The sequence below is a fragment of the Crocodylus siamensis genome, chromosome 2 (genome assembly GCF_052110815.1).
Source record: "Crocodylus siamensis isolate JL-2025a chromosome 2, ASM5211081v1, whole genome shotgun sequence".
NCBI classification, from domain to species: Eukaryota; Metazoa; Chordata; order Crocodylia; family Crocodylidae; genus Crocodylus; species Crocodylus siamensis.
This window is the reverse complement of record NC_143396.1, coordinates 227,271,799-228,335,519: the sequence shown is the minus strand read 5'-3', so window position 1 is coordinate 228,335,519 and position 1,063,721 is coordinate 227,271,799. Positions and strand designations below refer to the sequence as shown.

General features: G+C 43.9%; 3 protein-coding genes across 13 annotated transcripts; 1 reads left to right on the top strand and 2 right to left on the bottom strand.

The window, feature by feature from the left end:
* Positions 1 to 10,434: 10,434 nt before the first annotated feature.
* On the bottom strand, positions 10,435 to 30,902 carry DCAF4 (DDB1 and CUL4 associated factor 4). 5 transcript variants are annotated; one of them, XM_090033276.1, is made up of 13 exons: positions 30,683 to 30,902; positions 26,669 to 26,769; positions 23,876 to 24,033; positions 21,052 to 21,134; positions 19,133 to 19,235; positions 17,687 to 17,830; positions 16,910 to 16,959; positions 15,057 to 15,136; positions 13,919 to 14,014; positions 13,490 to 13,587; positions 12,612 to 12,788; positions 12,025 to 12,139; positions 10,435 to 10,865 (listed from the first exon to the last, which is right to left on the bottom strand). In XM_090033276.1, exons 1-13 carry the CDS (start codon positions 30,793 to 30,795, stop codon positions 10,672 to 10,674), a joined length of 1,512 nt encoding a protein of 503 aa, XP_089889402.1. In that variant the 5' UTR covers positions 30,796 to 30,902; the 3' UTR covers positions 10,435 to 10,671. The 5 variants fall into 5 exon arrangements, with proteins under 5 accessions (XP_089889402.1, XP_089889401.1, XP_089889403.1 ...); XM_090033275.1 differs by having other exon boundaries at positions 30,688 to 30,902; XM_090033277.1 differs by lacking the exon at positions 30,683 to 30,902 and adding an exon at positions 30,347 to 30,659.
* Positions 30,903 to 84,117: 53,215 nt separating this feature from the next.
* On the top strand, positions 84,118 to 322,480 carry DPF3 (double PHD fingers 3). 5 transcript variants are annotated; one of them, XR_016440300.1, is made up of 12 exons: positions 84,118 to 84,547; positions 185,197 to 185,357; positions 190,691 to 190,798; positions 221,757 to 221,884; positions 226,460 to 226,555; positions 231,073 to 231,151; positions 253,652 to 253,789; positions 268,776 to 268,904; positions 302,286 to 302,398; positions 302,486 to 302,581; positions 303,616 to 303,697; positions 304,753 to 304,800. XR_016440300.1 is itself a non-coding variant. In XM_090033272.1 (11 exons), exons 1-11 carry the CDS (start codon positions 84,516 to 84,518, stop codon positions 304,821 to 304,823), a joined length of 1,137 nt encoding a protein of 378 aa, XP_089889398.1. In that variant the 5' UTR covers positions 84,118 to 84,515; the 3' UTR covers positions 304,824 to 322,480. The 5 variants fall into 5 exon arrangements, 2 of the variants coding, with proteins under 2 accessions (XP_089889398.1, XP_089889400.1); XR_016440299.1 differs by lacking the exons at positions 302,486 to 302,581; positions 303,616 to 303,697; positions 304,753 to 304,800 and adding exons at positions 271,655 to 272,976; positions 281,750 to 282,371 and having other exon boundaries at positions 302,286 to 302,349; XM_090033272.1 differs by lacking the exon at positions 302,486 to 302,581 and having other exon boundaries at positions 304,753 to 322,480.
* A 40,860-nt stretch (positions 322,481 to 363,340) lies between these two features.
* Positions 363,341 to 938,618, bottom strand: RGS6 (regulator of G protein signaling 6). Of its 3 annotated transcripts, XM_090033269.1 has the most exons (19): positions 938,172 to 938,618; positions 913,349 to 913,453; positions 553,101 to 553,200; positions 475,327 to 475,377; positions 473,582 to 473,688; positions 471,365 to 471,416; positions 468,534 to 468,598; positions 465,710 to 465,786; positions 463,673 to 463,754; positions 463,021 to 463,095; positions 459,617 to 459,715; positions 457,165 to 457,226; positions 448,750 to 448,860; positions 445,530 to 445,655; positions 423,852 to 424,038; positions 409,428 to 409,517; positions 393,769 to 393,822; positions 381,383 to 381,443; positions 363,341 to 368,284 (listed from the first exon to the last, which is right to left on the bottom strand). In XM_090033269.1, the coding sequence occupies exons 2-19, from the start codon at positions 913,430 to 913,432 to the stop codon at positions 368,121 to 368,123; spliced, it is 1,647 nt and encodes a 548-aa protein (XP_089889395.1). In that variant the 5' UTR covers positions 913,433 to 913,453; positions 938,172 to 938,618; the 3' UTR covers positions 363,341 to 368,120. The 3 variants fall into 3 exon arrangements, with proteins under 3 accessions (XP_089889395.1, XP_089889396.1, XP_089889397.1); XM_090033270.1 differs by lacking the exon at positions 381,383 to 381,443; XM_090033271.1 differs by lacking the exons at positions 381,383 to 381,443; positions 393,769 to 393,822.
* Between the last annotated feature and the right edge of the window lie 125,103 nt (positions 938,619 to 1,063,721).

Below are 1,063,721 nucleotides of genomic sequence, written 5' to 3'. Positions count from 1 at the left end.
CTACCTGGGCTTAGCAAGAAAACTGGTTGACTCCCTCCCCCCTCCCCACTAAACTATTTTGGTTTGTGTGTGTTGTTTGGCACAAAGCACTTTGGGTTCTGGGACTAATTGTGTGTTTCATGGTGGGGAAGATGCCAGCTGAGAGAACATAGCAGTGAGAACGTGGAAAATTTAGTGTAATCGAATCTTGCAAAAAACAACAAACATGACAAAATATTAACAGGAGTGAGCAACGTGGCAGCTGGCAAAGAGCAAGATCAGTTATGGCAATTAAATAAAGCATAAGCAGCTTTCTGACTTCGATCATGTACTGCAAAGACCAAAACCAGAAAAGCAAAACAATCATTTTAAAAACTATCCAGCTCTCTAGTACAGCAAAGCCCACTCTGATGTTGCTAATGTTTAACTGCTGCATATAGTTATATAGTAAACCACAAATTGAGGCAGTTTACATCCAGCGTAAGTAGAAACTATCAAAAAGTTCTACTGCCACAAAACTGGGTTTGTAAAACTCAACTTCTATTTAAAATGGGAATTTCCAGGTGGGTTAGACAAGTTCTATTTAAAAAAAAAATGTTTCAATTGTAGGAATTTGTTTTCAGAGGCTCTGAAACTGATTTTTGGTACTTTCAAATCGGAGTTAGTTTTTTCTGGTCCTCCTGAGGAAAGCAGGTTGACATCAGATTGGATTTCAAGCAGGGACGCAATGGTACATATATGGGGGATTGTTGAAAAAACAGCAGAACTCTTCATAGATATCCATTCACAAGTAGAGAGGTTAGCTGCAGTTTAATGGTTTGCAGATGGAAAGGCAGGAGACTTGGCCTCTGCTTCAGACTGCCTCCAGTGCCTTAACTGCTCTCTGCCTTGGTTTCCCTATTTGTAACCCCAGAATAATTTTGTGGCATGCCTTGAAATCTCTGGCTGGAAAAGGCAGGACTAGAGAGTGTGTGCTGTTCTCCTCAGGTGAGTCCCGATTTTACAAATGATTGAAACAAAACATGAAGTAGCCTGTTTACATCCTTCTCTGCCAAACAGCAACTCCAGCTACTGCAAGCAGAGACTAAAAGGGGGAAGGTTTTAAGAAACATTTTGAAAAATTGTGCTTAAATTCACATTTTTCAAAAAGTCATATTTTTGGTTCAGTAGTGGTATTAGAACCGGCTGCTGCTCGTCTTTTTCTGAGGCCTAAACATGGGAAAATTAACTGAAACAGTGCAGGAAACTTAAAACAATGATGGATTCATTTAGGGGTTTTTAGTGCATTTCCAGTGGGAACAAGGGCCTATGGCATCTTCTGGGATTGGACCTACAGTCCACAATAATGAATGTAGGGAATAGATCCTGCCTCACTGAAGGTAACAAGTTTTGTCACTGGCTTCACCAGGGCCAGGATTTCTCTCTGCCTTTAGGGCAGGGATTCTCAACCACAGTGCCAGGGCACCCTGTGATGCTGCAAGACCCTATGAAGGGTATATTAGGAAGGTGAGGAGGTAAGTGAGGTGCGAGGTGATAAACAGATATGGACAGACTCAGGCTCTTCCTGCCTGGCCTCTCTGCAAGGAGGTAACCACTGTAATAGTTTTGTTTCGTTTTTTTTTTTAAATGTGGTGTTGCTCAATTCTCAAAAGTTATGGAGGTGTGCCTTGAGTCTAAAAAGGTTGAGAACCACTGCTCGAGGGTTTAGGGGAGTGGGAGGGAAAGCAATGCTGCAGTAGCTGGCCATGATAGCTTTTAGTTTTCAGGCTGCACCCCCAGGCCAACATGCACACTAACAGGCTGAGGGCAAAGGTGACTAACAAGTATGGTGCCTTGAGAATTCACACCATTCCTATTAACACAAATAGGATTGGTCTTTGCCAAGGTGGGACTGTAACCACAAGGGGAATGATTTGGTGTTTGGAAGGGTCCATACCCAAGTGAAATACATGTATAAGAGTTCCTCGCACAGTTTCTGCTTGATTTCAACATCACTGCAGTCTCAGAGCCCAGCAGGTGGAGCTGGTACAACTGCCTCCTTCTCAGTAAGTGGGGAAACTTGCAAGTGTTTGTACATCTGCGCTCTTATTGCTCATAGCATGTCTATATGCTGGTACTATATGCTGATTCACTGGGTGTGTCTACATGAGACATTTACTGTGTAGTAGACTAATTTAGCTTCACCATAAGAGTCTCAGTATCTACATGTGCACTCCTATCAGGCTGGAGTAAAATAAATTTACTTTGTAGCAGGATAGTACTTGTAAATAGTATCCTGCTGCAGTGAAAAACTCCACAGTAGCACACGTATCGACACTGGAGGGGCTGACTGTGGCATAAGGGTACTTTAGTGTGGGGGGCTGCCTGCCAGCTAGCCCCATGCTGAAGCAACCTTGTGGCTTAGTCAGTTCCTGGGCACGTCCTGCAATCGGACCAAGACGGGTTACAGGGGTGGGCAGATGTGAATAGGATGGGATTCAACACTGACAAGTGCAAGGTGATACACCTGGGGAGGAAGAAGCAGCAGCATACCTACAGGCTGGGGAACTCCCTTCTCATCAGTGCAGAGGCAGAAGAGGATCTTGGAGTCATTATTGATGCCAAGATGGACATGGGCCAACAGTGTGGGGATGTGGTCAGGAAGGCCAACCATACCTTGTCATGCATCCACAGATGCACCTTGAGCAGGTCCAAGGAGGTGATCCTCCCCCTCTATGCAGCACTGGTCAGGCCGCAGCTGGAGTACTGCGTCCAGTTCTGGGTGCCGCACTTCAAGAGGGATGTGGACAACATGTAGAGGGTCCAGAGGAGGGCCACTTGCATGATCAGGGGGCAGTAGGGCAGACCCTATGAGCAGAGACTATGGGACCTGAACCTGTTCAGCCTCCACAAGAGCAGGCTGAGGGGGGATCTAGTGGCCTGTTACAAACTAGTCGGAGGGGACCAGCAGGCATTTGGGGAGTCCCTGTTCCCCCAAGCACTACCAGGAATGACCAGGAATAACGGTCACAAGCTGGCAGAGGGTAGATTCAGGCTAGACATCAGGAGGCACTACTTCACTGTCAAGCTTCTTGTAAACACCTTGGTCAACCAGCTTAAGGAGAAGAATGAGCTAACTTAGCACATATTTACAGGAATTTCTCCCAAGCATGAGGGACCACATCAAAAAGAGCATGAAGGTGCTGGTTTAAAGATGTAACCGTTAAACAATAGAGGCTGGCCTTTCATGGTCTACTGAAAGTGGGAGTTGACATTTTGGTCCTGAAGAAAGGCTTTAAGCGAAGTCAAGTAGCATATGTTTGTGGTAGAGAAGTAGAAGGATACAAAGAGAGAGGTGATTTGGTTAAAGCAAGGCTATGACCATTTAATTTTAGAGCCATATTCTGGAGCAGTGGTTTTCAACCCTTTTTCATTTGCAGACCCTTTCAAACCCAAGGTGCCAGAACCCTTTGGAAATTTCAAATGGAGGTACAGACTACTATGAGCTGAAAGTGTGGGCATTCACACACTTTTGATTGATCACAGTCATCTTTTGCAGACCCCTTAGACATAATCCATGGAACCCCAGGAGTTCACAGACCACAGGTTGAAAACTTGTTATGGGGGATAACAGCAGAGTAAGATTAAATATGTTAAAGCCACAGAAAGAGACACTACAAGGGTGTTAACTACTAGGCAAGGAAAAAAGAATTTCTGTCAAAACAAGAGATGTTTCTACAAAGCATTCTGGCAAAATGCAATTGAGCTACACTTCAGAGTAGCCATTAGTCCAGTGATTAGGTTGCTCACCTGGGATCTAGAAAACCAGGACCTGAGACCCTGCTCTACCTCCAGCAGCAGGAATATGAACCTGATCCTCTCAGATCTTAGGGCAGTGCCACTGGCTATTCTGGGGTGAAAGAGGCTAAACTTTTTGTTCACAAAACTATTTCCAAAGGTCTGTTGTCTACTGGAGAATAAAACCCAATGTTAAAGCTTCTAGATTTCTGGCAAAATGGAATTGTAGTTGTATTCCGACAGCCTTATTAGTAAGCTTAGTTCTTAGGCATATGGGCATCTTCTCTGCATCTTGGTCACTATCCAGACCACACTGCATGTACCTTCTGAGGAAATCTGGGCCCAGCCTCTGCATTTCTTGCAAGACCCTGCTGAGCCACCAAGGCAGGAAAAGTAAGCTATTTGGCTATTGCAACAGGAGGGATGGTGAAGGGCTCTTTTCCTCTTCAACTGACTGTGTGCTGACTGTTGTGAGGAGCCATCTTCTGTTGCTCAAGAGAGATTATTCTATGCTCTTTGGCCACTGACTATATGCTTGCTTCTTATCCTTGTGGCTGGATTACCTCCCTTCCCCTCCACCTTCTCATCTGAACCCTTCTACAAGCTGAATCTTTAGAAACCTTGGCTGCAGGAACAGTGATAGGGATGAATGTGTTGGCAGGCATTTGTACATGCTGAGTTCTTGGAACCAGCATGGACAGCAAATGTGTTTCTTCTATTTGGGAGTCTTTGTCTGAAGAACAAAGAGAACACAAGAGAAAGTTGTCTTTATACTTTCCTACCCATTTTTAATTTGTGTTCCCACATCAGCTAGGCACAGGACCCATATTCTTATGGAAGGGGTTGTGAAAGGAGCCAAGACAATACTGAGCAAGGGAAGGGAACTATTACTGCAAATATTAATTTTTAATTCAATTCTAAACTTTGACTTGAGGAAGTTTGTAAACACTGCATTTTGTTGTCTGTGAAGGTTTGAGCTGCTGATGTTTACCAGCAGGATGCTGATGTTATAAGCTGTGCATCAAACTTTGGAAGCCAGTTGTGAGTCGAATGGTTGACAGTAACATTCATAACTCACTGTGCTTGTTATGTAGTCATGTTTCTTTTTCCTGCTTGGATGCCCTTACATCAGCAGTGCCCAACATTTTTGTCTGACAGACCAGACCCGGCCAGTACTCCTGAACCAGCGTGAGCATGGCAGCTACCGTCTGGCCATGAGAAGGCAGTTGGGGGTTGAATGGGGGGGCGGTGGGGGTGTTAGGAGTTGGCCCCAGTGCAGCCCCAAAGGGGAAAGGAACTTGCTTCAGCCTTCTACTACCCTTTGGAGAAAGGGAAAGGAGGCCCCAACTTGACCCAGCCTCAGTGTGAGGGAAGGGTGTATGGCCCAGCCCTGCAGAAGGGGGTATAACTTGGCTCTGACCAGCCATGCAGGGAATGGGGTTTGGGGATTTAGCAGGGGGAGGGTAGCTATATTAATGGTCATTGCTCCCCCAGCGCCAAATTTCTGGAACTGTGGGGAGCCCCACAGCCCAGATGTCATGGCTCTGTGGGCTGCATTTAGCCCATGGGCTGTAGGTCGAGCACCCCTGCCTTACATAATTAACTACCACAATATATTTTGAAACTATTATGATATATGCATCTTTGAAAATAGTGCCTCACGTATTAATCAATTAACTAGTTCAACTGGGAAACAAACTTGCAAAATCTTGGATAATTAACAGACCCAACTGCAGATATCACAAATAATACCAACAAACTGAAATAAGTATTGACTAAGAATCTGTGACTCAAAAAATTAGCTAGTTATTTGTTATGCAAAATTAATCCTGCTTAACGCAAATAATTACGTCATAGGGATAATGGAGACCTGGTGGGACTGCACCCATGACTGGACCATGGGTATAGACGGCTATACCTTGTACAGGAGGGATCGTGTAGATAAAAGGGGCGGGGGTGTAGCTCTCTATGTTAAGGAAAGCCACGCATCCCTGCAAGCTGATGTTGGTGACCAGGGTGGATGACCGGAGACCCTCTGGGTTAAAATCTGTGGAGAACACGGCACAGGGGACACAATGGTGGGAGTCTACTACAGACCTCCCACCCTAAGTCAAGAGCTTGACCAGGAGTGCGCCCGGGAACTGGCCAAGGCCACATGCTTCAGGACCATGGTTGTCATGGGTGACTTCAATTACCCGGACATCTCGTGGGAGGGTCACTCAGCAAAATCCGAGCAGTCGCAAAGCTTCCTCTCGTGCGCGGACAACCTCTACCTGACTCAAGAAGTCTACGGGCCAACAAGAGGTAAAGCGCTGCTCGACCTGGAACTGCCTACTGGGGATGACCTAATCGGCGACCTAGCGATCGATGGGAAGCTGGGTTACAGCAATCACGAGCCGATCACCTTCACCATCCGCCATAAAGCTGGCAAGTCAGTCAGCAACACGGAAGTCCTTGACTTCAGGAAAGCCGACTTTGACAAGTTCAGGAGGCTTGGCAGTGAGGCCCTAAGGGACCACGACCCCAGAGGGAGGGGAGTTCAGGAAGAGTGGTTGCTCCTCAAGGGAGCGATCCTCAATGCACAAGCTAAGTCTATTCCATCTCAGAGGAAAGGCAGCAAGAGGGCACAGCAGCCCCCCTGGCTCTCCAGGGACCTAGTAGACCTCCTGAGGTTAAAAAGAAAGGCCTACAACGGGTGGAGGATGGGATTCACCTCCAAGGAGGAATATTCTGCACTGGTCCGGTCCTGCAGGGAGCAAGCCAGGAAAGCCAAGGCTGCAACTAAACTACAACTAGCTTCGAGTATCAAGGACAAAAGTCCTTTTTCAGATATGTGGGGAGCCAGAGGAAAAGCAAGGGCAACACTGGACCCCTGCTGAACCAGATGGGACAACTAACAACTGACACCCAGGAAAAAGCCAATCAATTAAATGGGTACTTTGCATCAGTCTTTCATCAGTCCCATGGGACGCCCAATGCCGCTATGGGACAAGAAAGTCCGGGTAAGGGAGATTCCCTGCCCTCCATTAACGCTGACTTCGTAAAGGAACATCTTGAGAAGCTGGATACCTTCAAGTCAGCCGGCCCTGACAATCTACACCCCAGGGTACTCAAGGAGCTGGCGAGCATCATAGCCCAGCCCCTGGCACGGATCTTTGAAAACTCCTGGCGCTCTGGTGTAGTGCCCGAAGACTGGAAGAAGGCCAATGTAGTGCCTATCTTCACAAAAGGGAGGAACGTGGATCCAGCTAACTATAGGCCCATCAGCCTGACTTCTACCCGGGGAAGATCTTAGAAAAGTTTATTAAAGAGGCCATCCTTAATTGACTGTCTGACATCAACATCCTAAGGGATAGCCAGCACAGGTTTGTGGGTAGGTCTTGCTTGACCAATGTCATTTCCTTCTATGACCAGGTGACCTATCACCTGCACAAGGCAGAAGAGATTGATGTCGTATATCTTGACCTTTAAAAAGCCTTTGATCTGGTATTGCATGATCACCTCTTAACGAAACTGGCCAATTGTGGCCTTGGGTCCACCATGATCCGCTGGCTGGGAAATTGGCTCTGTGGTCGGACCCAGAGCGTGGTAATTAATGGACGTCAATCGTCATGGTGCCCTGTGACCAGCGGGGTCCCCCAGGTCTCTGTCCTCGGACCCATATTATTCAACATCTTCATTAATGATGTGGACATTGGAGTCAGAAGCAGACTGGCCAAGTTTGCTGATGACACCAAACTTTGGGGCAAACCATCCACACCAGAAGACAGGAGGGAGATCCAGGCTGACCTGGACAGGCTCAGCAAATGGGCGGAGGAGAACCTGATGGTGTTTAACACTGAAAAATGTAAGGTTCTCCACCCTGGGAAGAAAAACCTGCAGCATCCTTACAGGCTCAGCAGTGCTATGCTGGCTAGCACTACGGAAGAAAGAGACTTGGGGGTCATCATTGACCACAAGTTAAACATGAGCCTGCAATGTGATGCTGCAGCTAGTAAAGCGACCAAAACGCTGGCTTGCATCCATAGATGCTTCTCGAGCAAATCCCGGGATGTCATTCTCCCCTTGTACTCAGCCTTGGTGAGGCCGCAGCTGGAGTACTGCATCCAGTTTTGGGCCCCACAATTCAGAAAGGATGTGGAGAAGCTTGAGAGAGTCCAGAGAAGAGCTACACGCATGATCAGAGGTCAGGAAAACAGACCTTATGATGACAGGCTGAGATCTATGAGGCTCTTTAGCCTGGAAAAGCGCAGGCTCAGGGGTGACCTGATGGCCACCTATAAGTTTATCAGGGGTGACCACCTGTATCTGGCGGAATGTTTGTTCACCAGAGCGCCCCAAGGGATGATGAGGTCGAACGGTTATAAACTACTGCAAGACCGTTTCAGGCTGCACATAAGGAATAATTTCTTTACCGTCTGAGCCTCCAAGGTCTGGAATAGCCTGCCAATGGAGGTGGTTCAAGCACCTACATTGAACGCCTTCAAGAGAAATTTGGATGCTTATCTTGCTGGGATCCTATGACCCCAGCTGACTTCCTGCCCTTCCAGCAAGGGGCTGGACTCGATGATCTTCCGAGGTCCCTTCCAGCCCTAAGGTCTATGAAATCTATGAAATTTAAGATTTCTTAGTCTGTATGATGCATAAGCCTTAAGAAATAAAGTAAGGGTACACTGCATATATTATTCAGTGGGAATTACCTGCTCTAGACTAAGCTTCTTCTTTTAAAGTTTCATTAACCTGAGAAAGTAGTCCTTTAGCAGAAGTGTTGGTTTGGATAGCAGAGATTTGAAGACAAACACAGAGAGAAGGAGGGAACAGCATGCAGCACTGGGGAAGTGTGGGAAGAGGGCAAAATGGCCAGGCCTCAAATGCCTCACAAATACACAGCAGAGGCTTGCAAAACTGAGGATGAAGTTGCACTTAGAGCATACTGAATTGGTGGAATGTTAAGAAATGTTAAAGTTATAATATGTAGGGCTGTGTGAAGCTTTGGATGCTGATTTGATTTGGAGGAGATTCAGCTCAATTCAGTGGCCGAATCTCTGAATCTGAATTAAATCAGGAGACCAATTAAAAAGGTCTGAATCAATTTGAAACTCTATGAATCGATTTGGTAAGGATTCGGAGAGCTTTGGAGATTTGGGGAGTCCTTGCTGGCTGCAGCAGGGAGCTGGACTCAGACTCTGTATTACTAAGTGGGAGGTGGGGGGGCTGGAGGGAGGAAGGGACCATGGGGGGACCTTTGCCAGGCCCCATCTCGTGCCTGCTCCCTCAGCCCCCTGAGTGCCCCAAGACCCCTGCTTGCTCTCCCAGCCCAGCCCCAGCTCTTTGAAAAAAAGTCCAGAGTCACTGACTGCTGCCAGGTGTGTGGGGGGGGTGATCCTTGCTGCCCCACACTGCATGGGGGGCTCTGCCACGAGCCCCCATTTCCCCACCTGCTCTCCCAGCCCCTCCCCCCCATGCCTGCTCCACCCAGCTCCAGCTCCTGGCTGTTTAAAAAGAAAAAAATAAATTAAAAAGCCCCCACTCACCAGCTGCTGCAGTGGCCTCAGGGCTTTTGGGGGCTCGTGACAGAGCCCCCGATGCAGTGTGGGGCAGTGGGGATCACTGCAGCAGCCTTTGAGTGGGGGCATTATTTATTTTTTTTAAAGAGCCGGGAGCTGGGGCTGGGACAGCAGGTGGGGGATGGGGGCTTGTGATAGAGCCCTCTATGCAGCATGGGACAGTGTGGGGCAGCAGGGATTGCCCCCCACCTGGCAGCAGGCAGTGAATGCTGGGCTTTTTTTTCCAAAGAGCCGGGAGCTGGGGCAGGTGGGCAGCCATTGACAGGGCTGGGAGAGCAGGCAGGGGATGGGGCCGAGTCGGAGATTTGGCAGTGGCCAAATCTCTGAATCAGATTTGGCAGAATTGATTTGGAGCAGCGATTCGAATTACTGTCCTCCAAATTGCCTGAATCGAAAGTGAATACTAGCTGCTTCGCACAGGCCTAATAATATGCTGTGAGCAGTTACACATTAACTGTTAATACTTCTTCTTGCCTGCACAGCTCTGACTTACCACTAAAGGGTTGGTGAGCAGATTTGTGGCTAGGAGCCAGGACACCTGGGCTCCATCCATGCTCTGGGTGGGAGGGGTGCATCCCAAGATGCTAGAAGACTGCAAATTGCTTCTTGTATATCTGTGGAGCAGACTTAAGTTACCTCAACATGAGCTAGGTAGCATGACCCAGAGTTAACACTCACCTGAAGTGGCATAACTAAGATGCTCAGAGGGCACTTAGCATGCGTTAATGGGATTTAAATGTGCAGATGCTTACATTTTAAGTGTGCTTAGTACAGTCTAAGTGTAACATGTAACTTCACCCTCAGAGACCTCTTTATATTAACAGATGAGATTTACTGTTGTCTCAAGTCTGCTCATGTTCAAGAGAACTGATACTTCCAGTTCCTCCTCAAATAAAGGGGAGGGATTGAATGGGAATGAGAGCTTTCTAGAAAGAGCATAAAGCAAGCAGGTTCCAAACACCTGACAGAACTAGGCTACAGCTGGAAGTTTTTTTCTATGCAGCTTGTGTCAGTGAACTTCAGCTAGTGGAGGTAGCCACAAACCAGACACACCAATAACTGCCCTTGTTTCAAAGCTCACAGCTGAATTCAGAAGTCTGTACTCTGCCCAAGCAGTTAATTACTACTGTACCATTTTTATTTACAACTGTCTGGGGGACATACAGCAGATGCAGTAGGAAGTTGCTGAATCTCCTGGGTTCAAAATTCCAGTGTGACAGCAGATGGGCCAGCAGTACAACTTGAGCCAATACGTTATAATAAAAGGCCACCTGTGCCACCTCCACGCTGAGTCACTCAGGTGGGCTGGATGATCTGTAACCTTAGTCTGAGGACAATATGGATTGCCTCAGCTATAAGAGAAGTGGTAGAGATCCTGCCTCACTGCCATTAGCAGGCCAGGAACTCCTTGGTTCCCTCCAAGTTTTGAAGAGAAGACCACACTGGGGATGGAGTCCTTTGAGGATGGGTGTGGAGAAGGGATGGTTCTAAGCAGATGGGTGTCCTGGAGACTCCAGATTCTTGTGTAGCAATCTTGACCAACTGGGGAGAGAGAGGCATTTGAATCAGAACAAGGAAAAGCCTCTATACAAACCATGACTCAGCTTTGAAAAATTCTTAACCCACAAGAGCAAAAAAAGGTCTGTCTGTAATATGCTCTGGGAAAGAATTATTGGTCACTGCCACCCACCCATAAGAAAAATCCTGAACTTTAAACAAAGAAAAAAAACAAAAGCAGTGCATTTAAGCAACATTAAGCCTTTAGTAATGCAACAACAGGCCTATTCTATTCTGGAGTAGTGTTGCAGTGGCAAGGAAATAACTAGAGACAAGAATTTGCCCGGTAACACAGTGTGAGCTAAAAATCAATAGCTGAAGTGGTATACCCACTTGCAGGTTCTTTACTAATGTAGGAAGGAGGGCTAGAAGACAATGACACTAGAAAAATCAAACAAAACAGAACAGAAATAAAAAAATAAATCAAACAAACAAAAACCTTGAACACCTTCCCTAACTTGCCACTTATAGAAAACCCAGTGAGATCGCATTTCTACCAAGACCTGGTAATTTTCTTTCTATGCATCTGAATGGCTTCAGCCACAGCAAAATTATGTATTTTTGAGACTTATAAATATTATGCAGCTTCTCCCAAAATGAACAAAAAGTGCAGAAGACTGGCATGTAGATTCATAAGATACAAAAGGGTTCTAAAACCAAGAATAAAAAATAAAAGGCATTACAAAAAGAAAAAGTCAAAAATATCTTGGAATATGAATGACCACCTTCATCACATTGTTTCTCCTGAGCATCAGGGAAAAAAAAGGTAATTAATTTAATGTAAACGTCCCAGGTCTTTCCTACAAAAATCATCCTTTTGAAAATAAGGGTTTTAGTGCTGTTTTCCTGCACTTCCAAATCAAATATTTACTGCTGTGACATCCCCCTATCTTTTCAACTATCTGTCCTGAATGAAATTCTTAAGAGTACTTTGAAACCCAAAGTAGTTGCCGCATAATGAAAATATAAACAATTACGTTAATGCAATTAGGCTCTTATGACTTATCATTCTGTTCTCAAGAGCTAGAGAGGAATTATTGCTCTCCTAAGTTTGAAATGACCTACTTCTAGAAAAGTATTTCCTTCCCCCAGCCTTTAGGTAAACACCATCAGATACACACATACTGACTGAAAGTCAACGCACCTGCTGTAAGAAGGCCTTCTTCTTCATTTATGTGCAATGGGAGAGTGGCATATTCATTGTGATGGCCCTTGTACTGTTTTACACACTTAGCTACTCTCAGATCCCAGAGCTTTATCTGTGAGAATTGAAACAGTCATGGAAGAAAGTACATTTTAGCAAGGTAGGAACAATCTGACAGTAAGCTGCTGATGAAACAGAAATATGGATCTGGAAACAGAGGGAAATAAACAGCAGCTCAAGATATGGTACTAAGACCTTGGCACAAGTGGCCACATTATCTGAACCACTAGCTTAGGATCCTGGTTAAAAAAAGGCATTTAAAGAAAACAATCCCATTTTCCTTGCAGCCCTCAGGAAGTTTCTCCAACACAACTTCCAAACATTACAGAACTACAAGTCTCTTAAGTGGGAATGCAGAACTCCACAGGCCATTCACAACTTTCTTCTGACCAGTCAGCAAGGGGGAGGGCTGGGACACAGAATAACTAACATGGCTTACTGTTTCAGGATTCAGAGATGAACTTGACAATGGCCAATAGACCAAACAGGACAAGTTCTAACTGTCCATAAAAGAAATGAAGCTCTACCTTTCCGGCCATGTCTGCTGCCATAAGATAGTATTCAGTCTGGAGAAGACGCACTGATGTAACTGCTGAGTCATGGAAGAGACGAACAGCTTTCCAGCTCTGGCCCTTCTGGCTGCGCTGACGGACATCAATGCTGAAAATCTCCCCTGAACGGCAACCATTGTACAGCACTGGAGTCTGGAAAAAAACAAAGTGAAAGAGGAAATAACCCTCATAATGTTTCATAGAATTTTACAGCTGTCTCCTGGAGGTTGCTATGGCTGGCCTTCCAGGAAGGCATGTTGTCATTTTCTTGTAATTCACAAACAATTTCCCCGAAAATGGAGGGTAGGCTAAAACCAAAGTATCAGTGCCCCATTGTGAAACACTGCAGCCAACAACAAACTTCCAATTCTACCTTCAAATATGAGGCAGTAAAAGATGAGTTAATTACTAAATAGAAGCTTGCGCCAATGGTTAGAGATGGGGAATTGGATATTAGGTCACCTACATTTTATTTCCACCTTTAATGCTGACCCCATATGACTGAACAAATTGCTCCAATTTTGCGAGTAAAATGGCAGCAATCCTGCACCTCAAGGTCCACTGATGAAAGATGCTGTGAATGTCAAGCATTATTACTACTATTGCTTGTACCTGATTCACTTATTTTTTAGCTCATATCCATTTGACAAATGGTGATTCCCTTTGCCCCTTCTGTATATTACTAACGGAGCTTGAAATTGGTACAACTTACTTTTGTTGCTTCTCTACCCTGTGCCAGCATCAGATAAAAAGGCACTTTTATCACTGAACAGCTACTGTACCCATCATGGAGCAGTTGCACCACAATGGGTATCTCCATCTCTAGAAGATTAAAGATTTCTGTTCCTTTCTACCTGGGTTGCAAACTGTTGTGCCAGGACATCGCTGCTGGTTCCAAATGTCTGCCGGTGACCTGTAATCACATTGGTCACAAGAACCCGCCGTGTCTGACCTGATAAAGATATGAATATATTCATATATCAGCTTGGACATGGGCGACTGGTGCCTCCTGAGTCTGGAGGGGGGACACCAGTGGGGCACGACTGGGAGGGAGAGAGTGGGGGGGGGGAGAAGGGGGTGTCCCCCAGTGGCTGGTCACCTCTGCTGCCAACGTGCCTCCAGCGGAGCCAAATTTGAGGGGGGGGGGGAGGGGGGGGGCACATGCTTCCCCCCGCCCCGCCATGCCCTCCCTACGTATCATCTATAAGTTTGGGCAATACAGCTTAGAGGTCATGCTGAAGATCTGGCCCATGTGAAATAGTTGGGAAGCTATTCCTGCTCACCTGTGCTGAAGCAGTTATCTGCCTGGGGGTTAAGGCACCAAGCACAGGACCAACCAGTGGAGATCTTGAAGCTGCAGAGCATCCCAGGCTGATCAACTAAGGACAAAGGAGAGAAGAACCAGCTGTAGAGGCTCCATATACCACAGAGAGGCAGGATGAAGCTGCACTAAGCTGAACTAAGTCCTCTGAAAATTTCACCAAGTTTCTGCAGCTTTCCAGGACTCCAGTTCCACTGTGCTGTTACCTAATTACTGCCCTGCCACTACCTACCCTGCTCTCCTAGAGATCAAATGTTACTCTCCTGAAGTTTGTGCAACTGCACAACACCTTTACATGGAAGAGATCAGGGAAACTACTCTGCATTCAAATATATGGCTTTGGCTGTGGGGAGACCAAGCTGTTCATAATCCCAAGGTCTTTCGTGAAAATGGGTGTGTAGGAAACAGGTGACATTTTAAATCCTCTAAAAATCATAGGCTAACTATGCTCTTGTCTCTAATTTCCTTTGATAAACAATTCCTAAGAATTAAGAGAAAAGTTAAACATTTAGGTAGCGTCTGAGTGATGTAGTCGTGATGGCCCAGGAAATCTATGTAAGGCAAGGATATTTTGGGGGTTGTTATCTTTTATTGGACCAACTGCACGGTTAGGATAGATTTTAGAAAAGGTCTCTCACAAAAAGCACCCTATAGTCTAAGAAAGCAGCAGATGCAGACTGTGGAAAGCTCCAAATGTAAATAAAATGTTGCTTTACAGGAATGGAGCAGGACTGTAAAAAGAGCAGACAATCAGGAAGAGAAATGCAGTAGAAATGATACCCTGATAATAAGACAGAAGAGGGTTGTGGAGTGCAGAGTTTAGTAGGCAGATTATTATGAAATGTAACATCAAAGGCTGCTTAGTCCAGTGCTTCTCAACCTTTTCAGACTGAAAGCATCACTCAGAAAATGCCAGCTCTTAGTTTTCAGTTGTTTTTTGACTATAGAAAAATAACAGGGCTATTCTCCTATTGCAAATAATCTAGAAAGACTGCAACAGCTCAGAATTATGTGCGCACATAGAATTCACCTATGAACGTATGCTATGAACAAAACATATGTTTAGTCATGCGTGCTAATAAAATCAAAAGCTACCCTACCTGGATTAGAGCTGATGAACAATGATGCTGGAAGCAGACTGATACAACCTGGAGTTTCTGCAATTCCCATGAGACACAGCTTGCTGGACAGAGTTAAGGAAAACCAAATCTCTCCCAGGCTGAGTAATAGTACCATACGGGAAAAAAGCAAGACATCTCAGTTGTACTAGTATATGCAACATTTCGCTCTTCGTTAGCAGCTCTCATGACTTTTAAAGTAGTTCACAGTCAACGAATTAAGCCTTACCGTGCTCTGGGGTGGTCCCTTCCCTTCTCTCATAAGAAAGGGCTGTGATTCCAATTTGTATAATCAGCATTACCAGAAAGTGAAGGAGAAAAGAGTAAACCACTCTTTTCAGTAATACAAGAATATCAGCCAAGCAGCTCTTAGAGTGAAGAATGGAGAACTAACTCATTTCTTTTTCACACTAAGGGTCTTGTCACATGTTACACTTAGGATATGTTTTATTAGATTGTAGCAAGCATTACTATGAGTTAAGTCTTTTGAGGAGCCAAATGTTAATGATTTAAATAAGACCCGCCAAACCCCATGAAGACTCCAGTGTGCTGTAACGTGCTGCGGGAGCTGGGACTCACAACAGCAGCTTGTCAGTCCCAGCCCCCATACCACACAGGAACCCAATCTGGTGCAGTGGTGGGGGGAACGGAGGGGGGTAGGGTGGGGCTGAGAAACAGCTGTTGTCAGTCCCAGCCCCCCATTGCTCCGAAGTCTCCTGACTGTATTACTTAACGCATATTGAGCTAACGTCTGATTGTTTCACAAAGGTAATACTATTTGGAGTTGCTCCTTGCTGCAAAAGTCCTAGCTTTCCTACATGACAATGGCACTTAGTATGTGTTTTTCTGCTTGAACACTCAGACACTTGCCTTAAATGTGGTTAACATATCCTAAGTATAACTTGCAACAAGGCCATTTAATTTATACATTCATTTTCCACTGTAAAATGAATTATGTTGCATCACAGTGCCCTCTAGGGACTGTAGCAGGAATGGGCAGATTTTTAAGCTGTTTTTCAAGACTGGGTACTATAAAACTGTGAGAGACTAGACTGTAGTGTGGGGGGGAGAAGAAATCAGCGAAGTCTGGAATACTCTTGTGAAAAGTCCACTTTCTCTCTTAGTGCCATGATCATGACACTCCTTGGCTATCCATCATTCTCCTGTCATCCTCTGGATCAATACTGCATTCCTTATTCTCTTCATCAGGTCTCTATATAATTATATTATCTTGCTACATCTCACGTACTGTGATATTACTCCAGTACACCCGTAGTCTGCCACTACATGTTTGTATGCTTTTCTCATCTCCTTCCTTCCATGACAACCTTTCCACCCAATACCCCTCCAGGATACCTGCCAAGTCCTTCTCTTTTAAGACACTTAGTGGATGGCTTATCTTTCGCTTAGCATTTTGCAACTAGTTTTGAAATAGGTGCTACTCATTTCCAATTTCAAATCTGACATTCTGATAGGCTGGTGCTTTAAGAGAGCGTATTGAAAGTTTATCCTTCTGTTTTCACATCTCAGCTGCTTTCTCTCCACACCCAAAATGATCTGATGCACCTACTCTGTAAAGCAGGTGAGAAGTCCTTAAGACTGAGCCAGGAACCTTGCCTTTTGCTTTATATCTGAACAGTGCCATGAATAGTTAGGTTTCAGCAATAACATGTGTTTCAGACTCTACCTTATTTCAACCTTCACAGCTTTTTTTGGGTTATTTTCCAGAGAAGGATTACTTTGGAGTTTTCTTACTGATAGCTGCTATGTGCTTCACAGAACAGCTGGTTTAGTGGAACCATACCTGAGTTTTTTTTCTTAATCAGAAAGGATATAAAACATGGGAATCTGGATGAGTCAGTGATGCCCAGCACACAGAATTCACCTATGAACATATGCAAGACAAACTTCCAGTTTAATTCATTAAAGGACATTTTTCTGAACAAAGCAAGTCAGAGAAGGAAGAGTTCTGCTCACACCCTTAGCCTACAGATAATGCAAAGAGGAGCAACCCAGGAAATTACTAGTGATGACTAGCTCAGTAATGGCATGTAGAGAACAGCATATCAGCCTTTCTCTAGGGCTGGTGGAAAGCAGAAAAAGAATAACAGCCAAAAACCATCTCCAAACCTGGATGAATCCACACAGCACTTCATTCTAGCACGGACACTGTATTTTCAGATATCAAAACACTTATACATTGTTGACTATTGTTCTAAAAGTTGTTCCCATTGACGGAAAAGTAGTGTTTTCTTAAGAAAAAAATAAAGTAAACAAAGCAGGAGCAGCAGAATTGTAGCCTGTCAGGACTTGTCTTTTTAACAAGCACTGACAGGAATAACTCTGAAGGTATGCAATGTTCACAAAAGGTGTCACGTTGAGTGTGATTATGGAGCATCAGTGATTATGAAGCATCAGACTATGAGTCACTGTAGGGTCTCCGTTTATCCAACTTCATACTGCTGGACTCTGCTATTTCTCTTTTCCTCCCCATTCTGCCTCCTTTCTCATTTCCACTTACAAAGCCCAAGTTGCATCATTTCAGGAGTTACAGAACTAAAGAAAACCATCCTGGATGGTTCCTGGAGGAGGAACAGGAAACAGAAGAGTACCTTGCGGTTTGTGAAGTAGAGGTTGTCATACATCTCCACAGTGAGAGACTCTTTCCCTAAGCCGCTGAGGTTGATGATACCGTATTTACATCCCCCATGCTCTACATCATTCACAGCAAATATCCGCTCACAAGCAGCATCTGCCTGCAAAATAAGAGCAACATCATTATAGCCAATTAGAACTAGCTTTAAATTTTCTCACTGACTCCACCACTGAAGAAGCCATCAACCCTGCTCCCTATGCAATTCATCATTAAAGTGCTGAGAGAAGCTCTCTCCATTCTACACAGCTCCACAAAAAAACCCCAAAAAAACCCCCAAGGAATTACTTTCTAACTCAATCCTCAGCCAAGAATGAACAATCTTTCCAACTGGCTGAGTTCTAGCATAGTCACTGTGGACTGACCCAGCTGTCAGGACGAAATATCAGTGACCACTGATACAAAGGAATTCTGCATTAATATTTCAGTGTGTAAAAAGATCCACGGCTAGCAGTGGGAATGGCATCTCCTTGTGGCCACTCCAATCCCACTCTCTACTCTAATCTCACAATGGGTACCATCCTGTTTTCACCTGCCATGCCTTCACTGTGATTATTAACTTGGGGAGGTTGACCCCAGAGAACCAAAATGGTGACCCTAGGTGCCCTGCCCTGCACCTTCTCAGCCTGGTCACAGCCTGGTCTTTGACAGCCTGGTCACAGTTTACAGGCTTCTGGCAGCCCACCAATTTGACAATGATCTAAATTCTAAACCCCTCTGTGGAGCGTCTCAGGGGCCTCCAGCACTGCCCAGGTCAGCCAGCCCTCTACCTCAGGTACAGAAATTATACAGCTTCTGGCTCTTCCTCCTGAGCTCAGGACACCTTAGCAGGCCAGAACCTAATTAGCTGCCAGCAGTTCATCAACTGCAGCTTTGTAATTTTACTGTCTAGCCCTACTCTCAGTAACAGGGCTTGGGCCCTGTTACACAGTGGAAATAACATGGACTTCTCCAGTCCTCCTTTTCATCTCCAAGTCCACCTATACATCCATCCCTTCCCTCACTCTTCATATGCTTTTGCATTGGTAGACTGTAAGCACTTCAGGGTAGGGAAAGTCTCCTCCTCAATATTTAGAAAGTCATTAGCAGAATTTGACCCAAGGGATTTTTTCCCTTCAAACAAAAAGTCTAAAATTCCCACTGCAGACTGTTCAAAAGAGACTGTTACAAGCTAAGGAGCTGCACTTCACTGGTCCCAAAGGACACTAGGTGTAAAATGTCTTGTCTCAGAATGTGTGGGAGGTGAAATCAGCAGCGCAATCTGCTGTAGAGAAGACTGATGCCCAGTGTACACAAACCTGTCTGCCAGGCTACTACCTAGAACTTATATGAAGCACTTGATTATTGTTCAAAATCAAAGCCTTTTTCTTCCTGTTCTGCAAACTTAGAAGTGCTCATAACATACCACTATTATTTTAAAATTGTTGGTTCCAGCAACTGAGGAATCTGGACCGTGAATCTCTATTTTCCTCTTCTGCATGCAGTTCACCTTTAACTCATGGACCAGTCTGCAAAAGAAGAAAAGTGTAAATATACTGGGATTCGATGCCAATGAAAGGGATTTCAGATGAAAGGGCTTTAGATGCTTCCTAAGCTCTGCAAAGAAAGCAACAGATAAAATGTCTTGGGCTCTTTTGGACTACAGCCACACCAACGAATAATCTTTGAGGATTACAGATCTGCATTTATATCAGCCTTTTCCTACCACTGCACATGCCAGTACAACTTCAGTGGTAGAACTGACAGCACAGACAAGTAGCTAGCATTTTCTACTACGTTGTGCACATTGTTATTCTCACCATTCTGTTGCTTGTTGAACTCTTCTCTGTGGTAGCAAGAATTAAAAGCTAAAGGAAAAAAGCCTCATGTAGACAATGTCCATGAAAGTGTATTTATACAACATAAACTGTATACTGTGATTATAAAGCAAATAGTATAGCACAGCTTATACTTATATTGAGAAGATGAGAAAACACACATATGTATTTAGAAACCAATAGGAAATATTTTCTTGCATCATAAATTTTGTCAGTTTTAGGAAGACTAATTCTGCAGGGGTGTGCTGTGTAAGCTACAATGGAAAAGCCACTTAGAAAACAATATCACATTAGGACTGTGCAAAGCTGTGGGAGGAGATTCAGCCTGATTTGGCTGCTGAATCTCCAAATCTGAATTGAATCAGGGGACCAATAAAAAGGTCTGAATTGGTTCGAAGCTCTCTGAATCTTCGGAAAAAACTTGGGAGACCTTTGATGATTCAGACAGTTCCTGCCCGCTGCAGCAGGGAGTTGGAGCCAGACTCAGAGCTGGTAAGCAGGGGGCAGGGAAGAAGGGGCTGGAAAAAGGGGGAGGGTACCATGGGGGGGGGACCCTGCCAGGCCCTGTCCCCTACCTGCTCCCCCAGCCTGCCCCCCAACCCCAGTGATTCCATAAAAAAAGCCCCTAACTCATTGGGTGCTGCTGGGTGGGGGAGGGCAATCCCTGCTGCCCCCTGCTGCATGGGGGTGGCTCTGCCACAAGCCCCACTCCCCACTGTCTCAGCCCCCCCATGGCTGCCCCACGCACAGCAGCTCTGGCCCTTTTAAGAACACCTCCCCCTGAAAATAACCCCATAATCACCAGCTCCTGCAGCGGCCTCAGGAGGCTCATGAAGAGTTTCCCCCCCTTCCTCCCCTCCATGGTGCAGGGCAATGGGAGCAACAGGGATCACCCCCCGCTGGGCAGGAATTGGTGAGTCCAGGGTTTTGGGGGGTTTTTTCCTTAAAGGGCCAGAGCTGGGGCAGGTGAGGCAGCCATGGGAGGTGGGGAACGGACACAGCAGGGGGGTGTCAGGGGGCTTGTGCAGAACCCCCCCATGCAGCGTGGGGCAGTGGGGATCACCCCCTGTCCAGCAGCACCTGGTGAGTCAGGGTTTTTTTCCTTATGTGCCAGGACTTGGGGCGGGCAAGACAGCCATCACCTGGGCTGGGAGACCAAGAGGGGGGAGGCCTGGGTGATTTGGACATATGGTAGCAGCTGAATCTCAGAATCAGATTCAGCCGAATTGATTCGGGACAGTGATTTTAATCATCAAACCGAATCACTGTCTCACGAATAGGCTGAATTTGAATCTGAAGTGAATACCAGTCGCTTTGCACAGGTGTGTATCACATCTTATTGTAAAGGAACGAATAGATGCATGTTAGTTTGGATGTTTTCCTTTATTCCTGCTGAGCCAGCAGGGAACGTCCAGATTAAGGCCAAGGGTGTATGAACAGAAAAACTTTGTAGGGGTAAGCAAGCAAACAAACAAACAAACAAACAAACATGTTCAAATTATCTTACCTGCAATAATTGGTGGAGCTGAGCAAACCTAACTGCCTCTTGTGTAAGAGAATTGATGAGTTCAACCCAGATCTAGATGCTTTCTATTAAAAGGGAAAAAAATGAAAATGTGCAGAGTTATGTGCTTCTTAAGGATCCAAAGCACTCCGGGGCGTCTTCACATCTGGGCTATTTTGGTAACCATTCTTCTCTAACCCACATTTTTAAAAGCTGCTTAGAACGAAGAATCATAGTGAAGGAGGGCTGGCTGGTCATCTAGTCTAACTCCCTGCCTGAGGCAGGATCCTCCCTATCTAAATCATCCTACACAATCTATAAATCTAAACACACACACACACCTGGTGACCCCCAGAATACTGGTCTAAGATTTAAAATAAATGAAAATTAGTCCTTTAAGAAATTCAGCAACTAATATCAGGGCCAAAGCAAGGCTAAATGACTTCGGTTATAGACCATGACAGAATCTTTAAACTTCCCATGCAGTGTTGTAGTTTTATAGTTGGTAGGGTCAGAAGGGACCTGAGCAGATCATCAAGTCTGACCCCCTTCCATGGTAGAAAAAGTACTGGGGTCAAATGACCCCAGCAAGGTGTACATCTAGCCTCCTCTTAAAGACCCCCAGGGTAGGAGCCAGCACCACTTTGCTTGGAAGTTGGTTCCAGATCCTAGCCGCCCTGACAGTGAAGTAGCGCCTCCTGATGTCTAGTCTGAATCTACCCTCTGCCAGCTTGTGACCGTTATTTCTAGTCACTCCTGGTAGTGCATGGGGGAACAGGGACTCCCCCAATGCCTGCTGGTCCCCCCTGACTAGTTTGTAACAGGCCACTTGATCCCCCCTCAGCCTGCTCTTGTGGAGACTGAACAGGTTCAGGTCCTGTAGCCTCTCCTTGTAGGGCCTGCCCTGCTGCCCCCTGATCTTGCAAGTGGCCCTCCTCTGGACCCTCTCCATGTTATCCACATCCCTCTTGAAGTGCGGTACCCACAACTGGATGCAGAACTCCAGCTGTGGCCTGACCAGTATTGCACAGAGAGGGAGGATAGCCTCCTTGGACCTGCTCGAGATGCATCTGAGGACGCATGACAAGGTTCGGTTGGCCTTCCTGACTGCATCCCCACACTGCTGGCCCATGTTCATCTTGGCATCAATGATGATTCCAAAATCCTTTTCCGCTTCTGCACTGATGAGAAGGGAGATACCCAGCCTGTAGGTATGCTGCTGGTTCTTCCCCCCCAGGTGCATCACCTTGAATTTGTCAGTGCTGAAACCCATCCTGTTCTCATCTGCCCACCCCGTAACCTAAGTCTGATAGCAGCCTATTCCTCCCATCTAGCGTGCCCACATCCCCCCACATCTTAGTGTTGTCAGCAAATTTGAACAGGGTGCTTTCTACCCCCTTGTTCAAGTCACTGATGAAGATGTTGAACGGTGCAGGCCCGAGGACCGAGCCCTGGGGAACCCCACTGGCCACATCCATCCAGGTCAAAAATGACCCGTCCACCACCACTCTCTGGGTGCGACCCTCCAGCCAGTTAGCAACCCATTTGACTGTGTAGGTGTCAACATCGCAGTCCCCTAGTTTTTTAATGAAAATGGAGTGAGAGACAGTGTCGAAGGCCCTCCTAAAGTCCAGAAAGACTATGTCCACTGCTACCCCTGCATCTAAGGATTTTCTGACCTGGTCATAGAAGACCACCAGGTTGGTCTGACAGGACCTACCTCTAATGAACCCGTTTTGGTTGCTCCTAGGCATAACTTCCCCCGCTGGCCCCTCATGGACATGTGCCAGGATAATTCTCCCAAAAAGCTTACCCAGGATTGAGGTAAGACTAAAACCTCTACAATCAGTTAAAACCTTCTAAAAGCCTATGAACAGACTATTCTTAAACAGACATTTTTTGGCTCTTCATCATGAAAGCTTCTTTTTCAGCAGAGGCCAAAAAGCACAATGCTATACTATACCAAATTCCTCAAGACCATAAATTAAAATAAATAAATAAATAAATAAATACATAAAAGGAGTTGTAGGTACAGGATAAAGTGAATTTTATCTAAATAGGAAGTATGAAGAGCTTCTGACCAAGAAAAATTAAGATCAAGTGAAACCTTTAATTGTGCATTGACCGTCTACAATACTTGGCTCTGAGAAAATGACAGCATCCCTGTAATCATTTTACCCTAAATTATTGGTCGAATACCTTTTTCAATCTATTGCATTGCAAATAATCATTCAATTTAGCATTCCAGAATGACAGCATGTAACTATAAATTATTTAAAAGTTACAAAGTATAATTAAATTACTTAGTCTTAACCTCATCGTAACAGATTTTGTCTGAGGTATGGCTTTTAATGAAGGTTTTTTTCCTTTTAAAACATGTCATTTCATCAAAGCAAGAATGTCTTGCAGAAACGTACTGCTTCTTGGAAAGTTTATTGGGAAGGTGTCTCGGGTTCAGGAATGTGGTTAATGCAATCACTTGGAATGTGGGAGACCTCTGTTCAAGTGCCTGCTCTGTCCAATTCACAGCAGAGCTTGAAAGTGGTGTTCCATGTTCCAGATGAGTGTCCTAACATCTGGGCTACAGATGCATGTAATTGTGTGTAATTTTTACCAAAAAATGGAAAGATTTCCTTTTCAATCTAACGAAGAATGAAGACAACTGGGGGGGAAAAAAAGAACAAAACCCTTGCAAACTAAGGAAAAAAAATACTGTTTTCCTATTGGCCTTAATGATTACACTAACATTGAAACTAGAAGGCTATGACTTGTAGACAAGTCTGGGCCAGCATCTGGCAAAATCTATATGCAACCTCACTGAACCCACCTTCTTCTGCTGTTCATCTTCCTCCAAGAGCTTCAGTCTTTTGCACTCCATCTCTCTGTACTGAATGCTTTCCTTGGTGAGCGGATTATAATTATTATGCCCAGGGAGCAGGCGGAAATAGCGATTCTTTTCAGGATCATAGTAGAATCCAGGAAGTTCTTTAAAAAATAAATACCAGACAGAATTAGATTGGTGACCGAGTCTGTCTATTACTCTTTGACCCTGTTCATCTTCACAGTAATGACAAAGGACCACCAATTTTTGGGATCCCGTGTCCAAAGGATACTGGAAACTTCTGCCCCCAGGTTGGTCTCAAATGTATGGCACAGGAAAAGATGCTGATTAATAAGACATGAGGTGAGGCAAATTTCTCTTCAAATATCAAAAACCTACATCCAGAGAAAGTTCTCCTCCTATCACCAGATAGTCACTCCATTGGTAGGAAAAGAGAAGCTAGCAGTGAAAGAAAAAAAATCAGCAAACAAAAGTAAAAGCAGCAGGAATAATAGCTGCTACAGAACAAAAGCATCCATTTTGCTTGTCACCACAGCATGCTGCAGAGGGGAAAAAATTATAATGGGACTCAACATGAAAGACAAGGGGCAATTAAAAAAAATCAACTGAATACAAAGCTAGTGATTCCTTTCCTCAGAACAATCACCCTTTCCTGAATATGCTTCCAAACCAGATATTTAAACAATTATAAGTGGACAATACATTTTTACTGCTGATCTACTGGTCAACCCAGAATGCTCAAATCCTTTCAAAAGTAGAACAGGAAGAAAACCATATCCAGCACATTATTTCTTAGGACTGGTATTTTTCGAGGGGAGCGGGGGTTAGATAGGCAAAAATAATTGCTAGGATAAATTCATAATCATGCAATGCGTAAAGCCTATCTTTCCTTCTGAAAAAAGGTAAATACCATATTTTCTCACAAACAACATAAACCTGTCCTCCCAAAATCAGCCTCCATAATTGAGGTGACTGTATTAAGCAGAGAAACTTTGTTTTGATTCATGATCCACAGTGCAGCAGCTGTAGTATTATTGTTGAGGCTGCTGACAGAGTCAACTGACTTACTGGCTCATGCATTGCTCTTCACTCTACAGGTGTTAACAATCATATCCTTTTTATGGTCTTAATGTTCTACTAATCAAGCTAGTCTTAGGGAAGTTTTGCCAACTCCTTCTGATCTCAGTTCAAAAGCCTCTTTAGCGCTTTCAAAATCATAGGTCCACCCATGGAGACCAGACTTTAGCAACAAGTATAAGTCTAGCCTGCTATAAGTCTGGATACAGCTATAGTTATGCAGGAAAGAGATGATAAAATCAGCTGAAGACTAGGTTCTGTCCTTGCTCTATGCAACCATAACTCTGGAAAAATCTTTTTTCTTCAATCTGCCTTTCAAAACAAGATATGTATTATATTTGGGGATGTAAAGTATGCAAGAAAACACAGTATGAAGATCTTTACCTGAGTTGAGGCGATTTTCTTTTTACGCCTTCAGCTCCTGTTAAAAGTCTTAGTTCAAAATTTTCTTTCCTGATGTTTACTGTGTAACTCCCTAAGAGCAGTGCTCATGTTTCAGCCTTAAAAAAATAGCCTGGATTTAGTTAAAGCTGAAATACAAATTATGTTAACATGTCAGTAAGACTGATCTGTATTTTGTGCCTGATTATATCATGATCACCCTTTTACAGGATGTATATTAGTTCTCATAGCCTCACAAACTCTTAAGCAGTTATTGGTTGAAGTGTCAGAGGTCACCTTAACCATTTATAGTAGTTTTGTTTTGTCATTAAGAGTTTATGGGGCTAAATACTATTTCAGTGCCCTCCCACACTGGAGAAATGTACATGTTTAACCACATGCTTAGCCATACTAGGGATATATTTGTTAAAAGGGAAACCAAATCAAACTCTTCTTTAACCTCTCCATTCTTAAGGTGGAATTCTTAGCTATGAGTTACAACAGGGCTGTCCAATTTCAAAGTGACCAGGGGCCACACGCCCCATGGGCTGCATACTGTGGGGACAGCACTAGCAGGGGCCAAGGAAAACCTGTGACTGCATGGCTCACATGCATGCATGTGTGTAGGCACTCCTTCCACACCTCACCTCACATTCAGCTCCCTGTGGGCTCTATGGGGCTGCTGGCTTTCCCAGCACAGTGGGCTGTGCCATGTTAAATCACACTGCCCCACTCCTTGGGATAGGAGCATGCAGCAGAAGCCAGGGGAAGGAGACAGAACCCCAAGACCCCAGCTGCTGCTGCAGCCAGAGTAACAAGAGTAGCAGCGGCCAGGTGGGAGCTGGGGGGCACATCTTAAGCCCTCCCATGTCACATGTGGCCTGCAGGCTGCTAGTTGTTCATCTCTGGGTTATAATTACTACACGGGACTATAGTTATATTGTCTTTGCCTATTTAACATAATTCTTTTAAAGATGTACATCTCTTAAAACAGGGGTAGCCTCCAACCTGTGCCACAAGTGACACTGGTAGCCTGTGTACATGTGGCAGATTGGAGAAAGAACAGGCAGCAGCACAGCAAGAGACAGGGCAGAAAGCAGAATAACAAATTGGGCAGGGGAAGGGAATGGAGCAGCACTTATGGAGGATACAATGCTAATTTGTGGCACACCTGCCAAAAAAAGTTGCACCCCACATTGTTTTAGAACATTTCTTATAGCTTGCTTCAGCTTTCAAATGTCTCCCTGACAAAATATTTCATCTACATGCAGCTAATTCTGAAGTGCTGGCTTTTGGCTCATGCATACAGCAGTTTCTTACCAGGCACTGGAGAGCTCTGACATGAACTGGAAGAGGAAGAAGGGGACTCACTGGTACTGGGGCCTCCATTTTGCGATGCTTGTGTTTCATCTTGTTCATACCTAAAAACATATATATTTCACTATTAAGCTGGGTTTGCTAACATGTTGTGCTTGTACATCTTTCTCACAGAATTTATTCCCATGAAAAACTACATTGCTATTTACCTTAGAGGAGTACAATTCTGAATGCTTATTATTAGTATAACATGTTTCATCTTCAAAGTGTTACACAAGTTTTAGGCTAGGGACAGTCATTTGAAAAGCCTGAGCCTGAAATGATTTAATTTTTGCAGGTTAGTCTAAACTGGCTAGGCTAAACTAATTTGTAACCATAAAGAAATTTCCTCTGGACTGAAAAAATGCAGCAGGTACATGCTTGCAGTGGCTCAGGCTAGAAGCCAGGGGGCAAGAGAGCAGCCCTCCCTTCCTTTTTAGGATGCTGAGCTGGGGGGGAGGGGGCGGGGGCACAGCCAGGCCCCAGCAGGACACTGATTAGGTTCCCCCTGACCAGCCCAGCAGGGAATTGATAATAGACCATTTATCACCCCCAACTCAGTTTTTATTATCCCATTAAGAAAACAACAGAAGGACATTACCAGCTACCTGTTGATTTTGCCTTTGTCCCATCTGCCACAGCACCGACTGTAGCCAGCATGTGGTCTGCTAGCTAGCGCTGTGTGTCCGTGTAAGGCAGAGGGGATGGCGGAATCCCTGCTGGGGGAGGACAGGATGGGACAGCAGAAACCAGGCAGATGCCTGCAGTCGCTACTGGAGTTGCAGCCAGGGAGCAGAGGGGAGGGGCCAGCTCTATCATGGAGCAGAAGCCCCGCCCAGCCTAGAGAGCATGCTGGGATGTTGCATAAAAGCTGAAAAAGTGAAATGGACAGTATGAATGAAATTTTGGTCCCAATAACGTAATTGCCATTTTTCTGTTTTGACTCCTAAGGGACCACAGGATTTCACCCACAGTTCTGAAATGTACAAAAAAAAAAAGGAAAAAAATGACCGTAGTAAAATCTATTTCAGTTATATTGACCACAGCTATTTGTTTTGGTTGGAGTAAAACTTTTTCAAAACAGAAATATAGCATCTTAATTCACCAACATCCATACATTTTGGTTAAATTGCTTTTGTTTGGGTTTTTTTGTTTTTTTAGGATTCCATTTATATTATCTTCATGTGTCACACATTCTTAATTTTGTTATGTATCCTAATTTCTGTAACAGTTCCTGCTTCTGGTGAGTTTAGCAATAGGTTAAATTGGTCTAATGGCTATGTGACTTGATATTCTCAGGACAGGATTAGGACCAGCAAAGTTTCGGAATCGTCAAGGAGCACATATGTGGGGGGCCAGCAGGGGAGATCATGCTTAGGGGCAACCAGCACAGGTTCATCAAAGGCAGGTCCTGCCTGACCAACCTGATTGCCTTTTATGACCAAGTAACAAAATCCTTGGATGATGGTGTCGCCATGGACATAGTTTTTCTAGACTTTAAGAAGGCCTTTGACACCGTCTCTCACCCCATTCTCATCAGTAAATAGGTGACTGCAGCATTGATGCCTACACAGTTGAATGGGTAAAAAATTGGCTGATGGGGTGGACCCAGAGAGTAGTGGTGGACGGGTTGTACTCAACCTGGCGAGATGTGAGCAGTGGGGTACCCCAGGGCTCAGTCCTCAGGCCCGCACTTTTTTACATATTCATCAGCAACTTGGAAGAGGGGGTGGAAAGCACGCTGTCCAAATTTGTCGATGACACTAAGATGTGGGGCAAGGTGGACACACTTGTAGGGAGAGAGAGGCTGCAACTAGATTTAGACAGACTACAAAAGTGGGCAGATGAGAAGAGCATGGGATTCAACATAGACAAATGCAGGGTGCTGTACCTTGGAAGAAGGAATCCACAGCATACATACAGGCTGGGGAGTTCCCCTCTTGAAAGCACAGAGGCATAAAGGGATCTCGGAGTCATTATTGACTCCAAGATGAACACGAGCCGCCAATGCCAGACAGCAGCCAGCAAGGCCAGCCATACCCTGTCATGCATCCAAAGGTGCATCTCAAGCCGGTCCAGAGAGGTGATACTCCCCCTCTATGTGACTTTGGTCAGGCCGCAATTGGAGTACTGTGTCCAGTACTGGGCACCGCACTTTAAAAAGGATGTGGCCAGCCTGGAGAGGGTTCAGAGGAGGGCCACCTGTTTGGCGAGAGGGCAGTAGGACAGGCCCTATGAGGAGAGACTGAGGGACCTGAACCTATTCAGCCTTGACAAGAAGAGGCTGAGGTGGGACCTGGTGGCTGCCTACAAATTCATCAGGGGAGATCATCAGCAAATAGGAAGAACCCTATTCTTCCCAGCCCCACCTGGGGTGATGAGGAACAATGGTAATAAGCTGATGGAGAATAGGTTTAGGTTAGAGATCAGAAGGCAATATTTTACAGTAAGGGTGACCAGAATCTGGAACCAACTTCCCAAGGAGGTGGTCCTCGCCCCTACCTTGGGCAAATTCAAAAAGACGTTAGATGATCACCTGTCTGGGGTCTTGTGAACCCAGCATTCATTCCTGCCTGTGGCAGGGAGTCAGGCTAGATGATCTGTTCAGGTCCCTCCTGACCCTAGCTACTATGAAAGTCTTTGGTTCTAGTCCCAGCTTCACCGCTGACTGGCTACATAGGCTGGAGACAGTTACGCTGTAGTCATATAGGGTGCTAACAGATTTGAAAAACAAGAGAGCAAACACACTTTACTGGAAGAGGCAGTCCATTAATTTGGCCTGGCTCTGCAGCTTCAGTATAGATTGCATGCTTCAGTGGGGCTTCTTGGTGCTTTTCTCTAATAGCCAAGCCAATTATTGATTAAAGTGCCAGAGAAGCCCTGCTGAAAAGCCCAATATATACAGATGTTGGGCGAGCTGGGACTTGCAAGTCCGAGGTAATACTCAATTTCCCTTGGTCTGTTGATGCGAGTTTTCCTCAGCAACCCAAGAAACAAAGAAAAAAACCCCCCAACCAACCAAAAGCTGCAAGAAAGTTGTATAAAAGCCTTCCCACAGCCGGCCACACATCAAGAGTCTTCGGTCTTCTTTTAAAAGCACCCCCTATCCGAAGGTGATTTTTCCTTGTGTGCGTGTCCGCGCTATGCAGTGTGGCTCACCTGGCAGCCTGTGCACTTCCTAAGCTGTAATACACGGGGAGTGAGGTGGACCTTGCAACGTGACATTATCATGGCCTCACTTCAGGGCTCCCAGGCTTTAAAAAGAAACTGCCAGCACCAGAAAACTCCTTGAATCAGTGCACACGGGGGCGGGGAGATGTCTCCTTCCCATTTTCAAGCAGCCACTGAACGGCAGCTGCTCCCTGGTGCCCCTGGAGCATTTAAGGGAGAGGGACTAGCCCCCATGCTCCCCTGGCTGTCGCACTGGCTACCTGCCCCCCAGCAGCAGCTTTCCACACCCAACACACAGCTCGCCTGCACTCCGGGACAGGCCTCCAGCTCCACCCATCACATTTTGCCGCCTGAGGCCAAGCAACGCTCCAGGGCAGTGTTGTCAGGTGTACAATTATTATCATACGTGTAGTATAATTTCAACCCTCATACAACATACGATCAATAACGGTAAAAGTATTCAAAATGTACCATCATTTTTGAGGCAGCTCGTTGATGTAGCATATGCAAAACCCAAGTCAGTCTCAGGAAGTCTGAACTGACTTTTGGGGCTCCTGTCAGCACTTTCTTATGGCTGCTTGCCTCGAAATAAAGAAACGCTTCAACTTTGATGAACCAGTTCTCTCTCACTCACTCAGCAACGACCTCAATATAAAGTAAACAGGACAACTTATTTGCATGCTCATTTGCATATTCTTTTCAGCGTACGATGTTTCTCAGCAAATACGGTAATTTTGAGTTTCCGATACGATAATCTCTTATTTAAGACCTGGCAACGCGGCTCCGGAGCAGGCGGCCTGCACTTGCCTTACAGCGGCGCGGCGGCCGGGGCTGCAGCGCCGGGCCCGTGAGGGGCGGCGCCTCTGCTTGCCGCTGCTCCAGCCCCGCTTTTCTCGGCCTCTCCACCAGCCCCGCTCCATTCCCGCCTCGAGAGCGAGCGCGCGCAGGCTCCGGCCTCCGGCCGGCTACACAGCATGGGCACCTGCAGGGACACAGGCAGCACGTGACTGTGCCACCGCTGCGGGCCCGCCCCCCGCCTCGCTTGTTCCGCCCCTCCCCCGCAAGTCTGGGCGTTAGTTGGTCGCTGTCCGTGTCTATCAATAGACTGACGGCTGCTCTCAGCAAAGAGCGCAAGGGCGAGCCCCCACGTGACCACTTCTGAGGGCGAGTCATGTAGCGGCGGGCCGAAGCCGGAAGCCGGGTGGGTGGTTGCCAAGCGCTTGGCATCGTGCACATGCGCGGTCGATGGAGGGGTGCAGGGGGGGACACGGTTCCGAGCCTCCCCCAGGCTAGCGCGGGGCGGGGCTTCGCTCAGACGTGCGTGAATGGGGTGGGCCCTCGGGGTGGGCGGGGGAGAACCGCTGGGTTTCAGTATGAAGCTATAGCTTTGAGCCTGCTGTGGCGTCTCATTAAGTAGCTCTTGCGGCCCTGCGTTCAGTCACATCATGCACTAGATGCGGTGTGTTAGATCTCTTGCTTTCTGACATGCCCCAGGATGAAATATGAGGTGTAGTTTTTTTGTTTTGGTTTTTTTGGGCAAAAATATATATTTCTCTATGAAACATGGATACACATGGGTAACTGGTGCCTCCTGCATCTGGAGGGGTGCCCATAGAAGCCCTCGCCAGTGTTGGCAGTGGGGATACGGCTGGCAAGTGCCAGCAGAAGGTGGTGGGGATGGGGCTGATGAGCACCCGCAGAAGAGTAGGGATGGCCCTCTGCCCCTACTACTAGTCACCTATGCACACACACCATCTATACATTACCATCCTGTCTGTGTTCACGTGACAGTCCATAACACGTCCACAATTAGCCATCATTACACCTGCTACAATAACCACAGCCACATGCCTACGTGCTCTTCTCCATCTCCTGTACCCATTACAATCAAGCAAATTGCCTCTCTGCCCTGCCCTGCCCTGCCCTGCCCCTTCCCCGCCCCGGGCATGATAGTACAATGAGTCATATTTAACAGTGACTGTGGGAAGTCATGCCATAAATAGCCATGTGGCATACAGTAGTCCAACCGCACCCATAGGCATCAGTGTCAGCCCGTGAGGAAACAGCACTCCCCAGAAGGTGTCTCCATCCAGCTGAGCCAGACAGCCCCAGCTTCCATTGGCAAGACCCTCCCTGTTGTGCCCCTGTAGGATATGCTGCTCACCCCAAATTCATCGTGGTCTTGCAGATCAATAACAATGTTCTGTGGTCCGTTAAATGCAAATCCCCTTCCTTAAAGCTTCTGAGGCTTCAGCAGCTCCTACATCCTCTAGCTATAATTTGTCCCTCAGGGACTTCCACAAGTCCGGCACACAGCTCATTAATGCTGAAGGTCATCTTGGGCTTTGTAACAAGGGACTGTCTTGATAATTCCTTTTCGCTTGTGAGTTTATTCCACTGTGTGAGGAATTTAAATTGGGGTTTTGCCAGGAGAAGTGGGCCCTCTTCTTTGCTTTTCCCCTGACTTGCAGCAGTCGCACGTATATCTTCACTTCCATCTTTGTTAAAATGGGGATTTAACATTTTTCTGCCTCAAAGATGAGGTGAAATTCATTTGTCTATAAAGCACCTGGAGATCCTTGAGTTTAACTACAGAATATTCACTGAAACAGTCTGGTTAATTTAAGTGACAAACATGAAATAAAGATTACATTCACTGACAGAATTAGGGTGAATTGTGGGGGGGGGGACAGGTAAGGTAGGAAGTCCAATTTCTATTGATATATTTGAGACTGAGGTCATAACCTGGATTTGTGATATCGCTTTAAGCCAGAGAAATTCATGTGTTCTGCTTCAGCAGCAATGAGGCAAATCACTGATGTTTCTTATCCAATTAACTCTCTGATGTGAAGGAACTGAGGCCCCTAGAAGTGCTGTAATCCTACATTCCCTGAAATTACTTTTCAGAAATACAGAAGGTATGGCAAGATACATGTAAGAAGATTAAAGAAGAACCTGCTTCAAAACAGAAACATAATTACACCTCACTAGTTTTTCCCCCCCTTTCATAATTTTGCCCCAACATTCATTAAGAAATTTAAAATTTCATTCCCTTTAACAGTTTAATGTGGATAAAAAAAAGGGAGCCACCTATTTCTAGTTAATTAGACTACGTGGGAGAAGGAACAATCACTTTCCTAACCCTTGCTTACTTTGCTGAATTAAGAACGTCTCAAAGGCGCATAGGAGACTGGACAGACACCTGGCTGGGATCACATGATCCCAGGTTTGGTGACCCTTTTCTTGCCTGCCAGGGGCAGGGGGTTGGACTAGATGGCCCCCTGAGGTCCCTTCCAACCTAGAATCTATGAATCTAGGAAGAGTCAACCACAGGAATAAAATAGAAGAATTGGAAATAAAATCTGAGCAGGAGGGCAAACAGCAGCAGGGACTGAGGGTAGCAATTTTTGGTGAAAAGGAAACAGCATAGACCTGGGTAGGTAGTAAAAAGCAGGCAGGAGGGGGACAGGACCGGAAAGATGACAACAGGGAGTCAGTAACAGGAGACTGGGGCAATGATAGCCATGCAGTGGGGAGGGGGGGGGCATTGCTGAGGCAAGTAGCAGAAAACAGGAAAAGATAAAGTGACCAGGAGGTGGCAGACAGCATAGGGTTGGTTGAATGTGAAGCTGAGGAGGTTAAGAGTGATTATGTTTTGAAAAATATTTGTATTGGATTACAGATGGAAAATTTGTTTCTAATATAGGGTTTTTTTCTTTGTTTTTTTTTTCCCAGGAGGGCCTGAGATCAAAGATTAGAGCAGCTTCCAAGCTCCTGATCCTTTAAGAGGAGGGGAGTGGGAGAAGAGAAGCCGGAGCCAATTTTTTTTTTACGGTGGAGGGGGAACTGGGACCCCCCCCCGTATGTTAACATCTGTTGACTTCAGGAAGTTTGAAGGGCAATAGTAAGTGATTGGGGGTGGGGAGGAGTCAAGGGATACAAGGAAGAACAGGATTTGGGGGCTGGGTTCCTGGGGAGTATAGGGAGGAAGCAGAGAGATGTTTGGGTGTTAGAGCAGGGGTGTGTGGGGAAGAATCCAAAGGCTGAGTTTTTTTGGAACTGGAGGAGGGCAAGGCTGGGGAGGGGGAGGAATGCTCCTGGGGAAGGAAACAGATGTTTCCTTCAGAGATTGGGAATTAAGGTAGTGGTTTTTACAGGGGATGGCTGGGGAAAGAAGGCAAAAAACAAGTGCGTTTGAGGGATGGGGTCATGAAGAGGAAGGCTTCTAAAAAGGAAGTCACCACTTCCCTCCTCTGGCCCTACTGGTGTTCTGGAAAAGCTGATTAGGCCCCACAGTTGAGAAGCTGCTTTTTCAGAGCAGACTGAAGAAAGGTCTGGGGTGAGGAAGTATGGCATCTTCAAACTGTGCTTCTGATTATAGCTATCATTTTGAAAGCAAATTTGAAAGTACAAGTATATACAAGTATACTTATAAGTGTTTTAGGTACAAGTAAATGGAACAAGCCAGTGATCTAGCTAGACAGGCAGCTGGAGACAGCCAAAGAGAAGGGCTATGGTATATGCAACGTCCCATATTGCTCTCCTCGTCAGTCGGTAGGCAGATACTGACCTGGGTTCCTCCAGTCACCCTAACAGCTAGTGGTGGGGTTGAAACAGAAACAGGAGGAAGTACATGTCACTATCTGTGTCTGTTTCTGCCTATAGAAAAGGTGTGGTTAAATTTGTATCTTTATGGTTCCCCTCTCCTGCCACGATATGGGACTCCTAAACCTCTAAGCTGTATGCTAGGAAACAGCTGGAAACTACTCAGCTAAGGTCTCTAGAGGTATCTCTTTGAAAGATCTTTTAGGCTTACAACAAAACACAGGTCACATGCTAATGAAAAATGTGAAATAGAGGATTACAGTTCCCCTCATTCAAAACAAAGCAAAAAATTAAATTCTGCTGTTCCCAAAGATATAATTACAAAAGCCCGCAAATGTTGGGAAATTAGCATGTGCAGAGTTACTGGTTTCATTAACAGTTTTGGGCCTTTTTTAGCTGAGCTTGAACAGACTAGTTAAGTGAAAGGGAATGTCCTGCTTGGTGAGGCTTCTTGATATGACAGTAGTTCTAAGGCATAATTCTTTGAGGATTAGCATGGGTGCTGAATTATCATCATTTATGGTGACCAACAGTAATCAGCAGCTTGCTACATTTATGTGATATCCAAGTGAAATCTTGTGCTCCCAATATATAGTCTTCTGCCTGTCCACTTTAGAACAGCCAGGGAATAAACAGTGGCACAGATTAAAGGCAATCCAGTGGAGGGCAGCAGTGCACCACACACACAAACCTGTCAGATCATAGAATCAGGGTTGAAAGGGTCATTCAGTCCAAACCTTAAGGGCAGTGTACTTCTTTGAGAGTATTCACTTGTAACCTTCCAAGTATTACACTTCAATAAAAACACATTTATAAAGCCAAAGAGCCACAAAGCATTCCTCTTCAACATTACTTCAAGTTGTACTCGTTTGTATTTACATATCTAAGGGTCAGAAGATGCTGATAAGGCTCAGAAATGGTTCTGCAGCCATTATTAGAAGGTAAAGCCTCTTCCTGCCATATCAACTTTGCCTCCACTGCAGGATGGAGGGCACTAAATACAGCAAAAAGCTGGCAAGTAAAACCAGGAACCTTCACACGGGGGGCCTTCATATTTGCAATAGTTAGCAAAACAGGACGGAGTATATGCAGTACTTCTGACTGTTAAATGTGATTGTCACGGGGCGGGGCACAGGGGCAGCCGTGATCCCTCTAGCACCCCCCTACCGTGCCAAGTAGGCAATCCAGCACCCTCTTATCTTGCCTGCCACGTCTTTGATGATATCTGGTTCTATATGGGAGGCTGCTTTTGATCCCCTAGTACACGGTGTTATGCTGGAACTATTCCCCATTCCGTATGGGGTGACTCTGCACCCCGGCCTTAAGGGCTATGCGTGCCTCCAACCTCCCTTTTAGCACGTCCCAAGCCTTGCAGCTGTACCGGACGTTCTTGTGTCATATGCTCGCCCCTACCTGGGGTCTCTCGATACGCGCACTCCCTTTCTTTGGGGTTTTTCCGTATGCGTGCCCAATATACTCGCCCCTCCCGGGCTTCTGTCCACCCTCTTGCCCTTTCCAGGCCTCCAGTCGCACGCTCGATTCTGTCGAGCTCCTATCGGTCAGGCCCCTATCCGCACGTCCGCCCCTCTCCAGGCTTACTCTCGCGCGCCTGCCCCTCTCTGGGTCTTAGTGTCTCAGTAGGGTGCTAGTCACTCACCCTGGAGCCTCTTATTTTAACCTGCCTGCCAGGCTTGTTCTCGCGTGCCAGCCTCTCTCCCAGACTCTTACCGCACGCTCAGGCTTCCTGTTCCCGTATGCCTGCCCTCTCTGGGGCCTATATCGCACTGCCCGCGCTCCTCGCCCTCTCTGGGGCCTATACTGCACTGCCCGCGCTCCTCGCCCGCACTCAGGGCTTCCCGTGGTTGGGGCTCAGGTGGCCTTAGCCTTACCTGGTCCCCAGATCTGCTTTCTCAGGCCTAGCTCGCATGCTTCCCGTGCTTGGGGCTCAGGTGGCCCGTAGCCGTGCCTGGCCCCTTACCCTTCTTCTGGGTCATATACCCCACTGAGCAGAATACTGCCTCCTTATGGGGCCGGGGTCACAACACCCCACAACGTCGCTCCTCTCTCTGGTGCTCACCCATAGTGCCAGCTCCAGCACCAATCACTGTGCCGCCCTGGCACCGCTTGCTGTGCCCTTACTGGGCACCAGGAACTCCCGGATTATTGGGGAGCTCCCATGAGGCCTCCTTGCACCCCTACAGCCTCACCCGGTCCTCCAGTTTTCACACAAACAGTCCTACCACAAAGCAAACTACTAGCCAACCAGCTCTAACTCAAAATAGGCCTACCGGCTATAACATAAGGGTCCAGGCCCAAACTGGCCCTCTTGCAAAGGCATCTCCACCAGGACTGCCCCTGCCCCTGCCCCTGCCCCTGCCCCTGCCCCTGCCCCTGCCCCTGCCCCTGCCCCTGCCCCTGCCCCTGCCCGAAAGGAACCAGCTCTGGCCTCAGCCTGGTTGCTTATAAAGGCCAGGCCCTGCCCCCTTCTAGCCAGCTGACCCACATTAGTTGCCCCGGCAACCCTCACCTGTGCTGCCCTGTTGATTGGCAGCTGTCCTTATTACTATTACTAGTAGCCAGCACCTCAGTGCTCTGCTACAGTGATATAACTGCATCTTTGTTCTAAGATGTGACTCTGAATATGGTATTGTGGGTTCTGTATTTATTGGCTCTACCTGTTTCAATATTGAATCTGTTCTGATATATACAGAACTTTTTTAACTTATCAGCCTTATAAATTCACTAATCAAATTGGACTCCAAGAGTTGAACTGTGTTCTTTCCTTCTTGTGCATTGTAAGTAATAAGAGAAGTCCTTCAGGTGAAGTGTCACATCTGTGCAATCTGGTTGTCTTCAGTGAGATTGATTAGGTGTTAGTAATAGGGGCTTAGAAAACAGTTCTATTGATGAGCTGAGTTCAGCTCATTCCTCTATACTCCAAATGATTTTATAGGGGTAAGGGGAGTAAAAAGTAGTCAGAACTTACATTTTAAAGTTTTGTCTCAACTCTACTGAGGCACTTAACCTAAGTTTCAGAGAAAGCCAACGGAGCTCTTAGATCTCTGAGTGCTTTAGTTACTTCTGATAATGGAACTTACCTTGCATGTCTCATTTGTGATTCGAGGAGTGATTGCCACTAGGACATGTCTGAGCTGCCTTTAACTGAGCTAGCTCGTAGCTTAGGCTTCAGCATATGCTGTACAAGTTGTATGTGTGCTTCCTACTTGAGTGCCTAGATTGTGCTGCAATGGTAGATACCTATGCTATTGGTACCCCAACTAGGCAGACTAATGATAGCTCAGGCAGGCCTGTGTGTGCTGTAGTCACATCTATAGTTGCAGTGTGTACACAGCTTTCAGCATGTTTGAAAATTTTACTTTTACTCACCAATTTCAGCAGATCGTTTCCTTGTGTATGTTAAAAATCAGATCAGTGAGAGGTTGGCATTTTTACTGTGTTAAATTTTGGAATAGCACTGCAGTCCATGGTTGGGAATTTGAAAGCTGAAGTTGCTACAGCAGATGTAACTCAGCTCCCCTGTGTGTTTGTAGCTTTACATTTGAAATGCTTCATTTTCCCTAGAGCCATAGACAGTGTTTGCACAGTCCTTCCTCTTTCTAATGTACAACAGATAAGTGCAGTTTCATGCAATTTACTATGTACATCATAAAACTAAGTGTGTGTTGACTTGGTGTAGCTATCAAAGATTCTACAGTGTTTTGGGTCAGAGAGGGCCTTACCTTCACGTGTTTAGTTCCGATTTACCATTTCCACACTGCTGTGTGGAGTACTATGCACCATTTTCTTATGATGTTAATGTGATTTAAATACTGTCTGTATATGTGCAGTATGAGTAACATTGTGTACTATCATTTTGTTTCATAGTTTCATGGTTTCTAGGGTTGGAAGGGACCTGAGCAGATTATCTAGTCCGACCCCCTGCCATGGCAGGAAAGAATACTGGGGTCAAACGACGCCAGCAAGATGAGCATCTAACCTCCTCTTAAATACCCCCAGGGTAGGAGCCTGCACCACTTCTCTTGGAAGTTGGTTCCAGACCCTAGACGCCCTGACCATGAAGTAGCACCTCCTGATATCTAACCTAAACCTACCCTCTGCCAGCTTGTGCCCGTTATTCCTGGTCACTCCTGGCAGTGCTCGGGGGAACAGGGACTCCCCCAATGCCTGCTGATCCCCCCTGACTAGTTTATAACAGGCCACAAGATCCCCCCTCAGCCTTCTCTTTTGGAGGCTGAACAGGTTCAGGTCCCGTAGCCTCTCCTCATAGGGCCTGCCCTGTTGTCCCCTGATCATATGAGTGGCCCTCCTCCCCTCCTCTGGACCCTCTCCATGCTGTTGACATCCCTCTTGAAGTGTGGTGCCCAGAACTGGACACAATACTCCAGCTGTGGCCTGACCAGTGCTGCATAGAGGGGGAGGATCACCTCTTTGGACCTGCTCGAGATGCATCTGTGGATGCATGACAAGGTGCAGCTGGCCTTCCTAACTGCCTCTCCACAGTGTGACACCTGTCCCCACTACATCTGAGCCTTTCCCATATATGTTTCTTTTCCTCCTGTATGTGTGTGAAGTATGCGTGGAAAAAGGTGACTGAAAAATGAGATTTGCATTTACTTGTGAAAATACTAATATCTTTGGTCATTCTTATGTCTTTGTTAGTGTGTCTGTGCAGGGTACCGCCAGATCCCCTGGTTCTCACCTGCCATGACTTCGATCTTGTTAAAGAAATAGGGAGGAAAGAGATGTTGTGATAATTAGTACCCGCAGAAGGACCACACTTGGTCTATTTCATAATGTAGGTGCTTTTTATTCTTTCTTTTACAGAAAACTTAGTGGGAGGCAGCAGCTTGGCAGAGTTGTTTCTGGGATCACCCCCGTGCTCTGAAGGGGATCCTGGTACCTCAGTTGGGATGGTAAGTGAGGAGGCGTGTTTCACTCGCTTGTGGCTGTGTCGAACGATCAGTCTCTGCAGGGTCCCCTCTGCGTCCTCTGCCCTGCAAAGGGAGTCTTCAGGCTTCTCCATCTTATTCAAGTCCTTGCCCACTCCTCATAATCAAAAGAAAGCAGAAGGGAAAAGAAGAGTTTCCTTTGTTCTCTCAAGTCTGGGCTCCCCGCCTCTAATTACCGCATAAGTGGCTTGTTACGGGTGCCACCCAGCCGCTTTTGCTGCATGGTGCTGGCGTGCGGGTTCAGGAGTTTGCCCGCGGCCAGGTCTTGAGATCTTGGCCCCCAGCGTCCCTCTCCCCTCGGGGTCTGGATGCTGTGCTGGGTCTCTTCAGGGGTCTGGGCTGGCAACCCGCCGCCCCCTTTGGCTTTCAAGTTGCCTCTCTGTGTCCCGGTGCAGAAACCGCAGCTTCTTCCCATGCTGGAACTCGGCTCTTCCCCGCACTCACCGCTGTTCCCGCAGATTACTGGTAGACGAATGGCAGTGAGTAGATTCCTCAATTTCTTGCCAGACAGGTGGCCAGAGGTGGTGCGGTAGCCTCCAATGATCCCTAATTATGCAGCCTGGCGGTGTCGCAATATGGTGGTGGACTCCCTTAGCTTTCCCAGGTATTTCCCTGAAAACGTCCTGAAATTCAGTAATCAGGGTTTTCATTTTGGCCTGATGGCTCGGATCTAACTGAGCATCTACTCTGGGCTCCTGTCAAGTCTCATACAGTGGTTCCATTCTCTTCCTCAATCTCGTTCACCGGCCTTACCAGCCACCCATCCCCCTGACACCATTTCCGCAGTAGATTAATGTGGTATATTTGCCTTCTCTGTGTCAGTGTTGTTTGCAAGACCTCATAATTTACGGGCCCTGTGTGTCGTGCCATGTGGAATGGCCCTTTCCACCGGGCCATAAGCTTGTGGGTATTGTCGGGGAGCAATACTACCACCCAGTCCCCTACCTGCAGTTCTCTTTTGGTAGATTGAGAGTCATACTGCTGTTTCTGCTTCTCTTGGCATTGACTAAGGTTTTTCTGTGCTATTTCTTGGGCTTTCAGAAGCCACTCTCTGAACTCCTCCACCACCCGGGGTTGGGATGGGTCAGTCCCAGCTTGTATCCACTCTTCACATATTAGGTCTAATAACCCTTGAGGGCTATGCCCATAAATCAATTCGAGTGGGGCATACCCCGTTGAGGCCTGAGGGGCCTCCCTTATGGCAAAGAGTAAAAGGGGTAGCATGGTGTCCCACTCCCAAGGATCCCCCTGTATGCATCCCCTAATCATTCCGTTAAGAGTCCTGTTGAACCGTTCCACCAGGCCGTCAGTCTGGGGATGGTAAACTGAAGTGCGCAATTGTTTAATTTTCAGCACCTGGCAGTCCCCCTTTAAAATCTTGGACATGAAATTTTTTCCCTGGTCTGTCAAGATTTCCTGGGGTATCCCCACCCAGGCGATCCACCGTAGTAATGCCGTCACTGTAGCTGGTGCCATCACAGACCTGAATGGTACTGCTTTGGAGAACCTAGTGGTGTAATCAATGATCATGAGGATGAATTGGTACCCCGCCCTACTATGCGGGAAGGGTCCGGCAATGTCCAAGGCAATACAGTCAAATGACCATTGAATCAGGAGCATGGGTATTAGGGGGGCCCTGGCTGGTTTTACTCCCCCGGTCTTCTGGCATTCTGGATACTCTACACAAAATTTCTCCGCCATCTTGTATATGCCATGCCAAAAGACCTTGCATTTAAGTCTTGCCTCTGTTTTGTCTCTCCTGAGGTGCCCACCCATGGGCTGTGTATGGGCAATCCATAGTAAGCCCTCCCAATATCTCCGGGGCACCAGAATCTGGGCTCTCTCTCCTCCCTCCTCCAGGTCTTCTACCTAGAAGAGCAGGCCCCTCCTTACCTCATAACGTAGGGTTCTGGGGGGTCTTGATGCTGCTCCAGTTACTTCCTCAGGTTCCCTAAGCTGGGATCTCCATAGGTTTTTGAACAAGGGCTCCTGGCATTGTTCTTGGCGGAAATCCTATTCTCTTATCATCTGATCTATATCGACACTTTCTTCCAGGTCCCCAAAGCAAAGGGTCTGGGGCCTCCTTTCATCTCCCTCAGGCATGTCTGCCATTAGCTGGCAAACAATCTCTTTCAGGAGTAGCCAATCCATGCCCAACAGCATAGGGCAGGATAACAATTTGGCCAGCCCCACTGGGATCTCTTCCATTCGCCCCAGCACTGAGAGTTCCATCTTTCTTCGGGGATATGTGTAGGCAGCACCATGCATGCATATCATGGAGACAGGGGTTCCTGTGCTCCCTAGATGCGGGGGCAGCAAGTTGCTATGCACCATTGATTGGGAGCAGCCTCTATCCACTACCGCCGGTATGATCGTGTCACCTATACGAAGCTCCATCACGGGCTTGCTCTTCTGGCCCGGACCTCGGTGATGTCCAAAGCTGCAATCCATCTTCTCGTCATGTGTCTCAGCCATGTGGCTGGGGTTGTGGGGCAGCCTAGGGCAAAACCGAGATATATAGCCCTTCTCACCACAGCAGTAGCAGGCCACTTCCCGATAGCCCCCTGCGTGTCCCTCCTTCTGTATGGCCTCTCCCCATCTAGGAGGTGCAGTGGTGGTCTGCTGAGGGGCAGGAGCAGGGCCACTGGCTCGGTACTTCTTGGGCACCTTCCCTTCTCCCTCAGCTGCTGCATAAACTTCGGCTAGGTGGAGCGCCTCCTCTGTTGTCTTTGGTTGGTGGCGCTGGACCCATCTCTGCAAGCTACCTGTGAGGTCTGTCAAAAATTGCTCCAAGACTATCATATCCATTATCTCTTGAGTGGTGTGTGCTTCTGGCCGTAGCCATCGCTCAGCGAGGTCCCGGAGGGCCTGTGCTAGCAATCAAGGCCATCCCCTCCTCGGGTCCCTTCTTGGCCTGGAATTTGTGCTGGTACATCTCCGGTGAAATCTCCAGACAGTATAAAACAGCTGCCTTTACCTTATTATAGTCCTGTGCCTCTACCCTATTGAGGTGGCCTGGGCTGGCCCAGTAAGGAGGGGCCCCAACTTGGCCACCCAGCTTCCTGGGTCCCATTTGGCAGCTGTCCCTGCCCGCTCAAATGCCTCAAGGTAGGCTTCTATATCATCTTCAGCCGACATCTGAGGCAGCCCTAGGCCACCCCCTTCCTTTACCAGGGATGTCTGTTGCGCTTCGATCTTTTTACAGAGATCTTGTTGGTGTGTGTGAGAGAGAGAAGGAGCCATTGGGCCCCAGGTCTGCAGCCACAAGGACCCCAGCAGAAATCTCCCTTACCCACGTGTTTTGGGAGAGGAGGGGCAGAGAACTTCTGCGCCGATATAAAGAAGAGCCCAGGACAGGGAAACAGGAGGAGCACAGAACCGGAAAGAGGAGGAGGAGGAGGAGGAGCAAGCCAGCACATGCTGCAGGGAACTCTGAAGGCAACATGGAGTGCTGGTAGGAGACTCTTGCAGAGAGTAAAACCCACAGTGGGGGCTGAGAGCCAAACCTACTGACTCTGCGGGGGCGCAGAACTGTTTGTTTACGCGCCAGGAGCTGGCAGAGCCCGGCAGAGAGAATGGTACCATAATAACCCTAATAGAGGAGCACTATGGACCTTCATGGTACCGTAATACATGGTGGCAGGACCAACTGGCTGGTCAGACCCTGGTGGAATGAGCGAGGGTGTAGGGGTGGCGGAGCCCTCATGAATGCAGGACCCTGCGAGACCATGGTGAGACTACTATTTGGACTACATATGCAGGTAATGAACCAACTCCATTAACATCAAGTCATGGCAGGTGAAATGTGGGCATCTAGATCATCAATTAGAAGCAATAACATCTTCATTGAGCGGCAGGCAGCATCCTACAGGTCTGCAAGGGACTGCAATACCTGACAGTGTCCTGGTATTGCAAACAGCTGGATCCTTGCTTCCCCCTCTTGAGTCCACATCCTCATCATCTCTTCCAGCTGGGCTTGCTGGACCTGGAGGAGTCTTAACATGAGGTTATGCGCTTGCTGCCAGTCCGTGGGAGCCTGCGTGTCCATGGCGTCTGTCATGTAATGTGCTTCCCAGTCAGTGCACTAGTTTGTTAGCGTGTCCGTGCAGGATACCACCAGATCCCCTGGTTCTCACCTGCCACGACTTCGAACTTGTTAAAGAAACGGGGAGGAAAGAGATGTTGTGATAATTAGTACCCACAGAAGGACCACGCTTGGTCTATTTCATAATGTATGTGCTTTTTTTTTTTTTTCTACAGGAAACCAGGTGGGAGGCAGCAGCTTGGCGGAGTTGTTCCCTGGATCACCCCCGTGCTCTAAAGAGGATCCCCGGCACCTCAATTGGGACGGTAAGTGAGGAGGTGCGTTTCGCCCACTTGTGGCTGCATCGAACGATCAGTCTCCACAGGGTCCCCTCTGCGTCTTCTGCCCTGCAAAGGGAGTCTCCAGGCTTCTCCGTCTTATTCAAGTCCTTGCCCCCTCCCCATAATCAAAAGAAAGCAGAAGGGAGAAGAAGAATTTCTCTTGTTCTCTCAAGTCTGGGCTCCCTGCTGCTAATTACTTCATTAGCAGCTTGTTACGGGCACCTCCCAGCCTCTTTTGCTGCACGGTGCCGGTGTGCAGGTTCAGGAGTTCACCTGCGGCCAGGTCTTGAGATCTTGGCCCCCGGTGTGCTTCTCACCTTGGGGTCTGAATGCTGTGCAGGGGTCTGGGCTGGAGACCTCCCCAGCCGCCCCCTTTGGCTTTCAAGTTGCCTCTCCGCATCCCAGTGCAGAAACCACAGCTTCTTTCTGCGCCGCGGCTCTGCTCTTCCCCGCACTCGCTGCCTTTCCCAAGGATTCCTGGTAGGTGGTACGTGGGTCTGCCAGTCCTGAGCTCTGGGATCCCTCAGCTCACGCTGATCCTGCGTTGTGGATTCCTCCTCTTGGATCCTTCTGCTGGAGAGTCTCCCCTGCAGCTCCTTTCTTGTCCTGTGGTGCCCGAAGACAACTTTCTCTAGGGAGCGTCTGCTTCATATCCCCAGGCACTGAGCCCCATTGGCTCTCTGTGGGTGTGGGGGTGTCTCCTCGCCCCACTGGGCCATAATCACTATCAGCTGCAAGATTTCTCAAGTAACAGGGCTTCGGTCTGGAACCCTGTTACAGTCTTGTTGTATAGGCTAAGTCTAGCTCCTGTGAAAACTCTTCTTACTCATCCAACCCTGTCATGTTGGTTAATAGTTTCATTGTTCTGATGGAAGATTGTTGTTGTGGACATTCACAGTAACAAATGCAGAGATGATCTTTCAGGTGTATATGGTCAATCCCATAGAGAATATCAGGATACAGAACACGAGTTGGGCTCAATAATCAGTGGAGACCTAATGCAGAATGAAATGCCAAGATAAGTGCTCATGGAAAATGATGTGGAAATACACTCTTTCCTGTGAGGAGGCAGGGTATCAGGATCTGCAGATGGTTGGATGCTTTATTATAAATTATATCCAATGTAGAAAAAAGCTTTGCTGGCTCCTATTGTTCTTTTTCCTGTTTAGTCATTCCATCAATTTGCAGATCCCTAACACAGCAGTTGCAGTCAGGGATTGATTTTTTTTTTTTGCTCCAAAAATAATGTTCCTTTGGATATAAAATGCTCATAGGTAACTGTAGTTCCTCCCTAGTGTCATTCAGGGGTTAAGTTGAGCTTTTCCCTAACTTTAAAAGAGATTACTTCCCCTTTTACTGAGCAGTAACAGATGTCACAGGGTCTTGGTGGTTGGCTCTCCATGAAAGGAGAAATTAAGGATATGGAGTTGGGGTATCTGTTTATCCAGTTTATTTATTTAAATTCTGTACACCAGACTGAACAGAGGTGTGCACAAATGGTATGCAGGCTAAATCCCTTTTCAGAAATCTAAGCTCAAAATCCTGGTTCCCAGAAAGCAACTTAGTATCAAGAGTTGGACTCTAGTTAGAGAGAAAACTGCTCTTACTGGTTGCAGCAACTCCTTCCCAAGAAACTATCACAGATCTTACAATGGTGCAGGACTTATTCAAAAAGTCTGCAATATGCTTACATGTAAAGCTATGTGGGAGAGTGCCATCTTGGGACTTGCACCATGACAATACCTTATTTTGAACAAAAGAAGACCAACTCCCCTTCTGTTCTTTCTGAAGATGTGTGTGATTACAACCTCTTTTGTCAAGTGCTCTGTTTCCGGAAAAAAAAGAAGGTGAAAGGTTTCCATGAGAGATGAATTCTCACTCCCGAATTCTCTTCCATCCAGAACAGAACAAAATAAAAAGAGCCAACTCTGGTATATGCAAACTTACACAGGAGCTTTCCTGTCTTATAGATTTAAAATATAAGGAATGTGTTCTTTGGGAGGCCTTTTGGGAGTAGATGCTAAAGGAAAAAGGGCAACAAGTGGGAGTTAGTAAAGAAAAGCAGATTTGCCTCTCTAGAATCTATATGGAGATTATGTGGGCTCTTAAATTTATTCCTGGGGGGACAGTTAAAAATATCTAGCTCCAGGAATTTAGTCTCATTTATGATACTGCCATAATACATACACCTTTCAGCTCTTGTTTTCTGTTGCTCTCCAGCTTTCATGTTTTGAATGCTTGGTATAACTGTCATTGTGGTCCTAAGCCTGAAGTCTTGTTCACATGTCAGTTCCCTGTGCCCAAGTGAAATATTACTGACTTCTGTCAGCCCTTGTCCAAGTGCAGGAGTTTGTGTAGGTGGATGAGATCGTGAGATTGTCCTGTATCTTTGAACCACTAATATTTACCTTAAAAGTTTGACATGCTGTGTATCCTACCTCACCCCTTATGCCTGTGAAAAACTGTTGTGAAATAATGAGGCTATGTGAGAGAGAGACTTAGGCTGTGTGTAGATGAAATGATTAAATGCTTGCTTGAAATAGCAGGTTGGCCTGGGGTCTGGAAGGAAATAGTTGATAACTCAAATGTGTGTCAGGGGTAGGCAAAGTTTTTTGGCCAGAGCGCCAAAACCCCCCACAATGTCTACCTCGGAAGGTACCAGAGTGCCAGCATACCACAAAAACAAAATGAGGGCAGGGGGTACATGGCAGGACACCCTGCTTGTGCCCCTTGCCCCCCAGCCCTGCTGCCCCTTGCCCCTCACCCAAAGCCCCTGCCCCCCAGCCGGGGCTCTGTGGCTGTCAGCATCTACCCAGAAACTGGGCCAGCTGCAAACATTTGCTGTCCCTCCGCCCCAGCCCTGGCCCCAGCCCCAGCTGCCTCCCAGCTCCAGACCTGGCTCCGGGCTCTGGGGAGGCAGTGCAGCTCGCTGTGCTTCCTTCGCCACTTCTACAAAACAGCATTGGAACCTGGCACAGCAAGACACAGTGCGGGGGGGCACAGAAAGCTGCCTACTCCCAGCTCCCCGCTGCTCTGTCACACTTCCCCTGTGTGCATGGGAGCAACGCAGGCAGCAGCACAGGGTTGTGCTCCAGGAAGGATGGCAGATGGAGTGCTCTGTATGAGATAGCTAAAAGCTTCTGGAGGCTACCAGAGCATGGGGTATATACTGTATTAACTTGATTGACAAAGTAACTTTTTTATGTAGAAAATTCTGTATTTTTGGTGGAAATTCAAAATTTGGGGGGCAAAATCTGAAATACTTTGATTTGGAAAGGTGGGGGTCTCAGGCAATCTGCATCTTTCATGCTCTCATGGTCCCTGTATGGTCTGTATTCCCTGCACAATGGGAACCCCAAACCATTGGGCATTTTGGGAAATGAAACCTGCGACATAAGGAAACTGAACTAGAAATCCCAGGAGGTACTTCAGTAGCATTTTTGAGACTAAATATTTCAGCTTTCAGGTACTTGATTTAAAAAAAAGGGTTATTTCTATGGAAAGCAGTGACTTTTCAGGACGTTTCCTTTAGATTCTTTCAAAACAGTGCAAGTGAAAAAACTTTGTACTGAACACTCCAAGAGGAGTTGAACATCCATTAGCTTCAGTGAGAGTTGAGACATACAGGATTGTGCCATAAAGACTTCAACAGGTAAAATATAGTGAAAATTGTGCAAAAGTGATGCAAATGATTTCATGTAAATTTTTTCATCATTTTATTTTAGGCTATGTAATATGTGTGTGTGTGTGCATGCCCTATCCCAATACTTACAACATTTTTACCAAAGGTTATTCTCACATTAAAAAAAAAAAAATCAATTTTTTTCCTTAAGGACCGGCTTTCCTTTCATCAGAGGAAATGTAGACCTTTTGTTTAAATGGGTCTTATTTCTGAGTGAAAAGTTGTGAGAAATTGCCCCCTCTTCCAATAAAAAAGATCATTAAAAAAACCACAAAATGAAATGATGGAAAAAACAAACTTTTAAGAGTTTTTTGTATTTTGTTTTGAAAATATTATATTTTGAATTCAGAACAGTTGCTTAGAACATTTCTGAAGGTGGAGATTGAGCACTTGAATATTTGTTGGGAAGCTTTCCAAACATGTAAGTGCCATGAAAAGAGGAACAAAGTCAGGAACCACATAGGCTAGGTACAGACAGTCAAAAACCCTGAGGCTGAATTGATTCAGTTTTTGCAGGTTAGTCTAAACTGCCCAGATTAAATTGAAGCAGAAGTGAACAGACTTTTACCTTTCAGGAAATGCAGCCACATGCCTGCAGTGGCTCAGGCCAAAAGCTGGAGAGTGCTAGAGCACAGCTCTCTGGCTGTGTATTTACTTCCTCTTCCTACTGCTTCCCCCAGGTCTCTGCGACTTGCTGTCCAAAATTACAGCAGCAGGACTCTGCAGGGTTGTACATCACTTCCTTTTCCTGCTTCCAGGTGCCTCTGGTCCACAGTTGCAGCCAGCAGTAAGTTTGAGTGGGAAAAAGGGGTGTTTAACCCTCCTCCCTGGCTCTAGATCCTAGCTGGGGTTTTCCGGGGAGGCAGTCCCCCTGCAGACTGGGCTGCATCCCCAGCTGGGCTTGCCCCCCCTGTCAGCCAGCCCTCACTGCTCCAGCTGCAGAGCAAAGGGGCAGGGCCAGCCCTGCTCTCTGGAGCAGACAGCACAGCCAGCCCAGTCCAGGGCTGGAAAGCATGCTGGGATGCTGGGGACTCCGATTTAACTTAAACCAGGAAGGAGTCTGGAACAGAAGTTTCATAAACAAGGTTCACTCAAATCAGTTAAATCTGATACTACATTCAACCAGGTTTATCTTAAACCAGCTTCAGCCATTTTGAAACTGGTTTATGTACACTGAACTTATGTTCGGTTACAGGTTTACAGTTCCTGATTACGTAAACTGGTTTATGTGTAACTTCTGCCCCTTGCCATAAGGAAGATTGTTGTCTATGTAGCTTCTTCATTATTACAAGCTTGTTTTTTCTGTATTGCTCCTCTAAACTTCAGGGTGACTGCCAAGGAAGCCGCCACTTTGTGAGGCCGAATCAATATAGTGTATACCAGGAAGTAAATATTGATCTTTCTCATGAAGACTTTCTTGTTGCTTCTTCTAATATTAAAAAAGTCATTTGGTCTGAGTGCATGATGTGAAAAACACAAGAAAGAAAAAGGGGAAAAAGACAGAAAGGAAGGTCTTCAGAATGGAGAGTAAGTAGGTGTATGAGCCAGTGAGGCTAGAGGAAAACTGAAGCGATGGCAGAATTATGGAGAACTTTCGAAGTGAGATTGAGAAGAATATGCAGTAGAATTACAATGGAATTCAGCTGAGAATCTGGGCAGATATGGTCAGAGGAAATGTATTTATTTATAGTTGTAATTATTAAAAATTAATCCTATCCCAGGCTCTCAAACCTTAATATTATTATGAGTTATAATATAATAATATAATGAAATATAATTATTTTCGAGCAGCATAGAAATGATTTTGTCAGCAAGAACTCATACATCTATATGAACTCCTGTATTCCTTTATCATTGTGGGAAGCAACTGAAAGAAAGTGTTTTAAATGACAGATCTTATGGACCTCTATTGCTGCAGGGCCACTTCATTACAAATAACTTAGGCCTCAGTGCAGCAAACTAAGTCCATGCATAACAGTAAAGGTATGAGCAATTCTACTTACTTCGGTGGGGCTAGTCTAGTCTTTTAATGCCACATTCTTGTACTGGTTCAGGACATAGTCTTTAAGGTTATACTTTTCTATGAAGAAGGCAAGGCAGGTGGCACCTTACAGACTACCTCTCTCTCCATTTATGTGGGTAGTAATGGCATCCCCTGATGCAGGAATGAAATGTGTGTAGCAATCACTCCATTATAGCAAAAGCAGCTGGAGTCAGAAAGAAATTTCTTCACCACAATATGATGAAGTTTAAAAGTTATGCTTCCAAAGAAAGCATAAAAGTTTCAAGAATTATTCATACTTAGGATTCCAGACTAGATGAAGCATTGTTTTTTTTCTCTATGACAACTCCTATATTAATGTGACTGTGCCAAGGCATGTGGTTATTCAAATAATTCCCTGAGCCTAGGGCACAAGATACACCCTTTTTGCAATAACATCTTCCCCTTTGCAGTTTGTCATCCTACTGGTAAGCAGAATTAATTCTGCTCAGTTCTTAAATTAGCTGAATAAACCCAAATGTAGTTAGACCTGTTTTGCCTTTGTCCCATCCGTCACTGGGCGTTTCCTGTTAAAATATGCTTTCTTGTGACTCCCAGAATACTTTGCTCCAATAATTCATTTACTCAACTGAGCTAAGAGATGCTTATAAAATCAATATGAAAATGTAGAGCCCAGTGGACAAGTGGAAAGCAGGTTTGGAGGGTAACTGCTTTGAACTGTGACACTCCTCACCTGAAGATTATAGGTGAAACTCATTATAGGGTATATGCATGGGTGTGGAGGAGGATTAGTGTGCTAGGCAGGATGACCTTCACCTTTGAGAGAACATTGTAATTCTTTCGTCTTTAATTCTGTAGAGATGAGAATTATCACTATCTGTCTATAAGGCTAAGGACAGAAGTTTTACACAAACTAGCTTAAGTGATCAGAAACCGATTTAAACCTGTAACAGAACAGAAGCTCAGTGCACATAAACCAGTTTCAAATTGGCTGAAGCTGGTTTAAGATAAACCTGGTTGAATGTAGTATCAGGTTTAACTGATTGAGGTTAAACCAGTTTATGAAACTTTTGTCCCAGACTCCTTTCTGGTTCAAATTAAATCAGAGTCTCCCCACCATGTTTTCCAGCTCTGGACTGGGCTGTGCTTTCTGCTCCAGAGAGCAGGACTAGCCCCACCCCTCTGCTCTGGAGCTGGAGCAGTGAGGGCTGGCTGACAAGGGAGGGCAGTGGCGTAGTAATGGGGGGTAGGAGGGGCATGTGTCCAGATGCCGGCGGGGGGGGAGGGAGGCGGCACTTCTGGTTTTGCCACTGAAGTTTCTGGGCTTGGTGATTGGCCACTGGGGAACCACCCCCGCCCTCCTCTTCCTGCTCAGCGATCAGCTGCTGGGGGACCCCCCCTCCTTTCCTGGTGATCAGCTACAGATGGAGGGGTGCAAATATAAGCATTGGCCCCCAGGTGCTGGTGACCCCTGCTATACCACTGGCGGGGGGGGGTGGGCAGCAAGCCCGGCTGACAAGGCAGCCCAGTCTACAGGTGGGGTACTGTTCCCCCAGGCAAACACCAGCTGGGATCTGGGGCTAGGGAGAGTGGTTAAACACCCCTTCCCACCACTCAAACTTACTGCTGACTGCAACTGTGGACCACAAATCCCAGAGGCACCTGGATGCAGGAAGAGGAAGTGATGAGCAACCCTGCAGAGTCCTGTTGCTGTAACTGTAGACGACAAATCCCAGAGACCTCATGGGCAGCAGGAAGAGGAAGTGAACACTCAGTCAGAGACCTGTACTCTAGCACCCCCCAGCTTTTGGCCTGAGCCACTGAAGCCATGTGGCTACATTTCCTAAATCAAAGGTAAATGTCTGTTTACTTCTGTTTCAGTTTAATCTGTGCATCTTAGATTAACCTGCAAGGACTAAATTGATTCAGGCTCAGGCTTTTTGGCTGTCTGTACCCAGCCCAGGGGAAAGGGGCTCATGCGTATCCTGTGAAATTGTCATACATCAAGGAGCCATGTTGAGACATACCAGAGTTATGGTTGCTGCTAAGGTTCTGTTTTAAGCCAAATTAGTAAATTTATATTGAAATCAAAGTTCTTTAACTGTAGCAAAAGTCCCAGGATTCTTCCAGGTATATCATTTGTTGTCTATGCTAAATCCAAAGCTTTAGAAAGCAAATGTCTTTGAGTTACCTAACTGCTCCAAAGTATATTCTTCTCAAAAACATTTTGTTTGTATTTACTTTTTATTTTCTGTTCCTTCTCTTGAAGCTCCTTTGAATTAAAATATTGAGACTCATTCACACATCACTGACTAAACTCCTTTAAATCCTGTCCCTTTGGCTATATACCAGGTATAAGAAAGTTCAGCGCAAGTACCCTGCAGATAGCTGAAAATAGAATTTTTCAAAATTAAATATTGATAGCAACCATAATTACAGCTATGCCATGACAGTTCAGTTTTACAGGGAGAGAGAGTGTGAGCATAAACCTCATGAAAATATACAAGCATAGACATAGAAAGAGAAATCCAGACAAAGGAGTGGTTAAAAATTAATGATAATGTGGGGATACCCTTCATAGAGAGAAATGGATAGAGACCCTTTGTAATCCTCATCTGTACAAGGCAGGGCAGCAGTGATCCAGCCAATAAAAAAACCCTCATCTCAGTTTGTGGATCTTTCAGTTAGCAAGAGTAGAGTTTGGACTGGGCTCACATGATGGCTTGGTGATCTCCTAGGTTTTTTTGGAAGTTGCTATCCTAGATTCCTGAATTAAAGCTTTTATTTATTTATTTATTATTAAAAGTCTCTAATGTTTTTGGTGGTGAAGAAAGTGCTTGGTTCAGCATATGAAATAAATTTAAACTGATATGAGATGTTTCCAGGCAGCCTGAAACGGATGTTCCAAAAATTTACAAATTGTTTGTAATCATTTTGGGAGACAAAATCCCTAAACAACCTCCTCCTGTCCATAACCATGAAACAAATCTGTCTAAACACCCAAAAGTAAATTAATAAATTTTAAACAATGGAAAACTTTACCCCAAGAATAGATTTTTGCCTCAAGAACAAGGGCATGTCAGAGATTCCATGTAGTCTGTTTAGTACTTAACTTTTGCTACTGAGATTACATGTAGGTTGCTCAAATCCTACAAAGATGAGTGGTGATATAAAGGCAAATGGGTTTATCTCATCACTAGATTTCAACTACTTACTATTTCAGTGCTGGTCACGGCATGTATGGAAAAGGGAGGACATTGCCCAATTTGCTTAGCTATTCATAATATCAAACAACAGAGTTGAAAAAGAAATGCAAAAACTGGTGTTGATTTAAGTGTTAGGGGATGAAATCCTAAAGTCACATAGGGTGCATCTACACTAGTGGGGGCCAGACTTGTTGGCAGAGATGCCACAAATTAGCCTTGCACCCTCCCTGAATGCCATTGATCCACTTCTGACCAGTCTCCTGCTCTGCTTTCCACTCTGTGTCCTGTGTTCCCTGCCCAATCTGCTGCTCTGCTTTTTTATTTTCTGCCCTATCTGCCACTATTCTGCCTGTTCCTTTCACAGTCTGATTCATGTCACCCAAGAAGGCTGCCTCTTGGCCACTCCTGATCTATACCATGAACCTGGTGAGTCCTACCAGGGGCTTCCTGAGTGTTTCATGTGACTCTGTATGGGTAATCAAGGAACAGCTCCCTACTTAATGTAAACAGTGTCTTTATTATAGCAGTTTCTTACAGAGCTGTTACAGGGCCTGCTGTTCTCCCCCAGCCTCTCTAACTCTCTTTCTCTTCCTGTCTCCTCCCCCTTACTTCCTGTTCCTCCTTCAGTCTCCTCCTTTCCGCTGCTGTTGGTTTTGCCTCTGAGATCCTTACATATTGTTACATTGAGGTTACTCCCCTTCTTCCCCATCTATAGTGCCTGCTTTCAAGCATCAAGCCCAGAAATGTTCTGGGGCTGTCTCCTTTGCAGTCACTGTCATGTAATTTGTCTTCATTGTGCTTTATAGCAGCCAAGGAGGATGTCCCTAAGTGGGCTCATTGCTGTACCTGTGGACTTGGAGTGTGCAAGCAGGAGCAGGCAGGGTGTGTTTGGGGACGTCTTTGCTGGGGCACATAAGGGAACACAGTGAACATATATACTTGGGTACCAAGGCTCACTGAAAGTCATATAGGTTTTGAAAACATTATTTAGCCTCTCATTTGGCACTTCAGGTGGGTTAGATCATGCAGAAAGTCCATTTGGTTCTCAATTCAGTTGCTGAGCAAAGTAAAATGTAATCCCACTATTCAGAATTAATATAAAATTGTTTAATGTCAACTGACATGGAATAGTCAGTCTTAATTCATGTAAAATGGTTTGGTACAAAGGTGAACTTTTTCAGTTAAGAAAGGTGGGAAATGGTCTCGATTATAAGCAATAGCAAGACACTTAAGGTGCAGACAGAAGTGACAATTTTTGCCTAATCTGGCCCCTGAAAGTACTCTACAGCTGTGACCAAACACAAGTGCATGGCTGCAGAGAGCTTTAAAAGGGCCCAATCCCACAAAAATCTGGGGTGCAGATGGAGGTGCTCCAAAGTGAAGCATCCTCAGTAACTTCTGTCTGGACTTGCTGGGAGCATGGCTTGGCTTATGCAGCCCAGCATTGGTTCTGGCATTGTTTTTAGAATGGGCGGAGGGGAAGAGAGTGGAGGGAGCTCATTCTGAGGGTTGCCCAGCTGGCACTGGAGGGTGGGACAGGTGGACTGGACCCCCCCTCCCAAGGTGGGTGGCTCCAATCCCCACCTCAGCATGGCTGCAGAAATCCCAAAATGGACCTCCCTCCTATGCCTTCCTCCCCTTACATCCTGAGACAACACAGGAGCTTGGAGAGGGGGCCAAGGAACAGATGCTGCAGACACACAGCCACTTTCCCTGGATCAGCTCCAGATTGGAGCTCAATTTCCCATCCTCCTGACCCAACAGCTAATATTTGGGTTGGGAGGATCAGTCTAGCTCATGATGCTTTCTGTTAAGCGCCATGAGTTAGACCTGGAAGCTGCACTTCTGTTTGTGTCTACAGCTGAACTGTAACTCTGCCCTATCTGCCAGAGGAGGCAATACTGTAGTTACATGTGTAGTACCTGTCTTCTAGTGATTAACCCAAAGAGAAGGAGAGTGTGCTTTTTAAAACCTAAAGGAGTTTACTCATGTTTAGCTCCGACAGTAGAGGCCTGTGCTTTTCATGCTGAAGAGTGTGGATTCTTCACACAGAATGTACAACAGAAAATTGAACCTTTTTGAATTTCTTGCTGAATAACACAAATGGACTAGCAAGAAGAACTCTAAGCACTAAAAAGGAACAACTTGGAGTTAAAAGGATGCTGTCAGATTTGCTACCCCCCAAATATCATCATTTTTTAAAGATCAGCATTATACTGGCATTTGATTGCCAAAGTAACTAAATGTTTCTTCTTTCATTTTCTAAGTTTGAGGATTTAAGCAATTTTAATGGTGTTCTCCTGAAAGAAGCCCAAACTGACAACTCTAAGGATGTGAAGCCCTCTCTCTGCCCAGGCATATATTGTGCTCTTCATATCATAGTGCTTAGGGTCGGAAGGGACCTAAACAGATCATCAAGTCCAATCCCCTGCCCCGGGCAGGAACGGGTGCCGGGGTCATATCACCCCAGCTAAATATCTGTCCAGCCTCCTCTTAAAGACCCCCAAAGTAGGAGAGACCACCACCTCACTTGGGAGCCCATTCCGGAGTGTGGTAGCCTTAACTGTAATGTCTCGTGATATCCAGCTTGAACCTTCTCTCTAACAATTTGTGGCCAATATTCCTAGTAACCCCGGGTGGTGCTTGGGGGAACAGAGCTTCCCCCAATTCCCACTGGTCCTCCCTGGTGAGTTTGTAAACAGCCACCAGATCCTCTCTCAGCCTTCTCTTGTGGCAGCTGAATAGGTTCAGGCCATTTAGCCTTTTTTCGTAGGGCCTGCCCCACTGCCCCTTGACCATGCGAGTGGGCCTCCTCTGGACCCTCTTAATGCTAGTCACATCCCTCTTGGAAGTGCAGTGCCCAGAACTGGACACAGTACTCCAACTGTGGCCTGATCAATGCTGCATGGGGGGGAAGGATCACCTCCCTGGACTTGCTTGTGATGCATCTGTAGATGCACGACAAGGTGCGGTTAGCCTTACTGACCGCTTCCTTGCAATGGTGGCTCGTGTTCATCCTGGAGTCAACAATGACTCCAAGATCCCTTTCTGCCACTGTGTTGACAAGTTCCCCAGCCTATAGGTGTGTTGCTGGTTCCTTCTCCCTAGATGCAGCACCTTGCACTTGTCTGTGTTGAATTCCATCCTATTCTCATCCTCCCAACTCTGTAACATGTCTAGATCTAGCTGGATTCTATCCCTCCCCTCTATGCCCACCTCATCCCACAACTTGGTGTCATCAGCGAATTTGGACAGCATGCTTTCCACACCCACATCCAGATCACTGATAAAGATGTTAAACAGTACAGGCCCCAGGACGAAGTCCTGGGTGACTGCACTGCCCACATCCCTCCAGGTTGAAAATGACCCATCCACCACCACCCTCTGAATACAACCATCTAGCCAATTTGCCACATATCTGACTGTGTAGGCATCAATGCCACACTCACCTAGTTTTTTTAAGAGGATGTGGTGAGAAACTGTGTCAAAAGCCTTCTTAAAGTCCAGGAAGACTACATCCACCTCAACACCCTCATCCAGGGACTTTGTGACCTGATCATAAAAAGAAACCAGGTTAGTCAGGCAGGACCTGCCCTCAGTGAACCCATGTTGGTTGTCCCTGAGCTTTACCTCCCCTGCTGGGCTCTTGCAGATGTGCTCCTTGATAATTTTCTCAAAGGTCTTCCCAAGGACCGAGGTAAGACTGACGGCCTATAATTGCAGGGGGGCCTCCTTTCTCCCCTTCTTGTAAATGGGGACCACATTGGCCCTTTTCCAATCCTCTGGTACCTGGCCAGTGCCCCATGAGTGCTCATAGAGCCATGCTAGGGACCCTGCTATGACCCCCGCCAATCCCCTCAGCACTGGTGAAGAGCATTTGGACCTACTGATTTAAACATGTCCAGCCCCTCCAAAAGTTCCCTGACTAGGTTGTCCCTGACCCTAGGCATGGTGGTGCCTCCCCTGGGGCCATCCGCAGTTCTAGCGGGGGAGATGCCCCAGTCCCTGTTCAGGAATATGGAGGCAAAGAATTAATTAAAGACGTCAGCTTTTTCATTTGTCACAATCACCAGATTGCCAAGCCTATCCTGTAGGGGCCCCATGTTACCCAGTGCCTTCTTCTTACTTCCTATGTATTTGAAAAAGGACTTTTTATTATCCTTAATTCTGGTCGCTAGCCCTAGCTCCATCTTTGCCTTGCCTTCCTAACAGGCTCCCTGCAGTCCCAAGTAATAGAGGTGTAATTCTTCTTGGTGATAGCCCCTTGCATCCACTGTTTGTATGCCTCCTTTTTTGCACTCGGGCACTCCTGAATTCATCTGAGTAGTCCAACTGAAGTAAATGGGTAAAAGGATTTTGTCCAGATTTCAGGTTCTTGTACTGTCCTCATCACCATAGAATGGGAAAGCCAGGTATGCTGTCTCATATACCTTTCCCTCCCGTTTGAACTGGAGGGGCTATCTGTAGAGAGGAGATGGTAGTTAATTCCTCAAAGTCTTTTCAGTCCCTGGTGCCTTTTCTGAACTGGCTAACAGGACTGTAAATTAGGTGGTGGTCTTTGTCCCCTGGGAGTTAGATTGAGACCATCAAACTTATTCAGAATGCTTTCTCTTTTAAACCAAATGCTACATATAGATCTAGATACTTTAAAGATAATAATGAAGTAGTCACATATGCAGCAATATGCGCATCCACTTGTATTGTGTATGCACAGGATCTACAATAAGTATGTCATTCATATGTCTTTGTTTTTAGTGCTGTGGTAGTTTGGTCCAATTCACTCATCTGGCAGAACCCAAGCCACTGGTGCTAAGTGAAGGTCTGCTTGGAGAAGGGATGAGTTCCAGCAGTACAAGTCACACACGACCTTTTTTGCCTGGTAGAGTGGGGCAGGTGCAAAGTGAGCAAAGGCTGGTCAATGAATAGGGGGAGTTGAGTGAAACATACTAATGAAGAGTCTGATGCAATGCTCCCACTAAAGTTAATTGAAAGACTCTCTGGGTGTTTATACATGTGCTCAGGGTGGAGCAGGAGGGCATTTTCATTACAGCGGCTATGAGAACTGCTCTAATTAAAGCGCCTGCTGTGTTATGTGTATTCAGCATCCTGCACTTCAAAATGGCAGTGGGGGCACTTGAAATAAAGCTTGTTCGATGAGTTTTAGTTCAAGTGCCCCTGCCACCATTATGAAGTGCAGGGACAATGAATAGATGTGATGTGGAGGCTGCTGGACCGTGTTAATTAGCATGCTGCAGCAGAGTGGATTAATCAAGTCTGCTCCAACACATGCTAATTAGCATGCATTGAAGTAGACATCGGCATGTGTATAGGTGCCCCTAGTCTCCAAACGAAGTTTAATTCTTCTTAAGAGAGACTACTAACAAGCCTCCTGAGGGAGGGAGGCAAATTGCCCTTCCCTGTTCCAGAAATGAAACAAGCTCCTTAACTTCAAGAAGAAGTGTATGTGTGTGTGTGTATGTGTGTGTGCATGCATGTGTGAATTAAATAAAAGTTGCATATGTTCATATAAAGTGTTCTAGGCCAAATTTTCAATGGGGTACAGTGGGGACAGAATTAGTTCCTCTATGTGCTATGTTGGGGTATAACAAGTTGACAATGTCCTTTAATGTTCCTATTTTCCATGATGTTGCTGGTCAAATTATAGAGTTTTATTTTTCTGGCCTTTGCATCACATTTCATTTCATCCTGCCACACCACCTGCTTGCCAATAGGACACTTTATTTTCTTCATGTTTCACTCACATTTCTCTGCTCACTGACAGCAATCTGGATCAGATCTTGCAGCCGGCTTTTTGTCAAACTATTCCACCCTACCCCCCACCCATCTGTTACTGGATTCAGTGTGTAGGGGTAGTGGTAGTGGGGGAAGAGTGGAAATTTGCTCTGCTTTAGCTGCGACAGCAACAATGTCCTGCCAAATTACCAAACACCCAAGTGACTAATGCCAGCTACTTTAGGGCTTGCAGTCAGTGATAGAGATATTGGTTCAGTTTCTATACTCCGTTCACAAGACCATCTTGGAATGATGAAATTTAAGTAGAAACCAGATGTCTATAGATAAATTTCTTACAGTTAACTAAACTGTTAAAGGATTTCACTTGATATTATGGATAGATACTAATCTTTGTTCTAGATAAATTTGAAACAAGCTTTTTTTTTTAAAAAAAAAAAAAGACTTTGACCCACCCTCTAACTGCATCAGGCTAAGACCAGACCTCCTAACACCGGTCATATTAAAAATGGAAAATTATTTGATATAGAAACTCCAGATTTGTCTTGGTTGGTACTGTTGCTTTTAACTAGTTCTGAGGGGGTAAGGTGAAAGAACTATTGGTTTCTTGTGTGATTTACACATGGGGAATGTCACATACCTATCTGTGGGGTACTCCCAGAGCCCCTGCTATCCTGCTGCCTGTCTCAAGGAACAGACCAACAGACCAAGGTTTGCCTTGGGATAACTCCTTATTTCTGTGAGCCTTGATTTCACTGCCTTTTACTGGACTTCACAGCTGCATTAGGGAATCTTTGCCAGCTGCAGGTAGCTTTCCTTTGGGTTGTGAAACCATACAATGGGCTAGCTTGAAATATTACTCTCCCAGAGCTCACTCTTTATCACAGGCAATCAGTAAGGAGACAAAACACAAAAGAGTTTATTATATAGGAGAAAAGAATTTTACAAGAAAAGCTGAGCATGAATTTGGAAACGGAACAAAAAGACAAGTAACTTTTTTATACTCTCATTTAGTTTTTTTTACCCTCATCACGTAGTCCTTCAGAGATCTGACAGTATTTTTAGAAATCAGCCTTCCTGGTGATCCTGTCAGCCCTGACTGCTGGGGACCTGGTCTCCTCCAAAGCCTGCAAAAATCCAGGGATTCCTTATTACCATAAGTATATACCTTAAAATACCTCCAATCCATCTCTCCTACCCCCCAGCATTGTCCAGATTGCTCCTGAGTCCCAGAATTGTGGAGATGTTTCTCTCCCTATGACATCTGGCATTCCTCTGGTTGACAGGTCATTCTACTTGGGTGCCTTTGCTATTGCACTTTGTTTATCCCATTACAAGCCAACAATAACTTGGGTGCTTATCCTACTAGTGGTCTCTTCTGTCTGTGAATGTGAGTAGCTGTTGTTGTTATCCTAACAGTATAATGGCCAGGGATATCTAGGAGTTATGTCTGCTGTCTTTTCTGTAAGTATGCATCCCTCAGTTCCTTCGATTAAACTGTGACCAAAACCAGAAAGTTATATGTAGACAATATAACATAATCTATAAAATGATTTAAGTGACATAAGTGGATACAGCATAACATTGGCTTTTCAATGAGACCATGCACACCAGATCAGTACAAGCACAAGACCATCTGCATGACACCCTACAAATCCTCCAAGATTTGGTGGAGTTTGTGACGGGGGGGGGTGACAGCATTTCAAATACTGAGGTATATGAGTGATGCTGTAGTCATGATGGTCCAGAAGTTACGTGAGAGGCAAGGATTTCTTAGGGTGATATATTTTATTGGACCATGTAGTTGTGGTAAAATTCAACAGGCTTGGGAATGCATGACATTCTTTGTCAGGTCTCTGATCACAGGAAGCCAGGCACAGAACAATGCTGACAGCATTTATAATTGAAGAAACAGTTACTGGGCAACTAAAAACTATCCTTAAAGATAGTATACCTATGGAATACTGTCATCTTTTTATATATAAACAATCCTGCCCTCTGTAAACCAGTTTAGGTGATCAGAAACTGGTTTAAACCTGTAATAGAACAAATGTTCAGTGCACATAAACCAGTTTGAAAATGACTGGAACTAGTTTGAGATAAACCTGGTTGAGTGTAGCATCAGACTGAACTGATTTGGGCCAAACCAGTTTATGCAATGTCTGTCCCAGACCCCTTGCTGGTTTAAAATAAACCAGACTCTCCCAGCATCTCAGAATGCTCGCTGGACTGGGTGGAGCTCTCTGCTCCACAGCAGAGCTGGGCGTTCCCCTCTGCTCTCTGACTGGAACTTGGCAGAGACTGCAGACGCTTGCCTGGCTTCCCCCTGCTCCCACACCCTCCCCAGTCCCTGCTAAGTAGGGATTACTGTGTCCCCTCTGCCTTACACAGACACCTCTCAGCATCAGCTAGCAGACCACACGTTGACTACCGTCCATGCTGTGGCAGATGGGACAAAGGCAGAATCAACAGGTAGCTGGTAGTGTCCCTCTGTTGTTTTCTTAATGGGCTGATAAACACTGAGTTAGGGGTGATAAACACTGTGATCAATTCCCTGCTGGGCTGGCCAGGAGCAGGGGGATCCTCTCCCCAGTCAGAGAGTCCTGCCTGGGCCTCGCCATGCCCCCATCAGCTCAACACTGTGGAAGGGAAAGGAGGGCTGCTCTAGTGTCCTCCCCTCCCCCCAAAGCTTCTAGCCTGAGCCACTGCAGGCATGTGCCTGCATTTCTGGGATGTCTATGCAGTAACAAACTGATTCAGCCTAGCCAGGTTAGACTAACCTGCAAGGATTGAATCAATTCAGGCTCAAGCATTTTGAATGTCTGTCCCTAGCCTGTATGTTTTCTGCACTTTACCCCAGTGTTCATGCCTAAGAATTGTGGCATCAAGACAGTACTTGCAAATAAGTTACCATGTTGCTCATCTAAAGAATAAACAAATTCTCTAGAAAGTTACAGTTGGCTGCTGTGTAAATAACTAAAATATCACAAACACAATTGTGACTTAATGTGGGGGGAAACAGGAGGAATGGGATAAACCATTAAAAATGAAAGATACACTTTCAAGAAAGCATTTCTATACTAGCAAAGCATAGTGGGGAAAAAATAGATAGTGATGTACAGATGGAATTTGTTCTAAGTGTTTTTCAGAACTTTCCTGGTGAGTATTAACTGCCTTTTAGTGTTTTTATCTTAGCAGTAGAATAATTGGATGTAGGCATTTCTGGATGCAGGCATAAATTGGTCCAAAGACTGCTAGCCTGATGACAAAGATTAAATGAGACTGTGTGTGTGTGCGTGCATGCGTGTGCAGACGTGTAATATATATATACTGCATCTGAAAATATGTTAAAAAAATTAAGGTTGCAAAGTCAAGGCACAGAAATTATAAGATGCTAGAATTAATACTGCTTATACAGTCCTAGTTCAGCTCCTTTTGTGCATATATTATGATATGGTATTCCGTTACAGAACATGTACTGTTTTCCTTGCCACTGGACACCAGCAAAGAGTATAAAAGAGATGTTTCTGGTGCCTGGTACCACAGGGTAAGTCTTCACTGTGTCCACAGTGGATTTGGGGGAGATGTTCTTAAGCATACTCCACTTACCTAGTGCTGCTTTTGTGCTCCAAACCTGGAAATGTGGTAGTGCAGCTGCTTTGGGAGGGGTTGCCCTGTGGCTGTTCTCATGACCAGGGATCCTAGTTTTTAACGGGGGGGAAAAAAAAGCAGAAAATCTCCTTTAAAAAACCACAAGAATCCATGTTTTTCCACAACCTACTGAAAGCATGCAGGCATCTTGCAGCGAGCAGTGCCATTTCTGCTCTCTCTCATTTTTTGCTGCAGTTTTCACCTCTTGGCGAACAGCAGCACCACCCTTCCCCCCACTCCCCCCTGCTGCCTTGCTGCTAATTGGTTTAGAGGCAAAAACTGTGGCAAAAATTAAATAGAGAAGAAATGTGCCACTTGCTGCAGGACACTGCTGCGCTTTCGGTAGGTCATGGAAAAATGTGGATTCCATATTTTCCGCGGTGAACAGAAAATGAAGATCCCTGCTCATGACCTCTCTCTTTGTGTTTGAGAGTGGCTCTGGGGCCATTCCTAGAAGTGCTTCACCATTGCATTGTGAGTGGAAGTGGGGGGGACAGGGTATACTTAAGAAAGTCTTTCAGGCATACTGGGGATGTGGTATAAATATATCTCCAGGGTAGGGACAGAAGTAACAACTAAAACATTTCACATTGGAAATGTTTCCATGGGCCAGCTATACACATGTACGTGCTCTATTAAACATCCCAAAAGGAGCTGAAGTACTCCAAAATAGTACTTCTTGAAATAAGGTATTGTTTTGAAGCATTTCAGTTCTTTTTACCTGTGCCTGGGGATAGGAGACCTGTAAGTCCTCTAGAATCTCACAGTGCTTCTTGCCTTTGCCCCCGCTCTCCACCGGGAGGAGGGAGTGGGGGGTGGCCATTCTGACTCATAGCTTGTGAAACTGTGAAGCTGCCAACTTCTACTCCCTGGTCCCATCTGCTCTGGCCTACCACTGCCGCTGATTCCTGGCTCTCCTGCCCCAGTCCCCTTTACCTGTCTGCTCTGCTGTGGCAAATTTGAAATGTTTCAGCTGGGGGCACAACAGAATCTGTACCTCTGTCCCCTGGCTGAAAAATATTCCTTCCTGGAATATTTTAAAACCCATTTCACTTGGAAACATTCTGAAAGTTACTTCTCTCTCTGTCCTCGGTGGTTTATGCTTATAGGGAATAGTAATTGCACAGACAGTCCTGTTCCATCTCTGAAGTCCTAGCCTAGAACATGCTCCGTAGAAGTGAATTCTTTGAAGAATTTAGATGTCAAATCATAACACGTTTACAGAGTATCTGCAAAATGAGATTCTGCAAGGGCCTAGTCATGTCTGATACAGTTTTCCACAGAAACTTCAAAAGGCACATCTCTGACAGCACATTTGCCCTCTGCCAAATTCCAGGCCATTGTGCCAAAGCTTGAAACCACTAGGTCTGCTCAACAAAACAGTTTTATATAATTTTTTTAAGAACACGTTTTGCCCAACCTCATTCTTGGATGTGACTGAATAATTTTTGTGAATCTTTCAAAAAAAAAAAATCTTCCTGAAGCTGACACTTCTCACGGGTCATATCAGCCTGAACAATCAGGACGGCAAAACTGTGTGTATGGTAATAGAAAACACTGCTTGTCACCTATAATGCATGTATGTATTTACATATACCTCCGTAAGAAATAACATTTCAGTTATAGGTAAAATGAAGCCTGTGTTTTGTGTGTGTGTGTGTGTGTGTGTGTATTCATATACATACATATGAGCACAGAAATCCCTTTACCCACTGCTGCTCATCTGCAATGGAATTTGGCAGCTATATTTTATACAAGTTAGAACAGGAGGTGAAAAATGCTGTATCCAATTAAAATTGGAGGTGAAATTTTAAGTAGTCAGCAGTTTTGTTTTAAGCCTCATTGGAAAGGTGACAGAGAGCATCTTAACATCTACTTCTTTTAACGAACTCTGTGGGGAAAGGTGCTGTCCACATTGGGTCTTTGCTTGCATCTGTGATGAGATGTGCATGGAGCCAAGTGGAGAGAGAGAGATTTATTTTAACTTGCACTTGCATAGCACATGAGCCATGTGAGGGCTACCACATGAGGTATTCCATTTCTTAATTTTGCATTATTCAAGAAGCCTCACAAAAACCACTAGAGGGAGATGAAGTGTCAGGCTAGGCTGAAATTAATCTCCTGACTGGTTTCCAAGGTTTTCTGATGTTTTGTCACAACTCCACTGTCCTATCTTCAGGGCAGGGTTGGCTAATTCTGCTACAGAAAGTTCTAATGAAATCTGAGGCAGTATTTGATAATGTGGAATTAGGTGATCAGGTGGTAAAATTAAACAGAGGTGTGCTGTAGTATTAGAGAACGTATGCACATAGATATTTACTGTATATAATGCATATTAAATTAAATCTACCCATATATGATGTGTTTTCTATCCAGAGAAGCTCGTAGATAAACTAAACAATTGGTTTACCAAATGACCCAGAAAAATTAAAGGCATACTTGTCTTGCCTTTATTATTTGATTTGGTTTTTTCAGAATATTTTAATCAAGGTCATGGTTTTGAATAGAAATATCTTATACAAGCCAGATTCTGGCTTTGCTTGAAGTTATGGTCTACTAACTTTCAATCCTGGCTTCAGACTGTACCTCTCTTCCCAAGAATGGGCTTCATATAAACATATGAAAATCTACATTGAAAACGCCACTGCTTTTTATTAAACCTTCTAAATATAGTATACGGAGTCAGAGTCTGATCACATTTACCACTGTAAATACAGAGTAGCTCTTTTGATTTCTGTGGTCCTGTGAGGTGTTGAGTAATCTTGTCTTTCATTGAAATAAACTCATCAATTTGCAGGATTGAGCCTTTTAGTCTAGATTTACATGGTAGCACTTGAGATCAGAATTGGACTTGCAAAGCTTTTGTTCTGTTCAACTGTTTATAGCCAAAATGTTGAAATTTAGGAGTGTGAAGCAAGGTACCTATATCTATATTTAGATGGAAATGAAGTCTGATTTTTTTCAAATGTGATTGATGGCGACAACGCCTGTTGAAGTTAATAAGAGTGGGAGGAGTTCAGCATTTTTGAGAATGAGATTTGGGGGTTTTTTTAGCCATTTAAATGTATATTTAAGAGCCTAACATTTGGTTTCTAAATTTGAAAGTGTTTGCTTTTATCTTCAGCTCTGTTAGTACTCACAATACAGGCAGTCCTCGGACTTGCGACACAATTGGTTCCTGAAAGTTACGAAATGTTTTAACTCGGAACTGATTTTCCCATAGGAAACAATGTTATAAATGGGGGATTGGTTTCTGAACCAAGGCCCAATACCCTATTTTCACCAAAAATAACCCCAAATTTTGTACTCAATCAATGATAGAAGAGTAATATAGCTACAGTAATGTATTTCTATTGTAAATAGCAATCATATTGATTTGGAAGGACTTCTTTGAGGTGACTTTGCTGGACTTTTTGAAGGGCTCTTGACTGGAGTCTTCTGAGAAGTCTTGGTTGCAGGTTTTTCTGGAGTCTTGTCTGCTTTCTTAAAGAAAGTGTCCAAGGAAGCTTGGACAGATGTTCTTCAGGAAGATGGGTGACGCAGCAAACTTGTTTGCTGGAGTGGCATCAGGTCAGATCAAACATTGTAAAGTCGAAACTGATGTCAGAAAGTTGAAACAGGGTGTCATTTATAAATGTTGTAAGTGCGAAACGCTGTAACTCGAAACGTTGTAAGTCGAGAACTGCCTGTATTCACGAGCTCACATACTGACAGGAATGATACTCAAAGTGGTATTACAAAGCTATCTGTTCTGTACAAGCTTGTCTGGTAATATATGTTACTTTACGTTTTAAAAGTGGGTTGATTTACTAAAACAGAAGTGGCCTTGTACCAAACCCTGATCTGAATACTTCAACCTGTTAGAAAACAATTGAGACAAGATATAATCTTTGATGCTGATTCTAACTCTATGATGGGCTGAATGAAAATTCTCATTGACAAACCTTCCAACTTCAGAAAGTCAGGATCTTCATGTGGAGGTTTGGGCTCTTTTAGTTAAAACACAGAGGAAAATGATTAAAGACTACATCCATGCATATGTTTGGGCTGAGAGATAATGGAATTATTTAAAACACAACAATTCAGAGCTGAAAAATCTAGCCATGGGGGACGAAATAGTGGCAGTTTGTAGTAGAGGGAGCATTTCTAAAGGAGATGAAAACAATATGGAACCTGGATCTACCAAAACTTTGTCCTCGCTCCTGGCACTGTGCCCCTATTCAGGTTGAACTACACGTGGTGACATCCTAATCACATATCTTTCTGGACCTCCTCCCTTTGGGAAATATTGTGACATGATCTGTCACTTCTTATTCAGGTCCCAATTCAGCAAGCTATTTAAAGATGTATTTAAGTGAGTGGGTGTCTCCATTGCCTATCCATAGGCACCTGTTTAAGTACTTTGAACTAAGGCCTTATTTGTTTAACTGTTATTTTTTAAACCAATGTAATTTATGTGTTTCTTCTGTGTATCTTACAAATGCCTATAAATACAGTAAAGGCCTTGGGATATTTAAAACCTGTCCCTTTTCTTACTGGGCCATTAGTTTTTAGCCCTCTTGTTCCTTTTCTTCCTGTAGCAATATGCAGATATGCAGGTTAGAATTCATCTGTCTGTTCAGTAGAAAAGTTAACCCTAAAAGTATATGCAGTAACCACATACATGACACTCAGTAGCATTCAGAATGCTGTACTAGTAGATAGTCCAGGCTTGGGTGTCCTCGTACCACAGTCCAGACATTGCCAGGCCTCTTTGCAGTATAACATGCTTACATTTGTATTTGGAATACAAGTGGAATTCTCATGTCCTATAAACGTAGGGAGAGAGTGAGTGAGGGAAGCAGCTGCATGTCTCTGGAACTTCGCTTTGAATGCTGACCCTTGGTGTGTAACCTCAGTGCTCCAGAAGTCAGAATCCATTTCAAGAGGTGAGCATTTATTTATCCAGGAAAGGCTCTGGCTGGTGAATTATTCCAAACATATAAATAGAGTGTAGGAGTCATCTGTTGTCCAACACCAGTACAGGTATAAGTAGCAAGCACCTCTCACCTGCAGCAAAGGGAAGTATAGTCTGGACTATAATTTTGTATCAGCTTCCCCACCCCTCCTCTCCAAATTGGACCCAACCAGTGCTTCTGTCAGGAAGAACATTCATGGTTATTGTGGTTGCTCAAAGGGATTAATATCATACAAGGGAGAGGAGACTCTTAATAAAAAAAAGTGTCAGAGAAGAATGATCTGAAGTTTAGGAGCTGGTGTGAAGCTAGTGAAGGGCCAAGGGGGGCAGCAGAGCACACAGGTCAGATGCTTTTGTTGATTTGACTTACGATCCAAGAGTGGGCAAGGTATAACTGCAGGGCCTGATCCAGCAGCTGTTCTCTGTGCAGAACCCCCAGAGTTCCACATCTGTCGTGGCTGCAGGACTGGGATCCCCAGTTTCATAGTTTGCAGAGAAGATAATACACTGAAAGAATCCTGGATCAGGCCTATGGTGGTAGAGCTGGAGGAGCAAAATTCTCTCTCTGCCTGAGGACAGAGTGGGGAAAAGGGGGGGAGGGGTTGCGCTCTATGTTAAGGAGCAATATACATCAACCCTCATCAAGACAGAATCAAAGGATGAGGAAGTAGAAGGACTGTGGGTTAGGCTACATGGGGGGCAAGGAGAAAAGGATTTGGTGGTAGGGGTCTGCTACAGACCCCCACATCAAGGGGAAGAAATAGATTTGGGGCTCCTGAGGCAACTCTCAGAGACCATAAAAGCTAAAGAGGCGGTGGTCATGGGGGACCTAAACTACCCGGACATCTGCTGGGAGACACAGACAGCAAAGTCCCACCGCTCACGCAGGTTTCTAACCTGTGTACAGGACCTCCACCTGACGCAGGAGGTACATGGTCCCACTAGGGGGAATGCCTTACTGGATCTGGTATTGGCAACGGGGGATGACATAGTAGGGGACCTACAGATCGGTAGCCATCTGGGGGACAGTGATCACCTAAAAGTACAATTCAACATAAGGCGTCGAGTGGGTAAGGTAACCAGTAGGGTGAACGTGCTGGACTTTAGGAAAGCTGATTTCAGCAAACTCAGGCGATTAGTGAAGGATGCACTGCAGAGTAGTAGTTTTGAAACGATGGGAGCCCAAGAAGGGTGGCTGTGCCTTAAGGAAGCTATCCTTCTCGCACAAAGCGAGACGATCCCCGTGCGAGGTAAAAGAGGGAAAGGGGCCAGGAGGCTTCCCTGGCTGACCAGAGAAATCCTGGGGAGACTAAGGGCCAAAAGGGGAGCACATAAAAAGTGGAAACAGGGAGAGATCACCAAAGAGGAATATACCTCTTCTGCTCGTGCTTGTAGGGAGGCAGTTAGACAGGCCAAAGCTACCATGGAGCTGAGGATGGCAACCCAAGTAAAAGACAATAAGAAATTGTTTTTTAGATATATAGGGAGTAAAAGGAAGGCCCAGGGAGGAATAGGACCCCTGCTAAATGGGCAGAAACAATTGGTGACGGACAGAGGGGACAAGGCTGAACTCCTCAACGAGTTCTTCGCCTCAGTGTTCCTAAGCGAGAGGCATGACAAGTCTCTCACTGGGAGTGTAGGGAGGCAGCAGCAAGGCACCAGACTTCCATGCGTGGACCCTGAGGTGGTGCAGGGTCACTTGGAGGAACTGGATGCCTTTAAGTCGGCAGGCCCGGATGAGCTCCATCCGAGGGTACTGAAGGCACTGGCCGACATCATTGCAGAGCCACTGGCGGGAATATTTGAACGCTCGTGGCGCACGGGTCAAGTCCCGGAGGACTGGAAAAGGGCCAATGTGGTTCCCATTTTCAAGAAGGGGAGGAAGGAGGACCCGGGTAACTATAGGCCAGTCAGTCTCACCTCCATCCTTGGCAAAATCTTTGAGAAAATCATCAAGGCTCACATTTGTGAGAGCCTGGCAGGACAAATTATGCTGAGGGGAAACCAGCACGGGTTCGTGGCAGGTAGATCGTGCCTGACCAATCTAGTCTCTTTTTACGACCAGGTCACAAAACGCCTCGACGCAGGAGGAGGGGTGGATGTCGTATACTTGGACTTCAGGAAGGCCTTTGACACGGTATCCCACCCCATACTGGTGAACAAGTTAAGGGGCTGTGACTTGGATGACTGCACAGTCCGGTGGGTGGAGAATTGGCTGGAGGGTCGCACCCAGAGAGTTGTGGTGGATGGGTCGGTTTCGACCTGGAAGAGTGTGGGCAGTGGGGTCCCGCAGGGCTCGGTGCTTGGACCGATACTCTTTAATGTCTTCATCAGCGACTTGGACGAGGGGGTGAAATGTACTCTGTCCAAGTTTGCAGATGACACTAAGCTATGGGGCGAAGTGGACACGCCGGAGGGCAGGGAACAGCTGCAAGCAGACCTGGACAGGTTAGACAAGTGGGCAGTAAACAACAGAATGCAGTTCAACAAGGAGAAATGCAAAGTGCTGCATCTAGGGAGGAAAAATGTCCAGCACACCTACAGCCTAGGAAATGACCTGCTGGGTGGCACGGAAGTGGAAAGGGATCTTGGAGTCCTAGTGGACTCCAAGATGAACATGAGTCGGCAGTGTGATGAAACCATCAGAAAAGCCAATGGCACTTTATCGTGCATCAGCAGATGCATGACAAATAAGTCCAAGGAGGTGATACTTCCCCTCTATCGGGCGCTGGTCAGACCGCAGCTGGAGTACTGCGTGCAATTCTGGGCGCCGCACTTCACGAAGGATGCGGATAACCTGGAGAGGGTCCAGAGAAGGGCCACTCGTATGGTTAAGGGCCTGCAGGCCAAGCCCTATGAGGAGAGATTAGAGAAACTGGACCTTTTCAGCCTCCGCAAGAGAAGGTTGAGAGGCGACCTGGTGGCTGCCTATAAGTTCGTCAGGGGGGCACAGAAGGGAATTGGTGAGTATTTATTCACCAAGGCGCCCCCGGGGGTTACAAGAAATAATGGCCACAAGCTGGAGGAGAGCAGATTTAGATTAGATATTAGGAGGAACTTCTTCACAGTTCGAGTGGCCAAGCTCTGGAACGGGCTCCCAAGGGAGGTGGTGCTCTCCCCTACCCTGGGGGTATTCAAGAGAAGGTTGGATGTGTATCTAGCTGGGGTAATGTAGGCCCAGCACTCTTTCCTGCTTATGCAGGGGGTCGGACTCGATGATCTATTGAGGTCCCTTCCGACCCTAGCATCTATGAATCTATGAATCTATGAATCTATGAAAAACTCTTTAGATTATGAGATGTTGCAGGTGTTCTGAGGCTGTGATTCTTAACCAGAGTGCCACACCCTGGCACTTAACAGGGTGCACTGTTAGGTGTGCAATCACTTACACGTGATTCACAAGATAAATCCAGAGATTTCAAATAGGAATCCAGGGTGTCAAAAATATTTTGACCTGTTGTGGTCTTTCTACGTTCTTTGCAACGGAAAAATTGCCCTATTATTTTTCTGTAGACAATTCAGTTCAATTCAGTTGATTGAGGATTCTGGCTAAATGCCAGGCTCCCAAAAACAACATAACACACATACAACCATAATACAAATAAGTTTTCTGTAGTCAAAAAAAAAAAAAAGAAAGCTAAGAGCAGGCATTTTACAAGGGGTGACTTCAGTCTAATGAGGGGTGCCCTGAGTCTAAAAAGGTTGAAAGCCACTCTTTTTGAGGTGTAATCAGAAACATTTTGTGACACCTTTTCTGACCATGAAGATGGCTGGTGACAAATACCACAGCTTGAATGCCTCAATGCTGGCTCTATCCTTCAAAATGGGAAAGAGTGAAAGCAGCCACTGAAAGAAATAAGATGGAGGGTCTGTTCTTGTGTGCAGGAATGTTGGGATGGTGGAAATTGATAGCTTTATGTGAAAAAGGTGTATTTGGATCATCATTTCACTCTGGAGTGATGAGTAGTAGTAGTCTATTTTTGTTCTATCTGCCTGAGCTGTTTAGGGTTTGGATCAACACCTGGTATTATACTAATGGTATTTGCGGTGCATTAGGAGAAAGAATGTAAGATTCTTGGTTACTTGTTAGAAAAACCACAAATAATTTGGCTGGAACTTATGTAGGCAGCCTGGTCTCATGGACCTCAGCCACTTTGGACTCGACATATCTGAGGGTGTGAAATTACAGTGCATGAGCTACTCTGGGGTATCTGTGTGTGCATGCTCTTATTCCATAGTAAATGCAAAGTAGTCTACTTTGCTGGGCTGGCCACATTATCCAGATAGATGACTCCAGATTCCTTAAGCAAGTTTTATACTCCCAGTTCAGTTAAGGGTTACACTCAAGAGGAGAGCAGAGAAAGCATTTTAAGGGCTTCCTCAAGGCTAACTTGGAAAAAATGCAACATCAATCAATTTGTGCGAGACTATTGCCCAGGACTGCCCCAAATGGAGGAAAAGTCTGCTGCAAGATCTCAGTACTTTTACCTCACAATGACAACAGGAGATAGAAAAGTGGAAGCGGCAGAAACAGCGGAACCAAGAACCCAGGGCTACCCACTCTGCACAGAAACTGTATCGCCTGAGACTCAGTAGAACTTCTTGATCCTAGATTGGCCTCGTCAGCCATCTTCAGACCCATAAATAAAGCAATGATGTAAGACAATCATCCTAGACTGCAAGGGACTGCTGCTGCTGCTGCTGAAAGTAGTTTAACCACCTTTCATTGAGTAGGGAGGCTATTTTGCATTCTCCACTGGGTAAGAGTATACCAACAAATACTTGCAGTGGAGTAGATGAAGTGCTATAAATTAGAAAACTAGTTCAGTGGTGCTCAACCCAGGGGCCAGATTTGGCCCATGGAGCCATGTCACGCAGCCTGCCAGGTTCCCCATGGATCTTAAATTTGGCAACAAGAGAGCAGTGGCAGTGTTAATTGTCATGGCAGAGCCCAGAGCTGTGGCAGTTAATGCTGCCACCACACCAATGCCATCAAATTTCCAGACTGGTGGGGAGCCCCACAGGCTGGATGTCACAGCCTTGCATGCCAAATTGTGCTGCTCATGGGATCAGGCCAGTGTATGGGGTTCATCTGTGGCCAGATTTGGTACACAAGTTGCTCTGTAGCCAAATCTGGCGTACAGGGTCAGGGCGGAGTAGGGGGTCATTTAGTGGCCAGATCTGCTGCCATATTGCACCCATTGATCAGGCCCTGCACCACTCATCCGGCCTGCAGATAGGTGGAGTACCACTGCATTAGCTTGCCTCACAGTGACTTGTTGTATACAAAAGCACTCAGGCTTTTTGTTGTTGTTGTAAATCAGGAATACTGGGATGTCTGAAATCAATGGAGTTGTACTATTGACACAAGTGCAAGAAGAGAATCAAGCTGTGATTCATCCTGTGCTAGGCAGTCTTGCCTAGAGTCCCATAAGCATTCTATATCAGGATCTTAGAAATAGCCTAATAAGCAGCATAGTTAGTAGCAAAAACAGTACTGAGCCCTGCAGCAAGCCAGGCCTGCAGCCAGTGTCCCATCAGCCTTATTCTTTACTCAGAATTTCAGAATAGTCTTTGACAAGTACTTTTCAGCTCTCTTCTATTGAAGAAGTTGTAATTAAGTGAACAAAGGACCAGCAACTAGGAATCCCTGAGTTTTAATATGAGCTTAGACACAAAAGGCTTGTTTACACTAGGGCTAGGAACAGACATTCAAAAAGCCTGAGCCTGAATTGATTCAATCTTTGCAGGTTAGTTTAACCTGGCCTAGGCTAAACTAGTATGTAAATATACAGATGTCCCAGAAATGCGGGTACATATTGCAGAGGCTCAGGCTGGAAGCCTGGGGGTGCTAGAGCAGTCCTCCCTTCTCTCCTACAGTGCTGAGCTGAGGGCGTTAAGAAAACAATAGAAGGACATTACAGCTACCTGTTGATTCTGCCTTTGCCTGGTCTGTTACAGCATGGACACTAGCCAGCCTGTGGTTTGCTAGCTAATGCTAAGAGGTGTCTGCGTAAGGCAGAGGGGAGGGGGCAATTCCTGCTTAGCAGGAAGGAGGGAAGCAGACAGATGCCTGCAGTCTCTGCCAAGCTCCAGCCAGGGAGCAGAGGGGAGGGATGAGCTCTGCTGTGGAGCAGAGAGGTCCAGCCATCCCAGAGAGCATGCTGGGATTCTGAGGGAGTCTGATATAACTTAAACCAGCAAGGCATCTGCGACAGACATTGCATAAACTGGTTTGACGCAACTCTGCCTTAAGTCTGATACTACATTCAACCAGGTTTATCTCAAACTGGTTTCAGCCATTTTCAGACTGGATTGTGTGCACTGAACATCTGTACTGTTACAGGTTTAAACCAGTTCCTGAGCACTTAAACTGGTTTACATATAATGTCTGTCCCTAGTCTCAAAGAGCATCTGCAGCTATACCTATGCCAGTCTAGATATGTAACCAGAGCCCTTAGTGGAGATACCAATAGGAAGAGTTTTTCTGCTGGCTTGGGTACACTACCTCCCTGAATGACACAAGCCAAGTCAATTAATGTGCTTTTTTGCTGGTATAGCTGAGTCCACAGTGGGGGTTTTGCCAACATAACTATGTTGGCTAGGAGATGTGACTTTTTTTTACTCATCTAGCTGACATAGCTGGGCTAGTGAAATGGTGTAATGTAGAAAAAGCTTGTCTATATTAGGGGAATTTATACTAACACAGATGCTAAACCCTGATGTAAACAGCAGGAGCAATAAACCAAGGTTTGGAACTCTGCAATTTAGACACATGGTATAGCTTACACACTTTCTCAGGTTGAGTCTTGTGTTGTGCAACATATCTACATTAGAGGTTTAACAGCCTTAGCATCATAATGTGATTCTTTAGGCATGCTATTTAATAACTCTGTGTCTGTTACTTTCTCTGCACAGTAAGCCTTGTTAAAAAAATGGAAAAACAGTTTAAATAGAAAATTTTAAAATTCTCCCCATATGGTAGGGCTTGGAGTAAAATATTATAAACAATCTACAATATTTTTTGAGAAAATTATTTTTCTTCCTTTCTCTCCATTCTATAACTTAATGCAGTAAAGAATAATATCAAAGCTCTCTTCCCTTTGTGGGCTTTTTAAAATTTTTCCCACCTTTTTTATTCTATTCATCCCCAACTCCTGAAGTTTCAATTTTGAAAAAGTATAGAGTAGCAAACTTAGTATCTTTCCTTTTTATTCTGTCACTTTTCAAAAATTGAAAAATGTTTTGAAAAAAATGGGGAAGTAGAAAAGGAAAAATGAAATGGTAATAAAGAAGTTGGCTAAAAGTCATTATTTAAACAGGTGGTCCAATAAAAGTTATCACCAAAAAGCTCTTGCCTCCTGTAAAGATCATTAACCGTTCATTGGCAGAAGGGGGTAATTATTTTCCTTTTTTGAACACTGAAATTAAATGAATATTTCATTTCAAAATGAAACTTTTTTTTCCCTAAAGCTGGTAAAGAAATATGAAAAAGGTCAAAACTGACACTTTCTTATGGGTAAAAATTGTTTTTGACAAAACTTCTTTAAACTTGAAGTTATTTTTTAAAATATAGAGTAATTTTGCTGTTAAAAGGAGATTAATAACATGCAAGATCTACATGTGCTACAAAAGTAACAATTTTTTATTATAGCACAGCTTTTTCTTTGCTTATGTGAAGAGTTCAAAACAACAACAAAGCAAGGGGCAAGCTAGAGAAAAATAGTGATACTTTCAAGATTAACCACAGTACAGTTCTACCCACTCATGATACCAAATAAAATACTACTCTAAGGGTATGTCTACTCTTCACACACGATAATTCACTTTGCCAAGAAGTCCTACAGTCTGCAATCCTACAACACACAGCGTAGGCATATCCTTAGTAGATTGAGCAAATGGTGATGTACACTTCTCCTAGGCTGTAAATGGACATCTCATTTGGGGCAGTCCTCGTAGTCCCAGGTTTTAACCTGGATCATAACAGAAGCTGTGCAGCCATTTATACAGGTAGTCCTTTCAAGCTGTATTGCTGCCCCTCTGCAACATAGGTGACCACAGCCTGCCTCATAATTACTTTGAATGACCCAGGATTAATTTAGCTTCAGAGCATTGTTCTGGGGAAAAAGTGTCAGTACATTTTATCTTGCATGCTTCACAGGTACTTAACGTGGGACAGGAGACTCATGCATATGTAGGATCCCAGGACAAGCATTTTCTCACTGTAGAAATGTGACATCTGTTTGCACCCTTATGGATTCAACCTGCATAGACTTGGATATCACTGTACTGGTTACAGTAGATTCATACTTTGAACTTATCTTTACACACAAAAGTACTGAAGAATTTGCATTTTAAGGAAGTAATAATATATAATTCTTTACTTCAGTAGATTTCAAAGGACTTCATAATGTCAAGCAATACATTTATCAGCATTAGGCCTGGTTAATATTGTTATATTATGTATTTTTATATTCACATAGGCAGAAGGAAGTCATATTATAAGAGTTTGGACCACCATGTTTGAAATCTGTGTTTAAAAATAGTGGTAACTACATAGACAGAGCCCTTAGGCTCTATGTACAACACAGATGAAGTGCTTGCCTCATGGGTATCCCCTGGTATCGTTATTAGAAATTAAAGGGGAAGAAAGAGATTAACTGTGATCCTGGCCATTGTGTATTTTTTTGCTTAGTGAAGCACACACAGTAATGTCCCATTTACACTACAAATGGGACACACAGTAACGTCCCATTTACACTATTTATACTTTGACTGAGTTGTATTTCAGTCAAAGAACAACTGTAGGTCCCTTGATTTGGTTATAGCTTTTCTGTAAACATGGTCTCGTTCATCTGCTTCATAGGGGTGGGATGAAACATGTATTAGTTGACGTTGAAACTGGAAGGTAGAGAGAGCTTTACTACTCCCTCCTCTTACTGCTCCAAAACTTCTCTTTCCATCTTATAAGGTAGCTTGGAGTAGTTTATTTTCCCCTAGTGAACATAAAGAACATTCATAAAAATCCCAGAAGTATAGAGCAAATGCACGCAGAATATCCCAGCAACAAGTATAATGAGGAGTCCCTACCCGGTTATTTTAAGGAAGAAAGAGGCAGCAGACTGAGGGTCAGCAGTAAGGCGCAGGGAGCCGAAAGGGAAAGGAGTAACTCCAAAGATACAGGAAAGCTGGAGGCTACTTTCCTGAAGGGAGATGGAAGCAGGGCAGAGTGTGAGGGCTGGGCTCCAGGCAGAGGATTAAAGGGCAGCTCTAGTAGAGCTGAGCAGGTTGCTGCTAATTAGGCAACTAAGTAACCTCTGTCACAGAGTAGGGCCAAGTAGCAGAACTAAGGTCTGCAAGGCAGCACAGAGGGTGCTTGACTGGGAACAAATAAGCCCACTTAGACTGGCAGATGGCAAACCCCTGTATCTGACCCTTAGAGGCAGGGATCAGGTGACAGGAAAGGGACTGTGTTTGCAGGGATATGAGCTTGGCTCCAGGGCCAGAGAGTCACTCTGGTCCTGAGTCGCATGGGAAGAACAGCTCCCATGGAGAGCTGGTTGAGCTTAGGATGTATGGAGAGATTAGGTACCTCAAGGAGCTGGTGGAAGTCAGCTAGTAGGGACAGGGAGGATCCTCTCTGTAGTAGCGGTTACCTACACGGGTTAGTTAATTTGGTTAAGCATTTATTTTTGTTGTTCTATACCAACATGAATACAACAACATACCAACCATGAAGTTCAGGAGTGACTTAAGGGGAGAAGGAGGCCATAATGGAGGAGCCAGTGAGGCATACTGCATTTTGGAGGAGCTGCAAGCTAAGGGGTCCAGCAGCATACAGTAGGGTGGGGGTGCCCAGGGGGGCAGAAGTTGAAGTAGGGTGGAAGCAAGCTGTGGGTAGAAGACAGCTCCAAAGAGGAAGACCTGTGAGACTTGGGTGTGGTTGTGGGGATGGAGGCTACAATCGGTCCCAATAAGACATAGAGCATTTTAGTTGCTGGGCCAGGTATCCAGAGCACTAACACAGGACCAGAGGTCCAGCACTGAACAATAAGATGGCCCAAAGCATTGATGCAGGATCTTGGGGACCAGAGCAGAGCAGGGTAAGAACACACAAGTGCAGTGGCTGAGACCAGTTTGAGGAGATAGCAGCTCAGAGTGAGGTTCCTTTCCTCCGCTTCCCCAGTGATGAGCAGGGTGGAGTGAGGCAGCTACGGTTTCATCCTGATCTCAGTCTCCCTAACTTTATGCTAATGTCACATTAAGGCATAGCAGTTGGGACAGGGCAGTAACTCGGGGACTGGATGAGAATAAGTGGCACGGGGGAGGGGGTAGGATTAAGCTGGCTGTTGGGGTTGCCACAGCTACCTTCCAAGGCCAGGTCCTGTCACACAAGGCCAAGAGGAATATTCAGTAAGGTATTGTGGAGATGGGCCTAAAACCAGAACCTGAAATTTAGAATTTGTTAGCCCAGGGGCATTCAGCACCGATTACTATGGCAAAGGGAATTTGTTTAAAAACAAAACAAAATTAAACCTTGCATGTTGCCTGTTAAGAATGGGAGTCCTAAAATTGAAAGGAATGAATTACTTCAACTGACTTATACTCAACATAGCTTTTCAGTTATCTTTTTTATGCTGACTCTATAAGACTAGCAAATTGCCCATCAAGAATGATGGCAGGGATGGAGCCTTGTGTCTGCCATGCCTCATCTGGGCCCCTTCCACCCCCATCCCTGCCACTTGGGGTGTAATCCTGGCTCCCCCTACCACATCAGGCTCAGGGCCCAGGACTCCTGCTCCCCTCCCCCCACCACATCAGGCCCTTGGGCCAGGGCCACTCCCTCTCCTTCCCCCCACCGCTGCTTGAGAGTCGGGCCCACTCCACCTGCTGCTGCCTCCAGAGACACGGGGGTGGGGTGGGGGGGGAACGAGGCCTAGCCCCTGCTCTGTCTTTGCCATCATGGCAGCGCTTTGCCACCTCCTGACCCAAACACTCTTGGAGCACTCTGATTGGTTGTTTCAGACAACCAATGAGAGTGAGAAAAAAGCGTTACAGACAGACAGATTAAGACTTCTGTAATGCAGGTTTCCCTTGATTTATGTGGGTTCAGTTTATAGGAATTTGCTCTTATGCAATGACCCTTTTTATACCTGAAATTTGTTATATGCAAGGTAAATTCACTGTTATACGATGCGCACTCCACCCTCTCTTTAGCAGGGAAGTCTGTGAGGCAAGGGGAAAGGGCTGTGAGCAGAGGGCAGAAGTAAGCGGGGGGAAAGGGCCATTGGGTCAGGGCCCCACCCGCTGCAGCACCTGCTCTGGGAGCAGCTGATGCCAGCAGCTTGCAGCCACCGGGCTGCCCTGTGCCCTGAACCCTCTGGGATTCCGCTTCTGCTGGGGTACTGTGCCCTGAACCCCCCAGCATGGTGTAGTCCAGGGCCTGCAAGTAGGTGGCATCTGCCACTCCCAGGGCTGCAGCAGTGGGACAAGAGCAGGCTGGGGCTGGCAGCCACAGCAGGCGGGGGCTGGCGGCAGCACTAGTCTCATTCCAGCACTTGAGGTGGGCTGTGGTGTTGGGAGGGATGCTGCTGCCACCCCAAAATTTGCCATAGCACCTCCCAGCACCACTCCCAAGCACTGGAAAGAGCCTGGTGCCGCCACCAGCCCCAGCCTGCTCTTGTTCCACTGTAGGCTGCTGCCCACCCCTGCTGCAGCCCTGGTGGTTGCAGCCACACCAGGTGGTTCAGGGCATGGTGCAGCCCAGCGGCTGCAGGCAGCTGGTGTTAGCCATTCCCGCAACAGATTCATCAGGGGCTGCAGTGAGTGAGGGGAAGTGGAGCAGTGGGGTGAGTAGGAAGAAGCGGGATGAGTGGAGCTGCTGCCCACCTCGAGCAGCATGAAAAGTATGGTGCCACCCCTGCTGCAGTCTTGGGAGCGGCAGACACCGCGTGCTTGCAGCCACTGGGCTGTGCCATACCCCTCTCTCCATCCCTTCCCTAACTGCAGCCTCATTCCCTCCCTCCCTCACTGCCATGGGAATGCATTGTTATCTGTTTCATTGTAAACTGGGTTCGCTTTATGCAAATTCAATTTACGTGCCATTCCCTGGGAATGCATCTACTGTATAAATTGAGGGAAACCTGTATTAGAATTCTGGATGATGCGTCTGTAGAAGACTGGCGTTGAGTCTGTAACTTTGACACTGATACCTTTCCCTCCTCTTTGAGTTAACTGAACTACTGGTAGAGATCAAAGAAAATGAGGAGGAGGACTGACAAGGAACACTGTGCACATGAGATGTCTACAGAACTTTAAATAAATAAAAATGGGGTTAAGGTTTCAGGTTGGTTACAGAATGTCTAGAGAAATGGGGCCCTGTTTTGCAAACATGAGCTACACTTAAAGTTAAGGGAATTCCCTTGCACAGAGCAAGCTTGCAGGGACTTAGGCCCTTATGAAGCACTTAGCATTGAAACTTCATTATCCATAAATAAGCTTGTGTGCTGGTTGTCTCACATTAGCTCTTTGAGAGTTGAAATGAAGTGTGAGCACTGGTAGATTTTTTTTACCACTTTTTAGCCACTGTTTGCCTTCTGTATTTTTCTCAGTTTAGAGAATCAGACAGGTTTCACACTAGGTGCTAGCTGGCATCTCCTGCCAGTTCTTTGGCATTTGTGTTTTGTTTTACACTCCTCAGCAGTGTTGAAATGAAAACACAACCTGCAATGAAACTTCAAAGAGAGAAAAGAAACAGTTCACCTAGGGTGAAACTGAGTCATAATATAAAAGAGTTACAGCAAAAATAGAACTTTGTATAGAGGCAGGACTTCCCTTTATATGCTGTAAGAATTTATCGTGTTTACCTCTCTCCATTGTGGCAGCAGCCCTTTGCTCATGTGAAGCAGCCTCCCCATGAGGCAGTGGCCCTGGGCCCCTTCCCAAAGAAGCCGATGCTTTTTTTTTTTATTTTTTTGAATGAGAAACTGGAATAAGCACTGAAGGTGCCTGCAGTGGGCTATGCTCTGCCACTTGCATCAGGTGTTTGATGCCAGGCTCACTCACACCAGCTTATCCTTGTATCCTTTCTCCCGCATCCTCCTTCTACTGCTGCTTAGATTGCTTGATTATTTTCCCTCCAATTAAGAAAGAAAGAAAAGCACTTACAAGTGCAGAAGTCTGAAGGGGAGTAGGTTACAGGTGCCAATCCAGTGGTCCCAAATCTCCGTTGAACTTACATGGAGGCGCTACAGCTACTTTTTCCTGTAGCAATGAATCATATTGCAAGCCCTACTCATTAGGTCTGATTTGGAGACATGAGTTTCAGCTCCTAAAACTATTCGTGCTCTATGTATATAAAGCTTGAATACCCAGACTTTGTATTGATGGAACAGATTTCACCCACTAGGTTTATATAACCCCTCCCCTGCTACCCCCCTCCTTTTTTTTAATTTTAAATGTTGGCTTTAAAAGTAGCTGGAAGTGCCTTGTTAAAAATCTGCCTATTTTATTATGGTAAAGATTTTAAAATCATTTTCATCTTCTTGAATTCTCCTGTGATTTCAGTTAATGATGAAAGTGTCTGTGTTTTGGTGAGCATGTGAGGCAGAAAATACAATTTGTGATGGTGCAGGAAAAGGTTTTACTAGCACGAGTAATGAATGGTTGCATTAATCGCAAGTGGTGAAGCCATGAATGAATAGGTTATCCTAAACAAGAATCTATAACAGCTGATGCAGCGTACCAACTCCTTATGTATTTATATGACATATGCATTACTGGGACAATATTCTAGAAATGTTTGAGGTAAAGCTTATTATTTGCATGCCTTTGCCAGTAAAGCTAGATGCCTTAGTTGCCCATTAGCTGTATTCGGCAATGCTCTGATATTGCAAAGTTGCCCTGTAGCTGCGTAGAAAGACCCTCCAGTAGCATAACAGTCCTGTAGATAGATCTGTGCTGCCCCTGGTGCTGACCATTGGTATATGAGATGTGGCTGAGAAAAGCAGGCAGTGTGGGTTTCTTATGGCCAGCTTATGGGCTCCCATGCCATTGGCTACATTGTCAGTCAATTTGGGTTGTTGGGAGTTGGGACTGGCCCAGCACCTACATGACTTAAGGCTCAAGGAAGCACAGATATGGCTTAGAACTATATTTTCAGCCTTCTCCACTGCCTGCAGCTCAGGGGCCTACGAGTCAAACTGTACAGAGCCCTGAGAGACTCATTAAACTCACACAAATGACCTACAACAGTTTTTTGCTTTACCTTTAAAATATTACCATTTGTTGGTACAATATCCTAGGACTTTGTCTGGTTGGGTGTCTCCCCTTTTCAGAGCACAACTCATAGCCCTCCTTTGGCTCTTCAGGCATTTGAGATACATTAACTTATTTATTTTTCTCATATAGAAAGCTGTCACTGTTCTGAGACTGAATGATACCTATTTTGGGTCTCTGGCTAATATGCTAAGCATGCAAATATTTGGTTGAAATTTGCTTCATAGTAAACAGAAGAACCACCAACATTGTGTCTGAGGGCTGGCTGTACACCTGAACACAAAGGTGTAGCTTGTGGGGAAAAGAAATAACTTCTGGAACAATATACAGTAACATAGTATCTTCTGAAGATGCTGGGGGTAGGGGGTGGGAGAGGGCGGAGTATAAATGATACATAGAGATGGATTAATGGGAAGAGTATAGGTGAAACAACCAGAGGAGTTTGATATAATCCTCACACATGTAACAGCAGTTCATCATAAGATTCCAGAATAAATTACTATATATAGCATCTAGGTGTCAGCTTTCTGTAGGCAGGTGGGTACCACAAGTATAAATAAATGTTATGTGAACAAATCCATGACCACCTGGTGTCCCATGGTGGCAGTGTTTAAGTTCCCATGGAAGTAAGATTTTTTTTTTCGTGAGGATGGAGACAGAGCCAATTACTTCCCACTGTTTTAGCTAAAGGAGTGGTTCTCAGCCTTTTTAGACTCAGTGAACCTGATTAGGCTCAAGGCACCCCTCTGTAACTTTTGCTTAGTGAGTGGCACCCAATTTCAAAACCTACTCTATTTATTTCAGTGCTTACCTCAGTGTAGAGAGGCCAGACAGTGACCAGACAGTGTGGGTGGGGGAATAGCTAGGCAGGGAGTTGCCCCTGTCTGCTTATCTTTTCACACCTCGCTGTCAGTATATCCTTACACTTCCTGTGGCATCCCAGGGTGTCCTGGCACCCTGGCTAAGAATCAGTAAGCTAACAGACAATCTCTGCCAGCAGGATAGGGCCTATGCCATGCAGTGGAACAGTTATGATATCCTCTACCTTGGATCATTGGTACACATACACACTAACCTGTTCATTTCTCTGTCTCATATATATCACTTGCCCGTTTACAAAAGCTTTTAAGTTTGTGCATGATCTTCCTTGCGAGCCAACCATAAGAAGCCTGTTGTACTCAGTGTTAGCTGAGTGCTTACTATATTTTATAGAATCATACAATAACATTTACTTCCCATGACTCTGTTTTGGGATATGTCCCAACAGCTTGGAAATGCTATGATGCATGAAAATCTGGGTTCTGTAGAGCAGAAGTGTGTTTAGCCAAAAGGCTTATGAGGAAAGAGTAGATCACCTTCAGGGATAGAAGGTGATCTGCTTAGAGGAAAGAGTAGATCACCTTCAGGGATAGAAACTTGGCACAGTAATTTGTTTGACCTGTCAGCTAATGAGGCAACATTCTTGAGAAGAGGGATGGTAGACACATTTGAAAAGACTTGATTTAGCTTTTTTGAAACACCCCTAGGGCAGGGAAACAAATGTGTACTCCCTCATCTCTTTCTTTGACTCCATCCTTTCCTCCTTGTATCTCCCCTCTTACATCTTTATCTTGTTTGCTGCAACTTTTTTCTGTTCACCCCTTATGTTGAAAAATTCCAAGATATAAAAAAAAATAGATTTGTTATAACCATTTTAACCCTTTCTTAATTCAGCTCAGTAGTCCAGAACTGCTGTCCCTACTTCTTTTGACATCTGAATATATAATGAATTATTGATACTTCCATTGTTACTCTGGTTGTCTGAATGATTATAATCAAATCTTTATTCCCTTGTCCCTCATGTTGGTACAAAGCAGTGTAACTTCACTGATTTCACTTGTATTTCTCCTGATTCGTGTTCTTCTGTTCACACCAAAATCAGGCCTATGTTTCATTTTTTTGAGGGTCAGAGGATGCCTGAAGGGAAAAAAGACCTTTGAGGTAGTGAAGTTTTGCATGAAAAAACCCTCCACTAATATCAAACCAAACTTTGTGGGTCTGATTCAGACCTTTTTTAGGCCAGATTACACTGGTGTAACTTCATAACTTTAATGGAGTTGCCTCTAAGATGCACTGAAATCAGAACTAGGCACCTTATGAATCTCTTAGCTCATGTTGGATTATTCACTTGCAAAGTCCTAGTTACAGGCAAACCCAGACTTCCTGGAGTTGGGTGACTCCCCTGTCAGTCAACTTTAATGGCACCTCATCTGCTGCAAAACTACTGGCCTCCAAGTTACTTTGCCACCACAAAACTAGGTGTCATAAATATGAAAGTTAAAAGCCTCCCTCCTCCCTTTCTCTGCCGAAGGATCAGATGACTTGGTCTCAACATGCTAGCCCAGGCGCTTAACTTTAGAAGTTGCTTTGTGGGAAAAACAGAAAACAAGCAGGCAGTTGGTTTGGCCACTGTGCATTATGTAACCAGTGCACTGGCTGCAGGAGCTGGATGACTGACATTGAGAAATTCCTAGGGGAGGGGGCGCTGCCCTGGAGTCACTGTGAGCACTAGCATTTCCAAGAAGCCTAAAGAGGAAAATGGCTTTCAAGAAAGGGAAACACATTGGGGAATAATAATGAAAAGCTTCAGGATCTAATGCGGAATCAAATGTCAGTACTCATGTAATTTATTTTCCTGGTGAAATGGCATGCATCCAATCCTGGCACGTGAAGAAGGGGGCATGCCATCTGGGAAATGCAAGGCAGCGACAGCAAGGCAAGGAGACAATGAATGACCCATGCTTTATCCCCTACTCCTCTCTCATGCTCTCTCTCTCTCTCTCTCTCTCTCTCTCTCTCTCGCTCTCTCTCTCTGTGCCTCTCTTCTTTAAAGAAACAGTGAGATAACTGCAAAAAGTCTTTCCCTCCTCCCACTCACTCCCCTCACTCAAATTCGGGGCGGTGACAGCCCTGGGAGTGTGAACTGCCCCTTTAAGACCTGCTCGCTCCCAGTTCTACAGAGAGGGAGTGACCTCTGGGCTTTGACAGCTCCCCTAATAACTAGCAGAGCCCGAGCTCCGCCCGCAGCCCCTGATTGGACCGCGGGCCGGTATCCCGCGCTCGGATTGGCTGGCCGCTTCCCCTGAGCGAACCTTTAGAACTCCGAGGCACAATATTCTGTTACATTGTAGCAAAATGGCGACTGTCATTCACAACCCCCTGAAAGCGTAAGTAGGAATCAAAAATGTACATATTCCGCGTGGTTTCAGTATGAAAAAAGGCGCCTTTCCGCTGCTCGCTGCCAGCCGGAGCCGCGCGCCTGCAGTCTCCGCGCGGCTCTCTCCGGCCGCCCTCCTCGCTCGCACCCACTCTCTGTTTGTGCCCCGCGCGCGGGCGCCCGGCGCTGAAATTAACGAGAAGAAATTGTTATATTTGTCTCCTTAATTGGCGCGGGGGGCTGGAGGGGAGGGAGGCGGGGAGGGTGGCCCCGGCGCCGCCTGGCAGCTCTCCGGGCTGCGCGGACCTGGGAAACGCCGCGATCCCGGAGGACCCGGCGGGGGTGCGTGCACTTGCCAGTGTCCTGCGCCCGCTGTCCGGAGGCTGGGCTCGGAAGTCGGCTCCGGCGCCGCTCGGGTTCGCGGCGCCGCCGCCCGAGCCAGGACTTTTCTTTCGCAACTGGCGCGGAGTTGGGACGAACTTGGCGGAGCGGGCTGGGAGCGGGCCGCAGGGCCGGCGGCGCAGGTCCCCGGGGGCGGGGGCGGGGGCACCGCGGCCGCGCTCCGCCACGGCCGGCCTGACACGAAATGAATGAGCCGGGTCAGGGCTGGCCGGGGCAAGGCAGGAAGTGCGGAGCTCTGCTTTGCATGTGAGCGCCTTTCGCTTTGACAGGGGCCCGCGGGGCTCGGCTCGGTTTCCGGCTCGGGAGGGACCCGCGGAGCCCCAGCGTGCCCGGCTCAGGCCACGGGGGAGTCCGGGCGGCTGCTTGCTAGGAAACGAGAGGCGGAGAGTCGGGGGCAGGTGCCTGCGCCGCACAAGCCCGCGGGGCTGCCCGAGCTCCAGGGAAGGCGGCTTTAAAGCGGGCGGGAGGGAGGGAGGAGACACAGGAGCAGCCGCCTTGCCCCGGATCGCGTCCCTGCTTTCCCGTCTGCCGCTAATCCCCGACGGCACTGGGGAGAGTGGGGTTCGCCCCGGGCGTGGCGAGGGCAGGGCTGCCTTAGCCCGGTGGAAACCACTTCCCTGCCCGCTCGCGGCACCTGGCGCGGGCGCCTTGCAGGTTTTAGCCATGCGATTGCGGCGCCCTCGCTACTCCGCTCCCTCGCAGCCGAGTTGGAGACGCACCCGGGGGCTTTTCCAGGGATTCCCCGCTGCTGTCCCCGAGCGAGCTGGAGGGGGGCACGCAGCCGCCGCCTTTACCTCTCTCCATTGTGGCAGCAGCCCTTTGCTCACGTGAAGCAGCCTCCCATGGGGCAGCGGCCCGGGGCGCCTTCCCCGAGAAGCTGATGCTTTTTGTTTTTTTTCTGAACGAGAAAGAAACCTGAATAAGCGCAGAAGGCGCCCGCAGTGGGCAGTGCTCCGCCACTTGCATCGGGTGCTTGATGCCGGGCTCGCTCACACCAACTTCTCCCCGTGCCCTTTCTCCCGCAGCCGCCGCCGCCTCCTCCTCCTCCTCCTCCTCCTGCTGCTGCTGCTTAGAGCGCTCGAGTATTTTTTTCCTCCCAATTAAGAAAGACAAGACAAGAAGAGTTAGATCGTGCGCATTCATTGTTGCCAACTTAGGCGCCTGAAAACAATCTCTGACTATACACAGTACAGGTTGTTGGGTCTGTCTTTGCCCCTCTCTGCGGGGGGGGGGGCGGGGGAGCTGAGTTTATTTACACCCTTATGGAAATATGAAGAGTTGGAAGGTTGGGTCTGATTCCCGTTTTGGGAAAGTCATTCAGGCGCCGCTGCTCTTACGGGCGAGCTGCCGAAAAGGGATTTGAACCTTCTTGGAAAGAGAGAGAGAGAGAGAGAGAGAGAGTGAGTGCGTGTCCGCGCCGGGCTCCCCTCCTGCTTTCGTGGGGGCCAAATGCGGATAACTCCGCTCAAGCCAATGGAGGAAGCCGGCGGGAGAGTGCAAGAAGAACGGGGGCATGGCACGAAGGTGTCGCCCTTACTGCAAGACGTGATTATGGACCATTAGGTTGCCCCCGGATATATTTGGGGCGCTCGTTACCTCCACACGGTAATTTCTAACATCAGCTGATCGATCCTGCCAATGTTTTGCGTGCACTTACATTCTTTGGGGGCCTAATCCTGTTGCCACTGAAGTAAGTGGGAGCAGGGTTGGACCCTTTATAATTAGCTCTCCCCCCCTTCCCCTGGGGTGAGAGGAGAGGAAACAATAGGCATCAAGTGCAGGGTTTGCTTTTCTCTGTATGCCTTTTAAAGTACGGACGCTGTGCAGAGGGAGCAGGATTGGAGCAGGCTGTCTGACACCATCTGTCTTTTTTATTAACAACTTGTTTAATAAAACATTTTATAATTTTCATTTATTCTTTAAAGTTGCTGATCAGGAAACAATACACATGTAAATAAATTATGCATAGGATAAATTAGGACAAAAGCAGTAAGACACATAATAGGGGGGAAAGGATGCAGTGCACAGTGTTTTAGCCTCATGTGTCCTTCCTGACAATGAAAGGGAGCTGAATGACATTTGCATTTCCTCTGTCTGCGTTTTGATTGTGTCTCAAAACCCACAGACGCCCCCTACAGAAACTGGCTACACAAAGGTTTTGCTCTGAGATGGGGGACAATGTAGATACTATAGGCTGAAATCCTAGCTCAGGTATCACAGAATCATAGAAAATGAGGGTTGGAGGGGACCTCAGAAGGTCATTTAATCCACCCCCCTGCTCAAAGCAGAACTGTCCCCAGCTAGATCACCCCAGTGAAGGCTTTGTCTTGCTGGGTCTTAAAAACCTCCACGGATGGAGATCCTATCCTATATATATTATGCATTTATCTACGAACAGTGTTCTCTCTATGTTCAGCACATAGGCACATGGGTTACTCTGTTTATTGGAGGCTAGTCCTTGTGGGATAACATATTCCAGTACAGCTGGATATCTGATGTAGATGCATCACATTGACTATCAATGTACCAGCTCTCTCATTAATGCCCAGCAACTCCTTAAATTACAGTTGTCTCCTTTTCTGTCTAGCTGTCTTTTTCTCCTTGTTTGATCACTTTGAGTGTCTCCTGCTCTTCTGTGCCTTCTTCCTCCCTGTTTCTTCTGTGGTCCGACCCACCTGAAACATCTGTTCATTGTTTCTGCTGCTTAATGCCTTGTTGTTTGCCAACATAGTTCTAAAGACAGAGATCCTGGTGGTCTGAGTTCACCAGAATGTGTAAAAGGAAGATGGCAGTTGTCTAGGGAAACACAGTGCTCTGAATAGGCAGAACAGACATACGCGCTACCAATGGATAATGGTGGGTTTTAAATTACTATGTCCGTCATATGTTTTCTTTCTGTATCATTCACTGCAATATGAGCTACATGATATGGAAGGTACAAATACTGTTAAATAATATTTTGTATCACTGTTAATGTCAATCAACTCCTTTCAATGTACTTCAGAAACATCAGTGAATTAAATCTCACAGCAACCAGAAAAAAACTTTTCAGCTTACAGAGCAAATCTGTTAGAGCTGAAACTAGAACTCAGCAATCCTACTTTTCAGTCCCTGTACCTAGTTGCACTCCCTCCATCTTTAGTTTAATAGTGATGTACATATGGTGCCATCGTGCTTTTAATGTAATTAAGATCTTGTAATTTAAAAAGTCTTATCCAGAAGCAGAGCTGATTCCCTCCCCACCCCCCAACTGTCTTTATCCTAACAGCTGACTTTTATTTCAGGTTGTCAATTAAACACACTAACTGGAGCATATGTTAATTGAGGCGGCTGCCTTTTTTTGCTTGAGACTTGCTCACACTTCAATTCTCAGTCTTGCTGCTCATAAGGAAGAGTGATTTCCTCAGGATAGTTTAAACTCTGAGTTAGCACTGCTGGTGATAACTATTCTGAAGACATTGAAGAGGGGCCATCAGGATGGTAGGGGTAGTACAGTCTCTCTTACTTGGGTAAGTCAACACTTGTTGAGAATATTGCTATGGTGGATTTTGCACTATGGGCACCTATTTCCAGCTAGAAATCACATAGGTGTTTCATGCAGCCTGTAGGACAGCTCTTGGATGGCAATGACATTTGGTCAGTTGAGACCTAGCCTAAATTCCAGCCCGTGTCTTAGAGCAAAAGGGCTCCACATTGCCTTAACATTCCTTAAGCCAGCCCCAAATTATGATTAAGTGCTGATGAGGACCAATTTCTTGGATGTTACTACATAGCCTTCTGGTTGCTGATTTTAAATGTTATGCTGAAAGTGTGATGTGCAGTACTTCTTTCAGCAGGGTTAACAATAAAAAACAAAAGATGGACATTTTGGGCTGTGCTTCAGTTTTGACAAGTAGCATGACAGTGATTTGAATGTTACAAAGTTGAGTCATCTTCTGGTAACAAGGTTGTTGCACTCATTAAATTGTTTGATCAAAATCTCTACCAAGTGTCCTGTGTGGTCCTTACATTATTTGAAGTCACTTAAAAACAGAAGCACACCCAGGTGTGGTGCCTTTCTGGCCAAAATTGTCTTTACTGTTGAAACTCTTCTTACTATACCACAGTTCTTGCCTTCTGCTAAAATGATAGATGAACGTAGTTATGGTGTGTGTACAGAGAAATATGGAGATAAAAAACAAAATAGATTAGAGGAAAAACAAACAAGCAAACAAAGAAGCCATGCTATGAAGGCCCGAGGATATGCCCATTTAACATGGGAGATTCTGATAAATTATACGTTACTAGTTACAGCATTTTACTTGGTTGTGTGAGTGACTTGTGCATGATTAGTTGTAGTGCTTTTGTAATTTTGTTTTGTCGGCGCTCTGGCTTGTCACAGGCTGTCAGGTTGTATGGACAGCGGAGCTGGCATCAGAAAATTGTCACTGAAAAAGGGTTTTTAAAGCCTATTATTTGTGGCTTTTTTTGAATTTGAAAGCAATGCCAGACTTGCTAGGTGATATGGGAAGTATATGGCTATAAAGGCAAAAATCACTGAGTATGTTGGAGGATGAAAATTGAAGAGTTAGGGATATGTTTTCAGGGATGCATCCAATATCTTAGTTGCCCAACTTCCCTTAAATGGGCTCAGATGATAAAACTTTAATAAAGTCTATGCAGTGACCCAGAACAATAAAGTGAATGACATTTTATCTTCACTCTGGTTAACCATAATAAGTATAATCCCCCATATGTGGCCACCTCATCTTAACAAAATCTAGGATTTTGAAAAAGGGGTGCAGATGGTGTGGTATATCATCACATATAATACAATACAATTTCTGGTGAAAAGGAAACTAGAGGCTTTACTAATATAATATCCTAGGGGCCTAGGTCTGTATTATTCAGTTGAAGATTGAAGCAAGCAAATATAACTTAATTAGCATGTGCATTCATATATTATATTTAAAAACATAAACTAGGCAAAATAATTATTCTATTTCATTAGTCCTGTAGTCATTAGAAGTAAAGGTATATTTCTTTTTTAGATTCATAAAACAAAATATAGCCTTCTTTAGGATCTTCACAGTGCATCTAAAGTGTCACTGAAAGTTTTTTCCACTCCTGAGTTATTGTTCACCTGAGTTAATTCTTCTGTACCTGAGTTTCTGTTTTTAGCTCAAATTTTAGCTACAGGGATGTGAAAAAGGAGGTAGGTTACCAGGAGCAGCTAACAGATGGTAGCATTGCAGAAGATAGGATAGATTGATTAGTGGAACATCAAGATCATTAAACAGGAGAGAGGGTCATTAACACCTGTGAAATGAAGAGTTTAGAAGGAATTTGGTAGATTGCAATGATGAGCCCTGAAGTCAATTGATTCCTTCACCACTGCCTGAATAGAAATGTTGCTGCCACTACCAGGCAGTTGATTGTAAACTGTGGGTGGACCAGGAATCAAAGGAGGGTGCATGACTGCAGTACTGCTGTTCTTCTGGATCTGCCCCTGAAGTGCTGTATACCAGGATTACTCTCAGGTGAGCATTTCATCTCTACCTTGCAAATCTTTTCTCTATAATTGTTGCAGGGCACTAAGGTGTGCCTGCTCCTTTAAGGGCAGAAACTGCCAGGAGAGAGGACCCTAGGAGCCAGGCAGAACCCCAACAGGGGCAGGTTGCCATGGCAGCAGGCTAATGAGGGAATTAGCCTGTACTTGCACCTGGTCAGCTGACGGGAAGAAGGCAGGGTCCTTGGCACATCTAAGCCCCAGGGCTGAGACTGGAGGTGGTCAGTGCTCTGGGAGCAACCAGGTGGAAGGAGCTCTTGCAGGAGCTCTACTCAGAGATGCTTGTTTGCCATTCTCTGCTGGTAAGACTGAGGAGCTTTAGGACAGGGGTGGGCAAAATGTGGCCCCAGAGCCAGATGCAGCCTGCCAGGCCATTCTATTTGGACCATGGGGCCCCTAAAAAAATTTAGAAAATTAATATTTATCTGCCCATGCTTGCCTGTCATGCAGCCCTCGATGGCTTGCCAGAACTCAGTAAACGGCATATGTCCAAAATAATTGTCTGCCCCAGCTCTAGGAGCTCCTAAAATACCTGGGTTTAGGAGGCGCACATCACTGAGGGAGCAACTGGCCCTCTTAAAGGTGCAGAGTGTGGCCTTCAGTGTCATTGTTATTGTTTGGTTGTAGTCCAGGGGCTTATATTTATGTTGTTGTTTAATCTGGTGGACCGGGATGAGGCTATTAGGGAGGAGGAGGCCTCACTGGGACACTCTACCATGCAGAGAGCCCAGTGCCAGTGAAGGCAAGCAGACAGGGGCCAAGGACCCAGTAATGACAGGAGGCCGAGCTAGATCAAGGCCTCAGAGGACCAACATTTGAATACCATCTGCAAGGCATGGGGCATGGTAAAGGGATGGTTTTGGAGCCACACATCTAGCCCATAAGGCTTAGGGTGTCTAGTGAGCCCTGGCAAGGGATCCAAGATCAGCAGGATCTAGTGGGGTTCAGCAGTACTATGACCACACAAACTCCTGGGCAGCCTCCCAACTTATTATTTCAGCTAACAAGATGAGGCAGATGAGATTAGCATGTACCCTCAGGGTGGAGCAGATGCGGTCATGGACCGCGCGGTCATCATGACCCCTGGGGACCCCATGCCGTAGTTAATGCTAACTGTCTGTCCAGGAGAAGCTGGAAGTGATATAGCTCAAGGGTTCTTCCAGCTGAAAATAAGCTCTTTTAGGATCTCCCCACTGGTTGGGTACTCACTTTTTCTTGCTCACATTGTCTTTCATGGCAGAGCTGTATTTTCTTAGTGAAACTGTATTATTTGTTTTGGTATTTACTCTGTGCTCATCACAGTGGTAGTAGCCGTGTGGTATTCGGATGTCTCTATGCAGGTTTGCCTTGGGCAGGAACCAACTTTGTATGGCCTATACCTGAGGTTACATGAATTTGGAGAGAGTATCTGGGTTTTGAGGTGGCTTTTCTATGGCAAACCTCTGACTTAGGAAGTCCACTCTATGGGTGGAACACTACTCTTCAAAAGAGAAGCAGAAAGCCAATTTACTATTTTGGCCTATGTTGAGGACTTAATTAGGACTTTAATAGTGAATTGGTTCAAATGGACCTTGACTTCTGGTAAAGGGCTGCTATCAATGTTGTGTAGGCCTTAAATTTAGTTTGCTATTCTGAATAATAATATAATGGATTATGAAAAAGAAATATCTTACTTAAACTTTCTTTTTAATGCCCCCTCCCACCCCCCGCCGCTACTGACAAGGTATTTCTCTTTCTTTCCTCCCCTTTAAACCTTTCCCTGCAGTTTGTGACCCAGACCCAAGAGCACTGGGGTTGTACATAAGTACATGAGAGCTAGAAAGTGATTCCAGTGCACAAAGTAAAACTTCTCAGTCTAGTTTCAGTGTCTAAGCTGAGTGATGCAAGCAATCAGTGTCAGTGAGCGTGTGAGCATTAGTTCTTTAGAAGTCGTCTTTTGCTTAATCAAAACACAGTAAGTTTAAAAAAAGTCTTTCCTGAGCAAACCCATTTTAACTACAGATTTCTAGCACATGCTTCAAAGAAAAATAATGCCGTATCTCAAAGACTGCTGGTAGGCATCCTTCCCCACACCCTCCTCTCCTTCAGTACAGGAATATGTCAGCATGCTTTTCAATTTTAACTTCACCTGCCTGAGCCAGGTGCAGTCAGTGAGTTACAATTCCATGGGAGATTTTGCTAGCATCTCAGTATTGCCTGGAAAGGAGGCTTTTTAGGGAGTGATTGGAGCAGCAAGAGCACAGCCAGAATTGATCCTGATGAGTCTGCACTGGGTGGTTGTGATCAGCAGGGTGTGCCTGCCAAGCCCTGAGTTATTGATTTCTCTTTCTGCTAATCACCAGCTGTAGAAAGTCCCCTACCCAGCTGCTGATGGGCACACTTGTTAAGGTGGAGAAGGGGGACTGTATGTTTATCTTCTAACAAGGTGGCCATATGTTTTGCAAGGTCCCTGTGAATGACAAAAGCAGATCCAACTTCAGTTACGGTTCATCTCTCCATCCCCACCCAAAATGGCCACGGGGGACACACAGCACTGTGAGCTGTAATGTTCATTTTACATGTCATCAAAAGCCTATCTATCATACACAGGGACAAGGATGTTGACTCTGCATAAATATTTAAAATATTTTAATGACACAAATTCCATGTCATTTAGGGCTTCTTCCCTTGGCTTTCTGTCCAGGAGGCCTCCACTGTGACTTTTTGAAAATATGTAAAGGCCAGTCCATTTGGGGTAATGGACAAGTCATTATTTAAATGTCTGGTGGAACCCTCGGCCCACTGTGCTGGGCACTGTCAGACAGCCCCCTCCCTGAACAGCTCACTGTCAAAATCACTGATTGTCAAGCACCAGGCCAGGTGCAGATCTGGGGATAAATCCAGGTGTCCTGCATCTCAGGCGAGTCCCCAGCCCACTGGGCCATGCTGTCAGGAAGCTTAGAGGGAGACACAAAGTTGACATGTTCTGCTGAGGGGGAAATAATACCCAGATTCATTTCCTATGAGAGTAACCTAGACCCAAAGAAAGAAATCCACGGATTTGTTTCTGTTTAAGTATTTTGCCCTCAATACTATTTCCTGCCAAATTGTGGTTAGTATTGATGGGGGAAAGACAGATTACATTTACGATTGTACTAGAACTTTTTGATTTATACAGCCTGAAAAAGGGAAGATGTTAAACATTAGTGGTTCAGAAACTCCTTTGTGCTTGACCATCAATAAAACCTAAATAAGGGCAGGTGATGATATTCTACCTAGTTTTCAAATATGTTATACACCATTGAACAATGTAAAATGATAGCACGAGCCAGCTTTTAACTTTATGTTTAGCCAGATTGTATTTGACCTATTTTCTTCAGGCTAGGTACGTTTAGGAAAACATTGGGATTTTTTTATGGGCTGTATCTTTGCATTTGACTAGTCAGTTTCCCAACCTGGCCTTGTTGGTGTTTAATATGAAATATATCAGTAGCATGGTTGTAATACACAGGCCATTGCGTATGCTTTTTGAGGTGTGCAGGAGGTGTGAAATAGGGGTGGAAATACTCTGGAATTAGCTCTTCCTGCTCTGCTCAGGAGAGTTTTTACTTTAGGAGGGGCTGGGGTGGGATCCTCCTCCTGCCAGGTCTTGGGGTCTGACAAACCTCAACTTTTAATTGCTTGATAAATGACTTTATCAGACATATGTCACCCTACAGAGTTAGACAGTGCTGGATGGTGCTTGAATGGCAGGCTGGTGAGTATTGACATTAATGTCTACACAGGGAGAAGGAGATCGCAAGTATTTTTCTGCTTCCAGGCTTGTGTAAATACAGAGTAACTTCACTGAGATTTGTTGGTGTTACCTTGATGCAAAATAGATGCTAATGAGCTTAGAATCTCACAGCAAACTTTGGTAAGGGAACTGTCTAGGACCCAACTTACTGGGGTGGATAAAGATTCACTGGGGCCCAGGGCCCGCCCCTGCCACAGCCTGCCCCCCCCGCCACGCCCTGCTCTTCAGGGGTGGGCTTGGTCCCTGGCTAGTGCATCAGGAGCAGTGGCTGGAACAGGACGTGCTGCCCCTCAGGCCTGGGGCAGGAGCCACAGCTGCCTCCACCTACAGATCCATGCTGGAGCTGGTGCCAGGGGTGCAGAGCTGCTGTCCACCAAGCACATGTGGTGCAAACTGAGCTCTGGGGGTAGCCCCTTGTCCTGCTGTGGCTTAGTCTGCCTGCAGCAGTGCCTGGCAAATGGCACCCAGCAGCCATGGCCCGCCACATTGTGTATGCCTGGCCCGGGCAGGCTGCTGGTTTTGTCTGCACAGAGGCAGGGGCCCCTGGGCTCAGCCCCAGCTGGCCCATGTGTTGATCCACCTATGCCACCCTCCCTATTTTCTGTACTGGCTCTAATTCATTATTGTCAATAGTCCAAGCTAAATGTTTCCTCTTCTCCCAGGTTTCCTCCCTCCTCCTCCCAGCCTCCTTTCTCCATTGACCTCTACAACTGCAGTCCTAGCTGTTGATTTATCAGGGCAGGCTGGCTCAGCACTGTGTGGAGATTGCTTTTAATTAACTCTCTTCGTTCTTTCCAACCTTCAGGGAGCAGCAACCCTTTAATGATTTTAATATTTTATCGGGATTTATATCCGCCTTGTTTGTTGTTTGTTGCTCTGCTTCCTCACGTTATTCCCAAATCATTTCCCCAAATGAAATGATCACCTCAGGTCCCTCTTACAGAATAAGGAGGAGCATTTTAATGGGTTTTGGGCTGGCAGCTGGGCTACCTGAGCTTTGCCACTGTGAGTTGTGAGAGAAGAGGGAGTTCTGTGATGGATTTTCCTGCTGCAGCTGAATTCTTGCCACAGGGGAAGCTTCTCCTTCATGTTTTGTCTCAACACACAAGACGAGACACCTTTAGCTACTGCGCAGAGCTTGAGTCTGGAATTGGGGAGCTCCCTGAGTCCTAAATCTGGCCCCTGACTTGCTATCTAGTTTGGAAGTTGTTAGTGACTTCTTTTCAGAGGAGTTGACCACTCACAACTCCCACATAGGGCAAACTACTCAAAGGAACTGCTAGCAGACTCTAATTTGTAAAACACAGTTAATTGTATATGTATGCATATATGAACTTGACAGTATATCTTTATTACAAGAAGACTCACTCGGTCCACTGGGAATAGCTCTACCAAGGGAGATTTCTTCAGCATGAGTTGATAGCAGCTGTGCTAAGCGTCTCTCAGCTGGAATTTTCTCTTTGCATATCCAACGGTAAGTATCTCAGGAGGTTCAGTATAAAAGGGATTAGTGAGAGTGTCTGTCACATATAATATTGATACTTGGCATTTCCATTGCTCCTTCCATCCCAGATTTGAAATGCGTTTCACAAACACTTGTGAGCAAAACGTTACAGCCCCTTTGCAGCATTATTCTCGCTGCTCTACAGATGGGAAAATTGACACTTGCAATGAAGTTACTTGCCCAGGGTAACACAGTGAATTTCTGAAAGAGTTAAGGAAATGCAGCTTCTATCCTATTTCTGGGGCTGTGCTTTAGGTACTGCTGCATGGGGTTTAGGGAGTTATTTGAGAATATTTCATCACCCAGTTTAATGGTGGATTAAGACTATCTTCTTGTTTTGGATGGAATGCACCATTGCTAAACCATTCCTGCTAGAGATGTCTAGTCCTTAGTGCTTTTGGAGGTACTCTTGAAATGTAAATATTTACCTTTAGAACAAAACAGTTGCACCAAATATCAGGTGGGGTTTAAGAAAAATCTTCAGAACTGAATCCTCCTACACAGTATTCCCCACCATGTTTCAAAATACCATGTTCATACCACCATGAATTCATACCACCATGTTTCAAAAGTTGAGCATTAGGGGATACTATCACTATACCTGCTGACTCAAATTCATTAAAGTCTTTTATATGAGAAGAGAGCTTGCCCCACTTTAGTCTCTGGGAGCAATATATAATGGGTCCAAGTGAATTTAAATTAAAACTTTTGCCCAAGGTTATGGCTATCAAAGAGCATTTTTGTTTAAGTGGCATCATGAATGAATAGATTCTCAATCTCTAGTTTTCTTTCTCTGTGCAAAATGTACCTCTGGGACACAAGGTTTATCGCTAGCTAAAGACAACATGTTTGTGGGTGCTTCTTATCAGAACATTGGAAGCTACACCAACATGTAAGATCATCCTTGTCATGTGGTTCAGGGTTGTCTCTTTCTTTGCAGCCGTGTTTAGTTGGGGAAAGAAAAGGTTCTGGGCCTGGGTTTTTTTTTGTCACAAGTACTGGAGCAAATCCAATTTAAATCCACCAAAAGAAATTGATTTATACTAACATAAAACTAATGGAAGAGAAGAATCATGCCCTCTGTGCTCTTTCACCCCACCTACCTTGCAAATGCAGCTGATCTAAGGCTTTATTTGTTCCACTGAGTAGATCTGAAAGTAGACTTTTCCCCTTCCCCTTGTTATTTACTTTCTGGTTTTGTTTTTATAACCAGCTTATCCACAAAATATCCCTTTTGGCTCTTCTATCTCGTGATATGTCTTCAAGGTTACCTATTGCTAAGCAACCACCACACAAAGTTGAAGGCTGGTCAGCAAATTGCTGTGTATTTCTCAGGTTCTCTCTGCCATGAAGTTAAAAGGTAGTTGGCACGGGTGGTTACTTTCTCCTCTCCTCTTCAGTTTTGGAGGAGGGGAAGGAACATACGCTGGACTGCCACTGTGACTTTTGGAAAGGCTCTGACCTGAAAATGGATTTCAATTCTAACCGAATGGTTCTTTTCCCTAGTAACAGAATTGCACACCTGGGCTCTGAGCTCTTCACATTAATTCCACCCCTGCTAAACTTTCCCAGTCAATTAACCAGGCCCATCTACTGCTCTAGCAGCCACGTGTGCCCTTTCTGCAGCAGCAGGATTTTGGAACTGCAGCTCTTTCCATGAGCCTTCACTGTAGCAGCCCCCGCCACAGTGGTTATCAATCACACCTGTCAGATCTTACCCTCCAACACATCTATTTTCAGGGCTGCAGGACTTGGCTGTTTGACTTTGCTCTTCTGAGGAATAAATAAATAAATATATTTATTATATAATAACAATATATTTAATAATATACACTATTATTATATATTTAATAATAATATAATTATTATATAATAAATATTTATTTATATAAATAAAGATGTGCAAATATGTGTATATAATATATTTGTGTGTGACTATGTGCATATATATGAAGGGGCCATCTTGGGTGCCAAGTGTTTAAGCGTTTTGTATTGACACAGGAGTTGCATGGAACTTATCAGCATCAGTCTGGGTGGGGTTCTGTAAATCTTGGTTTGTATTGATTCATGCAGTTTTGCACCTCTTGCATTTTGGGTCTGTGTGCAGACTTGTGACTCAAAATACAATCAGCAAGTCTCACTATGCTGTCCAGTACTTCCCAGACTGTGGTCCAAAAGTACCAGAAGCTCTTCCAGGTGCTTGACCAAATGAAACATAGACAACAAAGGCAAACTAATGTGTTGGGAAGGGATAACCATCCTCTGACAGTGATCTGCAAAAGCTGTGCTACAAATGTTTATGAGGTTTTGTTACAAATTTTTCTAGCAAGCACAGAATTTGAAAGTGAAATTCTTGTCTGTCCAGAGGCATTAAAAAAGCTTTGATTTTGATACAGTGGAAGGTTTCACATGTACCAAAAGTGTGTGTGTGAAATTCATCTGGTGTGCTGTCCATGTCAAACCCTAAACTAGATACAGATTTGCATAGTTTGTGGCTTACACAGTTTTAATCACCACTCAGAAGTTTGAGTTTAGAGTTGATCCTGCCATTTACTGAAACTTTTGACCGCAGAGCAGGTGCTTAACTGTGGAAAGAGGCCAAAGAGGCCTCAACTAGAGACCTAGCAATCAAATGACGATCTGAAATCGAGGGCAAGGAATGTCTCCTCTTAAAGGTTAAGACTACATCTGCTTGATGCAGCTGGGAGTTGAAAGATGGGGAAATTCCTAAGGGGATGGAGGTGAGATGCCTCATTACTGGAGATGCTGACTGATCCATGGTTGATGTTAACAAGCTCTGATGGGAATACTGTCCAGGCTTCCTCAGCTGGAAGTGTGGCTGTGGCAGCAACATCTGACATATGTTGGGCTAGAAATTGAGAGGTGAAGAGTGGGACTTGAACTTTGCATTTCTACAGTTCCTATGTGCTGCACTACCAGCTGAGCACAGGTTGGAATGTGTGATTTATTTAAAGCAGGTGGGTATAGTCAGGGTTAAGTCTGGATGGGTGCCTACATCCTAAAATCTACCAGTTCATTTGGCACTAATGTTTTTGCTTTGGACGCAGCTTCAGATGATAAGATAAAGATTCTATTGATAGAAAATAGGGATAGAAGGGATGTCTTGGGCAGCCTAGTCCAGTGCCCTGATTTCTTGGGCAAATGTCACACAATCTCTTTTATAAACTCATCCCTCATAAGCTCCACCCTAAAACTAGGCAATTTTTTGTCCCCACTATTCCATTGGGAGGATCTTCCAGAACCTCATGGCCCTGATGGCTTGAAATCTTTCTTCTGATTTCTAGCTTAAAACTGTTCAGGTCTAGCTTAGACCCATTTGCTCTTGAGTGAACACTATTCTTTAGTTTAAATAGCATTCTTCCTCCATGGTGTTCTCCTCATGATATCGTTATGTAGATCAATCATTTTGATAGGCTGAGCAGCCAAACTCTTTTTGCTTTAAAGGGAGGCTGTGGGCTTACCACCCCTGAGTCCATACAGTTGATCTGGTGTAACTGTTCCATCTGTCTGCTCTTATCTCAGAGTAAGTGAAACTAAACTGAAATAATTTACTCTGGAATGAAACAGGTCACCAGCTATTGGGGTGAGCTTTCACTGATAGTTGGATAGAGGGCAGATGAACCGGTCACTGTGAAATCAGATGAACTGCAGTAATTTCCCCCCTCATGTAAAACAGCATAATTATTTTGTTGTTTCACATTCTTAGTTTTCATGTAAAATAAGTTCTCCTTTCTCCTAATCATCATAGCAGCCCTCTTCCTCTGCACCTGTTCCAGGTTGAATATGTCTTTCTTGAACATGGGTGACTAGAACTGTATGTGTTACTTTAGATGAGGTCTTACTAAGTCACTATTTTTATTGGAAATATTTTACTTGATCCACTCTAGGATCACGTTTGCCTTTTTCATGATTCCATCACATTGATGGCTGATAATTATTCTATGATTGACTAATACATCCCTGTCTTTCTCCTTCTCTGTTATTTTGAAACTGATGTGTTCCCAGATTACATTAGAAGGTCTTGCTGTTATACCAAGGCCAGTTCCTATTCCACTTAATATGCCTAATTGGACTTAAATGACCCTATTCCACCCTGCTTGAGTCCCTGAAAAACCACTGATGCATCTACTTTTATATTATCTTGGGCTTAACAATAAGTCTCAAGTGTGGCAAGTGGAAGGCAGACCTTTCCCCCCACCTCCCACCCTTTCTGAGGGAATAGCTTCTAGGGACTTAAGCATGGTGGAATAGGATTGTATTTATGTGTCTAAGTCCATTTAGGTGCCTAACAGATGGGATCTGTCCCTAAGTGAATGACTTCATACTTTATACTTAGTTTCATCCCATTTCTGTTACTCCAGTTCCTCCCGAGTGATCTTTTCTTTATTAAACATGCTTCCCAACTTTGTATTATCAGCATATTTCATTAACACACTCATACTTTTGGTGCCAAAGTCATTAATGAAGATATGAAATAAAATTGGTGCAAAGCCATATCCCTGAGGAATTTCACTAGTAACTTCTCTTTAGCCCTGTAGCTCTGTTCTTGACATCACCAGTTGCAGTCTCCCCTTTAGCTACTTCCTTACTGACCTTACAGTTCTGTTAATTCCCACCTTCTGTATCTTAAGCAATAGTTTTCCATATGGCATCCAATAAAGTATTTTACTGAAGTCCATGTATATTAGATCTATTGCATTTCCTGTGACTAGAAATTCAGTTTCCTTACTAAAGAGATCAGATTAGTTTGGAACAATTTACTTTGGTAAACCCATGTTGCATTTCTTCATACCATATTTCATTTTGCTTTCCTCTCTCCGATTAGCCTTTCCTTTCAAGATTTGTTCTAAATCCTTGCATGCTAGTGAGGTCAGACTGACTGGCCTGTAGTTGGTCATGTCACTTTTTTTTTTTTTATCTTAAATATGGATGTTGTGTTTGCTGTTCTCTGGTCATATAGCCCCACTGTGATTTTGATTTTTTTAATAAGCAAGTTTGCTACCCAGTTTAGGATCATAGGAGTATAAGAAAGTAAGGCTGGAAAAAACCCTCACAGGGTCATCTACTTCAGCCCCATGCTCAAGGCAGGATCATATCTGGCTAAACCATCCTAGTCAAGTGTCTGTCCAGTCTGTTCTTGAAAACTTTTGAAGATGGAATTTTTCTAGGTAGCTTGTTCCAATGCTTTACCATTCTTGCAGTCAGAAAGTTCTACCTAGTCTCCAACCTAAATTTCCCCTGCTGAAGCTTGGGGCCATTGCTTCTAATCTGTTCCCTATGGCCATTGAGAAAAGTTCATCTCCATCCTCTGTAATTACCCTTCAGGTATATGAAGACTGGTATCAAATACCCCCTCAGTCTTCTTTTCTCTGGACTAAATAACCCCACTTCTTTCAGACTTTCCTCCTAAGTTTTGCTTCCCATGCCCCTAACCACTTTTGTCATGCTGTCTTGGTTTCCTTGCTTTACCTGTGGCAGGTTAGGGTGTTAGGTCTGTGTTGTGTCAGGGTTGACAGGAATCTTATACAGAGTTTAGATTATAGGTGCATAGGATGGTTTGCATAAGGATTATCCTGCCTTAGGCAGGGGGTTGGACCAGATGACCTTTGGAGGTCCTTTCCAGCCCTACTTCTCTGACTCTCCAATCTGATTGTATCCTTCTTGATGTGTGGGGCTCAAAACTGAACATGGTACTTCAAGTGAGGCCTCACCAGTGCCAAATGGAGGGGAAGAGTTACTTCTTTGGATTTGCAAATGACACTCCTGATTATAATATCAAGTGTCCTGTTGACTTTCTTTTGCAACAACAAAAGCACATGGTTGACTCATATTCAGCTTATGGTCTACTGTAACCCCCAGGTCCTTTTCTACAGTACTGCAGCCTAGCCAGTCATTTCCCAGTCTGTATTTGCACATGCAATTATTTTATCCCAAGTGACTTTATTTCTTCTTGAATGTCATCTAAGTGATCACAGACCATTTTTTCCAGTCTATCCAGTGGTTTATAACTCTGCTCTCCGGAATGTCTGCAACTCTGCCTAACTTGATGTCATCCTCAAAATTGCTAAGTGTGCATTCAATCCCATTATCCAAACCACTTAATGAAGTTGTTGAATGAAACAAGGCATACCTCTGGGGAACCCCAGTTGTCACCTCCTTCCAAACGGACATCGATAACTACTTGCTGAGTACGATAATCCAAGCAGTCATGTATCCACCTTACAGTACTTTCATCTAGTCCAGTGATTGGCAACCTTTAAGAAGCTGAGAGTCGGAACAGCCTGGTTATAGTCCAACATGGGCCAAGTGGATTTGGTGGCATGTCAGCTCCCTATTGGGTTGGAAGCAGTGGAGTCAGGGGGAGGTGGGAACAGGGAGAAGCAGCAGCAGTGGCCCTGAAACAGCAGCTTGCTGTCTGGCCCTGGTGTGGGTGCAGGAAGAGGTGATGTTTCAGGCTCATGCAGCTTCCAGCTCTGCCTGCCCTGCTGCAACTTCTTCACTCTCCCATTTCCTTTCACCCCCTTCCCCAGCTGCAGTGCAAATGCAGCTTGTAGCTCAGGGTGTTTTGTGCCTACACTGCAGCTGAGAGGCAGGGGAAAAAGGCAGATCAGAGAAGCAGAGGCAGTGTGGATGCAGTTTGCAGCTTCCAGGCCTTGGTGCAGCCCCCCACTGACTGGACACTAAATCCACACACAGCCAGGGAGCAGGATGTTGACTGAGAGAAACGGTGGCAGTGCAGGCACAGGCAAAGCCCTTTAGCTCTGTGAGCCAGATGTGGCTTGTGGGCTGTATGTTACTGAACCCAACTTAGTCTATATTTCCTTAGGTTGTTAATGAGAATGTCATGGGAAACAGTGTCAAAAGTCTTGCTAAGAAGTCAAGGTATATCACATCCACTGTTACCCAACCTTCCATAGAGTCTCTCATAGAAATAAACCAGGTTGATCAACTTGCTTTTGATCAATCCATGCTGGCTGTCCCTGATCACCAGGGATCCTGGCTTTCTCGGATTAACAAAAATCCCAACTTTCAGATTTAAAAAAGTAACCCAAAATCCACATTTTTCCATGATTTAAAATGAAACGCCACTATATATTTTGCTCTATATTAGTAGTGTTTCATTTTAATCATGGAAAAATGTGGATTTTGGGTTACTTTTTTAAATTTGAAAGTTGGGGATTTAAAAAAAAAAAGGAGAGAAAATGAGGATCTCTGCTGACCACCTTGTTCTCCTTTAGGTGCTTCACAATGGATTCTGTCACAGGACAGGGTCCTCAAGGACGGCCGTGATCTCCTAAGGCCCCTCGACCGTGCCAGTTTTGGCCCAATGGGCACCCTCAGTTCTTGCCTGCCATGTCTTCTGAGGTAAAATATAAAGATAGGGAGGCTGCCTTTAAGTCCTCTTGGATATGGTTTGATGGACTCTCTGAACCCTGTGGGTTCCCAGACCCCTTGTAGGTCCCATTTTACAATGGCTGTTTCAGGGCACCCTAGCCTTATGGGCTAGATGCGTGGCTCCAACTGCCCCTTTTCTACACCCCAAGCCTTGCAGATGATACTGGCATTGTCATGTCTAGACCTGGTTATAATTCACCCCCTTGTCCTCACTGGGCTCTCTGCAGCCCTTGTCTTTGTGCCCCTCGGCTCTGGGCTGTGCCCCACAGAGTACTGCACCCTCCCTGGTGCCAGGGTCTGTGCACCCCAGATGCTGTGACCTCTCTGGCGCTGGGGTCCCCACGCTGCGGTGGGCCCCCAATGAGGCCTCCTCCTTCCCTAAATAGCCTCACCCAAACCACCAGTCTTATAAAATGGCAAACAAAACAATCCCTTGGGTATAACATAATGCAAGCTACATAAGTTGTGCTCAGCCCTTCTACTTTACCCAGAGCAGAACTTAGTTAGGCCTCTTCCCATCACATGCTTCAGGAGGGCTCCTTCTCCCTTTGCCACCAGTAGAGAACTGCCTCCTAGTCCCTGCCCTGGGGTTTATATGGGCCCAGGGCCCTGCCCCTTCAGGCCAGCTGACCAGGTGCAGGCTAATTTCCTCATTAGCTGCCATGGCAACCTGCATCTGGGCAACTGGTTCTTGGGCTCTCCCCAGGCAGTTACTGCTCTTCTAGGAGCAGACACTTAAGTGCCCTGTGACAGATTCCTGGAGGGCCTGGTCTATGATCTTTCCCAGTATCAAGGTCTGGCTGGCTGATCTGTAAGAGCAGGAAGATGGAGTACCTGAGGAATTAAAGATGGGCCCTTTTCCAGTCAGCTGGGACCTCCTCCAACCTCCATGGTTTCTCAGAAAAAGATAGCTAATGGCTCTGAAATTCCCTCCGTCAATTCCTTCAGTACCCTACCTATCTGGCCATCTAGCTACTCTAATTAATTCCTAACCTGTTCTTCTAATACTCTAGGCTGTTTGTCTCCTTTCCCTATCTGTGCTGTCAAGTGTGCGTATCATCTGGTAGCTGCCCCTATTTGTGAAGACTGAAGTAAAAAAGGCATTCAGTAGTTCAGCCTTCATTGCATCATCTGTAAGTAAATTGCCTTCTGCATTCTTTAAGGGACTGTTGGTTTCTCTGGTCTTCCTCTTACTTTTGTCATATTTGTAGAATCTGTTTTTTATTGCCTTTTATGCCCCCTGTCAACTGCATCTCAAATTGTGCCTTGGCCTTCCAGTTTTCTCCCTGCATGCCTGTGCAATACTTTCATGCTCTTCTCTAATACTATGACCAAGATTCTACTTTTAGGGGTTCCTTTTTGAGTTTCAACTCATTCATGAGATTGCTGTAGGGCTTGGCCGGCCTCCAGGGCTAGGGACAGATATTCAAAAAGTGGGAGCCTGAATTGATTGAACCTTCGCAGGTTAGTTTAACTTGCCTAGGTTGAACTCATTTGTAATAGAAGAGACATGCAGGAACATGCCTGCAGATGCTTGAGCCAGGCACCAGGGGTGCTAGTGCATGCCCTCAGCTGCAGGGAAGGTGTGTGGTGGGGCATGGCCAGTCTGGGCTGAATTGGCCAGAGAGGGGTTTAATTTTCCCCTCCCTGTCCCACTGACAGGGAGCTGAGCCAGGTCTGCCAGGCATCTCCCACCCCCCCTTGCACTGCTGCAGTGGTGGGCCAGTGTGGCCCCTGAGGCAGAGGGGGAAGGAAGGGGGTTATTCTCCCCTCTACCTCCACTGCCCCTGGGGGTCCACAGCCAGGTCTGCCCACCCCGACTGCCACCAAGCAGCAGAATAAGTCCCCTCTTGTCCCTTCAGTCAGATGCTGGAGTGAGCGGGAATAACCCCTTTCCTTGCCCCCTCCAAGGGGCCCTGCTGTCCGCTGTCTGGCCCGCCTGGAGAGTGGGCTTCCCTGGCCAGCTCAGAGGTGCCAGGAGGCCCTAAGCCCGGCAGCCACCACTGCCATGCCCCTTGCCCTGTGCAGTACTCAGGGCTGCAGCCTAACAAGCAGCTGTAGGTGGGCTGGGACAGGGGACTGTTCTTCCCTCCTCTCGTCTGCAGCTGCCATGGCTGCACCACACCACTTTGAACTGCGGGGTGGGAAGCTTCGCCCAGCTCAGATTTAAGCCACCAGGCTGAAGAGGCTCCCTCAGTCCCAAGCAGCTCCATGCAGTGCAGCTGAAGATGATGCTGGGGGCGAGGGGAGAAACACAGCCATGCTGGACCAAGCCAGTTTTCCCCTTACCTGCCGCGGTAACTCTCCCTCCCATTCCTGCCACTTCGGGAGGTGGCGGCGGGGTGGGGAGGTTCAACCCAGCAGCCTCTGCCCTATGCTTGGAGCTCTGGCTGCAGCCCCCCGACTGAAGCCTTCCACCTGGCTGCCTTTTGCCTTCCAAAGTGGCCGGGAGCTGGAGCCAGAGCTCTATGTATGGGGCAGAAGCTTTCTGCTCCCCACCCAGAGTGGCCTGGTGTGGCTGTGGCAGCCGCAGATAAGGGGGACAGAACAGCCCCCTGCTCCAGCCAGCCTGCAACTTTGTTAGGCTGAGCCCCTGGGTGCTGCAGGGGATGTGGTGGTGGTGGTGGCTGCTGGGCTCAGGGCCTGCCAGCACTTCCAATTTGGTCAGGGAAGTCCATTCCTCAGCCAGCTGCCAGCTGGTGGGGCCAAATGCTGGATGGTGGGAGGGCACAGGGACTGGGGTTATTCCCCTTCTCTTTGGTATCTGGCAGAAGGGACAGGAGGGGCTTATTTTGTGGCTTGGTGGTGGTTGGGGTGGGCAGACCCTGCTGTGGCCCCCTGGGGGCAGTGGGGGTAGAGAGAAGACTAACTTCCTTCCCTGCCCCGCTCTGCCTCAGGGGCCATGCTGGCTTGCAGCTGCAGTAGTGAGAGGTGGGGGGATGCCTGGCAGACCCAGCTTGGGTCCCTGCTAGTGGGACAGGAAGGGGGGAATTAAATCCCTCTCTGACCAGACCCCCATCCCTGTCTGTCCCTACTGGGGAGCAGAGGGGAGGGGCCAGCCTGGCTGGGCTGGAGCAGAGAGCCCAGCCCAGAGAACATGCCGGGATGCTGGAGGACTCTGGTTTTAATTAAACCAGGAAGAGGTAAACCGGTTTGAGCCAAATCAGTTAAGTCTGTTACTACATTCAACCGGGTTTATCTCAAACCGGTTTCAGCCACTTTCAAACTGATTTATGTGCACACACTGTCTGTTCTGTTACAAGTTGAAACCAGCTTCTGATCACTTAAACCGGTTCATATGTCATGTCTGTCCCTAGCCCAGCTGTGCTTTCCATTCTTCTTCTGTTGCATCAGGATAGCTTGCTCCTGTGCCTTTAAAAAGGCCTCCTTAAAATACAGCCAGCTCTCCTGGACTTCTTTCCCCTCAGACCTGCTTTCCGGGGGATCCTGCTCACCATTTCCCCCAGTTTGTTAAAGTCTGCTTTTCTGACTTGTGGTATTACATACCAGTTCATTCAGAATTCTAGCACAGAGATTATTTTCTTGCCCTGTCTTGAGTATAACAAGCTCTTTGCATTTTGCTTCCATTTTAGAAGTGGTAGTTTTCTTTGGGCAAGTGCCATGTTCATACTCCTGCTGCTGTTGCCCTCCTACACTTGCATGTTCCCTTGTTGAATGCTGAGGGAGTGTCTTCCTTTACGTTGGGCCTTGCCTACATTAACTTTAATCCACTGGTAGTGTTTGACTTTGATTCAGGGGGGCAGTTGCTAGTGCTTGGTGCTGCTAGGAGCACACCATGCCAGCGTCAAGTGAGTTGGTGAGAGATGGGCAGCTTTGCCCACACTTTAATCTCTATCCCATTCTCACTGCATGGGGAGCCCACTTCAACTTTCCTTGCTCTCATTTTATCTGTATTTGTTTGTTCTAATGTATTTTGTAAAGTCTAACTGGGCTTGACTGTTGGCAATTCTTACTTGTATCCCTGCTTTTCTTGACCTCTAAGATGTAGCTCTCTTGGCTCTCTCTTGTTCCTTTTTCCCATTCTTTCCAGGCTGTCTGCTTATTCTTCATACCATAGGTCTGGAGCAATTTCCTACAACTTTTTCCCCTTTTATAGGATATAAGTGGGTGAGGGTTTTTGCAGCTTTGCCTTAAAGAAATCCCAAGCCTCCTCCACATTCAGTTTTTCTCTTCCTTCAAGATGGCTTCTAGAGTAAAGATGAACAACTGGTACTGTTGAGTAGACTGCAAAGCTGTGCTTACTCTGTTGAAATAACAAGGGCTCAGGGTCACATTCAGATCTGGTGCAAACAGTTACAATTCCTTCACTTTTTAAAGAAGTTTTATTTTCTTAAACCAGGTCTGCATTCAGTTTTTAAATACAACGGTGTGATATTCTGTACTGACAATATGGCATCTGTCATCAAATTTACATGAACTAATTAAAAAGCTAAATGAGTGGCATATACTTTGCTTTTCTTAAGTGACCTTTATTAATTTTTTTACTACATTGATTTATTTTTATTTTCAATTAAATATGTATGTATGTACAAGACACACATATAAAAGAGGGAAGAGAGGATGTTACAGTAGATGATGCTTAGGAAAAAAATAGCATTGTTGACTAATCAATGTCTTGGCATTTCAAACACTCCTATACACTTTGTACTGATTTATTGCAGTGCATGTTCTAACTCTTTCCCATTGGCTGACTTCAACAACTTGTATAATGGAAAAGAATGATCTTTTTACTAGAGGACTCTGGGAATTTTTTAAATATTACAGCACTCTTTGGATCAATGCATATCCCAGCAATCCCTTGCCTAAGTAACCTTAAATCGGGTGATCAAACCTCTTTTCCCCTCCCCTCCCCTAGAGAGATGTCTGTAATTAGATAAAATGAGGACAGAATATGTATAAGTATCTGTTATGCTGGGATTCCTGCCCAGAAAGGAAACTAACGTCCTGAGCTGGTCATAATCTTTTGCACCCTTTATATTATTGACAGGGTTATGGTTTGACAATGTTAGGAGTTCAGAAACAGATTTGCTATTAAGGAGCAGCTGCTGGCTCATGGTAACCTTTCTAAATTGACTATTTTTCAAAACAGTTTGAATTACGCATCCTATATCTTCAGTGCTGCTCTTGCCGCATCAGTCATTGCTGAGGACACTTTGTGTGGAAGAGAGGGCCTAATTCTTCAGTAGCTTGTACTGAGTGGAGTTCACTACCAGGCAGATGTTTTTGGATTTTGCATCTACTTTACCCAAGTATGAATGACCAAAGAAGGAGCAATACAGGAGAGAATCAGGCCTTGAATTTTTAATTATTATTTCCCTTTTTTTATTTGGTGCTGGTTACTAGTTGAAAACCTTCCTCCTTTACCTGTGAAATGGCATTCAATTGCTAGGGTGAGAACTCTTATGATGTGACAGCCAGAGGGCAGGCACACTTTGCTACCTTGTCCATTTTATTTAGTTGGAACATGTTTAACTGGGATGCATCTTAGACTACTGATATAACACCAGTGATACTAAGTGCCCCAGAACAGGGTTAGTGGTAATTCTGCTTGAGGTGCTTGCCTTCTGGAGAGCTAGTGGTGCTTAGATCTCCTCTGTGTTTGCTCTATACTATCTTTCTCTGCTTCTCTCCACAACTACCATAACCATATGTATGGGAAGGCATGGATGCTGATTTCTGGCTGGGTGTTTTGGTCCTTTCACTCAGCAACGTGGGCAAGGTTACCATACCAATTGTCCAAGAGTTGTATCTGGTAGTGGCACCGCAAGGCAACAGGTTCCATCTCTATCCTAGGGCAGATAATAGCTTCTCTTATGTTGGCAGCTTCCAACAACAATACTACCATTGAATCGTTGTCTGTTAATTAGGAACTCTAGTTGATGGGGAGAAATGAGCCATCTCCAGTCCTCCTTTGCAGCACTTCCTGATTAATGGGATCGTACTGTGCATAGTACAGTTGGTGTTGATATTGCAAGTTTTCAAGAGGAAGGAAACGTGGTGTCTTAGATCCAAATTCTGGTTCTGTTACTCAAGTTGACTCATTTCATTGAAGTCAGTGGGGAGCTTGTGGAATAAGGTGTTAGTGTAGGGAGTAAGGGAACTGGTATCTGAACTGTAGTAGCTGGTGCTGCAGAAACTTGAATAGTGCTTTATCAACCACACAAGTGTAGCATTTTTCTCTTTCCTTTTTCATTCTGTAGGAGCTGGCTCAAACACCCCCCATCTTACTTTTCAGCCTCTGTTGTGTTTTTTATTGTGTCATACACCACAGCAGCAATATAAACCTTCATCACACATGGACTAAACAGTCCTTTTCAGAAAACCCAGTGACCATTAAAGCCACCACAGAAAGGTGGTTTGGAGCCAGATGGAAATCTTCATACTTCATTCCTCCTGTACTTCATTCAGAATCCTGAAGGCAAAGGTAGGAGTCATATTTTTGTAAAGACAGGACAAAGGCCATTCCTTCTTTTTCCTGCACAGTCCTAAAGAAGGTAACTACTGTATATAGCATTTCTGTTCCTCTCACTGTATATATAAACTGAGGAATCTGAAGGCCACAAGCCTGTGGCCATGTTTAAGTGTGAATTATTATTTTTGTAATTATGTTCTATCTGGCACTTTTATAGGCTGAAAACGGGGTTTTCTGCACACATTATGCTGTACAGAGCAGAAGATTTAGGGGACTTCTTTGTTTTCTATTGTTGCATGACAGCAGGAGCTTTGCATGTGGATTGAAATTACCGTAGTTCATGCTGTATAGTGAATATAGAAAAACCTTAATAAAATTGAAGCTGATAACTTAGGGGACATCAATTAAAGGTGGCCAAACTGTGCCAGAGTAGCACAAGGTGGCTTGTTTTACCCTATTTATTTTAGTATTTTTTAAAGACTACTGTCATCTTATGTTCTCCTTCACACAGGCCAGCAGGCATGACTCCAGTCAAATCAATGTGGTTTCATCAGTGTAAATGAGAGGAGAAATCAACCCCAGGTTGTTTCAAAGCAATCCCACAACTAGAGACACTTGTATGAAAACAAGATCTTTTTTCTCTTAAAATGTTAGATGTTCCTTTCTTACTGGAAGACTTGTCACAGTCCCTGATTTCTGATGTGACAGTGATAGTAGCCACTGCTGCCAAAAAGCAGCCAGTTATGACACCCCAAGCACATCTTCACATGGGGAAGAGGAAGCAGAAGACTTCTTAGGAACAGAGACAGGTAGCAAAAATCTTGCATCCTAGCACCTATGGGGAAATTCAAAGTACAACACAATTGGTTCCTGAAAACCCCATCTTAAGTTGAAACATTGTAACTCGGAAACCAATTTTCCCATAGGAACAATGTTTTATAAATGGGGGATTGGGCGGGGCTGGGGCTTTGCCGGGTTGTGCTCTGGGCTGGGTGGAAGGCACTGGGAGTGGGGGCTATGCCCTCCTGCTGCTCAGTCAGCCGTGGAGGGACAGAGCTGCTGTGCTGACTCCAGGCAAGTGTTGTATAGTGGCTGGAGCTGCCCCGGCCTCCCTGTGCCTCCTAGACAAGCTGCACTTTGCCCCATCCTGCCTCGGCTGGGTGAGTGGCGGCAGGGCATGGGGGGGGCATGTGCCTCCAGTTTGGGCAAGGTGGGTGGTGGAGTGGGGGCTATGGAGGGGCTGCAGCCACCTTAAAATGTGCCGTACCCCCACCCACCCACCTACCCACTTGGAGCACAGCCTGGTGCAGCCCCGGCCCCAACTGCCTTGTGCAAACCCAGGGGGCACATCTCCCCCCCATGCCCTGCTGCCACTTGCCCAGCTGGGGTGGGGCAGGGCTGGGAGGCACGTGGAGGCCAGGGTGGTTACGGACGCTTCACGCCAGTTGTCTGGATGCAGGGCAGTGGCTCTGCCCTGTCCCGGCTGGGCTAGCAGCAACAGGGCATAGCCCCTGCTCCCAGCACATTTTGGCTGCTGGCCCAGAGCACTGCCCAGCACAGACTGGGCCCTGCCTGCCCCATGCAGATCCAGGGGCACATGCCCCCACCCCCCATGCCCTCCCAGACTGGTGGCATACAGTGGCAGGAGCCACCCCACCCCCTCCCTGCACCCCCACCCACTGGGCAGCCCCTGTCCCAGCCCCTATCTGTCCTTCACTGTGGGGGCATTGATCTGCCCCCCCATGACCCTCTACAACCAGCCGGAGGCAGCTGTGTCCAGTGTCATAAAGTTGAAACCCAGTTGGAACCTCAAAACACTGTCATAATTTACAAAGGTCGTAAGTGACATTTGTCATAACTTGAACAGTCATAAGTTGAGGACTGCCTGTAGGCTTAATGCAAATGCTAGGAAGTGTTGGGAGGAGTTGAGATCTGAGGTGTTAAAGAATTGGATTTCTGTCTTTATGTAAATTCCTCTACTAGTGAGAAGGGCTAAAACAGAAAACATGACACATTAGTAACATTATTTTTTTTTCAATGCCAAATTTGTTTTTTTTCCATGAGACATCAGCAGCTCTTTAAAAGCACAGAAAAAGACCATGGCTGTTAATGAGCCAGGAAGGTTAAATACATTCAAATATTTGTAGTTGGGTTATTTCTTTACTCCTTTTCTTTTCTTACAGACATATCTAGTAAAACCCCAGTAATGAAAACACTTGGAAAGGAAAGATAAAAGCATTTTTAGCAAGCAGTGATGGTGACATTTTAATGGGATCATAGCAAGAATGTCAGCAACAGTTTAGGTTTGGCATTAAACATATACATGTTCATTTATATCGTTCTGGTGTTATAGTAAAAACAAAACAATCCCAAAGCTTATGTGTTACTGTCATTGCAACTTTAGTTGACTGTTGCTGTTTCTTTCACATTTTAAAGCAAAGCGTTTTGTCCAAGCTATAGACTTTAGTCCCTCTTGTTTTATAAAGATACTTTTGTCCCCTGAAACCAATGCACAATAATCTCCAGTGTTGGTGACACCTGCAGAACTATCCCTGCATGAAATCAGCCATGACTATACCAGATGTTTCCATACTTCTGAGCCAATAAAAAAATGTAAGGACCACTGGGGGCCTTTTCAATTTGCTACAGGGAAAGTGCCTTTAAATCTTCCAGTATGTTCCCATGTAAAAATTTGTTACAGCTCTGTCTTTGCTTGACTGAGTTGCTCCAAGAATGTGCAGGTTAGAAAGTTGCCTCTTCCTTGTGATGAATTTAGAGTTGTTCTGTAGCAATTCTAGAATACTATGTTTGCCAGATGATTGTAAGGGATGCTTCTTGTAGGAATATGTTGGTTTAGTTTCACAGGAAATCATTGATAAAACAAGCAGGAAGGCAAAACCAATGACTGACAAAGCATCCCTAACCAAATTCTTGTAACAAGACAAAGGGCAGGCAGTTGGTGTGGCAGGGACTGGCTTGACATCCCATGGAGCCCATCAAACCGGCTTTGGCCCAAGAAGACCAAAAATATTTAAGGAGGAAGAACAAAGAACCTAGTATAGATAAAAAAAAGGGACTTTCTCTGGGGCAGTTGCTGTTGAAGAACAGACAGACTCATTGATACCTGTCAGAGTGGCTGAAGAAACAAGGCCTGCTGCTTCACCATCTCAGGCTGGAAAGGGATATGGGTAAGGTGAAAAATCTGGCATTCTAATGGGAAACCAAGAGAAGATGCCAGTGCTTCAAACTGCAACAGGACTTGATTTAGCCTTTCCTGGGAAACCTGGTTTATATCCAATCGCATGAAGGCACTGAAAGATTTTCAGCACTGCATTCTTGGCCCTGGTAACTGGGAGCTCCTTAAGTCAGTTCTTACCAGTGAGATGTGTAACTCTGAGCTAATGTATTTGTTCGGTGCTCTTTCAAGTCCCGAAGTCCTGTTCCAGCTTCTCAAGGGGCTGCTGCTGCTTTGAAACAATCAGTGTTTCAGGGGAGGTGTCTTGAACTTGATTCCAGAGCTTCTGGGCACCAGTTCAACCTTTGGCTCAGGCTTGAGGAGTCCTGAATTGCACTCTAACTGTGCTGGTCTCTATGGCCTTGTGCAGCTATGGAACAGCCAGGTATAAGGAGCCATATGGCCTCCCACCCTTCTTCCATAGATCTCATTCCACCCCTGGAGTTAGTCTTTTGTGCTGGGATAGTCTTCTGGGGAGTGAGGGCTCAGAGCCAGCTCCATGGTTGCTGCTTTAGTTTTTTCGGCACAGAAGACCTATGTAACTGTTTTTTTACCCTCTTTGCACTGGTGTATCTGGTAATGCAGAGTACAGCAATTACAGAACAGGCTCTAAGTTGGGAATCTGCCTCCAAGTCCAAAATATATGTGGCCCTTTCAGGTTATTAGGTGCATGTGAATGTCATTTTAACAGACAGGTTTAAGTTCTGCAGCTCTGCTTTTTGTGTGTTTATGGATTTTTAGAAATCCTGTTTGTGAGAGGTTGAGAATAAACCTAGGCTTGGGGGAGGAAACAGAGTAGGCACAGGCAATCTGTTTGAAGGCTACGTTTGGGAGTGATTTGAAACAGCGCTGGGACTGCAGTGGTCTTTTGTGTCAAGGTGAGACTGGACCAAGAAGGAGTGTAGAGAAACTTGCCTGCGTGGGTTTGGTAGAGGTCACTAGGTGAAGTGAAACTGTACTGTTAGGCTAGGGACACACATTACACATAAACCAATTTAAGTGTTCAGAAACTGGTTTAAACCTTCAACAGAACACGTTCAGTGCACATAAACCAATTTGAAAATGGCCGAAACCAGTTTGAGATAAACCTCATTGAATGTAGTATCAGAATTAACTGATTTGGGTCAAACCGGTTTGTCATAGAATCAATGAGTCGGAAGGGGCCGAGACAGATCATCTAGTCCGACCCCCTGCCATGGGCAGGAAGGAGCACTGGGGGTGGCAGGGGTCATAAGACCCTAGCCAGGTGCCTACCCAGTCTCCTCTTGAAGATCTCCAGGGAAGGTGAGAGCACCACCTCTCTGGGAAGCCTATTCCAGGCTCTGGCCACCCTTACAGTGAAGTAGTTCTTCCTGATATCTAACCTAAACCTATCCTCCCTCAGCTTGTGGCCATTGTTCCTGGTGACTCCAAGGGGGGCCCTGGTGAACAGATTTTCCCCAAGTCCCTGCTGGTGCCCCCTGATAAGGTTGTAGGCAGCCACAAGATTCCCCCCTCAGTCTCCTCTTGCGGAGACGGAAGAGATTCAGGTCCCTCAGCCTTTTCTTGTAGGGCTGGCCACAGAGGCCCCCAGCCATATGAGTGGCCCTCCTCTGGACCCTCTCCAGGTTCTCCACGTCCCTCTTGAAGTGCGGTGCCCAGAACTGGACACAGTACTCCAGCTGCGGCCTGACCAGCGCTGCGTAGAGGGGGAGCAAGACCTCTCTGGACCTGTTAGTGATGCCCCAGCTGGTGCAGGACAGGGTGCGGTTGGCTCTGCCTATTGCTTCATTGCATTGGTGACTCATATTCATCCTGGAGTCAATCCTGACTCCAAGATCCCTCTCTGCCTCTGTGCTGCCGAGAGAGTCAGCCCCTAACCTATAACCATAAAGCTGGTTCCCTCTCCCCAGGTGCAGCACCCTGCACTTGTCCTTGTTGAACCGCATCCTGTTCAGATCTGCCCACTTCTCTAACCAATCCAGGTCTGCCTGGATGCGGTCCCTGCCTGCCAGTGTATTCACTTTCCCCCACAGCTTGGTGTCATCAGCGAACTTGAACAGAGTGCTCTCCGCGCCCTCATCCAGGTCGCTAATGAAGATATTGAACAGCACCGGCCCTAGGATTGAGCCCTGGTGGAATCTGCTGCGCACATCCTCCCAGGTCGACATCGACCCGTCCACCACCACCCTCTGGGTGCATCTCTGGAGCCAGTTTGCCACCCATGTGACCATGCATTCATCAATGCCGCAGTCCTTCAGTTTGCCCACCAGAATTGGGTGGGACACTGTGTTGAAGGCCTTCTGGAAGTCCAAGAAGATGACATCGACTTCCTCCTTCACATCTAAGCTCTTTGTTACCTGGTCATAGAAAGAGACCAGGTTAGTCAGGCAGGATTGGCCTTGCATGAGCCCATGTTGGTTACCCCTCAACATCACTTCCCCTGCAGGGCTCTCACAAATGTGGCCCTTGATAATTTTTTCCAAGACCTTCCCCAGGATAGAAGTGAGGCTGACTGGCCTGTAGTTGCCAAGCTCTTCCTTTCTCCCCTTCTTGAAAATAGGAACCACATTGCCCTTTTCCAGTCCTCAGGGACTTGGCCTGAGCACCAGGAGTCCTCAAACAGCTGTGCCAATAGCTCCGCGATGACACTAGCCAATTCCCTCAGCACCCGCGAATGAAGCTCATCCGGGCCCACCGACTTGGATACATCTAAGCCCTCCAGGTAATCCTTAACTCGGTCTAAACTAACAGTCAGGGGACTCGCATCCTTCCTGGGCCCCTCTACGCTGTCACCCAAGAGCACCCCATTGTCAGCAGACAGGAACACGGAGGCAAAGAACTTGTTGAAGAGTTCTGCCTTCTCTCGCGACTCCGTCACCAGCTGCACTGCCCTGCCTCGTAGGGGTCCAATGTTACCCTGAGACTTCTTCTTGCTACCTATATACTTGAAAAAGGACTTTTTCTTATCCTTAATCCCAGAAGCTAATCTAAGCTCTAGTGCTGCTTTAGCCTTCCTTACCAAATCCCTACAGGCTCGGCTCAGGGAGGTGTACTCCTCCTTTGTCCCTGCCCCCTGCTTCCACCGCCAGTATGCTTTTTTTTCTTTGCCCTCAGGCCAGCCTAGATATCCGCATTCAGCCATGGAAGTTTCTTGGACCCTTTTTCCACCTTTCTGCGCAGAAGAATTGCATCCTGCTGTGCCCCAAGGATAGCCTCCTTGAGGAAGGACCACCTTTCCTGGACCCCCATACTAGCTACCCCCTGGGATCTGAGTGCCTCACTGACTACTGCCCTGAGCACATCGAAGTTGGCTTTCCCAAAGTCAAGCATTTGCATTGTGCTAGTTACTCTCCCCACCTTCCTCTGAATACCAAACTGGATCATTTCACGATCACTGTCCCCTAGCCTCTCTTGTACTAGCACCTCCCCCACGAGGTCATCCCCAGAGGCTAACACCAGATCCAGTTTTCCCTAGTGGGGACGTGTACTCCTTGCACGAGGTGTAGGTCCTGTACGTATGTCAGCAACCTTTGTGAGTGGCTACACCTGGCCGACAAGTAGGGCCGGAAGGGACCATGTAGATCTTCAAATCCAACCCCCTGCCTGGGCTCAAATGACTCTAGCCAGATAGGCATCAAGCCTCTTCTTAAAGACCCTCAGGGTAGGAGCCAGCACCACTTCCCTTGGAAGTTGGTTCCAGATCCTAGCCGCCCTAACTGTGAAGTAATTCTTATGGATGTCTAATCTAAACCTACTCTCCAACAATTTATGGCCATTATTCCTTGTTATGCCAGGGGGCGTTAGGGGAAACAAAGTCTCCCCCAAACCCTTCTGGTCCCCCTTAGTGAGTTTATAGACGATAACCAGGTCCCCCCTCATTCTTCTCTTGTGAAGGCTGAACAGGTTCAGGTCCCGCAGTCTCATTGTAGGGTCTGCCCTGTTGTCCCCGGATCATTCGGGTGGCCTTCCTCTGGACCCTCTCAATGTTGTCCACATCCCTCCTGAAGTGGGGCACACAGAACTGGACACAGCACTCCAGCTGTGGCCTGACCAGTGTCGCGCAGAGGGGGAGAATCACCTCCTTGGCCCTACTTGAGATGCACCTGTGAATGCACGACAAGGTCCGGTTAGCCCTGCCAACCGTGACCTTGCATTGTTGGCCCATGTTCATCTTGGAGTCAATAATGACTCCAAGAACCCTTTCTGCCTCCGTGCTCTCAAGAAGGGAGTTTCCCATCTTATAAGTGTGCTGCTGGTTACTACTGCCCAAGTGCAGCACCCTGCACTTGTCAGTATTGAAGCGCATCCTGTTTTTGTTAGCGCACCCCTGTAACCTGTCCAGGTCTTGCTGCAGTCTTTCCCTCCCTACTAGCATGCTCACCTCACCCCAAATTTTGGTATCATCAGTGAATTTAAACAGGTTGCTTTTCACCCTGTCATCCAAATCGCTGATAAATTGAACAGCGTGGGCCCAAGGACCGACCCCTGGGAGTCTCTGCTGCCCAGTTCTCCCCAGGTCGAATATGACCTGTCCACCACCACCCTCTGAGTACAACCCTTCAGCCAATCTGCAATCCATCTGACTGTGCAGGCATCAATGCCACAGTTGCCTAGTTTTTTAATGAGGATGGGGTGGGAGATGGTGTCAAAGGCCTTGCTGAAGTCCAGAAAGACTACATCCATGGCGACACCTTCATCCAGTGCTTTTGTGACCTGATCATAAAAGGCAGTCAGGTTGGTATGATATGACCTGCCCCTAGTGAAACCATGCTGGTTGCCCTTGAGCATCATCCCTGAAGTTGGCCCATCACAGATGTACTCTTTGATGATCTTTTCAAAGAGTTTCCCTAGGATTGAGGTAAGACTGATGGGCCTATAGTTGCCTGGGTCCTCTCTCCTCCCTTTTTTAAAGATGCGGACCATGTAGGCTATCTTCCAATCATCTGGCACCTGGCCTGAGCACCATGACCGCTCGTAAAGCTGTGCCAAAGGCCCTACAATAACCCCTGCTAGCTCTCTCAACACCCTGGGGTGGAGAGCATCTGGACCTGCTGATCTGAACACGTCCAGCCCCTCCAGAAGCTCTCTAACCCAGTCCTCCCCAACCTGAGGTCTGGAGGCATTCCCCTCGAGTCCGTCTTGCATCACGGTGGGGAAGTCTTGGTCCCTGCCTAAGAAAACAGAGGCGAAGAATTGGTTAAAGAGGTTTGCTTTCTCCTCTGGCGCAACTACCAGATTGCCCAGAGAATCTTGCAGGGGCCCCACATTTCCCAGTGCTTTCTTCATCCTCCCTATATATTTAAAAAAGGACTTTTTATTATCTTTGATTTTGGTTGCTAGTCCTAGCTCTAAACCGCCTTAGCTTTCCTGACAGCCCCCCTACAGGCCCGAGCAGAGGAGGTATACTCCTCTTTGAAGATAGCACCCCCCTTCCACTGGTTGCCAACAAGGCAGCATACAATCAGGCATTCCCAGACACCCTTGGTGAGCCAGGGGGGCTTTCAGGCACTCCTGTCCCCCTTGCTTCTTGTTGGGATGGTCACCCCTTGGGCCCTGAGTATCGTCTCCTTAAGGAACAACCACTCACCTTGGGCACTGAGTTCCCCTGCTCTTGAGAACCCCAGCACCTCTCCCACTAACCTCAACTCATTGAAGTTGGCCCTTTTGAAGACTAGGGCTACTGCCTTGCTCCTGGCCCTTGACACCCTGCACTGGATGGTGAATTCTGGCAAGCGATGATCGCTATCACCCAGGTGGTCAAGGATGTGGAGGCCCCTTACCAGGTCGTCGCTTGTGGCCAGGACCAGGTCCAACAGGGCATTTCCTCTGGTGGGACTGTGCACCTCCTGAATTAAGTGGAGGTCCTGTAGCTTGGCCAGGATCCTCCTGGAATGGTCCGACCTGGCCGACTGTTCCTCTCAGCTGATGTCCGGGTAATTTAAATCACCCATGACAACTACATCCCTTGCCTTAAGTGCCTCTGCAAGCTGGCCTGAAAATTCCCAGTCCAGCTCCTCCGCTTGGTTGGGGGTCTGCAGTGGACCCCCACTGTTAGATCCCTCTCCCCAGGGCCCCCTTTATCTTGACCCAGAGCACTTCAGCTTGCCCCTCCTCTGACCCCATTTTGCTGGCAGAGGATGTGTATTGCTCCTTGACATAGAGCGCCACATCCCCACATTTCCTTCCTTCTCTATCTCGCCTGTAAAGCCTATAGCCCCTAATGCTAACTGCCTAGTCATGGGATGAATCCCACCACGTTTCTGTAAGCCCTATTATGTCTGGGTCTGAACGGGCTATTCTGAGGGCAAGTTCCTCCTATTTATGCAATGTCTATCCCAGACCCCTTGCTAGTTTAAATTAAGCCGGACTCCCCCAGCATCCTGGCATGCTCTCTGGGCTGGATGGGGTTCTCTGCTCCACAGCAGGGATGGCCCCTCCCCTCTGATCCCTGTCTGAAGCTCGGCACAGACTTGCAGGCATAGAAGGGTCTGCTGGCTTCCCAGTGCTCCCTCTCTCCCCCCTCTCACTATTTGCTGCTTAAGCAGAGACCCCTTTCTCCTCTGCCACAGCAGGGACCGTAGCCAGCATGTGGTATGCTAACTAATGCTGAAAGGTGTCTGTGTGTATGTCTCTTTCCAATTTCACTGGGCCAGAACAGTGACCGCTTAGGGCTTTTAGAGATAATCAACAGGTCAGTCCATAAGTTGTTTAAGAAGTTTGAAGTAATGTGGAGAGAGGCTATTGTTTTGCTAATCAGGTGATAAAGAGTATTATCAGCCCCCCACCCCACTTGCTCACCTGTCAGTTTGCTGCAGACAGTATGAAGAAGCAGGGAGGTTGAAAAGCTCTGTATCATCAACAGATGCATGCACTGCACCCCCTCCCCCTTGCCTCAGAGTGCTAGCCCAGGGCGGGGTGGGGGGTGGGGCTGGCAACACTTCTGCCACTTGAGCAGCCAGTGGAGAAAAGCTTGGGACCATGCAAGCAGACTTCTCTAATGCGAGAGTCTTGAAGGAGCCTGGCCACGCCCCTCTCAGCTCAGCTCCCTGCAGAAGGGAAGGGAGGGTTGCTCTAGTGCTCCTGGGCTTCTAGCCTGAGCCACTGCAGGCATGTACCTGAATTTCCTCAGTCCAGAGAGAATGTCTCTCCAGTTTCAAACCAGTTCAGCATAGTCAGGTTAAACTAACCTGCAAAGATTGAATCAATTTGGGCTCAGGCTTTTTGAATGTCTGTTCCTAGCCTTATTGACAAAAGTCTTGAGGCTTTGCTTCTTAGGCCCTCCTGAATTCTTTGATAAATTTGGATTTCTGTTTAACACTAACATTAGGTTAGTAGGTGCCATGAAAACATTTGCTGCAGCCAGGAGCTCAGTAGATGCTGGGCACCCCCAAATTTTTAATTTCATACCAGGTGAAAGAGCAAGGTGGTTAGTTCAAGTGCTACTCTTATGTAGGGAATGTAATTGTTTTTTCACAGTAGTTCATATTTCAGGTACAGGCTGGTAGGTCTATAGAGTTACCTTGGGATATCCAGGAAGGAAAGAGGCAGAGGATTCTTGCAGTAAAAGAGAGAACGGTCAAAACATATCTATCTCTGTATTATTAGAACTGTCAGGTTAAAGGAAGAAATGATTTTCTCCCATGCATTTCTGTCAGTATTTGGCAGAGCTCTGCATGCAGGACTGGCAGAGCAACCTTTCCATATTTAAAACAATCAACCCAAAAGCTTGATGTATGCAGTTCACCTTGTGCATGGAATTTGTTGCCATTTACCAGAATGCCCCATAAATGGCAGTTACAGCATTTCTGGATGGGGAGGGGAAAACAGTTGGTTGGACCATGGGTTTTTTTTTCTTTAAATATTTAAATTGTGTGGTGAGGCTGGTATGCCCCGTCTTTCTTTAGACAAGTGTAGTATTAGTGCCTAAACACAGCTTAGCAAATAGATATTTTACACTGTGCAAATAGTTACTCTGTGAAGAGGGCATTCACCCCAGCTTATGCTGACACTGATAACTCTGAGAGGTCTGCTCTGTCTCAAACTTTCCTTGTTCTGTTAACTCAGTAGTCCTTATTTTTTCTTTGTGGTCATGGTACAGCTCTGCTATCTGCTCAGTTAACCAAAGGCGCCCAATTACAAAATAAAGTAGCTGGACAAAAAATAGACCACTTAATGTAAGCTGATTTGTCCTGTTACTTTGGGCCAAAACCTGAGGAGAACTGAGTGCCTGTAGCTCTGTAGTGAAGTCAGTAGGCCAAATTCTGAGTCGTTCACCTGATTGTTACAAAGTTCACATGGATAATCATAGAAAGGCAGGGCTGGAAGGGACCTCCAGAGGTCATTGTCCAACACCCTGCCTGAGGCAGGACCATCTCTATCCAAACCATAATCTACATTCTGCATAAGAGTACCGTCAACCCTAACACAACACAGACTTAGCACCTTAACCTGCCATAGGTAAAGCAGGGGAACGATGGCAGCCAACATCCTGCTTTTATGACATGTCACTATATGGTCAAGAAATCCAAGGTAGAGAGCCCTGCCTCTTCTACAGATTGAGGCAAAAGCTCCCACAGTCCATACCAATCTGTCCATGGGGTAATATTCCTTCCGGACCCAAAATATCACAATTGGTCTGACCCTGAGTGGAGAGGCAAGACCCTCTAGCCAGGAACCTCTAGCTTTGGTCCCAGGAGGAGCACTGGTACATCCCAGTCAAAGTCCCCAGCCTTGGCTGTAGCTAATACTGAGTGGCTCCAAGGAATGCTTAAAAACACTCTGACACATAGCAGATGGGGAGGGATATGTGGGGCAACCAGCAAAGCCCAGAAGCGTGGGAAATACCCATGGATGAAGGATTTGGATGAAGGCTTGCCTATATATACCACAGAATTCAGGAATAGTTACTCCAGATCCGCTATTCCGCTTCATACAGAACTCTTATTGTGGAGTAAAAGTGCCTTGTTTCAGTCTATCTTAACTCATTTTGAAAGTTAGAAATAGGAATAACTTGAACCCTTTAAAACCTATCATGGTATTTTGTGGAGAGATGAGGAAAATGGTGATTGCACCCTTGCCATGTAGCCCAGCTGCAAGCAGTGTGCTCATTGTGGCTCTGTTTCTACAGGGGCATGTTATGATTTTTAAAAAATGCAAAATGCATGTTTAAAATTGCTTGAGCCATAGCTTTTGGGATTAAGGGAGCACACAAATCTGTTCTGTACTGCCATGCCATTGTTTAAACCTGGGGTTAGTCCATAGCAATTACTTTCACTAGGTCAGGCCCATGGTTATGTATTCCAGTATGCTGGTAGGTGCATTTTTCCAAGCTTACTTCCCAGGGCCATTGCCCTTTATGGCAGTCCTGTCTATCGCTTAAGCAGGAACCCAGCATGTCCTGTCTGCTTCTAGTGGAAACTCCCCACTGACCTGCGGAGATATCCGGAGGGAGCAGAAAATAGAATCTCTTATGGGTTTTGCTGGTGGAGAAAGGGTCAGTTCTGTGCTTCCTCTCCTGCCCTTAGAGAACTTGGAGAGGCTGCTGCACCTCAGGAGGCATTATCTCACAGAGCTGCACTGACTTGGGCCTTTGTGACCTCTTCTCTTGATTCACTGTTAGTTCATCTTTGAATTCTTCCTAAGGTTCTTACAACCCTTGTGTGACCTGAAAACATTTAGTCATAGCTGCTCAACAATAGCATTTGTACTATAGCTTAGCCAAATATAACTAAGGCAACTATTTCCTATTGTAATGTATGTCTTTGTGGTGTAGACATTTAAAGTGTTACATGGATTAGATGCACACCTTTCTCAGGGGGAGGAGAAAGAGGCTTGAAATTAATCAATATCATCATCATTGGGAAGGATGGAGTCGAGGAGGACACTTTTCCTGGCAGTGGTGTTCTCTTCTGTGCGAGACCATGTAAAACATCAGATTTCTGATGTGGTATCATTTGAGCCGTGTGTAAATGACAGTGTTAGGCCTCAAGCTTTATTGGCAAATAAAGTACAGGTTTAAGCATCAACACTTCCATGATGCCCCTAATGTCTAGTTCACCCTTGCTCTCAATTATTGTAACAGTAGTCAGTAGCAAATACAAGACAAATAAGTTTAGGTTGTTTTTTTTCCATGTTACAGATGTAGCAAAAGGATATGAAATCCCAGCAATGAGTCACAGGAGTAAAGCACAGGCAGCACATAGATCATCTTAAGGACAAGTGGCTTAAATGTGGCCCTGACCTGGAAGAAGGTTTTATAGAAGCTTGGTATTAACAATAAATGTTGCAATGTCTAGGGACAGCCCCTCCTAATTGCTGAGCAGAGTCCAAATTGTCTTCTGTGTACAAAGGCCTGTGTAGAAGAACAGATGCCCTATGAAATCCCTAGCACAGTGATTCTTACAGACCCTGACTCTTAAGAGCTGGGTGATGGTTTTCCCACCTTGGCCAACTTGCTCTCCATGGCAGGAGCAGGGATTCAAAGTAGATGTCAGGGACTTCCTAGAGGCCAGAGCCACTTAGGGAGATTCTGCCTCCTTTCTGGCAGCAGGGTGGAGTCATGGTGTTGGGGACCCCTCTATCTTCTGCTGCCCTTAAGCATGACCTTCAACAGAATGCCAGTGTGAAGGTAGCCCACAGAAAAAAATATTGCAGACTCATGCTGCTTTAATCTTACTCCAATTCATTGCAGGATTGTTGGTGGAGAGAGCATTTATCTTCTTGTGAGCCTGCAATAGATCTGAGGGATCCCACCAGGCTCCAGTGTATGTATTGGAGCAACAGCATAGGGAAGTTTCATGGAAGGGCCCTATGGGAACACTATGGGACTTTGGTAGAGCCATAGAAGAGCTTAGACTAGAATTTCTTCCCAGGTCTTAGTCTGTGTCCAGTGCATATTGGGCATGACTTTGCATATTTAATCAGTGCTATGTGAATACAATTACAGCCATTATGAAGAAAGTTCATAGAAACTTCGCTGCCTGACCTCAGTTCCTCGAATGAAGGTGCTCCTGGTAACCTGGGGAAGAACTATTAATTTGCAATCTGCAACTTGAAAGCATGGTACTCTGCAAGTGCTATGGTGAAGGGGTGTTATCCCCATTTTAAAGATGGGGAAGCTGAGGCCCACAGGGGTGAAATTACTTGACCAGGACCCTAGAAAAATGCAATTTAGGCTAGGGACAGACATTCAAAAAGCATAAGCCTGAATTGATTCAATCTTTGCAGGTTAGTTTAACCTGGCTAGGCTGAAGCAGTTTGTAACTGCATAGACATCTCAGAAATGCAGGCACATTCCTGCAGTGGCTCAGGCTAGAAGCTTGGGGGTGCTAGAGCAGCCTTTCTTTCCCTTCTATGGTGCTGAGCTGAGCGATGTGTGGCAAAGCTCCGTAGCACACTCTGGTTAGGGAGGGTCCTCCTACCACCCCAAAACGAGCCCAGCAGAGAATTGATAATACATTGTTTATCACCCCAAACTCAGTGTTTATCAGCCCATTAAGAAAACAACAGAGGGACATTACCAGCTAACTGTTGATTCTGCCTTTGTCCCATCTGCCATGGCAGGGACCATAGCCAGCATGTGGTCTGCTAGCTAATGCTGAGAGGTATCTGTGTAAGGCAGAAGGGATGTGGGAAATCTCTACTTAGCAGGGAGTGGGGAGTGGGGTGGAGCAGGGGGAAGCCAGGCAGATGCCTGCAGTCTCTGCAGAGCTCCAGTCAGGGAGCAGAGGGGAGGGGCAAGTTCTGCTGTGGAACAGAGAGCCCCGCCCAGCCTAGAGAGCGTGCCAGGATGCTGGGGGAGTCCGGCTTAATTTAAACCAGCAAGGGGTCTAGGACAGACATTGCATAAACCGGCGTGACCCAAATAAGTTAAATCTGGTACTACAATCAACCAGCTTTATCCCAAACCGGTTTCAGCCATTTTTAAACTGGTTTATATGCACTGAACATCTGTTCTGTTACAGGTTTAAACCAGTTTCTGATCACTTGAACTGGTTCATGTGTAATGTCTGTTCCTAGCCTTAATGTTCAGGAGTTTCAAGCATGTAGTTTTATGCAAAAAGCACTGTATCATGCCTCTTTTTAGAATGTAGCCTTCTCTGGTAGCATTTTATTTTATATAAATATTTTATTTATGGTGCCCCATGGTTTGCAGACTCCTTGGAGACCAAGTACTGCAAGAGCACTGCTAAGAATTTTCTGACTCCCACTCCTATGCTTGTGGTATTTCACTAGCTCCTCCCTCTCATCCAATCTAATTATAGTCCTGTTTGCCACACAACATTTGTGGCTCAGGAATTCCAGGAGTTAGGGTGAGATGGGTAAATCTCTCTCTTCCACTTATTTTCTTTATACAAGGAAAACGGGGTACAAAGGAAAATTAAGAGCACTTCTTGTGTGGGAAAAGTACCTATTTTATACCATCTGAGCACAGCATGGAAGCACACTGCTCAATATACTGTGATCTGCAGTAAACTGAAAACCAAGAGTCCCATCTATTTGCTATAGGGCCACACGCTAAATATATAAAAAAACTGAATAAAATAATCTCACACCAATTAGATTGCTTGGACTCATTTTCCTAAGTGTTCCCTAGGCCCCATGTTTCTATCCACCCCTAGAAGACTCTTTTTCCCAGCGATGCCTAGATGCAGTGGGTGCTCTGACCAGGCTCCACAAGCTGCTTATGAATAAACTCTGGAGCTGATTGCTCTAGAGTTAATTGCTCCTGGGCCCACATTCAAATGGCATGCCTGGGAGGAAAAAACTCTGGAGCAATAAGCCCTGGAGTTTATTCATGTGCACTAATTGTATATGTAGACATGCACTGTATGACAAATACTTCCAAGCCCACCCCATCTGCCTTCTCTCACGTGTGCCAAATGTTGAAAGACAGCAGTGAAACTACTGCTGCAGTGTTCCTGATAGCTTCTCTGACATTTCAAGTGACTGTGTTGAGGCATCCCTGGAGCAGCTACACTGTTGTGTTTCTGACTTTGCACATACAGGCAGGAGCAGGTTTCATAGACATCAGGGCTGGAAGGGACCTCGGGAGATCATCGAGTCCAGCCCCCTGCCCAAAGGGCAGGAAGTCAGCTAGGGTCATAGGATCCCAGCAAGATAAGCATCCAATTTACTCTTGAAGGTGTTCAATGTAGGTGCTTGAACCACCTCCGCTGGCAGACTGTTCCAGACCTCGGGGGCTCGGACAGTAAAAAAATTCTTCCTTATGTCCAGCCTGAAACGGTCTTGCAGGAGTTTGTGACTGTTCGACCTAGTCATCCCTTGGGGCGCTCTGGTGAACAAACGTTCCCCCAGATCCTGGTGGTCACCCCGATAAACTTATAGGTGGCCATCAGATCACCCCTGAGCCTACGCTTTTCCAGGCTAAAGAGTCCCATGGCTCTCAGCCTGTCATCGTAAGATCTGTTTTCCTGACCTCTGATCATGTGTGTGGCTCTCCTCTGGAGTCTCTCAAGCTTCTCCACATCCTTTCTGAATTGTGGAGCCCAAAACTGGATGCAGTACTCCAGCTGCGGCCTCACCAAGGCCGAGTACAAGGGGAGAATGACGTCCTGGGATTTGAACTCAGTAACATCCTTCTTTGGCAGTGCTGGGGGTGTGGTATAGGTAATACCCTGTTTCTTTCTTGGAAATTTTAGACCGTGCTCCCAATGAGTTCATAGGTTCTGGATTATGCTCTTAGAAGCATGTGTTGGTATGTCCTATCACTGCCTGCTTGAGGCAGCACGATTTTTCTGGGGGTGGAGTGCTATGTTTCTCATTTTTTGCATCATTTTCTCTCTTGAGTGCCAAGATGTGAGTCTGAAATAGGAGTCTATTTTTTTTTCTTAGAAAACCAAACACTGCACTGTAATAGAAAAATAAAAAAAGTTGGTGCCTATAAAGGTATTGCCAGGAAACAAACAACACCCCCACAACATAGTCACAGAGCAGGGGTGGCTGAACTGAATGCACTGTTGATCACAATGTAATGCCAGCAATTGCTCCTGGAAGCTTTTAATTTGAAAGGAATTGCATAAAGTCTTTGCTTGTGCTCCATCTCCTCCCCACTTACTTATAAACTCCATTGCCTTGACTGTTCAGACTTTCCATGGAAGCAGGGCTTTTATATTGAAGCAAACATCTGACCCGCTCACATGACACCTGGAAAAGGTAGAGAATGCAATACTTTCTGCTTATCATAGGACACCTAGAAACTCTGTAAGAAGACACCTCTTCTTTCCCAGGCTGTGCCTCCAGAAAGCTTAGCAACCAGGATCTGTCTTTGAGTTCTGAGAATATTGTTCATACAGGAAAATTGTAGATTGTTCAAATGTAAGCAATGAAAAAGGAAGCCTTCCTTCCTCTTCTGTCTCCAGTCCGTTTCACAGGAAAATCCTTCTGACAGTTCTTAGCAATGTTAGCAAAAGCTGCAATGTGCTGGGTGGATAGCCGGCCTGGGGGTGGGTCTGGTCATTGGAAACTCAGGCACTGGGGGGGTCAGAAAATACAGGACACGTTCCTTGGTTACTTTCAGTGCCGGGCACATTGTTCAGATAGGCACTGACTCAACTTTCACTGTTGCATAAAAGAGATAATATGCATGTACAGCATAGGAATATGTTGAGGCTTATCTGGCTCACATTTGTAAGGAGCCTTGAAAGGGGCACCAGGACTGTTAGACATTGTATGCACCATGGCTCCATATACACCCCACTGTTAGGCTATTTAAGAAGGAGTTTTGGGATTTGGGAGGGGATGGCAGAGGGTAGTCTCTTCTCAGTAATAAGTCTTGACTGTGGGAATTACTGCTTGCTGAGGTGTTATGGATAGACAGAGGGCGGGTGATGAAGGAGGCAAGGGAATGTTCTTCCTTATTCATGTTGGTGGTTACTGGATTCTATTTAACTGTAGGATGGTTATTGGCAAGATTTTCCCACCCTCCCCTGAAAGAACTATTCTAAGGGAGTGAGAGGATGTTTTATCTTTTATAGCTCTTTAAGCCCTTGGCTTTTTTTTTGCCAAGGGAGCAATTACAGTAGTGTCTTTAGTAATACAGATATTTGTTCATGGGAAACTAGACTGACCCCCCAAACTCATTTACAAGTGTCATGCATTTCTGTTGGAAGTATTTCAGTAATTGTAGGTCACTGTACATGTTAAAGAGGAGAGGATGAGTTGTGCTGGTCATGGGGTACACCAGAGATGTTTTATATGCAAGTATTATATAGTTTGCTTCTGGTCAGCAGTGTTCTCAATTCTTGAAGAGCCTGAGCACTGAAAATAAAAGAAGAGTTGCAGATCAGGGTTGAAATGCATTGGCAGAGATGTGTTGAAGGTGCCAGCACAGCTCTTTGCAAGTCAGGATTTTACTGCCAACTTAGCTTCTTTGTATCTAAGGTCTTGAAAAGAATAAATTGGCAAACATTTATCAACAGACATCCGTTTTTCTTATATCCATGTACTTTTTTTTAATTGATAAGGGTATGACCATAACATACTCCTGTTAAATCCAGCATTGGATTTATCATCACGCTGTGTAAAGTGTTAATGGAACTCTGTGCTCAAGTTGTCACAAAAGAACAGGACTCTTTGTTTCATTTATTAGGTAGGGGGAGGGGAGTGCATGCTGGCCAAAGTGCTAGATCAGGTCAGGAATTTTCTGACAAACAGTTTTTTGCTGAAAAATGCTGATTTGTCAAAACCCAAACCATTTGCAAAACAGGATTGGCTTTGATGAATTTTCCATGTTGAAATTATTCTAGGGAAAAAGTTTTGAAATTTCCATAGTGGTCCTTTTTAAAACACTTTTGATGTAAAATATTTGTGTTTTTTTAAAAGTTGAAATGACTTTTCATTTAGACATGTTTAATAAATTTACACCAAAAAAGGCTTAACCTCCTTTCCCTCCCCCGGGGCAAAAATCAAAATTAAATATTTTGATTGGTTCACAATTGTTTGTTTTCAGTCTGTGTTCTGATTCTAGATGGGAAAAATGTTTAAAAGCTCAATTAAAGTCTCACAAGATGGGAAACCTTTTCACCACACAGCCCGTCTTTGCATGAGGCTCAAAGCTCAGAACACCTTGTATTCTAGTCCTACCTCTGCTCTGAATGCTCTTGAGGAAGCCATCTAGGCCCTAATTCTATTAAAAACTCCATTGATCTATGCGCCTGTCTTTTTGGAGGCCCAAAAAGAGACATCTTGACTATAAGTAAGGTTTGGGGGGCCAACTGGGGGAATTTCTCCCCATTTCAAAGTATCGGTCTTTCATCACCTGATTTAAATATAGCAATTCAGCATGGGCCTACTGTTAGCTAATGCTCCCAGTCCCACATGTAAAAGTGATGCTCTGCTGATGGTCTTCACTGGAGATGCAGTATTCCCAGCCAGAAATGCTCAAAAGGGATGATTCAGTCAGGCGACAACAATCATGAGTTATTTTAAAAATCACAAAACTTTAAAAAATAGCAACTTCTGGATTTTTTAAAATGGCAACTTCATGGTTGTTGTCTGTGGCAATTAAAGTCTATCTCAAATTGGACTGGAGCAGGGCTCTTTGCTACCGTTAGAAAGTATTTTTTTTCTTGTTCCACCAGCAAGTGGAGGCTGACGGGGGATTTTGTGGCTGCCTACAAACTCGTTAGGGGAGATCAGCAGCAAATAGGAAGGGCCCTATTCCCCCCAGCAGCACCTGGGGTGACAAGGAACAATGGCCAGAAGCTGCTGGAAAATAGGTTCAGGTTAGAGATTAGGAGGCACTATTTCACTGTTAGGGTGGCTAGGATCTAGAACCAATTTCCTACGGAAGTGGTCCTCGCTCCTACCTTGGGTAAATTCAAAAAGAGGTTGGACAAACACCTGTCTGGGGTCGTATGATCCCAGCGTGTGCTCCTGCCAGTGGCGGGGGCTCAGACTAGGTGATCTGTTCAGGTCCCTTCTGACCCCAAACTACTATGAAACAGCTATTTAGCTCTACTATATCTGTTTCTTTCCCAGACGCATAAGGAAGAATAGTGTGGTACCTGAGACCTTGTCAACATCACTTCAGTGCCTTATATTTACGACAATTTCTTCAGTCAGCTTGGAAACTGAATTGTTTGCTTTTTTGTGGGGGGGGAAGGGAATGACAGGGGGAAGGGGTCTGCTTTTGCCCAGTTATCTGGGTGGGTGACTGAACCACAAGGAAACCAAGTGACTTAACTCAAGTTCATCTGTGTCACTGCCTACTCCACTGAGATTAGAGCTCAAGACCTGTTTGCCGATCAGTGGGTCAAAACTGGTGTTCTTCACCCTTTTCCTCCCCTCCCTTAGTCATCATGTACAAATTCGTTGCATGATCACCTTTTCCAGGTTCTTTTGCCTTGATTTTTATGCTGCATCAGGAAGGCACCAAGAAGTGGGACATTGATTTAATGGGTGTCTCTGGCAAGATGAGAGAGAGGAGAATGAGGGTAGGCTGGAGTCTTGCAGGTTGAGGACAGATGCTTTCTATGAAGGAAGTTATGGTTCAACAGGGTTGAGTGGGAGTATGGGAGCTAATTCTGTACTAGTAATCCAGTTTACAAGCACTTCTCAAGCATCTCTAGAAATAAAGAAGTATCTTTTGCTCCCAGGTGTATCAAGGGGGGAAGAACTGAGCCATTCTGAAGACAAAGTTCTTTCCTGTAAATGAAATGGCATCTAATCATATATAATTATCTCTGCTTTCTGCCATAAAACAGGAGCCCTACACATAGACCTACTCCACAATGTCCCATGTAGTTTGTGGGGTAGCTGTTTAATATTAGCTCTGTTAGGGAAGTTGGTAGTTTTGTGTGTGTGTGTGTGTATATATATATATATATATATATAGAGAGAGAGAGAGAGAACAAGACATCTGTGCCTGTTATATGGACAGTTTGTTTCTACACTCTACTGTGCCCTCTTGGGTTGTTACCTTTTGGTTTTGTGCCCTGATCCCCTGGTCTTTCACTCTGGTCACCATTTTGTTTTGTTATTCTGTTGGTGCCCATTCTGTCTGCAGTGCAGGAGGCATATTATGGGCCTGCTGCAGACCAGACAGTTTTTGGTTAGGTCTGCAGACACTACCGTGCACTTTAGCTTTTACATACTCTGTTGCTCTAAAATCAATCCTCCCATGTCTCTCTGAGAATATGTCTATGCCCAGATGCTAGATGTGAAGTCCTTACTCTGCTCAAACTCTCATTTACTCCCAGTTATGGTTTGACTAGATAGCTCGTTAGATTACCACATGTGATCTATACAGCTGGCCTTTTCAGAAACATCTGTAAAAGGGGGTGGGGGGAAGCTGAGGCCTGCATATCTTCCTCTCCACCTCTTCTGCCTTCTCCCCCTCCCTTCACCGGAAAAAAATCAACTAATCAACCGTTGCATCTATTAAAATATTAGTCTGTGGGATGCTACATGTGAGAGCAAATCCTGCAGAAGCCTCTTGCACCTGCAGGGGAAGTGCCCCATATACGGTATGGACGCTGACAAAGTTTTGATTCAGAATAAAATTTAAATGATTCTGTTCGTTTTGCCACATCCTGTTTCTCTCGTTTATACACGCACCACATCGATACCCGGCAAATCTTTTTCAGTTTGCTGGAGTGAGAGGTGGGCCTGAATCGCAATGCTTGGAGTTTTTATTTTCTCAGTGGCACCGGGGTTGTTCCTCACACAAAGATACTGACGAGCTCTAGAATTCAGGACTAGAACAGGATCAGTTTCCAAAGCTATTTTAAGGTTCAGAGCTTTGGAAAATATTTCAACTTAACCTAAAAGTTACTGATGTCCCCCATTTCCTGCTCTGATGAAAAGAACCGAGATTTGATCCAGTTGGTTATACAGTTTTCTTCAACTGAAACAGCTTGTCTTGTGTAGGGTTTCTGTTTCAACCTCCTTTATGCTGTTTTTCAGCCCTGTCTTCAATGACTCGTAGGTACAGGGGACCTTGTGCCCTCTGATACTTGGCTTGTGAACCATTCTGTGACTGCAGCATACCATGTGTATACACTGCATTACCCCCATTTGGGAGTCATTCACAATGATCTTTCAAGCAGGCTTGATCTGAGCAATGGTTTCCTATTATCCCCCTTGCTATATCAGTCCTTATGCATGCAATATTGGCCCAGACTGCAGTAAATAACATAGAGGCTCCTCCAATTCTATCAGTCTTACGAGTTTATCCTCAATACTCCTGCGGTCCGTGCAGTGAGCCTTGATAGCTGAGGGCTTTGTTACACCTTGCACTTTGAGCTGCTCAAATGTTGATCAGAGTTAGTGCTAACTCAAGTTTGGAGCAGTCATACCTTAAGGCTGAAAACCTGCACTTGGCATTAGAGCAGCATTTCTTAACCTGTGGGCTGTGACCCAAAAGTAGGTCGCAAGAATATACCAAAAGGGTTGCAAACAAACTTAAAAAATGGATTATCCTTTTAAAGGAGAAAAACGCAGGAAACTCTGGCTTTTCTCTGGCAGAGCTCTGGTCTGTGAGGGGCTACTTGAGGGTGGCCCATGCCCTGCCTCCCCTGTGCCACACACACGGGGGGGGCTGGGGCCTGTGGGTGGAGGGCAGTGGGGCGCTGGTGAGGGGTACTGGGTTGGGACTGGTCACCGATGTTTACAAATGGGTCCTGGTACAAAAAAGATTGAGAACCACTGCACTAGAGGACTGTTGAGCAGGGGCCAAACTAGGAGCTATGGCTGTGAGTTACCATTAATAGGCTGGTGAGCCAGGACAGGCTTCTGTCTCTGTTTTAGGTGGGGGTGTTGGAGAGATGGGAGGCAGGCAGGAACATGAAGCTGGGAAGTGGAGAGTTAATGGTATGTGGGTGGGTAATGAAGTGGGAGGTGGAAAGGAAATGGGGGGTGGGGGAAGGGTGGTGAAATGAAGGAAGTCAGCCACTAAAATAAAGAGGAAATAAAGAAGGTCTCATGTTTTAATAAATTGGGATTGACGTTTGGGGGTGCTGGTTGTGCTTCCTGAGGTGGCTGGGAACAGAGAGGGATGGTACTTTTGAGGGAGTTACTGCCCCTGTCCTAAGGAGGAGCCCCCAGCTCATGAGTCCTCAATCTGGCCCTCTATCCTGTTCCTTCCCTACTGTTGCTAGACCCCATTTCTAGACCCATCTGTGCTCTGCAACCTGACTATCTGGCATGTGTTTTGCAGGCTGTTTGCACAGAGTTGCATTCCTGGGGGTGGGAAGGTCACACCCCCAGAGCTGGGAGGGGTGGCTTGGTGCCTGAACACCTTTTCCTCTGGGCAGTAGGTTCACAGGGTGGAAGGTTTGTCCATTCAGAATGGGAGTGGGGAGAGAACACTGCATCCTGGGATGCTGGAGGACTATGACTTGGGTGGCTCATCTGTGGGGACTGGCCATGCATTAATGGGACATGAGCTGGGTAACAAAGATTAGAGATAAACTTGCCCTGGAATGATGAAACTTTAAGCCTCCTAAAGTGTGCTTAAAACTAGTTTCAGGTGTTAATGTGTGGACAGTCCAGGGGTTAAGAGCTCCAGGAGCCATCTAAAATTAATGTGCAACAAAGTTATGAGAGTGCTGGTTCTGTCTCTGATCATTTCTAAACTGCTTCAACTTTTTGAACTGCTCTGCAGGCTCCTATGGTATTTGGATTTCAGATTCACCAAATACTAAAAGCTAAGTAACATAATTGGTATTTGAAAAATCTAGTATAATTGGATTTATCTAGCGCTACTGATGAAGAGACATTTCATAAAGGTGCATCAATGAATGCAGCTTGATTGCTTGTTTTTATTAATTTGACTTATAAAATTGCTGTCAAGAGTATGTTCCTTAAAGAAAAAGTCAACTCATTTCTCTTGAGATGCTGTCCATGCTAAGAAAAATGGTGTGTTCTTACCCTGTGCTGTCTGACATGTGTCCATTAATGGAGGAGTCTGAAGTTTTCACTCATGTTAGTTGGTTAAGATGAGGACAGAAGGGCAGAGGTAAGAGTTTACTGTAGCTTGCTAACTCACACTAATACAACGATCGCCTTGAAGATTTGACCTTGCATTAGCTACCTTGAAGTAAGAATACACCTTAAGAAGACTTACGAAGTTACAGATCAAGTGAAGTATGTTTTGGCAAGGCCTATGTTGGACAGAGATATGCCCATGATGCAGACTTCAGATCTGGCTTCAAAACACCCTGCAATTGATGTGCATGTGTGTTTGTCTCTGGAGTTTAAGATAGGGGACATGTGCAATAGGATCCAGTTAGCATTCAAATTTTGATTCCTCTCAAATTTTGGGAGTGATTGGATGATGATTTGGTTCAGTCCTGCCTAGACTCTTTGAAAATAATGTACTTGTTTGCATTTGACATTTTTTGAACTGTTCCTATAAGACTTGCCATTGAGGGCAGTGAGGGTCAACTTTTTTTAGGATGTGTGTCACACATTAGAACTTCACCCTCTCCAAGTGCCACTCTGATCCCTTCTCCCTGCTTCATGCCCTGTGATCCCCACCAGATCTACTGTTCTGCTGTCTGCTTCCTGCCTTATCTGCTGCTGTACCACTTGTCCCCTCCTTGGTCTGCTGCATGCCACCCAGAGGCTGCCTGTGCCACTTGTGGCATGCATACCGCAGGTCAACTACCCTTGCATTGGCCCATGCTATCTGGTGTTCTACCTCTGGAAGCATTCAGTATTTGAGGCTTTAAATGAAAAGTCAAAAGCCCACTTCCCAGTCCTAGAACATCTTGAAATACCTGTTGTAACTGAGAACTTTAATATCATATGTGCATCACATTTTGTTTCTGGTGACATGTGTCTCCTTTCTGAAGAGCTGCTGAACTGGATTAAATAGTTAGAGGTTTCTTTTTAATGTACACTCTGTATAGCATTATTAATAGATTCAGTGTTAATAAGTAAATTCTCACTTTCCTCAGATGAATAATCCAATTAATGTCAATAGGACAATTTGGGTGAACATGACTCTTCTTATTGGGGGTCTTGCTCCCATCAGTGCCACTGGAACTCTTCAGGTGAGCATGGCCAGTAAAATTAATTTCTACATGTTTGGAGATTTATGTTATTTGCATTAAACAGAATGTTTGAGAGTGTTTTCATTTTCTAGCTGTAAATGAGGCATCCAAGTCAAGCCATGGTGGTTGGACCATGAAAAAGAACTTTGCCAAATCCATAATGCAGCAATACAGAGAAATAAACTCATCGGACAACAAATTCCCCAGCTGACCATCCCTGGAGATGTGCCAATAAAAACACTGGACCATTCTCTGTACATTCCTATCCTTCAAAAATATTCTTTAAATTAAAATATTTGCATAAAGTCAGTGCTCCTGCCCAGCGAAAGCCCTTTACTTGCCCAGTTTCTTGTAGTGGCAGCATTGTCTTCTAGTAGTTCCTGGGCCATAGAGTTGTGGTTTGTTAATGAGTTTCAGTGTTTGCTTCCTCCCTACCACCTCCTTCCTAGCTTTCTGTAGCAGATGGTGCTAATTCCCAAGGTGGCTCTTGATGCAGCTGAGGTCTCTTCCCTGATGCCTCCACTATATCATGGAAACTCCCTGTGGCCTCTTTGGAGAAGAGAACACACAGCTGATTATTATCTTCTGTTTATGATTTTTAAGTTCCTATTAGGATTATATTTCCTGTTGCTGTTCCCCTCCCCCATTTCCAATCTGTCCTAAGGATCTTCAGTCTGAAATTTCCTCCCTCCTGGAGAGTATCCACTTTCACTATTGTCATTGGTTATATTATTTTGCATTCCTCCACACACAAGTTACCTTTGCAAGCATTTCTACTTTCCCCTCTGCCATTGGATTTGCATATTGTTTCCAGAAGAAATGCTGATTCCTTGCAGTTGATGAGATATTTCCAGAATGCACTAAATCCTCCCAAAATGAAAACCTTGAATATTTATACCATGCAGGTTTGAAGAGATGCAAAACCAAAGCTGCCCTATAAACTGATGTCTGGCTGTTCTCACCCCACAGCAGGGCTAATACCACACACTGAAACTAGGTTTTGCAGTGAGGTCTTGAGCACAACACTGCAGGACTTCCTGTTTCAGCCCATGCCAGTGTAATGCAGTGCCTTTAATCATGAGAGATTGGTAGATTGTTCAGGAATGCCCTCTTAAACTGTTGCATTTACACACTGTCAAAAGTGCATATGGCAAATACAGACAAATGAAACAGGCTAGTGCCTGCTTTAAGGAATTTGAAGGAATTTACCATCTAAACTAGACGTAAGCAAGGGATGACAAAAAGCAAAGGGCAGCGAAAGAGTACAGAGCAGATTGAAGATTATACCAACAAAAACTCAAGGGACTTGCTCAGTAGTATGAACAAACTTGTTAATTCTCTTTTATACTGCATCTTTCCCTCCCCCGTTCCCCCACTAAATGTCAGCCTGAAGGCAGTCCATCAAGTCTTGGTCTCAATGGAAGTCAATGACAAAACTCCCAAGGACTCCAGCAACCTTAGAACTGGTCCAGTGTCCAGCCTTAGGGCAGGGTGGAGCCTAGCAAAAGCAGGCAGAACAAAAAAGTGACTTTTTTGCAAGAGGTTTAAAAGAAGAAAACTGTGTAGCTTGGTGCAGGGGGTCCAGGAAGATGAGTCACATTGTGATGGCAAGAGAAAATACAGAGTCCTCCGTGGGAGGAAAGGAACAACAAGGCAAGCTGAATTAGAAGAGCAAGGGGCATAAATGAGAGGGCAGGAGGCTGAAAAAAAATTGTGAAAATGTGTTCCAAGTTCTACCAGTGTAAATTGACTGATTGAGGTAATCACCACAGTGTCACCAAGACTGGAATAGGGCTGAAAAAACAAGGAGACTACTAAGAGGCATGAATGAGGTGATCAAGTCCAATGCTAAAGAACTCAAAGCCAGTACAGAGTCTTAGGGTGAACATGCATTATCTGGATGGCCCAGTCAGAAGAAAGGTGATTTTTAGTGCGTGTGTCTTGGTAGATTTGTGGGGATGTTAATGAAGGGCTTGAATGAGAGCAACAACAACAAAAAAAAAGGTGCTTTGCTGCATAAGTCAACATAGAAAAAAATAATTAGCCCATTTCACTTGTCTGTATTTGCCATATGCACTTTTGGCAGTGTGTCAATGCAGCCGTTCAAGAGGGCATGTCCTGAACAATCCATCAATCTCTCATGATTAAAGGAACTGCATTACACTGGCAAGGGCTGAAGCAGGAAGTCCTGCAGTGCAGTGATCAAGACCTCACTGCACAGCCTAGCTTTAGTGTGTGGCATTGACCCTGCTGTGGGGTGAGAATAGCCAGACATCAGTTTACAGGGCAGTTTTGGTTTTGCATCTCTTCCAGTTTGCATGGTATAAATATTCAAGGTTCTCATTTTGGGAGGATTTAGTGTACTCTGGAAATGCTTGCCTAGAGAAGTAACCTCTCTTGGTTTTTGGTCAGGGATGGCTGCAATCTTGTACTGTGGGAGCGGAAACAGTGTGGGTCCATGTGCTTCTTCAGTAGTTCCTCCCTCTCTCAGCTCCTGGCCCACATACAGCATCTTTTCCCATCAGCCTCTCAGGTAAGCCCTTAGGGGCCTTAGTTGTTCTGATGATATAATGTTTTGGAGGAGCTGTTGTTGTTCTGGAGAAAGCACTGGGTTTAGTCCAAACAATCTCAAATGCTGTGTGCAATGATGATTGTGTTAAAAATAAATAAGCAGATATTACCAGAAATTAAACTTGGTTTCTTATGTCTATACCAGTGGGTTTCGAGTATTAAAAAGGTGAATGCTAAGGGAATTGAGCTTGGAGGAGGAAGAAAGAGAAAACCAGTGGTCTTTGTGACATCTTTTTTTCTGGAGTAGGATGTCTTTGGGACCTGTTACCTCCCGTACCTTGCAAAGAGCAACACCACCATCCAGTAAGGGATATCAGCAGGGACTGAGTCCCATCTTTACTGCATAGAAGTCTCTGCTCTCTCCCATCATATTGTGCCAATGTGTGAATATATAGTTTTACTCCTTGAGAGAGGTTTTCATTCAAATTCCCTTGTTGTCTTCCTTCTCCAGATAATGGGAATTGACCATCTGCCCTTTGTAAGATAGCAACATGTTTATGTTAAGCCCTGTTTGATGGTGTGTGATAGCAGTGGGGCAATGGGTTGGTTAGTTTTCAGATGACCTGAACCAATTCAGAATGAAGGTGTCAAACTTTTCCCAGTGCTGTGGTTTAAATGACTCTTGTAGACGCTCTGAGCCTCAGGTTTTTCTGTTAAGCATGTGCATCCTTCTTGAAGTCATAGTTCCCGAGAATGAAGCTCTGGCCCTATGTATATTTGTATTGTATTTTATCCTGTTTCTTATTCTGCTTAATGTTCACATTGTATCACTATAGCCCTAATTTTCCTTTCACTTCTGTTGTATGGCGATGTGACATCAGTCATTTCAGCAGCTGTTCCTGGTTTACATAGGGGGTGAGAGGAGGATAGGTGCCCTTCCATGTCATCTGAAAAGGCAGTGGTTGTGCACTGCCATCAGAGAGCTGCTCTGTGCATCCAAGAGAAGTGAGGGTCTAGCAGTGTCTCATTGCATCTGTTTCTGTGATATGTGTTTAGCTGAGAAGCAGTGAAAAGGACTCTTCTGAGACAGACTCAGTTGCTCCTTAATTAGCCTGTCACTCCAGGGAGCAAAAAAACTGGGACAGGAATCTAATCTGGCTTTCCTGGATGGCAGGGCACAGTATTAGGCTGGCCAAAGGACTTAAGTAATGAAACAAAATGTTTCACATTTCAGATTAACCCTTAGACACTCTTCAGCACACCCAGGAGGATACAACTTTGCAATTGGCTAAATTCCGTGGCTTAGCTCAGTGGTCTCCAAACTTTTTTGATCACACACCCTTATCAGTAAAAAATTTTTGAGCACGCACCCCCCCAATATATACGTCACAATACGCTGAAAGCAAGCAAACGGGTGAGGGTGCCACTGTCAACCCCTCCACGTTGTGCAACTCCGACTCTTCCCTCAGGATACCTTGCGTACCATATGTGACACATGACCGTCTGACATACGGGTGCCAGTGTCAATCCGTATATTAAATATTAGTAAAGTTTAATTTCTTTCTTATTTTTTAGATAAAAAATACATTTAAATAGAAGTTCTAATATTTTCTTCCTGCACCCCAGTGGATTGTCTTGCGCACCCCCCCTGTGGTGTGTGCACCCTACTTTGGAGACCACTGGTTTAGCTAACGCCTTTTGGGGGACAGGGGAGGGCAAGTCTGTTCCAGGGTGAGCCTGCAGCCTTTCAGAGGAGGGTATGGCCTGCAACCTTTTTCAATGATTAGTCCTATCCTACCTTTTGTTTGGTGAGACCATTCTTTATCACACCCTTTCCTGATAGTCCACTTAGTGGGAACCACCTATTTTCCAGTTCCTTTCTCTTCTGTAGCACAGGGAGCAGCCACGGGGAAGTAATGCATGCCTGCAATAGGGCCTGGTGGGTGGAGACCTTGTGGCATGAATCCAAACAGAGCTTCCCACTGAAGACCTGCCTGACTAAGCAAGCAGAGAGAATGAGGCCAAGGAAGAGACTGTGAAGTTTTGCAAGGTGTTGGAGGAGGCTAATTTTGAATTCAAAGCTCTCCCTGTGATTAGCTCATATGTACTAGAGAGCTTACATTGTCTCTACAACCAGGACTTTCAAGGATGGCTTTGTTCCAATGGAATGGGGAAGCAATGGTCCAAAATGTGGAGGCCCCTCCAAGAAGGAGTGGTTCTGTCTCCTGGATGCTGGAATACATTCCCACAAGGGACAAGAATGACCACTTGCCTCCCAGCACACATACCAAATGCAAAAGTCACCCTTAATATTGGTCTCAGTTACCTTTAACATGCATATTGGTTCACTTAATTAAAGCTTTTATGAGACTCAGGAACCTGGTTTCAAGTACTGTATATGTCATAGTTTGCACGTGCTGACAAAACAGTTTTTATTGGTGCCCTTTTAGAGCCCTGTGCTGTTAAAATGGGTGCACCTTTTCCGGAAGGCTGACCTTTTTCAAAACAAACACTGACGCCTTAACACTTAACTTTTTACTTTCCTTCTAGGGAAAATAAAATCTGCCAGGTTAACCATTGATATTGCCTTTGTTTCTTCTAAAACCTACACCTGATACACACAATCAGTGAGGTGTCTCCTTTTGGTTATTAGCATGTTTATCCTGTCCAAGATTTTTTCTAAGTGAAAATCCATAGATTTCACTGGAATTAAGCTGGTCAAATTATTTAGCAATGTGTGCTAATTAGCTTAAGTGCAGGGCTTCATGAATAGGGACCTACAAAAATTGCAATATCACAATTTTTGTGGGTGGGTTCCCTAGAAGAGGAAAAAAGTACTGAAAATAAAATGCTGGCTCCCACTGGGGAGGGGGGCTGCCACATGGCAAGATAGTTGCTACCCTGCCCCTTGCCACTGATTGACTGTGAAAGCTGTCCACCATATGGCTCTGCCTCTCTCCATTAGTCACCCGCAAAGGGTGGGGGCACATGACAGATACTCATCACAGCCAATCAGCAGCAAGGAGGCGGGGCCACCAGGGCCCCTCAGCCAGTTGGAGGTATAACGGGGCTCCATTGCACTCAGTCCACAAAACTGGCTGCTGGTTCTGTGTTCTGCGTGCAAAACTGGCTGGTAGCTGCCCTGAGTGTGGTAGGAACAGGTGCTGGTCTACAGGGAACCTGTGAGGCAGAAGCAACAGTGATAGCAGCAGCAGCAGCCAGTATAGTACCATGCAGTACTGGTGATGATGGTGTGGGCAGCAGTTCTTCCCAGTGGATGGAGACTGTGCTCTGGTGGCTGCAGCAGCAGCCAGCAGGATCTTTTGAGTCTCTGGTTAAGTCCCTGCTTATCACCTCCCCTCAGGGCATCAACATTCCCAGTTACACTTCTGGACTCCACATCTCAAATGACCAAGTACTATTTTTACAACTAGGTTGACTGAGGAAGCTTTTGACCTGACAAGTCAAGAGTGGGGCTCAAACTTAATGCTTCCAGGACCATGATGAAACCCTATAACCAGTCTACCATTGCACCCTTTATGTTAAAAATAAAAGATTATATGTGTAAAAACATGTATATGACCCAGATAGGTTCAAGAGTTAGGCAGACCAGAACCAGATGAAGTTTAATACTTCCAAGTGTAAGGTGCTCCATCTGGGGGCAAATACCCCTCGACATACATACAGGCTCGATGGTGGCAGCTTGACTTGCACCACAGCCAAAAGGGACTTGGGGGTAATGATTGACCATCACATGAACATGAATCGTCAGTGTGAGGTGGTGGTCAGCAGGGCAAACAACATGCTGGCATGCATCAATTGATGCATCGCCTGTAAAACTAAGGAAGTGATGCTCCTGCTGTACTCAGCATTGGTGAGACCGCAGCTGGAGTACTGCGTCCAGTTCTGGGTGCCGCACTTCAATAAGGATGTGGAAAAACTTGAGAGGGTCCAGAGAAGAGCCACCCGTATGATCAGGGAACTCGCAAGGCAAGCCATACAAGGAAAGGCTGAGGGACCTGGGCCTCTTTAGCCTAAAAAAGAGAAGGTTGAGAGGTGACTTGATAGCAGCTTACTGCTATATCAGAGGAGTGCATCAGGAGCTTGGTGAACAACTGTTCAGCAGGGCACCCCCAGGGAAGACCAGGACCAATGGATACAAAGTCCTGGGAGGCCACTTCAGGCTTAATACCAGGAAAAGCTCCTTCACAGCTAGGGTGTCCAGACTGTGGAATAAACTCCCTCCAAAGGTGGTGCAGTCACCTACCCTGGAGATTTTCAAGAGGAGACTGGACAGTCACCTTGGTAGGGTTACCTAACCCCAGCTGTCTTCCTGCCTAGAGCAGGGGAGATAGACCTGATAATCTGCAAGGTCCCTTCTAGCCCCTAACAATCTATGAATCTATGAAACAGCATCATTACTAGCAGTATTTTACTCTCTCTGTCTTGCGCTCTCTCTATATCTGTCTATCTATTTGTGTGTGTGTACATACACACACACACACACACACACACTACATACTCTCTATATATTTATTTAAAAAAATTGTTAAGAAATGTTACACTTATAGCTATTACATGGCTTGGTAGAGTTGGACCCTGAGCATGGTAGCCACATAGGTACAGAGTTGTTGTATATTAACACAATCAAAGACATGCAGTTAGTTATGCAGCCTACATTAGTCCAGAGTAAGGTGGTTAGGGCATTTTAATGCAATGCTATGCAAACAAAGCAGGACCCTGTCCATGGTAACTGCATTGGTACAGAGTTTTATGGTTAGAAGATGTTATAAGGTTCCAGGACAGTTTTCATTCCCAGGGTTCAGTAAAAGCCTGACACCACTTCTCAAAGGGGATAGTCACTTTGATAATCAGGATGTTTTTATTGTCTTTGCCTGTTACAACAATGTCCCAGTATATATATCTTTACATATATACGTAAAGAAACAGCATCATGGCTAACAGTGTTTTACCTCTGGTTTGTGCTGGTGCATGAGATTCTGCTGTTGAAAGACCTCTTGTTCCCTTCTTTGTAGGAAGGGAAGCTTTGGGGGAACAAACTGTAAGGTGGTTGGGGAGAAGCTAGAGCTGTGATCCTCAACCAGGGTGCCTTGAGGTCCTTTCAAGGATAGCTGACATTGTTAGGTGTGTACAATTCACAAGGTAAATCCAGAAATTTTAAATAGAAATTCACAGTTTGTGGTTTTTCTTAATTCTTTGCAACACAAAAATTGTTCTGTTTTTTTCCTGTGGGCAAACAAAGATTGAAAACTAAGAGCTGGTGTTTTGCAAGGGGTGCCTCAAGTCTAAATAGCTTGAGAATCACTGAATTAAAAGTTGACAAAAAATTCAAACCATTTGCACACATCCTTGAAGCACCTTGTTTTGAACTGAAAGTGCCTGCATGATTCAGAAATCCCCTTATCCATGGATTACTCGCACCATAACCCTACAGGTGCCTTTATGTACTGTTGAGGACTACTAGTGTATTCTTATTATCTGAATAATTTTTTTAATGTCTTGAAATAAATCAGAAAACATGGATACTAATTTCACAAAACTTTCTTTTAGCATTTCTCACTTCAGTTCTGCTTGTCTCAGTACTTTTCCTTTGCTTTCCATCCAGATACAGCAAAAATATAAAAACCATCCCAGTGTTCATGAAAGCACCCACAAACACCTCCAAATGGAGGCTCTTTCTACTTCACAATCATTATGTTACTTGTTAATGATACTTTTTACTCAAGGACCTCCTTTGATATCAGTGAGCCCAGCAGGGAAAACACAATAGCCAAGCCTTAGCCTGACCTTCAAAAAGTAATATTATTAATTATATTAAAATGTACCTGAATTGAACTACTTTTAAATGAGAAAAGTCTCAAAACTGAAAATGTCTCTAAAATTTTCTTTTAAAATTTTCCCCTCACTTTTTTTTAAAGCAAATGAGCGCTCTTTTAAAATGCATTGTCTTACTGGGACCCAGAAATGACAGGATTCCCTTAACAGAGCTGTGTTCGTATGAAATTTCTATCCCAACGATGCAAAACCAGGACGTTTGGATATAAATCAAAACTCAACTGAAATTCTGAAGCTAGTGAGGTTCCAAGATGTTTCACTAGAAAACAGGGATGACATTTCTCAAAAGAATGGATAGATCGGGAGTAAAACAATTAACCAGAAATGAATGTGTGTGGGGCTTTTTTGTTTCTGGTTGTTTTTCTTTTGTAAGATTTCTAGTGTGTGGAAGTTCAAGAGGAAGTCCTATGTTTTAATTTATAAACCTGAAGTCAAACTTACCTACAGCGTTCCCAGGAATGGCTTCTCCTGAGGAGGCACTGTACACACTGCAAAAATATCTAGGGTTAGGAAACATGATTGAGGAAGCCCAAAGGGGTTGCAGCTCCTGGCTGTGAGGGAGTTGGGGAACATGATAGAATAACTGAACTTGGAGTAATTAAATGGGCACAATCAAAATAAATCCTTGTCAATTTCAAAAGGGAAGTTAAATATGGCATCAAGCATTACACTTCTACCTACAGTCTTTAGACTTTTTTAAATTGTCTTTTCCAATTCCCTATATATTTTTCTCTTACCTTCTGCTGCATGAGAAACTTGCACAAGGACAGACCCGGACACAGGCATGGGCGAACCAGGTGGCTGCCTGGGGCCCGGCCAGAAAGGTGGTCCAAAAATGAAAAAAAAAAATTGCAAAAAAAAGTTTTAATATTGTACCCATACATATTTATTTCTACAAATTTGGATTATATGCATCATTATTTCAATTTATGAGACAAAATCATATTGTTTTTGTGACTTATCAAACACACTTGAAAGATGTAAATGCTATGAGAGCAAAAATACTTTATCTTTGGTGAAGGGGGGCCTGATGTTAAAAGTTCACCCAGGGCTGCCAGGAGTCTAGATATGGCACTGCCCAAGGCTAGGGAGTATATGCAAAGAGCTTTCAAAATCACAGGGTAAATAAACTGAAAACAGAAAAACAATCACATTTTTTCTGTTCTCTCTTTGAGTTAGCGATCTTAGGAATGACTGGTGATAATAGAATGTAAAGAGAAAAAAGTTCAGACCAAGGTGTGGCTTTTAAGTGGATAATGTTCTTTGGAATACCATTCAAGACTGAATTCCTCTGGGTTGGGAAGTATTACCAATGTTTCTGATCACTTTAAATGATATTTTAACTAACTCCTGCCATGTAATCATTTCAGCCTTCCCTTCTCACTGTAAACAAGGCCAGTTCTGCTGAGAGATTTTCTTGTGGCCAGAATGGTAGACGAGGGTTGTGTCAGAGAAAGTTTATGGACTAATATGAATTATTTTGAAAGCAACACATCACTTCTCTTCTTCACAAGGCATTACAGTAAAGCATACTTCTGCGCTGCTGATGCTATGTCAGATTCACTGCTGAGTTAGCCACGGTTAGTAAAGTTGAACCTGCATAGTGCATATGCCGGTGGATCTGCTCTGGCTATTGTCTTTGTTTTGCTTGCATGAAAACCTCCATGTGAACTTCAGTGCGATCATGGCAGGTTGGGACACTTCTTTTCATAGCTTGAGAGGAAGCTGATTTGGGCACCTGCACAGTGGTTTGTTAATATCATGATTGGGCATTGATTCAACACTGACTCATGGAGGGAAGAAGAACAATTGCTTAATTACTATCAGCGTCTCTAGCAACACCTAGATGCCTTCAAATTCAGCCCTCTTAGCACAGCACTCCAGTGTTGGCAGGGTGAATTTTGCTGTGAACAGTGTGAGTGTTGGAGGACAAAGGTGGGGGTTGGGGGCGAGCAGTGTGAACTTTCCTATTATGGAATATCCTGTCTTTGGAGCAGAAAAGTCCTAAGTCTTGTTAAAGATCACTGGTTGTCCTCCAGGAGTAAGCATTTTGATATAATTTATACAGCACTGGGTGGCTTAGTCTAGTACCATGATCTGAAATAAACAAAGGGGTTGTTTGTTAGTGTAATCTAGAAAACTGTTGGGATTGCACAGAGCACAGGATAGGTTTATGCTTTTTATTTTAGCATGGTAAAAATCCAAACAAATACCCAGTTCACCCACCACAATGGGAGTTTACCTGTATTATGTCAGAGGGGTGGCACAAGGCATTCCTCTCCAGTGCTTTGCTTAAGCTTTGGTTTGCATAGATATTTTCTAGTGGAAGCAACTTTTCCCGAACTTTTCCCCCACCAAAACAGACACCATTAGTAAACAAAGGTTTCTTCCTTGTACTATAATATAGTTAGTACAGGGAGTTCCTGTAGCGTGCAGGAGAGAGGAGAAGGAGTAGGAGGGCAAAACAGGTTGATTTCTGCTTTTGTACTTAGAAAAGTCCCATCATATTCCGCCACAATGTGTGCACTGGGAATGATGTGACAAGGATAATTCCTGTTGCTTATGAACAGTTTATTTTGAATGAGAGGACATTTTTTGCCCATATGCTAGACTGAAGGAGTTGGATGGCCCTGCCTTTGAGTGTAAATGAAACTGCATTAGTGACCTGGTGGCTTATGAAGATTTTGTCCTTTGGGTGAAGACGACTGCATTCAGCGGGGCTGGGGTGGGGGAGAAAGAAGAGAGAAAAGAAGTGGGAAAGAAATAGGGAGGGAGCAAAGAGAAGAGGAGAAAAAAGGAGAAAAGAGAGAGAAAAGAGAAAGAAGGGAGGTGGAGGCTAGGTTGTGTGAGTATGTAGGTGACTTATATGCCTGATCTCTGCCTTGAACAGTCTGCTACAGCAGGAGCAGGAAAGTGATAAGACCTGGGTACAAGAGGTTTTAGTTTTCCTGGCCACGTGTTTCTTCATTGCTTCTGCCATGTGTTGCTGTTCAAAGGCCAGCGCTCCTTTCTGGATTGATGATCTCCAGGATGGACGATTGTGAGCGATTTGCTCCCATGGCTCCAGGTTGATGTTGAAACTTTTTAGGGACACCTTTAAGGTGTCCCTGTACCGCTTCTTTGGTGCATCGCGAGAGTGTACTCCATCTGACAGTTTGCCGTATAAGATTTTCTTCACCAGGCGAGTGTTGGGCACTCTTGAAAGGTGGCCGACCCATATTAGCTGCATCAGTTTCAGTACAGTCTGAATACTGGGTAGAGCTGATTTTCCAAGCACCTTGGTGTCCAGAATCTTGTCCTGCCACTTAATCTTTAGCATCTTTCACAGACAGCACAAGTGGAAGTGGTTTAGCTTTTTGACATGACGCTGGTAGACAGTCAAGGTTTTGCAGGCATAAAGGAGGGTCGGGAGAATGATGGCTTTGTATACCTTCAGTTTTGTTGATATTCCGATGCCTCTGCAGTTCCAGACTGACTTACGGAGTCTGCTGAAGGCCACACTAGCTTGACTTCATCGTTGATGTGGACAGCATGGGAGAGCGTGCTGCCAAGATAGACAAACTTGTTGACCATCAACAGTTGCTGGCCTTTAACTGAGACAAGCGGTTCCTGGGGTATTGTGCCAGGTGCAGGTTGAAACATCACTTCAGTCTTTTTTGTGTTAATAGCAAGTCTGAAGTTTTTGCAGGCTGACAAGAATAGGCCCATGGACCATTGCATGTCAGCCTGTGAGCCTGTGCATGATGCACAGCCATCAGTGAAGAGGAAGTCACAAAGCATGGCTGTCTGGACTTTGGAGCTTGCTCAGAGCCTGCGCAAGTTGAAGATGTCTCTGTCAAAATGGTACCTGAGCCACATACCAAGGTTGTTGTCTTGAAAGGCACCCAACAATATGGAAAAATGAAACCCTTCCACTACAGCTTCCATAACCACCCCGTCTAAATTATTTTTAAATATGAAGAAAAATAATTGAATAAATGAAGGGAGGAAAGAATTAAAAGGTCATGGTAGTTAAGACTTAATCATGGTATAGCAGGACTGGAAAAAGATAGAGCAGGACTAGTTAGTTGGTTAAAGCAGTACAGGAGTGAAAGCCAAAGCATACGGGTCTGTTTTTGTGGTAGGGCTTTGTCTTCTTTGTGCATAACTGTAAAAAAGAAGACACTTACCTCTATGGGCCACTGTGAGCTTGACTTATTGAGACGCTCAAGAAAGAAGTTCTGGAGAAATAATTAGCAGGAATTAACCAAGCCATTGCACTTGTCAAGAAGGCCAAGAGAGCTTTCATGCTTGGCTTGGAATTGTGAGGTTTTCCTTCTGATGCACACTTTACTGGAGCAGTCAGCATCCCAATGGAGTTGTAATGTGTGCTGCATGCTACTCCATCATAAAACCCACTCAGAAACTTCATTAAGGGTACAATAAGAAGGTTTGCTTTCTGGGGAGTGTTATAAGTGAGGGCAAGTAATGCCCATGCTGTATAATTTGCCTTGCCTGCCAGGTACTAGTTAGATTGTTGATTTGAACCAGGACTGAGTGCACTCAGTTATTTGTAGGTTATATCAGTTACTGCTTCCTTCTGCCAGCTGTGTTAGAATAGATAAGATCATTCAAAGCACTTGAGTTGACAGCCCCTTGTCTGACCTTTGAGGGGGTGGAGGTAGGATGGTCTTGCTGAAGTGTCTGGTGGTGGAATTTGCTCAATACTTCAGTTCACCATCCCTATTCACTACAGAGCACTTTACTAGTCTTTTCTAGTCTCCCATGCTATTTTCAAATGGGAAATATTAACTGCTGTGAAGGGGTGTGAGTTTGCAGCTGGTTGATGGGATTTGCAGGGGTCTTGTTTTCTTTTATTATGAATGTGGCATATTATAACATTTCTAAATATGCGTGGAGCCCTTGGAGAGAGGCTTGTCCACCTATGCATTTGCTCCCCACCAGGCATCTGGGCATAAATCATTCCCTTTTCTTCAATGCTTTCCCCTTGTCTTATGCAATAATTTCATCTTAAATTACTTTTGGTCAATGATGTGCTTTTCCTTGCCTTCTCTAAAGGACCCAAACCTTGCTGTGTATGGGACTGAGAGTCAAAGCCTATTCTTTAAAGTCAATTGATCCTTCAGTTTGCTCACAGATAGTTCCAAAACTACCTCCTAGCAGCCACGCTATTTCCCTATTCAGATGGTTTTTTAGTTAGAAAACTTTTCCTGAAAATCATACTGGCCCTCTGGAAGCCACTTCCTGATAGCAAAATTCGCTTTGCCTGCCTCCACCCACTTGCCATACAAACACACTTTTACTTTCCTTCTGGCTGTAAGTAGACAGGCATAAACATACTGCAAGCATGAAATTACATGACATGGCAGAAATGCCCTACTTCCCAGTGTGACTCAAACCAGCTCTGAGTTCTGATGCCGCTTCTCTCTTTCCTGAAAGGCATTAACTCTGCTCTGTGTGTGGGATTATCCTATGAGTGTCAAGTCCTGAAAACCTTCCCTGTGTCAAAATCTTACTCGCTCCTTGGCCCATTATTACTTCTGCTCTTTATTTTGTCTCTTTCCTTTAGTCATAGCCTTATTCCAAAGCTGATTCTTGCAGGGGCACCAATTTACTTCACCACTGTCTTGGAACATATTTTACCTACTGTTTACTCTTCGAAAGTAAGCCCTAAGATTGCTGTAAGAAATCAGAGAAAAAATATACTACCCAGTTTTCTTAGGTTGTTTACCACAGGCTTTTAACACACTTTGTATAGTTTGTTTTACTTGTGTCCTTTGTATGAGTTTTTTTGCACAGGAATGGGAAGAGAGCTGTGATTGAAGACCCACAAAGATTGGCAAGGGGGAATCCAGAGGCAGACGTCATTGCTGGAAACTATTTTTAACTTTTTTTTTTCAAGTAAACTAACTTTGCTTTGACCCTTTTGCCCTTTTGTGCCATATGGCTGAGACATCTGAACTAGTGGAAATGCTGGCTGGCACTTTGTCATTTCATAGCCTTCATGTTGTGAAACCTGCAAAGGCTTGTGGGTCAAACTCTTCCTTGGTGAGATCCTACATCAAGTTATGGACGCTGTGCCAGGGATGGACCTGTCCCAACTGAAAATCTATCAGTAAAATAACAAGATTCTTCTGTGACTGAGCCAGTGGAAGGGAAAGAACAAAGGAATTTTTTCCTCGTCTTTGAAAATGTTTTCATGAGAAATGAATTCTTTGCACCCAGCTGGCAGGACTAGGAGAGTTCAGTGTTAACTTACCTGGGGACGTTCTGGGAATCTCTGAAATTTCACTTCTGTTGAAATGAGATTTAAAAGATGTTTCCTGGGTGCAAGGTTGCTGGGGGCATATTTTTTTAGTTTGTTTTGTTTAACTCCTCCTTCCTCCTGCTCGCCAAGAAAGTCTCCTATTCGAGCACCTGCCCCCTCCCAAAATACCAACAAAACCCACTAGCTTTGCCAGAAAATGCTTAGCACATTAGCGGGTTTAACTGCCACAGTTGCAATCACTTAGGAGGCAGCAGCACTGCATAGATTTCATTCCAGGATCCCTTCCAGCTGGTGGCTCTTTTGATAACACCGAGTGGCACAGTTACAAGTGGATGAAGCCTGCAATATGGATGAAATATGAGTTGCTCTAGCGCAAGGGGAGGATAGTTGTGCATTGGGAGTGAAGGAAGGGTCATGAGCTCAGCTTGAAAATGTCTGTAGTAAGAGAAGTAAATTAGGCTGGGCTGAGGCTTCCATCATCTACTGCCCTTCTGAAAAATATTATTATTGTGGTTACCATGTTCTTGATTAAGAAAAGGGTCACTGCTAACCTATCTAGCTCTCTGCATAGTAAATAATGTTTATGCCACCTTTTGGCTGGCTTAGGTAAGACCTGTTACCTACAGTTTATTTCTGCAATTGTCTCTGAGTCACATTTTGCTTTTAGCTTCAGGAGTGTAAGATCTAGAGTAATTTCTCTGAAGTTAATATATTACACTGGATTTTTTAATCTCGTCCTGTTGAGAACAGAATTTGGCCTTCTCACTGTAGTAACACCTGCTAGTGAGAACAGAGAGACTCCCATGCTGCTGAACTGAGCCAGACAGCTGCTTATCTCTCCTGCAGATGTTTCTGTCTTTTTTTTTGCTTAGCATGGCAGGGAGTAGGGGGGAGGGAAGGGGAGGAGAACTGGAACATAGGAATATGCCATGTTCTTTCAGTTCCCTCCCGATTTGTGCAGTGCAGCCAAAAGCTAGTATAGCTCAAAAGCTAAAGACTAGGGGCCCATTAACAGCAAACCAGGTGCTGTTTAATGACTTGTTACTTCACAGACCTTGTTATCTTCCTTTATGACTGCCAGTATAGGTCCAAATCATGTCAAGGAGCCCATGGTCTAGCTTTCACCTTGTCTTGGAACCATATTCTTGTGCTGTTGAGCCATAACTACGTTTAATAGGTATTAATAGTTGTGATTTCCTGCATGGGTCTGTCAATTTCAGCTAACATGTTTCTCAGAAAAACATCTCTGAACATGCTATACATAGGAATCCTGCATAGAACAGCATTAACAGCAACCAAATCCCAACACGGCTGTGGGCAAATGGCATGGCAGCATTCCACATGGATATGGACAGTGTACTTTTTTTTCCTGTCTGTTAACACATATGCAGATATAGATATTTCTGTATGCCAGCAAATATCTGTGCTCCCTCTGGAAGGAGAAAATGCTGGAGAAACAGGGCAGTGCTCTGCAGTGCTATGACTCACCTGGTCTGGTCTGTAGAAAAGAGTGCAATCATTCTAGAGTTGGCAAAGAAAAATGTGTTTATGTTGGTCTGTTTTTTTGCATACATCTCAGTGGGGACTGCATTGTATATATACTGCAACCTCAGTATATGATTGTCTCTGGAAGGTTTTCGCAGATATCCACCCTAAATATATAAAGGGGGATTGAATGGAAGAGTTACTAGGTTGTTGTGTATTATATTTGAAAGGGTATAAGCCATCTGACCCAACAAGCCAGTTCTCTTAAAAATGATTTCAATTCCCCTTCTACATATGCTAACAATACTGCATCATACTGTAAGCAAGTAAGAAGCTTTTTTTTGACAAGTTTGAGTGGTGTCTTTACTACTTCTTTTATTTGGGTATGTCAGATCCAACTGTAACAAGACTGCTTGTACTGAAGTGCTTGAGCCCACTGTGGTTTTGTAATTCCTGATTCTGTATTCTTTAAATCACCACTAGTGTTTTGCTTTTATTTTTGTCTGGCTGTGGAGTATATCCCCATCCATCCACCCTGCCTCCCATTGTTTGCACATGTGATTAAGTCATGCATTGGGCTGAATGCTGCATCCTACACTGATGCACAGGGATCTAGTCTGCATGAGCCAAATCCACCATGGTATCAGAGGAGGATGTTCCATAACTGGAACTGATTATGGCATGAAGTAGCCAAGACATGCATGAAAGAGGGATTTGTGCTTAAATAATTAAAAACAAGAAAAAAATACAAAACAAATGTGAAAAGAACATGAAATTTACTTTTTGATGTTTTGCACTGGGCAGCTTTCAATCTTTGTTTAAAGACTTCTTCCCCCCTGTTTGCGTCTTATGGGATTGTATCCAATATTCCAATGTTCATGTAATGCCTTGACTTAGCTATCGTTCTTCTTGGGATAATTATAGGTTAGTATAATGTACCTATTGTTCTGTTCCACAAAGCAGCACTGTCATACGGATGGCTGGGGTGGGGAGGGGGGAGAATCTTTGTGTGTCTCCTGCATCCACACTGCGTCTTTAATTAGCATTCTTCTTCGCCTTTCCTTCTTTCTTGTTTTTTCTTCCTACGCTGAACACTGAGCTCTGCCCCTTCTCGGCCTGTTGCTTGCTTTCTCTTTCCAGTTGTTAGATTGGTGCCACGGCTGTCATTCCTGGAAGTCGTCACTTACATCCTTGCAAGTTTCTGTTTCAGAATTAAAATAACATTAAGCCATGTGCCAAGAAAGCATATTGACTGTCCTTTCCTTAACCTTATTAGTTGGGGGGGGGGGGGGGGGCGGGACTGTCTCTTTTTGTTAAATATCAAATAGGAGAAACTATTTTTATGATAGTAGTGCTGAGGAGGGTGCCAGCTAGGGTTTTGGATGCTAGTTGTGCTAGGTGCTGTACAAACACGTAATAACAAAAGCCATGTCTCTGAGAGCTTACATTTTCTTTTTGTTTTTTTTTTCTCTCAGAGTAAAAGGTGTAGGAGATGTCTAAGTATTGGAAAGCTTTTGGGAGTCTCTTTGTTAGGCAAAGTATATTATTGGGTGGTTGAAAAATCATAACATAAAGCTGAAGAGCATGGTTAAATGGTTACATGCAAGAGAGAAACCTTGACTCAATTGGTTGAAAAGTCATATAATCAGTCAGTTTCTACTGTGTAAACAATACCAGCATCAAGAGCAATGTTATAGTCGATCAGACTACGTAGGCGAATTGTTGCATCTTGATTAGCTGCTGCTGACTTCAGTAAACACTACTTTTTGCCTCTGAACCTATCAGGTAGCATATGAAAAGGAATCCTGAGTAGCTCACCAGTGGAAAATGGTAGTTTTTTTTCCAGGATTTTAGACATCATCATCTTTCTCATTTGAAAACTGTCTTTAAAAGTGAGAGAGACTTTTTTATTCTTGAAATTCATGGTTACACTGAAGAGAAATTCAGATATTCAGAATACAGGTAACAGCACCTATATTATGCCAGAGCTGAATGTGCTGCATTTGGATGCAACTTTGCTGATTTCAATAGCGGAAAGGAGTTTTTTTCAGAGGACAACCATATCTTTGGTTCTGACACCTCTGCCTTTGACTTCCCTCTTGTTTCTGTGCACAAGACAAATACACACAGGCTTTTCATTTTAATGTTTGCTTTAAGACTCAGTTCTTCCATGAATCACATAAGTCAGATATGGAAAAGACCACCTAGTTCCTCCTCATTGCAAGATTGTTCCCAAATGGACATGACTTATGCAGGGTGGCTAATGATTTCTTCCCTCAGGAGTATTAAAAAATGCTTTCACCACCTACAAAAAGAGAATTCACAAGTCCAAGATAGAGAGCTGTCTTTACATGAGAGAGTTTGTGTGTACAGTAAGGAGAGAGGGGCATAGGAGATGACCTTCTCAGTGTGCTGCAGAAATGAGATGGGACTTTCTAAATTAATCTCTTTCATAATGATAATTTGTGGAACTGTCTCAGAAACAAAGGAATCAACACAGATGCATAATTTGGCAAGCTACAAATATTAAGTGGCAAGTCACTGTATCTCTGGGGTAAGCTCAGTGATTTAACAGGAGCTCCACTAAGGGAGTCGAATTTGACCCCAAAAGCCTTTTAATAAAACTTGCTTTTTAGTTTGGTTTCCCAAGAAATGCTGAACCATATCTTGTGAATTAGAAATGGATAAAATCTCTTGTATTCAGTGCCAACATCCTGAGAGTGAGAGGGGATGAGAGAGACACAAACACTGAAGAAAGTTGATTACTTGCTGGGGATGTTCCCAGAGTGAAGGGACGCTTGCCAGGTGTGGTCACAGTTTGGTTCTGACCGTGCTGTACTTGTTTAGGTGGCACAGGGATTCTCCCTCCTCCGTATAACCACTGTCATCCTAGTATTTGCTTATTGTATTTTGTATTTCCCCTTTGAGCCCTGAAGTAGATAAAACCACAAGTTAATCTCTGTCAAACCCTGCAAGTGGTTGGCACCATTGGACCAGATCCAGAAAAATTCCTTCCCCTGGCTTAAGCGTATTTACATACCACAGGTTATTACTGGTTGGCATTCACCTTTGTGTTCATTACCACACATCAAAACATTATTGGATCACTTTTTCAGTGTTGCTTTAATTCTCCATGTATTTTTAAAAATCAAAGAGATGATCCCCATGTATCTTGGCATCTGCTGCAGTCATTACCATTGATTCACATAGCACCTAGTGAAGGAGATGCAACACACTGTCTGCAGTTCCTCATTTTCTTTCTTCCACGGACCTCTGTCACATACTCTTGGGGTTGAAATCCACTAACCAGTTTCTTATCACTCTAGCTGTCATTTTAGTTTTTTGTCCACGTGTATCTCCAGGAGCCAAATGCCATTTCTTACTGTTATTTGAGTTCAGGTCAGGGATTTATACTGATCAAGGATTTCTAACTGGTTATAGAGCAAGAATGAACTGCATCTTTGAGACGTTCCCTTGATCAGCCTACATGTATAACACTGGTTAACAAAGGACAGACATGCTTTTATAGTGTCGTTATGATTATTTTATTTCCTTATTATTAAGAAAGTGCTGGCCTGTGTTCTGTAGTGGCAGAAAGGTAGGGCAAGGTTCATCCTTTGTGCAACTGTTACATTCAGTGGATTTACATTGTGGATTAATTTGGTTCATCTATTTTTATTTTTACAGTGGTTAGACACTCATCGTTGAACCCCACCCATTCCCCTGAGATTTCAGGAGAGGGAGGAAACAAAGCAATTCTATGTCTTGCCTTAAACTTAGGCTCCATTTTTGTTCTTCCAGGGCTGGCAACTATTAGTTCTAATGTAGACACCATAGCTGACAGACTTGCTATGGGATGTGCTGAATCGGTGGGTTTCCGGGGTACCCAGCAGTACCCTCTGCCTAGGCAGTAATACCAACTTCTGGGGCTGTGTTGATTGAATCTGGTGGGATAGGGGTTGTGGGCATTCTGTGCCACTTTAGCCTGTTTCAGGTGGACTTTTTGGTGGGGCTTGAGTCTTTCTTGGGTGGGATGCACTGGTTTTCACCAGAGTCATCGGATTAAAAAAAACCCCTCCATTCATAGTGCAGCTTAAAGCAAAGGCATAAAAGTACACAAAAGCTAAGTGGGATTGGCCTTAGTGGTCCAGTCCTATGTTCCTAAATAGTAAAATTCAATTTAATCACCTTTCAATTTCATTGCTCTGACCTGTCTGTCTCAAGGTAACTGTTTTATCCTGACAGCTTCTATCTTCAAAAATTTCTTCTGTTGCTGCAGGGCTATGCAGGGAGAGTGGAATGCAATGGGAATGGTCACTTCTGCTCCCACTGGTGAAAGCAGAAGCAACTCCATGAAGTCGGGGAGATTATACTTGTGGAAACAGGTGTTAAAATAGGAAAAGTGGACCCAATTATTTCAGGCCCTTTCTAGGAAAGAACTTCCTTGACCTGCTACAATTTGTTATGTATAGAGGAAACAGGCATCTCTATCCTTGAAATGGTCAACTCTTTGGCATGGTGTTTTTTGAAAACAATGGTAAAAGGCATTTTTATTGCAGAAAGACAGTTTAGAACAATCACATTATGACATTCTGTATTTATTTTGTATGTGGCGAGTAAAATATTGCCAATCTTACAATTTTATTTGCAATATTGTGGTATTGTTTTTCTTAATAGACCTTAACTTCTGGCATCCAAAGATTGGTACAAAGAAGTTACAGGATAAAGTACAGAGAAGGGCAATAGAGATGATTGGAGATATGGAGCAGCTGCCAAAACAGGAGAAACTAAAAAGGCTAGGATTCTTCAGTTAGGAAAGAAGGCAGCTGAAGGGGCAATTTGTTAGAGGTCTAAAAAATCACGAAGGCTGTGGGTAGAGTTAATAGGGAACTGTTATTCAATATAATACCCAGAATACAAGAACTAGTGGGCACTTGCTGAATGATCAAGGAGGCAGGTTTAAAGCAAAAATGCTTTTTTACTATGTGTAGTTAACTTGTGGAACTCATTGCCAGAGGTGGTTGTTGAGGCAGATGGTGTATCTCAATTCAAATAGGGATTAGACAAATTCATGGAGGACATAAAGAATAAAAGAAATAATGCACAAGTGAGCCAATAACCTGGGTCTTGATGTGTGGTAATGAATATATATAAACACATGGGGAGCTATTAAATAGAACAATAAATTTGACATCCTTAAACAAATGATAGTTGATGCCATGGGCAGAATGGATATCACTCTAGACATGACCATTGATATACTCTAAAGCATCTACTACTTGCCACTGTTGAAGATAGGATAGTAGATAACAAGGATCACTGATCTGACTCAGCAAAGCAATTATGTTCTTATAACTGCATGAGAACCTCAGCTCACTTTTTATAGGGAGGTTTCTAGGTCTCTTGGCTGTGGAGAAAATAATGCAAGCAGAAATATAGTGTAACGTAAAGACTCAAAATGTGAAGAGAACAAGAAACCCAAATGTAACATTAAAAAAACTCATGGTTTGGGGGGGGACTGACTCATGCTTTTTTAATGTGTTGCATTGACAATGCTATGGACAATTGTAGAGCATCAGCTTCTGGCATAGGTGGATCTAGAATTTCGAAAAGAGGGTGTAGGTAGTGAGGTGTCTCATGTAAAACAACATGTTTTTCTCCAGTTAAAAAAATAAACTGGAAGCTTTACTAATGTGCTAGGAGTGTATTGAAGCAAAAAAAAAAAAAAAAATAACATCATTTGAATAAGTTAAGAACAATCTGCAGGGCTGTGAAATAGGAGCTCCATTACCAGGGGCTGCTAACAGAAGAACTGCAGAACAAAGGATAGCTTGATTAGTGGAACATCAAGGCCATTAAAAAGCAGAGGGTCATTAACACTCGTGGAATGAAAAGTTTAGAAGGGATCAAGTAGATTATAATGAGTCACAAATTCAAGTGACTCTCTCAGCACTGCCTGCCTAGAAATGCTGCTACTGCTGCCAGTCAGCTGTTTTTAAATTTCATGTGGACCAGGAATTAAAGAGGGGTGCAGATATAATACCAGTGCACCACCCCTGAATACACTCCTGGTCTCTGGAGTATTTAATAGTTTGAGTACAGGAGAAGGAGCACCAAACTCAAAATAAAAGCGGCCTCTATTACTGGCCGCAAGTTCTTGGGTTCACCTGCTTGTACCTGGATTTTTCCATCTTCCTGCTCATTTTTCTCATGAAAACTAGAAATGACCCTGAATTTCAGATCAGGGTCAGGATCCAAGTTCAAACTGACCTATAACAGTTTGAATCAAATCATGCACCATAACACTCCATCATTTGGGGGGAGACATATTCATATTCATTTCTGAGTTTTGTATACCTCTTCTTCCCCCCATAAAATGTGGATCCAAAGTTTGGGCCTCCTGTATCTATTGCCATCCTACATGGTTTTTTTTTTTCTTTTCTCTGTCTTCTCACGTCAACTTTTCTGCCCATATCCAAACTTGTCCTTTTCACACTGGTGCTACTAGTTTGTCATAGGGGACCTCATCAATGAACAGCACCTGCTACTGGGCCACTTCGAACATTAACCTGCCATTTTTATGTTACACATGGTTTTAGGATAATGATGCTTGTGACATACTCTATAAACAAATGTATATACTGAGAATGTAGCCTCCCTCTTCCACAACAGCCAGTCACTTATAATTTTGTAAATTTAGAATAAAATGCTATCACAAATCAGAATGGTGGTAAAGACTACACAGGGGGTGAGGCTGTGGAGAATTAGACATGGGAAATTCAGATGCAGTCCTCATTACTACATCCAGTTAAAGCATTTTTACTTCCCTGTCACTGTGTTGATAAGCATGTGTTTTGAAACTAAGTTAAATTCTTTCTTTTTCTACTTTTGCTATGATGGTTCTAGAATCAGAAGTGTATGAGTAGCCTAGATGATACAGTAACTTTTTTGTAAAGTAACCATTTTGGTTCAGCCAAGATGATTATAATTAATCATGGGAATTAACTAGTTAATTAACTAGTTAAAAAGTTAAAGAAATGGTTAACTTTTAACTTTAGTTAAAAAAAAAAAGGTTAACTTTTTTTTAAAGTATAAGTTAAAAGTTTAAGAAAATTATAATCCGGCTTTCCCAGAGTTTTTCCTGACACAGCCACTCTCCAGGACTTGCATGGAATGATATTTCTTTATTGAAACTCTTCTTGTTTGAGAGAGAGAGAGAGAGAGAGAGAGAGAGAGTGTAGTGTGCCTTCCTATGAGATATGATCTCTTAAGAACTACAAGTCCCAGAGTTCCTTAGTTCATGCTGGCATTTTCTGTGCTTTTGCAGAAGTCAACAGGGCAGCCAGTTGGCTGCAGAAGAGGGAACAGGCACAAACAAGCAGAGACACTGATGCCAGTAAGGGTGGGAGCAGGTAGTGAGGGTGAAGCAGATGATGACTTTTTTTTTAATTTTAATGAAGATCAGAACCAGCAGCCCAGGGCCCAAGAAGTTAAGCATTACTTATCATCAGTGAGAAACTTATCTGAGATATTACCTACTATGAAAAAACTATTCATCCACTATAACACAAGCATTCCCTCATCTTCCCATATAGAGCGATTGTTTAGTACTGGGGGCTTAGTTTGCAAGACAGAGTTTGCAATTCTTAGTTTGCAATTTAGTTTGCAAGACTTAGTTTTCGCTGTGTTTCACGTATTTCTCACAAATCAGCTTAACTTTTAACTGGTTACTGTCTTTTTAACTTACCTTTTAACTAGTTGAAAGTAGAAATATTTAACTTTTAACTCAAGTTAATTTAAAAGGATGCCAACTTTTAACTTTACTTACATTTTTCATAAACTTTTCCCATGACTGATTATAATACAAGCATGGTTCTTCAGGTAAACTAATTACTCTGAGGAAAGGTAAGTACAATAACACTGCGCTGTTTTTTCTCTCTCTTTTTCCCAGTACTAATGACACTTTTAGAAAGGTGTAACTAGTGTGAGTATTCTCCCTTTAGTGGAGCTACATTTCATAGATTTCATAGGCATTAGGACTGGAAGGGACCTCAGAAGATCACTGAGTTTAGCTCCCTGCCCCAAGGGCAGGAAGTCAGCTGGGGTCAAAGGATCCCAGGAAGATAAGTGTCCAAATGCTTCTTAAAGGTGCCCGGAGTAGGTCCTCGTACCACCTCTGGAGGGAGCCTATTCCAGGCCTTGGGGGCTCAGACAGTAAAGAAGTTTTTCCTTATTTCCAGCCTAAAATGGTCTTGGAGGCGTTTGTGACCAATGGACCTTGTCATCCCCTGGGGTGCTCTGGTGAACAGGTGTTCCCCAAGATCCTGATGCACACCCCTCCTGTCCTTGTAGGCAGAGTGATACTGGAGAGAAACCCTAGTTCAAATTCACACACACACAAATACACACATGCAACACAAGGGTTTGGAAATGCATTTAGCTTTGTATATTCAAAATAATAAAAAAACTGTTAACCTTAAAGAAATTATAAACATACATGCACTCTCACCTTAAATCCTCTAGGATTTTTGCCACAGGTGCCTGACAGATGGTGCTGCTGTTCCCAGCTGTTCTCTACTTTTGGATGCACCAGGCAAATTGAGAAAACTCATCACCTGATGGATAAACTCAGTGAATCTGATTGATGAACCTGTGAAGGGTGAAATAGGGTGGGAGCTGCTTCAGTCAAATAGGAAGACACAGAATTGATTCTGAGATGATTTGGACCATGCACATAGAAGCTAGCTATACAGCAACTGCCTAGGCACCAAAAGTTTCTTTTCTTTTAGTATATTCTATACCTGCAAGTGCTACCTTTCTCCCCCTTCTTAGAACAAAAACGGAGCATGAGAAAAAGAGGATCATCAAACCATGACATTCTGTTTCAGCTGAAACACTTTCCCTCCAAAAGTAACACAGGAAACAAGAAAGAGGATCCCCAACTATTCACACTCCCCACAAAAGAACATCCTCCAGCCAGTGTCTAAAAATACACACTATAAACACAGACATCATTTGCTTTAAAAACAAACAAACAAATCGGAGCTGCTACAACTTATCCAGAATAAAGTGGTCAGTGCAAAATATAGCATAGATAGAAGCTTTAAAAAAGTACTTTCAGTATGTAGGCTGCATTTGTAATATATACAGTAATATATGCAGTCTGCGCATGTAAATACACTGCATGTTAGGGGATAATCAAGCTTGCATAGAGAATGCCACATAACCACTGCAAGTATGGCAACTTAACACTGCTGGGATATCCTTGTGGCTTTGTCATCCTGGGCTTAAAGCATATTATCACATATTGATTGTAAGGTTTGTGCAAATGTCTTAGTTCAACGGCAGATCACTGCCCCAGGATTATTTTGTGGCTGTCTCTACTAGTCTTTTCTTCTTCCTCTCTTTCTGGCTGCTGAAATGGAAGGGGATTTTTTTTCTCCTCCTTGTCTTTCCACCTCTTTTCCAAGCAGCTTGGGAGAATGAAGAGGGACTGATTTATGTGCTAAGTATTCATTGCATCTAATGATGAATGGTCATCTAAAGGTGATCTGATTTATTTGTTAAGTATTTATGCTGGGTTTTTGGTTGTAGCCATGCTGGTCTAAGGACATAGGTAGGCAAGGTTCTTTGAGTAGATGTGATATCTTTTATTAGACCAACTGAGTAGTTGGAAAAAAGGTCTTAGCAGGCTTTTGGGCGCAATCACCCCTTTTCAGGCAGAGACTCCTTATGCCTGAAGAAGGGTGATTGTGCCTGAAAGCTTGCTAAGAACTTTTTTCCAATTACTCAGTTGGTCTAATAAAAGATATCATATTTACTCAAAGAACCTTGCCTGCCTAAATATTTATTAAATCTAATGAAATAGGCTGCTTCCTTTGAAAGCATATGCCTTCCTTTCTGGTGCTGCTGGGCTGTGCTTTCTGCCTAACTTCAGACTAACATGGCCAACTACCTTTCTCCAATTATTCTTTGTTAATCCGAGAGACATTTTGTTCAAGCTTGGAGATTCCACCAGAACTGCATGTGATGCTTCAAAGAGCCACAAGTTGTATGTTATTTATGCAATAGATTTTTCTCATCTGAAATTAGATAGCTTTCTGACTTCCTGGAAAAGGCCCTGTGCTCTATCAGGTCAGACAGAAGTTGTTGCTGGTCACCATCCTTATTCAGAGAATGATTCAGAGTAGGACTGATATCTGTGTGTTAGAGGGTGAGGGGAGATGGTTTGCCAGTTGTATAAAACTGTGTACAAAGGAACTAAGAGGTGTTGTTATCCATAGTTCTTGCTGAGGGTAGGAGAGCTTTTGGTCATCAGCACCACTGAGGTGGTAATTCCCTAAATTATTTTCCTTTATGCACTGTGTCACGGAGTCACGCAGGTGCCCCGTGACTGTGAGGGTGATTGGCAGAGCTGCCAATCACCCAGGCAGCTCAGGTGCCGGTTGCCAGGGTGACCAGCTGGGTCACGTGGCCAGAAGGGGGCAGGGCCCGGCCTTTATAAACAGCTTAGGCCGAAGCCTGCCTCACAGTTCCCTTCTGGCTGCCGCAGGAGCAGGAGCTCTGCGGCTGAGCTGAGCAGCCCGAGGCAAGTGGGGCAGCCTTACCAAACTTACCGGCTGCAATGATGCAGGGAACAAGATCACCTTCAACGGCAAGTAGATTCGGAGGACCGGGCGAGGCTGTTGGGGAGCGAGGAGGCCTCAGCAGGGCCCCCCCAACAGCTTGGGGGGGTTCCGGAAGATCGTGCCAGGGAGGCACAGGCCCCAGAGGGGGCGAGGCCCCAGAGGGGGCGAGGCGCAAGGTGCGCGGTATGGGGCCCCAGAGGGGGCGAGGCGCAAGGTGCGCGGTATGGGGCCCCAGAGGGGGCGAGGCGCAAGGTGCGCGGTATGGGGCCCCAGAGGGGGCGAGGCCCCAGAGGGGGCGCGGTGCAGAGGCGATAGCGCCGGCCCAAGGGCGCCGAGACTAGGGCGGTGGTAAGGCCGGCCCAAGGGCGCCGAGAGTTGGGTGGCGGTGGTGCTATAGGCCCCGTGGGGCGCCAGGTGGCCGAGAGGCACCCGCAGTGATAGCGCCGGCCCAATGGCGCCGAGACAAGGGCGGCGGTAAGGCCGGCCCGATGGCGCCGAGAGTTGGGCGGCGGTGGCGCTATAGACCCTGTGGGGCACCAGGTGGCCGAGAGGCACCCGACGGGCGAGGGACAAGACAAACGTCCCCCGGAACAGCTGTGAGGCTTGGGGCGTGCTAAAGGGGAGGTTGGAGGCACGCGTAGCCCTTAAGGCAGGGCACGGATAGACACCCCATTGGGGAGTAGAGATAGGAACAACGATACCGTCCACCAGGGAAACAGGCAGCCTCCATACTATATATATTAGACATCAAAGTCGTGGCGGGCGAGATTCTGAGGGTGCTACGTTCACCCTAACGTGACGGTGAGTGGCGCTGGGGAGTTTCACGGCCGCCCTTAGTGCCCGCTCCCTCACACACTGGAATTGGTTTTGTCTTTAGATATCATAACCAGAATTGCTTAACAGAGCTGAGGAGCACAAAATAACTTCCTTATTGTATGTTCTCCCAACTTTCATCCTGATCCATTTAGTCATGGCATGAAGCCCGAATTTCCTGGCATCAAGCATGAATATACAGTGCTTTAGACTGACAACAGCAAGACTGCTACAGGTTTTGCATCACAAAACAACATGACTCCGATTGTAGCTTCAGCTGGGGCCATACCTCCTCTTGTGAAATTCTCTGATGTGATATCAGTAGTGCCATGTGAAGCACCAGGGTCCTGTCCCATTATGTGCACTTACTCATTGTTCCCTTGGTTACTCGGTACACTTGAGTCTAAAAGAGATGATACAGAGGAATCAAGATGGGAAGGAGCAGAACTGCTGTTTATGGAGCATGCTTGGATGTCAGAGGCAAGGGTGAAACAATAGGATTCAAACTGCATGGGGAACATTGTGATACTCTGCTCATGATACTATCTGTATTGAGACAGACATCCAAAGAAAATAAAGTTGTTTTGGCCTTAGAGACAATGCTCCCCTGAGGCATACCCAGCATTTGCTGCTGGTGTGGGAGGGGGAGAGGCTTCTTCTGCTCTCCCCTCCTCCTGGACCACCAAATTGGCTACTTAACCTTACTAATCACAGGTGCTTAGATGCATCCTGGAGCTGTCAGCATCCAAAATGTCTTCCTTTTTGTCTCTCTCATGCACATACACCCTCCCACACACTGCAGACAGAGACCCTGGGTCCTGCTTCTAGCTGCTGTGGCTTGCTAGAGCAGGAAGGTATTTGATTCATTTTGGGCACAATTCATCATCAGGGTAATGCCAGTAAAACCGAAGGAGCATCTGTAGAGATGAGTGCAACCCAGAGTATGGCAGCCCTGGGAGAAGCCGCGGGTTCTGGAGGGAATGAGCCGGGAGCTAAGGGAATGATTGGGACCTGGCGGATTGAACCGGGAATGAGGGAATCGATCCAGGAACTGGGGGAAATGATCAGGGGTTGAGGGACTGAACAAGAGCTTCTTCCCCCAGTTTTTGGTTTGATTCCCCAGCTCCCCGCTCATTCCCCCCAGACCCTGTGGCTTTTCCCGGGGCTGCCAGCACTGCCTGCCTCACCCCGGGGGAGCAGCTGGATGAGCCATGGCTTTTCCCAGGCCTGCCAGCTCAAGCTGGGGCTCATCCAGCTGCTCTCCCAGTTGCTCCCACCGGCACTGCCTGCTTGTATAGTCTATGGCTGAATAATTTTGGATGCAGCCAAATCAAATTGGGACAGTGATTCGAATCACCAAGTCCTCTGAACCACCAAATCCGAAGCGAATACTTTCTGCTTTGCACAGGCCTATCAGCCACCCCTTGCTGTTCAGTTCCTTCCCTCCACCTCCAGATGGGGCAACTCCTCGGTGCAAAGGGGCTATGGTAAATTTATCAAAGCTTGGATATCATTATTTTGACAGACGAGGATGATGCACACACTCCCCTGCCTGCACCTTCCCCATGTGCCCTGTACAGGTTTGTCCTGCACAGGGGGCTGGGACAAAAGAGAAGTTCCTGCTGAAGGAGCTGACTGCCACTTCATGGTCAGAAGAGACCTGTGCTAAGAGGATTTTTTCCAGGTGTGGCTCCTGGGGGAGTGACTGCCTCCTCCCTTTTTAAATGTTGTGGCCTTGTATCCAGTCCGCTTTCCTCTCACAAGTACTCCCGGTAGCAGGATGCTTCCCTTCCCCCACATCCATTCCTTTGGAGCCGTCTTCCCTCTGCTGTTGAATATCAAGTGCTTTGGGCCAGTTGCCCTGATGAGTGGGGGTTGGGGTTAGGACTTGGATTGACCCCCCCCCCGAGACAGAGCGGAGCCAGGGTGGATGGGCTATTTTAAATTGCGTGGTGACAAGCTCTTTTTTTCCCCTTCTCTTTTTGTTCCCAGAGGATGGCTGGGGAGGTTGGTTGTTGTGCCAAATGCTTGGAATGTGGTTTTTCTCCTCTTCTTCCCTTAAAAGAGTGAAAAGTTTGTGCTCTGAATGATGTTAATCGGGAACGTAAATCCAGACTGTGGCACAGCCCCCGTGGGCTCACGTACCAATTGGAGTGTAAAGAGAGAGGTATCCCTTTCTTTCCCCAAACTGCCCCTGCCCTCCCTGCCCCCCCACCCAATTACTCTTTTTTGTCCGATCCCATTTGTATAGAAGTGTGAGAATATAAATGAGTGAGCATGTGTGTGGGTTGGTTCAAATATAACATGACTGAAAATAGCAAGAGCTGTTCCCTTAAACTGATGTGGCCAGGCCCTAGCACAGATGCTGGGAGCATCCCCAGTATTAATACAATTCAGTTTGTTGACTGGTTGCTACAGGAAAGAAGATAATAATCCCATTGTGTATCTGTCAAAGGTGACTACTACTCATTTAGATATAGCCATGTTGTGTCCTTTGGTCCTTATGGTCCATTTCTAAACCGGTGGCAGGGTCTTGTGTAGTGTGATGCCATCTCTCTCTTCACTCCTGGGTGAGGCCCGGTCTTTTCTCACAGTGATTTAATGAGATGCTTCCTTATGACTCCTGATAATGTGGGGAATACTTCATCTTGTTCAGAATACACAGAAAGGCTCAGAAAGAATCATTTTCCAGCTCCAGGATGGTGATAGGAATAAGCTAGTAGAAGTCAAGGAGAAAGATATATAGACGCCATAAATAGGGTCCCACCCCAGTGGGTGAGCATGAACAGGAGCGGGCCTGGTTTCTGGACCCTCATAGATCTGGGCATTTGCCAGTTTGTCTAAGGCAGCACCTGCCTGCAGGAGCTTCAGAAAACTTTGATACTTCTCCACTTCCTCCTCCGTGAGAAGTGATGGATGAAAAGCCAGGAGGAGGAAGACAGAATCAATTTTAGTGGGGAAGAAGAGCTGGGAAACAGTAATGGAGAGAAAGAAACCATGAGTACAGGTCCTGACAAATCCCAAAGTGCTACTGAAACTAATACTGATTGGCTCTGAGGGCAATAGGGATAAAATAATAAAACTTGCCCTCAGTTTAAAATGGCACTTTTGATTGTGCAATACTATGTTCATCCTTCATCTCTGGATAATATAACACTACTTCAGGACGTATTTTAACCCACTGGCAATATTTTACTGCATTTGCCCTCCAACCCATCAATATTTGTATAGCATTAAAACTCTTCTTTTTATCAACTTCACCAGACCTTGCTGATGCAGCACTGAAAGTCTGCAAAGAGCCGTCTGCTTCTACTTTGAGAGATGAGATGAAAGGTTAGAGGGGGTGGAAGGCAATAGCATGAGCAATTCAGGTCAGGTTACTGGCGAATTCCTCTTGCAAGATAAGTGGAAGCCCTCTGAAAGGTAATTATTGGAAAGCGTAAATTCCTGAGATAACCTGTCCAGGAAGAAATACTGACAGGAGCAGAGGCCATGTGTTAAAGGCTAGCCATCACTTTAGGACTATGGGGTATCCTTTCTGTCTCATTTTTCTGTAACCTCTCCTTGCCTTGACAGCTGGCTTTCTTGATTCTTTTTCTTCAGCTACTTGCTGATTGTTTCCTGGCTCAGATGATGGAAAGCTTGGATGCAAGTCTCTGTACGGTCACAAGGGGAACTGCTGGATAGGGGAGCTCTAAACCCCTTTTCAGTTGCATTCCATTTTGGGTTTTCTCTGGTTGTTACTCTTGGATCTGGGTTTTTTTTTTTTGGTGAGATCACAAGTGGCACACTAAACCGCTACTCCCTTCTCCTGCCAACATATTTTGATATAGGAAAGGCATGAACTAGATATTAGTGACGACCTGGATGGACTTTGGCATAGAGCTACTGAGCAATGAAAATCCTAAATTTGATTGTTATGGAAAACGCTTAGATGGGAAGGAACCTAACTTGAGGAGGAAAGATGGCACAAGGCTAGAGGACAAGAAAATTAGGTTTTCTTCCTGTATGGCCCCAGGTGGACCATTTGTGAGTGTACTTATCTTTAAGCTGGGACTAGTAGTACCTACATACATCATATAGCCATTGGTCAATTGATTAGTTATTCTCTTATGATTTCCAGATCACAATTCTGTAGCTTCCAGGTTTGAGTGTTGCAGTCCCCTCTAGTTCGAAATGCAAATGGAGGGGATAAATAAGCTCTTGATAGTCCAGCCTGATGTTTGAAACCACACAGGTCAACGTGAGTCTGCTGCCCCAGTGTCCCAATCGCCAAGGCTCCAATTAAGAAATATATTTAGGCATTAGCTATAATTTATCATAATCTATCAAAGACTGTAGCCATCTGCTTAACTTTGACTTTAATGGTACTTAAGTGTACGGTTTCTTAAGTAATTTGATGAATCGGAGCCTAACAGCCAGCCATTATAGGGTCCTAAGTTTAACCTTCAAAGAACACATTGCATAGGTAGGCCTGAGCTGACTTGAGACTCTTTTGTCCCTCCATGATTTGGATCTACTGTGACAAGTGGAGCTTTCAGGAACAGTGAATCTTCATGGTATATGACCTAGTGCATGGTGCAGCAAAATGCCTTCCACAAGAATGACCCCAACCCCCGCCACTGTGCAAATGAATGTAAGCTCCATCTCCTCTTCTCTTTTACACAACTAACTGCCCCTAAAACAATAGCAGAATCAAAAGATGATTGGGGTGAGTGGGAAGAAGGGAAAGAAAAACAACAGAAAAAATTTGCACAGGGAAAGCAGAGAGAAAAGCAAACTTTAATTTAGGTAAGGGGTTCCCTGAGGGTGTTGTGCCTGTATGTTTCTTCTTGACTTGTGCCAGCTAATTCCCACTGAATGCATTATAAATACCTAGAGAGGTAAGGACACAGATGTTTTCAACATGCCTCAAGAACCTCAGCATTGATGAATTGTACATGTTCAAAAGATTATTTTCTCTACCCACCTGGAATGTGCCCTGGTTTTAACTCCATATTGCACTCCAGCACAACAAGATCTTGCTTTCGAATTTGGAGTTGCCCCAACTTAGCTCTTTAAACATCCCATTTCTTCTCCTGTATGGAACTGGTATTGATTGCACTTGATGATCCAATGTGTCTCTTCCATCTCTGATTCTCCTTTATGGAACTGTAAGAATGCTCTAGGGTTGGAATGCTTCCTACCTGTTGTCTTTCTGCTTGGAGGCAGAATCAATTATTGATGGAGGGAGGGGAAATTTTATTCAGAATCTTCCCCAGGCTGTTCTTCTGTCTTGTTTCATTACTATGTTTTGTGCATGATATGACCACATATTCTGAGTCAAATGCATCCCTGCTGTGAATCCATCAAAGCCACTGGAATTATATGAGTGACACTTGTCTTTGTATGTTCAAAAGAAATAATAAATAAAAGACACATAGCCCTAATTTTCCAAGCTAAAGATTATTTTTAAGAGCGCAGATAATTTAATTTTCTACCACAAGTGTTTGCTGTGTGATTAGTAATTATTAACTAAATAGAATAGGTTTGAATGTGTTCTTATGTATATTTATTGTACTAAGTGTATTATATCATGGTGGTGGAACTGTAACTATATCTACTGAGGATCAGTGATCTGTTCTTGAAGTATTTTTATCTGTGGCTAAACTGTTTGCTATTTTTCCATGGTTAATCTCAAAAGTCAAGTAAACACAATTTTTTTAGCTTGTATGAATGTATTCAATTCCAATTAATTCTCCACTGACTTACTCCTTGTATGATCACCATCCCTTTTACAGAATTGGATATAAAAGTCTGAGGTATAACAACAGTTGCAAAGTGACCATAGGCAGCAGAAAACTGAGCTTCTAAAAACTGAGTGGATAGACACCTGGAATTTTTTCCATCATTATCAGTTCTGCGTGGTAGGGAAGTTAGCTTACCTTTTTAGAAAAATCATCACTATATTGCAACTAGCATAGTTATTTAAACCCATGCAAAATGCTGCTATTCTGATTGAATGGCATTTTATACCTAAGTAAAAAAGTACAAAAGGTACAGTCTTTATCTTCAAAGACAGCTTACCGGTGTCACTGAGGCTAAAAATAGTCACTGCATTTGTCCCAGGGTAAACCATTCTATCTTGGGGCAAAGTGCCATTGATCAGAGGTCTATATCCACTGTCCTGGGATAAAGCCTAAAAAGGTTCATGGGATAAGAAGTGTTAACACTTATCCTAGGACATTGAAAGTTTGTTTGAACATTTATTCTAGAATTGCATAATTGAATCCAGGGCTGTCCAACTGGCAGCCCATGGGCCACAAGCAGGCAGTAAGGAGTTAAATTCACAGATTCACAGACATTTAGGGCTGGAAGGGACCTTGTGAGATAATCAGGTCCAGCTCCCAAGCTGTGGGCAGGAAGGAAAGCTGGGGTGCATCCAGTCTCATTTTGAAGATCTCCAGGGTAGGTGCCTGCACCACCCCCACTGGGAGTGTATTCCAGAATCTGGTCACATGAACCATGAAGAATTTCCTTATATCCAGTCTGAAACTTTCTTTTAGGAGTTTATGACCATTGCTCCTGGTTTTTCCCTGGGGCAGTTTAGTGAACAGTTGTTCGCTTAGCCCCTAATGCTCACCTGTGATATATTTGTAAGCTGCCACCAAATCCCCCCAAAGTCTTCTCTTTTCTAGGCTGAACAGTACCATATCTGTCAGCCTTTCCTTGTATGGCTTGCCCTTCAGGCCTCTAATCATACAAGTGGCTCTTCTGTGGATTCTTTCAAGCTTCTCCACATCCTTCCTGAAGTGTGGTGCCTAGAATTGGCTGCAGTACTCCAGCAATGGCCTCACCAACGCTGAGTAGAACGAGAGAATAACTTCCTTAGTTTTGCTTGAGATGTATCAGTTGATGCACGCCAGCATATTGTTTGCTCTGCTGAGAGGGGGTCTGGTGGCCGTCTATAAACTGGCCAAGGGGGACCAGCAGGCAATGGGAGAGTCCCTGTTCCCCAGAGCACTACCAGGAGTAACCAGGAATAACGGTCATAAGTTGAGTGAGAGTAGATTCAGGCTAGACATCAGGAGGCGTTACCTCAGTCAGGGCGGCTAGGATTTGGAACCAACTTCCAAGGGAAGTGGTGCTCACTCCTGCCCTGGGGTTTTTCAAAAGGAGGCTAGACAATTACCTAGCCGGGGTTGTTTGACCCCAGCATTCTTTCCTGCCCCTGGCAGGGGGTCGGACTTGATCTGCTCAGGTCCCTTCTGATTCTACCAGCAATGAAACTATGAAACTGTAGCATCACACTGGAGCCTCATATTCATTTTATGGTCAGGTATGACCCCCAGGTCCCTTTTGGACATGGTGCTAGCTAGCATAATACCACCGAGTCTGTAAGTTTGTGGTGGATTTTTCTTCCCCAGATGCACTTCTCAGTGTTGAACAGCATCTAGTTCTGATCTGCCCATCTAACTAATCTGTCCTCCTGGATCGTCAGCCTACCCTGATGTGTGGCCACACTTCTCCAGAGCTTAGTCTCGTTGGTGAACTTTGCCAGTGTGCTTTTCACCGCCACATTCAGATCATTGATGAAGATGTTGAAAAGCACTAGTCCAAGTATCGAACCCTGGGGAACCCCACTAGATACCAGGTCGACACAGATCTGTCTATTAGTACTCTCTGGGTCCAAACCTGCAGTCCGTTTTCCACCCATCTGACCATTGAATTGTTGAACCCATAGTCCCCTAGTTTTATCTTGAGAGCCTCAAAGGACACCAAGTCAAGGGCCTTCCTAAAGTCCAAGTAAATGATGTTGACCACACTTTCAACCCCTAGGCTCCTACCCTGTTATTTCTCCCTCATCACTTCAGCTGCAATAGCAGCCAGAATCTCTATGCTGATGCTTCCTGCCGCAGAGCTGAGGGTGAACCTGAGGTGTGTGGTGCAGCAGGGCATGGGGAGTGTTGGGCGGTCGTAGGTGTATGGTGCAGCAGTGGTGCATCTGCACAGGTGCATGGTGTAGCAGGGAGGTAGGGTTGTGGACATGCAGTGCACTGGAGAGGAGGGTGTGTGGGTATGTTGTGCAATGGTGACAGGGGCATCCATGGGGTGTGCAGCTTGGGAGTGCTGTAGCTTGCACTGGTGCAGCCCGTGGGTCAGCCAGCTCCTGACTGCTTGGAAACTGGAAAGCCTTGATTGAACCAATGACAGAAAAGTGGCAGTGCATTCAGCTGGTCACTAAACCTTCATTAGAAGGGTGATATGTGTACTCTGGGATGAATGTGGGCATGACTTGTCCAGAGACAAATGCAACGTCTGTTCCTAGCCTGAGACCAGTTTTGCTAGGATCAAGTTTACACCACAGAGTGTTGCTGTTGTATGTCAGCATGGGGTATGGGGAAAAAACCTGCATACCCTGTGGTGGATGTAACTATATTGGCAAACATCTGGCATAAACACATCTGTGCTGGCAAGAGAGTACTTTTGATATCCTAGTTTACATTACATGGGGAGGTGACATAGCTACACTGGCAGAAAAACACCTTCTGTTGGTGTATGCTCCCTCCTTGCTAGGAGGCCTGGCCACAGGGGTCTTGTAGTGTAGACAGTTTGCACAACTCACCAGTGAGGCAGACAGGTAAAATTAACTTATGTTGCATGTGGGGGCACTGAAGAAAATTGAAATTAGCTGCCATGCTCAGCATCACAGAGGGAGTCAAATTAGAGCCAGGATTACAACTTGAGGCTGCTGGCTTCCATATGTGCAGTCAGACCAGCAAACTGGATTTCCTCCAGGTCTACTTTCTCCAATTTCAGGATTCTGAGATGGAAAAGATGGGGAATTTGAGACAGTGAGCACTGGATTGAAAGATTTAGCCCTTAACTGAATATGGCTATAGATTTGTGACTGCATTAACTTAACCAGATTTTTTTTGTCTTCTTAAAACCTACTGCTTGAGATGCCCCTTTAAAAAATGTCTTGCAGGCCAGTCATGTACTATCTAGTAATTTTATTTGGTTTTCATTAGTCCCTATCATTAGTAACTGGAGAGGGAGCATGAATGTCTTGGTAAGGCTAGCACCAATCTAAATTCTGACTGCTGTCTTCAGATGCAAAAGGGGTCTAGGCTATTGCTTTCTACACCTGTTGTAGCTTAATTGGATGATATGGCACCTCTTTAAAACAGAAGCTGTGGCCTGAGAAAGAATAGATACACCAAAATATCCCCAAGGAGTCTGCCTCTGAGATTAACCTAATTGGTCACTGTGCTGAGTCTAATAGACCCATACAGATTATATACAATGCCTGTCTCTGGAAAGATACTAGTTACCCTGACATGTGCTGTGGAGACAACTGCTTTTCGGTCCCCATGGAATGGAGAGAGGAGAGGAGGAAGAGGGGATGTGGGAAAATTACATCCAGTGCTATTGTATATTGTTCATTGCCCACATCCCTGAATACTGCCTAGAAATTGACCTTCTAAAATAACTCAGCTGACCAGTGATGGTCATTGCCTTGTATGTGGTAGTAACTGTGCCTAGCTAACAAAATTGAATGTTAACTCCATGGTGCAGAATAATGTAGTGCTTTGCTCTTAGAATCATTAACTGGCATCATCACCTGATGTTGCAGCACATTACACAGATCTTCCACTGACCAAAGGTTCCCCACAGCTTCATGCCAATGGTATAAATTAGAGTGGCTCCTTGGCTTCCTTTAGTAATATGTGGTCTGTTCTGGAACTGGCTTGGGAAGCTATCTTCAACCTTCTTGATGGCTCCCTCACCTTTGCACCAGGTACAATGTACAGTGGAGCCTTGGCTCTGGTGGGATCTTTGGACACTACTACAATGGATTATTATTACATCCATATACTGACTTTCAGTCAGATATATGGACTACAGTTCATATACTCTACTAATTACCAAAATGGCATAGTGGGTATTTTTTTCTATGATTTTTCCCTTGATTTATTAAACTAACTTATTTTTCTTTATTTTTAACTATGGAACTGCCTTTTCTGTTTCCCCTTTGAGCAGTTTGCAAATGTATGAGAAGTCATAGATGGTTTAAAAAAAATGCTAACTACTTATCTGTGGAAAGTTGCATAATGTATGACTTTGCCCCCACAGTAAAACAAAGCCACTTAATAGCTATAAAGGTGAGATGGATGTTTTATATGTTTGATTGACTTTGGTCCTAGGAGAGCAAGAGAGGCTAGGACACAAGTATATGCATCTGTATGTGTTTTACAAAAAGAGAATTAATGTTTAATACCCCAAACCCCCATTTTGCAACCAGGTTAGGTCATTCTGTGGCTTTTCTGGAAATATCTGTTTTGCCTTTGCTCTTTTTTACATCTTTTTACATTGTTCAGGGACGTTGTATGAATCCCTGAAGACTATTGCCTCTTGAACAATCTCAACTGACCACTAAGTGAAAACTGAACCTACCAATCATCGTTTTGGTTTACCCTCAGATCCTCTCAGAGGATTTTGAGGACATCTGTTGCATATGGCCCAGCATCAGGAAAGGCAGTTTTTTGTTTTTCTGTCTCCCTTATTTAATGTACCTGTCCTCATTTTTAAAGGGCTTATGACCATGGTGTTCATAAAATCTAGAGAGAACAGCCCAGAAGAGCAGTCAGTCCTCCATTCTCCTTTAATTATTGGGTACACTTTGGACATACCATTAGACCTTCTGTTCAGGTCCTCTGAGGGATGTTAGGGCATACAGTAAATCTTGCAGCATGACCTGTGGGTGGGAGGAGTACAGCTTCTTGTTTTCCTAAGGAAGATTTCCAGAGCCCAGGGCCTATTGTTGAGAAGATGCTTTCTCTGCCAGGTGAATACCTCAGCTGTATTAAACATACTCTTTTGGAAGAGTGTAGCTGGTGTGTTGGACCCAGGAAGAAGAGGCAGTTTCTGAGATGGCATGGTCTTATCCCATAATGGACTTTATAAAGTGATATGCACCTGGAGAACAGTGAGTGTAGATGGTGAAGTACTGTTATTACATGAGTGCTTTTGGTTTCAGCTTTTGGTTTCTCTGAATAGGATATGGGCTGGCACCTTGTGTACTTAGTTGTGTGTTTGTTGAACTTCTCATCCAGGCCAAGGAAAAGTCCCAGCAGTCTGGCCTGGAAGTGAGGAACACTTGGGATCAGGCTAGCATTTAGGAAGAATTGCAAATGGTGTCATTTTGCTAGTTGGAGATGGAAGGAGGCACTTTTGGGGACTGCTTTTGTGTAAAGTGTCTGTAACCTGGGTGGTGGCCCAATAGTTGTGACCCCTGCCCAATATCAGGGATGGTGTGGTGAGAGTGGGGCAGGGCTTCCGGCCAGCACCAGTTTACTTTCCAGCTGGCCCCTGCTCCCCACAGAGCAGCCCGTAGTCCCAAGAAGGTCTAACACTTAACTGATTTAACTATTTACACTTTATTTACAAAACAAGAATAATAGGAAAGGTTATTTACAAGTGAACTTAAATGGCATAACCAGAATCACAAAACGAACCAGAATGCATTAGTCAACCCTTGACTCAAGAACCACAGGTAGGGTAACTGGCAGCTTTCAGCCACTGCTGAGGTGCTACCACAAGGAAGCAAGGTGCTCACTCCCAGTAGCTCCAACAGGCTTCCCAATAAGCGACAGACTGCAACAGGTTAAGCTCTTCTGGTCTGCAGCAATGAAATTGTATCAAACGCCAACCCCCCAAAGAAGCTGAAGGGTGACCCTCTGTGGCAACCAACAAGCAACAGAGTAGGCTCCTGCAACAATCTGCATGACTCAAGCACAAAACTCAGGGACTCCATCTGATGACAATCAGCTGCAGAATAAGGGACAGGACTGAGTCCCCTCTGAAGCCGTCAGTGGCAAAGGGGGGTTGGCAGCACATCAGCTCCCAGAGGTCACTGCTCTAAACCCCTGCTCCAGATGACTAGCCGGGCACCTCAGATGCCTCACCAGTCCTGCTCTGAGTACCGGTCTGCACCCCAAGCTTCTGGGGCCCCTCATCCTGGCACTCTGCTGCTCCTCAGGATCCCAATGCCTTGCCTGCTGCTGTCCTGCTTCCCCAGGGAAGGTGAGGGGTTTCCTCAACTCACTGGCTCAGCTCCCTGCTCCAGATAAGGATGCCACCTGCGCTCCTGGCCTCTGCTGCTTCTGCACAGTGGAACAGCAGGGCTGACTGCCACTCCTAGCCTCCGGGATGCATGGCATGTCCAGTACACTGCAATGGGGTCTTGGGGCACCAGCTGTCTGCTCCAAGCCCTGGCTGCTGCTCTCTTTGCTGCAGGGATGGAGGCACTGCCAACTGCTACTGCCTTTTTCTCCCAGGACCTTCAAGGCTCTTCAGCAGGGTCTCTGCTCCCTCTGCCAGGTCAGCTCACCCCAGCTCTTCTTAGGCCTCCTGTGTCATTCCCTGGAGTCACTGTCAGCAACCCTCACCCACCACTTTGGCTGCTGGTTTTATCCCCTCTGGCAGTCCCTCCCTGGCTTGCAAATGGGCCAACCAGGGCTCAGGGTGGTGGGCCCCCAACTCTGGCCATCCCTCTTCTATGCAAATGAGGGGATTGAAAACCCCTTATTTCCATTGGATTCTCCTTTTCCACAGGGCAGGGCTCCCCGGCTCCACCCTTGGGGTTGCTCAGAGTTCACTGGCACTGTTTCTAGCCCAGGGTAAGTATCTCAAGCCAATCTGCTGAGCCCACATTGGCAGTCTGTTACATGTCCATTCCAATTTACGATCCAAGGACATGCACTGCCTTAGCTCACCAGTACTTCATAGCACATTCCACATCCAGCAGGTACTTCTGTGTTTCTAGGGTTCATTCGAGCTGGCTGCCTTTCCTTTAGGCTGCATGTGATTCCTGCATTGGACTAACTTGGCACGGAGGGAGGAAATCAGGAAAGCCAAAGTGCTAGTGGAGTTGCAGCTAGCAAGAGACGTGAAGGGTAAAAAGAAGGGTTTCTACAAGTATGTCAGCACAAAAGAAAGATCAGGGAAAGTGCAAGTCCCTTACTAAATGGGGAAAGCAACCTAGTGACAGATGATGCAGAAAAGGCTGAAATACCCAATGCCTTTTTCACAGATTCACAGAAGTTTACTGCTGGAAGGGACCTCATGAGATCCAACTGCAGCCTGACCAAAGTCACATAGACCAACTACGGCTTGACCAAAGTCGCATCACTAGCCCCTGATGCTCTTCCCTGATGTATTTGTAAGCTGTCACCAAATCCCCCCCGGAGTCTTCTCCTTTCTAGGCTGAACAGTCCCATATCTGTCAGCCTTTCCTTGTATGGCTTGCTCTTCAGGCCTCTAATCATATGTGTGGCTCTTCTCTGGACTGTTTCAAGCTTCTCCACACTCTTCTTGAAGTGTGGTGCCCAGAATTGGATGCAGTACTCCAGCTGCGGCCTCACTAATGCCAAGTAGAGTGGGAGAATAACTTCCTTAGTTTTGCTTGAGATGCATCGGTTGATGCATGCTAGCGTATTGTTTGCTCTGCTAATTGTAGCACCACACTAGTGGCTCATATTCATTTTATGGTCAATTATGACCCCTAGGTTCCTTTCAGACATGGTGCTAGCTAGTGTAGCGCCACCGAGTCTGTAAGTTTGTTGTGGATTTTTCCTCCCCAGGTCGGGTGCTGTACACTTTTCAGTGTTGAACAGCATCTAGTTCTGGTCCACCCATCTAACTGATCTGTCTAGGTCTGCCTGGATCATCAGCGTGCCCCAAGGCGTGGCTGCACTTCCCCAGAGCTTAGTGTCATTGGTGATCTTTGCCAGCATGCTTTTCACCCCAACATCCAGATCACCAGGTCAACATAGATTTGTCTATTAGTACTCCCTGAAGCCAGTTTCCCATCCATCTGACTGTTGAGTTATTGAGCCTGTAGTCCCCTACTTTTCCCTCCAGCCTCATGGGACACCAAGTCAAAGGCCTTCCTAAAGTCCAACAAATGATGTCGACCTTATCTTCCTTATCCAGGTGGTGAGTAACCTGGTCACTGAAGGAGATGACGTTTGTCAGACATGACCTACCTGTGACAAAACCATGCTGGCTGTTGTTCAGAATTTTGCCTTCTATTAGCTTATCACATACTCCTTGAGAAATTTTTCATGGGATTGAGGTCAGGTGGATTGGCCTGTAGTTCCCTGGGTCCTCTCTTCTCTCTTTCCTGAAGATGTGCACAACCTTGGCACTCTTCCAGTCTTCTGGGACCTCTCCTGAGTGTCAGAAATTCTCAGAGGTTTGCCAGTGGTTCTGCGATTACTTAGGTTAGTTCGTTCAGGACTCTTGGATGCAGTTTATCCAGTCCTGCTGACTTATAGGTATCCAGCCCCTCTAGCTGTTCTTTCACTAGCTCTACAATCACTGTTGGTAGTTGATCATCCATGCTGTGACTATTCTGTGTCATATTTGCATTTGGAAGGCTATTATTCATAGACTGGTGGAATACAAATGTGAAGTACTGGCTTAGGAGTTCAGTTTTCTCCTTGGTGTCAGTGATCAGATGTCCAGATGCATTGAGCAGTGTTTCTATGTTTCCACCGTTTTTCCTCCTGTTACCTATGTACCTATAGAAGGACTTCTTATTGTCCTTGTTTTTTGGATGCTAACCTGAATTCAGTCACCACTTTTGCTTTTCTAATCTGCCCCCTACAAGTATGGGCCAGTCTTATGTAGTTCTCCTCAGTCTCACAAGTAAGGTCAACTCCCAGACTACTGCATCTGGCAGCACAGCTTGGGGTGGAGGTGAACAGTCAATAGTAATGAAAGAGCAGGTTAGGGACTATTTAGAAAATCTGGATGTGTACAAGTCCATGGAGCCGGATGTGATGCACCTGAGAGTGCTGAGGGAGTTGGCTGATGTGACTGCAGAGCCTCTGGCCATTATTTTTGAGAACTCCTGGCAATTGGGAGAGGTCCTAGACAGTTGGATAGTACTTATCTTTAAGAAAGAGAAGAAGGACCCCAACGTTCTTTCCTGCCCAGGGCAGGGGGTCAGACTTGATGACCTACTGAGGTCTCTTCCAACCCTAACATCTATGAATCTATAAGGAGGATCTGGGGAAGTACAGACTGGTTTGACTCATCTCAGTCCCTGGAAAAATCATGGAGCAGGTCCTCATAGAAGCCATTTCTAAGCACTTGGAGGAGAAGGTGATTAGGAACAGTCATCCTGGATTCACTGAGGGTCAGTCACATCTGACCAACCTGATTGCCTTCTATGATGAGAAGACTGGCTCTGTGAATGCAAGAAGAGTAGTGGACATGATTACACCTTGACTTTAGCAGAACGTTTGATACAGTCTCTCATAACATTCTCACAAGCAAACTAAGGGAGTATGTGTTGAATAGATGTACTATGAGGTGGATAGAAGACTGGCTGTATCATCAGGCTCAAAGGGTAGTAAACAATGGCTCTGTCTAGTTGGCAGCTCATATCAAGTGGAGTGTCCCAGGGGTTGGTCCTGCGAACAGTTTTGTTCAGTATCTTCATCAACAACCTGGAAGATGGGATGGAGTGCACCCTCAGCAAGCTTGTAGATGACTCCAAGCTAGGAGAGTAGTAGATATGCTGAAGGGTAGGTTTAATAGTCAGAGAGACCTTGACAAGTTGGAGGATTGGGCCAAAAGAAATCTCATGAGGTGTAATGAGGAAAAGTGTCAAGTCCTTTCTTAGGACAGAACAATCCCATGCACCACTGAGGACTGACTGGCTAAGCAGTCAGCGAAAAATGCCTTGGGGTTACAGTGGATAATAAGCTGAATATGAGCCAACAGTATTCATTTGCTGCAAAGAAGGCTAACAGCATACTAGGCTGCGTTAGTAGGAGCATTGGCAGCAGATTGAGGGAAGTGATTCTTCGCCTTTCTATTCTGCACTGGTGAGGCCACATCTGGAGTACTGTGTCCAGTTTTGGGCCCCCCACTACAGGAAGGATGTGGATAAATTGGAGAGAGTCCAACAGACAGCAGTGAAAATGGTTAGGGGGCTGGGGTACTGGGGGACTTCTGGGGCTGGGGGAACTGGGCTTATTTAGTCTGGAGAAGAGAAGACTGAGGGGGGATTTAATAGTAGCCTTCAACTCCCTAAAGGGTGGCTCCAGAGGGATGGAGCTAGACTGCTCTCAGTGGTGGCAGATGGCAGAACAAGGAACAATGTTCTCAAGTTGCTGCACGAGAAGTTTAGGTTAGATATTAGGAAAAACTTTCTCACGAGAAAGGTAGTAATGCACTGGAGCAGGTTACCCAGAGAGGTTGTGAAATCTCCATCCTTGGAAGTTTTTAAGACCTGGCTAGACAAAGCTTTGGCTGGGATGATTTAGTTGGAGATGGTTGTGCTTTTAGCATGGGGTTGGATTAGATGACCTCCTCAGGTCCCTCCTAATCCTAATTTTCTATGATTCTATGATTGTAGCTGGAAAACTCCTGTCTGTATAAAAAAAAAAAAAAAAAAAAAAAAAAGGATGTATAAAGCTGTGTGTCATCAATATACAGTTGGTATAACAGCCCAGGTCACCTCACAGTATCTAAAACTTTTGCGTAATTAATTGGAAGCGTTGACAGGTCCAAGCTCCATGGAACTTTGCATACCAGGGCTCGTGGAGAAGAGGAACAGCTGCTCATCATGTGTCTCTTGGGATCTGCTGGACAGGAATGATTGCAGCCAGCTTAGTGAAATTCTCTGTGTTTGCCTAAACCTATAATTGAGTCAGCAGTACCTTGTGATCAGCCATGTCAAAGTTAGCGGATAGATTGAGTAATAGCCTGATTGATTAACCTTTGCCTCTGAAAAGGCTCTACATAAAATTGCTGTTTCTTTTCTGCATCCTGCGCTGCAGCTGGGCTGGTAGGAGCCAGATAATTTGCTGAGAGCATCTGTTACTAGACCTGATTTGCCACCCTCCTCCTTTCCCAAATTTTGCCAAGGTTTGGAATTGGATGTCAGTTAGCTGGTCTCCTGGTGTGAAGTTTGGGTCCTTGAGACCAGTTTCAAGTTTTACATCTTTCTGAGTTGCCCTCTTTACGGCCCCAAAATGGAGTAAATAAAACCTCACTAAGAATTCTAGTGATCATGGGGGGTGAGTGGGTGGGAGGTAGGAGTGACAGTGACTTCTGCATTTAAACTCAGCTACAGGCATTAGCAGACTCCAGGGAGAGATGGCTTCTTTGTTATGCAAGGTGGTTAATAATGTCTTTCTCTGTTTTCACCCCAACACTTCTGTTGTTTGTAATGAGTGCTACCTTAGAGGGAAATGATGCTGCATTAGAGAAGGCCCTGACCTTTGAAACCTAGATAAAATCCAGTTTTGAGTATGGAAATGTCTTGAATCTGGCAAGAACCTAACATCTGCCCTTTAAAGGCTTGCTTTTGAAGGCATAGAGTTCCTGGAGGTAAAGAGTGAGTGTGATCCATGCTGAGTTTGGCTGGTTGTGTGTTTTTAATAGGTATTATCTTTCCTTGGATTCTAAGCTAAGTACTGAAAGGTGCTATATATTATGCCCAATTTGCAACTGTTGTAGCAATTGTAGAGCATCAAAGTGCACTGGATTTTCAGTAGTTTCCCTTATATGAAGGTAGCTTTGAGTGAGGTGGTGTAATGCCACTGTAGCAATGCCTGTCAACAAGAGGAAACTTTAGGGCTGTGAAGTGGTTCAGTGCAGCTGGGGAGTGAGGTTTCTCTCTTCAACACTAGCCTATTTGTATTAAGTTTTCAGTAAACCCCTAGAAAGGGGTTTATTGTCATAGGTGTTGTGTGAAGTAACAATTTACCCTGAAGGATAATTTAAAGGTTGAGAGGAAGGAAGAATTATGATCCATTGACCTCAACAGAAATTAGACAGGCTGTTAAAGATGAGTAGGGTATCTTCATTGGTCAACATTTAAAAGGACATTAACCTAACAGAGGTCAGGGGCCTGATCCTCCACATGGTTTCATGCCAGTGACACTTTGCTGAGCTCAGTATAATTGTACCAGTGTATCAGTGTCATAGGTGCATGGGGTGTATTATGTCCCCAACTTTTTTACAGTCCCTGCAGGAGTGTCAATTTTAACACTAGGCTGAAGAGCTCTGCTTTTTGCTGGAGGGAAACCTGTACTTCCTGTTGTCCTGACGTGAGTCCTGGCTTTTAGTATTACTGTCTCTTGCTGTGGATCTTTCAGTAAATCCAAAGAAACTTGAACTCAAAGAGACGTATCCCTCTTGGAAACTATACAGCCAACAGGAGTTTGCAAAGACATGAGACAGGATTTTTTTTAATAAAACAACTTGTATTAGCCAACTGGAATGCAGTATTGTAGGCTCCTTAGGTTAGGATGGAAAAGCAAAGCTTATACATGGCACTTTTACAGGTTCTTGTGGGGGGGGGGCAGCACTTTAATTAGAGTGGCTCTCAAAGCCACTCTGTGATGTCTTGTGTATTAGCATCCCTGATCTTAAAAATGGTGGCAGGGGCACTTGAACTAAAGCTCGTTTGATGAGCTTTAGATAAAGCATGCCTGCCAGCACTTTTAAGTATGAGGATGCTGATACATGAGACTCATGAGGCTGCTGGAGTGTGGTAATTGCCATACTCTGACATGCTGGAATTCCAGTGCATTGGAGCAGCCTTTGTGTTCGTGTATAGGCAATCTAAGTGCCCATGTTGTCAGCATTACCTGCGTCTCTAGCCACTAGTGGCAAGGACTCCATCTGCCTCCTGGAACTGACCATCAATCACAAAGTTGTTTCCAGAGTGTCCTGCCTCCTCAGTTTATCCTTTCTAGGCGTAGTCATAGTATTTTAAACATGTTTTGCTTCCCTTCACCAGTTAGTTCTGAAAAGTGGATGGTCAATAGCTGCTCTTCCATTGAATTTCTAAAGTAACTCCTTTACATGGTGGCAATTCTTGATAGTTCTTTCCCAAATGTCTGTGTGACCAACCCCCATCTTTCATTCCTTGTCCTAGAGAAGTAATAAACCTGTGCAGTCCTAGTAGGTCTTCCTGGTTTAACTTAAACCAGAGTCCCCCAGCATCCCAGATGCTTTGCAGCCCTGGACTGGGCTGTCTGCTCCAGAGCAGGGCTGGCCCCACCCCTCTGCTCCCTAGCCGGAGCTCTGGCAGGGACTGTAGGTTCAGCAGCATCTGCTTGGCTTCCCCCTGATTCCCACCCCCCCCGCCACCACTCCCTACTCAGGCAGGGTTTCCTGCTCTCTCCTTTCCCAGAGCATGGACCATAGCCAGTATGTGCTATGCTAGCTAATGCTTAGAGGTGTCTGTGTAAGGCAGACAGGACAGTGTCTGCTTAGAGCTTTTTGGAGCTAATCAACAGGTCAGCTGGTAATGTCCTTTTTCCCCTTCCTTGAAAAAAGCTGTTTAAGAAGAATTTAAACTAATGAGAGAGGCTTTTGTTTTTTTGATGGGGTGCTAAACACTGTAGTATCAACTCCTTGCTGGCTCTCTGGCTGGTCAGGAGCAGAAAGGGGGCGGGGGTGGTGCTCCATAATTGGAGCATCCTGCTGAGGCCTGGCCATGCCCCCCCTCAGCTCATCACTATGGAAGGGAAGGGAGGGCTTGCCCTAGTGCCCTCCAGCTTCTAGCCTGAGCCACTGCAGGGATGTGTCTACATTTTCTCAGTCCAGAGGGAATGTCTGTGCACTTGCAAACTGGTTCAGCCCTGCCAGGTTAGACTGACTTTCAAAGATTGAATCAATTCAGGCTCAGGCTTTTTGAATTACTGTCCCTAGCCAATATGATAGTGTATAGGGAAACTGAGCCATGCATACTTTTAATTAAAAAATAATTTAGAAATTTCCCAGGCAACTCGCTTAGAAGAAGGAAAACTATAGTTTTGAACCAAGGGTGTCAGACTTGGAGAGCCAGAGTATAAAGTTCACTCAGTAGATGTGAACAGATATCTGTGTCAAATGTATGTAAGTTGCCAACCCCTAAATAGGGAATAATAAGAAAGAAGATGCTAACAATACAATTTTTTTCCACATTCTCTACAATCAGTGTTTATAGGAATGAGAAGCAGATATATAAGCACAGATTAGGGAAACTAGTTGTAAAAATATGTAATACCAGATGATTGAACTAGAAATAATGTTTACAATCAAATTCACTTTTCACTATAACTTGCGTTTGGTTACTTGTTCTTCATGGAACTTGGTCAGTGAAAATAGATTGGTCTTCCAAAGCTTTACTTAATTCTCTTTGACTCCTGATTTCCCTTCACACCTTTTGTTTTGTCTATTTAGAACTTTTATTCTTTGGGACAGAAGTTATGTTTCACTTCTGCATGTCTGGTCCCTACAGTAATGCAGTCATGAACTTCTAATAGCATTCTTTTCTCTCTTTTCTGCACGAGCTGCCATAGTCAGTCTTATAGCACTGGGGATGATGTTTGTATTTAAAGAAAACACACACACTGCTTCAAATTGAGCTTCTTTTAAAAAAATACTGACAATTCAGAATGGGCCAAATTCTCTCTTGTTGTAATTTCTGTGAAGACCAATGTAAAAATTAACAAGCAGACAAGCAAAAACAAAACCGCAGAGCAAAACAAAAAGGTCATAGATCAAGCTGTTTTTTGTAAGGTGCAACTGACATTATAAAATGTGGCTTTATTTTTCAAGCTTATTTTATTCTGTTCATTCTTAGTCTTCAGAACTAGAGTTGGACCAAATCCTTAGAGTCCAAATATGCAAGTCCCAACTTCTCAAGAGTCTGAGTAGTTCAAAATTTAGGGTTTTTGTTTTGTCTCATTATGAAGGATCCAACTGCAAAGTTCAAATCAGGAGGCAAACTTTCCTACAGTTCAGAGGTATTTGGACATGTATGTAAAAGAAACTTTGTTTTACAGGGGGGAAGCTCACATTTAAAAAACCTTAGATTAAAATATCTATCCCCCAAATAAACATCGCTCTCAGCAGAATTACACAAAGGATGAATTTGACCCACTAGCCTGTCAGCTTTTACTAATCATTAAATGCATTGGATTTTGGAAAACCTTTTCTTCCTCCATAGGAACAACACTTGCACACTTGACAGTGTCACTTTAGGCCAAATATTTAACATTCAAAGATTTACAATTAATTTTAGTCTTGCAGCAGGATGGAAACTGAATTAGTCTCCAGCTAGGGCTCCTATCCTGGTTGCTGTAGTTTATTCTTTTGAGTTTTTGTTAATACAGAATGGCTGGTAATCCTCATATTTCATTGTTGGGAGGAATTCTTAGCACAAAGAGAACCTATGCAATGGGTGACAGCTTGTTTTTATCCAGCTTGTATTCTTTTTCCTATAAAGACCTTAGTTTTACTGAGCATCCCTGGTTTAATATGGGAAGGAATTTCACGTAGTACTTCTGGCTCTCAGGCATTTGTAAGAACTGTTAATTTTTGATCAGTTTGAGTCTCCTGGTTGCTAACATTGATTACAGAAGTGTACAAGCAAGCCAACTTTAATTACAGCTTTTAGTAAGCTTTCATGTCTTCTCAGTCAGTCTTCTTCTTAACAGGCCATGCAACTTTTCTTTGCTTCTCTTCCCTTCCCTTCTGGAAAAAGGGGCCTGGGATTTGTCTCTTTGGGTTCTGTGTACAAAGAACTCTCTCTGTATGTAGATCTTTGCCCTGCATGGTCTCTACATCCATAGCACCCTTACTGACACTATGCAGATGCCCTTCTCCTTTAGCTCAGCGAGGAAGGGGCCACCCCAGGTGCTGAGTCTAAGGCTAGTGGTCAGTGGAGGAGGATGGGGCAGTGAGAGATCACATTTGCCATCCACATTGTCTGCTGCAGGAAACAACTGGGCAATCTTCAAAAAAGCTGATGAAGTCCTGAGGCTGTATTAACTCTTGTGTGAAGGCCTTTTGTGCGGTGGGAATCTCTCTTTCTTCTCTTCCCTCACTTAGGGAAAACGCTAAGAGTCAGTTGCTAGCGCCTTGCTGAGGAAGAAGTTCCAGAGGGTGCTAGGACCACGGTGGATGTTGGGGCCCCACCACTGGGGCTTATTCCATGGACAGGGGTGTTTGGTGATGGACTGGGGAATGATCTGATGGGTAGTGGAATGACTTGATGGAAAACTCATGAAAGAAACCTTGTGGGACTTTCCAAATGTGGAAAGCTGAGAAGGGGAAAGCTTTCCACCCTGACCTCTGCAGTGATAACCCTGTGCCCTTATGGATGTATGAATTTGTTTCTTTTATATAATTCTATATGAAGGACCCCCAAAACACATTACAAACTATGGGCTAACAATCCATACTCTTAGTGTATGGTAATACTTAACTCTTTCATTCTCTTGACCCTGACAAGGACCACAGACAGTCACCCTTGTTCAGGGGATACACATCTCCAGATGTTCAGTGTGTGCCCTGCCTGGAAGCTTGAGTAGAGTGCTTTTAAAATAGGACAGCTTTTTTAAAGTTTCCCAGTTGTTCAAAGCACATTGGAGGTTGCTATAACATTAGAAACAAAACTATTGGTTTTCTCTCTGGACTGGCCGTGCTAGAAATAAAGTACTTTGTCTTCCATTACCCAGAGTCATCTCGTTTCTTGACTGATAAGTGTCTCGTTCCCCAAATGTTTACTCTTTTCATGACTCTTTGCATATCGTATGCTTCAGGAATGCCCTCTGCCAGAAAGCTATTCAGGTTAATTCACATATTTGGGGTGAATACATGAATTAGCACAAATTTAGCTATTGATTCATTTTTAAACCTACCCTCTGTCCCCTTCTTTCCTTGCCATTTTCAGGGAGGTCAGACAAATCTCTCTTATTCTCTGCTCTCTCCTCCTTTGTCAGACTCGGGGACCAGTTCTACAAAGAAGCCATCGAACACTGCCGCAGCTACAACTCCCGGCTCTGTGCTGAGCGCAGTGTCCGCCTTCCCTTCCTGGATTCGCAGACTGGGGTGGCTCAGAACAATTGCTATATTTGGATGGAGAAGAGGCACCGGGGACCAGGTAGGCACATTCTGTGTGTGCATGCATGTGCAGATAGTAGGCCATTTATCCCTCGTGGGGTTTAATTACTAGAAACTCAAACTGTTAAGGGCCACATGCAGGAGAAACTGGCTAAACCTCCCTACCTAAGGGGATTCCCCTTGGTAACTAGAGAGAGTGGATCCTAATTATTCTTTCTCTCTATCAATAGATGTGATTGTTTGATGTGAAAGATTCTAAAGCTGCATCATCATATCTATTTTATTCCTATTGATTTGAGTCCATGGAAAAACAGAAGAACCTCTACTCTAGAGAGCACTGGAAATATTCTTATAAGAGGTGGAGACAGTTTCTTCTATTACTGCTGGGATATTGAGAATGAAGAGCTTTATTGTTCAACAGGAAATATAACGTTGAGGAGATATTATCTTTTAAAATTTACATTGTTCCACTGATTGGAGCAGGGGATCAGGATACAAATCTCAGTCCTAGTTTCAGTTCTGTCTTGGTTATCTCTCTTTACCAGACTGTTTTGCAGAAGAGTTCTGTTGGCTAGATCACACTCTGTAGCTGATGCTGAACCCCCAACATGTGTACAGCTCTGGCAGCAGAGCTTCTGATGTTTCGGGGAGCAGCAGTATCTTGCTGCTGCCAGAACTGTGTTCACACTAGGGAGACCCACCATGGTAGTGTGGCTGCCATAGCTAAAGCAGCAGCAGTTCCTGTTGTGCAGACGGCCTGTGTCTCAGTTTCCCCATCTGTACAAAGAAGATGATAGCTGTATCTTTACATAAATGTTGAGGACTAAAGGCCTGATTGAAAGTGCATTGAAGTCAATGGAAAGATGCATTATTTCAGCAGCCCATGGATCAGGATCTAACACATTAATGTTTGTGATGCAGCTTGAAATCCTGTGGAGGCAGCTGGCTCAAACCCTGAGGGTCTCACTTAGACAAAATTCCCAGTGAAATCAATGGGAATTCTGGCAGATTAAAGGCCCTTTATTTGTTGGGAGGATAGATTGTTTGACACGTTGATCTCTGCCAAATTATTTTTCCCCCAATATAGCACAGGGAAAATGTGTTGGGGTTGGCTGAGGGTCTTCATGGAACTCATATGTCTGTGTGCAGACTCACACATTGTATCCTTATAAATGGATATCAGCAGTCTCCATCACCCATTCCAGAGGTGTGGGATAGTGTGACTGACCTCTCTGAGGTATGGCTTCTCCCAGATACCTACTGAGAAAGTACTCCTTTCATGCTGTTAGGTGGAAAGACCAGGATTTTCATTGGCCTTTTAATAATGCAAGGTTTCTTGCACTGTGTACCCATCATGCATACTAGCAGTTAGAGTAGGATTAGGCCCTAACTAGTCAGACCTTACAGAATCCCTCTGAAGTGAGTAAGGGGATCTATCTATAGGGTATCACATCACCCACTACTGACATGCAGAACACTGCCATTCCTGGTGTAGGATTCAATAACTGCTGTAACAATGCAGAGCATCACTAGCCAGTAGTTTTGAACAAATACTAAGGAATCTCTTGTGCTATTGGAAGTGCTGGAAGAATGTGGTGTGTCACAACGTAGTCACATGGCTTGAGATTTTCCTGAGACTAGAATTAAACCTTCATTTACAAGAAGTCTCATAAGATCTCTCATGGGCACAGTTGGTTTTTGTTTCATCTGGAAATTCCCTATTCCAGAGGGTTTATTCTTTGGCAAAACTAACATTTTTCCCCTTATTTTGAAAATAATTTTACCCAAGGAATTTCTGTTCTTGCAGCATCTGGTTATGAGTGAGGTGCTGCTATCTTTATCCATTTGAACTCAGTCATAAGCAGGTAGTCATTCAGTAGATATACAAGCTATGTTCTGGGAGGACCTACAAGGCATATGCTACCAGGCAAGTCTTATACAGGACATACAAAGACATCTGTGTTTATGGGAGGAATTGCTGGCTAATGTTTCACACATGAATAAGATCCAGGAGATCTGGTTCTGTTTCCTAGCTCTGTTACTTACTGTGCTATCATAGGCAAACCTAGCTGTCTTATTTATACTTTGGCCCCAGGTACCCCTTAAGTTTGTGAATCTGTAAAATGGGGACAACAACCGTTCCTTTTCTTGCTGGGCTGTGGTGAGGACCAGTTAAAAGGTAGGGCATGCTTTAACAAGAATGTAAAACAGATCAAACACCCTATGTCTGCATCAGCTACCAAGTCAGAGACCTTTTTATTTTAAATTAAAATAATTTAGAGAAAAAGAAGTAGCCCTTTTCCCCCCATAACCATTTGGCTGCTTAATTTCTTTTATCTCATTTCATACCCCTTTGGGCATCTCTGAGTCATTCATCTCTTGTAGCTCTGTTGTGATGGGACATAGTAGTATAAGTGTAGGTGTTTTCAAGCCACACAGTGTACTCCTGAACCCAATGAAAATTCTCCACTGGCTAGGCAGATGTTCAGTTTTTATGTGCTTCTGTTGTATTTACTTTCCTCTGTCCATACCCTGAAGGACTGTTTGGGCAAGACAAAAGAAAAGATAAAGAACCTCTTTTCACAAGTTCAAGGTTTAATAGAGGGAGCAGAGTCAGGATCCTAGTGCATAAACTTGTTTTCTTACAGTTCTCTTTCTTAAAGGAATTAGAAGGCTGCCTCTCATGACAAACAGCGCAGGGTTAATTTTACACCATGCTGCACATAACTCCCCCTTTTTCCCCTCGTTCCCCAGCCTTTCACACAAGCTTTGAGTTATGACTCTCCTCCGCTAATGAGATAAACAACATAACTCACTGTAGGTCCTGCTATTTCCTCTGTAAGCAAATGGTTGGAACCTTCTGTGGTTGCCCTATAAGGCACGAGAGTGCAAAGACTAAGGAGAGCAAGAAGTGTACACATGCTACCATGGGCATGGGGAAGGCTGTTGGGAGGCCATTCTCCCATACCTCACTTCCACATTAACACATGGGAAGAGGGAGAGGGAACATTCTTTTCCATGCAGGTTGTATTACGTTTGTTTATTTGATACAAATAAAAGGTTGTGTTTTGTTCCAAATTTAGTGGCTGGCTGCTGAGAAGGCTTTGCAGGTGTCTACTAGTAGAGGACTCACCTTAAGAGAATCAGGGAGGGTCCATTTGGAGGCCTGCTGGAGTCCACCTGGTGTTGGGATTGGGCTGGTGATTCCCAGAGAAGAGGCATTCCTGCATTGCTTTTAGTTGGGCTTTCCGCATGTTGGGTGCTTCACCATCCTTGGCTGGAGCCTAGAAATGCTGATGTGTGAGAGAATGCAAAAGAATTGCATTGGAGCTTTTCAGGTCTCACTGAAAGAAAATAACAAAAGCAGTACAGTGGACCAAGGTCCAGGTGTTCTGTTCCTTGTTTCAGCCACATGACACATCTCAAGGGGCCAGGGCAAAGAGCCTGAACTCCTCCTACTCATTCTGGTGTATGTGAGAGCAATCCCGCATCGTGCTAAGCTGTGAATGGCTCTTGCACAGGTTACATCTGTGGAAGGGTGAGGGTCCTTGCATGCTGCTCCTTCCCTTCAGTGACCAAAGTCAGAGCGAGACACAATCTGCACCACTATAATAGCAATTGTTTATATTGGTTAATGTTTGCACACCATCTTGAACGTTTGTATCAAGCGATGTATAAGTGTTATGTATTCATAAGGTTGTTATATTTAAAAGCCACCTACAGACTAGCAGTGTCACTGAAATGCATCATTTTATGGGGTAGGCTGTAACATGTAACAACTGTCACACTGCCCAGCAGGGAAGGGAAATTGTTGCTAGGGCCACCAGAGTCAGTCTCCATTTTTACAGACAGTATCGAGGGATGCTTAATATCTATGCAGGGCAGACAGGAACCTCTTACACCCTGCAGCCATGCAGTAAATTACCTGGTGCTCAAGAGCCAGAGGAGTGGGGTGAGCCTGTTGGGGGCTTGAACCTATGTTCTTTGGCACTTAAGATATTTCAGACCGAAAGTTGAGGCCACACTTGCAACATTTGATTTGCCCCTTCCTTTGGGTGGGTAATTTGTTTTTTTTTTACAAGTAAGCAGGATATCATGTTTTTTTGTCATCATGATCTGGTTTGGGAAGTTGATTTTATTTCTGGCCTGGTAAATATTCCTGAGTGTGTGAGGCTGGTTCGTGCCCCGCCACTCCCCAGGCATCTCCATACATTCGTGATGTTATGCATTATTGACACAGGCTTCATATTGTCAAGCTCCTCATGGTCACCATTTGTGGCTAAGATGCTAAAACCACCTGTGTCCTATCTTTTATATTGTTTTGGATGAAACATTTCCATTTCCTTGAAGGACAGCAAGGCTGGGGACTGTGACATTACCCTTTAGCCCCTCTATGTTGCCACAGCGACAGCAAGAGGAACAAAAGAACAAATCCAGAATCGGTGTTGGGAGGGGAGGAGAGAGGAGGGGGCATTGGGAAGGGTTCTCTTTTTACAGGCCTGACTCTTCTAGGTCCTGGGTGCTTTTATTTGTCACTGGCTTCAGTGGGAGTTGAAGATGCTTCTCAGCACTGGGTGCTAGATATTCAGTAGTTCTGATGTACTGGTGATGCCCGTCTATGTTGTGAAGGAGGAACAAAGCAAAGTGTAGCTTGAGTGTTTCCTAAGGGCTGTATGGCATGTGATTCAGGGCAGCAGAGGTACAGGCGGGAAGCAGCCAGGTGTGATTGCTGTGGTTTAAATGTTGCTGCTAGATCTTTTCACTCATGAGAAGTTTGTGTGTGGGACAGCGAATAAGGGCAGAAAAGAATCTGTTTTTAACCAAAATCCAGAGACCTGGGGACAGAGCAGGAGGAAATTCCTGGCCTTGTCAGTGCCTTCTCATGCCCCATTGGGCCAAATCCCAGAGACCTAGGCTCAGTCCTACTCAGGGGACAATGTGCTCCCTGAACTGCCCCCTCTACTCTTGTACCAGTTTCCTGTGCTTTGTGCATCCTTTCTCTCCCAAAGGGGCCTCTGTACCTAGGGTGGAGGAGAAGGTTGTATTTGCCCCTGAGCCACTTTGGAGAGAATGAAATTCCATTTATCCTGGAGAGATCGCAAATAATTTCCATGCAGCTCTGGTTACAGTGAACAACTGCACAGGGTGAAGCATTTTTGTGAGATGTGGATTTTCTGTCAGCCTGATTCCAGAAGGTGCTGAGTAGCAGCCGGAGTGCTTATTGTCTTTGGTTGCCGGCGCTGCTTTACACGATGCAGGATTGAGCTCTACAGAAGGGGGTAGTGGGAATGGAAAAAGCAAAGATGCCAGAGAGAAGAGTGGGGATTTGCAAACCCAGACAGGACTGATTATTTTTTGCTTTTAACCCTTCAGGCCTGGCTCCGGGTCAGCTGTACACGTATCCTGCTCGCTGCTGGCGCAAAAAGAGACGCCTACACCCTCCAGAGGATTCCAGGCTGAAGCTGCTGGAAATTAAGCCTGGTAGGCATTTGTTTCTTTCTCTCTGTGTGTCGTGGATCAGCTGAAGTCTAGTGCACACACAGTACTGGCATTTAGGCCTCTGCTTGTCTGCCCACCTTCTTCCTTTCCTTTGGGAAATTTGCTCATGTCCATTGCATCTTATTTTACTTACAAAAAATGCATACACGCCAAATTTTCCCTTGCTGTAAATGGGTACAACTCTTATTGAAATGAACAGGAGCTGCATCAACCTCTGCCCATTAATCTTGTCTTCATAATTCATAATGTTATAGAAGGACAAGTGGGCAGCAGTTAGCACTTGTAGGTGTTAGCAATCTGAAGCATCACTATAGTGGTGCTGTTAAGTCTTTGCTAGGAAGAGGCAAGGCCGCTGTTGTGTGTGTGGAATCGTGCACTGTTAAGTTTGTATAATTACTAACACAATGAGGCTAGGGCTCTGTAAGTGCTACCACAACATAAATTAAATTATAATAATCATTGGGAAGAATAAGCCATAGGACGTGTGTATATGCGTTTCACTCCCTTTTATTTTTGCTCTCGTTGCCCCTGTGCTCTTCCTTGTCACTAAGCTAATGTGAAACAGGGATTCTGGATGCTGAATGAGTTATTGTAAAACAGATGTGGAAGAACTGCAGCTGTGTCAGGTAGAGCATAGTGTGGTATGTTCCTTGCTGCAGATAGTAATAAAGGCTCACTGTCTTTAGGGTCATATATTTATGAAGAAGAGGGAACACATGCATTCACAGCTGCACGTAGTATTCAAGAGGAGAGATGCAGCCAGCATAACCCCCCTCCCCACCTTTACACACACACACACACACACACACACACACACACACACACACACACACACACACACACACACACACACACACACACACACACACACACACACACACACAGTTTGACAGCAGATGGTGTCTGGGACTGAGATATGAGCACCAAACCTTGGTAACCGGTTTCTTTGTAGTGACTTAGTGAAAAAAAAGATACAGAACAAAGTCTTGGTTTCAGGGATTTTAGAGGCATGGTTCTTGCTGACTGCAGTGGCACCAGATTTTAGCTCTATCTCCCTGTGATGTAGCACACACTACCAATTAGCTGGATAAAAGGAAGGCACTAGCATAAAATCACGAAGTCAAAAGCAATGGGCTGTTCCTGTGAAAACTGGTGTAAATGAGAAGTAATTTTGTTAAAGTCAATAGAGTTACACTGGTGGGAAAGAGAGGAAGCAATGTCCCTGGAAGCCCTTTCATCAAATTTTGCTATAAGGTAAAGTTACAGCTTAGGTGTAAATGGTGGAGTAGTGTCTTATAGTCCTTTGTAATGCCCAGACTGGTGCAACTCTCATGCCACAGGGCAGAAAGGGTCTGTGTGGGTCCAGTGTATGTGGGTGTGCAGCCAGAAAAGTCTGTTGGCACAAAGGTATAAAATAATTTCTGCCCAGGCTCCTCTAAATGCTATATACAGCCTTCTTGCAGCCCAGGAGTGTCACTTACTGCTTTCTTGCATTTCCACAGAATGTCAAATCAATAAAAGTTACACTGCTTTGCCATTAAGACCTGTTTCTTAGCCAGTTTATATCCAATGATCAGCTCTGGTGCCAGTTATATTACTAAATAATATTACCTGGTATACACCCTGAGAAGCGTTAGCTACTTCCTGCTCCAGTGGGCGGTAAAAGGCATACATCTTCTGGAGGTTACTATTAAAGCCTAATACTGGGCATATCATTCCTGTTAGACTGTCTGTGTCCCTTATAACCTCTGTCTGCCATGTTACCTTCAACAAAACAATGTGAACATGTGGAAAGTATTGTTGTAGTTTAAGATTGCCGAGAGAAAGACAGATGATAGATAAAAGAAAGATCCAGAGAAAGATGATACATATATAGTATACCAGTTATACACCTACTGGGTGTGAGCTGAATTTCATGGCTTTATCCTAGCCAGGTTTGGACTCTAGGCATGGCTTATATCTGTTCTCAGCAGTAGCTTGGGCATAATAATGTGCATGTAATTGATTTCTCTATAGAAATTGGTAGATTGGTTTATACATGAGTGCCTACAGGAGGTACCAGCAAGAACCTCTGTTGTCAAGTATCTAATCCTAGTTGGGCCTTACATTTCTTTTTGTTGTGTTTTATTACTTCTTCTGGTAGAACCTATGATTTTTACCTTTTCTACAAACACACAAGAAGTGCCTATGCCAAAGAATTTACAATCTAACATTCAAATTGTATGTGTCCTAGGACTGGCTTGTAGCAAGGCTTTTGGGCAGCTTATTCTAAAGACCACACAGAAAGTTAACACAGCACCCAGACTTTTTACATAGTTTGTTGAAGAGCTGAGGCCTAGGAATTTCATTGGAATTAATCACAAGCATTGGCCAGCTGGACAGTAATTAGAATCAAGCTATTGTGTAGCTAATTGGACAAGAGTTCAGATATATAATAAATTCTGTAATGATAATAATGTAATTAAAATAACATACTTTTGCCCTGGATGACACCTTTCATCTATAAATAATAAAATATATAACCATGTCTCAGCCCATGAGAGTATTATACTTGATAATGCAACAGCTTAATGAATAAAACGAGCATATTGCAACATAAATGCCTTTTAGTGCAAAAGGCAAATGTATTAAGGTATTTTCCTTATGTCAGTTTCTGCTTTCATGTTAGTGTGAACATTCTGCAATTAATGATGCTCTTTGTGTCTGGTGCACGGCTTCTGAAATTTTGTTTGTGAAATGTTTTCATTTAACAACAGGTACTGTTTTTACATTGTGATATAAATTCTCAATTGCTGTTTCTACAGCAACCCTTGGACCCACTTCTTGTATGGTCATTGTAATTGCATGTGGGTGCACAAATTGCTCTAGTAAAATCATATGATCAACAACAACATAGCAATTGTCATGTTAATGCTAAATATGAAAACGGAGCCATGTTGTCACAGGCCTGTACCAGACATGAAGTACTACCTAAATTCATTTACGGTAAGTTCAGTGAATGACAGCACAGTCACCATTATTCGTTTGTATTTCCAAACAGTTGTGAATATATACAAATCATTTTTGACATTATTTCACTTGTTCTGGACTCCATCTTTCAGTGGTACTTTTCATACCTTTCCAAGTCTTATGGCTTAAGGGCAGTCATGTTTTCATCATGATAATTGTAAGAGGGCCCTGATTGAGACCCTGTTACTAAAGGAACAGGGGCAGCTGAAGACAATTACAACATGGGGGTTGGTCCTGCCCACGGAGAACCAATGAGGCCTGGACCCGAAGGATAAGGGGGAGAGAAGGTGAAGAAGAAATTGCCTTTGGGCACAAGAGGACAAGCTCGGGGTTAATTGAGACCCCAGGAGAGGAAAAGTGGAAAAGGATTCTGACCTGGGATACCAGAGAGAGCCATGAGGTTGGGACTCCAGAAGACAGATCAGATACAAGAGGGAAGACTGCCTGGGTAATTGAGCTGTATTTTGGTGAGTGCGGGGAGAAGTGGAGCTGCACCGCGGGCTGGAGCTGCAGTCGGCATTAAGGACTGGGGAGTCTACGCCGATCTGAAAAGACAGCGGGGAGGAACGACCCCTGCCCAGACCCCTAAAAAGTCCGGGGAAGCCAGAACCCATCCCAAGTAGGGAGAGACACTGAGGGTTGAGAGGGCAAGCCCCGACTGTGGGAGAGCCGCGGAGCCTGCATGCCGGCTGGTGGAGAAAGACGCAGGCTGAGGCTGTAATAAGCTGCTAATGAGATAATTAGTGGCGGATACCGGGATTTTGTGGGGTACTTACCAATTGTATTAGTGGACCGGGTTCAGCCCCGGAGACTTGGGGGGGGGGGCAGGGCTGAGATCGGTCTGTAGGAGTGCTTCCTCCTTGAAAGGGGGTTCCTATAAATGTCGGGGAACAGGGCCCCAAGGTCACGGTGACTGGGGTGGCAATCGGATACGAACAGGTGGGATTACTGGCGTGGAGTTCAGAGAAAGGGACCCGTAGTGGATAACAACAAGGTGGGTTTATTTGAACTTACACTTTGATGAAGCGTAGGTATGGTATTCTTCAGTTACAGTATGAAACAAACAACAATAAACGACAGAGGGGTCTTTTGGCCCACGAGGTTTGTAACAAACCCTTGCTTTCCACCAGCGGAGCCAGTCCGGTGATGGGTGTGGCTGCCCGTCACTAGTCCCAGGGCTGGTCAACAGTTCATTAACGGGTAGGACAAACAGACAAAACTGTAACACGTAGGTCAATAACCGGGGTCGTGACGCCAGTCCCAAATGGACAACCGGATAGTTGATGATGAAAGCCGAGGTCGAAAGCCAGGTAAGTAGAGTCACATCGAGGTACTGAGGGTGATCCGGAAGCGAGGTCAAAGTCAAAAGGGAAAACAGTCCAGTAACCGGAGAATCGACATAGGGATCCTATGACCCCAGCTGACTTCCTGCCCTTTGGGCAGGGGGCTGGACTCGATGATCTCCCGAGGTCCCTTCCAGCCCTGATGTCTATGAAATCTATGACAGGATGAGGAGATTCCAAATCGTAGTCAAGGATGGCGAATAAATCAATCGGAAGCTGAATAATCAAAACCGCAATTCCTATCAATTAAGGACACGGAGTGCCAATCAAGGGAGAAGATCAATAGGCCTAGGGGCCTGACTGAGAGACAGTCCCTGCAGCACCAGCCTCTGTCTCCAGCCAACCCAATCCCCTCCCCCCGGAGGTGCTCACAGAACTTTTATCTGAATTTAGTGGCCAATCAGAACGCTCTCCGCAGAGAAATTTCTAGTCCAATTACCTCATGTCAGGTTCTGACTGAGCATGCTCTCAGTCAGAAGCTGACACAGTCTGAGCATGGGTCTGTGGGGAAAGTAGGTCAACAATGATTGACAGGCCCGCAGGTCACCCGGGGGGCAAGGGCTGGGTGAGCCTTGGAACTTTCCACTCACAGAGTCCAATATGCATGTCAGTCTCAATCTTCAGTGTTGGCAGCATCTAATCAAAATTTTGCTCTGACAATAAATAATGAAGAGAAAAGAGCTGAATAAAAACACCTGCATTATACCCGATCCAGCATGGTACTTCCTGCGGGTACTCTCTCAAATATAACCCCCCTTCCTCCCTATTTTTATTAAGATCCAAGTACTGGCAGGTGAGAATGAAGAGACTTTGGGGGTTGCTCTGTGCCTACCCACTGACAATAATGAATGGGGGCTGTTAAAATATTAACATATTACATCCTAATGTTCAGATGCCAAGTTCTTCACTTCTTCACAATGATTGAAATGTGGAGTGACTCCACTGGAGTTCATGGAACTACACTAGAGGTTTGCAGCAGTGGACTGGGTGCATATAGTTAAGGAATCAGGGTATATATACACGTGGCTTTTAAGCAGTAAAATGAGAGAGGAAAATGTTGAAAGCATACTGGGCTGCATTAGTAGGAGTATTGCCAGCAGATTGAGGGAAGTGATTATTCCCCTCTACTCAGCACTGGTGAGGCCACATCTGGAGTACAGTGTCCAGTTTTGCTCCCTCGCCCCACTACAGAAAGGATGTAGACAAATTGGAGAGAGTCCTGCAGAGGGCAATGAAAATGGTTAGTGAGTTGAGGCATATGACTCATCAGGAGAAGCTGAGGGAACTGGGCTTATTTAGTCTGGAGAAGAGAAAAGTAAGGGAGGGGAGAGGTTAATAGCAGCCTTCAACTGCCTGAAGGGTGGTTGGAAAGAAGAGCTAGACTGTTCTCCATTGTGGCAGATGACAGAAAAAGGAGCAATGGTCTCAGGTTGGCACATGGGAAGTTTAGGTTAGGTATTAGGAAAACTTTTCTCACTAGGAAGCAGGGTTTGAAATATGCCCCCTGTAATCACGCCAGAAGAGATGAGAACCCTTCCCCCCCACCCCCTGTTGAGGATGGTCCAGCTTTGAGCAGGGGGTTGGACTAGATGACCTCTTGAAGTCCCTTCCAACCCTAATTTTCAATAATGTTATGATTCTGAAAGTTTTCATGCCATCTCATTGCTCTTCTTGCTGGTGGGAAGTACAGCATAAATTTGATGGTATGGAGTAGTCTGTGTTTTCAGTTGCTTATATTGACCTAACAGGAAGTAGGGAAGCCAGGGATGGCTGCCAAGGTTTTAGCTCTCATTTGGGACAAAAGTCTAACACATTTTAATAAGGCATGCATGATATGCACCTGTGCATCTGGCTGTGTGTATGAATGCCTCGGCATCTGTATTTGAAAGCTATAATGTTCTTTCCAAGCCTTCTATGTTACCTGGTTCTGCAAGGTATTGATTTCCTTTTGGAAAGAGATTGTGCCATCAGGTCAGGAGCTCAGTGCCTCTTAAAAATAGGCATGCTTAACAGGACAGTGCCACATTCAAAAATCATATTTTCAAAAGATGGTTTAATTATTTATATTATTATTTATGCACTAGAAACTCAACCAAGATTTCTGGTAAATGCTGAGAACCCAAATAATAGCTTCTAATTGAAAAAGACATGACAAACAAACAATGGAAGAAAGAAAGAATGCATTTTTTTTACAAATGGAGAAGGGAGTCACAGGGTTAGTCAGTGGTTTGACCAAGGTCATATTGGATGCCTCTGGCAGACCCAGATTTTGAGCTCAAAACTAAGAATAGAACCCAGATCTCCTGAGGCCCGATCCTATTCCATAATCACAAAACCATCTTTCTCTGCTTTTCTTATCTGTGTTACTGGTAACACCTGAGAGCTGAAACCTGCTCCCCACCCCCCCCGGAAAATCTAATGTAGCATGTCTCTCAGCTAGACTAATTACAACAGGCTAGTGAATTTCACTTCTGATTCTGGTCATTTTCTAATCCATGGGTGTCACAAATGGTATGGGGCAGCCTCTGCATGGCATGTGACAAATCAAGGAGGGGACAGGCACCACAGTGACAGATAAAGCGGGTAGCTGAACGCAAAGAAGCAAATTTGGGCAGGAGCGCAGGGAGGGGAGCAGAGAGCAGAGCAGCAGATCAGGCAGGGAGCACAGAACTGGCAGCAGAAAGCTGAGCAGCAGATTGTTTAGGGAGAGGGAACTGGAGAGGCACTTGGGGAAGGTGTGGGGCTAATTTGTGGCCTGCCTGCCAAAAAGGTTGGCCTCCACTGTTTGAATCAATTGTACTTTTAGTTCTCATACAACAGCACAAGACTAAGTTTTAGTTATAAATGTTGGAAGGAAAGATGTACTTTCTATAAAAAGCATGTTTTTACTGAAAAAAAAATCCTGGAAACTTTAACAGGGCCATGATTAAATTTGTAACTGAGTTTACAGTGTTAAAACAAAATAACTCCCTCCCCACAAGATGGTAATGGTGGCCTCTACCTAATATCTTCACAAATGGTCATATCGGAATCAAAAATGGCAGGTTAGAACTAATGGTAAATTAGAATATTTCTATAAAATGTAAAGTGTATTAAACAAGATGCTTTTGAATTGAGATGCTAAAATAAATAATTGCTCACTAGAGTTTAATTTTTTTTATATGTGCCAGCAAACCTAAGTTCATTAATGTAAATTTTTGTGTAGAAATTTGTTTCAGGTTTTTTAATTGGTTTCAGATTTTCTAAATATTTGCAGCTGGAAAGCCTCCTACTTTGGGCCAAATTAGATACAATACTTACTAGATGGCAATGACTTTTGATTTTTTGATGATGGTCTATATTTGGTTTACTGGTGAGGAATCCTGTACCTTATTACCAATGCAGCTGAGCTACATAGTCTTCCCCCAAAACCTTAAACTTAAAATGTTTCTCATAAGCAGTTTTTCATTCAAGAACTTCTGCATTTTTTAAAACTCTCCTTCCATTATTTGTGACACATTCTTTCATAGTTAAAAATATTTTTTTCCAGATGATTTTGTTTTCCTTTCCAACGTGATAATTACCAGTTGTACCTTCCAGCCCTTCAGTTTGTTACAGAATTTGAAATGGACCCTACTTATTTCTACTTTTTTTGTTGGCTTCTGCACAAATAAGTGCTGCTGCAGGGCCAGCAGAGGGAGCAATAAATAGTGTGTTGTTAGTACATGCAGGGCCTAATTCTGTTTTCACTTAGCCTGTTGTAAGTCAGAAATGACACCACTGAAGTTTGTGCAATTACAGGAGTGTGAACCCAGTGGGAAAGAAGAATCAGGCCTTTGTGTATATTTATTTTTTTAATAGATTTCTCTGTAATAGGAATGATGTGTGTTTTTATTTTTTTAAAGAAACAATACTCGTTATGTGGAGAGTGAGTTTAATGAAACTAGCAGACTTATGGTACAGTTAGGTCAAATGTTGGGTCTGGATAACATATGGGCTTGCAGAATTGACCATTACCATTTTCTGGGCTTACCTGCATAACAGGCCTGAATTTCCTCAGTAATTCCTGTATCAAGCACTAACTTCTTGCCAAATAGTAGATATCTCAGTTTTTCTTTGATTTTTCACCCAACACTCGGTAAAAGACAAGCATGGAGATACTTAACACTCAATAGGTAAGAAAATGGGTTAATCTTAATTATCTTCAAGCATTTGATAGTGTGTTGCAGGGGTCATCAGCATTTTGTAGCTGGGGGTGGGGAGGTCATCTGAACGGAGTATAGTTTCCTGTGTGGGCTGCTTCCAACTCAGCCAGCACCGTGGTATGCCAGAGTAGGGAGCTGCGCAGTCACAGTTGCATCCTCTGTTGCTGCTTCTCACTACCACCTGGGTGAAGCTCCCCACCACCAAAATGCCCCAAAAGCCCCCTGGCTCCATGGGCTTGATAAAATGGCCAGATCCAGTACACGGGCTGTAGATTGCCAACTTCTAGTGTATAGTATAGTATAGTATTCCAGAAGAGTTTCATACATGACATGCATGTGGATGTGGTTACAGCCCCAGGCTTGTACAGCACATACCTATATACAGAATGTTTCTGTATTGCTCTGCTGTGAAGTTTGGCCTAATAAGCTGAGCACAAGACTGTGAGCAGGAACTTCTGAATTGGTCAGAGCATTTCAAAATATTTTGGTATTTGAAAGAAAAATAGAATGTTTATTATGTTTTGCAGAATTCATAAAACCCCCACTTTCATTTTGTTTTTCAGTCAGCTTTCTGGGGGTTAGAGAAATATGTATGAAAATGTAGGAAAATTTCACTGACATTCTTTCCCATTTTTTCCCCAGATGAAATTTTTTTTTTTGCTTCTGAGCCTTTTGCCTATGCCCTTATTTAGGTATTGCTTAACTTCAAGCAAGGGATGAAGTTTGTCCCTATTCATCTGAACACTTAAGCTTGCAGATGACCAATGAGTCCAAAAATGATACAAAATCAGAACGATAGACTCTAGCTGTTATACTGCCTCCATCCACTTTATTTGAAAGAAATCTCCCCTTCAGAAAAGAAATACTCCAGTCGAATTCTCCAACCAGTTTATATTAACTTTGTTTTGGTGAATTAAGGGACCCAGAGAATCTGGCCCATAAGACTTTCTACCCACTTGTGTGCAGATGTAAATGAGAAGACAAGGTGTGAAGCGGAAGTGGAACATCTACATCTCTCTGCCTCAGTTTCTGTATCTGTACACACAAATATTGGCACTTCAGTTTTATTTTGCCTATCATGGAAATATTGCAAGGGTTAATGAAGGAGTGTCTGTGAAGCACTTGGACATCTTCAAATAAAAAAGGACTGTGTACATTTGAAGCAAGTTGGTTTTCATGGGTTTTCCAGCACCAGCATAACATACTTTGGTTACTGGCACACAGCCTTGCAAAACTATCATGAAAATTTACCGGCTCAGAAACAATACTTGCTTATCTCTCCCAACCATGATGACAGTGAAAAAGCAACTAAATCATTACAGAATCATCTGAAAAACTGACTCAGTGCAGGTGAGCCAATAAGGACAATTTTGCATGGCTGACTAGGCATGGTAGATGTTGTAAAGGTGGTTCTGATTTTGCCCAGTGTAACTCTTCTTGCTTCACACTGGCCGCTGATGAACTGGCCTTCTGTGAGTTATGCATTGTGTAGCTACCATGGCTGACTAGGTTGTGATAACTTCTCCCCTAAGGGAATTAAAGCACGTACAGTCCTTGCTGGATGTGGTTATCTTCTGATAAGCTGCAACTTCTTGCCTTCTAATTTAATTCGTTAGGTTCAAGGGCATAAGAGTGAGAGTGAGCATGTAGTATTGCCCTAAATGGAATTTCATGATTTTGCAGGTCTGAAAATCAAACAACCCATTTCTAGAGATGAGTGAATAATGCCCTGTGGATAATGTCATCAACATAACCAAGCCAATTTTTTCTTTCTATTTCCTGAATATCTGCAGGTACAATACTATTTCTGCAGTTTGTCATTGGAATTTATGGGACTCACTTTCTGTCCCTTTCTCCCCCTCTCCTTCTTTTGTGGTTTGATCTGGAACAGGTCACTGCAAGTATTTGATACTCTGCGTTTGCAACTGGAATTGCATTGGTTAGCTGTGATTGTCACACAGATCACATGGTATTATCTCTGTTCCTTGCCTGGTTAAGCCACCTCTCATAATTAGGGGGAAGGCTGCTCAAAGAAGCCACTAGGGCTTTGAATTGCTTAAAGGTTTGATTTGAGGCCCGTTGAAGGCAGACATCCACTGGCTGTAGCGCACTCTGAGTCAAGCCAAGGCAGAAATAGATAATGAATATTTTGGAATTTTAGAGAATGCTAATTATGTACCTTTCTGAGCTACCCAGGCTTTTCTCAAACAGGCTGAGAAAATGTACACAGTGTGTCCAGTCACCTTGGGTTGTGCAGGAGTGTGGTGATTTAGAATAAAGTTTTCAGTAGCGATGTAAGCATGCATGAACCTAAGTCACAATGATTTTTCTCATTGGACTTAGCTTTCTGGGTAGCTTAGGTATTTCTAAAAATGGGACTCGAGTGTGTTAAGAGCCTAAGTCCCAGTTTAGAACTAGCTTGGATAATTGGGTCAGCATGATAGCTTATTAAACTGAAGGAATGAATGGGGCTCAAGAAGCTAATGATGGCACCTGCAGAGCACTTCCTCATTTATGCCGTAGTCCTGCAGGGGGCTGAGCAGCATTTGGTGAACTGGTAGAGATCACCAAGGACAGCTGGGCGGGGGTTAGTGAGGCTGTGTAGGGTAGCTGGGTTAGGGGTTAAGTTCACCCATGCTCTCTTCATATCTTATCACCTCCTTCTGCTCCTGCCACTTCTTCTCTCTTGCCTGTTGTGTATCTGTGTGAGATCTTGCAGGGAAGTCATGGAGCAGCAAGAGAGGGGATCAGGAGGTTGGGCAGCCTTCAAAATAGGTACCTCAGCAGATAGTTTTCAATCTGCCATGTGGGAGGAAGCACCTGACAGACTCAGCATGAGAGCATCATGCTGTTCCTGCTGGAGCTATGAGATGCTGTGGGTTTACAGCCTTCAGCACAGTCAGTGACTCATTTCATAACCTCACTTTCAGGCTTGTTTATTTCTGATGAAAATAATTGTTCCTCCTAAAACATGAGGAATGTAGGTAACTAGGGGACTAAAATGAGGCCATCCCTAGAAATGAAGGCATTCTCAGAGAGATGCTTCAGTGCTTCCTAGCAAAGAGGATGAACAGAAGCTGCTTCTATGGTAGAGAAGGGTGGCTCAGAGAGCCACACCTGCCTTGCTCTATTGGCAAACTCTTCTAGGGTAGATTCATCTTAGACTAGTAAGAGGGATGGATGCCTTTGCTCAGACAACTTCCCTGAACAAATAAGCTATACTGGCAAAAGAACAGTGAAGCTGATAGAACTGCATCTCCACTGAGATTTGACAGTATAGAAGTACTGCAAAAGAATCACACCCCTTATGGATGTTATGCTTAAACTATTTGCTGCTATAATAGATCTGCCTTGAGAAGGCCTTGTTACTCTGCTGAGTGTAGGACCTGCCAGCCAGGGAGTGTACCTAGCTTGCCACAAGAGATGAGTGCCACATGAGATGAGTGATAACATGACAGCTCTGCTATCATTATCACTGTCAGTGTTGGGTGGATAATGCCATTGATTTGAATTGTTATTTCTTATTTACATCAGGGCAACTTAATGGAGAATATGGCCCTAGAAAAGTGGTTCTCAACCAAGGCACCTTGAGATTGTTCCAAGGGTGCCATGAAATGGTAACGGTATTAGATGTGCAAACATGATTTGCAAGATAAACCCAGAGATTTTAAATAGGAATCCATGGTATTAAAAAAAATTCTGATTTGTTGTGGTCTTTCTGAGTTCTTTGCAACAGAAAAATTGCTCTATTAGTTTTCCATAGTCAAAAAATGAGTGAAAATTAACAGCTGGCTTTTTTCATAAGGTAGCTTTGAATCTACTGAGGGATGCCTTGAGTTTAAAAAGGCTGAGAATCACTGCACCAAAAGTTTCACTATCAACTAAGAGAGCTGGGAAGGAATAACTTTAAACAATGCAAACAATATAATTATTAAAAAATGAATAATTGTAAATGATACTTAAAATGGTGTAAAATCAACTTTTCATTATACTTGCACACGGATAAATCCTGTGAGCATGCCATGTTCAGTGCTTCCTGCCATGAATAGTCCCAGGTGAAGGAAGTGGGAATGCTGAGGGGCAGGAAGCACCCCAGGCCTGGCATGCCATGGAGTCATTTACAGCTGTGCAGAATGGGTGTCAAAATGCTCTGGGCTCATTTCCATTTACACTCAAATCCATTTATAATCCCTAAAGTTCAGTGCTGATAGCATGGACCAGGGTTTGCAGGGTCAAGACTTCCAGGCTTAGTTTCTCCAAGTGCTGAGCTATCTGACCTCAACCCAGGAAAGCCCTTGATTACACGTGCATCTGAAAGAACATGAGTCGTCCTTTTGAAACCAATAGGTCTAGTTGCATAGTTAAAGTTAAGTACCTGCAGGGTTTGAATTACACTTTGACTTTTTTGGGGTGGGGAGGTGCAAACAAATTGGGCTACCTATCACAATGCCCTAATAAAACCAGAGACCCCCTCAGGTTATGATTTTCAAATCTTATGGGGGGCTCTGCCCCCCCCCCCCAAAACCTCCCTCCCCCATAATTTGAACCCTGAATACATGCTTAAGTGCTTGGCTGGATCAGATCAGAGATACTCAGGACCTGGCAGGATTGAGCCTGGTAAAATCAAAGGAATCCTACATCAGGAAACCATGTGATACAATATGTTTCTTTTTTTTTAAATAAGGAAATCTTCACAAAAATAGGAAAGAGATAGTGGAAAAAATCATCCCTTTATTAAAAAACATGATCTTTCACTCATAGTTCATGTTTTATAATTCTGTAATGGAATTGCTCTGGAATGTGAAATATTGGAACATATGCCATGGGTGATATATTCCAGTGCATAATACAAAGGAATGAACGATAAGTGCTAATATTAAAGTCCTCAGAACATTATAAACCAAGCTTTGCAAATTTGCTGAGTGGAGAGGGACGCATGTGGTGATTTTTCTGTCTTGCATCCCTCCCTGCCCTCCCCCCCCCGGGTGTTTTCAATCTGTCATCCTCATTCTCTGGGGTAAACATTTTACAGCCTCATAATCATTTTACACCTGACAGATATTAAATATATTTTTACCGGATTACACTTCATTTCAATATCCCCTGCATTTTGCATTTGATTGCCTAATAAAATACAGGTATTTTATGCTTCAGAGTTCAGACACCACCAATGTTTGCCTTTGCGTCCATTCCTAGTAATAAACTCCTTGGAGGCAGGAAGGCAGATGTAATGTGCATTTGGAGGAGGAATGAAGAATGGAATGCATGTGCATAGTTTGTCTTTTAAATCTCCCTTCCCAGACCCAGCCATCACATTATTATGCACTTATAGTATGATTTCTCTTAAATAAGTAAGATGGCTTAGGGCCAGATCCTTAGCTGGTGTAAATGGATAGAGCTTCACTGAAGATTGATACCAGTTGGATGCCAGGGAGAATGCGACAACTGAGCTGCATCTAACAGTTTGTTCCTTAATATAAGAGAAAGGGGGTGAGCACTTTACTCCCCTTCCTTGAGGAAAATGGCATATGTCTAAGTACATATAATTGCACCCAGATACTAAAGGATAGAAATGCTCTTATGGGTGGCCAAACTCCCTTTACCCTCTTGTTGCAAACCAAAACCTTGCAATGACAGACGCACACAAATTCTGAGATGTGCATGCCCCAGTGTTAATGATTTTTGTGCTGCATCTCTTTCTTCAGGAGCTGCATTTAAAATGCCCTGGCACCCCATATGGCTTGCAAGCTATGGTTTGGCCATAATCTAATAATTAATATCCTGCATAGGTTCTCTACATTTATAGGGAAGACCTTTTGTTTTGTTTTTTTTTAAAAAAATACTAACTTTGTGCTAGGGGAAGAAAAGCCTGTATCTTCAAATATGCCTTACAGAGTTAGGAATTTAAAATAACAGTCAGGCACCTAGCAAGTATCTTCATTGTATTAAAGAGTCTGAGCACCTCTAGCTTCTCTCGAGTTCAGTGATGCCATATCCATGAATGATGCAGTAAAGGTACGTGCAACATGATGATTCAGGAAGTTCATAGTAGCTTCAAATTTCAAGAGCAATTCTGCATTAGTGAATGATGCTATAGAGGCAAGTGCTATGCAGTGCTCCTTGCTAAAGTGAGGTAGCAGCGCAGCAGGGAAACTGGAAACAGCAGTAATGTATTTGTGAGTGATGCTATAGAGCAGGACAGTTTTAGCAAACAAAGGCACTATGAATTGAATGGAACAAGAGTCAAGGCTGAGTGTGCTCTGAAGCTGCTTTACCAGAGCCGGCACTACAAATATATGCCCTATATGTACTTTTGTGGGGATTTCTGTGAATGGACCAGATAAATCACCTTCCCTGGTAGAGATGATGGCCCAAAATACAGCTGAAGTGTCAGCAAGTGCTACAGATGGAACCAGAGGCCGTCCAACTTTTTTGTTTTCCCTTTCAATCTTGAATCTTAATTAGTTCCCTACTGCTTTAGTACATGCACAACATTTTAATAGTCATAAGACTTATTCGAGTCCACTGTGCTGTTCCCACCATTCACTCTTTCCAACTAATATCAATTCCATCCCTGTCTCCCCTCCCCTCCTTCCCACTTTAGGAATAGCCTAAAGAAAACTAAGTAGCCAAACATGTAGCTGCAGATTGATGAGCTTGTCACACCATTCTCTTCAGCTTCTTCCAACCTGTGCTGTGTTCTTATTAGATGGATGAGTGTTGGGGGAGGGAGAGAGCTAGCAAATCCCACAGCCAGATGCTAGGGAATGGACAGAGTGACCTTCCCCCGGCACTCAGAGGAGTAGAGCTGTGTCCTTCTCAGGGAGAAGGACAGCCAGGTGCCTCCAGCTGCCAGTGTTTATCTCTCTTTTTAAAATGAGCACGGCCAGGTTTGGAAATGGCTGCAAGGATAGATGTCTCTCAGTGCATCGGAGGGAAATGACCAGTCATCTGTCTCCTCGCTGTGGAATCTGCCTGCAGCCATCAATCTTGTCGCCAGCACAGCAGCTCTTTTGGCTTAGTGGGGCTCATTAATTGAATGAAGGGAAATACAGGGGATCACAACTCTTTTCATTATTTCACTTTCTTTTCTTTTTGGATGGGTTTCTTTCTCCCTCCCCCCCACTACCACTCATCTGGGCCATATGAGGTAAGGTGAGGTAAAGGCACAGAAATTATTAAGATCTAGGGGGTTACCATAACTTCCTTCAATATCTGCTTGTTCATGAGGAGATGAGAGAAATATGGGGAAGGCAAAATTCAGGCTAATAGGTCCCTGTTCCCATGCTTTTTGTTGCATTTTTGATGAAGTATTTAAAGGAAACTTGTAGCCATCTTAGTTTTTCCTCTCCCATTCTTCCTAGACTTGTTCCTTGGCCTTGTTCCAGCATTTTTAATTATCTGTTGTGACTGTTCATTTCTGCTGTGTTTTATTAGTGATAGAGGCAGATTAGTAGGGGCCTTGCCAGTTGGTTGAGGGAAGTGATTCTTCCCCTCTCTTCAGCACTGGTGAGGCCACATCTGGAGGACTGTATTCAGTTTTAGGCCCCCCACTGCAGAAAAGATGTGGACAAGTTAGAGAGAGTCCAGCAGAGGGCAACAGAAATGGTGAGGGGGCTGGGGGACATGACTTATGAGGACAGGCAGAGATGGAACTGGGCTTATTTAGTCTGCAGAAGAGAAGACTGAGAGGGGATTTAATAGCAGCCGTCAACTACCTGAAGGGGGGTTTGAAAGAAGGTAAAGCTAGACTGTTCTCAGTGGTGGCATATGACAGAACAAGGAGCAATGGTCTCAAGTTGCCGCAGGGGGAGTTTAGGTTAGATGTTAGGAAAAACTGTCTTGCTAGGAAGATAGTAAAGCACTGGAATAGGTTACCCAGAGATGTTGTGGACTCTTCATCCTTGGAGATTTGTAAGACTTGGCTAAACAAAGCCTTGGCTGGGATGATCTAGTTGGGGGCGGTCCTGTTTTGGGGAGGGGGTTGGACTAGATGACCCCCTGAGGTCCCCGACAACCCTAGTTTTCTAGGAGTCTATGAAAAGTCAAGAGACAGATTTAGGAGACAGATTTATGCTGCAGTCTGAAGGCTTGAATGCAACCCAAATAGTCAATACCCTACCTGGCTTTAATTTTTCTTGTCAAGCACAGTGAAACCATGGCAGCATGAGCTTCTGTGTGTGCTGTACAAGACTGATCTATACCATAGGTACATCCTCAACAGCAGAAGAGGTGCTGCTGGAAGCAGTACCTGAGATGCCTAGAATAAAGCCAGCTCAGAAGTATGTCTACACAGGCTGTAGTATAGTCACCTCTCACCGTCATTGATGTTACAGTATTTGCCATTGGTTGATACACTTTTACTACCACTTCATAGATTTGATGATATTGGAGGTGGTGAAGGAGTGTTCTTGGATGGAGATCTCTGACCTTTGAATTCATTACGTCTGTTGACTTCAGGGCGCTATGCAAAAGATTGTTGTCCTTCCACCTCAGTTTGTGGCAGGTGGACAACATGTTTGGCCAATTCTATGGGAGTAAATTTACAGCTCTCATAGTTGTATTTAAGCACATAGCATACTGCCCAGCGTAACAGCTGATGGACATATGATTATATTTACTTTTTTACTTTTCTTGGTTAACTCGCATGATAGGAGGGCCACTCGCATGATCAGGGGACAGCAGGGCAGGCCGTACGAGGACAGGCTATGGGACCTGAACCTGTTCAGCCTCCAAAAGAGAAGGCTGAGGGGGGATCTAGTGGCCTGTTATAAACTAGTCAGGGGGGATCAGCAGGCATTGGGGGAGTCACTGTTCCCCCACGCACTGCCAGGAGTGACCAGGAATAATGGTCACAAGCTGGCAGAGGGAAGGTTTAGGTTAGATATCAGGAGGCGCTACTTCACTGTCAGGGTGGCTAGGATCTGGAACCAGCTTCCAAGAGAGGTGGTCCTGGCTCCTACCCTGGGGGTTTTTAAGAGGAGGTTGGATGAACATCTTGCTGGGGTTGTTTGACCCCAGTACTGTTTCCTGCCATGGCAGGGGGTCGGACTAGATGATCTACTCAGGTCCCTTCTGACCCTAGAAACTATGAAACTATGAAACTCTAACAAGCTAAGGATCATGTATGAATGATTCAGACTCTCTGGGGAACCACATATTCAAGCCCTGGCAGGGACAATTCAGCCCTTCATCCTTTTGATTGGGTTCAGTACAGTGTGAAGCTGGGGGAGATTTTCAGACAAGCTCTTAAACACTGAGCTGCTGTCTGTTCTGGGTGGATGATGAAGATTATGGGGAGCTTCAGAGTAGGAACTTTCCTGGTACCTTAGCTAGTACTTCTCCAGATTAGTTTGCTTTGTGGCCTGACATCCTGTTGGCCTGTCATCCCAGACACAGCTGGATTTTTACTAGCGCTTTGAGAATATTGTGAATCACTTCTATGGCACAGAAAATTATAAGTGGGAGAAAGGAAGGAACCCTTGGGGGAAATGAGTTAGGACCTTTTAACAGACCAGCCTTGTTCTCAATGCCTTGAGGAAAGAGCTAAATGGTGAAAGATGTGTCCCCCCTCTCCCCTCAGCCTTTTCTTTTCTTGGTGGCCCAGGTTGTAGATGGTAAACTTTCTTTACAGTAGACAGGCAGCGATATCTCAGTCTCTTTCTTTCATATTTTCATTTAAACATTTATGTTCTTTCACACAGGGTCTTTTCTTTCCTGTTTCCCATCCTTTTTGCACAGTTGTATGCGGTCACTTTCTGATTCTGCTTATCTCACCTTCCTGCCAGTTTTTAAAATGCAAATTTTGCCCATATTAGCATGAACCCTCCCACACCAGATGGCACATTTGTGTCCAGTGCTGCCCTCTGGTTGGCCTTTTGAAGGACATTCTAGTAACTTGGAAGGTCACCTTGTTTACACCTTGCCTCCCATTCAGTCTTGCTGAACCTGCAGGCTGGGTTTCACCATCTGCATTTTCTTTGATGCCATTAATCTTCCTGTTTACCCATTTCATTATTAATTCTAGAGTTCACCTCTTTATCTAAACACTTTATGGGCCTGTTGGAACGCCTCATCTTCATGTGGCAGCATATCTGTGTTTCTCAGCAGATGCCCTGAAGATACCTGTGGGCACCTTTGTCAATATTTCTGTTAAAAACCTCCCTTATTATAACAATAGTTTGCAATTATATAGCTCCTTCTGCCTGTGATTGCAAAGCATTTTATCAGGGTAAGTAAATGTTATCCTCGTTCTTAGGGCTTTATACATTAGGCATTAAAATCTGTTTTTGTGAAAGTAGATTGGTAAGTTTTGAACTTTGTTTTTTTCACTGAAAAACATTATTTTTTACACTTAGCCTTTCAAGCAACTATAATAATACTTTGCATGCATCTATTCCTAGAGGATCTGAGTGTTGCAAATATTAAATACCACATCCTGTGAAGTAGCGAAGGATTATCCCCATTTCACAGACTGACTTCGGACCCATAAGTGTCTTACCTAAGATCACATAGCCAGTGGTAGGCCCAGGCATAGACCCCAAGATGTTTGGTCCATACCCCTTGCTATCACTGCCATCCCACTATGGTAAGGTCTCTCTATACTGCCATAGAATTTGACTGAATTTGTAACCAGAGTATAACATGGCTGACTTCACACAAAGTATGGTTAATGCATGATTCACACAAAGAAACAACACTACTGAATACAATGCAGCTGCAACCACTTTTTCTAGCTTGTGAGTAGCGCTAAACTATAGGGATATTGTAACACATTCTGCCATGGTTATTCTGTTGAGTAAATAGGGGCACATAATTGTGCTCATGTAACCAGATTAACCAGCCATTATATTTTCCAGGTCTGTATTTGAGCAAATGTTTAAAACTACAGTGACTCGTGAGAAAATATCCCTTGTCCACTCTTCTCTGCTGGTTTTGGGTTGTGTTTCTTTAAAACACCTTCTAAATTTAGTTAAGATAGATGATGAACCGAAGGCACCCTTTGGGGACGAAAATCTCTCTTGACAAGATTGTTATTGTTACAGGGTCAACCATCCCATTCCACCATCTTAGTTTTGGAGAAACAAAACTGCTTTTCCAATGCCAGAGTAAAAGTTCTTCACATTATGGTGTGCTACATAATGTGACATCCTGTTACTTAATACAGGAGTGGTCTAACACGTGACCCATGTACTCAAGGAATCAAGAGTTTGCCAATAACTTTAACAAGAGCATGTTTAGATCATGTATATGGCCCCGAAGTTGTGCATTGCAGCTCTACTACAAGGTAAAGTAAAATCAAAGTTCAGATTGCCTTTACATTTAAGCCACAGTTTTTGTATTGGCAGGAATATACTGGATGATCTAATAGATGTTTTGCACCACTGACTTCTGGTTCTGTTCATTTACCATTTTAAGAGGTACATTTTGTGTGTACCTCTTAAATGGAATGTTTGGAGTCTGGGAAATTGCCAGCATGGCTATCAGGAGGCTTTGACACTTCGGCTTATCCTGGCAGTACATGCTTGAAATGCCTGTCCACAAACTTTCTGCCCCTCTAACCTGTGCTGATGAAATTTTCTCAAAGTAGCAACTATATGGTGACAATGACATTGGGGCCTGTCACTGCCTCTGTGGTGCAGTTTGCTGGGTAGATACAGTGCACCTGACCAACAAGTGGGAAAACCTCCCTATACCCTCCTGGGAGTCCTGTGGGGTTTTCTAACAGCCCTGAAAGACCTCACAAATTCTGACAAATTATATCATATTTCAGCTAATTGTGATAATACTTAGCACATTAATGCTCCTGGTCTGTGAATGTGTATTCCTGTTTGTTGGATGGGTAAACTCAGGTGGCAAGTTGGTTCCTCCTTCACAGGTGTGTAGAAAGTTGACACCAGAGCTAGGACTAGAAGTTGGCAGCTCCCAATTCCCAGCCCACTGTTCAGATGTCTTAGATCACACCTGTGTCTATAGCTCTGCACCACCTGTACTTACCAACTACTGTCAAATGCTTATACAGTCTTCTGCCCCCTGCCCTCCCACCACAGTTATTGTGATATCCTTGTTGAAATAGTGGATGCTATGAAAAGGCCATTTGCAGTTTGTTGTAATGTAGTTGCAGAATGAGATGCTAGAACAGTGATGTTGAAAGTGGGGTGGGGGATGAAGGAAACTGCTCTATTATGATTTGATGTCCAGAATTTAGTCAGGTATTGTAATTTACCGTTTTAGAGAAGCAGGCGCAGCATGTTGTATGTGACATTGATTTATATTTGTGCTAAGAAATAGACTTGTAAAGAACTTTTGAGGGACAAGATGAGGGCTTTGCTTGTGCTGTGATATTTTATAGAGGCATGCTAGTAACTAGAGAGATGCAGTTGCTTGAAGGCCAGATCAGTGATCAGCAAATAAACACTTAACCATAACTTTGAAGATGCCTAGTCCCTGCAAACTATTTCTTTTCACTATTATTAGTAATCTCATGTGGTTTACTTTTAAATAGGTGCTAGTGGACTCCAGGATGTTGGTGAATTGGTGAAAGTGTCATACATGTGCATTTATGCTAGCTTAAATTTACTGTACAGTAAATTACTGTGCAGTAAGTGGGAATAGGCTAGCATCTACATGTGCAGGCATTAAAGTGCATTAATGCTGTGTGTGAACTGACTTGGAACTAAACTTAGTCCCAAGTCAGTCCACACACACAGTGTTAATGCGCAGTAAGGCATCTACATGTGCGTTATAGCACAATAACTAATAGGGCGTAAAATTTGATACATGCATGATGTAGGTATCAAATTTACACTCAAGTCAGCATAAGTCACCATATTTACTGTAAGTTGGGGTGTGCATGTGTGCTCATACTGTACAGTAAATGTGCATGCATAGACGCGTCCACAGTGTAGGAGGGAATTGCATCATCCCACAGCAAGAGATTAGCCTCTCTTTAGGATGGAAGGGAGTGGGAAACTCAGATTTTCCAACCTGTCAGTGTTTTTTAGGGCATCAACTGAAGGAAATCCCAGTGGGCCATTAAATTGAATAAGACCTCTGAGCAAGACCCTTTTCAGGGATCATTGGGCTCTTCTGGCCTCTTTATACTGTATCACAAAGGTGTAGTGTAGAGCAGCCATGTCCCTTAACACAACCTTTCTCTTAAGGGGAAAATTCATCAATTCATTCCCTCTACTGTAGGTGATTTGCTTCTAGAGGGAAACAGAGACTGTTTCCTGATTTTTTCCTCTGAATTTCCAGTAGCTTTAGTTCAAGGACAGGTTTGCCATTCTCTAGCTCTTGCCATGTAATGGGGCATTGATATAAATAAAAATCAGGCCCTCATATCTAAGGATGTTTGGACATAGGGGGAACAATGGGTTAATGCAGGAGCTTTAATGCAATAACGACTCAGCTTTGAATCTGTTTTAGATTAATGAAACGAATATGATGCTCTCTCGTCTCCAGAGGGTATTTATTTGCTTTCCCAACCCACTGTATGATTCAAAATTATCTAGGACTGGGATAGCTGGAGTTTGTGTGAGTTGCTGTGAATTAGAGGTGGGATGAATAATCATAGTGTGGGTACAACAACTGGAATAGAAGGGGAAGCTGCAGGTCAGTACTGAGGTGCATTGACAGCAGGCTTGCCAACTGTCCATAGTTATGGGTAGCTCATAAAAAACGGGCTAAAAACTCCTGTCTGTGAAGTCAGTAAAAAAAAAGTGGAGTTCAAGAAAGTCAGGAAACAATGAACTTATTTGAAGATCCACTGTTGCCATTTGTAATGAGCCTAGATTAACATGTTAATGAACAGACTGAGCAGAGCAGTACTACCTGCTGTCTAAGCAGGAGAGCATCTCTGCACTAGCTGTCTATTAGCCCTTTCCCCTCTCCTGCCTCATCCATTTGCTGCCTTTAAGTGTCCTGGATGGCCCCTGCCTATAATGGCTTCTCACTGCTCAACTCAAAGGTGTGTAGGACTTTGCAGACCGAGGTGCAGCTAGGGTGGAGCCATGGGGCTGGAAGGGGGGAGATGCGGAGGGTTGGGGAGACAATGACTCGGAAAGGCAGCATGGGGCAGAATGCAGCTGGGGGTCAGGGTGTGGAGTGAGTAGGAGCCCCTTGGGCTGGGAGCAGGATGGTGTAAAACCATTGCTACAGTCCTTGTCATCTTTTAGTTAGGGTCCCAATATGATTAAAGATGTAGTTTCTTTAGCAAGAATGTTGCCTGCAGCAGTAGGCTCTGAAATGCCACTTGGAATGATAAACTTTATTTTCAAATATATCTAACTCTACTTTTCTGCAGGAGAAAGTGTGGATTAGGATTTTAGAGGGACTTTTTTTTGCTTTCTAAACAGATAAATTTTAAGATTTTTTAAAAATCAGTCAGTTCCAGGGTTGCCAACCCAGAATTTTTTTTCTTGGCAATATGTAAGCCTCTAACTGACAACCAAACTTTTTTACTGTGGTAGGCATTAAACACCTAAAGTTGAACCCACCCCTTGTAATTGCTGTCCAGGCCCTTGCAGAGGGTTATATTTGCATTATGTAAAACACGTGTCAAAAATATGTGTCAGTAGAAGTGTTCGATTATCAGTAAAAAGTTTGCAGATCGTCAGTAAAAATGTTTTTCTTGGGTTGGCAACCATGATTGACAGAACGGAGCTGAGGGAGAAGGCACAGCTAGAATAGTTCTGAGTGTGCTGGGGTCAAGATGGAAGTATAATGGGAATGTTATTTAGGTTGCTGGAACTGAGGTAACAGGGATGGCTTCAGTATTGTACTTTGGTGCACTGGCAGACCTGTGTGGTATGTTGGATCTGGAAGAAGGGTGTGGGGAGGGTTATGGAAATGAGGATTGAGTTGCATTGGCAGAAATGTATATATAGGAGGAAGCTTGCAAAGCACTTGACTTTAGCATGCTTCTACTGCAGATACATCCACTGCTGCAAATACATCCACTTTAGAAACAATAAAAAGTCACCAGACTGACCACAAATGTGAAAAATAAACAAGCAAGCCAGCTAAAGATAGTCTAGTCCTGTTTATTTTTCACAAAAAGCTACAAATCCAGTCATTCAAACCAAAGCCTTGTATTCTCTTTCTTTCCTAAAGGGTTTTCCCCCTCCTTTGCACTCTAATGCTATATTTGTGCCTTGGAGATGTGGAGATGAGCATATGATGGATGGATGGATGGATGCTGCTTGTCTGGGTTTTTCACCACCATTTCCCCTGGGGCACTCTGTCTGCTGGCAGAGAGCACCATCCCAAAAGATGGTATCTTTTGCAAACTCGACAGCTAACAGACAGCTTCTCTCTCTGCATATTTCCCAAAAGAAGAACAGGCTTAATCTGGTTTTTATATGGCGTATTTCATTACAGTCTTTGTGACTTCCAGTGTTCCCAACACACCGTCATAAATAAAAAACCTAGGAGTGGGAAACAGCAGAGAAGCTGAGGCTTCACACTCTTGTGACACTGATAGTTTCTCATTTTAAACTGACATGGGATTTAATTGCTTGCTGAGCCACTGAATTGCACTTTCAGGCACATCCTGCCACATCCTGTTAATGAGCTTAGTGGCTGCATTCACCCAGCAGTAGATCTGCTTGCTACGAATTAGGTGGCTTTTTTAGACCAACAATATAGGTTTAAAGAGGTAGTAGTTATTAAGGTAATAACTTTGGATTTATCCATGTTAAACAACACTTAATGGAATCTTAATATATAGTTTCCTGTGGCACTTTTTATGTTTTAAAAAAAACAGTACCAAAACCAAAATACAAGAATCTATGTGGCATAGTCAGTGTTTATCTAAGAGGGTTTTTGGAAGCCGGATTGCTTTGGTTTGCACAGTAGCTGTCGCTGGCATGATGGATCATGCTGGAACTCGCCCAATAAGTATCTCTGTTCCCAATTAGAACTGGAAATGGAGCTGCTTGTGAGTGCACAGAGATGATGGCTTGGGTGGCAGCTGCTACTGTGAAGATGGGAACGATTAATTGTAAAACAAATGCATTACATTGTATAGGAAAAGGGGCGGATGCCTATTTGTATTTTGAAGAGGTACTGAGAAGTGGGTTAGCCCTCCAATCACTAAAAATTACAATTTTGAATATGCAATACAATTTTGATAAACTGAAATTTTAAAAATGATTTTGTAGGACCTGTAAAAATGTGTATTTCTCTTGGAAGTAGTAGTGCACTGAAAACAAATACTGTCATGATGCTGACATGGATAATTGTTCAGATTCAGTGATGATGAGTGCAATGTAAGAACCTTGATAAACAGAGGATGCCACATTAAGCAAGTAAACAAAAATAGCCATGTTAATTTAATCACTAGGAAAGGGAAACTGTCAATGTAAAAACCATCAATTTAAATTTAAAAAATATCATCTATAACTTAATTAAAATGTTACAAAACCTTTACTTGTATCAGTACTAATATCTTAGGATATTAAAACTAAAAGAATTCTTAAAACATAATGTATTTTTCATGATTGATACTGTTGGTTTGACTTTTGTATCTTATTTGATTTTGATGTTGAAACGGGATCTGCCTGTTTTGCTTCTAGTATTGCATGTGGTTGCCAGGTGCTATTGCATTTAGAATACCCAGCAGGAAGAGAGTATATCTAAAAATGTAGTGACATTTCTATAAAAAAAGAGAACTTTTATTCAAAATAGCTTCAGTTGTAGTATTTTCAGGAAATGAGGTCTTCTCAGAAACTGAGGTATCAAAAAGAGATGGTGGAGCAAATTGATCATTAAAACAGCTTCTGGTTTAGAGGAATGAAGGATAATGAAAGATTTTACATGTATATTGAAAAGGTTTGCAGGGGAGTCCTGAGGATTTGTAGACCAATAAGTTGCACATCAGTAACTGGAAATTGGTGGAAACAATAATTAAAATAGAATATTATAAATACCTGGAAGATCATGATGTGATATGGTTTAACCAGCATGATTTCTGCACAGGAAAATTGAGTCTCATAATCTTTTGGAATACTTTAGACATATCAGTAAAATAGTGGGTAGGGAAAAGGGGAAGCAGTTCACAATTTATTTAGAATTTCAGAGGGCCTTTTGCAGAGTTCTACACATGAGGCCACTCAAGAAGTTAAGTAGTCATGGATGGAGAAGGACTTGTCATGAAAACTGCCTAGTAAAGTAGCAGCAAAGAGTAAATGAGGGATTATCACCATAGAAGAAGGCTAACAATAGATGCATCAAGATTTTTGCACAGGGTTCTTTATTGTTTAATGTAATTATTAATCTGGAAATGGGGGTGAGGTGTGAAGTAGCAGAATTTGCCAATATCATAAAGCTATTCAGGTTCATCAAGACCAGAGAGCACTTCTGAGACCTAAAATCTAGGTGAATGGACAGCATGATGGTAAATATAATGCATTGTCCATAAATTCAAAGTGATACTTATTGGAGGAAAAAAAGTTTAAACACATGACAGGGTTCAAAATTAACTCAAGAAAGAGCCCTAGACAACATAATAGACAGCTGAATGAAGACCGCTACTCAATGTGTAGCTGTGGTCAAAAAGCAAGCATGATGTTGGGATGCCTAAGAAGTTGTATGGTGAATAATGTAAAAGAATACTGCCATAGCTTTATGTAAATCAATGGTGCAACGTCAGCTGAAAAACTTTGTGCAATATTGGTCTGCACTAGAAGGTTATTGCAGAATTTGAGTGTGTTCAGAGAATGATGACAAAAATAAGGGGGATGGAATTTTTTTTGCATTAATAAATATTGAAAAGTTTGATATTGTTTACCTTAAGAAGGAGGTAAGCAGAAAGGAGTTTGATGGCAGTATATATAAAATAACACATGGTACAGAGAAGGTGGACCAAGCACTTCTGTTCTTCTTGTCTTGTAATAAGAAGAAGGGAGACATTCAGTAAAACAAAGCTGGAAAAGTTTAAATCGATAGAAAAAACTTTTTTTATTCACAGTGTATGCTTTAATGGCACAACCCATTGCAATAGGAAGATGTTGAGGGCAAGAGCTTAAGATTCAAAGAGGGTTTAAACATTTCTGTGGGTATCAAGAGTACCCAGAATTATCATGATAAACATTTTGGAAGGGTATTAAACTTCATGCTTTGGGCTTTAACTGTTAGAGCTCAGGATAAAACCTAATTTGTGCATATGTGTGTGTGGGGGGGGGAGGTTGATTATCCCATAATCCGCTAGTGTAGGTTATGCCTTTTTCTGAAACATCTGATAATGTCCAGTGTTAGAGGCAGGATCTTGGACCAGATCCATCATGGAAGTTCCAATGGTTTAATAAAGGTCTTATTTTCTACATAAAACCTACATTTGTGGGCTAAATTTTACTTGTCAGCATCCCTTTGAGTAGGGCTAAGGAGGGGAATGTACAACTTGCCAACCTGTATGAAAAAATCCTGAAGAATTAAATTGTTAGGGCTGTACAGAAATACTCTAAAAAGATGGTAGTATTTAATAGTATTTTGTTGGATAGGTTGAACCACCCTTTAGACTTTCATAGCAAGGATATAATTTGGTATTATCTAGGAGGACTAAAAGCCCTTTTAGACAGGTTATCATTTTCTATTACATTCTATAAAGCACCTTCTTAGGCAAAACCTAGGCATAGGAGGACTTACACATGGAAAGGAAGTATCTTTCATTCCTAGCATTTTGCCATTCCTTTCACTTCTAAGGCTTCCCACTTCCCCCAGGTTGTGTCAGCAGATTGAGACTTGATTAGAACTGGTCCACGGCAGTTGAGGTCTCAGTCTAGCCTCTGCCATCACAGGCCGTGTCCAGACGAGTGTGGCTGTGTGGTATGGAGTGTCACAGGCATGTCTGCGGCGCCACATACTGCACGTTCAATTGTTCTCTGCACTGCAAGGGAGCAGCGTGGAGGATATCCAGGGGTCAAAAAAACCTGCAGGAAAAAAAAGCGGAACAGCACACACAGGGGCAGCATGCGCCACTCAAAAGCGGAGCCGGGCTGGCCGGAGCCATGCTGCAGCTGCTGGCCAGGCTCTGCATGGAAGAATCACTGCTGCTGCAGGCCTGGAAGGCCCCCAGGCCCCCAGGTAAGGCTGCTGGGGCCAGTGAAGTGCTGGCCCCAGTCTCCCTTATGCCACCCGGGGTAACTTGCCACGTGCCAGAGCACGTGTAGCACAGGTTTTCCCTAGTGACGGTGCACTGCTGCTAGCTGTCCCCAGGGAACCAAATGTCCATACCACGTGTGGCTGTGGCCGTAAAGGCTGCTTCTGCTATTTTCAACATAACTTTCCTGCTTCCTGTACTTATGCTATATCATACTGGTTAGCCAGCTTCCAGAGGGGCTGGATTAAGTGTGTCTACATGTTCATTAATGTGCTTTCCGGTCTTTGCATTAAATTTAGTACCTCTAAAGTGAGATACTCAGTAAATGTGCATTAGGCTGCCCTAATGCACAGTAGTGAAAGCACATGCTTTTTTAGTGATGCTTAAAATGTGCAGTCACTTATTTTTACTGCACATTAGCATATTAGCATGGTTTTTGATGTGATGCTTTAATGCTCAGTAAAATAGGCTATTGCATATTAAGGTGCACATTTAGACACGCCCATTGTTGACCAGTCTGGGGCTTCATAGAGTAAAGCATGCATTTCTAGTAAGCTCTGTGTACTAATTCCCACTCCCCTCCTCTCTTTCCTCCATTAATGAGAACTGAAAATTTTGGGCTCCTAAAATGGGCCATAGATGTGTGAATGTTTGGTTACTGGGAAGATGCTAGAAGAGAGGAGAAGGAAACAGTGGTTTAATGGTTACTGTTTAGAGCTGGGAATCAGCTGTGCTGGGTTTTTCTCTTGGTATCCTGCTTAACCTGATGTCATCTGAGCACCACAGTATCTCCATCTGTAAATAGGGAATAATAATACTTCCCTAGCTCATAGAGCAGCAATAAGCTCAGAGACTGTTAATCTTTGGCTGGAAAGTGCTGTGGAAGGGCTGAGTGTTATTAGTAGCAAGTAGGAATGAGCGTGCTTTGGAAAGGCAGCTGCTCTCCTTGCCCTTAAACACTTACTTTTTCCATGTTAGATTCGATTTTCAACTCTTTGGTGGCATACAGGACATTCGTTGTGTTCACATGGATTTTGCTTAATCCCCTCCCCTGTTCCCTATTTTAATGCATTTGTTTGCTGAGTGTGTTGGAATCCAGAGACAGATATAGCCTATCAGAGTGAAGATGGTTGCTACCCATGCCCTTGAGCTTGGTTGCAGCTTTGCCTTCGATTGCAAAATGTCTGATCACCAGTTGGATTTTTCAGTCCCACAGGGTTCCAGAAACAACACTGATGTCCTTTTGTATCAGTGCAGGGTGCAAACCAAGCCAAAACCACACAGACATGGCTATGGAGGTGCCCTAGTGACTTCCCACGGAAGGCTGTAACACTTAAATCTTTCAAGCTGAAATGTCTGTTTCCAAATTTAACATACACTGCATGAACCAAATGGATAAGCAAGAAGAGTGGGAAGGAAAGAGGCACCCAAAATTTCAGGATGATCCCTCTCCTCCCTTTTTTTTTAGTTCATATAACCCAGAGGTGAACCTGTATTATAGTCAGGGGAGCCTGGTGGAAGGGGTTACAAATAGGTGAAGGGTTGCAGAACTCAGTTTTGGAAAGAAAGACTAACTGAATGGCTTAGTCTCTTCTTTGGAATCAAGGTTTCCACTCAGTGCCCCAGCTTCCTGTTCTGGGAAAGTTTCCTTTGAAAAATGCCAGAGCTTTGGTGTTCTGCATGGTTTGTACTCAGACTTCCTCTCAATAAAAATGGGAGCTTTTGCTATAGTTGCTGCCCATGTTCTGTGCTCTGTGGCCCTTCAGAATATTTGAAGAATCCCTTTAAGATCCTATGATCTTCACTTTGACTAAGGGACCCTGAACTCTTTTGTTGGCTTTGGAGTCTTTGGCATAGCCAGAGAACTGACACACTGCTGGAGAAGTGGTCTTCCCTCAAAACTAGACGATAGCACACCCCACCAGATAATGATGTTTGTTTAGTTTGTACAAAACAATTTGTACAACTGTTTGTACTATGATAGTGTCTCTGATGGGCTAGGCTCTGTACCAGCACAGAGCAGTCTCTGCCCTGAAGACCTTACAGTCTGAGTGCAGAATGAGAGCAAGCAGATAGCAACAGATGGGGAAGCAAAATGTCCCAGTCAGATGAGGGAATGGGGTACAGGTGTGAAATCAAATGCTAAATAGTAAATATCACACCTGGTACTGAATTACTTCCCAAACAAAATCATATGGAGAAAGGGACCCAATCTAGAGCGGGGGGACTCTTAGAAAGTGAAAATTTTGGCATGTTGAGGCTGTGGCTTACTGGATGTTTCACTGAAAGGGGTAACTGTAGGATTAATCTGGTTGAATATCTACATAGGTAGGAATAGGGGACTGGGGGATCCTGAAGGAGATAGAATTCTTCCTTAGGTGCGTTTTAACATCCAGGTTGTGCTTTCTTGTACCGTGCTATGCTGTGCTTGACTAGCAAAACTAGCTGCCTTTCTCTGCTCATAATCCTGTGACAGCCTTCAGAACTAGACTGCTGTCTGCTCGCCACATTGCATCAACCGTCTTTGTAAATCTCCATTTACTTCTGGGGGTGCATGCCCCAGGCTGCCCTAGAGCCAGCCTTTGGGTGAGAGAACAGGGTGGGGGAGGGAAACACTAGCTTGAGAATTTCTTTCTCTCCATGGGTTAGAGTCTGCAACTCTCACTTATGCTGAGTTTTCTTCCTCACCTGAGCAGTCTTATTTAAATCAAAGTGAAGGTTGTAGAGTCTTGACTTAAAAGTGGGAATAGTTACTCAGTTGCAAATTCAGAGACGGAACCCTTAGATTTTATTAAAATTCTCAGCATTATCCTACCTCCGAGATCATTTGTATCTCAGCACCCTGCACCTGAATTGTCTGTTTTCTGTCTCTTTGTACAACATGGTTCCACAAGCAATTCAGTGTCATGTGAATTATGCCAGAAATATACATGTATTTTTAAAACTATTTCCTATGTCGGGGAAGGAGTTTAATATGTATAACTCCCTCTTCCAGAAAAGCTGTGGGAATATTTTCCTATTATCCTTATCCCTCTTTCTTATTTCCTATTTTCTTTTTATTCCCCAGCAAAATAATGTCCAACCTTCCTTCCTTGCACCCCAACATAGGAAACTGAAAAGAGGTCAGTGGTTCAGCAAGGTAGAAATGAATCCTTAGCATAAGAGGTTAATAGAAGAACTGCTTCCTTTACTCTTTAAGATATGATTGAGTTTAAAAGTCTGGCAGCCTGTTCCTTGTCCTCTCCCCCACTTCTGCTATGTATGCTTGCAAGAGACACACAGAGTCTCTTTGTTTTGTTTCTCAGAAGTTGACCTGCCTCTCAAGAAGGATGGGTTCACATCAGAGGGAACCACGCTGGAGGCCCTGCTGCGTGGAGAAGGGATTGAGAAAAAAATGGATACTAAAGAAGAAGACACTATACAGGAAATCCAGGTAAAAGAGAGCAGCTCTGTTGGCTAGATTGTATGTCTCTATACGCTGACCGCAGGATTGGCTTTATGATAATTTTTTTATTTTCAGTATCCAATGGTGTCCTATGACATTTGTGTCTTTGTGTTGAAATGTTGCATTAATGCATAGTAATGTCACACCATTGTGCCACAAAATGTCACCAGACTACAGAGTTACTCTCTGATGCTCAAAATAAATTCAGGATTTGGCATAACTGTTCAGCAAAACTGTCACAGTAATTCAGGTTGGGCTGCCACATTCTGGATTGTTTACAACCAAGACACTGCAGCAAAGTGAGATTATCAGATGCTGATTAGCAGAGAGAGGTCCAAACTATGAATTGGATCTGAGTAGCCTCAAACTTTGAGTTCAGATTTGGCTTTGAAATTGGGTCATAGCTGCTCACTAGAAGCAGAGGTGTGTCATTGGCTCATCTCTTTTCCTTGTCTAAGCAGAGAGAATTGTAGAAGTTATGCAAACAACATAAATGGTTTTTAAAATTCTTTTAGTTTTAATAGCCTTTTGTATTACCAATAAAAGGCAGTCTTTCTCTTTGGCCTCATATTATCCCTTGGAATATTAATAGTAATTATTTCATTTTGATCATTTGCCAGTATTGAAGTTTGAATATAGCTGCAGCCTTTGGCAAAGTCAGGGTTCTGCCAATGTATGGAGTGATTAACAGAAATATGTTCAATTCTCGTAACATAAAAACATAGTACTTGGAGGGGCCTCCTGGCCACTGAGTCCAATTCCCTGCTTTTGTGTGCAGTCATTTGTATAGACTAAAGGATCCATGAGATCATGCACTACAGCCCTTCTCACACACCCAGGGCAACACAACATCTTGCAAGAAAAAAACCCATCCATGGAGGAGAAGAAGAAATTTCAAAGACCTGACAACTTGCCTCAAGTAAACAGCAGGGGAGGCAAGGACACTGACAATGACTTGGCTAATGCAGCGGTAAGGAAAAACTTAAACCCAGGCAGATTTGCTCAGGTTTGAAAAGCTTTAAGGAACTGGGGATAGATTTTGAATGAGTTGAAGGCATTGCTTGGCATAGTCAATACTAGTTTATAGTTTTTAGTATAAACCAGGCATGACCTGTACAACCTGGTGATACTGGCTGAGCATCACATTTTTTCAGGTCATTCCTGAAACTCACAACCCAAGCGTGTGACCCACCAGACAGCTAAACTGAAAGTCATGACAGTCACATTGACATAATTCTGGGTCCAGTCCTGCAGGCCCCATTGAAATTTCAGGTATGTAAGGGCTGCAGAATTATGTTCCTAGGTCCTAGTAATGGAGGTAGGGAAACCCTGGCAAAGAGGAAATGTCTCACATTCACACAGAAGGAACAAGTTCTATGTGAAAAGCTTCCTTTGTTTCCTCCTTCACTAGTAGGTCTGGTTCTAATAAACGGAAAGTCCTAAAGTCTTTATTTATAGCAGCTTCCAAGGTCACAAGAAGCCATCATGCAGCATCTCTCTGAGATCGACAAGTGCCTTTGGATGTTGTGCAATCTGAGCTCCCAGATTACCCCCGGCATCAGCCTGAGGAAAGAGACTTCAGAGACAGTGGAACTGACAGCAGTCTTGGCATCACTGCATTAAAAAGGCGGGGGAGGGGTATGCCTGTTTGCAAGGAGTCTTCAGCTGTACCCTCTGAGCTGTGACCTGTCTCATGGAAGCTGGCTTCATCACTGAGTGGATGTGAGAAGCTTGGTTTGCTGTTGTTTTCTTTGCAAATGCAGCTTGGTTGGATTTAGTCCGTACAGTGTTTACTGAATGCTGCTGATTGAGCAGGTATTGCAGGACCTGATGGAAGGGGTGGCTGGACTGGCTTAGGACAAGACCATAATTAATCTTTTGTGCCTATACAGCCAGGTAAGGGGTGTAAATCTCCATTTTACATGGGCTCCAGGTCTTGCTGGTCACAGCTCAGAAGGATTCAAGAGGAAGCAACCCCCTGAGCTAGTACTGTATTTCCATTCCCATGAAGGGAAGTAGGGAGCGAGTGGGTTGGGATAGGCAGATTCATAATTCCCTCCTTGATCCCAGCCATTTACTGCCCCTTACTATGAAATGAGAGTGAATTTTTAATGTGCTTTTGGAGTAAAGCTGCATCAAATCCTTATCAGTGTTGAAAAGCGAGGGACTGGAAGAGTGTTTTAGAAGGACAAAGTAGACAGTACTAGATATTTGCTAAATAGATGCATTCAACATGGCCAGATGTTCAGGTACAATCAGTATGATCAAATGCTATATTTACAGGAGCTGAGGATCAGGCCCCAAGTAACAGCAATACTGAATCCACGCCTTAAGCAGGGCAAATGGTGCACCACCTACTGCAGTTGGTCTGAAACAGCATTGTTGCCCACTTGTAAAAAGATGCTGTAGCATTTTTCACAGGAATAAGATACCTTACCCTGGCTTTGCAGCTGAATTCGTACATAGCTGATCTTTCTACCTTAAATTGACCCTGCAGCATCGACTGGAAAAAATGCCCCACCTATATACTTTTGTATTTATTCAAATCCAAGACAATTTCCCCACCCAGCACAACATAAGCCTTGTCTTGGATTTAGGTACGGGCCTAGATCAGGTGGATTCTGTGGCTCTAGCAGTGGCCCTGACCTGGGGAGACCATGTGGTGTGGCCCAGGGAGCATATGGGAGATTGCATGGTGTCACTTAATTTTTCCACCTTCTGGTAACCAGAACTCTATGAGAAGATCAGCTATCAAGGTAGTTTGACCCCATAAATGGCCTCTTGGGCCACGTCCAGATGTGTGCAGACATTTGGTTCTTGGGGGACAACTAGTGGCAGAGCATCTCGTGCTGCTGCTGGTTGTCCCTGGGGAATGCCTGTGCCCTGCATGCTCTGGTGCACAGCAAGTTACCCTGAGTGGGGTAGGAGAGGCTGGGACCAGCACTAGGCTGATCCCAGCAGCCTTACTTGAGGTCCTGAGGGTCTCCTGGGGCTGCAGCAACAGCAAACCCGCCACATGGAGCCAGGTTGGCAGTGGAGCATGGCTCTGGCCAGGTGTCAGGCTCTAGCTTCACGCTGTGCATGCTGCCACTGCGTGCGCCACTCCACTTCTTTTCTCCTTGCAGCGTTGAGAACAACAGAGCGTGCAGTATGTGACACTGCAGATGTGCCTGCAGTGCCACATACCTCATAGCCGTGCTTGTCTGGATGCAGTCTTAGGGTTTAAAAACAATGCAATATAAATACAGAAACCCACAAATTAATTTGACCCCCTGCTAAACTTTGAAAATTATTTAACCTGTTTAAGAGGACCCTGGCCAGTGTTTATGCCCCATAGTGTAAGTGATTAGATTCTAATAATGGGGTGTATGGATAGTTCTTCTGATTCTAAACCTTTTTCTAGTAAAATCTGTTATATTCTTTTCCACCCTAGCAGTCAATTCTTAAGGTACACCAGAGGCAACACTAATGTGATGTGCTCTTATTCTCCCTCTGCTGGTTTTCTAGCATCTGTTAACTAAAAATATACAGGAGAACTGAACAGATCAGAATTAGATAACAGATTTTAAAGGCTGTCTATCACCTCTGACTTTTTGAATTAATTTCATGACTTAATGTTGCCATCTGAAGACTGGCCTGTTTTAGATGACTTAGTGTTTTCAGAATAGCTCCTAGAGAACAGGCACTCACATTATGATTGGCATAGGCCAGCAGCCTTGCTTGCAGAGATACCAAGGATTGTGTGAGTTATGAAGAATGAATTATCCTGTCACTTCTTTAGGAGTTTGCTCCTTGTCATTGTTGTAGGAAGGTTTGCAGTACCACTGCCTGTACTGTCTGCTTTGTGATTGCTTCAAGTGCTAGCAAACCAGACATCTTTCCCCAAGAACAGAATTCAGAAAAACAGGAAAAAAATCTAGCAAACCCCAGGCACAGTCAGTGAGCAACTAGTATTCCCGTTAGCTTCAATGGGAGCTGCAGGATACCCTATTTCTAGAACTATATGGACGCCTATGGTATGGGTACCCTGAGACCTGTTAGACACGCAGGAGACTAATGCTTCACTAAGTGGAGAAAAATTCTGAAGTGCCACAAAAGGAAATGTTCCTGGTTTCTAAGTTTTCATCAGAGGAGGAAAGTGTAATCTGTAAAAACAAAACAGAACAAAACAATGCCTGCACTGTCACAGCTTGACTTTTGCTGTTTTTGCTGCCAGCCTGGTCTTTCTTAGAAACCACCTTTGTGGGAAACCAAGGGCAGGCAAGGAAGGACATGACATTTCTGTGGGTGCTGGTTGGGAGGAACTGGCATTAAAGAATTAGCATAAGTGTAATTCTGGCAATGGTTTAACCATCAGCTTGTCTATTGTATCCATTTTTGTCCATCTTCACCTTTTAAAACTGCATCTTCCTTGTGGCAGGGCTGTGTCCCTCCCTGTGAGTGGAGAGTGCATTTTGAGTACCATCTCAGTCTCGGTTGTAAATAATAATAATTGATCTTGTGTATCTTTCAGTGAACATTTGCCTTTGCTTTTAAACATAAGTCTTTGTCATTTAAATATAGAGGGTTCTGGAAAATGATGAAAATGCAGATGAAGTAAATGAAGAAGAAGATTTGGAAGAAGATATTCCAAAACGAAAGAACAGAGCCAGAGGAAGGGTAGGTTGAATCCCTGTGGGGGAGAGCAAAGGTGGGGAACGAAGCTCTTTTCTCACATCCTCAGCTGGTTTCTGTTCATCATCTTCATAAACACAGTGTAGATCAATGGATAAGTGAAGATGATAACCATGTGGTAAACTGTAGAATCATACAGTCTTTTTTTTTCATATTCTCAGTTTGTTTTGCCTATTAACTAAGAAATGAGATTGTTGTGAGACTGAAAATGGGGACTGAATATATTTTATTGATATATTTTTATTTTTGAAGTGAAATTGACTATCAGTGATGATGATATTCTGTTGTTACAGTCCCTTACCTTGCAACAACATTCACAATTAAAAAAGAAATGCAAACTTTGCTTACAGTTCCAACATCCAAAAAAAAAATCAGCAAAGGTAACAGTGAAGCTTATATAAATACATTTCGTTACAGTCTTTGAAGCTGGAGTCAGAACTGAAAGGTCGTAGTAGTGCTCTGGGCATGAAATCTTAGCCCCTTTGAAGTCAATGGCAAAACTCCCATTGACTTCAAGAATGGTGTGGTTTCATCCTCAAGCAACAGCAACCTTCTTTGGTCCTGTCCCCTCACAATTTCAGCACAAAGTCAGCTAAGTAACCAGGCCAACATTTAAAAGCTTGGGGCCAACATTTTCAGAAGTAGGTTCCTAAAGTTAGGCAGGCATCCAAATAAAAAGTGAATGTGATTCTCAGAAGTGCCAAGCACTTGCATCTGTCATGGAGCTTCAGGGGAAGCTGGGGGTAACTGCTGTGTCTGAAAATATGAGATTGTAGGAGTGCAGCTGAAGATGACTATATTTTGGGGTAAATAAATAGGGTAGAAGAAATTTTAAAGCTGCCTGAAAACACATTGAATAGTTTTAGAGTGTTTCTGTGCATCCACACCTCCCTCCTCCTCTGTTTCGTTATTGTTCTATTATTTCATCTTTCTGTTCTTGTTAATTTGGGTGCTAAGCCTCCTGGATAAGAAATCAAGGCAAATTTTCCTTTAACAGAGAAAAGTATATTTCTCAAAACCAGTGGAGCCAATTCTAGTCAATCTTTTTTTTCAGTTTTCTTGTAAATGCCCCCTCCGTCAGATTCCCAAACTTAGAATATTTTAGACGGTATACATTTCAGGAAGTTATGTGAACTCATAAGCAAAACTAGGAGATAGATCAATGCATGCACACATACTGAACACTCCAGTTCTTGCAACCCTTTCCAAATACACTTGCTGCCACAGGATTTGAACATGCCTGTCAGGGTGTATGAAGGACAAAAAGGGTAACACAAAAGGTATACCAATCTGGAAAGAGAATTTTATTCTCTGGCATCCATTTCATACATCTCTGACCCATACAAATAATGCCCTGAGGTTATTGTTACATGCAATAGTGTACTTCCCTATCCTGGAAGGTATCACAAAACAATTCTATCACTTTATCTCTGCCTTTCAAAATAAAAGAACCTGTGGGGGGTTAGGAGCATCATGTATCACATTCACCTTGAAGCATAAACTTATATCTTACTTTTTAGACTAGAACCCCGTGCTAGTGGTGGTCCCAGTAAAATCTCTGGCCCTTTCCCTGCTACTAATATTATCTCTGCTAGTACCTTTGATTTCACATGAGACTGTAGAGGGGAGGTGGTAAAAGAGTTCCAAATGCTGTTAAACTTTCATAAAAATTGGATGTAGTAAGAATGTTGGCACAAAGCGTAGGTGGCATTGTAAATCTAAAGATGGATCCTCAGCTGGTATAGACTGGTGTCCCTTCCATTGCTATCTGATTTACAGCATCTGAGAGCTTATGCTTTGCTCCCTTTTAAGCCTGTTCCTGATGAGGGTCTGATACAACTTAGGAACCACAAAGGATTTGAAATTGAGGACACTTGAAATCTGAACCTGAGAAGGGACTGTACTTCTGTTACCTAGAAGGCTTTGTTTGTGGAATTGTTAGAGGAGGGGAAACTGACAGGTGGAGGACCTACAAAAGGAAACAAGATTCGGAGGAGCTGGGCCTTTGGGGATTCAGAGAATGATCAGGAAGGGCTTAAGTCATGGGCACAGAATTCACGCAGCATAATTATTGCTCTGGCCATTCCAAATTGTGCTCCTTGCTTTTCCTCCAGCATTCTTTTATTTTTATCCTGAGACCCTATATCTGTCCCTTTGGCTGTTCTCTCTGTCTCCATTTGGCTGCTTCAAGGCTGCTGAGAGAGGCTTCCAGGCTTTGTATATCAAGTCTCCTAGTCCTTTTGCCGCATCCCTGCAGGAGTATGAAGTCATTTGTGAATGACTGAATTCAACAGACTGAAGCCCTGACGGCAAGCACGTGGCACTGTCTGTGCCTCTGGGATGACTGCTTAGTTTGCTGGCTCCCTAAGGCTAGCCCTGACGTAGCAGGAGCATGAGGTCCAATGCTGAAGGCCAAGGAGATGGGTTTACAGAGAGAGGTTTTTACAGTCTCTGTTGGATGGAGAAAATGGGGAAGGAGCTAGAATGTGAAGCTTGTAATGCAGTAATGTGGCTGCGCATGTGAAGTCCATGTGCTCTTCAAGAGAAAACTAGAGGATGTTATCAAAGTCACAAAGGGATTTAGGAGCCCAAGTCCCCATGAAAGCAATAAATTTAATTTGAAAATATCCCTGTGTTCAGTTCATGAAACAGTGTATATGGCATGCAACCACAGCATGAATGCTGTACCCTTGCATTTCTGTAAAGGATGGTTTGAAGGGAAACAGCTGGCTGTAGATTAGTGAAACTCAGCAACAGATCTTAAATTACTATTCTAGTCTGAAAAGTGACTATGTAAAAATAGCACTTTCTTACTCAACAGATCTGCTCTCTGTGTATATTCAGAGTCAGACCTGCTGACTAGTGACAAAAGTAAGATGTTACAGCTTTTTCATCCCTCTGCAGAACCAATCCAGATAGGTTGGGAGGGGGCCTGGATTCTAATACATCGATACAATTGTTTATCAGGGCCACATTAGTTACACCTGCCCAAATCTGCTGAAGAGCCTAGGTGCTAAAGAGGGCCTAATTTGACTGGTGGGACCTTTTACTGTGCTGAGTAAATGGAGGGAATGCAGGTTTGCTCTCAGAGCCTGGGGTGAGTTTGCAGAGCTGGCAGTTGCTATTTGTAAACTAAGCACATTTGATACAGAATTATTGAGTTTCTGTAAATGTGGATTCTGTAAAATAACTTCTGCAATTGTATTTAATTTTACTTCTGTTTGGCTCACCTGAGAAGATCATGCTGTGGTCATGCCCTGTGACTTGACAGTATCTATGGCATCCAGGCAAAGTCAACTAGATGCCTCCTTCCTTCAGAACCATTATATGGATGGATATCACACTCCATCCAAAGTCATGAACCGACTTTATTGGGTTTGTTCCCAGCCGACCATTGGGAAGGGGTTTTCTTTAACCTGTGCAGTTTTTATAAGACCCTCTTTTCAGAGATTCCAAACAATGTATCAGTTTAAAACTGTCCTCTTGCCCTTCTCTTCAAACTTATGGAGATAAGCAGCTCAGTTTGTTACAGTGCTGTCCTGTGTATATACAGTATGTGTTGAGTGTTAGTTTATACCATCCTTTAATATTTAGGTCATTAATATTTTCTAAATCTCCACATTGTCTTTACCTGCTAAAGCTGCTTCAGTTTATTATTCTCACACACAAAAAGCATAGGGATATAAGGCATGAAGCTCTCGGAAGGAGAGGAGGAGCCCAAACTTTATAGAAACAATGAAATTAACTGGTTTAGTTGACTTTGCTTGGGAACTTAATAGCTTGGAGAATTAGTAGAAGGTAGCATTTAGTAAAGGTGGATTTCTGCCTCTAAAGTACCAACTCAAATGCAGATTAGGCCTAAAGTTATTGCCTTCTGAAGGGTGCCATTGGCCTAAGTGAAATAGTTTCAGGGTTGTGCTCTGTTTCCAATGCCCATGTCATAACCCCTGTCATTATAAATGGCAGTAAGTGTTCCCCCGTGGCATCCTCAGTGGAGAAGGCTTAGGACTGAATGGCATTGACACTGAACTCTATCTTTACTCATGTGAAGTTCAAGTCGGCTTTGAGACACATCTATGAGTCACATTGTCCTGTAGATAATCTGAGCTCTGGCCCTCAGCACCTTTACCAACATCACATGTACTTTAGAAATACAATATTTTAGGTCTGTGTTTGGGCCTAATATTGCTCAAATAGCCTTATGCCCTCCTATTTGTTCACCTGTGAGTATGAGATGGTACCTTGACTAACTATGCATGAACAGTGGCCAAGGAATTGATAGAGTTCCACTGCTAATCAAGTAGGGATTTTTGTTCTATGGATTTTCTGCTGCATTGAAAGTTCCAAAAATATACAATGTGCCTTAGAAGATGAAAGGCCAAATTCACCCATTGTGCAACTCCAGGAACTCATTTAGTTTTGCTTATATAGCTGTCAGAGGGGGAAGCTGAAGGCTGTGAGAGGGCACTGGAACAACATTAACATTCTTGTTTTCACTGCAGGCTCGCGGATCTGGAGGTGGAAGAAGAAGGAATGATGCTGCCTCCCAGGATGACCATGACAAACCATATGTTTGTGACAGTAAGTAGCAACCAGACCTCCAACTCTGCTTTCAGCCTCGTCCAAACAGCTCAAATGCAAACAAGGCTTCCCCTTCTATCCAGCAAAGTGTTCTGCTGCTGTCTGACTTGCATGTCTGCCACCTCCTGTTGCTCTCGGTGTTTTGCATGAAGGAAAGAAAATGAAATCCTCGGCAAGATTCCACCTCCCTTGGCACCATCGCAGCTCATCTCTTATGGCTCGCTCTCTCTGTCAGTCTCTTTCTTTGCGGCTTCTCTGCCTAATGTCTCTCTTTATCTTCCATGTAAGATTCACCCTCTATTATTTTCTCTGTTTCAGATAGTTACAAACAAAAGCATAAGTCAAAAACCTCCGACAAAGGTACTTCACCCTTGTTGTATCTCTTACTTAATTTTTGGTTATTTCCTTTCTTTTAGTAAATTTTACTGGGCTAAATCTCAAAAGTCCTTGCTCTCAGCCCATAGGCAGAACTCTTCTTGATTTCAAAGGGAAACGAGCCTCAGTAAGGACTCAGGAAAATCTAAGTCCCCCATTCTGTCATTCTTATTCAATTGGAATATTAGCTTACTAATGGGACCAGAGGTGCAGTAGGGCATTACCCATACTAAGCCATGGCACCAGTCTGGCAGGGAGGAAGGACCCCAAGAGTTGATGCAATATGAATCCTTTTTACAACTAGGGATCCAACTATTGGCATTTTTCTTCATTTCAGTTCTTTTTTCACTGCAATATATCTTTTTCAGTAAGTGACCCAATGGGCCAAAATACAGCCTTTCTGAGAAATATCCAGTCCAGTGTCTAGGATAGATAGGAATTTGTGCCATCCAGTGCCTCCTTTCATAGAAAATGCTAACTACCCAAAGTTAATAGAGGGAGAAGTGAAGAGCCACTGCTGTTCTTAGCTTCAAAAATGTTTTGGTGGGTTTGGGCTGACACATCCACTCCTCTGTCTCTCTTCCAGTTCACCAAAAGGCCAATAACACTAGCAATCTTCAAATTATCTAACTTTTAAAAAAAAATAAAGAAATCTGGAACATGGATGTTACATGAAAAGTGTATTCCTTATGGTCTGGCCACATTCTTTCAGGGCATAGCTGGGTAATCCTTGTATAATGCTGTGATAGGCATTCTAGGCATCTTCCTTTCAAAGCAAAGCTATAGGGACCAGTGGCCTTCTTTGTGCAAGTAATTGGGTAGGGTAAGCCTTTCAAGAATACTTTCAGGTTTACTTGAAGGGGAGTATAACTAGATCACAAAATGAGGGTGAGCTTGGTAATATGTGAGAAGAGGAGAAACCTCTGCCTGTTTATATTTAAGGACTTCTCTTTGTACATTAGGGGATTGAAAATGACCCTTCTAAGGCTTGTTGAGAAGTCCAGTGCCTTATTTTCTTTTGGAAAGCTTGAACCTTTCAGTGGTGATGTTTGAGAGGTTGCCTGCATCTCTTTTTTTGGACATGTTCCCATGCTCCAGAGCACTTCTGGACTAGGGTCATTTTGAACATATTGTGACACTTTCTGTCCATTTTACTTTCACCTGTGGAATGATCTTGCTCAGCTGTTGAGTTGCCTGTGTACCTGACTGTCACACATAGAGGTGATTTGCAGATATTGTCTGAACCATCTTGGAGATCAAAGCAGGCAGCAGAAATCTGAGCTGAAGCTAAAGTTATGGTATGTTGCATTGATGTAATTTTGCCTTGGTTTACATTTTGGAGCACAAATATCCTGTTTGGTTTTGAAAAATAAATCTTCCCACTTCATTTGGCTAAAGTCTTTCATTTTTAAGACACGTAGGTTCAGAATGGTGAGCCAGAAGAAGTGTTGCCAGGAACCAAGACTTTACCCAATTACCCCTTCTTGTCCAAGGCAGATATTTGAGAGAAGATTATTACAGGGAACATAACTTTCTATAGAAAAAGAAAAGGTTGTCCCAGGTACAGCACAATCTTTCTTGTGTAATGTCTTAACCTTCCTTTTTAGCATTCATTAGAAACATGACAAGTAATTTGTAGTGAACAATTTACTTAACAAATTCAGTCCAAATTTCTGCTCTTGAATCACCAGCAAACAGTTAAAGATTTTTTTAAGTGTACTTTTTCTACAACCAGACAGTTGGTCCAATAAAATACATCACTCACAAAATCCTTGTCTCTTGCACATTTCTTCTTCAAAAATATTTGCTAAATATTTTCTACAAAATCTCAATTTGGAGATTGTGGATGAGAAGTTTATTCCCAGTAACCAGGGTTCAGATTTACAGCTAATTTGGTCAGTTTTGGAGGGGAATGTGCACATCACAGAGTATTCTTTCCAGTTCCTTTTTGGATAACCCTCATTTCTAGAATTACATTATTGATATGACTAATTGCCATCATGAAGTGAAACACGGTTTTCTTAGGTCCCCTAATTTTTACTCAAAGTTTACCTTTTCTGGGAGCATTCTAGTAAGTAATTTGTTTGCTTAAATAGAACATGACCCCAGGGGAGGGCAGAAATATGTCTGTAATCAATTTTTTAATTTAATGAGATATTAATAAAATATTATATGAGGCATTTGTTCAGCTCTGCTTTCCCTTTTACAAAGCCATGCTTATAGGAAAAATATACTTCAGCAGGTGTTGATACTTGTAAATAGTAGTGCGAAGTCCCTAGTCCACATGTCAGCACCTTGGCAATGAGAACAGCACCTACTACTTCAGCCATGATTGACCTCTTCATCTCTTAATTCCTACAGTTATCTCTCCTTCCCGTTGTGACAGGATGAGCACAGAGAAGGAGCTCAGCCCTGTCCACATAGGTACAATTAATCAATCACATGCCATCTGGTGGGCCCAGATACCACAGGTGGTTGAAAATGGGATGTCCAGCCTACTGAATGAATGTTCCAACATTTCAACGTTTTTTGATATTTCAGATTCTCAAGGAAAGCTGAAATGTCAGATGTTTTAAAAATATTTTATTATTTTTCATTTTGACTTCGTAGGATATATTACATATACATAACGCTCCAAGTCATAAAGTTGAAATGACAATTTTTTATTTAATATTGAAAATGTTCATTAAATTGAGAAATACCTACAAAATCGTTCAATTTTATTGAATTAATATTTTTAAATGGAAAATGATTTGATCAGAAATTTTTCAACTGGTTCAGACTGAAAAGAGGTTTTGAGAAGGGCGGGGGGGGGCTTGGGGACATAACTCAGGGAAGCTCCCGTACCAACAACTTCAGTAACTTCAGATAAACAACAGAGTACATGGCTGCAAAAGAAGGGCAGAGTTAAGGAATGAAGGAATGAATGAATGAATGAATGTAAAAATAGAGAGATACAGGCTGTATATATAACCCAGATCTTGTATTCTGGAACTAAAAACAGTAAACAACACTAGCATCTGACCTGGGAAAATCTAGATGTTTTTCCTTCTGGTCAGAGTGCTTTATCCGTGCTGAATCATTTACATGTTACTTAACTGTCTGCTGTCTACCTTCATTTGTATGCTGCTTGCCCTTCACATCCAAATATAACTTACTTGTAAATACCTTTACTAGCAGCTTTTAAAAAATGTTATCTTTCTTTTCCTCCATTCTGTCTCCATCTGTGGGGCCTTCTCTTTTCTGCCTCTAGAAATGGAATTGTTGCATGGAACATGATAATGGAGCCTCAATATGGAGCCTTATATGCACCTTTCTATATTAATGTGGTTTATTTTTATATTGTATCATTTTTTCATTGAATCTATGAGGTTGAAAGGAGTCTCAAATGGCCTTCATGTCCATCCTCTTTACAGTGACAGAATTGTTTTAATCTTTCTAATATCTGTGGTAGACCAGTGATTTATACAATCTTGAATATCCCCAGTGACTGTGATTACACAGTCTCCTGTAGAAGTTTATTTTGTTGCCCAAACTGTCCTCTCAGTTATCGTGTTTCTCAAATGTTTAACCTGAATTTTATCTGCTGAAGACTAAGCCCACCAGTTCTTGTTCTCCTTTTGGTGACTAATGAGGATAATTGTCCCTTGTCATCTTTATGCTGTCCCTTGTTGTTTCTGAAGGCATTTATCACGTCTTCTCTCAGCTGCATTTTCTCCAGGTCTTTTATCATTCTTCTTGCTTTCCTCTGAACTCTCTTCACCTTGTCTTTTAAAAAATGTGGTACCCAAAACTAAATAGAGCTCACAGCTGAAGTCTGCACCAGTTCAGAAGAGAGCAGAATAATTGCTGACCATATAAGACTTAGCTTGTTTTAACCACAAAACTCCTAGTACTCCACATTCAATATAGAACATACCTTTTCAATGCATATGAAAGTAAGAGAGGCAATGGTTCTATTATGTTATTTGTCAGCTCAGGGATGTGTCTTCCAGTACTATACCTCTCATGTTCTAAACATGTCAACTAAATGGGCTTCTTCTTTGCCCACAATCAGATAGATTTGTATTCAATAATATTAGCCATTGCCACTTTCTGCTTCTCTTCTGTGCTAACTACCCTACCTACTTTCCATCTTTAGTTTCTTCATTGTTCTCTCTTACTTGTACTGTGGCACATTTATCTCATACTTGCTAATTTTATGAATAATTTTGAACCTTCTGTAATTTAAGCGTATACTGTAAATCCTTATTATTTTTCCAAGTGCTCCCTAATCTTCCAAAACTGTCTTCTGTAGATTTGAGTCCTGTACTGTCCAGTCCACCCTCCAGATCACTGATATAATATAGACTAGCATTACATATAGAATGGATCATTCAATAGTATTTAGGTGCTTAAAGATATAGATTGATGCCTACTGGGATTTTCAGAAGTGGTTAAGCAGATTAGGGACTTTTGATTTCAACATCAGGCTTTTAACCTGCTTAGGTGCTTTTGAAAATCCCACTAGGTGCCTATCAGCATCTTTTGGTACCTAAAGACATGCTTGAAAATTTGATCTTCAGTAACTATTTTGGACTTGACATTGATCTACTAATATTTACATAAATTAGTATTTTTTCATTGCAGCCTCAGCATTCAATTCATTATAAACAGTTTGACCTAGTTAGCAGCCTTCTAATTTTTCTTACCAATATGGCATAGTATCAGAGGTTATGATGTCAAGCTGTAGTCATTAGGGCTGTGTGAAGCTTCAGTCCCTGATTTGATTTGGCGTAGATTTGGCCTGATTCGGTGGCCAAATCTATGAATCCGAATCAAATCAGAGGACCCTTTATTCTCTTTGAATTGAAGTGGAACCCTCTGAATTGATTCAGAAAGATTCGGTGATTTGGAGCTAGATACAGCTTTAAATGTTTTTTCTACATACCTCTAGGTAGCAGGTGGCTCGTGAATGCTGCGATGCTGGGGGCTCATGGAGTGTCCCACAGAAGCACAGGGGGCTCCCCAGCGCTCTTGGCAGCTGACTCGGAAGTGGACCAGAAGCATTTCCAGTTCACTTCTGGGTTTGCTGGAGAATGTGTGGGGGCCCCCCCCATGACCCCTGGCTTGCCAACTGTTGCCTCCTGGGTCTGGGAGGGCACCCAGGGTCCCCCCCCCCCCCCGCCAACTGCTGAGTCGGGGCAGTGTGTGGGGGCCTCCCCACGTGCTCCCTGGCAGACCCAGAAGTGGACTGGAAGTACTTCTGGTACACTTCCGGGTTCGCCACCAAGCATGCAGGGGGCCCCCTGCGTTCCTGTGGGACACTCCATCTGCCCCAGGATCACAGCATTCACGAGGTGCTCCTTGTACCTTGAGGTATGTGGAAATAATATTTAAAGCTGTGTCTATGTCTGAATCGCTAATTCTCCGAATCAGCATCTAATCTTTAGATTAGGATTTGGCTGAATTGAATTGAGGTCAGTGATCCAAATCAATGAACCGAATCACTGTCCCCGATTCAGGCCGAATCTGAATTGAATAGAGCCCATTTCACACACTCCTAGTACTTATTCTTTGCATTTGCTTTCTCCAGTGAATTTTTCCCATTAGAGTGGCATCTTTTGCTAGACTAAGGAGTTAAAGCTTCCACTGAATTTTAGTGAGAGATGAGGATCTAATTTCTTTTCCTTTGAAAATCCCTGTCATACTGCTCTTGATATGATTTATTTTTTGCAGGCCCTGGTTACTTATTTTTGGGGACCATGTTATCACATTTGTGTTTACAAAGTAACTGTTTTGCTAATTGTTCTGATAACTTACCAAGTTTTGAAATTAAACATGCTCATCTATGTTGTCCTGACTTCTTAATTAGGCCCTGTCCCCACTTCTTAATTAGACCTAATCTTGCCCTCTTCGCTTGCATAAACTGAATTTCAGTAAGAAGTTTGCTAGAATTAGAGGAGGTCTGCAAGCTCAGTTGTTTGCTCTTTGCCAGTCTCCTGATACATCATTTATCTTTGTTTTCAAAACTGTTATTGATGGATCCTATAGTAGTACTATTCCTCCTTGGAGCACTGTTTTAGGGGATATCATTGCATTCAGCAGATTAGAATGTGTAGTGTTTATAGTATTACTTTTTGATCTGCTTCCTTATAAATCTGCCTTATGACTTCACTCTTTCCTTTTTAACTGTTAGCAGGTTAAGGTTTAAATCATCTGGTGACATGCTTTTTAGTGGGCGCATCTATACAAGATGCTTTACTGGAGATTAGAGTTAATTATTGCACAGGAAGCGTCACCATCTACAAGTTCAGATGTTTATTACACAGTAATTTATTCTAATTGTGGGGTAAATTTCCTACCTGTAAATACAGGTAGCAAATTTACTTTTGATTACTTACTGTGCAGTAGTGCACGTGTAGATGCCTGACCAGAAGCACATTTGCTCCCAGTCAACTGGGCAGCAGGGGACAGGAGATTGTTCCCTGACCCCAGGAGCTGCCTGTTGCTGTGGAGTGCTCTGCCACCAGAGCCCAGGCTGGGCTATGTCCCCCCGCCCTGGCAGCTCCCAGCCCCTGCTTCGCAATGGTGGGTGGGGGCTGGGAGATCTTTATCTCCCAGACGTGGCCTGCAGTCACAGGGCCCTGATAAGGATCTCCCAACCCCAGCCACATGATCATGGAGTGTAGTCTAGGAGCTACTTGCTGCCATGGCAGGGGGATATTGCAGGCAGCTCCCAGGAGCAATGTCCCAGCCCCCATCAGGAGACAGCTGTCTCCTGGCCCAGTGCTCCCTGCCAGCCCCTGGGCTAGCACCCAAGGAGAGCCCAGACCTCCCCCTGGCTGCTGCAGGGGCCTCGTGTAGGGCTGCAGGGAGCAGCAAATCTGCTCCCACATCCCTGCAAGTGTAAACGCGTGCCTGGGAGAGTTTAGAGTACTTTAAGCTGCTCCCAGATTATTTGCATGTGTAGACATGTCCACTGAAGACTAAAGTAGTGTAGCTAGTAAGCAATTAAAAACAAAAATAAAATAGCCAAATCAGAAGTGGATGGCAGAGGAGTCAAGTATATGGAGGCCTGAGGGCCCTGGCCACCCTTGAAAAGAGGGCTGTCACCTGAAATGGATACAACTTTCCATGGGTCCATCATTTTAGGTACCTTCCTCAACCCCCAGCAAAAATAAAAGTTGGTGCCTATGGTGGATGGAGTAATGCTGTTCTTCTTTAAGGATAGACTGATATTAGAATTCAGAGATCCTTTTATTTGGATAATATTTAGATATCTGTTGGTTCCAGTATTGGTCTTTTGGTCTAACCCCTCCAATACTCAGAGGTTTCTTCTTCCTTCAGCAAGTCCTGGGCTTCTGTAACCAGCAGTTTTTCTACAGAGTGATAGGTAGTTCCTGTGGTCTGTGAAGCTGTTTGAGAGCCTGTATTGAACAAACTTGATGTTCAAATAGAAACTCAGAACAAGCAACTCATCATTGTTCCTGGCCCATTCTTAGCAGCCTCAGTAGAGAATCCAAGGTTTGAGGACCTAATACCTCTTGTACCCCTACATATGGGGCCCCTCATAGATCAGAGGTGAGGAACATGGTAGGAGCAGCATGTGGCTGTGATGTTTTTCTTACTAGTATTACAGCTGCTCTGGGTTTTCATAGAAGATGTCAGTCTCCAAAGGTTTTCTATCTACTATTACACCCACCAGCAATTAATTTTTACAAAAATGTTAATATGCATGTTTATACTGATACTTAGATGGTTTCCCTCGGTGTAGAATGTTCATGTTGGCTAAAATTAACCCAGTAGGTAGGTACCAGGTGTGGCAGGCCAGTAGGGGGTGGTCCTGCGCTGACCCATCCACCTCACTGTGCCTGACCACCTTCCAGGCTCCAAGTGCCTCCTTGGGGGTGCCTCACGTCTGGCCAACCCCCTTCCTGGAGCACACCTGCTAGCCTGGGGGTAGAGCTGCCATCACCCAGGGATGGGCTTGATTCTGGCATGATGTTCCCTGGGAAACACAGGCCTAGTAGCCTTCGAGGGATGGGCTTGATTCTGGCATGATGTTCCCTGGGAAACACAGGCCTAGTAGCCTTCGAGGGTACTTGAGTCACTTCAAGAATGTGGGATGCTCCCCTCACTTGGAAGCACAAGTAGTAGTCTCCCTTAGTCAGTTGAACCAAGGGGACCCCAAGGCATAATCTAGGCCCACTCCCAATCAGTCTCCCATGCTAGGTACAAAGGAGAACTGTATTGGTTACAAGGAGTAGGTTTTTAATAGGGTACAGGGTAGAGCAATATCAGAGAAATCCAATAGAGCAAACACGGTGGCTGGGTAGCCTTTGATCATGCATCTGAGTTACTGAAAGCTATATATCTAGTTAGATCTCAGGTAGCTTACTCACAAGTATCATCCAGAGGCAGGTGGAGATTCCCTATGGAGGCAGGCCTTGATCATGAGTTTTGAGAGAGAGAGCAAGTTTCAGATGGTCTAGGTCTTCTCTCTCTCAGAGTTTTCCTCATGGCTGCTTCCCCCTCCTCCTGGGCAGTCCTTAACTTATATAGCCCTTATGACCTCATTTACCTGGCCCAATGGAGGCCAGCACCTGTTGGCTGTCAGCCAACCAATTTGAAATGCATCACTGGTTGCTGGGCAGACTGGCAGTCTCAAGCCCACCAGGGAGCCCAAGCCCCTCACCAGGTATGTGATGCCAGTCACATAGGCAGAGGGAGCAGGTTTCCCTCAGGAATGTATCCAGCTCAGGTTACCTAAAGAGATAGGGTAAGGTGTATATCCTATGCAGGGCCCATACTAACCAAATTATCACAGAGCAGAGTTTTGGGGGAGAAACAGAAATGGCCTTCTGCCACACCAGGTACACATCCCTATGGAGAGCCCAGACAGGACCATTCACTACATGCTTGAATATGCAGAGAGGAATGTACTGCCATTCTTCCTACACCTCATTCTTTCTCTCTGTTTGGCACTGGTGAGGCCACACCTGGAGTACAGTATCCAGTTTTGGGCCCCCCCTCTACAGAAAGGATGTGGACAAATTGGAGAGACTGCAGCGGAGGGCAGTGAAAATAGTTACGGGCCAGAGGAACATGACTTATGAGAACAGGCTGAGCTGAACAGGGCTTATTTAGTTTGGAGAAGAGAAGACTGAGAGGGGCTTTAGTAGCAGCCTTCATCTACTTGAAGGATGGTTCCAAAAGAGGATGGAGCTAGACTGTTTTCAGTGGTGACAGATGATAGAACAAGGAACAACAGCCTCAGGTTGCAGTAAGGGAAGTTTAAGTTAGATATTAGGAAAAGCTTTCTGATGATGAAGGATGTAAAGCACTGGAACAGGTTACCCAGAGAGGTGGTGAAATCTCCATCCTTGGAGGTTTTTAAGACCTGGCTAGACAAAGCCTTGGCTGGGATGGTCTAGTTGGGGATGGTCCTGCTTTGAATAGGGGTTGGACTAGATGTCCTTCTCAGGACTGTTCCAACCCAGATTTTCTGATTCTATGATTTCTATGATCTTGCCATCCTGATACTGTAACACATTGTTTCTCAAACTTGTTAGACTCAAGGCATCCTTCAGAAAATGGCAGCTTTAAGTGAAGGTGAGGTTTTTCTCCTCATCTTACATTCACCTACAATGAAACCTCATTAAATACTTTATCTATCACTAAACTGCTGCCAAAAGCAGCATGTACTCAGTGATGGAAACCAACTATGAAGTTGATTAAATGCAGTCAACACTGAACATGACTGTAAAATACATGGCTCATATTGGGAAAACTTACTAGGAACCCCCCCTTTTTTTTTGCCCTTAAAAAAATTGGGCAGGTGTTTCCTCAACAGGGAACTGGCACCTGTTTTGGAGGTCCTGTAATACCAAGCTGACAGCAGGAAGGCCATAACCACCCCTTAGTGCCTAAGGGTGTGTGTAGATAAAAGGGGGGCCCTAAATTGAAGCAGTGAGTTTTTCAAAACACCGCTTCAATTTAGAACTGATGAAACCCCCATGTCGTGCATACACCCTGCTGACTGACTTGCCTCTCCGGCGGTGGGGAGGGGAGGGCAAGCTGCTGGAGGGTGGGGCGGTCCCTGGGCTGTCAGGGGTGGGGCTGGTGTTTCCCTCCATGACAGTGGTGCCCCCTCCCCAAGGGAGCACCTGCCCGCAGGCACCCAGTTCGGGCGGTCCCAGGGGGCAGCGCAGCCATACAGGGAAGCACCTGGGCCCTGCACAGCTCAGGCAGGCAGGCAGACTCCAGGGGGGTGGGGAAAAAAAAATCAGGCTTGCCACTTTTCTTGGGTGGAGCCTTCCTTCCCAGGCTGCTTTCAGGCTGCCTGCAGGGCTTCCTGCAGAGCCCCTGAGCTGCACAGAGCCGGATGCTTTGCTCCACAGCTGTAGGGGCAGCAAACAAACTCCTCAGGAGTTTGGAATAGGGAAATTAAAACTCAGGGGAGTTTTAGTTTGCTGTGCCCCAAGTCTGTATGCTGTACATGTGCAATGTGCTGTATGCTGCTGACATGTGCAAACACATTAAAGTGGTGCGAAAGCATTTAGCCTGCTTTAAAGTGTTGTGCATACATGCCCCTCGTTTCATCTACACATGGCCAAAAATGCTATGTTTGATTTTAGCAAAAAAAGCTGAGATGCTGATGGAAACCTTTTTTTTGTGAGGCCCTTGAAAAACACAGGCAGTTGCTCCTCCAGGAGGGAACTGGCACTGGGCCTGAAGATACTATAATACCAGGCCAGCACTGGGAAGGCCCCAGTCAGCCCTGATATATTTCCCTTAATGCCAGAAATGTTTCATCTTAGCCAAAAGGCTAATATGCTGATAGAAAACTACCTTTTTTTCCCCCTTCTTTTTTTCTTGAGAGAGTTTTTTGTGGTCCAGTCCAAATCCATGAGTCAGTCAAGAGCCATAAGTGTCCCTACTACTGGCAAACATCCTCTACCCCACCTGTGGTTTCAGATGTTTCCAAATCCTTTGGCTGGCATCCTATGTGCAGGCCCAAGCCTGGTCCAGTTGTGTCACTGTCCTCTCCGTTTTCCCTTTTCCACTTCCCCTCTCTGGGGGTCTTTGAACAGCCTGAGCCACATGTCCCTTTTCCTGGTGGAGTTGGCTGTGTTTTCTTCATCCTCTCCCACCAATTTTTAGTAGTAGGACTGGAGTTCACTCAGAAAAATTTTAACACAATCTGTTTTCTTCAGCTCAGACTGTCTGTATAACAGGAGTTTACTGCATTGCCACAAGGTGCTCCTGATGCAGGACACAAACTGGTCGAAGTGGGTTGTCTGGGACCCTGATGTTTAGTCAGGGGTCCATACTGTGCCGCCTCTCTTGTCATTAGCCTGACTTCTGTCACTTCCTCCAGGAGCCGGCTGACCTTTTCCCACACTCCCTTGACATAGGGGCAGAGCCACAGGAGGTGGCTGATGATCTCATTCTTACCTCGGCAGGTTTTCCTGGGGCAGCTGGGTCTATTCTCTTGCCTTGCTCTGTGTCTCCATGCTTCACTGGGAGTGCACAGTGAGCTCTGAGCCAGTTCAGGTCTCTGTGGTCTTTATATAGGTCCTTGTGGAAGATCTGATCCCAGATGGCCTGGCAGTCATCATCAGGAAGCAGCTCCATGGTCGATAGCCCATCTCTGTTGCTGACTACCTTCTGTATCTTCTTGTGGTTTGACATGGTCCCTGGGCTTTCCTTCTGTAGCCTCTACTCGCTCTGAAACTTGTTCAGCACACTGTATGATCAGGGGTATTCCATGGTGCATCGTCTCCCTTTGGCTGGAGCATACACCCTCCACGGTGGGTGTTTCACCCACAGAATCCAGAGAGCCATGTGCATTTTCTTTTGGGGATCCAGAATGGAGGTGGCAAGAAAGACCCTATACAAAGTGAAATGGGCTGGGGGCAGGGGGATGCCAGATATCCACCTGTTCCTACAGGCATGGTACACGAGCCAGATCTGCAAGCTGGCAACTGGGCCAGCAACCAAAAGAGCTTGCAGACTACCACAAGGATAACTTAGTAAAGCCCATCTGAATAAGATATGCATTCATGCCCCCTGAGCAGAGTTCCCCCTTTGTGCCGATTATTTTTTCAAGTCTTGGCGAGCCACTATATTGAATACGTTTTTACTTCCACTTCACTCCCACAGCTGAGAGGCGCCGTTCTTTCCCATTTTCAATTATTCCTGTCTGTTCACCAGCCTGAGCTGTCTGGCAAACGTCACAAAATGAGGCCCCAAAAAGTTCACCCAGAATCCTCTGTGTCTCTGTTTTTTAGCCTGTCACATATGATTAGTGTGGCCCCACCTTTCATGAGGTAAAGCAGGAACAGGTTGCCGTACACTTCACTGGCATATCATTTTTTTACTTAGAAATTACTAATTTACTAATAAAAGTCAATCTGTTCCTGGACTTAGGACAAGAACACCCAGTTCCAGTCATGACTGGAGGGCTAATTAGCACATGAATCCTTTGTGAGGGGTATCTGGAGTACACACACATACTGAACAATACTGAGATGTAGGGTCTCTCTGGCTTGAAATGCAGTTGACTCTACTGGGTCCCAGCTTAATGAGCTATACAGTAAACCATGAGTCTCTTTGCTTTGAACTAGTATCTTGGTTTTTGGCTCAGGTGGTTTTATTTCCTTGGAGACCTGTTCCTTGCACTGCATGCAGGCACCTGTGCAAGAGTCTACTTAAATCCTCCCAGTGGGAAGATCTCGGTTACACAATGTATGATGACTGCACCACCTCTGGTGGGAGTGTGTTCCAGATTCTAGCAACCCTTACGGAGAAAAAGTTCTTCCTTGTGTCTAGCCTGAATTTGCCCTCTATAAGCTTATGTCCATTTGTCCTTGTCCTCCCCTGAGGCACCCTCCTGAAGAGTTGCTCTCCCGGATCTTTGTGTTCTCCCCTGATGTACTTGTAGGCAGCCATCAGGTCACCTCTCAGCCTTTTCTTACTCAGGCTGAACAGGTCCAATTCCCTGAGTCTCTCCTCAGGGCTTATCCTCCATGCCTTTCACCAGGCGAGTGGCCCTTCTTTGTACCCTCTTGAGCTTATCTGTGTCCCTCTTGAAGTGCAGTGCCCAGAACTGGACACAGTACTCCAGCTGAGGCCTCACCAGTGCCGAATAGAGAGGGAGGAGCACCTCCCCGGATCTACTGGACACACGTTGGCTAATACATGCCGGACCTCTGTTTGCTTTCCTAGTGACATCATCACACTGCTGGCTCATATTCATCTTCCGGTTAATCATAACCCCCAGAACTCGCTCAGATTCTGTGTAGTTGGGGGGTTGTTCCTACCCAGGTGAAAGACTTTGCACTTATCCATGTTAAATCTCATCTGATTCTGCTTCACCCAAGAGTGCAGCCTGTCAAGATCTTCCTGGATCCTGGCTCTATCCTCCAGTGTGCCTGCATTTCCCCACAGCTTGGTATCATCTGCGAACTTAATAATAGAGCTTTCTACCCCCTCATCCAGATCATTGATGAATATATTAAAGAGCATGGATCCAAGCACAGATCCCTGGAGATGGCCTTCCAGAATAAGGCCAGCTTATCAATTACCACCCTCTGGGAACGGCCTCTAAGCCAATTGCCCACCCACCTCATTGAGTGCTGGGCCACCCACCTTACATTTAGTGCTGGTCAAGTCTAGCACCCTCAAGTTTGTTTGAGAGAATCCTGTGGGAAACTGAATCAAAGGCTTTACTGAAGTCTAAGTAGATCACATCCACCATGTGTCCCTTGTTCAGATGCCTAGTTACCTGGTCATAGAAGGACACAAGGTTTGTCAAGCATGAGCTACCCTCAACAAAACTGTGCTGATTGGTTCTTAACAATCTGTTTGTTTCGAGTTTGCAAATGATGGCCTCCTTAATAAGTTTTTCAAAAATTTAACCCAGGACCAAGGTCAGACTGACCAGCTTATAGTTTGCAGGGTCATCTCTCTTCACTTTCTTGAAAATGGGCATCACATTAGCCCTGTTTCAATTATCCAGGACCACTCCCAAGTTCCATGACTCAAACAATTTGGCCAGTAGTGCTGCTATTAGCTCAGCCAGTTCTTTCAGGACTCTTGGTTGCAGATTGTCAGGCCCTGCAGTCTTGAAGACATCCAGGTGTTGCTGGAAATCCCTCACCTCTTCAGAACTGATTTTGTGTAGTTTGTTGTCTTCCCTATGCTCCTTGGGTCTTTGATCAGGCAAGCAGCCCACGTTCGATTTCAGGAATACTGATGTGAAGTATTCATTTAGGAGTTTGGCTTTTTTGTGGACACCAACTGTGGGCTGCCCTTGAATATTTAGTAAGGGACCCATAGTGGAGTCTAATTTTTTTCTTACTCCCTATGTATTTGTAGAGGGACTTTTTGTTGTCTTTTTTCTGGTTGCCAGCTTGATCTCCATGCCTGCCTTGGCTTTCCTTATCTCATATCGGCAGGCCCTGGCAATTTAGGTATATTCCTCTTTGGTTACTAAGTCCTTCTTCCACTGTTTGTATACTTTTTCCTTTTTTTAGAAGCTTTCTAATATTTCTACTGAGCTAAGTTGGTCTGTTGGCTCCTTTCTCATTTTTTGTCTGCATGGGGACAGCCCATTTTTGAGTCGTGACAATTGCCTCCTTAAGGAAGCACCACTGTTCCTGAAGTCCCAAGTCATCTGGTTGTTGGTTGCAGAAAGCCTTTCCAACTAGCTTCTTAAGTTTGCCAAAATCTGCCTGCTTGAAGTCCAGGACTTTTGTTATGCTGTCTAGTTTTCCAGTCTTATGGTGGATAGTGAACCTGACCAGGTCGTGATCACTGTCCTGCAGAGTACCAACAATCCTTAGGTTGCCTATGATTTCATCACCTTTGGCCTGCACTAGATCCAAAGTGGCCTTACCCCTGGTAGGCCCTTCTACAACCTGCATCAAAAACAGGTCATCTATTGTTGCCAAGAAATTGTCTGATCTGCTGGATGTGACTGAGTGGTCCTCCCAACAGATGTCCTGGGCTCACGGGGGCACGATGTGGCTTTGCCCATGTGTCTTGCACTGTAGCCGGACCAATCTGCCATGGATTTGGGAGTATTTGAAGTCCCAGGTTGAAGAGTCTGGGAGGTAGGATACTTGCTGGTGGTAGTTCCACACAGACTTGAACGATTAAGCTCTGCTTAGTTGATAGAATTCGGAATTGATTTGGCCTGAGACACAAAATTAAAAAAAAAGTTTGGGCTGTCTATAAGTAGGTACTAAAGTGTGGTTTCAAAGTGTGTTTATGAAATTCCTGTGCTAAAACTTGCAGCAGTTTCAAAAGAGGGAATATGCATCAATTCTGGATGAACCAAGTCTATGGATACTATATGCAAATTATTTCAGCTTTGTTTATTTCAAGGTTAGTGTTTTCAAATTCGCTCCTCACTTTCACGTGCTCAGGGAGAGCAGGGTCTGATAGTAAGGAGGAGGGGAAGGAGCTGTAGGAGGAAGATAGTGGGGAGAGGCAGAGGGCAAGGGGCCTATCTGAACCGGCAGATTTATTTTCCCTGCTGTAGGGGGGCAGACATATTCAAGGCAAACCTCAAATAATTAGATTCTATACTTGGAAAATTATAACTAATTTATACATTTTCATATATAATATCTAATTATTGGGGAGTTGTCTTATAATCAGTCATCTTATATTTGAGTAAATAGTACTTTATGGCTTTAGAAAAATGATAGAGCAATTCGTCTGTTGCAAAAATCTCAGAAAGAGCACAAGAGGTCAGAATGTTTTTGATACTATGGATTCTTCTTTGAAATCTCTGGGTTTTTCTTGTGAATCATGTGCAGGTGTTTGCACACCTAACTGCTAACATTACATGACACCCTTTAAAGAATCTTACTTTTAAAAGGTGCTGTGGCACCCTGGCTGAGAATCACTGCTGTAACATTATGCCACTGAGCAGTAGGGGGCAAACATAATGTTTCTCAATTGATAGAGATGAAAATGTAATGTGAAATGTTAGGGAAACCTTAAAGTTCCAGATTTTATGCATGACTGCTATAACAGTGGATATTGCATTTTAGAGCAGTAAAAAACAGAGGGTTTTTTAGGGGTGTTTGGATAAGGGGACCATTTTGCAGACTAGCTCCCCATCAGTGATAAATGTAGGGCTTTAACATTTGATATCCTTCCACTTGAGAAGAAAGAAAGAGGAGCAGTTGACAGGAAACAAAGGAGAAGAAAAATATAAGCGTCTGTGAGGAGGACATGCATGTACTTCCCCCAATTTCCTGTTTCCACTAAAAACATGGGTTATTTTCTTCTGTCTCATACTGGTGACAGATTGTATAAAGTGTATGAGTAGAATTGGCTGGAACTTAGCTCACAGCCTGCCAAAGACCAAATGTGTGGCAGTCTGAAAATGAGAGTACTGCAGCCAGTAAATAGCTGATGAAGAAGCTTTTTGACCCCTGGATTTCAAAACCATTTTTAAAAATATGTATAAGTATTTTTTATTTAAATTTACCTATGAGGAAAGTGAAGCTTGGAGTGGTGAAGTGATGTGTCCAAGGTGCCATAATTTGTCAGTGACAGAAATGGGAATAGGTCTTGGTTTTGTGAGGCTCCCTGTGGGTGTGACTGAACTGTCTCCAAAGGGGCCTGTTTTTCTCTAAAATGGTTGTGTAACCTCTTACTTTCAGGCTTAAAAATTGGAAGAAATGTAAGATAAGTCAGAGAAGTGCATCTGGTGGATTCTGATGCTTAAGAGTTCCCTCTCTGGTTTTAATTTGGGATGTTTCCTCTGCTGTATGGCTAGGTGAGCCAATTTACACTAACGATGTAAGTTCATGTAAGTTACAGTTAATGGGAAGCAAAATGCATCATTTATATACAGGATAAGCCAGAGTGCAGTGTGGGTCAAATTCTCCAATACAAATTTCCATTGACTTCAATGGGCCTGGTTGCCTGAGAAGGACCACAGACAAAATGCAGGAGTGGTCTCAGTGTTAGGAAACAGGAGGAAAGCTATGCATTGCTTTACTGGTAGGTCTATTCAGCAGCAATGAAAGTGGTCTGAGCGCAAGACTAGAAATTCAAAACTGACAAATTCTAATCCAGATCTGACAGTAGATTACTGTATGATTGTGAACAAGTCACTGAACTGCATCCTCATCTGCAAAAGCAGGATAAAAGTTGCCACACAGTGGTGTAGGGAGAATTAATGAGTTAGTGTTTGGAAAATCCTTTGACTATAGAAAGCACTATATATGTTGTGTAAGAAATATATATATCTATATATGTAGATATATAACTATAATTGTATTCAATTAATTAATGATACAATGGGTAATCATTAATCAAAGCTAAATTGATCTTTAATCAATTAAAGTTGAAGTCAACCCAATTAAAGGGGTTGATAATTAATTATGCCAGTACATTTTAATTAATTACAATTATATACATATACAATAATTACATATAAAGCTATATATAGTTATATATTGTATAATTATACAATAATTATTGCTGTTTTATAAAAACTACCTCCCAAGATGGTGATATGTGAGGTTAATAAAACCTATTCCATCTAGTGAAAGAAGAGAGCAGGCAGAACTTGGGAAGTTTCCAATTTGTCAGGAAAATCCTCTAGTTCTGATTTAGTTTTGATTCCAAACTCTAGCTGAAGCCAATAGTTGTTTTGCTTGAATAAAGACGTAAGGCTCCTTTCTTCCTTGGGAAATAGGAAACCTCAGATGTTCCAACCATTGGAATTTCCTAGGAGCTCTTTCATGATAATGGGGAAAGGCCTGATCACCAAGGAAGAACCTGTGGGTTCAGTTCTAAAACCTCCAGAATCTCTTCTTATTCAAATCACAAACCCTTTAAGCAATCTACTGGGACCATATATGCAGAACCCCAGGGCCTATACCCAGGTTTAAAGCTCTACTGATCACGTTTCTAGCCATGACTGCATTGCCTGCTGAAGCCCTCCTGACTTATCATAATCATAGAATCATAGAAGTAGGGTTGGAAGGGAACTTACAGATTTTCAAGTCCAACCCCCTGCCAGGGCAGGAGAAAAAACTGGGCTCAAATGATCCCAGCTAGGTAGGCATCAAGCCTCCTCTTAAAGACCCCCAGGGTAGGTGCCAGCACCACTTCCCTTGGAAGTTGGTTCCAGCTCCTAGCCGCCCTAACTGTGAAGTAGTTCTTACGGATGTCTAATCTAAATCTACTCTCCAGCAACTTGTGGCCGTTATTCCTTGTCATGTCAGGGGGTGCTAGGGGAAACAAGGTCTCTCCCAAACCCTTCTGGTCCCCCCTAGTGAGTTTGTAGACTGTCACCAGGTCCCCCCTCAGCCTTCTCTTGTGGAGGATGAACAGGTTCAGGTCCTGCAGTCTCTCATTGTAGGATCTGCCCTGTAGTCTCTGGATCATGCGGGTGGCCCTCCTCTGGACCCTCTCAATGTTGTCCACATCCCTCCTGAAGTGGGGGGTGAAGGATTTCTATAGCCTAAAGAGGCCAGCCACAGAATTTAGTACAGCCTTAGCATGTATTCATATGTCTTCCCTGTGTATTTTTGGGTAGTTGAGAGAATCTCTGTAGCCCATCTGGTTTCTTATCTTACCTTACCCTATTCTGAGTAGCTGAAACATTCTGCAGTTTATTGTACCTATTGCCATAAGAAGGCTTAGAAGCTCACCTTTTAAAATGGCAGGATTTGTCACATGGTACCCTGGCAAAAGTTCACAAGGATTGATGGATATTATCGCATTCTGATAGTGAATACATTCCCAAGCATGCCTTTTCCCCTTTAAGATTTGATTTTATACACTAGCTTGCCAACATCTTTTGCATATATTCCATTTGAAGTTTTGAAAACAGACAGGTTTTTTTTGACATGAGATGGCCATAAAAAGACTTAAAATCTGATTTATTTCTGTTTTTCTCATCCACCTGTCACAGAAACAGTTTATGTAACTTGCTTCACTCTTGACCAAAAGATTTCTTGCTATTCAGAAACTACACCTGGAAAATTTGAGAAGACCTTTTTGGTTGTTTTTCTCTTAGAGTTAAATTTGAGTTGACAAATGAAAGTAAATCTTTGCCTAACTCTGGTTAGACGACTGTGTCTATATAATATTTAATATACCAGAAAATAACATATAGTGTGTTTTTCATTTAAGTAGAGCAACAGTGATATGAGTAGTGACTTGTTTTTGACCAAAAAGGGCTGGATTGGATGTAGTGACCTGGAGATGAGACGCTTCATATCACTTTACCAATCACTTTATAGATCACTCTTGTTGCAGACAGTCTTCTGGAAACTTTAGTGTTAATGCGTTAACCTTTTTGCACATCATTGTTCTTGAAATCTAATAGGTTTCACACATTTGGAGCCTAAATAGCCTTTGTTTCATGGGTGTAGTTGCCACCAGAGTTAAAGGGATTTGCACCATTAATTGGCTTTCCTCCAAATTACTGGTACACAGCCTCTCATAGGTGTAAAATTATTCTCTGTGTTATTGACTTCTCTTAAGGACCAGATGATTGTAGACTCGTGAATAATAGGTAGCCATCACACTTGATCCTGTAGTCTGTACTAGGAGCAGAGCAGGCCAGGACTGAATGTGTTGTGAAGGCTGAATTCCCTTGTCAGACCTGACAGAATTGGAGTCTGTTTTCTTATTGTACGTTTTTGTGTGTTTCCTGCTCATGGCAGTGCTTTACTTTTAACTTTTTTTCTTTTTAATATTTATTTTATTTACATGGGAGCAAGGTACACATCTTACATATGGTTATTTATCTATGCTCAGTGGAGAAGCAGGACAAGAAGAGTTAACATTACAAATCATTTATCTTACTCATATTGTCATAGATGAGCAGGCTTTACAAACATATAATAAGACAAGGTACTTTCCCTGAGGGACTTTACAAGCTAGTTAGAATAGATTGAAAATAAAATATGTTATTGTGCCAGTTTGTAGTCCACAGTTTCACATCATCTCCTTCTGAATGTGGATCATCTATTGACTTTTTGTAAACAGTAGCAGAAAAAAATTGACAATGAATACTGAGGATCTCTATAAATGAACAAAGTCCTTTCTTGAGCTGTTTTGCTGAGTATGGCAATTTTGTCAGACTCAAGCTTGTGAAAAAGGTGAAGTGAGGTCATATAGAACTTGCACCGTGTATATACAGTTGCACAAGTGAAACAGCTAAGAGGCATTTACTGTATCAGGCTATAACAGGGGTAGGCAACGTTTTTTGTCCAGAGTGCTGAAAAAACCACAATGTCTACCTTGGAAGGCGCTGGAGTGCTGACATGCTGGAGCCCAGAGAAGCTGTTTGCAGCCTCCTGGGTACAGCCGGCCCATGGAGCCTGGTCTGCTTGCAGCAGGGCTTGCAGCCTCCCAGCCGCCTGCTGGGAGCATCCTGGGCTCCGTGGGTGGCAGCAGCTGCTTAGAGCCTGGGCTGGTGGTGGTGTGAGGAGCAAAATGGCCTTGCGTGCCATGCTCAGCATGCATGCCAGCAGTTGTTGACCCCTGGGCTATAACAAGGCCTTAGTTGGAGTTTGACTTAATGAGAATGGATGGAAAGACTAAGGTAATGTTTGGTTCCACTCCTGCTTCTGACATTAGCTTCCTCTTTTTAGGCATATTACAGAGGACTCGGGGCACGTCTATACAAGATGTTTACTGCGGAGCTGCTTAATTAGCTCCGCAGTAAACGTCTTGGCATCTACAAGTGTGTCCCTATTACGGTGCAGGAAACTAACAAACTCCACATCAGGGTAGTACTTGTAAATACAAATACTATCCTGCTGCTTAGTGTTTTCATGTGCAACAGTGCATGTGTAGACACTGACCTGGCTGGCTGGGTCATTAGTGTGCTTTAGTGCTGGGGCTCCCTGGCAGCTAGCCCCACACTGAAGCATCCTTATGCCCCAGCCAGCTCCTCCATAGCACATTGAGCCTGGCTGGAGCAGCCCTGGGCTGGCAGACTGACTCCCAGGGCCCCCTGCAAGCTGGGGCTGCCCCAGCTGGGCTCCACTTGTTGTGCATGAATAAATTTTGGAGTCAGTTGCTCCAGAGTTAATTGCTCCCAGGTGCATGTTCAAACAGTATGCCCAGGAGTAAAAAACTCAGGAATAATAAGCTCCAGAGTTTATTGATGCACAATAATTGCATATGTAGACGCAACCTCAGTTCCGCAAAGGATAGTATAGGCTGCTGTGGGTGATCTCTGAAGTGAATGAGACTACTCACAGTAGTAAGTATTGTTTGTGGTAGTGTGTACAGGAACTATTCCTTAATTTCTGTCTCAGTTCTCCTATCTGCTAAATAACAGCAACAATACTTAGTATAAAAACTGTTGTGAAGAAGAACTAGTGACATACCTAAAGTGCTTTGAAGACAAGAAGTGCAAAGTACTGTCTTTTTAGAGCCATTAACCTAAATACCAATAAATTCCTATAAAAAGTTTAATGTATAAGCAAGCACTTAAAATGTAGATAAACCTGGGCAAAACTTTTATGGAGGATTCTCCATCACACAATGCGTTATTTACTGGACTGATGAATGTGAGGTTTAATTGGGTAGAGAGTAAAATTATCCCACCTGAACATTCTTTTAACAAGAAATAGGAAGTGATTGTTAACCTTTGTTATGGATGTATGTCTGGAAAGAAAACAATTGACTTAACTCTTTCAAAGAAAATCTCTGTTCTCTTGCTGTTAGAAACAGTTCCTTTTTCCTGTGATCAGTAATTATGGAAACAATTTCCTTTGGTCTCAGTTCAGTTCCTGCTGGTAAGAAGTACATAGCACAAGACACCAGCACCACAATTGGAGTTTAATTTAATCTGCTGGATAACCTTCTTACCAGTCTCAGCTGGGAATCCTAGGGCTGGATAGACAATGGAGACTTGAATAGTTCCCTCAACTTCCTAGGTCCTTCCTCCAGGCCAGGAGTAGAAAAAACAGGTAGGATAGTATGAGGGAAGCTTATCTGGGGTAAGTAGAGGACATCAGTGTGCAGGGTTGTCAGTCTCTCACCTTTTACCATCACTACATTTGCAGTTTCAAACTCGCTGCTGGAAAAGGTACTGATGACTCCCTTCTCTTCTCCCTTTCCTCATGTTTTCTCTCTTCCCAGTCTGTGGCAAGCGTTACAAGAATAGGCCTGGACTGAGCTACCATTATGCTCACACTCACCTAGCCAGTGAAGAGGGAGATGAAGCTCGGGAGCAAGAGACACGCTCCTCACCTGTGCACAGAAATGAAAATCACAAACGTGAGTAGTATTTTTCTGTCCCCTTGTTTTCCCCTCCAGTATGTTTTTTTTTCAGGGGGATGTTACCTCCATCCCTATTTATGCATTTCCCCAGGCCCTGTGATTGTACTGCTCCTTTGTGAATGATTGGAACCGGGATGTTTAGTGAAGCTAATCAGCTGCAGCTCACCTTGATACTGAGCTCAGTCAGTCAAGAATTCATTTAAAACCCAGCATTATCTCTGCAGCAAGTCACTTTTCTATCAGTGCTCCTGTGGGGAGGAGATGACAAGGAGAAAGGAGAATGGAAGGGGTGCCCAACCTGCCTGTCATCAAACAGCCTCTCCATGATTAGTGTGGCGATCAAGAAAACACACAGTTTGTTTTAGTGGATTCTCTTTGTTGTTTTGTTTGAGGAAAGTTCTTTATTTGCTTCTCAGTTTTTTTGGTATGAAATTCTCTCCTACCCAAGACCTCCTGCACTTCAAACTCCACATTCATACTATCAGTCCAGGAAAGTCTCTTGCCTAGAATATCGTCTGCACAAACCAAAACGGAGAGTGATGACACAGGAAAAGAGAACATGGTCTCTACTCTGGGGATGCCAAGAGAGGGGGCAATTACAATGTTAGCCAGCACAGGGGCACCCAGTGCTATCCTTCCTCTATTTTTTTAAAACACAAGACAGGGAGTCAGGGGAGCCAAATTTTACTACTGCCTTTTGCCTAAAGTCTTACGTAGTAATTCAGCCTTCCTGTGCCCAATTGTTTCTATGCTCAACTGTACGTAAAATAATAATCATCAGCATCCCCATTCAGGCACAATGTGCAGATAAAATTCATTTGTTTATTTAATTAATTAATTTTATAAAGAGCTTTTGGTTCCTCAGATGGGAAATACCATTTTATTTCAAAGTAATTATGGAAAACAATTATGGACAGCAGAATAAAATGGATATGAGAAATATTTTATGGGTGAATATTTCATCCTTGGGAAAAAGAGAAGGAAACCAGGTCTAGGAAGACATTTCTCTCTTAAGCAGGATAATCCATAATTGTCTTATGAGGAGATGGGGAAGGGTTTCACCTTTCTTGGAAGCATCTCCTCCTGTCCACTGTTTGAGAGATGTTACTGATTGAGATGGACCTTTGGTCTGATCCCACTTGGCAATCCATATGTGTCTGTCACTTTTCTGCACTATCTTTTAAAATTCTATAAAATAGAAGCAGAATTGACTTGTCCAGCTTTTGCTAAATCTGAGCTGCCATGGCTCTGAGGAATGCTGGCTCTGGCAGGCTAGTAAATGGCATCATTTGACTTGTTATGACTTTATTTTGTATGTTGTATCTAAATTTGTGTTCTGTGCTTGAAATAAAGTCTGTCATACTTTTTGGGAGGGGTGTTAGGAAACTTAATTACTAAGTTCTGATCTTAGCACTGTAGAAGTAGGCAGACAAGAAAGGTTGTTGATCCTCACCTTCCAGCTTGACATGGGGGTGAGGTACAGTCCTAGTTCTAATGCTTCTAATGCTCAGAGACTGATATCATCAGCTTTACCAGGTTTAGAAAAAGGGAGCTGGAATGGAGGGATGAAAGTAAGACTCTCCCTCATTTCAGAGAGCCAGCAAACCTGGGCCAGTGAAGAAGGGAGCGTGTCTGGCTCTCTGAAAAGTGTGCAGCAGGGGCTGCTCTGGCCTCTGGAGGCTTTATGCACGAGGCAGGGAGAAGCTGCTGGAATGCAGCCCCCAACACAGATAGTCACAGCTATATACTTAAATGATCTGGACCCATAAAAGGAAGGATTTCTCTGTTCAATAACTGACCATCACCTGGAGGGGTGGGGGGCAGGGACTACATCAAGTGGCGATTCCTGCTAGGGGGAGTCATGGTGAGCTTGGGGAATTGCTCTCCTGATGGTCCTGCCTCAGGATTGGCTGTTTGTTCTCTGTTTCTGCTTGTTTGTGTACAGCCCTGCACCTAGACCTTACATCTTCCCTCCCTTACTTGACAATATTTAATTTATGCCACCATTCATCTTCCATGTGAATGCTAATTGTCCACATTGCTAATGCACAGTCATTAAATGGTCCCTTTGTACATGGAAATGGTGGGGAGCCAGAGCATCATATCCTTCCTTTTCCCTAAGTACTGCTGGGCATGTGTTATGAATTAGATTTGACAGGTCTGCAGTGTCGCAGGGTTTGGGCTTCAAGAATCCTCTCTGCATGGGCTCGTGGGAGGGGGAGGGGGATGTTAATCCAAACAGCTAATCCGTAACCTACTGAACAGAAGGGCCAGAAGTACAGTAAATAGCAGACTCTGATTATTTCCTTAGCCACATGGCCGAGAAATGCAAGCAGCCCAATTCAGAAAAGGCAAAGCCGATCCCAAACAGCCATTTGGAATTTGCTCTGCTGCAGGAGGTAAGGATTGGGCAGCAAGGTTCTGGCAGTCTGCTGCAGGATGAACTTCCTTCCATTTTACCTCCTTTGCTCCTCTCATGTCTCCTGTGTCATTACTGCCCATAGCCATACCTGCAGTTACAACAGCCTTGCCAGCACAGAAGGAGCCTCTTTGGAGCACAGTCTCTGCCAGATTCAGCTATTGATCTCCTGACTGGTGCCAGCAAAACAGCTTGATGGCCTTTCTGTCTGTCCCTCTCTCTCCCTCTCTTCCCTCCGCCCTATTCTCCCTGCCTTTCTGTCTTTACTCCCTTTATCACCCCCAAGCCATTTTGGGTTGCTGAGGGACTTAAATAAAGGAGATTTGCATAGGAGCAGCTTAATTTGAACTGCCGGGCTCTGATGGATTTGTCGCAGAACAACAAGCAGCCTAGGTGGGCTGTTCCTTTTCGCCTGGACATTTCACTTCCTTCAGTATCTCCTTTAGTCCCTCAGCCGCAGGGGTGTCATGCTGGGCATGGTGCAGCCCTGTGGCTGGAAGCTCTGTCAGCTGACAGGGCTCTCAGCCGACCCTGCTGCCTGTGCTACACATTTTCTAACTTTATAGCTGGTTGGAGCTTTTTATTGTCTAATAAGTACTTTGTGTATGTTTTAAGGTAACTGTACAATTAACCAGTTAATTGCACAATACCTGTAATGTGTAGAGGGGCCTAAGTCTCAGGTAAGCTCAGTTCCTTGATAACATGGCATGTCCCTTCTTTGGAATCCAAACTTGTCTCAGTCCAAAGTAGTTTTGCTACTCTTTCTGCTTGCAAAGTGGTGTTGACAAAGTATGAACACTTGAAAAAGACATCCTGGGAACTTTTAAAAACCAAATCAACCCATTGCCTGACATTAGAATGAAATTGTCCCACATCATTTCAAGCCTCTTCTTCTGCTGTCTTTATCCCATGATTCTTCCACTCAGCGCATGTTCCACTATGCCTAGCATCAATTCTGTAGTTATAAACTGACACTTGGGGGCAGCTGGCACCTGCAGATTTTGAGAGGCTTCTAGAGTGGGATTTTTGTTAACTAGATATCTGTCTATTGCAATCTATGTATGAATGAATGTGATAGTATAGAACTCATTTCTTTCCCAGAGGAACAGGGCAGTCTGTTCCTGTGTATAAGGACCGAATCTTCCTTTTCTTTGAATGGGAGTGAGTCACCTGTATAAATGCAGAAGTTTATGTGGCAAAATGCTTTCTTGAAATTAAAAAAAAAGAAAAAGCTTTGGGGTAAATTTACAAGATTAAAAAAAAAGTACCTAATAGTACTGGCTAAAGTCAACAGCATGCAGATGCTGTGCAGACCACATGCCTACCCACGCACATCTCTGCCTATGGCACTCCATACTGTTGCAGGGATTCTGCACTCTTGTGCTGGTGCACTTTACTCCAGACTTGCTACATGCTCAAATAATGATAGTGAAGTCTCCCAATTCTTTTAAGATTTAAATTTGACCTGTATAACCACTTGCTTTTCAAGTTCAGAGCATCCATCAACCATACCTTCTTGTTGGGGAGGTTTTGTGTTGTAGCCACATCTCTACTGCAGAGATCAGCTGATGCCATTTGTGTATTCCAAGCATAATTGGATACCCAGTCTCCAGAGATAAAAAATTAATGCACTAACCTCACTGTGCCTCCAAGCTGTCCTCCAGCTCCCCCACACAGTCTTCTTTGAAACATTTTTATTTCCATCCATGCAGGGGGTTGGGGATGAATAAATGACGAGAGTCAGCCCCTCAGTTGGAGATGAGCTGTTTGTTCCTCTCCACAAGCAGCATCAATTTGAAAAGCTACATCAGGCCTCTTTTTCTCTGCCTCAGCACTGTTCCTCACTGGGGATGTGATAGGAGCTACATTTGAATGCAAGGATGCTCCAACACCCACCTTGCTACAGGAAATCCTACAGCAGGTGCCTTTTCAGAAAGCAGCTGTATCTTACCCTGATTTGCTGTCTCATTAGTTTGTTCAATTTTTCTTTCTTTTCCTTTGTTGGTTTTCATAAAGGAATGAATATAAATATGGTTTTAAAATAAAATATAAGGCAGCCATTGGTATTACAGAAGTAGTAATGTCTCCTTTAGAACAGTTTTCATCCAAACCCTCTGTTTGTCATTGCACATAACTTTCTCAGGCCTTAATCTTTGGGGCTGAAATGTTTCATGCCTATTTTGTGAAAATCTAAGGAAAACCTGTGCAGCTATTTGGAGGATCAGAAAGGTGAAAAAAATAACCTTTGTCCATTATACAAAAAATTCTTGTGACCTTTTGCTTCAGAGCAGCTCTACAGCTGGCATGGCTGGAGGCTGAAATTTTGTAGAGAAAATAGCCCTCCTTAAGGAGAAATGCTTATGACTGTTCTGCAGGAAACTGGCTCTAATTTGATTGAGCACTTTGCCTATAGAAGCCATATCCTTTTCTCCCCCCTGTCAGAGCTCTCTGTATGGAGCATTCTTACATTTATTGTAACCACTTTTCCTCTTTCACCTTTCTGCTCTTTTCCCTTAAAAAGAAAATGAACCCACTTAAAACCCAAAATATTGGACTGGGTTTGAAATTAGGCAACATGTATTCACATACCCCTCAGGGAGAAATTTCCGTCTTCAAAGTGTTGTTCATGTTGGAGGGATTAATATGTGCGCATAAGTAACTGGCCCATTTTGGGTGAGTCCCAAGCTGCACTGCCCAGGGGAGCTCTAGGATAGATTGTACCTCAGGTAGCATGATCACTCTCTAAGCTTCTCGGTGTGGTGGGAGTCCTGCATTGCTAACCCCAAAAGTTTAAAAAAAACCCTGCGAGTCAGACCCCTCAAAATCATGCAATTGGCTTGGACATAATGAGATTAAAAAAAAATATTCTACATTTTTTTGTCTGTCTTCCCGTTTATGAAGTCTCCCTGACCATTCCAGTGTGTTCTGTAGAATTATAATCTCAACAAATCTTATATATCTTTAGTGGATAACTAGCCTGTTTGTTTCCATGCCCCAAAATTCAAAAAAATTAATGTAAGCTCTACTTTTATTATCCCCAGCCATCAATTAATTATATATCTACTGGATCATATCAGTTCCTATGAAGATTGTATCAGATACCCCTACTTCTCCTGACCTATGTAAAAACTCCTTTTGGCTCCTAGGGGCTAGCAGAGCCCTCCTGATCTCTTGCAGTAGTTCTGATTGGATGCTGCTGTTCAGGAGGCGGGGTAAAGAGAAAGAGAGACAGTCGAAGTTGCTGGAAACCAAGCTGCAGCTTCTGGTGTTATCCTGAAACTGTCTTCAGCATAGTCAAAATTCAGTTACTCTTGAGAACGGGAAATGCTTGGAACCATTTGTTCAGATTGTGGTACTGCCTTTCTAGCTTGTCTGGTTAGCAATGGGTCTGGCCACCTCCTCATTTTTTATTTGTATTTTCCCCATGAGTTGTGATGAAGAAGTTGCAAGGAGAATTTACTGGAGAGAGCAGCATACGCTTGTGTGTCTGAGACAGGAGTGAGTGGAGAGTGAACTTAATTTATTTGAGCTCCACTTAGCTTGTCCTTCATCGCACTACAGATCATGCCATCTATTTGATGTTAGTTCAGGACAGAGCTCTGTTTGACGCTGAAAAGCTAGCAGGTCTGTGCAATGAGCAATCTATCTGCATGACTTTCTCCATTTCTCATTAAAAACTGGGACTAATCCAGGTGGAAGTCAGTGCATCTCCAGCTGGGAATCCATCTCCTGTTCTATTAGAGTGAGACTCTTCCTGAGACCTACCTTCTAGCAGCTGCTTTTCCTTCTCCCTCTTCATCCTCTTTTTTCTGTAATTATTTTTAATTTCTTGTTTCTTGAGTCTTCCCAGCGTCTGCAGATGCATTTTGAACAGCAAATTAAGGGGACATGCTACAATTCCTTACACTTGAGAGATGAAGTAATAACAGGTGGCAAGACCAGAGGCAGCCAGAGCCTAGGATTCTGGTTGCTATGGAAACATGTCAGACCTGCAGAGGGATGAGATATGTCAGCAGTAGGGGAGAAAGAGCCAGAGCAGCACTGTGGCACTTACCCTATAGGTTCAGATTATATGTCATCGGGTCCTTCGAGGGAGGAAGACGTTAAATATAGAGAATGGGCTTTGGCTAGCTTTAAACTGAACCAGCAGCCAAATGTTGGGCAGACATTTGAACAGTGGGGGAACAGTTATAGAATGGGGGATCTGGGCGTCAGTCTTAAACAAAGAGGCTTGCAATGCTTTGTTAAGAAAATCCATTCTTCTTTGTTGCAAAATGTATGGGCTTGATTCAGGATATGCTCTGCTCCCCTAGGTATCTGTCTTGCTTTGGAAATTTTGGCCAGAAGTAAAAGCAAAGGACCGGATTCCAAACCCACTATATTCAATAGAGAGACTCCTATGGATTTTCAGGGCTTGGATGTAGCCCAAAGTGAATAAGAAGTAGTTAGAACCGTGGTGCTGGGAAAAATCCCTTCTGAACAGCATCCATCTGATTGTCATCCATTTGCCTTACTAATTTAAAGAAGGAAACTCAAACTCCCTGACCTAAAAGCAGACACTTAAGTCCTGACTCTCCACTTGCCTGGCATTGTTGCATTGTGGGTTTAAAATGCCTGCTCAATCCAAATCCTTCACTTATATCACAGCAGAGTTTTATACCCAATTTGCAGTCAGGTTGCAGAGGTATAAATGTCTGTTGTGTGGGGCAAAGCAGCAAAGAATTAGTTTGCTTTCTCTTAGCAGCAATGCCAGCCACAGATGTTTCAAAATCATGAGGTGGACCACCAGAAATCATTAGATTGGTTATATTGGAAAAGATTTTGCCCTTTTAGCAGAGCTCTATTTCCAAGCTATTCTCTGCAAGTCTGAGGGAAAGCAACTTCATTTTTAAATGAAAGGCAAATGTTCATGTCTTCAGATGACTCCATGAGCTGAGGCTTTTAGAAAAATGCCAATTATCATGACTACAAAACCAAAACCATTATGTTTCAATATGTATTTTGAACTGGAACCATTTGGAGCCTGTAGGTTGATATATATTTCAAAATCCCTTTATTTTGGTTTTAAACCTGTTTTCAGATCCAGAGATTTCATCTTGAAGGGGGCATAGAGGAGCCATGGCTTTTTCTACACAAACTTGGAGTAGTCTGTCAATGTTTTAAAACTGATTATGGGCTGTTCTACATGGGAAAGTAATTTTTGAATAATTGGGGGGGGGCAGTCATTTAAAGCATAGTAGCTATTCAGCAACAACTCATCCTTAGTCCACAGTAAAACTGTTTTGGGGTTTGTTTGTTTTTTGCATTTTATCTAAATCCAATGGATTTACCTAAATCTAAGATTCTCTTTTTTTCAGAATAAGAATCTCGACACATTAAATTATATACAAATGTCTATTGCACTTTAAATTCATGCCCTTTCCTAATCCAAATTATCTTTGGAGTGTAGAAAAACCTTGAAATAAACTGGTGCAAACTCCTCCGTGGATATCCTTAGACCATTTTTAAAAATGGCCTATATTCATTTATCTTAAGGAGGTGCAAATTTCTGATTTGGGCCTTATATGGACTAGCACATGCTAGTTGAACATGTTATGGAATTTTTCTGGTGACCAGCAGTCAGTACTACTCCTCTATCAAAGCATGTATGTAACACTGCTCCTGTTCTGGCATCACACATCATTCCTATAAGCAGCTGCATTGACTGAATGCACAGTACAATGTGGGAAGGTGTTCCAGTGGCTGTCAGAGCATTTTTCAAACCAATGGATTATGGGATGGAAGTAAGCAGCACTGCGTGTTGCCAAGGCCTTTCCTGCAAGAGCTGTGGTTAAATGCCAACATGTTCTCCTACCACTGTTCTCATTTTTAACAGCATCTGCTTGGTGCATCATCTCAAGAAGCCCATCGTTCCTCGTGCTTCTGTTACACTTCTTCATCCCTGATAGCAGGTGGCTATCAGCAGAGGCCCCACTCAAGGACACCATAGTGCCTTTGAAGACAGGGAGTATGTCAGACTTGGGGCAGCAGCCCATGGTAAAAAACTAGCAGTAACTTGTAACCTTTGTAACTTTGCTATGGGCTGTGGTGCAGATGCCATTCGAATTGCAAGTCATGGTTGCTGTCATTTGCCTATTCCATTGATGTCATAGTGAGTTTCCTGTGGTGCAGAGGAATGGTTAGGATCTGGGGAAGGGGGGAGAATGTAGGGAGGGAAGCCCAAGCTTGCTCATAGTGCATGTAAATAGTTTCTATATACTGTATAAAGTAATCAGGCAGTGAAATGACCCAAGCACTACCTATATACATATCTGCTGAGCTAGCGCCTTGGTCACTTCACTGCCATCTTATTTCCTGTGATAGTGTCTGCTGAGCTATTGAGCCACAGCACGGCAGGAAAAAAATAAGACCATCAAACCCCAGGAATCTGTAGGACTGGGTGGGAAGTATGTGTTGGAACAACTTTTGGAGGTTGTCCTGAAGGATGAGAAGGATATTTCTGTCTGGGTAAACAAGATACACAGGCAGGCAGCATAATCACATGGAAGACAGGAACCTGAAGCAAAAGAGACAGTGACCTTGCTACCAGTTCCCCAGAAGGATGACTGTCCCTGCCTACCTCTCTCTGTGGTGATGCCCTAGCATTATAGGAGTCCCTGGCCACACTGTGTTCACAACTATGCCTCCCCAGCAAGACCTACCTGGACCTGCAAGGTGCCTGCACACATGCAGATTCACTTAGTTCTCTTTATAGCAGTAAATGGTTTACAAGCCAGCACCCCCTCTCCCCACCGAAACGAAAACAATTGCAACATGTACCTGTGTAGGAAAGGGCAATGTTGCATCACTTTTCTCTTTTTACTTTTATATGCCAGGACAACTGGTGATCAATAAAGCAGCTGTGAAAATCCTGATTTAAGTGGAAGGATGAAATTCAAGTAGGCTGAAGGAAACATACCAGGGAAAAATTACCTGGCACTATCCATTTGTTCACTGGGAGAAACAAGATGCTGTACCAGAGCTCATTTCTTGATCCTTGTTGCTGTCTTTCTGCTAGAACTGCACCAAGCATTGTGTGTCCTAATTCTCAAACCCTGGGTGCCTCTCAGGGCGGGGGTAATCTGGGCTAGGTTTTGACACCTTCCTCTTTATCAGAGAAGTTGTTGTCCTTGTGGTATTGCTGACGTTCTCTCCCTATGGTCCCATACACTGTCCTTGGAGGTGTCTGCCATTAAGCTGGGGGTCAAAATGAAGTTTCCACCTAGGATTGCATAGAGCTCATTAGTGAACAGCATTATTAGGGGACACCCTCAGATGTTTACTGTGAAGAATTACCCAGTGGTATGCTTGTTGAAAGTTTTCTGATGTGGTCAGGGACTGGCTTCTGCTCCTTGCAGATTGCCTGGACTACATCCCTGCTGCAGTCTCCATAGTAGACTTACCATTTTTTCCCTGTTGCCATGGAGCTGGGGTTGGATATAGCTCCAAAGGCTGCGGAAATCCAAAAGGTTTTTAAAGTGGAAGGCTGCTTTGAAGGGGGGGCACTGGGCTTCAGATCAACTTGAATTTTGGCCAGAGGCGTTTGGGCTGGTGTCCAGTGGTCTGTGTGAGGAAGTGCGGGATTGCTGTTGGAAGACAGCAGCAACATGGAGAGTGTCTATGCATACCTTCTGCCTGCTGTCATATTTTTTTGCATGGAGATGTGCTGTTAACAGTGGCAGCAGAAATCAAGGACTCTGGTATCTTAGAGGAAATGTGTACATGAACTTATATTGCTAAAATGAATGTTCTGTCAGAGAAGTGCTGTAGTGAATTGTGCCCATAATGCAGACCTGGAAATATGAGCCACTCTGGTCACCATGTTCATCTTTGTGAACACTGGCAAGCTTGGTCCAAGTTTGCTGTTTGCAATGAAACAAAAACTGGGAGAATAACGTATGAGCTAGGTCTTGATCATGGCTGTTTTTCAGTGCTTTGCTTTGAAATGATAACTGGGGCTAGAGGAGCAATGATAGGGACTCATTCTGTGATTTCAGTGCGATTATGCTGTGGTACAGAATTGAGCCCTTGGTCCTTTGTTTATTTTGTCCTTGTCACTACAAGTGTGGTGTTGTTTTGTTCCTTGAATTCCCCCTCATTCCTCCTACACATCATTATCTTTCTTTAAAATATAAAAATGCTGTGTTTATTTGTTGGTATGAAAAGTACACAAGCTGCATCAGTCAGTATCCCAAAGCCTCTAAAACCAAGCAATCTTTTTCACTATCATCAGGACAGTAAAGCTATCCTAAACCTTATTCCCAAGACTTTTTTTACACAACCTTATTGCACATACAGCATACAAGTTGGATTAAGGCAGCTAGTTACATAATATTTGGCAATCGTGCTTGAGTGAACTTTTCTACCTGTTAGAGCAGAAAGTTCCAAAGAGAATACTGTATCTTGCATTGGTTTATTAGGCTATAAAGATGTATCATTCATGACGCACTGATGAAACTTTAAGATTCACCTCTGCATACAGGGCACATCTACACGTGGCCCTGTGGTGATGTAGTCATGTGCTACAGCAACATATGCCATGCTACAGTGACATAGTGATCATGTTTGTCTACATGTGATTGCCAGCTATGTAGCCATAGCAGCGCACTTCCTGGGTATGACAGACCACTATGGCGACGCAGCAGTGAAAGCTACCCATGCGCTGTGTGCATGGCACAGTAACCACCCATATTGCCAAAAGGAAGTACTAAAGCATAGTGCTGTAGCAACGTTGCCGAAGGGTGATGTGCAGACACACCCACAGCCTGTCAAATTTGACTTGTCTATGACAGTCAACTTAGCCATGTTTATACATGCCCTGAACAAGCAAAATACTAGCACACAGACTTGCATCAAAAATAAAGATAGGGAAACAAGATCCAGGTTAACAGTTTCCCCACAACCAATCATAAGCTTCCATCTATCATGGATCAGTGTACATATGTAACAGTTACAAAAAGCTTGAGCCCCATTTTCAGAAGTGAATGTCAGTGGGACTTAGGCTTTTACATCAGTCCTGAAAATTTTAACTTCCAAGTGTGTTAGTGATAATGTGAAACCTTCAGCACTGTACTTGCTGAGTTTGCACTGTGTGAGACTGGGATATACGTGCAGTATAATATAAAGAAGCAACCACCTGATGTTTTCAGTAGAGAGTGGATAAGGAAATTCTAGACCAGTCTACATTTTAGAGAGGGGAAGAAAAAGTGTAAAGTTACTTTTTCAGTCATTTTGTTGCACTACAGCTCACCGTACTTTTACGTAATTCCCATACCTCTCCAATTACTTGGTAAGCAACTATTAAACACTCTCCACTGTCAGGCACAGTGCTAAATTAACAGTGAGTGAGAGAGAGAGAGAATGTATTGAGAACACCAGTAATTCTGGGATACCAGATTAGACGCTAAACATGCAATAAATGTGCAAGGCTGCTGATGGTAATGGAGAAGGATGTGTCTGCAGCAATATGAATTTTCATTTCTCCCTATTTCCACGGCATCTCCAACGCTCTTAAACAAAAAAAACTAAAGGTAGGCACAAATTAGAACACAAGATTCAAGTCCTTCAGTCTTTGTGGAAGTTCTGACTGAACAATATTTCTTGGCCTTGTACCAAAACATCCACCTTAATGTCCCTGTTCTTTGTGAATGTTTGGATACGGACCAAAATTCTTCTTGGAGCCATTTGTAAAAAGCCTCAGAACAACTTTTAACAAAGTTTAAAGTTACAAAAATTATCTTGAAGTAATGACTAAGTCCAGTGGGCGTTATTTAAAAGTTCTCACTATTTCATTTGAACAAGTATTCCATATAACATGGGGAACACTCAGGCTGTGGGATACCCACTAGAGCTGGTGATCTTTTACCTTTCAGTAAAAAGGATAAAAGAAAAATGTTAACTCTGTTCCCTGTATGTGAGAATGGCAAGGACTTTTACCCGTGTAGAACAACTGTTTCTGGACAAGGCATCTGTAAATGTTACTATCCGTTCTGCATTATTGAACAAAACAGTAAACACCATAATGGGTCAAATTAATTTCAGCTTTAATTCCACGATATCTGGGCTTCTGTTGCAGTATGCCTCAGAGGTATCTATGGGTGTGTACCGAAGATGCACTTTTCATGCAACGAGGCAGCCAAAAGTGCTCTGTAGCCAAACATAACAAATGTTCAGGGCTGCAGAGTGCTTTAAAAATGTTGGATTTTATGAAAAGTTAAACCTCACTTGGTGTAGTATCAGATGAAGGCACTTTAGGGCAGAGCACCTTAGCAAACTTGTGTACAGGTTCCCATTGAGTGTGTACAGGTTCCCATTGAGGGTTTCAGTTGATTTTGCCCGCATCCCAGGGGCCTTTGTGGGGCTGGGCTGGTGCTTGCAGGTGAGGACCAGATCAGCCCAGCCACATGACTCCCTGGGCTGTCACAGAGAAAAAAACAGAAAAAGCTCTCTCTGCCCTGTGCACCTGGGCAGGGGGAGAAGGGAGCCCCTCTGCCATGTGCCCCTCCCTCCCCCCCCCAGCTACCCCAACTGCGGGGAGCTCGGCTGGGTCCATGCAGCAGAGGTGGGAACGGAGCCCCCCCACCCCCTCGCCCCAGTTCCAACCATGGTAAAACCAAGCTGGCAGCTACATGCTGCTGCTGTCAAGTGGCTCTGGTGGTTGGGGTGGGAGGGGAGAGGCTCCATGTCACAGTCCTCCTTTCTACCCTGGCTGGGGTGTTGTGGGGGGGAGCCAGAAAGGGCCTGTTCAGTGGGACAGGCTCTGTTCTCTACACTCTTCTGCCCCATCCTCTTAACAGTGGCAACATGCAGCTATGGCTGGAGCCATGGGGCCAGGAGGGGCAAGAACAGAGCCTTTCCACCCTGCCCCCCCTGGGCCTGGTTCAGCTCCTCCCAAAACCCCAGCAGGGGTATCTGGAGGGACTCCATTCCCTTCTGCTCCACCTGTGGCTGTAGTAAAGCTAAGCCGGCAGCTGCATGATGCTATTATGAAGAGCAGGGGTGGGCAATTATTTGAGTCCATGGGCTACATAGGGAGTTTTGGTGAGCTGTTGCAGGCCAGATTAGCATCCCCACATCCCACACAACAGCTCACCAAAACTCTCTAAGTGGCCCCATCCTGTCTGTTTGGCCACATGCCAAGCTCACACAGGTCCCAGCCAACCTCTGTGGAGACACTGGGATCGTTGGGTGGTAACAGCACAGGTCCAGGGCCCGGGGCAGAGCCACAATTCATTCCTTGCACACCCCTGCCCACAGAACTGGCATGTGTTATAGGGGCATGTGGGTGAGCCTGGCTGGGTCTGCAAGGTGGTTGGGGCTCCATTCCCCCCACCCCCCAGCTGCAGGGATGGCAGCTGGGAGTACCATCACCTCCTGGCTAGGGCCAGTGCCGGCAGGCTTCAAGCCTCCATACCCAATAGGCGTATTGGGTTCAATGGTGCTCTAATTACGGTACATTTGTGTTAAGCACTGTAGAGTGTCTTCCCAGCAGACTGTTTAAACATCTGTACATATCCTATATAACCTGTATTGAAGGGGTGGGATTTTATTGAAAATGTAAAGGCCTTTTTGTAAGTTGTGTGTATGTCCTTCAGAACTGGAGGGGGCAAAAACACAGCAGACATTTATAGAGCCATTAGCCTTATGTAGTTTGCACTAATAGAAGAGTAGTTTAACCCTAATACAAGTTAGAGACACATGACTATAATGCGGTTTATTTACTGTTATTGAGTCTAATTAAATATATACTATCAATTTGAAACATTAGGTTTTTTTAAAAGGTGTGAATACAGTTTCAGGTGCTACCCCCTACCCCTCAATCTCTTTGCTCTCTTTGCTGTTTTTTATAAGTTTACATTTTACCTGTTTTATTTCTCTCCTATGTTGAGCTATGTAAGATAAATGACAGGAGATACTGGCTAGCTATGGCTCAGATGCTGCCTCTGTGTCCATTAGCACAGATCTCATTGATCTGGGATTCCATCTGGGCTCAGGAATCCATGTCAGCAGATCCCCATGGAGGATGAGACAGAGAAAGCAGAGGATAGAGAAAATAGTGAAATTTACTGTAGGCAAAGTGCAACGAAAAGCACAAAATAAATGCACTGAAAAAAAGAGAGACTGTTTTTCCTTTTCAAGTCCCTTCTATTAAAACATTCGTAAGAATTACTTACAATAGCAGAACAAGAGCAGGTAAAATATTTTAAAGAAATCAATATGGTGTGAAAGCTGACTATTTTTGTAAGAATGTGAGACTCAACTACTCAGTGTTATAAAGGAAATCAGAACACAGCACAGATGACCTGTCCTTTGTACAGGACCTCAAGAAGAGATCCTGTGCCCCGCTACACAGTGCACTGAAAATTAAGGGGATTTACAGAATTCATTTGTCACCTAATGGTAAATATTTGGGGAAGGCTTTGTATTGTCTACAAAGTCATTATATTAATTTCATAGCAGAGGAAAGAAAAAACTGTACAATACTGCATGCCCTGTAAGTAAATTTGATTTCTAACCTGCCTGCAGCCCAGAAAGGACCAGATGGGGCCATCATTCCCAATAACTACTGTGATTTCTGCCTTGGCGGCTCCAACATGAACAAAAAAAGTGGCCGGCCAGAGGAGCTTGTGTCATGCTCAGACTGTGGGCGCTCTGGTAGGTGACTCATTCTTGCAAATATCTAAGACAAATTAATGTATATGCTTTCCTTCTGGATTTTTTTAACATGTTTGGAAGTGAGGTGAATTGGTTTGGGAGTTACTTATTGTTTGCTTCTTTTCTGGAACACCAAATGTCCTGGATTCACATTTTTAAGCTGATGGGAATTTTTTTATATATAGATGTATACATAATCGCACGTTATATCTACTGGCTGCGGTGAAGATAAGTACACATATTAGTTCTCATTGAAATGGAGGGAGAAAATCCTATGACAATATTAAAGGACGGGCTCTGTGTTCCAATGCCATAATTACGAATGTAAATTACTTTCAAGATTTATGAAAGTTGCATGATGAGCATTTCCATTGATTACACATTTCATGCATTTCTTCATCCAAAAAAGAAAGAGAGAGGAAATTACAGGGTATGGATGGGGGGTAGCTGTCAAGAATTATCCTCTTACAAGATGACTATCATTAATTTTGTTTAAAGAGGTTTTTATTTCTCTGTTTTCTTCCCCTCTCTCTTTTAAAATGTAGGCAATTGTGTCTTTTCCCAGCCTGAGTTGTCTTTATTTCTGGGTTATTGGGTTTTTTGTCCCAGCTGAGCTGTTATTTTTAGCTAAGGGAGGGAATGGGGGTCTCTAATGACAGTATATTCCAGCTTCAATCCACATTTCTAATTGTGATTTCCTTAGGGTGGAGGATAGGGGCACATTGATTATAAATCAGAAAACAAAATAAACCGTGCAATTTGAAACCTTCAAAATTGCTGCTGCTTCTGCTTTTTATTCTGGGAAGTGTTTGCTTGGTACTTGGCGAAGTATAATGTAGAGTTTTCTGGTACTGAATAATGGCCTGCTTATGCTCACGTTGACATTAATAGCACAACTCCTATTAAATTCCATGGGAGCAGGACTAGGCTTTAGTGACAAATGTCCTCTATAGTTATTCTGACTTCTGAAGCTATCTTGAGCTGATGATGATTGGTCATCAGAGGACAAATGGCAAACCTTGGTTTTCTAAAGGCTTTGCTACAAGTACTCTGCATTTACTAACACAAGTCTTTTTATGCTTTTGTGTTGACTTCATAGTAATTAAAGAACGGAAGCTCACATTAGCTGTGGTGGCATATTTGAAAGTGAATCTTTTTTTCTCCATTACCTTGGTTGTTATTTCCCAGCCTAGCTCATTTCAGAATTGTCTCAGTCTTGCACAATGATAATTTTTATGTTGTGTAGGTGCTTGTTGTGATGATTTTATATTTACCTTTAGAGCATGACACAGATACTCTAGCCCATTGGCTTCCTTATTGTAATAGAGTATGTAGGTCTACATGTAGCTGTAATGTGCTGTAATCTGTGCATGAACAAGTCCCTCAAACCAATTCAATTAAACACTATTCGTATACAAATTCCCATCCACCCATGTCATTTACAAGTGTTCTCCAACTGTGTGATAGACATGTGGTGACAGAGGCCAAGATGCAACCATGTATATCTTTATAAAATGAATGATTCTTTTGTGGCTGCCATCTTTGCTTCTCTTGGTAATAGAGGCAGTTTTCTTTAGATCGGAGGTGGGGCCATGAACATTTATTTGCTTCTTCTCTCTATACAGTCAGAAAAATCACATCCCTATGGAACAGTTCTTTACATTGGCAATTATTTTATTATATTCTTTTATTTTGGAGGAACGAGATTTGATTCTTTATTTCTTAGGCATTATAGTGTATTTATTATCTAGTTACTTCTTTCAGCAGAAGGGGACCAAGCCATTGGTTACTTAACATCATCATATTAATGCTTCTGAGTAATAGGCGAGCCTTCCCCTTCAAAAACAATGCTTTCATTTTCCCAGGGACGTGCCTTTCCCTGCCTTTCTGGACGAGGGATTCTGAGAGATGCACCAAAATTACCTAGAAGATTTGATTCAGAGGGGAAAAAACAAACTGCAGTTTTAAGAATGTCAATATTTGACTTTTCTTTTAAGAGATTTTTTTTTTGTGACTGATTTCTGTGCTGAGGATTTCCTGCTTCGTAGTGAAAAGCTGGACTGAAAAACTTTTTCAAACTTTCTAGTTTTCTCCAAGAGAGATGGTCTTTTATCATTGCTGTTTTAGCTGCTGAATTGTGTAGATTTGTTTTCTTTTTTTTAAGAGCATCTATACAGGTTGAAAAATACAAAATGTTTATTTTATTACTACTTAGTCTTTACAGTGTTTTCACTTTGTTCTTTGTTTCATGTTAAGGTCAGGGGCAGAAAGTGATAGGGATGAGAATTTAAAAAATAATCACAGCCAGACTGATGACATACCTAATGGGTTGTTATTCTGCAGCAGTAAATTCATGACAGTTGATGCCAATCTGAAGGACAATCATTGTGCTTAGAGCTAACAGCTTCTAATTATTTATATGGTCTAAGAATCTTCTATAAATTGATCAAAGTAATCAAGAAAAAATATTTTTAAGGTATTTTGAAGAGAGGAAACTATCATTAACCCTTTCGCTGCCATAGCCACGGGCATTTGTGTTATTATTGTAGATCCTCTTTTTTCTTTAAAAGAGAAACCAATCCTTTTTACTTCTCTCTTACTGCTATTCTACTGTGCTATGTTGTTGTTAAGGTGCACACATGCACGTACCTACACGATTGATAGTTTGAGTTGTTTAATAATAGTGATAAAAAATAATTATGATGCCTGTTGCTTAACGCATGTGCTGATATATTCATCATACATGTCAGCTCATTTGGGAAGAGAAAGCAGGAAGGAGGAAGCAGCGCCAGTACGCACTACGGAGGACTTGTTCGGTTCCACGTCAGAAAGCGACACCTCGACCTTTCACGGCTTTGACGAGGACGATGCAGAAGAGCCTCTCTCAAGCCGCGGAGGTGGCCGTGGCAGCAGCTCTCCCTCAGCAGATAAAAAGGGCAGCTGCTAAATTAACCAAACCAACATACAAACTCTGAGCAATTTGCTGTCCTTTCTACTACTCTGATTATTATTGCTACTTTTTTCCCCCCCTCTGGGTGTGTACACTGAAAGCACAAACATATAAAACTATAGACAACTACTTTGAAGAAACAGAAGGTTTTGATTATCTTTTTATTTTTTCATTTTAATTTGTTCCCTACTCCCTCCCTGCCCCTTGTCTTTTTCTTTCTGGAAACCTGAAATGTGGATTTACTATGTTTTCAGTTTTTTTTTTAAATAATGAGCAGAGTTGATTTTCTCATCTTATAATATATATTGGTGAACCACAAACATGCAGATGGGTTGGAGAGCAGAACCCAAATAGTTTTTTTTTTAATTATTTTTATTTATATATTCTATATATTATTAGGAAAAAGACTTTTTAAGTAAAAAATCAAAAAAACAAAAAGCAATGGACATCTACTTGATTATAGTACTGTTTTTAGAGAAACCACTGTGGGCAGATTGGATCAGATGGCAAGGAAATCCTTGGTGTGATGGCTTCTGCAATGTGAGAATTTGCACTTACTGTAGCACGTGGAGTTTGTGACTCCCCTCTTGTACTCCTGCTACTTCCACTTTTAACAGCTTGAGAACACAAGCAGTTCCAATGAAGACCATGCCATTAGGGAACATGTTTCCATCCTTCCTTTGGACACCATTATACTCATTAGATGTACTCCTCCCTGCACCTCTTCATCTTGTCTTCACTTCATTCTGATTTTTTTCCCCTTCACCTTTCACCTCCCGGAGAACAATTTCCAAGCACAGGGATGGAATATAAATGGCAAGTCACAGACTCTGCAAAGAAAAAATGGCTAGAGGAAGTGAATCATGGAAGAAATGAAAAGGAAAAATACCTCACCTCTATTTTTCTTTCCTTTTTTTAAAAATTCATATATTTTGTTTTTATGTCAGCCCAATTTTATCTCTCTCTCTAGTGTCTTGTGAGGCACTTTGTTTTGCTTGTCAATAGCTTCCCTTGAAACAAACCAAAGCAATACTCATTAAAGTCCCAAGTTCAGTGGAGAAGAGTGACTCCCTTCCAGCAGCTCCCTCCAAGGAATGAGGAGATGTGTGGCGGATTCAAAAGGTATGTTCCAACTGTTATGTATTTCTCCCACTATTAAATCTCTGTGCCTTGTAATTTCAACAAACCATTGATTGAGTTTTATTATAGGAATAAGTCCTTTAAGGTGAATTGTCTGATAGTTTTGTGTCTTGGGCTGCCTCCGGTCCCATGTGAAGTCAATGGATAGGCCCCAGTATGTACAGTGAGGTATAAAGCACACCCAAACATCCAGTGCATAGATTCTATTTTTCAGTCCTCAGGCAGGCAAAGCTTGCATTGTATGGATTCAAGGATTAGGGTCTAAATATTTTTTCTCAAAGTAAAGTGCCAACAAAAGTTATACAAGGTGAATTCCTGACCCCATTGAAATCAGTGACAAAATTTATGTTGACCTCAGTAGACCTTGGATTTCATGGTAAATGTAATGAAAGAGAGGTGCCTTTGTTACAGAACTCACAATATGAACTACAGCAGTGCCCTGTTGACTTGAGGGGCACATGAACAAATCTTATCCAAAAGGACTTTTAAAGTCAGTGCTTTTCCCTCTGTGTTTTGCTGGAGTAATACAACATTTGCAATGTGTATTTTTTTGGCTTCTTCAATCTTTTTTGCTATAGTTCTACATTAAAGTAAGCTTTGATTTTTAATTTTTATTAGGATTCTGGATGTGTTGTTTCTTTGTATTTTAATACTTTTCTTTGTGCATTGAATAAATAGTGGCCAGATTCTCCTGTTACATGTACATGTGTAAATCCAGAGTGACACCACTGACTTCTGGATTCCTTTAAGAATCTGCCATTAGGACTGAAGAAAATTGTACTGCATAAAGTTATAAAATAAAACTTATTAGCATATGCTAGCTAGTTCATGTCTGACTCATATTTATGGAGGAGGACAGTCTCCTTTCAGGCTTCTCCATGTTGATATTTCTTTTCTTTTAATACTCTGTTGGACTATGTTCCTGCTGCTGCATTAAGTCATATTATAATCAGTCTAATATCAGATCGATGGTATTTTAACAATGTCAATGAAATGTGCCTTAGCTGATAAAACATTTAACTTTTACCATAATCATTCTATTTTGCCTGAAACAATACATGAAATAGTTTTCTAGCATTTTGTTTCCACAGTCAAGAATTTGTGAAACTCTTTTGTACTTAAAAAAGCTCAAATCCCAGCTTGCTTCAGACCATGAGCCACAAGAATAGAGAGGCTGGGTTTTCCAAATCCTTAAAACAGTATACTTGTAGTATCCTTCTTTTGCTTATCTGTTATTTTATTTGTGTATGCTAGAATTCTGACTTTAAAATCTAAAGACTGAAAGAATGGAAATTAGGATGGAAGATATTACAGAACTAGGAATGAATCAAGGCCACAGTTATAATTGGCAGAGTTGACCAAATTATTTTCTTATTGACCCAAATTTAAAACAGTAAAGTCAGTGGAGTGCCTCTGGATTTCATGTTAGTGTAACTGACAGTACTTCCATAATTTCAGTACTTCCAGTCCAGTACTTTCATAATTTCCAAGATTTAAAAAGGCAGTTATAAATTGGTATCTAACGGATTGAAAAAAATCAGTTTATAAAGCAATTTCTGTTGCTATCCTTGCCCTTTAGAGTCTTTACTTCACTAATATTTATAGGTATAGTCCCATTTTCTTTTTTTAAAAAGTCTCTTCTCTGGTGCTGTGTAAAAGGCCCATATAACAGACAAAGCAAGCAGATATACATAAAGAGTTTTCAAATGTGATTTATTTATTTACAAATAAATCAAGTAAACTAAAATGAGGAAAATATTTCTAGCCTCTCTCGGATGTAGCAGTTGTACATTGAAGGCTAATAGGAATTATAGCAGGTAAAATCATTTCAAAAAGAAGTTTGATTTTGTCTTCTAAGTTTGAAATAAATTAAAGTTCAAGGCCTACCTGAAACTAGGATGATCCATCGGATGTACACCTGTTCCCATAACCAGTGATATGCCAAAGAGTGACATGATTGGAAGGAGGTCTTTGATCTTTTAACCCAAACAACCAGTTATCTGTTTGTATCTGGTTCACAAGGGCCAGTTTGTGGCTCGAATCCAGAGGGACGCTTAAATGCACAGCTTGGGAGCTGTGGAGGGACAACTTGGTTTTCTGTGCTTCCAACACTCCTTTCAAATAAATGCAGACCATTAAAACAGTTGAATGTATTCTGAAGGAGAAATGGTTCATGGGCATAATGTGGAGGATTTAGGTCAGGGTGTCAAAGATATGGCTCATGGGTCAGATCTGGCCCAATGAGCCCTAAGATCCATCCTGTGGGTCCCAGACCAACACCATCTGCCAGCTCTGGCCCTGGCCCCGCATGCTGCATGCAGCACATGGAGCTGGTCTGGTGTAGGCTATGTGTAGCGTGTGGGGCTGAACCAAGTGCCATAGGTGCTTCATGTGGCACAGGGGGCTAGTCCAGAGCAAGCACTGCTTGTGGTGCCCATACTGGATTTGCTCGCTCTGTGTGTTGGCTCTGAGGCTGGTTTGGATCCAGCCTCTTTGATCGGCCACACACACACAAGAGCCAGCATGCGCAGTCTAGCATGGGCACCACAGGCTGGGTTTGTGCACAATCCCTGGACTGGAGCTGGCAGTCCACGCTGTGGACTGCATGAAGTACCCACACCAGACCAGTCCTGTGTACTGGCTCCGGTGTATGGGGTCAGTCTGTGGATTCAATCCAGCCTGTAGTTCAGCTCTGTGCCCCTCATCCCTCCCACAGAGCCAGATGAGTTTGACACCTGAAGAAGAGGAAGACCAGTTAAAACTCAATTTTAATAGACTGAGGTATGCTAGAACCTGTTTCTGTTCATTGTCTAGTTTTTAGTCTACCAGAATATGGTATGCTACACTGACTGAGGCTCACATAAAGATACCTGAACTAGCTTGAAACTAGCCAACTTGAATACTGCTAGAAGCAAAGCCATGACAGCATAGAGCTCAGCTTGAGCTAACTGCCCAACTATTTATCTAGATTTTGAATTGTTTTATTCCTATGGCTATGTTGTCAGCAGTATCTAAGGTGTCTAGTTTAAAGATAGCTTGGGGTATGTCTGCATGAGCTGCAGTTACTGTAGTGTATACATGACCTAAATGAAAACTGTTTGGCATGGAGACCTTGTCTTTGGACTTGTCTGCACTCAGGAACCTTTGCCATGGAAACCTGGCCTATACAGTTACATCAGCAGAGCTCCATAGTGGAGATGTGGCATATGCCATGTGGCATAAAGTTTTATCTGTTAGCATAGTTGCACTACTTGGCAGAGCGCTCTTCTGTTGGCATTGCTTCATCCTCAGCAGAGGTTGTGCTGGTGTACAATAAGTCAATAAGTGTGTGTGAAAAAATTGTATTGCACCATTTGCTAATCTAGCCATTCCAGCAAAATTTTACACAGACACGTCCTTATTCTATGTGAGCAGGGCCCAGCACATTGTGGATATGCCTGGAAAACAAATAATAATCAAAGCAGTCATGTATAAAAGCTTGATTTACATTTGCAAATGAAGTTATTGTGACAATACAGGTCATTTTGCCCTTTTAGTAACCTACCTTAACAGCAAGTGGGCATGTGTGCCCTCCTGTACAACAAGTAGGCATGTGAAGCTCACATGTTACACAAAAATACTAACTAAAATTAATTTTCAGTGGTGTACAGAATCCCTGGTTGCTATTTTTATGCCATTAATGTATGTAGATTCTCACTGGGATGATCTGGCCCTGAAAGATGAAGGAAGAAAAGCTGAATTTACTGGGGAAGAGGGCAATATAGTCACAAGACTTTTTCAGATATGCTCATGAGTGAGAGAATGAAGGGAGGGAGAGTTCTATGGCTCTTGGTTTAATAGGGCAGGCTGAAAGTGGAGTTGAAGCCTCTGACCAGGAAGTCACTGGACAGAGAACAGAGCAGTCATAGCAAGATGGAGGTGTGTGTGTTGGTGGTGTGGGTGTGGAGAGGGTGACTGGGATCAGCAATGTAATCATATTGATAGAGACTGAATGTAACAGAAGGACTAAGGTGGAATGAAAGAAATTATGAACACAGAGAGGAAACTCGGAGAGAGCAGTGCATTGTGAAACCTATTTTCAGAGTATAGCTGTAAATTGATCATTGATCCAGAAGTTAAATACATACATGGAAGCTAGGGATGGAGACTACCAATAGGGAAGGAAGTTCAGCCAGGTAAGTCAGAAATGAAGGTGTAAGCAGGCCCACAGGGGAGCCAAATAGCCTGCTCCTAGGAAAGGGAAAAGGAAAATTGTAGTATATATGGAGTCTGGAACCAGAGAATATCTGGTGGGGGGAGGCATTGTAAGGGGAAAGAGGAGGAGTTGGTACAGCTCCTGCCCATACTTCTGGATGGATAGGGGAGAGCTGTATAGTCTCCAGAGAGACTGTTTGTCCAAAGAGAAGTAATCCCCAGCCAATCCAAGAAGGCACACAGGGAGGCCCTGATTTGAAACACAGGTCATAACTGAAAAATACAGTGTAATCTTTTAAAGCAAAGGGAAATTTGTTACTATGCCTTAAGTGCCATCATCAAAATATCTTCTTGCAATTCAGCTAAACATGTTGTCCTGAGTTTCAGAAGTAGAGGTGGCCTTACAGGACCCACCACTCTCTCTACTAGTCAGTCCTAGCTTACCTAACCTACCTTCAAAGGTTTCCTCCTCACCAGAAAAATGTTATAAAAAGTCTTCCTATGTGGCCCCTAGCAGGTTTGTGCTCTTGCACAAAACATGCATCAAAATAAGACTGTCCTAAAATACAATGTGGGTTATTTCTAAGGTCCTACATTTAGTCTTCTGTATGTATTTTTAATGGTCTTAGTAGTTCTCAGTGGGTGCATCTACACGTGTGTTTTAATGCACATTAGACTATTTTAATGTGCATTAAAGTGTCACTAAAAATCTGTGGGCTCCTACAGATGTGCATGGTGCCTGCTTTGGTGCCCTAGAAATCCAGTGCATTGGATCAGACTCAATCAGGTCTGCTGGAGCACGGAAATTGATGTGCTCCAACAGCCTTTCGCGTCATGTGTATCAGCGTCTCTGCACTGAAAAAATGGCAGCAGGGCACTTTGAAGTAAAACATTCTCAATGAACTTTAGTTCAAAGCACCTTGCTACCATTTTTTCAGCATGGGGATGCTGACACATGTGACAAGTAGGTGCTTTTAATTAGTGCAGTTTGCTGATTAGAGTGCTCTGCATCATGTCCCAGAACACATGTAAAAATGCCCTATGCTAATTAGTTAAGGCACATTAAGCGTCACTTAAACTGTGCTCTTTAGTTAATGTGCATTAAGACAGGCTAACGCACATTATCCTAGTACCTCACAATGGAGGTACTGATTTAATGCCCGTGTAGACATGCCCAGTATCTCCCATCCATTCCTTATCGTATGAGGAAAGGCTGAGGGAATTTGAGAGAGTGAATTATCACTTGGACAACTGCTTAGTGAGAAGGAGGTCCAGGGGGAGTGTGCCCCTTTCTTGACATGCTCCCACTCGTGGGTGTTACCTAAAAGGGCTGTTTATCAGCCATGAGCATGGACTCTTACTGGAATGTGACAGGTTAACACCTAAAACATACTCATTTTTACAGAGTAAATTATAAGAAGGGTGAAAGTAATGCAGGACTATGTGATATAATGGCCAGAAAATAAACATGGGGTACGTCTACACGTGCCCCCCGTGGCACAGTTGTTACTGCGTCGTCATTTAGTACAGTTATTTTTAGCAACGCACAGTTATTTGTAGTAGCTACATTGCTGTAGTGACGTACTATAGTGAGGTAGCTCACTACAGTGACATAGTGTTGGCATCAAGGTTTGTGCCTGCCTATGCTACATCGCCGTAGTGTGTTGCTACAGCATTGTAGCATCACGTGTAGACAGGGCCATGCAATATGAAGTGTATAAAGGAATGTGACAGAAGAGGGATGTGGAACTCATTGCCACCACATGTTATGGTAGCTGACAGTTTGCCAGTTTCAAAAAGAGATTGGACAGATTCTTGGAGGACAGTAGCTATTGAGCATGGGAGTTAGGAATGCTGCCTCTGAATTACAACTTCCTACACCCTGAATGCTGGAGGTTGTAAGTGAGAGGAACAGTGAAAGAAACCTGGGTCATACCCAGCTTGCTCTACCTTTCAGCATCTACCCTCTGCCACTGAGAGACACTGGATACTGAGCAAGATGGATCTATGGTCTGACTTGGTAAATGGCAATTCTTAAATGCAGTTATATTTTCCTCCCCTGCATTTCTTTCCTGATTTTATGAGTTAGAGTATTTTAATCTCTTGTATATCAAATGGAGTTTGGAGTGAAGCTTTTTACTTGTGCATATGCAGTGAAGTCGTGGTTGGGGAGGCCTGTTCGTCTGCCACAGAGGTTGAGAGTTTTGTCATTGGCTTCAACAGGATGAGGCTTTCTTGGTTAATTCTGCTATTGAAATGAAATCTCATTCAAGTAGGCTAGCTAGCTTAAAAAGCCAGTGGTTTTCAGTTGAAGAAACTTAACTTGTTAGCACTACATCACAATGTTCTCTTCAGTTTTTACAGTAGTTACTCATTTTGAGTTCAAATTTGCCATTCTACAGCCTTCAATTTGGGTTCTTGGTCAAAGATAAGAGACTGAGATCACTGCCTGCTGATGTTTAGAGCAAATTAAAGCTGCACCCACATAGTGGCTGGATACAACCTGTGTTGTGGCACCATTAATTCTAAATGCACTCTCCTCCCTGCTATTAAACCCCAACTCACAGCAATATGTCAATGACAATTACAGATGGCCCATAAAGAAAATTTTTCATCCAGCTACCCCCTACTTTGGAGTGTTTAAAATATTGATCCTGATCCAAATTCTGTAGTCTAGTTGTACTTTACTGGCATTTGGTTTTACTGAGTTGACACCTCGAGCAAGTGTCTTGTTGACTCCCCTGAAGCCTTTGTTTAAATATGAACTTCAGCATTTGCCTGCTTGCTAGCACCACGACTGAAAGAGACTTGGGGTCTTGACTGACCACAAGATGAATACGAGCCACCAATGTGATGCTAACCAAACTCTGGCATGCATCCACTGATGCATCTCAAGCAAAACCAGGGAAGTCATCCTCCTGCTTTACTTGGCCCTGGTGAGACCGCAGCTGGAGTACTGTATTGGGCCTCCCACTTCAGGAAGGATATGGAGAAGCTTGAGAGAGTCCAGAGGAGAGCCACTCATATGCTCCAAGGCTTGGAGGGAGGGCCGTACGAGAGGCTGAGGGACTTGGGACTCTTCAGTTCAGAGAAGAGAAGGCTCAGGGGGGACTTGGTGGCAGCCAACAACTTCATAAGAGGGATACATCAGGACCTGGGAGAACATCTGTTCACCACAGCTCCCCAAGGTCTAATGGCCATAAACTCCAGGAAGGCCGGTTTAGACTGGATATTAGAAAAAAGTTCTTTATGGTGTGAGTGTCCAGGGTCTGGAACAAACTCCCCCCAGAGGTGGTGCCAGCACCTACTCTGTATTCCTTCAAAAAACAGCTGGATTTATTTCTTGCTGGGGTCACTAGATCCTAGCTGACTTCCTGTCTAGGGCGGGGAGAGGAGAGGGGGCTGGACCTGATGATCTTTTGAGGTCCCTTCCAGTCCCTAATGTCTATGAAAACTATGAAATATGCTTTACTGTAATATAAGGTGATGTTTCCACCTGAAACACCTATTTTTTTTGTTCTGCCTGAAATTTTCTATTGATATATGTTTTGTAATTATGTGTACATATATAAATAAAATACAGCACACATGCATTCATAATAGGTTGGTGCAGCAGTTTTATTGGTAATTATTTAAGATGAGTAATGAAGCCAGGCCAAATTTTTGCCCGTTAGATCTTTATAATGCACCTTCCCATCATATGTTTTGTTTGTCATATGTTTAGGAGGGAAAAACCTCTGGCACTGTTTTTATCATATCCCTCTGCCTGTGATACAAGTACAATTCTACAGACCTCAAAAAAGAGTGTTTCCTGAGATTTTAGACCTTGGACCCATTCACTAGTTCAGGAGTGAATGTGGGGTTGGAAAATGGATGGGCTTCATATTTTGGGGGAAGAAAAATTTTAGTGATGGATTGTTGGAGTAACAAATTGTTTCTGCTCTAAAGGCTGTGAACATTAGTCCCAGGGGAGATGGATTAATGGCTGGAATGCTCCCTTTAGATATATCTTATTTAGTTGAACTGTAAAGTTGCGTTTTGACCCTGCTTTTTGGAATGCAGTAAATGTTCTGTTTTTCACTTGTTTTCAGAATTTCCATGTGTGTGTGAGACTTCTAAAATTTGGATGGCCTCATATAACTTCCCAGAGTAGGAAACAGGTATTCCTACCTTTTGTGAAGTGCCACATACATATGTGGATCTATATAAATGAATACTAATAGCAACAGAAACAGCTCAGGGTTTCACAAGCCAAAAGTTGTCACTAATATGGAAAAAGCAAGTATAGGAGATGAATAACAAGGGACAATGTAATAGAAAAAAAGCTTCACTTTGCTGAAGATTTTTTGGGGGTATGACTCTTTCACTTGCCACTTATCTTTTTGATGTATCCACTGAGAACACCCACATTTAGTGGTAACTATTTTGTCTAGCTATTTTTTCAAAATTTGGAATGCAGTGGAAACTGTATTGGAACAATGTCTTGGTCTTTTTGAAGAATTTCTTTTTTATGTGTTTAGATTTTTTTTAGTTTTATCTTGTATTGCCTTTCCTTCTGCAGCTGATCCTGCCCTCATGGACTCCAACATCCTTCAATCAAGCCATTTCCAAAGAAGGCTAAGAGAAGCCAGGATGCTTTGAAACATCTCCTCTCCTTGCTGCACGCCCTCCATACCTGTGTTTCATCTGGCACAGGAGCCTGGACTGTAGAAGGCCTGCTGGCACCTGCTCAGAGAAGTCTTGGGAACTCCCTAGGCCTGTGCAATACAAAGAAAATCTTTTTTTTCTTTTTTTTTTTAATTCTTGATTTCACTTTCCTTTAAGATTGTGTAACCCCAGGTCAAACTGGAACTGATCTACGCTAGAAATGACTGAAAAACAAACAAACTGAAAAAAAGACTTAACTATTTTATTTATTTCGATATTTAAGAGAGAAAATAAGTGCTGCAGTTGCACAGTATTTTTGTTTAAAATACATTTTACTTCAAAATTTAAAAGCAATTTTGTGAAGACGTGACATTTTTTAAAAAAAAGCACTTAATGTAAAATAAAGACTGAGTATTTACTTTAAGGAAAAAACATTTTTTAAATTATGAAAATAAAGATCAACTCTGCTCTCTCTTACTTTAAAGAAGCCATTCATACATGTGCTGGGTATTTTTATTTTTTGCAAATTGGATGTGGTAAGTGGAGATTGTTCTGGTTTACTTTCTCTTTAAATTCTTGGTAATATTTCCCTGCTAGATGTTTAAAATTTACCTTGTTGTACTGTATTAGGCACAAATTTGAACAACACTGTTGGGGAAGCAAAGAATAGGCCCTAAGGCTGGATTCTTATGATCAATTTTTGTATCCAGGCTCAAAGGAAAATTTGGTTGTCTTCCATTCAGATAGTTGTGTCTCTTCTATCAAGTAAAACAAGCTTTGGCTTTTCCAGCCGTGGGGATTGCTGTTTGCTGAAAAACATTTAAAAAGATAGGAAAACAAATCAGTCGATCATAGTACTGCTTTTTCTTTTGGTAAATCCACAGTTGATTCTGAGCTGCTTCTAATCTATAAGCGCTCTGGCAATGGAACTTCCCATTTGAACTAATAAGAGGAGCGTAGACCCAGAATAACTGAGCTCTAATATAATAACTACTGGAGAATGAAAAGCATGCAGAAATGCATTTAAAGTATGCCCAAAAAACCCCAAACAAAACAAAACTGGTGCAACTCAAGGGGAGGAAATATGTTATATGGAACCTGAGTGAGGACAGAAGAGTTCAAAACACATTTTCCATGGTGTTAGCCATCTTCCAATAGATGAATCACAGGACCTATCTAGTTACCCATCCATTCTCATGGGCTAGCACAGGATTGTTCCCTGCAGTGCTTTGCCTAGTCTCATTTGAAGAGTAACGATGCAGGCTAGCCTGTTTTCCTAGAAAAAAGTCCTTGGATTTGAACATGAGACCTTGTTTACAACAGAAAAAGTATACCAAACCTGCCTTTCAAGCTTCCATGCAGCAAAAACATGATGTTGATAGTATGGTTGATATTAGTTCTCTGAGTGAAGTAAACTGTAGTGGCAATAACTTTTGGAAACTGGTATAACTGTGTAAAGTAGGGTTTATGCTGGTATAGAAATGTTGCAAAACAATCATACCCCTAATCATCACTTATGTTTTGCCTGCAAAAGTTTCTGAAGTGTTGACCTGACCTAAGATATATTCTAGCCCAGTTAGTTACCTGATGTAGTTATTAAATCATTTATTCATCAAAGGCTTGTATGAAGAACCCATCTTCTTGCCATGGACAAGAAGATGGGAGTGTATATAAAGAGCTTGATCTTGCATCCTATGTCTTGCACGTCCAAGACTTCAGTTAACCTTGCCAGCAGACTAATGTGTGTGAAAAATGAAGGATCTTCTCTTTCCTGTCAACAGTGCAGCAGTTCCCAAAACAGGGGTTACAGCACAAAAGCTTGAGGTTATGACTCCCCCATGAAAATCTAATGGAAGTCAGGCATATATTGGAAGAGTGATCACAGCTTGACTAGTAGAGTCAAAGACCTGGAGCTAGGATCATGGAGCCAGAAATGTTGTTAACTTCTGACTTATGCCCAAGATTGCAGATTTGGGCAATACAACATCTCCTGTAGAAGCGCTCCCATTAATTTCAATGGTATAACTTACCTTCTTGACATCAGTGAAAGCAGGGTTAAGCCTCTTGTTGGGCTGTTTTTGAATATCTACAGTTGTTATACTGCCTTTAGAAAAAAGAAATTAAGTTTTGTTCCTTTTAAATATAACAAGATGCACAACTATAATGAAGTTCTGCAAACTTTAGGGTCTGTTTTTAATTTGTGTAATATTCTTATTAAATAAAGTCCTCTTCTGATGCCCCTATTGTATATTTCTTTGTAAATAGCCCTTTATCAAACAAATGCCACAAGAACTTTCTAGTGCACATAACCATCTTTTAAAAAGACACTGTCAAATACCATACTTGTTGTACATACTTTTCTAAGCTCTCCATTGTTTACAATACTTTCTTTGAAGCTTAAAATAAAACTTCCTTCTCTATTGATTTTGTTTTCCTTTTCCGTTTTGTAAATGATGATTTTTATCCCTGGGTTTTATTTTGGATTTGTAGTGAAGCTTGAAATTAACAGAGCTTCCTTATTTTTCTTTGTTGGTGGGACGTTGGGAACAGTGTTAGTCACTTGGAATTGTGGAAGTAGGCAGAGAATAATTTTTTGTGTAGGACTCCTGTAAATAATTATTTGCCAGCAGTTGGTGGTAACGACGGCTCTTTTTAAATGGGCTTATATATGAAGGAACTTCACAATGAGATTAATACCATTTTGTTAAGGTAAATCAAATGTTGAGTCTAATTTATTTGACAGTGAGCGCATTTACATGAGATGTTTACTGCAGAGTAGGCATATTAGCTCTGCAGTACGTCTCATATCCACAGGTGCAGCCCTATTGGGCTGAAGGAAACCAATTAACTTGGCAGCAGGGTTAGTACTTGTCAATACAAGTACTCTCCTGCTGTGGAGTTTTTTACTCCACTGCAGCACATGTATAGACACTGACACGGCTGGCTGGGGCATGAGAGCGCTTAAGTGCAGGCACTACCTGGAGCATTCTTGGGCTATAGCCTGCCCCTCCACAGCACATTGAGCCCAGTCAGAGCAGCCCTGGGCCCCTTGCCAGCCAGGGGTGCTCAAACCCAGCTCAATGTGCTGCGGCTCCAGGCACACATGTAATAACCGTGGTGCCTGGGAGCAATAAACTCTGGTGTGATATATGCTGGAATTTATCGCTGCATGATAATAGCATATGCAAATGCTCCCAGTGTCTCTTTTAAGCAGATATTTTTAACAAGTTATATCACTATTGAATTCAGATCCTAGCCGTCACATTTCCAACATGCCTCTTACTGTAGGTGACGATTTCAAGTCTTTGGTTCAGTTTGTTCTGTTTCACTGAACCTCCCACTCCAGGCACAGCTTTTTGTTGTAGTAGGAGTGATAGGGAAGGGCAGAGAAAAGAGACACTCTTTAAGATCAGCTGGAAGACCAGCCTTTTGGGCTAGTTTTTTTCCTTTGCTTCATTTTCCTATAGCAAGCATGCTGCCATTTATATGAAACTCTGTTGGGTTTCTCCTTTCTACCCTTCACACACTCAGATTCCAGCAGTGGCTTTATATGACCTTTTTAGTGTCTGTGGCCACATGCAATCATAGCAGCTGGATGCAGTGCTTAAGTGGTCTTTGATGTTTGACAAGAGAACCCCTGGAGTAGTGGAACCAAAACTGGATTTAATGATAAATAAAACAATGTAAATGAGAGGAAATTCTATAGAGGAAGTCTTATAGACTCCAATTGGGATGAATCCAGTAGGGCTCCAGATATATTAAACTAAAATCTTTAAAACTGTGGCGAGAATGAAACCTCATCTGTAGAATGTTAAATGTTCCTATGTCATATAAGTTCTATCCCTGCAATAGGGAATTTATCATTCCCTGTCTGGTTTCATAGCATTTTCCACATGCAGAATTTTTTTTCAGTTAGCAGTTTGTTTCTTGACTTATTCAATATGATGGGCAGCTGTTCAGTGACAAGGACAAAGAAAAACTGCAGTAAAAAAGCAGACCCTTACATCTCCCTGAAAAATGGATAGGAAGCCTAATGATTTTCTCCAGTTGCTCCTGTTTCTTCCTTGAGCTCCAACTCAGCTGAAGGCTGGTGTGGGCACTGACCAATCAAGGACAGAAGGGACCACCTGAAAGGGCTCCACTGCTTATAGTTGCATACCTTTCCATGCTCAATTAATGTGGGCCATTGACCCCTTTCCTGCTCCTTCACCAGAGGTTCTGGACAAGTGGTTTACTGGATATTTCTATTAGAGTGATCAGCAAGAGCGGACATTTAAGTGAACCTTTTCAGGCTTCTGTTGTTACCCATTCAGATGACAGCTACTGTTGCAGGCAGAAGAAGGCAAGGTAGAGATGCACCTTATAGACTAACTTCATCAGAAATGCATAAACTTTTGTGAGCCACAGTTCATGTCATCAGATGCTGTGAAAAAGACCCTAAGATAACTCTGTATAAAGGTCCCATTTAGAAGGTAGCTTAAAAACAAACAAGCAAACAACCCCCCCCACTAAACATAAAAACCCTGTAAGATCTACAGGCAGCATTGTTATTATATGCAAGTTTTGATTCTGTAGACACTACCCAAAACTTAAGAGAGCACTGTCTGCCCCCTTGGCTCAAAGCACTGCTAATTCTGAGTGTACTTTTGGGGCCAGGTAAGGTATAATATATTAGCTAGCCAGGTCTTTCTCTCAGCCTAGAAGGGCTCCCGCTGATGAAAGGTAGCAGGAGGGGAAATGATTTTTCCCCCCAGAAGCTGCTTTCATCCTGCATAATCATGACTGGGCTTGCATTGTTCCCAGCTTTGAGATTTATGTCGAGGGCTGTGAGCCTGCGGGTTGTGGTCGTATGTTCTAGGAGCTGTGTGGAAAATGGTATTGCTTGTTTGATTTGGCCTAAGAAAGCGTATTTTACTTTGTATAACATTTCTGATTTTTTTTCTCCATTCTGTGCTGCACACCTGGTCAAAGTTTGGGTTTATGTGCTAAAACTGAGCCCATCAAGCTTAGCCCATTAGAGCCATCAAACTAGCAGAGTATGTGGGAGTATATTTCCTATTCTCTCAAATGAATATTTTAATATTCTTTTGAAGTGACAGCCTTCTCTCCATTTCAGTGCTATTCTTCATCCTGCTTCTGTCTTCTTGGTCCCTGACTGGGATCCCACTTGCTGAAGTATCCCAGTTTAGGAAAGGATTTAAGCATTAACCAATCTCATTGACTTGAGACTAGGTTTATGCTTTCCTGTACTGGTACTTGTGTTTGTTTAAGTTTTCCATTGTCCCATTGCAAGTGCTGTTTTCTTTGTTCCATCCAACCTGGTCATTTAAGTTTAGTCTTACCTCCACTGAGACATAAGATGAGAGACGTGTATCCCCTTATTGCATCCCTTGACTCATTGGTGTTTCCCCAAAGACCCCAATTAATTTTTTTACCCTCTCATATATTTATAACTATGATTCGGATTATTTTTCATCCTTTTGACATGTAATCCTTTATTATACCCTGATGGGGAAAGTTTACCACTTTTTTTAAATGTAGATTTTTGGAGCATGGTTTTGTCTTTGTTAAAATAATAATCTAAAATACAATTAGAAACAGCTGACTAGGTTTCAGGTTAAGATAGAGGTATGGTAGCACTGAACAAATTATATTCTGGCCCCAGTTAGCAAATTGTTATGGAAAAGGTGACATATTTTGACTTATGATGCATTGAAGTTCTATTAATTGTTGCTGCCTGCCCATGAGGGGCAGATGCTTGCGACATTTCCTTAAAGGAGCAGTTCTTTGACTTCCTGGCTGATGGAAAGCTGTGCCTTGCTGTGGAGATACAACACCTCCCTATACTGTATTTCACTGGTTTTACCAGAGAACTATTTTTGTCCTTTGATGCCCTTACCACAGCAAATACATGTCTTCCAGTTCATATCAATGTTCTTGTGAATATCTGTGATCTTTTCAGGAAGATTTTTGTTTGGATTGTATGCTCTGTCCACTCTGCTGCACCATCCTGTGTTTATTGTCGTAGCATCAACAACCATGTTGTATTTTGAAAGGAGAAGGAATATATCTTTCACATATAACCAACTTCTCTGAAATGGATTAGAGGTTTTAAAAATGCATGGCAAGAATTTTGTTTAAATATTTCTGGAGACTTAGTTTGGCAATTTACATTTCTTTCGTCAAGTTACAGGCATTAGTTACACTGTGATTTCAGGAACAAGTACTATGACTGAAGCCAACTCTTTGTGGCAAGAGGAGCCGATTGGATGTGAGGAAGTCAAGAACTATGCAGTGACTATTTTTGTAAGCATCAGACACCCAGTTAAACACAGGTAATACAACAATATGCTGATAGTGAACTTCAGAGAACAGTGGGGGCCAGACTTTTTGGGAGGCGTCACAAATAAAGCCCCAAACCTTCCCTGAATGCCACTCGGACCACCTATTTGCTGCTCTGCTTTTTGTTTCCTACTCTGTGCTCCCTGCCCAGTCTGCTTCTCTGCTTTCTGTTCCCTGCTGTATCTGCCGGTGTCCTGCCTGCCACCTTCCTGATCTGCCATGTACTACACTAGAAGGCTACTGGTACCACTTGTGGCATCAAGCTGTAGGCTGACCACCTCTGTCATAGAACACCCTCTGCAACAGGATGTATCCAGCCTGGTTTGGAGTCTGGCACTGACAAATTCTTTTCCCCTCCCATCCTTTGCACAATATTGCTTTTCTATGGGTATGGTTTATTTTAATGCAATGACACTCAAACCCCTCCAGCCCCTTCTCCAGGCTCAGGTAGTCATTTCAGCCACCATATAACTGTCTTGGCTTAAAAGTCTTTCCACTCCATCATAAGAGCTTTTTCACCCAGCAGGCGCTTGGTCAGCAGTTTCCCTTCATTGAAGCCTATCTCTGTCTCTCAGGCCTGCCTTCTATCTGAAAGATTGGAGAAGTTATTATCTACCCCTTTCCATATACTCTGTCCCTCAGAAATTCTCAGGTTGCTATTATATTCAAGAGTAGGTTGGGTTCTCAGTTGCACACTCTCTTCACCTGGAGAAGTAGGCTTCATCTGACAAATGAACTTGCAGTACAAACCTTATGACACTTATACACAAGCTCCTAGGGCCCTGTTTTCCATCTTCAGTATGAGCCAGATTTGTAAGGGTATTTAAATATCAAAAAAAGCAGATAGAAATTTCAAAAGCATGTAGGTACCTACTAGGTTCCATCCTGCTTTGGTAGCGTAAAGGGACCTTACAGGGACCATAAGAATTACAGCCACTGATATTATTTAAAAGGCATATTGCTAGTTCTCTTGAAGATAATTATTAAGGCATTTTTGAGAACTAAGGAAAAGGATGTGAGAGTTATAAGCACTCTTAAGTCTCTCTAAACTAAGAGGAATCAAAGACATATGGAAAACCTTGAAAGACTGGACTAAATGAGAGTCTTGTAAGCACTTAGTCACCACTAAAACTACCTATTACCAACTCAAAAAGCCCCAAATGGTAGCAGGGACCTATGAGTTACAGATCCAAAAAGGATTATATGATAGCACCTTTTAGCCATAAATAAATAAAATGATATTTAATTTTCATGATAGCCTCTGCCCAATAATTCATTTTGGCAGTGAGAATGAACGTGGCTAGTAGTACGTTTAATGAGGAGCTTTTGTGTCCATTGCACTGGAACTGGCTAAATTTATTTCTTTTTTTTTAATCTACCGTCTATTTAGCTGACAAGAATATCATTTATATAAGTTAAATGAATACAATTACCTTGTTAATGTGACTTAAATTTTGACAATAATGTTACTTTGATAGAAATGTTTTCTAGGTTTTAAAGTAACAAACAGTGGATTTTAATCTGCCATTTTTCTCCAAAAACCCCCAAACTCCACTTTTTGGTGCATCTTACTGAAAAGCACTGTCAGCATTAACTGCACAAATAACTGAACTGAAAAAAGGGAGCTAAAAGTATTTTGCATTGAATCTTTTGGGGTTTGTTTCTTCTTAGTGGACATGTATACATGTGTGCATTTAATGCACATTAGCTCAATTTAAGGCGCATTAAAAGATGTGCTTCTACATGTGCGCATCCTTAATGCACCTTAAAAATGGCAATGTTAGACTATTTGAACCTAAATTTGATACCTGCATAAAGCAAGTATCAAATTTATGCATGAATAGCTAAGTTGCATTAGTGGATGTGTAGACGTGCTAATGTACATTAATGTGGTGTGTGTCCATTGACTTGGGAATAACTTTAGTCCCAGGTCATCCGCATACCAGTGTTAATGCACCTTAGCATGTGCATGTGTAGACACATGCCTAAATCGCCTTAATGTGCATTAGACTAATGTGCATTAAGTTTAGGTGCGCATAAAAGCATATGTGGACATGACCAGTGAAACACATTTTCTTCCTGGATTCATATGAATTTTTTAAAAGACTAAATCAAGGTAATTTACCAAACAAAAATCACTTTTGACATGAAAAAAGGCAAAATGTTTTGTTTCACTTGCATTTAAAAGTATTTTGCCTTCCTGTTGAAAAAAAAATTCTACATCATTTAACTAAAACTATGTAGTGCATTTGACTGGAACTCATGAATGGTTTTGGTTATTTTGAAACTGGATGTCTTGGCAGTTAAAGTATTTGAAAAAGCTTGCCCAGTTCTAATGAGCACTAACTGATGGTTTGCAGCTTGAAGTTAATTAACTAAGCACCTCTCACGAGATACTGATGAAATTTTGAAGTTAAAAAAAAAAAGTAAGGTGCCCACATTAACTAATTTTTTGGCAACAAAAGAAAACCAGGCAATATGTTTACCAAATGGTAAAAGGAAAAATTAGAAGAGCGTACAAATTTATTTTTCAACTTCTAAGATTGCATTACAAACAATGGAGAGCATGTTTTAAACATACTACTTACTTACTAGCTGAAGGAGTCCCTTTAAATGAGTGAATGAAATAACTTATTCAGAATTGTTTTTGTTTGTGTTTAGCTGAGTGATGCAGTATTAGTTATGTGGGAGTATACAACTACACTGCTATATTAGCAATAGCGTAAATTATAAGCAGTTCAACAGGCTTGCAAGGGAAAGCCAGAGCTGTTGCATTTATAGTGTATGTTTGTGTAGGTTATGAACCATTTATCCCATCTTGTGAATTTATCTACCTGTACAATACATAGTTACCTCATGTAACAGCAGTGAGGTTACTGTATATGCAATGGCAAAAGGTCTTCTGCCTAGTTATTTCTTAAGTTTATTTAATATTAAATGATGAACTTTAAATAATTTTTCTGGAGTTTGCCATTTGATTTGAATTTTCTGGAATCATTCTGGCTGCAAATTAATGAGAAGCTGTTCTTAATACATTCTAACAAGATCATTTGTTTGGTTGAGAAGACTGCTAGTATTTCACCTCCATTCACCATTTAAAACAACCCCCTCATTTCTGTCCAAAAGTCCTTCGTGTCTGATGATTGTTTCATGGCCCATAAGTGAAATCAGGCCTGTGCAGAGAGCCTCTGTCTCTGCACTGCTGAAATCTCATACCCTTATGATGGAAGGACCTTGTGTTCAAGTTCCTGTTTGGTGTACTTGGTCCAACTTTTACTTGAGGGGGAGGTGTATACATCATAAAATAGTGATCCTATTGGAAATCTGACAAGAGAAACCAAAGCCTGCCTGGCCCAGGCAAATTTACTAACCCACACCTAATGGTTTCTCAAGCATGTACAGGCATATTGGCAGGTTGATGTGAGGAAGTTTGCACTGCCAGTGTTAAGGCTGGGTTTGTGGTTAGATGACATTTTGCATCTTTTACAACACCGAGTTCATGTGAAGATTGTATTCTGGAGTAATGCTCTATTTGCAGTACTGCAAGGCTTCTTTGTAAGTGTCGGGGGGAATATTCTCTGAAGGTCAAAAAAACTTTGAGAGAAGGGGAAAAAAAAGCCCACAAACAACCCTTGCAATTGAAAAGAATTTTAAATGGCCTCTTTATAGTAACAAAGTTGTTATAACAGTCTAACCAAAAACATCTGTGGAATTATCAACTCGGAGAAGAAGTCATTTCAGGGTTTGAAAATTTGGGTGACACTCGTGGTTCCAGGAGATCATCAGTTTTAGTTAAAAATTGCAGAGAAATGCTGGTGAGACGGCAGTGTGCTTGGGACCCCTTTCTACTCCCCCCTAACAGATGGCATTGACAGGGTCCGGTGCATGAATAGAGAGCTGTTCTTTTCAAGTATAACCTTGAGCATATCTGTATGCTGGACAGCACTAGAAGTCCCTGCAGACATGCTGCTGTCTGTTTGTATTAGCACAGTAGTTTAACAGCAGGAATGTTAAAGCAGGAACAGGTATTAGGGCAGTAGTTAGGGTTGTTGGTTCTAGCAGATGGCTGGATTTTTGCTCATATATTAAAAAAGGGATGGAAATAATATTTTTAAAATGAGGTGGTTGTTCAAGGTCCTGATAAACAGCTACCAAGACCATAGCCTCCCAAAAGCCTTCCTCTTGCTATCATTCTTTTTTTTACAACTACTGGAAATCATTGGGTCCCCTCTGATAGCAATGCTGCAAATAGGCTGTGGGGGATGTCCATTTAATGCACCACGCAACACTGGTTTAACCAAGCTTTTAAAAAATGTATCCCCCCCTCCCATTCTTATTTCGAGTGTTTATGACCAAGTATTTTTGCTTGGCTGCTCATTTTGAAAGGGCTGGTGAACTTGCCAGTTGATTGAAAGCTCTGTGGTGTGTGAGCTGGCCTGGCTGGGGAGACTGCAGCACATAGTGACAAGGGCTGAGCTCAGGATTTTGTTTTTATCACTGCAGTTTGTTGGAGGAAAATTAAAAGGTCCCCCAGGCAAGATGGGTGCTGGCTTTCTAGTTCATAGTGATTGAGCCTGTCTGGATCAGCGTCCTACTTCTGTCTCCCAACCTTCCTGTGTGTACCTTTTCCTTGTTTTTCTTGACAAAAAGCACCTTGTACTGAAAGGAATGCAGTACTAAGAATGATGGACACAGCAGATGCCCAGGATGTGTATAGGCTGGATGTAGCAATCTAGGATCCTCACTCTGGGAGTGGCATGCTCTGCCAGTATCCCTGGGCAGTTCATGCTTTAGAAGTTGTTTTATTTTAGTTATTAGCATGTATGTTCTTGCTACTGAAACCCCTGGCGTACGGAAGCTGTGCAATGCCTTAAGGCAGGTTTCCTTCCTGTTGGTATTGGTAAGCAGCAGAACAGCCTTTTAGCAATTAACAGATCATTACCCATAATGCTATGCACCCAGTGATGCAGGCTGGTGGATTTTTTTTAGAGGTCACTCTGACCTAATTCACCCCCAGGAATTGTACAGTGCTGGCACGGCTTATCCAGTTCATTAATGAGCTGATGCTTCAATGCAAGCTTATTTGAGTGCCTCCACGGTACTTTTCCTTAGAGAAGAAATAGCCATTTTGCGGAGCAGCCAGCAATGTCTAATAAGAGTCAGTTTGGGAAAGATGGAAGCCGAACACTTCTCAGGATAAGAAATTGGGGGCAGACAATAGAGTCCATGTATATAAGGGCAGGTTCTACCCATAAACCTCCCAGCTGCAAAGCCTTGGGGCCTATTTTGCCAACATGTTACTTCAGCTTTATAACAGTTTAACTATACTGAAGTCAGCGCAGTGGTGAATCAAGCTCTCTTTTCTCAAGCACAGCTGGAGGCATTAATCAATGAGCAGAGCATGCTCTTGTGCAGTGGGAAACTGCCAGGTATGAGTTGGGCCTGATTCTTCACTGCTTTGTGCTCTTTTATGCCTACCAATGGTGTAAAGCAGTGGTGAATCAGGCACATGTGTAGAGCTACACTTTGTTTGCTGTGCAAATCTGTCAGCAGAGTTACACTGATGTAAAACTGGTGTAAATTGAGGGAGAATCAGGGCTACTATCTCTCTTCCACAGTATGTAAGTGGTGGTAATAGTAATTTGAAATGCAGAACCGGGTGACACCTTCCCCTCAGTTGTACCTTGCCCCTCACTTTCATTCTGCCTAACAAACCGTCTCCCCTTGATGATTTGTAGTATTCCAAATCTATGAGCACACTGAAGCTGTGGGCCAGATCCCCAGCCATACTAGGAAGACCTTGCATGGTCTTAAACAGGTCTTAGTGGCTGGATGGGGATTTGCTTAGACTAGGGAAATCTGTGGGTGGTGGGGTGTTGTCTTCACAACTCCTAGGACAATGATATGGCAAAGTGGGGGGGAGGTAGCCAGAATGCAATGTGCTCTGGAAATCTCTTGCCACGCCAGCTCTCAGGGTGATTTCCGCTGGCAGTTGTACATTAGAGCAGCCTGGAATAATTTAGGGCAGAGGCTGTCTATCACCCCCCGAGATTTATACCTTGAAGCTTTAATCAACCCAAACAAATAATGGTCCTTCATTTCCCTATCAAACATGGGTTCCCTCCTCCATTTTCCTTTGGCTCAAGATCCAGGGCAGCAGGCAGTATAGTATCCAGTTCTGTGCCAGTGATGTGTATGGTTTGTTTCTGATGATTTCATATGATTGGACATGACAGCTTTATGGCTTTGGAAAGGAGAGATTCTCAGGTGTCCAGTGAGACATACAGCACCAGCTTGTACCCCTGGAGCTAGATCAAGATAAAGGATTCTGCCACTATGATGTGTATATATATATATATATATATATATATATATATATATATATATATATATATATATATATATATATATATAAATGTAGATTTGGATAATTTTAAAGACCTTTAAAATCCACTGATTACATTTTCCCTCTTTTCCTGCTAAGGCATGTACAGGTGTTCTTTGTATACAAAGGAAATCTAGCTTTACAGCTGAAGAGAGAGAAAGAACATACCACTAAAAAATATTTCAGGGTGTTTTAAAAAGTAGAACTCCTGTAGAATAAATGGCATATGCAGAAAACAAGATAGTAAGAGGTGATATAAAGGGGTTTTACTAGCACACCTTTGGAAGGGAGTAAATAACTTGCTTATGGCTTTGCCACTGTTATGTAGGTCATCTCAAACTCTCACAAATAAATCTTCTATTACACACCATGCCACCATGAATTATTTTCTGTCCTGTGTGTGTCTACACTTACATGCATCCATAGTTACATGCATCAATATTATACTCACACACATCCTTTGAGTCCCATTTCGCTCTCAGTTAATTCTTTGCTATCGGGGTACTTGATTGTAAGGGCAGAATTCAACTTAGTTGATGAATTCCTAATTTTCTCTATAAATGTCTCTCCCATGCTTAGAAACATTTTAGAAGGAAACATGTTGTGTAGAACAGTCAGAGTTAGAAAGAGAAGATTTGGCTGACTGTTTTCTGAAGGCTCAGGATTTTCCAAGAAACTGAGGTATTTTGGTAGGACTCACTCCTGTCATGAGCACTGGGATTTGCATGACTGAAACTCTACACAGCACTTTGAAACTGTATGAGCTACCATAGTAAAGCCCACACTAGGGAGCTTTTCCAATAACCAACCACTTTAAAGCTTCCCCAAAATTTCCAGTATAATTTTGATTGTCGGCCACAGGCCAGTTCTGCCTTCAGTTGCACATATGCAATTCCCATTGACTTTGCATATGGAATAAGAGTTTTGTTAATCCTTTGAACAAAAACTTAAAAGAGGTCTCATTCTACTTGTGACCAGTACTTGGTCTCTGATCTATGTGCATTTCTACACTGGAACTGGCAGTGCTTGGGAGCAAGCTATTGTCTCTTGAATGAAGCTATCTGGACCTCCTAAGTGCCAGTGCATAAAAATGTCTCTCTCTCGCTCTTGCTCTTCCATTCTTGGTCCCTTGCTCTCGCTCCCTCTCTTGCTTGTTTAGACCTCTGTCCATACTGATTGAGGAGATAATATGGGGTCAGGAAATTAAATAATAGAAACAATATGCTCTGCTACTGCATAATGCTTTCAGAGTTCCATTGATTATTGAAGGAATTAATTGTACCACAATTACTGGCATATTGAAGCGTATTAGGCCAGGTACAGACATTGCACTTTTACTGGTATAAATGATTGGAAACTGATCTATACCCATAACAGAACAGAAGTTCAGCACACATAGGCTGGTTTAAAAATGGTGGAACCTGGTCTAAGATTTGCTTCCCCCCCCCGCCACACACACACCAAAAGGCAAGTGTTTGCTCTGCTTGTTACTGAGCCAAACTATGCTGCTTACAGAAACCACATAACTTAGATCGATTCTGCCTTGGGCTTTTTGAATGTCTGTACCTAGCCTTAGATTACAGGAAAGCTAGTCTCTGACCAATTCAGGTTGTCCTATCTGCTAGCAAAGAGCAGTAACTATTTAGGACTTATTTCTGTAGCAAAGCTGTATTTGGTTAGCAATATCTGTATCACTGGTATTGTCTCCTTGAAAAATGCCTGCCACCTTTCTGTAGGGGTCATTGATGAATGTATTTGCATAGTGAATCTGCTGTTGTGTGTTCCAACAAAAGGTCATGTTTTCTCACTGTAATGTCATTGGCAAGTAGTCATTAGATTTTTAATGCTGCTGCTTTCCTCTTTTTACCCCTTAAAATATTGACTGGATTAAACAACACTTAGTAGTGACACATGTAACATGTTTTGCTTATTTAAAAGGCTAAATCCAGATTTTGTCTGTCCTGAGGACTGGGGATGAACCTCTTGCATGCTAATCACTTCTCTGACACTGATTCTTTCTCTGGGCATGGCCACATCCCTTAATGTCTATGTGCACTAGCTTCCCTATGTGTAAAATGGGGATTATGAGACTTCCCTGGAGCTCAGAGAAATTATAGTGATCAGTGATTTAGATCTTCATCCTACAAATACATATGTTTATAAATAGTCCCATTTAAGTCCCCAGGCCCATTTATTTGCATGAAAAGGGCCTAAGTATTTGAAGAAGTTTGAAAGTGCAAAATGCTGTGGAAACCCCAGAAATATGTAACTAGCATTTCTGAGTCTTTAGGTATATGGTGATTTTTTATTAAAGTCCCAGTTCCTGGAGTCCCCTGATTACAAGAGAATCATTGTTTTAGTTTAAAAATCCATCTTTCTAACCCTATTGTTGACTGTGGAAAGCTTGGAAAGTGTGCCCCAAAGGCTCAAACAATAGAAGACAAATAGAATAGGACCTACATTTAAAAAAAAATAAAATCTTGTGAATTTTAAACTAACGTCATTTGGGGTGGTCTGGCTCATATTTAAAATGCTTAGTCATGTAGTACTATGTATCTGGAAGAGTTGAGGGCTCCATTTTTAGGAAGATAAGTGAAGACTGAATTTGTACATTAAATGTAATAAATTGCACTGACTGATGGAATCACACATTACTTTTTTCTTTTTTGAGAAATTCTTCTAATACTGAGTCATGTAAATAGCTCTTAAAGCAATGCTTATTCAGTCTTAGCAAGGTAATAGGTCTTGGTTTTGCAATCATTTGCATGTAAAACTTCCATTACATGGATGGGGTGGCTGTGACATTGCATTGGACATGATAGCTGAAAAATATATCACTGGTTGTTTAAAGACTCCACTGAATAGTTTACGGGATAGATTCTTATGTAAGGTAACCAGGAGCCCCAGGGGTTTTCATGATGCTATTGATTAAAAAAAAAACAACCCACCACCATATAGACAATAGAGAGGAGAGAACTGAAAAAATACAGTAATTTTGTCTGACAGATGCACTCTTGCTGGGTGAAAAATCCCTTTTGCTTTTTGTACATTATTTTTTTTTGTAAAGAAAGCTCTGGTGCTTATTTGTGTCTCAAACTCATATTTGCTTTCATTTGGAAAGGATTATTGATTGGGTTGTTAATTTAAATAGTCTGTAGTGGTTGTGACAGAGCACGTGGTCACAATTAATTTTGCACTGCAGAATTCATTATTGAAGAAGCAGTAATGAGCCATTGTAAGGTCTTTACTGGTCACAGAATGCCTGGATGCAGCTGGTCACTACTGGCCTTGATGTCATTCTTGGTCTTTAGAGTCACACAATCAGTGAAGCCTGGAGAGATTTAAAATAGTTTTAAAGGCATCTGTGCTAAAATCTTCCTTTCAAATACCCTGCGCCACCATTGGATGCATACTTCATGATATCCCTCGTAAGTGATAATACCCCCTCCCCCATTCCTCCCCAACTGCCTCATGGATGTGGTGCAAAACTGAACACAATGGCACCTGAAATGCGGGTATCAGAGATATGGGTCTGATTTCAGATCCAGATCTGAATTTCCATAAAGATGAGGAGCATTCAAGATTTTTTCCTTTGAAGCCATCTATTCTTTGGAGTGGTTGCTTAGTGCAGGTTTGACTATATATGTTGTTTACAGCAGTTGTTCCCTAGTGAAAGTTGTAGTTAGAACCCAGTTACGGTCAGTTAGAAAACTGGCAACGTAAACATGTCACTTTCTGCTTCACCGGCGCTGGGTATATTTTAGAGTTCTATCTATTGACTTCAGCAATGCTATAAATTTCTACTGCTCTTTCCTTCTGTTAGGCCTGCAGAGGAGGATACAACAAATGGGAGGGTGATCTGGAGTCTGCTATAACTCTGGCATCATCAGAATTATTAATGGACCCTTTACTGCATGTGTTGATTACCCTAAATACAGTTTATCACAGGACTATAGAAATAAATGTATGCCTAGTTCACAATCGCATACACACTGAAAATATGCAGTAAAACATTTTACAGCTCCCTGTCACACACAGCACCATCCCACATGTCATTTCAGCCGCTGCGCTTTATACAGGCCTTTGCAGAAATACCTGTAACTGTCAACAGACCTTTTCTGTTACAAACCTGAACCAATCAAAATATGTCCTTACTAGACCCAGACATGTGTCCTATCAGCCTGTCTTCCACCAGGCTTGGAAGCCCCTGAGAAGGGGGAGTGCCAGGGGCTGCTTGTTGTGCAGAAGCCCAGCTATGAGATCTCTCTTTTGTGCTGTGAAGCTTTCAGCATGTCACAAAAAACACAGAGCTTTGGGCAAGGCAGAGGGACAGTGGGGAGGTTAGGTTAGAAGGGAACCGGGAGACCATAGGCAAGAAAATGCATTTGATTTTCATACTGTGAACTGCATTCTGACATATACTCCCAGTGCTAGAGGCCTGATCTGGCTCTCAGAACAGTCAGTGACAGTCTGGAAGGGGTCGTGCTAACTACAAAGGAGGTTTCTAAATATGCCGGCGATCCTGACTTTGGAGGCTGGAAGGAGAGGTGTCTCTGGGATAATCTCTCAATTTAGAAGGAGAGAAACCCTAATCGAACACAGAGAGCCGGTCCTCAGGACTTGCAAGTAATCTGGCTGTCTGTAACCTGTTCCATGATAATAAAGTTCTGCGGCAGGGTATGGAAGCCTTGGGAGGAGAGACAATGCTCTTTTAAAATCATTCTTATTCTTCCTGTAAAAAAGTGTGTCATGATCAGTGCTAAAAGATTTTATTAAAGATAAATGTTCTGTAAGCACTATTATTATTATTTCCCATATCCCTCATTTTAACCTTCACAGAGTGGAGCTGATGTCTCCCTGGTAAGGCAAAGGACAGAATAGACGTGCTAGATAAAGATGGCAGGGATAGGCAGTGAAGGACCTTCAGGTGTAGGATGGGAAACTTGAACTTCATGTGGTGTCAGAGAGGAATTTATTGGAGCGATTCCAATGACAGGGAGATGCAAGCAGAACAATAGTGTTAGCAGCTGTGCTTTATTTTGAATAGAAAGTGATGTGGTGCCAGAGAAGCTGAGAGGGAACATACTATAATGGTCAAGACATGAAATGATGAGGTCCTGTATCAAAGGAATAACAAGCAGGGTTGGTGCTATGGACAAAACGAGGGTGTGGGGTTGGGAGAGCGCTGGATGGGCATGGTGTCTGAGAGCTGGGGAGGAGCGCAGAAGTCTTACCTATGCCAGGGGGCTCAAAAGCACCACTGCAGCATGGTCTGCTTGTACAACAGCAGCATGGTGTCCATGCCCTCAATGGCTGCTGCAAGACCAAGGCTCCAGGGCTACTTGTGTTGTTAGAGTGGGGGACAATTTTGGCGCCCCTCCTAAGTTGGCACCCTACCCAGCCACCCCTAATTATGCAGTGTCCTGAATGAATATTTTTTGTGTCTGGACATGAGAAGAGATTAGATTCTAAAAATGTGATGGACAATGTAGTGATAAGATTTGGAAACAGCCTGGATAAGTAGGACAACTGAAGGTGGTTCCTGCATTATGGAGTTGAGTGAGGGGAAGGTATTGTCAAGAATAATAGATAGTGCATGTGTGCATACAGACATACTAATTTAGATTTAGTTTATTTAATTCCAGGTGCTGATTTCATGTGTAGCAGAATTTAGCACTTGCATGATTACAGAACGGTGCTCCTTTGTTTGAACGGCCTTCTTTGAGTTCAGCACTCTGCATCTTTTTTTTTTTTTTGGAAGTCCATTAGTTTCTGTTCCAATGTAATTTTCCCTTCTGCATAGTGCGGAGTGTTTCTTCAGTGTCCTGACATTAAAATGAAGCTCTGTTTTGGCTGGGAGTCAACCCTGGAGGAAACAATCTAGTGTCATGTCAGGTTCTAAGGGTCCTGTAACAGCAAGAATCATTTGAGTTGCTCTGAACTAAAGATGGGCGCATATCAGAAAGTCTGTTTCTGGATTCTCAGACTTCAGGATTCTTGGGTTTGCTCCATTACACAGATTGATATCCTTTGAATGTAGCCCTGTGCTACATTCAAATGCTCCAAAAACTGGAGGGTTTTTGTCTGGATCCATCACTTTTCTGAATGATCAAGAGTATAAAATTGACCTGTTCTAATGCTGATCCCTCCTTCCTTTTGTATTTCCTCTTCTTTACTATTTCTTTGTTAACTTATGAAAATCTGTTTTGCTACTAGACGTCCATAGTTCTCATGCCAATACCACATTGGAATAACCAGAAAACCCAAATCTTTCTCACAGCAATTGATGACATTTGTTTATATTCTCTAACATTATTACTTAAGTACCCATCAATTCTCAGAAACCATTTACTTAGCAGACTAGAAAACACAAAAATTTCCAAATATTACATGGCAGTGATAGGAAAGTATAACAGAAATGCACACCACTGAGGGATTTGGTGATGAAAAGATCACTCCTATACACATGCCAATTGTAGCCATTTCCAGCCTTATTTTTCTTACTAGCCAAGTGTCTTTCACTTTTGTACTTTGATCCTCTTAAAAATATTTCCACACCAGTGAAATTAAAAGAATTTTTTCCTCCCTAGTTATAGCTGTCCAATAATAATAGACATACAAAAAGGAACACTTTTTATATTTTTACCAGTGTCTAGAACTAGCATTCAATAGACGTGAATGTATCTGTACACGTATACAAGTATGTTTATAGTCCACCTTTCCCCATGCACTATGCAGCTTATTAATACTAGTGCATGTCAGAGATGGAAAATGTTTGTTACCTGAGAAGAAGGACTTTGTGTAACTCCAGGTGGCTTAAACTGTCTTGAAGGGTGATTTGGGGGTACAGTACTTGATTTCAGTGGTGTTTTTTCTCATTTTGTTTTGCAGAAGGAACACTGATCCTACCTTTGGTTTGTTTGTTTGTTTGTTTGTATTTTTCCCCTCCAGAAAGCCCTTTGCTGACCCTGCTACTGTGGTACTGCTGTTTTGCAAAGCTGGAGTCGACACGCATGTAGGGGTGGGGTTGTAAACTCTGGCGATTTGTCCTTCCCAATTAGATGTGACTGTTCTGCTAGCTTTCCCTTCTTTATTCCTTTTGTTTAGTTTGTTTTGGGAGTTGTTGGGGTTCTTTTCTTTTGATCCTGGAAGGTTAGCGGTGCAATTTGGTTTCTTCTGTGCCAACCAATTTTAGTAGCACAGAGCTCTTAAAAACACAACACTGCTTCTTTCCCCTTCTCTATGTTCTGCTCCTCTTTCTCCAGCTAAGTTTTCGAATTGCTCCTCTATTTGTAGCTCTTTGGTCACTAGGAAGGGAAGCTTTGAAATGGGAATAAAATCTCCTTTCAAACCAGGTCCTTTAATCAGGTTGAATTAAACTGCCAATTGAAACCTAGTCCAATTTCAATTGAGATGGATGGGTTCTCTCTGAAATTGGGAATGTTTCTGATTTCTTCCTTTTCTCTCATTTTCTTTCAAAGAACATTTTTAAGAGCTCTGAAAAAAACTGCTTTGCCGATGGGAAAATGGGTGGGGTTGAATCTTATTTTTCTTGTGCCCGGCAGCGAAAGGGTTAATGCCTGCTTTCCTCTTTGGTATCTGTTAGTTGCAGCCCATGTTGTGATCAGTCCATGTCCATGTGCGTTTTGTCCCCAAATTTAATAACAGTTAATGCTAATAAAAGTAAAACTGAATCATTACAGTCATTTTTAATTTCCCCCAGGACACCCAACCTGCCTGCAGTTCACCACAAACATGACTGAGGCTGTCAAAACCTATCAGTGGCAATGCATTGAGTGTAAATCCTGCAGCCTTTGTGGGACCTCTGAGAATGATGTGAGTTTATTTATCTTTTTATGAAAATTAGTACTGGTGAAGCTACTGCAAGTACTGACCTAAAGGGTGTTTTCTGTTTTGCTGCAGAATATTAAGTATATTGGTAGCAGAAGTGGGTCACTCTGCTTCTGCTACTGGTTCTCCAATTTCCGTCAGCCCTGATCTGGAAAGAACAGCTTCTAGGTACTTCTGTGTAAGATCATCCTGGGTGCCTTAAAGGACCACTTAAGATGTTGGTAACCACAATTTGGAAACCATTTCAGCAGAAACTGGACTGTGGCCAGAAGATCATGTTATAAAAATCCATAATAGGGCAATCTATTTCAATACTGTGTTCTTGGCTGGAATTGGTAATGACCCAGAAGTGGTCCACATGGTCCACTGAACAGACCTCATTCACTAAACAGATGGTGTTTCCAAATTTGTTCTTTTCAGTTTTGAGGAAAGAAGTGTTGTGAGAAGATGGTAAGATCCAGAGTAGGTGACACCAGGGAATAGCACCACTATGTGGGGAAGGTTAGTCTCAGATTGTGTGGAGTAAGATTCAGAGTATTTCCATTTATTTATTCTTGCTGGGGACTCCAGTCATATAGTAGCAGATTTGTCGTGTTCAGAGAGATTTTCCAGTTAGAAACTCCAAGTTTCTTTGCACGACACAGATAAGACTAGGAAGGGACACTAGGGCCAATTAAGAACAATGGGCATTTATAGATGTGCTCTGGGAGGCGGGGAGGGGGATGCTTTGATTAGTGAGCCGCACTAATTAAAAGCACCCCAGCATCACGTGTATCAGTGTCCCTGCACTGAAAAAATGGTGGCGGGGTGCTTTGAACTAAAGCTTGTTTGATCAGTTTAGTTCAAAGTGCCGTCACCATTTTTCAGCATGTGGACAGTGATACACGTGATGCTGGAGGCTGCTGGAATGCATTAATTTCTGCGTTCCAGATTAATTGAATCTGCTCTGACCAACTGGATTTACATGTCGGAGCAGCCTCCCTGCATATGTGTGAGTGCCCATGGTGATCAATTATGGAAGCAGAAATGTGATGTTCTGTGAATAGATTTATGTTCCCTATATTATTTTTGCTCGAACTATGCGTTCAAAACTATGCACTGCTGATTACAAAATACTTATGTTTCCACCTCAACAATTGACTAATCTATAATGTTTTCTTTTCCCCCCCGCCTTATCCTTCTCTTCACCAATCCTGCATCAGGACCAGCTGCTCTTCTGTGATGACTGTGACCGTGGCTATCATATGTACTGTTTAAACCCACCCGTCTTTGAGCCCCCAGAAGGTACCAGACTTGGCAGTCTACATTGAGAGACATAAAAAGGTCCATGGGAAAGGGAGGGAATTCCAAAATCTGGTTTCAGTTGAGGTGGGTCAAAGACATGGGAACTAGTCATTCATCAGTGCAGCAAAGGCAAAGATCCCAGCCTGAAGGAAGACAAAATTCTTTTTGGAAGGTCTGAGACAGAGGGTGTATCTACACGTACACTGTTACTGTTCAGTAACACATGCACCGAAAATTACTGAGCAGTACAGCCACGCATCTACATGTGTGTGCTCGTACTGCACAGTAGCTATGGTGGGGCCGGCATGCAAATGAGGAAGGGAGGGGAGGGGCTAGGAACGGAAACCCTGCAATGTGGGAGAGGGGAGGAGCCACACTGTGTCAGCAATGTCAAGCTCACGCGGTGCGTGTGGGAACCTTGTCCCTTCCCTAGCCCTTTAGCAGCCATTAGGAAGCTGCTGAGGGGCTGGGGGAGGGACAAGGGGTGGCAACAAAAGTAAACAGCTTTTACTTCCATTTCCTGTCGCAGCACCACGGGCCACAGAAAATGGCTTGGTGGGCCGCATGGCAGCCTGCCGGCTGTATATTGGACAAGCCTGATGTAGAAGAAGGAAAGATTTGATTGGAGGGCACTGGAATTTTCAAAAGGGATAAGGCAAGAATAATTAGAAATAGGTCATATAATTATGATTTATAACTTAAATACGTGGCTGTTTCATTTATTCAAACTTCAATAGAGAGGAAATCAACCCAATAGAGAAAAACTTTGGAAATTGAAGAAATAACCAAATTTATTGTTTAATCAGGAGGTGGTGGTTTAGGGTATCAAATTCAAAAGCTATTGTGGAGATGCACATGATAATTGGCTAAAAATTTTTGGGTGGTCTGGATAAATAGAATTGTTGGGAAAGGAATAATGTTGTATTTGATTTAGAAACACACTACCAGCTTCAGCGGCTGAGAATAGCTACTCTTGCATTGCAGCCATCCCTAGTGTGCAGTTGAAGCATATAGAGTTAATACAGTGCATGTGAGATTGAATTCTTTATTCACAGGGAGCTGGAGTTGTCATTTGTGCCGGGAGCTACTCAGAGAGAGAGCATCAGCTTTTGGCTTTCAGGCCTGAGGGGTTCCATCAATCAAGCTGCAGTTTGCTCTTTGACTTGTGGTACCAGCACACGTTTTTCCATCCAGAACACAAAGACACAACACACATCAAAGAGAATGGACACTCAAACATAAGAAGAGGTATCTACAGAATTTACTGTCGAAGAGTAGGTTTCACTAATACAGTACCTCCTGGGTTCTACTAGAAGGAACATGTCTGCTTTTTTCAATCCTCCTCTCAATGAAATCTTTTCACTGCCATGCATGGTTGCTGCTGTACTGTAATAGGCTCACATGCATTATATTAAGGGGAGAAATTGTTATATTGACATTGAGGAGTCCATTTTGTGTGGCCTTGTGCTCTTTGTTTGGTCTTCTTTTAAAAGAAAGAAATAGCAACCTATCTCCCAAACAATTACTGATGAGGTGCTGTGGTTGGGGTATTAGAAATTATGAGACTTCATGGACTTGACTGGAAACCTCTTTACTGCAACTACATTGTATACCTAGGCCGGCTTTGAAGGTGGCTTTATTTCTGTTCTTCCTGAGTCATGAATAATATAAGCATGTTGTCACTGACCTCAAATTCCCTGTGTGACAGTTTCTTTGCTGGGTATAACCTTTTGATTGTGCTGACTTTAGAATTTTGATTTTAGTGTAACTCAGAAAAGAATGCAATACATGTATACACACATACATATTCCACCGCATCTAATTTCTTATAATATACAGGGAGAAATCCTCGAGTGAAGTTGTTAAATAGTTCAGGCCAATAATTTTGTTTTGTCTATAATGAGGTGAAGAAATACCTCTCTGCACAAACCTGATTTTTTTGTTTTGCTGTCTAAGATTAACATTTTGGGGAGAAAAACCCTCTTTTTGAATCAACTCAAAATGAAAATCTTTCTAGTTTCTTTCTGAACTGAAAAAAAAAATACTTTGGAATCAAACAAAACATTTTATTGTGGGTTTTTAATGCTTTTAAATTAAATGTTGGCATTTTTCTAAATGAACATGTTTTCTGTCAACCCAAAGTTGAAAGCTGTGTTCTAAACACTTTCAAACTACTTGTCAAATACAAGTTAAATTTGCAAACAGTTTTGCTTTCCTACCTCCACAACTATATTTTTTGGCAAATACACTATTTGTTCCTCCTCCAAAACTCACCCTTTTTAGTGAGGGGTAAATAAAAACAGCTTTATTTTAATTGAACAATCCTTTATGGTTTATCATACTTAAATAGAATGAATTAATTTCTCAGGATCAGGAAAGGAATCTGACCAATTTAGTTTTATTGTCCAAGCTAAATGAAATGGAGATTAAAAAAAAAAAGAAAAACCTTGCTTGTTTTTGTTAGCAATCTCTCATTTCAGTAATTTAAGGTGTATTCCAAGTGTCCCCATAAGACTGTAAACATATTACTTATGAATCTGTTGAGTGTTCAAGAATGGTCTTTATCTGTACGTGATATGTAAAATACATTTATAAAAAGATTAAAAAGCTGGCATAAGAATAGGAATGTTGTATAGATTGGTGAGCATCCCAAGCAGCATGAGTGACTCGGGTTGCTTATACAAATAGGTAAGGACAGACAAGATTGTATTTGGAAAATCCATATAAATTGAAGCCTTTCTGCAATACCATCTCCACAAACATTTAAAAGAACATGATCTAAAAGATGAGTCCTTCTCTATCTTACTAATAACACCTTAAATTATTGAACTGAAATAAATTGTACAGCTTTTTTGTATTTCTCCATTTTACACGCACACTCTCCCTAACCTGTATTTCTCCATTTTACACACACAGACACACACACACTTACTCTCTTCTTTTAAACTTTTTGCACTTCTATCAGGTTGGGCACTGTACATAGGCTACTCAGTTTTATGTTTTTGCTTTCATAGATTTACACTCAAAGCTATCATATTGTATACACAAACCTAAAGAGAAGCGTTTCAGCCCCCCTAAAACTGTCTCTAAATTCCAGGATAACACGGGAACACTATTTCTAGTCATGTTGGACCTAAGGTACTCCTGGTAGAGCTGCATTGTTTTTACCCAGGATTGATTTGATCCATTAGTTTTTGTGGGAGAACATAGCCTAAGCTCAAAACCAGTCAACAGTGTTTTGAGAGAGTGCAGACACCCTTTGGTGTGTGTCATGCATTAGAAGGGTAAGATAGAAGCCACTGCAGCCATCTATTACGTGACCTGGCTGCCTCAGCCACTGCATATACATTCTCTAAACAGAACCTTTTTAAAAATGGTAAATGAGCCATCCTTCTTCCAACCCCGTTGGGCAGCATGCTGAAGCATTTCCAACTGCTCATCCCCATGGTTTCATGCAATTCTCTGAGCTGCCCTAGCCTGTCTGTTCTGCTCCCTTGTGCCATCTGTTAGAATCTCCTGGGGAGGGAGTGAGAGAAGCTGTCATTTTCCTCCTATGCATATCACCTTCGTTTTCCCTCGGCAGTTATCCTAGATCTGCACCAGAGATGGAGCATGCTGGAATAAGCATAGGGTGCCCAAACTTTCTACTAGGGAGTACTGTGTTGGCACCCTGTCAGAAGCGGGAGGGCCACATCTTGCATGCTTCTGTCACAAGAGGTCCATAATCTTCATATTTGCTTGGACTTGAATCTGCTGTGAGAGACGATTAGAAATTGCCTGTTGTTTTTGCTAAACAGCAATAAAAATGTGGAGCTGTCTAGCTATGCTATCACCAGCCTGTGCTTTGGGGAAGACTGCTGCAGCAGACCACCTCCTGAGACTCCTTGCTGCCTGTTTGGCCTGTCAGCTGCACTTTAGGTCCCTCTGAACAAAGCATTAATGGAACTGATTGTTTTTACTACTTCTGCACCCTATGTATGTCGATGTGACCGAGACAGTGTTAATTAGCTATATTCCAGAATCCACATTCACACCCCATTTCACTTTCTGTGGCTTTAAGGCATTTTACAGCATATCTTCTCCTCCCACAACTATTCTGCAGTGAGGATGATCTTTTCCTTTTGGAAATGTTTATTAATAGTGGTGCTGAAGTTTCATCATTAATGAGGTGTGACCAAAGGATAAATCATTAGATCTTAAATTGCAAAATATTCTTTACCATGTGAGTTAAGCTTAATAGGACCTTGCTTGTCATGGTCTGGTTACATTTCATTCTCTGCGGCTTTACTCTCACATCTCTATGTGCACAGACAGTTCCAGCTAACTTCTAGCAGCAGGTTAGCTCCAACGCTGCCACTTCACCATTCAGAAGTTCCTGCACCAAACAATTCCCCTCTTCTGCCTTATGCTAAGGCAAGAAGTTGATACATTTTACTCTGTAATAACTTTTAGCATAGCTGTAGAGCTGTGCACATCCTGAAGTTCTTTACAGTGGCACAATAACCACTCTGGAAGTAATACTGTATCTGTTTTACAGAGGCAGCAGAGAGCCCATGTCACAAAAAGTAGAAATGGGATTAGAACACTTGAGCCCTGATTCAAGTTCTAACTTTTGGATTCACTTCCCTACTGCACTGTCATTGGTGCAAACTTCTTTATAGAAACAGCCCCTAATTAGGCAGCATATGAAACAACATATAATCAAGATCTTTCAGGAAAACATTTCAGGGACTCTGACTTCATGCCACTCCTTGTCATGGCGAGGAGGAACATTTTGCATCCTTAATAAATGTCTGTCATTCAAGCTGGCACCATTAAATTCTCGCTCTATTTGTTTGCCTGTTTCACAGGACTGTAGCTCTTAAAGGCTGTAAAAAACCTAAATGAAAGTATTAAAAGTGAAAGCTTATAGTATAGGGGTACATCTGTACTGCAGGAAAAATACAGGTGTGTTCTTCAGTGAAGACTAGGCAACTTGGATTTTAATTTGGCACAGCAGCACGAGGATATAGACTTGAACTGACTTACTAAGGAAAACAATCTCAAGTTGCCTTGTCCTCACTGCTATTCCAGTCCGAATTAAATAACCTTGTTTTGCTAATCTGAATTGTTGAGATTGTCAAGCACTTTTTGCAACGGTGACTTATCCAGTAAAGACGTTTCTCCAGTTACTCTCTTATGTGACATTGTGGGCATTCAGTTATGTGAGTTTGTTGACAATATTTGATACGAGTAGAGTATAATACATTTTTTTGTTAATTGAGTCCCTTTGGAAAGAACAAACTGCTAATGGAAATGGTGGTTTCTGCCTCTCTTGAAGCCTTCAGCTTGTGACTAGATACATCTCTGGAAGACAAGCTTTAATCAAATCGAGTGAGTCAAACATAAGAATAACTGGGTGAAATTCTATGACTGGTGTTATGCAGGATGTCAGACCAAACGAGGCAGTTGTTCCTCCTGGTTTTATTATGAAAACACATTAGCTGGTTGATGGGTTCTGTGAAGATACAAGCCTTGTCTACACAATACATAATAGACTTAGAACATATTTACTTAAATGCTCACAAATTTAACCCTCCCCCCCATTTCTTTTTTAGCCCACAGACTGCAATTATAGGAAATAAGGGTGCAGGATGTTGCAAATTGCAAAAATTATCATCCTGGTACTTCAGCTTCCCAACACAAGTATCCTTCTAGGGAGGACTATCAATCAGTTCAACACATCTCCCAGGCAGCTTGGTCATGGCCTCATCCTGTCTGGCTCTGTTTTCCACAATGTATCATCTGATTCCAAGAAGAGATGCAGAGGGTAGGCAGTTGCTGCAGGTTTGTAGCATCCTACCTGGAATGAGAGCATCAATGAGTCAAAGCACAGGATCAGAAAAAAAGACTGCATCTAAACAGTTCCTTTCTCTTTGACACTGTGCATTGCCACGTTAATGTGCTTAATTTACTATTAGGAATGCACATCAATACCTCTCTTTCCATGTTAGCCTTTCAGTTCTAATATAGCTACAGAAACATGAGCTGTATCCCATTCTGCCTCAAAGAATCAACACCATTGCCAGTGGCTTACTTTTGATATCCAAGCCTGAGTTCACAGCAATGACAAGAAAAAAGAAAAGAAAAACAAAACCCACAACTTGGCTTTTAATGAATCCCTTTTAATCTGGAAGCAGAGAAAATAAATATGGCATCCCATAATGTCATTTGTACACATTCCTGTGTCTGACTAGAACCACACTTCATTGGGTTGGGAGGGAAATTTCTATTGCTATTTGAAGCCAGGAAGAGGTGTAAAATAATGTGGTGGTAGCAGGGTTTGGATTTCACAGTGGCTGCTCGGCAATAGCCTTGATGCTGTGCATTAAGCATTTTTTCCCCTCTGATCATGGGACATTAACTTCCAGCTCTTCCCCTTTGGTGCAGGGCCTGAAAATAATTAATAGTTTCTAAGGAAGAAAAATGAGCTGCTGATTTTTTCCCTCCCTTTCACAAAGAATAGGAGTACTTTGCATTCTTTCCAACAACTTTACGTGGTTGTTGAAGGTTAGTTGCTCTTCCTTTTGCCAATGATTTTACCTTCCTAACAGCAAAATGCCTTTGTGCTTTCATAGCACCTTACATATGAAAATCTGCAAGTGCTTTTTAGAGAGTGAGTTTTATCTCAAAATAACAAATGGCTCCTGTGGTTTCTCATGGAAAATGGAGGCACAGAGGTCAATGCCAACTTTTTCAAAAGTGTCTATTAGTCTGGGGTATCTCAAATGTTGGGTCCCCGGTCTGAGATTGTGTACTGCTTTCTAGAGATGTTGAAGCATAGCCATGTACTTACTCAGTAATCTGAACTGACCAGGGATGCCCACTTACCAGCATCTGGTTTATTGCTGATCTGGTTGGGGTATCACTCTTCCATAACTGTGTTGGAGAATGGCTCAAGAATGGGTCTTAAGTTAGGAAAAAAAGCCACTGTTTAGCTGCATTCATATGAACTAAATATTACTCCATGTAGCTTTTAAACTGCTATTCCTTGTCTTCTTTTCTGCAGTTTGAAAAGGGTTTATTAAAGTCTGACTCAACAAAAGCATTTCCTGTACAGCACATCATTGTGAGGCTGTTGTGGGTTCTCTACACCTACTGCTTGTTTTTTGAAAGGGGTCAAACTGGAGGAAAGAAGAGGGTGACTGTAGAAAGAAATATTAATTAAGCCTGTCACTGCTCCAGGGTCCATATCCTTTGAGCACAAAAATATCCCATGTGGCCCTGGGAATCATTTTATCTGCAGTTGTCGGAAGACAAAAGTATTTTATGAATTTGTGTTGAATTGGATAACAGAAAAATGCCCTTAGAGCAACATGTCTGTGTGCCTAATCAGCAGGCACTGAGATCTATAGGTCTAGAAAATAGTCTTTTAAGGGAGAAGTGGAAGGAGCTGGTTTTTTTCCACACATTAAAAACTAGTCTGGACGAATGACAGAGTACATACTAGTGGGAAGAACCTTGCATCTGGCTTGGGTGTAAACTAAATAAAAATGAAGGAGGACAAGATGGCAAGAAGATCATGATCAACTGAACAAAAGGAAGCTAATAATTTGAAGAGGGTAGTATATTTGTCCTGAAATTCTGGAGAAAGCAGTTTCAGTGGCCTATAGAGGGTGGAAGGCTGCTTGGAGAGGCACTCAGTGGTATCTGGTGCTCCCCCTGTCTGTTTGTTGTATCCACCTGTTGTGCCTGATCATCTGCTTGGGATGTAAGCTCTTTGGTTCAAGGACCTCTGTTGAGATATATAGCAGTACAGTGTTCAGAACAGTGAGTCAGAGCTGCCCCAATGCTACCAAATTACAAATATAAAAACAAACCTTTCCCATCCTCAGCTCCTATGATTATTTATTCAAATTGTTGGTGAGATGAGGTATGCATCCTCTAGCCCTTAAGGAGTCAAACTTGGGATCTAAGTAGCGAGCAAGGGCGAAGCAATAGGAATGGGGAAGGCAACATAATTTCATGAAAATCTTTTCCGTGTCCAGTGTTTTCATAGTTAACATCACAGAAGTTCTCACAACCAAATACTAAAAGACAGGGGGAGCCAATTTTATTTCACTTCAGTATGGGGGTGTTCTCATACTCACACCTCCATATACCCACATGTACATACTCTACGTCCACTGGTTTGTCAACAAGTTATGCTAGGTAGAGATTTTGTCTCCTCTACTAGAATCACGGTCCCTAACAATGACAAGAAATGTAATGTACTCTATGAAATCTCTGCCCACAGTCCCCAACTGCAATGCCTATGCTAAAATGACTTGCAGTGTAATAGATGGTAATGTTTACATTTTAATTGTCATCATTAGGCTTCAGTTCATGAATAACTGAACTGAATGGGAGAAGTTCCACCTTGTAGTGCTATTGATTCTTTCTAATTGCAGAATAAGAAAGTCAGCTGTACTGAAAGATTACTTCAGATGTTTAATCACAACCAGAAGGGGTAGATATTTTATTGTTTCCTGCTGTAGTCAGGAAATACAGGGTCAATTTCAGCTCCGACCTGTCTGATCTTAACAAATCACTCAACCTCTTTGTGTCCCAGTTTCCTCAGTGTATAAGGTAGAGAAAGTAATTTTTACCTATTTGTGCAAAGTGCTTTAAGACCTATGACAAATACTAAATGGATGTGAAGTATTAATGTTTACTATTGTGAAACCAAGTCACATTTGAAAATCGAGACGAACTACCCTCTAGCTACCTATGATGCTTTCCTCTCTTACCATGTGAAAATCGAGCAACTCAAGTCAGTGACACTGGACACAGTGATGAGATTCAGGTGGCATTCCAGGAGTTTCATGCTGATCAGTCAATGTCCTTCCCTGCAAACGAAATAAATAGCTTTTGTTGATTGGCTATGTTTCCTCATTCTGGTCAGAGAAGGACAGGAGCTGGGACTGGCAGGCAGCCAAATCCATCTTCAGTGATGATATAATTACTAATAATGACCTCCAGCCCAGGCAGCTAGTTAAGTGGCTTTTGAGGGCACGCACCAACCCTAGTCTGGTTTATATAAGATAAACTCAATTTTGTTGGAGTGGATGGGAGTTTATGTCCTTTAGAGAAGCAGATCTTCCTGCTCCCCAGGGAACTGTCCCATAAGCAACATCAGCCCCCAAATATGTCCCTGTCAGGATTATCATAACAGCACATTGTCCCTCAGGAACATTTCGATTAGCACAAGGACTTTCATTTAGGGACAGATGGTGAAAACCTCATTTTCACTGCTAACCAGTCACCACAAGCACAGGCCCGTTAATGTCAATAGCTCGGATAGTAGGGTGCTACTTACCATAAGCAAGAATGAGCAGGTTTTCTCCCTGGTTGTTAATTAATGGAAAAACTGAAAGGGCATGATTGAAAACAATCAGCTGGTATCCTAAGAGGAATGTGTGCTCACTTATATTAGGTGAACCATGTGGTGGGAGAATATGGAGAGGTGAGTGTTGGGAGAGGGAGGCTATGCACAGGACTGAGTGGTAAAGGAGTTGTGCTATATCCCTATCTCTCTTGGTGAATTCCTATTTGGTCTTTGTAAGTCATGGGAGTTTACTGTGGCTCACTTGAACTAGCTGTAAAATGGAGACAATAACACTTAGTATCATGGCAGCAGAAGGGGTTTTCTGCAGGGCTTATGCCTTAATTTTACAGAAGTGAACCTTAGAAAATCAGGTCACAAACTCATTAATGTTTTAATGTGTTTTCAGGTCCTTGGGTAGAAGTATTGTTATATTATTCACTGGTGCATTTAAAATATTCACCCTTACTGCTATTTTGGAACACAAAAACTACTTTTTTCATCTCCATACAGCCTCCCACAGGTCTTATAAACTCAGCATTAAGCAGTATTTCATACCTTTCTGATTGTAGCCTTTTTCACATCTTGACATCCTTACAGTCTTTCACTCGGTCCAGACCCACTCTTGTCTCGGTTCACTGAAACGGATTTTAGGCTTTACATCTCCAGTGAATCGAGAGCTGGACTCCATCTTTTCCAGAGGACTGTAGTTCAGATTCTTCTCCAAAGTCTAAGTGACTGATAATGCTGACAAAGTCCATTTCAGGTTATTCACCTTTCCACGTCCTGTGAGAAATTTTCTTTGTCTGGTACCAATATAACAGTGTTAGCTTCTATCTCACCTGCACATTCTCAGCAAATATCATACTGGGGGGATTTTTTTTTGTCTATATGAAAGGGATTTTAAATTGTTAGCTAACAGGAGGGAATGGCTGTGTGTCTGTAGTAATGAAAATCAGGATTTTGGTTTTCTTCAAACTGGATGAGTGTCAAATAGAAGATAACCTATCCCCAGACATACACTATCTTTCATAGCTTTCCCCAGAAACACAACAAATGGGTAAGTTCTTTCCTCACTCTTTCATTTCTCTTGCTCCTATGTTCTTATAGAAAGGCAACAGTCAGTCAGGAATTTCCAAAGGCCAACCCCATTCAAATTTTGTTGAGGAGCGCTGTCCTAAGCCCTGTTGTCATAGCTCTTTTCCTTCTCTTAAACTAAAACCTTACTGAAATTCTTAAAAACTGGGCAACCCAGTAACAAAGGTGGTCCCAAACCAGACCAAAACATCAGCTCTCAATAAATACCCCTAAAAATACATGTGTTCAAAAGATTCATTTTACTATGGCATCCTTTACTTTGGAGTGGCTGAAATTCAGATATTGAGTTCATCAGTATTGGGAGTTCATATACTCTGTATTTATACTCTTAAAATACTCTTTAAAAATGAGGGGGGAAACATTCCAGCTCAGCCTTCCTCTCCAGATGGCATTGCACTGTACTGTCTTTCTACTGCAGGAAAAGCCAAGCATGGCTCCCCTTTGTTTATGTCTTTATGTTTCCAACAGTGTCACAGATAGGGTCAGCAGCATTGCACATGCTCCTGGGAACAGTAAGCAGCAGTTTAGTGACTTGCTGCTGGAAGGGGAGGCTCAGCTTTGTTTAATGTGTCATGTTAACATGCTGGCTCATTCTTGTGCTGTTTCATTAACTGATGACAACAGAAGGCTTACCAGACAAGATCAGGTGATCAGCTGTAAGGAGGTGTCCTCTAAAATAAATGTTTTCTCTGTTACTTGTGGTAGAGTTGGGAAGATGTTGTAGGCATGATGGTCCAGGAAAAATGCAAGAGACAAGGATTTTTGTGGGTGATATCTTTGATTGGATCAACTGCTGAGCTGGGAGGGATACAGACAAGCTTTTGGGTATGAAGGCCTGTGAAAGAAGCAGAGACACTCAGGGCACATCTATACAGTCTATTAATGCACAGCAATAAACTCCAGCACATATCGCTCCAGAGTTTATTGCTCCCAGGCACCATGTTTTAATGTGCGCCCAGAACTGCAGCACACTGTGCTGGATTGGAGTAGCCCTGGCTAGCAGGAGACTTGGGGGTCAGCTTGCCAGCCTGGGGCTGCTCTAACCCAGCTCAACATGCTGTGGAGGGGCTGGTTGGGGCACAAGAGTGCTCCAGTGTGGAGCTAGCCAGCAGGCAGTCCTGGATCTGAAGCACCACCCTTGTGCCCCAGCCAGCTGTGTCAGTGTCTACATATATGCTGCTGTGAAGTAAAAAACTCTGCCACAGGATAGTATTTGAATTTACACGTACTAACCTGCAGTGGAGTTTATAGTTTACTGTGGCCTAATAGGACTGCATGTGTAGATGCTGAGACATTTACTGTGGAGCTAATTAGGCAGCTACACAGTAAATGTCTCGTGTAAACATGCCCTCAGAGACCTTTCCCATGTCTGCTCGTGCTCTTCCAGCATGAGCAAGCCAATGGCAGCTGGCTACTTGAACTATTGTCCTTCTCTCATAATTAGTGATGGGTACAAGTTAAGACACCAGACAGAAACAGCCAAAATTGGGAAACTGAATCTGGCTTATTATTATTGGCCCTTAAACTAGTAATGACACAAACTTCTTTTTCACAGTGGAAAAGGAGAAACAGGCTAAATCCTTTTTGACAGTATGGCACAGCATATTGGAAACTGTTTTGATGTTCTAACCCTTTTCAGTTTTTTTATAGGTACTCCATTAATTATCCAGAAATACTCCAATTTACTGATTACTGCTCATTACGGTACATACAGTTTTGTAGTACTTATTTAAAGCGGAAACAGACTTAGAGGTTTATACGAACATTACTTTACTATGAACGAGGAAGAAGAATAGGGAAAGGTCCTAACTGTCCTCATTAAAAGTGTAACAGCATTTTGGGATAATGGGACAAAGTATTACCTCCTATAGCAGTGTTTCTATGCTATTTGGATGTAGTTTTAAAATCCAGTGGAGGAGATAGGGAGGCATTATTGATACAAGCCAATGGCAAATACATTAAAAGGAATTTGATCTATGATTTAGATCCTTTACTGGTGCAACAGATACAACTCCACTAATTTTGGCGGAACTGAAGCTCTAGCCCTATGTTTTAAAGAGACGAAGCTTAAAGTACTGGTATATTTGTGACCTATTCAGTAATTTAGGTGCTTTAGACATTAAACCTATACTTACTACCTCATGTTGGTTTTCCTTACAGTTGAAGGTGCTGTACATGCATGAGAAAATAGGTGTTGATATGCCTGATCAATCAGTTATCCATCTAATCTAGAATCCTCTCTCTGACAGTGGCACCAGCAGATGCCTCAAAAAAAAAGAGTCAATAATTCCTGTAATAGATACTTAAGAAATAAACTACCCTGAGGGACATTGTCTAATACCAGGAAGTTAGGGGTTGGCTTTTCTATTTTAAATGCATTACCTTTCATTTTCAAAGGATGTCTCCTTGTTTTAATATGAGGAGAAAGGCTGAATAGAAATACCTGATCTACTTGTCTAGATCATTATTTTTAATGCACCTGTAACATGCCTTCTCTTATCCATCTCCATTCTAAACAGTCCCCAACTTTTCAGTCTCTCTTCAAACGATAACTTTCCATTCCCCTAATAATTTTTGTCCCCTGAAGTAACTCCATTTTAGTGATAGCTTTTTTGAGCCAGGGTGAGCTGAAGTGAACAGTATTTGAAGTTGTGGTGTGTCATTGGTTTGCACCGTGGCATTAAAATATTCTCAGTATTATTTCTGTCCTTCTTTTTATACTGCTTTACCTTGTGGACACTCTGCAACAGTAGCTGCCCAGTGAGCAGATGTTTTCACTGACACATTCATAATAGGATTTTCCTTGTAATTGTTACAGTTAGAACAGGTTAACTTAGAACCAACCATTTTATAAACAATTCAAACAAAGTTGCAATCTCCTCCCCTGATATTTCTGCTGCCAGAGTTTTATCCAGATGCTACAGCTGGGGGGTATGGTCAGGTTGACCAAGTATGAAATTATATCCAACACAGCTACTGCAATAAGGAAGCCAAGATATTTTCTAGTAACAACCCTCCCAACATTGTTCAATGTATCACATAGACAAAACTCTGGTTCCATATCTGGAAGCATTCTTTCATGCTTCTCATGAGCATGTTGAGTATTGTAGATACGTTAATCAAAGCTCACATTAACTTGCACGAGGTATAGAAGAGTGACACCCATTTCACAGATGGGGAAATTGCAGTGCAGAAGGATTAAGGGATTCACTAAGCACCCCATTGTCTCCTGACTTCCAATCTCATGCCCTAACCACAAGGCCACCTTTCTTTCTGTGACAGAGCCCTCTTCCTTTATAAGAACATAGTACAGGGTTCTGTAGTAATTGTTAAAATGCAGCATTTACAAGAAGGATCCTTTAGTATCTTGGTCAGTTAGTATAGAACACTAAAATAAAAAAATACTATCATGTATATAGAACCTGACTAAGACATTTAAGAAACAATATGATAAACTTCAATGCTTTGGACAATTTTATTGAAAGGGATGGTTTTAGCCTTACAGTATCATGGCAGCAGAAAAAAATCCTGACCTCCTTGTACTATATAGTTTCCTAAATTCTTTTTAAAATTAACATGTTACTGAGGATGAAATGAAAGAAGTAATCTTTATTAAAAGTAGAGTTTAAAAGTTTTTCTGTTACTTTTCTGCAGCACAAAATTTTGGAGCCCTACATTGACTGAGTAGGGTGTAGTGGCAGAGTGGTTACAGGATATTGCTATAGCTCCAGAGGTATGAGCTTAAGCTTCATTTTAGACTCAAGCTAATGGTTGCTCTCCAGGTGACTGTAAATGGAAACCTGGTCATTCAGATTGGGAGTCAAAGCAGTTGGATGTGGTGCTAATCATATTGTTTCCTTATATGCCATTGGCTACAGAAGCTGGTGTGTCTTAGCCCTACTAGCCAATGCACTCTTAGGTTTCAATGGACCTTTGACTTCTTTTAAACGTGGTTGGTGCGTTTACACGTGTCCCTATGTTGCCGTTGTTACTGCATTATCATGTAGTACTGCCTTTTGGACAGCGCAGTAACAGCCCATACTGCACTGTGCCTGCTGCACACCATTATTTTTAGCCGCTATGTTGCCATAGCAACTCGCTATACCGAGAGAGCATGTTGCTATGCTGTAGTGGTTGGAAAAGTGTGGCCTGCGGGCGGGATGCGGCCTGCCAGGCCATTCTATCCGGCCCACTGGGCCCCTAAAAATTTAGAAAATTAGTATTTATCTGCCCCTGGTTCATGTCATGTTGGTTTGCCAAAAGTCAATAAGTGGCCCTCTGCCCGAAATAATTGCCCTCCCCTGTGCTACAGCAATGTAGTGTCACATGTAGATGCACCCGGTGGGCATTTTTACACATGCTCTGGGGGCGGAAAGTGGGGGGAGGGGAGTTTAATGAGAGCAGCTCTGAGAGTGCCTGCAGCATCGTGTGTATTCAAGGTCCCGTGCTTCAAAATGGGGGCAGGGGACACTTTAACTAAATCTCATTTGATGAGCTTTAGTTAAAGCACCCCCATCCGCATTTTGAAGCACGGGGATGATAAATACACGAGATGTGGAGGCTGCTACAGTGCGCTAATTAGCATTCTCCAGCAGACTCAGTCAAGTCTGATCCAATGTGCTGTAAATATGGGTTGTTGGAGCAGCATCACTGCACATCTACAGGCACCCAGTGATTCTGTTTCATAGCTGGGCCCTGGTTGAAAACATGCTTCCATCTTTAAAAGCAACTCTTTAAAAGAACCGTGAGTTCCATATTCACTTCATCTTACTAATTTCCATGTTAAAATCTCTTGGTTGGCAACTTAAAAAAATATTTTACCATCTGAGCTCTGACAGGCAATTTGGGGTTTTTCAGTCTTGCACCACGAGTAAGAAAAGTTCCACAGGCCAGATTAGGTCATCAGTAACAATGGACATCTTTTCAGATTGTCCACAGAAGCATCTTTGCAAACTACTGAGGGCTAATAGGGTTGTATAGGTGTCACAGAAGGCACAAAGCAGTCTGAAGACAATAGAGTTGGAAAAATGTCTTTTAATTTTGCTTTCAGAAACTCCATTACTTGTGAGAAATGCACCAAGCTTGACTCTTAGCCCAGGCTGCATTTGTAGACAGGGGAGATGGGGAAAAATACAGTTTCTTTTACCAGAAAACTGAATAAACATCCTATAAAAATCATGAAGGTACAATTTGGCCTGTTAGACATACACTCATTCTATACACACATTTTAGGGTGAAGCTAAGCCTTAAATACTCTTTCTTGTATAAGAAGAGTTTGACTGAGGCCAGTAATATACTTGACTGTTGTAGGTGAATCCTCTTATTTACTTTATGTACCGTAACATGCAGGTCCCCATCCCACATTATGAAGAAATCCTGGTTCTGTTTCTTGACTTGGTAGCTGCATACGAAATTACTGACATTAGGTCAGCACACTTTCCTAGTCCTTCCTCATCCTCTATTAGCTGGCTGTAAGGCTTAGGGTATAGGGACTTTTACCTCTAGGTCACTTCTGGCCTAGAAAATGTAAGCAGTGACTGGATGCTGCTGATAGCTGCTTGGTGTCCTGTATGCAATAAGTAGGCATTCCTACTGTCATTCGCAGTGGAAAAGTGTCAGTATTGCAGAAACAGTTGGCATGAGTTGGCTCTTGTGTTGATGTTCTTAGTAGAGAGGCCAGCAACTAAATGACAGTAAAGACTGAGCTATTTTTAATCCCCAGGTTAAGACTGAAGGGAAACCTGAGTTACTTGCATCTGTTTTGTGAATTGAGGAGTTCAATCAACACTAAATGTATAATACTTTATTTATTTAAAAAGTAGAGCAGTAAATATGTCCAGGCTCCTAGCACCTTACTCTGGAAATGTGTTTATAGTTATGTAGTCTTTTCTACCCTTATCCCTTTAGGGAAGAAGGATTGTTTTCAAAAAGGGCATGGGCCAAGCAAAGGCAGGTGGCTGGACAATATTGAGAAGGGACATTCATCCCTTATCCCAGCATCTGAGAGAGAAAAGGTTCTCTTTCTTCTGCACCACTCTGCATGATAAACTGAACTGAGGTGGAAGAGATTTTAGTTTGAGTTAGTCAAAAAGTGGAAGTAGCAAGGAGTATTCTGTCACCGTTTACTCTTGTGGTTTTTTAAATGGACGTTCTTACCCTTTTCCAAACTTATAATGCCCTTTTCCATAGTAGGACCATCCTAGGGGACCCCACATCATTCCTCTCACATTACACAACATGAAATACGAAGATGGTCAGAGGTCTATCCCCAGGTTGAGAAACCCTGATCTTTTTTACTGTACTAAGTGAAATTATCGGAACATGGTGACTCTATTGAAATCTCTCTTAATGTGTTAACTGTGGTGCCAAGCTAAAATGGGTGAAAGAAGACAAGATCCATAATGTTTAACAAAGAAAGGCAATTTAGGTCATCCTGAAAAATGGATGGGCCTGAGGAAGCTTTCTAACTTTCGGCATGTTGGTGACACCCCATTTTCCAGAAACCTCTTCTCCAAAAGTAGTTGTATGGGCTTCAGTAGCAGAAGACATTTTTTCTTTTGCTCTCCTGCTTCAAACTGGAAATGTTTGTTGATATACATTTGGATTTTGTGGCTATGTAGGGGAGTCGATTCTACCATGGCATAGCTAGACCCTGGGGCTTCTTACTAAGATAATCTAATGCCAGTCAAGATATCCTATGAGGGAATCTTGGCCTGGTAGCAATTGAAAGTCCCCAGAGCTTTTGGTTTTCAAGGGAAAGGTGATGCAGAGGGAACAACTGTTTTTCACAAAGCTTTGTTGGAAAAATACTACAGCCTCAGATGAAGTTTCTTGTCCTGTTAATCCCCAGCTAAATGCAGAATGCCATGTAGAGGGAGGTGGATATGTCCCACATGGATGGAGCAAGTGAAAATATGATGGAACCACACATTCCAAGTCACTACTTTAGGGAAAAAGGCAGCTTGTACATGCCATGGGGGTTTACTTTGGTTTAATTCTCTTTAAACTGTAGTGGTGGATTTTTAAAAACACCGCTTCAATTTAGGGAGAATTAAACTGAAGTAAACCCCTGTGGCATATATACAAGGGTCAGATCCAATCCTGACTTGCCTCTCCAGTGGCCAGTGGTGAGGGGGGGGGGCAGCTGCCAGTGGACCAAGCAGTCCTGGAGCTGCAGGGGGGATGGTGCTTCCCACCATGATGGAGCAGGGTGCTCCTCCCCCAGGTGCTACCTGCCCACAGGCACCCGGTCCGGGCAGTCTTGGGGCACTGCAGCCATTGAGGGAAACACTGTCCTCCCCCCCGCCCCCACAGCTACGGAGGAAAGCACTGGGCCTCCATGCAGCTCAGGCAGGCAGGCTCCAGGGAGGGGAAAAAAAAAAGATCAAGCTTGCCACTTTTTTTTTTCCTTCAGTGGAGCCTGCCTGCACAGGCTGCTGTTGGGCTGCCTGCATGGGCTGCCTGCAACCAGCCCCTGGACTGCATGAGGGCCAGTGCTTCCCTCCATGGTTAAGGTAGGTGGTGTTTTATTCTGCTACATCCCAAAGTCATTTAATGTGCAATACACCGGTGACAGTGTAAACAGCCACACCATTAAAGCAGTGCAAAAGGGCATTTAAGCGGCTTTAAAAGCCAATTTTGTGGTGTGTACAAAAGCCCAAAAGCTCCCCCTTGGCATATGCTTTGGTGGTAGGTTACATGGGACTATAGAGACTTGGGAACCCTACATTTTAGATTCCTCTCCCTTTTGTTACAAGCATATTGAAAGATGTTCACATCTCCAAGAGTAGAAAAAAATATCAATTTGTTAGTTCCCTCTAATTTCTTTCCTTTTTCAGCTATATACAGTACCTCCTAATTGTCTGTTGCTGGCCTGTGTGGGGCCTAATTGGACTTTACAGAATACTGGGTGCATCTCTGTTTGCTGCCAGGACTGCATAGTACCGGTGGGTACTGCACAGTCATTTAGTACTTGCTTTAGCAAGTACTAAATGACTGCATGGTACCAACTGCGCAGTGGGGTGCATGTGTAGATGTGCTCACAGTGTAGGCTTTACTCTGGCGGCTAGGGATTACAGGTGAGGGAAGCAGTGCATTTTTGTAAGAATAGCTCTTTATGTTATTTTCTCTACTTTCCCCTAAAAATTGTGGGCCTTTTTTAAAAACTCTGAAGTGACTGTATTGTTACACTATGTGTGTATGTGTATGGTTTTGTTTTGATCTGACCTGCCTGGAAATGCCCTTTGATTCTCCATCCCAGTTTTCTAATGTGAAAAGCCCTGGTGTCTTTTGTGGGGGAGGTGGGGTGTGCGTGTGTGTGTGTGTGTGTGTGTGTGTGTGTGTGTGTGAGAGAGAAGGGGTGGGTGGGTGGGCAGGGAGGTTACTTTAAGATGACTTTTTTGAGGTAAATGTTCACAGTGTTGAATATGTGAACATGGGATGGGGTATCAACTCACTTTACACTTATAAGCAATTATGTTCCTATCTCTTCAAAGAGAACTACCTTCCTTCCAAAACCTTTGGGATACTATGCTATGTAAAACTACACGACAACACAGTTTAAGATGGATAGCGAAGCTGCTATAGTTTAGCTTTTACATACTGCAGGGTAAGTGAAGGCACATGGATAGTTAACATGGAATAGCTATAAGTCACTGCCCCCTTTTAACTTGCTGTAATATACTTATTAATTTCTCCATATCTATATACTGGGTTTCTCCCTATCAGTAGCTGAAGATACAGTGCACCAGATTTTCAGCTGATGTAAATGGCATAACTCCACTGAAGCTGATGGAGCTACTCCAGTTTGCAGTGGTGAGGATGTGATCCCTGTATTTGGCAAGTTTTGCTGGTTAAGAAAACTGGGAAAAGTCCTATATTTGGGAGAAGGAAAAGAGAAGAAAAGGGCAATGAGTGCTTGGACCTCTCGATTTTACAGGACATCTTTGATATTCACACACATTTGCAAGAATATATTCCAAGCATCTTACTGTTATTAGTATCTTGTACTGTAGTTTGTTAGTAGTGTTGACTCCCTTACCTAGCTAATATTTTGTTGCAACTTAGAGAAAGTGTAAACACTTAAAGAAAACAGGAGTATAGAAATTGTATGTACTTTTTTTTATATTAAAGCACTTCAAATAAAATATGGAAAAATGCTGTCACTGTGCTCTTTATTGTGTATTTAAACAGATGTGTAGAACCAGAGAGCAATGGCTTTTTTCATGGATTTTTCTCTGTTTACTTTGTTTTCTGTAGCTAAAGAAGGAAGGCCAAAATCTAAAGAAAACCTCCCAATGCTGAAGTTTATTCAGCAAGCAAAGAATGCTGGTCAAATCTTTTCTAATATACGATAACAACTAAGGTTGGGCCTAGACCCCAAATATGAACATTCCCAGATTTTGGGGAAATTCAGATCCAAATCTTGAATCTTCCAGTTTCTTCTGTTACTCAGGTCATCTTTTGAAGATGATTCAGAAACAGAGTTGATACCTAAGAATTAAGCAGTGGGACAACTACAGAAAGAGTCTAGAACACTTTCAGTTTTATAATGAGGTAATTTGGAAGATAATGAGATGCTCCAAAGATGCAAAAGTAGAGGGAAAAAAGTTCCTCTTCTATAAATACTTCTAGGACACTCATAAATGGTAGACTTTCTCTAATTATGCAAAGTCAGTCTGCAAATGGTCCATATTACATATTTTAGCATTTTTCTCCTTTTCCCAGCCTACATGTTAAATGCATCTGTCCAGCTACCTGTACAGACCACCTTACCATAGTGTTTGAATGCCTAAAGTAGGTTTCTCTATCATGGCTTAAGATTTGGCATTCAAAGTGCGATACTTATTACCCTATTTTCTTTATTTTTCTGGAACATATGTTTTGTACAAAGATAAATTACAGCAAAGCATATACTCAAGGGGTGAAATATTGACTCCATTAAAGTGAATGGTAAAATGGGGGTTGGGTTTTCACCTTATGAGTATCTGAGCTTTTATAGTTTTCTAGCAACTGTTATTCCAACTCCAAAAAAGTAAGGCTTTTTTTTTTTGAAGTGGTAGAAGTTGATGTAATGGCTTTCTATTAGGTGTTGCCAAAAGGGTCCAAGTGCAAATGGTTATTTTGATACCAAAGCCAGCCTATTGCTTACAATTGGGCTGCTTACATTTTAATTCCCTCTTTATTCCTAGGAAATGAAAAGCTTTGTAAACTGAAATAGCCTGCTTCCCAAGGCTGCCTGCCTTGCACTGAGATGAAGAAAGGCCTGTCAGTCTTGACAAGATGCTACCGAGAGCAGAAGTGCCTACAGTGGAGCCTGACCTTGGCAAGCAGACAGGAGACCCAACATTCACAGCAGCTATGGCTCATTATAATAAATATTTCATGGCAGAGAACCATAGAGTTAGAGGGGAAATGAATGGAGGACAGGGTTCAGCTTGTGACACAAGACGATGTGACTGGACCTTGTTTAGCAAATCTGGAGGCCATTAAATTGACACTCCCAATCTATATTTACAAATCTATATTTATTTATTCTCTTGTCTTGTGGGGAGAAAAGATAATTAAAATCACCTTAGGCACCCTCATGTTAATAATGGACTGTCACACATCAGGATGATGCTTGCATATTTGCATAGAGCTGGCCAATACTGCCTGCTAAAAATTTTATTTTTTTACCTGCGAGACATCTGGGTACACCTAAGCTCCATTTCCAGCACAGAGCAGGCTGAGGACTCCTAATACACTGCCTTTTCTAATGACTGTTATAAGGCGATAAAGACAGGGACAGTAACTAAGCTTCAAGCAATTCTGTACATAGCATTTTATTTACTGTAACACAGACTAAACTTCAACACCATAGAAGCTTGATTGATTCAACCTGGTTTGGAAGGCAAAGCTATTCTGTTCACGGCAGTAATCCTAACAAACCCAACCTCCTCTGTAGTGACCTTGAGCTAGAGAATGACTGTGCATATGGTGTGAAGGCCTTGGCACTACTCCAGACAGAAGGTCACTCCTGTGTTGCATATCTGCAAGGATTCCTGGCTTCTTCAAACCCGGGCCAAAGCTTAGACCATGACAGCTGCAGCTGTCTAGCAGAAGAATCCCTTTCAAGACTTAGCTGATAGCACCCCTCCCCCTTCAAATATTACACTGCATACAGGTCTCATATGAAAATCCTAAGGGACCTATCAACACCTTCAGAGTTTTATCAAGAGAGATTTGCCCACATCCTAGCAATTTCCCTCTGAGATTTCAGATTAGCCTTCTGTCCATACAGCTCCATATTTAAAAGCTCCTCTGCCAGATTTGTGTGCCTAATGCCTTGTGTCTGATGCTCCCTTGCAAGCTCTGACTTGCATTTCAAGCCATTGGCACTTCATTTGGTCCAAAACAACAGCTTGTCTCCAAGGTATGGTCGGTTGAGTATTCATGGGCTAAACTTTAGGTAATTAGCATTGTTAATGTTCTCTGTGTGATATTACAGCTGTGAGTCTCATTAAAATGGTCTCCTGGGAGAGGCCAGCAGAAGAGTCAGATGTCAGCTTTGCATCATGTAGAAATGGCTGCTTATTAATTGTGAGGGAATTATTTGTTTAAACACTGGGCTTATTTATCATTGGTTTCCTTATTTCCTACAGCACCTGATATTCTGACATACATACTGAGCTCTAAGGACAGCACTAGGCATAAGCTAGATAGATGTCTGCCTAAGGTACCATGTTCAGCAAGACTCCTGGCCTGTGGGAGAAATTTATCTGCAAGAAGTATCTGTCTAGATCATGCTTGTGCTCTGAGAGCCCATCTGTGTAGTAAAGGCAACAGACAGAATTTGGGCTCAGGAAACACTCATGCTCCAAAAATCTTATCTTCTGTATGCAGACTGCATGAAGAGCTGTTCAGTCAAAAGATTTGGCTTAGAGACCTCACTCCTGGGTGCACAGATGGTAGGAAAAACTGGTTGGCTAGCAAAAGCTCCCTACTTAAGGGCATTTTAAGAGTAAAAGGAAGGAAGGAGAACCACAAAAGTGTGCATTGAGGCCAGTCTGAACAGAGAGATAAGAAAAAGGAAGCAAACAACTTACTTTTTTGACTTGGGGGTAGATTTTTTTGGTTTCTTATTTCCAGTGTACCTAGAGGCAGCCTGGAATGCTTCTCTCTCTCTTTGTCTCTGTTTGTCTCTCTCTCTCTCTCACTGTTTGTTTCCTTTATTGCTATTTGAGAGTACAGGCAGTGGTCAGATGAAGAAAATAAGATGCTGTTGCTCTTCTGTGCTCCACCCACAAATAGCCTCTGCTCTTGAGTCACTAAATGAGACACTACTCACGCAGATGGAACAGATATGCACAATATAGTCACATGTGTACTCCAAACTCCATTGATTTCCTTTAACCTGGCTGCTCTGGCTGTCCTCTGTTGACAGACAGTAGGGTAGATTTGCATTTTAGGCTGCTTGTACACGCCATGGGGGTTTAATTTGGTTTAGTTCTCCCTAAATTGAAATGGTGGATTTTTAAAAACACCGCTTCAATTTAGGGAGAGTTAAACTGAACTAAACCCCCGTGGCATGTACACAAGGGTAGGGGCATGACCTTTAGCTATCTCTTCAGCAGCAGGAGGGGGCAAAGGGGAGAAGCACCATGGAGGGAAGCACTGGGCCCCCGCACAGCTCAGGCAGGCAGGCAGGGTCCGGGGAGAAAGAAAAAAAAAAAAAAGACCAGGCTCGCCCCCTTTTTTTTTTCCTTCGGTGGAGTCTGCCTGTATGGGCTGCCGCCAGTCCCACAGCCCCTGAGCTGCATGGGGACTGCCAAGCCCCCAGCATGTCAGCTTCCAGCACCCCGTGCACTGTTGAACTTTGTTAGGTAGCAAATTAAAGCACCTTGGAGATGTTTTATCTTGCTACGTGCCAAAGTCATTTAAAGTGGAATACACCGCCAGTGTACAAACAGCAATGCCATTAAAGCAGAATATGCCGCCGAATGTGCAAACAGCAATGCCATTAAAGTGGTGCAAAAGGGCATTGAAGCTGCTTTAAAGTCAAATTTTGTGGTGTGTACAAAGGCCCTTATAGACTAACCTACAGATTCACAACATTTCTCCATCTTTTGGTGCAACATAGGTAAGTAAGCCCCAGTCTTTGCCAGCACTTGATTTTTGTTGGCTTGTAGTATTTCCCAAACATCACTCATTTGTGGCAGCATGATGACCTCCAGTTAATGGCAAATAATACTTCTCTGCAGCACCTCCCTCTTCTCTTGGAGGAATAAAATGCTTAACAGTGTTGGCATTAAAGTTGCCATCACAGGACATCTGAAAGGAAAGAGCCAATTCACATCTTGCAGAGGTATTGTTCTTGGCTCTATAGTCATGGGGATAGCACAGCACTGGTGGCATTGTCACATTTTTGAGGTTTCCTTCAGGCCTATAACAGCTAGAGTTGCAGTTCTTTTGAAATGAATTTTAGTAGTGCAAAAAGCCCAAATGCAGACAGATTCTAATATGGTGCTTAGGCCAGTACCAGCTATTTCCAAGTCCCAAGCATAGATAGCAGAGAGCAACATGGATGATTATGCTGGCCTAAAACCCGATCTGCAGAAACATTGTTTATCATATAGAATCCAGATTCTTCATTATTGTTGTTTCTTTAAAAAATATTATACCAAAAAACTAACCGCTTGGGTGGAACAACAGGTTTGAGCAGAGCCTGAAACCTGCCTGCAACCCAGAGTTCTCTTGCAGCTCAGCTTCACCGGCGTTCTGCAAACTTTCCCTAGCCTTCCAGACTTAATTTGGATGTCTCCATCCAGGCCACAGCCTGTCCTCCAAGTGCCACCTCCTGCTGGGCTCTTGGGAAAGGTGGCCAGTTATATACCTAGCTTAAGTGGTTACAGTTCATGCAGTCCCCTAGTAACAGTGCTTCCAAAAGTATGTTTGTGGTGCCTTTGCACAATTGCTGGTATTTTGTTTCCCATCACTTGCTTCATCGCCAGAGTGGCTTGTGGCAGTTTGAGGGTCTGTTTGCTTATGTCCTTGTTTCCCCTGCAGCTTCACATGGTTTTGGCAGGCTACTTAGATGGGTTAAGATAGTGGCTCAAAATCCCTCCCCTCCTTTCTCTGTTATCCAATCAGATTTCCTCACTAGTTCAGATGCTTTTCTCTCCTTTCATTAGAGAGGGATTTGGCTGGGGAACAGGGGAAAGAGAGAAAGGGAAAGAGGGAACAGCAGCAGAAGTAGGGATCTTGCTGGGAAAAAGGTCTGGATAGGGATGCCTGATGGACTGGGGAGGGTTGAGAAGACTAGTGGACTGAGAAATCAGGAGCTGGGGAGAACTGCTGGACTGGGATAGGGATGGCAGACTAATAGCCTGTAGGAATGGAATGTGTGTAGTGAGCTGTCACTTTGCATAAATTATGCAAACCAGGCATGCAAATTGTGTGATGTTGTCTTGGTTTTAAGCTGTGTTAGTGTAGGGAGGTTGGCTGCTCCCGATACTGCCACTGCAGCAGCAATCAAATGAAACAATGCCTTTCCCAGAGCCGTGCTGACAGTATCAGCTGTCTGCACCCAACCTCTGAAGTAAATGAACACAGCCACAGCAATGTTGTCTGGAGTGGAAGCACAGATGTTGGGGGGTGGGGGGATTAGCTTTTCTCAGATGGAAAATTATTATTTCCAGAAGCTTCCAAAAACTTGAATTGCTATGCCAGGATAAGATGTATGGAAATAAATAGGTGTATGGAAAGTAGCCTAGCACAGTATGTATATCAATCTGTCTGTACCATCAGTGTTATTTTCCATCACTTAATACTTTTCCCTCTTTGTTCTTAAAGAATTATAGGAAATGCCAGAGGGCAACCTCATGCCAAAGACCCAGCAGGGGAAGCATAATTGCTCTGGACCAAGTCTTCAGCTAGCGAGCACAGGGGAGTGCCACTGACTTTGTTACTCTGGTTTGTCCCTGCCAAGAGTCTGGCCCTAGGTGCTGTAGTGCTCACAGAAATGTCAACTGCTTAAAAAATATACCCTGCACCCAGCGCTCCTTTTCTCATCTCTCATGAGAGATGATGATATTGATTGGACTTTTCTTTTTCTGCAGAACTGATGTTAATAAAATTACAGTAGATCAATAAAATTACATTTATTAAACTTTGTCCAACTTGATGTTTTAGGGTATGTTCCAGCACAGCTGAGACCAGATAAGTGATATGTCCATTATTTTGAGTCCTACAAAGCTCATGGAAAGCATGAGACTGAAAGGGAGCTGACTGGATCTGAGACCAGCTAACTTTTGCTTCAGTCAAAGCTGTGTAAAGGTATGCCAGGACCTTGAACCTGTTTTCAGCAGCCCAGTTGGTGAAATCAACACCAACAGGGCTTCTGAGAACACACGCCATTCCTGAAGGTCAGAACAGGATGCCTCTCCTAGAGGCCTATGCTCACGCACAAAGAGCACTTTGAAAATTTGGTCTTTGCTATATACAGACAAACCAGATTGCTCTGCATTCAAAATTTAGATCCAGATTTGGAATGACCCTGAAAAAAGGGGGATTTAGAACAAGGGATTTTTATTTGACTTATGATATGGTCGAGGTAGAAGCTGAGGGACAACTTCAGATCATTGGATCATAGGAAAGTAGAGCTGGAACGGACCTCACAAGGTTATCTAATCCAGGCCCCTGCTCTAGGAAGGATCATTTGTGATTAAACCATCCCAGCCAAGTGTCTGTCTTGAAAACTTCTAAGGATGGAAATTCCATGATTTTTCTAGGTAGCCTGTTCCAATGCTTGACCACCTCACAGTCAGAAAGTTCCTCCTAATCTCCAATCTAAATTTCCCTTGCTGAAGTTTGAGGCCATTGCTCCTAGCCCTTCCCCTATGGCTACAAAGTAAAGCCTATCTTTATCCTCTTTTTAATTTTCCTTCAGGTATTTGAAAAATGTTATCAAATCCGCCCCCTCTCCCCCCAGTCTTCTCTTCTCCAGGCTAAATAGCGCTAGTTCTTTTACCAGTTCTGAATGGAGCAGCAGAATCACATCCCTTGATTTGCAAGTGACACTCCTGTTAATATAATCTAGTATGCTGTTGACGGTTTTTTGGGCAACAAGAGCATGCTGTTGGCTCATACTCAGTTTACTGGGCGCAGACAGAAGAGCAGCTCCCTGTTGCACCTCAGTGCTTTGCAGGAAGCACTAGGAGTTGCAATGATCCCTTGGACCTAACAGAAGTTTCCTGTTGGGTCTGGGAGTTGGGGATTCCAGCTGCTTGCTGCAAGCCTGCAGCCTGGTCTCCAGAGCAACACCAGTCCCCCTGCCCAGCCCAGATGCTGTTTTCAGAATGGGAGGGGGGAAGGGAACAGAGGGAGCTCATTTTTGAGGTTCCCCAGCCAGTGCTGGAGGTGGGGTGAGTGGATTAGAGTCCCCCCCCAAGACATATATACATAGTCACATCGTGGGAGTTCCCATTCTGAAAAATAGCAACAGGCTGGGAGCTCCGCAGACACAAGTTACAGAACACCTTCTGTTTTGGAGCATGTTCGTTTGAGCCCTCATGCAATGAGAGTTCAGATTTTCACAGGATTGGGCCCTTTTCAAGCAGTCTGCAGCTGGGCACTTCTGTTTGGTCACGGCTGTAGAGCTCTTTCTGGGGCCAGATCAGGCAAAAATTATTACTTTTGTCTGCACTCATTGTCTCCTGTAAGCCTCAGGTGGCAGGTACTGCAGCCAGCTGGCCATTCGCCAGTCTGTATATGTGTATGCATGTAGATGCTCTTGGAGACTCCCATTGCCCCCTTCTTTCTCAGGCCCCATTGTAGCCAAAATAGATGCTGCAGTTAGCTAAGTAAGAGTGGGAATGATAACAGGTAAATAGTTTGTGTCAGGAGAATTAATAATTGGTCCTCATCTGACTGTAGCATTAAAAATATTAAGAAAAACATAGTAAATACACTTGCTGATGCCACTGACTGGGGAATCAGAAGACACGGAGGTTTTACACTATTTAAATGTACTTCTGCCTTTCACTGAGAACTTGTGTAGATGAAAGAAAGAATAATAACGATCTCCAAGACAATAAGCTCTGCATACCGGTGATTAGCACAGGCACAGGCAAGGCACATTGGCTTCTTTCAGGTGTTAGCTTCCCATGATGTTAAGCAGATCCTGCGTTCAAATTATTCTGAAGAGAACTGTTTCTTATAAAAGGTCAGCGCTGTAAGCACATCAGGGACCCATCAAATGGTGATCATTATACGGAGCAGGCTGAGTTCTGTAGCCTGCCCTTATCTTATTGTTAGCCGGACATGGTTGTGTGTTTTCCTCTCTCTAACAGATATCGCAATGATAATGGTATATACAATTAAAGAACATATATTTAAACCATGGCAGGCTCATTTGGGGATATTTAGATCATGTAAATAATTGACTTTCATTACTGGAATGTATTTAATTGAATGAAGTGAGCCCGGAAAAGGCCTGGCGTCAATTCATATTCATATGATATGCTTTTCCTCCCTGTTTAAGCTGCGTTTTAAAGGAAACTGTCCCTACTGGGATTTTCACCATACACCTCCATTGGCATCATTTGTGCATCTTGTACTTTAAAAAATAATCCATTCTCAAAGCGAGGGGCAGAGGTTGGTTCTACTGGTGAAGCAAGCATTTCATTTCTGCTTATTCCTGCCCTTTAAAAAATCAATATGTAAAATAATAAAAAAGAAGCAAAGACCCTGATAGCCATCTTCCCTCATATTGTGACCACAGGGATACTCAGCATCTTATGACACAAATGGATCCTATCCTCCTCCCTCTACATACCGTGACCACGTGTAAGCCCTGCAGCTCATTCTTTACTGGGATCAACTGTTATAAATGCAGGTTCCCTCCTCTTCCTTCTTTTGGTGCAATTTTCCCTCCTCCTCTCATTTTTATGTTGACACTATGAAGTTCTGAAGGATGAAACAGGGATTCAGCTTTATCTTGTCCACCAGCGCTGGAAGAATAGTACAAAACTTCCATTACTCTGCCTTGCATTTTCATCTTGCCATATCTGAATCTTTTTTGCCTGCTTTTTGGTGAATGTTTGTGACACAGGTTTTTGTTCATACAAATTTTTGAGAACCAGTAGTAGTACTAATGGTTATTATAAAATACATATGCATAGTTATTCACTATACTTTTTGTCCTACATAACAACAATAATAAGCACTTTAGTAAAACTGAATATTATTCCTTATAATGTCTGAAGAAATATAAAAGGACCAACTCCAGTGACTAAACTAGTCACACCACAGAGGGCAAAACTCCTCTAGTCAAAGCCAAAAAAAGCGATTGCCAACAACATATTCACAAAGCTTCTACATAGGTGCAGCAGATAACCCAGCTCATGGAAAGTGCTTCCATGTGTAATAAAAACATGAGCTGTCTTCCAGGGCTGTGTGAAATAGCACCATTTCACTTTGACTTGCATTTCAATGTTTTTATGGGACAGTATTTTGTTTCGAGTTTTGTTTAATTTCAAAAGCACTGTTCCGTTTTGTTTCGTCGAAACTGTTTTGCTTTTTCAACACCGTTTCAACATTTCGCCCATATGCTATAATGGGGAATCATGAAAATACCTAACACTTTGTAATTTCTTGCTTGATTCAGATGAAACTTGAAAGAATGGCAGCTCCTTCTGAGGACATGAAGCCTGCCACGTTTCAAGGAGAGAGGTGCAGAAGTTTCTGGGAAACTGCACCTCAAACTGTTCAGAGCAAAACTTGTGAAACTTTCTGGCAGTGGCATCCTCCTTTCATTGGGCCCACAGATCCAGGGGCTGGCATCCCCAGGAGGGCTGCGGGGCTGTGCCAGACTCCTTCTGGGGGGGCAGGACCCCAGATCTGTGCACCAGATGACAGGAGACTGCTGCAACTGCCTGAGACCAGTGCTGGGTACACCCTGCACCCAACACCGGGAAGGCTCCAGGCTTGCCCACTCACTCCCAGTGCCCCTGCCCCTGCCCCAGCCCCATGGTACAGGCAGGGAGCAGCACACAGCCTCGACCCTGCATGCCTTGCAAACTGGAGTGAGCAGCAGTGGTGGGGAATGAGGTGGTGCTCAGCATGGGGGAAAAGTGGCTGCTCCCCCTCCCCGTGGCTGGCGCCCCATGCTGCAGCCACTTGCAGCCCAGATGGGGCTGTCCTGCCTCTGCTGCATCACTGGAGAGCAGGCACAGGCAGCCCCGCGCAGGCTCTGAGTGGCTGCAGCACGGGGCACTGGCCATGGGGGGGGAAGCGTCCACTTTTCCCTGTGCTGAGCACCAGCTCATAACCTGCTCCACTGCTAGTCTGGGCCCTGTGATGGCTCCGGGCTCACCTATCGGGGCTGAGCCATGGCAGCAGCAGCTGGGCAGAAGCTGCTGATGGGCATGGAGGAAAGCCCCCCCCAGCTCTCCCCTGCTGGGCAGTGTTTGGTGTAGCCACAAACCAGAGCCTGTGCTATGTTAGGCTGAGGTGCAGCTGCTTCACCACCACCTCTGTGCTGTGCCAGCGCTGGCCCTGGGGCATGGGTGTGGGCCCCATGCTCCTGCCCAGCTGCCACTGGCTCTCGTGGGCCCACTCACTCCCAATGCCCCAACCCGGTACAGGCGGGGACCAGCACACAGCCCTGACCCCGTGTGCCCCATCCTTGCCTGTAGAGAATGAGCTGGTGTTCAGCATGAGGGGAAAGTGGCCACCTCCTCCCTGTGGCTGGCACCCCATAGTGCAGCTGCTCACTGGGCAGCACAGGGGTGGCGGCGAAGCAACTGCACTGCAGCCTAGGGTGGTGCGGTCTCCATTTGGCGGCCGCATGAAATACTGCCCAGCAGGGGCCACAGGCCCTGGATCTGTGCGCTGGATGACAGGAGCCTGCTGCTCTCACCTTGGACCAGCCTGAAGCCAAGTAAGCCTGGCTTCGAAACTTGAAACAGCTTGAAACTTTCAAAACGTTTTGCGTGCCCTGGTTTCGTTTCAAAGCTGTTTTGAAAACTTGTTTCATTTCATTTTCACTGTTTCGAGCTCAAAACAGCTTCAAAATTGTTTCACCCAGTGAAATTTCACACAGAGAGATAAAATGACCTACTATCTTCTGTCTGTCCACAGAGCAGATACCACCAAGGCAATTCTAAAAGGCAGTTATCTAAATCAGGGCAGTCCATTTAGCAGCCTCTGGGACACATGTGGTCCCTGGGCTCCTGGTCCAGGTGCTTCTCCCTCCTTTGCTCTCTTCCGAATGACTTAGACAAATTGGAGGATTGGTCCAAAAGAAATGTCATGAGGTTCAACAAGGACGAGTGCAAAGTCCTGCGCTTAGGATGGAACAATCCCAGTACATGCACCGTGCACCAGTACAGGCTGGGGGCTGACTGGTTGGGCAGTAGCTCTGCAGAAAAGGATCTGGGGGTTACAGTGGACAATAGCTGAATATGAGCCACCAGTATGCCCTAGTTGCCAAGAAAGCTAATGGCATACTGGGCTGCATTGTAGGTGTGTTGCCAGTGTGTCCAGGGAAGTGATTATTCCCCTCTATTCAGCACTGGTGAGGCCACATCTGGACTACTGTGTTCAGTTTTGAGTCCCCCCCAGCAGAAAGGATGGACTAGATGACCTCCTGAAGTCCCTTCCAACCCTAACTTTCTATGATTCTCTGATTCTCTTGCTGCTGCTGCCAGCAGTCCCAGACTCCCTAGCTTCTGCTACCTGACCCCAGCTCTGGGAGTAGAGTGGTGCAATGTGGCTTGCGAAGCTGAGGAAACCAATGGTTGGAGGGCTTATAGGGGTCTGGGGACCCTGTACAGCATCTGCACCAGTGCAAAGCAGCAAGAGTTGCTCTCCATGCAGTGGGATTGCATCATGTATCATGTCCACATGCTCAGGTGCCCTGTGTGGTGTGGTACATCTGTGCATTGGGGCCACAGGGAACATCAAGACTCCCATGATGTGGTGCAGGGAGAGGGTGCAGGAGCAGAAACAGATGGTTTGCCAGGTATATTTGGGACTAGCACGCTGCTGTAGTGGGGGATGAAGGGAGGGGGCTTGTGCAGTGGTAGACCTATGCCATGTGGTGCTGGGGAGGTGGGGGGTTTGCATGGTACACTGGAGGCTGTGTGGTGCATTGGGTGGGGGTGAGCACCCACATGACATGCAGTACGGGGATATGTGGTCTACGTAGTGTGTGGCTTAGGGGAGAGGGGAAGCCCCTCCAGTAACTTAGAAGTTGTACAGCCCTGATCTACATCAAGCAAGCCACTATCTGACCTGGCATAGAGCCCCTTCCTGACACAAATGGAATGAACTACGGAGAATGAACTTCCTTGCCAGCCCTCTCTGCAGCTCAGAATTGAGGGGAGCTGGATAGGTGGGTGAAAAAAACCTGCCTAGTCAGTGGGCTCTGTTTTTGGATAGCTAAGGGCTTTTTGGTAGGTCTCCTGAACTGGCAACCTTCTCCCCTCTTCTTTTGCCAATAGTAAATTCAGTTCAGAAAAAAAAATGGATGGGAGTTCTCGGTTTTGGCTGGGGCTCTTGCTGTTTTTGAAGCAGAAGCTTTCTCTCTGTGGTGCCCTCCCTCCATTTTTTTCCAGTGACTGTGTTAGTAGCTCAACTGAAGAAAGGGGCTGGATAATGGCTGATCTGTAGCATGGTGGTTAGAGTGCTGTGCTGGAAAATAAGAGAGGTCCTGGTTTGAGCTCTCTCCAGGTGAGTGGGCTTGAGATTCCCAGATCTTCAAAGGCGAGTGATCTAGCTATTGATTTACTGGGGCAAAAGAAGGTACATACAACCCTCTTCTGTTCCTGAGGCTAAGTCTGGTAAGCAAAGGTTTGACTCTGCTATGTGCTCGCAAGGAGTGTGCGTATGTGCCATGGCTGCTACGCTTACCTTCCTGGCAAAAAATGGCCACTAAGATAACCAGGAAATAAAAGAAATGTCACCCTGATGTGGACAGAAATCAACTGTTTTCACATGGTTTTGTGTTAAAATACTAAATAGCTGAGAGTTTTGCCAGGTTTTGATGTACTGGGATATGAGACTTGTTCAAATTACAGCCCTTGGTTACTTGAAATGCAACCCTCATCTTGCTTAAAACCTGGCATTGAGGCCACTCAAAACCACCAGTCACTCAAAAGCCCTCCTTAGACTTGTTCAGAAAGTAACCTCAGTGTTATCTGAAAGTTGGCCAGATGTCTGCTTGAAACCTAGCCCTTGGCTTACCTGGAAAATGGCTTCTGGCCCAACAGAAACCTGGGCCATTGTTTGTTTACAGCAGGACTTAGGTCTCCTGGGCCGCCTTGCTTGAAACGTGGTCCCTGGCTCACTGAGAAGCGAATGCAGGCCTCTGGACTCACTCAAACCATCAGCTTCAGTCAGCCTGTTGAGCCTGGGCTCAGCTTCAAGTCTTTCATGAAATCAAAAGCCAAGCAATTTTTGTTGGCTGCAGGCTTCATAACACAAGTGTTAAATAACTATCTAAAACATTATTATTATTATTATTTCCCCAGGACAAATCAGACAGACAAAAGAATCTTTTACAGTCAATCCTGAACTCCCAAAGTCCACAGCAGCTTTTTACAATGGATAACTTCTAGACTTTTGGAATGACTAACACGCACATATGCAAATGTGCATGTTACATAATAACTTCTCCCTTCTACTCCCATCCTGGCTGAAGCAGAATCAAGTAGTAATAGCATGGTCTCTATGCTTGTATGGAAAGCATAAGTGACTCCCAATGAATTGTGAGAACAAGACCCATCTCCACATGGCTGCAGTAAAAATGGGATTTGCCCTATACTGCTTTAAAAGTCTAGATCACACAGCTGGAGAATGCTGTAGTCTGGGCATGCTCAGGAAATCAGACTTCCCAAGACCTTGCAACTCCCCCCCATCCTAAATTGGTTGAGTCAGAACACTGAGTCCTTTGTGGACTACTTTGCTTAAGAAATGGTAAGACAGTTTGGGGCTCTGGACTACAGCAAAGCTTGCTGCTTGCTTGGTGCCAGAAACCCTTATTTATCTCTGTCTTTGCTGTCCTAGTGGAACCATCTTTTTATTGGTTCTGGGCCTGACTGATGTCTTGGGCCCTATACTAGGAAGCAGGAAAGTCATGAAAAAATGACCTTAGGGATTTAAAAGGAAAACAGCATGTAGTCAGGGTAAGATACAGGCTGAGGATGGAAAGGCAGTATGTGTGATGTGGTGTGTGAGTGGAGGAAGGTGGCTTGGATTGGTATATACTCATTCTGCTGGACTTTAGCTTTTCACTGCAGTTCCAAGGATGATGCCGTCTAGTCTCAGTATAGTAAGGGTTAATTCCATGAAAATATGAAATCCTATGATAAAAATAATCAAAGAATTTAATTAATAGTGTGTTAGTCCAAATAAGTACAGTTGTCTTCCAGGAGTATTTACATGTCAGGCTATAATTAGACACTTGCTTGGCATCAACCCACAGGAGTTGACAAGTCATGGTTTCCATTACATACTGAATTTTTCCATATTGCTGCTCAGTCATAAGTGACTATGAAATGAGTTTACTAGTTTCAGCAGAGATGAGGAAGCATATAGGCCATAGAGGAGACCAAAAGAAGTGTCGATTATTTTCTTTATAGGAAACTTAATAAGGATCACAAATGCTTTAGCTAAGTGATTCCAACCTGGACATACTTTTATAGTTTTTAAGTAATCTGAAAAGTGGAGTGGAAAAAGTTATAATCAGTCCTTTTTTCTGTTTCCTAAGGATAACCATTTCTTCCCTAACTGTACCCCTTTTCTCCTATTGAGGAAGATGATGATACTCTGTGATCCCTAGGGAGACAGAGAGACCTTCCTGGTTAGAATAGAAATGTACAGATGACAGGACCCTTTAACAACCAGAAAGTGATTGTAAAGAGGATGCCTCCTTTTAGACCAATATATGAGTTGCTTAGATACTGTGGTGAGAAGGGTGATATAAGTAACCATAGAAAGAAAGAGAGTATTTCATAGTAGAGTTCTATTCTACCTACAGAATAAAACTATTTGGCTCTGATATAGGTTGGAAGTATTTCAGCCAGTTAAACATCTCTGAGCTGATGCAGAAATCTTACTACATACTGGTAGTAGTTTATAAACTACTTCAGAGTGAAGCAGGATAGAGAATTAGGCAAATATTTCTATTCCCAGTATGGATAATTTTTATACTCAAAATGCTGAGTAGTGCCTTGTGAAGTCATACTGAGCTTGGATATATTTTACATTCTCTGGGAAACATTTTTCACCTAGTTTTTGATTGATAATAGGGCTGTGTGAAGCTTTGGTCCCTGATTCAATTTGACAGAGATTCGTCCTGATTTGGTGGCCAAATCTCTGAATCTGAATCAAATCAGAGGAGCCTTTAATCTCTCTGAATTGAATCGGAACCCTCTGAATCGATTCACAGAAATTTAGAAGGATTCAGTGATTCGGACATAGACACAGCTTTAAATGTTTTTTCTACATACCTCTAGGTAGCAGGTGGCTCATGAATCCTGCGATGCTGGGGCACATGGAGTGTCCCACAGAAGTGTGGGGGCTCCCCAGTGCACTTAGCAGCAGACCCAGAAGTGGACCAGAAGCACTTCTGATCCACTTCTGGATCTGCTGGAGAGTGCGTGGATCCCCCTCGCACACCCCAGGCTCAGCAACTGGTGCCTCCTGAGTCTGGGGGGCACCTGGGGTCCCCCCACAGCTGATTGGTGAGCCGGGGAGCCGTGTGGGGGGGCATGCTCCCTGGCAGACCTAGAAGTGGATCAGAAGTATTTCCGATCCACTTCTGGGTTCACCACCAAACATACAGGGCCCCCCTCCGCACCCCTGTGGGATGCTCCATACAGCCCAGCGTCGCAGCATTCATAAGCTGTGCCTGGTACCTTGAGACATGTTGAAAAAACATTTAAAGCTGTGTCTATGTCTGAATCACTGATTCTCCAAATTGGCATCAAATCTTCAGATTCGGATTTGGCCGAATCAAATCAGGTAGTGATCCAAATCAATGAATCGAATCACTGTCCCCGATTCAGGTCAAATCCGAATCTAATAGGGCTGGTTTTGCACATGCCTAATTGCTGACACAGAACCTAACTTCCCTAGTCACTCATTCCCAACCAGTTGCCTACCCCCTCAATGAGAGGTAGATGCAGAATGGCTCTACTGCAAGAGTGTCCTTTGATATTTCATTGCCTTATATTTCATACTTAACAGAGAACTTTCTTCATGAGCATTGCATTCACCTAGGGCTCCTACACGCAGCTGTACCTCATTCACTCTAGGATGACTGTTTTTAGGGCATGGAACCATTGCACCAGAGTAACAGAGAACAGAGCCTGCATGTGAGGTTTTTAAAAATACTACTTCCTGAACTGCTCACTAATAAAAAGTATATATAATTACTATATATATTCAAAAAATGTAATCCAGGCCCTTTCAGAACATTGTTTTACCAACATCATTCATAAAAGACAGTTACTCTCATATTTTTCATGACAGAAAACACCACACCATTTTAATGAAACTTAAGTAGTATTTTATTTACTTTCCAATAATCTATTGCATTTTTGGTACATATTTAGTTTCATTTTTGTCATTATTCATTTCAAGAAACTGTTGCTATAGATAATCTATATACATGCAAAGAAGTAACTGCTTTAATGGAATTGCCTCATTATAAGTTAAACAGCTATACAGGTCTTTGTCATCAGAACCAATAAAAATGCAATTGGCCAGGAGTACTTGAGATGTTTGGAAGTTTTCCAAGGGAATGTTTTTCTTTTGGGAAATACTAGTTTCAACAAAAGTGAATTTTTTTGCAGAAATGCATCACTTTTGATGGAAATTTGTTTTCAAGCAAACAATGAAATGAAATCTCCTTGTGATCAAAACATTCCATTTTGAACCTTTTGGAATGGAACATTTCAATTTTCTGTGTTATTCATTCATTATCTAATTATTTTTATTCTTATGCAATAAAATTTAATATAAAGTGGAAAAAGTCAAAAGCAGAGTGAATATTTTGACTGTGTTCATGTGAAATATTTTAATTGACCTGAAAGTCAAAATTGTTAGTTCAAATAGTGGAAATTCAGGATAGTCTGAAAAATTTTGTTTTCTTTCCATTCCATAAAGAAATAAATGTTGAAATTACCTCTAAAGTGAAGAATTCAATTCCCACACAGCTCTAGTAAATAGGATTAGCACCTATAATATTACCCCTCAGGCTATGAGAACGTTGCCCTTTCACTTGACCATCATTTGAGAGATTTGTGATACTAAGCTACAAAGGAATTACGGAGAAGCTGAGAGAGATTGGTTTGACACTGGAAAACAGAGACTATGTAAACAGAATTTCCTTGGTGAAAATTACATTTATAAATAGTCAAACAGCAAACGTACCTAAATTTAGAAGCAAAAACTGCAATGGGCAAATTTTCACCAACTGGCACCAATGGATTAGCAGGTGCATCTATTTTTATGTGCAAAAGACTGAACTCAAATACACAGGTTGTTTAACTGCATGTGCAGTTGGGTAGTTCCCTACACAAGTAAGTGCACAGTGGTACAGAGGACACTTGGAAAAATGATGGGGGCATTTTGAGAAGCCTGCTGGCACTCTAGCCCCTAAATATGCAAATGAAGTAAAGTGTTGATTCCTGTTGGAGAGATCAAAATAGTACTGTTGGTTTATTTTGCTGTTCTGTTATTGCCTTTTACCAGCAAATGAGGCCTCCTTTATGCATCGTCCATTTTCTGAATCTGCATCTGTTAATATGGTCTTCTTTCCTATCAACTGAGGCCAAGCAAGAGAACTTATTTGGCTAAAGAAATCTGGCTGAAGGAAATCTCAGAAGAAGATGAGGAAGATGCCCAGGTTACTGAACACAGTTCCTTTTTACGAGCTCTGATTGTTCCTGGGGTGCCACTGGTGGGCACTATGAGTTGCTGTTGTCCCAGGTCTGAGCTGGCTGTCCCTTAAATCTTTTGTTTTGGCTTTGAAAACAAGACAAAGCCTGGGTTTTAAATGAAAACCTTTCACTTCCTAGGGCATAGTGCTAGCACTACATCAACTATCGGATCACAAATTGTTTTATTAAAAAAAATAAAAGGAGTCTAGCTGGATGTAAGCAGGAAAAAAAATTGCAGGTCAAATCCATTCCCGAGGTAACTTGATTAAGTTCAAGGAAGTTACAGCAGGGACAAATGTAGCCTTGAGAATGTAATTTCTCAATCCAGCACACACACGGCTACCCGACTGAACTGAAATCTATAGCATAGTCATTTATATCAGCTCTGGGCATTACGTCAGTCTGTAACAAGTATCTGGGGAGAACGGATTTAAACTTTTCTGGGATATTGTAGGGTTTGATGAGGGTGTCAGTTGGAAGGCTGAGAAATTTTAATTGCAATGTAATTTTTCAACAGCCACTTGTATTTCATCAAATGAGGTAGGGGTCTAAGGTTAGGGACAGAAATTACACATAAAGCAGTACAAGTGATCAGAAACTGGTCTAAACCTACAACAGAACAGAAATTTAGTATGTAGACCAATTGCAAAAAGGCCAAACCTGGTTTCAGGTAGACTTGGGTAGACATAGTATCAGATTGAATCCCTTTAGGTTAGACTGGTCGATTGAACTTGTGTCCCAGATCACCTCCCAGATCAAGTCACCTCACAGTCCCCTGGCATCCCAGGATGCTATACATGCCCCACTAACCTCCCCTCTCTGGGCAGGTGGGCTAGACTCTGCCAGCGCTCCTGTGCTCCAGCTGAGCTGGGCCAGCCCCGGCCCCATCCCCGGGCCATCACAGACCTGAGGCAGCAAAGTCTTCGTTCCCCGGTGTGTGTCCTGCCTGCACTTGTCAGCCCTGTGGGGCAGTGGAGGAGGGGAGTGTGGGATGGAGTCCCCGGCCTCAGCCATGGCCCCCAACCTGTGGCACATTGAGGGGTTTCCCCTACCCTGCCCTGAGCTCCCCCCGTGCTGAGGGTAATTCCCCCTGCCATGCAGCCAGGCCGGCTGCTCAGCCCTGCCCCCCACGAGTCTGATTATTAGGTATATTCTTAAGCAGAAGGTCAGAAGAGATGATCACAATTGTTCCTACTGGCCTGAAACTCTATGCATCGATGGATCACCAGGACTTCTCCTGCAACCACACAATTACACCTAGTGTACTCCTTCCCAAACCTAGCTGAGAAGAAACTGGATGTTCCTCAAATCATAATGTGCAAAGCAGAGTTTCAAACAACTAGGCTGAGAGCTACCACCCAGGTCCCGTGCACAAAAATCCCCTCATCTGCCAATACCGAGGGAGATTTGTATTACGTTTTGGACAGCAATGGAAAAGCAATATTCTTCAAAAGCGCAGAGGGGGGAAGGGGAAATTAAACACTGGTGATGCCCACCGATCCCAAGCTCAGGCCCTGTCTGGTGTCCATGACGAGGTGGTAAGAATGATGTCACTGAGCATGTGCTGCGTGCTCAAAATGAAAACCTTGTAGCTGGAGTGGGGAAAAGGTCCTAATAAACATAAACACCACTTTGGAGTTAGGGAAAAGCAGTGAAATCAAGTGGCTCTGCCTGACCCAAGACTGTAGATCAAAACTTTTAAAATTAAGTTTTCCTTCTTCCTTTCCTCACTGAATCTCTGACTTTGGTCCATGGCGATTATGTGTGTGTTGCCTTTCACGGTTGTAGAACACCTGGCTTGCTCACTCGCTCACACCTGTGACCATAGCAAGCTGTCAAGCCGGTCAGACTTGAGAGGGAAGCACAATGATTGCCCTTCATGGCTGAGAGCTTTCTATTTTCCATTATACACTAGCATGTGTAACCTCCAAATTAGCACCATCTGGACCACCACCTGAATGTCATTTTTGCCTGCACAGATTCTCACATGAGTTGCCAGCTTGTGTTTATGATTTGGATAGAAAGGTGATGAGATCTGGCACAGGGCTTTTTTTTTTTTTTTTTTGCATAAGTAGTACTGGATGACAGGGCTTTTGTTTAGAATTTAATTGAGCTCTGCTCCTCTTTGGAAATCTGCAACATTTATTCAGAAGAGTCTTCAAACACTGACCTAGATAAGGAGAATGGGGTACTGCAATCTTTTTTTTTTTTAAAGCTTAATTGAACTAAGGAGAATCTTGAAAATAATGATCAGTACCTAGTTACAGTAATATAGTAACTGGTTTACACTGTACCTAGTGCATGTTGGGGCAGGACTAGGAGTTCAGTTCATATATAGTGGAAGAATTTTCAGGTAATACAGATACCATTACCATTAGCTTTATTGATTATATCTCACTCTGAAAATTCGGAGTCTCTGGGTAAGATTCTGCAATATTACTCTGTCATATTTAAAAGAGTTAATCTCCATTTATTTTAATGCATCTGAGATTGCAATCTGGGCCGCAGTGCTTTTTTTTGTACTGAGGCATGAATTGGAAAAAAACAGTGCTATTAATGTGACTTATAAATAGCTATACGTCATTGCTGGTATCACCTGTGGTATGAAAGAATTACTAAGTAAATAGAGCAGCAAAACAGAGCTAATGTTCATATCATAAACTTCATAAACCCAGATGCTTCATATAATACCGTGTTATCTCACATACAACACACCTGGGAATATAATATGCACCATGTTTTTGAAAGGCAGATGAAGAAAAACGATTTTTCCAGAGTTATGGCTACATAGAGCAGGGACAGAGCCTAATCTTCAGCTCACTCATGCTTCCTTTCCTGCAGAACTAAGGCTGGGGCCCTAGCTAAAGTCTAGCCTCCATGGATGGAGTTATGATTTGGAAACGAGTTAAAGAGCTAAAACATCTTCAAGGCTGTGAAAAAGGATAAAAGTGACTAGGAGAAGCTACTAGACAGCAACATTTCCTTAAGAAAAGTTCACTTGATTAATGAAACATTACATCCATTAAAAGAAGAGACAATTGTTAACACCTGTGGAGTGATGAGCAGTGAGTCATTAAGCCAGCTGACTCCTTCCACTGCCTAAATAGTAATGCAACAGCTGCTGAACTGTGGGGCAAGGTGCTTTTGTTCTGGGCAGAAAATTAGCTTTGCTAATTAATGCATGGAGCCCAATTTTGGGGGGGCTGATTTTTGGGAAAAAGATGCATGTTGTATGTAAGAATATGTGGTATATGTTTGGGTGAGCTCTGCTTGCCACTGGTCTCCCAAACTTGGGGGATATCAATAACCATAGACTGCAGCAAATGAAACTATCTCATAAAGTCCATAAAAGCTGGACAGAGAAGACTTTAAAACATATAATTCATCATTCTATGTTTATGATTTTTAAATAGTTCATTTTTTTTAATAGGACCTTTTCCAAAAGAGCAATGCATTTGTTTACTGGCTATTTGTTTATATTAGTGACATCTCTTTGGAACAGGCCTCATAAGAAGCTGATAATCAAATAATGGGATCAGCTGACCAACCATAGATGCTTTCTAATCTTTTTGAAAACAATCCCTCTGCTTTAATTTTAATTTTCTATTTTTTAATTAGGCTGTTTTCCTCTCCTGTTATGCCAGAATATTCCAACGGAAGGGAAAGTCGTTAGAAAGCCTCTGACAAACTATGACTAATCTGATGCTGAGCGTACCCTGCTTGCTGTCCTCACACGAATGCATCCAGTGGGTTGTTTGTGTGCAACGTGGGCAAAGATTAGTGCCATGTGCCATTTGTGATCTTTTGTCCAGCTGATAACTTTGACCCTTCGCCAGGTAGCTTTGGAGAGAGGCATTTTATGACAAATTCAAACTGCACTCTCCTGGCTGTCCATATTAGAGCAAGTTGATTACAGAAAATGTGATACCTTTACAAGTTTTTCAGCAATATCTTTGAACAAAAGGCTAACAGAATGCATGTATTTATTCTGAATACTGTTATCTGAGTACTATGCTTAGCATGTAGAGACCTATGAAGAGCTACTTTACATATATTACACGCAAAGAGTATGCCAGCAAGATTGGAACTTTCCATGGAAGTGAACAAATCGTGTAGTACACCTAGACTCTGAGGCCCCAGATAATTAACCAGTTAATTATGCCTTAAGTAGTCACCTGGCCACACGTTCAATGAATGACTGCCTTGATAGAGGAATGAGCTACAAGCTATTCTACCAAATATATGTAATAACTTTGTAGCAGCTTCCTATCATGCTATTAATTGAATGTGTGGCCAGGGAGCCTTGTAGCTGGGAGCTGTATTAGCTGATTGGAGCTCCTAGCTGTGGTGGAAAGAACATGTGCACCTCTAAGCCTGGGATCTTCCTCCCAGCCATGAGGGGCCCTGTATAATGCTGTGTTTGGGAGATCACAGCAGCTGCAGTCTCCCAGCCACAAAGTGTGTGAAGCACCCCTATGGTGCATGGTGCACACTGTGGCTGGGAGCCCCATCAGCTGACCGGGCTCCCAGCTGAGGGAGCTTTCTTTTTGCTGGTGCAGGGAGAGCCCAGGATCAGGCTCCTTTCCACTAACAATATGGTGTGGTGGGATCTAATGTGTGATCCACACAATTGCACCTCCTGCTATGCATGTTTGGCATGGTAGGAGGCATGATTATGTAGATCAAGCATTAGATCCTGTAGGATGCCTATACACGTGCATCAAGGCTGCACCAACATGCTGTAATTACAGTGCGTTGAAGCAGACTCGAATCACCTGGAGTGTGGTAATTACCGTGCTCCAGCAGATGCCAGCATCACATGTATCAGCATCCCCACACTAAAAAATGTCAGTGGGGGCGCTTTAACTAAAGCTTGTTTGATGAACTTTAGTTAAAGCACCCCCGCTGCCATTTTTTCACTGTGGGGATGCTAATGCATGTGATGCTCCGGGCACTTTAATTAGAGCAGCTCTTGGAGCTGCTGCAATTAAAGCATCCCCCATGCCTCCTGGGGCACATGTATAAATGCCCACAGAGTCTTCACCTGCATGTGTAGAGGGCCCAAGCAGAGGATAGCACTAATCTTAACCATAACATATCTTTAGATCAAGTTGGGAGACAGCAATCTGTAACAACTCCATTGAAAAGCTGACAACCCAAGATAGAGCACAGGACAGAAGAGTAGCATCAGCCCAGGAAAGCATGTCTGTGCGCAGCAGGCTGTTTTGACCCCATCTACTTTTTACCTACTTTGGGGCAAAGTTTATCATAAGAGTGCACAGAAGGAGCAGTCTTTACACTTCCCTGAGCCCAGTGACAGTGATGGGGATTGGCCCTCAAAGAGGCTTCCTGAGACCTGCTAAAGACCAGTCTGCCCCTTAATGCTTTCTAGCATTACATTTAGTAAGTAGTTTGTTTGATTTAACTTCCTTGGCTGCATCATGGAAGACGTGATCCTGACACTGCACCTCCTGGAGCTTCAGTTGCTACTTGATTGGTGCTTTCTTCTGGCATACTTCTCAACCTTCAAACTTTCCAGTATGCAGGGGAGGCTGGGGGCGGGGGAATCAAAATTGCCATCCAGAACTGAAATGCAAAACTCCTGTGGGCTGCTGCATATTGCATTTTAAATGATAGCCTGTGATAGAACCTGTTGAAAAGCCTGGTTTCTCACTGAGCCCATTAAATAGGCCAGTTTTTTGAAGAAATTCAGTCATATGCAGCCATCACAAATGCAGCAGGGTTTTAACCCTGCAGCTGCAAAAGCCCAGTTGAGACCTCTCTCTTTCTTGAGCAATAGAAGATACTGCTGGCTTTGCTGTGGAGCAGCTGCTTCAGGAGAACTTGACACAGAAGCTGCCAGTGGGTGGCACAACTAGTTTCTTGAAAGTGGTAACTAAGGATAACGAGTTTGGCCCCTGACTCTGGTAGGGGAGGATGGCGAGGTGTTAGAAATAGGATGACTAACACTCATCTGACACATTTAGCTTGAAAGAAAGTGTGGCTGAGTAAACAGAGGCATGACAGGGCAGCTCTGTGCCTTAGGCAGCAGTAGCACATAGGGCACCACTGGCTGCTGTGCTACCAGGGGCCCTCTGCAGAGGTGGCTATCTGTACCTCTCAGCGGCTGCCTTGGTCACTCCCCCTCAGTTACACTACTGCAGGTGAATAAAATGTGGGTCTACCATGTGAAAGATCTTGGCTCTGTTTTCAGTTCTGTTTGAAATAATCTGGTAAAGCATCCTGTAATTCAGGTCTAAAACAGGTAGAAGCTTATGCATGAGGGCTTGTTCAATAAAGAGGGCTGCAAAGTGCCTGGGTCTATACATGCAGGACTCCCTAGTGGTGACATGTGAAGTCTTGCTTTGCTGACTCTTCGCTCAGTGGCCGCATCTACATGAGATACTGGCTGCAGAGTTGTTACTGCGTAGTCATTTAGTACTTGCATACACAAGTACTAAATGACAGCAGTAACTGGAGTTACCGTACAGTAGTGTCTCAGAATGGCTTTTTGGTGATGCTGACTGCTCAGTAGCTCATTACTACTGTGCAGTAGTGTCACATCATGCTTTGCACCACACAATGCCACTGTGCAGTAGTAATGAGCTACTGCACAGTGTCTTGTGCAGTCAGCATCTCGTGTACATATGGCCAGTGTCTTTTCACCATGGCTTGAAGGAAAGAGGCTAAGGATATGTGGCTCTCTGGTGTACATGTGGAACCCTCCCTGCCCGCCCTGCCAGGCAGTCTGAGCCATCCAGACAGCAGGATATTCTGCCAAATGTGGCACACATGAGAGCCCACCTGGATAATGTGACTGGGCTAGGAGCCCGCTGTTTTCCAGGGGTCGTGCTGCCTTTCAGCAGTCTGTCTGAGAAATGTGGGATCTTAACGTGGGACCCCTTTGTATCTTGTTGTTTCTTCAGCACCTTCCCTCCACCCCTTCCCTCTATCAAGGAACATTGCTGTGGGTTCAAGGAAGAAATTGTCCTGGGCCTTGCTCTCAGGTGGGAAGCTGAAAAAGCACCTCTAGGTGGAGGTTGATGACATAGTGGCACCAGGTGACACAATCACCACCATGCCATGCAATAATGTTGGCAAGCAAGCAGGAGTTGGACCCAGCCAGCATTACATCCAGACCAAAGAGGAGTGGGAATGGAGGTGTGAAAGCAGGGAGGGCTTAAGGGAGAAAGCACTGCAATCTGCACTGGAACAGGTCTTGGGGAATTGGCTCTAAACACCCAGTGGAGGCATCAGCCTAGTCACACACTCCTGGTAATAAATATATTTTGCAAGTCCCTTCAGCATTTGGCAAGCAAGAGCAGATCAAAGAAAACCTTCCTACCCAGACAGTGTCCCTCTCCTACCCCTGTCATTCCACCCCCACCTGCTACTTCAGCACTACATGTGACCAGCTTCACCCCTCTGCCCACCCACCCTGCACACAGAGCAACAGGTGTCCTAGCTGTTTATTTGAATATGAGCATCTGGTCACAATGGACTTCACTGCCCACCCTGCACCCTGGCTTTCAGCTGCTTCCATTCCCTGGCTCTGCCCTTGCCCTTGTCCCAGCCAGCTCCCCACACAAGCCAGCTCACATGTTGCAGATCTCCCTGCTACACAAGCCAGTCTGCCTGGTAACTCCTATACCCAACCTGCCCTAGTTTCTTGGCACTGTAGCTATTGTTATAGGCTAAGACAAAGAATACACCCTGTCTGAATTCTAAAGAAGACAGGATGGGGGGAGCAATTACATAAGGGTATTTAATTACATAAGGCAGGGCTGTCTAACTTCTAGGTGGCTGGTCAGGGGCTGAATGTCCCACTGGTCACAGCAGTGGGGAGGTCACATGCCTGTGGGCTGCACCAGGGTAAGCCATACACTGTATGGATATCTTTCTCGCACACTGTACCATATGGACTCTCCCCCATGCACATACATCGCCCCCCCCCCACTGCTTCACTGTGTATCTGCATGGGCCTTCCCTCCACCACTGCTGCACCATGTACCCCCACAAGTGCACCCCACACTCCCTCCTGCACTGCATGCATGTCCATTGCCCTCGCTGTCCCCTTGCACTGCTGCACCACAGGGCCCCAGGCTCATCCTCACCTCACCCAGCTGCATATACTACACTTCCCTGTGCCCTAAGATGAGGGAAGGAAGTGGCAGCCAGAGGAAAGAGAGAGGGGAGCCCAGTGACTCTAGTTGCCGTTGCAGCTAGAGGAATAGGGGGAGTAGCTCAGGAGCCACAAGATAATCACGGTGGTCCACATGTGGCCTATGGGCCACTAGTTGGCAGTTCTGATGTATGGGAACTAAAATGTGCGTCTGGCTGGCTTTCTGGGAATTGAACTGCTGCCACACAGCACAGAAGAACTACATGAGAGAGAAACCACAACTCAGACAGTTGTGTTCAAACTTGATTTTGAAGCTCTGGTGATACCTGGGCTTGAGGTTTTAGCTCAGGGATTTCTAATTAAATTGCATGTTAGTGGTCACATCAGAATATTATAAATGGGACAAGAGACTGGCCACTTCCTGCCAAATGTGAGTGCTTCCTGGATGTCTTGTGCGGACTTGGACCATACAAGAAGATTATGCTCAAAGGTGGGGCAAAACTTGAACAACCAAATAACACCCCCCCCATAAACACTCAAGAAAAAGATTCAAGGAATGTTAGAAACGGAGAACAGGCAGCATTGGGACTAAAGTTTGAGCAGTTGGAAGCAGATGGCTGAGTTACTATGACACACTGGGAGAAGGAAAGCCTCCGCCACAGTCAGAGAGGTTACAGATTGGCTGGAGGGCCGCACCCAGAGAGTGGTGGTGGATGGGTCATTTTCGACCTGGAGGGATGTGGGCAGTGGGGTTCCCCAAGGCTTGGTCCCTGGGCCCCCACAGTTCAATATCTTCATTGGTGACTTGGAGGAGGGGGTGAAAAGCACCTTGTTCAAGTTCGCAGATGACACTAAGATGTGGGGAGAGGTGAGCTTGCTAGAAGAGACGGGCAGGCTACAATTAGATCTGGACAGGTTACTGAGATGAGCAGATGGGAATAGATGGGTTTCAGTACAGACAAGTGCAAGGTATTGCACCCGGGGAGGAAGAACCAGAAGCATACCTATGGGCTGGGGAACTCCTTTCTCGTCAGTCCAGAGGCAGAAAAGGATCTTGGAGTCATCATTGACTTCAAGATGAACATGGGCCAGCAGTGTGGGGATGCAGTCAGGAAGGCCAACCACACCTCGTCATGCATCCACATATGCATCATGAGCAGGTCCAAGGAGATGATCCTCTCCCCCTATGCGACATTGGTGAGGCCGCAGTTCTGGGCACTGCACTTCAAGAGGGATGTGGACAACATGGAGGGTCCAGAGGAGGGCCACTCGCATGATCAGGGGGCAGCAGGGCAGGCCCTACGAGGAGAGGCTACAAGACGTGAACCTGTTCAGCCTCCACAAGAGAAGCCTGAGGGGGACCTGGTGGCCACCTACAAACTTGCCAAGGGACACCAGCAGGCAATCGGAGAGTTCCTGTTCGCCTGAGCACTACTGGGATTTACAAGGAACAATGGCCATAAGCTGACTGAGAGTAGATTCAGGCTAGACATCAGGAGGTGCTACTTCACAGTCAGAGCGGCTAGAATCTGGGACCAACTTCCAAGAGAAGTGGTGCTGGCTCCTACCCTGGGGGTCTTCAAAAGTAGGCTAGACAATCACCTCAGTGGGGCTGTTTGACCCTAGTACTCTTTCCTGCCCATGGCAGGGGCTCAGACTTGATGACCTGCTTAGGTCCCTTCCAACCCTAGAAACTATGAAGCTATAATTGTTGTCAGTCACTTTAACCTGGGACCTAATTGTGGAAAGTGCTGAGCACCCACATCTGTAGCTGAAGTCAGTGGGAACTTCAGGTGCTCACCACCTCTGAGCAAGCAAGTCCTGGAAGGCTGCCAACTTGCAAAGAAAAAAAATACTAGCCAGTGGCAGGGAAAGCTGTTTATTTCTACTTTTAAAATGTAGACTTTTCTGTGTGCATTAGAAGTACCAGCTTTTTAATTGTGGGTTATTTCTGCAATAGCCTTAAGGTACTATGGTACTAAGGCACTATGCTGGTGAAAAACCAGCTGGGTGTTAAACCTACTGCTAAGTCCTGCTGCATTTACCCAGGTGTGAATCTCTTGCAATTTCCATGGACATTTTAGTGGGGGAAACATGGTGAATGCCAATCCAAGTTACTGGCTCCTGCTCCTTGCATTCCCTGTGTGTAGAGTGCAGTGAGCGCTGCCATAAATTTGCTGAAAATACAAATAAAGCTATATATTTAGTTCTGGCTGTGTTCAGCCCTCTTATCTTTCCAGTGATATTTTAAGTAAGAAATTTAGTTACAAGACTACTTATGTAAACAGTCCAATTAAAATACAAGAGAAAGCTGAGAAAAACTTGATTCTAACACTTCTGATTATCCAAGTGGCGGGGGAGGGGAAGGAAGCCACGTGACCTATTGTCCACTCAAAAAACAACAAAACATCACACAGATCAGATAACAAGAATTCAGTAGTAACTGTTTCAGGCGGATAATTCCTCAAAGAACATGATTTAGCAAATAACTTCAAATTGTGAAAAAAATGAGACTGTATGAACAGGAAAACAGATTTATCAGAGAGATTCTTTCGGATGACTTAACAGCTAATGGAAGTTATTTTGTCCGTTTAACAGGGGGCTCTGATTTTTCTTGGTGTCACAAACTTGGGCACTTTTTTTGCAAAACAAATATCTGCATTCACAAAGTGGAAGATGTCTGGTTGTGAGTCATATTCACTTAGAATATAAAGGCTACCCAGGTGGCAGCATATCTATGAGGGGGAGGAGGGGAGGTGATGAGGGTATCAGTCCCAGGTACCAACTTAGTTTGGGGTGCCACTGCTCTCCCACCCACCACTGCCACTGCTGGCAATTGGGGCTGTTGCCACATGCAGCACTGCCACCTGCTGTGGGTACATTGGAAGGATGCAACAGGCTGCAATCAGACCTCGACAGGTTACAAGGGTGGGCGGACGAGAATAGGATGGGTTTCAACACAGACAAGTGCAAGGTGATGCACCTCAGGAGGAACAACCGGCACCATACCTACAGGCTGGGGAACTCCCCTCTTGTCAGCACGGAGGCGGAAAGGGATCTGGGGGTCATCATTGACTCCAAGATGAACATGGACCGGCAGTGTGGAGAGGCAGTCAGGAAGGCCAACCGCACCTTGGCATGCATCCACAGATGCATCTCGAGCAGGTCCAAGGAGGTGATCCTTCCCCTCTACGCGGCACTGGTCAGGCCGCAGCTGGAGTATTGCATCCAATTCTGGGCGCCGCACTTCAAGAGGGATGTCGACAGCATGGAGAGGGTCCAGAGGAGGGCCACTCGTATGATCAGGGGACAACAGGGCAGGCCCTATGAGGAGAGGCTGCGGGACCTGAACCTGTTCAGCCTCCAAAAGAGAAGGCTGAGGGGGGATCTTGTGGCCTGTTATAAACTAGTCAGGGGGGATCAGCAGGCATTGGGGAAGTCACTGTTTCCCCAAGCACCGCCAGGAGTGACCAGGAATAATGGTCACAATCTGGCAGAGGGTAGGTTTAGGTTAGATATCAGGAGGCACTACTTCACAGTCAGGGCGGCTAGGGTCTGGAACCAGCTTCTAAGAGAAGTGGTGCAGGCTCCTACCCTGGGGGTGTTTAAGAGGAGGTTGGATGAACATCTTGCTGGGGTCGTTTGACCCCAGTATTCTTTCCTGCCGTGGCAGGGGGTCGGACTAGATGATCTGCTCAGGTCCCTTCCGACCCTACAAACTATGAAACTATGAAACTATATGAAAACTGTGAAAGCTTGGACAGCGTACAAGACAATGGCTGGGTCAAGACTGGATTGTGGTAACAAGACTGCCACAAGAAAATCAAACTCCACTAATGGCTTGCAACCCATTAGGCATCGAGTGCTTGTGGTACCCAATACCAGACCCATGCCATAAAATAATAAAAGTGGTCAAATTGTTGGCAGAGACCTAACCCACTCATCACATGTGTGTAGCTAAGAGAGCCAGTGAAGGCAAGGAAACTGCATATGCATTTCAACTGATCTAGCAGCAAACGAAAACAAAAGACTCAATATGCATCCAGGATGTTATAAATGTCTCAGTCATTCAATGTATGTCTGGAGTCTGGTAAACAGACCATCACTGGTACAAGCTACTGCAAATGTGACCCAGTGATAATTAAATACCCAAAGACAGGTCCACTAACCAATGCCTCTAAGCATCCTGTCTGACCAGTCAAGGCCTATCATCTGTGATTGACCTTTAATGGCAGGGGCTGGAGAAAAACACAGTCTTCACACCTAGACAAACCCAGAACAGGAGCCAGGCATTTTAGCAATTGTCATATAATGGTCACCCTTTTCCTCCCTGTTTGTTTGGACTTTAATCGGCCAGCCACCAAGGAAAAATGCTTTGAAGCTATACAATTAACCAGTATAAAAACTAAGCAGATTTGCCAGCAAGGTGTGTGCACTGCAGCCCGGACGAAGAAGCCATCCTGCCACCCAGCCAACAAGTGAAGGACCCACACTTTGAGGCTGTACAAGAACTGCTTCCTGCCTGCATTGGGTAAAGATCTCTGTGCAACTTAGATAATACTAAGGATGAATAGCTTTTTTTATACTGGGAAAGAGTCTTTTTCTGTTAGTTTTGCAGCTTGTTGAAAGTTATTAAAACAGGCCTTTCTGCTATTCATCAACCAAGTGTTGTGTCAGTTCTCATAGCACTATGTTTAAAAACCCGCTCTCTAAATGCAACACCACCTAGGGCAAGGAACTGCCCAGTTACACCTGTGTACCTTGGGTGGGGAGGAGTGGGGCACTTCTGGCTGAGAGTGAAATTCATCATTTGCAAGGGCGTACACAAATTCTGTGCAGCACTTTGAAGTGTCACCTAAATCCTCAAGATAGTACTTAAGCACTGCGCAGGCCTTGGGGTGAATGTCCACGTGCAGGAACTGTCAGAATGTGGTATTTGTTTTCTTGAAATGAGTGTCTTGCTTTCTGGTATTGCTTTACATTCAATAACGAGTGCTTTGTGGTGTTAATATACCTAACATCAATGACCACATTCACTTGTATAACAATCAGTAACTGTGCCAGTTCTAGCATCATTGTTTCTATTGCTGATTTAAGAGCATTGATTCTACAATGATTAGTGCAATTCTCAAATTGCACTAGAGAGGTGGGAGGTGGGGCGCTGACACTTATTAGTAGGGATATATTTAGTTCACAGTGAGACAAAGCCATCATGGCTTTGTCCTGGCATGAAGAGCCCATTTCATGGGCATTTCGTGGCACCCCCACCCCTTAGTGCTGATTGGCAGTGAGGCCCCAGGGGAGGGGGGAGGAAGGAGGAAGGTCAGCTGCCATCTTGCTGCTGCCCACTTCATGCCACGCCGCCAGCTGGTGCCTTAATTAGTTTAGACTTAATAAAAACCTATTAAGCTTTTTTTCCCCCCTGCAGATTTTGCAGGCAACCCTGGATTTCAGGGTTTCCACAAAATCCACGAAACCACAATTTAGGTAGATCCATACCTATCAGGTGAGCAAGATCAGGTCCTCCAGGAAGCAGCAGCAGCAGCAGGACAGAAGGGAGGAAGGGAGCCACTGCAGGGAGAGGAAAATACTTTATGAGACCCATCACTCTCTGAATGCTGAAGGGACATGCAGCAGGTATTTGTCACCCAGAGTAGGTGAGTGGGCTGATGCTTCAATAGGGGAAGCAGATTGGGGCCTCCTTCCTTCGCAAGCTCACCATACCATCAATGATTCCTGACAGTTTGCCTCCTGGCATCTTGACCGTCTTAGCTGCTCTCCTCCCCCAGTAAATTTTCACTGTCCTCACTGGGGTCCTGGTGCTACTTTCTGACTAAGCCAAATTAGGTAGCCAGTCCTTGCACACAGCCCTCCTTGGACTGCAGCCAACCCTAGACTAGTGCTGCTCTTGCAGGCCAGGAGTTGCCATTGCTGATGTCCCTCGCTTGGTGGACCCTGTAATTAGATATTTTCAAACACATATCACCAGAAGCAGATTCATAATGAAAGTGACGTCTCACATTTAACTGCAGCGCAATGCACTGCATGCCAGAGTCTGTAATTACCTGTATAAAATACAGCAGATACACTCACAGTAATTTCAATGTGCATCAAAAACTGCAAGGTGTCTTTGGGGATATCAGCATTAATATCTGCTTAGGTATATCAAGAAGGTATGATGGTGTAAAAAGTTTTATGGGCATGAGTGTGGCACAGTCATTCATGAGCAGCAAAGTCCCAAATATGTGATGTAAGTCATTCATGATGTGAATATGTATTACAGGAATGTCACATAGGACTGGTTGCCAAACCACTCCCACCCATAAAGTCAGGGTCTTTGTTTCCATGATACCAACTGTGCAAGGTTGTGAGGGCATCATTAAAGTCACCTGAAATAGCTTTCTGTTGACCTTGATGGTATTTTATCAAGCCTTTAGCAAATAAGCAAACAACACAAAACAAAAAAGCAAGGAGACATAAGTGTTTGGTGTAGGTTAAATTTTTGGACAACTTTAGTTTTTAGAGGTTCTGATAATTGATAATCTAATTGTAAAAGTTTTATATTTTGTAAAAATAAGTGGCCGTAGGCCCAGATCCTCAATGGCCCAGAATGGGTTCTGGTTTTTAGTGATCTGCAGCCTTGATATCGACTCTACAATTAAAGTTGTACTGAAAGGGGAAGCAGGAGGGACAGTGTCATTTTTCAGAATGAATCATAAAGCATATGGATTCATGAGACATGCGCTAGGAAGGCCCTTCTGTACTGACATTATTATGTTTTTCTCAAGTGACCATGGGAAAAAAGGCACGCATCCCTTTGAGGAACTTCCATATGAAAAGAAACTGGTTGAAATGCATATGTACAGGCTGAAGAGACAAAGGGATTGAAGGGAGACATGATGGCCTACAAATATGTACAAGGTGTCAGCAATCTCAGTAAGAGGCGGAAGGATGGTATGGGGCAGCGTGACTAGGAGCATAGAAAATGCATGGAAAAAATATTGAGGCCCCAAATCCTTTTTGCTGCCAGGCCTAACACCTTTACTACCCTGTGGACTTCAGAGGGCTTTTGACCTGCTTCAGTCTGTTCAGAACTGCTCTTTAGACTTCACATCGGAAGAAATTATTTTTTTTCTTAGGGGGAGAATGCTTCAAGTATGGAAAACAGTGCTCTGAGGGCATCTGCAGAGGCTCCATCCCTGGAGATTTTCAAAGGCAGGCTGGATACAGCAGCCCTGGTGAATAATATTTAGTAGACAAAAAAATCTCACTGATTGTAAGAGGCTACACAAGAAGAGCTGCCAGGTTTTCATTATCTGTGACCCCATGATTATTGGTAGCAAAGGGAATTTTTATACAAAAGCCTTTAGCAGCTTTATTTATGCCAAGGCTGCTATCCAGAAGGGGAAAATCCATCATGTCAGAGATGAATGCAAACACAAGACTCATGGCTTGCTTTCTGTCTTTCCTTTTGGATTTTCCTTTCTTCTGACACGGAGAACACGGTGTTCTGCTTACACTCCGCTGCCTGGCTTGTTTAGGATTCCACGGGAACAAAGAAACACCAAGAACAGAAACACCTTAATATAGCAACATAGTTGCTTTCTGGGAACTGTTTTCTTGGTCAGTAAGGGGGAGAATGGGGGGGGCGGGGGGAAGAGTCACATGACAGTGGTCTGTAGAGACACCCTGACTGACGCTTTCTGCCTCTTCTGGCCGGGAGCCAAGATACGGTTGCTAAACTGGCTTGCTCTATCTGGGGTCAGGACACATCATTTCTATGACACATAGGAGTCCCAGAAGCCCTGGGAATGGGAGTTCAAAAGATCACTCCCAAACCAGTGTTATCTGGATACAAAAATGTGCTGTTGCCACATTGTAGCTGTTCAGTAATATCGAGATATAGAGAGAACAATGCACACAACCAGTTCCTCACTGTGTATATGATTATGCCATATTCAGAGCACTTGGTTCAAATACAACAGACCTTTTGCCTCTTTGTGTAAAGTGTAGTTGACTCTGGGTGTTAAAGGCCTATGTAAAACTGCATTAACCTATGGACACAGGGGTGTAGGTTGTAGCGGTGTTGGTCTAAGGACATAGACAGGTCTCTTTTAGTGACTGATAAAAGATATCAGATTCACCCAAAGAGCCTTGTCTGCCTATTAACCTGTGCACAGCACTTAGAAACTGGGGCTGTTCTTAGGGCAGGATCTGGGGGCAAAAGATTAGGGGTGGGGTGGGAGCGAGCAGGGAAGTTCAGTCTCAGGGTGGCAGTACCTGGGTGTTCAGAGGCAGGCAAGGGTAGGAGGTGAGGACTCTTGGGTGAGTCTGGTCAGGTGCTCCCAGGGGCCTGGCCAGGCACACAGGGGAGTTGACATTTCCCGATGACTGCAGTCACCTGCACTATTCTGAGCGTTAAACTCTTTGGTTTTCTTTTGGTTCTGAGAAATGCGTGAAGTGTTTTTGGATTGGATCTAGACCTGCAGAGGCCACCAGTTATCTGGAATTAGAGGACGTTTCCCCAAAGCCAGTCAATACCCTGATACAGAAAATCTAATATCTGATATTGGACCCTAACTGTGGTGAAAATGTATCCCTCCCCTGGTACAATCTATTTGCATATGCATTGTGGCAATGATTTGAATTGCCCTGAAAGTAACAGAATGGCAGCACCGAGCAGAGCCAGAAACACTGTAGGCAAGCACAGTAAACCCATTTGGTTTTCCCAGAATGCCTCAGTTATTTGCCCAGGATATTTTAGGCCTGGGATATATAGAGGGACTAAGATAAGCCTAATCCTCCACATTTATTTTTAACTGCATGACATCTATAGGGCATGTGGGGCACACATGCTGTATGCCATAGGCCCATATAAGAACATTGTTAGTAAAGCACAGCATTGTTCAGTTTGGTTGAACAGACATATCTGAATCTGACCACCCTATCTAAACAGTATCCAACTTTCTTAAAAGAGGGGCAGAAGTATCTGACACTGTGAGAGACAGGATACTGGGCTACATAGACCGGTGGTCTCCACTCAGTATGGCATTTCTCATGATTATAATAAGGGAAATATTTACTAGGGGAAGGAGGCAGCAGAGAAGGTCAGGATGCCAGGAGGCAAATTGGTAGGCATCATGGATGATATGGTGATGCAATGTACTGATGGGATGACACAACTTTAGTGATACAGGTTGTAGCCATGTTGGTCTAAGGACATAGGCAGACAAATTTCTTTGGGTAAATCCAATATCTTTTATTAGATCAACTAAAATAGTTGGAAAAATTCTTCTTTGCAAGCCTACAGGTACAAACACCCTTCGTCAGGCTGAAGAAGTGTCTGATGTTTCCTCAGCCTGACGAAGGGTGCTTGTACATGAAAGCTTGCAAAAAAGAATTTTTCCAACTGTTTTAGTTGGTCTAACAAAAGGTATCAGATTTGCCCAAAGAACCTTGTCGGCAACCTTAGTGAGGAGCTCCACAGAATTACCTGACGATATGCAAAATAAACAAACATATTGTCCTGTGGGAGAAAGATACAGAAGTAACAAGCCTTCTCAGTCTGACTCCCTGGGTCATTTGAATGGACCCAGCTGTAAGCCAACCAGGTGGCAAGTAAAAAGGCAGCTTCTTCTGATTCCCCAGATCATCCAAATGGATTCTGCTATGAGCCAACTGGGAGGCTGAGTGACAAGGGCATCAGCTGTCCTGGCCGGTAGTTGTCCCATGCTTCCAGGACAGCAGAGGCTAGAAATCTTGCAGAAACAACATGCTGAGTTCTGCAGAAAGAAACTGCAGGAAGATAAGTTAAGGGGCACAACTTTGAATCACTCTGTTGACCACAGCTGCTATCATTAGGAAAGGTGTGGTTTTAGGGAGGAAACAGGCAGATTTTTGAGGTGGGAAGGCTGTTTTGCATTGAGCTGATATGAGACCTACAGCAGTAGCCTCTGAAGTCTTAGTGTGTGCCTTCACACACAGATGTAGTATACATTCAGATCAGCAGTAGATCCCTGGATTGAACCACCTCCAAACTCTAGGGCATTCAGTGTCCTTGATCCAAAATCAGAAGCTTACAGCTCAGGCCCATCCCCAGCTTTATGATAATTTTCACCCCACTTTTCAGTTTGCTAATTTGCTACTTCTCAGAGTATTAATAATGATGAAACTTGTTGCAGCGTGGCCAAGTGAGAGGCAGAAGACCTTGTGGGTAGGTGGAGATTAAGAAATAGACTGTTCTTGACAGTGGGAACGGATCACACAGAGGACAGCGGGTAGATTCAAACCTTTCTTTACTTAGTGGAACCTCCAGGCTGAGCACAGCTTTTGTAGGATCTCGCAAGTCCCTTGTAGTCTATGCTGTTTCTTTACAGCCAGGAGGCCTCTGAAAGCCACATAAACAAGGGTTAAATTACCTTCAAGAGGCGAGCAGAGAGCACAGGTGCTGCGATGTTCGAGCTGAGGTATCAGAGCACACGCTCTGTGCTCCCTGCAGTCTAGGCAGACAGTGAGCTACCCCCTCGCTCTTGGTAGAAGGCGCAGCTGTGCTCTGGCACATTCCAGCTGGCTTCAAGCCCTGCCCAGATATATCAAAGTCTAAATCCTGAGCAGGCTTCCATGCCTGTTTAAGGCCAAAAATAATCAGTGGCCATGACATATTTGCACTGTGCTGGAGGGCCAGGCAGCAGTGTTCACATAAGAGGCCGCATTCTCTCTCCCATCCCTTTCTTCCAGTGCATTGTGGAGCACTGGGGCAGTGGTTTAGGGACCCCACTTGTGGAAGATTCACAGACTCCATCCATCCTTTGACCCATCTTTGCTGCCCTTATTCTGCTCTTAATGTACCTGGCTCATGGGATCCCCTGTGGAGCTAGGGTCCACACTGTCTAGTACAAGCTGCTAAATCTTTCTTGTGTCAGCGGGGCAGAACTCTACCAACTCTACAGTGTGTGGAGCTGGCTGCCCTCCACACCTAGATGCAGCACAGAGTGAATTCCTAAGGACAAAGGTCTCAGAGTGGAAGGGTGTAGCAAAGAACTCCACACACACTGATAAAATCATAAAGAAGTAGATTGGAAGGGACATCAGGAGGTCATCTAGTCCAATGCCCTGCGGAAGGCAAGATCATCCTTGTTGAAACCTTTTAGACAAGTGTTTGTTTTAACTTGCTCTTAAAAGCTTCCAAGGATGGATATTCCATAGCTTCCCTAGTTAATCTAGTCTAGTGTTTAATTTCCTTCATAGTGAGAAAGTTTTTCCTAACATCCAGTCCTACATTTCCTTGTTTCAACTTAACACTGCTACTTCTTGTCCTGTCAGCTGCAGCCACAGAGAACTGTCCTCTTCATAACCACCTTTGTTGCGCAGGGTCTGGATGCCTTAGGTTATATGTCAGGGCTGGGATTCCTTTCTGCTGCTGCATTTCAGCATGCTTTCGCTACAGAAAAGCCAGCAGTGCTTCATGCCTTGGTCCTTGGCTCACCGTGACCACAAAACAATATAACAAGGCTTTTTAGAACCCCAGCTGCTTGAAGGGGTATTGAAGTTTCTGTAGAGCAGGGCTGTCCAACTTCTAAGCACCTGGAGGCTGAACACACCAGGAGCTGCATCAGGGTGACCCATGGGCCCCCTAGCCCCACACTGCATAGATGCCCCTCACTCGCTGCTGCATTGTGCACTTGCACAGCTCCAGACTCACCCTGTGCCACACTGTACACTGCCCCACCCTTTGGGGCAAGCACAGCCAGCAAAAGCCAGAAGGAGGAGGGGGAGCTTGGAGATTGGTTGATGTTGTAGCCTGAGCTATGGGAGCAGCATGGCTGGGTAGGAGCCCAGCTGCAACTTAACCCCTTGTGGGCTGTCAATTGGACAACCCTGCTAAACAGAATAGTTTGAGGGTTTATTTGTAACCTCTTATTGTGTAAGGTATCATCATCCTCACACTTACTGGGCTATGATGTATTGACTTAGTTCCTGACATTACAAGGTCTGTGCAAAGCTATGCACTGTGTACTCAGCAATAGTGCAATGACCACTGGGGGATAATTTAGACAAGGAACGAGACTGTCCTGAACAGGAGTTGGCCTAGTTGACCTCTTGGGCTAGGGACAGACATTACACATAAACTGGTTTAAATGATCATAAATTGGTTTAAATCTGTAACAAAACAGATGTTCAATGTACATAAACCAATTTGAAAATGGGTGAAACTGATTTGAGATAAACCTGGTTGAATGTATTATCAGACTTAACTGATTAGGATCAAACCAGTTTATGCAACATCTGTCCCAGTCACCTTGCTGGTTTAAGTTAAACCAGACTCCCCCAACATCCCAGCATTCTCTCTGGGCTGGGCAGGGATCTCTGCTCCACAGCAGAGTTGGCCCCTCCCCTCTGCTCCCTGGATAGAGCTTGGTAGAGACTGCAGGTGTCTGCCTGGCTTCCCCCTCCTCCCCTACTCCCCACTCCTTGCTAAGCAGGGATTGCCCCATCCCCTCTGCCTTACATAGACACACAGCACTAGCTAGCAGACCACATGCTGGCTATGGTCCCTCCTATGGCAGATGGGACAAAGGCAGAATCAACAGGTAGCTGGTAGTGTTCCTCTGTTGTTTTCTTAACGGGGTGATAAACACTGTGTTATCAATTCCCTGCTGGGCTGGTCAGGGTGTATGTAGGGGGGAACCCCTCCTTAATCAGAGCATTCTGCCAGGGCCTGGCCATGCCCCGCTTCAGCTCAGCACTCTGGAAGGGAGAGAGGGCTGCTTGAGTGCCCCCCCCAGCTTCTAGCCTGAGCCACTACAGGCATGTGCCTGCATTTCAGGGATGTCTGTACAGTTACAAACTGATTCAGCCTAGCCAGGTTAGACTAACCTGCAAAGACTGAATCAACTCAGGCTTTTTGAATGTCTGTCCGTAGCCCTGAGGTCCTATTCAGCTCTGTTTGTCTCTGATCTAGAAATAAGGAATTTTGATTAAGCTTTAAAAAGGTATATGTATTTGCTAACATCATACCTGAAACAAGATGGTCTGTCATTGAGGATCAGTATAGTTACCTGATAAAATAATCATCACATATTTAACTTTCCTGCTAGTCTAACCCCAACCTATGAGAGGGCTCAGTTTAACATAACACAGGATGGTGCTGCTCATAGCATAATCATACCCACTGTCCAGGTACAGTGAACCTGAAATCTTCTGTTCCAAAGTCAAGAAGGCTACCATATTGACACTTACGGTAAGAAACATAAATTCATGTCAAAAGCATATAACTAATAGGATCATAATGTAAAGGCAGTCTTTGGAAAGCTTGTTTTTCAGAGCTTATCAGCAGGATTAAGGGTTTTCTGGTTCTTAGCAGTGAGCTTTGCAGATATGAGAGACTGGAAGGCTAAATCTATATCATATGAAAAAGTTGGTCAATTTTGACTTTTTCCTGTACCAAGATTACTTTTTACTACAAAGCAGTTCTTCCAAACACTGAATGTGGGCATGAAGATAATGTATTGTTCATACGGTTTGTGCTTACGTTGAGCAACTTAGTTGTTTTGAGTCTCTGGTTATAAACAGCGCTTAGAAGCTGCAATATCTCCTGCAGCATGCAATACAAAAATCATGATAACTGAACCTATCTTGCACTACTTTACTAGGAGCTATATTAAGCAGTACATGGGAATCCTGCTTATTACTTAAAAATCCTAGTTAGGGCTAGCCAAAGGCATCATAACAATACTGAAAACATTAACCTTTATAGCTTTCTATGCTATACATAGAGGAGACTACATAAAGTGATGGAAAGGCTATTGTGTCTAGGGACATGAAGAAATGGCAGAACAATAATACTAGGACAGCTTCATGGAGTCAGAGCCACTCATGATCATGCTATTCAGTGCCTTCTTATCCCACCCCAAGATACCAGCTATTTATCTAATACACAGATGCTGCTGGTCTTGCCAATCATGCTGTCTTTGCTTTAGTTTTTAGTGAGGCCCTACATATGATGCATCTGTCTGGTACTGTGAATGGCAGTGGCTGTGTTTGACCCAATGGTGCACAGAAACCAGTGCATTTGTATTCTATTCACACAGCATCATACGTGCCACCTTGTGGCAAAATAATGTCATGCTTTCTTCTGAGAATACAAAATAGAAAAGTGGTGTAAATGATCAAAAAGAAGAAAAGATAGGAAACACTACACTCTACCGGGAATCCAGACTCACTGGGGAGACACTGTATTTGTCTTTAGTGGAGCCATTCAGAACTTTTCCTTTGTTTTAAGCCAAATTCTCTTTGGATGAATGCAGGGTTCACAATAATTTCAATGGGAAATATGTGTGTGCATGTGCGCATGTGTGTGTGAACAGGATATGGCCATTATTGCTTTTGATTTTCCAGGCTCTCATTTTATTTGTGCATTTCAGAAAACAGTACAGTAAAATTAGGTATCCTGTACCTGGTTGTTCACAAGAGAGAAGTAATTGCATGCAAAAACCACCACCCGAACCAACAGGTTATAGAGCCAAATCCTGAAGTCCTTACCAAGGCAAAGATGCCATTTAAACCAGTGGGACTTCTACCTGAGTAAGGACTAAACAAAGGACTTCAGCATATGGCTCAGAAAATGTTAACTAATCAGACAAACTCAGCTGTTTATTTGAGGGCATCATTGAGCTCTGTTTGGGAGTCCTATAGTCCCAGCTTATTAGAAGCAAACTGATAAATAAATAACACCAAAAAGTTTCTGGTTACCATGCATCAAATTAATAAAATGGTGTGATCTGAAAAGGAGCATATTTTGTCTTCATTGTCTGTCTGTAGTATTCTGTGGTATTTGACTGCAGCATCTTAGCATCCTAACATTACCTTACTTTGCATTATCTTGATGTTACTGCAGTATCCTACTATGAACGCATCCTGTGGTATCTTATTGCTGCAGTGCTCTGCTACTAATGTACCACAGTTTCCTGGCACACCCTATAACTGCATTATCCTCAGAATAGTTTACTGCAGCATCTCCTGGTGACTTATTGCTGCATTATCTGAATACTACTTTACTGCAATGCCCTATGTTACCTTATTGCTACATTTATCCTGATATTTTTATGTCAGTGTGCTGTAATATCTTATGAAGCTCTACTCCAATACTACTTTACTACAGTAGTCCATGGTACCTGAGCACTGAGTTATACTAAAAGTACTTCACCGCATTAGCCTTGGGTACTTTATTACTGCCTTAGTCTAACACTGGCTGCATTATCTTATGGAATTTATCACTCTTACTTGCAACACCAACTGGACACCTTAGCTTCTGTGTAGCGAAGTATTACTTTCTTTGCAGCTGTATTTCACAGCAATAGCCCTGTATTGATGGGAAGCTTTATAAATGGCTTCCATGCTATTGAGATTTTAAAAAGCCCTCTACCCTGCTAAATGGAATAAGGCCTTTCCCTGAAACAACTCCTTTAAGAGCATGCATGGGAGCGGAAAGCTGGTTTCTAACTTATCTTCAGAACGGTGAGGTAGTTGGAAGACACCAGACACATGGCAAAATAGTAGGATTGCTGTCTGAGATACCCAGCAGGGTCTTATTGAACAGAAACAAATAGCAGCACTTAGTATGAGTAATGCCATTAAAAAAAATCAAGAACACATTTTATATAGAAGTAGTTGCATGTAAATTCCATTGTGCTTCATGAGAGAGAGACAGACACACAAGGAGCAGCTGGTTCATATGTGTCCCCATGAAGAGGACATGTCTGCTGTTATGTTGCTTGTTTTTACAGAAGTTTACTCAAAAAAACTAAGTGTAAAGCTCTGTGATCTCCAGAGAATACAAAGCTCTCTCTGATTATCTAAATATTACTGAGCAGATTAAGTTGCATGAGTGTTCATTTAACTAGCAAGCTGTTCAACATTTAGTGTATACATGCAGGCACTCTCCCAGTGTCTGTAAACCTTCCTTCCATACTTAAAATACTGTTTACACTGTCCATATATAGAGTATTTCCTAAGGGTAAAATTTGGCCCTGTCTACAAGAATGCCTTGCAGAAAAGGAGGTGGGGGCAGGAGGAAGAAGTAGCATGGATCCTCTTTTACAAGACACTTGCCTGTGTCCTAAACAGAATATTGACTCAAATGCCCCTGACTGAGGACAAGGACAGACTTCCCTCATCCCTCCATATTTGCTAACATCTGGGATCACCAGGAAGTGTAAGGAGAGCACTCCCCACCCTTGTCTGTAGGCATTGAATGTGTCCAGTGGGGCAGAGTACCTTTGCTCAGCTGCTCCAGCTTCACACACTTTTAGGACCCATCTTTCTGGGGCAGAAGGGCCCACCTTAGTGCCAGGAATCCAGTGAGAATAAGGGGTCATAAAAACAGACATGGCCCTCCTCTCCTGCTCTTTGTTGAAAATTCAGATGTGCTCAATGACTTTTTTTCCATAGACATCCTCCTTGTGAACACTCTGTGGGGACTGACTGGTAATGTCACGCTGGTGCAGGGGGCAGGACTGAGATGCCTCTGTCCACAGACCATGCAGTAGCTGTCATACAAAGGTATTATTAATTTGGGGCATAAGAAAGACTGGTTTTTATCAAACTCCAATGGTGTGTGCCAGTGATCTTGGGTTCTTCACAGAAAAATCATCACCCACACTCTGGAAACAACTGGCCATTTATTTTCAAGTGGAATGGCTAGGAATACCTTGGGAGGCAGACATGAGAGCATGTGGCTAGACATTGAGTTGTTTGTGCCTATGCTGAGTGGGTGAAAAGAGGACAGAAACTAGACATGGGGAAGAATTATGTAAGATTTTTTGGGGTGGCCAAACATCATCCAAAGGGTGAGAGGCCATCAGCACACACATGCGGATATGTAGCATTTCTGTAAAGTTGGAAGAGTTCAGTTTCAGGATCTAGGTTAGCATACTATTTAATATCAAATATCACTTTTCCAAATTCTACCATGCACTCTCACAGGCAAAGCGCCTCATCCAGAACTCGCTTAAGCAAAACTTCCACTGATGTATCCTGCAACCTAGCAGGAGCTACCTGGAAGACATAAGAAGTGCTTGTGGGACATTTCATTTCACTAAGGAAGGAAGGAACGGGAAATCTTTTTTTTGATAGAAATGGTGGTATCTTAATTTTTACACTGGATACTGGGGTGACATGCTTCAGAAGTATATAATGGTTAGCCAGCTAGATATACATAGATAGACAGTTTTGCTTAATTAAGAATGCAGGATTGGACCTATGACAGTTTTTTTTTTTACCAGGGACACAAAAAGAGAACTTGCCTTGGTAGGAATGAAAGTCAGAAGATGTGCTCTTCTGTATGATCCAGTTCTGAACCACTTGCTGGTTCATGAACTTCAAAATAGCTCATTGTTTATAGGGCAGTGTTTTATGAAGCTAAGTAGTTCAGTCACATTTGGAAATGGTTGGTTTTGGGGAGGTTTTATATCTTGACAATATGCTGCAAGTGAATACAGGTTGCTTTATACTTCTGCAGCTATTAGACTTGGATTTTATTATTAGACAAATACATATCTTTACTTCAGTTAGTTCTTTCAAATCCTTCCTCACTGCCTCCTCCTCCCTCCTTTGCCTCCCTGACATATCCCTCAGATCTTACTGAGAACAGTTTTGGGAGGCCTATTGTATCACTTTTCAAACTGTACGCTTAGGCTTGATATTACACAATGCTTCATCCAATTCCCATTTTCCTTACGCTGTCATTTCATTCTTAGAAATGGCACTTCCCACTGGAGTGACATATCTGAGAATGCAAGATAGTGTCCACTATTGTTTAGAAAGATTCATCTGGCACCCAAACCCCTGCCTGATTCAGAACAGTTTTCTGAGCCACCTCCAACCCTATGAGATTCCCCTCTCTAAAGGATGAATATTGCTCTCAGTTACACCCATGTGAATTTTGGGTAACTGCAATTAAGTCAACACAGTGTCATATGAAGAAACAAGGGCAGACTTCACCTTTTATGTTTGGAGGGATTTGGTGTTTTTCCTAAGAGGTTCAATTCAATCCATTTAGAATAAAACTTGAAAAATAATCATTGCATAAGCATAGAAAAATCTTTAAATAAATAGGAAACCAAATACAGTATAATACCTTTAAATACTTTATGCATGTGTGTGTCTGTGTGGTGATGTGTGTGCGCACATGTGTATTATACATTTCAAACATTGCCCGGTGACCACTGGGTAGAGTCACATTCGCACTGATGTGCATGCAGAGTAACTCCAGTAAGTCAGAGGATTTACACTGTGATCAGTTTGACTCTGTGGGCTGGATCATCAGCTGGTGTGAATTAGTTAAGGTCCACTGACTTCAGCTGAGGATCTGGGCATGCACTTTTGCCACCTGCCCTTGAGAGGACCGCAGGCCAAAAGAAGTGCTTTTCCCACCATTATTTTAAAAGAGGAGAGGAAATAAAAAAAAATATCAAGTCAAAGAAATTGCTTCCGTCTGCAGCAGAAATGAATTAGACATTTTGTTCTGAGCAGGAGAAGCAGCTTCTGGTAGATATTTTATTGGATCCAGATGGCCACAAGAAAGGGAACAAGTGGGTGGTGGGGACAAGAGTGGTTTCAGTTAGAGCCGTGTTTGTACCAGGGAGAGAAGAGATGAAGGGATAATACTGATGTTGCTCAGCTCTTCTTTCTCTAGGTTGCAGTTAGGACTGGTTCCTTAAATAATAAGATACTAAGCCCTCTGCCTTGTTGACCTTCTGTATACAGTGCAGCATGCTCCTCCAAAACCAAGTAGGAAGCAAAGTACCTTTAGAGAACTCAGTGCTGTTATAAAGCTGTACAAGTAAGAAAGTGTTGATGTAAACTATGAAAAGAGGAACCTCCAGTGAGCTGATCTCTCCATCTTGCTCTCATTTTTCCTCCCCTCTGCTCTCATTCTTTTTCTCTCACTGTGACCCATTCTCCCCAAAATGAAACATCCTCTGCGGAGGTTGAGCGCAGCTGTTCGTCAGGGTTGTCAGCAATGGCTCGCTCAGCTGAAGCTGTCAGGAGGACTGCATCAGGCCTGTGAGGCGCTTGCCCGCCAGAGACTTTCCCTAGAGGAACAAACAAACAAGCAGAAAAAGAGAGAGCCAAACATGTGAGTTAAGCTGTGGCACAGGAAAAAGAGGCCAGACTGCTCAGTCAGTTGATCTGGCGAGCTGGTTTTGTGACTGATAACGGAGAGCAGGAAACTGAAATGGCTGAAAGGTTGCAAAGATATCTGAATGCAGGGGGCAGGTGCCATACCCAAGGGCGGTGGTGGGAGTATGTGGTTTCCTGCCAATGCCAGTGCTTAAACAAAGGCAGTACATCGGATGTTACAGGGCTCTTGGTATTTAACCTCTCCGTCTTAAGTCGCATTGTGTGTCCATTCCTTGTTTACCCCTGTGAAAAGGCAAGTAACACTGGTGTCAGTGTGCTGTGTATCCGGACCCTTAGAGGTGTTTTAATCACTCAAGGTGAGGAACTTTTTCACACTGTCTCATGACAACTCCTCCTTTCTGGTTCCCCTGCTTCCCCCTTTCATGTCCTTCATTCCTTCCAAAGCACTGAAAAGAGTCTCGCAGTTCAGGGCTATGATCCTTGACCACATAAAGCATGTAGGAATTTGACCACGGACTGCAGTAAGCGTGGGATCAAGGGTAGCTGCTGGAGGATGCCACTTCCATATCTGAATTGCTTCACTGGCTTATCCCATATGATCCCCACTCTCCTTCACTGCAGTAAACTTCTATATCAATTACACCTCGTTTTTGTGCTTGTTAGGAGATGAATTTTTTAAAGGGATGCTGTTAACTTTTCATTTAGCCAGATTTGAAAATAGAAGTGATAAGTAGGGTCAGGTACTATGCGAGTTGCCAGATCTCCTTGCCCTTTGTTTTTTGGTGGAGGAAGGGGATTGACAATGATACTTTCCTTTTATCATTATTGAAATAAATATGGAAGGTACACTCCTGCAGGAGACTCCTGCTGTATCTGGCAGGTTTTTTTATGTTACTATAATTTGTTGCTTTCTGAAAAAAAGAGCCACAAAAACAGGAAGAGACAGTAGATTTGACTAGACACAATTTGCAGTCAAATTAGGTAAAATGAAGCAAGTCAGATTAATTAAACTCTGTTTGCAAAGTCAGCAATAGAGAAAAATGTTTCATTGTCTGATGTTGCCTAACCATAGGTTGGAATAGTAGGTAAACAATAGGTAAAATGATTAAGGACAGACGTTTGACTTCTTATGACAATGTGCATTTTTAACTATACCAATAAGTAAGTTGTATATGCAAACACAGTCCAATTTGCCATCCTTCCAAAGGTCAACAGGTTGTTGTAAAAAAACACCCCCAGAACACTGCTACTGTTTAAAATGATTGGAGTGTGGTTGGTTTTCAAAGCTTCATAATTTTTCCTAATTTTAAAGTGAACTGGTAAATGCACTTCATTTTGCAAAGGACTGATTCCTGCCCAGATATTAGTCACTGACCAGCAGCTAGCCCAGAAGTGCTGCTGTTTAAAATTATATATATATGTATGTATATATATATAAATATATATAATTATATATATAAATATATATAATTTTAAACAGCAACACTAATATAATATATTATTAATATATATTAAACAGCACAATAATATTCTATATTATATAATTAATAAAGTCTATATAATTATATATATATATATAAAATGTATTATATTATATATATAATGTATTTTATATATATTTGATTTTTCTCCTGCTATAAAATCAGCCAAATCATACTCAATATATTTTAAAATCACCTTTGGGCAGATCTCAAAGCCAGAAAATGTTACTCAAACAAGAAAATGGCTTTCAGAACATGAAGGGTGGTAATGTTAATGCTTTCACAACTCCTACGTTAGCTGTTATCATTACTCCAGCTGTTCCATAACAACAGTAAAGAATCTATACAGCAGCTGGATTCTACATTTTGCTTAACATGTTGGTCTTACCATTGGTTTGGGCAGCTCCTTGAAGAAACCCTACAAAGATTTGGTTTGGTAAAATGACTATTAGATTAAACTTATAGTTTAGTTCAAGTCTGCAGCTTCCCTGGTGCAAGGAAAGTGATGGCAGTTGCTGGGGGATAATTCTAGGGAGAAGAAAACTGCCTTGCAGAAAGCACAAGCGTGTTGCAGCTCCTGAACTGAGACATGGCAACACAGGCATTCTCTTCCCAACACCCCATCTTGTTCAAGGGCCCATTCTGAGGTGGGGTATGAATTTGAGGGGGATGGAGGGGCCCATACTAACAGTGATTTGAATGTGTCCTTGTTTAAATTGGAAGGAGGAGGAGACTGCTGTTGCCAATGCCAGGCAGATCAGAAAAAACTGACAGCAGAGTTAGTGGTGCCTAGCTTCAAGGAGAGAAAAAGATGGAGGTGAACATAGAGACTGCATATGACCCACTGGAGTAGACTTAGAGACTGTGTAGGACTGGATATGACTCACTTGAGTAGACAAGCATGGGGGGCCGTTAGCTGCCTTACAGGCAAAGGCATAAAAAAAAGACATTGCCCTGTGTCAGCAAACTCCATCGCAAAAACACTGCAACAACAGCCAGTACTCAAGCAAGCAACACAGAAAAATGATTACAAATCTGACTCATGAACAACTTAGATCACCCACCACCAGTCTTAATTTAACTGCCCCATCTCTGACAATGGGTTTGACACAGTTATTAAAGTGATCGAGACTGGCAAGGCTGCTGGTTCAGATAAGATATTTACAGACTATGTTATCAAGCTTGGAACCACAGTGAAAAGATGGCTTCAGAAATTCATGTATAAATGCCTGGAAAGTAACAGACTTCCAAACATGTAGAGAAAGGCTGATATCAGTGTTATCCTGAAATTCAATGAACAACCAGAGGATCCAAAGAGCTATTGACCTATCTCACTATTCTGGGTTGCATGCAAACTCATGTAATGCAGAGCATCATCCTGAATAGAACAGAGAACATCATCGATCCTTAGCTCCCAAAAGAAAAAGCTGGCTTTCAGAAAAAGTAGTATACCACTGACCAAGTTACATTACTTATATCCAACATAGAAAACAGATTTGAAATGAGGCAGAAAACTGGTATGGTCTTTATTGATTTTACAGCCACCTATGACACTGCCGTGGCATCAAGGCCTCAAATATAAATTGCACTCCATGATGCCTGACTGCAAGCTATGCGCTGTCATCATGAACATGATCTCCAGAAGATCATTCAAACTCACTTCCGGACAAGGAACCCTGAAGAATGGAGTCCTCCAAGGGTCAGTGTTACAATACTTTTCAATGTATATATCTCAGACTTCCCGCATACAATACCTAAGCAATACATTTATGTTGACAATAGTAGCCTGAGAAATACACATGACAGAACTGGAAAAGACACTGAGTACTGACATGGATCTCATCACTGACTCCACAAATGGCACTTAAAGTTGAACATCAATAAATCAGTATCATTATTCTTCCACCTGAATAATTGTCAAGCCAAGAGCATGCTGAGTATCAGCATAGGCAACCACATCCTTCCCTATATGAGCATACCCCAACCTACCTACGAGTCACATTAGACTGTTCTCTCACCTAACACCACACTTAAAAGGTCTGTAGTAAAGTCTCTACATGGGTAATTCCCTTAAGATGTTTAGCCAGCATGATATGGAGTGCCAACTTCAAAGAGCTCAGAACCACCGCACTTACAATGGTATATGCTACAACAGAATATTGTGCTCCTGCATGGTCCAGAAGTTGTCATACTAAAAAGCTCGACACTATACTTAACAGTGTGCTGAGACTCATAACTGGCTGCAGAACTTATACACAAACATGTACTTCCTGTATTTTTGGGTATTAGGCCAAGTGACATGGAAGACAGACCGTAACATCATTACTGACAATAGAGGCAAGAGATGATGAAAATCACCTGCTCTATCAACTGCAAGATAAAGACCCAAACAGATGGAGGCTTAAGCAATTTAGAAGTTGTAAACCATGTCTATATGAAGCCCAGAAGCTCCTGGAAGACATTAGGGATACTGAAGCAAACCTACAGGCAGCAAAAGAGTGGACCCACCACTGGGAAATGTCAGACCTATTTCTACAGTGTTTTTTACCAACACCAAACAAGTCCCCCACTGGGGCATGACCTTGACAGAGAGTGTGGGCCAAGCTGAACAGATTGAGATCTAAATATGGATGCTTCAGAACAACCCTTCACAAGATGAACACCTTGGATAGTCCCCTGTGTGAGTGTAGAATCCAATAAACAGCACAGCATTTAATTGAGAGCTGCAATCTCTACAAATGCCCAGAATGGGTAGATGGAATCCCTATATTGAGTGATAATACCAGAGAGTGGCTCATAGATTTGGAAGTTGATAACTGACACTATACAAAAGAAGATGACCAGATGCTGGTAAATCAGTAGCCTTTGATGACCTTTGATGTAGTCACAGCCTGGGCCTGGGCTTGTTGTTAAGAGCTGGTTTCTTCTATTGGCAGTGTTTGTCAGTAGTAGCTCTAACCTTTCATGGGCAAAAAGATTGTTGTAACTCAGAACGCTTCCTGCAAAGTTTTCTCTGTTATAGCGGGGAGCTGCACTTCTGTCTGTACCCTTAGATTCTCTTTCCATCACCAAAAATACTTGTTATTCATCTGTTTGGGTACCTCAGAGTACCTTTCTAACATTCATTCTTAACATGACAATTGATTGGAATTATCCTTTGAATTGTTATATCTGTAAAATGGGTTGTTTAAAATGGCTTGCACCTGTTAATCTGATAGATCAATAGCCTAATGGCTCAGATCCTCAGAGCTTATCGACAGACTTATCTTCCTCACACCCCTGTGGCAAGTTATGGCTCGATTCAGTGACTTGTCCAAATTCACACAGAGGGGGTGGGGGGTGGATCTACATGTGTGCTTTACTGCCAAGTTCACTAAGTATCTCCCTAGTAAAGCATCACTGTCTACATGTGTGGCACTATTATACTGGAGTAGACTAATTAACTCCTCTGTAGAACAGTACTGTCTGACACAGGTACTATTTAGCACTGGCGAGGCCACATCTGGAGTACTGTGTTCTGTTTTGGGCACCCCACTACAGAAAGGATGTGGACAAATTGGAGAGAGTCCAGTGGAGGATAACAAAAGTCCTTTGATCTGGTATCTCACGATGTTCTCATGGGAATATTGGAGGATTGCGGGCTTAACTGCTTGTTGTTAGTTAGGTGGGAGGAAGTTAGGTGGGATCTGTGCTGTCTTGGTGAGAAGTGGCCAGTGGTGTCCTTCAGGAGTCCATGCTTGGTCCAGTGCTTTTCAACATCTTTATCAGTGATTTGGATGTGGGGGTGAAGAGCTCACTGGCCAAGTTCACTGATGACCAAAGGCTGAGAGGAGACTTGGTAGCAGCTTACTGCTACATCAGGGGAATACATCAAGGACTTGGCGAACAACTGTTTACCAAGACACTCTTGAGGAAAACCGGGAGTAATGGCCACAAACTCCTAGAAGACCATTTCAGGCTTAACACTAGGAAAAATTTCTTCATGGTTAGGGTGTCCAGGCTGTGGAATAAACTCCCTCCAGAGGTGGTGCAGTCACCTACCCTGGAAATGTTCAAGAGGGACTGGACGGTCACCTTGCTGGTGTCACCTGTGCCCAGTTGTCTTTCCTGCCTAATGCAGGGGGGGCTGGACCCGATGGTCTTGTGAGGTCCCTTCCAGCCCCTTACAATCTATGAATCTATGAACAAAAATGGTGAGGGGGCTGGGGAACATGACTTATGAAGAAAGACTGAGGGAACTGGGCTTATTTCATCTAAAGAGGATAAGACAGAGGGGGGATTTAATAGCAGCTTTCAACTATCTGAAGGGGGGTTCAAAAGAGGATGAAGCTAGACTGGTCTCAGTGGTGGCAGATGACAGAACAAGGAGCAATGGTCTCAAGTTGCAGCGAGGGAAGTTTAAATAAGATATTAGGAAGTATTTTCTCACTAAGAGGGTAGTAAAACACTGGAACAGTTTACCCAGAGAGTTCGTGGAAGCTCCATCTTTGGAGGTTTTGAAAACCCGGCTAGACAAAGCTTTGGCTGGGATGATCTAGTTGGGGATGGTCCTGGTCTGAGCAGGGGGTTGGACTAGATTACCTCCAGAAGTCCCTTTCAACCCTAACTTTCTCTGATTTTATGCTTCTTTTTACTCCTCCACAATGCACATCTAGACTGATCAGGGCTGGCTGGGTTATGAGGGTGCTACAGTGTGGGGGCTGCCTGCCAGCTAGCCCTGCACTGACACATTCTCATGCCCCAGCCAGCACCTCTGCAGCACACTGAGCCAGAGTGGACCAGCTTCCAGCTGGCAGGCTGACCCCCCTGGGCCCTCTGCCAGCCAGGGCTGTGCCATCCTAGTTCAATGTGCCACAGTCCTACGTACACACATAAACACTGCACCCAGGAGCAATAAACTCTGGCAAGAACTGCATTCGGGTTTATTCAGGCATACTAATTTCATGTGTAGATGCACCCAGGAAGTCTCTAACCAAGCCAGGAATGGAATATAGGCTTATCAGGTGCCAGGCATGGCATGGGAAGATAAGCCTGGGTAAGGCTGGAGCCTGCAGCTAGCTAGCAGAGGGAGCTTGTTCTAGGGGTTTTCCAGCCAACTCTGGAGGGTTGGGTGGGTAAATTGGAGCCCACACCCCTTGGGGCGGGGCGGGGGGCGGGCAACACAGCCTCCGATACACCCACCCTCACCCTCAAAATGGGGGCTGAAAAACCTCTGAACCAAACTTCCTCTGCTCCTTTCCCCCCCTCCCATTCTGAAAACAGCCTGAGGCTAGGAAGCTGCGCAGACAGAAGTTACAGAAGATGCTCTGTTTTGCAATGAAGGGTCAGATTTTCACCTGATCAGCCATTTTTGAAGCTGTTTGCAACTGCACACTTGTGTTTGGTCACAGCTATAAACTGCTTTCTGTGGCCAGATTGGGTGAAAATTATCACTTCTGTCTGTGCCCAAAATGAAAATTTCTGATCTGAAAGAGAATGGTACCAAAGTTCAAAAGTGTTCAGGTGTGCAGCTTTGGTTCATCTCAAGGCAGAGATGGGGGATCAGCCATAACATTTTGGTCTGAGTTTGAACATCTATAAAGGATAGGGGATTAGTAATATCCTAGGGGTTATTTTGACTTCTCTGTTCATAATAATCCTTTTTATTCCCTTTCAATTCTAGAAATTCTAGAATTCAGTTCTACAAAATTCCTGCATTGAATATGAACAACAGGGGACCAAAATATCATCTCTCACAGGCCAAAATACTGGGCCAAATCTTCAGTATAACTCCATGGTAAATCAGCGTAATTCCACTCTTTTCCTGGTGATCTGCCCCAGCAGAGGGCCTGGCCCACACTACTTGTTTCCTTTTTAGTTCCTTTATTGTTTTATTGTCCCAAAGTCCTCTGGGGAAAGTCACACATCCATGTCATGTTCCTGACTGCTGCATTTTGCATTTGGAGTTAGCTGACAGATATAAAACATATATTACCAGGCAACTCCTTTGTGGCTCTGCACCTGGCAAAGCAAATTATTCCTGCATTATGTCAGAACCTCCCTTCCAAATCCACCCTTCTCTGTTTGTGGAATGTGGCTTTTGGCCAGATGTGCAAAAATGGGGTTGGTGTGTATTTAGCACAATCACTTTTGTATTGTGTTGTAATCACTTGTGTACCCCCACACAACAGGGGCTCCTCAGGACAGGCAGAGGTGGGCAGTGCACACCCTGCTGAGAATTAACTGCAATGTGCTTCTTACATTTGGCTGCAAATTCGTGGAGTTCACCTTTATGGGTCAGTTTCATCGCCTCACTTGGAGATGTCACCGAGCTCCACTGATGAATGGGATTCCGAAAGCTGAGTGCTCACATAAATTCTGTTACATGTGCATGTAGTGACTGTACGTGTCAAGATAAATATTCAAGATTTATAGAAAAGGTGTCCACTAGTATGGGTTTATGTTGAGTTGATCATCCGGTATCATATGCTCTTTCTGGGACTTGTCCAGCATAAATATGAAAGGCAGTCAGAAGCAAGACTGTTTTTTGGAGGCCAGATACGGTTAAAATGATTCCAATTAGGTATGATAAAAGCTCCAAAGGATATTTTCAGTAAAATCACACAGTCCTTACTTAGCCCAAATTTGCTCAATGCGATCTTTAACTAAGTAAGGAGTGCAGGGTATGGCTCTTAGTGTGGACAGGATGGCAAAGTCTGGCACTATGAATCTGCACTTCCTTGCTAAAGATTACAAACAAAGTATAGTTTTTTTCCTGCAATTTGTATCACTTCTCACACATTCCTACCTCACTTCAACCCACCAAAGGAGAAGTTAGTCAAACATGGTATAGTTCCAGGAGAAAATTAATGAATCCTGGCTGGTTTTAGGTAGTGCGCACGCGCGTGCATGCGCACGCACACACACACACATTTCACTCTGCATATACTGATCCACTTAAGTCTAAAATAGACGGGGACCTGTCTATAAACTTTTAACAAGGGCTAAAGCTTTAAAAAGAAATCTTCTAGAAGCTGTTCTTATGATGGCAACAACTAAAGAGACTGTTGTAACTCAAACATCATATTGCAGTATTAGCATGCATGTGTAGAGGCCTGGACAGAAAAAGGTGCAAGTTCCCTTTTCAGCTGTAAACAACTGTACTTTCCTGTAGGTTTTAAGAGCCGATCTAACCCATGTCCATTGCAAAAGGATAAAAGTAGTACTCGGCTCTGTTTCTGCAGCAGCGTGAGTTTGTTATCTCTGAACTCTAGCTAGCAATTGTTCTAGTGTGGTTAAAAAAACCCAACAGATTATGGTACTAATGTTGAAACAGTGTGTGATTTGAAGGTAGAGTAAGCCTGAGGAGATTTTCAGGGAAGCTTTAAAGAAACATTCACAATTTATGTTCAGCGTCTGACTCTTGACTCTACAGTCCATTTTACAGTTGGATCAGCTATGCCATGCAGAGGCTCAACCTTGTGAGGTGCTAAGCAGCTTCAGTTCTTGTTGAAGTCTATTGAAGTAACGTGTGCTCAGTAGTGTGTCTCATGAAATGTTTGACATCTTCTGGGGCTGGGCCTTGGTTGAGATCTCCTCAACTGAAATTTAAAATTCCACTTACATTCAGTTTGTTAATGAAGTGGAATACAGCAATTAAACTGAACTGCCTTGGACAGGCAAGGAGCCAAATGAGAGGAAACTACATCAGACTCTACATGAAAAGAGAACAGCATGGGTTTTGCACATTTGTGTGCTGTGTTCTTCTCTTGATCTTGCTCTTTGCTAACAAAGTATGCAACCAAGCCAGTAATTCTTAGAGCTGAGAAACTGGAAGGAGGTTCTGAACTCATCTTAAAAACAAAAAGCCGTTATGTCTCGTATTTGTGGTTTCACACTATGTTAATGTTCTCTGGCCAGCACAGAGCTCAGTCTTTTCATCTGTCATGCAGACATTAACCAACAAAAGCATGCAATAATCAGCAACCACATGCACTCTTATCAGTTACTTACTTGAGCAGGATCACTCCTATGGGCAAATTTGTGGTTGTGGGGAGAAGGGAGAGAGGGTGCACAGGGCTCCAGAGTTCAGAAAATGGGCTCCCATTTGCCAGATTGACACAGAACAAAGAGTCTGAATACTACGGGAGTTAATTTCCATGGTCTCCACCACCCTCCTTGCATATAAAGGTTGGACTTCTAGTGGTATCTCAGGATCGAGTCCCTTTCACCCCCCACCTGCATTTACCCAGGTTTTTTTTTATCAGTTTCATCTACTTCCTCCCAATGCAAACCAGAAACATCAGTTTCTCAGAGAACAGTCTCCTCCGAGGTGATAATGCTTCTCAGCTTCATTCCACCCACACAAGAAGGCTGACATCTGGGATGTGTACATCTTTCTGCTGAGGGGAGGAAACAAATGGCACTTCAGTCAGCTATTAGTTTAGGCTTCAACTTGTGGTTCCTTGCATGATGGGCAATCCTGAGCTCATGTACTGAACCAGGTCTTAACTAAGACATGTCTGCCCGGTATCAGAAAACAGTGTTGCCACCTCCCAGACTGTTCCTGAAGTAAGCAATTTTCCAGAGACACAGAGCTTCCAATCCTGCCCATCTTTTCTTTGTTATATTTCATTGTAGATGTCAGGGTAATTTTACTTTGCTTCATTTTAATTGTTCTTTTTATTAGATTTTTTTCACAAAAAGATACATGGCAAATGTAAGTAACAGAAGTTAACAAAGTTAAATATGAAATGAGGTTAAAAAGCAATATCGATGAAGGAAAAAATAACTTAGTTAAACACAAAGTCAACACAGAAACATCAACAAAAAAATGAAAGAAAAACCAAAATTTCATTTAAATTAGTAGACATCAAAGTAAGAGAAAATACCACCAAAATCATGCCTTATTATACCAAATGGAAACTGGATGTGTAATGTGACTTTCAATAGCAGGTGTGCAAAATTATCACTCATTTTATTTCCAGCCATACCCACTTGTTCTTTACCACTGTATTCTTAAGGGTATTACTGCAAACTAGCACTCCTATCTGGTAAGTGTCACTAAATTATGGTATATGACCACTGCCTATTTAGTCTAAGTTGTTGCGGGCTAGTCTTCTCCAAAATCAGCTAGTTTGGGTATTTGTTATTGCTCTATATTTTCTGTTTCTGGTTATAGCTCTATGGGCACATGCTAGGTTGAATTAAAGTCAACATTATCCATCCCTGCTGTGTTTTTTTAACTACTCCTAAAGATCCATTCACGGTCCCATAATGTAAGGGAGCAGCTATGGCTCCTTAATTATGCAGACTACCCTCTGGGCACCAGTTAGAGTTGGCCTAGGGTCTGCTTTTTAATTTTCTATGCTACAGTATGGTCCTAGCCTGGCTCAGGATAGCTTAGATCAGCCCTGCCCTGAAAGCTAGGATGGGACAGTTTGTGCAGAAACCTTATACAAGCTGAGAGCTTCTCCAACCGAGTGGCAGGAGAATCTGCCTCTAAATGCTTAAGATCCTTAGTTCTCTGGTTGCAGTCCAGTTAACTTAGCTCTTTGAATCCTATCTAAGCTTGTTTTCCCCTAATCCTGTCAGTGGAACCGTACTGCTAGCTACTGGGTCATGCCAGCTTGGAAAGGTACTGTGTATTAAAGCACATGCGTCTTGTAGGGAAAGGCAGTTACAGGAAGAGAGAATTCCTGATAAAGACACTAAGCATGATATGCAAAATATTTTTAGCAATTGCTGTGCAAGATGTACCAGTTGTCTGGTCTGCTATTAGGGGACAATAGCCATTCTGAAAATCAGTTCTGCTACATCAAATCTTGCACTAGTATCACGGGCAGTTAATTTCAGTGGAAGTTTTGCATTGGAAACTTGTTTGGGAAGCCTGGCCTTCAGGGTGGCCCTATATGGTATGCTATGGAGGGCTGGGACCCATGACTTACCACTCTGTGCAAAACAGCTGGGAGTCTGAAAGCTTTTCTGGTAAAGACATTGGCTCTAACCTTGGCTCAGCTCTTGGCTTCTCAGTACAGGATCTGGAAGCCCCATATAGTCTAGCTTAAACTTGGACTCTCAGGGATCCCAGGTTTGTAATATGGAGCTGGAACCTGGAAATCTTCGGATGGACTTCATCAGGCCAGGTTGCTGGCGGGGGAGGGTGTGAAGCACTATGCAGAGTGTCCTAGGGTTGGGACTGCAGATTCTTGGCTCACCTGGCATCTTGGACTGCCCAGCTCCTGGAGTCAACAATTATAACTGTCCTATTTAAGTAAAAGCATCCATGAAATGGATAATAGTTACCATATTTAATCACATACCTACACAGCTTTTCCCCCACAATCAGCATCCCATAATTAGGGTACGTTTCGTAAGTGGGGAAGCTGACTTTCTATCTGAAATACAAACACCCGACTTTGATTCCTGCTCCCGCTTTGATTTCTTCTCCCAGCAGCAGTGGCATTTCTACTGAAGCAGCTGAGTGAGTTAGTTGACTTAATGGTTCATTGTTCTTCACTCTACAAATGTTAATGATCACCTCTCCTTTTAAATTGTCTTGATGTTCCACTAATCAACCTAAACTTCCACCTGAAATGTTCCTGTCTTTTAACTACTCTTTTCCTATTTTACAGCCTTGCAGACTATTGTTAACTTTTTTTCAAAACTGTAGCTCCACCTGGGGAGACCAGTATTCAGCAGCAGTTTCAGCTCTTGGTTAAGCAGGATGGGGAGGATGAGTGAACAGTAGTTTAGACGCTGTCCCTGCTCTATTCATGCATACATAAACATCTTTTTTCTTCATTCTGCCTTCTCAAAAACAAGCTGCATGTCTTATTTGGGGGTGTGTGGTATGCAAGGAAGTATGGTATGCCAATTAAACTTAGGAGGGACCAAGTTCCCTGCACTGTATTTGGTTTCAGAAGCACCACATGTTAAAAATAACCCCCTGAAAATATATTTTTTGAGACATCCATTCAGTTTTAAAATGTTGCAATTTTCCACAGACATTCTGAGATTTGGCAATCCATTCTATTCATTTCCAAATTGTTATAGCTACCATTCAGTCCCCTGTCTGGGGGTGTCCTATTAATGCTTCAGGAGAAAGCAGAATTGTGTGCTGCTGTTTGAATTCCAAGGCAACCTGGGATTTTCTTTTCTTTTCCTACACATAGAACTTTATCTGTTAAACCCCCTTTAGAGGAACTGGGGACTAGCTGCATGAATATCTTGAATGTTAAGAGGAAGGTAGAAGCTGATGATGTCAAAGTTCACTTGCTTATGCCACTGAGATATCACACCTGTTTGGAAAAGAAAATTTAGAAGAGACTAAACTGAAATAAATACTGGGCCCGACCAAAAGCCCTGAGCACCTTTCACCTTGTGGGTGCTCAAAATCTGTACCTGAATTTGGCAGCTAGAATGCAATCTCTTCTTAAAATATATTAATATTTAATCTCTCAGAGTTTGTGTGTGGCTGGAATAGAAGACAATGAATGAATAATAATTATACCTTACATTTTATATAGCGCCTTTCATCCAAAAGGATCCCAAAGCACTTTACAAACTGTATATGTAGGGATCACTCACCCACTGCTGGAATGTAGCGACCTCTGGGGTGTAACGCGGCAGCCATTCTGCGCCAGCAACACTACACAACAGTGTTTTTAGGAAGGGAAGTGAAGAATAACTTATCCAGTAGAAACTATGAATACTTATCTTTTAAAGGAGCCCTTGAAATAGAATAGAGTATGCAGCTAACATGCAATACATGCAGCACGTTTTTACAGTACAGAAAGCATGCAGTGATAGCCCATATAGCATATCCATCATACAGATGCAGTACTATATAGATACCAGGAAGAGATGCAATATACATGCAATATACATTCAGTATATGCAGTGCACACAATGTTTTTATTGTTCGCCACTGTGTTAGGTATTAACCAATTGCTGTACACATTAGAATGGGCAGAAGAGAAGCTGTGACTGTACACTGAGTTTTCTCACAGCCTGGGGGCATTCTGATGCTTTTCACTATTGAGGTATTGCAAGTACCCTTTTCTGGTAAAGCCACATCTCATAAAGCAATTTTTAATATAAAAATATATATGTTCAGCAGGCAAACTTTTTATCAATAAAGGACTCCTCCTTAGGACAAAATCATTTCATTTCCCAATAGCTATCTTCATGCAGTATATTGGTGTCTTGTCCCCTGAGTTAATAGTTTGTGGTATCCCCTTTACCAGTTCGGGATACTGTCCCTTTATGCTTACTGCACTTTGTGGGATTTAATTCTCTGATTACTGGTACTGGTGCCTTCCACTTTCAATTTTAATCTGGTCACATATTTGTTATCTCATATTGCAAGTGGTAAATATTTTCTATGTCCTCACAGAATGCATCTGATTTATCTGATTGTCTGGCATTGGAGAAGTGATGGGGCACTGATAGATACGGGGTCAAGTTAAAAAAGAGCCCTGACATGTTGTGTGATTATACTAGGTAGCTACCCGCCAGCCAACCAGAGGCCATCTTTTATAATGTATGCTTAATAAATACTTATAGTATATCAAATTGGAACTGTATGTAAATTACCACATAAATCACCTATAAATGTGAAATCCCATCAACACTACTCACACATGTGACACCATACTGATGAATTATGAGACTAGATTAGTTGGAACTGGGCGGTTGGGTTATGATGTGAAATTTGAGCCGATGGCAGACAAAGTGAGTATACATAATAAACAAAGGGGAATGAAGTGCCAGCAGTTGGCAGGGGCTAGGGATGGAGTAAATGGGGAGGAAGTAATAAAGGGGCAAAAAGGAAAGTGGCAGGGTAAGGAGTAGATAATTGTTTTGCGTAGGGATAATAGGCAGGAAGTCTTGGGTGGGAACAACAGAAGAGTGGTATTCCATGCCTGGCATAGACTAGGATTCCAGTTTACACTCAGAAAAATGGTGAATTTAAGGTTTTTTAGATTTCATTAATTCATGGGGGTTCACAGTGTCATTTTGTGGTGCAATTACAGTCATATGAGTCAGTTATCCGCAGTCAGTGGAGACCCCCGCAGGGCAGGCAGTGCTTCTCCAGCTGGAATCAGACATTGCACATTCTCCTCTCTGTCTGTTGCAGAAAACTGGCTCTCCACTCCCTTTTATATGTCAGATTTGCCTACCTGTTTTCACATATCTTCAGCTGCCACTGACAACAGCTGAGGCTAACACAGTGAATATTTAACAAAGATAGCACAAATCCTATAGACAGCTAGCCTGTAGTCTGGTATCATCATCATCATCACAGGGATATCGTTCATTGAAGCAATCACGATTTACCTGTGAAGGCTTTTGCAACATTTTTGTCAATAGGATTTTTGTATGCAAATAAACTTAAAGCAGCTCTGTGTTGATTTTTGGGGGGGTGGGAAAGGGGACTACTACTATCATAATTCCCAACCATCCTTCAAACAATTAAGAATCTAATCTGCATCTATTGTGCACTGAAGTTAAAAATGAAGAAAACATCTAAAATGGCTTTCTACAGTCCACTACTAAAAAGACAATACAAGCACACTCCTTCACCTTCTTCAGCCCCGGGGCCAGTGCCATTCTTGCAATAAATTAAAACAGCCTCAGAGTTGTTTCAAATTTCCCATGGCTTCCAACAAACATTGTGTATAGGTAGGATATATTGTTGTGGCTCATTGTGCACCCTTTTTTCTATTCCACTCAGGACACATGGGCCCAGGTAAAAGAATGGTATAAAGCCACTATAATGGCTCTAAACCTCCCATGAAGGGAGACGCCTCAGGAACTTTACAGTGGCTTTGAACTGCTACACAGCGTTAGTGTTACCAAAGCCTCAGTGTTTCTGGCCTGTATATTGCTCACAGGATGTTTAAAAATTCTTAGCTTCAAGCGGACTGCATTGATCGGTGAAGTTGTAATAGGCTATAGACTGATTTGATCCTCCAGGCTGACAACTCAAATCTTACCTAGGTAATAAAAGTTCTAATCTGATTTTGCTTAGTGGCCTATGTGAAATGTGTTGATGATCTAAGCTGAGCTTCTAGTAGATAGGTAACTAATTTAAAAAATAGTCATCTTAATTGGCTCTAATTGGCAACCATTTCTACATATGGCTAGCTATGAGGAAATATCCTTTCATCCTTAAGAATGGTCCATCCAGGTCACAATATCTCAGATCATGAGGTTCAAAATGCCAAGTATGGTGCCCATACAGATATTGAGTTCTTTAAGAACAGACCCTATTCTAGTTAAGCATAAATAATCCTATTGACAAAAGCTAGCCAAACATGAAATCTACAAAAAAAAAAATAAAAAAAAAAATAAAAAATGGAGGAAATAAATAAAATAGAAATGAACTAGTGAAACTAGATGAAGTTCCTGTTTGTACTTGGTTGAAAATATGCCACAGGTCTGTTTAATTAATCAAGAAGGATTACCTCTTATTAGAAAATTGTGGTCAGATTTAAAACCCCCCCCTGAGCTGATGCACACCACATTGAGTAGCAGCATAACAATATTACGTTGTTCACTGCAATATGCTTATGAGAGGATTCCATGGGAATCTGCAATTTATCAGTCAGTTTTCCTGGCATTCTCTTTGGTGTGCCTATATACCGCATCTTCCCTGTAAAATCATTTAGCATAAAGCTCAATAAAATTGTAAAGAACTAATATACAAAATAAAAGTCCTAGAGGATTGAAAACATTCACAGTTAGCACTGTCAGCACACCACAACATAATAGTAGATTCACAGCATAGATACTTACTTATGGGATGATGGAGAAAACTCTTCCTCCCACACAAACCAATGCTAATGTCTAACAAGCTTCTGAGTCAAAGACAATTTGACTCAATGCTGTTATAAAAGAGCTGTGTGCAGGAAAACTAGGTGAGAAGAAGCACTACCACCCAGAATACCAAACAGTCTCCAGCATGGCACATGGAGGAGAATTTTTGCAACTGCAACAGGGTAACGTGTCATAGTCAATCCTGAAAAAGTCATTTTTGCAGGAGGAACAGAAGAAATTGAAATATTATCAGGGTGAGACAATGGCTGTCTTGTTTCATGAAGACATCTAGAATACCACCCACTCGACTCAAGTATGGAAGAGAACATGAGTCCTCACAGTTACTGACAATCTAAATACTAGGACTGGCAACATTTCAAGAGTTTATAGCCTCTCATTTTTATCACTTTGGTTCTGTCCTGAAGGGTCTGTTTTACCTAGAAATTGAAACAGCCTTCTATTCTTAGACATACTAAATGGCTTGTTGTACAGTATAAAATTTCCCCCCTTAGTTTATCTGTTTTCTCACTCTCTCCCTTAGTTTCCAAGTGTCTTTTCAGCTTCAGCAAATAAACTTTCTAACATCATATTTCTAAGGCCTACATATAGCCCCATGCTCCCTTATCCTCCTTCCACATTAGTCTGAAAACACTGTCTGGAAAAGCTCCCTTGCCTTTCTGAACCTGACCCCTTGACCCCCAACTCATTGCTTTTTGATGCTCTATGACTTCTAACTTGTTGATTTTAAGAACAAATGAATCAAACCTGAATCTCTGAGTCTCTTTGCACTCGTTCACTCACTCAAAATAATGTCTAAATACCATTTCACCTTAAGTCTTACCATACTGTACACATGCTAGCTACAGGAATCATATTCTAACCTATACTTTACATATATGTGCATGTATAGGCTTGAAGCAGCTGCGAAATACCCTATATGGCTGTGTTCACATGAGTGTGGAAATTTGTTTCCCTGGGGACAAGAAGCAGTGGCACACCTTGTCTGCTGGCACTGGACTGGCCCTAGCAGCCTTCAAAGGGATTCTGGGGGCCTCCTGGCGCTGCAGCCGTGGCGATCCTGCCGTTCACAAAGCTTGGCCACTTTTTTTTGTGCAGGTTTTTTTTGACCCTTGCAGCACTGAGAACAGCTGAATGTGAGGTAGACATATCTGCAGTGCCAAATACCACACGGCCACACCTGTCTGGATGCAGTGCAAATGACACTTACTTACACATAAGTTGTACTGCACTGGTACCGGGAGAAGCAAGAAAGAGAATGCATGAGGTGTTGTCTATAGATTTTAATAGTTTCCCTTTAAAACATGATCAGTATTTTAGCCAGAAGTATGAAACTATGGCCTTGGACACGAAGCATCTGAGATGTTGGGGGATTCTGGTTTAAGTTAAACCAGGAAGGAGTCTGGGACAGACATTGCATAAACCAGTTTGAGCCAAATCAGTTAAATCTGATACTACATTCAACCAGGTTTATCTCAAACTGGATTCAGCCATTTTCAAACTGGTTTATGTGCACTGAACATCTGTTCTGTTACAGGTTTAAACCAGTTTCTGATCACTTAAACCAGTTTATGAGTAATGTCTGTCCCTAGCCATACTCAGTGGTAGTGCTATAAAACTTTGTAGCACTAAAAAAATTGAGCATTGTGGGGGCATGCACATAAGCATAACCCACTGGTGAGAGCCCTTCAAAGGTGCGCTATCCAGCCAAATGGTGATAGGGGGAAGAAGCAGATACAGGATGATGAAAAGGGAGATGTTGTGGACAGCACAGAGCAGTTGTGGAGAGCGGGACTTCAACTCTACTCACTGTGGGCTGTTAAGGCGCCATCCACCTTAAAGGGAGAGAGGAAGAGCAGAGCACTCTAGGATCCTGGGGATAAGAGAGACCCCCTATGGCGTTAAACATAGCTGTGCACATGTTATGTATGGCACTATAAAAGGCAGAACTGCAAAGAAGTTCCTGTTTGAAACTGGGACTCTTTTGTGGTAGATCCCCCATTTTTTGAGTGCTACACACAGCCTAAATATGAACACACTCACTTTTTCTAGTTCTTTAAGGGCTGAATATATAATGCTACCTACATAAATTATGTCCTGGCCTTAGAACTTCCCACCCTGATGACTTGCAGTCAGCTGCTACATTTTCTGTAGTGCTGTATGACAGAGACCCTTGGCTGCTGTTTGATAGGCACCGCCACTACTTTTGCTGACGTTTCACAGGGAATTCTACTAGCCGCACATTTTTGCTTCTCTTTGGGTGTACAGGCATCAATAGCAATATTCATTCATCAGAAGAGACATGCACAAGAACTATTACCCTCAGTAGGTCTAATCACCTATTTTATGAGAAAACCTAAAGTTCACAAGCATCTGGGGCTTCAGCAGAGGGGGAGTCCTCTCTGTACCATGTTGCAGTCTGGTGCCTAGGGTCTCAGTTGGAGGAGCTCTCCTGGCCCCATGGTGCAGTTGGGCACTTGCAGAAGGGGAGATCTGCCCATGCCAGGCTGTAGTTGGACAGAAAAGGCTCTGTTGGAGGGGGGCTTTCACTGCACCACACCACAGCTGGGTAGTGGGGACAAGCAAGTAGTAACTGGGTCCTATTGCCCCTCTTTCCCCTTCTTGGACATGCCCTCTGTTGTTCTGGGTCCTGCTGGAAACTGTTTCTAACTGTTTCTAACACCTGGTCTATAAAATCCAGTAGCTAATGTCAGATGAACTGGAAGTAGTTACAAGCATCTGACATAAACAGTAGTATACCACAAGTTTGAATTCCTTTCTGATCGTAACTGGTGATTTACTTTATTAGGTTTTTAAACTTGAAGATTGCTAGTCCTGATCATTTAGAAGAAAACCTAGCTACTGAAACTACATGTGTTCTTTTTTGTTTGTATAAAAGATCAGGCAGGATTGAACTGTACTGCTCATGCACTGCGTATTGCCAGTATGTCCATTGTTTTCATGATGAAAGCTGCCTGGAATGTTACAATATTGGAGAAATTTGCATTCAGGTCTGAACTTTGGGGCTCTAGCCATTCCAGTCACCTGCAAAGGGTGCAATTCTTGGTTGCAGGCCCAGTATTGTCAGGGATAATAACTACTGCTGATTCTTACCGAGAATGGGAAGATTCAAGATGCTATAGCATGCAACAAGGGACTTACCAGCTGCTTTTTTTTCTGTTATTAAATGTTAGAAACATGTAAATGGCCACCAGCAATAAGAAAGGCACAGTCAGTGGCTTTCACCATAATGTAAAAGCATCAATGGTTTCTCTCAATGTACTCATTAAAATACATTTTCCTTTTACTCCTGGCCCTGAAGGATCATCCCAGCTTATGAAAACTAAGCTTCTGTCTATCTGATTATTAAATCATTTCTAAAGCAGATGGGAAAGTACAGTGGCTTAAACAGCTACGCTGAGACTGCATGGCTAAAAATAGTACCAGTAGGTTCCTTTTAATTAGTAAGATGATCAAATATGACAGAAGACAGAAATGTAGGTATATAGTTTTGTGTGTGTATGTGTGTCTTTAAAATTAAGTTATTACCCTCAATACCAGCTATTATTTATAATATACATGACACATGATGTCTGATTTTTATGATGTCATTTATCTTTATTTATGAGGAGAGAGAGGATAACTCAGTTTTGGTAATGTCAATCCTTGCTATCCTCAGAAATAAAACTGCATATAAGATGCACCTGCCGCCACGTGCAGTGCCATAGGTTTTTAAGTGAAGTGGATTAGCAGGAATTCCAGTGCAACAGTCTTTCAGAGCTGCAAAGTCCCCATGCTTGGGAAAGTTAAAAAAATTAATTTACCTTTAATGTGATGTTTTGGGATGACCGGTGTCCCAACAGGACAGGGGAGGCTTGATAGATGGTCCCTATGCATTGATGTATATGCTTTAAAGGATGCATAAATTATATCAAAGAAGCTAAGTAGATTAGAAAGGAAGTTTGCAACTATTCCATCACATCGGGGTTATGTGTCTGTGAGAATTCTGGGCAGAAAGTGGCTATGAGTAATGTATCCACAACCCATCAATGACTGGCATCTGGTCTGTGGATTGTACATCTGGTTAGCAGTGGATATGTTGAGGCTGAAGGGAGCCAGAGCTTGAGGGGGAACTGCTGAGATCTGACTAGAGAGCAGTGTTGATGATACAGGGACTGCCACAATTATATATAGTGACATTGTGCTAGCCCATGTGTTACTTCCTGGCTGCTTGGAGTAGCCCTGAGGATCAGAAACAGGAAGGAAAATGACAATGAAAATGAAAATGTGAGCTACAAATATTTTAGCAGATAAGCTAAGGAATTTGAGGAAGTCTGGCATATTGTGTTTCATCAGGTCAAGTGAGCCAGGACTTGAAATCTAACACTGATTCTGCAGGCAAAATTCCTTTCAATGTCAATGAAAAGGCCTGCTGTGGAGCAATTCCAGAATACACCCTGTGCTCCATACAGGCCTGACACTCAGAGGAAATGAGTGCCTCATGATTAGCCATGCATGCCCTTCCCTTCATCTGTTGCTGTGCAAAGGTGGCAATTGTTGCTTCAAGAGTATTTGCAAGTAAAACTGGAAACATTTGTTTTTGTGACCATTCTGAAGACTGGAGAAGGGCAAGATCCTGCTGTTTCTGTCCTATTTAATGTGAACATGATGGCGTCTGGCTTCCAGGCAAACTTGGCACATTTCACAATATAAAAAAAAGGACATTTCATTGATGAAACTGCTTCTCCTAGGCCAAAATCCCCACATATGAAGATCAAGATCTGGCCTTGTACATAGACATAGAGACACTAAGGAGATGGATGGAAAACATCCTCTGTACAAGATCTTGCTCCTTATTTCTATTTTGTTTTCTTTGAAGACTCTAAGCCCCTGGTTGGCTAGTGGGTTTCATGATAGCTACTCAGCATGGAGTTAAAAAACATCTCTGGGGACAGGGCAGTAGGAACCTCAGAGGATGAAAGTACTTTATTTGCTTTGGAACTGAATGCTAAAAGCTAGGGATAGATTTTGTAACAAGTGTCACCCAACTGAGAAGCCAATTTGGAGGTATCAAGAGCTTGTCCTTCAGCTTTACTTAACGTGAGACAAAACTATATAGTATATTATAACATGAAGAAACTGTATAACAGCACAGCTGACTTTTACATCAGTGCTATGCAAATCTTTTCCTACAGCTCTACGTTTGCCAAGCAAGTAACTTGCAACACAAAATAGACCTAAACAGACAAACGTTGACAGTCTGACTTTCCCTTATCCTAAAACTCCTTTTCTGGTATTCTGGTATGTGCAAGAAGACCTGAAAGTACGTGGATGCAGCCTCTCATGGAGAAAGCCTTCTTAGCTGTGGTAGTACAAACATGGGCATGTCTACATGAGACTTTCCTGAGCAGTTGACTAATTAACCATGCAGTAAATGTTTCAGCATCTATACGTTCACTTCTACTAGGGCACACAAACCGAATAAACTCCCCAGCAGGGTAGTACTTGTAAATACAAGTAAATTCTTGTAAACAAAAGTACTGCACTGCTGCAGAGTTTTTTTGTGCACAGCAGTATGTGTGTACATGCTAGCCAGTTGCCTGGGTCAGGAGGGTGCTTCAGTGCTAGGGCTGCCTGCAGGCTAGCCCTTGTGCCCCAGCCAGCCCGTCTGCAGCATGTTGAGCCCAGTCAGAGCAGACCCAGGCTGGCAGGCTGACCCCCTGGGATGCCTGCCAGCTGGGGTTGCTTTGACCCAGCTCAATGTGCTGTGTTTTGGATGCATGTGAAAACCTTCCTGGGAGCAATAAACTGCGGAACAATACATGCCACATAAGAAATTCATGTTATCTCCGTTCCCAGCACCCAGAAAAGGGGGAAGAATGGGAACTTTCTAAGGCAAGTTGAGATGCAGTACCTGTGCCTGCTATCTATGGCTGTGTGTAGATTAAATGAGGGGCTTGTGTGCACAACACTTTAAAGCAGACAAAATGCTTTTGCACCGCTTTAATGGTCCTGCACACCTCGGTAGTGTATTGTGCATTAATTCCAGCCAGTGTAGAAAATTTGGCAGTGTAATGTGCCTTAAATCACTTGGGGCTCCACCCAAGAAAAGCAGTGAGCCTGTTGCCCCTCCCGGAGCCCACCTGCCTGCCTGAAGATAGCCAAGGGGAATACGCTGTACTCTGGAACATTCATTTCCGTGCTGCTTACAACAAATGACTAACCACACAAGATTTTACATAAGAATACATGTTCTATTTACAGTCTCTATAGGTTAAAATCATCTGGATCAGCTTTTCAAGTGGCATAAGAAGGCAAAGAGCCATAGAAACTAGATCAGTTTAAACTGATTGGGTATCTGGCCCACATTTTAAAATAAATCTCCAATGAATACTGCATGCAAATAGCAAAAATAGCAAACTGAATTTAAAAATCATAATTTTGTTTCAGCTATTCTGTAGCTCCATATTTTTTCCTGACATTTTTGCTGAATGCAATATATTTCAGCACAAAAATTAAGCTTAGGCAAAACATAATCTTACTTTTGAATTTCTGAAAATTGAAGGTTTTGTTTCAAAAGAAATCTACTTCTGACTGAAAAACAAAGTAAAAATCATGTCCAAGAATAACATCGACAAGATTTTACAAAGTTTTCACAATTATTAGAGCAATTTCTCATAACTGAAAACAAAATGTATCAGATTCAAATGTCATGTTTTCCAAATTTTAATGTACATAATTTGAACAGCTCTAGCAGCTTATATGGATTAAACAATCAGTTCTTATACTACTATGTTGGAAGAATTTAGACAATTACAGGATAAACATTATAATATCTAATTCCTTTACCCTCTTCAACTGTTTAGGTTTGTTTTCCTCTAATTTTGGACAGTGAAAATGGAATGCAGGATACTTTTATTTGCTTCAAACCTATTTCTATTGGAATAAATCCTCTCCCAGAAGTCAATGGGAATACTCACCTAAATACTAACCATCTCAAGTGGGTGTTCTGTGATGCAGGGCACCATGGAAAGACAAGGTCTTTTATTACTTTAACTTATACATAGCTTTCTGAGGCAACCCCCTCCCCCTGAAAAACCACACCCAAATGAACAACCCTAATTAGTCTGCACATCACTTTTGTACCTGCTATTGGAAATTTGGCCTTTAAGCTTACAGCTGCCAAGCAATCCTATAAAGTCCTGAGTGCCCTGGCTTTAATCAAGCAGGCATCTAGGCCTGTGTGTAATGACTACTCAGGGTCACTTTGAACTTTTGAGACCTTAATGAGCGCTCTGGAAAGTATATTAGAGCCCTGGTCATGGAGGACCACCAATCTCCTCTGCTCCTACATATGCAGGAAATTGAAATGCATTTTGGGGGACTAGAACATGCAGCATTAACTTTGTCTTAATGTCCACAGTCTCTTGATTATGCTAGGAGATTACCGCCTTGACAGTATTATCGCCTGAGAGGAAACTTATATTTTAACACTGTGATTTTGCTTTATGACTGTATGCTGCTTGACATAATACAAGCTAGGACTGTTTCATTGGATCAAACAGTTCTAGTATCATCAGAGGCTAATATTTCATGACTGACAAAAATGCTGTTCTGCAACTATAAAGTGCAAGTAAAACATTTATGGAGTGGACTGCCATGCATTTGTATTTTCACAGACCTGCATTTTACATATTGGCTTCTATTCCACCCAGGAGAGTGCACACACAGCAGCGACTCTCCCTGTGCTTGAAGCAAGGATATTTGTGCCCAAAAGCTTGCAAAGAACACTTTTTTTCCAACAAATCTGTTGGTCTAATAAAAGATATCACATTTACCCAAATAACCTTGTCTGCCAATGTCCTTAGATCAACACAGCTAAAACCAACATCCTAGAGAACTGGAATAAGGAAGTTACAGAGCTACCTACAATGATTGTTTTGGCTGCCTTTCATATCAGGGTCCCACCACTTTGAAAATGTTAATATTATTGTCACCAATCAAACTGCAAGTAGCAAATTCTGCTTTCATTTATGTTATCGTTAAAGCAATTATTCAGCGTTACTCTCAGTATATTCTAATGAAACTGGGAGCAGATGTTGGTCCCAAATGTAAAACAAATCTGTACTATATTTGTTTAATTTTTCTCTCCCTCTTTCTCTTTCTGAAAGTTTCTTAGAAAAAGAATAATGCAGTTGGGCACGGTACTGTCTTGTATGTGATTCTACTGTAAACATGTTTTTTACAATTGCCATATGCGTTATACTATACCAATACACAACAGGGGAAACCTGCCCTGAGACCAGGACACTGCTAATGTATTGCCCTTCACATCTGCTTTTCACTTACGTAGTTAGCATGACAGCATCAGAAAAAAACCCTTGATGCCTACACATTGTATTATAGCTCACACTTACCTGTATAATTTCACCTTATCTATCTATGTGGAAATATATTTATAACATGTATGTAGATATATAGTATATAGAAAATATACATATATATGTACACACAGATGCAAGCATATGTACTGTATATACACATAGTACAGTTCCTCCATGATAAAGCTGTTACAAAAATATAATAAAGATTAGACACTTTTCACAAAATCTTGTACTGGGCCTCCTAACAGATTTTACTGCATTACAACTATTGTCATCATCTTTACATCACTTTCTTATAACACCAAAGACAAGTCTGGACAACGGTACAGTTGCTAGGAAAAAGATGTAATGTGAGTATATATGTGTATATACATATGGTATCATTAACCATGCAGAGAAGTCAATATGGATATGCTTTAAATGACACTATTAGTACCATGCTTTTCTACTACAATGAGCAGGGGAAGCCACAAAAATACTGTAGTGTGAAAATAGCAAAAAGACAACCTGTCATTTAAGTATAAACCAAAATTAATTTACTGATATGAAAAATTTTGCCAGAAGGCATATTATGGAATTCTGCCTTGCTTTTTTTAGAGCTACTATTTAGATAAGCTACAGTATTAAAAGAGAAGCTGCAAAGAGGCTATCTGCAAAAAAAAAAAAAAGAAGAAAAAAAAGTAAAAAAAAGTTAAGCATCAATACCCCCCAACTAAAAATAAAATAAGGGGAAAAAAAAAAGGAACTTACCACACTGCGAGTGAACTTTTCTAGAGAAGTTCTACGACCTTGCTCATTCTCTGGCTTTAAGGGGAAAAAGTGGGGAGAAAAAATACAGAAAAAAACCCTTCAGCTTTAATGCAGTTTTTTCAAAACAGCAGCAAAAGATAAGGAAGCAAAAGAAAAAAAAAAAGAAATGATAAGGGAAAAGATGGCAACTGATGTTTGCAACAGCAAACAGAGGAGAAAACTTTTAAAGAATGAGAGCCCCGAGCTGCTGAAAAATGTCACCTTTGCTCCCGAAAGCTACATAAGCAATTCAACCAGGGTCTGTGCATTGTGTCCCATAGCTACGGATATTGATTTCTTTGTCGTTGAATTTTCCTTCTGCGCCACTTGAACTGAGACCTCTGGTTCTGGTTAACAGCCACCAAACAGTTGACTAGGAAGAGCCAAATTGACATTTACTACTTTTTAGTGAATATTATAGAATAGAGTGTTTGAGAAAAACAGTGCTGGAATGACAGCTAGGGAGGTTAAATTTCTTTATTTCTGCATAAGGTAGGTGCCCATTGCCACCATGTTGACTCACCCAGTAGGCCTGAACCTTGCTCAGGAGAGGCCACCTGTAGGTATGAGATAGCACAGAATATCTGTATAGGGCTGTGGAAAGACAAAGCTATATTTTTTGGCACAAGTGTTATTTATGCAGTACAGAGGGTTGTGTATATGCTTGAACTCTTAACACTTCACTGCAATAAGGCAAGTACATATGCCACTAGTCTTTTGGCATTTATGTGAGAACATGGCTCACTTTAAGACTGAAAGAGTATGTCATTTTAATCTATTGATCCCTAATGAGAAAAGAAATAGACCTTTTATTGGCACGTTTATTAGAAAGTTCAGCGTGAAAAAGGCACTATGGAAAGCAGTCGCATTAAGTAAAGCTTAATATTGTCAGAAGGCCCTCAGCAGGACTGACACACAGGGAACAAGGTCCTGGATACCTATCTGACTGTGATGGGCCACAGAAATGAGATGACACTGAAAGGGTATAAGAGAAGAGAATGATTTGACTCTCAGTAACAAGTCAGCAGAGACAGTAACCAAACAGGCTCAGGGCTGTGACAGACCCATTTCCTCTGTGGGTTGGGATCAGAGGGGATTATGCAAAACACAAACCAGTGGATTCTGTGTGCACAAATATGTGGGATGGAGTCGATAGACAAAGGGAATCTCCAGTTTCCCTTTTATATGGCCAGTGTAAGAGCAGTCTCCCTGCTCAGGGAAGGACAGGCTCTCCTTCCATGAACTCCCTGGGATGCACATCACACCGAAGAATACAGACAGAGACGATAAGGAAGTGAGCCACAGACTTGTTCTCTTACCACGGGTGCAGTTTCTGATTTGGCAGATGTATCAGCAAGAAGAAGGCTGCATAATAATAAAGGGTGATAGAGTCTGTGCCCTTTAGAAGCACTATCCCCCCTTGATCTCCCCTAGGAGTGATATGGCTGCTTTGTCTCAGATACTTATCTGACTGTGGCGGGCCATGGAAATAAAGATGACATTTGGGTGTCTATACACATGCTCCAGAGTGGAGGGGGACACTTTAATTAGAGTGGCTCTGAGAGCTGCTCTAATTAAAACATCTGCAGCGTCACATGTATTCATAATCCCACGTTTTGAAATGGCAGCGGGGGTGCTTTAACTACAGCTCATTTGATGAGCTCATTCAACGAGTTAAAGTGCCCCAACTGCCATTTTGAAATGTGGGGACAGTGAATACACGTGACATGTAGGCTGCTGAAGCATGCTAATTAGCAAGCTCCAGCATATTTGCATCAGACTCAAACAATATTAACCCAAAGCGAAAAAGCATGAGCAAAGAAACAAGGGAGAGAAGATGCAAGGAAGCCAAAAGGAAGTTGCCAAGTACTGACAAAGATTTTAGATTATATTGCAGATTATGATTGCCACCCAAAAAACAGAACGCCAGTGTTTAGGAGATTAGATTCAAGTATTTTAAGAGGCGACTGAGCTGATTGTCAGTCACAAGTCATGAGAGACAGCAGGTCATTTTACAAAGACAAACACCATCCTGTGTCCAGGTGAAACTACCAAGGAACTGTCTCATTTATAAGTATTTGAGGGAGTTACATTCTCAGCTGTCATGCCCCAAAATGACACTTAACACAAGAACTAGAAATTCTAGGAGAGTGGAATTTTATAGCTTTACAGCACCATGCATGGTTTTTATATATGTGTTTGTGTGTGTCCCATTCCTGAAGTATGGTCCCATCCTTCCACTGCCCTTGATCCCTCTCCTCCCTGGAGAAATGTTATTCATCAGATTAAAAATCATATTAACTGTGTTTGTGTGTGGGTGTAGGTGTGTACCCCCGCCCCCGTTGCATCAGGAGGTCTCCTGCTTGGCCAGAATCTGGGTCTGTGATGTTACAGTAGGATTTCTGAGACTCATCCAGTCCTCTGACTACTACATACTGCTCATCCATGTGGGCACCAATGATACTGCCAGGGGAGACCCTGTGCAAATCAAAAGTGACTACAGGGCTCTGGGTGCAAGGGTGAAGGGGATGAGGAAGGGCCCAGGTAGGAGCGGACAGATCAATGGATGGCTGCCTAGGTGGTGTCACCAGCAGGACTTTGGCTGCTTTGACCACAGGATGTTGTTCCAAGAAGAAGGATTGCTAGGAAGAGAAAGGATCCACCTGATGAAGAGAGGAAAGAACTTCTTCACAGACAGGCTCACTAACCTAGTGAGGAGGGCTTTAAACTAGGTTTGCCAGGGGATGGAGGCCAAAGACTTGAGTTAAATGGGGAACTGGGTGACCTGAAGGAAAGACAAACTGGAAGGGGAACCAGGAGAAGCCTTCTCATTCTTTCAGAGAAAGGAGGGCAATTGGCTAGTTACTAGGGCTGTGCGAGGCTTTGGATTGCGCCTCAGATCCAGAGAAGATTTTGATGCTTCGGACGCTGAAGCAGCATGTCCAGACCAAAGAGCTGGCTCCTTTAGGCTTTCCGAAGCGGTTCAGAGCTTCTGAACCGCTTCGGAAAAGCTTCAGAGCTACTTCAGAGATCCGGCCATAGGGTAAAATGGGGAATCAATGAAATATCTGTAATGTCATTGTTTTTTGTCTGATTTGGATGACAACTGCAGGGATAGTGGCCCCTGATGAGGCCATAGAGCCTTCCAAGTTTCTAGGAGATAGGTGCAGGGGTTTGGGGGAAACTGTACCCTAAAATCTTGAAAGCAAAACTCATGTCACATGTGTATGTTAAGCCACAGCAGGATGAAAACTGCCCAGGTGGCCACCCCTGCTGAGCCCACAAAGTCTACCAAATTTCAAGATGATAGGTGCAGGGGTAGTTTGGCTTCTGGGGCCCTGCACCTCTGGCTGCTAACAGGCAAAACTCGTGCCATGGGTGCTTGTGCAACTGACTGTCTCTGTCTTGAGGCAGTTGATTGTCTGTACTGATTCTTTCCTCTCCTTAGTCTGTGGTTTTGTAGGTGTTAATCGTTGCTCATTAACTGGTTACATTAGCTAGCTAATGTGTATTGAGCTGATCCCAAGTGAATCATGATTGATTGGTAACTGGTAACACAATAGCTTAGCAGCCCACCTGCAGTAGTTTCCCACCCTACCATGCCCCAAAATAGACACAGCTGCACAAGCACCCATGTCACGAGTTCTACCTGTCAGCAGCCAGAGGTGCAGGGCCCCAGAACCCAGAAGCCCCTGTGCCTATCCCTGTGACAGCTGGCAGGCTTCGTGGCTGCAGCAGGGGCTAGCAGGTCTGCAGCTTTCACCCTGCTGCGCCTCAGCACAGACAGTGTCACCATTCACGAGTTTTGCTTAGCTGAAGCTTGAGGTGCAGTTCCTCCCAAACTTGAGGTGCAGTTCCTCCCAAACCCCTGCATTTGTCTCCTTGAAACTTGGCAGGCTTTGTGGCCTCAGCAGGGGCCACCATCCCTGCAGTTTTTTACCCCCCTGTGGTGTAACATACACGTGACATGAGTTTTTCTTTCAATAATTTGGGGTTCAGTTCCCCCCAAATTCCTGCACTTATCTTCTTGAAACTTGGTAGGCTTCATGCTCTCAGCAGAGGCTACCACCCCTGCATGTTTCATCCAAATCAGACAAAAAACAACAGAGTTATAGATATTTCATTGACTCCCCATTATACCCTATGGCTGGATCTCCTGAATCAAAGCAGGAAACCGATCCGGAGCTCTGGATTGGACCGCTGGCATTTGAAGCAGCCAGATCCAAGCCAAATCAAATAGCTACCTATTCGCACTGGCCTCCTAGTTACCTCAGGTGTCTGTACATGAATGTATGGAGTCTGGGAAACAAGAAGAACTGGAAGTCCTTGAACTATGATGTGACTGGAATAACAGAGACTTGGTGGGATAGCTTATGTGACTGGAGCACTGTCATGAATGGATACAAACTGTTCAGGAAGGACAGGCAGGGGAAAAGTGGAGGAGGAGTTGCACTTTATGTAAAAGAGCCATATGATTGCTCAGAGCTCCAGTATGAAACTGGAGGTAGGCCTGTTGAAAGCTTCTGGATTAGGGCCAGATGGGAAAGCAACACGGGTGATGTCATGGTGGGTGTCTGCTATAGATCACTAGACCAGGAGGATGTGGTAGATGAGGCTTTCTTCAAACAGGTAGTGGGAGTTTCTTTCAATCACCCTGACAGCTGCTGGGAAAGCGATCCTGGAAGTTTTTGGAGAGTGTTGGAGACAACTTCCTGATGCAAGTACTGGAGAGGCCAAGTATGGCCTGTGGTCTTCTTGAGCTGCTGCTCACAAACAGGGAAGAATTGGTGGGAAATGCAGTAGTCGATGGCAACTTGGGCAGCAGTGACCACGAGATGATTGAGTTCAGGATCCTGAGGAAAGGAAGGAAGGAGAGCAGCAGAGCATGGACTCTGGATGTCAGAAAAGCAGACTCATTCAGGTAACTAATGGGAAGAATTCCCTTGGGAGGCGAGTTTGAGGGAGAGAGGAGTTGAAAAGAGTTGGCTGTACTTTAAAGAATCCTTTCTGAGGGTGTAGTGACAAATCATCCCAATGAGAAGGAAGACTAGCAAGTGTGACAGAAGACCAGCTTGGCCTAGCAGGGAACTCTTCACTAATGTAAAAGCAAAAAGGAGGCTTATAAGAAGTGAAACTTGGACAAACAACTAGGGAGGAGTATAAGAGTACTGCCCAGGTGTGCAGGGATGAAATCAGGAAGGCAAAATCGCAACTGGAGTTGCAGCTAGCATGGGATGTGAAGGGTAACAAGAAGATTTTCCTCAAGTGTGTCACCAACAAGAGAAAGACCAAGAAGATGGAAATTGTGCATCCTTTACTAATTGGAGGAGGCAACCTAGTGACAGAGGATGCAAAAAAGACTGAAGCATTCAATCCTTTTTTTACCTCAGTCTTCACAGGCAATGTCAGCTCCCAGACTATTGCACTTGGCAGCATTGTTTGGGGAGGTGAGCAGCCAACAGTGGAAAAAGAAAGGGCTAGGGACTGTTTACTAAAATTGGATGTGTACAAGTCCATGGGGAAAGATGGGTTGCACCCAATGGTGCTAAGGAAGTTGGCTGATGAGATTGCAGATCTACTGGCCATTATCTTTGAAAAACCATGGTGATCGAGAGAGGTCCTGGATGACTGGAAAAGGGCAAATATAGTGCCCATCCTTTAGAAAGGGAAGAAGGAGGATCTGGAGAACTACAGACTGGTCAGCATCATCTCAGTTCATGGAAAAATCATGAACAGGTCCTCAAGGAATCCACTTCTAAGCATTTGGAGGTGAACAAGGTGATTAGGAACAGTCAGCATGGATTCACCCAGGGCAAATCACCCCTGACCAACCTGATTACCTTCTATGATGAGATGACTGGCTTGGTGGATGTAGGGAGACCAATGGATGTAATATATCTTAACTTTAGCAAGGTTTTTGGTACAGTCTCCCACAACATTCTTACAAGCAAGCTAAGGAAGTATGGGTTGGATGAATGGACTGTAAAGTGGATAGAAAACTGGTTGGATCATCAGGCTTAGAGGGTAGTAGTCAATGGCTTGATGCCTAGTTGGCAGCTGGTATGAAGTGGAGTGCCCCAGGGGTTGGTCCTTGGGCTGGTTTTGTTTAGTATTGTCATCAGTGACCTGGGAGATGGGATGGAGTGCACCCTCACAAGTTTGCAGATGACACCTGAGAGTGCTGGGTGGGGAGTACGCCAGGAGAAGCAGTCCCCCTGCAGCCAATCCTTCTAATCCTGAAGAGCCAGTGGCATGCCCAGAAGTGCCAGTGGCACGCCACAGCCAGTTGCAGGTCAGCAGGACCAGCTGCAGGGGACAGCCCCCAGTTGGCAGGATCAGCCGTGGGTCCCCTTCCCCCACTGTCTACTGCAGGGGCAAGTGCCCCCCCTGACTCAGGAGGCACCAGTAGCCCATGACCTGAAGGCTGGTTCCAAAGAGGATGGAGCTATGCAGCCAAACAATTCTCAGTGGTGGCAAATGACAGAACAAGGAGCAATGGTCTCAAGTTGCAGCAAGGGAAGTTTAGGTTAGATACTAGGAGAAACTTTCTCACTAGGAGAGTAGTAAGACACTGGAACAGGTTACCCAGAGAGGTTGTTGTCCTTGGAGGTTTTTAAGACTCAGCTAGACAAAGCCTTGGTTGCAATGATCTACTTGGGGATGGTCCTGTTTTGTGCAGGGGGATGGATTAGATATGGGGTTCCCAAACTGTGGTACACATACCCCGGGAGTATGCAAGACATCTCAGGGGAGGTGGGGTTACACAGGATAAATTGAGTAATGGCAAATTTAATTTTCATTGTAATAATAATTGGCCTTTAAGGGGTTAAAATATAAAATGTATGCTGGTAGGGGTACAGAGGCAGCTGGTAAATCTGGAAGTGGGTATGCAAAAAAAAGTTTGGGAACCTCTGAACCTCCTAAGGTTCCTTTCAACCCTCATCTTCTATGATTTCTCCATGGGGGCTGTGGTAGTATGGGACTGTATTTCAGGACTAGTGTTTATCCCTGTAGAGTCCAGCAATGTTCATATTCTAGAAACATGCTTAAAACAAAATGACATTAGGGTAAATTAAATGGGCAGGTGTCATTCTGAATTGGACCATTACAGTTCTGTCTGGCAACTGCTGGGGCAGAAAATCTGACTTGGAAAATAAAAAAGAAGGAATGATAATCAGGGAGCAGTAAAGGCGAAGAAGGGACATCAATGGGCTTCCATAGTTCTGAGATGGGCTTTTCAGTTTTATCTTGTAAACTTCTGGACAGACAGATGGCCCCCTGTTTGCAGTAGTCTGGGACATACCGGAAGTAGTTATTTTAAACAATGGCTTTAATTGTATTGCAATAAAGTTCTGCTTCTCTAAATGTTTTCCAGCCCTTCCCCGGCTCTACCCAAAGAACAATTCCTACAAGATGCATGGTATCAGCTGGGATGGCTGGTTTTGTGTGACTTGGACGGGAGCTGGTCATGATGTGGCAGCCATTTAGCTAGCACTGAAAATGGAACTGGGGGCCGTCAGAGCAAAACCCGCAAGTCACCAGAACTTGAACCAAACAAGCCTGCTTGACAGCTGCGGCTGTAACAGATGCTTCTCCTCTGTGGGTTGGGATCAGAAGGGAATATTTATAACACATGAACCCGTGTTCTACTCTGCACAAATATGTGGGACAGAGTAGAGAGAGGGAAGTACAAGGAATCTCCAGATTTCCTTTTCTATGGTCAGTGTAAGAGGAGCCCAGGGCTGAGGGATCTCTTCCTTCCACGAATTCCCTGTGGTGTGTATTGCACCAAAGAATACAGACAGAGATGGTGAGTAAGTGAGCTCTGGACGCGTCCTCCCACCATGGCTGCAGTCCCTAGTTGGGTAGGTGCATCAGTGGGAAACAGGCTGCAAAACAACAGAGGGTGACAGAAGCTGCACAAGGCCTTTGTGTCCTTTAGAAGCACTATCCTTTCTTGATGGCCTCCTGGAGTGATCTCATTTTACTTTGTCTCCAAGAGTGGAAAAGGCGAGAAAGACATGATGTAACCCAACAAAGAAAAGGACCTGGGCATTTCATAACAAATTAAACCTAAATACTGGAACAGGGCCCTGGAAGTCTGAAACACACTGGCACTGCAGAGTTGAAATTCTGCGTTAGCTTCATTTGCATTTCAAAATGGAGGCTTGCACTGATTTAAACATGGTAAGGAATAATCCAAACAATGGTGTTTCCCCTGTGTTTTTAATTGGAATTAAGTTCAATATATGTGATGCCAATATGCCCCATGGGGAAAATAGGATTTCTGAGGCTTGCAAAGCCGGAGTTTTTTAGCAACAGACTGGATATCAAGAAATCAAACTTAGTATCTCACAGGATATGGGAATGGATTTGGTATTGTGGTCTACAAATATCAGCTATGGTGATTGGCATTGATTGTCTTTAGGTTGCAAATTCCACACTTCACTGAGATGAATGGGGCAGGTGACACCTTTCAGAGCTTTTGTTTCAAGCTGTCTATAGACTCAGGCAGACAACACTGCATTTGTTTACATTCAGTAAACATGCTTTCCCCGCTTCCTTTTTCACAATCAGAAGGGTCGGAAATATAATCATTTTGGAAGATTGGATTCTAGGACTCCCTTCATCAGAAAGAGTTTAGTTCTTGGGCAAATACTACAGGTGCAGAATAGGGGGCTGTCCTAGCTTTTCTCCCAGCTGTTGCAATTTCTATTTCTTTGGTAGTTCAACAGGAACATGAAAGTCTGGTTTGGATCACCGGTTACAGGCTGCAGCATATAAGGTCCTCTGTGCCTAAAAGAGGTGCATAGGGAACCACTTCTTGAAGACTGAGTCCTGTTAAGGTGTCTTCTTAAAACTTGCCTTACAAATAAAAGCAGCAAAACCACTGTGTTGCACGTATGGATGGTGAGCTGTGCTAATTTAAAACTCTCTAAGGTATCTGTGGAACACCAGTCACCTGAATATCTACTTCTTGATGAAAGCACTGAATTTTCTGCCAAAATAAAGAGCAAACAAACTTGGCTGAGTAACCAAGAGATGATGTAGAGTGGGAGTGTGTGCAAGTGCTAGTTTGGATTACTTGTCACTATCTCAAAGGGTGCGTCAACAAGAACCGTTTACTGCAGTTGTCTAATTAGCTCCTCAGTGAACAGCTCAGTGTCTACATGTACAGCTTATTAGGCTGCAGGAAACTAATAAATCCTGCAACAGGTTAGTACTTGTAAATACAAGAACTATGCTGCTATGGAGTTTTTTTTGTGCTCAGCAAAACACACATAGACATTCATGAGGTTGGCTAGGGCTTGAGGATGCTTTAGCGTGGGGGATGCCTGCCAGGTAGCCCTGCACTGGAGCACCCTCATGCCCCAGCCAGCCCCTCTGCAGCATGCTGAGCTAGGCTGGAGCAGCCTGAGGCTGGCAGGCTGATCCCCCGGTCCCCCGCCAGCTGGGGCTGCTCCAACCTGACTCAACGTGCTACAGTCCTGGGTGCACATGTAAGCAGCCCACCCAGAAGCAATAACCTCCGGTGTGATATGCATTAATATGCAAATATACTTGCACCTAAAGTCTATTAATATTATGACCAGCTGTGTGCTGCTGAGGTTACCACTTGTCTGCCTCAGACCAGCTCAAATTGAAGGTGTTGAGGCTGCTTTGCAAAGAGGAGGAAGGAAGTTTTAAAATAAATAACTTAAAAATAGTGAAAAGAGTAAGACCTGTGAAAGGTCTTGGAAAACATTTCAGCTGAAGCACAGGAAGTGGGCTGAAAGGCTACAGACACACTAGTTGTGTGTGCTGCTGCATGGTAACAATACTAGTACAAGCACTGTAAATGCAAAATGCACACGCACAGAGAAACAAACATGTATGCCATTCAAACAGTCCTCAAACATTCAAAAGGAAAATGAACCATCATCATCAGTAGTTACGCTAGCATACCCTACCACTTAACAGTAGGTAGCATTTAAAATTATTTAAAAAAAAATGGAAAACAGTTTAGCTCTGTGCCAAATGGGCTGAACTAGATCACCAATTATTTATGGCATCTATCCATGTGTTTTTTTACTGGTTAATTATTTACTTATATGTCCAGGAGATTTCCAGTTCTTTTCAGCAGAGCTTGCTAGCACAGACCAGTGTGGGCAGGACACTTCACAAAATCAACTGCCAATGATTACTAAAAATAGTTGTGAGGAAATCATTCAGCATTCTTGTAGCACTCAAGAAAAGCCCTGTTATTGAGTTGAATCAGCCATGTTCCCTCTGAAGGGCTGAAAAACGACTGAAGTGCACTAAAGCTAGCTTACTGGACAATATATGGGGTTAGAAAAGGCAAGAGACAGTGATTGTGTTTTCAGAGAACTTGCTTGCAATGGAACCTGCCCTCCCTCGGGAGCTAATGTGACCTAACTGTACATATTGGGAAGAGAGTACAAGGTCCCAGATATAGTCCGGCTGAAATCAACGCAAGTGTTGCTGGTAGCTGGAAGAGGGATAAGCAAAAATCATAACAACTCAGTATTCTGGGCTGTAAGTCCAACAACATCCCCCTCCCATGACATTCAGATTGGAACGTTTTAAAATTCTTTGCATGGCCTTTGTGTCTTTGTTAGGAGAACCTGATGATTTCAAAAGTAACAGTATTTTACTATGCATAATGATCAGCGGGGTCGGAAACACTCCCCCAACTTTTCCTCACCTGCGGATCAAGATCCATGTTCTCTGCATCTGAGACAGACATTTACACCAGTGTAAGTTAAGCATGCAAAGTGGACATGACAAATAACCGACTATGACAAACAACCAACTCAGAGGATAGGCATGTTATACCCCCTATGCCATCATTAGCACAAGACCTTGAAGAATCTGACCCTGTGTGTACTAGTTTGGATGAAAAATAACTGCTCCACCTCTCCCAACCCAGACATTTTTTCTACATAGGAACATCAGTTCTTTCTCATGATGGATGCCTGTTGTGCCAGGCTCCTCCAGATCTGATGTTGCTGATACTACCCCCCTGCAGGCTCAGATCACCCTTTGTCTCCTCACCTCCACCTGGGCCCTTGTCATGCTCTCCAGGGGTGTGTCTATAACTCAGAATGAAAGTGTAACTAGGGGTGTGTCTATAACTTAGAATGAAAGTGTTACCTGTGCTAGCTTCAACCTGGCTAGCATGGGTAACAATAGCAGAAAAAGCACAGTGGCACTGGCTTCAGCATGGGCTAGCAATCAGAGTGCATACCTGGGTCCCCTGTGGGTTTATGTTCTAGTTGCTAGCCCATCTTGAAGTTTGTGCTGTCATGTCTTTGCTGCCACTGCTTGTTCAGTAGACTAGAGGCTCTGTGCCTTGACACTGTCTTGCTAAGACATCAGCAGAAACTTGGTTCAACAAGGCCTCAGCTTCTAACTGAGTTCTGCACTTCCCTCTCCCTCCTTGCAACGTAGCACCAGGTTCAGCTGGACTGCCAAGAATATAATAAACATGGAGTTTCAAGGGCTTTGCAGATCACATCTGGAAGATGGTAAGTGATGCATCTCCCAAGAAGATAGGGAGGCTTAAAGGGAGGCTCAGCAATGAGGGAACAATTAGCTGGTACACGTACCAAAGTAGTGAACTAGGGTGCACCTGCACAGGTATCTCTGTGGCAACTAGTAGTTGTTTTTTTATGGGATCATTAGAATCTGATTGGTTTCTATGGGTGTTCAATGTATAACACAGGTATAAACAGTGTAACTACCCTATTCCACTTTTGATGTGTAGCCCCTGCCTACCTCCCCTCTGCCAATCAGCCTGATCAGGCAGACAACAATAATTTGAGATTCTCTAGTTATACTCACCATGTCACTTATTTAAGCTTAAGAAGTACTTTATTCATTAAACCAGGGACAAAACTGAACTGTTCAGGGATGGAGTCTGGCTAGCCCAGCTATTTGCAACACTACTACCTGTGTTAGATAGATTACATGTGCAACACCCAGATTTCCATTTTATGGTAACCATACATCTATGCTCTTATATGGACAGTTACTCAAGGGGCCTCTTGGCTTTTTCCTTTTGGGGACAATGGTTCTAGCTGCTCAGCTTCTAATTTCACACCTAAAAAAATGCAGCAACTGAAGCTACTCTGCTCTATGCTTCCCTCCTCTCCCCAAAAGTTACTAGAAGTGTCTAGCAGGCCTTTCTTCTCTTGCACATACATCGGAGTTCTTGTGGTGACCCATCCTGTTGAAGATGCAGTGGTGTTTGAGCTACTTCACTTTTTACCACGACGGGTAAATGGACACTCAACCCCACTCAACCAGTTCATCCAGCCAAAATTTCTACTCAGGTGGGATTGTCAAGACCTAACTGTAGCACCCATCCCTTACAAAAGGTTCATTATCATCTGAACATATAGCCATCTTTTTGGCTAATGTGAAGAAAGGATGTTGGTTATAAATAATAACCAACTCTAATCTGCAGTCTGAAGTAATACATCTATAGCAGTAACGCAAACAGACTGATGTCTGGCTAAGTGCAGGACAGGTGGTGCAAAGCAAGGGGTCAGCCCTGGAGCGCAGTGGAATCCAGGCCAGCACTGATGATGCTCCTGCAGAGAGCAGCCCAGTGACAGCTGCCTCGCTGCAGGTATGAGGCCAGATGGAGAAGTAAACAGAGACTTGTCCTTATGCTGAGAGCCAGGCTAAAATCCACTTCTCCAATGCTCTATCTACATCTTTTCATAGCCAAGGCATACCAAAAAGAAATACTGCCATGGACTGCAGTGAATTACACCTAGCTCTTTACCTGTCTAACACCTACATATGACCTCTACTTACACTCATGCTAGAGCCCAACATTGCACTCCCCAACCACCAGAAATTGGCAGCACCCACGCCAATATACAGTGATAAATGAAGTAACAATACTGAGAGGAAAGGAGAAAAAATCCATAGTGAATGAATAAGAATAAGGCACATGTGCTCTATATTTGGTCCCTAATCACTGAGTGCTGTGTACGTGTTACCCTTCCTACTCCTTCTCATAACCCAGCTAATTTGCTCCCAGCATACCAAAGTCCATGCTCACTTCTCTCCTAGCCCACAGACCAGGAACTCTTATGTGTGCAGTAATTACGTGATGTGGAAAAATGATAATACTTTGCACTTATTATTATGCTTTCAGCTCAGGAACTTGAAATGTGCCAGATATTTTTACAGATGTTTATCAATTATGTCTCACAACTTGTCTGCCAGGCAGGTCAGTCCTTTACAAAGAGAACGAATAAAAAAACAGAGATAAGTTATTAGATTTCTCCGATGTCAAATAAGAAAACAAGTGGGGAAGGCAAGGAAAGAACCCAGCTATCACAACTCCTCCTCTTGTGCTTTGGCCACAAGACCACCCTTCCCACTCCACTGTACATCTCAACTTGCTAAGGCACTGGGTGAGAGAAGCAATGTCTAACAAAGACCCGACACAAAAGATACACCCACATTGTTCATACACAAACCTTAAAATGCCATGCAATTCATTTGTTTTGTGTAAACAAAGCAACTCTATAATCTTTTGCTAGAATTAATTTTCAACTATAAAAAATCAGGAGACACCATGCTGGTGTGAAAAGGAGGTAATTTAGGTTCAAAATGAGAAATGTCCTTTGAATAAAAGGAAGTGTTGGAGGCCCACCTACCAGGGACTCAACCTCTCAGTCTCCTAAGGCGCTGGTATTCCACTGTGCTTCCCCATCCCTCACCCTTTTCCCCAGGTTGTCTCAAGATACACGAACGGATCAGATCTGCGCTGGAACTCCTAAGGATCTTATTAGGAAGCTCAGCATGACAGCTTCCTATTTTTTCAGCCAGCATCCCTGTGCTTTCAGTGGTATAAAAACATTTATTACAACCTGGCTGCGAAGAGTTTCAGAGCTTCTGAAGTAATTATAATTTTGCTGTGTGTTAAGCTGGTGAACTGCATGTCTGCATAATTTCTACCACTGTCTTTTTTGTGCTTGGCTAAATTCACCAGAATACCCATGACCCTTTCTAAAGGAAACTAGATTCTGACTTCCACTGCACTGTTAGCATGACACAGACTCTGCTCCCCAGGCAGTCTGAGTGGGGGAAGAGGAAATCATGCTGACAGGTCCAGTGCTTGATCTGACAGCAAACAATGATTCTAAAGAGATCTTGGTTTAGAACTGGCTCAGCTGGGGGGAGAACTTTCCTTCAAATTAACACATGAATCCTTATGTGTTCATGTTGTGTAAGGGAGGCCAAACTGGAAACTGACAGGGATAAGACGAGCAGCAAATGGTTTTAATTTCTCTATCATCAAAGGGAGTTCAGAAGTTTTAATGCACTGCTTTCTTTTCCCCCAACCTCTGAATTCTGACCTGCAACTTAAATTTCAAATGTCAGATAGGACTTCACGTTTCCTCTTCCAGTCTATATTTGTCTCAGACCAGCTGGTTTTGACACCAGGCCAGTTTATGCTCTCAATTACATCATTCCAATGCAACCGATGCTCGTGCCAGGCACAGCAGAGGGTAAAGTTTGACTCATTATGTCATCATACACACTGTAAGGATGCACAGTAGCAATCAGGATCTAAAGTACCACTGGGATTTCTCTGAGTTATGCCAGTGCTCTGTCATTTGGTAGCACACAGAGTATGTCAGGGAGGAAAAACAGAGAACAAAATGATGGAAAACCACATGCTTAGGCTGCAATAATTGTCTTGGAAGTCAAAGCTTTACAGTATAAATAGGACGTGCGCATGCGTACATACACACGTGTACACACTCCTGGAGTAAGCCAAGAGGCAGAAAAAGCATTTAAGCACAGCCACAAATACAGAGATAAGTATCTTACCTCCCAACTCCCCCAAATGGAACAGAACTGGCTGGGTAAGAGCTGACTTAATCCTATATAACCAGCTACTCTTTTGAGTTAGGAATTCCTTGCAGAAAATAGGTTGCTGTCACCTTAGGACTGAAACCCTTTTTTCTTGTAAAGAATGTGGCTCACTTACTGCCTGGATTGCAGTTACTTCTGGCCTCAAAAGAGAAGCAAAGTTCGCGGGGGAGGGAGAGAGAGGGAGGGGGAGGGCAAAGAGCAGGGGAAAGGGAAGGAGATAGAGGTCAGACACCACAAGGAGGTCTCCAGGTAAGGCATCCAAAGGGAAGGTCGCATCGTTAGACGTATGAGGTTTGCAGCATCTCCCCATTCTTATTTCCCCGAATAGCAAATGACCAGATTCATGGGCTCTAATTCTGATATATGATATGATCTTTGTCATGACAAAATGACAGAGCCATTTTAAATGCCTCCATTGAGTCTGGAAGACGCTGGTGTGGTATGAGCATCTTTTCCATGTTCTGTGTTATTACTGGCTGGCCAGTCTATCTTTTCCCCACATCTGCCGAGTCTGTGTATGGGGATGCCGTACCATGGGCTTTTTCAGGTAAAGAAAACAAATGTTCTCATTCTTGTTTTAAAGAAAGAAAAATTAAAAAAAAAGAAAAGAAAAGAAAAGAAAAAGCAACAATATTCTTATTTTCACACTAGCAGCAAGCAGCAGGCGAGAATCAATAGGTGCTAAGAGGAGCAAGCATGTCCTTTCCAACAGGTACCTTCTTCTTTGCCAGCAATAAGTCCTGGTAAGCATTAGAACGGAGGAAACGTGCGTAGCTGTCACTCTTCATCAGCTTGTAAATGTGCTCCTGGGGGGTTGGGAGGAAAGGAGAGATTAAGTACTGTTTTCAAATGCCATTCAGAAACCAGAGATTCCCTGGTCGTAGACCAAGACCCCACTGTGCTAGGCACTTCAGAAACACAAAACAAAGACATGGTCCTTTCCTTGCCCCAAAGAGCTTCAATATATTAATCTGAAGTTTAAAAAGGAATTGATGTTGTAAAGGCCACAGCTTCTGTCCCAAAGCAGAGAAGTTATTCCACTTCTGTCTGTCCATTTTATCCAATGACAATTACATGCAAAACCACCATTTGACAGGGTCGAGGTCACACAGCCCCCTCCCCTCAAGTGCTCACTCCCTCTGGCCTGCTCGGCTTCTGGCTTCACATAAGCTTCCCCTCTTGGCTGCCCAGTAGGTTAGCTTTGATGAGATGGAAAGAGGATGTTCTTGGCCCTGCTCAGACCCTGGTTTAATGGTTAGGACACTTTGCTGGGAAGTAGATGTAGTTTCAAATTCCTTCTGAATGAGGCAGCCTGGAAACTAAGTATCCCACCCCGCAAGCAAGTCCCTGAACCACTAAACTATTGGGCTAGAAGGTAGGAGATCCATCTACCTTTTCCAGAAAATCACTAGCTGTGGTTTTCTGTGACCAATATTTTAGGGATTTACATGGCACTCATTTACATGGAGCTGACATGCCTTCCATGTGCATGGAGAATAAGTGCCTGGAACAGATCTTTTCTCAGTTCTTTTCACAAGAGCAAGACCTGTTGTGTAAGTGGCTACTTACCCACCTAAAGGTGAGTTGTATTTGGGCCTTAGTGTCTTGTCCTTATAATTTTCACAACCAATGACAATTTCTTTTGAGACAATATGAAACTTGCAAAATGAAATCTGGATGGGTAGAGTGACTCTGCATTCCATTTACTCGGTCAGTTTTCCTGCATAATTGAATAATCTCTTAAACTCAGACATAATTTTCTAATTCTTCTCTGAACTCTTAAAAACCATTGTGCCAAACACCATGAAATCAAGCCCAAATTTTATTGACTGAGGACATGCTTTGTATAGTAGAGTGGGAGAGCCATATGCACAAGAGGAAAAACAGGAACACTGGATGTACTTCTAGTCTTTGTCTGTGGAAGTCTTTTTTATTATGTGCAATTTAAACTGTGCAGATTTTTATCACATGAAATATTTTCCCCTACCTCCAAGTGTCAGTGTCCAGATGTGCATGAATCTTTAGGAGAGAGGAAGAGATAGCGAATACTTTGGTTGAACTCTGTGTCTGCAGTATTGGCAAGCCAAGCAAAGCTGCAGCACCTTTATTGTTTTGGCTAATCTGTGGGCATAAGTAATTGCCTAATTCAGTTCTCTTTCTACTGTGTTAAGACAGGTATTGCTGGCCTTGTTTTGACTCAAATACAGTTTAATCTTAACCCTTTGGTGTGGGTAAAATGGATTAAACTACATAAATTAACTATGCATATATCATGGATTGTGTGAATATGAATGTTCCTATCAACTCTGACATTATTTCAGCCAGCAAGATTTACTTCAACTAAATTCAAACAGCTTGAGGACTGATTCAGTTTGCTGCCTCTTGGGCATGTCTACAAGTGCACATTTAATGCGCATTAGCCCAATTTAGGCGTGCATCTACATGTGCATGTCCTTAATGTACCTTAAACATGGCGATTTTAGGATAGTTGAGCCTAAATTTCATACCTGCATAAAGCAGGTATCAAATTTATGTGCAAATAGCTGAATCACATTAGTGAACATGTAGACACACTACTGTGCATTAACATAGTGTGTGTCCATTGACTTGGGACTAACTTTAGTCCCAAGTCAGTCTGCACACCTGCATTGATGTGCCTTATTGTGTGCATGTATAGATGCACGCCTAAATCACCTTAATGTGCATTAGACTATTGTGCATTAAGTTTAGGCACACCTAAAAGCTTGTGTCCATACACCCCTTATGTCACTGATTCCATCCCCTAAAAATGAACACCTCATAACTGGCTGAGAAGCAAACTGAATGCTTATAAACAAAGTCAAAGTTTTGCCTCCAGGGGCTAGGACCGGTGTAGAAGTGATCCCTGCCTGAAGAGGGAACACGGAAAGAGGTAACATTTCTGGTCTTTGGAGAATAATGGGGCCTGGACTGTCCTGGAGGTTAATGTTGGAGGTCGGGCTGGGCATGTTACTGATGTAAAAGTTCCACCTTCTGAAAAGATGCTGGTAGTATTGTAGAGGCTATGTTCTAAGTCTCTAAGTGCTGAACATAGATGTAATTCTCTTTAGCACAACCACAAAGAATATTTTAGTATTAGAGAAGGCTGTAGGGAAGTCTTATCACACAAATATGCTATAATACAGTTATGAGTGTGCTGCATTGTTAGTATAGATGTTCTGGATGTTCTGTGGATGCGGGGAGACTGGTGGATGTGGTGTACCTTCATTGTAGCAAGGCTTTTGATACAGTCTCCCACAACACTCTTGAAGGCAAGCTAAGGAGGTATGGGCTGGATGAATGGACTGTAAGAAAAGCTGGCTGGAACACTGGGCTCAGAGAGTAGTAATCAATGGCTTGATGGTCCAACTGGCATCTGGTATCAAGTGGAGTCCCCCAGGGGTGGGTCCTGGGGCCAATGTCTTTTGTTCAATGTCTTCATCAATGGCCTGGAAGATGGCATAGAGTGCACCCTCAGCAAGTTTGCAGACGACACCAAGCTGGGGGGAGTAGTAGATACACTGGAGGGTAGGGCTAGGATTCAGAGTGACTTAGAAAAATTGGAGGATTGGGCCAAAAGGCATCTCATGAGGTTCAACAAGGACAAGTGCAAAGTCCTGCACTTAGGATGGAACAATCCCATGCACCAGTACCGGCTAGGGGCTGGCTGGCTGGACAGCAGCTCTGCAGAAAAGGACCTGGGTGTTACAGTGGACAATAAGGTGAATATAAGCCAGCAGTGCACCTTTGTTGCAAAGAAGGCTAACATCATACTGGGCTGCATTGGTAGGTGTGTTGGCAGTAGGTCCAGGGAAGTGATTATTCCCCTCTATTCAGCCCTGGTGACGCTGCATCTGGAGTACTGTGTTCAGTTTTGGGCCTTCTGCTACAGAAAGAAAGTGGACAAATTGGAGAGAGTCCAGCAGAGGGCAACAAAATGGTTTGGGGGCTGGGGCACATGGCTTATCATGATAGGCTGAAGGAAATGGGCTTATTTAGTCTACAGAAGAGGAGACTGAGAGGGGATTTAACAGCAACCTTCAAATACCTGAAGTGGGGGTTCAAAAGAGGATGGCACTAGACTGTTGTCAGTGGTGGCAGATGACAGAACAAGGAGCCACAGTCTCAAGTTGCAGCAAGTAATGTGGAATTCTAGGTTAGATAGTAGGAAGAATTGTCTCACTAGGAGGGATGTAAAACACTGGAACAGTTTACCCAGAGAGGTGGTGGAAGCACCATCCTTGGAGGTTTTTAAGACCTAGCTAGACAAAGCTTTGGCTGGGATGATCTAGTTGGGGCTGGTCCTGCTTTGAGCAGGGGGCTGGACTAGATGACCTTCTGAGGTCCCTTCCAACCCTAATTTTCTATGATTCTATGACTAATGGAAAAAAATAGTCACCCATAGGGTTGGAGGATGTGACACTCTCCACACAGGCAGACTACATATTCTCTGAATCACTGCCTCAGTGGGCGTAATTTCTGTAGGCTGTTGTTTGGGATCATATACATGATAGTGAAGCTTATATTTAGATACCTGGAGACTTCTGGAGAAAGAAAAGTGATATCCATTTTAGTACAAAGATAAGTACAAAGACAACATTGGGTATTGGCAGAGGAGAGAGATGTCCCAACCCAGAAGGTCAGTTAACAGTAAAGCTCCTGCTTCAGGGCTGCAGCTAGGAAAATAGTTCTTATAGATGTCAGGATGACTTCTTGCATTTGGTCTTTGCCAGCAAGGAGTAAGGTCTGTATATCTAACTGGGAGAAGACAAAAAAAAACTTGGCTCTTGACATGAAATAAATAGCAAGATGACTCCTGACTGTGTTCATACCATGAAGGACAAGGTAGAATGGCACCTAAAGAAAGCACTACAAAGCACAGAGGGCCTTATTCCCCATTGTGTGCTGTTTGTGCATAGCTTTATATAATGAGTGATAAATTTTGTAAACAATTGCAAAGCTGTCATTAATCTGCATGTTTGGAAACAACAGTAAATTTTAAAGAGGAAAATGTTGGCATTTCTTTGAATTAGAAAACAAAGAACCAACCAGGTGGTAAATCATGGAAAATTTCTTTACCGCAGTTATGAGAGACTGAGAGGAAATCACACCCAGCTACAGCTGACAGTTGAAGTGCAGGGAAGTAAACCCTGATAAGATACAGCACCCCTTTGGGTTTTTCCCTCCCTTTGCCATATCTCTGGAAGGAGATGAAGGACAAGCTCTATAAATTTTCTTGACAAGAGGGAAAAGAAAAAAAAATCAAAGTTTGAAATCCAGACGGGAATGTGGGAGGTGGATGAGATAACAGAAACTGTCTCGAAGCTGCACCTGCTTCAAATCAATGTTTTGCAACAAGATCTCAAGTCTCTCTCCCCCTTAGCAGTCAAAGCACAATGACCCTGGCTAGGGCAGAGAGTGGCAGCCAGCCAACCAACCAGGGCCTTGGGAATACCAGAGAAATATGCTGCAAAGAACAGAGTGATTTAGAAAAATAATTGTGTATCAGCCTCTTCTACACTGTGTACTTGACAGAGCTCAGAGAACATTTTCTTCAGTCATAGCATCCTTTTCAGTGGGAATTTCTGGCTATTTTCTCTTCAATGTGTGTTCAAGACAAGAGCAGTTTTTGTGGTTGGAATCTGATTTATTTTCCAGGCTGCTATAATCTTGCCTGCTCTGCACATGGTGTAAAATCTCCCCAAAGCCCAGGCCTTTTAGGTTTGTAAACTCTGGGTTTGAGTAGAATTTTCTCTCAACTTTCCATCTGGATGACATTCCAATAAGCTCCCAGATTTTACCTTGCTAATCGAGCTCTCTATAGCCAGAGGTACATGTAGGTGTAAGAGTATCTAATGCTCCACTGTGGGAGGAACAGGAGACGACTTGAGATTCTCTGTAGCTTGGGTGTTTCAAGGTATATTTTTAGACAAAATTAGTGTATAATACATTCTTTTAAGGTAAAATTAACCCCTCTACAGACTATTTATGCAACACTTAACCTATGTTATTTTACCATTTCTATTTCCTGGGCCATCCGAAACACAACCAGCCCATATTCTGTAAGTTGTTTGTAGGCTTTCCATGGGTGTTTAGGGCACATTAAATTGGGTATTAAATTGGTAAATGTACATTACTTTGGGACCCATTTGGATTGAAATGCACCGTCAGTGGAAGGCAGCATTAGTTAATTGCTTTATTAAAAAAATAGGGAAATTTGCAGAAGGTGAGACAAATGCAAATATAAAGTGTTGGGCAGGAAAAGCATTAATGTTTACTTTACAGAGAAACTGGACTGAATGTCTACTTGGGGCATCGGTGAAGTGTTTATTCACACATCGAAGGGCAGATCCTCTGCTTCTGTGAACTGTCAGGAAGTCAATATAACTTAATATGATTTACACCAACTGAGCTGCTTGGTTTATATGGTCAACAGAGCTCTAGGGTTGGGCTAAATCCTTCCCTGGCCTCTAACAGTGCACAGAGAGAAGAAGGGAAAAAGTAGGCAAAAATAATCTCTTCTGACCACAAAAGCAGCAGAGCAGGATCCCCACATATTGCTAACAAGATGCAGCTGACTAGTACATCTGCCTGTGTGCCACCCCACCACATGAGCTCATCTGCTGGTTAGGAGGAAGGTTTAGCTTACATACCAGCTCAGCAAGCAAATATGCTGTAGTCAGCAGACCAGTGGGTACCCTAAACCATATTACTTATGCTCCACTGTACGTTTCCCTAGGTTGTCCTCAGGAATCCCGTCCTGGCTGATGGGGCTTCTGACATCCAGCAGCGCAGGCACGTGGACCCTCAGACATGTCCATGCAGCAAAAGATCAGAACAAGCCCTAGCACAGGCAGTTACGCTGAAACACTTTCTGTGACACTGCTCTGCTTAATGTTTTTTAAAAGGCTGCTGAACCAATTACCATTAAACGAGTGCTGAGAACTGCACTGAACCTTGCTTCAGCCCTGGCAGAGGAAAGTGCCGCATCATCACCGGAAGCAGAAGTAGCTGGGAGCAGATATAGTTCAAATGATGCGTGCACTATACAGCAGAACGAAGGACCTTCATCCTTGCCTTTGCTGAACCCTAAAGAAATATCACCCATTAAAAACTCAGAGGCTTTTCATTCAAAATAACCTCTCACCTCCCAGAGCCCTTGCTAACAGATTCCCCTGGACTTGTTTTTTTTCTTTCATCTGTTCTGTTTTCACTTGCTGCCATTCTGCCCTTTCAACAACTGTGTGCAGCTACTGCAGAGGTGTCAGCATGCCCCAACTATAGCAAAATATGAAGCCCCTTGCTTGGAACCCCCTGCTTACATTACTGTTGTGCCACCAAGCATTGCTATACCTAAATATACCTAGAGTTTATGTTGGAGCCCAGCATCTTCAGAGATTTATAGTACAGCTACGAAATGTTTCAGGCTGATAACTGACATATAGGTCTTAGCCTGAAAGTGAATCGCTCTGGAAAATTTGAGCAATATCTGTTTGGCCATTTTCAAGCTACTTAAGTGACACAATAGATTACAGCTGAAGTTTTGGCTGGCGGTTTTTTCTTTACATTCAGTCACAGAATTTTTGTTATTGAAAGAAACTGGTGAGTAATTAGAGCGTAACAGAGGCTCAACACTTTGATAACTGGCAAGCGTAATACCATGCCTGAAATAAACACTGGGCTGAAGGTACAGTAGCACAGGACAGTGAACCAGGCAGAAAACAACCTTATGGTTTGAATGCTCATTCTGGGTAATATGCAGAAACCCTGTTTGTCTACAGCTAGAAATATAATGTAAAGCTTTATTTTTAATTTACAATATGTCAATGGCAATACAATGCAAATTTAGTACTGGAGCTACTAGAAATCTATGTAGCAATTAGATTTTTGTATGTTAACAATATAATGGAAGTGCTCAGCTACCAGGGGTTCTTTTACACGGACAGCATGGGAAGCGCACAAAGGTATACAGTGCTGGAATGCAGCACGATCAAGGGGTCAGCTTGGTTCTACTGGAGGATTTAGAGCTAAATATGGAAACAGCTATCCTGGGAGACAGGAGTGGCCTCTTGGTATGCTAACTCCATATGAGCAGCTTTAGGTTTAGAGAGCATTGATTACTACTGAGAAGCTGATTTTCCCAGGGTGGGCCCAATCCTGATCCCTGGCAAAAAGCCCGAGTGAACAGGCTTTGCATGGTGGACCAATAAAGGAGATGGAGGAATGGAATCCCCCAGAGGGGACAAGACACAGAACAGGCACAGCCTCGGTGACACAAAGTAATGGCTGTGGCTGGTGTATGCATGGGATAGAGTTATCAAAATCATTGGTCAGACCGCAGCTGGAATACTGCATCCGGTTTTGGGCACTGTACTTCAAGAAGGTTGTTGATAGACTTAAGAAGGTCCAGAGGAGGGTCACTCATATGGTTAGGGGCTTACAGGACAAGTCCTATGAGGAGAGATTGAGGGACCTGGACTTTTTCAGCCTCTGCAAGAGAAGGCAGGGAGGTGATTTTGTGGCTGCCTACAAATTCATTAGGGGGACGCAGCAAGGGATCGGAGATGCTCTGTTCACCAGGGCACCTCCTGGGGTAACAAGGAACAATGGTCACAAACTGACAGAGAGCAGATTTATGCTAGATATCAGGAAAAACTTCTTCACGGTAAGGGTGGCCAAAATTTGGAATGGGCTTCCAAGGGAGGTAGTGCTCTCCCTTACCTTGGGGGTCTTTAAGAGAAGGCTGGACAGGCACCTGGCCCCAGCACTCTTTCCTGCCTAGACAGGGGGTCGGACTCGATGATCTGTTGAGGTCCCTTCCAACCCTATCAAATATGAATCTATGAATCTATGAACTCTGCCATGACCCCAGTCCATCTGGAACCTTCCTTTTTCTGTTCCTCTGAAGAAAAACACTGCCATGTAACTGAGTTTTATGATATGCAAGGACATAAATGAACATTCTGCACAGACTTAGACAATAGCAAAGGGGTCAGACAGGGCCCCAAAGAAATAGCCTATAACTTGTCAGTAGAGAAAGCTACATTCAGATAAGTGCCACCACTATGATAAATCAAATCGACCCTTCCTGGAGCTGTAAGCAGAGAACCTAAGCCGGGTAGTGTGCCGATCTGTACTCCATGCAACTTACTGCAAGGCGTCATGTGCAATATGCCTGCTCTGACTGGAGTTCTCATATCAGAGTTTGACTTCAGAACTTGTATATTGGGTCATCATGAAGGGGCTGCTACTGTTTACTGGAAATGGTTTTAGTTCACTTAAGAGGCTAGGTATATCCAAGGGCTTGTAGGCCACTGCCCTTTGGGGAAATGTTGTATGGATCAACCTGTTGACTAATCTACCTCTTATCTCATGGTCACATACTTTGGAGAAATTTTCTATTGTTGCATGTGAGGTGAGGGCTTAATCCCCAACCCTGTGTCCCAGTGCAGTGCAGGCAAGCATATAACTCCTAATGTATTAATATACAGAGAGACTTTGATGAAGGCTGTCATTTTAGACTTTAGATTCCAAGACAATTGCCCAGAAGCAGTGAGAATTCAGGATTATCAGCCCAACAACAAGCTAAAATGAAAGACAATTCAAAAGCAAGATAGAGTTTAATATTAGCAGAATAAATGTATGTTCTTTTCACAGTGTTAGAAAACTGGAAACATTGATTGTGGAGCATCTGCTATGCAGAGCTTGATATCTTTTACCATTAGAGTTCCACAGTTAAAAGTTATTAAGGTCTAACACTTCATTTTCAGTGTTCTGATTTTCAATACATCTATTTAATTGTTCTTCTGTATGAATTTAAGTCTGTTTTCAGTTTTAGATACCTATTTCATTGTAGAGTGCTCTGTGAAAACCCCAGGGAATATTTTCATGTTTTGATTTGAATATTAATGTAAATTTAACTGATAGGGTTGGGTGCCGAGAGCTCTGGAAAGGACTGTGTTTTTCCAGTCACAACAGATGACATTTGGATAGGATAACTATAGAGAAATGGAAGGAGATGTTGCTCCATTCAGCTCAAAAGTGGAACCTAAGGAGCAGAATAGAGCAATTTAACTGTTTTTCTGCACAGTCTCTTTCAGAGGATGGTAGCACAAATTAGTGTTAATTAGGAAAAGAGCACGATCTGCTGCTAAAGAGCAAGAGAGCAAGAAAGGGGGACTGTTGAGTTCTATTCTGCATTTTGTTACTAAATTACTATGGAATAAGAACAAACCTATGAATTTCTCTGGATTGCCTCAGTTTCCACATCTTTATTTCATTAGGCATCCAAGAGCATATATCTATATAGGTGTGGGATGGCTGGGTGCAAGGAGGGGAAGAAAGACCAAACTATTTGCTTAGAACGTGCCCCGATGGTCTTGCTAGGGAAGGATGAGAGACTGATTAAGGTCCATAGGCATGAGTTTCAGCTTTGCTTCAAACCTATGTTGATGGCAGTTCCCAGTAAACTCATCTGCAAAATGAAACTGAGTTATGATCACCTGAAAATTTTTTAGGGTTCATATCTCTAAAACTAACTGGGTCCAAATTTGGGCAGCTGGGCTATGAACTTGGCTGTGACTAGCCCAGATGTATCTCTCTATCCAAAGCAGCATGAAGTTTGGCATAATGGTCTACAGCTGCTCTGGAATTAGGCAAGTTTCTGAGTAGTGCATTTAAAGTCCCTGAATAAGCTGAGATTAGAACCAAATTCCCTTAAATCATCTCCATATGAGGCAATAGCAGATTAGTTCAGGTAAATGAACATAAAATTGAAACACTTGTTTGGTTTATTGAAAAAGAAAAGCAAACAGCTAAAAAGCCTTGCTAAAAACCATGAAAGAAGTCTCAAAGGCAACTTTGTACCATGTTTTATTAAAGTATGCCTGGCTTCAAAGGAAGTACCTTACGACTAAGTATTCCTATCAGGAAATAGTGCATTCTTGTGATACTGGTTTACAATGCCATGGTCTAAGAAGACTGGAACATAGATTAATGGCTTTCTGAAGGCAAGGGACATTGCAAGTGGTCAGCAATCTTGTACAAATTTGGAAAGCATGGGGTTTTGAAAAAAAAAAGAGAATGTCATAAGCAAGCACAGTTGATGTATGTCATAACTAAGCCCCTTTACCCCTCTATTTACAACTCTGTCTGAGTGTCACATAAGAAGTTAAATCTTTTGGATGTCAGCAGCATAATTAGTAGAAGGAGGCTATTTGGGTGGAGTGGACCCCTTTTTATTTCTGGAGGTAGTCCTGAGTGTTTCATATCTTGGGAAGTCACACTGGTTGCTCAATAATGCTGATAACTGTTGTGAGTTTCGATTCCTGCAAGTGGTGCACATGTTTAATTGAACTGACCTTTGCCCATGGTGCTCTCATATTAAAAGCTGATTTAGTCCCAACTGAAAATTGTTTTGATCATTTTAATCTTTTGCTTATTGGACAGCTGTCCAAGAGCAGAAAATAATCATTTAAATTGGCAGTCCCTCCTTTGGAGGGGCTAAACTGAAGCTAACAGTAGGTGTTACATATTGAGATTGAAGAGCATGAACATGGCTGTGTGTAGCAAGAGGTGCTACAAGGCCAGGTGGATACATACATGGTAGTGTGGGGAATACAGGAGTAAGAAGAGTAGGGATGTGTGGAATAGCACAGTTCTGTTTTGCCTTGAGTTTTGACGGTTCAACGGAACAGTGTTTCATATCGAATTTAATTTCAATTTGAAACAGCTGTTCCATCAAAATGGAAAGGCTGTTCTGACACTATATCAAAGTTTTGCTGGGGATGACTTCCCATCCCCTATACTAGATCACACCACGGGCAGGCGGCATCCTAGCTGGGCTGCTTCCCCATCCCCCATGCTGGATTGCACCAGGGGATGGAGAAGCAGCTTAGCTGGGTTGCCTTGCTTCCCCTGGTGCAATCTAGAACCCACTTCTTCCATGTGCTCTTCCTATGTCAGTTTCCTCAGCAAAGCTATTGCTACAGCCTTGCTTATTGTTCTTGGTGGCTGTATCTTTGCTGCTTGAGCTCTTTGGGGCGGGGAATCATTCAGCTATAACATGCCAAGGGCATTTGTGACATAAAATATATCAGAATATGTTGCAGCAGGGAGGGAAAACCCTTTTTGGCAGGCATGCCACACATTAATCCTCATGTTCTTCATGAGTGCCATTGTAATCCCCTTCCCCTTCCTCTGCCTGATCCACTCCTTTTTCTGTCCCTTGCCCTGTGTCTCTGCTTGATCTGCTGTATTGCCTCCCCTTCCCCAGACTACCACATGCCACATGCAGAGGCTGCCTGTGCCACTTGCAGTATGCATTCCAGAGATTACCCACCCCTGTGCTATGGTTTCCACTTTTCATCCTCATATGATCACTGGTTTGAAACACACTTTGTCATATTCCTTCCTCCTCCATCCCAGTTATGCTTATGCTTGTGTTCCTTCCTAATTTCTCTTGTGTGCCCCTGACAATTTTAAAGGTGTTGCCTCACAGTTCAGCTTACAGGCCCTGGTGCCTCCAGGTGTTGTGTTTCTATTCTCAACTGAAGAGAGGGCATCTGAGCATTTTTGAGTTGTAGGCCGTTAAAGAAGGCACTGTTTTGTAAACGGAATTTTTCTCTTATCTAAGGACACTCACATCACTGTATTTTCTCTCTTATCTTGTGTATTTTTATTCAGACACTCAGATTTTCCCTCCCACACTAGTGTGTTTTGATTTTCCCTCCCACACTGGCTGCATATGGTGTCACAGGATTGTGATATAAGTGAGTTATCATAGTACGGTGCTAAAGGAAAAGGTGCCCACAACTTGCCAGGGTGCTGCAATCCAACCATGTAATTGCCATGTGAACAGGTGGAGAATATAAGGATAGTACTTGGGGAATGTGTACTTTGTTACGAGTAGTTTATTCTGACTGGGCTCCTAGGGAGATCATGCCACTCTAAAACAACCACCTCCAGATGTAGCCCCAGTGAAGTGTGACATTGCAACCAGAAACAATTCTTTTTGAGATGAAGTGATGGTAGCTGTCATTGTGTTATCTTCCCATAAGTGCATCTGCCTTTTATATTTCTTCTTATTTCTGTTTGTTGCCTCATTTGTTAATGTATAAATTGACTCAGAATTCACTGGTATGGCTTTCTGATGGCTGTAGACTCTGCAGTGCATAGCTAGGTAACTTGGACATATCAGCTGCCTATACACATACTTGGGGGGCGGGGAGAGGGGGGCATTTTAATTAGAGCAGTTCCTGGACAGCCGCTCTTATTAAAATGGCTCACTGTCACATGCATTAAGCCTTCGCACATTTCAAAATAGTTGTGGGACACTTTTGCTAAAGCTCACTGGATGAGGCTTAGATAAAGCGCCCCGTGAGCATTTTGAAAATGCATGGGGGCTTAATAACATGACAGTGAAGCAATGCTGAAGTGTTCTAATTAGAACATGGAGCATACTCAATAAATTGAGTTTGCTGAAACACATTCTAATTAGAAATGAATGAGCATGTCTATAGGAACCCATCTTCCCCACAAACATCCTCTGAATTTTATCTCTGGAATGTTTTCACTGACCGGGATGTAATCTCCGGTAGGATGAAAATCAGGCAGAGCTTTCATCGTAGCCTTGTAGTTCTTGGCCATTGGCCTATTTCCATGAAATGTAACAGACAAATTGGGGCAATCAGACACTGTAAAAACTGTTTGTAATAAAATCTATCAGGGAAGCCCCTGCCCCTACCTAAAACTTATCTTAAGAACTGCCGCTCAATTTTATTGGCAGCATTTAAAATTGTGAATTGATCAGTCCAAGTTTAGATTCTTGTCATCTTCTACTGATTAAATGTTCATTGTCAAGCAGTAAGTCTTGCTTTCAATAATTTTATTAACCATTGTAATCAATTTACTTGGACCTCACTCTTGTCCTGTCTCTGACAATTTTGGCCTATATTTTCTAGACAGGAAACTAATTTGGATTTGAACACATCCCTTTTTACCTGGGTACAAGGATCAAGACTGAAAGTTCAAAGGAACATAGTATTTCACACAACTCTTTATGTAACCATATAAAAAGCATTACAAGAATGGTCCAAAATGCATCACAGCATACATCAATGTTAATACAACATTTAGAACATCACTTTAGAATGCCATTTTTATAAACAAAAATGTCATTCTTTTGTATTTGCTGTATTTCACTTTGCTTTGATTATGAAAAAATATTTTAAAATTATTTTCTGTTCTTATTTATTAATTAATCTCCTTTTCCATGTGTCCATTTTTGCTTACACATAATGATGTGACAACTTTATAGAAGGGTGTGCAGTTTTGTTCTAACTTGGAGGAATTTTTAATAGAGTATCCATTTTCCTAAAGGCAGAGCTTGAATTATGATTTGACTCTTGGGTAGGGGAGGGTCTGCAAAAAAAATTGGGCTTCCCATCATGATGCCCTAATAAAATCGGTTATGATTTTCAAATGTTACAGGGGGCTCTCATCGATTATGGTGGGGCTCAGCTCCCTCCCAACCTCCCCCATAATTCAAACCTTGCCTAAGGGCATTTTCTGTTTACAGTTTATCTGCACTTTTCCCTGATGAATCAGGAGCCCTAATGGGAAGGGATTAAAAGACCTTAAGGATCACTAGCCTACAAGTTTTCCAGGTGCATGATCTGACAGAAACGTTTCTAGTCACACCAGGTGGAGCTGCCGCTTCTTAATTAAAAATAAAGAAAGTAAAATAAATATGTATCAATCAGGGAAGGTTGATGTGATAGCAGTTCTTGTATGTGATAAGCTTTGGGGTAGGAAGTCCGGAATGACTAACCAAACTTCACAATTTCCTTTCAACTGCTTTGATTGGACCATTGCTGCAGCTCAATGCTCCTTGCAGATCTGGAAGCTTAAGACCATCTGCTCCCAGTGGAGCACTAGTCTGTTAAAGCTGATAGATTCAAAGAAATATCAGATGCCGAGCTGGAGTGGAAAGCTCCAAAAATCACTTTCAAGTGCTTGTCTCTCTTTCTCTTTTTAAGTCAGTGGAGTATAATGTGGCAATAAAACATTTGTAAGTATAGAAAAACTAGCAGCTTTAGTTAAATAAAAAAACCCAAACCAACCTGTGCATCTTCATAGGTATACCTCCCCGGGTCCTTGACATTTTGGCTTGTTTTCTCATAGCTGTGTGAGTCCAGGTTGATGGCACTTTGTGCCCCAGGAGCTAAAAATTCTTGCCAGATTTCCTCCACTCTGTTGGCTACATCTTGCAGAGGTTGTTTTTTGAGATTTTGGACAGCCAACCAAAACCTTCCATGGGACAAAACAGAACAGGAAGAGAGAGAGTATGTGAGAGACAGAAAGAGAGAAAAGGCTCAGATATAACTTTACAGATCAGCCTTAGCAGAATCCTAAACCTCACACTAAGACCTGGTCTTTCAGGCCTTTAAATCGATGTGAAGAGTCTATTTTGACTGTACATGTATTGGACTGCTCAATATACTCTACACCAAATCATTAAAATGCAGGTAGGTGAGAACGGTGACTTCAAACAAACAAACAAAATGTTTTTAATCAAAATGTATTTGCTCCCTGCTCTGGTGACTTTATAGAATCCAATGGGTTGTTATTCCTGGTAGCTCTATGAAGTCATACCAGCTATATGAAAATCAGTTAGGGCACATGTACACATAATGATCATCACCACGTACACGTGACAAAAATTTCTTTTGTGTGGCTTATGAGTGTCACACATTACATGTGTGCAAGGTTTGGGGGTTTCAAAAGAGTTTGCAATGTTGCAAACTACAACACATCCCCATGTGGTTTAGTTTAGCTACCAGCAGGCTGAGTGGCCCCTGAGCTGTGGGGGCCCCTGGTCTTTCCCAATGTGGTGGTGGCACCCCCCAGGCTGCCCAGGCAGCCTGGGCCCTGCCCCGCTTTGGAGGCAGCACCCAGCTGGATTCAATTGTTCCCCAAGCCTGCCAGGGCTTCCAGTGCCCCATGTACTGTCCCTGCTGCCTGGGACTGCCCAGGAATGGGCTGGCTTGTCCCTGGAGTAGAGTGGGAAGGTGGCAGAAGAGCAGCTGGGTGCATTGGGTGCTGGAAGCCTGCTGAGCCCAAAATTCCCTGAGCCCACCTGGGCTTTCAGTCCCCCATGCACCATCCCCACTGCCTTCCTCAGCCTCCTGCCACCTCCCTGTGTTGCCCTGGGGCAAGCCAGCTTATTCCCAGGCACTCCCATCACCAGACCAAGAAGAAATGGTGGAGGAGGATTTCTTTGAACAGCTAGAGGAAGTTTCCCAATCACAAGCTCTGGTTCTTATGGCAGACTTCAATCATCCTAACATCGGCTGGGAGGGCAATATGGCAGGAAATCCAGGAAGTTTTTTTGAGACTACTGGGGAAAACTTCCTGGTGCAAGCGACAGAGCAGACAACTTGGGGCCATGCTCTTCTTGATCTGCTGCTCACAAACTGAGAAGAATTGGTGGGGAAATGCAGTAGTGGATGGCAACTTGGGCAGCAGTGACCATGAGATGATTGAGTTCAGGAGTCTGAGGAAAGGAATGATGGACAGCAGAGTAAGGACCCTGGACTTCAGAAAAGCAGATTTTGACTCACTCAGGGAACCCAGGGGCAGGATCCCCTAGGAAGCCAGTCTGAGGGGGAGAGCTGTCCAGGACAGCTGGCTGTACTTTAAAGAAGCCTTAGTGAGAATGCAAGAAGAAACCATCCTGATAAGCAGGAAGACCATCAAGTATGGCAGAAAACCAGACTGGCCTAGCAGGGAATTCTTCAGTAAATTAATCACAAAAAGGAACCATATAAGAAGTGGAAACTTGGACAAATAACTAGGAAATATATAAACGCATTGCTCGGGCATGCAGGGATGAAGTCAGGAAGGTCAAAGCACAATTGAAATTGCAGCAAGCAAGGCATGAAATGGATAACAGGAAGGATTTCTACCAGTATGTTGATAACCCATTTCTAAGCACTTGGAGGAGAAGAAGGTGGTTAGGAACAGTTAGTGTGGATTCACCAAGGACAAGTCAAGTCTGACCAACCTGATTGCCTCCTATGATGGGGTGACTGGCTCTGTGGATGCAGGGAGACCAGTGGATGTCAAATACGTTGATTTTAGCAAGGCTTCTGATACCATCTCCCACGACATTCTAGCAGGCAAACTAAGTAACTACAGGCTGGATGAGTGGGCTGTAAGGTGGATAGGAAACTGGCTGGAGGATGGGGCTCAGAGGGTAATAATCAATGCCTTGATGTCTAATTGGTGGCCAGTATCAAGTGGAGTGCCCCAGGGGTTGGTCCTGGGGCCAGTTTTGTTCAATGTCTTCATCAATGACCGAGAAGATGGCATAGAGTGCAAGCTGGGGGGAGTAATAGATACAATGGAGGGTAGGTCTAGGATTCAGAGTGACCTAGACAAATTGGAGGATTGGGCCAAAAGCAAGCTTATGAGGTTCAACAAAGACAACTGCAAAGTGGTCTGAATATGACCCAACAGTGTGCTCTTGTTGCAAAGAAGGCTAATGGCATACTGGGCTGTATTTGTAGGAATGTGGCCAGTAGGTCAAGGGAAGTGATTTTCCCCCTATATTCAGCACTGATGAGGCCACATTTGGAGTGTTGTGTTCAGTTTTGAGCCCTCCACTACAAGGATGTGGAAAAACTGGAGGGAGTCCATCAGAGGACAACAAAAATGGTGAAGGGGCTAGGGGCACATGACTTATGAGGAAAGACTGAGGGAACTAGGCTTGTTTAGTCTAGAGAATAGGAGACGTGGAGGGGATTTAATAACAGCCTTCCATTACCTGAAGTGGGGTTCAAAAGAGGACAGAGCTAGACTGTTCTCAGTGGTGCCCAATAATAGGAAAAGGAGCAATGGTTTCAAGTTGCAGCAAGGGAAGTTTAGGTTAGATATTAGGAAGACTTTTCTCACCAGAAGGCTAGTAAAATAATGGAACAGGTTACCCAGGGAAGTTGTGGAGTCTCCCTTTACTACCCTTCTAGTGAGAAATTCTTCCTAATATCTAACCCAAACTCATTATTTTATTTCATTTTATAAAACTGAGATGCAGCAGTGAACCAACTATGATCCAACTTAAGAGGTCATTGACAAAATTGTCTCTGTAGTCCCAGGTGCTTTTTGCTGACAACAGGTCATGGAGTGTGAAGGAGTGCATCTGTTTATAAAAGAATGTGTAAAATACTCAGTGTGAGTCTGGGTTGTAGAATTTAAAATCCGGCTAGACAAAGCTTTGGCTGGGATAATCTAGTTGGGGATGGTCATGCCTCGAGCAGTGGGTTGGACTAACTAGATGACCTCCTGAGGTCCCTACCAACTCTAATTTTCTATGATTATATGATTCTATCTACCGTCTTCTGACTGTCTTTCTGGACTTTAGGAGGGCCTTCGACATTGTCTCTCACCCCATTTTCATTAAAAAACTAGGAGACTGTGGCGTCGATACCTACACAGTCAGATGGGTCACTAACTGGCTGGAGGGCTGCACCCAGAGAATGGTGGTGGATGGGCTTTATTCGACCTGGAAGGATGTGGGCAGTGGGGTCCCCCAGGGCTCGGTCCTCGGGCCCGCACTGTTCAACATCTTCATCAGTGACTTGGACGAGGGGATAAAAAGCACCCTATTCAAATTTGCAGATGACACTAAGATGTGGGGAGAAGTGGGCACGCTAGAAGGGAGGAATTGGCTGCAATTGGACCTGGCCAGGTTACCGGGGGGTGGGGGGCGCAGATGAGAACAGGATGGGTTTCAACACTGACAGGTGCAAGGGGAGGAAGAACTGAAGAACTGATCTGCTCAGGTCCTTTCCAACCCTGCTAACTATGAAACTATGAAACCAGCAGCATACCTACAGGCTGGAGAACTCTCTTCTTGTCAGTGCAAACAAGTTGGGAAGTTAGCATGTGACCTTACAGAGTATCAGCAACTGCCTGTGTGCACACTCTTACTGACAATAAATAGAAAGTTGCCTACCCCTCAGGAGATGTAGAGAGAGCTATCTATCTCAAGTACCCCATGGGATAAGAGTGTCTATGTAGGCAGTTACTGCAGAGTACCTATGCCCTCATGGCTGTTATTCTGTTTCTGAAAAGAGGGGGTCACAACTGGCCAAATAGTTTACTTTTGAAATAAAGATCCCCCACCATGACTGCTACCTCTAGGAAAGCATTTTGTCAGGTGTAATGGGGGTGGCCAGGTTAGATTATTAACAGGTTCCCTAAAGAAAGACCTCTTTTCTTACTGGCCACAGACATTCTTTGAGGTTCTGATTACTAGGTAAAAAAAGACAGGGAACAAGGAAAATGGCTCAGTTTATGGTTATGCATTTGCAAGATACATAGGAACACCTGGGAAAAAGTGGTACATGGCAGAGTTGTAGGGTTACTGCACTTAGAGGATGCCAGATATTGCAAGGGGAGCTCAGCCTCAGAAAAAGAAGGTATAGCCAGAAAGAAAAAGCAAACTACTCTCTGATGTATTCTCCTTTCATATAGCACACACTGGTCACAGAGGCAAACGGTGCATAATATAGACCTACAAAAGGAACAGCCCACACCACAGAAGGGGTAGAAAATACAGCAACAGAGAAGTAAGGAATCCAGGGTCAAACAAACAAATAGAAGGCCAGCTGGGTAACATTCAGCAGACAGGGAGCTGGAGGTTACAGGCATTGACAGTCATGGACAAAGGAAAGAAAGGGTAAAAGGGGCAAGTCAACAACAGCACCAGCTTTCTTGTCCTGTTTTTGTTCTGCCTGGCTATTGTTGGGGATGGTATTCGGAAGAATCTAAGTTGAACTTATTATCCTAGACTAATTCACATGAAGTGGCTATCTGCCCTTTGTGACTCTGTCTGCTGTGGCATTTGCAGCACGATAGTACATACAAGGCCTAATTCTGCAACCCCAACTCACACTGAGTATTTATATACATTCTTTTATACACAGATGCAGTCATTCATACTCCATGGCCTGTTGTCAGCAAAAGGCACCTGGGACTGCACAGAGACCATTTCATCAATGACCTCTAAGTTGGATCACAGCAGGGTTCTCTGCTGTAGTTCAGTTTTATAAAAAGAAATAAAATAATGAGATTTTTTTTCTTGGGGTTGGGGAAGGTATGGGATTGAGGCCATATGCCCTCATTTCCCTTTGCTTCTTTTAAGAAGTCAGCTGAGTTTGTCTGGATGTTCTGCATTTTAGCACATTATCTTATGCAATTATTAAATTACACCCCCATCTATCACAGACATACATACACACACACATGCTCATGTGCACACACACGCACGCATACAGACCTCACAAAGGTATAATCTAATTTCTATTTTTAAACTTGGCTCTTTTAATTAATCAAAATAATTAATCTTCCATTTTCAGATATAATGATAATATGGGAAGATGAAGACAGGTGCAACTCTGGAACAAGTGAGGAGAAAAGATATTAGACATTCCAGAGTAGCTGATGCTTCAGGGCAAACATGTGATTCAGCACAATGTTTTCTACATGCATACATTCTTCAGGAGACTCCTGTGACAGTGCAGTTGTGATGATAATAGTGTAAAAGTGTCAACTTCCTCTTCTGTCTGTATCTTTCATCAGGGACTTCCAATGAAAGTCAATGAAAGCCAAAAAAACCCCAAGCAACCCACCACCAAAAATCTCTTCTTATTGAGGGTGATGCAAGCCCAGGACTCCGGCTGGAAGTTCTTCCTGAGGCTGAATGGGTGTGTAAGAAAGGGCTTTAGGGCTAAACTCTACAGCTGACATCTAAAAGATGAGGCAATGGCAGAAAGTGCGAAACTTCAGTCCCTTGTTTGATTTGGCAGAGATTCAGCCTGATGCAGTGGTTGAATCTCCAAATCTGAATAACAGTTTAATCTCTCTGAATCGAATCGGAACCCTCCAAAGCATTTCGGAGAGATTTGGAAAGATTCATAAATTTAGACATAGACACAGCTTTAAATGTTTTTTCTGCATACCTCTATGTAGTAGGCAGCTCATCAGTGCTGCAATGCTGGGGTGCATGGAGCATCCTACAGGAGTGCAGGGGGGTCCTCATCGTGCTCGGCAGCAGACCCGGAAGTGGACCAGAAGCACTTGCGGTCCACTTCTGGGTCCACTTCTGGGTTTGCTGGAAAGCACGCTGCCCCCCCCAGCTTGGCAACTGGTGCCTCCTGGGTCTGGGTGGAGTACCTGAGGTCCCCTCACAGCCACTTGCTAAGCCAGGGGGGCGCAGGGGGATCCCCTGTGGACCCAGAAGTGGACCAGAAGTACTTCCAGTCCACTTCTGGGTTTGCTGCCAAACATGTGAGGGCCCCTCGCACTCCTGTGGGATGCTCCATCTGCCCCAGCATTGCAGTGTTCACAAGCCGCACTGGTACCTCAAGATATGTAGAAAACACTTTTAAAGCTGTGTCTATGGTTGAATCACTGATTCTCTGAATCAAATCAAGTCTTTAGCCAAATTGAATCAGGGATAGCGATCCAAATCAATTAATCAAATCACTGTCTCTGATTCGGGCTGAATCTGAATCCAAATCGAAAAGGGCCCGCTTCGCACACCCCTAGAAAGTGGGAGTGCCTATAAGTTAGATTCCCAGGCTAGAACTCTGTCAACAGTGCTACAGGAGCTATTCTATTGAATCCAGTCCAGATGCTCTTTTATATGCATTAATTTCTTCCTGGTATATCTGCTCTTGAAGTCCTGAAGACATCGTTATCTAAAACAATTGGGTCCAGTCTGGGTCCCTTGGGCAGCTTTTGGTGTGGAAATGTGACTACATTTAAGTGTTCGATGATTATGAACTGAAATTGTGTTCCCTTGGCTGCATCTTTCAATTCGTAAACTGATGTGAAGCCTCACCATTGCACAGAAGTGACAAAAGGCACTGTTTCCATATACAGGCCCCCAGGACTTTGTCTGCTACACCCAGAGCAAACCTGGTATGAGCCAGGAGCACCATGCAACTATTGTTCTTTTTTCCAGTTTAACAGCCCTGTTGCTAGCTACCTGTAGCACTGCCAGAACAGGCATAGGATGAAAGAGTAACCTTCCGTTGTTGGCAACCCATTCCTGTCTGTGCAACCCTAAGGAGAGCAGGAGAGAAACCTGAATGGTTCTGCCTAAATCCTTGTTAAATAATATGTTAGGCCCCCAAGCTACATTAGGCCACTATTGTCCTGAATCCTTTGCAAAGGTTAGACAGCCTCAGACTTGCCACCCTGTACTAAGCTTCTGTCACATGCAGCAGATGACCCATAAAGGTTAGAGAGCCACAAAAGAATCCTTGCGTCATGGAGTAATACCAATACTTCAGTGGACACACGTAGTTCTCTTCCACTTGGATGCCTCTGTAGCTCCTTCATAATGAGGTGCCTGCTGGCATCTGTCAGTTAGAAGAGCATAGAAGTGCTGGGAACTCGTCAAGGTTAGGTTGCCTCTGAGAGGCAGAGAGGAGGAGGAAGGGGTTCCATAAAGTTAGAGGATAATTTTTTTACGTCCCCTTTCAAGAGCAAGAAGTAGCACCTCCTGGGTTGACACTGGAGCAGTAGACACTAATTAGCTCTCAAAGTCTGCAAACTGATAATAATCCTCTCTCTCTCTCTTTTTTTCCAAAGCTATTTACCTCTCTAGCTGTCTATACAGCTGCCTATACCCCCTCTCCTATCCTCCAGCTTTCACACTCCCATGCCCTTTCCTTTCAATCTCTTAAAAATGCCTTAGACATCATCATTGATGAAGTGGGAAGAAAAATAATATACACACATCACTGTTAGTTTAATGCACAGGGGATGCCAAAGGAATTGCGTGATTTTAGAGTCAGATTCTTGGCTTCATCCAGTGGTGTACTGCTAACCAATGGTGTACTGCTGAGGCAACAGAAAGCTGCCCTAAAGGAAACGTGCTGGAGGAATAGAGCTGCAGGGATGTGTGGCAAGGCAGGATGGAGTGCTAATCTTTAGCTGACATAGCAATTCCAAATAAACCACAGCAGCCAGTTTAGAGCATCCCTTAGGTTGTTCAACTGACCACTGGCAGGAGGTGCCACCTTCCTCTCTCCAAGCTGCGGGACTTGTTTTTTAGCATTGCAACCTCTGCTCTTCTTCCCTATGTTATCTCCCTCAGCTTCCAACTGGAAGCCTCTTTCATTCCTTTGTTTCAGATCCTTGGGGCAAGACACCTGCCATGTTGCAAATAAATAAAGCTAGAATCATAGCAAATTATCTATGGAAGCAGCCTCAGGAGGTCATTTAGTCTGACCTCCTGCTTAAAGCAGGACCATCCACAGCTAGATCATCTGAGGGAAACCTGTGTCTAGCCAGGTCTTAAAAACCTTCAAGGACAGAGATTCCACCACCACTCTGGGTGACCTGCTCCAGTGTTTTACTACCCTCCTAGTAAGAAAATTCTCCATAATATGTAACCTAACATCCCTTGCTGCAACTTGAGGCCATTGCTCCTTGTTCTGTCATCTAGCAGAACAGTCTAGCTTCATCCTCTTTTGAACCCCCATTCAGGTAGTTGAAGGCTGCTATGTCCACATCCTTTCTGTAGCAGGAGGCCCAAAACTGAAAACAGTACTCCAGATGTGGCTTCACCAGTGCTGAATAGAGGGGAATAATCAGTTTTCTTGACCTACTGGCAACACACCTACCAATTCAGCCCAGTATGCCATTAGCTTTTTTGGCAACAAAGGTGCACTGTTGGCTCATATTCAGCTATTGTCCACTGTAACACCCAGGTCCTTTTCTGCAGAGCTGCTGCCCAGCCAATCAGCCCCCAGCCTGTATTGGTGCATGAGATTGCTCTGTCCTAAGTGCAGGACTTTAGACTTATTCTTGTTGAACTTCATGAGGTTTCTTTTGGCCCAATCATCCATGTTGTCTAGGTCATTCTGAATCCTAGCCCTACCCTCCAGCAAATCTACTATTCCCCACTGCTTGGTGTCATCTGCAAACTTGCTGAGGGTGCACTCTATGCCATCTTCTACATCACTGATGAAGACATTGAGCAAAAGTGGTCCCAGGACCAATCCCTGGGACTCTCCACTTGATACTGGCTGGCAATTAGACACTGAACCATTGATTATTACTTTCTGAGCCCAGTCCTTTAGCAAGTTTTCTATCCCTTTTACAGACCATTCATCCAGCCCGTAGGCTCCTTAGCTTGCCTGCTAGAATGTCATGGGGGACAGTATCAAAAGGCTTGCTAAAATCTAGCTATACCACATCCACCAGTCTCCCCAAATCCACAGAGTCAGTCACCTCACCATAGAAGGCAATCAGGTTGGTCAGGCATGATTTACCCTTGGTGAATCCATGCTGACTGTTCCTAATCACCTTCATCTCCTCCAAGTGCTTAGAAATAGATTCCTTGAGGATCTGGCTCCATGATTTTTACCGGAACTGAGGTGAGGCTGACTGGCCTGTAGTTGCCTGGATCCCCCATTTTTCCCTTTCTTAAATAAAGGCCCTACATTTGCCCTTTTCCAATCATTCAGGACCTCTCCTGATCACCATGAGTTTTCAAAGATGACTAATGGCACTGCAGTCACATCACCCAATTTCCTCAGTACCCTCAGGTGCATCCCATCCAGCCCCATGGAATTGTATATGTCCAGCTTTTCTAAATAGTCACTAACATGTTCTTTTGCCACTGTTGGTTGCTCTCAACCATCCCAAACTGTGCTGCCAGGTGTTTTTGTTGTTCTTGTTACCCTTCACATCCCTTGCTAGCTGCAACTCCAATTGTGCTTGGCCTTCCTGACTTCATCCCTGCATGCCCGAGCAATGCTCTTATGTTCTTCCCTAGTTATTTGTCCAAGTTTCCACTTCTTATAAGCTTCCTTTTTGTGATCTAGTTTACTGAAGAGTTCCCTGCTAAGCCAAGCTAGACGTCTGCCATACTTGCTAGTCTTCCTGCACATCAGGATGGTTTGTTCCTGCACTCTCAGTAAGGATTCTTTAAAGTACAGCCAGCTCTCCTGGATTCCTCTCTCCCTCAGTCTGGCTTCCCAGGGGATCCTGCTCATGAGTTCCCTAGTGAGTCAAAGTAGAAGGGAGGAATAGGCTGCAGTCGGACCTAGACAGGTTACAAGGGTGGGTGGATAAGAATAGGGTGGGATTCAACACTGACAATGCAAAGTGATGCACCTGGGGAGGAACAACCGGCACCATACCTACAGGTTAGGGAACTCCCTTCTTGTCAGTACAGAGGCGGAAAAGGATCTTGGAGTCATTACTGATGCCAAGATGAACATGGGTCGGCAGTGTGGGGATGCAGTCAGGAAGGCCAACCATACCTTGTCAAGCGTCCACAGATGCATCTCAAGCAGGTCCAAGGAGGTGATCCTCCCCCTCTATGCGGCACTGGTCAGGCCACAGCTGGAGTAGTGCATCCAGTTCTGGACGCTGCACTTCAGGAGGGATGTGGACAACATGGAGAGGGTCCAGAGGAGGGCCACTCCTATGATCAGGGGACAACAGGGCAGGCCCTATGAGGAGAGGCTACAGGACCTGAACCTGTTCAACCTCCACAAGAGAAGGCTGAGGGGGGATCTAGTGGCCTCTTACAAACTAGTCAGAGGGGACCAGCAGGCATTGGGGGAGTCCCTGTTCCCCCAAGCGCTACCAGGAATGACCAGGAATAATGGTCACAAGCTGGCAGAGGGTAGATTTAGGCTAGATATCAGGAGGCGCTACTTCACTGTCAGGGCAGCTAGGATCTGGAACCAGCTTCCAAGAGAAGTGGTGTTGGCTCCTACCCTGGGGGTCTTTAAGAGGAGACTAGATGTACACCTTGCTGGGGTTGTTTGACCCCAGTACTCTCTCTTGTCATGGCAGGGGGTTGGACTCGATGATCTACTCAGGTCCCTTCCGACCCTAGAAAGTATGAAACTATGAAGTTTGCTTTTCTGACTTTGAAAAGCAGAGTAAAAGTCTGGGGTCCTTACTCTGCTGCTCTCCATCCCTCCTTTCCTCAGGATCCTGAACTCAATCATCTCATGGTCACCGCTGCCCAAGTTGCTATCTGCTAGTACATTCCCCATCAATCCTTCCCTGTTTGTCAGCAGCAGGTCAAGAAGAGCACGGCCCTTAGTTGTCTGCTCTGGCACCTGCACCAGGCAGTTGTCCCCAGCACTCTCCAACAAATTTCTGCTTTGCATGTGCAGTGCTGTATTGCCCTCCCAGTAGATATCTGGGTAGTTGAAGTCCCCCATGAGAACCATGAGGGCCTGTGATCAGAAAACTTCCACTAGCTGTTTGAAGAAAGCCTCATCCGCCACTTCCTCCTGGTCTGGTAGTCTATAGCAGACCCTCATGACGACATCATTCTTGTTGCCCTCCCCTCTAATCTTAACTCAGAGACTTTCAACAGGCCTATCTCCAGTTCCATACTGGAGCTCTGAATTACCGTGTTTTCTACATTTACTATCAGTCAGAAAGTCAGGGTGTAACATATGGACACATTCAAGGATAACAGTTTGTACAGAAAGAAGCTGAACTTTGATTCCAGCCTCCTGAATGTTTACTTACAATTTCCTATCCTGGCAAAGAGACCATAAATATGATTCCTGCTCCAATTCTTTCTGCCGAACTACAAAGATGTTTTTTCTGAGCCTTGTGTTGTACAAAGGTAGAGTTTCTGTGCCCTCTTGTGGCCAGAAGGAGCCTAAAGAAATGACTGTTGGATGTGAAGGCATTTCAATGCCGATGTAGTTTTAGATTTTCAGAATATCATTGCTCATAAAGGTGGACAATGAATTTAACCATCTCAGTAGTAAACAACATGCAGTCAAGACCAACTAAGACACCAGTGCAGCTCCACTATAAATTTAACAAATAACCATAGTATTTTGGTGACTTCCAGCTAGAGCTGCCTGGAAGTTTATATTTGTATACTTTTCTGGGGGACTAAAAACAGGTTTTCAAGTAACTTTTTTACAGAACTTTTTTTTTTATTTTTTTATTTTCTTAATTTCTGATTTTTCATGAGAAAATTAAAATTATTTTTTGAAGTTTCTATCCAAAAAGTTTTAATGTCCAATAAAGAAAATGATTTGAAGATAAAAATGTCTTCCAACTAATTCTACACCAGTATACAGCTTCCTATGGCTACACACAAAACAACTGCTTTTGTGGTTTGCAAGCTTCATAATGTATATCCATATAATGTCTGATGGGCCATCCCCTTAGATCGGCAAGCAGGTGTGCAGATTCCCTTCCCCTTGAGTAAGGTCAGTATTTCCCATGCTCCTTTTTAGCTCCTTCTCTTTACAACTGACAGTCTTTGAAGCTGGGGAAAAAATCAATCCTCCGGTTAGAGGAACATCTCAGCAATCTTGATGGTCTCAAGAGACATCCAACTCATAAAAAATGTACATGGCTCTCTTTGGCCTATTTCTTTCGGTCTTTTTTTTTTTTTTAAATTGAAGATTGGCATTTTGTCTGTTGTGTTTCTGTAAGCTTCCAAAGAGAAAGGAAGCAAAACAGACTGTAAATGAAAGGTAGTGACAGTGAGATGAAAGAGTGTGAAAGAATAAGAGTAATAACAAAGGAGAGAAAAAAAACTAATTGATTTTTCTGCTCCAACATAAATAAATACCAGTCAATGACTAGATAATAAATAGGGTTCAAACAAAGCCAGGAGTGTAGCGGGCCTGACAGTTCAGTCTTCTGGAACACAAAACATAGGAATGGACATGTCTGTATAGGTCACTGCATCTATCCCTCTGCTATCACCAGCAGAGCTCCGCTGGAGCCACAGAGCAAAGATCAATTTTGCATTCAGTTACAAAGGTGTGGGGTAACCCCACTGAAGTCAGAGTAGTAAAACAGGGGTTTTATCCGTGTGGGAGAGGGTAGCCTCATTTGCCTTATTTCAATATTGAATATTTTATTCTTGAATGTAATATTGTACTATGTAAAAACATATCAGTCTAGGACACATTTCATGGACTCTCTTCAGTTGCAGTGCTGGTAGTTTCCATGTCTCCATGGTACAAGGCAATATTGTGTAGAGATACCTAAGCTAGAGCTGCATGAGGGAGCTGGGGTACTGGAAGCAGTAAACCTACAGTTTCAAGGTGCTCACTGGGCTCATTTGCCCTGCTCCTCAGCAGACCATCATGCTAATATGGCTGTACTGCATCCAGCAGCTGAGCAAACTTGGGTACCTCTGCATGGTTCTGCGTCATGCCATTTAAACATACAATCAGGTAAATATTGGAAAACTCAGGTTGGTCACTCCATGACATATGGCTCTATTCTGCTTTTGATGTGCCCACATAATCACTATCAGGGCTGTATCCATGTGCCAGAAAAAGAATATGGCCCCATTTCAATTTGTGGTTAATAGCTATTGGTTGAGAAGAGTCTCTAAAGAAAGGTGGCTACTAGGAATTTTCTAAAAAAGTTTAGAATTAAAAAAGCTTGCATCCTAAGGAAGCTCTTTCCAACTTCTAAGACCTTTGCTGTGAGGTATAGTGATATTGGTTGATCATTTTGTTTTAAGCCTCTAGCATTGCCCTTCTCTCTATCTTTCCATAAAATCCCAGTATCTTGGGGATAAGAACCACTCTTCGCACTTCCTGGTTTCTAGAACACCTGCCTTGTATTTTTTAACATCATTGGTAAGCCAATCCTATTTCTACTTTTTCCTTGTGAATATTTGTTACCATATTTCTCTGTTTGCTTTTGTCTGTGGCCCACTCAGCAGCTAATTAACCTCAGTGCCTTTATGGAGTTTCATTGGAGTCACTGTCCTGTATGACTACACCCTTATGTGAGGTCATGGCCTAGTCTGTGTTGTTTAACTGTGTTCAACTTGGAGCGCAGGTAAGGGAGCTCCAGGAGGATGTTAGCAGGCTGAGGGGAATAAGGGAGGCAGAGGAGGAAATTGACAGATATTTTCTTTCCCTGCAGGGTTGTATGACCAAGGAGGATGCACCTCAAGATGAGCCCTCCACTGCTAAGTGGCAGACGGTCACCTCCCGTGCCAGGGCTGCTCGAGACACGGCAGCACCAGTTCCTTCAGTCTGGCTGGAGAACAGGTACGAAGTCCTGGCAGCCCTGGAGGAGGAGGAAGGAGAGGACGAAACCGGGGAGGAGGCAACTCCATGCTCACCGCGTCCCATGCAAACTGAAGGAGGCAAGAAGGCCAGGAGGAAGAAGCATCGCGTGATTGTCATTGGTGACTCCATCTTGAGAGGTACGGAGGGCCCCATCTGTCGCTGGGACCCCTCGGCACGCGAGGTATACTGCCTACCTGGAGCGAGGATTCAGGACGTGAAAGGGATGCTCCAGACCGTAATCCAGCCCACCGATTATTACCCCATGGTCCTAGTCCATGTGGGCACTAATGATGTGGCCAGGAGGAGCCCTGATCGCCTGATGGAGGATTACCAAGCTCTGGGGTGCGTGCTGAAGGAGATGGGCGCACAGGTGGTTTTCTCTTTTATCCTGCCAGTGAGTGGACGAGGCAGACGGCATGAAACATGCATCGCGGAGACCAACTACAGGAATGGTGCTTCGAGGAGGGCTTTGGCTTCCTCAGCCATGACTGGCACATCACGACGAGAGACACGCTGGGATGGGATGGGATCTACCTTTCCCCTAAAGGTAAGCGTGTGTTCTCTTCTAGGTTGGTGGACCTCCTCCGGCGGGCTTTAAACTAGGCTCGTCGGGGGAAGGGGAAGATGAGGGCGGAGGAAACATCAGACTGCCAGACCAAACAGCACCCACAACTACAGCCCAGCCCAGCCCAACGAGCGAAGTGAATAAACAGGTAAGAGATAGGGACCAGGGTAATGCTGGGACTAGGGGGTCGGTACACACACCCACAGGAGGCCTCAAATGCCTCTACACAAACACTCGTAGTATGGGCAACAAGCAGAAGGAACTCACCCTCCTGCTGGCTGACACCAGCCCGGACATAGTGGGGATTACGGAAATGTGGTGGGACGCAACGCATGATTTGGTGGTGAATGTCAAGGGCTATAGGCTGTACAGGAGGGACAGGATAGGAAAGAGAGGTGGGGGCGTGGTACTCTATATTAAGGAGGAATACACATCCTCGTCAATTAGCAAGGAGTCAGGGGAGGGGCACTCTGAAGTGCTTTGGGTTAGAGTACAAGGCAGTCGAGGGGAAAGAGACTTAATGGTGGGAGTCTACTACAGACCTCACAATCAGGGAGAAGAGCTTGACCAGGAATTCTTGGGTCAGCTCACAGAGGTAGTGAAGGCTAAGGATGTGGTTGTCATGGGGGGCCTGAATTTCCCGGACATCTGCTGGGAAGAACAGTTAGCCAGGTCTGAACGCTCATGTAGGTTCTTGGCCAGAGTGTAGGACCTCCATCTAACCCAGGAGGTGCACAGCCCCACCAGGGGAGATGCCTTGTTGGACCTAGTGCTGGCCATGGGTGATGACCTGGTGAGGGGGTTGCGGGTGCTCAACCACCTGGGCGACAGCGATCATCGCCTGCTGGAATTCACCATCCAGCGCAAGGTGGCAAAGGCATGCAGTAAGGCAGCAGCCCTAGATTTTAGGAGGGCAGACTTCAATGAGCTAAGGAGGATAGTTGGAGAAGCACTGAGGTCCCAGAGGGGAGGGGAGCCATGTGTCCAAGGAGCATGGTCGCTCCTTAAGGAGACGATCCTCCAAGCCCAAAGGAAGGTAATCGCAACGAGGATCAAAGGGAGCAGGAGAGCACACAAGCCTCTGTGGCTCACCAAAAGCATCCGGGAATGTCTCCTTGCTAAAAAGGAGGCTTACACCCAAAGGAAAGAAGGGGTCATCACCAGGGAGGACTACTCTGTAGTTGCTCAGGGATGTAGGGGGGTAGTTAGGAAGGCCAAGGCAGAGATGGAACTGGGACTAGCTTCCCAGATTAAGGACAATAAGAAGTCCTTTTTTAAATACATAGGGGGTAAAAAAAAGGTCCCGGGTAATGTGGGGCCATTGCAGGACACAATGGGAAACTTGGTCGTCGCACCAGATGGCAAAGCTAACATGTTTAACGATTTATTTGCCTCCGTCTTCCTAAGTAGGGACCAGAACAGCCACCTCCCCACTGGGCCCCCCTCGGGCCCCGGGGGAGGCACACCTGGGCCATGGGTTAGCGAGGATTTAGTTAGGGAGCTTCTGGAGGGGTTGGACGTATTCAAGTCAGCCGGCCCAGATGATCTCCACCCTAGAGTTCTAAAGGAACTGGCTGAGGTCATTGCAAGTCCCCGGCATGACTTTACGAGCACTTGTGGTGCTCTGGTGAGGTACCGGAGGACTGGAAGAGGGCCAGCGTGGTCCCCATCTTCAAAAAAGGCAGGAAGGAGGACCCGGGAAACTATAGGCCGGTTAGTCTTACCTCGATCCTAGGCAAGCTGTTTGAGAAAATTATGCTGGCACACATCCATGAGGGGCCAGCAGGGGACTGCATGCTTAGGGGCAACCAACACAGGTTCATCAGTGGCAGATCCTGTCAGAGCAACCTGGTGGCCTTTTACGATCAGATCACCAGATCATTAGATGCAGGGGTAGCAGTGGATATAGTCTTCCTGGACTTCCGGAAGGCTTTTGACACTGTCTCTCACCCCGTTCTCATTAAGAAACTGGGGGGCTGTGGTGTCAACACCCACACAGTCAATTGGGTCGCCAACTGGCTGTAGGGCTGCACCCAGAGGGTGGTAGTGGATGGGTCCTTCTCAACCTGGAAGGACGTGGGCAGTGGGGTTCCACAGGGCTCGGTCCTTGGGCCCGTGCTGTTCAACATCTTCATCAGTGATTTGGACGAGGGGGTAGAAAGCACCCTGTTCAAATTTGCTGATGACACTAAGATGTGGGGGGACGTGGGCACACTGGAAGGATGCAACAGGCTACAATCAGACCTAGACAGGTTACAAGGGTGGGCGGATGAGAATAAGATGGGTTTCACCTCAGGAGGAACAACCGGCACCATACCTACCGGTTAGGGAACTCCCCTCTTGTCAGCATGGAGGCGGAAAGGGATCTGGGGGTCATCACTGACTCCAGGATGAACATGGGCTGGCAGTGTGGGGAGGCAGGCAGGAAGGCCAACCGCACCTTGGCATGCATCCACAGATGCATCTCGAGCAGGTCCAAGGAGGTGATCCTCCCCGTCTATGCGGCACTGGTCAGGCCACAGCTGGAGTACTGCGTCCAGTTCTGGGCACCGTACTTCAAGAGGGATGTCAACAGCATGGAGAGGGTCCAGAGGAGGGCCACTCCTATGATCAGGGGACAACAGGGCAGGCCCTATGAGGAGAGGCTACGGGACCTCAACCTGTTCAACCTGCACAAGAGAAGGCTGAGGGGGGATCTTGTGGCCTGTTATAAACTAGTCAGGGGGGATCAGCAGGCATTGGGGGAGTCCCTGTTCCCCCGAGCACCGCCAGGAGTGACCAGGAATAACAGTCACAAGCTGGCAGAGGGTAGGTTTAGGTTAGATATCAGGAGGCGCTACTTCACTGTCAGGGCGGCTAGGGTCTGGAACCAGCTTCCAAGAGAAGTGGTGCAGGCTCCTACCCTGGGGGTGTTTAAGAGGAGGTTAGATGAACACCTTGCTGGGGTCATTTGACCCCAGTATTCTTTCCTGCCATGGCAGGGGGTCGGACTAGATGATCTGCTTAGGTCCCTTCTGACCCTAGAAACTATGAAACTATGAAACCATGTCCAAATGAGCATGGATGTTTGGTTCTCTGGAGACAACTAATGGTGGCATAAGGTAGGCCGCCACTAGCTGTCCCTGGGGAACACCTGTGCCATGTGTGCTCTGGCGTACAGCAGATTACCCCAGGTGGGGTAGGAGAGGCTAAGGCCAGTACTGGGCTGGCCCCAGAAGCCTTACTTGGGGTCCTGGGGACCTCCTGGAGCTTCAGCAGCAGTGATCCTGCCACTTGAAGCCTGGCCAGTAGTCACAGTGCACCTCTGGCAGGCCAGGTTCCGGTTTTGAGCGGTGCATGCTGCCCCCACGGGTGCCACTCTGCTTTTTTTTGGGGTGGGTATTTTTGACCCCTGGATAGCTAGAGGTCAAACCCCTCTCCCCTCCTCCCTCCGCACTGCTCCCTTGCAGTGCAGAGGACAACTGAATGTGCCATATGTGCCACATACAGCACAGTCATGCTCATTTGACATGGCTCCGGTGGCCTTTTTTAGGTCCCATACAATGCATTTTGTATGTCAAAAACAGCAAAGTATTAAAGAAAATTATTTAAATGAAAGCAAAATCAAAGGAGGAAGGGAAAAGTGTGCCACCTTCTCTGCAACAATGAAACCTCAGAGTCAAGTGTTTTTATATTTTTTAAGCTGGCTGTTTGTGAAAGATGCTGCAGCACTGAAATCATGGGCTCCCTAGTGAGTCTTAATTCATATCACCCTACAGAAATTCCCTTCTGTTCCTGCTGGCGCCAGTCTTTAGAATTGCTCAACCTTGCAGGCCTCCATTACTTCTTAGCCTGTAAACACACTCTACCTTAGGGTTAAAGAGAATAGATATTGGCATTAGAACTGGCTGCCAATGACAGAGAAAGGTAATGACTTGATTTCTAATTCCAGCACCCTCTGGATTCATTTAAATAGGAAGAGTGTATGAACATCAGCCAGAGGCAAAACCTTCTGCCCTGCAGCAATCCAAGCCAAATGTAGTTAATAAAAGTAATCTGTAAAATGCACCATATTTAAATGGGGAAGTTTTAACTGGGGGTTTATAGTTACAGCTTAATTGCCAGAACAAAGACACAGATATGCTTAAGTGAAGGGAATGTGTAAAAGCTCAGCAATTATTAAAGAAACATGTTTGGGTTAAAGATAATTTCATATAATTTTCTTAGTTATAGCTCCCCAGAATATTAAAAGTAAAAGAATATACATGTTTTTTCTATTTCTGTTGTCAGCACACTTTTTAGATTTCTCCCTAAACAATCAAAGAAGTTAGTCACTTCCAACGTAGTTTAAAGTCATTTAAAGTGAATTTGAATCTCACTTTCAGATTTTTACACACTAGCACAGTCAAGGCTGGATTAACCCTTTAGTGGGCCCTAGGCAAACAAACTCATGGGCCCTACTTTTTTCAGTCAATAATTGTAATATGTAAAATAAGCACAACTGGGCCCCTTATTCACTTAGGGCCCTAGGCATGTGTCCAGTTTGCCTATGCATTAATCTGGCCCTGAGCACATTGTTGTAAAAAGTAACTTGTTTGAACAATTTTTGCATGCATTTCATTCTTGGAGTTAACTTTCCACAAATGCACACCTACACACACACACACATGACAAAAGACCCTGGAAACGCTGGATCAGATTCTAATCTGGTGTAAACGGCAGTAACCCCACTGATTAAAAATGTTACATCACTTTAAAACTGCTAGGAATCTGGCCCAGTTTGATCCTCTCTCATCAACAAAACAAGTATTACACTTTCAGCACATACTCCCAAATACTGCCCTGCCAATGTACCCTAAGCCTATTCTAAGCTGAGGACTACCTCCATGAGGGGGAGAAAGTGATACTGTCTCTGCGCCCATCAATTCTTGGCCACTGTACAAAGACAGCCAAATGTTGATGATAAATTTGGAACGTGCACAATTGTCTCCTTTCACTGAACACTACAGATTCGGCAGCATTCTAAAGCCATTTGCTCACTCCAGGAACTTCAGAAATGAAAATTTAACCCATGGAAGCTTATACTCAAGTTATATTAAATCTTCATACAAAAACAGATGTTCAGTTCAACTCTTACCTTTTCCCTCTCCTCCTTAAACATAGCTACTGAACTTCAGCTAGCGAGTGAGATCGACACGCACTTTCTGGAGACCCCCCACACAACAAATTTCCTCTTCAATGTCCTGATGTGTATGCTTTAACCATTAATGTTCCACATTGCTTGTGTGGTTTAAATTGCCCATAGTGCAGTAGCATGAAAATAAAAACAATAGTGGAGGAAAACTGATAGGGATTTTTTTCAAGGAGTGCATAAATTAGCTACATATTGGAAATGTTTATTTCCTATGCAGGCCATGTATGAAATAACTAATATATGGCTAACATGCATAGGAAATAAAAACAGGCCTTTAAAGTATATTTTAGAAGGTGTTCCTCCCATATACTCTTTTTCCATGCATGCCAAGGGGAATTTTTTGATGAGAATAAGTTATTGGAAACTATATAATTTGAATTAATTGGGGAATAGGTTTGAATATCAGTCTCCATGAAAATTATTGGATGACACTATTGTATACGAGTTGTTGCATCATATGTCATGTTCTATGAGTTATTCAATCCTTTAAAATTACGGAAATCTTAAAAATACATTTTGCTAAAACCCCAGTAAACTGAGATGCACTTTTGCAGACTGATCATTTCCCTCCTTATTGCCAGTAGGTTTAACATGGGAATAAGCAAATTTTTACTTTTTCTAATTACAATCTCTTCCCTCTTGGATTCATGTACTGAATCCACAGGAAACTTATGGCAGATTTGTTTTAGTTGTTAACTATAGACACAAAGGGTGACTCTGACCCTGAACTTCACCAGAAATGATGACGAGCCAGGGCACAATGTCACGGATAAGAGATCTCATATTCTGTGGACACAAACACATAGGCAGGAGAGGCATGCCTGTATAAGGCACCAGCTGGGCTGCTTTTCATTTTGGAATGAAAGGCAGTATATTAAATTTTAAACATATTTCATTTAAAAAAAGGGATATGAAATTATAAGCGAGGGATTGGTAATACTGCCTGTTATTAAGATGATACCCATTATGAAACTATTTTCTGTTGCTTATAACTTTGTCAGGCTTTAGCCAGCCATTCAGGTTGAAATTTCTTATGCCTATTCTGTGTCTCATACCCAAGTTAATTTTTAGCCAGAATGTTTTAGTTGTTTCCAGACTGAGCCTGGGGAAAGAATTGCTGTTTTGCTCCTGTAAAATTCTGCAGACCTCTTCCTGAGAACTTCTGGTGCCCCCATATTTTAGAGTAGCGACCTGAAATCAGTACCGTAAGTGGAAGGGGGTGACCTAGGTAGCAGCACCTTTGGGAGCAGGGGCATACAAAAACAGCCACTGCTGCAGCTAGTTATGCTGCTGCCATCAGCAGCAAGGCAGCCAGCGCTGTCTCCTGTGCTGCCACTGCCCAGGTCACGGAGCTGCCCTGTTACATGACTTGGAGCGCAGCAAACTAAAGCTCCTCCAAGAAGTTTTAGTTTGCTGCCCCTACAGCTGTGGAGTGAAGCACCAGGCTCCATGCAGCTCAGGGCTCTGCAGAAAGCCCTGCAGGCAGCCTGGCAGCAGCCCGGGAAAGCAGGCTCCACTCAAGAAAAGTGGCAAGCCTGATCTTCCCCCTCCCGCCAGAGCTTGCCTGCCTGCCTGAGCTGTACAGGGGCCCGGTGCTTTCCTCCACAGCTGCAGTGCCCCCCGGGACCACCTGAGCTGGGTACTGCCTGGGGGGAGAGGGGGGACGCTGCTGCTGCAGAGAGAAGCACCAGCCTTCCCCCCACCCCACCCCCAGCTCAGGGACTGCTTTGCCCATTGGTAGCTCACCCACACCTCCCTGCCCGAGAGGCAGGTAAGTCAGCGGGGTGTGTGCATGACATGGGGGCTTAATTGGCCCTAAGTTGAAGCAATGTTTTTTAAAACCCACCACTTCATTTTAGGGCCCCCGTTTCATCTACACACATCCAAGGCTGCTGGATTTGGTCCAGTACCTGGGTGAGTTACAGCTCAAGTCAAGAGGTTTTACCTAAGGTTTTCAGAGCTGAATTCTGATTCCAGGAAACGAAGAAACTGGTCTCGCCCCACTGGGTCTTTCAGCACTTCATCCATGGAAAACCCCCATCTTTTCACTCGTTGTTGGCTGGGTTCTTTGCTGTTTAGGGGAGAGTGAGGAGAGATAGAAATGAATGCTTATTTTCAGCCACATGTCCAAAAGCTGTCAGCTGATTTAACTGAATATTAACAGGAGAAAGCTCACCACACCAGCACAAAATGTATTTTTTCCATTAACCCACACAACTATGGGCTAACAAACACCCTAGAAAAAGAACTACCAAAGTTCAGGCACGTTGCAGTATCTGACTTATTAACCTGTGAGTGGTCATATAACCATGTGATATAAGATAGTACATGACAGATCAGTATTCAGGCAGAAGCAGGAAGACATAGAATCAAGGAGTTAGAAGAAACCTAATGGGCACCTAGTTTAATTCCCTGAATAGATGCAGGACATTTCACTATTTAAATATGATGTAAAGGGAGAAGTAAAAGTTTAGGTGTTTATGGTTAGAAGGAAATAAAGCTGATATTGAAAGGGCGCTTTTTATCTGCTTAAATGCTTCATGGTAACTTATCAATCATCATACAAGACAAAGACAATCAAACTGTGGTGCGCAGATTGCAGGGTGGCCTGCAGAGCATTTACTGTTGAGTCACATAGAACTGCCTGGTTGTTTGGTGCTGGCTTCTCCTATTCAGCTTCATAATTGCATTAGGAGCAGCTTGAAAATGCATTATGGCCAAGATTTTTAAAGGTGATGTATTTGAGTAGGTATATTTGAGTAACTCAATTTTTGGATGCCAACCTTGATACATGGAAGAAGGCAACCACCCTCTGATAGTCAGGCCCTTGTATGGTGTTACAAGTTGGACACTCCAAAACAGACACCCTGAATCATTAATCATCTTTGAAAATATTGTCCTAAATGCTATCCTAATATTATTTTTTCATGAAAGCAATTTGTGTAGTTACTATGGAGAAATTGCATAATTAAAAACAGGAGGAAGTTGTACAGACAGGTGCAAATCAGAGTGAGCTCTCCGGGAGACAATCTCCGCATTGGCACGTGTTCCGTACCGCGAAAAGGTCTGATACGTTTGAGAAGAAGGTGGCCACAAGACTAGCACCCTCCATTAAAATATAGGATGGGTGATCACAAAAGTGACAGCAAAAGATACGGGTTCTTGTGAATGCAATGCCTATTTGAGCTATGTGCCTATTATCCAGGTTGGGGCTGAGCCTTGATTTATGATCACAAAGAACTCTGAAATTAGAGAGTCTGAAGAAAAGTGGTATCCCTGCTGAAGGCAAAGAGACCCAGGAATTTAAATTAATGGTCCTGCTTATATTTTACTTTGGCACAGAGAATGAAGAAAGAAAAAATAAGTCGAGGGAAGAAGATGTTGTTTTAAAACACTGTGTCAAGGCCTGGAGTGAGCTGTGGTATGTTATGAGCTTCATTGGACATCTGAACAGTTAAGTTCTGTTCTACCTTGAATTGCTTTACTTAGAGATGCATTTTCCAAAGTGTAGATTGCCATGAAAGACTAATTGGGATGTCACAGTTACTGAACACTTCTCAGATGGACAGGGAACTTACCAGCATGTGGTAGGATTGAAAGTGGGTGTCAACAAGTTCATTTTCCTGAAGGAAAAACCTGACAATCAGGTTTCACAATTTGGGAAACTGTCTTGCAGGCATTACAGCCTGTAGCTGGAACATTTAATTATAAAACAAACTGCAACAAGGTACTGACACAGTTAGTGCCCTTGGAACAGAGAATAAATACAATTGCTCCATCTCTCATCAGTCAAATCCTTTCACTTTCATCACCAGGTGAATAATCTTCATCAGTGTAACATAGGATCCTAGCAGAGGCCAATCATTTCTTTTAAATGTGTACAAAAGTCCTGATATCAGGTTCAAATCAGAGCACTCAGGAATATGTAAGTCTTTCATGAGACACCATGCTGAACACTTGGGTAGATACAGTATTAATATAACATTGGATGTCAGGGTACCTTGTAAGTGGGAGCTCACTAGAACTCTGTTTACACCACAGGGGCATTTTGCCATGGTTATGGATGTTTGTTCCATATAAACCCAGCTAAGGAGATGAAAAAGGCATGCAGTCTTGTGGGGAAAAAGAAAAAAGGAAAAGATTAAACACAAATGCAGACTATCTACAAGGAAATGAAGATAAGAGGAGTAGGGATTAAGAAAATAATTGCAGATCCCCATGCCTGGTGGAGATGGTAACCCATACGTTTGATAAAACACTCAAATCAATTATCCCTTCCCTGTATGTGCTTGTTGCTATAGACTTGGATGCTCTGCTGCCAAGACTCCTTCTCCCCATAGTCACTGATTCATCACAGATTGGTCCTCTGGAGACAGACCCAGAATTTATTCCTTAGGGCTAAATGTCATAGTTGGGAATGAACACGGAATGAATTTTGTCACTTTCCTTTTGAATGTTTGCTTATCTTAATGTCACTCCCAGTACAGATTTGGTTTTGCCTAAGAATGCCAGCTGAATATTCATGCAGTAAGATCAGCTGCTACTTAGTCACCATATGGTACCTGCACTGAGAATTAGCAATATGGTTGATGAGTACATGTAAATGAGCTGAAGAGGGGCTATCGTTGGAGTAGTGTGCTATTCCATTTAAGGGTGTTCCTGAAGCAGATAGCCACGTGCAGACATAATGATTCCAGTCTCACCATTACCAGCAGTGTTAGTAGCTGGTGCTTCTATTCTTATGAGCATGACTAATAAATACAGTGGCTCTGACCTCCTATGTTTCATCTTCTGTAGTCATCCACAGCTGAATAAAGCTGGCATAAAATGTATCTGTCCTGACGTGGTGGCCCTATAAATGCATTTTCCAAAGGTTCTTATGACTCACCAAAACACAAGGCACTAGAGAATGGTGACCCACCTTCTGCCCTTTTTACACATAGCTGACATAAGCAAGTGACTTAAAAATAAGGCCTAAACCTCAATATGACAATTTAATATGGAGAGAAATAGAGTGTGAGCCCCTTTTCCTTGTAATCATTGATAACGTCTGAATGTACATGTATACACATGATCCATAGGGGAATGTGGGGACAGTAGTACCAATAAAATAGAAGGATTGCTTTAAAATTATTACACATTGCCAAGGAATTTCAATGTCTTACCTCATTTCTATGTCCCATAAGATAGTATCATCACTTATCCAAGGATTGGAAGGTTCAGCGGGAGTTATAAAAGGATCATATTCCACATACTGCTCTGAGTAAGCTATTAAACTGTGACAGAAAAGAGAGAGAAAAATGAACAGTTATGACCTAATGCAGAGATTCTCAACCAGAGTATCACAACACACGGGGGTGCCATTAGATCCTTTAAGGGCAATATTGACACTGCTGACACTGCTGGTGTATAAATGCCTATACTTGACTCAAGAGATAAACAAAGAGCTCCTTTGTAGATGCACTCACTGTTTTCTAAGCTGTGTTAACTGATTCACATTGCACAGTTCAAATCAAATTTCAGTTTGAATTAAGGGTTAATAGGCAATCGAGGGGGTTTGCCCCCTTCTTCACAGACCAGTAGCTCCGTGTGCTTGGGCAGGGCTGGGGGTTTAGTTAGGATACTGATATTTAGTCACAGTAAGGTATTGTTGACACATTTGACTTTGTAAAGGTGTTACTTTGTGCCAGATAGCCTCTGTTGTGTCTCAGAAACCCAACTGAGTTTCTCTTGAGGGGACTGATATTTGCAATGCTTATCTGAGTTCCTACGGACTGTTTTTCCTAAAAACAATGCCATATATACATGCTAATTAATACAGTTTAAAGTGTCTAATTCACATGGCCTTAGTCTGCATTAACTTTAATCCTTATTCCACGAGGATTAGTTAATTCAGACTGGAGCCAATTTTAATTTGGACGACAGACAGTTACACGTATATAGTGATGGCTGTAGTCCAGATTAAACCTAGAAAAATGTAATGTCTATAAACAGCCAGAGATTTCAAATAGGAATCCCTAGTGTCAAGAACATTTGGATCTGTTGTCTTTCCAAGTTCTTTGCAACAGAAAAATTGCCTATTACTTTTCAGTAGTGAAGAAATGATTGAAAGCTAAGAGTGAGGAGCTGCAGAGGAGATGTAGGGCCTGGTGGGGCTTTAATCCAGGTGTGTGGGGTGATGTAAGGAGCCCAGAAGGCAAGAGGGGAAACCCCCCCAACTCCTGGCTTTCACTATTGATCTTAGGTTGATTGGAGTGACAGGGAGGAGAGGCTGATTGAGCGGTGGGAGAGGGGTGATCCAGGGACCAGTGGAAGGCGGCACTGTGATATGGTGGGGGGTGAAGGGGTGATCCAAGGAGCATAGTGGGTCCCTTCCCCCCCCCCCAGCCTATACTGCAGCTAGAGAGCAAGTGAGCAGGACAGGCACATAGCAGACTTGCAGTCCCTAGCCACACCCCAGCTTGCAAGCCCTCTTGCCACAGGTCTGAGCAGTGCACATCAGATGGCATTAACTGTTAATGTGTCACTCATCACTAGGATGTGCTAACCTTAACATCAACTAGTATTCCTCACAATTAGCACTGCTAACTCTAATTTGTAATCTCACCTTCAGGTATATCCACCTGTTGTCTTTTCTGTTCTACCAAGACCCCAGCACAAGCTTCACTCTGTGCATCAAGTAATTTTATTGACTTGCATGGTATTGCATACAATATGCAAAGCATGTACATAAATTTTTGCAACTTCACTGCCTGAGAATTTAAGTTCCTCAAGGCAGGGCCATCTTTGTGTTGTCTGTACAGTTTTTAGCCTAATGGTATTTTGGTACAATAATTTGTCTGACAGTAGTAACTATTTAAAATACTATTACAATGATTAATAGTAATAACTATCTTTTAGGAGTTTTCTTCTTAATAAAAAAATTGTAGAGAAACTTCAATAATTTTGTCACAAGCAGATAAGAATTATGTTGCTTTCCTGAACTATGTTTGGAGCTAGCTAAATCGTTAGTGGTTTCAAAACAAGGATGTATTTAAATCCAGAAGCTGAACTCTTTTGGACAATTTTTTTCTCCCATTATTTGCTGAGTTTCATCTAGGAATTTCTACACATCAGTTTATTAAATAAGGCAATCATGTTTTACAATACTTATAGGCTGCTCTAGTTTAGTTGTGTTCATCCAAGTTAAACTTCTTCCTTTGGTCTTTTACCCACTGAAAAGGTCAGAAAGATGAAAAGAAGTTGCTTTGACCTGCCCTACTGTACTGTTTTCTGTTTGTACTAACTGGTACCCAGAGGCATTAAAACTGTAGACTTTGTAACCTAAACAGGTTCTCTTTGAACCTCAGGGTGTCCAGTCCTGCCTTATCTCTTTTTGTTAATTATATTTCATGACAGCCCTGGGTCAGGGGTTGCAGGAAGGAGCAACATCTAATTTCAGAGAGTAGCAGTAAACCCAAAGCTGGAAATGTGAGAGGGGAGGTTAAAAAAAGGAATCAATCAGATACCCTCAGCTGTGAAACTTAAATGGCTTTTAATGAAATAAAGAAGATACATTAGTAGCACTACAAGTGGTGGCAAAAACAAACAAATAAAAACATCTAAATACATGTTGCTGCTATAGCATAAAGACAACAGCTAAGCCACATGAGGTCTAATTAAAGTTACAGGCAAATAGGATAGGAAGGGAGAGCGTTTATATGGACACAAAGGAGGGCTTTTGATATAATGCCGTATAATTCTAGTAGGGAATGAAGTAGTTATTGCTCACTGAACTGTGCAAAGCTGGCATTAGACACTTGTCATATGTGTACATGTATGGGGCCCTGCAGTGGATTCACAGTAACCTTGACACAGCTGACACCCTCCAAAACAATCTATGAGGCACCTGCAGGTTCATAGGAAAGCAGAACTGGAAGGGACCTCACCGGATCATCTAGAGCAGCCCCTAAGAGGCCAGGTTCAGGGACCAGCTTGCAGTGTAGTTGGAGGAGCCCACATTTACCTTGGGCATCATTATAGTGTACTTATATAATTGTTATATCAACACACAATGATGCAAAATATGAGCAGTGACAAGAGAAATACAAGCTGTAGTAGGTTGACTCTCCCTTAGGCAGACACAAGAGCCAGCTTCCTCATAAAAGCCTGTCAGTTCTTAGTTCTTAGTCTAAGTCTGCTTATTATACATGTGGAAAGCTTTTCACCCCAGCAAACAAAACAAGCAAATGTGCAAAGAAGGGATGGAAAAATCAAACCTGAGGCCTTTCTTCAGACCTGGAGCAAGACAACCCAAGTTCAGTGCATTTTTTTTACCCTAGCATACCAACCTCCACCTCCCCAGCTTCTCTCCTTAGGAGCTTTTAATTTCCTCTGAGCCCAGCCAATCATCTCTGTCAGCTGGCCCAGCATTCCTAATCAGGTAGGTTATTATCCCCTAACCCCTTGCAGCTGGGCTCCAGTCCCTAAGCCATGCATCTTGTTACAGAGGCACTAGGAAAAGGAATAAGTATGGCTGGGGGTGTTAAGTTACAGGCTCCTCCTCCCCCAAACCACATTCTGAAGTCAATTATGTCCATGTCAACTGGAGAGAAAAAGTGTGGATGACACAAAAGGAGAGTGATTGTGGTGAGGTCTTCTGGCGGATGCAGCAATTCAGTGATACCTACACCTCCAAGGATTGCTATGGCTGGTGGACATATCTGTGTGAATAAGAATCTGAACAGGATTCACTGAGGGAATTTTGCTGAGCCTGCTTTTCATTTGCCTTTTAGCATGAAAAATGAGAAGCAACTGGCACATCTAGTCCCAAGGTGGCTCAGCACCTTTTGTGATTTAGCTTCAGTTGAGAACCACAGCAGCAAAGGAAGTGAGATGGTATTTCATATATCAGTCTTCTCTGGGCATTATTACAGAAGTCATGTGAAGGCTGATTAGCTAGACTCTAAAATGTCTTGCTAATACTGAAACTTGTTTCCGTTCCTGTTACTTCCTCTCCCCTCCCTTCCCCCACTTTTGGTATTCTCTCATTGCTGGCCTGAAATGACTTTATATTGTATGGAAAGTTTATCAGGTGCTTCTGCACAGGCTGACTACAGATTTCAGCTGTCTAACAGAGGACATAGAAAGGAAATCTCAGTTGTGCTGTAGCGTGCTGACCTGCTACACTGTCAACTGAATTAGTCCCTTAAAGTGTGGACTTACTCTGAAAAGAGACTCTTTACTAATAGCACCATCTTAGTTGACAGATCTGCTGCTTGTGTGTGTTCAGCACTGGACAGGATGACTCAGAGGACAACGTTTGTCTTAGATTCCTGTTCTCACTAACCCTTTCCTGCTCAGTTACCCTTTCTTTTGTCCAACCACACAACTACTCCTGTTTTTCTTTTTCTCTTTTCTTTATTTCTTCCTCTTGTCTTTGGATCTTATTCAATGCAGCAACCCATGTCTAGGACTCTTTCTGGCACAGTTGCCCATACCTTTAAAACCGAAACCAGAAAACACATGACCCAATAAAAAAATGTAACCCATTAATAATCAAAGTAACCACATGATTTTATCACAGTAATTCTTGTTCTATTTCTTCCTTACAGGGTCTGCTTTTTCATTATGTCATGGTTTTATTAATGGTAAATAATATAAAGTATAGGGCCAGATCCTATTCCACTTAGATGTCTATGCATGATCCTATTCCACCTGACTCCAGTTTTTGAAAAACCACTAAGACAAAAGGAGACTAAGTCCTTCTGCTCTTCTCCACTTTTACGGGTAGGATGAAGACATGCTATTTGTTTCTTTGTGAATCTAGCAGGATAGAATAGTATTTTACTTAGATGGAATAGGCTCTGTCCCTTTTTGACATTAGCAGGAGCATAGAGCTCAAAGGCTTGCAAACTTCTGAAATAAGACATTCTTTTAATTTTCCAAAAACAAATCAGGGAGCTGTATGCTTAGGCGGACCATATGGAAATCCTGGAAATCCAAGACATAATCCAGGAAATCCAGGACACCACTCCTCCTCTTCCCCCACCCCATGCTTTCACAAGTCGGAAGGGGGGGGGGCGGGGGCTGCATGCTGGGCAGGCAGTGGTGCCTGCCTGTACACCTGCAAGGCTCTCCAAACCACTTCAATTACCAGCCAGACTGCACCCCATACCCCTGCATTTCCAGGATGCCCATTATAATTCTCAGTAGCTGGCCAGGACCAGCATCTGAAATCCAGGACTGTCCCAGCTAAAACAGGACATGTGGTCACCTTACTTATACTACTGTATGCTACAGTTTCAAAGGTAATTAGAGACTCTGGATACCTTACCTTAGGTTTGGAGATGCATGGGGAAATGTGTGAGGCAGAAGGGTTTTTTGTGATACCTTTTACTGAAACAATTACATAGCTGGGAGCGTTGTTGGACAAACTTTTAGGTGCAAAATGCACTCATCTGGCTTTTTTTCTTCATTTTGTAGATTTTCCATTTTAAACAGCGAATGTTGATATCCCTCAAGTTTTGTGCCTGAGAGCTTGTCCAACATCTCTCCCAACAAAGTGGTTTGTACAATAAAAGATATCACAGAAAAACCCTTGCCTAGCTTACCTTGGACCTCTTAATGGACTTTGATTTTCAGACAGCAACAGGCATCCTCTGAAAATCATGCCCCTTGAAGGTATCTCAAGCTGGGCGCTCAAAAATGGGGGTGACCAAAAGGAGAGCTAGAATTTTCCATGGAAGCATTTTTAGTCAGAAAATGCTGATTCATCTTCATGGACAAAGGTACATTTCAACAAATAACCTGATTTTTTTTTTCAGTTTCACAATTGTTAAACCAGCCTGTTTTGTCATCTTCAGAACAAAAAGGTTTCTTTTCCTCTTTGAAAGTACATTTTTGGCCCCAAAGTTTAATTAATTTATACTGAACAAGGTAAAAATAAAAAGAAAAGTTGTCTAAAACTAAATTAAACCATTTCAGAAAGTTTGGAAGAAATACTTTAATTGACTAGTTTATTGATTTGTGTAATTTTTTTGTCAACTTTTTGTCCCAAGTTGGGAAGGGAAAAATTCCTACAGGCTAGGAAGCTTTTCTGCTCAGCTCTTCTTCAAGATCACCAGTCATTTTTTAAATATTGGTAATAATGAATAACAGTGCCATTTACAATGCTAGTGTAGCTCTCTACCTGGGGAACAGGCATGCGCTAATGTCTACAAATTAGTAAATCCTACAGAGTTTATCCTTCTGAAATAATACTATTTTAGGAAAATTACAAGCAAGACATATTGGTCTGTTTATAAATTACCTTGGAGAGTATTAATGCCTTGAGGTACTGAGGTCTTTATAGCTAAAATCTGCAAATGAGTCTTTCTGATAAACTTCTCCATTCTGCTCCTAAGTGATAATAGGAGAAACAGATTCAGAAAGCCCAGAGCATAAATATGGATGCAGTCGTTTTTGATTCAGTAAAATACCATTAAGGGTAAACAGTGGTTTATGAAACCTTTGAATGTTTACTATATAATTAGTTACATTTTCATTTAAATTGTTAGATCTGATGAGCCAACAGGGGACTTACTTTTGAGCATTTGCTTTCCTAATTTGCTTAATTTAGGTTAAATACGTTGAACACAGGAGCTAATATAGTGAACTATATCACTTCGAAGTAATGACTGTTTAATTTGGTTAAACATGGCAAATCCCTTATGTTTCTCAAATATTTTTCTCAAGGAACTGCCCCTACAGTGTTGCTTTACAATCATAGAATGATAGGAAAAAAGGGCTGGAGGTCATCTAGTTCAACCTGCTTCTCAAGGCAAAAGCATCCCTGTCCAAACTATCCCATACAAATGCACGTGTAACCCAGGGGTTGGAAACATTTTCCAGTGAGCGGCTGGAATGACCCAGATCAGATATGAGGTGGGTGGGCACTCACACCTGGCTGCCTCTCCCACTTCTCCCTGCCCCCTGGCTGCGGCATGGCCCAGGGAGAGGTCCCACTCTGCTAAAGTCCCCAATGCCCCGTTGCAGCACAGTGCAGCATGAGCACAGCCCCTATCACTTAATGCCACCAAAGCTATGGCTCCACAGACTGGATTCAAAGGCTCTGTGGGCTAGATTCAACCTTCAGGCTGTAAATTGATGACCCCTGATCTAACCTAGTTCTAAAATTACAAAAACAATCCTGCTGCACAACTACAAGGCGCAAAGCCCAGATCCCGAGAACACTCCAACTACCGCAGGTAAAGCATGCGCAAGGGCATTGCTCATGTCTCACCACTGCCAGGTTATTAAATACTGTACAAGTGAGAGATGCAAGATCACTATTGTTCAACTGCCTACGGTTACCATACAGTTCTGTTATGAAAGGCAACTCACTATAGCATTGCATGAATCCATATTTATACCTTAAAAATACCAAAGCAAATCTATCCAGTTTACAAGCAACCAAGTTAAAAATAACCGGTGCTCTCCCCAGACTTATTCGAGGATGATGAATTCACATCAGCTCTTTTCTGGTTCATAGCTAACTACAAGCAATAAAGATTCTGCAGGCCAAATTTTTCCTTTATTTGCACCTGAGACATCAGCATCTTAACAGATTGGCCTCTGCGTCGTTAAGGAGGGTGAATGTGATAACCATGGGCAGAATAGTTTTCTGCAACAGCTGGCAATCCTGTACATCAGGGGTCCTCAAACTCCAGCTTGTGGGCCACTTGCCGCCTATAGAGCCATGTCACCTGGTCCATCTGACTTCCCACAGGTTGAGAAATTTGGTGGCAGAGAAACTGTAGCAATACCATCGTCTCCCACTGACAAATTCCCAAGCCCCCACAATGCTGGTTTGGGGCTGGGCCATGCCCCCTTCCCCCCATGCAGGTGGTTTGGGGCAGTGTAACACCCCCTGCCCACTGCACAGCTGGTTTAGGCTGTTCCCTGCCCCCCTCTGAATGGTGAGATAGGGCCCAGCCATGGCCAGCAGCTGGATTTGGCCTGCAGATAGACTGAGCACTGCCTATCAAGCCTGCTGGGCAAAAAGGTTGGGCATCATTGTTGTAGATGATGCAAGATTCAGAAGAGAATTTAGCTTTAATTCTCCCAGAGTTGTGCTGATTCTGCAAGGAAGTATGAACTAAAGAACAGTACAATTAGATCTCTTACAAATACAGTGCACAAAAGAAACATTTTGTAACTGAAACAATGATAATTCTACTGAAATAAATTGCAGGTGTGTGAGGGGGAAAAAAATCCCTACAAAGTTTTTGCAAATTTCTCTTCTCACAGGTATACAGTACTTTAGCTTCCTCAGTTTTATAGTACTCTAGCTTCCTGAACTTTTTCCCTGCTTTTTTTTAAATAAAAAAATATGGGTTTCCATGCTCCAGGTCTCTCCTCAACCCCAGGAAGGAAAGTACAGAATTGTAGGTTGTTTGTATTTAGTGAGGATTAGTCACGGGATATATTTGAGTCAACCTACAGTTCTGCAAACTTCTTTGTATGCAGCTTTGCACGTTAACTTCGTGGAAATGTCAAATTTGATCATCTGAGATGACACAACAGGATTGTATAATAATAAGGCACATCAGGAAACTTACCTTTCAGCTACCTTAGACATTTTTAAACAGTGTCTGTCTATCTGCACATTCAGAAAGGTTATCTGGGAAGAGAGATGACAAGGTCATTAATAACCCAGTAAGTCGAGTGTATGCATTGATTGTAACCCAAAGCAGTATTGGCTTTTCATTTCAAATGGCATAGTGGTAACAAAGGAGGAAACAGAACCCTTCTGTGGGTATCAGAAGCAGCTTATTAACAACTTCCACCAGGAACCTTCATTTCTTGTGGCAAAGCATTAAAGAAAACTTCAAACAAAACAATTTCAAGTGTGAAAATGCTATCTATGTCTATGTGTGTGTGTTTGTAGGCACACACACATGCATATGCACTTGATTGTTCCTACTGGCAGCTGATCCTGCATCTAAGTTGATGGCCAGTTGGTTACTATGGATAAAGACCTTGAACTGTTATTGCCTTACAAAATCCCACAGGAGAATCAAATAACAAAAGAAAGGACCCAAAGGGTTAAATACACTAAAAATATTAGTATAAAAACTGTGCTGAAAAACGGACTTGGCATTTTTACTGCATGCATAAAAATATCACAAGTGCAAAAGTCAAATTGTAGGGGATCTGATTATAGGTTACCTCTACATAAAAGTCAATGCAATTTTTAAAGTTCTTTGGAGGCAAACATGGTATACTTATAATCAGAACAATGCAGTATATAAATTATACGTGCATGTATTTTGGGACAAGGCTTCTAGCTCATCAAAATACAATATGAAACTTAGTTCATCAGAACAGGATATGAAGTTCCCTCCCATTCTCCTTTTTCTGCCTCTAACTCTTAGCACCCTTACAACATGAGTACTAGTTTTCCACTCCTGTAATGTCCTGTCAAACACATATTTCTTACCTATATACCAGGATGGACAGTGCTAATGATGTATCAACTTCATAAATTTTGGGTGTTCAGACTTGATTCAGATGATCATCACAAATGTTGGCCTTGCTTACTGAAAAGCGTGTTGATGCTGCAGGACCTGTCTCTAGCTAACTTCACAGTTCCTTTCTATGCTCTAATGACTGGAGCTTGTTACGGGGAGGAACCCCCTAATGTCCCTCAGAGAACATGACTGGAGCAGATTCACTCATGCTGGAAGAGATGTGCAAGTTGTTCGGCTTTGTTGTAGAGAGCTTCTGACCATAACTGCTTTGCTTTTCATATTTGGCTTTTATTACCTGCAGGTGTTCTGTGCCTGCCTTCTACCACACATTCTGCCAGGGACAGTAGCTTTCATTCCTGTTGGAAGTACTCTGGAAACTCTGCCTGTGGAAGCTGTACTCAGGATGCACAGTATGAGAAGATCTCTCAGCTGCACTGGCTAGATCCCCCTCCCTTGTCAGTACTGCCTACTTGTGAAGTAGCCCTGGTGACCTGACAGAGAGGGGAAGTTATGGTGAGAGAAGAAATTAGACTGCTGTTTGGGCTAGGGAGTTGCTTGCAAGCCCATCCTGAGTTTCATTGAATGAATTCATTCTTTAAAAGTATTTAATAAATATTTTGGTCAAGTCATCTTCAGATCACACATTGTTCACATCAATTACTTGCTATTTATGGCACGTGGGGCCATGTTACACACACAAAGGGTACTTAGCCAGCCATATAACTGCTGCTTTTGGCACTTACCCACAGTTTGTGGTTTTAATTTGCCCTCTGACATTATAAAATTGCCCTGAACACCTGCGCATGTAGCTCTCCAGGCCTCCCTTTGAAGCTGCTCCCTTGGGCAGCCAAGATGGGGAAATATAAGAGGCCAGGAGGAACAGAACAAGCTAGAGGGAATGCAGCTCTGGATGGAAGGAGTCCCTCGATTCTAGCCTGGACCCTTGCTCCCAGTGGGGTGGAAACTTCTTCACTGCTCTCCATCCATTTCATCTAATGACTTTCTGTCCATATTGTACCCAGAATGGAACAGAATCACAAACTGCATGTGAGTGCCCAAAATAGCAGTTATGCACTTGGGCAAATGCCATTTGGGTATATAATGTGAAATAGGATCTAGCCCTTAAGTTATATTGCATTGTACTTGTCCCCAGATTGGTTGGCTATAACTTTTCATATATTTTGAATTATTTAAATAAACCAGCAAATAAAATGGCGTATATTTAACAGTGTCTTCAGGCAGGGAGAAGAGCAAAGTAATAGATTCAAGAGCTATCCCATAGATTTGAAAATAAACTACAGCCCACAGTATTTACCACGACATAACCGTATGTCCTATCTAATATTTAGGTTTAGATACATGCTACTTTACTCAAATCAAGCTGACCTTGGCATGTCTTTTTATCATTTTGCACTTGGAAGCATCAGATATGATGCTGGCTTTATTGGTATGTCAATAACAATACAAAAATCTTTTTGAAAATAATGGTAGTTGCTGAAATACTCAGTTTCAGAGTTGTTATGCTAAGGCTGTTGCTTACTTGTTTTCGGAAATCCTCTTTTGTTGTTTTTCGTATAGGTTGGGAGGGCACATGTACAGGACTCTGGGGCTGAGAATCTTCTGTGATGCCATATACTGACTGAAATGAACAAACAACACAAGAGATCAGTGCATGTTCTTGTTAGACGCGACCCCCGCTTAGTGCTCTTAATTGGTTCCTGAAAACCTAAGTGTTAAGTGAAATAAACGTTAAACGAAACCGAAAGTTTCTGATGACCCAAGATGACAAGTGCAAGTGTTTTTAATGACCCATGACAGTGACTGTGAGCATTATAACAAAACTTGCTGAGAGCTAAGTGAAATCAGGTATCAATTTAAAATGAGCGTTATAGCAAAATAGCACTAAGCAAAACAGTGTTAAGTGGGGGTCGCCTGTACATACAAAAGGAAGAGCATAATTCACAAAGCAATAAAATAATTGGTCAGCAATTTCCTACTTTTTGGCTCCTCAGAGGTCAATAATACTTTAGCTTGCAGAAAAATTGAAAATCAGACTACCTTTGCAAATACTTATATTGGATTGCCTGCAGCAGTGTTAGCTAAAAGCTGTGATTTATCTTTGATGAGCTAATCTGAGAACAAGCCATTATTTCATTTTCAGTCAATCAAATCTCTTATGTCTGAAACACACTACCTAGATATAAAATAACTGTTGTGTTCTGTGTGCTTCAAGCTTATACCATAAAGAATAGAATGGTGTTTATATTGGAACTGGAATACATAGTCGATATTCCTTTTCAGGAGGTATTGGCTCCATGGGACCACCACTTTTATCTATTTGCAAGATCAGCAACTGGGATAGGGAAAAGAGAAAGTAAGGGTGGGAGCAGAAGTCCAAGTTCATTGCCTTCCAAGCTTGAAAGCAACATTTAATCCCAAGGTTTTTTATAGACTGAAACTGAAAAGGGGGCTAATTGGTGTCAAAGGAGTCACATTTTCAGGAAATGTTCTAAAAGAAAATTTACCAGACTAGCTGTTAGAAAACTAACCTGGCACTGTCCTCAGTACAGATATCCATTATTTATGTATTTGTTTATTTTTCTTCATTTGACATTTGCAGGAGACATTTGAATGATCAGGATAAATTTAAATAGCTAGCAGGGCTTGGGAACCTAAAGTCTCATTTCCAAAACAGACTTATGCATGGAAGAGTTAAATCTCACTGAAAGTCCACCTGCAAAGTGTCAGATTTTTGTAGAAAATAAATACTTTTGAAAATCATATCACTTGCGAAAGTGGTATTTAGGACCAGTTACACTATGATCAAACTACCGAGCTGTGGGTAGGGACACCTTCCACACCTCCTGCTGAAGTTGGTGTATTGGGCAGTAGGGTGGTGTGAAGCTTTGGTCCCTGATTCAATTTGGTGGAGATTCGGCCTGATTCAGTGGATGAATTTCTGAATCCAAATCGAGTCATAGGACCCTTTAATCTCTCCTAATTGAGTCAGAATCCTGCGAAGCAATTCGGAGAGATTCGGAAAGATTTGGAGATCCTGAAATAGACACAGCTTTAAATGTTTTTTCTACATACCTCTAGGTAGCAGGGGTTTGTGAGTGCTATGATGCTGGGGTGCATGGAGTGTCCCTCAGAAGCACAGGGGGCTCCCCAGCACACTTGGCAGCAGACCTGGAAGTGGACCAGAAGCACTTCCAGTCCACTTCTGGGTCTGTCAGGGAGTGCACTGGGGGCCCTGCTGCCCCCCCCCAGCCTGGCAACTGGTGCCTTCTAGGTGCGGGGGGCACCCAGGGCCCCCTTGAGGCTGATCTCAGAGCCAGGGAAGCATGGGGTGGGGGGCAGTGTGCTCCTTGGCAGACCTGGAAGTGGACGGGAAGTACTTCCAGTCCACTTCTTGGTTGACCAGTGAGTAAGTGGAGGGCCCCCCCTGCATTCCTGTGGGACACTCCATGTGTGCCAACACTGCAGCAATCATGAGGCACACCTGCTACTTGAAGGTATGTAGAAAAAACTTTTAAAGCTGTGTCTATGTCTGAATCGATGATTCTCCAAATCAGGATCGAATCTTCAGATTCAGATTCGGCCGAATTGAATTGGAGACAATGATCCATATCAACAAATCAAATTACTGTTCCTGATTTGGGCCAAATCCGAATCTGAATCAAATAGGGCCCGCTTCACACACCCCTACTAGGCAGCCACTAAAGCAATAATTATGAGGCCAGAAGAGTAAGCAAGGGTGGCAGGAGGGCATCTGATTCTTTAGCTTAGTGATTAGGGGTCTTCAATGGGATGGGATCTGGGTTCTGGTTCCTACTCCCTGGGTTATCTGTGTGTTTTTTTAAACAGATAGTAAGTAAAGTGCAATGCACAGACAGGCAGGGACAAGAACCCAGGGTCCCACACATGCAAAGAAGCTACCCTCCTCACTGGGCCACAGAGTCACACTCCATTTTGCATGTTCACCTGACCCCATACATTAACTCTTGCATCCCTGCATACAGAGTGACTCAGCTTAAGCAGGATGGATGGAGGGTTCCAGCAACTCATCTATTTTGTGGCCTGGTGATAAGGGAACTCCCCGAGAAGTAGGAGCAATGTGTTTGAATCACTTCAAGCTCAGGAGAGATGAAAACTCAGATCTTCCACTAACTCAGACCTTCTACTACCTCAGTAAATGCTCCGCTCAGCATTTTATTAGATAACAGGCAGGCAAAGCTGACCCTAGGGATGCGCAGAGCCTGGGACAGATCAGCCTGTGTGGGCCCTGTGCGGGGGGGTAGGGAGTGGGGAGGATTGGCAAGTGGCCTGAGAGTGAAACAGGCAGCGTGCGGCAGCTATGCTGAGTGGTGGCGCCCTCAGCATGTGCCAATGGTGCTGTTCATGGGGCCCTCCAAAGGCAGGGCCTGGGGCAGTTGCCCCGATTGACCCCACAAAAGGGATGACTCTGCAGGCAGGTACTGGCAAAAGCTTTTTTGAGCAGATCTCAGAGAGAGTTAGACATACTCCAAGTATGCCTCCTGGATCAGTTCCCCCCTCAGGACATCAGCACTGCCTCAGCACTGATCTGAATCACAACAGAGCTTAGGTTGGTGCCAGATGCTGAAGTAATTAAATTGGATTATTTTGGAGCATGCGCAGAATCCTACGTCTAGAGTCCTAGGAAATTTGCAATCCAAAACAAAGATGACTGCTTGAAATTAGGTGGCCACTGAATTCTCCATAAGGGCTTGCCCAGGGCATAAGCCCTGCCCATTTTGCCTATGCCATCTATCAATGACTTGGTCTGCTATATGTCCACCTGCAAAATAACACTAACCTTATCTTTATGGACAAATGTTAATGTTTTCAGAGTATTTTATGATTCTTATTTAAGAGTGACAATATTAGGTGTAAGACATAAATGTTATTAAAAAAAAAAAGGACCTTTTTAACCTTCTGGGGGTTTTTCATACGGCGACACTTTCTGATGTCCATTTCTGTGGTGTTCACACAACCTGGCTAAAAGAAGATATTGATAATATCGTCACTTATGGTTAGAATGAACATGCTACCTCCTTCCTCTATAAAACAATAATAGGAATAATACCAGCTGGAAATATGTTTTCCTACTTTGACTATACATAAATATTGAGATAAGAATTGCATCTTTTCAAAATGCTCTCTTTATTGACTTAAAACTATATAATATCAATCATACTAATTAAGCAAGAATGCTCAGGCTGCTAAGGTGGGATCTCAACACTAAATCAATTTACAGATAACTGTGTCACACAAATTCCATTTAAGCTAAACTCGCTTGGCTTTTTTCTTAAAAGGTATGTTTTTCTAAGAAGCAAAACTTGCCTAGCTACTTTGATATGCATGCATTTATATATAGTTATATGTTCAAATTAGCAATTTTGTGCATGCAGAAGTCTAAAACATTTGAAATATACTTATTCAGTTTTGGCTTGATTTGAAGTTTGAAGAAAATATGGAGTGGCTTTAAAGCTAACCTCTTCATACAGCTAATGCTTGTTAGTTTAGAAAAAGCACATTAAGGTCTTTTAGGTATCACAAGTTAAAACAGCCTTACCACTGGCCTGTGAACATCCCAAAAGGCTCTTTCTTGGCTATCCAAAATTTTCCTTTCAGTTTTATCCTTTTTTCTATCAATTCTGGAAATAAAAGAATAAAGAAATGAGCCAACATTTCACTTTCTTGAGAACAACAGCACTGTGCTAGCAAAGTGAACTTGACAAGAAATAGAAAGTGACAGTGACCAATCAAGATTTACTGCTCAGGGTGAATGAAACAGAGAAAAAAAGGTAAGTAAGCATAAACAACAGTAAAAAGAAAACGAGCCTTAAATTCCTTCTGATGGTAATAAGCTATGCTTTTAGTGGCAGACATACATTTTTTAATTACAATTTTTATCTTGGCAGCAAATTGTTAAGTAACTCAAAGACTAATTACAATTTTAACTTCCACTTTTCTCATTTCTGCAGAACACTTGTATTCTGGACTGAAATAATCTTTTCATTAGCATGTTATTTTAAGGATAATCACTATGCTCTTAATTGCTCAATAATTACAATGTAATTACGGAGTTAATCAAAGAAATACTATAGATATACATACACACATGTGTACATACACGCATATAATTAGTAACATTCCTTCATTTTGTAACATGTGATGCTGTTTGACCCTGAAAGTGCAAACACTATTTGTTTCAGTGTTTGTCCAGGGTACAAACATCCCTATTACATAGCATGAATGTGTGATCTTCCCCTGCTTTATAAGCATTACATGTAAAATCTTCTTTTGCAACATGGACTTGCGGGCTTTTACATGCTTTATAACAGGGAGGTCATCAGTCCACAGCCTGAAGGTTGAATCCTACCTGTGAAGGACCAGTTTGGCTTGGGGCAGCAAAGGGAATTGGAGGCACAGAGCTGCTCTGTGCCACCCATCCCTTTCATGGTGGTTCCCTTTGCAGACCTCCCTCTGAAGATATCCCTGCTGCTGTCTCATGCCAAAACTAATCATCACTGCAGAACTATCCCTCTCTGTTGCTGCTGGAGATGAGGATCAGTAGCAAAGGTGACCACAGGTCGTTTGAATGCTCTGAGGGATGGAGATTTGAGGTTTGTAGCAGAGGGATGGGTTCGAAGTGGCAGCCTATGGCACCCAAAGGTTGCTGACCCCTACTATAGTCCATGAACCCAGAAGTGCAAATGTTTTTGGATAGTATCGATGATGTACTACAGATACTATTGCAAAACTGTGTGCTGTGATTACAGATAGCCATTCCAATTAAAGTGCCCGGAACAACTCATGTATCAGTGTCCCCATGCTTCAAAATGGTGGCAGGAGAACTTTATTTAAAGCTGGCTGAATGAACGTTAAATAAAGTGTCCCTGCTGCCATTTTGAAGCACGGGGATGCTGATACACAAGATGCGGGAAGCTGTTGGAGCACAGTAATTGCCATGCTCTAGCAGACTCAATTAATCAAGTGCTCTGACAGACTGGAATTATACCACTTCAGAGTAGCCTCCCTGCTCATCTATGGGCATTCATAGAGAAAAAATGGGGGAAGGAGTACAAAATCATACTTTTTATGAAATCTAAGTCTCATGGAAAAAATGCAGAATTCTCCCTATTGCTTTGGTAGCGCAAGCAGAATAGCAAATGGCATGGGTATAACTACGTTTTCTGAGATGTGTCACATACCCAGCGTGGTGAAAAGGTGAGATATACGTATCTTATGGACTGTTAGAGCCAACTCTCTGGCTTCTTCAGAAGTGACAACATTTATTATATCAAGTGTTTTACACACTTTCAATCATGCTTCTTTTCCATTTATGTAGAAATTGAGGCAGAAATCTTGAGTGACTTGCCTAAAGTCATATGGTGCATCAGTGTCTGAGTGAGAAATAAAGCCTGGAGTTCCCAATGCACAGATATGTGCACTGATGATTAAACCTATCGTTCTCTCTTTTGACAGGTGACTTTAGCATTAATCTGATGTTGTTTGCAGTCTGACAGTGACTACAATTCAACACAGATGTTGACTGGGAAATGTTTTCTTAATCCAATCCCCTTTTCACTGCACTCAAAATACTTACTTCACTTGGGCCTCTGCTTGCATAAAGATGAATTCCCACTTCCGTGCAAAAGCCCTCTGCAGTCTTGCTAAGTTCTCCTTATAAGAGAAGAGAAATAACAAGAACAATAAATCGAGATAATTATTACAGTTTAATAACAAATTTAGCAAGTCAATGTTTTTTTAAACCTGGAATGCCCATGACATTGAAATTAATATTGGCTCCTAGTCAACTGTCTCAGGAGGCTAACTGTTAAGAATGTGAATCTAATGGCATGTTCTGTTCAAGCTAGCACTCTGCTGTAAATGGAAGGACTTTCGCAGAAGTTGTAGGAGTGTGAAACAGTGCCAGAGCACTGCCAATAAAATGGTGTTGGACTTGTTCCCACGCATCCATCAATTTACTTCCCACAAAATAATATTGAGAATACTCCTGAATCTGGCAACGCTCTAGTGTGTTGGCTGCTATTGCTGCTTGTTTGCTGCACTTTGTTTTTAATCTTCTGGAACTATCTTGGGTTTTACTTGCGTGTGTTATAAAGGCTAAGCACCCCTCCTCTAGTCAGTGGATACCTACTTCTTGAAGTCACTCAATTGCTGCAAAAAACAGGAGTCTGGAAATCATCAGGGTGACTCATCATTAAGAAACTGATTAGCATGCTAGACAATGGGAGTAATGACAGATAGGCCCAAATGCAACCTTTGGATCCATATCTAAACTGCCAAATCTGGTATTATTAGGTTGTAACGGTTCACAACTATTCCAGAGAGATATCTAAGTCACAAATTTTAAGGAAGGGTTTGAACTTCAATAAAAATTCAAGGTGAGGGTGGGGGTAAGGGCATAATTAAAATGCTAGGTTCAAACTCATCGTGTCCAGAATTAACTTTATAACACTTGTTGGTATTCTGAAGGCACACATCCAAATTCACATCTAACCACAGAAAGGTATTAGCCTGAGTGCAGTTAAATGATGCCTACCTTTTAACTAAAAGGCAAGATGTTAAGCTATAGCTACTGTCCCAATTCAAGAGAACACCTAACCACATTTATTCATATAGATTTTGCGGTGAAATAGGACTTTTTCATTATGTAGTCTGATCTGCCGTATAACATAGGCCATAGAATCTCAGTTACCCCTGAGATGCATCCATCCATAAGATGAAGTACATACGTATGCAGAAAAGCACTCAAGCATTTCCTTCACAACTTTCCTGAATTGGGATGTTTTTCTGCATTCTCATCAAAGGGAATAACTACTCAAACCAGCTGTGTCTGTGAAAAGGCAAAAGAAAAAAAAAACATCCACATCCACTGTATGTTGGTGCAAATTAGGAGTAACTCTATTGGAGCCCATGGAATGACACCAGTGTAAAACCAGTGTATGTGACAGGAGAATCAAGCTTAGATTTGACCAGAAATAAGGATACCTGATTTTTACATGCCCAAACTATTGCTTTACCAGTATGAATTTAGAGGCCTGGGGATCATGCAATGGAACCCAGAAGATGAACTTTGTGTTGCTCTACAGAGATCATTTTTGGCAGATTTCAGAGCTGGGTTAATACATATGTGGAGGAATCCTGTACAGATAATTCCTCTTCCAAAAAAATTAGAAAAGTAGCAACACTGGGAACTCTTCAACAATTCAGTGGGCCCACATCTCCTCTGAGTAGTGGTAGTTTACACCCATGACACTCCTCAGTTGGTATAATGACTAGGAAGAGTTGATGCCCTTATCATATGCCTGTTTCACATTAAGGAGTTCACAAATGTTCCCTAATCATGTAAAACAATCAGCAAGGAGGAAACAAGAATGGTAAGACCTAATTGCTTGCCATCATTGCTCTTCAGAGACCCTGGTGTACATAACTTCAGTGCACGTGTACTACTGGTGGTGCCAAGGGCTGTCTATAGCATTTTCTGATAATTGGCTGACTCTAAGTAACTATTTCTAGATAATAATTAAATAAATTGATTTAATAATGAAATTGACAATATGAAGAAGAGAAACCTAAGCACAGACATGGATTTTCCTAGTCTATAGCTGGTGTCTGTCGTTCATGCTATTGGGAGTTATGCATAGTATTCAAGAATAGAACATATCTGCTCTCAGTTACACCAGAGTAAATCTGGAGTAACTATGCTTAAATTAGAGGAATTGCTTCAATTTTTTATCAGTTCTACATTTGCAGAATTTAGCTATATATTCTTTGAAGCTGCAGCTACATAATTCTGTTGCCTGACTTGGACAGGCAGCACTCATGGAGACCCAGCAATAGCAGAATTCTGGTCAGTCACTGATAACATTGCTCTCATAATGCATATATACAATTCTTATTACCATCAACAGGCCTTGGGTAGAAGGATAAAATGGATTAAATATGCCCCTCTGTGATCCAAGCAATTAATATCCCTTCTAGGTCTAGTTAGTATGAGGTACATCCTTTTAGAGCCTACAAACATGTGGCATGAATCAGCAGCAATGTAACTGTCCAATAATCTAGCATCACAATGCATCTGAACATCCATCACCTGAGCAGACTGATTATCACCTCCTGGTGGAACACTGACTGGGAAAAAAAAGATGTAATGTGAGCTCTTATGCAAGTCACTCATGATCCCTGGAGGATATGTTTTGGATACTTGTCTTAAAGAAACTACAAAATGTGTGTCATGAACATCTCCATGTAGAAGTGTGATGTTGTCTCAAAGATCAGCTATCCACATTGCTCTTAAAGAAACCAGGATAGAGTGGCACACCCTGTGGCATGTAAGTAGAAAGATTGAGTTTATAAGCCATTATTTCTCCCCACCACATGAACTGTAACATCAGTATACCTACAGCTTCATAATCTGCCAGCTCCAGCCTGGCTTTGTTTTGCATGGTCCGCTTGCACAAATAGATGGCTAAAAGGAGAACCATAATGAAAACAAGGAAGGAAAGGGGAATTAGTACAAGACAGAAAAAAACCTGAAGAGCATATATTGCTCCTTTACATCAGAATGTGACATCAACCAAGGAATGAGAGACCAAGGTATCTAGCTGACATTCCCTGTGCCTAGTAAAATACAGCCTCCTGAAATGATATAGCTCCTAAAGTTTTGGAGGTATGTTAGTTAAAAATATGGAAAACTATTTTAGTTACACAGTTTTGTACTTTCCTGTTATGGGCTTGATAAACAGATTAAACAACAAAGCCCTGGGAGTAGGAAGTGGTTTCCAAGAAGGCAATTCCGAAAAGCACTGTTGGTTCTAGGACTTGGAAAAGAGAGTTATCGGTAGGCTGAGAAAAGGTGCTCTTACCAGGGCATTGATGTTATATATTGGTAGTTGATAAGGGACATTAGGCATGTCTATTAGGGCTGTGAAAAGCTTTGGTCCCCGATTCGATTCGGTGGGGATTTGGCCCAATTTGGTGGCTGAATCTCCGAATCTGAATCAAATCAGAGCACCCTTTAATCTCTCCAAATTGATTCGGAACCCTCTGAATGGCTTCGGAAAGATTCGGCAATTTGGATGTAGACACAGCTTTAAATGTTTTTTCTACATACCTCTAGGTAGCAGGGGCTCTGAACGCTGTGGTGCTGGGACAGATGCAGCGTCCCACAGAAGCATGAGGGGCTCCCCAGCATGCTTGGCAGCGGACCTGGCAGTGGACCTGAAGTACTTCCAGGTCTGCTGGGGAGTGCGTTGAGGCTCCCCCCACCTCTCCGTGGCTCAGTGACTGATGCCTACTGAGTGTGGGGAGGCACCCAGGGTCCCCCTGCAGCTGATCGCTGAGCCAGAGGAACATAGGGGGCCCCCCAGTGCGCTCCGTAGCAGACCTGGAAGCGGACCGGAAGTACTTCCATTTCACTTCCGTGTTCACTGCCAAGCACATGGGAGGGCCCCCCCCACTCCTGTGGGATGTTCCACGCGCCCCGGTACTGCAGCAATCATGAGTTGCGCTGATACCTCGAGGTATGTAGAAAAAAACCTTTTAAAGCTATGCCTGTATCTGAATCACTGATTTGCTGAATCAGCATCGAAACTCCAGATTTGGATTTGGCCAAATTGAATCAGGGACAGTGATCTGAATCAACAGATCAAATCACTGTCCCTGATTTGGGCCAAATCTGAATTGAATAGGGCCTGTTTTACACAGCCCTAATGCCTATACTACTTCTATGGCACTGTGGAGCATGCTGCCAAGAAGCATGCCCCACGTACCTGCTCCTGCTCCACATGTGCTAAACCCAGAAACAAGGTAGTGAAGCTGCCTTGACAGCACCCATGGTGCCACTGCTTTCAAAGCATGCCAGATCTGGAAAGAATCCGTAGAAGCAGTTTCATAGCCTCATTTCCAGGTTTCATGGATACAGGGAATGCTTCTCAGAGGTATGCTTCTCAGTGTAAACTTGCCTATTTATTCCACACAATCTTGCATTCTGGGAACCTCCAAATTAAGAAGTTGCAGCTGGTCTCTCTCTTTTTCTCTGCTATGGGATGAAACTACAACATGGAACTCCACTGTACCCTGGAGCTGGCTCAAGTTCAGATGAAATTCAAAGTTGTGTAGCATAGACCAATTTCTAAGCTTTATGAGAAACCAGGATACTATGTTTATAAAACTGTCAGTTTTGTGCCCTCTCCCTATCCCTGGCAGGGCTAGTATAATCCTTCCCCCAGTATATAGGATTGAAGTTAGAAAATGGGCCTTTGTCCTCATAAAAACTCAATAAAAATAAAATATGATAATAATATGGCAAGAGTTTGCAGTATAACTGTGAAGCTCTGGATGTTGGTCACAATTAAAGAATTTAGAAATGTTTTTGCAAAAGACTAATAGTACCATGTTTTTTCCCCCCATGTTCCCTTACATCATGCCATTTGTACACTTCTTTCGCTACCACATTATGTGGGGCTAACAAACTATCTATAAAAAGTTAAGATTTATAGATTTCCCCTTCTCCCCACCAAATATAATTCCAAAATCCATAATGATGAGTAATTATTGCCTGGTGAAGAAAAAAAAAAAAAATGATTGGGGGGTGGTGGTCTTTTTAGTTCCAAATTGCTCTTAGCTACTGGGAGTTCCTTTGAAAGAAACACTTCCAAAGAAGATCTTCTTTTATGAGTGCACAGGTGCATCCACTTCCTCTGCCAGTGCCAGAGCAGGATGGAACAATTGATTTTATCATTTGGGTCTGAGAGGAATAGTTCTAAAAGAAACCACGTTATTGTGCAGAGACAGCAAAATAACAACAGCAACACATTTTCTTTATGCATTATTGCTGTCCTCAGCCACTCAGATGTTTAATACAGCATACTGTGGTTTATTAGCTCATAAACCATTATTATTTTTCTACTGTCACGAGCTATCAGCTAGTAGTTTAAACACATTTTCTCTTTAATGTCTTAATGTCATATATCAGAGAAGCTTAATTTTCTTTTGCTATTCTACATTACTATTGAATAGATAACTGGTTATTGATAGACCAGATTAGCACCCAAATAAGGTTACAGTTATTGACCAACATTTCAAACTGAGCTGCAGAGCAGAAAGCATTCTGCTAGAGGCAAGATTATTTCGATAGCCTTGAACTGAATGACACAACTTCCTAACAGGCACTAAGGTTATCTCAGACATTTTCTATACTGACTTTCAGAAACTAGAATATTCAAATTCTCACCATAATCTGTGTTTTCTGGTTCCCAGCAGTTTGAAGGCCAAAAGTATGGGGCCTGGAAAACAGCACATGATATTTTTAACAATTTCGTTTATGCTGAAACAGTGTCCGTGATACAGCAGAACATTATAAGGATGCGCTTAGTCCAAGATGCAAACCCTTCTCTTAGTTAATCATTGAGAAGGTTGAGATTGACTTCAGTGGAAACAGTGTTGGGTCCCAAACAGAGTACTATTTAAAACTCTCTCTGTGTTCAATTGCTTAGGGATGGACAAAAGAACTGAGACAAATTCAATGATCCCAATATTCAGATGACTTAGACACTATTATCCCCTTATTTGAATATTTGCCTATTCTTCCCTCCCCACAAAAGAATGTGAACTTCAAGTTATCTTCTGGGAGTGGAAGAGCATTATTAAATCTTCCTATACATATATTGGTTTTTGAGCAGGGCCCATGTGTCTGTTAGCATACCAAACATGTATGAAGACAAAGTCTCCTGCCCCTATTTATGTCTTAAATCAAACAGAAGATACAGTTTGGATCAAGAAAGGGCAAGTCAGTTTTACTTCAAAAGCAAACTAATATTAAGGTTCTAAAAGCAGGATTCAAGCTAACATTATCGGTTTTGTGCTGTGCTCAAAAGAGTGTACAATGATACCACTTACAATACATTAACTATATGATATCTACATGACAGTTTTAATAGAATGAAGAACAACATTACTAGAGTTACGTGTGTCATAGTGCACTATTCTGACTGCTATAGGTGTCACAAATGGGCACAATATATTACATGTATATATGACAGATACTTGTGCCAAAACGCAGCAAGGAGAATTGTTAATGAGCATGTGAAGGAGAGTCAAAAAATATGTGATGCAAATTCTGCCCTGACATAAAACCCATGCAATCCCACTGCAAGAAATTCAGGGGGGAAGTAGTATGTTCAGAGGAACAGAATGGGGATTCTACCGGAATATTGTTGTATGGAATGACCAGGGAAAACTATGTTGCTGGGAGGCAAGGATGCAAAAGTTGCGAATAGGTGTTGTAGGAGCAGATATAAGAGCAAGAGAAATGAAAAGGAGAAACCAACAGTATGTGGTGGTTACTGTGTATGTCAGATAAAAATAAAAAAGGTGAGTTAAAAAGGACACTGACATTGAAGCCTGCTTTCTTGGTGGATGTTTAAATAAGGGACAAAAGCATGGCTTAATAACCAGTTAGTAATCAGTATAGCCTCTGCTCTGCCAAGTCTTAAGGAAAAGCAGCGTGCAGCATCAGCACAATGGGAACTAGTGACAGCACCATCAGAGTTAGAGGTGAAGGGCTTTTTAATTAAAAAAAAACCTGAAAAAGGGCAATACAGAAGGAAGGAAGGAAGGAACAGAAGTGAGGGAATAGGAAAGGCAACAGACTTGCTATTAGCACAGACTACATGAAGAAAAAAACAAATTCAAGTGAATGTTTATACCATAAGCTCCAGGCGTGTACTTTGCTGTTAATGTTCAGCAATAGATAAACTTATATAACAAGAACTTCTAAGTGTCTAGGAGTTAACTGGCAAAGACTCTATCTATAGATTTCAGCAAGGAAGTGTAACACAAAGAGAAGCTATATTTAAGAACTCAACACAGCTGGGAACACAGTTATTGTGGGAAAACTAAAGCATTGAGAGTATAAGTGACTTTGCCAGGGTCACTGAACCCTGCTCTCCTCATCATTAAACTGGCATTGTAATAAGGAACGATTTAAATAAAATAAAACAAGTGGGCATAGGCTTCAGCTGCCAATCTAAATCTAGATTTCTAATGCCCTAAAGTTTGGAAGAGTTCAACATAGGGATTTGATGCAGTTCAGTATGCCTAGAAAGGCAGCTGCAGAAGGAAACCAGGGTTAAAGTTGGAAGGCCATTTCCCGCATAATTTGAGTTGTTTCATTTGGATTTTTCAGTCAAGCTTGTCTCTTAACATAACATGCTTGCAACAGTGTGTTTAAAATAATCACAGAGAAGTTTGTTTAATTGTGTAAAAACTGAGAACTGGGAAGCAGAAAAAGATAGTTTAGGATTGGACAACAGATTTTATTAAAGGACTTCACCAGCACGTCAGAATTCCAATAAACATAGGAATATGCTGTACATGTTCGGTGAACTTCAGCAGCACTGGCATTTCAATGCTTATAAAAGGAAGCATGTAGAAATCAGGTCTCACTTACCTGAAAACGATAGAAAGTCCCATCATCTTTCAGCGTAAGGACATGGTCTGAGATTGGAAAGATATAGCCCTGTGCTGCTATAAGACTTCCCAAGTGTATTGCTTCCACTGTGAAAGAGTGAGGAGAGAAAGAGAGCAGTAGAAATCTGTCATATAGATGAGCACTAGAGAATCCACAGCTCTCAGCACCAGGTCTGATACCGACTGACAGTCAGGCCGGCTGTACCATGCCACTTCATATCCAAAACACAGCTCTCAGCTCTCCAACCAAAGACAAAGTAGCCAAGTGGAAGCCAATCTTATAACTAAGGTACAACAATGTTAACCTCATGTTTTAAATACCCCCATTGATACTTGTGGGATGTCACATGCTGGCTCAGCACTATATTGTGGAATTCAGTTCAAAGCCATTATTTGTACCAGTGACAGCCATCGCTAAATCCTATTGTTTCTCCAAATGATGCACGCAGATGGATTAATATGCATTTACCAGCATCTTTACTACTATAGAGACAAATAAAAATCAGGCAAAGGGCTTATTTGGACAGATGTATACAAAAGCAAGGGGGGTGATGTTATTGCAGCTTTTTTAGCAGCCTCAGTTACAGTCTTGCATCCTTTCCCTCTCATGAAAATTGTACCTCACTGGCAGATTTGCCACTCACTGTAAAAGAGTCATAAAAATTTACACCAGCTTAAGGTATGTTTCCCAGAAGGCAAACAGGGCCCCCATAACTTTCTGATTTCCACAGTGTAAAAATACCTTATTTATCCTTAGATACCTCTCACCTTGGTTTATAAGCCCTGCAGCGGTACTAAAATGAAACAGGCCTTCACACAAAGTGAATTGTTTTACAGATGAAACATAGGAGCATACGACTGGAAGGGAACCAATCCCCTGCATTCACAGGCACTACTCCAAAAAAGCCTGAAAATTGTCTACTCCTGCTCTCACATGTAGTACAACTAAAAACAAAAATATTCCCATAACAAACCACAGAGACATAAACAGGTTGCAAGAGTGCTGGTAATGCCCTGCCACTTGAATGGCAGAGAAGTTTAGATAATTTTAGGTAGAGAACTAGGCTTCACATTATGGAGGAAACCAAAACTGCCCATCTTCCACGTGGACAAAATTCCTTAATCATCCCAAATCTGGTAATTGGCTTGGCTCTGAGTGGAAAGGAAGGACCCTCTAGCCTGCCTGTGTCTACCTGTGAAGTTCCTAAGTATTAGGTGCATCTGAATCAAACTCCCTGCATCTAGCTGTGGCCAACTCCTATGCTTCAAAAGAAGGCAAAGAAAATCCTAGGAGCCAATACAGTATTCTTGAAGGGGAATTTCTGAAGTTTTTGTCTGGGACCTCGAGCCATCTAGAATAAGCCTGAAAGCTCCTGCATGGAGGTTGAGTTACCTTTTAACCCTAACATGGGGATAGCAAATGCCTGCATTTACACAGCATGTGTGCTGATTTTTGATCGAAGAACACCCCTGTCCTGTCATATGAACCCTTCCATAAACTGGTTTGAAATGGTTGGAAAGTCTGCAAGTGGTAGTACAAAGTGCTACAGTCCTCTAAATAGCTGAGGGGTTGTATGTACAGATTCATATCTTTTTCCTTCTGTTTCTCTCCAACTGATTAAAACCTCATTTTTTTATTGGCAGTTTAGGCTCAGCACTAAAACAATAAGGTGTATCTAATTCCATGCACAGCACTGCTACATTCAGCCTTAGTGGTCAAGTTACCTGGGTCCTCAATGATGAGGTTCTTCATGAGCCACTGTACAATGTCAGCACCTGCAAAGGCAGAAAATAATTAGAATTTGAAGGCCAGAGGGCTTTGAAAGCACAGGGAGCCACTTCACTTAAACAAGGATGTCAAAACATAAATGCGCTTCAATTCATTTTCTTTTCTATTCCCACTGAAGGCCTGAAAAATCATTCTGCTTGTATAAAACTGTTGAATACATATGTTTGTGTTTGTAACATTCCATGGATACCGACTGTGATGAAGAACTTGACATACTATATTTTTTGTATACCTAATATACCCAAATAAGACGCACACTTTAACTATGTGACATAGAGTAAGTCCTGGAAACACAGTGTCTAGGAAATGTGGCATCCTGCTGCCTCAGCCACACTGTCTCTAGTGATGTCATACCTCCTGGACAGTCTGTGTTTTCAGGAGGATTTATACTGTTTCAAACAAGGTTAGGTCCCAGAACCTTGCAAGGACAGTAGCAAGACTGTTATTTCTTTTCTGTAGCTAGTTATTTATACATGTTCCTTTAAATTAAGTGTTGTTCCCATGCCACAGCCCTCATGAAGACATTACAGACTGCATGCAGCAGCTCACACTTGCTGCTTTCTAGGTACAAGCTATAGTGCTCAGGAAATAGTGGCTACAAGAGCGTTAATGCCAGACTGCCTTTGGTGCTTGCAGGGTCACCAAGAAGTGGCAGCCATCATGAAGCCAGCTGACAATGTGCTCTAATGGCTGCCTATTTCCCCAGTTTCTGTTCCAGTGAAGAAAAATCAGTTTCTCTGCTTAAGACATGCACCCCAACTTTGGGGGGGGGTGCTGATTTTGTGGGAAAGATTGTTTCATAGATTTCATAGACATCAGGGCTGGAAGGGACCTCAGAGATCATCGAGTCCAGCCCCCTGCCCAAAGGGCAGGAAGTCAGCTGGGGTCATAGGATCCCAGCAAAATAAGCATCCAATTTACTCTTGAAGGTGTTCAATGTAGGTGCTTGAACCACCTCCGCTGGCAGACGGTTCCAGACCTTGGGGGCTCGGACAGTAAAGAAATTCTTCCTTATGTCCAGCCTGAAACGGTCTTGCAGGAGTTTGTGATCGTTCGACCTCGTCATCCCTTGGGGCGCTCTGGTGAACAAACGTTCCCCCAGATCCTGGTGGTCACCCTTGATAAACTTATAGGTAGCCATCAGATCACCCCTGAGCCTACGCTTTTCCAGGCTAAAGAGTCCCATGGCTCTCAGCCTGTCATCGTAAGATCTGTTTTCCTGATCTCTGATCATGCGCGTGGCTCTCCTCTGGACTTTCCCAAGCTTCTCCACATCCTTTTTGAATTGTGGAGCCCAAAACTGGACACAGTACTCCAGCTGCGGCCTCACCAAGGCCGAGTACAAGGGGAGAATGATGTCCCAGGATTTTCTTGAGAAGCATCTATGGATGCAAGCCAGCATTTTGGTCACTTTACTAGCCGCAGCATCGGATTGCAGGCTAATGTTCATCTTGTGGTCAACGATGACCCCCAAGTCTCTTTCTTCTGTAGTGCTATCCAACGTAGCACTGCCGAGCCTATAAGGATGCTGCAGGTTTTTCCTCCCAAGGTGGAGAACCTTGCATTTTTCGGTGTTAAACACCATCAGGTTCTCGTCTGCCCATTTGCTGAGAATGTCCAGGTCAGCCTGGATCACCCGCCTATCTTCTGGCGTGGATGCTTTGCCCCAAAGTTTGGTGTCATCGGCGAACTTGGCTAGTCCACTCCTGATTCCAATGTCCACATCATTAATGAAGATGTTGATCAGTATGGGTCCCATGACAGAGCCTTGAGGGACCCCACTGGTCACAGGGCACCACGATGAGTGACTGCCATCAATCACAACCCTCTGGGTCCGACCACGGAGCCAATTTCCCAGCCAGCGGATCGTGGTGGAGCCAAGGCCGCAACTGGCCAGTTTGGCCAAGAGGTGATCATGGGATACCAGATCAAAAGCTTTTTTGAAGTCAAGATATATGACATCAATCTCTTCTCCCTTGTCCAGGTGATAGGTCACCCGGTCATAGAAGGAAATGAGATTGGTCAAACAAGACCTACCCGCAACAAACCCGTGCTGGCTGTCCCTTAGAATGTTAGCCTGGGCCAGTCCCTCAAGGATGGCCTCCTTAATAAACTTTTCTAAGATCTTCCCCAGGATAGAAGTCAGGCTAATGGGCCTGTAGTTAGCTGGATCCACTCTCCTCCCTTTCTTGAAGATCGGCACCACATTGGACTTCTTCCAGTCTTCGGGCACTACACCAGAGCACCAGGAGTTTTCAAAGATCCGTGCCAGGGGCTGGGCTATGATGCTCGCCAGCTCCTTGAGTACCCTAGGGTGTAGATTGTCAGGGCCAGCTGACTTGAAGGTATCCAGCTTCTCAAGATGTTCCTTCATGAGGTCAGCATTTATGGAGGGTAGGGGATCCCCATCACCCGGATCTCCCTGTCCCATAGCAGGCATGGGCGTCCCATGGGACTGATGAAAGACTGACGCAAAGTACCTATTTAATAGGTTGGCTTTTTCCTGGGCGTCAGTTGTCAGTTGCCCCATCTGGTTTAGCAGGGGTCCAACGTTGCCCTTGCTTTTCCTCTGGCTCTCCGCATATCTGAAAAAGGACTTTTTGTTGTCCTTGATGCTTGAAGCTAGTTGGAGTTCAGTTGCAGCCTTGGCTTTCCTGGCTTGCTCCCTGAAGGACTGGACCAGTGCAGAATATTCCTCCTTGGAGGTGAATCCCATCCTCCATCCTTTGTAGGCTTTCCTTTTTAGCCACAGGAGGTCCGCTAGGTTCCTGGAGAGCCAGGAGGGCTGCTGTGCCTTCTTGCTGCCTTTCCTCCGTGTTGGAATAGATTTAGCTTGTGCATTGAGGATCGCTTCCTTGAGAAGCAACCACTCTTCTTGAACTACCATCTCCCTGGGGTCACGGTCCCTAAGGGCCTGACCGACAAGCCTCTTGAGCTTGTCAAAGTCGGCTTTTCTGAAGTCAAGGACTTCTGTGTTGCTGACCGACTTGCCAGCTTTACGGCGGATGGTGAAGGTGATCAGCTCGTGGTCGCTGTCACCCAGCTTCCCATCGATCACTAGGTCGCCGATTAGGTCGTCCCCCATAGCCAGTACCAGGTCGAGCAGCGCTTTGCCTCTCGTCGGCCCATAGACTTCTTGAGTCAGGTAGAAGTCATCCACGCACGAGAGAAAGCTTTGTGAATGCTCGGATTTTGCTGAGTGATCCTCCCATGAGATGTCTGGGTAACTGAAGTCACCCATGACAACCAAGGTCCTGGAGCAAGCGGCCTCAGTCAGTTCCCGGGCGAACTCCTGGTCAAGCTCAGGACTTTGAGTGGGAGGTCTGTAGTAGACTCCCACCGTTGTGTCTCCTGTGCCGTATTCCCCATGAATTTTTACCCAGAGGGTCTCTAGCTGTCCATGCCAGTCACCAACATCAGCTTGCAGGGACGTGTAGCTTCCCTTCACATAGAGAGCTACACCCCCGCCCCTTTTGTCAACACGATCCCTCCTGTACAGGGTATAGCCCTCTATACCCATGGTCCAGTCATGGGTGGAGTCCCACCAGGTCTCCGTTATCCCAATGACGTCATAATTCTTTGCTCTGAGCAGGAGGATGAGCTCCTCCTGCTTGTTGCCCAGGCTCCTGGCATTAGTGTACAGGCAGGCAAGTGTGCCCTTAGGGGCTCTTGCCTTGCCCACAGATTGTACCAGGGCTGGGGCAGGGGTGGGCTCCCTTAGGTGCCTTGGTCTGCTGGCTTTGCAAGGGTCGCTCAGCGGGCCAGCAGTGGCAGTAGTCCCCCCCAACCCCCAGCGGGCTTAGTTTAAAGCCCGGTGGAGCAGGTCAGGCAGCCTGGCTGAGAAGAGCCTCCTCCCCAGGGGGGAGAGGTGGAGGCCATCTCTTCCCAGCAGCTCGCTGCCTCTCTCTCCAAAGAGCAGGCTGTGGTCATGGAAGCCAAAGCCTTCCCGATGACACCAGCTCTGCAGTCTTTGGTTCACTGCGTGGATCCTCCTCTCCCTCCTCAGCCCATAGCCCGAGACTGGGAGGATCGACGAAAACACCACCTGAGCTCTCAGACCCCTAAGCCCCACTCCCAAATCCCTGCAGCGCCTCATGACCTGGCTGGGGGTGCTCTGAGCCGTGTCATTGGTGCCCACTACATGGGGTAGTGGTCTGTGGGCCGGAGGAGCTGTGGGATCCTCTCTGCAATGTCTCGGATGCGGGCCCCCGGGAAGCAGCAGACTTCCCGGGCTAAGGGGTCGGGGCGGCAGATTGCCCCCTCAGTCCCCCACAGGATGGAGTCTCCCACAACAGACACCTTTCGCTTTGTCTTGGGGAGAGCGGGGGGAGTAGCTGTGGTCGAGCCTGGGTTGCCTGTGGGAGCCGGCAACTGAGGAGGCTCTGCTGGGGCTGCAAGAGATGCGTACTTGTTGCTAAGCTCCGGCGAGGGAGGGGCCTTGGTGCGGCGGGCCTTCGGGCCCTTGACCACCTTGGTCCATGCCCCTGACTGGGCAGAGCGGGAGGTCCCAGAGTCCTCCTTAGTCCTGGAGGGAGACGGTGCTCTACCCTGCGGCTCCCGGGGAAGAAGGGCCTGGCAGTAGGAGTCTATCTCCTGCTCGCAGTCCCTGATGGCACGCAGTCTCTGGACTGTGGCCTGGAGCTCCTCCAGCTGGCCGCCAGAGACTCCAGTAGGGAGCAGACCCCGCAAGGTCTCTTTTGATGTCACTGTTTTGAGCTCAAAACATGTCAAAACAGCTTTGAAATGAAACATCTGGCAAAATTTCACTCAGACCTACAAATTAACTCCAGTTTGGTGCACACCAGCTCCCTGTCTTGACAGTTTTAGTGTACACCAAGGATTAAAAGCAAGGGACTCAAACTACAGCAGAGGAAATTTAGACTGAATATTAGGAGAAAGTTTCTGACTATAAGGGTGGTCAAGCCTTGGAACATGCCAGCTAGAGAAGTTGTGGAATCTCCATCTGATGTTTTTCAAGAGCAGATTGGACAGACACTTGGCTGGGATGATTTAGTCATGATCCTTCCTTGATCTGAGGTCCCTTCAAGCCCTACTTGCCTATGGTGAAATGTCTCCTGCCTCCATTGGGCACCAGAGAGTGCTGTACTGAAGCCCAGTGTGCCTGTTCCATACATGCCAACTCCTGAAATAGAACTAATGAAGCCATGTTGGGAGGTGGCTCACTTAGGGCTAACTAGAGTGCACCCAGCACTTCACTAAGATACACTGCTTCCCTCTGGGGAGATAGCATGTCTGGGGTGGGTGAGGTCTCCCCCAGGTCATTGATCTCTGGTGCCATACTGAGGTGGTACACACATGCTCCAGGTGAGAGATAGCTAACTTCACTTTCAAAGTGGACTAGAGTTATTTTCAGAAAGCCACTGCTAATGCATGATACCCATGTCCATACAAGGGGAGTTAGAGCAGAAGAAGTAGTGCACAGTAAATTTATGTTCTAGCTTACTACACACTAGCTGCCTTCTACAGACAAAGTCATCAAGTGAAAATTATTTACACCTATCCTGAACCTGTTTTTCTCTCTCCAATGTACCAACTAGTTTCCTTTTCCTTCTCTTTTCCCAGTTCTGGAATATTGGACACTGCTTTTGTGAAGCATCTCTGTGATCCCAAATCTGAACTCACAGGATGGTTCTCTGAACAAGGGAGACTCCTTTGGTTTAGTTTAGGTGAACCAAACTGAGGTTCAATATTAAAGGAAGTGAAAAGCATGAGAACATAAATCCACAGACACTTTCTTCCCTGTATACAGAATGTTCCCTCTAGATCCAGGAGAAATTACTTCAGGTTTGTTTTATTTTCACTCTGTTTTCATCCTGACATGTTACTTTGTTACTGCTCAATATAGTCAACTTCTCTTTGGTTATGGGAGAAAAGTTAAAAATCATGACCCAGATGAACGCTTTCCCTGTTCCAGCATTTATAATTGATTGCATTAAGGAGCACATCAAGTATAAAGTATGAAACAAAGAACAGATTCTAGAGTGTTTTTATTTTGTTGCAAGGAGGGTCTGAAAAAGATGAGAGTCCAATGAAAAATTTCAGTGTTCATTCTCAAACTCCTATTATTCTTTTTGTAATAACTCAGTTTTCATCATTTCACCATACACACACACGATTAAAAAAAGCACATAAAATTTTAGCTGTGCTTTATGTTTAGTGCTGTTTTGCCATTTCTGCAAAACAAAGGTTTAAAGCTCCTGTTCAAGTAAGATCTTCTGACTTAACCTGCAATTGTACCAGTCACTGCAAAATAAATTACAGAACTTCAGACATAACCCAAAATACAACCAGACCATCATTTAATTTGTCTCAGTGAAAAAAAGAAGTCATTCTCCAGAGAGACCAGACAATTTTACAGCCACTTTCTAGTTTTCCCAAAGCAGGCAGATTATTTTGCTGCTGAGGTTCCTGAACCCTTATTTATCACCTGCCAAGACTCACCCTCAGGCCAATGACAAACCTTTCCTTGCTCTGTTAATTACTGTCATCATTAATATCTTTATCACTAATTAATATTCAATGGCAATGAAACTCCTCAGTATGCCCCCCCCAAACCACCTCCATCTCCTAGGATTACCTTGGCATTAGATTCATTTTGCCTTTGGCTGTTTGTACCACTCAGTCTTGCCCATCTTCAAGGTACCAGTCAATCCATCCCCTAAATTATTTATCTAAAAAGGAATGGGGGGTACAAGTTATCTTTAATAAAACCTCTCTTCTTCAAGCCACGATACAAATCATTTTATAGGTGTTAATCCACAATTAAATTCTTTAGAAAAATCTCTTCTTACTCATTCTCTATAGACCCTTCTGAATGCTCCTAAATGTTTTGCTTTCCCAAAGAAAGTCTCTCCCAGCTATTTTCTAGGGTCCATATCCTACTTGGTTTCCTTGCTTTCCCCATAAGCTCTGTAATAGGGTGCTTTCAGAAGACTTCTTGACCCTGCCAAGAGTCAAGTTCCTGCTACAAACCAAAGAGGCATTATAAAAAGAAGTTGGAAATGTTTTCAAAATGGGAAGTGCTAGGGAATCTAGATATAGGAATTGCTATTGTTCCTAGACACACATGTTCCCCTATGACAGCAAAAACAGCTCAAGGGTCACCAACATATGGGGACATCTATTTACCTCTTACATACAGTGAAATATATGGTACAGGTTTCCCTCACTTTATGCCAGTTCTGTATGTGTGAATTCACTCTGATGCGATGAGCCTTTTCATACCAAAAAATTGTTATATGCAAGGTAAATTCACTCATATGCGATCGGTGCAGTGGAAGTTTGCAGTCACCCGTTTTGTGTGGTGCATTGTGGGAGTGATGCACACCAAAATACTGTCTCCCGTGTGGATCTGTGCTCCTCGCTCATTGTCTGTGACACGTGTTTCTGTAGTCACCATCCTCATTATGATGCCCTGTGCTTGTGTGTATTGTCTGCTGTTCATGAGAGCCAAAATTGTCTTGTAAAAGTGATAGAAATGGGTCTGGAGGTCAGTACAGTCGTGGTTGTATCCTGATTTGTTACATTGTAAAGTGGGTTCCCTTTATGTGAATTTGAGTTATGCACCATTTTCCAGGAATGCACGTACAGCATAAAGCAAAGGAAACCTGTACTGCCTTAGACAGTTTTTTGAAGCAGCTCTAGATGAAGTTACATAACATTGATAAAACTGTTAATTTATCTGAGCATAAAGTATAACTATGCCCATTCATCTACCTAGCTGGTTTCAAGATAAGAGTAACAACTTTTTTTCTTGCCACGTCCTCCTTTTTGCTTTAGGCATCGGTGGTCTCGTAATGGTACCTACTGTTCTCAGAAGACCAGTGCCTGTCAACATGACAAATAGCAAGCCAGCTGTGAAAAGATAAATTACAAAGAAAATTTCATGTGGTGTGGGGCCACAGGCAGAATAAAGTTAATGAGCTGAACCAGCACAGCTAGACTTACCCCATGGTTGTTCTGCTACTTCAGTGAGCTGTGGGGGCTCCTGATCTCACCACCAAATGCAAAAAGTCTTACCCCAATCTAACCAAGATTTATCAATACTGTGGTAGCACCCAGAGGCTCCAACTGTACTAAGTACTATATAAGTCTAGCTGAATAGCAAAAAGACAATGTCTCCGTCCCAACAGTTTACAAGCCAGCATTCATTGCATTAGGAAGAATAAATAATGGGGAAGGCAGATTACCAAGAACTATATTAACATGGGGTCTAGTGTTACTGCTTTCATGACTTTATAATCTATGAATTGATACCCCCCATCATCTATAATCTAATATCTAATTCTTAGGTGCTGAGTATTTGATCTGTAAAAGGATAGGGGAACATAAAAATCAGACCAAAGGTTGTTTTAAAATATATATTCAATGTTGATTGGCAACTGAGGATGCCTTCAGCTTTTATGACACTTTTATACTTTAAGAAATTAAACAAACATAAAAACCTAATAAATGCCTTTGCAAAAAGAGGCCGTGTTCAATAAAGATTAGTTTAGTTATAAATGTTTTAGTAGTTCTTATGAGTTTGGGAACACTGCGGCTGGAAAGCACCCAGCTGCTTTAAATATAAAACATTTATATGGAAGGCTTATAACCTCCCAGCATTATCTGGCAATACTCTTGTACTCAGCAATTTGATTTAGGAAATGCAGACTATATTCTCCTTCTTCTTGAACTGATTTGCAGGTGAAAAGCATTGAGAGGTATGGCACAGGAAGTTCCTATTATTATGAAAACGTTGCTGTTTTGAAGCACAATAAATGTAGCTGCAAATTTCTATATAGAGCTCATTATGACACAGTATGATGGGACTTACAAAATGCTATCTATCTTCAAAATAGTCAACCAAAAAACTAAATTCTCACATGTCAACTGTGAGGTGAATAAGCATGTTTTAGTCCAGTTTATAGATGGGAGACCTGATTCATGTTGAGATTAAGGGCTGCATTCTCAGCCTTGGGTGACTAATACTGGGCATAGCTACATGTGCATTTACACCAACTTAAATTTACTGCCCAGTAAATTACTGTGCAGTAAGCAGGAATAGGTCGGCATCTACATATGCGGGCATTAAAGTACATTACTGCAGCGTGGGGACTGATTTGAGACTAAAGTTAGTCCCAAATCAGTCCACACACACAGTGTTACTGCACAGTAAGGCATCTACATGTGCATTCTGCTACATGTGCAGTAGTATGTTTGATACCTGCATAATGCAGGCATCAAATTCACACTTACATTGGTATAAGTCACCATATTTACTGCACAGTACAGGCATGCACATGTAGACATGCACTCATACTGCACAGTAATTTTGGTTACTGTGCAGTAAATGTGCATGTGTAAACGTGCCCACTGAGTACTTAAGTCCACGTTTAGTGTAGGTACCTCCGGGAGTGGCCTAGTTTTCACAGGTGCTGATTACTCACTGCTTCTATTAACTCCAAACATTCTTAATGTTTAGAGCAGAAGCAAAAATTATTTAGCTTCTCTCATGCAGACTCCAACCAAAGGTTAGTTCAGGACTTCCCAGGTCTTACCCACAAATTTTGAAAGATGTTTTGTCCCTGTTCAAGACCAGTTCCTTTTGAAGAGGCAGGCAGTTTGTTCAAGGATGGACACTTAGGCCATGTCCAGATGAGTGTGGATGTGCGGTATGTAGCACTGCAGACCTGTCTGTGGCGCCACACACCTCACATGCAGGTGTTTCCTGTGCTGCTACCTTGCAGTGTGAGGTTTTTTTTTAACCTTGGGAGATCTCAGGATCAAAAAAATCCACACTGAAAAAAAGCAAGGTGGTGCCAGCAGCACTTGCCACCCAAAACCGGGGCCTCGCTTTCCAGAGCCACACTCTGGCTGCTGGCTAGGCTTCCTTCCATGGCTACAGCCCTGGGAGGCCCTCAGGATCCCAAGTAAAGCTGCTGGGGCCAGCACAGTTGGCCTGCTTTGTAGTATCAACTTCCTCACACCTCTGATAAACAGGTCATGGGTGCTGAAGTGATACAGTAATTATAGGGCCGCAAGACTTGTACAATTATAAGAATCACTCTTGCTCCTCTACATCTTCTAGACATCAGTTTTTTACACCTGTTGGACCAATACGCCATTCACACTTCTGCTCTAAACATTAAGAATGTTTGGAGTTAATAGAAGCAGTTAGTGGGAAAAAAAAAAAAGTTAGTCCCAAATCAGTCCACACACACAGTGTTACTGCACAGTAAGGCATCTACATGTGCATTCTGCTACATGTGCAGTAGTATGTTTGATACCTGCATAATGCAGGCATCAAATTCACACTTACATTGGTATAAGTCAGCACTCAGTTCTTTACTAATTAGTGTCCTTAAAGCTGGCTACTGGTATTCTCATGGTGAGGCAAGATGCATTAAGAGAGGGAAAGCTTGCACTAATTTCCATAATGGACCTGGTCTTTTCTGACCTAAAGGTATATATTAAGGCTATGCAAAACAGCTATGTTTTGATTCAGCTTTGGATTTGGCCATTTCAGAGGGACAGTGATTTGTTTCAGTGTTTTGGATCAATGTTCCGTTTTGATTCAGCCAAATCTGTTTCAGAGTTTTGATGCTGTTTCAGTGATTTGGCCATAGGCTAGAATGGGGAATCACTAAAATGCCTGTAACTTTGTCATTTGTTGCCTGATTCAGGATGAGAATTGCAGGGATGGTAGCCCCTTCTGAAGGCATGAAGCCTGCCAAGTTTCAAGGAGATAGGTGCAGGGGGTTCTGGGAAACTGCACCTCAAACTGTTCAAAGCAAAACTTGTATCATTTGTCGGTGGTGGCAGCATGCTGTCATCCTGCACACAGATCTGGGTGCCTGTGCCCCCCTAGGAGGGCTGTGGGGCTGTGCCAGACTCCTCCTGGCGGGCATTGGCCTCTGGATTTGCATACGGAATGACAGCAGGCTGCTGCTGCTGACTGGGACCAGTGCTTGGTGCAGCCCACACCAAGCACCAGGAAGACTGGTGCTGCCGCTGGCCCCAACCAGCAGTAGCAGCATGCTGTCATCCTGCATGCAGATCCAGGGGCCTGTACCCCCTGGGAGGGCTGTGGGGCTGTGCCAGACTCCTTCCAGGGGGCACAGGCCCTCAGATCTGCATGTGAGATGACAGCAGATGGCTGCTGCTGGCTGTGGCCAGCACCAACACTGGGTTCTTTCCAGTGCTCAGTGTGGGTTGCACCAAGCAGACTTGGGTGCTGACATTGGCCTGAGCCGGCAACGGCAACATGCTGTCATTCTACACACAGAGCTGGGTTCCCATGCGTGCTAGGAGGGCTACGGGTCTGGGCCAGATTCTTCTTGGGGAGGTGGGGGGGCGAGCCCCTGGATCCGCACACAGGGTGATAGCAGGCTGCCGTTGCCTGCTGGGACTGGTGTTTGGCACAGCCCATGCCAAATGCTGGAAGACTGGGGCCAGTAGCAACAGAATGCTGTCATCCCGCTTGCAGTTCTGAGGGCCCACATTCCCTGGGAGGGCTGCAGGGTTACGCTGGACTCTTCTCAGGAGGCACAGGCCTCAGATCTGCATGCAGGATGACAGCAGGTTGCTGCTGCTGGCTGGGGCCAGCGCCAGCACTGAGTTCTTTATAGCTCTCAGCATGGGCTGTGCCAAGCTGACTTGGGTGCTGGCCCCAGCTGGCAGCAGCAGCATGTTGTCATCCTGCATGCAGATCTTGGGGCCCACACCCCCTGTGGGGGCTGTGCTGGACTCCTCCCAGGGAGTGCGGGCCCCTGGATCTGTGTGCAGGAGGACAGCAGGCTGCCATCCCTCCCCCAGAGCACTGGGATTGGAAGGGACCTCAGGGACAGATCACAGACACTGGCCAACTACAGATGTCAGTATCAGAGCAGTCCTTCTGTCCTTCTTCTCCCTCCTTCTTCTTAGTTTTTGTTCCCCTGCAAGCCTGGCTTCGAAACTCCAAAATTTTCCAAAACCTCTTCAAAACATTTCATATGGTTTTGTTTTGGAGATGTTTCAGAGCCTTCCATTTCATTTTCAATTCAGTGTTTTGGGCACTGAAACACCTCCAAAACAAAATGGCTGCTGAAGTTTTGCACAGTCCTAGTATATATCCTTAGATTGTTTCTGAACTTAGGCAGCACAACAGGCCTCTGTGCTGGAGAACATGTCCATGTAAGTAAATGGACAAGATAACCAAATAACAGAAGGTAAGTCTTCCCCTTCACTGAAAGTTAATTAAAGTAGATGACTCTGATGCTTGTTTCTCTCTTTGCTTATTCTTATCCCTGGCACCAGGCTCTGAGGCCATATGAACAGCACTTATGTATGAGTGGAAAAATTCTCTCTCAAGGAAGAGGAATGTCCTAGACCTAACTTGCACTACATGGTGTTGATGCACATTCCTGTTGCGAGGGGGTTATAGGAGATAACCTTCAAAGGGGAAAGACTGCCACATATGGTTGTAATTATAGCAGGATGAGTAGCTCAGATATCTCAGTTAATGAGACCATCTTGATGGTAGCCATTAAAAGGCACAGAGAGGCTGCCATTGAAATCAGGGACTGAAGAGAGATTCCAAAGCTTTGTCAGTTTTAGTATATCATTTAGATTGGTCCAAACATGAAGGCTGCAATTTTAAGTTTTAGTTCATCAGTGTTCCACTGTGATTCTGATCTTGCCCTCCAGCAAGTTTATATTTATATTCATGCTTTATTCACGGTTATAGCCGTGTTGGTCTAAGCACATATAAGGACATAAAGTAGAGTCTCTGTATGCTTGAAGAAAGGCGTTTGTGCCCGAAAGCTTGCAAAGTACAAATTTTTCAACTATTTAGTTGGTCTAATAAAAGATATCACATCTACTCAAAGAACCTTGTCTGCCTATTTATATTCATGCACTTCTGCTTTAGGACCTTGTAACAGGGGGCCTACTCCAGGCTGATCTAACTGTGGCCCACCCACCTGTTTCTGGGCTAACTGCCTGCCTTCTCTCCCGCCACGCCTTAATGGTAATTAATTTATGATGCAATTAAGCAGGAGGCTGCCTATTTCCTGCCCTGATGCCAGGGGGCGCTATTGGTGGCTCCATTCTTCCCCTACACTGCAGTCCAAGCCTTGCAGATGGCATCAGATGTTATCATCATCACCGGCCCCCACACTGGGTCTCAGAAGCCTCCTAATTGAACCCCACCTGGATTCTTCTTCTCAGGCGGTTTCATCCACCTTCACAGTAGGCAGCATAGCTCCCTGAGCTGCTTCCCCCTTATGGGTGTGGTCCCCCCGGGACCTTTGGCTACTAGCCCTGGCCCACCTCCAGGCCAGCCGGAACCCCAAGCCCTTGGCTCTTGGGTGTTCCTCGTGGTGGGCCCCTGGCCCTTCGACCCTTCTGGTCCTGGCCCCAGCATGTACCAGTCAGGGGAAGTTCAGACAGGCCTGAGTCTATGGCCCTTTTCTCTCTGGGGGTCTACCCTCCAGGCCCTCCAAACAAGGGGTAAACCACCTGGTTGTGGGGGCTAGGGGTCAAGGCACCCTGACTGGCATTTCCTGGGGACTCCCACACCACTGAGAACCCCACCAGGCCACCCACTCCCAGCAGGGTGCAATTTTAGGTCATACCCAGAACCAGGAGCCTCCTTACCATCCCCTACAGCTCCTCCCTTACCTCCAGATGATACCAGCAGCCCTCCAGCCAGGCAGTGTTGTTGCCTGGCCTCCAGCAGCAGAACTGCCTTGTTTATATGGGCAGCCCTCATCAGGCACCTGGCAGCTGCCAGCTCCAGGTTCTTAAAGTGGCCACAGACCTCTTAGCAGGAAGAGATTAACATCATAGGAGCCCTAGATCCAAAACATTGGCCCATCTTTCCCCCATTCATAATCCCCTCTACTTGGTCACCTCCACATGGGGAGGGGCATCTCTCTTCCATTTTGGCCCCAGGCAGCCTTATATATCTCCACAGCATGCTGAAATACTAGATACACGTGTGTGTGTGTGTGTGTGTGTGTGTGTGTGTGTGTGTGTGTGTGAATTTCCACCCTTCAGGATCCTGATTCAGGTCCTATATCACCCTGGGATCATAATCCAGCACTGCATTTTTTCCACAGAATCACAGAAAATTAGTGTTGGAAGGGGGTCACCTACTCCAACCCCCTGCTCAAAGCAGGACAATCCCCAGCTAGATCATTCCCGACAGGGCTTTGTTGAGCTGGGCTGTAAAAACCTCCAAGAACAGAGATTCCACCACTTCTCTAGGTAACTTGCTCCAGTGCTTCAGTACCTCCCTAGTGAGAAAGGGTTTCTTAAGATCCAACCTAAACCTCCCTTGCTGCAACTTGAGACCATTGCTCCTTGTTTTGTCATCTGTCACCACTGAGAACAATCTAGCTCCATCCTCTTTGGAACCAGGTAGTTAAAGGCTGCTGTCAAATCCCCCCTCGGTCTTCTTTTCTGCAGACTAAATGAATCCAGTTCCCTCAGCCTCTCCTCATAAGTCACATGGCACAGCCCTTAAACCATTTTTGTTGCTCTCTGCTGGACTTTCTCCAACTTGTCCACATTCTTTCTGCAGTGGGGGGCCCAAAACTGGACACAGTACTCCAGATGTGGCCTCACCAGTGCAGAAGAGAGTAGAATAATTACTTTCCTCAATCTGCTGGCAACACTCCTACTAGTGCAGCTTAGTATACTGTTAGCCTTCTTGGCAACATGGGCACACTGCTGACGCATAACAATCCTATTGTCCATGTCCACTATAATCCCTGGGTCCTCTTCTGCAGAGTTGCTGCTTAGCCAGTCAGTCCCCGAGCTGTAGCAGTGTATGGGATTCTTCCATTCTAAGTGCAGGACTATCCCATTGGTTCTAAATTAAAGAACATCATTGAGAGCAGGGAGCAGAACCCATGGCTCCCTCCCTCCTAGGAAAATGACCTCCTTTCTCCAATTCAGAGCCAGACACCCTCTTGTAGACCTCTTAACTTTTACATTCCTTTCTACCCAATGGCCCTACTTCAACAGGGCAGAATGGATGATGTCAATGGTATAGTGAGGCAGCCAGGTATCCGGGGCAGCGATGACTTCCATCTGCTGCTGTTACACTGGCATAATTGTGCAGCTGTGGCAGCCTAGCTAAGTTAGCACCTGGGGCTATTGCCCCAGTGATCCACCTCGAAATTCTATTGGATGATGTCCTCAGCCCAGAGACTGGTGGTTAGAGCTTATTTCTGGAAAATGGGAGATAGAAGTTCGACTACTTTCAGACAGCCTGGAGTCTAAAACCTTGATCTCTCATTTTGTAAGCAAGTGCCCAAATTTCTAGGTCACTGAGCAAAGGACAGGTAGAGCCTCTTTTCCTTCCCACAAGGTAGACATGTTAGTGGTTTTCCAGTGATTCAAGTGGGTTGGAATAAGTTCAGACTTCATAACTCCAACCTCTAAAAGCTGCCTAAATGTCATTACTAGAAGGGGAATGGGATCTTGGCCTTGGTTTTTCACTGATGAGTCTGGCCAGTTTCATAGTTTCATAGTTTCTAGGGTTGGAAGGGACCTGAGTAGATCATCAAGTCCAACCCCCTGCCATGACAGGAAAGAGTACTGGGGTCAAATGACCCCAGCAAGGTGTTCATCTAGCCTCCTCTTAAAGACCCCCAAGGTAGGAGCCAGCACCACTTCTCTTGGAAGTTGGTTCCAGATCCTAGCCACCCTGACGGTGAAGTAGCGTCTCCTGATATCTAGGCTAAATCTACCCTCTGCCAGCTTGTGACCATTATTCCTGGTCACTCCTGGTAGTGCTTGGGGGAACAGGGACTTCCCCAGTGCCTGCTGGTCCCCTCTGACTAGTTTGTAACAGGCCACTAGATCCCTCCTCAGCCTTCTCTTGTGGAGGCTGAACAGGTTCAGGTCCTGTAGCCTCTCTTCATAGGACCTGCCCTGCTGCCCCCTGATCATGCTAGTGGCCGTCCTCTGGACCCTCTCCATGTTGTCCACATCCCTCTTGAAGTGTGGTACCCAGAACTGGATGCAGTACTCCAGCTGTGGCCTGACCAGTGCCGCATAGAGGGGGAGTATCACCTCCTTGGATCTCCTTAAGATGCATCTGTGGATGCATGACAAGGTGTGGTTAGCCTTCCTGACTGCATCCCCACACTGCCGGCCCATGTTCATCTTGGAGTTGATGATGACTCCAAGATTCTTTTCTGCCTCTGCACTGACAAGAAGGGAGTTCCTCAACCTGTAGGTATGGTGCCGGTTGTTCCTCCCCAGGTGCATCACTTTGCACTGTCGGTGTTGAATCCCATCCTATTCTCATCCACCCACCTCTGTAACCTGTCTAGGTCCAATTGCAGCCTCCCTTCTAGCATGCCCACATCTCCCCACATCTTAGTGTCATCAGCAAATTTGAACAGGGTGCTTTTTACCTCCTCGTCCAAGTCACTGATGAAGATGTTGAACAGTGCAGGCCCGAGGACCGAGCCCACTGCCCACATCCCTCCAAGTTGAAAATGACCCATCCACCACCACTCTTTGGGTGCAGCCCTCCAGCCAGTTGGCGACCCATTTGACTGTGTGGGTGTTGACACCACAGTCCCCCAGTTTCTTAATGAGAACGGGGTGAAAGACAGTGTCGAAGGCCTTCCAAAAGTCCAGGAAGACTATGTCCATTGCTACCCCTGCATCTAAGGATTTGGTGATCTGGTCATAGAAGGCCACCAGGTTGGTCTGACAGGACCTGCCCCTAATGAACCCGTGTTGGTTGCCCCTAAGCATAAATTCCCCTGCTAGCCCCTCGTGGATATGTGCCAGAATAATTTTCTCAAAAAGCTTGCCCAGGATCGAGGTAAGACTAACTGGCCTATAGTTTTCTGGGTCCTCCTTTCTCCCCTTTTTGAAGATGGGAACCACATTGGCCCTCTTCCAGTCCTCTGGCGCCACACCAGAGTACCACGGGTGCTCGTAAAGCTGTGCCAGGGGTCCTGCAATGACCTCAGCCAATTCCCTCAGTACTCTAGGGTGGAGATCATCCGGACCAGCTGATTTGTATACATCCAGTCCTTCCAGAAGTTCCCTAACTAGTTCCTCCCTGACCCTTGGCCTAGGTGCGTCTCCCTTGGGATCTAAGGGGGACCCAGAGAGGGGGTGACTGTTCCAGTCCCTGCTTAGGAAAATGGAGGCAAAGAAATCATTGAATATATTGGCTTTGCCTGGTGTGACAACCAAATTTCCTAACGTGTCCTGCAGGGGCCCCACATTACCCGGAACCATCTTTTTGCCCCCTGTGTATTTAAAAAAGGACTTCTTGTTGTCCTTGATCCAGGAAGCTAGTCCCTGTTCCATCTCTGCCTTGGCCTTCCTGACTGCCCCCTGCATCCCCGAGCAACTGCAGTATAATCCCCCCTGGTGATGGTCCCCCCTTCAATTGGGTGTACACCTCCCTTTTTGCTAGGAGACGTACAGTGTGGGTTATTAAAGCAAAACTCCTAAGAGATTAATGCTCAGGTTCCTACTAATCCATAGAGTGTCATAGCATTCTCTTAGTCCCAGGAAATAAAGCAAAGCAGACATGAAAAGTAGCTAATGGATTCTGACGACAGAAAATTCCAACTATCTGGAAGCGAGTTAGACTTAGTCTATATTTAAAGTACTTAGCCAATGTCCCATAGTGGCAACCCCCTGAAGGAGGTGCAGTTTATTGTAGCAAAAAAGTTCTTCCACCAGTACAGCTTAAACCAGTTCCCAAAGTGAAACAACCTGTACTAACAAGGAGGTATTTTAGCCAGTATAACAGTGTTAACATTAGGGTTTTTGCCAACACAGTGATATCAGTAGGAGTGTGATTCTGTAGACTCCTCACCATCATAGTTATGGCATCAAAAATGTTTAGGTGTAGATCAAGCCCTAACACCTAACATGGGTTAAACATTCTGATACTTGATTGAAAGACACGTGAGTCATGTTCAAATTTCAGAAGTAACTCACTTCATTTTAACTAATTTCAAAATCAAAACTTGTTGCAGGTTGAAATTTGGAAATAAACCCCATCTATTATTTTTTATTTTATTCATGCAATCCCCCAAATCTGGGAGCTTCTAAATCTGAGTTCAATTACTGCCCTTGTGCCCAGTTTCTTGTCATGTGATGAGCTGGATTAGCGAGTGAACAAATGCATTGCTACAATTACAGATGGAAACTTTTGCCAGTAAAGAAATATGGGGGGAAAATCTAAAAATTCATATGATAAATAAGCAAATTTCTAAGTAACAGATTACTGCTATCATTCCTGTGGAAGAACAGCAAAAGTTTGTGAGATGTTATAAATAAGAGAAATGGACAAAGTTGCCCCATGTTCATACTCTCAAGCAGCACTACAGTTACTGGCATTTATGAGAACTATCAGAAATAGTCTCCCTTCCCAAACTGGTAGGCACTGAAAATGGTTAAAGATGGAATTTTTAATCTACAATTTATAATTAGTTCAAAGTTGCTTTTCTGGGTTCTCTATCACTAAGGCAAAACCACAGAGAGCAGCTTGTATAATTTCACAGCTTGGCCTTTTGCCATACACTAATGTTTAGACACTGTTCTTCATGCTGTCAGAATAATTCAGCAACAAAATAGCAAGGGAAGCAACTTCAAACAGTGGTGGAATCAGGAGTTTGGAAGATGCCACTGTCAAATCTCATTAGGAGTGAAGCATCTTTGCTATATAGGTATTTCATGTGGACAAGCGTTAAAGAAATGATACTTTTCTTTCATTTAAATGTATATTAATGTATTTTTATATAAGATTTTCTTCTTAAAGGAGCAGGAAGAGCTGGAAAAACTACCCAGGGCTAGATACCTCATTGGTAAAACTCAATTATCTGTAGCTTATATACCTTGTCATCATTTATACCTGTATAATGTGTTTGTAAAATGCTACCAAATCAGAATGCTTCATTTACTCAGCAATGGAAATGACACTGAAGGACATAAGACAAGAGAGAAGAACTCAAGTGCTCTGGCGCTTTACATAATTTAGTACAGTATTTACTTACTAAGAGGCCTGGCCCTGCAGGCTTTAGATAAACAAGACTCATTTTTTATTTCGATAGGAATTCCATCTACACAAGCAATAAATGTTAGGCTCCTTAAGAGATCTGGTCATGATAAGTCTCTCTCAGATTTTGTACAATCACAGAATCCACTACAACTGCATTGGCAATAGTTCTGTGGTTTTCTATAGCTGACACTGGCTGAATGGTACAAGCTTGTATGGTCTTTTCCAACATAATTTTAACATTTTCTATCTATGACCTCTTCGACTAATTCTCCCCTTCAGTTCTTTGGAAAATTTTTGCCAGCCATAAGCGCTGCTTAAGTTGTGCAATGCCAGTAACATGAACTGGTGAATGGAATATGTAGCACTCTTGGATATTTTCCTTTGAATTTTAGATCTGCAGAATTTCATGTCTGGAATAACAGCCCTGCCAAAGAAATGTCCAGGACCATGTACTTCCTTTCCCTTTCCCCATCACTAGTTGCTAAAGGCGCCAATTGTGCAAGACCTTTACTGAAGTCTCACTATAATGCCACTCCACATGGGTGAAAGTGTACAGATCCCTACTCAGAATCAAGGCTGTTGATATTATTTTCTTGATGAAAGATGATGTAGAGGAGACACTTATTAATATTTTCCATTTACTGTTCACTAAGACTGCACAGAACAAAGAGGGGACATGGGCCGTATCACTTGCAGTTTCACTTTAGACCACTGGTACTTAAGCTTTCATCCCCATGAGCCAGATGAGCAGTGCAGGGCTGGTCTGTGGGCGAAATGTGGCTCTACATGCTGGGATTGAGCCCTGGGAGCCAACACTGCTCCATATGCCAGGACTGAGCCCTGGCCCCACCCCCATCTGGCCCCATGGGACAGGATTAGTGCAGGGCCCAGGGCTCCCTTTGGGTCTGGAAGCAGTGCCACTGCTAAGTTTCAAGATCCACCAGGAGCCCTGTGAGCCAGATGACAACTGGGGCCTGAATCTAGCCCACGGACCAGGGGTTGAGCACCCCTGCTTTAGATGATACTTTAGTTAGGATTGAACATATAAAGCTATTCCAAACTCAGTACAGCGTTGGCAATCATGCTTTTCTTGTTTTTTCAGGTATCCTTCAGGAAGTTGTGTCCATTCCATGAGTGCAGATCATTTACCCAAATCTGAAGTGACTAAGGCCGTGATTGAGCAGTTCATTCCTATTCAGAAGAGCACTTGAGGGGTGCACTTACAAAATACACAAATTAAAGTGCTTTGCTAAAGAGAGATGAACCTAAGCACATGGTTAAACGGTTTGCTGAACTGAGGCAGAGAGAAAAACAAAGAAAATTAATTTGTATTTCCATATATCCCTTGCTGCTGTCACGTCTATATTTATTTTCTATTCATTGAGATGGACACAAATGATTCTACAAGCTGAAAAGAGAGCCTCCATATAAAGTTAGCTGAAAGCCCAGCAAAATTATGTCAAACATGAAATGAACACATATTGCAGAGTCCTAGCTTAGAGAAGAAATTGGGTTGGAAAAGTGCCCTCCTCCATTGGTGTATTGTGCCTAACAACAATGCCATCTCTACAGGTAGATTTTCCCTCAAGATTCAGGACTTGGGCATGGTGTGGCATTTTAGCCTGTGTATTCACGTGTGTGCAAGATACTTTTGACTAAATGACCAAACTTCTCTAACATATTATTATAGAAATGTTGCTTTCATGCAAACAAGACCTTATCTCCAAGATGCAGCTATGCACATATAACATCTCTGCTTTCATTGCCAGACTTACACATAAATAACCCATGCAAATTACACATAAATAACCCATGCAAAGTAAATTATTATTATTTTGAAGTACTGACAATCAGATTTGTGTTCAGATCTTCACTGATATTTCCACCAGTCTTCTTGTCTAGCAGGTTTACCTCCTTTATCATAATGTTTCATTATTCTCAGTAACTTCTCTCCTCATATCTAAGTCTCTAGCTGACATGACCATGGCACAATGCAGTGTTTCTCAAGCCAGCTTTGCACAGAACTGGAAACAGTATATCCACATTAGTGCAATACTGTACCAAAGCTAATGAGCTCTGCTTCCCAGGCAAGCCAATAGGCTCAGGTGAACTACTACATTACTTCAGCCATACTACTAACATCCTGAGCTAGCATGTTAATTTGTGCAGAGATTGCTTGGTATCTTTGCATAGCACTATATTTTCAACAGAGTCCACAATTTCCCCTCTATGCCCATGTCTCAAATTTTTGCCCAAGTGCTGGTTGTGTCTCACCTTGATGACTATAAATATTGCCTGTTTGTCCGCTCTGCCTCTCACCTCTTCTTCCTCCTACTTGACACTGCTGGTTTCCTTCCTTTCTGAATGTACCTTTTGGTAACCCAGTCACATGAAATTCAAATTTTTGTCCCCACTATGAAGCCTATATCCTTCTATCACCTAATCCCTTATCTCCCACAACTCCTTTCCAGACCTTTGTCCTTTAGCTTTTGCTTTTTGCCTCTCCGCCTACTTCCTTTGTCCATTTCTACACTTGGATCAGGCCTGCAATTCTTGCGTACCAGGCATCAGAGAAAAGTAGGGCTGGAAGAGACCTGAGGAAGACATAAAGTCCAATCTCCTGCTCCAGGCAGAATCACCCCTAACTAAACTATCCCAGGCAAGCATTTGTTTAAAACCTTAGGAAGGAGATTCTACAACCTCTCTAAGTAGTCTGTTCCCGTGCTTAATCATCCTCATAGTGAACATTTTTTTCCCCATTATTCAACCTAAATTTCCCTTGTTGCAATTTAAGACTTATTCCTTGTCCTGTTCCCTGCAGCCAGAGAAGACTCAATTACCATCCTCTTTATAGCCACCTGTTTTCCTCCTTAAATTACTCTTTAACCAGCACTTTTCCAAGCAATGCTTCCTGTTTTCTTCTGTTCCAGAATCGTCCCTTTTTACTTCACCTGAACTACTGTCCAGCATCTTGTCTTGTGTTTGACTTGTCTATATTATACTGTAAACTTGCAGGAAGAAAAATCGCAGTCTGCATTTTTGAAGTGCTGTGTACATTTAGGATGCCAATGGCCATAGATATGTTTAATAATAAATAACAATTACGTAGTGATTATAATCAAGGATTATAAGGAGATGGTACAAAGCAGATAAGGAATAATCTGCTGTTTCCTAAGATGGGCTAATTTAGCAGGACTGTAAACAGTATTAAATGCAATAAAATAAATCAATCGACTTATTTTAAATACCTAAGCAATATAATGTATTTACTGTTCTATGCATCCAAGCTCCAGTCTGCTTTCCAAGTAAAGTATAAAATCAGGAAAAGTTCAGAATAGCTTAAGGCAGGAGCAAACAAATAACTCTTCAGTTTCAACAGCCTAATTTGGTGCCAGCAAGTTGCAACTGCAGAAAATATTTACTTTTAAGGGACTTAGAACTATTTCCACCTGAGGGAAGACCAAGGAAAACTAGCAAAATATATTCCCTTCTTTCTGAAAGGTTTAACGTCAAGTTTATTAAGCTTATTTACAAGAAATATGAATTTTAATCTAGAAAATGGAATTTGTACTCAGCCTTTCAAAACAAACACTGAGATCTGTATTCAGTGTCAGACCCTGAATTTGGAATAGGCTCACTGGAAAACTGAATGTTGTGCTCCATTCTGAAACAGGCACCAGAATTTTTTCTCTTCTCTCTTTTCTGCACCTAAGCACAGGACAAGGTCTTGATAAAATAGTTTGCCATGGAGGAAATGTACACCAACCTTGTTCATAAGTTCACGTAAAAAAGTTGCCTATTATAACACCAAGTGGTGTTTTGCCAATATGCCTCCACAAACCATATTCCCCATCTCCTGTTACGTGATGCTGTTGTGCTCTTTTCAGACTCAGGGCTCAGCAGCCTAACTGAATGCCTCGAGGAAATCGATTCTAAGTCATGTTAAGCGCCACCGCTGATAGTCTGTTGAAGAAGACCAGTTTGTTAGTCTGCTCTATAAATAGTGGTGTCAGATGCATCAGCTGCATTTTTCTCACTGAACTGAAATGTGACCTCATTAGCACTGAACAGGCACTTAACTTAAGAGTAAATCCTGGCTTGACAGCATGTCTTAGCATATCCCATTTACCCATGCAAATTAATATTAGTAACAAAAAAAAACTATGGAATTTCTGTTTTTCTCCCAAATAAAAGCAAACGCTCACTCCTTAATTAAAAGATAAATTTAGTGAACACACTTTTAAACTCTGGTGTTGGGAGTTTTTTTAAGTTGAAATGATTTTGATGATTGATATATTCCTTAAGCCTTACAACTGATTCCATAAATTAGTACTAGTTGAATACTTTAAAAAGTATTTTTTAAGAGTCTGTATATCTATCTATCTATCTAAGTTATTGAGGGACAAACATGTTTGCAGGAAAAATGTCATGTAGGTTAATATTAATGGAGAGCGAATTTTCATTTAATAGATGCAAGTCTAGTCAATGGAAGCTTGTTTTTAAGAATTATATGCCTCCAGTCAGGAAACAGAAGCAATGCCACATGATCTTTGTGGGCAATTCAAATGAACTAAATCTATGCCAACTCTTTCTGCAAATGTGGAATATATAAAACTTCTTGTGATTAGTCAATAGGTCAAGAATAATTTCTTAGTATTAATTGACTAATTTAAGGTTAATAAATTCAGGAATCGTCGTCAGCAGTCCCTCAAAGTCGAGGATGACATCTGTCAGGCTTGATGGGTCTTCAGGTGACTGAGGAGCCCAATTCTGGATACACACATTCTTTGGCAATGAGGGCATGTTGTTGCACAGGGGAGTGGGATTCGTAGCTCTGGGTTGGTCTCCTTGTCCTTCCTCCGCTGTCGTTCTGCCTCAGTATCAAGTTGTTGGGCCTTGAAGTGGTGCACGCCTTGGTGGACCAGGTGGCACCATACCAAATGATCAGCAGCTTGCTTCTCCCAGCCATTGGCGTTGTTGCTTCCATGCTTGTGGGTGACCTTGAGTGTTTCTTTGTACTATTTCTTCGGCCACCCTTTGAGTGTTGGCCAATAGAGACCTGGGAAAAGGGAATCTAGCGAGGGAGGCAGTTCTCGGATAACTGGATGTAGTGGCCCGTCCATCGGAGCTGATTTCCCAAGAGCAAGGCTTCGATGCTGGTGGATGCAGCTTCACGGAGGATGCTTGCTCTGGTCTGGCGGTCCTCCTATTTGTTCCCCAGGATTTGACACAAGCACTGCTGGTGAAAGCTGTCGAGGATCTTAATGTGGCGTCGGTAGACAGTCCAGGTTTCACTGTGGTAGAGGAGAGTGGTCAGCATGACAGCCTTGTAAACCAGAACCTTCATTGACTTCTGAAGGTTGACTTCTCTATTTTTGAAGACACATTGTCGCAGCTTGAAGAAGGCAGTACTGGTGCAGTTGATTCCTCAAATTCAGGAATATAAACAGTTCAAAGCAGAGATTTGGAAGCAGAGATTGGAAGCAGAGATTCAGTGAACAAATTATTTGCTTCAAATAAGCCATTTTGTGTTTTCAGTGTATGTTTAGATCAAAGAATACATCAGATGGTCTCATTTTAGCCCTCTCTGTAAACCTCAGTCCACATTCTAAATCAAAATCTGGGGCACTTTAATCATACTAACCAAATGGGCCCAGGGTACCTTTGAGTGTTTGACTCTATACATGGTTTAGCTTATTATTCTTTTACTTTCAGGAGCCCCATTTCAGTCAGTGAAAAGAGAATAGAGAAATATTTAGTAAGTTGAATCATAGAGAAGAACCTAAAACTGTTGAGCCAAAAATCTTTCTCCAGCCAGGAATTTGGGCACATTCATGATCAGTGCCATAGCAAAGAAGCTTGGCACCTGGGGCAAAGCCCGCAGCAGCACCCCAACCTCTCCCCATGCACAGATCTGGGGGGCACATGCTTACCTGGGAGTGCACGCAGCAGCAGGAGCCATCCTTCCCCCAACTTCAACCCCCCCAAAATGAGCTGGTCACCACTCCATCCTGTGCCCCGCCCTGGCTGGGCAGTGCCTGCTGGTGCCCCTTCACTTCAGCACCTGGGGCGGTCGCCCCACTCACCCCCACTTGCTGCAGCACTGTTCATGATTAATCATTTGCCACTGATGCCCATTTCTAGTGAACTCCAGTGGAGGACTAGCAGAATGGAAGGGAGGAAGAGAAATGAAATGTACTCAAGTGTCAGGGAAAGCCTGTTGTTACTGCTCTGTACTCTGAAACAGTGTGGAACTACTCTTTTTATCATCTGATACATAAATGAAGTCCATGCAAGCTTCAATTCCAGGAGGTTATTGCTACAGGCATATGAATCAACCATGCCTTGGACAAGAACCTTTCCCTGAGTCATCTGTGCTTCTAAGGAAGAGACTATGTTCTCATTTAAAGTGTAAGCTGCAGTTTCCATTTGTTTTGTGGTCTTCTTTCTCTTGGAGTCTCCCCTCGTGCCCTTCTTCCCCAGCAAGTTTCTCACCCTTCATTGCTAGGACACCCATTGAAGTCGATTAGGAGTCTTCTTAAGAATACCTATGGTAACATTTTTATTCTTAGGTGAGCAGCACTAAATTGGAGCTCAACTTTCTGACCACAAGGTGGCAATGTTGCCCACAAAGTATGGAGCTGAACTTGTTTCCGCAGGTACTTCGGTTGCAAAAAAAAAATGTTCTGGGTGCAGTTTACAGGACGATTGTCAGCAGCAAGTATTGACATATTGCTTTTGAATTTCTTTTTACTCATTAGCACTTTGAATACTGCCTAGCTCTTTAGCTTTAGAGACACTGTTCTGAAATACATCCAACATCAATTTACATAAATGTGTAGGCAGAAGACCATGAGCTCCTTATACTGCAGTAGAACCCTTCCTGAAAAGACTGCTTTTGATTTTAAAAAAGGACTGATTTAACAGGTTAAAAATAAAAACATAGAGACCTGAAAGAAAGCAAACCCAAAAAGGGCAGAATGAGGAAAGCAGAGGACAAGAACAAAGAGCAGCACCCACCTGGGGCATGAAAAAGATGAACAAGGAAGAATTAAAGAAAGCCATACATACAGTTACAGTGAGCTTTTAGCATCCCAGGAGTCAAAACAGTAGCATCCCAAGGTGAGTGTGAGTGGTGGAGACCGAGAGGGTTCTATTTACTTTCTGATGAAATTGTTTCACTTGGTTGTCATGAACACTAACCTATGAGGAACATACCTTCTTGTCTGTGACTTTTTTGACTGTTGAGTCATTGGCACGCAGTACAAATGTTCCAAAAGAAAGATTGTCATCCTGGTTGCAGAAAGCTTAATAGCAAATTTTCTATAAAAAACATGTAAAGGAGAATATGTACACAGGGCAAACCTTATTTTTATTTGACTACATGCAATCTCATTTCAGGTGTGTAAGTGAGAGCATAATTTGCCGTGGTACCCATTGACATGTCTGCTGATGGAACTAGTACCAAATAGTTGTGAGGATCTGGGGCTAGAGGTCTCCTTGAGCAAATTCCCCAAGTGTGGCTTGTCAGTGCTTAGGTAAAGCTATGCCGATTGTTTACAGTATTTACATATCACTGTTTGATCAGCAGGGATCCTGGTTTTCTGTGATAAAAAATGCAAGTTCTCTGATAAAAAAAATCACAAATTCTCTAATAAAACTGTAAAAATCCATTATTAAAATTAAAGCCCCCTCCCCCCACAGCTTCCCCAGGCCTGTTGGTGCCCCTTACTCCCCACCCACAACCTCCTGGTCCTGCTTGTGCCTCTCACTCCCCTCCCCTCAGCCTTGCTGGTGCCCCTCGCTCCCCCAACCACAGCCAACCCTGCTGGAGGGAGCCCCCAGCTGCCAGGGCTATAGACCTGGGTCTGTAATCCCCTGGTCCTTGCTGTAGGCTTGGGTGGGGGGGAAGCACCCCGCCACTGTGTGCACTCCTGGGGAACAGGGGGGACCTGCGCCCCCCAGATCTGTACACAGGGCAGGTGCAGGCTGTGTGCTTTGGCTCTCACCCTTCTTTCCTTCCCTGGGGTCTCCACAGCCCAGGGGGCATGATCTGGTGTGGCAGGCAACAGCAGAGCTGCACGGAGAAGCTGCTCACCACTGAGCTCTGTACTGCCCTGGTGAACCGCCTCTTGTGCACAGGGCTGCGGTGAGAGCAGCAGCACGGGGTTGCACCCGTAAAAGCAGCAGCACATGCAGGGGGTGTGTTGCCAGGGCAGCCAGAGCTTGCAGTGGCAAGGAGATCCCCATGCGGCTCCACTGTTCCCTGCTGTGTCGGGTTGTGCCTGCTTTGCTGTGGAGGCCCTGAGGGAGGGGAGCAGGGTGGGAGCCTGAGCATGCAGCCTGTGCCCACCCCGTGCACAGATCTGGGGGGTGCAGGTCCCTCCTGCCCCTTGGGAGTGTGCATGACAGTTCTGCTCCTCCCCTGGACAAGCCACCTGTGGCCCTGTCCTGCTCCTAGCTGGGGCCCTGCAGCTGCGCATTGTGGCCCCGGGCCCCAAGCCCTGTGCACTGCCCAGCTGGGCAGCAGTCCTAGCTCTGCTCAGCTCCCTGCCTCCCTACCTACAGGGGCCTCAATACCCCTTTCCCTCTCCCCCACCACTTACCTATGGTAGCTGCTCTCCAGGCTGCCTGGAACCATGTGCATATACATGCACATGACGCCCCCCCTCCTGACTGCCCGCCCCCCGCTCGCTCACAGCTCCCTGCTGGCTGGAACTCTGCCAGCCTGCATGGAGCTCACTGCAAAACTGCAAAGTCCATGGGTTTCTCTGGTAAAACGAGAAATCTGCACTTGCCTCCAGTAAAAGGTACAATTTGCAGTTTACTCTGTTTTTCTGGTGATGCTGAAATTGGTTCCAAAATAAACTTTTAAGGCTGATTCATCTCTTGATTAGTGAAAAGAGCTCTCTACTGTTGATATAGAAAAAGGAAGAAAAGGGAGAAGAAACGAGTGAAAAAAAAGTATGAGGAGACAGAACAAGCATGTAAGAGAAAGTACCAGGGAAAAAGCATATACAGATTTCTGAAGCAATGCCATTTAAAACTGTGTTGATCTCATCTCATACAAGGCTCTGCTGCTGATCCTAGGTTTATTATTAGAAATTACTCCCTTTCATCAAGCCTGTTATTTTAATTGCACCAGGCTGGAAAGCATGCCTCTGCTCCCTCTCCTCCAGACTGTTAATTTCTGCCAAACCTTCCCTATCTCACTAGAGAAGCCTGCAATTTGGTGCCTCCCTCTCCTTTGAAGAGATACATTCTCAAACTGCTGTGGGGAGAGGGGGGATGAACACCAATTACATTTGTGAACCCTAAAGGTGTCAAATTCTGCACTTGTGTATGTGAACAAGTCTCCCAATAAGACTAAGAACCCTATGTGCATAGCTGAATGGAGAATTGGGCCTCATCTTATGAATACATAACTGTTTGGTCAATAAAAGCAATTGTTCTTTTTAACAACCAGCTGCATCCTTACTCCCTAACCAGCCACAGCCCATCATCATGCCCCACCGCATCCCTTGGACCACCCCAAAAGTGTGGGTCCAAGCACTCCTGCCCCACCATAAATCAAGCAAGCACATTGCAGATGTTGGTCAACTGCAGGCAACTGAAATTTAATGAACTCATATTTAGGAGAGAAAAGACAGAAGAAAAGGGAAAATGCCCCCAGCCACAGGTCACCCACCCTTGGGACTCCCAAGCACTCCTCGCTTCCTCCCATATTACCCACTGTGAGGCATGTTGGGCTGAATGCTCACTCTAGCCTTTTTAAATCGCGAACCATCGGGAGCACCAAACATCGTTGGATCCCTGTCCATTACTTTCTTATTGATGTCATCTGATGCTGGTCGTCTCCTGCAACAGCAGTGACAGCAGCGGCAACAGCAGCGACCAGCTGGGACCCACGCCGTCGGGGAGTTTAACATCTGCTCCATCTCCAAACCCCATCAGGGGTGCGGAGTCCACGTGTACTGCCGGCTGCCATCCGCAGGTGGCCCACAGAGACTAGCGGACATCACCGCGTAAACAGAGGACATCAAATAGTCCCACCCTGTGGTGTTGGAGCTACAGCACTTCACATAATCATGAATCAGTCCCTAAGCAGTGATATTTTGGAGCAGTTCAATTGCTATGTGTGCCTGCACCCTAAAACTTTCACTTTTAGGTTAGCATTTTCAGAATAAGTTGCTAGAGTTTTTCCTAGGGAAGAGCCTTGGAAATACTAAGTGTTATATAGCACTCGGAGTCCTAGTACTGAAAAGAACAAGCACTTGGGCTTCTGCAGTAGCAGGCTGAGAAAGAGCTAACATTGTTCATATGACAATATTCAGGCACATGTGAGAGGAATCCCAAACAGACACTTCTTGAATCTTCTTTTAGTTGTGCAGCAAGGGGAGAAACTGATTTGTAAGGCCACCCCACACTACTGTGGCTGGCTCTCATCCTTCCTTCACTCCAGCAGTCATGTCCTGATGCGTTTCAAGTTCATCAACCTACAAGAATAGGCTCATTATATAATGGTACATTTGAATGTACTAACCTGATCACTTTCCATCTTTCCTCATCTATTTGTACAGCTTCAAAAGGCATAAGAAAAAATCCTGTCAAAAGGAAAGAATCAGAGAGCAATTGGAAGCAATCAAGAGGTTCTGGAGTGGAGTTAGCACATACAGAATTACCTTGGGGTATGCCTGCAAGGCACTACATGGTGCGATGCGGATTCTAGTATGTTAGCTAACATATCTATAGCTGGCACGAGCTCTATCTGCAAAGTACTATGCTGTGCTACATAGTTATACCCTCTGTGGCTGTGTTTCTTCATTAGAAAAAGATGGGGCTAATAATATTTAGCTATTTCTCAGACATGCTGCAAGGATTAATTAGTTAATGTCTGCACAGTACTTTGAAAATGTAAAGCCTCATACAAGTGCTTATTATATTGTAGATGCTGCTGATGGAATTTTCCAGTTCTATCTTCACTTGCTAACAGTTTCTCCTTTGTAGATGTTCATTTCTATTTTTACTCCTACAGACAGAAAGCTGTCAGTGCTCTGCAAATAAAGTTAGCATTATGCCCAGAGCAAACCACATCAAGTCCAGAGGTAGGTAACTCTGAATACTGTTTCCTGCTTGAGACAATTAATTGAAAGGTCAATATTTAGAAACCTTTGCTAAGTCACTGTCAAATTACTGTGTGACAGTCTAAGACAAATCTAAGTCAAAGATCCTGATCAAGTAACTTTATGATAATGATAATGTCATTTTGTGTTTGTTCTGCATTACGCAGTATTAGGCTATCCCCAGATAGACCCCACAGATTTTAAGCAATTTGTGGCAGGGGCTTTGGCTTATTTTATCTCTGATGGGGTGTTAAATACACCAGTATCACTATTTAATCATAACAAATTCACACGGACTTATTCCAGAAACACTCGGGCTGAAAACTTGAGAGAGGCTATTATATTATGTCTAAACCAGAAAAAGCACTGGCTTGGCAAGAATAATAGAGCTGATATTCAGTTGTGACAGCCAGGTGGAAAGTGCTGGCTATGAAAAACTGGTTGATGCATGTGTGTATAATATGTTTGAACAGATGTATGTATTCTTCACATCTGCAGAGGTGATATCCATATGACAAACTCACAGCTATGTGATCAATTATGGAACCACATGTTACTGAAATAAACATACCACTTGCCAGTGACTGTCTCATCTACACTTAGCGCATTAGTCCATCTTTTCTAGGTCTGGATTCCAAGCCATTTGACAACAAATCAATCTGCCAGAAAAATGTTTCCTTCTCTGTCCCACTAAAGGCAAAATCTCCTTTTGATTTGACACCTGCACAAGACCTAGAAGGGGCAGTAATCAGTGCTGGGCAAGACAGCTGTTCTAAATATAAACAGGGGATGGTGTCATGAGTTTAAAGTCTACTATTTTATAACTTTGCAAGATTAGAAACAGGGCATTTAAACTGCTAGAAGGGAAGTCTCCCCTCCATATGGGACTCAGCGGTCACTTTTAGCCCTAGAAGCACCTGAGGCAAAGAACCTAGGAATCAAAACATATTTATATATAGAAAAGCTAATTCAGGTCATTGTCATAGGTTTTTTTAAAGTATCTTTTCCTTTTAGCCTTGCATAATTAGACTTTTAGTAACCAAAGAGTTAGTCCTTGCAGGCAGAGAGAGATTACATTTTCTAAAACCCTCAATCAGTTTTATTATGGCAACTCTATAAGATGCAGGTCTTTTCCAAAAGAAGTGGTGGTGTAATGGTTTTATCAGCACTCCTTAGGGACAATGTGTATAACTTACTCTTGATCACACTCATCAGCACAACACCCATGACAAACTCATGATGATAAAACCTTTCAGTCATACCATCATGTATTTCATGTACATTGTCCAAACAGAACTCTCTAGCTAGCTTCATAATCTGTGAAGCAATCTATGTTCTGATAGTGCTACTGGCCTGGACTTACTTTCTTGTTCTTGTTATTTGTCGAGCAGTTTGAGGATGGGAAATGTTATGGGTAAACTATAGTGTTAGTAAACCTTTTTTTTTTTTTTTGTAATTAGCCATAACTTGCCACTGCCACAATTTCCCCACCAACCCAGAGAACTATTACGAATAGTACACAGGTGGGGTTAACAGGATGTTGGAATGTGGAGGTAGAAGGAAATGATCCTCAGTGTTTTAAGATGTTCTGCAGCCAGTAAAGCGAGCAAAATGCTGGCTTGCATCCACAGATGCTTCTCAAGCAAATCCCGGGACGTCATTCTCCCCTTGTACTCAGCCTTGGTGAGGCCGCAGCTGGAGTACTGCGTCCAATTTTGGGCTCCAGAATTCAAAAAGGATGTGGAGAAGCTTGAGAGAGTTTAGAGAAGAGCCACACGCATGATCAGAGGTCAGGAAAACAGACCTAATGACAAAAGTCTGAGAGTCATGGGACTTTTCAGCCTGGAAAAGTGCAGGCTCAGGGGTGATCTGATGGCCCCCTATAAGTTTATAAGGGGTGTTCACCAGGACCTGGGGGAACGTTTGTTCACCAGAGCACCCCAAGGGATTACAAGGTTGAACAATTATAAATTCCTGCAAGACCATTTCAGGTTGGATACAAGGAAGAACTTTACTGTCTGAGCCCCCAAGGTCTGGAATGGCCTGCTGCCGGAGGCAATTCAAGCACCTACTTTGAACGCCTTCAGGAGAAACCTGGATGTTTTTCTTGCTAGGATCCTATGACCCCAGCTGACTTCCTGCCCCTGGGGCAGGGGGCTGGATCTGGGGGATCAAGATCATAAAGACTTCTGAGGTCTCTTCCAGCCATAATGTCTATGAAATCTAAGTCTATGAAATCTATGAAGGGGACTCCTTCCCTGGGGGAAAAATGATCCACCTGGGGTAGACCCTGGATGCATATATGGGTTCTCAAGGGACTTGCACCAAAGCTGAATTTGACCATTTTATTAATTTTCATTCTCACTTGTAATAGAATAAAAACTGCTGCTTCCCAAACACCATAGAAAAATAAAGCAGCAGAAATCCTCAGTAAGAGTCTTTGAAAAAAAAGGTGTCAGGTTGGGAGAGATCAACAGCGTGTAGACTGTCTATATCAAAGCCTCTGTAACCAACAGAGGCCTCCATCTTACAGTTTATGTACCTTTGCTACTTAAAAACAGGGATACCATGATGGCCAGCATATGCATCAGGATCTAAAGTTATGTGGATAGAAAAGTGATATCATGTCCTCAACCTACTGGTGAAAATGGTTAGCTTTGAACTGAGAGAGGTGGTTAGCTATGATAGCCTGAAGTCAGGCAGAATGCAGAAGTAGATCCAAGATTCTGCACTGGCTTGGCAGACAATGCTGCAGGGGCAGTAGCTGGGGACTTTTCAAGTCCCCAAAGCAGGTAAAAATGCCCCGCCTTCCCCTCCCTGGCTCAGAGGCATGCTCTCTCTCCTCCCCACCAGCTCCCCCAGCCTGCCGCTGTCCCCTACTGTCTCAGAGCAAGGGATGCTTCCAAGCCTGCTCCTGAGTCTACTGCAGCCAGGCTGTCCAATGGAAAGGACAGTGGGAGCAGCAGGAGGGGTTCCCCCTCCCTATGCTTGCTCCCAGGTTGGCGGGGAACACTCAGATGGGCCAGCCAGGCAGGGAGAGGAAACCCGTCCACAACCGCCACTGTCCCAGGCTGAACCTGGTCCCCACACAACCTGGCTGGAGTGGACAAGACCAGTTTTGGAGCCTTCTCCCACCCCTGAATCAGTAGGGACAGCAGCAGTGGCAGCCAGGGAAAGGGGGGAAGAGGAGGGGAGGGGACATGCCACTGAACATAGAGGGGAAGGGAAGGGGGAATTCTTAACTGCTTAAAAAGAGAAGTGTCCAGTGGTTGCTCCTGTAGTGTGTTCAGAAGGAGGGGTACAGCCATTCCATTGCATCCCTTCTGGATCTATCTTTGGATGATTTGTGCCTTACAGACTAAATCAGAGATGTATAGTATAATGTTTCATAAGCAAAGAGCTCACTTCATCAAATGCTGTGAGCTTTTCAACTGGAATTTTTTTTAACTGTAACAGTGAAGCCACAAAAACAAAACCACCCCCACTCCAACACACACGCACACACTTCCCACACCTACATTTGAATATGTTACAAGTTGTGATGGTCTCTACCTGCCTGAGGCAGTTCTAGGATTAGATTTCAGAAGCGTCTGGTTCTCAGTGGCGCTCAATCCAGTGGAATAGATTACCTTCCCTTAAAGGACCTGATCCGGGACACTGTGCTGAATTCTTGCTAATGTCAATAAGCACTTAGATCTTGATACTCAGGAACTAGGACAGAGAAAAAGACAGAAATGCCTGCTGACTTGAGGCAAGCAAGCTTCTTTGGGTAGATGTGATATCGTTTATTAGACCGGCTGAGTAGTTGGAAAAAGTTCTTTGCAAGCTTTTGGGAACAAGCACCTTTCTTCAGTCATAGGGAGTTTCTGCTGGTCTCCCTATACCTGAACAAGGGTGCTTGTGCCCAAAAACTTGCAAAGAACTTTTCCCCAACTATTCAGTTGATCTCATAAAAGATATCACATCTACCCAAAGAAGCTTGTCTGCCAATGTTCTTAGACAAACATGGCTATAACCAAAAAACCTGCTGATTTGAAGGAACTCAGCAACCTCCTGTTGTCATTATGTACCTCTCAGGATGGACTAAAATAGATTATGCTATCCCAGATACAATTGTTAAACTCAAGGTTAACTGTTTTAATGTAGTTAAATACTTATTTTGTCCCTGCTCTTAGTAGGCCACTGTGAGTCTCACAACTGGTGCATGACAAAAACAGAGACTTCACTATGCTCCTGAGAGTAGAATGCAAGGAAAACTGTAGGGCTGTGCAAAACAGCACCTTTTTATTTTGACTTCCATTTCATAGATTCATAGATTCATAGATTCATAGATGCTAGGGTCGGAAGGGACCTCAATAGATCATCGAGTCCGACCCCCTGCATAAGCAGGAAAGAGTGCCGGGCCTACATTACCCCAGCTAGATACACATCCAACCTTCTCTTGAATACCCCCAGGGTAGGGGAGAGCACCACCTCCCTTGGGAGCCCGTTCCAGACCTTGGCCACTCGAACTGTGAAGAAGTTCCTCCTAATATCTAATCTAAATCTGCTCTCCTCCAGCTTGTGGCCATTATTTCTTGTAACCCCCAGGGGCGCCTTGGTGAATAAATACTCACCAATTCCCTTCTGTGCCCCCCTGACGAACTTATAGGCAGCCACCAGGTCGCCTCTCAACCTTCTCTTGCGGAGGCTGAAAAGGTCCAGTTCCTCTAATCTCTCCTCATAGGGCTTGGCCTGCAGGCCCTTAACCATACGAGTGGCCCTTCTCTGGACCCTCTCCAGGTTATCCGCATCTTTCTTGAAGTGCGGCGCCCAGAACTGCACGCAGTACTCCAGCTGCGGTCTGACCAGCGCCCGATAGAGGGGAAGCATCACCTCCTTGGACCTATTTGTCATGCATCTGCTGATGCACGATAAAGTGCCATTGGCTTTTCTGATGGTTTCGTCACACTGCCGACTCATGTTCATCTTGGAGTCTACTAGGACTCCAAGATCCCTTTCCACTTCCGTGCCACCCAGCAGGTCATTTCCTAGGCTGTAGGTGTGCTGGACATTTTTCCTCCCTAGATGCAGCACTTTGCATTTCTCCTTGTTGAACTGCATTCTGTTGTTTTCTGCCCACTTGTCTAACCTGTCCAGGTCTGCTTGCAGCTGTTCCCTGCCCTCCGGCGTGTCCACTTCGCCCCATAGCTTAGTGTCATCTGCAAACTTGGACAGAGTACATTTCACCCCCTCGTCCAAGTCGCTGATGAAGACATTAAAGAGTATCGGTCCAAGCACCGAGCCCTGCGGGACCCCACTGCCCACACTCTTCCAGGTCGAAACCGACCCATCCACCACAACTCTCTGGGTGCGACCCTCCAGCCAATTCTCCACCCACCGGACTGTGCAGTCATCCAAGTCACAGCCCCTTAACTTGTTCACCAGTATGGGGTGGGATACCGTGTCAAAGGCCTTCCTGAAGTCCAAGTATACGACATCCACCCCTCCTCCTGCGTTGAGGCGTTTTGTGACCTGGTCGTAAAAAGAGACTAGATTGGTCAGGCACGATCTACCTGCCACGAACCCGTGCTGGTTTCCCCTCAGCATAATTTGTCCTGCCGGGCTCTCACAAATGTGAGCCTTGATAATTTTCTCAAAGATTTTGCCAAGGATGGAGGTGAGACTGACTGGCCTATAGTTACCCGGGTCCTCCTTCCTCCCCTTCTTGAAAATGGGAACCACATTGGCCCTTTTCCAGTCCTCCGGGACTTGACCCGTGCGCCACGAGCGTTCAAATATTCCCGCCAGTGGCTCTGCAATGATGTCGGCCAGTGCCTTCAGTACCCTCGGATGGAGCTCATCCGGGCCTGCCGACTTAAAGGCATCCAGTTCCTCCAAGTGACCCTGCACCACCTCAGGGTCCACGCATGGAAGTCTGGTGCCTTGCTGCTGCCTCCCTACACTCCCAGTGAGAGACTTGTCATGCCTCTCGCTTAGGAACACTGAGGCGAAGAACTCGTTGAGGAGTTCAGCCTTGTCCCCTCTGTCCGTCACCAATTGTTTCTGCCCATTTAGCAGGGGTCCTATTCCTCCCTGGGCCTTCCTTTTACTCCCTATATATCTAAAAAACAATTTCTTATTGTCTTTTACTTGGGTTGCCATCCTCAGCTCCATGGTAGCTTTGGCCTGTCTAACTGCCTCCCTACAAGCACGAGCAGAAGAGGTATATTCCTCTTTGGTGATCTCTCCCTGTTTCCACTTTTTATGTGCTCCCCTTTTGGCCCTTAAAGGGACAGTACTTCATTTTGTCATTCTGTTTCATTCTGAAGCACTGTTCAGTTTTGTTTAGTCGAAACTGTTTTGCTGTTTTGATGTGTTTTGATGTTCTGCCCTTAAGCTATAATGGGGAATCATGAAAATGCCTATACCTTTGTCACTTCTTGCCTGATTTGAATGAAAATTGCAGGAATGGTAGCCCCTTCTGAGGGCATGAAAGCCCCCAAATTTCAAGGAGAGAGGTGCAGGGTTTTTTGTGAAACTACACCTCAAACAGTTTAAAGCAAAACTCGTATCACTTGCTGGCAGTGGCAACCTGCTGTCATCCCGTGCACAGATCTGGGGGCCTGCACCCCTGGGAGGGCTGTGGAGCTGTTCCAGACTCCTCCTGGAGGTGTGGACCCCCGGATCTGCACGCGGGATGACAGCAGGAGAGCCAATGGTGGAGCCGCTCAGAGTGCAGCCCTGGTGAGCACAGCCCAGTGGCAGGAGGCTCCACAGCCCCACAGAGCTGAGCCTGGCGGTGGGAGGTGGTAGGGAGCCACTGGTGAGGGCTGCGCTCAGACTGTCCTTGTTTTCTTTCATTTTGAGTGCCCTCATTTCGTTCTGAAGCTGTTTCGAAGCCTTTGGTTTCTTTTTGATTTCAGTATTTCGAGCTTGAAACTCATTGAAGCAGATTCGAAATGAAACACCTGTCAAAATTTCTCACAACCCTAAAAAATCGATATTTCACTATTGAGGTTTTAAAAGCAAAACTTTAAATCTCATGCATGCATTGGGAGAGTAATATGGAATCCAGGCTCTAAATAAACTGGCTATTTTCTGGATCTGGAATTAAGTTGGGTTAATGCTACTGGTGTAAGAATCAGAGTGTATAGCATTAGTGATGCCCATCTTGCTGGGGTCATCAGATCCCAGCAGTCTTTCCTGCTCAAGTGCAAGGGGGATGTATCTGATTATCTGTAAGGTCCCTTCTAGCCCCTAACAACTATGAAACTATGAAAGTACATCAGACCTCCAAAGGACAGGAAAAATTCAGCTTCCAAGCAGTGCCTAGGCAAAGGCTGATTAATACCTACCTGAGTCACTAATACTGAATCCCACCACACATCCTTCCAGTACAGCCTCCAAACCCAATTTCAATTAACTCAATGAATACTTTGGCACATGCCCATTTTCACTTGTTCTAACCAGGCAGTAGCTGACTGTGTTACATTTCATGTTTGGGAAGAATACTGTTCCTTTAAAACAAACTGATTTGACTGTTAATGAATTTTTCCCGGAGGATTCTGAAGGCTCCATACAAACACACTGCATATGCTGCCAGAGTACGCGCTAATAAAAGAGCCACATTGTTGATGGGGTCTAATTGCTTCATTACTATTCAAAGGATATAAGAAAAGTTGATCTATAGCAAAAGTGGAATATTTTTTATTATCTCACTGTAACTCTTTTTTTTTAGAAAGAGTAATCAAAGGCTATCGTGAGCTGAAGATTAAGTGGTTCCCTGTGTTGGCTTCGTTTCCACTAGAAATTTCTCTTTTCATGAAGAGTGCTTTAATGTTATCATCAGGTTATTAGCTACAAACTTCTGGGTTAAATTTATTTTGGGGTGATTATATGGTTTATGCAAGTTTAGAGTAATCCATTTTTATGAGACTAAATTGTTGCTTATTTTTTGCCATCTATAATTTTGTATTCCAAAGTAATATTTTAAGTCAGTAAAACAATTTAGCTCCTTGCCTGTTTCCCCCCTCCTCCTTCTCCAGTTGCCTGCGTCTATATTCATCTCTAAACAGAAACATATGGGAAGATTTTCCAAAGGCACACATGAGAGTTAAGCATCCAGTTCCCATTTTAATAGGCATTGGTTATCTAGCTGCAATCTGTGTACTTCAAAATCTCCTGCAGATTATTAACCCTTCTGCTTGCAAAATGTCTCAACGCCTCATTGAAATATCAATTCAAACACTGTCCCCTTTCTGCTTGTTGTACAGTCTTGAGCACATCATTTCCATACTCCTTCCTGGATAATGGAACAACAAAAAGATGATGCTGGGGAAAAATCTAAAAAGCATAGAAGTGAATTAGAAAGACCATAAAAAGGATGGCCACTCAGGAGCTGAAGTCCTATTAACTTTAGCCTAATGAGAATTAGGCTCCTCAAAACTTATGTTCCTTTTGAACATTTATCAGATTCCTGAGGGTTTAAGCACCTAACCATAAACATGAGTGTCTACTGGGATCTCCCAAATGGCAACTCCTATTACAAACCAATAGGTGTTAGGTACTTAGAACATTTTAAAATCCTCCTCGGTGCTTCTCTATGTCTTTAGATTTTTAAAAATTGGCCTCCAAGTTACTTTGGGAATTTTTGGAAAGTTTGCTCACTGTGCCCAAATTATCCATCCCAATTTTTATAATGATGTTATTGCATCTAAGAACAAAACTTTGGAAAGTAGTCATTGCTGTTACTCATGCATTACAGAGAAAGGCCACCATTATATGTTTCACACTTGTACATCGATACCTCCAATTACTGAACTTCTGATATACTATCTATTAAGTTTTGGCAAACACTGCTGTTTAAAAACTCACTAAGTAAATATTGCTGCTTTGCCTCAAGTAATATTTATCTCTCAAGAACTAATACATTTTCCTGTTCACTTCAACATACCTCAATATCCGCTGCTGGTTGTATAAGTATTCTGTATTATTTACAGACTTTATTTTATGCCTCTGCAATATTTTATTTATTTGACCATATATAAATCTATCACTCCAATTCTAGGTCATCAACACAGACACCATATGTATAAGTTAAAAATTAACTCCTAAAAATGAATGCCTTAATGAAATGAATCTCTTATTTACCCAGTAGGCCTTCTGGCTTTCCTTACAAAATGTTGGCTTACATCCCCTGCACTGTATAGGTTATATTTTCAGTTTATTATAGCAAAGGCATACAGTCAGCTACTGCAAACATTAAAAAAAAAGTGTTCATTATCCCCTTACCCAGGGGTATCTGGCTATATATTATAAAAACCTATCCTACTCACAAGCATTCATCTCTTTTCTGAGCCTGCGGGTAGTCCCAGATTGCATTCCATTATTCATCAGGTTATTTCTTTTTCCCTTGCAATTTCACAGTCAGCTTTTTATAAAACAAGTGAAGATTTCTAGTAAACCCCAAGCTCATTTGATCCAGTCATACTTTCACAGGTAATTATATATTAAAAGAAATAGCAAACAAACCTAGAAAACTTCTGTATACTTTAGTCCATATACTACAAAACTAGAAAAAAGCAATCTAGTTCATATCAACCTTATACTACTGCTACCAAAGATGCCTGCTGTAATATTCAGTACTATTAGTCAAATATGGCTGATTACTGGTTAGTGTAATTAGTGATTAGCTAATTTCTTGCCTGAATATGCTTGCTTTATACCATTAAAGGGAGAAAGCTTTTGTGAACTAGAATAAATTATAGCTAATGTCCTTTAGGTTCTAAAATTAATGCTAATAATTTTTGGGTCTGTTTTTAAATTTATTTTTAAATTAATAAAACCATTAGTGAGAAATATATGAAAATACCAACAGACTGATCCAACCACGCCAAAGCATCAGGGGTGGAATTGTGTTTTGCATGACAAAGACAGTCCAGAAGAGGAGGAGCAAAGATGATTTTGACTTTGTAATGATAGCAGGCAGTGGTAGGGGAAAGCGATTATAGCAGAATAGGTAATATATGCCTTGGATCGCTATGGTGAGGTGGAGTGACAGACAGGGGAGGAAGTTTTAAAGGAATAATAGATGGAGTATTTAGTTTAAAAAAGAAGAGAAAGATCTTAGATGTTCCCCAGGTAGGAGCATAGAGAGGGATAGGTGTCCTGTTTTGCCAAAGGACTCAAGCTATCATTTATCAGTACAGTGCTTCTTCTGCGTGAGGCAAATTATTCTTATTGGCCTTATTTTTCCAGTCACATTTTTGCTGCACTGGAGCATAAACAATGATGATCACATCAGCACTGGCTGCAGGTGCAGCAGAATTTTCTGAACCAATGCCTTCTTTGTCACAGAAGGACTAGCTGAGTTAGCTACTTGACTACCAATTATTAATTAGACTGAAAAAGATTATTAATTAGACCTAAAATACCCAATTATTAATCTAAATACCCCTTATGTCAGACACAAACCCCACCTCCATTGCAGCACACTTTTCTCTTGGCTGGGTAGCTATAAGATCTATGAACATTCAAATCTTGTTCCAACCTATTGCCTAGTGGCCGCTTGTCTTTTTCGCTGCAATGATATCTGTTTGACATGCCTGAAAATTACAATTAAAAATGCAACTGAAAATAAATACAAGGCTCCCCCTTACTGACTAGCTTCCCCTGATTTAAAATCTCATTTCAAAAGCAATCTTTTCTATGCCTACTTGTCTTTCGCTGAATGCAGACTATCCCCTTAGGAACCGGCTTGTTGCCAGAAGGCAGGCAGAAAAAAAGATTGTGAGGGGAGAGGCATAACCAGAGGCAAAGTGCTTCATCCTCTGCCCCTCCAACACATGCAGAAGACTTCCAGATTAACTACCATTCATTATGAGCCCCGCTGCACAGTAGAACCTCCTTCACACTGGCTACAAAGGCTCTTACCTGTGTGGAAATCCTTAGCAAGCTAACTCCCCATGAAACAGCCCTTTGAGAAAGCTGAAGTCTGAAAGTCACCACTGGACGCAGAACCTCTGTCTAGTGAGCTCTGGGCAGAGGTTCAGAGGTTAAGCAAACTCTCTATGGTGTTGTGGTCCTGGTTCCTCTCTTTCTTTTATGAAGCCCAGTTTAGAATGGAAGTACAAGGAGGAAACTTACTGGGTAGAAACACTTGGAGCTCCCCTCCCCTCTCAAAAGACAGTCTTTTGTAGTTTGCCATGCAAAGAGATGATTCAAGCCCTTCATTGTCTTGCTTACGGCCAAATGGTTTAATCAATCATGATGCAGCATACTCTCCCACAGTAAAAAGTAGGAGCAATTATGTGATAAAGCTGTTTTCTACAGCACCATGTACATTCTATTTAATAACAATGATAAGGTACACTGGAAAATGCAATCGGGTGTTGGGGGGGTTGCACAGTTCATACTACTGTATAATCCCTCCCCATAGGATTTCATTAATGTTCTAGAGAAATAAGAAAATGAAATATGACAGTACTGTCTGAAAAAGCAAACATGTAGTGCAATGGGACAAAACAGGATGAACTCTGCAAATGGCTGTCTGTGACGCTTAGAGTGACATCTCTGATGGGATGTTGATATACACTGAAATTTATTAAGACTCAGGCTAATTAGGTACTCTAGACCAGTCAACCATCATTGCTAAAGAGCAGATGTTACTTTCCATTAATTGAGAAAAGCCAGCAAGGTGGCTCAGCAGACTAAAGCTGTGTGGCAACCACAGGCTTGACAGGCTCAGCGGCAGGTTACAGAACCCTCTGTATCCTCATGTCCATATGTCTGTCAGTGCTGCCGGCCAAAGCAGCCCCACTCCATGAGCTACACAGCTGACTCCAAGAAGCTGATAAAGCAAACTGCTACCCGCAGAGACCTATAACACAATATACAGTATAACTGTACTGGTTCAAGGTAGGGTAGGATGCTACCTCAGGCCATCTGTAGATGAAAAAGGGGGTACATGTGCATGACACTTTAAAGTGGGTTAAATGCTTTTCCACCACTTTAATGGTGCTGTTATTTGCACACGTTGGCAGCGTATTGTGCAGTAATTGCAGCCACTGTAGCAAAATTGGTGATGTAATGAGCCTTAAATGATTTGGGGTGCAGTCGTAGGGTGAAGCACTGGGCTCTGTTCAGCTCAGGAGCTGCGGGAGACCTGTGCAGGCAGCCTGACAGCATCCCAGAGCCTGCCTTTTCCCTGGAGCCTGCCTGCCTGCCTGAGCTGCATAGGGGCCCAGTGCTTCCCTTTGCAGCTGCGGTGCCCCCCAGGACCACCCGAGCCGGATGCCTGCAGGCGGGTACTGCCTGAGGGTGTGCCACCGCTGCCACAGAGGGAAGCACAAGCCGGCCCCACAGTGCAGAGACTGCTCTGCCTGCTGGCAGCTTGCTGTCCCCTCCCTGCTGCCAGGTGTGTGCATGACACGGCACGGGGGTTTGCTTCGTCTTAAATTGAAGCGGCATTTTTAAAAAGCCACTGCTTCAGTTTAGGGCCCCTGTTTCGTCTACACATACCCTTATAGACTAGCTTGTTCACAAAGGCAAGAGCCTTCATAGGGCACAACCTGCTTTGTCAAATGCTATCTAGCCCTTGGTGCTCTAGGGGTGATATTTTCCCCTTACAAAACAAATAATTTATTTAAAAAAAAAAGATACTCCCTGCTACATTGGTGTAATGCTACCACTTTGTACAACATAATCGTCTGTTGGAAACGTGGTCTTTACTGGATTTGCATAGGTGTTAACTTATTCCTTTCTGAGGCTGCTGACAGACATGAAAAAAAACAACACTTTACCAGAAGCAGCCGTGGCGTGTTAGTTCAACCTGGCTCTGCAGTGTCTGTATAGATTGGGGGCTTCAGTGGGACTTTCTGGCACTTCAATCTAACAGCTGAGTCAATCAGCTATAAATAGAAGTGTCAAAAATCCCTACAACAACACCTGATCTATACAGATGTTGGGCAAACTGGGTCCAACTAATGTGATATCTCTTCTGAGCATGCGCTGGGCTTGGTGCAGAGGTGTGTGGAAAATGCCAGAGTTTTTTTGTTATTTGTATTGTTTTACATCTGTAAGCAGCCTGAATGAGTTAGTCTTTAAGGTGTCACCCTGCCCTGCCTTCTGCCCTAAGTGTAACTGAGAAGGATCATAGGCCACAATTCACATTAATCACATGATTAAGTGCTTTGCTGAACTGTAGGAAAGTGATAAATGAGGAGGAACAGAATCCAGCTCATTTGCTCTTAGCCCTGTGGTTTAATTACTAATGCTGCATTTTACTGGAGAGCCTTTGTTTTTCCTTCTCTCAAACTCTTGCAGATACGGTAATGGACAGAATAATCAGATCTGTTTAGTTGAATAAATGGAGGCAGCATACTTAAGTGACTATTACAGTGGAATGGATGATCTTGTGCTCAAGGCAGTGGGTTCAATTGCTGGCTTTGTTACAGCCTTCCTGTGTAACATCAACTAAATCCCTTAATTTCTCGCTGTCTCTGTTACCCATATGTTAAACTTCCTTACTTCCTAGGGCTGCTGCAAGCTTGGGCACTGGCAAGGGAGTGCCAAATAAGTACATAGACAGGTGACTCTATAATTACCTCTGTGTGAGACCTTAGATAACACACTTAACTGTCTGTGCCTTATCTAACTTTTCTTCTTCATTAGTGAAGTGAGGTTGATAATACAGACCTTTATCTGTGGAAGAAAGGGACCTGGTGAGTACAAAGCATTTTGAGAGGAAGCTTTTAAGTGCATTTCTCTGCATACTCATGTAAAGCTATAAATAAAACGTAAACTGTAACTGATTTGCTTTAAAAATACATTTGCAGTCTCCCTCCACCATGCTGTTTTTATTATCACTTCTGTATTTATAGCATTGTGAAAGTAAACTGCGCTCTAACACCTCACATTAAAAAAAGAGAATATTCTCATCCTGAACATTTTTAAAAACAAATCCTGGCAAATATAAGAGTCGGAGAAACAGGTCTGACTTGGGAAGTTGCGGAGATCCTGAGGGAGGGCTCACAAAATGGGTTGGGAGGAGGGATGTGAAGGAAAAGGAACACAGTGCTTGATGCACAGGTTGAAGAAGGCTGTTGTGATCATAAGAAAGCAGAACAGAATAAGGCACAATGCTTAGAGTATGAGGAAGAGGTACGGGAATTTGTCCAAGTTGGTGCAGGTGAAATGAGAATGGAGATGTGAGCAATGGGACTGTGCAGAACCTGAAATGTGAGGATGAGCAGCCTGGTATAGATATAGAAAGGGTACTTCACAAGAGAGAGCACAAACCATGAGTGGGAGTGCAATTTTTCTCTACTTAGCAAAACTATTGTTTTGGTAAAGGTGCTAATGAAATATGTGCTTTGAATTATAGATATACACCTTCAATATAATCTCTCCATAGAAAAGATTAACTACAGAAGGCCTGTCTCAAAGAGCCCAGGAGAGACGGATGGGGCAATTACACCAGGATGGTCATAAAGGGGCAGGTTAAATCATTCTGATAATCTAGGGGTGAACCTGTCAACAGCTCTCAAGTAGACCTTAATTTAGGAGCCTTACACAGCACACTCAATTTCATATATTTCTTTCCTTACTTATATTCCTTTTCCTTTCTAGATAGACTGCTATTGTGTTAAAAGATGAATGTACTATGGTATCACTTACAATATCTTCTTACATAGCATTGTGGATTTCAGGCATCTAGTGATCATAAGAAAGCAGAACAGAACAAGGCTTTAAGCAATCCTTAAGTTTCATTCACATTTTTTAATTAAGTTCTTTCTCTCAACTAATTTGGCTAATAATTTTTTTAAATTCTTTGAAAGTGGCCCTATTAAAACACCAAGTATTTAAAAAACTGGTTTGGAATGTGTTCTGTTTATGCGTAAACAAATGTAATCAAGTCATGACCATCTGGATCTAAACTATTACTAAAATTTAGTTCTGTGATTACTGTACTTACTTGATTCCAAGATGAGGTTTTTTCCCCCCCCACTTTTTAACATGGGGCTGGGAGCCCATCATCTTGGAATCAATTATTACATAGTGGTGGTGGTGGTAGTGGCAGGCAACTGCTGTGAACCTGAGGGCCAAAGCCAGGGCTACAGCTACTCTATCTGTCCCCTGCCACCTCTGTCTTTCCCCCCACTTTGGTCTCTGGTGCTGAGTCTACACTGCTACTATGGAGCCAGGCTGGGGCCATGTTGCATGCCTGAGGCTGCAGTGCAGGCACAGCCAGCTGGTGCCGGAGCAAAGGCAACAGGGGAAGGGGCAGGCAGCGGGCAGAGGCTGTGAGGGGGGGCACAAGTGGAGCGGGGGGGAGGAGGGGCAGGGGCCTGAGACTGCAGGGAGGTCAGGCAAAAAAGGGAGTAAGTCAGGGGAGACAGGCAACAAGGGTAAGCTGCTTGCCTCCCCAAAGCCGCCCCCAACATTTTCTGGTCTGCAACTGCTTTAAGGGAAGTCAAATACTCTGTCCCCGAACAGGTAGCTGATCCTGCAACCTCTAACAAGAAGGTCTGAAGCGGCGGGCAGGGTCTAGTCTAGTAATTTCAGGAATTAAATAATGGAAAGGCATTGACTATAGGGATCTGAGCTATGAAAGCCAACTGCTTCCACAGATGTGGCTGAACCTGGGGCTCCTCATGAGAGAAATACAAGTCCTAACTTTACTAATGCAAAGAAAACAATGGCTAGTGGAAAATATTGTGTAATTTCTATCTCCCGATCTCATGTAAGGCTCTGGATTTGATGTGGTGTAATGGCACAATACCCAACACTCTTTAGTTCAAAGCTTTGAGTCAAAATAGCTAAGGAAAGCATATGGTGGGATTTGAATGAAATAGAACAACAGGCATGCCATGGGCTGAATGAAAATTTGGGAGTGTGCCAAACATGACCTAGATACCTAATTAAAAGTGGTGTCTAATCTAGCTCATGTAGTGCTCAAGAAGCACATGCAATAAAGAGCTTGCCATGCATAAACTCTAGCATTATATTTGCCTGACAACTTGTATATGCCTTCACCATCCCCTGAGTTAGGATCACTGCAATGAACCACAGCACAAATGTGAGCCAATGGTCCTAGGTGTGTTTATTGACATGTACCCAGTGCATGCTAAGGTGGCTACTTTACATCCATTTTGTTGCATAGGACATGTGAAGGATACAACGCTTCACTGTGGTGCTTCCTAAATGGTGCTTTTTCACTGAGGTAAGTCACTGAAGTTTAGCTGCCTCCTACTTCTGAATGAGAGTGGGCTCCTGGACATTTACCTTGGAGCAAACAATGAATAGCAAATTTCCACCCCTGTTTACATGATGCAATCTTTTTTTCCCCATTCCCTAAATGTTGCAGCAGTTGGTTTTGCAAGGTTATTTGAAGTGCAGTATTTCCCATTTAAAGCCAGGAAAAAGCCACAGATACGGAGGTAACCAATAATATTGCAGTGCAGTAAACACGCAGCATTTAAGTGGCACTGCTGTTCGGCTCTTTTAAACTGACTCCTTAAGAGTTCAACTCATTTCCAGTATTCCAGGCCATGTATCAGGATGTCCAGAATTTCCCAGTGACAGCAGGCCCATTGTGTTTGGCATATACAAACTACAAGACAAAGCAGCAGTGCAAGCTTCAAAGAGCCTGCAGTTTACACAGAAGGCCTTAGATCAGTAACTTATTGGGTGGGGGGGGGGCAGGGAAGGGAAGGGAGGGGAAGCAGGCAAGCAGGGCAACAGCTTTTTAGACACTTATTTAGAGGGGCTACTAGAATGGCACCTCACTCTCCACCCCCACCACCAGAGTCTTTGATGCTTTAGGAGTAGACCTGCACGACCTGCCTGGCCATGGCAGGAGCAGCCCTGTACCACCCACCTGTAGGAGCTAGGTGTTTGCTCACAGAAAATGCTATTAATAGCTCCCCTGCCACCTAGTTCCAAGATTCAATAATAGCCGCCTACTGCATGCAGCTTATCTGGGATAACTGCATGTATGCCCACACCAAATACCTGTGTCATTTATATCTATGTATAAAACTAATATAAGTTACACCCCTCTAAACATGAGTGTCTTTGTGTCCTAAGACTGGACAAGTTGCTAAAATTCTCCAGCAAAAATCCACTAGTGATGGTGTATGTAGGCACTAATGGTACTACTTCACAGGATATATTACAGATTATAAATCATTTCAGGGAACACAGAAGGGTGCTGAAGGGGAAGAACGTTCAGCTGATCTTCTATGAGACGTTTCCTTCCCATGAGCAAAGCAAGACAGAGGAAGAAGTTTCTAAACATGAAGCACTGGGTAGGTCATGGGTGCAAAGTTAAAGATTTTGTTTTTTATGGAACATTCGTCTATCTTCAATGGGAAAAGTGGCTATGGTTGGATGACCTCTCAAGAGATGGGAAACAAGGGACAAGGGCTCCTGTTTTTAGGGGACAGGTGGGCTAAAGTAGTCACTATGGTATAAAATCGATAACATGAAAGAGAGAATGGAAGGAGGGAACAAATGAACAGACATTTAGCAGTAAACTATGATGCTGGGGTGTGTGTGTGTGGGGGGAGGGGAACTTACCATGATACCAAAGTACGGGACAAGAAGAAACTCAATATATTCCTTTTATAACCAGTGTTAGGAGCCTGAGTAATAAACAAGAGGAATTGGGAATTAATATTTATTGGCATACATTCAATCTAGTAACAGAAAGATGGTGGACTGATCTGCAAGTTTAAAATGTTAAAATAAATTACTTTAAACTACAGAGGATGGCTTCTGTGGGCTAAAGAGGCAGGGAGATTGTAAAACATGTCATTACTGTTTTTGAATCACTAACAACTCAAAAGAAAATGATCCTGAATTACTATAACTCTATATCCTAATAGCTGAAGTCCTACTAAGGGTACCAAGTCACACTAATGAACAGGATAGACTGGTCTTTGATCTCTTACTCATAGTACTTCGAGGAAAAAAGCTGTATTTATAATGGGGGACTTCAGTATGAGAGATGTAGTTAAGTCTCATGTTTCCAACGTTAAGCCATCCTCCGAATTTCTAAGTATTACAGACAGCAGTTTCTTCACTCAAAAACTTTGCATGCAGCATAGGGGAAATCTATACTAGATTTCATCTTACCTGGTAAAAAAAAAAGAACTAATTCCAGAACCAAATATTAGTGCTATCTTAGATAAAAATGGTCATGAGTTGATTACATGTGTTATAAACAGAATAAATTCCAAACCAGTTTTTTATATACTTGGTGTTTTAATAGGGCTAGTTTCAAAGTAAAAAAAAAGCCAAATCAACTGGGAGAGAGAACAGAATCTAAAAATGTGAATAAAAATCCAGAATTGTTTAAAGACATTTCACTAGATGCCAGAAAAGCCACAGTTGCATAAATGAAGAATTAGTTAGAAATGATTAGTTAAAGGAAAATCTGGCTCTGAAAAGAAGTGAAGGTAGCTATAAAAAAATCCATATATACTGAATGGAAGACTGGGGAAGATGATGGTAATGAATGCAAGGTAGAAACTGTGAATCACAGAATTGATAGGGAAAGCAAATGGACACCAGAGAAATCTATGTCACCAGGAGAGTTAATAATACTATTTTTTTTAAAAAGGACACGGCATACAAAAAAAGCCCCTTAAACATGGTCTATTAATACGTGAATGGTAAAGTTGTTAATAGTAATGCAGAAATGACAATTTTTTAAAATAAGTATTTTTGTTTTGTATTTCACAAAAGGCCAGATGATGTGCTGTACTTGTATTGCAAGATGAAGAAGAGTAATCACTCCAAGAGTTACACTAACAGATATTCAGAGATTCATAGATGGTTAGCGGCTGGAAGGGACCTTGCAGATCATCGGGTCCAGCCCCCCTGCACTAGGCAGAAAAAATATTAATGTGATAGACTTACCCGATCGAGCTCCAACACATCCAAGGGCTCAAGAATCGTCAATTCCGATTGGCGGAGCCAATCCACCAATCAGGAACAAGCTGAGGAAAGCAGGCACTGCCCTTTTCCTGAAGGGAAGGGGAGAGGAGCTCCCCGACTAGACTGTGGACTGCAGCATGGTAGGTCTGCCAGACTTCAGGGGCGCAGCCCCTGAAGTGTATAAGAGGAGAGCGTGTTCAGCACTCTGGGGGCAGACGTGGCGAGGGACAGCGAGGAGAGAGGAGCACTGGAGAAGACTATCCTTAGGACCCCGCCTGAGCTTTGATGGTGAGCAGATCAGCACATGGCGCTCAGGCTCTGGGAGCTGCTTGAGGCAGCTTGAAGCTGGGAACCCAGCAAGTGGCTGCGTGGATCGGCTCATGGAGAGCCGGCCCTGGGAGCAGCTCAGGGTTGCTTGAGCCCTGCACGGTGTGCAGGTCAGTGCACAGAAAGTCAACCTCAAGAGCAGCTCAAGACTGCTCAAGTTAGCTCTGGCTCTGGGCTGGGTAACCAGAGCTCTGCAATGTGGCTCAGCATTAAACTAAAAGAGCCCCAGTGCTGAGAGCAGGGCCTGGGAAGGGGAAAGACCCCAGGCGTGAGGCCGTGGAACTGGAGACAGTAAGAGTTCAGCTCCCTTGAGAGCACCCTGGGTGCCCAGTGCAGGGCACCAGGCCATCGAGAGGAGCTGGAGGCGCTGCCAGAGAGAGGCCCTTGTGGCACTGGCCACCAGGGGATGAACCTTGGCTGCTTCAGAGTGGGAGCGTGAGTTACTGTGAAAGTGGGTCCCATGGGGAGGTGGGCTTGGGAGAAGAGGGTCTGCACCCTCCACCCTCTTCTATTGTGTGGCGGGGGTGTTTCCACATCCTGGGGACCTAAAGGGGAGGGGCCCCAGGCAACACCCTGTGGGGTGCTGAGCACACCCCATATTTTGTGATTGATGTTTACTTCATACTGTAGATGTTAATATAGCTATGGGTACTCCTTAAGGGGATTTATATGGGTTTACCTGTCTTCATTACCTATATATGTTTACTGCCTGTTATCTGAACTTACCTGTATTGTTGCCTGTGTACGTCTATTGCATTGCTACCTCAGGTTACCTGGGTTTATCTGAGTTGATGCTTGTATGTGTTTATTGTGGTGATGCCTTGACTTACCTGTTCCAGGGTGTTAATGTTCATCTGTGCAGGGAATTAACTATTGCCTACGCCGTAGATCACCCGTTTTATGTTTTGCAGTCGCTCAAAGTGGTGCTATGCATTGATTGCAGGTTATTGTATAAGGTGTCACATACTCTACTGTAAATATTTAATGCTTCTTATTAATATTTATTTTGTATAGCAATAAATTTCTATATAGTGAAGTGCTTTGTCCTGGCCTGGCTCTATAGAGAAAAGAGGGAACTGCTCCCCAATGGCAGGCCCCTCTCATAGCACTCTTGCCTGACCCATTCATTCCACTTGTGGACAGGGCATACCCCTGGGTGTACCCAGGCTACATTAAACAGTAGCTATTTTCAGACATTTTGGATGTTTTATAATTAGCAAATCTGGATAAAATGCATCCAGTGCATCCAAGAAGTTTTAAAGAGCTAGCTGAGGAGCTCTCACTCAATAATTAATTTAGATTTTCCTCAACACTAAAAACAAGTTCCAGAACAAGAATATGTAAAGGGAAAACTGGGATAGCTTAGGCCATCAGCTTGGCATTAACTCCTGGCAAAATACTGGAGGACCTAATGCTAGACAAATTATTACAGGAAGGTCATATAATTAAAGCCAATCAACAGGACGTTAATTATATCAATAATTTTACAATTCCTGGGATCTCACCTGACCTGTATGACTTCTCAATGGCTCAGCCAATGCTTTGAGTATTCTAGGATGAAGTTCATCATCCTGATGATTTGAAAAATGCCTAGTCCATTTAAATAATGGGAGGACTTTTCACCATGCCCTCACTGGTAATTGTGCTTGTCATGTAACAATTTATCTTTTTGTGCACAGAAGTAAAAAAATATTAAACACTTCAACCTTTTCCATATTACCCATTATTAACTTCCCCTTTCCCATTTGGTAGGGTCTGAGGCCTCTCTAGTACTTCTAACATATTTATACAATGCACATCTACCTTTTATGTCTATTTAAGCTGTGTTTCAATTTGTGCCTTGGCTTTTCTGGTTTGGTTCCAACATGCTTGTATTACACTGTTATCCTTAGCAAGATTCCTTTTTAAGTTTCAAGTCACTGAAGAGTGCAGGATTTAGCTAAGCAAGTTTTTTGCTATGCTTCATATCCTTCCTTCATGTTGGTAAAGCATGCTCTTATGCCTTTTATATTGTCTTTTCAAGGAACAAACAAACATTTCTCCTCAACTCATCCTTCCCTTAAATTTGTCTTGCTTACCAGCCCTCTCAGTTTGCTTAAGTCTGCTTTCCTGAAGCCCAACTTTTCTTTTCTTTCTTTCTTTCTTTCTAGAGGATCATGGATTCTGTCATTTCATGGTCACTGTCATTTTAATTTAGATTTTCAACCGACGTCTTCCTAACAGTAAAAGCAAATTGAGATGTGTCTCCTTTCAGTTGGCTTCTCTACCATCTGTACCCAAAAGCTGTCCCCAACACAACTGAAGAACTTGTTGGACTGTCATGCACTGCTGTGTTTTATTTCCAACAGATATCACTCTAATTAAAGTTTCCCATCATCACCAGATCTCCATGATTTGGATGCTTCATTTAGTTGTTTTAAAAAAGCATCATCTGCCTCCTCCTCCTAGTTTGGTGGTGTACAGTAGATACCAACCATATTACACTTCTGTTTTTCCATTTTATTTTAACCCTGCTGTATCTCTCACTTCATTTTGCACCTCAGAATAGTCATACATACCTTTATTATGCAAGACATTACCTTCTGCCTTTTTTTCTTGTCTATCTTTCTTAAATAAGATATACCCCTCCAGATTAATATACCCACCAAGCTTCAGTTATCTCAATGGAATCATAATATTGGCTGGGGTTTTCAGATTATAACTTGAATTAATTCAAGGAAATCCCATGTTGCAAGTTATGCAGAAGGTCAGACTAGGTCAGCAGTACTCAACCTCCAGCCAACAGGACCATGTCATCTGGCCTGTGGGTCTGGAAGTTTGAGAGCAGAGGCAGCATTAATTGCCATGGCTTCCAGAAAGCAATGGGGTTTCCAGAGGGCTGTAGGAGGTTCTAGAGCTGCAGCAATTAATGTTGCCACCATCCCCAACCACCCAGGTGTCCAGACCCATGGAGAGCCCAGCTGGCTAGGTGATATGGCTCTGACCCCATGCTGTATCAGGCCCACAGACCAACCCTGCCCACACAGTCTAGCCCACAGACTGGCCTTGTGTATTTATCTGACCCACGGGCTCAGAAGTTTGAGAACCACTGAACTAGGTGATCTCAGTTGTCCCTTCAGGCCAGGTAGTCTAAGATTCTGTTTACTTGTTTCCTTTGGGCAAAACAGCCTACCTCTGATTAATGTGCCATAATCCCAGCCAATAGTTTCAGTAATAATGGGGTTTCATAGTTGCTAGGGTCGGAAGGGACCTGAGTAGATCATCTAGTCCGACCCCCCCACCACGGCAGGAAAGAGTACTGGGGTCAAACGACCCCAGCAAGATGTTCATCTAACCTCCAATGCAGAATCAGCCTTGAGAATAGAAACTAGAGCCCATGATCTCCTCCCCAGTGGGAGTGTCATTACCACTAGACTAGAGGCATGTTTTTCTCTCACTTGCTTTTGTGCTTTCTGGCTATATACAACCTGAATTCTTTGCAGCTGAGTGGAGCAGTTTCATTGGAAATGGTGGACAATACCCCACCCAACATACTCTCCATCATGGTGGGAGATGTAGGTTTGACCACTTCACTCCCTAGGTGGAAGAGGGAATTGAACCCAAGTTTCCCACTTCTTGGCCAAATCATGTAACCAGAAGGCTTTTTGGTATCCTGCTTTTTGTTGTAAGCACCAGATTCTCAAGTAAATGTTTAAAAAGTCAGTGCTGCTCCATTAAAGGCAAGTTCCAGTGTAATGGCAGAATATTTGGCAAAATATGTTGTAATAACTTGCCAAATGTAAGAGAGAAGAGGAGGAGAAGCAAGTTAGTAAAACTGTGGTGAAGAAACAAGGTCAGTTTAAACCCGCTGAGGACCTGGTTGATACGTCTCAAACATGTATGTGGTTTTTTTCATTCAGGAGTGTGCTAAACGCAAGATCCTTAGGCTAGCATCCTATTGTAATATGCCTTTCTGGAATAAACGGAAACATTAGGGAGGCGACTTTAAGGCAGGATTTCCCAAAATATTTAAGTGTCTTAAGGAACTTGAGACCCAACAAACGGGTTGAATTGACTCATCATCCAAACTTTGTTTATTATAAAATTATAGAAAATGAGGATTGGAAGGGACCTCAGGAAGTCATCTAGTCCAACCCCCTTCTCAAAGTAGGACCAGCCCCAACTAGATCTTCCCAGTTGGGATGAACTGCATCTTAAAAACCTCCAAGGATGGAGATTCCACAACTTCTCTGTGTAACCTGTTCCAATGTTTTACTACCCTCCATAAGCCCCCCAGAAGCCCTGACAGCCACTGAAGCAGCCAGTGAGTGTGGGGCTTTTATTTTTTTAAGAGCCAGGATGCAAGGGCTGGGCAGGGCAGTCATTGATGGGGCTGGGAGAGTGGTGGGGGGGGGTTGGGGAAGCAGGCAGGGAAAGGGGCATGGCAGGGATCCTCCCGTGGCCCCCTTCAGCCTCCTCCTCCCACCCTCTACTTATCAGCATGGAGGCTGGGTCCAATTCACTGCAGCAGCAAGCGGAGACTGCCCGAATTGTCGAATCTCCTAATCTTTCTCTGAATCTTTTCTGAATTGATTTAGGGGCTTTGAATTAATTCAGACCTTTTTATTGGTCTCCTGATTCGATTCAGATTTGGCAATTTGACTGCTGAATTGGGCTGAATCTCCTCCAAATCGAATCAGCAGCTGAAACTTTGCACAGCCCTAGACACAATACTCCAGGTGTGGCCTCACCAGTGCTGAATAGAAGGGAATAAACATCACTTCCCTCAATATGCCGGCAGCGCTCCTACAAATTCAGCTGAGTATGTTGTTAGTCTTTTTGGCAACCAGGGCACACTGTTCACTCATATTCAATTTACTTGTCCTCTGTACCCCAAGGTCCTTTTCTGAAGAGCTGCTGCTTAGCCAGTTGGTCCCCAGGCTGTACTGGTGCATGGGATTGTTCCATCCTAAGTGCAGGACCTTGCACGTGTCCTTACTGAATCTCATGAGATTTCTTTTGGAGGTCTGATCCTTCAATTTGTCAAGGTCTCTCTGAGTTGTTATCTGGGCCCCTGCATATCATTATTCTCCCTTTCATTTCTGCCTCCCTCTATTAAAGGCCCCACTTCTTTCCACTGTCCTAGTAGTGGAAAGAAGATGGGTGCGGCTACCTCCAAGAGTAGTTCTAGGTGTTTTTGGTTTTGTTTTTCTGGCGAATAATTTGTTTGCTGAAAAATGTAGTTTCAAGTAGATGACCATATCTGTGAATTAGTGCTGAAATTTTGAAACAGCCTGGCTCAAATGAAAAAACAAATAAAGGAAAAACTTCAGAACTGCTTCATTTTAACATTTCTAAAAGTAAAACATTTCAACTAGCTGGACTGGGACTTAGGCATGATTAAAAAATAGGAGTTTGCATAGCCTACTGCCCCATGGTTAAGACACTCACTCAGTACACAAGAGACCTTGGTTCAGCTCCCTTGGCTGGTTGACTCACAGCAGGGTTTTGGATTATAATCTTTCTACTCATGCCTGAATTCACTAACCGCCAAGCTACACCAGCAGTTTCACTCTTTCTTTTAGATCCAATGAATATTTAAGTATTTTTATAAAGTGGAACAGCTTCACAGCTAATATTGAGAGGGACTCATGGTACAATATCCTCTTGCATAGTGGAAAGGGCACTCTCCTATATGTCAGAGAACCTTTTTTCAAATCTCATTTTTTTTCAAATACATCAGGCAGAGAAGAGATTGAAATTCTGGTCTTGCACAGGCTGGGTAAGTGTCCTGTGGTTGAGCTATTGAATATAAAATGAAATGCATCTCAACCTGTTTGCTGGTTTTATGAACAGCGCTTAAGTTCTCTTGTGGCTCTAGCTCTCTGCATTTATTAAAAAAAAGTCTGGAAATGAAACAGTTAGGGTACCTATTCATGTGCTTGGGGGGAGGTGGGGGAAGGGGGCATTTTATTTAAGAAGCTGATGGACAGCTGCTCTAATTAAAACTCTGCACCGTCATGTGTATTTAGCCCCTGCCCATTTAAAAATGGTTGTAGGATGCTTTATTTAAAGCTTGAGGTTTACATACAGTGCTCCCATGGCCATTTTAAAATGCATGAAGGCTTAATGCACGTGATGCTGCAGTGATGCTGAAGCATTCAATTTAGAATATGGAGCAGACAGGGGGCATGTGTATAGGCAGCCTTAGTTTTTAATGAAATTCAATATTTTGCTCAAACCAAAACAGTTTTTATTTCAGCATAGCTGCTGAGCTGAAAAATCAATTAAAACAGCCTTGCTCAGATTTGCTAGTGATGTTTCTTCAGCCAGTCAGATAGAGAGCAATGGAAGCCAACTGTTATTTCTAGCTAGCTCAAATACAACCCTCCTCTCACCTCCCCAACTGGATTTTTAAGTTCTGCTCTGGCTTCAACTGCATGCCACAAAAAGAAGTTTTTTACTTAATTTAAGCAAGATAAATATATAAATCATCTTCTTTACTAAACATACCCAGCCCAACTGCTTGCTTATAATGGAAAATGCAGGTGCAAAATCAAATTATTGGGCACTAAATCTAGGGGTAGAAATGAATGAGCAAGTTACTGAAGTGGGAAGGAGGGGACCTTGCAATAGTGAGCTCTGAACCTCTGAGTATGGTGAGCTCCATTTAAATTCTTGCCATTCTGCAGTGACTGTAGTATTTGCTATTCTAAGTGCGTCCTTTCATAGTTCTTGCAATACCGTTATCAGTGAATGATCATTATGTTATTACTAGGTACTGGAAGCCATAAAAGTAGGGGTGTTTGGATTATGAATGCTATTTGCTATTATCCCCAGTGCCTCATATTTAGATAGTGCAAGGTCATGTCTTACTATATTTCTCTATATTGTAGCCTCTTATACATAGATGCAATTTATAGAGTCCAGGAAATGTATAACAAGTACTCCAAATTAGAAGATGTTATTAATAGCTGCAAGACTAATAGCTAAAATCGGGGGGGGGGGGGGCAACCGCATGGTGATGGCCATTTTAAATATGACAGCTTCTTCTCTTCCCCTACTGAAGTGATTCCTTCTTGCCATCACCTATCATGGGTGCTGTCACTTTCCCTCATCCCACCTCTATGTCTCAAGTAGTCCCCTGTTGGCCTGACTTCTTTTACTCTTTATTCACTTTCAGAGTTACTATTAACATTTTCTTTACAGTTTGGTATCGATCAGATACTATGGGCAAGTCAACTCTGCCTCTGGGTTGGGGGCAGTAGCATAACGAAAGGCAGGGTGGGGCTTGACCACAGCATCAGCCCTATGTGCTGACTCCAAAGTTGGGGCATGAAAAACAAAAGCAGTTGAATGACCAGACCAGTTGACACTATGCCACTGGCAGCACAGTTATTTAAGAAGCAGTGTGTGTAGGGATCCCTGGAGAAGGGTGTCCCCTTACAAGACTGCAGCTATAAGAAAAACATATTGCCCTGTGTCGCTGCTGCCTAGGGTGCTCAAGAGTTGGGTTATGCCTCTGCTCAGTGAAGCACAATATACTTGATCTATGCTCAGCTTATGGAGCATGCCCAGTGCCATCCTACCTTAGATTTTGGGAGATTATAGTCATGGGAGGATCTAGAATTTTGAAAAGGGGATGCAGGTGGTGAGGTGCATCATTGTATATAAAACAACACATATTTTTCTTCAGTTAAAAATAAATTAAAAGCTTTACTAATATGCTAGGGGCCTAAGGCTATATTATTCAGTTTAAGATTAAAGCAAAAACAAATATAACTTCATTGGAATGAGTTAAAAACAACTTGCAGGGCTGTGAAATAGGAGCTCCATTACCGTGCCCAGCTAACAGACAGCAGAACTGCAGAACAAGGGATAGCTTGATTGGTGGAACATAAAGACCATTAAAAGAAATGGGGGTCATTAACACCTGTGGAATGAAGTGTTTAGAAGGGATCAGGTAGATTATAATGAGCCATGAAGTGCACCACCCTGGATCTGCCTGTAGAGCATATGAAGTGGGTATACTATATTTCATTCCACTTTTTTTACCCTTAAGTTCAAGTTCTGTTTGCACTGTTTTTTAAAAGGAACAAGTTTAGTGTTTGTAAACAGGCTGTTTTTAAAGCTTTTTGCTTTGTATTATTTCTCAATTTGTTTAGAAAGAATTGATGTTGTGAAACCCTGCCCATAATGCAGTTGGAGCTGCTCAGGGAAATTTCCCATTCAGTAAATGACCGTAGAACTGAAGTAGAAACCAGAAAGGGCATTCTCTTCTGCAGCAGAAAATACGAATTAACTGAATGAAGACCTAATTGCTTAGTTTTATTTCTCTGAAGGACAAAAATATAATTTTCCTCCCTGCATGTGGTAGTGAATCATACATCAAAAATATCCGAGCTCATCAATTCAGACCACGCTCAAAATAAATCCAGGGGAAACCAGTGAGCAATTTTGCAAGACTTATCAGCTAAGGAAAATGTATACATACACATTTCAAGAAAATTGGTATTATGACACTTTTGCTTCTTTATGATGTAGAAATACTGAAAGGTGGATTTTTTTTCTTTCTTGGTTGCTTGTCTTTGAAATTCAGTTCTTGTCTACATCTCAAGACAGTAACCAAGTCTATGTGATCTCTAGGTGATAGGGTAAAACAAATGCTAATAATAGCAATGAATAATAGTTTAGGGAGCTGAATCATTCCTAATTGAACTGGTGGGACAGAACCAATTTAAATGCAGACAGTTCAGTGTGTCCACATTGGGCAAGATTATTTGTGTATTAAAGCTCTGAGCCTACACTAATACTGTTCTCAACCTTTTCAGTTGCAATGTCCTCTGGGAACATTTCCCTGAATTCCTGGCATAGTGACCAGCTATGATTCTGGGCAATTTTAAATTGCTTCTGCAGTCTGGGAAAGAAACAAAGGGTCCAGTGGAACCAATTTATTCCTTTTAAGTTTTTTTTCCTATTAATTGTTACTATCTTTAAAAAGCAAGATTAAAATTATATTAATGTTACTACATAGTTGCTTTTAGCTACAAAAAAAAATAAAAATTAATTCAGTCCTGGTTTCCATAATGAAGTTAATTTGGCCACATTGCATTTGTACACATGTTTGCACTGCAGTGCCAGGCGCTTTTTAAAGTGCCTGGTGCTGCAGTGCATGCATTTATATAAACAGCGAAATGCATGTCAATGTTGAGAAAATGGCGGTGGTGCACTTTTGAACTAAAACACGTTGAAAGTTGTTTTAGTTCAAAAGCACACCGCCACGATATTCTCAGGGCTGATGCACATTTCACCATTTATACAAATGCATGTGATGCAGCGCCAGGCACATCAGCTCGCATGCTGAGCAGTCTCAATTAATTGAGTCTGCTCTGACATGCTGGATCTCTGACATGTCAGAGCAGAAAAATGTATGTGTATAAATGACCATTATACACAGGTTAGGTACTCTTCAATTAAATTTGCTATTGTGTGTAAAGGAAAAAGGAACTGGAGTCAGAGTAATTGTGGGAACCATATCTTTCAAGTGCCTAACTTTATTGTATATATTCATAGTTTCATAGTTTCATAGTTTCTAGCGTCGGAAGGGACCTGAGCAGATCATCTAGTCGGACCCCCTGCCATAGCAGGAAAGAGTACTGGGGTCAAACGACCCCAGCAAGATGTTCATCTAACCTCCTCTTGAACACCCCCGGGGTAGGGTCTTGGAAGTTGGTTCCAGACCCTAGCCGCCCTGACCATGAAGTAGCGCCTCTTGATGTCTAACCTAAACCTGCCCTCTGCCAGCTTGTGACCGTTATTCCTGGTCACTCCTGGCAGTGCTCGGGGGAACAGGGACTCCCCCAATGCCTGCTGATCCCCCCTGACTAGTTTATAACAGGCCACAAGATCCCCCCTCAGCCTTCTCTTTTGGAGGCTGAACAGGTTCAGGTCCCGTAGCCTCTCCTCATAGGGCCTGCCCTGCTGTCCCCTGATCATACGAGTGGCCTTCCTCTGGACCCTTTCCATGCTGTTGACATCCCTCTTGAAGTGTGGTGCCCAGAATTGGACGCAATACTCCTGCTGCGGCCTGACCAGAGCTGGATAGAGGGGGAGGATCACCTCTTTGGACCTGCTTGAGATGCATCTGTGGATGCATGACAAGGTGCGGTTGGCCTTCCTAACTGCCTCCCCACACTGCCGGCCCATGTTCACCTTGGCAACAATGATGACTCCAAGATCCTTTTCTGCCTCCGTGCTGACAAGAGGGGAGTTCCCTAACCTGTAGGTATGGTGCCGGTTGTTCCTCCCGAGGTGCATCACCTTGCACTTGTCTGTGTTGAAACCCATCCTATTCTCATCCGCCCACCCTTGGAACCTGTCTAGGTCCGATTGTAGCCCACTGCATCCTTCCAGTGTGCCCACGTCTCCCCACATCTTAGTGTCATCAGCAAATTTGAACAGGGTGCTTTTTACCCCCTCATCCAAATCGCTGATGAAGATGTTGAACAGTGCGGGCCCGAGGACTGAGCCCTGCGGAACCCCACTGCCCACGTCCTTCCAGGGTGAGAAGGACCCATCCACTACCACACTCTGGGTGCGGCCCTCCAGCCAGTTGGTGACCCATTTGACTGTGTGGGTGTCTACACCACAGCCCCCCAGTTTCTTAATGAGAACGGGGTGAGAGACAGCGTCGAAAGACTTCTGGAAGTCCAGGAAGATTATATCCACTGCTACCCCTTCATCTAATGATCTGGTGATCTGATCGTAAAAGGCCACCAGGTTGCTCTGACAGGACCTGCCACTGATGAACCTGTGTTGGTTGCCCCTAAGCATGTAGTCCCCTGCTGGCCCCTCCTGGATGTGTGCCAGCATAATTTTCTCAAACAGCTTGCCTAGGATTGAGGTAAGACTAACCGGCCTACAGTTTCCCAGGTCCTCCTTCCTGCCTTTTTTGAAGATGGTAACCACGTTGGCCCTCTTCCAGTCCTTCGGTACCTCACCAGAGCACCACGAGTGCTCGTAAAGCCATGCCAGGGGACTTGCAATGACCTCGGCCAGTTCCTTTAGAACTCTAGGGTGGAGATCATCCAGACCGGCTGACTTAAATACATCCAACCCCTCCAGAAGCTCCCTAACTAAATCCTCGCTAACCCATGGCCCAGGTGTGTCTCCCCCGGGGCCCGAGGGGGGCCCAGCAGGGAGGTGGCTGTTCTGGTCCCTATTGTACAGTCTTTTCCCATCTCATTAGAACAAATTATGATTTGGGTGTTTAATTCTCTTAATTAAAAAAGAAAAGAATAGTGCTTGGTCCATACACAATACACCGTTCTACAGAGACCAACTAGCCCAAGGAAGCAAAGGCAGAAGAGCTGACGTATTGTAGCCACAAGGCAATTTGTTCAAATTCTGTGATCATGAACAAATTCAGGGGTACATGTATCTTGTAAGTTATCTGTTTGTTTCTGCTACACCATGCAAAATCTTGAAGCAAAGATTTGCAATAATGCTATGTTTTCAAAGGGAACAGGACAAGAGCAGTAAGCATTGATCACCCATTCTCATGACTTTCTGTAGGTGCTAAAATATAGTTAAGTATATGGTATACTTAAGTATATTTTAATGCTTTATTAGCTGCAACATCCTGTCAGCTAAATGTTGTGTTTCAAAATAAGACTGTAGTCAGCAACAAGGAAATTCTTAACATGTAATGCTCCTTGGTTTTGTGAGTGAATTACCAATTTATCTACACATTTTTGTTCTGTAGATAATGTATCATCAACTCCATCCCATTTTATTCCAGCTCTTAAGTCTATGCTGAAGGCTTAAAGCACTCAAAGCAATTCATAAAATAAAATAAAATAATGATTGTAGCTGCTTTTTGTAAGTACAGAATTCTCACTGGGTGCTTTTGTTGGCATTCTGGCCTATTAGCTTTTATGCCTTTGATTTTATATCAGGCAATGTAACTTTTTTGTGGTGTTCTCATTTTTGAAGAGATGGCTGAAAGACTTTTGTATTTTCTTTTTAAAATGTCTCTGGTGACTGGAGAGAAAGTCCCAACTGATACGTGAGGCAAATACTGTCTGGAGGCAGTGAAGCTGGACAGATTTTTGCAGGCCCACAGGAATCTCAGAAAGAAGATCTCACCTCTGGTTTATCATACCTTAATTTACAAGTTCAAACGCTGAAGGGTTAAGTTCAGTCCTCAGTCCTTAATTTCTCCAACACAGAGAAATCAAATTCCATGTAATCCGCAGTGTCAAGTTCTTTTGGATAACGCCTTAGGCCACGTCCAGATGAGTGAGCCTGTTGCAGTGACTCAGAGCAGTTTGAGACACCGCAAGAGGCATGCTAAGAATGAAAAAATGTTCCCTGCACTGCATATTTTCAGCTCAGACTCTAAATTTGATACTGAGAAATCCCGGTATATATTAAAAAAAATGCTGGAAAAAAGCAAAGCAAGTCATACTCCTGGAGTGTTCCCAGAGGCAACTGGAGGCTGGGTCCTCCAAAGAGATGCTCTGGCACCCAGCCAGAGCATCTCTATGGCTGCCTGTGCCCCTGCTGCTCCAGCATGCTGCCTCAGTGTGCTGGGGCAAATAGGAGTGGGGCAAGGCTACAGCAGCGGATCGAACCAGGTGCTGTCCCAGGTAAGTAGGGACGTGGGGGTGGAGGCGACTATGGGGGTGGGGAGACTGTGTGTGGGTATGGGGGAATGGTGGGGGTGGGGGGACTGCTCAGGAGGGGTGGGTCCCCTGCCCATCTCCTGCATGGTGCACAGCTTCCCGCAGCAGCAACTGTTGTTGGGGCGCTCATGCCTGCTCTTGGCAGAGACCTCCAGTGGTGTAGCACTAACTCAGACCCAGTGGCTGCACATGGCACTGGCCTAGCCCAGCCCACACATCCTTGGGCAGAACTGGGCCACTCATGCTGTCACCTGGGGTCCCGGGACCACAGGCTGAACTGCATGCCTTGGGCCAGGCTGGGTCTTGTCTGCATGGAGCTGGCCCTGCCTGGCCCAATGATGCATGGAGCACATGGAGGCAGGACCTGGCTTGGCCCGAGGGCATGTGGCTTCTGTCTGCAGTGCCCGGACTCTGGGTGACAGCAACAGAGGTCCAGTTCTGCCTGAGGGTGTGTGCCAGTGGGCCAGGACTGTGCCCTGCCATTAGTAGGCATGAGTGCCACAATGGCCACTGCTGCTTTTGCAGAAGGTGCTGTGCACCATGCAGTGGGGCTATGTGCTGTGTTGGGGGGGAGGCAGGGGACCCACACATCCCGAGTAGTCCCCCCCATCCCCATGCAGCCCCCCAAACAGTCCCCCACAATCCACCCACAAACCCTACAGTCCCAAACCACCCCCACAACCTCCCACATACCCACCCACAAACCCCACCCCACCCCACCCCAAAAACCCTACACTCACCCCTACACCCACCCACAACTTTTCCACAAGCCCCACATCCACCCCCCAGCCCAACATTCACCCCTACAAATCTCATAACCTATGTGACCAGCTGCCAGACGGGATGGGACAGGACCTGCTGGCAGGAGCTGCAGCTGCAGGTGCAACTGCCACACTGCAGATCTGTCCTGTGCCCACACCAGACTGGGACATGCAGCTGTAGCCTGGGGGGCTCCAGGTTCCAGGAGCCACTTGAGGGGTGTGATGGGCTGGGGGAAGGGGTGGAGTTGGCAGCAGAGGTGTGTGTGTGACAGAGAGTTGGGGGTCAGGGGTGTGGGAGAGCTCTGTGTAGGAGAGGCTGGCAAAGCAGGGCTTAGAGCCCCTCTAACCCCCTAGAGTAGCCTGTGCATGGAGAGACCAGCCTGGAAGGGAAGGGGCTTGCCCAGCCCAGTCCTTGAGCCCCAATCAAGGTCTTCCCAGGAATAGCATGGGTATCTCTGGGGCCTGGGCACAGCAAGGGCTGGCACTGCTCAGAGAAAAATGCAGTGGGATTCATGTCCTGGTGCTGGAATGGAGCTGGTGCTAGGAGGGAGGTAGTGCGGGGGGCAGGCAGGAGCTGCCAGTCAGGAGTGAGGGGCACTGGCAGGGCTGTGGGTTGGGAGTGAGGGGCAAAGGCAGGGGCAGGGAACCAGAATATTAGTGCTGCTCAGCATCCCACATCATGGTGAGCAAAGTGGGCAGCATCGGCTCTAATTTTTCTGACAAAAAAACCTAAAGCAAATGTCAAAGCATATAGATATTTAGAATCTGTTTTATAATGATGATAGAGGCAGTGGTAGGCTTCCAAACTGCTTTAAAATTGTAAATATATCAATAGAGCATTGCCCAACTGATCTCTCTATATATAGTGGCATTCCATTTTAATTGTAGAAGAACATGGATTTGGGGTATTTTAATGAGAGAATTTGCAGTTTTTTATCAGTGAATTTGCAATTTTTAAACAAGGAACACCAGGATGTCTGCTAGTGAGGCAAGTGGCAGCACCTGGGCAGAGGGGCCTGCCCAGGGTCAGCACCAGGGACCCAGCTGGAGGGCAGATGGGGTGGCTGACTTCCTGACCATTTGGGGCCAGGAGGACACATATCAACAATTCAAAGTGGGCCACTGCAAGGAGCACATCTTCTGGGTGATAGCTGCCCAGATGGCAGAGCGAGGACAAGTCCAACTGTGTAGTCACAGCCTACTGGCAGCTGGTCCAGAGATGCAGGTGGCTCTGCTACAGTGCCTGTAGCATGCCTCAGGAGGCTGTGCAGTCTACTTCTGGGTGTGGCAAGTGTGCAGACATGGGGCTGCAGGTCCAAGAGTGGGGATGCTGTCGGAGGTCGAAGAAGGTCACAGCCAGGCAGCAGCCACCACTGCCAAACTGCTGCAGTGGGTAGAGGGTGCAGGGCCACTCTAGGTTACAGCTGCTTCAGCAGTTCAGCTGGCACAAGGGGCTAGTGTCCCCAGTGGGGCGAAAGGGGGGGGTGGAGGCGAGGGCAGCTAGCAGGGCCTCAGAAGTTTCTGAGGGCAAGTAGCCCTGAGCTGCTTGCCAGGGCAGCTTTTATACTGCTGAGGCCAGCACAGGTGTTGGCTCCAGCCTCTAGCTCCACTCTTGCTGAAGATCTGGGAGAAGCTGGGCAGAGTCAGTTTACCCCAAGTGGCACAGTTTGCCCCACACCAAAGTGTATGTTCAGGCACATGTGTTGAGGCACAAATCTCTGGCATGGATTTGTGCTGCTGCTATTTGAGCTGCTGCAAGCGAAGGTGCCTACATGTGTGAATGCACCCTTAGAGACTTTCCTACTGTGAGAGCATTAATGCCCTCACAGCATGTTATAACAAGTTACTTCAGAATACTCAACCAAAGTTTTGGGTTCAGACACAAGTGACAATTTTCACCTAATTTTGCCCCAGATAGCAGTCTACAGCTATGACCAAACAGAAGTGCATGGCTGCAGACTGCTTTAAAAGGGCCAGATCCCACAAAAATCTGCCCCCTCATTGCATGAGGGTTCAAATGAACATGCTCCAAAACAAAGTGTTTTCTGTAACTTGTGTCTGCGGAGCTCCCAGCCTGTTGCTACTTTCTGAATGGGATGAGGGAAAGAGAGCGGAGGTAGTTTGGTCTGGGTTTTTTTCAGCTGGCACTGAAGACTGGGGCAAAATGAGCCCTGCCTGCCCCACCCTCCAGTGCCAGCAGAGGAACCTCAAGCAAGAGCTCCCTCTGCTCTATTTCTCTCCTCCCATTTTCAAAACAGCATCTGGGCTGAGAGGAGAGAGTGGCACTGCTACGGAGACCAGACTGCAGACTAGCAGCAAGCAACTGAAATCTCCAACTCCCAGACCCAAACTACTATTGGGCTAGGGGAATCATTGATTGCAACTCATAGTGCTTCCTGCAAAGTGCTGAGTTGCAATGGAGAGCTGCTCTTCCGTCTGCGCTCTTTATTCCTTCTACCATTGAGCAATATACTTTAACTCTAACAACTGCTGTTCTCTGCCTTTGGTGTAGATACTTTAAAGTGCTATTATTTAAAAATATAAATTAAAATGTCTAATTCCATTGATTTAAAAAAATGAATTTTAATTTAGGCTAATTTATTTTGGGTCAAATTCTGAGTGCCATACATGTAGTCATAACAGGCCTCTTAGGATTCATCACTAGGATCTGCTCAGGGATGGACATACCTAAAAGGGATAGAAGGCAATGAATCAGCTATTTAGTAGTAGTGTGTATTGCCATCTGTGGAAAAGGCTATCCCCTTGCAAGACTGGAGTAGCTGTGGACTCATGCAAGCTATACAGTTTGGGCTGGCTGCCTGCCACACAACTAGGGAGGACTATTATTATGGAATGAACTGCATGTAAATAAATAAGCACAAATTATGCTTAGATTAAAAAAGCATGAGACAGCTGTAGTAAAGGTGAAATTGAGTGGAACCTGTGATGCATAGCTAGGCTGCAGTAGAGGGCAGTGGTACATAAGACACAAAAAAATTCATCACTCCAGATATGGATAGTACACATAAGTAATGCAGAAAGCCATTAGCTATTTCACTGTAGCACCAAACATGATTATTTCCATCATTTGTCATTTACTGAACAACCTTGTGCTGTGACTATTAAATTATACATGCATATATTACATGTATATGCCTATATAGCTATACAGAAAAAATACATTTATCTTCAAAACTTTTGTGACTTGTTTGAGCTTTACAACCTTGTCTTTCTCAATTAACTTACAATAGCTTCACATCTGAAGATCAAGTCCTTTGTACTTTTATTTTGAATGAAACCAATGCAACAGGCAAGGAATGAGTGCACTTATAGCACTGAATTCTTTCTTCTCCCACCTTCCTTTGCAAAATCAAACAAGAAGAGTTTTAAAAGAGTTTGATTGGGGGAAGGGAGAAATTACAAATAAAGGTAACATAACTCTTCTGATCTTTAACTGGATTCATTTTTTCTCGGGACATGGGACCAAAAGAACTTACAAGAAGGCTAAAGAAAAAAATTGCAAGGCATGCATGACTTGTGCTGGAACTGACATGTGTAATACTAGGTAATTCAGGGAGGCTTTGAACTACACTAGATAAAAAGGCATGTCATCTCTCCAACTGTAGATGCAGTGAATTACATTTCCATTGTGGGCACTTGCAAGTTACATTTTTTGCATGATTGGGGCCCTGAAAGTGCTCTGAAGCTGTGCTGCATAGGCAGCGGAAGGCCAGGGCTAACAGGGCTTAGCACCACCAAACATGGGGTGCCTTGGTGTGGGCTCTGAGCAGCTGCAGCAGGACAGGGAGGGGTGCGCATAGGCACAGATGGGTAGCTGGAGCCTGCAGGTGGATAGGAACTCAGCCCAGCCCTGCAGCATGTGAAGCAGCACCCAGCAGGTAAGTGTGTAGGGGCTAAGGGGGGAAGGAGGGAAGGAGTGTGGGGGGGCAGATTCATGCTCCCGTGGTGAGGGGGGGAGTGGGGCAGGGGTAGGGGCTGGGGTGAATGAGGCACCAGGGTGGGTCTTGGGAGGGTTGGAGCCCAGGTGGCTCATCCAGGGGTGCTGGGGGCTCCCACAACTGTGTGCATCCCCGGGGCAGGCATGGGGGGGAACATGTCCCTCAGATCTGTGTGCAGGGTGGAGGCGGCTGCTGCTGTGAGCTGGAGCTCTGTGCCCCACTGCTGGTGCCCTGGCAGCTGTGCAATGCCACATGCCTCCTATGTGCTGGCTGCACCGAGGCCCCTGCCTGCCTGGTGATGGGAGGCATGTGGCATTGAGCAGCTGCCAGGGCACTGGCAGTGTGATGTAGAGCCCAAGCCCACAGCAGCAGCCCACCTCCTCCCTGGGTAAAGATTCAAGGGGCACGTGCCCCCCCCATGCCTGCCCCGGGGGTGCACACAGTGGTGGGAGCCCTCCACACCCCTGGACAAGCCGCCTGATCTCTGACCCTCCCATGACCTACCTCAGGGCCCCATTCACCCCTGCTCCTGCCACACTCCTTCCCTCATTTCAGGGCCCTCAATCTGCCCCCTTCACACCCCTTCCTTTCCCTGCGCCTCTTCCCCCCCTACACACTTACCTGCTGAGTGGTGTGTGTGTATGTGTGTATGTGTGGGTAGAAGTATCTTTTAAGTTTAAGTTTTATCCAGCCCCCCCAATAAGATTTTCTCTCTCTGCCTATGCTGTGTTGTGATACATACGCACGGGGCAAAGCACTTTTTAAATGGCTGATCACATGACAATTTAACCCTCCTCAAATGAGGTAGTAGGTGAAGGTGCTCTGCTTTAGGCTGCCTTAGGGAACTTGTGTTCCCTAGGGTTAATTTTTCATATGTGCGGTCTGTGGGGCTATCAGCAGAGAGGGAATGGCAAAGGGGAAGTGAGCAGCAGTAAGATGCTGGCTGGGCTTTGCCTAGCCTGAGCTGGACATGGGAGGTAGATTGAGGCCCCTCTATCTTGAATGCCCCCCCAGCTTTCCCATCTTGGGTACTGGGGGGAACTCAGACAGGCCTGAGAGGTGAGGGAACTCCAATCCATCCCCTGCCCTCCAGCTTAGGCCGGGCAAGCCAGCAGCTCATGCTGCAGCTTTCTACCTCTGTCTTGCCTGACCTGAGCTGAAGGGGAACAGGGATGGATTGGACCCCCTCACTTTGCAGGCCAGCCTGGTTCCCCCCTCTCAGCTCTGATCTACTCCCCACCACTCTAGCTCAGGCTGGGCAAAGCCAAGCTGGAAGCTTACAGCTGTTTTCTTCCCCTTCCCTCTCTGCTGACAGGGCTGGGGATGGGGGTGGTTTGTCAGCCTCCTTGGAGGAGGGCCAGTGCAGGCTGGCTTGATTCCTCTCTCCCCATCGACCCAACAGGAGACTGTCGGGGGGAGAGGAGAGGGTCGGGTTAACTCATGGCACTTTATGTAAAGCACCTGGAGTTGGAGCAGAGACCTACACATCTGTCTGCATCCTGTGTCTAATCTGAAGAAGAAATGCATAACAGAATCTAGGGACCTTGTCACAAGTTCCCTTAAAAAAATCATAAAGGCATTTAAAATGAAAGGAGCATTAGTTAAGGGGTGTTAAACCACCATAAATACTGTTTAAACATTTTGAAGATAAATCACACCAAAGGAGATTTATCTTAGAAAGATTTTATGCACAGCATTCCAGGGTATTGCTTGAATAGTCAGGGGAGGTAAAACACTTTACTTTCATTCCTCCAGCTTCCCATGGTGGACAGCTCACAGTTGCTGTACCCCTTCCTGCCCTCCAAAAATTAAGTGGTTCCCCATCCCACCTCCCTTCACATGGAGAGCAACTGCTCTTAGCTTAATTGCAAAGAGACCATGGAGCTAGGGAACCCCACCACTCTCAGCTGCCTGGTCTGGCCCGTGGGAAGACCAAGCTCAGAGTCCTGGGGAGGCTGCTTCTACCAGCTCTGAACAGCACCCTAAAGCCCCCTCTACAGTTACACTTAAGGTGCGATTAACCAGGCAATCATGCCCCAAGGTATGACCCAGCTACACATTCATCCAATGAACGGTGTGATAAAACAAGCAATAAACTACACATTTATTCCACAAAAAATGTGTAATAACTTTGTAGCTTATTTTAATCACACCATTAATTGAATATGTGGCAAGTGCTCCCCTGTGGCTGGGAGGACCATCAATTGAGGGGCTCCCAGCCACAGGGTGCACTATTTGCTACCTGCCCTGCAGTTGACATGGCTTGCAGTGGTGGCAGCATTGTCAGCTGTGGGACTTGCAGTGGGGCAAACACTCCCCCCCCCACGAGCCTCCTTGCGTGCAGTAAAGTGGGATGCAGGGCTCATAGCAGGGGCAGTGTGGGGAATGCTGCCACTGCTGTGTTCTGCTCCTCCCGAGGCTTGCAGCAGGGGCAGCCTTCTTCCTGCTACCTCTGCTGTGAGCCCTGCAGCCAACAATGCTCATGGTGGGGGCAGTGTTCCCAGAGCTGCCCCTGCTGGGTGCAGCCCTTGTCAGCTGCAGGGCTCACAGGGGGAAAGTGCAGGAAATGCTGTCCCTGTTGCGAGTCTTGCTGAGCCTCATCAATTGCAAGGCTTGCAGCCACAGGATTCAGTGTAGGAGGAGCCTGAGATTGTGATCGGTGATAAGGCACAGTGGGATCTAACAATTGCGCTTCCTGCCATGCATGTCCCTACTCACCACACTTGTCGGCAAGTCACAATCATGCAGGCCTGAAATAACATGAAACCTTCACTTCAGACTGCTCTAAAAATGCCATAACTTTATGACAAAACAACATCCCACAGATTTCTGATATTATACAGGTAACCTGCCAAAGCCCTACATTATAGATAAGAAATCCAGTTCAGTCTTAACTTGGACCAGTTTAGGCTGAACATGATCATAACAAATGGTTATCCTTCACCATTCTGATATTTAACCATATTGACAGAGTGCTATGAAGAATAAATTCTCTACTTCTCAATAAAATGGCCTTTTCATTATCCAGCAAAATTTCTCCTATCTGAGTAAGAAGCAAAGAGATCAGTATAATAGATCGATGCTTGGACTGACTTCTCAGGTGACTGCAGAACACTGTTGAATTTACTATGTGATACAGCTTACACATACAAGGGGGAAAAGCACCTGCAACTATTTAAGGTTAGAGTTGATATGTATTAAAATACTGACAATTCTTTTGGGAAATTGATTTTAATTTTGGGCAAAGATTTAGGGAAATAATTATCTTAACTAAATGGATTCATTTGAACCTGCCAAGGACTTGCATATGGAACCTCGCTTTGTTTGTAAGTAGGATGGTAAGCAAATGTCCAAGTGCACTCTCCAAGCAGTTATATCCACTGGATGTGCTGAAAATATAGCTAGTTATGTGCTAGATGTCAAGCTCTTAAGTGGAGACATTTTCCAGGAAGCAAGGTTGATGAAACAAAGAGATGGCTTCTGCTAAAAGTTCACATTTAGCTCCACACTTCAGCAAGTGTGTAGATGATTTAGATATGAGGTAGTGGCTCCAACTAACAGAGATCAGCACAATGTAATTTACAGATCCAGAACAAAACTTAACAAGAAAGTACAGGCAAAGATCTCAGGCTAATGTTCTCTAGCCAGGCAGATGGACAGTGGGTCCCTGGGGGGCAGGATCCTTTTTACTACCAGCCTATGGAGCTATGTCACTCTAATAGCTAATGCAGCTTCTGTGAGGCCCTTAAGCAACTCCTGCCTTCCACAGGAGGAGACGGGACACAGCAACAGGTCTCTGACATCAAGGCTGTGCCTTGCCTGTACTTCACAGTATTGTGGCAAGGCTGTACACCCCAGCATGGTCTCTTGCCTCTTGCACACTTCCTTCATGACTGTGAAGGAATCTGTTTTTTCCCTGGTGAGTGCAGTGTTTTACTGATACATCTACAAGACACAAGAATCTGTACCATGTACTTTGCTCTAGGAAACGTGCTCTGAACTCAACCTTTTATTATTCTCAAGTGCTCAACCCTATAAAGGTGTTATCAGCAGAAATCAAGACTTTTTCTGTCCAGCCTGCAAGGCAAGTGGTGCATGGGTCCCCCTTCCCCATTCTGATGTATAACTGTATTGACAGAGGGCTGTCAAGAATAAGCAATCTCTTTTGCAACAGCGTGGGTTTTCCATTCTCCAGCAGAATACCTCCTCTTTGACCGACTGATATTTTGCTGTGTATCGGAACAACCGCACGCACATTTGTCAAAAGATATATGCTGGCTTGTTTAGATAGAAATACACAGCAGTTTAAACTTAGTTTAGATTACTGGTCTCAAGTGAGTATTTGTTCACATCAAGAAAACCATGTACCATCTGGCATATTTCAGCAATATTGGCTTAGACAACCCAGCACTGGAATAAAAGCAATACTGCAGGTCAAAAATGAAGTGCATTGGCAGAACAGTGTGGAGGCAGCTTGCACAGCATCTGCCTGCACTAGCTTGGTGCTTAAGCTCTCCTGGGCTCCCCCTGTGCTGGCAAGCTCCTGTAGCTGGAACTGAGGCATCCCAGTTGAGGGACTCCCAGCCACGGGGGCTTCCTGGGGCAAAAGAATCACTGCTGTGGTGACCACCCCACCCTGGGGCCCTGGGGGTATGGAAAACTCCTGGGGGTGGAGGATCACTGCTACAGTAATTCCCCCACCCTGGGGGTACAGGAAACCCTTGGAGCTGGAGGATCACCATGATCCTCTGTCTCCAGGGGGATTTCCCACACCCCCAAGCCCTAGGGATCATAGCACAATTGCAAGGGTTCAGGAGTGCAGGAAATCCCTGGACTCTGGGGTTCACATCTCCCTCAATACCTAGGGGTTTCATAGTTTCTAGGGTCAGAGTTTTTACACTGGGTATGATGCACCTATACGGCTCTGGGGGGTTTCTGCGCTCTCAATTCAGCTGATGGGGCTCCCAACTACAGGAGAGCCCCTGCTACATGTACAAAATGAAGCTTGATAGCAACCATGTATAGTTAGCTTTTGGGCATGTCTATATGTGATGCTATATCACCATAGCGATATGCTACGGCGATGCTAGCATCAGCAGTCACAAACTGTGACACTGCAGCTACATTGCTGTAGCAATGTGCTCCCTCATTGTACCTCAGTGCTACGGTGACATAGCAATTAAAATTAACCGTGCACAGCGTGCACAACACACTATAGGCTGTTACTGTACTGTCATTTAGTACTTCCTTTTGGAAGTCCTAAATGAAAGCATAGTAACAAAACCACTGTAGGAACACATGAAGATGCGCCCTTTGAGATCTAACTGATGTGTCCACTGAGGTATATCTGGTTGGAGCTTTTTATTGTGTGATAGCTACTTTGTATGTGTTGCTGGTCTCTAGGTAACTGCACAATTAACCAGTTAATTGAGCAATACCTATAACATGTAGAAGGGGGTCCAAGAATGGTACATCAGGATATGGCAGATTAGAAGTTTATTTCCAGTCTTAGGGAGCAGAGCAGTGGAAGATGGGGAAAGTGTTGGCCTAAGGGTCAGGATCAAAGTGTGACTGATGTGGAGATCACAACCAGAGTAAAAGGTGTCATTCAGAAATCAGGTCCAATGATAGAACGGCTTATAGAGGTGTACTAAAAGTTGGGGAGTTACGGGCTAGGGTAAAGGTATCCCAGAAATGTTTGAGAAGAAGATGGAATAGATAGGAGGTTTTCAGCTGAAAGTCACCTCTATGGCACATTAGGAGAGATAAGGATGAGTTGAGGGTCAGAATGGAAAAGATTTCAAACGAGGCTTAGCTAAGCTGGGAGTGAAATGGCATATCTGTACTAGAAGGCACAGGTGCAATACATCAGCACAGAGGCTTTTGGCAACATTATATGGGACCCGTGACTGAAACAGCTAAGGAGAGAGGGATGTACCCCTGACATTGAGGGGTCCTTATATTGGTATGACAGTTTAGTTTTAAGACACACTGGTAGAAGTGTAGAAACCAGGTTCAGGGTTCGAATGACAGTTTTGCAGATGTTTAATTAGGTGAGGTGTATTAATGACACTGATGCCTGGAGTAACATGAAGCACTGAGCTGCAGTTTAAGTGCATTACAGTACGAGAACACTACTCATGTCCTCTTTCTCCAAAATGGGAATATGTGGGTTTTTCTGTGACAGTAAATAGTGTTCTAGAGACTTATCAGCAAGAGGTATTTAAGGAGTTAGAAGCAAATCTGTCAGTGCCTCAGGGTGCTTGTACACATGACAATATTCTCTACCTTGTCCAGCGGAGACATGGGAAAAACATGAGAATATTTTATTCAAACCTCACTCACCACATCCACTGACTCTTAACTCTCTGTTTGTCACTTTCCCTAGTGATTTATTTTTCTACTTTTCCTGATTTGGGGCTACTTAGTCTCTAAAATGTATACAGGTAGCTGGCAGAGGACAAGGAGAGAGATACCAATGCAGTGCACTAGTCCATGTCAACCTACTTCAAGCCCAGAGTGAAGGAGTGAAAGGTTTACAATGTTCCCGCTAATACAGGGTACTAATGTGGCTGGCATTTCACCACCTTGTGAACTTGTAATACTTTTAAATGGCTTTTTCATCCATTCTGCAAACTCCTGATGTCTACAGATGATCATTAACAATGATTCCCGTAGGCTCACTCTCTCCAAACTACGCAGTGCCTTATTCAAAACTTAGTCATCTGGCCAGATGAAAGCAAAATAGAAGCTGAGTGGCTCTTTTCCCAATACCTAATCTCAAAATCAAACACTTACGTTGCTGTACCATAAACAGAGCTGAATGTTTAAAGTGCGGTTATATCTTTTTAAAATGATTTTGCCTTTTCCCCATGAGAAGCAATTACAACAGAAATGTTGAGCAAAGGTAACCCCATGTGTAAACCTTATTATTGTTAGCTTGACAGTAAGTCATGCCTTGCCCTTATTGCTACGCTTTAAGGTGGAACTGTATTGACTCTAAAAAGAGAAAATGTCACTGGATTCTAAAAATTAAGATCTTCCCACACGAGCCAGATCCAGATAGGTCCACATTTATTCTGAAATCTTTTGAAAATGCGTGTTTATGTTAATCACATTAAACAAAACAAGGGTTAAAATGTAATGCAAGTTCAATAAAAATTTATTTTTAACCTTTATTTTTGACATAGAGATGCATCATTTGTGGAAAGAGAAGGGGAAGGAGAAAGAGAAATGGGAAAAAGGTCAGACTCCCTGTTATTGTTTTTCTGTGCTTTCCAAATGCAAAGGCTTCCTGTCCCAGACATGGGAGACTGGCTGAGGCTTTAGATCAGCGGAAAGGATGTTACTGAACAACATAACACATTTTCCCTTTTCTCCTTTGAAAAAGATTTCTGAGAGTGCTGATGAAGTTTCTGTTCCTATTTTGTCTGAATCGTTTCCTTCTTTCTCTCTTTCCTTTCAAAGTTTGGGATTGTACCTCCTGGCTGTGGAAAGATTCAATTTCAAGCTGACATGAATGTAGCTGCTATTCCAGAATAGCAGAATGCAAGAGGACAGTTTTTATTCTGCAAGGGAACTATCTCCCATGGTGGTACTTAAAAATAAAGATAATCAGCTTAAAGATGCTATGATGTATCCTGTTTTCTTCCTCCTCCTAAGTCACATTGATGTCTTGATGACTAGATCAATTGCTTAATGAAGGCTATGAATATTAACAAGAATATCAGCAATCTTTCTTAGATGAGTAAGTATTAAGCCACTCTGCTTTCCTCTTGAACTTGAGCTTATGGGATGACTTTTCAAACATGATGAAATGGTTATTTTCCCCTGGAACCTTCAAAAACAGAGTTAGTCAGCACATGGTCCAGTCATAAATCTCAATTTAGTAGTTGTCTTTTCACATCTCAGTCTAGATTCATCTTGTACTTCCACAGCATGGCCCTGATCCTGCAAACTACATTGAGTCATGCTTGAAATCAATTAGATTACTCATAACAGAAGGCATGAACAACGAGTGTCCCTGGCGGCTGGGGGGTCACGGCTGCACTGATAGTGGTGGGAGCATGGCGGCAGTGGGAGCATGGCAGCGGTGAGTGCAGAGTTCCCGCAGACGCTGCCGGTGCTATTGGCAGCATGGGGAATGGCAACCACTCGCAGGCGCCGCCGGCAGCGTTGGTGGCGGCCAACAGCAATCGTGGATCACCTGCAGATGCCACCGGTGGGTTGGCGAGCAGTGACCACCGGCAGGTGCTGCTGATAGTGTCGGCGGCACCTTTTTGTAGGGGGTGCACATGCACCTGCATGCACCCCCTACTCATCCTCTCTGACAGGAGGGCTTATTACTTGGTAAAAGACATTTGTAAGACTGCACTTTAAGCAGATGAAGCTCAGTTTCCAGATTTTGTCTTTCTCACTTAATGTTTGGAGTATTGCATTCCTGTAAACTTAAATCTGGCAAAAGCTATTGTTTTTGACACAAAGAGATATCATATTGTGCATTTTTTCATCCCTCTGACTCCACCTGCATCTGTGGCAAATTGAACCTTGTTCTAATTAAAGACATTTTAGAAGCACAATATGTTTGTGTTCAGATGAGCTGTGGCATGCAACAATAACCAAATGTTTGACAATACCACCTGCACTTTCTAGTGCCCTTGCTGACTAGAGAGATATCCTTCATGATTTAGAACAAATCCATAAAGAAGAGCTTTATTTTGAACGGCTAAACTCTCTTTCCCAAACCTCAACACACAGTTATTGACTTGCTGCCTATTTACAAGAAGATACTGGATTTTTGGATGTTGAATAATATTTTTGAGTTTACTGCCCATTAATATTGCTATACTAACAACCATGGAAAGTGAAACTTGTCATTTACCAACACAACGGGAACAATAGGAAAAAAAGCTTCCCCAGACGTTCCTGCCAATGTGCATCTTGCAAAACCTGGAAAGAGACCCCCTAGGGCTTAGAATAAATTCTCTTTCTCTAAGCAGGGCTGTGCAAAACAGCACCATTTTGTTTCAACTTCCATTTCACCCTTTCGAAGGGACACTGTTTCATTTCACTCTTTTGAAGCACTGTTCTGTTTTGTTTTGTCAAAACTGTTTCAACGCTATTTCTACGTTTCAATGTTTTGCCCCTAGGCTATAATGGGGAATCACAAAAAAGCCTAGAACTTTTTAATTTCTTGCCTGATTTGGATGAAAATTGCAGGGATGGTAGGCCCTTCTGAGATCATGTATCCTGCCCAGTTGAAGGAGATAGTTGTGGGAGTTTTTGTGAAACTGCACCTCAAACTGTTTAAAACAAAACTAGTATCGTTTGGTGGCTGCAGCAGCATGCTGTCATCCTGCACACAGATCCAGGGGCCCGCTCCCCCTGGGAGCCTGCTGAAACCCCACACACAGATCGGGGGCTGGTCCCCCTGCAAACAACTGGGGAAATGATCAGAGAGCTGGGGAATCAAACCAGGAGCTAGATGTCAATATCAGAGCAGTCCTTCCCCCACTTCTCCCTCCTTCTCCTTAGTTTCTGTTTAGCTACAAGCAAGCCTGGCTTCAAAACGCGAAACTTTTCAAACTTTCAAAATGTTTTGCGTACCCTCATTTTGTTTTGAAGCTGTTTTGAAGCCTTTCATTTAATTTTGATTTTGCTGTTTTGAGTTGGAAACACGTTGAAACAGCTTTGAAATGAAACACCAGTCAAAATTTTGCACAGCCATACAAAATAGGAAATTGGAACTAGTAGAAATGGTGAGATTTTGTGAAGCAGTTGTCCACTGGCAACTAGGTGGTAAACCCAAACTCATTCTATGTCGGCTACCATAAGCATCTATCACATGCAGGGATCTACTTAATTTGTACTTTTGTGATTTTTGTGTAAACTGTGAAAAAGGCAGTTTCTGTGATCATTGTGAAAATTGGCATTCTCTGTGATTTTGCACAGAATCATCAGGAAAAAAAAAACTTATTAAAAATAAAAAATAAAACGCTGGCTCCCCAGTGACAGCCAGTGGCTCCTGTCGCCCAGCCTCACAGTCTGCCGGGGGTGAAGCTGCCAGCAAGATTGGCAGAGAGAGCTGCCTTTTGTGTGGCCCCACCCCCCTCTGCCAATCAGCAGTGAAGGGTGAGTCTGCATGAAAGGCAGCTCTCTCCACCAAACGGCAGCAAGAGGCAGGGCCACTGGGGCCCCTCAGCCAATCAGTGGCAAAAGGTGGGGAAGCCCACCATAAAATGACTGTGAAAATGGCACTGGGTGCTGCGAGCAGCCTGTGATTTTTACTTTGCCTCCACACACTTTAAGTAGATACCTAATCATATAATAATGATATTGTTCTTTAGAGCTCTGGACGTATAGACATTAATGCCCCATATCCCCAAACCAAACTCTTGAGCCACATAGTCTCACACTTTTACACATATAGCTTCTTTGCAGTAGAATGGCCTTGCAAAGGAGATTACACCGTCTCTTTGCATTTCTGTACATGCTGTAGAAATCCAGGGAACCAGCAATACAATACTGGGGAGGAGAAGGGGAAAAATTGTTACATTTTCTTCCTGAGAACTCTTGCCAACTTTCTTCCAATCCACATCTTTTTTTAATTGCCCTTTTCTGTTATCTCTGATCATTTGCTATATTTACTAACTTTATTTTTAAAGTCTCAAGCCAGAGCCTGTTTCCCCGTTCCTGTGCGAGGTTACCATATATGATGTTTAATGGCAATACTGTGATGCTGACTAGAGCCTACACAAACACTAAACAGATTTTCATAGATCACTCTGAGGAAATCTCATTGGTGATTAAGAAAAGTCACTCTGTAGTTTATAGAAACTAACTGATTTGTGACCATTCTTCATTTTTGGCTGAAGAACACATCCAGAAAAAAGGCACAGATTGTTTAATTTTACCTTACCTGTGACAACACTGGGGATTTTAGACAGAAAGCTCTTGACTGTTCGGATGGGAACTCCTCCTGTTTTGTCATCCTGCATTCTTGCAATGATCTCTTCAATCTGTGAAGTGGGATGGAATGGAATACATTATTTTGCTAGCCCAGGAACTATACTAGTAATACTTATTAAAATGACTATTTTATATTGTCACAGTTGCAGACCAGGATTCTATTGTGCAGGGCACTGTACAGATGTGGAACAAAAATATGGTTCTTGGCCCAAAGATCTTACAATCTAAGCGTAAGATAAAGGCAACAGATTGTTAATGAGGATTTAGAAGAAAACAATGAGCCAATATGGGTCTGAACAAGAGAGAATAATTGTAGCACACCAACATCTTACACATGCTCATAGGTGGTGTAAGTGGGGTAGCGCTCTTAGCTCCCCCCCCAGTGCAGAACAGTGGTAGGATTGCAAGGCTGCCCAGCCATGGGCTTCTGGAAGCTACAGAAGGTGTGGGGAGGGAATGGGGCTGGGGCTAAGGGAGGGGCAGATGTTGCACGGATGGTGAGGTGTGGGACTGAGCTGCGATAGGCTAGTCTGGGGGCACAGGTCCTGCTGCTATGCATATCCCAGGAATCATGGGGGCATATGCCCCTGGATCTGTGTGGGGCAGGGCAGACTTCTGACGGGCAGAGCTGCTGCAGCCACCTTAAAGTTTGCCGTAGCCCACCTCACCCCCCTCTCAGTGCCACCACCATTCGCTGTGAGTGCAGCCCGTCCCACCCCCTCTGGGAACAGCCCAGCACAGCCCTGGTCCAGGCCTGCAATAGCCTGCCCTGCTCCGCACAGATCAGGGGGCACATACCCCCCCATGCCTCCCAGGGTGAGTGTAGCAGCAGGAGCCATGTGCCCTGAATGAGCAGGCTGAACAATGATAACTTAGGGCGGGAGCAGGGTTCCAGGGGCTCTGTCTCCTCTGGCCTGGCAGTGCAGCCGAGGCTGGTCCCTTTCAGCCCCACGCTTTGGGCCCCCCCTGGGTGGTGTGGAGCTCATCTCCCTCCCACTCTCTTCATAAATAAATACAATCATTTATCTGTTGAAACTGACTTCACCGAAGCAAAACTGTGCCATTTCACAAGATGGAAGGAATGGTCTTTGTGACCCCTGGCTGGGGTCTTATGACCCCTGCCACCCCCAGTGCTCCTTTCTGCCCATGGCAGGGGGTCAGACTAGATGATCTGTTAGGTCCCTTCCGACTCATTGATTCTATGATTCTATGTGGACCATCAACCAGCCATCAGAAGACCACCCTTTTTAAATCATAGAAGACCTGGATTGGTTTTGAGGCTGCAAATACTCTGCTTAATCTTCTGGGTCATCCCATTCCATCTAAATATAGTCCCCAACCAGTTTGCTAAATTTAGAACATATTTATTACACAACCAACACCAGAGATTAAAATACTGAATCATTCCTAGACCAAACATTTTGATAAAGAAAAAATGGCAGAATCAGGACAGTGTAGGTAGCATATTAGAATCACAGATACCAATAAAACAAGATAACAGTGGAAAATGTGTGGGGTTCTGTGGCATGCATTCTAATTTGATCTTTATTTTTTTGGTTTCCCAAGAAATTTTATGTAACAACATAAGAGATATAACTAGACAAAGGAAAGTTTTCAGGGCTTCTATTATATCTCAAAGCTTTAGATATTTTCCTGACAATTCTGATGACAGCATAGCATAGCAATCCTTCACTCAGGTACTGTATCAATGGACTTGATTAGAGGAGACAGGAGTAGGAAGTGCATACAGAATAAGTCAGTACTGCAAGTCATGGATGGAATTTTATATAACAGGGAAGCATAAAAGGCATCATATATGGAATAAAATATACCAACAACAGAACATGAAATGCAGAATGCATGAAGTTACTCTATAAGTTAGCAATGGAAAGTATTTTCCACTCTCTCTAAAACAAATAAATACATACAAATAAAAAAAGACTCCAAAATAAAAGGTCTTTCTAATTAGTTTCAGGACAAAAATCAATAGATTCTTCACATGTACAGGGGTCACTTCTATACACAAATGAATAAATTGCTTCCAGAATTATAACAACTATAACTAACTATAACACTGAATCACTGGGGAAGGCCAGAGACACTGCAAATGCACTGTAAAATGTTGAGGCAATTTCAGTCCCTTTGAAGATATTTACATCCTTATTTTCACTTGGATACAATAATGCCAGTGGGAATGACAAGTTGAACAAAAGTACCTTACAACTGTACCTGATGCCTTTAAGACATCCCTCCTTACGGAATGAAAGTTCTAAGGTTTTCAGTATGTTCTTTACCCATGAAAAACAGATATCTGATATATGTGGAGCTCCCCTTCTGGTAGTTCTGGAAATTTAAATATTACACGGTATTCCCTTCATTTACAAGAGAAGCTGACATTCCCTTTGGATCAAAGGGTCTGATACCAATGAGGATATGGTGGTTGCCCATTTCTCAGAGACCACAGATATGAAACTTTCCCTGTATTTTCCACTTGATGGATGAAGGGACATAACTTTAGGGGAGAGACATGCCTTATGACAATGAAAGACTGGTGATTATTAGGGGTGTGTGATGTGGGCTCTATTTGATTAGGATTCGGCCCAAATCAGTGGCAGTGATTCAGTTAATTGATTTGGATCACTGTCCCTGATTCAATTTGGCTGAATCGGCATCTGAATATTCGATGTTGATTCAGAGAATCAGTGATTTGGCCAAAGACACAGCTTTAAATGTTTTTTTTACATACCTCAAGGTACCAGTGTGGCTCATGAACACGGCGATGCTGGGGCACATGGTGTGTCCCACAGGAGTGTGTGTGTGTGGGGGACTCCCATGTGCTGGCAGTGAACCCAGAAGCAGATTGGAAGTACTTCCGATCCACTTCTAGGTCCGTCCCCCCCGTGGTCCCCCAACTCAGCAATCAGCCATCTGGGTACCCCAGGTGCCCCCACCCCAGACCCAGGAGGCACCAGGCACTGAGCCAGGGAGTTGTCGGTGGGGGGGCCCAGAGTGCTCCCTGGCAGACCCAGAAGTGCTTCTGGTCTACTTCCAGGTCTGCTGTTGAATATGCTGGAGAGCCCTCTGTGCTTCTGTGGGACACTCCATGCGCCCCAGCATCACAGCATTCACGAGCTCCCTGCTACCTAGAGGTATGTAGAAAAAACATTTAAAGCTGTGTCTATATCCAAATTGCCAAATCTTTCCGAATCTCTCTGAATTGATTCGGAGGGATCTAATTCGATTCAGAGAGATTAAAGTATCTCCTGATTTGATTCAGATTCAGAGATTTGGCCATTGAATCAGGCTGAATCTCTGCCGAATTGAATTGGGGATCGAAGCTTCACACAGCTCTAGTGATTCATAGTTTCATAGTTAGTAGGGTTGGAAGGGACCTGAGCAGATCATCTAGTCCGACCCCCTGCCATGGCAAGAAAGAGTACTGGGGTCAAATGACCCCAGCAAGATGATTGTCTAGCCTTGTGTTAAAGACCCCCAGGGTAGGAGCCAGCACCACTTCACTTGGAAGTTGGTTCTAGATCCTAGTTGCCCTGATAGTGAAATAGTGCCTCCTGATGTCTAGCCTGAATCTACCCTCTGCCAGCTTGTGACCGTTATTCCTAGTCACTCCTGGTAGTGTTTGGGGGAACAGGGACTCCCCCAATGCCTGCTGATCCCCCCTGACTAGTTGGTAACAGGCCACTAGATCCCCCCTCAGCCTTCTCTTGTGGAGGCTGAACAGGTTCAGGTCTTGTAGCCTCTCCTTGCAGGGCCTGCCCTGCTGCCCCCGATCATGCGAGTGGCCCTCCTCTGGACCCTCTCCATGTTGCCCACATCCCTCCTGAAGTGTGGCACCCAGAACAGGACACAGTACTCTAGCTGTGGCTTGACCAGCGCCGCATAGAGGGGGAGTATCACCTCCATGGACCTGCTTTAGATGCATCTTTGGATACATGACAAGGTGCGGTTGGCCTTCCTGACTGCATGCCCACACTGTCAGCCCATGTTCATCTTGGCATCAGTGATGACTCCAAGATCCTTTTCTGTCTCTGCACTGATAAGAAGGGAATTCCCCATCTTAGTGTCCAGCAAATTTGAACAGGGTGCTTTTTACCCCCTCGTCCAAGTCACTTGAACAGTGCAGTCCCGAGGACCGAGCCCTGTGGAACCCCACTGCTCACATCCCATCCACCACCACTCTCTGGGTGCGGCTCTTCAGCCAGTTGGCAACCCATTTGACTGTGTAGTTATCGACACCACAGTCCCCCAGTTTTTTAATGAGAATGAGGTGAGACATAGTGTTGAAGGCCTTCCTAAAGTCCAGAAAGACTATGTCCATTGCTACCCCTGCATCTAAGGATTTTGTGACCTGGTCACAGAAGGCCACCAGGGTGGTCTGACAGGACCTGCTTCTAATGAACCAGTGTTGGTTGGACCCAAGCATAATATCCCCTGCTGGCCCCTTGTGGACTTGTGCCAGAATAATTCTCTCAAAAAGCTTACCCAGGACTGAGGTAAGACTAACTGGCCTATAGTTTCCTAGGTCCTCCTTCCTCCCTTTTTTGAAGATGGGAACCACATTGGCCCTCTTCCAGTCCTCTGGCACCATGCCAGAGCACCATGAGTGTTTGTAAAGCCATGCCAGGAGTCCCGCAATGACCTCAGCTAATTCTCTCAGCACTCTGGGGTGGAGATCGTCTGGACCAGCTGATTTAAATACACCCAGTCCCTCCAGAAGTTCCCTGACTAGTTCCTCACTGACCCTTGGCCTAGGCGCGCCTCTCTTGGGGCCTGAGGGGGGCCCGGTCCAGGGGCTGATCCGGTTCCTGCTCAGGAAAATGGAGCAAAGAAGTCGTTAAATAGGTTATCTTTGTCATCTGGTATGAGGACCAAATTTCCTAGTGTGTCTTGCAGGGGCCCCATGTTACCTGGTACCTTCTTTTTGCCCCCTATGTATTTAAAAAAGGACTTCCTGTTGTCCTTAACTTGTCCTTTTAGCTAGGAGACATTCCCAAATGCTTTTGGTGAGGCACGGGGGCTTATGTGCCCTCCTGCTCCCTTTGATCCATGTTGGGATTACCTCCCTTTGGGCTTGGAGGATTGTTTCCCTAAGGAGCGATCACTCTTCTTGGACACCTGGCTCCCCTCCCCTCCAGAACCTCAGTGCCTCCCCGACTACTGTCCTCACCTCCTGAAATCTAGGGCTGCTGCCTTGCTGCCAGCCTTTGCCACTTTGCACTGGATTGTGAATTCCAGCACGCAACGATCACTGTCAACCTGGTGGTCGAGCACCCGCAGTCCCCTCACCAGGTCATCACCAGTGACCAGCACCAGGTCCAACAAGTCGTCTCCCCTGGTGGGGCTGTGCACCTCCTAGGTTAGATGGAGGTCCTGCATTTTGGCTAGGAACCTACGTGAGCAGTCAGACCTGTCTGACTGCTCTTCCCAGCAGATGTCTGGAAGACAGGTCACCCATGATGACCACATCCTTTGACCTAACAACCTCCGTGAGCTGACTTAAGAATTTCTGGTCTAGCTCTTCCCCTTGGTTGGGTGGTCTGTAGTAGACCCCCACCGTTAAGTCTCTTTCCTTGAGATTATGCTACTTCTTTCTCATATAATCTGAAGCATTATACTTATACATCTGGATGATTCCCCCTTATCTCTAAAAGCTAAGTTTGATTTAAAGCTCTACTTATATATTTCAAAATAAGTTTAATTCCATGCCTTCCCAGGGTTGCAAGGTAATCATCATTCATATGCTGAATTCAGTCACCCTGTCTGTGGCCTCAGGCTAGCACAGAACTGAACTACTCACACCTTGTTTATGTATTATTTTTTAAGCTGATGCATGCACTGATGAACAGACTGTCAGCAGAAACGAAGGCACAAAGATGAAAAATGATATTAGAAACACAATAGATTCTTGGACAGCTGGTTGCTGAAGTTTAGCTTGGTAGAGAAACCCAGACACTTTTACCTCCTTCTCGAGGGCCTTAATGATCAGCCCAAGCTAACCATTGCAAAAGGATGGAGCAAAATCCAGGCTTCCCTTTAGCTGTCACTCACCTTAGGTGTGCCCTCCGTAACCCCGGGTCAGTTATGTCCAGAGCTGGAAACTAATGAGGACATGTGCTGTGGGGGTCTCTCATGGGAAAAAGAAGGGAAGGGTAAGAAATCCAAGAGGAACCAGAGTCCCTTGAGAAGAATAAAGGAAATCAAGGTGCTTTTTATGCCTTCCTCAGGTGGGGGGTGGGAAACCCCAAAACCATGGCACTGCACCACACCAGGGACCCATGCCAGCCTGATCTCCCTGCTCAAGAAACACTGCAATAAAAGAGATGGTGAAGAAGACACTCAAGGAATGAAGAGGCTGGGGGTGGGGAAAGACTGTGGAGCCGAGCAGGCAATTCACCAAAATGCCGGGGCGGATTTCAATGGGACCCCATCCTGCCTCTGCACATGGTGTGTGTAAACATAGCAGCTGGCTTCAATGGGGCAGATGTGGTGATTGCATCTCTTGAAGCCACGCACCCACCCTGTGCAGCTGGAGGCATGAATAGTTTACTGATTCTGTACAGAGTTGCATAATGAAGCCAAAGCTGTGTAATCAAGAGCCACAGAACAGGCAGAATGTGGTTCAAGGCCAAAATGGAGAGCAGATGTACTGACACAAGGGCCCCCAGCTGCACAGAGCACACAGAAAGCCAGATTTATTATGGCAGAGGCTGTGGCTCCTCTGTATACCTGGATGCCCAATTATAAGGACTCTGGCCCACATTACCGTATTTTTCGGACCATAAGACGCACTTTTTTCCCCCCAAAAGTGGGGGGAAAACGAGGGTGCGTCTTATGGTCCGAAGGTGTGTGTCCCGGGGAGATGGGGCGGAGCTTGCCCGCGGAGGCGGCGGAGCCCGAGCGGGACACTCGCCGCTTGTTTATGCCGTGTCCCGGGGAGACGGGGTGGAGCTTGCCCGCGGAGGCGGCGGAGCCCGAGCGGGACATCCGCCGCTTGTTTACACCGGAAGCCGGCGCCCGTGCCGGTGGCCGGGAGCCAGCAATAAAAATGGCCGGCCACCGGCACACATAGTCTCTCCTGCCATAAAAACTGGGTGCGTCTTATGGTCAGGTGTGTCTTATGGTCCGAAAAATACGGTAAATACCTGCATCCACTAAAACAGTTTTTCTCCTAGTCATAGTACCAGGTAATAGTTTACTTTCCCCTTTTCTCTCTGTATCACTCAGTTATTAGTTGACCAAAATAGTTTTCCTGATTCAACACTTGTTGGAAGAGCAGTTGTTCACATGTCCCAGACTGAAGAACATGCACATTTCAGTTAAGGCTTCCCAAGCAGGAGGGACAGTGCAACACCAGTGAACAGCCTGATAGCCACAGCACAGCTCAGAAAGTAATTTTCAAAATTCCTTCTAGTGCAAGGAAGTATTTCAAGTTACAATGTCCTATCTCAGTTGTTGACGTGAAACATCTAGGCTAAGTACAGACATTCAAAAAGCCCAAGGCTGAACTGATTCAGTCTTCATAGATTTCCCTAAGCTGCATAGATTTGAACAAATAATGAAGTTAACTAACATTCACATTTGAATCCAGAAAGGCAGCCAGATGCCTGCAGTGGCCCAGACCAGAAGTTGGGAGGCACTAGAGCAGGGGTGGGCAATTATTGCAGCTGGATGGCTGCTTAATGAGTTTTGGTGAGCTGTGGAGGGCTGCAAGGGAGGCCATGTCCCTTGACAGGTACCCCGCTCCCTGGTCACCATATTGGGACCAGAAGTCCTTCCCCTAACCCTCTGATCTTTGCCACCTGATGTCCCTCCTCTTGCCTCTGGAAGTACTCCTTTTGGGAAGGTGGTTTGCCATCTTGGAACCAGAAAAAAAATTACATACTAAAAATCAAACATCTGCAATAACGTATTTTAATCATGTTTAAAACTTTTTTTGTCCTGATATGTGTGTTTGCCTTGTATATATAGGGGTGATTGCATAATAGCTCAAAATGAAATCTGACTCTTGTATATTGTGGGGGCGGGGTGTACAGAGGTGGCGGGGTATGAGTGGGTGAGTATGTAGTTTGTGGGGACCTGTGGGTGTGTGTGTATGTGGGGTCTGGGAGTGTGTGGGGTTTGTGGGGGGTGTAAGTAGGTTTGGGGGACATGGGTGTGGGTGAATGGGTATGGGGTTTGTGGGAGCCTGTGTATTTGTGTGTATGTGGGGTGTGGGGAGGGTGTTGTGTGTGGATGTGTAGGGTGTGGGTGCAGCATTAGGGTTTGTGGGGGATGTGTGAGCATGTGTGTGGATGGGTATGGGGCTTATGGGGGGCTGTGGGGTGTGTGAAGAGGGATGGTGGTTGGGGTGTGTGGGGGGGCTGGGAGGTGTGCATGGGGGTGTGTGGGTGCCTATTTATGGTTGGGTGCCTGTGTGAGATCCCCCCTACAAACATGCTCCCCTCACACATGCCCCCACCCCACATTGTGCACAGCCCCTGCCACCAGCAGCAGGAACAGGCAGTGTGCCCCCAGGGTGCTTACAGCCTGTGGAACGTAGAGCCGCCTGGTGGTGCATAGTCCCAGTGAGCCCTAGGCATGCACCTGGTCAGGCCACTGGTTCCATTACATGGGGCTCACATGCCTGAGCCCTGCGCCACTGTGGGGAAGCCCATGTGATGAAGCCAGTGTATAGGTCATGGGGCTTGGCTGCGGTGTCAGGGAGACAGGCAGAGCTGGTCCAGCTCCATAGTGAAGAGCTCCTCACTGTTCTCCATGACCTGTGCATAGCAGTGAGTGGGGCCAGGCTGCTGGCTCCATCACATGGGGCTTCCCCCAGAGGCATATGGCTCAGGTAGAGAACCTGGGAGCTGTATGTAAGCCTTGTACAATGAAGCTAGGTGGATCCCATACTCCTATCGGCCTGGGCTCCAATTTCTTGCTACTCTGCCTTGGGTCCCCACTGGTCCCAGCCCTGGGGCACCAGCACAGGCCCTGTGCTCCCGCTTAGCTACTGCTTTACTCCTGCCCACTGCTGCTGCCACTGCCTCCACTTCCCCTGCCACCACTGCTACCCTTCCCCTGGCACTTCCCTACTTTCTCCCTGCCCACCCACCACACCCCACTCTGCCTGATGGCCGCTGCCACTTCCTGCCTGCCACTTCCTCCCTCCTACCACCTCTTCCCTACCTGTGGGGTTGGGGTCAGGACCATCCCATGGGTGAGGTTGGGAGCGCAGCATGCATTGTCCCTGTGAAAGTGAGCTGGGCTTGGCCCCATTTAAGCACAGCAGGGGCAGCCCAGGACTGGGCTGGATAAAGTGAATTGGTAGGCATGCACCTGCAGGCCGGATGAAATTGTTTGGCAGGCCAGATTTGGCTCTTGGGCCATATTTTGCCCACTCCTGCACTAGGGCCCTCCTCCCAGGCCCAGGTCCTTGATATGTGAGCTCTATGACATTCCTGGAGTGCGGCTGACACTGCCTTCCCGGAGAGATGGGGTTTGTGGGAGAGGTATAAAACATCCAGGGATGCTGTGGGACTGTGCGTTAACTTGAGCTGGGAGGAGATCTGGGACAGAAGTTTGATAGACCAGTTTAACCTAAATCAGGTTGATACTACATTCATCCAGGTCTATCTTAAACCTATTTTGGCCATTTTGAAACTGGCTTATTTGCACTGAAGTTCTGTTCTGTTCCAGGTTTAAATCAGTTTCCAATCCCTTAAACTGGTTTATATGTAATGTCTGTCCCTAGCCAGAGAGACCACATTTGGTTGTAGAATTCTGTAATTTCAACCTCTGGTCTCAGGTGGAAACAGATGTGCAGAGCTACATTGTGGTGAAAATAAAAGTTAAGCAAATATCTTCCAGCCAAAAAAAAATCCAAAATCAGTTCCCAGGTCTCACTGGGATGAACCAGAGGCACAGAAATGTTAAGTGATTTGCCCACAATCACACACAAAAAATCAGCAGGCCAACGCAGGAGCAGTCTCAGAGCTCCTATTACTTGTTCTTTTAATAAAGCAATATTGTCCAAGTTTTTTTTTTTTTAAAGGGGACAGAGTGCCTAAAGTCAAGCTTTTAAATTCTTATTAAGGTGTCTTAAATAAACAGCTTTACTTGAAGAAAAAGAAGCAAGAATCCAGCAATTATAGATAACCAGCACAAATATTGGCTTGAGATAATCTCTGAATCAGTTTGAAGAAATGATAATCTATGAGCTCCCATAAGCCCAAGTTCTTATAGGTTCTTAACAGTTATGTTGTGGGAGCATGTCTCCCACACTCCCAGAGAGCACAGGATGGGGACTGGCAAGAGGAAAACTACCATAAGGTAAAAGCAGTGGGCCCGGGAAGGGCCACTGGAGCTGACTACCTGGAAAAGAGCATCCTGGCAGCATTGGGCGGGGGTGGTGGCTGATGGACCCCACACAGCTTCAGACACGCTTTGAAAGCATGTGTTGGGTACACATGGGGGGGCAGCTAGCTGCTTCCAGTTTGGCCAGAAGTAATGAGCTGGCTTCAAAAGAAAGCCAGCAGCCAGCTGGGAGGAGGCACATGGGAGAAGACTAGCACCAGCAGGGGAGCAGGCACACCAGGGAAGACTGGCAGGATAGCCTGCATACCAGAGGACATTGGCACTGGCAGGAGGGCTGGTAAGCCAGGGAAGACTGGCAGAAGATCTTGCTTGTTGGGGAAGACCGGCACTACAGGGGAGCAGGCACACCAGGGAAGACTTGCAGGAAAGTCTGCATGCAGGACAAGACTGGCACTGGCCAGAGGGTCCACATGCTGAGAGGAACTTGCATGTCAGAGTTGGTCAACAGCAGCTCGAGAGTCAGCAAATTAGAACTAGCTGGCAAAAGGGGCAAAGTTGGCTTAACCCAGGGAGCCTGCCCCAGAGAGGGGACAGAAGAAAGAGAATATAAGTCCAGCCAGTCGGAGGAATGGCCAGTAACAGGAGCAGTGGAGCAGGACCCCAGACCAAGGACAACATCTAACTGTGAGTCTGATAATAACATGGTTTCAGTTTTAAGTTGTGATAAGACTATTACTAAATTAGACTGAGCTATTAGGATTATGGACACTAAAACTTATACAATGACTTTAAGCTTACTTCTGGAATAACGACTGGTTGATGAAAGGGTAGGGTATAAGGGGAGGTAGAAGCCCCAGGAAGACAGCCTGCGGTCTCGCCTCAACAGTTTAACCCATGAGAAGCCATCCATTCAAAATAGGTACAATCTAAGTTGTGGTAGGCAAGAACGGAAGACCCCACTTAGGTGCAGGCACTGAGAATATTTATTGATTGTTAAGAAGGCCACATCAGACAGGAAGGACACTCTGTCTCATCTAATTACACCATGTCAAGTAAGCCACTTGTACATAAGTATATGGAAAGCAGGCACAAAGTGTAGTTAGAGTTTTTTATTTTACACTGAAGTGGGAAAAAAGCAGGGGATCTTTTGGGAAACATGCTCTCTAAGGCTAGGGACAGAAGTTACACATAAACTGGTTTAAGTGATCAGAAACTGGTTTGCCCCTGTAACAGAACAGAAGCTTAATTTACATAAACCAGTTTTTAAAATGACTGAAACTGGTTGAAGATAAACCTGGCTATATGTAGTATCAGACTTAACTGATTTGAATCAAACCAGTTTATGAAACTTCTGTTCCAGACCCCTTCCTGGTTCAAGTTAAATCAGAGTTCCCCAGCATGCCAACATGCTTTCCAGCCCTGGGCTGGGCTATGCTGTCTTCTCCAGAGAGCAGAGCTGGTTCTGCCCCTCTGCTTCCTTTCTGGAGCAGTGAGGGCTGGCTGATAAGTGGGGCCAAGTCCAGCTAGGGATGCAGCCCAGTCTGCAGGGGGTGTGGTACTGCTCCCCAGGCAAACCCCAGATGGGGTTTGGGGCCAAGGAGGGGGTTAAACTTCCTCCACTCAAACTTACTGCTGGCTTCAACTGTGGACTACAAATCCCAGAGGCGTCTAGAAGCAGGAAGAAGTGATGAGCAACCCTGCAGAGTCCTGCAGCTGTAATTCTGGACTGCAAATCCCAGAGACCTTGGGGGAAGCAGGAAAAGGAAGTGAAAACACAGCCAGAGAGCAGTGCTCTAGCGCTCCCTGGCTTCTGGCCTGAGCCACTGCAGGCATATGGCTGCATTTCCTAAATCAATGTCTGTTCACTTCTTTTTTGATTTAATCTGTGCAGTTTAAATTAACCTGCAAAGACTGAATCTCTTTAGCCTCAGACTTTTTGACTGTCTGTACTTAGCCCAGGAGTAAATAGATGCACATTTTTAAAAACCTCCCCCAGTTTTGGGTTTCCCAGTTGCAATTCCAAGTGCCATAACAGCCATAGCAGAAGTGTTCATGTCACAGCCCCTGCCAGATTTAAATGAATCTGCCCAATTCTGCCACTACCTCATCATCAACAATCTCAGACATGCATGATGTGGAAAAACATCTAGTTTATGACAAAGACCAAAGGAGAGGGAGAAGGAGTAGTTGTAGCTGCAGTTATAGATATTTAGAACTAGGGCTTGACAGAAATGTTCTGCTATTTCTCATATAGAATAATTCCAATCAAGAGAAAAATTTTCACAAAAAATCACTTTTTGTCATTCTTTGCCAGTTTTCAATGCAAAATTATAGTTAAATGAAAACAATTTGATTCACGGGGAACTCCCTCCCCTTACATCCCTCCTATTCTATTTAAAAAGAAAAAAATTATAACTTTTCTGAATCCCCAAAATAATGCACCAAAACCCCCCCAAAACAAACAATTTTCATTTATTTATTTAGTTAGTTATTGGGAAAATATACTCTTAAACTTTTTTTGACAAGCTGGACTGAAAAAACAAAAATGAAAAACAAAAACAAAATATCAACAGTAAACTACTAACAAATGGGGACCTCCCCAAAAACACACGATACTTTTTAACTTTGGGCAAACTATTTGAGGCCCAGAAATCTACCTTCAGATTTCAAACATGCCAAACTGAGAAATGTTTGCATGACAAACTTTTGTTTGGTGCCGTATAAACAAAGGGTCTATTTGCAACTCTTTGACCTGTATAAGAGGGGTTTATTTTAAGCTCTTCCAAAGTTTGTGAGTGTCCACATTCACCATTTTGTTTCATGCTAATCTTTATACATTTTTCAGGAATTAAGTGACAGTGATACCTCCCCCCTCCACCCATAGCTCATTACAGCTTCAAGCATGAAAAAGAACAGAAGGGGTGAATCAAGTAGATCATTTTTATTGAAACATTTCATCTTAACTTTGCAGAGAGTTGCCTATTCAGAACTGTTAATGGCTCTCTTCAGTTCCTGCATTTCATTAGCGTTTCCTTATGCTTCTCTATCTGGGAGGTAGTAAAAACAACCCCTTAGATAATTCATCTGATCAGCAGAGAGGGAGGCAGAAAACAGCACTAGTAAATTATACCTATCTGTCTTAATCCAAATTGTGTGAGTTTCAGTGAACTGGCTTCAGTCCAACAACAATCATAGTAAGAGGCAATACTTTTGAATATAGGTTCACTGATTTTTCTAGCTGCTTGCATTCATCATAGGTATAATAGGCATTTTTACTTATCTATCCGTCCAGGGACATGAGCTCAACGCACTTCCTTAACGCACCAATGTAGAGTTTATTTATATACTGTCATTTTGAGGCACATTCTCTTGTACATGTATAATGGGCAACATAGACACAGTTTTTCCAGTATCTAGAAGGTGTTAGGTGACACCTTGCTGTCCCATTTTCCTGTGCTCTCTTTATCTTGCGGTGACTCTACTCCACATCATCTTACCTTCACTGCATTTGTAAAGGGTTTTGAGATTCCAGAGGTGCATTCCCATCTGCACAGGCAGGATTATAAATATGAGGGTTTGTAGTAAACTGTTGTATTCTATTATGTAATCCATTCTATTTGTTCATTAAATTTTAGGGGATTTAAACATATTCATTAGACCTTCTCCCTTTCCAGTCTCAGCACTTCCATTAGCAAAAAAAAAAAGCAGAAAGAACGTGAGTTGCTGACACCACTAAGCTGTCTACTGCTCCTCAGAGGTGGCAGTGGACAACTATATTCCTTCTGCCAGAAGTGTGATACCACTATCCTGCATTTGCCTGCTTGTTAAATATATAATAGTAATGATTGGTTTGATTTTGATATGAGATTATCCTGAATATTAATAATATGGGACAAGGGGTGAAACTGATGGTGCCCCATATAATTTACACATAGGCCATATGTCTGTGAAAAACAATTTGTTTTGAAGAAGACTATTTTTGATAACTTGAACAACCGAAACAAAAGAGAATCCAGAGTTATTGACAAATCGTTCAGATTTACTTTTTATTTTCCTGTTTAAATATATAAAATATTTCCAGACTTCAAAGTAAATTATTTAGTGACACAGTCAGACAATTGTCCCCCAAAGAAATCATAATCCCTACCCTGCCAATTTCAGGGCTACATTACGCAGCAACTCCAGAGCTGTCATATGACTTTCTCAACATTGAGCACCTTATTAACAGGACAAAAAATATTATTCTGTTCTGTGGTGAATTTGCTTCTGCAGCTACCAAAACAAAAGTAAAGCTGGTTAGGATGTTGCATGATTGCATTAAAAGTACAGGATTACCCACTTTGCATGAAGTCAGAAATGACCCTAGTATCTGAGAAGCTGGGGGCGTCAGAGAGAAAATCAAAAGGAACAATAACAACAACATAATCAATTGTTGCCTCATCTGAAAGACCCAGTGCACAGTCATTAATTTTCAGCCTCTCGAGGCTGCCTTGCTGAACATTTTTATTAGTACTTAGGAATTACCATCTATTGATTTCAAAGATCCTCACAATGTAATATTGACAACTTTTTCTGGTAGGCTAGCAATGGAAACAGCATCCTTCTTCTATCTCACCCTGTGACTTGGCTACACACACTGTCTGGAGACGTGGGTGCTGACAACTGTGCATTTCTGAGTGATGTAATGTATCTTGTGCCAGCCTGATTACTTGCAACACATTCCTGAATCTTACAAAATTCACATCATGTGCTACCCAGCAGCAAACCACTCAGAAAGCATTACTTATTAGTACTAAAAGCTAATCTAGGAAAGGAAAGCATGCAAATTAAATTAGTGTGGAATGCAGCATACTTTCCTCTTTGCCTTGACCCTGGCTGGAATCTAGTAACATGCCAAAGGAAGGCTCAACTTCTATGATCTAGCATGGTGACAACTGATTGTTAATCTTTTTTCTACATTCTCTCTTAACAGGGTTGAGGAGTAAATTAAAAATTAGTGTTTCTCACATCCCAAATTTCACGCACTGCTACCAAAGTTTTCCAATGGTTGTACGCAAATCCTTGCATTCTGCCTGTCCCTGTCCCCATCCCCATCTGCCAACCTGTTACACAGGACATTTGAACATGGGTGATAAAAGTGAATATGCCAAGATTTCTAAATGGCTACCTGCATCTCTGATCTAGTCTGTTTCCCTGTAGTGCTCTGCTGGGAGAGAGAAAAGGCTAAAAAAAGTGCCGATATGCCTTCTTCCAACATCCTCACAGAAGGAAGGAAGGCCTTGTTTTCAAAGTGTGGAGTTTGGAATCAGCTGACCAGCTCTGCCAGAGAACAGCTGTGACCTTTGGGCAAACAATTTATCTTTGTCTAAGTTTTCCTTTCTGTGTAGTGGAGATAATACTGAACTATCACACAAGGGGTGGTGAAACAAGTCAAAACTGTCTGAAAAGTCCTTTGAGTTCTTTATATAGTGGAAGCTACATGAGCACATAAGAAATGATCCCCACCTCTAAGCAACCTTTAGAATTCCTGTTAAATGAAACATAGAATAAATATTGTAGAAGAACAGTGATGTGGTAACCAGTTGGGACTATTTTTTTGTATCTCGCATGATACTGTAACTGTTGAGGGCTAGGGCTGTGATGCAGCTTTCCCTATTTTCTATTTCAGTTTCTTTATAACCTTCAGAAGTAACCACTAGTTGTAAGTGGAACGTTCTGATCAGGTGGATAAAAGGTAGGTTCCCTATTGCTTACATCATGTTTCCAAATAATTCTAGCTAAACAAAGTATAACTCTTATTTTACATGTTTTCTGGGAAACTGAAACACGGCTAACAATGCTGACCTTAAGACTGGCAGCTTGCTTTTTAACTTATCCACATCTAAACTGAATAGAATCAGAGGATACCTGTGAAAGAACTGATCTACCAAGGCATGAGCCATTGTTACTATGTAATGCTGCAAATGTAACTAGGGGCTAAATACTTAATATTTGCCAAACATAGAACATGTTCTCTATACAAAAATATATGGAAGATAGGTATTATCTTATCAATCATTATGACAGGCACTGTTTTTTATTATTTAGAAAAGGGGGCTAGGAGGTAGGATGCTTGAGTTCTAGTTCTGCTTTTAGTACCAATTTTTTTGTACAACCTTAGCTATTCTCTGTGCTTCTGCTTCCCCATCTGTAAAATGGGTATATACAACCTTCGTGCTTCTCCCTGAGCTGCTGCAATGCATTATCAAAGTCTCATGGTCTTAGTGCATCTGGGGAGATGTAGTTCATCTCCATGACAGCATTACATAAGAGATACTGCATCCCAATCATGTGACTGCTATGATATACTACAAAGCTTTGTTGTCACATTGCATTACAGAAGACAGAGCCTGGCTTATAAGGGAGAACAAGTAGTAAAACTAAAACTCTCCAAAGGCAATGCATGTACAATAAGGGTATGCAGTTTAATGAAGAATAAAACAAAGCACCTCAGATCCCTTCAGCAAATATGAAATATTCCAATTCAGATCAGACTGATCTAAAATCTCCATGGTTTTTAAAATAAATAAATAAATAAATGGGTCTCGACCCATTATGCTTGTGTTACAGCACAAACAATCATTAAACCAACTTAGCTGGTTGCTCAAGGACTCTTGCAAATAGTGGGGCTCAGACGAGGGAACACAGCTCTTTTGTCTATATCCATTGGTTGAACTTGTTTTGAAAGCACTTCCAGAGAATGCCACAGTATATCAGTCTAGCCGAAACAATATAAGGTATCAAATGCTTTTACCCTCTGAAACTTCCCGGTACTGTACAGGCAAACCCCGCTTAGTGCACTTAATTGGTTCCTGAAAACCTGAGCGTTAAGTGAAATGAGCATTAAGCAAAACTGAAAGTTTTTGATGACCCGAGATGGTAACTGAAAGTGTTTTTAATGACCCAAGATGGCAACCATGAGCGTGTTTGGTGGAAGCTTGTCAATAGAACCCAGTTTCCTTGAGAAATTTGTAGTGTCTTTCAAATAGCTGGAAGCTCCAGTGGTATATGGGAATAAGATAAGAGTCAACATAGCCAGAAACTTCCTCTGTGATCTTGCCAAAGCTAGAGAAAATTGGGTATGCTGGGCTGCCAGATTTGTGGATCTTGGGTAATAAGTAAAGGTTGTCTGATCTGGGCTCCTGGAAGATCGAAGCACTAATCCTCTCCTATGTTTCTAGAGGTAGTATCTCTAAGAGGTCATTTAGTCCTCCTGGTATTATGTGGTGGGGTCCTCAGTCAGGAGTTTGTAACACTGTGCTGAAAAGATGTGTCTGGCTATCACTTAAAGCTCCCAGCTTGAACACCGTAAACACATTATTAATAAACTCCATCCTTTTCTGGAAAATGACAACCATCTCAAGGTAGCCATAGGGGACAAACCTGACCTGGTTTACTGACAGCCTCCCCACCCCACTATTCTCACCAAGGCACTGGGCCTTGCAATGGATCCAGATGCAAACTGTGTCCCCTCACAGATATAGACAATGTTATCACTGGATGAAATAACACAGATTATAACATCTTAGATTCATTCACCTGCATTCACTGCCATCATCATATATGCCCTCACCTGCTTACAATGTCTCTCTGCTGTCTATATTACACAGATGGGGCAATCCCTACATGAAAGAACAAGGGGACACCAATCTGATATCAAGTCCAAAAATACACAACAGCCTGTAGCAGAACACTTTAACTTTCCCGGACACTCCACTGTTGACCTCAGAGTAGCTGTTCTTAAATAGCAAAACTCTAAAAGCTCACTTAAACACAAAGCTGTGGAAGGATAAAACAGCCACAGACTGGATTGTGTTAAGCATGGTCCAAACAGGGACTACAGATCCTTACCCCATTACTTGGATTAGCTTTTGTGATCCTTTTGTCCCTATGGGTTTATTACTTCACCTCTGTCAGCACTGCCTGCTTCCCTCTTTCCTCTCACCTCCCTTCCTTCCCTGTCTTTTGTATTCATATCACTCTTTATCTAATAGCCTGCTCTGTGCATGTCCTGTCACAGCATTTGATGAGCTAAGTTCTTGCTCACAAAAGCTTATGTATCTCTGATTCATTTAGTCTATAAGGTACATATCTACCAGTGACACATGATGCTATAGAATTAATGGTGAGATATGATGCTAACCTAATGGGCAACTAGGCCCAGGCAGACCTTTGCTTTTTTGACCTAGTGGATGGTTTAAATAGGGATGATCGTACCTCAGGCAGGGGGTTGGACTAGATGACCCCTGGATGTCCCTTCCAACCCTACTTCTTTAGGACTCTATGACTATGACCTGTGATAGCATGTTATATTTAAGGAAAAGAAAAAAATGTTGCGCAGCAATTGCTATACTACAGTACAGATCCAAGGAGGAGTGGTAGTCCTCAAGATAGCTTTTAGAATTAAATATCTAAATACATACACACACAGAGTTGTCCTATTCCAAAACTATAATTCCTTGTAACATTCTGTTCTCCTGCCCTAGCTCATATTTTAATGAGTATGTCTTTTGCTGCTTATCTGATGTATTCCCTGTTTTTTTCACTTACGTTGATTTAATCTTTTTTTCAAAATGCATTAGAAGATTGATAAAAGATATTGAAATCAGCAGCCCTGAAATATGCAGACTTCTCTTCAACAGCCAGATCAAGTACAGAAATCACTGTATCTGAAATGTACCTCAATCTGACCCAGAGGCATGAGAGGGAAGCTCAATTTCTCTGTCCTTTAATTGATTGACCTTACTGATGAGAAAGTCAGTTAGTGCCAAATGTGGTGATGCTATCTGTGCTGTTGGTATCTATCAGTTAGTAAGAAGAGCCTCACAGGTCATTTTACAAATGCCACCAATCCCCGTATTTTGACTTTTTTTGCCTAGCACCATCAAACCTCAGCTAGATTTGAAATGGTGACCTAAAAGATTCTGCTGCCACTTAGTGCTGATTAATAAAAGAGCAATAATTTAAAATGAAAAGAAAAGAATCATAAAGACTGGAGTGTGCAGAAGAAAAAGCAAAATTAACTGAAGAGTTATCTTCTCACAAATCAGTTCTTTAAAGGATGTGGGGGTGGGAGAAAGAAAGAGAGAAAGGAAATAACTCTGTTTTGATAAGCTTTTAATAAAGTGGTCTATTGCAGGGATTGTAGGAAGTCTGCTGCTTCACTACATAAATTTTTAGACGCACAAGTTGCCTTGGAAACAGGGAAGATTTTCTTTTCTGTTGCATCATTTCACCTAACGTAAAAACAGGCAGGTTTTTGGATTACATTAACTGATACAATGATAAGTAAAAAGTAGAGTGCAGCAGATGTGCCTCACAGAAATGGGGCTAAGGGAGTTGTTTTAGAAGGGGTGAGGTCTATACATTACACAAAGAATTTCTTTTAACCACCTGCCCTATGCCCTGTGAATATGTTTGCTTACACACATACACCTTCTTTCATTCAGTGCACAGAATAGCACTAGGGTGAAACTGATTGCTCTAATAACTAAGATCACTAAGAAGCATAGTTGTGGCAAAGAAAAACAGCTTCTGTGCCAAACTATCATCTAAAATGAGGCTACATGAATCTTTTCAATTGGGAAGGGTTGGAAATAAGGCTGAATAAAGCAGTTTCAGCTTGTCAGTCTTTCCTGTCAGATCCAACCTTCGTGCAGTTTGCCCCCTGTGTCCCGAGTTTCACTTTGAGTTCTGGCTTCAAACCAATCCCAACAATACCAGATGAAATTCTCCCAAAACCTAATTTTATTGTGGAACCATAAATTAGCACCAGCTAATTGAAAAAACTTCAAGGGATCTTAAATCCTTCAGCAAACCTGGGCTGAATTTCAAGTTTGCAATGAGACCCAAAAGACTAGTTTCTCAAGGTCTGGGATACTGTAACAACATTTTACAAGGCTCACCTTTTATAAAATTTCATATGAACTCATCAATGGAGAGGGTGATCAGAACAGCTGAATAGTCACAAAGCAAAGGTATCACCTATTCCTGAATTCACTGTCAAGCACCACTTCAGATTAATTCAAAGAAATTAAATACTCTCTACCACGGTTAATAGACAGTAGCTAATTTGATGCATAAGTGAATTCAATGGAACCTAACATGAGGAGGTTTTCAACAGCATAACAAGCCTCATTAAATTTCAGCCCCTCACTTTTTGGATCCAAGTACTCTCAGTTAATTGAAGTAGCATTACACCAGTTGGAAGGTCAGCACAGACATGCAAATTTGCAGACTACTGGGGGGTCTCCTACAGCCTTTGGATTTCTGTGGCTAACCTGTAATTTGGCCAACAGTGCTTGCCAGAGGTGCATTTCATGTTTGGAAGCCCCAGTTTCTATTAACTTTTTCAGAAACAGGGTCAGGATAAAATTCCTGTATCCTATGGTATAGAATTTGATCATTTTCTAGGTGCAGTAAGAGTGGTAGCACCCCACTTTCATTGTGAGGATCATGTGCTGGCAATTCCATTTACCTGCAACCCCAGATGCCCGAGTTCCCTAAGGTGTCTGAGACACAGCTGGAGCCCTAACCTAGCATGAGGCACCCAGGGGAACAAATAGAGACCACATAGGTAAGGGTGACCATCCACTGCCAATGCTTTCCCCTGCTGGCCCTGGGGAAGAGGAAGCCCCAGGACTGCTCCTGCTTGGCTCCAGCTGGGAGCTGCAGGGAATGGCTGTGATGGCTGGAAAATGGTATTTAGAGGTTTGACTTTGGGAACTGGCTTCTAGGTAAAGTAGATATGCATTAGAACAATGGTTCAGGGGAATAGCAAGGGTTACTTGATTTCTAAAAGCCTGTTAGTGACAAAGGTTCCTTCAAGGCCCACTGTATCTGATACAGGCAAGCAGCAAGCAGGCATACAGGCTGGAAAATTGAAAACAGGTACCACACCATTCCATAACATGAACAGTGTACCCAAACAGAGATAAGACACCCTACAGGTCACAGTGCCAAACTGCAGAATCCTTGGGATTTCTGGTTTCAGTAGATGGACCAAATTAGGAGAAACTGGTAAAAGCCCAAATTAGGATGTGAGCATGTGATGGGTTTGTGAAACACAGGAATATGCTGACAGGACAGAACTTGCACAGTATGATGACCACAGGGAGACCAATCAACAATGCCCAGAATTGAAGAGTCATAAAAGGGGAGAAAGAATACAAAAGGAGGGATTTCAGAGCAGCAGGCAGGGAACTCAAGGCCACAATGAACAAAGGGCATACCACTAGCTCATCTCATCCACTCCACTGAGAGTGGGGTGGGCCTCACCCTTCAACATTGAGGCTGCTGGCATCTGACATTCAAGAGAGGACCTTAGGGTGAAGCTTGCTTACTGAACAGATGTACCTTGACCCCATGACAGTTCTAAGACTGGTAGCCATTAGGGCTATGTGAGGCTTCAGTCCCTGATTCGATTTGGTGGAGATTCAGCACAATTTGGTGGCCAAATCTCCAAATCTGAATAAAATCAGAGGACCCTTTAATACTCTCTGAATCAAATTGGAACCCTCCAAATTGATTCAGAGAGATTCAGAAAGTTTCAGTGATTTGGACATAGACACAGTTTTAAATGTTTTTTCTGTGTACCTCTAGGTAGCAGGTGGCTCATGAATGCTGTGATGCAGGGGTGCATGGAGTGTCCCACAGAAGTGCGAGGGACTCCCCAGAATGCTTGGCAGCAGACCTGGAAGTGGACCAGAAGCACTTCTGGTCCACTTCTGGGTCCGCCAGGGAGCAGGCTGGGCCACCCCCTGCAGCCCTCTGGCTCAGCAACTGATGCCTCCTGGGGTTGGGGGAGCACCCAGGGTTCCCCCATGGCCAACCGCTAAGCCACGGTGAGTCCAGGGGCCCCCCCCAGTGTGCTCCCCAGTGGACCCGGAAGTGGAATGGAAGTACTTCTGGTCCAGTTTTGGATTTGTCGCTGATCAAGTGTCCCCCTACCCCCCCACACTCCTATGGGATGCTCCATCCGCCCCAGCATTGAAGTGTCACAAGCTGTGCTGGTACCTTGAGGTATGTAGGAAAAACATTTAAAGCTGTGTTTATGTCCAAATCACTGATTCTCTGAATCAGCATTGAATCTTCAGATTCGGATTTGGCCAAATCGAATCAGGGACAGTGATCTGAATCAATGAATTGAATCACCATCCCTGATTTGGGCCAAACCTGAATTGAATAGGGCCTGCTTTGCACATCCCTAATGGCTGTAGAATTGTTTGCATTATTATTATCTGGTATCACTGTGTATCAGTAAAATTTGCCTGTTATTGAATGGAAAGGTTGTGGTTAGTCTGAGGGTTTGGGTCTGCCTGAAACAAGGTATCTGGGTCATAAATATAGTGCCAACAGGCTGCATAGGGTGCCAGGTCTCTGCTCCCTTTCCCTCCATCTCATTTCCCCTGTGGCCCAATGGTCCAGCTGTGGGGAATGCCTGCTGGACAGCAGCATTGGTGGGCAGCCCCACCCTTCCAGCATCTGCTTCCAGACCATGGGGGACAACCAGGGAGAGCAGGAAAGCCTGAAAAAAGGGAATCTCCAACTGATCTTCAATTGACAGAGCTGCCTGGGACTCTGTGAAGCTGCTACCCACAGTTGGAGGACTCAAGTCAAAGGGAGAAACATGGTGGAGAGGGTAAGAGGAGGGAACTAGCACCCCATTCAGCCACTTTCTACAGCCCATATCTGGAGCCAGGAGGATGGAGATTCCACAACTTCTCTAGGTCACTTGTTCCAATGCTTGACTTCCTCATAGTCAGAAGGTTCTTCCTAATCTCCAACTTAAATTGCCTCTGCTGCAGTTTAAGGCCATTGTTCCTAGTCCTGTCTCATATATCCATAGAGCGAAGTCTATGCTTTTATAATTTTCATGCTCTTTATCTTGCTCTTCAGGTATTTGAAGACTGTTATCAAATTCTCCCTCAATCTTCTCTTTTCCAGACTAAACAGTTCCAGACTAGACAGTTTTTTTAGTCTATCCTTATAAACCATAGCTTCCAGGCCTATATTCATTTTTGTCATTCTGCCAAACTATTTCCAATCTGTCCACATCTTTCTTGAAGTGTGGGTCCAAAAACTGGACATAGTACTCCAGGTGAGGCCTCACCATTGTTGAATAGAGTGAAAGAAGCATTTCCTTTGATTTATAAGTGACACTCTTATTAATACAACCCAGTGGGCTTGTCTACATGTGACACTATGTTGCCATAGCAATGGCGACATAGCATCTGCAGGCAAAAACTGTGATGCCATAGCTATATCACTGTAGCAATGCACTCCCCCATTATAGTATGTTGCTACGGAGACATAGTGCCTAAAAATAACTGTGCATGGCACATTATGGGTTGCTACTGTGCTGTCTTTTAGTACCTCCAAAAGGAAGTACTACATAAAAGTACTAAATAACATAGTGGCACGTGTCAACATGCCCAGTGTGTTGTTGGCCTTTTTTTGCAAGAGCACACTATTGGCTCATATTCAGCTAGTGGTCCACTGTGACCCCCCAGGTCCTCCTTTGCAGTACTTCAGCCTAGGCAGTCATCCCTCAGTCATACATTAACCAAAAAAGAATTAAACAACATATTTGAAATGACTCCTAGGTATTCTTCACAAAGATAAAAATATAGAGCTGCCTAATTTTACTCCACTTTCTTAAGAGGCTATCAGTAAAAGGAAATCCCAACCATGGTGATATTCTTTGATTTCCCAGTGCTACAAGGGAATTAGGCTGTTCATGGAAATTGCCATAACCTGGCTGGATAAAGACTGAATGATTTCAAATACCACTGGGCAGATGTGACAAATGAAGCTGTTCTTGCTGAGTCATTCATTTTCTTCCTTGCTACAGTAAGCAACAGCTGTTAAACACTCCTGAAAAACACTGGGTTGATAAATGGCATTAACAAAATAAAAAGGAACACGGGAAGATGATGATGAATGCTCACAATAAAAGTTATTTTTATTATGTTAAAATGATTTGGGAATTTTTTTATGTTAACTCTCACTCCCCAAATGGGTCTGCAAGTGACCAGCTGGTTGTCCACTTCTGCTTTTTAAAGAATTCAGACTTTGTATCCAATTCATAAATCTTTAGCAGAGAGTAAAACACTTGGTAATAAAGAGAGAAAATCTGCACTTTGCACAGAAACAGTCTTTCATGTGGAGGGGGAAAAACAAACACAAAACCTTGCTCTCATTTTAAAAGGTTCCAATTTGAAAAATTTTTGGTTTAATTTTAGCCTCAGTTATACGTGCCATATCTGAGGGTAGGCCTGGGTATAGTTTTTCAAAAGACCTTATACATAGGACTGAAAAGATCTTTTTTGTGAAACCACGGAGGCTATTTTATACTGCAGAGAGGGGCAGATCCAAAGGGGGTGAGTGGCTGTGTTCCTCTTTCTGACCACCATGGGGATTTCTTTTTAAGCCCTGAAGAAGGTAAGAATCCCCCCCCCATTCCACTTCCCTCCATTATCAGATAGGTGGGACCCGTCCTCTCCTGTCTACATCCTCTTCTGTCCCATTCCACACACCCTGTCTGCTCCTTTATGTAACAGGTAATCGTGGAAAGAAGTTTGATTTAAAGATTAGACAGTTTCATTTACTTACACTTCGTGTTATTGATAAATTAAAGCAACTGATTTATTACCAAACTCTATGCAGTACTTAAATAAGACAGCTAATAAATGACTTCACATTCATCTGAAGGCCTTGTTACATAGTAATTTTAGGTGGCTTCTGGAGCGCTTCACCCCTGGATTGGCTGCACATTAACATCTTTTAAATGGCTTAAAACACTCATTATTCAGCTTAAAATTATACCACTCCAGGGCAGGAGTCTCTCTAAATTATCAACAAATTTTGCTTTTGTTTCATTAAGGTGTGGCCAGTCTCCACAGCTATTCCATAGACACTGAAGTCCTTCAGCATGCAATGGCCCCTCCTGAGTCAGGATGGAGCTACTGGGGTGTATGGGGGGCTGGGCACAATATCTCTGCCCCACTGCTCCCAACAGGCAGAGCCAGCACTACAGCCCTGGAGTGCCCAGCAGTGGCCAGCAGCCACAGTGCCTCCCAGACCAGCTCACTGCTCTGAATGCATAGGTGGCAGAAGGCCAGGCCTAATGGGGCTTAGTACCTCCACAAACACAGGCAGCCCAAGTATGGGGGAGGGGTGTGCACAGACACAGAGAACAGCCAGAGCCTGCAGGTGGCCAGGAACTCAGCCAGGCCCGGCCCAGTGTGGAGTAGTGCCCAGAAGGTAAATATGTGGATGGGAAGGGGAGGGTCATGGGATGTGCCCCTAGATCTATGTGTGGGGTGGAGGTGGCTGCCACTGTAGGCTGTACTCCATACCCTGCTACCAGTGCCCAAGGAGTGGCATGATGCCACATGCCTTCTGTGTGCTGGCTGTGGTGCCTGCCTGGGCATGGGACACAGTTCATGTGCTCAGCCCTGCCCAATCATATTTACTTCTTCTGCCTAAGTCTGAATATCTGGCTGTATGGCAGGTGCCTGAAGCCCCTGAGTGCCCCAGGAGATGGGGCTAGGCGTACAGGGAAAAGACCTCCTGCCCCTACTAGACTTGGGAGGCAGCTGTGAGCAGCACAGCCTCCCCACCTGCTCTGTGCAGCGCCAAGCCCCATACTTCAGGCCCAGAACTGCTTGACTGCTATGAGGGGTTCAGAGGTTTCAGGTGCCTGCCAACTGCAGCCATTACCAGGCGACCCAGGCCGGGGACCTGGTGGCCAAAATCTGCACAACCTGATGGAGCACAGGTTCAACAGGAACCAGCTTCAGGTTGCTGCGCTAAAGCTACTGAGCTCTTCACTACTCCAGCTGCCCATCCCTGCCCAGGCATGTGTCCAGGTCCTGAGGGCCCAATACTTTTTTTCTCCCCAGTGCTTACCCCTCCATGCTGCTGCTGGCCAGGCTGTCAGCTGGTTGGGCACCACCTGAGCTCTGAGAAGCCTGATTTTTTTGGGAACTCATGTCATGTCTGGCTGGCTGGCAGCCCAGGTGCAGGCTGCACAGGGGGTGGGCTCCAGAGGAACAAAGAATCAGGTCCCTTGAAGCTCAAGCAGCAAGCCAGTCCAGGCAGTGGTGGGAGACAGTGTGGCCACCAGGTGCTTCAGGGCTGTGGCAGGAGCAATAAGTTGGTCCTATCCCTAGCTCCTAGTCTTGCCTTCATGCACCAAGCCTCTAGTGGCAAGTCACAGCTGTGCAGGTGAAGGTCAGCCAGAGATGGTTTTTCACTTTAAGGTACCACTGTTCCACTTAGCTGAATCACACTAAGCTGATTAATGTTTGCTCAGCTTACAGCAGGGGTTACACCTTTGTGTAACCCCTAGGGCCTTCCTGCATACACCTGGTTGACAACTCCTGGCTTACAATATAAGGTGTAACAAGGCCCTGATCATTTATTTCTTACATACATGCTAAAAGGATATTGAAAAGGATACAGAAGGAAAAGGATACAGAATAGCCAGTTCAGACCCAGACATAATAGGGCTTACAGAAATGTAGTGTGATTCATCCCATGACTGGGCAGTTAGTATTAGGGGCTATAGGCTTTACAGGCAGGATAGAGAAGGAAGGAAAGGTGGGGGTGTGGCGCTCTATGTCAAGGAGCAATACATATCCTCTGACAGCAGAATGGGGTCGGGAAGGGGCAAGCTAAAGTGCTCTGGGTCAAGATACAAGGGGGCCATGGAGAGAGGGATCTAGTGGTGGGGGTCTACTACAGACCCCCCAACCAAGGGGAGGAGCTGGACTGGGAATTTTTGGGCCAGCTTGCAGAGGCACTTAAGGCAAGGGATGTAGTTGTCATGGATGATTTAAATTACCCGGACATCTGCTGGGAGGAACAGTCAGCCAGGTCAAACCGTTCCAGGAGGTTCCTGGCTGAGATACAGGACCTTCACTTAATTCAGTAAGTGCACAGATCCACCAGAGGAAATGCCCTGTTGGACCTGGTCCTGGCCACAGGTGATGACCTGATAAGGGGCCTCCAGGTTCTTGACCACCTGGGGGATAGCGATCATCGCTTGCTGGAATTCACCATCTAGCACAGGGTGTCAAGGGCTAGCAGCAAGGCGGTATCCCTAGTCTTCAGGAGGGCCAACTTCAACAAGTTCAGATTAGTGGGAGAGGCACTGGGGTTCTCAAGAGCAGGGGAACTCAGTGCCCAAGATGAGTGGTCATTCCTTAAGGAGACGATACTCAGGGCCCAAGGGGTGACCATTCCAACAAGAAGCAAGGGGGGCAGGAGTGCCTGAAAGCCCCCCTGGCTCACCAAGGGCATCCTGGAATGCCTGATTGCCAAAAAGGCGGCATACAACCGATGGAAGAGGGGTGCTATCTTCAGTGCTTGGTCCCGTAGGGGGGCTGTCAGGAAAGCTAAGACAGACATAGAGCTAGGACTAGAGTCCAAGATCAAAGATAATAAAAAGTCCTTTTTCAAATATATAGGGAGGATGAAGAAAGCACCGGGAAATGTGGGGCCCCTGCAAGATTCTCTGGGCAATCTGGTGGTTGTGCCAGAGGAGAAAGCAGACCTCTTTACCCAATTCTTCACCTCCGCTTTCTTGTGCAGAAACCGGGACTTCCCCACCGTGATGCAAGACGGACTCAAGGGGAACGCCTCCAGACCTCAGGTTGGGGAGGACCAGGTTAGAGAGCTTCTGGAGGGGCTGGACGTGTTCACATCAGCGGGTCCAGATGCTCTCCACCCCAGGGTGTTGAGGGAGCTAGCAAAGGTTATTGCAGGGTCTTTGGCATGGCTTTATGAGCGCTCATGGTGCTCGGGCCACTTGCCAGATGATTGGAAGATAGCCAACATGGTCCGCATCTTTAAAAAAGGGAGGAGGGAGGACCTGGGCAACTATAGACCCATCAGTCTTACCTCAATCCTAGGGAAACTCTTTGAGAAGATCATCAAGGAGCACATCTGCAATGGGCCGGCTTCAGGGATGATGCTCAAGGGCAACCAGCACGGTTTCATTAGGGGAAGGTCATGTCAGACCAACCTGATTGCCTTTTATGATCAGGTCACAAAAGCATTGGATGCAGGCGTCACTGTGGACGTAGCCTTTCTGGACTTCAGCAAGGCCTTTGACACTGTCTCTCACCCCATCCTCATTAAAAAACTAGGCGACTGTGGCACTGATGCCTACACAGTCAGCTGGATTGCAGATTGGCTCAAGGGTCGTACTCAGAGGGTGGTGGTGGACGGGTCATATTTGACCTGGGGGGAAGTGGGCAACGGAGTCCCCCAGGGGTCGGTCCTTGGGCCCACGCTGTTCAATTTCTTTATCAGCGATTTGGACGATGGGGTGAAAAGCACCCTGTTTAAATTTGCTGATGATACCATAATTTGGGGTGAGGTGAGCATGCTAGTAGGGAGGGAAAGACTGCAGCAAGACCTGGATAGGTTACAGGAGTGGGCTAACAAAAACAGGATGTGTTTCAATACTCACTGGGCAGTAGTAACCAGCAGCACACTTATAAGATGGGAAACTCCCTTCTTGAGAGCACAGAGGCAGAAAGGGATCTTGGAGTCATTACTGACTCCAAGATGAACATGGGCCAACAGTGTGAGGTCATGGTTGGCAGGGCTAACCGGACCTTGTCGTGCATCCACAGGTGCATCTCAAGCAGGGCCAAGGAGGTGATCCTCCCCCTCTATGCAACACTGGTCAGGCCACAGCTGAAGTACTGTGTCCAGTTCTGTGCTCCCCATTTCAGGAGGGATGTGGACAACATTGACAGGGTCCAGAGGAGGGCCACCTGCATGATCCAGGGACTACAGGGCAGACCCTACAATGAGAGACTGTGGGACCTGAACCTGTTCAGCCTTCACAAGAGAAGGTTGAGGGATGACCTGGTGACCATCTGTAAACTCACTAGGGGGGACCAGAAGGGTTTGGGGGAGACCTTGTTTCCCCTAGCGCCCCTGGCGTAACAAGGAATAATGGCCATAAGTTGTTGGAGAGTAGATTTAGATTAGACATCCGTAAGAACTACTTCACAGTTAGGGCAGCTAGGATCTGGAATCAACTTCCAAGGGAAGTGGTGCTGGCTTCTACCCTGGGGGTCTTTAAGAAAAGGCTTGATGCCTACCTGGCTGGAGGCATTTGAGCCCAGTTTTTCTCCTGCCCTGGCAGGGGGTCGGACTTGAAGATCTACAAGGTCCCTTCCGACCCTACTTCTATGATTCTATGAAAAAGGCATTTCAGTTTATAATGACATTTACTTATCTTGAAGAATCCTTAGAAGAAAGAAATACTTCACTATGACTTTGTCTGTAATAGAGAAATTTGTATTTCAAACTCTATTTTGTTCTCCCCAGATCCTTCTAAAACATATTACATCCACACAAACAACAGTTTGGTACTTCATGCATGCTTCCTACTATTCAGGTAAAACTGGCTTGCAGCAGAGCTAAATACTGGTGTAATGCGAACTAGTTCATTTTGAACCAGAGTATCATGAATGCCAACCACATTTAGTGTTCTCTCATAGCATTGGGTTTTGTGGGGAGAATCCTGCATTTTGTAGAACAGCATTGCTGTGGATTGAGTTTAAACTTCAGTGTTTCAATGTGAACCACCATGGGTGCTGGATGTATCTGAATTTAATCCAGTGCAATAACACTGGTTCAGTTAGGGACAGTATAGTTCTCTAGTGTAGACATGTGCTCAAATTGAGCCCCACTAGATTTATATAGTGGACAAAACCATTTTCAGAACTGTATCTGAAAGCATGCCTGAGAGTTACTTCTAACAAAGCTTAATGATTGGGTGGGAGGGCATTATGGTGGGCAGAGGGAGGGGGAAGAAGAAGGAGGAAGGGAAGGAGGGAGAGAGAGAGACCCACTCCAGAAGAGCCACTGTCCAGGTGGTCAGGGTCTTGTGTGGAATGTAAGAGATACAGGCCAAAATCCAGCTCAGGTTCCTTCCCAATGTTGTGATGGGCTTCTCAATATTTCCCATTGGCACTTTTATACTCTATATAACTAAATATTTATGGTTGGCACTGGATTTGGACCCATCCCCTATACCTTTGTTCTAGGCAAGCACAACCCTCAGACCAACCACAACACCTGCCAGTTAATAAAGGGCAAGTTTATTGATCCAGAATGATAACAAAAACCAACAATACAAACAATCAAACACTTATATATCTACCAATCCTAGTATGGGTGACTAGTGCCACCTGAATCATAGGAGGTATGAGCCCCCCCAGTTGCCAGTCAGTGATGGGGGGGGGGTGTCCCCCTGTGGCCAGTCTTGCTGACTGGGAAGTGCAAGTGGCACTCCCAGAAGTGCAGAAGTTCACCTGGCACCCCCACTCCCTAGCTGGCACTTGCAGGGGGAACACCAGTGCTCCCGCCAGCCTCCCCCGATCACCTAAGCAGGGAGTGCTGTCTGTCAGGAGGTGCACCCCGTTCACCCCCTATGCATTGCCACTGAATCCTAGGGCTGTCATCAGAGTCAAAGTATATCTGGTTAGAATGTAGGCTCCTCTCTGAGGCTCTCTCTCTTAGGTGTCAGTTGTCTAGAGGTGGGATGCCAAGGCCCACAGCCCCCTTCCAGTGGGGTGCATGAGACAGGCTGCTGGTATGTCCCTGGTCCATGGTGGTCTTGGGGACCCTTCCTGGGGAATGGGGACCCCTCTAATGGAGCAAGACAGGGAGGGACAGGGAGGGACACTTTGTTACTCTCAAGTCTCTGCTTTTGTATTCTCCTTCACTCTTGATGACTCCTGATGACTCTTCATCCATGGCTATCTCTGGTTGGCTCTCTCTCTGTGGTCACACATCCATGTAGCCTTCTGGGCCATCTCCTAATTCAGTCTATTCCCCCAAAACTGGGACTCAGGCCCCCCTGCTCCTCTGGGGCGTTGTAGCCGGTGTCACTTATACTGTGTTATGGGACAGTATGGAATATATTTCCTCAGTTCCCAGGCTATGTGTCCTTGTTATGTTAGACAACCTGTCTAATTTCAGGCTGTGATATCATGTTTTGGCATGCTCCCCTCAATTCTCAGGCTATGTCCATTCATTGACCTTGTTGTGCTAGATAGCCCTTCTGCTTCCAGGGCTAGATGGAACTCTGTTTGTGAAATCAGGCTCTTACAAATCAATTGACCCCTGCTGCCCATCTTGAACCCCTATAGTACATATACCTATACCTATAAGTCAATTCCCAAAAAACAGGCCTCGGGAGCTAGGAGCAGCGGGGAGAGTAAGGACACAGGCACACGTGTGTCTTGCACACACGTGTGCCCCCTTACCTGACCTGGAACGGAGGCGAGAGCAGCAGAGGCAAGCAGAGCAGCAGCGGGGGCAGCAGCAGCTGATCCCCCTAAGGTAAGTGGGGCAAAGGGGCTGATGCAGCTGAGCCGGATCCGGAGGGGAAGCCCCCCCCGGATCCCTCTTAGCTGAGCTGGTAGGGAGCTGCACTCCCGAGCCGCGTGAACAGAGCGCGCAAACAGGCGCGCTCTGTAAGAGCGCGCTGGCATTTGCGCTGGAGGGAGAGGAGGAGGGGCCGAGAGACCGACTCTTGTTAGTGTGGGCCAGAGGACCTGAACTCAGCTAGGAACTCCTACGATGCTGTCAACACGGAGTGCTGCCAGGGCCCCTGCCGGGGGGGCTCGGCCTTCCTGAAGCTTGTCTGAGGCCTCCACCCAGATGGAGCCCGCAGGGGGGGCTGGCATCCCCCAACCCCCTGGCTTGCGGGAGCTGCCCAGCAAGGCCTGGGGGGGCAGGGACTGGGGACCCCCACACCTGTCCTGCAGGCGCCCGCCTTAGGGCCCTGGAGGCACAGGTGAGGGAGCTCCAGGAGGAGGTTAGCAGGCTGAGGGGAATCAGGGAGGAAGAGGAAGAAATTGACAGCTATTTTCTTTCCCTGCAGGGTTGTACGACCAAGGAGGATGCACCTCAAGATGACCCCTCCACTGCTAAGTGGCAGACGGTCACCTCCCTGCCAGGGCTGCTTGAGACACAGCAGCACCAGTTCCTACAGTCCAGCTGGAGAACAGGTAGGAAGCTCTGGTAGCCCTGGAGGAGAAGGACAGAGAGGACGAAACTGGGGAGGAGGCAACTCCATGCACACCGCATCCCGTGCAAGCCGAAGGAGGCAAGAAAGCCAGGAGGAAGAAGTGTCGCGTGATCGTCATTGGTGACTCCATCCTGAGAGGTACGGAGGGCCCCATCTGTCGCTGGGACCCCTCGGTACGCGAGGTATACTGCCTACCTGGAGCGAGGATTCAGGACGTGAAAGGGATGCTCCAGACCATAATCCAGCCCACCGATTATTACCCCATGGTCCTAGCCCATGTGGGCACTAATGATGTGGCCAGGAGGAGCCCTGATTGCCTGATGGAAGACTACCATGCTCTGGGGTGCGTGCTGAAGGAGATGGGTGCACAGGTGGTTTTCTCTTCTATCCTGCCAGTGAGTGGACAAGGCAGATGGCATGAAACTTGCATCGTGGAGACCAACTGGCGGCTACAGGAATGGTGCTTCGAGGAGGGCTTTGGCTTCCTCAGCCACGACCGGCACATCACGGCGAGAGACATGCTGGGATGGGACAGGCTCCACCTTTCCCCTAAAGGTAAGCGTGTGTTCTCTTCTAGGTTGGCGGACCTCCTCTGGCGGGCTTTAAACTAGGCTTGTTAGGGGAAGGGGAAGATGAGGGCGGAGGAAACATCAGACTGCCAGACCAAACAGCACCCACAACTACAGCCCAGCACAGACCGATGAGCGAAGCAATCAAACAGGTAAGAGAGAGGGGCCAGGGTAATGCTGGGACTAGGGGGTCAGTACACACACCCACAGGAGGCCTCAAATGCCTCTACACAAACGCTCGTAGTATGGGCAACAAGGAGGAGGAACTCACCCTCCTGCTGGCTGACACCAGCCCGGACATAGTGGGGATTACAGAAATGTGGTGGGACGAAATGCATGATTGGGCGGTCAATGTTAAGGGCTATAGGCTGTACAGGAGGGACAGGATAGGAAAGAGAGGTGGAGGTGTGGTGCTCTATATTAAGGAGGAATACACATCCTCGTTAATTAGCAAAGAGTCAGGGGAGGGGCACTCTGAAGTGCTTTGGGTTAGAGTACAAGGCAGTCGAGGGGAAAGGGACTTAACGGTGGGAGTCTACTACAGACCTCCCAACCAGGGAGAAGAGCTTGACCAGGAATTCTTGGGTCAGCTCACAGAGGTGGTGAAGGCTAAGGATGTGGTAGTCATTGGGGACCTGAATTTCCTGGACATCTGCTGGGAAGAGCAGTCAGCCAGGTCTGAACACTTACGTAGGTTCTTGGCCAGAGTGTAGGACCTCCATCTAACCCAGGAGGTGCACAGCCCCACCAGGGGGGACGCCTTGTTGGACCTAGTGCTGGCCACGGGTGATGATCTGGTGAGGGGGCTGCGGGTGCTCGACCACCTGGGTGACAGCGATCACCGCCTGCTGGAATTCACCATCCAGCACAAGGGGGCAAAGGCATGCAGTAAGGCAGCAGCCCTAGATTTTAGGAGGGCAGACTTCAATGAGCTAAGGAGGATAGTTGGAGAAGCACTGAGGTCCCGGAGGGGAGGGGAGCCATGTGTCCAAGGAGAGTGGTTGCTCCTTAAGGATATGATCCTCCAAGCCCAAAGGAAGGTAATCCCAATGAGGATCAAAGGGAGCAGGAGAGCACACAAGCCTCCGTGGCTCACCAAAAGCATCCGGGAATGTCTCCTAGCTAAAAAAGAGGCTTATACCCAGTGGAAAGAAGGGGTCATCACCAGGGAGGACTATTCTGTAGTTGCTCGGAGATGTAGGGGGGTAGTTAGGAAAGGCAGAGATGGAACTGGGGCTAGCTTCCCAGATTAAGGACAATTAGAAGTCCTTTTTTAAATACGTAGCAGGTACAAAGAAGGTCCCAGGTAATGTGGGGCCCTTGCAGGACGCCATGGGAAACTTGGTCGTCACACCAGACAGCAAAGCTAACATGTTTAAAGATTTCTTTGCCACCATCTTCCTAAGTAGGGACCAGAACAGCCACCTCCCTGCTGGGCCCCCCTTGGGCCCCGGGGGAGGCACACCTGGGCCACGGGTTAGCGAGGATTTAGTTAGGGAGCTTCTGGAGGGGTTGGACGTATTCAAGTCAGCCGGCCCGGATGATCTCCACCCTAGAGTTCTAAAGGAACTGGCCGAGGTCATTGCAAGTCCCCTGGCACAACTTTATGAGCACTCGTGGTTCTCTGGTGAGGTACCGGAGGACTGGAAGAGGGCCAACGTGGTCCCCATCTTCAAAAAAGGCAGAAAGGAGGACCCGGGAAACTATAGGCCGGTTAGTCTCACCTCGATCCTAGGCAAGCTGTTTGAGAAAATTATGCTGGCACACATCCAGGAGGGGCCAGCAGGGGACTGCATGCTTAGGGGCAACCAACATGGGTTCATCAGCAGCAGGTCCTGTCAGAGCAACCTGGTGGCCTTTTACGATCAGATCACCAGATCATTAGATGCAGGGATAGCAGTGGATATAATCTTCCTGGACTTCCGGAAGGCTTTTGACACTGTCTCTCACCCTGTTCTCATTAAGAAACTGGGGGGCTGTGGTGTAGACACCCACACAGTCAAATGGGTCGCCAACTGGCTGGAGGGCTGCACCCAGAGGGTGGTAGTGGATGGGCCCTTCTCACCCTGGAAGGACGTGGGCAGTGGGGTTCCGCAGGGCTCGGTCCTCGGGCCCGCACTGTTCAACATCTTCATCAGCGATTTGGATGAGGGGGTAAAAAGCACCCTGTTCAAATTTGCTGATGACACTGAGATGTGGGGGGATGTGGGCATATTGGAAGGATGCAACAGGCTACAATCAGACCTAGACACGTTACAAGGGTGGGCGGATGAGAATAGGATGGGATTCAACACAGACAAGTGCAAGGTGATGCACCTCGGGAGGAACAACCGGCACCATACCTACAGGTTAAGGAACTCCCCTCTTGTCAGGACTGAGGTGGAAAGGGATCTGGGGGTCATCATTGACTCCAAGACGAACATGGGTCGGCAGTGTGGAGAGGCAGTTAGGAAGGCCAACCACACCTTGGCATGCATCCACAGATGCATCTCGAGCAGGTCCAAGGAGGTGATCCTCACCATCTATGCGGCGCTGGTCAGGCCGCAGCTGGAGTATTGCGGCCAGTTCTGGGCGCCGTACTTCAAGCGGGATGTCGACAGCATGGAGAAGGTCCAGAGGAGGGTCACTCGTATGATCAGTGGACAGCAGGGCAGGCCCTATGAGGAGAGGCTATGGGACCTGAACCTGTTCAGCCTCCAAAAGAGAAGGCTGAGGGGGGATCTTGTGGCCTGTTATAAACTAGTCAGGGGGGATCAGCAGGCATTGGGGGAGTCACTGTTTCCCCGAGCACCGCCAGGAGTGACCAGGAAGAACGGTCACAAGGTGGCAGAGGGTAGGTTTAGGTTAGATATCAGGAGGCGCTACTTCACTGTCAGGGCGGCTAGGGTCTGGAACCAGCTTCCAAGAGAAGTGGTGCAGGCTCCTACCCTGGGGGTGTTTAAGAGGAGGTTGGATGAACATCTTGCTTGGGTCATTTGACCCCAGTATTCTTTCCTGTCATGGCAGGGGGTCGGACTAGATGATCTGCTCAGGTCCCTTCCGACCCTACAGACTATGAAACTATGAAATACTGTGTTCAAGCCAACACATTGAGCCAGAGGAAGATGGATTGTATAGCTCTGTGGTTAAGATGCTCTCATGGCTATAGGGGACCCAGGCCAAGTCCCTAATTTGAATCAGGAAATTCAGGGATTGAGCTCTTTAATCAGAAGACTTTTCTGGGTTCACTTTTTCTTTGACCAGAAATTCCATCCTAGAAGACCGGGAACCCTTCCTGATGACAATTTTGTTGAACAGGTACATGTTTGAGAAAACTTCCACTTTCACTGGGAATTTTCTAACAAAAATTCTAAGCCAGCTGGATTTTTGGTTGGAAGCTGTCACAAATGAATGTCATCACATCTAACATCACTGTGATGCGTATATAGGTTGGGTGGAACAGCAAACCAAATTCAGAAGCTCCTAGTTGGTGGTGTTTTGATCAATGCCTTACAGCTGAATGAACCACAATAGGCACAATGATATAACACAAAGCCTTTCACCTGTAGAGAAAACTGGAAAGCTTGATATGAGAGTTACTGATAATGATTCTCCTTAGTTATTTTGAATTCTGTTGGTTATATCTTCATTTTTCTATTTCATAGTGCATTCTTATGTGTGTATATTGTAATGAAATAGTATTATAAAAAGTACGACCACTTCACATTTTTCTAATGTACCATATTTATCTGAATCCAAGAAAACTTTGAATTTAAGATGGCCCCAAAATAATTAGATTCTATACATGGAAAATTATAAATTTGTTACAGTTTTCCATGTATAGAATATACTTATTGGAGGGTCATCTTAAATTTATCCCCAACCAAAAGGCAGGGGGATAAGAAGCCTGATCCCCACACCTTGCTCCCCTTTACTTGCTCTCCTTGTTGCACCCCTGCTGCCTATCTCCCACCTCTACTGCCACTTTCATAGATTTCATAGACATTAGCGCTGGAAGGGACCTTGGAAAATCATTGAGTCCAGCCCCCCGCCTGAAGGGCAGGAAGTCAGCTGGGGTCATAGGATCCCAGCAAGATAAGCATCCAATTTTCTCTTGAAGGTGTTCAGTGTAGGTGCCTGAATTGAACCACCTCCAATGGCAGGCTATTCCAGACCTTGGGGGCTCAGACAGTAAAGCAATTCTTCCTTATGTTCAGCGTGAAATGGTCTTGCAGTAGTTTATAACCATTCGATCTTGTCATCCCTTGCGGGGCTCTGGTGAACAAATGTTTCCCCAGATACTGATGGTTACCCCTGATAAACTTATAGGTGGCCATTAGATTACCCCTGAGCCTACGCTTTTCCAGGCTAAAGAGCCTCATAGCTCTCAGCCTGTTGTCGTGAGGTCTGTTTTCCTGACCTATGATCATATGTGTGTCTCTTCTCTGGACTCTCTCAAGCTTCTCCACATCCTTTTTGAATTGTGGGGCCCAAAACTGGACGCAGTACTCCAGCTGCGGCCTCACCAAGGCCGAGTACAAGGGGAGAATGATGTCCCAGGATTTTCTTGAGAAGCATCTATGGATGCAAGCCAGCATTTTGGTCGCTTTATTAGCCACAGCATCGCATTGCAGGCTCATGTTCATCTTGTGGTCAATGATGACCCCCAAGTCTCTTTCTTCTGTAGTGCTAACCAACGTAGCACTGCCGAGCCTATAAGGATACTGCAGGTTTTTCCTCCCAAGGTGGAGAACCTTGCATTTTTCAGCGTTAAACTTCATCAGGTTCTTGTCCGCCCATCTGCTGAGCCTGTCCAGGTCAGCCTGGATCGCCCTCCTGTCTTCTGGTGTGTATGCTTTGCCCCAACGTTTGGTGTCATTAGTGAACTTGGTCAGCCCACTTCTGACTCCAATGTCCACATCATTAATGAAGATGTTGAACAATACAGGTCCAAGGACAGAGCCTTGGGGAACCCCACTGGTCACTGGGCACCATGATGATTGACTTCCATCAATTACTACCCTCTGGGTCTGACCATGGCGCCAATTTCCCAGCCAGCAGATCATGGTGGACCCCAGGCCACAATTGGCCAGTTTTGCCAAGAGGTGATCATGGGATACCAGATCGAAGGCTTTTTTGAAGTCAAGTTATATGACATCAATCTTTTCTCTCTTTGCCAGATGATAGGTCACCTGGCCTTAAAAGGAAATGAGATTGGTCAAGCAAGACCTACCCTCAACAAACTTGTGCTGGCTATACCTCAGGAAGTTGGTGTCGGCCAGTCCATTAGGGATGGCCTCTTTAATAAACTTTTCTAAGATCTTCCCCAGGATACAAGTCAGGATGATGGGCCTATAGTTTGCCAGTTCCACTTTTCTCCCTTTCTTGAAGATAGGCACCACGTTGGCCTTCTTCCCAACTTCGGGCACTACACCAGAGCGCCAGGAGTTTTCAAAGATCCGTGCCAGGGGCTGGGCTATGACGCTCGCCAGCTCCTTGAGTAGCCTGGGGTGTAGATTGTCAGGACCAGCTGACTTGAAGGTATCCAACCTCTCCAGGTGTTCCTTTATAAGGTCAGCATTGATGGAGGGCAGGGGATCTCCCTCACCTGGATCTCCCTGTCCCGTAGCACGCATGGGTGTCCCATGGGACTGATGAAAGACTGATGCAAAGTACCCATTTAATAGGTTGGCTTTTTCCTGGGCATCAGTTGTCAGTTGTCCCATCTGGTAAAGCAGGGGTCCAATGTTGCCCTTGCTAGTTAGAGTTCAGTTACAGCCTTGGCTTTCCTGGTTTGCTCCCTGCAGGACCGGACCAGTGCAGAATATTCCTCCTTGGAGGTGAATCCTGTCCTCCATCCTTTGTAGGCCTTTCTTTTTAGCCTCAGGAGGTCTGCTAGACTTGTAGCTTTGCCGCCTGTCGCCCCCACCTGTTTCCCAACTCCTACCGTTGCTCCGTCTATGTGTGCTGCTGCCCCATCTCCTGACACACACTCCTTCTCTATCCCCTACCTAATCAGTAGCATGTGCTGCTGCCCCATCCCTGCCTGATCTCCCACCCAATACCCGACCTGTCCTGCTGTCCACCCCCAACTTACATTGTTACCCATCCCCTGCCCAACCCCAACCTGATCCCTGACCCACACTGCTATCCAGCCCCAACCAAGTCCTCAACCTGTGCTGCTGCCCATTCCCTGCCCAATCCCCAACCTCTACTGCTACCTGATTTCAGCCCCTAGCCCTGATTGGCACTCACTGCACTGCTGCTGACTTCAAGCTGCAGCAGCAGCAGCCCCAGGAAGGAGCCTGAGTGCTGATTCTCAAATCCAAGATGAAGCTTGCTTTTTCCCTTATGTCAACTGAGTGGAAAAAAACCTTGTCTTGGATTTGAGTAAATATAGTAAATAGGAAAATCACAATCTATATAAAGAGCTAGATTAACAGGTAAATAATGTGCTAAATATTCACAGAAGTGTGCTTAAACTGCCATAGAAATTATACAAATTTTTATTGTTTGGTTTTCAGTTGTGTGCATTATTATCCACTTGCCCAAGCAATTATGTCTTTATGTCTGCAGTTTAGTTTTTGTAACTGTGCTATTTAAAAATTAGCTTTGGCAGCTGGCCATATAGTGATGTGCACTGGAGTTTGGCTTATACTAGAAATGACTTCCTATATTTGGTTTATTTACATGTAAGTGACAGAAGTTTGTAAGGACAGTTCTCTTAACAGTTGTACTCAAACGTTACAGTTAAGACCAGAGGAACTGGCTGGTTAGCTGGCAGATCAGAACAAATGCACAAAAAGTTGCAAGTAACCATTACTGTATTTAGAAAGAAGTAATCAGTCAGATTCTCTCATTTGGAGTAAAGTGAATAGAAAAAACATTATTGAATATTTCCTTCTTGTCGTAGAGTCCATGTGCTATCTGTTATGTTACTCTTTCATGCAAGAGCACATCTGGGTTTGAGAATGGAGAAGACATGGTCACAGCTGGGCTTAAAGTTGGCAGAAGTAGCAAATCAGGTTGGCCACATAAATTGTCTGACTTCCAGAAGAGCAAAGCCCAGAGACTGTTTGATTTGTATTAAAGTCTGACTCCTTCTGGAATAAAACAGTTAATGAATAAGATGTTATCAACAAGAAGCCATTTGTATTGGGAAAAAAAAAAGGCACCTTGCTGGGATTTCTGAAAGATGTAAGTACTGCTGCCTTAACTGAATACATGTGTGTGTTGTACCAAGGTGAAAAACTTGGGGAAGGTTTTTAGGTTAATTACAATATATAGTTAAAAGGTGTTGTTTGAACCATGGACTGTAGACATTAAACACTACTATGAGCATCAGGATTTCTGGAAAAAGCAATTGCTTCAATTTCCTGTTTCCTCTCAAATCTATAATTGCTTTGTCCTCTGGAGAAACCATTTAGATACCAAAAAGATAATTGAATACATTAGCTTAGTTCACATTCCTTTTCAGACATCAGGGAGAAAGCCAGATTTAAATCAAACAGAAATTTTAGTCTGAAATGAAAAATAAAATGAAGATAGATTTTTGTCCATAACTGGTACAAAATTACCTCAGTGCAGGTGGAGTTAATTCTGATTCGTTCTTGGGGAAGGAAGGGAAATTGGATAGTGTGAAAAGTCCTGTGTTCAAGCCACCTGAAAGGGCATTTTCCCCTCTTAACTATGACAGTTATTTCCTTATACAGTGTTGTTATAAGTTATCTTGTTTAAATATTCTTTTCAAGCTAAACAGTAATACAAATGCTACCAAATAATTTAAGTTATAGTGGAAACAGATAAATTTTGAAAGCAGTAGGGAAACTAAGTCATAACAGTCTTAGTGAGAATTGTAAGTGAATGATTGATGACCCATGTTTAGCTTCATTTCTAGAAATTCTTTTGCCGAAGGAAAAGTATTGTTCACTCTTAAAGTAATGAATGAAAGTTATGATGAACTAAAATGTTAATGAACCCCATAAAAATATTGCATTTCATTAGAATCACATCTAATGTTTTTCTCCCTTTGTTCTTTGTCTTCCATTTAATTGTAAGTGATTTGCCATTACAACTATGACTAGTATGAAAGTGAAGAACGGGGTACTTTAGGGAGAGAGGCTATGGAACCTTAGGTTCTGTGGTTTATGCACAAAATTTAGAAGAATTTTACCTAATTTTATAAAATTAATTTTCTTTAGTTCATAAGACAGTCTTAAATGCAGTTAATGCAGCTGATCATTTTAATTGGAATTAAGCTAAATCAGTATTAGCCACACTCAGATTTAAAGCCCTGGTTCTGCAATAACTTTTGCAGATGTTTAACATGAAGCCTACAACCAGTTCCAGTAACTTCAGTGGGACTGCTCATAGTGCATGAGATTAAGCCTGTGCATAAATTACTGTATTAGTAGATTGTAAGACAGTGCACAAAAGTGGTTGCACCAGTCCAACTAAACCAGTTTACAAATTGATCCGAAGTAGTGAAACATCTTCACAAAGGCTGGGCCTATGTTATTGATTCAAACCCAGCCCATGACAACAGCAAGTGAAGGCTGAAACTTTGATAGGGGTTAAGTGATGAACTTCAATAAAATTAAAGCATCAGAATGTTCTCAATTTCTCATTTTTAATAAAAAAATAATTTTCATTAATCTTGCAGAGTTCCTCTGTGTGAAGCTGAAGGGAATGTACCTGGGATAACAAAATCAAGAGCTAAGTCAACCCCACCAAATACAACTTTATTTAGTTTACATTTTTATTTTAGCTTATGTAATTTAGCTTATGTCAAGTGGAAACCTTTCAATGTGATAAGCACAGAAATCGTTCTAGTTTTCTCTTTTCTGTCATTTAGAGCACACTAAATGTTCTAATCATTCTTGCTTTTAATCTATTCTGGTGACAATATCCTGTTAATATGTACAAAATATCTTGGTATGATCCCTTGTAACTGACAGAAAAATGACTGAAGGGTGAAGTATTTTATTAATACAATTTAATTTAACAGAGTCTTTTGTCTTTGGTATGGTTTGGAAATACAAGAACTTTGATATCTCAAACTGACCGGACTGTTCCGATATGTGCTTTTCACCTCTCTGCTCACAGGGATGAACTTTATCATTAAATGGCTCAATATGACACCAAACTTTGGGGCAAAGCATCCACGCCAGAAGATAGGCGGGTGATCCAGGCTGACCTGGACAAGCTCAGCAAATGGGCAGACAAGAACCTCATGGTGTTTAACACCGAAAAATGCAAGGTTCTCCACCTTGGGAGGAAAAACCTGCAGCACCCTTATAGGCTCGGCAGTGCTACATTGGTTAGCACTACAGAAGAAAGAGACTTGGGGGTCATCATTGACCACAAGATGAACATGAGCCTGCAATGCGATGCTGCGGCTAGTAAAGCGACCAAAATGCTGGCGTGCATCCATAGATGCTTCTCGAGCAAATCCCGGGACGTCATTCTCCCCTTGTACTCGGCCTTGGTGAGGCCGCAGCTGGAGTACTGCGTCCAGTTTTGGGCTCTGCAATTCAAAAAGGATGTGGAGAAGCTTGAGAGAGTCCAGAGGAGAGCCACGCGCATGATCAGAGGTCAGGAAAACAGATCTTATGATGACAGGCTGAGAGCCATGGGACTCTTTAGCCTGGAAAAGCGCAGGCTCAGGGGTGATCTGATGGCCACCTATAAGTTTATCAGGGGTGACCACCAGGATCTGGGGGAACGTCTGTTCACCAGAGCGCCCCAAGGGATGACGAGGTCGAACGGTCACAAACTCCTGCAAGACCATTTCAGGCTGGACATAAGGAAGAATTTCTTTACTGTCCGAGCCCCCAAGGTCTAGAACAGTCTGCCAGCGGAGGTGGTTCAAGCACCTACATTGAACACCTTCAAGAGTAAATTGGATGCTTATCTTGCTGGGATCCTATGACCCCAGCTGACTTCCTGCCCTTTGGGCAGGGGGCTGGACTCGATGATCTCCCGAGGTCCCTTCCAGCCCTAATGTCTATGAAATCTATGAAAATCTATGAAATCTATGAAATATCTCTTAGGTACTCTTGCAGCCTGTGGAGCTCGTGCAGCAGTGTTAAAGATAAATATTGAAGTAGGGCTCTCACTTCTGGTCAAATATTCTTCAAGTCCCATATTTGTACATGATAGTTATCCATATTAGTTCACTTCAGAGCAATTTTTCATTGTATTTACTACTTTATTTAGTCATTTTATTCATGGTGCCTTATTTGTTGTCAGGCTTTTGCTTCATGTTAATTAGTATTACTACCTAACTGAAGTTAATATAATAAAGTAGTGGTTACTTTACTGTCTGTTTACTTACATTTTTCCATGTTTGCATGGTTTTTAGCTGGCATCATAAGATGATGCTCTTACATATTGTCTACCAACTTATTTTTTTCTCTCAAGATGAGAACATTTTTTTTTGTCTTAGAAGAAATACTTCTAAGCATTGGTTATTACTCTTATAAGGGACCTAGAGAGAGTGGACAGGGAACATAAAATTTCACTGTCTGCTTTTGAATAGAATCAATTTGGGAGGCACTGTTGCTTTTTGGGAACTGGACACTGTAACTGAAGGCAGATTCCTGAATGGAGGAGGCTTGGCCTTGTGCTATTTGATCATCTCTATTCCAGTACTGGTGTGTATGTTTAACAAAACAAGTTATACTTAGAACATTGCTGTTGCTGATTTCTTCTCAGCTTGGAAGCTGACCTGTAAAGGCTGAAAATTATCTCACCACTTGGCAGAGATGCTATGCTAGTATCATACCAGCACATGGGTGTTTGAAGAAGGGGCCACAATCTGTAGTGATTTTTAACAAACTTTGACATGAGTGAGACTAGTCACATACTTAATGTCAAGCATGTATGAATGTCCTTTTCTAAGTTGAGTTTGGCTGATAAGTTAGTAAGTGCCTGTGTTGAAAGGTTTGAAACTGTTTTGTTTTGCTTCTGTTTGATTTAGTGCAGGGTGTCAAAGATACAGCTGGAGGGCTTGGTCTGGCCCATGGAGCCCCATTATCTGGTCCTTGGTGTTGCCCCTGTGTCTCAGAGCTGACTCACATGCTGCCAGACTAGCCCTGCTTGCAGGGCCTGGGATGTGTGCCTGCTCCACCCAGCCAAGGACCTGCACTGCACATGGTGCCTAACCAGGCTGGTTCAAGACGGCACTGTGCTGCACACAGCACCTATACAGGACTGGTAAAATGTATGCTACGCATAGCTCCTGATCTGGCCAGTCTGGGACCTGCACTGCACACAGTTCTCACTCTGGGCTAGCTGGTGTAGGTGCTGCATGCAGCATGGGTCCTGGACTGGCTGGGGCAGGGGGTTGCGTGCAGCAGAGTCCTGGACCAGCTGTGGTATATGCCATGTGCCTCTTAGGTCCTGGATGTGTTGGACAAAGCTACAGAGCACATTCCAGACCAACCAAAGCAAATGCTGCATGCACTGGATCCAGCTTGTGGGGTGGGGGCAAGAGGGTCTGTGGGTCCAGTCTGGCCCACAAATTTGCCCTGTATCACCCATGCAGCCTGCAAGGCTGGATGAGTGTGACAGCCTTGATTTGACATATAATGGTACATTTGGGGTCATTTCAAAAGGGCAACAGCTAGTATGTTTTAACTGTTATGTGTGAGTGAGCTGGGAAGGATTTAGATGCAGCAAACCCACTCCAACATTAAGACTCCTTCATCCCCAGTTGAAGCGGGAGTGAGTTTGCTGCATTTGACTCGTTCTCAGGTGATTCACACATAATGATTGGAACATACCAGCTGCTGCTCTCTCGAAACTTTCCCCTTTTGAAAGGACTCCAAGCATTCCTGTGTCTGCATCCTTATTTTCATAACCTCAGTTCATAAATTTAATTTCAGGGGTAGATGGGGTCCCTGGTAACTTTATTAGTCCATGCTTGTCTGAATCATTTAGAACCTTTTATGTTAACTGCACCCTTAAAGTGACCATTATCTGCCTTGACATCAGATTTTGATAAAGCCTCCAAAGAGATTTTCCTAGCAGTATTTTTTATTCTGTCTATGCATATACTTATTTTAAAAAGGTATCTTCTCTATCTGAATTCAAGATTCTGATATATTACAGTGCAACCCAGTATATTAATGTAAATGGTGTTGCATCTCTGATTACAGTACAATAAAGGAACATGAACTGAAACATTTAAAAAACCTCCTTTGTTCACATTTAATTGTTGAATATAATCTTGTAGTTAATGGAAATACAAAGTTTTAAGCAGGAGCCAAAGCAACAAGATTCAAATATGAATTTAATTTTTGTCCTGGGTCATGGATGTTCAGAATATGTTACCTCATTCTGGACATGGGCCTGCACCTTGAATTTTGTATCTGTTCTTTGTGAGATTTGATCTGGCAATCCATGCCTGTATTTTATATTTTTATATAAAAATGCATGCATGCCATTGCTGATATTGTTACATTTTGCCTGTGGTAGGACCCAAGTGTCCATACGGACAAAAGGGTACACTCCATGTACACTGTAGGCAGAATACCCATATCCTAAGTCATCTTTATTTCTGCTTGTTCAAATGAAAATATGAAGCAACTACCTAGCACAACATTACTGCATAGATTTCTTTAGAAGCATTAGTTATATTCTCTAATAAAAAGTATCAGCGTTAGAAAGTGCCATGGATTACTGTATTCATTTATACTTATTTTCTGTTTGTAGGACCTGATTGTAAATGACTTGTTGACCATTTCAAATTTTGAATCTTGAAATTTCAATTGACTGTCTCCAACAGCATTTTCACAATTTTTAATGCACTTTTTGATTTTGATTTTTACTATTTTTGACCCATTCTATGTGTAGCTGCATAAAATTGCAACCTGTTAGAAATGAAATGGGAAGTGTTATTCATTATCCTAAACTGTGCACAAGATCACCGAGTCATGTTTATGCTATTTAATAAATGATAGCTTTTCTCTTATACAGATCTAGGATGAACTTCTAGGGGTGAAATGTCATTAGGCTTATCCTGTATGCTTTTGACTGAGGTACATAGGCCAGTAACGGTATGTGGAGTTTATTAGTAACAAAAGCTCCAGCAAGTACCCCTCTCAGCCATAAACTGAAGGCAAAAGTCTCTAGGGTTGTTAATCTGGCATCTCTAAATCATCATAAAATGTATTTGATTTTTTATGTATCTTAAAAAAAATAAAATACGTAATATGCACATTAGATGTAGTTGGAAAAAATAGGCAAAACATGGCCCCATCTGATGTACATTCTGAAGCAAACTGAAATCTTCATAGTTTGGTGCTTTCCTTTTTTCTGAAAGGACATTCAGAACTCCTAAGAATAAGATGGCAAACTTGGTTTTCCAAGTATATTTATTGCCCTCATGATATTGCAAAAAGCAGAATTTTATTTTAGTTTGATTATTGTATAAACATTTAAGAGGCAATGGTGCAGTATACCTTTATATTGAGCTATCATAAACAGTGACCTCTTGCTGGTGATAAACAAGTGTTTTCTGTTTTGCCAGTAATATATAACCATGCTACTTTGCATCTACTTTGCAATATTTTTTGGGTCTAATCTTTGTTGTGGCACTATACTTTGCAATGCAAAGAGTTAAATGATGCATGAAATGACCTGTCATACTGCATTATGTGCTGCAATATAACACTTTTATGTAAAGCATTTCTATTTACTTGGAGACACTGTTCAGCCTGCCTTGGTTAATGTGTACAAAACCTAGTAGCCACAATTATAAAAATGTAGCATTTGGGGGTACCATTTCATCAGTTCACTAAGGAAGCTAGTAGCTGTGATATTGTGCCTTTTAACATGACACTCTCTTAAAAAACAGTGCAAACTTCTGGGTTTCATCCTGTTGATTTTTCATGAACTATTTTCCAAGTATCTCCAAATTAACATCTGGAAGCATAAAAATAAATTTTGCAAAATTTTTGAATAGGAGAAATGCTAGCCCAGCATCAAATTTAATACATCTGTTGTACAATGAATTTCATAGTTATTGAGTAGCTCTCTCAAATTCTCATTCAACTTTGTCTATAAATGTGGCCTGCAATTGAGAGCATTTTGTTGCACCTACAGACTAGAACCACATCTTCTATCATAAGCAGATTCCGGATTTTGCAAGTGGGGGCAGAAGCAGCAACCACTGGCAGAGGTGGCAGAAGGCCAGGGATAATGGGGCTTATCTCCCCTCAGACATGGTGCTAGCAGGGGTGCCAGCTCAGGTTCCAGGCCCAGGCTCTGGGCAGCTGCAGTAGGGTGGGGAGGGTGCATACAAACACAGAAACAGACACAGACACGCAGCTGCCATCTGCAGGCAGCCAGGAATGCAACCAAGTGGCATGTGGAGTAGTGCCCAGCAGGTAAGTCTGTGAAGGGGAAGGGTTGTGGGGGAGCAGATTGAGGCCCCCATGGTGAGAGAGGGAGAGAGGCAGAGACTGGGGTGAATGGGGCCCCGGGGTGGGTTGTGGGATGGTCAGAGCTGCGGACAGCTTGTCCAGTGGTGCAGGGGGGCTCCTGCCACTGCACTCACCCTGGGGGACAAATGGGGGCACATGACCCCCGGATTTGTGCTCAAAGCTGAGGCAGGCTGCTGCTAAGCATTGGGTTCTGTGCCCCGCTGGTGTTGCCCTGGGAGCCACATGATGCCATGTGTCTCCCACCACCCAGCAGGCAGGGGATCCGGTGCAGCCAGCACATGGCTCCCGAGACTGCGGCAGCAGGGTGCAGAGCCCAGCCCACAACAGCCTGCCTCCGCCCTGTGCACAAATTTGTTGGGGGGGCATGTGCCTCCCTGGATGAGCTGTCTGGGGCTCCAACCATCCCACGACCTATGCCAGGGCCCCTTTCACCCCAATCCCTGCCCCTGCCTCTGCCTATGCCCCACTCCATTCCTCACCATGGGGGCCTCAGTCTGCCTTCCACATCCCTTTCCCACCAGACACTTACCTGCTGAGCAGTGTCTGTTCAGCAGCACAAAGTATCTTTTAAGTTTAAGTTTTACTCAGCCCTGCCCCCCAATAATATTTTCTTCTTCTGCCTATGCCAGACCCACCAAAATCCAAGCAGGAGTCACTCAAAACAGTGCCCTGCATTTGGTGTCAGTTTGTCACACCTTAGTTTTTTGGAACAAAATATTTTTGGCTCATTGAATCTGCTTTTTCTTTTTGATGAAATTCTGTTTAGCCAAAACATTTCTGATTAGCTGTACTTTTGGCTTAGGAGTTTTTTTGCTCAGTTTCTAGAAGAAGTTGCTCTGCACCCAGCATTTTTAAAGGTTAAAGTGTGCTAATGGAGGGATACAAATCTTAATTGGCATTTTAATTACCCTAATTGACAGCTGAGGGTTACCTGCTGCCAAACAAAGGAGCACAGGAGGTGTTCCATGGCTTTTGCTGAACAGCACCTGCCTCCTCAAAAATTCCCTGCTCTGTAGATATTGAATTGTGCCAACAGGACTGAAGCTCCATAGAAAACCATAAAAAAGGGAATTTACATTTAATTCAAAGAGCTTCATTTATAAGCAAGGTCAATATTATTATTTTAGATTGTAAAGTATAGGTAACTCTCTCTTGCTTTGTGTAGTAACTTTGCATAAAAGTGATTAAAAGCTGAAGAACCTTTTTTTTTAACTCAGTTGTCCCCATCGTTGCCCACATCACTTCAGCTGTACCCATGGAAGTATTTTTGTAGACAATGCATCAGCAGTTTCCAGTTAAATGACAGGAGGCTTGCCAGGCTGCCCTAGTGCTTGAAACTGAACAGGTAGGAAGTTTTAAGGAAAAATAATTTAATATAAATATCTTCATAAAAGTCACATATGCAACAAATAGTTTAGTCTATACCAGGGAGTACTTGGGAAGGCCCTAGGGGGTACATGTGGGCCAGCAGGGACGGAGTGCTGCCACCCACTACCCCATGCCACCACCTCCGAGGAGCGGGGCTGGGGCGGGTTGAGGGCATCAGTGCCCCTCTGTGGGCCACATAGGCACTGCCTGGCTGGCTGGATGCAGGAGGTGGTGGCAGGGTGGGGGGTTTGCACATGGAGGTAACCACCACCACCATTCACTGTCCTGTGCCACCAATCCATGTTCAGCCATGCGCCACCTCTCCCTCTGCTTCCGGCCACATGCGAAACACAGAATCCAGCCACATGCTCTGTGTCCAACAACCAGCGGTACACTTATTTTAAAAGGTTGAAAACCCCTGGTCTATACCATGGGATGTCAAAGACCTGGCTTGCAGAGCCTCAGCATCCAGCCCCTTCTGTTGTTTCTAGGTCTAAGAATTGACCCACACACTGCCAGAACAGTCCTGCATGTGAAGTCCAGAACCTGGGATCTGTACTGCATGCGGTGCCTGCTTCAGCCATTCTGGATCCTCACTGCATGCAGATCCCATCCAAGCTGGTCAGGGACTGAACTGGATGCAGCACCTACATAGGGCCAGTCACGGATACATGCCATACAGGGTCGACATGGGGCCTCTCAGGGACACATGCCATACAATGCCTGCTCCAGCCAGTCCAGGACTGGAACCCAATCTGGCCATCACAGGACCTGCACAGCATGCAGTGCCTGTTTCAGCCATCCTGGGATCTGCAATGCATGGAGTGCCTGCTCCAGCTAGTCTGGAACTGTGATGCATGAAGTATTTAGGCAGGGCTGGTCCTGGATGTATGCCACATCCAACACCTGCTTTGGCCAGTTGAGGGCCCACACTGCATGCAGTACCTGTCCAGGACTAGTTGGGACAGGTGCCACATGCAGCATGGGTCCTGAACAGGCTAGACCAGGCTGCAGTGCCAAATGTTACTTATGACTACAGAGAAAGATAGAGACCCTGTCCTCATCTCTTTAATATCTGTAGTGAAGAAACAAGTGAAAATGAAGAGCTGGCATTTTCTAAGCAGTGCTTTGAGTGCACTGACAGGGCACTTGGCTAGGCAGGGAGCTGCTCCGGGGCTAGGATCTTGTGGCAGTGACAGCATGGTCCTGAGCTGGGGCAGAGCTGTGATCCACTGCCCGCATGCCTCAGGCACGGGTGTGCAGGTAGTGGATTGTGGCTCTGCTCCAGCTGTGGACCATGTTGTCACCACTGCAAGATCCCAGCCCTGGCTCTGGAGCTGCTCCCCAGCCAGCCACGTGTCCTGCCAGTACTGCTGTGGCCAGTCTCCATGGAAACCCTGGCCCTGTGCTGTCATGGTGATGCCACTACTGGGGTCTTCATGAAAACTGGCCCTAGCGGACAGGTGCTACTGGGAAATGGAGTCTGGCCACCAGCTGGAACCACCATTTTGCCCACCCCTGCTCTATATTAATAGTATTAACATGAAAGTGTGTGTTGTCAAATCTTATTAATGCTCAAGTCTGATATCAGTACTCAGTGCTGAATTATTATAGTAAAGAGAATAAGTCTTGACTTTGTGATAAAATCACTTTCTACCAGATATTATATGTTTTTATTAATATCTTTGAAGTACTGCAGTATTCTCTATTAGTAGGGATTCAACACTGTCTTGTTCCACAATTTCCTTTTTCTAAAGAAATAATCTTCAGAGATACCTTTTTTGCAACAAAAAGATATCACTGCCTCTGTAACTGAATTTTGAAAGGAGGCTAGGACATTCTTCAGAGACTGAAATTTCAGAGGACTTTTTTTGTAGATGATAAGCAGTGTAGTGTGTACTGTATCCCTCCTAGCATTGTTTTGATGTGCATCACTTTCATTCCATTAGTAACTTGCACTTTGTTTTTAATTAAGGATAGGCTCAAAGTGAAAATTTTATGTTGATATTAAAACCTTCTCATTTGGATTGTTTAGAAGAAAAGAAAGAATCCTCAGTCTGGTATATAACCCCCAGATATTATCCAACAGATATTTCCTCAGACCTCAGGCCTGGACAACAACAGATATATACCAGTTAAACTGCATTTTTCTTGTACACCAATGTATATTACACAGGGATTGGGAGCAGAGAGATTATCATCATCATTATCATTATTATTTAGTTTTATGATCTGCAGTTATCCCAAGACACATCAGAATTGACACACATTGTTTTAACTTATACTAGTGTAGTTTTACCCCTATTTTTTCTCAGCGTAATTCTTCATCAGATTTAAGTAAATTACATCGGGCATGTCTACACATTCATTAATGTGCTTTTGCTGCTGTGAATTAAGTTTAGTACCTCTAATATGAGGTACTACATAAAGGTGCATTAGGCTGCCCTAATGTGCAGTAGTAAAAGCAAATGCCTTTTAAGTCATGCTTAATACGCAGTACACTAATTCTATTGTGCATTAGTGTATTAGCACTGTTTTTGCTGTGATGCTTTAATGCAGGGCAGGGCAAAATACAGCCCTTGTGTCAGATCTGTAGATTAATTAATATTAATCTGCCCTTGGCTGCCTGTCAAAGATGACAGGAGTCAAGGACAGTAGGAACCAAGGGGAGCTGGCAGCAGGACTAAGCAGCCACAGCAGACAGCCAAGCCTCTCCCTGCCTCCCCACCTCCAACCCCTGCCATCCCCAGCTGGAAGCCTCTGCCTAGCAGTGATTTCTGGCCTGGGACCCTGGGGCGGTTCCTGCCTCCCTGTGCCAGAGGGAAATTCAGGTGGGGGGAGGTGGAGAGGGCAGGGAGGCAAGGGAGACTGTGGGTTATCGCCCCAGTCCTCAGGGCTGGGCTGGCTCCTGCAGTCCTGGCGTTGTAGCCTGGAACCACATGGTGCTGGAGTGGTGGGCTGGTGGGTGGGTGAGGAGGGAACAGGGAAATGGCAGTGGAAGGTGGGGGGAAAGGGCAGCAAGTGGACATGTGGAACACAGCAACATCTGGGCAGGAGTGTGGGCCCTACACTGGTGCACTGGATCCAGGGCTGGCAGGGCCCAGAGCAGGGCAGCAGGAGCATAGTGCCTGGGCTGGCAGGGGCTCTATGGAGCTGAGCTGGCTTCCCCACTCCCTGCTGGTACAGCCTGGCCCATCTCCATAGAGCCCCTGCTAGCCTGCACCCCACCCCTGGGCCCCCACTGGTGCTGGCCTCAGTGCTATGGCATGGGTTCCACGCTCTTGCCCAGCTGTTACTGTGCTCTGCGTGCCCGCTCACTGCCCCTTCCCCCCACCTTCTGCAGCCATTTCCCTGCTTTCCTGCATGCTGCTGCAACTGCTCTGGCACCATGTGGTTCCTGGCTGTAGTGCTGGCCAGGCTGGTCTCAGCTGTGCAGCTGGGACATGGAGTGGTGAGGCGGAGGGATGGGGATGGGGAAGCAGCAGGAGAAGGGCAGCAGTGGCAGATGGGAGGGGGAAGTGGCCAGGGGCTAGGAGCAATAGGAGCATGGAGCCTGGGCTTGGAGAAGCACTGGCAGGGGCTCTGCCTGCCATGGGGGGGAGGGGACTGTGCGCAAACTCTCCCCCTCCACACGTGCCACAGCCCTCCTCTGCCACCCTCTCCCCACACACTCACATCCCCACACAAACCCTCTACCCACCCACATCCCACACATCCACACACTCCCCCATATACTCCCTCACCCCACATACACCCCCACATCCCCATGTCTATCCATCCCCCCACACTCCCACACCCTCCCCCACACTTCACACCCCCACAAACATATACCCATCCACACCCTCCCACAATATACAAGAATAAAACTTAATTTTAAGCTATTATACTATTAACCTTAATTTGAACAGAACACAATGGCTCTGAAGAATCTTTTAAATTTCTGTAATCTCCAAAGACAATGTTTCACACTCATTGTCTATGCATTTCTTTATCAGACAGGTGGCTCAGTAATCACTATCATCTAATACCTGAAGCCTTTCAGAGAGGAGAAGGGGGTGAGTGAGGCCACCTACCCCCATTATACCAAAATCCAGATATTATAGCTAAATACAATATCTATAAGGGGCAGCAACAAAACTCTGGGTCTGTACACCCCAAACAATGTAAAAGTTTATAGTCACAACTGATAGGGGATTTTTCCCCAGAACAGTGTGTGTCCAAACTGGAGACTCCATAGCCTTTACAAATACCAGTAGTAAGTATAATATTTTTATAGCAACAAGGCATAAAGGCAGTTTACAGAGAAGGGAGTAATTTCAGACTGACTCTGGTTTCAGGAACATGCATCCAATGGGAAGAAATGATTATGAACAGACTTTGAACTTCTGATATTTATTACCAAAACAGGATTCTCTTGGATTTACACCATTTTAGGAGCAGTTTAATCCTAGAGCAGAGGTGGGCAATTATTTTGGCTGGAGCTTTGCTGCGTTTTTGAGGGCTGGACACATACAATCTTTCAGAAGATATAATTTTAACTAATTAATCAAGAAAAAACAAATCATATACTAAAAATCAAATATCTACTATAACATTTTAATTTTTTTTAAATGTTCTGATTTATGTTTTTTTGAGTAGTATATGTAGAGATGATTGCATAATAGCTCAAAATAAAGTCTTACTCTTGTATATTGTCCTGGGGGGGTGGGGTTATGCAGAAAGGGTGTGTGGGGAAAAGGGGGAGTGTCAGGGGAGGGGGTACACTAGTTTCCAGGAGCCAGCTGCAGCTAGGGGGAGGGAGGGAGAGCAGGGGGCATGTGTAGCAGAGTTTACCCAGGTGGTGTACTGCAGGGGCAGATGCCATTCCCCCCTCACTCTACCATCTGGCCTTCACCTGCCCCTGTAATCCTCTGCATGAAGCCAAGCCCTGCCTGGGGTAGCCTGTGCCATGGTCCTGCCTGCAGCTACCTCGCACCCTCCAGACAGCATGGCTCTGGTCCCTGCCCCAGCCCCAGCAGGGCTAATCCTGGTGCAGCTGTAGCCACCTAGGTACTGCTTAGCTCCCCACACCTCCAGCAGCTCCTCCTCCTCCTGCCCCTGCTGTGCTGCTCGGGGCAGCAGGTAATGCAAGGAAGGGTGGCCACCATGGGGGCGCATGCCAGGCAGCACGCGCCCAGCCAGGTGGTGGGGAAGCAGCAGCCGGGTGGCTCCTGCCCCAGTGCACAGGGCTCCAGCTTCAGCTCCCAGCTGCCTTCCACCCACTCTATCCACCCTCGCAATGAGCAGCCGCCTGCGGCCATCTGAGTAGGTGGAAGGTGACTGCCTGGGGCCTGGAGCTCTGCACACTGGGGTTGGAGCCACCTAGCTGAAGCTTCCTCCCTGCCTGGATGGGTGCATGGTGCTTGGCACATGTCCCCATGTCTACTGTCACTTCCCTACACTACCTGCTTCCCAGAGCAGTGCAGTAGGAGCAGAAGGAGGAGAAGGAGGAGCTGCTGGAGGTGGGGGGACTTGAGTAGTATCTGGGCAGCTGCAGTGGTACCAAAAGCAGCTCTGCCAGGAAGCTGTGCACGCTGCCTGGGACTGGGGCTGTTGACAGTTGCAATACAAGCAGAAGTGTGGCATGGGCTGCCCCAGGGGTGGGACTTGACCCCATGTACAGCACCACAGAGGCAGCCATGGGCCAGATCAAATCAGTTGGCGGGCCGGATCTGTCCTGAAAGCTGTTTTTTGTCCACCCCTGTCTTAGAGCATAAGAATGATCTATCCTTGAAGTCAGTCAAGTAGCTTTGGTCTAGGTAAACAAACAAATATTCATAAACAGGTCCCAAAGTTTGTATCGACTACTAGCTAACCTTAATGCATTGAAAACTGATGCTGAAATCTAATGGCAACACTATCTTTCATGGCAGCGGAGGGGGGAGGACTATGCTTTTGACAGATACTAGAAAAACTGTTTAAAGCCAAAATCCATTTTTGATTTAACAGCAAGTTTCAGTTGTGGATAGTCCTGGTCAAAGTATTCACTGTGAATACAATCCTAATTTTACAAATATATCATAATTTATATGTCTTTGTCAAAAAGTTCAGATAAACAGTTTTTCAGAGTATTGGTTGTTCATGAAATGTTGTCTTCTTTGAATTGCAGAGATGGTTTTCCTTGTAACATAGCGTACTTTGTGTTCCATGGTGGGATGACAGTTTTTTTAATTGGAAATTTACAAGTGACAAACAACTCTTAATGCATTAGTACCAATGTTTGCCTGCAGCTATATTAAATACAGGAGGGGATAGGCTAGGATAGCTGCAGGAAAACAAGGGTACTTTCACATTAACAAGAGTAGAAATAAGTCTAGCACTTCCTCAAACACTGGTGCAAATAATTCCCGTGTATATGAATGTTTTTATTTAGCCAATAAACAAGGAATACAGACATGTTCAAACCAAAGAATCATGTGAATCTGAATTAATTCTGGTGAGTTGGAGCTTCTACAGTATTTGATTACCTTGGAATGATATATTTATCTTTGTTGATACTTCTCCACAAACGGTAAGACACGAAGTGCATACTATCTATAAAACTATTATCTTCCCAACTTTTGAGTGCTGTTACTGGGGAAGCATTCCTTGTCAGTGTACAGTTGAGGCTTTACTGTACTGAGGCAGCAGCTGGTTCTGGGGAGGATGGGGCTGAGGATTCTTAGCCTCTCAAGTCCATTGACATGCTCCTAACTTGGAAGTTCACTAGTGAGGCAGCTATAAGACTACCGGAGCCAGAGGGCTTGCCAGCAAGTGCTGGGGATGAGACCAGAGCAGCCTCTCTGTGAACCTCTGTGTCTGGAGCTTGTCTGTGAACTCAGATGGGTAGCATGCTCTCAGTTCAGATCTCATCAAGAAACTATAGACAAATCCTTTATGCTTTGTCTAAATGCAACTGAATCAGAGAATGCAGAAGTCTTTCAATTGTGAAAGTTTTGTTGTTTTGAATTACTCATAGAAATAGTTTTATTGAAGTAAAATGAGAAGTTTGTTGCCTAAGTAAGGCAAGGAGCTGGTTCCTAACATGGTTAATTGCCATGGAGCTTTTCAAATGACATGATAGGTGCCTATGGAAATTGGGCACCTAATTGCTTTTCCTACTTCGAAAATCTCTCCAGCTGTGTCTTGGTGTACAGGTTGGTGTGAGGAAATCTGACACAATAAGAATTTGCCAAATCTGTTATTTAAGGTTAAGGTAAAAACTCCTGCATTGCCAATCAACCCAACTACAGATGATACTACATTATGCTTCTGGAAGACCAAAAAGGCATTTAAAACCAAAAGTTTATATACTCATTTCTCAGACGACAAAAGGAATCCTCTGTAACCACCGCTGCTGCTTCTGTACTGGTGTCAAGTGGTCCCTCTGTTAGCACTAGCAAGTATGCATGAAAAGAAACAAGGCCTGACAGCCCTGAGATCAGCAATGCAGGCTTCATGCTGATTCCTGCACCTGTTCCAGCACAGCAGTACACAAGGGCTTTGAGGGCACTAGGCGAGAGAAGATGGTTGAAGGCCATCAATAATAAATGTTGTAACAGCTAGAGAGAGAGAAAGAGGGGAACTACATGGTGATTTTCAAAGCTGCCTGGAATTCATGATCATATTCTTGAAAGACTACCAAGATGGTTTCTATGAATGTGTGCTACACTGTATATTTGTTAACTTCTTCCTGTATGTAAATGAGTGAAAGGACGGGGGTCACTGCTGCATACATCAGTGCCCAAGAGAAAAGCAAAAGGGAAGTTAGAAATATCTTACTATTTGAATTCCTTTCTGTTCAGGGGTGAGAGAGAATGGCACTTGTCTTAGAGACCTGCAATGGTGCAGACATTCTGGCTAACTTCATTCAAAACTAACTCTTCAACTCTCTTCAAGAAAAATGGGGAGATGTGCACAAATTCAGTTCAAATCCCTCTCTTCCTTTGTTTTAAAATTCCAAAATTGAGGCATAGGTAGAGCTTACCACATTCTCATCTAAAACATAGAATGTGCGTTCTAAAACACAACCTTTGATACCTTTAAGGGGCTGGAAACAATTTTTCCCCATGTCCATGTAGATTATAGACCTCATACAGCCTCAACAGAAGCTGTGAAATGCTTTAATTTGAATTTGTTGATAACATGATGTGGACTATGGGTTGATAGTGTCCCTCTAAAAAAGGAGAACCCAGGGAACTACAGATGGATTAGCCTCACCAAAATACTTAGGAAGTTACTGAAGCATAACCTAAGGAAAGACATTTTCAAGCATATGCATGCTTGGATTTATGAAAAACAAATCATGCAGCCAGCATGGATTTATGAAAAACAAATCATGTCAAACAAACTTGATCATCTTTGACAAAGTAACTGCTTGGGTAAATGAAGGGAATGTTGTGGTATAGTGTATCTAGACTTCAGCTAGGCTTTTGACAGTGTCCCACAGGACCGTCTCATAAACAAGTTGGAGAAATGTGGCCTAGATAAAGCTACTATAAGGTGGATAGATAACTAGCTCAATAGCCACAAGCAAAGGGTGATTATTAATGGGTCCGCATCAGAACAACAAGAGGGTCTGAGGCATCCCGCACAGGGTCTGTCCTGGGCCCAGTACGGTTCAATGTGTTTATTAACTATCAGCTGCTGGCATAGAAGGCTTCTTGGGTAAGTTTGCAGATGGCATGAAACTAGGACACTGGGCTATGGAATTCAGAAGGTTCTCGACAGATTAGAAAGTTGTGCTAGAGCTAACAGGCTGAAGTTTGATGTGGAAAATTCAAGGTGCTACACCTTGGGAGAAATAATGAAAAACACAGATCAGGTGGGTGACACCTGGGTGGATGGCAGCACTATGGAAAAGGACTTGGGAGTCTTGGTAGATCACAGACTCAATATGTCTGTAGTGTCAAAAGGTGAATGTGGTTTGGGGATGTGTGAACAGAAACATTAGATGCAGGGGTTGGACTAGATGACCTCTGCAGGTCCCTTCTAGCTGTATTTCTTTCTCTATGATTCTATGGTATTTAGAATAATTGAACTTACCTATCAGATTGTTACAATTTAAATCATTCATGAAAAGTAACAGTAAGGGATAAATTCTTGTTAGAAGAAAAGTAAGACAAGGTTTTCTGATAATTAGTTTGCCTTGGGTTTATAATACCTTTAGTACTATTAGCTATTGCTATAGGATTTACACAAATAAATAAATAAATAAATGGAACAAACCATTATTATTATTCACACAACTGGCTTATTGGTTAGTACAGCCATCCCTAAATTCTCATGAGTTCTTTAAAGCCTATTTTAATTAATATCCACTCGCTTAAAAATATGATGGCACACACCAGTTGCTGAATTTAAAAAAACTCTTACTTATACTCATAGTGAGGTTCAGTGACAGATTCTTCCAACCTTGGCCTAAGAAGCAACCTTTAAAATTAAAGCCTCTTCTATTTTTCTGCCTTATTTTTCTCTCCTTTCTCTAGTCTCAACTTAATAGTACTGGCACTGGAAAAGGAAACCAGACTATTTCTTGCTGTCACCTAAATGTCTTTCTACCCCCTCATGTGCAGTAAGATTGTACTATCTGCATGCTGGGACTGTGTATTGGTAGACACAGTGACCAACAGTGTGCCTCAAAAAACAAAAAACAATATTGTAATTTAACAGCTTAAAGCTCATTTCCTAAATTCATACGAATAAAACTTTTTTTAAAGGCTTAGCCATATTTCTTCCTAGTCCTCTTCTGTTGGGATAGGAATCAATAGGAGACAATAGAAATACAGCTTATTCATAGAAGCATGGAATCATATAAAATTAGGGTTTGGAAGGGACCTCAGGAGGTCATCTAGTCCAACTCCCTGCTCAAAACAGGATCATCCCCAGCTAGATCATTCCAGCCAGGGCTTTGTTGAGCCAAGCCTTAAAAATATTTCTAGGTAACTTGTTCCAGTACTTCATTACCCTCCTAGTGAGGAAGATTTTCCTAATATCCAACCTAAACCTCCCTTGCTGCTACTTGAGACCATTGCTTCTTGTTCTTTCATCTGTCACCACTGAGAACAGTCCAGATGGAAAAGAGCTCCATCCTCTTTGGAACCACTCTTCAGGTAGATGAAGGCTCCTATCAAATCCCCTCTCAGTCTTCTCTTCTCCAAACTAAACAAACCCAGTTCTCTCAGTCTCTCTTCAGAAGTCATGTGCTCTAGCCCCCAAACCATTTTCATTGTTTTCTGCTGTGCTCTCGCCAACTTGTCCACATCCTTTCTATTGGGGAGCAGGGGGAGGAAAAACTGGACACAGTACTCCAGATGTGGCCTCACTAGTGCTGAGTAGAGTAGAATAATTACTTCCCTCAATCTGCTGGCAACGTTCCTACTAATGCAGCTCAGTGTGCTGTTAGCCTTCTTGGCAAGAAGGGCACACCTTTTCTAAGTCCCGCGTCCGACATCAGGTCAACCTGGGTCCCCGGCACGAGAAGCGCCCCCGTGCCCGCCCGTCGAGCCGGGAGGGCACCGGGGCGAGCCCAGAATCGTGCCCGGGCTCCTGGAGCTCCTGCCCGGCCTCGCTGCTGGCATGGTCCCCTGCGGAGCTCCGGGGAGACACCCACTCGCAGAGGGCTGCCCGGGCCCCTGCCGCCTCGGCCCGGGCCATCTGCCCCGTCCCGCGGATGCTGACTCACATCCAATTTACTGTCCACTGTAACCCCCAAATCATTTTCTGCAGAGCTGTTGATTAGCCAGTCAGTCCCCAACCTGTAGCAGTGCATGGGATTCTTCCATCCTAAGTGCAAGACTTTGCATTTGTTCTTATTGAACCTCATGAGATTTCTTTTGGCCCGATCCTACAATTTGTCTAGGTCACTCTGAATCCTCCTAGCCCTAACCTCCAGTGCACCTACTACACCCCCCAGTTTGGTGTCATCCATGTCCTTTCAGTCCAAATCATCTTAGGTATTTCCCCTGACCACCAACCAGCATCTGGAGATGCTGTACAAGTGTCTCTAAAGCAGGCTATGCTGGAGGGATAGGGGTGTGTTAGGGGCAGAATGAAAAAAAAAAAAAAAAAAGAAAAAGTTAAAAGCTCGTGTGAACCTACCAGCCAGTTCACTTGGATTAATATGGTGAACAAGACACAGGGAGCAGTATGTCCAGCATAATGTCTGGTTACCTTCGACTTCCCAGTCTGAATGACCAGGTACCTATTTACTTATATTCAACTTATTGCTGACAAACAGGGAAGAATTGGTGGGGAATGTACTAGTAGATAGCAACTTGGGCAGCAGTGACCATGAGATGATTGAGTTCAGGATCCTGAGGAAAGGAAGGATGGAGAGCAGCAGAGTAAGGACCCCAGACTTTTACTCTGCTTTTCAAAGTCAGAAAAGCAAACTTCATAGTTTCATAGTTTCTAGGGTCGGAAGGGACATGAGTAGATCATCTAGTCCAACCCCCTGCCATGACAAGAGAGAGTACTGGGGTCAAACAACCCCAGCAAGGTGTACATCTAGTCTCCTCTTAAAGACCCCCAGGGTAGGAGCCAACACCACTTCTCTTGGAAGTTGGTTCCAGATCCTAGCTGCCCTGACAGTGAAGTAGCATCTCCTGATGCCTAATCTGAATTTACCCTCTGCCAGCTTGTGACCATTATTCCTAGTCACTCCTGGTAGTGCTCAGGGGAACAGGGACTCCCCCAACGCCTGCTGGTCCCCTCTGACTAGTTTATAAGAGGCCACTAGATCCCCCCTCAGCCTGCTCTTGTGGAGGCTGAACAGGTTCAGGTCCCTGACACTCTCCTTGTAGGGCCTGCCCGGCTGCCCCCTGATCATGTGAGTGTCAATCCCCTGGACCCTCTCCATGTTGTCCACATCCTTCTTGAAGTGTGGTGCCCAGAACTCGATGCAGTACTCCAGCTGTGGCCTAACCAGTGTTGCGTAGAGGGGGAGTATCACTTCCTTGGACCTGCTTGAGATGCATCTGTGGATGCATGACAAGGTGCGGTTGGCCTTCCTAACTGCCTCCCCACACTGCCGGCCCATGTTCATCTTGGCATCAATAATGACTCCAAGATCCTTTTCTGCCTCTGCACTGACGAGAAGGGAGTTCCCCAGTCTGTAGGTATGGTACTGGTTGTTCCTCCCCAGGTGCATCACCTTGCACTTGTCAGTGTTGAATCCCATCCTATTCTCATCCGTCCACCCCTGTAACCTATCTAGGTCTGATTGCAGCCTATTCCTCCCTTCTAGCATACTCACATCCCCCCACATCTTAGTGTCATCAGCAAATTTGAACAGGGTGCTTTTTACCCCCTCATCCAAGTCACTGATGAAGATGTTGAACAGTGCGGACCCAAGGACCGAGCCCTGCGGAACCCCACTGCCCACATCCCTCCAAGTCGAAAATGACCTGTCCACCACCACTCTCTGAGTGCGACCCTCCAGCCAGTTGGCAACCTATTTGACTGTGTAGGTGTTGACACCACAGTCCCCCAGTTTCTTAATGAGAACGGGGTGAAAGACAGCGTCGAAGGCCTTCCTAAAGTCCAGAAAGACTATATCCACTGCTACCCCTGCATCTAAGGATACGTTTACCTGGTCATAGAAGGCCACCAGGTTGGTCTGACAGGACCTGCCTCTAATGAACCCGTGTTGGTTGCCCCTAAGAATAACCTCCCCTGCTGGCCTCTCGTGGACATGTACCAGGATAATTCTCTCAAAGAGCTTACCCAGGACTGAGGTAAGACTAACCAGCCTATAGTTTCCTGGGTCCTCCTTCCTCCATTTTTTGAAGATGGGAACCACATTGGCCCTCTTCCAGTCCTCTGGCACCACACCAGAGCACCACGAGTGCTTGTAAAGCCATGCCAGGGGTCCCACAATGACCTCAACTAATTCCCTCAGCACTCTGGGGTGGAGATCATCCGGACCAGCTGATTTGAATACATCCAGTCCCTTCAGAAGTTCCCTAACTAGATCCTCACTGACCCTTCGCCTAGGTGTGCCTCCCCCTGGGGCCTGAGGGGGGCCTGGTGGAGGACCTGATCTGGTTCCTGCTCAGGAAAATGGAGGCAAAGAAGTCATTAAATAGGTTAGCTTTGTATTCTGGTGTGAAGACCAGATTTCCTAGTGTGTCTTGCAGGGGCCCCACATTACCTAGTACCTTCTTTTTGCCCCCTATGTGTTTAAAAAAGGACTTCTTGTTGTCCTTGATCCAGGTAGCTAGTTCCAGTTCCATCTCCTCCTTGGCCTTCCTGACCGCCCCCTGCATCCCTGAGCAACTGCAGCCTTCTTGATGCTGATGTAACTTATGCTGACTGTTGTGTTACCAGATTTGCCCATCATTTTGGGGTGTGCTTATTTATTAGGGATACATTTCTAGGGTCTTTGTAATTCTATCAATGTGCTGCTTGTGTTACTTGTGTTTCTATACAGAGCTGTATATCTCCCTTCTGCAAGTCCTAACCCCAAATGGAGCTATCTTGTAGGACTCACTTTCAATGGGGCTGGGTTCCTCCAGTCACCATATCAGTCATATACACAAACACACAGATTAATGTGACATGCCTGACCCAGCTGGGTTGATCAGCATGGACAAGCTGATACTCTCATATGCCAAGAATCAGTTCATTAAGGTAACAATAAAATGCAGTCAGACACAAGCACACAGGTAAACAGAATATCTCTGAATCCCGCTGGGTGTCCAGCTGACACCCTCATGGGCCAGCATTCAGTTCATTAGGCCATGTCTGAGCCAAACTGGGTCAATCAGCCTGTACAAGCTGATCCCCTTATGTATTTCAAACTCAGCACATCCCAATCTTTTGTCCTAACTGTCTCAGTAGGGGTAGGTAGCCTTTTGATGAGCAGACCCCACAGTATTTCTGGGCTTCACAGGTATCTTTAGCTTAGGTAAAAGAAGTGTTGCTGCGGAGCAAGTGGGGAAGGAAAGTAGAGAAGGAAACATATACCCAGTTTGACTATAAAAGTTATTTATTGCTAAGTATATGAAATATATAACGGCACTAGTAGTAATAGACATGCAAAGGAAAAACAAACACAAACAATTACAATACTACCCTGGTTTCACTAAGTATTTGGGGAGACTTAGCTGAAGCTTAACTAATACAGTTCAGGTTCAGAAATTTATACGTAGAAAGGAAAGAGAGAGAGAGCTGGGACCTCACCAGTCCAAGGCACTTGGGTTCCAATGCTGACAGGTAAAGTTCTTAGCACAATCCTTGAAGGGAGATGATCTGTTTCTTCCAGCTTCTCGAGAACAACAGTGGATGGTGTCAGAGAGATTTCTTCTCTTGAAGCACAATTTTACTGTTTTTTTTACAGATTTTTATACCCTCAGTTCAGCTTCTTCAAAGCATTCTTTTAATAGTGGAAATAATTGTCTTTTCTATTGACAAGGGGTTATCTGGTTTGGAACATCTCAAGAAACTGATGAACAACCAGGAAAAATATAAATTTTTAAGGAGTAATGAGACACTTAGGAGCCAGCTTGAAATTCTTATGGATAGCAGATATACTGGATGGGATACTTCATTGTGTCTTCAGAAACAATAGATAGCTTGCAGCTTCAGGGTTTTGTATTTTCACCTGTTGTGAACAAGCCTCAGCTTAGCATGACTTTTCCAGATCTTACTGTAGTCTTTTAACAGACTTAAGGGAATTGTCGGAGTGTTCATAAATTTTTGTGGGGAGGACTTCCACCAGTTATCCCGGGAAAAGTATGACAGCATTTGTGGTCAGGGCTCCAACAGGCTGGATACTGTGATGAACCCTTATCCATTGTTCAAATGTTGCCCATACCCCCTCTGACTCGGTGTCTTGCCTCAGCATTTCCTAACACCCAGCAACCGAGTTTTAGTCAATCAAGTTTAAATAGGCCTCCCATACAGGGGCTGGGGAATGTATGGCCCAAGATGCCTATTAAACTTTACTTCTGTTTAGTTCTGGGTAGATAAGGTATGTGTGGGGGGGGGGAAGCCTTTGTAAATCCAGATTAGAATTGGTCTGATAAATGCTCAGCTGGGTGTATGTCAGTGTGGGTTGATTAGCATTTGGAGCACAGATTCCCCATCATGCAGTGCTCCCCTGCATCTCTGATCCCAGAATTCACTATGGTCTTTGCTTCGGGCTTTCTGTTCTCCATCTCCCATGTAAATGAATTGTCATCTGGTTCCATCTTGGATGCAAATGAAACCTAGGGCAGTTGCTCCCTTATCTGGAGGGCTTTAGGTGCGTCTCCCGCTGCATCTTCATTGTCTTTTATAACCAGTTCTTGTTCAGGTAGAGGAGTGGAGGGTGGGGAGGGGGAAATTCTTTGTGAGTCAGACAGGCTGTGTCCTGTGCCAGGGTTCCCCAAGAACACGGAGCTGAGAGGTAACAGTTGTAACTTATGCTGAGACAGTCCATGGCTCTCCTATGGCAGCACAAAGAACTGTAGTCAGAGCACTTCTCTCATTCCAACATGCCTGCTATCCTACAGGGCTGAAAGTGTGGCAGATGTGCATCCATCCTATCAGATAGTTGGAGAATTCCCTTACATAGCGTTTGGCCCCAGAAGCTAATTCTGTCCACTGTAAATTAACAGAGAGGTACAGAGAGACCACAGGATAAGAGAGAAATAGGCCCCTCAATCAGGGTGGTACCTGAACTCAGTTTTAGATTCTGACTATCCAATGTTGCTTCCATTTTGTTGCTCCCTTTCCTAATTCTCTTCTTTTCAATCCAATCCACATGATCAGGTTCAGACTGAAGGATCGTTATGTGCATTTGGAATAGTTAATGAAAATGGATGTAGCTTCATATCCTGAAATACCATGAAAAATGATCCTTATTTAGTCAAGCAAAATATCTTTAATTAGAAACAGACTTTCATTAGTGTCTTTAAAAAGAAAATTCAATTTGCACCTAACTTGAAAGATTTTTACACCAGTTAATTAGAAGCAACTATCTTAGCTAATGAAACCTAAATGCCTCCTTCATAAGATTTTACATAGGAGGATAAGAAGTGTAGCTCCCAAGCATACATAATAAGGCTTTCTCAAGAGCTCTTGAGGCAGAAATAGAAGGAAACACCCAGAGTTTATGGAAGAGCTAATATATCCTCAGTGGTAGAACAAAGCAGAAGTCCTAATTGAACTTACTATTCAGCTGTTCTCTCTGGAGGCAGAGACAGGTTTGTTAGTCCTCCCTAGCTACTTCAACGCAATGTGCTAAGAGAGGCAGGCATGAGCTTGAGAATCATTCTACTTGGAGAAGAGGATGGCAAGGTGCCCTTAACTGAACTTCCTGCCTCCTTTCAGTAGCTTAGGCACATCAAAGTAAAAAAACAGGATTTTGTCCATGGTGTAGAATCACTCTTTGCCTTCATCCCTCATCTCCGAGAATGTCCAGAGGCTGGAAGGCCAGGAGGAGTGAGCAAGAAACTGCAATGAGCTGACTTAATCCATGATCTGTCTCCCTCTGTTCCCTCGTAAAAATATCCTTTTCTTCTGTGTTTTCCTGTTTGCTTGCTCTGCTATGTTTTACTTGCTCTTAATACCACCCATCTCAAACACCCCAAAACCACCCTGGAAGTCATGAGTTAAAAATCAAGAGACTTCATAATAAGTATTGGGACTCTTTTTTGTGCCTTTTTAAGCTGTTAAAGTGCACTCACTTTCCAAATTTTTCTTCACAACCATAACAACTAGAAAACTTGCTTTTTTTTCTTTAATTGAAAGCAGAGATTCTCACTTAATCACTTGTCTCAGAAATTTGGGGATTTAAATCAACACGTACAGTATCACAGCACCTGCCATAAAACTGCATGAGCTGTCAACACTGCTTTTTTCCTCCTCTTTCTTACCCAATTAGCTTAAGATGTGGGAAGAAGAGGAGCAACCAGCCAGGACAACAATGCTTCCACTTTGAGTGAATACTTTGTGCTGGCCCATATAGGTCTCTTTTATGTGATTCAGTGGAGATACTGACCACTGTCATGGGATAGTTTCATAGTTTGTAGGCTTAACATGCTGTTAACCTTTTGTAAAGCATAGCACATGTCTGTAGTTGGGTAACAGAGTTATTTTTTTCATGGCTGTTCTGTATGCATCATGTTCTTATTGGATAGTGTCAGAACTAAATGTTCCTTACAGCCCTGTAAACCCTGATTTGAAGATGCAACCACCTCTGTAGAGAGTAATAGCTTGGTCATCCAGCACAGAGGATGCTTCTCACTTTTTGCACTTTACTGAAGTTCTAGGGTTTTAATGTTGGGATAATACCCAAGTCATAGAAAATCAGTAGCAAAAAATCAAGCATTCTACTTCAAACAGGAATTGTTTTGGTATGTCAAGTAACATGTTAAAACTAAAGGTTTGTTATGATTACTGAGCTATGTCTCTGCTTGGGCTTATGGGAAATGTGCTCATCTGCTCTGCCACAGGTTTGGCAATGCTGCAGAAACCTTGACAATGTTCTGCTGAGTGACTGATTCTGGGATGACAACAATGTCCTGTGCACATCACTTCCTTGACAGTCCCAGATGATGAATAAGATGCTGTATCCAATCCCTACTGCACTTTGGTTTTACTTTGTTATATTTTCATTGTTAATTTCTCCATACCTGACAGATTTCCCCCACTGAAGATACCCAACAGCTTTTTTGTTTTTAACATGGACTATACTGCAGGCAGAATATGATATAAGCATCATGAATTAAATTATGCTTATATCATATAAACTGGCTAAATGACTGTTTCTTCACTCCCTGTTAATCTGCATCATGCTCTCTGCCATGATATTGCATACTAGAGAGTCAGTAGGCTCTGCTGTATGACCAAATAGAAGCTGTGCTGTAGTTCAGAGTGTATTAGGAGACCAGTTTGGAAGCCTGGCCTAGAAAAACAAAGAGTGGCATGGATGAAGATCAGAGGCAGAGATGTGCAAGAGCCTGGATTGGATTGGCATGAGGTGCTCAAAAATCAGGAATAAGATTCTTTGGCAGAGCAATAAGAGGAACCTTGAACGTTGTGAGAAACCTATGTCTGACTCAGTTCTATTAGTTACGTTTGCATGAATAACACAATCCATCAGAAAATTCTAATGTAACATGTTTTGGGAACAATATATATGCGTGTAGGCATTTTGCAGCAGTGTAAGTGACTCTTTACATGTAATTTTAGGACGAATGTATTGCTTGTGAAATTTGTGGTGTTCTATAATTTCAGAAATTACAGGATATATACAAAAAGGTATTTCACCAGCTACTTAAAAATCTCCTACCTACCATTATCATGCCTCTTTCTTCAGAAACCATTTCACCTAAGTGGAAATGAAACAAGAGAAGAAATACAGCAAAGGTTACTGTACAGCATGCATCTCTCCTGGTCTATTATTCCCAAGAATACCTTTGGCACCTTTTCTAAAAATGAGTAAAATTTGCATGTATGACAGAGCCCTGGATACCTCTTAAGAGCACAGTAACAGCAGGCTAGTTTCAGAGCTGCTGGAAAATGGCCAGACTGAAAGGATGGTTGTGGTAGCACAACTTGAAGATGGAGTTGCTGTCTGAAGCCAAAGTGGGTAAATACTGTGGAGGCAGTGGTAGGACATAGGAGTTGCGATACAAGTCTAGAGATCTAGGCGCTGCAGCAACAAGTCACACCCAGTCATCCTGCTCTTAAGGAAGGGTGAGGAAGGGTTAGGAGGGTTCCCAGGCCACTGTGGAGCCTAATGGGTTCTGGATCTGGGTGTGCAGGGGTAGCATGGTCTGCAGAGAGCCTGGGAGCAGGCAGGGAGGGAGACCTGCTCCTATGCTGCTGCTTTTGGCCTGATTGAGGTGGAGGGGGCTCTGGGGGCAGAAGAGAGGTAGTAGGGGGATTTGGGGTGCAGCAGGGGTGACCCAAGCAGCATGAAGTGCCCCTCCCCCCCAGCTCATTGGTCTATACTGTAACTAGAGAGCTGGCAAACAGGACAGGCATGGAGCAGACTTGCAGCCACTAGCCATTACGGCTGTGCGAAATTTTGCTGGCTGTTTTGATTCAACACTGTTTCGACTCATTCTGAGCTCGAAACAGCGAAATTGAATCAAAACAAAGGGCTTCAAAACAGACTTGAAACAAAATGAGGCTAGTTAAAATGTTTTGACAGTTTCAAAACATTTCAAGTTTAGAAGCAGCCAGGTGGTGGGAGACAGGGGAGAACCAGGGCTGTGCTCCCAGTGGCTCCACAGCCCTATGTGGCTCAGCTGGGAGCACAGCCCTTGCTCTCTCTGCCTCCCGCAGCCAGGCTGGGGAAGCTGATCACAGCGCAGGGGAAAGGAACTCAGCCCAGCTGAGCTGAGTTCCCATGCCCAGTGCAATAATCAGGATCAGCTTGGCTGAGTTCCTTCCCCCAGCCCCATCGTAGCGCTGGGGATGGGAACTCAGCTCAGCTGGGCTGAGTTAATTTCCCCAGCCCAATCAATCGTAGTGCTGGGGAGGGGAACTGAGTGATCAGGCTCAGTTCCCTTCCCCAGCTCCCTGGTCCCATGAGGCAGTACCTGGGTTCCCTCACTCATCTGGCAGGCAGATGTGGGCCCGCAGCCCTGGGAGGACTGGCACAGCCCCTGCAGCCCTTCCAGGGTTGCAGGCTCCCATCTGCCTGCTGGATGAGAGAGGCTGTTTTGAGCTTCCCCATTATAGCATATGGGCGAAACATCGAAAGAGCGTCGAAACAGCATCACTGTTTCGATTAAACGAAATGGAACAGCGGTTTTGAATTGAAATGAAATTCAAAATGAAATGCTGTTCCATCAAAACCTCAAAACTCAAGTCAAAACAGAACAGTGCTATTTTGCACAGCACTGCTAGCTATGCCCCTGTACACCAGCCCTCTAGCTACAAGTCTGAGCAGTGCACATTAGAGAAGGTATTACCCCTGAACATGTGAATCATCATCATTAGCACTGGTTAACCTTAACACACACTAACGTTCCTTCAAATTAACACTTGCTAACTCTAACACGTAATCTCACCCTAAATGGATAATAATTCAAACTCATCTGAAAGACAGAGCTTTGCTTCATTCATGCTTAGGTGATAAGTTCTATGTGAATGCAAATCACTGTCATATTTTTATTAGCTTGTTTTTCACTTTCTTCAGGACTCAGGCAAATACCATTCACTCCTGATGATTTATTGTAAGCTACTATTTTGCTTGAATTTTTTCCCATCATATTTTTTTTCCAAACATCTGTCCCTGACAACATCTCACCTCCTCTGCCTGACTGGTAACTTAAGGCAGGTGCTTTCTCCTCACCATTTAAACAAAAAACATGTCAAATGACCCAATATGAAAATTACACTATGAATCTGAAATGACACAGCTTCTCTGTGCCCCATGTATACAAGTTAATAACTGATGCAGTATTTTGTGTTGTTGTTTTACCCATAGAATAGGATTCAGATTGGCCATGCAAGAATTTAAAAGGAGTTGGGAGGACAAGTGAGTGTCAGAAAAGCTCAGACTTAAACTCTTTTACTGATGACAGTGTTATCCAAGTTATTTTTTAAAATAATAACAACTAAGGCATTTATAATAGCTATTGTACAAGGTGACTCCAGGGGATATGGCTACTATGAAGTAATCAAACCCAAGGGATTAGAAGCAGTCTGCTGAGCCTAATGCCTTAACATCCCAGAAGTATTTATTATCTTAAGATAACCACATTTTCTCTAATGCATTATTACTTAAATGTTAATGGGACCCTTGCAGCCTACAAAAGCTTATCAAGTCCAGGACCACATTGTGGTTTACTTCCGGTATATCTACCACTTGCTGTAATCAATGTCTGTTCTCAATGTCTGTTCTCAAGCCTTTTTAGTTGTTGACCCAATTTAATGCCTGACTGGAGATTGTCCTCCCAGCTGTAATTAAAGTAAAAAAGTACTTTATAATGAATTTATACCTCCAGAGCTCATGACATCTGTTTATTCTGTTCTCTCTGTGTGTGTGCCCAAACACATTACAAACAGATACATACTTGATAGGGTTGGAAACTCTATATCCTCCCAGTAAAAATCACCCCTGAGTAAATGCTTAGATTTCAGTAATGAAAATCAAGCTAAGCCTTTAGCTGGCATTTTCCAGTACTAGAATAGAGTTCTGTTCTTAAAGCAATTTTCAGTGCATTACCCATCAAGCTTTACAATCCAACTTTACCTCTGTGGTGATTACAGTGTGGCCAGTCACTTTAACCTAATTCAGTCCGTGGTTCTTTGAGAGGTTGACACTTTATCTAGAACTGAACTAATCCCTACCTACAACACTATAATTAATGTGACACATCAGGGTTACTATGCTAGATTGCTCTGCAATAATTGCTGAAATTTCCTTAGCTGACACATACCAGGCATAACCTTTTCTAGTAAGAAAAGCAGTGTGTGATATGCATTCAACCAAGCCATATTTATTTTGTTTGGAATTGTCTATTTGAGTTTCTCTGTTTAACCCCACAAAGTTCCCTTCTCTTCTGGAACTCAGTTCTATGCCTGAAAGAGACCTACACCAGGCATCTATTCCAGCTCTGATTGGATCCCAGGCTGGCTTGATGGGAATATAATTTTTCAAACCCTAAAGCAGGTTGATCAATAAAACCAACCAAGTCCTGTTACATGAGGATAAGGGAAGAGGAATGCTCCATGAAATTAAAGATCAGTCGATTTAGAATAAACCCGCTCCCCCCCCACAAAAAAAATCTTTTTGCAGCTACCTATTTTTGCATTAGGCTACCCCAATATACATAGGGAGACCACTGCACCAATATCAGCATCCTCTCTGCAGGTAACAACCAGCATTGATGCAAAGATCATGAAACATGATCAAGAGGCTAGTCGGTCAGGCCCTCAGGGACCATGACCCCAGGGTGATGAGAGTTCAAGAAGAGTGGTTGCTCCTCAAGGAAGCGATCCTCAATGCACAAGCTAAATCTATTCCAACATGGAGGAAAGGCAGCAAGAAGGCACAGCAGCCCCCCTGGCTCTCCAGGGACCTAGCGGACCTCCTGTGGCTTAAAAGGAAAACCTACAAAGGATGGAGGATGGGATTCACCTCCAAGGAGGATTACTTCACGCTGGTCCGGTCCTGCAGGGAGCAAACCAGGAAAGCCAAGGCTGCAACTGAACTCCAACTAGCTTCAGGCATCAAGGACAACAAAAAGTCCTTTTTCAGATATGTGGGGAGCTGGAGGAAAAGCAAGGGCAATGTTGGACCCCTGCTAAACCAGATGGGGCAACTGGCAACTGACGCCCAAGAAAAAGCCAACCTATTAAATAGGTACTTTGCGTCAGTCTTTCATCAGTCATATGGGATGCCCATGCCTGCTATGGGACAGGGAAATCTGGGTGAGGGGGATCCCCTACCCTCCATAAATGCTGACCTCATGAAGGAACACCTTGAGAAGCTGGATACCTTCAAGTCAGCTGGCCCTGACAATCTGCACCCCAGGGTACTCAAGGAGCTGGCGAGCGTCATAGCCCAGCCCCTGGCACGGATCTTTGAAAACTCCTGGCGCTCTGGTGTAGTGCCCGAAGACTAGAAGAAGGCCAATGTGGTGCCGATCTTCAAGAAAGGGAGGAGAGTGGATCCGGCTAACTACAGGCCCATTAGCCTGACTTCTATCCTGGGGAAGATCTTAGAAAAGTTTATTAAGGAGGCCATCCTTGAGGGACTGGCCCAGGCTAACATTCTAAGGGATAGCCAGCACGGGTTTGTTGCGGGTAGGTCTTGTTTGACCAATCTCATTTCCTTCTATGACCAGGTGACCTATCACCTGGACAAGGGAGAAGAGATTGATGTCATATATCTTGACTTCAAAAAAGCCTTTGATCTGGTATCCCATGATCACCTCTTGGCCAAACTGGCCAGTTGTGGCCTTGGCTCCACCACGATCCGCTGGCTGGGAAATTGGCTTCGTGGTCGGACCCAGAGGGTTGTGATTGATGGCAGTCACTCATCGTGGTGCCCTGTGACCAGTGGGGTCCCTCAAGGCTCTGTCCTGGGACCCATACTGTTCAACATCTTCATTAACGATGTGGACATTGAAGTCAGGACTGGCCAAGTTCGCCGATGACACCAAACTTTGGGGCAAAGCATCCACACCAGAAGATAGGCGGGTGATCCAAGCTGACGTGGACAAGCTCAGCAAATGGGCAGACAAGAACCTCATGGTGTTTAACACCGAAAAATGCAAGGTTCTCCACCTTAGGAGGAAAAACCTGCAGCACCCTTATAGGCTCAGCAGTGCTACGTTGGTTAGCACTACAGAAGAAAGAGACTTGGGGGTCATCATTGACCACAAGATGAACATGAGCCTGCAATGTGATGCTGCGGCTAATAAAGCGACCAAAACGCTGGCTTGCATCCATAGATGCTTCTCGAGCAAATCCCGGGATGTCATTCTCCCCTTGTACTCGGCCTTGGTGAGGCTGCAGCTGGAGTACTGCGTCCAGTTTTGGGCTCCACAATTCAGAAAGGATGTGGAGAAGCTTGAAAGAGTCCAGAGGAGAGCTACGCGCATGATCAGAGATCAGGAAAACAGATCTTACGATGACAGGCTGAGAGACATGGGACTCTTTAGCCTGGAAAAGCGTAGGCTCAGGGGTGATCTGATGGCCACCTATAAGTTTATCAAGGGTGACCACCAGGATCTGGGGGAACGTTTGTTCACCAGAGCGCCCCAAGGGATGACGAGGTTGAATGGTCACAAACTCCTGCAAGACCGTTTCAGGCTGGACATAAGGAAGAATTTCTTTACTGTCCGAGCCCCCAAGGTCTGGAACAGTCTGCCAGCGGAGGTGGTTCAAGCACCTACATTGAACACCTTCAAGAGTAAATTGGATGCTTATCTTGCTGGGATCCTATGACCCCAGCTGACTTCCTGCCCTTTGGGCAGGGGGCTGGACTCGATGATCTCCCGAGGTCCCTTCCAGCCCTAATGTCTATGAAATCTATGAAACATCAACTCCGCTGGGCTGGCCACTGTGTGCAGGTGGCTGATACTTGTCTCCTGAAGCAAGTCCTCTTCTCTCAACTTAGTCACAGTAAGAGGACCAGTAGAGGACAGAGAAATGTCAGAAGGACACCCTGAAAGCAGACCTTAAGAAGAGTGGCAGCAACCCTACTAATTGGGAGGTGCTAGCTGGTAATAGGTTTCAATGGCGCTGCACCATACATCATGATACGGCCCACTTTGAAAAAAGCTGTCTTGCTCACGAAGCCAAGAAATGGCAAAGGAGGAAGAAAAGTGCACAACATCCTGGCCAACAGTTGTAACACCACCCCTCGCCCCTCCCCACAAAGCACCACTTGTCATATCTATGCAAAAACTTGCAGAGCACTGGCTGGACTCCTCACCCAACTTAAAACTCACCAGTAATTCCACCCCCACAGCAGACATCATCCTCATATTGAGGGATAACTGATGATAACTACATGTTGTTATCTTTGTTGCCCCCATCCATTTTCCCTTCCTCCTACTGTTTATTAAACCCACCTGTGATGTAGCTTAAACAAGGGTGAAACAGGGGCCTTAAACTGAAGTGGTGGGTTTTAAAAAACACCACTTCAGTTTAGGGCTGATTAACCCCCTATTATTTTTTTTTATTTCTATAACACTTAAGATAATGGGGCTTCAGTGCTGAAAGGATCTACATGTGCCACCACAATATAAATAACAATTTAAGGAGGCTGAAGAATTCAGTTTCAGAAAGTGTGAAGTAAGAGTATGTGTGACTCCTTTTATAATTGAGTGCTACAGAATAATTCAAACCTTGTTCTGAGGTACAGCTAAAATCAAAAGATTTTGCAGAAAATATGGTAGCCAAATGTCATGATGATTCTATGACACGATGACAGAAGGCAGAACAGACTGGCACCTTGGAGACTAACGGGTTCAGAAAGGCATAAACCAGACGTTGGCAACATTTTTGGGCAGAGTGCCAAAAACACCCAGAACCTTGACTTGTAAGATGTTGGCATGTTGGGGCAGATGGCAGGGCAGCAGTGAGGGGCCTGATCCCTGTTGTGGCAGTGCAGCCCTGGCCCCTTCCCTGCTGTCTGCCCTGAGGTGCATGTGCTAAGCAAAATGCCTTTGTGTGCTATGCTCTGGCACTTGTGCCAGGGTTTGTCTACCTCTCCCATAAGCTTTCATAGGCAACAATCTACTTTGTCAAATGCTATGCTGTGCCAATGCAACATGACATCAAGACTTTGCACAGTGAATCTCTGCATCCCTAACTGGTGACTTCCAATTGCTTTCAGGCTCTGCAAAAATTGTGTACCTATGTTTAATAAAATTTGAAGTTATGTAAGCTAAAACAGTTGTAAAGGTGAATCAAATCTCATGCTTCAAGGAGTAAGGTGATTGTCTGAAGGACAGAGAATTTTCTTCTGCTATTACTGTTTTGTATAAATGATTGTTTCTATCTTCCTCCTAAAAAGGAAACTGCTGGAGATAAGGCATTACAATAGATGGACAAGTATTATGCAGTATGGCAAAAGATATATAAAGTGCTAATTTACCTATATGAATAGTTAGAACCTTTTGTACAAATTGTGTTTGCTTACTTGCCTTTTTGTAACAAATGTGAGGTAGCTTGGAGAGGATCAAATTCTGTGAATAAACAGAAAAACAACTACAGAAAAATGTTCCTATTTCCACTTTCCTTTAAAAATTTTTAACCACATACATAAAACTCAGATCATCTCATTTTTATCTTTAGGTTTAAAATCACGTATGTCTGGGCTTGACTTTTTCTCATGAAAAAAAGCAGATACTCAGGCATATGATACCCAGGGATCCAATTTTCTGTTCGCCATAGAAAAAAGCAGTAAAACCTAGATTTTCTCATTTTAAGGAGAAAAACCCAGATTTTCTCCTTTAAAGGAGAAAAATGTAGGAAACGGCAGGCTTCCTCTTGCAGGTGGGCAGAGTTCCAGCTTGCAAGGGCCTAGGGGGAGTGAGAGAAGGGCAATCAGTAGGGTATGCCACGTGCATGTGCACATGGACACATGCACATGGCTGCCAGGCAGCCTGGAGAGCAGCTCCTTGCAGGTAAGTCGGGTGGGGGGGATGGAACTGAGGCCACCACAGAGAGGGAGGGAGAGAAGGAGTTGTGCACAGGGCTGGGGCTGCTGCCCAGCTGGTGTAGAGCACGGAGGTTGGGGCCTGGGGCTAGAATCCATGGGCTTGGATGGGGAGTGGGAAGGGGCTGTGGAGAGCTCATCCATGGGGCGGTGGGGGGCTGACTCCCTGCTGCTGCACACACTCCTGTGGGGGGCACATGTCCCCCAGATTTGTGCATGGGCTGGGGACAAGCTGCCTGCTTTGGGGTTCTGGCTCCCTGCCCTGCTGCCCTCCCCCCAGGGCCTCTGCAGCCTAGCAGGTATCATCTGGCACAGCAGGGCGGCGGGGGGGATGTTTGGTGCCACTGCCACCTCAAGCCTCATGCCACCGTGGTGAAGCGCCACCTGTCCACCTGGCAGCAGCAGAGGTGGTGCTGCAGAGTTATGCCTCTCATTGCTGCTTGGTGGACAGGGAGCACCTCACCATCCCAGAACTCCTAGCAGCAGCAACCAGCTTCCCCACTTGGCCGTGCTATGCCCTGCCACACTTGGTCTTGCCTGCTGGGCTGTGGAGGCTCCCAGGGGACAGCAGCAGGGTGGGAAGCCTGAGTCCATAGTGGGCAACTTGCATTCACCTCCCTCCTCCAGGCTCTGCGCCAGCCATTCTACCTGTAGGGAAGGGGGAGCCAGGCTCTGTGCTCCACTACACCAGAGCAGCCATCACCTTCCACAGGTGGCAGCTGGGGTTTAGGTGCTGCTACAGGGGGCAGGCAACTGTGGACTCCTCTGCAGTTGGGAAGTGAGGGGCAGACCACGTGGCATGTGGCTCCCAGCTGCCCAGAAGATGGAGAGGCCCATACTAGACAAGAAATGTGTCCCACTGGCAAATCCTAGACTGGGTTCCACCATTATTAAAGTAGTCTAGGTGTGCTGAACTTCTGTTCTGTTATGGGTATAGACCAATTGTTTGTGCCAAACTTCTGTTTTGTTACAGGTATAGATCAGTTTGTGATCAGTTATATCAGTAAAAGTGTAATGTCTATACCTGGCCCACAAGGTCTAGCTCAATCTGCTGCTCAAAGCAGGACCATCCCTAGCTATATCATTCCAGCCAAGGTTTTGTCTAGCCTGGTCTTAAAAACCTCCAAGGATGGAGATTCCACAACCTCTCTGGGTAACCTGTTTCAGTGCTTTACTACCCTTCTTGTGAGAAAGTTTTTCCTAATATCTAGTCTAAGATTCCCTTGCTGCAATTTGAGACCACTTCTCCTTGTTCTGTTATCTGTGACCACTGAGAATAGTCTAGCTCCATCCTCTTTGAAACCACCCTTCAGGGATTTGAAAGCTACTATTAAATCCCCTTTCAGTCTAAGTCAGTGCCCGGGATCAGTCCCTCACCTGCCCCTAGTTACCTTACTGGTTCAGTGGATAATTCCAAATGTTATTTTCTGAATACTGTTTAACTCCTGCTCTCAAGACAGAACTGTTAATATCCACTTTTCTGTGGTGATCTTTACTATAGTAACCAAATGCTTCACAGACATTAATTGCATTTATTTTCTACAATGTTTCTGTAAGACAAAAAAGAAGGAAATGGGGCAAAAATAAAGTAAAGCTTCTGTTGTCCTCCATAGCAGCTTTGAGTGTTCAGCATTTCTGCAAATCAGAACCTGGATCCCTAATCAGGCTCAGAAAATGAAGAACACAATCAAATCACAGCTTGTGAAAGTCTGGTTAAAGTGAATTACTCAGCATCATACAGGAACTCTGTGGCAGAAACTTGGGTCAAATCCAGTTCTCAAAGATGGCATTCAACTGCCTTAACCTTGAAGATATCCTGTCTCTTCCTGCAATTTCCTGCCTTGTTAACTATATGTCTTCCAATTTCTGCAACAAATGCAGCAAGGGTCTTACATAGAATGTTTTCTATCTACCACTCTTATATGTCCCCAAAAGACAATCCATTCTGGACTGAATATAGCACAGGTCCTATAACAAGAGCATTATGGTAATATGCAATTACAGACTGAATCATAATGGCTACACAAGGGGAAAAATTAAAATTGCACACAGCCTCTGCACCCCTGGAGTGATGCATGTTCACTGCAAACATGGTCTATAAAAATGTAACTATCAAATTCTAACAAGTCTCTACTCAGCATATGTGAACTGAGATTTTTCCAAAGGTTTTTAACTTGATCAAATGTGCACATTTTTCAAAGAAACAGAAAAAGGCATATTCATGATCCCAGAGTGACCCTCACTCACATATCAAGACCTATCTCCAAAACATAGAGGTGCTAGCGCTCCTTAACATAATAATCTTAAGCTTTTCTTAAATAAGATTAAGATAATTCTTTCCCTTGATCTTATTCCTAGAAATGGAAGGATGATTTTTGTTGGAACATTCCAAAAAAGTTACAGCTCCAAAATAAACACCTGCTATAGAAAAATTACTTCTAAATGGTTAAAGTTGAGTAAAGTTTTAAATGACTGAAAAATGATCTTTTAATGGGAACTGCTAGAGAGCTTTAATTATAGGTAGTGGTATAATTTCTCCTTCTAAAACAAGTACCTTTGGCAGAGGCCGACATCTAGAGCATATCCATACCACTTTGCAGTCCCAGGGAGTGCTATACTGAGATGCAATACATCCACCCCATGTATGCCACCTCTTGAACCAGAAGTGGTGTAGCTGGATTAGCACGGTACTAGGTCAATGCCAGTGAAGTCTAGACTACCTCTCAGCAGAGCTTATTCATGCAGAGTGTTACAATAAGGCAGCTACACTACTTCCAGTTAATGAAGTAGCATGTACAGAGTGAAAGTGACAAGTCTCAGTATGGAGCAGCCTGAAGTTGTAATTGAGCAACACAGACAGACATTGAGATACTATTTACATCTATTGTTTATAAAACCTATTTGTAGAGTTGAAGGAGAATCTAAATTCAAAAGGATCCTGAAGAGTCACCAAGTTTTGTAGTAGTTAATAAAATCCAGTCTATGTAGGGAACATGTATGTTATCCCTTGGACATTCTGTGAATAGGTATGACATGAAATTAGGACAGAAAAAATACAGCTACATTACCTCTATGGTGCTATCCCAGCATATATTGAGGGTGGCAAACAAGCCCCATCAATCACAGTAATGAAATTTGATCATCAGCACAGTAACATGCAAATTGTAAGAGCAAGACCGTAATACTTCCTTGCACAATGATTTGTGGATGACACTGGAACTGCCAGACAACCCTGTCAGTCTGGAAGGTGAATGCTTCTAGTTTTACATTAATACACTCTCCTCAAAATATATATTCCTGCTCAGAGGGGATGGTGAGCATTTCTGGTACAAAACAGATACAGTAGAGAATATATACCATATAGAGATGTTCCAGACTGTTTACTAGAAGCATGCATCATATGAACTCAGTTTTGGCTCAGTCTCAATTTTGGCCCCACATAAACAAAACTTCCCTAACTCAGGAAAATTATCCATTGTTCTCACAATTCTAATGGGAACTTACAGGCTATAAATGTAATTTATTTCCACTTTAAAGCCTCTTCATATTTCAAGAATGGTGAGAAAGAAACATTACAACCTTGCATGATGGGAACAGCTGAAGTGGTTCAGAAGATAGTAATAAGAGCAAGTATTGTATGTACCAGACCAAACTGCATTTGGTGTGGTCTCTGAAGTTTTGGTTAAACCTGGCTTGGCTCAGCACTGTTGAACCATGCATGACCCTGCCTCTCCTTCAAAACCAAACACTTCATTTATCCCAACAGGCATTTTATCCTTAGTGAAGCTGAGGGGAAAAGTATGTTTTCAAAGGTCTAAATACCAAAAATAAAACAAGAAATGGTAAAGAAATCAAGTTATTTTCTGTCTCTCTCCATGGATTTTGAAAATGATGGAAGAAAAGCTACTGTGGTTATTCTGAAACCATTTCCTATGTATCCAAAGGAGAAAATTAGACTTTCTCTTGTACCTTTGGAAATCTGATTTCTCATCCATATATGATTTGAATCCCACACTCCTCCCACAGTTAAATCTGAAATTTATTTTTGGCCCAGTTCAGTTTTAAAAAAGAAACAAAAGTTAAACCTCTGGTTTTGTGGGGGGCTGGAGATGTTAGTTGATTTAAGTTTCTTCTCATTGTGGAAGAAGGCAGAAAATAATTATCTCTATACCTTATCTTTTCTTTCTCACTTTCTTTTTTTTAACAGTTTAAGACCCTATTGAAAACACCAGCATCTTCACCAAATATAAAACACATATAAATTTACCAGAGGTGAAAGCCTTGAGTGGTTCCCATTAAATGCATCTCTACTTAATGCTGACTTTGGAACACAAGGTTCTGTTCTCAAATATCCACAGAGTGGGCTTTTAGCTCCTAGGCAGAGCCAAGGACAGATGAGTACATTTTTTAAATGGCTACTCACGCAGAAACTTATGTGAGAAACATTCTTTGAATCTTTCACCTTTCTAAAAGTCTGTACTTCCAAACATCCTTATCTGTCTAGGCTCAGAGCTCAGATCTCTTGGGGGATTCACTGTCATTTAAAGTCCAGTATTTATTCTGGGTTTCTAAAATGAGGTCATTCTTTTTTACCATGTCACTGAGTTCATTTTACCGAAGCTGTCATTACTTCTCGTTGTGCACACGGGAGACAGCTTTCAATTAGCCTTTCTTCTGTTTGCATTTTCCAAGGGAACTTTTATGACCAGTGCAAGGATTTTATGAATATGAGTTCTATATTCCCCCTACAATAGTCTATTATAATCTCAATCTTTGTTAGCTTGAATGAATCTTTGAGAAAACACAGTATATTTTTTTCCCTGCTCTTCAAAATCTAAAGAGTCAGTACCTAGCTTGGAACAAACTTTGGCAGCATAATGGCCTTCACACCAAAAAAGAGTCTCAACAGTTCTTGTTATTTTTTAAAGCTGTCACCATGTCCTCTGAACTCAGTTGAGTTACTGAGATACATGGCCTGATTTGGACCTCATGAACTCTCCGTTTCTACCAGTGTTACTCTTTAGACTAATACTGGATTACTCTTGATTTAAACCAGCATAAGCAAGGTGGCAATTACGGTATATATACATGTAATACTTAGAACAGTTTAAATGCAGTTTGAAAAGGAAGCAGCCAAATATACAAGGCTATTGAACTGGTTTACATCCACTTGGAATGGCTCAAAAGTATACCTGGAAAATGAAGTACTACTTTGAACTTGTTCATGGTAAATTGGTTATTTCCCAGGGACTGGCTATATATGCCAAGCTAATGATTTTCCTCATGGGTAGAACTTTCAGATGACCAAAAGTTGCTGGAACCAACTCCTATCCTCTCTTTGCACTAGCCTATCTCCAGCTTGAGCATATGACAGGCCAGAAGGAGGATAGCCAGCATACTGATGAGTTTTACCAGTTCTCAGCTGTTTGAAGACTCCATGGGCATCACTACCAGCTAGTACAGCTGCTTAAATTTGCTCCAGAGCTGGGCCAGGTCCTGAACTGCACAGGGCAGAGAATCATGGGGAAGTTTAACCCACACCATCCTACCTGCACTGAGCAGACCTACAGGCAGGGAGGATTCTGGTTCAAATAACTAGCAATGGGTGGCAAAGCCCTTCACTTCTAAGCCACAGACTGTGGTACACGGTAGGGGTGTGCAAAGTGGGCTGTATTCAATTTGGATTTGGATTCAACCTGATTCAGGGGACAGTGATTCTATTTGCTGATTCGGATGGATTCACAGTCCCGATTCAATTCAGCTGAATCTGAAGATTCAATTCTGATTCAGAGAATCAATGATTCGGCCATAGACACAGCCTTAAATGTTTTTTTTACATACTTCAAGGTACCAGGCATGGCTCGTGAATGCTGAGATGGTAGGGCAGATGGAGCATTGCACAGGAACATGGTGGGGGGCTCCCCATGTGCTTAGCAGCAAACCCAGAAGTGGACTGGAAGTACCGTTGATTCTAATTATTTCATTATGTGGGAGTGTTGATAGTAGTACCAGTGTGATATTTTGATAGGTTAGCCATCTCTTGCTCAGGCAAGGCTGTGTACCAGGGCTGTGCGAAGCTTTGGTCACTGATTTGATTCAGAGGAGATTTGGCCTGATTTGACTTCTGGTTTACTTCTGGGTCCACCACCAAGCATGTGGGGGGCCTCCCTATGCTCCTGTGGGACGTTCCATCTACTCCACCATTTCAGCATTCACGAACCATGCCTGGTACCTCAAGGTATATAGAAAAAACATATAAAACTGTGTCTCTGTCCGAATCGTCAAATCTCTCTGAATTGCATTGGAGGTTTCTGAATTGATTCGAAGAGATTAATGGGTCTCCTGATTCAATTCAGATTTGGAGATTGAGCTGTCCAATCAGGCTGAATCTCCTCTGAATCGAATCAGCAACTGAAGCTTTGCACAGCCCTAGTACACTGCCTTGCCTGAGCAAGAAATGGCTAACCTATCAAAATATCACACGGGTACTACAATCAACACCCCCCCACAATGAAATAATCAGAATTAATGGCTCCTACACCTGCCTTTCCCAAAACATAATACACTTGATTCAGTGCACCAGATGTCCTCATGGCAACTACACAGGAGAAACTAAACAGCAAATACATACTATAATGAACTCTGGCAGAAACAATATAAAGTATGGAGACACACACCACTCTGCATACTGGCACAATCCAGTGTGCAGGGCATGTCATCCAGCCTATGGGGTTCTATGTGGACCTGGCAGTGGGGGACTGATGGCAGCATTAATTTCTGTAGGTTCCCAGAGCTGTGGCAATTAACCTGCCACCAAATTCCTGGACAAATGGGGAGACCCACAGGCTGGATTCATCTTACAGGCCATAATTTGACCACCACTGCTCTAGAGGAACATTATACGCAAAAGAAGTGCTTACTGATGAATCTTTTTTCTATGAAACATAGGTCAAATAGGAATAGCTAGCAATATATCTCAGCCAGCATGGTGAGCATTTTATTCTCCACCCACATGGAATCTATTACTTATATAACAGCATGCACACTGGATTGGTGAAAAAATGCAACCTTTTGTTTCTAATGGCATCAGCTGCTTAGGATTGTTCTACTGTAATTCACTTGCTAATGAGACTCAGTGATGGCATGAAGCCAAAGAGGCCAGAATATATCAATCTATCATTTCATTAATTACTAACTCCCTCCAAAGTAGTCTCTGCTCTCAGCTCTTCTTGGTCACAGCTCTCATTTTACAAGCCAAGACCTAATTTTTAAAAAAAGTACAGATTAGAGCTTTGAATTAAAAATGGAATGAATCTACTTGTAGGTCACACTTATTTTGGATACAAGTAGATAGAAGATCTGAGTTTTTCGTAACATTATTTCAAATTAATGTAAACATCACTAGATTAGAGTAACAGAAAATAAAAAGTAAAATAAGAAATCAAAAAATATACACACCAATAAAAACCCTGCTGAAAGACCCAAATAATTAATTGAATATGTGGGGGCATCTAAATTAGACCAAATACTGAGTCAGTCTCAAATTTTGCTTAAAAGCTTTTCCATGAGTGCATTAGCACTGGGAAGACAATGTCAAACTAACAGACTGAACAATACTACCTCACACCTCTCCAGTACCTGGCATGATTAGACCAAAGAACTAGAATAAGCATTAGAACCCAGATCTTCTGAGCCTGAGCCATAGGGTCTTTTCTCATTCATATAATACTTGAAGGCATAACTTCAGAGTCCCAAAATATAAATATAAGATGCTTTTTCTCTTACCTACTAATAATGCTTAAATTTGTACCCCCATATCTTCCCTGTTACAGTCAGTGATCTTACCTACATATACAACAGGAGATAATATTCTTGTCAGCATCAGTGACAAAGCAAACCACAGAACCTTGAATTCAGACTTGTTACAAGAATCAGTTAACAAACCAGGGATTTCAAACACCATGAAGAAGGATGGCCTTTGGGTAACAGCACTCATTAGGACAATATTTCTGACTATGAAATATACTTTCTTTTTTTATTTTTAACAAAGCCTTCACTTTTTGCCTGTAAAATGTATCACAGTCTTCTATTTTGCTAGAATCTAGTGAGCAGCCATCACTGCAATATCTAGGTGCTGAATTATGTTCACTTATATATGTAATTCCTAAAGGGCAGCATACAGATTTATTCTTTACTGTATGCAGTACCTGAATGGTAGTCATCATGCAGCTACAAAGCATTAAATGAGCTCTTATGTAACAATACCAAGTACCAGGAAATGTTTGCTACACATTTTTATTCCATCAAAAATAAAACTTCATTAGAGCTGTTCTACAACAGCTGTCACCTCCATGTGAGCATGAACCTACCAGTATATTATGTTCCCAGGGCTGGTCTCTATGGACCAGGTGAAGGTCAGACCCCAAATATACCCATATGTTATGAATAGGGACCTATTGAAATCCACAAGGGAAAAAAATAAAATTCACTGAAAAGAAAATGCTGGCTCCTCAGAGGGAGCCAGCAATCCTCAGGGCACAGCGGCAGTCCACCAGGGTGCAGAAGCGGGGAGGAGAAGCTGCCCACTTGAACGGCTGCCAGCAAGATGGCTACTGCCTCTGCCCTTTGCTGCTGGTTGGCTGCGAGGGCTGCCTGACATGTGGCCCCACCCTTCTCCACCAATCAGCAGTGAGGGGCACATCGCTTATGCCTATGGTTGTATTGTTAATGCAGCATTAGGTATTGGGGAAAAATAACTAAACTTCCTAAATTGCCATCTGTGATAGAGTTAATATTTTTCAGCTATTAACATTTTGGCAAAGGTTACAATCTATCTGTCCATGCTGTCTTCTCTTCCCCCTTTTCCCTCCACTTCCTCATTCAAAGGATCCCTCATATTTAGCATTTGAGGAAGTCTCTGTTAGTTATGAGATCATTCAAAATGACTGTCTTGCCATCATTTTGGTACTCCTCACAGTAAAAAGACTATATAGATCTATGAACCTAAAAGGGCAGAATCACAGGGCCCTGGGCCCTGTAAGGATCCTTTACAATATTTTTCATGCTTTTTAATACAGAATTAAACTGATACATAGTTGAGATGATTTGTTTGCAGAGGCTGCTGTGTGAAACAGTTCAATATGCATTTCACATAATGACACTATAGTTATTTGAACACTTTCTGAGCCATCATTTATGTTTCATGAACAAATAATGAATTTGCAGATTTTATCCGAATCCCTGAAAGTTATCTGTCCAAATTGCAAAACTATTATTCCACAGATTGTCTTTCCTTCAGTCTCAAGACTGGGATTGCGTTGGATGATACAGGTCAAGATTATGGTATATTTCTAAAGCACAGGAGTGCATGTTTAAGCAGGGGCAGCAGATCAGCAGTAGAGAAGGGGGCTTGCTCATCATTAGGAATTCTGGTTTTCTCTGATGTAAAACATCCCCTAATTTCAGTTTCACTGTGCTCTAACAGATGACCTGAGAAAGGGAGCTTGGGAAGAGATGAGTCACTAGTGGCACCCCATCCTACACATGTTGGAAAAGAATCACCAGCATTCTTCCATCCTAAATTCTCAGGGTAGACCAGGATACGGACAACTATATTGTGCATTCCCAAAATGATGTGCTTATTCAGGACTGTGGCAGCTATAATTCAAGACTCGGTACATTGGCAGGGCTCAGTCATAATCCAAATCTAAAAGAGCACAAAGTACAGAAGATCAGGATTGAAGTCCCTTGGAAGAGCTCACTGGGAAGCTCCAGACGTCAGCATGGAGCAGCATTGGCAGTAGAAGCTTGACCAGCACCTGCCTGCAGGTATGTCTGCCTCTAGGCAGCATCTCTCAGCCCTTCACTTTTATGAGCACAAATTTCACCTACCAAATTTTTTTTTAGAAAGTCCTTTGCTAAGTCAATCAGTAGGCTGACCCTGGATGCTTGTTATAAATGACCTTTCATAATTCATTCTTGGCGATGCTTTGCTCCACCATGCATAAGTTATGAGGTCATCAATATCTTTCTGAAGCAAATGGTGCTTTCAGAGCCTGTTCACTGACTCCACATACCAACCATCACTCTTCCCACTTCAGACACCTCCAAATGAAGAAAGTACTAGAGCCGATTTAAAGAAGGAAATGCCTGATTCTTCTGTCAGTTACTATTTTGAGAGGGACTGTTACTGTATAAGGATATGGGAACATTGAGATACCACCAGTATTTAAACATAAGCCATTCATGGGCCCAGGTCTTCCAGGGAGATTTTTCAAGAACACAACTGGTAATCATACTTGGTTAGTTACGTGCCTAACTATCACTGAGCCACCAGATACCTATTCCCACTGCCCTCCTCCTGCAACAAAAATAAAGAGTGTAACTTCTGTGCAGTGGCTAGAGATTTACTTGTATAAATTCCAACAATGTAAGTGCAGGGTAAAACCCAGAACACAGCACTGTAATTTTGCCCTACCTGCCTTCTCTACTTACGTAGACCAAATGTAAAAGAAGCTGAAATATACAAAGATCAAAGCAACTCCTTTTCTGGGTCCCCGGTGCCTCTCTGTCAGCAATCCATCATTTCCTTTTGTCTTATGTACTCCAGGAAAATAATTTGTTGCTGACAACAGACATCAGCTGTGAGTGTAGCTTAACTGCTGGTGAACACGGTTTACTGCAAGTGTTCTCCAGGACAAACTATGTAAAGCACCATTTCCAGAAGCTAAGCTTGAAACCCATCCTCATACACCCCTCTCAAAAAGCTGGAGAACAAGCAAATGTTTCCATGAAAAGCCTCTTTCAAATCACTGAAGTTCACACAGCTGTACATGCTGCTTTGGTTTGCTAATGGAGGAGTGAAATGGGAAATTCCCCCTAGTAAAGTTTATTTAATCAGGAAAGAAAAGTGTAACTATAGTTTCATATTTTTAGAGTGGAAACATAAGCCCATAATTCATTATATAGGTTTTGAGGGAAAAAGGCTTGGCCTAAATTGGAAGCACATCTGATGAATCCAAAAGCAGGTCTGTGCTTCTGTGATTTATAGTGAGATAGTGTAATAGCTGGATAGAAGCAGATTTATGTGGCATGTGTGTAATTTAGCTCCAAAATGAGCGTCAGTGTCATTTATAATGAGCCTTAGCTGTGAGGTATGTTCTCCATTCTCTTGCTTGTCAGACATTTCAATTATCTCTTTCACACTTTGTTATAAATAAAACTGCAAAGAGATCTTTAAATCCAGACCGGCTGCAAAAGTCAAGGGCTTAAAGGAGAGAAGTTTCGCTTGTTTAATATTTTAAACTCAGTTCTGTTCAAATCTGGAATGATATCAATACTCCAAGAACAATTAGTTTACTACAAGCACAATAGTTCAGAGCTATTTCCTCTATAAAGTTATGTCATTTTACGAGCAACATTTGATCTTCACTTGAAAAAAAACACAAAAAAACCTTCCCCCTCCTGCTAAACAAAAAGAGAGTAATTTCCCCAAGCTTTTAGGATGCTATAACATCATGACTCGAAAAGGTGTACTCTGAAATTTCCAGTATTCAATAGCCTCTTTGTTTCTATCTAAAAGAAGAGTTCTGAATTCTTCTCCAAAGCATCTGCTTTCAGATCATGGCAATTATGTTAATATCTGGTACCCACTTAGCCTTTTTATAAACATGTTTTATCCTTCATTTTCAACCACAATAGAAATGTTTATAGATGTAATACTGAATATCAAACTAACACTTAGATAATATCCATCTTATAGAGCACATACATTATAAATACACTATTTTATGTTATCAAGGCATGGATATGATTTACAGATATACATTTTTTTCCTGGCAAATTAAAGGCTTCTTTTCTGAAGATCTGACTCCTCTGACTGTTAATTCCTGCTTAGACTGAAGTGAACACATGCTAGTTTTTGCATAAGCACTTGTTTTGCAAAGATTTTGTCCAGACATCTGTCTGTGATGTGACATTGCCTAGAACTGATCAATGACTGCTTTGAAATATAAAACATTTGACGTTACGTATCTCTGAAGAAGGGCATTCACAAATTTACATGTTGGCTTCACACCTTTATTAGGTTCACCTTAACTTTCCTGGTTGTCTCTAGGTACAAAAGTGCTATGAAATTTACATCAGGGTTTCTTCTGGTAGAATTCATCTGTAGCATTAGCTTCCAGGATCTGATAAAATCTAACAGGAAATTATTCAAAGACTTAGCAACATTTGACAGGCTAGGAATTTTTTGGATGACAGCTACTATTTTTCTTCCTTTTAAATGAGGGATGCCAACCAATCATGCTTTTTTCTCCATAACTAGAAGATAATTTAATTAAAATGTAACCGTTAATTCATCTGGGGGGGAAGGTTTTGACTCAGATCTTAAAAAACAGCAGTGACAATACTTTCTTATTTTTAGTCCCATATGCTCCAGGATTTACAGTATCCTGGCATTACAGAGGAGCTCCAGAGTGACTATTACACTGAAAGCACGAATTAAATCCCTTAAATTAACCTTGAATGTCAAACAGAGTCTTACCAATTGTGTAATCTTTCAACAAGGAAAAGAAACTTGAATTTTTCTGAGCAATTTTCATACTACATTAAGCTGTACTTACAGAATTTAATAATCTTTCTGTGATGGTCTGGGAACTGCTATGTACTAATCTAAGCATATTGGGACATAACAGTTTCATGGATGCTTATATGCAAATTGATCCGAAGGGTAAAGGTCACTATAACATACAGTGAATTTTTTGTAGGACTATATAGATCCGAATGTATACTGGGAATAGTGAAATTATTACTTTATGCCTTCAATGCTAGTATTCACCATGGACTGAGCAGGAAGACAACACAGTGACAGTGAGGGAGATTGTTAGTTTCAATGGTCCTTCCTTCTCTCCACCAAGTTGCATCCTTGTTTTGCCAAAGTTATGAGACACAAAATCAAAGACTGTCCGAAGCAGCAAGAATGACCAGTGGCAGGGAACACAAATGAAATCAGACAGGCCCTGAAAAAGAGTCTCTCAGGACCCCAGCATGGAAGCTGAGAGACATGGCATATGGTCTTTTATTGTTTTAAGATCCAATTTTTTCTAAAATACTTTTGTTCTCATAAACATTATTTTCCTTTAAAAAGGCTGTGGGGTCATTTTATCACTGGCATTGCTCCTGAAGGCAGCAGAAGTGCAGGATCTAAATACAAACCACACCTGCTGGGGTAGTCATTATTATTATAAACTGGCAAGTGCAAAGTCTGAGGGGGGGAGCTATGTGATTCTACACTAGAGACAGATGGCAGCTATAGGCCTGAGATTTCAAGACATGTGCCTAGGGAAACCAAGAGGCATCACAACTGCAGTTCTGCTAATAACTGTAATACCTTCCTTCTTGGCTTTGTTCTTCTGAGCTTCCAACATTTTTCAAGCATTTACATATTGTAACAATCATGTCACCAGAAGACTTCTAATATCACCTAGTGATTAACCCTACAACAGACATCGGCAAAAGCGAGTTTTAAAATAGTTGTATAAAATCTAAACAACCTTAATCAGCCCAACAGGCTTATTTTGCTTCAAAGAAAAATGTAGAGATTCCCTCTGGTACGGGTTTCCTTTCTAAGCAGCAAGAGTCTGCAGAATTATGGGTTCAAGGGTGTGCTGTGTTCTGCAGGAAGCTGAACGTGTTTTGATACCAGAACTATTATGAGTGGTAATGAGTCTGTCAGAAGGACAAGGACAGATCACCTCCTAGTGTTTGTGTGTGTTCCCTTTCAGGCTAGGGATGGACATTCAAAAAGTCTGAGACTGAACTGATTTCTATTGTGGTTTCTTATAAACAGGTTATTAGCTTTCTGAGCACAGTTCAGGATGCTGGTTTTGACCTTAAGACCATAAACAGTCTGGGTCCTGCATACATAAGGGACCCCCTTACCCCTTATGCCCCGTATCGGTCCCTGAAATCAGCCAAGTGCAACCTTCTGCAAGTACCATCAGTGCACCAGGTTTTCCTGGCTAAAACATGTAGGAGGTTGTTGCTGGTAGACACCCCTCCACTTTGGAACTGACCCCTTTGAGGCCCACCAGAGCCCAATCCCTGGCATCTTCTGGGAGCATAGTAGTCTTATATTTTGCACAGGCATTCAGCAAGCAAGGCTAAGTTGGGACATAATTTAGGGAGAGTTTGTTTTCTATTTTATTTTAATACTCTACCTGCTTTGGTAAGTTATTTTTCCTGTTATTGTAAGCTGTCTGAGCTTTTGTTGGGAAGGGTGGCATATAAATCCAATAAAATAAATAAAACAATACAATCACCTTGTTTTGCAGGAAATACTGTGAGCACACAGAAAAAGAAGCCTGGTTTACCTGGTCTAATATCCTGTCTCTGACTCTAATAAACTGCTGAGATAAAATTGTAATATCATCCCACCTCCACAACATATAAGTGTGCAGCATGTAACCCTGTGACTAAAACCTTTTCAGAGAAGGAACTGAGGGTATTTTCCGCTCCCTTGTCACTTCCTCTGGGTGACTTTCCTTTGTGTTTGCATGAAATTATGGAGTTATGGGGATGGAGCAGTAAAAGAATCCAATTACGCCTTGCAGCTGTTTTTATTTCTTGAAAAGGACGCTTTAAAATTAATAGTTTCCTCCCCAGTGTGCCTTATGCAGATGTCCAGCACCTGAGAATTGGCTGATGATACTACAAAGATACATTCATAGGATAAAGATGCAGGGATGCACCTGTGTAATGAATACTTGGGAGGCACACTGGGTAGATGGATGTGCTGGTAATATCCTATTTTCAAGTGACAGCCCATAGAAATCAGATTGCTTGTCAGCTACCAATGAGTGTGTTCAAACTGCAATAAATACAGACTCGTTTAAAGACAATCTATGTGATTATTTTGCTTAAGTGATGAAAATTGCCATGTAAACTAAATAAAGTAAGGGAAATGTTGCAGTCAGCGAGAAGTAATGTAATAAAATGATTAACTCCCAAACCACTACCCAACCATTAAAGTCTTAGACTCTCCAGTAAAATACCATGGAAGTGTAAATATTTCCACTTTCTGTCTCCCACTGTTGAGTAAACCTAGAAATTCTCTGTGGAAATTGCTACTGCTGTAAGTTTTTATCAACACAATTAATAATGAAAACAATAGCAGAGACAGTTGCTAATGGTAATACTATAATGTTAATTAACAGCAATGTAAAAAGACCGGTATTTTAATTGACTCAAGTGTCACTTGAAAGCACTACACACACACACACACACACACACACACACACACACACAGCCTGAGCATCCTCTGCAGCATCCTTACTCTGCATAGAACCCTCCTGTGTTTCAGTGCAAGTTACATTCAAAGCCTGTTGCTCCTGGCAGACATTTTCATTTCTGTCCGTGATCATTCAGGCTTCTAACTCTTCAGCGTTTGTGCCTGAAAGCTTGCAAAGAAGAATTTTTTCCAACTATTTGAGTTGGTCTAATAAAAGATACCTGATTTACCCAAATAATCTTATCTGCCTAACTCTTCAGAGGAATTTTTGGAGAAGTTATACTCCCAACATCAAGGAGACTGAGATGCGGACACATTTTTAAAACTTGTCGTTCTGGGAACATGCACCCAACTGCCTGCAAAGTGCTAAGCCCTGTAACAAATACACTTGTTTTTGCAACAGAGTGCTGCTCAATTCACAAAATTTATGCAAGGGTTCGTCAAGTCTGAACAGAAGTGTCCTGAGTCTGAATAAAGGTTGAGCCCCAACTGGAACAGTAGCTCAAACTCCTATGATAATTTGCAGGCAGGCATGATCATCATCATTAGGCCACATGTGAGAATCCTCCTCCCCAGCAATACTAGTGAAAAGATGGCAAGTTCCTATAAAAACTCTGGCCTCTTCTCTCAAAATCTTCACAAAACAATGGTGGATAAGCAATGTTTTTTGTAAACGGGCATGCAAGAGACAGACAGATATGATGAAATGCAAAGAAGTGAACACCCCAACAGAAAACATCTATGGGCAAGGTTAAAGTAAAGCGATTTTACCATGTTACTATCTCATTCCTGAGCTTCAGTCTTGAATGAGAATCCTAGGGACTTTTCAACATGTTTAAAGAGCTTCCCATGCTCAGGTGTTTTGCTGGATTGGACCTAGGCATTTGGCATGATATGTGCAATGCATCTCAGCTTTAGCTGCTAAAATGCTCAATAGGGCACAGTTTTTGCTTTAAAATGTCACTTTAATACATAAAACATTGAATATTATATCCGAATATGTATCTGATATTTGATGAAATCTAAGAATGTAGCTGTTTAGTGAAAGAAGGAATTTGACTTATTATTATAGCTGTACAATCACCTTTTACATTTTCTATATTCATTTATTTTTAGTCAAAAATGTAATATATGTTTTTTCAATGTTTAACTGAAAGCTGTGACTACACAGAACTACACCATCATATGTGAAAGGTTGACTCTTTTCATGTTTGCTTCCTGTGATGTGTTATTTTTGCAAAAAAACAGTGGGCCACCAATATTAGGTTGACACACAGCTATTTGTCTCCCCTTCATCGAACTCAGATAAAGCTGTTTCACAATGCCTGCATGAAGCAGTCTACTTAAATGAAAGGTTTTATCTAGCTCCCTTTCTGGGAATTCACTGTACAGTGACTGACAGCTTAGAAAAATAATCACCAACAATAACACTCTGCAATGAATCTAGTGGATCTGCTTTGGATGTTAAACCAAGATTTGTTAGTTTTATATTTCAATAATTAAAGAGAGTGAGTTTGACTTATTGATAGAGAGGATCAGTGTCTGAATGAAGTGTGTGTGTGTATATATATAGATATATATATTTCCACAATGGCTAAACTCTTTATTCAGTTTCAGCTGCTAGCAGCTTTTGACATACAAAATTACATTTCAGTGTTTGACTGAAGGGGTCTGTTACTTTCCCAAATGCTTGTTGTGGCAACAAGAAAAAAAGGGGATCCAGAAAAAGAAAAATATTAGATATATGTTTACATAATTTTTATTGTAACCATGGAACACCAAACAACTCAAGGCAAAATCCTTAGAGACTAAGGGTAGAAACAGATGTTGCCTGATGCCACTTTTGTGCCGGATAAACATTTATGGTAGCACGAATGACAGATAAATAAATAGTTGTTCCTACCCTTTGTTGCACCATCAATGAAAAGTACTAATAGATTGTGCCACTTTATTGTGGCAGGCATCTCTTTGCTTTGTGGCATTGCTCCTGAACAACCCAGGTAAGATTGGGAACCTGAAGACACCTGAGTACCTGCCTGACTTTCCCCACTTACAGAAATACCCGGGGCACATTTCTGCAAGCAGGGAAAGCCTGATGAGTCCCAGAATGGAGGCATGAGGCCCAGAAATCCCAGGCACCCTATATCTCTAGGCCTGGGCCCATATGACCCTGGGTGTCCTTGCTGAGACCCATGCCTCTACATGAAGCATGGGTCAGGGCAGGTCCTGGCATGGAGCTACAGAGTAACAGAGATTCCCTGGCTCCTGCAACCCCTGCACCAGGACCCACATTGACCTATGCTTCATGTGGAGGCATGGGTCAGCACAGATCTTGGCATGAGGTGGTACGGGGAGTCAGATAACTTGTGCCTCTACATGGAGATCTGCACCCACCCATGCCTTTGTGTGGGAAGCTGCGGAATCCGTAGTCCCCAGTGTTTCCAAACCTAGACCCATTCTGACCCATGCTTCATGCAGAGGCACAGGTCAGTGCGAGTCCCAGAGTGGAGGCATAAGGTGCCAGGGATTCCCTTGCTCCCCTGCCACTCCATGCCAGGATCCACACTGACCTGTGCCTCTGAGTCCAGCACGGTTGAGCATGGGTCCTGGAAAGGAGACAGGATGGTGTGGGAGCAGGGGAATTCTGAGTGCTCCATGCCTTCTTACCAGGACCTGTGCCAACCCATGCATCAAGCAAAGACATGGGTGAGCATGGGTTCCCCCATGGAGGCATGGGGCACTGGGGATTCACCAGCTCCTCAGCTGCCCCACTGCAGGGCCCATGCTGACCTGTGCTTCTGGGTGAGACACAGGTCAGTGCAGGACCCAGCACAGGGCCACAAGAGACGCAGGAAATCCCTTGTCAAGTAGAACACATTGCTCATTGTCCCTCATTAGGCAGGGGGCCCAATGTGGGATAACAGGTGATGTGTGCATTACCCAATAAAGTGGATCAACTGCAGTAGAATATTTCCCACCAGAGCTGATCCTCTTCCATTTGAGGACGTCTGTTTCTACCCTAAGATATCTCAGTCAGGAAGGGCCATAATCAAGAATATACAGTAGAGAATAACTCATCAACTCAAAGACATACTTTGATGTATTCAGACCTTTCCTATATACAATTATTTAGCAAACCAATATTCTTTAAAAAAATTATCATTATAGAAATAAGCAAAGAATAAAATAAAATAAAAGCACCACCCCTGCCCCCACCAAAATGCTGGAGATGAGCAAAGGGAGAAGGCCAGATTTCTGTGTTTCCTAGCGTACTGCTACACGTGGGAAGTATTAATAGTTAGATACTAAAAATGTCTTTCTGTGGCAGATGGAAATGATCAACAGTCTAGTACTTCTGGAACACACTCTCAGAAGTGCCCTTTAATTGTAAGTGCCATTTTTAATATTTTAGAATTGTGATAAGCAATTTGATTGAATGTTTGTCCATTTCTTGAACTGATCTTTGACAGAACCTTTCATAAATCAGATAAAAGTCTCAATTACATTTGAAAGCCACAAAAGTAGAGGTTGTATTTAGTGCTGATTTAGTGAAACTCCAAAGTTGTGCAAAAAATTATCGAGTTTAATCACACACAACATGCACCTTCTCCCCAAAAACTGGCCCCCCCAAAAACAGGGTGCTTGTCTTAAATGGAGAAGCTGGTTTCTGTAGTGGAGTGGTAGCATGGAGATGCTGAAATGGCTGCTGGGGCTGTGCTTCTCTCCCAGCCAGCATGCAGCAGGGGCAGAGTCCACTCTCAGAGCTAGAATTTTAGCCCTCTCATAGCTGTTGCTGAATAGCCAGTAGCTTTTGGTTTAGCAGTAGCTGTGAGAGGATTAAAACTCTAGCTTTTGGCTGAGGAACCAGAGGAGGGTGAGTATACTCTCCCCCCTGCTCCATGCAATGGCATTGGTCTATGACTCAGGAAAAATCCTGTTTTCTTCATTGTGCCTTCCTAAAACCTGGTGTGTTTCTTATTTGGGGGACACAGAACATGAGGAATTGTGTGGTGGACAAAGTTTTTCTTTTGTTTCCAGTCCAAAGTATTTGATTAACCACTCAAAGCTTTAAAAATCATTTAAATCAAATTATAAATTAAAATCTGCAACAAAAAAAAATCCATATTTTACTGTAAAACAGTTTTTTCACAAAATTTCACCACACACAAAGGACATTTTGTTTTTTATGAAAATTTAGTCATTGATTTTGCAGTTCCCTATAAGTAGGCATGTGAATACATTATAATACTAATACAACGTCTCTATTATTAAACTGCTTCATGAAACTGGGTAGGTATCACTTGCCGAGATTCACACACATATTTTCCCTGGTTCTGATTTGCAATTTTCTACCCCCTCCAGATCTGGCATCACCTTAAGCTTTGAAGAAAACCCAGAAAAAGAAAGCTACCTGAGCTATGAGAACCCCTTCATTTCTCATACCTGAACCACTAATTCTGAATGGTTTCAATGCAAAACCCCGATCTACTCAACAGTTTCATAGATGCTCACAACAATACTTTTGGGTAAATTGCTTTTAAATATTCGCTCATAATGAATCCCTGAACCAGGGGAATATCAGCTGCTTTGAAGTTAAGTACAAACATTTAACTGCTCCCATGTTCACAAGCCTCAGTTTCTTCACTACAGTGCAAGCCACAAATCATTCACTTTTGCAGGACCAAAAGACTTGAATTCTTCATATTTCTAAAAACTCTAAGAGATGGGAAACATAACATAACAGTTTAGTTTCCTTCAGTGAATAAAAATGCATATAAAGCAGAATAAGCTGCCACTATGTGAACAAGATACAAGGCCAAATGGAGCTATGGCCTGACCCAATAAATAGCATTCTTCCGTTCTTATGTTAACTAGCTTTTTGGACAAAGTTCTCTTTGTAAAATATCCACAGTTCTAATTCATTGTAAATAAAGAAACTGGCATAAGGTATAAAAGATTCACCCATGATGACAACTCTGATAACCAGGCCCACAGGTGCTGCAGTAATTAACTAGCCAGGCAAACCATCATGGCGGCGATGGAGGGAGGAGCAGGCCCAATGCGGGTTGGGAGAATAGTGGGCATGCTGAGGCCGTAGTGGTGGGGGGAGGGGAGGAGTGGGCCTGGGGCTGATGGGGGCGGGGAGGACCGAGTCCAAGCCGGGGGAGAAGCCGGCCCGCTGCAGCAGTGGGGAAGAGAGAACTGTGGGCCCGGTCTGATGTGGCCTGATGCAGCAGCAGCTGGTGGAGGAGAGGAGTGAGTCTCCTCCCCCCTCAGGCCTGGGCCCACTCCTCTCCCAACCCTCCTGTCCCCTGTCAGCAGTGAGCCCACTCCTCCCATTCCCCTGCCGCTGCTGGGTCAGCCGGCGCCTGTTGCTCCCTCCACCATGGCAGGATGGCTTCTTCCTACCCTCAGGCCCAGTCCTTCCCCGCTTTGGGCCCTTGGCCACTCCTTCCTTTGGCCCTGCCACTGTGGTAGGGAGGGGGGGGAGTGGGTCTGGACCCCAAGCAACAGGAGGTAAAGGGGGAGTGAGCCCAGATGGGGTGGGGGCACGGAGCTCCATCCATGCATGCTCCCCCCAACCTCGTCATTCCTGATGGGCAATTGGCTAGTACACATATAAAGGCCATGTAGATATCTTGCACGTGTGACTGTATATATGAGACAGTGTAGCAGGGAGAAGAGTGAGAGGTGTTGTGGGGACACTGGAACTAAAAACTTTAATCACCTATATCATGTTGAATCAGTATCCCTATTATCCCTCCCCCAGCCTGACTATGAATCACTATCCTATTCTATACTCCTGTCTTTAGAGGTTTGTGTGCAGATGGCACCACCTGCTATAAGATCTTTATTTTTGTTAGGCTAGCACTAGTGTATTTGGACTTTGTATTTTAAGAGTTTGATCAGAGAAGAAGAAAAAGGAACATCTTGGATTTTTTTTTTCTTCTTATCAACAACAACAAATTGTTTCAGAGGCATCCCTGGAAAATAGCCAGAACTCACCAAAATGGGCAGGATCGAGACAACTACTACCAAGAAGAAACAATGGCTGGTGGTGGTTGGAGACTCCCTTCTGCATGGGGTGGAAGGAGGTATCTGCTGACCTGTCCTGTTCTCTTGGGAGGTTTGCTGTTTGCCTAGAGCCCAGACCCAAGATGTCATGGATGGACTACCAAAGCTCATCCGGCCCTCTAACTACTACCCCATGCTGCTCATCCATGTGAGTACCCATGATACTGCCAGGGGAGACCCTGAGCATATCAAAAGTGACTACAGGGCTCTCAGTGTAAGAGTGAAGGTGTCTGGGGCTCAGGTTGTGTTCTTGTCAATTCTTCCAGCCAAAGAAAAGGGCCCAGGCAGGAGCAGGTACATCCTGCGTATCAACACCTGGCTGTGCAGGTGATGCCACCAGCAGGGCTTTGGCTTCAATCACGGGACGTTCTTCCAAGGATGAAGGATTGCTGGGAAGAGATGCAGACAGGCTCGCTGACATAGTGAAAAGGGATTTAACTTAGGTTCACCAGGGGATGGAAAACAAAGCCCTGAGGTAAGTGGGGAAAATGGGAGACCTGGAGGAAGAGGAGGCAGGAGGAGGTAACAGGAAAGGTGTTCTCATACTTCCTGAGAAATCAGGGCAATTGACTAGTTACTTTAGGTGGTTGTACATGAATGCATGGAGCCTGGGAAACAAGCAGGAAGAATTGGAAGTCCTTGCACAGTATCAGATTTATGACGTGACTGGAATAACGGAGACTTGGTGGGAGCTTGCATGACTGGAGCACTGTCATGGATGGGTACAAACTGTTCAGGAAAGACAGACAGGGGAGAAGAGAAGAACAAGTTGCACTTTATGTAAAAGAGCCATATGATTGCTCAGAGGTCCAGTATGGAACTGGAGATAGGTCTGTCAAAAGTCTCTGGGTTGGGGACAGCAATAAGGGCGATGTCATGGTGGGGGTCTGGTATAGACCACCAGACCAGGAGGAAGTAGTGGATAAGGCTTTCTTCAAACAGCTAGTGGAAGTTTCCCAACCACAGGCCCTGGTTCTCATGTGGGACTTCAGCCACCCTGACATCTGCTGGGAGGGCAGTACAGCAGTGTACAGGCAATCCAGGAATTTTTTGGAGAGTGCTGGGGACGACTTCCTGGTGCAAGTGCTGGAGTGGCCAACTAAGGGCCATGCTCTTCTTGACCTGCTACTCATAAACAAGGAGGAATTGGTGGGCAATGTAGTAATGGATGACAACTTGGGCAGCAGTGACTACAAAATGATTGAATTCAGTGTCCTGAGGAAAGGAAGAATGGAGAGCAGCAGAGTAAGGATGTTGGACTTCAGAAAAGCAGACTGTGACTCACTAGGGAACTCATGGGCAGGATCCCATGGGAAGCCAGACTGAGGGGGAGTCCAGGACAGCTGGCTGTAATTTAAAGAAGCCTTACTGAGAGTGCATGAATAAACCATTGCGATGCACAGGAAGACTTGCAAGTATGGCAGAAGACCAGGTTGGCTTAGTAGGGAACTTTTCAGTAAACTAAAACACAAAAAGGAAGCGTATAAAAAATGGAAACATGGACAAATAACTAGGGAAGAATATAAGAGCACTGCTTAGGCATGCAAAGATGAAGACAGGAAGGCCAAAGTGCAATTGGAGTTGCAGCTAACAAGGGTTGTGAAGGGTAACAAAATGGGTTTCTACAAGTATGTTGATAGCAAAAGGAGGATCAGGCAAAGTGTGGGTCCCTTACTGAATGGGGAAGGCAACCTTATGACAGAGGATGCAGAAAAGGCTGACGTGTTCAATTTCTTTTTGCCTCAGCCTTGACAGGCAAGGCTAGCTCCCAGACTACTGCACCGGGCTGCACAGTTGGGGAGGAGGTGAAATTGAAGAGAGTCCAGAAGAGGGTGACAAAAATGGCAAGGAGACCAGGGACATGACTTATGAGGAAAGACTGAGGGAACTGGGCTTATTTAGTCTAGGGAAGAGGAGCCTGACAGGGGACTTAATAGCAGCCTTCAATTACCTGAAGGGGTGTTCCAAAGAGGATGGAGCTAGACTGTTCTCAGTGGTGGCAGATGACAGAACAAGGAGCAATGGTCTCAAGTTGCAGCAAGGGAAGTTTATGTTAGATATTAGGGAGATTTTTCTCACTGGGAGGGTAGTAAAACACTGGAACAGGTTACCCAGAGAGGTGGTGGAATCTCTGTCCTTGAAGGTTTTTAAGACCTGGCTAGACAAAGCTTTGGCTGGGATGATCTAGTCGGGGATGATCCTGCTTTGAGCAGGGGGTTGGACTAGATGACCCCCTGAAGTCCCTTCCAACCCTAATTTTCTATGATTCTATAGCAAATAAATATAGATGGGCCAATATGGGCTTCAAACTTGACATTACAGTTTTACTGTATCTGGGACACATCAACTGTGAGAAGATGGAAGAAATTCTAGAAGACAAACCTCCTATTTAATCTCTATATACTCTTACTTAAATTGTAAGAAACTGGGGCCATACCCTGGGTCAGGTTGTAATTATAGTGCATCGGAGCACACTTGATTAATTGATAATTATTGCACTCCAGTAGACTTCAGTGTCATGTGTATCAGTGATCCTGCGCTAAAAAAGGGGGTGGGGGCACTTTAAAGCTCATTTGACAAGCTTTTCAAAGCATTCAGTGCTGTGGTACTTGCTTGTGTAAAAATGCCCACTGGTACTAGATTTAATGCGCTTTACCTAGGAAATGTCACATTTCCCAGACACCCTGGGCACTTTTATATGTGCTCCAGGGGTAGGGGAGCAGTGCTTTAAAGAGGTTCTGAGAGCTGTAATGAGTAAAGCACCACCACCATTTTGAAGTATGGGGATGCTGATACATGAGATGCAGGAGGCTGCTGAAACATAGTAATTATGACATTCCAGTAGATTTGATTAATTGAGTCTGCACTGACACATTGTAATTACAGTGCATTGAAGCAGGCTCCATGCTCATGTTCCTGACCCCCACTATGTTTCCAGGAGGACTTACTCAGTCACACAGGTGGCCATGGCTCTTAGAAATCTTGTCCCAGGCCAGGAGCTCACTGCTGCTGCCAGAAGCTCCATGCCACTCCGGTAAGGCAGCTGCTGCCCACCTCGCAGCAGTGGGGGTGGGGGTGCAGAGTTGTGCCACTCGCTGCTGCTGGGTGGGCAGGGGGCACCTCACCAGGGCGGTGTTGAGCTCCCAGTGGAGGCAATGAGCTTCCCCGCCCAGCCCTGCCATGTCCAGCTCTGCCTGCAGGGCTGCAGAGGCTCTGGAAGGAGGGTAGCAGGGTGGGGAGCCTGATCCCGCAGTGGGAAGTCTGCACCCGCCCCCCTTTGGGCTTTGCTTAGGTAGTGCCATCCATAGGGGAGGAGGAGCCAGGCTCTGTGCTTTGCTTCACCACTGCAGCTGCCGCCTCCTGCGGGCAGCAGCCAGGGCTTGGGAGCTGGCTGAGGGGAGCAGGGGGCTGTGAACCTGGGTCTCTGGTCCTGTAGCTTTGGCAGCTGGGGGCTCCTTCTAGCAGGGCTGGAGGGGCAGGGGCTGTGGTTGGGAGTGAGGGGAACCAGCAGGTCTGTGGGCTGTGGTTTGGGAGTGAGGGGTCTGGACCTGCATCCTGGTGAGTGAAGGGGGCAAGGGAAGCTCTGATTTTTCATGATAAAAAAACACAAATCAAATACCAAAATTTCTAGGTACTTATAATTTATTTCATTACAGCGATTGAGGCATGGGTAAGCTTCCAAGTTGCTTTAAAATTGTAAATATATCAATGAAACACTGTGTTCAACTGACACATATATATAGTGGCATTTCATTTTAATCACGGATTTTGGGGGTTTTATCAGTGAATTTGGTATTTTTATCAGAGAATTTGAGATTTTTAAACAAAGAAACCCAGGATCCCTGTTGATTGAAATCTTAATGGACTCAGGTTTGACAAATATCTTCTGCTTAAATTGTCTTGGTATCCAGGATTGGTCCTTGTCTAAATTTCACAGTGCAGGGTGATTGCCTTACTTCAAATAAATCAAAGCAGTGTGGTTTTGGTTCAGAAATAAAAGAATCTTCAAGAAGAATTTTTCATTAATCATTACTGTCACTCTGCCCTACATTGCTGAACTGTTGTGCCATCTCTAATCTCTCAACTATCATCCACTGTATTTTCAGTGGAATTGTAAAATATCAGTAGATGCTTCTACCCTGGTTTACTTATGATCATCTGTCTTTGTGCTAAACACAAACAGACCCAGACTATATGTATTTAACATCAAGTTAGTCCAATTAAACATGACTTCTATTTCTTGCAGAGAGCAAGCTCTATGGCTAATGCCACTTTCAAGAGTTAGCAGCTCCAAAAAAAAAGTGTATTTATTTGGCAGTCAGGTTTCAATCCCTAATTTGGAATGACTGCATAAAACACAGACCACTGCAAAATATGAATGGACAAATTCGAGTTACAAAATGACAAAGCAGCCAGACCCAACAAATTTCATTCAATGAACATTTCTTGTAGGGAATCATTCAATTTATATAGATTAAAAATTAGTCTCTAGAATCTATTTCTCTGTTGTGACTATGACCTTAGGCCTTACCTCAGTGGTTAGCACTTGAGCAGTTGAGAGAAGGGGGCAACTGTGACTATGTACTATTTGTGTTATACCAAGTGCTTACAAAGCACAAGGCAGGGGAGAATCCAGTCTACAAATTTAATTTTATTATTTTCTAACTTAGGACAGTTAGCTTTTTATGTCTCTGGATTCAGTGGTCATTGGGGCATAGTAATCCAAGTGGGGATTTTCTTAATCAACCCTGATAATAGGATTCTAGTAAGAATATATTCTAGGGTGACCATCTGCCTTCCAAAAATGTTGTGGATCCTCAATTATAAGACATTTTGTCTTTATTTTAAAATATCAGGAGTTAATTCAAGTAAGACTTCATTGTATAATAAGAAGCACATTTTAAGCAGAAGGAATGTTAGATAAACTCTTTGCAAATGTAACACTATATCAGGATTAGAGAGCCAATGTTAAATGGAAAAGGGCATTTTATTTTATGTTTTGCTAGTGGTACCAGAAAGAACTGGTGTGCTGCAGGCAACAGACAAAATTATTAGAAATTGCATATGCTGGGAATTGGGATGAGAAACTTCATCTTTCATCGCCAAGGACACAGGTACCAGATGAAGAGCTCCCATACGCAGCCACAGATTCTTTCTTCTCTGTGTGGCCCTGCCCCTACAAAGGGAATCATTTCCATGTGGGACTGGCTTATGCTATGTTCCCCAAAGCACCTACAGATTCAGGATCATTCAAGTGTGTGTTCTGATGCAATCTGGAACAAAATCACAATTACAGGAAACAGACAATTGCTAGATGCATCTCTTTCACACTTGCACATTTATATATAGAAATACATAGGTATTTGCATGTGCATGATACACACACACACACAGAGTTTGCTGATCGTTAATAACCGTTTTTACAGAGAGATGGACAGATGGCCTAGTTGTGAACCAGGGACACAAGACCACATTTCTAACTATCAATAAACATACCAGAACAGTCTTGTTCCATTGCCTGGCCAGGGACAAGAAAGAAATGGTGCTTATTTTTCAGAATCACTCAGTTCAGTCCATTTCCACTTTCCATGGATGTCACTCAGTTTTCATTCATATATATCCAATGCTTTACTTTTGTAAATTTCAATGGTATTTCTATTTATGCATGTAGAATAGTTATTTGTAACATAAGATTATAAGCACTACCTTGGTCACTGCAGTTTGACAGATATAAGATTCTCCTGAAGACAGATCTGGCTCTCCACCTCCCACTCCTTCCCCAAGGCAATAAAAACAAGGAAGAGCACTCACATAAGCACAAACTTTCTGCACTTGACAGCAGACTCACTGTTATGTCTACAGGCTTATAATTTCATGCAAACTCCTTCAACCAACCGTTCTTATTTATAGCACTCCTTAATTATTGTTTCCTTAGATTTGGGGTTATGTGGAAGGACATGCAATTTGATTTGTGTTTGCCTCCCTGATGTTGGTATTTATTTCTGCATTTGTTAGTGACTATTTAAAAATGTTTCATTAAACTTGTAATAACAGAACTGAGGAAGGAAATTAAAACATCATTGTGGGATTCCATTGTTCTTTGACTTTTGTGGATACTGGAGAATGAAAAAAAGTTCTTTGGATAACATAGATTTCATCAAAAAACCCACCTTCCCCATAATATTCACAACTTCTAATTCTAGCATCAGGAGTCTTCCACCTCTAGATGCAACCTACTTGCCTGATCTAACCAGTGTTTGTAGTTAAGGCCAGGTTTTGTAAAAGCAGCTCCCCCTTAATGGCTAGAGACAGACATTCAAAAAGCCTGAATTGATTCAATCTTTGCAGGTTGGTTTAACCTGCCTAGATTGAATCAGTTTGCAACTACAACTACACAGACACTCCTTTCAGCCTGAGGAAATGCAGGCACATGCTCTCAGGCCAGGAGCCAAGGGTTGCTAGAGCAGCCCTTGGCTGCAGAGAAGCTGTCCTGAGGGGGTGTGACCAGCCCTGGCAGTAGCGCAAAATGAACTGGCCAGCGAGGAGGTTTAATTCCCCCCCCCCGGCCAAATTTCAGCTGGCGTGGCCGGCTCAGGCAGAGAGGGCAGAGAATGGGGTTATTCCACCCTCCACCCTCACTGACCTCAGGGGATGGCAGCAGGGTCTGCCCACCCCGACCACCACTGCCCTTGCTCACTCTGTGCACAGGGCAAGTGGCAGTATAAGGCTACTCCTGCCCCCTCCACCAGATGCCAGAGACAGGGAGGAATAACCCTCCTCCCTGCACTCTTGCCCAAGGGGCCCTGCTGGATGACCTCTGGCTGGGCCCCCAACCCTGCCACTGGAGCAGTGAGGGGGAATGGCCCTGACAGGGGCCCCTGTCCTGGTGTCTGGGGACTGCAAGCCTCTTCCTAGCAGGGGTGGGGGCTCATGAGTAGGGGTCAGTGCTGCTACAGATTGCATGGGGTGGCACTGGGGCTTGGAGGGGACCAGCCTTCCACCCCAACGTCACTGCTGTCATTTGTCTGTGGCAGTTTTCTCCACCCCACCCATGGCGCAACCCCCACCAAGAAGAGGCTTGCACTCCATAGATTTCATAGACATTAGGGCTGGAAGGGACCTCGGGAGATCATCGAGTCCAGCCCCCTGCCCAACGGGCAGGAAGTCAGCTGGGGTCATAGGATCCCAGCAAGATAAGCATCCAATTTACTCTTGAAGGTGTTCAATGTAGGTGCTTGAACCACCTCCAATGGCAGACTGTTCCAGACCTTGGGGGCTCGGACAGTAAAGAAATTCTTCCTTATGTCCAGCCTGAAATGGTCTTGCAGGAGTTTGTGACTGTTCGACCTTGTCATCCCTTGGGGCGCTCTGGTGAACAGATGTTCCCCCAGATCCTGGTAGATGTTCCCCCAGATCCTCCAGGGCACCGCCATCATGGTTGCTCCTCCCTTTCTACTCTGGGGGGAGCGCCAGAGCCCACCTGGCAGAGCCCCTTAGGCAAGGGGGCAGGGAGAGGGGTTATTTCCCCCTCTGCCCTTGGGGGACTCCAGCGGGGTGTACCCACCCTGACCACCACTGCTACTCACAGGAGCAAGTGGAAATAAGACCCCTCCACTGGTGTCTGGTGGAGAGGACAGGAGGGGCCTTATCCCACCACTTGCCCTACGCATGCAGCAAGCAGGAGCAGTGGCAATTAGGGCAGGCAGACCCAGCTGCAGTCCCCTGCAGTACAAAGGAGAATAACTCCCCTACCTCCCTGCCCCCTCTGTCTCAGGGGTCATGTCAGCTGGTGTTTTGCTGTGTCTGGCCCCACTGCTTGTTGTGGGAATGTGGGGGAAGCATCAGGTGGACCCTGGCCCTGCTCTGTGCTGGTGGGACAAGGAGCGAGGAATTCAACCTTCTCCTTGGTCAGTTCACTTCAAGTCAGGGCAGTCACACCCCCCACCACTGGAGCAGCCAGTGGAGACATGCAGGTCTGCGTTGGTAGGATGGTGGGTGGGGGTGGGGAGGGAGAGTGGAAATAAAACTCTTCCCTGCCCCCTTCCTAGGGCCAGCATCTGGCTAGGCCCTGCCCTTGCCCATCCTTGCTCTTGCTGTGGGGCAGAGGGGCAGGGCCAGCCCTGCTCCACTCAAGAGAGCATGCAGGGATCCTGGGGGATTCTGGTTTAACTTAAACCAGGAATGGGTGTGGGATAGACATTGCATAAGCCAGTTTGAGCTCAATCAGTCTGATATTACATTCAACCAGGTTTATCTCAAACTGGTTTTGGCCATTTTGAAACTGGTTTATGTGCACTTATGTTCTGTTACAAGTTTAGACCAGTTTCTGATCACTTAAACTGGTTTATGAGTAATGTCTGTCCCTAGCCAATAAGACAGAGTGTGTTTCATAACCTGCTATCTGATAATGCTGCCTCTAGAGCCAACTCGAATTTTACCCAAGTAAGGGCACTAAGGCTTCTATCACTGCAACAATTACATGGTTGCATTAGCTTTTGGGGGGGTATCATCTCCCAGGCAACCACAACCTATTGCTCTCATGTTTCCATTCTGTTATGTTAGTTTTATGCCCTTTTGATAAATGGAATGTAACAGTTTCATTTCTACAATATACATTCTGAAGTATATCTTCTGTATAAGTATATGTGCAGAGGGACACGGATGGTCTATGCTGTATTCTCACTGCTCTTCAGTAATGACAAACAAGAGTGACCAGTTGTTTCCAAGGGGAAAGAAGCAATCTACACAGAGTAGAAAGCAGCCTTCACTCTTCTGATTATTGTTTGCCTGTGGGGAATAGCAATGGGATTACTCAAATCTGATAAGCCCCTCTCTGTTCTCTGCCTGAGCTCTGGAACAGAGCCAAGGGGTTGCCTTTAAGTCATAGAGCACTGTAAAGAAGTCCTTCCTGGATAACAATGCCATTCATTTAAAGAGGAAACTGACACACAGTTTAGATTGTCAAAAGAGTGAATCCCACTGTGTTATTCCCATTACATTGGTTTCCTGGCAGTACCCTTGGGAAGTGGGCATGGTTGATCCCATATGGTAGTATGTATGATTTGCTTTGTTTTGTTGTTGTTGTTTTTTTCTCTTGAACAATACTGCTCTCCTCTCTCCCCTTATAATTGGGAATAACTTCTAAATTTGGAAAATAAAAAAATACCGGTTTTCTCAGTGGAAACTTCCTGTTCTACAAAATATTTCCAAAACTAACAAACTGTACCATCCATCATTTTCAACCCATGCAGTTATCCAAATAATCAGTCAAGATTTAGGAGCATGGGATTAAAATGTTGACATGAAGTGAGTTATAATTGCTGTCCCTTTACAATGTTCTCTGTAAATCACATGTTTTCTTAATGTATCTATAGAACTAATGAAAGTGTAGTCAGACTTAGTATATCTGAATCAATTTGTAAAGTGCTACTACTGGGATTAGAATTTCAGATTAACTAGTGGACTGTACACTTTCCCTATACAATTGTTTTTTGTTTCTAGCTTCCAGACAGGTATCTAGTTATGGGAAATGCCATGCTATCCTTAAGGGAATGCAGCTTCCCATACGCAAATCATGCACTACACTCTGCAAAAAACAGCATGGGTTATAAATTTACCAGTATTTGTACTATCTCCCTCTGTGACACATTTAAATTCACCCAGAAAGAAAGCCTGTGATTAATATAAATTCTGACTATTATTACAATTTGCACAACTCCCTCAAGCATTTATTTGAGATGTCTTCCTCCTTATATTAAAACTTTCCTCTTTGAGATCCTGTCCAATTCTTTTTCTAGACTATGTGGCCTACCTACTTATGCAATGTGATCTTTAACATGGTTTAAAAAAAATTAAATGTTTTTTACAAAATCCCGTATAAACCTATGTGCTCTTTACTGAAATTAGCTGTCAGATAACAGTTTATGTACTAGGAAAACCACAGAGTACTGAGGGAATTAGCTAAGGTCAGTGCAGGACCCCTGGCATGGCTTTACAAGCACTCGTGGTGCTCTGGTTGTAGTGCCAGAGGACTGGAAAAGGGCCAATGTAGTTCCCATCTTCAAAAAGGGGAGGAAGGAGGACCCAGAAAACTATAGGCCAGTTAGTTTTACCTCAATCCTGGGTAAGCTTTTTGAGAGAATTATTCTGGCACATGTCCACGAGGGGCCAGCAGGGGAGATTATGCTTAGGGGCAACCAACACGGGTTCATTAGAGGCAGGTCCTGTCAGACCACCCTGGTGGCCTTCTGTGACCAGGTCACCAAATCCTTAGATGCAGGGGTAGCAATGGACATAGTCTTACTGGACTTTTAGAAGGCCTTTGACACTGTCTCTCACCCTGTTCTCATTAAGAAACTGGGGGACTGTGGTGGCGACACCTACACAGTCAAATGGGTCGCCAACTGGCTGGAGGGCCGCACCCAGACAGTGGTAGTGGATGAGTTATTTGTGACCTGGGGGGACGTGGGCAGTGGGGTTCCACAGGGCTCCGTCCTTGGGCCTGCGCTGTTCAACATCTTCACCAGTGACTTGGACAAGGGGGTAAAAAGCACCCTGTTCAAATTTGTTGATGACACTAAGATGTGGGAGGATGTGGGTACGCTAGAAGGGAGGAATAGGCTGCAATCAGACCTAGACAGGCTACAAGGGTGGGCGGATGAGAATAGGATGGGTTTCAACACTGACAAGTGCAAGGTACTGCACCTGGGGAGGAACAACCAGTACTATGCCTACAGGCTGGGGAACTCCTTTCTCATCAGTACAGAGGCAGAAAAGGATCTTGGAGTCATCATCGACTCCAGGATGAACATGGGCCAGAAGTGTGGGGATGCAGTCAGGAAGGCCAACCGCACCTTGTCATGCATCCACACATTCATCTCAAGCAGATCCAAGGAGGTGATACTCCTCCTCTATGCAGCATTGGTCAGGCCACAGCTGGAGTACTGCGTCCAGTCCTGGTTGCCGCACTTCAAGAGGGATGTGGACAACATGGAGAGGGTCCAGAGAGGGGCCACTTGCGTGATCGGGGGCAGCAGGGCAGGCCCTATGAAGAGAGGCTACAGGACCTGAACCTGTTCAGCCTTCACAAGAGAAGGCTGAGGAGGGATCTAGTGGCCTGTTACAAACTAGTCAGAGGGGACCAGCAGGCACTGGGGGAGTCCCTGTTCCCCCAAGTGCTACCAGGAGTGACTAGGAATAAAGGTCACAAGCTGGCAGAGGGTAGGTTTAGGTTAGATATCAGGAAGCGCTACTTCACTGTCAGGGCGGCTAGGATCTGGAACCAACTTCCAAGAGAAGTGGTGCTGGCTCCTACCCTGGGGGTCTTTAAGAGGAGACTAGATGAACACCTTGCCGGGGTCGTTTGACTCCAGTACACCTTCCTGCCATGGTAGAGGGTCGGACTCGATGATCTGCTCAGGTCCCTTCTGACCCTACAAACTACAAAACTATCTGGATGATTAGCTAACCTAACATTAGCTAACGTCACTAACCTAACATTCTTCTGAATAGGCAGAGGAATTAAAACAGAAAAAAACATTGCGTTAGAAGAAAGCATGTGCTTTCCTTAGAAATGTTTCCTGATTTTTTCATCCCGATTTTGTAGTGCTATATTGATATCTACAGGTTAAGAAAAATTACAAATGGTTTGAACCATTTTTTAATGAATGGTGAGGCCAACCTCCTTCAGGAGATGAAAGATGACTTATTTGAAAAGAAGTACAAAACAACCTGGGTAAAAAGATTCTGAAAAACCCATTTTTTCTCCCTGTTCTTCTGAGCTTTCTTAATGTTTAACACTTTTCCTCATTCCAGATACTGTGGAAGATTATTCCTTAGCAATCTTGCCAATCTAATAAACAATATTTTTCAAAGTTTTTAAAATAGATGGAAAAAAAGAAAAATGGAATTAAATGAAATGGCCTGACCTACATAAAAGTGATCTTCTCCTGAGAAACCAGGTATGGAGGACTGTTTCACAGGATTATGTTCTCTAGACTCACATGTGACCAAGTCAATGAAACATTTTTTGCCACAGTAATATCTACTTGCTACTCTGTCTGACAAGCGATTCAGCTGCCTCTGTTCACATCAGCCTCGCACCCTTCTGAGCCTCTGCTGAATGTTCCATCGGCTTGAAGCTCAGCAGGTAGAAAGATAAAAACTGAACCAGTGGGACATGGAGAACACAGATCACAGCCACCCTGCAGAAAAAAACCAAAATGCAAACAAAAACTTTTTTATCTACAGAAATCCTGCTCTTCCCCTATTTCTAAAGATTCTAGATGGCAACACTGCCAAAAAGAACTGATAAAGGACAGAAATGATGTAGAGGCACCAGGCTTGCAGACAACAAACCTTTTTCTTCCAGAAAGCTAATAAATGAGGAACTCCCCCTCCCCAGGGAATCCTCATAGAGATCTTCCCTCCAGCACTGGATTTATACATGGGAGAAGATGACTGCATTTAAGTATAATTTTATACTGGATTTCCCTCTATGTAATCTTGCCTCCTTCTATTTAACTTCTGTCAAAAAAATCAAATACAAATATTAAGCTCACACACACACACACACACACACACACACACACACACACACACACACGAGCAATATGAAATAGAGGTGTTATAAAAAGGCACATACTATCCTTCCCAAACATTATTTGGAAAGGGAGGGCAATCAGTTTCCCCGATGCTGCATTTTTTTAAAATAAAATATTTATGAAAAAGGAAAGTTTGAATATATAAGCATGTCTCCCAGGGAAATAAGTGTGAAAAATCTGGCTTTAAATTGGCATTTTTGCTTGTTTGCCTGCAACATTAAGTTTAATTCTGATCTCAGTTCCAACTACTTTGCACTACAGTCACTACTGACTTTAACAGAATTATTTTTTATTTACACCAGTGTGGGAGTACAAGCAGGCCCATTATCTCCACAACAATGATGAATCATTATTGATCCTGTACCTTGAATGGAGAGATATGCAGATGAATGCTGAAACCAGCATCAGGGATAGGGGCTGAGGAAATCACACGCTGATCCATTTGTTTCCTGTTTCTCTCAACATTAAGAGGAGAGAGGCATATTAAGAGTTTAATCATTAAGGATTGGGAGTCAGAGAGAGCATGTTTAGAGGAACAGAAAACATTTATTAGCTCATCTAATACCATGGCCCAGAACAAGCTATCTGAATCTAGGCAAATGCTTAAAACTCTTATATATATTTCTGTAATAATACACATTTCCCTAAGAAGTGAGAGATGTAAGTTTTAAATAATATTAAAAAAAACCCTTACCTAAAAATTAGTATGAGCCCTGAATATAAGCAGAGCTGAATATAATATTTTGGAACAGCAAATGAATAAAACTACTGTAATATTTATTACATGTCCATACATGTCTGACAGAAGGAAATAAGTGCATCAAAAGGGCAATTTGGCCCTTTTGGCCTCAACAGGGAATGATCAAATAGCCACCTCTATCCTTGGCCAGCCAAAAAGTTGCATCACCTCAATAAACCACTCATTTGTCATTCCCAGACTAGATTGACCATTATATCCAGATATGAATCCGCACATCCTGAACAAGTCACCTCATAAACACAGTAGCATATGAAGTTAGTAACACAATGGAAAGGAAGATGGCATTCTCAGTACTCTGCTGTCTACTTTGGATCCCCACTGAACAGAAACCTGTTTAAAAGCTCCGTTGTTATATTCAAAATCCTCCACTGAAATGGCCCAAGGTGTCTCTGAGAATGCTTCTTTCCCTGAAATTATGACTTCTCATAAATACTATATTCCATTGACACAGCTAACTGTTGGAGGATGCATACATTAATGATAGAAACAGTTTTCTCAATACCTAAGAAAATACTTCCTATAAAATCATAGATTTTACATTTATAGCATGATTTATATGTTAATTAAGACATGAATGGCAACCCACCGCTTGCTCAACCAATTTATAGTGCCATAAAATAGCCCAGAGACTGGCTACTCCATGCCAGATCCAGCACCTAGGGATGGTCTGGCACAGGTCATATGCAGTGTATGCTTGGCATGTGGGTCTGCTCCAGGTCAGATCTTTGACATTCCTTATACAGAATGTCTTTATGGCTGGTTTGCATGGAACCTTAAAGTGAACATGTGGCATGCTCTGTCTTTATGCCTACAATCATCTGACTAAATTAACATCTGCCAAGGACCACACAGTTACACTCATACAAAGTCACACAGAAAAACCTACTAAGACCAATTACATTTTTTCTCATAAAAGCAGAGAAGGATGAGAGAGATAAAGATATTTTTATTGCTATTTCTGGTTTTAAGTAATTGGTAGGTATTCAGATACTGCAGTTATAAAGGTCATATAAGTAGGAGGGCAGGCAGAAAGTAACTCTCTACTCTCTCACAGTTCCTTCCACATGAAGACCCTAAAGCACTATAAAAAAAAAAAATGTTTCCAGTCTGAGAACACTCTAGCTAAAAGATAAGGAAAGTGAGGCACAGACAGCCTCGTAATCCCAACAAAGATCAAAGGGAGCAGGAGGGCACACAAGCCCCCATGGCTCACCAAAAGCATCTGAGAATGTCTCCTAGCTAAAAGGGAGGCATACACCCAGTGGAAAAGAGGGGACATAACTAGGGAGGACTATACTGCAGTTGCTCGGAGATGTAGGGGGGCAGTCAGGAAGGCCAAGGCAGAGATGGAACTGGGACTAGCTTCCTGGATTAAGGACAACAAGAAGTCCTTCTTTAAACACGTAGGAGGTAAAAAGAAGGTTCCGGGTAATGTGGGGCCCCTGCAGGACACATTAGGAAACTTGGTCATCACACCAGACGATAAAGCCAACATATTTAACAATTTCTTTGCCTCAATTTTCCTAAGCAGGGACCAGAACAGCCACCCCCCGCTGATCCCCCCTCAGGCCCCAGGGGAGGCACACCTGGGCCAGGGATTAGTGAGGAACTAGTTAGGGCTGGGAGGGAGGGACTGGACGGTCAGCCGGTCCGGCTGATCTCCACCCTAGAGTACTAAAGGAATTAGTGGAGGTCATTGCAGGACCCCTGGCATGGCTTTATGACCACTCGTGGTGCTCTGGTGTGGTGCCAGAGGACTGGAAGAGGGCCAACGTGGTTCCCATCTTCAAAAAGGGGAAGAAGGAGGACCCAAAAAACTATAGACCAGTTAGTCTTACTTTGATCCTAGGCAAGCTGTTCGAGAAAATTATGCTGGCACACATCCATGAGGGGCCAACAGGGGATTTCATGCTTAGGGGCAACTAACACGGGTTCATCAGTGGCAGGTCCTGTCAGACCAACCTGGTGGCCTTCTATGATCAGATTACCAGATCATTAGATGCAAGGGTAGCACTGGACATAGTCTTCCTGGACTTTCGGAAGGCCTTCAACACTGTCTCTCACCCTGTTCTCATTAAGAAACTGGGGGACTGTGGTGTCGACAACAACACAGTCAATTGGGTTGCCAACTGGCTGGAGGGCTGCACCCAGACAGTGGTGGTGGATGGGTCATTTTCAGCCTGGAGGGATGTGGGCAGTGGGGTTCTGCAGGGCTCGGTCCTCAGGCCTGCACTGTTCAACATCTTCATCAGCGACTTGGACGAGGGGGTAAAAAGTACCCTGTTTAAATTTGCTGATGACACTCAGATGTGGGGGGATGTGGGCACTCTAGAAGGGAGCAATAGGCTACAGTCGGACCTAGACAGATTACAAGGGTGGGCGGATGAGAACAGGATGTGATTCAACACTGACAAGTGCAAGGTGATGCACCTGGGGAAGAACACCCGGACCATACCTACAGGTTGGGGAACTCCCTTGTTGTCAGTACAAAGACAGAAAAGGATCTTGGAGTCATCACTGACTCCAAGATGAACATGGGCCGGCAGTGTGGGGAGGCAGTTAGGAAGGCCAACCGTACCTTGTCATGCATCCACAGATGCATCTTGAGCAGGTCCAAGGAGGTGATCCTCCCCCTCTATGCGGCACTGGTCAGGCCGCAGCTGGAGTACTGCGTCCAGTTCTGGGCGCTGCACTTCAAGAGGGATGTGGACAACATGGAGAGGGTCCAGAGGAGGGCCACTCATATAATCAGGGGGCAGCAGGGCAGGCCTTATGAGGAGAGGCTATGGGACCTGAACCTGTTCAGTCTCCAAAAGAGAAAGCTGAGGGGGGATCTTGTGGCCTGTTACAAACTAGTCAGAGGGGATCAGCAGGCATTGGGGAAGTCCCTGTTTCCCCATGCACTGCCAGGAGTGACCAGGAATAATGGTCACAAGCTGGCAAAGGGTAGATTTAGGCTAGATATCAGGAGATGCTACTTCACAGTCAGGGTGGCTAGGATCTGGAACCAACTTCCAAGAGAAGTGGTGCTGGCTCCTACCCTGGAGGTCTTTAAGAGGAGGTTAGATGAACACCTTGCTGGGGTCGTTTGACCCCAGTAAACTTTCCTGCCATGGCAGGGGGTCGGACTAGATGATCTGCTCAGGTCCCTTCCAACCCTAGAAACTATGGAACAGATAAGTTGTTTTCCCCAAGATCACACATAAGATCTATGACATAGATTGGGATAAAATCCATGTTTCCTGGTTCCTAGTTTTGTGTCTTCCCTTCATTTCTGATGCTTTCTAGACTGTAGCCCCCAGAAGTCCTTTTATTTTATTACTACCTGTTGCCCCACCTGAGATTGGCACCTCCTTATGCAGACAAATAGGACATGGTAAAAAAATAGCGTTACTGAGTCTCTTTCTTTAATGAGACATTCAGCCTAACTCTGTGCATTAGTTAGATGAATGTTTATTAGCTGACTGCAAATAAATTACAGGATAGACAGTAGGGGTATTCGATTCAGATTCAGCCTGAATCAGGGACAGTGATTTGATTCGTTGATTCAGATCACTGTCCCCGAATCAATTCAGTCGATTCTGAAGATTCAATGCTAATTCAGAGAATCTGTGATTCAGCCATAGACACAGTTTTAAATATTTTTTCTACATACCTCAAGATACCAGGCGCAGCTCATGAACACTGCGATGCTGGGGTGCATGAAGTGTCCTAAAGGAATGCGGGGAGGGGGGCCGGCATGCTCAGTGGCAAACCCAGAAATGGACCAGAATTACTTCCAGTCTACTTCCAGGTTCACTGGGGAGCGCGCTGGGGGGCACCTCTGTGCCTCCCCAACTCAGCTAGCAGGCACAAGGGGACTCTGGGTGCCACTGCAGACCCAGGAGGCACCAGCCACCAAGTCGGGGGGGGCAGGGAGGCCCCCCACTGTGCTTCCTCATGGACCCAAAGGTGGACTGGAAGTGTTTCTGGTCTACTTCCAGGTCTGCTGCTGAGCTCACTGGGGAGTCCCCCAAGCTCCTGTGGGATGCTCCATGTGCCCCACCATCACAGCATTCACAAGCCACCTGGTACCTTGAGGTAAGTTAAAAAAACTTAAAGCTGTGTCTATGTCAGAATCTCCAAATCTTTCCGAATCTCTCTGAATCGATTCAGAGGGTTCTGATTCAATTTGAAGAGATTCAAGGGTCCCCTGATTTGATTTGGATTTGGAGATTCGGCCACCAAATTGGGCTGAATCTCCACTGAATCAAATCAGGGTCTGAAGCTTCACACAGCTTTAATAGACAAAAAACAGATGTATTTTCTTCCATGTTCCTTCTATAAATAAAAAAAAGAGTTCAATTTATTTTATTAATTCATAACTGTCACTAAAAGTGTACCATACCTTATGACATTCCCTGGCGCACTGTTTTTATTACCCACATTAGACTGCTCTCAGGTAAATCTGTTCAGCAATTTCATCAGGCAATATAGAAACTGCAGGGGATAAAAGATTGTTGCAAGTGGCTGTTCGACATTCTGAAAAAGATTTCTTAATCTATGTGAACTACCACACAGTGGAAACTGCATTTATGCAGAACAAAAATATAGCTCACCATCCTGCGAAGCAATTTCATGACCACAGACAGGCAACTCTCAAAGAGAAGAAAATTCATTAAATAGCAAATATCCAAAAAAAGATTAAAGCTCATCATCATAATGCTCCATAGGGGTGATGTTCTCTGACAGGCAGAGACCAGGAGTTGGAAGGTCACTTACGATCCCACCATCATTGGCTAAATGGGGGAGCATGATCTGCTAGGCAGTTATCATCTCTGCTTAGATTACTGTTAATGAGATGCATTATGCTTTAATTTATTTGGTCAAATAACATCCAGATATGAAGGAGGAATACAAGGAACTAGTTTTGTATGCACGTAATGGAAATCATGCCAGAGGACTAGTGTTATACAGTAACATTTTGACATTCATCATTTATTTATTTATTTTAGTTTCCTCAACCTGTTTTTAATACCTTAGGGCCACTCTGGCACCAGAGCTAAATTATGCGAAACAATAAAGAAAAACTGTTATCAGGAACCAGAAAAAGATTTGCTAAAACTTTAAGCCTGTTGTACTGACCAAAACGAGTGTCTAAAGTATTACCCAAACAATGACATCCTGATTATGACTTCTTGGTCTTTATAGCTTGACAAAATGCTTTTAATCAGAGAACTGTACTGTAACCACCACTGGAACTGGAACTGGAACTGTAGCATTAGTCTGGGATTCTAATCTAGTAATTAGGCAAATTCTGAGATTTTGCTCAGCGTTGCTGGTGGAATAAGCACTATTTTCCTCCAGGTCTCTCTCCTTCCTACACTGGAAGAAGTTTAAAATTCACACTCTGCATAGCTTACATTGTTTTTATTCACTGAGGTAAATTACACTGATGCCTATGCCTATAGTACACTAATGCCTATAGTAGAAAGATGACCAACTCTGCAGAGGAAAGAGTTTGTAGTATGCACTATCACAGCATCTCACCACAAGGTGGCAGGGGAGCCACCTTGCAAGCACTACCTGCAGTAGCATAACTAGGGATGGGTGACTGGGACACCAGCCTCATGTGTTGATTTGGACAGGGCGCAAGAGTGAGGACTGCCACACCTGCTGCCACTGGCCTGGCCACTGTTGCTGCCCAGTGTGCAAAAACAGCTGGTTATGCTTCTGGGTACCTGTTTGCATTGCGCAGAGACTATCCTGGCATAAAACTGACTATACAAGACACCTACACATTTTTAACCTATACCAGCATATAGCTGATTCTGACTTTGAGGGGTAACTTCACCCTACAGTAGAATGACTTAAACCAGCTAAGGATATATGCTTTGCATCAACACATATTTACATCAGTGTAAATGTATTCTGTGTTGACACCACTCAATTTTTTTTCTGTGTCACAGCTCCCTGAAGCAAGAAGCTCTTTCTCTTGTTCAGGTGCTGCAGAAAAGGCAGGGAATTTCTAGCAGGATGGTCATAGTATAAATACCATCCATATGTAGGCTCTTTACTGCTGGACATACACCTATCTTGGGATAAAATAGTGTGTGGGAGCAGGAGTCCATACTATGTGGAGATGATTTCCCTGGTAGCTACTCTGAGATCCAAGGGAGGAAACACTTTTTGAGCCCTGGTAATGAAGTTATAGAGGGAAACAAAATGGGACGCAACAGTTAAAGACAAATGGGGAGAGTAGGAAGATAGCTCTGATAAAGCTACAGCTAGATAAGTGCCCCTGCCACTACAGGACTGTTCTCTAGGGGCATGGACATACATAATACTTAGAACAGTTTAAATGTTGTTTAAACCAGAAGCAGACAGACATAAAAGGCTGTTAAGCTGGTTTAAATCCACCTAGAACAGTTCAGAAGCATATCTAGAAAATTAAGTACCATTTTGAACCAGTTCACTGTTATATGTGAACACCAAATATTTTGTGACATGGATCCAGTCAGTCCTTCAGGCATCCCACACTGCATTGTTCATCTCCTGCACACACTGTTACAGCCAGCTGCTCTCGTATAGAGCCAGAACTCTACAGTGCCTGTAGATGTGTGGGACACCTGTTCCAATGTGCTGTAATTACAGTGCGTCGGAGCAGATTTGATTAATCAAGTCTGCTGGAGCATGCTAATTAGCAGGGGCAGGGGCACTTTAACTGAGTTTGTTGAATGAGTTTTAGTTAAGGTGCTCCCACCACCATTTTGAAGTGCAGGATGCTGAATATACAAGACACTGTGAATGCTTTAATTAGAGCAGCTCCTGACAATTGCTCTAATTAAAACACCTCTGTGGAAGAATTCCATCCCAGTTTCTTCCCAGTCACTACTATTAGGTCTTTTCCTTGCCATTGTTTTCTCACCTGTCTGTCAATTTGGTTGCCCTAGGTTACTGAGGACATGAGGAACTTCAGGTAGAGGGTGGAACCTCCACCTCTGTATTGTGTTAGCCCTTTCCTCATGGCATAGGGGCAGGGGCTTGATGCCATGTCACTCTCTTAGGTAACCAGTGATGCTTTTTAAATTGATTGGTTGGCATCAAACAACACCTGGCCTTGGTGATGTCAAAAGGGCTATATAAGCTAAGACCCCCCCAGGAGGTGGAGCAGCAGCCATGTTAAGTCACATATAGCAACTGGAACATCTGCAACTCTCTGTCTCTCTCTCAGGATTCTGAGGAAGCTGAAGTGAGTAAACTATGTGGAACTTATCTAGATACATAGCTTATTGTCATGCAGAAGCAGGTCTACCAGCTACTAAGCTGATAGTTTGCTCTGGGTTATTCTTTGATACTTCTGTATTCTGTACCCTTCCTTAAGCCTACCCTCTTTAGTCAATAAAGCTCTCCACTATAACAAACATGGTGGATTTCCTGGGAAAGGAATTGGGGCATGCCTTTAAGCTCCCTATGCTCAGTTTACTAAGGGAAGCTATTCTTTGTGCTTCAGCCCCGCCCCCCCAAGTCAGCAGGACTGGCTGCTGGGGGTCCCCCCGGTCACTGACTCAAGAGGCACCAGACACCCATGACAAGGCCTGTGTACCTCAGGGGGCACAGGGCCCAAATACAGGCCAGACCCCTGGGTGACAGTGGCGGTTACCCCAGGCTTAGGGGTGTGCTCCAGGAGGGGCTCAGCCAGATGCAAGTTGCCCCAGGGAAGGAACTCAGAGCTTGGTAGGTGTTCAGGCACAGTGAGGTAGGTGGGGTCAGTGCAGGAGTGCTCCCTACTGGTCTGCCACAGCCTCCACCCCCACCCTGCCCCCAAAGCACATACAAGATGGCCCTACTGCCTTTTTTTCTTTTTCCCCCTCCTTTTGTTGGCACTCTTTATCATTGAGCTTCCTTGTACTGATTTCTAACAACAGTTGGGTCCTCACTCCATTCTTGACCACAGCCCATCATCATACTTCCCTCCCAGTGCCTGAGAAGCAAAAGGCCTGGGTCTAAGCATTTCCAGCTTCCCCCTCTCCTTTCAGATGAAGACACTCATTGTCATTTTCAGGTCAGTGAGAGCACTGGTGCACCCCCTGACAGCCAGTGTCTCTGGACAGGGGGGCAGGCAAGAGCGCTGGTGCCCCCCTGAAAGTGCCAGCCAGGGAGTGCACCAGGAGAAATGGCCGATCCTGCCAACCTGGAAATGTCAACAGCATGCTGCTGCCAGTTGCAGGTCAGCAGGATTGGCTGCAGGGACCCACCCCCCAGCCTGCAGAATTGGCTGTGGGGGACACCCCCTGGTTGCTGACTATCAACTGGGGGGGCAAGTGCCCCCCCAACTCAGGAGGCATCAGTCACCCATGTTGCAGGTTATGAAGTTTATCTAACTAAGGTTTAGGAAATAAGGGAAACCAGAAAAATGACAATGCCCCCAGGCATGGGTCATCCACTTTTGGGACTTCCAAAGCATGGGTGCAAGCCTTCCCCTCCCCATCACCACCATGAGACATACTGGACTGGATACTCACTCCCACTCCCTGGCACCAGAACCACAGCACTTCATACAGTTGTGAACCAGTTTCCTACCAGTGACATTTTTGCGACAGTTCAGTTATGTGTCCCCACACCCTAGAACTGTGCCTTTAGCAGTGTTTTTGTCCAGTTTCAAAGTGAATTTACTTGGCAATGGCAATTACTCAGTGTCATCAGGAACGTTCTTCTGATAGTCTTAAATTTCCTTGTCCTAATTTTATCCTATTAGATGTTCCTTTTCTACCCTAAATAGCTCTTCTACTTTTGTGAATATATTCCCACATTCACAACAGTGATTCATTCTAGTTTACGAAGGATTCTGTAAAGAGAAGGGAGAGGAACAGAAAGCAGTCAATAGAGATGTAAGTCCTTATCCAATACCTCTTACAGATTCCCAGTGAGTTCAGTGGGAGAGAAATTAGGCATCTCTCCCCAAAATGCACACACAGTATAGAACAATTCTGGTTGTTTTACTCTTATGTTTTTAAATAGGTGTTACTATGGCAGCCACTAGACCTACAGGCCAGCACAGTAGCTGTAGAGAGTACTAGAGTAGAACTATATATTTCAGCATACTCAGTAGTTATGTCTATATCTACACACAGGCAGGCATGTACTGAAGTCACCCTGCTTCTGAGCCAATGATGAAGGCCCTCTTGTGTGTGGATGAAGGGGTTTTCTGAAGGTCTGAGTAAGATCTGTAGTGAGAAATGAGGGAATAAATAAGTGCATTTTTAGGGAAAACATGTGAAATCTACCTTCCAAATTCAGCATCTGTCCTATAGTTTGTAAATTACATTTTGCTATGCCTCCTGTTCTCAGCCAGACAGCATTTCCTTCCCATACTGTGTTCTATATCAAAGTGAAGACCATGCTTATCAGGAATTTTGAACAATTAAGAAACAAATCAATTTTCAAACATTTAGAAGTGTATTGAGCAACCTAACTAGGGGTGAGTGAGTGAGGCACCACACTGGGCAGTGACTGAGAGGTGCACTAGAACTGTGGCCCCTGGGGAGCTTGCGCAGTATTAGCAGAATAAACAGCTACTGGGATACAGGGAGCTGAGCAGCAGTGATTACCACTGCTGAAGTGTGGGGAGCCTAGGCAGTAGCTGTGTTGGTGACAGTATATCCCTCAGTGTGACAGGAGACTGTGTCATAGCAGCAGCAGTAGTAGTAGTAGTTGGGGTCTTCTGAGTGCCTGGTAAGACTCTCTCCTTGCTTCTCTCCAACCCTCAAGAGAACCCTCCCCCCCACCCCCCTGAATTCTTCTGCTCTCTGGCCCCTCACAGCCCCTGTCCAAAGTGCCAACATTCCCAGTTACACCACTGAGTGTAATACCAGTGAAAGCAGATGAACTGAGAGAAGTTCATCTCAAGAGTAAATTGGATGCTTATCTTGCTGGGATCCTATGACCCCAGCTGACTTCCTGCCCTTTGGGCAGGGGGCTGGACTCGATGATCTCCCGAGGTCCCTTCCAGCCCTAATGTCTATGAATCTATAAAGTAGTTAGCCATGCTAGTCTGAAGTCAGAAAGAAGGCAAGGTAGACATTCACCTTTTATAGACAAAACCAAAGATGTGTAACATATGTTTTTTTAAGCAGAGCACTTGCTTCATCAGATGGTGTGATGAAGTACATCATCTTTGATTTAGTCTATAAGGTACAAATTTACTCTGCCTTTTGCCAATAGATGCACTGACAGCTTTTAATTCACAAAGAAGGCATAGCTGTAGTGAAAGCATGTTTCACATACTATGTCCCCATACCAATGCATGTCAAACATAACTGATGTGATCACTTCTGGTGATTAATGTGCAGGTTGGTCATTGGTGATAAATATAAGCATTTACAAGCACCAGTTACTCTGCACTGTGAGATATTTCAGCAATTTGTTCTTTTAGGTACTCAAAAATGCCAACATATTTAATATACAGTATGAACTGCTTTGACTCTGATACTCCTGAAATTGACCATAATCAGTTTTAGAATGAAAGCTCTTTTTTCCCTTTGGAAGACACACATTTAATAAGACCATAAGAAACATTGCTACTTTATGGTTTTCTTTAAAAGAAAAAGAAAACAGCTCTCCCATTATTTTGAATTTAATTATTTATTCCCTCTTTACCCAATATTCCTACATGTCTAATACCAATACATAGTTTCTCTTTTTCTAAATGGAAGATATACCTCTCTCTCACTGACATTTTACACCTGCATGACATTTCCCAGTCACATATCTTGTAGCAGGGGATTATAGCCTACCCTTGCAAGAGAACAGATATAATGAAATAGGACTTTCCTGTCACACTGTGTTCTAAATAACTGATTGAAATTGGACCTTAAACTTTTTTGCACAATATCCCTTCCCATCATCTGGTAATGATCAAATTATGTGCAGCAGGATGAAGTGGCTGTACTGGTGATTTATTATAATGTACATATTTTATCCTGGAGACAATCCTGAAAGCTAGGATGGATGGTGGGAAATGGTTTAGTGAACTTGTAGAAGATATTGAAAAGATAATTATAGACCTGGGAACTGTCAGCTGGAGACAATGTGAATTGACAGAGAACAGACATCACTTTTTTTCAATATCCCTGATAGTGTGAGCACCTTGATTAAAATAACTTGCAGAGCTAAGAGCTTGATTTACATTTTATTTTTTTTCATTGAACAGGTAAATATCTAAAATATCAGCTGACACAGATAATCTTTACAATGAAAGTGGAAATCCTTAACAAACTGATTAATCAGCATAACAGACAATTTAAGTTGCACTTACCTTCAGAGTGTCCTACGTCAGGCTCTGCCTGAATGCTTGAAGATTGTCCCAGCAGGGACACCTTACTGGGAACTACCATCAATTCTGTCCCAGTTGGGACGCTGGACTTGTAGTCTGGTATTATCCCCAGCAGGGGGATTCAAGATTCAAAAATCAGTTTCGGAGCCTGGGAAAATTCCAGCCCAGGGATTAGCTGGGCAGCTCCCCTTAAACCCAGGCGTCTCTTGGCCCCCTGCAAGTGGTAGAAAGAGGCATGTGCTGAGTGAAGATGGCTGGGGAGAGCCTGCAGCATGGTCCCACCCTGTGGGTGCCTGCTGAAGCCTTTTTGCGTGGCCAGGAAGCCAATGGAGCACCTGAGCATCAAGGCAGGAGAGAGCAGACCCCTAGAACGAGCCCTCAGAGTTCATGAGCCAATTGACAAATCCCTTTGGATGGGGAGACAGCCCCAGGGAGCCCCTAGAGAATGGGATGCTGATTCCCCACTGGGTTTGGAAATTTGGGGGTCAGCAAAAGAGTGGGATAAACCCCCTGTGTGAGTGGCCAGGGAAGAGACTATGGAGGAACAGTTGTCAGCTTGGGGGAAAGAGATGCCAGTAAGGGAAAGTTCCCAGCATGCCTATGTGGGCTAAGACCCAGGGAGGCACGGCCAGAGGGGAAGCCTTGGTGTGCCTAAGTGCCCAATGCAGTGAGACCAGAGGTGCTGCCTGGCCTGCCTGTGGGTGAGTGCTTTGAAACGGGGAAGAAAACCAAGGGGAAGAGAAGTTCTGGCCCAGGTGTGAGATAACAACCCAGGAAAAGGGATTGAGGGTGTATAGCCAGAGTGCACAGTGAAAGTTTCAAGGCATGTGGCTGATAGGGGTTTTGGGACCATGTGGTTGCTAGTGTCCATAGCACATGACCTGGGTATTCAAGGGCCATGGGATCCCAGGGTGCACAGGCACAGAGTGCTCTTTCTCTGGGTGCTTAATTGCATAAATAGCTCAGTGTGCTTGGAGAGGCAGAACACAGGCAGAGAAGTGTGTATGGAGATATCTAGGAAAGAATCTGTGTTTTGCAGGGGTTTGGAGTAAGAACAGCTTCTGCAGACTGTGAGATGCCTGAGCCTACGTGGGATAGCCCGAGACAGCTGGAGCCCTCAAAACATGTGATGAGAGGTGTGAGGGACTGCCCCTCCCTCCATCCATTGGGTATAAGTCGGGGTACCTTTTATTAATTGTGAATAAGTAATTAGGGGATTAATATAACAAGTATTTACCATAGTGTATCAATTATTAGCTTTGTATCCATCCAATTGATCATTTCTTAAGTGTAGTTATTAACTGCTCTTTTTGTATAAACTCAACCTTGTTGTAAATAGAGTATTTCAAACTTTTGATATCATATAATATTTGTTTGCATATTATAATTATTGCCTGTATATAATTAAATTCTTTAAATAGTTACTCCTGAGTCTGCAGGGAGTCCCCTCCTCTCAGGGATTCTCTGGCCACTCCTAGGTGAGCTAAGCAGGGGTATATCTACCTGGCACCCCAAGTCCCAATCATCTGGACACTGCCACAGGTAGCACCATGCACCAAGGGTTACATCAGTTTTTAATTTATTTTCTAGATAGCATTTTTCCAGATATTAAATTCCTGCTGAAGTTAAAGAAAAGCTATATGAGCAATGGTTCTGGTGAACTAAGTATAGCGAAACATCTGATTTAATTAAGAAGAATAATAATGTAACAACACTTTCTGCTCACATAACACATTGTCTCAGAAGATCTCAAAATACTTTGCAAATATCTATATTATAAATGTCTCAAGTCTGTGTGAGCACACGAATTAATGACTTTCAAATTGCATAACTGCAGAAAAGCACCCCGTATAGCTTCAACTAGGACCTGCCTTTTTATTTTGTGGCTTATGGATAGAAAGGTCTTTGTCTCTTTTTGTGTGCATCTGTGGAAAAATGTCTCATTTATTTCAACCAATAAGATCACAGTATGCAAATAATTGGCAGGGGAAGAGTGATAGTTAATTGAGTCCTCTGAGGTCACAATATCACTTCTCAGCAATGAGCTACATTAATCTGTTCATAAACTAATATAGGAGGAGAATATGTTGCTTCAATGGGCAGTGAATAGGGACAGGAAGAGCAATATTTAAAGAAGGCACAAAAAAGCAGGTGAGGTGATGTATTACCTTAGTAACAATGTGTAGAGAGAGTGATAACTCTCTTGCACTGACTGGCATGAGAGTTAGAGAAGAGCAAGTCAGCAAAGCAACTAACCAGTATATCCTGGGTCAACTTTCCTACTTTTCCTTAAGGAGAAAGTTGTTTGCTTACAATTCACTTCAAGTACTTCATATTTCTGGCATACTTGAAGAAATCAAATGAGTACATATAATTTTCCTTACATATTATTCTGGAAGTTGTAAATTTTAGAGGCCTATCCCCAAGTCCCTGGTCAGGCATCTGAAGAAATAGAATATAATGAGAGAAAGGATTGGGCTCCTATCTTGCATGAAAAAGTATATAGAGTGCTTAGAACAAGAAATCAGAAGTAGGGTTGTGTATTCAACTGATCAAATAAAGTTTAGTCAGTTGACCAGTCACATATTCATTATGGTTAAGAAATGTGTTTTTAAAAAAAAATAAAAAATTGTATTTCTGTCAAGAAAACTACAAAAAATGTAGGTTTTGTAAAGTTGCTATAATCTTTCACTGGTCAAAAACAAAATGTGATCAGTTGACCAGTCAACTGACAATATTTGACCAGTAAATTGACCTGCTTACACACCCTAATCAGAAGTCCCTCTCAACCTAAATCATGTCCCTGCCATGATGTCTATGCCTATAAAAGCTGAGTTAGTTTGCTGAGACCACCACTTATTTCGGCCAATACTGTCTCATCAGTTCTTGTATTTTCTATCTACATCCATCTGCTGTCTCTTGTAAGGCTCTTAGCACAGAGCCAACTTTTAGTTTTGCATTTGGATAGGGTTTAATACAATGAGATCATGACTGAGTGAGTCAATTATAAGTAGGCAGGTGACAAACTGCCTACTCTTCTCTTTTTTTTTCCTGTTTTCTCCTTCCTTATATTTATCTCCAATTTATAAAAAAAACCTACAGTAAACACACAAATATGTTGTGCCAATTCTTTACCATATTAATTTGCTGATATATTGTAAATGCATCCCTTACTCCTTTTCTTTGAACTAATAAGCCTTTAAGCCATGGATTGCTAAACTTTCTAGGTTTGTATAGTGAGTGTCCACCACAATTGGGCCCAATTTATAGCTGGGGTATACTGGGAGTACCCTAATGTTGCTACTCTTGCTACTGTTAATAAACAAGGCTAACATCTTTTCCTCCAATCTGCCACTGACCCACTTGTGTGATCTTGGGCAAATCATTTAAGCACTTTTGCTCACTGGAAATGGCGATAATCATATTTCAATATCATTATAAAATATCTAGTATTGCAAAACACTTTCACTCAAAAGTTACAAAGTTTAAAATATTTGCTTGTCATATCTTGGTTTGCAATTCAGGGGTTCTCCTCTCTCAAAAGAGATTTTTTTCAAAAGTCAACTCCTTGGCTGTGCGCGCGCGCACACACACACAGAGCGCAGGTAGCTCTGCAAGAAAAAACACTTCTGAAGGCAAGGAACCTTTACCCATGTGTGATTACTCATTTAGTACACAGGAATAGGCACATATATCCTTACTCTATAGGTACAATTTAGCCACCAAGTTGGATCATTTGAACTGGAGTGCCATTGAAAAATGCAACAGCACTGGAATTCTGGCTTCATACTAAAATGTAAAAGCTATCAATTACTGCATATCAGAACCTTTCCTTTAACAAAATAGCTTAAAAACTAAAAATGTTTTTAAAAAAAGTATGAAATTCTAGAATTGACTTGCTTGTATTCAAAATTAAGGAGGTTTATACATAGGCAGAACAGCAGTTTTGCAGTTATAGTTGTACCTGACTGATAGTATTTAGTTCAGATACAAGCATAGTAACTATTTTCAATGTTCAAAAGACATCATTAAAAATGTCCTAATGTTGAGATCTATTAGCCTACAGAGTAACTTCCCATGGGAAAAGGTGAAAGCCCCACCACTTGAATGATTTAAAACCAGACTAGACAAAGTACAGAAGAATATAATATAGGAAAAAAAAATAACCTGGATCAGAGGGAACAGACAAGACAGCTCAATGTTTTTTTTTTCTCCTTTTCTAGGATGCCATGCTACTGCATGACTCTACAATGAAGTTTTTTTTTTTGTCCTGAGGCACTACGTATAGAATATGAAGCTGTGTAGTGTGCCTGATTAGAGTGGATCCTGTTATAAATCTATAAGTCAACCTTAGTCATACTAACATATCTTTTCACATTAGATTATTTTTGTGAGTAGTTTTGGGAAAGACCTAAAATACTCTGATGTGCTGCTAAGCAGTTTTTACTCCAGCCAAACCACAGAAATAGCAGTAGACACATAACTTAAAAGATAAAGCACAAAGAAGTAAGATAAATAACCACATTAGCAATGCACAATTCTAATTTTCTAATTTGCAATTTAAAAAAATAAAAAATAAAATTGTAAAAATTGTAAACAGCTCCCTTCATAATCTAATGCCTAATGGCATTGGCTGTTTCACTGAAGAAGCTAACTTCTCCATACAAATAAAAGACATCTGAATAGCAAAAGAATCAACTTTACAGTACTTAAAACAACAAAACAAGCTTTCATATCCTGTGACAAATACAGCATTTGACACCCAGGGGTCTGCATACTGGTACTCATCAGGATGTTACTCCCATACACTGTAATGACACATATGAAAAAGATATAGAAGTTGAATTTAGCATGCTATTAATAAATTATTTTCTATTGTTAATTCATTAAAAAATAGTTCGTCCTACATCAATACCCCTCCCCCCATTTGATTTCATAATAAGAGTAAAAATCACTTGAGTGTCCTGATATATCTGTACGATCAGTTAGCCCACACTGGAAAGATCAAGAAAGAGACAAATGTAAGTTCATACAACTGGATAAGCAGGTTGGCTGGTTTGAAATATCAAAACTTTTAAACAAATAGAACAAGCAAATGAATCTCCTCTTCATGACACCCAAAAGTGTGTGCTCCTCTTTTAGTGCTGGGTTTAACATGCCATGGTAAAAAAAACCTTAAAACTGAAGACACTGAGTACCGATACACATGGCCCAACATGTTCTAATTGCTGAAGTGTCATAATTAAAATGCTCCCAAGTACTGTAGTGTCACATGTATCCAATGCCCCACTGTTCAAAATAGCAGTGAGGGCGCTTTAACTAAAACTCATTAAATTAATTTTAGTAGAGTAGAGCAGCTATGCTGTTAGCAGTCGCATGTTATGGGTTTAACAGAGGGGTGGGCAAAATACAGCTTGCCAAACAATATTATCTGGCCTACAGCTGCTCTGGCATTCAGTGGCTCTCACCCTTCTCTTCCCCATGCTGTAGACAGCTGCAGCAGCAGCTGCCACTCCCCTCCCCACTCCACCCTAGCCAGGCCTGTCCTGCCCCCCAGCCCCCAGCATATGCTCCAAGGCAGGGGGCACTGAGCTTCTGGCCTGGCTTCTATCTGGCAAAGTTGTCTGCACACAGCACCAACCCTACAGCCATTCACAGAGTAGGCAGCTTGGCCCCCAACCAGTCAAACCTCAAGTAAGGTTCTCCCTGCGGGGGAGGCAGGGTATGGGGGCAGGAGGAAGAGGGCCAGGAGCTGTGGATTATCCAGATCCTGCCAGGCTATGGCCTGGTAGGGGTGCAGGCACCACTAACGTGGTGCCACGCTGTGTTCCAGCTGGAGCAGCTGTCATGGCTCCTGCCCAAACCTTTTCCCTGAACCCCCTCCCCAGTCTCAAGTCCCTGGCATGCAGCTGGGCTGGGCCAGTGCCATACTGTGTTCCTGCATAGTGCCTTGGGCCATGTGGGTGCAGCTGGTATGACTCCTGCCTGACCTAGGTGCTTGCCAGGGACTTGAGGTGCAGGGAAAAGGGGCTCAGAAGCCATGGGTTATCCAAGCCCAACTGGAACAGTGCTGCACTGTGTTCCCCGCTTCTCCCTATACCCCATTCCCTGTTCCGAGTCCCTGGCACATTGCTGGGTTAGGCAGGAGCTGCTCCAGATGCATCCATATGGCCTAAGGCAGTATATGGGAACATAGCATGGCACCAGTCAAGCCTGGCAGTGTGCTGGGGACTCGGGACAGGGGAGGGCATGCAGGAAGAAGGCAGCTGGGGGTGGTGGGGAGGAACAAAGGTTAGGTTCCCTTAACCCAGGGGTGGGCAATTATTTGGGTTGGAAGGCCACTTAGGGAGTTTTGGTGTGCTGTTGTAGGGGGAAGGGGTCTGTGACAGAAGTTGAATTAAGCATATTATTAATAAATTATTTTCTGTTAATTCATTAAAAAATAGTTTGCCCTACATCAATCTCCCTCCCCCCTCACCAAAACTCCTTAAGTGGTCCTCTGGCCCAAATAATTGCCCACCATTGGTTTAATACCATTTCTTGCCTGCACAGCTCTGACTTATTGCTAGAGGGCTGGCAAGCAGGAGAGTGGCTAGGAGTCAGGACACCTAGGCTTTATCCCTGCTCCAGGTGGATGGGGTTTAGAAGTGATGTATCTTGGGGTGTTGGAGAACTGAAGATTGCTTGTTATCTCCATGGAGAAGACTGAAGTTACCCTAACATGAGTTGGGCAGCACACCTCCACTTCCCCAGTCTCCTGCTGGCTCCAGGAAGCAGTAGGGAAGTGGTGGGGGCAGGGCTGCAGTGAGGAGCATGGGGCTAGGGCTGGCAGCCAACAGAGCCTACAACAGCATGAAGCTCAGGTGGGCAGTGTGCGAGTGTGAGGGAGAATGGGGGAGTGTGGGGACCCCCCACCGCACAGTGTGCAGCCCCAACAGGCAGCGGCATTAGAAGCAGCAGCAGCAGGCTCGTGCTCAGGGCGCTGGTTTCTGGTGGGGTGCGACTCTGCCATTGCTGCACATTGTGGAGTGGGGTGAAACCTGTACTGAGCAGTTTGTATCACTGGTGCTCCTTGCACTCGCATGGCATGGGAAAGAAGCCCCAGGTGGCCCCTCAAAGTCCCAACTTTCCTCATACTCCACAAACCCCACATGTACATACCTTGCCCCCGCAACCCCCCCACGTATATACAACCCCCAACATACTCTATACCTTCCCACACACACAGCCACACCCCCTCAAACTCCCCCACATGCCCCCACACCTTACTATGCACACTAACCCCCGGAGTATTTCCAGGAGCCAACGGGAGGGACATCCCGTGGCAAAGGTCAGGGGTTGGGACTTCGGGTCCCAAGGTGGTGACCAGGAGGTGGGACAACTCTCGAGGGGTGGAGCTCACCAAAACTCATTAAGCCGGCTCCATCTGAAATAATTGTCTGCCCTATGTCTAAGTGTAATGTGCAATTTAACCTAAGTCTGTATGTCTTGTGTTCTGTTATTACACAGCAGTAGGAATACTTTCTAAAATACCTTGCTGTCCCGTTTTCCATCATCAAGGACTAAAGACTTTTAATGTTTTCTTCTTCCTTCTACATTTTCCACTGAAATTTTAACTAGGTCATCTGATTTTGTTGGAGTTAGAAAATACGTAGTTTAAAAAAACCTAGCAAACTTTTACTTGTTCTCTCTCATTGTATCTGTTCTCTACTATGTTTCTTCAAGATTTTCTTAAGAGTTTTTATTCATATACTTTATGTTGATACTACCTGGAGTAGGGATTTGGACTAGATGCTCAATTGACAACCCTTTTTGCCTCATTTTATCAGCCTATGAAGGATCTCTACAGATGTTAGATTTTATTCTGCAAAGCACTAAATAGTTTCAGACCTGTTTATGCAAGAGATCCCTTCTCTCCCTATTTTACTCAAGGCTGCCAACTTGTGATTTAACTAGCAGTTTTGAGTTGTTCAGCATTCAGAGAACGTAATTCCTCAGCAACTGCAGGCCAATGATTATTTGATTTTTTAAAAATAAAAACGGCAGTTAAGTTTCTTGTCCTCATGGCTGCAGAGGAAAAATTGAAAATGTAAAACTAGAAGTGTCAGAGACCACAAAATATTTTTTTTTTAAAATCAATCAGTGTTTATTTTTAAATCTCATTATTCTAAACCTGAATGGCAGACCTTGGAATTGGGGAGGGGAGAAGGAAGGGATGAGGAATGTTTGGATTTTGCTACATTGCTGAGTTCACATGAGTTTCTCAGGGTTGAGCTCTCACCATCTAAGCTTGGATGCACAGCAGACAGGATGTTTTCTATGACAGAGCTTCAGTTTTGGAACTTGCTTCCCACCCTGATCTGCCAGACCCCAGACTGATTAATAATCTTGCAATTTCTAAACACATTTTTTTAAATCCTCTTCACTGAGGGTATTGATGAGGAGAAGTCTGAAGTGGAAGAGTTTACAGACAGTCCTTTATGTTAGGTTTCTGTCCCACAGGACAGGATGGGGTCCTCCAACTTTATTGCAGAAAGCTGAAGGAGTGAGAACACCTTGCATTCTAGGTCACCTTCTCCATTAGCAATATTTTTGGCTAGTAGCTGAAATTATTGAGAATTGTCAGTGTTCGGCACCTCTTCTAAAAGAGCCTGTAAGTTCTGTGAATACTTTTTATAAGTGGTGATGATGCATGAGACAGAAAGAGCATAGCTTCATTTTCTGATCCCAGCCTGAATTTGAGAAGCTGACAAGTAGAAAAATCATCTTGTGGGTAAGCACATTTGATAAGGAATAACTGAAAAAGAATAAAGATAGAATCCTGCTATGTCATTTTTAAATATTAGACTTGAGACAGAATAAGCTGAGCTAAGGTACTTCTGTAAGATGTTTAATAAAAGGAAAAATATGGGCCAAAAAGATTCCCAAATTCCTGAGTGCAACGATTGGGACTTTATTTTCTGAAACTGCACTAGATCTTGTTCTTGAGCTATGCTGCCTCTCAGTTAAAATGAGCCCAAGGACAATTGTTTCAACCTTCTATGTAACAGAATTATTGACAGTGCCTCACTTTCTTTCCACTGTTCCTGGCTGCAAATGTAACACTTTACATCGGCTACATGGACTTTTTAATAGCCTCTGTTAGTGAGCGGTCTACTTAGAGAAACAGATATTTTCTAGATCAAGCTGGGGTGAAAAAGCCACCCCAATTTCTCTTGGGTGCAGTTAAAATAATGTCTATTTGGAAGTGAAAAAGGAAATGGTAGAGACAACTCACATAGAGCTTTTTGCATGTATTCTTCAAAAATGATCCCATGAACTTCTTTTGAAAGAGAAGTGGAAATCTAATATGAAAAGAAGTTGAAGAGATGAAGAGACTGCCATGGTTTGAGCAAAAGAAGGTTAAAAAAAAGTGGGGTCTCGGTACAGATAAGGGATGCTAGACTGTTAAATGGTAACATCTTATTAGCTAATCAACAGACAAAATGTATTAAATAATATGCAACATGTATATCTGAACACAGTTAAAATGTAATGACATTATCTTTATTTTGAAGCCCTAGTTCTCCCTCAGATTTTCTTGTTAGTAATCACCATCAGTCATCATAACATGACTAACCTCCATGTGGGTACCAAGGGGAACTTTAACAAAAAATGGGCCTTAGATTGTAACCTTATCAGGGAAGAAAACTTTCATGCTTTAATGTGGCTTCAAAGTGGGTTCACTTAGAGTGTAGTTTACACAGCCAGTCACCTCCAACCCCAGATATCAGAAGAGACACTAAATTTTCCTGTGGGAGGAAAATCCACATTCTGGGAGCATGAACATGTGCCCCTTGCTAGTCTTAGCTGAATCTCAGGGTGCCTGCATCTCAAACTTTATTTTTACATAGCTCACTACTGGTACCAGTGTCACAGATGGGATTCAAGGTGAAAATACAACTATTCTGCTCTTGCAGAAAGTGGTCACCTGCATACATAGTAGGCAATATGATATTAAGAAGAAAAACTCCCTTTCTTGCCAGCTGACAAGTAGCTGCATATACTAAAACAAACATCAACACTATTTTAGAACTCACCAAGCAACAACTGACGAATGCATGAGTTTACATCCATATATAAACTTGTCTGCAAGCAAAACATTGCTCCTACTGGGGAAATAAAAACCTAAAATGTGATAATAATACCCTACATTTGGCAAATGGAAACAGTGGCAGATGGATTTTTCTATTTACTTGGCAACTGGACGGTATACTTTTTGACACTGGCTGCAAACCAAGTGGAAAAAAGAATAATTGGATAAGTAGCGATTTTAAGCAAGACTGTTGCATTAAAGGATACATGCTGAGCCAGTGATGGATTTCATTGCTAAAAAGCTTGGATGTTCTTAATGGCTTGTTAAAATGCTATTATGAAAATGGCTTAAAGGCCCTCCCTCTAGTGAAACGTAAGGGCATTTCCTCCTACATACAAATGTAACTATCAAGCGTGCACACATGCACATATATAGCATTCCAAAGTGGTGCAAACTACTGTGGTGAATAAGAGTAAAACTATTCTGTTTAGTAGCCTATGTCAATGAGCTGGGAATCACCGTTTAATTTAAGATGGACAAGCACCTTATCACAGAATACATCCGCACATTTAGCATCCCGATTACCTGTCCCCATGAAGTGGTCAAGGACTAAATGTGCTAACTGTGCCAAACAAACCTTTCAGCCTAAAAGTATTCCCTCTTCTTAAAATCAAATTACAACGGAGGGATAGCATAGAGATAGCTTGTACTGCTATTGCTGCCTCTGCCACTTGCCTCTTTTGGATATAGAAATTCAGTTTCCAATCCTGTTGATTTTTACCAATGTTAAATTTCTTCTCTTTCACTTGCCCCATCTCTCTGTCAGTCTCTCTCTTTCTTTTTCTTCTTTTAAGTTTTCTCCTTCATTTTCTACAGGGAAACTGACTCCAAACAGCTTGGCATTACAGAGCAGCTTATCCAAAACTAACCAAAGATGTAAAAACAATCTTGGGAAACAGGAATATTTCACACCACAGCTATTACAAAAACAACTAACTCCATCTTTACCACCTGCAAGCCCTAGTAGAATGAGGTTTTCTTGTATTTCACATACAATCCCAGCTAACACCAAGCCCTAAAACCCAATTCTTTGTACATTTGTGCTGGTGTAAGTCAAGAGTAACTCTGCTAATGTTACAGGAATCACAATTCCTACATGAGAAGAAAATCAGGTCCTGCATCTCAACAAAATGCACCTGATGCACTCGTTAACTCTAAGGCCACTGAGAAATGGTAAAAAAGAAGGTGCAATGGGATGTAATGCACAATCCCAATGACTGAGTCTCTTGTCATGCACATAAGCATAGCAGGAGGTGCGACTGTGTGATTAAGCATTACATCCCATAATGTAATAATGTACCAGTAATCTTTGCTCCTGTGACTGGGAACACCACAGGAGCAATGCTTCCCCCCTGCAGCTGGGCCCAGGGGTGCCCTGTGCGCTCCCATGGCTGGGAGCCCTATCAGTGTTCAGAGCTCCCAGCTCCAGGGTAACTCACTGTGCTCCCCCGGGTGGCACTTCCAATCAGTTGACCAGTGCTTCCAGACTCTGGAGCACATAGAAGTTAATGGCCTATGCTCCCGAAGCTGACAGCATTGGCCATACATTCAGTTAAAGGCATGATAGGAACCAGAGACAGAAGTTATTTCACAAAATATGTGTAACTCACACATATTTGGTGTAATGACTTTGTTGCTTATTCCAAGTTTTATCATACCATTAATTGAATGAGCGTGTGGCCAGATCACCATTTAAGATGTGATTAACAAGGCCAGAAAAAACACTCTAGCAACAGAAAACCTTGTCATTCTAGGTATGATGCAGTAAAATATGTTTTTTCACCATTTCTTTAGGATAGAAAGTACTACAACCGTCTGTCAGAACAACTCTATCAGAACCATCTGTCTGAACCAGAGATATTTCAAAAGTTCTCTAAAATGAAAGAAATCTCCATGGGTCTACATGTAATGTACAAGTCTCAAACCAGCTCTGGTAGGTGCTTGCAGAAAGAGCACAGGCAGCAAAGATTTCTCGTGATGTTTGGCAAGTTAACATCAACAGTTTTTGACAGCATACTTATTCCTTCTACCATAAGCCACAGAATAAGGAAATCATGTTTTGGTTTGAATTTTCTTTTTCGTTTTGTTTAAAAAATAAATAAATAAATAATAGAAATAATAAAAAGCTGTTTTAATTTTGTTGGATGGACCCTTTGCAGGTGTCTCAGAAATTATACAACTTCAGAAAAAGCTCTGTCTTAAAAAAAAAATAGAAATTTTTAAGAAAGCATCCAACATACAATCAGTTTTGTTCATGGCAGCTGCAGTTATTCTCAGTTAAGTTGACAAAGGCACAGACTCCCAAAGGAATATAAGCACCTCTCTCTCACAGAAAATAAGATGCATCACTAGTTTGGAATTCTAATATAATAACAGCCTTAGTCTGTCTGTCTATCCATAATGCCTTGGGCCAACTGTGCACATGCTGTTGAGAGGGTGTGTGCTGACTGGCTGCAAGGGCCTGGAGTGTTACACACAAAGGGGGCAAGGGAATGAGGGAGCCACCACACTGTTCCCCCTAACAGCTGGCAGGGAGGGGGAGGCAGTGGCAAAGACTGGAGAAAGGGAGGGAGGTGAGTGGGAAGGAGAAGGGGGGTTCTGGTGGTGCCCCCCCCCACTGCTGCTGTCAGTGCCACCAACTGGCTCTGACAACAGCTGGCAGAGACGGGGAGGTGGTGGGGAGGGAGGGAGGGAGGAGAGGGGGAAGGGAGGCAGGGGGGCACGGTGCATGCTGCTGGGTGTTGGCAGCCACCGCTGCATGCAAGATCCCCTCCCCCCGTTCCTGGAAGTTGGCAGTAGCGCGGGGTGGAATGGCAGGGGGGTGCGGGGTGCACGGGGATCGGCAGGGTGAGGGGTCCCATGGGGCCAGATGCTGGGGGTGGGGGGCGCACGGGGCTGGAGGCAGGAAGGAAGCACATGGGGCTGGAGGTGGGGTGGTGGCACCATGGGGCACTGAGTGGCAGCGCTCCATCCCCACCCACTGCCTGTTCCCCCCCCATCGTTAATGATGGGCAATTTGCTAGTAAGAATATATTTTCCTCCATGGCATGTTATAAGAAAGTTGCAATTACAACTGGTTAATAATCTTTTGTTAAAATAGTTTTCTGTCATAAAATACTGTCTTGTTAAAATCTAAATATTTGGTTGGAACAATTCAATTTTGATTAATTTTTCCTAATAATTTCTTTACATCTTTAATGAAAATGGAAAATTTTATTGCACCTTTTTCATTTCTTTTAAATTTATTTTTAATATTTTAATACTTTTAGGTTGATATATCTTTTAAATATGTATTTGTTTAAAAACTATCAAAATGAATCCTTGCATTATTTTATAAACAACATATTTTTAGAATTTTTGTTCTATGGTATATTTCAACATTTTAAATTTTCAGTCCAATTCCAAAGAAAAGGAAAATTTTCAAATGTTAGAATTTTCTGCAAGATAAAACTTCCTTTTCCCTTCTGGCTCTAATTTCCACATTGTTAAGGCAAAACGGCCATCTCTGTAGGCCATGTCTGGTCTACCACCAGTGTAGAACTCAAGCATTTCAAAGGTAGGTAAAAAACAGGGTGGCTTAGTTTCCACAATCCTGTTGATCTTGCTATGATGGGGTGGGCAAAATATTGCCAGTGGGCCAGATCAGGCTCATGGTGTGATCCTATCCAGCCTGTGGCAGGTCCCTCAGCCCCTCCTACCTCAGGCATGGGGGGAAGCCAAGGTCATGGCATGTGCAACTGGTGGTGCCACCCCTGGACTTGAAGGTGTCACTTGATGCAGCCCATCCTGTCCCCCCGCATAGCTCAAGAGGATTCTGGGAGCTGTAGTCCATAGGGCTGGGTGGCCAGGCAGCCAAACTCAGTTTCTTGGCAGTCCCCACTGCTCCCACCCAGGAGCAGGTGCATGACCTGCCGCTACTGCCAGACGCGGCCCCCCCACCGAGACATCCTAGCCTGTCTGCTCCACACCCACTACCAGGGCACTTTAGCAGCAGATGGGTAGGCACTGTCTCCATGGAGATGGGCCCAGGACCCCTGTGGGCAGGGTGTACTTGGCTGGGAGAATGCAATAGGGCCATGGGTGGGCAGGTAGGGAGCAGCATCCAAAAGCAGGATGGAAGGGTGGGGCTGAGATTTCAGGGTGGTGTCAGAGCAGGGATGGGGCCAGGGCTGGGGCAGAGCCACAATCCACTCCCCACTTATCCCTGTGATGGGTGCCAGTTCCACAGGCAGCAGCTGTGACTAGCCCCTGTCCACAGAACTGGTACCCACTGCAGGGATGCATAGGGAGCAGATTGCAGTTCTGCCAGCAGATCAAGGGAAGTAATTATTCCCCTGTATTCTGCATGGGTGAGGCCACATCTGGAGTACTGTGCCCAGTTTTGGGCCCACCACTACAGAAAGGATGTGGACAAGTTGGAGAGAGCTCAGCACAGGGCAAAAAAAATGGTTAGGGGGTTGGGCCACATGACTTATGAGGAGAGGCTGAGTAACTGGGATTATTTAGTCCACAGAAGAGAAGACTGAGGGGGGATTTGGTAGCAGCCTTCAACTACCTGAAGTGGGGTTCCAAAGAGGATGGAGCTAGATGGTTCTCAGTGGTGGTAGATGACAGAACAAGGAGCAATGGTCTCAAGTTGCAGCAGGGAAAATTTGGGTTGGATATTAGGAAGAATTCAAATCCTACAGATGCTAGAACTTCATCTTGTTTTGTGCCACATCTAGACAACAGTGGCATTACTATTTATTTAATCCATTCTCGCTGTAAATATCAGCTAGGAGAAAAGAGACCCATGTGACATTATTATAACATAAACACAGCTAACACAGAAACATTACAATAAAACCCATAGTCTGTTGCACCTTCTGAAATCCAGTGTTGTTATTTTGCTATTATCATGCCTTTCTATTGTTGGAATTCAGTCATAGCATGATTCCTTTGGCCCAAGTTTCCAATCACTACCATATTAACAACCAGTTCTTCCTTATTGGGCAGAAAAAAAATGCAGGACAGAGACCCCCCACCCCCTCCCCCAGCTGCATTCTCATATTTCTGAAATGTATTTACTTACTGGACATTTGATCCAAAAGTTATCAGGGAAGTTAAAATTACCCAGTTCTACTCTTCCTTACATTTTCTTCCAAAAGTTTAAAATATTATTGTTACCAAATTAAAGAATGCCTCATTCATCTATTCTTCCTGATTTGGTAGTCTTTAGTAGACCCTCACCGTAATATGACATCTGCTGTTTTTTCCCTTGGACTTGGGAACCAGCATATTATACTTTGTGCATAGTATAGTACCAGCTCCTTTCTTCTCCAAATGGATCATTCCTCAACAAGGAATACCCGTCAGTGTTGAAATCTAGTAACTGGAGTTATTCCACCAAGTTTCTGAAATGCCAATTATGTGATAATTTTCTTTAGATATCATTACTTCTATTTCATCCTGAAAACTACTGGTCTCATCTTACTGTAATTTCCTTCCACTCCATTATAAATCATTTTAAAGTTTTATTTTTACACATGAAATCCAGCAACAATAAACACCCATATGTTTGAACACCTAACCAGCTTACACCAGTCACTAATGCCAGTGTACAAAACAATGTTAGACTACATAATGTTCAGTCTGTATCCTTGAGGTAACATACTGACAGGACAGATCAAAAGAAAAACTTCATACTCCTTCCCCTTCTCCAAAAGTAACTTAAATTGTAGCAGACATTACCTATAACATTTGTAAATATTAGGAAAGAGAGAGTAATTATCCAAAAAATAGCAAGGTTCATGTAAATAAGTAATATAAATTAGCTCTATTAATTCATAGATTTCATAGACATTAGGGTTTGGAAAGGACCTCGGAAGATCATCAAGTCCAGCCCCCTGCCCAAAGGGCAGGAAGTCAGCTGGGGTCATAGGATCCCAGCAAGATAAGCATCCAATTTGCTCTTGAAGGTGTTCAGTGTGGGAGCTTGAACCACCACCGATGGCAGGCTGTTCCAGACCTTGGGGGCTCAGACAGTAAAGAAATTCTTCCTTATGTCCAGCCTGAAACGGTCTTGTAGTAGTTTATGACCGTTCGACCTCGTCATCCCATGGGGTGCTCTGGTGAACAAACGTTCCCCCAGATCCTGGTGTCACCCCGATAAACATATAGGTGGCCATCAGATCACCCCTGAGCCTGTGCTTTTCCAGGCTAAAGAGCCCCATAGCTCTCAGTCTGTCATCATAAGATCTGTTTTCCTGACCTCTGATCATGTGTGTGGCTCTTCTCTGGACTCTCTCAAGCTTCTCCACATCCTTTTTGAATTGTGGAGCCCAAAACTGGACGCAGTACTCCAGCTGCGGCCTCACCAAGGCCAAGTACAAGGGGAGAATGACGTCCCGGGATTTGCTTAAGAAGCATCTATGGATGCAAGTCAGCGTTTTGGTCGCTTTACTAACTGCAGCATTGCATTGCAGGCTCATGTTCATCTTGTGGTCAATGATGACCCCCAAGTCTCTTTCTTCCGTAGTGCTAGCCAGCGTAGCACTGCCGAGCCTATAAGGATGCTGCATTGAATTATTATAATATATTAAATTTCAAGCATATTTAGTAGAAAATAATGGTTTAAAAGTGTTAATCTGTGCAGTACAGAGATCACCATTCATTCATAACAGTGTAATACAGTAGGTCAAATTCAGTGTTGTAACTTCCAGCAAAATTTCAAGTGACATACAATATGACTTACAGTTTCTAGAAATCCAGTAAAGCAAACAAACCATTCATACATCCAAACACTGAAATTATGCAGGACAATTTTTCCATCCTGTAACTGAAAGAGGTTATCGTCTTTTTCTACTGGCGTCTTGCAGATTTTTTTACCTTTCATGCAGTTCCTCAGTAGTTACCCATTACCCAAAGCCTTTTCCATGAATTTCATTTTTATTCAACATTCAGAAAAGTTCTATCCTAATAAAAAGTTAATTCTGCCTACCCCTAAAAACCTTACTAAACTTGCCTATGCTACTACAGGGTAATTCTCTGTAAAACTCCTAAGTTAAGTCTTCCAAATCTGCATGAATAATGTCAGGATCCTAAGTCCATATTTATGTATCAAAGTAAAAGGTGCACTAATTTTTTATGAACAGAAGTCATTTCAGATACAGTAGACTAACTTGTTCAAACACACACAGTTTCTGCAATTCATTGTGGTGGAATGAGTTGCTGTGGAATGACTTGTGCTAAAATGGACCATGTATCCAAGTTTTTAATCATCTAGGCTAGGGACAGACATTCAAAATGCCTGAGCCTGAATTGATTCAATCTTTGCAGGTTAGTTTAACCTGCAAAGCTTGAACTGCTTTGGAAGTGGATAGACATTCCCTTTTCATTCCAGAAATGCAGGCACATGCCTGCAGTGGCTCAGGCTAGACATCAGGGGATGCTAGAGCAGCCCTCCCTTCCCTGCTATAGTGCTGAGCTGAGAAGGGGCATGGCCAGGCGGCAAGATGCTTTGATTAGAGATGGGTCCTTCCCCCACCCCCAGCAGCCCGGCAGGGAGTCGATAATACAGTGTCTATCACCCATAACTCAGTGTTTATCAGCCCATTAAAAAAACAAAGTCTTCTCTCATTAGTTCAAGCTCTTCTTAAACAACTTTTTTCCAAGGAAGGAATGGAGGGACGTACCAGCTACCTGTTGATTATCTCCAAAAAGCCCTAAGCCGACACTGTGCCATTCTCCTGTCTCCTACAGCATGGACTGTGGCCAGCATGTGGTCTGCTAGCTAATGCTGATAGGTGTCCATATAAGGCAGAGGGGAGAGTGTAATCCCTGCTTGAGCAGGCAGTGGTGAGGGGGAGGGAGGGAGTAGGAGGAAGACAGGCATACCCTGCTGTGCCTGCAGCAGAGAGCCCTGCCCAGCTCAGAGAGCATGCCAGGATACTAGGGGACTCCAATTTCACTTAAACCAGGAAGGGGTCTGGGACAGACATTGCATAAACCAGTTTGAGCCAAATCAGTTAGGTCTGCTACTACATTCAACCAGGTTTATCTCAAACTGATTTCAGCCATTTTCAAACTTGTTTATGTGCACTGAACATCTGTTCTGTTACAGGTTTAAACCAGTTTCTGATCACTTAAACCAGTTTATGTGTAATGTCTGTCAGCCTTAAGGGTTGCATGTATTCAGTTTGCACATTATAGACCAAGCACATTATAGGTTTTTTCTGTGGCTTTTCCCCCCTTCCACAATAGCAGTTTTAATTCTCTATTTTCAGTAGAAAGCCATTCATTATTTTGGAAATGGTGACTTGAGAAAGCATTTTTCTTTGTCCATGGTTACCATTTTGCAACATAACTAGCAAGTGTGCATTTTGTGAAGAATTTGTTATACTTTGTGTCTTCACATACTTTTCTTAATATCTGAAAACAATTCCTTAAGATGTTCATCACCTTGACCTTTGCAATTCAGTTAATCTCTAGCTATATAACCAATTTTTTAAAATAATGGCTGTGCCTGAAGCTTGAGGAATTTGCTGGTGTGCTGATCAAGATAGAGTACTTTGAAAACAAGAGCATATAAATAAAGGACAAGAGATAAGGCTCCTTAAATCCATGCTGTATGCAGAGATAAACTGGCTTTAAGGGTGACTAACCAGGAGAAATGCCCAGGGGCACAAGTTCTGGGGCTCCCTACTGACTAAGCTAGTGTAAGTCATCTGATGTGTGCGTGGGAGGCAGAAAAAATCTACTCCATCTTTGCCTGGGGACTCCACACCAGCTCATACATGCTTTTTACTTAAATGCTACTGAATAGTCCATCACCAAATATCTGACAGCCTAGAATAATTCTAAGGAGGCCAATAAAATAAAAATTCTCAGTTTCCATGGGCTGAGAGAACTGTTCTCTCTTCCCTTCTTTAGAGTTATTGTAAAGGTATAACAGGATCTGAGTCCTGGTCTCCAGTTTATCACAAACCTCCTGGGCTGCAGACAACAGCTTGTATTACTTAAATGGCATCATCATCTACCTATCTCTCATCACCATCATCCCCCTCGCACTGATATGCAGACTGATATTTAGAAACTCTGTAATTATCTGTAAAATACAGGCAAGGCTGCTGCAGTTCAGAGCTTTAAGGATGTGAAGCAGGAAAGAGAGAGAGAAAAAAAATCCCTGCTGCCTCCAAACTTATTTGCAGTAACTGCCTGAAAACCCCAAAAGGAATAGACATTCAAAACAATGACTAAAGACTTGACTCTGTAATGTGGTGCTCACTCTTGCAGGGTGCTCAGTAACCTCATATGCTATTGACTTTGATGAGATGGGAGGGTATTCAACACTTCCCTGGAGTGTTTAACATCAAGCAGAGCAGAGATTGAAAAGCAACAGGCTGATATAATGTAGACAGGTATGATTATCTTGGGGCATGCATGCTATTAGGGAAATTTTGTGTTCATACTTACATGTTTCTGTTATAGGTGCCTTAGACACCCTTGAGAGACAACGGAATGATGCCCTTCATTACACTGAAGTGAATCAAGGAAAATAAAAAGGCAAAGGAGCATCTTTAAGGCAAGAGTCTAACATCTGATGTTTAGCCGTATCTGAATTTCCTTACTATGATGGGTTTTCTTCTGATCCTCAACATCAATTTGATATAATTTTTGTGTGGATTAATCTTAGCAAAATATTTTGTACATTTCAATGTACTGTCAGTATATCTAATTGTAGCTACACAATATACATTATAATACTACTTGTCTCTTTTGTACAAATCAAATGCAGGACTCATTTTATACTCAATAGATATACAACATTAAATTGCATCCTGTCATAACAGTTGTTAGACTTTTGTAAAGAAAATAATAAAAGCGTATTTTCAAATGATTGCATTAATGCAATTTATCTTTCCTACTTCAGTCATGCTTTGAAATGTGCTTATTGATGATGCTCAGTCAATTTTCTACACCTCTTTACATTCTTGAGAGTTGTTCCTTGGCTCCTCATGTGTCTAAAAAAATGGAGATTCCAAAACGCAGTACAGGGGAATCATCATACTGGATCAATATACTAGTCTGCCATTGGTCATTATTAAATGCTTCAGAGGAGAGTGCAAGACCCTAAAATGGATAAATATGAAATAATTTATTCACAGAAGAAGTTGCTTCCAATGCTGGGCAATTTGTTTTTATTTGTATTACCACAGGATCTAGGACCCTTAGTCATAGATTAGAGTCCTATTATACTGCATGATACACAGACAAAAAACAGGAACAGCAGAGAGTTCCTGCCTCAAAAAGTTTATAGGAAATACTTGCCTCACATGTTGATAAATGTGCATTTATACCTTTTATACCATTAGGTAGAATAAAAACCTAACTGCAGATGTTACACCATTAATTGTAGGATAAAACTCCACAATTTTGAACACTAGGAAAAAAATAGATCAAAGGTGCTCCTTTACTGCTGCAATGTGCAGAGGGAATCCTTGCTTGAGAAAAAAAACACCTGGAATTTTCATAGATTTCATAGACATCAGGGCTGGAAGGGACCTCGGGAGATCATCGAGTCCAGCCCCCTGGAATAGGTGGGGTAGGAATTTCTATTGCATGTTTGATCACTAGACCAGTATCATTAGACCAGTATCCAGCAGATTATCATTTCCCAACTTTTTTTTCTTCTTAAAGCATTAACCAAAATACAGGTTTCCCTTGATTTATGATGTACATGCATTCCCAGAGAACAGTGCATAAATTGAATTTGCATAAAGCAAACCCACTTTACAATGTAACAAATAGGGATAGTTTCCCATGGCAGTGAGGAAGGGAGGGAGGGGGTGAGGCTGGGACTAGGGAAGGGGCAGGGGGAGGGGTGCCGCTCTTGGGGCTGCACAAGGCAGCAAAGCAGAGGGAACAGAGCAGCACTCATCCCACCCCCGCTGCAGCAGCCCCGGGAGCAGCCAGCTGCCTGTAGCTGCTGGGCTGCACCGTACTCTGCCTGTCCCCACTCACCTCTGCTCCTGGGCTGCGCCATGCCCTGGTGCAGGCAGCTAGTGTTGGCTGCTCCCGGGGCTGCTGCAGCTGGAGCTGGGGTGAGTGCTGCACCCCATGCTGCCCGGGGTTCCACTTGCCCGCACTCACCCCAGCCCATGCTGGAGCAACCCTGGGAGCAGCTGACAACAGCTGCCCACACCACAGCACTGTACAGCCCAGGAGCTGGGGTGAGTCCAGGAGCGGGGGGACAGGCAGAGTATGGTGCAGCCCAGCGGCTGCAGGTAGCTGGTGCCAGCCACTCCTGGGGCCGCTGCAGCTGGGGCTAGGGTGAATGGGGCCACGGCCCTTTTCCCTTCCCCCACAGACTTACCTGCTTGAGGGGGTAAGGGGTGCATCTGTGCTGATCACATAAGAGCAGATAACGAATTATGGGTCTAAATATGCTCATTGCATAAGAACAAATTCATATATAAAGAACCCACAGAAATGGAGGGAAACCTGTAATACCTGTTTCAGATCTTTATTTCTGCACCAGTTTTTTTAATGGGCCATTTCAAGGATCACATGCCAAAGGGAATTCTATGCTCTGATAAATAGAGAAGGTAACAAGAAACTTGTAAGATTGCCTGCCCCCCCTCCCAAAAAAAATCCATTTTATACGTTTTAGAATAGAAATTCTTTTTGATAGATCTAAATTTAGCAAAAGTATATAATTCTCTAAATGAGATAAGTTAGTGTCTAATTTTTAAAAAGCAATACTAAATTCATAGTTATAGTTTCATAGTTTCACAGTTTCTAGGGTAGGAAGGGACCTGAGTAGATCATCTAGTCTGACCCCCCGCCATGGCAGGAAATAATACTGGGGTCAAACGACCCCAGCAAGATATTCATCCAACCTCCTCTTAAAACCCCCCAGGGTAGGAGCCTGCACCACTTCTCTTGGAAGTTGGTTCTAGATCCTAGCTGCCCTGACAGTGAAGTAGCGCTTCCTGATATCTAGTCTAAACCTGCCCTCTGCCAGCTTGTAACCATTATTCCTGGTCACTCCTGGCAGTGCACGGGGGAACAGGGACTCCCCCAATGCCTGCTGATCCCCCCCTGACTAGTTTATAACAGGCCACTAGATCCCCCCTCAGCCTTCTCTTTTGGAGGCTGAACAGGTTCAGGTCCCGTAGCCTCTCCTCATAGGGCCTGCCCTGCTGTCCTCTGATCATGCAAGTGGCCTCCTCTGGACCCTCCATGTTGTCCACATCCCTCTTGAAGTGCGGCGCCCAGAACTGGACACAGTACTCCAGCTGTGGCCTGACCAGTGGCACATAGAAGGGGAGGATCACCTCTTTGGACCTGCTTAAGATGCATCTGTGGATGCATGCCAAGGTGCGGTTGGCCTTCCTGCCTGCCTCCCCACACTGCCGGCCCATGTTCATCTTGGAGTCAATAATGACCCCCAGATCCCTTTCCGCCTCTATGCTGACAAGAGGGGAGTTCCCTAACCTGTAGGTATGGTGCCGGTTGTTCCTCCCCAGGTGCATCACCTTGCACCTGTCTGTGTTGAATCCCATCCTATTCACATACACCCACCCTTGTAGCCCATCTAGGTCTGATTGAAGCCTGATGCTTCCTTTTAGTGTGCCAACATCCCCCGACATCTTAGTGTCATCAGCAAATTTGAACAGGGTGCTTTTTACCCCCTCATCCAAATCACTGATGAAGATGTTGAACAGTGCGGGCCCGAGGACCGAGCCCTGTGGAACCCCACTGCCCACGTCCTTCCAGGTTGAGACGGACCCATCCACCACCCTCTGGGTGCGGCCCTCCAGCCAGTTGGTGACCTATTTGACTGTGTGGGTGTCAACACCACAGTCCCCCAGTTTCTTGATGAGAACGGGGTGAGAGACAGTGTCAAATGCCTTCCGGAAGTCCAGGAAGACTATGTCCAGTGTTACCCCTGCATCTAATGATCTGGTAATCTGATCATAGAAGGCCACCAGGTTGGTCTGACAGGACCTGCCACTGATGAACCCATGTTAGTTGGCCCTAAGCATGCAGTCCCCAGCTGGCCCCTCATGGATGTGTGCCAGCATAATTTTCTCAAACAGCTTGCCTAGGATCGAGGTAAGACTAACTGGCCTATAGTTTCCTGGGTTCTCCTTCCTCCCCTTTTTTAAGATGGGAACCACGTTGGCTCTCTTCCAGTCCTCTGGGACCACACCAGAGCACCACGAGTGCTCATAAAACCGTGCCGGGGTCCTGCAATGACCTTGGCCAATTCCTTTAGGACTCTAGGGTGGAGATCATCTGGGCCGGCTGACTTGAACATGTCCAGCCCCTCCAGAAGCCCCCTAACTAGTTCCACGCTAACCTTTGGCCCAGGTGTGCCTCCCCTGGGGCCCGAGGGGGGCCCAGCAGGGAGGTGGCTGTTCTGGTCCCTACTTAGGAAGACGGAGGCAAAGAAATCACCTTCCTAGCTGCCCCCCCTACAACCCCGAGCAACTGCAGAATAGTCATCCCTGGTGATGACCCCTTCTTTCCATTGGGTATACGCCTCCTTTTTAGCAAGGAGACATTCCTGGATGCTTTTAGTGAGCCATGGAGGCTTGTGTGCCCTCCTGCTCCCTTTGATTCTCATTGGGATTACCTTCCTTTTGGGCTTGGAGGATCGTCTCCTTAAGGAGCAACCACTCTCCTTGGACATCTGGCTCCCCTCTGGGACCTCAGTGCATCCCCAACTATCCTCCTTAACTTGTTGAAGTTTGCCCTCCTAAAGTCTAGGGCTGCTGCCTTACTGCATGTCTTTGCCACCTTGCGCTGGATGGTAAATTCCAGCAGGCGATGATCGCTGTCGCCCAGGTGGTCGAGCACCCACAGCCCCCTCACCAGGTCATCACCTGTGGCCAGCACTAGGTCCAACAAGGTGTCTCCCCTGGATGGGCTGTGCACCTTCTGGGTTAGATGGAGGTCCTGCACTCTGTCTAAGAACCTACGTGAGCGGTCAGACCTGGCTGACTCCTCCTCCCAGCAGATATCCAGGAAGTTCAGGTCCCCCATGACTACCACATCTTTAGCCTTCACTATCTCTGTGAGCTGAACTAAGAATTCCTGGTCTAGCTCTTCCCCTTGGTTGGGAGGTCTGTAGTAGACCCTCACAGTTAAGTCTCTCTCCCCTCAACTGCCTTGTACTCTAACCCAAAGCACCTCAGAGTGCTCCTCTTCTGACTCCTTGCTAATTGATGAGGATGTGTATTCCTCCTTGATATAGAGTGCCACACCGCCACCTCTCCTTCCTATCCTGTCTGTCCTGTACAACCTTGAATGAATTTCATGAATTTCTGTTCCATTTCATTAGGAACAACCTTGTAGTCATTTTCTCTTTCTTTTTCCTCGTCAGGCATGACTATCTCCAGAATGACTTGGAGGCAATGTGGTCACTTTTACATATTCCCTGAAAAGGAGGAGGGGGGCTTTAATTGGAGCAGCTCCAAGAGCCACTCTAATAAAAGCACTTCTGCCTCTCATGTATCGGTGTCCCTGCTCTTCAAAATGGTGGCGAGGGCACTTGAACTAAAGTACATCAGAGCAGCCTCTGCACTTGTGTATAGGTGCCTTGTGTGTGCCCTATTTTCTACCATATGGAACTTACAGTTACAAGATCTGCACCTTATTCCAGACTCTGTAACTTAACTGACTTCCTGTCTTACCTTGCATGTTGTACCTTGTTATTAATTTTCATAACAGTTGCCATTGCAGATAGGAACAACTGGGACCTCAGCATGTGAGGCATTGTATAAAACACAATAAAAGTTCAACCCCTGGAAAGCTTAGTCTAAACAGATGAGCTCAATACTTCAGGAAGCAGACAGATATTCAGCCCTCCCCTGCCCCGCCAACTCATGGTGTTTTATTAAAGCACCATGAGTTACAGCACTCCCTTGACCCAACAGATGTTCACTTGTTGGGCTGCGGGGGATTGAGCTTGCCTGCATCGGCCCTCCTGGCTAGCAGGATCAAGCCTGCCTGCATCACCCCAACTCAGCCCCCTGCCCCCACCTCCCAGCTCCAGGGTCATCAGGGGGGCAGGGGGAGGCAGAGGAAGGGAGCAGCTCTGAGCTACCAGAGCGGGAGTGCTGTCTGGTTAGAGCTGGAAGTGGTTGGGGATGAAATACAGCCCCCACCCCCTGCCTCATGGTAGCCCCCCAGACCCTCTGGCTGGGAAGCTGGGGGGAGCCAGTCCAGGTCCATGAGGTGAGGAGGCTCTGTTCCACCCCCACCCCCATCCAGCTTAGGTTGGACAAGTACAAACGGCAGCTCAGTTCTCCCTTTTTGCTTTGCCTGGCCTGAGCTGGTGGGGAGGGGGGCAGAACAGACAGAGCCCCCTCACCACATAAGCCCAGTCTGGCTCCCTCCAGTAATCCTGCCAGAGGGGTTGTATAGCAGGACACTAAGGTGCCTGCTACTCTCAGAGCAGAGGCACAAGTGTGGGTTGCTAGGGCAACCACTGGGGAGTCAGCTGACAGGAAGGGGCAGGGCCTGGCACATATAAACCCCAGGGCTGAGGCCAAGAGGGCAGTTCTCTGCTAGCAGCCAAGGGAGAAGAAGCTCTGCCAGAGCAAGCAGAGTGGAGAATCCTGATGGCATGAGCAACTCCTGTTTGCTGTTATGGGGTGGAGAATTCCCTGGTAGGGATTGAATGATGGTTAGCCATATGGCTTAGATTTTATGTTATAGCCCAGGGGCTTGAGTTTTCTGTTTGGAGTTTTATAAGACTGGTGGTTTGGGTGACTGTTAAGGGTTGGAGGAGACCTCAAAGGGGATCCCTGGTGACATGGAGACCCCAGCCCCAGAGCGAGGGGGCCAGCGAGAAGCCCCAGAGCGAGGGGGCATTGGAGCACCAGGAAGGCGTGGAATGAGACAGAGTGAGACAGGGCTGTGGAAAGCCCAGGGAAGACAAGGGGAGTGCCAAATTACAACAAGGTCCAGATCAAACCACGTCAGTATCATATGCGAGGCTTGGGCTGCAGTGTAGGGGAGGAAAAGGAGCCGTAGATAGTGTCCCCTGGCACCAGGGCAAATAAATGGGTAGCCTCCCGCTAATTAGCATCCATTAATTAATCAAGATCAAGGCGTGGCAGACGAGAAGGCAGGCAGTTGGCCCATAACAGGAGAGCAGAGTCACCAATAGACAGACTCTAGTAAAGGTACTCCTGTCACAGGCTGTGAGAGGCTGCAAGGTGTTCTGTTCCAGCCCTACCCAACTCCAACATGATCCAAGTGACCTACTTACCCAGTCTGCTTTCTGAGAAGGCTTGTCGGTAAGTCTCCTTGCCCCTCAAATTTTCCTGAAAAACAATGGACTTGCAACAGAAAAGCACTCAAAGATTTCTCTAGCCCAGTGGTTCTGAACCTTTCTAGACTCAAAATACCCCCAAGAAAATGTCAGCTCTAAGCAGTCATGCATTTTTTGACTATGGAAAAATAATAGAGCAATTCATCTGTGGCAAAGAAATCAGAAAGCCCACAAGGGGTCAGAATGCTTTTTGGCACTATGGATTCCTATATGAAATTTCTCGTTTTGTCTTGTGAATCATGTTTAAGTGATTGCTAACCTAACTGTACAACACCTTTAAAAACATCGCATGGCCACCCTGATTGACAATCACTGCTCTGTTCCCATGTCTCTCACTTATAGTGCATCCACTACTTCTTGGAGATACCCTGCAGTACAATATCATAATAAATACCTCAGAAATGCATGTCATATGGTAAAAAGAGATTCATGCCATATAAGCAATGAAAAAAAGCGATAGGATGTAGTTATTTTATCATTAAACTAACGTTAGTCCAATTTTGGAACAGAATTATAAATCACATAACACCTATGGGGCAAGCAGCAAAATGGAAAAACACTGAAGGAGCTGCTGTGGTGCAATTTATAGAGATCCCTAAGTATAACTGAGTATTTATGACTTGTCTTCCTATTCAGCACCATTCAATGAACTGTAAGGTAGGACCTGGCTCACAGGGGACTAGATGCCCAACAGATTGTGTAGTTCTGGTGTTATGTTAGATGCCCTACATTAGAAAAGCAAAAAATATGAAGAAAATATCCTGCATATGATTTGGAATGGTTCTAAAACCTGTCTTCCTTTAGCAGTACAATTGTGAGTTCAGCTACTAAGGCTCTGAGGATAGCTGAAGAGTGATTTATCAAACAGACCTCTGGAGAAATACACTTTTTATACGTTCTCTAAGTCCTCAGGAAAAACAAGTAATCCCTTAAGGACCACGGTAGCTTCCCAGAGGCATCATTCTGATAAACTGAAAATCTAGGTTGATCCCAAATGTGGAAGTCAGGATAAATGTTTTACAAGACATTATAAAATGCAACAAGGCTCCCTTTTAAGCCAGGATAAAATGGATTGCTATGATTTTATTAATGCCTTATCCATGTAAAGCTCTGATTAAAACATGGAGGACATGGGATATAAGGTATGCTTCATTCTGCAACCTATGTTGGGAAAGTTTACCTCAATGAGCCTTTCACTACCATCCATGTTCATGGACCAGTAGCAGAATTTTGCTGCTTTCAAGAAGTAGGCATCACTTTTTCCTGTTACATATATTTTGTGATTCTTAATTTAGTAATTGCTTTCTAAAATATGAGGCTGTTCAGAAAGTACTTATCATTAATAAGTTATATGATGCTTATGCAATAAATTCTCATAACAGGTCTTTATATCATGATCAGTCAGTTATTTGTACAATGTGAAAGTTTTGTAGCAGCATTGTATGTAATGCATACATGTACTTTTCTTGTACAATATTAAAAGTGTCTATGTTTCCACTATCAACATTTTACAGTTGGGAATTTATAAGTGAGCTTGTTATTTTGGGCTGCAGCTTGTGTACAAGCTTTGGGCTTGTGGGTGGTTTGGAGGTAATTCTGATAAAAACAACAAATATGATTAAAAAAACTAGAGGGATCAACTAGCAGAGAAAGATTAAAAACTAAACATGCATAATTTGTTTGAATAACAACAGGGGATCCATAATAACTATCTACAAGTTCATGGACAATATAGAGCCCATGTGATGAAGAGAAACAGTATTAAGAAAACAGAAAATTAGGAAGAATACAGAAAATCATCCTAGTGATGGCATTTCTTAAAGACTCCAATATTTTTCCAGTTAGCTGTTTAATGGAGCTGGCATGCAGGAAGAACAGGAAGTTAATTTATTTAAGTGCTTCTTTCCCTGCTCTGCTTTAACACACTTTTTTCCCCAGTCCTCTGGACTAAATCTGCAGGATTTTCCAATCACCTTAAGGTCCCATGTTCACAGCAGCTGTCCTCACTTGGTCACGGGGCTAACAGCAGACTTAAGCAACATACCCTGCTAACCTGCTGATGTGAACTAGAAATAACTCTGGACTAGGTAAATATATTCTCCATCAAACATCAAGTACCCAAATATGCCACTTTATTCAAAGTGGGTGAACTACGTGTGCAATTAATGTGAAGCAATAAACTCCAGAGCAGTAGCAAGCCAAAGTAAATTGCTGCTGGGGGCAGCATCTACACATGCACCTGGGGCAACAGCAATTTGAACCAGGGTGACTAGGCAGTAGGCAAGAATCTGGTCCCCCACTACCTGGAATGACTGGGTGCAATTTATGTCTGCAGTCATCTTCCACATGTGTGTTTCATTCCAGTTAATTACTCTGCTGTAAAATAGTACTGCCCCCAGCAGTATTCTCTTGTGGCAGAGTTAATTAATTTATTGAACCCTAATACCAGCACACTTGTAGAGAGTGATGCTTTACTGGAGAGCTAATTAACTTGAGCAAATACTAAATGACTGCGCAGTAACAACTGCACAGTTAGGCACGTGTATAGATGTGTCCTCTGAGTATTACATTAAACAATCCCACAGATTTTTCTGGGACTGCTGAGAGAGTGAGGTGCTATACAGGAGACAAAGATTTCTTAGGATAGTATCATTTATTTTTCCAATTATGTAGCTGGGATAAAATTAGACACAGTTGTTTCAAAAAAAGATATTACCCTAAGAAATCCTTTCCTCTTGCATAATTTCTGGACCACCACAGCTATATGTTCTGTTACACTACCATACTATACAGGGTAATTAATGAGAACTTTTGCAGGTATTTGATTCATACAATGGCAACAAACAAAAAGAATTACAATTGGTAAAGAATATGAAACCGGATATTGTAATAATAAGAGCAACATAACAAAATAGCAGCCATGACTCGAATATATATATATATTAAAAAGTATGTGCTGTTCAGAGAGAGAGAAACAAGGGAAAGGATGTTGAGGTGGCACTGTACTTTACTGATGCTGACAACTAAAGAAATAATTAACAACATGTAAAGTGGAATCGGTTTGAATCAAAATTATTTTGAGGAAAAATCACAGTACAGGGGAGGGCAGTATAAGAAGTCTGTAACAGTCCTTCAGGGTTCGATTTGGAAAATAACAGAGCACTCTTTGACATTAGGTAGAGAGAAGAATGTAATTGGGAATTGTGTCATTATGGGAAACTTTCAGAAAAAAAAAGATTGGTGGATAAGCGCTATTAATAATGATAGAACTTGGATATTCCTGGATGTATTATCCCTACAGATTTCTTCAACAAATAGTCACTGAACCAACAAAAGGTGATGCTGTTTTAAACTTGGTTTTGGTAAATATCAAGGACATTATAGAAGAGTTGGCTACAAAAAACCCACCAACCTTGGACCAAGTAATAACAAGTTGATCCTATTTAAATTAAATGAAAAGTTAAATGCAAACTGATTAGTAACTCAGAATTTCGATTTTGAAAGAGCAATCTAGCTCAGTGGCAGTCAACCTCTTTGGCCAACATGCCACAAGTAAGCCCAATCTCCTCCCTATGTGCCACTCTGCTCCCCTTCCCTGCCCATCCAGTTGATCTGCTCTTTCCTGTCTGCCCAATTCATTGCTCTGCTTTCTCCTCCTTGCCTTGTCTTCACTGTCCTCTGTGCTCTCTTCCAGATCTGCTGCATGCCAAACAAAACAGTTGTATGCACTACACAGGAAGAATTGGAAGTCCTAGTACAAACACAGAATTATGATGTAATAGGGATTATGGAGATGTGGTGGGATAGGTCACAGGAGGGGAGTAGAATCATGGGGAGGTAGAGCTTGTTCAAGAAGGATAGGCAGGGAAAAAAAGGAGGAGGTGTTGCCATATATAAAGGTCATGCAGTACAAAGTAGAAGGCAGGACTGTTGAAAGCTTCTGGGTAAAGGTCAGAAGGGAGAGCAGCAGGGAGGATGCCATAGTAGGCATCTGCTACAGGCCATCAATTCAGGAGAAGGAGGTGGATGAAGCTGCTTTTGAACAACTGAAGGAAGCTTCCAAATCATGGGTTTTGGTTCTTATGGTGGATGTTAAATATTGGGACAACTGCTGGGTTGGAAACACAGCAGTACACAAGCAGTGAAAAGTGTGTTAGGAATCACTTTTTGGTACAGGTGATAAACAAGCCCATTGCGGGGGTGGGGCAGGGGAGATTTTCTCAACTTACTGCTCACAAACAGAAATTGGTTGAGAATGTGAAGGTAGATGGTAACTTGGGTGACAGTGAGCACAAAATGATAGAGTGCAAGGCCCTAAGGTGAGGACGGAAGGAGAGTGCCAGAATAAGGATGCTGAACTTTGGAAAAGCAGGACTTCAACAAACTCATGGAACTGGTGGGCAGGATCCCTTGAGAAACAAGTCTAAGGGGAAAGGAGTCTAGGATTGCTAGCTGCATTTTAAGGAGGCCCTCATAAGGACACATGTTAAGCTATCCTGATACAATAGAAGAATAAGTAGTGCAACAGAAGGCCAGTCTGGCTAGACAGTAATTTCATCAGTGAACTGAAACTCAAAAAGGAATCCTAAAAAAAGTGGAAACTTGGTCATAGTACTAGGGAAGAGTATAAAAATATCACGTGTATGCAAGGAGAAAATTATGAAGCCCAAAGCATGATTTGAGGTGCAGCTGGCAAGGGGCATAAGAGGCAATAGAAAAGGATTCTATCAGAATATGAAAAGTAAGACAAAAAGAAACAATGTGTCCTCTACAGAAAGAAGAATACAATCCAGTTACAAATGATGCAGAGAAGGCTGAAATAGTAAATGCTATTTTACTTCAGTCTTCACAAGTAGAGCCAGCAACCTGTTAATAAACACGGTTGGCAGCAAAGATAGGGAAGAAAACAATGAGCCTCAAAGAGTAAAAGAACAGGTTACAGATTACTTAGAGAAGCCACATGCATTCAGAACAGCAGGGCTGGTTGCACTCTACAGTACTGAAGAAATTGGCTGAGCTAATTTTAGAACCATTGGGTATGCCCACTCATGCATATGATCTGGGATTAGTTTACTTGCAAGTAAACTACTCATGAGTAAATGTTCCTGGGCAAGCATCTACATGTGCAGGGACATGGGAGCAGATTTTCAGCTCCTAGCAGCAAACTGCTCCCACTTCCTGTGGCCCTGTAACAGGCCCCTGCCACCACCAGAGGGAGCTCTACTCTCCCCCTGGGTGCTAGCTTAGTGGCTTGCAGGGAGCACCAGGCCAGGAGAGAGTGGTCTTCTTGCCAGGGCTGGGACATTGCTCCCTGCTTGCAGGGTGCTGCCTGCTGCTGGGACAGAGACAATGTTCCCCTGCCCTGGCAGCAAGGAACTCCCAGCCTTGGCTTCTTGGTCAGGGGAGGTGACTTGGAAACAGCAGAGGAGGGGAGCTGGCAGTAAGCCCCTGGCTGGGCAGGGCTTCCCCAGCCTGTTCCCCACCCTGCTCCACAATCGCAGAAGTGAGCAGGTAACAGGCTCTTCAGTCCCCGCCAGCAGGGAGCTTCTAGCACCAGCTCCACAGTCACAGGGGTGGTGCTAGGAGATCCTTATCTCCCAGTGCCGGCCAAGTGACCATGGAGTTGGTGCTGGAAGATAAGGATATCCCAGCCTCTGCTCCCTGATCAAGATCTTGGATTGTGGGGCTTGGAGATCCCTGCTGCCGGGGAAGGGGGACATAGTCCCCACTGAGGCTCCAGTGGCAGAACCCACCCCAACAGCAGGCAGTTCCTGGAGGCAGGGAGCAATCTCCTGCCCCCTTGTGGCCAGCTGACTGGAAGCAGATTTGCTCCTGGTCAGGAGTCTACATGAACACTATGGCACGGTAACTACTCATGAGTAAATTTACTACTTACATTTGCAGGTAGCAAATTTACTTGTGATTAGCAAGATTTACAATGCAGTAAGCATGTGCACATGTAGACACACATGCTTACTGCACAGTAAACTATGCTACTTTACAGTAAAATGTCTTGTGTAGATGCACCCATTGACTATCGTTTTTGAGAATTTGTGGCGGTCAGGTCAAGTCCCAGATGATTGGAAAAGCGTATGTATAGTGCCCAACCTTAAGAAAAGGAAGATCTAGGGAACTACAGACCAATCAAACTAACATCAATTCCTGGAGAGATAATGGAGTAGGTCCTCAAGGGATCTACTGTGAAGCACCTAGAGGACAACCAGCTGATCAAGGAAGAGCCAGCATAGATTCACCAAGAGTAAGTCATGCCTGGCTAACCTGATTTCCTTCTAGGATAAGGTGACAGGCTCTGTGGATGGGAGGAGAATGATGAATGTGATATACCTTTACTTTAGCAAGGCTTTTGACACTGTTTCCCATGACATTCTCATTAACAAGCTAAGTAAATACAGAACCAGATACAAGTATTGCAAGGAAGAAACATAACTAGTTGGATCATTGTGCACAAAACTCATTGAGCATCATTGTCTCAATGTCTAGTTGGAAGGAGGTACCAAGTGTAGGGTTCCCTAGGGGTCTGTCCATGGTCCAGTACTGTTTAATATCTTCATTAATGATTTGGATGATATAATCAAGTATACACTTAGCGAATTTGCAGACAACATCAAGTTTGGTGGACTTGCAGATTCTCTGGAGGGTAGGGCTAGGATCCAGAATGACCTGAATAGACTGAAGAAATGGTCTACAACGAAGCAGATGAAATTCAACAAGGACAAGTGCAAGTCATGGACTTCGGATAGAACATATGAATGCAAAAATACTATGGGATTTTTCATATTTTTCCCATATGAATGGGAAATGACTAGCTAGGCTGCAGTATTGCAGAGAAGTACATGGGAATTACAGTAGATCATGAGCTGAATATGAGACAATGGTATGCTTTTTTGCATAAAAAAATGCCAATGCCATACAGGTTTCCCTCACTTTATACTGTACATTTGTTCCTGGACAATGGCACATAACTTGAATTAGCATAAAGGGAACCCACTTTACAATGTAACAAGTAGGGATACATTCCAAGACCTTGACTGTACTGATCCCCAGACCCATTTCTATCACATTTACAAAACGATATTGGTACTCACCAACAGCAGACAGTACACACAAGAGCAGGGTACTATCATATCAGGGATGGCAACTACAGAAACACATACTGTGGACGAGTAAGGAGCACAGATCCACTGAGGAGACTATATTTTGGTGTGCGTCACTCCCACAGAGCAACACATAAAGCAGCTGGCTGTGAGCTTCCACCACACTGATTGCATAAGAGTGAATTTACTTCACATATAATGAATTTTTGGTATAAAAGGGTCATTTCATAAGAGCAAGTTTGCACATACAGAACCCACATACAATGAGGGAAACCTGTACTGGGTTGTATTAACAGTAGTAGCTACCTAGAGAAACTGTGGAATCTGATATTTTCAGTCAGTACCATAGCAAGGAAGTTTGGTGCCCAGGGCAAGCCCGCAGCAGCAGCCCACCCTTGCCCCGTACACAGATCCAGGGGGCTCCCCCCACAACTTGCCTGGCTGTGCATGCAGCCGTGGGAGCTGCCTTCTTCCTGTCCCCACACCCTCCGCCACCGCAAATGAGTCACTCAAAGCTGTGTCCTGTGCCCCGCCACCTTCCCTGGCTGGGCAGCACTTGTTGGTGCCCCTTCACTTTGCAACTGAGGCAGTTGCTTCATTCACACACCCCACACCTCCTTGCTATGGTACTGTTTTCAGTAAAAGTTAGAAAGATACTTGGTCGGAATGATCTAGTCCAGTGGTACTCAACCTGTTTTGCCAGTGGGCTAGATGGGCAGAACCTGGTTCATCCACAGGCTGGATTTGGCTTGTGGTCCTGATCCAGCACCCAAGGCAGGTGCAGGAGGCACCATCCGGTTGCACAGAAGGGGTGGAAGGCCCATAGGAAGAAGGGTGTGGCGTGGCCCTGTGGGGAGAAAAGAGGCGTGGCCCAGACCCAACCTGGCACCGCTGGGGAAGGGACCACAGCCCCCACTGTGGCCCCAACTTGGTTATATGGGGGAGGGGGCATGGCCTGGCCTCAGCATGGCCTTGTGGGGGGGGGAAAGGGGGCATGGCCTGGCCCCAATCCAGATGTGGGCAGGAGAGGGAATGGCCCAGCCCTGTGGGGGAAGGGAGGATGGTTTGGATTTGACAAGCTGTATAGGAAAACCTCGCTTTGCAGATTTGTGATTCGTGGTTCACGGTTTCAAATATTCATGATGCGCCACGTCAACCCATGCTCTCTCCCTGTGCAGCATGATGACACTTTGTTACTGCGCTCCACAAGTAATGGGTAGTTCAAGAAATGTAAAAAGAGGCACAGCCTACATAATGTGAAATCGATGGGGGAATTGGCATCAGTAGACCATGAAAATCAGTGCAGGATTATTCCCCACAGATTCTTAAAATCATTGAGGAAAAGGGTTACAAGTCCGAATAAGATTTCAATGCAGATAATGCTGTACACTATTTATGGATTTCCCCATTCATGGGGATCTCAGAATGTATCCCCCATGAATAGTGAGGATCTCCTGTACAGGGTTTGGGAATTTGGCTGGGGGGAGGGTAACCATATTAATGGCCACTGCTCCCCTACCACCAAATTTTCTGAACAGTGGGGACCCCTGTTGGCCACTTGCAATAGCTCTATGGACCTTTGGCCTGTAGGCCAGAGGTTAAGCACCCCTGGTCTAGTCAGGGAGGATCTTGCCTTAAGCAGGGGGCTGGAGTAGATGACCTTGTGAGGTCCTCTCCAGACTTACTTTCCTATGACCCTAAATGGGCAAACAGAATGAGTGTTGAAAGGAATTCTTAAGCTGGAAGGAGATTACAAGCAGAGTTCTTCTTCAAAGACTAGTCTTTGGTCCAATCTTACTTAATATTTTCACTAGCTACCTTGATAAAAAATGTAGGATCAGACTATTAATGAAATTTGCTAGTGGCATAAGTGGGAGGTATCATGAACACAGAGGATGAAAATATCATACAAGAATCAGATAGCCTGAGAAGTAGAATAGTAATAAAGAGAAAATTCAATAGTGTAAAATGCAGGACTGTGCACTGAGGGACTAGTAATTAGGAAGGACAAAGAAGGAAGAAGACACGCATGTATGATAGCTATGAGTTATCAGTATGATGCAGCCATGATTATATGATGTGGCTGCCTGCAGCAACACAGGACAAGAGTTAATGACCTAGCAGGTCCCTTCCTATGCTTTGTTTCTATGCTTTGAACTGCAAGTGAATATCCAAATCATACCCTGTGCTATAGTCCATTTCTGTAATCTGTTCTTGCATTTCTCTACTTTCCTCGCACTGTTTTAACTGGTAGCAGAAAATGTTTCTTTTCCCTTTAAATAATATCACTGCTAGCACTGCAAAAATCTTCTCTGCCACCGGGTTATGATACAGTCTCCCTGTGTGTCAATATCATTGGCTATCTCATTTACAGTCATAAAGTGACAGCTGCTCTCCTCCCCTTGACTCAGTCCTGTTTCCTTGCCTTGTGCTATTTATTTGTGACCTGATGAAGAAAGTCTTGCATTCAAAAGCTAGTCTAACTTTTTCCCATCCATGCAGTTAGTCCAATAAAAGATATCACCCTCAAAAAATCCTTTCTTCTTGCATTTATTTGTAAAGCAAATTGAGAAGGAAGGAAGGATTTCTTTTCTGGTATTAAATTCTGTTAACTTTGTTAATGTGTTGTGGAATACAGTTGACATGACACTCTATAAAGTTGTATTATGTTGTGAGCCTGTGAAGTACATGAATTATTTAGTGTCAGGTATCCAGGTTGTAGCCATATTGGTCTAGAGGCAAAAGGAATCAAAACTTGTGGCAGAGGTGATATCGTTTATTAGACCAGCTAGATATTTGCCAAAAAAAAAAAGTCTTTATTTGAAAGCTTTTGGGTGCAGGCACCCTTCATCAAGCATAGGAGATTGAAAAGATTGTAAAAGTTCTCCTACGCAGGAATGAAAATTCATATTTCACAGGAGAGCTGAAGGTTAGGTAAAGTCTCCTGTTTGGAACAGTTCATTTTGTGTAGATTAGCCTCAGAGAAAAGTTGGAAAACTCTTTTTACCTTGAAGTGATCTGGTGGTAAGCAGGATATAGAATCAGATTTTCTTCTAGTTATGATGTTTCATGTTTCATAGAAGAGTGGAAAGATGGAATGTTCTTCTGGGCATGTATTATATAGGATTTTCATGCTCAAGAACACCACACATGTACAGATTTTTCCAGACTGCCATTTTCATTCCAGCTTCATTTAATCTAGGGAATTTACAGCAAAACATCTTGGGCAAACCACGAGGATATGTTTCTGCTTTGTAGGCTTTCTACATGTTTGTTTGTTTACCAGTTAGCTGCTTTCCAATGAGAAGCTGCACTGTTAAGTAAATCTGCCAGGTTAAAATGAGGTCAGGCTGCGTTGATGAACATGTGTCTGGAATAGTCCTGTGTTCCAGCCAGAAGTAGGTCATCACAGAACACCTCCTGTTTATGAGCTCAACCAGAGATAAACATCTTGCAGCATTTCAAAGGCTGGGTTTTACTTACCTCACTTACAAATACAGGGCAATGCAAGCTGGCAGAGCAAGACAGAAATGAGGTGTTTACACAGAACACAAGTCAACCTGGTCCCAGTGAGAGGGGCCCATGCTGCTATAGAATTTATCAGCTTTTGTAAGAAGAAAAGGAACTCAGTGCATCAGATGCACCGTACTCTCCATTTCCAAAGTTATTTTGCACAAGTTTTTTTCTGCAGTGTAATTTTATATTTGCCTGTTCTAATCTATGAGATTCATTGCTGTCTTTTGTTTGTTTACTGAGTGTTAGGCCATGTGTAGACGAAACAAGGGACATGTGTGCATGACAACTTGAAGCCCGTTAAATGCTATTGCACCACTTTAATTGTGTTGGTGTTCGCATGTGTGAGTGGAATATTGCACAGTAATTCCAACTGCTGTAGCAAATTTGGCAGCATAATGCACCTTAAATGATTTGGGGCACAGCAAACTAAAATTCTTCCGAACAGTTTTAGTTTGCTGCCCGACAGCCGCAGAGTGAAGCACCAGGCTCCATGCAGCTCTGAAGCCCTGCAGGCAGCCTGGCAGCAGCCCAGGAAGGCAGGCTCCACCCAAGAAAAAAAGTAGTAAGCCTGATCTATTTTTTTTCCCCCCCTGGAGCCTGCCTGCCTGCCTGAGCTGCATGGGGGACCAGTGCTTCCCTCCATGGCTGCGGTGCCCTCTGGGACTCCCAAGCCAGGTGCCTGCAAGCGGGTGCTGCCTGGGCTGGGGGTTGGGGCCTGCTGCTGCCGCAGATGGAAGCACCATCTCCCCCATCCCTCCATCCTGCAGCCCAGGGACCATTCTGCCTACCAGCAGCTTGCTCTCCCCTCCCTGCCACTGGAGAGGCAGTTAAGTTCAAGTGTGCACACAACATGGGGGTTTAAAGGGCTCTAAATTGAAGTGGTGTTTTTAAATACCCACCGCTTCAATTTAGGGCCCCCGTTTCATCTGCACACACCCTTAGAGTCTAATTACAAATGCCTAGAGGAATTAACAGCCTACACAGAGAGCTATTGAAACACTTGGTGTTTGTTTTGATAATAATCCTAAATAATTTCTTCTGCATCTGGCTATACATCTCTCTTTTGCTCTTCTCACTGGCCATCCTATTTTAAGATAAAGAGCTACACTGAATGCTGGCTAATTACATTTTCTTCTTTCCTGTATGCAGTGTATACAGAAGTTATCACACTTTGTAAAGCCTGTAGGATATTTTTCCCTGCACAGTCTTTTAAAGAAATTTTCATTAGAAAATCATTAAGATTGTTTAGACAATAAACTGAGAGAGAAAAAATATTTCCACCAATCTATCAATATTCAGAAGATAAAGACTGTTAGCTAAGTTTATCTCTCCAGTAGGACCGATGAAGTCCTGTGTTGAATGTGACCTTTATTCTTGGAAATCTCCATCAATACTGGCATGTCTCTGCATACAGTATTTTACCTTTGCAGTACTGCACTCTTTGGTGCATTCAAAAATATTTCCTGACTTCTCTACTGTCTTCATACCCACCATCCTCCCCAATGCTCATTTTGTGTTATAGAAGTTGAACCTTGTACCACACTATATGTACCCTTCATATAACTTGTTCCTGAAAACTCATTTCCCAAATGTTCTTTCCTCTCTTCTTAGACAGAAAGAAATTGTTATAAGAAATTGTTTAAATGGTAATGCAAATAGAAACAACTCATTCCCTTTACTCTCACCTTCCTAAATACCCACCAAACAATACGTAAGTTTTAATTACAGGTGAAGGCCTAGATCCTGTTCTACAAAGGCAAACTCTTATGCTCTCCTAAGGTTTTCCCTGATTTCAGTATAACTCTGTGTGAATGTGGGGCTCTGTCCATGCAGAAAACTTGCAGAATCCAGTTTAAACACATGCAAGGCTGAGGGGGTGGGTATGGAGAGAAAGGTTGTGGGGAACTGCCTGTTAAAATACTGACAACAGATAACAGCTCCATTAACAGTGATGAAGGGTGATAAGAAGAGATTACCATAAAGGAACATGAATTAATTTTGCAGTAATAATATATCTTTTGTAAAACATATTCATTATCATGGTTCTTGCTACTGACACTGTATTTAAGTATTTGGCAACCTGTAATAAAGCCTACAGATTCAGAGGTTTTTAACTGGGCCATAAACACTGGCTCTAGGCTTTAATTTGGTAGATAGGACATTAAGTTGGCAACAACTGAAAACAAGAGAATAATTAACAACTCTTGTTGTACCATGTTTATATTTATAAAGTTACTAGTTTTGCAGACTCTTACTGTTTTATAACTTTAAAAAACAAGGCTTAAAAAGTCCTCTTTCACTTAAAAAGAACTCTTCTATAATGTGCGCCGAGCTATTTGGTTATTTCTTAAAAGGGTAAAACAATCAGGACTCTTTGTAGAGCCTGTGGTAAAAATTCCTGCAATCTGTACAAACTCCCTCAGCTTTCAGTTTCTTTGTTGCAATTCTTAGAAATTTTTATATTCTTCATAAAAGCAGACGGCACTCAAGCATAGGCAGCTTGGATATGGGAGTGGTAGTGAAGGAGAAAGGAAGCGCTCTTTGTATTTAGATTAAGCTACAAGGACCAGTGCTTTAGCTTTTTCTTTTTCAGCATTTTATTTCTCTCTCTCCTTCAGGTCTGGTGTATTATTCATGTCCTTTAATCCACATTTTCCCCTACAGTATTATAAATTGATGTACTATTTATGTATCAACTGTGAATTGCACATCGTGCCTTGGGCCTGAAATGTAATAATTGTTCTCAATAAATGAGTTATAAAACATTGGTCTAACAGAATGATATAAAACACAGCTTATTACCAGCCGTGGTACCTGCAACTATTCCTATATTTTTGCAATGGTAATTTATAGACCTATAATACTAATTTTAGGCCAGAACACTAGCCCATTTATCAGCCAAATTATACAAGAAAGAACACATTTAATTGTTATTTCAGACTTAGATCTAAGCTGGAGATAGATGCACAATTCAGACCATAAGAGAAGGGAGACAATTTCAGGGACTGAAGCAGTTCAAACAGATTCAGACACAACGATACATATACACAAGGCAATGTTAGATATTCCAGAACTACTGCTAGAAACTCCACTGCAGATTTTAATCACCTTTTACTTTTTACACAGAGTTAAAATAGCGAGTATTTTTTCCTTTGAAATACAAAGTCAAATATAAAGGAATTGATTGCGCCTACTAGGTCTAAGGTGGTGTGCATATAGGATGCAGGGAGTTGGTGGTAAGCTGCATCTGACCAACACTTCTTGTTGAGTCACCATAGAATCTGCTTAAAGTTTCAAGGCTCTATTCTGTTTTCAGACAAAGATGGACAGTATGTTTTTATGGGTAGAAAATCACATGTTTAATATTCTAAAAGAACATGAGACTATGAATATTATAACAAGAAACAGGGTGCAGGGATCCATTTCCCTCTTCAATTTATGACTCCTGACTCTTGGCATGCACTTTTCCTTTTTACTCTGCCTACTGCTCTACTTGTCACCATGCCCCCCAAAACTGGAGATTAAGCCATTTCTTCAGCTCTGCTATTAGTGAAAGTTTTACATTTCCACACTTCAGCATGCACAGACTGCTATTTTCTGCATTCTTACCTGGGCAAAACAGCACAGCCACATCATAGCATTTTCAGGCAACTATGTTCCCATTCTGATTTCAAGTTTTAGTTCAAGATTAGTTCTCTATTTAGCATCCTTCAGTCTCTCCTTTCTCCGCTTTTATCAAATGCTGGCCTCCACCCCCTCTTTTCAAGTAATCTCACTTCTGTTGATACAACAGCTTTCTCATCTGCTGCTCCTGCCATCTGAAACAAACTTCTTGTACTTCTGTCTCATCAAATCCTTAGCACTCTACAAATCTTACCTGAAAACATCTCTCACTTGCTATAAGCTCTTAATTTCTCTCTCTTGTCTGCTGTTATTCACCCTAACTGGGAAATGAGTTTCCTCTTATATGCAAGGGGACACTTAACCAGAACACAGATTTCAAGCCCTTTTGGAATTTGAGACATTCAGAGCTAGGTCTGGACTTCTAAGCTTAGGTTTCAAGTTTTAACCATATGACTAACTATAGTGCATTTGGTGATACAGTTTGCATAAAAGCTTCTATATAAAATAAAGCTGTATTAACATCTTAACCAGGCAGTAATTTGTGTTCTTGAATGAAGCAGTCTCCAAATGATTGGCAAAAATTAATTATTTGTGTTGTCTTCACTGAAAATATTTGTTTGAAATAGAACAATTTAGTAGTTTGTCATATAACAGGACTGGTTGAAAAACTGCCTCAATTGCCTACTATATATTATAATTACACCACATTTCAGTATAAAAATAGGCAATAATGTGTATTTATTTCAACAGTTTGTGCGTTATCAACCATTTATTTCAGTACTTGTTATGTAATCAAAATTTTGAGTAAACAGACATTTTATTTTAAATATTACCACTGTATAAAGACCATTTTATAATAATTTAGACTAAGGCTAGCTCTGGCACGTGCCATTAAATGTTCAGTTAGCTACCTGGCGTTATGGTAGTAACAAAAAATGCATAAAAGCTTTTCTCTTCATGAGGTTCAAACAGACAAACCTTTCTGGGGACAGAACATGCTTTGGGTTGTGAGGTTCCCTAGATTCATGGATTAAAAAAAAAAATCAGGAAAAATTATCGCATGGACAGAATATAGAATTATCTTAATTCAAGAAGAGTTCACAATCAGAGACTGTGCCTTTGCTTTTGTTGGATACCCAGGTAACGAGCTGCTAAAGAAAGAGAACTGTGATTAACTCTTGTTACATTATATGAAAGTTATTTCCTTCATTTAATTAGACTTACAAGTTAGTTTGCTTTATTTTTATAGACCAAAAAGCAGGGGTTGCCAGATGTTATTTTGCTGGTCATGATGATTAAGTAGAAATTAAACAGGCTGAATGTGTCTTTATATGGTTAGCACTTTCACCTAAAAAGGGGGATTCAAAGCCCAGTAAACATAAAATTTCATCCCCTGAAAGTCAGGTTTGATCTGTGTTGCCTCTGACAGATGAAGAAAGCAATTCCTAACATCCAAACCCTGTGATTTACTCCAGCAAAACAAATTTTGATAGCTGTTTTACTACCATTCTAAGTCAGGCCCACCTAGTCAAGCCATCACCTTTTCTCAGTTCCCAACTGAAAAACTGGCAAGAAAACTCCCCATAAACTATGATTTGACATAGTTATTCTAGGATTGTGATCTTCAACCCTCTGAATTCTTCTTAGGTCTTGATCAGCCAGGGCTGAGCTCAGACAATATGGTTTTATTTATTCATTTTTTAAAAGCATAGTCCACAAGAAATTACCTGGATGATGCAGTCATTTATTATGTTGTTAAAAGGAACAGAGGATCTTTCTGGTTGTACATTCATAAGCTGTTTCCTTCTGACCTTTTCTATCAGACAGCCTCTATAGCTAAAGAGAACTCTCATACTCCAGCCTTTCTTAACAACCCATCCATCTTTGATCTCTGCCATCACTCTCTCCTTTGCTCTTGTATCAGAGAGCCTTTTTTATCTTAAATATATAATTTCTGAAGAGAGTATAGAACACTGCTTATTCTGGTAGCACATACATACACAACTGCAAACAGATCTATGATTCAATCCTTTCCTTAATGTGTTGACAGACCAGGTGCTAAGAGCTCCAGGAGCCACCCAAAATTACTGTATAACAAAGCCCTTAGTTCAACCAAAACTAGAACAAAATGAGACCTAAAATTCATAAGCTAGCACATATTTCATAGTCATGGTGAGGGGAGCCCTTCAGAGACCCAGAAGATTGATACAAGCACTTCTATATTGCTTTCTATTACTGAAACCATATAGGATCTTCCCCATTCTCCTGCATTAAGCTAGCAGCTGCCTCTATACAGGTGAGCGGTCCAGAGACCACATACACTACACATACTGATATGTCCAAACCAAAAGGGAAGGGGTTAGAGTGGGATATTGGATATCAACAGAAACCAAGTACTGAAACTGGTGCTGGGAGGGAATTTCTCTGGTACCCAGAGACAGGAGGCTTCTCAGACAAACATACTGATAGTTTTAGCGCCTCCAAGATCACAGCAATAGAGACCCAGACCCTTGTATCCCATATTAAGAAACCTTATTTTATCAACTTTGGATGTTCAGTGTATACCGTATCCCAACCCCCCTATATTTTTATCAATATTGTCATAGGAGTTGTAATTTAGGACTGATCTTGTGTTTTAATTTTCTTTATTTTTAAAGTTCATATTTAGTTTATCAAGTGATCTTAATTTTAAAATTTGTACCCCCCTCAAATATATTTTACTGCTTTATGGGTTATGGTGCTATCTAAATAAGCCTGTGCTCTTAAAAGACTGATTCATTATTTTCTATTTTATGCCTGCAATTATGTAGCCTATACATTTTTAATCTTCTAATATAAATGTATCTTTGTCATTTGGTAGCCAGTTGTGATCTTTTATTTCAAAAGCAGTAATTAGGAAAAGAGGGAATAATATATGACTTATTTGAAAGTTTTTTGCTATTAAATATCTTAGAATTAATTTAGGAGAATTTCAGTGATGTAAAGCTTCCATTCTATCCTTTAGAGGCACGAGAGATCCATCTTAAAATCATTCTTGCCTAGAAGAAAATGTTGCTCATTTTGGCCACTGGCAAAATGTAACTTAAGGTTGAAAATTACATATATGGTGCAAAGATGAAACTTAAACTCTATTGCAAATAACTGGAATAGGGGCCAATTTTCTTAAACTTTTTTGAAAAGGCCATCCTATATTATGATACAAAGTACAAAAATACAAAGCCTTAATTTTATATGAAATTAACCTAAACCTTATATATAATTACACCTAGACTTTGCATAAAGACAGACACACAGGGGCTCAGTCTTGAACTTCTCTGACATGAAGGGAAGATAGTCCAATAAATTTGCCAATAAATTTGTTAATCTGCACACTGTGTGTTGTTCTACATTTTTTACCTGAAAAACATACGCCATGTCCTTTTTTCTCCCTGCATTAGGGGTTGATTTAATATTGCCTGGGATGCTTGAAGATGTCACTTGTATCACTAGTGATGGACTCAGATTTTTAATGCTCGATTTCAGACAATATACAAAACCAATCCTGATGTATACCATCTTCACTCAATCAAGGCCAGGGACCCCAGCTTCCTCTCATTAAGATTTTTTTGTCAGAAAAAGGTACCTTCTAATTAGAAATGGACAGAGAAATTAGATTGGATTAATATAACTTGATAAACAAGCACTAAATAAATTAATTCACATTTTGAGTATTTTCTTCACTTGACAAAGCTAATTGGAGACTGCGTGAATACAAGCAGAGACAAAGAATTACAAGAGACTGTTAATTGGCTATTTCTGGCTGGTAAAAAGCTATTCAAAATGCATTGGGAGGAAATCCAATTCCAGTATCCAATTCTTGTATCCAGTAACAAGTCATAGAATAAAGGATTTCTGACATGTTGATATGGTGGGATGGGAGGAATTGCTCTCAAGGGAATCCTAAAATTTGCAGAAGATTCTGATGTCAAAAGTGAAGAAGAAATCACATAAAGGCTGGTTAAAGACAGATAAGGATTAAAATCAGCTGTGAACACTCATTAATATAATTGCTGCTATTTTATGCCTTTTTAAAAGTGAAAGCTCATTTTAAGAGGAAATGGTTTGTTTTCTAACCACTAACTTAAGTCACTCTCCTCATTTGAAATATGTTATTAATCTTCACTGTATGCAAGTGATTTTAATGATGTCTCATAATGTCATATTGGAAACTACATGAAGATAACACCATTTTTTTCTTGCTGGTTGGTTTGTTCTGGGTTTGTTTGTTTTTTGGTTTTTTTGGAAAGCTTGCATGAAAGGGAACTGTCTAGGAGAAGATGTAAAGAGGCCAAGAGGAACGCTGCACAGAGCAGGAGGGAACTCAGACACTGTGGGTATGTCTCTACTGCTTGCATACTGTGCCCAGGAGAGCTGCCATAAAATACACCTGTGTACTTGCTCTCACTTGATATGTCCAGTGCCCAAAGGTCAGGCGATATACCCCCTTAGCGTTGTGTTGAGCACATGTCCAGTACCACTTTTAGAGCCTGTCGTGAGTGTGCTTATTGGCATGTGCTCACAAGTACTTGACAGGCTTTATACCTGTTCCTAGTTTAGTTTGAAAATACAAATTCCTGTCTCAGACATCATTGTTTTTAGTAATGAGGCCTGCTACCATGGGTGTAGCAAGCTCCTTGGTTACCCAGGATAAAGTTGGAGGGGCGGAGGCTCTGGGTGGTGTCCAGGACCCAGGGGGGTGAAGGCAGGGGGCTCTTTGGTCCCGACAGCTGTATGACTCCAGCTACACAGAGAAGGGAAGGAGACCAGGTTGGAACCAGGGCAGCTCTAGGGTCCTGACAGCAATGAGCGAAGGTGTTCTCACTGCTGCCAGGTGAATCATAGAATCATAGAGAAGCAGGGCTGGAAGAGACCTCCTGAAGTCATCTAGTCCAATCCCCTGCCTGAGGCAGGATCATCCCTATCCAAACCATACTACACAATCCATAATCTAAACTCTACATAAGACTACCATCCACCCTGACACAACAGAGACCTAACATCCCAATCTGCCACAGATAAAGCAGGGGAACAATAGCAGCAAATGTCCTGATTCTATAAAATGTTGTCAATATATGCCCAAGAGATCTTGGGTAGGGGGCCATACTCCCACTACAGAGCAAGGCAACAATCCCTACAGTCCATACCAACCTGACCATGGGGTAAAATTCCTTCCTGACTGCCAATATGGTGATCAGTCTGAACCTGAACAGAGTAGCAAGACCCTCTAGTCAGAAACCTTGGGCTTTGGTCACAGCAGGAACATTGACACACCTCAGCTAAAGTCCCCAGCCTTGGCTGTAGCCAATACCCAATGCCTCTGGGAAGACTTAAAAACACCCAGACACATGTTGCAGAAAATGGAGGGGAGTGGGGGGAAGTGGAGGCAGGAGCAACCAACAAAGCCCAGAAGCATGGGAAATACCCATAGCAGAATGTAGGCACGGCTAAGCCTAGATCATCCTGGACCAGTGGCTGACCAACTTCTTAAACACTAGGGCTGTGTGAGGCTTCTGTCCCCGATTCAATTCGGCCTTATTCAGTGGCCGAATCTCTGAATCTGAAACAAATCAGAGGATCATTTAATCTCTCCAGGCCAAAGACAGACCCCTGTGGGACTTGACTTGGAACTTCCTGCCATTCTGACAGACCCATTAATAATTACTTTTTGCTTGCAGTTATTAAGTCAGTTATTTATCCACCTTATAGCACTGTTGCCCAGCCCACATTTCTGCAACTTGTTTATGAGAAAGTCATGTGGGACCTTGTCAAAAGCATTGCTGAAGTCCAGAAACACTGTATCCACAGCATTCCCTTCATCTACTCAAGTAGTTATTTTGTCAAAGACAAAGATCAAGTTTGTTTGACACAATTTTGTTTTTCATAAATCCACACTGGCTGGTTGTGATAAACCTTTTCCTTTTCCAGATGCTTGCAAGTGGTCTTCCTTAGGATATACTTTGGTAACTTCCCAGGTACTGAGGTGAAGCTAACTCTTTAAGTAGTTAGAGCCCTCACCTGTTCCCTCAAAAGGTGCCACCAAATGCCATGCTAAGGGAAGAAATAAAACTCCTAATTTGGCCGCTGTGAGGGCACCCCCTTTCTTCACCTACAGCTTCTTTCCCCAGCAGCACTTATCTGCCAAGTCCTAAGAGCCTCCTTGATGTCATTGAAATTCTCCACACAGTCCAAGCCTGTTGCTGCTGGACTGGCAGCAGAGATGCTTTCATTCCAGCACCCCCTTTTAATCAGTGCCTAGGGCATATGCCCCGCCCCCCACTCCCTTGCCTACCCCTAGTGAGACTATTACTTGCTACATACAGAGGCAAGTAGAAGTAGAAGCAACTATGTAACCTGGGGGCTATCACACATTCCAGCATGATGCTATTGATTTTGGCAAGTTCAGGAGCAATGCTAGAGAGAACTTTCCCCTAAAGCAAGGTAATATTGGCAAATACCTTACCCCTGCAAAATACAAAACTGTGTCAGAAACCGTTGTTAATAACGCTGTACTATTTAAAATCCATGTTTTGTCCAGGGATGACAAAGCACTTTACAAATATTAATGCACTCTCTCTCACAACATGTTTGGGACAGATTCCCTAAATTTCCAAGTAGCTAAAGAGAAGCACAGAGAGATCATAAATGAGCCCAAGATACTCAAGTAAAAAAACTTGACAAGAACTCACAATATGCAGATATGCAGAAACCTGCCCTACCCTACTCCATTCAGGGGGCAACACTGCATTCATTATAACGATGAAATAAAATGTACTTTAGCAATAAGAAAATTAATTTGCTTATTATATTTCTTCTTAGAACTAAGATATGCTTCTTCATTTTATAAAACCTTCCTGTGCTTCCCTAAAAGAGAAAAAATAGACTAGACCTGATCGCTTGGGTGAAGGCTGCTGAATTAATTGAATACAATAGCTATATCACTGCAATCACTGATGTCATAATTGCTGCAGGGAATACTTGGATACCTTGGGTTCAATTTCTTTTCCATTTGCTCTTACAGTAATGAAAATCAAGAGTCAGTACAATTATACTTTCACTGGTGGAATTACAATGGTATAAAACAAAGGTACTCAGGCTCCTTGGTACTCTGAACATGTTGGTTCTCATGAAAACACCCAAGCACAAGACTATTGTAATCCTTGCTTCACAGGATACAGTATTATGTACTTTACTGCAGTAATAAATATTTTAAAACAGTATTTCTGCAAATAGCATTACAATCTTTTTCTGGCTTAATTGAGAGAGTTCTGGTTTTGTTCCTAGTGCCCATTATCACTAAACAATACCCACAGGATGAAGTTTAATCTATTAAGTTTTCCCCAGTCAAAGAGTGCCTGTCTATATGGAAGTATACTTCTTAGTGGTTGTTTCAAACAACAGTCACAAGCACAAAAAACAGCAGTCTGTTGATGCCCACTGCTTTGAGGACCCTGGCAAAACCTGTAACAGGCTTCTGGCATTTTAAGGGACTGGAAAATGGTAGCAGCAAAGGATAAATTCATACCAGTCCCATTTTATAAGGGAGTTATATCAAATGGTTCTACTGGGCCTTAGAACTATGGCTCAAAAAGCATATCCATGGTGTCTGAAGCAGTATAATTTGCTGTCTGAAATATTACACTTATCTTAGCAAACCACCATAGAACCCTACATTTAAAGAATAGTATCTTACCTTTCCAGGTTTTCTTTCATTCAAGATTTTTTTTTAAGTGTAAAATATTGAGCTTCACAACATGTCTTTGAGATTGATAAGGACTACAGATGGATACCTGTTGATAAAACGAGCTGCTTTCTAGGGTGAAAGGCAGAAACCATTCAATAATCTACAGCAGCACTACAGAACAGATTAGGACACAACTCAAAGACATCCAAAAACTCTTCAAAGTGTAAAGGGAGTTTAGGAAAGCAAAATCAAGTTAAGAGTCAGCCAGAACAATGGATTTAACACCTCCATTTCTTACGAAAATACAGTAGGATGGTTAATTATAAGAGGCCAGGACCAGAATTCTACTTCTCATTCTGAAAATTCTCAGTCTTACTTCCCACATTTGCTGCAGAACCGTCATGCTAGGGCACAGTTCAATACAGAATCAGAATTGTACAGTACACCCTCTAAATCAACCAAGAATATTTTTTATAATATTCTATGTTTTCCTTTAAGTACTGATCCAGCCTGACCCTACGCAGGTTGAGATACAACAGAATCACAGCTTGTGATGTGACTCAAGGCAGAAACAGATCTTTAACATTTCTTTGAAATTACAGAATATCTTAGAACTACAAGATGAAGTCAGAAATGGAACATGCTGGGGTACACTTTAGTAACATGGTTTAAAGTAACAGTTATTCTGTACTCTTTGTTATGATTATATGGTTCAACCAACAAACACCCAACTTCCAGAGTTCAAGTGCCATTGTACAGGGAACTGGAGAATCCTCATCTGAATACCGTGTTCAGTTCTGCTCATCCCATGTACAAGAAAAGAGTGTTTTAACCAGGAAAAGATGCAGAGAAGGGCAACTGAGATGATCAGCAGAACAGAAAGTCTATCCTATAGCATGAAACAAACAAACAAAAAAGTCTGGCCTGTTTAATCTAGCAATAGGAAAGCTAACCCCAGAGAGGCCATGATTGGTCTATATAAATACCTGAGTACATGTAAACACTAGGGAGGGGAAAGAGCTATTTAGGCTAAAGGACAATAGCCACACAAGTACACAACCACAAAACAAACTGGCTGTGAACAAATTTAGGCTGAAAATTAGAGAAAAAATATTTTAGCAAGATAGAAATGAGGTTGTAGAACAGTCTTCCAATAGCAGTATCTGGGGGCAATGGCCTAGGTAGATGGAGTTTAATAACATTTATTAACAGGATTACTGGACATGGTTGCTCACAACAGCAGGGTACTAAACGCAATGACCCAGGAGGGCCTTTTCTATCCTACATCCTATGTATCTAATAGTGCAGCTGATGAGCTATTGGATAAATAAAATAAAGATAGTTTCAGCACAGAGGAACATGCATGAAACCCACTATCAATTCTCAGTGTCTTAGGTAGGTGGAATCTGGGAGTACTACAGAGGCAACTTGTTCAGCATTTGGAGAGATACAGTGAAGGGGGAATAACTGCAAGTTCATGAAACTCAACAGAGGCCCCCTTAGAAGGGGTAAAGTAAATAATACGTAGCATTTACATAATGTTATTTGGCAGTAGATCTGAAAAATGAGTGCTCACCAACTTCTTTAGCCAAGAGACAGTAATGAAGCAAGGTGGACAGTGTACTGGGGGTGGGAGGGGACTCTTTAAATTTTCAATAAGAGACAAAGGAACTTCTGATGGGAATATGACTAAAATGCTTGTTCAGGCCACAAAAAGCACAATGGAATAGGATGCATTTATTACTGCAGGGACACAGAAGAATTTTATTGCGATCCTTCTGCAGCTGCAGAATACTTTTTCATGAATGAATCTGCAAATTTTCTGAATATAAATTTAATCCTTTAATTTAAATGTGCTTCTGGTTCTGCAGATAAGGAACAAGAAAAAGGTTACACAGAAATTGAAGTCTATATTCAAATGGTATTTGTCAGGGAATTTCATTGGGCTTTAAAGGAGGAGAGCCACGCGCATGATCAGAGGGCAAGAGAATATGCCTTATGAAGAGAGGTTGAGAGCCATGGGACTCTTCAGTCTGGAAAAGCACAGGCTCAGGGAAGACCTGGTGACTGCCTATAAGTACACAAGGGACGTGCATCAAGATCTGGGAGAACATCTGTTCACCAGAGTGTCCCAAGGAAAAACAAGGACCAATGGTCATAAACTCCTACAAGACCATTTTAGGTTGGACATAAAAAAAATATTCTTTATTGTCCGAGTCCCCAAGACCTCGAATAGACTCCCTCCAGATGTGGTGCAGGCACCTACTCCAGCCTTATTCAAGAAACACTTGGATGCTTATCTTGCTGGGGTCCTTTGACCCCAGCTGACTTCTTGCCCCTGGGGTCGGGGGCTGGACTTGATAATCTTCGAGGTCCCTTCCAGCCCTAACATCTATGAAATCTATGAAAGCATAAAAAAAATTTCCTCCTGCCATTAAAGAAAAAAATCTCAGTATTTTGTAAAGTCTACAAGTCTCTGACAGCAGCAGGCAATCAAGGACTGTCTCTAGTCAAGATCAATTAAACACCTGGAGATGGACATTTTGGCCCTTCTGAGGAAGTGCAGGGACAGAAACCAGGTTAGTTATAGATAATCCCCATCTTGCACTTCATACTGGAGTCAAACAGTATCACAGTCCTTGGATGCGATTTCCCTTGGTGAAGTTTTGTGCCCCATGTTACGCAAAAGGTTGAATTAGATCAGTGACTCCCAACAGGGTACAACAGCATCCTGGTGTGCCATAAGCTCCTTAGAAGGGTACTGAGGCTCTTGGTCCGTGTGAGAAATGGTAAGTGCTGGCTCCTTTGCATGCCTGGCACCTTGCACCTGCCCCACCATCCTGGCAACACTTGTTACAGGAGAATGGGATGAGCAGAGGAAGGAGCTGAGCTCAAAAGCACAGCCCCTGACCCCTGGCGGGCACTATGCTCTGTACTGTGAGAATCAGTCTGCTGCAGTTAGGCAGGCAAACGTGGGACCCCAATTTTCAGCCTAGCTCAGTGGTTCCCAAACTCTGACAGATTGTGCACCACCATTAAAGTGATACAACCTTAAGTACCACCAACAAATTTTTGTCATATAAAGTAATTATAATAAATCTGCTAGTGTGTACCACTGACAGGTTGTCTGCATACCACTGATGGTACGTGTACCCCAAATTGGGAACAACTGGCCTAGCTTGTTCCAATGCTCCTGGAGTTAGTGGAAGGGGCAACAAGGAATGGTGGCTCTGGGCACCAGCATTCACAGAACAGCACAGCAGCAGGGGCAGTGCTCACTCACTCAGATAGAAACGGGGGCAGGGAGGGGAAAGACAGTGGAAAGAGCAGAGCATGGCAAAGTTCTGCCCTCACCACCTTCAGTGGACACTAGCAGCCGCTATCACCCCCTTCTTCCTCCTGCAGAGACAGCTGCCTCCTTCAAGGGTCTAATGACCCACCCCCGGGATCCCCAGTCTCACCCAGCAAGCAGCCCCTGCCAGCACCGAATACAGTGCACCACCACCCACCGTGCTCTCAGAGGTGCCCTGCCCACTCTCCCATGCTGTGAGATTCTTTTAAGGGTGACACAGGGTGTGAGAAGGTAAGCACTGTGGGAAATAAATTAGCCCACAAGCGAGCTGCCACTAAAATCCAAATGTTATGGAGGGGTACCTCAAGTCTAAAATAACTGAGAACTACTGGATCAGATGATCACAAGGTCCCTTCTTTAAATGCAGCCAGCTGAAGCTGAAGACTGCCCACACCAAGCATCTCTTGATGTTCCAATGTGTGCATGGGAAAGGATGGTCTTCAGCCCATAGGCCTCCTCAGCCTCAGAAAAGCAGCACCCTTTCATGTCATCCCCAGTATAGGATAGTACCGTGCATATTCAGTTCTTCTTTTAACTAGAAACCTACTCAGAGCAATCCTAGATGCAGCTTGATAGAAGTTCATGCCCACCCACCCCAACACAAAATATTTTGTATTCTACTAGTGTTTAGGCAGACTAAAAATACTTAACTATTAATTGGTATTGCTCAGTTTCTGCAAGACAAGAGCCTCTTGAAGAGGGAATGCAATTAACCTCCATGGGGTCCATAAACTATATAAAGCTACCACAGCATTCTTTGAATTTATGTACATGTTGAAATGATTGAGTCAAAATAACAACAGACCTTGTGGAAAAGGTGACATTATTTATCATCTTTTCAAATTTAGCTCTCAGCTATCTAACATTTAAGTGATTGCTGTGTGATGACAGCCTGCTCAGGCAAAGAGAGTAAACATGGTGTACTTCATCTAATAACAATGGCCTATAAAGACACAGAATTAAATTAGCCCATTTGATAAAGATTACAACAGCAGGGAATTGCTTTCATGGCACTAAAAAGTTTATTTAGGGTGATTGTGTGCAATCGTGCAAGCATAAATTTTGTTTGTCTAAGATTTTGATGAAATGCCAAACTTCACAGTAAAAACAGTCATCTTCACATTAGAAATTCAGGTTTCTACATGTATTCCACTTCTGCTCAGAAATAATCTGATTTTCTTTTGGGGGAATCAGTGCATTTTTTGCAAAACACACCACCATATATAACATGAAAGATGGGTAAAAGTATGCTGTATAGCTTTTCATTTCAATGTGAAGATTTGACATACTTCAGAAATGATCAGGCTGCATTTAAAAAATACAAATTTACACTTATACCACATGCACCTTTTTTCCTGAAAATTAGCCCTCCAAAACTGGGGTTCATGTCTTAAGCAAGAAAACTGATTTCTGTGCCAGAATGGAGGCATGGGGATGTTGGAAAGGCCACTGGGCACTAAGGTGAGCTCTGTGAGTCAGCATCACTCACCCACTTGTTTCAGCACCACAGCTAGATGGTTAACCCTGCTTTTGGCTGATATTGAGGGGTGAACTCCTCCACTGCTTCATGGCCAGCATTATACCAACCTGTGGAAGACGAGATTCTGAAAACAGCTTTTTTTCTTCATTCTGCCTTCCCAAAACAAGGTATGTGCCTTATTTGGATGAAGGGGAGGGAAGGGGATTGCAAGTAAATATAGTATATGCTCCTTTCTGATGACAGTTAAGCCAATGAAACAAAAACAGAAATGGGGAAAGGAAAATTAAAAAAACCCCACATTGTGCCCCTTCAGCTCAGGGGCATACTAAATTTTGCTTTCCCCAGAAAACAAGAGAAAAAGGAAATGACAAGGGCTCAGCTGCTAGTACTATAATCTCTAGAAAAGCAGGTCATTAGACCAAGACCTTGATGGCAAGTAAACAGGTTTCATCCATCTAAGCTTGAGTGTGGCTTTACAGAGCATTGCACTGCCAGAGGTGTCAGTGACTTCTGGAGGTTTCTATAGATAACTTTGTAAATAGTGCTGAAATGTTAAAATTAAAGCCCTTGCCAAAGTCTCTATTATTTTTATCTTCATTCCTCAACACCTCTCCTGAGACCAATGTGGGGGGGAAGGCCTCTGATAATCCTCATTCTTTGCTCTTTGTCTGAAGTAGCTTTATACCTGGCAGCTTACAGTTTCCTCAGAACCCAGACATTTCCACTAACAATAGCAGGCTGAAAGACTACATATATTGAGTTGAAACCCTTTCCTAGCGTAGGAGTAAATTTAGTTGGGCTTCTGGCCTACTTGACTAGAAAAACAGACAGAGACCAGAAGTGCTGATACTGCTTATTTCAGTTACATGTTTTGAGATAAGAAATCCTGCGCAACCCTGTGCACGGATGTCCAATTAAGTAAACTTGTTTACTTTCTCCAAGGTAGTTTTTTTTTCTCTCTTTACCTGTCTTAAGTATAAAAATGCTTAAAACCTTAGAGAGGGAGAGGATTCCTTTGAAACAGACAAGTGGGTAATTCCCCTTGCTGTAGGAATTCCTCCCTGTGATCACAGTATAGCCCTAAATAAAGAAAAGCTGGCTCTGCCAGTTATGATTCAACTACAACGCGAAGTTTGATTCCTTCCACACTAGGAAGAACCCTTCCAGCCTGAGTGTGCGTAGACAAGCTGAAAAAAGCCTTAGTTTGTAGCAATACACTAATACCTTCTAAAACAGCAGTTCCTAAAGGCACAGGGCCAAATATGCTGCAAAACAGACACAAGGAGGTATAAATTTCATTTCCTTTAATTTCTGTTGGGGCCTACACAAAAAATGAAGGAGAGCAGGGAATCCACAAGTGCAGGAAGGGAACTTTATTGCTCAAGTCTCCTCCACTTGTGGGGTTCCACCACCTCCCCCACAGCGGGTCTTTCTTCTCCCTAAGAAGCACTCTTAGGCCAGTAGTTTCCAGTCCATTTTACTGTTTAAAGGGGCTGTTGTCTGACTATTGAAACAAATGCTCATATTAGAAGCTCTGTAAGATTTTCCTTTTTTTCTGTCTCCTTGACATTACCATCTGTTGGTAATTCATGAAGAAAAGTCAAGTTGGTTTCACCCGTTATCTGTTATCTTCTTTGCAAGAAAGAAACTGGCTGGTCCAATTTCAATGTTTGTTTTCTGTTTTTTCACAAGTTAGCACACGACTCCCATGCTCAGGTTTCCACGGGCCAGCCTTTCACTTCACTTAACTATAAAACTAAAGAAAAATTCCAAATAGTAATTCTCACAGTTGAATGTATAAACTAGTGACAGTTTTTGCCAGCAGACAGAGCTAAAAGTCCACAGTAGAGGACATAAAATAGAAATGCTGAGGAAACTGGAAGTAGGAAAAGGAAGAGAGAAAGTACTTTCTATCTACCGTAACACTTCTGATCAATAGCCACCCCCATACAGCTCACAAACTTACTTCCATTGAAGTTATGCGAACATTTTTCCAATGAGTTTTTCCTACCTGAATAAGCAGAGGAGGACAAGGGGGATTTAAAATAAACAAAACAAAACAGTTCTCATCTGAAACTGGCATTAAGCAGTAATTAAAAATTAAATTATTGATGTCTGATATAGCATGTGAACTATTCACCTCCAAGATCTAAAACAGTATGCCTGAGCTTCTTAAGATTAAGTAAAAGCAGCTCAAATTTTGCACACTGAAAAAAGTTGACCCTGAAACAAGCTTAAATGAAACGTTCAGGAGTAGGCCTCATTTAACTAGACTGATTTAGGCAATAGTATATTTGCTGTGCATAGACCATCCCTGATTCTTTATTACCTTAAACCTAAGTATGCAAAATGGGGGTTACCCGTTTTATGCAGGTGACAAGCCAGTAATGCTCCAGACCCAGAATGTTAAGGGTGGAAGGATATTTGATTTCAACATAAAAATCCTCCTGTATTTGAGAATGATCTTGGGGTTAATAGTAAAACTTCACATCAGCACAGTTTTGTTATTGTTGACTATCATTGCTTTCTGGGAGTGTCCAATCAATCAATCATATAGCTTAATTAAGCTCCCATCATAAGAAGCCAATATGACAACTTGAGATTTCAATGAAAAGAATTTTCAACAAAAATAAATTCTCCTGACAAATCAATAAGGGTTGTCACTTCTCATACATTTCTCTACCTCAGTCTAATTACAATTCTGTTGCACAGTAGCAGGGGTAGGTCTACCATCATGACCTCAACTTGCTGTATTTAGACTTAGTGATGCTCTTTACTCCTTCCTATTCTGGCAGCCTTTTACTTATGCACCAAACTATTGCTTATCTAAAAGCAAAGCACAACTTTAAATGGATTGGAAAGATCTTTTTAGGCCTGGGTGAATTTTGTGGAACAGAAAAATATAGACACGCTATTTTAATTAATATAGTCTTAGATTTAGTATTGAATTCTCTTTAACCACAGATTTACAGAAGTTTAGGGCTGGAAGGGACCTCATGAAATCATTTGGTCCAGCCCCCCTGCTCTGGGTAAGACTGCTTGGGGTCATATAACCCCAGATTCATTTCCCACTGAAGATTTTCTTTAATCTGATGAGATGCTTGAAAAATGCAATATTTCAGAATCATTTTTGCAGAAACAGAATTTTCAATATACATGTAAATGAGAGAGAGGAATCTTACTACCTCCTACACAGCTGGAACCACAAGTGTATTCTGTTTCAGCTACTGCCTGGCAATGATTTACATAAGATGGGACACTTATGCAGGACTGTGGCATCAGTGTTCCAGAACACCTTGCCAAGGCAAGCTCTTTGGTTGTGTGATTATAGCTTATCATGGGAATAAGCAATTTCAGGGAACTTCACATTGTAGCTGGCTGATACTGCATCTACATTCTATTTATTTTCTTCAGTTCCTGATTTTAGGGCCCGATTCTCAGCTGGTATGGTCATGACTACCTTGAACCTGCACCAATTTACTTTAAAAAACTGTCTTTTTCCTATCCAAAATTTCAGGCGTTCTCCCACCGTTACCTATCTTGATTCTTACTTTGTGCTTTAACACAACCGGCACCATACCTACAGGTTAGGGAACTCCCCTCTTGTCAGCACGGAGGCGGAAAGGGATCTGGGGGTCATTATTGACTCCAAGATGAACATGGGCCGGCAGTGTGGAGAGGCAGTTAGGAAGGCCAACTGCACCTTGTCATGCATCCACAGATGCATCTCGAGCAGGTCCAAAGAGGTGATCCTCCCCCTCTATGCGGCACTGGTCAGGCCACAGCTGGAGTACTGCGTCCAGTTCTGGGCGCCACACTTCAAGAGGGATGTCGACAGCATGGAGAGGGTCCAGAGGAGGGCCACTCGTATGATCAGGGGACAACAGGGCAGGCCCTATGAGGAGAGGCTATGGGACCTGAACCTGTTCAGACTCCAAAAGAGAAGGCTGAGGGGGGATCTTGTGGCCTGTTATAAACTAGTCAGGGGGGATCAGCAGGCATTGGGGGAGTCACTGTTCCCCCGAGCACCACCAGGAGTGACCAGGAATAATGGTCACAAGCTGGCAGAGGGTAGGTTTAGGTTAGCTATCAGGAGGCGCTACTTCATGGTCAGGGCGGCTAGGGTCTGGAACCAGCTTCCAAGAGAAATTGTGCAGGCTCCTACGCTGGGGGTGTTTAAGAGGAGGTTGGATGAACATCTTGCTGGGGTCGTTTGACCCCAGTATTCTTTCCTGCCATGGCAGGGGGTCAGACTAGATGATCTGCTTAGGTCCCTTCTGACCCTAGAAACTATGAAACACCATACTTCAACTATTTTTTGAAGATTGGAGGGAGTCTTTTATTTCAGATACCTATTTTTCTATCCCCAACAGACCTGATGTTTTTATACTGAAAAAAATAATTCTACAATTTCAGGGCTTTGCCATTGTTTTAGTTTTCTACTGCATTTTGTATCTTTAACTCATATTCATTTTTTGACTGCTCTCCTTCAAGCCTGTAACCAGGAACTGTAGGTCATCTTTCTCATGGCAAAAAAAAATCAATGATGTGGGGTCTAGAAATATTTAAGTGTGACTTGTTTTCTTCACAGGCATGCACCCGTTCACCATTCCTGGAACACAGTAGTCAAATAGCCTGCTCCTTTCATGAATCTCAGCCCAACTTCAGTACATTATTCTCAGAGACCAATTCTGTTTCAATTATCAACTAATCAGAGACTAACGCACAGAAATGCCCCTGTGGCTATCTCAAGCTCCTCTGCCCAGAACCTTGTATAGCAGAACAGCTCACAGCATGTCCTTCCAAAACTGGATGTTTGCTTCAAGCCAAGAAAAGAATTTGGAAGACAACATGGAATTACTATGTTACCTGGTTATGATTGCCCTGACAACATTAAAAGCCTCAGAATATGTTTAATGCTGGCAGACATCGGGAAACCTGCCTTCATCAATGCAGTGATCACATTGTAAAAATGGAAAGAATGAAAGAGAGTCACGAGAATGAAAGGAATCAGATTAACAAGATGCCTTGCTTTTCTGAGATTTCATACCAAATCTCGCATGGCATACAAAACCAAAAAAAACACTACTCTTTATAAGGGGAAAAGGGGAAAGCAGGGAGGACAGCAAGTAATATACAACTTATCTGACTTCAGTGGACTGAGAATACAAACAGCCACGGCACCATCAGCTTAAATAACTCCTAGGCCTATACTTATTTTCACAAGAAAAGAGAACAAAAACCGCATTTTCTAGTGTTCTCAATCTAGTATGATTCACAAGCTCTAAAATTCACTAAAAAGAAATTAAACATAGCAGAATACTTTGCATTTAAGGTGCTTTTTACCTGAACATCTTAAATAACTTAACCTTCCTTTTGCAGAACAAGTAGCATGATTTTCACTTTATAAATGGGAAGCTGTGAAATGAAAGAGAAACTACTTATTCAGATCTCCAAGACAGCCAAGACAGTGAACAATTTTAACCTCAAGTCTCCATTTCTAAGCAATAGAAAAATAATGTAGAAGATGCAAGACGTGTTTTCCATCTCCTATTAGATAACCATCTTTAAGGATACGGGCATGTAAACAAGCTACCACAGTCCAGACTTGGTATGAACATCAGCATATTGGCTGCTCCATGGTAACAGGCCATGTTCATGGTCTTACCCCATGGTAAATACAGAGTAGCTTACCTCACTTCCAATAATGGGTATGTTCCCTCTCGCTTCTGCTGGGGTATGAGCCTGCACATGGGCAGCTAAAAAATATTCAAGAGACAAGCTAAACTTTATCCCATAGACATGTATGGCTAAATTCATAAAAGCAGGTGAAGAAATAACTCAGAGGATGAAGCTGGATGCTTAGCTAACCCTTCAGTGATGGTTGATGGAGCACTCTGAAAGGACTTATTTACGGTGGAAGAAGAGCAAATGAACTTTGACTCATCATCATTTTCAACAAAGTATATGTTCTATTTTAAAACTTGGGGCTTGTTTGATACTAATGAGCCTTGTACAACCTGCATACATGTACATATGAATCACACTCATTTTATATCAGTATAAATATGCACACAAAGTACAGGACAGTGGAGAATCAAGCTTTTCGTACAGGTTTTCCTCACTTTATGCGGGTCCTGTATGTGCAAATTCACTCTTATGTGATGACCCTTTTCATACCAAAAATTCGTTATATGCGAGGTAAACTCACTCTTATGTGATTGGTGCAGTGGAAGTCCGCAGTCAGTTGCTTTGTGCGGTGCATTGTGACATGCACCAAAATATAGTTTCCTGTGTGGATCTGTGCTCCTCACTCATCTGCAGTACATGTTTCTGTAGTTGCCATCCCCCTTATGGTAACATTCACCACCGCCCTGTGCTTGTGTGTACTGTCTGCTATTGCTGAGTACAAAAATTGTCTTGTAAAAGTGGTAGAAATGGGCCTGGGGGTCAGTACAGTTGAGGTCTTGGAACATATCCCTATTTGTTACATTGTAAAGTAGGTTCCCTTTATGTGAATTCGAGTTATGCGCCATTTTCCAGGAACGCAAGTACAGCCTAAAGCAAGGGAAACCTGTACCTAGAATGTAACAATGCAATCCACTCTCTTAGGCAAGGTACAGTTATATATAAAAGTCTATTTACACAAGAAGTCTGCCTATAAAAATTAAAAGAAACGTTTAGGACAAGGAACCTGCAGGAGTTCATCTCAGATTATTGATTAATAAAGATTTTATATATAACATGAAAACACACACTCTATTAAAAGTTAGGAAATGCTAGCATTAAGGTTACCCATGCATCTCCATGTATATATGTATTATAATCTGATGCTTTATTACATGATCCTAAGCTGCATTTTTGTGTGCGTGTTTGTGCTCCTCCCTGATTTAGCACACAGAGATTCATGGCTGACTGTTGCTGACAGGGTACTGATTTTGTTTATTCCATTAGAATCTCCATGTGAAGAAATATCATGTTTTTCTCATTTAATAAGCAACTGATTATTATTTTCTTTTATCTCCATAGACCAACATGCAATCTCAATCAGGGCAGATTGACTCTGCAATCAAGAAATATTTATGAAATCCACTGGTGAAGCATCTCATCTCCCTCTAGTGCTGATCCCCAAAGAGGACAGTGATTTGATTTGTTGATTCGGATCACTGTCTTGATTTGATTCAGCCAAATCTGAAGCTGAAGATTTGATGCTGATGTGAAGAATCAGTGATTCAGCCATAGATACAGCTTTATATGTTTTTTATACATATCTTGAGGTACCAGGCATGGTTCGTGAATGCTGCAATGGTGGGGCAGATGGAGCATCCCACGGGGCGGGGGGGGAAGGGGGCAGGATGTATGCTCAGCAGCGAACCTGGAAGTAGACCAGAAGTACTTCTGGTCCACTTTTGGGTCCACCACCAAGCATGCAGGGGACCCCCCTGGCTCGGTGATCAGCTGCGGGGGGACCCTGGGTGCCCCCCCAGACCCAGGAGGCACCAGTCACTGAATTGGGGGGTGAGGGAGGGTCCCCCACATGCTCCCCGGCGGACCCAGAATTGGACCAGAAGTGCTTCTGATCCACTTCCAGATCCACTGCCAAGTGCACTGGGGACACCTGCATGCTCCTATAGGATGCTTCATCCACCCCAGCATCTCAACATTCACGGGCTGCCTGGTACCCTGAGGTATGTAGAGAAAACATTTAAAGCTGCGTCATGCCTGAATCATCGAATCTCTCCTAATCAATTTGGAGGATTCTGATTCAATTTGGAGAGATTAAAGGGTCTCCTGATTCGGTTATTGTATTGGGAGGAATCTCCGCCGAATTGAATCAGCGACCAAAGTTTCATACAGCCCTACTGTCAACCTATTCCTTCCCCCACACACAATCTGTCTCAATTTGTTTTCCCCCACTGAGAACAAGAATTAATTTATTGCACCACTAGTTCTGTCCCTCCTCCTTTCTACATTTCCCAGGGAGTCCCAACCTCCTTGTCAAACCAGTCCTATTTCTCTCATCCTGGATCCCAAATCCTGTGCCCTTACCCAACTATCCCTAGTTTCTCCAACCTCATATCCTAGTTCCCCTCTACTCCTTTGCCTGTCCCCAGTTTTAATCGATCTGCCCTCCCATGATCTTTATTCCCCCTGCAATCAAACTGGAAAACTTCCACAACTATATTGTTTCAACCTCATGATGGGATCACTTAAAAGACAGGACAGTACATCCCTTTAGTCCTGGATTCAGATCCAGAATAGTCAGTAGGAACTTAGAACTGCAACTGAAGTAAAATCCTGCTCAACTTTGGTCTGAAGAATATACCCAGTGTGGATGAAGTCTTCAGGATATTGAGCTGCTAAAACTGGACCAGGTTGTAGTCTGAGAAAACTAGTTCCATAAGCTCAGGAGTAGAGATGTAGTTAGCTATGTTAGCCTGAAGTCAGGCAGAAGGTAGGGCAAAATGGCACTTTAGGCCACGTCCAGATGAGCAGGAACATGCAGTTTATGGCACCTCAAAGCCTTTTGAGGTGCCTTAAAATGTATATGGATTCCAGTACCTGAAAAAAAAGGGGGGAAAAAAGTGAGGCAGTGCATGTGGCTGCAGTGTGCACTGGCTGAAACTGGAGCCTGGCTGACCACCAGTCAGGCTCTGTATGCCTGGATAGCAACGACTGCAGCCCTGGGAGGCCTCCTGGACCCCAGGTAAGGCTTCTGGGACTAGCCCAGGTGCTGGCCCCAGTCTCTCCTATTCCACCTGGGTTAATTTGCTGTGTGCCAGAGTGTGCTTGCAAGAGCGTTCCTAGGGGACAAGTAGCAGTGGCACAACTATGTGCTGCTGCTATTTGTCCCCAGGGAAACACACATGCATGCTCACCTGGATGTGCCCTTAGAAACAAAATGATTCAGAGAGGCATGAACTTTAATAGGCAACAGCCTAGTTTATCAGATGTCACATGCTAGCATCTGATGAAGTAGGCTGTCATTAACAAAACCTCATGCCTCTGACTGATCTAAGGTCTCACCCTGTCCTATCTTCTGCCTGACTTCAGACTAACATGGCTAACTACTTCTCCACTCTTGAGCTTATGGAAGCAAATTTCTCAAAGGCTTTATAACTTGATTCAATTTTTATGAGGTTGGGAATGGCAGAGCTGACATCAAGGTCAATCTCATGCTAATTATGAAGTCCTTAGTCTCAGGCAACAGCACTTTCCAAAGGCAACACAAAATCTTAGAATGGAAAAAAAGAAGCTGCCTTGTTCTTAGATATGATTAATCTGTTTGGCTGAAATTAAAAAAAAAAAAAATCACCCCAATGCAGACAATCAACATGAAAAAATGTCATGGAAAAATAATAATTATGGTGGTGCTAACAACCCCCATTTATATTGGGTTTTATATAGGTTTTTTCCTAAGATATTATTTTACATATAAAATGTCTTATAAAAAAATGACATACCCAGCAACAGAAAGAAATAATGAACTCTTTAACGTCATCCTAGATACTGATCCAATGCTTACTCAATGGGAACTCTACCTTCATCACAAACTCCTTCAGAAACCTGGGTTTTTACAGAGCTTTGAATTTCAACCAGTGACAATCCCTGCTTTGTTCATGACAGCTACCATTATCATCACAACCTGAGTTAGCATGGCTCCAACCTCACAGAACTAAAAAACACCCTAAAATCTTTTGTCAGACTTAGTAGCCTTCTCTATAGCACCATTTCTCAAAAGTAGGTAGTCACAGAAAAATCATGTGCAACTCAAATATGAAGCGCCATGTCAATTTCTCCAATATCTTTTCCCCTTAACCACTACCTAAGGAAAAAAATCATGGTGTCATCATGGTGTCCTGTCACCAGTGGGGACCCCCAAGGCTCTGTCCTTGGACCCATATTGTTCAACATCTTCATTAATGATGTGGACATTGGAGTCAGAAGCAGACTGGCCAAGTTTGCCAATGACACAAACTTTGGGGCAAAGCATCCATGCCAGAAGACAAGCGGGTGATCCAGGCTGACCTGGACAAGCTCAGCAAATGGGCGGATGAGAACCTGATGGTGTTTAACACCAAAAAATGCAAGGTTCTCCACCTTGGGAGGAAAAACCTGCAGCACCCTTATAGGCTCGGCAGTGCTACACTAGCTAGCCCTACGGAAGAAAGAGACTTGGGGGTCATCACTGACCACAAGATGAACGTGAGCCTGCAATGCGATTCTGTGGCTACTAAAGCGACCAAAACTCTGGCTTGCATCCATAGATGCTTCTCGAGCAAATCCCGGGACGTCATTCTCCCCTTGTACTCGGCCTTGGTGAGGCCGCAGCTGGAGTACTGAGTCCAGCTTTGGGCTCCACAATTCAAAAAGGATGTGGAGAAGCTTGAGAGAGTTCAGAGAAGAGCCACGCGCATGATCAGAGGTCAGGAAAACAGACCTTATGATGACAGGCTGAGAGCCATGGGGCTCTTTAGTCTGGAAAAGCGCAAACTCAGGGGTAATCTGATGGCCACCTATAAGTTTATCAGGGGTGACCACCAGTATCTGGGGGAACATTTGTTCACCAGAATGCCCCAAGGGATGATGAGGTGGAATGGTCATAAACTACTGCGAGACTGTTTCAAGCTGGACATAAGGAAGAATTTCTTTACTGTCCGAACCCCCCAGGTCTGGAACAGCCTGCCATCGGAGGTGGTTCAAGCACCTACATTGAACACCTTCAAGATTAAATTGGATGCTTATCTTGCTGGGATCCTATGGCCCCAGCTGACTTCCTGCCCTTTCGGGCGGGGGGCTGGACTCGATGATCTTCCAAGGTCCCTTCCAGCTCTAATGTCTATGAAATCTATAAAATATCTTATTAAGTTTTAGTTATATTTAAAATATAAAATATCTTATTAAGTTTTAGTTATATTTCCATCTCCAAGGAAAGTAGAAATGTTACACATTTCAGGCAACTTATCGAAAATAAACCAACCTGTTAACAAAACTGTAACTAAGTAGCCCCCAGATTTACTACTCAGCACTAAGGTTGTGAGAGGCTTCAGACAGAGCTTCAGATCTGGAGAAGCTTTGGGTCTGAAGCAGCACATCCAAGGGGTCAAAACTGCAGGAGTGGTAGCTCTTGCTAAGGCCACAAAGCCTGCCAAGTTTCAAGGAGATCGGTGCAGGGGTTTGGGGGGAACTGCCCCTCAAGCTGTGGACAAGCAAAACTCGTGCCATGGGTGCTGTGGGACTGACTGTGTGTCTTGGGCAGGGAGGGGAGACACTGCTGCATGCCTGGCTGCTAAGCTACTGTGTTACCAGTTACCAATCAATCAGTCATGATTCACTCAGGGACCAGCTCAATACACAGGACCTAGCTACTATGTGATGACTTAATGAGCATCAATTAGCACCTACAAAACTAGGCTAAGGAGAGGAAAGTATCAATACAGACAATCAAATGCCCCAAGACAGACACAGTCTTGGCACCAAGTTTTGCCTGTCAGCAGCTGGGGGGTGCAGGACCCCAGAAACTCCCTGCACCGATCTCCTCCGCAGCTGGCAGGCATCACATCAGGGGCCACCATCCCTACAGCTGTCACCCGGCTGTGACTTAATACACGCAGTGTCACCCATGGTATGAGTTTTGCTTGTCCACACCTTGAAGGGCAGTTCCCCCCAAACCTCTGCACCAATCTTCTTGAAACTTGGCATGCTTTGTGGCCTCAGTAAGAGCTAGCACCCATGTAGTTTTGACCCCCCTGTGGTGTAACACACAGTTGTGACATGAGTTTGTCTTTCAAGAATTTGGGGTACAGTTCCCCCCAAACCCCTGAACTAATCTTCTTGAATCTTGTCAGATTTAATGCTTTCAGCAGAGGCTACCATTCCAGCAAGTTTCATTTAAATCAGACAAAAAACAACAAAGTTATAGATATTTCATTGATTCCCCATTATACCCTATGGCCAGATCTCTGAGGTGGCTCCAGAGTTTCAGAGCTGCTTTGGCTGACTTGCACAGGCCTACTCAGCACCACTTCCTGAACTGATCCTTAGCTATAATGGAGTTTTACAATTTGTCATTTGGACACTGGGCCTTTACAGGCAAAGTACACTTATTCTGTGTGTCTACATCTTCTAAAACTTGACTGAAATCTGCTTTCTGTGCAAAACCCTGTAACTTAACTGCTTTCATTAAAACCAAAATCTATGTGGCTAGAATTTCAGACAAGGCTCTTGAGGCAACAGCTATCATCCTCTTTTCTTTGGGTTTGTTACAGAAACAAATCAACAAGAAGACAGGAAAAGAAAGAGGAGTTCATTTCAATAAAACTGTCATGTACACAAACACCTTTCTGAACTTCACATTTTGTTACAGGGTCCAGAGATTGAGCGTCTTAGCCTTATTCTATTGTAGACGTGTTCTCTATCCAAGACTCCAATCACAGATTTCTTCTCCCAAGCAGAAACTCTGATCATTCCCTAGTCAGAAATGTGGCCACAGTAATACTTTAGATACTGTGCCATTGGGCCTATGTATGTGACACAAAAGTTCCCATTTACACCTCTGCAACTGCATTTTTGTTTGCATGAGCAGGATTTCCAGCCACTTTAAAAGCCTTTTTGGTGTGTTAAACTAAAACTGCTTGGACATAGTTTAGTTTGTGTCACCGCCAATTATGTTGTCATATCTATGGATTTGTGGTGCGTAAACACCAAGTGATTCAAAGACCTGTAATTACTTTTGCCACCAGGTGGTGCTGTACTATTCCTGTAGTTCAGGCCTTTGGCCAGTAGGTGGTGCTGTTATTTGCTCCTGTTATTTTTTTCTTTTTTTGGCTCCCTCCCTCCCCCTGCTCCCACAGCTGACTTTAGGCAGGCAGAGCACAGTGCAGGGGGGCATCTCTAGTAGTTACCCTGGCAGAGAATACTTAATAGAGAGAAAGAAAGAAATGGAAAAGCAACCCATATTGCCAAGTTTTCTGTTTTCTACTACCCTCTGCTAGTGGTCATGCCTGTAACACCACCACAAATCTGACTATGTAGGACTTCATTACAGCTGTACCTTGTGACTGCAGCTTAGGGACTATGACTAGGGTTGAGGGGAGGATCTCAGTACAGAAAGTCACAGAAAAGAGGAAGGAGGAAGAAAATTCAGAGAGAGATCTGGTGGGATGGTGTAGGGCAGTGGATGGAGTTGAGGAAGTTATTAATTTGTCTGGGATAGTGATAATTTGAATAATGGTTTATGAAAGATATGCAATACCTCAGTTACCAGTGTTCTAAGCCACATCGCTGTATCCTTTGCCTGCAGGAAAACTTTTAATAATTCTCTAAAACTGAAGGAGATATGGTATCACAAAATGGGAAGTTAAAAAAGAAAATCAAAAAGCTACTAAACAGGGTCTTAGAGAAGAGGTATGTTTAGACTACAGAAGACCAACCCCTACCCCCTCATAAGGATAATGGGATTACGCATGTGGGGATATCAACATAAAGGGATCTTCACAGAAATTTCCTTTACAAACGCCATTCCATGTACTGTTTTGTGGAAGGGGCTTGAATGACCCACCATTTAATCTGACGTGGAATAAATTTTTAAACTAGCAGTCTGGCATTCTGCTCCTCACTGTTCTATTAACTAAGTGGAACAGAAATGCATTTCATGTATGAGACACATTACACTGGGCTCCAAAAAATGATGGTGTAAAAGAAAGAAGGGATAGAGAGTGCTAACAAGGAAGTTAGGAATAGCTTGTCATTATTTTAATGAACATTCCCACTTATTCTGCCTTCCTTGTATGCATCCCTCCCCAGAAATAATACTATTGGCCTTATTCTAATAAGGGTCCTTGTTCAGTCTGAGAAGACTCTATCTGCTTGTCTGATTCTTTACCACCGCTGCAAGACCAATGTTTTCCATTTCAGATGTTGTTAGAGAGAGTTACAGCAGAAGTATCACATCATTTTCCCATTCTTCTTCAAATTCATGCTATGGTGCGTGCAAGCTCTCACTGTGGACTCAGGTTTCTCTAAAAGGATATAATTGGCCACAAGTATATTGCACGCAGTGAGCAGCCTGGAGGATTCAGACAGCCTACATACATTGGAATGCTTAGGTTTTTCCACAAGAGTATTGCCTATTCCCAATTGTTCCACCACCATTACCCCAATTATTTTCTTTCACATCATCTCCTTTCCTTGTTTCTCAGGCACAGCAACAGGGCAAGGTAAATAATCACGACCACAGCTGTGCCCCTTTCCATGCGAGCACATTTCCTTCTCACTGTTCTGTGACATTGCATGATGCTGATGTTAATTCAACACAGCTGTTTCTCTTTCTTTTAAGACTGGACCCTGCACATGGCAACCCCTTTAGTACAGAGTTGTAAGGTTCGAAGTCAGAATGTGGTGTACAGTTGCCAGGATGGGGAATATTCAGTAGGGTTACTGGCTTTGGCAAGAGTCTATAGCACTGGGGACAGGCAGGAGGATTATCAGTCCATCTCCCCGCTCTTGCTTCTGGCAGGTGGTCTCAGCTGGCTCTCTACATTTTTACCACTACTGAAATAAGACTGCAAGGCTCTGCTGAAAGCTAGTCTACAATGAGACTCACTCCACTGCTAATCCTAGTGGAGATTTGCCTGAAGTTGTGAGGACTTTGTGAAACAAGGCCTACTGGCAAACATGGCTTTTGAGCATTTGTATCATTATATAAAGTAGCATCCCAATTCTGATTGTCTCTGTTGTTCTTTGCCCCACAGCAGAAGACTTACATTTGATCACTTGAAAGGAATGAAAAAACATATATCACATAGTGCACCAAATTCTGCTTCCTAGTAAACCACACTGCATAATCATCTTCCAAAAAATTAGATTTTTAATTAAGTTTTCTCATCAAAACACCAGTCCTGCTTATAATGTCAGAAGGTATTTAGGAAATAAAGTAATTACTCTCAAAATCTGTTTTCATATACTTTTGGTTCTCTTCAGGGGCCTCTAGTTTCTCTGTCCCATTTCATTAAATCCCCCACCCCATAACTCCAAAAATAGTTTTTGTCCCTCTTCTCTATACCTTACATTAAAAAAAAAAATTAGTATCTTCACAGGTCAAGTATTTGGAAACATTTTTTTCTACTACCATCACATTATCCATAATATACATTTGGTGATTATCTACCTGTGTGCAGAAATCTGGGATTACAAAAAGAGTCCATAGCAGTTCCTCTAGTATTGGACTGTCATAGAGTACAGATTTCATAAACAGTGAAGATAGTAAGAGGTTATGTTTAATAATGCCTTAGTTATTTTACCACAGACGACAGGCATAAAACCTAATATATTACTTTGGAAAGAAAACATTGTACCATATAGTTCATCTAATAATTACTGACTTTGTTGACTAGAGTCAAATTCAAAGCAAAGGATGTAATTCTTTGCTTCTAATCAACCTGGGAGGATTCTAATCAACCTGGCAGTCTATTTTCACCTTAGCCAATTTCATTTCATTCTATGTACTATAACTACCTAACCATAAACATGGCACTGTACATGTCAGTATTAGATTTAGCTCATAGTATTGTTTAGCTAGAAATCTTTCTAGGGATAAATTAGGTCATTTCACACAATTTGTGAAATACGTGTCCCTGTATTCAGAAATTGGGAGATCATATTAAACAGGAGCTAATTTACAGACTAGAACTGATAAACTGATAAACTGATTTTCATATGCATGTTTAGTTTTAGTTTGTGTGGAGATAAAGTGTGGAGAAAATGTTTAGACACTGTTGGGGAGAACGAAGCTCATGAGCTGGTTTCTCCACCACAGAGAGGCCAAAATCTAGTCTCTTTTACTTGGATACTACTGCTAGACATGTCAAAGGAGAAATCTCCCATGCAGGGCTGGATCTGGGGGAGGGTAGGTGCAGTGGTGCATTTATACCCTGCTTCCCACCCCGCTTTGATTCAGGGAGTCAGTTGACTTAATGGCTTATTATAATCTACTTGATTCTTTCTAAAATCTTAATTCCACAGGTGTTAATGACAGCCTTTCCTTTTTAATGGTCTGTAATGGTTCCACTACTCAACCTATCTTTACTTCTGCAATTCTGCTGTCTGTTATCAGCTCCTAGTAATGCAGCTCCCATTTCATAGCCCTGCAGATTGCTTTTTAACTCTAGCTAGAAACATCAACTCAGGTGTGGAAAAGTTAACTCAGGTGAAGATTAGCTCACGTGTGGGAATAACGTTCAATGACACACTGGATGCATAGTCAAGATGCTCAAAAAGCCTAGATTTTGTTTAATGAATTAGAATAAAGAATGTGCATTTGACTATAATGACTACAGGATGACTGGAACGACATATTTTGATTATTTTGCCTAGCTTATTGTGTTTTATATATAATATATGATATAGCAAATTAATGTACATTCCAATAAAGTTTTCTTTTTATTGTCTTAAATCTTAAATTGAATAATATAGCTCTAGGTCCTTAGCTTATTAATGAAGCTTCCAGTTTCTTTTTAACTAGAAAAAATTATTAGGCCTGTGCGAAGTGGCTAGTATTTGCTTTGGATTCGGATTCGGCCAATTTGGGGGATGGTGATTCGATTCAGTGATTCAAATCATTGTTCCGAATCGATTCATCTGAGTCTGATTTGTAGATTCAGCTGCTGCCAAATTGGCTGAATATCCAAATCAGACAGGCCCCATCCCCAACCTGCTCTCTCAGCCCTGTCAATGGCTGCCCCATCCAGCCCCAGCTCCCGGCACTTTAAAAAAAAAAGGTGGGGGGAAAAAAAGCTCTAGACTCACCAGTTCCTGCCAGGTGGGGGGAGATCCCCACTGCCTTCTACTGCCCCGCACTGCATAGGGGCTCTGTCACAAGCCCCCAACCCCAGCTCCTGGCTCTCTAAAAAAAAAAAAAAAAAAAGAAATCCCTGATTCACCAGTTCTTGCCAGGCAGGGGGCACTCCCATTGCCCCCCACTGCCCCACTTTGTGGGGGAGGGGCTCTACAACAAGCCCCCAGAAGTCCTGATGGGCACTGCAGCAGCCAGTGAGTGGGGGTTTTGTTTTTTTTTTGTTTTTTTTTTAAGAGCTAGGAGCTGGGGCCAGGCAGGGCAGCCATGGTGGTGGGGGGTGGCTGGGAGACTGGGCAGAGAGTGGGGGATGCTCAGGGGGGCTGAGGGAGCAGGTAGGGGATGAGGCCTGGCAGGGGTCCCTCCATGGTCCCTTCCCCTCTCCTCTAGCCCCCCTTCCCCTGCCCCCTACTTACTAGCATGGAGTCTGGATCCAGCTTCCTGCAAGAGCAAGTGGGAACTGCCTGAATCTCCAAAGCTCTCCAAGTCTTTTCTGAATTGATTCAGAGAGCTTCAGATTGATTTGGACCTTTTTATTGGTCTCCTGATTCAATTTGGATTTGAAAATTCAGTCACCAAATGGGGTTGAATCTCCTCCAAATTGAATAAGCACCTGAAGCTTCACACACCCCTAAAAAATATATGTTGTGTTACATGTGATTATGTACCATACCATCTATGCCCCCCTTTTCAAAATCCTAGATCCACCCATGCTCCCATTCATATAAGAACTGAATTTGGGCCAGTGTCTATTGCTGAGAGAAAGTTAAACAGCAGAGAAATGAGTGCTAAAGGACACTTCAAAATCTGTAATAACATTTGAGATATCAACTCCCTCTAGACAAAACTCCATCTTTACAAAAGCCTAGCAGCTGAAATACCTATTGTTGGTTTGATTTTCTGATCATTGCTACTCCTACATGCTACCAGCAGCATCAGAATTTTACAACTGCCAAGCTGCTATTGCACATGTCCATCATGCAAATGTAATTCAGGGAACAGTGGCAGACACTGCTTGTGAGAATAGGAATGATATTCCCACCCACTACTGCCAACTAGGGCAGCAAGACAGAAAAATAAAAACATACAGAAAAAGAAACCCACTCTAAGAATCTTTGGAAAGGGAAAGTTTGAAGTGGGCAACAGATGTGCCTTAAGTACACCAAAGGGTATTCCAGTGGGTTGCTAACCCTTACAATCATAGTATGTGGGATGAGAGCACAGTATACACTCCTGTGCTTTCTGAATGATCTCTTACTTATCTTCCCAGCCCTGCACAAAAGCATTCACCACAAGCACTGTAGCCTAGCCACTACTGCTTTAATAGAGAGTTCACAATAAAGCTGCCAGACTGCCAAAGAGTGGTTGTCAGCGGGTCCATCAAGTACCCCCTCTATCCTCATAATTCCCGCCTGCCACGACTTGGATCTTAAAGAAATGAAATAGGGAGGAAGTGGTTGTTACAGGAGGAAGTACCCATGGGAAGTACCATGCTGAAATAAACTTACTTTAATTCTTTTATTCAATGGTTCACTGTTGTTAACAGGAAGCTCCCCTTTGTGGGAGATTGCAGTCCACAGAGTTAATCTCGGGGTCTCCAGCCTCCTGGCCAGCCCCCATTCTAGTGTTACAGTCCATGGAAGCCATGCCGCCAGATCCTCGTCATCGGAGACTCCATCCTATGAGGACTGGAAAGTCCCATCTGTCAGCCTGACCCCATGGCATGACAGGTCTGCTTCATGCCTGAGGCTCGGGTTAAAGACATCACGGAGAGGATCCTGGCCTACATCCGACCTGCAGAACAGTACCCCATGGTTGTCATCCACGTGGGGGTGACTGACGCTGCCATGACCACATTATGAAGGATTTCAAGGCTCTGGGGGACAAGCTTAAGGAGATGGGGGTGCAGGTGGTATTCTCCTCTCTTCTCCCGGTGAGTAGGCGGGGATGGTGAAACGAGGCCTGCATTGGCAAGGTCAACCGGGGCTTATGCATTTGGTGCCACCAGGCAGGCCTTGGGTTCTTTGATAATGACCCATGCTTTCGGGTGGGGGGCTTGCTGTGGTGGGATGGGCTTCACCTCTCTCCTAAAGGCAAGCGTGTCTTCTCTTCCAGGTTGGTTGATCTCATACAGCGAGCTTTAAACTAGCATCGCCAGGGGAGGGGGATGCAGGAAGACAAGGAGACACCACCCGAGCAAGACAGGTAACAAATGCAAGGAGTGCCCAGGTAAGAAACAGGGGTCCAAACAGTCCCCCAAATCGGGGGGTGGCACATGCAGCTAGGCAGGGCCTTAAATGCCTATATACCAATACTCATAGTATAGGGAATAAGCAGGAGGAACTTGCCCTCAGAATAGCCAGTTCAGACCCAGACATAATAGGACTTACAGAAACTTGGTGGGATTCATCCCACAACTGGGCAGTTAGCATTAGGGGCTATAGGCTTTACAGGCAGGATAGAGAAGGAAGAAAAGGTGGGGGTGTGATGCTCTATGTCAAGGAGCAATACACATCCTCTACCAGCAAAATGGAGTCAGAGAGGCAAGCGGAAGTGCTCTGGGTCAAGATACAAGGGGGCCGTGGGGAGAGGGATCTAACGGTGAGGGTCTACTACAGATCCCCCAACCAAGGGGAGGAGCTGGACTGGGAATTTTTGGGCCAGCTTGCAGAGGCACATAAGGGAAGGGATGTAGTTATCATGGGTGATATAAATTACCCGGACATCTGCTGGGAGGAACAGTCAGCCAGGTCAAACCATTCCAGGAGGTTCCTGGCTGAGATACAGGACCCTCACTTAATTCAGGAGGTCCACAGTCCCACCAGAGGAAATTCCCTGTTGGACCTGGTCCTGGCCATAGGCAATGCCCTGGTAAGGGGCCTCCAGGTCTTTGACCACCTGGGGGATAGCGATCATTGCTTGCTGGAATTCACCATCTAGCACAGGGTGTCAAGGGCCAGCAGCAAGGCAGTAGCCCTAGACTTCAAGAGGGCCAACTTCAATGAGTTGAGATTAGTGGGAGAGGCGCTGGGATTCTCAAGGGCAGGGGAACTCAGTGCCCAAGATGAGTGGTCGTTCCTTAAGGACATAATTCTCAGGGCCCAAGGGGTGACCATCCCAACAAAAGGCAAGGGGGGCAACAGTGCCTGAAAGGCCCCCTGGCTCACCAGGGGTGTACGGGAATGCCTGATTGCCAAAAAGGCAGCGTACACCCGGTGGAAGGGGGTGCTATCTCCAAAGAGGCGTATACCTCCTCTGCTTGGGCCTGTAGGGGGGCTGTCAGGAAAGCTAAGGTGGACATAGAGCTAGGACTTGCATCCAAAATCAAGGATAACAAAAAGTCTTTTTTTAAATATATAGGGAGGATGAAGAAAGCACCAGGAAATGTGGGGCCCCTGCAAGATCCTCTGGGCAATCTGGTGATTGCGCCAGAGGAGAAAGCAAACCTCTTTAACCAATTCTTCACCTCTGTTTTCTTGGGCAGGGACCGGGACTTCCCCACCATGATGCAAGACGGACTGGAGGGGAATGCCTCCAGACCTCAGGTTGGGGAAGACTGGGTTAGAGAGCTTCTGGAGGGGCTTGGTGTGTTCAAATTAGCAGGTCCAGATGCTCTCCACCCCAGGGTGTTGAGGGAGCTAGCAGGAGTTATTGTAGGGCCTTTGGCACGGCTTTATGAGTGCTCATGGTGCTTGGGTCACTTGCCAGATGGTTGGAAGATAGCCAATGTGGTCCCCATCTTTAAAAAAGGGAGGAGGGATGAACATGGGCTGACAATGCGAGGTCACAGTTGGCAGGGCTAACCGGACCTTGTTGTGCATCCACAGGTGCATCTCTAGCAGGGCCAAGGAGGTGATCCTCCCCCTCTATGCAACACTGGTCAGGCCACAGCTGGATTACTGTGTCCAGTTCTGTGTGCCCCACTTCAGGAGGGATGTGGACAACATTGAGAGGGTCCAGAGGAGGGCTTCTCGCATGATCCGGGGACAGCAGGGCAGACCCTACAATGAGAGACTGCGGGACCTGAACCTGTTCAGCCTTCACAAGAGAAGGCTGAGGGGGGACCTGGTGACCGTCTATAAACTCATTAGGGGGGACCAGAAGGGTTTGGGAGAGACCTTGTTTCCCCTAGCTCTCCCTGGCATAACAAGGAGTAACAGCCATAAGTTGTTGGAGAGTAGGTTTAGATTAGGTATCCGTAAGAACTACTTCACAGTTAGGGCAGCTAGGATCTGGAACCAACTTCCAAGGGAAGTGGTTCTGGCTCCTACCCTGAGGGTCTTTAAGAGGAGGCTTGATGCCTACCTAGCTGGGATCATTTGAGCCCAGTCTTTTCTCCCGCCCAGGCGGGGGGTCGGACTTGAAGATCTACAAGGCCCTTCGGACCCTACTTCTATGATTCTATGATCTAATTACTCTATTAACCGTTTGTTACGGCCGCGGTTAGTCCTATCATTGCTGCTAATGAGTCAATTAGCGGCTTGTTACAGCTGCCACCTGCGGCTTTCTCTGACAGAGCCGGCGTGCAGGCTCTGTGGCTCTACCCTGACTTCTTGATCCTCAACATCCCACTCTCCTTGGGAGGGGCAGGGTCCTAGAGTCACCTGGACTCTTCAGGGGTCTGGGTAGGAGTCATCCCCCTCTCGCCACCGCTGACTCACCGTAGTCTCCCCGATGTTTGATGTCAGCCTCTGCTTCAGCCGACGGCGAGGCTCCGCTTCTCCCTGCACTCACCACCATTCCTGTTGAGTCAAGGTCAGCCAGTGTCTGGGCTCTGGGATCCCTTTGCTCCCTCTGATCTTGAGTCAGCTCCCACTTCCCTGATCCTTCTCTCTGGAGGCTCTCTGTCTTGCAGCACCTCCCTGTGCTCTCCACTGTGGTGCCCAAAGACGTCCCTCCTCCTCTTTCTCTTTGTCTTATCCCCCAGAATCTAGTCGCCATTGGCTCCTTAAGGGCCGGGGCCTGCCCTCCTCACAGGGTAATTATTTCTGGCTGCCCCCATTCCCTTAGCAACAGGGTCTCAATGGAGACCCTATTACAGTGGTGATACCATCCAGTGCTTCTGTTTCCTTGTGATTCCTGCTAGTAAACTGGAAAAGAGAAAGCAGTGGAAGATGTGGGGAATGTGTTTGTCCCAGAGCTCTGATCCAGCTCCTCCACAAACGGACATTCAGCTCTGTGCCATGTGAACACCCTACTAATTTATGGTGAGGATTGCGTAGAACATTGCCAAACTTTGAAGTCTAAAGTCAGGCAGCCAAATCCATTCCTGAACACACCTAAATAAGTGGGTGAGTTTTCAGAGGAGTCTCAAATCAATAGAAACCACGGATGTCCAAAATATCTGATGAATGGGGCCACTTATGTATATGGTTAATTTTGGCACCTACAGTTGAAAATTACAGGCTTTGACTCAGACCCTATTCCACACACCATATGTCCAAGACCTCCTGGCCAAGACCAGACACACCACTGAAAAAATAAGCTCCAACCATCCTGCATGAAGGTGTAGGGCTTATTTCTCAGCAGTATGCCTGGTCGCATGCAGGAGGCTACATAAACAACTTCAGTAGCCACTTGTCCCAAGTGTGCCTGCCAAGAAACAGGAGAGCAATCCTATTACACCCAGGAAGGCACACAGTTCTCCCATTCTCTCAAAAGGCAGCCTTAGACCTTTCCATGTTGGAATCCAATTTAATTTGGAGGAGTAATGTTTACTTGAACTGATGTTTCTGGCTGGCAACATCACTGATATCAGTATAAAGTAAAGGGAGCTGGAAGATAATAGAAAAAGGAAGAGAACCCATCAATGTTTGGCTCAGTTGCCTGGTGGCAGTTTCAGGATTGTGGCAGTGCTTTGTATCTAATAAAATGCATATTGATCCTTTTACTTTATCTGTAACTGGAATTTAATTAATTTGGTAAAAAAAAAAAAAAGCATTTTTCCTTTAGCTACAGCATCAACCACTATTTGTTGTTTCCTGCATGTTAATAAAGTTTTGCCACTTGGCTGAGCACAGAAAGCCTTTCAGAAGTTATTATCCAAGAGCCTATTATGTTTTAAAATGTCCAATTTAAACAATTAGAGATATGTAAATGCTCAGCAGTATTCTATGCACAATTCTGCCCACAAGTTGTTGCTATTTAATGAACTACTGATTATTAGGAGCACTCTTTCCCTTTGTCTTTGTCTTTAATAGTCCCTGAGTGGTCTTTATGCAAAATTTCCTTTCTAGTAAGTCAAAGCAGATGGTCATTTGTCACTGCACCCTGTATGTGCAGGTGGGTATGTATAAAGAGGGCTGGATTACAGGAGATATGTAATGCAAGCCTGCTGGTGAGAAAAAAATACAATGGGGAACAAGGTAGTATAAGAGTGATGTTGTAGCTATGATGGTTGCCAAATAGTGTGAAAGGCAAGGATTTCTTAGATGGAGATCTTGTACTGGATGAACTGTGTTGTCTAACTTTATCCCCACTATATAGCTGACCCGATAAAAGATTGCAGCCTAAGAAATCCTTGCTTCTCATAATGATAAACAATGCACTCATTGCCTAGATTTGTCAATGGGGGATAACAGGACAAGACTAATAAAGTCATTTTTGGATAGTTTAGGCAACATTTTGGGGATATACAGTCTGTCTACAGTAAAGAATGCTAGATGTCCAACTGATCTTGTTCACTCTCCCCTCTTTAGGATCAGAACGATGGTCATAGTGTAGATTTTCATGTACAGATCACACAAGTCAAAAGAGCTAGGTACACACATTCAAAAAGCCCAAAGCAGAATTGATCTAAGTTATTCATAGATTCATAGATGCTAGGGTTGGAAGGGACCTCAATAGATCATCGAGTCCGACCCCCTGCATAAGCAGGAAAGAGTGCTGGGCCTACATTACCCCAGCTAGATACACATCTAGCCTTCGCTTGAAGACCCCCAGGGTAGGGGAAAGCACCACCTCTCTTGGGAGCCCGTTCCAGACCTTGGCCACTCGAACTGTGAAGAAGTTCCTCCTAATATCCAATCTAAATCTGCTCTCTTCTAGCTTGTGGCCATTATTTCTTGTAACCCCCGGGGGGGCCTTTGTGAATAAATACTCACCAATTCCCTTCTGTGCCCCCCTGATGAACTTATAGGCAGCCACCAGGTTGCCTCTCAACCTTCTCTTGCGGAGGCTGAAAAGGTCCAGTTTCTCTAGTCTCTCCTCGTAGGGCTTGGCCTGCAGGCCCTTAACCATACAAGTGGCCCTTCTCTGGACCCTCTCCAGATTATCCGCATCCTTCGTGAAGTGCGGCGCCCAGAATTGCACGCAGTACTCCAGCTGCGGTCTGACCAGCGCCCGATAGAAGGGAAGTATCACCTCCTTGGACCTATTTGTCATGCATCTGCTGATGCACGATAAAGTGCCATTGGCTTTTCTGATGGTTTCGTCACACTGCCGACTCATGTTCATCTTGGAGTCCACTAGGACTCCAAGATCCCTTTCCACTTCCGTGCCACCCAGCAGGTCATTTCCTAGGCTGTAGGAGTGCTGGACATTTTTCCTCCCTAGATGCAGCACTTTGCATTTCTCCTTGTTGAACTGCATTCTGTTGTTTTCTGCCCACTTGTCTAACCTGTCCAGGTCTGCTTGCAGCTGCTCCCTGCCCTCCGGCGTGTCCACTTCGCCCCATAGCTTAGTGTCATCTGCAAACTTGGACAGAGTACATTTCACTCCCTCATCCAAGTCGCTGATGAAGACATTAAAGAGTATCGGTCCAAGGACCGAGCCCTGCGGGACCCCACTGCCCACACCCTTCCAGGTCGAAACTGACCCATCCACCACGACTCTCTGGGTGCGACCCTCCAGCCAATTCTCCACCCACCAGACTGTGCAGTCATCCAAGTCACAGCCCCTTAACTTGTTCACCAGTATGGGGTGGGATACCGTATCAAAGGCCTTCCTGAAGTCCAAGTATACGACATCCACCCCTCCTCCTGCGTCAAGGCGTTTTGTAACCTGGTCATAAAAAGAGACTAGATTGGTCAGGCACGATCTGCCTGCCACGAACTCATGCTGGTTTCCCCTCAGCATAACTTGCCCTGCCGGGCTCTCACAAATGTGAGCCTTGATAATTTTTTCAAAGACTTTGCCAAGGATGGAGGTGAGACTAACTAGCCTATAGTTGCCCGGGTCCTCCTTCCTCCCCTTCTTGAAAATGGGAACCACATTGGCCCTTTTCCAGTCCTATGCATTTTTCTCTAAGCAGTGTAGTCTAGATCTGTAGTGAACAGGATACACATTCACCTTATCTTATTCACCTAATCTTAGACTGGGTTCCACCATTTTTAAACCAGCCTGTATATGTTGAACTTCTGTTCAATTACAGGTATAGACCAGTTTCTGGTCACCTATACCAGTAAGGCTATGGACAGAAATTACACATAAACATTAAGTGACCAGAAACTGGTTCAGATCTGTAACATAACAGAAGTTCAGTGCATGTAATCCGCTTTCAAACTGGCCAAAACCAGTTTAAAATAAATTTGGATGGATCCATAGTACCAGACTTAACTGATTTAGGTTAAATCAATTTATTGAACTTCTGTCCCAGATCCTCTCCAGATTCAAGTTAGCTCACAGTCCCCCAGCATCCCAGGATGATTTGCATCCCAAAACCCTCCCTCATATACTGGACAGGATAGCCTTGACCCAAGCTGTCTGCTCCAGCAGAGCAGGGAAGTATGTTAACCCCACCCACCCACCCACCAACTTCTGGCCTGAGCCACTGCAGGCATGTGGCTGTATTTCTGGAAGCAAAAGTGTCTGTTCACTTGCTTACTGGTTCAATCCACAGACCTTAGACTAACCTGTGAAGACTGAATCAATTCAGCCTCAAGCTTTTTGACTATCTGTACTTAGCCTACATGTTTGTGCAGAACAGTTTTCATTTGGGTTTGTATTTGTTAATAAAAAGCCATCGACCTAAATTCTGTGCTGGTAGAGCCTCACAAGGTGGGTGGGTTAGCCTTGGCCCAAGCTGTCTGCTCCAGCTGAGCAGGGAGGCATGCTCTAGTGCCCCCAGCTTCTGGCCTGGGTCACTGCAGGAATTTGCCTGCACCTCCGGAATCAAAAGGGAATGTCTTTTCACTTACTTATTGATTCAATCAAACCTGCGAAGATTGAATTGATTCAGCCTCAGGGGTATTGACAGTCTGTACTTAGCCTAAAAGTATAATGTCTGTACCTGGCCATAGAGAGAAAGCACAATAATCTCTATTTTAGAGACAAAGTAACCAGCCAAAAATCATGAGTCATCCCCTCCATGAAATAAGTGATGCTCTGAGCAATGGCTTTGCAGCATTGTACAGACATCCAGTTCACCAGCTCTCCTTGCTGCCAGACATAAAAGCCTACTTCCATAAACAAGGATGTTTTTCTCAACTACTACGTCAAATGTAAATGAACTCAAGGCAGTCATGAAAAGGGGGTACTTGCACTGATAAAAATAAAATGTTTCCTAGGATTTTAGGTAGTCACCCTGAGGAATCTGCTGTCACAGGAAATCATTCAGGCAACCAGATTTGGGGGTATTAAAAAGTTTTGTACATTTATGTGAACAAGAGTAACATTTGCATCTTAACTACAGTGGGTTCCCTTATAAAGAACCACCTTTCCAGCCAGTGGAACTTTTTAATTATGCCCACTGCAGCTAAATCTAAAAGTTACAAAGCTGCCTGGAAAGCTGAAGCTGCCACCATGGCAAAGGAGTTCAGCCTGCCCACACAAAACAGCATGGCACAATTATTTGAGTGTGTTAGGAGGCTTGTTCACTCTGAGGCATCGAGCATTAGACAACAGTAGAAGCAAAATGGGGAGCAAAAACCTTAGCCATCCAAAATGCCTGTTCCGCTCTGATGTTTCCAGACTTTTTTTCTCTTTCAAAACCTAACCTGTTAGGACTATCCTGACGGCTCTAGCTAGTGATGTACTTTCACATTTGCATTCTGCATCCATGTAGGGAGATGTAAAGACTAGCTATTAGGAGTAGGAGTTTTGCCTTTAATCAGAGACACAAAATGCATGCGTGAGCATGCACAAGTACAAAAGAACATATGTGACTGTATGCAAGTAGAAACAAGTAAGGCAAGGTTAAGAACACAAAATCAAGCCAAATGGTCTTAATACCATTACTCATCATCTACCCTGCCACCACTCATTAGGGAGCAACTTGAGAACTGAATCTGCTGGACCCCAGGTACTGTGGACCAGGGCTCAGCTGGGAGAACTGATGAAAGAGCATCCTGTGACATCAGGTTGAAATTTAGCTCAACTACAAAGCAGTGCTGAATTTTTCAAAAAATGGTTGATACACACAAGTGGGTTTTAGCAAGTTTCTCTAGAACCATACAGGTGCTTAGTTGAGTGCTGCATCTCTGATTTGTCCTATTTGGCAGTCAGCCATGAAACTGTGATTTCCTCCTATTCAAATCATACTCCTCACTGGACAAAATATTTCTGGGTCACTAGTACAATGATAGTGCAATGTTATAGGGGGTCTTGCAAAGCTACATTTTTACTGTAACTGAAGACAGGATTAGATATTCTGTGACTTACTTGGCAGTAACACTTCAGATATATGCATGAATCTGGGACAGATTCTTGTGTAGATGTGCTCTATAGTAACTATCCCATAAAAGTTACCTATTACCTATTTTTACAGAGGTAACTTTATCCTGGATTCAAATGATTTACTATATAGTAATGTTGTGTGTGGTCTATCTGCTGTACTTTGACTATGCAGTAAAGTTAATTTACTACAGAGTGAATGTGCTGCATGTCCATATCTTGAAAATAGTCTTTTGAAATAAGACCTTTCAGCAATGGTGCAAATATAAATCTCATGGACCTGGGAGCAGATTCCTCTAAACAGAAGTTATAGTTATAGTACTCTATTCAAGATGCTAACACTCCATCTAAGAGGAAACAAAGGATGCCGGGAAAACTCTACAGAAGCAGGAATCATTCTACCTCCGCTTCTGTCACTATTTCCAAATACTGGTTCAAAGAAGTCACAACTTCTCCTTTTAGTGTAAGAGATTTAAGTTGAGTGCACAGTTATGTACAAGTTACCCATTCTGGGACAAACATAAGGAGAGCATTTCAATAAATACTAGACAGCCTTTAAAAAGGGACAATTCAGTCATTTTTATCAAATAAATAAAAATAAGTTCAAGATATTACATAACTCCTAAAGTCCTTCTCCTGTGTTCCTTGTTCCAGCAGAGGGAAAAGAAAATCCTCTTTTAAAATGTGAGGTTTTTTCCTTGTTTCCCTGTGAAAGTCTGAGACAAAAGGCAGGGGAGACCAATTAAAATGCACTACTGAAGCAGAGAAAACCAGCTATAAAAAAAGTAAGCAAAATTAGAAAAAAAATTTAAGAATTTTCTCTCTCTTCTTGCCAAAGTAGTGATCTTAGAGATTTATTATAATTAAAGTAATTAAACATTTAGCTTGATTTGCTTTTTTGTCCTCTATTTTCCTTTTTTAATTTAACCTTGAAAGTCCCTCAGGTATAAACTTAGGCTGCAGCTAATTTTGAACCCCTCTTTGCATTCATCAAATTGTGTCTGTTTCTTTTTAGTAGGAAACATCTACTCTGTTGTTAATAAACTAGAATTCAATCACTTCTGGTCTGCCTTTCGCAACAATGACCTGGAAGGATGTCGGCAGTGGAGTTCCCCAAGGTTCAGTCCTTGGACCCGTGCTGCTCAATGTCTTTAACAGTGACTTGGATGAGGGCATGGAAAGCACTCTGTCCAAATTCACGGATGACATCAAATTATGGGGTAAAGTAAACACACTAGTGGGCAGGGAATGAATCCAGGCAGATCTGGACAGGGTGGAGAAGTGGACAGAACAGAATAAGATGCAGTTCAACAAGGACAAATGCAAAGTGCTGCACTTAGGGAGAAGGAATCACCAACACGTTTACAGGCTGGGGGATGACCCTCTCAGCAGCACTGTAGCAGAAAGGGATCTCGGAGTCATAGTTTACTCCAAGATGAACATGAGATGTTGATGTGATGAAGTGATCAGTAAAGCTAATGGCACTTTATCATGCATTAGCAGGTGCATCACAAACAGGTCCAGGGAAGTGATACTTCCCCTTTATGCAGCACTGGTGAGGCTGCAGCTGGAGTTTTGGATGCTGTACTTCAAGAGGAATGTGGATAATCTTGAGTGGGTCCAGTGGAGGGCTGCTTGTATGGTTAAGGGCCTGCAGGTAAGGCCCTACAAGGAGAGATTGAGGGACCTGAATCTCTTCAGCCTCCGCAAGAGAAGACTGAGAGGTGATCTTGTGGCCACCTACAAATTCATTGTGGGGGACAGCAAGGGATAGGAGATGCTCTGTTTACGAGGACACCCCTTGGAGTAACTAGAAATAATGGCCACAAACTGATGGAGAACAGATTCAGGTTAAACATCAAGAAGAACTTATTTACGGTAAGGGTTGCCAGAATCTGGAATGGGCTTCCAAGGGAGGTGGTGCTCTCCTCTACCTTGGGGGTCTTTAAGAGGAGACTGGACAAGCACCTGGTTGGGGCATCTGACCCCATCACTCTTTCCTGCCTGGGGTGGACTCAATGATCTGCTGAGGTCCCTTCTAACCCTTAATATCTATGAATCTATGAACTGTTGAATGCTGCTGAAGCCATGGTTGCACAGTTTGGATCCAAAGGCTCCATTGGCTGGTCCATTGTCCATAAATTGCCAACCCCTGCCCTAGATGGCAGATAAACAGCTAGATTGAAGAAGTCAAATGAGAGAACAGAGCATGGTGCTTTAGTCAAATGAGAGAACACAGCATGCTGCCAGTAGCACTATGATATGCTACATTTAACAGTTAAAAAAACAATAATTCAACTAAGATGGTGGCATCATCTTTTGTCTGATACTGCTCAGGGAAAAAAAAGAGGGGCACTAAATGGTGATTCTTAGCAGTAATGCAGAGAATAGAGGAGGTAGTTGGGCTACTGGCATGTACTTATGGCATTCAGTATGCAAATAGAAATTAAAGGCAGAAACTCCACAGCCTCTCTCTACGTTCACACACTGTTAAAAGTAAGAAAGCAAGTGAATATGAGTGTATGTTACACTGCTCACAAGTAACTAGTCTTAACAGTCATACCACTGTGTCTCTGTCTTTGCTGGAGGCATTGTCTCCAAGAAAAAACAAAAACATTATAACAATGGTGAACCATTATGTCATTCAGATGGAATACTGATTCCCTCTTAAAGGGACTTCTTTTTTTCCTGAGAGACTCATGATGAAATCCTCTACAAGGGATAAATGTAAATCTGGTTTTACAGGATGCTATCTACTGAAGCATGAGGAAACAGCATGCAACCAACATTAGTTACTTTTTGAAAATATAGCTGTCTTCCACTGAATACACTTTGGAATTGCATAGATAACAAAGATTAGCATACTGCTACTACTCAGCCGCAGGAATGTTTATCCTGGTTAGCAAAAGAAAACATGGATAAAACAGTACCTTACAGTTTCCTAGAAATCATAAAATTTCTAAAGATAGGAACTGAAATCTCAGACCCACTGAACTTGATCGCAAAACTCAATTTTCTGGCAAGGGATTCATGTGGACTATTTATTGATGTTTATATCTATATAGTATGGAATATGGAAGTGCTACCCCTCAGTTTTATTTATTTTCATTACTTAAACAAATACAAAGAGAATAACATGCAATTTGCTTTCATATCACCAAAAGGTATAACAACACAGAAAGTCCTGTACCATACAGTAATATTAATTGCACCAATGCTTCCAGGAGGGCCAAGTTAGGTCCAGAGAAACAGAATGCAACTGCTGCAGTGAATATATCCAGACCACTTCTGAGTTCCTCCAGCTTCAATAACAATTATTTAAACACTGTATAGCCAAGTAAAATCAAAAGTTGGCAAAGTACCATTATAGCTAAGTACCACTGAAGTCAAGGTCATGAGAGATATTCTCTACTATGCTCTTTATTCTAAGCTTGCATATTGCGTATTTGCTGTAGTCAGTCCCTTAACAATACTTTAATATCAGCTATTGGTTAAATTTCCTTTGTAGACGGGAAAGAGGTATATACTCATGTTCTGCAAAATTGAATTGAATTTATTTTCTGACTCCATGCCAGAGAGATTAAAAAACAGATATGTATTTCTCTTTGTTTTAAATAGCAAGATCTGTGCTTCAGAGTAGTTATCATGTGCAAAGTAAAGCATTATTATATGCATAAATGAAATACAGTTCAATGTTAGACTGCATATCACAGTGCTACGTGGCAACTTTCTCATTCCCACAGCTCTGTAGACAGGCTCCCACTTAATTTATTGCAACTTTCTCCAGAATGCTTGGTTGGAAATAAAACAGTTCAGAAGCTAAAACGATACCTGTTTTTATGGGATTAAAATGTATGTCTTTCACCAATTACCTCTTTTAACAGCTTCCAAATGGGGGGGATCTGTTGAGTTTAGAAAGCAACATAAGGATACACTAGCAGCCTGATTCAATCAACAGAAAAAGTTAACAAGAGTTTTGGTATTGTTTTTAGCAAAAACAGGAGTAGGGGCTGTGCCTCCATGAAACCCTTTGTAGTGGACAGAAAAACTGCAGCCAGTCAACAGACAAAGCCAACGTGCAAAAAAACCTCATTGCCCTTGTGCCAAACCCTGAAGCATATAAACATTTTACTCAGTCCTCAATAGGAATTTCCCCTGAGTAAGGAATACATGAAAACAGAGTAAAGACTTTAGCATCCAATGGCATAATTACCACTCCAGCTTGCTTGCCTGCTTGCTTTGTTCTTAAATGATGCAGTACAACTGCACCAACTGCTTACCTTTTTCCTTCAACTTTACATTTACCAGAATCTCTCTAGAAATCATGGTGAACTCAGAGAAGGAAGCACGTTACTTACTTACTTGTGCTTCCCAAACTACAGAGAAATTATTTCTCAAACCCCTCCCCCCCGACTTCAAGTTTCATAAATAATTATGCTGTTTTTTTGTCTGTTACATAAGAGGACATGGAGCACAGAGACTAACTACATGAGCTGCGTGGATGCTCTCCTGGCTGTGAACACCATTCATAAACATTTTCATTTTATGTGTACATATACCCCACTACTTTGTTTTAGGTGATTCCTAAAGCTTAAAATGTAGTTAGGGCCACTAGAGAGCTCACTGTTAAAAAAGTTATTCCTAAATTCCTACCTACCACAACCAGCTGCAAACTGAGCCCAACACCCTGTTACTCTTGCAGTGTAGTCTGTGCTTGTGTAAGAGAAAAAGTACAAGGTAAGTTATTGTCCTCTAATGTTTGCCTGGAAGAGAGGGTAACAGACTTGTCACTACTGGTACCAGGTAAATGATGCAATCTTTAGATACAGTAGAAGTGGTAGAAATCAATGTTTAGGGAGCAGGAGGGGATGCAGAGGAGTGCAGTGGTGTGATCACAGTCCCTTCCACTGACACCTCCACTGTTGTTCTTGGCCAAGCCTGGCAACCCACACAGCCGCTCCCCACAGTTGGACCCCCAGATCAGCAATGGGCACAGGCGTGGGGACCCACCTGCCACCACCACTGTGGCCAGCTGACCCAGGCAGGGAGGCAGCCCCAGAGCTGCTCCTACCTACCTCAGCTGCAGGAAGAGGAAGAAGCACTGGGTCTGTCTGGGGACAGTGCCAGCACTGGCTGAGTTTCCACTTTCTGCAACTGCTCCCTGACATTCCCTTCCATGTCTCCCACTGGCCAGGAACAGGCAGTGAAAGAAAACACCCTCTCCCCTTCATCCCCCCACCATTGCTGCTGTCCCTGGCTGACACAGGCACATAAGGAGACCCAAAGCCTCTCCAGCTGCAGGCAACAGGGACTAGCCGCACACAGGGTGTCAGGCTTGGCCAGGAACAGTGGCAGTAGCATGCAGGCTAGCAGAAGTAGCATGCAGGTTCCTCCTTCCAATGACCGGTCCCCAGGACAGTGTTGGATCCCATTGGAGAGAGAAGGGCAGGCAGGGAGCACACGCTGAAAGGAGGAACCTGCATGCCTACCAACCTGGAGGAGGCCAAGAGCAATTTCTCCACCTCCCGTCAGCTGTGGACAGCAGAAGCAACCTGCAAGTGTCTCTCTTCCTATGCCTGCTCCCTGCCCAGCTCCCTGGTGTCCTCCCACCAACCAGAGTCTCCAGCCTCATCTCAGTCTGAGAGGCAATACACCATGCACTACTTCAGCAAACCCTAGATCCACCTATTTTAGGAAGATGAAGGACCCGTGTTCTACCCCCCACTCTTCAGGTGAGTGTGAAAGATAACTTGCAATTGTACCTAATGATTACAGCACAGTAAATGATATGCTAGAATATGGCACCAGCAAAGTAGCAATACATACTACATACTGGTTATATAACTTTTAGAAAGCTTTATGAAAGCTTCATTCTGGAAGAAAGTGCAATTGCACTTATTCTACTGAATTTGTTCCCAAAACATGGTCTGTTCCTGACAGGATTCTGAAGACTCTAATATAGCATAAATAACAAACTTCTTGTTGTTGCCTAGTCCTATTGCTTTTGCTCCCCCTTTGTTTCCAGCTGTTACTTTGCATTAATGACAGGTAAGGATACACAGAGTACTTTCTTGGTACTATCCATCCACTACAGCAGCTGTAGTTTGTTCTGGAAAATTAAGTGATCTTTGTGTTCCTAAATGCATGGGAAAGTGGATCCACATGATCATCCATGAGAAGGGTGGTGACTATAGGAAAAATTCTATATTAAGATATAGTCCCCATGCTGAAGAAAATATGATAGCTGCCCATAAAGACAGAGGTTATCACTTAACCCATGCATTACCTAAGCAGTGAGGGGGGGTTTTTTGGGTCTGAAATGCAACATGAATGCATATCATTTTGTATTATGAGATTCAAAACAAAACTGTAACAGCCAAAATTTCTGCCTATCCTTTTCCATGTTCTTTGCATGGAGCCAGTCCAGTGGTCACATCACTCACAAACCAGTGAGCCCCCTTCTATTTATGAATACTTCAGGGCAACCACAAAATCTTCTGTAAATTTCCAGTGTTTGCTAATGTTAAGTTATGCACCATATCCCCCATCCCTTCACTGTGAAATGAAGAGAGGAGCACATCACACTGCCAAGAAACAGCTGGTAAAGCACTTTAAGGAGATCTTTCGTTCATGTGAAAGGGCAACTAGAAAACAGATGGTACAAATATATCCATGCAATGGGGCACAGATCTGGCACCAACAAAGCATAATAGGGATAATATTAAAAATATCATTGGAAAAGTCTTATATAATTGTGCAAAAAAATGTATATGGAAGTTTCGCAAAGCATGGTTCTTTTCCTGAGCTGCTAACAACCTAAGAGAAACAAAAGATGACAAAGGATAAAAAATTAAAATTAAAGAGGAAAGGAACAAGGGAAGAAGTGTTCCTGGAAGAAATAGGGTTTGAGGAGAAATCTGGAAGAGAGATTACTTCACAATAAAGCACTAGGTGCATAACAACTGGTGCAAGTTGCACTAGCTTAGTTTAAGTTAGTTGGAAATATGAATGTTTACATCTGCTGAGGATCTGCTTCTAGAAAACAGTACAAGACAATTTGCAAAAGAATGAACAGGAGAAGGAAAATAGGGAGAATACAGGCAAAAGCAAGAGATGGGAACAGGAATGTAGGAGGATATAGAATTGTAGAAAAATTTGAAGGGGAGATGTGGAGCCTGATTTCATGTGGTGCAATCCAAGAAGCCAGAGAAGGGATTTATAGGGGGGGGAAGGCGGAGGAAGAAGGGAATGAGCAGAATGGTGGGACAAAATACATTTAACAACAGTGTTTTAGAAAGACTGACCTTGATTAAAATCTTCATCTGTGATTAAATACATTCGATCTGTCTGAGCCTATACACTTATGACACCCTTCTTACAGAGAAACAGATTATCTATTTTAAGTATATTTTTTTAAAGATTATAGCCTGCATGCAGCCATCTGTTAGCAGGCTTCAGCTCTCCTCTTCCCACCCAACAGCACCAGTACCTACTGCCACCCACCCAAAGAGAAGAGAATCAAAAGCCTCTCAGGACTTATGCTGCTACTTCTAGAAATAAGAGAATTAATTACAAGAGAAGCTTGCTGAAATGTGCATTTAGAAAGTGGAAATCATTATATTCAGCATGTTCATCTAAGTTTCTCTACAGCTTAATATGTTACCACCACAGAAACAAAATGAAGCAAGCACTTTAGCATGTTTGCCTTTAAGTAGACTAGTGTAATTCCTCTGAAGTTCCAGGGATTATTGAAATGTTTCAAGTCAGGCATTTGTCTAAGTGCTTTCAGGAGCAGGGCTGAAATGCAGAAAATGTTGACAGACTATAACCCAGGTATCACAAGCTGGAACAACATAGTAAGAAACAGAGTTGGAAAAACTTTAACAGAACCATTCTCTACCGAGAATGCAGTTCTGAAGTCAAGATGCCTCTCAAAAGTTTGTCAAGTGTGTCAATTTGTTCATTTCATTCTGGAGAAAGAGAGATCCATCAATAAAGACTTTTAACATTTCAACATTATATTATATAATGTCAGATTGGAAATAAAAAGGTGAAACCAAAAAGAAATCTTTTAACTTTGTCAAAAGTACACATTTTAATCAACCTAAACCAACTTTTTTCGGAATTTTCTTTCATGGCAGATTTTTTTATTTAATTCCTAATTAGAACAAAGATACGTAAAAATATCAAAGTCCATTGCAAAATATTATTTTCTTCCTTTCTACAGCTCTAATATCAACCTGAGAACAGCAGAAAATTCTAAAGAATATCAAAATACAGCATTTCATAAAAATTCACCTTAACTGCTAAAACCTCATCTGAATGTTGGGATGTTACATATCATCATCTAAAAGAATAAAAAGAGATATATTCAAGTCCTAATCAAAATAATTATTCCTAAACAAAATGAAAACAACAGTAAACCACCTTAGCTCTTAAGATGAAAGTCTGATTCATGAAATCTAGCCAATGCATCTTTAAAATATTTCTAATTTCTACAACTACACAAAACAGAACAGAGCCCAAATGTGAAAGATATGGAGATAAACTGTCAAGACATCCAAACTTATCCTAACTATTATGTAAGTTTTTATTACCTGGTGTCACACCATTCATCCGATCTTTATCCAACCTTAACTTGGTCTCCTAAAATTCGGGGGCGCATAGCAAGTCAACAAAGGAAAGAAAATCAAGAACAGGTAGGTCGGAGATATAAATCACCCCCAAATAAAAAACAACATGTTTGGCCAAGATAGGTCCAAGTGCTAGGTCTAATCAGGCCATAATAGGAACTACCTTAAACCTTGAATATGGAAAAAAGTGGGATTTTTTAAATTGTATATTATTATAAGTTTCAGTTGTATATTATTTCAGTTTTATATAAGTTGTAAGTTTCAGTTGTATATTGTTATATTAATCATGATGAGAAGTTCCAGTGAGAAAGAAAACAACCCCAAACCATTTCCCTTTGCAATCAGATTCCCATTAAGAGTACAGCAAATTCTAGAAGTTCAATGCAATTAGCTCCAGACCAGCTCTGGGAGCTTAGAACATAGCCCTCCACATTGAAAGGTGCTCAGCACCTTGAATTCCTATTGATGTAAGTAGGAATTTAAAGGGCCCTTCACATCTGGCAGGATCTCTAGTCATTTCTGCAGATAAACAGCTTTCACCAAAACTTTATCTAAATAGAAAGGAAATCTATCAAGATAAGGATGGGGTGCCCATTTAAAGTACTGGACCTGGATGGAACTACTTCTAAAAGAGCAAATATTATGGAAAGTGAAAACAACTTGTAACGTGAATGTGCCAAAGAAGGAATCTCAACTCTAGCACCAATACAGTAACATGGGAAAAATATGGCTGAAGGCTTTGCAAAAGCCAGGTTACATGCAGATACTCAGTAAGACACACTCCACAGCAGGGGTCAGGGAACCTTTAATGGCAGGCCACTTCTTATGAATCAGCCATCACTTGGGCCACTGAGCCCCTCCACAACACCCCAAACCTCCCCCACCCCCACCATGTTACCCTTACATTTGTTATTGGTTATGGAAATCAGCAACAATAAACTGTGATAAGAAGTCATAAAGTCAGTGACACAAAGTGATAGGATGATAGAGGGCCCACTGGCACACATCAGGAACAATGGACACTGCAGATGGGATCAGTAGCACATGACAGAGGAATACATGACAGAGCAGAGAAAGTATCCCTACCAACCCCTGCTCTACAGGCAAGTCATTTTCAAGACACAAGTTACCATATCTGGTCCCCAAGCTCACACTGGGGGCCACCAATGGTCTGGCTCAAAAATGGTAACCTGCATATTTCTCTCTCTAATTTGCAGAGTCTCCTAAAGTAGTTCCTCAAAAACCGTTCATTCTGAAAAGAAAAAAACATAATGACCTTCAGACAGCAGCATCAAAAAGGTCACCTCTATTGAGGCATCCTATACCAGAAGCGGCAGCTGTTCACTGCTATGCAGCAGGTTAACCTGATTCATATATTGAGCTAAGGTGCTGTGGAATACATATGGGTACAGAAAAAGGTGCAGTTCCCTTCACTGATACAATGCCATGCATAACCTTAATACATGTGTTGATTCCAATTTGATTAGCTGCTTGCTTGTGTGAAAATGTATTCATGATTACAGGAGTAATCTTGTGTCCTCTTCTTATTTTATCCTGCTATATAGGAATAATGCACAGGGCAATAAGACATGCAGATGGGCAGGAGAGAAGGAGAGAGGAAACTGGGTTGAAAAAATACAGGACTGAGACACTAGAATGAACAGCAGCAAGGTTTATTTGTAAACATCCGCATGCACCAATTCTGCTGTTGCACTAGCCTTTCTGCTGGCACAGAGTGTATTTCTGGTTATATAAATTCTAGCACAAAGAAATCTGCTTTGTTATTTTATTTGATTTACCAAAACTGAACATTAATTATTCAGGCCATGTAATTAACTCCCAACAGAGCCCATATTCTAGATGCAGGGAGATTCTGCCTGAGGGCAACAGAAGAGAGTAGAGCAGTTCCACATGAGAGGCTTAGCAAATAACTGAAACTGTGTGTGGTGGGCTAGGAGGAGGGGCAGGGGAGGTAAAGACAATCACTGGGTTACAAGATGCAGTAGCCATCTTACATTATGGAGGCTTATACTATGCAATGGCTGCAAGACCATGCACTGTTTAGTCCCTGCCCTTTCATCAGTTTTCATTTCTTTTTTCCTTCTTCCCAAATTCCAAGATCAATTGCTTCCTTCATGCCCTTCCTATCTCCCTGCTGGGGGTATTCCAAACTGCCCCTAGTTCTTGACTTGCTATCCTGCTTAGCCCTTTAAAGTTCCACTCCTTAAGCCAGGGGCGGACAATTATTTCAGGTGGAGGCCGCTTAATGGGTTTTGGTGAGCTGTCGAGGGCTGGAAGGGTAGCCCTGCCCCTTGACGGGTGCCCCACCTGTTTGCCAACTTCTGACCGGAAGTCCCATCCCCTAACCACATACACACATATTCATGTGCATACACACACACACCTGTGCATGGGGGTGTGGGGGTGCATGTGTGGTAGGGTGTGTGCACATAGCAGTGAGCGGGGCTCCCCCCAGAGGCACATGGGTGTGTGTGTGGGGGGGTGCATGTGGGGAAAGATGTGGGGGAGGGTATGGGTGGGTGCAGTGTTTGTGTGGGGGGGTGATTGTATGTGGGGGAGGGTGTGGTTGTGGGGTTTGTGAAGAAGAGCTTGTAGGTGTGGTGGGGTGTTCATGGGAGTCCCCCATACATGCCCCTGTGGGCCAGTCAGCACCTGCCCCTGCCCCACAACAGCCCAGAGCCTGCGTGCCCTCCACGCCACTGCCACCATAATGCAGCTCCGCACCCGCTTCAGACTCACCAGTGGGAGTGGATTACAGCAGGAACCTGGGCACAGCCCCCCCTGCCCCACCCTGTGCTTGCTCCACCCTTCCCAGCCGTAGCATGCCCTGTCACCCCCTGGACACACAGCAGGGCTGGGGCGGCTCTGCCAGGCAGGACTGAGGGGGCCACCACAGGCTGGACAAAGATCTACCATGGGCTGGATCTGGCTTGTAGGCCATATTCTGCCCACCCCAATTAAGCCATTGGGTCTTTTCTTAAAACAAACTTCCTTCTTCTGTCAAGCTTATCAGCTCAGGCAGGCAGATAGAAGTTACAGAAGACCTCTGTTGTGAAACATTTTCATCTGACTCCTCATGCAATGAGGGTTCGGATTTTGACATAATTGGCCCTTTTTGAAACTGTCTGCAGCCATGCACTTGTGTTTGGTCACAGCTATAGACCAATTTCTTTGGCCAGATTGGGTGAAAATTGTCACTTCTGTTTGTGCCCCTGGAGTCACTCTCTCTAAGGAGCCTTTGCATAACGTCATGCTTCTTCTATCACACACGTACCTGCTTTCTTCTTTCACCTGTATGTACCTAAACATTAAGATGCAGAAGCTTCGCAAGTCAGGGACCTTGCCTTCAACCTTTTTCTGTGAAGTGTCCAATTAAAGGAGAGACAAAGTTAAGTGGACATAAAAACCCTATTTGGAGGCAAAGGCAGGGGCAGGGATGACCTTACTCTTTAAAAGAGCTATGCTTTTCCAGCTCTGCAAACCTCTGTGTTTCTCTTCCTGACCCAGCAACTTGGGATCCTCAGACAGGGTTCCTGGATCTTTTATCTTAATTTTCTCACCTGGCAAATAGACTTCTATGCATGCTGCTAATGAGGTTTCCTCAGAACAGCTGCAAAATCTTGTGGCAAAGTGAACCAGCATGAAACTACTTCACTCTTAAGGCACAGAAGAGGCTGATTGTAGCTTCCTCTTCTCTCTGCACACCGAGAAGCAGGGATTGTACACAGCTGCCATTCTTCTTCTTTTAATAACTAATAGCTGAAGCTCAGTAGCCCTACACTACCTTCCTGACTGTCCCGTCACAGGCAGTATACATCGAAAGCTGTAACAGATGGCTTTTTGGTGGCCATCACAAAATATCCTGAGGGAACAGTAAAGACATAGGAGACTCTCATAGAAAATAAGGAAAGAGGCACTTAGGATGTGGATGGCCATTTATTTTCCCCACCAAATCATCATCTGCATGACAAGTAATGTAGAAAGACTTAAAATCTCCAAACCCTGATCAGCATTGTCCCTTCTGCAGTGGGATTATTAAATAGAAACAAGCATTGTATATGAAAAATGTATTGGATGCTATATGCTATTAAACTCATCTTCTAGTGGACTGCCTTGTCTTCCAAAACTCTGATTAACTCTTTGCAAATCTAACAGACCAAAGCAGAATATTTACTATATATGCGCCTAATGTAATAAAACACATCCACAGCTTCCTACGGTCTGCAAACCCGAAAGGACCAGCAGTGGTTTTGGGAGCAAATTAAGTCTATTCTTGTGAACAACCTTTCCAACCCTACAGAAAAAATAAAATAAAAAACAGGAACAAACAAACCCACCCAACTGTGGAAGGCTTGCAGAGCAAGTCTGGGGGATGACAGAACGTCACATATTCTAAATCAAATACGGAACTTCTCCTCTTACACCTATTTCTATTTCCACTGCAACACCAGCTACTACCACTGCCACAGCTGTAGGGCTGTAGATGTCCCCTGTGCATGGACACTGAAGAAGGGAGGGAAATATATCCTCAGCACCATCAGTTTTATTTGGATTAGTTTTAATTTTATGTGGTCGGTGAGTGGAATGGGCACTAAGATTAGGAGTCAAGACATTGGATTCTATTTCCACGTTTGCCGCTAACCTGCTGTGTGAGCAACAGCAACTCACTTTGCTTCTGGATGTTTTGATCTCCCAGCTGTAACAGGGAAATATTTCTATGTATCTTGATTTATAAACCATTTTAAGATCTTCAGATGAAAAGTGCCACTTAAAAGTGGAGTAGTATTATATTAGAAGCAGGTTTCAGCTTCACTTATCACCTGAACAATGAAAAGAGGAGAACCCTTATTTCCCATAGTTAGAGTAAGAGGCCAATCCTTCTACCCCAACCTGCTCCCTACTAGTAACATTTAATAAGCTGTAAAAATGTTCAGATGCAGGGGGGCAGGAAGAAAGAGAGAGAGAAAGAGAGAGATGGCTGCTAACTATAGTTTCCTAGCTCAGTTTGACATTGTTTAGGCTTCTGGAAAAGCCTAGATCACATTAGGCCTCCAAGGAGATGTGAACACAAGAGCTGTGCTTTCACATATCTGTGCACATGCCCTCTTCAACTGTCATTTGGCAGGGGGGTGGCAGGTGTGGTATATCTTGGACTAATGAGCTCTTTAACTTAAGTTTTATTGGAGGGGAAGAGATCAGCCTAGGAGATAAGTTCACCCAGCTCTGAAATACCTCCTTGCGTTACTGAATACTGCTCACCCACATACATTTCTTTCCATATCAGGGCATTCAGTTGATAAGTTTGGCAAGTCTCTGATATTATTTCCTCAAACCCAATAACCATATGAGTTTTAGACAGGGTTTGGATAAACATCCAAATGTCTGGAGCCTCATAAACTGAACTCCTAGGCTTTTTTATCATCTTCAGTCTCTAGCACTTATTTGTGAAGAGAAAGACCAAGTCTGCATAGTTTTAGAAATGGGTACATGATTCTATCATTCTCTTGAGGAAAGATTCAGCTACTTTTCTGCTACTTCTCTTGCTGTTATTTACCGATATGCTTTGAGACCTCTGATGTCCTCCTCCTCTAAATAATTTGCACTTCTTTAATTTCTAACGTCTTAAGATCTTCAAAGTGATTTATAAGCAGTTAATAAAGCTCACTGTATCCTGGTGAAGCAAAGAGGTGTTTATCATTCAGTTTGAAAGAACAGTAATTTAAGGACCTCTACTATTTTCAAAAGCACCAACATGACCAAAGAGCACAAAGCCCATTTTCAAAAGACTAAAACTTCTTGGTTCCCGTCCACCAAAGTAACATTTCAAAGTAGGGCTCAGCCTCCCATGTAACTTACTTGTTCTGAAAATTGCACCAGGGAGCTTAAATTACCAGTAAAAAGTCACTCAGTAAGACAGTAAGAGAACTGAAAATAGACTGCAGAGGTGCCAGTTCCCTATCTCTGCCTCTATCCTTTAGGGCAGGGTTGTCAAACATACCTTCTGCCCCAGGCTGGATCCAGACCATAAAGATCCCTGTAGGCCAGATCCAGCCTGTGGCATGTGGCAGCAGCAGCAGGTCTGCTCTGATTTGGGGCATGCTGCAGCCTAGGATGGTGACAAGGTCAGTGGCTTAGGAGCTGGGGCCACAGCAGGGACAACAGGCAAAGCACCTAGTGAGCGACTGGGGCTCTATCAGCCCTTGCTCGTCTTCCCACTGCTGACTGCCATGCCCACCAGGGCCCAAGGGCCCTAGATTCTGCAACAGGCCCGTCTCCCAGCTTCTGGTAGCCCAGCAGTGGGACAGAGCAGCTCCATGGGCCAGATCTGGCCTATAGGCCAATCTAAAAGCCAAAACATTTTACTTAAAAAGCTGAAACAGGACACTTGGGCAATTTCAAGCCTATTGTAAAAAATTCAGATCAGGAGATTAATTGAAACTGGCTCTTTCCTGTGAACAACTCAGTTCTGACATACTAGCATTTCCCAACAGAAAAAAATGGCTTATTAGAAAATTCTTGAATAGCTATTCTTAAGAATGTTGCTGCAGCATCAGAGAAAAGGCAGGTAGGGCTAGTGCAGCAGAGGGGGAGACTATTCTTTTGGAGTATTGATTTTTAGAGGTGACACTACCAAGAATCACAGCCATATTTCCCTTTTGCAACACAGAGTGAATTACAAAATGTGGTTATGAAAGTTTTCGGCATACTTGGAAAATACCTATCCCATATCTGCTTATAGGCAAACATATCAATTGCCCACGTACAAAGAAAAATGAGTGAAAACCCTTGAAATTAATGAGGTGTTATTGTCTGATGGAGATATGCTGATGTAAGCTACCCTGTGACATTTAAAACATCAGTTTAAACTCTTAACTAATTTCAAGTCCTGATTTTTCTTCGTATTCTCTGTTACTTCCATTCCAATGTTTTTTAGATTTTTTCTGATAAAATTTAACTAACATAGTTTCATATCAGGATATGTTGCAGTTTCCCTGATCCAATCGAAAGACTATGTTGTCCACAAACTGAGTTAAGACTAGTCACGGTTTTTTTTTTCCATTTTGCAATAGTAGAGGGCAACAAATTTAGAGACTTCTTTGCACTATTCTTCTTCATATAGAGAACTATATAATACCCCACATTTTATAACCACTTTTTTATCTGAGGCTCTCCAAGCAGTTTACAAACATGAATTAAGCTCCAACATCCATCTGCTGAGCAACATTAACTCCTTTTTAAGATATGAAGAAACTGAGGAGCACAGTTGTAACGCGTCTTTTTCAAAGTCATGAGAGAACTCTCTATCCCAGATTCCAGTCCTGATCTCTAACCACTAGATTATGTAGCCTGTAATGAAAAAGGCAGGAGAGAGAGAAACTGATTAAAAGTAAATGCATCTCTTTCCTTTCAAAGGTTTTTAGTCTGCTACCTCTCATCCATTATAGTACATTAATTTTCTCCCTCATAGTTCCACAAGATCAAATAAGGCTGGTAAAAAACCAATTAATCTAAATGAAAGGCCAAGAGATAGCAAATAAAGCATCAACAGGTTGTTTTTTTCTACATCACTGTGGCAAATGTGGTATATTGTCTGGTGCCTGGTCCTAATACACTTTGCCTCAAATCCAGTTCTTTAGACAAGCAAGAAGCACTTATGAGGCTAAAGTTAGCTACATAAGTGGCACTTAGGCCCAATTATACCAAATTTAAATCCCACTGCCCTCTATGCAGCTCACCTTTCTTTTCTGAACAAACCCAGAAGGGGTATGCTCCAGCCACTTACACTCTGTTGTATCTCTGTTCCACCTAGGAAGGTGTGTTAACTCTGTATCAGTGTCAGTCATAGAAAAAGGAGGACCCTTCTACTTCTTATACCAACACACTAGTAGTTAGTACACTTGCCCAAAGAATGGGACACCCACTTTCTAAGCCTCCCTCACCTGGGGGTAGAATCTACATCTCCCAACTCTGAGCAAAATGCCCCAATTCCTAGGCTATGGGTTAGATACGGCCATAACCACACTCTGTCTCTTTTATTGAAGCTGGCTCACTGCACAGTCAAGAGGGCAAGATGGAAAAAACCACTTAGCACAATAGATTGCTTTAGAGTAGACTGAAAGGTATAGCAAGTCAACACTGAGAAGAGATGGAAGAGAACAGCATAAGCAGACCCTATCAAGGTTAGTCTGGGTCTAAGAGGTGGTATGAGGTTCTCACCATCAAAAGCCTCAACTTCACTCATGAGAAACCAAAATCTCATAAAATGAGAAACCAAAATCCACAAAACTAGATGGGTGCAACAGAAGTAGATTAAAATATTTTATTTCAATAGCGCAAAGCAAAACAAAAACATTTACAAGGTATAGAGGAACATAGATTCATTCTTCTGCATATCAATCATTTTCCTATAATTCACTGACTGTGTGAAGAGACCTATATAAAATGAAACTGTCCCATCTTGTCATGATTAAAACTGTTTTAGGTCACATCTTATATCCACTTCCAACTTCTGTTTTAAGATGATGCCCTGTTTGAAAATTTAAGGCTATTGTATACTTTCCTTTTATTCCTCTCTCCCTTTCTCCTTTTCTCTGTTTAACCAATGATTTTTATATGTTAACTGTCAGAGAACTGGCCAGCCTTAATTAAACATAAAGCTATATTTAGAGTGATGTGTAACATGAAACAATCCTAACACTGCTACTCATTTGACCTGAGGGACTAGTCAACCATCAGGGTCTTGTAGGTTGGTCCAAGTAGGAAGAGGAATTAGGAAGGCAGTCAGATAACTTTAATGCTATTCTCTTTATGTATTAGAACATACAAGTCCTTGCATTCTTGGAATCAAACAACCATAAACGGTTTCCCTTCTCACAGCTTCAAACCACTTTCAACGAACAACCTCACCCAAAAGCAGGATGGGGAGAAGTAACATTTTCTTTGCTTCAGGCTGCAATGCCTTGGGATTTGTAAAACTTCATCTCTTCCCCTTCGCCCCCAGGAGGGGTTACAGCAAACAAGTTAAGAAATACTGCATTAGGAACACAGGGCAGGAAGAGACTTTCTGAATCCTCCCCTCTACTCTCCTACTATCAAAGGAAACTACATTATTTAATCCTGTCCATAAATTTATCAAGTGCTATCTGTGGTGAACCCTATTATGTTTGGGGGGCTTGTAGGGTATTATTAATGTTTTCTTTTATGCTGTAGTACTGATATTGCATGTGTGCTCTCATTGGAAAGCCTATGTTATGCTGTTTCCCTTTATATTGGTGTTATCGTTGTATAGATTATGTCATGCCATTTGTATAGTTCTTTATGATTTTGGACATGGTTTAGACAAGGAACTTAGAGATGCATATTTACGGGCAACTGCAACTGCCATCCATAGACCAGAGACATTATCGGGTTAGGGGCCCTAGGCACTGTCTGCTTGAAATGGGGAAAACAACTGAATAACAGAAAACACATCTGAGAAAAATGGTGCAACAGCTAAAAGAATTCCAGATATCACAGGGAGACCAGAAATGTCTGGAGGATTCTGGTGACTCGTGAGCAATTAAAATAATGTTGATGGGATGGGAGGGCTGGGGGCTGGTTTGGAGGCCTTCTAAAGTATAGCTATGATAGAACAGGGTCTTATGGATTTTCTCAAGCTGGAGAAGGGTCCAAGGCCCCAGCAGTCAAGGCTGGTCAAATAAGCAGAAAGGTTGATTTCTAAAAACACTGGTGGATTCTTTAAGAGGGTTAGGGTATAGTCAGATGAGAGAGTAAGAAAAGTTTCTTGTCTTGTTTTTCTGTCTTCAAACCCATGGTCAGGTCTGCTTCTATAATTCTTTTCTCCTACATAATTAATCCTTTTGTTGCTTTGTCTCTTTACTGGTTACCTCTGGAAAAAGTGATCTCTGGGTAAGCAAACATTTCAGGCTAGCTCTCTGTGGAAAGGGGGGCCTAAAATTTATTTTACAACCCGAAGGAGAAGCCACCTAGAGCTGGTAGAGATTCCTTCCACTGCTGCTGTAAGGTCGGGTATAAGAGCAGAGGAGCGGAGGCTTGCGGAAATAAGAAGTTAACTCAGGTCAAACCTCAGTCTGTTCCTTAGGACAAGCAGTGGTACAGCAGAGAGAAAATCAGGGCTGTTGCAGTACTCCATGGGCAAGTTTGTGACAAGATCATAAACAAAGTAGGTTTCTTGCCTCCACTATTTATACTGGAAGGTTGTTTCAGAACCTCACCTTTCCAATAGTTAAATATTGTCTAATTTACAGCCTACACTTTTTCATGACCACCTAATTCCTATTTGTTCTTATTATAACATTATTTTTTAGCTAAAACAGTTCTTTTCTCTCACTGGTGTTTACCCCTTCAGGTATTTATAAAGATTAATCATATAAAGCTCCCAGCCTTCACTTTGCTAAGCTAAACAAACCAAGATCATCTGGTTTTGTGAGAGAAGCTCTCCATTTCCCTATCATCCTAGTATCCTTTCTCTGTACCTGTTTCAGTTTGAATTCATCTTTATAGAATGTGGGTGATCAAAACTGTAAGTGGACTCCCGATGAGGTCTCAAAAGCATCTCATACAATAATAATAACTCCTCCCCATCTCTACTGCAAATACTTCCCCTAATATATTCTAGGATCACAGTTGGCTTGTTCATGCCTGTATCAAATTGGTGGTACATAAGCATTCTGTATTCAGCTAATAAACCCAAGCTTTTCTCCTCTCTCATTTCCAAATGATGACCCTTTGTTTAAAGCAGGATTTATTCTTGATAGTCTCTAAATGCATACACTTGCACTTTGGACTACTGAATTTTATACCATTACCCCCACCAAAAAACCAACAACACTAAAATAAGCAGCCCAAAGTTTGAAATAAGAGAAAAGAGGACTAGGTTCATCTTTTGAACATATTTTACCATGGCTGACTTAACAATGCAATAAACACTCCTATATACTTCAATAAACACTCTTAAAGATAACAATGACAAGGGCCTGGCTGCTCTAATTGTATAGTATGTGTGTAACTACATACAAAGTACTCAAGATATGGCAGCAAGCATATATTGTAGCACTCCTAAAATGGGGAAAGAGCCCTCAGATTGTGTGTGTGTGTGTGCGCGCGCGCGCGCGTGTGTGTGTGTGTGAATGTGCGCATTGGAATGGTTCAGGATGGGCAGCAGTGGTTAATTGATTTCTAAAAAAGCCTGAGTCTCACATACAGTTTCACACAGCCCTGAAAGCAGACAGCCTGTCTAACACAACACATCCTTGATTTTGAGGGACTGCTGGCACTGCCACTGACGGACGTGTGATGAACACAGAAAGACCAACCAGCAACAGCCACGGATCAAGAGGAGGGAAAAAGAGTACAAAAGCAGAAACTTGAGAGTAACAAAGGGTCCTCCCTTGTCCTGCCCAGGTCCTCTCCCTCCCTGAGAGGGGTCCCTGTCCCCCCATCCCTGCCCCTGGGAAAGGGCTCCCAAGGCCACCATGGACAGAGGGCACACCACTAACCCATCTCATCCACCCCACTGGAGGCGGTGTGTGGGCCTCAGCATCCTACCTCCAGACTGCTGACATCAGATACCTAAGACAGTGCCTCAGAGTGAAGACTAAATCCTGGCCAGATGTATTTTGACTCTGATGACAGCCCTAGGACTTGGTAGATATGTAGAATTGTTTGATTGTTTGTATGGCTTCTTTTTTGTTATTATTACTGTATATTTTTTGTTATTATAATGTATCAATACATTGGCCTATTATAGAATGGAAACGTCATGGTCGGTCTGAGGATGGGTCACCCCCGCCGCCCAGAACAAGGCATCTGGGTCCTAATCCAGAGCCAACAGTCTTCTTCTGAAACTTCACAAATGCCTTACATTAAACCATTTGTCACCAGTTGATAAAGAACACATTATCCCCGAGCAAGCTGGTTTACACCCAGGAAAATTATGCACCATTCCAGTATTAAGTACCACACAGCACGTCAAAGATCGCTTCAAAAAAAGGAATGGCCACTGGTGCTATATTTGTAAAGCCATCAGCAGCTTATGTAAACTGTAAACCACCAGAGGCTCCTTGCAAAAGTATATATGACAAAAGACTACCACCTACTATGAATTATACAGTCCTTCCTAGAAAATCAATGATTCAATGTCAAATTATGCAAGAAGTGGGGCCAATAGTGAAAACAAAGGGATGGCCTACCTCAAGGAAGCATTTCTGCACCTATGCTATTTAACATCTACACCAACAATCAACCAATTCACCCAGGAACAAGCAGTTTTATTTGTGTACCAAGCTAACAACTCAATAGGTTGTCAGACTATTACATTAAAAATCAACTACGTGCCAATCCAAAAAAAACATAGGTTAATCTCTTCTACCTTCAGAAGTGAGATACTAGTCAGCAACTCAGCCTAACCTGAAATGGAATAACCTTCACCCAATACCTCACCCCTATCTACTCGGGAGTAACGCCAGACCACACATTTTCATATAAATCACATGTAGAAAATACAAAGTACAAAGTTAGTTCCCAGAACAACATATTAAAGCAGCTTACCAATTCCAAATGGGGGACAACCCAACAATGTTACAAACTACTGTAACATCATTATTTGGCAGCTAAATATGCAGCTGAATATATGCCAGGTTTGGGAAAGACTGGCACATGTAAAGAAGCTGGACACTGTGCTGAACAAAAGCTGCAGGTGCATTACTGGATGCCTTAAACCAACAAATGTCAACAGTCTCCATCTACTTGCCAGAATCACCCCACCAGACATTAAGAGAACGGTAGCAAGCAAAATACAATGCACCCAGCAGAACGAAGACAAGAGGCACCTGCTACATGGCCTCATTGCAGCTCTGAGTAGACAAAAATCACAGAAAAATTTCCACTGAAACACCAACAGCCAAACAAAAAAAAAAGTGGCAGTCACAATTAGAGATGATCCAGGAAGCAGTTTGGATGAATATCAAACATGCTGAACATCTTCCTGCAGGCACAGAGCTTGTTTGGTCAATGCGGAGGAGCATGAATTGCCTTCAAACAAGGGTTGAGAAATGTTATGCAATTGTGGGGATACTCTAAGGACACAAACACAATATGTAATAATATGTGCTCATGTGTGGACCCAATTTGAACTTGGTTACAGAACATGGAAAAAAAAAGAAAAAGAAGAAAATAGCATTACTCATGCTCTCAAGGTCATCCAATTGTTCTTGTATGTCTTTCTGATCTTCTGTTTGGATAGTGCCTTCCAATTTTGTCTAATCAACAAATTTCCTAAGTAAACACCTACATTTTGAGCTAAGTTGAGTAATAAAAATATTAAATTAGCCTTTTCTCTACTGGCTTTGGGATTTTTATGGTCATGCGGGGGGTGGGGGGTAGTGGATTGGGGTGTGAGGGTTGAATATGCCAATGGCTGGACCATAATATTTAGGTGTAACCCCTCTGGAAGAGTTTGTTCCCTTCTACAGTAAAGTTCATAGTTTAAGACATAACTACAGTAAGTTGTGGAATGTCCACACCCACATGGTGACTCCATCTACCATGTGGCTAGTAGATGTCCAATGTCTGGCCACAAGCTATTAGACCTGATCAATAGAATGTATACGTAAGTATGAACAAGTTAAAAAGGAAGAGGAATTTATTAAGCATAAATAGAGAAATATACAGTAAAAGAGTAGATCCTCTGTCCTCAGAGGGAAAGAGATGGGATATGGAAGGGACCTTCTGAAGAATATTAGCTCTTTTAGTAAAGAAGAGGGCACCAGGTGATTTACTGCTTTCTTATCTCAGCTTTTTTCTGCCGCTTATCCTGCTAAAGAAGCAACAAAAAGAGCATTTGCCAACCTGCTGGCTCAGTTCCCTAGCCTGTCAATAACACGTCTAACAGGCTTTCTTTGAATATTATGATTTCCGTATTATTAATGAGAAGCATCAAACTCTTCTATAACCTCAACCAGGGTCACAGTGCTGTGGAAAAGCTCTTCTTTCAGCACCTGGATACATGATAAAACTTCCTTTGATGTTTCCCTTTGAAGTCAAGGCAGAATTAGTTTTCCAGTAGCATTAGAAATGACTCATCTGTTTCTGGTGCCAAATAGGGTTTTCACGCTCCCTTTTCAAACCCAGAGGAAAAATGGAGCTCTTGCTAATTCCACCACAAGTAATATTAAGTATCTTTGGGGTGCCACATCAATTTTTACATTTACATTTACAATCATCTGCACAAAGGGATAAAACTACAAGCTGGAGACAGTTACCCTAAGCAAATGATCTAAAGCTTGTTTCTTATTCTTTAACAGTTGGAATGAATGCAATGCTCTTGAAAATAAGGAACTCATGTTTTCCAGATCATGCCTTGAACTTGAAAGGTTGTACTCCTCTGTACTCCTGGAGCAGATGGGCTTTTTGATTATGAACCTGAATCTGAATTTTGGAACTTAGCTCCCTTCCTATTAATATGGGCTAGAAAGCCAGGCACAGTGCATCCATGGACAGATTAGCCAAAGAGATCAGCATTCAATAGCCACTTGGGGCCCACACCACATTGGAGAATGCCAGGGGACACTGCTGTGAAAATACCCCCTACCAGCCTACCTACTACATCCTGGTCTGTGCACAACACAAGCCAAAACATGCCATGTAACCAGCAGTAGAGTGATGGTGGGTGCACCCATGAGTGCCTGAAGAAGCAAAAAACTTTATTTTTGGCATTCTGCCTGCATAGAATGGGAGCAAATGGGCACCGCATGTTATCACACCCATAGTCCGACATAGCGTAGATGTGTCTGAATGGAAACGGAACTCGTTTGAAAACCTGGCCTGATGTTTCCTAAATTATTGCTGTAACATGTCATATTTCTAAATATCAAAAAATGGATTCCTAAATTTTAGAGCTGGATGAACAATTTGGGGAAAATACTCAGAATGATGCAAACTCTCAGCCATTTGTCTTGGAATCCACTGTATGAAAACCAAACACTGCATAGTCACGTTAAGACTGTAGTAACTGCAGAGTCACTAACAACTATTTCTGAGAACTCAGGTGAGGTCTTAAAAGACCAGAAAGGGCAAACTAGTTCCTAATCACCAGTTTCTGGCTCCTAACTCCAATCCAGACTCCAGTCTCACAGTTTTATTTTGGCAACTCCCCATGTCCCAGTCCCTTACAGCTAGTCACAGCCACCTGCTCTGAATGCTCTGGCTAGTGACTCCAGTATGGATCTTTGCTTCCCACTCCTGACCCCCCTGGCTCATGACCCTCCTTCTCTTTCTGTACACCCACATCTCAGTCCCTTACAGAACCCAGTCTTCTGACCTTCGTGCTCCTGATCCCTTGACTCAAGGCTTTAGTTTCAAACTTAGCTTCCTGACTCATGACTCTCTAGTGCCCATGTCCCAGCTGTCCCCTGATAAAAGTCCTCTTATGCTACAGAACTGGCACAGTGACATAAACATTTAGAACTCTATTAGAAAATGTTTTAAATTGTAGTTATTTTCCATGGCTTTGTAGAGCTGGAAGACAATATAGGATCTTGTGAATGGTAGCTACATGAGTACATAGTTTTGTGTATGTTAACACAATCTGGGCTACATGTGTGCTTTACTGCAGAGCATCTACATGTGAGCTTTGCTATATGTCTGCTTTACTGCAGACTAATTAGCTCCACATAAGTGGCACCATTACATGTATGCTGGTATTAGGGCACAGTAAATTAATTAACTGTGCTGTAAGATAGTACTGTTGGGGACAGTACTATCTTATGGCGCAGTTACTTATTGCACTGACGTGCATGTGTAGATAGTGACTCGGGCTGGCTGGGGCATGAGGGTGCAAAAATGTGGGGGCTGCCTGCCACCCAACCCCACACACCAGAACCCTTGTGCCCCAGCTAGCCCTTCTGCCACACAGTGCTGGCACCTGGAGCTTGGGGCTGACCCCCCAGACTTCCTGCCAGCCCAGGGCTACTCTGCCTTGGCTCAAACTGCTGTTGTCCCATGCACAACACCTGTATGCGCTCCCTGGACCACAGCAGTTTGAGCATCTACACATGCCATTAAGGTGCCCTGATAAACCTTGGTGCAAACTGCATCAGAGTTTATCACATTGCCTTAACGGCACATATAGATGCATCATCTAAATAAGAGAAACAGCGTCCTGTGCATTGGAACTGCATTGGTACAGAGTTGTAAAGTTTAAGACATTTTTAGACAATGGTTTTAGCTTGCAGTATACAATTGCTGGGTAGGGTTAATTAAGGCATTAACAGTCTTTGCAGGTCTATAGGGTATGTTGTGGGCTATGCAATATTACTGCTTTAGGTTTGGATTCCAAGGTAACAAACTATTGTAGCCAACCCTCAAATGTCTTCAGGTTTCCCTTCTATTAATAATTTCATGACCATGACATTGTCAACACATGTGCATACCAAGTTAAAGTAATAATGGTGATCAATTCTTATTGCTCTGTATGAAAGCTGATTTCTGCGGAAGCAAAAGGCCTCCCTCCAATCCATTCACCTTCATATACTCATACATATCCTTGCATAAATGGAAAAGTTCAGTAATGGTGTAAGTGTAGGTGGGGGGTGAGATTGCCTTCATCTCAGCAAGAATTTACTACCATCAGTAACAGAGCACAAGAATAATCAGACTAGTTGTTTGATCTGCTACAGTTATTGCAGCGTTCTTTTTGCCCTAAAAGGTTTCTTTAAAGAAGGCCATTTCTTCAGCTGCAGAAAGGCTGAAAAACCCCTGCTGCTCTTTCCCTCACACAATAGCTGATAATGAATTGGATTAGAAAAAGACAGTAATCCCAGGAAATGCAGGATTTCTCACCCATGAAGGACGGGTATTATGGTTTCTTTCACAAAGTACTTATGAGCTACTGTAGTGAAAGTCTCTTTTGAAAGTGAACAAAATAATTCTTTTTCTGTGAATGAAGGAAAAATAATTACCATTTATGTGTGAGATAGTCTTCATGCTCTATGGAGTTTAATTCAGTTTATATCAAATTAAACTTCCTGGCTTTAAACATTTTTGGCAGTGGCAGGAAATGACATATGGATGAAAATTTCAATGGTTCTCCAGACACACTCTGCAGACATCCTAAGTAGCTATCTTTTCTCTTGGTTTCACAACTTTAAAGGGTTTTATTTATTTATTTATTCGAAGGTGAACTGGAAAATATAATAACCCTACTAGCTGGATTCGGGCACATGCTACACAAACGTTTAGAGCACAAATCTATAAATGCACCTCACTGCTGACCTGGAATGCTAAGCCTCTCCAAAGAAGAGGATGCAATCATCTCAGCCTTCTTGTGAAATAAATGAAACTGGGCCAGCTTCAGCTGTCTTATAGTCCCATGCATTTCAGTGAGTATGGTAAGATCCCAATGTATGTAAATCAAGACAAAATTTGTTTTATCGCATAATCATTAAATATTGGACGATTAAGTCAAACTTATTTCCACTTACAGCCAAGGCAAAGATTTTGAACTAGGCTGACACCATTCATGCAACCTAATGTATATCACCAAGTCTTTTTTACACTTATTGCAGCTGTCATTAGCATAAAGAATATATGTAAGTAACACACTTCTATTAAGCCATAACTCCAGGGTTCCCTCTGAAAGACTGAACAAATTTGCCAAGTCATTTCAACCATGACTTTTTAGCTTGCTAAGAGGAAATGATGGGAGGTGGGCTAACACTAAAACCCCGTTGGAAGATAAAATAATCTAAAACGCCCTGCAAGTTGGCAATTCTGAAATTGCTTCCTATTGAGCAAATTCATGAAAGTGCTGCAATTGCTGGCAAAGTTGCACTCCATCAAAACAATCTGGACTCAAAATGTACACCCCTGAAAACTACTGTAATTTTCAGACCAGTGTGTGTTTTCACACAACTCCAATTAAAGATACAGTCAGTCTCTATTGCATGTCTGCAAGATATCTAGATGCCTCCTTAAAACTGGAAACAAATCTAACTCATTACTGAGTGCATCTACACATGCAAACAATCTGGGAGCAATTTACTCTCAAGTAAACTTCTGGGCACTTGTCTACATGTGCAGGGGCATGGGAGCAGATTTGCTGCTCCTGGCAGCAGGATGCTCCCGCTCTCTGTGGCCCTGTAATCGGCCCCTGCAGCAGCCAGGGGGAACTCTAGGCTCTCCCTGGGTGATAGTCCAGGGATCTCTTGGCAGAGGTGAGCACATTGCTCCTTGCTCCCCGGAGCTGCCTGCTGCCAGGGCAGGCTCCACTACTGGGGCCCAGACAATGTCCCCCTATCCCAGCAGCAGGGAGATCTCAGTCCCCACTCCACGATCGCAGGGCCAGGGCTGGGAGTTGCTCATCTCCCAGCACCAGCTCCATGATTTTGGGACCTGGGCTGGGAGATCCTTTCTCCCAGTACCAGCTCCACAGTTGCAGGGCTGGAATGGGGAGATTTTTTTCTTCCAGCCCAGGTCCCATAACCACAGAACTCAGACTCCATGATCGTGGAGCAGGGGCTAGAATATCCCTGGTGTTGGGGCAGGGCGACATTGTCCTCGCTTGGGCTCTGGTGGTGGAGCCCACCCCAGCAGCAGGCAGCTCCTGGGGACAGGGAGCAATGTCCCACTGCCACATTTTTTTCCAGTCAGGTGTCTACACACGAACTACTGAGCAGTTAATAACCATGAGTCAATTTGCTACTTGCATTTACAGGTAGCAAATTTACTCATGATTAGAGCCAATTACTGTGCAGTAAGCATCTGCACATGCAGATGTGGATGTTTACCGTGCAGTAATTAGCTCTACTGGGCAGTAAAATGTCTCATGTAGATGTACCAATTGATGCTTACTTGCAATGAGCAAGATGCCAGTGCTATACTGCCCATAACTTGTTGCAAATTTATTTTTGTTACAAGTGATTTTTCACACACTTCAGAGCACTAACACTATATATGGTTTATCGTTATATGTTTTTATATGTATAATGTATGCATCCATAAACACACACACACATTACAAAGCAAGGTAAATATTAGTGGTATCTAGAAAAGTAAGGGTCAAGCTTTGATTCAAACTGAAACAATGGGACAATGTTAAATAGCAAAATGGGAAAATACAGATGGAAACATGACATTTTAAACTGGTGGATGGCAAGAGATTGGATTCTAAAAGCAGATCATAGAATCATAGGATAGGACAGGACCTCAGGAGGTCATCAAGTACAACTCCTTGCTCAAGTCAGGAACAACCCTGTCTAAACCAGCCCAGCAAAGTGTTTGTCTAACCTGCTCTTACAAAATTCCAAGGATGGAAATTCCATAACCTTTAAGAAACTGACTACATTTTTTGAGTAGATGTATATGCAGAAAACAAAATTATGGTGCCCAAATGGTGTTGTGACATGAAAGGCTTATAATATAATGTCCAGGTTGAAACCGTGTACTGATTAAGAAATTAAAAGGCAGACAGTTAAGAGAAGAATATAAGAAGGCTTACATGAGTATATGTAAATAATTATTTGGATAAAATAAACCAATAGGACACTAAAGCAGTAAGCCAACTAAGAGAGAGAATTTGAGTGCATGGCAATTATCACTGTTCTCAGCTATAAAACAATAAGTAAATGGCATGATTGAAAGAACAACAGAGTTAACATAAGAAAGAGACAATAATATTACAGTAAAAAGTAATGTTTAATGACACAAGAGCAGGAGAAATGTAGAAAGAATTTACCACTAGATTCTGAAATGAAAAAGGTAACTAAAGGCCAAAAGACTAAGTTTTATCCATGCGTGTATCTAATTACAGATGTCACTCAAACAAGAGATAGAGCAACAGACAATGTAGAAAATGAAGGTAAAGATACAGAATCTGCACAGAAGGTAAATTATAACAAAAGCAAATAAGAGAAGTTAGTGCAGTGTGAGAAAATAAACCAGCCTTAAACGGATCCCTGCACAATATGCACTGATAAAAACATGGAGGGGGTGAAGTGGAACCCTGTGGTAAGCTTTGAGCCTTAAGAGAAAGAAACCACAGATAAATATGAGAAGGTTTACTTACTAAAGGCTTTTTGGCTTGCTTTAAAAACCATTGTATCTGTTACAGACATAGAGGGAGTTTGGATCTCCAACAGAAAAGGTTCTTCTTGACATCTCTGTACTCATGCTACCCTGGAACCTCATTCAAGGATGTGTCTGAAGGGTTTTCTTTAAGCAGTGGAGGCAAAATAAAACCCACTGGCTGTTGGAATAGGTCAGGAGTCTCAAACAGCAAGAAAAACTGGCTCTTTCATAAGCTATAGAGAGAAACACCAAATAGCCTCTGAGCAGTGTCATACCTAGAACCTCCTGGCACAACCTGGTCCTTTCCCTCTGGCCTTTTACTTCAGCAGCTCTGTTTCCAAACAGCTCCTAGCATATTGTCTGAGTAATTAGACATACAGTTATAGAAAAGCAAAAGAGGAAGGAGCATCCTTTATTGTGACTGCTCACAAGGGAGCAATGCCCTTCTCTGCTTCCAATACAGTTCAGGGCCCAAGAGCCAAATATTTCCTTTTAGTGTACATTATCTGCAAGTCTTAAAAGGAGCAAAATAAAAGCTTTTGCTATTAAGTAGACCAAGTTTCTAAGCTTTAGAAACCTCTACAATAAGATGAAACTGGCTCCTGATGACTGTTAGTTCATCTAATGAGGGTCTGTATGCACATTAAACCTGGGGTACATAGGTAGATTCCAGAAAAAAGAAATTTAGACGAACATCTGTATTAATTCAGCAAAACTCCTCATGCTTCAGGGAGCGTGATGACAGGAAACAAAGCTGACAAGCAGTTGGGTGAAACATTTCTAACCCAATGATAGCTAGAGAAAAACTACTTTTCCATCCTGCAAAGCTTTTGGAGACTTAAAAAGTTTTCCATCCTGAATCAGGACAAAAACAAGACTGCTTAAGAGTTTTGGGGAGAAACAATACAGAGAGAGAAGAAAACAAAAAACAGTACCTAGGCAGTCAGAGCACTCAACTGGAATGTGAGAAAGCTAAATTAAAGTCCCAGAACAGAGTGGGCATTTAAACAGAGGTCTCCCACATTCCCAAATGAATGCTCTGACTGCCAGGTGCCAATGGGGTGGGTCTGTCTTGCTGGGAAGAAATTCCATCCTGACCTGAAAAGCCTCCTGCAACAAATATTTTGTTAAAACTGAATGTTCCCATGAGAAGTGTCTGTTGTGATGAATTGGCATTTTGAAGGGGAAAAAAATGTTGAAAAAATCCCCAATCGTCTCTAAATCAGACCTACATAAAAAAGTATATATATTCCAGACAGATATCATTCTGCCTATTGTATTAGCTAGATTCAGGTTGCAACATTGAACAGCCTGCAAAAAAACATCATGATTGACAAGGGACCACAATCCCTGCAGTTAGAGAAAATCACATATCAAGATACATGGAGAACCAAGGACTTTTCTGTTATATTTGATTTGGTTATTGGACCTGAATCAATCGTGTATGGACATAACATACCACTTGTGCCAGACTGTCTTAGATTCACACTTTCAATTTTAATGGTATGATGCTTTGATATGAATGCTATATAATGTATGAGGTCATGGGCGCACATACACGCAATTAAATGCTTACTGGTACTATGAGTGCTTAGATTTCTGGGAACTGTTTTTCTTGTCTACTGCGACACAGTTTTAACTACTGAGTACAAACTCCAGACAAGACAGAGGTGGTGGCAGCAGGTAGACTGTTTGACTTGGGAAGGCCTGGGACACCATATCATTGATGTGGTTCATCTTCTCCTTGTCACTTAGCATTGGTGCTCCTGGATCCTCTGCTGCAGCTGGTGGCAGTGGCTAAAAGCAGCTTTCACTAACTCCATCCAGTTAAGGCTGCAACCCTGTCTTTCAGATATGGATCTGGCCACCATCATTCATGCCTTCATAAACTCAAGGTTAGACTACTGCAATATGCTCTATAGAGGGCTGCCCTTGAAAACCATCCAAAAGCTGCAGCTGGTGCAGAACGCTGTGGCCCACCTTCTGAAAGGGGTGGATAAACAAGAGCACGTAACTCCAGTGCTCCAGGGTCTGCATTAATACCCAGTAGTCTTCTGGGCACAATTCAAGGTGATGATTTTGACCTATAAGGCCCTAAAGGGTCTGGACCATATGTACCTAAGGGACTGCCTTCTCCCTTATACCCCATCACAATCCCTAAGGTCAGCCTAGAGCAACCTTGTGCAAGTACCATCAACATGCCAAATCCCCCTAGTAAAAATGCATGGGGGCCTTGTTATACATTGAACTTTGAGCTGCTCAAATGTTGATTGGTGTTAGTGCTCACTTGAGCTATAATGCTACAGCTGCAAGTTGCCACTAAAGGGCTGGTGATCCAGGACAGGCTTCTATAGCTGTTCTAGTTGGGGGTGTTGGAGAGATGGGTTAGGGAGGCAGGAACACAAAACTGGGAGGCAGAGATGGGGGTTAATGGGATGGGGGTGGGTAATGAGATGGGAGGCGGAACAGAAATGGGGATGGGGAAGGGTGGTGAAATGAAGGAAGTCAGCCACTGAAGGATAAAATTGAATGAAGCAAACAATTTTATTAACAAAATAAAGAGGAAGTAAATTAAAGGTCCATATATGGGATTGGTATTAGGATGTGGGAGGTGCTGGTCATGTTTCCTGGGGTGCCTGGGAAATGGGAGCAGAGAGGGAAGGTGGTTTTTGTGGAGCTGCTGTCCCTGCCTGAGAAGAAAGCCACACAGGGACCCTATCTGACCCCCTACCTTGTTCCCCCCACCCCCACTAGACCCACCCATGGCCTGCAACCTGGCTAGAGGGCATGTGCTTTACAGGCTGCTTACACAGGGTTGCACCCCTGGGGGTGGGAAGGTCACATCGCCAGGGGCAGGAGTAGGAGTTATCTTGATGTCAGAACTGCCCTTTGGGCAGTGGAGTTCAGAGGGTGGAAAGTTTGTCTGCACAAAACACAGGGGTGGGAAAGGGAACACTGAATCCTGGGATCTTAGAGTCTGCAATTTGGGTGGCTCATCTGTGGGGACTAGCCACACATAAATGGAATACGAGCTGGGTCACACATCAGAGATAAATCTGCCTTGGAGTGATGTAACTTTCAGCCACCTAAAGCATGCTTAAAATTACTTTCAGGTGTTAAAGTGTGGAAAATACAAGGGCCAAGAGCTCAAGGAACTGCCTAAAATTAATATGTAACAAGGCTCTGGGAGTTCATTCTCAGCAGTTGCTCTGGAACTCCCTCTTAAAGGCCTCCAGAACTCGAGCCTAGACATCTTTCAGAAGTGCCATAAGACCTTCCTACCTGCAGTTTAGCAAACAAAGCTAGGCTGAGATATTGTTTAGGGAGTCTTTGTTTTATGTTGATTTTCTAGTTCCCCTTTAAGTGCTTTTGGTCTCTTGTCATTCTTCTGTTTTATAAGTTATTCTGTTCAATTATTGTAACCTACCCTGAGCCTTTAGTGGAAAGGGTGGCATGTAACTCATATAAAATAAACAAATAAACAACGTCAGAGTCTGGATTTCATTTTTTTCCAAGATGATAATAAAATAGGTATGACAAAATTTGGTAAAAAATAAACTTCCCTCATTTATATCATGTACTTTCTACCTGCATCTAGATTTTTATCTTAATTTTGATTGAAGAATTATAGAAAAATCACAGCTGATGGAGCTAGAAATGATAGACAGCTGGGGTGTCTATCCTGTTTTACTGTCTTTTTTCTGGGGTCTTTACTGCAAGAACTGGTTACAAGTTTTTGATCAAATTTCCAGGCTCACTGTTCAAAGAAGACACTACTCTTTTAGTCCCTAAATGCATGGCTTGGGTTTTGTTTTTTAATTACATCCTATTTCTATTAGTCATCAAGGTCATCTTCTGTATAGATTCCTTCAAACTGTGTTATCAACCAACTTCATCAGCACTCTCACTTTGTGCCAACTTCCATATTAACATATATATTTTTAAAGATTTGTTTCAAGACTGATCTCTAAAGAACCCTACCAATAACTTTTTGACCAGTAACTGGTAATTAATAATTTGGCTCATGTTCACTTATTTTAAAATAGTATTTCTTTGGCTTTGAATGCACCTTAGGGGGAAAAAAATCTTGTTATTTTACAGGCAAACAACAGAAGAGAATAGGAGCACAGAATCTACAGTACATTGGAAATTTTTGTGAGGGAACAGAACTGCAAAGGAACAAATGATGGCTAATGAGAGTGGAAAAGCTAAGCAAAGTGCAATGATTTCATATTTTACTTCATTAAATTTAAAGAATGCTCAGGGTATAGATTTACTGTCTTTGATCAATATTTATTATTGCTGAATCTCCCTTGTAATGGGAACCACAAGAATTTAGATCAATACACAAAAAGGACATCTAGTTCCACTGCATTTTCTTTAAGTACCTCTCAGTAGACTCCACTGAAATACTATTTTGAAACCTCATATGGTAATCCCAATAGATCCATCTCCTTTCATAACTGTGGAATTAGAACATAGGTATCCCAGAGCAGCATTGAATTCATTTTACACTAAGACCAACAGAACATACCTGAACATTTTCTGAGGACTTTTACATAACTTAAAAACCAAATATATGCAATATACTGATCTACAGCTAACCAAGATATCCAGGATAAATCATAATTATTCTTCAACCTGGTCTACTCAGCCAAAAGACTGGAATTAATTGGAGCCAGAAATGGAAACCAGATTCCTGAATCTCATGCTGCACCTACTGTTCATTGTAGAAAAATGTCCCACTATTACTCTGATAGAAGCATATAGCATATCTAGTGTTACCAACAATCAGGGTGCATGTGTACATCAATTCAACTTTTTTCTCCCCCCAGTATCTCATCTTATCCTACTCAGGCCAGGACATGAAAACACAAATGTTCTCACCAAATGAAACTGTACCAACCCTATTTATGTGGACGATTTTTCCAAAGCTATTAATGTAGACAATGCCCTGGTCTTCATTAGGTCATAGTTTTAAAAAGAATCACAGAGTTCTATAGCATTACATTTACATATGCTGTTGACACTAGAGGTGGGATTCTATTATCCTTTGTGCACCTAAGGCCCCTGGAAGATGTTAATTTAATGGTGCGATGGGATATGAGGAATTTTATCCTGGCTCCTAGCAATCATGCATCCTGCCATGCCAGACATTCAAGATGGTTGAGTTATGGGATAAAATTCTTGAGATCCCATCCCGCATCTACCAAGGTGTGCAACTGGCTGCACTTGCCCTGGGCCTCAGGCACCTGGGATGAGGGAATTTCTCCTCTGGTCTGAAATAATTTGTCTGTGCACATGTAAGACATAATGCTACAAAGCGCATCTATTTTTCTGAAGAGCAGGATTTGTTTGGTAGAATCTTTTATTGAACCAACTACTGTTGAGAGATTATTATGTATATCCTCCACAAGAGTCCACCAAATATATACACACACACACATATGTGTGTGTCAGATACAGTAAAAGCCGCATTATCTGGCACCCTACAAACCAGAATGCCCTATTAACTGGCATGCCGGCTTGTAAGGTAAAAGCGAAACTGGAAGTGTCCACCATGGCACTTCCAGTTTCACTGAGCCCCCACGGCCTGGGGCAAAGCAGCCTTCCTTGGGCCCGACTCCCTATCCCCCAGCACACTGATGCAGAGGGAGGGGCAGCAATGTGGCGGGAATGGTGGCAGCGCACCAGATGTGGCAGGAGAGGCAGCAGCCCAAACAGGCATACATGCCTGTTCAGGCCTTTCAGGTACCCGGCATATTTGGTTATCTGGCACCCCTCATTCCCTATGGGTGTCAGATAACAAAGCTTTTGCTGTATATGTATAAAAGACATATATATGTGCACGTACATGTGCAGGTTTGATAGGCCCTACATGAAAGAACAGAGTTTTCTAGTTTACACTTGTATGGAGTTCAGTTCTGTAATCTGCTGTGCAATTTTGTTTTCGCTATTTGTGCCAGCACACCTACAGCTCTGAATACATCTAAATATATAAAATGAAGTGTATGTCTGTATGTTCGCTTATAACTCAAGAATGGATGGTCCTATCTACTCTAAACCTTCCAAAAATCACTGAATATCACCCAAGGAAAATGATAGGTGAGTTATTTTTCACTTAACCCTTTTTGAGGCTTCCATTGATTGAGATTACTTTACTTCTCAGATAAACCAGTACCACTCCATTTTGGATGCAGTGAATTCAGTTCAATTGTCATTATTATATTGATGCTTGCCTTTTTTCACTCCACGTTAAATATTATATGTTAAATATGTTGCACCGTGTTCTTTAAAAATAAATAATATTTTTGACCTAAATATGTTGTACTAAGTTGTTTGAAAATAAAGAAACATTGCAATTACAAAAATAACAATCCCGGCGAAGAACAGGTACTTCAGCTGGTAAATATTATAAAAATTTAAATAAAAACTGGTTCTTTCCCAATTTTCCTGTTTTTGATTTGTATTGATTATTCTCATTTATATGGCTCACTTTATGCTTCTTGAAATGGGTATAATACCAAACTATTTCACAAGAGTGTTTAGGAATTTCATTAATGTTTCTAAAGTCTATTGAGATCTGCCAATTAAAGGCACTTACAGAAATGTAAAATATAGTTATTACAACTCATGTTAAGCTTTGAGTATATGTGTATGCCAGTAAGATCCTAAGATGATACCCAGATTTTTAAGGACAAGGCAGGGAAGAAATGTTTGTTTCCTTTTAATGATCATTTTAAATGGTGGAAGCCAACCTGTTTTGGTAAGCATGCTACAAATTAGCCCTGTACCCTCCCTGAATGCCACTCTCATCCCCTTTCCCATGCCCAATCTGCTGCTCTGATTTCTGCTCCCTGTCCTATATGCTACTGTGCCACCTATCCCAATCTCAGATTTTAAGGATGGAACAAGGAAGAAATCTCAGCTGACCTAAGGGATGCCTTGATTGTTACAATCTTCAAGATGGGGGACAGAGCTGATTGCAGAAACTACTGAGGCATCTCATTGTTGGCCACTGTTGGAAAAGTCATCGCCTGTATCCTCACTAACCGCCTTCTTCCACTTGTGGAATAAATTCTTCCAGAATCTCAAAGTGACTTCAAACCATCTTGAGGAACTGTGGACATGATCTTTACAGCCTGTCAAATCCAGAAGTGTCATGAGCAAAATCAACCTCTCTATTTGGCCTTCATCAGGGTCTCTAAAGCCTTCCATTCTGTAAACCACAAAGCCTAAGAAAATTCTTGTCCAAAACTGGCTACCCAAACAAGTTCATCAGTGTTCTGAGACTTCTTCATGACAACTTATCAGCAAAGGTTCTCAGTAACAGGAGTCAAACAGAACCATTTGAAGTGAAAACTGGAGTGAAGCAAGGTTGCTTCATCACTCCAACTTTGTTTTCCATCTTCATCTCCATGATAATGCACCTCATCGACAGAAGGCTCCCACCTGGAATTGAAATTGTCTATAGGATAGATGGAAGACTCTTCAACCTCAACAGACTCAAGTCCAAAACAAAGACCATGACAATATCCATAATGGAGCGCCAGTATGCGGATGACAATGCTGTCATTGCTTAATCCGAATCAGACCTACAAACCATTCTTAATGTATTCTCAAAAGTCTATGAGAGTATTGGCCTAACTCTAAGAAACATCAGGAAAATGCAAGTCCTTTACCAACCTGCTCCAAATGGGAAACAACCTCCACCCCTCCTTTCAAATCAACAGAGAATTACTGGAGAACATGGATCACTTCACCTATCTTGGGAGCCATTTTTCATCAAAGGCAAACATAGACTCAGAAATACAACACTGCTTGAAATGTGTGAGCACAGTCTTTGGACATCTAAGTAAGAGAGTCTTCTTAAATCATGCCATCCTTACTGAAATGAAGCTCTTTGTTTATTGAGTCATTGCAATTCTAACTCTTCTGTATGGCTTGGAAATGTGGACAACATACAGAAGACATCTCAAGAGCTTGGAAAAGTACCACTAATGGTGCCTTTGCAAGATCCTTTGGATTAGCTGGGAGAATAGATGCACAAGCATCAGCATCTTGGCCAAAGCAAATTCCAACAGCATTGAGGCCATGATCATCCAAAACCAACTTCACTGGACAGGTCATGTTGTTTAAATGCCTGACTCCCGCCTTCCAAAGAGAATCTTTTCCCCACAGCTGAAAGGTCAGTGAAGTAGTGGAGGGCAAAAAAGAGCTTCAAAGACAACCTGAAGGCAAACATGAAGAGGTTTAACATTAACACCTGGGAGACCCTTGCTCAGGACAAACCAAAATGAAGGAAGACTGTTTGGAAGAGACTGCAACACTTTGAAACAGCTCGTTGACAGGCAGAAGAGGAAAGAGGAACAGGTGAAAAGAATATCAGAACATCCAATGCAGCAACACAGTGCCCATCCCTCCTAAAAACACCTGTCTTCACTGTGACAAGATGTGTATCTAGAATTGTGCTATGGAGCCACCTGCAGACTCACTGTTAAGATCCTTAGAAGACTATCTTACTTGTTTGCAAGTGATTGCCCATCATAATCACCATCCCAACCTCAATCTGCTGTGTGCCTCAAACAGAAGCTGTGCATGCCACTTGTGGCATGTATGCTGCAGGTTGGCCAACCCTGGTTAAAAGACAATCCTCAATATCACATTTACTTACATTCCATATAACTCAATTTTAAAAAGAGAAAGCAAGCTGTCCTTTTGACTGCTGATCATTCTTTCTGTGTTCTAATCTAAGTGGATGATGATTTCATATTGCAGCATGGTGATTAATATTGCACAAAGAATATTATGAGCCAAAGGAAAAGGCTATTGGAGAAAATGAAATAACTTAACTTCAGAGGGCAAATGTTTTTGTTTTATGGCATCCAGAAAAAAAAACAACCAACAGAATCAAAAACTACAAGGTATGTCATTCTTTGCTGCATTTACATTCTGGCCAATTGAGAGAACTGAAGTGGTTTGCTAAGAGATTGTTAGTGTAGGGTTTTGGGGTGTGCAAATAGGCCCTAACGCAGAGCAAGACTTAAACATACGTTCAGTGTTAAATATACACTTCAGTCTAACCAAGTAGTTTGACCTGAGAATCATTCAGGTGCGGGAGTATCGCCTGATTTTCTCAGATTGGCCTAGAATTAAGACCACTCAGTTTTCCAGTGAATTCGAGATTTCAGAAAAATTATCTGCACAATCCTAATCACATTCCTCCTGAGATGTGCTCTAGCAGTCCAAACGGGTGTCTTTGGCTCTGAGATATAAATAAAATTGTTCTTGCTTTTTACAAAAAAAACAAAGCAGGGTAAAATGTTATGCAGTTTTATTTACTTTGAGCAACATACATTGTTCAAGAGACCACAAGAAGACTTCCTCCTCCCCCCTCCCTCTGCCCATCAGCCTTGTTCAGCCCCCAGGTAATACAAGAATTGCCTAACTTGTGTGTATCCTTGAATATGGGAAGGAAGAAGTCAGGCTTTCTTTATCCCTTCTGAAACAAATTTCCCTGCCAAAACCCCCATTCCAAAAAATAAAGCTGCTACCACCCTTACTATAGCCACAAGGCTTCTTTATGCAAATGTATTACTGCTCTCTATTTTGGGCAGTGAGGGATTCAGTATGTGACAACACATCTTACATCCCAAAAATCTACTCTGGAGCTTCACAAACAAACACTAGTTACACTTGCTGAATAAGAAGCACAAACAAACAACAATGACAGAAGTAGGAGGAAAATGTTAGAATAGCTACACTACAAAAAAAATGGATCCAGAGAACACAAGAGTGCCTGATAGAGGACACAATAACCCCATACCAGCCTACACAAAATGTAACAGAGTCACAGTGTAGAAAGCCCCGAGAATAGCTTTATAGTTTTTAGGGGCTGGAAGGGACATTCACAGTAAATAAATGTCTTTCAAAAGCTTCCTTTGAACACCAACTCCAAAAAGTCCCACAGGAAAAACTGTGCATAATGTAAAATTCCATTAAAAAACCCAGAAAATAAAGAAATGAGAGACAGAAAAACCTAGAGCACTAGAGTATACAACTTGGGGTGATCAAAATGAATAAATACAAACATAAGCCTCTAGTTAAAGCTTGGTATCATTTTCCACATGATGCCTACACAGTAAATGCTAGGAGCTCGTTATCTGCAGTAATAGTATATTCAAGCCTACAGTGGAAGAAAATGAATTCTGAACTTGAAATGAAACAATCAAGAGCAAACCTACCATCCAGAAGCAGATAACCATATTTTCTTGCATATAATACACGCCCTTTTCCCCAAAGTCAGCTCCTCTCCTCCCAAAATTAGGGTATATATATTAAGCGGAGAAACTGATTTTCTGCCCAGAACAAAAGTACCCTGCTTTGATTCCTGCTCCACAGTGCAGCAGCTGTTGCGTTAGTATTCAGGCAGCTGGGAGAGTCAACTGATTTAATGTCTCTGCCCAAAACAGAGCATAACTCAGGTCTTTACTTCAGAGATGTTAACAATCATCTCTCCTTTTTAAAAGTTTTGATGCTCCACTAATCAAACTAACTTTTCTCATGGCAATTTTGCTATCTGCCAGCTGTTTCTGGTTGCTCTCCTGTTTTGCAGCCTTGGAGACTCTTTACCTTTTCTCAAGATCATAGATCTATCCATGGAGAACAGCCTTCAGCAGCACCTAAAGAGGGTGAGTCAGATTAAGATGAAGTTGTATACCTGCTCTCTACAGCCATAACTCTGGGAAAATCTTTGCTTCATTCTGACTTCCAAAAACAAGGTACATATTATAATCTGGGACTTGTTATACAAGAAAATACACCTGATGTCACAGACTATACAGTTGAAAAAGTGTTGATTTTGCCTGCAGTGTGATTTGTGGGAACCTGTACAGTAGGCCTCTGCGAAGCAGCTAGTATTTGCTTTGGATTCGGATTCAGCCGATTCAGGGGACAGTGATTCGATTCAGTTATTTGAATCACTGTCCCGAACTGATTCAGCCGAATCTGATTTGGAGATTTGGCTGCTGCTGAATCTCTGAATCTCCAAATCTCTGAATCAGCCAGGCCCATCCCCAATCCACTCTCCCAGCCAAGAAATGGCTGCTCTGCCCGCCCCAGCTCCTGGGACTTTGAAAAAAAAAGCCCTGACTCACCAGGTGCTTCTGGGCATGGGGGGTGATCCCCGCTGCCCCCACTGCCCCTCACCATGTGGGAGGGTCTACACAAGCCCCTCAACCCCCCTATGGCTGCCCTGCCCGCCCCAGGTCTGGCACCTCAAAGAAAAAAAAAACAAGAAAACCCCCTTACTCACTGTTCCTGCCAGTGGGGAATGATTCTTGCTGCCCCCCGCTGCCCTGCACCATGTGGGTGGGTCTTCCATGAGCCCCCCAAGGCCTCGAGGCTGCTGCAGGAGCTGTGAGTCCTGGGGTTTTTTTCATTTTCTTTTCCTTAAAGGGCTGGAGCCAGGGTGGGCAGGGGGCTCATGGCAGAGCCCCTCATGCAGTGTGGGGCAGTGGGGATGATCCTCCCCACCTAGCAGCACGCGGTGAGTGGGACTTCTTTTTAAAGCACCAGGAGCTGGGGCAGGCAGGGCAGCCATGGTGGGGGGGCTGAGGGAGCAGGCAGGGGTTATGGGGGCTAGGGGAGCAGGCAGGGGATGGGGGCTGGCAAGGGTCCCCCCATGGTCCCCTCCTCCACCCATATTTACCAGCTCCCAGTCCAGCTACAGCTCTCTGTTGCAGCCACTGGGGGCTGTCCGAATCTTTTCCAAAGATTTGGAGAGCTTTGAATCGATTGGACCTTTTAATTGGTCCCCTTATTTGATTTGGATTCAGAAATTCTGAATCAGGCTGAATCTCCTCTGAACTGAATCACCACCCAAATCTTCACACAACCCTCCTGTACAGATTCTTCGAGGAAAGGGCAGTGCATTATCTGCAATTGCATCACTGTGATATAACTAAAGCTGGATTGTTGTTTTGTATTTGCTAGGATATCCTTAATAAAAATCATAATTTGTAATGAAATAAGGAACAGAACTGGCATAAGATTTAGGCACATGAAGTTGTAGAAAGACATCAACTGGGATTCTGAAAAGCACCAGAGCAGGTTAGGTACCTAACTCCCATTGATTTTAAACTCAAGTTTGTTTGGAAATTCTTACAGGCAACTATCTAATCTTAAAGTGATATTTTTCCTCATTAAATAAAAAGGAGCAACTGTTCTGAGAGCAATCCATCTAGAATACTTTGTTACCCTGGATTAAGATACTTCCCTTTAGAATCACAGCATCTATACAGGGCTGCACTGTTTCATAATAAACATGGCATTCTGGGCAGATAACTCATGCCCAATGTTCTGCCTGTAAGATGTATTTATACTTGGATTTTTCTTGCTGTCCATTCCTGGATAGCCACCAAAGGCCATTGGAATTCTGGGGCATGGTGTCAAACTAATTTCTCCCATGATTCTTCTCTTTTCATTGCATCATTCATCTGAGTTTTGCAAGCTAGACCGATCTGCAAAGCCCTGTCATTCACATGAACAAAACAGTGCTAAAAGCTGCAATCCAGATAGTAATTAATACAAAGAGGTTTGTGCACATGTACTGGCAGTTTTAAAAAGACTTAGGAGGCAGAGTAATACATACATAGGAGGAGGTAGCAGTGGTGTAGGAGGAAGAAATTTAGCAGTCACATCTGCATGAACTTTTCTTAGAATAGCTTCACTCAGTAATCCATTGATTTTAGACTCAGCCAATGAGCTCTCCCTGATTCAGTAGGATAGCACTGCAGTTGGGAGATGACCAGTAATGACAACAGAACTTCAAGCTGCCAAAGCCCACCTCCCTCCAAATCTGTGTGGAGCTTACTCCAGCACTTCAGCACAGGAATGCTTACATTTACATTGCATCTTTCATTTCTCTCTTGCTATGTCATGTTCTCATTCACCAAGACAATTAAATACATGCTTTTGCTATTTCTGAAATGAAGACGCTTTCTTGATCTGGGACCTCAATTTACATCTGTGGACTCCAATTACAAACACGGTAGAAATGTGTTTGAAACAGACAATCAGGCTATTCTACTGCATTCTGTTTCAAGTATTATACTAGAACTATCCCCCTGGTCTCTAAATGTTCATCACAAATTAAATGACATCCTTTCTTCTATGGCCTATACTTTATTATTATGATTTATTTGTATAGCTATTGGTTCAATAATCCCAGTCATAGACCAGAACTCCAATACATTAGCTGCTATCCAAACACAGAGCAAAATGGTGGTGCCCAAGCTGTAAATCAAGTATAAAAGACAGTGGGTAGATATCAACAGACAAGGGAGCACATGGGACAGTGATGGGGTAAAAAAATAAACCTTTCATGTTTCTGAGGGGATACATGAAGGAAGATAATGCATTCGTTTTGTGGACATTCAGGGAGACCCCTTCCCCCTTGCATGTGAAGAGAAACATGGGAGAAAGCACAAAGGTGCTCATCTGAAACTAACAAGTGGGTGAAAGAGGCTGGACTTATGGGCTGCAGATATAGGTGCTGACCTTTTGATATCAAATGAGGTGATGATAGATGGGAAGAAGATATGTCATAAAGAGCCCTGAAAAAGAGCACAAAGAGCTTATGTTTGATGCACCAGTGAAGAGGGTGCCAATGGAGTAATGAGAAGTGTGTTGCAATCACAAATTAAGAAAATGATCTTTGCAACACATTCTGAATGTCTGAGACTAGACTGCCTCTCTCAGGGCTTTAAATAAGGATGCTGCATTAATCAAGGCATGAGATGATGAGAACCCACTCTAGACTTTTAGCTGAGTGGGTGGGCAGAGATGTGGGGTGGAAATTTTCTGGAAAATTTTCTAGTGCTTTATTTTTCTGTGGTAAATTTTCCATTTCTAAAAATTCGTTGTTTCATAAAATTCATTAGCAACAGTGAATGGATGCCAATACAATATTAAGCGAGCTTGGCAGTTTCAAAGTTGTCATTAATGTTTTTCATTCTGATTGTCCCTAGGAAGTGTGTGAGAAAGTGCATATATGTTTTATTAATTTGTAAATGGAAGGATAAATGCACTCACATAATAGTCCAAACCAAAAATCAAGTTATGAATTCACTTAATTGACTGTACAGGTCAAATCAAAACCAAAGCATGGTGTATCAGACACTAGGGCTTTGTGAAGCTTCGGGTGGTGATTCGATTTGGAGGAGATTTGACCCAATTCAGTGGCCGAATCTCCTAATCCAAATCAAATCAGGGGGCCAATTAAAAGGTTCAAATTGATTAAAAGCTCTCCAAACCTTTGGAAGAGATTTGGAGAGCTTTGATGATTCAAGCAGTCCCTGGTGGCTGCAGGTCCCTGCTGCAGCCAGACTCGGAGCTGGTAGGTAGGGGCAGGAGAGGGGACAATGGGGGGTCCCCTGCCAGCCTCCATCCCCTGCCTGCTCCCTTAATGCCCTATGGCTGCCCAACCCACCCCAGCTCCCTGTACTTTAAAAAAAAAAAAGCCCCACTCACCAGATGCTGCTGGGCAGGGGGGCAATCCCTGCTGCTCCCCAGTGCCCCATGCAGCATGGGGGGGTCTGTCATGAGTCCCCCAACCCCTGCTCACTCCCCAAGCCCCCCCCCATGGCTGCCCCACCCACCCCAGCTCTGGCCCTTTAAGAAAAAAACGCCCCCCCCCCGAACTCACCAGCTCCTGTAGCAGCCCTGGGGCTTTGGGGGGCTCAAAGAGCTCCCCCACACGGCATGGGGTAGCAGGGGGCAGCAGGGATCACCACCCCCACCATCAGGAATGGTGAGTCCCTGGGGGTTTTCTCAGTTGTTTTTTTTTAAGGGCCAGAGCTGGGGCAGGTGGGGGAGACTTGGGGAGTCTGGGGGAACAGGGGAGGTTGGGAGGGCTCATGCAGAGCCCCTCACATAGTGCAGGGCAGTGGGAAGCAATGGGGATCACCACCCCACCTGGCATCAGCTGGTGAGTTGGGGCTTTTTTTTCCCCAAGTGCAGGAGCTGAGGCAGGCGGGGCAGCCATTGCCAGGCTGGGAGAATGGGTAGGGGACGGTCCTGGCTTGGGTGATCTGGAGATTCAGCCAAATCGATTCAGGACAGTGATTCGAATCACCAAATCGAATCACTGTCCCCTTAATTGGCCAAATCCAAAGCAAATACTAGCCGCTTGGCACAGGCCTATCATGCACAGTTCTTTCTGTGTGCTAAAATTAGTGTGTCAACAGTTTTCGGTGCCTTCTTTTTTTCCATAAATTTAAAGAAACAATGTAAGGGAAGTACATGCTATTGTGTATTGTCTTTACATTTTTACAAGTATTCCAATAAAAATCATTTCTTTCCACATAAAGCTTTGAATTTGTTTGACTATAACATTTAAACAAGATTAAGTGTGCTATATTTAATTTTTTTCCTAATCAAATATTTCAGTTCAAATACTTGGGGCTATTGGGACATAAAATTAACATGGTGGTACCTTTTTTAGTTTTGTTTACTAAATATAAGTCAAATCAATGTGCTAAATCAGATCACGCTTTACTTAGGGCATTGGAACATTTTTCAGAAACATTTTCCAGTTCAAACATTTTCCAGAAAACCCACATCTCTGTGGATGGGTAGAAGCCATATCTTACATTTGAGGTGTCAAATTCACCCTGAGCTGGATCTGGACTGCAGGAACTCCTCCCAGGCCAAATCCATTGCGTCAGAAGGACCTACAGTGGCTCTGGGGCCAGCAGCATGGCTCTACATTCAACCAAAAATGTGGGCCAGGGATTGGGTGACAGTACAGGTCAGGGAGCGGGGAGCATCAGGGCAAGTGAGGACTTTATCTGAACAGCCCTCACTCACCCCCCTGCTACCAACAGCGGTCTCCACTGGGATACAAGGACCCTGAATTTTGTGGCAGGCCATGCTCCACTGGCCACACCCTCAGCTTTTGGTAGCCTGCTGGACTATCAATGGGCCAGCTGGAATGGTTCCATGGGCTGGATATAGCCCACAAGCTGTTTGTCTGACACCCTTGTCTTAGAGCTATTACACAGAAAGAATCTACAAGACTTAGATGTAGGCTGGATGAAAGGACCTAGCATGAGTTCTGAGTCATTGATGATACCCATGTTACAACCGTGAGCAAGATGCAGGATGTTGATGTTGCCTGCAGTGATCAAGAAAAGAGGCAGCAGGGAGAGTTCAGGGGATAAAGATTAAGAGATCTTGTTTAGCCATGTTGAGCTTGAGTTGATGACTAAACAATCACTATCTGAAGTCAAGAAGACAGATATATTTTGACTTGGACAGAAAGAGACAGTTTTGAAAAGGTCTATGTGTCATTCATGCAGAAATAGTAGTTACATTTTGTTTTAGACGGGATTATCCAGAGATAAGGCTTCTGGTACCTCCAGAGAAAACTGTGGGAGGGGTGAGAATCAAAGGAATGATTTGAAAGATGGAGGAGAAGCAGGGGAGACAGATCACAGAAGCTAAGCTAGGACAAGATTTCAAGAATAAGAGCATGACCAACTATGTTGAAGGTAGCAGACAAGCTTAAACTTGAAAGGGAGATGATGTCGTAATTAAAGACAAGTGGTGCCAAGCATGAGACTTTTTTTTAGATGGGAAAGGTTAAAGTAGGTTTAAACTGTGAGGAGACATAATCAGAAAAAATGGAGACGCCAATGAAAAGAGTAGTGGGAGAAATGAAAGCAGAGAGATTAGAAGATGAGATGGGACAAGATCACTGAGCAAAGCAGAGGTTAGAGGAGAGCAGATGAAAGTTTGTCTGTGACAGGGAAAGAGGAGGAGATAGCTGCAGGGTGAGAATGAAGGGTGAGTTAATAAGAAACGGAAGGCCATGGTGTATATAGTCAATTTTCTGTAAGTAGTGAGAAAGTAACAAGATTCTTTGAGAAGAAAAAACAAAGGGAGGGATTGAAGGATGAGTAAAAAATGGCAAAAAATTGGGACAGCAGGCACAGACTTCAATTAAATTGGAGAAGTAAAATTGCTTAACTAGGAAGACTGCAAAACTGAAAGGCAGAAGGATTTCTGACAGTAATGATTATACTGTCTGAGACAGCATGATAGGGAAGGAGGACCTGCCAATATGAAAGCACAAGAGCCACAATAGCAAACTCAACTATGGGACCTAGGCTGCAAAATGGCTGTAAGTGTGCTGCTATAATGGGAGAGCTCCTCCAGTCAAACATTCCTTTCAAAGATGGGTTTTGATTAGGCCTGTGTGAAGTAGCTAGTATTTGCTTTGGATTCTGATTCAGCCAATTTGGGGGACGGTGATTCGATTCAGTGATTCAAATCACTGTCCTGAATCAATTCGACCAAATCTGATTCTGAATCAGCTGAATCAAACAGGCTTCATCCCCCACCCGCTGACCCAGCCACGTCAACGGCTGCCTCACCTCGCCCAGCCCCAGCTCTCCACTCTTAAAAAAAAAAAAAAAAGAAGCCTCAGCTTCACTAGCAGGTGCCAGGTGGGGGGATGATCCCCACTGCCCCCCACTGCTCTGCACTGCATGGGGAGGGCTCTGTCATGATCCTCCATCCCCCACCTGGCCCCAGCTCCTGACTTAAAAAAAAAAAAAAAAAAGCCCTGCAATCACTGGCTGCTGCCAGGCGAGGAGGGGGGTGATCTTTGCTGCCCTCTGCCATCCCCCCACTGTGTGGGGGCCTCTTCCATGAGTCTCCAGAAGCCCCAACAGTGACTGCAGCAGCTGGTGAGTAGATGCTTTTTTTAAAAAAAGAACCATGAGCTGGGGCCAGGCAGGGCAGCCAAGGGGGGGGGGGGGGCTGGGAGAGTGGATGGGGGTTGGGGGGGCTCGTGACAGAGCCCCCACATAGCACAGGGCAGTGGGGGGCAGTGGGGATTGTCTGCTACGTGGCAGGAGCCAGTGAGTAGGAGCTATTTTTTTTCTTTTTTCTTTTTTTTTAAAAAGAGCGAGGATCTGGGACCGGGCAGAGAAGCCATGGATGGGGAGGAGGGGGAGGGGGGCTGGGAGAGTGGGAGGAGGTTGGAGGACACTCAGGGAGGCGAGGGGGGCAGGCAGGAGATGGGGCCTGGTGCTGGACCCCTCATGGTCCCGTCCCCCCCTCGTTCGCCCCCTGCCCCTACTTACAATGACTTGCAATGGCGAGCAGGGACTTTCCAAGTCTCTGACGCTCTCCGAATCTTTTCCAAGTTGATTCGGAGAGCTTCAAATCATTTCAGACCTTTTTACTGGTCTCCTGATTTGATTCAGGTTTGAAAGCTCAGCCGCCAAATCAGGCCAAATCTCCTCCGCATTGAATCAGCAGCTGAAGCTTCACACAGCCCTAGTTTTAAAGTTGTTGCTGGGAAGGATTGTGTGACTGATTCAATAAGAACACATTCACAGTAACAGTTTTAGCTTTCTTAATAAAGCTCTTTCCATATTTCATAAATAGCCTAATTAACAGGTGGAAAGAAATCATTACCTGAAAAATGTTATCCTTCAAAACAATACTTGAAGAGGCTTATTTATTAGAGAGCTCCAGGCAATATCATTTTTCCTGGTCTCTGCTTATGGCACAATTTAATCTCTTGATGAATTAAATGCTTGAGTCTAATTCTGAGTTTACTGTAGGGGTTCCTGTATGAAATGTGCTGCTCCAGGATACACAGCTGGTCAGAATAGATGATGTAATCATCATTCTGGATTTAAAGCCCATGAAACTATAAACATATAAAGATAATACTGGTATTATGATAATGCTCACTGGGAATTACCATAAAACACCAGGCTATATTTTGTGATAACTTTGTAAATCACTTGGATTAGTAGTAGTACTGTACATGGTATGAGGTAGCAAGAATGATCCCATGAAGTTGCTTTACTTACATCTCAATAAAGTCATTCCCTTTCTTCCACCCAGGAAATAAGCATAGGTCTTATCCATTACCAGGGGGAGATCCAAAATCCCCAGCCACCCTTTGCTGTTGTCCCTCCCCTCTATTCAGCACTGCTGCTGTCCCTGGCTGCCTTGGAGGTAGGCAGGGTAGAGTGCTTCTACCCTGCTCTAGCTGTGCTCTGTGGGGAGCCAGGCCCAGGTAGGGACAACAACAGCAGATGAGTTCTCCCCCCTGCCCAGTCCCCAAGGTGTTCCTTGTCAGTCTAGGAGCAGGCTCAGGGGAGGGGAACTTACCTGTTTCCACTGCTGTCCCTCGTTAGGCCCAGCTCCCCATGTAGCCCAGCTGGAACAACACCAGAATAACTCTGGATCCTCTCCCTGTGCCCCCAAATGGATGTGAGGACAGTGCCAGGTGGGGGAAGGGCGAATGGGAGGGGAAGAGAGGGAGGAACGAAAATTCTTACCTGATTGGGAATACTTAAAGTCACTGCCCGTTGCTCCTGTGGGACAGTCTGTCTGCCCCAGCTGGGAGGAGAAACTGAGAGAGAGGATGCAGCCACCACTGCAGCCCTGGTCACTGCTCCTGCACTTCCATTAACAAAATCCTGGATCTACCTCTGGGAGGAAGAGGGAGGTTCCTGAGCTGGAGCATAGGGGTGACCAGATCTGGAAGGAGTGGGCATCTTACTGTTTCATGGACTCAAAACAGTTTCTGGCAGCTGATTTCATGGTACAGTCTGATCAACGGTGGTGGCGGAGGCTGGGCTGCAACCATCCCTGTGGTGCCAGTGGCATGTTCTGCACCCCCCTTTTCAAATTCCTAGATTCATCCAAGTATGTTAAGTTGGCTAGGACTTGTGAAAGCTAGCTTTGGCTGGGATGATCTAGTTGGGGATCATCCTGCTTTGAGGGGACTGGACTAGATGACCTCCTGAGGTCCCTTCCAACCCTTTCTATGATTCTATGAAAGGGTTACACCATGTAGTCAATGTAAAATGTCAGTAAACCTCATTAAGGACACAGGTCTGCCAGGAATTAGCCTCTGTCAGCAAAGTTTAAGGATGTTTGGGAAGCTGGTACCATTCTGATGAAAGAAAACTACATTTACAGAAGGGTCTTTGCCACCATAGCCATGGTAATGGTAGCACTGTAGTGTAGACTAAGCCACACCTCAGGGTTGAATGAACTGTAATCTTCGGAGTCTTTTTGCTTAGTTATTACTACTACTAGTAGTCTGAGATACAGCATCTACTGTAATGAATTATTTAGCTTGATATGGAAATTCATTAAGCCATTCAAAGTTCTTGCATATATCATAAACACATCTTTAGGGATTACCCCACATTTATGAACTCTCTTCTCCTTGTAATTGCTTAGATTAGAGAAAAGGGGTGGACATCCTCCCTTCATATGTAGGCAGAAGTCTTCTAACGTTGCTGGCAGTCCAGTACCATGTTTGTATTAAAATGCAATTATGCCTTGAAAGGAATTATGTGCTAACTGGTCTGTTTGATTAGGAAAAGACTATATACTCCCATTCTAAGAACTAGGAAATGGGCAACACAACAGCTTTCTAGAAAAGTTAGTGGGTTCTGATGGGTATCAGACATATGTAGAAAAGAAAAAAAGGAACTAAGGAAATTTACCAACAAGCCTAGGGGAAAAGAGATAGTTAAAAGAGGAAGAAGAGTTATTGTGGGTATTCATTCAGTTTTTACCAACTGCAGTGCTGGGCAACCTTATCTAGTGTTCAAGAGAAAAATATTCGAGCTTTCAGCCAGCTTTTGAAATTAAGTAGTGAAATGAAGAACCTTAATTCATGATGCAGATCAGATCAGGGAATGAATGGAAACACAACGTTCAAATTAAAAAAAAATCTGACTTGAAAACTGAACGTATAAAAAGTAGCTGAGCAAACCCCTGGAAAAGACAAAATTCCTGTTTCAATTGCCTTAAAAAGGAAATCTGAAGAATTACATTTTGATTCTTAATCTTTTTTTCCCCATAAAATGTTTTCTGGATAGCTTAGTAATAGGATGATTTTGTTTCTATATAAAGTTATCATGGAACATTTGATTAAACTAATGATTAACTCTATTCTTTAATTCTCCTTTCCCCCAAATTCCTGTTTTTTCATAAATGTAGAGATCTAATGCTAACAGCAGAGTTTAAACAATATTGGACAAGCTCATATAAAGAAAGGCTACTGGGAAACATGATTGCCTTAAAGGTCCTCTGTATTATTGACAGCTGCTTTTGCTGAAAATACAAAGTATAACTCAAAATGAAGATTTTCATCAAGATTATGCTTGGCGCATTCGTTATTGCTATTGCTGAGACAGAACATTTGATGAGCTATCTGATCAATGTCATGGCAAAACTCCCATTCTTCAAAATACTTTTACTTGTTATAATGAAAAAAATACAGTCTCTCTCACACTCAGAAAATGTTAATAAGTCAGACTTGTAAATTATATCTAGTCATAAGAAAATGCTCCCATCTGACAGACCTATGATAGGGAAGTTCCAAATTATATTAAACTGCAAACCATAATGTATAAAATATGCAAAAAACATAACAGATAAAGAAAATGAAAGACAGGTTTTGAACTTGCCTGTGGCTCTCCCTCTCTCAATTTATGCTTGTACCTGGTACAGTCACTTGGAACAGATTTCTTTATATACAGGGTGTTTATAAAGTCCTTGTGCTACTTTAAACTTTACTAACTTTGGATGTACATATGGTAGAAACAAACCGTAAACAGCAATTGAAAACGTATTTCATTAAGGTTTAACGCAATACTGCTCAAATTTCTAGACTTCAACATAACTGCCATCTTTTGTGATGCATCGTTCAATCTGATTTTCCAACCCATAGAAAACATTTTCCAATTGCTGCTGAATGATTTCATGAATTTTATTGTGATCCTTACCCTATGCATAGCTTACACTATGCTAAAATTCTTAATGAATTATGCTTTCAATTGCCGTTTACAGTTTGCTTCTATCATGTGTATATCCAAAGTTATTAAAGTTTAAATTTGCACTAGGACTTTATAAACACCCTGTATTCATTTACAGATACTAGTAAAAATTGAAGCTAGAGAAGAGTATATGATAGTGTCCTGGCCCTAGATGTAGCTTGGGAATGCCCTAGAGAGCAGTGTGGTAGCAAGGAAATTTGGCACCCGAGGCAAAATTGACACACCACCAGCCAGAGACAGAAGGAGGAGCAGGCAGGTGGATGCCTGGTGACAGCTTCCTGGAGCGGAGTGGCCAAGGAGCAGCCTCAGGTGGCCTGGCGCAGGGAGCATGCATGAGAGCTCAGTGTGGAAACCAGCTGTGAGCCCTCAGTGGCTTGGTCTGGCTAGGCCCCAGGCAAGCAGAAATCAGCCCCCCTGCTGCAAAGAGACTCTGGGAATAAGGTTGCTTCTGGGCAGGGTGGGCCCCACAGGCACTGCTTTACCTGCCTCACCCCAGGTGGGATTGGGCCCACAGGCTGCAGCGCCACTCAGTTGTAGTCTCTTTCCCCCACCCCAAGCAGTGTCCATGATTCAAAGCTGATCCAGACAAATTCAAACTAGAAAAAAGATAGTTTATTAATTAAATAAATAAAAATTATACATATATATACATATACATACATACACACACATACATACATATATATTTAACATGAGGGTGATTAACAACTGGAACAAATTACTAAGAAAAATGGTGGTTCTCCATCTTTTGAGGTCTTCAGATCTTCTCTGGATGCCTTTCTAAAAGTTATGTACTAGCCAAACACAAGTTATGGGCTCCATATAGAGGCAACAGTTTCATAGGTGTTTGTATGATACTCATGGTAGTCTTAGACATAAAAGGACATCAGACTAGATGCTCAAATAGTTTCTTTTGTCATTAAAGTCAATGAAGCTATGAACAGGCTGGACAGGCTCAGCAAATGGGCGGACAAGAACCTGATGGTGTTTAACACTGAAAAATACAAGGTTCTCCACCTGGGGAAGAAAAACCTGCAGCATCCTTATAGGCTTGGCAGTGCTACAGAAGAAAGAGACTTGGGGGTCATCATTGACCACAAGATGAACATGAGCCTGCAATGCGATTCTGTGGCTACTAAAGCGACCAAAACGCTGGCTTGCATCCATAGATGCTTCTCAAGCAAATCCCGGGACATCATTCTCCCCTTGTACTTGGCTGTGGTGAGGCCACAGCTGGAGTACTGTGTCCAGTTTTGGGCTCCACAATTCAAGAAGGATGTGGAGAAGCTTGAGAGAGTCCAGAGAAGAGCCACGTGCATGATCAGAGGTCAGGAAAACAGACCTTACGACGACAGGCTGAGAGCCATGGGGGTCTTTAGCTTGGAAAAGCGCAGGCTCAGGGGTGATCTGATGGCCACCTATAAGTTTATCAGGGGTGACCACCAGGATCTGGGGGAACCTTTGTTCACCAGAGCGCCCCAAGGGATGACGAGGTCAAACAGTCATAAACTCCCGCAAGACCATTTCAGGCTGGACATAAGGAAGAATTTCTTTACTGTCCGAGCTCCCAAGGTCTGGAACAGCCTGCCATCGGAAGTGGTTCAAGCACCTACATTGAACACCTTCAAGAACAAATTGGATGCTTATCTTGCTGAGATCCTATGACCCCAGCTGACTTCCTGCCCTTTGGGCCGGGGGCTGGACTCGATGATCTTCCGAGGTCCCTTCCAGCCCTAATGTCTATGAAATCTATGAACTACCATGATAAGTCATGTGAGTTTTTCACATGAGTTTGAAAAACTTGTCTGTGCAATTGTAACACAATGACCAATAGCATTCATGTCCAACTCTGTGCCCAATCCATAATGTGGGATTATCAGAACCCCTAGTTAGAAAATCCAGTCATTTAGCTCAAGAAAGGGAGACCTATGTTTTATAAATCTCTAGTTCAATTTGTGTGTAGACAAAACAAGAGGCGTGTGTATACAACACTTTAAAGTGGGCTAAATGCTTTCGCACCACTTTAATGGCGTCAGTGTTTGCATGCCTTGGCGACATATTGCATATTAATTCCAGTCACTGTAGGAAATTCGGTGGCATAATGTGCCTTAAATGACTGGGGGCACAGCAAACTAAAACTTCTCAAAGGAGCTCCTTTGAGAAGTTTTAGTTTGCTGCCCCTACAGCTGTGGAGCAAAGCACTGGGCTCCGTGAAGCTCCATGGCTCTGCAGAAAGCCCTGCAGGCAGCCTGGCAGAAACTTGGGAAAGCAGGCTTCATCCAAGAGAAGCAATCTTTACCCCCCTCCCCCCAACCTCCCCTAGAACCTGCCTGCCTGAGCTGTGCTGGGGCCCGGTGCACTCTATACATTGCACTCTTTCACCTCACGTAAACACTTTAAAAATACATCAGTGACACTATTAGGGCTAGTTCCTATTCAACTTTTAGGCGTCTAAGTATGGTCCTATCCTACTCTTCCCAAGTCCCTGAAAGAACATTTTTCTAAAGCATCATTATCATTTTCTTATTTTTCCTGGAACTTCTTAAATCCCTTTAACCAATAAAATTACTATAAAATTCTTTAAATTTGATCTATTCATAGCAGTGCCTAAATGTTTCCAAATTAATTGGTAGAGTTCATCTTAGTCTTAAGACTAAGTCATAAAAAGCACTTTTCTAATTGACAGGTTTTTCAGGAACTTAAGCAGGGTAGGATAGAATTGCACTTAGAAAATAAGAAGTTTAATAGATGCAGTTCTAGTACACTGTCTTACAAAGGGATTCTACTTTGTAAAAGGAAAGGAAAATTACTTTTAACAGGACCATATATTGTCAAGTAAATCTACAGTGTAGCAAGAAATCAACAATACTGTATCCAGTTATAACTGAAAGGGAGAGTAAGAGTATACCTGACCCAGTGGAAGTACTAATGGTATTTAAATGACCTTAAATGGCCAGAGCCTAGGTTATACATCTCATGTTAAAGATAAAATCTAGGCAATACATGTTATCTCAAGGAGTCTAGTGCCCCACCCCCCCAACGTCATTTTCTCTCAAGCTCAGGTAATACAGATATGTCCAAAATTTGATAGAAGTATGAATCTAGAACAGTGGGTCTCAATCTTTTCTGTAATATTACTTCATGATACAAGATGTAATAGGCTTCCTTGCCATTTCACACCCAGAATATGTAACTAAGATTTACATTTCAAAATACTCATTGTAGAACTCATCAATGATTATTTTCAGCAATGATTATTCTCGGTGATAGATTCTCTCTCAGTGTTCAACATCTACAGCAGAAAAATTGGATGAGCCTGTGGACCAGAATAAGTAATACAAAGTCATACACTTAGAAACTAATAACAAGAACCTGTGCTGTAAGCATCAGATTAGTTGATCATATAATAATTATGGATTACCAGTGTGATGTGGTTGTGAAAAAGACAAATACAATCTTGGTATTGGAAAGGCTGTGGACCTGAGATTAGGAAAAGAGTCTCACCATTTTCTTTTATGACAGGCTTTCAGAAATAATGGCTAAGGCATGTCGTCACCTTCAGCCAAAAAAAAATTACTTCTTTACTGGAAAGTCAAGCCTGAGAGCTATGTAGCATCCAGTCAAACAGCATGAGTGAAATGATACGATTGATCATAATGAGAGAGAACATACTCATACCACCTGGGAAGAAAAGGTGCAAGAGAACTCTGCACCATGATGGTCAGTTCTTCCCAGCTTTATGGGAGAAGTGGGGCACATCCCTTTCATAAAAGTGTTCCTTCCAAATTTAATAATTAGATGGTAATTGGTTAATTTTGTTTCTATGGGGTATTTTGTGTTATAAGGAAAATCATACAAATGTGAAAACAGGGTCTGAAAAAGTCACTGGCATTATCTTATTTAAAATTTGTGACTTGATAGTGTCATACCTGGGGGTATTGTATGGGAATTATGGATGGGGTGTTATTTTTTGTTACTTCCCCTATAGAGACAGACAGCAAAACTACAAATTTTCTTCAATAGCAACAGCTTGTGACAGTTACTTTCATTGTTAATTTTGGAATTAGTTGGTCTATTGATTTCAGCAATAAATCTTACTCCATACTTTCAACAAGTGAAAAATATGGGTCTGCTTTAATGGAGTTTAGCTCTGAGTACAGACCACTTCCAACCTGGCCCATGCCACTGCCACTTCCCCATGGCGGTGCCACTGATTCTCTCCACCACTAAAATGCCACAGAAGCCTTTGGATCTAGGCCAGATTAAATGGTTCTGTAGAAGTAGGTTGCTGCCCCTGGCTAGGGCCCCATATCAGGAGATTACACCTAGTATATAATAGACAAAATATTTCCAGTCAAGGTAGGGAAGTATTAAAGCCAGTGTTCAAGGCATTGGGAAGACCTCATCCAGAATACTGTTATATGTCTGATCATCCACGTTTAATAAAAATTATTAAACTAGAACAGGTGCAGAAAATGGTTATTAGGGTGATTAGGGCATGGGAAGTCTGTCTAACTGGAGGAAACTAAAAAAAGCTTGTTATGGAGCAATCCTAGCCTTTCTTAATTTATACATCGGGGATATAAATTCTAAGCAGGGGCAAAGGAGCTAAAGGACAATGTTTCAGGGTTATAGGTTGTAGCCATGTTGGTCTAAGAACATAGGCAGAGAAATTCTTTGGGTAAATCCAATATCTTCTATTAGACAAACTTGAATAGTTGGAACTATTCTTATTTGCAAGCTTTTGGGTACAAATACCCTTTGTCAGGCTGAGGAAGCATCTGCAGTTGGTCTGTGCTCTTCCTGGATGGACTGGTAAAGAAGCCAGAAGTCATTCTGCATGCAAGAAAGCCAGTCAGTGAAAATGTAAATTGAGGTAGTCACTATTCAATGGGTGACAGATGTGAGTGGGGAGGTGGGGGTGGAAGGGGAATGCATATAGCTGGTAAATAGTAGAGAGGTACCTGGAGAGTCAGCTGTTAGGCAGGTTATAATGTGTCATAAATCCAGTGTCTATATTTAGTCCATGATTTTGTTGCTGGGAAGGTGGTCTGTGTTTTTAAGTTTTTGTAGAAAGTCTGTTGCGTCTTGGACAAAACTCACTCTTTGGATGACAAGAGGTTTTAGGATTGATTCAATTAAACCTGTGTTCTGGGGAGCAGCCAAGGGAAAGACCCCAGGGAGCCCGGGAGGAACTTGGGGAACAAGACTGGGACGGGAAGGAAAGTGGAAGAAAAGAAAAACAAGGTTCTTCCCTTCAGAGAGCAGCGTGGCAAGACCGGAAGTGGCGGCGGGACCCGAGCGGCTCGTTAGCCGCGTTTTTATAAAATTATGACCAGCTGACAGCCACAGCGACAGGAGCCCATTGGGGAATTTAAAAGCAGCTGAGCACAGCCCCAAGCAGGGGAGAGGAAGAGGAGCACCGGTGAGGGAAGCATTCTCTGAGTCTCCTTGGGGCAAAGGAGCGTGGAGGCTCACAGCCGGCAGCACTGGTGGAGAGAGAAAGACCTTGCAAGACGTGAACACCGCCGGCAGCAAGGAAGAAGGTGAGCAAGGAAGGTTGAGTTGTGGAGGCCGAGGAGGGTTGGACAACCCTAAGACCTGGAGGAGCCCTCAGAGGGGAAGAAGAGGGGACAAACTCCAGATCACCAGAACAGGTAGGACCGCAGAAGGCACGGGCAACCCCAAAGAAAAGCAGTGGGGGGGACACACCGAGGGGACCCACCAAGAACACAGTAGGCTTACCTCAGACTAAGGTTAGGCTGGTTGGGGCCGGAGAGGCGGCAGCCGGGGCCAAAGGAGTGAGCTGTCAGAGCAGGAAAAGGGGCAAAGGGATAGTTCCTATTGTTTGGCGGTTGCTGCCAGTGACTTATTTTATGTTTTGTTTGGTTACCCACTGTTGGAGGGGAGGCAGAGTAGGTAGCACTGACAGAGTGCAGCTGGGGTTGGAGCAGGCGGCTGGGAGGAGGAGAGTATTTAGCTGAATTTGTGGAGCCAATTGGGAAGAGGGTCCCAAGCCCAACTATCAGGGGAACGTGGCCGAAGACCGACAAGATCCATCAAGGTTTGGTGTAAGGGCGAGGTAGAGGGGAGGAGGAGCCTTGCAGAAGACCAACATCCCATGGTCCTTGGAACAAGAAATAACAATAGTCAATCCCCACTACTGTGATAAGATCAAAGTCGTGGCAGGCGAGTTTGGGGAGTGATGATTCGGGTCATTAATATCAACTCACTGAGGTCACAGGGACAGAAGGGCGGACTACTCATCCGGGGACATAAAGCATGTCACCGGATGTTCGAGACCAGGCGGGTACAACCTGATATTTCCTCAGTAAGGTGGAAGTTGCGAGGTATGCCACTCCTAGTTGGCCCTAGGGAACCAAACATCCACACGTGTGGATACATCCTTAGTGTTCAGCTTGATAAATTTATGAAAGTGTGACTTTGTTGCCCAGGATATCAGGGGAGTATATTGAATGATGCAAGAAGTCTATTTGATGCCTATATTTTGAAGTTACTAAGGCAATCCAGCTCCAAATTTCCTTCTTTTCCTATGCAAGGGGAGATTTTTTTCATCATCAGCTGCTTTGTTCCTCTGCTGACTTCCTGTTTTACTTTCTAGGAAGCTTCGTTGCTCATCTTGCATTTCTGGCTCCCCTGTTCCTAGACTGCACAATTGACTCTAGTTCTGGCTTTTTTATTACCCCTCTTACCTGGTCTTGTAGAAAAGTGAGGGGGCATGCACCCTTGTGAGAACAGATGGAAGGCAAGTGGCTGCTGTAGGAGTATTCTAGCAGTGCATGGAGATAGAAAACATTTTCGCTGTCTGAATTTTGTGATATCTTTAAAAAATACTAAATACCATAGCTGTATAATCACAATGTTCAAAAGGATCTGAAGGAGTGACTTGAGAAGTTTACACCTCCCAAATATTGATTTAGGTTCTTTACAACTGAAAGCATCGTTGGTTTATAGACTGTTCACATATTCAAGGTTATTTTAAAAAATCACAAGGGCTGGTAAATTATTTTTAAATGATAGACTAGGAATCTGGAGCACAGCAGGGGGGCATTCAACAAAGAGTTCAGCCAGGGTTGGGTCTGTATATTAGGGTCCTGCTACACGTTCAAATGAAAACTGGACAGAAAGCAGCTATAGAATTGCTACCCATTTCAAGCACTAACTTTATAGCTGGTTGGCTCTTTTTTACAGCTGGATAGTCATTTTTATCATGCAATAATTACTTTGCATTTATGGCTGGTCTAAATTTATTGTACAATTAACCTGTTAATTGTGTGATAATACACACTTGTGGCTAGACTTACTTTGCATATACAGTCAGTCTAAATTTATTGCATGATTAATCAGTTACCTTCATAACATATGTAACATGTAGTAGGGGCCTTAGTTATCTCTTATTTCATGGACTGTTCTCTTCTTCAAGCAAAATGACATTATATATGTAACATTACTTATTTAATCAGAAGAATAGGGCAGAGTGGGATAATCATTGGCCAAGCTCTCTAATTTACTGCTATCTCCCAGAATCAGAAATCTTCATATGGATAAAAGTCTCAACATAAAACCTGATGCTGTTTGTTTTTAGCTTCAGAAGCATATAGAAGTTGATTCAACTGCAAAGTCAGAGGAGAGTAACTAAGTGATTACTTGACCTGGAAAAAGTAGCAAAACCATGGCTATATAAGCTGCTTGCAAAACATCTTGGCTCTCAATTGTTAGAGCTTGCACACTGGACAATTCAAACAAGCCAGACTTCATGTTTAATTCCAAGTCCAAATGTTTTTGCTTGTTTACTCAGCCCTGAGGGGGAATGGGATTGCTGACCATTGTAGCTATGGTAAAGTCACCCTTCCTGCCTATTAGCAAGTATTTTGACAAACTCAAAAAGGCCATTTCTCTTGGAACTTAATGGTAAGCCTGTCATGGGGTGCACTCAAATGAGGGGCGAGATCTACAAAAGTAATTTAGCCATGGTGATTCATTCTCTATACAGTCAATGAGAAGAACTAGATAACTAGAACTGGGGTTCAAAACACATGGCATATTGAGCCAGGGGCACCTACACTAGTGCATAAGCCAGGCAAAATATGGCCCACAGGTCAAATCTGGCTTGCCAGGCCATTCTGTCTGGCTCATGGGGCCCCTAAAAAATTTAGAATGTGAATTATTATCTGCAGTGGCTGCCTGTCAAGGATGACAAGGCATCAGCGGTGGCAGGGTCCAGCAGCTGAGCAGCAAAGCCTGCCTGGCCCTGACCTCACCCACGTCCAGAAGCCTCTGCAGCTTCCGGCCTGGTGTCCCTTTGGCTGTTCCCCCCCTCCTTCCATCTGAGTAGAAAGTCAGATAAAATCAGATGAAGTGAAACTACCACAGTCAGCCCACGCAGCTGGGAACAGTGTGGTGCTGGCCAGGGCAGGCTGGAAACAGAGCAGCTGCTGGAAGGGCAGAAAGTGGTGGGTGGGCTGTGGCAGGAAGTGGCAGTGGGCAGGGGAAGTGGCAGGAGGGCCATGGGAAGTGGCGATGGGGCCACAGGAAGCAGTGGCAGGTGTGGGGAGTGGCAGCAGGTGGGAGGAGTGGCAGGAAGCAGCAACAGTGGCAGTTGGGAAGTGGAGGCAGGAGTGGTGTGCAGTAATGTGGGAGAGAAAGCAGGGAAGCATCAGGGGAGTGGCAGCAGCAGGTGGGACCGTGGAGCCCAGGCTGGTGCCCTGGGGCTCACAGGGATCTGGGTGGAGCAGCAGGAGTGTGGAGCCTGGGCTCAGGGTCTGCCTGGTTGACACTGCATGAGGCTTGCACACAGCCCATGACAGCCACAAGTTATGGAACTGGCAGCCCACCCTCAGCTCTTTCTCTTCCCCCCCATGACCCCACAACCTCCCACAGTCTTCCCCCCAACTACATATCCCACACCCCACCACACCCACCCACCATACACATACATACACTCACTTCCCAATCACAACATTCCACACACACACCCTTACCACCCACACACAACATACAGGAGTAGGAATGTATTTTGAGATATTATGCAATCACCTCTAGATACACTTTGCAAACACACATAAGTTAGTACAAAATATTTTTAGATACAATTAAAATAAGTGATAGGAAATGTTTAATTTTTTTGTATATTATTTGTAGGGTCAATTTCAAGATTGCAGCACCCTCCCTCCCAAAAAGGAGTACTTCCAGGGCACGGGGAAGGACAAAGGGAAGTAATATAACAGAGAATAGCCCCACCTACTGGAAAGAGTGCTCACACATTCCCCCCCTCCCCCCAATACTCAGCATATACCAGTTGCTTTTCTGATTAACAATTAAAATACACCTAATAAAGCCTAGCTCCAGAATCTAAGTCAATGGAAAGTCTTCTGCTAACTTCACTAATCAACTGGTGAGTCCCTAATACCATCACACTCATTCAAAGACCCATAAGTTTAAATGCATTCATTCTATAGGGTTTTGTTTTGTTTTGTTTTGTTTTGTTTTTTACAGGAACAGATGTGGTATTTTTTTGATTTATCTAGAATTCACCATAACTATTCCTACCCCTCTTACTTCTTACCAGACTTTTATAGCTTCATTTTTTAAACCCTTGAAAACAGTTTCTCTCCAGACCACAAAAATCTCTATACTATTTATTAAATCTAGTGAAGTAAATATTTAAATGAATTCATTTTGACTGAAAGGAATTTTTTTATAAGAGAGAAAAAGAATAGCTGGGAATGTATCTTTAGATGAATCATAGTTGATATTTGCATAAACTTTGCTGAACAGTATTGCATTGACAGTAACAAATGCAGCCTTATGAAATCAAAAGCAAAAAAACTCCCAGCTAGTGGGTTTAGATCAGCTAGAAACAGAATGAGTCTCAGGTGAGGGTCCACTTGATTTGCAAAATCCTATTTGATCTTCCATTAATGACATGTCAACAGCAAAACATAATTTCTGTTAACACTTTTGAAATACAGAGAGCATTTAACTGTCAGGGTCTTTCTGACACAGCCTTTATATTTATATACATAAAAACAAATCTTGTCTCTATGGAAAAGATGCCAATAAGTGAGGAAATATTTGTACTGAAGTTAAAGGAAGGACAAAAGGGCTAACAAGAAAGGCATGTGGGAAAAGTCTTTTTTTCCATTTATTCTTAGAGCAATTAGGTGATATTATTAGACAAGATTTTTTTGCTGAAGTAGCCTATTTTTTCACTGTACTGTAAAATAATCACTTCCACAGTTACAGCATAAGCATCAGTTCCTTTTGTGAAAGTAAGAACTGAATTATGTATGGCACAATAAGTATAGTTTAAGTAGACTTTGAACTTCATACAGGCTGTGTCTACATGAGATGCTTACTGCACATTAGCTCCTTACTACTGCATGGTAGCATCGCCAGGCACAAACTGTGATGTGACACTACTGCACAGTAGTAACAAACTACTACGTAGTAAGCATCACTAGGCAACAATGCCAGGACACTACTACATAGTACCTGGCATTACTGCACAGACATTTAGTACTTGGTTATGCAAGTACTAAATGATTGCACAGTAACAACTGTGCAGTGGGTGTCTCATGTAGACACGCCCACATAGGAATTAATTAAACTTTCCAAAGTAACTAGTAGACAAAAGATTCAAGGGCATCATAGCAACAAACAGCCATGCAAAATATCAATGTAGTAAGAGACTTATGAAATTAAGGGAAATTGGGCAAAAAAAGATGGTAGGGATGTTGATGCTGAATGTTAGCTTTTCTTAAGAACACTTGGTGAATAAAATAAATAGTGCTAGCTTTTGAAGGATAACATAGGATTAATAGCAACTGTACAATGACAAACTAAGGGAAAACCAGAAGACTCCGCTGGGACTTATTTGAGGCAAAGAAGTAAAAGGTTCCTTGTGAGAGGTCTAAGTGCAAACTGCAGGCAAAGATCCATCATACAATTGTGTTCTTAGGCAGTATTTTACAGTTCATCCATGGAAATGATTAATGCACCAAAGCCAGGCACAGAGTGACCGTTAATGGGAGATTACTTATTTTATGTAGCTAATTTGTTGGTTAATTGAGTAGGTCTCAAAGCCTGCAGCCAACAGCAGCAGCTCCAGAAGCAGCAAAAGGAAGGATTGCTGCCCTGGGAGGGAGGAAGCAAGGCAATTCCTTTTTCTTTTCCTTAGCTGATCCTAAGTGACTCTTCTTCCCCTTTACCACACAAGAAAAAAGAACCATGGAACTTGAGGTTTTTCAACATCACATTGTTCATTCTGCCTTTGTTTAAACCATTCCCCCCTAACCCAGCACCTGACTTGTCTAATCAGACCATGAGCTCTCTGGGAATAGTCCCACACTCAGTGTCCTTAGACTATCTAGCATAATGGGACCATTAAAAATCATTCTTAATAATGTTTACCTAGGAGAGTCTCACTATACGAATGTATTACTCTAACTTCCAAATTAAAACCCTCTGTAAAGAATAGCATAGAAAATAATTCCCTCACCTGTTGTCCTAAAACTAGACTCAATAAAATTGTTCAGTATTTTAACAGTTTTCCCATTAGATATATTTCTGAAAAATATATTTTGGAATGTGCAATCAAACAAGTGATCCAATTGGCTAAACAGCCATACTTGTGGATGCCTTGTAATGAAAGCAGTTTGTCACTTGATGACAGTAGGAGAACAACTGTGGCTCATTTCATAGTCTGCTGAACATGAAATGATTTTTTTCCATCTGTGATAAGCTGTTCTGTCTCTTGTGGTAACTATTAGGAAGTACCGCCATCATTAGGGCTTTGCAAAGCTTTGGGTGCTGATTCAATTCGGAGGAGATTCGGCCCAATTCGGTGGCCAAATCTCTGAATCCAAATCAAATCAGGGGTTCAATTAAAAGGTCCAAATCTATTCAAAGCTCTCCAAATCAATTGGAAAAGATTCAGACAGCTTCGGTGATTTGGGCAGTCCCTGCCTGTTGCAGCAGGGAGCTGGACCTGGACTCTGAGTTGGTAAATAGGGGGCAGAGGAGGGGACCATGGGGGGACCCCAACCAGACCCCATCCCCTGCCTGCTCCCCCAGCCCTGCCTGAGCAACCCCCAATGCTCCTGCCGACTCCCCCAGCCCACCCCCCCAATGCTGCCTTGCCCAGCCCCAGCTCCTGGCCCTTTAAAAAAAGCCCCTTCTCACCGGATGCTGCCCAGTGGGGGGGTGATCCCCACTGCCTCACTCCATGTGGGGGGCTTTGCTATGAGCCCCCCAACTCCTGCCTGCTCCCCCAGCCTCCCAATGGCTGCCCCGCCTTCCCCAGATCCCAGCCCTTTCAGGAAAAAACAACCCCCGCCCTGGACTTACTGGCTGCTGCAGTGGCCTCAGGGTTTCTGGGGGCTTGTACGGAGCCCCTCACACAGCATGGGGCAGTGGGGGGCAGCAGGGATTGCCCTGCCCCCACTGGACAGGAACTGGTGAGTCAGGACTTTTTTTTTTAAAGGGACAGAGCTGGGGTAGGTGGGGCAGCCATGGGGGGGAGCTGGGAGAGCAGGCAGGGGTCAGTGGGCTCATGTAAGAGCCCCCCACATGGCATGGGAAAACGGAGATTGCACCCCTGCCCAGCAGCAACCAGTGAGTGGGGGCTTTTTTTTTTTTTTCAAAATGCCGGCAGCTGGAAGAGTGGGCGAGGCAGCCATTGAGAGCAAGCAGGGGTAGGGCCTGTGTGATTTGGAGATGACTTCTCATAGAATGTTTTGTTAAAAATCAAACACCAAGCAATGAACTTCAATTTTTACTGCATAAGACAATTCATAGCAGAGACTGACCAATATGACTGACCTAGGACACTCCTATGTAAGACGTTTACTGCAGAGTAGACTAATTAGCTCCACATTAAAATGTCTCCATCTATATGTACAGAGATACTAGGCTGGAGTAAATTAATCAACTCCACCCTAGGTTAGTACTGCCTAATACAAGTACTATCCTATGGCAGTTATTATCTCCACTGCAGTGCACGTGTAGATGCTGACCAGGGCTGGCTGGGGTATGAGGGTGCCCTGCTGCTGCTTGACCACCAGGGGTGGGGCATGGCTCATTTCAGGTGGAAAGGGGGCAAGCAGCAGTAGGGCATAGGTCCCACTCCCAGCACCCCCCCTCACCCTCCTCCCCAAGTAATGTACCCCTGACACCCCAGCTAGGCAGCTTGTCCCAGCCCCAAGCCCAATCCCTCCCTCCCCCACATCCCTTCCCCCCCCTCCAACCCCAACAGATTTACCAGCTGGTGGCAGCTGTCTCAGCTGCCTGTTTAGTCTATGGTCAAATTTCTGAAGTGGCCAAAGCTTTTCCAAATCAATTCAGATACTTCAAATCAATTTGGAGCTTTTAATTGGTCTCCCAATTCAATTCAGAGATTCAGTCCCTGAATTGGGCCAAATCTCCTCTGAATTGTATCGGCTACCAAAGCTTTGCACAACACTACTCTGGAAGACTTTATTAGGAGATGCTAATAAAATTACTTCAGCCAATCCTTCTTGCTAAGACTCTTAACCACCTCTGCAGTTTATTCAGCCCTGAGGGACTTCAAGTATAAATATGCAGAGCACTTCTAAACACAACATTTTTCTTCTGACACACTACTTATAATATTAAAAATGTTGTCCCCCTAACAGAAGTATACCATTCTTTAAAATATTTTTTCAGAAAATATTGAGACAAGACATCAAGAAACCAAAAAAGATAGAGTCAGCTCTTTAATATTGATTGCTTACAAAGATACTATTATAAGTAAGGCTGATTTTGATTACTTGATTTTTTTCCCAAATGCATGCTTTTCCATCAGAAAATGAAGACTCAAATAAATCAAAATGTTCCATTGAGAACAACTTGATTTAATCAATTTGTTAATTAACACGATCTAAATTAATGAAAAATAGTCATGCCATGAAGATAAATATTTTATTTTGACATTATCAAAACATTTTGAGTGCTGATGTGTGTAGGGGAAAAAAACAACAACAAAAAAACAGCACTTTACCAGAAGAGGAACCACATCATACTTTCATAGTTTCTAGGGTCAGAAGAGACCTGAGTAGATCATCTAGTCCAACCCCCTGCCACGGCAGGAAAGATTACTAGGGTCAAACAACCCCAGCAAGGTGTTCATCTAATCTCCTCTTAAAAACCCCTGGTTAGGGGCCAGCACCACTTCTCTTGGAAGTTGGTTACAGATCCTAGCCACCCTGACTGTGAAGTAGCGCCTCCTGATATCTAACCTAAACCTACCCTCTGCCAGCTTGTGACCATTATTTCTGGTCACTCCTGGCAGTGCTCGGGGGAACAGGGACTTCCCCAGTGCCTGCTGTTTCCCCCTGACTAGTTTGTAACAGGCCACTAGATCCCCCCAGAAGTCTTCTCTTCTGGAGGCTGAACAGGTTCAGGTCCTGTAACCTCTCCCTGTAGGGCCTGCCCTGCTGCCCCCGATCATGCGAGTGGCCCTGCTCTGGACCCTCTCCATGTTGTCCACATCCCTCTTGAAGTGCGGCGCCCAGAACTGGACGCAGTACTCCAACTGCAGCCTGACCAGTGCCGCATAGACGGGGAGGATCACCTCCTTGGATCTGCTCGAGATGCATCTCTGGATGCATGACAAGGTACGGTTGGCCTTCCTGACTGCATCCCCACACTGCCGGCCCATGTTCATCTTGGAGTCAATGATGACTCCAAGATCCTTTTCCGCCTCTGTACTGACAAGAAGGGAGTTCCCCAGCCTGTAGGATGGTGCCGGTTGTTCCTCCCCAGGTGCATCACTTTCATAGAATCATAGAAGTAGGGTTGGAAGGGACCTTGTAGATCTTCAAGTCCGACCCCCCACCTGGGCGGGAGAAAAACTGGACTCAAATGAGTCCAGCCAGGTAGGCATCAAGCCTCTTCTTAAAGACCCTCAGGGTAGGAGCTAGCACCACTTCCCTTGGAAGTTAGTTCCAGCTCCTAGCCAACCTAACTGTGAAGTAGTTCTTGTGGATGTCTAATCTAAACCTACTTTCCAATAACTTGTGTCCATTATTCCTTATTATGCCAGGGGGCGCTAGGGGAAACTGTGTCTCCCCCAAACGCTTCTGGTCCCCCCTAGTGAGTTTATAGACAGTCACCAGGTCCCCCCTCAGCCTTCTCTTGTAAAGGCTGAACAGGTGCAGGTCCCGCAGTCTTTCATTGTAGGGTCTGTCCTGTTGTCCCTGGATCATGCGGGTGGCCCTCCTCTGGACCCTTTCAATGTTGTCCACATCCCTCCTGAAGTGGGGTGCACAGAACTGGACTCAGTACTCCAGCTGTGGCCTGACCAGCATCACACAGAGGAGGAGTATCACCTCCTTGGCTCTACTTGAGATGCACCTGTGGATGCACGACAAGGTCCGGTTAGCCCTGCCAACCGTGACCTCGCACTGTTGGCCCATGTTCATCTTCGAGTCAATAATGACTCCAAGATCCCTTTCTGGGATCTTTGCACTTGCACTTGTCAGCGTTGAATCCCATCCTATTCTCACCTGCCCACCCTTGTAACCTATCTAGGTCTGATTGTAGTCTATTCCTCCCTTCTAGCGTGCCCACATCCCTCCACGTCTTAGTGTCATCAGCAAATTTGAACAGGGTGCTCTTTACCCCCTCATCCAAGTCACTGATGACGATGTTAAACAATGCGGGCCTGAGGACCAAGCCCTGCGGAATCCCACTGTCCACATCCCTCCAATTTGAAAATGACCCATCTACCACCACTCTCTGGGTGTGGCCCTTCAACCAGTTGGCGACCCAATTGACTGTGTGGGTGTTGACATCACACTCCCCCAGTTTCTTAATGAGAACAGGGTGAGAGACAGTGTCAAAGGCCTTCCGAAAGTCCAGGAAGGCTATGTCCACTGCTACCCCTGCATCTAATGATTTGGTGAGCTGATCATAGAAGGCTACCAGGTTGGTCTGACAGGACCTGCCACTGATGAACCCATGTTGGTTGCCCCTAAGCATGAAATCCCCTGCTGGCCCCTCGTGTTTGTGTGCCAGAATAATTTTCTCAAACAGCTTGCCTAGGATTGAGGTAAGACTAACTGGCCTACAGTTTCCTGGGCCCTCCTTCTTACCCTTTTTGAAAATGGGAACCACGTTGGCCCTCAGTTTGACGCAGTTCCACAGCATCTGTATGGACCAGTGTTTCCCAACCTTTTCCAGCCCAAAATATATGTACATTAATACAATTTTTCTGTGGCACACCTGTTAAGACATTCCCTGTCACCATACTTATGAACTTATTTTAGCTCCTTACCATGGCAAAATTCCATGGAACAGCTGTTCAGAGGCTTGTAAACTGCACATCCCCCACAGCCAACACATGCTCAGTAGGGGTGTGCGAAACAGGCCTTATTTGATTAAGATTTTAATTTGGCTGAAATCAGGAACAGTAATTTGATTCATTGATTTGAATCACAGTCCCCAATTCAATTCATCTGAATCTGAAGATTCAATGCTGATTCAGATAATCAGAGATTTGGCCATAGATACAGCTTTAAATGCTTTTTCTACATACCTCAAGGTACCAGGTGCAGCTCAGGAATGCTGGAGCAGATGGAGAGTCCCACAGGAGCACGGGGATGGGGGGGTACCTGCATGCTCAGCAGCAAACCCGGAAGTGGACTAGAAGCACTTCTGGCCCACTTCTAGTTCTGCCACTGAGCATGCTGGAGGCCCCCCCTGCATGCCCCTGGCTTGACAGTTGGTCTGCAGGGGGACCAGGTGTCCCTGGACCCAGAAAGCACCAGTCACTGAGCCAGGGGGGGATGCGGGGGGACCCCTCTGCATGCTGCCCCAAGGACCCAGAAGTGGACTGGAAGTGCTTCTGGTCCACTTCCAGGTCTGCTGCCAAGCGCATGGCAGACCCTTCCCAACTCCAGTGGGATGCTCCATCTGCCCCAGCATCTCAGCATTCATGAGCCACATGATATCTTGTGGTATGTAGAAAAAACATTTAAAGCTGTATCTATGTCCAAATCACCAAACCTTTCTGAATCTCTCTGAATCGATTCAGAGGGTTCCAATTTAATTGAGAGAGATTAAAGAGTCTCCTGATTTGATTCATATTTGGAAATTCGACCACCGAATCAGGCCAAATCCACACCAAATCAAATCAGGGACTGAAGTTTCTCACTGGCCTAATGTGCAGTATATCAATTTCCTTCTGCTCAGCTGGCTCTCTCTCTCCCCTACAGCCAACATATGCACAAGTCTTCTGTGAATATCTCATTGATGCAGCTTATTTGTTAGTGCTAGATGGCTGGAGAACTTGCTTCTAATTTTTCCAAAATTCTTGTGGCACACCAGGGAGCTCTTCGTAGCACACCAGTGTGCCACAGCACACCAGTTAGAAAACACTGGTATAGATCATGCACTTCAGTGGAGCTTTTTGGTGCTTTTATGGCTGATTCAATCAGCTATTTATAAAAGTGCCAAAAAACCCCGCTAAATCATGTGATTTATATAGATGCTGGGTGAACTGGGTCAAACCGATGCGGTGCTTCTTCCAGTAAAGCACTGTAGTCAGTACAAGGGTACACCAAGCTGAAAGTAAAGAGCCATTTTGGTTTTTTATTCCACATCTGTCAGCGACCTTTGTGTTGGTAAGGTCAGAATATTTGGTCTAAACATACCATGACATTATATTACATTATTAATACTTGAAATATTTCAAGTTTAACAAATCTCAATAAAATTTGAAGAAGGTTAAAAGAAAATGTTATTCCAATGTTTTCGAAAACAAAATTTCAGAATAGTGTTCCATGTAATTTTCTTAAAATATTAATTTTCAGTTCCATTCAGAATGAAAAACAAGTGAAATGTTGGAATTTCCCATGAAGCATAAAATCCAATTCTGACCAGCTCTAATTATATGTCTCATATTTGGTTGGTTTTAGAACTAGTATGATCCGATGTGCCTTCTTTGTCTCCTGTGTAATTTCCAAGGTAGTTTTGATTTTTTTAGCTTTGGGCTGTGTTCTGCATGGTCTGCAGGGATGGAGCACCACCATGACAGTGGGGATGGAAGGGATGGAGCAGGAGGGTGAGGCCAGCATTGTGCCACTACCACCACCATGCCACCACCACCTCCAAGGAACAGGACTGGGGGGGAAGGGGGCGTGGGCCCCCACTTGGAGGTGGCGGCAGTGCAGGGTGCTGGCAAAGGGGGACAGAGGGAAAAGCTTCCCCCTCGCCCGCTCTTGGAAGGCGGCAGCGGTGCAGGGTGGTGGATGGCAGTGCTCCATCCCCCTTCCCCCCAATCATTTTTGATGGGCAATTAACTACTTTTCTCATACCTTCGGGAAGGATACATCTTGAATCATCTTTTTGTATTGTTGCATCATCAAATGGTAACACTGGCATTACAGTGTAGAGATATAATGACAAATATCTCAACTTCACAATCCAGGGAATTTATCTCAGAGGACAGTGCATTAAAGACAAACCCAACAGAAGGGAACAATCTTCTAATCCCGAGCTAATTATTATGGGGTGGAGGTATGTTAAACACTTTAATGGTTTATTTTCAGAAATTTAAAGAAATTAAATACAGAAAAAATACGAAGTAAAAGGGAAAGGAGAAGAAGAGACACTAATATTATTTAATAGAACACAGCATATATGCTTTGTCTCCTGAAGAAATAGCTAGCATAAAATGTGATTTTCTTTCTATAAAAGGAAAAGCTGTGAAGTGTTTCCAGAGTTTGTACATTCATGCTACCATCATTAATAATGAAACTGCATTACGAGATATACAAGTAAAACAGAGAAAGTTTTCATTTTTGGCTCAGTAGGCAATTAAGCAAGCGATGATAAAAACATAAATAGAAAAATACTTTGAGATCAGTGCATTCTTAAAAAAAACTATTACAGACAATAAAAAGAATAAAAACACTATTAAATGTATTAGTTCGCAATATTTTTTAATATCTGGATAAATTATATTGTGACAAACACAAAAGAGGTATGGTCTCATATTTTGAATACAGGATCAGAGCCAGGATATTCTGAATTACAAATTCAGTTCTAAAAATGATTTCTGCTGCATCTTTACTGCTTGACCTGCTGTCACTTACTTTTATCTGTCAGATAAACCTGTATCTGCTATCCGTGGATTTTGCAATGATTTGTTAAATTAATTAACAAATCAAGTTCATTCCAAGCACAACTCTGTTGCTATTGTTATTGTAGTATTGTTAAGTTTTTCAGATCTTTAAAAACAATCCTTACCTCTTTGTTGTAGGAAAAAAACAGAACATTAACTACCAACATTCCAAAAACTTAAATGTCCAAAAAAATTCTCTCAGACTGGGATAAATTCTTGATGGTGTTGAAGGAGTACTCTATATAAATAGAAAAAGCTCATTAGTAATGAAAGAGGCAACAACACTGGACAGCTACCTTCTGCTAAACTACACTCGGCTAAAATTATTTGTATACACTGTGCCTATAATATGTTGAAGTTGGATTTTAAAAGAGCCTTCAGCATGTAAAATCTGAAGTAGATTGAAGACTCTGTGAGGAAAGGAGTATTCTTCTTGGCAAAAATCTGATACAATATGGTCTTTTCCTGAGGCCAAAAATTTGTTTTGGACACATTCTAATATTATAAAAGCTTTAGTCTATCGGTCTGTCTGTCCATAACAGCTATGACAGTGAAGACAGAGAGAATGCAGCCAGCACCCTGTGCCACCACCCCCTGGCCCTGCTCCCTGGAGGTGGCGGCAGCACAGGGTGATGGCTGCGCAGAGCTGGCCTCGCCCCCTCCTCCCTCCCACCACACAGTGGAGTACCGCCATGACAGTGGGGACTGGAAACAGAGCCCTTCTGGCTCTGCTCCTTTAAGCTATGGGCTGGAATGGGGGCTACCCCTGACAACAGCCCACAGGAAGGAGGAGGCAGCAGGGAAGAGAGGCAGGAGGGAGGGGAGCGAGAAGGGGAGGGGGGGTTACCAGTGGCAGCACACCGCAGCCACTGCTGCTGCCCCTACTGCCACATGCAAGCTCCTCTTCCCCCCTTTCCTGGGAGGTGGGGGGTGAAATGGGCCTGGGCCCAAAGCAGTGAGGGGGAAGGGGGTTAGCCAGATACCAACCCGAGGTGGAGTGGGGGGAGAAGGCCCTGATCCCGAAGCAGGCAGTGAGGGGGATGTGGCGTTCTGTCCACCCCCCAGCCCCAGTCATGCTTGACAGGCAAATTGCTAGTATTTTTATAAGCCCATACATAATTCATCTCTAGTATATTTAGCATTACCCAAAAGGGGTGAACCCCAGCAAAAGCAGAAAAATCACTCCAGCCTTCCTGTAAATCTGATGGCAGAAATAAAGAACAAGTCTCCTCTGGTTCATCACTACGTTCAGGGAGTTTAATACACACAATTACCAAACACACACCAGCACAAACAATAAGAATGTTCATTAAGGGGACTAGCTATCATCATTAGATGCATAATTCTACTTCTAGAATGTTATGAGGCTTCTACTAGCACTGCTAACTCTCCAAGGGCATAATTACCCCATGAAAACAAACCATGCGTATCTGAAAAAGCTTTATGGAATGGTTCAGGTTCACACAGATGAGTTAAATGTTGAATGTTTTACCTATTTAAGAAGGCTTTAAAACATAATTCTTCAACTGATTCATTTACCCTGGTTCACTATTTTGTTAATTTGCTCGTACCTTGTCCTCATTTCATGAACTGAAATAATAGTTATGTACATTTAATTTCAAAATTAAAAGTATATATATAAATTAGAACTAACAAATTTCTGTCTTAAAGGTCCCATTCAGTAGCGATCTGACTATTTGTGATAAACATCATTTTAAAGCTAAGAAGATTTGGTTGGGGAGGGGAGGGGAGGGTGGAAGGGAGTAAATGGTTCTACTCAACTCTGTTTAAACAAGATGACTTCAAAATAAAAAAGACCACATGCTGAGAAAAAACTAGCAGCATTAAAGACAACTTGTAAAAAATAATGACTCACAGAGCCCAATTCATGTGTATTGCAGTGAATATTTACCACTTGATATAATGTTACATTTCCTTGAATAAGTATTCATCAGTCATCAAATATCAGGAAGAAGGCTAAAACATCTACAAAGAAAAGCACATAAGCTTTTAAAATAAGTCAAGATCACAAGGTCTTCCTCTTTCCCTCAACCCACATTTCAAATTATACTAATCACAACTCAGCAGTTGAATAACAGTGGGCATGTCTACATGTTCATTAATGTACCATAATTACAGCGCATTAAGTTTAGTAATGACAGGTAATAACTTAATGCAGTGTAAATGGTGCTACTGCATAGTAGCATAGATGGGTTTTTTTGCTGATGCTACTGCACGTTAAAGTAAATCTACCATGCATTAGCATGGGCTTTGCCCACTGCACTAATGCGCACTAGAATTAGTCTTCTGTGCATTAATATGCAAATCAGGTAACATTGTAGAGAGCCCTGCTACCCCCTAAAAATATTCTAAAGGAAGTATAGTCAGAGTAACTATTCTTCTATTCTCCTAGCCCTTAATAACTTTAATTTGCCTATAGCTTCATATTACGCTTTGAATAGTTTCTTTAACCAACTGCAAGAATTATGAATGACAGGTTTAATTATTTCATATCTTTAATTCCACCAGGGAAAGCATAAATTATAATTATGCCTGAAAAAGGAAAAGACTTAATGTAGGATGATTTAAGGGACTATAAGCAGGTAAAAAAAAAAAAAGAATGGCAATGCAGATGTAATCTAGGGAAATATTTTCTAAAACGAATCTCCCAAATGGTGCAACAGCCATCTAAGGGAAGTGGTAACAACCCTTTGCTAAAATTCATTTTGGAGTAAACTAAAAGAAAAAATAGTTTCCTGTACAATAAAAACAAATGGCACTGCAGTGACAGCTGCCTAAGCCTTGACAGTTTCTCCTTACAGAGCACTTCCAGATGAGCACGGACATGTGGTATGTGGTGCAGCAGACCTGTCTGCCGCACCACACATGCAGGTATTTCCTGTACTACTACTTTGCAGCATGGGGGGAGGGGAGAGTTTGACCTCAGGAGATCCCAGAATCAAAAAAACACACACCAAAAAATCAGGACCGCTCACGTGAAGGCAGTGCATGCCACCCTAAAAAACCAGAGCCTGAAGTGATTCAGAAGGTAGGCTAAATATGCACCTTTATAGACTAAGTAAATAAGATGTGACGTTGGGGGGGGGGGCAGGGAGAGAGAAAGTGAGCAAGAGATCAAGTAAGCGAGCACAAGCTTTCATGAACCAAAGTTCACCTATTTAGATGCTGTGAAAGGACCTGCAAAAAGCAGAGTATAAAGTGGAGTGAAAGATTAGATTACAACAGGTAGAAAAGCAGGAGGGAGAGGGAAGTAGGAAGGGGGAGGAGGGATGCTGTAGAAGGCATACAAGCAGAGAACCCATAAAAACACAGGGGTCCCAAAAGCTAATAAAGGTACTGAGATAAGAATCCATAATTCCGGTTTAAACCACAGTTAGCACACTCCAGTTAATGGATGATTTCTTGTTCCACAGATGCCCCTTTCGACCTGTATGTTTGTTTAGTTATTTGCATTAAAATGTAATCCTCGGGTCAGTGATGGAGTGTCCAAGGAGGCTGAGGTGTTCTGCCACACACTTCTGTGTCTTTCTGCAGCTAACGTCAGATTGGCATTCATTCATTCTTACATGCGGAGATTGCCCTGTCTGTCTGCTGTAGATGGGTGAAGGGCACTTTAAGCAGGTAATGGCATGGGCAGAGTTGCAAGTGAATAAATCTTAAATGTTGTACTCCTTGTTATTAGGTCCAAGTGGACTACTGGAGACCCTCTGGGTTAAAATTCATGGGGAACACGGCACAAGGGACACAACAGTGGGAGTCTACTACAGACCTCCCACCCAGAATCCTGAGCTTGACCAGGAGTTCGCCTGGGAACTGGCTGAGGCCACATGCTCCAGGACCATGGTTGTCATGGGTGACTTCAATTACCCGGACATCTCGTGGGAAGATCACTCAGCAAAATCCTAGCGGTTGCAAAGCTTTCTCTCGTGAGTGGATGACCTCTACCTGACTCAAGAAGTCTATGGGCCAACAAGAGGCAAAGCACTGCTCAACCTCGTACTGGCTACAGGGGATGACCTAATCGGTGACCTAGTGATCGATGGGAAGCTGGGTGACAGTGACCATGAGCTGATCACCTTCACCATCCACCATAAAGCTGGCAAGTCAGTCAGCAACACGGAAGTCCTTGACTTCAGAGAAGCCGACTTTGACAAGTTCAGGAGGCTTGTCAGTCAGGCCCTAAGGGACCATGACCCCAGGAAGAGGGGAGTTCAAGAAGGGTGGTTGCTCCTCAAAGGAGAGATCCTCAATGCACAAGCTAAGTCTATTCCATCTCAAAGGAAAGGCAGCAAGAGGGCTCAGCAGCCCCCCTGGCTCTCCAGGGACCTAGCAGACCTCCTGCGGCTAAAAAGAAAAGCCTACAAAGGATGGAGGATGGGATTCATCTCCAAGAAGGATTATTGTTCACTGGTCCAGTCCTGCAGGGAGCAAACCAGGAAAGCCAAAGCTGCAATTGAACTCCAACTAGCTTCAAGCATCAAGGACAATAAAAAGTCCTTTTTCAGATATGTGGGGAGCCAGAGGAAAAGCAAGGGCAACATTGGACCCCTGCTTTACCAGATGGGGCAACTGACAACTGATGCCCAGGAAAAAGCCAACCTATTAAATGGGTACTTTGCATCAGTCTTTCATCAGTCCCATGGGACGTCCATGCCCACTACAGGACAGGGAGGTCTGGGTGGGGGACATCCCCTGCCCTCCATAAATGCTGACCTTGTGAAGGAACATCTTGAAAAGCTGGATACTGTCAAGTCAGCCGGCCCTGACAATCTACACTCCCGGGTACTCAAGGAGCTGGTGAGCATCATAGCCCAGCCCCTGGCACGGATCTTTGAAAACTCCTGGCGCTCTGGTGTAGTGCCCGAAGACTAGAAGGCCAATGTGGTGCCTATCTTCAAGAAAGGGAGGAAAGTGGATCTGGCTAACTATAAGCCCATCAACCTGACTTCTATCGTGGGGAAGATCTTAGAAAAGTTTATTAAAGAGGCCATCCTTAATGGACTGGCTGACGCCAACATCCTAAGGGTCATCATTGACCACAAGATGAACATGAGCCTGCAGTGTGATGCTGCAGCTACTAAAGTGACCAAAATGCCGGCTTGCATCCATAGATGCTTCTCAAGCAAATCCCGGGACGACATTCTCCCCTTGTACTTGGCTTGGTGAGGCCACAGTTGGAGTACTGCATCCAGTTTTGGGCTCCACAATTCAAAAAGGATGTGGAGAAGCTTGAGAGAGTCCAGAGAAGAGCCACATGCATAATCAGAGGTCAGGAAAACAGACCTTATTACGATAGGCTGAGAGCCATGGGGGTCTTTAGCCTGGAAAAGCGCAGGCTCAGGGGTGATCTAATGGCCACCTATAAGTTTATCAGGAGTGACCACCAGTATCTGGGGGAATGTTTGTTCACCAGAGCGCCCCAAGGGATGATGAGGTCGAACAGTCATAAACTCCTGCGAGACCGTTTCAGGCTGGACATAAGGAAGAATTTCTTTACTGTCCGAGCCCCCAAGGTCTGGAACAGCCTGCCATTGGAGGTGGTTCAAGCACCTACAATGAACACCTTCAAGAGCAAATTGGATGCTTATCTTGCTGGGGTCCTATGACCCCAGCTGACTTCTTGCCCTTTGGGCAGGGAACTGGACTCGATGATCTTCCGAGGTCCCTTCCAGCCCTAATGTCTATGAAATCTATGAAATCTATGATGTGAAGACGATACTCAGGGCCGAAGGGGTGACCATCCCAACAAAAAGCAAGGGGGGCAGGAGTGCCCGAGAGCCCCCCTGGCTCACCAAGGGTGTACAGGAATGCCTTATTGCCAAAAAGGCGGTGTACACCCAGTGAAAGGGGGTGCTATCTCCAAAGAGGAGTATACCTCCTCTGCGTGGGCCTGTAGGGGGGCTGTCAGCTAAGGCGGACATAGAGCGAGGACTTTTGTCCAAAATCAAAGATAACAAAAAGTCCTTTTTCAAATATATAGGGAGGATGAAGAAAGCACCAGGAAATGTGGGGCCCCTGCAAGATCCTCTGGGCAATCTGGTGGTTGCACCAGAGGAGAAAGCAGACCTCTTTAAACAATTCTTCACCTCTGTTTTCTTGGGCAGGGACCGGGACTTCCCCACCGTGATGCAAGACGGACTGGAGGGGAACGCCTCCAGACCTCAGGTTGGGGAGGACTGGGTTAGAGAGCTTCTGGAGGGGCTGGACGTGTTCAAATCAGCGGGTCCAGATGCTCTCCACTCCAGGGTGTTGAGGGAGCCAGCAGAGGTTATTGCAGGGCCCTTGGCACGGCTTTACGAGTGCTCGGGCTAGGTGCTGGATGATTGGAAGATAGCCAATGTGGTCCCCATCTTTAAAAAAGGGAGGAGGGAGGACCTGGGCAACTATAGGCCATTCAGTCATACCTCAATCCTAGGGAGACTTTTTGAGAAGATCATAATGGAGGACATCTGTGATGGGCCAGCCTCAGAGATGATGCTCAAGGGCAACCAGCACGGTTTCATTCGGGGCAGGTCATGTCAGACCAACCTGATTGCCTTTTATGATCAGGTCACAAAAGCCTTGGATGCAGGTATTGCTGTGGATGTAGTCTTTCTGGACTTCAGCAAGGGATTTGACACGGTCTCCCACCCCATCCGCATTAAAAAATTGGGCAACTGTGGCACTGATGCCTACACAGTCAGATGGATTGCAGATTGGCTAAAGGGTCGCACTCAGAGGGTGGTGGTGGATGGGTCATATTTGCCCTGGGGAAAAGTGGGCAGCGGAGTCCCCCAGGGCTCGGTCGTTGGGCCCACCCTGTTCAATCTCTTTATCAGCGATTTGGATGACAGGGTGAAAAGCACCCTGTTTAAATTCGCTGATGATACCAAAATTTGGGTTGAGGTGAGCACGCTAGTAGCGGGGGAAAGACTGCAGCAAGACTTGGATAGGTTGCAGGGGTGAGCTAGCAAAAACAGGATGCACTTCAACACTGACCAGTTCAGGGTGCTGCACTTGGGCAGTAGTAACCAGCAGCACACTTATAAGATGGGAAACTCCCTTCCTGAGCACACGGAGGCAGAAAGGGATCTTGGAGTCATTACTGACTCCAAGATGAGCATGGGCTGACAATACAGGTGCACCTCTAGCAGGGCCAAGGAGGTGATCCTCCCCCTCTATGCAACACTGGTCAGGCCACAGATGGAGTACTGCATCCAGTTCTGTGCGCCCCACTTCAGGAGAGATGGGTCCAGAGGAGGGCCACCTGCATGATCCAAGGACAACAGGGCAGACCCTACAATGAGAGACTGCGGGACCTGAACCTGTTCAGCCTTCACAAGAGAAGGCTGAGGAGGGACCTGGTGACAGTCTATAAACTCACTAGGGGGGACCAGAAGGGTTTGGGAGAGAGGGTTTGTTTCCCCTAGCACCCCCTGGTATAACAAGTAATAATGGCCACAAGTTGTTGGAGAGTAGGTTTAGATTAGACATCCGTAAGAACTACTTCACAGTTAGGGCAGCTAGCATCTACAACTTCGGGATTGTATTGTAATTGCAAAAATCCCCACTCCTTAAGGTGTTCATGCTGGTCAGTAGGCCAGAGCAGGTCTAGTTGTAATGTAAAGCTTGGCTGTAGATGACAACTCTAGTGGTGTGCTTAAGATGAAAGCTGGTGGGGTAAAAGGTAGCTGTGGCAGTCAGTAGGTTTCCAATACAATGTGGTAGCAATGTGGCTACTGAAAATCTTCACTGTAGAGTCTAGGAAATGAATCTGTTGCATGGAATATTCCAGAGTTAGTTTGATACAAGGGTGGAAGTTAACATCTTGGTGAAATTGTTCCTTCCTATGTGCCCATATTATGAAGACATAATTGATGTACCTAAGAGATACCAGGGGATGAGAGGGCAGCTGCAGAGGAAAGTAACTGTCAGATATGTTGGCATACTGTGGGGGTTATACGTGTGCCCATGGCTATGCCATTCATTTATAGGTACAAGGAATCCCTAGACTTGAAATAGTTGTGTGTGTGAGGACAAATCGGAAGACATTAATGGAAATGGAACAAAAGTTTTCTCGTCAGGGATAATGCCACAGACCACACATAAGTGTTGACAGTGGGTGAGGGTGGGCCCACAACTTTGCACCACTGCGACAGCCCCTGCTGCTGTCAGGCACTGGATTCAGCCGAGCTGTAACCCCATATGCCCTGCCCCACTGTCAGTGCAGAAACTGTGCTGCTACTGCCACCCCTGCTACTGCTAGGTCCTGGCTCTGGCCCAGCTACAGCCCTGCACCCCACACTCTGCTGTTTCCACAGAAATCTGGGAAGAACATGTGCCCTCCATTTCCTCCCCAAGCATTGCCTATGGATAAAGTTCTTTATGGCTTGTAATACATCCTTATGAGGGATGCTGGTGTACAGAAACAAGATATCCATGATAGCTAATATGGCATTTGCTGGAAGCCTGTCAATGGAACCCAGTTTCTTTAAGAAATCAGTTGTATCTTCCAAACAGCTGGTGGCTTCAACAGTATATGAGACTAGAATAAGGAATATGATAGAGTCAGCATAGACAGAAACTCCCTCTGGGTTGATGCCAATGGGCATCCTGGGTTGCCAGGTTTGGGGATCTTGTGTAATGAGTAAAAGTTGCCTGGCCTAGGTTTCTGGGTGATGGAAGCAGTAATTCTCAACTCTGTTCCCTGTGATTGCTTCTTTAAGAGTTTTATTTAGCTAATTCTTGTATTGGGCCATGGAGTCCTGTTAGGAATTGGTAAAACACATTTTGGTTATCAGCTTCTTATATATACACTATTTTAACCAAGACAACAGCAGCACCCCCCACTTATCTTGTTGTATGATAATGTCCAGGTTGTTTTTAAGGACCTCTCATTTTCAGATCATGAACAGATAAATAAAATTGAACTATACATAATATAGATTGGACATAACTGACATCAAAACCACTCTACCGGTATAAAATAGTTGTAAATCTGGCCAACTCTCCACATATTAAAAAGGGAAGAAGTGGCTTAAGCTACACTGAAAACTTCTACAGACATAGGCACATTGGTTAAGGAAGTCTCTTCTTTTTTTTTACTGTGGTTTTAAAGCCCAAAGTAGATGTAGTTATACTGACAAAGAAATACTTTCATGGATATAGCTTATTTTATTTGGATACATGGTTTAAGCTATCCTGACAAAAATCACTCTTTTTCCAGTATATGCCATCCTGTAGAGATGGCTTTTTCTGAAGAGGTGATCCATGCAAGCTGATCCAAGGATCAAAACAGCTATGCTAAGTTCTGCAGTCTACATGCAAAATGTTAAATGTTTATTTCTGCGTGATCCCCTCTCCCCTTCCCCCTTTTTAAGGGGTGACGATGCAAAAAGAATAGCCCTTAAAATTTAAAAGCTTCTTTTTTAAGACCTGCATTTTGCAAAGGCTGAATTCCTACTTCCACCAAGCCTGAAATTCAGTGATTTGCAAAACTCATTTGTAAAATCCTAAATAACGACACAATGGGTTTTTTTATTTATAACGATGAGATGTCAGATGGGGCCAATTTCAAAATGCTGACTAAGTAATAAGCAAAGACATCTTCATTCAAAGAGGTCTCTTGCTGCTCACTATCAAAATTAAGGGGCTGGAGACAGTTATCCCATCAAAGATGACCAATGTCTTACTTAGGTGGCCTGCAATCAATGAGCATATAAATAAAAATGTCATATAAACATTACCCATTTCATCCCTCTTCCCATTGTCTCTGCTTCCAACACTGCAATTACCAGCACATTAAAGCCTAGATAAAGCCATTAATCAGGACAATAAGAGCCAAAGCTATTATATTTTCTAATTATAGCATATTTTGTATAAAAACTTAAGAAATACTTGTACTGAATTATTATTAGTATGCATGCTCTTACAAATCAATACTTATAGTGAACCAGGAAAAATTAAAATCATATATCTAAATATCAAAATTACTGGTAGAATGGATATTTTTAGACACTGGGGAACAGCTAGAGAAACTATTCTTTGAAGGCCAAGACAACTCAAAGTAATGAAATAGAGATTTCACTTGTACCACATATATCTTAGGCCAAGACTTTATTCTGTGCATCAGTAACAGAAATGAGACAATGAGAATTGTCATGTTATTTGATATACAGAATCCATATTTAAGTGTACTAACAACAGGCTTCATATTTTTATTTTTTTTTAAATGCAGCATAAAAATCAGAAATACATATATATCAACTATACATGTCAACCTGAATGATACACATGTCTGTCACAAAAATAAGTAATAAAGGGGAATGTTTTAAAAAGGAGGAGGGAAGCTGGAGGGATAGAAGTAGAAAAGAAAAACGTACGGATTAATAATTTAGTTACATATATATTCTGAGAACTCCTTCCAGGTTGCACCAAACTTTTAAAAACTATTAAGCCTCCTAACCATAACTTTCTTCATAGATGCCAATGGTGCCATTCGATCATATATAGGGAGAGCAGGTACAAAAGGCACTCCCTTGCCCCAGCTTGTCATAGGCTCCACAGCAGGAAAACCAGACGTTAATCCATCGGACAAGTTTACTTCTACTTGGTAGCCTGGGTCGAGGTCCCCACCATCCTGAGAAATTAATCTTCTGAAGTGTATATAGTAAGAAACACCAATCTCAGCACTAACAGTCCTGACCACCTGCCCAAGAGCACTTCACCTTCTTTTGACTGAATCAGAAAAGGGAAATTCTGACCATTCCAGTATCACAGCTCTTATTCATCCCAAGATAACTGACTGCCTGTGAGCAGCATGTACAGGCTGATGCAATAGCAGAGGGCTGCAAAAATACCTCTAACTGAGTATGCATGAATTCCTTTCTACCAGTTTCTTTCACTGAGGGCTTAAAACCAAGAGCAGAGCTGTTCCTGCAATCCTTCACTAATGTGAAACGATAATAACTAGGTCCTGATACAGGAAGGAATAGACAGAGGGCCAAATCCGTTACTGATGTAGGCAGGTAGGGGCACTGAAGTTAATAAAAGCTGGGACCTCTTGTTCCATACCTGAATTTGACCTAGTATCCAAATGCTGTTGTTGCCTGTCACTTCTATGGGCAGGATCCGGCATCTAAATTGGTAGAACTGGATTAAGAACTTGGAACTATGCCATTTTTTTCCATTTCCAGTTTCAAATAAAAAAACAGTTCTTTCAACATTAATGGAATCTTTTCAATTAATCCAAATATTTTCAGAAATAATAGCATATATCCAATTATTTTAATAGAGCTAATTTACACTTGAAGGGAGTCTCCATTTAAAAGGCTACACCTCTCCTCTTTGTTACAGTTAACAGCATCCTCTACCAACTACATTCAGGCTGTCACTCAGAAAGACATTTGTTATACACATCTCCATTTCCTTTTTTTCTTCAGACACCTCTAAACAGCTCTACATCTTTTCTAAATCACAAGCTATATTAAGGCTTTTACTGTTATGCAACATCACTCAATATGTTGTGGCATAAGAATAGATATCTATTTTATTTAGCAGTTTGCAAACCTTAGAGAAGTTAGTCCAATTTTTCTTTCTTTTCTCTTTGCTAGCGCACAGAAAGTGAGAACAATGGATTAGTATGCCAGTCACTTTTACTTCAGCATAGCACCATTTACTTGTTACATTTGCCAGGCTATTAGAAAAAAAAACAGAATTAAAAAAAAAAAATCAGTGGAGCTGTGGGAATTCTCACAACACATTTTTTCACTGGAAAATGCTGGTGCCTTAAGAAACCTTCTTGGGTTCAGAATGGGATCTCTGGTCAGAGATAAAGCAGGTGAACTCTAACTGTAGCAGAGAAGGCAGTCTGCTGGGATGCAGATTCAGGTGAAAGCTTTGCCCTGGGTAATTCAGAGCAGGAATTTGAACCTCACTCTTCTGTATCACTCATGAATGTCCTGCCTACCAAGCTATTCACTAATCCAGTAGGGGTCACTAACAATTTCTCATGTTGCAGCCACACAATTTGCATAATTATTCAAGTACCTGTAGTGACTTGAACCCAATATCCCAGAAAAGTGCCCCAACTCTAATGCAATACTGCCAATGTCACTCTTTCCACTAACAAGGATTTAATTTTTTATACAAAAGTAGAATAGCTTGAGACAGATTCTCTAGCCATGGGGCTGGGGCACCCCCTGGTGATAAGGCAAATGCCAGAGCTAGAATACAAATGTAGGCCTGCCAGATTCCAGCTGTGTGCCACAGCCACTGGGATTGGTTTGTCTTCTCTCAGGTAAAAAAGTTAAATGATTGAAGATTCTTTGATTCATCCCAATATGGAATAACAAAACTGCTTGCACTTAACACAGGACTGTCCTTCAAGGTCTCTTGCAGATGTTATAAATTTAACTAAAGCACTCAGATACTATTTAAATATTAAATGTGGATTATAGAGTGTACACCCACTGGTGATTTTTGGTTACAGGGAAAAACAACATTCCTTTACTTAAAATAACAAGTTTCATTAGGATCTGTAGCCTTTACAGCCTATGGGGTGTTCAATTTTTTTCCACTCAGTACTTTCCTCTTCCTCTCCATTTGTATATGTATATGTATATGTGTAGAGAGAGAGAAATTGGAGGCCTCTATAAATACACACAGCACGTATAAAGTGACAATATTATTATAATACATCTTATTTCTCTAATATAATCTGAATTTATCATGTACCTTTGACTAACTCCTCTGCATTCTGCCCATCTGTCCATCACTACCAACACGATTTTAATATCAAAAATTGCTGAGGAGATTAATGGGTTTTAGAGAAAAACCTGTCATCCCCCCCACCCACCAAACAGTATTCCCCACTCCCACCCAAAAACTAAATTGTCCGAAATGCCAGAACTGATATGACGATTGGTTATTGCACTTCTAGCATTAGGAGACAAAGCAATTGATATTCTAGTATTCTTTTTGAGCCAAATCCCATTTCACCTTTACATGCTAAAGTGAAAATCATATAACTAGGTAAGTGCAATTTCTAATGCTTACAAGGATGTTGGGTTCTGTTTCCATCAGTGGAGCACCAGGGTCACCCAAATAAGAGCATAGCTTCCCAGAGGAAAATGGAGAAGGAAGATGTCCTTCTACCTTTCAGCTAAAAAATGTAGCAGCTAGGGTCATGTGTAGATGAAAAGAGGGGCATGTATGTATGACATTTTAAAGTGGATTAAATGTTTTTGCACCACTTTATTAGTGTTGGTGTTTGCACACGTTGGTGGCATATTGCACAATAATTCCAGCCGCTGTAGCAAATTCGGCAGCATAATGCACCTTAAATGACTTGGGGCACAGCAAACTAAAACTCCTCTGAGTTTGCACCTACAGCTGCGGAGCAAAGCCTGGCAGGTAGCTTGGCAGCAGCCTGGAGCCTGCCTGGCTGAGCTGTGCAGGGGCAGGGTGCTTCCCTCCACAGCTGTGGTGGCCCTTGGAACCACCCAAGCTGGGTGCCTGTGGGCGGGTGCCACCTTGGTGTGGGAAGGGGGACCACTACTGCCACGGAGGAAAGAACCAGCTCCCCAACAGTCCAGGGACCGCTCTGCCCGCTGGCAACTCGCCCTCCCTTCCCTGCCGCCAGAGAAGCAGGTAAGTGCACAGGTGTGTGCACAACACGGGGGTTTGCTTCATCTTAAATTGAAGCGGTGTTTTTTAAAAACCCACTGCTTCAATTTAGGGTCCCTGTTTCATCTACCCATGCCCTAAGGTATTTGCCTAGGGATTAGGAGACTCAGGTTCTAGGATCCCCTCACCCAGAGAGGATTTGAACCCAAAACTTCCATTTTGCAGTAGAAGTACTCTAAGCCAGGCCAAAGGCTAGGCCCTGCCCCGAGAACCCTCCAGGCAGTCAAGAGAAGAACACATGTAGGGCCAGGAAGAAGACAGCAAACCAAAGGCACCCTAGCACAGGCATTGCTTTAAGGGCCCAAAAACAGCCCTTTACTGCCCCTCACCACCCCCATCATCTTCTGAAATGCCCTGTAACATGATAATGCACCTCAACAAATCTGGCAACACCAACACCAGAAGCAGTAATCTGTGCATAATATTGGGAACAGACTATATAGAAAGGTTGGATTGGAAACATGACAAACAAGGATCACCCCCAAATTCCTGGTCTAGGGACAGGGTAGAAGAAGAAATGAATAGGTGTATAGCACTATCACTCAGCTATTCTTCCTTGTGCCACAAGCCAGAAGCTTCCCCAGGGAGGCTGTGATAACAGATTAGATTCATCCCCTGGGCTGTACTTTCTGAACCTAACCCTGCCAATACAGCTTTTACTTTAACAAGTGCTGCAGCAACATATTTACATTGAATCTGAATGTATCCTGTGTATGTGCATATAACAAAGATCTCCAAAATGTTTCCTGCAATTACACCGCAAGACAGACCAAAACTGTTGCAACAGAAATTAAAATACTGTGAAATTAATGGGAAGCAGAGAGGCTAACACTGATATCAATCTGTAATGGAAACAAAAAGCAAACATTAAAAGAAAAATCAAAGTGGAAGGGGGAAAAGCAAAAACACCCTTTAATTTCTAATTCTTCACCTTTGTCAACTGTGAGAAACCTGCAAATGAAAATTATTTTTCCTTGCCTGTTCTCCATTATATTGCATTTCCTAGAGGAAGAAGCTTCTACGGGATGCAGCTGTGAGAGGAGGTTTCCAGTGTTGCCACTAAGAGCCAAGCTAACCCTTCCATGGCCCGCTAGCTGCTGTCAAATTCAGAGCTTCAGTTCATCATTCACCATATAAAACTTCAGAGGTTGTGGAACCAGGGAAGGATTACCCTGGGTCTTGGCAAAGGGGTGGAAACTTGCAGCCTGCAGTAACAGCCAGGTGAAAGCTCTGGCCTGCACTGGCAAAGGATTGATGACCCAAGCCATATACAAACTGTCATGTCCCAAGCCACACCTAACTGGCATAACATCACTAAATGAACTCTAGGTATCATAGGTCTGTGTGAAGCAGCAAGTATTCACTTCGGATTTGGATTTGGCCAATTCAAAGGACAGTGATTCGATTCTCCAGATCAAATCACTGTCCCAATTTGACTCAGCTGAATCAGATCCAAAAGATTTGGTGTCACTTCAGAGATCTCTGACTGCATCAGCTTTAGCTAAAAGCACCAAAAAGGCCCTGCTGAAGTGCCTGATATTAGAGACGCTGCAGAGCCAGATTGAAGTAATGCACCACTTGTTCTGGTAAAGTGCGTTTTTTTGGGAGGTTTCTTATCACCTACAAGTGTGGCTCCATGTGTGCAGAGCACCCTTTAATTTTTCTCAGTGGGTGCTTGAGTCCTGGAGCCCCCATGGTGTCGGTGCCCATGTACAGCTAGGAAAGCACAGACAACAGTAGCAGCAGCAACAACAAAAAAGTAAAGTGATTTGTCTAACACCCCAGCTACACATTATGTTTAAGGCATGATTAACCAGTTAATCAAACCTTAAGTGGTCACCCAGCCATATGTTCCTTGAACTAATGGTGCAATAAAAAGAAAAATAAGTTACAAAGTTATTCCACAAAAATATGTGAAATAACTAACTTTTTCCTATCACCCTGTTAACTGAACATGTGGCCAGGGGTCCCTGGTAACTGGGAGGGAGCCCTGTTATCTGATCAGAGCTGCCAGCTTGTGTGTGTGTGTGTGTGGGGGGGGAGGGGCAGAGAAATATGTATCCATGTGTATCCCACAGCTTGGGAGCTCCCAGCTAACGCTGGCTCCCAGCCATGGGAGCATGCATCTCCATGGCAGGGAGCCCCATCAGCTGATAGGGCTCCCAGCCATGGGGACACCCCATGTATCCCTGTAGCTGAGAGACCACAGCTGATGTCATGTCCCAGCTGCAGGGGTGCTTCCTGCACACCACAGCTGGAAAACCATAACTGACATGGTTTCCCTGCCATGGGAACCCTTGGGACGCCCCCATGGCTGGGAACCTGAGTTCAGCTGATGGGGATCCCAGCTGCAGAAGCTTGCTTCTTGCCAGTGCAGGGAAGCTCAGGATCCATGTCCCTCTGTACCAGCAATAAGGCATGATGTGATATGATTCATGATCCCATAATCAAGCCTTCTGCCATGTACATGTGGCATGACAGGAGAGATGATTATGTGGATCACACAATAGATCCCATCATGCCTTTACCTGCATGTGTAAAGGGCACCCAATCAGTTGACATGAGCTCCAGGAACAACAAAATCTAATCCTCATGATATACAATCAAGTACCCAATCATAAGGGTCCTGCACTGCTGCCTGGGTCAACTCTGTAAGGCTCAGGAAGGCTCCCTATCCTACAGCCCTTAAGTGCACTGACACAGTTGCTACTAATCAAAGCCAGATGATGCCCAGCCCCTTCCCTCTGATTGGTTCTGGAGCTGCATTTAAGAAACTCCTCCAGCACCGGAGCCTTGCTGCACAATGCATTGGTCTTCAGCCTTTGAGTAGCTTCTGTCCCAGCAACATCTTTGGCTTCACTGGCTCCTGATCCTGCCTATAGCTTGCTCCTGGGTTTTGGGCCTTTGTATTCTCCCTGAAGACCTGACTCCTGCCCCTGGTTTGGCTTCCCCTTGGACTTCACCCTGTGGATTATCCTTCAGACAGTAACTAGGAACATTTGTACACACAAAAGCACCTGGCGCTGGAGCACATGCATTTGTATAAATAGCGAAATGTGCATCAGCGCTGAAAAAATGGTGACAGCACGCTTTTGAACTAAAACACATTGGTGTTGTGAACGAAAACACATTAGTTCAAAAGCGCACTGCCACCATTTTCTGTACACTGACACACATTTTGCTATTCATAGAAATGCATATGACTCAGTGTCGGGCACATCAGCTCGCATGGTCTGCAAACTCAATCAATCGAGTCTGCTCCAACATGCTGGATTTCGGTGCATCAGAGGTATGTGTAGAAATGAAGGGTGTGCGAAACAGGCCATATTAGTTGATTCAGATCACTGTCCTGATTCAATTCGGCCAAATCTGAATTTAACGATTCGATAGAGAATCAGTGATTTGGCCATAGACAGAGCTTTAAATGTTTGTTTCTACATACCTCAAGGTACCAGGCATGGCTTGTGAATGCTGCGATGCTGGGGCGGATGGAGCATCCCACAGGCATGCAGAGGGGGGCCCCCATGTGCTCGGTGGCAAACCCAGAAGTGGACTGGAAGTACTGGAAGTCCAGTTCCGGGTCTGATGCTGAGCACGTGGGGGGCCCCTCATGCCTCCCCTGGCTCGGCAATCAACTATGAGGGGACCCTGGGTGCCCCCCCAGACCCAGGAGGCACCAGTTGCTGAGCTGGGAGGGTGCAGGGAGGCCCCCAGTGCACTCCTTGACAGACCCAAAGTGGATCAGAAGTGCTTCTGGTCCACTTCCAGGTCTGCTGCCAGGCGCGCTGTGGAGCCCCCTGTGCTCCTGTCAGACACTCTACGCACTCCAGCACTGCAGCATTCACAAGCCACCTGGTACTTTGAGGTATCTAGAAACAACATTTAAACCTGTGTCTATGTCTGAATCATTGGATCTTTCTGAATTGATTCAGAGAGATTAAAGATTCAGAGGTTTGGCCACTGAACTGGGCTGAATCTCTACCAAATCGAATCAGCAACTGAAGTGTCGCATAGCCCTAGTATAAATGCCCTAGGTTTCTGATTCCCAGCACCTAACCCTAGCTTGGCATTTTGGCTCCAGACTTGTGGCTTCTGACCCTCACCTCCGCAACCCCCAGCTCTATGCCTGGCTCTACCCACTAGGCTGGCTAGACTGAAAGACTATGACACCAATTATTGAAACACATCACCATCTTTATACAATGAACATCTTGTGCATGCTGAGCATTGTTCTTACCCCCTTCCCCCACCCCTCTCCTTGGGTCTCAGTAAATCAAATCTCATTGAAAGAGAACTCACATTAAAGGATAACAGTATAAGTCAACGTCAAATTATATTTGTATAGGAAACAGACTTTTTAAAAAACATAAAGAAGCACTTAATTACATCAACTCAGGTTTCTCCATGAACAGGTACTTTACAGATACTGTAAAAAGTTTGAAAACAAAACCAAGAGAAAATAGATGGAAAAATGAAAGGTGTGGTCTAACTTTTCATACTATTTAAGAGTTATTTTCACCCAGAAGTGCCCATCAAGGTAAGAAAATCCAGTGTTCTCACCTTTTTCTCTATCTTGGCATAAAAGCAGGGATGTTTTCAGTATGAAAAATATTATTCATAATGTAGCAGGCACTAAAGTGCCTGCTACCTGGAAGGCATCAGCATGGGCTGAGGTGCTGGTTGCTAGGGGCAACCAAGAGGAGCTAAGGGCCCACACCTGGTGAGGCAGCCGACCAGAAGGGGCAGGGCTGACCACTATAAGACCCAGACAGGAAGGTGAGGGCTCTCTCTCTCTCTCAACTGGCAGTCAGACAGAAGGAGCACTGTTGGACCAAGGAAAAGAGCTCAGCCCTGATTGGGAAAAAAGGAAAGGCCTGGATGTACAAGCCACTAGTTACATGGGTGAGAGATGTTGTGTGGTTTGGAGAAAGTTTTAGCCAGGAGGCTTAGATTTGCATTATAGTCTGTTGACTGGCGGTATTGCTTTTGTTGTTGTTGTTACACTGGAGGACTGGGTGAGGCTATTAGAGGTTGGAGGAGGCCTCATAGGGGCTCCACGGTAGCGTGGGGACCCCGGTGCCAGAGAGGGAACATCGTTCAGGGGAGCATTGACCCCCAGCCCCACTGCAGGCGGTGGCAAGAAACCCCAAAAAGGTGAGACAAGCCAGAGAGAGTGCCACTGAGGGCGCAGGCAGCGAGACAAGCCAGAGGGCATCTGTGGGGCGCTGAGAGGGAAATTGACCAGACAACGTCCAGTACATCTGCGAGGCTTGGGGCGTGGTACAGAGGTGGTTGGAGCCACACATAGCCCATAAGGCCAAGTCACCCAAGATAGCACTCTGAGCGAGACGCATCAGAGCACCGTGTCAGACAGGACTAAGGGCAGCCTCCCTTAAACATTATTAATATCAAAGACGTGGTGGGCGAGATTGTGAGGGTGCTTTTAATAACACCTTGGCACAGTAGGGGATGCTAGGGGAGTTCATGCCACCCCTAAGACCCTACTCTGCTACACATAAACTTAAGACTGTGTCGATCCACTTGTATGCTTTTCACTTCTCTAAAACCTTCTCCCCTGACCCTACTCCCCCCATCACAGCTCTGCTTATTTTGGTGAAGACTCTTTCAATAAATAATCAGGCTTCTTCCTGGGCTGTTAACTGCACTGCTCTGATACAGAACAGAGAGTCCAGCTAAAGGGTTTTAGTAAGACATGTCATAGGGGCAAAAAGCTCCTTACCCTTAGAATTTCAACCTTTTGAGATGGAGGCTTTCAGAAGGAAGGTAGTTGGGTTAAGGTTAGAGATTTCTGCAGATTCAGAACCATTCCCTTCCAGGTAAAAGATGTGAATGTCCAAGAGCTCAGTGTGATTGATTGCCAGAAAACACTGTGCACTGAGAAAAGAATAATAAAGATTATATACGAAAAATGCCTTTTGGCCTTAAAAATCCATGATTACTGCATCATAGTTATGTGACATGAGTGTTCATGATCTGTGATGTTCTAAACAGAATCATGTTTGACTGGTTTGATATACATTATTACAACAGCATTCTGTCTCCAGGACAATTTATGGAAAAATCAGAAAGCTGTTCCTGACTGAAAGAGTCCATTCTGTTTCTGGCTTAAGCTAGGGAGTCCAGTGCTGAGTTAGAGATGCTGAATACTCCAAAATGCTTGTATGAATTTTTCAGTCAGATGTGGTCTACAAAAAATTTTTCTTTAATAGCCCAGTTACACTCTACTGTAGGCAGGCACATTCCCAGAGCTAAATCTTATTACAAAAGTGTGCCTTTTCCTTTATTTCATCAGCATGGACAAGACTAAACCATAGATTAGCTGTCCCAGCCTTCATGCATCAAGAACCATTCTTAATTCCTCTTATTCCCTCTCATGTAGTATACAAATATGATTACGCTAGTTTTGGAGTTATTCCCAGCATTGATGGAAACACTGCAATAACCACAAATTTGTTCCATTTAATTTTATTTTTATGTTTTTACCCACGTTGATAGAAGAGAGACGATAGACAAGCGTTTTGTCTCTCAAGCTGACTTTTGAGACAGGGGTGATTTCACCCTATGTTCTTAGTTTCATAGGTCAATACCATTTAGATTGGGGTAGGCAAAATAGGGCCCCTAGGCTAGATAGGACCCACTGAGGGATTCTGTATGGCCCATGGAGGGTCCCTCGGCCCTGCCCAGTCCAGGTGGAGGGGACAGACTGAGCACACAGGCACACAGCAAGGCTAGGGCGATGTGGTAGTCAGACTTGCTTCCCAGCTGCTGCCATCAGTGGCCCCAGCCCCACTGCCTGAGCACCCCAGCCCATTTGCCCCACACCCACCACTGGGGGCGGGACCCACATGGGCAAGGCAAACAACTGAAAAGGGTCCATGGGCAGGTGGGAAGTGATGTTTGGGAGTGGGATAGGCAGGTGAGGTTGGGATCATGGGCTGTGATCTTTAGGCAGTAACAGTGCGGGGCTGGGGCCTATATGCCTCAGCGATGGGCACGGGTTCTGCAGATGAGCATGCAGGGAAGAAATTGAAGATCTGCTCTGGCCCTGGCCCTGTGCTGTCTCTGCCCCAAGATCCTGGACTTAGCCCCAAATGCAGTTCCCTGCCCTCCTGCAGACCTGTGCTGCTGCTGCTCCACAATCCCTGCCCCAGCCTCACCCCTGCTGCCCTCATGCCCCTGAGACAGGCGGCGTGGACAGCGGCATGTGGGGTGTGGATCACAGCTCTGCCCCAGGCTCTGTCACCACCCCCACAATCCTGGGATTTCTATGGAGACCAGCTGGGACCTGCATGGGCAAGGCACACAGCCGGTCAGATGGGATGAAGTTGCTTAGGGATTTTTGGTGAGCTGCTGCCTGGGTGAGCATATGGGGAGAGGGAGAGATGCTGAGCCAGTGCAAAACAGCTTGCCAAAATTTCCTATGTGGTCTGCAGGCCCAAATAATTTCCCACCCCTGATTTGGATGCATTATGTTCTCAGCCACGACCATGAGTCCCATCTTATGCCTGGTAGCAGTGATGGATATAGCCCATAATATCACTGATATGACAACCCCTTCTCTGCTCTTTAGGTAGTTTAGAGTATTCAGGGGGAGATCACAGATACAGCTAGAACATAAATGCACTGTTACACATGTGTGTTCTGCAAATCCAAGAAGCTGGAATCTGCCCATTAGGTAAAACTGCTCCAGATTCTAAAATGTAAACTATTTTTCCAGGCCTTGTGGTTATTACTGAATACAAGAGCAAACAATAAAATGTAGTATTTTCTGTCCATGGCAATCTAGAACCCAATGTGCGAACTGTTCCCTTCATTTTAATATATTCTTGAAAGCTAAATATAACTGAAAATCAATATTCAAAAGAGAGACTTGCATCTGCCCATCTTGACACCTCAAAAACTATATGCAGCCTAATTAAAATCTAAGATTGTTCTCATAACATGAAATACTGAGAAAGAACTGCTATTTTTTCCCTCTCATCAGTCCTCTGCATCCTGATTTCTAGCTTTGTTCAAAAAAAATCATCCCAGAAATAATGCTTTGGTATATTTTACTCTCTCTGTTTTCAGTCTTGGATGAGACCAGGAAGTAGGCTTGTGTGCAAATATTAACAGTGAATGACAAAAATAAAATCTTCTTATATTTCATATAAAAAAGTTCTAGTTCCGTGAATTTCTCTCCAATGTCAAATTCAGAAATCAGAATCAGAAAAGACTTAAGCACTCAGATAATGCCATCCACAGCTTCCATTAACAATATCTGAGTAACATGATACCAGTAAACAAAGCACTTTACTGATCCATTCTTGGTAAATGCTTCTAATTTTTGCAGTCACTTGATGAATGACCTTTCTTGGATTCAATCCAAGTTCATCCAAATCCATGCAAACCTTGTTTGGCTAAAAATAAGACTGACCTTAGGTTTCAGTGATTGAGCTCACTGGAAATGAAAGATACAGAAAATGCACTGACCAAGTATGATTGGTGTCAGGTTTAAATGTAGGATGAGTGTGAAAAGAAGACTGAAAAATAGCTTTGTCAGGCATGTTGCTGGAGCGCAAGGATTTTCAAACCTTGGTACAGGACACTGGGAAGGATTAAAGTTAAATGTAAAGGTTGTTGCAGGTTTACTAGGAACTTGATGCACTCCAGATTGCCTGGGGAAGTATAAAGTGGTCAGTAGAGAAATATGAAAAGTGATAGGGAAAAATAAAGAGAGCAGTGCATACAGGGAAAACCTAAAATACCAAGCAGTCTTCCTTTGCAGCCAAACTAGCATGCCCAGAAGTGAAAGTGAACAGAATTAATGGGTATGAAACTGGGACAGTTCTGTTTCCTCATCCCCACTGTGCTTCAACACCAACCAATTTACTTCCATTTGAGAGCTTATTTACTTACAGAAGTTAAACTGCAGTAAGCAAAGACCTGCATTTACAGACTATTAACTATTCCCCAATAACTCCCTGTGTTGACAGCCACTGTTAGCCCATGCTTCTGAAGTGGAGTAAACTACTATGCACCAGGGCACTCCTGAACATTTGGAGTGGGAAGTTACCATGAAGTAGCTAGTGTGTTGTACAATTACATCCTAATTTTCCCATGAGGACAAGCTCAAAGACTCGATACCATGTAACACTTACACATCAAAGGAAACAAGAAGTAGTGCCTTTTCAAAATAATACATGGAACTTTAGCCTGAATATTATCTGCATGGGAAGCTCTTAGTTATTCCTACCATCACTCCCCAACCCTGCCCCCCTCCAGAAAAAGTTAAATGAAAATACACATAACCATATCACCAGATTAACTTACCTTTACTACATACCCTGTTTTTTTCCTGATATTACATACCCTTCTTAATTTCTTCCAGCTTGACACAACTCCGGAGTAAGCCCATTGGTAAAAAGCTAACTAAAGATGTGGGCAATCAGTGGCAATTAATATGGTACTATGCTGGTACCAAAGTTCAGACATTTTGGTGTTCTCCACTGTCAAGACATAGGAGTAATATGACAACAATATCCTCACCCCCTTAGGAGTGAGGTGGCAGGAAAAAGAAACAGTTGGGTTTTCACATTGCTCTCAGATGATCTCTGTGGTATTGGCAATGGGCAATGGCACAATTTTTGAAGAACCGAAATGATTACATGTAATCACGCTAATAGGATGCTGAGTAAGTCATATCCAGCATCACTTACTGCAATATCACTACAGTAAGATATCCATAACAGTGATTCTGAGAGACTCAAATAACCCCTTTATCTGGGAGGAAGGAGAAGAATTATCATGGAGCAAAAACAACTCCCATCACCTCTTCCTGAGTGAAGACAGATCTTTTATAATACACTTCACCTATTTAAAAGAGGATTTCCCTTATTGCCTCTCTTTTTTCTAAGTGATGAAATTATTTCCAGACTGCCAAAATTAAACAGTAAGCATCAAGGTAAACACGTGTTTCATAGGAATACACAAGCCAAGCTGTATTATAGATATACATGGATGGAGTGTAATGACTTAATTAAACAGGACACAGGGAAAGTGATTGCTGTGCAGTTTCTATTCTTGCCAAGGTTCAGGAAAGCATTTCCTTCCATTGTTCTATGCCTTCCGGGGGTGGAGGGGGAGAATGTTATGTAGTTGCTAGTTTGACTCCCCAATATGCTACTACATTTCATGTCTGAGGACAAAACATTCTTCAGATTCCAATGGGTAATTTCAACCAAAAAAATAATTATAGTAAAATAGAAAGTGGTAACTGCAATTGTTAGAAAAAAACTTCTAAACCTTAGTCTTACATACATAGGTTTGAAGAGAAAATTAGCCTACATTTGAAGCATAAGTAATGAAATAAATTTTTCATCTTGAATTCAACTAAGCATGACTATCCCATCTTCAGGGGGTTATGCAGAGGTCAACAAGATAGGCAAAGCAGGAAAAGAATCCATGATTTCTCTCTCACTGACAATGTCAATTCTGCCATTATGCTTCGAAGTATTGCAGCTATTGCTACAAAGAAAACTCATCACTTTGGTTATCAAAGTGGCAAGCAGGATATTTTGCATGCACAAGGCACATATATACCTGCAATGAATGTGCATGAATAAGCTTTGGTGCAGAGGTCAGCCTGCCAGCCTGGAACTGCTTCGTCCATGGGCAACTGGTGCCTCCCGAGTCAGGAGGGGCACGTGCCCCTACCAGCAGCAGATCAGCAACCAGGATGGGTTCTCTTGTGGCTGAACCCACAGACCAGGATAGGACTCCCCCTGCAGCCAACCCTGCTGACTGAGGGCAGGGGGCGTTCCCCCGCAGCCAATCCCACTGACTCACAAGTGCAGAGGGCAGAGGAGTAGGGTGCTGGCCAGGGAGTGGAGGATCCAAGAGAAGTGCTGCTGGCACTTCCTGGCATGTCCCTGGCCCTTCTGGGCTCACCACTGGTACTGATGGGTGAACACAATCGGCAGCAGGGGGACCACTTCTCCTGGTGCCCCACACTCCCTGGCTGGCGCTCTGCGGGGGGAGCAAGAGTGTTTGCACCTGCCCCGCCTCCACCTGGGAATGTTGGAAGTCAGGGGGTGCACCAGCACTCTCAAGGGGTGCACGTGCACCTCCCATGTACCCCCTATGTGTCACCACTGGCTTTGCAGAGCTGGCCCCTGCTTCATTATCCCTGTCATCACTGCACGTGCACCCCTCCTTACCCCTGCTGCAGCTGCTGGAAGCCCATGGCTGAGATGCTTTACAGCTCTACCGCTGCCTGTGTGTAGGAAGGCTAAGCTCCATTGGCCTCCCCTTTCTGCCACCTATGCCTCCACCCCCCCTGCCACCGAGTGAGTGGGGCCCCAGCCAGGCTGAGCCAGGCCAGGGGAGGGTCAGGGCCCAAGAAGCTAATCTAGACATGCAGGGGGCTCCCACTGCTGCATGCATCCTGGCAGAGGCCCAGGGGCCACGTGTCCCCAGATCTATATGTGGGGCTTGAGATCCAAAGCCCAGCGTACAAAGCCCAGTGTGCAGCGGCAGCCGCTTCTGCTCTGTGCACAGATTGGGAGGGCACATAGCCCTGGGGCTCCGCTGGGGTGTGTGCAGTGTGGGAGCACCCCCATACCTCTGGATGAGGTACCCAGGCTGCAATCCTTCCCCAGCCTGGCCGGGGCGCCACTCACCCCTGCCCATGTCCCACTCCCTCCCTCACTGCAGGGCGGCAGGGTAGAGGGGGATCACTTCACTCACCCAACCCTGGCCGTGGTGGCAGGTGTCATGGCTCAACCAAGCCATGTGCATCTCACTGCTGTCCCACCATTCCCAGACTGCGTCTCGGCCACTCCATACCTCTGGCCCACTGCTCCCAATCACAGAGCCTCCAACAGTCAGTCTTAGTCTGTGGGGGCTGAGAGCACACGCGCCCAGCACCCCCAGACTGATATGGACTGTCAGAGGCTCCACGATCAACTAATCATTCGGGATCCACCAGTTGGTGACCACTGTTATATGGAGTTTATGGCAATGAACCAAATTATGTAAATTAAAGGGAAAATATTAGCAGAGCTTCATAGTTTCATTTCCACAGATACTTCCAGGTTATTCTGCTCTTATCTTAATCTCTCATGCACATATATTTTCTAGCAGCAACTGGATAGTGGTAAAATGTTTTTAACCGAGTGACAAGTAAAGGCTTGCTTATGCAGAGAAAAGCGAAAAATTTTTATATGTGAAATAGCTATGTTCCCCATGTAAAAGCTCTCGTGATGCATGAAGAACATTTTTGGTATAGGTCAATCCACTTCAGCAGCAGTTTAACTTAACTTCACAAAGCCATTCTTAATGTATCATAAAGGTGTCTACATAGGGAATTAGTGCAGACTAAATATTTGCACTCTAAATTCACACTCTCATTGTTCATTACATTTCTCGTGGCTTTCTCAAAGACAATCCATTAGTTATTTTTAGATTGCAGAAATATACTGTTGTTATTATTTTAACAAATTATTGGTAGTCAACAAAGTAAGTTATCTGAAGTAGTTCTTTTGGATATGAGAAAAAAATAGAAGCAGCATTTTCTATGAACCATGCATTTTCAAAGCCAAGCATAAGGTAACAGACACTGAGAGTGACAAACTTACAGCACTTATAGCATCAGCACTTTTTATACTTATACAGAAGTTACATGAGAAGGAAAAAGAACAGAAACTTTCATGGTTATTAGCGAGGAAAAGGAAAAGTGAATTGAACATAGACCCCAATCAGTATTCCACTGAAGGTGAGCAAAGTTTGGATCCAGAATTTGTTGTTTGGGACTTAACATTAACTTTAGATATCATATCAAGCCCAAACCATGAAACTTTTTCAGACTTTCCATATTCATACATACTTCCAATACAAGACCATTAATTATCATAAGCTAATCACATCCCTGAGGTATTATGAGTTAGCAGGCAGTTGCGGATGCCTTTAATCCCTCTGGGGTGTAATTATTTCATCATAACCACACCTCAGGGTTACCTGATTGGAATTATGGAAAATTTTATTCTCTTTCCCCTCCTCAACCAACTCCTTTTAAATTAAATACATCTGTGACCTATTTTATTTAATTCCAGTTCCTTGACTTAAAGTGCAATGTAAGACTTTGTTCTTTTCTTTAGAATGTACAGGAAGCCTAATCTCTTTTACTGTACAGAAAATTTTAGCACAATATAGACTATTTTAAGGCAAGTATTTTCAGAAGTGACAGACTGGATTTGGAGAGAGATGGATTCAAGTCTTTGACTTAGGAAGAACGATCTTCTCCAGCTTCAAGCTGGAAAAAAAACATCCGTTGTAAAACACAGAGGGTAAACTATACACAGCCTCACTTGCAACTAATATTTGTAGTCATACAGAAAGAAGGATTTTGAATTAAAGAGGAGCAAAACCCAGGGCCATTCTCTCCTCAGTACTGCAGGTCCAGGGGTCAAATGGAACATGGATCCAAGCCTGCCATGGTTTCAACTCTGAAACTCCAGATCCATCTTTGTTTTTTTGTTTTGCCCATTTTTACTGCTGACCTGTTTGGGGTAGACTCATAAATTAAATTATAATAATTTCTCATGAAATAGGTTTTCCTGGTTTTGGCACTTTGCAAAAATAGAAATGTTCCCCTCTTCCCACTGAGAGCATAAGGTAGGCCCAGGAAATTTAAGAGAAGTAAATTCTCCTTTCATCTTTCCTTTTGGCATGAAGCAGAGCAGTTACCCAATTCTGTCTCTCCCACAGTCTCTTGAGTATCCTAAAGCCACACTTAGGATGTTTCAGATTAGGGACCTTCTTACTTCTCTGCTTATCTTGTGGACCTTACCAACCTCTCTCTATGCCTGCTATAGTCTGCAGGCTGTTGGTCTCCACCATTTTACCAGCACTCTTGCATGTATGAACCATGCCTTTTCTACTGAGTTAAGGGATTTCTTCACCTAAGAAAGGGCATCTTAGCCTTTAGACTCAGATAAGGAAGAAAAAAAATAATAAAAGTGCATTTCTTATGAAGATGGAAGTTTTTACATTTGCTTTACATATCTATTCTTTCTGTTATATTTTAAATATAATTTTGATAACTGCTAATAATTTGTATTCAGTAAAAGGATTTGAATATATTTATTTTCCCATTATTTGAAGTCCTAATTTTCATTTGCAGAGTTCTCACAGTTGACAAAGGTGAAGAATTAGAAATTAAAGGATAGGAAAAGAACTGATTTCAAAGTTTGGATGCTTTTATTAAGCAAAAGCCATAAACAACACCATAGCTGTCTTTTGACAACAGAAGCAAATCAGTGGATGATTAAATTAACTGGATTCTTTACATAAGAAAATTAAGTGCAACTACTCATATTATCTCCTCTTTCTTTTCTTTGTCCTCTGTCTCCTTCTAGCACTCTACTGCATGTACTTCAGTTAGTACTCTGCTTTATTCAACAGAAGTACAGTAAAAGCTTTGTTACCGGCATGAGTGGGGTAAGGGGATGCCAGTTAGCTAAAAATTCTGGTTATCTAAGAGTTATACCTGTGCAGCCAGGATCACAGCCGGCCCAGCAGACAGGTACATTTTTTTTAATCTACTTTTCTTTTATCTGTGCACGGGCCAAGGGCAGGCTTCAGCTGCGGTCTGGGTTTTGCTCCCTGCCTCTGCACCTCGCTGCTGAAAGCTGCATGGGGCAGTGCCATGTGCCAGGGTGGACTCTGCTCCCTGCCTCTGTGCCCCACTGCCAAAAGCAGCACAATGCCATGTGCCCCTGTGCCTCACTGCTGAAAGTGGCACAGCACTATGTGACAGGCCAGTCTGGCCACTCACCCATAGCATGGCCGCCCCCGCCGGGAATACTTTATTAACCTATTAAATTCCAGTTAATAAAGTATTCTGGTTAGTGAAATGCTGGCTCACACAGCTGTTACTGTACCTTAAAGACGCTATCAAGTGAAAGCAAGTTTTCCTAACAATTCAGCCACTGAGGCTTGGGAAAGCTTAAAAGCTAATATGTATAATGCTGTTGTAACAGTGTCTGGCAAAAATGCAAGAAAAAATGAAGACTGGTTTGAAGAGCACTCTGAAACACTTCTACCACTGGTTGAGAATGAAATAACAGTGCTAATCATCTGGAAAAAATCCCCCAGCACCACAAGCATGGAAAATTTAAGAAAGACTCAAAGATAAACGCAAAAGGAAGCTAGGAGATGTGCCCAAGATTTTTGGCTGAAACTCCATGATAATATTTAGAAAGCAGCTGATGCAGGTGATAACCGCGTAATGTATGAAGTCATCAAACAAGCAATCGGCCAGTCAAGAAGAAAAAGCTCCACTGAAACACTTAAATGGAAATATCATCTGTGATGAACAAAAGCAACTTGAGTGTTGGATTGAACAATATGGAATACTATACTCTAGTGAGACTGAAATCAGGCATGAAGAGCCTGAAGGAGTACCACAGTTTCAAGTTATGATGGATTTGGACCATAAGCCTACATTAAAAGATCTGTACAAAGCCATTAAATCAATGCCTGGAAGCAAGGCATTTGGGAATGATGGCTTGCCTGATGAAGTCTACAAATGTGCCAGCAATGAATTACTTCAAAAATTCCATGAAGTTATATTGCTCTGTTGCAAAGAAGAAGCGGTACCAGAAAATTTCAGAAATGCTTGGGTTGTACAATTATACAAAAACAAGGGAGATAGAAGCAACTGTGACAACTAGAGAGATATCTCCCTGTTGAACATCACTGCAAAAGTTATCACTTGTATTAATGCTCCCTAGGCTGTAATCTCTAGGTGAAAAAATATATCCTGAAAGTCAACACAATTTTTGCTCAGGGTGCTCCACCACTGATACTATATTTTTGGTCAAGCAACTGCAAGAGAAGCATAGAAAAAAAATTAATACCACTGTACACAGCCTTCACTGATCTGAAGAAGGCCTTTGATACAGTCAACAGATGGGGTCTTTATACTGTTCTGAAGAAACTGGGTTGTCCCCCCAAATTGTTGAACAACATTTGTTCATTACATCAAAGTACAAAGTCAGCTATAGTATATAAAAACATAGAATCAAATGCCTTTGACATCAATGAAGGAGTGAAATAGGGTGCGTTTTAGCCCCCATGCTGTTTAATGTCTACTTTTCATTCCTGCTTCTTCATGCATTCAAGGACTACAATGATGACATTTATCTTTGAACCAGACTAGATGGAGGCTTGTTCAACATCACAAGGGTTACACAAAAAGCCAAGGTGAAAGAGCTGGTTCTGAGAGATTTCTTGTTTGCAAAAGATGTGGCTTTGGTTGCCCACAGTGAATCTTCCCTACAAAATCTCATAGGCGATTTTCTACATCATGCAAGAGCTTCAGACTGACAATTAATCTTAAGAAGACTGTGATCATATGCCAAGGGATGGAAGAACCAGTGCCTGACATCATTCTGGAGGGTAAATCTCTTGGCGTTGTCAACAGCTTTTGCTACTTGGCTTTTACAATCAGCAAGAATCTTGACCTTCAAACTGAACTAACAGGAAAAGCACCTAAGAATTTCAGGCTATTACAGAAATGCACATAGAATACTGTAACCGGTCGCAACCACTGGGGCGGCCATGGTACCTCTCAGTGAAACTGCAACTCCTTTCCAGATTAAAGGCTATGGCCTCTCCCTCTAGCTCACTCTCCTACCATGCCTTGATCTTACTATTAAAGAGTGTGCAAGAGAGGCCACCAACAGACCTCACAGTCAGCCTTAATCCTACTAGTTTCTCCTCTTGGGGTCTCATTCCAGTCTCTGTCCTACTATGTCACTCCCGGCTTGACTAGTCCTTTGTAGGGCACCTGTAGGCTTAGGAGCAAATTGTGTGGCTCCTTTTCCTCCCCAAGCCTTGTGGGTATTACAATAACATTGTTCCCTCTGTTGGAGCTTCAACTTCCTGAGCCTCTACCCCTTCCAATCTCACTAGGCTGGCTTGCCTAGACCCACTATGCCAGACCTGGCTTTAAGGTACTAGCTTCAATCTATCACCTTCTGTCTCCAGGTCCCTGGCCTCTCTCTGCCAGGCCCCTGACCCATGAACGCTGCACTCTTCTGGCACCAGGCTCTTAGCCCCTATCTTACTATGCCCCTCCCAGGCACTGTGCTCCTGGCCTCCATCTCAGTGTGACCCTCTTGGGCACCAGACCCCTGGCCCCCATCTGCTCTGTAGCCTTTTACTGTCCCTCACTAGGCTCAATAATAACTTTGTGCTTGAGCCCACCCATGGCAAAGGCTCCAAGCAATCGCCTCACAGGCACCAATGGGATCTCCAAAGCCACCCCTTATAGTCCCAGTCCATAGCACTGATACAAACAGCAAAATAACATAAGCCCCTGAGCTCTGACATAATAATAACAATGGAAACAGTCCTCTGCCCCTTTAAGAAGGCAAACCTTTACCCCTAATACAAATCCCTCACTGCCAGAGTACCTTGTGAGCTCCTGGGGGCCTCACTACTTCTGTAGGCAGCAAAACAGACAGTCAATCATCCCTGGGTGTCTCTCCTAGGGAGGAGCTCCTTCCCCCAGCAGCAGCCAGGACGTGACTCCCCTGCCAGCCCCAGCCTTGGGCTTATATGCTCCCAGGGCAGCTGACCACTTGCAGATGTCTGCTGATTACTTCATTTGCCCTGTTGCCCTGGCAACTGACAGCTGCCCTGCCCTGCCTGTCCTGCAGTACTCCCTGGCTGGGCTGCCATTATCTTAAAGTAACAGAGAACCTGGGGCTAATGTTACAAATACCAACAAACTATCAGCTAAGGTATATATAAATCTATGAGCTGTGTGTGCTGTCATCCCTGCTTTATGGTTCAGAAAAGTGGACTAGATATGCTACGCACAATAGGAGACTGAACAGCTTTCGCATGAGATGCCTCCCAAGATGAAAATATAGTGAGAAGACAAAATGCCAAACACAGAGGTGCTGGAGCATACAGGACTGACACAATTAAAAAAGAAAACATCAAGAAGAGGAGGTCGTAATGCCTCGGCCATGTCAAGAGAATGGGAGGACACCATACCCCCAGGAATATTTTGTACAATGATATTCAAGATGGCTCTAGGACATGGGCTCACCCTCTATGCTGGTACCATGACACGTGCAAAAATAACATGAAACCATTCAACACCATGTAGAAAGCTGGGAAGCATGTACAGAATCCCATCCAATCTGGAGGGAACATCTGGCACTGGATACAGCTCACCATTACGTGGGTTTCTTCCAGAGGATGGAAGCAAAGTGAGAAAGAAGGAAGCCACGTGCTGTAAACTTGGACTCCAACTCAAGACAACACATGAATGTGTGAAACTTGCAATGAGCTGTGTCACTCTCAAATTGGGCTAGTCAGCCACAAGTGGATTCATCAAGTGCCTGACTAGACATCATATGCATACACGATGATCCAGAGGATCAACAGTTGCTTAGTACCTTAAAAGATGCACCTAAAATGCTAAGAAACGCATAAACACAAATCCTCAGTAACTATATGTTAGCTGTATGCATGCTTATGAAGTAGATCGACTTATCTGTCACTTTTAATCTATATGACATACAAATAAATGTAAAATTACAGTTTTCATTTAACTAGACTTTGTTTATTAAATTGGTACCAATACCAGGAGTTCAAATCCATAATCAGGCTCTAAATGTGCTCTGTTTTTTAAAAATGAGCATTCAGTGGGTCTCTCGCTAAAGTTAAGGGGAATGCAAAGGATCTCCATTATTGGAAATCAGGACATTTAGACACCTAACTATAAACCTTAAGTTAGGGAACCATATTTGAAAAGCTTGGCCACAGCATGTAAATATTAAGGCTGTGCGAGGCTTCGGACCATGCTTTGGATCCAGAGTAGCTTTGAATGCTTCAGTGTCCAAAGCAGCATGTCTGGATTGAAATGCTGGCTTCTTTAGGCTTTCCCTCTGCAGTTTTCAGCCCACTGCACCTTAAAACACACAGGGTCGTCTATGTCATGAGTTTTGCCTGTCAGCAGCTTGAGGTGCAGTTCCCCACAAACCCCTGCACCAATCCTCTTACAACCTGGCAGGCTTTGTGGCTTCACCAGGGTACACTGCCCCTGCAGTTTTCACCCCACTGTGGCTTAACACATATATGTGACATGAGTTTTGCTTTCAAGAACTTCGCGTGCAGTTCCTCCCAAACTCCTGCACTGATCTTCTTGAAACTTGGCAGGCTTTGTGCACCCAGCAGAAGCTACCACCCCTGCATGTTTCATCCAAATCAGACATAAAACAACAAAGTTATAGATATTTAATTGATTCCCCATTATACCCTATGGCCGGATGTCCGAGAAGGCTCCAAAGCTTCTTCGGCTGGATCGAAGCGGGAACCCGGTCGAGAGCTCTGGATCGGATCCCTGGTATCCAAAGCAGCCAGATCCAAAGATGAATCAAATAGCTGCCTACTCGCACAGGCCTAGTAAATATTCATAGGTACTTGCAGATGCATAAAATAAGATTCCCAATGAGTTTAGAATTTAACAAGATAATTAACAGGAAAACTGCAGAAAATGCACAAAATGCCCAATAGCATATTAGAACCCATATGTAAAGTCTCCATTTTACTGTTGTTTAGTTCTATGCCTCCTGTTTGTTTCTAATTGTTATTATCTTTCCTGATCTCTTTTCCATTTACACCTTGCCTGTTCTCTCTTTTCTGTTATTTACACTATTCTATAGAGCCACATTTTCCTTGCCAGTTTTGTCTTGTGTATGTGCGCTTGTCTTCAAATATTGATGAACATGTCTAAGCCTCTAAATCTATCCTCCCTCACAAAAAGTAAATATTTTACATATGTATGAATTCTGCACGTATATGGAAAATATGCAGTTACTGACGACTGACCCCATATAAAGAGAGTCAGCAAAGTTCTTTGGTATACTGGCATTTGGCTGATTTAAGCAAGAGATACATCAGAGCCAAATTTTTAAATTTCTGGCAGAAGGCCAGGCAATGTGGCATGTTAGAGACTAACCCATCATTTTAATTTTTGTCATCTCTAACAGTTTTGGGAGGGAAGTTCAGGTTGCAAGCTATATCTCCATTTGATACCAGTTTTCAGCTTCAGAGAGATTTAGCAATAACTGCCTTATAAAGTACAGGGGGGTAGGGGGCCCAAGAGAGGTGATTGCAAATGAAAGGGATGACATCAAAAATACAGAATGCTCTTGTGTTTTGCTTCTAGGCCCTGTTCTGAAAGTCATTCCATTATACACAGATATTCTCTGTTGGAAAATATAGCCTTAAGAGATTTCAAAGCCAAATAGGTGTTTTAGATGCATAGATCCCATAAATTTAAATGAAAACTGTGGGGATAAATCCCCTAGTCATGTTTTCAGATTTCAGCCTTCAGGAGTTTTTCCAATCCTACTACTCAAATCTAAAGTTGGTGATTAATGAGAAAAGCTCTATTTAATGACAAAATGAATTCCAAATTAGTAACAATGAAATTAATCTTTCTGAAACACCAGAATATATTACCTAAACACTCTAGTGCAGTGATTCTCAACCAGATTGCTAGAGCACCCTGAGGTGCCACAAGATCCTTTTAAGGGTGTCATGAGGTGCTGCTCAATATTAGCATTGTGAGGTATGCAAATGACTATACAGGATTCACAAGGTAAACCCCAAAATTTCAAATAGTAATCCATAGTGTCAGAAACATTTTAATATGTTGTGGTATTTGAGTTATCTAAAACTGAAGAATTGCTCTATTATTTTTTCCATCATCAGAAAGTGAGTGAAAACTAAAAGCTAGCATTTTCCAAAACCATAAGGAGAGTCACAGCTGGTTAGAGCAGCAGTTCATCCAGCCTAGTAGCCCATCTGAGACAGCTGCAGGAATGGATGCTTTAGTGGGAGAGCTTATGAGCCAGGTATCCCGGTATAGAGCAATTCATTACCCTCCCTCCCCTCATCATTTTACATCATTGGTTCAGAGATACAAGAGGACACATCTCTGGCTGTTCTGTTTAATAGCTTTTATAAAGGATCCAACATCCATATTTTTAATTACAGTCCCTTTTTGAACATGACTATACTATCTGCCTCTACAACCTGCTGTGGTAATGAGCTCTACAAGTCAACTACACACAGCATAAAAAAAGGCTTTTTCTTGTTAGTTTTAAACCTGTCTCCAACTACTTTCTGTGGTGCCCCCTAGTTCTAGTACTTTGGGACTTGGTAAATAACAGTTCCCTAATTCATTTTGTCCATACCCTTTATAATCTTATAGAGTTCTGTCATACCCCACCTTACATCCCCAGCCTTCTGCTTTCCAAAGTGAAAAGACCTAACCTTTTTTAGACTCTCCTAGTATGGAAACTGCTCCAAACCCCTGATCATTTTGATGGACCTTCTCTACCTTTTCTAGGTTCTGCTACATCCTTTTTGAGATGTGGAGAACATCCAAGAAGTGCCTTGCATCTAAAAAAAAGATTGAGAACTACTGCTGCTGTGATTCTATACTTCTCTAACAGGACTGTTCCAGTCACCACACAAAGCATTTATGCTAAACACTACACATCTGTTACTAAGGGTAAGTCTTTGAAACATAACTGCACTTATTTGGAGAGGAAAGTTGCTGCAAAGATAAATTATTTGTAGTAGTTCTCCTGGACCAATGAGAGGGAGTGCTAACACATCAGGTAAAAGCAAATAATATTATTTGCAGATCCATTTTTTCTCCTTTCTTTTAAGGTATTAGTACATCCTTAGAGATGTACCAGAATAGGATTTTAAAGCAACCAGAATTCAAAAGACCAAATAAAAAGCCATAAACAATAGTAAAATATATGTAAGGATGAGAAAGAGCCAGGAGGTTATTTTAATTTTTTTTTATAGTTTTTAAAGAACTATCAAACTCTATGAAAAACAAATATTTTCATTTTCTTTCACTGTTTTAACATGACTTTTTTAAGAAAAAAATTCACCTTTCTGTAAGAGAAACATGTTGTGAAATAACAGTCTAACCACAGAAATATAATAAAGTTCAACAATTAATAAAGTCTGTAACAAAAATAAGGTAAATGTTTCTTTCCAAAAATATTTGGTTTTTTTCAGTCATGAAAAATATGCACCCATCCAACTACCCAATAAATAACTGCAGTTATATTCACTTAAATTCAAATTATCACAACTAAAATTCTTTCCCATTCCCCCAAACTACTTAAATCCATACAGACTTACTGATCCTATCCTCAAAATTGAAAAACAATATTTAGTCAAAGGATCATAGGAAAACAGGGCTGTAAGGGACCTCAAAAAGTCATCTAGTCCAGCCCCCTGCTTAAGGCAGGATCATCCCTGACCAAATCAGCCTAATCAAGTGTCTGTCCAACCTGCTCCTGGAAATTTCCAGGGCTGGAGATTCCACAATTTTTCTAGGTAGCCTCTCTCAATGCTTGACCACATTCCCCCAATTTTCAACCTAAATTCCTCTCCTGCAGCTTGAAGCCATTGCTCCTAGTCTTGTCTCTTACAGCCACAGAGAAAGTCCATCTCTATCCTCTTTATAAAGTGCTCTTCAGGTATTTGAATACTGTTATCAAATTCCCCTTTGGTCTTCTCTTCTCAAGACTAAATAACCTGAGCTCTTTCCAGCTTTCCTTATAAGTCTGGTCTCCCAAGCCCCGATCTTTTTTTTTTTTTGTGGTTCCCCTGTAATGGACAATTTTTCCTTTTCTTTGCCTCTTTACAAACAAGTTTTCACCTTGTGCCTTTAGTAAAGAACAAATTAGTATGGATGATTGGTAGGGATAGCTTAAGAGATTGATAAAGAGATATATAACTTTTACTCCATTGTTTTGAATCTTGCCTCCATGGGCATGTCCCCATAAGAGGGAACATGAGTTTCCCTGGGAACAAACAAGCATGTGGCATGTTGCCCCAGGTGGGGTAGAGGAGGCTGAGGCCAGCACCTGGGCTGGCCCTTGCAGCCTCACTTGGGGTCCTGAGGATTTCCAGGGGCTGCAGCTATGGCAATCTGGCAGCCAGTGTGGCTCCAGACGGCTGGGCTTCAGTTTTGGCCAGACTGCCTTGCTGTCATTTGTGCTGTGCTGCTTTTTTAGGGCCTGGAGTTTTTTGACACTGGGATCTTCCCATGTGAACCCCCCCCCGGCACTGCAAATGAGCAGTGTGGGGAACGTCTTCATGTGTGGCACCACAGGTAGGTCTGTGGCACTGCATACTGTACATTTGCGCTCATCTGGATGTACCCTGTAATGGAAGTGAATGAAAATGACCTGGTATGGGTAAGTCTGAGTCCTTACTTAAATAGTCATGTCACAATAAATCACCATAAAAACTGGCACTCTTCCTAACAGTCACAGAAGAAAGGCTGGAAAGGAATAGATACTAGGGGTATGCAAAGTGGAACACTGATTCAATTCATTCAATTCATTGATTCAGATCACTGTCCCTGATTCAATTTGGCCAAAGCTGAATCTGAAGATTCGATGCCGATTTGGAAAACGAGCAATTCGGACATAGACACAGCTTTAAAAAGTTTTTTCTACATACCTTGAGGTACCAGTGCAACTTGTGATTGCTGCTATCCTGGGGTGCATGGAACATCCCACAGGAGTGCAGGGGCCCCTCCACAGGCTTGGCGGCAAACCTGCAAGTGGACTGGAAGTACTTGCAGTCCACTTCTGGGTCTGCTGGGGAACACACTGGGGTGCCCTCTTGCATTCCCCCAGCTTGATGATTCACCACGGGGGGACCCCAGGTGCCCCCCCCAACCCAGGAGGCACCAGTCGTGGAGCCAGGGAGGGGCATGAGGGGGGTGCCCTGCTCACTCCCCGGCGGACCCAGAAGTGGACCAGAAGTGCCTCTGGTCCACTTCCAGATCTGCTGCCGAGTGCACTGGGAACACCCCCCCCCCATACACTCCTGTGGTACACTGCATGTGCCCCAGTATCACAGAGTTCACGAGCCGCCTTCTACCTAGAGGTATGTAGAAAAAACATTTAAATCTGTCTATGTCCAGATCACCGAATCTTTCCAAATCCCTCCCCAAATCAATTCGGAGGGTTCCAATTCAATTTGGAGAGATTAAAGGGTCTCCTGATTCGATTCAGATTCGGGGCCAAATCTCCGCTGAATCAAATCAGGGAGCGAAGCTTTGCACAGCCCTAATAGATACTTAACTGGCATCCATACCAACCTTAAGTGTTCTTCCATTCAGAACACGGAAGAAGAGACTTATTAGCAAAACAGATAAAGGCAGTTTGGTTTTGCATGCTTGAAGGACTTCCATATTGCTTTAAAATGTTGTGTATATTATGACAAATAGCTAGATCTCAAAAAATCCAGGTGATATAACCTAAGAGATAAAGCTCTACTTATTAAAAGGATATCATTATAATTAACCCAATACTGTTAGTGTAAGTACTGCACACTAACACAAACGCTATCAGATCCTGCCACTTAGTAAAAAGTATAACTATATTCTTAATAAATAGCTACGTACATTTTATTTATTAAATATCTTAAACATGAAGCCCATTTTGTAGGTGCTCTGTGTACACACTGTGACGAGAGCCATTTGGAATTTTTTCTGTTAAACTTTTTTCAGCCAAATATGCCAATTCATCTTAAAAATGAAAACTTTTCATGAAAAATATTTTAGTGTCAATTAAGCTTTAATCAAGAAGTTTTCTCATGTTCAGGATGTAATTTTGGTGAAAACTATGCATGCCCCATGATCAGCACATTCACTAAGTGTGAAAGGCCCTGATTCACATGCCTGGCCTGCTAAAGAGAGGAAGAAAAACCAACTTTATAGTTAGGGCATCCATGCGGGATGTTGTGCGTTCAAGTCCCTGCTCTGTCTAATTTGGTGTGTCTCTCTTTCCCTGGCCTAAACAATATTTATTTATTCATACAAAATGAAAACAGCTTTAAAAGAAGTGGCTGCAAAAAATCCTCCCTCAACCCCACCCAAAAACCTAACAGTTGGCAGATTCACTTGGAATGGCAAAATCAAGTTCCAAGTCCCATCTCTTCCTCATATGTAACAAATATTTTAACCAGGTTCTCCCAAATTCCAAATAAGAACTATTACCACCAGGACACTGGCTACTTTTGGGTTACCTCTCTCCACCCCACTCCCCTTCCTCTGGTTCTCGTTTGAAGCCTTTTAAAAGTTCCTGGTTTCATTCTGCATCAGAACAGAAAAAATGTCAAAACCTAAGTTTTTTCACAAAAAAAAGAATAATAAAAGGAATCCTTACTTTCCAACTAGACCTAATAGCAAGAGAAACTCTTCCCCAAGCATCTTACAGTACAGAAAGAGGGAGAGAAGGTATAATCAGCCACATTTTATAGGTAAGGGACTGAAGAGGCAGAGAGAAGTAAAATGACTTGCCTAAAGTCCCATAAGAAGTCAGTTAAAGAGACAGAAACTGAAACCAGCATTTTCAGCATCCCAGTCCAGTACATTAATCCCCAAAATCACCTTCATATCAAAATATATTATACAAAGTATACTAAAACAATTATATGGACATACACAAACATACTTTTATAATGTTTCCCTGAACCCTTTCTAAACTAACAACATTCGACAAGGCATGGGTTACTTTTCCTAAACTGCTTTTTCTCCCTACTCCTTCCAACTTTCCTGTAAAACATATATGTTCAAAAGTACAAATGGAGAAAGGACTGGAGGTAGAAATGACTCAGAAAATTCATCTCAGGCATACAGTTATATCTGGGAGAAAGCATGCACAACTGTTGAACATTCCCAGGAGGATTTGATAATTAAACCTAAAATGATTCTAGAGTGATTGTTCCTATTTTGGATCAGCTAATAAATGATGCACGGCTATCCCAATGATTGACGCTCCAGCAATATGAATAACTATGTACTCCTCTATTAGAGCTATTGATTTAGTATGTCTGTAGACCTGAGATACTGTACAAGCAACACTACGCTTATCCACATATCAAAAACTGTCTTCACAGCCAGAAGGGATTTGAAAAAGCTCTGCATTTTGTTGGAAGTGAAAGCTTAGAATTTTGAAAATGCACAAATACAAAAGAAAGAGCATAACATTAAATCCAGAGGAGCTGCAGACCCTACACTCTTGTGAAACTCAGTTACTTCTAAACTCCATTACCTGTACTATTTGGACCTTAAGATTTACAGTGCAAGAGTCTAGCTTTTTCTTTACCTAAAAAGTGGTAGGCGCAACTGCTTTATTGAAGATAATATTACTGCCACCTTAATATACAGTGTAGTCCCAGTTCCTGCTGTATCAGAGTTGTCTTCCAAAAGGAAAATGAAACAGACCTTTTCATTTTTCACAGATATTAATGGTCTCTTTTTGCTCACAGCTGAACCCCAATGATAAAAATATTCAAGCAAACTTCAAAAGAAAAAATACCCTTGCATTCTTTAAAAAACAAGCAAAACCTAGCAGTTTTGGCAAATCCTGTTATTGTACTAGTTTAAGGTCTGATTGAAAGCTCATTGAAGGTAACAGGAATCTTTGCATTGACCTCAATAGGTTTTGAATTAAGTCTTTAACAAGCTATTGGCCAGCCAAAATTGCATTCGCCTTTCTGGAAGGAAAAATCCAGTCAGCAGTTGGATATATACACTGTACTGCAGAAAGTGGTGTCAGAAATTCAGTAGGTAAGTCGGTAGTCTATTGCCCACCATAAGACTTGAAACTAAGCGAGCAGCCGCATACTTATTTGCAAGGGGGTCTCAGATCCAGCATCCTGCCTAAATACCAACTTTATTACATTTTTAAATCAGTATAGTCTCCATATAGTTTCATACATGCAGCATTTTCATAGTAAAATGTTAAGAGCTTTGAACAGAAATGGCTGCATATATAAAATGACTACATATAGTAAAGTCAAGGAGCTATGAATATTATGGTTATTCATTTCATTTTATTCTGTACCCATTAGTTAGAGAAGAACCCAATTTTGCAGAAGAATGTATAATTCAGCATATTTTGGCCCATTTTTCTTAAACTATTATTACTGAATTACTTTGATAGAAAATTATAGTAGGTTGCAGCAAGATACCAATTTTGTATAGAGATGAAACTATATATTGAGGGCTAATGATCACTTTAATTATCTCAGCTCTCTCAAAAACCATTAAAATCAAAGAAGCAAAGAAATAAGTTGCATGCTGTACACAATTACTTCATTTTCCTCGATAGCATAAGAGTGATGCTATAGCCATGATGGCCCAGAAATTAAGTGAGAAACAAGGATTTCTTAGGATGGCATCTTTTATTGGACCAATGATATGACATAACTAAATCAAAAGGCCATTCTCAATTATGTATCATAGTGAACAGTTTATAATTTTCCCCCATCTAAGAGCCAGAGGAATAAAGCCAATAACCCTTAACATTCACATCTTAGGGTATGGACAGATAAAACAGTTATAACATTTACCATGTGTCACATTAAACTGATACAACTGTTTTAGGTATCTGCTCCTATAGAGATATACATGGAGCTAAAATGATACTTCAAATCTGAATAGCAACTCTAAACAATTGCACTGGTTCAGATGACATTTAAGTCCCTTCCCACCCCCATGGACCCACCCTCACACTTCTTTAAATGGTATATTGTTACATCTGTCCAAGGCACTGGAATTTTTTATCCTGGTCCCTTGGCTAATATACTGGACTGTAAACAGCAATGATGTGGCAACACCAAAGAAACTATACTAAATATCCCATTCCACCACTGCATGCTGAAAGCTAAAACAAAGCTATATGTTAACTACTATGTTAGCATGACTTGTGTAAGTATGGAAATCCATAAAAAAAAGATTTTTGTGATTATAACATTAACTTGGCAACTAGGAAATAGAATAATTACACCAATTAATATGCCCCTCAAAGACCAATTGTAAACATAAGAAAGACTGGTCCACAGGGTGGTGTTTTCTTTTCATATAATAGCTAATTGCATCAGCAGTGTAAAGCAAGATGATTACTGCACTGCTCTGTCAACCTAGTGGAATGACAGCTCTAAAGAAAATTCCCTACTCTGATCTCTTCATTAATCAGTCCTCACCTAAGAAAGCCAGCCCTGAAAATAATAAAATCATTATAAATCAAAGTTTCCTGGTAAATCATTAATGTTCCAAAACTGAATAAAAAGCAGGGCAAAATTCTGTGTAAAAATTATCATGAATCACACTGGGTAGAGGGAGGGAAAAGGAGTGTAGAGAGAAGCATGGGGGAAAATTATGCCTCATTAGTGTTCAGGAGGCAACTTGTTTTACACTTCAGGTTATCCTTTCTCCAAAATAAACCAGTATGTGCTATCTTTGTACCTGCCAAAGGAAGTAGTGGAACTTGTGCCTCTGCCATTTAATCCAACCATATTCCCAAAATGTTATCTGTGTGCCCTATCTAATATTCAAGGTAAAGAATAGGGCTGCTGCCTTCCCTGCTTCCTCATGGATGTACTGGGACTGAGAGAGTATTTCCTTAAATCAGATGGGCTGGGAAGAGAGATTTAAAGATTTTGCACTAAATGGGAGTGGTGTGAATACATCCAAAGAGCACAGCTGACAAATACTACTCCATTCATCACAATCACTCCAACAAATAGACAATGCAAAACAAAAAAGGCAGATACGGCACTCCATACTTGCTTACCAAAGTGTGATGGGAAATGGGGAGCCTCTTATTCATTTCTTGGGTTATGTTAACAGTTCTTTATCTAGGCAATTGTGGCCTGTAGTCCTATCTCCAATGGCCAGCACTTACTCCACAAGGTCTAATAATATGTTCCCCTGGGTAGTTGTATTTATGTCTTTTCTTATACCAGGTATGACTGAGTTAGGAAGAGTCCACCCTCTTCCAGTGGGCTAGAGGCAAGGCCCTAAATGATTACAAGGGTAGACCCAAAAGGCACCACTCCTCTCCCACTACAACATAACTTGCTGGACCACTTCCTACCTTGGTCTCCTGGATGTCACTGACTTTGTACCCCAACCTGGGATTCTGTCTTCCTCCTCCACCCATAGTTACAGTCTCTTTGCAGCCTCAAAGCTCTCAAGCACAGCCACTGTATAGGAAATACCTTCTCTCCCTTTGGGAGCAGTACAGTTTTGTTCCGTAAGCTTGGGAGCTCTGACTGGGTAAACTGCCTGACCTGAACCGATTCCTTTTCCCTGGCCTATTGATTTTATGCTCTGAAGAGTAGAGGCAGAATTAGTCAGGCCTTAAAGAGACCTCTATTTGAGCTTCATTAGCGCTTCTCTCTGCTGTTTCCTTGTGCGATTCCCCAACCCCAGACAGTATCTCCACTTTTACATGACACAGATACTGCTGAGAGCTGGATTTTCCCCTTTTAAAACCATTTGTTTTACTCCAGTCAGAAGGGCACTCAAACTGGCATTCCCAACTGAAGCTAAACTATCTTTTTTTCTTTTTGATATGCACACACTTAAAAGTTAAACTATTGTAAATAAGCAACTAAGGGCCCTATTACACATTCAGATTCAAGCTGGATGGAAACTATAGAGTTGTTACACATTTTAATCATTAATTTTATAGCTGGTTGGCTCTTTTTATACCTGGATAGTCATTTTTATCCTGTGATAATTACTTTGCACATATGGCTGGTCTAAGTTTATTGCACAGTTAACCAGTTGGTTGTGTAATATATGTAACATTTAGCAGGGGCCTATGGTTACAATGGATATACTAGACCAACACAAATTGCCATCTATGAGAACTGACCTTGGACATAACAAATGGTTAATAAGAAATTAAAATACCATATGTACAAATTGAGGTCATTATATCCCAAATGATGGAGCCAAACAAAATAATGTAATATTCATAAGTTCTCCGGAGCATGTCTTTCTTTGTTTCAGAGTGCTGTCTTGAGACACTTTAACAGGTTGGACTATGAAGTAAAGCTGAGCAGTCCTCTCGCCTGAACTGCTCTCAAGACAGCACTTTGATATAGAAAGGAGACACGGCTCGGAAGAATGTATTAATATCTTATAAAGTGCTGGAACACTCAGTAATTAATTTTTCAGCAAGGAGAAGCTTTTATTTCAACAATGTGTAAAATGCATAAAAAACAAATTTTGAATTCAACATCTGCTACAATGCTACCTCTGACCTGACTTGAAAGAGCAAAAAAATCTCAATTAGCGAACAAAAAAGACTCAGGGCCACTACCCTTAGTTAAGCTACAGCATAGGGCAAAAGTGACATCTCAGTTAAGGAACTGCAGAGCAAATACTGTGTTCTTTGTGAATGAACTAAATGGATTGTAAACATCCCTTGTTTTAAGTAGGAAAAAGGGAAACTGCATCCTGAAAGCTCCACTTAATTTGAAATCAGAAATATTTCTGAGGTTCTAGAGCGCCGAAAAGCTGGACAGACAAGTAAAACATTATCCGTAAGAAAGGAAAGTATAAACTCCTTTGTGGGGAGTACAATCATAAGTGGAAATCCTAAGTACATAGACTACCTTGCTGCTTTAAATACTAACCATGTACAGCAAGGACTTACTTCAGACAGGGTAAATGGCTGAGGTGAGCCAAGCCTCAAACAAGCTCTGGAGAAGAAAAGAATGCCTTTCACTCCTTTCTTTCTCCTGGTTCTTTGCAAAGCACCAGTTTCCTTCAAAAGATGCTTTTCCCTCTGTTTTTCAGCTTCAAGTGCCAATTTTTCCTAGCATGCTAACAGCAGTTCCCTGCTCTTAAGATCCACTGTTAACACTCTTAAGGCCACTGTAGCTATCTTGTACCCCACACCAGACTGCACTGTACATAGCAGGCACTGGTGAGACTGCCTCTGCAAGATATGGTGAAATTCCAGATGACCATGTGCAAAAAATCATTTCAAACTAGGATAGGCACAGAAAAGGGCTCCAGGGATGGTTAGATGAACGGGCAGCCTATTTCCAAGCAACCTAAGGAAGTATGGGTTGGATGAATGGACTGTAAGGTGGATAGAAAACTACCTGGGTCATCAGGCTCTGGGATAGCAGTCAATGTCTTGATGTCTAGTTGGCAGCCAGTATCAAGTGCAGTGCCCCAGGGGTCAGACCTGGGCCCAGTTTTGTTCAGTATCTTCATCAATAACCTGGAAAATGGGATGGAGTGCACCCTGAGAAAGTCTGCAGATGACATCAAGCTGGGGGCAGTAATAGATACAACGGAGAGTACAGCTAGGATTGAGGGAGACCTTGACAAATTGGAGGATTGAACCAAAAAAACCTCTCATGGGGTTCAATAAGGACAAATGCAAAGTCCTGCACTTAGGACACAGCAATACCATGCACTGCTACAAGCTGGGGACCAACTAGCTAAGCAGGAACTCTGCAGAAAAAGGACCTGGGTGTGACAGTGGACAATGAGCTGAATATGGCCAACAATATGTTCTTGTTGCACAGAAAGCTAATGTCATATTGGGCTGCATTAGTAGGAACATTGCCAGCAGATCAAGGAAAGTAATTCTTCCCCTCTATTTGGTACTGGTGAGACCACATCTGGAGTACTTCTGTCTAATTTTGGGCTCCCCACTACAGAAGGGATGTTGACAAATTGAAGAGAGTCCAGCAGAGGGCAATAAAAATGGTTAGAGAGCTGAGGCACATGACTTCTGAGGAGAGGCAGAGGGAACTGGGCTTATTTAGTCTGCAGAAGAGAAGACTGAGAGGGGATTTAATAGCAGCCTTCAACTACCTGAAGGGGAGTTCCAAAGTGGGCTCCAGCCAAACTGTTCTCAGTGGTAGCAGATGACAGAACAAGAAGCAATGGTCTCAAGTTGCAGCAAGGGAAGTTTAGGTTAGATATTAGAAAAAACCCTCTCATTCTCATAAGGAGGGTAGGAAAGCACTGGAACAGGTTACCCAGAGAGGCTGTGGAATCTTTATTCCTGGAAGTTTTTAAGACTCAGCTAGACAAAGCCTTGGCTGTGATAATCTAGTTGGGGGTGGTCCTGCTTTGAGCAGGGAGTTGGACTAGATGACCTCCTCAGGTCCCTTCCAACCCTAATTTTCTATGATTCTACATACAAGATCCTTTCCGACAAGATCTGAACAACAGCTTGGCTGACAAACCTGAATAGCCCACTACCACAAATACACTTTGATTTTCCAGCCTGAAGGAAACATATAGACATTAGGGCTATGCGAGGCTTCGGACCATGTTTCGGATCTGAAGCAGCGTGTCCAGATTGAAGCACTGGCTTCGTTAGGCTTTCTGAAGTGTTTGGAGCTTCTGAACCGCTTTGGAAAAGCTTTGGAAAACCCAGAAGCCAGACTCCCCCTGCACCTATCTTCTTGACAGCTGACAGGCTTCGTGGCCTGAGCAGGGGCCAGCACCCCTGCAGTTTTCATCCTGCTGAGCCTTAACACATACAGTCTCATCCATGTCATGAGTTTTGCCTGTCAGCAGCTTGAGCTACAGTTCCCCCCAAACCCCTGCACTGATCTTCTTGAAACATGGCAGGCTTTGTGGCCTCAGCAGGGGCCACCCACCACTCCTGCAGTTTTCACCCTCCCCCCCCCCATGGTGTAACACATACACATGACATGAGTTTTGCTTTCAAGAATTTGTGGTGCAGTTCCCCTCGAACTCCTGCACCAATCTCTTGAAATTTGGCAGGCTTCATGCTCTCAGCAGTGGCTACCACCACCTTCAGGTTTCATCCAAATCAGACAAAAAACAACGAAGTTATAGATATTTGATTGATTCCCGATTATAACCTATGGCCAGATCCCTCAGAGCCGCTTTGGCCAGATCAAAGCGGCAACCCGGTCCAGAGCTCCGGATCGGACCACTGGCATCTGAAGTGGTGGAGCTGAAGCTGGATGGAATAGACCTAATAGACGTGCAAGATGCCTGACAAATAAAACCACTTGTTGTGATGTTTCCAGAATATGCTTGCTAATTCAAGAAGGCATTTGAACTGAGTCTGAATCCTAAGAATGCTCAGGTTTAATCAATTTGTTGTCTAAATAACAAGACAGATTAAACTGGCAAACAGTGCATCTCCATACCCATACAAGGTGTCTGCAACAGAGGTGTCAAACATATGGTGAGAGGAGCCCTACCATCCAGCCCCCAGTGCTGCCTTTGTGTCTGAGCAAGCCTACATGGAGCATGGCATGTGCCGGCCCAATTCTGTGAGCAGGGCCAAGGCCTGTGTGCTGGTCAGGTAGGCGCATGCAGCGCAGATCCTGGAGCAGCACAGTGGGTGTGAAGCTACATGCAGTGCCTTCCTTGGTGGGCATACTGTGCCATGCATAGCCCCCACTCCAGGACATACACACCCCACCTGGCAGCTCCAGGACCGTGCTGCATGCAGCGCTTGCTCCAGAGCTCCAGGTTTGCCCTGGAGTACACACCACATGTGGCACAGTTCACAGAATGGGCAGCACATGATGTTGTCCAGCCAGGACAGGCACTGTGTGCAGCATACCATTTCTTCTGGATGGTCTGAGATCCACACTACACACCCGAAGCCAGACTGCATCACACATGGCACCTATCTCTGGCTGCTCCAAGATTTGTGCCTTATGCAGCACAGGGCCCAGACTGGAGCAGGTACCAGACCAGAATATGCTGGAGGCAGGGAGTGGTTTTGTGGGCCAGCCCTATGCCACCCATCTGGCCCACAGGGGTCTGATGAGTTTAACACCCTTGCTCTACAACAGCCTATAAGGCATTGCACAATAGTGGTGAAAACAAGAAATAAATTTCCCCCCAAATAGCCAAGTTTTAACATTTGTTTTTATTCCAATATGAAACAAAAGTGAAGCCATTTTATTTTATTTTTTTTTTATGAAAATGTGGTTGGGGCACTCACCTCCACTGTGGGGGGGACCAATGTAAATCTGCACAGGAAATTCATCCCAGGACTTCCACATTCATTCTAAGCTGTCGCTATGAACCTGATTTTCTACTTCTAACCAAAAATACCAAGCTGGGCCTGAGAAATTCTCTCAAGGAATGTTTCAGCAAAAAGTTTTAGTTCTGACAAACAGACATTCTTTAATGATAAAGTGTTTCAGAAAAAAAAATCTCAACTACCTTTATAGGGCCCTTTTATAATAATTTAATTATTTGCTCAGCAATTTGCACAGTTTACTGAACAAATGACAAATACCTCTTATTAAATATTTCAGAGATTTCTTTCAAAGAGCTCATCTTGAAGCATTCAGGAACAAAATGTTTAATCAATTTACATTTTGAACGCATTTTGTTAACAATAATTTGAGATTTATACGCTAGGTGTTACAGCGAAGGAAAAGCATTTTCTTGGATCAGATCCCAAAATTCATTAAGTATATTTAAAGTCTGAGAGAGAATTTTTTTCTACAAACCAGCAATAAATATTCAAAGGGCCAATTCTATTTAAAGGGTTACCACACACAAAATATAAAATGTCATTTAACCTGTTCACTCAAAAATAGCCCATAATGTGGACCCTCTGTCAGCTTACTGCTGCTAGGCAATTGTGGAAGCTGGGTGCTAACAGCAGAGTAAAATATCCTCCCTTCATAAAACTGATTAGGCATTCCATGCATGGTCACCAAAACAGCACAGCTCTAACCTTGCCTAAAAAGTCTGCAAGACATTCAAGGCTCAGTCTATAACACCATGCAGTGCCAGTATTGCTGTGTTGGCTAGGTTACATGATAAGTTTTCTTCCCTTGGCTATGCTGGGATAATTCCTTGTATGGGTACAAGTATGCTGACAGAGGCTTGCATGTCAGCTTTCCTTATGAAGTTCAGGGAGGTGGTGTAGCTACAAGAGCAAAAAAAAACCCCTTTCTGTTGGTAAGTGCTGCACCTAAGCTATGAGTCTCTGCCAGCTTAGTCTATTATGCTGTCGTGGCTATAGCCACAGAGGGCACATCCAGACGAGCACGCATATGCCTCTGCGGCATCTCAAACCAGGTTGAGACACCGCAAGAGGCACGCTGAGAATTTTAAAAATGTTCCCCATGCTCCATATTTGCAGTGCAGGCTCAATATTTGATACCTGGATTTCCAGGTATCAAATAAAAACATCCTGGGAAAAAGCAGCACAGGGCACAGTTCCCCACCATGCTCTGAGGCAAGCCAGGGCTCAGACCTCCAGAGATGTTCTGGCATTTGGCCAAAGAGTATCTATGATGCCCCCTGCTGCCCTAGCATGCTATGCTCATGTACTGGGGCAAGCAGGAGAGGGGCAAGGCTGTGATCCAGGCACTGTCCCTGGTAAGTAGGAACTGAGAGGTGTGAGGGATTGTGGGGCAGTGGGACTGTGCATGTGTAGGGGTTGTGGGGGGGGCTGGTCAGGGGGCATGGATCCCCTGTAGGCCCACAGCAGCAGTGGCTGTGGGGTGCTCAGGGCCTGATGTGGCCAGAGCTCCCAGTGACACAGCATGGCCCTGATTGCCTTAGAACCAGCACTGCCTGTGTTGCCTGCTACAGGGCTGGTCCGACTCAGCATGGTGTGGCGTGTGACTGTGCAGCTTCAGGCAGCACTGGGGCCACTTGGATTGTCACCTGGGGCTGGCACTGGTCACAGAGACCATGTGTCATGCCAGGCCAGGTCCTGCCTCTATGGAATCAGCCTGGCCCAACAGTGCACGGGGCCCATGGAGACAAAACCCAGCCCAGCATGACATGCAGTCCCCGTGAGCATTGCCGGCCCCTGTGTGATAGTTCAAGAAGCCCTGGTGGTGCCTGAAGCCAGGCCGGCCCTGCAACAGGTGGCACAAGTGCCACCAGTTCTGAGGCAATCAGGGCCGTGCCACATTGTGCCATACTACTATGGGCTCTGGACACAGTGGGCCCTGAGCACCCCACAGCCACTGCTGCTGCAGGGGTGAGCTGTGGGCCCTGCAGAGGTCATGAGGAACCTGTGGGGAGGACAGTCTGTGTGCTGTCTGGGGGGATGCATCCTGTGGGGGGTCAAGGGACCCACCCCTCCTGAGCAGCCCCCACCCCCACATGCAGGCTCCCCCCAATCCACCGACAACACCCACATCCTCAAGCTACCCCCATAAACCCCTCAGCCACATACCCAGCCAGAAACCTCAAACCCCAGCACAAGCCCCATAGCCCCCAAACCTCATGCCCCACAAACCCCACACCCACCCACAAACTCCATCAAACCCCCTTCAAATTGCTTTACCCTTGTAAATATATCAATCAAACATTGCCCAACTGATTTCTCTCTATATATAGTGGCATTTCATTTTAATAGCAGAAAAAAACCTGTTTTGGGTATTTTAATGAGAGAATTTGGGTTTCTTATCAAAGTATTTGCAATTCATAAACAGGGAACACCAGGATATCTGCTAGTGAGATAAGTGGTGAGACCCATGCAGAGGAGTCTGTCCAGGGCCAGCACTGAGGACCCAGCTGGAAGGCAGACACAGTGGCTAACATCCTGGTCCCAAATGGCCAAGAGCACATGCTTTGACAGTTCAGGAGGTTCTACCTAGGAGGCTGATGAAGTGAAGTTCATAGGCTCTTCTGTGAAAAGTGTTTTGTAAATTGCCATTGAGGATCAGGACTGAGAGATTGGATAAAGAGTGGTTTTCTTGGGAGAAATGTGCCCCCACTGGTAATTGGGTGATCTTGTCTTTAATAGATTTCCCATGTGCATTCATTCTGGTGCACAGTTGTTGTTTGGTGTCTCCTACTTATTTTCCATCAGGGCATTTGGTGCACTGGATGAGATATATAATGTTTCTGGAGGCACAGTTTTAACATCCATGAACGGTGATGATCCTGTTGTTGGGTGTAGTAATTGTAACTGGAGGTATGTTGACAGGTTTTGCATTTATTGTCATGGAGTATTCTGGATCCATTCAGTGTGTTTGGGGCTGTAGGAAGTTTGCTTCTGGTGATGAGGTTAGCAAGGCTTGGTGCTTGTTTGAATTTACAAAACACTTTTTACAGACGAGCCTATGAACTTCACTTCATCAACCTCCTAGATACAAAAACTCATGGACTCAATATAGACATTGGATTTATGACACTATAACTTGCCTGACATCTGACTCCCCAAGTACCTCTTCACTTTTACCTGCTACATCCCCCTTCCACCCCCCTCCTCTTCCCAGCCTGTCTCTCACCCCCTGACGCCTCAATTTACATTTTCACTGACTGGCTTTCTTGCATGCATACCAGCCTCTGGCTTCTTTACTATTCATTCCATCCAGGAAGAGTACATATACCACCTGCAGATGCTTCGTGAGCCTGCCAAAGGGTTTTAAAACCTGAAAGCTTGCTAAGTTCTTCAACTATTCAGTTGGTCTAATAAAAGATATCAGATTGACCCAAAGAACCTTGTCTACCTGGCTCCGCGGTAGGACCCAGAGGGTGGTGGTTGATGGAAGTCAATTGTTGTGATGTGCTGTGACCAGTGAGGTCCTTCAAGGCTCTGTCCTAGGGCCTATACTTTTAAAATCTTCATCAATGATGTAGACATTGGTGTTAGAAGTGGGCTGGCCAAGTTCACCTATGACACCAAACTCTGGGGTAAAGCATCCACACCTGAGGACAGGAGGGTGATCCAGGCAGATCCTGACAGGCTCATGAAATGGGTGGATGAGAACCTGATTGGTGTTTAACACCGAAAAATGCAAGGATCTCCACCTTGGGAGGAAAAACCTGCAGTATGCTTATAGGCTCGGCAGTGCTACACTAGTTAGCACTACAGAGGAAAGGGACTTGGGGGTCACGATTGACCACAAGATGAACATAAGTCTTCAATGTGATGCTGCAGCTAGTAAAGTGAGCAAAAGGCTGGCTTGCATCCATAGATGCTTCTCAAGAAAATGCTGGGATGTCAATCTCCCATTGTACTCAGCCTTGGTAAGGCCGCAGCTGGAGTACTGCATCCAGTTTTGGGCTCCACAGTTCAAAAAGGATGTGGAGAAGCTTGAGAGAGTGCAGAGGAGAGCCATGTGCATGATCAGAGGTCAGGAAAACAGACCTTATGATGAGAGCCATGGGACTCTTCAGCCTGGAAAAGCGCAGGCTCAGTGGCAATCTGGTGAACACCTATAGGTTTATCAGGGGTGTTCACCAGGATCTGGGGGAAACATCTGTTCACCAGAGCGCCCAATGGATGACAAGATCAAATGGTCACAAACTCCACCGTGACCAATTCAGGCTGGATGTAAGGAAGAACTTATTTACTGTCTGAGCCCCCAAGGTTTGGAATAGACTGCTGCCAGAGGTGGTTTAATCACCCACTTTGAATGCCTTCAAGACATGCTTGGATGTTTATCTTGCTGGGATCCCATGATCCCTTCTGACTTCCTGCCCCTGGGGTAGGGAGCTGGATTCGATGATCCTCTGGGGTCCCTTCCAGCCCAAATGTCTATGAAATATGTCCTTAGACCAACATGGCTACAACCTACACCGCTTAACACACGTAAGTGATACGAGTTTTTCTTTCAACAGTTTGAGGTATACTTTCACAGAAACCCCTACACCTATCTCCTTTACAATTGGCAAGCTTCCTGCCCTCAGAAGGGGCTACCATCCCTGCTGTTTTCATCTGAATCTGCAAAAAAATGACAAAGGTATAGGTATTTTAGTGACTCCCCATTATAGTCTATGGCTAAATCTCCAAATCAGCACCAAGTCTCCAAATCTGATTTGTCCAAATCAAATCAGGACAATGACGCAAATCACTGAATTGAAATACTGTCCCATTGAATTGGTTAGTAACCCAGGAAGTAAGATACTTAGGAGTAAGGTTTAGGGGCTGCAGGAAAAAAGGTGGACTTGCAAAAGGTAAAGGCTTTATTAGATCTACCAGCCCCAAAGGATCCTCATCCCTTGAGAGTGCTGTTGGGAGAACTTAATTTCTTGAGATTACATATATTTCAGTTTTCTGAGATTACATAGCCTCTGTGGAGACTTTTGAAGAAAAAGACTCAGTGGGAATGGGGGTCTAACTAACAGCAAGCTTTGAAAAAACTGAAAACAGTGTTAGTCACAGCACCCTCTTTGAAGTACCTGGACCTGGATAAGCTGTTCTATATAAAATTGGCGGCCACTGAAAAAACAATTTCAGCAGTTTTAATGCAAAAGTATTTGGATGGCAAATTTGTGCCTGTGGCTTATGAATCATGCAAGTTGATGGGTCCAGGAATACATTTTAATCAGTGTGAAAAAGAATGTTTGGCTGCTGTTTGGGGAGTGCAAAAATTTTAATGTTTAACTGAAATGGCATCAATTATCATTCAAACCCATCACTCTCCTTTGAAGTATGAATTGTCAGGAAAATTGGCAGGTTCAAAAATCTCTAACACCCGAATAGCCCAGTGGGCTTTGTTTCTGACAGGACGAGGAGTTCAACATGAAACCAAATAAAAAAAAGATATGCTCCCATACGCCCTGCTGATTGAGGGTAGCATGCATGACTGCCTAAACATAGACCCTCCACTAGAACAAACAGGAGTGGAAGACACTCCACCACTGGAAGATAATCCAGCAGTGTCTAATACTCCTTAGGATGTCTGGTTTCCCGACGGGAGCTCTAGCTATGAAAAGGGGAAAAGATATACTGGGTATGGAGCTGTAAGTTTGTAAAAAGTAAAAAGATAGGGGGAGCTCTACCCACACAGTACTCAGCACAGGCAAGAGAAGTTAGAGCCATAAAAGAGTTGTTAACTTAAAAGTATTCTAATGGACAAAACAACATTTAGATATACTCAGATTCTGATTTTTGTGCTAAGGCACTAATACATTGGATTAAGAACTGAAGTAAAGCAGTATGGCATACAGCAGAAAGAAAAGAAATTGCCCAGAAGGAAGACTGGCAAGCTATTTGGGAATGGATACATAAACATCCTGGTCAGTTGAAAATTAGGCATGTGAAGGCACATCAGCACGCCTCATCCTTAAAAGCCCAGATGAAAGCTAATGCCACAGCTAAGGAAGGGGCAGAAGGGGAGGGGGGTAGCTGTAATCCAAACATGTAACCAAAGTAAACAGACATGGGAAGTACAGGGCGAATATGCAGTTCATCAAGGTACCTGGGAGGTCAAGTGTTATCCACCTACGGAATGTAGAATAGAAATCATAAATGTCTGTTATAATTTGCAGCATGAGGTCACAGAGGGCACTCTCTCAAGGGTTCAAGAATTAGCATATTGGCCTGGAATGAAGGACCCCTTATGCACCAGAGAGTAGTAGGACCATGGCAAAGAATTCAAATGGACTACATTGACAAGTTGCCATGAACAGCCAGAGGAAATCAGTATCTATTAATGATTATTGACTCCTTTAGCAGATGGGTAGAAGCTTTTCCAATAAAAACACATACCGCCAAAGCTACTGCCAAAAAATTGTGGACAGAGGTGATTTATAGATTTGGAACCCCAGGAATAACTGATTCAAATCAGGATTCCCACTTTACAGAATTATTAGTTAAACAATTGTTGCAAGTCCTAGGAATAAAGCAACAACTAGCCATACCTTATCATCCACAAGCATCAGGGCAAGCTGAATGAATGAATCGTACTATCAAGGAGTCACTCTGAAAAGTGGTAAACAGGTCAGGAACTGATTGGGATGAGAAGCTGTCCCTAATTCTAGCAGCACTAAGAAGTGGAAATAGATTGGGTACAGGGTTGCAGCCATACCAAATTTTGTTTGGAAAGCGAATGTCTCTATTACCAATTGGCATGATTCCAGAAGTAACGGGATCTGAAGCTGGTCCTCTGGAAGTAATAAAATGGCTTAAAGAGCTGCCTGAACAGCTCAGACAATATGAACAGCAAGTGACAGGTGCCATACACAAAACCCAGAGAGAGCTGGACCAATATTCATTCCAAGAACTTTGTCTATGGGACTTTGGGCAATGAGTTATGTATTTAAAGCTAACTCCAAAGGTGCATGTATTAATGCAAAATAGATAGGACCATATCACATTATCAATAAAATTCATCCTACAGTGGTCCAAACTGATACGGGAAAGGATGGTAAGTGGGTGCATACCTCTCAATTAAAAGCAGTATACAGTGCTAATTAATTTATTATGTTCTTTGTTTAAATTAGGAAGCAGAAGAATGAAATGACTGACCCTGCAGCAGGAGCAGAAACTTTGCTGTGGATTCTAACTAAAGAAGCTGAAGGACTTTTATTTGCAATTTGCTTTGCTGGCTTGCTTTTGCTTGTAGTTTGTTATTGTGATCACAGTTGGTTAAGTTTTAATTTCTTTTTAGGTCAACTTGCTCCAGCAAAGAAAGAAAATGACTATGTTAAAGATTTTGTTAGTGTTAATACGGACAGTCATTTTAATAGCGGAATGTGACGACGTTGACGATTGTTATTCAAGCAAGGAGTTGCAATTTCATAGTGTGTCAAATGTTGGATTGAGATGTTATGTACAGATAATTTTATGCAGCCATGATGTTAAGACCATTCCCCTACAGTTACTGCAAGAAGGATGTTCACAGCTTACCCCGCAAGTATGGATAGTGGATTGGGGTATGACCTGGTACAAATATAGAGGCTCCAATTTAAAAGGGCTTATGCACCTAAGATCTAGATGTAATATATATCTAACTCAGTGTTCTATGGCTATAATTTTGCTCTGAAACGTAACCAGCTCAGGTCCTATCCTTCTAAATTACACCAGACATCCACAAGTTAAAAATGTTGGCATTAATCTGTTAGCAGGAGCCACAGGATGGATGATGACTAGAAATAATTGTAAGGAACAGGATCTAATTTTTTTAATGGGTTATCTATCATTCGTCCCAACTCCAACTCCCACTCCTCCATTTATAGAATGTGGTTGTCTAGCTGGAATTTGCCCAACACTCTCAATGAGCAAAGTAAAAATCTAACCCTTTGTGTTGTTGTAGATAACGAAGACGAGATGGAAAATGTAACAAACATAATGGCAGATCCACCTGTGGGACAAATGGAGGTAGTTTAAATAAATTTAAGGGTTAATTGGAAAAATGTGTTTGAAGATGCCTGGACAAACATATTAAACTATACTACCTGTGTGGACTCCGGGTGTCCGTTAAGTCACTGTAGGGGCTTTACATTTCAATTTTCATTGGCATCATCAGAAGACTGGATAGCAACCTGGAATAGTATGACAGGAGCCCTGGTAACATGTTTTAGTTCATGATCGTGCATATGTTTTTGAGGCAGGTCCCTCTGTGGTCAAAACAGATACCCCTGCAGTATTATTGACTGAAGTGTCACAATATAATTGGAAGGTAATAATTGATTTATCCCCAGGAAATCCAGCTGTTCAACATCCGCAGTGCAGTGTTTTTTAAAGCCTCTAGTTAAAGAATGGGAAAGTTAGATACAGCAAAATTTATACAATAATATAACAGATTCTTTTAAACAGAAGACTTGGAAAACTTGATCTACTGATACAGTTTTAGGCCCAGTGGATACTGGGGCCTCAAGTGTTAATTTGATGGATCTGGAAGTAATCCAGAATAAAGTATCTACATTTGGTAAATTGTTATACCAACTGGATAAGCCAACTAAAGAAAACTTTGAGATCTCCATCAAATTAAGTGTCTCTATATTGGATGTTCTTAAACTTGTCACTAAGACTTTAGGAAACTGAAATTGATCTCGTGGAGGCTCTCTCAGCCATCCAAAATAGTGCCTCCACCATTCTTATGTGTATACAGACTCAACTCTGTTATCTAGATATAGTCAAAGAATCATAACACAAGGCATAGAAGGGCAAATTCCACTTGAAATACTCAAATTGCTATATGACCATACTAAACAGCCAGAATGGCTACACCCTTATAATCAACTTTTGGATTTTCTGTTTAACTCAAATACACTACAGGTTGAAATAAGGATCTTAGTGGTAGAAAATTTAAAAGAAAATGCCAGGAAGACATACATCACCATGCAGACCAATTCTAAATGCATAACTAAAGTTTTAACTGAAGTTGAAAATATGGCCTATCATTGTTGGTGGAAAACTTTGCTAGGATGGTCACCATAAGAAAATGGAGTATTAAATATAATGTCGCATCCAATAGTTGTGTTGATGTGCATTGCTGGTATGTTGTTTGTAATAACCTTAATTTTATATTGCAAGATAATGCGTGTAACGTATAAATTGAATGTGAAAATTGCAGAGGCTAAATAGTGGTGATGCATGCTTTAAGGTGATACCCTAATATCAAGGGGGGGGAATATGTTAGAATATATTATATTTATGCTATACTTATGCATACACTAAGCTGCCATTTTAAATGTACTTCCATTTTATAGAAAAAGAACCAATAAGGGTGTGTGAGTGTATGCATGCTGTGGGTATATGACTGATAGTTGGATGACTACAACAGGTATTAGACAGCCTGATACAAAATATTTGAAGTAAACAGAGATAACCGTCAGGATGAAGTGCAGGTGACAGTGTGAGACTATGGAGATGATATGAATAACAACTGAAAAACTCATGGCTGCTGCAGTCCAGCCACATAACCTGCTGGGGGAAAGAGGAGAGGGGGGCTGCCAGCATGGCAAGATGTCTGCCACTGCCCTTCGCTACTGATTGGCTGCAAGGGCTGTCTGTCATATGACCCCACCCCTCTCCAATCAGTGACAGGGGGAGGCTGTATGACAGACAGCCCTTGCAACCAATTAGTGATGGGGGGTGGGGCCAGATGGTGGACAGCCCTCACAGCCAATCAGCAGCAAGGGACAGGGCCACTGGGGCGTCTTGGCCAATGGCGGGGGAGCTGCCTCATTCAGCCTGTGAAAACGGCTGCCATCCTGGGCATCTGCTCGTGAAATCTGTTGGCCGCCACCTCGAGTTCAGTAAGCCCCTTGTGATTGTGGAGTGCTGATCAGTATCAAACAACTTTTGACCCCACCTCAGAAAGAACCGTATCCTCAAACTTCATGTAGGCTGAAGTCAAATCCTTCCTTCCCCCACACCATACTCTCACTCATTTTTAAGTGGACGGGAAATATCATGGCTCTGGCCTAAAGATATATATTCAAACAATAAATCAAGAATGATAAGAAAGGGGTATTAGGGTTTTCCTTCATATCTAACATTTTAAGTACTTTCAGTCAAAATATAAAAAGTTGATGCTGAGCTCAACAAAAAAACCCACTTCTCTCCTTGCTTCTGGCAAATAACTAACTTTTCCTGGTTGTAGGAGAAAAAGGACCTAAGCCATTAATTTCTCTGGAATATGTGTGTTAGTATTTTAAAGTGTGTTTCTAGCCCTTACTTGTGTGAAAATGCCCCTCTAAGTATGAATACAGCACATGCTGTAACGTAGCATCCTTAGTCTACAAACAGATTATACATGCGTCTCTGCTACAGCTTAGTTTTCCCATGCAGTAGGGAAAATATTAATTAACAAGATTCCAGTTAATTTTACTATTCAGAGCCCTGTTGGGAACAGTGAAGTTGACAAGAATCCACAGCTGCCAAGTTTTGTGTGACATTTTATGCAATTTACTTAATAGGCTCATTTGCAGATGTCTATGTCTCAGTTTAACAAAACTGTAAAGATTTAATAGTGGGAAAGACATCCAATTTACAGTCCTGGTGAATGAAGTATTCCATCTATGCACAAAGTAGCAACAAAGCAAGCTCCACATAGTCCCATCCCTGCCACAGGCAAAGGAAACTTCCCCTTGCAGTTAGTTTCAGGTATACTTTTAGCCTCTAAGGCCCTGCAGTTCTTAGCCCCTTTGCTGGGTTTGCTCATTATCATAAGGCATGGTGGTAATTTTGTGAAATCTGGAACCTACCATATTTACCTGAATCCAAGACAATATTAAATTTAAGATAGCCCTTCAATAATTCAATTCTATACATGGAAAACTTATAATGTTATAATTTTCCAAGTACAGAATTGCAGTATTGAAGGGTTGTCTTATATCTGTCCCCTCCCCCTCCCCCCAGTACTGATGCAGCAGAGAAAACAGTGGTAGAGGAGTCAATGGTAAGGGGCAGGCAATGGAGAAGGCAGCAAAGGAGGGTCAAACAGTTTGACCCTTATCCCCTTCCACCTGTCCTCCCATCACTAGCTCCCCGCTGCTGCCTCTTTCTTCCCAAGTCTTGGGCCCCCTACCTCTCCCTTTTCTCCATCTCCTTGCAGCTTTTGCCGCCCGTCTAGCTCCTTATCCCTGCCTGCTGCTAACCATTGTTCTATCTTTGGGCCTCCTCCAGCTTGGGGCATACAGCAATTGCTTGCTCTGGCCCCATCCCAGCCACAGAGCAGCAGCAGCAGCTGCAGCTACAGTATGGCAGCTCTGGTCCCAAGCTGCAGGGCAGTGAGTAGGGAGAGAGAAGGGCAGTAGGAGGGAGAGGTGGCAGGGAGGAGGCAGCAGCTGTGGCTCCTGCCCTGACCCTAGGATGGAGATGCAGCCACAGCCTGCCACCCCTACCATCTTATAAATGCAGGGGGGGAGGGGCTTGTATTGAATTCAAGTAAATATGGCAGTTTGAATTGACAGCTTCTGTATATACTCCAGACACATATTCCTGGTCTAAAGAATTAAATATCTGATGTTTTCATACTTCACTTCCCTATAAGTTCCTTGGCAAATGCTCTATCCCAAGGGTTGGCAACCCCTGGCACAGGTGCCAGAGCATGGCACTTGAGGGCATTTTGCTTCACACACACACCTCAGGACAGGCAGCAGGGAAGGGGCCAGGGCTGCACTACCACAACAGGGATCAAACCCCTCACAGCTCCCCCACCATCTGCCCCTCGCACACCAATATCTTACAATTTGAGGTTGCGGGTTTTTTTGGCACTCTGTCCAAAAAGTTGCTGATCCCTGCACTACCCCATCTTTTCCATTAATACCAGTCTCATTTGAAACTTTATAAAAATAAGCTCCTTTTTTTTTTTTTTTGGTATACATTTCAGAAAAGTTAATCTATTACTTTCTGCTGCAAAGAATTAGTGGCCCGACAATTTTCAAACTCTTTGTTTTGAGATGACAGTAATAAACACAGTTAACGTCAGTTAAGAGACAAGTGGGGAAACAATCTGCTGTGTGCCAGTCTTTCTTGATGAAGTGCACAATAAGCCCCTGAGCCAAATTATCCAAAATGCCCAAGGAGGAGAATACATTTATTTGTGAAAAATAACTGCACACTTCTGTGTCTGGTTGAGTTAATTGGTTATTTTCCACCCTCTTCAGCTCATTTAACTGAGAGAGAGAAAAGGAGAAGGGAGATACGAGACAACAACAACAAAAGGATGTAATTGCTTCCCCTTGAACATGGTATGACAGCTTCTCATGAAAAAGAGAAAAAGCACTTAAAAATGTCTTGGGATGCAAAACATGGCTTTTTAAATGAAAACTCATTTGCATCTCTTCATGGTCCTGCACACGTAATTCTGCGCCTTGAAATGAATATTCCCATTCAAAGTTTAAATCAGAAAGCTCTTGAAGGAAGTTCCTAATCCCCCAAAGTGATATTTTAATACTCTGAGAACACGAGTTTAGCTGAAGTTTGCATTTTAAAGTCGGTGTATATTTTCCTTTCATTTTAAACTTTTTCTCTGATATGCTAATTTTAACATTCAAGACAACTACAAAAAGGGCTAAAATCATTGGTGGGACAAATGGTGATGATCACTCTCTTCTGGCTGATATGGAATAAACTGTATCATAAAGTGCCCAGTGGGTGTTTCATTAAGGGATATTTGTACTGCCTGTTCAGGCCAAAGCATGGGGATGCAGCTCACCAACGCTTATATGCTGCAGCATATGGACTCAGAACAATTTATTCCTTCCCACTACTGCAGGAAGACTAAACAATAGATTGTGACAAGATAGATGGCAATTTTTCATTTGGTATAACCTGTGGACAGCTTAATACACCACACTATCCCTTGCTCAAAGCAAACTGTTAATTCATAATCTAGACCATAATTAGATATAACTAACATTTATTTTTATAAACAGCAAAGAATCACTTCTACCATTAATTAAAATCCTACAGTCCATTTTGGAAACTTAATATATTGCTGTGGATGTTGTTTCAAGTGTATTATCACCAGGGATCCAGGTTTTCCATTTTTCATGGAAAAATTAAAAAAACCAACTCACTGATTTCCCTTTTAACAGAGAAAAAAACAGACTTTTCATTTTAACAGAGAAACGTGGATTTTCCACTTTTGCAAAGAGCTCTCTGCAGGCTGGCAGAGTTCCAGCCTGAAAGAGCTGAGTGCAAAAAGGGTTGCAAACCGTAAGCCCTGTCCCAACGGGGAAGGAGAGGGGAGTCAGCCAGGGCTTGGCTGAAGCTGACTTTCCCTCTTGGAGCCTTTGAGGTAAGTGTGGTTTTGCAGGGGCCAGCTGGAGGCCTCCTCCAGTGGGGCTATGGAGGGTGGCAGGCAGGTGGTCAGGGATGGGAGGCATCAGCAGGGCTGGGGGGGCCCTGTGGGGTGGATGCAGGTGACTGTCAGGACTGGGGGGTTGTGGGGCTGTGGGAGCAGGGAGGTGTCCAGAGGTGCTCTCAGGCCAGTACAAGAGAACCCAAGCAGCATCCCCATGCCCTGCTCAGGGTGGGGATAGGCAGACAGGTGCCCAGCAGTGTTGAGCAGCCAGGGCACCTGCCCTGCTGCCCACCACCATGAGGAGGAGGCAGTGGCCAAAGCACGGAACTGCAGCTCCGGGGATGCAGAGGCCAGGGTGGATGCTGAGCTGCTGCTGCCACCCATGCACCACTGGGCTGGGCTGGCTAGCTCCGTGCCTCCACATGGGGCTTCCAGCACTCCAGCAGAAAGCTGCATGTGGAGGCAAGCAGGCACCCACCAGGCTCTGTGCCTCCATGTGCAGCTTCCCACTAGAAGACTGGAAACTCTAAGTGGATGGCCAGCCTGGCCCAATGACACGTGGACCTGGACCCATGTGCTATCAGCCTGGATGGGAAACTGAACATGGGGGCATGGAATTGCACATCATTGGGTCAGGTGGCCTCCTGCTTGCCTCCACATGTGGCTTACAGCTGGAGTACTGGAAGCCCCATGTAGAGGCATAGAACCTGCCTGGCCTGATGGAATATGGCTCCTAGTCCACGCACCATCAGGCCAGGCCGTCTAGCCCCATACTTCCACATGGGCCTTCCAGAACACCAGCAGAAAAAAAAAGAAAGCCAGGATCCCTGACAAACAAAAAAAAAGTCTTAATTACTGACTGTATATTTACTGATGTACTATATAGCTGAGCAAAGGAAAAAAGACTCAGTGGTGACACGCAGGGAGTGCGCATGCACCCCCTGAGAGTGCCTGTGCACCCCCAGACAGGCTTTGCTCCCTGTTCAGCTGGCAGGCAGGGGGGCAAGCGGGAGCACAAGTGCCCCCCTGCGAGCATCAGCAGGGGAGCGGGGCTGCCAGCAAAAGCAACCATGCCACTTCTGGAAGTGGCTGCGGGACTTCTGGAAGCAGCATGGCTGCTTTTTGGTGAGTGTGATTGGCTGCCAAGAGACCCTCCCCCCTGGCCAGTGGTATTGGCCGCCAAGGGACCCCCCCTCCGTCCCCCGGTCAGTGGCATCAAGAGGCACCAGTCACCCATGAAAATACTTTTCAACACTGGAGTACTGTAAATCACAAATTTAAACCCAGAATTTAAACACACATGCAGGGGTACTAGCTCCCCATTTTTTAAACAAGGTATTACTGTTTTACTATATTATGAGAAAAAAAATATAAAGGACAAGAATGAAATACTGCACAAAATGCAATACTGCATAAAATGCTTTAGGGCTGTTGCTTGTAGCTGCGTTGGTCTAAGGATATAGGCAGAAAAGGTTCTTTGCGTAAATGTGTTCTCTTTTATTAAACAAACTAAATAGTTAGAAAATGCTGATATTTACATGTTAGTTACATGTTAGTTACCCATGCATCAGGTTTAAACTTCTGGCAAAATTCATTGCTACTTTACTTTAACTTAACGGTGCACCGATAAAGATTTTTTTTTGGCTGCTACTGATGGCCGATTATTAACCTGCCATACTGGCCAATACTGATCCAGTTGCTAATATGCAGCCTGGCAGCTTGGAGAGCAGTGTCCAGCCAGTAAGTCTGTGGGGGGGCCAGACTGAGGCTTCGTTGGTGAGGGAGGGAGTGGGACTGGGGCAGGGGCAGGATGGGGCAAGGTGTAGGACAGAGCCATGGGTGGCTCATCCGGGGGGCATGGGAGGTGAGAGGGGGAGGGAAGCTCCTGGCTGCTATGTGTAAACCCAAGGGAGGAATGGGGAGCATGTGCCCCCCAGATTTGTACATGAGGCAAGGGCAGGTTTCCTACTGTGGGGTTGGGGGCTGCACCAGCTTCGTCCCAGCAGGGGGACTGAGCCAGGGCTGTGCTCAGGGCAAGTGGCAGTGCTGGAAGGAGGGACTGTGGGGAGCTATGGCGAATTTTAGAGTAGCCACAGCCTACCCCATAGCCCCCCTCCCAGTGCCACTGTCCACCCATCCCCTGCCTGCTCCAAGCACAGCCTGGCCCAGCCTCCTGCCAGGAAGAGGTCAACTCAGCCTCTGGCCTTGAGCCTGCACTGGGCAGCCCACCCACACACAAATCTGGGGGGAAATGCCCCCCGTACCTCCCCCAGAGGTGTGTGCAGCAACTAGGAGCTGCCCACATCTCCATCCCGTGCCCTCCCCACCCTGGCTAGGCAGCATCTACCCCTGCCCAATTCCCTCCCTCACTATGGGGGCCTCAATCTGCCCCTTACTATACCCCTTCCACCCCACAGACTTACCAGCCAGATGCTACTCTCCAAGATGCCAGGCTGCATTCCTGGCCACATGCATGTTGTGGCTGTGCACATGCACAAAGTATTTCTCAATGACATTATCACCTACACCAGCCAAAAAAAAAAAAGCTGATTGCTGATAATGTCTATTTTCCTTTTATTGGTGCTGATGCAATATGGACCGATATATCAATGCACCTCTCATTTTAACCCCATTCCATGTACTGTACTTCTCTGATTCAGTTCCATGTTGCAACATTTAGCACCTATAGAACTGAGAGGTGGGGAAAAGCCTGTTCCAGAAGCATATCCCTCCCCCTCCAGCTGCAGGATATAGCTGAGGATTAATCTGCTGTACTTGGGGCCTGATCCTGTTTTCTGGCTGCAGCCCAGAGGAACAAGGATACCCTTTAATGAGTTCTTTCACATTTTTCATACCAGTTTGAATGTTGCTGTAACATTATCTCTCAAACAGAGGTAGGTATTGTCAACCACAAGCATTCAAAATCATGAATCTGGAAACTAAAGAAAAGAAAATGTCTTAAAAGCCTGTTGATTTTAAAATAAGATTTTTTTTGCAGGGAGGGTATTTGGGTTAGGGGAGGTATAATAATAAGTGTTGATTACTTTTTATTTGCCTATGGTTTCCAAGCTTTTAAGGTTTGCACACTTCTTATTCTTAAGCTTTCCTCCAAAAGAGAGAGAAGAACAGAGCAGAGCAGAGCAGAGCAGAGCAGCCTGATCGCTTGCGTGATGGCATGAGGAGTGAGAATCTTGCTGCAGAGCAGAACAAAGCAGAGACGAGTAAAGCAGCCTGACCACCTGAGCATCGGCATCATGGTACAGGGTGGAGAGGACCCTGACAGGGGGGTTTTGGAGGAGAGCCAAGGTGGCAAGGAATTTACGTTATAGCCAGTAGGCTGATTTTGTGTTACAGCCGGTGGGCTCATGGCCTTATGTTCATTGTTGTAGTGATTGTGTAATACCGGAGGACCGGAAGAGGCTGGAGGGGATGGAGGAGGCCTCATTAGGAACTCCCCAGTGGAGTGGGGAGGTTCCTGGGTGCCCTGGGAGGGCACAGCGATTGGTGCCGGAGCTGGCACTGCGGGTGAGTGCCGGAGAGAGGTGCGACATTGTGGGGTGTCGTGACCCCGGCCCCGTGGGGGGGGGCGGTATTCTGCCAAGCGCTGCATAGGCCCCAGAGAGGGTGAGGGAGCACAGGAAGCGCCGCGTAGGCCCCAGAGAGGGCAAGGGAGCACAGGAAGCGCCGCGTAGGCCCCAGAGAGGGCAAGGGAGCACAGGAAGCGCCGCGTAGGCCCCAGAGAGGGCAAGGGAGCACAGGAAGCGCCGCGTAGGCCCCAGAGAGGGCGAGGGAGTACGAGAAGCGCCACGTAGGCCCCAGAGAGGGCGGGGAGCGCGAGAAGCACCGCATAGGCCCCAGAGAGGGCAGGCACATGGGAATAGGAAGCCCTCGGGAGGGCAAATTAAAATAGGAGGCTCCAGGGTGAGCAATTGGCCTCCTACCAGCACAGAGTCCCGGAGAAGGGCGAGCGCGCGGTAAGAGAGTCCTGGGGAGGGGTAGGCGCGCGAGAACAAGCCTGGAGAGGGGTGGACGTGCAGACAGGGGCCTGATGGAGACAAGGAGTGTATAGAATAGAAGCCCGACGAGGCTGAGCATGCGATTAGGAGCCAGAGAGGGCTTAGCGTGCGATTAGGAGCCAGAGAGGGCTGAGCGCGCGATTAGGAGCCGGAGAGGGCTGAGCGCGCGATTAGGAGCCGGAGAGGGCTGAGCGCGCGATTAGGAGCCGGAGAGGGCCGAGCGCGTGGGCAAGAGCCCGGACAGGACTGCGTGTATATTTGACAGGCCCGGAGAAGGCTCGTATACAATAAGGGCGTGAAGGGCACGTATACTGGAGAGGCCCCGGGAGAGGGGTGCTTATAGTGGAAAGACCCCGGAGAAGGCATTTATAGGAGAGAAGCCTGGAAAACGGCGAGAGGGTGAACAGAAGACCGGGAGGGGCGAGTATATTGGGCGCGCATACTGCGAGACCCCAGAGAGAGGGGGGGCGCGTATTGAGAGACCCCGGGTAGGGGCGAGCACACAGACATAAGAACGTCCGGAACCCCGGCGAGGCTTGGGCATGGTATTGGGGTGGAAGGAGCCACGCAACGCCCTAGGGTGGGTGCGCCAAGAGATATCTGTAGAGGGCAAGAGCACCGGTTCCAAGAAGCCCAGGAAAGGCAGCCTCCCATTAATATTATATAAACAGCAAAGACGTGGCGGGTGAGACAAGGGTGCTAGAAGGGCAACTTGGCACGGTAGAGGCGCAGGAGAGATCATGGCCGCTCCTGGGGCCCCGCCCCATGACACCCAAACTATTCTATAATAAATATTGGCTATTTCACACTTATTACCCAGAGAAATTAAAGCTCCTATGGAACGTGTGGAATTTATAATGCATGTGGGGCTATTATACATAGTTAAGAATGGAACAAAACTGAGAATACGCACAAGAATCATAAAAACATGATGTCAAAAGAGCTAGGCTGTAATTAAGGGGACCATAGGGCCTGACTGAATGGGATCACATAGTTTGGAGGAACAGTCCCAAAGTTCTAAGTCATATCCTGAAAACATTATTACAATCTTGAAAATGTTTATCACTTCCTTCCCTCAATAGAAGATTGTTTACAGCATACACTGGGGAGGGAGAAGCAGGAAACAGCTCTGTGCAGGCACTGCTAACTGTTTTCCACAGGAGGAGAAGGAAGAGTGAACAAAACACAGCTGAGGCTAGAGGCCACCTTGAGTCCAGGACAGTAGAAAAAACAAAGATAGCACTAGCATTTAATTCATTATTTGGTGAAGGGCAGCAGTAAGTGATTCTTGAAGGGAACTATTTATTCAGTGCAGCAGAATGAATGGGCTTTGGGGCATTTTTCATTCTGCTACTCACATCTTATTTTTATTTTTTATATATATATCCTACCCTATCCATTAGGGGTGTGTGAAGTGGGCCCTATTCGATTTGGCCTGAATCAGGGACAGCGACTCAATTTGTTGATTCGGATCACTGCCCCTGATTCAACTCAGCTGAATCTGAATCAGCAATTCAGTCATAGATGTAGCTTAAAAGTTTTTTCTACATACTTTGAGGTAGCAGGCATGGCTAATGATCACTGTGATGCTGGGGTGCATGAAGCGTGACACAGGAGTGCAGGGGAACCCTCCACATGCTCAGCGATGAACCCAGAAGTGGACTGGAAATATTTTTGGTCCATTTCTGGATCTGCTGGGGAGTGCGCTGGGGGACCCCCCCCACACACACACACCTCCCCAGCTCAGCAATCAGCCACAGGGGGAACATGGCTGCCCCCCACCCCCCACCGGACCCAGGAGGCACCAGTCACTGAGATGGGGGTGTGCAGAGGGGAACCCCTGAGCACTCCCTGGCAGACCTGGAAGTGGACCGGAAGTGCTTCTGGTCCATTTCCAGGTCTGCTGCCGAGTGCACTGGGAAGCCCTCTGTGCTTCTGTGGGACATTCCATTCACCCCAGTATCACAGCACTCATGAGCCCCTGCTACCTAGAGGTATGTAGAAAAAATACTTAAAGCTGTGTCTATGTCTGAATCTTCAAATCTTTCCAAATCTCTCCGAATTGATTCAAGGGGTTCCAATTCCATTTGGAGAGATTAAAGGGTCCTCTGATTTGATTTGGATGCAGAGATTTAGCCACCGAATCAGGCCAAATCTCCACCGAATCGAATTAGGGACCAAAGCTTCACATAAACCTATTATCCTACTGAAGACTTAAAGAAGCCTTTTCTCAGTTTTTGTCTGGAAGGTAGAAGCACAGATTTAGCTCTTAAGCGGATCTCTAATTTGAAGAACCTACATCTGGTTGGATTGCTCTGAGGTTCTGCACTACAGATAGACTGTATGGTCATTTTGCACACAGAGGACTGTGGGAGAAAGACCTCAGAAAGAGGACTGAAGAATGGAAAATGAAGGCAGTGGAAGGCAATAACATCAGAGATGAGAAATGCAGGGAATTTAAGTAATAAGTCTGTGACATGCTTTATGAAATGGTTACAGCTATCATAATCCAGAGTATTGAAGCTGTAGCATTTAATCAACTCAAATAGGGGTAAACCAGGATGGCTCATCCATGGCTATCAAACCGCAAAATTATCCTCGCATCCTTCTACTGCGCAACAACATGAGCAGCTGTCCTATAGCCTGAGTTGTGAGTGCAGAGCACTGTAGCTGCATTATGCATCATGTAATGTAGGATACCCTCCTCCTTAAAAACCTGAGAATTTGAGGAGAGATGAGCCAAGTGAGCCATAAAAACACAGGTAGATGTTCCCATTTGTATATCAGACTGAAAGACTTAAAAGCTCAGAAAAAGCTTGACAATTATCATCAAACAGCTCTGTTGTTGATTAACATTGGAGATGCATAGGGGGTGCATCCCTTGAGATCAGCCGTGCACCCTCTGGAAGAGCCATCTGTGAAACCGAAAATACACTTCCAGTTTTACCGCTGGCTCAGTGATCGGCCACTGAGGGACTACCCCCCACCCCCACTCGGTGATGGGCCACTGGGGGATTCCCCCCCATCAGCGAGCTGGTGGCCTCCCCAGACTCGGGAGTCACCAGTCACCCATGCTGATTAAGGTTCCAGTAAACTGCACTCACAGGATTAAAACCCAAAGGTTAAACGTGTGATAGGAACCAAGTCTGAAGTCATCCATGTTAAACCTAATACTAATGAGGGAAAAATCTAGCTGAGCAGAAAAACTTGTAGAGATGCTTAAGACAGAAAGAAAAGCAAGTTTAGCTACTTGCTGTGAATAACATGACAGTAAAACAGTAAACATAATGAAAAGATTCCATAACTACAAGTACGGAAAAACATTGGCAGCAACAAATACTGAGGGAATGATATGGGGAAAAATTATGAGAGAAAAGGACTCCTCCTCAATAATGTAAGGGTTTTTTTGTTTTTTTTGGGGGGGGGGGGGTGTTTTGGCTGGGGGTTGGGGGGGAGGGGTGTTTTTAGAGATGCTAACGTCTGGCTTTATCCTCTAGCTCAATTGTCCCCCACCTCTCTCCTCTAAAATACACTAGCTGCTATAAATATACCTTGGACTTGTCATATCTGCCATTCTTGGTTCAGCCTTTGTGAACCACTGTGGATCATTGAAAGTAGCCTCTGATGATTCCAAAAGAGAGCTTATTATAATCCAAAAAAGAACTAAAGATAAGATTGTCTAGGAGGAGAGTTAAACAAAGTCAGTTATAATAAATGGGTACACAAGAAAGAAGCAACTGAAATGGAGAGGAATTGCAAAAAGGTATGGCTAAACATGTCAGGTTATCAATCTATTATAAATTAAATCTCTTATTCTAGAGACCAGATCCAGAGGCCAGATCTTGGGGTTGGCAGCTCCCCCATGTCAAAAATTCAAATTACAGTCTACAAGGGAAGAAAGCAGTGGTCTGAAAACTTTTGAAGTTGAAAAAGGCAATGGTCTGAAAACTTTTGAAGTTAGAAAAGGCAATGATGCGTAATTCATAAAGTGAAGATGACGATGATTATGATAAAATGTTTTTAAAAAAAAACTTAAAAATTAAGTTTCAGAGCGAAGCACAGGTTCAACTAGTACTAAGTGAAAAGTATGGCTTCAAGCACAGGGGCTTTACTCAGGAGTTAGGGCCAATATTTGAAAACAAATGGATATATCCACTATGTATAAAAACAAGCAAAAAAGTATCCCACATACGTTGTACTTGTATTTTATGTACTGTATACTGTATTTTATGTATTGTATACTTTATACATTGCATTTTAAATGAATGTATATGTCACTGAGATGCATAACCAAATAACTGGTTCGATGCCAAACTCCTGAATTCTATACAGATCTACTCTTCAATACCTTGTTTGATAAGAATGGGGCATGGAAAAAGACTTTGCATGTAAGAGATGGGAATGATTTGGATTATTTACCTTAGAGAGGAGACACTAAAAGAATTGCAGGATATTTTTTGCCATAATAAAAAAATAAAGAGACACTCGGTGAAATTGAAAGGTGGTATATTCTGAGTAATGGATTTTTCCTCCTTTACAGCACACTACTGGACTGTGAAATTCATTGCAACTTAGCAAGACTCCTGTATAGGTTTGGGAAAATGGTGGGACATGAAGCCTGGGGAAGAGGTCAAGGGGTGGAACAAGGGGTTACTTCTGTATATTGCCAGATTTCAGCTGCTTGCTCTTGGAGAGCTTTCCTAAAATGAAAACATTAAAAACTCCTTTTCTCCTGCTTTCCCCTTCTACTTTCCAGAAAGCTTCTCCCTGGATGAGGTGTTTCACATGATATTTCACCAACTACTCTAGCTCCATAAATTTACATCAGGAAAAGTTAAAAGTTAAAATCCTGGAATTAAAATCCTACACTATAGCTAGCTTGCTAATTTTGCACTGGGCTGGAGAATTGCACTTTGGTATCTTTATATTAGTAGTTTAAAAACAAGCAAACAAACAAACACTAAGCACAATGCCCTATTTCTATACACTTTATAGATAATTCAAACTTATTCCTCAGTAAAGGAAGAGACTAACATGGAAAGTACACCCTGGACAGTGAAATATTTGTGACATGTCTGAGAATAAATCATAACCTTAAAAAACAAATGCACTGCACACTTGTTCAAGCTCATAACAGATCTGGGTTCTCCATTCACCACAGAAATCCACAAATTTTATCCTTTATAGGAGAAAGACACAGGACGCTGTGAGTTTCCCCTTTCAGGTTGGCAGAGTTCCAGCCTGCAAAGGGCTGCTTGGGGCTGGGGAGAGCAGGATGCAGGGGGTGAGCACATATGTACACAGCCAAAAATACAGCCAGACAATAGTGGAAAGCAGCTCCCCCAGCTGCCTGCAGGCAAGTCTATGGGGGCTGGGGGGAGAGCATAGGCAGCATAGGGCATGGTGGGGGATATGTGTCTTGCCAGATTTGCGCATGAGGCAGGGGTGAATGCAGGCTGATCCCTGTGGGGCTTGAGGCTCTTCACCTGGTAGCCCTCCCCCCAGGGGCCTCCACAGTCCAGCAGGCAGAACCCAGCACAGGAGGGCAGAGCTGGCTGGGAAGGCACGAGGCCACTGCTGCTAGGAGCTCTGCACCAGCCGCACTGCTATGGCAAGGCCCCCCCTGCCCACCCAGCAGCAGCAGGAGGCACACAACTCCACGATGGTAGGGACGGCTTAGTGCTACTGGCACTGCCACCACCACCAGGAGCCCTGTGCCGCCATGGCAAGATGCCCCCTGCCCACCCAGCCCCTGCTGCTAGGTCCTGCCCACTGCCCTCCTGCATTGGGTCCTGCCCGCTGGCCCACAGAGACCCCAGGGGGAAGGGGAGCAAGACAGGGAGCCCCAAGCAGCAGGCAGCCCATATAATCAGCCCCCCCCCGACCGCTCCATCTGGCTCCACTCCAGCTGTGCTGTCTGTGGGGGGAGGCGAGGTGTTGGCTTTGCACTCTGCTCTGGCCACAGCAACCTATACCTCCTGCATATGGCAGCTGAGGCTCAAGCGCTGTTGGTCAGCTGCAGCTGCTGCTCATATACAAAGGAGCAGATAGAATGATCCTTTAGCCCTGGCAGCTGGGGGCCCCCTCTGGAAGGACTGGGGGGGGCAGGGGGCTGCAGGCCAGGAGTGAGGGGCACTGACAGGGTCAGGGGGTATGGATTGGGAGTGACGGGAATGGGTAGGGGCAGGGCACTGGCATATCAGAGCTACTCAGCACCACAAAGAGCAGGGGGGAGATAGCCATAGATGGACCCATCTGAGAGAATGGGGCAGGCGTAGCTCTGATTTTCTATGATAAAAAAACCCAAAAACATATGCCAAAATATACAGGTATTTAGAATTTATTTTATTATAATGATTGAGGCACTGATAGGCTTCCAAATTGCTTTAAAATTGTAAATATAGCAATAAAACATTGTGTTCAACTGATACATACATACATATATACACACACATACAGATATAGATATATAGTACAGTTTCATTTTAAAAGCAGAAAAATGCAGATTTAAGGGTTTTTAGTCAGAGAATTCTGGATTTTTTTTAAATCAGGGAGAATTGGGGAGAATTAAATCATTTGGGAGATTTAAATCAGGGAGAATATGTATATAGACCAATATCCACAGGTTTCTCTCACCAATCACTGGGGTTAGATTCCTGAAAGTTCCCATGGCAAAAACATGGCTGGCAAGACAAAAGGTTTATGGGAAAAATGGCAGGTAGTGCACTGACACGTGGCCACAGTTAACCGTGTTTACTCAAAACTATACTGTGGTTGCCAAAATGGTATACAGGCAGTGCTCGACTTATGAGGTTTTAAATTACATCAAACGGCACTTACAACATTTGTAAATTTATACTTTGTTTTGACATTCTGACACGGATTTTGCCTTTACAATGGTGGACACAGCTGAATCCAGCTGGTAAGTCGGTGGGGGGGCGGGGAGGAATGGGAAGGCAGATCAATGCCCTGCAGTGAGGCAGGGATTGCAGAAGGGGCTGGGACGGGACGGGGCAAGCGCTGCCAAGCCAGGGAATGGTGGGGAAGGGAGTGGGGCAGCTCCCACCACTGTGAACCACAGGTCTGGGACATGGTGGTGGGGGGGTCTCAAATCTGCGTGGGGTGGGGTGGATGGCAGAGTGGGGGCTATGAGGGGCTGCACCCACCCTAAAATTCCCCATAGCCCCTGCCACCTACCCAGAGCAGCCCCGGTCCAGGCTGCCCCAAGCAGATTCAGAGCACACACCGCTGCCATGCCCTGCCGCTGCTTGCCAGGGCAGACCTAAACCATGGTTCATCCAGGAGGTGCGGGGAGGCTGGAGCATGTCCGCTGCCGTGCACCACTTGTCCAAGGCAGTGCACTGCCTTTTCCCACTATACCCTCTACCTCAGCTGGGAAAGCAGCAGCAGGGGATCAGCTGGACAAGCTGCAAATTCTCCAGTGGCTGCCCACAGCCTCTGCTCCCAGCACTGCTGGAGAGTAGCCCAGCACTGCTGGCCTCCCCGTCGGGGGAGCAGCAGGGGAGAAGCTGGTTGAGCCATGGCTTTGCTCCAGGGACTATGGGCTGTTAATCATTTGGCTGGAGAATCAAGATAAACTGTGCTCCTGTGAGTTTAGGCATCATTCAGGAAAAAGTTAGGCGCCTTTATGATGAACAGCAAAAAGTGGCAGAGGAAGAAGATGCACACACCATTGTAGAGACTCCTCCTTGTAAAGTCTTGACAACAAAAGTGTTGGCTTAGGCACTTCAATATTTGGAAGCTGCCATGTCCCTGTTTGGGGAAAATTAGCATGACATTGAACACAGTACATCAGTGAATAGGAGAATATCCAACATGGACAGCTGCTACAGAGAAATTGACAAGTAAAAGATGAGAACATCTGTCCAAACTTCCTTGGACACTCTCTTTAAGAAAGCAGACAAGACTCCAGAACAAACTCCAGCCAAGACTCCTGAGAAGACTCCAGCCAAGAGCCCTTCAAAAAGTCCAGCAAAGTCACCTCAAAGAAGTCCTTCCAAATCAATATGATTGCTATTTACCATATAAATATATTAATTTAGATATATGACTCATCTGATTAAGTATAAAATTCTGGGTTATTTTTGGTGAAAATAGGGTATCGGGCCTTGGTTCCAGAACCAATCCCCCATTTATAACATTGTTTCCTATGGGAAAATTGGTTCCGAGTTACAACATTTTGACTTAAGATGTGGTTTTCAGGAATCTATCGTGTTGTAAGTCTGAAGACTGCCTGTATAGGATATTAAGCTTGGATACTCAAAACCATGGTTGGTGAGAGAAACCTGTATATAGATATATCAATGTATCTATACAGATATACATCTATATAGACATAAACTTGCCCATTCTAAAGAATAAAGCTCCCAGCTTTCAAGAAACTTGCCCACTAAAGCATAAAGTTCCTTACCTCACTGACGCTGACTTGAATTAGGCAGGCTTTTCTTTAGTTATGGCTGCATAATACCTGGGAACAAAATCTCTTAAGCTTTTGTGTATGCTTTCCTAAACAAAAAAGGATATAGCAGCTCAGAGGCTAACCAGTAAAGAAGAAACAAGAAAATTTTGAATACTTTAGAAAGGTATGGAGCAGGGTGAGAATAGTTTGGTCAAACTGGAAGAATTGAAAAAAACTGACTCTTGTGTAGATCTATTACTGGGAAAACTTAAATTCCTGACAAGTCAAGGGAACAGAATTGGTTTTATGATGGAAGAGAAGTTTTAGTATAAATATTTCACTACATACTATTTAAATCCCACTTAGAATTCAGAAACAGAGCTCCAGTAGGGCTGGTCGTACAGAACAAAGCAATTTCAAGACAGCTGAAAAAGTGAATTGCCCGTGTAGTTTCAACAACAAAGAAAAATGTCAGAAGTGTCAAATGTCAACGTTGCCAGAATGTATCATTTTCAGGCACTTGTAATGAAAGAAAAAGGGAAGAGAAGCAGCAGTAATAAACTTTTTACCCATTATTAGTCCAGCTGTTAGGGCATTCAGATGGGGTGTCAGTGATCCAGGTACTATTCCGTCTTCTGCCTGAGCCGATATAAATTTGCACCTCCCAGTTTTCAAGAAAATGCCCTAACTGCTAAGCTAGGGGGTTAGGTCTAATGAACAGCACTCTGTGGGCACGCCTACATGTGTATTTATTGTAACTGAATAAAATCCAGTGCAGTCTGAGCCAGAGTTTGCTGTAGCCAGGTACCACATTGACACATGCACCCAGGACTGCAGCATGTTGAGCCAGGTTGGAGCAGCCCCAAATGGTAGGGGGACCATGCGTGGTCAGCCTACCAGCCTGGGGATGCTCTGACCTGGCTCAACAACCTGCAGAAGGTCTGGCTGGGGTATGAGGGTGCTCTAGTGTGGAGCTAGCTGGCAGGCAGCCCCTACACTGAAGCACCCTCATGCCCCAGCCAGACTCATCAGTATCTACATGTGAGCTGCGGTGCACTAAATAACACCACCATAGGTAGGACAGTACTTGTATTGACAAATACTAACCTACGGCAGTGTTTATTAGTTTACTGCAGCCTAATAGGGCTACGTGTGTAGATGCTGAAACTCTACTGCAGAATTACTTAGTCTACATCAGAGTAAAAGTCTCATGTAGATGTATCCTGTGAGGGTACAAGAACTTGGTTCAAATTTACTCCCTCCCTAGTTCAGAGCAGAGATCTGAACCAAGTCTCCCACCTCTGAGGCAAGTTCTCTAAAAAACAGGCTACTGGACACAGCAAAAATGAATATAACCGCTAGTTTTCTAAGAGCGCCTCCCAAAAAGTATGCTGTTTGGGGTGGAAGAAAATCTTCCGTTCAACCTGAAGTGATTGCTTTTTTCTTATTTACATGGGGGGGAGTGGGAAAAAGTCAATCTATTATGGCTTTATCTGATTTTTTTTTCCTGTGATATGGTAGCCAAACTAAAATAATCAATTATTTGCTCAGCTTTTTGGCCAAGTGGTCCATAGACTTGGAACTGGCTCTGTTTGCAAAACAGTAGGTTTCACCCTGTACCATTTTCCTCCTCCGTCTCAAAACTCATTTCTTGAGATACACAGTAGAAATGCTACTCACTAGTGTATTCTCCATGTTTTGTAGTTTGTGCTAAAACATCTTCCCTGTCCTAAAATCCTCATGGTTTCATTATCACAGTATGTGATCTGTGCCTTGTTCTGTCCACTTTCAATTTGTGTGTGAAGACAGTTCCCATCTCCTTAATCCTCCCTCCCATTGCTTTAGTAATAAGATTGGATTTATAATCAACCGTGTCTTTGCCTTCATCTCCCTCTCCAATGCTATTATTAGGTCTTAGAATTTCGATCTGCCTTTGGTCTTCAGTTTCATTGTGAAATTGCTGTTAGTTTTTTTGAATTGCTTGAAAAAATCTCTGTTGGCTGAGGATGTAAAATTCTTTATAGAGGAGACAAATTACTGAAATTCTTACTACTATTTTTTTTTCAATTCCAAGGCTTAGGTTTAATATCATGTTAATGTATGTCTTGTATGTAGATTTTAAATACATATTTAAATGCACATGTTCAGGAGTTTCACCAGCAGCAACCTAGGCCAGTAGTGTCTGCATTCACTGAGGAGCACGTGGCCTTGCTGAGGTCTGGGATGCAGGTATTTTTCCCTTTCTTTTGTTGTCAGGTCATTCTTACTGACTCTTCATGTGTAGCTTGAAGTAAGAATTGTGGTTACTTTCTAAGAATTAAGTGGTGATCATCAATTAAGTCAGTGATCATCAATTAAGTCAGGCTACTGTGAAATCCTTTTAAGGGTAATGTGGGGTGCCGCGCAATATTAGCAGTGTTCTGTTTGCAAACACCTACACGGGATTCACAAGATAAACCCAGAGATTTCAAATAGGAATCCATAGGGTTAAAAACATTCTGACCTCTGGTGTTTCTTGCTGAATTGTTCGCAACAGAAGAATTGCTCTATTATTTTTCCTTTATCAAAAAAAAAAAAAAAATGAGTGAAAGCTAAGAGCTGGCATTTTCCAAGGCGTGCCTGGAGTCTCAAATTTTGAAAACCACTGGAGTTCTTTACTACACATCTGTCTCTTTGAGCAGTTCCTAACACCATGGTTATGGACAGCACTGATTTTATAACCTGCATGTGTACCGTACAGTGTCACTCACTTCTCCACTTAAGTGCACCACATCCAAGGTGAAAGAACATAGCTGTTTAATAGTGACCACAACAATTTAGAGCAGAATAAAAACAGAGGTTCTCCAGGGTTAGCTGGCTAGGCTTTGTCTACCCAGGTCCAAGTCATATGCACCGGGCCTTTTAACCACTAATACAGTGGTTCTCAACATTTTTTGACCCAAGGCACCCCTCCACAACTTTTCAAAATGTCACAGCACCCCATTTAAAAAAACTAATATAAATATATGACAAATATTATAATATAAACATAACTGCACCAGTACATTTTAATTCATTATTAATTGATTGGGTCCTTATAATTATACTCCCCACACTGGTACCCCGACTGGGAACAGATGGATCTGTACCATGCACTTCACCTCCTGCTGACCTAGGTCTGGAAGCAGCTGCAGCAGGAGCCTGTGCTCTTAATGCAGCCCTTCCCAGTCTGACCCTGCAAGGTGTCTCCCAGAATCAACACACATGGGATAGATGGAACTGTCCTGCACACCATGAGTGACTGGTGCCTCTTTAATCTGGGGGGGGCACCCACAGAAGTCACTGACCCTGTCAGGGGGGCACCAGCCCTACTGACAGCATCAGTGTCGGCTGTCAGGGGAGACAGCAGCCCTGTCGGGGGGGGGGGGTATGTGCACCCCCGTGTACCCTCTACCAGTCACCTATGCTGCACACACACACACCCCACTCTAGTTTCAGGAGGCACATCAGAGCCAAACTGAGAAATGGCTACAGCAGAAAGGCACGCTGCCTGTATTACATTATGCAGGTAGGCATGCTGTTTCTGCTGCAGCTCTTCCCGGTTCTGCCCCAACATGCCTCCTGAACATGGAGGCACAAGAGCAGCCTTACCTGGTGTCAGTGACATCTATCTCCATGCTGCAGGCACTGTGGGGTGAAAGTGCCCCACACACCTTTGTTTTCAGGAAGCACATGGGGCCCAACTGAGAAGGAGGAGCAGCACTGATGGCATGTCTGAATGCATGAGCCAAACATGGAAGCACTAAAGCAGAACTTGGCCCCTGGTTGAGAACCACTGCTCTGATCAGTATTCGACATATCATAGTACCTACCCGGTCTGCAATGTCAACAATTTTACTAACAGGTGGGAAAAGTTTCTTAATATTTGAAGAGCAGTAGGAATTTACACTGAATAAAAGTTTTCCTCTGGTTTCCTATGCTATAAATCTCTCTTGGTATGTTACCACAGACTTCCCTCTTCCCTACTAAACAATCCTGCTATAGCAGTCATATGAACTCCAATAATTCTAATTCAAAGTTTTTTATATTCTTAATTCACTCTTTCATTTTCCCTTACCTCTCTCCCCCATCTTCTCTGAAGAGACTTGCCTTTTTAGCTTGAAAAAAAATCTAACTATTCATCTCACTTCAAGGTGCATTTTCTCCTCCTACATTTCCTCCATCCTGTACCTCCTTGTTGACTCCTTCCACTGCTTCATGCCACAATTGCTGTCTTCTCTCAATGCGACATTCAAACTTTTTCCATCCTCAAATAAAACCATGTCTTTTTCATTGTTCTAAATTCTTACAACTTTCTGTATCTTTTCTTTAACTGATTGTTGCCCTGGTCTTTCTCCTATTTGCAATGTGATGCTGAGGCTAGAAGAGTGACCAAAACGCTGGCTTGCATCCACAGATGCTTCTCAAGCAAATCCTGGGACGTCATTCTCCCCTTGTACTCGGCCTTGGTGAGGCCACAGCTGGAGTACTGCATCCAGTTTTGGGCTCCACAATTCAAAAAGGATGTTGAAAAGCTTGAGAGAGTCCAGAGGAGAGCCACGCACATGATCAGAGGTCAGGAAAACAGACCTTACAACGACAGCCTGAGAGCCATGGGACTCTTTAGCCTGGAAAAGCGCAGGCTCGGGTGTGACCTTATAGTTTCATAGTTTGTAGGGTCAGAAGGGACCTGAGCAGATCATCGAGTCTGACCCCCTGCCATGGCAGGAAACAGTACTGGGGTCAAACAACCCCAGCAAGGTGTTCATCTAGCCTCCTCTTAAAGACCCCCAGGGTAGGGGCCAGCACCACTTCTCTTGGAAGTTGGTTACAGATCCTAGCCGCCCTCACCGTGAAGTAGCGCCTCCTGATATCTAGCCTGAATCTACCCTCTGCCAGCTTGTGACCATTATTCCTAGTCACTCCTGGTAGTGGATGGGGGAACAGGGACTTCCCCAGTGCCTGCTGGTCCCCTCTGACTAGTTTGTAACAGGCAACTAGATCCTCCCTCAGCCTTCTCTTGTGAAGGCTGAACAGGTTCAGGTCCCGCAGCCTCTCCTCGTAGGGCCTGCCCTGCTGCCCCCTGATCATGCAAGTGGCCCTTCTCTGGACCCTCCATGCTGTCCACATTGCTCTTGAAGTGCGGCACCTAGAACTGGACGCAGTACTCCAGCTGTGGCCTGATCAATGCCGCATAGAGGGGGACGATCACCTCCTTGGACCTGCTTGAGATGCATCTGTGGATGCGTGACAAGGTGAGGTTGGCCTTCCTAACTGTATTCCCCACACTGCTGGCCCATGTTCATCTTGGCATCAATGATGACTCCAAGATCCTTTTCTGCCTCCGTACTGACAAGAAGGGAGTTCCCCAGCCTGTAGGTATGGTGCCGGTTGTTCCTCCCCAGGTGCATCACCTTGCACTTGTCGGTGTTGAATCCCATCCTATTCTCGTCTGCCCACCCCTGTAACCTGTCTAGGTCTGATTGCAGCCTATTACATCCGCCCACAGCTTAGGAAATTTGAACAGGGTGCTTTTTACCCCCTCCTCCAAGTCACTGATGAAGATGTTGAACAGTGCGGGCCCGAGGACCGAGCCCTGGGGAACCCCACTGCCCACATCCTTCCAGGTTGAAAATGACCCATCCACCACCACTCTCTGGGTGCAGCCCTCCAGCCAGTTAGCGACCCATTTGACTGTGTAGGTGTTGACACCACAGTCCCCCAGTTTTTTAATGAGAACAGGGTGAGAGACAGTGTCAAAGGCCTACTGAAAGTCTACTTATCTGATCTGATGGCCACTTGTAAGTTTATCAGGGGTGACCACCAGTATCCGGAGGAACGTTTGTTCAACAGAGCGCCTCAAGAGATGACAAGTTCCAACGGTTATAAACTACTGCAAGACTGTTTCAGGCTAGACGTAAGAAAGAATTTCTTTACTGTCCAAGCCCCCAAGGTCTGGAACAGCCTGCCATTGGCGGTGGTTCAAGCACCTACATTGAACACCTTCAAGAGCAAATTGGATGCTTATCTTGCTGGGATCCTATGACCCCAGCTGACTTCCTGCCCTCTGGGCAGGGGGCTGGATGGACTTGATGATCTTCCAAGGTCCCTTCCAGCCCTAACGTCTATGAAATCTCATTAAGGCAATCTCAAATCTCACCAGTCATTAAGGTACTCTTGAATCTCACCAATCTGAAATTTCCAAAGTGCTAGATCCAGATTTCAAAATAACTATCACCCAATCTCTCTCTCTCTCTCTCTGTCTCTCTCTTTTTTACCCATCTGTCAAGTTTTAGAGAGCATTGTTCATTCACAATGTTAGTACTATTATCCACTTGATCCTCTGCTATAACAATTTTTTTCTGAACTATTTACTTAACATTTTCTTCTGCCTAATCCCACTTGCTAAAGGTTCTCTCTCTCTCTTTGATCATCGGGTTGCTTTTAATATTATTGACTAGAAGCACTTCACATCTAATCTTTCTTATGGGCACATGGGATTCTGTTTTCTCACAGTTTCCACCTTATCCTTCTGAATGTTCAGACCAGAGGTGCTGTCCTGACAAACTCTCTCATGTGCTTACTCTTCTTTCCTGATGAAGTACCAGTGAATCAAGATTTTTTTTCACCTCTTACATCTTCATTCACCATTGCTATTTATTACTATCCCTTAATTTCCACCAATTATGAAACAGTATCTAAATTTAACCTGGATAAATCTGTTCCTTCTTTATTTTCCTCCCTTACTGTCTCATGCCATGCTTGCTGCCAATAACTGTAGAAACTACTCCTTGACCATGTCCAGACGAGCACGGCTGTGCAGCATGGGGCACCACAGACATGTCTGTGGTGCCACTTACCGCAAGTTCAGTTGTTCTCCACACTGCAAGGCAGCAACAGGGGGTGGGATTGACTCCTTGATATCCAGGGGCCAAAAAAGCCTGCAGAAAAAAAACCAACAGCCTGGCCAGCCTGAGCCCTACTGCAGCTTCCAGCCAGGCTCTGTGTGGCAGGGTCACTGCTGCTGAAGCCCCAGGAGGCCCCCAGGATCCCAGTTAAGACTGTGGGGGCCACCCCAGTGCTGGCCCCAGCCTCCCCTATCCCACCCAGGGTAACCTTCTGCACACCAGAGGGTGAGTGGCACGCGCATTTCCAGGGGACAACTAGCGGCAGCACAGGGTGCCCCACTGCTGGTTGTCCCCAGGGAACTGAACACCTATGCACATGTGAACGCAGCCCTTCACTCTAATATTTTTGCTCAAACTTACAATTGTTTTTGAACTTCTTGGTCATTGCATCTCATCTATTGTCAGAGCTTGTCAGTTCTACCTTCATAACTATTTGAAAACAGACACCTCTTTGCCTTTGCTTTTCCCTTCCATCTGGAATGCTGTACATTTCCACGAGGCATTCCCACTTCTTCAGGACTCTCCTCCTCCATGCTCCAGTCTGTCTCCAGATTCGTACACTATTGGCTGCCTGTTGTCCTCTCCATTCTCAAGTAAACTTCCTTAGGCCTTGTCACATTCTAGTTTCCATCCTCCCTCTCTCACCCCATACCTACATGCAATAACATCTCCATTTGAATTCATTCTATTACATCTTTGTCCCTTCTGCTCTTCTGAAAAACTCTTAATCAACAAACACGTGCTCTCTTTTCATTGCTTATTTCATAACGCTCCTTTGCAAAATCTTGGTTACCTCTCTCAAAAAAATACACAAAAAACCCTTATTATCTATTCTTTTAGTATTTCATCTTATGAAAAAGTTAAAAATTAGCAAAGCAGTTTTGTTAGAGGCATTTTTCAGATTCTGCCAGCCTTGCACATGTTGAGCAATATCTCATTTAAAAAATAGGCCCTTTGTTAGCAACATAATGACTTACCGTTTAATTTACTACTCAGTGCAAGCCACGGCAGCTGAAAGGGCCAAGGAAAGTACCTCATCATAAGTCCTGTTCTAAAACAATCCAGTTGCTGCTACCTTCTAGAAAAAGAAAGTCATGGTCTGGTCATCCCCAGCAGTTAAAGTTGCTAAACAGCTTGCTAAAAGTGAAATTTAAATGCATTCCCAAGGCTTTGTTTAGATCAGGGGTGTCAAACTCATCTGCCCCTTCCTCCCCTGCTGCATGTCAGATCCAGTACTTGGGCACTCATTTCAGTCAGTCCAGGACACATGCACCACATGGCACCCCATGCAAGGTGGGTCCCAGACTGGCTAGAGCAATCACCGTATACAGACAGCTTGGGTTCCAGATCAGTGAAGGTGGGCACCGTGTGTCCCAGGCCCTTCATATGTGATCACTCCAGCATGTGCCTTATGTGGCATGTGAGTCAGCTGTGAGAGCACAGGGGCCAGATAAGGAGGCTTTGACACCTCTGCTTTAGATTTTATCACTCCAACAATAGCTAATATAGCATTACTGATTTCAGTTGGACTGGATTTATTTGCTCTTAGATCATATAGGCTGCATCCATGAACTACTTTGATTGGAGGACAAAGATACTGTTACTAGCTACATATGTTATTAGACCAAAAGTAACCGGACAAATCAGTAAGTGAAAAAGTCTATAATTACACTTGATTCTTTGCTACTATGTAAGCATGTGGGCCAGACACCTCCTTTCAGAAAGTATGACAGTCTGGTACATACAAATTATAACATGATGTAATTATAACATCAGCCATCCATTAATGATGCTATTAATACACTATGGGGTATATTTCCAGTTGTGACAATGACACCGAGCTCCCCCAGGGAAGAGGTGTACTTATTTTACAACACTTATGCACTCCAGCTTCTGGCTCTTGCCACACCATAACCATTTGATTAGGACAAAGACATTTTAGGGTTTGTGGTCCCAAATGACATTCAATTTTTAAATGGAAGATATTTTCATTTTTATCCTATGGCACTATGACCAAGCAGAGTTAAGGTTGTCTTCATGCTCTACCTGTGCATGTCCATGTCTTTTGACATGTTCACATTTATGTTAATTTCATGAAATATGATAATTCAGACTTAAATTATTATTTGGAAGATAATATCCATACAAGGTCTTTTAGCCTTAAACTAATTATATATATTGTATTTTTTAAGACAGGTGTTTGTAATAAAACACAGACTAGTGCAAAGCTCTTTCAAGATGAGGGAAAATTTCTTCACTGTAGGTCTGCAGTGTTGCCAATTCTTCCAATCATTACAAGTTTTGTGATATTTGACATTTCACTTAAAACCCCAGGTGCTGAAGATAAGCAATTCTGTGAGAATCCCAGATTTCTTTAAAAAGTAAGTTAACTGCAGAGTATTCCTGGAAATGCAACCTAAGTGCAACATGTAAAGCCCCAAAAGGAAGAAAGCAAATTAAATAACACAATGTTAAAATCTCTCTCAATAAATTTTAACTTAATCATAACTGGGAATGCCAGCTCTGTTCTCACAGAAACACACAAAAAAAATCCCAGTAAATAAAACCATATCATAGTGGTACTGTACAAGATGAGAGTTGGACAGTTTTCTCTCATAAGTATCACTTTAGGAAAAAGGCACAGCAGGGTGGCACCTTACAGACTAACTTATTCAGCAAGACATGAGCTTTCATAAGCTACAGCTCACTTCCTCAGATTCTATGAATGGACTTTTTAGTAACTGTTCATTGCTCAGCCTCTTTCACTTTCTCCGTTTAGCCTGACCAATATCACTTTTTCTGAATGAGGTATAATGTTGCTTTGCTTCTTTCTCTCTATCCTTCTCCATCTCCTCTTCTCCTATCTCTCTCCCTATCACAACTCCATATTTCCAACTAAAATACCAGCCAGTCGCACATTTCCTCAGATTGTGTGTGACAAATGCAAATAAAAGGTTCACATTTTAACCCTTCCAGTGCTGCCCCAAATACCTGCTACATCTGGCCAAATTCAGCTACAGCAATGGAAAGATCCAATTCAGCTACCGCAAATATCTTGTTGCTAAACAAGATTATTCCCTATTATATATTATCTGGTGCTTTCCTCAGTTTAATTTCAAATATCTCAAATAATGAGGTTTTCATATATCAATTAGGCTATTTCCCTACCTTAAGAGAACCCAATCAGCAATCTGACTGTTATCCAGTCTAGATTTTCAGTTTTTTTTACTTCATTATTACTCTTGTTATGGTTCCTATATACTGCTCTAAACAAATCTTCTTCCTTGTTGGTTTTCACTGCTTCAGAATGTTTAAAGTACTGTGCCCTTATTTAACCAAGCCCTACAAATTTTAATCCTTCCTCACATCTTTCCCTCTAGAGCTCAGATCATTGTTTGCCAATTTTTTTTTTTTTTACTGATAATGACTTACACAGATTCATTTTGTTTATTTACTGATACCAGATGGTGTCAGCAAACACTTCCTCTTTTGAGATGGTCCACAGAGCTTGAACTTTTAAGGGCGAGATTATTGGAGAGATGGGCAACTGGGCTGTATGAAATTGCGCTTATAAGCAAGCAGTGCAATCAGCAGAGCTTGGATTTCAAGAAAAAGTGACAGCCATGTAAAATCAATTGGATATGTTATGTTACTGTTTGTTAAAGAATGTGTTTTCTCTATTCCTTGCATCTTTTCACATGTGTCCCTCTTGCTATAGTGACCAAAGAAACACTAATAAATACAGGGCAAGCTCCTACTAACTTCCAGGAAAACTCTTTTGTATAGGCATTGTCTATTCCCATGAAAATTGGACAAAATTTTGTCCAGGGGACAAAAGAATGGGCATTATATACAATTTTTAAGACTGTCTTCTAACATCAGATGCAACTATTAGGGCTCTGCAAAATTTCTCCAGCCATTTCATTTCAATATTGTTTCAACCAATTTCGAGGTTGAAACAGCAAAATCAGTATGAAACAAAGGCCATCGAAACAGCCTCAGAACAAAATGAGGCTAGTTGAAACATTTTGAAAGTTGAAACATTTCGACCATAGGCTGGGGATGGGAAGTCAGTCCAGCTGGGCTGACTTGCTAGCCCCAGTGCAATATCCAGCATGGGACTGGGAGTCAGCCCAGCTAGCTTGACTTCTCATCCTTCATGCTAGATCCCCAACCCCAGCACTAGATTGGGTGGGGGCAGGAAGCAACCCAGCTGGGCTGCTTTCCCAACCCCCGCACTAGATCACAGCCCAGCTGGGCTGCCTTCCAGTCCCCGCATCATCTAGCACCAGGGATGAGGAAGCAGCGCAGCTGGGCTGACTTCCCATCTGTAGTGAAACATTGAAACAGCTTTAAAATAGCCTTTCTGTTTTGATGAAATGGAACAGAACAGCTGTTTCAAATCAAAATGAAATTTGAAATGGAACGCTGTTCCGTCAAACCGTTGAAATTCAAGGTAAAATGGAACGGTACCATTTTGCAAAGCCCTAGTAACTATATCAAAAATAAAAACAAAACCCCACATCTTTGCCATATATTGCCAGAACTATAAGAAATGTGACTGCTACTTTTTATTCACAGCTAAGTACATGAATGGCAGAAATCCAACATGATTTCCAGAGTATAATTAAAATTCTCAACTTGTCCAAGTACTCAATAAAAAAAAAACAAACTACAGAAGGCATTTGTTATAATGCCCATATCTCCTGGGTACATTCTCTCTTATGAGATATAACTTGAGGGATATAGGAAGATAAGAGGTGCACCAATATATTGGTCTATATCGATCGGATCAGCACCAAAAAAAGGGAAAATTGGCATTATAGGCAATCAGCTTTTTTTGGACCCCAAAATTCCCCATAGCCCTCCATAAACCCCTTCCCAGCACCACTGCTTCCTGGCTCACCCCTAGCAACCCTGAGCCCAGCCCCTCTGATAGGAAGAGGCCAGTGCAGCCCCTGGCCAGGAGCCTGCAGTGGGCAGCCTGCCCTCACTCTGCACACAAATCTAGGGGGGGCACTTTCCCCCCATGCCTCCCCTGGGGATGCACAAAGTGGCCAGGAGCTTCACACCCCACACATACTCTCCCAGGCCCCACCAGATAAGCCACCTGCAGCTCCATCCCATGCCCCACCTGGGCTGGGCAGTGTCTGCCCCTGCCCCACTCCCTTCCTCACCGTGTGGGTCTTGATCTTCCCCCCACACACACACCCCTTCCCTCTCCCGAGCCCCTTCCCCTCACAGATTTACTGGCTGGATGCTGCTGTCCATGCTGCCAGGCTGCATATCGGCTAGTGGATACATATCAGCCTATGTGACTGGTAAATAATTAGCCAAAATAAATCTTTATCAGTGTACCCCTAGAGGGTGGCAAGGCTTTAGCAGACTGGAAGTCCACTTTAGTGACTGGGTTGAGAAGCACCATCAGACTTCAGAGTTCTTTTGTGGTAATGGGAAGATAGGAAGTAGGCTTGCAGGTCCTGGAACAAAGTACTACAGACTGACCTTTCCACATTCAAGAAGCATATATATTATCTTCACTGGTGGGTTACATCTGAAGAAAGTAAAATTAAAACCTTCTTTTCAGTTAACGTGTATTAGCTAACATGAATCCCAATTTATTATGTATGGCTAAAGCTGCAAAAGATGTTGATGTGCTGACAGCTCTTACCTTCCAAATTTGAAAAGTGTCTTTACCAAGATGTTTTTCATTGAGCACTCATGATTAGACCATTTGAAAAGGAATGAGAGGAGAGAAAGAGACAAGCAATATCTAGGAGAGAGAGGATGTTGTTAAAAGAACATGACAGGCTTATACTTTTCCATGGGGTTTTAGCTCTGGAAAAGAATATTGGTCACGTGTTTAGCTTTTCCCCAACAGTAGTCTTTTATATATAATTAATATACTTGTTACTTGTTGTCAATAAGGTTTTTAAAGTCAGTCAGCAATTTGAATGTGCTTTTATTAAGAAATAGAACTTATCACCCCTAAAAAGAAAAGTATGATCTTCCAAAAAAAAAAAAATCACACAACAGGAAAAACAACATCAGAGCAATATTAATGTAACATACAGAACAGCATGGTATTGGATGATGTGCAGGACATGCTAATCTACAGATACCTGTACCCTTTGATGGAGTGTGTGCATGGAATACTGATAGTGCTGACACTTGATATACACAAGTGAAGAAAAAAAAAAAATCAAACACATGGTAGGAGCACATTTTTCTGTTAATAGGTGCAGCACACAAAGATTATTTTCCAGTGATGATAATGAAATAGCAGCAGCCACAGAAACTAAACAAGATTCTAAGGTAAATATAATGGGATTAGGTTTCAACATCAAATGCAATAATGCTGATTAACATTTTCAGGACTGGACAAAAGGTTCTCAGGTACAAACCCAAAGTTTGGACCCCAATTCTGGGTACTGAGACCAGAAAACATGGAGGTGTCCTTCAAAGCACAGGCTCCAAATCAACTTGACACTGCTGGTGTTTGGACCTCTAGCAGGGCTCGGACAGTCATATCAGACTGTAACCTACCACAACTACTTTTAAATTAGCAGATAAAATGTGGTATAAAGTCAGTTTAAAAAGTAAGCAAGCAAATAAAATCTTGCATATTACCAAAAGTACAGTACTAGGTCCACAGCTTTGTTGTTAAAGCTTGCATGCAACAACAAAACACAAATCATTGTTATCTGACCTGAAAGCTCTAAAACTGATGTTCTGGATTCAGCCCAAATTATCTGAATAATAATCACAAATCATAGACTATGACATAGAGCATATCTATAGCTTCTGTATTAGGTGAAGAGCTGGGTAAAAATAATTTACCAGTAATCCAGGATTGTACTACTTATTCAAACTTAATATGTGCTGAACAACAACATGACATAGTAGAACGCTGTAAACTTCTCAGAGTACAACCGAATACAATTGCAGAAAAATCTTATTATTTCAAGAAATTTCATTTTCAGCAGAACTGTACAAAACTTTCCCCACACAAGATAGGACACATTTACAATATTTTGCTATTTCTTATAAAAAGACCTAATTGTCTAGTCCATAGATATACAAATATTAAAATAAAACAATGCTCTTATAACTAGGTTTTTATTAAAGGTTGCTTTTCCCTTCAGCTTTAACAAGCTTCCCAAAGTACTTCAGAAAGTGGGGTTCACTATAAATTTTATGAACTAAATTTGATACTGCCAGCTGAGCTATGTCATCACTCAGGATTTCAAGTCATTTACACCTCCACTTAAAACACTATGTAGGTCTTAACAAGATGTGTCAGTTATCTCAAGCTAGAGCTTTCTTCATCCTCTAAAAAACGTATTTTAAAGAAAATTCAGAGACTTTTTTGAAAATAAATAACAAAAATAAAAATGCAAACCTCTGCAATATTTTAACTTGGAAGAAAGATCAAAGTCAGTACTCTCATTGCAGATCCAAATATTCATGGGTCTAAGCTATAAGTCACAATAATTAGGTGGGTGACTTCAGGATTTAAACATTAATCAAGATTCAAATCGCAGCACAATACACACATGTCCAAAAACACAATTGCATATGCGTACACTCCAGGGAACGGACACTTGCCTCCCACTCCCCCTTCCTGGGCTAATATTCTACAAAAATCTGTATACAGTTAATATGTCATGATTATTAATGGTACTGTGTCCAGTGTCCAGGAATTAAAATACATAGTTTTTCCTTTTGCCTGATTTATTTTATTCTAGCATATACGGTGTTTTCTATGGTTAATAATTAATAAGGCAAAGGCAAGTGACAACATTTAATAATATGCAAAAGCAACTGCAAATTTTGTAATGGCAACCACCATATGGAAGAAAAGATAATGTACTTGAACAGAGTTTTGGTGGTGTTTTTTAAATAATGTATGTTTGATAAAGATTGTGAAGTATATACAATTTCAGAAACATATTTTTAGGAATTTAAAAAGGTAAATGAAATAAGGAAGTGTTGCTTCACAGCTAACAACACACACACACACACACAAACAGTAATTAATATTAGAATCAGAATAGGCATTACATTTCACACAAAATAATTTTATATATGACACTGAAAAAAAACCCAACAAAATACTTCCATACATAGAGAAACCAATACTACCTCTCAAATGTTATAGAACACTTGCTGTCCTAAAAACATTAACAATACACCGCTCTACCAAAAAAAGATAGTGTGCCAAAAGTGTCCTCCTATCTCTAGCCAACAACAACAAAGAATTTTTTTTTTAAATGACCAAACCCAAATGCATTACCTTTCTGTAGACAATCATATTTGGAGAGCTCTCCTCTGGGTCAGACATTTCCACATTACTCTGATCACTGGATCCTTGAGCCATGATGAAGAATTGTCACTCAGACTGCAAAGACAAGAATAGAATTCAATTAAATACCAAGTAACACAGAAGCATGATAAGGATACATTCCAAATTCAAAGACAGATGCACAAGAAAGAAAGGGAAAAAGAAACTGCACTCTGGTTTTATTCTTGCACCGGTTCAAGACACATACATACAAGCACATGCAGAATACCTCAGATACGTAAGACCGAGAAATGTTTTGAACTTACTAATATAAAGTACACTACTCTTAGAGCAAATAAGTAGTCACAAACAACTGTCTTCAGAAAAAAAGCATTCTTTCCCTATTTCCAGCATGATGTTTTAAGCCCCGTTCCAATAAGCAGATGAGAGTTGTACACAAAACCTCTTATCCTCATGATAAGCACACCAACACTATGGACTAGTGCAGGGCTGGCCAATTATTTTGGGTGGAGGGCCACTTAACGAGTTTTGGTGAGGTGTTGAGGGCTGCATGGGTAGTCCCACCCTTGACAGTTGCCCCACCCCCTTGTCGCCATCTTGGGACTGGAAGTCCCACCTGTAACCCTTGACTTTTTCCATCAGAAGTCCTTCCCCTTGCCCCCTTTTGGGAGGGAGGATTGCCATCTTGGAACCAGAAAAAAACGAAGGCATACACTAAAAGTCAAACATCTACTATAATATACTTTAATATTATTACAAAAAATATTTTGTCATGATTTGTGTTTGCATAGTGTATATAGAGGTGATTGCATAATAACTCAAAAATAAATTCTTAATTTTGTATATTGTGGGGGGAGGGTGTGTGCATGTTGTGTGCAGGGTGTGTGGTGTGTGAGTGGTATATGTGGTGTGTGGTATGTGTGTGCACAGCCCCGGCAGGGAAAATGCCTACCTCCAGCATATGGGTCTGTGCGAGTGCAGGGGCTGTGCATGAGTGGCAGGGAGCGCTGGTGATGCAGGCAGCCACGCGGATGCTGGACCCCTTGCTCTGATGGGCAGCGCTGGCTAGAGGCACACCCCACTGGGCACCTGTGCCCTAAGCACCCCACCTGCTGCTGCCACCGCCACTGTCTTCCAGGGCTGCGCACCATGGGGGGCTTGCGGGGGATTCCCACATCCCCACTCTCCCTCACAGCCACACACTGCTCACCCCGGCTCCATGCTGTAGCCACCCCTGTTCCCCTGGGCGCAGGCTCTGTGCTGCCACTCGTACCACACTCCAGGCTCCCTCCCAGCTGCAGCCCCACACCCACTGCTTCCCTACCTGCTGCCCAGAGCCAACAGGAGACCAGGAAAGCGAGCAGGTCCCAGGGGGTGCAGCAGCCCTGCACAAAAGCTGCATGCTGACCTTCCACCCATGAGGGTGGGAGCCAGGCAATAGGGTATGTTTTTGGGGCTGGGTGTACATGTGGGCGCTTCACTCCCACCCTCTTGAGCAGAAGGGCTTGGCAAGGCACAATTTGTTGTGGGGCCCACAGGCTGGATGAAAGTGCTTGGTGGACCAGATCTGGTATTTTGCCCACCCCTGAACTACCACCTCCTTACATACTTTCCCCTTTTTTCCTTCTACTGTCTATGCGTGAAATACACATTGGTAAGAGATTGGCTTAAGCCTCATTGCTTTTACTGAGTAAAACTAGTGTCCTTCATTTACATTAGCTCTAGGAAACATTAAGATTCCACATTACCATGGTAAATTGTTTAAGGAGATATCCCCCACTCAGCCACAAGGAAGGAGGAAGGTGAGGACAGTCATGATCCCCGGCCCTATTCATCAGACTGAAAACCACATTCTCTGACGGTCTGCATTTAATAATGGTTAATCTTTCCACTGACTTCAACAGACATTGGATTTGGTCTTAAATGTGTATTTTAAAAAATTCTCACCAGAGAATAATTAGACCCTGAATTTTTCATTCCTACATGTCATTTTGTACCCTAACATCTTATGACATTTGTAATTTCTTCTCTTTAATTTTGATAGATAATCATAGTTTCATAGTTTCACAGTTTGTAGGGTCGGAAGGGACCTGAGCAGATCATCTAGTCGGACCCCCTGCCATGGCAGGAAAGAGTACTGGGGTCAAATGACCCCAGCTAGATGTTCATCTAACCTCCTCTTAAACACCCCCAGGGTAGGGGCCAGCACCACTTCTCTTGGAAGCTGGTTCCAGACCCTGGCCGCCCTGACTGTGAAGTAGCGCCTTCTGATATCTAACCTAAACCTACCCTCTGCCAGCTTGTGACCGTTAATCCTGGTCACTCCTGGCGGTGCTTGGGGAAACAGTGACTTCCCCAATGCCTGCTGTTCCCCCTGACTAGTTTATAACAGGCCACAAGAACAGAACACACCTCAGCCTTCTCTTTTGGAGGCTGAACAGGTTCAGGTCCCGTAGCCTGTCCTCGTAGGGACTGCCCTGTTGTCCCCTGATCATATGAGTGGCCCTCCTCTGGACCCTCTCGATGCCATCGACATCCCTCTTGAAGTGTGGCGCCCAGAACTGGACGCAGTACTCCAGCTGCGGCCTGACCAATGCCACATAGAGGGGAAGGATCACCTCCTTGGACCTGCTCGAGATGCATCTGTGGATGCATGACAAGGTGCGGTTGGCCTTCCTTACTGCCTCTCCACACTGCCGGCCCATGTTCATCTTGGAGTCAATGATCACTCCCAGATCCCTTTCCGCCTCCGTGCTGACAAGAGGGGAGTTCCCCAACCTGTAGGTATGGTGCCGGTTGTTCCTCCCGAGGTGCATCACCTTGCACTTGTCTGTGTCGAAACCCATCCTATTCTCATCCGCCCACCCTTGTAACCTATCTAGGTCAGATTGTAGCCTGTTGCATCCTTCCACTGTTCCCACTTCCCCCCACATCTTAGTGTCATCAGCGAATTTGAACAGAGTGCTTTTTAATCAAAACTGAAATTTTAAATTCACTGGTGTCATTCCCAGATAGAAAATTTCTTTTGGCAGAGACTATTTCTTAACGGCTTCAGTATCACTACTATCATAGCTTTGGCAAAGCAAGGTTCTGAATTTGTTTAAACTTATCCTGGCACCATTCTCCTATGAACTAACTGTAAATATTGTACATTCAGTTCCCAAGTATACAAAAAAATTAGATACTGCCTAGACAACACATTGGCTGGAGTTCTGCATGTGCCTGTGATCAGCAAATCCAAATCTGTCAATCCAGAAGCAAGATATTTTATACCAGAAAGGTCAGAGAGTCAGTCAGTAGCCTGGGGAAAATTCTGGGGCAACCCAAAGGAAACAGAAGCTATCTTCAGGTCTTGTCAGGTAATCCCCTGGCTTGCAGGGAATCCCCAGCAGATATAAAGGAGAGAGCAAATTCTTACAACAATATCTCCGCTGCCTTTGAGTCAGGTGTGTGCATCAGGGGTAGAATAGGGAGTGTGCTCTGCTCCATCCTCGGGTGGTCTCATCTGCCTTCATTCCCGGCAGCATAGCTCCCTGAACTGCTTCCCCTTTGGGTGTGGTCCCCCCGGGATCTTTGGCTACTAGCCCTGGCCCACCTCCAGGCCATCCGGAAACCCAGGCGCGCAGCTCTTGGGCATTCCTCAAGGTGTGCTCTTGGCCCTTTGACCCTTCCAGTCCTGGCCCCAGCACTGACCAGTCCGGGGAAATCCAGACAGGTGTGAGTCTATGGCCTTTTCTCTCTCTCTGGGGGTCTACCCTCCAGACTCTACAAAGGGGTAACTCACCCAGTTGTGGGAGCTGGGGTTAAGGCACCCTGACCCGCCTTCCACCGGGGTGGTAACTGGCCTGGCATTTCCTGGGGGCTTCTGCGCCACCGAGAGCCCCACCAGGCCACCCAGTCCCAGCAGGGTGCAGTTTCAGGTCGTACCCCAGACCAGGAGCCTCCTTACCATCCCCTACCTCCAGATAATATCAGCAGCCCTCTGGCCTGGCAACGTTGTTGCCTGCCTCCAAAAGCCAAACTGCCCTGTTTATGTGGGCAGCCCAGGGTTCAAAATGGCTGCCTTCATCAGGCACCGGGTAGCTGCCAGCTCCAGGCCCTTAAAGTGGCAGGCACAAACAGTGACCTGCCACACGCACTTACAACATTTATAAATTATCACCGTGTTTCAAATTTATGACTTCAGTTTCGACTTTACAATGCTTGATCCAATGTGATTACATGCCAGCGAACAAGTTCGCTGCATCACTCATCTCCCTGGAGAACATCTGTCCAAACTTCCTTGGACACTTTCTTTAAGAAAGCAGACAAGGCTCCATAAAAACCTGCAGCTATGACTCCTGAGAAGACTCCAGCCAAGAAACCTTCAAAAAGCCCAACCAAGTGCCTTCAAAAAGTCCAGCAAAGTCACCTCAAAGAAATACTTCCAAGTTAATATGATTGCTATTTACAATATAAATACATTAATGTAGCTATATTACTCATCTATAATTGATTGAGTACAAAATTCTGGGGCATTTTTTGTGAAAATAGGGTATCGGGCCTTGGTTCAGGAACCAATCCCCCATTCTGAGTTACAACATTGCCACTTAAGACGCGGTTTTCAGGAACCAATTGTGTCGTAAGTCTGAGGACTGCCTGTAAATAATAAACAATATAGTTGTATCACAAGGAGAAGAAGAGTGCAAAGAGGGAGTTGCTAAACAGCAAGGACAGGAAGGAGCTCAATGCTCCCAGCTCACACCCAGACTGCAGAACAAACTATAAAGATAGTCCCCCATGGAGGCATGACATGAGACAACTACAGCTACAGTTCTTATGAGACACCAGGGCAATTTAGGCAGACACAGAAATGAATTCTGACCAAACATGAACCAAGGGGTTTTGCCTCATCCCTTTTTTTATCTATTTTTTTGGTAATATCTTTTATTGGAGCAACAGTAGAATAAGGAAATATCAGCATACGTGTAGATATGCTGATAGTGAGATTCTCTCAAACCTCCTCTCTTTGGAGCTTAATGCAGCACTCCTTTAGCCCAGAAACCTATCTGTGGTACAAAACTACAAACAATGAGAGGCCATGTAGTGATGTGTGTGTATGCATATACATATATGTTACTCATTTTATTGAAGTGTTTTAGCAAAATCTGTACGTAAACCACTCCCAACTGCTATTAGTTGGGAGAAATGTTAGACAAGCTTTCAGTCACAAATCATGGCTACAACAATACTCCCATGCTGACCCAACATGAAGTATTTTTGTACTGAGTTGACAAACCAAATGAAATGTTTCCTTAAAATTCTTGCTATGGAAATTTTCTTCACAACAGTAAAAGTTCTTTGACAAGTTCAGGTTCTATCTTAAACTTGAAAATATGAAAATGTTCAGTTGAAATGATGCCTAGATCATTTGGATACAAAATCTGCAATAATGTTTGCATAATCTGAAACTATAATTTCTAAGATCAATAGAAACATTTTGTCCATTGTTTTAATTCCAATTAAAAGCTTTTTTGTTATCAATTTCTAGCTATTGTTTGAAACCCAAATCACTGCAATGCTGTGCAAGGGCATAGGAGTCAAAAAAGGTAATTGACTAATTTCTCTAATGAATATGATTAAATGCAAAATTATTTAAAACAGCATGAAGCTTGAAAAATACCTTTTATAGCACTTCTCATCCATAGATTTGCGAGTGCTTTATAAAAAAAAAAAAAAGACTACAGTCTTAAGAAATTAAAGGCAGACAGGTTAAGAGACTTTCTAAAGGCCCTGTAAGTCAAAGTAGAGTTAAGAATGCAGCTAGTGTACCTTCACAACCAGAGTGATCAATGCATCATAGCTTTCCTCTGAAAAGAAGCAAGGTTTTCTGAGGGTTTGGGGATTTATGTTTAAAATGCATGTATTCATTTCAATCTGACAATGTACTCTTTGAAGGGGATATTTACAATATCTAGTCAAAACTGATATTTAGCTGTGCTTCATTTTGGTTTCATCCTTAAATTGCCATATGTAAATAGCCATAATTCCAGGTTTTGACTATCTTATATTACTTTAAGAGACTGAAGTAATGGTAGGAGGTACTCCTGAAAAAAAAATTCCCAAAATACAAACAGGTGCAAGCATTATTGGTAGAATGTACCTATAAATCTTACCTAGTACTCCCTTCTACCAGTTTATGGTTATTCCCTACAGTTTATTCTATAGAGTGTTGTATAGTCCAATTCCAAAAGAGATGAAGAGGAATAAGGAAGTCTTATTTAACCTACAGAAATGGAAAGTGGCAGAGTAAATTCATCCACAGCACTGCTGAACAGCACCTATTGCATCTGCAGACTTCTGTTCCTTTACTTCAGTTCATGCACTTAGCTAAAAGCAGTTTATTTCTTGGATCATTTAGTTTTTCCATTGAAGCATGAAGGAATAAATGGAGAAAATAGTGAAGGTATATTCAGCGCTGCGGAAAAGTATGACTGTGCTAGCTTCCTATTAACTCCTGTTCCATTTATGCTTTGTTGACATAGGCCTCTACTGTACAAGTTAAAAGCAACCTAAGCAGCTGTCTTTTGCGTGGCTCTCGCACCACAAGCCTGCTAGAGATTAGGCTCAGTTCAGTTTGCATGTCTGAAATCTCACTCCCCTTACACTTAATGCACCCAGCTTAAGTGCCTTGCATGACCCTGAGCCCTCTGGAAGACTTTGGAGTAGAACTGATAAGCGGATCAGCACAAATGGGGGGCAGTGGGGAAGAATTCCAAGGGCTCCAGTGGTGTATTGTGCATGGAGAAAGGAGAAACAAACATTTTATGGTAAATAAAATATACTTTAACTACAATTTTCTTAACATGCCTGGAACTATGCAATGATACAGGGTCTGTCAAATACTGTTAAATAGGAGAGCACAGTTAGTTTATAGGGTTACATTCCATAACTCTTGCAAAGATGAGGGTTTGTGAACCAAGTAGAGTGGGGGTGGAGGGGATCAGAGACAGCCACAGCCAACAGCTGTCCTTATTTGGCAACCTGCTCTTAATTAAAGTGCACTGCAATCTAGCCAGATACAAATGATCCCAGTTCTACCCTATTTTGTTTAAAAGATTTAAGATATTACCATGACTTTTCAAAACTACTTACAATAGCAATAGGCAAAAAGAATTAAAATATTTTCAAATACATCAATATTTTATATTTAGATCATAAAGTATTCTTCACTTATTTAGTCAATTAATACCTGCCTGTTTTCATATTATGAACCTTGTTTTAGTTAACAGATCTTTGTTCTGTACATGTTAGGAAAGGTTTGTTCATCTGTTTCCTATGTAAACCAGGTATGTCTTATTTATACACATTTGAGAAATTACAAGTTATGCTTCCCTTGAGTAATCACACCCAACTCTGCAGAGACTATGGTGTTATCATAGAAGATCAAAATTCACTTTGCAGAAAGAAAACAATCTTTTAACAATATATTTTATTCTGTTTGGGAGCACACCACAAGGAGATAAGCACTTGGCCTGGTCATCTAGAAACAGAGATGGAAATTATTTGTTTGATCTCTGTATCTGAAGGAAAAACGTGCTAATTATTTTTTTAGTCTTGGGACTCAATGAATATTCCAAGGGGTAGAGAGACAATAAAATCTTCTTCGAAGCAGCTTATGCATCTGATTCAGTTAGTCTATAAAGTGCATCTATACCCTGCCTTCATTTAATAATGCAGTTACATCACTTCTCTTTCTTCCAGGCTACTTAACGCTATGCAATTATTACTTTGCAAATAGTGCTCATAGAAATATTCAGTAATATAACCATATTAGGTTTAAACATCAACTTAATTCAGAAGTATGCTTACTTTATTATAAATGGACTGTAACTTTGAGAGAGACAAACAAGTAGTTAACTTTAGCTGTTTATACAACTACTCCAAATGGACTTTTTTTCTGTTTGGTAGGTATTATCTGCTCCGGTAGAATGAGCTGTCAAAGAAGCAAATATGACCTTGCATTTTATGTGCTCCTACACACAGGATTTTTATCATCTACTAAACGTAACAAAAATTTAAATGCAATCATTTTTGGCCTCTGTACAATAGGTCTCTGTGTGATAGAGAAAAGTTTGATATGTTTTCTGGTAACAGAAAATGTTGAAACTTGAAGCCCATAATGTGCTAAAAGCACATGTTATTACTTGTTTTATAGAGGATTGGAGAAGCAACAACTGGAAATGTAGTCATGCCTGGGTGAAATTAAATTTGGCATTTGTATTATTTCATTTATTTTTAAAATACAAACTAGAGGTATCTCTCTCTCTCTCTCTTTTTAAGAAAAAGCATGTATAAGAAGTGGTGCTAGAATTACAGACAAAATGACCCCATAGAATTGGTAATTGGATATGAACCCTTTATCACTTGCTCACTAGTTTGTATTCAGCCAGAATAGGCAACAACTTAAAATTTTAAGCATCAAGACCACCTACAGCCTTATACAAAATGAAGTTATGGTTCCAATACACTCCCAACTGGACATACATCTGTAATTGAGTAACAAACTTCAAAACTGGCACTCTTCTGCTCAGCTTTGTCCCTATGGATCAGAGAACTCTAGAGAAAAAGAAGGTATTGCAACAAAATGCTTGGAGAACAAAATTCTTGCTCTCTTTCAGAACAAGAACACAGAAGTCTCAACTAAAAATGTAATTTGACCACCTTTAAAAGAATGAACAGCAAACATGCACTAGAGATATTGAGAACAGTTATTAACAGCATTTATGCTGCTCTATTTAGAGAAATAATTAAGATGTCATTAAAGGGTGCCATAGAGTTCTAAAGGAACTGGCTGAGGTCATTGCAAGTCCCCTGGCACAACTTTACAAGCACTCGTGGTGCTCTGGTGAGGTACTGGAGGACTGGAAGAGGGCCAGCATGGTCCCCATCTTCAAAAAAGGGAGGAAGGAGGACCCGGGAAACTATAGGCCGGTTAGTCTTACCTTGATCCTAGGCAAGCTGTTTGAGAAAATTATGCTGGCACACATCCAGGAGGGGCCAGCAGGGGACTGCATGCTAAGGGGCAACCAACATGGGTTCATCAGTGGCAGGTCCTGTCAGACCAACCTGGTGGCCTTTTACAATCAGATCACCAGATCGTTAGATGCAGGGGTAGCAGTGGATATAGTCTTCCTGGACTTCCAGAAGGCTTTTGACACTGTCTCTCACCCCGTTCTCATTAAGAAACTGGGGGGCTGTGGTGTAGACACCCACACAGTCAAATGGGTCGCCAACTGGCTGGAGGGCCGCACCCAGAGGGTGGTAGTGGATGGGTCCTTCTCACCCTGGAAGGACGTGGGCAGTGGGGTTCTGCAGGGCTCAGTCCTCGGGACCGCTCTGTTCAACATCTTCATCAGTGATTTGGATGAGGGGGTAAAAAGCACCCTGTTCAAATTTGCTGATGACACTAAGATGTGGGGGGATGTGGGCACACTGGAAGGTTGCAACAGGCTACAATCAGACCTAGACAGGTTACAAGGGTGGGCGGACGAGAATAGGATGGGTTTCAACACAGACAAGTGCAAGGCGATGCACCTGGGGAGGAACAACCGGCACCATACCTACAGGTTAGGGAACCCCCCTCTTGTCAGCACGGAGGCGGAAAGGGATCTGGGGGTCATCACTTACTCCAGGATGAACATGGGCCAGCAGTGTGGGGACGCAGTCAGGAAGGCCAGCCGCACCTTGTCATGCATCCACAGATGCATCTCGAGCAGATCCAAAGAGGTGATCCTCCCCCTTTATGCGGCACTGGTCAGGCCGCAGTTGGAGTACTGCGTCCAGTTCTGGGCGCCACACTTCAAGAGGGATGTCGACAGCATGGAGAGGGTCCACAGGAGGCCACTCACATGATCAGCAAGGGGCAGCAGGTCAGGCCCTACGAGGAGAGGCGACAGGACCTGAACCGGTTCAGCCTCCACAAGAGAAGGCTGAGGGGGGATCTTGTGGCCTGTTACAAACTAGTCAGGGGGGACCAGCAGGCATTGGGGGAGTCACTGTTCCCCCGAGCACCGCCAGGAGTGACCAGAAATAATGGGCACAAGCTGGCAGAGGGTAGGTTTAGGTTAGATATCAGGAGGCGCTACTTCACAGTCAAGGCGGCTAGGGTCTGGAACCAGCTTCTAAGAGAAGTGGTGCAGGCTCCTACCCTGGGGGTGTTTAAGAGGAGGTTAGATGAACATTTTTCTGGGGTCATTTGACCCCAGTATTCTTTCCTGCCTTGGCAGGGGGTCGAACTAGATGATCTGCTCAGGTCCCTTCTGACCTTAGAAACTATGAAACTTACCGATTCCTCATCTCCACTAACCCAAGGAATACTTTCCAAATTTATTCTTTGTAAGCATTTCTTCTTTACTGTTGTCCCTGTGTACTCAACCTAGGTAATGAATGTCCAATTTGGATTTTCCTGCATTTCCACAAACAAAGATTCTGCAGTGTGAATTTTGGCCATAATTCTGTTATGGGCAGATGAATTAGAAGATAAAACAAACAAGCCATCATTTTTCTCCCATAGCTGTGCTGATTCCACAAGGTCGAAAGAAGCAGAACATAGTAAAAAATTATTTTTGTTACTGAAGCAGATAGACATTTTAATTTAGCATAGAAAGGACCCATGCAGCAGATTTAAGAGCCCTATCAATTATTTGTTATGCAATATTAAAAAAATAAAATGAAATATAAGCAGTACTCCCCTTTTACCAAGCCACAACACATAATCCAGGGGCGCACAATTATTTTGGCTGGAGGGGCGCTTAATAAGTTTGGGTGAGCTGTTGAGGGCTGCATGGGTAACTCTGCCCCTTGACAGTTGCTCTGCCCCTGGTCGCCAGACTGAGACTGGACATCCCACCCCTTAACCCAGGGGTGGGCAAAATATGGCCCGCAGGCCAGATCCAGCCCACTAGGCCATTCTATGCAGCCCAGGGGACCCCTAACAAATTTAGAACATATTTATCTGCTCCTGGCAGGAGCCAGGGGCAGTAGGACACAATGGGAACCAGCAGCAGGAGGCAGGAGCCCAGCCCTGCCCATCCCCAGGCATTTCCCTGTTTTCTGCCCCTGTCCTGCTCCAGCACCATGTGGCTCCTGGCTGCATAGCCGAACTGGGGAGCATGGGGCCCCACTGGCGCAGGGGGTGTGTGCACATGCACAGGCAGGGGCAGAGTGTGTACGTGTGTCTGTGTAGGCAGGGACAGTGTATGTGTGTGTGTGTGCGCGCGCTTGTAGGGTGAGTCCTATATGCACACCCCATCATACACACATACCCACACCCCTCCTCGCACTGCCATACAAACAGACCGCCGCACCCACACCCCCTCACACACCCCAGCTACCTTCCCTCAACAAACCCCATGCCCACCCACACCCCACATATCAACACACACACACCCACATGCTCCCTCACCCCACATACCCACCTATACCACCCCCCACAATATGCAAGCATAAGAGTTCATTTTAAGTTATTGTGCAATCACCTCTATGTACTCTACATAAACACATGTAAACCAGGGCAAAAATGTTTTTTGAAATTAAATTAATGAATGTTTTAGATGTTCACTTTTTAGAATATAATTTGGTATTTTTCTGGTTCCAAGATGGCAAAACTCCTTGCTGAAAGGAGTACTTCCTGAGGCAAGGGGAGGGACTTCTGGTGGCAAAGGTCAGGGGTTAGGGGGTAGGACTTCCAGTCACAAGATGGCAGGGAGCGGGGCACCTTTCAAGGAGCAGAGATACCCATGCAGCCCTTGAAAGCTTGCCAAAATTCAGTACACAGGCCTCTGCTCAAAATAATTCCCCCCCCCACCATTTAACTCTCCCAAATGCTTCTTTGGAGGGGGGGTTGCATCTTACAACCAGAAAAAAACAAAATCATACACTAAAAGTCAAACACCTATTATAACATATTTTAGTTTTATTTTTAAAATATTTTTGCCATGATTTGGGTTTGTGTACTATATAGAGAGGTGATTTCATAATAATTAAAAAAATAAAGTCATACGCTTGTATGTATGGTGGTGGGGTATATGGTGGGGGTGTGCGCCAGTGGATGTCTGGTGTAGACGGTATGTGTATGGGCATGGTGGGGGCTGTGGGGCGCATAGGGTGTGTTGGTGAGGGGTAAGAGGACCCCCCACACATACTTCCCCCACATAGAGTATAGCCCCTGCTGCTAGCAGCAGCAGCAGGCGGGGGTGGATGGACCAGTGTGCTCCTGTCCAGTGGGACACAGCTCTGCCTACTGCTGTGTGCCACACTTTCCTGCAACTCCTGCACTCTCACCGTGCTAGACTCCATTGGGAAATAAAGGGCAGGGCTCCCTCCACTCCAGGTTTGTAAACCTGCACAGCAGGGGACAGGGAAGGCATCCAGCTCCAGTGCAGGGCTTCCCCTGCTGCAAGTGCAGGAACTACAAGAGCACAGCACAGAGCTGCCGAGCAGGCTGTGCTCCTTGCTCCCATGTGCAGCACTGGCCTGTGCCTGACGTGAAAACCCTGAGCCCCCTGCCTGCTGCTGCTGCAGGCAGTGGGAGCTACATGCCATGAGCTGCTCTCTGCACTTCCACCCAGCTGCAGCTGCAGCTCCACCACTCACACCCAGGCCCCAACCCCTGCCCACCCCATTGCTTCCCTACCTGCAGCCCAGAGTGAACTGGAAGCCAGGGAAGCCAAGCAGATTCCCATGGGCACAGCTCCAGCAGAGGCAGTAGCAGCTCCACCTGGAAGCTGGTGCTGGCAGGCAGGGTCCCTCTACCCACGAGGGCGGAAGGGAGACATAATAAGGTATGTTGGAGAGGGGGAATGTATGAGGGTGAGCGCCTTGATCCCACCCTCATGGATGGAAGGGCTGGGCAGGGTGCAATTCACTGGGGGCACCATGGGTCAGATGAAAGTGCCTGGTGGGTCGAATCCATCCCACAAGCCATATTTTGCCCACTCCTGACATAACCCATCCATTTAATATCTCAGTCCACCTTCCTTTCTTCCGAAGGCTAGGTGAAACAAATTGTTCCTGAATTCAGCCAGGGAAGACACCTGTTTAAGAAGATGCTAGTTTCATAGTTACTTTTCTAACTCCAGACATATTTTAGGTCAACCAAAGCAATCAAAAAGTGAAATCAAAAGTTTAGAAGCACGAGTTACATATGCTATATGGTCTATGCCAGTGGTCTCCAAAGTTTTTGATCGCACACCCCTATCAGTAAAAATTTTTGAGCACGCACAAAAATATACATCTAAATAGAAGTTCTAATATTTTCTTCCCGCACCCCAATGGATCATCTTGCACACCTCGCTTTGGAGACCATTGGTCTATGCTACACCATCTAAAAAGGTCTCACTGTTGGTCTCTCATACATTATAAGCCAATATCGTTCAATATTTTATTATTGGCCTGATTATAATTCAAAAGTAAAAAGGTAAGCAACAGGTAAGAAATTCAATAAACATATTAACAAATTCAATACAGTAAAATTCTTTGGGAGGCAGGGAAAAGAAAGGTTTTTTTGGATGTTTGCTAACACTGAACTCCCCATTTTCCTGGAAAAATAATCTCAGTAGACTAGATTAGCAGGAGTTGATACTAGTTTCATGATAACAGATTGTTTTTCCCCTCTCTGATTAAGGTCCTGGAATTTCGTAATATGAGGTGGAGGGAACCAATCATTATGAAGAACAAACAGTTCCATTATGTTACATCAAGATCCTCAATTTCATTTAAACTATGATGACCAACAGGTAGAGAAGCCTTGAGAAGCAGACACTGGTTTGTCAAAAACCCAATTGACAAAGGCACCCTGATGCTGGAGTTTGAAGTGAGGCAGCAAATTTTGGGAGCCAACAATACTCATCTCCCAAACCATAAATATATTGTTAATAAAAATATTGTAAATATATGATAATTTAGTTATTATAATGAATCAAAAAGGAATAGTAATAGTTCCCTTCTTTCTACTTCTTGAAATGCCTTGTCAATAAATAAAATATAAGACAGGTGTAACAAAAGAGCTCTCTCTCAGTCATACAAAACCATGTTTTTTGTAAGTATTTGGAAAGAGAGTAAAAATGAGACCACATTAGAGTCATTATGAGCTACATGCTGGGAGTGAAGGGAGAAGAGAGGGGAGAGAGGGAGAAAAAAAGAAAAAAACAATGGAAAGTTAAAAGAAGCTATTCTTTAAAAACTATTCATTGTTAAATGCATGCAGCATTTTCCAGGCCAATACAGGTGCTGGTTGGGGGGTCCAATTCTGCATTTCAGTAGAAACACCAATAGCAGCTAGTAAAATTTTGAGCACTTATAGCATATATAATTTTAATGGGAAGTTTTGCCAGTGTTGCACACAAATGTCATAGAACCTATTTAATAAATTCCTGCACAAAAGTCTGTCAGCTATTCTTGACTGAGCTAAAATTTTAGCTCAAGATAATTAACAGCAATCTTTTTTGTCCTGTATAATTTGTATATTTCAGAAGTGCCCTATGCCTGAGATGCACTGCCAGCATCAAGAAGTGAGAGATTTGGAATTTCTTATGACCATAATTTTGTAAATACAATGTAAAAAGCAGTTTTGTCCATTTTAATGCCAATGTTTCACTTGTCTAATTAACATACAAATCTAGTTCTCTCGGCTTTTCATGTGTTTGAGAAATCCTATAGCCATGTGCCTTGCTGATCTGATCATTATCAAACAGATAAAGCCTACCTGGTTTGGTGGAATATTTAGATCCAATTCATTAGATAATTAAAGTGACAGGAGGGAAAAGACAGGAAAAAATAATTAGTTAATTTGAATTCAATTAGTCTCCATTAACTCTAAATTGATATTTCACATCCACTACTGTAAATCTCACTAGGAAGCTACAAGGAATGAAGGAGTTTGTATCTTTTTATTTTTCTATTTGTTGTTAACTCTTATTCATATTATAATGGCGCAGAGGCACCAACCAAAATGTGTATGTGGTAGACAATATAATAACAACCAGTAAGTGATAGCTTCTGTTCCAAATAAGTACATTGGCGATGTCACATCTGGTCCACAGGATGCAGTTCAGAGGTCAATATGACTCTAATAAGAATATGCAGAATCTCAGCTTTAATTTTTTGTAAAAGGCTCTAGTCTTCATACCTGCAGAGACAGCCCTTCTAAAATGAACCTAGTGTACTTGGTCCAACTGCTGCCTGAGTCAAGAGAGAACCTGAAACAAAATGGAAAAATCAGCAAACTTCTCTGACTCAATCATCTGATGGGAGTGTCACCTGTAACACACTGGATGTCATCACTCCAGCATTGCCATCTCTACTGCACTGCTTATCAGTTTAGTTAACAGAATGGGAAAGGAGGGTGGCAACTGAGACTTGTGACCAGCAAGGAAATATAGAAATAAAAATGAAATTACCACAGAAAGGCCACACTCCCTCCTTGGTCTCAATGCAAACCTCCTAACACAGTTTCCACTGTGAATTCAAAGTACTATTCAACAGCCCATGGACCATAGACAGACACTCTGGGGTCTATTCCTTCAAGGGAGCTTGATATGCCTGGCTCCCAGTCTAATTAGACAAGATGGGCAAAGTGCTAACAAGGTCTTGTAGACCACCTTAATGAGTTTCACCACCTGAAATGGAAGCAGGAAGTAAAGAGATGTTTCTGCCTGACAGAGGTACTACCATTCTGGATACTGAAATCTTCCCAGCCAGAGGTCTGATTCCCAGTGCTCATTAAAAAAAAAAAAAAAAAAAAAACTGAGGAGATTTCTGGCTACAGGTGAGCACTAGGAAGAGGTTACTGGGAAAAACTATTCCTTGTGGATGATCACTCCAAGACACTCACCGACCCCATCCTTTCAAGTTGTAGAAGTTAAACACTCTGTGATACTATCAATATACTCAGCATATTTTTTCAGGAACAAAGTATAAACATTTCCAGTAAGTGCTAAGTACACTTGATATCAGTTTGTTTGCCAAATGCCTCTTTCTTGGCTTCTGAGAAAGCAGTATTTTTTCAGGCATAAACAAAAGACAGGCTCCTAAGTCCCTCATTCCTCTTTCAGAGTATGTGCAACTCTGGGGCAGGGTTTTATCATAGTTTATTGAAGAATTCTGTGTTACAGTATAAGCAACACATTACTGTTCCAATACTGCCACTAGAGGGGGAAGGCAAAATCATAACAGCAGTATATTTAAAAAAAAATTAGGGGAGAGAAATTGAGGAGAATTATGGAACTGTATACACAAAAGACAAAACGTGTGGCACTGGCAGAAAGGACAACATTAACTTGAACAGTAGAGGTTGAATGGACAAAAAGTAAAAAGGGCAGAAAAGTAGTGTGGGGAGCATAAACAGAAGCACCAAAGTAAAGCTAAACATGACATAATTTAAGCAGAAACGCATACAAACTGTCCTCCAGGGAATGCGCTTCAGTTGTATTAAAGGCCACCATGAAAACTGAGCAATTTAGTAGGGCTGTGCGAGGCTTCGGACCGTGCTTCGGATCCAGAAGCAGCACGTCCAAAGCAGCATGCCTAGATCGAAGCGCTGGCTTCATTAGGCTTCCTGAAGTGGTTTGAAGCTTCCGAACTGCTTCGGAAAAGCTTTAGAGCCACCTTGGAGATCTGGCCACAGGGCATAATGGGGAATCAATGAAATATCTGTAACTTTGTTTTTTGTCTGATTTGGATGAAACTTGCAGATGGTAGCCTCTGCTGAGAGCATGAAGCCTGCCAGGTTTCAAGAAGATTGGTGCAGGGGTTTGGGGGAAACTGCACCCCAAATTCATGAAAGCAAAATTCATGTCATGTGTACGTGTTAAGCCACGGGGGTGAAAACTGCAGGGATGGTAGCCCCTGCTGAGGCCACAGAAGCTGCCAGGTTTCAAGGAGATAAGTGCAGTGGTTTGGGGGGAACTGCACCTCAAGCTGCAGACAAGCAAAACTCATGACATGGGTGACACTGTGTGTGTTAAGGCACAGCAGGATGACAGCTGCAGGCCTGCTAGCCCCTGCTGTGGCCACGAAGTCTGCCAGCTGTCAAGGAAATAGGTGCAGGGGGGTTCTGGGGCCCTGCACCTCTAGCTGCTGACAGGGAAAGTTCATGACATGGGTGCTTGTGGAACTGACTGTCTCTGTCTTGAGGCAGTTGATTGTCTGTATTGATTCTTTCCTCTCCTTAGTCTGTGGTTTTGTAGGTGTTAACAAGTTAATGAGAAATGATTAACACCTACAAAACCACAAACTAAGGAGTGGAAATAATCAGTACAGACAATCAACTGCCCCAAGACCGCCAGTCAGTTGCACAAGCACCCATGTCATGAAATTTGCCTGTCAGCGGCTAGAGGTGCAGGGCCTCAGAACCCCCCTGCACCTATCTCCCTGACAGCTGGCAGGCTTCATGGCCGCAGCAGGAGCTACCGTCCCTGCAGCTTTCACCCTGCTGCACCTTAACATACACAGTGTCACCCATGTCACAAGTTTTGCCTGTCAGCAGCTAGAGGTGCAGTTCCCACCCAAAACCCCTGCACCTATCTCCTTGAAACTTGGCAGAGGTTTATCCTAAGAGGCACATCTCATGGGCTGGATAGAATGGCCTGGCAGGCCAGATCTGGCCCACAGTCCATATTTTACCCACCTCTACTGTAGTGGATCCCTTGTTTTTTCCATGAGTTAGTTTTCCCCATCTGTAATGCCTGGGATAATTCCAGGAATGTTGAAAATATACTTTAATTACAAGAAAGTTCAGTCTTATAAAACCATATATGATCTCAATATAACTTTCATCGGAACTAGTGATTACAAACTACTGTGGTATGTATAAAATGCTAGTAGTCTGTATGAAGCTGCTGCACAAGGAAGATATGAAGCTGTATTAGACTGTTTCACACCCATGTCAATTCACTGATTAAACCTTTCCCTGAGTGGGAACTGAGATGAGCAACTACAACCTGGAAGCTAAAGGGGAAGAGAAATCTATCTTTTCTTTCCAAGACAAAGTTCACTTTGCAAGGTCCATATATTTGGGCACTGTTCAATGTGTAATGAGGAAAAAATGTATACTTACTTGTCTCCCACTTCAGCCTGTGGATGGGTTTCAGTTATCCTCCCTCCAAGGTGAAAAGCATTAACAGTTATTTATTAACTGTCTTAACATGGATTGACTGAATTTTCTATTTTACACTGCAGTGATTGTTTGAAAACTACTAATTTATTTTAAAAATTAGATCAAAAGCACAAAATGAAGTTCTAATGTACACTGACCAGAAAGTAAAGATCAAAATATTAAAATCATAAATGGAAGCCACAGCACCAATTAGATTCCAAATCCAGAGCTACTCAACTCAAATTGCCAGTGCCAAATTTGACATGATGCAACAAATTCTCTTCAAATAGTTTAATGCAAACTAGCATAATAGCCATGATTCAAACTAGTACGAAGTCTCACTGGAAAACCCAGCTGCTTAGAATTCTTGCAGGTAGCTCGCTCTCAAGAGAATGAAAGTTTGAGCACACCGTTGATTACAGTAAAGGGGAAGGTACAGTACCCAAACATACAACTGTGCCTTGCAGACTTAGGTAAGGTCTATATGGTAAATGTTTGACCAGCTGTGATGGCAACTTCCAGCATGCAGGAATTTTCCAGGTAGCCTGCTTCCTAAACTGGAGCCAGTGCAGCTACTGTAGGTGACACTTCCAACTAACCAATTAGCACTGCTGAATCACAGTGCCAATTACTCCACATGCACAAATGTAGCTACGCTGTTTCTGGCTTAGGAGGCAGCCCACCAGGAGTCAGAAACAGTAACCTCTACCACAACAACACTGCCTGAGCATGAAATAGGACCCCTGATCCACATGCAAGCATTAGTTACAAATCCATGTGTATGTTTAGAACAACATGATGCAACATGAATTATTTTGCTGCACCTCTCCACCAGCCTTAATTTCAGGAACTCAAAACTCTATAGCAACAGGTATAGGCTAATGGTAAGTCTACCCTGCTGTAACTGAAGGGTAGTTTAGTCATAGTGGAACTAACTTTAAATTAGCCAGCTTGGATTCATATAGCACCCATGTAACCACAGAGTTCAGTATGGGTTGCAAAAATCAATTTGAAAAGCTGAGTAAATAACCAGGCAGTTAGCTTGTGTTGAACCTCATACTGCTGCAGCCAGCCTGCTACTGGTATCCCAAGCCAGACAGTTTTAAACTAGCTCAGGTATGTTTGCATTACATCTCAGGCACAGCAGTATAGGTCTACCATAGGATTCACTTATTACACTTCTGTGACAAAGCCAAATATAATTCTCATTTTCACAAAGGAATAAACTAAGGCTGTACAGGTTAAGGGACTTGCCCATAGGCAAACATTCAGTGGGAGAGCAATGACTGGAACATGCCAGGCCTAACTTTCAAACCATTGATCAATATTATCACACATGACCCTGAGCCTGCAACATATTAAGTCTACTATTATTTAGTTATTTGTACTAGTCAGTTTCCCTTGTCCTCTGAAGAAAAAAAAAAGTCCTCGTGCTTGAGGGTCCTATAACTACCATGCATGTTCATCCCTGGTTTTCTTTTAAACTAAAATAAAACATCCTCTTAAGTCTACCAATGTCCGTCCCTTGGGTCAGAGAGATTACTGGCAGTGGTGACTCCCCTTCCATGCCTGACAAGTGCAGATTCTTGCCTCTACTCTCCAGTAAGCCAATCCCAATACTTTTGCATTTTTCTGCTATTGCTAGGCCTGAACGCAGAGGAACATGATAGAGGTTTCCTACATAGCAAGGCAGAACTCTAGATACACACAAATGTCAAAGTAATACTGCTCACAGTAGCTGCTGCTATATGCATTCCTTCATATGCATTAGACTGAAGGAGATGCTGAAATACATCTGATACAGTGCAAGTAGGCAGCAGCAGCCTTTATTATAGCTATAGCCCTTCTGTATGCGAATGTCAATAAGGAAATTACAGATTAGTTTCTCATCCTTGCTCCTCCTCACAACAAAAATTGGTTCTTTTTTCATTTGCCATAAAATAATTCTCTACTTAGCTAGGAGTGCAAACTGGAGTTGTATACAAAAGAAGTTCCCCAAAGTAAATTTTTATCTATGAAGAAAGGGCCAATTGCATCTTTAAAAAGAGAGGGGGAAAATAGAGTGAAAACCCCACCACATGATCAAATACATAGTGAAGATTTCCAAAGTACTTCCGAGTGAAAGTGTCAGCATAACCTACCACCAGTGTAATACAGACATCTTGATGGCACATGGCATAATTATGCCACAATTTGGTGCAGAAAGAGAGGAAGACATTTTAGTTATGCAAAAGGCAATAAATTGGACTGGAATTTGGAGCCAGATTTTCAAAGGTATTTAAGTGCCTAAACATGTGGAGAAGCACCTCATGGTTTCAAAAGTGACAAAGGTTAAATGCCTAATTTTAGATGTTTTTGAAAATTTTGAAGAACAAGGATATATAAACAACTTACTGAAGGGCAAAAGTGGGTAGGGATTTACCAAGTGTCAGCTTCTCTGCATTAACTGCTTGTGTGACCTCTCTTACCTCACTCCTTAAAGCATAGGCGACAGGGCTGACACCAATGGCAGAGCCTGCAGGAGCTTGCCAGCTCTGGTCCTGCTGCTGACACCAGTGGTGGCACCTGCAAGAGCTTGCCAGCTCCATCCCTGCCACTGCCAGTAGTGGTGGTGCCTGCAGGAGCTTGCCAGATTCTTCCCCACAGCTGCCAGCAGTGGCAGCACCTGCGGGTGCCCCCCCAGACTCAGGAGGCACCAGTTGCCCATACCTTAAAGACTAAATTATGGTACTGTGGGATCAGCTCATGCACATAAGCTGTTACAACATAGCAGCTGATACACCATAACCTCTCCCTCCCTCTTACCCCATTGTAAATATTTATGCCTCTACCCCTAATCCGATACTTCAGGCAGCACAGTGTCCATCAACACCACATTGGAACAGAAGTTGAATACCCCTGCTGTAATACCCTACTGAATCACCATTATTACTCCCTTAAAAAAAACAAGGGGTCTCTTTGGAAGTGTTCCATCCAAACACAGACCAATATTTACCACAAGATAACCAGGCTATGCCTCATCTAGTTATGGAAAATAATCCACTCAGAAGTCATCTGAAAAAATTCCCATGTGAAATCTGCTTTGTTTCAGTTTCTAAATTAAGACATAATATTTATTCAGAATAACCAAGAGCTCCTCAGTAAAATGAATCTATCTGTTCATATGATCTCCATTACTATAGTATCTAAATGCCTTACCAGACATACCAAGGTAAAGGGTTACGGTACTCTGGTAATGAAATGCAACTCCTGTTCACTCTGCTGATGGTAGTACACAATCCTAAGCACTGGAAGCAGCTATGCCACCCTGCTGAGGAACAACCCGCCCTAGTTCTGTTACCACTGCCATTAGGCAGATATGAGCCGCTGTTTTTAATGAACATAAAAATGTAGAGATAGGTTTTGATTTAAATGCTTGTTGCCTCAGTGATAAGAGCAAAACTATCCGGAGTCGGATTCCTGAAGATAGTGGCCTTCACTCTTGAGACACTGGAGAGCTACACAGACTGGAATCACAGACTGCCACAAATAATTGCATTGTGACAGCCTGGCATTGCATTAAGAAGACTGAGTCATGCAGCTGCAACATCATTAGTCAGTTTTACCACAGGTTGATGTGACATTACAACAAACTGTGTCAAGTTACCATGCCGCGCTTATCTGGTCTTTATCTTTTACTTCTTTTCAGGCACTGACTTTCCTTTGTCCACCCCCTGCTAGCTCACTGCAGTCTGCTGAGAAGGCAGTACCCTCTCTTTTTCTTCCCTTCCTGGATGCTGAAAGGGGCAATGATGGATCTTGGCACTTCCAATCCATTTACTCAATTTTCCTCCAGCTGTCTCACATATCTAAGCAATAAGGGGAGTGTTCTCTTGCATTATGCTCACTGTTAATAGACTTGTGGGTTCCACCAGGAATACATGCTGGACACTGAAGCATCTTTACATGGTTCTACAGAAGAGTAGAGCACCACTACTTTGAAAGGAGACTTGTTTTCCTCTGATTCTCAAGGTCTAGTTGGATTAAAACAGTTTGCTGTGCCACCACCATTACAGTAATTATCAGCCAGAAACTGTGGGAAAGCAGCGTCAATAACAACCATAATAAAGATGATATTGCACCTGTGTAATACAGCTTTTTTTCCTAAATGGCACTAAGAAAAAATTAGTGAGATGTATTGAACCACAGCATCTAAATACTTACTATAAATATAGCTGATATTGAGCTCTGTAACGAATTACTACTCTCTCTTTCACCAGTTCTTGATCTTAGCCGTAATTCAAAATGGAAAAAAAAACTATTTAAGTTCCATCAGGCTTGCAAATGTTAGGGGGAAAATGGGAACGTTTCCCATTAATTATTCTAATAGGGCACAAGAAAAAGACAGCAAGCCATCCAAAAAAGTCAATATTGGCAGAGTCTATATAGTTTCTTTAGCATTTTGTGTAAACGTTCAAGCAATGAGATCTATTATTCTGTGCCTGCAGTGATATGCCCCTAAGTAAATGAGTATCTGTCAAACATCTGACCTCTTACAGGATTTTTAGAGGGCATGCATCAAATGTGTTTAAAATAAAATGGGGAAGAAAATATTATACTTCATAATTAAACTGCAAAAGATCACTACTTCTTCTGACTTCCAGGCTTAATCTGCCTCTAGTATTCAGCAAGCAAGCAAACAAAACAGCTGAGGGAAGGGAAAGAGCCAGATCCTTCCTTTAAAAAGTTGGAAGTTAAGAAAACCTACACACTCATGATTTCTAATTCACTTTGTATGCTTTTAAAACTCCTCAAACTCTAAATTACTGATTGCATTTTTTGAAGTTCTAATCAACTCTCACAAACCACACTTTACTTTTATAAAGCACCAAGGATCTCCAAGCACTACAACCAATATACATCCCAACAAAACTGAAATGCAGCCAGCTTTCTGAGGGAGACAAAAAACAACTACTGCACAGCAATCCCAATAGCACAGGGAGTTTGAAAGTACAATTTTAGTTACAAGAGAGAGATTGCCACACCTCGCCTCATCAGCACTCACTAGCAGCTGGGGAGATAAGTAAAGATCAACTAAAAAGCAGTTTTCCTGGATCCCATAATCCGTAGCTTCATGGAAACATTATGCTGCTCTGTCATATAGAGTTTTTAATTAGGGCACGGTGCCATCAATCATTCTGTGAGCCAGTCCCTGTGAATCCTGACTTTTCCAGTACTCCTTGTTTGTGAAGAGTCATTTACCGATTGAAACGATGACTGCAATGAGCTGGATGGACTCCTCCGAATAAGGATTTACAAAACTAGATCCCATGCATACGCTGCACGCTATCTGAGGCGGTGACTTTCACTGCTATCCCTGTACAGCACACGGCACTGCTACCCTTAATAAATCCTCTGTTTCCCCCCAGAGAGAACGTTTTGCGTGCGGCTCCTACGGCTCTGCACCCGTGTCCTCCGTTTATGACGTCACAACGGGTTACTAAGGAGATGTTTTTAGTGCCACAAAAGACTGTGACTTGGGCTGGGGAAGATGGGGCAGCTTAACTCTTAAAAGATCTTGTCGTCCTGCCAATGGACTTGATCACATCGCCGCGATGTGCCGCCTAAGCAAAGCCGACTCCAAGGAGAATACAGCTCCAAAGTTTTCCCGGGAGGTAGCAGAGCCTGGAAACGCCGCCTCTGCTTAGTGAACATCCGATGTCCCAGTTCAAAGCCTCCTGCCCCCCAAAAGCGGGCTCCAACCACGCGTGTGTTCGGGCAACTCGTCCCTTTCAAACAGGAGGTATTTTTTTGTTCAACGTCCCGTTAGTGCCACCCCGGCAAGAACTGCTTAGGGACGCCGGCACGTCATATAAAGCCCATCACTTACAGAGCACAGCAACGAGCAGCTCCCCGCCTTGCAAGAGCTGGCATTTCTCAAACCCCGCAGCACGCCTCGGAGCCGGCTGCCTGGGCGGTGGGGAAGACCAGGCACTAGGCATGGGGACCTGCCACATTTTCCTCCCTGCTGCGCAGCCTTTCGGCTCCCACTGCAGCTGGAGGATTGTTCCCTGTCGCACTACAAGGGGGACAAACTTCAGCTGTTCTGCCCTGCGGGAATCACCCCGGGCATCTCCCAGTGTAGCCCTGAGACTCCCCCCTCCAGCCCCGCGGGAGGAAACCCCACCAGGAAGCAGCCACAGAAAGCCTCTGCCCAACTTTCCCTCTTTTCCAAAGGATCCGGCCCGTGCGGCCACCCCCGAGCCCCCCGGGCACGCACGCGCCCTTCGGGAGGACTCGGGTGCGGATCGCCCGCAGGAAAACTTCTCCCGACACCCACAGCAGCAGCTCGCCCTCTGGGCGGGGGCAGGAAAGTGCCTCCCGCCCCGGGACCAGCCATGCCCGGCCGCAGCGGTGCGCCCTCCCGCACGCGGAGCAGGCGTGCGCCCGCGAGCTCCCCTCGGCCAGCTTGTCCCGGGCGTGGCGCTGCCCCGCGGCAGGTGGGCACAGGGTGCGGGAGACGCTGCCATTTGGCGGGGCAGACAGAGACCGCTGCCTGCGAGCGACGGCTCATCAGCTCCCGGCTTGCCGCCCTGAGAAAGGCAGGCAAAGCTGCACAGCAGGTGAACCGCACACACACAATCCACCTCTCCACGCACACCCCCGCTCCCGGGAGGGGTTGCTTAGCGATCCAGGTACCTGCCCCTCAGCAGCGATGTCTTCCCATCCTATTGCACAGGAATCAGATCGCTTCTCCTTGGGAGCAAGCCCTCCTCCAAGCTGCCTGCGCGCCCGGGGCCGGGGCCGGGGCCGGGGCTGGGGGTGGGGGCCGTGCGTGCGTTCACACATCCACACACCGCGATGCCGCCCTGCGCCTCAGCGAAACCCACAGCGCGCAGAGCTGCACTTCCACGGCGCGGCCCCCAAGGGCGCAGCTCGCGGCTCCGGCATGACGGCAGCCCCGCTCGTGCGCTCGCCCGCTCCTCTCCTCTCCTCTCCTCTCCTCCCGCACACACACGCACGCACCTTTCCCACACACTCCTGCCCTACACGCAGGCAGAACACACGCGCGCCTTTCCGTACACACAGCAAGAACGCGCGCGCGCGCACGCCTTCCCTATACGCAGCCAACACACACACGTACAGAGCCAGAACACCCCCCTTTCCTTATACACAGGCAAAACACACCTTCCCTATACACAGCCAGCACACACACACAGCCAGAACACCCCCCCTTTCCCTATACACAGGTAAAGCACACACACACTCCTCCCCTATACACAGCCCAAACATGCACGCACGGGGGGGGGCAGCCCCAGGCCCTGGCCCCGCCAGCAGAGCGACCCGCGGGCTCCGCCGTCCCCTCCTGAGAGAGGCGAGGGCAGAGCCCCTGCATTGAAAACCTCATCTGCCCGTTAGGGCCCAGGGAAAGCGGCGTGCAGCCAGCTCCAATTTCCCGTAGCAACCAAAGAATGTCTCCCTTTGGGGTGTTTTTGTTTGCTTGCTTGCTTGCTTTCTGTTTGTTTTAAATCTCCCCTTGGGGACAGGGAAGAGCCTGGTTCATGGCAAAACAGGAGGGTGGGGAGAGAAGATGAATGAGAGACTTGCAGTTTCCGGAGGACTCTTCTCCCCTCTTTGGGAATGGCTTGTCCTCTCGCTGTCCCTCTGGCTGCGGATGGCCCCGGGGCTTTGGGGTGCAGTCGGAGGAGATGGAAACAGAAAAGCCCCGGGTAAGATGCCCTCCCTCTCTTTTTCATCCCCCTCTCGCCAGTGTCTCTCTCCCTCCCTCTGCACATACGCTCACTCCAGCGGCTCAATGCACAAGGGGGGACAGCCCCAGCTGCGGGAGTCCTGCGCTACAGGAGAGACCGGGAGCCCTCCCTGTGCTACAGCTGCAGGCAGAAGGGGCCCATGCAGCCTCCTGCCAGGCAGTGGGGACCAGAAAGGACGGGGACCTCTGCTCACCTGGCAGCCATCAGCCCCGTTGCACACAATCCCTGCTTGCAACTTTTCAGCATGGCGAAGTGGGTGGGCTGGAGTAAATTTTGGAAAGAGGGGAGTCAAAGTATCTTTCTACACCCCTGGCCCCTGAACACTATATTTCCTTTCCCCCCAGCCCTCCCTTAGCCTTTTCCATCGTGATTTGCCAAAAATAAGGGAGGATGCAGCATTTAGCTTCGTTCACAAGCTTTGAGGACATTATGCCACTTCCCCCCTTCCATCCCTAGCAGGTACAGAAATAGAGAGAGATGCCCAAGGTGACTGGTTAGTCCTGAAAGGACAACTGCAAAGCCAAAAAAAACAAAAAACCCTGGTGTAGTTAAATTGCCACCAGGTGTTCCAGCTCCTTCTGAATTACTATTAACAGATGGTCAAGAACTTGACCCCATTGATAGTGGAGCCTCTTACAGAGGGGCAGAATAAGTGGAGAAACTCTTGGACAGTGCCTTGTGTGAATGTGTCTGACAAACAGAACAGCACTTTATGGAAAGCTGCAGTCTTTGCAAATGTCCAGACGGGGCAGATGGAATCTGCACATTGAGCAACTGTATCAGACAGTGGCTCATAGATTTGGAAGCTAACATCTGATGCCATATGAAAGAGAGCGAGAGCTCCTGAAAGCCAGGCTGCCTCAGTCACAGGCAGTGCCAGAGCAACAAAGTTTGGCGCCCAGGGCAAAGCCCGCAGCAACAGCCCACTCTTGCCCCATGCACAGATCCGGGGGGCACTCCCCCCCATTCTTACCCGGGAGTGCACACAGACGCACCCTTCTCCCATCCCTGTGCCTCCTCAAATGAACCACTCCATCCCACACCCCACCCCAGCTGGGAAGAGCCTATTGGCATCCCTTCACTTGGCATCCGGGGTAGTCACCCTACCTCCCTGCCCTTGCTATGGCACCGGTCACAGGCACAGAGTCATAGAAATGCAGGGCTGGAAGGAACCTCCACAGGTCATCTAGGCCTAGTCCAGCACCCTTCCTGAGGGAGGAAGGATCATCCTCATCCTTACAGGAATAAAGGAAGTTCTGTCAGAATCTCTCTTAAGTCTCAGCTTGTCCCTACAATACAACTTGTTAGTGGAGAATCATTTTCAGTAGAAATGGAAAATAAGACCAGAACATGTTGGTTGAGATGCCACTCCACCCCCTCCACCCCCAAATAAAAAAACTTTAAAAAACATGTTTTCCTTATAAGATGCAGATGGCATTATCATTGGTCTTCCTATATTCTTCATTAGTAGCTATACCTGGCATGGTAAAGAAAGGTACAACTCTTGTCAGGAATATAAAGGGGTTTTCATTCAGGCTGCTAGACCCTTGTCCTGTAGCTTTCAGAATTTGTGCTGATTAGTGTCTCCACATAGAGCCTCCCTTCGTCCTGCCCTCAATACCTCTATTTTGGGGGGACTGAAATTCTATGCAAATGACTTGAAGTTAGTAGCTGCTAAATTCTGTACAACTCCATGTTATGTCACTCGCACATGGTAGTGAATCATGATTTGCTTGGTACATGATGTTCCAGGCAATAGTAGGTGTACAAAACTTGACAGCTGCAGGTAGGTGCTGGATTTCCTAGAGCAGGGGTTGTCAACCTGGGGTACATGTACCCCTGTGGGTACTTGGGAAGGCCCCAGAGGGTACACGTGGGCAGGCAGGGATGGAGCACCACCACTGACCACCCTGCACCGCCAGCTCCTAGGAGCAAAGGCAGGGCAGGGCAAGAGCAGCAGCACCCCTCTGTGAGCTGCACAGCCACTGCCCGGCCGGCTGGACACAGGGTGGGGGGAAGTTTGCACACGGCAGTGGCTGCTGCCACCCACCACCCTGCACTGCCACTGCTCCGCATCCAGCTACAACACTGCCGCCTCACCCCCCAACTCTGCATCCAGCTGTGCACCACCAACCCCCCCCCACACACTTCACGTCCAGCTACTGGGGGTACAAGGTTGAAAGCCCCTGTCCTAGAGGGGTACCATTGTGGTAAGGTACATAGGCCATGCATTAGGCCCCTCAGCTCTCCTGCTATCTGCCCAATGCTGTATTTGGATAGTATACTCAAGTAAGAAGAGCAAGAAGAAAAACAGAGAGGCTGCCAGCAAGGCAAGCACTGCATAAACTATGTATTGTTGCCATTGCAGAGTGAAGCCAGAGCTCTGGTAGCTCAGACACTGACTTGTTGAGTGGAGCTGCACGGAACCATCCAAAATGGATTAAGACGAGAGATGCATTAAGGATGCTGACAGATATGACAGTTTGTCACACAATCAGCCATTGCAAGTGCTCTACAGTCCTGCACTGACAGAAGTGCATGGCTTCAGAGCGCTTTAAAAATGCCTGATTGTACAACAATCTGAACCCTCACGTAATGAGGGTTCAGATGAATTCACTTCAAAGCGGAGCACCTTCATTAACATCTGCAGGACTTGCCAAGAGTAAGATTGAGCAGGGCTGATGCAGCCCAGCCCTGGCTCCCAGTGCTGTCTTCAGAATAGGAAGGGGAGAAGGGAGGGGAGTGAGTTCAGTCAGGGGTTTGCCCAGCCAGGGTGGGGTTGGTTGGATTGGAGCCCTGCACCCTGAAGTGGGAGACCTTCCACCGCTGCCTTCCCCTACTCGCATCCTGAGACAGCATGGGAGCTTGGAGAGGGGGAAGGGGCTAGAAGACAGATGCTGCAAACACACAGCCTCTCTCCCTGGATTTGCTCCAAAGTGGAGCTCAATCACCCACCTTCCCAGTTGAACAGCAAATGTTTGTTGGGTCTAGAGGGTCAGTCGAACTGATGGCACTTTCTGTGAAGTGCCATGAGTTAAACTGAGGAGCTGCATGTCTGCCAGCACCCTAAGAGACCACCACCGTGTCTTTTTTAAAATGCAATACTACCTTGTACCAGAAGTATTGCTCCTTCTCATACCATCATTCTGCTGATATGCTTTACTTTTTACAGGTATTCATAACAGTCAATGGCATTCAATGAGCTCAGCAGAGCATTGCTGAACCAGACTGCAGTGTCATATTTTACAGATTGCAGCTGCTCAGTTGTATGGCTTAAGGACCAACAGAACCACTTGTTCAACTGAAAGCTACAACATGCAAAGTTGTTGCAATTATTTTCAGTAGTCTATTGTGTCTGGGGAAAAAATTTTTTTTAACTACTACCTGTAGGATTTTAAACAATTTTTTAATTACCTGCCCAGGAAGAGTAGCTACCACTTACGTATTTTTAAATGGTGCTTGCCATATACATATATTTCAAAATCATATAGTTTTGTCACTTATATTCTTTGGTGTACCTTATTGTGTGTGTGTTTTTATAGAAGAACCATAAACTCCTGAGGAATGCCTGAGAAATACAAGGCGGAGGAGGGGAGGCATGGGAAACCTAATTAAATATATACATTAACACCAAAATCCTTTCATCGTGTACTATGTACATTTTATCAGAGGTGAGGCAAAACCAGCTTCCAATCATTACTGATATCTGAAAAAGCTACCAGAGTGTCAATACTACAAAACCCCTACAAATACTCTGAAGCAAAATTAAGGATAAGTTAAAGGCAAGGCAAAGATTTTGATCTATCAACATGTCTGTAACATTGCTTATCATGCCACTGCCTCAGTTCAACTTCTGCTGACGAACCTAATTCACACCTTTAACTCTTCTTGTTTTCAACTATTTCAGCTCCTCCTGTGGTCTCCCCAAGACACAGATTTCAGTATGTACAGAACATACCAGTACATCCTCTAGCACCTTCATATGCATTATTAAGTACAAATTCATTTCAGAATTCTGGTCAAAACTGATTTGGGAGATGGGGGAAGAAGAAAGGAGGCTAAGCTCTGCACTCACAACCAATGCAAACTAGTACACTTCAGTCCTGCTCTTTTCATTTAATTCATTTACCTATCACAAGCCTCCCTCTAGTTAATGCTGGAGTTTTCTTCTCTGTAGCTGCTCCATCTAGAACACCTTTTCAGTATCTGCCTACTCAGTTCAGAAGATCTCACTTGACGCCTTTTTCCTGTATCCCTTCTCAGTTGTTTTCCTTATTTGATAGCTTCCACACGATACCCTTTTATACATTGCAACAATTACTTAAACTATTTGTGGATTCAGCCTGTCTTAATGTTATACACATTAAATCTGAATTGTATTGTTTCCATCTTTTTTCTCCCCCCCCTTTTTGTTTATTCTCACATATTAGAACAAAGAGGTTGTAATTTGTGCTTCCAAAACTTTTATAAGAGTGTACTTGAAATGTTTCCATTTATATTGGGTTTGGATTTAAACTACTTGTCAACATCCATTAAATAAAGCCAGAACATGTTAAGCATTCCTAAGAGAGGTTTCCTAGTTCTATTTTTAGCACTTAAACAGTGGTGTACCAAGGGTGTCCGGCACCTAGGGGCCAAAGCTTACATTTGTGCACCCCCAGAAGCTGATCACAGACACAGGGCTGGTGGGGGGGACCAGAAACCAGAAGCGCTGTTGCCTCCGCTTCCAGTTTCATGGCCAGCCAGCGTCACCCTCCTCCACCACCCCCCATCAGTATGCCGCTGCTCTTAAACACATATTTTTGTCAGCATTTTGTCAGAAAAATAGTTAACACTAGCAGTTAAATGAAGCAGGAGCATTATCTCAGGGCATTATTCTAATGTGTGTCACATCAAGGACTGAATATTTTGGTTCTTGCACCACCTCAGGGTTTGAAAACTTCATTTTTTTGGTCTTTATTCCCCTCCTAAAAGAGTATACAGACAGCACTTAAAGAGAAACTATCAGCTCAAATTTACACCAAAATGTAGGTTCTATATAGATATCTTTTACAAATCTATGATCAATAGAAACAGTTTTATATATTTCTTAGAATTCCAGTGCAGACAGATTTTAAAAGAATTCCTGGACAGTGTTTCCAACACAGATACCAGATTGCAGAGGTGTGCTAGCACATTAGAACCAGAAAGTGAAGTTGATTACAAATGTTAAAGTCACCAGTCTTTTCTCATTTCAGTTTGTGTCCCAATGGGATAGCTAGAGCATATAGAATCACAGAAATTAAGGGCTGAAAGAAACCTTGAAATATCATAGAGTCCAACCCTCCCCCTGCTCTGGCCAGGAATACTGCCGAGATCAAATGATCTGTCCAGTCTCTATTCCAGATTCTGGTCACCCTTACCATAAAGAAGTTCTTCCTTACATCCAGCCTGAAACCATCCTCTAACAGTTTATGGCCATTGCTCCTTGTCCTCTCCTGGTGTGCCCTAGTGAACAATTTTTCTCCCAGCTCCCTATATTCACTCCTTACATACTTACAGATGGCCACCAAGTCCCCCCTCAGTCTTCTCTTCCACAGACTAAACAGTCCCAAATCCCTTAGTCTTTCTTCATAAGATTTGTCCTCCAGCCCTTTAAGCATTTGTGTCACCTTTCTCTGGACCCTTTCAAGATTCTCCACATCTTTTTTGAAATGAGGTGCCCAGAACTGGACACAGTACTTCAGTTGGGTTGTCACCAATGCTGAGTAGGAGAAAATATCACTTCCTTAGCCCTGCTCATGATGCATCAGCTAATGCAGCCCACTATGCTGTTAGCTCTGTGCACTACAGCATCGCACTGGTGGCTTGTGTTCATCCTGTGATCAACCATAAGCCCGAGGTCCCTTGCAGCCATCGTGCTGCCCAGGACATCTCCTTCTAACCTATATTGATGTGATGGGCTAGCTGGCAGTGACCTAGCCCAGGGGTTTTGAAAAGGCAAAAGATGATTGGAGGACTTGGGATTCCCTTTCCTCATCAATCAGGCCCCAGAAACTCACCCTCCGTGTCCCCTGATTGTCCCCTTGGGTCACCTGGAGGGGAATAAAAGGGGCAGCGCAGCTGACTCAGGGGAGACCAGCAAGGGACCACAAGGAAGAAGCTTCACAGAGCTGGGCCAATGGGGCAGGAGCAGTTGCCCCAGAAGAGCCTGAAAGAGCAGGACCTGCAGGCAGCAGTGGGACCCTCAGCAGCGCGGCGTGTGGCCAGCAGGAGAGGCTCCCCACTGGGCTCCAGGATCCCCAAGGAGAGGCTGTGGCCAGCAGGAGAGGCTCCCCCCACTCCAGCAAGGATCTGAGCAGTGACATGAGAGGTTCCCAGCTCTGCTTCCAGCTCCTCCAATCAGAGGCCAGGCAGCTCAACGTGAGGCCGGGGGTCCGTAGCAGCCTGGAGCAGTGCCACCATTGGTGGCTGTGTGGCAACGTTTCTGCCTACCACATGGGAGATCTGAGTCCCAACTCTGTGTACCCAGATCTGGCCATGTGCCCAAATGCGTCTGCACGGTGGCCTGACCCTGTGCGCCAGATCTGGCTGTGGAGCAATCCAACGCAGGGGCAGGGCCACATTCTGCTGCCCAATGGTTTGGAAATTTGGCAGCAGGGGAGTGGCAATTAACACTACTGCTTTCCTACTGCCAAATGTCTGGACTTGTGACGAACCCCATGTGCTGGATGACATGGCTCCATGGGCCATAAGGTTGAGCACCACTATCTAATCTGATCTCTTTTATGGCACAGGTCAAAAGAACTTCATACAGTGATTCCTGCATTGATAAAAATAAACAAAACATATATTTTAGAAAATCATTCAGTCTTTGTTCACAGACATCAAATGAGGGAAAAGTGGCCATATCTGTAGGTAAACTATTCCAACGTCCTATTTATGCTCGGTGCTTAAAATGTGTACCTTACTTCAGTCTTGAATTTCCCTAGTTTCAGCTTGTACCTGCTTGACCTTTTTATTGTCTGTTTATGCTAAACAACACTCTAGTATCAATCAGGTAACTTCTCCCATGGGCATGTATATAAAAGGACATAATTAAGTCACCTTTTGATCTTCTCTTCATAAAACTAAATAAAGTTCCATAAATCATTCATTGTAAAATACGTTTTCTAGGCTGAAAATAATTTTTGTAACTCTCTTGCAAAACCCTCTTTCCGTCTATCAGCTCCCTACATGTAATCCACATTCCTGGTTATACATCCAAGGACTATATCAGCACATTCTGGCCACAGCTCAAACCTGGAAGTGTCATGGCTTCCTAAGGCAGTCATTACCTGGGATTTGGGATTTCCATTTGCTGTGGAAAAATGCAGATTTCCTCTTTCACGGGAGAAAAATATAGATTTTTCTCCTTTAAGGCAGAAAAACCCAGGTAAGAGCAGGTTTTTCCTCGCAGGTTGGCCAAGTTCTAGCTTGCAAGGGGCTGCTTGGGGGCTGGAAAGAGCAGGATGCAGGGAGCGCTGCATGCAAGTGCATGCATATACATTCGTGTAGCAATCAGGCAGCAGTGGAGAGCAGCTCTCGCAGCTCCCTCTAGGTAGGCAACACACTGGGGGGTGAGAAGGGCACAGGTGGTACGAATGAGAGGACAGGGAGGCACCTGCCCCCTCCCCCAGATTTCTGCACCTGAAGTGGGATGTGAGGCTGAAGCCAAGCCAGACCAGCTACGGGCAGGACCTGGTGCAGGAAGGAGCACCGCACCACCGTGATGACCACAATAAGGCATGGCAGTCGCGTGGAGTTATGCTTCCTGCTGTTGTCAAGTGGGCAGGGGGTGCCTCACATTGTCAGCTATGGTGGTGTGGCACTACCTTCCTGCTCTGGGTCCTGGCCCCTGGGCCATGGAGGCAGTTTCTGCCTGGACCTGGCCTGGCCCAGCTGCAGGCCCATGCTCCACTGTGAGCATATAAATCTGGGGGGAAGGCGAATGCCCCACTGCCTCCCATGCATAGCCTGTGCCCTTTCTGCCCTCCTGCCACATTGCCTGTGCGCACTCGCCCCTTCCCCACCCTCTTCCTCATAACTGCAGGGTCAGAGAGCTGTGGGTCAGGAGTGAGAGGCAACAGCATGGGCGGGGCAGTGCACCAGCTTATCAGAACTGCTCGGTGTCACAAAGCAGCAGGGGGACAGCTGCAGCTGGACCCGTGTCCTGGTGAGCAAAGGGGGCAGGGGGAGCTCTGATTTTCCATGATAAAACCAAAATCAAAAGCCAAAATGCATAGATATTTAGAATGTATTTTATTATAATGATTGAAGCACTGGTAGGCTTCCAAATTGCTTTAAAATTGTAAGTATATAAAAAAAAAATTGTGTTCAACTGATACTATATATATAGTGGCATTTTGTTTTAATTGCAGAAAAATGCCAATGGAAGGGGCGTTAAATCAGAGAATTTGGGATTTTTAAATAGAGAAACGACACATGTAAAGACAAACACAGACAGAATATACAAACTCAGTGGCCAGCCACTTTCTCCTTACAAGAGGAATCCTATAGATTTGTGGTACAAAGGTGCTGAAGATGGGTTCAGAATCTGGTTGTTTGATGGGACACTCTTTGGGGATACAACAAAGTTTTCCTTTCAGTTTGTACAGTACCTTGTACAACAGGAGCCATGACCAGAGACTCTAGTTGTTACCCTTGTGTAGATATCAAATAATTATCAGGAAGAAGAATATGGAATTGCTGTCTCTCAAAGGGACTCTGGAACTTCTGTGAACATGTTAAGACATAAGAACTGCACCTCCTCAATACAGTGCATGACAAAGCAGAGAAGCTGTCAGAGTTGTTCAAGGCAACTTCTGTTTTTTCATATAATGTTTAATTTAACAGTAACCTAATTTTACAGCAGATTTCAGTGTCTTTGCTTTCCTTATGCATCCTAATGGTAAGCTTCATCTCCTGTGTCTTAACCTACATCATCAGAGCAGCAGAACAATAAGCTCTGTAGAAATGGCTAAAACAAACTAAATAAGAATGTGAGTTTTGGATAATTATTCTTTACTATTATAGTTCAGATGTTAATAGTGACTTCCCTTCTTTTTAGTTGTACAGAGTTTTTAGCACATATTTTATGTTAGGCATTGACAATTTCTTTCAAATGTCAACCCAGAACACTTTTACTTATTGTGTGGTGAATTTTAGAATATCAAACTGTGATAGCAGCCTTGAATGCCTCAGCCTTTTCACAGAAGGATCCTTTGTTTTGTAAATATTTAATAACTTTGTTTAGGCAGTGAATTGACTAGTGAGTATCACAGCTTATAAGCAGCATAAAATCATACCTAGATTCACTACCTGCATCCGCAAAGGTGATGTTAACAGTTTCAGTATATATTCTCTACTGGAGTTTCTCATGAAAAAATATTCTCTATTCTGCCTTTGTACTCATTGGCTGGCTAATCCAGTGCCACATGCTCATTCAGATGCTGTGCACAAATATCAGCTTACATATGATTTACCAGCTATTTGCTGTTTTCTGGGTCTCCCTCTGCAGTTCTTAGCTTTTCTGTTCTTTTTTCTTTTCTTTTTTAATCTGTACACATAGGACTCAATTGCATACTCTGCCTGAGTTCTACTCATATATGGTGGGACAGAACGCCCAAGAAATACAAGCAAAACCAACATCAAGTTAAACATAAACATCTGAATCCTCAAGGATTGTGCAAGCTATAAAAATAAAGATAACTGAACAGAAAATATTCTGAAGCAAGCAGAGCCAAACTTCTATCTAGTTTCACTGTTCAGCTTCACTGAGTTCCCAGCTTTCTGCAATGGGATTTTAGCCGTCTTTGCAAACATGATATTTATGTCAGCTCTAATAGTTCTTAAATATTTGAATGGATTTGCAAGACTTCAATCAGCCCTCTTGTCATCAGGGGGAAACATATGCATTTCAGACAGGGAGAAACTTGGGCCCTAGATGTGGGAAAACTGCAAATTGAAAATATCAGGAGGAAATTTTCTTTTAAAGCTAAAAACATAAAACCACTTTTTAACTCTTCTCTGTTATTTCAATTTTGTTTTTATCAGTGGAGTGTGACAAAAAAGAAACAACCTCTGCAAATTTGGTGTAGTTTACCTTACTTACTAGGGCAAAGTACAGATGTTCAGAGGGAGTTAGGGGGAGGTTTGATCACATTAAAAATGGCCATCCAATCTCAATTAACCTTACTCCAAGGTAGTCTATCTTAGATTGGGTTGGGCTTTTTTAGACCAATCTAAATTTCCTGAACTTCTGCACAGCCCCAGGCTATTTTGCTACCTATCCCCCTGGCTCTGGCCCGTTCTTAGACCCTCTAGCCCCTCCCCCCCACCCCTGACCAGCCAGCCTCCTCCCCCTACCAAACCACCCATATTCTGCAAGCTGCTCCCAGTGCTTGTTTTATCAGTGTTCACCGATGCCAGGGGCTGAGGCAGTAAGCCCTGGTGTGGGGAGGGGCAGGAAGGATGGGGGTGTAGGTTCACCCTGGAAGATGGTCAGGGGGCTAAAAAGAGCCCCTAGTCCCCACCCCCCAACCTCCCAGTGGGCCCTTTGAGTTACCCTGATCCTGCTAAACCCCCCAGACCCTAGAAAACCCCCGTGGACCCTGCCTACTCCCCTGTTCTTCCACGGATCCTGCCCTCCCAATCTCCCCCACAGATCCCATTAGTTCCCCCGATCCCTGCTGCAGGTGCTGTCTACCCCCCAATACCCCAAGCTCCCCCACTCCCGTTAGTCCCGCATCCTGACTTACCTTAGATGGGGTGGCTATTTCAAACTTGATCTAACCTCCCCAAACACCTGTACTTAGCTTAGAAGTGTCACACATGCCTAAAAGGGTGCAGGATGTTTATGGAATGAGGAGGTGCTGGCCAAACAAAAGTCATCATGTTCCACTGCTTTCCTGTGCTTACGGGAAAACACTTATATGGGATTTTAGCTTCTCATCTTTCAAAATTAAAGATTGTCCAAGATTTCACTGCTGCCTGTCCACCCAGAATTCAGTTCCTTTGTATCCAGGAACAGTTCCTCTTTATCTTAACAAAGATTACATAATTGCCTGCCTCCCATAAATATAGTCTAAACTTGAAAAAAAATCTATATGGCAGAGAAAAGTTCTACATTTTTGCTATATTAGACGTGTTTGTGGTTGTGAGGAACAGCTTATTTGAATAAACTGCAGAATCTTACATGTAATTGGTTTTAAAATTATTCTGGAATACTTTCATGAGATATTTCTTATGCTGCAGATCATTCATAAATTTCCTGCAGACACTTGCAATTTAAATTGCGAAGAATGTTGGTTACTTATATAAAAGTTTTTCAGGGCTGATATGGAAGGGGGATGAGAAAATTAAAGTTTGGAGGGAGGAATGAAACATGTTTAGAGTTTTAAAAGTGTAACTAAAAAGATATATGCCTATCATGACCCTGATCAGATTATTTGTATATTGTATTCCTTTCTTACCACCAGGTGTCTGTCTGTGACTTCTTAGATGCATCAGTTTTTATGACAGAGTCTATGTCTTCCCCCTGAATTTACAGAAATAGTAGGCACTATTGCTTCTCTGAACCATCATCATCAGTCAAAGAGTTGCACTCCTATGGACAGCAAGGTTTAGCAGAAAGTTCTTTTTCTGTAAGAAAGCAGGCATGAGTAGGCCATTCACAGCCTGCCATGTTCTATATGTACACTGGCACAAGCTGTGTATATTAGGCAGAAGATGAGGAAGAGGAGGAAGATGTTTCTGTTACCAGCTTGGATAATTTATATAACTAAGGAGGAGGCAGGGTAGATTTGCACTTTATCAGCTAACTATATCAGAGATGTGTAGCATAAGCTTTTGTAAGCAGAGGTCTTATTTCATCAGATGCTGTGATATGACCAACCCACACAGCTCAAATTTCAATGTGCATATAATTGTAATAGTCACACTCTGTCATTTATGTAAGTCATCCTATCATGAAGGACCATAAGTACCATATAGCTTGTGCATCTAACAACTTTAATTTCAAAGTGTATACATTATCGTAATTTACATTATGTTGGCTAATTATGCAAGAGTGTTGCTATTCCTTTCTTGGATAATTTATGTAGCTAAACAACACAGAATACATTCTGAATATTATGATAGAACAAAACATTTGAAACTTATTTTTGATGAATATTCAAATATTCCATCTAGAAGATTTTTTGAGTATTCCAAGCTTGTAAAGCTTCAGCAGTCAAATATTTGTGGAAAATAATCATGATAAAAAGTTGTAGAATGTGGTCAAAGAAAGTCATTTTTGAACTCAGATAATTATTCTTGAACAATTTTTTCCAGTATTTCCTCAACTCTTCTAGGAGCTGATAAAGGAAAGTACTGAGAAAAGGTTAAAGCTGAGATTATAAAAGCCATAATGGAGAACAAAGATGTCCAGTTCTGTTTAAAATGAATGGAAAGTAGGTATCCAAGTCCCTTAGGCAACACAGACAATTTTAACCAACCTCATTACCAATGTAAGATACTGAACTCCCATCTTTTGTTCAAATGTAAAGCACTCAGCTGGGAAGCTGAATGTTCTTCCTTTGTTACTACTCTGTCTATTCTGCTGTTTATTTAACTACATGGGGGAAAGGATTTTTTCTGAGAAAGTAAAAAAAAGGCAAACATACTGGGGAAATTCCCAAATGGTGACTCAGGGACCATTTTCTCTCTCTCTCAGTCTCTTTATGATTAAATTGATCTCTGATATGCACCTTCAGCCTTTCAAACCTAGGAAATGCCATGAGACACTCTCTTGGGAGCATGCACCTTATATTAATATGCATACCATAAAGCTGCTATAATACATGGACACCTATTCAATTAAAACAAAACTCAAATTATTCTGCTCTGTTAAACAGGAACACCAGAGCAGCATGCTTGTACAATGAACATCAAAACCGGGCAGAAAGGCTGTCTTAAAATACGTTATTTTCATTTTAAAAAACAAAGTATCCAAGAAGTTGTTTAAAACAGTTTCACCATTAAAAATAAACATAATATTTAAAGGTACATTACACCTAGAAAGCACCTTTCATCCCATTATCTCAAAGTGCTTTACTCCATCCTGTGGCTGTAGAAGCTAAGCAGAATTCTTCCTGCAATTCCTCTTCATGCTATCAGAGGCCACTTTTGTGCTTAACACAAGACCTGAGAGTATGGAGACACTCTCACTTGTATCTTTAGTGCTCCCTCTACTGGTAAATCGGAGAGATAAAAGAAAAAGAGAGAAATGGTTGAGGAAACTGGAGGGTAGGGGATCCTGTGGATAAAAACAGTATTATCCTGCTATGCAGAGGGAAAACAAATTAAGGTTCCAATCTGAAAACTGGTGCTTTCTAACTAATCTGCAGGTTATACATGGCACAAATAAGTTAAGTGTCAAAGCAGTTTAGTAGCAGAACTGAGAATAGGGAGCCAGAAATCATAACTTCCAATTACCTGCTTTAACACTGGATAAGTTAGTCACCTCATTTCATTTTACTGAATGCTAGGCTCACCTACATTTTCTAGGACCTGACTGCTTTTCTCAGATATTTAAGGTTGTACCATTGTTGATTATAAACCTCAATACAATTGATAGGGTTTTCTTTTAATCTGGTATTTTGTCAAAATCTTTCATGGAAATTTCAAATATTGACAAAGATGGGGAAAATATTTTGTAATAATTTTCTTCCATTTTAATTGGCTTATCAGTAAACCCCCATGATTCTGAGTTACACAGTAAGATTGTTAGTGTACCAAGCCAGTAAGTACTATTTTAGATAATACTCAGTAGAAGATCTTAGGGGATATCCTGCAGTATGCAAGGAGCTGTATTTTATTATCTTTATATTTCATTGTTTTCCATTCTTATGGGTTGGTTCTGCTGCAGGGGCTAACATGGAAACCATATCTGCACACAGGGAGCAAATTTAGAACCTCTATGATAAGGTTCTCATCATCAGATAAGTTAATAATTGGAACTGAAAAAATCATTTTAAAAGAATATTTGGGCTGATTATTTTAGCTGCTCTTTCTAATAATTATATTTTCTCTTCTTAATTCTTAGTTTGTGGATTGTTTTCAGTTCACTGTAAGGCTTTATAATGAATATTAAATGTTCAGAATGGATTTGTTGTTTTGGATTGGACACATTTTTTCCTGTATCCTGAAGGGGAAGAGTAACTGAGCATCACATTTACAATACAAATACTGGCAATTAACAAATTCACAACTTGCCTTCTGTGAATATTTGTTCAAAATTCTTTATTTCTGTCTATTTTCCTGCCAGCAAACTCATTCAGGAGAACATTCATAGAATGTATACATGCAAACTGTTTAAGCTTGGGTGAAGCAAATTTTATTTTTAGTTGAAAGGAATATTTGTAAGAAATGTGTTGAGATATTCAACCAGCAATGTTAGGAATAGATGAAGCACCTGTTGGTTCAGGACACAACCTGGCTCCATCCTTTCCTTCACCTGTGAGTCCTGATTCCACTTCTGAAAGAGCTTGTCTGTATTAAGTTTTTGGTAACAGCAGGCTGTTATGCAGGCACATTTGACATATGGACAGACAAAACATGTTCTTAGCCCAGCTGTCTCCTGGTGGAATGAAACAACTTAACTTGGCCAAAGTCAGTGTGGAACCCCTGGCAAAACTCTTCCACAATTCATGGCACTCTGGAGAAGTCCCTGAGGACTGGAAGATGGCCAATGTTGTGCCCATCCACAAGAAGGGCAGGAGGGAGGACCCAGGTAACTATAGGCCAATCAGCCGAACTTCCATCCTAGGGAAAATCCTAGAAAAGTTCATCAAGGAGTCCATCTGCAATAAGTTTGCAGAAGGTAAGATTCTGAATGACAGCTAGCATGGTTTTGGCACAGGCAGTCTTGCCTTACCAACCTCATCTCCTTCTATGACCAGGTAACTTGCCACCTGAACATGAGAGAGCAGGTTGACATCGTATACCTTGACTTCCTAAAAGCTTTTGATCTAGTATCCCACAATATCCTCACAAGAAAATTGTGGGCTTAACTCCAAGACAGTCAGGTGGGTGAGAATCGGGCTGCAGGATAGGACCTAGAGAGTCGTAGTGAATGGATGCATCATCCTGGCGAGAAGTGGGTAGCGCTGTCCTGCAGGGGTCCATGCTCAGTCCAGTACTTTTCAACATCTTTATTAACAATTTGGATGTGGGGGTGAAGAACTCACTGGCCAAGTTTGTGGACAACACCAAGTTATGGGGAAGTGTGGTCACATTTGAAGATGATCTACAGTTAAAGGCAGACCTAGACAGGCTAGCTAGTTGGGCAGATCGGAATCTGATCAAGTTCAACACTGAGAAATGTAAAGTGCTCCACCTTGGGACAAGCAACCACCAACACACCTATAGGTTTGTCAGTACCAAACTGACTAGCACTATGAATGAAAGGGACGTGGGGATAATAATAGACTGCAGTATTAATATGAGCCAGCAGTGCAATGCTTTAGCCAGTACAGCAAATAATACTCTGGCATGCATCAATCGATGCATCTCCAGCAAAACCAAGGAGGTGATTCTTTTGCTCTACTCAGCACTGGTGAGACCACAGCTGGAGTACCACATCCAGTTCTGGGCACCAAACTTTAACAAGTACATGGACAAGCTTGAGAGAGTCCAAAGAAGAACCACCCGTATGATCAGAGTCTTAAAAGACAAGCCATACGAGGAAAGGCTAAGGGATCTGGGACTCCTGAGCCTGAGGAAAAGAAGGCTGAGAGGGGACCTGGTACCAGCATAGTGCTACACTAGGGGAGTGCATCAAGGACTTGGTGAGCAACTCTTCACCAGGGCACCCGAGGGGAGAACCAGGAGTAATGGCCACAAACTCCTAGAAGACCGTTTCAGGCTCAACATTAGGAAAAACTTCTTCACAGTCAGGGTGTCCAGACCGTGGAATAAGCTCCCTCCAGAGGTGGTGCAGTTGCCTACCCTGGAAATCTTCAAGAGGAGACTAGACAGTCACCTCGCTGGGGTCACCTGACCCCCAGTTATCTTTCCTGCTTGGTGCAAGGGGCTGAACCCAATGGTTTTGTGAGGTCCCTTCCAGCCCATAACAATCTATGAATCTATGAATAACTATTAGTGAAAATGCAGGCCAAAGGCAGATAAGGGATACAAGCTCCTCTCCTTAGCATGTTTCAGTCCTTTAGATGTAACCCCACCTTGACAGATACAGAGGTCCAGTCCTATTAATGACTTTCTTTGCCAGACTCTCATTGAGTCCACTTGTAACGTTCTGTTTTCCTGTGGATTTGATTTGCCATACTTGCAGCCCACACCTTCGATTTTCATGATAATCAGGTGTACAGAAAAGGTAATTCCATCCTGGCTCTCCACTCTCTCCCAAACCTGTTCAAGTTTTTTTGCTTTTCTGTGCTTGCCCCAGACACAGAATTCTTAAATTGGTGGCACTGTCGGGACTAGTGGCTGGCTAGCCTACATTTTGAAAATCATAGTAAAAAGTCAAGAATCAGAGGCCTGTTACATAGCTATCTACTCATCTTTGTAAAGCAATCCTAGCTGAGGACTTGGGTAGAAGGCTCCTAAACCATGCAGAGAGTTCAGCTTTCACTGAGAATCCACAGGGCTCACCTTTTGTGCTACAAGTAAGTTCCTGCTCTTCTTTCTCCCCCTTATACACTTATTTCACTCTGTAGCTCTCAAAGCTTTGATAAGCATGTTGCCCGATCATCTGCATTTACACGTGGCCATTGGTCATATATACAACGTGTCACCCAGCCTCACCATTTACTGACATGATCTCTAGTTCTTCAGCACAGTGCATCCGCCCAGTGTTATTCACTTCCTTTCAACTCACTACCATTTCCCTGCCTTCAACACTTGCCCCTTCTAAAGCACATGCAAATTCCCCAAAACTAAAGCAATGTTAACAGTATCCATATTTTTGTAACGATTGGTGCATTGTTTAGATATCTATTCAAGTAGCTTGCCCTTCAGTCTTCCAGTCCCTTTCCTGATTTTTTAGATAATCAGAAATGTATTCCAAACAAAGCTAAACATATTCCACAATTTTTCTAGCTCATGCTCATGTTGTGTGAGGGGTAGGTGCATGGGCCAGGTAGAGAAAGTGTTTATTTGCAGTTATGGGGCCAGGAAAGCAGTAAGAGAATCTCATCAGAAGGAGTCTGGTTCTACAAGGTGTTTAGCCTCCTAACCTCTCATTTGTGTTTATGGCATCACAATATGCTGCAAGGTTTGTCCCACTGCAAAATAAAATAAAACAAAATGGAAAAGAATGGACCATAGCCCGTACAATTCTGGTAAATATTTATTTCCACTTCATCAAATGCTTGTTCTTATTTTAAAGGAATAAAATGCAAGAACAACTCAATATTGCAACATTACACTAGTTTTATTGTAGACGTCCCAGAAAATCCAATGCCATATGCCCTATAATAAAATGAAACCACTTTACAAATGTGCTACTATGTTAAAGCATAAAAATTGCCATTTACAGCAGGTGCAAATTACTACCAATGTGAAAACAGAACAACCAGGATCATCATCAGAAGTACTTTTACATACAGAGTAGCTGCAGAGAGAAACAGATTTGGATCATCAATAGTGGTGACCAATTTTCCTCTGTAGCTTACCTTACATATACAAATTTTCAGCACTTAAATGCAGCCCTGCCCCCCTGGAGCTGTTGTATTGTCAAGAAACCCCAAAACAAGAAAATGATACAAGAGAACAGAAGGGAGAGAAATAGAGCCAGAGCTGCAGACAAAAGTGACACTATGCTAGACACCACTTCTCCTTTCCACCTTCTGTCATAACTATATCCTTTAGCCCCTTCTTCCTGCTAGTTGCCCTAATGGAACCAATTCATCCTACCAACATATTAGTTTAGCCAACTCTGGATACATTCACCATCTCTGCCGGGGCCCTAGAGGACCTGCCATTCTACACTGCCCAGTGCCCAGCTAGTGAATGATGCATATAAAACATTTGAGAATCTGCAGCTACAGAGGGAGTTTCATAAAATACTTAAGATTTAAGGCAGTATATTTTAAATACAGCTACTCTGGCAAAAAGCCAATATACTAGCTCAGAGGGTTGTAGACAGTTGAAATATTATCTACTTTTAATATGACAGCTGGGCCTGCTTCCATGTACCAAACATTTTGGCCAGGTTCAAAATAAAGCTTCAAGTAGCCTCAGGCAGGGAACAAATACTATTTTGGGGCTGCAGAGGCCATGGGAATGTTCTACAGTCTTAAACTATGCACTCTCTTTGGCCTCAACTTTGTTTAGACATGGGACATTTCTGAGGCAAACCACCGTACTGTACCCAGAGTTAGGAAAACAGAACGGATATAAAATCTTTATTGTCACAAGTTTTTGTTACCATAATATATAAACATTGCCCCTTTCCACAGAAAGGCCCCATAATACCACAGCACACAGATCAGTCTCTTCATTTACCTTTCCTTCAGTGCTAAAGCCTTGGCTTAAATAATTCCCATGGGGCATGAAAATCTACATTGGCTTTTGTTCACCTGTATTATGTTGTAAGTAAAGAAGCACAACCTACTTATGCCAATGCAAAAATATTTCACCGATATGCCCTTTGTAGGAAATGCTTTACTTCATTACTTAGCAGCAGGCTCAGGCTACATCTTGATGTAACTGGTGACACTGTTGCATGTAAGCTGCTGTGTTTACTTTGATTACTTGAAACAGTTTCAGGCAATATAGACCATGTCTAATTTTATGTTCCATTAGGATTCCTATTTATCTCTTTTGCTCTCTCATTAACTTGGGAAGCAAGAGCAAGGCAGTCTGCAATAAATTTCTTCTTACCTTTTATTTTTGGAAAGCAGATAAGTTTGCACTTGATTTATTTCCTAAGCTAGAACTTAAGTCTGAGGACACCATTTACTTATCACTATTGCTATATTATTCTTGGCAACATTAGATATTACTGTGTCTTCTCTTCCCCCACCACCTCAGTGCTTTGACTACTTCTCATGATTTAAAAGAGATTATTTCCATTTTTCCTTCCTAACAACCAAGCTCAGTAAAGTCACCTGGGACCCAGACATACGGCAACATGGTATTCTTGTCATGCTTCCCTCAGCACTTGACATGGTATTTAATCAAAACTCCCTAAAGGTAAGACATTCAATAAAAATGGAATCTAGATCCAAATAACATTGGATTTTGTCCTTCTGCAAGAAATACCCACATTTTCAGTCACTTCTCGGACTTGTCAGTGATCTTGAACAGCCCACTATTTTCTTCACAAAATCTTCCATGAGGTCAATGTTTCTCTTTTGTCTGAGCAAAATGAGAAAGCTTAGCTCAGTCACAGAAAAGCTGCTAACTCTGGCTATTACCTACATTAACTGAGACTCAACAGAAATGAAATTTGTCAGAACTTAGGCATCAAAACAGGTCAAAGCATTACTGCTGAGAACTCATTTTATGCTGTTTATAAATATAAGATTAATTATATATTTAAAGAAAGTATATTAATATTTTACTAGAGTTAAAGCTATACAATGCTCCATGCGCTACATGTTGCTGTTACCTACAATACTTCATCAGTCCTATAGCTACAGCATCTACACGTGTGCCCAGGACAACAACAATTTGAGCTGAGACAGAGCAGTTTACACCAGTGCCACTCAACCCTGGGCTCTGGGTGGTGGCATTGGGCAGTGGAGGGGCTGCCTGGGGCACGAGGGTGGTGACAGTGTGGAGCCACATGTACAGGCGACGGCAGGAGTCTGGCACCCAGCTGGCTGGGCTGACTGGATGCAATTTACACCTGCAGTCAGCATCTACACAAGCATTTAATCACAGTAAATTACCCTGGCTCAAGATAGTACTGACCCTGACAGTATTATTTTACTGTGGCATTAATTAGTTTACTGTGGCCTAATACTGTCACACATCTAGACGGTAATGCTTTACTCCACAGCTAATTAGTCTACTCTGCAGTTAAGTGCATGCGTAGATGCAGCCTTTCAATAGTTTTCCAACAGTGATAAAATGGTAGAGAAGCAAAGACCCTCTGTAGCAATGTCACAATCTCTCCACTTTCCTCAGGCAGTTTTCTCCTGCAGGACAGTGGGCTCAGTCAGGAGTAGCCTCAGTAATTCAGTTACTCTGTAACTCTGGAAATTACTGAAGTACACAAACCCTGCACATAAAAACAGGAAATTAACAATCAGTTTATGCTGAATCAAAATTCATTCTGGTCACCCAACCCCTAAGAAGGTCAGAAGCAATGAGTTAAGGGATTGTATTGACTGCACAGATTTTTGCCATCTTCTCATCACCTAGCACATTGTTATTATACTCTCTTTATAAGCCCTTTAAGAACAGATCCTGATGTCACCATAAGCATCACTGAAAGTTTTTTGGTTTTGAAGATATGTAAATATCTGGTCTAAAATAACTGTCTGCTCTATTATCTGTATAAGTGTCTGCTTCCTTATGAATCCTAGAAAGCTCTGTGCTTCAATCTTATGCCAGAGTCCCAGGGGCAAATTATGGTATGTTATCATCTTTATCAAATTAACATACCTTAAGTGTGTTGCCTTTCATTTTCTTTAAATATTCTCATGGTCATACTGAGAGAGTTTAATTTTTTCTTTATCATTCAGTGTTATGTGCATATCTCTCTATATTACACCCACTGTTACTGGTCTCCTTGGAAAACCATAGACTTAATCTTTTCTGTCCTCCTAGGCACAAGTCGGCAATCTATGGCCCATGGGCCGGAATTGGCCCACAAAAGAATTGGATCCAGCCCACAAAGGTCCAGCCCAGGTGACTGGGGCATGCAGCTGTACTGAGCCACCCATCCCCTCTGGAGCCCTCTGCTGCCTGTGCTTATCCTTACTGCAGAGGGGCTACAGATACGCAACAAGGGTAAGTGCAGCAGCTTGGATGCTCAGAAGTGGAGCAGAGGTTCATCACCATTGGCAGGGTCACAAGCTCTGGCCCACTGCAGCAATAGGTTGCTGATCCCTGTCTATGGTAAACTTTCAGTTCCCTAAATCATTTTTATTGCCCATTGCTGGATACATATCTATTTCTACTACATTTTTATAGATGTGGGAACCAGAACTGAATACTGTATCCTGAAAGCAAACAAAGCATTTTTAACAATATCTGCAACATTTGCTGCCTCTCATTTCCACTTGGATAGTGGCCAAGAATGTTTGCCTGATCAAAACTGCAGCTCAGCTACTTTATTTTTAAACACTTTTAGAATATAATTTCCTCTCACCTCACAAGTCCCAGCACCTACTTCTTGGCTTTGGGAGGAGTTTCTTCTTCTGGAAATTATAAGAAGCACAGAAGCAAATGAGATGGATAGTCATCTGGGGTTGTGCGGGACTACAGAATTAGGAGTGTGACTCCCATATACTGAGCCTAAAAGTGGTGTAATTTTTTCCAGTGATACCTTTGCCCTCGGACACTAGCCAAGACAACAATTATATAGTATAAACTGGCAAATCCTATAAGTCTCCTGACCAAATCAGGAACATCAACAGCTATTCCTGCCAGTTCACTGTGCATTTTTATGGGCTGAACTTCTAAAATCTAATCACAAGGCAGGGTGATTTGGAGTTACCCAAGGTCTGCCACACATATAAGTCCGTCTCCCCATCCTCTCCCCCCACCTGCCAGAGCATATGGAAGGTTTTATATGATCACCCATGTTAAGCCCAGAAATAATGTTCCTATTGATTGCTCCCACTGATCAGGCAGAAAGGCATGTTCAGACAAGAAAAGTTTTAATTAATCAATAATTTCCATCCAAGATTTTCATAGAAAAATAATTCTCAAATCTGTAACACTATTATGAGACTTCTTGCTTGTACTGTCACAGAGCAGTATCTGATATATCTGTACATATTGAATTTTCTTGCATACAACATGCGCCTTTCTTTGTCAAACTCAGCCCCCTGAAAACTCGGATGGGTGGTTTTCAAAATCATAAATCCATTCATAAAGACCAGTTTTCAGGAGCATACAGGGTTTTGGTCTTAGTAAGGCAAGAAACAGAGGGTGAATCAACTGAACATTAGGTTCTGTCCCAGCATTATACACCCATAAATACAGAAAAAGTTTTGTTTTTCTTTCATTCTGTTTTCCAAAACAAGATCTGTATTATATTCTGAGGTATTGTAAGTGAGAAAATACAAGTATTTTTAGAGAACAAGGAAGTGCTAGTAAACTGCACATTGTTTGGGGAAAAAATGGCTCTTTACCTTTATTTATGGTTGTTCCATAATGGACACAAATATTATTTTTGCTCTACAGTGACTCAAAAAACAAAGGTTGTTGCATAGCTTGAAACAATAAATGAACAATATATGAGACATGTAAATTTTCTCTAAATTATAGGGGTGTGCAAAGCAGGCCGTATCCAGTTCAGATTTGGATTCAGCCTGAATTGGGGGACAGTGATCCAATTAATTGATTCAGATCACTGTCCCGATTCAATTCGGCTGCCTGGTACCTTGAGGTGTATAGAGAAAAACATTTAAAGCTGTATCTATGTCAAAATCATCGAATCTCTCCAAATCTCTCTGAATAGATTCAGAGGGTTCAATTCAATTTGGAGATTCAGCTGCTGAATTTGGCCAAATTTCTGCCAAATCAAATCAGCAACTGAAGCTTCACAAAGCCTTACTAACTCATTTAAAAATAGTGATACATATACTAATCTCTCCATTTTACTTGCAGGGGAAAACCCAGGTAGCTTTTTTCTCTAGATTCATTTAGAAATTAATGAAACATAACCTATATTAGACAAGTAAAGATCATTTCTCTGAGGAATTTTTCTTTCACTCCTTGGGAGGAACTAAAAATAGTTTACAGCTTTGTCTAATGTATATATGGTCCTGTTCATTCTACCACCGTGTTCCATGAAATGGAGCCTCCCAGAAACCAGTAGGCCCCACAAGACTGCAAGATCATTTGTAGAAGCAAAGGGGAACATTTAGGGGTCTAGAAAAAAAACCTCTCTCCCATCTTGCATGAATCTAGCAGATTATGTTAGACCTGTGATAAATCCTTTTGCAATGTTAGAATCAGCACAACTCCTAGATCTAGCAATAATTCAGGATACATGAGGCTAAAATTATATGTTTGCTAAATATAATTATAAAAATTTCTTAATTTTAACACCCAAAATCACTCCTCAAAACAGCAAAGGTATATTCACATGGGGTAAATTAGACTGAACAATACAATCATCTAAAGCAATTCTAACTGTTTTAAAAGTGATTAAAATTCTCTCTAAACCCTAGAGAAATTCTAAGATGAGATGCATGTTATTAATACATTATTCCTGCCCCTCCCCCCCCATTTTATTTAAGTGTGCTGTCATTCATGTATTATCTTTTATACCAGGGTTGTCCAACTTCTCCTAAAAGAAGGAAGGAGAGCAGCAGAATAATGACCTCAGGGACCATGACCCCAGGGAGATGGGAGTTCAAGAAGAATGGTTGCTTCTCAAGGAAACGATCCTCAATGCACAAGCTAAATCTATCCCAACACGGAGGAAAGGCAGCAAGAAGGCACAGCAGCCCCCCTGGCTCTCCAGGGACCTAGCAGACCTCCTGTGGCTAAAAAGGAAAGCCTACAAAGGATGGAGGACGGGATTCACCTCCAAGGAGGATTACTCCGTGCTGGTCCGGTCCTGCAGGGACCAAACCAGGAAAGCCAAGGCTGCAACTGAACTCCAACTAGCTTCAGGCATCAAGGACAACAAAAAGTCCTTTTTCAGATATGTGGGGAGCCGGAGGAAAAGCAAGGGCAATGTTGGACCCCTGCTAAACCAGATGGGGCAACTGACAACTGACGCCCAGGAAAAAGCCAACCTATTAAATAGGTACTTTGCGTCAGTCTTTCATCAGTCACACGGGATGCCCATGCCTGCTTTGGGACAGGGAAATCTGGGTGAGGGGGTTCCCCTACCCTCCATAAATGCTGACCTCGTGAAGGAACACCTTGAGAAGCTGGATACCTTCAAGTTAGCCGGCCCTGACAATCTGCACCCCAGGGTACTCAAGGAGCTGGCGAGCGTCATAGCCCAGCCCCTGGCACGGATCTTTGAAAACTCCTGGCGCTCTGGTGTAGTGCCCGAAGACTGGAAGAAGGCCAATGTGGTGCCGATCTTCAAGAAAGGGAGGAGAGTGGATCGGGCTAACTACAGGCCCATTAGCCTGACTTCTATCCTGGGGAAGATCCTAGAAAAGTTTATTAAGGAGGCCATCCTTGAGGGACTGGCCCAGGCTAACATCCTAAGGGATAGCCAGCACAGGTTTGTTGTGGGTAGGTCTTGTTTGACCAATCTCATTTCCTTCTATGACCAGGTGACCTATCACCTGGATGAGGGAGAAGAGGTTGATGTCATATATCTTGACTTCAAAAAAGCTTTTGATCTGGTATCCCATGATCACCTCTTGGCCAAACTGGCCAGTTGTGGCCTTGGCTCCACCACTATCCGCTGGCTGGGAAATTGGCTCCGTGGTCGGACCCAGAGGGTTGTGATTGATGGCAGTCACTCATTGTGGTGCCCCGTGACCAGTGGGGTCCCTCAAGGCTCTGTCCTGGGACCCATACTGTTCAACATCTTCATTAACGATGTGGACATTGGAGTCAGGAGTGGACTGGCCAAGTTCGCTGATGACACCAAACTTTGGGGCAAAGCATCCACGCCAGAGGACAGGCGGGTGATCCAGGCTGACCTGGACAAGCTCAGCAAATGGGCAGACAAGAACCTCATGGTGTTTAACACCGAAAAATGCAAGGTTCTCCACCTTGGGAGGAAAAACCTGCAGCACACTTATAGGCTCGGCAGTGCTACGTTGGTTAGCACTACAGAAGAAAAAGACTTGGGGGTCATCATTGACCACAAGATGAACATGAGCCTCCAATGTGATGCTGCGGCTAGTAAAGCGACCAAAACGCTGGCTTGCATCCATAGATGCTTCTCGAGCAAATCCCGGGACGTCATTCTCCCCTTGTACTTGGCCTTGGTGAGGCCACAGCTGGAGTACTGCGTCCAGTTTTGGGCCCCACAATTCAAAAAGGATGTGGAGAAGCTTGAGAGAGTCCAGAGGAGAGCCACGCTCATGATCAGACATCAGGAAAACAGATCTTACGATGACAGGCTGAGAGACATGGGACTCTTTAGCCTGGAAAAGCGTAGGCTCAGGGGTGATCTGATGGCCACCTATAAATTTATCAAGGGTGACCACCAGGATCTGGGGGAATGTTTGTTCACCAGAGCGCCCCAAGGGATGACGAGGTCGAATGGTCACAAACTCCTGCAAGACCATTTCAGGCTGGACATAAGGAAGAATTTCTTTACTGTCCGAGCCCCAAGGTCTGGAACAGTCTGCCATTGGAGGTGGTTCAAGCACCGACATTGAACACCTTCAAGAGTAAATTGGATGCTTATCTTGCTGGGATCCTATGACCCCAGCTGACTTCCTGCCCTTTGGGCAGGGGGCTGGACTCGATGATCTCCCAAGGTCCCTTCCAGCCCTAATGTCTATGAAATCTACAAAATGACACTTGCCTTCAGAAATTCAGACATCAGGGCTAGGGACAGACTTTACATATAAACTGGTTTAAGTGATCAAAAGCTGGTTTAAACCTGTAACAGAACAGATGTTCAGTGCACATAAACCAGTTTGAAAATGGCTGAAATCGGTGTGAGATAAACCTGTTGAATATAGTATCAGACATAAGTGGTTTGGCTCAAACCAATTTATGCAATGTCTGTCCCAGACCCCTTGCTGGTTTAAAATAAACCAGACTCTCCCAGCATCCCGGCATGCTCTCTGGGCTGGGCGGGGCTCTCTGCTCTGCAGCAGGGCTGGCCCTTCCCCTCTGCTCCCTGGCTGCAGCTCCAGCAGAGACTGCAGGTGGGTTTCCCCCCTCCCCCTCACCACTTCCTGCTAAGTAGGAATTCCCCACTCCCCTCTGCTCCCTCACTAGAGCTCCAGCAGAGACTGCAGCCATCTGCCTGCCTTCTCCTTGCTAAGCAGAGATTACTCCCACTGCCCTTTTACTTTACACTACTCAGCATTAGCTAGCAGACCATATGCTAGCTGCAGTCTGTGCTGTGGGAGATGACAAGGGTAGACAGGCTTTTTGGAGCTAATCAATAGCTAACTTGTAAAGTCCTTCCTTGGAAAAGCTGTTTAAGAAGAGCTTGAACTACTGGAGAGAGGCTTTGTTTTCTTAATAGGGTGATAAACACTGACTTAGGGGTGATAAACATCCCTGCTGGGCTGCTCTGGAAAGGGGGGGACATCAGAGAATCCTGCCAGAGCCTGGCCACACCCCACCTCAGCTAAGCACTGGAAGGGAAGGGAGGGATGACCTAGCACCCCCACCCCCCAGTTTCTTACCTGAGTCACTGCAGGCATGTGCCTGAATTTTTTCAGTCCAGAGGGAATGTCTGCATGGCTATAAAGCAGTTCAGCCTAGCCAGGTTAGAGTAATCTGCAAAGATTGAATCAATTCTGGATTTTTGGCCCTACCCCAAGAAACTTAGAGAACTGGTGGGCAAAATCCCCTGGGAGGCAAGTCTGAGGGGTGAAAGAGTCTAGGAGAGCTGGCTGTTTTCAGGAGGCTTTTCTAAGAGTACCAAAGTAAGATGCCCTGATGTGATGGAAAAATGGAAAGTACAACAAAAGACCAGTCTGCCTAGACAGCAATCTCTTCAATGAAATGAATCACAAAAGAGGAAAGATGAAGTATTTAATGCTTTTTTTACTCAGTCTTCAGAAATAGGGACAGCTACTCATTGATGAGCATGGTTGGCAGCAAAGACAGGGAAAGAGACACAGCTTAGAGAAGTAGAAAACAGGTTAGAGATTATTTAGAGAAGCTAGATGCTTTCAAGTGAGCAGAGCTGGATGGGATGCACCCTAGGGTACTGAAGGAATGGGCTGAGCTAATTTCATAGTCATTGACTCACCTCTTTGAGAACATGTGGAAGTCAGGTGAGGTCCTGGGTTATTGGAAAAGGGCAAATATAGTGCCAAACTTTTTAAGAGCAAAAAGAAGAAGCCAGAGAATTACATACCAGTCAGCCTTACCTCAATACCTGGAAAAATCATGGAGCAGGTCCTCAAGAAATCTACTGTGAAGCACCTAGAGGACAACAAGGTGATCAGAAACAGCCAGCATGGGTTCACTAAGAACATGTCATGCCTGACCAACCTCATATCCCTCTAGGATGAGGTTAAAGGCTCTTTGGATGGGGAGATAACAGTGGATGTAAAATACACTGACTTTAAAAAGGATTTTTACACTGTCTCCCACATCATTTTCATTAACAGTCTAAGGAAATACAGCTTAGACAAAAGTAAGGTGGATGCATAATTAGTTGGACCATCATGTTCAACAAGTAGCGATGACTCAATGTCTGTTTGGGAGTAGGTCTTCTTCTTCTTCTTCCTCTCCTGCCCTGTCTGAGATTGTTGATGATAAGTATTTAGCAGAATTTGCAGATTTGTTAGAATCTGACAGTGCTGTGAAGTAAGCACTTCTGCTATAGTCATTATGGCAGTTGGGAGGAGGTATTAAGTGGGGTTCTTCAGGGGTCTGTCCTGGATCCAGTACTATATAATATCTTCATTAATGATTCAGATGGTGGGAATGAGTGCATGATTAGCAAATTTGCTGATGATACCAAGTTGGAGGTACTCTGGAGGGTAGAGCCAGGGTTTCGAATGGCCTGGATAGACTGGAGAAATGGTCCACAATCAGTTAAATGAAATTCATCAAGGACAAGTGCAAATCCTGCCCTTAGGACAGAATAATTGCATGCACAAATATAGCCTTGGGAATGATTGGCTAGGCTGTAGTACTGTAGAAAAGGACCTGGGCATTATAGTATTACAGTAGATCATAAGCTGAGTATAAACCAAGTGTGCCCTTGTTGCAAGCATCACATTGGGTTGTTGTAACAGGAGCATCACTTCCAAATCAGAGTAATTATTTCTTCTGCTCTATTCAGCAGTAGTGAGGCCTCACCTGGAATACTGTATCCAGTTATGGGCCCTGCACTTCAAGAAGGATGTGCACAGTTTGGAAAGAATCCAGCAGAGAATGACGAAGGCTAGGGATAGACATTCAAAAAGCAAGAGCCAAATTTGATTCAATCTTTCCAGGTTAGTTTAACCAACTAGATTGAATCAGTTTGCAACTGCACAAACATTCTCTCTGGACTGAGGAAATGTAGGCACGTGCCTGCAGTGGCTTAGGCTAGAAGCTGGGAGGCACTAGAGCAGCCCTCCTGTCCCTTCCACAGTGCTGAGCTGAGGGGAAGGGCATGGCCAGGTCCCGGAAGGACTTCTGATTAGGGAGGGGTTTAAATCCCCATCCTACCTGCACAGTCCCAGGCTTTTTCCTGCTCGCTGCTGCCAAACTCCAGCCCCCAGCTAGCACACTGAGGCAAAGGTGGTGTGTGGAGTGCAAGCATCTGTTGATGATACTAAGTTTTTCAATATCCCTCACCCTGCTTCTTCATACTGTCCGCAAATGTGACAGGTGAGGGAGTCAGCAGGAAGCTGATAACACCATGTTTATCCGACCATCAACAAAACAAAAGCCTTTCTTTAGTTCAAACTCTTCTTAAACAGCTTTTTCCAAGGAAGGAATGGAGGGACATTACCAGCTGACCTGTTCATTACTCCAAAAAGCCCTAGGTGGACTTTCAATGAGTAACTGCCTCTACTGTTCTGTCTGCCTGTCCCAGTGAAAATGGACACACACACACACACACACAGATACAGACACCTCTCAGCATTAGCTAGCATACTACATGCCTAGGGTCCATGGGCCTGGGCTCCATGTTGTGGGAGATGGAAGGGAGCAGGAAATCCCTGCTTGAGCAGTAAGCAGCAAGAAGTGAGGCAGGGGCTGGCAGGGGGAAGCTAGGCAGACCCTGCTGTTCCTGTAGTCTCTGCTGGAGCTCCATCCAGGGAGCAGAGGGGTGGGGCCAGCCTGGTCTCTGGAGCAGAGAGCACAGCCCAGACCAGTCCAGCCCAGGGCTGCAAAGCTTCTGGGATGCTGGGGGGCTCTGACGTAACTTAAACTTAGTCAGGGGTGGTCCTAACTTGTTACCTCTCAGCTCTGCGTTCTTGGGGAACCCTGGCACAGTATGCAGCCTGTCTGACTCACAAAGGACTCACCTTCTCCCCACCTCTGCCTGAAAAAGAACTGATTAGAGGAAGGACTTACAAAAGACAATGAAGATGCAGTGGAAGATGCATCTAAAGCCCTCCAGACAAGGGTGATAAGAGTGAAGCAACTCCCCTGGTTTCATTTGCATCCAAGATGGAACCAGATGACAACTAATTTAAATGGGAGATGGGACAGGAATATGCCTTCATTAGCATTCAGGATGGAGAACAGGATGGAGAACAGAGACTCCAAGGCAAGGACCACACTGAATTCTGGGACCAGAGAAGAAGGGGAGCACTGCATGATGGGGGATTCCCGCTCCAAATCCTAATCAACCCTTCTCTATACACACACAGCTCAGCAGTTATCAGACCAACTCCTTTAGCCAACTCCTTTATTGGTACCCAAAACACTGAATCTGCCTGTCTATATTGTGAGCTCCCTCAGAGTAATGCCACCCATAGCCAGGAGTGATCAGTTCCTATCATTCAGCATATGAGCCATTGTTTACCCATAAACAAACCTAGTGTTCTCCCTTGAGCCATTGTTAGTTCTCTACAAAAATTCCCTACCTCAAGTGTCTGTCCTGGTGCTTGGAGCCAAAAGCTGCACCAGTTCCACTCCTTTTCTTCCTGGAATGCATCCACTGGTCGTGCTCAGAACTCTGCCTGTCTGCCGGCTCCAACACCACCTGGGAACCTCGACTGGTTCAAGCTTCACTCAGTGGTGAGACCCTAACTCCCTCTCTCTTTCTGACTTCAGGAACCTGACTTTTACTCTTTTGCTCCAGGCACAGCTTTCTAAACTGGACTTTTGCTAATCAAACTTGAGCTAGACTTCCCCAAATACCTAACTGAAACTATGTAATATTGTAACTGTTTTATTTATCTCTCTTGTCTGGCTATTACTACTGGTATCATCATAAGTTCATATACTTGGCAATAAATAACTTTTATGGTCAAGCTGGTTCCTACACTCTCTCTCTGAACCTCACTTACTCTTCCTTCCCCTTGACCTCCCCATTTGCTCTGTAGCAACACTTCTTTTACCTAAGCCAAAGATCCCTGTAATGCCCAATACTACAGTGGGGTCTGCTCATCAAGGGAGTTACTACTAGGACCATTGTGATGTGCTGAGTTTTGAGGCACAGGAGGGTATCAGCTGAAAGTGCTGATCGGACCCAGCCTGCTCAGACATACTCCGTTAGGTGTGTGTACGTGCGTCTAACTGCATTTATTAATTATATTGCTGAAATAAGGGATGAACTGAGTTCAAGGCACATGAGGGTGTCAGCCTGTCAATGCTGAATAGCCTGGCCTGGCTCAGGTGTGTCCTGTTAATCTGTGTGTGTATGTACATATATGTGTTTGACTGATTCAGTGGTTGGAGGAACCCAGCCCCATTGAAACTGAATCCTGCAAGATGGCTCCTCTGAGGGTAAGGACTTGCAGAAGGGAGAGATACAGCTCCATATAGAAACACAAGTGATGCAAGCAGCACATTAATAGAATTACAAAATCCCCAGAAACATACCCCTAATAAATGAGCACACCCCAAAGTGACGGGCAAATCTGGTAACAAAACTGAGCGGAGGGGCTGGACTAGTTAAATTTGCAAGATCCCTTCCAACTCTATTTTCCTACGATTGCACATTGAATGGGTCACCCCACAGCATGGGCAATACAGACTCTCCAGGTTCTCTTCTCCCTCCCTTTCCCCATTGCAGGTCCCTCCTTCCCCACCACTGAAGTTGTGTGGACTCACCAGGTCTCCACCAGTAGCACCACTCCACCCCAGGGGCAGGAGCAGGAAACAGAAGCCAAAGGAAAAAAGAGAGAGTCCAGAGACCTTGGCAGCAGAACAAGGAACAATAGCTGGAGCAGCTGCCATGTTAACCTCTTACAGCCCTATTTTAACAGCCCTATTAACAGCCCTATTTTAGACTATAAGATCATTGGGGAAAAGGTGGAGTGGGGGGAAGAGTTATATTTTTGCTTTATACAATGCTAAGTACATTACTGTTACTATACTAATAACAATTAACTGTGGTGGATCTTCCTTAACTTACATACGACATTAATCCTTAGGAAACCTCACACCCTCTTGAAATGTTAGGGTTTAGAAAGCAGAAGAAAAGATAAAATTGGAGAAAACTAAAATACTATGTTATCTAACTCAGAAGTCTGGTGGTAAGGACAGTGTCTTCCTCTATTTTGGCTGTATTGGTCATAATGACAGCACTCAGTAAATAATTAATAATAGTAATAAAACTGCTTTATTGGAAACGATATTGAACAACTCTGAATCTTATCTTCAAAACTTGCATAGTATAGAGAAATGTAGATTAAATATCACTGTTCAAAGTGCTTCTATATCCTGATGAGTTAGCTTTAGGAAAATGTTGCATGCAACTCTTCAACTGCCAACTACATCACCATTAGGATTACACAGCACTGATTTAGGAATGCATGTGCCCAAACCATACGGTGATCCTGGGTGCATATGGAAACACTAATATTAAATTATTAATACACATTACTAATATAAATATTAATATTAGAGTGTATCTTTAACATCGGAGCTGAACTGTTACATTAGGAGTGGATTTGCTGCTGTCAATTTAAAAATACTCCTGGGAAGATAATGACAAAGCACTGTCAGATTATTTTCCTCTCAAAAAAGAGGTAAACAGATCAGCATTATGTCAACTCAAAAACAGGACTTCCATGAGAAGGAAAAGCAAGTGCAGAATACCAAATGCTTGAGCCCTGCATTCTTAACCTCATTGAAAAAAGGGAGAAAAGACATTGTCCACATCTCTCAGCTTGGTTTTAAAAGGTAAAGCCTTTCAGCATAAAATAGTTAATGTGTGCACACACCAACTTAAGGGAGCACATTAAGCAAGGTATGCCTCAAGGGGACCATGAATTTTATTTTATTTTGTTTGTTTATTATAAGTAAAATAGAAATCTAAGATCTGCCTCTATTAGATCAGGAGTAGCCAAACCAAACCTTTCTACCTGCAAACCAAAATCTTAACATGTTCAAGAGCCACGGGCCACAAAACTTTCAAGATGTCTATGCTTAACTACCTCTCTTCTTTCAGAATTTAAATTGCCTGGAAACCACAACCTATGTTTTGCCCACCCTGTATTAGGTGCATCTGGACATTCAGAGGTTGTTCATATGTGAAGCTTACTCCACTACATAAATGTTTAAAGAGTGACAAATTAATGTAGCTAAATATATACATGAGCCAATTCTCTGCCCAAGTATTCAGAAGAACCTTTTGAGAAATGTAACAAGGCTCATTTAATTAACCTCTTTTTTTACATGTACATTTTTGATTCTATGCATCATGGAATTGGCATCCTCTTGTTCTGATCCATGGAAGGGCTCCCATTGAATCCACTAAGATGTTTGGGCCCCCAGTTTGCACACCTGCACCTCCCTCCAGACCTTCAAGGAGACCTAGAGCAAAAGTGTTCCTGGTCAATGGCTGGTATCCAAAGGGCTACCACAGTACAAAGTAACAATTAGAGTGCAGGCTTCACCACATGGATCTATGGCTATGTGTAGGGACCTTTACTAAAACCAGGATCATCTGCCCTGGATGTGGCAGCTGAGAAGTGTGTGTGTGTGTGTATGCACGTGTGTGCTTCCTTTGAGAGGCTAGCAGTGCTGTCTGTTTTTAAGCTGAAGTAAATATTCTTGTGGTAAAATCTTGGAAAATATTTTACTTTTGTTGGTGTTTTAGGATTTTCTTGTAATATAGCTGGGACCAGCAGCATTTAAGCCACAGGCCGGAACAACCCAGTTCCACTCTAGGCAAGATGAGTTCAGCAGCACATCAGTAGCAGCAGAGGGTTTTGCCTGCACCCGTACTGGGACCAGACAACTGGGAGCTGCACTGGCACAGCTGTTGGAGCAGAGAGCCTCATCCAGGGCTGCAAGCATCTGGGATGCTGGGAGGCTCTAGTTTAAGTTAAACCAGGAGGGGGTCTGGGACAGATATTGCATAAACCCGTTTGACCCCAGTCAGTTAAGTCTGATACTTCATTCAACCAGGTTTATCTCAAACCAGTTTCAGCCATTTTCAAATTGGTTTATGTGCACTGAGCATCTGTTCTGTTACAAGTTTAAATCAGTTTCTGATCACTTAAACCAGTTTGTGTGTAATGTCTGTCCCTAGCCCTGAGGTATAGAACAGAGATTGAGAGAGGGCAGACAGTGGAAAGAATACAGCACAGTAGGGTGAGGTCCTGCCACCCTTAAGTGGCACCAGTTAGAGCAGTAATCCTCCTCTTTTTTAGCTTCAAGTTTCCCCCTCCATATCCTTTCTGTATTTAGATCTATCTCAGTGATTTTCAACTGCGGTTTCTGCAAAATTTAGCAAAGTTGTGGAAGGAGCCTCACAGCTAAAAGTGCTGAGAGCCACTAGTAGAGAGACTCATCCTTTGCTTTAAAAAAGACTTATTTGTTGTCATTTTTAACAGTACATCTCAACACTAGAATGATTTGCTCTGGAGGGAAATGAAATGCATCTGTTTTGAAAAAGTGTGCTCCAAATTTTAATCCAGAAAAAAATGATTCCCAGGTATCAAAAGTTTGGGACTGTTTGGGTCTAGACTGTTAGCAATCTCTAGCGTGTATAACACAAGGTCATATGGAGTTCCTGTTTTAGTGCATAAAAAATGGTCCCCATTTAATTGACACAGTTGATCATCCACAGGGTAGACTTCCCTGCAAACTTTGGATTCCATTTTTCATTTGGGATGCATCTATGGTCCTAATGCAGGCAATCCAATGTTTTATGAGGGTTTTTTATATCTCTTTGAATTTTGGAAATACACTTATGTCTTTGTGGGGAGGGGGAGATTGAATGAATGTTTGGATTCTATCGTTGACAGGTCTCATGCCTCTCTATCTTTGAAAACTATTTCTAAGGAAGTTATTAAAAATTACGTTAGACTTGGTTTAGTAGATATTGGAAGAATAGTGAAACCAACAACGAGGGCACATCTATGCATGGTGGACCTCTGGTCTGATATGTGCTCTGACATGTACCAGAATGCATCCCTGTGTTTCATATGGTAGCGTGGGGCACTTAATACACATTTTGAAGCATGGAACACTCAGAGCCAGTCTAACTAAAGCACCCCTCCACAGAGTAAGTGTATAGACTCTCTTAGGGCTTATTGGTTTTTTTAATACCTCATTCTGTATATTCTAGAATGATGTTTTTCTTTTTCAAAGTATAATTACTCTGGTCAATGCTTCTATTGGCTGTACAGCTGTTTTGGACCATGCTGAGGTGGAGCTTCAGCTCTTCAACTCAGATAGACCAGCTGTAAATAATTACTGACAACTCAACACCTCCCTTTTGAATGATTATAAATTTGAAGCATTCATTCTAAAAGATATCAAAAATTATGTGGAGCTTAATCAACCTACAGCTTCCTCCAATATTATGAAAAGCTACCAAAGTCTTTTTACAAGAGTGTATAATATCATATACATCTGAAAGAAAGGGGGTGCCAGGGGAGAGGGATATAGAAATAGACACTTCAACAAGAAAAATTAAGTCCTTAAATGACAATTATGTCATAAATCCTCTGCTTGATAAACTAAACGTTTTTACCATTATGAGATATTAATTGAATGAATTACTGTTCCAGAAGACAGTACATGCTTTATATAGATTACACCAAGATAACTGGGAATCAGAGAAATATGAAGGAAGGTTACAGGCATATAGACTAAAAGTAAGTCCAATTATTATGAAATATCAGTTATAAGAGATTGCCTGGGGAATACGCATATGATAAAGATACAAATGAACCAACAGTTCAATCAATTCTATTCTAGTTTGTACACAGATAATCTAAATGTTACTAGTGAGGAAACAGATATGTTCCTGGTTTATATCCATACAACAAATTTCAGAGCCAGAGGAGGAAATTGTAGAGGCTCCTTTATCATTAGATGAAATAACTTTGGCCTTAGAGGACATGTACAATAATAAATCTCCAGGCAATGATGTATTTCCTGTGGTATTTTATAAATAATCTAAAGATATAGTTACCTCAATTACTGAATGTATGTAATGATTATTAAAACCAAGGTATGCTAACAGTTGCTTTTACATGAAGCTATTATTCTGTGGGTCCATCTACACATGCGCTTAAATAATTAGCTCTGCAGTAGTGCTTCTGCAGAAGGTCTTTGACTGTGTTTTTTGGAGGTACCTTTTTGTGTATTACAAAAAATGGTTTTCGGTAAAGAATTCATAAGGTAAATACAGTTGCTATTTGCAAATTCAAGAGTTGTGACCAATATTATGTTATTTGATCCATTCCCCCTTCACAGGGGGACTCAATAAGGAAGCCCATTATCCCCCCTTGTATTTGATTTAGCTTTTGAATCATTGCTACAGCTATAAAAAATAAATAAGGTTGATATAAAATGCAGTAAGGGAAGAAACAGGGAACACAAATCCTGTTGTATGCAGATGATATGCTAACACTGCTGTCCCAGCCTGAGAGATCAGTTCCTGCCCTCTTATCAACAATTTAAGCAATCTATACATTTACAAAATTAATTAGATTAAATCTGAGTTACTTGAACTAAGTAAGAATACCACATAGGATATATTTAGCAAAAGGCAGTTGCAATGACAATCAGAACACATAACTTATTTGGATATTAAAATATCCAAGAATAGTATTGTTATTTGTGCCAAAACTTTCACAAGATTCTATATATTATATTACAGGCTCTGAACAAATGGAGCAATTTGGCAATATCCTTATAGGGGCATGTTGATACAGGAAACCCTCATTATTCGCGGGTTCAGCATTTGTGGTTTCAAATATACGTGAATGCCGAACCCGCATTTTAAATACACTTTATACACTTAGAGGAGCTCCTCAGGAGCTCCATGGTTGCTGCCACTGGGCTCCTGCCACCGGGCTCCCACCACTGCTGCTGGAGCCATACCCCTCCACCCCAGTCACCAGGGGGGCACTGTGTTCATGAACGCAGTGCCTTACTCACAGATGTCACCATTCACAGGGGATACGAGAATGTATCCCTCACAGATGGTGAGGGCCACCTGTATTTTAAAACTGAAAATCTTACCTCATCTAATTTGCCTATTACATGATCTATCAGTTATAATCCCCACAATCCTTTTTTGTTAAAATCAGCTGAATATTCAACAAGTTTATGTAGGGAGAGAATAACCAGGCTTGACTTCCATATAAAAAAAACTTATCTACCAGTTAAAATTGTCAGCTTTCATCTTCCAAACCCTTGATGATATCACAATGTCTTCTTAGTAAGTTAGCCTATGTACTAGAATAACTAACATATCTGATAACTTTCCTTATGGAAGGAAATAAAACAGGCACTTATGTTTCCATTTCCATTATCAACCGTCATAAACTCTATTTATCACTATCTTTCTAACTCTCTAATTCCCTCAATTCTTGCAGTCTAACAAGCTTGGACAAAACTGGCAGACTTACTGAAGTTTCATCCTTCATTACATCAAAAGACTTCTATTTGGGGCAATCCCTGTTTGAAATTCAGGTTCCACAAACTGATGTAAAGAAAGTAAATGGATAATGGTATTTTGCATGTTGAATAGCTTCTAATAGAAAATGGTATCATATCCTTTTCTGAGTTATGTGAATGGAAATATATGCAGTTGCATCAAGAAGAAAATCAGTTTGGACCTGAGGCTTTAGGTGTAGCAAATACACCAGGTATTATTTTTGCCTTGAAACCTGCTTCTCTCCCCATTCTGTGCCATCACTTTATAGATATATAATGTTACATAACAGTTCTGATACAGACTATTTGTGGAATGAAGAACTAGGTATCCAGATATTCAATAGATACCCTTGGTATCCAGCAATTCACAATATTTGAACATTGACAGTCTATCTAGACTTCATTGTACACAACAAAAGATCATTTTTTGTCTGCTCTGGGATCTCTAAATTAAGAAAAAGTAAACATAATGCCAGTAGATATGTGTTGGAGATATGATGCATTATAAGCAATGCCTGGTCACATGTTTTGATTATGTCCCTTAAAAAAAAAGAAATTATAACTAGAGTTAAGATGTTTTGAACACAGTACTGATACCTTTGGCCAGTGTGTGTTCCTGGGCATTTCCCTAAGAAACTCAAACGCAATCCTTCCTGGGTTGCGCCTGGCCTCGTTAGTGACACACAGGATAATATTACTGCATTCTGTCCCTCCCTCTTCTCTCTTCTTCTTTTCTTTTCTTCTTTATTACTTATGACAGATATGTTTATAGTTTATATATAGCTGCTCTATATGTGTTTATCTCATTTTTGTATCACATTTAAAAAAATAAAATAAAAATAGGTCTAGACTAAAAAGTGACTAGCAAAATTATCCCATAGAGTTTCACGTTGGCTATGCCTCAGTGATGCCACATCATCTTTTCATAATAAAAAATGTGTCTTTCCTCTCTGCAGTAAATCTGGGCTCCAATAGTCAAGCTGGTTTCTTCCTTTCTCTCATGTCATCATTTATTAATACAGTCATAAATACGGTATAGGTGAAATTATGTCCTTGGCTATGGTTGTCCCACTATCTCATTTTCACTGGCAGTGAGAGTTTCAGCACCTGGGGAAGCAATCAACCCCTCTCAGATGTTACAGTTTCTTGATGTCTTACATGTACTATCCATTTAATTACATGTATCTCAATATAAACAATAGATACTTATCTACTCATTTAACTAGGGAAAGGACATACTGTGACTACTGCCTATATGGGCACATGCAGAAGCGAAGGGAACCTCTGCCTTGTGCCACTTCCAGAGGAGCCGATTCCGGCTGTGGCCCATGACTGCTGATGGAGGAAGGAGGCACCGGCCAACTTTCATAGCAACCGGAGGCTTTCCCAGCCTCATGACTGTTTCTAGAATGCTCCCACTTTAACTTATTAGACTCCAATCATCATCTTAGGCTAACGCTGCATTAGCAAGAAGTGGCAACATCTCAAGGGACTCAAGCTGAAATGCCAGATGAATTCTATTCTGGTCTCAAATTCAATTGTCTAATACTTTACACTCTATTAAAATGCTAACCTCCTTTATATAAAAAGCAAGCCAGGAAGTTGGAAACGGGGGCGTGAGAGAAAGATCAGACAACCACTGGTGTTCAATGCCTTTAGATGACATTTTCAAAAATATTTTTGGGGATATACTTGGCAGGCACTGCCTAAATTTCCTTCTAGATGCATATAAACAGCAAAAGCACAGTAACAGGAAAAAATATAATTATGTTAATTTTTGTACAAGTAAAACAGATGCTTTAAGAATGGGCTGAGGCATCTTTCCCATTACTGCCCCCCGCTTCCCCAATCCACCCCAACCAAGGCCATCAAACTTGACATTTCAGTAGTTCATTGTGTTCGTGACTTGGTGTAACAGAGCACCCTGGACTCTGTTACCTACAGGGGCATAGGCAGGAAGCAAGCAGCTGCAGCTGGTTGCAAGCCCTAATCAGGCAGGGTTGCCTGATTGGGGAACAGAGCCCAGCTGGGCTGTAAGAGCTGAGCCATGAACTGCAGAGTGGGCAGCAGTCTGCTGCCAAGAGCTACAAAGGTAAACATCGGCTGAGCTGCTGCTCAATCTGGAGGGACTATAGGAATGGTATACAGGCATACCTCGTTTTATTGTGCTTTGCTTTATTGCGCTTCGCAGATATTGTGTTTTTTACAAATTGAAGGTTTGTGGCAACCCTGCATCGAGCAAGTCTATCGGCACCATTTTTCCATCGGTTAGCATTTTTTAGCAATAAAGTATTTTTTTAATTAAGGTATGTACATTGTTTTTTTAGACATAATGCTATTGCACACTTAATAGACTACAGTATAGTGTAAACATAACTTTTATATGCACTGGGAAACCAAAAAATTCATGTGACTCGCTTTATTGCAATATTCACTTTATTGTGGTGGTCTGGAACCAAACCCGCAATATCTCCGAGGTATGCCTGTACAAGGTTTCTTGTCCTAGGCATGGCAGAAAACTGCAGGGATGGGTGGTCTGGTGGAGCTACCTGTGGCAGGGTAGCTCCCAAGAAATGCCAGGCCAGTTACCTCCCTGGTGAAAGGCAGGTAGGGGCACCTAATAACCCCAGCCCCCACACCCCTGGTGGGTTTCTCTATCACAGGGACCTGGAAACCAGGTGTGAGGCTCCAGGGTTAACAGGGACCTGGAAGCCAGGTGTGAGGCTCCAGGGGGGACAGGGCTTGGAGCCCTAGTCTGGCAGAGAGGGACTTGGAGCCCAGTGAGGGGGCCTGGGGCCTAAGAGTAATAGGATTCCCAGGGACAGGGCTTGGGAGCCCAGGGTTGGGGCTTGGGAGCCTAAGCATGGGCAGGCTTGATGCCTGGGTTGGGGCTAGGAGCCCGAGAACAGGGCTGAGAGTCAAGAGAGGCTTGTGGCCTGTGGACAGAGCTTGGAACCTGAGGACAGGGCCTAGAGCCTATGGAAGGGGCTGATAGGCCCAGGGATAGGGCTGAGAGCCCAGTGTATGATGAGGCTGGTTGTTAAGCCATGTGATGATGAGGCCACTTATCAGGCCATATGAAACAACTGCAAGGCATGGGACACATCAAGAGAAGGTCGGAGCATGTACAGAGGCCCTTGTCAGCAGGGCAGCCTCCCACCTGATTAACATCAGACAATCAGGAACATCAAGGCATGGCAGGTGAGACAGGCAGGTGGCTAACCCAGAAACAAGTGGGTGGGCCTTCTATGAGATTGGCCGTGGCACACCCACTAGTTATGCTTGGGTTGAGCACAGATCTTCCACACAAGAGAAAACTGTTTGTGTTCTACTGGCAAGTGGATATTTGAGGGACTTGTGAACTTTACACATTTGTACTCAAAATACAAATAGAAGATGATAATAGTATGAACTGATAGATTTACCTCCCATCCCAGGTTCACAACATGATTTAGAAGCAATTGTTAATTTAGACTAGATCATAAAGGAATCAGATACCCCAATCTCTTTGACTTACAAAGGGATCTGAGTGGCTACTTCCTGTGCACTCCTTTGAAAATCTAACCCTTTCCCCTCCCAGTGAAGATACTGTAGTATGTTTTATTAGCCACATTTTATTAATGCCGAGAGAACTGAGGCACACTGGACTAACAGCTGGATGAAAATTGGTCTCATAGGCACTTCCACTAAACCACTGAAAAGCTTAAACAAAAAATCTTGCCCCACAAGGATGATTCAAATTGATAGGGTTAGGCGCTATGGAGCCACATACAATCAATGAAAACAGTTAGTCTCCTCCAAAGGACAATACAGAACATCAGGGAAACAGTAGGCACAGGGTATATCTAGACTTCTGCTCCTACTTGAAGCCAAGCAACCTGGCTCAAGCCCACCCATTAGACAGCTTCCATCATCTCAGAATCCAGGGCACCTATATAGGAGGTGGCTAACTCACATGGATAGCATCATTCAGTTCAGTACAAATTACAAAACCTACTGCAGTTTTAGCTCCCAAATATGACTGGTGTTAGTAACTTCACTCATCCTTTGCCCAACAGCCTACTGGTTAAAGCGACTGCTGAGGGAAGTGGGACACCTGAGTTCTAGATCCTCCTCACTGTGAAGGGACTCAAACACACCTTTCCATCTTGGCAGGAGAGTGCACTAACCAGAAGGCTACAGAATAGCCTGGTTGCACCTTCCACCTCTTCCACTGAATCCGAGCCGCAGGAGGAATCCTGTCTTGGCAGCATTCCCCTGGAAGAGAGGAGGGCTAGTTCCAATGTCTTCTCTCAGGACTGCTTCCCTCCTCCAAGAGCAATGGCCTCATCATTGGGCCACAGTCCCTCTTAAGTCATCAGGGTGAAGTGGTAGGCCTAGATCTCAGGTTTCCCCATTCCTGGGCAGATGCTCTAATCACTAGACTCTGGTTGAAAAAAGGATGGCACTGGAACCACCAAGGAGTGACCTACTTTGTACTAAAGTTGATGCTATTTGTGTCAGTTTGGCACAGTCTGCCAACACCTAAGATAGCGGAAAATTAGATTTAAGGTGACTTTCAGTCCCAATCACAATTGCAATAGGGCTTAGGCAGGAATTAGGTACCTTGCTGCTTGATCTCCGTAGCTTCTAAGCATGTTCGTCACCTTGTGTCTAAGTGCCTAGGAAACTTTTCAGGTCAGAAGTGCTTAATGATTAAAGGCACCTAAGTGGTTCATTCTGCTCTGAAGTGAGATCAATCTACATATTTTTTTTGTGACAAGGGCTACTAAATACTCCCAAAATCTCCTTTAAGTACCTAAAAGAATGATTTGGACCTGTTTTGCCAAAGTCTACAAGCACCATCAGGTACAGAATCCTGAGGAGGAGAAGCAAGAGATGAAAGTTATCAGAAGATTATAGGAATCAAAAGTGTCATCAAAGGCTAAAGGTACCTGAGGAAGGGATAGAAAGAACACAAAACTGGGAAAGAAAAAAGGGAACTCAGAGGGGATGCATTTAATAGCGTGTTATGAAGGAATCCCAACTGAAGGGCACTGTTGCTACCTTTCTGTTCTTCAGTCTCTGAAGCTTTACCTGCATCTTACTTCTGCAAGAAAATAAATGCAGAAAATTAGATATTTTGAAAAGAAAAGGAGAGGTCCAATGCACCAGAGTGTGATTTGTTTGTACTGAAGTGCTAGCTTCAGGACTTCACTGCTCGTTGTACATGTTAACCTCTACATTGCTGATTCATTTTTGGCAGGGTTAAGAAGTAGTGGTGTCCAGTGCTGGGAGACATGGGAAGACGTAACAAGGAAAGAAACAGACAGTAGTTAAAGAGAGAGAGAAAGAAAACCAGGGAAGCAGGAGAGCCAGGTGAAAGAGTTGAGATTTGATGTTCAGGGTAGAGAGAAGGCATAGAACACAATAGGGGCTACAAGAGAGGTAGGTATTTTAGAGAAGGGAGGTCAAGAAGTGTCAGGTTTTTGAGGATGGTCTTGGGTAGAGGAAAGCAGATAAACAGATAAGGCAATAGGAGGCTTGCTGGCTTTGCATAACAGGCTAAAATGGTTGCTGGCTGGCTAAGAAGGTACTCTGCCAGCCCTGTTCTGCTGGCCAACTTGCTTCTGTTGCCAGCCAATATACTTTCTACTGCAGATAAAGAGAAGTGGGTGCAGAAACTGGTGAACTGGACAAAAGCAGCAACTCATTGCTGCCTTTTAACATCAAAGGTTTGCAGCATTCTTCAAGCCCTGAAACTCTCTGAAGTGGCAGTGATTTTGATATGCCATCTGAGTAGCACCTCAGAACCAAAAAACGTTAAGTAAACTGAACACACTCACCAGGAACACAGGACTATATACCTAGACTAACATGTCAGGCTCACTGGAATCCATAGCAAAACTCCCATGGATTTCACCAGGGTTAGGAAGAGTAATGTTAGGAAGTTGTTTTCTTTTATTAGCCTTCTGCATTCTAATTGTGTCACTTTGCTAATGAGCCAGAACTATTCCCATTTCACATGGTTTAAAGGCCTCACTGAGCACTACAGATATTTGGCATTAGGGGACAAGTCATGTTCCAGATTGAGTAATCTTTAGGCCTTGAAATACACAAGATTCTGCTTACTATATACCAGCTCCTCTCTTCCACTTTGTGAGAGAGGAAATAAAGGTCTTCACCCTTATTTGTACACAAATTTCTGATTTGCTGAAGATAAATGAAGACAGTATAATCCATGTTGTCTCTGTTAGCTTCTTTTGAGTTTCTTCAGTTTCTTTTACTATATACACACTGCTACCACCTGGATTATAATGGTCACGGTTTATCCCATGCACTTAAACTATCCAATTCTTTCTTTGTGCTGCCTTTACCCTCTATGTTCGTTGTCTCTACACGTAGTCTACAGGCTTATCTTTAGAATGCAACCTCTTTAAGACAAAGCCTTGTATATGTTTGAACAAAGCCTAAATACCGTGGGGCCCCAGCCTGGAGGTACTATTACAATGCAAATAACATCATATTTTTTAAGTGGACCAAGGCACACATGGAATTCAACCACAAATTATTTAACAAAAAACACTTTTTATGAAGGACTTTGTCATATTGTAGATTGTCAGATACACATACAAAGTATAATTTCAGAGCAATTAAATGCAAGCCATTAAATCTGAAAGTAAAGTAAAAGGATAAGTCATTCACTGAGTTAACATTCCAGAGTTACATGCATCAGTGGTAATTGTAGGTATCATAAAGCACAACCACAGCATATCTGCACTGTAATTGCAGTGTAAATACAATGCTATTACATGTGCCATACTAAAGTGTAACCTCTGTGATACAATAAAAAAAGAGATGTAAAACAGGGTAGAAAAATCTCAATTGATGCAATTTGAGCAGAATCATCAGTATGGCTCTTTGAGTGACTTTTACCAATTTAGTTTCCTGATGTGCTTGAGCAATAATAAAGGCGCTGGATAGGAGGCATAATACTTTTCATAAGTATTATACATACTGCTGTAACTTGGATTACCACATTTGCAGTGGTTGTGCTGTGCCATTACCTCTCCCAAGTTCAATATTGGAAATAAATTATCAGTGGTGCAACTTCCACACTTTTCCTCCAATCTTTTCTGTGTTGGCAGGCTCATGTGTTTACACTTGGCTCATGCCAGGCTGCTCTCCTCTTTCAGCTCCTTTCTGCCTAACACGAAGAGTTTATTTGGGCGGGGGAGGGGAGGGAGGTGCTTTTGCACTTTGCTTTTTCAAGAGGTAGAGCTTGTTGATTAGCTCACTGACCTCTCCAGTACTCAATTGGCTTTGAAAAGGCTTGGGAGGCTGCCTAACACATTCTGAAAGAATAGCAGAACAAGTTAAGAAAGAAGAACTCAAATGGGAACAGAAGAAAAAAAGGAGATGCAGAGAAAGGAGGGGAAAATGCAGAGACATAAATCTAATCAAGAGAGCCCAGATCAGTGCCATCGCAAAGGGGGTGGGGGGGCAAGAGGGGCGACCGCCCCCTCACCCCCATGGAATTGAAGGGGAGCCAACAGATGCTGCCCAGCCAGGATGGGGTGCAGAACAGAGCTGTGAGCAGCTCATTTGGGGAGGCACGGGCACAGGGGGAGGGTGACTCCTGCTGTTGCATGCATGGGGGGGGTGACCCCCAGATCTGTGTGCAAGGCAAGGGTGGGCTGCCACTGTGGGCTTTGCCCTGGGAGCAAAACTTCCTTGCCAGAAACTAGGCCAGATTAAACTGAAGATATACTTACAAGCACCTCCATTAATAATGTTCATCTTTATATCCAAACCAATAATGCATGCCACATTTTGACCTTATTACCCCAGTCGGAAGAAAAACAGTGGGAGAATGATGCCATATGGGCACTCCAATGATGTGCCTATCACAAACTGCAGTCTAAAATCAATTCTCATGTTGCAGAGTAAAGGAGATTGTCAAATATCATGGCTTCAAATAATAGCCCTGTCCAGATTTTCTTTGCTTTCCTCTTAAATCAGTTCCGTCTCCTCCCCACCCCAACTTGCACTGGTTTAGGGGACAATACTGAACAAGTAATACGCTACAGGCAACATCTGCTCTCCTTGACAACTACAGCTTTATCTTTTAGTTTTCCCATGGCTCTGATGAAAGTTGGAGGGTCTCACAAGTGACACATTGCCCAATCTCCAACCTAACAGCAACATCCCCCATTTATGGTAGTGCCTGAATGGCATTTGTTCCTGCTGATAAACAGGTGCCAAACCCCAGCCACTTGGAAATGAAGCTGATGAGCAAAAGGAAACTTTTCAGAAAACCAGAGTCTGTTTTACTATCAAACACAGAGAAGCTCCTGTTAGTCTGAAACACATGGAAAGGGGCAGAAAAGCAGGGATGTTCCACTTGCACAGGGGTGGGCAATTATTTCAGGTGGAGGGCTGCTTGATAAGTTTTGGTGAGCTGTCAAGGGCTGCACGGGTAGCCTCACCCCTTAAGTTGCCCCACCCCCTGGTTGCCATCTTGGGACCAGAAGTCCAGATCCCTGACCTTTGCCACCAGAAGTCCCTCCCCTTGTGCAACTTACGGTGTAGCAAGGGGCCGTGACCTCTCTAACATCCTGCCCCAGCTTCCCTTCCCCTGACCAGTACTGGTCACCAGACGCCTCCCACAAGCAAGGACCCAGCCCACCCCATCATGCCCCAGGCGGCAAAAGCTGACCAACCCCCCCACCCATCACTGGTGCCAGCATGACCTGGTCCTGACCCATCCCAGCTCCCTCCCCCAACCTAGCACAGCAGAAGCCAGCCCAGGCCCAGGTCCTCTCACCTCCGGTGCTGCAGGACCCCTCCTGTCTGGAGCCACAGGGGCCTCAGCCACAGCTTTCCCCCCCCTCCTTCCATCCCATCCCCTATCAAATGGTGGCTTCCCCAGGTGCTGCTGCACTTTCCCCCTACCTGTGCCAGCTGGTCCCAAAAGGAGGAGGCTCCACCGCCACTTCTGCTGGCCAGTGCTGACCTAGTCAGGCTTGCCCCATTCCCAGCAGCACATGGGAACCTGGCTTCAGCTGCATGTTGCTCCAGATGGGATGGACCCGGCTGGGTCTGCACCAGCCAGGAAAAGCAGCTTGCAGCTGAAGTCAGCTTCCCACGTGCTGCTGGGGACGGGAGGAGCCCAGCTGGGTCTGCACCAGCCAGGAAAGGTGGCATGCAGCTGAAGTCAGCTCCTTACATGCTACCGGGGATGGGAGGAGCCCAGCTGGGTCTGCACCGGCCAGCAGAAGTGGCAGTGGAGCCGTGTGCTGCTCAGGACTGACCAGCACAGGCAGGGGGAAAATGAAGCTGAGCCAGCTTCTCACGTGCTGCTGTGGGGATGGAAGAAGTCCGGCCGGGTCTGCACTGGCCAGCAGAAGTGGCACGTGAGGAGCCAACTTCAGCTGCATGCTGCTTTTCCTGGCTGGTGCAGACCCGGCTGGGTCCAACCCATCTGGAGCAGCAAAGCTAGGTGACTGTGGCATTGATGCCTACACAGTCAGATGGGTCGCAAATTGGCTGAGGGACTGCACCCAGAGTGTGGTAGTGGATAGGTCATATCCAACCTGGAGGGATGTGGGCAGTGGGGTCCCCCAGGGCTTGGTCCTTGGGCCCACACTGTTTAATCTCTTTATCAGTGACTTGGACAAGGGGGTGAAAAGTACCCTGTTCAAATTCGCTGATGACACCAGGATGTGGGGCAAGGTGGGCACACTAGAAGGGAGGGACAGGATACAGGTGGACCTGGACAGGTTACAGGGTTGGGTGAATGAGAATAGGATGGGATTCAATACTGACAAATGCAGGGTACTACACTTGGGCAGTAAAAACCAGCAGCATGCCTGTAGGCTGGGGAACTCTCTTCTTGAAAGCACAGTGGCAGAAAGAGATCTTGGAGTCATTATCAATTACAAAATGAACATGGGCCGCCAATGTGAGGACGCGGTCAGTAAGGCCAACCACACCTTGTCATGCATGCACAGATGCATCACAAGCAGGGCCAAGGAGGTGATCCTCCCCCTCTATGCAACACTGGTCAGGCCACAGTTGGAGTACTGCATCCAGTTCTGAGTGCCGCACTTTAGGAGGCCAGCATGAAGAGGGTCTAGAGGACAGCCACTTGCATGATCTGGGGACAGCAGGGCAGACCCTATGAGGAGAGGTTATGGGACCTGAACCTGTTCAGCCTTCACAAGAGAAGGCTGAGAGGGGACCTGGTGGCCATCTACAAACTTACCAGGGGGACCAGAGGGGAATGGGAGAGACCCTATTCACCTGAGCACCTCCCGGAGTAACAAGGAATAACAGCCATAAGTTGTTTGAGAGTGGGTTCAGGCTGGACATTAGAAGACGCTATTTCACAGTCAGGGCAGCTAGGATCTGGAACCAAATTCCAAGGGAAGCAGTGCTGGCTCCTACCTTAGGGGTCTTTAAGAAGAGGCTTGACAAGTATCTAGCTGGGGTCATATGAGCCCTGTATTCATTCCTGCCCAGGGCAGGGGGTTGGACTTGATGATCTACTTAGGTCTCTTCTGACCCTACACCTATGAACCTATAAAAAGCATCCCACTGAAGCCAACTTCCCATGTGCTGCTGGGGATGGGGCAAGCCCAGCTAGGTATGCACCAGCCAACAGAAGCAGTGGTGGAGCCGTGTGCCACTCAGGACTGACCAGCACGGATAGCGGGAAAATGCAGCTGAACCCCTGCTGCTTCGGCTGGGCTCATCCTGCCCTGAGCAGCATGTGGCTCCACTGCCGCTTTTCCTCCCTGGTGCTAACTGGGCTAGAGCTGCAGCCCAGCTGCTGCTTCCCCTCCCATTGCTGGCTCAGCCCGACCCTGCATGGGTCAAGCAGCATGGCATGGGGAAAGCCTGCCCAGCAACCACTTTCCTGGGCTTATCTGCAGGGCAGAGCCCTTTCCAGTCCCGTGCAGCAAGCAGTAGGTGGCCCAGACACTGTTTCCCCTCACCGGTGCCACAGGTTCTGGCCCAGCCCCCCTGCCCCTCTCAAGGTGCAAACGTGGCCTGAGGCAGGGGCGAGGCGAGGCCAGCTGGGTCAAGCTGAGGTCAGGCTTGGTTGCCTTGCAACCACAACCCAAGGAAACAGCCTGAGGTGCTGCAGCTGGCGGCTGGTGCCACCAGAGACTTTTAGAGAGGCAACCACCATTACGTGGGTTTTGAAGGGGCTCTGCGGGCCGGAAGGCAGTGCTTGATAGGCCACATCTGGCCCTCGGGCCATATTTTGCCCACCCCGGCACTAACACCATAGCATTTGTTTTTGTCAAGGAATCACAACATCTAGGCTACTAATCCAAACTAACTTCCCTCTTTTCTAATACCTTTCCATGTTTCTTTCAAGTTATATTTCCTTTTATTTTGTTTCATTCTTTGTACCTTTTTGCCGTGTTCCCATAATGTGGTAATGAAATTTACTGTATTGAATGAACTTATTTTTCTGGATTAAAAAAATATCGTAGTCCTTTCTTGAACCAAGAGTTCAGTTTCTCTGAGAAACCAGTTAGACAGAGATGGGCTAAATGAGCGCCAGCCCCAAACATCCCTCAGTTCTTACAGCAGACCTTATCTGGTGTTTGCAAATGTACGGTTGCTTCCAACAACCATCCACTTATTTCTCCTTCAAGCATTTACTGCCTCCATTCTTATAGTGGCCCAGCTTGCTAGGAAGGAAGGTAGACAGGCAAATTGTGCTTTTCCTGAGGTGGGGCTCCTTCCCTTGGAAGGGACTACTTTCATTTACCCAGAAACTTCAGCTGGGCAACTCAAATGTGGTTTCAGGGAAACCTGGCTGTATGCAGACCAGGAGCAGAGGGAATCTCTGCCTTATGCCCCTTCTACAGAAGCTGATTCTAGCTGTAGGCCTTCACTTTGCTAACGAAGAAGGGGATTACTGACTAGCTTTCATAGTTAATTGGAGCTTGTCTGTTTCTAAAATGCTCTTAGTTTAACCTACCAGCATCCAACCTCCAGTTGGTTGTTGGGAATTGATGTATCCCTGCACTGAAGAGAAGTGAAGACGACATGGTGGAATTTGGTTGGCATTTTCTTCTTCCAGAGACATTTGATGTCTTTCAGACATAGTTAACCATGACTGAAGCTTTTCCTAGTGATGCTTAAAAGGGGAATGGATATTACTAGGCAGATGTGAACAAGTTCTGAAAACTTAGCTATACTTCCTTGAAGGCCAGCTCTGTAATGAATACACTTTACTGAACTCGGAATGGCATTTAAGCCTCAGACATACTGCTTTCTCATTAGCATTGACAAGATGGAGGAAAAAGCTGGCCAGGTGAAGATAAAGGTGTCTATGAGAAGGTACAAAGCTGGGTTTAAGAAGATGCTGCCATCCTTGGATGGAGAGCAAGGACAGCACATGCTATACAGGCATACCTCGTTTTATTGTGCTTCACTTTATTGCGCTTTGCAGATATTGCATTTTTTACAAATTGAAGGTTTGTGGCAACCCTGCGTCGAGCAAGTCAAGGAATCTACTCCTGGTGAAGATGCTGTGAACATTGTTGAAATGACAACAAAGGATTTAGAATATTACATAAACTTAGTTGATGAAGCAGCGGCAGGGTTTGAGAGGATTGACTCCAATTTTGAAAGAAGTTCTACTGTGGGTAAAATGCTATCAAACAGCATCACATGCTACAGAGAAATCTTTCATGAAAGGAAGAGTCAATCGATGCGGCAAACTTCATTGTTGTCTTATTTTAAGAAATTGCCACAGCCACCCCAACCTTCAGCAACCACCACCCTGATCAGTCAGCAGCCATCAACATCGAGGCAAGACCCTCCACCAGCAAAAAGATTACGACTCGCTGAAGGCTCAGATGATGGTTAGCATTTTTTAGCAATAAAGTGTTTTTGAATTAAGGTATGTACATTGTTTTTTTAGACATAATGCTATTGCACTTAATAGACTACATACAGTATAGCGTAAACATAACTTTTATATGCGCTGGGAAACCAAAAAATTTGTGTGACTCGCTTTATTGCGATATTCATTTTATTGCGGTGGTCTGGAACTGAACCCGCAATATCGCCGAGGTATGCCTGTATATAGCATCTTATTTAAAAAAAAAACAAAAACACATTCTCTTTGGCTCTACTGCAGTGTGTCTGAATTTTCCTTTTGGGATAGCTCCAAGGATCTTCTTCTCTTGTGACCCTCCCCTATACTTTACTTTCTCTGTTCTCCTGTGGGAGGGCATCATTTCTGTAAGTATCCTGTAGGTTTTTGGATCTGTATATATGTTCCCTCTTCACCCCCTCCCCGCCCCCCCGAATCCCTTTGCAGTCTCCCAGACCACCCAAACCTGTTTTAGAGCCAGTGCTTTGGCATGTCAGGGTAAGATTTCCAGAAGTATACATGCCCCCCCCCACCCTAGCTCAGTGACTGGTGCCTCCTGGGTATGGGGGGAGCACCCAGGGTCCCCCCATGGCCAATAGCCAAGCCAAGGAGGTGCAGGGGGACCCCCAGCGTGCTCCCCGTTGGACCCAGAAGTACTTCTGGTCCACTTCTGGGTTCACTGCCGAGCACGTGGAGGGGCCCCCCACAGTCCTGTGGCACACTCCATCCACCCCAGCATCACAGAGTTCACAAGCTGTGCTGGTACCTCTAGGTATGTAGAAAAAACTTTTAAAGCTGTGTCTACGTCCGAATCGCTGACTCTCCAAATCAGCATCAGCTCTTCAGATTCAGATTCAGCCAAACTGAATCAGCAACAGTGATCCAAATCAACAAATTGAATCACTATCTCTGATCCAGCCGAATCTGAATCCAAATCAAATAGGGCCTGCTTTGCACACCCCTAATAGTTTCCATTTGTACTATTGACAGTCCCCTAATGGAGTGGTCCTAGCACTCTCCCATAAAGTTTAAAAATTGCCTGGTTTTTAACTGCCCTCTGCTTGGTGTTTAGACCTCCTTAATGTAAATTGCTAGACTGTATATGCTAATTTCCATCTGGTGGGCATGCCCAACTGGCCCTAAGTGGGCATTTCTAAAAATGAGGCTACTCAGGTGGCAGGCCATGCATGCCTGCCACCTTCCTGGCTGGTCATCCCTAGCTGCATCTGGATACAGGTATCCTGAATGTAGCTACATGGTTTTCATTGGCTAGCACCTCTTTGCTTACTACTTCCAGTGAAGTGAGGTATGTTACAAAGAAACACTGGATCTATGATTAGTTTTCTAGTATCATAGTTCTATTATTCTAATTATTAGTTCTAATCTGTAGGTAGCAGTGCTTAAAGTCATTTGTTAGGACCAGGGCCAAAAGAAAAGCATAGTTCATGTTGCCATTGCTTCTGTGAAGTTAGGCATCTGGCCACTGCCCTAAATCTTTTCTTTTCTTCTTTTGAATGAAAGTGAAAGTGACAGCACATGCATGCAGTTTGGGCTGGCTGCAATTCTAAGTCATTAGAAGGAAGTAAGAGGAGGGACAAGACCTGGAGTTTGGGAAGGCACTATTATTTATTGAGGCAGGAGTGGGTCTGAAAAATTCGTCACTCTAATCTTCTTAATTACTTTTGAGCATCATTAATGCCTTGATTCAGCACAGAAAATAAGCACATGAATATCATTATCCCATTCTGTGAGCTTATGTGCTTTACTGAATAGGGAGGGATTTCTCACCCATGTAAGTGCCTTGCTGAATTGGGGCCTAGCAGCATATCTTTTGTGAACAGAGCAGCTGCTTCATCCCATGTAGCCGCCAAGCTGGAAGATTTGTCTAGATCTTCAACAAAAGCAGAGTCTGCCTGGCGCACACCTAATCCTGTACCCATTCCTCCTCCCACACAATGACCCCATTCACATCCTTCTTCCCCAAATATACAAGCTTTAATTAAACCCAAAGAGAAAGTTTTCTCATGTGCCAAAAAAAAAAAGTATTTATTTGCATCAAGGCTCTGCTGTTTTCAAGGCTTAGCTGGCGTTCTCTGACCTTGCACTGGCAAGGAGCATGGTTGTCCCAGGTGATGGATTGGTTACACTTCACTCATTAAGATGCTAATTAATACTTGTTCTTATATTCACCCAATCAAATTTGAAGGAGTAAAAAAATTCATCCTGACAGCAGGTGGTACTCAGAACTATACAGAATTGAATTCCAGTACCTGAGGATATTGTACCAGTTTCTTGGAGTCTTGTATCCATTTCTGTCCTTCTAATGGCTAAAGAAATCAAATATTTTAAGATGCTGTATACCTTAAAAATATTTTGATTCACTAACTTAACACCAGCAAACTTACCTACTAGCCTTAACACATGTATATGAGACTATACCTTTCTGCTGTTTCAAACTAGGTGTTTTCTTTTTCTTTTCTTTTTTTTTAAATGAATCCAACTTAGATTTTAACTCATTTCTCTCCTGTCTCTGGCAGCCTATCTCCTCCTATGGAAACTGTAGGGATCTCATCAAAACAGTCCTTCAATACTATATTCCAACAGAGTGTCCTCTTGTGGATTATTCACAGACCAAGTCTCCTTCATCACAAAGTTGATGAATTTGTCCTTGAAGAGAACACAAATTTATAACTCTCCTTGTTTAAATGCATAGCAGCAGAACATATCACAAATACAGCTATGTTGAGCTCTGAAAAAAGATACACATCCCACTCCCATGGGAAAAGGACATTTGAATTTGATAACACTTCTTGCCAAACTGCATGGTCAAATGGACCCAGCCTTGCACTACTTCCTTAGCTGAATTAGAAAAGAAATCTTTGATGTACTTTATAGACTACATGTTCACAAGGGAACATGAATAAATGGATGTTTCCTCTTTATTTTATTCTAGCTACATTTTTTTAATTTTGAATTCCCAGGTGAATTGCATTTAATACATGCAATAATGATGCCGGTTTTGGAAGGTAACTTAAGTGATTGATTAGCATATACAGAATGAGACAATAAACACTTGCACCAAAACCAACCCCAAAAACATGCAGTCCTAATTCTTTTCTTAACTGGAAGAGAGCTGAACTTCAGCTTTCCCAGGATTCATCCTTCAACTACAAAAAAAATGCTCAGGGAAAGATTCAATTCTCAGCTTTCATTATCGCTTAGGTTTATTCATACTTGGTACTATAGCTCCCACTTGCTGTGACTATATCCTCTGTCCTTGACCCACTGGTTGCATCCAGACAAATGCAGCCATGAGGTATGTGGCACCTCAAATACTTCTGCAGCACCACATGCTGCACATTTAAATGTTCTCTGTGCTGCAAGGGCATGCTGCTCGTGTGTGCGGCTCTGCTTTTTTTCTGCAGGTTTTTTTGACCCCTGGGTATCCAAGGGTCAAAAAAAAAACCCACTGAAAAAAAAAAAAGCAGAGCAGCATATACATAGGCCTTACATGCCTCTCAAAAGTGGAGCCAGGCTGCCTGGAGTCATACTCCAACTGCTGGCCAGGCTCTGCACAGCAGAATCACCACTGCTGCAGCCCTGGGAGGCCCCCAGGACTCCAGGTAAGGCTACTGGGGCCAGCTCAGTGCTGGTCCCAGCCTCCCCTACCCCACCCAGAGTAACCTGATATGCCAAAACTTGCATGGCATGGGCATTCCCTGGGGACAAATAGCTGCAGCACAAGGTGCACCAGTGCTACTTGTTCCTGGGGAACCAAATGCCCACGCTTGTCTGGACACGACAACTATGTGTATGTCTTGCATTGCTACTTAAGGTCAACCTTGAGGACTGTCCTTAACCACCCCATGTCATATGAGCTGCCCCTTCCAATCTACCATATTTACTCATATATAGTATGACCCTGAATATAACACAGACCCTGGTTTTGAAAGGCCCCAAAAAGGAAAAAAAGATTGTGCAGTATGAGTAAGTACTGAAGTCTGGGGTCTCGAAGGCTGGGGCTATACAGCAGGGCCTGGTCTGGTACACTGGGGTTGGGGCTGCACAGAGGGATCTGACCCAGTGCACAGGGACTGCTGTCATCCAGGGGTGGGGGGGGTGCGGCATGCAGCTACTCCAGCAAAGACAGGAAATAGGGTGTAGAAGGACCAAAAGTCAGAAACATGGAATTTCAGGATTGCTGCTGTCAGACTTTTGGGCTTGCAGTAAATTCAAAATACATCACAGGAAGGGACTGGCTAAAAGAAGGCTCAATCTCTGCTCCTAACACTCAACAGAACTTCTGAAGTCAGGCTAGACTGCCACTGATGAATGGTCTTAATGGGTTTTGAAGCAAATGGTAGGCATGCATGTGTTTGAGGAAGCCTGAAAGTAATCCTTAGAAGCATTATCAATATGTGCCAACAGCACATTACAGCAGCATAGGTGGTCCCTGAAAGCTAAAAAATGATATTTAGAAGTTTGCTTTTGGGAATTAGCTTGTAGGTAAAGTAGATATTAATTTGAACAATGGTCCAGTGGAAAGGCAAGGGTTAAATGATTTTTAAAACCCTGTTTGTAACAAAGTTTCCTTCAAGGCCTACTGTGTCTGATACAGGCAAGCCACAATCAGACACACAGGCTGGGAAATAGCAGACACGTACCACACTGTTCCATAACAGAGATAAGGGACTCTGCAGGTCACAGTCCCTTGGGATTTCCAGTTTTGGTAGCTGGACCAAATTAGGAAACACTGGTAAATAAACAAATTAGGATGTGTGAATGTGATGGATTTATGAAACAGAGGAATATGCTGACAGGACAGAATGTGGACAGTATGACCACCACAGGGTGACCAATCAATGATGCCCAGAGATGAAAAATCACCAGAGAAGAGAAAGAATACAAGAAGAGGGATTTCAGAGCAGCAAAATTCTGAGAGGGGAACCCAAGGCCACCATGAACAGAGGGCATACCACCAGTCTGTCTCCCCCACTCTACTGGGGTTGGGGGTGGGCCTTTGGTGCTGACCAGTTACCAGTCAGTTGTTACAAGTGAGCTTAAATAGGGCCTTGTTGTCTCTTTTAGCTAATCAGTTGGTATGCAGATGAAGACCGCCTGACATCTGAACTGGCCACTCAAACTGGAAAGGATGGACTGTTAAGGTTCCTAATACTATGTAACCCTGGATGAATCACTTACCTTCTCTCATATGATAATTCCCCAGCTTTCATTAAAGGACAAGATTCAAAACAGTGTTGCAAGAATTGTTTTTGAAGTTCTCTGAGATCCTCAAACAAAAGGTACTACATTACATTTGCAAAAATATTATTATGAACATACCATAGGGCCAGTATCACAGATATTTGCCTCAAGCTGGAAATAAGTCTCCACTTTGCTATGGTACAAAAGTAAATATTGTAAAACCATTATCCAGAGGCACTGACCACAGACATCTCTTTTTATTACAGTGCAAGAAAGAAAAACTGAATCCCTCAGATACAAAACTCTACAGTGTGGTAAAGGGATAGAAGGTGAAAATCATATTTAAGATAAATCCTTGCCCATCTAAACTGACCTGATCTATTAAAACTGGAGAAGTAAATATAAAACTCAGGTTTGCTTTTACAGCATTAATGATATCTGTTGATTTTGTCAATACTGTCAGCTTGGGCAGTTAAAACAGTTGGAGCAGTTTCAGTCTGGTTCTCACATGTTATCTCCTGTCTGTTGTAGTTATGTTCCTTCACTCTACCAAAGAGTGCTACGAGAATTGTTTCTATTTGATATGAGTTTGAAATTATCAAAAGTGACTAGCGAGTGTAGACACCTCTTTAGCTCTTTCCAGGGTCAAATTTTCAGAAAGTGCTAATCACTCTCTAAAACCAAGGTTCCTTTCACGTGTCTCTGGCTGGACACATAAAAACTGAAAAACTCAGAACCACTAGTCACAAAATCAACAGAAGAGTAGGGCTGGAACAGACCTCAGGAGGTCATCTAATCCAGGCCCCAAACAAAGAATCCTTGAACCAGCAGCTTTGGTGCCGCCATGCCAAGCGCACACTAGGCCATCTACCATAGCTTGTGTCTTCCTTGATCCAATTGTAGTTTGGTTTTAACACAGTCTAAATTTTGGCTTCCAGCTCACCGTGTTAGTGACCCTTTAGGAGATCATAAAAATTATTGCCTCACTCATAAAAATTTTACTTCCCTCCAACTGCAGTTTTCTCTTCCAATCTCATATACAATTATCTTACTATATTCCACAATAATTTCCTAAGGGAATACAGTCTCTTACTGCATAACTCTCTATTAGCTTTCAAGCATTGCAGTGCCAAAAATGCTTCCAGTTCAATAACCCAATTATGTTGGAGGAGATTGGAAAAAGGGAAGCAATGTGTGAAGACAATTAGGTTTCTGTGAAGTGGAATCAATTTGACCAGACTCGTATATTTCAACCAAATGCACTGCTGTCCTAGCCTCCATATATAGAACCACAGACAGTAAAGATAGAAAAGACCTGTTAAGTTCCATCAAGTCAATTCTCTGAGGTTTGGTGCATGGCTGTTACGTACAGTGCATCCGTGAGTCTTTTGTCACATTTATTTCTAAATTTCTCAATTCAATGGCTTCTACCATTGAAATAGAATAATTCAGATAAAGAAATACCCTCAACTTAAGTATTCATTTTCTTCATTTACAATAATATCAATAGAACCTGATTATTTGCTGCCTCATACCTGCGTAGTTACTCAAGCCTAACTCTACAAACAGCTTAGACATCTAACTACTACTTTGAAGTGCACAGATTCACAACGTATATCTTCCAAGCCAACGTTCACTGGTAAATTCCTACAGGTGCCTAAATTTCTGCCACTTGTTGCATGTATAACCATGCAAATCCTTTTGGTTATAAGAAGCTGAAAACTTGACCTATGTCTCCTTTTGGGTCTCATCTAATAGAAGTTCCCAGAAGATACCTACCATGTTAGAGCTCATAGAAACACCAACAGGAAAAGGAGCAGATACTGCTACTCCCATTAACTAAGAGCCCATGAGAAATCAGCTGGGATGTAGGAGAGAGAGGTTCAAATTCCTCTTCTGCCAGATTAAAAATATCAGTTTGAACCCATCTCTTAAATGCATGCCCTAAGGACTGTACCATTTGGAGGTGGTTTTCTCTCAGTGTCTATACTGAACCTGCTCCATTTTCTGTAACACAGTTAAATAGTCATTGGCCCAGAAAAGATGATTCTATGGCCTCACAGTTTGGGCAACTCCCTCAGGGGCCTGGCTTCCAGCTACTGTTCCCATGAATAGTTCAGTGTTTTATGTAAAATAGAATAGCTCCAACAGAAGGGATGGAGAGACAACCATTCCAGAGTACCCTACTGCCTAGGTCGCTTTGTTGAGAAATAGGAGACTGAAGGTTCAAATCCTCGCTCCAAATCAAGCAGAGGAGGGATTTGGTCTGGTCCTTTCATATACCTGAGTACTTTAACCAGTGGTTTATTAGAGATAAGGAGGAGGACCCTTCCTCTTTCTAGCCATGTTTTGCCTGAGAAAACATTGAGCTGGCTTAGGCATGCAAGCCCAAGCACCTGGCTGTGAACCCCTACTGAAAGGAAGTTCCTACAGCCTTAACAGGGACCAGGATTAGATTTCACGCCTTTCCTCAGCCTCCCACCCTTCCACAGGGGGGTCCCGGCACATTGCTCAGACCCATTGTTCTCCCCTTGTATGAGAGGATCCTCTGCTCCCTGTACCAGACAACTGGGGGCTATAACCCCCATCTTCAGCTTATTTAAGGGATGTCTTCCTCTAAGTCTACTTCCAACTCTAGCTTCCTGGGGAACCAAGCAGCAAATGGAACAAGTATCTGCACTGCATCCCTGCCACCTCCTAAATTATAACAACTTGAAAAGATGTTGGAATCTACTTCACAGGGTCCCTGAGGTGCTGTAAGAAAGCCAAAAACCCATCCCAGTCTACAAGCGCAGGGAAAATTCCTTCTGTGCCTCAAGAACAACAGCAAATATGCTTATACCATTTCAAAAAGCCCATTACACTAATCCCAAGGACAGCTGAAATATGCTGGGAGCCCCAGGGTGGCAGGGTATATTTATACACCTTCCCCCTGGTGCGGAAGGGCCAATGTTTTACCCAAGCACCACTGGCCTACCCGACTCCTGAAGTGGTGCCTTCTGTCTTTCAGCAACTCCTTCTCCCACAACACTTGGTTCCGCTTGAACTCAGCTTTCAAAAGAAAGCAGGGATTCTCTACTAGCAGTTATAGTTAAGGTCTGGAGTACACGTATTTGATGTTGATGATGTTCTGGATATATCTAACAGAAACAGGCTTCAAATGGAAAGTTTACTTCAGCTTTCATCGGGCGGAAACAGATGTTTCTCCATGACAATAAAATCTTGTCTTACAGGCTACTGTAAAACTCTCTTGTTTTGAATCTGACAGGATGGCCATTACAGTTTCAGTCCAAATCACTCTCAGAGGCTCTTTTGAGGAGACATACTACTTTATTCACCTGCTCAAGGTCCTTCCTTTAGGGCTAAATCCAACAGCAGTGGAATTTTATTTTAAATTTTGTATCTTCAGGGTCTAATAGGCTGATATTGCTGAAATGTGTCTGGTATTCAAGGAACTTAAGACACTTATCTGTTTGGGAACTGTGCTTAACAGTATACAATATTCTTCCTGGAATAAATTTCTGCTACTATATTGATCTGAGCATTTTCTGTAAAATGCAGTAGCCACGAAGATTTGTATACTCTATCACTGCTTCTAGCAGTCTTTCCAGAACATGTAACAGAGATGTACACTTTCCCCACTTTTTCTTTGTTCTTAACAATTTCTTGACATGCAGTATTTGCATCTTCCCTTGATTCTCTGGTTGAGAACTGTAGAACCATATGATGTGAATTTTAAATCTTTGATCCCTGTAGTAGTTCTTTTTAAGTGTATCCGGTTTCCTCCAAGCCTACCCCTGACCCCCAAGTGATTGTATTATTAATAATTCGATGAGCAGCAAACAATAGAAATCAGCAGGTTTAGTCTGTCCTTTGCCTTTATCAGGTGCAGTCAACTAAGAGAAATAAAAAAAATACTGAAGTGGTATATTTTTAGATGGTATTAAAACAACACAGTAAGAAAGCTACATAAAGCCGTTGTGAAATGAAACCATTTTACTCCATGATCCTGAAGTGAGTTTGTTAATGTCAGCAAAGGGGGACGGGGGAGACTGAAACCACCTTGAAAAAAATACATAAATTAGAATGTAAGCATAAAAGATCGTTGCGCTCTGGGGAGACAAGTAATTCAAGTATTGTTGAATTATACAAGTCTGATAAAGCCATAAATATATTCCATACAAGAAAACCCTCTACAGTCTAATTCTCCATTGGCTTACACATTGTGGTGACATTTATCTGTACAGAAAATGTAGAAAGGAGGTGTAAAATGCTACTCCCAGTATCAATTTTGTACTCATTTTTACCTGGGTGTCAATAAGTATACAAGGTACAAAGCAGCAGAGAATCAAATCCTTTGTGGCCAGGCTGCAGATTTAGCAACACAAACTCAGAACAATAATATAAATGAAGTTCTCCTAAAAAATGTGACTGTGTAAAATGTAACCTTCACATTCAGCAAATCATCTTGCTGCATGGATTCTGAGTGGGATCAAATTATCTCATTGACTAAAGATCACTTTTACTATTTTTCACTCCCATTAGTTCTGCAAAGCCAGCATAGCTGTGGAATGGATTTTGTTCTGCATTTTGCATCAATATAACTCTCCTGCTCCAGTGGTGCCTGAACTTTGCAGAAAGGATGAGCACATTATGGGAAAACTATTTGTTTCTCTGTATAAATAAAATGCATTTTCATAATCCTAACCAGGGGGAAGGCAACACCAGCTAGTCAAATTCACCCCCTAGAAACATCCATGTTTTGTTAGTGAAAATTACCCGAAGGACATTGAGAAGATAGGTCAATGTGCTACTTTTCAGTTCTCTGTTCAGTTGTGTATGAAGGGAATGTGTGACGGTTGGTTTGGTATAAATGTTTTAACATCCTAATGTTGTGGATAAACACATTACTAGTAAGTGACAAAGCCTAAATTATATAAGTCAATCTAAACACATGTTAATTAAACCTAAGTACACAGAAAACGGTGTATTCTGACATGGTACCTGTTATAGAAAAGCTATATTACAGCTTATAAATTTTTTATCCAGTCTGTTTCTCATATCCCTCTTCAGATAAAGGTTGGTGCCTCAGTTACCATCATTCCAATTATGTAAACCTTGGAGGGAGCCATAACATTTCTTTAAAGTACCTTAAAATACCTAAAAATGTCATACCATTAAAGTCCACTATCTTGATGTCTTCCATAACAAGAAACTAGTACAAGTGGGGGAAAATGGGGAACCTTCCCCCTTCCAGAGATATAAAGCTCTTAATTTTAGCCTTGCACAGACAGAAACTATAAAACTTCAAATTTATACATTTTTGGATATTGAAAAGCTGTTAGTGATACAGGATTGAATAGTGTCCATCCTGGTACTGAACTAAATGGATCTCTCTGGAGAAAATGAACATTTCTTTTCTGGAGTAAATTAAAACAATACCAACTAAATGACATGTTGAGATTGGTCCCAGAGTATCTCAGATTAGTGGACAGAGTACAGGTGAGATGATCGGGGTGCATGATTCTGCATTTCCTCATCTCAGTTTCTCAACTGCTTAAATGCGTATGTATTTACATCACTTATTTGTTCAACGTGAGAAACACCCACACACATTCAGGTATTTAAAAAAACAGCTGACTAAACCATGCTTTAACTGTCTGAAGTTATGATCAAGTAGGAAATGTTTAAGCCAAGTACAAGTCAGCCTTAATATTTTTGAAAATGTAGCACCTTCTTGCATGCGCCCTCAGCTGGAGTGTGGCCTTGGAGTACTGGATAATACACAGACTTTTATTATCCTAAAACTATGCAGTCTACAGTCTTGAGAAATAACATGATGCACATAGGTGCATCTTATTCCTTTGAATGGAAACAGCTGAGAAGACCAGGTCAATTTTGTCATCAGCAAATAAGAGAAAAGCTCCCTCTCTGTACCTGGGTGAACAGTCTTCCCCATTCCACACCTACATTTCCTTCAGGATGGACTTTCTAAAATCATAATCTTCACTTCCAGTGCTGCTGTTTATTCATTCTGGTAAAGATTCACTGTTGTTCAGAAGGTTAGCACATGGCCCATGTAACAGTTAAATCATTTTTTGAGAATTTAAGTGGAACTTAACTAGTATGTAAGCTTGTAATAACTCTCTGTTCAGGAGTGAGTTTCACCCTATCAACAGGATTGTCTTTGAACTGAATATGTTTCTGAGAGTTACGAAGGGCCCTGGTGAGCCCAAAGATGTGGTGTAAAGTTAATTAAAGCATTGCATTGTTTGCCAGCATGCACCCTTCCTGAAGCCTTCTCAAACTATTCACAGTAAATAAGCTTTTCCCCTCCATTCTTTGCTTTTTCTTCTTTCCCTTGTGAAATATAATAATGTTTCATCCACTTTTAAATATTTATGAGTGTTTTCTAAAGTAAAATGAGCAAGCTTCCCACACTGTTCTGTCAATGCACATTCACTCTGAGTACCGGAGATTGGCAGAAATGTTTCTTACCCTTTGAAGATGCTCTAGGCAGAGTTTATAGCCAAGCAGACTGTGACTCCCCATCAACTCCAGTGCTCTGTCTTAGGAACAAGTACTGCACACATATCCTGGACTGGTGACTTAGGCCCAAGCCAACTCCAGCTAAAACAGGAAATAGGAGTCTTCCCATTAACTTCAGCAGGAACTGTGTTAGGCTCACGAGGACAATAAATAGGATTGCCCTGAAATATAAAAATATAAAAAGATCTCTTCCTGCAGAGAATCATCTGAACGATTGAAATTTGGATGAAAATATTCATCAGTTCATTCTGTCCTGTCCTATCATCCAGTGCAGGCTTTCCCTCTACCAGGTGTTTTTTTAGATGATAGCATGTGTTTCATAGCTTCTTATAACACAAAACAGACCTTGGGCTTAGAAAGCATCACCATCATTTTCTGTCTTTCAGCTCCTAGCTGGAGATGATCCCTGGGAAATTTAAAAGACAAAATTATGGAGAGAAAACTTGTGGTAAATCAATTTAATTCCTCCTGTGGTTTAAGAGACAGAACGATGCTAGATGCTTGGCTTCCTGGCTCACTATTGGTCTCATCCTTAACTCATGCATACCTAATAGATCACCTCAGCTTTAAAAAGCAACCAAATGTCAGCAGCTTTGTAGAGATGTAACAGAGCAGTGGTCCATTTTGGGCACATGGCGCATGGGAAGTGCCAGCTGCTGGAAGCAGTAGCAACAGCTATTTTTGCTGCTACCCTGGTCATGCCCTGCCCCCCTTAGTTATGCTACTAGAGTTATGCTGGAATATAATTAGCAATCTTCATAATGAAATGTTGATTCTGATCATTTTTAAAGGCTCTAATCACAAAAAGATACCATCATGACTGGTACTACGTGGCACCCACATTGACTCTCACAGAAGACAACCCAATGGATTTAAGTTAAGTAGTACAGAGATTAAGTTAACCTTCCACCCCTATCAGTGTCCCCCTCCAGGAGAAAGCTGAGGCAGGGAAATGGGATTGAGCCAGGTGTGCTGGCCCAGAACAGGGCAAGAAGAAGGATCTTTTAGCCATGGAGTTCTCTAGTTACCATTCTTAATGTAACACTGAAGGCTGGCCCATCCTCTGAGCAAAATGGACAGTTGCCCCAAATGGCAGAACTGGAGGACCAGCCTTTCTAGAGCTGGCTAGTGATTGTCTGTTTCTGATTGGCCGGCACAGCTAGCTGTGTGAACACAGGAAGAAGAGAGCAGCAATTTTTTTTTTTTGCCTGGGCAGTGAAATTGCTAAGGTCAGCTCTGAATACTTGATTTATTTATATAAAGACTATTTAGTAAGGCTGGCTACTTGCATGATCTGCAAAACTAATACCCAGGTACTTCTGGTCTCAGCAGCTCTGCCCTCTTCAATACCAGTTTCAAATAATCACATACACAAACACTCCAAGAATGCAAAAAGAGAGAGAAAGAAAGGAAGCATTTGCTGAATTGTTTTTTGATTTTATGACTCCTGCCTAAATGGGGACTCATGTTAACTGGAACCAGTCACTGTTCATGTGGTACACTATTATCTGCCTATCCTCAGCATGGTGTCTACTCAAGTCCCAACACATGATTGCATTAGAGCTCAAGCAAGGAGCTAAAAAACTGACAGGCTTATTTAAAGAAGTTTGAACACTGTGGCGTCGGTACCAAAGAAAGCCTCATCTGAAAAAATGCAAGCAAGTTTTATGCCTTTAAACTTTTATTGAAGAAAAACTGCAACAATGGTTGGAGACTCTGGAGAATTAAAAATACACATTGATTAAACAAGACAAAAATTATCGATTAAACGAGACAAAATTAATTTTCAAAACTATTTTTAGAAGGACATTGTGAGATAGTGCTTATGCTAAGCAAGGCCTAGCATTAAGAACAATGCACTAAAACTCCCAGAATGCTTCAAGGAGGTTGAGGAGTCAGCGACTGACATTCTGGTGATCACCTTCTGACCCTTAGATGAAAATGCTGACAATGGTAAAAATTGCAAGCAAACAGCTAGCAGCTTCTGTCGGGGAACCAGGAAACCGCATGGCTAAACCGCAATGATGAAAAATAACCGCATATTATGCAAGCAGAGTCTGGAAAATGTTATATTTAAGGTCATTAAGAATTAGCATAAGAAGCATAAAAATTATAATACAAAGCATATCACCTGATATTATAATATAGATAAGTTAACTAAGTAACCAATAGAAGTAAAAATTAGAAATACATATGTATATGTATTATCATATATAAGTAATAGTAAAGTTATGTTAGATGCCTCACTCAGATAAGTGTGTGGACAGTTTGCATCTTTGTCTAAAAAAGATAAGGGACTCCTTTAGAATGAGCTGTTGACCAGTTCTGAGACTACTGAATCGGGCAGCTGCACCTAGTCTTCGGGTTAGAAAGCAAGGGCTTGATTTGGGAACCTCGTGAACCAACAGACCTCCTTAGTTTATGACTTTGTGAAACAATAAAAGTTTTAAATTGAACATCCAGGTCTGAGCCTGTGCTTAATTCAGTCCTTACATAATTCGGCATGAACTCACACAGACATGTCATTCTTTCACTGATCCCATCCATCGGAACAGCTTCAGGGAGAGTTTACATTTTCAAGGAAGACTGATCTGATATATAGAGCAAAACTGAAGGAAGGGCTCAGCTCACCATCTGAATGCGTGAGAAAATAAAGCAATATGAAAATTGCTTAAACTTTTCCAATCCAAAGCCAATATTTAGCTAATTTAGCAGCTAGGTTTTTAAATCAGGTTTAATGTTAGAAGGGGTCCTTTAAAAGAGTTCTCATAGTTGGGGGAGTTTTTGGAAAGCTGGATCTGTAAAGTACCTTGTGGTTGGCTCCAACACAATAAGGCAACAAAGCTAAGACAAAAATCTGAACAGCCCAAACAATCAGGAACTCAAGATGTAAATTAATCTATTATATTTTTTCAAAAATTACAAACATTTTGAAAGTCATTAGTGTTTGATACATTCAAGAGCCAAGCAGGTTCATTAAATCCTACTCTCCAACAACTGATTGTCAAAACGGCAATGTAACAGGGAACCCCAACCCAGTTAGTTGCAAAAAAGGGAGAGCAGAGCAGGTCTTTTGTAGCCTTCAGGGGCCAACAGTTATAACAGCCGGCCCCAACAGGAAAACAGAACCTGAGGCTGGGATTTGTTATGGACCCTGGGAGATTTCAGAGCAGAAATAGCTTAGGCTCATTAGGCCACGCAGAGACAGCTGAGCTAAGCCGCAGCAGGCAGGGGCAGGCCAATTACCAGACAGAGCGGAAACCCCTGTGTTTAGCTGGAGAGCCAGTGGACAGAAAGTGGTGGATCTCAGTGGCCCATAAAACCAAGTCCTGGGAGTTAGCAGGGCAGTGTGGCCCTGCAAGCTTCAGAGAGAGGAACTCCTGCACAAGGTGGCTGTGGGAGATAGGCTGACCAGCACCTCAGCTGTCCCAGAGAGCTGTTTATGCTTTTATTAGGTTGACTGGGTTGTGGCAATGAAGGAGGTATGGAGGCCACAGGGGTGCCTGAGGAGCACCCAGTTTAGAGCCTCACCTGGGTCAGTGACCAGGGGTGGAGCCTGAGAAGGGGTAAGACCAGGGCCAGGGGCCTGGAAGACCTAGGCTGAGGCTTTGACTTTTAAGTCATGGCATCCTGCAACAACAAATTTTCAATCACTATTTAGAAGACCTAAGAAAGCCTTTTTATAACAACACCACCCCCCTTTACAGTGGAACAGAGGTCCTAAAATTCAAGTCCTTTCAACATTATTGGCACAGGGGAAGTAAAGCTGCCAGTCTGCAGGTTTAGTGTGGAAAGCACAGCTGAGAATCAAAATTATAAAGAATGTAAAACAGACGGAGGATTACAGCACAGGGCAGAAAACAGCACATATGATACAAGAGTAAACAATATTCAAGTGGCTGCAGTATAGAATAAGGATAAGAGAGAATTTTCTATACCTCCTCAGACCTGAGGACAAATGCTTTGCCTTCAAAATCTTTAGTTTTATATCAACCATACATTTGGTCCAATAAAAGATATCACCCCCCAAAAATCCTTTATCCCGGAGGAATTTATTAGAAGTTTGGGCCCAGAACCTGCACCTTTTCTATGGCTGTGGTGTAACTACAGTAGTGTAACTGGGGGGGAATGGCAAATGGGGCACCTGCCCCAGGCACCGATTATTGGGGGTGGGCTGCCAGGATCCCTGCACCAGAAGTCTTTGCCAGGGCAGGGGAAGCTTTATGCTGCCCGTGCCTGTCCATAAAAGCTACACCAAAGAGGATATCTGGGAGGGCAGGGTGTGAATAGGGTAAGCAGATAGGGTGTGAGTGGTGCTCCCCTCTCCCCAGAAGCCTATGCAGCTGTGGGGGAATCCTTGCATTGCCCCTGCCTGACTAGCAGTGCCTGGGGGCAGCAGGGGGATGAGAGGGGTTAAGCATAATTGTGCTTCCCCTGGGAGCACACATAAACCCACTCCCAATATGCAGGTATGGGGGTGCAAATGGGACACCCAGGTCTACTCTGAGGAAGCCTGACCATGGGAGCTGACACTGAACGTGCATAGGCACAACTTCCCTTCCCCTCATTCATAACATTGCACCCTGCCCCCTACACCATCTATTGTGGCCAACATGCCCTCATCCCTTCCTGCCCTGGGTGCTCAATGAACTCATGTTGCTGCTGCTGCAGTGCAGAATCTAAAGGCAAAGGTGCTATGCCGCATTCTTTAAAGTTTCAGTTATGGCAAATGTTTTTCCTGCATCTCCAGCAGAAGATTCCCCTTATTTCTATCCCTCAGTTGTTGCTGTGTGTGCATTCCCCTGGAGCTTCACATCACACCTCCAGCAACTGACAAATAAAGATTAAAATCTTTAATTTGAAGCTGCTGGGGGAAAAACAGTAAAGCCTGGGATGAAAGAGAAAGAAAGGTTGGAATGAAATATGCCACATTTGTAAGGCAGAACTCAGTGACAGTTCTAACCAATTGAAAATCATCAAAATGATTACCATTTACTGAAATGTAATATTGGGACTAGTAATAATATTCCAGTGCCTCAGTGCTATAAGTTCTGCAGAGAAAATCATTATTGCATGAATGTTGACTATCAGGGTGGAGGTATGCCATAAATGTTATTCATTTTGATAGTACTCTTTTAGAAAACATTTTCCTATAAAAAGTTGTGCAATATTTTCCAGTTGGATGCCAATGGCAGCCTGGTCTTGACTTGCCTTAGGGCATGTGAGATCAAAGGAGAAAATAAGTGTCAATCATGTATCAGATAGTCTAATACATAATACTAGGTACAAAACTGTAGATTACAAGGGCTAGAACTCATGTCCCAAGAGGACATGAACAGCTAAGTTCTTCCTTATCTTTATTAGAGATGGCTCTTTACCATCAAACAGTTGGGCAGATCTGCTCACTTGTCCTCTCTCCAGGTTACAGTCATATCTGTCAAAAGTGTTTGTGCATCCCTTACACCCTGACAATGGGGCTTACGTAGGGCATCAGTGCTGCCTGATCAGATTCTCATCCCTCATTCTCAGTGCATTTCAAACAGCCAAGAACCCTTTCATGGAGATAAAGGGCAACCAATTTACGAAACTCCTATTATATTTTTTTCTGTGGGGCAAAACATTCAGAGACCTAATGAGGTCACCAGGGATATTTATAGTATTTTAAGTTAAGAAGATTCCATAAATATGTTTATTGGGTAGGTTATTTAAAAATTTCATGAATTACTATCATAACATGTTGTTTTCTAAGCCCAGATTTGTTTTTAAAGTGCCTAAATATGCAGAGATGTCAGGGATCTAGGCACATATACACTTTTGACAACTCTGCTAGACAGTTATCTGCATCTTTAGATGCTCTGCCTGTCCCAGCTGTTGCTCTTCAAGCAGCAGCAGAGGACTGTTTTGGAGTTGCTGGGATGTGGAGACTCCATGGGGGTGCAGGTGATTCTGACTCCCCTCCTAACTTGGTGCCTAGGGTAGGTGCCTCTCACCCACCCCTAGTTATGCTATTGGATGCAGGGTTGGTCCTCGGACTAGATCCCACACAGGGCTTGGAACATGGGGTCAGCGCATGGGTGCAATCCTGTGTGCCAGGAAGTTGAATGGAATTGCTGATGGCACAGTAAAGAGGAAAACCTGATCACACAGGCTGCTCACATCATTTTTTGTCATTGTTAAATAGGTACAGATGGTACCACACCCTTTGTGATAGGGTAGCCTGGCTTCCAGTCTTACTGTGACTGAAGGTGGGTTTCATTCTGCATTCACTGCACCTTGAAAATGCTAGTACAGGTAACTAGAAGACTGAAAAGCTGTGTATTTATGAATAATAGATTAATAGGCAAAGACAGAAACTTTTTCTTCATTGAGTGTAAGCTGTTATCCTAGGCTGAAATAATAAAAAAATAACATTAAACCCTGGGAAGATGGATTTTGCTAGAACCAAATGTGCCCCATGCACGGATTTTGTCAGCCCACTTGTTAAATTGGAAGAAGTTAATGGACACCATCAAGCATGTCGTTGATTTTCTGGCAGTCACAGACCTCATTAAAATTATTGAGAATGCTAGGTAAGGGGAGGACATGATAAAGTCCCTTCTTGGAGTAAGTTAACTGAGGACAATGAAAGCCACTACATTGGGCACATATAAAGCCAAACAGCAGCCAAGCCACACAAGCTGAAGTGTTTCTTGGCTGACTGATTGTAAACACAAAGGTCAGGCTTCTGAATTTCAGGTGTTGCGCCTGTATGAAAGCAACCAAAGCAGAAAGCCAGAGAAGCCATGAACACAGCCCAGTGGAGGACCAGAGAAGTTTCTTCTCAGAGTATGGATGTGTATGGCAAGCCAGGCTTGGCAACTGAGAAGCAAGAAGACCACCTGCCGTCATGTGTTGCCCCTACCTGCGGAGAAGTGGGACTTCACGTTCAGTCTTTGCAAATTAACAGGATTGCACCAAAGTAATATCCAACCCACTGTCATCAATTTCTTTTCCTGACCAAACCAACCTGCTCAGCTCCCAAATATTGGCTAATTGCTCAGACTCATGGGCAATACTGTCAAGTAGTTGCGTGACTGTATCTTGACTGATTAATGCAGTTTCTTGTCTTGGGGACTACTGGAGCATTCCAAGGGACTGTGGACTAAGGATATCTATAGAGGACGATATCCTTCTGTCCAGGGGGGAAAGTGACCATCATGTACCACGGCCATAACTGCCTGCTGAGGGCTCAGCCTCTCTTGGTCTTGTCATGCCTTCCTCACTGGATGGTGTAGCCTCCTCTGAGCAGGATGCAGGGAATCCCTACTGAGCCGTGCTCAAGGTCTCCCTACAGCAGTCTTCTGACATCCCCAAACTGAACTGTTCCAATTCCTGGAATCAAAGTCCTGCCATGGCCAGGGATGGGTTAGGGGGGGGATCGGATGCATGCTTTATGTACCAGATAATGAGGGGAGGGGGCACAGATGGTTTTAAGTCAACATGTTTGATCTTTTTCTGATCTCTTTTGCAGCACCTGTCAGTATTCATGAATACTTAAGTACCCCTGGTGGGAGGGCTAGTGACTATGTATTATGCATTACATATTTATTAAGTATTAATGCACCCAATTAAAGTATTTACATTGCTGCTATTCCTTGGCTGGTGATAGAAACTGGGATGATGAAGGAACTTGAATACCTAGTTGTTCTTTTGGGAATAGAAGTGACACTGGAGGTCTTGCTAGGATCTGATTTGTTCTCTCTGCTTAACCATTTTTTGAGTGGTATGCAGACGAGAGCTGGACATGGAACCCAAGCCAGTGCAGGGCTTTGCACCAAAATTGGGAGACAAACTGGGCCCCATGGTCAGTGATTATGTGGTCTGGAAGATAACGAAGGTGAACCACATGATCCAACTATAATCGGGCAGTGTCTTTGGCTGAAGGCAGACCTCTGCATGAGATAAAGTGGGCCATTTTGGTAAGTTGATGTGTCACAGTCGGGATTGATTCCAGGCAACTCTATAATAAAATCTAATGAAATAATGGACCAGGGTTGGAGGGGTTGGGGGGAAAACTGGAGGAGGCTAAAGGAACCTGCACAGTTTCTCTGTGCATCTTTTAGTGTGAGTGCAAAGGGTGAAGGAGCAGATGAAGTCTTGGACCAACTCCAAAAATGTCAGGCAACCAACCAGTAGGTTTGGTCTGTTCCGGGATGTCTTGCTAACAGTGAGTTGTGGCTTGCACAAAGCACTCTTGGTCTAAACAAACCTGGGGGTACATAGATCCTACCCCATGTGACTATAACCCCTTTCTATACTTGGTGGGACTGTTGAGAGAGGGCAGCCTGCTCCCTGAGGGGAATTTTCTTTCAGGTAGCAGCTTGAAGCAAGGTTAGTAGGTCTATTGGTTGTGTGGCACTGATGACATTCTGCAGCTTCAGAATACAGCTGAGTTTTGCTGGTGCCTGCATGGGATCAAGTTCATGTTCTGTCCTTCAGGATAAGACGGAATGTGCTTTTCCATTCCTGGACCCAGGTTGGTACATTATTTGGAAGTCACTCTCTTTCTAGAGAGTGCCCGGGTAACTGCCTCTGAATGACAGCATTCACCTTATGGAAATATTCTAAGTTCTTGTGGTCTGTGGGGACCTGTATCTTGTGCTGTTCTCCTTCTACATAATACTACAACTCCCTGAAGGCCACCCAGATAGCCAGGATCTCTGTCCCACTAGGGGAAGTTTTGAAGAAAAGAAAGTGCACGTTTCAAGGGTCTGTGTTAGGAAAACACTGCACCTATGGTGGTGCTAGAGGCATCCATTTCTACCACAAACGACAGGGCAGGATGTGGATGAGCAAGCATAGGAGTAGAGGTGAAGGCCTGTTTCAGGTGTTCAAATGCTGGGTAGGTCTCTCTGAACCAGGAGAAGTGGAATAACACATTGAGAAGACTTACTACCTGATCAAAGTTGGTGATGAATCTGAAGTTGGCAAACCCTAGGAATCTTCTAATTTCATTGAAATTCTGGGGGTCTTTCCACTCACAGATGGCCTGAACCTTCCAGGGGTTCATTTGCAGGCCTTCAGGGGATAAAGAAACCTGGTTGTCATTTGGCCAAATCTCTAATTTTGGGGGAAAGGCCATATTGGCACTGTCTTTCCAGCACTGTTCAGATGTGTGCTGAACGTTGGTTAGGGTCCTCCAAGAAGTTCAGTATATTGTCCATGTAGGCAATTACAAACTGGTCCAGTAGGTCTTACAGCATGTCATTAATGAAGTTGTTTGTGAGCCTGAAGGGCATGATTCAGTACTTGAAATGCCCATACCAGATTCTGAAAGCCAAGGTCTTCCACTTACCACCAGTGCAGATTTGCACCAGATTATAGGCTCCCTGAAGATCAAATTTAGTGAAGATACCAATCAATTTTGAGCCCATCAAGCTGCTCCAGGATAAGAGACAGAGGGTACTGATTACAAATGGTAATCTTGTTCACTTCCTAATATTGGACTCATAGATGGAAACTCCAATCCTTCTTTTTAATTAACAGGTCAGGGGCTCCTGTGAATGAGGTGGACTTGCCTATGAAGCCCCAGGCCAGGTTCTTTTCTAGATATTTTCAGAGAGCAGCGAGTTTGGGCTCTAACAGTATAAATGCATGCCACGGGGATTTTCACTCCAAGCTGCAGATCAATGAAGCAATCATAAATCTTGATGCAGAGGAAGAACTTCTGCATTTTTTCTTCTCAAAGAAATCCACAAATTCATGCTATTTTCCTGATGCCTCCTAGAGGGTTTGTGTGTGGGGGGGCACTTCACGCAGTTCCTGGCTTGGATCATCAGGTGGTCTGTCCCCTGGGATTTTCAACAGTATTTTTGGCAGTAGTCTGAGTTCAAATAGACCTCCCAGGCTTTCCACCTGATCAGTGGGCCATGGAGCATGAGTCAGAGAAAGTCCAGAATCAAGGGGTAGTGCAGGGAGTGAATGGCCACAAAGTATATGGTCTCCCTGTGCCCATGGAGCTTCATCTCTAGAGTGATGGTCCTCTACCCCATAGGACCTGAAGCCAGGGATGAGATATCCATGGTCTGTATTTTCTCAGGTTTGCACTGCTACCTGAGTGGGATTTGTAAAACTCATGCCACAGTCTCATCTATGAAATTACCCATGGCTCCATAGCTCAGCAGAGTGGTCAACACAGGGAATGAGCAAGTCTGCCCTGGGATTTGGAGGTGGGCAGATAAAATAATTGGGGCTGGTTTACTGCAGACCTTGTGAGCTGTGGCTGCTTTGCAGACTTTGGATAACCCTGAGCCAGTCCCTTTCACCAGGCCCAAAATTACTTGTTTACCATGACTCCCTCTCTGGAGACACATGGCATGGTCTTACCCTGGAGCCACACCATAACAGCACAGCTCCAGCTTCTGGTTCTTCTGGTATAGGGCACCAGTGCCTTTTGTCCACTGGCATTGTGTTGGGAAGGACCATAGCAGGGTGAGAACATGGAAGGAGAGAGTCATTTTTCTTTTCCTCTCTGCATTCCCAGAGGTGGAAGTCAAACTGGGCAGTCAGATCCACAAACATGCTGAATTCTGAGGGTGGTTCCACCGGAGCCAGTTCATCTTTAATTTCCTCCCACAGATCCCAGAAGAAATACTAGAATTGAGCTCTCTCATTCTACTGGGTGTCTGCTGCATAGTAGTGAAAAGGGAAGCATAAACTGCAACAGAACTTTCCCCTTGACACAGGGACCACAGCACAATCTCTGCCAGCCAGACCAGGTGAGAATCTCCAAACATGGTCATGAATTTCTTGAGGAATGCTCCTCAGTCTTGGAGGACCAGACTATTGGCCACCATGGCTATAGCCAAATTCAGGGCTTCTCCAAATTTAGGCTGACCTTGCTGAGACTCAGGACTAGAGCTCAGGTTGGGCTACAAACATTATGTGGCATTGAATAAGGGACCTGAGGAGGTGCAGCCAGTCACCATTGTACCTCTCTGATAATGGGATGGGTAGGTGAGGTTATAGGCAGGGAGGCTGATGCATGGAAACCTCAGTGTAGAGGTGGTAGATCTGGGAGCAAAGCAGCTGATTTTCTGCCAACAACTGACAGACCTAATCTTTTAGAACTTGCTGGCTAGAGGCTACCTGCACCAGCTGGTTTGGCCCAAGCAGCTCTGGGGGCCCCAGGACAGAGTTGACTTCTATGCTGAGCCCCCTTTACCATGTATACTGGTCTGGGCAACTTGTCGTGCCACATCATAGGTGGCCGGGTCTGGAGAGTACTCCACGTTCAGGAGAAGTAGCCAAAGTCTGAGGGGAGCATGCTGAGTCAGAGGATAAGGAAGCCAAAAGCCAGAAAATCCATCCAGAAAACCAAGTCACAAATCCAGAGGATCAGGCAGAGTACAGGGTCAAGAGACAAGCTGGGTCAGGTATCCAGGAAATCAAATAAGAATTGGATTGGGTATATAAAAAGTCAGGCAAGCTGGGTCGGGTATCCAGAGAGTATGGCAGGAAGCCAGTAGCAGGACAAGCCAAGGCTGCAGCAGCCTATGTACAGGGTTGAACCTTGCTGCCCAGATGGTTATTCTTCCAGGTCAGGGGTTTATATTGTAAGGGATGAGGGGTCTGACTCCGGTGACAGGGAGTGGACATGTGGCCAGGCCCAGCTGAAGGGCTTTGGCCACCTGCGTCCATCCCAATACCATTCTGAGGAGGTGGTAGACCAGGATGAGTGGCTGTGCCAGGAAAGCTAAGGCCCCAGGTTTAAGGCCAGAGCCTGACACAAACCCAGTCAAGGTTTCATGCAAGATTAAAAAAGAAAAAAAAATCAGTAGGTATGAATCCATGTGGCTGTATACCAAAGAAACTTTTGCACCAAACTTACACGTTTCCACACCTTCAGTCAACACTCTCCACAAGCAGCGCTACTGCTTTTCATGAAAGAAGTATCAATGTTGGTTACATTGCTAATGATATAGATCAGCCATGAGAACAGAGAAACTAATAGACAATAAGTACATCAGGAGAGTCACTCAAAACCAAAACCAAAACAATAAAGTGTAATAATGAATAGGATTGTAACAAACTCAGTAACACTTAAATAAGCTATATAATTGTACAACAGACAACAAATCCAGAGACCAGATCAAACGCAGACAGAACACAAAAGAAGAAAACAGAAGGAATTCATAACTTAGTAGATGTTCAGGTGGGAGCTTCTGCTGCCTGATGTGGCACTAAGCTCAGGGACCCCTTTCTATCTGCCACTAAACACTGGCAAAAAAAGGAAAATCTAGCAGCAGCAGTGCTCCAGGGGGTGAATATCCTCTCCCAGAGAGAAAGGGAATTATGAGAGGGGAATTTCACCTCCTTTCTGAGGTTTTTATTAACAACTTGATGCAGCAAAAAGTATAGCCAGCTACATCTTGTACTAGGGCTTCTTTCAGGGTTGCTGACCCTGAAATTTCTCCTTTGTAGTAAAAATCTCAGGAAAACCACTCCTATCACCAACTTGAAGTTAAAGAGCCATAAGCAACAGGAAATTAGCAAGACTCACTTAGCATTTCCAGGCAAGACTAACACTTGTTAATGAAGCAAATCCACAGGAATCTTGCCCTCCCCTACCATAGACTGTTGTACAGAAGGTAATGAAGTCAGTGAAATTATATCAGGAGTATATCTGTTTTAAATGTTGGCCTTTTGTTCCAATATTATTCCTACATTTTATCCAATGACAATTGAATGCAAAATGCATACACAGCTTTGGGTGCACAGGAGAACTTCCGTCTTCCAGAAAAGCACAGAAGAACCCAGACAAGTGCTGTACTTGTTGGGGAAGAGTCACATTTCTTTTTGAGTATTTCTCCTTCTGGTCCAACGATTTTTTCCATCTTGGTGGCCATGGGTGTTGTTGGCCCTACCCCAGAGCCTGGTAATAACAGGAATTAGCTGAGAAGCAGGATATGTGAGTTCAAAACCCCTCTGGGCTGGGGAGGGATGTCTAGAACATGGGCCTCCAATTCCCTGGGCAAGTCTCTAAACCACTATGAAATTCTGAAATAGGTGGATGGGGTCTCCTTCAAACAGTCCCTACTACAAATTTGAGACTTATGCAGAATGAAGATGCTTCCCAGGTTGGATTGCAATTACAACAGAGCATAAAGAAAAGTGGCAGGTTCCTGCACAGAGGTCAAAATGGAAATGTGTAGGAGATCTAGATATCCTAGTAGATGCTGTGCAAGATGGAGTAGGATTGTGCTTAGCAGGGGTGTGCAAAGCGTGCCCTATCCAATTCGGATTTGGATTCAGCCTGAATCCAATTAGTGATTCAATTAGTTGATTAGGATCACTGTCCCTGATTCAATTTAGCTGAATCCAAATCTGAAGATTCAATGCTGAGAAATAGTGATTCGGACATATACACAGCTTTGAAAGTTTTTTCTACATACCTTGAGGTACCAGCATGGCTAGTGTTCGCTGAAATGCTGGAGTGCATGGGGTGTCCCATAGGAGTGGGGGGGGGGGCCCCCTCCACATGCTCGGCAGCGAACAGGAAATGGACTGGAAGTACTTCTGGTCCACTTCCAGGTCTCCCTTGTCCCCCCCTCCCAGCTTGACAACTGGCCATGGTGGAACCTTGGGTACCCCCCAACCCAGGAGGCACCAGTCGCCAAACCAGGGGGAGGGTTGTGGGGGAGCTCCCCCACCGTACTCCCCGGCAGACCTGGAAGTGGACCAAACGTGCTCCTGGTTCACTTCCGGGTCTGTTGCCAAGCACACTGGGGAGCCCCCGGTGCTCCTGTGGGACACTCCATGTGCCCCAGCATCACAGCGATCATAAACTCCTGCTACCTAGAGGTACGTAGAAAAAACATTTAAACCTATGTCTATGTTTGAATCTCCAAATCTCTCTGAATCGATTTTGAGGGTTCGCATCCGATTAGGAGACATTAAAGCCCTCTGATTCAATTCGAATTTGGAGATTTGGGGAGGAGGGAGAGCTCCCCAATTTAGACGGTCCTGAATTTTAAAAAGAGAGATCAAGGACCTAAATTCTGAGAAGAGGCTAGTGATTTAGGATGCTTCTGTTTTTGCATGGGATACAGAGGCCTGGGTTCCCAAGGGTGGCTACTCCACACTTTCTAAAGATTTAGGATGGGGTGAGTGGGGCACCAGCCCAGGGTGCTGACTAAGAAGGGGTGCCAGAATCACCCACCACCATGAGCTTTTGCCACAGCAAGGGTGAACATGTGCCACAGGAGATATGCAGGGCAGTGCTGCACAAATCAGTGTTTCTGGAGAGCTGGGGGTGAGTGCAGCAAGTGGAATGGTGCTTCCACCCTGGAGCTTTTGCCAAAGTAGGAACAGCCCTGCACCCAATATATATGTATGGGGAGAGGAGGAGAGGGAGGCACCAGGAGCAGTTCCCAGGGAGCCCAGACATGGGGCTGCTGCAGCCTGAGCAGCAGCAGTGCCAGTAGTCTGCAGCCTGAGCAGCAGCAGTGCCAGAAGTAGCTTGGGAAGGTAAGCCTTCCATTCCACTAACCCACCACCCCCTGGTATACAGTGGTTCAGCATACCCCTGCATGCCCCCATGCCAGTGGTGACACATAGGAGGTGCACTGGGGTGTACATGCACCCCCTGAGAGTGCTGGTGCACCCCCTGACTGGCTACACTCCCTGCTTAGGTGCTGGGCAGGGGGCGGGCAGGCAGGAGTGCCAGTGCCACCCCTGCAAGTGCCAGCCAGGGAACAGGAGCTCCAGATGTAGGCTGCAGTGACTTCCAGAAGCACTGTGGCCACTTCCAAGAGCAGCATAGCCATTCACTGGGACCCACCGCCCTGCCCCCTCAGTCGGCAAGTGCCCCCCACAACTAATGTGGCACCACTCACCCATGCCCCGACCCAGACTAGGGCTCTCAATGAGTTCGCTACACCCCTGGACCTGAAGATATCTTGCTAGCTGTGTATCAAAGAAATTGTTAAAAGAAATCACTTTGAGATATTCAGATGGATAATTGTGTAATAATTATTAGAGCTAAGTGTGTTCAGTGGCCAGATATGCTGATGGACTGCCTATAAACACCTACTTATACATTTATTATTAATCTAAAAATGCAATATTGACTTCCATCCTTTATGAATGAGCTTTATTACTTTGGTTGCTCTAATAATCATCACCACAATGTAACTTATGCACAGGGTAATACAGTTTGCAAAGTGATTTTTGTGTTTTATTCTGCATTACAATGATGGGGATATTTTAATAGCAATAGGCAATAAAGGAAAAACTGTTTATGGTACTTAATTTAATCCCTGAACAATTTGCTCCCTTCCTCTGCAGGTCAGTCATTAATTACATGTAAGCAGTAATCAGAGTCCAAAGTAAGCATCAGAGTCCAAAGCTCCCTGACTCTTAGGGAACATGGAATGTTCAGCCAAGTGTCTTGGCCTTATACAAAGAAATTTCTACTCTGGTTAAATGACCTCCAAAAAGAATACCCTTCCACTTCTCTAAAAGTCTTCAGGTTTTGGATAGTAGATGCAATTTGCATTCCAGGAGCCAGACATCACCTGAAACAGATTTTCACACTGTTACTACAACAAGAGCAACGAGGCAAAAAACCAGAAGCTGTGACAAAAGGCTTCATCCTGTAATGTGCTGATCACTTCTGGGAGGGACTGACCTCCGTCATTATTGATTGATATAAATGGAAGCTATAGATGTGCATGTTCCTCACAGGATTATTCCGAGTGATGAGCGGTGATAAAAATTTCAAACAAAGGTTTTCCCACTGATTCTTATTATTGCACACACAATATGGAGATTTTTCTTACCACTCAATACCATCCAAACACTGATGTGTCTGAACCTGCAGTCATATCCATACAGAAGGGCACTGATGTCCACATAGAAATCCACAGAGGTCAAAGTTCCTTATAGTTCCATTTGCAAACATAGAGTCAGTGTAAGCATCTGGATAGACCTGATCTCAGTGGAGAAGGCACACCACTTATAGACCAGCAATATAATACACCCCCAGCCAAATTTAATTAAAACTGCTCTTGGATTCAGGGTTTGAAGCAAGCAAGCTGTGAAGCTTTCTGACAAATAATTCCCATGTACCCTTCAGCCTCCTTTGACACTCTTTAAACCAGGTTTTGTATCTAGAAGGTTTTTCAGTTTACAGCTAATAAAAGAACAACAGAGTTTACTTAATGACATCTAAGAATTTGGGGCTTGAGGCAGAAAAAAGAACCAGATGCAGTTGCCACCAGGGGCTCAAGCAATGGATTATGCTAAATATTTACAAGCACTCTGTCTCACAGCTTGATTGAAATGCAGCATTCCGTGGCACAAAAATATTTATGACCTCTGAACCATTAGAACAAAAGTCACACGATTTATCCTGCTTTACAGTAAAAAACAAACGATGAGCCTTAAGTTGCGTGCTGGGACATGGGAAGGTCCCAAATTTCAGAAGTCCAGAAATTAGCATATCCTGGCCTACAGCATCTTCAAAGATGATGCTACATCAGAGCACCGAGTTAAAATATGCTCCAGCCCTAAGGCTTGTCTATAAAAGATGGTCACCGCTGACACTACCATTTTTGAGTGGCTGTGACTGCTGTCCTTGGCTTGAACTCCATGATATGTTGGAATGTGTTAAATAGGCATAAAGTGTGCCTACTCAGTAGGGCTGTGTGAAAATTCACTAGCTGTTTTGATTTGACACTGTTTCGACTCATTTCAAGATCAAAACAGTGAAATCTAATTGAAACAAAGGGCTTCAAAACAGCCTTGAAACAAAATGAGGCTAGTCAAAATGTTTTGAGTTTCAAAGCAGGCAGCAGCGAGGTGGTGGGAGACCGGGGAGAACAAGGGCTGCGCTCCCAGCAGCAGCCGGAAGCGCAGCCCTGGCTCTCCCCATCTCCCGTTGCTGGGCTGCGGGAAGCCAATCACAGCGCAGGGCAAGGGAACTGAGCTCAGTCGCTCAGTTCCCCTCCCAAGCCCTATGATTGGGCTGGGGATGGGCAGTCAGCCCAGCTGAGTTGAGTTCCCATCCCCAGTGATAGATCAGGATGGAGATGAGAATTCAGCCCAGCTAGGCTGATTTCCCATCCCCTGCGGTAGATTGGGCTGGGGATAGGAATTCAGACCAGGTGGGCTGACTTCCCACCCCCCCACATTAGATCGGGCTGAGGAAAGGAACTCAGCCCAGCTGGGCTGACTTCCCAACCCCAGCCCCACAATCGGGCTAGGGAAAGCAACTCAGCCTGATGGTTGGGTGAAACGTCAAAACAGCATTGAAACAGCCTCACTGTTTCAATGAAGTGAAACAGAACAGCTGTTTTGACTCAAAATGAAATTCAAAACAAAACACTGTTCCATCCAAACCTCAAAACAGAAGTCAAAACAGAACAGTGCCATTTTGAACAGCCCTACTACTCAGCCCCCTCAAGGGACTTAAGCTTGGTGACACTTAGTTTGTCAATCTCCAATGGTCTAAACCAGAAGCATCAAACTCATTTTGCCCCACAGGCTGGATCCAGACCTTTGAGCTCCTTCTGAACCAGATCCAGACCCACCTCCAGCAGCAGAGAGAGCAATGGAAGTACTACTTCCCATGGCAGCACTTAACACCACCGTTGCTTGCCCTGCCACTGCCAGAACCCCATGCTGCCTGGGTTGACAGGGAGCAAATTGCTCCAGGTCAGAGTCTATATTTGTACTATTGTTAAACTAGTACCTGTATTTCCTGGTACTAACAAATGGCATATTAGCCTAATTTACCACACAATAACTCTTGTGCATGTGTGGACCGTGATGCTTTACTGTGCATTAAATTAGTCTAATGTGCAGTAAAGCATCCAGTGAGAACCTAGATGCTGGTGGTCACTTAGGTGCCTAAACAATTAAGCACGTATTTTGTGAACTACTCCCTTGGTTTAGTAATCTCAGTTCCTTCAAGCTACATTTTAGATACCTAGTCCTGGGTTTATATCACCCTAAGAACTAGGATACATGTCATAGAATCATAGAAAATTAGGGTTGGAAGGGACCTCAGGAGATCATCTAGTCCAACCCCCTGCTCAAAGCATCAGATGACATTACTTTCTGCTTTTGAGACAGAAGTTCCAACATTCTGGTAAGTGAATTCTGAGAGCTCTCCCAGAGGACAGAGGACTCATGAGCCATGATGAGATGGCTGCAATAAGTGCCTGTTAAAAAAGAATATTTTGTTGCTGTGGGCATTTACAATACACCCCTAGAGCAGCAAGTTGCACAGTAGAGAACATAGAAAGTGGGTAGGGCTGTTCCCATTTCTCTGAGCTATTGTTTTGGACTCTCTTCAGACTTACTTGGGTAAGTTTCACTGAGTTGACTGAAACTCAGTTCATGTTTTTAAAGATATCTTTGTGACCATGTGGACTAAAAAAAAAAATTAAAAAGGAAAAGGTCCTCACCCCTTGAGTTTCTGACCTCATTACATCGCACCATGATCCCGGGCATTGTACACATGCTTTAACTGAGTCCATCCCACCCATATGGGAGGACATTCAAAAGTGAAATGAACCCAGGACAGATCTTTGGGTTGAATTAGGACTTTCTAAAGCTAATCACAAATGTATGCTAGTGCCAGGATTTTGAATGAGCAGATGGCTTTGGAGTGTTCACTTTGTAACTACTCAATTTGGATATTGGAATTCTGCCAGTCTCTTTGAAGCTATCCTGGATTCCACAGTTATAGGACCTTGCCATGAATAAATCTGGATTTATTGTCAATCCTTTGATGCTTTCAATTTATGTAAAGGCTGCCTCATCCCAAGTTCCTGAACACAAGGTTCCATATTCCCTTTACAGAAACAATAATCTAAAACCAAAAAAATATGCTAGCAAGGTATGGAAGAGTTTTCAGACTCTAAGAAATCTTAGAAATTAATCTAATAAACAGGATTCATACTAACTTCAGTAATTTCATCAGAGGAATTGGTCTGTGTAAGGGAGAGGAGGAGGCGGCAGTCTCCGAAGAACCCCGCCTAGGCACAATCAAGAGCACCCCGCACGCGCCAGCTCAAAACACACAGAGGGAACTTACCCTTTTCAGGGGCCCAGCAGGAGGGAGTGCCGGAATGGTACGGTATAAAAGAGACACCAGAGCCGTCCCGGGGGGGGGCGGATCCGGAAGGAGCAGGCGGAGGAGTCACCGTTGGCGGGAGCGCCCTTCGGACGGATTTGAGCCGCTTGGAGACACGGCCGAACATTCTGGGGTAAGAGAGATTCCCCAGCGGGACTTGGAAACCAGGGGCCACAGGGCCGAGGAAGGCCAGACATCGTGGGGAGCGGCTAGGACCCAACAGCTGCCGGGGACACAGGAGACTGCAGCAAGGCGTACTCCGAGACGTACGAGTCGCCAGGTTTTTTTTCCCTTTTGTTTTCTGTTGTAATCCAGGTGGAGCAGCCTGTTGCAGGGTGGAGGGGGGATTCCCCACCCTCCAGCAGACAGGGGAGCACTGGGGAAAGTCGGCTGAGAATCGAAGCCGGCAGCATGCCCTAGGTAACCTCGGCCGTAGCCTTTTTCCGTTGGCTTCATCTTGTTTTTTTGGACCATCCTAATGAATGACTGGTCCAGTCGGGCAGTCATTCCCAGCAGATCGGGCGAGGGTGTAGGGGTTGCGGAGCCCTCATTAACCCGGGACCCCAGCAGTGGAGGAGTCTCATTTTTGGACTGTACGCACCGGACCAACCGGACCAATCCGAATCATCATCAAAGTCGTGGCAGGCGAGACAGATGCGTACGAATGTCCAACTAGTTGTGAGTCACTCTTTGACTTCCAGTGGGCGGTCCCGTGGCGGGGAGGCGGTACCGACCGCGGTCAAAGATCTATTCCCCGACAGTCTGAAGTTGAGGTTACTTGTAGCAACTCTACTATAGTATATGTCATTAGGCAAATATAGGCCTTAGATTTTCTGCAAACCAACTTGCTGCTCTCCAGTGATTGATGCTAGACTTAATTATTCTTTATTGAACTCACCTACAGGTCCCATGGGTGTCAGATCAATATAAAACAGGTGAAGAACTGAGGAAAAATTAGCCATGCAAACAATTTACGGAGAACAGAATTGGAGCTACAATTATTTGTTGAGCTATTAGGTCCCCATATTCCCATAACTTTAATATGATCATATGAGGAGATAGAAATTAAAAAGAAGCGTCTAAAGACTTCACTTCTTCAATAACTTACTTTAGGTGGTTGTAATTTTTAAGGGGTAGTAGGGAATGGAGTATATAGATTTAAATGGATCAGTGTTTCACTAATAATATGACTGTTACATCCCCTTCCCATTTCTATTATTCTCTTTCTGCTGGTTAGGCAAGATTGCAAGCTGAATAGGTAGTCTTTTTTTCTCAAGATATAAAATCAAAGAGGTAAAATTTAAAACAAAATATGGTAATCATCTTGTTGAATTTAAATTAACCACAGCCTGGACCAAAAGGCCTTACTTTGGCCAAAGGTCTTATCAAAGCAAGATATTGTGTAAACAGCTAATATGTGGAAATCCTGAAATGAAAACTTCTGGCACAGGCAGGTACTTACAAGTACCCTAGGCAAGTGAAGAATGCTGAGACTCAGGTAGATCTCTGTTGTAAGAAAAAGTCATTCATTCAATCCAAATATCTCTGCCCTGAAGAGTCTCCTCTTCTGGAATGCATGGGTTCCAGAAGAAATCAGGCTGCTCAGTAGGTGGATTTCTCTCTCTAACAATGGATGTTTCAGACAAATGAGGTGAGAAAGTCCAGAAAAAGAAAAAAATGGAGAATCAAAAAGAAAGGGGACAAAATCTGCAGAAGGAAAAGAGATGAGGATGCAACAAAAAGTGAAGGGGAGAAGATGAGAGAGACCTAGTGGTGAAGGAGGTAGCCCACTTGCTCTATTGACTAAAGAGATGCAGAGATGGACTAAATATTAGGGCTGTGCAAAATTTCACCAGCTGTTCCGTTTTGACGCTGTTTCGACTCGTTTTGACCTTGAAACAACGAAATTGAAACAAAACGAAGGACTTCAAAACTGCCTCAAAATGAAATGAGGGCAGTTGAAACATTTCAAAAGTTTCAAAATGTTTTGAAGCTCAAGCTGGGCTTGCCTGCAGGGAAATAAAGTAAGCAGAGGGTGGGGGAAGAGGGGAGAAGGACTGCTCTCATATTGACAGTGTAGCTGACCAGTGATTGTGAATTTTCCCTAAGGTCCCTTCCAACCCCAGTGCTCTGCGGGAGGGATGGAAAATAACATAAAAAGCAGCATTGTTTGAACTGGCCTGCTTTTTGCCTTGGGGTCTGACAGTTACTGAGCTATCTTCCAGCAGCTCAGGAGCATTAGATAATGAAGGCTACTACTACCATTGATTTGAATGATTTCCTACTTGCTAACCTAGAAAGTGGAATTCCACAATACCTTTTGCTTTCTTCTAGACCGTTTTATTTTACTATCATATTCACTGATTTATTCTTTTCACTTTCATAATTATATTGGATATTACACTGTAGAATGTATATAGGAAGGCAGATGCATACATTTTTATTTCTATACATTTATATCTGGCAGCATATAATACTATAGAATTTATATAGGAAGGGAGATACATTTATATTTCATTTCTATACATTTATACCTTGCAGCATATTACATTATAGAATTTATATAGGAAGGCAGATACATTTATATATGAAACACACTATGAAGTATGATGGAAAGGCAGCTGGCAAGCCTCAGTGAGGAGCGGAAGAGGCGTTAAAGAGAGAGGTGTAAGCCTCCCTGCAAAAAAATGAGATGCAGCCTCTTTCCTACAACTAGTAGGGTTGAGGCTTCCTGAAGCAGCAAGGAGAAGGGACCAGTGCCACTGCCTGTGCCTGAGTCCAGAGGAAATGCCAGAACCGAGGATCCCCCTGCTGCCTGGGATGCCAGCTTTTGGGTTGAAAAACCCATTGACAGCCTGAGGAAGCACCTGCAGGGAGAGTGAGAGTGCGCATGCACGCACGTGCGTGCATGCGTTGTTCCTGAATGCAAGGAACAGTAAAGAAGCCAGAGGTTGGCATGCAATGCAGGCAAGAAAGCCAGTCAGTGAAAATGGAAATGGAGGCATCAGGGGGTGAGGGACAGGCTGGGGTGGGATGTAGCAGCACAAGTAAAAGTAGAGAAGGACCTGGGGAATGTCCATCAGGTTATAGTGTGTCAGAATTCTATATTGAGTCCATGAATTTATATACCTAGGAGGTTGATGAATTGCAATTCATAGGCTCATCTGTGAAAAGTAGTTTGTAAATTCAAACAAGCACTGAACCTTGCTAACCACATCACCAGAATCCAACTTTCTACAGCCCACAACACCCTGAATGGATCCAGGCCATGCCACGAGAAGACGCACAAAACTTGCCAACAATATCTCCACTATGAAGATATCCTCACAATACAATACATACCTCCATCAGGGCACAAAAATACATGGAAACACCAAGCAACAACTGTGCACCAGAATGAGTGCACAAGAGTTTTGCTTTCAAGGCTTTGAGGTGCAGTTTTCCAGAAAACCCTGCACCTATCTCCTTGAAATATGGCAGGCTTCATGCCTTCAGAAGGGCTACCATTCCTGTACGTTTCATCCAAATCAGGCAAAAAATGACAAAGTTATAAGCAGTTTTGTGCTTCCCCATTATAGCCTATGGGCAAAACATCAAAACAGTGTTGAAACAGTGAAATAGTCTGGACGAAATGAAGCAGAACAGAGGTTTCTAAATTAAACAAAACTCAAAACAAAACTAAGTCCCGTTGAAATGGAAGTCAAAATGAAATGATGCTGTTTCACACAGCCCTACTAAATATGTTCCCTACCTAGGAAACCAAGGGCAAGATATTAGATAAATACAAAGCTTTGGTTGGGGTTCTAACCCGTATCACCTTTATTTATACAAGACAGGAGAAGCGTAAACACAAACAGTAAAATGTGTAACATAGTCTTTAAATGGACCAGCACCCACAGAAGATGGGTAAAATTTGGAGACATAAAAGGATTGATCGTTCTGAAATAGACATCTGCCAGTATCTCTGCAGCTGTATTGAAGATCACAAGTGCTGAAAATAGACTTGTAACAACACAGTCACAGCATGAGGATTTCAACAGCAAGACTATTATGGTAATTCAGTAAGTTAATGAAGTACACATTATATTTTCAGTGATGAAAAATATTAAACGACTCAGCAAAGTTATCCTAATTTGCTACCTCGCTCTTCTTCATAGTTTCATAGTCTGTAGGGTCAGAAGGGACCTGAGCAGATCATGAAGTCCAGCCCCCATGCCATGGAAGGAAAAAGTACTGGGATCAAATGACCCCAGCAAGGCGTTCATCTAGCCTCCTTAAAGACACCCAGGGTAGGAGCCAGCACCACTTTTCTTGGAAGTTGGTTCCAGACCCTAGCTGCCCTGACCGTGAAGTAGCGCCTCCTGATATCTAACCTAAACCTACCCTCTGCCAGCTTGTGACCGTTATTCCTGGTCACTCCTGGTAGTGCTTGGGGGAACAGAGACTCCCCCAATGCCTGCTGGTCCCCTCTGACTAGTTTGTAACAGGCCATTAGATCCCCCCTCAGCCTTCTCTTTTGGAGGCTGAACAGGTTCAGGTCCTGTAGCCTCTCCTTGTAGGGCCTGCCCTGCTGCCCCCTGATCATACGAGTGGCCCTCCTCTGGACCCTCTCCATGTTGTCCACGTCCCTCTTGAAGTGCAGCACCCAGAACTGGACGCAGTACTCCAGCTGCAGCCTGACCAGTGCCGCATAGAGGGGGAGGATCACCTCCCTGGACCTGCTTGAGATGCATCTGTGGATGCATGACAAGGTGCGGTTGGCCTTCCTGACCATGTCCCCACACTGTCAGCCCATGTTCATTTTGGCATCAATAATGACTCCAAGATCCTTTTCAGTCTCTGCACTGATGAGAAGGGAGTTCCCCAACCTGTAGGTATGTTGCTGGTTGTTCCTCCCCAGGTGCATCACCTTGCACTTGTCAGTGTTGAAACCCATCCTATTCTCAGCCGCCCACCCCTGTAACTTGTCTAGGTCCAATTGCAGGCTATTTCTCCCTTCTAGCATGCCCACATCCCCCCACATCTTAGTGTCATCAGCAAGTTTGAACAGGGTGCTTTTTACCCCCTCGTCCAAGTCACTGATGATGTCGAACAGTGTGGGCCCAAGGACCAAGCCCTGGGGGACCCCACTGCCCACATCCCTCCAGGTCGAAAATGACCCCTCCACCACCACTCTCTGGGTGTGGCCCTCCAGCCAGTTGGCGACCCATTTGACTGTGTAGGTGTCGATGCCACTGTCCCCTAGTTTTTTAATGAGAATGGGGTGAGAGACAGTGCCAAAGGCCTTCCAAAAGTCCAGAAAGACTACGTCCACTGCTACCCCTGCATTTAAGGATTTTGTGACCTGGTCATAGAAAACCACCAGTTGGTCTGACAGGATCTGCCTCTAATGAACCCATGTTGGTTGCCCCTAAGCATAATCTCCACTGCTGGCCCCTCGTGGACATATGTTATGATAATTCTCTCAAAAAGCTTCCCCAGGATAGAGGTAAGACTAACTGGCCTATAGTTTCCTGGGTCCTCCTTCCTCCCTTTTTTGAAAATGGGAACCACATTGGTCCTCTTCCAGTCCTCTGGCACCACACCAGAGCACCACAAGCGCTCATAAAGCCGTGCCAGGGGTCCCGCAATGACCTCTGCTAATTCCCTCAGCACTCTGGGGTGGAGATCGTCAGGACCTGCTGATTTAAATACGTCCAGTCCCTCCAGAATTTCCCTGACTAGGTCCTCACTGACCCTAGGTCTTTCTTTAAAGTACCTCCCAGAAACTCTGTAAGCTAGTCTTCCACTACTAAGTACTGTGTTTCTAGGCCACATTTAAGACAGATGATTTATAATTTTATATCACTACATTACTTTAAACAACACTGGAACTAACATGTGACAGACCTCAACACTACATACTTGAATGTACTCTTAGATTCCTCTTACAGCTTTCTCTGTCAGAGCTGACCTTAGATCGGTGGTTCCAAATCTTCTCATGTGGTAATGTCACTTTCAGGCTTGCAGCCCTACATCTGTTACAAGTCTAGCATTTACAACTGAATGTTTACTCATCTAACAACTCTACTTGTTAAGTGCTATGGTCCCACTTGGAGCCCTAATCTGGGAATCACTAATTTTGGCTGTAAATTTCAGGGGACAAGAAACATATAATTTTGAATCAGGGTTATATTTTCGGCAGCCTACTCTGCTCCCCTCCATGGGTCTGTCAGACATAATACTCCAAATCATGAATCACTTTTAAAATGTAGGCCAGAACCATGCACAGGTTCTGTAGAAATAGTTATTAATAACAAAAAGGCACGCATGAATAACTGAGAGGAGAGTTTAATTTAGAGAATGAAAATTTAAAGAGAAGATTGTGCTTTAGAAGGTTTTCTAGATTCTGTATTACAGATACTCAGGAGATAGAATGAAAGTCAATTTCTACACCCAAACAGCTGGGCGGGGTATCAGCAGTTTTCCATTTTTTCCTTAAAGAAATGCGACTTAGTGAAATTATTTAAGGAAGACATTTGCCAGATGAACCATTCCATGATTCGTCCCATACTTACCTTTAAAATATCAGTCCTGTGAGCAGAGACTCATAAAGACCATAGCTATCACTTCACTTAATTGTGAGACATTTGCAGTAATCAGTCATACAAATTATCATCTAATTCATCCTCTACTTAATCATTTTAGAACTAGACTTTTCAGTTTGTGATTCCAGTGATCATTTTAAAAACACCTATCTCAAGGTAACTGTTTTGCTTTCATGTCATTCTGACTCTTATTGGCAGGGAGCACAATTTGCCAATTCTGAGTGGACAGACATGATAATCAGTGACTGGCTATTTTCAAGAATCTTTCATTGAATTGCTGAATGGATGCAATAAATAAGTCAAATAAGAACTAATGCTGGGACGGGATTTTTGCAGCTTTTGGCTATCACAGTCAAATGGCAGATGCTGAACGCACAGGCTGCAAGCAAAATACTAAAATCCTCAAAACAGGAAGACAGAACTGAGACCTTCTGGAACTAAATATGGCAAGAATAGGCAAATAAACAGAATGATAGATTCAACACAGATGATGAGCTACTAAAATGAGCTACACGGATATGAAAATCCTACACACATAAAATGCTAATAAAATGTAATCTGCTTTTTGAAAGAACTACATCCCATGAGATGCAATTAATAAACACTTGGAGAAGATGCACTTCTTATTGCTTATTATTTATTGCAATCTGTTTTCTATATATAACATACTATATGTATTTTGTAAAGGTGCACTGATACATTGGTCCCATATTGGATTGGCACCGATATAAGGAAATTTACTGTATTGGCAATTGGCTTTTTTGGGCTGATAATGCCACTGATAAATGCCCCGTGCATGTGCTCAGCCGTAGTGCAGCACGTAGGCAGCCATGAGCAAAGTCTGGCAACATGGAGAGCAGCCAGGTCCAGCTGGTAAGTCTGTTGTGAGGGAAGGGGTTTGGGGGGCCAGATCGAGGCCCCCGCAGTGAGCAAGGGAGTGGAGCTGGGACAGGTGCTGCACAGCCAGGGTGGAGTGGGAGGCATGGGAGGAGGGATGACTCCCACCACTCCGTGCATCCCCAGAAGGGTATGGAGGGGTGTGCCCCCGGATCTGCATGGGGTGAGGGCAGGCTGCCACTGTGGGCTGGGACTACCCAGATGGGCCACTCACGGCTCTGTCCCCCGCTCTGCCCTGGCTGTGCAGCACCTGCCCCAGCCCCACTCCCTTCCTCACCAATCTTCCCCCCGCACATCCCTTCCCTCCCCTCTTGCCCCTTTCACTCCAACAGATTTACCAGCTGGATGCCACTCTTCCTGCTGCCTGGTTGCATATCAGAATCGGACTGGTATCGGCTTATATGAGTCATTAAAAATCGTCCATCGGTATCAGTCCAAAAATTCTCTATCAATGCACCCCTGGTATTTTGTATGATTATTCTTCTGAATTGTATTGGCAGGGAGCACAATTTGCCAATTCTGAGTAGACATACATGATTCTTCTTAATTCACTATGTTCTACAGGAGTTTCCTTCATCAAGATAATTGTTAAAAAAAGAATCCTTTAGATAGAGAAAAATTTTACCTTATTCTGAAATGCAAGTCAAGGGAATTACACTGACATGTCTCAAGTCAGTGTAAATGCTTTCCTAGATCACAGCTAGACTGCTCTTCAGTATGCTGGATCCAGCCTCCTGTGTAGGAAATAAGTTCATTTAACTTTAGTAGGAGCCAAATCTGTACAGAACTGGCAGATTTTTTTCATATCTATATATTCTCTGCAAGGTGGTAAAAATTGTCCTAACAGCAGGTTGTACTTGGAAGAAATGCTTAGACTATGTCCTGCCATTGGAGAAGTTCAGTTTGGACTTTCCTACATTGCCTCCATGCTGCACCCATGAGCACCTTCAAGGCACAAGCCCTGACCACTTATTCCTGCTCAGCACACACAAAGCTTCAAAATAAAGCAGTGTTGCCCCTTTGGGAAGATCCTGAGCACATACCACAAAGCACACCTGAGAGACAGAGCCTAAGAACAGCAGGGCCTCTATAGCTAGTTATATTGCCATATTTCCAGTCACTGGCATGCATGTAGCAGGAATGAACAGCCAGACACACTTTGCACAGATATACCCACCTGTGACACAAAAGAAACACAGGCAAGCACTTAGGAACAAGCATGAGCAGATCTAGGATTGTGAAGAGGGGGGTTCATATAATGTGATACATCATCACATATAACAACACACTTTTCTCCAGTTAAAGAGGAACTAGATGCCTTGCTAATATGCTAGGAAGCTAGCACTATACAAATATAACTATTGGAATGTGCACTAATTTGCTAGTTTGAATATAAAGTTGAAAAAAACTACAATAAACTCAGTTCCTCCCCAGATCCAGGAGGCACCAGTCGCTGAGCCGGGAGGGGCATGAGGGGTCCCCCTGCGTGCTCCCCAGCAGACCCAGAAGTGGACTGGAAGTGCTTCTGGTCCACTTCTGGGTCTGCTGCTGAGTGCACTGGGGAGTCCCCTGCACTCCTGTGGGATGCTCCATGAGCCCCAGCATCGCAGCATTCATAAGCTACCTGGTACCTTGAGATATATACAAAAAACATTTAAAGTTGTGTCTATGTCCAAATCATCAAATCTTTCCGAATCTCTATAAATTGATTCAGAGGGTCCTGACTCAATTTGGAGAGATTAAAGGGTCTCTTGATTCAATTCAGATTTGGAGATTCAGCCACCAAATCAAGCTGAATCTCCACCAAATCAAATCAGGGACTGAAGCTTCACACAGCCCTAGTCTTTAACACCCGTAGAGCGAATAAGGATATAGGATGGTTAACACCTGTGGAGTGGAGATAGATTAGCAGGAACCAGGGACTTGACAATGAGCCATGAAGTCAATTGACTCTCTCAGCACTGTCTGTATAGAAATGCTGTTGCCCCTCCCAAGGTTGTTGGTTTTCAAATTTGGGTGGAGCAAGAGCTAAAGGGGAATGAAACTGCACCACTATGGCCTCCTGTCCCTCTCTCCCCGCATTCCACCCCTGGAAAAAGATACTAATAACTGAGGTCATTTTGGCATTCCATTGATCTGCCAACCCAGTGACACAGTAATCTGGCCTTGTAGAACCCTGGCAGACATTATTTTTATAGTCCTACAAAGCTGAATCACTGTGGGCACGCAAATGTGCATGGTCCCCTGACTGGAGCACAACAAATTTACCACAGAGGTACACTTTCCAGCTAGGAGACAACAGGGAGCTTCTCCTTAGATCCCCTTGCCCCTCTCCCAAGGAATGTGTCAGTGAGCAAGACAGACTCAATGCCAGACTTGCCTGATCCACTGTTGCCATCATGGCATCAGTTCTTTCAGTATGATGAATGTGTGGACAGTTGCTTTTTGTTGTCCTGAGACAGCTGATGTAGCAGAAGAAATGTAACATCTATCTAAGCCTGTAGCTGATTTTTCTTTCATTGTCCAAGAGTTCTTCTTTTACTTAGGTGGGTTCTATGCTTCTGTCATATAGCAGAACACATGGCTGATGGATTGCACAAATGTTATAATTGAACATTTTTTCTATATGAAACTGCTAAAGCTGCATTCCAAAACAGAACTTTCAAACAATAATGTGTGAATTCTCATTCTACTTCTGGTGCATAACAACTCCTCTATATATGTAAATTCTGATTCTTTAAAATGTTTGGCAATGTAAATTTATAATACATTAAATGTAATTACAAATTAATCAAAACCAACATCTGTTTTGGCTTTGTTTAGCACTATCCACCTGCTGCTTTTAACAACATAGGGAGGTGACAGAGCTCTCAAATGACCTCCATACATGGAACAATTAGAGTGCAAATTCCCTTCGAACCTGGTTCACAGTAAAGACCTTATTTGGAGTTTTGCATAAAAGAGAAAACATTATTTAAATGTGATCATGTCATTTCAATGGGGCTAATTGGCTAATAAAGGTCAGACTCATTAGCAGCTCTTCAGGGAAGGTTTCAATGAAAGAAAATAAATAGTGAACATTGTCCTCCCCTGCCTGCATCAAACACTTTGAGGAAGATTTAGGAGGACACTGGCCTTCCTGAAGCAGTGCTGATGGAAGTGAGGTACTGATAGTAGCATTTTGTGATATAAAAGTATATCTCCCAGCTGGGAGAGAATCATTCATCAACACCACAGTTTTATGGAAAGGTGGTCCTGGCTTACCCACCTCACTGGAGATGCTTACTGTCAAAGATCCACAACAAGCTTGCCTCCAATCTCTATAGTCCCCCCAAAAACATATCATCCTTTCAGTGGAGGCCTTCAATCTCCACTTCTTTCAAGGAAGGGAAGCCCTGTTGTTCAGCTATTCAGTGAGACTGGTGAATGGCTTTGTCATCACCATTTTTCAACACTCAGTGCTTGCAGCCACTCCAAAAGAATGTGAACTCTTGTTGGAGGTTTACCTCTCTGGGAACTGTAAAGCCAGCAAGTGTTTGCAGTGACACAGGACAGCCTTTGGAAATCAAGACACCTCTTATCTGTCAGCTGGAATGCTATATTTTAGGGTCCCTAGGTTAGACTGGAAAACCAACACTTACACACATGTCCATGTTGGCAACATTATCTGCTTTTCACACCAAAACATCCAGGATTCTACTTTTCTCTCTATACTGGGCAGACAACTTTTTATCATGGTGACCTAACACCTCAGGTGTTTGTTTCTAGCTCTAGTGACACTGATTCCGGTAAGTTCTGCCTCCCTTGACTACCAGTCATCTCTCCAAGGTAACCCCATTCATATGTGGACAGTTCTTGATGGTTCATCTATACCATACCTGGATATGTCTATGTGATCATCTCTCTTATTCCCATCCCACAGAAGAAAGAAACCCTTGCAGCTATACAAAGCCATAATGCAAAATTAGGTCAGCTAATTAAGCCATACAAATAATAGAGCTGTGCGAAATTTTGCTGCCAGTTTTGTTTTGACCTGTTTCAAGGTCAAAATGGAACAGATATAGTCGAAACAGCCTTGAAACAAAACGAGGCAAGTAGAACTTCCGGAAGGCTTTTGACACTGTCTCTCACCCTGTTCTCATTGAGAAACTGGGGGGCTGTGGTGTCGACACCCACACAGTCAAATGGGTCGCCAACTGGCTGGAGGGCCGCACCCAGAGGGTGGTGGTGGATGGGTCCTTGTCAACCTGGAAGGACGTGGGCAGTGGGGTTCCGCAGGGCTCGGTCCTTGGGCCCGCACGGTTCAACATCTTCATCAGTGATTTGGATGAGGGGGTAAAAAGCACCCTGTTCAAATTTGCTGATGACACTAAGATGTGGGGGGACGTGGGAATATTGGAAGGATGCAACAGGCTACAATCAGGCCTAGACAGGTTACAAAGGTGGGCGGACGAGAATAGGATGGGTTTCAACACAGACAAGTGCAAGGTGATGCACCTCGGGAGGAACAACCGGCACCATACCTACAGGTTGGGGAACTCCCCTCTTGTCAGCACGGAGGTGGAAAGGGATCTGGGGGTCATCATTGACTCCAAGATGAACATGGGCCGGCAGTGTGGAGAGGCAGTAAGGAAGGCCAACCGCACCTTGGCATCTACAGATGCATCTCAAGCAGGTCCAAGGAGGTGATCCTTCCCCTCTATGCGGCACTGGTCAGGCCACAGCTGGAGTATTGCGTCCAATTCTGGGTGCCGCACTTCAAGAGGGATGTCGACAGCATGGAGAGGGTCCAGAGGAGGGCCACTCGCATGATCGGGGGCAGCAGGGCAGGTCCAATGAGGACAGGCTGCGGGACCTGAACCTGTTCAGCCTCCACAAGAGAAGGCTGAGGGGGGATCTAATGGCCTGTTATAAACTAGTCAGGGGGGATCAGCAGGCATTGGGGAAGTCACTGTTTCCCCGAGCACCGCCAGGAGTGACCAGGAATAATGGTCACAAGCTGGCAGAGGGTAGGTTTAGGTTAGATATCAGGAGGCGCTACTTCACAGTCAGGGCGGCTAGGGTCTGGAACCAGCTTCCAAGAGAAGTGGTGCTGGCCCCTACCCTGGGGGTGTTTAAGAGGAGGTTAGATGAACATCTTGCTGGGGTCATTTGACCCCAGTACTCTTTCCTGCCATGGCAGGGGGTCGGACTAGATGATCTGCTCAGGTCCCTTCCGACCCTACAAACTATGAAACCGTTTCGCTGTTTCGACCATAGGCTATAATTGGTAACATTGAAACAGCCTATAACTTTGTCATTTACCTGATTTAGATGAAACTTGCAGAAATGATAGTCTCTTCTGAGGACATGAGGCCTGCCAAGGTTCAAGGAGATAAGTGCAGTGGGTCGGGGAAACTGCACCCCAAAGTTTTGAAAGCAAAACTTGTGTCACGTGTATGTGTTAAGCCACAGTGGGGTCAAAACTGCAGGTGTGCTATCCCCTGCAGGGGCCACAAAGCATGCCAAGTTTCAAGGACATAGATGTAGGTTTTGGGGGGAAAACTGTACCTCAAGATGCGGACAAGCAAAACTCGTGACATGGGTGACACTGTGTGTGTTAAGGCGCAGCAGGGTGAAAGCTGCAGGCCTGCTAGCCCCTGCTGCAGCCACGAAGCCTGCCAGCTGTCACAGGGATGGGCATAGGGGCTTCTGGGTTCTGGGGCCCTGCACCTCTCGCTGCTGACAGGCAAAACTTGTGACATGGGTGCTTGTGCAACTGACTGTCTATCTTGGGGCAGAAGCAGTTCCCAGCTCTGTATTGATTCTTTCCTCTCCTTAGTCTGTGGTTTCATAGGTGTTAATCCTTGCTCATTAACTCATTATCCTAGCTAGCTAGCTGCACCCAGGGGTGGAGACACGCAGAAGCTGGAGGAGAGAGAGGGAACCCAGAGACTCTGGCAGCAGTAGGAGTGCTGTGTGAAGCGAAGCTTGAACTAGGAACCCGGTGCCCACAGTTTGGCCCCTTGGAGTAGAACGCATTGGAGTTGTCATTACATTAGCAGAGTGTAGAGATGTAAAGAAGGGATTTGGGCTCAAGGGAGCATTTCCCTGTCACACACACGCACATTTGAAACTGGAGTGGGGTAGAATGGCTTTTCCACAAACTATTTCTCTTTTATGTGACTACGTTTGTGATAGGCTGAGTGAAGCGGGAGAGGAGCTAAGTTAACCCTGGCCCTTCAGTGTCATACAGCTCGGTTGCTGCAATGTAAGCCAGGTCAGAAGAGGGAAAGGGCTGTCTTATTTATGATGGCGCTATGGATAACGAAGAATTTCCTTACTGTATTGATCAGCAGCAACTTGGGATCTTAATGTCTGCCTTTGCACTCCTCTGCTGGGTGCTTTTCACTGTTGGCAAATGATTACATCATGATTTGACAACAGTTGTGGTCTTACTCATTTGCCCTAGGACTTCTGTCCTATACTTCAGGCTGCTGTGGCAGAAAGAGGTATAAAATGAAATAGAAAAGCTTAATGAGTTCCTCTTGCCTTCTGCTGAAGCTGACGCTTGTCTTGTGCATGCATGTGGTGGTGGTGGTGGTGGTGGTGGGGCGTCTCTTCTCCCTTTCCTCCTGGGAAAGGAAGAAGGATAATTAAAAGTGTGCTTTTATCCTAGAGATGGATTTTTTTTAAAAAATCAGTCATTTTAATTTAATTTAATTTATTTTTTTAATTTCCACCAACATTTTGGGTGTTTTCCAATGAATAAATGAAAGAGAACAACCAGTACTAAAATTCTGGTTTTGATTATATCAAGATTTTCAGGGGGGAAAAAAGAAACAGAATATATCTGCCAAAGCTCTGCACATTTTTTTCTTTTGCTCAAAAAAGCCATTACTTAATAAAATTAAATTTAAATAAAAACATCTTGACCAGTTCCCTGTTGCAACCATACAATCATATATTCACATATTCCCTTTCTGATTTATTTCCCTGCTTATTGTTTCCATTTCTAGGAGCACAGGCTGGGATACTCGTTTGGACGCAAAACAGAAACTTGCTGTTTAGAGCTACAGCTGTGAGGCCAGTGAAACAATGCCTATGGCTTATTCGCTTACATTAGAACAAAATCTCAATGTTTGGCCTAATTTCACCCCTTTCTTTTCATACAGAACAGCCTCTGCCCCTTTTTACTGGAACATTAAGCTTGAACAGGTTAACAAACTATTAAGTTCAGAGCCTTATTAATATGGTTTCTAGATACATTTCCTAGTGGAACTGCTGCCTACCCTACTTTCCAACCTCTTCCTCTCTTAGCTTTATGTTTGGTCTGAATTTTCTTTTCCAGTACTCAAATGCAGAATGCAATAAACAGTAGGCTGCTCCACCCAGTGGGTATTAGTAGTAGCCACTAAGATGGTTCCCTTACAAGGGATATATATACGTACATACATACATACATATACACACACATATACATATATACTATATATATGTATATGAAAGATATATATGTATATGAAAGATAGATAGATATCTTCATACATATATGAAAGAGAGTCATATATATATTATAAGAGAGAGCTATATTATATTATAAGAGAAAGTCATATATATATGTGTATGTGTGTGTGTGTATATATATATATGAAAAGAGAGGGTCTGTAGGAGTTTGAGGCATTCTTTAAAAACCCCACTAGACCCAAAAAAATTCCATCAGGAAATGCCTTTCTCCTGTCCTTAATATTATTTAATAAATAGCCTCACAAAATAAGGAAGATAGGCCTGAAACCCTTTAGGTTACCTTCAAAAAACATGCTGCTACAGAAGCTGTTGGTTCCCTATCTTGGACCCTCAGATTGTAATCACTGCTCAGAATTGGCATTATAAGGCTGAAAAAAGCAGGACTTCTTTCAAAAGTCTAGTAGCTTCAAGGGATTAGTAGAAAGAAAGATTGGACATTTATATTGATAATGAGGAAATTCAGTTACATTAGATAGGATAAAATGCAATTTTATATGATCAATCAGCAAGCTTCAGGACATAAGTGAACTACTAATTGACTGGGTGAGGGTGGGGGGGGGGGCGCTAATAAGAGGCTTCCCATATAAGCAGGTTATACTTATACCATAATTGGTCATTATGAGATTTCTCATTACTCTATGCCTAAACCATAAAGGGTTACATGATGAATGTCATGTGGAACTGCAGAGCTATTTTGTTAGGTCACTTTGCCAGGAAGTCCAAATCAGTCTCATCATTTTCAGGTCAGCAACTGTTTGACAGAGGAGGCAGAGGCAGAGCTTCCTGCCTTTTATCCTTTTAGTCCAATAGCCAAATGACTAAGGTAATTGCCCAGGAAGTAGGAAACACTGGGCCCCTTTTTACCCAGAAAGGAGTTGAATTTACATCTCCTTCTTCCCAGCAAAGTGCCTGAACCACAAAGCCATAGTCTAGGCCAGTGGGGGCCAAACTTTTTTGGCAGGTAAGCCATAAATTAAGCCCCACGCCCTCCCCCAAATGCCACTCTGATTCCCCTGCCCTGCCTGATGTTCTGCTTTCTGCTCCCTACCATGTGTTCCTTGGATGATACGGCTACGTGGGCTGGATCTGGCTCACAGGCTGAAAGAAAGGCCATGTGGGAGCATGCAAATAGCCAACATCCTGCAAGACCTGGGCATTGTGGACAACAAAATATGTTAATGTCATAAAGCCCAGGCAGAACTCCCACATGTTCTTGAGCAGGCACTGCACATATGCCATGAATCAGCAGTGCCTACTTCAAGTTCACTGATATCATGGCCAGTATCACAGGTTCAGCCATGATGCTTCCATATGGTCCCAATCATCCCTTCTCCAACAGATCCACCTTGGCCAGGTCAAACCCAGGTGGCTACTAGGTAAGGAGGTCCACCTTGTAATCCCGTACCATAGCTGCTCAACCCCTGTAAAAGGAATAAGCCCTATAAAAGCTATCTTACCAGGAAACTCCAAATATATTAAGTCACACATGTGTTTTGTTCTTTTGTCAACACATTTTTTTCAACAGCATAGGTTTGTCTCTCTTCCAAAAAACATGGCCTCTCCCACAGCACAATGCCCTCAAACATCACCAAGGAGTCTTGGCTCACTACTAAACTGTTACAGGTGAAGAGTATCACCTATTAAAGTGCATGTACCATTTTCTGTAGCACTTCGGGGCTTTCTTAGGAGGTTTCCACTCCAAGCACTGGCCATTCTTAGCAGGTAAAGTGTAATAAAACCACACCACTACATGGGGGAGTTACAGAAAGGTGTTGCACAGCCACTGCCTGTATGAAAAAAATGGGTGTAAAGGAAAGTCTTTTCTCAAAACCATTTGATGTTTGCACACTTTTTCGTCTTTGCACATCTTCCATTACATAGCTGGAATATGTGATGGCTCCAAAGTGGGAGATGAATTATTCACTCTGACAAGTAACACTTAGCAGGCCTTTAACATTCATATCACTAGCTGTTCTGTGTGCATACATATTTTTTAAGAAGTTAATAGGACTGAGTAGATGTGCAGACTTGAACTTTGCTTAAGGTGCTGAAAAGTTAGTAAAAAGCAGGAATGTGATTTATCAGACGTGGTCTGGAAGGGCTTCTTGATCCACAACTACAGGATTAACCCAGCAGAAGCTGAATAACATACACAGCTAAGCACATCCTCCAGTGTTCCCTTATGGGCCAGCTCTGCCCTCAGCGACCACTCCCAAGTGTTATTTTAACAGTCTCTGATCTGCAGGACTTTCAAACATTAATGTGGAATAAACTGGAATAAACAGTAACAGCCTAGAAGTTGAGGTGTTGGAAGAATCAGAAGTGCAAATCACTGCAATGGTTGAAGAGATTGGATGGGAGCTGTGAGTTTTCTGATCTGTTAGTTTCTTTAGTGCCATAACATTTAGGTTTGGGTGCCAGGTGCTTGGCTTTGCTCTCTGAGCACCAGATGTAGGACTCAGAACATTTCTATTTTTATTGCATACAAATGAAGAAAAAAAAGTATGCTAAATGACTCTCTCTTTCAACATCTCCATGTGTTGTTTTTTTCCAGAGCTCATCAAGGAAAAAAACCCTTGCTTGACAGTCTTTCAGATGGTATCACTCATTACTAGGTTTGTGGTTGGGAAAGAGTCAATATTAGGCAGGGCTTCTGCTTGTATTGATTCATGTAATGTTTCTTTTTAAGACAAGGCAAGACAAAAACACACAAAGGGGAACACTTAATCTGTATGGACACTTCATTTAATCTTTAAAAAGTTCTGATCTGTTAAATGACCATTTTATTTTTCCCCCCAAAGCCTCATAAAGCTCTAATTAAACTAAGTTCCCCTGAGGTCAGAGAAAAAAATGGCTTGCAGAATTTCTTCTGGTCTGTCCCATATTTTCTTTCAACAACAATTTTATATAACATGTTTATAGGTTACAGTGACCTTCCTGCCACCTTTCACCCATCCAGGACAGTTTAAAAGATTAACACAAGACATTATACATCATAAAATAGCTGGACTAGTTTATCTGCCTACTAGATTAGGTTTAGGAATAGCATCCATTAGTCTAGAAGGGTGGATCAGAAGAGCAGAATCTACACTTCTCTTATTGCCTGATATCTGATTTGCAGGACTTCAGGCTTTCAAAGAGAAAGCACTTTTATATAAAGCTCCAGTTCAGCACAGCAGGAAGGAAATGGCCTATGACAACCGTACTAGACATCTGAGTGTTTTACAACCATAAAAATGTAGGCGGCGAGACAGAAGGAAATCAATGGAGAAGCACTTACCCGAAAGGGATGCATTTCTGAGGAGAGATCTTTTCCTTAATAAACTAAAATGTACAATTCCCTGTAAATTCAGCAGTAATCTGTTGGAGATGGAAAGATATTAAGAAAAGTGAATAACCAGAGTATTATGTTCTTTCTTTTACTAAGAAGAGAGAAAAGTATCAAAGTACTGAAGCCTTGACTCGGTTCTCTCCTCAAGAGGATTACTCGGCTAGCAAATCATCCTTCATTTACTACTGAGTAATTCATACCAAATCACTCCACATGCAAATATTCTCACAGATGAGGAGAAATCAGTACTGTGATTTTTAAACAGAAATACATTTACTCTTGGTACCTGACTTGTGCATAACTATGGACCAGGATCTTAATAAATAAAGTTTTTAAAAGATACTGTTGCAGCCAATAGAATCTTTCCTCCAGCAACAACACTTGAAGCCAGAAAAGGAAACAGACAGCGTATACATGGAAAATGAACATGTCAGAAATAACCCCTATGTTAGAGCTTGGGTTGACCCCAGTTCTGTGACCCCAGATGGGGACCCTACAGCTACAAGATCATCCTAAAGACTTCTCTGTCCCCTTCCCTTTCTCTAGCATCTATAATAAAAATAATAATAACAACAATAGCAGCAACAACAACAGCAACAAGATAACCTAAGCTCTTCTATGCTTTTTTCATCTATAAATCTCTAAGAAAGACAAAAAACGGAAATCAGCACAAATATCTTAATTTTATGAGCGAGGAAACTGAAACAGCAGGAGGTCAAGTGATTTGCTTAAGGCTACCCAGTAAAGTACTAGCAGAAGTGGTTGTTGAAGTCAGGTTTCCAACCCAGCACCCTATCCACTAGGCCACACTGCTTCCCCAGTTCTGTGCATGCAGCCTTGCCATGGGGACTCAGGGCAATATTATTCCATTGTCTGCCAGGGACCAAATTCTCCCAATGAGTTCTCTTATACTCTGACCTAGCACCATTACTTTCTCTGCATTGCTAATATGGATACTACTAATGAAAAGTTATTTTAATTTCTAAATTGGAAATCATCTGATTCCTGCCACTTTAACCTTTTCTCCTTGTTTTTCTCATTCTCCTCCTTCTCTTCCTCCACCTCCTTCTCCTTTAAAAGAGATTTTGCAGATGAGATTTAGATCTTACATAAAGAGTAATTGTAGAAGAATTTGTCATGCTTCAGAGAGCTAGGAAGAAAATGAAAATGCTAGTGATGGAGCAAAAGTGGAGATGAAGGGCAATGGATACATGTTAAGAAGAAGACCAAAAACCCCAGAGAACAATGAGGAGACAGAAGCGGTAGGAAAGGGATAGCAGAAAGACATTTGTTCTGGAAGCGTTTTCCTACCATGGCTTAGTGCAGCAATTCTCAACCAGGATGCTATAGCATGCTGGGATGCCAGGAAATCCTTATAAGTGTACTGTGGTGTGACACATAACATTAGCAGTGTTAGGTGGGCAAACACCTACATATGATTCACAAGGTAGACCCAGAGCTTTCAAAGAGGAAACCCATTTCAAAAAAATTCTGCTCTGTTATGGTTTTCCTGAGATCTTTGCAACAAAAGAATTGTCCTATTATTTTTCCATAATCACAAAAATGAATGAAAGCTAAGAGCAGGCATTTTCTGAGGAGGGCCTTGAATCTAAAAAGCTTAAGAACCACTGGTCTAGGGTCTCACCAGCATCTGGTCCCCAGCAGAAAGTGGACTAGGGTAAATCAAGAGTCAGTATAGGTAGACAAGTATAGTAATTACAGGTAGTAGCTGCAGGACATGCTTAGAAAGCCACTTCTGTAGATTGGTCCAAATAAATTGCATTAGGGAACCATCTGAAAGGCAGGAGTCTAAATTAGCCTGATCCAATATGCTGTCCCACGTTGACCATGCAGTCCCGTTTTCACTGCAGTAGCTTCCAGTAAGAAATCCTGCTTGATGTACTGAGAGAAAAAGGCCAATATTTGAGACCTACATTTGGGGGGCAGAAGTTAGACACTCAGTGGCCCTATTTTCACGGGTATTGAGCACTTGAAACTTGATGACACTTAGGGCAAGCTGCACCTCTGACATTCAAGTGATTTATTTTTTATTAAGGAACCATAGTATAGCTCTGGATGGTGCATCAAGGATTGACATTGTGAAATTCCTTCAACCTGATTCTGTGAATTCTTATTTTCCCATTAAATGCCACTCCAAGCCTCCAGTGGGGATTCTTTGGTTCACTCCTCTCAGCCCTGTAAACTCGCTGCCTCTTTATAATACCATGGGGGCCAAGTTTAGTTCCATTTATTACATCTTTTCCTTATCTCTGTGCCAACTCCACCCCAAGCCTCATCTCTTTTAGTCATCCACCATATCTCGCTGTCACTTTCAGTTGTCATTCCAGTAGTTACACCCCTTATTCAAAATGCTTTTCTCCTCTAAAGTTAATCCAGCCTGCCATTAGCTCCCAGCTCACAAACATACATTTCCCTTTTCACTGCCTAAGGGTATAGATGTTAGGGGTGTGCAAAATGGCACCATTCCGTTTCACCTTTAGTTTTGACAGTTCAAGGGAACCGTGTTTTGTATCGAATTTCATTTTGAGTTGAAACAGCTGTTTAATTCTGTCAGAACAGAAAGGCTGTTCTGATGCTGTTTTGACGTTTCGCTGGGGATGGGAAGTCAGCCCAACTGGGCTGCTTTCCCATCCCTGCTAGATCACTCCAGGGGCGGGAGGCAGCCCGGCTAAGCTGCTACCCAGTTCCTGTGCTAGATCACACCGGGGGTGGGAGGCAGCCCAACTGGGCTGCTTTCCCATCTCCCACACTACATTGTGGGGGGGCAGGGAAACTCCTCCTGCCCCCAGCGCAATCTAGCGTGGGGCCCCAGGAAGCAGCCCAGATGGACTGCCTCCCACCCCGGGCATAATCTAGCATGGTGAAGCAGCTCAGCTGGGCTGCCTCCCACCCCTGGTGTGATCTAGCATGGGAGACTGGAAGGCAGCCCAGCTGGGCTGCCTCCTTTCCCCGGCGAATCTAGCTTGGAGGACAGAGAAGCATCCCAGCTGGGCTGCCACACTTCCCCCTACTGGATCTTGGACTGGGGATGGGAAGTCAGCCCAGTTGGACTGACTTCCCATCTCCATCCTATGGTCGAAATGTTTCAACTTTCAAAACGTTTCGACCAGCCTCATTTTGTTTCAAGGCTATTTTGACAGCATTAGTTTCATTCAGATTTTGCTGTTTTGACTTTGAAATTAGTCAAAACAGTGTCAAAATGAAATGGCTGGCAAAATTTCACACAGCCCTAATAGACATATGTAGCAATATCAGTATCAATATTAAATGACAATAATATAAGCTGCTACAAGGTAACTTGTGCATCTGCATGGCTCTTGTCATGCCACAAATGTAGGAAACTGTTGCAACTTTAAAGGTTACAGCAATTTAGTCAACTTTTATCACTACAGGAGCAGGTAGAGATAACAGCTACCATGTGCACTAAAGAGATAGCTCTCCTTTCCCTTTTAAAGCAGCTCCAAAAGTATGCTTGTCCATTGCCTGAAAACCAAACTGGTTCTAAGTGATGGGTATTCTTTTCCTAAAAACACTTCATTTAGTGGGGTATAGCCAACACTAGAGGGAGCTAACAGCCTTCTTTTCAGTTTCCCTATCCTTTGACCGAGCTGTATTGTAAAGGTGTTTTGATGGAGTTTATTTAAGAAGGCACTAAATTATGTAGTAAAATATAGTTGAAATTAATTCCTCACTTGGGAATTCAGAAAAGACTTCACCAAAACCCTCATGAAGTATTGTTCCTTTTGAAAGCTGCTACTAGTTAGAAACCATACCAGAGAAATGGGAATAAACACTATTGCTATTGCACTGATTATTTCTTCATGATCACTTACTTGGAAGTGTTGTCATATATGTCAGTATTGTGGTCAAAGCATAACCTGTTGAGGCAAGTGAAAGAAGCACACGTCATCTTTTCCCTAGGATCTGAATCACTCCTAAAGTAGCAGCATAATTTTCCATTGCTTTCATTGCCTCCTGTCTGATTAGAAGGAGGATTATCATATAGGTGTCAAAGTGCCACAGATAAAAAGCAAGATTTTCTTCAATCTAAAATGAAACAATTTAGTAGAAGTGGCATATCCTTTTGCCCATGAGGTACAAAATGTGTCACTCAACACAGAACATTTTCAGATGTGCCAAATCCTTCTGAGTAATTGGTACAGAGAGAGCACAGGGGCAGGTCTGTTCTGCCGTAAGCACTGAAAGAAAAGACTGATGCCAGGGTGTAGTACACGATGGATCAACATACTGACTTTCCTCCCCAGCCATTTTACGAACACTCTCTGAAGACACTGATTAGTCCAAAATATAATTGCTGGGATTAGCACATTAGCTGAAAGCCAGTACTCGGTGTAATATTATTGACATCACATTTTGTCAGATGTTGCTGACAGCAACAAAGACTGGGTACAAAAATCTCAGGTGTCTTCATAACATTGCAAATCCAAGCTGCCACCCACCCAGTAACCTGCGTAAACCAAACACATCCTCTAGGTGCTCATGACAGCCAAAACTTCCCCATTTGTAAATACTTAGCCTGTGTATAAAACAAACTTGAATTGTAAGGAAGACAGAATATGGCATTAATTTGAGAATATGCAGAAAAAACACACAAACACTATTAAGTAAAACAGTTATCCCATCAGTACCTTTCCCTCAGTTTTTCCTCCTGCCAGTGTGATTGTGCAGGGTACAAATGTCTTTCATGGGCACCTGTACACACCATGGGTTTTAATCCTCATTAAATTAAATAGGTTTATAAAATTTAAACTTGTTTCTTTTAGAGTGTCACATTTGTGTTTACACGCACTAGGTTTTCAAATGAATAAGCCTTGGAGCGTTGCATCTGTGTTTACATACACTACATGTTTTCAAATTAATTAAGCCAGGTCCCTGGCCAGAGCCTCAGGTGAGTGGGATGGTCCAGCACTTCCCCCCACCCCCCCAACCCAGGGCCCCCCACCCATCCTGTGCTCATGCCCTGCCATGAAGCTATGGAAGCAGGTAGCTGGCAAACAAGAAAAAAAAAAGGGGGGGGGGGAAAGCCACACAAGAAAAAAAAGTGGAAGCAATTTGAAAGTGAAAGCAATTCCAAGCAGTGAACTACAAAACAGTCACAGTGCCATCTAGTGATTACAGAGGCTCATAACACATCTTTGAGTGGCTTTGTGTTTGCACACAATGAATCAATCCATGGATGTGACACTTTAATTCCTGGTGAGCCAAACTAAACTACATCTGAGGAATTTTATTTTAATGCACAAGAAAGACTTTTAAAGTATTGCAAAATCTCATTCATGCAAACAGACATGCAGCTGCAGCACATGAAAGGGCAAAAATCATGGCATGTATATGAGCCCCATTACTACAATTCCCTGCCTTCTGGTGCACTGCACTGTTTGCCATCAACGGTTACTGAAGTGTCAGAGCTCATGAATGCAATCAGTCAAGTCCATCTCCAAATCCCCAGGGGCAACTACTGACTTCATGGCTTTCATGAAGGGGCATCATGTCTTTGCCTCTAGCTATGATGTTGTCTTTGCAATATTACCCCAAGCGTCAAGACTGTCTCCATGCCAGCACATTTCCAGCCATGGTGCTGCCACAGCTTCCATGTTGTCATCCCCAGCTGTGATGCTGTCTCAGCACTGCTCTAGTTCAGCCAAAGGTTTTCCATCCAAAGTAGTAATTTGAGTTCTGTTGGTGCTGGTTAAAAAGGAATGATCACTGGAGTTCATTTAGCTGCTGTTGCCCTCCACAGCCTCAGTTGAAAGCACATATTCCATTTCACCAAGATCCAGGGTTTCAGTTCTGTGATTTTGCTGAAGAAGGGGTTTAATGACATGCAGGGCCTTTCAGCAGAGAATGTCTGTACAAGGCAGCAGTGAAACATGTGCTTACGACTTTTTACAGCTAATGGCACTCAGGTACATTTCCACAGCATAATGCAGTGCTGTGCAGAGATAGCCAAGCTAGCTCGCTGGCTCTGAATAAATCCTGCCACTCAGCAGAGATAATAGCTCAGATGCAGTGACAACTCACTGCTTCTGGTACCCAAGCTAGCTCCATGCAGCACTGTATTGTGATGCATCCTTTTTGGGAAACCCCTTGAGACTTACCTGCTTCTGCCCACCTTGAATATTGTGTAACCCGCTGGAGAATTGAGGGTCTTGGTTTGATAGCAAGGTGTTTAACATGCATTACATATCTATCACCGCAACATCTGCAGTAGAGATAGGTCAACACGTGTTAGCTCAGTGGGGCTAGTATCACAAGTTCTTTGTCACAAATGTTCATCAACACAACAAAAGTACAACCCCATCCCCCAAAAAAACAAAATAGAACTGAGCTTTTGGGATCTCCAATTCCCATTAAAGCATTGCACTTTCTTCAGATCAGTTGAGACCTGCATAAAGGCCAAGACTTTCAATTACCTGAGACAGATAAAAGGATAAAAAGCTCCACAAATTCAGATGGAAAAGCCTTCCAAGTTGCCTGAGATATTAGTCTTGCTGAATCATCCATCAGTCCATTCCTTCCTTTCATAATAGAGTCACTGACCTCTCCTGGCCTCCTGATGAGGCACTTCTAGCTGCCCTATTTGAAGAGAATCTTCAGTGGACAAATTGCTGTGTATTTTCACCAATTGCACAAAGCATTTATTTCTTGTTCACAAAGACCTTCCTTTCAGAGGCAACAGCTTGCAGGCCTCCCACTGGCCTTAATCTTCCTCTTGTTTTCAAGATTGCCAACTTCATGTGCAGAAGGAAGATATTCTCTACGTAGTGTGGAAACCCAGAGTTGCACGTATGTGCTGAATAATAATGTGTAAAGGTGGCTATGTTATCTGTTGCTTCTGAAATTAGGGGCTGTTCCCTTAGAACAGTATTTTAGAACATGCCAGTGGTCCCTGAAAAAAATCACTTCACAGGAATAATTTCAACCAGCAGGGTCAGCTATAAGGAGCTCCCTTCTACAAAGGATGACTGCAAATACAAAGAGAAGAGTTTCTACTTATAATGGTCCTAAGTTAGACCTTTTACTAACCTACAAAATTAGGTAGGGTCAACCGTTGGAAAGTTCAGGAATCAAAATGTTAAGCATACCATGATATTTGGCACTTCCACAGCAGCTTTTGTCAGGGGATCTCCAAGTGCTTCAGGTACAACTGAAGATGCTGCATCAGGAACAGGTAAAATCATCAGAAACAAGTCACTCTGGCTAGGTTCAGAAGTTACAAATAAACCAGTTTAAGTGATCAAAAACTGGTTTAAACATGTAACAGAACAGAATTTCAGTGCACACAAGCCACTTTCAAAATGGCCAAAAGTGGTTTAAGATAACTTATTTAGGTCAAACCATTTTATGTCCATGACACTTTCCTGGTTCAAGTTAATTCACAGTCCCCCAGAATCCCAGGATGCTTTGCAGCCCTGGGCTGGGCTGTTCTGCCTGCTCCAGCAGACCAGGGTTGGCCCTGCCCCTCCATTCCCTAGCCAGAGCACTATCACTGCTCCAGCTGGCTGAGAAGGGGATGGGCAGGGAAACCCAACTCTGGATCCCAGCCAGGGTCTGCTTGGTGGGAGCAGAGCAGCCCTTGACAGGCTTTTCTGCCACTTGCCACTGGAGCAGGGGGAGAGTGGTGGCCAGACCCTGGACCAGGCCAGCAGAATGAGGTGGAAGGGGAGGAAGGGGGCTTTAAACCCCTCCCACCCAAAAAGGATACCAACTGGGGTCTGCCTGGCAAGGGTGGAGCAGCCCTTGACAAGCTTTTCCCCCACTTACCACTCAAGCAGAGGGCGTCAGGGGGTTGCACACTGAGGTGAAGGGGAGGGAGGGGAGTTTAAAAACCCCTCCCTTCCCTCCGCCTCAGCGTGTTGGCCCAAGGCCAGCAGCTGTCCACACCCGCTGACCCCCACACTGGAGCCGTAAGTGGGGAAAAGCCAAGCAGAGGCTGCTGTGCCCCTGCCAAGCAGACTTCAGCTGGGTTCCCATGCAAGGGGTGGAAGGGGATTTAAACCCTGCTCCACTCCTCCCTGCTTCAGCATGCTGGCCCAGGTCCAGGTCTGGCCATGCCCCCCACCCCCTCCATCCCAGTAGGGAGCATGGGAAAAGCCTGGAAAGGTCTCCTGCACCCCTGCTAGGGAGACTTTGGCTCAGGTCTTGTGCAGGTGGGGGAGGGGGCTTAAAAAACCCTCTCATCCCTTCCACATCAGCATTGCAGCCCTGGCCCGGGTCTGGCCATGCACCCCCAGCCCCCAGCAGGGAGCAGAGAAAAAGCCTGGCAGGGGCTGCTTCCTCCCCCCCTCCCCCCGGGCACACCCTGTCTGAGGTCTTTACAGGCCAGGGTGGGGGTTTAAGCCCCTTCCCCCAACCATGCTCAGCAGGCCTGCAAGGGCCTGGCCACGCTCCTCCCCCCACAGCTCCAGTAGGGAGTGAGGGAAAGTCTGGAGGACTTCTCACCCAGCTTCCCTCCAGCCTTCCCACCACTGCTGAAGGGAAGGGAAGGCTTGCTTTAGAGCCCCCAGCTTCTGGCCTGGGCCACTGCAGGCATGTGGCTGCATTTCTGAAATAAAAAGTAAATGTCTCTTCACTTGCTCATCAGTTCAATCTATGCAGTTTAGACTAACCTACAAAGACTGAATTGACTCAGCTTCAGGCTTTTTGACTATCTCTACTTTAGTCCCTATGAGTTGGAAGGGAACAAACTATAAGTTTCCTCTCCTGACACCAAGGTCTTTGCTCAGCTTGTGCTATTACTGCCTTGTGCTGGCCTGCATTTGCTATGCTTAAAACCACAGTGGAGAGAGACCCCATGCAAGCATTTTTATCACTTTCTCTCAGCCCTGATGATCAGTGCCCCAGATACCTGACACAGCAGGAGGAAACCTCTCAGAGGAAAGCATGCAGCATGAACAGCTCATCTGGGGGACAGGCTGTCAGGTCCCATGAATAAAAAGTGAATTATAGATAGCATTAGAATATCACCATGTCAGCTAATTCCCTGAAAAGGATTCTGATTTTATCACAGCCATTAGGAAGGGAAAAGGCCTTATTAGGCTTAGTGCACCCTCAGAAAGCAGCACAGGGCTATTCTTTACAGGACATTTCCTAGTGCTTTGTTTTAGTTAGCAAGAAACTAGCTGTGATGAACAGTTTTCATCTCTGAGAATCAGAGGCCTGAGGTACTGAACAGCCAGGCTGTACGAGTTCCTCTCTGTATTACTCTGTAGCAGGCAGAGGGTGCCATCTCCATTGCAAACATGCTCCGGTTTAATTCCTCTCCTGAGAACAGAAGTGCTGTTGTGGAGACGGCTTGTAGGACCCAACTCAGAATACTGGCCACAACGTGAAGTGAAAGTCTTTATAATCAGGGTTTTTAACCATCAGCAGACCTCCCAGGATGAAAGTAGCACCAGGCTTTATGGCCAATCAATCTTCTTTACATTTAATTATAATCCTCTAATATCTGCCTCCTTTCAATCTAATTCTTGCCATCGGGTGGTAACATTCATACATGCTCTCAGCATGATGGCCACAATAGCTGTTATTGACATTTGTGTGGATCTGGACAGGCCGAGGGATTACAATTACTGATAACCCATTTGACAAGCTCAGAGTGCTGTGGACAGGGTGTGGGAAGCCCTCTGAGGAACTCACATAGACACCGACCTCTCCCTTCATCTGGGAGCAGGGCTGCAAACTGGCCCACAGCCTGTCAAATCTGGAGAGTGGTACAAGATGCTAAAACAATCGGGCTGTGCAAAACGGCACTGTTCCACTTCTCCTTGAGTTCCGATGGTTCGAGGGAACAGTGTTTCTTCTCTAATTTCATTTCAAATCGAAACAGCTGTTCTGTTTCATTGAAACAGAAAGGCTGTTTTGGCGCCGTTTCAAGTTTCACTGAGGATGGTGAGTCAGACCAGCTGGGCTGACTTCCCATCCCCAGTGCCACATCGCACTGGGGCAAGAGGCACCTTCTCGGCCCTGGAGCAATGAAGCTGATGGGAATGCCGGACCTTGCACTGGGGATGTGGAGTCAGCCCAGCTGGACTGACTCCCCATCCCCAGCCTATGGTTGAAATGTTTCGACCTTCAAAATGTTTTGATGAGCCTCATTTTGTTTCAAGGCTATTTCGACCAGTTTTGTTTTGTTCTGATTTTGCAGTTTCAACCTCAAAATTCAGTGGATCAGTCTGGGAATGAAACAGCAAAATTTTGCACAGCCCTATAAAACAATGTGAGGTGCAGTTCAAGAATACAATTCATTAGGCAGGGTGGGAGGAGGAGGTCTCATACTTCAAAGCTTCAGTGAACTGAGTATGTTGCACTTGCTAGGGGTTTCTTGAGTTCCTGTGTACACCCACCTTCAGTGCCACCCTTTCCATTCCCCTATGTTTCAGGGATTCCCTACAGCTCCCTCGAGTCCTTTCTGTGACAGCATTTTTGAGTCCCGCTCCCCCTTTCCACTTCCCCTTTGCAGCAGGGCTTCTATCTACTCCCCACCCCCATTTTTCCTTCACCAAGGATTGCATGCGTCCCCATTTCTCCTCATCCCATTCCCCAAGGGGCTAGAAGCTGTATGCCCCACTCCACCCCTTCCCAAATCAGGACCTCCTCCCCCTCGTTTTTCTCCCACCAGGAGTTCTGCACATTGCAGCATCTATATGCCTGTCCCTGTTCCTCCCCCTCATATTTCTATGGGATATAAGTCATTCAAGATGTCAGGGTCTCAACTTGTCACCTTCTCTTGTTGTATGTCCAGTTCTAGCCCTACCCAGCCTTTTTTAAAAAATAGCTTATTCACCCCAAAATGTCAGTTTGCTCCTCTGGAAGCTACTCAAATATTTGAGTTGAATTTGCCATTTTTTTCAGAAAAGAATGATGCGAGGAGGGGAAAAGAAATAATGACTGCATCTACCCTGCCTTGAATGACTACATATTTATTGGAACAAGGACAGGAACTCAGGTGCCCCAGTGAATGTTCTAGCCATAAAACCAGGGTCTCTCTTTAGTGAATAGGGAAATGTGTTATACAAAGTGAACTGCTTTCACAGAAGGGATTTTGAGCACACTACCAGCAGCTTGGTGATGAAGATGCTCAGAGATATAAGTTCCTATCCACTCAGGTTGAGGGAATTGATCTTGGGTTTCACATCCTGGGAGAGTGCTCTATGCATCTGGATAAAGAGGAACAATGACCCCATCTCCTTCTAGTTGGTAAATCTTGCCTTCAGATCCTCTTGCCTTTCTGATGTGCATCCAAATTTGATAAATATTTCATTTCAGATCAGCTAGAATGTTTCTTTTGACAAAAAATGAAATTTTTGCTTTTCTCAGAAAAACTGGTAAATTATTTTTGTAACCGTTCTGCTGGGCACTGGTCGGCAGCAAAAAGGGCCAGGTTCACATTTCAGGGTACCTCATAAATTATACCAGTGGCTTGAGTACCCACCCAGAAATCTGGGAACACTAAGTTTGCTGGGGTGTCTCAGATAAACCAAACCCTCTCCTTGCAAGCAGTGTAAACACAAAACCCCATTTTTTTCACAAAGACTAAAAACAACAACAAAAAAAGAAAACACAAAACATAATTTTAAAGTACTGTTAACTACAAATCAAAGTCTATAGGTGGCACCCGTTTGGGAAGGCTTCATCCATGCCCAGGCACTCTGGGACTTGGGGCTTCCCCTACACCTGCCCTTCAGCAATGGGCTAGAGAGAGTGGCCCATACCGGGAAGTCATGAGCTGTTCCTTGGGCTCACTTTACTGCAGGGAGCTGCTCGAGAGAATGGGTCCTTCTGCGTTGCGAGGGGCTCCATTGCTCATGGAGACATGGTAGAGTGCTGACCTCCACTTCCCACATGGTGGCTTTGAGTGGTTTACTATCAGCGTACTACACCCAGCAGTCCTAGTCCAATCCCAGCTGTGCTGGGGAGAAAACAAAAGAACTTGAAGGAAAAGTCAGGCCTATCTTGCTGGGCCTAGACTGGGCAGCAAAAACTGGCCAGGTCTATACTGCACTGAGGCCTGGATAAACAACAAATAGTGCAAGGTCTTACCCTGGCCCAAATCTGCCAGCCAGACATATGGCTGGGGTTCAGACACACAGCTAGGCTGACACATAATAGCTGTGGCTGCAGCCTGGACATCCAGTCTCAGCTATATCACTATGTTGAGACACTACAATTACAAAACAGAGGGGGCCCGGCCCATGTGACCAGTAACTGCTGTGCAGGTCTCAGCAGTGCAGCTCTCAGCAGCCCCAGGATAAAGAGAGAGAAACCTTAGTAGAGTTGTTCTTATATACCTGGTGTGACATCACCCCTGCCATGTCCAATTAGGGAGTGCCATGTTCCTGCCTCTCTCTTACTTAATCTGTCTGAAGGATCTTCTGCTTCCTTTGGCTAGTGAGGCCAGAGAGTTTTTCATATTTTGCCCAGCTACAGGCCCCAGCTTGCCATGTGTTGAACACGTGGCCAGAACAACCAGGGCCATCTTGCCCATGTAAAAACACACTCAAATGGCTCACACTTTACCATACAGAACCCAAGTATATATGGATGTTACATTTTTATTTGACCTAAGCCTTTACTACTACTACTACTGCTACTACTTTGTTCAGCATTAATAATTTTTGCATAACCCCAGGCAGGGATATTTCTGTGCTGGAAGGAGTTAAGGGGAGGGGAGAGGAGGGGGGTGGCACCAACCAACCAACCGCGTGATCTAATAACAACGAAACTGTGCTAAAAAGATTACAGGGGAATCTATGCATTTCTTCCCTATGCTTGCCTTTCCTTTTCTGATTCCCCCCAGCAAGGTTTCTGTAAGTGTACCCAGTAATAAAGTGCGACTTCACACTTATACACGAGGGCAACTATTGCCAGAGATCTCCAAGCTTTGTATAGACTAACATTAACTACCATAAGTCCCATAATACTGTAGTCACATTCTTTCTGGCATCCTTTTATCCAAATCACGTATGGGAAATTGAGGCACTGAATATGACCCAAGTTTTCAAAAATTACCACCAACTCTCAGTGCCAGTATTTTTAAGGACCAATGTTAAGGCTGACTTGGTCTTGCAGTTTTTCTAGCAGCTCTGAAAAATAAGTTGCCCATATGTCAAGGAATGATGAGGTCGAACAGTGACAAACTACTGTGAGACCGTTTCAGGCTGGACATAAGGAAGAATTTCTTTACTGTCCAAGCCCTCAAGGTCTGGAACAGCCTGCCATCGGAGGTGGTTCAAGCACCTACATTGAACACCTTCAAGAGTAAATTGGATGCTTATTTTGCTGGGATCCTATGACCCCGGCTGACTTCCTGTCCTCTGTGGGGCTGGACTTGATGGTCTTCCGAGGTCCCTTCCAGCCCTAATGTCTATGAAATCTATGAAATACGCATTTCCAAAAAATTGGACTTGCAGGCTAGGGACAGACATTACACATAAACCGAAATAAATGATCAGAAACTGGTCTAACCTTATAACTAGTGTTCCGCGTTTTCACTTTTACTGATTTTCACCAATAAATTCCCTGATTTTTTTTATTGAGGTTTTTTGGTTTTTACAGATTTACACCCATTTTTACTGATCTACACCTTTTTTCAGTTCACTCAATTTTACTGCGTACAGTAAAATCCCTGTTAACTGGCACAAGTCAGGAATGGCTGGGGGGTGCTGGTAAGCTAGAAGGGCTGGTTACCTGAGGCACAGGTTTCCAGCCAGATGTGGAGGGGCTGGGGGGAAGGCAGCAGCCACATGTGGTGGTGGCTGTGCGGGGGCTGGGGGAGGGTGACTGGAGCTGCTGCCTGGGGGCATGGGGCTCCTGGTTCTAACCCCAGGTAGGGCAGGAGGGGCCACAGGAATTGCTCTTGAGGCAAGTGGGTGCCAGCTGCACTCCAGCAGCTCTGACTGTAGCCCTGCCCCGGGCACTAGGAGCTGCAAGCCCAGCCCTGCTCCCTGTGGGGGGCACTGCACCCAGCTGCTCCGCACAGGCCCATGGGGCTGGAGCCACTGTCTGGGGCTCCTGGCTCTGACACCAGGTGCAGTGAGAAGTGCTGGGAATGGGGTCAGGTCCTCCCCACTCCACATCTGGCTGCATGCCACTTCCCCCAGCCCCTGGGCTGCACTGTGCCATGGTGCAGGCAGATGGTGTCGGCTGTTCCTGGGGCTGATGCTGCAGGGGCTGGGGTGAGTGGGGACCAGCTGTGCCATGCCATGTGCCCCCTGGAGCTCCACCTATTTCCACTCACCCAAGTCCCTGCTGCAGCGGTCCTGGGAGCAGCTGATGGCAGCTGCCTGCACCATCACACAGTGCAGTCCAGGGGCTGGGGTGAGTAGGGATAAGCGGAGCCTCAGGGGTTCAGGGCACAGTGCAGCTCAGTATCTGCAGGCAGCTGGCATCAGCCACCCCTAGGGCCACTGCAGCAGGGGCTGGTGTGAGGAGGGACAAGCTGTGCCACGCTCTGCACTCCCTGGGGACACATTCACCCCAGCCCCTGCTGCAGCAGTTCTGGGAACTGGGGATGCCAGCTGTGGAGGGAACTGTAAGTCAGTGGGGGTGGCGTGGGGGGGTGTGGCTCTTGCTGCTATGTACACCCTAGGAGGGTTGCGGGCAAGGGGGCTGCAGCGGGCTCTTCCTGGGAAGCATGTGCTCCTGGATCTGTGCGCCGGATGAGAGCAGGCTACCACCCACCCCGAGCACTGGGGAGAGCCTGGTGCCACTGCCAGCCCCAGTCTGCTCTTGTCCTGCACACAGATCCAGGGCACATCCCCGGGAATAGCCTGGTGCAGGTCCCCAGCCCTCCTGAGGTGCACGTAGCAGCAAGAACCACCCCCCCCCCCCCGCACCCACTGATAGCTCCCCGGCTTTACTCCCTGCTGCAGACCCAGGAGCGGCCAGCAGGCTGTGCTGCACCCCTCCCCTCCCCTCCCCCTTTCCCTAGTCTCAGCCTTACTCCCTCCCTCCCACAGGAACATACTGTTATTTTCCCTGATTTAAACTGATTTTTTTTTCTTTTCTTCCTTTTATCCTGATTTCAACTTGGTTTTTATATTTGGAAAATAAACCCTAAAACTTCCTGGATTTTTTTTTGAAAATAAGAAGTGAAAATGCAGAACACTACCTAGAACCGAAGTTCAATGCACATAGACCAGTTGCAAAATGGCTAAATTTGATTTAAGATAGACCTGGATGGATGTAGTATCAGACTTAACTGATTTAGGTTAAACCAGTCTATCAAACTTCTGTCCCAGATCTTGTCCTGACTCAAGTTACGTCACAGTCTCCCAGCATCCCAGAATGCTTTGCAGCCCTCGTCTGTGCTGTCTGTTCTGGTGGAGCTGGCCCAGTTCTAACTTCAGCTGTCACAGAGCTAAGGCAGCAAAACCTCTGCTCCCTAGCCTGCCTCCTGCATGCCCCTGTCAGCTCAATGGGGTGAGGGGAGGAATGGAGCCCCCCACCCTGCATGGGGGCACCCCCACTTGTGGGGTATCCTTCCTGGTGGAGTTTCTGGAGGGCCAAGTGCAGGAGCTTGAGGAGGCAGTATGTCAGCTATGCACCATCAGGACTCATGAAGATTACATTACAGCTTAATACCTTGGGACAGCTAGTAACGGACACTCAGGAAAAAAATGAACTATTGAATGCCCACTTTGCTTCATTATTTCCTCTAAGGGGAAGACAAGCAAGATAAAGATCACGGGGGGCATGATGGGAATGATACCCTTCCCACTGTGGATGCTGAGCTAGTGCAAAACCAACTAGAAAAGCTAGACATTTATAAGTCAGCAAGACTGGATGGACTTCACCTGATAGTGCTGATGGAGCTGGCTGAGGTCATCGTGGAACCCCTGGCAAAGCTCTTTCAGAAATCATGGCACACAGGGGAGATCCCTGGGGATTGGAAGAGGGCCAACATTGTGCCCATCTTCAAGAAAGGGAAGAGGGAGGATCCAGGCAGCTATAAACCAATCAGCCTAACCTCCATCCCAGGGAAAGTCCTGGAAAAACTCATTAAAGAATTTATGTGCGATAAGCTTGTTGAGGGTAAGATTTGGAAAGCCAGCCAACATGGCTTCATTGTAGGTAGGTCTTGTCTTACCAATCTCATCTCCTTCTATGAGCAGGTCTCTTGCCACCTGGACATGGGAAAGAAGGTCGACATTATATACCTAGACTTCCAAAAGGCTTTTGATCTAGTATCCCACCATATCCTTGTGGCAAAATTGGAAGATTGTGGGCTTAACTGCTCAATAGTTCAGTGGGTGGAAAACTGGATGCATGGCAGAACCCAGAAAGTTCTCATGAACAGGTCTATGTGTTGTTCTGGCAAGAAGTAGCCAGCGGTGTCCCTCAGGAGACCAGTGCTTTTCAACATCTTTATCAATGATTTGGATGTGGGGGTGAAAAACTCGCTGGCCAAGTTTGTGGGCAACACCAAGTTATGGGGGAGCATGGTCATGCCAGAAGATAGGTTGCAGATACAGATGGACTTTGGACAGGGTGGACAGTTGAGCAGACTGGAACCAGATGAAGTTCGACACTCAGAAGTGTAAGGTGCTCCATCTGGGGGAAACAATCCCCAACATGCCTACAGGCTCAGTGGCAACAATTTGACTTGCACCACAGCCAAAAGGGACCTAAGGGTAGTGATTAACCATTGCATGAACATGAGCTAGCAGTGCAATGCTATGGCCAGCAGGGCAAACAATATGCTGGCATGCATTAACCATTGCATCTCATGCAAAACTAAGGAAGTGATACTCCCACTGTACTCCACACTGGTGAGACTGCAGCTGCAGTACTGCATCCAGTTCTGGGCGCCGCACTTCAACATGGACATGGAAAAACTTGATAGGGTCCAGAGAAGAGCCACCCATATGATCAGGGACTTGCAAGACAAGCCATATGAGGAAAGGCTGAGGGACTTGGGTCTCTTCAACCTACAGAAGAGAAGGCTGAGAGGGGACTTGGTATCAGCTTACCATTACATCAGGGGAGTACCATCAAGAACTTGGTGAACAGCTGCTCACCAGGGCACCCCATGGGAAAGACCAGGAGCAATGGATAAAAGCTTCTGGAAAGCCACTTCAGGCTCAATCCCAGGAAAAATTCCTTCACAGGCAGGGTGTCCAAACTGTGGAATAAACTCCCTCCAGAGGTGGTGCAGTCACCTACACTGGAAATATTCAAAAGGAGACTGGACAGTCACCTTGCTGGGGTCACTTGACCCCAGTGGTCTTTCCTGCTTAGTGCAGGGGGACTGGACCCGATAATCTACAAGGTCCCTTCCAGCCCCTTACAATCTATGAATCTATGACTCTCTGTACCTAGGCACAAAGTCAGTGGCCACTTTTGAAAATTTAATTCTAAGTGATTACCACTGGTCACACAAGAGAGGCAGGGACATACTTGAGAAGAGAACCTGGTAGCTCTGGTTTTCAATCTCTTGTCTAAAGCAGTATCTTTTCTTCATTTCAGTTTAGTAAATGAGTTAAGTTTGAGACTAGCTTATCTACAGTTAAGAAACTGCATGGAAAGTGAAAGAACATGAAAGCTTGTTTGCATCCTTAAACTTCTGATTAAAAACGAGGTATGAAAGGATGAGATCTATTAGTTCTAAAAACTACTGGACACGATGACCAGGAACAAGCAGTTCCATTCACTACTACTACAGATAGCACTTTTCTTCCTTTATAAATCAGGTTCAAACAACAAAAATTAATAAAGTTACTTTTTTCTTACGTGTTCAGTACATTTTAAAGTAGTTTTATTTAACTGGTAAGAAATAACTTAATTATTCTGTCCTTGTATATTATCCATTGAACTCCAATTTATGTTCAAATACAGCTTGACATAAATGATGGGTATAAATGAATCATTATCTAGTTAAAAAGCATTTATCCTTTTTAACAAAATAAAAACATAACAAATTAAGAATCTGAATAAATGCATGGAAAACCTTTCCTGCTTAAAGAAATGTGTGTGGATACAATGCATCTTTCTGATTAGCATGAAAGAACAAATGTTAGTGTTACAAGTATTTTAGTTGCAAATTGACATGTTTTAATAGGCTCTAACCAATAAGAATCCAACTTTCTGATGAAATTCTCTAAAAAGGACAGACTCAGAGCAAGATGAAAGTCAATTATTTATACAAAGATTTCTGCTTGCCGATTTAAGTCATAATTAAAACTGGCAATTTACATTATTTTAATTGGAATCAATCAACCTGGTTTGTTCTTTATGGTGATGAAATGAAACTAAAAGCTTTCATCCCAACCCTCTAGGACTGGGTTAACATACAACTGAAACCAGCTCCAAATGTCAGCTCCGTTTGGATTTTCAATAAGAATTAATGAAATGAAGACCAGACCTCCACAAGCCCCTCTCTGCCTGCAGACAATATTTGACTGTTCTTGTTTTCTACACAGCAGTCTAAAAAAAAAAAAAAAGAGCATTTCTACAATCTTACGTGCTAGGAGTTACAGGAACACAGGATTTATTACAGTGGCTCAGGGTTTTGAATGGGAACTTGTATCCTGCTTCTGGCAGTGTCCAGAAAACCCCTACCTCCAGTTAGTGATGTGTACGCAAGGGAAAAACTCCTTAGTCACTGTAGAAGTGACCAGCTCACAAGGCAAGGCTTAAGATTTGCTTATTCTCATCTTAAAAAGCATAACTAGAACTATAATTTGTCATAAAACACATTATACTGCTCTTTTAGAAACCCAGCTCCAGACTTTAGCTGCAATCAGGCTGCTCACATGCTATAGATAAACCTAGGCATATTGCTGTTTGAAGGAGGTGGCAGGAAACTAATGTAATTTTTGAAAGGTTGCTGTCAAATCCCTCGAGTTGAGGATGATCTCTACCACAGCACATTGACGGGTCTTGGAAAGACTTAGCGCAAACCTTGAGTCAGATTCATTCACAGAAGTTGCAGGTCTTTCTGCAAGGAAGAGTAGGCCATAGGCTGGAACTTACTTCCTTTGCTCTCTGAAATAGTGGGAGTTAGACGCGTTACTTCACCTGGGTGTTTTTAAACGTTGAAATAGGCTCCTAAATACCCTTAACAAGCTTGTAACAAGCTTATTTCCTTTTACTTATCCTAACACTGTGTGAATAACTTTGAATGACCCTTTGTTTTCATACTATTGGGCCGTGTCCAGACATGTGTGGATGTTTGGTTCCCTGGGGAGAAGTAGCGGCAGCGCACCTTGTACCACTGCTACCTCTCCCTGGGGAACACCTGTGCCACATGGCAAGCTACCCCATGTAGGGTTGGGGAGACTGGGGCCAGCACTACACTGGCCCCAGCAGCCTTACCTGTGGTCCTGGGGGCCTCCCGGGGCTGCAGCAGCAGCAATTCTGCCTGGCTGGCAGCTCAAGCATGGCTCCAGGCAGCCCGGCTCCACTTTTAAGTGGTGCACACTGTCTGTGTGTGCCCTGCTCCGTTTTTTTTTTCCCCTGCAGGTTTTTTTGACTCCTTGATAACCAGGGGTCAAAAAAATCCACAGAAAAAAAGCAGAGCAGCACACACTCATGCAGGATTCCCTTGCAGCATGGAGAACATCTAAATACCCAGTATTTAGACGCTGCAGACGTGTTTGCAATACTACATACCACACAGCCATGCTTGTCTGGATGTGGTCTTGGAGAGCAAAAAAGAAGAACCGATCACTAGTCTAGTTTTTCACTCAAGCCTGTTGTAGCAGAGCCCTGCAGCCCAGTCCTTCAGAGGGCTATTCCAGTTTGCCACGTCCAGAAGAATGAGGTCAAAATACATTAAGAGATCTCCAACTCTCCAGAGTCCTACTTCAGCCCTTCGCTGTGTAGCTGTTAACTAACCATTAGGGCTGCACAAAGCTTCAACTTAATATTCGATTCGACAAATATTCAACATATTCGACCTTGAAAAGTGAAAGTTGAGTTGAATAGCAGCTGGTCGAAGAGCTGTTGAATCAAATACCGGAAGTCGAATATTAACAGCGCGGGTTGAATATTCAACAAGGGTCGAATATTCGACTTGCCTATACCGGATTCCCTGTGGGGGGAAAAAAAAGGAAAGTAAGGGGGGGGGTGGGAAGGGGGAAGGAGTGCTTTCATGACTGACACGTGTGGCTGGCCAGTGACCTGTCAGCATTCTCTGAGGTCCCTTCCAATCCCAGTGCTCTGGGGGAGGGCCAGAGAAAATGCATAAAAGGCAGCAGTTTTTCAGCTCCCTGCTTTCTGCCTTGGGGTCTGTTTCTGAGCTGCTGGTGTTCTCCAGCACCTCTGCGTCAGACCACGACGGCTGCAAGCCCTGATCTTCAACAGATTCCCTGCTTGCAATGCTAGCAACAGGGATTTCTGAAAACTTGGTGCTTTTATTTTGTAACTACTTTTCATATTAGTTTATGCTTATATTGGATAGGGTTAGTAGTAGCCTAGGATCTAGTCTATATATAGGAATTTAGTTATATATATATATATTTTTATACATCATTCATTCTTTCCACCACACCAACGCTTCTCAATGTATTATCTACACACACAAACACATTTACATAACATCCAGAAATCTAATCCACAGCGCACAGAAATCTAATCTGTGGCCATGCTGGCCAGCCTGCAGGAAGGGGAGCAAGGGGGGTTGCAAGCAGGAGAGCTGCAGTTTCTCCCCCCACCAAACTCAGACGCAGCCTCTTTCCTCCCGCTACAAGGGATGAGGCTGCTACAAGCAGTAAAGAGAGGGGAGCAGCAGTGCCACCAGAGCCACTGCCTGTGCCTGAGACTCTCTCATGTCCAGACACAGCAGCCACAACCTCTCCCACCATAACTGCCACCAGCACAGCAGCGCACTCCACCCCTGTGTCACTGCCTATGCCGAGCCTTCCCGCGCCAGAAGAAGAGCTGGTGCTGGATCTGGATCTCAGTGCCCTGGCAAGGAGGGGGAATCAGTCGAGTTTGTGCTCGACTCCCCTCAGGCCTTTTCCTTTCAAGCCACGAGGTCTTTCCCAGAAGGCACTTCAGAAGCTGCCTCTGTACAGGTGAAGGCAAGTGGCTCAGCTGACTCTGCTCTTTCTCTTGCTGTGCCTCTGACTGCTGAAGAGAGGGAGAGTTCAGCAGCATCCACAGATGCACCCGCACACCAGAGGGAAAGGCCTAGTACTAGCATGGTCTGGGATCATTATGGGCTGGCAGATGATCCCGCGCTTGCTATCTGTGTGCACTGCTGAGCCAAAATCAGCCGGGGCAAGGGAACAAAGTGCATGACCACCTCAGGGATGCTGAATCATCTCCACAGGTACCACCCCTTTGCCACAGGAACGGCCCCGCTCACTCCACAGCCCCCATCCCCCCACAGCAGAGGCAGGGCACCCTGGAACATGGGGGCAAAAGGGACCAGTTGCAAATGCGAGCCAGGTCACCGAGACCATTGGGGAGGTGCTTGCTCTGGATGGCCAGCCCTTCACCTTTGTTGAGCGGCCAGGGTTCAGGCGGCTCCTGGCCCTGCTGGCTCCATCCTACCAGGTGCCCGCACGCACCGCCTTCAGGATGGTGGTGCCCCCCTATACGAAGCACGCAGGGAGCACTTGCGGGAGGAGCTGCACAAGGCAGGTCCGCAGGTGACCATACACTTCACCTCGGACATCTGGAGCAGCCGGGGTGGAGATCATGCGTACCTCTCCCTCACACGGCACTGGTGTGGCCAGTCAGGCCATCGGTGGGCTCTCCTTCACGCCAAGGTGATGGATGAGTCTCACACAGCAGCAGAGATAAGGGGCCCATGAACCGCATGGTGCAGGGGTGGCTGGGTGTTGGGCACCCACGGCTTCATGGTCACCGACAATGGGGCCAATATGATCAAGGCAGTCCGTGATGCCAACTTTGCTGGTATTTGCTGTGTGGCACACAATTTACATCTGATTGTGAGGGATGCCTTGGAGGGGGACAGGGCTGCTGGTGATGGCGCCAGCAACACCAGCAGGCTTGTTTCCAGATGCAGGAAGGTGGCAGGCTACTTCCACCGGCGCATCAAGGAGGGCAAGATGCTGTGGGACAAACAAGCAGAGCTAAATGTCCCGCAGAGCAGAATCATGCAGGATGTGGAGATCGGTGGCACTCCACATACCTGATGCTCGAGAGGCTGGTGGAGCAACAGAAGGCCATCCATGAGCTGGCCTTGCTTGGGGAGATTGGGATCAGCAGCCCCCTGACCAAAGCTGAGTGGGATGCCATCTCCCGGATCTTGCTGGTCCTCAAGCCCTTCCTCGAGGCCACTGAGACCCTCAGTGCTGCTGATGCCTTCCTCAGCCAGGTGGTCCCTATAGTGAAGGAGCTCTGCAGCCAAGTGGAGAGCTTCCTGGGGGCCAGTGTTCCTGGCTGGGGCAGGCGGCTTTTACCAGATGTGCAGGCACTGGTGAGGCAGCTGAAGGAGGGCCTTAGGAAAAGGCTTGAACCCTTGGGGTCCAACACAGTGCATACGCTGGCCGCCATCTGTGACCCAAGGGTGAAGGGCATCATATGTGGCAGCGAGACAGAGTCACTGGAGGAAGGTACTTATTAAGAAAGTGATGGAGGTGGAGTGGCGGAGGCAGGGGGAAGTGAGACAGGGGGATCCACTGCCTGAGCCCAGCCTGCCATCCATGAGCCAGTCTTCCCCTCCACCACAGGCACTGCCAATAGGGGCTAAGGCCATGGCAAACATTGCGGGGTCCAGACCCCGGGATCAGGCAGACAGCCCTCACACCGTGGTGTCTGCCTATCCTGCCGAGCCTGTGGAGCCCCTGGACTGCGACCCCTTGGCCCACTGGGCAACCTGCAGCCCGATGTGGCCGGATCTGGCCACAGTTGCCCGGGAATACCTGTCCTGTCCACCGACCAGTGTGCCAAGCAAGAGGGTGTTCAGCATGGCTGTGGATGTTGTGACACCCCACCGCACCTCCTTGGACCCTGGTTTGATGGAGCAGCTGGTGTTCCTCAAGGTGAACCTCCCGCTGCCGGGGGTCCCTAAGCGCCAGGTGCAGATGGAATGAATGCCGCCTTCCTTGCTTCATTTGGATCACGAGTTTTGTCTGTCAGCAGCCTAAGGTGCAGTTTCCCCCAACCCCTGCACCTATCACTATGAAAGTTGGCAGGCTTTGTGGGCTCCTCGGGAGCTACCATTTCTGCAAGTTTCATCAAGATCAGACAAGAAATGCCAAAGTTATAGCCTGCTTCGATCTTCCCCATTATAGCCTATGGGGAAGTCGAAGCAGCTCAAATATTCTACTGAGCTTCGACCTCGAGTCAAAGCGGACAGCAAATCGAAGCAGGACCCGGTTTAATATTCGACGTGGCTGTCGAATCGAATATTCCCTGCTCTGTACAGCCCTACTAACCATATCTTGCTCTCATGTCCTAAGGAGGAAGGAGTCTTCATTGCTAGGAATATGCCAACAATAGATACAGCAGCCAAACCAGCAGTAAAAATCCCATTGTCTTTGTATGGAAATTAGATAGTACTCAAACAATGGCGTTCCTAATGCTGTTACAAGTAAATCGAGGGCATGGCTCTGAAAGAGATCAAGGAAAAATAAATCTGTTTTCCCATTTGTTAATTTCCTACAAGTGACAGGCATTGGTGCACAGTCGGCTTCACAGTGCCTCTCAGGCTGTTCGGTTCTCTCTGTTGCTTGCAAGAGGGTCTTTGAGGGCAGAGAGAAGTGTTTTTCAATGAGAATGCAAGCTGTTTGTAAATGCCATGCAGCGCCTCTTTACATAGTTAGATACCTACACAGCATTGTCAGTCTGGCCCTACAGGACTATAAAACCACAAAGACTGGCAAAGGAGATTTTGGTGCAAGGGTAGGACCTGGAGTTACTCTGAATAACCTATTTGAGAAACAAACAAACCCCCCTCTGTTTTCTTGGATAAAACACGAACCCAAGTACAACACGCCCGCTATTTTTGGGAGGCCAAAGATTTTACCTTGGAGTACAGTTAAGTACCTGAGGTCTGGGGTCTTCAGGACTGGTGCCATGCACTGTGGTCAGGGGCTGCATGCAACAGCCCAATTAGCAACTGAGGCCCAACAAGCACTGAGGCCACACAGCAGGGCCCAATCCAGCGTGTAGGTACTGGGGCCATGTGTCCAATCCAGCACACTGAGTCTGGAACCCCAGTGCACTGGGTCTGACAACACATGGCTCTACAAAGAGCATATGGGATCACCCTGGGGCTGCTGGGTCCAGGGTCCTGTGCTGGGCTGGACTTAGCACCCCAGATGTGGAGCAACTCCATGTGCCAGCCCAATCTGGTGTGCAGTTGGGGAGCAGAGGGCTCCACATGAGTCTGGAAATTTGGTGGGGGGTGGGGTGGATGCAGGGCAATGGCATTAATTGACATGGCTTCCAGAGTTACAGTAATTAATGTGGCTACTGCTTCATCTCCCCTCATCCCCACCCCCAATTTTCCAGACCCATGTATATAATGCACAACCCAATTTTCCCCAACTGGTTTTTGGAGGAAATAGTGTGGTTTTATGCAAAAATATGGTAGTTAACTAGCAGTCAGTGCCCCTTGAAGAACAGAAACTGAAAAATAAATCAAAACCTTTTCTCTTGCTCTCAGCAAGACAAGTTCTTGGAACACAACATGCTACAAGGGATCAGCATGTCTGCTACAGAAAGGCCAAGACTAGGAACTGTAGTCTTACAGCCTATTAGCAGGGCTGAGGTCATAGCTGCCTCCTGCAGGCCTATTGCGCCTAGACGTGTCTCTCTTCTCCTTTTCTGAAAGCAGCTGGCTCTTCTACACAGCATAAATGGTTTTATTATCCTTTCCAGGTGCCCCCTTGCAGGCCTGGAGCCTATGAGCAGGCCTGCACCGCAGTGTTGTACCCATACCCTGGCTTGCACACACAAATGAGCATTAGTCAGGCAGGAAAGCCAACAGCTGAGATGTCTAGTACAGTAGCATCTTTACTATATACCTGTTAGGGCAGGCCTGAACTCACTCCTGCCACGCAGGTAACTTCTGTCATTTATTGACCCTTTGCCTCAGTGATCATCCAAGTTCCACTCAGCTGTCATTGACTAGCCTCATTTCTATGAGGTCAGTGTCTCACCTGCTGGTGACTCCCCCACAACTCCCCACCGACAAGATTTGTCCTCAGTGTCCCAGGGAGGTAGCATCCCTTTCTGACGGGAGTCGCAGTGTGCCATTGCAGTTGGCCTTTAAACCATTTTACATCTGTGGGATGTCAGGCAGGGTTCAAGTTAGAACAGTTTCAGAACAGTTGCAAGGTAAGTCTTCATGCCATCTCTGACCTGCACAACCGTGTCTTGTCCTTGTTCGCCAAACCCTCTAGTGACATGTCCAGGAGGCAGGACTCTATCCCTTCTCTGGGGGTAGAGCCTCAGGGGTTAAGCATGGCAAGAGCATGAAGCCTAAGGAAGCCTGCCTCCTTGGACCCCAGGCTTTTGCTGCGCTCGGCACTAGGCAGCGTTTTCCCCCTTCTCCTCCAGGAATGTGGGAGGCTGGGGAGGGAAGTCATGCCCTCCCC

What these genes read in the sequence shown, in the direction of transcription:
- DPF3 (XM_090033272.1), top strand. Translation starts at nt 84,516, where the DNA reads ATGGCGACTGTCATTCACAACCCCCTGAAAGC. An exon ending in GAAGAGGCACCGGGGACCAG is followed by an intron (nt 185,358 to 190,690) that starts GTAGGCACATTC and finishes TTAACCCTTCAG; the next exon opens with GCCTGGCTCCGGGTCAGCTG. An exon ending in CGTCTTTGAGCCCCCAGAAG is followed by an intron (nt 303,698 to 304,752) that starts GTACCAGACTTG and finishes CTTTATTCACAG; the next exon opens with GGAGCTGGAGTTGTCATTTG.
- DCAF4 (XM_090033275.1), bottom strand. Translation starts at nt 30,851, where the DNA reads ATGCTGTGTAGCCGGCCGGAGGCCGGAGCCTGCGCGCGCTCGCTCTCG. An exon ending in AAGATGAACAGCAGAAGAAG is followed by an intron (nt 21,135 to 23,875) that starts GTGGGTTCAGTG and finishes CCCTTTTAATAG; the next exon opens with AAAGCATCTAGATCTGGGTT. An exon ending in TCTACTTCACAAACCGCAAG is followed by an intron (nt 16,960 to 17,686) that starts GTACTCTTCTGT and finishes ATATGTTCATAG; the next exon opens with GTGAATTCTGTGTGCTGGGC.
- RGS6 (XM_090033269.1), bottom strand. Translation starts at nt 913,432, where the DNA reads ATGGCTCAAGGATCCAGTGATCAGAGTAATGTGGAAATGTCTGACCCA. An exon ending in TTATGGGACATAGAAATGAG is followed by an intron (nt 445,656 to 448,749) that starts GTAAGACATTGA and finishes TCCCCTAAACAG; the next exon opens with CAAAGAACCCAGCCAACAAC. An exon ending in TCGCTACATTCCAGCAGTGG is followed by an intron (nt 368,285 to 381,382) that starts GTGAGTGATCCC and finishes TTGTTCCTCTAG; the next exon opens with GGAAAGTCTCTGGCGGGCAA.